General features: G+C 44.8%; 8 protein-coding genes across 23 annotated transcripts; 5 read left to right on the plus strand and 3 right to left on the minus strand.

The window, feature by feature from the left end:
• Positions 1–277: 277 nt before the first annotated feature.
• Positions 278–44,386, plus strand: QPCTL (glutaminyl-peptide cyclotransferase like). 4 transcript variants are annotated; one of them, XM_033955754.1, is made up of 8 exons: positions 278–626; positions 802–1,023; positions 5,154–5,300; positions 13,082–13,369; positions 13,607–13,768; positions 33,280–33,379; positions 35,123–35,239; positions 41,271–44,386. In XM_033955754.1, exons 2-8 carry the CDS (start codon positions 805–807, stop codon positions 41,414–41,416), a joined length of 1,179 nt encoding a protein of 392 aa, XP_033811645.1. In that variant the 5' UTR covers positions 278–626; positions 802–804; the 3' UTR covers positions 41,417–44,386. The 4 variants fall into 4 exon arrangements, with proteins under 4 accessions (XP_033811645.1, XP_033811647.1, XP_033811644.1 ...); XM_033955756.1 differs by lacking the exon at positions 802–1,023 and having other exon boundaries at positions 279–626; XM_033955753.1 differs by lacking the exon at positions 278–626 and having other exon boundaries at positions 633–1,023.
• An 84,800-nt stretch (positions 44,387–129,186) lies between these two features.
• Positions 129,187–131,183, plus strand: LOC117365728 (forkhead box protein G1-like). Its single transcript, XM_033956483.1, has one exon. It carries the CDS (start codon positions 129,295–129,297, stop codon positions 130,270–130,272), a length of 978 nt encoding a protein of 325 aa, XP_033812374.1. The 5' UTR covers positions 129,187–129,294; the 3' UTR covers positions 130,273–131,183.
• Positions 131,184–179,426: 48,243 nt separating this feature from the next.
• On the plus strand, positions 179,427–208,203 carry SNRPD2 (small nuclear ribonucleoprotein D2 polypeptide). The gene is made up of 3 exons (XM_033956292.1): positions 179,427–179,583; positions 183,647–183,826; positions 207,733–208,203. Coding segments are annotated over exons 1-3 (357 nt in total). The 5' UTR covers positions 179,427–179,581; the 3' UTR covers positions 207,908–208,203.
• A 94,269-nt stretch (positions 208,204–302,472) lies between these two features.
• LOC117365891 (adenosine receptor A1-like) lies at positions 302,473–319,417 on the minus strand. Its single transcript, XM_033956816.1, has 2 exons — positions 319,059–319,417; positions 302,473–304,019 (listed from the first exon to the last, which is right to left on the minus strand). Exon 2 carries the CDS (start codon positions 303,868–303,870, stop codon positions 302,806–302,808), a length of 1,065 nt encoding a protein of 354 aa, XP_033812707.1. The 5' UTR covers positions 303,871–304,019; positions 319,059–319,417; the 3' UTR covers positions 302,473–302,805.
• A 161-nt stretch (positions 319,418–319,578) lies between these two features.
• Positions 319,579–804,357, plus strand: BHMG1 (basic helix-loop-helix and HMG-box containing 1). 10 transcript variants are annotated; one of them, XM_033953748.1, is made up of 14 exons: positions 319,603–319,725; positions 324,864–324,914; positions 398,827–398,917; positions 427,652–427,751; positions 472,897–473,058; positions 538,036–538,302; positions 598,362–598,455; positions 599,162–599,271; positions 621,767–621,916; positions 623,229–623,311; positions 623,600–623,776; positions 715,244–715,479; positions 784,515–784,604; positions 802,073–804,357. In XM_033953748.1, exons 2-14 carry the CDS (start codon positions 324,910–324,912, stop codon positions 802,281–802,283), a joined length of 1,776 nt encoding a protein of 591 aa, XP_033809639.1. In that variant the 5' UTR covers positions 319,603–319,725; positions 324,864–324,909; the 3' UTR covers positions 802,284–804,357. The 10 variants fall into 10 exon arrangements, with proteins under 10 accessions (XP_033809644.1, XP_033809639.1, XP_033809637.1 ...); XM_033953753.1 differs by lacking the exon at positions 324,864–324,914 and having other exon boundaries at positions 319,579–319,608; XM_033953746.1 differs by lacking the exon at positions 324,864–324,914 and having other exon boundaries at positions 319,619–319,725.
• Positions 804,358–863,909: 59,552 nt separating this feature from the next.
• On the minus strand, positions 863,910–899,296 carry LOC117365594 (homeobox protein six1b-like). Its single transcript, XM_033956135.1, has 3 exons — positions 896,714–899,296; positions 886,849–887,012; positions 863,910–865,766 (listed from the first exon to the last, which is right to left on the minus strand). Exons 1-3 carry the CDS (start codon positions 897,095–897,097, stop codon positions 865,451–865,453), a joined length of 864 nt encoding a protein of 287 aa, XP_033812026.1. The 5' UTR covers positions 897,098–899,296; the 3' UTR covers positions 863,910–865,450.
• A 69,593-nt stretch (positions 899,297–968,889) lies between these two features.
• On the minus strand, positions 968,890–1,003,412 carry SIX5 (SIX homeobox 5). The gene is made up of 3 exons (XM_033956134.1): positions 1,002,537–1,003,412; positions 981,441–982,891; positions 968,890–971,771 (listed from the first exon to the last, which is right to left on the minus strand). The coding sequence occupies exons 1-3, from the start codon at positions 1,003,163–1,003,165 to the stop codon at positions 971,008–971,010; spliced, it is 2,844 nt and encodes a 947-aa protein (XP_033812025.1). The 5' UTR covers positions 1,003,166–1,003,412; the 3' UTR covers positions 968,890–971,007.
• An 80,288-nt stretch (positions 1,003,413–1,083,700) lies between these two features.
• On the plus strand, positions 1,083,701–1,137,170 carry HIF3A (hypoxia inducible factor 3 subunit alpha). Of its 4 annotated transcripts, none has more exons than XM_033954829.1 (15): positions 1,083,701–1,083,822; positions 1,120,347–1,120,537; positions 1,122,108–1,122,253; positions 1,122,637–1,122,721; positions 1,122,904–1,123,016; positions 1,124,869–1,125,080; positions 1,125,532–1,125,638; positions 1,125,826–1,125,958; positions 1,126,579–1,126,760; positions 1,127,774–1,128,021; positions 1,129,014–1,129,106; positions 1,129,774–1,130,150; positions 1,130,305–1,130,407; positions 1,135,183–1,135,279; positions 1,135,430–1,137,170. In XM_033954829.1, exons 1-15 carry the CDS (start codon positions 1,083,797–1,083,799, stop codon positions 1,135,579–1,135,581), a joined length of 2,265 nt encoding a protein of 754 aa, XP_033810720.1. In that variant the 5' UTR covers positions 1,083,701–1,083,796; the 3' UTR covers positions 1,135,582–1,137,170. The 4 variants fall into 4 exon arrangements, with proteins under 4 accessions (XP_033810720.1, XP_033810719.1, XP_033810721.1 ...); XM_033954828.1 differs by lacking the exon at positions 1,083,701–1,083,822 and adding an exon at positions 1,116,835–1,116,910; XM_033954830.1 differs by lacking the exon at positions 1,083,701–1,083,822 and adding an exon at positions 1,117,666–1,117,776.
• Positions 1,137,171–1,153,433: the final 16,263 nt, after the last annotated feature.

Genomic DNA, 1,153,433 nt, shown 5'->3' on the forward strand with positions numbered 1-1,153,433 from the left:
ACAAACAGAAGGTCCGTCAAGCCCAGAATCCTGTTTCCAACAGTGGCCCCAGCTAGGTTCCAAGTACCTAGGCTAGATCCTTTATGCTGCTTATGCTGACTAAGCAGTGGATTTTCCCAAGTCGTCTCTCCCCCCCAATGTGTCCGAATCTATGTCTCCTCCGCCCGCCCCCCGCCCCCCCGTAACAGCGGGTCCAGTCACATCTCTCCTCCCCCCCCCGGTCCTCGATCTGTAGTGAGCCGCTGCAGCCGGGCTCACGGCTAATCGAGGACCGCGGGAGGAGGGTGGCGAGATGTCGTCGGACCCACAGACAGAAAAAGAAAGGAGGGAGGGAGCCTGAGAGAGCAAAATTTTAAAAACAACAAAACAAAACGGCTTTTTGTATTGCTTCTATCAAAGGTCCGACAACAAACGTAGATTGTAGCCGCCATGGTACCAACGTCCTTTTAGCGGCAAACAGAAGAAGCAAAAGCCCATCTGGTATCTCTCCTTCGCTTTCAAATCCAAACCTCCCGCATCTTTTTTCGACCTTTGGCCGCGCTTCGCCCTGCTAGGAAACAGGAAGTTGCGTCAGAAGGGGGTGAGGTGTAAGACCAGAAAACGGCGGAAGTAGCGCTAGACTTCAGGTAAGACTTTAGAGTTTGAAGGGAGAGATAACGCTAAAGACGTGTCTGTTCGTGAACGGGCAGAAATGGCAGCCCACCGGGAAGGGGGGCCGGTCGCTGTGACGAGGGCGGTCACGTAATGTGTCTTGGGATCTGTCTTTGAGAAACACGTTGATGCTGGCGTGTGTCAATGCAGGTGATGGCAAAAGGAGGACGACGGGCCCTTCGAGGATATCCACCAGGTTGTGAATCGCTCCCTACGACTCGGTCCACACTGAGCTGGGGATTGGGAAGACTCTCTCGGCTGCGTAGCCTGCCACTGCTTCTGGCCATTGTAACGGTGGTGGTGATAATCTTCTGGCTTTTCTTTGCACTAGAGAGTGGTGGCGGCATAGACGGCAACGTTGGTAAGCATCAGGTAAGATGGGGGTGTGGGAAACGGAAGGCTTGGGATACAAAAAAAATGGCGGTTGACGAGACCGAAGGAATCGGGTAGTGCTGTAGAAATAGTAGTAGTACTACGGCAGTTGTAAAATAACATCGCTTGGAGGTGAGAGAGCAGGAAACTGTGGTGGAAGAGGCTCCGGGAAGATGAACAGGAGAACATGGGAAAGAGAGAAGAGGAGGTCAGAGTCAAAGTGGGTGAGGCAGAACTGACAAAGAAGTGAGGAAAGACCCAGCGCAAAAGAGAAACTGAAAGGGTAGGGCCTTAAGTCAATGTATATGAGAACATAGGTAAAACTGAATTCTCTGGCTCTTATGTCCACTTTAAATGCCCTAAAACAGCTTGTTTTTGCTGATTTGCTCTTGTAAGAGTAGGAGCTAGTTTTTAGGTGCTGAGTACTCCCCCCCCCCCCCCCCTCACCAGTACTGAGTGACCTCTTTCATTTTTGTACACGGAGAGATCATTTGGCATTGTTTGGTACCTATGATTGTATTCATTGGGATCCTATGGCAAACAAGATCCCTTGGGTTTGTGCATTGGAACAAATTAACACTTTAAAAAAAAAAAAAATCTGCTGGCTACATTTTTGTTTGTTTTCCCTCCTTTACAGTCCTTTGCTACAGAAGTGGATAAAACCAGTATCTGGAGAAGATCCACAGGATCCTACTAGATCTTCAAAATCTATTTTTTTTATCCATTTTCCCAGTAAGTGAAAAGTTATTCTGATGCACATATCCAACAAAGCCTCTGGATCTCAACCGGTGCAGTCAAAGCAAAAACCAGCTGATCTGGCCTTTAAACAGCATATGCTAGCAGGTCTCTTTTTTTTTTTTTTTTTTTTTTTATCCACTCCATATAACTGTGATCAACAAGAACTGAGGAACGGAAGGAAGAAGCCTAGGCCTGAAGGATAAAAAAATCTTTATTTGGATTAAGAGCCCACATTTTCATTGTAAGGCCAAATCAATTTATATTCAGATAAAGTAATTTTCTACTCCAGAGTGAAAAGCCTTGGCCACAGTAGGATTTGAACCCTGGATTCTCTGGTTTTCAGTCTGTCATTCTGACAGCTAGACCAGCGGTCTCAAACACGCGGCCCACGGGCCGCATGTGGCTCTCCAGGTTTTATTTGCGGCCCGCGGTCTGGAGGCAATCATTCTCTTCCTTTTGGAGCAGCAGCCGGCTCGTTCGTTCAAAGCTGCAGGTTGGCGGCTCCTTGCGCTATCCACTCCTGCATCGGAAGCCTCTCTGATGTCACAACATCAGAGGCTTCAGACGCAGGCACGGATCTCGCAAGGAGCCGCCACCCGTGGCTTTGAACGAACGAGCCGGCCAGACACGCTGCTGCTCCAGTGGCGTACCAAGGGGGGGGCGGTCCACTGTTCTCCCAAGAGTGCGGCTCGCGGCTCGTCTAGAGCAGTGGTGCCCAACCTGCTTCCCTTCCCTTCTCACTGCTGCCATCGGGGATCAGGCTGGCACCGTGTTCTTTGATCTCCCTGCTTCTCTTCCCTGTGGGGCCAACCAACTCTCGTGGCCCAACGTCAATTCTGACGTCGAGAGGACGTTCTGGCTAGCCAATCGCTGCCTGGCTGCCCAGAACGTCCTTTCCGACGTTAGAATTGACGTCGGGCGGCAAGAGTTGGTCGGCCCCGTGCAGAAGAGAAGCAGGAAGATCTCGGCCTGTTCCTGATAGCAGCAGCGGCAGCAGCCTATTCCGCAGCGGCGGTGGCATGGGGGAGGGCAGGAAGGAAGAAAGAAAGAAAGAAGGTGGGGTGGGGACAGGGAGCCAGAAAAAAAAAAGCAAAAAATGGGGCATGGACTCAGAGAAAGACAGACATAGAGAAAGAAAGAAAAAGTTGGGGGAGGGAATGAGGTCTGGAGGAGAGGAAGCATACAGGAGGCTGAAAGAAGGGAAGAAGTATTGGATGCACAGTCAGAAGAATAAAGTGCAACCAGAGACTGATGAAATTACCAAAGGTAGGAAAATGATTTTATTTTCAATTTAGTGATTGAAATGTGCCAGTTTTGAGAAAGAAAAGATATTGAACTTTAAATGTGAGTGCTGCAGAAAAAAATAGAGTACTTGGTGGGCCGCAGAAACACTATGTCTTATTAAAGAAATGACAATTTTGCATGAGGTAAAACTCTTTATAGTTTATATATTTTTCCTTTTAACTGTTAAAGGAAAGTTTTATAAACTATAAAGAGTTTTACCTCATGCAAAATTGTCATTTCTTTAATAAGACATTAACTGTTTTTTCTGCGGCCCTTCAAGTACCTACAAATCCAAAATGTGGCCCAGCAAAGGGTTTGAGTTTGAGACCACTGAGCTAGACTGTTCCTCCACTCTTGATATGCTTGCATTAAGTAAAGATACTTCAAGAAGTTTTCTGACATGACTCTAAAGTCCCGATGCTCAAAGCTCCAACAGCACAGTATTAAATATCTTGCTGGGAGTGATTTTTTTTTTTTTTTTAATCTGGTGATGCTTAGCACAATAACATGCAAATTATATGCATGCTATTTGTACAGAGCAGCCCCTTTAAAAGGGGAAGGAACTGTACCTGGTGCCTGCTCAGAAGAGCACATCACTAGTCACAACTCCTCCCCATCCCTCTCTCTGTATCAGCTCCATCCATTTTCCTCCCTCTCAGCTCCCTTTTTTGTTGCTGCTGTCACTGCTGCTCTCCCTCCTGCCAGCTCATCTTGATCATGGCTCCAGGGCTATGATCAGCTGAGCTAGCAGGGGAGTCCTCAATTAGCTGAGCCTTCAGCTCTCCCCAAAACCGCTGATCAGCAGTTTCAGGGCTTCCCTAGCCACTTAACTGATCAGGGCTCCAGAGCCTTGATCAGCTGAGTGACGAGGAAAGCAGGGGCTGACTGCTTAGCTGTGGGTTGTTTGGGGTGGAGGGAGGGTGCAGCTGTTCTGCATGTGTTTTGTGAGTGGACAACACATGAACAATAGCTGCCAGCAACTCCAGAGCTGCTGGAAAAATGTCATTGTAGATGGGGGGGGCATTCCCTTTTATGCATCACAAGGAAAGCTCATTAGAATACTAATGAGCTCCTTGTAATGCATTTGCATAGGATTGTTGATCCTTTATCAATACTTCATGAGTATTTTTAAGGGTATTAATTTCTTGGTTGATATTCATTAAAGAAGTCTTGGAATCTAACATTTCTGTTTGCAAGTTCTTTATATCTGTCCCTTGAACTTTCATTTTATCTTCCAACTGCTGAAAACGGGGATTAATTAATGTAGGCATAGTAGCCCCAAGGTCCCAAATAGATTCTAGTGTTACCTCCTTGGGTTTCTGAACCGGCAGCAAGCAAAGTGTAGGCAAATGAACCCCTCCATTTTCCTGCTTTCCATCCATGTTGTTTCCCTGGATCTTCTCACCCCCATGCTGGATCTCGACTTCAGAGCTCAATTCTGGACTACCCACCAAAGATAGGGCATCCAGCTCAACTCTGCCTTCTATGGTCTCTCCAGCCTCCTGGACTTGCAGCAGCTGATTCCTTTCAAAATGGTGCTCTGAGGGCATGGGGGCGGAGCCCTAGCGTCGGGGTTCAGTGTTATGTCTAATCCCAAAGAGAACGCTGCGGGTCCACTTGCTTGCGACGTCTCCAGCAGGAGCGTCTCTGAGGCTGACAACGAGGTAACTTGCATCCAGCGAAGGAGTTGTTCTATGTTACCGAACCCAGTCGAAGAGGAGCTCCGCGAGGCCCCAGTAGAGCTCTTCTCTCTCCAGTTCAGCATCATTCCAAACGAGGTAAATTGATAGCTGCAAAAATTCAATAGATAGCTCCAAGCCGTGCCTCACAGCCCGATCAGTCAGCAGCCATTTTGGATCTTTATTATTAAGACTTACTTGACAATTGCTGGACCATTCTTCAAACTGCAAAGGACTTCTTGCCTGGATAAAAGATGGATGTTAGGGGTCCCAGGCATTTCAACCAGCATTGTTCTATTGATGTTCCTGTTCTGTGTCCTTTATCACATGGTGGCTATGGGGTTAAAGTTTATCTTTTGACTAATCTCTGCCCTTCCCTTTCATGATGAATGACACATCACTGACTGGCACCCTATTCTTTTGTTTCAGGTCAGCCATACATCCAAAAGTATTTCTGCTAGTCAGGTCAATCACTTGGTGTCCCAGGTAAACCTCCAGCATCTTTGGACATCCCTTCTTAAACCTATGCTGGTTGAGAGATACCCAGGAACCCCAGGGAGTAAAAGAACACGAGAGGTGAGTGAGTCAGACTCAAGAGCAGTGACTTTTTTGGGAGGAGGAAAGGATGATATGCTTTTAAGGCAGTGTTTCACCACCTTTTCTGCCTGAAGTATGCCTAGCCAGCCCAGTTTTTAGGATTACCACAGTGGGGAGACACCGTATACAAATTTATGCATCTTCAGTATATGCAAATTTGTCTCGTACACCATCATGGTAATCCTAAATACCTGACTGGTTAGGTATGCCTCCTGGGGTGGATTGAAAAACACTTTTATCCCAGGACAAGCAGGCAGCATATTCTTAACGCATGGGTGACGTCACCGACGGAGCCCTCGGTACGGACCTTTTTTAACTAGAAAGTTCTAGTTGGCCGCACCGCGCGTGCGCGAGTGCCTTCCCGCCCGACGGAGGAGTGCGTGGTCCCCAGTTTCTTCGTTTCCGCGGAGCGAAGAAGACGCGTGTATTTTTCAACGGCCGTTGAAATCACTTTTTGCCTTCCCGCTCGCGCTTTTTTTCCTAATTTTTCTTCTTTTTTGCCTTCGGGTTTCTTTTTCTTTGATTTGTAAAAAAAACAAAAAAAAAACTTAGCTTTTTTTCCCCTCTTTTTCGATTTTGCCCCGGCGGGGCCTGTTGCCATTATACAGGCCTCGGGGTTCGATTTTGCGGAGGCTGTTTTCCCCTTCATGCCCCCGCAGGTCGGTTTTAAGAAGTGCCAGCGGTGTGCACGCCCGATCTCCCTCACTGACCCACACAATTGGTGTTTACAGTGTTTGGGTCCGGAGCATCGGGCGGACTCCTGCACCCGCTGTGCCACTCTTAAAAAGCGGACGCTTAAAAACCGACAAATTCAACAAACTCTTTTGTTCGGCACCGGGTCGACGATGGACTCCTCGGCATCGACAGCGGTGCCACAGAAATCGGCACCGTCTACTTCGACACCGCCCGACCCCACATCGGCGTCTCTGGCGCCAGGTAAGCCGGCTAAGAAGCCTCCCTCTTCCCTCGAGCGCCCTCCAACCACGGTGGCGACACCGACCTTGCCGGCCTCGCGCCGACCCCGCAAGCGCTCCGCCCCGATTTCGGTGAGTGCCTCATCATCGGCCTCCTCATCGCCGGGGCGTGGAGCGGCATCTAAGGAACCGAAGCAAAAGAAAGCGGTTCCGATGCCACCCCTAGATGACCGTATTTCGGCCATCTTACAAGTTCAACTCCAGGAACAGTTGCAGCGACAGCTCGAGCACCTGTTGCCCACTATCCTGGCACCGCTCCTTTCGGTACCAGACCGGCCCGAGCCCCGTACCGAACTCCCGGTATCCACCCCATCGGTACCTATCAACACCTCCATGCCGATTCTTTCGGCGGAGCAACTTCATGCCCATCCGGTGGTTCACTCCCATACCACGACGGATCCTCCTCGGGACCGGGCAGGACACCATACTTCCCAGGACCGGGATCGACGTCGGTCCTCTTCTCCCGGTACCGTTTCAGTGCGCTCTGGAAAATCTTTATCCAAGACTCGCCATACTGCACCTTCCACCCCGGTGTCTAGACATGCACCAGAGGTCCGGGACCCTGACTTATGGGAAGAGTCCCCTCCCGGTACCGAGGAGGATCCCTCCTCATCTGATGAGGATCCATCGGCACCCGATGCCACCTCCAAACCGGAGCAGTCCTCCTTTTCAAAGTTCCTCAGGGAGATGTCTGCAGCCTTATCCCTTCCTCTGGAATCCGACTCTAAAAAATCTCAAGCCTTCCTGGAGGCTTTAGATTTTGAACAACCTCCTAAGGAGTTCCTCAAGCTCCCAGTACATGACATCCTACGGGAGAACCCCCTTACGGTACCGGGGGCCCCCCGTAAACTGGACAACCTCTATCGTGTCATCCCTATTCCAGGGTTTGACAAGTCTCAATTGCCCCATGAGTCCCTTCTTGTTGAGTCCACCTTAAAAAAGACTCAGGGCTCCAGTGTCTATGCCTCTACCCCTCCTGGCAGAGAGGGTAAGACCATGGACAAGTTTGGCAAGAGGCTCTACCAGAACGCCATGCTGGCCAACAGGGCGAACAATTATTCATTCCATTTTTCATTTTATATGAAACATTTGGTCCAACAGCTGTCCGCCCTCCAAAAATACCTGCCGGAGCGCAAGGTTCCACTCTTTCAGCAGCACATCTCTGGCCTCCTTCAATTGCGAAAATTTATGGTCCGCTCGATATACGATTCCTTCGAGCTCACCTCCCGTGCCTCTGCCATGGCCGTAGCCATGCGCCGCCTGGCCTGGCTGAGAGTCTCAGACTTGGACATCAATCACCAGGATCGTCTGGCCAATGCCCCCTGTCTCGGGGATGAACTTTTTGGAGAGTCCCTGGATTCCACCACCCAGAAACTCTCAGCCCATGAAACCAGGTGGGACACCCTGATTAAGCCGAAGAAAAAGGCTCCACCTGCCCGACCTTATCGACCTCAATCCTCTTATCAGCGCAGGTTCTCAGCCAGGCCACTCAATCCGCCTTCTCAACAACCTCGGCGGCCCCGTCAGCAACAACACCATGCCCAGGCTCGTTCTCAGGCCAATCAACCCAACAAGCCTCTTCCACCTGTAAAGCCGTCTCAGCCCTTTTGACTCTTCTCTCCAGGGCATAGCCAGTCTTCCACCTTCGCTACCTCTTCCACAACCAATCGGAGGTCGTCTCAGCATATTCTCCAGCCGTTGGGAGGTCATCACATCGGACCAGTGGGTCCTCAACATCATCCGCCACGGCTACTCTCTCAACTTCCAGACTCTTCCACCGGACAACCCTCCCGTAGAGTCTGCTTCACACTCATCTCAAACCCCCCTCCTCCTGAGGGAGGTTCAATCCCTCCTCCTTCTCAATGCCATCGAAGAAGTACCTCCAGAACAAAGGGGTCAGGGATTCTACTCCCGCTACTTCCTGGTACCCAAAAAGACGGGAGACCTCCGTCCCATTCTCGATCTCAGGGACCTCAACAAGTGTCTGGTCAAGGAGAAGTTCAGAATGCTCTCCCTTGCCACGCTCTACCCCCTTCTTTCTCAACACGACTGGCTATGTTCCCTGGACCTCAAGGAGGCCTACACTCATCTCCATCAATCCGACGTCTCGCCGCTACCTGCGTTTCCAGGTACTGCACCGTCACTATCAGTACAAGGTGCTACCGTTTGGCCTCGCTTCCTCACCCAGGGTATTCACCAAGTGCCTTATAGTAGTAGCGGCCTTCCTCAGGTCTCACAACCTCCAGGTGTTCCCCTACTTGGACGATTGGTTGGTGAAAGCACCTACATCTCAACTTGTGCTACAGGCTACTCATCACACCATCTCTCTCCTCCACCTCCTGGGGTTCGAGATCAACTACCCCAAGTCGCATCTACTTCCCACCCAGCGACTTCAATTCATCGGAGCTGTTCTAGACACCACACTAATGAGGGCTTTTCTTCCCTCCGATCGTCAGTGGACTCTGCTCCATCTCTGTCGTCAGGTGCTCAAACATCCCTCCATTCCTGCTCGACAGATGATGGTCCTTCTGGGGCACATGGCCTCGACAGTACATGTCCTTCCTCTGGCACGTCTCCACCTCCGCACACCTCAATGGACTCTCGCCAACCAATGGTCACAGACTACGGATCTTCTTTCTCATCCCATCTTTGTGACATCATCTCTTCAGCAATCTCTCCAATGGTGGTTGAACTCCTCAAATCTTTCCAGGGGTCTGCTCTTTCATCTACCCCCTCACTCTATGGTCATCACCACGGATACATCCCCCTATGCGTGGGGAGCTCACCTAGGAGATCTCCGCACCCAGGGGCTTTGGACCCCACAGGAGCGTCGACATCACATCAATTTCCTGGAACTCAGAGCCATGTTCTACGCCCTCAAGGCTTTCCAACATCTTCTCTGTCCCCAGGTTCTCCTGTGCACAGACAATCAAGTCGCCATGTACTACATAAACAAGCAAGGCGGCACCGGATCTCGCCCCCTTTGTTTGGAGGCTCTACGCATCTGGACCTGGGCCACGGCCCGCAATCTCTTCCTCAAGGCTGTCTATATCCAGGGCGAACAGAACTCCCTGGCCGACAATCTCAGCCGCATCCTTCAACCTCACGAGTGGACGCTGGACCCTCCAACTCTACACTCCATCTTTGCTCGCTGGGGCACTCCGCAGGTGGACCTCTTTGCAGCACCTCACAATCATCAGCTGCCCCAGTTCTGTTCCAGACTCTTCTCTCCTCACCGTCTGGCCCCGGATGCATTCCTGCTCGATTGGAGGGATCGGTTCCTGTATGCCTTCCTTCCACTTCCTCTGATGTTGCGGACCTTGTCCAAACTCCACAAGGACAACGCCACCATTATTCTCATTGCCCCTCGGTGGCCTCGTCAACACTGGTTCTCCCTCCTGCTCCAACTCAGCTCCAGGGAGCCCATTCCTCTTCCTGTGTTTCCTACTCTACTTACGCAGCAGCATCAATCTCTACTGCATCCCAATCTGTCTTCGCTCCACCTGACAGCTTGGTTTCTCTCGGGCTGACCTCTCCAGAGAATCTATCTCAGTCGGTCCGCCTCATATTGGACGCCTCCAGGAAACCGGCCACCCTCCAATGTTACCATCAGAAATGGACCAGGTTCTCCTCGTGGTGTCTCCGGCATCATCATGAACCCACCTCTTTAGCGGTGGAATCTGTATTGGAATATTTGCTCTCGCTGTCCAATGCTGGCCTCAAATCTACCTCCATCAGAGTCCACCTCAGTGCCATCACTGCGTTTCATGAGCCTATCCTCGGAAAACCCTTCACGGCTCATCCTCTGGTTTCTAGGTTCATGAGAGGTCTCTTCAATATCAAGCCGCCTCTTAAGCCTCCTACTGTCGTCTGGGACCTGAATGTGGTTTTATCAGCTCTCATGAAACCTCCGTTTGAGCCTCTTGCCACAACTTCGCTCAAGCTTCTTACCTGGAAGGTGCTGTTCCTAATTGCCATCACCTCTGCCAGGAGGGTTAGCGAACTGCATGCACTGGTCGCCGATCCACCTTTCACTGTTTTTCACCATGACAAGGTCGTTCTGCGAACCCATCCTAAATTCCTTCCCAAGGTGGTCTCGGCTTTTCACCTCAACCAGTCCATTGTGTTGCCCGTCTTCTTCCCTAAACCTCATTCGCATCCTGGGGAACAGGCGTTGCACACGCTGGATTGTAAGCGTGCCCTTGCATACTACCTTGATCGTACCAGGGCTCACCGCGCATCCCCTCAGCTCTTTTTGTCCTTCGATCCTAACCGTCTAGATCGTCCTGTCTCCAAACGGACGCTTTCTAATTGGCTTGCTGCCTGTATTGCGTTCTGTTATGCTCGGGCCGGTCTCTCACTGGAAGGTGCTGTCACGGCCCACAGAGTCCGAGCTATGGCTGCTTCTGTGGCTTTCCTCCGTTCCACGCTCACTACTGTCTGGATGCCTTCTCCAGACGGGATGGACACTTCGGCCAATCTGTGTTACAAAATTTATTTTCATAATGGCCAACCATCCCCCCTCCCTCTTTGTTAGCTTGGAGGTCACCCATGCGTTAAGAATATGCTGCCTGCTTGTCCTGGGATAAAGCACAGTTACTTACCGTAACAGGTGTTATCCAGGGACAGCAGGCAGATATTCTTACGTCCCACCCACCTCCCCGGGTTGGCTTCTTAGCTGGCTTATCCTAACTGGGGACCACGCACTCCTCCGTCGGGCGGGAAGGCACTCGCGCACGCGCGGTGCGGCCAACTAGAACTTTCTAGTTAAAAAAGGTCCGTACCGAGGGCTCCGTCGGTGACGTCACCCATGTGTTAAGAATATCTGCCTGCTGTCCCTGGATAACACCTGTTACGGTAAGTAACTGTGCTTTACAGAAGCGGATGTCTAGGTGCAATTACCTGGTTTGTAGAAGTCTCCTCATAGTAACATAGTAGATGACAGCAGATAAAGACCCGAATGGTTCATCCAGTCTGCCCAACCTGATTCAATTTAAATTTTTTTTTATTTTTTATTTTTTTTATTTTTTCTACTTAGCTATTTCCAGGCAAGAATCCAAAGCTTTACCCGGTGCTGTGCTTGGGTTCCAACTGCCGAAATCTCTGTTAAGACTTACTCCAGCCCATCTACACCCTCCCAGCCATTGAAGCCCTCCCCTGCCCATCCTCCACCAAACGGCCATACACAGACACAGACCGTGCAAGTCTGCCCAGTAACTGGCCTAGTTCAATATTTAATATTATTTTCTGATTCTAAATCTTCTGTGTTCATCCCACGCTTCTTTGAACTCAGTCACAGTTTTACTCTCCACCACCTCTCTCGGGAGTGCATTCCAGGCATCCACTACCCTCTCCGTAAAGTAGAACTTCCTAACATTGCCCCTGAATCTACCACCCCTCAACCTCAAATTAAGTCCTCTGGTTTTACCATTTTCCTTTCTCTGGAAAAGATTTTGTTCTACGTTAATACCCTTCAAGTATTTGAACGTCTCTCCTTTCCTCTAGGGTATACATATTCAGGGCTTCCAGTCTCTCCTCATATGTCTTCTGGCACAAGCCTCCTATCATTTTCGTCGCCCTCCTCTGGACCGCCTCAAATCTTCTTACGTCTTTCGCCAGATACGGTCTCCAAAACTGAACAGAATACTCCAAGTGGGGCCTCACCAATGACCTGTACAGGGGCATCAACACCTTCTTCCTTCTACTGACTACGCCTCTCTTTATACAGCCCAGCATCCTTCTGGCAGCAGCCACTGCCTTGTCACACTGTTTTTTCGCCTTTAGATCTTCGGACACTATAACCCCAAGGTCCCTCTCCCCGTCCGTGCATATCAGCTTCTCTCCTCCCAGCATATACAGTTCCTTCCTATTATTAATCCCCAAATGCATTACTCTGCATTTCTTTGCATTGAATTTTAGTTGCCAGGCATTAGACCATTCCTCTAACTTTTGCAGATCTTTTTTCATATTTTCCACTCCCTCTTCGGTGTCTACTCTGTTACAAATCTTGGTATCATCTGCAAAAAGGCATACTTTTCCTTCTAACCCTTCAGCAATGTCACTCACAAACATATTGAACAGGATTGGCCCCAGCACTGAACCCTGAGGGACTCCACCTTTCCTTCCTAAACAAATTTCTGGGCAAAGAAAAGTTTTGAATGCTCTCTCTTCCAACTCTGTATCCCCTGATAATAATAATAATAACTTTATTCTTATATACCGCCAACAATCTTGCGACTTCTAGGCGGTTTACAATGAAGAGAAACTGTACAGACAGCGAATTACAGAGTATAGCATTGAACATCTAGTGATAGTAACAGGAGAGTTACAGGGCTGTGTATTACGGGTCAGGGCGATTGGTTATGCTCCCTAGATCTCAAAGAGGCTTATACTCGTATCCCAATTCATCCAGCCTCTCACAGATTCCTAAAATTTCAGGTGGGAAATCTTCATCTTCAGTACCGAGTCCTTCCTTTTGGACTCGCCTCATCTCCCAGGGTCTCCACAAAATGCCTGGTAGTGGTGGCGGTCCTTCTCCAGGATTTTCTACTGTGAACACAGAACAGAAGTATTTGTTTAGCACATTTCCTCCCTTATAATCACAATGTATAAAACAAGAACCAGCAAGATATAACTTAGATTTTGAACATCTAATAAATGTAAACCACTTTGATTGTACCACAAAAAGGCAGTATATAAAATCATATCAATTATCCATATATAAAACATTGAGTTACCAAATACCTCTGCATATCTTTCTAATTCCTATTCTGCTGTGTTCCTCAGTTCATAGTGAATCAGTTGAGCAAACAAAGTGCTGATTGGAGGGTGGAGCTTGACACCTTTGAGGACAAGACTCCATTTGGCTCCTTGACTTTCTCCAATGTTGTTGCAACGCTGGACCCCAAAGCACCACAGCGTCTGGTCCTTGCCTGCCATTATGACTCCAAATACTTCTCTCGTGATGAGCAAGGGCGAGAATTTGTTGGCGCTACAGACTCAGCAGTGCCATGTGCCATAATACTGGAAGTGGTATCTGCACTGGACCAGGAGCTGTTGCGAAGCAAGAAACAGGTAGAATAAATAAGTTATTTTCACTGACTGCCTATCCATCAGTAGCCTCTTCATTCTACCCACTGAACTATAACAATCCAGTTGCTCTCAAGTCTCATTCATTGTTAGCCTGTCTAGGAAAGTATCATCTTAACAAGCTGGAAAGCATTGCAGTTCTCAACATTAATTTTTCTCCTTTTTGTTTCTTTCTCTTGTTTTATTTGCTGCTGTGCCCCCCCCCCTCCCCTGCGCCTTTAGGGGTCAGAGAAGACCCTACAGTTGCTTTTCTTTGATGGAGAAGAAGCCTTCAAGGAGTGGAGTGACACAGACTCCCTGTATGGATCACGGCACCTAGCTGAGCACATGGCCAAGACGAAGCATCAGCTTGGAGCCTTCTATGGTACTGAGATCCAGGCAATGGTGAGTATATAGCCTCTGTCCCAATCTGTAGCAAAATCAGCAAGCGAGTGGGGAGGAAAGTCCAGGCACTGGCATATATGAGGGAGAGGAGAGTTGAGATAGCTAGAATTGGGGTGAGGTTATGGCAGCAGAATCTTGTCAGGAGCACTCCATGCAAATGTACATCCCCATATGAGCACATTCTGGGGTATGCTGTGGTACCCACTTTTATCCCAGGACAAGCAGGCAGCATAGTCTCACGTATGAGTGACGTCACTGAAGGAGCCCCGGAACGAGCCACTTTAAGAGTTTAAAAAGTTTGCGATAACCCGAACCGCACAAGTGCCTTACTGCCTGATGAGGGTGCACGGTCCTTCGGCTTTTTAGTTTCCGCGGAGCTAAGAAGTCGCGTTTCAACGGCTGTTGAAAAATTTTTCTTTTCGCTGCCTTCCTGCTCGCAATTTTCTGACTTTTTAGTCAGTTTTTTCTTTTCTTTCATTTTTAGTTTATTAAAAAAAAAAACCCTAAACATTTATAGTTTGTTTATTTTTTCTTTTACCGTTGTCGGTTTGGCTTGGTGGGGCCTTATGGGTTGCCATACTGTGTTCTCCCCACCTTACGACTGTTTTTCCATTCAGGTTTTTCCTGCTCCATTTTCATCCCAGCGGTTGATTTGCTGGGCTTCACCGACATCCGTCAGTGGTTCTCGCAATGTCGGGATCTCGGCCTTGCCATTTTCTTCTTCCCCTGCTCTTCCCCTCACAAGCGCATTTTCATGCGGGTTCTTCTGGAGCAGTTTCCCTTCAGCGCCATCAGGAATTCGGCACCTGTCGATGTCAGTAACCCGGTGCCAGCGCACTTTCCGGCACCGCTCTTCCAGCCTGCTTTGATCCTACTTAGGTAAGTTGGCTCGCAAGTTTTCTCCTTTGGGCTTCAGGTCATTTTAGCAGTGAGCCTAATCCTGCCGACCTTTGTCATTGTACCAATGAGTCAAGTCCTGCCGACCTCAGTACGGGCATACTCATCTTGGAAGCTTGGAGCGACACAATGGTACTGTTCATAGGCCAATGGTACCGGTATTTTTTTATTTCCTGCTGTGCTCCACTTCTGATGTGTGCCTTGTTGCCGAGATTTTCATCTTTGGAGCTTAGCCCCACACCGATGGTACTGGTGTTTTCTTCTTCAGCCGACATGTTCAGCTGTATTTTCAGTTGTTCATGTCAACACCTATGTCGACATAAAAACATAAGAATTGCAGCTACTGGGTCAGACCAGTGGTCCATCGTGCCCAACAGTTCGCTCACGCGGCGGCCCTCTGGTCAAAGAACAGCACCCTAACTGAGACTAGCCCTACTTGAGTACGTTCTGGTTCAGCAGGAACTTGTCTAATTTTGTCTTGAATCCCCGGAGGGTGTTTTCCCCTATGACAGACTCCGGAAGAAAGTTCCATTTTCTACCACTCTGGGTGAAGAAGAACTTCCTTACGTTCATATGGAATCTATCCCCTTTCAATTTTAAAGAGTGCCTTCTCGTTCTCCCTACCTTGGAGAGGATGAACAACCTGTCCTTATCTACTAAGTCTATTCCCTTCGGTACCTTGAATGTTTCGATCATGTCCCCTCTCAATCTCCTCTGTTTGAGGGAGAAAAGGCCCAGTTTCTCTAATCTTTCACTGTATGGCAACTCCTCCAGCCCCTTAACCATCTTAGTTGCTCTTCTCTGGACCCTTTCGAGTAGTACCATGTCCTTCTTCATGTACAGCAACCAGTGCTGGACGCAGTACTCAAGGTGAAGGTGCACCATGGCTTGGTACAGCGGCATGATAAAATTCTCCGATCTGTTTGTGATCTCCTTCTTTTTCATTCCTAGCATTCTCCTTCTTTTTCATTCCTAGCATTCTGTTTGTCCTTTTCACCGGCGCCACACATTGCGTGGTCGGCTTCATCGACTTGTCGATCATAACTCCCAAATCTCTTTCCTGGGAGGTCTCTCCAAGTACCGCCCCGGACATCCTGTATTCGTGCATGAGATTTTTGTTACCTACCTGCATGACTTTACACTTATCCACGTTGAACCTCATCTGCCATGTTGATGCCCATTACTTGAGCCTGATTATGTCACATTGCAGATCTTCGCAATTCCCCTGTGTCTTCACTACTCTGAATAACTTCATATCGTCCGCAAATTAATCACCTCGCTCATCATGCCAATATCCAGATCGACATGTTCAGCTGTATTTTCAGTTGTTCATGCTGACGTCCATGTCAACACCATTTCTCCTGGTGCCAATCCGATCTGAGTTCTTGACACCGGTAGCACTTTCAAGGGAGTCGTCTACGATTCCGATGAATCATATGAAGTGACACAGGTCTTCCTTAACGTTGTCGGTGTCGATCCGATCTGGGAAGGCCTTGCAGTCATTAAACTGTTTTCAGCCTTCGATACAAAATCCATGACATCGATTCTGTATAGTTTGGGATTGAATCTCTGAGAGAGGGGTTTTTGTGAACAAGACCCCATATCTCTCTGAAGCGGTGGGTTTTTTCACCACATGCTTCTCTTTTCATTTCAGTAGGGTTAACAATTTGTTTTTTCATGATTCCCTAGAGGTACGTCTGAACCTTGTGCCATTCCCTTGGAAGCTGTCTTTGTAAAGTCATTCCCTTGACTAAGGACTTTTATATTCCTTGACCTATAGTTAACTACTCAAGGATTTTTTGATTCCTTTTCTTAATATCTGACGGGGAATTTTTTGCTATGCCTTTCGAAACACTGATGATGTTTCAAAGATCCCCTACTGGTGGAGTCACTAGGGTTTAGGCCTCTGTCTTTCTGGGCAGAGTGGGCTAGACTAGGGAACGGTTAGCCAAATAGGCTTGCCAGATTCCTTATTGTCTATATCACCCAGTGCCTTTTTTTACTTGGCATACATTTTTTCACACATTCCACGTTGCCATGTTCCACTTTACCTGCCTGCATGTACAGTATTTGTGTTTTTCAGCACAGTATCTGGTTTTCAGCGCCTCTTTTCTGTTCCCACCAGACCTGGTCTGGCTTAGAGTGTCTGACATCACCCACCAGGACAGGCTAGTATATACGCCTAGTTGGGGGATGACCTTTTTGGTGTTTCCATTGCCACGCTGGGACATGGCCTACTCAGCAGTTCTCTGTTCACTACACCAGGTGAGCCTCTGGTCACGTCCAAGTAGCAGCCTTCACCTTCATCTCCATTTTCTTTTCTGCGAAGATTTGCGGTAAAATTTTTTTCCTGTATTCATCAACGTCAACTTTCTACATTGGGACTGTCTTCAGTTCCTCATGCATCGCTGAGAGTTCATCTCCTTAGCTCTCTCGGGTTTTCTTCATAGGACAGGTTTCTATACTCAATGTTTTCACCCTGCTCTCAGTACTTTTTTACAAGGTGTGTTTTGGATTCTGCAGTCCTTCCCCCTTTTATTCTTCTGCTTATTGTCATTGAAGGGTTCTCTTCGGTTACTGGAGTCAAGGATTTTGATCCCATTTGTACTTGATTCCCAAGTATATGGGAGGACTGAGCTTTTTCCGGGATCTCATCATTTTTTTTGTCAAGAGGTTCTTCAGGACTTGTTTCTCCTCATTCAGACCTAATGGCTATGCTTTCTGGCTTTCAAGGAAGTTTCTATATTCCAATCCTTACGGCTTCTCGAATATACTTTTGAGTTCAACTCGGCCATTGCCATTACAAGTGTAGGGTTCTTCCCTTTGGACTGACTAGAGTATTCATGAAGTGTCTGCTTGGGATGGCCGTATCTATCCAATTACATGGCCTTCAGGTCTTTTCTTTTTCTGAACGTCTGGTTCAACAAGACTGTTTCTTCTCGGGAAGTGGTCTAAGCTACATCTAAGACCATCTTCTTTCTTCTGTTTCTGTGCTTTGAAATTCAATTCCCCATAATCACGTCTGTCATTCATTGGGGCAATCCTAGACACCACTCTCATGCGAGCGTTTCTTCCTCTAGATCGTCTTCAGACTCTCATCTGTCTGTGTCAGCAGTTGCTTCCTTTTCCAACCATTTTTGCCAGACACATGATGGTTCTTCTGGGCTACAGGGCTTCCATTGTTCCTGTTCTACCACGGGTAGAACTACATTTTTGTACTCCTCAGTGGATTATTGCTTCCCAGTGGTCTCGGGCGACGGATAGTCTCTCAAAGCATTATATCGTGACATCATCTCATCTTCAGTGCTTCACTTATGGATAATCTCCTCTAATCTATCCAGAGGTCCCTTTTTTTTGTTTGTCCCTCCTTTCATGGTTATCACGACTGATGTATCTTTTTACACTCGGGGTCTTTGGACCGTCAAGTAATGGAAAATTTCACATCAATTTCCTAGACCTTAGAGTGATGTTTTATGCCCTCAAGGTTTTTCATCATCTGCTCTGCCCTCAAGTCCTCCTCCTTTGCACAGATAATCAACTAACAATGTACTACATAACCAAGCAAGGAGGCGCGGGCTTTCTCCTGTTGTGTTAGGAGGCCCAGCATATCTGGACTTGGGCGACAGCTTGCAATCTGCTCTTGCTGCCTGTCTGCATTCATGGAGAGCAGAATTCCTTAGCACACAACCTCAGCAAAATTCTGCAATAAATGGACTCTCAACTGTACAATTTTCCAGTCCATCAATGGGGCACCCCACAAGTGCACTTGTTGCGACTCTGCACAATCACCAGTTGCCCCAGTTTTGCTCCAGACTTTATTCCCTTCTCCGTCTGGCAGCAGATGCTTTTCTCTTGGATTGGATGGGCATGTTTCTATTTGCATTACTTCCACTTCTTCTCCTGTTGCGCATTTTATTCAAGCTCAAGAGAGAAGTAGCCACCATACTTCTCTTACTTTATGGTGGCCCAGGCAACATGGGTTCTCCCTTCTCCTTCAACTCAGTTTCAGGGAATCCTTCCCTCTTCTGATATTTCCTACTTGGTTCACTCCGACTCAGAAACCTTGACAGTTTGGTTTTTCTCGGGCTGCGTCCTTTTCAGGAAACCAGCCACTCAACAACGTTACCATTAAAAGTGGTCTAGGTTTTTCTTCCTGGTGTCTTTATATTCATATTCCACCTTCATAGACAGTGGACTTGATCTTAGATTATTTTCTTCTTTTATTTGTCTCGAGTCTATATTTCTCAGACTTATTTTAAGTGCTCTTACAGATTTTTCTTTGTCAGTTGAGGGTCTTCCTCTTACTGCTTATCCTCTGGTTTCCAGATTCATGACAGGGTTTTTTTTAATGTGTAACCTCTCCTTATGCCTTTCCCTGTCATTTTGAGCTGTAGCTTTTTCCACTTGATTTCCAGGCTTATAATAGGATTTATTTTCCATGTTAAACGATCTCTACAGTCTCCTCCTGTCGTCTGGGTCCTTCCTGTAGTTCTTTCTAGTTTGTTGCAGCCATCATTTGTACCAATGGCCATAGCTGCTCTTGAGTTTCTTGCCTGGAAAGTGGTCGTCCTTATTACTCTCACCTCTGCCACAGGATCAGTGAGTTACAAGCATTAGTAACAGATTCATCTTTCAGTTTTTCATCATGACAAGGTGGTTCTGCGTACACGTCCAAAGTCTCTTTTCAAGTTGTCACTTTTCATCTCACTCGGCAATTTTTTTGCCTGTGTTTTTTCCTAAGCCACATTCTCCTACTGGAGAATTTGCTTTGTATACTTTGGACTGTAAGCGGGCTTTGGTCTTCTACATTGATCGATCAAAGCCTCAACGACTTTCTCCCTAACTTTTCTTTTGACTCAAACAAGTTAGGGCATTCTATCTTCATGAGAACAATTTCCAACTGGCTGGCTGCCTGCATCTCGTTCTGCTATGCTCAGACTGCTCTGGCACAGGACAATCATGTCCCAGCCCAGAGAGTTAGATTTCTAGCAGCTTTTGTTGTTTTTCCTTAGATCTACACCATTGAGAAACTCTGTAAAGCTGCCACCTAGTCCTCAGTTCATACCTTCAGTTCTCACTACTGTCTGGATTTTTTTTCTGCAGACAGGATGAACACTTCGGCCAATCTGTATTTTATAATATATTTTCTTGGGCCAACACTCTCACCATCCCATCTCCGTTAGCTTGGAGGTCACCCATACGTGAGAATATGCTGCTTGCTTGTCCTGGAACAAACAAGAAACACAGGATATGCATATAGTACAGTTACTTACCATAACAGGTGTGTTATCCAGGGACAGCAGGCAGATATTCTCACAATCCACCCACCTCCTCGGGTTGGCTTCTTAGCTGGCGTATCTTAACTGAAGGACCGCGCACCCTCATCGGGGGGAAAGGCACTTGCGCATGCGCGGTTTGGGCTATCGCAAACTTTATAAACTTTAAAAGTGGTCCGTACCGGGGCTCCGTCGGTGACGTTGCCCATACGTGAGAATATTTGCCTGCTATCCCTGGATACATCTGTTATCCCAGGAAAAGCAGGCAGGCTATTCTCACATATGGGTGACATCCTCAGCGGAGCCCGGATGCGGAAGCTCGCAAGCAGACTTGCTTGAAGAAACTCGAAGTTTCGAGTCGACTGCACCATGCATGCGCGAGTGCCTTCCTGCCTAGCGTAGGGCGCGTCTCCTCAGTTCTGGGTTTTCTGCGGAGCTGAGAAGTCCGTCTTTGACTCTCTGCGTTTTACTTCGTTACTTTGTGCCTTCTCAGAACCGCGGTTTGTCTTTTTTTTTTCTTCACGAATCGCTGTTAATATTTTATTTCTAGTTTAAAAAATATTTTTTCAATCTTCCATCCGACTGCTGGGGCAGGCCGCTCGGCCGCAGCCCAAAGGCTTTGATTTTGCGGCGGCCGTTTTTCCTTCTATGTCCCAGCCAGTAACGGGCTTCAAGAAGTGTAGCCAGTGCCAGTGTGCGATTTCCCTTACGGACCCACAGGCAAAGCCTCAATCACCTCCCGGACTTCCTCAAGGGTGATAGGTAATGAAAGCTGAATGGCCTCTCCCCCAGTCAGAGCGGGCAGCTGTACCCTATCAAGAAATCACTCTATCTCTCCAACTGACAAATCATCAGCTTGGCCATAAAGAGAAGCATAATAGTCCCGAAACTCACGCCCAATTTCCATGGAGCCAGTAACCCGAAGACCCTCACCAGTTCTTATTGCGGGTATAAAATTACAATAAACCCTTTTTTTAAGTTTGTGGGCCAAAAGACGGCTTGATTTATTGCCAAATTCAAAAAAGGTTTGCTGGGCCACCTGCAAAGCCCTCCTTATCTCCTCTAATTCCAAAGCCTTAAGCTGAATTCGGAGTGCCTGCAACCTTTCTCGTTCCTGGTGCGTTAATTCCATACGTTTCTCCTTCATCTCCAAAACCTGAATCTCCCCTCGAAGCCGGCGTTCCACACCCTCCTTCACTCTACACTCTCGCGCAGTCAAGCCTATCACCCTACCCCTAATTACTGCTTTAAAAGCTTCCCACAACAGCCCTGGCGAAATCTCATCAAGATCATTAAACTCTAAATATTCCATCATAGCATTGCCCAGCCATTCGACATTCGCATGATCTAGCAAAAGTCCATCGGGAAAACGCCAAGGCGGATGTGGGCGCCTTTCTCCACTCTGCTCCAAAATTAAAAGCACTGGGGAGTGATCAGATAACGTGCTTGATTCAATACAACAGTGCCTCAAGCGCAACACTAACCCCTCTTCACCCAGCCACAAATCTATCCTAGAGGACGAATTATGCACAGAAGAAAAATAAGTATAATCCCTCACTGTTGGATTAGCTTTCCGCCAAAGATCACACAAATCCCAATGATGCAAAAGAGCTCATAAACTCTTCCTCTCCATCTTCCCATAGAGAACACCTGATGCAGAATTATCCACCAAGGGATCCAAATTGAGATTGAAATCCCCACCAATCACTAACGTCCCTTCTACACAAGTCTGAATTCGCGCCTCTAGCCTGCTAAAAAAGCATCCTTGATGTTCATTGGGAGCATAGACATTGACCAGTGTATACCAGTCCCCATCAAGTTGGGCCACCAAGATTAAATAGCGACCTTCCCCATCCCGAATGACACGCTTGCACACTGTGTGTACCGTACTCGCAATCAAGATCCCCACCCCCTTACTTTTCGTATCAGCCTTATTAGAGGCTAAATACTCCTGAAAAATAAATGTTCATGGTGTGATCGAAGATGCGTCTCTTGTAAAAAAAAGGACCTGAGGGCGCAATCGCCGCGCCTCCCTAAATAAAAGCCACCGCTTATATGCTACATTTAGGCCTCGCACATTCAAAGTGAGGAGTCTAAACTCTTGAATGGACATCAATCCGTACTAGCACCCATAACCGCTCAGAATGCCAAAGAACCCCACCTGAACCATCCCCAGAGGACTCCCCACTCCACATCAGCCACCCAAAAACATAACAACTTCCATTATTCCCTCCCCACCCCAAACCCTTCCCCTCCTCCTCCCATCCCTCAAATCCCCCATACACCATACCCAAGCCTATCCCCAACGGAAAGACCAAGGTCCAAGGAAGAAGAAAGAGCTACCGCAAACCCTTCTCATATAATACCCAAGATTCCCAACACTCCCAAACATCCACATCCAACCCCCTCCCAATGCACCCCTTCCTCCAAAAGCAGAGTAATCCAGCAACAACACAATCGCAAATCAAACCCCAACAGGAGAATCTCCAAATGAAACCACTCCCCACCAATCAAAACACACATGAAAAATTCCAGGACAGCCCCCCAACAAAATCCCCTCCCACCAGCATAACAGACCCAAAACATTACATAAACACACTCCCCATCAAACCCTCATATCAAAAAATAACCATAACCCCAGAAATAAACCAGACCCCAATCACAGCTCCAGGACCCCGTCGATAGTCCAAAAAATAAGGATGATAACATCCAAATCCAGCCTCCTCATGACCAAACAAAAAGAAGCAAAAAGTGTCAGGGTCCCGTACCCGAACTAGCCGCTGCACCCGGTGAATTCCTAGTGAGGCGACCCCCCCTATCCGGGCCATCCGTTGCCAGCGGGGTCGCTGAGGACGTTCTCCTGACACAGGCGCCTGTCCAGGCCGACTACTGGATGATGGTACCTCTCCAGAGAACTGAACAGAAGGGAAAATCTGAGCTGCATCCTCCAATGATCGCACTGTACGTAATCTTCCTTCCAGATAGAACAGCAACGCAAATGGATGTCGCCAACGATATTTGATAGATCGCTCCCGCAAATAGCGAAGTACTGGACGTAACTCCGCTCGCCGTCTCAAGGTCACTGCAGCCAAATCTTGATATAACTCAATGTCAAAGGAGTCCAATTTCAGATTAGGCTGCGCCCGTGCTGCTCGCATGACCGCCTCTTTAGTTTTAAAGTCCGCAAAGCAAGCTATTATGTCACAGGGTTTGTTCCCCCTGGGGGCCATCAATGCTCTATGTGCTCGTTCCAGGTGAATAGCATCAGGAGCCATGACCACCGTATCTGTTGACAGGAGCATGCTGGCCACCTGCTGCACCACCCTCTCACTATTAGCATATTCCGCCATCTCCGGCACACCCCGAATCCGCAAGTTAGAGCAGCGCCCACGATTCTCCAAGTCCTCCAACTTGTCAAGCACAAAGGTATGGTGAGCAAGTAGATCTTTAGTTTTAGTATCCAATTCCAGCAAATGCTCCTGATGTTGTTCAAGGCCCTCCTCCGTCTCAGCCACCCTATGACCCAACTCCGCAATCTCACCTTTCAGGTCTGTTGCCAGGGTCGACAGTTCTGTACGAACAGATTTAATATCAGTATGAATGTCCTGGAGCATTAACTTTAATTCTGTCAAAGACTCCACCGCCGAGGGCTGTCCCGCCTCTCCAGCTGTTACAGAGAGTACCTCTATGGGCCCCGCTGCACTCTCTTCCTCCACAGCCGCCATTTTGTGCACACCCTCACCAGTCGGGAGAAAAGAGTAATCCTGCAAAGTTCTCTTCGGCTGTCCCGCCATCAACAAAGAGGATGTGCTGCTCGTCACTTACTGGGTCCGAAGCCACTATTTCAGGGGCAAAACACGGAACGAAAGCGCCGGGAAAATGCTAATTTATCGTCGGGGCTAGCGGAGCACCCACCTTAGCCGACCATTCGTGTCGGTGACGTCACTTCCTCCTTCGGCAATGACCTCTTTGATGAATCTATCGAGGCAGCCACCAAGAAATTGTCTGAACATGAAAAATCCTTTGCTTCTATTGTCAGACATAAGCCAAAGCCAGCTCCTGCGAAGCCTTCATGCCCTGCTCCTATTTACCAGACGCGTTTTGCTCCAAGGACGGCTCCTTACAATCGCCCTCCTCCTAAGAAACAGCAGCCTCAGAAGCAACAAAAATCTCAATCTTCTGCTGCACCTAAGGCTACTCAGCCTTTTTGACTGTTTAATTCAGAGCATAACCTCCTCCGTTCTGACTCTGACTTCTTTTCCCCCTATAGGAGGTCGTCTCCATCATTTTTACCACTGATGGATGACAATTACATCTGACCTCTGGGTACTGACCATCATCAAGGAAGGATACTCTCTTCATTTCACTCAGGTTCCACTAGAGCTTCCTCCAAGAGAGTATCCTTCCAGTCCATCCCAGACCGCCCTTCTTCTTCAGGAAGCTCAAGCTCTGCTTCATCTCCATGCCATCGAACCAGTTCCTTTGGAACAGCAGAACAGGGGGTTTTACAACCGTTACTTCCTTGTTCCGAAGAAGACAGGCGATCTGCGGCTCATTCTGGATCTCAGGGCTCTGAACCAATTTTTGGTCAAGGAAAAATTTTGTATGTTATCCCTGGCATCCCTTTATCACAACTGGTTATGCTCTCTGGATCTCAAGGCCTACACTCATATTCCCATTCATCCGGCCTCCCGTCAATACCTCAGATTTCGGGTGGGGAATCTGCATTTTAAATACAGAGTGCTACCCTTTGGCCTCATCTCCCAGGGTGTTCACCAAGTGCCTGGTAGTGGTAGCAGCAGCTCTACGGAACCATGGTCTTCAGGTATTTCCCTACCTCGACGACTGGCTCATCAAATATTCAACATCTAAGGGGGTTATTGTAGCGACCCAATGGACTACCTGGTTCCTACAAAGTTTGGGATTCGAAATCAACTTTCCCAAATCTCAACTTCAGCCCTCACAGAATCTACAATTCTTCGGAGCTGTTTTGGATACTATCCAACTAAGAGCATTCCTTCCACAACAACGTCTGGATTCTCTACTTCAACTCTGCTGTGCAGTGTCTTCCCGCTCTTCCATCTCAGCGAGACACATGATGGTACTACTAGGTCACATGGCCTCCACAGTACACGTGACTCCTTTTGCCAGACTTCACCTCATAATCCCTCAGTGGACCCTGGCATTTCAATGGACTTAGGTTTGCGACCCACTTTCTCAACACATACAGTCACTCCTGCTTTGAAGCAGTCACTCCGTTGGTGGATATTCTCTTCCAATCTCTCCAGAGGTTTGCTTTTTCAAACACCCCCTCATCAGAATGTCCTCACGACAGATTCTTCGACCTATGCTTGGGGCGCTCATCTCGATGTTCTCCATACACAAGGCCACTGGACCAGTACAGATCGTCAGTGTCGCATAAATCTGTTGGAACTAAGAACGATTTTCAAGGCTCTCAACGCTTTTCAACATCTTCACAACTGTCAACCAGGCCACCATGTATTATGTCAACAAACAGGGAGGGATGGGATCTGCCTCCCTTTGCCAAGAAGCTCTGAAGGTTTGGGACTGGGCAATCTGCCACTACACCTTCCTCAAAGCTGTCTAAATCCAAGGGGTGAACAATTACTTGGCGGACACCTTGAGTTGTCTTCTGCCTCTTCATCACATTTTTTTACAGTGGGGAACCCCTCAGATAGACCTCTTTGCGGCTCCCCACAACAACAAACTGCCTCAGTTCTGCTCTAGGATATACTCTCCTCATCGCCTCGAGGCAGATGCTTTTCTTCTGGAATGGACGAATCTCTTCCTATATGCATTCCCTCCATTCCCTCTCATTCTCAAGACTCTGGTCAAATTGAAGAATGATCATGCCACCATGATTCTGATTGCTCCTCGGTGGCCGAGACAACCTTGGTATTCTCTTCTACTTCAACTCAGCAGCAGGGAGACATACCTTCTACCAGTTTTTCCATCTTTGCTTACACAGAGTTAGGGATCTCTGCTTCATCCCAACCTGCAGTCTCTACACCAGGGGTGTCCAATGTCGGTCCTCGAGGGCCGCAGTCCAGTCGGATTTTCAGGATTTCCCCAATGAATATACATGAGGTCTATTTGCATGCACTGCTTTCATTGTATGCTAATAGATCTCATGCATATTCATTGGGGAAATCCTGAAAACCCGACTGGATTGCGGCCCTCGAGGACCGACATTGGACACCCCTGCTCTACACCTTACAGCTTGGTACCTCTCAAATGACTCCTCTTCAGTTTTCTCAATCTGTAAGAGACATTTTAGAGGCTTCTAGGAAACCTACCACTAGACAATGCTATCGCCAAATATGGACTAGATTTTCTACGTGGTGTTTTTCTCATGATAAGGAGCCTCAACATTCCTACATATCTTCTGTTTTGGATTATCTTTTGCACTTATCCACTTCTGGCCTCAAGTCTACATCGATCCAAGTCCATCTCAGTGCAGTTGCGGCTTTCCATCAGCCTATTGAAGGGAAACCCCTCTGCTCATCCGGTGGTTTCCAGATTCATGAAAGGACTTTTCAATGTCAAACCTCCTCTCAAACCGCCTCCTGTGGTTTGGGACCTCAATGTTGTCCTTGCTCAACTGATGAAGCCTCCATTTGAACCAATTGACAAGGCTCATCTGAAGTATCTCACTTGGAAAGTGGTGTTTCTCATTGCCCTCACTTCTTCTCGAAGAGTCAGTGAGCTGCAAGCTTTAGTTGCTGATCCACCTTTCAACGTGTTTCATCATGACAAAGTGGTCCTTCGTACTCATCCTAAATTCCTCCCTAAAGTGGTATCGGAATTTCATCTCAACCAATCCATTGTTCTTCCAGTGTTCTTTCCAAAGCTTCGTTCTCATCCTGGAGAAATAGCTCTTCATACTTTGGACTGTAAACGTGCTTTGGCCTTCTATTTGGAACGCACCAAACCACACAGAACTGCTCTTCAACTTTTTATATCTTTCAATTCAAATAAGTTGAGACATCCTATCTCTAAGTGTACCATCTCCAACTGGATGGATGCTTGTATCTCATTCTGCTATGCCCAGGCTGGATTACCCCTACACAGTAGAGTCACAGCCCATAAAGTTAGAGCAATAGCAGCTTCAGTAGCTTTCCTCAGATCTACACCTATTGAGGAAATTTGCAAGGCTGCTACTTGGTCCTCGGTTCATACTTTCACTTCTCACTATTGTCTGGATACTTTCTCCAGACGGGATGGACAGTTTGGCCAAACAGTATTACAAAATTTATTTTCCTAAGTTGCCAACATTCCCACCATCCCATTTTGGTTAGCTTGGAGGTCACCCATATGTGAGAATAGCCTGCCTGCTTGTCCTGGGATAAAGCACAGTTACTTACCGTAACAGGTGTTATCCAGGGACAGCAGGCAGCTATTCTCACAACCCACCCACCTTCCCTGATTGGCGTCTCTTCTAGTTATCTGAACTGAGGAGACGCGCCCTACGCTGGGTGGGAAGGCCTCGCGCATGCATGAGTTCCTTCAAGCAAGTCTGCTTGAGAGCTTCCGCATTCGAGATCCGCTGATGACATCACCCATATGTGAGAACAGCTGCTTGCTGTCCCTAGATAACACCTGTTACGGTAAGTAACTGTGCTTTACGTTAAGTAACTCTGCTTTCTTTAGCACTCTCCAGACCAGTAGAGGTTAATCTTTACGAATGGGTATATATCCAATCATGACCAGCAGGTGGAGACTGAAAACAAAACTGTGGGACAGTATATAATATACTCCCTTCTCTATTTACATCAGTCTTCTTTCAGTCTCCAGCAGGTGTTGAGTGATCTGTACCCATCTCCCTTGGTAGGGCTGTTGGAATTTGTTTAGGGGGTTTCTAGTCCCTGTTTTTGGCCGGACAGAGCTTGGGCGGGCCCTGTTTGGGGGTCCGTCCGACCTCGGGGGTGTCAAACCCGGCGGGTCTCGAGCGGGGTCCCTCCCCCCACTTCCTCCACCTCCCCACATTTTTTTAGAGGAGCCTCAGCAGTAAGCCTTGCCCCCTAAATCAAGCAAGGCATATTGCTTCGAGAGCCTGTGGAGTCTGTTCTGTAAAAAAAAAAAAAAATCCTGAGGTAGTGCCGGTCTGAAGGGTTGTTTCCCTTTAAGAAAACTGTATTTTACTGTATTTTTTCATCTAACCGGCACTTTTTTCTAGCTAGGTCGCGTATGGAGCAATTGTGCCCTTCTCCGGGGGAGTGGGACACAATTAGGTCCAGCCGCGAGGCACTCGCGGCCGGCCTGAACTCGGCGGTTTGGGTCGGTGAGGTGGTGGAGCTCCGTCGGCAGCGGCTGCAGGCGCCCAGAGCTCCCCGCCGATGGTGCCTTGCGAGTCGGCTGGGAGCAGTGGGGAAGCCCGGTCTTCCCCAACTGCCCACGGAGGGATTCGCCGAAGGATTCCCTCTCAGCTGATTTTTTGACAGCTGATGCCGACTTGCCTGTTTTAGCGGCTGGGACTGTTCAGCCTTCTCAGCCGCTACAGGCCATGGAGGGAGCATTTTTGGCGGGAACTTCGCCATTTTCTCTGTCTGGCCCCTCCATTTTGTCTGCAACCTCAGGTGACCTTCCCCCTGTATTGCAAACACAGGGGCAGGTTTCAGCAGGGACCCCTGCTGGGGCAGGGAGTCCCTGGGGACCCCCAGGGGTTTTTTGTCCCCAATTTAATTTCTTTCTTTGTGCAGACAATTGGGGGTCCCACGTGCACCTGGGGGGTTTCGGGGGTGGTTTTCCCTCCGCGCCCCCTTTGGCTTGCCTCCCTCTTTTCGTTTGGCGTCCCCTCTTCCTCCTCCCTCATCCAAGCGCCCGCGGGGGGGCTTGGATTGCGAATTGGTGGTCGGAGGAGCGTGTTGGCATGGTTGAGGACCTGGCTGCTTTGGCGGGCTTCCAGGATCCTCTAGAGGGGACGCCTGCTGGCAGCGGGGCGGCAGTTTTCCCGTCTTCCAGAGTAGATGCGTCCGTGGTGCGCTTTTTATTCAGAGGGATGAGCTTTTAGACCTGGTGTAGCAGGTCTCCTTGGTGCTGCATTTTCGAAGTTGCGCCACCGGAGACCCCGCGTATGGGGGCCCCTCTGCTTCAGGGGGTCTGTCCTGTTTCCCGCTCTTTTCCTGTGCTTTAGGATTTTCGGGATTTTGTGTTGGCGCAGTGGCCTACGGGCGCCGTTTCGTTTGGTGTGCGCCTTGGCTCATGGATATCCCATGAGGGGGATAGGGCTACCTTAATTACGCCAATGGGGGACGCGGTGGTCTCGGCACTTCCTAAGCGGCATACCGTGCCTGTTATGGACGGATCTGCTCTTAGGGTCTCTGAGGAGCGTACGTTAGAGACACTTCTTAAGTATAATTTTGATGTCTCTGCCTTGGGGGTCCCGGCAGCTATTTGGGTGGGGCTGGTGGCTCGCACCGTGTTTCGGTGGTCTGAGCATGTCCTGGATCGTGAGTCTGATGACTGGTCCTTAGTGGATCTGGAGGTGGTGAAGTTTGAGATGACTGCCTCGTTCCTCTCGGTTGTTCTTTGTGGCTTGGTGCTGCTAAGTCTGGGTTTTTTGGTGGCCGCACGCTGTACCTTATGGCTTCGTGCTTGGTCGGCGGTTGCCGCGTCCAAAATTGAACTTCCCAAAATTTCCCTTTCGGGGGTTGTTTTTTGTTTAGAGAGGACTTGGATCCGGTGGTTCAGACTCTGACGGACCCGGAGGTGCCCCGTCTGCCTGAGGACCGTGCCCGCCCGGCTTCTCGGGTTGGCATTGCCCGGGGGCGTCTGCGGGAATTTCGCAAGTTTCGCCTGGGGCATGAGACTGCTTCTTTCCAGGCCTGGGGCATGGACAAACTGCAGTCTGTCCTTCTGGCGGTTCAGCCGGGGGAGTTCCTGACTTCTCTAGCTCTGGCGGAGGCCTACTTGCCTGTTTCCATTCGGGCCGCTCCTCAGCTCTTTCTTTGCTTGGCGATATTGGGTCTGCACTATCAGTTCTGGGTGCTTCCCTTGGGCCTGGCCACGACTCCCCGGACGTTCGCCAAGTTGATGGTGGTCGTCACGGTGGCATTGCAGTCAGAGGGCATTCTGGTGCACCCCTTCTGGGATGACTGTTTGTTTCGGGCGAAGTCGTTGCAGGAGAGCGCCCGAGTTACGGCTCGGGTGGTTGAGTTTCTCCGGTCGCTGGGCTGGGTGGTCAACCTTTCCAAGAGTCGGTTGGTCCCGGCTCAGTATCTGGAGTACCTTGAAGTTCTGTTCGACACCTCCTTGGGGAAGGTCTTCCTTCCAGAGGCCCGGGTAAGCAAATTGCAATCTCAGATTCGCCTTCTTTTGGCGTCCCGGTGTCCTCGGGCGCAGGATTTCCTCCAAGTCTTGGGGTCGATGGCAGCGTTCCTGGATGTTGTGTGGTGGGCCCACATGTCTCTTCAGTTTGCTCGGCTCCGTAGATGGTCACCCCAGTGGCTCAGTTTGGAGGTTCCTGTCCCTCTGTGAGGCTTGACGCGCTGCTGTCTTCTTTGGTGGCTCCAGACCTCACATCTGGTCCAGAGGATGAGTCTGGACCTATCGCAGTGGACGGTGCTTCTCTCGGATGCCAATCTCCTCGGTTGGGGGGGCTCAGTGTCTAGGGGCACCTGGTCCATGGAGGAGGCATCCTGGTCAATCAACATGTTGGAGACCAGAGCCGTCCCTCTGGCGCTATTAGCCTTCCGCTCCCGCTTGAGGGGCAAGTCGGTCAGAGTCCGGTCTGACAATGCCACAGCGGTGGCTTATGTCAATCGTTGAGGCACCAAGAATGCTCAGGTGGCGGAGGAGGCGGCTCGGCTCATGCTTTGGGGCGGAGTCACGCCTTCTGGACCTCTCGGCCTCTCACATGGCCGGGGTAGAGGTTGTTCAGGCAAACTTCCTCAGTCACATCTTAGATCACAGAGAGTGGTGTCTCAGCCCTGTGGCTCTTCAATTGATAATGCCGGCTTGGGGTCAGTCCCTGATGGACCTGTCGGCCTCGAGTGGCAAGGCCAAGGTGTTCCGCTTCTTCAGTCGTCGCAGGGATGGACTGGCCGAGGGCTGGATGCTCTGGTTCAACAATGGCCAACAGAGGGGCTGTTGTGCAGGTTCCCTCCGTGGCCATTAGTGGGCAGAGTTCTTCTCCACATTGTTCGCCATCCGGGTCTGGGGGTTCTGGTGGCTCCAGATTGGCCTCGACATCCGTGATACGCAGATCTGGTGACACTCTGGTGGCGGATCCTCTTCCTCTGCCTCCCTTGGACGACCTTCTGACGCAGGGTCCCATTCCCATGTTCGACCCGTCTCCCTTCTGTCTTATGGCTTGGCTTTGAAAGGGGTCGCCTTGGTAAGAAGGGGTATTCAGATAGGGTGATTTCTACACTCTTGGGGTCCTGGAGGCTTTCTACCTCTCAGGCTTCTGTGTGGATTTGGCACTTCTTTGAGGGGTGGTGCCAGGTGCGGGGAGTGGTCTCTCTTCGCGTTTCTGTGCCTAACTTCTTAGAGTTCTTGCAAGATGGCATGGATAGAGGCCTGGCTTCAGCTTCTCTCCGGGTTCAGCTTGTGGCCTTGTCAGCCTTTCGGGGGTTTGTGACGGGTCAGCGTTTGACAGCCATTCCTGATGTGATTCGCTTTTTGCGGGCGGCCAAGGTGCTCAGGCCTCCCGTGCGGTCCTCTATTCCCTCTGGAATCTCAGTCTGGTTCTCTCTATTCTGATGCACCCGCCCTTCGAACCGTTGGGCGGCTGCTCTTTGAAGGACCTTCCTCTGAAGACGGTCTTTTTGGTGGACATTTCTTCCGCTAGGCGTGTTTCTGAGCTACATGCTTTCTCTTGTAGGGCTCCCTTCTTGGAGTTTTCTAGGGAGCAGGTTGTCTTGAGGCCTGTTCCTTCCTTTTCTGCCAATAGTAGTTTTTTCCTTTTCTTGTCAATCAATCTGTGGTCCTCCCGGTCTTGGGTAGTTGGGAGGGCTCTTCTGAGCAAAGTCAGCTGAGCATGTTGGTCGGGTCCTTCGCTCTTATGTGCACCGGATCCAGGAGATCAGGAAATAAAATCATCTCTTTGTCCTTCTGACTGGTCCTCTTAGGGGGGCTGGCGCTTCTAGGGCTACTATTGCATGCTAGATCAAGGAGACTTTTGCTTCCGCTTCTCTTCTGGGGCAGCAGCCCGTTCCGGAGTTTCTCAAAGCTCATTCTACTCGGGGTCAGGTGGCTTCTTGGGCTGAGTCGTCGCTCATGCCTCCAGTGGACATTTGTACGGCTGCGGTTTGGTCTTCCTTGTATTCCTTTGTCAGACTCTTTCGGGTAGATGTTCGGTGTGTGTGTTCTGGTGTCGGCCCTTCGGGGGTCCCCGCCCGTGTGAGGGACTGCTTTGGTACGTCCCATTCGTAAAGATTAACCTCTACTGGTCTGGAGAGTGCTAAAGAAGGAGAAATTAGGTTCTTACCTGCTAATTTACTTTCTTTTAGCTTCTCCAGACCAGTAGAGGTCCCCACCCTGGCTATTGTTGTTGTGCTTGGGGCTGTTTCGCGGGCAGTTTTTGTTTTTTGCTGCGGGTTCTAGTATTTTTCTAGGGCCGGGGAGAATTAAAGAACAGCGGCTGTGGTTCGGCTGGCTTAGCTGGCGAGCTGTGGGGACATTTTCCTTCTGGTATTTCTCCTCTGCATTTTCCAACAGCATTTGGGTATGTTATTTGTTACTCCTGTTCGGAGTATTGTTTTCTTTCTGTTTTTCCAGTTCTTAGTTCTGCTTGGCTATTCGGCAGACTGATGTAAATAGAGAAGGGAGTATATTATATACTGTCCCACAGTTTTGTTTTCAGTCTCCACCTGCTGGTCATGATTGGATATATACCCATTCGTAAAGATTAACCTCTACTGGTCTGGAGAAGCTAAAAGAAAGTAAATTAGCAGGTAAGAACCTAATTTCTCCTTCTTTAGCACTCTCCAGTAAGTAACTGTGCTTTACGTTAAGTAACTCTGCTATATGCATATCCTGTGTCTTGTTTGTTCCAGTGACACTAGTCTTCTGTCTCTGCACACTGGTTCAGTGCAGGAAAGAAAAAAATGTACAAGCAACTTGTAACCAAGGGATGGGGAAGGTGCAAAAACAGTCTGTTATTCTCCTCTTTCTATCCAAGATCTGCATTAAAGAGGTGCAAACAGGACAATTTTCCTAGACATTCATGCTAAGTGTTATTGGTGGGGGGGATAAATCTGCATAAAGTTTAAGGAGAGACAGTTTGTTGGTGGGTATTAGGACCATATCCCAAATTTCCCTGGGTCACAGTATGATTAACAGCAGCCCTGTTGCTGTCCTTCCGGTTTCTTCTAGAGTCTCTTTGTCCTACTGGATCTCCTGGGAGCCCCAGAGCCACTGATTCTGAATCACTTCTCAGCAACTTCATACTGGTTTGACATGTTCATCAGCATAGGTACCAATCTAACATAGTCTGGTAGCTGTGATTTGCTCGTCTCTTTGAGCTGTAATTCTGAGGATAATTTTAAAGCAGTGCTCTTGTGTTATACTACTGCTGTTTGTGCGTTAGTGTACACATGAGTGTGGATGACTGTATTCTATAAAGTTAAGTGTCATGTTATTAATGAGGTGGGTGGTGTTTCCGTCATTGTATAACAAGCACATACTGGCTGGATCTTAGGTTCTGGATAGAACTCAGATACAAGGCCTCCACTCAAGAGCAGTCACTGCAGGTAGATTACTGAAAGGAAGGTTTCGGGCTAGGGACAAAACTCTTCTGGTAAATATGCATGGAGACTGATTCCAGTTGATCCAGAAACCCAAGGTAGCAACAAAAAAAAAGTACTAAGCCAAACATCGAAAATAACATGTATGTGACTGGAGATTGAAAAGCTGCTTCCATCCTGCGAGAGCCACCAGTACAGTATTCGGATTGCAACACAAATCCCAGTCAGAGATGGAATTCCCCTGAAAAGGGGAAGGGGAATTATTTGGAAAGAGTACTAAATATCTGGTGATTCTAATAAGTGTGACATTCCAGAAAAAATATGGGGAAATATTGTTCTACCACAGATGAGAAATGTCAAACTTGGTCTGAGCAGAGAACCATCCTTTAGCATCAAAGATAGTCCATTTGGCCATTTTTCTCTTTGTATATGTCTTGGTGGCAGCACTCTGAACTAGGATAAAAAGATCTTGGGTTAGGTCTTAAGCCTCCCCCCCCCCCCTTTTGGGTTTGCTGGGGATGCTGCGGAAGCAGGATTCACAAATGAGTGGAGAGAGTTCTAATCTTCATGTAGCATCTAATGACATCTAGTGACATCTAATGGCCCTTGACCAAGGACAGTCAGTGTGATAAATTGCCCTAAAATAGGATGGGAAGAGCAAGTTGATTTTTGTCTAAGAAAGTACTATCTTAACAAGCTGGAATAAATAAAATATGGGAAAAATCCACAGATAATTGTGGTCTCGCACATCCGGTTTCTGACATTTATGGTCTAAGCAAGCCTTGAACATGGGGTGAGATGTCCCTGACATGTCTGTTTGTTTGCAGAATAATGAACTACAAAACATCCCTCTTCACATTTTTTTCATGGGCAAGCATGTACACATCCCTCAAAACATTGTTTTGCAAGTCACTTGTTTGTTCTTTCCAAACATGTAATGAAGCTATTAAGTAGATTTAAAACAAACAAGAAGATATTTCTTCACTCAGCGTGTAATTAAACTTTGGAATTTGTTGCCAGAGAATGTAGTGAAAGCAGTTAGCTTAGCAGGGTTTAAAAAAAAAGTTTGGATAACTTCCTAAAAGAGAAGTCCATAAGCCATTATTAAGATGGATGTGGGGAAATCCACTGTTTTATTCCTAGCATAAGCAGCATAAAATATGTTTTACTCTTTGGGATCTTGCCGATACTTATGACCTGGGTTGGACACTTTTGGATACAGAATACTGGGCTTGAAAGACTAAAGTATGTTCCAGTAGAACAATGGTTAAGTGCTTATTGCTGAATGATTAGATTGTATATCTTGCTTTTGAAAATCACAAGGTGTTTGACACTACATATGAATAAAGCCTGCCCATGGCTCTCAAAGGGGAATCACCATGGGCTCAGTCTGTCTTTCTTGCTTTTAATTTTCATTCTCATGTATTGCCACTGAGGAATGGATCAAATAATGGGTTTCTGTTGTTTCTCAGAGAAGCAATTGCACAGGCTAGGCCTCCTACAGTCTCATCCCAGGGAGCAGTTCTACTTTCGCAAGGATATTTCCTATGGGCCAGTACAGGACGACCACGTGCCATTCTTGCAAAGAGGTGAGTAAAGAACAATATGGCTAGTAATATTAGTATACCTAGTATCCCAGCATGGCTTTAAAGATGTCTTCTTTAGCACTCTCCAGACCAGTAGAGGTTAACTTTACGATTGGGTATATATCTAATCATGACCAGCAGGTGGAGACTGAAAACAAAACTTTGGGACAGTATATCCTAGCCCCTCCTCTCTATTTCCCTCAGTCTTCTTTCAGTCTCCAGCAGGTGTTGAGTGATCTGTACCCATCTCCCTTGGTAGGGCTGTTGGAATTTGTTTAGAGGTTTATTGTCCCTGTTTTTAGCCGGACGGAGCTTGGACGGACTCTGTTTGGGGGTTCGTCCGACCTCGGGGGTGTCAAACCCGGCGGGTCACGAGCGGGGTCCCTCCCCCCACTTCCTCCACCTCCCCATATTTTTTTAGAGGAGCCTCAGCAGTAAGCCTTGCCCCCTAAATCAAGCAAGGCATATTGCTTCGAGAGCCTGTGGAGTCTGTTCTGTAAAAAAAAAAAAAAAAAAATCCTGAGGTAGTGCTGGTCTGGAGGGTTGTATCCCTTTAAGAAAACTGTATTTTACTGTATTTTTTCAACTAACCGGCACTTTTTTACAGCTAGGTCGCGTATGGAGCAATGAGCACTTCTAAAGGGAAAAAGTGCTCATTGTGCTCCAGACGCGAGGCACTCGCGGCCGGCCTGTGCAAGCGGTGTTCAGGCCGGTGCGGTGGAGGAGCTCCGTCGGCAGCGGCTGCAGGCGCCCAGAGCTCCCCGCCGATGGTGCCTCGCGAGTCGGCAGGGAACGGTGGAGAAGCCCGGTCTTCTCCGTCCGCCCACGGAGGGATTCCCCGAGCCGCCGACGGTCGGGTTTTAGAGGATTCCCTCTCAGCTGATATTTTGACAGCTGATGCCGGCTTGCCTGTTTTAGCGGCTGAGACTATTCAGGTCTCTCAGCCGCTTCAGGCTGTGGAGGGAGCTGTTTTGGCGGGAAAGACGCCATCTTCTCTGTCTGGCCCCTCCATTTTGTCTTCCACCTCAGGTGACCTTCCCCCTGTTTTGTCTAAGCAGGGGCAGGTTTCTGCTGGGTCCCCTGCTGTGGCAGGGAGTCCCTTGGGACCCTCGGGGGGTTTTTCCCCTGATTTTTTCTTTTCATTATGCAAAGCCTATTTTCAGGCGGCTGGGGGTCCCGGTTGCGCCCAGGGGGTCTCGGGGGGTGGGGTTTCCTCCGCGCTCCCTGCGGCTTTGCCTCTCTCGTCTGACGTGACGTCCCCTCCGCCGCCTCTCTTGTCCAAGCGTCCGCGGGTGTCGTGGGACGAGGATTTGTGGTCGGAGGAACGTGTCGGTATGGAGGAGGACCTGGACCCTTCTGAGGAATTCCAGGACCCTCTGGAGGGGACGGAAGCTGGCGGCGGGTTGTCGGGTTTCCCGTTCTCCAGTGACGAGGCGTCCGTGGTGCGCCTTTTTCAGAGAGATGAGCTGCCTGACCTTATTCAACAGGTTTCTTCGGCTTTGCGTTTTGAGGACGCGCCGCCGGAGACTCCGCGTGTGGGGGACCCTCTGTTACGAGGGATCCGTTCCGTTTCCCGCTCTTTTCCTATGCATCAGGATATTCGGGATATTATTCTTGAGCAGTGGAAAACGCCGGAGACGCCGTTTCGGCTGGCGCGCAGCATGGCTCGCCTGTATCCCATTCCTGAAGGGGATCGGGCTACGTTAGCTTCGCCAGTCGTGGATGCGGTGGTCTCGGCTATTTCCAAGCGGCATACCGTGCCTGTTGAGGGCGGTTCTGCCTTGCGGGACTCTGAGGAGCGCAAATTGGAGACCATCCTTAAGCAAAATTTTCAAGTCTCTGCTTTTGGGGTCCAGGCGGCTATTTGTGGGGGACTGGTCGCTCGCGCCGTGTTTCGGTGGGCGGAGCGGGTCTTGGATCGAGAGTCTGACGACTGGTCTCTGGTGGATCAGGAGGTAGCAAAGATTGAGATGGCTGCCTCATTCCTCTCGGATGCTCTGTATGACTTGGTGCGGATCTCGGCTAAGTCCATGGCTTTTGGCGTGGCCGCAAGGCGTGTGTTGTGGCTGCGCGCTTGGGCGGCGGATGCTGCGTCCAAAGCTAAGCTTACTAAATTTCCCTTTCGGGGGTCGTTTTTATTTGGAGAGGACTTGGATAAGTTAATTCAGACTCTGTCGGACTCGAAAGTTCCCCGTTTGCCGGAGGACCGTGCCCGCCCGGCGTCTCGGGGGGGTGCGGCCCGGGGGCGTTTGCGGGAATTTCGCAAGTATCGCCCTGGGCGTGGGGCTGCTTCTTTCCAGTCTCCGGGGTTTTCCCGGGGTCGGTTCTTCCAGCGCATGCAGCCCTTTCGGGGGGCCCGTCGGGGGGCAGGGAACCCCTCCGCCGGTTCCCCCGCTTCCCGTCCTGCACAATGACGCCTTGCCGGCGCCCCCCTTGGTTCCGGTGGGGGCCCGGCTGCGCGACTTTTTTCCCAAATGGGCCGAGATCACGTCCGATCAGTGGGTCCTGGAGGTGGTGCGGGACGGTTATGCCCTGGAGTTCGCCCGCTCTCTGCCGGATTTTTTTCTCGCTTCTCCGTGTCAGACTCCGGGGAAGAAGCAGGCTTTTCGCCAGACCCTTCAGCGCTTGCTAGATCTCAGGGCAGTAGTTCCGGTGCCCCCCCCGGAGTGGGGCACGGGCAGGTACTCCATTTACTTTGTGGTGCCCAAGAAGGAGGGGACTTTTCGGCCCATCCTCGATTTGAAAGGGGTCAACAGGGCTCTCAAGGTTCCCTCTTTCCGTATGGAAACGCTGCGGTCGGTCATTCTGGCGGTTCAGCCGGGGGAGTTTCTCACTTCTCTCGATCTGACGGAGGCCTACTTGCATGTTCCTATTCGGACCTCTCATCAGCGTTTCCTGCGCTTTGCGATCTTGGGTCGGCACTATCAGTTCTGTGCGCTTCCCTTTGGGCTGGCCACGGCTCCCCGGACGTTCACCAAGGTGATGGTGGTCGTCGCGGCAGCCTTGCGGTCGGAGGGCATTCTGGTACACCCCTACCTGGACGACTGGTTAATTCGGGCCAAGTCGTTGCAGGAAAGCTACCGGGTTACGGCTCGGGTGGTGGAGTTTCTCCGGTCGCTGGGCTGGGTGGTCAACCTTTCCAAGAGTCGGTTGGTTCCGGCTCAGCGTCTGGAGTACCTCGGGGTGCTGTTCGACACCTCCTTGGGGAAGGTCTTCCTCCCAGAGGCCCGGGTGAGCAAATTGCAGTCTCAGATTCGCCTGCTTTTGGCGTCCCGGTGTCCTCGGGCGCGAGATTTCCTCCAGGTCCTGGGGTCGATGGCGGCGTCCCTGGACGTGGTGAGGTGGGCGCGGGCCCACATGCGTCCTCTTCAGTATGCTCTGCTCCGGAGGTGGTCTCCCCAGAGGCACGGGATGGATGTTCCGGTTCCCCTGCGAGGCTTGGCGCGCGGCAGTCTGCGTTGGTGGCTCCGGACCCCTCACCTAGTTCAGGGGGTGGGTCTGGATCTTCCGCAGTGGACGGTGCTCCTTACGGATGCGAGTCTCCTGGGTTGGGGGGCCCAGTGTCTGGGTCACTCTGCTCAGGGAACCTGGTCCACGGAGGAGGCCTCCTGGTCGATCAACGTGTTGGAGACCAGGGCGGTCCGGCTGGCGCTGTTGGCTTTCCACTCCCTTTTGTTGGGCAAGTCGGTCAGAGTCCTGTCGGACAATGCCACGGCGGTGGCTTATGTCAATCGTCAGGGGGGCACCAAGAGCACTCTGGTGGCGCAGGAGGCGGCTCGGCTCATGGTTTGGGCGGAGTCGCATCTTCTGGACCTCTCGGCCTCTCACATTGCCGGGGTAGAAAACGTTCAGGCGGACTTCCTCAGTCGTCACTTCTTGGATCCGGGAGAGTGGTGTCTCGGCGCCGAGGCGTTTCAGTTGCTAGTGCGTGCTTGGGGGCAGCCCCTGATGGATCTGATGGCTACAAGTGGCAACGCCAAAGTACCCCGCTTCTTCAGTCGTCGCAGGGACGGTCTGGCCGAGGGTCTGGATGCTCTGGTCCAACCGTGGCCAACGGAGGGGCTGTTGTATGTGTTCCCTCCTTGGCCATTAGTAGGCAGAGTACTGCTTCGCATTGTTCGCCATCCGGGGCTGGTGGTCTTGGTGGCTCCGGATTGGCCTCGTCGTCCGTGGTATGCGGATCTGGTGAGGCATCTGGTGGCGGATCCTCTTCCTCTGCCTCTCGAGTGCGATCTTCTGACGCAGGGTCCCATTCCCATGTTCGACCCGTCTCCCTTTTGTCTTACGGCTTGGCTCTTGAAAGGGGCCGCCTGAGTAAGAAGGGATATTCCGACAAGGTGATCTCTACACTTTTGGGGTCCCGGAGGCTTTCTACCTCTCGGGCTTATGTACGGGTTTGGCGTCTTTTTGAGGAATGGTGCCGAGCGCGGGGAGTGGTCTCCTTTCGCGCTTCTCTGCCTAACATTCTAGAGTTTTTGCAGGATGGCCTGGATAGGGGCCTGGCCTGGTCTTCTCTTCGGGTTCATCTGGCGGCCCTGTCGGCTTTTCGGGGGCTGGTGACAGGTCAGCGTTTGTCAGCCATTCCTGATGTGATTCGCTTTCTTAGGGCGGCCAAGTTGCTCAGGCCTCCCATAAGGCCCTCGATTCCCTCTTGGGATCTCAATCTGGTTCTCTCTGTTCTAGTGCGCCCTCCTTTCGAGCCGTTGGATGGCTGTTCGTTGAAGGACCTTACGCTGAAGTCGGTCTTTTTGGTGGCCATTACTTCCGCTAGACGGGTGTCGGAGCTACAGGCTTTCTCTTGTAGGGCTCCCTTCCTGGAGTTTTCAAAGGAGCGGGTTGTTTTGCGGCCTGTTCCTTCCTTTCTGCCGAAGGTAGTTTCTCCTTTTCATGTCAATCAATCGGTGGTCCTCCCGGTCTTGGGTAGTCGGGAGGGTTCTTCTGAGCAACGACAGCTGCGCAAGTTGGATGTCGGTCGGGTCCTCCATGCTTATGTGCAGCGGACCCGGGATTTTCGGAGCTCCGATCATCTCTTTGTGCTTCTGGCGGGTCCTCGTCGGGGGGCTGGCGCTTCTAAGGCTACTATTGCGCGCTGGATCAAGGAGACGATCGCTTCCGCTTATCTTCTGAGTCAGAAGCCGGTTCCGGAGTTTCTCAAGGCTCATTCCACTAGGGGTCAGGCGGCTTCTTGGGCTGAGTCGTCGCTCGTGCCTCCGGTGGATATTTGTAAGGCTGCGGTTTGGTCCTCCTTGCATTCATTTGTTCGGCATTATCGGGTAGATGTTCAGGCGCGTCGGGACGCGGTGTTCGGTGAGCGTGTTCTGGTATCGGCCCTTCGGGGGTCCCGCCCGTGAGAGGGACTGCTTTGGTACGTCCCAATCGTAAAGTTAACCTCTACTGGTCTGGAGAGTGCTAAAGAAGGAGAAATTAGGTTCTTACCTGCTAATTTACTTTCTTTTAGCTTCTCCAGACCAGTAGAGGTCCCCACCCTGTCTGTTGTTGTTGTTGTTGGGGCTGTTGCGCGGGCAGTTTTTGGTTTTTGCTGCGGGTTCTAGTATTTTTCTAGGGCCGGGGAGAATTGAAGAACAGCGGCTGTGGCTCGGCTGGCTTAGCTGGCGAGCTGTGGGGACCTTCTTCCTTCGGGAATTTCTCCTCTGCATTTTCCAACAGCATTTTTTGGGTATGTTATTGGTTACTCCTTTCGGAGTATTGTTTTTTCTCTCTGTTGTTTCCAGTTCTTGGTTCTGCTTGGCTATTCGGCAGACTGAGGGAAATAGAGAGGAGGGGCTAGGATATACTGTCCCAAAGTTTTGTTTTCAGTCTCCACCTGCTGGTCATGATTAGATATATACCCAATCGTAAAGTTAACCTCTACTGGTCTGGAGAAGCTAAAAGAAAGTAAATTAGCAGGTAAGAACCTAATTTCTCCTTTTCTACTAAGTCAATAGCATAATTTTAGTGTCCTATGGCTCAAAGGAATATGTTCTTTTGGTTACAAGGGTCCTTCCTCCCTGCATTTCTATCTTTCTCTTCACAGGTGTACCCATCCTGCACCTCATTTCAACACCCTTCCCACGGGTCTGGCACACTATGGATGATACAGAGGAGAATTTGCACCCTCCCACTATTGAGAATCTCTGCAAGATTATCACCATCTTCATGGCGAACTACCTGCATCTCTGAGCTTGCTTGGCTTGGTGTGCAGGATGCAGCATTTGATCAAGTATATTAGCACAAATCCTTCTATTTCTTACATAAGAAGTGGAGGGTACAATAAGCCAGAACAGTGAAATCCATATTTCCCATGTGGGATAGGAGAGTGTGAAGAGGAGACAAAGCTAGCTGCAGGGATGAGGTCTGCAAGATAGTATTGAGGGTAGGTAGTCAGCCACAGTGTAGGAGCCTCTGATATAAGGGACAATGTGGAGTGAAGGCAGAGTGAGCTGCAAGGTTGAAGTGTGTGAGACAATCAGGGCAAGATTAACCTTTGGTGGGCCTTAGGCAACAGCCCCTGATCATGCTCTATCCATCCATAATATTTGGCCAAGGGACCATGAAGACCTCTCCAAGCAGTCTTGGACTTCAGTGGATGCAGGGGCCTTGTCCACCCAAACAGTTATGCCACTTCTTATCTCATGCCCTAAACTCCCAACATAGTGGGCCCTAGTCTTCTTCAACAAACCAGAGGATTAGGAGTCATATCGCATCCTAGTGTCACTCAACAATTTAGCATTGTCCAAAGCAGGTTGGTCCAAAAAACAAACCAAAGAAATATTCTCAGGCAAAGACAGTCTTCCAAAACTCTTGCTCAAAAAGTTTGGAATAGTCTCTCTAACATGTATGTCAGGCTTATCCAAAGAGCCTGTTCTCCTGCCACCATCCTTGTAGCCTATTCCTCTGAGCTATAACCACCTGCTGGCAGGGACCAAAAAATTCAGTAAGTTAAAATCGCAAGCAAAAAACAATAACGGATCAGTACTCTTGTACTATAGTTCAGTTGTCAATTTCTGGTCAGCTTCCTTCTAGTCAGCCTTCCCATAGGAAGACTCAACAGTTCAGTCTCTTATAGTCCAGTAGACTCTTTCTCTAGGCTCCACCCTGCTAAAAGGTGGGACAGGAATACTGGCCCTGTATTCTGATTAGGGGAACTAGGAGGCCTGGTTGGGTTGTTGGGGTTTTTTTTGTCATAGGTGGTTTCCCTTCACTGTACCTAGGATTTGATTTTGTGGTTTACTGAGGCTTCTGTTATCTCTTCTTATGGAGACTAAAGCTAGTTCTGTGTTTCTAGTCCCTGTTTTCACCCTTTTTGTTAACCCTTATGTGATGGGATGTAGACCTTGTCACATCCCATCATAGTATAAACACATTTTTTTAAAAACCTATATCTCTACTAACCTAACAAAAACATATCAATCCCCCTTATCTTCCAAATCACTGCCTGATCCCCTCCAGTAGCAGGAGTTGGGGATCTTGTGAAACTGTGGAAACCCTAATAGTTCTGATTGTAGAGGAAGAATCCAACAGCGTGTAAGAACTGTTTGCTGGCCCCTCCTATCAAATAGAGGATAATGAGCAGTGACAGGGAGTTAAAAATGGGTTTCTGTGGCTGGAGGTAGCTCTGGCATGTCCCCAATCTTCTCTCCTCTACATGTAGCTCACTTAGCAAAAAAACTGGTCTGAGCATACTGGTTGGGAACTGCTAAATTGGCACAAATGTGAGGGTTCTTCTAAATGTCTTGGCCTCAGTCATGTGCCTAGTTTGAGAACAGAAGATCCAGAGCCAGTTGTAGTGCTGAGGTCTGTGGGGCAGCATGGAGGGCAAACGTCATAAAGTGTGTATGATGTCATCAATGGCATCACAAGCAGTATTGCATATTAGGTAATAGGTGACTCTTGCTAATTTTAATTGCTTTCAGAGGTTTGAGTGCAAAGCAGTTGTATATTACGGAATTTGCATACTCAATTTGTAGTATATGGACTAAGAGCAGTTACACATACAGCTGCAAATTAGTGCCAGTTTCACAGCTGCAATTAAGTTTCATGTGAAACTGGCACTATTCTATAACTTGTGTGTGCAACTTTGCACACTAAGCATCAAATTGTGTGTTCAAATTTATAGAATTGGTGCCATTTACCCCCTACCACAGCTCTTTGTAATATTTATTATAATCCATCAATGGAGAAAAAATTTAGTATGATTGAGTCATATACACACAAATCAGAGACAAGAGAAAGTGAGCATCACAGGTAATATCCAACACTATAAATCCCTTAGTTCTTTCAGTATGCTATAGTCCTCCATTTAAGAATGCTGAACAGTGAAAAGATTATCCCTAGTTCCCTATAGCAACAAACCTGACCACTCAGTCTAACTGATCTTACTCCTTTGTCTCCTGGATTCTGTGTAGGAGCTGTTCATGTGCCTTGTTTGTTTACTTTTTCAACCCAGTCCTCGGGGACCACCTCACCAGTCAGGTTTTCGTGATACCGACAGTGAATATGCATGAGAGATTTGTTTACAATGGAGGAAGTATATTCTTTGTGTATATCCTGAGTACCTGACGGACTAGGTTAAAAACCACTGCACTAGATGATCACAGAACCTACTAGACATCACTGAGTGCTTGAATAGCCTCTCCAAACACACAGGCTAGGGCTACGTAGTTACTATCTTTTTAAGGACAGGCCGACCAGGTGATACTCACAATGAATATGCATGAGAGAGATTGGCAAGCATTGCCTCCTTAGTTTGCAAATCTTTCTCATGGATAGCCTGAAAACCTGGCTTTTCTGTGGACCTTGATGATTGGAATTGAGTAGCCCTAGCATAGGTTGTGCCCCTCTCTTGCCAGATTCAAATCCAGCTTGCAAACACACTTCTTTGAGGCTGGTATAAAAAATTTAAACCTATTCATGAGGCCTCCTTTTCTTGCCCACAGGCTGTTCCCTTTATACGGACTCTTGTAAAGCCTCACTCCTTTGCCCTGTGTGTCTTAGCTATATTTCCTATTCCACTGTTTGATTAGATAGATTATAAGCATCAAGATGTACTAAATGTCTGTTACATTTTTTTTATAAAGTGTTGCGTGCAATTGATAAGACTAAAGCTATGATGAATAATATATATTGTAATAGAATAAATTGCTCCCAGTGTTTTGTTTAATTAATCATTATTACATATTTCAAATGAAATTCAACAAATGAAATATATAGTCCACATCAATGGGAGGAGGCAACAAGCAATTATTTTAACTATTATTTACTAACAACCAAGAAATATGGACCCTATTGTCCTTTCACACCAAAATTTCCTCCTAAATTTAATACATCCTCTAAATCTCCTGCCCCATATCAGAAACTTATTTTTCAATCAACAATCTCTCAAGCTGAAAGGGATCAAAGTAAATATATCCATTGGATTGTAAGGTTATTACACATTTGCAAGGAAATTAAAGAAACAAAAAATTACCTCCCACGGGTTGTTTCTGGGAGTAAATAGAACTCTATCCTTCAATTTCAAAAATTCATTGCGACATACAGTAGTTGTGTGGACCTAACCATATCCAGAAAAATCCGGATGGGCTGGCCACAAAACTGATCATTTTTATTTCGGAAATATTTTTTCAAAATATTTATTATCCCAGGCCAAGCAGGCAGCCTTTTCTCACATATGGGTTATGTCATCCACGGAGCCTGGATGCGGACACCCTCGTAAGCATACTTGCTTGTAGAAAACTTCAGAAGTTTTGAGTATGCCGCACTGCGCATACACGAGTGTCTTCCCGCCTAGCACAGGGCAAGTCTCCTCAGTTTTCCGCGGAGCCGAGAAGTCTGTACTTTGACTCTCTGCGCTGAACTTCGTTCGCTTCATGCCTTCTCTCACCGCGGTTTGTTCTTTTTAGTCTCGAATTGCTGTGTTACTTTCATATTTTCTATTTCCCCCCCCCCAAAAAAAAAGGACTTTATTTTCTTTTTCATCGTCAACTGACTGGCAGGGCAGGCTGCTCGGCCACAGCCTGCGGGCTTCGACTTTGCAGCAGCTTTCTTCCCTCCTATGTCCTGGCCAGTAATGGGCTTCAAGAAATGTAGCCAGTGCCAGCATGCGATTTCTCTCTCGGACCCACACCGCTGGTGCCTTAAGTGCCTCGGGCCTGACCATAGTCCTAAGTCGAGCGAGCGCTGTGCTACTCTTCAACCTCGAGCCCTTATACGTCATTGGATTTTAGTGGAAAAACTCTTCAGGATGGACTCTTCAGTGACACTCTTGACCTCGAGTGCTGCCTCGGTCCCACCTTCAACCGAGGGTCCTTCTGCTTCTACGACTCTGACCTTGAGTCTCATCAGACCTTCCTCGTTTGGATCATCTTTGGCCTCGAGTACACCTGCTTTATCTTCTCCTGAGTTTCCCTTGGGTCAGAAACCTAAACAGAAGGTTCTGGCGGTGATCCTCAAGCTCTCCAAAACCTTCAAGTCGAAGCACATCTCCACTGCCACCTTGGAGCCTTTAGCCTCTGCAAGTGGTCCAGTTTCAGACACGGATCCATATTTGCAGGCTTCTCTCCAGACCATGTTGGAGCAGCAATTTATTCAGTTACTGAGCAAATATGGTTCTGCCTCGACTCTGCCTCCTTTAATCCAGCCTGGGCAATCAGCAGTCTCCCGCGAGGTCGAGTCCCTGCTTGTGCCTCGAGTTGAAGCTTCACACAGTATGCAAGGAGCTGAGTGTCTGGTCTGGCATCTACACACTCTGTGCAAGGAGTAGATTCTTTGCGAGTGTCTCAACAGGAATCCTCACACTGCATACAAGGAGCAGAGTCTTTAGGAGTGCTTCGAGATTCCTCGATCCAAACCACTGAGTTTTGATCTACAGCTTCTAGCCCTATTAATTCACCAGCAGCATTGCCTGTTTCCATACATAGAGCAAAGTCTCCTCGATCCTACTAGAGACCTGCTTCCAGGCACCATTCTCGTCGTCGATCGAGGCATCCATCGAGGCTCAGGTCTTCTTCCAAAGAGCAGCCTTCGTCGTCTAAGCCTCATTCCAGACCTTCCAGCTCTTTGAGGCCTCCAACTCCTCGATCAAGGTCACCGCTTCCAGACCCTGAGGAATCGGCTGCTTCCATTACCTCCTCCAAGTCTCCATATTCTTTGGATTGCCACTGTTCTATAGAGGCTTCGCCTTCGTTCTCCACTCGAGATGCCTCGAGGTCATTGAGCCCCTCTCGAGGTAGGGACTTGGTGAATCAGCTGTCTTTCTCTTACTTCCTTCGTCAGATGGCTGATGACCTGGAAATTCAATTAGATGCTGGTTCTAAATACTGTAAGGAGTATCTAGAGGAAATGCATCTGTCTCAACCTCCTGCAGAGTCACTTAAGCTCCCTCTTAACCGCCTTTTCTCTCAAACTTTCAAACGATGCCTAGAGACTCCTTATGCTATACCTTCTGTTCTAGGCAAGTTGGACTCAAGGTATAGAACTCTACATTGCAAAGGGTTTGAGAATTCACAGTTATCTCACCAATCCCTCCTTGTGAAGTCCTGTGGGTCTATGCTGTAGTTCCTCCTGGAAGAGAGGGTAAGACCATGGACAAGTTTGGACGTCATCTTTATCAAAATGCTATGATGTCCTCAACTACAATTTTGTCTTCATTACTTATCAAGTTCCTCATTGATATTCTTCCAGGCTTTCTAAAGAACCTGGATCAACATAGGTATTTCGAGTTCCAACTCTGTCACAACTCAGACTACATCTTCTTCAGTCATATTATCATGCCTTTGAACTATCTGCTAGGGCCACTGCTTTCTCTGTAGTGATGCGCCACTTGGCCTGGCTTCACACCATTGACATGGACCCTAATCTTCAGGACCATCTGGCTAACATTCCTTGTGAGGGCAATGACCTCTTTGAAGAATCCATAGAAGCTGCCACTAAGAAATTGTCTGAGCATGAAAAATCTTTTGCTTCTATTGTCAGACCAAAGCCAAAGCCAGCTCCTGAAAAATCTTCACACCCTCCTCCAGTTTTCCAGAGGCGCTATACTCCAAGGTCAGCTCCTTACACTCGAGCACCTTCCAAGAAACCACAGCAGCAGAAGCAACAGAAACCTCAGCCTTCTGCTACGCCTAAGACTGCGCAGCCTTTTGACTGTTTAACACAGAGCATAACCTCCATCGTTCTGCCTGTGTCCTCTCTCCCGCCCCATAGGAGGTTGTCTCCATCATTTTTACCATCAATGGGAGACCATTACATCCAACCTTTGGGTACTGTCAATCAGGGAAGGATACTCTTATTTCACTCAGATTCCACCAGAGCTTCCTCTAAGAGAGTATCCTTCCAATCCATCCCAGACCACCCTTCTTCTTCAGGAAGCTCAATACAGTATCTGCTTCGTCTCCGTGCCATCGAAGAAGTTCCTCTAGAACAGCAGAGCAGGGGGATTTACTCCTGTTACTTCCTAGTTCCGAAGAAGACAGGCGATCGCCCATTCTGGATCTTAGGGTTCTCAACAAATTTTTAGTCAAAGAAAAATTTTGCATGTTGTCCCTGGTGTCCCTTTACCCCCTTCTAGATCAGAACGATTGGTTGTGTTCTCTAGATATCAAGGATGCTTATACTCGCATCCCCTTTCATCCGACCTCCCATCAGTACCTCAGATTTCAGGTGGGGAATAAGAACATAAGAAGTTGCCACCACTGGGTCAGACCAGAGGTCACGCCCAGCGGTCTGCTCCCGCGGCGGCCCATCAGGTCTGTGACCTGTGAAGTGGTTCCTGACCATTTCTGTAACCTACCTCTACATCTATCTGTAACCCTCAATCCCCTCATCCTTTAAGAACCTATCTAAACTTTCCTTGAAACTCTGTAGTGTGCTCTGGCCTATCACAACCTCCGGAAGCGCGTTTCATGTGTCCACCACCCTCTGGGTAAAAAAGAACTTCCTCGCATTTGTTCTAAACCTGTCCCCTCTCAATTTCTCCGAGTGACCCCTTGTACTTGTGGTTCCCCACAGTCTGAAGAATCTGTCCCTGTCCACCTTCTCTATGCCCCTCAGGATTTTGAAGGTTTCTATCATGTCTCCTCTAAGTCTCCGCTTTTCCAGGGAGAACAGCCCCAGCATTTTCAACCTCTCAACGTATGAAAAGTTTTCCATACCATTTACCAGTTTAGGTGCTCTCCTCTGGACCCCCTCAAGTACTGCCATGTCCTTCTTGAGGTACGGCGACCAGTATTGGACACAGTACTCCAGATGTGGGTGCGCCATTGCACGATATAGCGGCATGATGACTTCCTTCGTCCCGGTTGTGATACCCTTTTTAATGATACCCAACATTCTGTTCGCTTTCTTTGAAGCTGTCGCACATTGTGCTGATGCTTTCAATGTTGTATCCACCATCACCCCCAGGTCTCTTTCAAGGTTGCTCACACCTAGCAGTGATCCTCCCATTTTGTAGCTGAACATCGGGTTCTTTTTCCCTACATGCATGTACTTGCATTTCTCTATGTTAAAACTCATCTGCCACTTTTTTGCCCACTCTTCCAGTCTCGTTAGGTCTGCATTATCAATACAGAGTGTGCTACCCTTTGGCCTAGCTTCATCTCCCAGAGTGTTCACCAAGTGCCTGGTGGTGGTAGCAGCAGCTCTAAGGAACCATGGTCTTCAGGTGTTTCCCTACCTAGACGACTGGCTCATCAAAGATTCAACATTGCAGGGGGTTATTGTAGCGACCCAACGGACTATGTGGTTCCTACAAAGCTTGGGTTTTGAAATCAACTTCCCCAAATCCCAGCTTCAGCCCTCTCAGAATCTACAGTTCATCGGAGCTGTTCTGGACACTATCCAACTCGGAGCATTCCTTCCTCAACAACGTCTAGGTTCTTCTTCAACTCTGTCATGCAATGTCTTCCCACTCTTCAATCTCAGCGAGATACATGATGGTCCTCCTAGGTCACATGGCTTCCACAGTGCACGTGACTCCTTTTGCCAGACTTCACCTCAGAATTCCTCAGTGGACCCTGGCATCTCAGTGGACGCAGGCTTGCGAACCACTCTCGACACATTACAGTCATTGAGAGAGTCTCTCAGCTGGTGGATGCTCTCTTCCAATCTCTCCAGAGGCTTGCTGTTTCAAACACCCCCTCGTCAGAATGTCCTCACGACAGATTCATCGACCTATGCTTGGGGGGCTCATCTCGATGGTCTCCGTACTCAAGGAGACTGGACCAGCACAGATCATCAGTTTCACATCAATCTGTTGGAACTCAGAGCGATCTTTAATGCTCTCAAAGCTTTTCAACATCTTCTTCACAACCATGTAGTCCTCATTCGAACGGCAACCAAGTCACCATGTACTATGTCAACAAACAGGGAAGGACGGGATCTCTCTTCCTTTGTCAAGAAGCTCTGAAGGTTTGGGACTGGGTAATCTTCCACAACACCTTCCTGAAAGTTGTCTACATACAAGGGGCGAAAAACTGTTTGGCGGACAAATTGAGTAGTCTTCTGCAACATCACGAATGGACACTCAATTCTTCGGCTCTTCATCACATTTTTTCGCAGTGGGGAACTCCTCAGATAGATCTCTTTGCATCTCCCCGCAGCCTCAGTTCTGCTCCAGGATATATTCTCCTCATCGCCTCGAGGCAAATGCTTTTCTACTGGAATGGACGAATCGCGTCCTGAATGCATTCCCTCTCATTCTCAAGACTCTTGTCAAGTTGCAGAACGATCATGCCACCATGATTCTGATAGCTCCTCGGTGGCTGAGACAACCTTGGTACTCACTTCTACTTCAACTCAGCAGCAGGGAGCCATACCTTCTACCAGTTTTTCTGTCTCTGCTTACACAGAGCCAGGGTTCTCTACTTCATCCCAACCTGCAGTCTCTGCATCTGACAGCTTAGTACCTCTCAACATAACTCCTCTTCAGTTTTCTCAACCTGTAAGAGACATTTTAGAGGCTTCTAGAAAGCCTGCCACTAGACAATGCTACCATCAAAAATGGACTAGATTTTTTATGTGGTGCATCTCTCATGATAAGGAGCCTCAAGATTCCTCCTTATCTTATGTTCTGGATTATCTTTTGCACTTATCCACCTCTGGCCTCAAGTTTACATCGATTTGAGTCCATCTCAGTGCAATTGCTGCTTTCCACTTGCCTATTGAAGGGAAACCATTCATTCGGTGACTTCCAAATTTATGAAAGGACTTTTCAATGTCAAACCTCCTCTCAAACCATCTCCAGTGGTTTGGGATCTCAATGTTGTTCTTCCTCAATTGATGAAGCCTCCATTTGAACCAATGTCTACGGCTCATCTGAAGTATCTCACTTGGAAAGTGGTATTTCTCATTGCACTCACATCTACTCGAAGAGTCAATGAGCTGCAAGCGTTAGTTGCTGATCCACCTTTCACAGTTTTCCATCATGACAAGGCTTCACACCTAAATTCAAGTGGTTTCAGAATTTCATCTCAACCAATCTATTGTACTTCCAGTGTTTTTTTCCAAGACCTCATTCTCAATCTGGAGAATCAGCTCTTCATACTCTGGACTGTAAACGTGCTTTGGCCTTCTACTTGGAACGCACCAAACCACAGAGAACTGCTCCTCAACTTTTTGTCTCCGATCCAAACAAGTTGGGACATCCAATCTCTAAGCGCACCATCTCCAACTGGATGGCTGCTTGTATCTCTTTCTGCTATGCCCATACTGGACTGCATCTACAGTCGAGTCACAGCCCATAAAGTTAGAGCCATGGCAGCTTCAGTAGCTTTCCTCAGATCCACTCCTATTGAGGAAATTTGTAAAGCTGCCACCTGGTCTTCGATTCATACTTTCACCTCTCATTATTGTCTGGATGTTTTCTCCAGACGGGATGGCCATTTTGCCAGAGAGTATTACAAAATATATTCTCCTAAGTTGCCAACGCTCCCACCATCCCATGCTGGTTATCTTGGAGGTCACCCATATGCAAGAATAGTCTGCCTGCTTGTCCTGGGATAAAGCACATTTACTTACCATAACAGTTGTTATCCAAGGACAGCAGGCAGCTATTCTCACAACCCACCCACCTCCCCTGGTTGGCTTCTCTGCTAGCTATCTGAACTGAGGAGACTTGCCCAGTGCTGGGCAGGAAGGCACTCGCGCTTGCGCGGTGCGGTTGACTCGAAACTTCTAAAGTTTTCTACAAGCAAGTATGCTTGCGAGGGTGTCTGCATCAGGGCTCTGTGGATGATGTCACCCATATGTGAGAATAGCTGCCTGCTGTCCCTGGATAGCAACTGTTACGGTAAGTAACTGCTTTTTCTCCTGTTCTGTTGAAAACTTTGCAAGGAGGGTTTCTATAGTAGCAATTTCCTCTTATGAGGATTCAAGAAAATCTGTTAGATTAATAGAATCTTTAGCTCCCTCCTCTGCAATACCTTCAACAGCCTCAGCTTTTGATACAGAAGCATACCTACAATCTGAAACAATTCTTCAACTTAATCCCAAAGCAATACCTCCTTCAAGTATCTGCGTAACAAAATCACAGAAGACAGTAGATAACAAGTAGGGAAATTCAATAGCTGTGAGGCGTAGTCAGTAGAAGGAAGGTGGTGTTGATGCCCCTGTACAGGTCATTGGTAAGGCTCAACTTGGAGTATTGTGTTCAGTTTTGGAGACCATGTCTGGCGAAGGACGTAAGAAGACTTGAGGCGGTCCAGAGGAGGGCAACGAAAATGATAGGAGGCTTGTGCCAGAAGACATATGAGGAGAGACTGGAAGCCCTGAATATGTATACCCTAGAGGAAAGGAGAGACGGGAGATAGGATTCAGACGTTCAAATACTTGAAGGGTATTAATGTAGAACAAAATCTTTTCCAGAGAAAGGAAAATGGTAAAATCAGAGGACATAATTTGAGGTTGAGGGGTGGTAGATTCAGGGGCAATGTTAGGAAATTCTACTTTACGGAGAGGGTGGTGGATGCCTGGAATGCGCTCCCGAGAGAGGTGGTGGAGAGTAAAACTGTGACTGAGTTCAAAGAAGCGTGGGATGAACACAAAGGATTTAGAATCAGAAAATAATATTAAATATTGAACTTAGGCCAGTACTGGACAGATTTGCACGGTCTGTGTCTGTATATGGCCGTTTGGTGGAGGATGGGCTGGGGAGGGCTTCAATGGCTGGGAGGGTGTAGATGGGCTGGAGTAAATCTTAACAGAGATTTCAGCAGTTGGAACCCAAGCACAGTACAGGGTTCTTGCCCAGAAATAGCTAAGAAGAAAAAAATTAAAAAATGTAAATTGAATCAGGTTGGGCAGACTGAATGGACCATTGGGGTCTTTATCTGCCATCATCTACTATGTATGTTACTATGTGATGTGTTGGCTTTCATTCGATTTTCAAGAAATTCTAATTGCCTGTGTATAATCAGACTATCTTTATCAAAAGCAGGGAAAATTGATTGATAATTAGGCAAAATTGAGGAAATCCGAGATAAGTCTGGTATCCAACTTGTCAATTTTAGTATCAACTTCACGAAATTTCTCTACTGTTTGTTGAGAAAAACTACATAACTGTGGTATAGTAGTCTTTATGCATTTTTTGGTTCTAACAACCACTTACCAGATATCTGTCAAAGTAATATCTTGGGGTTGGTCCAAATTTTTAAACAAATTTGGACAAAAGTTGCCACACCTGGTAAATTATTAACGGCACTAGGTTGTTCCTGAAAAGATGCATTCAAATTTACAGATACTTTGTCCACTGGTGTTGTACCCTTCAAGGAACCATCCTCAGGTGGACGTATATGAATAAAAGGAGGAGAAGAAGTAAAACAACCACCCCCACTAAATGAGGCCCCTGAAATAGACAAGTCCCCTACAGGATTTATTGGTGGTTTGGTTTGAATGTGTTTTATCTGTTGGACCAACAGTTTTGAGTGAACTGGTTCCTTTAGTCTTTCCTTAGCACCTCACCATTATTAATCAGAGGTAGCCAAATCATTCCCCACTGAGACACACATGCTCAGTACATCTGATCACACCCCTGAACCCACCAAAGCAGACCCAATCTGGACCTCATTCTCCAATCTGTCCATCCCTGACACAAAAAAACTACTATCCAAACTATGCATGCGCTGCAGCTCCCTAGACAACTGTCCCTCTTACCTTCTCACTGCCGCTTCTGGACAAATCACCAACTGGATCACCAACTTACTCAATAACTCCCTAAACCAAGGCCACTTGTCCAAGATAATTGGAAAGATTGCCCTTACCCCGATACCAAAATCACCAAAGGCAGATCTCTCTTTGGCTTCAAATTATAGACCTATTGCCGGCATATCCATTTTCACAAAAATCATGGAGACCCATTTGAGTAAACAACTCACAATTTACATGGAGCAACACTCATGTCTCCACCCATCCCAATTCTGATTCCATCAACAACATAGCACAGAGCTGCTCCTCCTTACCTTAATCACAAAAAACAAACAACTGCTCAGCATGGGACGCCAAGCAATACTCCTCCAATTTGATATTTCAGCAGCCTTCGACTCATTTGACCACCATTTACTACTAATAAAACTATCAGAAATAGGCATCAGTGCTAAAATGGTTCTCAGATTTCCAAAAAATAGAGAATATATCATCAATAAGAGCAGAAAGACCTTCAACCCCTGGAAAGCCTTCTGTGGTGTGTCACAAGGCTCCCCGCTCTCCGCCATCCTATTCAATCTCTTCATGAGCTCTCCAGGTAACATCAAATTCGAAGACGAAAGCATAATGTCATATGCAGATGACATTTTTCTGCTTATTCCCATAACCAAAAATCAATCGGACTTACCTAACAAAATCTCACACAATATAGAAAAAATCCCAAATTGGGCAACAAACTGAAGCTAAATACAACTAAAACCAAAGTTCTATATTTCCACACGGCCCAGCACCTACAAGCATCACCCTTCGATCAGGCGAAACCCTCTCCATAGATGAGTCCTCCAAAATCTTAGGTTGCATACTGGACTCCACTCTAACCATGGAACCCCAAATATCTAGTCTCCGAAAGAAATCCCTCTACACTCTGAGACAATTAAGACTAATAAGACCTTACTTTCACCAATACCACTTTGCCTTAATCATACAACTGATCCTACCACAACTGGATTACTGTAACTCCTTCTACATGGGAATCAACACTGCTCTAATTCACAAACTGCAACTCATCCAAAACACTGCCGTAAGACTTATCGTCAACCTGAGAAAATAAGACTCAGTCACAAACTTCATCAAACAAATGCACTGGCTACCCATCCCATCACAAATAACATTCAAAATATCTTGCATCATTCACCGCATACTTTATGGAAACTGCAGCCCCACTCATCCAACTCTTCTCAATAGCATGGTCTTCCCGCAGAACCCTCAACCGGATGCTACTAAATCTCCCATCAACTAAAGATCCTCACTATAAACGAGTTTTCCACTCCATGCTTACCTTCCTAGGAGTCAAAACTTGGAATGGCCTTACAGAAAAGACCAGAATTGAACCTTGCCACATCATCTTACAAAGAAAACTGAAAACCCATCTGTTCGATACTTAATCTCCTTTACCCTCTCTTCTCTCCCTTTCCCTTCCTCCTCTCTCCCCTCTTTTTCTCTCCCCTTCCTCTCCCTCTTACCTCTTTATCCCAGGACAAGCAGGCAGCATATTCTCACACATGGGTGATGTCACCAACGGAGCCCTGCAGCGGACAGCCTCGAAAGCAAACTTTGAGCTGTCGAGTACTGCACCGCGCATGCGCGCATGTTTTCTCGCCTGAACTAGGGGGCACATCTCCTGTGAGGATTCTCAGTTTGTTATTTTCCGCGGAGCCAAGAAGTCGTTTTTTTTCTTCAGCTCTGCAGCACTTGCCTTCTAGTCACCGCGGCTGTTTCTTTTCTTTTAAAGTTCGGAAGTGTGTGTTTTCTTTTATTTATTTGGTTTAAATATTTTTTTTAAAAAAAAATTTAGTTTATTTTTCTTTCAGTCTCCTTTCGTTTGGTCGGTGAGCCTTGGGCCTAGGCCCAACCGCTCACATCGTTCGACATGGACTTTATTTTTTCTATGTCCTGGCCTCTTACCGGGTTCAAACACTGTCGTCAGTGTAATCGGGTGATTTCTGTCACCGATGCTCACTGTCGTTCTTTGAAGTGTTTGGGTTCAGTTCATTCACCGGAAAATTGTCACCGTTGTTTCACCCTTACACCTAGAGCTTTTCGTCGTAGGTGTGCCCAATTTCAACAACTTTTTGGTGATATGGAGCAACCTTTGGACAAGGCTTCGACCTCGGCCCCGGCGGGGGCCCCGGTCTCAAAGGCCTCAGCTCCAACGTTGATGGGAGTTCGGTCTCGAAGGCCTCGACTTCCACTCCTGCACCGGCTTCGACGCCCTTGAAGGTCTCGACAGTGCCCCCTGTGAAGACATCCTCGATGGGTAAGTCTCCTGTGTCTCTTTCAGGTGCCGTACCTAAGAAGCCACCAGGTTCCTCCTTGTGCCCTCCTTCTAAGCGTGCCTCCAAGATAAGGGAATATTCAGCTTCGAGGTCGTCCTCTTTGGAGCGCACTGCTGCACCTATGAGATCAGATCCTTCTGTCTCGGTGCCGATGCTCGAGGACATGCTCAAGTCCATCTTGATCACTCAGATATCCTCCATCATGGCTCAACTGGTCCAGTCCTCGACTCTGCCTCGGGTAGACCAGCCTGAGACCAAACCGGATCCTCCAGTCCTCGTGTCTCGAGGCAGGTCTTGTACATCGAAGCGGTTGTCCTCCAGTGATTCTTCACCTGAGTTGCCTCATTCGAAGCATCGCTCGAAGCATTCGAGGCATCTTGCTTCCAAGCTTCATCATGAGTCCTTTGCAGTGCACTCTTCTCTGGATACCGAGACCTCTCTGCCTCGCTCTTCCACCTCGAAGCACAGGTCTCGATTGCACTCTGACTCGACCCGAAGTCCATCCAGGTCGAGGACTCCTCCTTCGAAGCCAGCTTGCCGAGACTCTTCTCCTCCTGCTTCGACTCATTCTGTGCCTTGCACTCCGGGTGCATCACCATTGTGGAGTCTGAAGCGTAGACATTCTATGACTTCACCTCACGTTGACAGTGCATCTTCTATTACCATGCATCTTGAGTCTGAACCAGTCTCTCAATACTCTAGGGAGGCTTCCCCTTCCTACTCGGTGGTTCCAAAGTCTCGTAGTGCTTCTCCAGATGAAGCCTCTGATTCCAAGTCCACTTCCTTTGTCAAGTTTGTGTTTGACATGGGACAAGCTCTCAAACTGGACCTCCATTCAGACTCCAAATATACTCCTGAATATTTGGCGGATATGGAACTTTCTCATCCACTTAAGGAATCTTTGAGATTGCCTATGACTCCAGTACTTAAACAGACTTTTATTCATAATATGGAAACTCCTTATTCCATCACTGCTATTCCATCTAAGCTTTAATCCCGTTATCGTACTGTTCCCTGTAAGGGTTTTGAGAAATCCCAACTCTCTTATCAATCCTTGGTGGTGGAATCATCTTTGAAGAAAACCCATCCTTCCAAGATCTATGCTGCAGTCCCTCCAGGAAGGGAGGGTCATACTATGGACAAGTTTGGTCGCCGTTTATACCAAAACACTATGATGGCAAATCAAATTCTTAACTATAATTACATTTTCCCCAATTATTTCAACCATTTCCTCAAATTGTTGCCTTCTTTTTATCCTGATGTTTCCAAGACACATCTTTCTGAGTTCAAGCAAATCCTCAAGACTCTCTTAGTTGAGACTTTTCATGCTACAAGCCTCATATGATGCTTTCGAATTGTCTTCCCGAGTCTCTGCTTTTGCTGTAGCCATGCGTAGGCTAGCATGGCTACGTATTGTTGACATGGATACCAATCTCCAGGATCGTTTGGCAAACCTACCTTGTCAAGGGAATGAGTTATTTGATGACTCTATTGAAGCAGCCACTAAGCATCTCTCAGAGCATGAACGCTCATTCGCCATAAACCCAAGACTCCACCAGCTAGGGCGTATAAACAGACTCCACGTCATTACTCTCAGAAAACGACTCCTGCTTTTGCCAGGCCTCCACCTCGCCGTCCTCTGCAGCAGCAACGTCAACAGAAGTCACAAACTCCTGCTGCCACCAAGCCAGCTCAGTCTTTTTGACGTTCTCAGCTTGAGCATTCCAATCTCCCTATTTCAGAATTCTCTTCTCATAGGGGGGTCGCCTGTCCACTTTTTATCACAAGTTGGAGCTCATCACCTCAGGTCTCTGGGTTCTTACCATCCTATGAGAGGGATACTCTCTTCGCTTGCTTCAGGTGCCTCCAGATCACCCTCCAAGAGAGTGTCCTTCCAATCAGTTGCAACTTCCCCTTTTTCACGAAGCCTGGGCTCTTCTTCGCCTTCGAGCTGTTGAGGAGATTCCTCTGTCCAGCGGAACTTGGAGTTCTATTCCCGCTACTTTCTGGTTCCAAAGAAGACGAGGGATTTGCGACCTATTCTGGACCTCAGAGCTCTCAACAAATTCCTAGTCAAAGAGAAGCTCTGGATGCTTTCTTTGCCGACCTTGTATTCCCTGATGGATCAGGGAGATTGGATGTGCTCGCTGGATTTCAAGTAGGCTTATACTCGTATCCCCATTCATCCAGCCTTTCGCAAGTACCTCAGATTCAAAGTGGGGGATCTTAATCTGCAGTACAGAGTTCTTCCTTTCGGCTTGGCCTCATCCCCCAGAGTGTTCACGAAATGTCTGGTGGTAGTAGCTGCTTCTCTTCGTACCCAGGGTCTTCAAGTTTTTCCATACCTAGATGACTGGCTAATCAAGGCCCCCTCTCTTTCAGGGGTTATTTCAGCGACCCAACAGACTATTATATTCCTACAAAGTCTGGGGTTCCAGATAAACTTTCCCAAGTCTCAGTTAACCCCATCTCAATCTCTCCAGTTCATTGGGGCAACTCTGAATACTGTCCACCTGAGAGCATATCTTCCACAACCACGTCAAGATACCCTCATTCGACTTTGTCATCAGGTCTCTCATCTTCCATCCATTTCTGCACGGTCACATGGCTTCTACAGTTCATGTGACTCCTTTTGTCAGACTTCACCTTCGCATTCCTCAGACCCTGGCATCTCAATGGCAACAAGCCACGGACCCGCCATCTCAACAAATTACAATAACTCCTTTGTTGCAGAAGTCTCTCCGTTGGTGGATGCTCTCTTCCAATTTTCCAGAGGTTTGCTGTTCCACAATCTCCCTCATCAGAAAGTTCTCACAACCGATTCGTCCGCCTACGCATGGGGAGCCCATGTCGACGGTCTCCGTACTCGAGGTCTATGTACTTCAACTGACCGTCAGTGTCACATCAATCTGTTGGAACTCAGAGCAATTTTCAAAGCTCTCAAAGCTTTTCAGCATCTCCTCTACGACATGGTGGTTCTTGTTCGGACAGACAACCAAGTGGCCATGTATTATGTCAACAAACGGAGGTATGGGATCTCACTACCTCTTGTCAGGAAGCTCTGAAGCTGTGGCATTGGGCAATTCATCACAACATCTTCCTCAGAGCTGTCTACATTCAGGGTCAACGCAACTGTTTGGCGGACAAATTGAGTCGTCTTCTACAGCCTCATGAATGGACACTCAATTCTCCCACACTTCGTCAAGTATTTGCCCGCGGGGGGACCCCCCAGATAGATCTTTTTTGCGTCCCCCCTCAACTTCAAACTGCCTCAGTTTTGTTCCCGCATTTACACTCCTCAACGTCTCGAAGCGGATGCATTTCTCCTGGACTGGAGGGCTCAGTTCCTTTATGTCTTTCCTCCATTTCCTCTGATTCTCAGGACTCTAGTAAAACTAAAGTCAGAACACGCCACCATGGTTCTGATAACTCCTCGGTGGCCCAGACAACCATGGTACTCCCTTCTACTTCAACTCAGCACCAGGGAGCCTCTGCTTCTTCCAATTTTTCCTTCTCTGCTCACTCAGAGTCAAGGTTCCTTACTTCATCCCAATCTGCAGTCTTTACACTTAACAGCTTGGTACCTTTCTACCTGACAGACTCTTCTCCTTTTTCTCAGTCTGTTCAAGATATTTTACTTGCTTCCAGGAAACCGTCCACTCGTCAGTGTTACAATCAAAAATGGACTAGATTTTCTGCTTGGTGTTCCACCCGTCACCTGCAGCCACTGTCTTCCTCTTTGGCTTCTGTTTTGGAATATTTGCTTCATTTGTCACACTCTGGACTTCAATCTACATCTGTTCGAGTCCATCTCAGTGCTATTGCTGCCTTTCATCAACCTCTTGATGGGAAACCTCTCTCTGCACATCCTATGGTCTCCCTCTTTATGAAAGGACTTTTTAATGTTCATCCACCCCTTAGACCGCCTCCAGTGGTCTGGGATCTCAATGTTGTTTTGGCTCAACTGATGAAACCTCCATTTGAACCAATTGATCAAGCTCATCTCAAGTATCTCACTTGGAAAACAGTGTTCCTGATTGCTCTCACATCTGCTCGTAGGGTCAGTGAGTTACAAGCTTTGGTTGCGGACCCGCCTTTCACAGTTTTTCATCATGACAAGGTGGTTCTCCGTACTCATCCTAAATTCTTACCTAAAGTGGTTTCAGAATTTCTCATCAATCAATCTATTGTTCTGCCAGTGTTTATTCCAAAACCGCATTCTCATCCTGGAGAAGTGGCACTTCATACTTTGGACTGCAAACGTGCCTTGGCTTTCTACCTTCAGCGCACGCAACCGCACAGGACATCTCAACTTTTCATCTCCTTTGATCCAAATAGGTTGGGACGTCCTGTCTCAAAGCAAACCATCTCCAACTGGATGGCTGCTTGCATCTCTTTTTGCTATACTCAGGCTGGTCTTCCTCTGCAGGGTCGAGTCATGGGCCACAAAGTTCGAGCCATGGCGGCGTCTGTAGCTTTCCTCAGATCAGCTCCTATTGAGGAAATCTGTAAGGCTGCCACTTGGTCCTCGGTTCATACATTCACCTCTCATTACTGTTTGGATATTTTATCCAGGAGGGATGGCCATTTTGGGCAATCTGTTTTGCAAAATCTTTTTTCCTAATCTGCTAACTCTCCCTCCATCCCTTTTTACTCAGCTTGGAGGTCACCCATGTGTGAGAATATGCTGCCTGCTTGTCCTGGGATAAAGCACAGTTACTTACCGTAACAGTTGTTATCCAGGAACAGCAGGCAGATATTCTCACAACCCTCCCACCTCCCCTGGTTGGCTTCTTAGCTAGGTATCTGAACTGAGGAACCTCACAAGAGACGCACCACCTAGTTCGGGCGGACTAGTTCGTCACCGACAGAGCCCCGCAGCGGACAGCTTCGAAAGAAAACTTGCTTGAAGATCTTTGAGCTTTCGAGTGCTGCACTGCGCATGCGTCACCCATGTGTGAGAATATCTGCCTGCCTGCTGTCCCTGGATAACAACTGTTACGGTAAGTAACTGCTTTACAGGCTTGAGCCTGTATAGGTATGAGTGACGCATAAATAGATTAAGTAATAAATTTGTACCTCAGTCTCCAATTATCCTGCACTTACTCCTTTCGGCTCCTATATTCCTGCCCCTATTAAAAATAGCTTCCTCAAGTTCCTATGTCAGTCTTAACAATACTGTGGGAACTGACAAGATCAATGCAGGAACTTGAGGCAGCCATTTTTGATGGAGCATAGGAAAATAGCTTCTGCCCTGCTTCATCGCTACACCAGGGTTTTAAAGATAAGCTGTGCAAAATGGGAGGGAGGCTGCTTTTTTTTTTTTTTTTTTTTTGAGACCTGGCATCATGCTGCTCTCCTTCAGGTACTTTACTAGTTCCTGGAAGAGGCAGAAGAAGAGTCCATCTTCTGTTGACCCTCAGCTTGGGGAAACTACATATGAAAGCAGCTCTCCTCTGCTTTTCCACTGGCTTAGGTGCTAGAGCTCATCTTCCATTTGCATCATCCAGTTAACTTCCCAGATATGGCAATGGTGTGCTCCATCTAAAAGAGTGAGATACATGGTGAAGGCAAAAGTAGCACACCCATGTATAAACCTGTTATTTTTCTTCAGGTTATCAGTTGATGTGCACACCTCTATATTTGGAGTCGCCACCTAGGAAACAGACTTTTGAGTCATTGTGGATAATCTCAGCTCACAACCTCTGGGTCATCTTTGACACATCTCTTTCTCTACACAAATCCAACAGATCACCAAAATGTAGAGTTTCTTTTTCTAATATCACCAAAATCCAACCTTTCCTTTATGAGAACACTACCAAAACTCTTATCTACACCTTTATCACCTCTCGCCTAGACTACTGCAACTTGCTTCTCACAGGTCACCTATGTAACCATCTCTCCCCCTTTCAATCTGTTCAAAGTTCTGCTGCAGGACTTGTGCTCTGCCAAAGTTGTTTTGCTCACATCACCCCTCTCATCAGGTTAATTCATTGGCTCCCTATCCATTTCCACATACAGTTCAAACTCCTCTTATTGACTTACAAGTGCATTCACTCCACAGCTTCGCAATATCTCTTCTCTCCCTATGTTCCCCCTTGGGAGCACCGTTCATTGTCTCTCCTATCTGCACCTCTCTCCTCTACTGCCAACTCCAGCCTATGTCCCTTCTCTCTTGCTACGTTTCTTTGAAGGGGTGAATGAACATGTGGATAAAGAACCAGTTGATACTGTGGATCTGGATTTTCAAAAGGCACTTGACAAAGTACCTCATAATAGACTTATGAGGAAATTAGATAGTCATGAGATAGGAGGTAATGTCTTATTATAAATTAAAAACTGGTTGAAAGACAGAAATCAGAGAGTAGGTTTAAATGGTCAATATTTGCAATGGGGTTCCCCAGGGGTCTGTTCTGGGACTCTATTTTTTAACATATTTATCAATGATTTAGAGATGGGAATAATTAGTGAGAATTAAATTTACTGATGCCACAAAGTTTAAAGTTGTTAAATCGCAATAGGATTGTGAAAAATTGCAAGAGGACCTGATGAGACTGGAAGACTGGGTGTCGAAATAGGGCTATAGCTGAACTGCTTCAACTAATAGCCAATCTGTCGATCAAAGCAAGAAGGATTCTGGAAGACTGGAAAGTGGCGAACGTTACGCCGATCTTCAAAAAAGGTTCGAGGGGAGATCCGAGAAACAGACCTGTGAGTCTGACCTCAGTACTGGGAAAGATGGTATAGGTGCTGATAAAGGACCGCATCATTGATCACCTTGATGGACACAATCTGATGAGAACCAGCCAGCACGGCTTCAGCAAAGGAAGATCTTGCTTGACGAACTTGCTGCACTTCTTCAAGGGAGTAAACAGGTAGATAGACAAGGGTGACCCGGTCGACATTGTATATTTGGATTTTCAGAAGGCGTTTGACAAGGTCCCACATGAACGACTACTTTGAAAAATTGCGAGCCATAGAATCGAGGGTGAAATATGTGGATTAAAAACTGGTTGGTGGATAGGAAACAGAGAGTGGGGGTAAATGGACAATACTAGGACTGGAAAAGCGTCACGAGTGGAGTGCCGCAGGGTTCGGTGCTTGGAACCATGCTCATCAACATATTTATAAATGACCTGGATATTGGTACGACGAGTGAGGTGATTAAATTTGCAGATGATACAAAGTTATTCAGAGTAGTGAAGACACAGAAAGATTGCGAAGACCTGTAACATGACATAAACACGCTCGAGAAATGGGCTACGACATGGCAAATGAGGTTTAACATAAGAACATAAGAAATGCCTCTGCTGGGTCAGACCTGAGGTCCATCGCACCCATCAGTCCGCTCATGCGGTGGCCCAACAGGTCCAGGACCTGTGCAGTAAATTTCTATCTATACCCCTCTATCCCCTTTTCCAGCAGGAATTTGTCCAATCCTTTCTTAAACCCCAGTACCGTACTCTGCCTTATAACGTCCTCTGGAATTGCATTCCAGGTATCCACCACACGTTGTGTAAAGAAGAACTTCCTAGCATTTGTTCTGAATTTGTTCCCTTTCAACTTTTCCGAATGCCCTCTTGTTTTTTTATTTTCTGAAAGTTTGAAGAATCTGTCCCTCTCTACTCTCTCTATGCCCCTCATGATCTTATAAGTCTCTATCATATCCCCTCTTAATCTCCTCTTTTCCAGGGAGAAGAGTCCTAGTTTTTCCAATCTCTCAGCATATGAAAGGCTTTCCATCCCCTTAATCAGTCGTGTCGCTCTCCTCTGAACTCTCTCGAGTAACGCCATATCCTTCTTAAGGTACGGTGACCAATACTGGACGCAGTACTCAAGATGTGGACGCACCATTGCCCGATACAGCGGCAGGATAACTTCTTTCGTTCTGGTTGTAATACCCTTCTTGATTATACCTAGCATTCTATTCGCTCTCTTAGCGGCAGCTGCGGCTTCATTGTCATGTCCACCATCACCCCCAAGTCCCTTTCTTGGGTACTCTCAGTCAATAACATCCCTCCCATCGTATAATTATACCTCGGGGTTTTGCTTCCCACATGCAATACTTTACACTTCTCAACATTGAATTTCATCTGCCATCTCTCTGCCCATTCCCCTAGTATGTCCAAGTCTCTTTGCAATTCTTCGCAGTCCTCCTTTGTCCGAGCTCCACTAAATAGTTTGGTGTCGTCTGCAAATTTTATTATCTCACACTTCGTCCCTGTTTCTAGATCATTTATGAATATGTTAAAAAGCAGCGGCCCGAGCACCAAGCCCTGCGGAACACCACTCGTGACCTTTCTCCAGCCTGAGTAGTGGCCCTTCACCCCTACCCTCTGTTTCCTACCTTCTAACCAGTTTCTGATCCATCTATGCACGTCTCCGTCCACCCCATGGTTCCTCAGTTTCCGGAGTAGACGTTCATGAGGCACCTTGTCAAAGGCTTTCTGGAAATCTAGGTATATGATGTCTATAACGTGTCGGTAACAAAAATCTTATACACGAATACAAGATGTCCATTGCAGTACTCAGAGAGACCCCCCCCGGAAAGAGACTTGGGAGTACAAGTCAATGAAGCCATCCGTGTAATGTGCGGCGGCAGCAAAAAGGGCAAACAGAAAGTTAGGAATGATTAAGAAGGGGATCACAAACAGATCGGAGAAGGTTATCATTCTGCTGTACCGGGCCATGGTATGCCCCCACCTGGAATACTATGTCCAGCACTGGTCGCCATACATGAAGAAGGACACAGTACTACTCGAAAGGGCCCAGAGAAGAGCATCTAAAATGATTAAGGGGCTGGAGGAGTTGCTGTACAGTGAGAGATTAGAGAAACTGGGCCTCTTCTCCCTTGAAAAGAGGAGACTGAGAGGGCACATGATCAAAACATTCAAAAAAATGAAGGAAATAGACTTAGTAGATAAAGACAGGTTGTTCACCCTCTCCAAGGTAGGGAGAACGAGAGGGCACTCTCTAAAGTTATAAGGGGATAGATTCCATACAAACGTAAGGAAGTTCTTCACCCAGAGAGTGGTAGAAAACTGGAACGCTCTTCTGGAGGCTGTTATAAGGGAAAACACCCTCCAGGGATTGAAGACAAAGTTAGACAAGTTCCTAAGGGCTGCGGCGGGAGCGGACTGCTGGGCACTATGGACCACTGGTCTGACCCAGCAGCAGCAATTCTTATGTTCTTAAGTGCAAAGTGATGCATGTGTGAAAGAGGAACTCTGAACTACCATATAATCTCGTTATAACGGACTTCAAGGGACCTGGAAAAACGGTCCGTTATATCCAGAGATGCATTTTTTTAAAAACTTTATTTAGGGCAACTTGAAACAACATAAATCGATGAACAATAATCACTGCACAAGCATATCAGCAATATCAATAACAAAACTCAGCAAAACGTTGGTATGGCATGAAATGATTGCAAACCAGAACACTACTGGAAAGAAAAATACTCTCATTTTTTTCTGGGCTTCATTTTGATACTATATCATCGGCATGCCACGTGCCTTGTAGGCGGAGCCTGCATGTCCATTATATCCGAATAAAACTACAGCTAAAAGCGGCTCTGGGGACCAAATTGGTTGTTCGTTATATCTGAAAGTCCGTTATATGCGAGTCTGCTATGCGATGATTGTATGTTTACAATGGCACATGGCCGGGACCAGCGAACCTCGTCCACTATAGGCGAGGTTCCGTTATAAGTGAGTCCGTTATAACGAGATTATACTGTATAATATTATGCTGGGTTCTATGTTAGGAGTCACTGCCCAGGAAAAGGATCTAGGTGTCATTGTTGAGACGTTGAAACCCTCAGCTCAATGTGTGGCGGCAAAAAAAGCAAAGGGCAAGTTAAGAATTAACAGGAAAGAATGAAAAACAAAGATGAAAATGTTATACCCTTGTATCACACTACGGTACAGCTGCCGTTTGAATGCTGTGTGCAGTTCTGGTCGCCATATCTCAAAGATATAGTGGAATTAGAAAAGGTATAGAGAAGGCTGACAAAAATGATAAAAGGTTTGGGACTACTTCCCTATGAGGAGAGGTTAAAGCGGCTAGGGCTCTTCAGCTTGAAGAAGAGACGGCTCAGGGGTGATATGATAGAGGTCTATAAAATACTGAGTGGAGTAGAAAGGGTAGATGTAAATTGCTTGTTCACTTCTTCCAAAAATACTAGGATTAGGGGGTATACGATAAAGCTACTACATAGTAGGTTTAAAACAAACTGGAGAAAATGTTTCTTCACACAACACACAACATGTAATTAAACTCTGGAATGTGTTGCCAGAGAATGTAGTGAAATCAGTTAGCGGGGTTTACAAAAGGCTTGGCTAATTTCCTAAAAGAGGAGTCTATATGACATTATTGAAATAGCTAGGGGAAATCCATTGCTTATTCCTAGGATAAGCAGCATAAAATCTGTTTTACTAGTTAGGATCTAGCTCCGTACTTGGGAACCTGAGTTGGCCACTGTTGGAAACAGGATGCTAGGCTTGATGGACCTTCAGTCTGTTCCAGTATGGCAATTCTTAGGTTCTTATATTTAAATAATTTTTATTAATTTTTCAATGGAATTAGGTTCTTAATGAAATATGAAGAAGAATATAGGACCCTGGGAGGTACCAGATTCAAAGGGGATGGAATGGGGGAGGGGGGGTTGGAAGAGCAGTTAGAAAAAGTAGTAAGGAGAATACAGTACCATTATGGTGGGAATACTGGCATATGTACAGAAAAATCTTCCACTGTTTTATGAGCTTGGAATTGCTAGCTCAGTTCCGTTACTATTATTCATCACCCACTTGTATGTCTGTAAAATCCACTGTCTATGGAGAAGCTGCTCAAGCCTGCATCTCTGGATCCGATCCAGATATGAAGTAAGAAGGACTGCAGAGAGAGATGCAAGACGGGTGGTGGACTGTGAGGACAGCCTGATGCTGGCAGAAGCCATATATTAAGAATACATATGAATGTTGTATGCATGGGTAAGTTTTATTTTTACATAGGTGTGAAATTTTTATTATATGTATTTTAAAAAATACAGTAATTCTTTTCAAATCTTATTTCTCCTGCCGTGTTAGTCAGCATTTAAGAAAATATGCCATCCCCTTGAGCTAAAATATAGAAACATAGAAGGTGACGGCGGAAAAGGGCCACGGCCCAAGTCTGCCCACTCTAATGACCCACCCCCTAAATTCTTCCCTGAAGTGATCCCATATGCTTATCTCATTTTCTCTTGAAGTCCAGCATGCTGCTAGCCTGGATTACCTGCAGTGGAAGACTATTCTAATGATCAACCACCCTATCAGTGAAGAAGTACTTCCTGGTGTCACCATGAAATCTCCCACCCCTGAGTTTCAACGGATATCCTCTTGTTGCCATAGGTCCCTTAAGAAAAAAGATATCCTCTTCCATCTCAATATGACCCGTGACATATTTGAATGTCTCAATCATATCCCCCCTCTCTCTACGCTCCTCGAGTGAGTATAGCTGCAACTTACCCAGCCTTTCCTCATACGGGAGATCCTTGAGTCCTGAGACCATCCTGATGACCATTCGCTGAACCGACTCCATTCTCTGCACATCTTTTTCATAATGTGGTTTCCAGAATTGTACACAATATTCCAGATGAGGTCTCACCAAGGATCTGTACAACGGCATTATAACTTCGGTCTTCCAGCTGATGAAACTTCTTCGGATACAACCCATCATTTGTCTTGAAGCTTTCTCCACTTGGCAGATTTCATGTCTTCGCTAATGATTACTCCCAAGTCCCTTTCTGCAATGGTTCTTGCTAAGGTCACACCATTTAGGGTGTAAGTTCCGCATGGATTTCTGTTGCCAAGGTGCATGACCTTACACTTTTTGGCATTAAAACTTAGTTGCCAAGTTGCGGACCAATATTCCAGTAAGTGTAGGTCCTTCATCATGCAGTCGGACACTGAGCTGTTACCTACTATGTTGCATAGTTTGGCGTCATCGGCGAATAATGCAATTTTCCCTCGAAGCCCTTGAGTTAGGTCCCTTACGAAGATATTAAATAAGATTGGACCCAGGACTGAACCCTGCGGCACACCACTGATCACTTCCGACTTTTCAGAGAGAGTGCCGTTCACCACCACCCTCTGAAGTTTACCACTGAGCCAGTCTTTTACCCATGCAGTTAACGTTTCTCCCAATCCCATCGAACTCATCTTGCTCAATAACCTGCGGTGTGGGACACTATCAAAAGCCTTACTGAAGTCCAAGTAAACGACGTCCAGGGATTTCCCCCATATCCAGCTTTTTCGTTACCCAGTCAAAGAAGCTGATCAGATTGGATTGGCAGGACCTTCCCTTTGTAAATCCATGTTGATGGGGGTCTCGTAGATTCTCGTCATTCATGATCGTATCTAGTTTGTGCTTGATTAGTGTTTCCATAATTTTACACACTATTTTACACCTTATTCGCTGATGACGCCAAACTGTGCAATATAGTAAACGGCTATAATCTACAGGATGCTATGGAACAAGACCTGCGTACTTTAGAAAATTGGTCCTTGATATGGCAGCTGGGCTTTAACGCCAAGAAATGTAAGGTCATGCATCTCGGTAACGGAAATCCTTGTAAAACTTACACCTTGAATGGAGAAACTTTAACCAGAACTACGGCAGAACGAGACTTGGGAGTAATCATCAGTGCTGACATGAAAGCAGCCACTCAAGTGGAGAAGGCTTCATCTAAAGCACGGCAGATGATAGGTTGTATCAAGAGAAGCTTCGTCAACAGGAAACCTGAAGTCATGATGCCATTGTATAGAGCCATGGTGAGACCTCATCTGGAGTACTGTGTGCAATTCTGGAGGCCACATTACCGTAAGGATGTGCTTAGAATTGAGTCGGTTCAGCGGATGGCCACCAGGATGGTCTCGGGGCTAAAGGGTCTCCCGTACGAGGAAAGACTGAGCAAATTGCAGCTCTACACTCTTGAAGAGTGTAGGGAGAGGGGAGACATGATTGAGACATTTAAGTACATCACAGGACAGGTCGAGGTGGAAGACGATATCTTTCTTCTCAGGGGACCCTCGACCACAAGAGGACATCCGCTCAAACTCAGGGGAGGGAAGTTTCGTGGAGACGTAAGGAAGTACTTCTTCACGGAGAGAGTGATCGAGCATTGGAACAAGCTTCCAGTGCAGGTGGTCGAGGCACGCAGCATCCCAGACTTCAAGAACAAATGGGATACCCATGTGGGATCCCTACGAGGTCATGCCAAGGATAGGGTCACTAGGACTTGAATGAGCTGGTCAGTAGAGTGACAGTGTAATTACAATGAGCGGGTCAGTAGAGTGACAGTATAATTACAATTATACTTAAGAGGTCAGAAGACCTAAGAGGGTGGGTAAATAGTGTGGGCAGACTTGATGGGCTATATGGCCCTTATCTGCCTTCATTTTTCTATGTTTCTATTGATTTGAGACTCACCGGTCTGTAATTCTCAGCTTCCGTCCTGCAACCTTTTTTTGAAATGGAATGACGTTAGCTGTTTTCCAGTCCAATGGTACTCTTCCTGTACTCAGGGAAAGATTGAAGAGCGCGGATAATGGTTCCGCTAGGACATCACTCAACTCTCTAAGCACCCTGGGATGTAGTTTGTCAGGTCCCATGGCTTTGTTCACTTTGAGCCTTGAAAGTTCGCAGTAGACGCTGATGGACATAAACTCAAAATCTCGAAACGGGTCTTCCGAGCTTTCCCTTATCTGCAGCTGTGGGCCGGATCCCGGCGCTTCGCAGGTAAAGACTGAGCAGAAGTATTCATTTAGTAGTTCGGTTTTACCGGAGTCCAATTCTACATAGTTCCCATCTGGTTTCTTAAGGCGCACAATCCCATCCGTATTCCTTTTTCTGTCACTGATATACCTGAAGAAGGATTTATCCCCTATTTTAATGTTCTCTACTAGATTCTCTTCCATCCGGAGTTTGGCCTCTCTGACTACTGTTTTGACGGCTCTCGACTTAGCCAGATAGTCTTCTTTGTTCTCTCATGTTCCTAATTGTTTGCAGGAGATAAATGCTTTTTTCTTCTTTTTTACGAGGTCTGAGATCTCCGCAGAGAACCACTGAGGGTTATTGTTCCTCCGCCGTTTGCTTACCGTTTTTATGTATAGGTTGGTTGCTTCATGTAGGTTAGATTTCAGAGCTGACCACATTACCTCTACATTATCAGTTGTGGCCTGATTTTGCAGTGCCCGATAAACGAAATCACCCATGTTTTTGAAGTTAGTGCCCCTAAAGTTGAGGACCTTTGTGGATGAGTTGGATCTAGTGAATCCTTTCCTGAGGTGAAACCACACCATGTTGTGGTCACTGGAGGCCAACTTATCGCCTACTGTAACCTCTGTGACACTTTTTCCATTGGTGAGTATCAGGTCCAGTATCGCCTGATCCCTAGTGGGTTCCAACACCATCTGTCTTGAGTTGTGCTCCCTTTATGGAGGTTAGTAGCCTTCTGCTGCCACAGGTTGTAGCGGAAAGTTTGTTCCAATCAGCATCAGGCATATTTCTGATAGTGAGCAGGTAAAACAGTGCTGCCACTATCGAGCTAGTGGTGATGTTCTCTATTGGTATGCTGACTGGATAAAGTTAGAAGAGTTGTTTGCTGTCTTTATCTAGATTCCAGTTTGTGGACTGAATATTGTTACTACCTGGATCACTGCTGCCGCTGCTGGCCTAGCCCCATCTGGATAGTGGCAAAAAAGGTCTGTAAGGATACTCTCGCTCTTTTGAATGCAGTACATCTTTGGCAACTGTGGGAACTTAGCTGCAAAAGGCAGATGCAGCAACTGACTTAGTGAAATGGCAGTCAGCAGGGCAGATGCTTTTGTACCTGGCCTTTCCAAGCTGTGGCTAAGTTGCCTGAACTCTTCCTCTATAGGAAGCAGAAAGTAACGGAAAAAAACCTGTCTTATTCCCCCATCTCCCTCCGGTTACCTGTAAGGGCTAGCCAACATCTCTCTGGGCTCCTTAACTTGTGACCTTGTTCTCATAGCCAACAGCAGAAAAATTTAAGAGGATTTAAAGCTCAGAAACCAGAGCAGAAACAGCTCTGTGTAGGCTTCACAAGATAATGGTTATCTGCACATTATCTCAAAGCTGAAAGCCTCATGGGTTGTAAGCTGCAAGGTGGCAAAGAACAGACCAAGCTACTGATTACACTGTGGCGCACTCCCTCATAGAAACATAAGCCCATACCATGCTCCCTATTCATTAAAAAGGGGGGCGGAGCTTGGCTCGCTAGAGAATGGATGAGTGATTCAGTTGCTCTCCCACTCCCAGCGTCTTATTCAACTGTCTAGCTCAAAACTGATTTCATCAAGTTCATTCAGGTGTGAAATATAGGGAATTTATCCTGAATTGAACTAAATATGTCTTCAAGCAAGCAGATTTGAGGAAAAACAGCTGCAGCTACAACTTCAGGGCAGAGTACAGTACTGGGGTTTAAGAAAGGATTGGACAATTTCCCGCTGGAAAAGGGGATAGAGGGGTATAGATAGAGGATTACTGCACAGGTCCTGGACCTGTTGGGCCACTGCATGAGTGGACTGCTGGGCGCGATGGACCTCAGGTCTGACCCAGCGGAGGCATTGCTTATGTTTAGGTTCAGTTAAATGTTTGAAACATGATCTTCATACCCCGTCTAAAGTTCCCTTACCTAAGGACTCTGCTGAATTGATTGAGCAGATGTGCTCTGATCTGACTGCGATAAAAGAGCTGTTAAAGGAGACAACATTTCAGCTTAGTGGAGTTAAAGAGGAACACAGCAAATGTCCAGCTGCAGTGCCCCTATAGAGCAGTTGGAAACCCAGGTGTCAGGGGTTGAAGATACAATGGTGCAGTGTAAAGTAGTTCCTTCACTAATCACCTTTTTTCTTTATATCCAACACTATTACTTAATTCAACACATAGCTGATGTGGTTAAGTGAACACTCAGACCCACAGCTCCGGGCTCCTTTATTCTCAATAAAGGAGGAGCCCGGAGCAGTTGTGCTTACTACCCACACCATTCAAAGTTAAGTTGATGTTTAGTACTATTTTATTTTATTTGAATTCATGTTATTTAGTCTTTGCATGGTGGAGGAGATTGTGAACAACTATGATGGTCTCCTATACAGCTGCTCCATGATTTTTTCACTGGGACCTCAGCTGTGGGTCTGAGTGTTCACTTAACCACATCAGCTATGTGTTGAATTAAGTAATAGTGTTGGATATAAAGAAAAAAAGGTGATTAGTGAAGGAGTTATTTAACAATATCACCTTGGATAAGTGAGTTCCCTTGCAGTGTAAAGTAGACCATAAATCTGTAGCCCAGCTGACACAGCAGCTTGAAGATTTGAGTAACAGAAATAGAAGAAACAATATTAGGATTCTTGGTTTAAAATGAAGGTTTGGAAGGGGCAAATATAATTGATTTCTTAACTTTTATCCCCGAGGTTCTAACATTGACATCTTTTGTTACTTCAACATAGTTGTCTTTTATTTTATTTTTATACATATCCAGGACAGGGTGATGGGATATCTTTTTAGTTTATTTCTTGATTAAATTGTTGGATGGGAGGGGAGGGATATTTTTCTACTGCATTGTTATTGATGGAATTTAAGTGCTTAGGTTGATTATTAATGTCTGTATAATTCCCGACACTTTGTATTAGTTTTGAAAATTAATAAAGATTTAAATAAATAAAAATAAAACAAAACATAACTATCAAGATAAATAAAACAAACAAAAAATAAGTGTTGGCATACCATTCTGCTGGTTTCCACTCAAGAAGCAGCACTCTGCATTACAGTATAGAATGACATATGTTCTCTATTTTATAAAGTTGTTTTACAGAGACCCTTGTTCTTGTACAGTGTTTGCAACATGCACAGGTGGATGAGAAGCAACAATAGCTTTATTATATCCTGGCTTAGTTGGAAGGAATGGTTCATGTTGGAGCTGCCCATGCTGCTCTTTTCTAATAAACCACATGAATTGTAACAGCCATAGTATCGGTGGCTTTTGAGACCCCTACCCCCCTAATCTGGCATTAAGGTCTCAGGACTCCAATCCCTGGTAAATGTATGCTCTTAAGTTTTTCTAAAAATCATTGAGGCAGAGAATAGAGGCAACCCCTACATGTCTATGTGTTCCTTGGTTGCCAGTATGTCTAGGGAAATGCAATCTCTATCAAATTTAGCACTTATTTGTTTTGAAAAGTTGGTTCCCATATCTGATTGTTACAACCACATCTAGTCACAATTCAAACCACACCTTTATGCTCAGAAATTTTGACAAAGGATCTAGGATCTTTACATGAGTTACGCTATACTGTACTTTAAAGATTAAACTTAGATGTTTATTGAGGTTTCACAGTTTTTTATCTTTTTGAGATTATTACTATTTTTTCAGATTTGTAAACAGCTCAGTCAGAATACCAATTGGCAGTACATCAAACTAGTGAATAAGCTTCAAACCTGAAAATGTGCTAGTTTGGAGGGATTTTTCCTTTTATTTTTATATTAAAAGCTTTATCAAAGTTAACATAAAATATCTTGGCATTTAGAAAAGGTATAGAGAAGGGTGATGAAAATGATGACCTCCCTATGAGAAAAGGCTAAAACACCTAGGGCTCTTTACCATGGAGAAGAAATGATGCAGGGGAGCTATGATGATCTATAACAGTATTTTTCAACCTTTTTACACCTTTGGACCGGCAGAAATAAAAGAATTATTCTGTGGACCGGCGGTTGAAGAACACTGGGCTAAGTCGTGGGCCAGACCCCGCCCCCATAATAGTACTAATTGCACCTTGCACATCCCATGGCACATCTGGAAGCCTTCCCTCTGACTTTGCAACATCAGAGAGAAGGCTTCCGGTTCAGGCACAGAATGCCCGTAGGAGCAAGTGCCCGTGGCTTTGTGCACTGAATCAGGAATAGGGAGCTGGCTCGAAGATAACACCGCATCCATCGCACCATGGACCGGTGGTTGAAGAACACTGTTTTGAGCCTGAAGCATGTGCTGGCCCTGTGGCCCTGTGGACCGGCAGGAAATTTCTGTGGACCGGCACTGGTCCATGGACCGGTGGTTGAAGAACACTGATCTATAAAATACGGTATGGAGTGAATTGCATATTTACTCTTTCCCAAAATACTAGGCCTAAGGGGCATGCAATGAAGCTACTATGTAGCAGATTTAAAACAAACCTGAGAAAATCTGTTTTACTCTTTGGGATCTGGTGACCTGCATTGGCCACACTTGGAAACAGGATACTAGGCTTTAAGGACCTTTGTTCTGTCCCAGTGCTGCAACTCTTTATGTTCTTATTTATCAGCTTTGGAATGGTAATGACCCATCTAAATTTCCACTGATTGTTTCTTTCTCCTCTGCCCTTTGTTGTTTTCCATCATTGGGCAGCTGGTCCCCTTGCAGGTCATAGCTGTGGCTTGTTGCTCCATGCTCGTTCTGGCTGTCGGACAGGACTGGGCTGGCTTTTAAGTTCATCTTCCTATCATGCGGAGGTGCATAATTCCTTGTGTCAGCCCCTGTCTTGCTCCCTCAATCTAATTTCCCTCCCCTCAGTTATTGTAATTCTTACACTATTTGAAACAGTTATATTGTGTGACCTTGACCATATGAAAGACTAGAAATAAAAAGGGATGAGGATCAGAGTGAAGTATAGGCAGGGTAGCAAGACAAGGGGTTGCTGCAAGGTAATATGAGGTCATATGATGTCAGGCAGGTGCACTATGACTAAGGGATTGAAATTTGGAATAAAATCCTGCCTCTCCAGTGAGGCTCAGTATACCTGCCAGAGAAATACCTCAATGGCAGCTCATACTATGGTACCTGCTTGAATTTATTGACCATCCCTTACACTTGAGGATGTACATTATGATCTAATCTAAGGCTTGGCTTTATATACTGAGTCATCATTCTAAGAAAGCTCGACTCGGTTTACAATAATTAACTTAAATAAAAACCAGAAAAATAAGACTAAATTTTGGGATAATAGATTAGTTATAAGAACTTAAGAATAGCCTTACTGGATTAGACCAATGGTCCATCAAACCCAGTAGCCTTTTCTCAGCCAATCCAGGTCACTAGTACCTGGCCAAAACCTAAGGAGTAGCAATTTCCATGCTACTGATCCAGGGCAAGCAGTGGCTTCCCCATGTCTTTCTCAATGACAGACTACGGACTTTTCTTCCAGGAAATTGTCCAAATCTTTCTTTAAAACCAGCTACGCTATCCGCTCTTATCACATCCTCTGGCAGCAGTGTGTTGAACCAGGTGGGAAATCATTCATCGTAAAGTATTTTTTATATAGCACCTAGTCTTTGGAATCCTCTTTTGAACCATATTGAGTCTGAAGTAAATCTTAAGGCCTTTAAGACATTTAGCTTTTGGTATAGGCTCTTTTCTGATTGATCACATTCATTGATTGAGAAGTTATCAGGCATTCCTTAAACACTGAAATAATGGTTTACATGGTGTATGATTGTGTTATTTTTAATACTGTCCTATTTTTTATGGCATCCTTTTCTCTACTTTATTGAATTTTTATCATTATGTAAACTGCTAAGAACTGTTTTAAGATTTGGCAGGATATCAAATTTTGATAAACATCAGGAGACAGAACTGTCCATGGACATCAGTGTTGCAGCCTGCTACAACTGATGAAAACATGTAGGAGTGGAGTGACAGATAGCCCATAGCAGCTGACACTGCAGCAGCTCCTGGGGAAAACATGAGGAAGAACTCTGTGCAGACAGTATTAAAGGCAACCCTAGATCCATCCTGACAAAGAGGCATGTGCTAACCATTCCAGGAGAGGAGCTGAAAGAAAACAGCCACCGGATGGTGCTGCTGCACAGGGGGAAAAGCTGGCTGCTGGAGAGTTTGTCAGGCCAGGGCTGTTATAGAGATATTTTACTTCATGTTAATATTAGAGTTTTTCTGTTTTATGAATAAAGGATTTGTGGAAATGTAGCAACAAAGTTATCTTCTATTCTCAGGGGCCAGGGTCTGTGTAATGGGAAAAGGTTTTTTTCCTTTAGGTGCACTGGATGGATGTGGATGATGCTGTCTTCCAGGGCCCTGCTATATAGACACTCTTGCAGAAGTTATCACTCAGATTTCTAACCCAAAGAATGCCCTGACCATAAGTGAGGTAATACTGTATCATATCAAGGGTAAAACCAGATGGCCAGGAATTACTGAACAAATGCACCCCCCCCCCAAAAAAAAAACAAAAAACAAACACAGTTCCTTGAAGTTCCCTCCCATGGTTGAAGGTTAGTTCTATTTGGCTAATAATTGTTTATGGACTTGTCTAAAATCTTTTTTAGCCAAGCTGTGTTGGATGAACCAAAACAAAAAAAACATACTAAAAGTTTTTGTCATATCTTCAACAGAACTCTGCTGATTCTTATGAAATTTAGTGTGTCCTGTCCTGAATGATGTTGATGTAAATATTTCGCACCACAACATTACTTTTTGAAAACGAATTGTGAATTGAATAAAAACACATCAAAATGTTTTATGATGTATCATGCAGAAAATATAGTCAAAAAGTAATGTTTCAATTAAGCAAATTTTCAAAGTGTGCTCCCTTTGCATGAAGGCATGCCCTCAGCCTTGGCCGCCACTGATCTATGGATTTGTCAATGACGCTGTGCTTCAGCTCAGACCAAACAAGAGATGAGGTGCTGTTTAAGGTCTTTGATGTCAGATATCACGCTCTGATAGACGTATTTCGGTATCAGACCCTAGATCCAGTAGTCAACTGGGTTTAGGTCTGGTGAATTTGCAGGCCAGAGGTCTTGACCAATGAAGTCTGGGCTCTCCCAATGAAGCAGTTTTATGGTGTCCTTTGGCCAATGTGCTGGGGCATTGTCCTGTTGAAAGATAAAGTAGTCTCCCAACATGCATCAGCTTCTGTGTCAAGAGGACGTCCCGGTAGTATGCACTGTTGATCTTAACTCCAGGATAGATGAAGAACAGATTTTTGAATCTGAATTTTGAGATTACAACTGAAACCATGACTGACTGGTGGAAGGTTGAGCAGGTCCATGGTAGGTGTTTGGCATTAACCTCACACTTCAGTATTGTTGAAGGTTTGTACAGGTGATCATTCTGTATGTTAATTAGTGGAGCTTCTGTAAATACATTTTCGTATGTAAACCAGTTGAAGCTGACTCTGCTCCGAGTACTTGGTCAAAAGCTGCTTGCACCGTTTCAGGAGAGTGTCTGTATTGTGTAAAGTTAACTCTTGGGCACGATGCTTTTTAAGACACTTTAATTCCAGATTGTCATTAATTATCCTAACCATAGTTGTATGACTTATTCCTGCTTCTCTTGCTATTTGACAAGTTATTTGGTGTGCTTGCAGTGCATCCGCCTGGCTCAGTTCAAGATCACTTAAAACATCAATGTGCTCTTGTGTGCGAATCAAGCACCGTCCGCTGCCTGGTTTACGATCCACAGTGCCCATTGCTCGGATCTTGCATAGGAACACATCAAGGCCATTTTTGTTTCAACCCTTCTGTGGGAACTTTTTCAACAATTAACTGCTGTTACCTTTTAGCAGTACCAAGTTCTTTATCAGAATTTGGTCTTCTGCAGTGAAAACCATCTTGATACAGAGACTGTTTACAAACTATTGTAACAATTCATTTTCACAAGTTAGTATTGTGCAGTGGGAAAAATTTATAATATTTTGCATCAACTTCATTCAGGACACAACACACCAAATTTCATAAGAACTAGCTGAGTTTTGTGAAGATACGACAAAAAACCATTTTGGTGTGTTTTTTTGCAGCTCACAGTGTAGATCAAACACAGTTTCATTAAATTTGATTTACTTTCTGTACCATCTTGCAGTGCTTGCACAAATATGTTAAAACAGTTTACAATAGGTTAAACCAATTGGATCAAATAAAATTACTCTCACAAACACTAATAGCTAAAACAAAAATACATAATGATACTAAATGATATAATCTAATGCATCTGTAGAAATCCTAGAGTTCTGCTCATGGGGATCACACAGCACACTACAAGTGGCTCTATTAAAGCAGTATATTTTTGACATTACTATATAACTGGATGTTAGGAAGAAAAGTTTCCTTTTGACCAGTATTATAATAAAAGGAGATTTCTTATGGAAGGAATTCTCTAGGGCAGTGTTTCTCAACTCGGTCCTGGAGTACCCCCGTGCCAGTCAGATTTTCAGGATATCCACATTGAATTTGCATAAACTTGATTTGCATACACTGCCTCCATTATATGCAAATTTCTTTCATATATATTCATTGTGGATGTCTTGAAAACCTGACTGGCAAGGGGGTACTCCAGGACCGAGTTGAGAAACACTGGTCTAGGGCTATAAAACAGAGCAAAATTCAAATTGTCTTTGTCTGTGCCTCTCTGGCTAATGACCTGCATGTGAGAGGAGCACCATATAAGCCCAAGCAAGTATAGGATATGGATACCTGGCTATCCTAGCTAAAATAATCCATGAGGACATTTATTATGACAGCAGCCACCTAACTTTGATTCTTGATATACTGCCATTCTGTGGTACAGCCAAGCGGCTTACATAATAAATACAGGTACTGTGTTTTCTCTGCCCTAATGAAATTACAATCTTCTCTTTTTTTTCTACCTGGAGCAGTGACCTGCCCAGAGTAACAAGGAACCACAGTGGGGATCAAATCTGTTTTCCACAGTTCTCGGCACACCGTGCTAAATATTAGGCTACTCCACAGAGCTTTATGCTGTGACTAGGACAGTAGGAACAGGGAATGTGTTGCACCCATTCTTAGATCCAAGAAATAATGGAGAAGCTGGGCATACTGTAGTTGTATATTTCCAACAGAATGATCAGGGCAACTTACCACCTCTACAGGATAAGAACATAAACATAAGAACATAAGCATCGCCTCTGTTCATAGGTCCATCGTGCCCAGCAGTCCGCACCCGCGGCGGCCCCCCAGGTCCATGACCTGTAGTGTTCTTTCACTTAAGACATTTTATCCTTTATAGTACCCCTCTAGCTATACCCCTCAATCCCCTTTTCCTTTAGGAACATGTCCAACCCCTTTTTGAAATCCCCAAAAACGTACTCTGCTCTACCACCTCCCCCGGAAGCGCATTCCAGGTATCCACCACCTGCTGGCTGAAGAAGAACTTCCTAGCATTTGTTCTGAATCTGTCTCCCTTCAGTTTTCTTGCGTGCCCTCTTGTTTTTGTTTCCCCCGCCAGTCTGAAGAATCTGCCCTTCTCCACCCTCTCCATACCCTTCATGATCTTGTAAGTTTCTATCATGTCCCCTCTAAGTCTCCGCTTTTCCAAAGAAAAGAGCCCCAGTTTCTCCAGCCTCTCAGCATATGAGAGGCCTTCCATGCCCCTTATCATTTTTGTTGCTCTTCTCTGGACCCTCTCGAGTGTCGCTATATCCTTCTTAAGGTACGGCGACCAGTATTGAACGCAGTATTCCAGATGCGGGTGTACCATCGCCCGATATAGCGGCAGGATAACTTCTTTGGTTCTGGTAGTGATTCCTTTTTTAATAATTCCCAACATTCTGTTCGCCTTGGAGGCCGCTGCGCATTGTGCTCCTGACTTCATTGATTTGTCCACTAAAACCCCCAAGTCCCTTTCTAGGTTGCTCTTCCACAATACCCTCCCCCCCCCCCCCATCGTGTAGCTGAATATCGGGTTTCCTTTCCCTATGTGCAAGACTTTGCATTTCTCTACATTGAAACACATTTGCCATTTATTTGCCCATTCACTCAGTTTGTTCAAGTCCCTTTGTAGTTCTTCACATTCTTCAACAGTTCTAACTCTACTGGAGAGTTTTGTGTCGTCCGCAAATTTTATGACTTCGCACTTCGTCCCCACTTCCAGGTCATTAATGAATATATTGAACAGCAGTGGTCCCAGCACTGACCCCTGCGGGACACCGCTCGTGACTGCTTCCCAGTCAGAGTAGTGTCCTTTTACTCCTACCCTCTGCTTCCTGTCCGCCAACCAATTACAGATCCATCTGTGCACTTCCCCCTCCACCCCATGGTTCCACAGTTTCCTTAGCAGGCGTTCATGGGGTACCTTGTCGAAGACTTTTTGGATCCTGGAGCAGCTCCAGGAGTTGAAGAAACACAGTTACAGGCTATGACACATTCAATTAGGACCAAGCTATGTAAAGCACAGCTTTGAAGCCTCAGAATTCCTGAGGCTCTTAGCACCCCTAACAACAAACGGGTCAATATTCAAAGTGATTTAACCTTCTAGAAATGGCTCCTGGCTGGTTCAGTTAGCTCCAGGCAATTTTTCATTGTTAGTGCTACTGAAGTTATATGGGAGCCCGAGACCCTGTGTCGATGGGCGGGAAATAACATGGGGCTGGTAGGCCCTCGTGTCGCCCATCAGCCGGAATGGATAGAGGGCGGGGTAATGAGGAGAGGTATGATAGGTTAGAGGGCCTGTCAGGGAAGTTTTGAAGAGATTGGAGGGAGGAGGGGTGGTGCGCGGGGGCAAGATTTTAAGGAGGGGACAGTGGAGGACTCGGCCGTTCAGGGTCCTCCAGGGCGGTTTTTCTTCCGACCATGTGTTTTGCGGTGGCGGCGGGTTTAGCAGTATTTGGGCATGGTGGTGCGATCATCTGATGCGAACGCGTCTTTGGGTGGCGAGGCAGAGATATCCTTGCATGCAGGTGTTTCTTTATTGGAGGACCCGGAGGAGCAGGTGGGTGCTGGGAGCGCAAATTGGCGGGGCAGGCTGGAGCGGCGCTCCAAGACCGATTTGCTTTAAGCACTAGCAATCGCTGGCTCAGGGTGCCATGAGGGAGGGTGGTATCCAGTGGCGGTGAGGAGCAGGGGACAAGGGAAGAGGAAGTCCGGTGCGAAGGGTACGTCGGGCATGCAGGCATCTGTCCGGCCAGAGGGCAGCAGCTCGGGAGCTCCTCGCACGGGGCAGGAGTCAGTTGTGGCGGTTGGTGCGGCTATTACTGCACCTCCTGCTACTGGAGAGTCAGCGTGTGAGCCAGCTGTGCTGTCAGGGCTTCCGGGGGATACTTCCAGGGTCCAGGGAGGGGAGCTTGGTTCAGGCCCCTTCTTGGGGGTCGGCGGGTCCACCAGTGGAGAGATGGGGGCGTTCCAGCCCTCACTCCAGCCCTCTACTAGTTGGGGGTAGGGGGCCTGGGCCATGGGGCGCGCGATCGAGCCCGCCCCCTTGGTGGCCAGGATGGGGACAGGGCTTGTTCCCTCCCTCCTGGGGGGGCAGCGATGATTCTGGGTAGACAGGCGGTTCCATGCCTTGAGGGGTAAGTGGCCCCAGTTTGGTGATGTCTGGGGTCGGTTTTCGCTGTGCTGCTCCTGGCTTTGGTTTCTTTTCACAGGGCATGTCGCCAGTACCGGAGGCACATTGGAGTGCAGTTGGATCGGCTTCGGGACCTTCCTCATGCGGCGTCAGTGGAGTCTCAGAGAGGCAGCGAAGCGGGAGAGCATCGGTGGCGACTGAGGTGGAGTCGGTGGCTGCTGACGGTGGCACTGCTGGTGCCTCATCAGACGTGGTGGCTGCTGGCGGTGGCGTCACTGTAGCAGAGTAGAGAGCTTTGGCGTTGAAGGAGATTGCTGCTGGTAGCATCTCGGTTGCTGAGGAACGACCTTCAACTTCGGGTATTGTGGCGCCTGCCATGGTTGTTGGGGAAAAAAGTCTAGGAAGAAGGGGAGGAGTTGGCTTCGGCGCAAGCGAGATTCGTCGTCCTCTTCGAGCGGGTCTTCGTCCTCGTCTTCATCTTCCTCTTCTACATCCTCTTCTCCAGGGCATGGGCACGGTGGGGAAGGGGATCCTTCGGGGGTTGGTGATTCAGCACTTCAGGGGGAGGGTCGGGGAGTGCCGGCGTTGGTAGCTTTGCCGGAACTGTGGGAGAGGGTTCCGCGCGACCTGTATTGATATATTTCAGCTCATGGAGGGTAGGGCGCATAGGCAGAGCCGGAAGAAGTCGAAATGGGAGATGAGTGCGGCCAAACTCTTGCCAGTGGCGCGGTCCATTCTTAATTGGATGCGTTCCTTTATGCGGCTGGCCAGTGTGTGGGGGCGTGCCCTTCCCGGAGATTACGGCTTGTTTTGGCCTACGCGGACTCGGTGTTTGATGCTTCGGGAGATGGATGTGATTGAACTATGACGAGGCGTTTCACGACAAAATGGAGGAGAACACCCATATGTCATGGGATACGCAGGATGTGAACCTGTGGCTCACACATGTCCTCCAAGTCCGGGACTGTTCAGGCGAGTGGTGGACGTACGCTGGTGGGTTCTGGGGGCAGAGGGTGGCCCTTTCGGTCTGGGGTGGGGGCAGGGGCCGGAGTTGGGGCGAGCAGCGATCTGTGTTGGTGGTTCAATAAATCGAGCTGTCCCTTCCCAGACTGTCGGTTTAGGCATGCATGCTCACATTGCAGGCAGCCGCATTCCTTCCTTAAGTGCCCCAAGAAGCCGGCCGGAGGGACTTCAGGAGTTGGCAAATAATGGGGGGTTGAGTACGGTTCCCACACCAGTTAAGGTGGGAACGATGGGACCGTGGCTGCGTTGCTGTTCTGTTGGAGCACAGTTTTTCGGTTGGTTTCGATATACCATTTTGGGGGAAGTTTTCCGGAGTTCGGGTGTGCAACGCGTCTTCGGTTTCACGGTTGAGTGCCATAGTTCATCAAAAATTGGATGAGGAGTTGCAGTTGGGGGCGGATTGCCGGTCCTTTTCGGGAGCGGCCATTTCCAGTTATGATGATTTCTCCCTTAGTGGTCATCCCTAAGAAGGAGCCAGGCAAGTTCCGCCTCATTCACAATTTATCCCGACCTTTGGGTCTGTCGGTGAACGATGGTATTCCGAGGGATCTTTGTTCAGTGCGGTATTTCTTGGTTGACTGTGCTTTGCGGCTCATTCTTCGTGCGGGCCGTGGTGCCTTGTTGGCAAAGGTTGACATCGAGTCGGCATTTCGGTTGTTGCCCATTCAACCTCAATCCTATCCGTTGCTGGGCTTTCATTTTGAGGGAACCTATTTTTACGAACGCTGTTTACTCATGGGGTGTTCTATCTCTTGTGCATATTTTGAGATGTTCAGCTCCTTTCTGCATTGGGTTGTGACGCAACGGTCAGGTTTGGATTCGGTGGTGCACTACCTTGATGATTTTTTGTTCATTGGACCTGGGGCTTCGTACGCCTGTGGGCAGCTCAAAGGGGTTTTTGAGATCATGGCTGCGGAGTTTGGGATCCCGTTGGCGCAGGATAAGTCGGAAGGTCCTGTTACGTCCCTTGTTTTCCTAGGGATTGAGTTGGATTCAGTAGACTTGAGGACCCGCCTCCCGGCGTTGAAGGTTCGGCAGTTGCTCGGGCTTATTGAGCGTGTGCTTTCGTCTCCCAAAACTACGTTGCAGGTTGTCCAGTCACTGGTAGGCTTCCTTAATTTTGCATGTCGGGTGGCTGTCTCCACAGCGGAGGTGCGAGACAAACGCCATTTCTTGCAGCTTTCTGCCAGAGTTCGGGCAGACCTCCATATGTGGGCTAGTTTTTTGCGCGACTTTAATGGTTCGTTGCCTATTCAGGCCCCGGAGGTGTCTAACTGGGATTTGGAGTTGTTCTCTGATGCGGCCGGTGGTGTGGGATTTGGTCTTTACTTTAAGGGTGCCTGGTGCATGGAGCAATGGCCGGAGGCTTGGGTGAGGTGGGGCACCATACGAAATATCACTCTTTTGGAATTGTTCCCCTTAGTCATTGCCTGTGAACTTTGGTCGGGAGAATTGCGGGATAGGAAGGTGGTATTCTGGTGCAATAATATGGGGGTGGTTGAAGTGGTTAATAGGCAGGTGGCGCGTTGCTTGTCGGTGAATGCATTGATGAGGACTTTGGTTTTGCGCACAGGGCGAGATTTTAAGGAGGGGACTGTGGATGACTCGGCCTTTCAGGGTTCTCCAGGGTGTTTTTTCCCACCCACCCTCCCGTGATTTAGGCGGTGGGTGGTAGCTCGGGGGACGGATCTCCCGAGCTACTGGGTCATTGGGGCTCATCAGGTGGTGAGCAGTGGGCTGGCAGGGTGCCGTGCCTGGTGGGTCAGGTGACCTGGATAAAGGGGCATGAGGGACATGCCACCCCTCTGACCCTTGCTGAGGTGGCGGGGTCAAGGGCACTGAATATTTTTGTAATTGGGTAGCTCGGGAGGAGCTCTTTGTTTTCATGTTAATGGAAGTTATGATATGTTAAAGTGTTATGATTAATAAACTGAGCTGCGGTTAATTTTCCATCAAAGTTCCATCTCTAGTGTTTTGTAGTAAAGTTAAGGGAAGAGTCTTGGGGCAAAAGGGGATGAGATTATATGAGGACAGCGGGGCCTATCCAGATCCCACTGTTAACAGCCAGTTTTTCCAGTAAGGCACTATGGTTGTGTGTGGGGTGGGGAGTTATTCCAGGGCCAGAGTTGGCACTTGGATAGTCATTATTCAGCACTTTAAAATGCCAAGGTAACTATAAATAGAGCCGCTTAAAAGTCAATTTTATCTTTATGGTGCCCTGTAGCTGGCTAACTGCTGAACATCACACTTAACCAATTATGCTTTAACTGGCTCCAGAAACCCATAAATTCAATCCCAAAACCCGGCTATGACCTGGCATTGAATTTCTGGACATTACACCAGCAGCAGTTAGCAAAATGCTGAACACTGCCAGCTGACTTCCTTCTTTAATACTAATTTATACTATCTGCTACACTGTTACTGAGAGGAGCTAAGGAAAGAATATATACATTCTCAGGAGAAAAGGATTGGAAAGATAGAGATTTTGTAAATATTGTTAGTGTGCTGCCTCTGCCATTGTTAATTGTCCAAGTAATTTAATCTAAAAGACTTCAAAAGTAAATTTTTTGTTTCAAAACCCCAATAGAGGAGTGATCTGAATTACTGACTGTGGAGAATACAGAATGTGTGGACTAACTAACTGCCTTCAGCTTCCTGGTTTATTGATGGACCCAACCAAATAAATTCTCTGGGCAAACACATTCACTAAAGACAAGCAATTATATATTCTTACATATGGGTGAAGTCATCCATTGAACCCAGTATGGACAGTCAAAAGTGTACTGTTGCTACAATTTTTAACCCCACATGTACCTTTCCGCCCGATTTCAGCATGCGAGATCTGCAGTTTCAATTCTTTGTGGAGCTGAAAAACTGTGTATGAGTTCTTCAGTGCATCGAATGTATACTTTTATGGTGCCTTTTAATTTTTATGCTTTAGTTTTCCCTCATAGTTTCTTGTTTTCATTCATTTAATTTTATGGATTTTTTTTTTTTAACTTTTCAGTTTTGGGCCTTTGTCCCCTCAAAGCCTTTATACATTCCGGGAGCCTCAAACAATTTTTGGGATAAGTTTTATTTGAGCTCCTCAGCCCATTGAGCCCTTTGACTTAAAGTCGATGGTTTTCTCCTCGCTGTCCAAAGCGCCTAGTGGCTTTAAACAATGCACTCAATGTAATGACCTGGATGGAAGGGGAGAGATAGAAAGAAAGAGGTGATGAAAGTGAAAGAGAGATAGGGGAGATGCTAGATGGAAGGGAGGAGATTGTAAGAAGGTAGGGAGAGAAAGAGGGAAAATGCTGGATGGAAGAGAAAGAAAACAGGGAGATGTCACATGGATAGGGAAAAGAGAGAGAGAGAGAGACAAGATGCTGGATGGCAGAGTCAAAGAGAGATTTGAACTCTGATTTCCCTGGTGCTCAACCTGCTTCTCTAACCATTAGGTAGAGCCAACACAGATAATATGTATTCCAAACATGTCTGGTAACTGTGTTAAACTAAAGGCTAGTAAATCTGAAGTCATCTGCTCATTTGGAAACCTACCCAAAAACTGATAGCCATATTATTTTATGATTGCCAGTAATCACAGGATTTCTGTTGCAGGGCAAATGAATACCATTGTTCACATGGCCAAGATGAAGATGCTGAATGGGGAGCTAGGGCTGATTGAGAGCTTGGGCTGTAGCCACAGAGGGGGCCCTGAGGCCCCTTCTTTGGGCATAGGCCCCCCTCCAGAACTCCAGTACCCCCTTTTACCTTTACTGGCATGGATGCTAAGCCCCGCGAGCCAAATAACTACATTGCCGCCACTCCACATTGTTTCCTTTTTGTATGAGTATGCATGAAAGAGAAGTCCTGGTATGCTTGGAGCAGAAATGAAGCAAGGGCACGCTGGCACTGTAATAATTTGGCTGGCAGGGCTCAGCATCCCCACTAGTAAAAGTACCATTAGCGTGCCTGTGTGGGAGGGAAAAGAGAGGAATATATTGTCCCTCCAGTCCACCCCTGGTCCCCATAAATTGCAAGGCTGGCTAAGCCAGTGTTTCTCAACTCAGACCCGGAGTACCCCCTTGCCAGTTAGCTTTACAGGATATTCACAATGAATATAAATGAAAGAAATTTTCATATAATGGAGGCAGTGTATACAAATCAAGTTCATGCATATTCAAGTTTATTTCATATTTGATAAAATCGCTTTTTCAAAGATTACAAAGCGATGTACAATAAATAATTTTCAAAAAAGGGGGAAATACAATATAGGGATAGACAGACATGCACTTCAAGGGGAAATCAGAGAAGAACTACAATTTAATATAGGAAGAGAACAAATAAGGGAAGAACAATAAGGGTTATATTAGATTAGACCAGTGCTTGCCTACTTCAATTAAGAATGTTAACTCAGTTTAAGGGACTCGCTAATCAGTTAAAAGCGTCTCTATATAGGAAACTTTTTAGTTTTGATTTAAATTTCTCAAGATTTTTTTCTTTTCTTATCTGAATGGGTAATAAGTTACATAGAACATGACGGCAGAAAAGGGCCAAGGCCCATCTAGTCTGCCCACACTAATGGCCCACCCCCTAACTACCTCCATGAAGAGATCCCACATGCCAATCCCATCTTTTCTTAAAATCTGGCACGCTGCTTGCCTCAATTACCTGTTGTGGAAGATTATTCCAGCGATCAACCACCCTTTCGGTGAAGAAATATTTTCTGCTGTCGCCATGAAATTTCCCACCCCTGATTTTCAATGGATGCCCTCTTGTTGCCGTGGGTCCTTTAAGGAAAAAGAGATCCTCTTCCACCTCAATATGGCCTGTGACATATTTGAACATCTCAATCATGTCTCCCCTCTCTCTGCGTTCCTCGAGTGAGTACAGCTGCAACTTACCCAGTCGTTCCTCATACGGGAGATCCTTGAGTCCTGAGACCATCCTGGTGGCCATTCGCTGAACCGACTCAACTCTCCGCACATCTTTTTGATAATGCAGCCTCCAGAATTGTACACAGTATTCCAGATGGGGTCTCACCATGGATCTGTACAACGGCATTATGACCTCGGGCTTACGGCTGACGAAACTTCTACGGATACAGCCCATGATTTATCTAGCCCTGGATGAAGCTTTCTCCACTTGATTGGCAGTCTTCATGTCTTCGCTAATGATCACCAAGTCACCAAGATCACCAAGTCACGTTCTTCTACAGTCCTTGCTAGGATCTCACCATTTAGGGTGTAAGTCCTGCATGGATTTTTGCCGCCAAGGTGCATGACCTTGCATTTTTTGGCATTGAAACTTAGTTGAATCAAAAATAAGCCCCTCACATTCAATAACATCAAAATAATATAATAATAAATATGGAAAAGCAAAAAAGTATAAATGTCAGAAATAGATTTATAAACAATTTACAAAACTTTATTCATTTCAAAAATATTATAATATGAAAAGTATCATTAACTTAATAAGACTATTATAAAATCAGTATAAAGATATATAAAAGACTCAAGCCCCACTAGCAAAAATTGTAAGCTTCATGATCATGAATGAAAAAGGGATCCCAATAACAAAAGTTTCCTCCCTTTGAACACTATTAAATCTAGAAAATATCATCTATATAAACCAACCGTGAACCAAGTCTCAGATATCGCCACCACATCTAGGTCGGCGTTCCTCATTTCCGTCTCTAATTCCAGAATCTTATTGCCCACGTTTGGGGGTGGTAGAGAAAAGTGTGGTATGTCTGGTATTTATGGTTCGTAGGGATGGAACAGTATAAATAGGTTTTTATCCTAAGAACGGAAAGGAGAATACAGAATGATAACTCGATCTAGGAATAATGGTGTATTTACTTGTAGAACTTTAAATATAATGAGCGCCTGTTTTTAGGTTATTCAGTGGTTGATAGGAAGCCAATGTGTGTTCTTTAATAATGGTGTTACATGGTCAAATTTTTTTACCTGTAATTATTTTTATTGCAGTATTTTTTATCAGTTATAGTCTTCTTGTTTCTTTTTGTGTGATTCCTTTATACAGTGAATTACAATAATCCAGTTTTGAAATGATCAATGAATGAATTAAAATATTTAGTGAGGGAGCATCCAAAAAGTTAGCTAAAAATCGAATGTGGAAACAACTTTTAAAAGACAGAACTTATTTGATCATGATAATTTAGTTTATTATCTATGATGACTCCGAGAATTCTTATTTTATTGACAGGCTGAATTGGAAAGTTATTAATGCAAATTGGTGGTGGATTCTTGAATCCCTCTCTCCATGAGAAAAAAAATGGTTTTCGTTTTTTCTAGATTTAAAGATAACATGTTATCTTGAAGCCATTGTTTTATTTTAGACAGTTTGTGGTTGGTGTTATATATTTCCTCATCTGAATCTGAGTTTACTGGATGTAGGATTTGAAAATCGTCGGCATAAGCAAAACAGAGAATCCTATGGACTGGCATAAGGTTAAAAGAGGGGCTGTAAATATGTTAAATAAGAGAGGGGATAGAATTGAGCCTTGGAGGATTCCATAATTGTTACTAGAAATTTTTGAAGTGGAATTATTAGATTTAACCTTAAATGTTCTTTCCGAAAAGTATGATTTTAAACCATGCCAAAACTGAGTCACTTATGCCAATTGACTCGAGCCTTTGTAATAAAAGATGATCGATCGTGTCGAATGCAGCCGACAAATCCAATGTGATAAGGATAATGGATTGGTGATGGTCTAGTGAATAAAGAATTGATGAAGTCATGCCAATCAAAGACCTACAAGATCATGAAGGACATAGAGAGAGTAGAGAGGGACAGATTCTTCAAACTTTCAAAAAATAAAAGAACAAGAGGGTATTCGGAAAAGTTGAAAGGGGATGGTTTTAAAACAAATGCTAGGAAGTTCTTCTTTACCCAACGTGTGGTGGACACCTGGAATGCACTTCCAGAGGACATAATAGGGCAGAGTATGCAGTACGGTACTGGGGTTTAAGAAAGGATTGGACAATTTCCTGCTGGAAAAGGGGATAGAAGGGGATAGTTAAAGGATTACTGCACAGGTCCTGGACCTGTTGGGCCGCCGCGCAAGCGGGCTGCTGAGCACAATGGACCTCAGGTCTGACCCAGCAGAGGTATTGCTTATGTTCTTATATCCTGAAAACCTGACTGGCAAGGAGGTACTCCAGGATTGAGTTGAGAAACAATGGGCTATGCTACTGCTGAGAGCCAATTAAATTACCTGCATATACATCCAGAATACTGTAAATACTAATCTGTTTAATATGTTGTGCTATTTTGAGGTTGGTTGGTTTGTTTGTACATAATTCTCTGGAGCGTATTCAGTATGCATAATATCATCAATAACAGAAGTACTGGGAGGAGGCAACTGATGCATCTGCACCAGAGACTCTGTGAAGAAGTCTTTCCCCTTCTGTGTTCAAAAATGCCCCTACTGTCCCTTTGCTGCTCATGTAGGTGTTGCCCTCCTCCCTTAGGGTTTTATCTTGTCCCTCCACTTCTCCCTATCCTGCCATAGCTCCATCCTAACCTAGTCCAACCCCACCTTAGCCTGCCCACCTTAGCCTTCCCAAACAGTTCGATTACTGACTGCCTATGCTTTCCTGCATTGTCATCTCTTTCCACTTGCATCTCATTTTTCCCCTTCTGACCTCATTCTCTCTCCAGCTTCCTGATAGGGGAAGATGGCAATGGCTCACACTCGCACATATAACAAGGACGGTTATGGTATTTCCTGGGATTCTTTCACCATAGTCCTTACTGGAATCCATGGTCCTGCTAGCACTGGGATTTAAGCAAGCTCAGATGACTTCTGTTCTTTTTCTGTTGGAGACACATCTCCAAGTTTTTCTGCTTCGGATGTGACAGACACCCTCATCTGCTGTGCTGTCTCAGCAGGATTCCTGTGCACTGACTATATGCACAATGATGTGTCGGACATGGATTGCTCAGGAAGATCACTGTACTGTATATCATCACATCCTGGTCTGATTTCCAAAGCAGCTTTGCCTTTTGGGAGAGAATCCTTTAAACCAGTGTATCTCAAACTGTGTGCCAAGGCACACTAGTGTGCCTCCTGAGATTTCAGGTGTGCCACGGTACACTGGGGAGGAGGAGAGGCGCCGTTGCAAGCTGTATACAGGATGTGCCTCTTGTGGCGAGAGACACATCCTGTTGGCAATCAGTGGGCGCTAGCACCTATCCTTCTCTCTAGCCCTCTTCCCTTCTGGCATCCCCCACTGGCATCTCAGGGCCCGTCTGGAGAGCCTTCACACACATGTGGACATCGACATGATGATGTCATGCATGCACATGATGTCATCACGCAATATTCATGCACTTCCAGGTGCCTGGAGTCACGGCCACTACCTTTAGTGTGCCGCAGCTTGAGAAAGTTTGCGGGACACTGCTTTAAGCTCTAAGACGTGCTGAATATATTATCTAGAGAAAGTGCTTATGACCTGAAAGTTCTCAATATTTTAAGCTGAACCAAGGAACAATATCACTGCCTGCAAAAACTGTAGGTTTGTTAGCCAGTAAAACTGTTCCTTAGATAGACCGTAGTCTACCCTCTCGTTACAATTGTATCATCCTGGCTAACAGGTTTTCAGTGTAAATCAAAAAGATTTGAGGATGGGTGAAAAGATGTTCTATGTGAACTATGATTAACACAGGCTCTTGGAATAGTGGATCATAAATGCTGCAAAATTAAAAAAAAAAATAATTTCTTCTATGCAGGGGAGTCCAATGTAGCTACACCAGGAACCAAGTGCAGGGGGTTAAGAAAAAAAAAAAGAAGAGAGAGTGAGTGCGAGAGAGGAAAGGAAAAACTCGCGGCGGCAAACCACGGAGGCGGAGAGCTTGCGGTGCAGCGGAGGGAAGCACTAGCGCCGGGCTCCGGCAGGAGACGCCTCCGTGCCACACCGTCCCACTCCCCTCACTGCCTAAGCAGAGCAGCCGCCACAGCCGCGCCGTTGGGGTCTTGGGTCTTCTAAGCCATGGGAAATGCTGCTACCGCTAAGAAAGGCAACGAAATCAAGAGCATGAAAGAATTCCTAGCCAAAGCCAAAGAGAATTTTTTAAGAAAATGGGAAAGCCCCCCATAGAATACTGCAAGCCTAGAAGACTTTGAAAGGCAAAAAAACCCTTGGAACAGGCTCATTTGGGAGAGTTATGCTAGTGAAACATAAAAGTACAGAACAGTATTATGCCATGAAAATACTGGACAAACAAAAGGTGGTTAAACTGAAGCAGATAGAACACACACTGAATGAAAAAAGAATTTTACAAGCAGTGCATTTCCCTTTCCTTGTAAAGCTGGAATATTCCTTTAAGGTGGTCAAAAGTCTAGAACATCTCTCTGATTAAAGTTGATTAGCTTAAAGTAGAGAAGGACAATACAATTTGCCAGAGTCCTATTGGAGGTGCAAGCAGCGAAACTCCATCTCTAACTTGCTGACAACATCGAGCGACTTCAAATCATTTCGAAAAGAAATCAAAACCCTGTTATTCAAAAAAATTTATCCAGATATATTAACTCTTCCCCTTGTCCATCCCCTCCCTTGTAAATTACCCCCTCAAAGTCTCTTCCACTCTTGTAATTTTTCTCTTCAAAGTCTCAATCATGTAAACAGCTCCCTAAATTGTAATTTTTCCTGGAAATGTCCAGTTATCTTCTTTTGTAATCCGCCTAGAACTGCAAGATACTGGCGGAATAGAAGTCACTAATGTAATGTAATGTAACACCCAGTTCCCTTTACATGACATCTTTAGAAGTAATATGATATGGTAGCACAGTGTGTTCTGAAACTTGAGTGGTCCACCTTCCTTCCCTTAGTCTCCTCTGAAGCCCAGGAGGCATCGGGCTCTGGCCTCTACTGGAGTTACTTGCAGCAGAGAGATCGGATTCACTGCCACCAGAGAGCAGCAGTGTTCTATCACCCGTCTGCTTCTGAGCAGCAGGAGATAGCGGAGGGCAGTTATATGAAATCCATGGAGGATTTTAATTAGAGAGTGAGTGATTTTGTTAACCTCTTTCAAAGATCTTGATGAAAGATAAAAATCTGGAGTGATGAAACAGAGTGTAACTCAAAATAACTAAGGGCTAGATTCACTAATCCCATCGATCCGTGGGTGATCCGAGGCCGACTGATCCACAACGCGGCCTCATGCCAATGGGGGTGATTGGAGGCATGCCCCTCACCGACAACACGGATCACTGGAGAGCGATCCCAACACATGTGCAGACCATCTATTTTGCCTGTAGATGGTCTGCGCATGGGTTTGCTGTCCGTGCTTTTTTTTTACTTATTTACTCGCGAGCCCGTGGTTTTAACCTGCAGGTTTAAAGCGAGTTAAAACCACGGGCTCGCACTGCAGGGAAGGGCAGCAAGCAGGAAAGTCGGGGCAGAGAGCGGGGCAGCCAGCAAGAGTCGGGGCAGAGAGAGCAGGGTGGCAAGTATTGAGCAGAGAGAGGAGCGGCCAGCATAAAAGAGTCGGGGCAGAGAGAGCAGGGCAGGGCGAGCAGGAGAGTTGGGGGCAGAGAGCAGAGTTTTTGCTCAAGTGACTGGTCCTCACCAGTTGCTTGTTTTGGGATTGGCCAGCCCAGTAGGTGTGCCTTCTTTAGTTTAGTGAATCGCGTCATTCCTACTTTGCATGCCTTTTCCCCTCATTTGCATGCATGGATCGGAGGATGATCGGCACAGAGGTTAGTGAATCGGGTCGGTACACAATTGCAAACACGATCGGTGGGCTTAGTGAATCTAGCTAGCCCATAAAGGCAAATTCTTTCTTGTAAAGTCACCACAGGATCTTTGCCAGCTCTAATCAGCTTAATGAGTACACTCATTTATTTATTTGTTGAGATTTATTAACTGCCTTTATGAAGAGATTCACCCAAAACTTACAATTTTGTTAACAGCATAACAGTAGTTTAAAGATCAAATATAAACATAAATACAGTGAATGAGGTAGAGTTTAAATCAGTAAACTTAAACTTAATAATAGGACTACCATGAAACACTTTCAAAAATATACTTATTAACAGCACTGAAATTCAAATAAGAACATAAGAACATAAGAACTGCCATCTCCGGATCAGACCTTCGGTCCATCAAGTCCGGCGATCCGCACACGCGGAGGCCCTGCCAGGTGTACACCTGGCGTAATTTATAGTCCACCATATCTTTATATGCCTCTCTTAAGGAGATATGCATCTAGTTTGCTCTTGAAGCCTAGAACGGTCGATTCCGCAATAATCTCCTCTGGGAGGGCATTCCAGGTGTCAACCACTCTCTGAGTGAAGCAGAACTTCCTGACATTAGTCCTGAACCTGTCCCCCCTTAGCTTCATTACATGTCCTCTAGTCCGTGTCAAATTGGACAATGTAAATAATCTTCTCTGCTCTATTTTGTCGATTCCTTTCAGTATTTTGAAGGTCTCGATCATATCACCACGCAGTCTCCTTTTCTCAAGGGAGAACAATCCTAGTGTTATAAGTCTATCCTTGTATTCCAGTTTCTCCATACCCTTCACCAGTTTTGTTGCTCGTCTCTGCACCCTCTCCAGCAGTTTTATATCCTTCTTTAGGTAGGGAGACCAATGTTGGACGCAGTATTCCAAGTGTGGTCTGACCATTGCCCTATAAAGCGGCATTATAACTTTCTCCGATCTACTCGAGATTCCTTTCTTTATCATGCCCAACATTCTATTTGCCTTCTTTGCCGCTGCCGCGCATTGTGCCGACGGCTTCAGGGTCCTATCTATCAGTACACCCAGGTCCTTTTCTTGTTCACTCTTCCCCAGAGTTGCACCTGACATTGTATACTCGTATTCCTTATTCTTATTGCCTAAATGCATTACCTTGCATTTCTCCACATTGAACTTCATCTGCCATTTCTCCGCCCATGTTTCTAACCAACACAAGTCGCTCTGGAGTTCCTCTCTATCCTCCTGCGATCTGATTGCCAGGCATAGTTTTGTATTGTCTGCAAACTTGATGATCTCACTGGATGTTCCTTCCTCCAGGTCATTGATATAAATATTAAAAAGGATCGGCCCAAGTACCGAGCCCTGGGGTACACCACTAGTCACTTTCTCCCAGTCGGAGAACTTCCCATTTATGCCCACTTTCTGCTTTCGGTTTTCCAGCCATTTGCCTATCCATCTTTGTATATCTCCCTCTATGCCATGGCTTTGTAGTTTCCTGAGAAGTCTTTCGTGTGGAACTTTGTCGAACGCTTTCTGGAAGTCCAAGTATATTATGTCCACCGGCTTCCCACTATCAATTTGCTCGTTCACGGTCTCAAAAAACTGGAGTAAATTCGTCAAACATGATTTCCCTTTCCTGAATCCATGTTGACTGGGTTTCATCAAGTCGTGTGTGTCCAAGTGCCGGACTATGCTATCCTTGATCAGTGCTTCAACCATCTTGCCGGGGACAGACGTAAGACTCACAGGCCTATAGTTGCCCGGTTCCCCTCTCGATCCTTTTTTGAAAATTGGCGTGACGTTCGCTATCCTCCAGTCGTCCGGTATCTGTCCAGTTCTGATTGTCAGGTTTGCAGGTTTTTGCAATAACTCTCCGATTTCAACCTTCAATTCCTTTAAGACTCTCGGGTGAATTCCATCCGGTCCAGGGGATTTGTCACTTTTAAGTTTGTCGATCTGATAGTATATCTGGTCTAAGTCCACTTCAACTGTGGTGAGGCTGTCTTCTATTTCTCCTGCAAACACTTTCTCCGCTTCAGGTATTGTTGAGGTGTCCTCCTTCGTAAAGACGGACACAAAGAAGGAATTTAGTTTGTCTGCGATTTGTTTATCTTCCTTGATGTACCCTTTTCTTCCCTGGTCGTCCAGGGGTCCCACTGCCTCTTTTGCAGGTTTTTTCCCTTTCACGTATCTAAAGAAGGGCTTGAAGTTTATGGCCTCCTGGGCTATTTTTTCCTCATATTCCTGTTTGGCATCCCTCACCGCCTTGTGACATTTCTTCTGATCATCTTTATGTTTGTTCCAGGCTTCGGTTGTCTTTATGTATTTCCATTTTTTGAAAGAGTCCTTCTTTTCTTTTATGGCTTCCTTCACCTGTATGGTAAGCCATGCCGGTTCTCCTTTGCTCTTTGTTCTCCGATCTTTGGAAATCCTCGGAATGTAGAGATCTTGTGCTTCTGCGATAGTATTTTTCAGTAGGGACCATGCCTGATCTACCGTTTCAAGTTTGTCCACCATCTTCTCGAGTCGTTTTTCTACCATGGCTCTCATGCGATCGTATTTACCCTTTTTAAAGTTTAAGGTGGTGGTTAAGGTTTTGGCATGTTTCCCTTTCCCAATGTCAAGTTTAAAGTTGATTACATTGTGATCACTCGTTCCCAGTGGAACCACGACTTCCACTTCTGTTATCGGTCCCGTGAGGCCATTTAGGACCAAGTCCAAGGTGGCGTTGCCTCTCGTCGGCTCTTTTACCATTTGTTCCAGGAAGCAATCCCCTAGCACCTCCAGGAACTTGGCCTCCTTGCCGCAGTTGGAGGTTGCTAGTTTCCAGTCTATCCCTGGGAAATTGAAGTCTCCCAATATAATTACATTGCCTGATATAATACATGCTAAAAGAGAGACATCTAATGAGAAGCATCTAATAAGCACAAATCAGAGCATTCATATCCCAAACTTGCTTGTTTCTTATCCTTATACTAGAGGAAATCCCCTCTCTCCCTCCCAGGCTCTACTCCTGACCTTCTTTTATACTATAACACTAGAGGAATTTCCTTGTCATCTCTCGGCCTCTGCTCTACTCTCACCCCTGTACTGCAACACTAGAGGATTTCCCCTGTGCCTGGATATAGTTTCATAGTTTATTAAAATTTTGATTAAATGCTAAACATAGAATTCAAAGCGTTGTACATTAAAATAAATGGGGAAATTAATATTAAAACAAACATGACTTAGTATAAATCTACTAACATAACAGGATGGGATATAAAACAAGGGGAAAGGGGGGAGAACTCCATTAATTAAAGAAAAGAGAAAGGAAATAACATCAAGGAGGGGAGGTGGTTAAGTTAAAAATAATAAAATATCCAAATGGTGAATTACTCATAAGCATCTTTAAAAAGAAAACATTTTAAATTACCCTTAAATTTATCTAAATTTTGTTCTGCTCTAATGTGTAATGGAAGGGAATTCCAAATAGTAGGAGCTGTGACAGAAAAAATGAAAGCGCGACGTGTCCCAATAGTTTTTAATGAAGGGATGGGAAGAGTATGTTGCGAAGCAGATCTTAGAGTTCTAGAAGGCTCATATGGAATCAAGAGTCTATTAATAAATGCAGGCTCATCGGACTTTAGAGATCTGAAAGTAAGAAGAGCAATTTTGTACTTAATTCGATGAGCGATGGGAAGCCAATGCACCTTCTTGAGCAAGGAAGAGACATGATCGTATTTTTTAAATTCATAATAATTTTAACAACTGTATTCTGGATCAATTGGAGACGTCTAATATCATTTTGACTTAACCCTTTATAAAGCGAATTTCAATAATCAATTTTAGAAACAACAAGGGAGCGGATCAGAATATTGAGGCTAGGAGTATCTAGGAGAGGGACTAAAGATCTTATCATTTTCAGTTTATAAAAACAGTTTTTAACAAGAGCACTAATTTGGAGACAATAAGTTAGTTTGTTGTCGATAATAATACCTAAAATTTTAATTGATGAAACTACTTTGATTGGGATATTTTGGATAGATAATGGAGCTGAAAGTTGAGGATTATCTTTCCATGAGAAGAGGTCACTGCTCCCCTTTCTCCTTTTTACAACATTGGAGGAGTACCCCTGAGCCTATAATCTCCTTGCTCAGCTCTGCTCTCACTCTTATACTATATTATTACAGGAGTTTCTCTTTTTTTTGTGTAACTCCCAGGCTCTGTTCCACTTCCCCCTCTTTAACATTAGAGCAGTGTTCTTCAATACAAGGCCCATGGGAAAATGGCGGTACCCACCATCATTCTGTTTTTTTTCTTTTCTTTTGAGGCTGGATGTGGGATTTGAATCAAACAACATTTCATTATGCCTTTAAAGTTCACTTCTTCCATTGATCAGGTATGGCATAAGAGTAGCGCTGCCTGCAAAAAAAGCTCATGTGGGTACATGTTGTTACATGCTTTGCAGATGCAGCCTCTTTCTTGTCTGGAGTATGTCGAATGTATAAAAAGTGAGCCCATGTTGAAACTATGTACCATTAATCATTCCTAAAGAAACAAGAAGATAGGTAAAGACCAAATGGCCCATCCAGTCTACCCATCCACAGTTTCCACTATCCACTCCTCTCCCTAAGAGATCCCATGTGCCTATCCCACACTTTCTTGAACCCAGACACAGTCTTTGTCTCTACCAGGAGACTATTCCATGCATCTACCACACTTTTTGTAAAAAAGATTACTCCTATCAATTTTTAACTTCATCCTATGCCCTCTCATTCCGGAGATTCCTTTCAAATGAAAGAGATTTGCCTCATGCACATTTATGCCACATACTGTAGGTAATTAAATGTCTCTATCATATCTCCCCTCTCCTGTCTTTCCTCTAAAGTATACATATTGAGATTTTTAAGTCTGTCCCCATACATCTTTTAGTGAAGACCACTGACCATTTTAGTAACTTTCCTCTGGACTGACTCCATCCTGTTTATATCTTTCTGAAGATGCAGTCTTCAGAATTGTATTAAATACAGTATTCTAAATGAAATCTCATCATTATCTTATACAGAGGCATCAATACCTCCTTTTTCCTACTGGCCATACTCTCCCTATGCACCCTAGCATCCTTCTAGCTTTCACTGTCACCTTTTCAACCTGTTTGGCCTCATACTATCACACCCATGTTCCACTTCTCTTTCATGCACAAAAGTTCTTCACCACCTAAACTGTACTGTTCCTTTAGGTTTTTGCAGCCCAAAGGCATGGCCTTGCATTTTTTAGCATTAAATCTTAGCTGCCAAATTTCATACCATTCTTTAAGCTTCATTAGGTCCCTCCTCATGTTATTCACACTATCAGGGGTGCCTACTTTATTGCAGATGTTAGTATCATCTACAAGAAGGCAAATCTTATCTGACAGCCCTTCAGCAACATTGCTTACAAAAATGTTAAAACAAACAGGCCCAAGAACTGAACTTTGAGGCACACCACTAGTAACATCACTTTCCTCAGAGAGATCTCTATTTGCCAGTACCTTCTGTCACCTACCGCTCAACCATTTCTGACCCAGTCCGTCACTTTGGGGCCCATCCTGAGGGAACTCAGTTTATTTATTAGAAGCCTGTGTGTCAAATACTTTTTGCTAAAATCTACATATACCACATCTAATGCACTCCCTCTATCCAATACTCTGGTCACCCAGTCAAAAAAATTGATCAGATTTATCTGACAAGACCTGCCTCTAGTGAATCCATGTTGCCTCGGATCCTGTAATCCATAGGATTCCAGAAACATCACTAATCTCTGTTTTAAAAGCATTTCCATTAAATTACTTCCCACAGAAGGCAGACTTACTGGCCTGTAGTTCCCTACTTCTTCCTTACTTCCACTTTTGTGGAGAGGGACCACATCTGCCCTTCTCCAATCCTCAGGTACCACTCCCGATACTCGAGAAGTATTGAAACGGTCAGCCAGCGGAGCCGCCATAACTTCCCTCAGTTCTTTCTTTACCCTCAGATGCAGTGGTACCTACGAGCAGTATCATTAGGGCCAGCATGAATGAACAATACTGGATAACAGTCAGGCTTGATGAGTCTTAGCAAGCTCTCTGTAACATCTTGGATTTTGGCACAAGGCAGATAGCATTCCTCCTGGGATATCATGTCTGGTCTGCAGATGCCCCTGTACCCCTCAGAAGGGAATCACCCAACACCACTACCTTATGCCTCCTACTAGTCACGGATCCAGCAACTTTAGAGATTTCAAGCTTTGGTCCTTCCTCTCTCTGGGATGCTTTCATCTCTTCCATTTCCAGGGCTGCATACCAGTTCTTCAGTTCCTTTTCTTCCTTCATGAGGGATTCAAGCTGAATACAACTTGCACATGGAAACACTCCCTCTGTTTGGATAACATTTTCTGTCTGCACAGAGACAGAAGCTGTAACCTGAGCACCAGCTTTGGTGACATGATGTTTCCCAGCCATCCTATGGTTGCAGAAATACTCACACCTGATGAAAAAAAAAGAAGAAAAAGCAGGAAAAAAAATCCTACCACAGCAACGCCCAGTTCCTAATTGGTTGAAAAGCCTATAAATCAAAAGATCAGCCATGGGGAGGGTGAAAGGGAATTAATCAACTGTTCTCTGTGCCCTAATCTATTTTATCTTATGCTCTGAAATGCAAACTAAAATACTAATCTAGACTAAAACACTTTATATAAATTCCTAACAGAGACTCTAAAGGCTACACTATTGCTTAAACTGACTTTGCTGAAAAAGCAGAGTACTGCATACTAACATAGTAAATGACAGCAGATAAAAACCTGGATGGTTCATTCAGTCTGCCATGTAAATTACATGCATTACAATTTCATAATTAAATTAAGATGTCTTTTTTTCTTTGTTATTTCTGGGTCATAGACCTTAGAAGTCCACCTGGTATTGTGAAGTTGCCGTTGAAGCTCACTCCAGCCTATCCGAACCATTTTTTTTGTCGGATTCAGACCATGAAAGCTTTCCCATTCAATTCCATCACTGTTTTCCTCGGCTTTGAGAAATGCACATTTCTGATATTTTTCATTTTAGTCCCAATGGGGCTCATTTCAAAACAGAAAGACATCAAAAAAAACAAACAGCATAAAGTGTCACTTGGACGTTTTAATCACCAAAACGTCCAAGTGCCAATTTTCGAAATAAACCTTTTAGACATCTTGCAAGTCATTTTCCCTCTAGTATGTCTAAATCATAAAGGGGCGTGTTAGAGGTGTGTTTTGAATGGGATTAGGGTGGCCTTAGGACGTGGGCATTTCTCAGAGATAATGAATCCTTTTTGAAGATGTCCAGGGTATCATTTAGACATTTTCGAAGTTAGACCTGTTTTAAAAGTGCATAAGGGCCAAAAAGGTATCCAAATGACCGGATGATCACTGGATGCATGACCTCCCCCCCCCCCCCCCGCCCCCCCCCACACACACACACATACTCACACTCTCTCCCATTGATCACTGAAGCCCTCCCACCTCCCAAAGATGTGAAAGAAACACTACTTACCAGCCTCTATGACAGCTGCAGATATTATGGAAAATCCTAATACAGTAGCAAGCAGGTGTCTGGAGTAGCCTGGAGGGTGGTGTAGTGAACCATAGAGAGGGGGGATCCAGACCCATATCCCACCCTACTCAGATGGGCAGACTGGATGGGCTATTTGGCCTTATCTGCCATCATGTTTCTATGTTTCTATTTATGGTAGAAAGTAGGAGGCCATCAAAACCCACCCAAAACCTATTGTACTGCCATATAGGTGGCACCTGCAACCATAAGAGATATTGGGGTGGTAGACAGGTGGGTATAGTAGATTTTGTGAAAGTTTTGGAGGGATCACTATAAGGGGGTTACAGCAGTGCCTCCTAAGGTGTCCTCTGCTCTGTTGGCATGTCTGTGTGGTCAGTCCACTAAAATGCTGGCCCCTCTCATGTCCAAATGGGCTTGTTTTGGATGTTTTGATTTTTGAAAATGACCAAAAAACTATAGATGTCCTAAGGGCCAGAATGTCCAGATGAGCCAATTTCAGAAAAAAAAAGGATAGACGTCTCGCGGACTTGAAATTTAATTTTCTCGTCCTGACTTTTGTACATCTTTGCAGAAACATCCAATCAGACTTAAGACGTCCTATTGAAAATGCCCCTCCACATCTCTAGTGTTGCTATACATGCAGAGTCTAACTTGAGAATTTTATTTAATTTTTTGTCTTTGTATCTCTATTATTGCTGTTGGTCACCTTGGTCATATTTGTTGAGGGTCTCTCTGTGACCAAGGTGTGGTATTTTGCTAGCTGTTAGTAATTTCTAGTAATGTAGTAATTGCTTATCAATAAGTGCAATCAGCAACCTTCCTAAAGCCTTAGACCAAGGGTGCCCAAAAGGTCAATCATGATCGACCAGTAGATCGCAAAGGCAATGAAAGTCGATCGCGGAGCCTATCCTGGGCTCCGTGATAGTCTCGCGTTACCTTTGCAATCTGTTCTCTCTGTTTCCCCGACACCAGGCATGTACAAGTACCGGGCCCACAGCCTTCCCCACCAATGCATTGCAGAGGAAGTTCTGAGCCAGCCAATTGCTGCCTGGCTGGCCCAGAACTTCCTCTCTGATGTCAGAATTGACGTTGGGGAAGGGGAGGTTTGTGGGCCCGGCGCTTGTACGTGGGGAAGCAGGGAGAAATCAGCAGCGGTGGCATGGGGACAGGGAGAGATAAAGAAAGATAGACAAAGAAAGAAAGAAAGAAAGGGGAGGGAGGGAGAAGGAAGGGAGGAAGAAAAAGTTGGACTCATGGAGGGACAGAGAGAGATGTTGGTTGGGGAATGGAATGAGGTCTGGAGGTGAGGAAGCATGCAGGAGGCAGAAAGAAAGAAATATTAGATTTACAGTCAGAAGAAGGAAGTGCAACCAGAGACTCATGAAATCACCAAACAGCAAAGGTAGGAAAAATGATTTTATTTTAAATTTAGTGATCAAAATGTATCCGAATTTATATCTGCTGTCTATATTTTGCACTATGGCCCCCTTTTACTAAACCATGATAGCGGTTTTTAGCACAGGGAGCCTATGAGCGTCAGGAGCAGTGCAGGGCATTCAGTGCAGCTCCCTGTGTTAAAAACCGCTATCGCAGTTTAGTAAAAGGGGAGCGGGTATATTAGTCTATTTTTGTATAGTTGTTACTGAGGTGGCATTGCATATTTAAAGTCATCTGCCTTGACCTCTTTGAAACCCCCCCGAATATAAATGATAATTAACATTTTCTCTGTGTACAGTGTGCTTTATGTTTTTTACATTTTTTTGCTCATTTTAAAAGTAGCTCGCAAGCTAAAAAAGTGTGGGCACACACACACACACCCAATACCATGCCAATTTACACCCCAAATGTCATGTCTGCCTCTTCCATGAGAACAAAGCTTTACTGATTGGCCTTCAATCTCACTCAGGGTGGCAAATTTCACTCTTTGGAATAGACACCCTTGGCATATCTATGATCTGGTGGAGGTAATGCATTTGGTCTGCATTAATATGAAAATGTGAATGAATTCTATGGTTTTGTGGACCTGCTTTGTGCCCTTGCATATTGTTACTGGCCTATAATTAATAATCTTGCCCATCTTTCTTTATTCAGTTTTCTCTACCATTCTGCCAGGGGAGCTCAGAATGGTTTACATGAATTTATTGAGGTTCTCAAGCATTTTTCACTGTATGTCGCAGCGGGCTCACAATCTATCTAATGTACCTGGAAAGACAATTTGATGACATTCAGGACATCAATCAATGTAAATTCAGGACATGGGCAATTCAGAAAAAGAGCTCCTAAACTGCTTTGAAGGGTGGACTAGGCGCTGGCGTCAGTGCATAACTTCCCAAAGGGAGTACTTTGAAGGTGACCGTGGTGATGTTCAGCAATGATGTACGTAGCACTTTTTCTGGGATGAGTTCATGAACTTAATGGTCAGACCTCGCATACTTGGAGAGATATGACAAACTGGGACAGATATAGGTCAATAGACAGATATGGAACGAATGAGAAAGCAGTATTGGAATAGGGATGGAATTCTGGAGACTAAAAGGAAGAGCATGGATTTGGAGCGTGGGTGAGGGAGGTAGATGAGGATTTAGGGATTGATGGAGAAAGCAGGAAAGATGGAGAGACTTTTGTTTTTATTTCAAGGTGGGGGTTGAGAGTGGTTGGACAAGGGATTTGAGAGAAGGAGAGACGAGTGGTACATGATATGGGGTAAAGAGGTGGGGAAGGTTTGCTAGAGAGAGACTGGTGGCATAAACTCAAGTACAGGTGAGCTCTTGAGAGAGTTGCAGCTTAATGAGGATGGATGACACTGATACAAACTGGTCAGCAGTGTGGTTGTGACCCCAAATAGGAAAATATTTGTCAGTTCTCCTTCAGCTCATCTAGATCCACCTCTGCTTCCCTTTCCCCCTTATACTATAGCACTAGAGTTGTTCCCCTATGCCTTTAACCTTCCATGCTCCACTCCCTTTTCACTCCTACACTATAACACCAGAGGAGTTCTCCTCTGCCTGTAACCTCCAAGGACCTGCTCTAATTTCATCTCAATGATATAACACTAAGAGGCTGAAATACTACACCGTTATTGCTGAGTGCTAAAGTCCAGTGCAGTTACTTAATACACACATACAAAACAAATTATACTCAAAGCTATAAACAAATCTCATGCTCATAGCACACTGGTCACCATGGAAAACATGCTCACATGGGCTTGTATTAGCAACAGAATCAACATTTTGTGCAGAGATTGTATCAATAGTTGGATGTGCATTGCATATGCACCCTTCTTGTGTATTAGATGCGTGTGTCTGGAATGCTGTCAAAGCTGATAATGATGGAACATTTCAAAAACAATACAAACACTACCTTCATGTTAAAGACCTATAATAGGTAGACTATCTACCTCTTGTCTCCTTATCTCAAGAAAGATATAATGGCGCTAGAAAAGGTTCAAAGAAGAGCGACCAAGATGGTAAAGGGGATGGAACTCCCCTCGTATGAGGAAAGACTAAAATGGTTAGGGCTCTTCAGCTTTGAGAAGAGGTGGCTGAGGGGAGATATGATTGAAGTCTTTGAGTGGAGTGGAACGGGTACAAGTGGATTGATTTTTCACTCTGTCAAAAATTACAAAGACTAGGGGACACTCGAAGTTACACGGATATACTTTTAAAACCAATAGGAGGAAAAACTTTTTCACTCAGAGAATAGTTAAGCTCTGGAACGCGTTGCCAGAGGATGTGGTAAGAGCGGATAGCGTAGCTGGTTATAAGAAAGGTTTGGACAAGTTCCTGGAGGAAAAGTCCATAGTCTGTTATTGAGAAAGACAAGGGGGAAGCCACTGCTTGCCCTGTATTAGTAATATGGAATATTGCTACACCTTGGGTTTTGGCCAGGTACTAGTGAACTGGATTTGCCACTGTGAGAACAGGCTACTGGGCTTGATGAACCATTGGTCTGACCCAGTAAGGCTATTCTTATGTTCTATCTCTACATCCCTTTGTATTTCCCTACGTGAACTGCATATATTTATTTATTTATCATTTTTGTCCAGTATGTCTGTCGTAATTAGATTGTAACCTCTTTCGAGCAGGGACCATTTCTTGCATGTTTTAATGTACAGCGCTGCATGCATCTGGTAGCACCATAGAAATAAAATACATAGTAGTACCAGTAATAGATTGGGTCTTCTTTCTTGATAAAGGAAGGAATACCAATATTCACCATCCGTCCATTTTTAAACATTTTATAGGAAACTAACAAAAATAATGTAAACTTTAAAAAGAAGCACCTTTCAATATAAAATCCCTAGGAGATATAGGGGCTCATTTTCAAAGCACTTAGACACACAAAGTAACATAGGGGGGTAGGGTGTGCGCAGACACAAGTTGGCTCAGGGCATCACAATTGCTTGAGCTTAATGCAGGAACTCAGCAAACTATGGATGGAGAGCAGGCATGGGCTGCATGTTGCAGTCATGGCACAGCAGTCAAATATATAGTCAATGCAGGTTCACTAAATGCCACCTCAATAGGTGGCATTATCCAAAGACAAGCAGGTAGCATATTCTCACATGTGGGTGATGTCATACCTGTTAACCCAGTGTCTCTCAAATTTTTTTTATCTCTGGCACAATCCGGAGTAAATGTTTATCGCAGCACATTATAATTGAAATTATGAAATTGGAAAACCAACAAAAATTAAATTTGAGTGTTATTTATTTAACATCCTTTATCGATTCGCTAGACTTCCTTGTTCCTCTCCCAAAAAGAACCCATCAAAAAGGACATCAATTAGATCTAGTCACCTTTTCATCCAAAGACCTAATCCACCCCTAAATATTCTGGCACCAAACCACCTGGACCAATACGCTATGGTCGGACCACCGTCTATGCAATTTCCAATTCAACTAGCAATCCAAACGCTCCCCATCCAAACTCAAGGTAACTAAAAGGATTAGGAAAATGACAGCCACTAGAGGCCTAGTAAACCCAGTGGAATTCTGGACACATTACGACATCTCTTCAGACTCAGACTCCCTCTCTGTAGACTCTTGGACCGAAACAAGCACACAAATTCTAAACAAGTTGGCCCCCATCAAACTAAGAAAAATGAGAAACAAAAATCTAGACAGCTGATTCGATGCCGAGTTAGGAACAGCAAAACGTGAACTAAGAAAACTGGAAAGACAATGGCTGAAATCAGGAGATAATACAAGTAGAACAAATTGGAGACTAAAGCTAAAAGAATACAAAAAACTCATAACTACAAAACGCACAAATTTTTACGCGCAAAAAATAGGCCTCCCCAACACCAACACCAAGATCCTATTCAAACTTGTCAACAATCTTTACGATATACAGGCCTTTTCCCGCCCCACCACATACCCCCCCTCCCCCACCATCAGCCGATGCGCTAGCTGAATTTTTTAACCACAAAATCAACAGCCTAAGATCCAACCTATCGATCTCCACATCCAACCATTTGAACTACCCAGTCGCCCAACACATTGACGAACCCAGGGTTGACATGTACTGGAACAATTTTTCCACCCCCACCTGGAATCAATTCTACAAACTCTATTCGAAATATGCCGATTCGTTCTGCAGATTGGACAATTGTCCACCAAACGTCACGAAAGCTGCCCCAGTCACCTTCAAAGCCAAGCTACACGATTGGCTCTCCTCTCTACAATCGTCTGGTACATTCCCCGAAGAGTTAGGTCAGATTCTAATCACACCGATTTTAAAAAACCCCAAGGAATCTATCCAGTTAACATCGAATTACAGACTCATTGCAAACATCCCCTTTTTTGTTAAGCTGATGGAAGGCTTGGTAAACCAGGACTTAGTATCGCATCTAGATAAATTCAGCATACTTCATGACAACCAATCAGGTTTTCGCTCCGGGTTCAGCACAGAAACAGTTATTGCTTCTTTACTGGGTTGCCTCCTGAATCTATTCAGCCAAGGTTCCAGTGCACTAATCCTCCAGTTGGACCTGAGTAGTTCTTTTGATTTAGTCGATCATGCCATTCTGCTTGACTGCTTAGAGACAATTGGTCTCTCAGGCAATGTATTAAAATGGTTCCAAGGATTCTTGACTAAACGATCGTACCGGGTATATAGCAATGATAATCAATCCTCCAACTGGGCAAACCCATGCGGAGTCCTACAGGGTTCCCCCCCCCCTATCTCCCACTCTATTCAACATTTACCTTTCCCCACTGGCGAATCTACTACAAAAACTAAAAATCAAGTTCTACATCTTCGCCGATGACATCACCATAATCCTTCCCCTAACAAGCCTGACTCCTGAGATGAAGAAACATCTAGAATTAACTTTAAAGCAAATTGAATCATGGATGACTGAGTTCAAACTGAAACTCAACTCCGAAAAAATCAAATTCTTCCGGGCAAGTCCAAATGACAAAATCAAAGACACTTCAATTTCCCTGAACGGACAGAACTTCCCTTTCGTCGACACCATAAAAATCCTGGGAGTGAAGCTAGACCATCACCTCACTCTTGATTCTCACACAGAGCTACTGATCAAAAAAGGTTTCTCAACATTATGGAAATTAAGAACCATCAGAAAGTTCTTCGACACAGCTTCATTCCGACTACTGGTGCAAGCCTCAATCTTAAGCCTGCTTGACTATTGTAATATCATTTATCTGGGGTCTCTCAAGAAAACCATTCGAAGACTCTGAATCATACAAAATTCAGCAGTGCGACTGATCTTCAACATAAAAAATGGGATCACATAACCCCCCCTACTACCATAAACTCCACTGGCTACCCCTAGAAGCAAGAGTGCTGTTCAAATTTGCCTGCCTTTGTTTCAAACCCATTCTTGGTTTGGCCCCCCTATGCCTAGTCGCCCATTTTAAATTAGACTATTCCACCAGACCAAAACGCAGATTACAAATATTCAGCCACCCAATAATAAAAAATTGCCGATACAAAAGATTCCTTGACAGAACTCTTGCGTTTCAAGCATATTAACAGAACGGCTGGCTAGGTAATCTTATCAAGCACTCTTCATCCTATCTTAACTTCAGAAAACTAGTCAAAACCAACCTGTTTAATCGATTTGTAACCAAGAACTCTCAATGACTTCCCCCCCCCCCCTGTATTCCTACTTACTTGTACTTGACATCCCTACAATGTGACTTTCACTCTGTTTCTCTTCCTCCCCACAAATATGCATGTATTCAAAGACATCACTGTTATTCTAAATATTCATTGTATTCAAGGACTTCATTGTTATGTCTTCGCTGACTGTCCAGCTCTTCTTATTGTAAACCGCCTCGAACTACTTTGGCTTTGGCAGTATATAAAAAATAAAATTATTATTATTATACTAGTCTTTAAGCCCGTTACATTAACGGCTGCTAGAATATATGTGTGTCTTTTTTTTTTTCTTTCTGTCTCTCTCCCCATCCATTTCCCTGTAAAGTACTGTCTCTGCTTTCTTCCTCACTTTGCACTCTCCAGCTGTAACATTACTGCCTCGCTTTTTTTCCTGCAGGCATGTCTGCTCTCTTTCTCATCCCCAGTCTCTTTGCTCTTTTTCTCTTCTTGCAGGGGTCTCTGCTCTACTTTCTCTATGTGTTCCTTATTCCTGCAAACCTCTATGCTGTATTTTTTTCTCTGTATGCTCCTGATCTTGTGTTTGCCTGTAGGTATTTATTCCTATTTTTTTCCTTCTTCAGTTTCAACTCTTCTTTTTCTGAACATTTCCTACTTCAGTCTCTCCAGTTTTCTTTCCTTCTTCAGTCTCAGCTCTTCTTTATCTGAACATTTTCTTCCTCAGTCTGTCCAATTGCAGTTCTCTTGCCCTCTAAGCCCCTGCTGCAAGTGGCTGTGCATGTCTTCTCTCTTGCTCCCCTTTCCCGACAAACCTGCGACTCCAGCAGCGTGTGCAGCACTCTACACATGCTGCTTGGGGGCCTTCTACTGCCCTGATTTACTCTGGCACGTCCCTGAGGACATCATCAGAGACGTGGCAGAGCAAATCAGGGCAGTAGAAGGCCCCGAAGCAGCGTGTGTAGAGTGCTGCACACACTGCTTGAATCGGCGTTTGGAGTCGGGACCGCGAAGAAAGTAGCGCTGGAGTCTTTTTTCGGTGCTTCCCTTCCCGCCCCTTGAGATGTCACCGCGGCTCCTCTCGATCCCCGTCAGCGTCAGAAGCCTTCTCCGACGCTGGTGCGGCTCGTGAGAGGAGCCGACAGGAGAGCAGGATGTCCAGCGCTGGGCTCCAGTCCTTCCGGTGAGTGTAAGTAGGTGCTGGGGATTCGCGCATGCACACTCCTGTGGCCACATACGCCCATAGGAGTGCGCATGCGCGGCAAGCGTTTTATTATATAGGATGCATAATTTTAACAATGGCAAAACTAAAGTAGACAGAATAGAATTGCTAATCAATGTGATGGGTGTGCTTGTTTTTGAGTGCAAATTAACTCAAAACGCAGCTTAATAGTTGACAAGTAAACATGCATTTCATCATCTGCTACCCATCATGTTTTTTCGATTTAATTTCTGTCAGAGCTAAAAATCCAAGTTCGCAAAGATAAGAAGAACCAAACAGTAACAAAGCCTTGATTGCTTTGTTGCTCAAATTAGGATAACTACTGCATAAAAAATAAAACTAAAATTACTTGTTGTTAGTTTTCAAGAACTAATCACATCAAAGAATAATACTTGTCTGGGCAGTCGAATCCTTGCCCACACAGACGCTCATATCATTGACAGACTCTTGCGTATACGATGCACATTTCATCTATTCTAGTGTATAATTATGAAGGGAATTTTTAAAAATAAAGTAAAATTCTGGAATCTCTCACGGCACACCTATGCCATGTACACAGTTTGAAAGAGACTGTGTTAACCCATGTTAAGTATAAGACACTAACATTTTTTTAGTAAACATTCCCCTAAATCCCTCTCTCATTCCCCTTACCGCTGCTTCTTAGCTTTTAAATAGGACTGTCCATTGTCTCCTAAATCTATGGGCACTCTGTTGACTCCTTCCTTTCCTGGTCCTGCATGTCTTTCAGTATTGTTCTTGATGTTATGGTACAGCTGTGGCAGAGCCAAGTGATGGCTGTGTTTTCTCATAGAGACAGCCAAAGCACAGGAGAAGCCTTTAATAAAAATATAAGCTTCAATCCAGGGGAAATGGAATTTGACATCTTTCTTTTGGCATGTTGAATAGTATTTATATGAAGAAGATTTTGCACAGAAGTTAGTTTCTGGAAAGGAGGCGCATGTGAACAGCTAATGTGGATAATGAGAAACTGTCAGTAATTACTGCTTTCATGGAACTTTAAGCTCACCAGAAGAAGGATACTTGAATCCCTTTGTTCTTTGTGGATCATCTGGAGGTAGGTTCCATAGCATAGAATCTGCAATTCTGTGTCAGTCTGCAGCACATCTGTCATGCCAAATAGGCCCAGGCAAATCACTATTTAAGCAATGAAAATATCATTTCATCTAGAAGGAAAATGTTTCCTTTACTGATTGGATACCAGAAACCATATTGGTACAGCTGTTGACTATTTATAATTAGTTATGTCAGTATTCATTTGTATCCCTCTTGTGGTGCTGATGGAGGTGTAGTTGAATGAAAGATTATTTCATTCAGTAAAGGATTATTTGAATGTCTATATTCATTTAGTGCTAAATGTTTAGTTTTCTTTGATTTATATTCAAATCAAACTTTATCTGCTTCTTCTCTGGCATTCAAGTACACTAATATACTTACATTACATTACATTACATTAGGGACTTCTATTCCGCCTATACCCTGCAGTTCAAGGCGGATTACAAAAGAGCTAACTGGACATTTCCAGTGAAGTTACAACAGTTTTGGTTTGTTGTTTTTTTTTGTTACAAGGGAGGAGAGATAGCTGGATTAATTCTGGAAGAACTTGCAAATTGAATATTAAATTGACTGTACGTTACTGTGTGATATAACAAATAGATTACAAATAGTTAGAGTACAAATAAGATTACGTTACATTTCAGGGATCTGAATACTTGGTTAGTGTTTTGGGGAGGAAGAGATTATTTAAGTGGAGGTTTTGGGGGAGAATTTATCTAGGAGGAGGGGGAAGGGTTGGGTTAAGATATCTGGATAAATATACTCAGCCTTTATTTATTTTGCAGATGAAAAGAAGGAAATTGTCCCTTGTTGACTTCATTATGGTTGGTCTGCCTGCTCCATATGTTTCTATTAGTGTTAAATTTATCTTGTGTTAGTCTGTGAATTAGCTAGTTTATAGTAACATAGTAAATGACGGCAGATAAAGACCTGAACGGTCCATCCAGTCTGCCCATTAGTTATATCCATTAAAAATTAATGATTAAATTAACTTGTCTCTTTGATATTTCTGGAAAATAGACTGTAAAGTCTACCTGGTATTGTCCTAGGTTCCAAATACTGACGTTGCCGTCCAAGCTGTCTCCAGTCTACCATAAGTTTGGCCAGTTATATCCTCATGTTCAAAGTTAGTGGAGTTCCCATTGATGCCCTTCCCTGCCCAGTCTATGCCAAATCACTACATATGGGACACAGACCCTTCAAGTCTGTCCAGTACTGGCCTTAGTTCTTTAATTTACATCCTTTGATTTCTAATTAGAGATTCTTTATGTTTATCCCACGCTTTTTTAAATTCTGTCATTGTTTTCCTCTCTCACTTCACTTCGGAGGGCATTCCAGGCATTTACCACTCTCTCCATGAAAAAGAATTTCCTAACATTCCTCCTGAGTCTTCCTCCCTGCATCCTCAAATTATGCCCTCTAGTTTTACCATTTTCTCTTCTCTAGAAAAGATTTGGTTCTATATTAATACCAGAATAAATACTTTCGATGTTGAACTGCATTGAATTTTTCTTCTATGCTATTAGTGTACCAGTTTTCTCTTCAGCTATAAACGTGGAGGGGCATAATCGAAAGGAACGTCTAAGTCCGTTTACGTCCATCTTGCAAGTCGTCCAAAGTTAAAAAGAGCCTAAGACACATTTTTGGAAGAGATGTCCAACTTTTTGTTACTTTCAAAAATCGTCTAATTATACATCCTACCGATCTGATCGTCCAAGCCGCTAAATCGTCCATCTTTATACCACATTTCTGTCCAACTTTCCGTCCAAGTCCAAAATGCCTAGAACAAGCCCTGTTGGATGTGGGAGGGGTCTGCAAAGTGATGGATTGAACACCCAGACATGCCACCTAAATAGTGGGGTACCTTACAGGGCATTGCTGTGAACTTCACAAAAAGGGTGCCATGACTTTTCCTCCCTACAGCTCCCTTATAGGTCATGGTAAGCCCCCAAAACCACCTCCAGAATCCCCTAGACCCACTTATCTACCACCCCAATAGCCCTTATGGCTGTAGGAGCCACTTATATGCCAGTAAAAAAGGGTTTTGGGGGTGTATATGGCAGTGCACATGTTTAAGTATCAATGCAGTGATTACAGGGGCTTATGGACATGGGTCCTCCTCTCTATGGGTCCTTAACTCACCCCCAAGACAACTTAAGCTGCCTCTGGGCTGGACGACTAGGCTTTCTTATGCCAGGCGGCCAGGTAATGATGGTCTGGAGGCTGAAATTTAAAGTTGTGAATAAAATTTGTATATTGATCACTGGGGTAGTGTGTGGGGGTCTGTGTTATGTGTATGCAGTGCTTATCTGGTGACTTTAGGTGGGTTTTTGTGACTTAGACCATGTTTTACATGGTCTAAGTCACAACGTCCAAGTTCCGTTGATCCTGGGCTGTATAACTTTCGGTTATACATTCTGTACAACTAAGTCTAAGCCAACCCACATCCCGCCCAACTCCTATCCTCGACACGCCTCCCGAAATGCCCCGTTTAGCTTTGGACGTTGAGCGGCACTATGAAGGCCTAGGGCATTTAGAAATACGTCCAAAACCCGTTTTTATTTTTGGCGCTTGGAGGTTTTTGAGAAATGTTCGTCCAAGTGCCGACTTAGGCCGGTTTTTGAACGTTTTTCTCTTTCGATTATGAGCCCATATTGTTTATTGAAAGCTTCTATACTGCTATTAATGACTGGGGCATCAATTCAGAGCAGTTTACATGAGCTTCTGTAAAGGTGTTACAATACAGAGTTAGCGTTTTCTGAGATGGTTTTCAAATCAGACACATTTATACCATAAGTAATCATCCTACCAGATACTAGTATTATATACTAGTATAAAATACTAGTATCAAGTACTTTGTTCATACTAAATCCTACTAATTTGCACACATAATACCTGTATCGTGTTCTATGTTCATCTTAGATTTACATATATCCTGATAATTCTAGTTATCTGTACTTTGTTTATCATATCCTCAACAATTCTGGATATCTCTACTATATTCACCCTATTGTGTTCTTAGTGAGGACTAGCCAGCTATCTCCTCTATGTTGCATTATTAGTTAAAGTAATTTATGAAGAGGATAGTCTTTATCCTTTTCTTGAACTTTTTGGTGTCCTTTTCTAGTTTTAATTCCTTCAGAAGGGAATTCCACCATCTTGGAGCCATCACTAAGAACATTCTTATCCTGACGCTTTTGTATTTGATGTCTCTGAAGGAGGGTATTTCCAACAGGTATTCTTGACTTGAGCACAGGGTGCATGTTGGTGTATGGTAATGTAGTCTAGCTGTTAGATATTGTGGTTCCGAGAGATGAATAATTTTGTGTGTCACCAAGATCTTGAATTTCACCCTGCTTTCAATTGCAAACCAGTGTGACTCTTTCAGTAGCGGGATGGCATGTGTCTGCCTCAATTTTCCCAGCAGAAATCTTGCTGCTGCATTTTGTATCATTTGAATCTGCCTGATCATATACTTTGGAATGTCCAGCAGGATTGCAGTAGTCAAAGATTAAGAGTTCTAGGGTTATTATTACGTTGGACATTGCTTGATGGATGAGGTTGGGTTTAAGTCCTCTAACTCAGTAGAGTTTGCCATAAGTATTTATCATGATGCGTTTGATCTGTAAAGTCATGTTTAGGTTGGGTTCAGCCATACTCCTAGGTTCCTCACCCTTTATGTGGATGATTTTGCCATTCAGAGTTGGTATCTCGGGCTATTTCCTCCTCATTTGTTAATTAGAAGTAGTTCTGTTTTATCCTTGTTAGCTATTAATCCATTTGCTCTGTGTCTGCTCACTTATTCTGTGTCTGTGTCTGCTCAATTGCAAAAAATCTGTGGCTGTGACCAGTTATTTCTTGAATGTCAGTGTTTGCTGCTGAGGCTTAGATGTTTGGCAGGCCAGAAGGTAAGACATAGCATAGAACATAAGAACACAAGCAATGCCTCTGCTGGGTCAGACCTGAGGTCCATCATGCCCAGCAGTCCGCTCACGCGGCGGCCCAACAGGTCCAGGACCTGTGCAGAAATCCTCTATTTATACCCTTCTATCCTCTTTTCCAGCAGGAAACTGTCCAATCCTTTCTTAAATCCCAGTACCGTACTCTGCCCTATTACATTCTCTGGAAGCGCATTCCAGGTGTCCACCACACGTTGGGTAAAGAAGAACTTCCTAGCATTTGTTTTGAATCTGTCCCCTTTCAACTTTTCCAGATGCCCTCTTGTTCTTTTATTTTTTGAAAGTGTGAAGAATCTGTCCCTCTCTACTCTCTCTATGCCCTTCATGATCTTATAAGTCTCTATCATATCCCCTCTAAGTCTCCTCTTCTCCAGGGAAAAGAGACCCAGTTTCTCCAATCTCTCAGCATATGGAAGGTTTTCCATCCCTTTTATCAGACGTGTCGCTCTCCTCTGAACCCTCTCGAGTATCGCCATATCCTTCTTAAGGTACGGCGACCAATATTGGACGCAGTATTCCAGAGGGAGTGAGACAACAAAGGTAGGGGGGGAATGATTTTATTTTTCAATTTAGTGATTGAATTATGTCAATTTTGAGAATTTACATCTGCTGTCAGTGTGCTTTGTGTAGTTTAATTTTGTGGTTAACCATTATGTGTTGTTAATAAGATTATATCGTGTATCTGTGAAAAATGAATGGAAAAAAATAGTGTTCAATTAGTACTATTATGGGGCGGGGTCTGGGGTGGAGATTGGGTAGAGATAGGCGGGGTCTGGCCAACGACTTAGCCCATTGTTCTTTAACCGCCGGTCCATGGACCGATGCCTGTCCACAAAATAATTCTTTTATTTCTGCCGGTCCATAGGTGTAAAACGGTTGAAGAACACTGCTCTAGGACACAATCCACTCAAAAGCCCCTGGACCCAACACGGTCCCTGTTTCAACAGCATCATATGGCTGCCACTTGTGTATTATTGCCTGCATGAAATGACGAAAATTGAACATGGGCCTGTCTGGTATCTCGAGTGTGCAGTGCCTTGGGAAAGATCATGGCAGTGGCGTAGTATGGGGGGCAGACTGCTCTGGGCACCATCTTGGTGGGGGCGTCTCATCTTCTCTCTGTTCCCCCCCCCCACTCCTCCCCCACCATGTGTGCACCTTCAATTCTCCACCACCGTACTCTAGCTCTTTCTGGCGCCGGCAGAAGCTCCAACTTCTGCTCATGCCAGCCTGAGCACTCCTCTCTGACGTCACTTCCAGGTCCCACAACTAGCAAGTGACATCAGAGGGAGAGCCGATGCTGGCGTAGGCAGCAAGTTAGAGATGCTGCTCGTACCAGGGAAGCTAAACAGGTATGGGGGAGGGAAGGGGAGTATGCATGGCAGGAGCAGGGGATGGTGGAGAAGAGGACAAGGGAGGTGCCACAACCCTGGGCACCTCCCACCCTCGCTATACCACTGGATGAAAGTTCAGTCGCTAGTCCTGGCTTCCTCTTACTGAGACAGCTGGACTAGTATAGGGATGTGCACCAATTTGAAACACCGTATCTTTTGCCATTTTTTGTGTCATTTTCAAAATGGAACAATAGAAAAAACCAACAACAAAAATTTTCAGGGTTTTTTTGTTGTTGTCAATAGTACACACTATGGGGTCTTTTTACTAAACTGTGGCAAGCACTTACATGTACTTACTGCACATTAAACAGGATTACTGCGGGACATGCTCTGCCATCCTGTGGTAAATTTGCCTATCTGCACATGTACACCACACACTGCAATAATTTCTTCTAATTTTCTCTCAGGGGCCATGGTCGGGGGTGGAGAGTGGGCATATCAGAGTGTGGCACAGTGGTTAAAGCTACAACCTCAGCACCCTGGGGTTGTGGGTTCAAACCCACGCTGCTCCTTGTGACTCTGGACAAGTCACTTAATCCCCCCCATTGCCCCAGGTACATTAGATAGATTGTCAGCCCACCGGGACAGACAGGGAAACATGCTTGAGTACCTGAATAAACTCATGTAAACCGTTCTGAGCTCTCCTAGGAGAACGGTATAGAAAATTGAATAAATTTAAATAAATAAAATAATAAGTTAGTGTGTGAGGCCTTGCCACGTGTTAATTGATTAGCATGGCCTTAGTGCATGGGCCCTTACCACCTATAAAATAGGTCTCAGTAAGGACTCCCACAATAACATTGTTTAATGGCTGCGCACCAATGGTGAGATTAGCATGGGGCCATTAATTGGGAAAATGGAAATGTCAGCCATTTCCTGGCCACAGCACAAGTGGCCTTAGCATGTGGGAGAGACACAAGTAGCGGCATAGTAAAGCCACTTTTGCCACAGCTTTAGTAGAAGGACCCCTATGTAAGAACAGCAGATACTAAATAGGCGAGAGCCTGGGATGTAAGAATAATGTGCACTATGCAGAATAACGCATGTTAACAGAAAGACTGCCCAAAATGAAATATTTCTTAAATCAAAACAAAATATCCCCCCCCCCAAAAAAAAAAAATATCCAAAAGCAAAACAGTTTCTAGTGTACACCTTTAGGCTACAGAAGCTGGAAGCCCCCCACCCCAATAAAAAAACAATGACCCCCGATGATCATAATCTAAAAAGCAAAAATTCATCATATATCCTAGGGCAAATGGCAGTGCCTCTTCCAGACTCATTGTAGATCATTGTCTACCAGTCCTTTTCTAGGTCTGCCTGGATCTCTTTTACCTTCATAATGAAAACTTCCAGCTCTTTCATATCAGCTTACAGGAAACATACACAAAAGCTTCAAAATAAGGGGAAAAAAAATTCTGCCCTGGTTTTCCAACATCAGTAGTGATATGGGCAGAATGTATGTCTATTTCTCTGGGGATATTAGAATCCCGAGCAGAAGAAAATGAAGCTCATAGTCTGACAGAATAATATTGTCACAGGAAGAAAGAAATCAAGAAAGAAAAAAAAAAATCATATCACAAGAAACGAAAGTCCTGATCGCAATACTTACTGCTATTGCCTTACAAGACATATTATGTAACTGGAAAAACTTTCAAGTGCTCAACTTTCAGTTTTGGTAGCAATCAGTTTGTATCATTTATAAATATGAAACCAATATTAACTCAAAGTAAATATATATAATTCTCGCTTTGGTAAAATCTGGGAACCCATCAAACACTATAGGCTCCTTTTACTAAGCTACGGTAGCGTTTTTAGTGTGCGCTGCAGATTAGCATGCACCGCCCCCCCCCCCCCCATGCTACGCGGAAAAACTAATGCCAGCTCAATGGAGGCGTTAGCGTCTAGCGTGCGACACTGCTAAAATCACTAGCGCAGCTTAGTAAAAGAAGCCTGATTGCTATGTTGTATGTTGTAATTCTATCTTATGCCCATGTGAGAATATGGGGGCTGGGAGGGCTTTAGGGTATATCATTGTTGTAGATCACATTTATATACAGTTTTGTATTCGCCTATGTTTGGAGGGTTGTTTGTGTAATATGGATACAAGAACATGTATTGCTTTCTGCTTTTGTATTCTTAAAAGTCAATAAAAAATAAGTAAACAGCGAGTACAAGAAAAATATAAATGTAATCATAAAGAAGCGAGGAAAGACTGGAAGAAAGTTTGAGGGAAAATGAGAAAGAGAAATTCAGTTGGCTGAATGTGGTGAATGATGGGAGGAAAGACGGGTCTGTGAGCAGCACCTCCAGGAAAGAGGCAGAGGAAAGGGAGAAGGAGGACCCTGGCCAGCAGGAACAAGAGGAGAGAAAGTGGGTGGGTAGCACAGACGACTGACAGCAGAAGATGATGACAGGAGCTTTCACTTATCCAAGTGTGGGGTGACATCTCCTGGGACATCAAATCACTTCTCAGACTCCTTAAAGTGCAATTAAAAAGATGGGGGAAAAAGCAGAGAGGAGAAAGGAATAAATTACACACATGGAAACAATTTTTCCAGAGCTCTAAATGAGTTATTCCAATCCCTATAAAGTCCTATCAGACTGGGATAGCTTGCTAATTAATTTAAACCTTGCAATGGCAAGTATGGAATGGCAAATTTAGGACTTGGGCAAATATCCAACCCTGCTCTTTGCACCAGCTTTGGCTTAATCACATTTCTTTCCTATGAAATGTCTGGTCCAAAACCCGCTAATATCAATCAATCTTTGGGACAGATGCTGAAATGACTGCAAAAATCAGACAGCAAAGAGACTTATAGGAACGGGAATGTTTTTTGTTTTAAATTTGCTCTAGTTATGTCCTAAACTTAAATCTGTTCCTTACTGGAAGTTTTTATTATTATTGTGAAAAATACAGGGGTTTGGGGGGGGGGGGGTTAAACCATGCGTTAGTACTAATGCAGTTCTTAAGGGTTAATTCTGAAGTCCATCTTTTTCAGTACAGCCAGTGTGGAGTATTTTTCCTTCATTCCCCTGATGATGCGTCCAGCAAAATGGGGTACTCCTGTCGTAAATTGGCTGTTGCGTGGATACAGTTTTGGATTAGTCAATGCAAGATAAGCGGCCTTTATTTTCTGGTGTTGTTTGCCTTTTGTGACTGTGTCTGCTTGTTCCTATGAATTAAACCTTAGACTCTGCAATTCCCGCTGTTCGGGGTGGATTGGATCTCTGCCTGATGTAATGAGTAAGTAGAGTTTTTCAGACCTATGACTGGTATATGACCACTGCATTTGCTTGTATATTTTTAGTACCTGTGCTAGCAGTATAGTCGTAGCCTTTATGGGCTTTAATGAGGTCTTTTTTTCCACTTAGGGGTTCTTTTACTAAGGTGCACTAGCTGATTTAGTGTGTGCTAAATATTAGTGCGTCCATTATATTTTATGGACGCATTAGTGTTTAGCGCATGCTAATATTTAGTGCGTGCTAAATCGGCTAGCGCGCCTTGGTAAAAGAGGGGGCTTCGAGACTACACTCATGGCTCATGAGTGATCTGCACGGGGCAGGAGCATAGGAAGATTGCTCCTGCCCCGAAAGCCCACTAGCCACCAGGTACGGTTCCAGGGATTCTCAGAGAGCTTAAGGTAAGGTCCGGGATTCCGGGGGAAGGCGGGGGGGGGGGGTGTCAGAGCTGGCCCAAATATTATTCGCAGTTTTTTAATATTCACAGGCTGGCTCTGCCCCTAACCCCCGCGAATATTGAGGGAGAAGTGTATTTCATTTCCAAAAGCGCAAGTTTATGATCCAAACTTTCCAGTCATTCGACACACAAGAAGCTCCTTTTGTTAAGACTTCCAAGAGTGGGATCTGCCAGGACAATCCTACATAAAATTCCAACAATAGTCTGCCATTATGTGTGTTATCTCATCTTCCTTGATATCTAGCTTTTATTGTTATTATGTCTTGGTGAAATCTTTCACCTTGCTCTTCGCTTAAGTCACCAAGGTTCTCTGGAAAGCGATCTAAGTGACTGTGCAGATAATGGACTTTATCACTTATGTTACAGCCAATCCTGTTGAAATGAAAGAGCATATCCTCTACTAATTTTGTGTAGTTGTCTCCCTTCTTGTTGCCAAGAATGTTTTTCACAACAAGAACAAATGAAGATCAGGCACATGATTCAATTTCATTCATTGATGATATGAAATGTGGGCCATTTATAAGTTGTCTGATCTGTGGATCATCGAAAATTTCTGCCTTCAGTTTTTCCATGACAAGTCCAGATAACATATGTGCTATGGGGCTTATAATCAAAACAAAAATATGTCTAAAATCCCGCTCAAGTTGGCACTTAGATGATCTAAAAGACAGGTTGTCCAAGTGCTGATAACTGAAACGGGTTTTTAGACGTATCCAGAGCAGAAAGGGGTATTTTTGTAGGAGTGGGCAGGGCAGGATGTGGGCTGACCTTGACAGTCATCCTACAGGAATAATCAAAGGTTTGACGAGACTGCTTAGACGGAATTTATATGTTGTGGCTTAGGCGATCTAAAAATAGGTATAAGTGCACAAAAGGTATCCAAAGTGACCAGATAACCACTGCAGGGACAAAGTAAAGACTCCCACACACTCCCCCTGTATTCACTGACCTCCTCACACCACCATAAAATTCAGAATATAAACATACATACCTGGAACATCAGCACCTGGCATAGGAAAGCCTAGTAGAGCTGCATAGAGGTGGCCTAAGTAGTCTGGGGGTGGGCTAGTGAATAATAGAGAGGAGGACCCAGGCCCATAAGCTATTCTAACCACTACATTCATGGTGGAAAATGTGAGCCCACTAAAAAAAAAAAAAACAAATCCCACTCTACTGCCATATAGGCGGCCACCTGCAGGCATAAGGGCTATTGGGGTTGTAGACAGGTGGGTATAGTGGGTTTTGGGGGGCTCACCATGATCTATAAGAGAGTTGTGGTGAGATGTTTATGTGGCACCCTTTTTGTGAAATTCACAGCAGTGCCCTGTAAGGTGCCCCACTGCTCTGTTGCCATGTCTGGGTGGCCAGTCCATCACAATGCTGGCCCCGCCCACATCCAAAAGGTCTTGTTCTGGACGTTTCAGACTTGGATGAATATTTAGATGCGAATGTGGTATAAAGATAGATGTACTGGTGGTCTGGGCAATCAAACGCTGGACATACAGAGAGACGATTTTTGAAAGAAAAAAAAAATCTTTTAAATGTACTTTTCGAGAATGGACCTTTTGAGGCTGCCGATTTTGGGTGACTAGCGCCCTATGTCCAAATCGGACTTGGACGTTTCTTTTGAGTATGCCCCTCTATGATTTCAATGCATGAACTGTCTTTATTCAAAGCCTTTACAAATTGTTTCATCAGGCCTAGTTTCTCGTGCTACCAAAGGTTCATTGATTTCATTTTGTCCTCCGACCATAATATATTCCCTCGGAGGCCAATCTTTTTTGCCCAATGTTTATGTTTGGCTCTACTATTCCATAACCATATCTAAGAAACTAGAGTTGTTCATGCACAGCCTTACTGCTGACTTATCAGAGTTTTCCCTTGAGCGCAAAAGTTTAAAGTTTGAATTTTAAGTGCTACAGCGCCATCTAGTGGACTGACTCCATCACCTCTGAGGCAGGCCTCTAACTGGAGGCCAAAACACGGACCGTGTCAGGTCACCAAAGACTAAGGCCATTATTTTAATGTATTTATATATGTGTTCAGTTTTTAATTGAGTTGATTCCAAAGTTGATGTGTACAGTCCCACTCCCCACTTGTTCTTCTTTTTGCGATCTATCCAATGCAATTTTCTGAATCAGTGCCCCAAATAACCCAGAAACAGGTCAAAAACCCAAGGCACCGAGAAAATTTTTTTTTGATGGCCTGTGTTAAAGGTGCCTATCTTTTTAGATGCCGTTCATAGAATTTCCCCCTAAATTCTCAAATGGTGTGTGTTAACTACATGCTAAAAAATATTTTTTCATTTTTATTGGAGGAGGGCATGTCTGGGGCAGAAAGTGGGCCTTCCTGTGCTTCTCAGTGCAGCTAAGAAGCACAGTACACTAATTACTGAGCTCTGGAAAAACCTTACCTCCCCTCTTCGGAACTTGAGCTCTCTCCAAGGTTTCCGCAAACATCTGAAAACCTGGCTTTTCTCAAAAAATGTAAGTCTCCCTCCAACTTAGGAATCAAGGAAACTCTTATATCTTGGCATCCCAAGTCCTCTAAATTTTCTTCACACTTCTACCTCTAACCCTCTGTTGTAGTTCCTTCCTATTTCTCCTACTGTAAACCGCATCGAGCTCTATGAACATGGAGATGATGCAGTATACAATCCTAAGGATTAGATTAGATTAGATTAGTTAGCACAGGATTAGTTTGTGAGCAATTATCGCTTACAAAATAGGGGTCAATAAGTCCTGGATTCTCTAAGTGGCACCATTATTGGTGGCCGCCAATCACATGACGGTGCTGTTTAGAGAATCACATCTTTAGGAAAGGTAGGCACCGGAAATGTAGGCTAGGATTTTCAAAGCCTACATTTCTGGCATCTACCTTTGATGTGAATCATGCCTACAGAAGTGCTTTAGGTGCCTAATACCACTTCTGGCGTTAGCCATGCCTACAGTGGCACTAGGCATTGTAAAGCGCCTTTGTAGGCACGATTCCAGTGCCATTTTTTTAGGCGCCTAAAAATATATTTTAATAGCACTTTTAAGCAGCATTTTTCCTCTTAACTTAGGCACATGTAGGTCACCTACTAGCACCTAAGTTAAGACGCCATTTATGGAATATGGGCCAAAGTGCACAATGCTAATTTTTTTAATGGCCCCATGCACTACATAAGACATAAGAATAGCCATACTGGGTCAGACCAATGGTTAATCTAGCCCAGTGTCCTGTTTCCACAGTTGTCAATCCAAGTCACATGTACCTGGCACAAACCCAAGTAGTAGCAACATTCAAACATTCAAACTTGGGCAACGAACAACAAGTTGAAACTGAACGCCACTAAAACCAAAGCCATTGGTTTCTGCACCATACAACAGAATGTCACTCTTTCATCAGGCATCACTCTCATAATGGAAAAATCCACCAAGGCTGCATCTTAGATGACACTCTCACAATGGAACCACAAATATCTAACCTTTGGAAAAAGACCATCTACACTATGCGTCAACTACGACTCACAAGACCATACTTCCATCCACACCACTTTGCTCTGATCATTCAGATGATGGTCCTACCCCAACTGGACTATTGCAACTCCGCCTACCTTGGCATCAACATCGCTCTTATCCACAAACTACAACTCATCCAGAACACAGCCATTAGACTAATCTACAAATTAAAGAAATTACAACCTTCATCAGGCAACTGCATAGGCTCCCAATATCATCCCAAATAATCTTCAAATCGTCATGTATTCTACACCAGATCCTACACGGAAGCTTAGCAGCCCCTCTCATCCAATTATTCTCTAATGTTTGGTCGACATCAAAAAGAATCCTTAACAGCGTCCAAATAAACCTACCATCCACAAAATACCTCCACTACAAATGAATTTTCCACTCTATGCTAACCTATCTGGGTGTAAAAATCTGGAATGACCTACCAGAAGCTATCAGGAAAGAGATAAACTACACTAGATTCAGAAAAAAACCTGAAGACTCACCTTTTTGACAACTAACTATCTCAGTTTCTGTATAGCATCCCTTACGTCTAAGTCCCTCCTCTTATCTCTCCACGTCCTCTTCCCCTCCTTTTTCCCTTCCTCTTTGATCTGTCGCCTTGAGCCTGTATAAATATGTGCAACTGGAAGATTAGATTAGATTAGATTCCTTGATACCAATCCCAGGGCAAGCAGTGGCTTCCACTTTGGGCTAACCCCACGCTATGCGGAAAATACTAACGCCACCTCTATGGAGGCATTAGTGTCTTACACGCGTGGCATTGTAGCATGCGCTAAAACCGCTAGCGCACCTTCGTAAAAGGAGCCCTATGTCTGTCTCAAAACAGGCTATGGACTTTTCCTCCAGGAACATTTTTAAAACCAGCTAGTTTAACCGATGCTACCACATCCTCTGGCAATACATTCCAGAGCTTAACTATTCTCTAAGTGAAAAAATATTTGCTCCTATTGATTTTTTAAGTATTTCCCTGTAACTTCATTGAGTGCCCTTAGTCTTCGTAATTTTTGATGAAGTATAAAAATCGATTCACTTGTACCTGTTCTACATCACTCAGGTTTTTGTAGATTTCAATCATATCTCCCCTCTGCCATCTCTTTTCAAAGCTGAAGAGCTCTAAGCTATTTAGTCTTTCTTCATACAAGAGGAGGTCCATCCTTTTTATCATCTTGATCACTCTTCTTTGAACCTTTTCTAATTCCACTAATGCCAACATTAGCGAATGGCCATTAATACAAAAATTGGAAAATTGACCATTGTAATGTTGTGGTAAAAATGGCCTTAGAACGTGGGGAAAATCCATACAAGGGCCCCCTAAAGCCACTTTAAACCATAGCTTAATAAAAGGGCCCCACAGTTAGCAGAATATCTGACAGAAAAGGTGGCTTCCATTTTACAGATCATCTCAGTTAAGCATGAGGTATCGTAATTTACAAAAACACACTATCTTTGGTTATTTTGGTCTTCATTTATGGAACTCTTACCATCTCTCAGACAATTTAATACCCAGCTTAAGTCCTGGTTATTTCAAATCTCCTTCAGATAATACACTTAGGGCTCCTTTTACTAAGGTGCGCTAGCGTTTTTAGCGTGCGCTACATTGCCCCGCACATTAACCCCGCGCTACGTGCCAAGAATTAACACCAGCTCAATGGTGGTGTTAGCGTCTAGTGCGTGCGCCAATGCAGCGCACGCTAAGTGCGCGCTAAAACCGCTAGCACAGCTTAGTAAAAGGAGTCCTTAATTTTAACTGGCTCCTGACCTCTGCTTTAATCAGCTCCTTCTTTTGCCTGACCTTTCTTTTGAATATTGTATTTTCTTTCACCACTCTCTAACCCCCTGTTTTACTAAGGTGCGCTATGCATTTTAGCACGCGTTTAGCATGCGCTAAATATACACGCGTGCTAATCACTAATGCGTCCATAAACTAACATGCACACGTTAGCGCTTAGCACGTGGTTAGCACGCACAAAAATGCTTAGTGCACCTTTGTAAAAGGAGCCCTTAATCTTTTTTCTTCTTTTTCTTTTATTCAATTCATTCAAGCTTACGCTACTCTTCTAATCATATATTGTAAACTGCCTAGCAATGCCTCGGGCATTTAGGTGGTGGCCACTGAAAAATTCTTAGCCCAACCAACAGAGCTGGGACAGTCTCCATCAAGGGCTATACACTTACCCCCTCTTTTACTAAGGTGCGCTATGCCTTTTAGCGCATGATAAATATTAGCGTGCACTAATCACATGCTAAACACTAACGTGTGCATGTTATCCTATGGATACATTAGCGGTTAGCGCATGCGTGGATTTAGCATGCGCTAAAATGCGTAGCGCACCTTTGTAAAAGAGGGCCTTAGTCCAGTGATTTTCCACTATTTTTGTTCCATCAGAAAAATACGGAACGAAAGAGGTAAAAAAATCGCTGGACTACGTGTGTAGCCCTTGATGGAGACTGCCCCAGCTTTGTTGGTTGGGCTAAGAACATTTCAGTGGCCCCTCCTCATATCAAGCATCCTTAAATAAATAAATAAATGCTGCAAATGATACAACATAATGAAATAAAATAATGTTTTCCCATACACAACCCTAGTTCTTCAAGTGATCCATGCCCAAAATTTGTATACTTCTAAGAATGTGTATAACTATGAAGGTTTTATATTTTTTTTTTATTATTATTTTAAATGTATTTGTTATGTTTATAATGTTTATTGATGTATTCTTTGCCCTGACTCCTGATTGATTTTTTGAGACTGAAATTCAAGGTGTTATATCTGAAATATACATTTTTTTTCTGGAGAAGTTCCAACTTATTTTCTCTCCCAGTTAAAGTCTTATACTCCTGAATGAGCCTTGCTATCTGAAACTTCTAAAAGGCTTCAACTACCTAGCTCTCGGGAATATCATTATAATTAAACCAGGAAAAAAAATCCTTTACATTAGCTGCAGGAGTCAAATTAAATGCTATGGCACTGGAGGTTAGGCATGCAAATACTTTTTGTACTTTTAGAAAATATTTAAATGCTGTATTAAACAAACATTTGACAAATAAACTGAAACAATGATGGTTATATATTATATCATGATGGTAAAGGAATGTTGATGTTAGAATTATACTGTCTGTATTGTTAATTATTTTGTATTTTGCTCTATTCACCTAGAACTGTGAATAGAGCAAAATATACTGTAAATATTTTTTTAAAAACCAACCCCCCCTTTTACAAAGCCGCGTTAGGCTTTTTTATCACCGGCCACGGCGGTATTAGCTCTGGTGCCTAACACGGCTTCATAAAAAGGGGATAAATGAGGGGTCTTTTTACTAAGCTGCTCTAAGCACTAGTGAACACTTATTGCAGCTTAAAAGGACTTACTGCAGGACACGCTCAAATTCCACAATAAGTATGATCTGCACGCACAACTATGCACTAAAAATATTTTTTATTTTATCGCATAGGGAGCATGTCTGGGGACAGTGAGTAGGTGTTTCTGCGCTGCTGCACGCTGATTAGCACAGGATTATTGTATGAGCCTTACAAGCTATGAAATAGCTGTCAGTAAGTGTTTATGTTTATGTTTTATTAAAACTTGTTATACTGCTTAAGCATAGGACAGATCTAAATGGTTTACAATGCAAATACAATAATGGGAAAGACACAGAGAAAATACCTATCACATCACACACTAATTTTTGAATGGCCATGTGCTAATGGCAACATTGGTATATGGCCATTAATTGAAGAAATGGAGAATGGTAAAAATGGCTTAGTACATGGGAAGAACCTGCTTAAGGACATGCTAAGACCACTTTGTATCACAGTTTGGTAAAAGGACTCTTAAATGTTTGTTTGTTTTTGCGCAGGCCTAGATGCCCTGGTATTGCCATGGCCACAGTCTATGTGTTCCCGCAGTGGCCCACGACAGGCAGAATCCTGTGAAGAATGTCGCATCCAGGGCTGGTAGTTCTTGTCACACTGGATTGGCTGAGGCATCCGTGGTATGTGGATCTTTCCATCTAAAGAGGACCTTCTAAAGAGGCATCCAGGTTTGCTCTCACAGGGCCTAATTGCCCTAGAGGATCCAGAACACTTTGGTCTTGACGCATGGCTCTTGAGCATGCAGCCTTAGTGCAAAAAGGCTCTTCAGCTGCCCATGCAAAGGCATAGAGGACCTGGTCACAGCACCAGTGTCACTGGTTCTAGCTTTCCTTCAAGAAGGGCTTGAAAAAGGACTAGTTGTGGGTTCCCTCAAAGTACAGATAGCGGGTCTCTCATGCTTTAGATCCCAGACTAATAAAAGGACATTGACCTCTCACCCAGATGTGTCCAGATTTTTGAAGGGAGCATTATGTCTGCATCCTCCAGTGCATAAACCTTTTTCCAACATGGAGTCTTAAATCTCGTTCTTTTACTAGAGCTCCCCATCCATTTCAAAACACAGTTCAGACTCCTCTTACTGACCTACAAGTGCGTTCACTTTGCAGCACCTCAACATCGCTCCACACTTATCTCCCACTAGGCTCTGTCCCACGAACTCTGTTCATTGATAAAGTCCCTACTCCTCCACTGCCAGCTCCAAACTTCATCCTTTCTATCTTGCTGCACCGAACACATGGAACAGACTGCCTGAGTCATTACGTCTCTAGCAATATTCAAATCCAAGCTAAAAGCCCACCTTTTATGGGTTGTTTTCAACTCTTTACTTCCACTCATCATAAAATTACCAATCATTCTCTCTACAAGTAACTCCCACCCCAACCCCTATATGTCCTGTCTCTCTGCCAAATTAGATTGTAAGCTCTTCTGAACAGGGTTAAATATACAGTGCTGCGTAGCCTTTCAGTGCTATAGAAATGATCAACATTAGTAGTACTATAATATGTAAAATCCATTGGATTCCCTTCAGGTGAAGAGCCGCTAAAAAGTTCTCAGCCCAGCCAACAAAGTTGGGGCAGTCTCCATTGAAGGCTATACACTTAGTCCAGTGATTTTCTACTTTTTTCATTCCATATTTTTCCCGACGGAACAAAAAAAGTAGAATATCACTAGACACTTGTGTAACCCTCAGTGGAGACTGACCCAGCTTTGTTGGTTGGGCTGAGAACTTTTCAGCAGCCTCTCCCGACTACAGCACAAACAGCTAAAGTGAGCCCTTGGAGAGGAAGCAGGGATACAGCTGGAAAAATAAATCCCCAATCAAAAGAGACCTGAAAAAGAGGGAACCTTGGTTGTTAGACCTAGGAGATTGACCGCATGCTCTTTGCCTCATCCCTTCCCCCTCCAGTTTTGGGTTGATCTTTATTGTCCTATAAGGGCAGCAATGTTTTGGAATTCATGTGAATTTGGGAGTTTTCTGGGAATGTATGCCGAATGTGTTTGTTTGCTTCTCTCCCCCTCAAGGTTTAGGCGATCTATTTTGTGTATAACAACGTGTATGTTCAATGTATTTGTTTTTTAAAATTTGTAAATCTCCCAAGTGTACTTGTGTCATTGAGATGGTTGAGGAATATAATTGGGTAGATTATGGAAGAATAAACATAACGTTGATTCCCTTTATTTAGTATCAGTTTGGAATATAGGGAAAGTAAAATGTTTTTGAAAATTAAAAGAAAGGAAATGTAGGGAATAAGCAGAGAGAAAAACTGCGCTTCTGAACGGAGGTGACTCTTTTGTATTAATCACCTCCCTATCACCTCTATTGCTTCCGACAAAACAGGTTTTGCAATACCTCGAAGCACTGAAAGAAGAGGAAAAGTGACAGGCAGACTCATTAAAGACACAAATGAAAAAAAAAAAAAAGTATAATTGCTTTAGTTTTATTTTGTGTCACTGCAAAAGCTGCAACCTAGAATCTTAACATTTGGGACAAAGAAAGCAAGTGGACTGAATATTATTTCCAGTGCAAATATGTTTTATCTAAGACATTATTAAATTGCTTTAGAATTTTATGACAACCCCCCTCCCCCCTCCCCCCACACACCAATAAAATACCTGAAAGACTGGTACAGTATAGAAAAAAAAATGCCTAGTCTGTGTCTCATATTCACAGTTTAGATTTATCTTAATGTTTGCTTAATTCAAGGTATAGTATAGCATCAGGAATATGAATTTAAGAAATTAAATTATATTTTTCAAATAGTACTTCAGGATCCACGGAAAGAAAGGAAATATATATCTCGAGATAATGAAATTGAAAATCTAGTTAAAAAAAAAAAAAGAATGTTAAGGAACAACTTAGTAGCAAATACTGTATTTAAACAGCATGCAGTAATACACCGCATGCAAAATCTGTCAGAAATCTTTCTAACATTCTCTAGAAGGAAACTATTATATCCAAGAAAAAAATCAGACACGCCTTTTTATTCACATTTTTTACTTAGTTCAGCTCTGGATCTCGTTTTCCTTTCGTTCAATCAGGTTAACAACAGACGCAAAACTTGTCAATGAATCGTTTCGCAACGAAAATCGTTTAGAAACGAATCTGAATTTTCCTATAATTTCTTAGCGCACCTGTTTCATAAGACGATTGTGTTGATGAATGGCGAGCATCATGACGAAAGTGACAGTCCGATCATTATTCGAAGTGCAATTCCTATTTAGCTACAACCTATCGCGGATCGATACTTACGTCCCCGGCCAAAGCGCTTCACACTATAAGAGGGCGCCTCAAGTTTCCCTTCTTTGCATAGATCTTTTCATTTCATGCTTATCCTGGAAATCCTGGGTTTACCTTGTACCCTTTCTTATTTTTACGGAGATAGTTTAAATAAATGCTGTCGATCAGAGGAGTGGGGGGAGGGGGGGGTTACACCCCAAGAGTCGTGATTGGCTGGAAGAGTTGTGGAAGAGCAATCTGATTAACCAAGAGGGGAAGGAGCCTTGGGCCTCTTTTACTACGACTAGGGATAGAGTTGACTTGCTGATGTCTGGGAGGGTGAGATGTGCTGTGAACTGGAGCTAAAGACTCGAACTGCTTTCTGGGTTGTTGTTTGTTTTTTTTGGGGGGTGCATTATCCCATTTCGTATAAATGCCGGCTATGGAAGAGTTAAAAGAGATTCCTTTTCCACAGAAACAGGTTTCTTTCAGCATTAGCAGTCTCCTGCAAGGAACGGTGCTGAGCGACAATCTCAGGATGAAAGGAAAGGAGGCCGGGGAACCAGACAGCGGTCTCGGGCAGGCTGAGGGGGCCAAGGAGCAAGAGAAGAAAGGCGGCCCGCAGAAGCCCCCCTTCAGCTACAACGCCCTGATCATGATGGCCATAAGGCAGAGCCCGGGAAAGAGGCTGACCCTGAACGGCATCTATGAGTTTATCATGCAGAACTTCCCCTACTATAAGGAAAAGAGGCCGGGCTGGCAAAACTCCATCAGGCATAACCTCAGCCTCAACAAGTGCTTCCTGAAGGTGCCCAGGCACTACGACGACCCTGGCAAGGGCAACTACTGGATGCTGGACCCTTCCAGCGAGGAGGTCTTCATCGGAGGGGCCACTGGCAAGCTGAGGAGGAGATCCACCACTTCCAGGGCTAAGCTGGCTCTCAGAAGGGAGGCCAGGCTGGCCTCCAGCAGGGTGGCTTTAGCTGGATCCTTCTACTGGCCCTTGTCGCCGTTTCTATCTTGGCCACAGCCTCAGGCCCTGGGCTACAGCACCTCGCCAGCCTATCTGGGCCAGCCCAGCACTTATGCCTCTCATCAGCTGGGCTCGACAGCGATGGAGGGATTTTGGGGAGGGGACCCTTCCTCCAGCAGCCACCATCTCACTACCACAGCTGCCCTGCCCTGCTCTTTCAACCTATTAGCAGAACAAGCAAGCTATTATTTCTCGCAAAGATCTCTTCCCAGCATGACCAGCCAGAGCTCCTGCTTGGTACCCCATGCCAGTGTCCCCTGGAAGGGTCCCATTGACACCATAGACAGACGTCACCCAGGTGGCCTGGCCTCGGATCTTCCTTCCAGCTATCTCACCTCTCTCCATGAAGTCTGTTCTTGTGACTTCGGATTTCCCTGAGGAAAGCTAAGACTTATTTCTTCGACCGAGGCTGGAAGCTTTTTTTGGGGTGTGACTTTTGACTAATTAGCGCCGACAGCCTTGAAACAGGTCAGTTTTGCCCTCTGGGCTCTGCAGACGCTCGACTCGACTTTCCAGGCAAAGACTCGTATATACAGTATATAAGTATATAAGTAGGGTCTGGGTGACTTCATGCTGTGCCAAATTCGTTCTCAATTTTGATCGGATTTTATGACCTATTGGATTCCTATTTGCTACCCATGCCTTTTCTTCCGACTTGAATTTTGTGCATTAATGCTGGTTTCTGCAGGTTTATCTCATGCTACAGAAATAAAATTTTTAAAAAACCGTGCAACTTAAACAAGTAAAAGACGCACAATAGCTGTTTAATAAATAGAAATAAGATACTTCATCGTGCCATTTGAAGAAACTGATTCGGTTTATGATCTGTTCCCATGTTTCTATTATCAATTAAAAAAATTAATTCACTTTGATTTTATATTGTGTCATTTTCCCCCCAAATTCCTCTACCGAAAAGAGCTTTCAGTGTTTGCCGCAACATGTTTATTTTGGTGAAGAAAATGTCTGAAGAATTTTGTCAGCACTAAAATTCAAAATGTTATTTTGCCTCGGTTAAAATGTTTGTGCCATGAAAGTTCGGAATCAATGTTCATACAGTAATTTTATTGAAATGTTCAGGTTCCAAATCTTCTATTAATATGGAAATCTATTTTTTTCTGTTAAAATATTTGAAACTTTCCAAAACCCTCAATTAAAAGATTTTTAAAAATAGAATTCTGGTGAAAGATTTATGTTTTGTAAAATGCTGGCCATAGAAGGAAAAGAAATGAAGCAAATAACTTTAAACGTAAAAAGAAAAGTGTCTTTCTAAATCTACTTTATAACTGCATATTATATATTAGACATGTGGGTTTATTAAGTGATTTTTTTTGTTCAAATCATATGGAATAAACATGTACGCAGATATTTCATCATTAAAGTTACATGTTTGTTTTAAAGGGATTTGTCTCTTCTGAGTTCATCAGAATAATTTTCAGTTTTTTTTCCCCCATGTTTACCAAATAATAAATGTGATATTTGGGGGGCCTCTGTTAGAATTTTAAATCCCAGCTTTGGAGGGTTTAAAGTCCTTATATTTATATTTGATTTTTCTTGTCCCCTTCTCAAATTCTGTGAAGATTGCATTTATGAAAGAATACCACTACCTATGTGGGATTTTTGCAAGCCATATTTAAAACTAATGGAAAGCCAGGACAAAATCAGTCATGTTATTTTTAAGAAGTCTGTTTACAATTTTGGGTTGGTTTTTTTTTTCTTTTCATAACTTTGTGTGTGTGAGAGTGTATATATAAATATATATGCAGGGTGCCCATAAAAACAATCCTTGATTTTAAATGGTTACAAAATCAAAACTTATTAGAATATGTTTATAAATAAGATGACAGCAAATAAAAGTTCCAAAAAGCACGGTTAGCAAGATTTTACACAATTACTTGCACCTTTATAAGCTGCAATTGATGCAGAAGTTACAACCTTCACACAAAGCAACGCAACAAAATGACCAGGTGTGCGTCAAGTGGTCCCCAAAATCACCAGACAATACTGTTTGTGACTTTTTCCTTTGGGGGTACGTGAAAGACAGAGTGTATGTACCTCCACTATCCGCAACGATGGATGATCTGCAGGAATGCATCACGGAAGCTATAAACGCGATCACGCCGGATATGCTTCGGAGAGTCTGTTCCAAGCTCGATTATTGCATCGATGTTTGCAGAGTAACAGGCAGGGCGCACATCAAGAGTGTGCAATCAACAGATACCATATGAAACTTTATGAGTTGATAAAACTGTAGCCTCAAAGCTGAAAGAATATTCCAATAAATTTTGTTTTTGTAACCATTTAAAATCAAGGAGTGTACAGTATATTTGTAGATAGATAGATATAGATATAGTGGCTTCAGTGGCAAAATAACACTCAGAATTCAGGAAGTTGGTTGGTGGGCTGAGAACTTTCTAGCACCCTCTTGTGTGTGTATATATACAGTATATATTTCCTGAATTCTGAGTGTTATTTTGCTACTGTAGCTGAAGAGTGTTATCTTATTTTGTTAAGTACCAATTTGCAGAAATTAAATTCTATGTTTTGACATTGTTTCAGATCATTAATTGAACCATATCCACGTCATTCTCTAACAGCGGGACCTGGAGTGACCCGCCTCTATATACTCTTTTACCCCCTTTCCCACCTTCCTTTCACCTATCTCAATAAAACAAGACACTTTGTTGGTACAACCTGGCCGCAGCCCTGTTTATTGAATATTAAACATATTCATATAACCTTTTAACATAAATGAGCATATATAAATAACAGCCATAAATAACACATTAACAACAACCCATAACAATGGTATCACCATTGTGACCTTGATCCCGAGCTACCATTGGATGCAATTGGCCCCCGACCCCGCCATCTAAGCAAGGGTCCGAGGGGTGGCATGTCCCACACATGCCCCATTATCCAGGGTCATCCGACCCACCAGGCACAGCTCCCAGCCGGCCCACCGCTCATCCCTTGATGAGCCCATTAGCCAGTAGCTCGGGATACCGCCACAGGCCTGTAACGAGTTACAGGCCCCCCCCCCCAAAACAAAATTTAACAGGAACAGAGCTGTGGCTAGGAGCCCAACACTCGCTCACAACAGGAGGCGAAGTCGTCTAACAGCAAATCACTGCCTATTTCCGATAAGTGCACCCGATCCCTGTAGAACAGCCCCGAGCAAGACACATCCACCCAATCGTGTCTTATCTGAATACCCCCCCGCGCCTCGACCCATCGACCCACTTGTCGATTAACTTTAGCTAGTCCTCTAGTCCACCGCCGAGACGCCAACCGGCTCGGCCGCGGAATGATATCCGACCACACCAGCCGCGCCTCCGGGAACCAACCCTGAGCCACCCCCAACTCCCCAATGACTGTGTCAATCAGGTGCTTTTCACTAAGGGCGTCGACATCGTTGCCCCCCAGATGTAGGATCAGTAGGTCCGGACGCCGAGAGCGCCGACGCATGTCGTTCAGTAGATGTAGCAGCTGATGCCAGCGCATGCCCCTCTGTCCCCACCAGGATACGAACACTCCGCGATGCCCGAGGCCCAAGTGTTGACCTCCGGGCCGGACTATGGCACGCTCCCCTGCCCAATGGACGTAGGAGTGCCCGATAATCCAAACCGACAGGACCCGCTGCACCGCACCTGCAAGGCAAACCCCGCAGTTAGATCACCGTAACCAGGGAGTTAGAAAGAAGGGAGCTAGGCAGTGTCCCCCCTCCGCCAAAACACTCCCCCTCCAAGAAACCCCCCCATCCCGTCTACCACCCCATCCCTTAATGACCCCACTAGATCCTCCCTCCCGACTGAGAATCCCCACTAGCGGGACGCGGCGGTCGAATGTACCCGCGATATGCATCTGCTTCGGGTCCTCCGAGCGCCTTGCCTTTTAACCCCTCCCTCCCACGATCCTCTTCGGCTGCGACGTCTGCTCCCTTCCGGCGGACCGCCCCCCCCCTCGGGCACGCTACCCTGACCCCTCCTCTTGCCTAGCTAGTCCCACGGGCGACATGGCGGGCCACCCAGCCCCGCGTTAATGCCGCCCGTCGAGACTAGCTCTCGGGCTTTTTCTTCTGAAAACTATTCAGCATCCCCGCCTATTCTGTGTGACTTGCATTGGCTCCCTATTTCATCTCATATTGAATTTAAAGTGGTATGTTTGATTTTTACGATATTGGATGATAATGGTCTGGTTGCATTAAGTTATTTATTTTACTCATAGCCATTGTGATCAATGCATTATGAGAGTCAAATGCTACTTATAATTCCATCATTTAATTCCATGACTCATTCAGTTTTTTGATGTCCATGATGGTGGTACAGGAAACATTATTGTGGAATGCATTACCAGCTGAAGTGAAGAGAGCTAATGTGTTACATAAAAAAATAAGAATAACCTTATTGGGTCAAGCCCAGTAGCCCATTCTCACGGTGGCCAATCCAGGTCACTAGCACCTGGCCAAAACCCAAAGAGTAGCAACATTCCATGCTACCAAATCCAGGGCAAGCAGTGGCTTTCCCCATGTCTTTCTAAATAATGGACTATGGACTTTTCCTCCAGCAAATTGTCCAGACCTTTCTTAAAACCAGCTACGCTATCCGCTCTTACCACAACCTCTGACAATGAGTCCCAGAGCTCATGTATTCTCTGAGTGAAAAAATATTTTCTCCTATTGGTTTTAAAAGTATTTCCCTGTAACCTTATTGAGTGTCCCCTAGTCTTTGTAATTTTTGACAGAGTGAAAAATCGATCCACTTGTACCTCTTCTACTCCACTCAGAATTTTGTAGACTTCAATCAAATCTCCTCCTCTTTTGCACGCTCAAGAACCCTAACCTTTTTAGTCTTTCTTCATCCCCTTTATCATCTTGGTCGCTCATCTTTGAACCTTTTCTAGTGCTGCTATATCTTTCTTGAGATAAGGAGGCCAGAATTCTCCAGGTGAGGTAGCACCATGGAATAATACAGAGGCATTATAACATTGTTAGTCTTATTAACCATCCCTTTTTTAATAATTCCTAGCATCATGTTTGCTTTTTTGGCTGCCGCCACACATTGGGTGGAAGGTTTCATCTTGTCTACAATGACACCTAGATTCTTTTCTTGGGTGCTAACACCCCAAGGTGGATTTGGGTTATTCTTCCCAAAATTCATCACTTTGCATTTGTCCACATTATATTTCATCTGCCACTTGGACGCCCAGTCTTCCAATTTCTAAGGTCTGCCTGCAATTTTTCACAATCCACATGCATTTTAACAACTTTGAACAATTTAGTGTTATCATCTTGTGTGGCTGAATGCCACTTGTCCCTCTAAGAAGTTGGACGCCAATTGCCAAGGGTTGCATAACTAGTTAACATGGAGGAGTCTCATTTGTTATCAGAATTAACCAGATAAATCACCCCACCAACTAAAAATGCAATGCACCAAGTTTATTTTAAGTTTCAAGTTTGTCCCCTTCCCTTTTTGTTTTGTTTTTTCCCTCAATGTCTTCTTTCCTTTACAACATTGTAGTTCTCCCCACTCTCCTCTTGTATGCAAGCCCTCCCCATGTTTAGTATGAAAGGTTTGGTCCCGTCTGTAATTTTGAGTTGGTTTCCCTTTTTATACATTTTATTTAATTGTACAATATTGTAATTGTAGAATCTTATGATTTGCGTTTAATCAAAATTTTAATAAACAATGAAACTAATGTTTAAAATTTGATACAAACGCTTATAAAAAAAAACTTCTAAGCCTCCAGAATCGAGAAAGAGCTATGAATCTGTCAATCCTTTCCGTGTCCAGGCTGGGTGAGGTTTCCCATGTTACAGTTTAGGAAACTTGTGAAGACTATTTTAAGAAAGTATTCCCTTGAATGCAGAGGACATAATTTGAGGTTGAGGGGTGGTAGATTCAAGAGCAATGTTAGGAAATTCTACTTTACGGAGAGGGTGGTGGATGCCTGGAATGCGCTCCCGAGGGAGGTGGTGGAGAGGAAGACGGTGACGGAGTTCAAAAAAGCATGGGATGAACACAGAGGATCTAGAATCAGAAAATAATAGTAAATATTGAACTATGGCCAGTACTGGGCAGACTTGCACCGTATGGGGCTCATAATAATAATTTTTTAAAAAACGTCTAAAAAGTGACCTAAATGGATACATGGATGATCAAAAAGCATGATTGTCCATGTACCCATAATCAAAGCTGGTTTTAGACATATCTAAAAACAGCTTAGGCCTTTCCCCTACCTCTAAACACATAGAGCGAAAAGAGGCATTTTTAGAGGAGGGGAAAGGGCGGGCGGTGGGCCGACCTACACCTAGGCGTACAGCCGGTATAACCAAGAGTTTAGGCAGGTTGTCTAGTTGGCACTTATACGTTTTGACTTAGACCAAATCAAAACAGGTATAAGTGCCGAAAAAGGGGCCGCTGAGCTGATCACTGCAGCTCAGCGGCCCCAGCAACTGGCCTACCGCCTACTGAAACTATCACTGCAGGAGAGATGGCTCATCTCTCCTGCCGCGATGGTGATCGCCCAGGCCCCTCCGAACCGCGGCACTTCGGGGTGAGCATTGTGGCAGGGCATCTCCCCTGCCAGCGATCCTCACCCCAATGTGCCGCAGTTTAGAGTGGGGTGGGCAATCACCATCGCGGCAGGAGAGATGAGCCATCTGTCTTGCAGCGATCAGCCCTCCCCTGCAACTCGATCCGGGCAAGAGGGAGCCCAAGCCCTACTGCCCCGCGGCACCCCCGATTATAACTGGGCAAGAGGAAGCCCAAGCCCTCTTGCCCCGTGGCACCTCCGATTATGATTGGGTTTCAAGTTTAAGTTTCAAGTTTATTAAAATTTTTGATTAATCGCTTAATCTTACTTCAAAGCGATGAACAGAAACAATTAAAATTACAATATTAAAAAAAAAAAGCATTAATTTAAACATAACATTAAAATAAACTAGACTATGTGAAACTTAACAAAACACGAGTAAAAGGAAAAGGGGATTTGAACTACAAAATATTATAGAAAAGGAGGTCAGGCAAAAACACAAGGTTGGGAATTAAATGAATGGTCAAATACATCATTAATGAATTCAGGGTAAGACTTATTAATCAAAAGCGTCTTTGAAAAGGAATGTTTTTAAATTGGTCTTGAATTTATCAATATTGTGTTCTTCTCTTAAATAAATTGGTAGAGAGTTCCTCCTGCCCTCCTGCCCAGGTGAACCCCCTACACCCACTAAGATATGGGCAGGAGGGATCCCAGGCCCTCCTGCCCTTGACGCACCCCCTCCCATGAACGCCCCCCGAACCTCCAATCGGTCCCCTCCTACCAACCCGCGAAACCCCGCCAACCCCTTGACTCCCCCCACCCCCATTCCCCCTCCCCATACCTTAAATTAGTTGGCCGGATGGACGGGTGCCCAAGCCCGTCCATCTGGCAGGCCAGCCATTCGTTGAATGGCTGGCCTTAGAGCCTGATTGGCCCAGGCAGCTTGAACCCCGCCCACAGGTGGGGCCTGAGGCGCCGTGCCAACCGGAATAGGCCCAGTAGCATTAGGCCCCTCCACAGGGGTCGAGGGGGTTGGCGGGTTCTCACGGGTCGGCGGGAGGGGGCCAATCGGGGGTTCAGGGGGGGCGTTCGGGGGAGGGTTTGCATCGAGGGCAGTCATGTGTTCATTGATTTACTTTGGCTTTTTCCCTTCTTTTGTGAGAAATTTTATCACTGAATGGTACTCCAAATCTAGCAGTTTCTTACTTGAGTCACATGAGGACTCTCCTGACATCCTATCTCTTGGAATGTTAGAGTCGCACTGAGCTATAACTATGCATGAGTAATCTTGAAATATGCCACAACATATACAGACTAGTTTCAACATGCTTGCTACTTTCTCTCATAATCATGTAGATAAATTATTGAACACCTCTCATAGATCGATAGATATGAGGGTGGTTTGAAAAGTTTGGTTAAAAAGCAAGTTAAGCAACATAATCTCCATCAAGGGCTATATACTCAGTTCAGCGAGTTTCCAGGTTTTTTTCATATCATAGGAAAACTAGCTTTTTTATTAAACATTTCAAACCATGAGCAGTCTGTTTTCAGTGCTGCTTCTGCTCACTGGATGCCGTTGCTGCTTTGGTAAGTTAGAGGGGTCCAGACCCATTTTGAGGGAGGAATGGCAGACTTGGGGGGGGGAGGTGGACTAGAAGTGTGTGTGGGCCTGGGGGGGATAGATGCTGGATCCATAAGTGGGGGGAAAAGGGGGAGAAAAAGTAGGAGAGGAGCGGGAGAGAAAGTGACCCAGAAAGAAAGGAAGAACAGATGCTAGACCTACAAGTGGGGGTGGGGGGATCATAGAGTGTGGTGGGAATGGAGACAAAACTATTATTCAGCATGCACCAATCCCCATGGGTGCTTGATAACTATGTATACACACATACTTTCTTTCTACTTCACTGTCTTCTCTGCCCAAACTTGTACTACCCTCATGTAGACAGTATTTCACAAATTAATTTTGAGCTTGCTCAAAGACTTAAGTGAAAAAGAATGAGTCTAGTTGCCCTACCTCCCACTAACTATTCTCTAATAGAGGCTGTTTTCATGTGGAAGATGAAGTGTGTGGCAGCCTGGCAGGAGGAATAGGAACAAGGTCATGTTGATTTTAGCCTGAAACCCCATGTCCCATCTCCTTCAAGAGGGTATACCACTTAAAGTTTCAGAAACAAACATAACCCAAAGGTTTCCTTTAGTTACAAAGAAAATGTATTCATAATTAGGTACTCTTGATCTCTCATTAAATTCTCTTCAGTATTTATATGTTATAGTTACTCTTATTTTTTTCCATTGAAAATACATATTTCTAGTATCTCCTGGTATAATTACTTATTCTTAGAAACTCTTGATCCTCTCCTGTTCCTTTTGCTATTGAGGTGAGGAAAAAAAATATGGCTGTTGATTACTCTTTTCAGTCAGAGATGACCCTTGGTGCTTTGCCAGTTGTTATCTGACACCGAATTCAATTTACTTTTCATCTACTGCACAACTTATCTTCTACCAACCTCACTTCACTCATGTCAACCCTCTCCTTAAGTCACTTCACTGGCTCCTTATCTGCCATCGCATACAGTTCAAGATCTTATTGCTGACCTACAAGTGTGTTCATTCTCCTACCTTTCAATATCTCTCCTCGCTTCTCTCTCTTTTTACACCTCCCAGAGAACTCCGTTCCGCAGATAAGCTGCTCTTAGTTTTGCCCTTCTCCTCCACTGTCAATTCCAGACTTCATTCCTTTCATCTAGCTGCCCCCTATGTCTGGAATAAATTACCCGAGTTTCCCTGTCAGGCCCCTTCCCTTCCCTTGTTTAAAAGCAGACTGAAAACCCACCTTTTTGATATGGTCTTCAATCCTTAACCCAATTCCTCTGTTTTCCAACCCAGCCAGCTGATTAACCGTTCCCCTTAACTGTATCCATGACATCCTGTTTGTCTGTCTTGGCTGTTTAGATTGTAAGCTCTTTAGAGCAGGGACTGTTTTCTTCTTCTTGATAACTCTGTGCAGAACTGCATGCATCTGGTAGCATTATAGAAATAATTAATAGGAGGAGGAGAAATACCCAATTCCAGAAGTGGATGAGCGGCCTAGTGGTTAGAGCAGCAGGCTAAACAGCAGGAAAACCAGGATTCAAATCCAATTGTGGCTCCTTGTGATCTTAGACAAGTTGCTTAACCCTTCATTACCTCAGGTGCAAACTTAGATTGTGAGCTCTCTGGAGACAGGAAAAATACTTATCCTATCTGGATGTAACTCATTCTGAGCTATAGGGTAAAGGGGATGAGACTTGATATATCACTTCTTCGGTGTGGTTTACACAATCAAAGTGGTTTACATGGGGCAAAGGAGTGTTAAGTGACTTGCCCAGAGTCACGAGATGCTGCAGAGGGAATTGAACTCAGAACCTCAGAGTGCTAAGACAGGCTCTAACCACTAGGTCACTCCTCCACTGAAAAGGTGTGAGCTAATTATTAAATTCTCCTTTTTCTGATGCATTTTTACCTAAAACATAACACAACATGACTTCCTACTACCTTCTAAAGGTGGTGTGATAATGTCATCTTTAACAATCTTCTAATAGCAGCATCATAACAATATCCGACTAATATCTCCTAAGAACTTTGTGATACCATCACCTTCCACTTCTTCTAAATTTCATAATCTCCTTAGGACTATGTGATAACATAATCTTCCACCAGCTTCTCAGGATTGAGGGTTAATATCATCCATTCACCAACTTTTAAGGGCTTTGTGAAAACATCACTTTCCACCACTTCCTGAGAACTGTATGATAACATTTGCTACCATCTTCTATAAAACCCATCCACCTTCTCTTAAGGATTTCATGATAATGTCACTCCTTCACCATCTCAGAAGTATTGTGTGATAACATCCAGGGCAGGATTAACCAATAGGCCAAGTAGGCACATGCCTAGGGCCCGAAATGGTCAGGGGGGGCCGATGAAGGAAGGCATCAACATTGTTTTTTCCAAACGGCGATGGGCCCCTCCAGCATCGATCGGCAACGCGGGCCCCACCCCAATCGGCAACGCAGACCCCCCCCCCATCGACGGAAAGTAAGACAAGCAAGCAACGTGGGTAAGAAAGGCAACGGGAACTGTAATTGTGTAAGAAGTGCTGCTTGCCCAAAGCTTCCTTCTGACACAGCTTCCTGTTTCTGCCTGGGTGCATGTTGGGGCGGGGCAGGGCAGGGGGGCCCAGTGTACTTGTGTGCCTAGGGGCCCTTGACGAATTAATCCTGCCCTGATAACATCACTACATAGAATAGCTAGACACCAATAAATAATCTTGTCTTTTGTACAACTGGAACAGCTTAATTAAATCATCTGATTTTAGTTTAGATGCAGAATTGTCACAGGTGAACTAACTAGTTTTAGATTGGCAGCAAGGCCAGTGAAAGAGGTATATGAGTCTTGTGCTCACCCCATCAACACTGATTTGCTTGTTGCTTCCCACCACCCTTTTTCCTCCATTTGTGGAAGCCTAGTAGTTAAAAAAGTGGGCTAAGAGCCAGGGAAAACAGGACTCAAACCCACATGACACTTAGAGGCTCTATCACTACAAGGAGGTGCTGAAAAGTTCTCAGCCCAACTAACCAACTTCCTACATTCTAGAAACATAGAAACATGATGGCAGATAAATGCCATCTAGTCTGCCCATCTGCAGTAATCATTATATCTTTCTCTCTCAGAGATCCCATGCCTTCTTGAATTCAGACACAGTCTCTGTCTTTACCACTTCTTCTGTGAGACAGTTCCACACATCTACCGCACTTTCTGTAAAAAAGTATTTCCTTTAATTACTCTGGAACCTATCACCTCTTAACTCCATTCTATGTCCTCTCATTCCAGAGCTTCCTTTCAATTGAAAGAGACTCAACTCATGCACATTTACACCACGTAGGTATTTATTTTATTTTTTTCCAATTCTTTATTCATTTTTTTTAAAACTTACAATAAGTGTAACAGTATTTATAGCATTTAAAATTCAAATACAACACTTAATATTCTGTTAAACATTATATCAGACTTTATCCTCCCTAATCAATTACACTCTTAAAATTCCAGAAAACATATCATAAACCCCATTCTTATATACCTTATTTAATGTTAAAATCAATAAAATCCCTTCCCTCCCCTCCCCCCACCCTGGATATGCATTTTTTAGGGAAAAAGAGATAGAGAAAAAAAGAAATATTCAATCATTACAATATTTTGTTAATGGCTCCCAAATCTCCTGAATTTTTCTAAAATTTCCCTGATGTGTGGCTATTATCTTCTCCATTTTATAAATATGACATAAAGAGTTCCACCAAAAACTGTAATTAAGTCTCTTCCAGTTTTTCCAATTACTTGAAATCTGTTGTATAGCAACCCCTGTCATAATAAGTAGAAGCCTGTTATTCTTAGATGATATTTGGCTCTTAGCCCTCATTGACATGCCAAACAGCACAGTATCATAGGATTATGCCACTGGATTTTCTAACATACAATTTATTTGACCCCCATATTGATTTCCAAAAAGCAAGAATCAATGGACAATAGAATAACAAATGATCTAATGTCCCAGCTTCAAGATGACAGTGCCAGTATCTATTAGATTTAGAACTATCTAACTTCTGTAAACGAACCGGGGTTCAAAATGCTCTATGTAACAGAAAAAATCAAGTTTGCCTCATAGATGCTGACACCAGGGCCGGATTAATCGCTAGGCCAACTAGGCACGTGCCTAGGGCCCGAAACTGTGAGGGGAGCCCGGTGAAGGAGGGCGACTCACCTTGCTATTTTTCAATGGCAACGGGCCCCCCCTCCCCCCTCCCCCGAAGCAATAAGGCCAACGGACCACCCGCCCGCAGCAACGGCAATGTGGCCGGATGTATTACTGGAAGATCCAGCAATGACTGCTTCTGCCAGTCCAGCCCCCTCTGATGTCCAGCCCCCCTCTGGAAGAAGTGATGTCAGAGGGGGGCTGGACCGGCAGAAGCAGTCATCGCAGAACTTTCCTGTAACACATTCGGCCGCGTTGGTTTTGCTGCTGTTGCTGCGGGTGGGCGGCCCATTGCTGTTACTGCGGGGGTGGGGCCCGTTGCCGTTGCTGTGGGGGGGGCATTGCCGCGGGGGGGTCGTTGTCGTTGCTGGGGGTGGCGATGCTGTTGATGCAGGGGAGAGGCGTTGCCATGGGGGAGAGAGAAAGGAGGATGGAAGGGTGGTGGAGGGAGAGAAAGGGGGCAGGGTGGTATGGAAGGGTGGTGGAAGGAGATAAAGGGGCTGATGGAATTGGTGTGCAGGGGAAGGGGAGAGATATAAGGGGAAGGATACTGGATGGAATTGGGTTGAAGGGAGAGAAAGGGGGCAGATGCTGATGGAAGTGGGAGGAAGAAAGAGAAGAGAGTGAAATGCCCAACCATGGGGATGTGGGAGAGGGAAGGAGAGGAGAGAGATGCCAGACCATTGGAGAAGGGAAGAGAAGATGATGGATGCCACACCAATGGGGGGAGGGAAGAAGAGATGGAAGGGAGAGGCAGACAATTTCTGGAAGAGGCACAGAAGGACAGAAGATGAAAAGAAGAGAGTGACAAGAAGATGAGGAGAGCAGAAACCAGAGAAGACAAAGGTAGAAAAAAAATTTCTATTTACAGTATTAATTTTTTTGTTTTAGGGGACATCACTGTTGCTTTAGGGGACATTGCTGTTTCTGTGGTGTTGCACTGTACGCAGAGTCCAGCTTCTTGGTGGTTTTATTTAACCTTTGTCTACGTATTTATATTTTATCCCCTCTTTTACAAAACTGTAGAGCATTTTTTAGCGCTGGCTGTGGCTAAAACCCATACTACACTTCTCCCTTGTCATTCGCGGGGGATACGGGCAGAGCCAGACCGCGAATGCCGAAAAACCATGATTATCCGGCTCTGACCCACCCCCACCTCCCTGCCGCCTTCCCGGCCTTACCTGGTGGTCTAGACTCTAGAGGGCTTTCGGGACAGGAGCGATCTTCCTACACTCCTGCCCCGTGCAGATCGCCATCAGGAAATGGCTGTAGGGAGTTTCCGACGTACTCTCGAGAGACTATGGGAACTCTCAGCAGCCATTTTCTCATGGCGATCTGCACGGGGCAGGAATGTAGGAAGATCGCTCCTGCCCCGAAAGCCCTCTAGACCACCAGCTAAGGCCGGGAAGGCGGCAGGGAGGAAAAAAAGATGGATTTTTTTTACATGAAGACTGTTTTTTTATTTTCCCCCTCCCCAGAAAAAATTGCGATTATATGAAACCGCGAGTGCAGGAACCGCGAATGGGGAGGGGGAAGTGTACAATTTCGTAAAAGGGAAGAGGTTAGTTTGTGATTACATATTCCATACTAGTCAAAGGTGTTTTCTGTGTTCTGTTTGTATGAAAGACATGTTTGTTTTTTTTGTAAGCGTTGACTAGCCTTGTTTGGTGAAATGCATCAGGCATGGTTCTTGGGAGCACCTTGAATTAACCTGATTTGAATCTCCTTATTTTTCTGCCAATCTTCTTTTGTTTCATGTTGGATTCTTTCGTTGCAAGTTAACATACATGGAGTGGAACGTGCTAAAGGAGTTACAGATTTGGTTGTTTATACATAGTAACATAGTAGATAATGGCAGATGAAGACCTGAATGGTCCATCTAGTCTGCCCAACCAATTTATATTTTTTTTTAATTTTTTCTTTTTAGCTATTTCTGGGCGAGAATCCAAAGCTCTACCCGGTACTGTGCTTGGGTTCCAACTGCCGAAATCTCTGTCAAAACCTACTGCAGCCCATCTACACCCTCTCAGCCATTGAAGCCCTCTCCAGCCCATCCTCCCCCAAACTACCATATACAGACTGTGCAAGTCTGCCCACTACTGGCCTTAGTTCAATATTTAATATTATTTTCTGATTCTAGATCCTCTGTGTTCATCCCACGCATCTTTGAACATATGGGCTACAGTTGGTTGATGTAGAGTGAGGCAGTTGAGAGGCGTTGTAAACTTGGTTATTAATATAGACATATTTCTGATAGTATTACTGCTTTACAAATATTTGAACACTTTTATATATGCATGGAAAGGGTTTAGAGTTAAAGTCCTGGGTAAGTAGGTGGGAAAGAAGGGGGATTTGTTCAGAGATATTTGGAGGCTGCATAGAAGAAAAACTGTGCACTGGTATGAATAAAAAAAGAAAAAGGAAATATAAGGGGAAATAAAGAAGTTAATAAGAAAACAGATAAATGGTGGCGGGACAGGGGCGGGGCATGGGTGGGGTAGGGGCAGGGCAGGGCCAGGGGGGCCCAGCTTACTTTGTGCCTAGGGGCCCTCGAAGAATTAATCCTGCCCTGGCTGACAGTGTACATCTCATCCTCCAAGACCAAATTCGTGGCCATTGAGATGCAGTAATTTAATGCTCCAAATGTCCCTAAGACCCGTTTTTGGTTTTTTATTCATAAATCCAGATATCAATTTGTACCACTGAGCAGCCTGGTGACCCAGAAAGTCCACCTGAAAACATAAGAACGGCAAACTGTACTGATCACGCCACGTATGTATTTAAATGTCTCTATCATATCTCCCCTCGCCCACCTTTCCTCTAAAGTATACATACTGAGATATTTAAGTCTGTCCCTATACGCCTTATGATGAAGACCATGCACCATTTTGGTAGCCTTCCTCTGGACCGACTCCATCCTTTTTATATCTTTTTGAAGATGTGGCCTCCAGAATTGTACACAATATTCTAAATGAGGTCTCACCAGAGTCTTATACAGGGGCATCAATACCTCCTTTTTCCTACTGGCCATTCTGAGCATTATTTTGCCACTGTAGCTCAAAAGAGTGTTATTTTGTTACGTGTCAATTTGCAGGAACAAAATTCTATGTTTTTGACATTGTTTCAGATCATTGATTGAACCATATCCATGTCATTCTCTTCTTGGTTGGGCTGAGAATTATTCAGCATTCTCTTGTAAAGAGTCTTAAGCCTTCAATGCATGGTTAATGTGCAGATAAAGACTACTGCACAACTACATTAAGAGGTTTTGTAGTAGTTTGCTTGTTTCCAAACATTAAACTGCATGTTACTCCATTTTCAGATTTTTTTTTCCCCCCTCAGGGCTTTTGCCATGGGCAGAGAGGAGGCAGTAAGTTGTCCTACATCAATTCTCAGCAGATACCATACAATGATAATAATAATAATAATAACTTTATTCTTCTTTACCGCCACAATCTTGCGACTTCTAGGCGGTTTACAATCAAGAGAGCTGGATATTCAGCGAAATACAGTAAGCAGATATTCAGAGGAAATATAGAGAGCAGAGACCTTAAGAGGCAATAGTACAGAAATACAATTTGCTGAACAAAATTATAAGATGTACATTTTAGTAGGTGATGTCCGACTGGGCTTGTTGGGAATAAATAGCAATGTAAAATTACGATAAGAGGAAGATAACAGATTATATATATAACAGTGCTGTGAATTCTGGTGGGATAGGGAGGGGGGGTCAATTGTTTAGGTATTTCTGGAACAGGTATGTTTTTAGGCATTTCCTAAATTCCCCGTAAGCAGTTATCGAAAGCAGTTGGTCTAGGTCTTTGCCCCATAGGGCTGCTTGGTGAGAGAGAAGGTGTTCATGGTATTTTTTCATTTTGCAGCCTCTAACTGGAGGGGAAATGAATTTAGAGTGTGTGTTTCTCTTGAGTTTATTGTTAGAGAATGAGAAAAGATCCGTTATGTACTTGGGGGTAAGACATTAACTATTTTTTCTGCGGCCCTCCAAGTACTCTATTTTTTTCTGCAGCACTCACATTTAAAGTTCAATATCTTTTCTTTCTCAAAACTGGCACATTTCAATCACCAAATTGAAAATAAAATCATTTTCCTACCTTTGTTTGGTAATTTCATCAGTCTCTGGTTGCACTTTATTCTTCTGACTGTGCATCCAATACTTCTTCCCTTCGTTCAGCCTCCTGTATGCTTCCTCTCCTCCAGACCTCATTCCCTCCCCCAACTTTTTCTTTCTTTCTCTATGTCTGTCTTTCTCTGATTCCGTGCCCCATTTTTTGCTTTGTTTCTGGTTCCCTGTCCCCCCTCCTTCTTTCTTTCTTCCTTCCTCCATGCCCCATTTTTTGCTTTTTTTCTGGCTCCCTGTCCCCACCACACCTTCTTTCTTTCTTTCTTCCATCCTTCCTGCCCTCCCCCATGCCACCGCCGCTGCAGAATAGGCTGCTGCCGCTGCTGCTATCGGAAACAGGCCAAGATCTCCCTGCTTCTCTTCTGCACGGGGCCGACCAACTCTCACTGCCTGACATCAATTCTAACGTTGGAAAGGACGTTCCGGGCAGCCAGGCAGTGATTGGCTAGCCAGAACATCCTCTCGACGTCAGAATTGACGTTGGGCCGTGAGAGTTGGTCGGCCCCGCAGGGAAGAGTAGCAGGGAGATCAAAGAACACGGTGCCGGCCTGATCCCCGATGGCAGCAGTGAGAAGGGAAGGGAAGCAGGTTGGGCACCACTTCTCTAGACGAGCCGCGAGCCGCACTCTAGGGAGAACAGTGGACCGCCCCCCCCTTGGTACGCCACTGGAGCAGCAGCGTGTCTGGCCGGCTCGTTCGTTCAAAGCTGCAGGTGGCGGCTCCTTGCGAGATCCATGCCTGCGTCTGAAGCCTCTCTGATGTTGTGACATCAGAGAGGCTTCCAATGCAGGAGTGGATAGCGCAAGGAGCCGCCAACCCGCGACTTTGAACGAACGAGCCGGCTGCTGCTCCAAAAGGAAGAAATTGATCGCCTCCAGACCGCGGGCCGCAAATAAAACCTGGAGAGCCACATGCGGCCCATGGGCCGCATGTTTGAGACCGCTGGTCTAGAGTAACTACTACATGGTCTAGAGTAACAACTACATGGTTGAATACAATGGAAGGATCACACAGAAACATTGCCGGACAGGTAGGTTTAGGCATGACAAAATTAAAATTTTCACGAAATAAAACAAATAAGGAAAAAGAAGTGGAACTGAAAACTTTATTCCTATTATTCTCAGCCATTTATGCTATAGATATGAAAAATAAGCTATTATTATTTTTATTATCATTATTATTATTTATTGTGACATCCATACTACTGTTCATACTTGCATATGTTGTATACTTGCAGTGCTGGTGATATGTTACATATTGTCCTTATGGTACATGATAGAAATGATTCCTGGATTGTTCTAACTTGTGAATATTGCAGATATTGGATTATTGTTATATTCTATCTGTTCTTTGATATTTTCTTGTTTTATTTCTATTGATATATACCAATAAAAATATTGAACATAAAAAATAAATAAGCTAGTTCCAAATTCCCAACACTCATAGAGGTATGTCTTATAAAGTGCACTAGCAAATGGGCTTAGTGTGTGTTAATGCAGGATTTCTTTGCATGCTAAGCCTATTTCTAGTGTACCTAGGATTTCAGCAATTTCCAGTACAGTGGTGCCTCGCATAACGGACGCCTCGCACAGCGAACGCTGCGCACAACGAACTCCAGGTCTTGCTTCCCACAACGAACTTCGTTTCACACAACGAAGTCGCCCGAGCTGCATCCTTCCGCGCAGTGTGCGTGACGCTACCGGCTACCCTCCTCCTCCTCCATCAACCAAATGGGAAGTTACATCATGAGGGGAGAGGAAGGAGGAAGGAAGCCGTTGGCAGCATACGCACTGTTAGAGCCCCGTGGCTTGTGTTAAAGTTGTTTACAGACTTCAACAGCAGCGGGAGAAAGCAGTCGCCGGCCCTGTTTCGCCGATCGAGGGGGGGCCCTGTTTCACCGATTGAGGGGGGGGTGCCTGGTGTTGCCGATCACTGCGGGGGGGGGGGGGGGGCGGGCTTTGGCAGAGGTGGGAGAAAGCAGTAAATGAGTGGAAGTTGGCAGGCCTGGGGATGGAAGGGCAGTCGAAATACGGTATGTTGGAGCAGGGGATGAGAGGGAGGGAGAGAAGGGGAAATATTGGACAAGGGCAGAAGGGATGCTAAATCATAGGGTGACAGGCAGAGAGAACAACAGGAAAAAGAGTGGAAGCAATCTTGAACCCTGAGGGTGAGGGAAGAGAGAGGTGGTGAGATGATTGATCATGGGGAGAGGGACAAAAGGGAATAGAGATGGGATAGGAAGATAGTGGAAGTAAAAGGACAGGGAGATGTCAGGAGAGGAGATTATGGGCTACAAGAATGGAGGGAGGAGATATGCAGGAAATTGTGAAATTGTGGGACCGACCAAGGGACGGGGGTGGCAAGGACATGAATGAAAGGAAGATAACTTTTAGCCCCTCACCGCTGCTGCTTTCCCGCTTGTGCCTGATGCTGACGGCACAAGTTCTTCCCACTTCCATCATCTGCCTTCTTCTCTCCCTCCCTCCATCCCAGGCAATTCACTGAGAGGGGCAGGATAACTGATGGCACTGCGCTTAACTGCCCTCTCTCACTGTAAAATTAGACTCTACTTAGTCTGTCTTTAAATTTAAAAAATGTGTGTTGTTTTAAAAAACAATTATGTTTTTAGATGTATCTAAATAAAAATAATAACAAAAAATTTATCTTTTTTTATGTCATCTTAGCATATTTTATGCTACAGAACGAATTATTTTTTTTAACATGTATTGTTATGGGAAAACGCGTTTCACATAACGAACTTTTCGCATAACAAACTTGCTCCTGGAACCAATTAAATTCGTTGTGTGAGGCACCACTGTATTTCTTTTTCATGCCATGTGTAACCTGAGAAAAATTGATGGGGGAAGCATTTACCACCTCCTATTTATTTCAGTTGGCGTTTAAATTTATGAATGTATGTTTTAATATATTTATTTTAAGAAATCTTTGTGTGTGTGGGTCTGGGCTGTCCAGCTAGTGCATTCTGATGACTGCATACTTGTTAACACATCCATAATGTGGGAGCCAGATTACAGATTTATTTCACTTGATATATTGCTAATATGCAAAAGCAATCAAAATTTTAACACATTTCAGAAAGGAACTACAAAATTTAATAGGAAGGGACCCCTACAAACTTTAATTTTGTAGGGGTCCCTTCCTATTAAATTTTGTAGTTCCTTTCTGAAATGTGTTAAAATTATGATTGCTTTTGTATATTAGCAATATATCAAGTGAGATAAATGCAACTGTTGTAATTGTAGAGTATAAGATATAACAACTATAAATATATAAGAAATACATAAGAAAAATAATAGGTAAGTAAATAAATTTAAGACTCCTTTTACAAAGCTGCTGCTGGCATTGTAATCTGGAAGCAGGGACTCTAGAGTGGTTGATCATTGGAACAAGCTTCCAGTGCAGGTGATCGAGGCAGACAGCGTGCCAGACTTTAAGAATAAATGGGATACCCCTGTGGGATCCCTACGAGGGTCAAGATAAGGAAATTGGGTCATTAGGGCATAGGCAGGGGGTGGGTAAGCAGAGTGGGCAGACTTGATGGGCTATAGCCCTTTTCTGCCGTCATCTTCTATGTTTCTATGTATGTTTAGATCATTTAATTTATTTTTATCCCTGTATTATGGCCTTTTGGAAATCAATTTGGTCGCAAATTAATTGTTTATTAGAAAACCATGTAGCTCTATCGTATGACACAATTCTATTTGGGAGGTCTATGAGAATAAAAAGTCAAATTTCAGCAAGTAATAATAAACTTTTGTTAATAATGACAGGAGTCGCCATTCAACATATCACCAGAAATTGGAAAAATTACACCAGACTTAGTTACACCTTCTGGTGGAATTCGTTGTGCCATATATACAAAATGGAAAGAACAATTGCCATGCAAAAATAATTTTAAAAGGATTTGGGGGCCATTGATAACATATTGAAATGATTAGACACCTTTTTACCCACAGAAGAATACCACACGAGGGGGAAGAATTGGCTAGTCGATGCCCAGAAGAAGAGAGAGCTAAGCACACCGAGGACATTGACCTGAGACCGATAAGAAAATTGAAGAAGGGAAAGTCAGCGATCCTGGTGGGAGACTCGATATTGAGGCATGTGGACAGCCACATAGCAGGAGGAAGAGAGGATCGACTGGTGACCTGCCTCCCAGGAGCGAGAACCAAGGACATCGTGGACAAAATTGGGAAGGTCCTGGAAGGAGCGGAGACGGAAGAGACCGCAGTAATGATCCACATCGGGACGAATGATGTCAGCAGGAGAGACTACAGAAGAGGCACGCTGATAGAACAGTTCAAGATTCTAGGAAGGAAACTGAAGATGAGGACCCAGAAGATAGCATTCTCAGAGATCCTACCGGTACCAAGGGCAGATGTGAAAAGGCAGGAAGAACTACAATCAATAAATGCATGGATGAGGAGATGGTGTGAGGAAGAAGGGTTCCACTTCGTGAGGAACTGGACAACGTTCTGGGGCAAGAGCAAGCTCTACAGGAGAGATGGACTGCACCTGAGCGTGGCGGGAACAAGACTTCTAGCAAACAACGTCAAGAGAGGAATAGAACAGGCTTTAAACTAAGAGAAAGGGGAAAGCCGACAGTCGACCTAGCGTCGATGATTCGGAAGAAGGTATCCCATGAAGATACTGAGGGGAAAAAAGGCAGGGAAGAAACAAGAGACAAATTACAGGAGTCAACTAACCCAGAAGAGGAGGTTAGAAAGATTGTAGCAAAAGAGAAGACACCAAAGACTGAAGCACAGGGAAAAGAAATGAAGACGACAAAATGCCAGGATCTAAACTGCATATATACTAATGCAAGGAGTTTAAGAAACAAAATGGGGGAGCTAGAAGCCATGGCTAATGCAGAGGACATAGACATCATTGGAATCTCTGAAACGTGGTGGAATGAGGAAAACAAATGGGATACAGCACTGCCGGGGTGCAAGCTCTATCGCCGGGATAGGTCAGGTCAGAAAGGAGGAGGAATAGCCCTATACATAAAAGAAAGCATACAATCGACAAGAATGGACACAGCAGAGATGATCAACAAACTGGAATCGCTATGGGTTAAAATACCGGGTAGGAAAGGGCATGAAATAAAGATGGGCCTATACTATCGTCCACCCGGGCAAACCGGAGATAGCGATAAAGAAATGGATGCCGAGATGAAGCGAGAATGCAAAAGTGGTTACACAGTTGTTATGGGAGACTTCAACTATCCTGGGATAGACTGGAGTCTTGGAAGCTCAAGATGCGCTAGGGAGACAGAATTCCTGGAGGCTATACAAGATTGCTTCATGGAACAGCTTGTTAGAGAACCGACGAGAGGAAATGCCACTCTGGATTTAATCCTAAATGGACTAAGGGGACCTGCAAAGGAAGTGGAAGTAGTGGGACCGTTGGGAAACAGTGATCATAATATGATCAAGTTCAAGGTTGAAGTAGGCATACCGAACAGAAAGAGAACCATAGCGACATCTTTCAACTTCAGGAAAGGAAACTATGAAGCAATGAGGGAAATGGTAAGGAAGAAACTTAGGAACACTTCCAAAAAATGGCAAACAGTAGAACATGCCTGGTCTTTTTTCAAAGACACAGTGAGCGAGGCACAAAATCTGCACATCCCCAGATTCAGAAAGGGGTGCAAAAAGGGTCGAACAAAAGACCCAGTATGGATGACTAAAATAGTGAAGGAAGCGATAGGCAATAAGAAAAATTCATTCAGGGAATGGAAAAAGGACAAAACTGAAGGGAACCAGAAGGAGCACAGGAAGTATCAAAAAGAATGTCACCGTGTGGTTCGAAAAGCCAAAAGAGAGTATGAAGAGAGGCTAGCCAGGGAGGCACGAAATTTCAAACCGTTCTTCAGATATGTTAAAGGGAAACAGCCAGCTAGGGAGGAGGTAGGACCGCTGGACGAAGGAGACAGGAAGGGAGCGGTGAAGGAGGAGAAAGAAGTCGCAGAAAGACTCAACATGTTCTTCTCGTCTGTATTTACAAACGAAGACACAACCAACATACCGGAACCTGAACAAATCTTCAATGGAAATCAAGCAGAAAAATTAACATCCATGGAAGTGAGCCTTGATGATGTACACAGGCAGATAGAAAAACTTAAAACTGACAAATCCCCGGGTCCGGACGGAATCCATCCCAGGGTTCTGAAGGAATTAAAGGAGGAGATAGCGGAACTACTGCAGCAAATTTGCAACCTATCCTTGAAAACGGGCATGATCCCGGAGGATTGGAAGATAGCCAATGTCACGCCCATCTTTAAAAAGGGATCAAGAGGTGACCCGGGAAACTACAGACCAGTGAGTTTGACCTCGGTTCCGGGGAAACTGACGGAAGCACTGATTAAAGAACACATCGATGAACATCTGGAAAGAAACGAACTTTTGAAAACAACCCAACATGGTTTCTGCAGGGGGAGATCGTGCCTAACGAACTTATTGCACTTCTTCGAAGGAATTAACAAACGGATGGACAGAGGAGACCCCATAGACATCATATACCTTGATTTCCAAAAAGCCTTTGACAAGGTGCCTCACGAACGTCTACTCCGGAAACTGAAGAACCATGGAGTGGACGGAGACGTACATAGATGGATCAGAAACTGGTTGGCGGGTAGGAAACAGAGGGTAGGGGTGAAGGGCCACTACTCGGACTGGATGGGGGTCACGAGTGGTGTTCCGCAGGGCTCAGTGCTAGGGCCGCTGCTATTTAATATATTCATAAATGATCTAGAAACAGGCACGAAGTGTGAGATAATAAAATTTGCGGACGATACAAAACTATTTAGTGGAGCTGGGACTAAAGAGGAATGCGAAGAATTGCAAAGGGACTTGAACAAATTGGGGGAATGGGCGGCGAGATGGCAGATGAAGTTCAACGTTGAGAAATGTAAAGTATTGCATGTTGGAAACAGAAACCCGAGGTACAACTATACGATGGGAGGGATATTATTGAATGAGAGCAACCAAGAAAGGGACTTGGGGGTAATGGTGGACATGACAATGAAGCCGACGGCACAGTGCGCAACAGCCGCTAAGAAAGCAAATAGAATGCTAGGCATAATCAAGAAGGGTATTACAACAAGGACAAAAGAAGTTATCCTGCCATTGTATCAGGCGATGGTGCGCCCGCATCTGGAATACTGCGTCCAATATTGGTCTCCGTACCTTAGGAAGGATATGGCGTTACTCGAGAGGGTTCAGAGGAGAGCGACACGCTTGATAAAAGGGATGGAAAACCTCTCATACGCTGAGAGATTGGAGAAACTGGGTCTCTTTTCCCTGGAGAAGAGGAGACTTAGAGGGGATATGATAGAGACTTATAAGATCATGAAGGGCATAGAGAGAGTAGAGAAGGACAGATTCTTCAAACTTTCGAAAAATAAAAGAACAAGAGGACACTTGGAAAAGTTGAAAGGGGACAGATTTAAAACGAATGCTAGGAAGTTCTTCTTTACCCAACGAGTGGTGGACACCTGGAATGCGCTTCCAGAGGGAGTAATAGGGCAGAGTACAGTACAGGGGTTTAAGAAAGGATTGGACAATTTCCTGCTGGAAAAGGGGATAGAGGGGTATAAATAGAGGATTACTGCACAGGTCCTGGACCTGTTGGGCCGCCGCGTGAGCGGACTGCTGGGCATGATGGACCTCAGGTCTGACCCAGCAGAGGCATTGCTTATGTTCTTATGTTCTTATGTACACTAGAAGTATATTTATAATAAAGGGAAAGGGGGTTATGTAGTTGTATTATTGGTCTTAATCAAAATTTTTGTTTATAATACATTTATGATATGATTGATTTACAATATTTGTGGAAAGGGAGGGTGGGGGAAGGGCTTAATTTATATATTTAAGATGAAAATTGATAAGAATTTCAAGTGATGTGTATGATTTAATTGATGTAATATTGTACACTTGATGTAAGATGAAAAAAACGAATAAAGAATTGGGGGAAAAAAAAAAAAAAGCTGCTGCTGTGGTAATTGCTCTGATGCCCATAAGAATTTAATGGGCATCAGAGCATTTGCTGTGCAGCAGTGGCTACTGACCATTGAGCAGGCAGGCGAACCACGGGTTGTATGACATCAAAATGTTTGTGACTGAATTTATTTTCCTTATTTACATTGGCTTTTAGAAAGCTGCGGTAGAGGTTTTCTACCACAGGCCAGCGAGGTAAATGCTCTGATGCTCATATAATTCCTATGAGTGGAGCATTTACCTTGCCGGCCTGTGGTAGAATCCTCTTCCGCAGCTTTGTAAAAGGTGCCCTTAGTTAACTGCTGTTAGTTAAACCCAAATGCCTGTTTTTCTTTGTCATTTTTCAATAGGCAAATCTATAGAAACATGCTACAAAATTTCAGAAACTTTGCTGCAGATTCTTTGCCCTTGGCTGTCAAACTGGAAATGTGGCCACAGTATTTTGTTATGTGGCAGGAAGAAGTGTTATTTGGGGAAGTGATTATATAAGCCCTACAGGTAATAGCGTGACAAATAATTTGTTAAACTAATCTATCAAGATGCATTCTCTGTTACCATGATTAATAGCCTTGTCCAGCTCCTTCCAGTGTCTGATTTCAACTATCATGTCCCTCCCACTTCCCCAGGGGATGTCTGCCTACTCAGCTCTGCCTTCCCAACTGTTTAATAACGTGAGATATGATAAGAACCCAACTCCTTTCATGTCTTCACTTGCAGCCTGATTGTGTATGCTTGCCTGCAAAGCTGAAATCCTGGGCTGAAGAACTAGGTCTAAGATAGACCCTCAGGATGTGAATGAAGGATAGCTGAGGCAGAGTAAGAGGGAAGAGGAGACAACACAGCATAGGAGAGATTGAAATATACCTCTCTTCTGTTTGAGATAGTATTTTTCAGAATCAAGCATTTATAAGTTTCATTATACCTAGGGCTGTACTAAGTTTTCATATTCAATTCAGCCCCAAATATATTATTCATATTCATCCAAAGTGATTTAAATTTTTAAAGATGCCTACAATTGACTATACAATTGACTATTCGTTTCAAGTCCAGCAACTCTTGATTTCCCCTCCCATTGTTCTTTCCTTTGCTGTATCTTTTCTTAATAAATATTGTAGTTCTCCCCCCCCCCTTTTCCTATTGTATCCTTATAGATTAACAAAAAAAAAACAAAACCCTAAGAAGTATGTTAAGATGTTAGTCTTTGTATACTTTTGTCAATGTTTTAATTATTATTGTACAACGCTTAGTATTTTGATAGGCGTTTAATCAAATAACCAAATAAACTTGAAACTTGAAACTTAAACTTGAAACTTGAATATTAATAATCAGGGGGGGTCTACTGTGGTAAATCCTACTGAAGTAAACACTTTAACATTGCTCCTTCTTCCCCAAGAAACCTTATGCTAATTTTTATGATATAGCTGTAAGATGTCTTAAAGCAATTCTCATTTCTTAGAATTTTAGTGTAGTCATTTCCTGCCATGATATGTGAGCAATGCATTGTCCATAATGTAGTATCTTACATGCTGCAACACATTTGATTATCTGTATAAGCCTTGCTACTAGTAGTCCTTTCTCTTGCAAAGACCTTCTGTTTCTCTCAGCTGAGCGTGATTCCTTTGTCTACCTGCTGTTATCTCCTGATTACCTCTACTATCTTGCTCTGATGGGTCATCAAGGGTTTGACCTCTCTGTCCAATCAAAGACTACCTTTGACATGCACCATTTCTTGGGACTCACCATTCTTACAGTGCTGCTGTTGCAGGCAAGCTCTGGGCACCCTGTCAATGTCATCCTCGAGGCATGGGAGCCTTTTTGAGTGAACCCTGACCATAGGTATTTTTACACATAGGGCTCCTTTTACAAAGGTGCGCTATCATTTTTAGCGCGCGCTGTAGCATGTGCTAGCTGAAAAACTACTGCCTGCTCAAGAGGAGGCAGAAGCAGCTAGCGCATGTGGCATTTTAGTGCGTGCTATTCTACGGCCCTAACGCACCTTTGTAAAAGGAGCCCATAATTTCTCCAGTGCCGCTGCTGCAGGCAAGCTGCCAACATCATCCTCAGGGCTTAGAATCCTTTTTGAGTGAGCCCTGATGTGGGTGTTTTCCTATCAATTATATGTGGATTAATGGTGTATGAATATTACCACACGCTTCACCTTGTCTCAGAAGCACATGTGCTTCTCTACCTTCCCTGGAACTGAACTTGTCTTTTTTTACTACACATTTAGCACACATATGCACTACTCAGCATCTTACCTCTGGAACTACCTTAATCTACCTAATGGCTCTCTAACCTCTGCTATAAAAACTCTTTCTCTTCAAAATTTCTATCTTACATAAGAACATAAGAATTGCCACTACTGGGTCAGACCAGTGGTCCATCATGCTCAGCAGTCCGCTCATGCGGCGGCCCTCTGGTCAAAGACCAGCGCACTAACTGACACCAGCCCTACAAGCGTACGTCCTTGTTCAGCAGGAACTTGTCTAACTTAGTCTTGAATCCCTGGAGGGTGTGTTCCCCTATGACAGACTCCGGAAGAGCATTCCAGTTTTCTACCACCCTCCGGGTGAAGAAGAACTTCCTTAACTTTGTGCGAAATCTATCCCCTTTCAATTTTAGAGAGTGCCATCTCGTTCTCCCTACCTTGGAGAGGGTGAACAACCTGTCCTTATCTACTAAGTCTATTCCCTTCAGTACCTTGAATGTTTCGATCATGTCCCCTCTCAATCTCCTCTGTTCGAGAGAGAAAAAGCCCAGTTTCTCTAATCTTTCGCTGTACGGCAGCTCCTCCAACCCCTTAACCATCTTAGTCGCTCTTCTCTGGACTCTTTCGAGTAGTACCGTGTCCTTCTTCATGTACGGCAACCAGTGCTGGATGCAGTACTCCAGGTGAGGGTGCACCATGGCCCGGTACAGTGGCATGATAACCTTCTCCGATCTGTTTGTGATCCCCTTCTTTATTATTCCTAGCATTCTGTTTGCCCTTTTCGTCACCACCGCACATTGCGCAGACGGCTTCATCAACTTGTCGATCAGAACTCCCAAGTCCCTTTCCTGGGAGGTCTCTCCAAGTACCACCCTGGACATCCTGTATTTGTGCATTAGATTTTTGTTACCAAGATGCTTCATTTTACACTTGTCCACGTTGAACCTCATCTGCCATGTCGCAGCCCATTCCTCGAGTCTGATTATGTCATGTTGTAGATCTTCGCAATCCCCCTGCATCTTCATTACTCTGAATAACTTCGTATCGCCGCAAATTTTATCACCTCGCTCGTCGTATCTATGTCCAGATCGTTTATGAAAATGTTGAAGAGCACGGGTCCAAGCACCGAGCCCTGAGGCACCCCGCTGGTGACGCTCTTCCAGTCCGAGTATTATTCATTTACCCCCACTTTCTATTTCCTATGCTCCAGCCAGTTTTTAATCCACGTGAGTATTTCACCCTCGTTTCCATGGCTTGCAATTTTCCGAAGTAGTTGTTCATGTGGAACCTTGTCAAATGCCTTCTGAAAATCCAGATATACAATGTCGACCGGTTCGCCCTTGTCTATCTGCCTGTTTACTCTCTCGAAAAAGTGCAGCAAGTTTGTCAAACAAGATCTGCCTTTGCTGAAACCGTGCTGGCTGGTCCTCATCAGCCCATATCCATCAAGGTGATCAATGATGCGGTCCTTTATCAGCGCCTCTACCATCTTTCCCGGTACTGAGGTCAGACTCACCGGCCTGTAGTTTCCCAGGTCTTCCCCTTGAACCTTTTTTGAAGATCGGCGTAACATTCGCCATCTTCCAGTCCTCTGGAATCTTTCCTGTTTTGATCGACAGATTGGCTATTAGTTGAAGCAGTTCAGCTATGGTCCCTTTCAGTTCCTTGATGACCCTCGGATGGATGCCATCCGGTCCCGGGGAATTATCGCTCTTGAGCCTATCAATCTGCCTACATACCTCTTCTAGACTGACCATTAATCCTGTCAGTTTCCCGTTTTCCCTTCCAGCATATAGCCTGATGGGTTCCGGTATGCTGTGTATATCCTCTTTAGTAAATACAGACGAAAAAATGTGTTCAGTTTGTTCGCGATAGCTTTGTCCTCCTTTAGCGCTCCCTTTATTCCTTGGTCATCCAACGGTCCCACCGCTTCCTTCGCAGGTCGTTTCCCTTTAATATATCGAAAGAATGGCTTGAAGTTTTTTGCCTCCTTAGCTATTTTTTCCTTGTAGTCTCTTTTGGCCCCTTTTACCGCCTTATGGCACCTGCATTGATGTTGTTTGTGGTTATTCCAGTTTTCATCCGTTTTTGATCTTTCCATTCCTTAAATGAGGTTTTTTTTGTCTCTGATTGCTTCCTTCACCTCTACAGTGAGCCACGCTGTTTCTTTATTCTTTTTCCTCTTTGATCCCTTGTTGATACGCGGTATATATAGATTTTGTGCCTCAGTGACCGTATCCTTAAAAAGAGTCCAAGCTTGCTCTAGTGTCTTTACAGTGTTTATCCTCTTCTTAATCTTCTTCCCCACCATGTATCTCATCCCTTCATAATTTTCTTTTCGGAAGTTTACCTACTACAATGAAGTCTCTTGCCTGAGAATCTATGAATTGTGAGAAAACTAACTATGTTTATTCAGTAAAGTAAATTTCAGAAAAGAACAGGGACTTTGGTGTGCTAAGGTTATTACTTTCTGGAAATTATAGCTCAGGTCCACCCTAAGAGTCTGGGATCAAGGCCAGGACACAGGACACAACGCTTTAAGAGTCCATATCACCTTCTATCATTTGTTATGTTAAAGCTCAATGCCCATTATTTGTATCCAGTATTCATATTCAGCTGAATAATACTCGTATTTTTCATTATTTGGTCTTTTAAAAAAATTTTAATACTCAGTACCTAAATTTACACTCATAATTTCACTAAACCCAGGGGAGGAAGTGATTTTACCATCCTGTATGGCTGCTTAGCTCCCTAGCTCTCATTCAGCCCAGATGAATTATTGGCAATCCCTGCTCATCAGAGCTCTTTGAGATTCCAAACTGCTTTTTAATTTTCTATTTACTAGTGCTGCCCAATTCACGATTTGAATCGATTCACCAATTCACTTCGGGTGAATCGATTCGAATTGGTTCAAAACAAAAAAAAACTGGCTTCCCGATTTGCCTGACCCTCCCCCGCCTGACCCTCCCCCCTCGCCCCCTAAAGCAGGAGCGGCAGTGCTGCTGTCGGCTTCCCCCCCCCCCCCCAGCGTCCGGCTTCTGGCTCCCAACCCCTCGGCCTCCCGCTCCCCCCCCCAGCCTCCCCACAGTTTACCTTTCAGCCAGAACAGCCTGCAAACAAGATTGCGGTGTTAGCGATCTTAGTACCGCTTCGGAGCTGGTTCCTCCGTCGCGGTCCCGCCCCTCCTCTGACGTCAGGAGGGAGTGAGCAGTCCTTTGGGGTGGGACAGGCAGGGGGCTGGACAGGCCTTCAGGGGTGGGATAGGCTTTCAAGGGGGGACAAGCCTTCAAGGGGGGAGGCAGGCCTTCAAAGAGGGGGACAGGTCATCAAGTGGGGGGACAGGCCTTTAGGGGGGACAGGCAGCCTTCAGGGGTGGGCTAGACTTTCAAGAGGGGGATAGGCCTTCAAGGGGGGGACAAGCCTTCAAGGGGGGAGGCAGGCCTTCAAAGGGAGACAGGTCTTCAAGGGGGGGGACAGGCAGGCCTTCAGGGGTGGGATAGGTCTTCAAGGGGGGAGGCAGGCCTTCAAAGGGGGGGGACAGGTCTTCAAGGGGGGGACAGGTAGGCCTTCAGGGGTGGGATGCAGACCTTTAAGGGGGAGACAAGCCTTCAAGGGGAAAATAGGCCTTCAGGGATGGTGGCACAGGCCTTTAGGGATGGGGTGCAGGCCTTCAAGGGGGGACAGACCTTCAGGGGAGGGAGGCCCTGGTATAGAAGTACACGGAGGGAGGGAAGGGAGTTCAAAGAGATGTGCATATGCCGGACTCTGGGGAGGAAGAAATGGGTCTGAAAATAGAGGAGAGGGAGAGAGGGAGATAGATGATGGACAATGGGATTTAGGGAGGGAAGGAACAGAAAGGGAGAAAAGTTGGACGCAAGGGATGGTGTGGAGGTGAGGATAGAGGTACTGGATAAGAGGGTAGTTGGGAAAAGAAAGGGAGAGATGGTGGACCCTGGGGTGGTGGGGAAGGAAGGAGAGATGCTGGATGAAAGGGTAGTTAAGAAAAGGTGGCTCTATGGAGGGAGACAAAAAAAGGAAAGCTGCCAGACCTCCTGGGGAGGGAAGAGAAACGGAAGGGGAGGACAGAGATGGAAGATGGATGGTTAGCAGGGAGAAAGAAGAAAGAAGGAGATCCTGGCAAGCAAGTTATCAGAAGACATCCAGAGCCTGAGACCAACAAAATTTGAATAATGACCAGACAACAAAAGGTAGAAAAACTAATTTTATTTTCTGTTTTGTGATTACAATATGTCAGATTTGAAATGTGTATCCTGCCAGAGCTGGTGTTAGACCGCAAACGTGAGCTAGGATTTAACAGAGAGGAAAAGTCTTTTTTGTTTGTTTATTTTGTTTACACCACAGCGCCAGTGTGGTTCGGAGAAGGCAAAGGGGTTGAAGAGGCTGTAAAATAAACCCACCAGGATGTTTGAAAAGAACAAAAACAAAAAAAACACCCAATTGGGCAGGAAAATCGAATCGAATCGAAAAATCAGTTCAATAGGCTGAATCGAATCGAATCGAAATTTTTTTTCCTGAATCGGGCAGCACTACTATTTACCCATTGCAAATGCTCAAAGATCCAAAGTGACACTGACAAAATACACAGCAAGGCTTACAATGTACCTTGGGGGCTGAGGCAGGTCACACCACACATGCCCGGAACATGAGTTAGTCTCTAAAGCATTGTCTGAGCCCTTGGTGGCAGAACAGATGGCATCCTACTACCAGTAGCTAAAATGGTGCCTTTGCAAGCTGAGGCAGGAGGTGAAAGCTATGTCCCCTTAAAGTTGAGGACCTTGGTTGATGTGCTTGACTTAGTGAAACCTTTCCTGAGATTGAACCACTGGAGGTCAACGTATCGCCTACCGAGACCTCTGTGACACTTTCTCCATTGGTGAGTATTAGGTCTAGTATTGCCCGATCCCTAGTGGGCTCTAATATCATTTGTCTGAGTCTCGCTCCCTTTATAGAAGTTAATAGCTTCCTGCTGCCGCTGGTCGTAGCTGAAAATTTGTTCCAATCCACATCAGGCATATTGAAGTCTCCTAACAATACTGTGTCTCCACGCAAAGTGATATTCTCAGTGTCTTTGATTAATTCTATATCCATGTCCTCCTGTTGTCTTGGAGGTCTGTATACTACACTAAGATACAGGCATTTGTCCTTCCCCCTAGCCAAATTCACCCAGAGGGATTCCCCGGTGTACTTGACATCTGCGATTTTGGTAACTTTGATGTCCTCTTTAGTGTATAGTGCTACCCCTCCTCCCATTTTGCCCTCTCTGTCCCGCCGAAGTAAGTTGTATCCCGGTATAGCCATATCCCACCCATGGGAGTCCGTGAACCAAGTCTCGGATATCGCCACCACATCTAGGTCGGCGTTCCTCATTTCCGTCTCTAATTCCAGAATCTTATTGCCCAAAATGTGGGCATTAGCGTACATAGCCCTCCATACCTTATGTTTGCTGTCTCTGTGTAGATATTCCTGCTTGAGCTAATTGAACTCCTATAATACTGTTTGCAATGTGTGTACTTACCTCTGACTCAGAAATACAGTGTGTACTTACCTCGGACTCAGAAATGGATTGGCAACTTACCTCGCCAAGTTGGTTACTTGTGCCAACATGTGAGTGGGTACCCTCCCCCAACTTACCTAGTTTAAAGCCCTACGAAGTAGGCGGGCTAGTCGGTGTCCAAAGACGTTCTTTCCCCTTCTGGTCAGGTGAAGTCCGTCAGGTCCCTGTAGTCCTTGCAGCGCCTCTCCATGGTTCAGGAATCCGAAGTTCATCTCCCTGCACCATCCGTGCAGCCAGTCGTTTGTCCTCTGGATACGATCCTCCCTGGCTGTCCCCTTGCCTCTCACTGGGAGGATCGAGGAGAAGACCACCTGCGCTTCCATCCTCCTCAGCTTCTCACCCAGGGCTCCAAAGTCTACAGATATGTTCTCCGTGGTATTCCTGGCAGTGTTTTTCATTCCAACGTGGATGAGAAGCATGGGGAAGTGGTCATGGGGCTTGATAAGTCTGTCTAGGCAGGCGGTTACATCTCGGATCCTAGCTCCTGGCAGATAGCAAACCTCTCTTGATTGCATATCTGGTCTGAAAATTGGTCCCTCGGTGCCCCTCAGCAGGGAATCCCCAATGACTACCACTCTGCGCTTCTTTGGGGGGAGCTGATCTGTTGTCTCCGGAACCGGAATGTCTGGTGGACAACTTCCTGTACCTCATTGACAGGTTCCTCCTGTAACAGCTGGAATCTGTTCCTCAAGGTGATTAGTGGGGTCGATGTTAAACTGCCCTGTGAATGAGAGAAAGAGACAGAAGAAGAGGAAGAAGAAGGATTGGAAGATAGCTAATGTTATGCCCATCTTTAAAAAAGGATCGAGAGGTGACCCGGGGAACTACAGACCGGTAAGTTTGACTTCGGTTCCGGGGAAGATGGTGGAAGCGCTGATAAAAGACAGCATCGACGAGCATCTAGAAAAGAATAAACTGATGAAAACATGCCAACGGGAAGATCGTACCTAACGAACTTATTGCACTTCTTCAAAGGAATTAACAAACGGATGGACAAAGGGAACATCTATACTTAGATTTCCAAAAGCCTTTGACAAGGTACCCCATGAACGCCTACTATGGAAACTGAAGAACCATGAGGTGGAAGGAGACGTACATAGATGGATCAAAAATTGGTTGGCGGGTAGAAAGCAAAGGGTAGGAGTGAAGGGCCACTACTCGGACTGGAGGAGGGTCACAGTGGTGTTCCGCAGGGCTCGGAACTCGGACCGCTGCTGTTCAATGTATTTATAAATGTTCTAGAAATAGGGATGAAGTGCGAAGTAATAAAATTCGCAGACGACACCAAACTATTTAGTGGAGTTGGGACTAAAGAAGACTGTGAAGATTTACAAAGGGACCTGAACAAACTACAAGAGTGGGAGATGGCAGATGAAGTTTAATGTAGAGAAATGTAAAGTCTTGCATGTAGGAAACCGAAACTCGAAGTACAGCTATACGATGGGAGGGCTGGTAATGGGTGAAAGTACCAAAGAAAAGGACTTGGGGGTAATGGTGGACATGACAATGAAGCCGACGGCACAGTGTGCAGCGGCCGCTAAGAAGGCAAATAGAATGCTAGGCATAATCAAGAAGGGTATTACAACTAGAACGAAAGAAGTTATCCTGCCGTTGTATCGGGCGATGGTGCGCCTGCATCTGGAGTACTGCGTCCAATATTGGTCACTGTACCTTAAGAAGGATATGGCGATACTCTAGAGGGTTCAGAAAAGAGCGACATGATTGATAAAAGGTATGGAAAACCTTTCATATGTTATTTGCGGTTTTCTATTAAAAACCCTCGTGGATATGGTGAAACCGTAAATAACAAAAAAGACAACATTTGCGATTTCATTTGAAAACATTTACAATATTTATTGCAGTTTTTGAAAAACACAGTGTTGTACATTAAGCGTGGGTGATACAGTATAGAGTACAGTACTTATCTCTTACTCAGTTGGTGTCTCAGTCAGTGTTTTCCTCCTCATCGTCCAATACATGTACTGCATGCAGTGCAGAGGAGAAAAAGAGGATAAATGAGCACCAGGTGCCTCCCTCCTCAGGCAGTGGAAGTGGATCTTCAGTATGTGGTACAGGTGTCGGAGGAAGACAAAGTGATGAAGGGAATACCTCCTCATGGGTGGAAAAGATGGATGGAGAGGCAGTGATTCTAGGTATCTTTTGGAAATACATTGTGATTCTGCTTCTTCATTTCTTGAAATATATTTGTGTATGTAGAAATCACTGCTTCTGCTAACTCCTTCACCTTTAACGCATGTACCATGGATGGGTCAATGTCATAGAAAAAGTCCATCACACCATTGAACCTGGATATGTCCTCTGCAATATTATCCACTGCAAACTTGTCTTCTAGCACGTCTTCTTCTACTCCTTCCTCCTCTTCATCTAGTATTGCCTCTCCTTTAGGAGCAGTCAGGTCAATTATTATCTTCCGTTAGTTCTTTTGCTTTGGTGTCTATTAATTCTTGAATATCCTCCATATCCATATCTTCAAAGCCTTCCTCACCAACCTGCTTTGCCAAGTCCATGATGTCTTCCATAATTTCTTGGACAGGCTTTGTGATATTGACTGAAAGAGACTTAGTCTGAAATTTTTAACAATCTGTATATTGTAATTCGCTGCTTTTTAAGATTCTGCATACTGTAATTCACTGACTATCTGCATATTGTAACTCGCTGACTGTCCAGCTCTCTTTACTGTTAACTGCCTAGAAGTCTCACGACTATGGCGGTATAGAAAAATAAAGTTATTATGATTATTATAGCTGAAATGGTTCAGCTAATAGCTAATCTGTCGATCAAATTGGGAAAGATTCCGGAGGACTGGAAGGTGGCGAATGTTACGCCAATCTTCAAAAAAGGTTTGAGGGAAGACCCGGGAAACTACAGACCGGTGAGTCTGACCTCGGTACCAGGAAAGATGGTAGAGGCGCTGATAAAGGACCGCATCATTGATCACCTTGACGGATATGGGCTGATGAGGACCAGCCAGCACGGTTTCAGCAAAGGCAGATCTTGTTTGACAAACTTGCTGCACTTCTTTGAAGGAGTAAACAAGCAGATAGACAAGGGCGACTAAGATGGTTAAGGGGCTGGAGGAGTTGCCGTATAGTGAAAGATTAGAGAAACTGGGCCTTTTCTCCCTCGAACAGAGGAGATTGAGAGGGGACATGATCGAAACTTTCAAGGTACTGAAGGGAATAGACTTAGTAGATAAGGACAGATTGTTCACCTTCTCCAAGTTAGGGAGAACGAGAGGGCACTCTCTAAAACTGAAATGGGATAGATTTCGTACGAATGTAAGGAAGTTCTTCTTCACCCATAGAGTGGTCGAAAACTGGAACGCTCTTCCGGAGTCTGTCATAGGGGACAACACCCTCCAGGAATTCAAGACAAAGTTAGACAAGTTCCTGCTGAACTGCAATGTATTCAGAAAGGCTAGTCTCAGTTAGGGTGCTGGTCTTTAACCAGAGGGCCGCCACATGAGCGGACTGCTGGGCAAGATGGACCACTGATCTGACCCAGCAGCGGCAGTTCTTATGTTCTTATGATAGTGTTCTCCCTTTTTACACATTCAGGCTAAAGATTCTTCCAGCACAAGTTCACTGTCTCTGTCTTAACAGCTTTCACCGCTCTTTCAATAATATTGATGGCATCGGCAATAGTGAAGTCCTTCCACTTTTTATGATGTTCTCCACATTGGTGCCTTCATCCATCGTATGAACAATCCTCTCCAATGAATACCTTGTGTAGTGTGCCTTGAATGTCCTAATTACCCCCTGGCCGGGAGGCTGGATGAAAAATGTTGTGTTGGGGGGCATGTAGACAATCTGAACACCCTCAATATGGAACTCATGTGGGTCTGGATGTCCAGGGGCATTGTCCAATATCAACAGAACCTTGAATTCCATTCCTTTATTGGCCAGGTATTTTCTTACTTCAGGCACAAAACACTGATGAAACCACTGTAGGAACAGTGCTCTGGTGGTCCAAGCCTTCTTGTTGCTCATCCAGTAAACAGGTAGCTGGAACTTATCTTTTCCCTTCAAGGCTTGGGGGTTCGCGGCTTTATAAATCAGTGTTGGCTTTATCATATGGCCTATTGCATTTGCACAAAGCAGCATGATTACTCTATCACTTGCAGCCTTGAAACCTGGTGCTCACTTATCCTCTTTGCTAATGAAAGTCCTCTGTGGCATTTTCTTCCAAAATAGAGCAGTTTCATCAGCATTGAACAACTGCTCAGGTTCATATCCCTTCTCTTCCATAGTTTCCTTAAAGGTAGCAGGGAACTCTCTAGGTGCCTCTTGGTTGGATGCTGCTGCTTCTCCTGTTACTCTCACATTACGCAGACCATGCCTGTGACAGAATTTATCAAACCACCAGAAAGTTGATGGATTGCAACAAACCACCTTCCCTGCTCTTCAAGTTATCATACAAAGACTTTGCCTTTCCTCTTATCATCACAGAGTCTACCGGAATTCTCTTCTTGTAGCAATCCTGCACCCACAGAAATGTTGCAGCTTCCATACGAGAGAGATTGGCTTCTCGCACAACATGTAATGTCTTTGCACCTGCTCAGAAACTTCATTTCTCACATGTAACCACCCTGGAAAATGGAAATGCCAGAAATATCGAGGTTTGAGTAGTTTCCCCAGATGATTACTAAATCTGGATAGGCCTGGACTTGCCAAGAGAGGGGAGTGGTGTTTGTATCTAGGGGAAGTGGAAAACCCTTTGGGTGGAGTTATTAAAATGTGTGAGTTTATAATATAGTTATGATTCTTTTTGCGTTTGCTCATTGTCAACATCACCAGATCCCTGCATTATTTGTTAGTTTAGATGCCTCTAAGGCCTTTGATAGTGTTCATTGGTCCTTTTTGTTTCATACTCTTGAGTATGTTGTGCTCGGTGGGTTTTTTCTTCACGCAATCAGTTCCTTATATTCTAATCCTCAGGCATCCTTGTTGGTTAATGACACCCGCACGGACTCCTTTCCCATTTTCTGGGGTACTCGGCAGGGATGCCCTCTTTCTCCTCTATTTTTTCTCCTATCCTTGGAACTCTTGCTTTGCACTTTACGTCTCCTGAGGGGACTTCGTGTAGCAGGTGTGGACTTGACGACTTTGGCTTTCGCTGATGATATGTTCTTGATTCTTACTCGCCCGGAGGTTTCTTTACCGTCTGTGCTGGATCTTATCTCCGAGTATGGTTTTTCTCTAGTCTTTCTCTCTAGTCCTGCGGTTCATACTGCCTGGAAGGGTTCGTTTCCCCTACGTTGGGCGGAGTCAGAGTTGAAGTACTTGGGGGTTCTTATTCAGCTTGACCTCTGCCGTTTATATTCCTTGAATGTGGAACCGCTGTTTCAGGCTCTTGTCAATCACTTGCAGTTGTGGAGGGGACTTCCGTTATTGCTTCTGGGCAGAGTGAGTTTATACAATATGCTTATTGTCCTGTGTTGGTTGTATGTTTTCAAGTCCTCCCACTTTATTTGACCTATAAAATTGAAAAAAGACTGGAGCGTGTGGTTCAGCAGTTTCTTTGGGTGGGAAAGCGTGCTCGCCTGCCTTATCGACTGGCGGCCTCTCCTTGGTATAAGGGTGGTTTAGGTCTATTGAATCTTCGTTTCTTGACTGTCAGTTGTGGTATGCGTCACATTAATGACTTTTTTCGGGGTACTGCTACTTTTACTAACACCTCCTTGGAACTTTCTTGTTTTACCAGGACTCACTTTAGTGCATATCTTCATTCTGTTCCTTCAGCTCAGCCAGGGCTCCTTCCCGTTATGGTTTTACACCACCCTTTGCAGAAGGTCTGGCAATGGGTCTGTAAATTCCATTCTATCAGCCCTACTATTTCCCCTTTTACCTTTGCGTTTTAATGGGAATTTTATTCCTGGGGTGGATGGGGCCAATTTTGCTATATGGGAAGCAGGGAGGATTCACTATCTGTTTCAATTGGCGGAGGACGATGGGAGGATCAAATCCTTTGACTAGTTGTGTGCGGATTTTGCTCTCCCTTGTACTGATGAATTTGCTTATATGCAACTTCATAACTATATTGCTTCTTTACCCTCTTGCCATTTAACGGCTTCTTGCCAGGAGCTGTTGTCTACGGCATTTACCATTGGATCTCAGCTCTCTGTTCCTCTCAAATTTCATCACAGACATTTGAAGGATGAGTCCCCCCTGCTTGACCACGCCAGATTGAAGACCTCCTGGGCTTTAAATCTTTCTACAGCATTACCTGATGATGTGATTCTACATGCTGTAAAAAAAATTATCTGTTTTACGTAAATAAACTACATTTTGGGAACAACATTATAAATTGGTTCTGCGATTGTATATCTCCCCTAAGAGGGCTCACCTTTCTGGGTTCCGAGCTTATGCTGCTTGTCTTCGCTATGCTGCCCCTGAAGCTGGTTTGGGACATATATTTTGGATTTGTCCTACCATTCAGTCCTTTTGGGATACCATTTTTCTTTTTGTGGAACATATTTGGAATGTTACCATACAATGTTCTTCCTTGCTTCTATTTGGTGTCCCTCTCCATTTTTCTCCTAGATGACAAGGGACTGCAGCTTTTCTCCAGTGGACTGTACTGATAGCTCTGAAATGCATTTTGATCAAATGGTTAGAGGTGGATGGCCCTGATTATTCTCTCTGGCGTTGTCGCCTGATCACACTCCTGATGTGGGAACGCAGAGATGTGCAGGACTTTTCTTCCTTACTTGGGCGCACATTTCAGCGCACTTGGGAGCCTTTTTGGAACACAGTGATACCAACGGCTCATAGTCGCTTATTGAACTGTTGTTTTGGGCTGCTTACTGAGCTCATTGACCCTATATGGGTCTTTATGCATATTTTTTCCTGACTGGTACCTTTCTGGGCTGGTGGCTTGAAGGAGAACTGGGGGGGGGGGGGACTTGGGATGGGGGTGGGGGGGATTGCTTGATATTTGTTGCTATAATGAGCTTGTCCTGCTTGCTTGGCTGTATTTCTTGTTACTTGTTCTTGTTGAGCTCAATAAAATATATCTGACAATAATATAGTTATGAACTTTTCAGTTATGCTAGATAAGTGACACTAAGAGGAGGAGAAATAAAGGGGATAAAAGCACTGTGATGCCAACGGAGAGGTCTTTGGTCTCCCATGCTCCCAGGAAAAAGAGAGCATCCTATGAGGCATCACCAAAGAAGGCTGTAATGAGTTTTGTGTGCCAACTCTGTCAGAAGAACAGAGGAAAGTTAATGAAAGCTCAGGGGTTTGAAACAGTGAAGATACTATGAGCTGAGCAGGGCAAGAGTACCTGCAGTGAGATCGAAGGCAGGTGAGAGAGACTACTCACTCCAGTCGGGAGGATGGACAGGGAGGTCTGGACCTTCTGAGAGTTGGTGAAAAGGGACAGATCAGACAGTGACAAGGGAATGGTCTTATATCCCACAGCCTACCAGAGTAAGTTTGGTCCCAGCCTTTTCCCAGCTCAACACCCAGGAAATAAATTATTTTTGTAAGCGCCTGATCCAGGTACCCATCCAAAAGAGCTAGTCAGTGCCCTGAGACTTATAGTAAGTGGGACAAGCGTTACAAAAATGGTGCCCAACATGGAATTATGGGATTAAGATCCCAAGGAGAATTTTTCCCAAAAGACCATAGAGTTCATAATAAAAAAAAACAAAAAACGTCTAAAAAGTGTCCTAAGTGGCTACTTGGACGATCAAAAAGCCTGATCGTCCAAGTACCCATAACCAAAGCTGGTTTTTAGATGTATCTAAAATCAACTTAGGCATTTCTCCTGCCTCTAAACGCACAGAGAGAAAAGAGGTGTGTTTAGAGGAGGGGAAAGGGCGGGCAGTGAGCGGGAGGTGGGCCGACCTACACCTAGTCGTACAACAGGTATAACCAACACAATTTAATCGGCACTTAGACCTGTTTCACTTAGACGAAATAAAACCAGGTCTAAGTGCCGAAAAACGGGCCGCTGAGCTGATGGCCGCTGGCGCCATCAGTTCAGCGGCCCGGCAACCTAACCATCGCGGCAGGAGAGATGCCTCATCTCCCCTACCGCGATGCCATCACTCTTCTACCCGAACTGCCGTGACCCGCGGCAGTTCGGGTAGAGGAGTGATGGCATCGTGGTAGGGGAGATGAGGCATCTCTCCTGCCGTGATGAATCACTCCCCCCCCCAAACACAACATCGGGGCAAGAGGGAGCCCAAGCCCTCTTGCCCTGCGGCAGCCGCAACCCCCCCCCCCCCCCCCGATAACATCGGGGCAAGAGGGAGTCCAAGCCCTCTTGCCCCGTTGAAGCCACGACCCCCCCCCCCCCTCCGATAACATCGGGGCAGGAGGGAGCCCAAGGACTGGCTCCTCCTTCGCCTAAAAGCCCTTCTGTTGGACGTTTTGTGTTTTTTTTTCATTATGGTTAAAAAGTGTAGACGTGCTGTGGGGGTACTTTTAGACGTAGTGGAGATTGGGCGTTTAGGCAGAGGAAGGCCATAATCAAAACATGGACGTATGTTTTGGTTATGGACACTTTCCCTGCTTCTGGGTTGAACGTTTAGGGACTTAGGCCAAAAGGGGACTTAGACGTTTTTTTTTATTTTGCCCCTCCACGATTTTGTGTTTGATACCCCAGTCTAGAGAAAGTGGAAAAAGTTTGGACAGCGATGTGATTCTGGTGTGTGAGAAACAGATCCGCTGTGAATAAACTACCCGGAGAGACACGAGGAGCTGTTCCAAGGTGAGAGGGAGTCTCTGATGAGATTGAGTGGGAAAGAAAGAACTCTGAGTACCTGGAGTGACAGTGGCGGGAAAACAATGTGGATAATATAACCTCCATTCCTGCCTTCATAGCAAAGAGGCGGATAAAGAAGGAAATACACCCTTTAAAGGGATACTGAGTTTAGGGAACAAGGTGACATGAAAGTACACTGTGCTGGTGTGATGTGCAGTGCGTCAAAGGAGGGTGAAAATTTTGTAACCTTGGTCTCACACAATCTCTGGAGCACCAGCTAACTCTTTGGGTTAGGTACCCTTGACCAGGGCATGCAAAAAAAAACCTTCTGTTTTTGAACTGGGTGTAGGCCGAGGCCAGGCTAAATCCTGGTAGGCCGAAGGATATCTTTTCCTGGGCACACTTTAATTTCAGCAATAAACAGCCAGAAGACTCAGGAGTAGGAGCTAAATCCTTCTCAGCCATGGAACTATGAACCTATGCCTATCAAAACACAAGCTAGACCTCCCCTTAGTTATTCATCAGCGATTACCAAGAACTGCTTGAAGTGACCTCCCCTTCCCATTTGTTTCTTCCCTTCCCCCTCTTTCCTCCATTTTAATTTTAATTTCAACCTCGATGTATTTATAAAACCTACCTTCCCTTGTTACCTTTTATATCAACTCCCTCATCACCCAGTCGTCTTTGTCTAGTTTACTCCCCTCCCCCTTTTTAAAAAATTTTAAAGTGTTAATTTTAGCTCTGTAAACCGACCAGCTACTTGTTGATGGCCTGTCTATCAAATTATAAATAAACTTGGAAACTTCTCTGGTTTCTTTTGAGTTTATGTAAAATCTTTGGGGTAGTCAGGGAAGACACATAAGTGCATATGTTGCACTTACTTTATATGTTTTTTATAAAATACCTCTCAGAATTTTGTCTTGATCCTATGACACACATTGTCAAAAGAGAAAAACATTTCAAAAGCAGCACATCCATGTCCTCAACTATTCCAGCTTCAAGAACCCTAGTAAGACTCACCAGTTATGTCATTCATTTAGATCCATGTTTACATTAACATGTGTTGTGCCTGCAATATTCTGTAGGGAAATTAGTGTATTGGATCTCGTAAGGATTAGGTCAAAATTTGGTTCCTTGAAACAGAATTGCGAAACATGGTCCATGTCGGGACCTGTTGAACACCTTTAATAATAATAATAATAACTTTATTCTTCTATACCGCCACAATCTTGGGACTTCTAGGCGGTTTACATTCAAGAGAGCTGGACATTCAGCGAGTTACAATATGCAGATAGTCAGAGGAAATACAGAGTACAGAAACTTTAAGAAAGCGAAAATATAAAATATACAGTTTGCTAAGAAATTTCCGAGAGGACATAGAAACATAGAAATAGACGGCAGATAAGGGCCACGGCCCACCAAGTCTGCCCACCCCAATAACCCTCCCCTACCTTTCTCTGTGAAGAGATCTCACGTGGCGATCCCATTTTGACTTAAAATCAGGCACGCTCCTGGCCTCGACCACCTGCAGTGGAAGATTATTTCAGTGATCAACCACCCTCTCGGTGAAGAAGTATTTCCTGGTGTCACCGTGTAGTTTCCCGCCCCTGATTTTCCACGGATGCCCTCTTGTTGCCGTGGGGCCTTTGAAAAAGAAGATATCCTTCTCCACCTCTATACGTCCCGTGAGATATTTGAACGTCTCGATCATGTCCCCCCTCTCTCTGCGTTCCTTGAGTGAGTATAGCTGCAATTTTTTCAGCCTTTCCTCATACGGGAGATCCTTGAGCCCCGAGACCATCCGGGTGGCCATACGCTGGACCGACTCAAGTCTCAGCACATCTTTGCGGTAATGCGGCCTCCAAAATTGTACACAGTACTCCAGATGGGGTCTCACCATGGATCTGTACAATGGCATAATGACTTCGGGCTTCCGGCTGACGAAACCCCTACATATACAACCTATGATTTGTCTAGCCTTAGATGAAGCTTTCTCCACTTGCTTGGCAGTCTTCATGTCCTCACTGATGATCACTCCTAAGTCACGTTCTGCTACAGTCCTTTGTAGGATTTTACCATTAAAGGTGTACGTCTTGCATGGATTTTGGCTGCCCAGGTGCATGACTTTACATTTTTCGGTATTGAAACTGAGTTGCCAGGTCCTGTAGGAGTAGGTCGTGCACCATACTGTCAGGCATTGAGTTTCCGTCTGGCTCTGTGCTTTGGTCTGACGTGTTCCTGCCTACTACATTGCATAGTTTGGCGTCATCGGCGAATAGCGCTATTTTACCTTGAAGTCCCTCAGCCAAGTCCCTGTTAAGAACTGTTAGGAAAAGGTCGCGAATTACAAAAAAATACAGCGAAAATTACAATATACTGTTTAAGAATTTTTCAGAGGGGACATATTAGAAGAAATGTCCCAAATTACAAAATACGGTTTGATTAGGATTTCAGAGGGGGCATATTGGGAACGAGAAAAGAAAAAAGTGTTCGGTGAAGATTCTGTTTAGGTGATATATCTGTCAAATAAGGCAGATTTTATGAGTTTTCTAAAAGCGTTGTAGGTTAGTCTAGCTTTATTAATGTAGTTATCTAACCAGTGTTGTTGTTTGCTTGGTACGTGAAAGTTCTATCCAGAAAGGTTTTGTATTTACAATTGGTAATGCTTGGGTATGCAAAAAGATAGCGGTTTCTGGTTTGTCTTATAAGGCTGTAGAATATGAAGTGAGATAGCAAGTACGTAGGAGCTAGTCTCCAAACTAGTTTGAAACATATGCAGGAGTACTTGAAAATTATTTGTGCCTCGACTAACAGCCAGTGCAGTAATTTGTAGTAGTGGGTGACATGGTCGCTCTTTTTTAATCCAAATATCAAGCAGACCGCTGTGTTCTGAATAATTCTAAGTTTCCTCACTGTTTTTTTGGGTATACCCATATAAACGATATTGCAATAGTCCAGAGTAGAAAGCACTAGTGATTGCACTAGTAATCTGAACAATAATGGGTCAAAGTATTTTATGATGGTCTTTCATTTCCATAATATCAGGAAACATTTTTTTACTACTATATTCGTGTGTTCGACCATTGTCAGGTGTGTGTCCAATGTGACTCCCAATATTTTTATTGTATTAGTAATCGGGTAATCGTGGTCTTTTATATGTAACGTTATGTTGGTAATTTTATCCGTTGGGCTTGCAAGGAAGATGATTTTTTTTTTTTCTGTGTTAAGTTTCAGTTTGAAGTTGATTACCGGCAGTTGCACTGGCTACCGACAGAAGCCCGCGTAAAGTTTAAATTCGCCTGCCTCTGCTTCAAAGTACTAAACGGGCTAGCCCCCAAATACATAACAGACCTTTTCTCCTTTTCCACCAACAGACGCAAGAGAAACATACATTCAAACTTCGTTTCCCCTCCAGTTAGAGGTTGCAAACTGAAAAAACACCATGAATACAAGTTTCAAGTTTCAAGTTTTATTGATTTTGATATACCAACCATCAAATTAATATCTAGCTGGTTTACAATCGAATTAAAAAGATAGGGAAAACTGAGAAAAATTAAAAAAAAAAAAAAAAAAAAAAAAAAATGTGTGAACATATAATAAAATAAACAAACAAACGAACAAACAATTACCAGACGTACTAGAATGTGAGGGTAAAATAATGGGATGGGAAAAGTTACATATTAAAGAAGAAGAAGGGAGATAGTGGGGGTTGGGTAGTACATAAGGGAGGGGTTGCTTTGTCAAGGAGATTGTTGTGAAAAGGAAGAAAAAGAATAATAGTTCTAATGATTATTAAATGCATCACCGAATAGGAGAGTTTTAAGACCAGTCTTGAATTTATCAAGTCGAAGTTCATCACGGAGATGCTGTGGTAGGGAGTTCCAAAGAGTAGGTGCAGTTACGGCGAAGTTCACTTTCCGTGTATAGTAGAAATCTCTTAAGGAGGGGATGAAAAGAAGATTTTGGTCGGTTGATCTTAGTGTGCGTGGAGAACTTTGAGGAATAAGAAGTTTATCTAGGAACGAGGGCAGATGAGAAAGTTTTATTTTAAAGGAAAGTAAGATGATTTTGTAGGTGATGCGATGAGTGATAGGGAGCCAATGTTCTTTTTTTAAAAGAGGAGTGACATGGTCATATTTACCTATTTTATATATAAGTTTTATGGCAGTATTCTGTATTAGTTGTAGACGTCTGATTTCTTTTTGAGGGAGACCATTAAGAAGTGAATTGCAGTAATCTAAATGGGAAATTACTAATGAATGAACCAGAATAATGATTGAACTTGTTTCTAGTACAGAAGTTAGAGATCGAATAATACGTAATTTAAAAAAGCAGGTTTTAACGATTGAACTTATATGGTCATGAAAAGAGAGTTCCCTGTCAATAGTGACACCTAAAAGTTTTATTTTGGTATCCATATGAATAGGTGTTGATTTGATTAATATGTTGTCTAATAGAGATTCTGTGTTTTTAATAGAGAATAACATACCTCGGGATTTTTCTAGGTTAAGGGAGAGTTTATTTGTGAACAACCAGTCATATATGATGTCTAATTTGTTGTTGATGTCTTTTATGTCTGAAATATTTGAGGTGTTGATTGGGTGGAGAAGTTGTATGTCGTCGGCATATGCAAAGATAGTAAATCCGATGGATTGAGCTAATGTAAGGAGAGGTGATAGAAAAATGTTAAATAATAAAGGGGATAGGATAGAACCCTGGGGGACACCGTAAGATTGTGTTGTGGCAATAGAGGTAGCGTTGTTTACGCATACAATGTTGTGACGTTCATTGAAGAAAGATGTAAACCATAGTAGAGCAGGACCCGAGATACCACAATCCTTGAGTCTGTTAAGAAGAAGAGAGTGGTCGATGGTATCGAAAGCTGCTGCTATATCTAGGGAGATAAGAACAACAGATTTTTGATGATCATGGTGGTAATGTATGGTTGAAATAAGGCCCAGTAGTGATAATACCTTCTCTCACACCAAGCAGCCATATGGGGTAAAGACCTAGATCAATTGCTTTCACCCACTACTTATGAGGAATTCAGGAAGCGCCTAAAAACATACCTGTTCCTGAAATATCTAGACAACTGACCCGCTCCTCTCTCTCTCTACAATAAAGGTCCTCCCGATCTCTTATCCATTCCCTCTCTCCCCTCATAAGTCCGCATAGAACTTCACGGTTCTGCGATTTATATAAACTGTTATTATTATCATATTGTAATTTTTCGCTGTATTTTTTGTAATATGTGACCTTTTCCTAACAGGTCCTCTCAGAAATTTCTTAGCAAACTGTATAACCTATATTTGCGCTCAGCAAATTGTATATTTACATTTTCGCTTTCTTAAAATCTCTGCACTCTGTATTTCCTCTGATCATCCGCATATTGTAACTTGCTGAATGTTCAGCTACCTTGATTGTAAACCGCCTAGAAGTCGCAAGATTGTGGCGGTATAGAAGAATAAAGTTATTATTATTATTATTTCGGTCATAATATGAGAAATGTATTTTGAGGTTTTGTTTGTAATGCTGTTCACTGGGATTAAAATGGAAATGTCATCTGCATATATGTAGTAGTTCAAGTTTAGTCTTTGCAGTAAATGCCCTAGGGATGATATGTAAATGTTGAACAGTGTGGGTGAAAGTGGTGAACCCTGTGGCACTCCCGAGGGGTTTCTCCAGGAGTTTGAATATATCCCACCACTAACCACTCAGTATGATCTCTTTGTTAGGAAGCCCTGTATCCAGTTCCTTGCTTTTCCCATGATTCCTATTGCATCTAGGCAGTGTATCATTATTTCGTGATCAACTAGGTTGAAAGCACTGCTGAAGTCTAGTTGTAGAATAAGAGCACTTGTTCCTTTGCTGAATAGGCTGTATAGGTGATTTAGGATCGAGGCTAGGACTGTCTCAGTGCTAAAGTCTTTCCTGAATCCTGATTAAGAGATACCTGGAAGATTTCTTTTCTCTTTTTTGCCATTGAAAGATATTTTAATTTTAAAACAGTACACACCAGCACTTTTTCAAAGTTTCCATACACAGTGATGGAGCGGTGGGTTCGGCTATAGGAGCTTCGGCTCCTGGCTGAATTACACATTTCTGAGTGTATGTGACAAAAGCATAAAAATTCTTTACATACAATTTATTTAACTTTTTCTTCTTTTTTCAGGTATGCAATATTCTGTTGCCAAATTACATACCTATATATCATGTCTTCCCTGACCTATACCATGCATCTACTGTAATTCTTGGTGCTGGTATTACTTGTTACCAAATTGCATGCTGCTTGTCTTGTCTCTGACCTATACTGTGTATGTACTCCTGTAACCCTTTCTGTGCTCTTTTGGGAGGACAGGGTAAAATTTTAAAAAAAGGAATAAATAAACAAACACCGAATGATTACACTTCTGATGTGGGAGCGCCAGGGAGTGCAGGATTTCTCCTCATTGCATGGGAGAGTCTTTCAACGTACCTGGGAACCTTTTTGGACTACACTGACTCCCGTGGCGCGTAGCCGATTATTGAACTGTTAAATTGTTTTCTATTTTGTGTCTTAGATTGATTCTATTGTTTGTATCTTGGTGAAGGAGGACTGAGGGGGGTTGGTATTGATGAGGGGTGGATAGAGGGGGTTTGAGGGGTTTATGCTAAATCTGTGAGCCAGTATTGCTGTATTGTTCTGTTGCTTGGTGTATTGTTTCTCTTAGGCTCAATAAAATATATTTAACAATAAATAAACAAACAAAGTGGTAGGTAGATATTTTCCCTCCCAAATATCTAAATCACAATATTTGAAAAGGCAGAATTGGGACATTTTTTACTGAGTGCATCCTAATAGCAAGGGAGAATGCTGGAGATATGTTTTGGAAAAAACATAGACGGGCTTACAATCTGGACATTTTTCAGAGATAACGGAACAGAAGAAAAGGTTCAGGACAGAAAAGAAATACAATTTTTTATCTATACATGTTTCAAGGTGCTCTACCTGACCAGCTGATCACTAGAGAGATGAAGACATGACCCCCCCCCCCCCCTTTAATCCACCAGTGGTCACTGACCTCCTCACTCCTCAAAGATGTGGCAGTGACTGTAGACACCAGGCTTTATGACAGCTCCAGATATTATGGCCATTCCTAAGAAAGCAGCAATCAAGTGGATGGAGACGCCTAGTGAAGAGTGAACAATGGGAGCCAGGTTCAATTCCCACTTTAACTCTTTTTTTTTTTTTTTTATTTCAGTACAAATATGTGAGTCCTCCTGGAACTTAGAAGTACCTCCTGTACCTAAATATATAAATCATCTGCAAGTCTGAGGGCTATTGTAGTGGTGGACCTTTAGTTACAGTAAGTTTTCTTCTGTTACTGGAAGGCTTACCATACAATATGAAGGGGTTTAGGTGGGATTTGTACCTTCACCAACCACTAGGCTTCCCCTCTGGGATGTCTATGTTGCCAATTCACTAGATAAATCCTGCCAGACAGACTTCCTTATGGCTTATTTTTCTCTGTTTTCCTTGGGACCTTTTTTTTTTCTTTTTTCTGGAAGTGGTGTACTTATAAATAGATTTGTTCAGCCTGAAAACTAGCTCAAAGCCATAACTGAACTGATTATGACTGCCAGGTAGAATTTTATGGGTCAGAATCAAAATCTTGAACTAGATCCTGTACTGAATTGGAAATCAGTGAGTCTGGAATAAGAGAGAAGTAACTTGATTAAACTCCCTCTTTACAAAACCGTAGCGCAGTTTTTAGCACCAATTGCAGTGGTAACAGCTCAGACGCTCATCGACACCCCCCCCCCCCCCCTTTTACAAAGTTGTGCAAGTGTTTTTAGCGCGGGCTGCGGCGGTAAGAACCCCAGCATTCATAAGAATTCTATGAGTATTGGAGCTCTTACCGCCACAGCTGGCGCTAAAAACGCTAGGGCGGCTTTGCAAAGGAAGGGAAGCATTCCTATGAGAGTCAAGAGTTCTCTGCCAGGCTTTGTAAAGGAGGGGAAGAATTCCTATGAGCGTTGGAGCTGTTACTGCTGCGGCTGGTGCTAAAACGCTAATGCAACTTTGTAAAGGGGTGGGGAGAATGTCTATGAGTGTCAGAGTTCTTGTAATGGAGGGAGAGAATTCCTATGAGCGCCAAAAACCGTGCTACGGTTTTGTAGGAGTGAATGTTAATTTTTACATTGTTAAATGAAAAATTTCCAATAATAACTGTTTGTGGGATCCCAGAGATCAGCTTGGGCAATCTTGACACATCAGCTGAATATAAATATGAATTAATCTTGTATTTTTTAACTACTACTTAGTTCTTTTTCCCAGAAAATCCAACACGCTCTTCACTAGCATGAAGACTTTATACATCCTGGTTCGTTTCCATAGAAACTGGGCTTAGATTTTTTTAACCGGAAGTATGGCTCTCTTCCGTTTACTGTGCTTTATAGAAGTGTCCTGTTTTAACAATTTTGTCCTGGATGGAAAAAAAAATAAACATTTTTCGTGCCCCCCCCCCCCAATTTTCTTAGGCTTTGATTTAGAGATTTTTTTTTTACCTCTTTAAGTTGAAGAAGTTTATGTTCTCCGTGCTAGCTGACCCGGAGGTAGAAGTTAGCGGAAGAGGAAGTTGTTAGCGACGGTGGGGGTTGTAGCGTGAGACACCGGCGCGGCGAGAAAGAAGAGGGACGCGGAAACATGTGAGTTTTGGCGCTTGGACTCGAATATCTTTGCCTTTTCTTTTCTTACCAACACTAATAGGTAGCAGATCTGTAGGCTCTGAGAGCGCTGTTTGCACTATTTGTCGATAGAGAGGTTAGTTTATGCTGTCCATTTTTTTCCCACGAGGACGTTATCCTGCGTACAATTTGTGTGTTAGTACTCGGGTCCCATGCATTTATGTAGGAGAACGCCCTAAAGATCTAGGTTGGCTGGGGAGCCCTCAGGATAAGCCATGGATTGGCTACCGTGAGAACGGGTTACTGGGCTTGATGGACTGTTTGTCTGTCCCAGTAAGGCTATTCTTGTTTTTATTAGATTTTCCCCTCTCCCAGCCGTACCATACTTAATTGCAAATAGATAAGCAAAGCACGCTGTGCTGTTTTGACTGCCACTGATGACCTGTTCAGTTGCTTTCTGTCGAGTTCTACCCTTACAGAAAGAGAACAGAACGTCAGAGGAGGGCATAGGGCCTGCCAATGAAGGAGGAAGTACATTGGTGCTGGGGCTCATTGCATACCAAAAGCAGCAGTGGTGGGATCTGGGTAAAACTAGGATCCTCAGGATCTAGGGCAAACCACCTTAAGAATGGAATGCTCTTCTTTTATGACTGCTGGCTGCTCTTTCAGTGGGGAATACCCATACTCTTTCACCCTTCCCTGTAAGGTCCCGCCCCCTATGATGCAGTTCTTTTCTTCTGTGGGTGGGATTGGCAGAGAAGGACCAATGATGTCAGCAAAAAAAAGGTGGGGGGGGGCTTCCTGCAGAATGACAGGGGCAGTCAAAACAGCTGCTGGACCTGGCAGAGCTAAGAGGTGATAGTGGAAGCTGCTGCAGGGAGTGGGGGACTGAAAGGCATAAAGTAGGGTCAATATATTCCAGAAAGTAGCAAAATAAATAGTAGATGAAGTAAAAAAAAGGGGGGGGACAATGGCTGGAAAAAAGCATATCCTGCACTCCTCCATCAGAAGCACAAGATAAGCCAGGATCCTGCATGATTTGTAAACCGGGTCCTATGCCTAGGAAGTGACGTCTGAGAGAGAGAGAGAGAGAGAGCTGACGCCAACAGCAAGTTGCTCGCACTGGGATCTCCCAGGAAAGGGACTTGGGAGTTCTGATCGACAAGTCGATGAAGCCATCTTCGCAATGTGTGGCTGCGAAAACGGCGAACAGAATGCTAGGAATGATAAAGAAGGGGATCACGAACAGATCGGAGAAGGTTATCATGCCACTCTACCGGGCCATGGTGCGCACTTACTTGGAGTACTGCGTACAGCACTGGTCGCTGTACATGAAGAAGGACACGGTATTACTCGAAAGGGTCCAGAGAAGAGCGACTAAGATTAAGGGGTTGGAGGAGCTGCTGTAAAGCGAAAGATTAGAGAAACTGAGCCTCTTCTCTCTTGAACAGAGGAGATTGAGAGGGGACATGATCAAAATATTCAAGGTACTGAAGGGGATAGACTTAGTAGATAAGGACAGGTTGTTCACCCTGTCCAAGGTAGCGAGTACGAGAGGGCACTCTTTAAAGGGGATAGATTCCGTACAAACGTAAGGAAGTTCTTCTTCACCCAGAAACTGGAACGCTCTCCCGGAGTCTGTCTATAGGGGAAAACACCCTTCAGGAATTCAAGACAAAGTTAGACAAGTTCCTGCTGAACAAGCACATATGCTGGTAGGGCTAGTCTCATTAGGGCGCTGGTCTTTGACCAAAGGGCTGCCGCATGAGCGGACTGCTGGGCATGATGGACCACTGTTCCGACCCAGCAGTGGCATTTCTTATGTTCTCTGGACCCTTTCGAGTAGTACTATGTCCTTTTTCATGTAAGGCAGTATTCCAGGTTGGGGCGTACCATGGCCCGGTATAACGGCATGATAACCTTTTCAGATCTGTTTGTGATCCCCTTCTTAATCATTCCTAGCATTCTGTTTGCCCTTTTCGCCGCCACTGCACATTGCATGGACGCTTTCATTGACTGTCTACAAGTCTCTTTCCTGGGAGCTCTCTCTGAGTATAGCTCCAGACATCCTGTATTCGTGCATATGATTTTTTTTATCGACGTGCATCACCTTGCACTTATCCACGTTGAACATCATTTACCATTCTGTGGCCCATTCTTCGAGCGTATTTATGTCTCTGTAGATCTTCGCAATCCTTTTGTATCCTCACTTCTCTAAATAACTTTGTATCGTCCACAAATTTAATTACCTCGCTTGTCATGCCAGTTTTTAGGTCGTTTATAAATATGTTGAAGAGCACAGGCCCGAGCTCGAAACACTGCGGCACTACACTCGTGACGCTTTTCCAGTCTGAGTATTGTCCATTCATCCCCACTCTCTGTTTCCTATCTGCCAACCAGTTTTTAATCACCCTCGATTCCATGGTTTGCAATTTTTCGAAGTAGGCGTTCATGAGAGAAGAGGCAGGGCAGAGAGCAGAGCTAGACATGTGAGACTTAATTAAAGCTTGCATTTGGGGTTGTGACCTGGAGGATGCTCCATAGGACATCATTATCTTGTGCTGCTTATGGAGTTCCTGAGGTTTTTATGGCCATGTAAATTAGAATTGGGGTCACAGTTGCAGATAGATTGGCATGTGCTGCTGTATGGCTTTGATTTAAACATGATTTTCTCTTTGCTGCTTCTTGTGTTCCACTGCCCTAGATCAGTGTTTCTCAACTTGGTCCTGGAGTACCCCCTTCCCAGTCAGGTTTTCAAGATAACCATAATGAATATGCATGAAAGACATTTGCATATAATGGAGGCAATGTATTCAAATCAATATTCTGCAAATTCAATGAGGATGTCCTGAAAAGGGGGTACTCCAGGACCGAGTTGAGAAACACTGCCCTGCTTCCCATTTGTGGTAATTTGAGGTTATTGGGTAAGGGGTGCAAACGAGGGGATTCAGGGATTCCAGGTTGAATGGGGGAAGAGCGGGCATAAAGGGATTGAAGGAACTGTGATTGAATGTGATTAGTTAGGGATGAGAATGAATGGAATGGGGATAACATGGAGTTGCTCTCTTGGGCTCTTCCCCCCACCTGTTTAAGGAGGTTGAGGAAAGCAGGTAGTAAAGCCAGTCTGCCAGCATGGTAGAGAACCAGATGATTCTAGCCTGAAGTGGAGGGCTGTTCCTCTTCTCCCTCATTGACCAGTAAGGGTTGTTGCTGAAGAGGGCAGTTTTGCAGGAGGAAGAATTAGTGACTGTTACTGTGGTGGGGGGGGGGGGGTCGCTTGAAGGCCAGCAGTATTGGGGGCTCAAGATGGAGGACCAAGATCACAAGGATAAGAGAGAGAAAGGAGAGAGAGAGGAGTGTCCATTCTCTCTGCCATCCTCTTTATTCCTGTGATCTGTCTCTGTCCTCATCCCTAGTTCTCAACTGTCCTTTGCTTACCAGTGCTCTGAGGATAAATAAGGCTTCCGTTCTTATGTGTGAAATTGCAAATTTAGATGTTTGTTTCTATCTAATTGGGGTTCTTTGAAGATACAATAAAATCTTTGTTGCTTCACCTGTTAGAATCAAGTGTGCATCCACACAGAAAAGCCACCAAAACTGAGTGGCAATAAGCCAGGGGTGGAGTGAAAGAGTACTATGGGTATTGGCATTTTTGCAGTGTTTATTCAGTAAACACCTATCAATGTTTTTGCATTGGAGGCATTCTGTTGGTGAAAATCTAAAATCAGAAGCCCTGAGGATAAGGAGGAGGAATAGTGTGTCTGTTGGCATGGAGGTTAAGACTGGTTGGTGTTATTGATTTGACTTTAAGCTGAGAGGGTCTTCTGTTAGAGCAGGGGTGTCAGAGTCCCTCCTCGAGGCCGCAATCCAGTCAGGTTTTCAGGATTTCCCCAATGAATATGCATGAGATCTATTTGCATCCACTACTTTCATTGTATTCTAATAGATCTCATGCATATTCATTGGGGAAATCCTGAAAACCCGACTGGATTGCGGCCCTCGAGGAGGGACTTTGACATCCCTGTGTTAGAGGATCCATGCAAGTTGTTCTGCTTCTTCTCAGACAGTTTTTGTTTGGTTGTAGGAGTCTGTTAAACAAACCCAAGAGTGAGATGACTCCAGAGGAGCTGCAGAAGCGAGAAGAGGAGGAGTTTAACACTGGACCCTTGTCTGTACTGACTCAGTCAGTGAAGAACAACACTCAGGTCCTTATCAACTGCCGCAACAACAAGAAACTCTTGGGAAGAGTCAAGGCCTTTGACAGGTGAGGAGTTTGCACGTGCAAGGCTTAGTCCTGTCACACTATTGAAGCTAAAATATTCGTAATGACTTAGCCAATTAGCACTTGCTGACTATGATCCAGAAATATGGGTTAAAATAGTAGAATTTGGTGGCCACATAACATCAACCCATACCCTTCTCCAGTCAAAAAGCTATCTTGTTGCTCTCACTGTGGATCCAACCTGGCTTCAAATCTGGGAGTCTTCAGTTACAGTGTTTGACTATGTTATTGGTAGAGCAGTTTAAGGGTAGCTTTGGTATATATTGTATTACTAGATGTTTGTCTGTCTTGCCTGTTTAGATTATAAGCTCTTTTGAGCAGGGACTGTTTTCTTACTCTTTGTAACTTTGTACAGCACTGCGTGCGTCTGGTAGCGCTATGGAAATAATTAATAGTAACAAGATACAGTCCTTAAAAATGACCAGTATTGTACCACCAGGTTGAAGGATACTTAAAATCTACAGTAGAAGCCTTCCGCCTTCCCAGTAACATGGGTATTCTGATTTTACCGTGTTTCCCCGAAAATAAGACAGTGTCTTATATTCATTTGGGGCTCAAAAAGGGCACTAGGTCTTATTTTCGGGTAGGGCTTATTTTTTTCATGTACATGATCATCTCTCCCTTCCTCTCCTTCACCCCAATTCTTCCTCTTTGCTTTCCCCAACATGTGCAACATCTTTCCTCCCCTCTCACCCATCACCTTGTGCCTTCCCTCTGCAGCATCTTTCTATCCCTTCATCTCCCTGTGCAGCAGAACCCTTGCCCAACTTCCATCCTTCCATCCCTCATGCAGCAGAACCCTTTGCCAAGCTTCCATCCTTCCCTCCCATCCCCCCTCCCGTGCAGCAGAACCCTTGAGCACCCGCCGTCATGCAGCTGAACCACCGATGACCCTCCATCCTTCCCTCCCAACTGATCCGTGCTGACCGCGACCATAAATACCTTGCTGCAGAGGAGCGTTGGGCCAGCAGCACTCACAGGCTGCTTCACGGCTTTCTCGCTGGGGCCTTCTGTGTACTGATGATGGTCACAGTCAGTGGGGATCAGTTGGGAAGGAAGGATGGGGGTTCGGTGGCAGGGTGGGGGAAAGCGCAGCTGCTTACGACTAGGGCTTATTTTCGGGGGTAAGTCTTATTTTCGGGGAAACACGGTAGTATTGCCCAGAAGTTACTTTCTTTTGTGTTTCCCAGAAGTTGCTTTCTCTTGTGTTTAATTTGATGCTAGGGAAGGTTGTAATAATTTCAGTGTGGACAGGCAGAAGATACGTGATTGGGAGGGGTATTTTCCTAGGGCAGTTCACTCACTGGATTGGCTTTCTTACAGAACTCCAGAAAGTGGTAGAAATCCTACTGAGATGTTTGCTATTGGAGGGATTCCCATTCTAATTTCATCTGTTCCTAAAGTATATTTGGGATATTCTCTTTTTAAAAGATAAGCAGCAAATGCCAGTGGACCAGAATACTAAAACAACCCCCACCCCAATAAGCTATTTCTTTGCACCAGCAGTCCTGGAAAGCAACAAATTTAAATCTGTCACACTGGATCTACCAGAGCAGTTGACTTGGCAACAAAAGTTGTGGCCCCTCTAGGTTCAAAAGTAGCACTGTGGTCCCCATCCTTAGTGGTAGTAGTCCAAATCTGGAAGACCCCTGGTACCTTCAACAGTGCAGCCACTGTGCTCCCTCTCCTTCCACTGGCACTTCCTCTTTTTAACTCATGGTGCCTCCTATTTATGTTCACAGTTTGCCCTGGCACAGGAGTAGCATTGTAAGAAAACCTCTACACATGTAACAGGCAAGCATGCATCAGTCTTAGGATGTTGATGACGGGTACTTATAGCCTGCTACTATCCCAAATAAAGGTTCATACCGGAAGCCAGAAAAAAGCTCATTCCAAGCAGAAGCATCTTAAGGGATAGATAAACACCTTCTAATTCAAATCACTAAAGAACAAGATAGACCTGGTAAAGTTGTATAGAGGATAGCAAGAGGATGTAATCAAAGCAAAACTTAAGTGATGATCACCCTTCAAAAAAAGGCATGGAAGGCTGTAACCTGAACAGGGCTGTGGGTACTGCTCTAGTCGCCTTACTTGACTCACTATATGGATCATAGTGGTCTTTATCTGCTGTCATTTTACTATGTTAAAGATACATAGAAACATAGAAAGATGACGGCAGAAAAGGGCCATGGCCCATCAAGTCTGCCCACTCTACTAACCCACCCCCCTAAGTCTACTCTCCTAGAGATCCTGCACCTAATGACCCAATACCTTGACTCGACCCTCGTAGGGATCCCACATAGGCATCCCATTTATTCTTAAAATCTGGCACGCTGTTGGCCTCGATCACCTGTACTGGAAGCTCGTTCCAATGATCAACCACTCTTTCGGTGAAGAAGTACTTCCTGGTGTCTCCATGAAATTTCCCGCCCCTGAGTTTGAGCGGATGCCCTCTTGTGGCCGAGGGTCCTTTGAGAAATAAAATATCATCTTCCACCTCGACATGTCCGGTATTTAAATGTCTCAATCATGTCTCCCCTCTCCCTACATTCTTCGAGAGTGTAGAGCTGCAATTTGTTCAGTCTCACTTCGTACGAGAGACCCTTGAGTCCCGAGACCATCCTGATGGCCATCCATTGAACCGACTCGACCCTTAGCACATCTTTTACGGTAATGTGGCCTCCAGAATTGCACACAATATTCCAGGTGAGGTTTCACCATGGTTCTGTACAATGGCATTATGACTTCAGGCTTCCAGCTGACGAAACTTCTATGGATACAACCCATCATCTGCCTTGCCTTAGATGAAGCTTTCTCCATTTGATTGGCAGTTTTCATGTCTGCACTGATGATTACTCCTAAATCTCGATCCGCTGAAGTCCTAGCTAACATCTCACCATTCAAGGTGTAAGTTCTGCATGGATTTCTGCTACCGAGGTGCATGACCTTACATTTCTTAGCGTTGAAGCCCAGCTGCCAGGTCGAGGACCAACGTTCCAAAATAAGCAGGTCCTGCGCCATACTATCCTGCAAATTGTATTCGCTTACTATATTACATAGCTTGGCGTCATCGGCGAATAATGTTATTTTACCTTATTCACAGATGACGCCAAGCTATGTAATATAGTAAGCGAATGCGTTATCTTGCGAATGTGTTATCTTGCAAAGATCTGTCCTAATGCAGTGTGTCTAGTGATCCTAAACTGTACGGTCTTGTATCTGAACCCTTAAGTTTCTTGCAGAAAACTGTCAATCATGCTTTCAACGCCACCTTCTTCCCAGAGAGATTCTCCTGCCCCTTCAGTTTGTTTTCTGCAAGCAAGTTGCTCAGAAGTGTTTCTGATATGCTCTGCGGTTTTATTATTTATCCCAGGACAAGCAGGCAGGTATTCTCACTAGTGGGTGATGTCATCCGACAGAGCCCCGATACGGACGTCTCACAAGCATGTCTTGCTTGAAGAAACTTAGAAGTTTTGAGATGCCCGCACCGCGCATGCGCCAGTGCCTTCCCGCCCGATGCTCCGGGCGTGTCTCCTCAGTTCTTTTTCTTCCGCGGAGCTGAGAAGTTTACTTCATTTCTGCGCCCATTGAATTCGATTTTTTGCCTTCTGCATCGCCGCGGGTTGAGTTCCTTTTACTCTTGCCGTGTGTTGTTTCTTTCTTTGATATCTTTTTCTAAAAATAAAAAAATGTTTTCTTCCGTCTCCGGGTCGGCAGCGTAAGCCAAAAAAAGAAGATTGTTTAACATCTAAAAAGAAGATTGTTTAACCCGCGCCTTCGACCTTGCGGCGGAGTTTTTCCGGCCTATGTCCCGGCCGATCACCAGTTTTAAAAAGTGTAGGGAGGGGTAAATTTTCCAAATTTTTATAGGTATCATCAAGCCTATATTTTAAGACAGGGTATGTATTGGATCCTCCCAGACCTCATGGAGAATGTACCAGACTGGTTATATTTAGAATGGCGACTCCTGTTTCCATTATATCCGGAACATCTTATAAGTATAACAATGCCCAAGAGATATAAAGATCACAGAATTTTATTAGATACATGGAAAACACTAAGATTTATTAGTAATATTACAACAGATCCAATAACTAAATCGTTAAATCAATCCATTTGGGTAAACTCCAGGATCAAAATTGGTGGATTCAAAATAATATGGAAGCAATGGATAATTGCAGGTATACGGTCTTTAAATGATGTTATAGTAAATGGATCCATGCTTAGTTTTTCACAATTGCAACAGAAATTTGGATTGAACATAACACAATATTTTAAATGGATGCAATTGAAGCAAGCCATCCAGGAAGGGTTCCCTGAATGGAAAAATCTTAATACTCAATATAGTTTGCAAATCCTTTGCTTTCAGGCAGATTTTTTGGGACACCAAGCTGCAAAATGGTATAAATTATTATATGGATTTTTAAATAAAAAAAAAAGAACAGGACTTAGGGACATTTGGAGTATTGAGATAGGACAGACAATTTCTGCAACTCAATGGCAAAAATTTTGGTCCTGGAGAATACATACTACAATGTCAGCATTTATGAGTCAAACATGGTTATTTTTATTACATAGAGTTTTATGGACCCCTACTCGGTTACAAAAAATAGATAGTTCTAAATCTAATAGATGCTGGCATTGTAAGGTAGAAATTGGGACATTAGATCATTTAATCTATTTTTGTCCCTGTATAAATGCCTTTTGGAAAACAATTTGGCCCCAAATTAATATATTATTAGAAAATCATGTTGGACTTACATATGACACAATTTTATTTGGAACAGCAATGAGAACACAGAGTCCAATATCAGCAAACAATAATAAACTTTTATTGATATTAACAGGGGTCGCCATACAACAAATTACTCAAAACTGGAAAGATCATACAAAATTAAATTTCACTTTTTGGTGGAATTCTATTTGCCATATATATAAGATGGAAAAAGCAATAGCGTTACAACATGGTTATATTAAAAAATTTAATAAAATCTGGGGACCATTGGCTCTTTTTTCTAAAGATCAGATATCATAGCACAATGATAGATCATATAATAGGGGTTAGGGTGGGTACAATATTATAATAACAGATGATTTATAATTTATTGCAAAAGGGGTTTTTATATATGTTTGTATTAAAATATATATTGATGGATATTCAAGTGTATATTGAAAATTATATGTATTATATATTTATCACTTGATGTAAGAAATTTAAAATGAATAAAGAACTTTAAAAAAAAAAAAAAAAAGTGTAGCAAGTGCCAGCGCGCGATTTCGCTCACGGACCCGCATCGACGCTGCCTCCAGTGTCTGGGTCCGGACCACTTTCCGAAATCGTGCCGGCCTTGCTCCACTCTGACAGCGCGAGCGTTTAAGCGTCGCTGTCTTCTGTGGGAATTCATGTTCAAGATGGAAGCTGCGTTGGATCCTACAGCTTCGACATCGACTGGTGCTTCGACTCCATCTACGAAGCCCTCGGCCTCCCCAGCTGTTTCGAGTCTTCTGAAGCCGGCATCGTTCACGCCGGTTTCGGCCTCGGCGCCGGTGCCTTCCTCCGTCTCCTCGGACCAGGCGCCGACCCCTACTGTTCCACCGGTGGTGCTCAAAGTGCCGAAGGCTGGCAAGCAGAAGCACTCGGCACCGAAGGAACGCGGAGACAGTGCGGAAGGGCCCCCTTTTGGTGCGGATCCCTCCATATCGGCTTCGTTGCGGTCCCTTCTGGAGGGTATTTTTTTCACAGTATTGGTTTGGAGGTTCGGTGCCCAGAAGTTTCCACTTGTTGGGACCTCAATCTGGGAGAAGATACAGACTCATGCTATAGATGTCTGCTGCTAGAAGGATCAGCCTCTTGACACCTAGCTAGCTAGCCTGCTGGTATTTTTGATAGCTCGGGGACCATTCCCTGCATAGCTGCTTGCATCCCTGATTTAGTCAGGAGCTTGAGTGCAGACTGGGTTCCTTTTCGGCTCAGCTGAGATTAATAGTGGGCCAGCTGCATGGTTCGTCCCCCGCATGATGAGATTTCCCAGGGATTGAGGCTCAGTCCAACTGGCAGCCTGAAGACCAGGTTTGTCCAGTGAATCTGTGAGACAGATCTCTGTACTGAAGTAGGCAGGCACCACATGGCACAGTGAGTAAAGCCTGCAGGAAATTCGAGGTCTTCAAAAGTCAATTATGAAGGTCTCTGCAACTAGAGCAAAGGTCCCATTCCTCTAGCGCCTCTTCCCCTGTGTTTTTTGTTTATCAGGGAGGCCTCCTTGTGCCGTTTTTTTTGTGTTATTTTACTGGTAGCAGCCATCTTAGATGTTAAACAATCTTCTTTTTTTCTAAAGCTTCCAACTACCTCAAAACTCCTTAAGTTTGCTTAAAATCAACAGGGATGGACTCCTCGGGCCTTTTTACTCTTTATCATGCCAGGTTTGTGATGGCTGGCTGGCAGAAGACAGTCCATGTGCAATGTAGGAGGGGTGGGAACCTTGGGCTCAGCCTCCTCTAAGTCCTCCAGTGTAGGAAGTGTGTTTCCAAGGGAAGAGACCTTTTGCAGCTCCCTTCAAAGCCACATTGGCTAAGTGTGGACACTAGTGCTGCCCGATTCACGATTCGAATCGGTTCGTTTTTATAAAAAAACTGGACTCACCGATTTAGCCCCAATTCAAGTTCATTCTTTTTTCACCGCCGGCCGCCAGACTCATTCCCATCCCATTTCCGAAACCGGAAGTTACATCAGAAGAAACAAAGGACGTGGGAGCGTCGAGGGGGAAGCAAGCAGACCTTGGAAGCAAAGGGTATTTTTTGCTGGCTCTGTCTCCACATTTCTCTTTTTCCCCGCGATTCCACATCCAGTCGAGTAAGTAACTGAATCGGCAGGGGGGGCTGAGGACTGAGAATTGGCAGGGGGGCTGGTGAGTCTTGGGGGCTGGAGATGGAAGCTGGGAATCGGCAGGGGGGGCTGGTGAGTCGGGGGCTGGGGATGAAGTTGGGAATCAGCAGGGGGGCTGGGGATGAAAGCTGAGAATCAGCAGGGGGGCTGGGGATGGAAGCTGAGAATCATTTCTGTAGGCTATCAAAAATTTGCTTAATTATCTACTCACACAGAAAAGCAGTAAAAGTCAATAGGTTCTCTGAGTGGGAACAACCTGTTTGATCTTGCACTCGTGTGACTGACCAATTGTATATCACTGTTTAATTTATCACATTGATTAATTTGAGCACACGTGAGGTGTCCTATGATGGTGTGCACTGCAGACAGAAGGTGATCAACCTGTGCCTTATTGTGTAAAGCGCTGGAGAATTCTCTCCCCTCGCTTACCTCTCACGCTGAGGACACCCTGCTTCAGTATAATCATTTATATGATTTATCTTACATTATTACGTGGTCTTTTCCTCAAGTGCTGAGACATCAGGTTGTTCCCATTCGGAGAACCTATTGACTTTTACTGCTTTTCTGTGTGGCTTTAACATTTTTGCTATTCATTATACCTAAACTATTATTTAGTAGAAAAAATTTAGTTTGTTCAATCAAATCCTGTCTGGACATTGGACTTCTATGAGTGAATGTTCTGCTTAATTGAACAAACTAAATTTTTTCTACTGAATAATAGTTTAGGTACAATGAAAGTAAATAGCAAAAATGTTTGAGTAGATAATTAAGGAAATCTTTTTCATATTGCTTGCTTATGGACTGGACTGGGAAAAAGCACAGTTACTTACCGTAACAGGTGTTATCCAGGGACAGCAGGCATATATTCTCACATGTGGGTGACGTCATCTACGGAGCCCCGGCGCGGACAGCTTTTCAAGCAAACTTGATTGAAGTTTCAAGTTTGCACACTGCACCACGCATGTGCGTGCCTTCTCGCCCACTAGAGGGCGCATCCCACCTCGTGGTCCTCAGTTCCATAACTAGCAAGGAAGCCATCCCCGGGGAGGCGGGCGGGTTGTGAGAATATATGCCTGCTGTCCCTGGATAACACCTGTTACGGTAAGTAACTGTGCTTTATCCCAGGACAAGCAGGCATGATATTCTCACATGTGGGTGACCTCCAAGCTAACCAAAAAAGGGCAGGTGGGAGGATGGCAATTTAGGAAAACAGATTTTGCAAAACTGACTGGCCAAACCGGCCGTCACTCCTGGATAAAGTGTCCAGACAGTAATGAGAGGTGAATGTATGAACCGAAGACCAAGTGGCAGCCTTACATATGTCCTCCATCGGAGTGGATCGGAGGAAGGCTATCGAAGCTGCCATCGCTCGGACCTTGTGCCCCGTGACTCGACCCGGGGGAGGAAGGCCAGCCTGAGCGTAGCAAAAGGAAATGCAAGCGGCCAACCAGTTAGACAGAGTGCGCTTGGAAACTGGATGCCCTAATCGATTGGGATCGAAGGACAAAAACAATTGAGGAACCTTCCGATGAGGCCTGGTGCGTTGAAGATAAAATGCCAACGCCCTCTTACAGTCAAGCGTGTGAAGCGCCGTCTCGCCAGGATGGGAGTGGGGCTTCGGGAAGAACACAGGAAGGACAATGGACTGATTGAGGTGGAAGTCAGAAACAACTTTAGGTAAAAACTTAGGATGGGTGCGGAGAACCACCTTGTCGTGATGAAAGACAGTGAAAGGGGGGTCCGCAACCAAGGCTTGCAACTCCCCGATCCGCCTGGCGGAGGTGAGGGCAATTAGAAACACCGCCTTCCAAGTCAGAAATTTCAAGAGGGACTTGTTGAGTGGCTCAAACGGGGGTTTCATCAGTTGAGCCAGAACCACATTCAAATTCCACACGACAGACGGAGGCTTAAGAGGGGGACAAACCCTGAGTAACCCTTTCATGAAGCGTGTCACCAAGGGATGGAGTGACAGGGGGCGTCCCTCCAGAGGTTGGTGGAACGCAGAAATCGCACTGAGATGAACCCGCACCGAAGTGGTTTTCAAGCCGGAGCGCGACAAATGAAACAAATATTCTAAAACCGAGGATACCGGAACTGATACCGGATCCAGGTGAAAAGACGAGCACCAGGTGGAAAACCTGGTCCATTTCTGCGCATAGCAAAGCCTCGTCGAGATCTTGCGGGAGGCTTCCAACACCTCCTTCACCGATTGAGACAGGTCCGGAGGAGTCAGGGAACAAGAAACCAGGCTGTCAGGTGCAATGACTGCAGATTGGGATGTAACATGGATCCTTGACTCTGAGACAGCAGAGAAGGAGAGACAGGCAGGGGAAGAGGCTCTCTGGCACTGAGCTGGAGCAGCAGGGAGAACCAGTGCTGACGCGGCCACCGAGGTGCTATGAGAATCATCGTGGCCGTGGACGATTTTAGGTGTACCAACGTTCGCATGATCAGAGGGAACGGAGGGAATGCATACAGGAACCTCCCTTCCCAGTCGAGTAGGAAGGCATCCGCTTCCAGACGGTCCTGCGAGTACATCCGAGAACAATATAGTGGTAGTTTGTGTGTCTCCGGAGAGGCAAACAGATCCACCTGTGGCGTTCCCCAGCGAGCGAAGACCTCGCGTAGAACTGCTGAGTGTAGAGTCCACTCGTGCGGTTGCAGAAGTCGACTCAGTTTGTCCGCCAGGCAATTCCGTTCTCCTTGGATGTAGACCGCCCGGAGGAAGATGTTCCGGGAGGCCGCCCACTCCCAGAGGCGAAGAGCTTCGGAGCAGAGGGGCCATGACCCTGTTCCTCCCTGCTTGTTCACATAATATATTGCCACCTGATTGTCCGTGCGGACGAGGACCACCTGGTCCTGCAATATGTGAACGAAGGCTCGAAGTGCTAGGAAGATGGCTCGCAGCTCTAGCACGTTGATATGACACTGACGGTCTTCTGACGACCACAGGCCCTGCGTGCGAAGACCGTCGAGATGGGCTCCCCACGCGTACTCCGAGGAGTCCGTGGTCAGGACCTTGCGAAAAGGCGGAGTGCGAAACAATAGCCCCATGGACAGATTTGAAGAGTCTGTCCACCAACGCAGCGATTTCCGCAAGGGCGGAGTTACCGAAATGAGGCGAGACACCGGGTCGCACTCCTGGCGCCACTGGGACGCGAGGGTCCACTGAGGGATCCTCAGGTGTAGCCTCGCAAACGGCGTGACATGTACCGTCGAGGCCATATGGCCCAGCAGCATCATCATGCGCTTGGCTGACACCCTCGATAGTTGGGAGACCTGGCGGCTCATCCGTACCAAGGTTTCCACCCGCTGGGTCGGCAGGTAGGAGCGTAGGCGCACCGTGTCCAGCACCGCACCTATGAATTGAAGAGACTGCGACGGTCTCAACTGAGACTTTGGAAAGTTTATCTCGAACCCGAGAGTTTGCAGGAAGGCAATAGACTGTCGGGTCGCTGAGATAACCCCCTCCCTGGTCGGGGCTTTGATGAGCCAATCGTCCAGGTAAGGGAACACATGGAGTCCACGTGACCTGAGGGCTGCTGCAACCACCACCATGCACTTCGTGAATACTCGTGGGGACGCGGCCAGGCCGAAGGGCAGTACCCTGTACTGGAGGTGGAGGTCCCCCACCTGGAATCGTAAGAATCTTCGACAGGCGGGGTGAACCGGAACATGGGTGTATGCTTCCTTCAGGTCGAGGGAGCACATCCAGTCCCCTTCCCCCAAGAGGGGGTACAAAACCGGGAGAGATAGCATTCGAAACTTCTCCCGGGCCAGGAATTTGTTGAGCTTCCTGAGGTCCAGTATGGGGCGCAGGTCCCCGGTCTTTTTTGGGACCAAAAAGTAGCGGGAGTAAAACCCCGTACCCCACTGGTCCTTGGGGACCGGCTCGACCGCCCGAAGCTTCAAGAGGGCTTTGGCTTCGGTTATAAGGGTCGGTAGCTGCGAACGGTTGCAGGGGACTAAACTTGGGGGACTGTCCGGCGGCGAGGACACAAAGTTGAGCGAGTAGCCCTCGGAGACGATCCGGAGCACCCAAGCGTCTGAGGTAATCCCGGTCCATGCCTCCCGGAAGAACCGAAGACGGCCCCCGATAGGGAGGGGTTCCTGAGAAAGTGCGGAGGGGAACCCGCCCCGTCCGCTCAGCCCGTCAAAAGGAAGGCGCTGGCTTAGAAGGGCCCTGCGCTGGGGCTTGGGGTTGTCCCCCTCTGCCTCGCTGAGACGGACGTCTCGGAGGCGGTCTCGAGAAAGCCGGGGTCGACTTCTGAGGGTATCGGCGCGGCGGAGGCCGAAAGGGTTTCTGCGGCGGGGGCCTAGGTTTGGGGCGGACCAGGGATGCTAGAGAGCGCTCCTGTTCCGACAAGCGCTTGGTCGCCGCATCCAATGACTCGTCGAATAACTCGGACCCCACACAAGGCAAGTCTGCCAGGCGTTCCTGCAGGTTTGGGTCCATGTCGAGGGTGCGAAGCCAGGCCAAGCGGCGCATGGCCACCGCGAGGGCCGACACCCTCGAAACCAGCTCAAAGGCGTCGTACACTGCGTGGAATAGGTACAACCGCAATTGAGACAGGTTGGACATAAACTTATCGAATCCTGCTCTTTGGGAGTCCGGTAACGAGTTTCGATATTGAGGAAGGTCCTTCACCATACCACGCAAATAGGAGGAAAAGGTGAAGGCGTAATTTAGAACCCTGGTGGCCATCAGGGAATTTGAATAGAGGCGACGGCCAAACTTGTCCAGGGTCCGCCCCTCCCTGCCTGGTGGAACCGCCGCAGAAACCCGTGAGGGCTGTGATTTTTTAAGAGCAGACTCCACCAGAAGAGACTGGTGTGAGAGCTGCGCCTTATCGAACCCTTTAGGGGGAATCGTCCTATACTTCGATTCCATTTTTGAAGGCACAGACGTGACTGTAAGAGGGTTTGACAAGTTCTTCAGCCAGGTTTGCAGAAGGACACTGTTGAGAGGGAGTCTAGGCACCTCCCTAGGAAGAGTGGGGAGGTCCTGTTCCTCCAAAAATTCTTTGGAATACCGAGAGCCTACCATCAGGTCAATCCCCAGGGCTTGGGCCATGTCCTGAACGAAGGATGAAAATGAGGACGGCCTAGCCTGGGGAGACGGGGTTCTCGACCGCCCCACCGAGGAGAGGGGGGAGGCCTCATGGGAATAATGAGGATCCCTAACCGATCCCGAATCCCAGGATCCCCTCTCGAGGGCCCTCGAGGGGGAAGGGGAAGTTATCCTCCTCGCAGAACCCTTGGGTGAGGACCCCGGGGTTCGTGGGACACTCTCCCGTTTCCTCGGCGAGGCGGCCCGGGAAGACTTCCCATGGGGTGAGCGGAGGAGCCTCGGGTTGTCGAGGCGCAACTCCGACACCTGCAACGCCTCGCCCCCGAACGACGAGGAACGGTCGCGCCGAGGCGAGCCTCGGGGCCGCTTAGACTTCCTCGATCGACGCCCCGTCCGAGGTCGCGTCGAGGGCGAGGCGTGTCTGGAAGACCCGGAGGAAGAGGAGGAAAGACGGCGCACTCTGCGCAACTTTTCTTTGGGCCTTACACTCCGCTCAGGGGGTTCCCCCGAGGTCGAGGTCCGGGGCGGGGCCGAGACCGAGGTGAACGGGGTCCCAGTACCCGAGACCGAGGTCGCCGAGGCCGGGGCTCCCGAGGGAGCCGAGGCCGGGGCCTCCGAGACCGAAGGCGTCCAGGCCGAGGTCGAGGCCGCCGGAACCGCAGCACGCTGCAACACTTCCAGGGCTCCCGACAGCTCCGATGAGATCAGAGCTCGGAGGAGATCCTGGAAGGCCGGAATCCCCACGAAGGTGGGGAGTTCCGAGTCCGGGGCACACTCCCTGGAGGGCGACCTCGGTTTCGAGTATTCCCTCGGGGTGTGCGGAGTCGAGGTCCGATGCGGGGCCGGGGTCGACCCACCCGCCTTGGCCTGACTCGAGGATGGCTTCTTTGCTGAAGGGGATGGAACAGAGGACTTACCCGAAGCTTGCTTCACTGACGACGCCTTCGAGGAAGAGGGCCGAGGCGAGGCCGAGGCCCCCGAGGACGCCGAGACCGAGGTCAAGGCCGGGGCCGAAGCCGAGGCCGACGTCGAGGCCTTAGGTGGCGCGTCGACGGCGAACAATTCGGCCATTCTTGCCTTACGGCGACGGAGGGCCCTGTTTTGGAAGGTAGCACAGCGATCACACGAGTCTGTCGGATGTTCGGGCCCAAGACAGACAATGCACCACCGGTGAGGGTCAGTGATGGAAAGCAACCTCTCACACCGGCTGCACTTTTTGAATCCCGTAACCGGACGGGACATCCACGAAGAAAAAGAAGAAGGCCGGGAACGTACCGACGTCCCGCGGCCACGGCTTCCGGGAGCCCCCGGAACCCGACGAAAACGAAAGACTTTTTTTTTTTTTTTTTTTTTTTGAAAAGAAACGAAAGGAAAACAGTACCGCGAACTAATTCGAAGGGAAAAACAAACTAAACGCGGCAGCTAGAAGGCAAAAACACTGGAGCTCAGATCCACAGGGCTTTCTTGCTCCGCGGAAAAATTTGAACTGAGGACCACGAGGTGGGATGCGCCCTCTAGTGGGCGAGAAGGCACGCACATGCGTGGTGCAGTGTGCAAACTTGAAACTTCAATCAAGTTTGCTTGAAAAGCTGTCCGCGCCGGGGCTCCGTAGATGACGTCACCCACATGTGAGAATATCATGCCTGCTTGTCCTGGGATAAAAGACTGTTCAAGCAAATGTCTCCAAAACTGCTTTAATGGAAAAATGTGATTTTTTTAAAGTACTTTGTGAAATTTATTGTTGTACTTTGTTTAAACTTAAAAATCTGTGTCATTAACAGTGAATCGAATCGAAAAATTGATTCAACAGGGTGAATCGAATCAAAATTTTTTTCTCTGAATCGGGCAGCACTAGTGGACACTTGAGGTCGTGGAGTCCAGGAGTATTGGAGAGGGGTCCTTGAGACCTCCAGTACAAGGCTTCACCCTGGATTTTGTTAGCCTCATGTGGAATGCCTATCTGAATTTCCGAGGGTCCTTTTGCATCTGCTTGCATTGCACCAGAGAAGCACAGGGGAGCTTCCCTCAGAAGGCACCCAGGCCAGTTGAGGACATAGACTGGGAGGATAGAAAGTCAGATTCCATGCCACTATTGTTCTTGGATGAAGTTTCACTGGCAGAGTCTGGCTTGGTGCATAAGAGCAGCTGTCCCCACAGAGTGCCGGCTTTTCAAAGCCTCTGCACTTTCCAGCAGCATTTCTGCCTTGCTGAGAGTGCTGAAGCTGGAAATTCCTTCAGTTATGAGCAGCTGTCTCTGTCAAAGTGCTTTCTCTTGCATCCAAACATCACAAACACCACTGGGAATCTCCAGAGGGGTCCCTGTGGATGGCTAAGGCCATGGCCAAGCTTTAACTGATGGCTTCGAATTGTCAGCAGCTGAATGTTCAGCTGAAGATGAATTTGCTGGTAGCACAGACCAAACGCACTTCCCTGCCTAGTGAGGATGGTGCAATGTTAAAGGATTCGCAGGACCATAAAGTGGACTTGCTCCTCAAGTGGCAATTTGAAACTTTAGCCTTAGGGATTAAGGTGACTGTTGCAACTTCCTTTAGCACATGCTTACCAACACATCTATCTTGAGCATCAGTCCCAGAGGATGACGAGAATCCCCAAATGCTCTTGGCTGTGGTGAATTATACGATCTCGTTGGAGCAAGGCATCGGCCTATACGATCTCCGCTTGGTGGATGCTCTGGATCAGTCAGTGGACAGGAGATTCTATCTCTAAAGCCATGCTGAGCAGGCTCCCTTTAATGAGCAGATGCTATTTGGCAAGGGTGTGAATGACCTGATGGCAAGTGTTGTGGCCCATCACCCCAAAACCTTACCAGACAGCAGACCCTGAATGGCTCAGGGTCCAGGCATGGGTAATTTTCGAGGTTCTTGAAGATTCCATTCTTCTGCAGCAAGCCAAGCGATACAATGGTCCTTTCAGAGGTCCAATAGAGGCATGAAATGGTAGGCCTCAGGCTCTCGCTTCTCCCCAGACTCTTAAGAAATCACAGTGCTGCCAGGTCAAGGGCCAAGCTCCTCCTTGGATAGGGGACAAGCTGTCAGCTTTCTGATCAGTCCCGCTCCCGATGCTTCAACAGTGAACATAGAACAGAAATATTTAAGCAATTCAGCCTGTTTTTTATCAGCTTCTACATATTTCTCCCCTTTACCTTTGAGTCTCACAATGCTATTTTTGCACTTCTTTCTATCACTAATATATCTAAAAAATATCTTGTCTCCCCATTTTACCGTGTCAGCTATTTTTTCTTCCATTTGCATCTTTGCTTTCCTGACTACATGATCAACCTCTCTTAACTTTTCTAGATATTTTTGCCTGTCTTCATCTTTCTGTGATCTTTTGTAGTTTATGAAAGCTAACCTCTTATTCCTTACCTTCTCAGCTACCACTTTTGAGAACCAAAGCAGCTTTCTTTTCCTCTTACTTTTATTTACTTGCGTCTCAAAAAGGTCCAGTTTGGTCTGCAGATGCCTCTGTACTCCTTAGAAGGAAATCGACAACTACCACTACCTTACGCCTCCTGGTGGTCACGGATCCAGTAATGTTTGGGATTTCAAGCTTTGGTCCTTTCTCTCCTTGGGATGCTCTCATCTCCTCCATGTCTGGGACAGCATACCACTTCAGTTCAAGGGCTGGGGGAGTCACAGTACCAATCTTACATTGTTCTGTAATCTGAGTCTAGCTGTCTTCCTTCAGCACAGCCTCTTCTTCCCCACTGCTGGAAATCTTTGACGCCTCATGAACCATTTAATCGATGTACTTCTCATTCTTACGGATACTTCTCAGTCTTGCCACCTCCTCTCTCAGTACCTTTACTTCCTTCATGAGAGATTCAAGCTGAAGACAGCTTGCACATGGAACTACTCCCTCTGTCTGGGTAACATTTTCTGTCTGTGCAGAGACAGAAGTTGTAACCTGAGTAACAGCTTTGGTGATATGATGTTTTCCAGCCATACTTTGGTACAGAAGTATTTACACCTGGAAGAATAAAGAAAGGGCAGAAAAATCCTACCAAAGTAATGCCCTGTTCCTGGTTGGCTGAAGAGCCTATAAATCAAAAGCTCTTCCTTGGGGTGAGCGAGAGGGAATTAACACCGGAGCCTTTCCTCAACAGCTATTTGTGCCCTAATCTGATATTATGCCCTGAAATGCAGGCTAATACACTGTTTTGTATTATACCCTAACAGAGACTCTAAGGCTGAGATAATAAAGAGAACTACAGTGATATAACCTACTGAAGCCTAAGTTTGCTGTGAAAAACTATCTTTAATGTTGAGCCCTTACAACCTCTCTTAGAACCAGGCTTACTGAGGGTTAGGCACTAGGCTAGCATTCTTCCCCTCAAGGGTCACCTGAATCTGATCTCTTAAAGTCCTCAGAGTTTCTGAATTGTTGGTAAGGATTGGTCATTTCTGGGGGTGAGTCATGAAGGTTTTGAAATCGTGGTCAGAGGGGAAGAGTTGAGATAGAGAAGTTGGTAATGGAGCAGTTGGAGAAGAGGACAAGATTGAAGCACTGGCCTTTTTGGTGCATACAGGTGCTGGAGCAGAGCTGGAGATTGAAAGAGAATATGAGAGCAAGGAGCTTTGATGTATAGGAGTTGGCAGTGTTTTCAGCATGAATGTTAAAATCACCTAGGATGAGGGAAGGCGGCGAAGGTTCGAGGAAAATGGAGAGCCAGGAGTCAAGGTCGGTGAGAAAGGAAGCAAGGGATTTTTCAGGGAGTTGATAAATTACTGCTATTCGGAGAGGTAGAGGGGTGAATAGACAGACTGAGTGGACCTCGAGGAGAAACAATGAGACTTGGGTAGAAGAAGGGGTTGAAAACTACAGGAGGGGGATAGTAACAGCCCAACTCTGCCTCCGCGGCCAACTGAGTGAGACATATGGGAAAAGCGGTAACCTCCATGACACAGGACAGTGACTGAAGCAGAGTCATCGGGACAGAGCCAGGTTTCAGTTAGTGCAAGCAGGTGGAAATAATGAGAAATAGGTCATGTCCATAAGCGGTCTTGGATATAGAGCATGCATGAGGGCACATGAGAAAGGTACAGAAAGAGAGGAGAGGAACAGAAATAAGATTGGAGATGTTGCGGTGTAATCTGCTTGAGTAGACTAGGAAGGCTAGGATTGGGGTTGATGTCCCCAGCAGTGAGCAGAATGCATAGCAGAATAGGAGAGGTATTGCAAAGGCAATGTAGGTGAGATGTAGTCATATAATATGGGGAGGGTTGAATGAGGGGGAGAAACTGTTGGCATTTTAGAGCTGTGAATAAGGTGGGTGAAAGAAGGGATGGTGAGGTAGTGAATTTATGAAGTGGACCATGTGGATTTGAGGAATCCATTGGTTTTGGGCGGAAGGGAAGGTTGGGTGAGGTTAGGAACAAGAGAAGAAGGTGAAGATAAGGAAGATCAGGTAGATTAAGGATTATTTTCTAGGGAGGGTGGTTGTGGTAGAGAGGTTACTTTGACTTAGGAGTAATAAAGAGAAGGAGTGGGACTTATGGATTATGTTATTGTGGTTCTGTGTTCAAAATGGAGGGTTAAGTAATCTGCTGGGGTTTGATATCACAACCTTTGGGAATTGAGGCAGAGGCTCTACCACTAGAACAAATTAGCTTCAGGTATAAGGAAAAGGTGAATGGGTGATAGGAGGGTTGATTGGAGAGAGGTTTGTTTAGAGGAGTGTTAATTAGTGATGATGCTTACTTGTGTATGTCAGCTGGAGGATAGATAGGCACAGGTTTGAGAGCACACTGTGGCTATGAAAATAATCTCCAAAATTGAGCTTACAGACTTAGTCCTTTTAAGTAGACAGTCTCTCCCCCTCTCCCTCAGCAACTAATCTTCATGGGATCCCTTCTGGGGACACACCACCAAGTTCATATCCTTTAGGAATATTCAGCAAGGTGTTCTCCCTATATAATCAACTCCTGGAGGCTGACTTTACTACTTAAGTTTCTTACTCCATGGAAACTCGTATGCTCAGACTACTCCTCTACCTTCAGCACTGTAGTCTCTCTCACTCCCTCTCTCATTGGCTGGGAGATCCTTGCTCAGAGTTGCACTCTTGAGGATTCTTGACTTCAGTCACTCTTGCTACTCCCTTGGATAAATCCCAGGGATCGGATAGCATCCATCCAAGGGTCATAAAGGGACCATAGCTGAACTGTTTCAACTAATAGCTAATCTGTCAATCCTATCGGGAAAGATTCCGGAGGACTGGAAGGTGGCGAATGTTACGCCGATCTTCAAAAAAGGTTCGAGGGGAGACCCGGGAAACTACAGACCGGTGAGTCTGACCTCGGTACCGGGAAAGATGGTAGAAGTGTTGATAAAGGACCGCATCATTGATCACCTTGATGGACATGGGCTGATGAGGACCAGCCAGCACGGTTTCAGCAAAGGCAGATACAAACTTGCTGCACTTCTTCGAGGGAGTAAACAGGCAGATAGACAAGGGCGACCCGATTAACATTGTATATCTGGATTTTCAGAAGGAGTTCAACAAGATTCCGCATGAACGACTACTTAGGAAAATTGCGAGCCATGGAATTGAGGGTGAAATACTCACGTGGATTAAAAACTGGCTGGAGCATAGGAAACAGAGAGTGGGGGTAAATGGACAATACTTGGACTGGAAGAGCGTCACCAGTGGAGTGCTGCAGGGCTCAGTGCTTGGACCCGTGGTCTTCAACATCTTTATAAACGATCTGGACATAGGTACGACGAGCGAGGTAATTAAATTCGCGGACGATACGAAGTTATTCAGAGTAGTGAAGATGCAGGGGGATTGCGAAGATCTGCAACATGACATAATCAAGCTCAAGGAATGGGCATCGACATGGCAGATGAGGTTCAACGTGGGTAAGTGTAAAGTGATGCTTGTCGGTAACAAAAATCTCCTGCACAAATACAAGATGTCTGGGGCGGTACTTGGAGAGACCACCCAGGAAAGGGACTTGGGAGTTCTGATCGACAAGTCGATGAAGCCATCCGCGCAATGTGCGGCGGTGGCGAAAAGGGCGAACAGAATGCTAGGAATGATAAAGAAGGGAATCACGAACAGATCGGAGAAGATTATCATGCCGCTGTACCGGGCCATGGTGCGCCCTCACCTGGAGTACTGCGTATAGCACTGGTCGCCGTACATGAAGAAGGACATGGTACTACTCGAAAGGGTCCAGAGAAGAGCAACTAAAATGGTTAAAGGGTTGGAGGAGCTGCCATACAGCGAAAGATTAGAGAAACTGGGCCTTTTCTCCCTCGAACAGAAGAGATTGAGAGGGGACATGATCTAAACATTCAAGGTACTGAAGGGGATAGACTTAGTAGACAAGGACAGGTTGTTCATCCTCTCCAAGGTAGAGAGAACGAGAGCGCACTCTCTAAAGTTGAAAGGGGATAGATTCGTACAAATGTAAGGAAGTTCTTCTTCACCCAGAGAGTGGTGGAGAGCTGGAACATTCTTCTGGAGTCTGTCATATCCCCTCCAGGGATTCAAGGCAAAGCTAGATAAGTTCCTGCTGAACACGGACGTAAGCAGGTAGGGCTAGTCTCAGTTGGGCGCTGGTCTTTGACCGGAGGGCCACCGCGTGAGGGACTGCTGGGCATGATGGACCACTGGTCTGACCCAGCAGCGGCAATACTTATGTTCTTATGGATACCTGTTGCTTCGGGTCTTTTCTGATTGTTCTACCTCAGGATATTTAATAATTGCCCTACCCTTCTGACTCAGCAGACATGACTCCATCTATCCTTAAGTGGCTTTCTCTGTCTCAGTGATTGTATGGGACTCTGGCCATGTACCACCCATTCCCTCACAATGATATTGGACAATATTTAAACCAAAGCATTGTTCCTACATGGCTGACAAAACCCTGGACTCTGATTTTAGATGTGCTCTTCTTTTTCTATCTGAAGCTGCTCCTAGCTATTTGTTCCCTTTTAATCCAAAACAATCCATGGGGTGGGTTACCAAGAATACACTTTTTTAGTTGAGTATTGGCCTTTATCAGTTTCTGATACAAGGCCAAGCTGCCTTCACCAGGGCACATTGGAATATAACAGCTTTGTGCAAAATCAGCTACTATACTACAACAAACTCAGATATGCTTTCATAAATGATATTTGCAAAGCTGCAAATTTGTCTTCTATTACTAGTTATGCTTTATATAGTACTACTAGATATATGAGACTCTCCCTGCATAGTCATGTTTTCCCAGAATAGTAATGCCTGAAAACCTTGTCACAGTGGCGTACCAAGAGGGGGGGGGGGGGCGGTCCGCCCCAGGTGCAAGCCCTGAGGGGGTGCTCCCGGCCTGAAGTCATTGGCGTCCGGTTCTCCCCCTGGCGTCTGGATTTCCTCTCCCTGGCCTCCCTGCACCATTTACCATAGCGAAGCAGCCTGCAGCAAGATCGCGATGCCAGCGATCTTGCTGCAGGCTGCTTCGCTACGGTAAATGGTGTGGGGAGGTCAGGGAGATGAGCAGTCCTTCGGGGTGGGGGTGGTGAGCGGTCTTTCGAGGTGGGGGGAGCGAACGGTCCTTCGGGGTGGGGCAGCATGCCTTCAGGGTGGGGCGGGCAGGCAGGCCTTCAAGGGGGGGAGACAGGCTTTCGGGGGGACATGCCTTCAAGGGGGACAGGCAGGCAGGCCTTCAAGGGGGGACAAGCCTTCATGGGGAAGATAGGCTTTCGGGGGGACAGGCCTTCAAGGGGGGGACAGGCCTTCAGGGGTGGGATGCAGATCTTTAAGAGGGGGGACAGGCCTTTAGGGGAGGGGGGCCCTGGTGTAGAAGTACACGGAGGGAAGGGGGGGTTCAAAGAGACATGCATATGCCGGACTTAGGGGGGGAAGAAATAATGGGACTGAAAATAGAGGAGAGGGAGAGAGATGATGGACCATGGGATTTAGGGAGGGAAGGAACAGAAAGGGAGAGAAGTTGGACACAAGGGATGGTGTGAGGGGGGAAAAAGATACTGGATAGGAGGGTAGTTGGGAAAAGAAAGGGAGAGATGGTGGACCCTGGGGTGGTGGGGAAGGAGGGAGAGATGCTGGATGAAAGGGTAGTTAAGAAAAGGTTGATCTGTGGAGGGAGACGAAAAAGGAAAGATTCCAGACCTCCGGGGGAGGGGAGGGAAACAGAAGGGGAGGACAGAGATGGCAGATGGATGGTTAGCATGCAGAAAGAAGAAAGAAGGAGACCCTGGCATGCAAGTTATCAGAAGACAACCAGAGCCTTGGACCAACAAGATTTGAAAAATAACCAGACAACAAAAGGTAGAAAAACTAATTTTATTTTTTGTTTTGAGATTACAATATGTCAGATTTGAAATGTGCATCCTGCCAGAGCTGGTGTTAGACCGCAAACGTGAGCTAGGATTTAATAGAGAGAGGAAAAAGTCCTTTTTGGTTTTTTTATTTTATTTACACCACAGCGCCAGTGTGGTTAGGAGAAGCCAAAGGGGGTGAAAAGGCTATAAAATAAACCCACCAGGATGTTTGAAAAAAACACCCAATTGGGCAGGAAAATTGAATCGAAAAACCAATTTAATAGGCTGAATCGAAATTTTTTTTCCTGAATCGGGCAGCACTAGTTTGCGCTACTGTCTTAGACTTTAGGACCTGGGATTGGGGAGAGATGGCATCCTTAGTACTTTATAATGCAAGTGAAACGAGGATTTGGTCAGACTTTTGAAGGGTCTGCAGAAGAAAAATATTGTATAGGCCGGGGACATGAGACAGCAGGAAATGGGAACTTTTCTTCCTTCTATTTTTGTGAATGGCAAGGCTGAAGATGTCAGAGAGTTCAGTTAAAATATGTGCTTTATAAGAAAATATAATGTGTTTTATTAAGTTTATAAGCATTGCTGGCCTACCCAGTGAGGTGTTCCTAGTGGTGGTGGCAGCGTGTCAATGTGTTGAGAGGAAGAGGTGGTCTGGAAAATTTTGCTGAGCAAACTCCAGGCCCATTTCCACCCCCAGTTAGTCCACTCCACTCAACTGGTTCACACAACTGGGTCTTTGGGTATTGTGCCTGGGTAGTTGTTTTGGGATCTCTTCCAGTAGTTCGTCAGTATCTCCTTATGGTCCAAGGAAGAAAACTTTGTTAACCTTAGCATTGACCTTCAGAATATGTTTGTAACAGCCCTGCTTATGTGGCATTAGGCTATGTAGTGATCGAAAGAAAAAATCAGACCTTAGCACATTTTTGCACTATATGGTGGGTGTATGAGGAGATTCACATTTCCTGCACAGCTAAGTCCGTGTGAAGTTACCTTGTGCTGTATTTGACATCTAGCAAGGTCTCTGTTTGGAAGGAAAGATCTAAGCTTAAAAATGAAGTGGCCAGAAGTTATGGTAAAAGTAGATAGCGTAGCTGGTTTTAAGAAAGATTTAGACAAATTCCTGGAGGAAAAGTCCATAGTCTGTTATTAAGACATGGGGGAAGCGTCTGCTTGCCCTGGATCGGTAGCATGGAATGTTGCTACTCTTTGGGTTTTGACCAGGTACTAGTGACCTGGATTGGCTACCATGAGAATGGGCTACTGGGCATGATGGACCATTGGTCTGACCCAGTTAGGCTATTCTCATCTGTAGGGGCCTTTGTTTTCACTTCTTATTTTAATGTATTTTTTTTCTGGGAACTTATCAGTGTTTTTTATAATGGGAACAAAAATGGAAGAGAATTAATGTGTGTGGAATGGGGGGGGGTAACTAATTTCTTCAGCTAAATAATTCAATCCACCTCAACCAGACATAGGAGAACTCACGAACCATTCACACACCTCCAACCAAAAACGTCAAAAGAAAATAACTGTTCGATAACCTCCTAATCATTCGAGCTGCAACACTCGACCCCCAACTCTACAACCTATTGACCTCGACCATAGACTACAAAACCTTCAAAAAAGAAATAAAACCCCTTCTATTCAAAAAACACATAAAACCAAACTAACACAATCAGAACTGTCCCAAGCATCACTATTCCATATGTACTTCTGATGTCATGACAATTCAGACATAATTTATGTTATGTTTGGAATAATGGTTACATATATGAGGTTCAATAAAAGAAAATTTTCACTGCCTGTTTCTATTCTGACCATTTATTCCGTTTCATGGTTATTACAAAAAATATTTTTTTACATGGGGGGTGGGGGGGGTGTCTAAAAATGATGGGCCCCGGGTGCCACATACCCTAGGTACGCCACTGCCTTGTCGTACCTGGATGGCATGTCATTTTGTGTATCCTCTTTGGTTGATTACCACTCCTGTTTTCCAGCCACCCAGGAGTTACATCTATGCATTTCCTTACATTTTGGACATAGTAGTCACTTTTGAGTTGCCCAGCCATTTGGCTATATCTCCTCTCAACTGTTCATGGAGAAAGTGGAGTTTGTTTCCAATAAGGAGATGGGGCAGGGCAGTGTGCCTACATTCTCTTGATATTTCTTCCACTCAATTTTTAGCACTGTTATATCATTGATATACAGTGGGGGTAAGGGGGGGCTTAACCCCACCCTTTTGTTTATACCTTTAATATCTTACTTTTCTTTCATCGTTGTAGTTCTCCCCTTCTTTTCCACGTGTACCCGTTTGTCCAGTCATGTATGTCATTGTTTTTATCTAATCGTGTATGTTTATTTTGTTAGTTATGTTAAATTATATTATCTGTTTCTGCCCTATTTTAAAATGTATAATCACCTTGAAATAAATAAGGTGGTATATCAAAATTTTAGTAAACTTGAAACTTAATAAGGTAATTCCTGCATACTCTCACTAGGGTTTCTACCACTTCTGGGAGAGAACTAATCTAGTGTGTGATCAGCTCAGAATGACCTTGCTCAGTCATTGCTGTTTTCCTGTTGTCCATAGAGAATCTCCTCTTTACTAGTAAGTAACTCTGCTTTCTGTTTCAGACACTGTAACATGGTGTTGGAGAACGTGAAGGAAATGTGGACAGAAGTCCCAAAGAGTGGGAAGGGGAAGAAGAAATCCAAACCTGTCAACAAAGACCGTTACATCTCAAAGATGTTCCTCCGAGGGGACTCTGTCATTGTAGTGCTTAGAAACCCCTTGCTTGCTGGCAAATAAAGTGTCCCTATACCTGCCAATCCCAAGGCTAAGTAACGAAGACCCATCATATCTACTAAATGTTATTTTTCTTTATTTTTCATGAGGAATCTTTATTCTTGAATAATAGTTTTGATGTTTTTCCAATTTCTGCCATACATTACTTTAAAATCACCTTTCCAAGTTTTAAAGATAAAGCATCCCTTCTCAGTATTAAATGAGATTTATACCTGTACTTCCTGTTCTGCTACTGGGATACCCAGCTGCATTATTATGTGAAAATTTTTTTATATAATAAAATTGGAACTGAAACCTCTGTTATTTGTTTCCCCTGGTGCTTAACTTTAATGAGACTGTGCAGCATGTGATGGGCTAGAATACAGTACTGTATTTTTTGCTCCATAAGACACACTTTTTCCACCCCCCAAAAAGGGGGTGGAAAGTAAGTGCGTCTTATGAAGCGAAGATACAAATTTGAGCCCTCTGTTGCCGCCGCTGCATATTTTACCCCCCCCCCCCCCGCTGCAACCACATATTTTTAACCCCCCCCCCCACCGCTGCCGCAACATATTTAAAAAAAAACAAAAACACCACTGCTGCAACTTTAATCCCTCCTACTCACTTGCTACCGTCATACCTGGTGGGCTAGCGAATTTCCTGGCCAGAAGCAAAGATATGGTGGCTATAAAATAAACCAGGTGTATACCTGGCGGGGCCTCCGCGTGTGCGGATCGCCGGACTTGATGGACCGAAGGTCTGATCCGGAGATGGCGCTTCTTATGTTCTTATGTTCTTTAAGAGCAAGCCTTCCGCGCTCCTGCCTGGGCCCGCACTGATCGCCGAATGGCTGCAGTCAGCTCTCGCAGGACTCTTGAGAACTGACTGCAGCCATTCGGAGATCGGCGCGGGCCCAGGCAGGAGCGCAGAGGACTTGCTCCTGATCTCTGAGCTTCTGGCCTTTGCATCGCTGGCTGGGAAAGATGGGAGGAATTTAAAAAAAGGTACCTAAAGGGGATGATTAAAGGTGCGGAGGGGGGATGATTAAAAAAGGTACTGGGGAGTACGTGGGTGATGATTTAAGGTACTGGGGGCACGGGATATGGGGATGATTTAAAGGATATGGGGGATGATTTAAGATACTGAGGGGGTGTGGGGCCTGCCTACCTGTCATTAGGCCTGTCTGCTCTGTGCCCTGCCTCGGCCTACCACTAGACCACCAGAGGGGGGCAGGGTACAGAGCCTGGCAGGGAGGGGGGACAGGATGCAGAGTCTGGTAGGGAGAATTTGGTTCAGAATGGGGGGTTTTCTTGTTTTCCTCCTCTAAATCTAGGGTGCGTCTTATGGTCAGGCGCGTCTTATGGAGCTAAATATATGGTAATCTGGATGCTGGAATGTGCTTTAGAGGAACAGTATGGAAGGAGAGGGTATGATTTTTTCCCCTTTTCAGTACCAAGTGCATGATGCAGGGTGACCCATTTGAGAACAGAGATAACTGATGAGATTTATGTCAGTTGGGCTCGAAGGAAGTTCAAACAGTTCTCAACTTTTGCCATACTACTGAATTATCTGTGATGTAATTTTTTTTTCTCAACTCTTGGTTTTTCCCTATTGCATATATGTCCGCCCCTCCCCCGATCCAGCAGGGTTCTATACCATACTAGATATCGGATCTGAGAATGGTGGCAGTTGACCGTTTAATGCAGCTGATGCACCGAGATGATAGTGGCGGTTGTCTGGCTGTTGCAGAGGTCATCTGATCCAAATGACATGCCTGCACTTTAGCATTGCATTGACTCTGATCTAAATGACTAGCCTGTATTTTGGCACTCATTACTATTTCCTGGGAAACCTCATGGCTGAAATATTGTGTGTTGGCTTGGCAGCATACGTCAGGGCTTAAGGAGCATACCAGCTTTCTCTCCTTGGCATATCGTCTTTATGAACTTCTAACATCAGATCCTATTGTCTGATTGGAATTTATTTTATTTTTATTTATTGTTTTCTCAGGTACTTTAGCTAGATTGTGAGCCTTCGGGACAGCTAGGGAAATCCAAAGTACCATTTTTATTTATTTTATTTTAATGTATCTTTAATCTATCTTCATTGTAAACCGCTTTGAACCTCACGGTATAGCGGTATATAAGAAATAAAATCAAATCAAAATCTTAGACCCACAATCCACACATGAGAAAGGTCACCAACTTGACATCGCAGCCTTCATGACCCAACATCCCATTCAACCAGAGATTCAAACCTCAAATGAAAAATGGTCCCGATCCCTCTGGTCAGACCACTACACTTACTCCTTCAATATCAATTGGGCCAAAAACAAAAAAGCTCAAAGAACAACCTACAACTCACGTAAATACATCGACCCCCTCCAAATTCTGGAATAAAACAGATGCAATAATCCAAGATTGTAACCCCAAGGACTTCATTTCACAATTGTGCAGTCTAAGTACAGCTACCCTGGATGAGCTAGCCACAATACAAACAATAAACAGAATCAGCAGACGATCAGACAAGTGGTTCGACAATGAACTACTCCTACTCAAAAGACAATGCAGATGACTAGAAAGAAAATGGAGAAAAAGTAATCAAGAGCCCACAAAAACAGCATGGAGAAAACTAAACCAACAATACAAACTAAAACTGAAAGAAAAAAGAAAGACACATACCATAATATGGTATGGCTCAACCTCAAGAAAGGTTTCCCTAAGACAAACACAGCAACAAGGGTTCTCAACTTTAGAGGCACAGACTTAACCGCATGGGAAATTTTGTCCATCAGGAGCTACATAAACAAGCAATATCTGACAATGTGGAGGATATGTGGTCGTCTCTGAAGTCCATCCTACACGAAGCAACAGACCGATACATAAAGACAGTAAGTAAACGCAGGAGAAACAAAAGACCCCAATGGTTCAGTAAAGAAATTTCAGACCTAGTTAAACAGAAAAAAGACGCATTTATCACCTACAAACATTTAGACAGAGAGGGAGCGAAAGAGGACTATCTAGACAGATCTAAAGCTGTCAAAACAGCAGTCAGAGAAGCCAAACTCCGAATGGAGGAAGAGCTAGCACGGAAAATTAAGAAAGGGGATAAATCTTTCTTCAGCTATATTAGTGACAGGAAAAGAAACAAAGATGGGATAGTACGCCTGAAGCAATCGGACGGTAACTTTGCGGAATCAGATTCTGAGAAGGCAGAACTACTAAACAAATACTTCTGTTCAGTGTTCACCCGCGAAGCGCCAAAAGCTGGTCCACAGCTGCAGATGGGAGATAACCAGAAAGACCCATTTCAAGATTTCAAATTTACGCCCAGTAGCGTCTATGACGAACTATCAAGACTCAAAGTAAACAAACCCATGGGACCGGATAACCTACACCCCAGAATGCTCAGGGAGTTAAGGGAAGTCCTGGCAGAACCATTATCTGTTCTTTTCAATCTTTCCCTAAGCACAGGAAGGGTCCCCTTGGACTGGAAAACCGCCAACGTAATCCCATTCCACAAAAAGGGCTGCAGGACAGAGACAGCAAACTACAGACCAGTGAGTCTCACGTCTATAGTGTGTAAACTCATGGAAACACTGATCAAACAGAATCTTGACACAATCCTAGACGAAGAAAAACTGCGTGATCCACACCAACACGGGTTCATCCAGGGTAGATCCTGCCAATCTAATCTGATTAGCTTTTTTGACTGGGTTACTAGACAACTGGACGCCGGAGAGTCACTGGACGTGGTATGTTTGGACTTCAGTAAAGCATTTGATAGCATCCCTCATCGAAGATTACTGAACAAGCTGAAATCGATAGGATTAGGAGACACTCTAACTACATGGGTTGGGGATTGGCTGAGCAGTAGACTTCAGAAGGTGGTGGTGAACGGTACCCCATCCGAAGCATCGGACGTGATCAGTGGAGTGCCGCAGGGCTCGGTCCTGGGCCCGATTCTATTTAACTTATTCATAAGAGATATGACGCAAGGACTTAGAGGAAGGGTATCACTGTTTGCCGAAGACGCCAAACTTTGCAACATAGTAGGCAAAAGCTTATTACCTGATAATATGACACACGACCTACTGTTGCTGGAACAATGGTCAACTATTTGGCAGCTAGGCTTCAATGCTAAAAAATGCAAGATAATGCACCTGGGTAAGAGAAACCCGCGTAGAACTTATGTACTAAATGGTGAGACCTTGGTTAGGACCACGGCGGAACGCAACCTAGGGGTGATCATTAGTGAGGACATGAAGGTTGCCAATCAAGTGGAGAAGGCTTCCTCCAGGGCAAGACAAATGATGGGGTGTATCCTCAGAGGTTTCGTCAGCAGGAGACCTGAAGTTATGATGCCGTTGTACAGAGCCATGGTGAGGCCTCACTTGGAGTACTGTGTTCAGTTTTGGAGACCACACTACCGAAAGGACGTTCTGAGGATCGAGTCGGTTCAGCGAACGGCCACCAGGATGGTCTTGGGGCACAAGGATCTCACGTATGAAGAAAGATTTAAAAAATTGCGGCTGTACTCACTTGAGGAAAGAAGAGAACGGGGAGATAGGATTGAAACATAAGTACATCACGGGACGCGTCGAGTCAGAAGATGATATCTTCTGGCTCATGGGACCCTCGACCACCAGAGGGCATCCGCTGAAAATCAGGGGAGGGAAGTTTCATGGCGACTCCAGGAAGTACTTCTTCACCGAAAGAGTAGTGGATCATTGGAACAGACTCCCACTCCAGGTGATAAAGGCCAGCAGCATGACGGATTTTAAGAGAAAATGGGATACTCACGTGGGATCTTTAAGGGAGTAAATTCAGGGGAGGGGATACTTGGAATGGGCAGACTTGGTGGGCTATAGCCCTTTTCTGCTGCTTTTTTCTATGTTTCTACTCTAACCAAATAGGCAGAGATTCCCAAGACAGTAAAAAACTATTCCAATTACTAAAAGAACTCACAGACACCAAACCCTACCTGGCCAATAATAACACCCCACCACCTTCAGCCAACTTTTTAGCTGAATACTTCAAAAATAAAATCAAACTACCAGGACTACCTTCACTGGAACCCCTATTCACCTAGAAGAGATCACATTGCCCCCCCCCCCCCCCCCCCCCCGAAAAAGAATCAGTTGCAGCAGACAGAACCTAGTCCCACTTCTCCACTATACAATGGTCAGACCTTAACACACTAAAAAATACAGCCACGCAGCCTGTGACTTCAGCCACTGCCCACCATACCTGTTAAAAACCTCCAGTACTTTATTCCGCACCCTCCTCTTACAATGGATACAAACCTTGCTCACAGACGGCCTTTTCCCACAAGACCTCAGCAAAATCATCGTCACCCCAATCCTAAAAGACCCCAAAGGAGCAACAGGTCAACCATCCAACTACAGACCCATAGCCTCAATACCATTTTATATCAAGCTAATGGAAGGCCTCATAGCTAAACTCCTCACCAACTACCTGAAAACCACAGCTTACTCCAAAATACACAGTCTGGTTTCAGAACCAAATACAGCGCAGAGACACTACAGGGATCCCTCCTGGACACAGCTAGACAATACCTCAGCACAGGCAGAAAAATGATGATTATACAACTAGATCTGACTGCAGCTTTTAACCTTGTAGACCAGGGGTGCCCACACTTTTTGGGCTTGTGAGCTACTTTTAAAATGACCAAGTCAAAATGATCTACCAACAATAAAATTTTTTTAAAAAACCACAAAGCACACTGTACGCTGAGAAAATGTTAATTATCATTCCTATTCCGGGGTTTTTTCAAAGAGGTCAAGGCAGATGACTCTATGCTCTGTCACCTCAGTAACAACCATACAAAAATAGACAAATATATCCCCCCACCCTTTTTACTAAACCACAATAGCAGTTTTTAGCGCAGGGAGCTGCACTGAATGCCCAGCGCTGCTCTCAACACTCATAGGCTCCTTGCGCTAAAAACCGCTATTGCGATTTAGTAATAGGGGGCCATAGTGCAAAATATAGACATATAAATTCAGACACATTTTGATCACTAAATTTAAAATAAAATAATTTTTCCTACCTTGTTGTCTGGTGTTCATGAGTCTCTGGTTGCACTTTCTTCTTCTGACTGCATCCAATCTTTCTTCCCTTCTTTCAGCCTGTATGCGTCCTCTCCTCCAGACCTCATTCCCTTCCCCAACTTTTTCTTCCTCTCTCCCTTCCCTTTCTTTCTCCCTGCCTCCCTTTCTTTTTTCTCTCTTCATGCCCCCTTTCTTTTTTCTGTTTCCCTGCCCTCCCCCAAACCACTGCCGCTAGGCAGGGACAGGGCAGGCAGGCAGGCCTAGTGACAGGCAGCCCCCATGCCCCCAGTACCTTAAATCATCTCCCTATACCCCCAGTACCTTTTTTAATCATACTCCTTGTACTTTTTAAAATCCCTCCTTCCCTCCCTAGACGGCTAACCTGGTATTTTAAATATCTCCCCACCCTCAGTACCTTTTAAAATCCCTCCCTCCCTAGATGGCTATCCTGATATTTTAAACATCCCCTCACCCCCCGGTACCTTGATGCAATCCTGGCGGTCCAGCGCTGCATCGGCAGCCTTCCCTGCTGGACAGCCACTCAAGTCCCCATCTGCCGCGGCGGTAATAGGCAGGTGTGAGCCCCAAGCGCGCCTGCCTGGTCTTGTGCTGCCCGAATGGTGTCAGCTCGGCTGGCTCCCCCTTCTGCGCCGGAAGTGAAATCCAGATGCGAGTCCGGAGCGCGTCTGCCTGGTCCCGCACCGCTGCTCGAATGGTGCAGTCAACTCCTGCGAGTCTCACGAGAACCAACAGCACCATTTGGGCGACGACACAGGACCAGGCAGGCACGAGCGCGGACTGGGGGAAAGGAAGGGCAGGAGGACCCGGACCTGACCGGCTGTGCACCCGGGGCGGACCGGCTGTGCACCCGGGGCGGACCGCCACCCCCCCCCCATTGGTACGCCACTGACGTTCACCCCGCCCTGCCAGCACTCTGATTGGCTGGCGTTCAAGAGGCGGGACAGTCAGGAGGGGAAAAAAGAGAAGTGGAAAAGGGAACCCGCTCTGCGATCGACTGGGGTCGCCTGAGCGAGCGACCTGTCGATCGCGATCGACGTATTGGGCACCCCTGTTGTAGACCATGACATCCTACTACAAATACTAGATTCAATAGGAATCGCAGGTAAGGTACACATATGGTTTCAAGGATTCCTACAATCCAGGACTTACAGAATAAAGTCAAACAAAGAAAAATCAGAACCATGATTCAACCCCTGCGGCGTACCCCAAGGATCACCTTTATCTCCCACACTGTTCAACCTCTACATTGCATCCCTTGGCACCTGCCTAGATAAATTAGGCCTAACCTCCTATAGCTATGCAGATGACATCACCATTCTCCTTCTTTTTGATCAACCTGCACCCTTCATGACAGACACACTACACAGAACACTAGAAACAGTAGCAACATGGATGAAAGAGCACAAACTGAAACTGAATCTTGACAAAACAAAATTCATCCTCGAAAATAACAAAACCTCAACCATAACAAACCTAGTAATAAACTCAATCACATACCCCATTCAACCTCCTCTAAAACTTCTGGGAATGCTGATGGGCAGAAGTTACCATGCAGCCACAAATCAACAAAACAATACAGAAATCATGTGCAGTCATGAGAAAACTAAGGCAAGTTCTAAAATTCAACAGAAAACAATTCCAGCTCATGGTCCAGTTCCTAGTCCTGGGTCTTCTAATCTAGACTACTGCAACATCCTCTATCTACCCTGCCCCACAACCATGATAAAACAACTACAAACAGTACAAAACACAGCTCTGAGACTTATCTACTCCCTGAGGAAACACGACCACATCACAGTGGCTTACCTCGATTCACACTGGCTCCCAATACAAGCAAGAATACTATTCAAATTCTACTGTCAACTATTTAAGACCATAAACGGAGACTGTCCAGCCTACTTGAACAACCAACTAATCCAAACAACCACAACCAGATAAAGGAAAACCCACACTCCATTCATGCACCCTCCAATCAGACACGTCAGATGAAAAAAAAATGTACGATGGCCTCCTGGCCACTCAAGCAGCAAAACTAGACTACCAATTCTCCAATTTACTAATCACGAATCTAGACTACAAAACCTTCAAAAAAGAAATAAAAACTCGGCTATTCAAGAAATCCTTAAAGACAAACTAACACAACAAGAATCATCTCAATCCCCAATACCAACCCACTCCACTCCATAATACCACAGGACATGTCCAGATAACTCCTTATGCATTTCTAAATGTCCAAATTCCAGCTCATGGTCCAGTTCCTAGTCCTGGGTCTTCTAGACTACTGCAACATCCTCTATCTACCCTGCCCCACAACCATGATAAAACAACTACAAACAGTACAAAACACAGCTCTGAGACTTATCTACTCCCTGAGGAAACACGACCACATCACAATGGCTTACCTCGATTCACACTGGCTCCCAATACAAGCAAGAATACTATTCAAATTCTACTGTCAACTATTTAAGACCATAAACGGAGACTGTCCAGCCTACTTGAACAACCAACTAATCCAAACAACCACAACCAGATAAAGGAGAACCCACACTCCATTCATGCACCCTCCAATCAGACACGTCAGATGAAAAAAAAATGTACGATGGCCTCCTGGCCACTCAAGCAGCAAAACTAGACTACCAATTCTCCAATTTACTAATCACGAATCTAGACTACAAAACCTTCAAAAAAGAAATAAAAACTCGGCTATTCAAGAAATCCTTAAAGACAAACTAACACAACAAGAATCATCTCAATCCCCAATACCAACCCACTCCACTCCATAATACCACAGGACATGTCCAGATAACTCCTTATGCATTCCTAAATGTCCAAATAACTCCTTATGTAATCTGCCTTGAACCGCAAGGTAATGGCGGAATAGAAATCACTAATGTAATGTACTGGATATTTGCTGGAGAGGTTGTGGCCAGAAGGGCACATTTGCACATATATGGTGGCTGTATCCATTACTCCAGCCATTCTAGACTCAAGTTCTGCACACTTTAGATAAGATATTGGCCATAGTTTATCCTCAAACACAGGAATGCTGTCTATTGCATAGTAGGCCCCCTAGGGTTTCAATTCAAGCTCATAAACTGGCTATGGCATTCTTTGTAGCTGCTAAATTAACTAGCCCAACACTGGAAGCAAACAGCGATCCCTTCTGTAGAGATGGTGCTGCACAAACTAGATTATATATGTTTAATCTCCAAATTGACTGCTTACAAATATGGTAGAGTGGTACCCTTTCACAAAGTCTGGGATACTTATCTTGAGTGGAGAAATGTGGAGCATTGATTAATATCTGGGATTGGTTTAACATTACATTTCATTTCTGTTCAATTCAACTAGTTACTACTGAGGAAAATGGTGAAAAATGTTGGAGAATTGTTGGGTTGACATTGACTTTGATTTGATCTCTGGACATCATATATATATATATTTGATGAAGACATGTTATTATAGCTTATATAACTCTCCTATTTGTATTCTACGGGATTTTTCTATTGCTTGTGATGTGTTACTTACTTGTATATGGATAAAACTGATTTAAAAAAACATTAAAAAAAAAAAAAGAATGACATGGGAATGAACATCAAGCAATTGAAAGAAGCCATGGACAACAGGGAAGCATGGCAAGGACTGGCCTACAGAGTATCCAAGGATAGGACACGACTGAATGGATAGTAGTAGTGGGACCAACAATAATGGCTTCTATAATTTGATACTGTTTTTCACATTGCTGTTGAAGAATCTTAGTCCACTCTTTACAGAACTGCTTTCATACAGACACAGTTGTAGGTTTTTTTGAATTAACTACTTGTTATATAATCTGTTCAGGAAAGCGGGGGAGTGGTGTTATATGTTAAAGATCATATTAAAGTCACATAATTGCAGGATCTGCAGAGTAAGGAAGAGGCACTGTGGGTCAGCCTGGAAAGAGAATGGGAAATTTATTTCCAGTGCAATAGGTGTGTCATTCTGAACAACTGGGTTATCTCTCCATGGCTGTGAGCCATATGCAAAAGAAATCCATTCTGGATTTTTTTCTGTGACCACTCTATTTTCCCTTCTGCATGGGAGCCTGAAGGAGTGTTTCTGTTCTGCTCTCCCCAGTTATTCAGTTTTGTTTTGTTTTTTTCAATTATATTTGGTGTTTTAAGTGCTCGGAGCTCACCAGAAACTGGTGAGCTCCGAGCACTTAAAACACCAAATATAATGTGCAGAGTAGAAATGAACAGATCTGCAGCTGACAGGCCGATCCCTAGTGGTACCTGTTGGCCAGCCTGCACATGTATTTTTGGAACTCAGGGCCGTACCCGCTTCCCCTCTTACCATAGTTGGCTTGGCAGTGTCTCACAGGGAGCCTGTACACCTCCCACCTTTCTGTGGCGCATCTGTTGGTCTGCGGGAGAAGGGGGAGGTATGGTCATATTCCTTGTCTGGCTGGCAGCCAGAAATCGGCACTGAAGGAGATTTTTTTTATTATTTCTGGATGCAGCATGAGGCAGTGATTTCTTTTCATTCCAGCTACTGTACAGTGCTGAGGTAGATTGCAGCATGTTGCTAGTACAAGTCACATGAGTAAGGCTGTTACAGCCTGTGAGGTGAATTGGGGAAGGTCTGAAAATTGCATTTTTAAGGGTTTCTCCATGTTTCCCTATGTTCCCCCTCCTGAAAAATCCTAAATTCACTGTTTTTGACTTTGGGAAGTTATTGTAGCGTTTTTAGGTGCAAAATTCTTGCCAGCGGTCATCTTAGATTTTTAGCTATCTCCCACTTCCAAAACTTAATTCTTTGCCTCAGAACCCAATTCCTTGGGTGTGGGAGGTCTGTTTGCGTATCGGCAAATTCATCATTATGTGAGGTCCTTGGCGCGCCCGGGCTTACGGTTTCGATTGGGTAACCAATTTCGTCTATTTTTTGCCCAATTTTATGCTTGTGGCTTGACGGTGTCTGCGTTGCATGGGGCTTTGCGGCGGTTTACTCCTCAGAAGTCTTATACGGCTTTGGAGTACCCCTGGGTTCTACAACCCCAAATTCATGCCTGTATTGTGTAAAGGTTCATTGTCGTTCAGGCTATAGAGTCTGTGCCACCCAAAGATTTGAGCTTAGGAAAATACTCCATAAACCTAAGGAGCGTCCTTGCGTCATGTACCACATCGCATGGACAGGAGAGGTGGCAGCAGTCAGCTAACTTCCTGAGCATGCTCGGCTGACAAAAAGGCAGCTAGCCTGCTGGGACAGCTTTTTCTATTTTCGGGGCCTGGATATTGTGACCGTTCCATGTGAAAGGACACGGATGCCCCGCAGCACTCAATAATCATCACAGGGTGCCACTCTCGCTTCCTGGTACAGCTTCTGCCTCTGAGTTTATTAAATTGTGAAAAGCCTTTCAGGAGAGCTGTGATCCGCTTATCCTTTCAAAGTGCATCTATTTCACAGTCTGCCACTGCTCAGGTCTTGGGAAGCCTGTTTGCAGGGATTGCTAATGACAAGGATATTCTTACTGTTCCCCTCGTCTCTGTGGATGTGTCTCCTCGGTCTGGAGACCCGGGAATGTTCACTGGCACTTTATATACTAATTTGACTTTAGCAGCTGGGGATGATCTCAGGGTTCTGCATTTTTTAAGTCTGATGTCTTACTGGATCTCATTTTCGGAATCTCTGCATGAGCTCAGTTTAGACATGCAGCCAGCTCCTTCTGCTGCCGCCTCTCTCAATGAGTGTAGTGAGGGTTCAATCTCGGCGTTTCCCTTGCATCTCAACTTCTTCAAGCCATATACCCCCTATGTCGAACTCAACTGAGTACCCCCGCCCACACTCCACACCTGACCCCATCTCCATAATAATAGTACTAATTCTAATGCAATTTCTTCCATTCATTTTTCATATACACACAATATGATCTTATTAACAATACATAATGGTAACCACAAAATTAAAAAAAACATATGCTGAGAAAATGTTAATTATCATTTATATTTGGGTTTTTCAAAGAAGTCAAGGCAGATGACTTTAAAATATGCAATGTCACCTCAGTAACAACTATAGAAAAATAGACAAATATAGTGCAAAATATAGACAGCAGATATAAATTCTCAAAACTGACACATTTTGATTACTACATTGAAAATAAAATCATTTTTCCTATCTTTTTTGTCTGGTGATTTCATTAGTCTCTGATTGCACTTCCTTCTGACCGTATATCCAATATTTTCTTTATATCTGCCTCCTATACATGTACTCTCCTCCGGACCTCATTCCCTTCCCCAACCAACATTTTTCTCTGTCCCTCCATGAGTCCAACTTTTCTTCCTCTCTCCTCCGCCCCCATTGGAAACATGTCTCCCTCTCTCTCACTGTCCTCTCATTCCCTCCCTTGCTGCAAAGGGAGTGGGGAAAGAGATCCAGGGTGCATCTCTCCCACTCCCTCTGCCATATCCAACATTTCTTCCTCTCTCATCCCCCCGGATCATGTGCATTTTTCACCACTGCCCACCAGTCCAACATTTCTCCTATCACCCCTTTCCAGCACCATACCACATCTCTCCCTCCATCACTATGACCAACATTCCTCAACATTCATCCCCTTCAATCTATCCCTCTGTTCCCTGTCCATCACCTTATCCAACATTTCTCCCTCTCATCCTTCTCTTCTCCATGCATCTCTACCTCACTCCTCTCTCTCCACCCAATTTTCCTCTTTCTTCCTTTCCCCATGTGCACCATCTCTTTCCCTCACTCACACACCCATGCCCAACAATTCTCCCTTTCTATTCCCTCCCTCTTATGTCCCATGTTACTGCCCCCTTCCTCCTCCCTTCTGTTTGTGCCCCCTCCCTGTCTTCTAGCTTTCGTCCCAAATTTGTGTCCTGCCCATGTTCAAATGCGCTCCTTCCTCCCCCCCCCCCCCTCCATTCTCCCTTTGTCCCCTCTCTCCCTTACTTGCTCCCTTCAGGGTTGACCGGCTGGGCTGCTCTTGCCTGTCTTCAGCAGCACTTGTTTACAGGGACCTGGGCAGCGGTTCTCATACACTGCATGTGGCTGATACGCAAGCCTTCACTCTGACATCTGAGGAAAAGCTGTCAGCCACATGCAGCGTGCAAGAGCTGCTGCCTGTGTTCCTGCAGACAATTGTGTCTGAAGGCAGGAAGGTAACTGGGATCTCTGGCTGACCCGGAAGGCTTCCCTCAGATGTCAGCTCTGATATTGGAGGGAAGCCTTCCGGGTTGGTTTCAGCAATGACAATTTAAGGGGTGCGGGAGACCCGTGGAGTGCCGTGCCATGTAACCTTCACAAGTGGCTCATGTACCCCTAAGGGTATATGTACTGCGTTTGAGAAAGTGTCCTATGGCACAGGAGTGTTAGCAACTTTTCAGTCAGCCTACAGAGTATTCATTGGTTGCATGGGTTCCTAAATGCACCTCACTTCTGAGCAAAGGCGGTGTGCTCAAGTATATGCAGGACTGCCGAGTGGATGTTCTTAGAAGACTTTTCGAGGCAGTGGTTTGGGAGTCAAAGCTGCCCTCAGTTGTGTTCTTTGTCACTCATGCTTGTCTGTTTAGTCTGCGCACTTGGAGTTTGAGAGAGATGATCCATCTCTCAGCTATTTTTATCTTGTGTGGATTATGTAGCTGCCATCAGTATGACTTTATAACGGTCCTGGATAAAGCATCAGCTTATTCCATTTCTGCTTGTAGAATGCTCTGGATCAGGTAATGAGCTGGTGATTCCACCTCCAAAGCTACTCTGGCTAGATTTTATTTGAAAAAGGCCTGGATGATCTAATTTACTGTGTAGTGGACGGTCGCCCTAAGACCCTACCTGATAGTAGACCCAGAAACTCAAGAGGCTTAGAGCACTCTGATTTTCATGGCATCAGCCGCTCTTGACAATATTCCAGTTCCACATTGCAGACATTCTCCCAGAGTTACAGACAGAGGTTCTCCGGATCCAGGTATAACCAGGCCTCTGCTTCCCATACTGCTCCATCTTCTAAGCAATTGCAATGATGCTAGGCCGAGAAGGCCCCTCTTCCTATAGAGGGCAGGCTTATGATGTTTCTGTAAACCTGGGTCCAGATTTTGTCCAACCGCTGGGTTCTGGACATAGTCCAGCTACAAGCTGGAATTTGTCTGGCCTCTTTTTTTTTTTCCTTTAGTGATTTTCCAAACATCAATAATGCAAGACACAATATATATAACATGTAAGTTAATAAAAGCACATTCAACTTACAAATGTACATAAGCAATCATTCCCACCCTCCAATGCTTAATCAATAAAACACAGAAATAGCACCCCCCCCCCTTCCCTGGATGTGTATGAAAATAAACGAAAATTGACTCATAATCAAAGACCTACTATACTGAAGTAATATAAGATGTCAACGGCCCCCAAAACAATTTAAATAAGTTACTGTGCCCCAAACTATCGATGCTAATGCAGATTCTGCATTTGGAAAATAATTCCCTGCTATGCTCGATGCCAATGGAGACCCATAAGGTATGTCATGCTATTATATCTCCTTTTTGTTTTTGGTATGCCTGCTCTTGAATGAATGTGTGCTTTCCTATTTTTAATGAGTTCTATTTTAATCATTTTTATGATAGAATCATTTTTATTAAAAGTTTACCAAAAACATGATACAGCAATGAAATACCACTAGAAACAACAAATCCTCACTCTGATGATCATAGCCAACCCCAATCCCCCCACCCCTCACCCTCCCCCCCTTCCACCCACCCCGGGAGCAGCAGCGGCAGCAAAACTAAACAGGAGAAAACAGTGATGAGTAAAGAAAATCAAAATGGTATAAATTCAATATTAATGGTCCCAAAGTTGGTGTTGAACATATGGTGTGAGCGTAGTGCTGAATGGCATCCAGCAGAGCCAGAACAATTGTCCTGCATGAGAATTCAGATCTGCAATGTCACACCTCTCCAACAACACTTGTAAAATCAATGATCTCCACTGGGAAATAGCAGGAGGTTGTGCCGAGAGCCAGTTCAGCAAGATACACTTCTGTCCCATCAGCACAGTTTTCCGAAGGAATGCAGAACAACTCGGTCAAATGGGAGTGAAAAGAAAACTTGGATGAAGTCGCCAGGAGCAGCCCCAAATATGCGCTACTAAGGCCATAAGCTGTGTCCAGAAACGAGATATAAGTGGACAAGTCCAAAACATATGGCCAAGGTTAGCCTGCAGATGGGTACATTTGGCACAACAATGGTCCACACTGATGTTCATTTTGTAGACTCTGTTAGGTGCATAAGAGGCTCGTAGGATAAATTTATAATTCCTTTCCTTTTCAACGGCTGACAAAATATATTGGTTGCCCAAACTAACCCCTTTCTTGATCATATCTGCAGATGTAATAATATTTAAATCTGCATAGTCCAGGCTGCCCGATAGCGCCTGCAAAAACTTATGGTGAAATTTAAGCGGAATCGGGTCCTGTGCTGTGAGACAAATCGCCTCCTGCAACTTTTCCTGGACAAGGCAGTCAAATAGTGATATAATTGTCTGTAGGCCAACCAGTCCGTGGCTGGCAGATGATAAGCTGCTCGGAGGTTCGCAAATGAGATGGGCAAGCCATCCAAAGTCACTGCTTGATATACAAATTGAAGTCCACATTGTAACCAACGCTGGAAAGAAGAGGAAACCATGCTAGATTGGAAGCCCCCGTTTCCCACTAAGGGGAGGCAAGGGGTACGCTGGGATGAGATTTTGAGAAGTCTACATACCATCTTCCAAGCCCTACGCATAGTAGGCAAAAAGGGATCCGCCTACAACTGAGGTAATGCAGGCAACTTGTTAACATGAAGTAGATAGCTGAAATTATAAGGTTTATGAAGAAAACACTCAATCTCAGGCAAAGAGAAATAGGAAGAGTTACAGAACCAGTCATGGATATGTCGCATTTGGCTAGCAATGTTAAACCTAAAAACACTCAACAGTCCAAGCCCTCCTTGATCTTTAGGTAGCATCAATTTAGATAACGATATCCTAGCCCTTTTACCCTTCCACAGAAAGACAGATAGTTGAGTCGAGTGTTGTGCGATGTGGTGATAGGACAGCATTAAAGGTAGTGTTTGCAATAAGTATAGCCATTGTGGGACCACCATCATGTTATACAAGGCGATGCGACCGGAGAGGAAAAGAGAGAAGGCTCGCCAGTTACGTAAAGTGGCTTCTGTTCGATGGAGTAATGGCTGTACAAATTGGTCAAGTCCTGTGAAATTGTTACCCCCAAATACACCAAGTGTGGAGAGGCCCACTGCAATGGGAAGTCACCTCTCCATGTCTCCCTCACCTCCGACGAGGTAGGTAGTGATATGGACTTTTGTCTATTCAGAGTCAAGTCAGAATAAATATGAAACTCATCTAATAGTTCCAACGCACAGGGCAGAGAGCGCCCGGGATTACCTAGAGTCAGCAAAAGGTCATCTGCAAATGCCAGCACTCTCAATTGAGATGTACCCTCTGGTAACCCCTCTATCTCGTCGTCTCTCTGTAACGTGCAAAGGAGAGGATCTAAATATAAGAGAAAAAGTAACGGGGACAGTGGACACCCCTGCCTCATATCTCTGCGAATGGGAAACGATGCAGTCAGCACCCCATTAACTAACACCGATGTGGTAGGCCCCGAATAGAGTGCCATCAAGGAGGCTAAATATCCTCCCTGGAACCCCACTGCAGTACCTGAAACAAATAATGCCAATTTACCTTATCGAAGGCTTTGGCGACATCAAGTCCCACAAGGAGACCTGGAAGCTGCAGCCGCTGCGTACCAGAATAAGCCTGAAGAACTCGCCGTACATTGAGAACAGAGTGACGAGCCTTCACAAAGCCCACTTGTTCAGGTACTATAACAGCAGGCAACAGCGGGGCCAACCGATCAGCCAATATGTGAGCAAAAATTTTGATGTCTACATTTAGCAATGATATCGGTCTATAAGATTCTAATTCCGTACGCGGCTTAGAAGGCTTAGGTATTAAGGATATCAATGCTTCATTAGCATAGCGAGGGAGCATTTGCTGGGCCTGGATAGTCTTATAATACTCCAAGAGGGGATCCCCAATGGACAAGGATAGGATCTTATAAAACTCAGGCGAATAGCCATCAGGCCCGGGAGCAGTACAAGACCTCTGTTTCTTTATGGCTTGCATAACTTCCTTCAATTGCAAAGGCCGATTTAAGAGAGATATCTGAGCTTCAGTCAATTTGGGCATACCTGCACCTTCTAGATAGTCCGAGACATCATGCCCTGTATAAGAGTCCAGAGCCACATAGAAAGCTGCAAAATAACAGTAAAAGCTATCAGAAATGGCAGCCGAAGACACCAAAGTCTGACCCTGACCCTCATGTATCATGGATATGTATCGGGACCCCTTCCAGCTCTTAGTAATGGATGCCAATAGCTTCCCTGCCCTATTGCCATATTTGTAAAATTTAAATTTATGATAAAACAATAGTTTTTTCGTACGTTCATGTATTAGAGAATTAATGGCTGCCAACACTGTTTGATAGGCCTCTCTGTTAGCAACCGTAATAAGACTGTAATAAGACTCTTTTCAAGGAGACCAACTGTCGTTCTAAAACAATGATACGACTTGCTATGCGTCTAGCACGTTTGGCAACATAAGCTATGATTTCCCCGTGAAGAACAGCCTTAGCCGCGTCCCAGAACAGAGCAGGCGTCTCTAGATGTTGTGAGTTAAATTGAAAATATTCCTCCCATTTGTCCAACAGAAACCATTGAAAATGTGTATCATGATGCAAGTAAGATGAGAATCTCCAACCCACTCGCGGACCCATGGGTCCTCCCACCCCAACATCTACCCAGATCATATTATCATCCGACACTTCCAAAGGGCCAATGGTTGCCTCTGTCACCCAAGGAAACAAGGATTCCGATATCAATGTGTAATCAATCCGTGAAAAGGACTGATGTGCCCTGGACTGGTGAGTATAATCCCTCTCTGTGGGATGGAGCAACCGCCAAGGGTCCACCAATCCCAGAGTACGACATAAGTATGGTTCCCTTTCATCTGCTTAGTAAAATACACCCCAGGAGGGTTTGATCTATCAAGTGTGGGATCCATCACCTGGTTTAGGTCACCAACTAGAAGTAGGGGGCAATCAAGATTTGTATACAGAGATTGACCAAGTTTTGAAAGTAAGCATGCTTATACACATTGGGGCCGTACACCACCAGTAATCGAAAAGACCTGCCGGGTCCCACTACTTTCACCAATAAATATCTACCCTGAGGGTCTCGCCGTTGTACCTGTATTTCACACGCCAGGCCCTTTCTAACGAGAATGGCAACCCCCGCCTTTTTCCCCGGGGGGGGGGCATAATGCAAGTCACCCACCCAACTCCGTTGTAATTTTTTATGCTCCTGGTCAGTGAGCCGAGTCTCCTGGAGACAAGCAATATCAGCACGATGGTGTTTCAATTGATTTTGGTGTGCTTAACAGGGGACGTGACACCAGACACATTCCAAGAAATTATTCGAATAGGACGGTCACCTATGGGGCACCCCACTGAGAAACCAAGAGCAAGCCATCATCAAGGAAACAGTAGTCTCCGAGCGCCCAGCCTCGCTCCAAGACTCAGTGTATAGAATCCAAGCATACAGTACACTCAACCCAACGCATGCACACTCAAAGATACACTCAGGTCCCACCAAAACTAAAGCCAACATACCAAACAACAATAATGCCGCTGCCACTCCCCAAGAACAATTCCCCCCCAACCCCAACAAAGATCCCCAGATATCCTTCCCATTAAGGATAGGAACAAATCACGATATGACGCTAAACAAAGGGGCTACCCCAACCAACAGTAAATATTAGCCTCTAATAAACAATGAGACTAATGATGCACTATTACAATAAGACTCAACAAACAGTGTGCAGTACCCACGGAAGTCCATAACAGTGAAAAATAACAGTCATACTTCCCCAGAGGAAGCACCACTAATGGTCTTAATAAAGTCCCCAGCAGCCTCCGGTGTCGGAAACGATTTCCAGACATCATTATGGTGAACCGGAGAAGAGCTGGATAATTAAACTGGAACCGCTGTTTGAGTTCCACGAGCTTGGTGCACAAAGGATAGTAGGGCTTCCGTTTTTCCTGTAGTGCCACAGAGAACTCTTGACTTAGCCCGATATTGTTATAGGATTTCCACTTTGTGGTGAAAGTTGAGAAGTTTTAGAATAACTATCCGCAGGCGGGTCTCCAGACCCGCTCAAGACCCCAAGCAGTGCGCCTGTTCCAATCTCAGAGGGCCCAAAGACGAGGGTAGCAGTAATTCTTCATGCAGCCAACGCTCCATAGTATCCAACAGAAGCCGATCTGAGATAGTTTCAAGTATGCCAATGATGCGCAAGTTAGAGCGTCGCGATCGATTTTCTAAATCTTCAAGTTTCTCCAATTGGGCATGCAACTGAGATTGCAGCGTCATCAGGTCTGTCGCGTATGTCGATGAGGAATCTTCAAGTGTCGACATGCGCTGTTCCAGCTCTGCAGTACGCGCCATTGCCGCAGACAGGATGCTCTCTATGTGAGTTATCTGAGAAGAGTGTTGCTCCATTTTCGGACCCAGAACTTGTGTGATCGCCTCTTTGATATCGCTCAAAGCCGCCTCCGTAAGGTGCGTGTCACCACGGGACTAGCCGCCATCTTGCCCTCAGTAGGCCACACACATTCGTGATCTTTCCTGGCAGTTTTAGATGTCATAGGGTCCTGGGATCGGGTGATACACCTGTCCATAAAATGGGGAGCCTTCAAACAAAGCAGCGTGATCCCCAAGAGGCTAAGAAGTCCAGTAGATTTAGAAAAGTTAGCGAGGTGGCCCCGGAGCGTCACGTGACCCTCTTATTTTTTAATCATTTTTATGTAAACTACTCAGATTTGCAGACTTCCAATATATAAGAAATTTTTAAATAGATATATGGCAGTAGATCAAGATTTTTCAATAAACACTGAATTCTTGTGCACATTGGCTTCCGATCACCCATAGAATTTCCTTTAAGATCATATTATTAACATTCAAAACTCAACTATCTAAAGAGCCCCAATTTATAAATAATCTTCTTATTCCATATACTCCATCTCATGCACTTCGTTCATTGGATCAACATTTACTGACGGTCCCATAACTTAAGATTATAAGCACACATCGACAATATATTTTTTCGGTACTTGACCCTAAGCTTTGGAATGCCCTGTCATTATATCTAAGGGAAGATGACAACATGAATCATTTCAAAAGTAACCTTAAATGTTTTCTTTTTAGGGATACTTATAACTGCTAAAGTTTCCTTAGCACCATTTTTAACTGATTTTCCCCCATTCCTGTTGAATTTGCCTTTTTTGGTTTCTTTTCTCAAAAAGATTGTATTGCTCCCATTTTTACCTTTCTGTACCAGTCAGTTAATGTCTTGTCTGTAGTGTCAAATTTCTGTTTTTAACTGTTCCAATTATTTTATTGTAACTCACTCAGTAAACCAAGATAAGCGATTTTATCAATTTTTTACATTATATTACATTACATTAGAGACTTCTATTCCGCCTGTACCTTGATTTCTTTTGCATACAGAGACAGCGAATGCCCCACAGAGACAGTGAATGCCCCACTGCTCAGGCTCTAAGCACTGAATGCACCATTTATGGTGCTCAGAGGTTGAAATGGTCCTATTGCACTAAGAACATTTCTTAAAGTGTCCAATGCTATGTGAAAAGGTTCAATTGCCAAGGGAGCTTGAGTAAGAACATAAGAACATAAGCAATGCCTCTGCTGGGTCAAACCTGAGGTCCATCTTGCCCAGCAGTCCGCTCACGCGGCGGCCCAACAGGTCCAGGACCTGAGCAGTAATCCTCTATTTATACTCTTCTATTCCCTTTTCCAGCAGAAAAATGTCCAATCCTCTCTTAAATCCCAGTACTGTATTCTGCCCTATAACGTCCTCTGGAAGCGCATTCCAAGTGTCCACCACAAGTTGGGTAAAGAAGAACTTCCTGGCATTTGTATTGAATCTGTCCCCTTTCAACTTTTCTGAATGGCCTCTTGTTCTTTTATTTTTTGAAAGTTTGAAGAATCTGTCCCTCTCTACTCTCTCTATGCCCCTCATGATCTTATAAGTCTCTATCATATCCCCTCTAAGTCTCCTCTTCTCCAGGGAAAAGAGACCCAGTTTCTCCAATCTCTCAGCGTATGAAAGGTTTTCCATCCCTTTTATCAGACGTGTCGCTCTTCTCTGAACTCTCTCGAGTAACGCCATATCCTTCTTAAGGTATGGCGACCAAAACTGGACACAGTATTCCAGGTGTGGGCGCACCATCGCCCGATACAGCGGCAGGATAACTTCTTTCGTCCTGGCTGTAATACCCTTCTTGATTATACCTAGCATTCTATTCGCTCTCTTAGCGGCCGCTGCGCACTGTGCAGTCGGCTTCATTGACCTGTCCACCATTACCCCCAAGTCCCTCTCTTGGGTACTCTCATTCAATGACATCCCTCCCATCGTATAGTTGTACCTCGGGTTTCTGCTTCCCACATGCAATACTTTACATTTCTCAACGTTGAACTTCATTTGCCATTTTGTCGCCCATTCTCCTAGTTTGTTCAAGTCCCTTTGCAATTCCTCACAGTCCTCTTTAGTCCGAGCTTCCCTAAATAGTTTGGTGTCATCTGCAAATTTTATTATCTCACATTTCGTCCCTGTTTCTAGATCATTTATGAATATATTAAATAACAGCGGCCCGAGCACCGAGCCCTGCGGAACACCACTCGTGACCCTCCTCCAGTCAGAGTAGTGTCCCTTCAACCCTACCCTTTGTTTCCTACCTGCCAACCAGTTTCTGATCCATCTATGTACGTCTCCGTCCACCCCATGGTTCTTCAGTTTCCGGAGTAATCGTTCATGGGGCACCTTGTCAAAGGCTTTTTGGAAATCAAGGTATATGATGTCTATGGGGTCACCTCTGTCCATCTGTTTGTTAATTCCTTCGAAGAAGTGTAGTAAGTTGGTTAGGCACGATCTCCCCCTGCAGAAACCATGTTGGCTGGTTATAAGAAGTTTGTTTCTTTCCAAGTGATCATCGATGCTTTCTTTTATCAGTGCTTCCGCCATTTTTCCGGGAACCGAGGTCAGACTCACTGGTCTGTAGTTTCCCGGGTCACCTCTTGATCCCTTTTTAAAGATGGGCGTGATGTTGGCCGTCTTCCAATCCTCCGGGATCACGCCTGTTTTCAGGAATAGATTGCATATTTGCTGCAGTAGTTCTGCTATCTCCTCCTTTAGTTCCTTCAGAACCCTTGGATGGATTCCGTCCGGACCTGGAGATTTGTCTATTTTTAGTTTATCTATCTGCCTGCGCACATCTTCAAGGCTCACTTCCATGAATGTTAATTTTTCTGCTTGATTTCCATTGAAGAATTGCTCAGGTTCCGGTATGTTGGTTGTGTCTTCGTTTGTAAATACAGACGAAAAGAACATGTTCAGTCTTTCCGCGACTTCTTTCTCCTCCTTCACTACTCCCTTCCTGACTCCATCATTCAGCTGTCCCACCTCCTCCCTAGCTGGCTGTTTCCCTTTAACATATCTGAAGAATGGTTTGAAATTACGAGTCTCCCTGGCTAACTTCTCTTCATACTCTCTTTTAGCTTTTCGAACCACACGGTGGCATTCTTTTTGATACTTCCTGTGCTCTATCCAGTTTCCTTCAGTTTTGTCCTTTTTCCATCTCCTGAATGAATTTTTCTTATTACTTATCGCTTCCTTCACTATTTTAGTCATCCATATCGGGTCCTTTATTCGACTCTTTTTGCTCCCCTTTCTGAATCTGGGGATGTAAAGATTTTGCACCTCGCTCACCATGTCCTTGAAAAAAGACCAGGCCTGTTCTACCATCCTCCATTTCTTGGAAGTGTTCCTAAGTTTATTCCTTACCATTTTCCTCATTGCTTCATAGTTTCCTTTTCTGAAGTTGAAAGTTGTCGCCATGGTTCTCTTTCCTTTTGGTATTCCTGCTTCAACCTTGAACTTGATCATGTTATGGTCACTGTTTCCCAACGGTCCCACTACTTCCACTTCCTTTGCTGGTCCCATTAACCCATTTAGGATTAGATCCAAAGTGGCATTTCCTCTCGTCGGTTCTCTAACAAGCTGCTCCATGAAGCAATCTTGTGTAGCCTCCAGGAATTCTGTTTCCCTAGCGCATTTTGAGTTTCCAAGACTCCAGTCTATCCCGGGGTAGTTGAAATCTCCCATAATAACTGTGCAACCGTTTTTGCATTCTTGTTTCATCTCGGCTTCCATTTCCTTATCGATATCTCCGGTTTGCCCGGGTGGGCGATAGTATAGGCCCATTTTTATTTCATGTCCCTTTCTTCCTGGTATTTTAACCCATAGCGATTCCAGCTTGTTGGTCATCTCCACTGTGTCTATTCTTGTCGATTGTATGGTTTCTTTTATGTATAGGGCTATTCCACCTCCTTTCTGTCCTGACCTGTCCTGGCGATAGAGCTTAAATCCCGGCAATGCTGTATCCCATTTGCTTTCCTCATTCCACCATGTTTCAGAGATTCCAATGATGTCTAAGTCTTCTGCATTGGCCACGGCTTCTAATTCCCCCATTTTGTTTCCTAGGCTCCTTGCATTAGTATATATGCAGTTTAGATCCTGGCATTTAAGTGTCTTCATTTCCTTTCCCTGTGTTTCGGTCTTTAGTGTCTTCTCTTTTGGTACACTCCTTCTAACCACTTCTTCTGGGTTAGTCGACTCCTGTATTTTGTCCTTTGTTTCTTCCGAGCCTTGCATTCCCTTAGTATCATCATGTGATACCTTCTTCCGAATCATCGACGCTAGGTCGACTGTCGGCTTTCCCCTTCCTCTTAGTTTAAAGCCTGTTCTATTCCTCTCTTGACGTTGTTTGATAGAAGTCTTGTTCCCGCCGTGCTCAGGTGCAGTCCATCTCTCCTGTAGTGGCTAAACTGAAAATGGTTGCTGCTTCCCAGGGAGAAAAAGGTGTGAAGGAACCTGTAAGCCCAAAAACTGTAAATTTGGGGGGAAAAAATCCCCAAAGTTAAGGTAACATGACAAAAACTAAAAAATAGTGAAGGAACCAAGGTATTAAAAGGAAAAACAGGAAGGTACTAAAATGTAAAAAATGTTTGAAGTGCTGGTAAGAAATTGAAAAGACAATTTCTCTGCTTTGTGGAAAGTAATAAACTGCTGATCCTGTGCTCGGGTGTTGGGTGGGAAAGCACCTGTGCATGTGAAGTGGGGGGCATTGCCTCAAAGATTTAAATTATGTGTACTATAGCAGTGTCAGCACCAAGCTCAGTGGATGACTTAACCCACATAAGCAAATATTATGCCTGCCTGCTCTCAGAAGTGTACTATGAACTACAGCTAGGTCACTTGAGTTCATCAACTATACCATATGTTTTAACTAGAACACTTAAGATTACTACATGAGTACACTAAGTCATTTTGGGAACCTGATGGAGAGTGGGCTTCCTTTTGGCTTAGGAATGATCTCTCAAAAAAAAAATGATCAGAGCAGAATCTAATCCCAAAGTATTTGGTATGTCGTTAAAAACTAATCCATCCAGGGAGGCATTTGATATATACACTGAGGGGAAGGGAAAGGTTTATCTTATAATAAAAATTAATGTTTATAAGAAAGAGCTCCAATAAATTCATTGGAAAAACCTTTTTTTTTTTTAATTCTTTATTCATTTTGAAAACTTACAGCAAGCGTACAGGAATATATCATTAGTAACAACAATAACACTTGTAATTCTCATATAATTCTAAAAACATAAAAATTATATCCCGTCCCACCCACCTTCTTTCAAATATTATAATCAATTATATCATAAATATAATATAAACATATAATTTAGTGAAATTTCCAGAAAAACTCTCCCCCCACCCCCCTATGTGTACATATATTCATCCAAGGAAATGATGTTTACTCATTACAATATCCTTCCAATGGCCCCCAGATCTTTATAAAATTATTATAGTTCCCTTTCTGTATTGCAATTGCTCTTTCCATCTTAAAAATATGGCATACCGAATTCCATCAAAATGTATAACTAAGATTAGTATAATTTTTCCAGTTATTGGTGATATGCTGAATAGCAACCCCAGTCAAGATTAATAATAGTTTGTTATTATGTGCTGATATTTGACTTTTTTTCCTCATAGACATGCCAAACAGAATAGTATCATAGGATAATGCAACATGGTTTTCTAATAGACAATTTACTTGAGTCCAAATTGAATTCCAAAATAATCTTATACAGGGACAACGGTAAATTAAATGATCAAGTGTCCCCGCTTCCAGATTACAATGCCAGCATTTATTACACTTAGAGCTATCTAACTTTTGTAAACAAACAGGGGTCCAAAATGCTCTATGCAACAAAAAGAACCAAGTTTGCCTCATAGATGCTGATATTGTACATCTCACTCTCCAAGACCAAATTCGTGGCCATTGAGATGCAGAAATTTGCTGTTTAATCTCAATGCTCATAATGTCTCTAAGACCGTTTTTTGGTTTTTTATTCATATATCCAGATATTAATTTATACCACAATGCGGCTTGATGTCCCAGGAAGTCCGCTTGAAAGCATAGGAACTCTAGACCAGTGTTTTTCAACCTTTTTGGGGCAAAGGCACACTTGTTTCATGAAAAAAATCACGAGGCACACCACCATTAGAAAATGTTAAAAAATTTAACTCTGTGCCTATATTGACTATATATAAAGTAATTCTCTTGAATAGGAATCAAATAAACACAAAGAAAGTATTTTATAATGCTGCCACCGCCAACAACACCGTTGGCGGCGGTGGCACTCAAGTGGCTAAAGAGCCGCAGTTTGCCGGCCTAGGGACAACACTGGAGGGTGGCCAGCTGTGCACCCCCTTGGGACGTAAACCCGGGGTGGGGCAGACCGCCCCCCTCCCCACCCTGGTATGCCACTATCTGTACCTCACTCCCTCCCTATGACCAAAAATTCTCCTTTCTTCTATTCCCCGTGTACACAACCATCTCTTTCCCTCCCTTCCTCTCTCCAAAGTCCATGCCTTCTGTGTCCAAACACTCATTCCCTCCCCCACCTCAGCATCTCTTTCCCTCCCTTCCTCTCTCCCAAGTCCATTTCTTCTGTGTCCAAAAACGCATTCCCTCCCCCACCTCAGCATCTCTTTCCCTCCCTTCCTCTCTCCCAAGTCCATTTCTTCTGTGTCCAAAAACGCATTCCCTCCCCCACCTCAGCATCTCTTTCCCTCCCTTCCTCTCTCCCAAGTCCATTTCTTCTGTGTCCATAAACGCATTCCCTCCCCCACCTCAGCATCTCTTTCCCTCCCTTCCTCTCTCCCAAGTCCATTTCTTCTGTGTCCAAAAACGCATTCCCTCCCCCACCTCAGCATCTCTTTCCCTCCCTTCCTCTCTCCCAAGTCCATTTCTTGTGTCCAAAAACGCATTCCCTCCCCCCTCAGCATCTCTTTCCCTCCCTTCCTCTCTCCCAAGTCCATTTCTTCTGTGTCCAAAAACGCATTCCCTCCCCCACCTCAGCATCTCTTTCCCTCCCTTCCTCTCTCCCAAGTCCATGCCTTCTGTGTCCAAAAACCCATTCCCTCCCCCACCTCAGCATCTTTCCCTCCCTTCCTCTCTCCCAAGTTCATGCCTTGTGTCCAAAACGCACTCCCTCCCCCCTTTTGTGTTCCGTGTTTGCCTCCCAGCCCATCTTTGCAACTTTCTCAGCAAAACGAAGCTCAAGCCGCGAGGCTTGTCTTCTGCTTCCTGCCTGCCCTGCCGCACACAAATAGCCGAACGGAAGTATTCTCCGACGTCAGCGCTGACGTCGGAGGGCAGGCTTTGCTTAAGCCCTCCCTCCGACGTCAGCGCTGACATCGGGGAACGCTTGCGATCGGCTATATGTTAGCTGCAGGGCAGGCAGGAACAGAAGACGAGCCTCGCGGCTCAAGATGTATTGAACTCCGCGGGTCCCCCGTCCAGCTCTCTCCTGTCCACGTGGGGCGGACCGCCCCTCTCCCTAGACTGGTGGTACTGCCCTGATGGCGGCCCTGATCGTACGGCACACCAGGCAACATCTCGCGGCACACTAGTGTGCCGCGGAACAGCGGTTGAAAAACACTGCTCTAGACTATACTGATTATTCAGTGTTTTCCATTCAGGGAACCCCACCTGAATAGCCTGCTTCAGCTGCAACCATTTAAAACTTTGTGATTTATTAAGACCAAATCTATGCTGCAGCTGTGAAAATTCAAGCAGTTTACCATCTGAAATAACATCATTCAGAGTTCGAATACCTGCATTAATCCAGTTCTTCCATAAGATTTTAGATCCGCCAATTTGAATCTTGACTTCATTGGAAAAACCTAATAGACATACCAAATATCCATATAGACAACAAGTACAGTTAAATTTAGCCATAGACAAGTAGAAACAGCTAAAGGCATGGAGAAAAAAAGAGTTTCCAGCAGAGTCTTAAACTGTTTAGACTCCTTCAGCTGGTAGTGGAAGCCTGTTTCACAAAGTAGGAGTCAACCAGAAAACTCTGCTATCCCAAGTGGTCTTTCAAAGTGCCTTTGGTGGTCTTGCAAGGACCTTAACATTCTAACAGGCACATAAGTAATGGCTAAGGAGCTCAAGTAAGGAGGTAGATGTTCATAATCAAAATCCTGAATTCTAAACAGGACAGGTAACCAGTGAAATTTTGTAAAAAAGGGTGTAGTATGATCATATAATACCCAAAACCTTAATTTTTTAAAAAAATATATTTTTATTGAGAATGGCAAACGGCCCAGACTGGTAAATACAAGCAGGAAGTATTTGATGTTACTAAAGTGCCTGCATCTACCACATTTCTCTAACCAAATGTGTGAAATTTAACAAGGCAAGGATTAGAGTGTGAAGTGCAAGTTATCAAACAGATATTTTAGGGAGCGAAACTGATGTAAAACAGAAAAACACTTATATAGTAAAGTGACACCTGTTCACAAAAGGATAGTCTGTCATCTATTATGATGCCCAAATACTGCATATACTGGACTATAAGCTGATTTTGTGTGTAAATTTGAGGGCAGTTTTGGACTAAAATGGCCCAAATTGATGTGACTTGGGTAAGTGCACTGTTACTTTACATTTTTTGGCAGTGCCCATACTGGTATCTTCCCACCCGTCAGCTCGCAGGACCATCAGTTCTTTGTTTTCCGCAGAGCTGAGAAGCTGTTTCTTCAGATCTCTCTTCAATGCATTGATCTTTAATCCTTATTTTGTGACTTCCCATACATTTTTCATTATTTTCCTCAAATTCATTGATTTTACTTTGTTCCAGGATTGTACCCAACTTTGGTAAATTTTTGTTCATTTTTCGGCCTTCAGGTCACTCCAGGCCTTTTTTCCCCAGGAGCATCCTAGTTACTCAAGTTCCCCAGGCCATTGAGCCCTTTTACTTTGCATCAGTCATTTTCCCCTCCATATCAAAGAGAGTATTGAGTGGCTTTAAGAAATTTTTTCAATGTAATCAGAGCATTTCAGGCTCTGACCCACATAATTGCTGTGTCTGGGTCCTGAACATCAGGACATTAGCTGTGTCCTTTGCATCTGTATGCAAAGAGGGCTCTCAAAGCCCAAAAACTTTAGTTCATAAAACTTTTCGGTAGTGTGTCAGTGGTTCAGTGGATGATGTACCCACTGGTGAGAATATTATGCCTGCTTGTCATCAGAGAATTAAGCTTTTACACGTTCCAAACCCTCTGCTCTGAATAATTCTCCTACACTAGCACAATCCCCCCTCCCTTGCTCTGAAAGTGACTTTGTGATCCTTGAGCACAAAATAACCCTTTTACTGATACACTACCTAGCAGCCGCCTCTTAAGAATCACCAGCATTGCCAAGAACAAATTTACTTAAAGTATTAATTACAGGAAGAGTGGTGAAAAGTGGTATCAATACACAGCTGTGACCCTGAGAGAGGAGATGAGGATGTGTGAATTATTTATCAAGCAACAGATGTGTTATTTGTCAAAATAAGTTATCTTATTCTCAGCACTGTAGATTGGTGTGGATGGAAGAGCTTGATCGAATTGATGCTTTAACTTCAGGTATTTCTTAGACCAGTGAGAGGCAGTGTTGTAGCAGGAGGGAGAGAGGGAAGGGAAGAAATCTATGCTCTAGGAGGCATTTCAAAGAATGAGATAGGGGATTTATTTACTACATTTGATAACTCATTTTATTTAAAAGTGTTCAAAAGGAAAGCGCTAAGAGAGATCTACAGTACATTCTAGTCCGTAGAGGGCTTCTGAATGCTGAGACAAGGTGAGAATTTAAAGGCTAATAATATGAATGTCAGAAGATTCAGATCTGTAATTGCTCAGTTTGTCAAAGCAAGTGTCTTCTGGTATCGTTCCTTCCAAGTAGTCCCTAGGGTAACTCCTCTTTATGAAAACTATCCAAGCACTTGACTTCAGTAATTGCTAACCACAGAATTGCAAACCAAACCACTCGAACAATTAACAAGGAAGGTCAAAAGCCATGGAGCACCTAGATTTTGACCCTTTTGGGAGGGAAGATGGGAAATGGGAGGGACAATTATTTCACCTGTGGTTCGAAAAGGCAAAAGAGAGTATGAAGAGAGGCTAGCCAGGGAAGTACGAAATTTCAAACTGTTCTTTAGATATGTTAAAGGGAAGCAACCGGCTAGGGAGGAGGTGGGACCGCTGGACGATGGAGACAGGAAGGGAGTGGTAAAGGAGGAGAAAGAAGTGGCAGAAAGACTTAACATGTTCTTTTCGTCTGTATTTACAAACGAAGACACATCCAACATACCGGAACCTGAGCAATTCTTCAATGGAAATCAAGCAGAAAAATTAACATCCATGGAAGTGAGCCTTGAAGATGTACGCAGGCAGATAGAAAAACTAAAAACTGACAAATCCCCGGGTCCGGATGGAATCCATCCAAGGGTTCTGAAGGAATTAAAGGAGGAGATAGCGGAACTACTGAAGCAAATTTGCAATCTATCCCTGAAAACAGGCATGATCCCAGAGGATTGGAAGATAGCCAACGTTACGCCCATCTTTAAAAAAGGATCAAGAGGTGACCCGGGAAACTACAGACCGGTGAGTCTGACCTCGGTCCTGGGGAAAATGGCGGAAGCACTGATAAAAGAAAGCATCGATGAACATTTTGAAAGAAACAAACTTCTGATAACCAGCCAACATGGTTTCTGCAAGGGGAGACGTGCCTAACGAACTTATTGCACTTCTTCGAAGGAATTAACAAATGGATGGACAGAGGAGACCACATAGACATCATATATCTAGATTTCCAAAAAGCCTTTGACAAGGTGCCCCATGAACGCCTACTCCGGAAACTGAAGAACCATGGGGTGGAAGGAGACATACATAGATGGATCAGAAACTGGTTGGCGGGTAGGAAACAGAGGGTAGGAGTGAAGGGCCACTACTCGGACTGGAGGAGGGTCACAAGTGGGGTCCCGCAGGGCTCGGTGCTCGGGCCCTATTTAATATATTCATAAATGATCTAGAAACAGGGACGAAGTGTGAGATAATAAAATTTATGGACGACACCAAACTATTTAGTGGAGCTTGGACTAAAGAGGACTGCAAAGAACTGCAAAGGGACTTGAACAAACAAGGGGAATGGGCGACGAGATGGCAGATGAAGTTCAACGTTGAGAAATGTAAAGTATTGCATGTGGGGAACAGAAACCCGAGGTACAACTATACGATGGGAGGGATGTTATTGAATGAGAGTACCCAAGAAAGGGACTTGGGGGTAATGGTGGACATGACAATGAAGCCGACGGCACAGTGCAGCGGCCGCTAAGAAGGCAAATAGAATGCTAGGCATAATCAAGAAGGGTATTACAACCAGAACGAAAGAAGTTATCCAGCCGTTGTATCGGGCAATGGTGTGTCCGCATCTGGAGTACTGCATCCAATATTGCTCGCCATACCTTAAGAAGGATATGGCGATACTCGAGAGGGTTCAGAGGAGAGCGACACATCTGATATAAGGTATGGAAAACCTTTCATACACTGAGATATTGGAAAAACTGGGACTCTTTTCCCTGGAGAAGAGGAGACTTAGAGGGGATCTGATAGAGACTTACAAGATCATGAAGGACATAGAGAGAGTAGAGAGGGACAGATTCTTCAAACTTTTGGAAAAAAAAAAAAAAAAAAAAAGAACAAGAGGGCATTCGGAGAAGTTGAAAGGGGACAGATTCAAAATGAATGCTAGGAAGTTCTTCTTTACCTTATGTGGGTGGACACCTGGAATAGGGCAGAGTACAGTACTGGGGTTCAAGAAAAGATTGGACAATTTCCTGCTGGAAAAGGGGATAGAGGGGTACAGACAGAGGATTACTGCACAGGTCCTGGACCTGTTGGGCCACCGCGTGAGTGGATTGCTGAGCACAATGGACCTCAGGTCTGACCCAGCTTATGTTCTTATGTTCTGAATGTAATCTACATATTGTTTATTACATCAGCAGTAAAGAGGCTGGAGTTATTAGGTAGTCAGGTAACCTAGAGTAAATCTTTTTGCTAGATCTCCCCAGAGCCACGTTGGATGGATGCCCTACTTCCCATCTCCTTCTAAAGTTACGCACCTTTTCCTACCTCTTTACCTTCTTCAATCACATATTGAGCAAAATTTTCAGATGTCATTTTTCCACAGGGAAGAACAAGTGTGGAGTGGGGTATGGGGTGAAATTGCAAACTAAATTAGGGCTTTATGTGATGCTGAATATTAACAAAGATAGTTCAAAGTACCAGTACATATGCTTTTGAGATATCAGTGTACCAGCATATGTTCATTAATTGCATTAGTAATAAGTGTGTAGGAAAAAGCATACGTGCATATATTCTGTTTTCATGTGTGGAAGTGTGTAGATGGGTCTTTGTACAGTTACTTCATATTTGTGTATCCATTTTTCTAGTCATTTGCACATGCCTGTATGTGTCCATGCTTCTGTAGAATATGAGGGGCCGCTGTAAAGTTTCAGCCCAACAAAGTTGGGGCAGTCTCCATTGAGGTCTATACACTGTCCAAAGATTTTCCACTTTTTTCGTTCTGTATTTTTCTGACAGAATGAAAAAAATGAAAAATTATTAGACTAAGGGCTCCTTTTACTAAGCTGCGCTAGCGGTTTTAGCACGTGCTGCATTGCCACACGCGCTAAAGCATTAGTTCTTGGCGCGTATCGCAGGGTTAGTATAGCCCTCGATGGAGATTGCTCCAACTTTGTTGGTTGGGCTGACAACTTTTCATCAGCCCCTTCTAGTGTGTGTTCTTGTTTATAATCACTTAAAAATGTCTTGTCTGTGCAAAGTCGCCATATTCCGCCAGAGCAGTGGCATACCAAGGGGGGGGAGGTCTGCCCCGGGTGCAGCCTTAGGGGGGTGCACAGCCGGCCAGATCCGGAAAATTCAGCGGTGAATGGTGTTGAAACAGCTCCCTTTCTCCCTCCCTGCCTCTTACCTTCGTGGCGCTTCACCCCCCCCCGCCCGCCCGCCCGACAACAGGCCCAGTCTGACAAACCTCCCAGCCCTGTGGCCGCAAGTCTAAATTACCTTCTTACAGCAGCTGGAGCATTGAAACTGTGTGTGGCTGCCTTAAAGGTCATCTCTGACGCAACCAGAAGTTGCATCAGAGACAACCTTTACGGCAGCCATATGCAACTACAATGCTCCGGCTGCTTTAAGAAGGTAATTTAGACTCGCGGCCACAGGGCAGGGAGGTTTGTCGGACCAGACCTGTTGTCAGTCGGTCGGTCGGTCGGCCGGGCGGGGGGGAAGCGCCACAAAGGTAAGGGGCAGGAGGGAGGAAAGGTGGAGTGGAGAGGAAAAGACACTTAAGGGAAATGGGTAACAGAAGGGGGAAAAGGATGCTGAAAGCACATGGGGAAGACAGAGGGGTGGAGAAGGACGCTGAAAGGGCATGGGGAATACGGGGGGAGGGGAGAAGGATGCTGAAAACACACGGGGAAGACAGAGGGGGTAGAAGGACGCTGAAAGGAAATGGGGAAGAGAGAGTGGGGAGAAGATGCTGAAGGGAAATGGGGAAGACAGAGTGGGGAGACGACGCTGGCAGGGAAGAAGGCAGAGATGTCAGACTATGGGGGGAGCGGAGGGAAGAAGATGGGTGCCAGACCAATTTGGAAGGGGGGAGAAAGGGAGAGGCACAGTAACAGAGCAAATGGAAGACGCAGAGAGAAGAGAGACAGTGGATGGAAGGAATTGAATGTGAACATGAGGAAAGCAGAAATCAGGCAACAAAGGTAGAAAAAAAAATTATATTTCTTTCTTTTTTTTTTTTGCTTCAGGATAAAGTAGTATTTTAGTTGTGTTGATAAAAATTTATAAACAAAGCCCTGCCAGCTGAACATCTCTTTCTCCAGTTCAGCAGCCAGAACTTTGATTTATAAGGAAGGAAAAAGCTAAATATTGCAGTACTGAGGCTTGTATGGATGCTGCGGGGACGGTGATGTGACGGTGAATGGGATGGCGGTGACGGGGCGGTGAAGGGGACGGTGCAGTGACGGGTTCAGATTTTTTCCCCGTGTCATTCTCTAGTGCTCACGTCAAAAGCTTCCCTCTGACTCGGCTTCCTGTTTCCACTTTTGACTGAGCACCGCGTTGCCGATCTGAAGTTATGTTGATGCCAGGGGTAGAAGGAGGCCTGTTGCCAATCTTAAGTGTCATCGCAGGGGGGGGGGGTTTTGCAGATCTTGTTGCCAAAATCGGAAAGGTGAGGAAGGGAGACAGATGGGCCTGTGGTGGATGGAAAGATTGAGAGAAGGGGGCAGATGATGGAAGTAGGGAGAAGGGGCAGATGATGGAAGTGGGGAGAGAGAAGAGGGTAGATGATGGGGGAATACTGGAGGGAGTGAGGGAAAGAGGTGGCGAACTGTAGGTAGACAGTAAAAAAGGAAATTGATGAGAGGGTAGTAAGAACGTAATCTAGATGGATGCAGAAAATAAATTGAAAAGGAAAATGAGGGAAGAAAGGGATTGCAGAAGAGAGGTGTGGGAGAGGGAAGGAGAGGAGAGGAGAGAGATGCTAGACCAATGGGGGTGAAAGGAGAGATGGAAGGGGGAGGCATACAGTTTCTGGAAGGGGCATAGAAGGAGAGAAGATGCCATATAGGGAGGGGCAGAGAGATGGCAGACAGTGGATGGAAGGAAGACAGTAACAAGAAGATGAGGAAAGCAGAAACCAGAGAAGACAAAAGTAGAACAAAAATTTTCTATTTATTTATTGCTTTAGGAGACATGTGTCACTGTTTCTGTGGTGTTGCATTTTATGCAGAGTCCAGCTTCTTGCTGGTTCAATTTAACCTTTTTCTATGTATTTCTATTTTATCCCCCCTTTTACAAAACTGTGGAGCGTTTTTTAGCGCCAACCGTGGTGGTAGCAGCTCTGATGCTCAGAATTCTATGAGCGTCAGAGCTGTTACCACCATGGCTAAAATCCACACTACAGTTTTGTAAAAGGGGGAGGGGTTAGTTTGTGATGACATATTCCATACTAGGCGAAGGTGTTTTCTGTGTTCTGTGTGTTCAAAAGACATGGTTTTCTGTTAGGATTGACTGTGTAGGATTGATCTGTACTAGTCTGGCTTGTTTAGTTTTACAATGGGTGAATTGATGTACTGCTGACTGCAATATGTAAGATGCTGCCTTTTCCTAGGTACTCATGTGTGACGTGTGGCTTGTTACTAAAAATCATGTTTTTCGTACAGATGGGGAAGGGGGGTGCCAAAAAATTATAGGCCCCGGGTGTCACATATGCTAGGTACGCCACTGCGCCAGAGTCGCTATGCTCACATCCATTTCTGCATACAATTCAAACTCCTCTTATCAACTTACGTTTACGCTGCAACTCAATATCTATCCTCTCTTCTCTCTTCCTATACTCCTCCCCAGGAGCTCCATTCATCAGGCAAGTCTCTCTTATTTGTACCCTTCTCCTCTAAAGCCAACTCCAAACTATGGGCTAGATTTACTAACCTCCTTTTGCGATCTGTGGCCGTGTGTGATTCGTGGCTGAGTCTTGGTGGGCAAATGATTCACTACAGCGTCCTCATGCAAATGTAGTGATCGGACGCACACCCTTTACTGACCCCATGGATTGCTGCAGAGCAATCCAGATGCATGTGCAGATCATCCTCTTTGCTTGTGTGAGCTGCGCATGTGCCTGCTCTCCGCACAAGTGAGGTCAGCACAAGAGGGGAGGGGAGGGGCTATAGAACAGAACACTTGCCTACTGGACACTTTCAATGAAGTCTTTTTTCAAGACCAAACTTCAGACAATGCCATAGTGCAGCCCGCTTTTAACCTGCGGGTTAAAACCGCAGGCTCACAGGGCAGCAGAGAGGCAGGCAGGGCGACTCTGCTTTTTAATACTGATGCATATATAAAGGTAGATTTGCATTTTTTTCATTTACTGAACGGCGGGATTAACTCCTGCCGCTGCTTCTCGTTTGCTTCTAATTCAGAGCACCTATTGCCCAGTTCCCCCTAGGCTCACAGAGGCAGGGCAGCAGAGAGCAGGGGTTTTGCACAAGGGCTGCAGGGCTGGAATTTCAGGGCGGCAGAGAGCAGGAAAGGACATGAGTGACGTACCTCAGCAGTCGCTTCTTTTTTGATCAGCCAGCCCAGTCGGTGTTCCTGAATTTGTTTAGTGAATCGAGGCCCTTCCTACTTTGCATGCCGTTTCTCCTCATTTGCATTGGAGGATTGGATCGGGTGCGGATCGGCTTGGAAGGAAGGATAGTGAATCGGTTTGCGGTCGCAAAGTGGTCTGGAAACAATCAGTGGGCTTAGTGAATCTAGCCCTATGTTCCTTATCTGTTGCTGCACCTTCCGCCTAGAACAGATTGCCTGTCAAATTGTTCCTGGCTAAAAGCCTATTTTTTTCAAGGTTGCTTTTAACTCCTAACCCCCACTCGCTTGTAAAGCACTCATGCCTGAGAAATTCCCTAACCCCGTATTTGTCTTTTTGATTAGATTGTAAGCTCCACTGAGCAGGGACTGTCTCTTGAATGTTTAAATGTATAGTGCTTCATATGTCTAACATCGCTATGGAAATGATAAGTAGTTTTAAAGGTATATATACTGTTTCTACAGTATACGTATATACCTGCACATTTGTCTCCCTGCATGTAGAAATGTGTACATACTCTGTCCATGTAGCACATTTAAGTGCTGTAGTGGGTGTTGAGATGTATAACATCATCTCCATAGAATTCAATTTTGATCTCTTTACTGACAGACTACTTTATGAAATCCTTTTGTGTCTTGGAGAAATGACTTGTTTTCTATGGTGTTACTGTTGTCTGCCAGGATATGACTCAGCTCCTACAGTGTTTACTTCTCCAGCACTGGTGTTGGAGAGATGAAAGAGACTGCAGAAGGAACAGGGTGAGAGGGAGTATTTAATTCCTATTTTCTCCAGATTTCAGCTGCTGTGTGTTGTAGGTTTCTGCCAAAGGGATATATAGCTCAAGTCTAGGTGTAGAAGGGTCTGTGTTGGTAGTGTTATGTATCCCCTTTTAGGATTGGTGGGCTCATTTCAGCTCTTTTCTAATTTCAACAGCAATTGCTAAAATCATGATTCCTTGTCCATATAAGCAGAGCTTAACTTCTTTTCCCTTGCCACTCCCCTCTACCTTCTCACACTGTGTGCATGACACATTAATGTATTGTTTGAGGGCTGCTCTGTCCAGACAACACTATGCCTTTCAGTGTTAGTTGTGTTAAGTGAAAAGTGATCCCACACCTGCTGGCAGGCTGTCTCATAATACCGCACACTTCAGTGTTCAGGCAGGCTTATCATGGTTCTTAACCCCATCCCAGTCTCCCTTTCTCCTCCAGATCCTATTTCCCTAATTTTATTCATAGATCAAAAGGGAAAAATCATGGAACTGACACAATCCCATGCAACTCATCTATGTATGTGATGTATGTTAACATGTAAAAGATTTCTTGTATTCAATAGAGGTGAGGGCTGTTATGTTCATGCACCTTAATTGGCTAGCAAATTCATAGATATATACCAGTACATTATGAATACTATAAAAAATTATAGAACAAATTACTGTAACAAAAAGTTTGCTATAACACAAAGTTCCTGTAGCTGTAGTCACATTGGTTGTGGTAAAAAAAATTATTTTTTGCAAGATATGATTACTGGTTCAATAATTTATCTAAAAATGATAGTATACATAGGTACCTTACTTCAAATGCACCTGCAGCTTATTCATTAAGATATTACTGGATTAGTGATATGCCGCTTCAATAAAAGGCATCATAGCTTATAATTGAATGTTTATCAAAAAGGCTACATGTTGCAGTACAGGAACCTAAGGAACTTAAGAATTGCCGCTGCTGGGTCAGACCAGTGGTCCATCGTGCCCAGCAGTTCGCTCACGCGGTGACCCTTAGGTCAAAGACCAGTGCCCTAACTGAGACTAGCCATACCTGCGTACGTTCTGGTTCAGCAGGAACTTGTCTAACTTTGTCTTGAATCCCTGGAGGGTGTTTTCCCCTATGACAGCCCCCGGAAGAGCATTCCAGTTTTCTACCACTGTCTGGAAAATATTGGCAAAGATGGTGATCGTTTTGTTATTATGAAAATTGCTAGTCTGATACACCTGATTCCACTCACTAGATTCAATAGATTCGAACCTCACCGAAAATATAACAGCTTGCATAATGAAACTCCAATCCTGGGCCTTCTCTGTACAAATGAAGCTGAATGAGTCCAAAACAAAACTACTCTGGCTTTGCCCAAAATTAGATCAGTTACCCACGCTCATTCTACTACCTTCTGGTCCCACACTGCAGATCGAATTCTCAAGTAAAGTTTTGGGCATCATTATTGACTCTACACTTTCCTTTAATGATCATCTCAACTCTCTGGTAAAAAAAAATGTTTTTTTAGTCTTCACATGTTGAGGAAAGTGAGATCCTGCTTCCGCCAACAACATTTTGCTGTCCTTGTACAATCAATCATTCTTTCCAGACTGGACTATTGTAATTCCATCTATCTAAGTCTAACCAATAAAAATCTTCAAAGACTTCAGCGGATCCAGAACACTGTGGCTAGGTTGATCTTCACAAAAAGCAAATTTGACCATGTTTCCCCGCGTCTGTCAAAACTTTACTGGCTTCCGGTGATTTCTAGAATTCACTTTAAATGTACCTGCCTAATATTCAAGATTCTACATGGCATTCTTCCTCCCCTAATTCCACTATCCTGGAATTCTTCGAGATCTGACACTACCAGATCTGCCCACAAACTCAAACTATCTTTCCCCTCATTAAAAGGCATCATGTATGCAGGTAAATTAGGGAAATCCCTTTTCTTCAAATTCACTGAGATTTGGAATAACCTCCCTGCCCTGCTGCTGAACCTAGGCTCATTCCAATTATTCCAAAATCATCTGAAAACCTGGCTTTTCTCCAAAATGTAAAGCTATCTATTTAAAATGTAAAGCTAGCTATCCTCTTCATAACCTCTAATTTCTTATTATGTCCTTTCCTCATTTATTGAATTTACCTGTAAACCGTGCCAAGCTCTATCTTTATGGAGATGATGCAGTATACAAACTTAAGGTTTAGTTTAGTTTAGTCTGCGTTTGGCTTTTTTTCCATTATTTCTTTTTGCCATCTACACTTTCCTAGCTTTGCCACACACTAAAAGAAAATTAATAGCAGAATTTGGATGAATCTTGCATTTTCTACCTGTTGTTGGCCACCTACTTCCCTTAATGTTACATAGAAACATGATGACAGATAAAGGCCAAATGGCCCATCTAGGCTGCCCCTCTAACAGTAACCATTATCTCTTCCTCTCTCTAAGAGATCCCATGTTCCTATCTCAGGCCTTATTGAATTCAGGCACAGTCTCTGTCTCCACCACTTCTTCTGGGAGATTGTTCCAAGCATCTACCACCCTTTCTGTAAAAAAATATTTCCTGAGCCTATCACCTCTTAACTTCATCTTAAAGCCTCTCATTCCAGAGCTTCCTTTCAAATGAAAGAGACTCAACTCATGCACATTTACGCCACGTAGGTATTTAGATGTCACTATCATATCTCGCCTCTCCCACCCTTCCTCTAAAGCAGTGGTTTCAAACTCGCGGCCATGGGCAAAAACATAGCCCACACCCTGCTTGTAGGTAAGTGTCCAAATGGTATTATTGTAGCCCTGCCCTATCAGTCCCACAGTCAAAAGGGCAAACTAAGGCTACAGGAATTACCCAGCCTTTACACTGGTCTTTCACTATGTTTTTAAACACTTTTAGAACGTGCTGCCTAGGCCTGGTTTTTAACAGGCCTTCCCCAGCCAACTTAACAAGCAGCTGGTGGGGGAGGGAAGTAGCTGAATCCACTATACTTTAATTTGCCAAAAATTGGCCCCACAATCCCTACCCGAGGATCTTCAGTGGATTCTCCCCACTACTATCCCTACACACAATCAGCAATACAGTCCCACCCCAACAGCAAAAGGCAAAAGTAAAAATGCAGAAAAGCACACTCCTTTCAATGTCCCCAAAAATAAGGCGCCAAATCCAGCCGTGAGCTTAGCACTGCTCACACTTGTGCTTTCAGACAGTCCAAAAGAAAACTTCAAAATTCAAAAGCACCCAAACAGTCAGGAAATTCACTTAGCTCTCATCCATGTGTATTTCTTCAGGTTCCATGGAAGTATCCATCAGCTCTATGGTGTCCTGGCTGGTTTGCCTCAGGGACAGAAGTTGCATCCAGAATTTCAATGTCCTGGTTCTGTTGGAGTTCAGGAGCCCACTCCTTAGAGCCTCCTTCCTGGGCTGACCCAGGGTAGACTGATTTGGTCTTTCTCAGCTCAGCTTCTAAAGCACTGAGCTGGCCACGCCCTAACCTGTGAAGGGGAAGGGCAACCTGCTGCTTCTGCTGAGTTTTCCTTTGGGCCTTAATTGGACCCAGCAGTTGTGCATTACCGGAGCTCTGAGCCTGCCTCTTAGGCTGTCCTTTTTTGTAAGGCACCTCCTGCTGCTCCAGGCTGTTCTCCCATTCATCTTCCCCTCCCCAGGGTTCTGTAACATGGTGGTTCAATTGGAACTCAGACCCTATCTGTCTGTCTGAGTTTAACCTGTCACACTGGTTAGCCCTTTTCAAGGTAAGGCTTGGGTTATGAGGAGATTTACCTGGCACAAGCTTAGCCTTAAGGCTGGGGTTGTGACAGGATGTACAATCCCACTTTATTCCTGGACCAGTGGTTTGTAACAGAGCAGTCCTGAAAAATCAGGGTGGAACTAATGAGCCCGCTGCCAAAATAGAGGCACCAAAAGCAGCATCCTGCTTGGCCGCCACATCAATCCTGTGAAACTTGGTGATCAGGTAGCAACTCTGCAAATCTCATCCAGAGAAACAGCCGACGACTCTGACCAAGAGGACAAAACACCTCTGGTAGATTGAGCCCACACCACGAGGGAGGGGCTTCTCTCCGACCACCATGTAAGCAGTGGAAATGGCCATAAGGATCCACCTGGAAATGGTGGCCTTAGAAGCAGGCCTACCATTGCGGACAGGATCCACCAGAACAAACAGGTGGTCAGAAGCGAAACTCATCAGTGACCTCCAGATACCGCAACAAAATGCTGTGTACTTCTAAGGACCTCAACACCTGGCCCTGCTCCCTTGAACCAGAGGAAGCCGGAGCTCCTGATTCACATGGAAAGTGGAAACCACTTTCAAAAGAAAGGAAGGAACAGTACACAGCATCAAGTTTTACCTCAGGCTGCACTTCTTTAGCTTCCAGCTGGCTTTGGGCTCTCTCTGACCAGGAACAGTTGTCCTAGTTGCACTTCCCTAACACTATTCCTGTCATATGTGACTGTGGTATTCTATTAGAATATTTCTGATTAGCATTCTGTAATAATTTGGCCTATTCAGTTTTCTCACTAGTGCAGGGGATATGTGTGAAGGGGAGGGGAGACAGGTATTTTAATGATCCTTTCTCTGTATTATGTGTGTTTATGAAATGACAATTGTACAGAATATTGTTTTTTTTTATACTTTAATAAAATAAGTTCAATATAAAATCATAACTATTTGAGGCTTGTGTGGATGGGATCAGACAGTTTGCGGGGACGGGATGGGGACCTAGCTTGCGGGGATAGGGACAACTTTTTTTCCCTGTGTCATTCTCTTCTCTGAAGTTTGAGGCTTCCTACAAAGTCCTGGCAGGTAGATGGAAATAATACACTGGTCCTAGAATAAATTGGGGTTGTACAAGAACACAGAGCTTCTGCACACCACTGCCAGCAGGGAAGCAGAGAACCCGATGAATTCATACACCAGTGACAGGGAGGCAAGGATCCATCCAAAGCAGCAATCAGATGAGGGGAAAGAGAAGGGGTGGAGGACGGGGGATAAATATAAGAGAGAGAGAACGGGTAAAGGATGGGGGGGGGGGGGATGGGGAAGAGAAAGAGAGAAAATCAGTCTGACATTGGCAAAAAGGCAAATGGAGAGAAAGAAGTGTACAAAATTTATGTACTCTATACATGTTGCCAACATCTGTGTTACTACAGCACCACCGGGAGACTGGCTTGGCGGGAAATTTCTTTGGCTGGTGGCAAAGGTACTAATTGTAACACATGGTGGGGGGGAGGTGAAAGTAATATGTTACTCCTCCCCAGTCCACCTTTGGGCCTCTCCAGAAAAAAAAATCAGAGGGCTGACTATGCCTCTGGTGGGGAACCCATAGGTTAAGCCTCCCAAGCTCCAACCAGAACCTTCCTGGCTTACACAGCTGGTAATGAACAATGCAGAGGAAGAGGAGAAGAGAGACGGGGCAATGCTGCATGTCAGGGACTGAGAAAGAAACAGACAGCTAGGGCCAACACAATACGATAAAGTTAAATGGCCAGAGAGAAAAAGTAGGAAAAAAAATTTAGGAGGAAGAAATGTGATAGCAGTGTTAAAACTTTGAAAGTTAATAAATATAAAGAAAAGAAAAAAATGGAAACTAAGGCAACACCTTATACAAAGCGGTACTACCGATTAGTGTGCGCTGAATGCAAAGAAGCCCATGAGAACGGAATTGGATTCTTTGCTGCTACTTGGTAGTGCCGATTCGTAAAAGGAGCACTAAATACATTTTTTGACTCATTTTCAGAGACCAAAACCTCCTCCTTCGGGTCTGGACAGTATAGTGTTACTATAATATTCTTGTCCCGATTTAAGGAAAGAAGGTTTGGCCTCTGAAAATTAGTTAAAAATGCAATAAGTTAGTCTAATTAAGAAGAATCACCCTATTCTCCAGAGAGCTTGAGTGCATGTGTATTTTGGCCCTCCGAATGTTACAAAATATAGTACAAAATGTGGCCCCTGCTAGAAAAAGGTTGGATGAGCCTTTAACAGAGAAAAGGGACAGACTTTCTGATGAGGAAGAAAATAGATGTACACATGCACTCTCATGTGATGTGACTGATTAGGGTGTCAGCTCTCCTAAGGGTTCAGTATCAGCAAGCTGGATCTGGAAGTGATAAAGTATTGATGTTGCAGCTTCTCTCACTAGAGATATTTTTTGTAATCAAAGTTTCTCTTATCTTTGGAGACCTTCATCCTTCTTCCTTTTGAATTAATTATCAGCATTTAGCTTTCCTTCCATTTCCTGAGAAAAAAAAAAGTTACCACTGGAAAAGGGAAAAAAATATTTGTCTGACTAGTTAAAATCTGATACTAGGTTTCAGATGCTTGCAGCAAAACATTACACCCATTCATGCCAAACCATTTCACAGAGCTGACAGGTGATGCATCCAAAGACAATGACTCAGGCATCTGAAATTGCTGAGGTGGTCAGCAACTGAGATGACATACTGTAGACGTGAATAGCTATATCTGAAAAATAAAAGAAAGGGGAATATCATAGAGACATTCATAAATTCCAACTGGATACATAACTTACAAGCAGCAAACATTTTTCATTAAGAAGAAAGTTGTACAGGGAGAGATCAAATAAGTTACAGTACACACAGGGAAAATGATCAGTTGGTTTACCCTTACCTTGTGTCTACCAGCACTGAACAGATACTGTGTAATGAAAAGGATCATTGTATTAACAGTCTTGGCTTACTTTCATTTGGAGGATGTTTTAATTATGAACCCTACAAGAATTTTCTAGGGGGAGGGTAGCTGCCCCTAGAACAACAAAAGACAGGCATAAGGACATAAAGGTAATTCTAGTGCAATAGGTGTGTCATTCTTGACAGCAGGGTATTCTCTTCACACTCATGAGCCATGCAGAAGGAATTCACTCCAGGTTTTCAACTCCTCCTCCTTCTTGAGAGGGCTCTCCTGCCCCCTTCAGTTTTTCTTTCTGTACTGAGCTGGGAGGTGTTTTTCTTTTTTTTAGAATTATCTTTATTAGCAATTGCAAAGGGAACATACAACCAGGAGTAAGAAAAGCGTAGAAAAATACAACAGTCAGAGAAAACAACAAGTGAAAACCATAAGAGCAGGTGATTCATAGTACAGAAACCCTTTGGCTGGATGCCCAACACAATTGACATTTTTAAGTAGCAAAACCCCCCAAGCAAACACACACAAACCCTTCTGATCTGCTTTGTATATGTCTTTATTATTTTCTGTGTTTTTTGCTGCTTTTGGTGCACAAGAAGAAAGCTCTGCCTGTGTGGAGAAAAAGCAGACTTACTGTAGGTCTGACGCAGACAGGTTAATCCCTTGGGGACTTGTTTGGCCAGCCTGCAGACAACTTTGTGGAGCTCAGGATACATATGCCTAGTAGCTTAACTTGACTATTGAATCACAGGGGCATGAGTGCAGGCTGTTGGGCATCCGCAGGGGGCTCAGTGGGGCTCCTCAAGGTGTCGGCTGCAATTTTGCCTCCTTTTCGTGTTCGCAGCTCTGCAGGGGTTGAGGATCAATCTGACTTACAGTCCAAAGATCTTAGCGTTTGGAAGACTGGCTGATTGAGGCAGAGTTTCTTCTCCCAGATACAGCTACTTCTTAGAGCTGAGGCAGGCTGCAGCACCTATAGAGCACATCACACAAAGTGAGTAAGGCTATTACAGTCTATGGGCACAATTGGGGAAGGGGAGATGAACCCCCCCCCCTCTAAAATCCTGTTTTCTGAGTTATTTTTACTTTTAGTTAAGCTGTTTTTTGGAGCTAGAACATTGCCACAGTGCCCATATTATATTTCCAGATTCTTCAAATCACCTTGTTTTGCTTCAAAACTGGCAGGGATGGAGTCCTTGGGCTCTTTTACCCCTAATTCATGTAAGATTTGCGCTGGATGGATGCTGGAAGAGAACCCTTGCGTCACATGCCACGCAGCACATGAAGGAGAGCAGGAGCATTGGGCTTAGCCTCCCTGTAGTCTCAGGGGCTGAAGAACCTTTTGGGGGGGCCTGTCTTCTGGAAGAAAATCACTCCCAGAGCCTTGGAACAGCAGCATATCTCAGCATAAGAGCATGGAAGCTGCAGAAACCAAGAGACATACGTTGGAGTTACCCAAAGGAGACTCTGTACTGCCTAGTACTTAACCCCTTGTATGTAGACCTCGATTCCTTTTGCACCATATATTAATCACCTGCAACTGTAACAGCACACCAATGAATGTACCATGTTTGTAACTCTGTATTCTGTTCTGTATTATGTATGTAACTCTGGATCCATTCTGAGCTCTTCTGGGAGGACGGGCTATAAAATCAAATCAATAAAATAATGCACGATGACTTGGGATCAATAAAATAATGCACGATGGGTTCCCAAACAGCTTACTGATCTGCACAAGCAACAGCGAGTGGAGGTTGCGACCCAGTTCCTAAGACGGTATGAAAAGTCTGAGTATTCTGGAGAGAATTGTCACTGGTGACATCACATGGGTGCATCACTACGACCCAGAGAGCAAAAGACAAAAACATGGGAGGAGACATCCATCTTCTCCAGCAAAGAATAAATTCAAACATCAGGCCTCCTCCAAGAAAATCATGTTAACCTTCTTTTGGGACACGAAGGGACCTATTCTGGCACATTTCCAAGCACATGGGTAAACAGAGAAAATTACTGTGCTTTGCTGTGAAATGAACTTTAACCTGCAATTCATAGCAAAAGAAGAGGAATGTTTTCCAAAATAGACTTACTGCACCATGACAATTAATGTCCTCATACAGCAGCAGCGACAGTGCAACAGCTTGGGTTTGAACATCTTCCACATCCTCCTTACAGCCCAGATCAGGCACCTAGTGATTATCACACCTTTGGTCCATTGAAGGAGATGCTGCAAGGTCACAAGGCTGCCCTGGAACTTCATTCAATAAGATAAGTTGCTCTGCATTTCATATTCTGCTCTTTTCAGCATTATATCTGCTTAATTTCTCTTCTCATCCCTGTTTCTTACTAAAAAAAAAAATATAAAAAAGCACAAAAAAATTAACCCTTCTCTTTCCTCTGTTAAATCTTATTTCCTCTTCCTCTTCATAGGAAAAAGGGTAAGACTTTGTTAACGCTAATTAAATCCTGGTGCCTGTGGCTCAGGGTGACTAAAGTAGGGAAAATCCTGTTATAAATCCTGTGTTTTAGGGTAGCACTGATAGAACCTGCATTTTTGTTTAAAATACTGTGTTTTAGGTGGTATAGAGCCTATATTTCTGTCTTACTAGTATTCAGCCATTGTTTTCTGCTGATTAGGTGGAGAAGGGAGGGGCTCTGTTTTACTTCTAAGGTTAATTGCATTATCTTTGGGACATTGCTGTGAACAAGGCTGCCCTGGAACTTCATTCAATAAGATAAGTTGCTCTGCATTTCATATTCTGCTCTTTTCACTGGTTTTCAGCATTATATCTGCTTAATTTCTCTTCTCATCCCTGTTTCTTACTAAAAAATAAATAATTAAATAAACCCTTCTCTTTCCTCTGTTAAATCTTATTTCCTCTTTCCCTTTCCCTTCATAGGAATAAGGGTAAGACTTATAGTCCCACCAACCCCAGGGACCACTATTCATATATAGAGACCCATATAATCAGGACTTCACAACCAATCAAGATGACCTTTATTCTATGCAATCACTGTGGTGCTTTAATTCCAAGACATACTATTTGGAGGCTTAAGGCTTGCCCCATCTGTCTTCAACTTGCCAGTATTAAGGAGGAGCTCTGCAAACTTAAACAGGAATTGAATACAATTAAAGCAGCTTCCATCACTCCACAAAATCATACTAACTTACCACCTCTACCTCAAAGAATAAAACAGCCCAGGCTCAGGAAGACTGCGACATGTAACACAGAAACATCCACCTTCACTAATATTACCTCTACAGAATTCCTTCGCTCCACTAGTGCACTGCGATACTCAAGAAAACAGAAGGGAGGTGAGACTGGAACCAATGAAGGTAACTCAAGAGAACAAGAACAACCTAAGTACAAATAAAAAAGCCAAAAACAGAAAACTATTACTGTTGGGGGAGTCCATCATCAGAGGCATTAACCTTGGAACACAGGGCGAGGATACCAAAATAGTGAAATGTCTTCCAGGATCCTCAGCTACCAGGAGTTCCAGGCAAATACTGACTATAATTAAGGAAGAAACTAAGGATTTTAATACTGATGTTGTTATCCATCTGGGAACAAATGACCTGGTCAACAACTCCACACTTGCAGCACAGAAAGCTTTTCGGGAGCTTGGTGAGGGCGTGAAACCTTTTGTAAAGACTTTAGCTTTTTCTGAAATACTGCCTGCATATGGAAAGGGAGAGCAAAGAGTGAAAAACACAGAGGACTTTAATAGATGGCTTAGAGCCTGGTGTCATCAAGAAGGCTTCAGGTACATAGGAGGATGGGGAAATACATGGAAGGACAAGAAGCTATATTGCACTGATGGGCTACATATTACTACAGCAGGAAAAAGAACCTTGCAGAGAAATTTAGACAGTATTTTTCTAGGCATTTAAACTAGAAGGTGGGGGTGGTGTATGTACGAAGGACAATTATACAGACCACCCCCGGAAAAAGAAAAGATGTGATAGTAGTAAAGGCTGCAACATAAGCAATATCAGCAACTCATTTCTTAGTATTGCAACGGAAAGTGAAACGACACAAAAATCCATACGAAAAAGGAGATTATTGCTGGAAAGCGATGACCACAAATGCTAGCAGTCTAAGCAACAAAGTTCATGGTCTGCAAGCCCTGATGGTAGAGGCAGATCTAGATATTGTTGCTATCACAGAGACATGGTTCAGTGAATCACATGGATGGGATGCAAACATACCGGGATATAATCTTTTTAGGAAGGACAGAGATGGTCATAAAGGTGGAGGAGTAGCTCTCTATGTAAAGATCAATATCCAAGCGACCGAAATGCAAGGGACCTAGGGAGAGGAAGAAGCGATATGGATTGCTCTGAAAAGAGAAGATGGAACTTCTATCTACGTGGGTGTAGTCTACAGACCTCCGACTCAATTGCAGCAAATTGATAAGGATCTGATTGTGGATATCTAAAAGTTTGGAAGGAAAGAGGAGGTTCTGCTGTTGGGAGATTTCAACCTGCTGGATGTGGACTGGAATGTTCCGTCTGCGGAATCAGAAAGAAGTAGGGAGATTGTGGATGCCTTTCAAGAGGCTCTGCTCAGACAAATGGTGACGGAACCCACAAGGGAAAAAGCGATATTGGATCTGGTCCTCCCAAATGGAGAGAGTATCTCTAATGTTCGAGTGGGTGCTCACCTGGGAAGTAGCGATCATCAAACGGTTTGGTTTGATATAACGGCTAAAGTGGAGAGCGGCCGCACGATACTTAAAGTCCTAGATTTCAAACGTACGGACTTTAATGCAATGGGAAAGTACCTGAAGAAAGAGCTGTTAGGATGGGAGGACATAAGAGAAGTGGAACGTCAGTGGTCTAAACTGAAAGGAGCGATAAAAATGGCTACGGACCTTTATGTGAAGAAAATCAATAAAAACAAGAGAAAAAGGAAGCCGATATGGTTCTCCAACCTAGTGGCTGAGAAAATAAAGGCGAAAGAGTTGGCGTTCATGAAATATAAAAAAACCCAAGAAGAGAAGAGCAGAAAGGACTATAGGGTGAAACTGAAAGAAGCCAAGAGAGAGATACGTTTGGCGAAGGCACAGGTGGAAGAACAAATGGCTAAAAATGTAAAAAAGGGAGATAAAAATTTTTTCTGATATATTAGTGAAAGGAGGAAGATAAAAAATGGAATTGCTAGGCTAAAAGATGCTGGGAACAAATATGTGGAGAGTGATGAGGAGAAAGCAAATGTGCTAAACAAATATCCTGGAGAAGGACCGATATTGTCTGGCAAAGTTACACGAGAAAATGGAGTAGATTCTGCGCCGTTCACGGAGGAGGGTGTTTATGAGCAACTTGAAAAACTGAAGGTGGACAAAGCGATGGGACCAGACGGGATCCATCCCAGGATACTAAGGGAGCTCAGAGAGGTTCTGGCGAGTCCTATTAAAGACTTGTTCAACAAATCTCTGGAGACGGGAGTGATTCCTGGGGATTGGAGGAGAGCGGATGTGGTCCCTATTCATAAAAGTGGTTACAGGGATGAAGCAGGAAACTACAGGCCGGTGAGCCTCACTTCAGTTGTTGGAAAAATAATGGAAGTGTTGCTGAAAGAAAGGATAGTGTACTTCCTTGAATCTAATGGGTTACAGGATCCGAGGCAACATGGCTTTACAAAAGGTAAATCGTGCCAAACGAACCTGATTGAATTTTTTGATTGGGTGACCAGAGAGCTGGATCGAGGACATATGCTAGATGTAATTTACTTGGATTTCAGCAAAGCCTTTGATACAGTTCCTCATAGGAGGCTGTTGAACAAACTTGAAGGGCTGAAGTTAAACCCAAAGTGGTGAACTGGGTCAGAAACTGGCTGTCGGACAGACGCCAGAGGGTGGTGGTTAATGGAAGTCGCTCGAAGGAAGGAAAGGTGACTAGTGGAGTCCCTCAGGATTCGGTGCTGGGGCCAATCCTGTTCAATATGTTTGTGAGTGACATTGCTGAAGGGTTAGAAGGAAAAGTGTGCCTTTTTGCAGATGATACCAAGATTTGTAACAGAGTAGACACCGAAGAGGGAGTGGAAAATATGAAAAAGGATCTGCAAAAGTTAGAGGAATGGTCTAATGCCTGGCAACTAAAATTCAATGCAAAGAAATGCAGAGTAATGCATTTGGGGATTAATAATAGGAAGGAACCGTATATGCTGGGAGGAGAGAAGCTGATATCCATGGACGGGGAGAGGGACCTTGGGGTTATAGTGTCTGAAGATCTAAAGGAGAAAAAACAGTGTGACAAGGCAGTGGCTGCTGCCAGAAGGATGCTGGGCTGTATAAAGAGAGGCATAGTCAGTAGAAGGAAGAAGGTGTTGATGCCCCTGTACAGGTCATTGGTGAGGCCCCACTTGGAGTATTGTGTTCAGTTTTGGAGACCGTATCTGGCGAAAGACGTAAGACTTGAGGCGGTCCAGAGGAGGGCGACGAAAATGATAGGAGGCTTGTGCCAGAAGATGTATGAGGAGAGACTGGAAGCCCTGAATATGTATACCCTAGAGGAAAGGAGAGACAGGGGAGATATGATTCAGACGTTCAAATACTTGAAGGGTATTAACGTAGAACAAAATCTTTTCCAGAGAAAGGAAAATGGTAAAACCAGAGGACATAATTTGAGGTTGAGGGGTGGTAGATTCAGGGGCAATGTTAGGAAATTCTACTTTACGGAGAGGGTATTGGATGCCTGGAATGCGCTCCCGAGAGAGGTGGTGGAGAGTAAAACTGTGACTGAGTTCAAAGAAGAACACAGAAGATTTAGAATCAGAAAATAATATTAAATATTGAACTAGGCCAGTTACTGGGCAGACTTGCACGGTCTGTGTCTGTGTATGGCCGTTTGGTGGAGGATGGGCAGGGGAGGGTTTCAATGGTTGGGAGGGTGTAGATGGGCTGGAGTAAGTCTTAACAGAGATTTCGGCAGTTGGAACCCAAGCACAATACTGGGTAAAGCTTTGGATTCTTGCCCAGAAATAGCTAAGAAGAAAAAATTTTAAAAAAATAAATAAATTTTAATTGAATCAGGTTGGGCAGACTGGATGGACCATTCGGGTCTTTATCTGCCCTAATCTACTATGTTACTATGTCACAGATTCACCTCTTATGATGAAGAAAATGGTGCTCACCTGGCTTCAGGAGCAGCTGTAAAACTTATTTTCTGCAGGAATGCAGAAGCTAGTTGAATACAACTGTAACCCCCCTCCTTCTCAGACTGAGGTAAAAGCTATCCCTCTTGAAATAAACTTTGTTTTTAGTCATAAACACTGAGGGTTAAATTGATACTTTTCCCCAGGAGGAGTGATTTACATAAAAATAATAATAATGTATGTAATAATAAAATATAATGTAACCTGGAAATAAAAATATTTATTACACATATAATAAAATAGATATAAAGAAGCACTAAGGATTCAAATTTAAGAATAGGAATACAATTTAATGACCAGATACTGTATACCAACACTAGATAATGAAATTTAGCTTCACTTCTGCTCAGTTCTTTAAATGTCCAAATAAAATCTTCTTTGATCCCATTAATAGTTGGTCCCATTAATAGTTTCACCATCAGCAGTTACTATGCAGGCTTATCAGATAAGTATTATTTATTCTTTTAAATTCTTTGTTCAGCAATGACTAACTGAAGGGTCTAAGAACGCTTTCTTTAAATAATTTATCTTACAGCCTCCAGCTTCTCAGACTTCTCCTTTTTCTTTGGGTTAGTGTATTGGAAGATTTCTGTCCTTTCTGTGTAGGAGGTACCACGTTGGCACGCTGCTGCTAGTAGATTCTCTCTCCTTGGAACCCACCTACTACACTGACTAAAATCAAATCAGTAAGAAAAACCTATCCTAAATCTAGAAACCCCAACGATGCCTAAAACTATCCTAGCTAAGAAAAACACAGTTAATTGGTGTTCCCTATAATTTCCTATATATAATTACAAATAAATCTTTTCTCAAAATCTCAAAAATCTTTACAGCAAATATTCCCAGAAAAGGGTTTTCAATGTAGTTCACAACTTTTCTTCACCAATATTCTCTCACAACATTTCACAGGAATGTGTCACAGGACGTCTCATAAAATCTTCTCCAAAAATCAGCACCACAGATTTGTTACTCAGAGAATCTCTTAAAACATTTCCCAGAAGATTCTCACAGGATATCAGACTGAAACTTTCTCCAGAAATCAGCACCACAGATTTGTTACTCAGAGACTGAGAATTTCTCCAGAAATCAGGTTTCCAAAACAGTTTCACAACTTTGCTTCACCAATATTTCTCTCACAACATTTCACAGGAATCTCACAGATAAATTTCCAGCATTAAACAGTTTCACAGATAAAACAATTCTTCACATCAGCCAGAAAGAAATGTTTTCACCCTTGGATAAATTCCAGAATCTATATATCAAACCTCAACTTATAAGAACATAAGAATTGCCTCTGTTGGGTCAGACCAGTGGTCCATCTTGCCCAGCAGTCCACTCACACGGCGGCCCTTGGTCAAAGACCAGCGCCCTAACTGAGACTAGCCCTACCTGCATACGTTCTGGTTCAGCAGGAACTTGTCTAACTTTGTTTTGAATCCCTGGAGGGTGTTTTCCCCTACGACAGACTCCAGAAGAGTGTTCCAGTTTTCTACCACTCTCTGAGTGAAGAACTTTTTTACATTTGTACGGAATCTATCCCCTTTCAATTTTAGAGAGTGCCCTCTCGTTCTCCCTAACTTGGAGAGGGTGAAAAACCTGTCCTTATCTACTAAGTCTATTCCCTTCAGTACCTTGAATGTTTTGATCATGTCCCCTCTCAATCTCCTCTGTTCAAGGGTGAAAAGGCCCAGTTTCTCTAATCTTTCATTGTATGGCAACTCCTCCAGCCCTTTAATCATTTTAGTCTCCCTTCTCTGGACCCTTACAAGTAGCATCATGTCCTTCTTCATGTACGGCGACCAGTGCCGGATGCAGTACTCCAGGTGAGGGTGCACCATGGCCCGGTACAGTGGCATGATAATCTTCTCCAATCTGTTCATGATCCCCTTCTTTATCATTCTGTTCGCACTTTTTGCCGCCGCCACACATTACGTGGACGGCTTCATTGACTTGTCGATCATAACTCCCAAGTCTCTTTCCTGGGAGGTATTCCTGTATTCGTGCATGAAATTATTGTTACCTACATGCATCACTTTACACTTATCTATGTTGAACCTCATCTGCCATGCTGATGCCCATTCCTCAAGCCTGATTATGTCACGTTGCAGATCTTCATAATCCACTACTCTGAATAACTTTGTATTGTCTGCAAATTTAATCACCCCACTCATCGTACCAATGTCTAGATGATTTATAAAGATGTTGAAGAGCACGGGTCCAAGCACTGAGCCCTGCGGCACCCCACTGGTGACGCTCTTCAAGTCCGAGTATTGTCCATTTACCCCCACTCTCTGTTTCCTATGATCCAGCCAGTTTTTAATCCACGTATTTCACCCTCGATTCCATGGCTCGCAATTTTCCGAAGTAGTCGTTCATGCGGGACCTTATCAAACACCTTCTGAAAATCCAGACCGGGTCACCTTTGTCTATCTGTCTGTTTACTCCCTCAAAGAAGTGCAGCAAGTTCGCCAAACATGATCTGCCTTTGCTGAAACCGTGCTGACTGGTCCTCATCAGCCCGTGTCCATCAAGGTGATCAATGATGTGGTCCTTTATTAACGACTATACCATCTTTCCCGGTACCGAGGTCTGAATCACCAGTCTGTAGTTTCCCCGATCTCCCCTCGAATCTTTCTTGAAGATCGGCGTAACATTCGCCACCTTCCAGTCTTACGGAATCTTTCCCGATTTGATCGACAGATTGGCTATTAGTTGAAGGATGCCATCTGGTCCCGGGGATTTGTCGCTCTTAAGCCTATCAATCTGCCTGCATACTTCTTCTAGACTGACTGTCAACCTTGTCAGTTTCCCGTCTTTGCCTCCAGCGTATAGCCTGTCAGGTTCCGGTATGTTGTGTATATCCTCTTTGGTAAATACAGACGCAGAAAATGTGTTCAGTTTTTCCGTCAATGGTTTTGTTCTCCTTTAGCACTCCCTTTATTACATGATTATCATCCAATGGTCCCACCGCTTCATTTGCGGGTCGTTTCCCCTTAATATATCGAAAGAACAGCTTGAAGTTTTTCGCCACTTTCCAGTCTTCAGGAATCTTTCCCAATTTGATCGACAGATTGGCTATTAGTTGAAGCAGTTCAGCTATGGTCCCGTTCAGTTCCTTGATGACTCTCGGATGGATGCCATCTGGTCCCGAGGATTTATCGCTCTTAAGCCTATTAATCTGCTTACACACCTCCTCTAGACTGACCGTCAATCCTGTCAGCTTTTTGTCTTCATTTCCAGCATATATCCCGATGGGTTTCGGTATGCTATGTACATCTTCTTTGGTAAATACAGACGCAAAAAATGTGTTCAGTTTGTCGGCGAATGCTTTGTCCTCTTTTAGCGCTCCCTTTATTCCATGGTCATCCAACGGTCTCACCGCTTCCTTCGCGGGTCGTTTCCCCTTAATATATTAAAAGAATGGCTTGAAGTTCTTCGCCTCCTTGGCTATTTTTTCCTTGTAGTCTCTTTTGGCCCCTTTTACCGCCTTATGGCAACTGCGTTGATGTTGTTTGTGCTTGTTCCAGTTTTCGTCCGTTTTTGACCTTTTCCATTCCTTAAACGAGGCTTTCTTGTCTCTTATCGCTTTGTTCACTTCTACAGTGAGCCATGGCGGTTCTTTGTTCTTTTTCCTCTTTGATCCCTTGTTGATACGCGGTATATATGGATTTTGCACCTCGGTGACTTTGTCCTTAAAAAGGGACCAAGCTTGCTCTAGCATTTTTACAGTGCTTATCCTCTTCTTAATCTTCTTCCCCACCATGAGTCTCATCCCTCCGTAATTCCCTTTTCGGAAGTTCAGTGCATTGGCTGTCGTTTTGGACTGATGTTTCTCCCCTGCATCCAGATCGAAGCGGATCATATTGTGATCGCTGTTTCCCAGCGTCCCTTCTACTTCTACATCTTGTGCTGGTCCTCATAGACCATTTAGAATTAAGTCCAGAATTGCATTTCCTCTGGTGTTTTCCTTGACAAGTTGTTCCAGGAAGCAATCGCCTACAGCATCCAAGAACTTGGTCTCTCTAATGCAGCCGGAGGTGCCTAGGTTCCAGTCTATTCCTGGATAGTTGAAGTCACCCATGATAATTGCGTTGCCTCCCTTGCAGTTGCGTTTAATCTCGTCCGTCATTTCTCCGTCAATTTCTTTGGACTGCCCTGGGGATCGGTAGTAGATGCCGATCTTCGTTTCCAGGCCATTTGTTTCCGGAATTTTGACCCATAGAGACTTTAACTTATCCATCAGTTGTGACGTGTTCTCTCCAGTAGATTCAATTTCCTCTTTGACGTATATGGCAATGCCCCCACCTTTTTGAGCCACTCTGTCTCTGCGGTATAGTTTGTATCCCAGTAGCAAAGTGTCCCAGACGTTTTCCTCAGTCCACCATGTTTCTATGATGCCTATGATGTCAACCAAAACGTCCAATTCTTATTCAAAATTCAATAAAACCAGCTATAATTACCTTCTCACAAGGCACACAAACCAAACTACCTGCACACAGATCCAAGTCACCCTCCCAACTGTTATATCTGACAGTTGGAATATTCACCCAGCTGATGCTGATCTCTGCACTATGACAGCAAACCTGTCTAGGAAATCAGCAACAGAATACCAAAACTGCACCAAAGAAAAAAAATACACAAACCAAACTTCTCAAAATTGGAAAAAACACAGATACCTTACAGATTTCTTATGCAGTTGTGAATGGTGGCGTTTTTACAACGTAATCCATACAAAATTGAATGGGTCATTGGATGTGAACTCTGACTCTAATACAAACTTGTGAGACCCCCTGAGGCAGGCCCTTTGGGCCGAAACATGTACATGTCAAGTCGTTGAATGTTTCATTGAAGAAATAAAGGGTGTTTGTGAAATACTTTGAGTTCACCAGTCTTCTTTGGACTTTTCCACTTCTTCGCATCTGATCTCTGCACTATGACAGCAAACCTGTCTAGGAAATCAGCAACAGAATACCAAAACTGCACCAAAGAAAAAATACACAAACCAAACTTCTCAAAATAGGAACATAGATCTTACCTTCCAGGTTTTCTTTAAAAACCCTTTAAAATCTTCTTTAAATCCTGTTTTTCTCGCTCAGGTAACTTTTAACCCTGGTTACACAACAAATGCGTCGTCTTGTATGGGGACTATGTGGAAAAGTGATATGTTCAATTGCTCACAGTTACTTCTATTAAAGTCATTAAATGTATTTTGTCTTTACTTTTTGATTTACCCTCATATGATTTTGTATTAAAACAGTTCATGAGTAAGTGCTTGTGTACAGTGGATTGTGTGTGAAAATCTACTAGTGTGAGGGTCAAAATTTGTGAACATTTTCATGTAGCTTTGAGCAATAAAATAAAATTTTGTACTTTTGGGGTACTTTCATGAATTTTTTTTCCAGGTGAAACCTCAGTTGCACCAATATTTTGCACTTTAGTACATCATCCTTGAAATATGGTGACTTTCACTGGGTCCCTATAGCTACTTTTGGTTTGGTAGGAAGTGTCATGCTGAAATGAAGCCAAGTGTCATGCTGAAATGAAGCCAAGTATCTGAAAGCCTGTTTCATACCAGGAAGGTGATACAAGAATAAAATGATTAGGATTTGATTATGTCCTTAGTTTTATTTGAAATATCTTTATTAAAATTTCAACTGCATCATACAGTAATTCAAGATACATTATCTATATCCACAACAAAATAATATCCTGATTATGACTTTCATTTTATTTATTAAATTCACAAATCACCTTAAACACTTTTTAACCTAAATAAAACTCCTTAAATAAATAAATGTGTGTATGTGAAAAGCTCAGACCTAACAACCAACCTCTAGTGATCAACACGGAGCAGGTTGTTAATGAGACCATCACAGCTAATCACCGTCTCATACTACCGTATACTGGAATTGATCTTACATACTAAATTAGCAGCCTTTACTTATCTTTAGCGGTGGTGAGGCTGTGATCCGTTCCATAACTGCTCTGGTCCTGTGATAATGTGACCAAAATTAACGCTGTCTCAAATTTCCCTCCACCCCCCAACTTGAGTTTCACAAATTAGAGCTTCTTCCAAAGATCCATAAATTGCCCATACATCCTCCTGGGCATCCTATAGTAGCAGTGATAGAGCCCCTGTCAAGATATATTGACCATCATATCAAAGAGCTGGTGCCCTGAGCCAAGTCCTATGTGAGGGATTCCTCTCATTTTTTGCAAGCCTTGGATAGTTTAGGCCTTTTACATAAAACATAGATGGGGCTATAAGTAACAGCAGATGTATGTGCTCCTTATACTAATGTGCTGCAAAGTGCAGCGTTGGATAAAGTACATCAATCCTTGGCAGTGATCAATTTGTCCCCGCAAAATGAATACTTTTAAAGGATTTGGCTCAGTTAGTTATTTTTTATAATTATTTCAGGTTTGAAAATAAGTTTTTTATTCAAACGAAGGGGGTAGCAATGGGGGCAATGGTGGCCCCATTCACTGTTTGTCTATACATGGCGAAGTATGAGGATAACTTTGTTTAAACATCTAAGTGGTTTGAGAAGGTTGCTATATGGAAGCGATATATTGGCGATGTGTTCTTTTTGTGGGGATGAATTAGATACCTTTATGCAGGAATTATATAGCAGTGACCCTAATATTAAGTTCACTTACTATTGTAGTGAACAAAGTGTAGCATTCCTGGATATAAGGGTGGTCAGAAAAGAAGAGGATAAGTTTATTTTTAACACCATTTTATACAAGAAGCCATCAGATAGGAATACCATCTTACATTATAGGAGCTTCCATCCCAAACCCCTCAGGGATAACATTCCCACAGGCAATTTTTAAGGCTGAGGAAGGTCTGCTCGGGGGAGGATGATTTTTAGGTGCAGGTGGCGGTGATGAATCATAAATTTATAAAACGAGGATACCCTGCTTAAATATTTTGACGTGTTGTTAAAGAGATTGGTTGATTCAGTCCCAAGTCTCTAGACAAGAGAATGCTCTAGTGTGTGTTTTACCTTTTTCTAATTTGAGTAATCAGGAAAAACAAATTGTCAAAAACACTGGCTGGTTCTCCAGGTGCAAAGGGCACTGAGGGAGCCACCCAGATTTGCGTATACATGAGGGCATAATTTGGCAGAAATCTTAAAACACAGAGACTACACTTGAGAGGCTACTGATGTCTTTCCTCATCGACGCTGTGGCCATTGCACTTATTATCAATTTGTGATGGAGACTGACAGTATGATAATCCTGGAGTCAGGGGGTAAAAGATATGTTTTAAAAACTGGTACTGACTGCTCTTCGCAGGCTGTTGTTTACTATATCATGTGCCCATGTGGTAAAATGTATATAGGGCACCTGAGAAGAGTAATCAAAATCAGGATCGCGGAGCATTCAGTAACATTCGGTGCAAGAGACAGATAGCCCCACTTGTTGCCCATTGGCTCACAGTGGGCCACAGCATGGATGAGTTACGATACAGTTTTATGGCGCGCTTATGATTTAAAGGTAATGTTAGCCAGTTTCTGCTCAGATGTGAGCAGAGATTTATTTTCATTTCAATGGCATACCTTGGCTCCTGGAGGCCTGAACAGCCAAACAGAATGGTTCCAGCTTTGAAGGCAGGGGTTTTGCTGTTTAGGTCTTCTATAAGAGATTTTTATAACTTGGACAAGGTATGGTGTTTATTCTGACAGCGAATTTTGTGGGAAGTCTATTTTGAGCCAGCGTGAGCATGCCGTAGGCTGGTAGCCCCAAGGCTGGTCTCTGTTTAGGACCTGCCCCTCAGAGAGCAGGATCAGTGTTAGAATGTAATAACGCTGGATTCTGGCATTCGTGTGTCAGTATGTCGAAGGGGAGTCTCTCCTTCTGATGTTAACACATTTTTGATTTATCTCTTGCCGATCTGCACCTATCGTTGCTCTCTTGCGCTGTCAGTTCGGGTTTGGGAGTCCCACGAATTGGTGAGCTGGTTAATAGTTATATTAGTAGGTTAATGTACACATGGCAGTGTGTATTATTATAGATTATGTCACATAGTGGGTTTAGTTTTAGTTTAGAATTATTGCTTTTTTTTAATGTTCGTTGCAGTGTTCCCTCTTGAAGAAGCTCCAATTTGTGAAACTCGAGTTGGGGGGGGGGGGGGGGGGTCGAGGTAAATGTGAGACAGCATTAATTTTGGTCAATTATCACAAGACCAGAGCAGTTGTGGGATGGGTCACAGCCTCACCACCGCTAAAGATAAGTACAGGCTGCTAATTTAGTATGTAAGATCAATTCCAATATATGATAGTATGAGACGGTAATTAGCTATGATGGTCTCATTAACAACCTACTCCGTGTTGATCACTAGAGGTTGGTTGTTGGGTCTGAGCTTTTCACATGCACACATTTATTTATTTATGGAGTTTTATTTAGGTTAAAAAGGGTTTAAGGTGATTTGTGAGTTTGATTCATATTTTAATCACTTGATTCAATTATTTTTGATTTTCATTATATTTTGAGTTTCATTTTATTTAACCATTTCTATTTAGAATTGGAGCACAAATCATAACATAGGAGTTTGGATCACAATATCAGATCACAATTGCCTGGTGGAAGCATATTCCTCAACTTTAAGAAAAGAGTAGCCATTATGGGACAGACTAAAGGTCCATCAAACCCAGCTTTCTCAGCTAAGCTGCGGGGTCATGTGATGCGTCGGACCTGAAAGGACGTGTGCCCTCGAGCTCTTCGACCCCCAGTCTCCAAAACTCTGCTAAACTCCCGTCCCACTACTGCCCGATCGGCAAAAATCTTCCTGGAGACCTTCTTTAAGTGCTATGCGAGAGTGCGGCCTTGGGAATAGCAATTTGTGCTCGGAATGCCGGTGCGTTCTGTGAAGACGCCAAAACATAAGTCTGCCTTCACTGCTCCCAAAATGGCGGCGTCGCCAACTCCATCTTCTGCCTCAGTGCAGTGGGGAGAATGGCGCAAGAAATTTCCCGCATGGTGACCGCAGCTTTGGAGGATTGGCTCCATAAGCTCCAGTCTGCAGTGGACTGCATTAATGAGCGTTTTGAGACGCAGGCAAACCACATCGCGGCGGTGGAGCAATGCGTCTCTGACGGGGAAGACGCTGCGCTGTGGGACCGCTCCATCATTTTCGCATTGCAGGTCCAGGTGACAGCGCTGACTGACCGCCTCGATGAGCAGGAGAATCGCCAACGCCGGAACAACCTTCGCGTAGTGGGTCTTCCGGAGCTCTGGGCTGATCAGGATTTGTACCATTTTTATCAACTCTGGCTCCCGACTAAGCTGGGTCTGGAGGCACCGCCGACTGGCTTTATTTGCGAACGAGCACATCGCCTGGGCCATCGCTCGGGGGATAATAACCATCCTAGGGCTGCGATTGCTCGTTATTTTAACTGGAAGGAAAAAGAACTTATTCTACAAGCTTACCGGAAAGTGGGTCAGTTGGACTATGATGGAAAGAAACTGTTGTTGTTTAACGACTACTCACTCCATGTGGCCTCCCTGCGTAAAGAAATGGCTCCCCTGTGCACCGCGCTTCAGAGACAAGGGGTGTAGTTTACGCTTGTGTACCCGGCATCGCTGCGCATTTGGAGAGAAGGGAAACCTCATACCTTTGCTGATTGAGCAGCGGCACAGAAATTTCTCGACTCCATGCCAGCGGCGGCTGATGGGGGAGTCCCGGAGATTGATCCGGCCCTTTGACATGGCAGTTTGCTCTCAGCATTTTTCTCTCTGTGGCCTATTTGTGTGACATTGGACACCTGAGCCATGGAGGGGAGTTCTGCCTAGACCCTGCTGGCTGGTGTGGGAGTGAGCTGCGGTGACTGGGACGTTTGAGGCTTGGCGACCTTCTTGCTCTGGTTTGGTCTCATGCTTAGGACTGTTTCGGGGTCGCCGGCAATACATTTTGTTTGGATTCTCTGCTGTTTCACCTTTGCTGGGGTATGTCTGGACTAGGCTGCTGGAGGATGGCCGATTTGCTCCAGCGCTGGCCGGGTTTTCCTTCCATAAGGGCAGCTACTGTCTTTTTGGGAGACTGTGGGTCCATGAGAGCTCAGCTAAGGACTTTAGGTTGCTCCGCTTTTTGAGAGTGGAACTTTTTGTTCTTAGTTTTTTCTTTTGTATTGGGGTTTTTTGGGGATGGCTCTGGGGAAGCTTTTCTCAGGGAGGAGGGTTGGTGGGGAGCAGGGGGGGATGTTTGGGTGGGGGTGTGGATGCTGTGATTGACTGTGGGTCTGTGTGGCAGTTGTATGTGTGGGTAGGGGAGAGAGCTGTGTGTGTGTGGTGGTGCAGCGTTCTTGGGGGCAGTTGGCCATGCTTCCGTGTCCCGTGATATTCTTTAGTGTGTTCCGGCTCCAGTATTCCTAGATGGGAGGCCTAGTTGGGGGGGGGGCGGGGGGGGGCTGCCCGTCTATTATACTACATTGTCTCCTGTTATCTTTGGGGAACCTTTTCCTAATGACTAAGTTGACTATAGCTACCTTAAATGTGGACGGGATTCACTCTCCTGTTAAGAGGAAGAAGGTTTTGACCTGGTTCCGTAGGAGGGGGACAGATATCGCTTTTGTGCAGGAAACTCATCTTTCAATTACGGAACACCTCAAGCTTCAGAGAGACTGGGTGGGCGAGGTCTGCTTGTAATGTAATGTAATTTATTTCTTATATACCGCTACATCCGTTAGGTTCTAAGCGGTTTGAAGAAAATATACATTAAGATTATAAATGAGAAGTAAGAAGGTACTTAAAAATTCCCTTACTGTCCCGAAGGCTCACAATCTAACTAAAGTACCTGGAAATTAATAAAGAAGAGAAAATAAAGATGGTTGAGAAAAGAAAAATTCTATGTGAATTTATAGGATGGAAATTAAACTGACAGTGAAGAACTGTATGAAAAATACATATGGAATGCAGTTAGAGAGGTACCCAGAAGCGAGGGGTTGCCATCCTTATTCATAAACAATTGCCCTTCCACACTCATAAAGTTCTCCAAGATCAGGACGGCCGATATGTTATAGTGTTGGGGGAATTATGGGGGCACAAATGGTCATTGTGCAATCTGTATGCTCTTAATATGTATAATCATAAATTTTTTTCAGCTCTGCTTGCCAAGATAGCCATGTATCCAGATTACCAGCCGTTGGTGGGAGGGGACTTTAACATTACTGTAGATCCTGCCCTGGACTGTAGTCCAGCAAAAGTGGGGGCAAGGGACAATGGAGTTAAGGGGGTAAATTTTTTGCTTAGCCAGTTGCAGTTATTGGACACCTGGAGGATTTTGCAACCAACGGAACGCACCTACACCTTTTACTCACACCCCCACAATGTATATGCTTGGTTGGATTACCTGTTGGTATCGCTCTCTCTGCTCCCCAGGGTGTCTGGGATATTGAGGAGGTTCCCCTATCGGATCACTCACCTGTTGTCATGGAACTTCAGTTTACGCCGGAGTCGGGGGAACGACATTGGAAATTTCCGTGTTACCTCTATTGAGATCTCGAATTTCATAAATATCTTCAGGAACAGTGGTTGGAGTATAGTTATCATAATAACACTGAAGATGCTCATCCAGTGACCTATTGGGAGGCTTCCAAGGTGGTTCTACGGGGGTTCATTATTGCTTATCTTTCTCGCAAGCGGAAGTCCCTGGATGCTGAGTTATTGGCTCTATCGGGGGAGCTTCGACAGTTGAGGGTGCGCCACTGCACTTCTCTTTCAGCGGATGATAAACTTCAATTTCTGACCGTACAGCGCCAGATACCATCTTGACGCAGTGGGCTTCTCACGATATTTATTTTCAATGGTATAAATTGTACGCCTGGGGGGGGGTAAGACTGGGAGACTGTTGGCCAATTTGGTCCGGCCTCCGCGCACCCATCAGGTTATTCTGTCCATCCGGGACCAGAAAGGTACTTGTTTCACTCAGGAAAGGCAGATTCAACAGCAATTCGTTCACTTTTATGAATCTCTATATGCTAATCGACCGTTTTCGGACGCTGATAGAGATGCCTTCTTTCAGGGGCTTACGCTTCCTAAGCTGACAGAAGCCCAGCTGGAACATTTGAATGTCCCTATTAGTCCTGGAGAGGTACAGCTTGGTATTAAGAAGCTCAAGTTAACTAAAGCACCTGGCCCTGATGGGTTTGGCTCTGAGTACTACAAGATCCTGTCGGATCAGGTCTCTCCTGCCTTGGCGGGGGCATTTAATGCGCTCTCTGAGAAACGGGGTTTAGGGACTCCTAATATGGCTCACGTTGTGCTTTTGCCTAAGCCTGGCAAGGACCCGGCCCAGGTGGGATCTTATAATGCTGTGGCTGTCGTTAATCAGGATGCTAAGCTTTTTGCCTCTATCTTGGCACATAGATTGAATGCCTTTTTGCCACTGTTGATCCATGAGGACCAGGCAGGATTTGTGCCGGGCTGATATGTGTCGATGAATCTGGTCCGAGCTTTGATGGCCCTTCATTCCAAGCGTGGACTGGAGGGAGAATCGGCTATTGTAGGCTTGGACATGGAGAAGGCATTTGATAGTATCTCCTGGCAATATCTCTTCTGGGTTCTGCGTCAGTTTGGCATAGAGGGTTCTATTCGTCATTGGATTAGTAGCTTATATATATGACCGCAGGCCAGACTTTTAGTCAATGGTCAGTTTACTGAACCGTTTGTTTTGGGAAGGGGGATGCGACAGGGCTGCCCGTTGTCCCCGTTACTTTTCATGTTAGCTATCGCTGCTAGGATTCGCGGCGATCCGACTTTTCAGGGCATTCGCCTTGGGGACCAGGAAAGTCGCAGTAATCTTTTTGCCGATGATATTCTCCTTTATCTCGACAGGATTTGGGGCGGGTCCTCGCTTTGGTTCGCTCCTTTGGAGATCTTTCTGGTCTGCGTGTTAATTGCGATAAATCTGAACTTCTCCCATTACGGTCCACTAAGGTGGAGACCTGGCATGTGAGCCTAGAGATACCGCCGGTGCAGGGGCCAATACGTTATCTTGGTGTGTATTTAAGCCCGGATCTCAAGCTTCTGTACCAATATAATGTGACACGTCATTTGGAGGCGGTCCAGCGTTTGTGTGATAAATGGAGAGATCTTCCGCTGGGTGTTTGGGGTCGTGTGGCTTTGACTAAGATGGGACTTCTCCCCAAGATTCTGTATCCCTTGCAGGCTGTACCTCTTTGGGTTACTGATAAAGAGGTGCGTCTGTTTCGTTCGATTATTTCCTCCTTCATTTGGCGTCATAAGCGAGCCAGGATTAGTTATGCCACTTTGGCTTTGGATAAATATAGGGGTGGTTTGAACCTTCCTGATCTTCGATATTATAACGTCGCCGCTCTGTTTCGTTTTATTCATGAAGGATGGTCGGGTTGTTATAAATTCTCCCCAGGGTTGGGTAGAATCCTAGTGTGCCCCTCATTTGGTCTTGTCCCTTCTTCACGCTTCGTTGTCTGCTATACAGGGGGGAGGGGCTAAGTTTGCATATCTTCTACCCCTGCGGCGTGCGTGGCGTTGGCGGCGGTGTTGGCAGGGGAAAACTCCGGCAGCTTCCCTTTTGTTACAATTGTATGGAAATATTGACTTTCCACCGGGAGTGGGCCACTCCTGGTTTCGGCAGTGGGAGCGGAGAGGGGGTAGAACTCTTCAGGATTTCCTTACGGTGGGGGGGGGGTCATTTTCCTACTTTTGCCCAACTGCAAGCTCACTGGCACCTGCCCCAGACTTATTTCTGGTCTTACCTTCAAGTCCGGCATTACTATTTGTCCCTTGGTCGTAAATGGGGGGAGGCTTGGCTCTGTGGTCCCTTGGATGTTCAGTTTTTTCAGGTATCTCCTGCTTTTAACAAATTAGCTACCTGGTATCGGATTCTGAAGAATGCATCAGATATGGGATCTATTGATCGATTGGCTTCCCAGTGGCAATCAGAGCTTGCCATTACCATGGATCGTAAGGCATTTCTTGATCTTTTTGCCACTGTGCACGCCTTGGGGGGTTCCATGGATTTTTAGGGATTTGCAATTTAAAATTCTGCATCGAGCTTATATCTCTCGGGCTCAGGGGGCTCGAATGGGCATCTGGGAGCAGTTTGTACTAAATGTAATCGTATTTTGGGTACCCTCACGCACCATTTTTTTGGAATGTCCTTCTGCCTTATGGTTGAGAGTTTTTCCTTTTTTGGAACGCATTCTTCAGCGAGCTGTGCCCTGGTCTTATGGTTTTCTGCTTTTGGGAGATCAATATGATTTGATTGAGGGAGGGCTTACGCTTCCCCAGCTTACGCTTCTTTACATGGCTGTCTTGGTGGTAAAAATGCTCATGTTGCAGCACTGGGTGGATGACTCAGTGGCCTCTTTCCTGCACTGACTTGCTCGTTTTGTTGAGGTAGGGCAGTATGAGCTTCAACACGTCCCTGGGTCTGAGACTCTGGCCCTCCGCTGCTATCAAGCTCTATGGAAGCGGGCGTTAACTGTTTGTTCCAGCTCGGAGCCAGAGGACACCTTACCTTGATTTTTCTTCTTGGTGGGGCTGTTGCTCTTTTTGTTTTGTTTTTTCACTGGGTGGCTGCACTTGAGGGTGTGAGTGTGTGTGCATTTGGGTGTTTGGTTGTCTGGGGGTATGACTCTGGAGTATTTGCTGTTTGTTTGTTGTGGTCTGCGGCCGAGTGCTTGGGGTTTGTGTGTGTTTGATTGGGGGGTTTGGTACTTCAAAAATGTCAATTGCGTTGGGCATTTAGCCATTGGGTTCCTGTATTGTGAAATATTTGCTGTCCACATTTGCTGTCATAGTTTTCCAGTGCTGTTTTCTCTGCTGGCTATGTTTTTTATGCTTGTTTAATCCTGGTTGTATGTTCCCTTTGCAATTGATAATAAAGACAATTTCAAAAAACAAAAACAAACCCAGCTTTCTATCTCCAACCGTGGCCGATATCTGGCAAAATCCCAAAGAGTAAAACAAATTTTATGTTGATTATCCTAGGATTTCCCCAAGTCCATCTTTTAATACAATGGCTTATGGATTTTTGTTTTAGGAAATTACCTAAACTTTTTGTTAAACGTGCTGCTTTCATCACATTCTCTGGCAATAAATTCCAGAGTTTAATTACACATTGAGTGAAGAAATATTTTCTCTGGTTTGTTTTAAATCTATTACTTAGTATCTTCATTGCATGACCCCTAGTCCTAGTATTTTTGGAGTGAACAAGTGATTCACATCTACCCAATCCACTCCATGAGGTATTTTATAAACCTCTAACATATCTCCCCTGAGCCATCTCTTCTCCAGGCTGAAGAGTCCTAGCTGCTTTAGCCTTTCCTTAATGGGAAGTTGTTGAATCACTTTTATTATTTTCATCACTCTTTTCTGTAACTTTTCTAATTCTGCTTTATCTTATTTGAAATCGGCAACCGGACCTGCACACAGCGTTCAAGGTGTGGCCACATCATGGAGCGATAGTCTTTGAAGTCGCAGGATATTTAAACTGAGGCTGAGCTGCCTTCGCGGCCATCTTTGCCGCCAGCTGAGCATTAAGTTTGATGCCGGTTTGAGGTAAGTTATTTTTGTACGTCTGCTTTGAAACTGTGGGCTCACAATGCTTATTATGATATTACCATTTATTTCAGAAGATAACGCCCTACCGCCCTGATGCAGCTTAGAGTGAAATGCTGGTTACCATCGTTGGAGGAAGAAGGCAATCGAGATGCCTTACACTGCTCTGCTAAAGCAGTTGGATTCACGTCTGAGCTCAGCTTTTAAAAGTAGCTGTAGCCTTAAGTCGAATGAATTCTTTAATGCTGACCTGTGCAAAATCCTAATTTTAAGGTTATGAAAGCCTGTGTCAAACACTTCAATTAAAGATTTAAAGAGTACTTAACAATGCTGCACAAGGAGGTTTTTACAAGCCAGTGAGGTGCTTACCCATCTAGTCTTTCAGCAAGATTTCATCTTTCTGAAGACAGGGATCTGAGGCTTTTTCCTCCTTGTCTTAGTATTTGTAGCTCAAGTACTATATTAGATGTTACTTATAAGAGAGTTTAAGAATAGAGTTGGTATATGTTTTTTGTATCGAATAGAACCTACTCTCCTGCATTTTTAAATAGAACCTCACTATTTACCCTTCTCTATTGAGAATATAGACCATTTAACCCTACTTTCTGTTTTTTAACCAGTTCTTAATCCATAATTGGACATTACTTCCTATCCCATGACTTTCTAATTTCCTCAGAAGTCTTTCATGAGATACTTTGTCAAATGCCTTTTTCTTAAATGTATAATTTTTTATTTACATCACAAAAGAACATATAACAATAAACCAACAATGATCAGCATATATAGGCAGAACAAAGTTGTACATCTGAGTATTGTGATGTATTTCTCCTTTCATTTTTTTAAAATTTTATTTATATCCCACCTACAACTAAGTGGCATACATTAATTCACATACACAGTGCTATAAAACAAACATCCTTAACAATAAAATACTTTTTATAAATAACACATCAGGATTATTCAATGGGAGTTCTGCTGCAATAAATTCAAAGAGCTTCTCTTAAGTAAGCAGGAAGGCTTTCATAAAGAGATGAGTTTTCAGATGCTTTTTAAATTGTTGAAGTGTTGTGCAAAATCGCAATATGCTAAGAAGAGCATTCCACAATCATGGTCCAACAACTGAAAATGAACTGTCAATAATTAAAGAGTAAGATATGATGCATGTCTGGCACTACTACACGTTTTTCAGAATTAACCTGCAATGCTCTCTGTGAGGTGTAGAATGGCACAGTCTGTCTGAAATATTTTTGGCATATCACAGTGTAAACTCTTGAGCGTCCAGAGCAGTTTGCAGAGAAGAGCGTCCCTAATCTGCAGGCAAATTTTCCTGGAATATATAGTTTGAAGACTTTTACCTATGCTTAAAAGGGGGAAACAGAGGGGCTTCCCTCCACCTACCTCTGGCTCTACAACGCCACAGCAGGCTGTATCCGCTGCTGTGAGTGGAGAAGCTCACAGCTTGGACGGCGAGATGTCGCTCTCGCTGAGCCTGCGAGGACTGCACACCCCCCCTCAATGCCTGGAGAAACATTGGCAGGGCAGCCAAGTACATCGAGTGAGGCACGCTCTGCAGCTGTGTTAGACCCGGAAGTAATCATTAGAACACTGACTCCTGTGCTGGAGCCATTGTGTGCTGGAGTGTAGAGCCAGTGGGAGCAAGCGGTGGTGAGGTTGTTGGAGTCCGGAGATCACTCTCTGGGGAAGAAGCCACAGAAAACCTGGCAGTTACCTCCCTCTTCAAGCCCCTGGTGAGACCACAGGCAGTAACACTGGATTCTATCTGGACGGCGATTGAGAACCTACATTTGGTATGCACAAACTTTATTTCTATTTCTTCAAATTCAATCTCTAGGATAAGTCTCTTAAAGACTTCTGTTCAACAGCAGCAGGTGGATTTAAATAAATTAGAGAAGATAACAACTGAGATCTCAAATTTGGTTACTAAACAGATGACTGATAAAATGATGATCTTGAGGAAAATTGAAAACCTAGAAAATCAACAAAAAAATTTGAACTTGAGGATTCTTAATTTTCTGATTGCTACATTTATGTCACCATAAGAACTTTTTAAGAACTTTATGTTAACAGATTTGAAAGTTCCAGAAATAAGCATCCCCCCCCATTACAGAGAATTTATTATTTAAAACAAATGCAAAAAGGAAAAACTTCAGAGGTCAAAAATACACGATTAGATGTTTCTGCTTTATTGCAATCTTCTGATATTGAAATTCAGGGACGGGCGACATTGTTGGTCTCTCTTGTATTTTTACAGGACAAAGAAATGCTGTTGAAGTTATACTTTAACTTAAAACAAGTCACCTATTTAGGTGAAAGGATATATATATTTCCAGATGTTTCCAAATGGACACACTCCAGGAGGAAAGAATTTTTATTATTGCGTCCAAAAGTGATTGCCTTAGGGGCAATGTTTCAATTGAGATTTCCTTGTAAATGTTTTGTTTCCCATCAAGGGAGTAAATATATTTTTTTGAACCTGCCCAATTAGGCTTTTTTCTTGAGGGTAAAGGAGTCTAGACGCAGCCAGAATGAAACATGTTATTTAGTGCAGTGATTAATTCAATAAGAGTAAGTTAACATCAATTGCTGCTCTATTTTCTTTATTTTTCATTGTATATAAATTCCCCTTTTCCCGAGGGGTTTTCCTTAATCTTGCTCCTTCTCACTAGGTTGTGGACTGTATCATGATAAGTATTTCATTGTTTTATTTCTTGGTGCTTAGTCTGAATAACTAAGTGATGTTATACTTTTGTATTTCCTTTTACATCTATGTATTTTGGATGTATTGAAATGATAAATAAAAAATAAAATAAAAAATAAAACAAAAAACAGTGTAAACTCTTAAAAATCACATATAATACTTTATGCTGAGAAAGATAGTAACCCATGGGGGTAGGTGATCCTCGTTGCACTCAGCTGGTCAAGGCGCCCATGGTATGCCGACCCAGTTCGGCTACAGTGGGATCAGAGGCTTCAGCTTCCTTGTCTCCTCACGCAGGACCCGATTAGATCTGGACCACTTTGGTCTTAGAGCCTGGCTTTTGAGTGCACAGCCTTAGTTAGCAAGGGCTATTCAGGGCGGGCGACAAATCAGGACCTATATTGCCTCTACACAAATGCGAGGAGCCTCAGGGCCAAAATGGGAGAGCTGGAAATTATAGCCAGTCAAAAAGCCCTGGACATAATTGGAATCACAGAAACGTGGTGGGCTGATGACAATAAATGGGATGTGGTCATACCAGGGTACAAACTTTACAGGAGAGACAGGACACACAAGAAGGGTGGAGGAATAGCGCTATACATAAAAGACTCCATACCCTCAACCAAAATGGAAACAGCAGTAAGGTCGGAAGGCTTGGAATCAATATGGGTTAAGCTACCAGGAGGATCTGGAGCAGACATCAAATTGGGTCTATACTATCGTCCGCCTAGCCAATCGGAAGAAATCGACCGGGACCTGGAGACGGAACTGCGGCAGGTATGCAAGAATGGAAGTGTGGTGGTGATGGGGGACTTCAACTACCCTGGGATAGACTGGAGTATCGGGCACTCAAGTTGCGAGAGAGAGACCAAATTCCTGGAAGCCACGAGGGACTGCTTCCTGGAATAGCTGGTCACGGAACCTACACGAGGAGAAGCTACTCTTGATCTAATCTTCAGTGGACTGGGGGGACCTGCAAAGGAAGTAGCGGTATTAGACCCACTGGGGAACAGCGATCACAACATGATCCAGTGCAGACTAGAACTGGGATCATCCAGGGTGAAAAGAACCACAACAACAGCGCTCAACTTCAGAAAAGGGAATTATGATGCAATGAGGAAAATGGTGGGGAAGAAACTCAACGGCAGCACAAGGAAGGTAGAGTCCGTAGAAAGCGCCTGGACCCTGCTCAAGCGTACGGTGCACGAAGCACAGAACCTGTACGTCCCCAGGTTCAGAAAAGAGTGCAAGAAAAATCGAATAAAGAACCCAGCATGGATAACGGCAGCTGTAAAAAAGGCGATCAGTAACAAGAAAGCATCGTTCAAAAAATGGAAACAGGACCAAACGCAGGCCAACCAAAAGGAACACAAGGAAAGCCAGAAGGAGTGCCACCGAGTGGTTAGGAGAGCAAAGAGGGAATATGAAGAGAGACTAGCGGGAGAGGCAAAAAATTTCAAATCATTCTTCAGGTACGTAAAGGGAAAGCAACCAGCGAGGGAGGAAGTGGGGCCCTTGGATGATGGGGATAGAAAGGGAGTAGTGAGGGAGGAAAAAGAAATAGCTGACAAGTTAAATGACTTCTTTACGTCGGTCTTCACGAGGGAGGACACATCCAACATTCCGGAACCAGAGGAAATAGAAAATGGAGATCAAGATAGCAAGCTGGTCCAATTAGAGGTGAGCCAGGAGGATGTCCTCAGGCAGATAGACAAGCTAAAGAGCGACAAGTCGCCAGGTCCGGACGGCATTCACCCAAGGGTGCTCAAGGAATTAAGGAATGAAATAGCAGAGACACTTCAGCAAATATGCAACCTATCCCTAAAAACTGGAGAGATCCCGGAGGACTGGAAAATAGCTAATGTCACACCCATCTTCAAGAAGGGTTCGAGGGGCGACCCGGGAAACTATAGGCCGGTAAGCCTCACATCGGTCCCGGGAAAGATGATGGAGGCACTGATTAAGGACAGCATCTGTGACCATATCGAAAAAAATGGACAGCTAAGGTCGAGCCAGCATGGGTTCTGCAAGGGTAGGTCGTGCCTCACAAACTTGTTGTACTTCTTTGAGGGGGTAAATAACCATGTGGACAAAGGTGAACCCATAGACATAATTTACCTAGACTTCCAGAAAGCCTTCGATAAGGTACCACATGAGCGGTTGCTCAGGAAGCTATGGAATCATGGGGTGCACGGGGAGGTCCACCGATGGATCAAAAACTGGCTGGCAGACAGGAAGCAGAGGGTTGGTGTAAAGGGCCATTACTCGGACTGGCAAGGGGTCACGAGCGGGGTTCCTCAAGGATCAGTGCTGGGACCGCTCCTGTTTAACATATTCATTGACGACCTGGAGGCGGGAACAAAATGCAAGGTCATCAAATTCGCAGATGACACCAAACTATTCAGCAAGGTTGAGACCACGGTTGACTGCGAGAATCTCCAAAGGGATCTTACGACATTGGAAGAATGGGCGAAAAAGTGGCAAATGAGCTTCAATGTAGGGAAATGCAAGGTCATGCATATAGGGAGAAGGAACCCGATGTTCACTTACAAAATGGGGGGATCAATGCTAGGGGTCAGTAATCTGGAAAGAGACTTGGGAGTGATGGTAGACAAGACATTGAAGGCGTCGGCACAATGCGCCACAGCCTCGAGGAAAGCAAACCAAATGTTAGGTATCATTAAGAAGGGTATCTCGACCAGAACGAAGGAAGTCATCCTGCCACTGTACCGGGCTATGGTGCGCCCGCATCTGGAATACTGTGTACAGTACTGGTCACCGTACCTCAAAAAGGACATGGCAATGCTTGAGGGAGTCCAGAGAAGAGCAACTAAACTGATTAAGGGTATGGAAAACCTTACATACACTGACAGACTGAAGAAGCTGGGGCTGTTCTCCCTGGAAAAGCGGAGACTCAGAGGAGATATGATAGAGACCTTCAAGATCCTGAGGGGCATCGAAAAGGTTGACAAAGACAGATTTTTCAATTTGAAAGAAACCACAAGAACAAGGGGTCACTCGATGAAATTGAAGGGGGACAGGTTTAAAACAAACGCAAGGAAGTTCTTTTTCACACAGAGGGTGGTGGACACATGGAACACCCTTCCGGAGGCCGTGATAAGAAATAGCACAGTACAGGGTTTCAAGGATGACCTGGATAGGTTCCTGGAAGACAAAGGGATTGAGGGGTACAGATAAGAGCAGTGGAAGGTTTAGAGATAAGTGTAGAGGTAGGCATAAAATTAGTCAGGGACCGCTGACCAGGCAATATGCCTGATGGGCCGCCGCGTGAGCGGACCGCTGGGCTGGATGGACCTCTGGTCTGCCCCGGCGGAGGCGACTACTTATGTACTTATCAGTCGTTAACACTCTTCTCAACAGCGGTGGCTACCTATGCTAAGGCTTGGAGATGTTATCAGGCATGGTGTGTCCAGAAACACATAGATCCATCTTTGTCCATGTAATTTGTTTATGTGTTGTTTTTTAAATTTAAATTTGTATGCCCCATTTTATATTGTATATCGCCTAGAATCCATGATAGACGATTAATCAAATTTCCCCAATTCAGGAGTGCCTTCAGGACGGCCTGACAAAGGGCCTGGCTGTGGCTTCTCTCTGAGTCCAGATTACCGGTCTCTCTTGTCTAGGCTCTAAACCCCTGAGATGCTCCCTGGCCACTCATCCAGATGTCATTGGTTTGCTACGGTCTGAGAACATAGGAATTGCCATACTGGGACAGACCAAAGGTTCATCAAGCCCAATATCCTGTTTCCAACAGTGGCCAACCCAGACCCCAAGTAGTAAAACAGATTTTATGCTGCTTATCCTAGGAATAAGCAGTGGATTTCTTCAAGCCAACTCAATAATGGCCTATGGAATTCGCTTTTAGGAAATTATTCAAGCCTTTTATAAACCCCACTAAGCTAACTGATTTCACCATATTCTCTGGAAACATATTCCAGAGTTTAATTACACATTGTGTGAAGAAATATTTTCTCTGGTTTATTTTAAATCTACTACTTAGTAGCTTCATTGCATGCCCCTTAGTCCTAGCATGTTTGGAAAAAGTGAACAAGTGATTCATCTACCCTTTCCACTCCACTCAATATTTTTCTGTATATATTTATTTATTGAATTTTTCAAATTATTAAACAAGCACTTCAATACTTGAATACAGATTTACATCATTAATCAAGAAACTTAATACACCTAACATCACTTACAGTAATGCAAGGAAAGAAAAAGTAAAAATTATTTAGTCCACAAACTTAAAAATATAGATCCAAGTATTGGTATAATAAGGAAATATACTTATTAATTACAAGAACCGCTCAGGAGACAATGATGTAAACCCCCGATAGCCTGGACTTAAACTGCTGATGGAGCTATTGGACCAATCATCACTCTCCCCCCCCCCCCTTCCTTGGCAGATATAAATTCCAACAATTGCTTTGGTTCAAAAAATAAGAACATAAGAACTGCCATCTCCGGATCAGACCTTCGGTCCATCAAGTCCGGCGATCCGCACACACGGAGGCCCAGCCAGGTGTACACCTGGCGTAATTTTAGTCACCCATATCCCTCTATGCCTCTTGTAAGGAGATGTGCATCTAGTTTACTTTTAAATCCTAGAACGATGGATTCTGCAATAACCTCCTCTGGAAGAGCATTCCAGGTGTCCACCACTCGTTGCGTGAAGCAGAACTTCCTGATATTTGTCCTGGACTTGTCCCCCCTTAGCTTCAGTCCATGTCCTCTTGTCCATGTCACATTGGACATTGTAAATAATTTTTTTTCCTGCTCTATTTTGTCGATTCCTTTCAGTATTTTGAAAGTCTCGATCATATCCCCTCGCAGTCTCCTTTTCTCAAGGGAGAACAATCCCAGTCTCTTAAGTTGTTCCTCGTATTCCAAGTTCTCCATAACTTTTATTAGCTTCGTTGTAGTGAAACACAGCATTTTGCTGGAAATTTCAAAATAAAGGATGCTCCCAGAGCCAAGGCTCTAGGTTTATAAAGAAGAAATCATTTCCATCTCTTCTGTGTCACTTGAGAGATATCAGGGAAAATCCGAATTGCCGAGCCAAACAACTTATGTATCTGAAGTAAAGTTTATTCTTAATTATTTTCTTAATTTTTCAAATGACATACCAAGTAATCACTTGTACGGAAAGTAAGTTAGTAAAGATATGACCTATATCCAATATAAATCATATTCAATCCAAATAAAAAACTAAATACAGGAAAATTCTTCCAACCAACTCAACTCAAGTCCTCAAAATGTGGATCCAAGATTACATTAAAGCGAGCAAAAGAAATTATTATTATAAGATAAAATACAGACAAAACTGAGAAATAGGCAGATATATGATTATGGAGCTGTTGATTTCTCTTTATCCAGTCGAGACATAACCAGAAAAGCTGTTAACTGTTGTGGTTCAAAGAAAACATATTTGAGTGAACAGTAGCAAATAATACACCTGCAAGGATGTCTCAAGTAAAACTTTGCCCCCAGTGAAGTGACTCCAGATTTCAACAACAAAAATTCTCTACGTCGCTTTTGAGTTTCTTTGGAGAGGTCAGGAAACATTTGTATTTTGCAACCAAGGAACTCTTTCTGTCTATTTTTAAAGAAAAGTCTCAATAACCATGTTTTATCTATGGCGAGAGTTACAGTCAAAATCATTGTAGAAGGTACAACTGTTTCTCTGTCTGAAGTTTCTAACAATTCAGAAACATTCAATAATGCTTGATTCGATAATTTAACTTGCGTTTGGGCCCCTTCTTTATTTGGCAAGTAATACACTTGAACAAATGGTGGTAAGGTTTCTTCTGAAACTTGCAAAGTTTCTATCAAGTATCTCCTAAGCATTTTCCTAGGAGTAACCGAAGTCAATCTAGGGAAATTAATTAATCTCAAATTATTATTCTGGGAGTTATTTTCAAGTGTCTCCAATTTCTTCCTTAAGTTAATATTGTCTTTAATTAGGGACTCCTGTACTTGTTTGGTCATAGAAATTTCTTGATCAAGCTTTTGAATAGTAGCCTTTGAAACAGTCACATCCACAGACAAATCTTTCAGCTCTCTGGAGTGTTGGATCAATTTCCCCTCAATGTATTGTAAATTGGGACTAATAGTCCTAGTGAAATTTGCAATCAAATCCCATAGTGAATCTAAAGTCACTTGCACTGTTTTTTCCAAAATTGGAAAACTTTGCTGGGTGTAAAAATGCTCACCGTCAGAAGAAAAGTTCCCCTGGTTAGGTTCTGACTGGAATCCTTCACCTCTGGTTGCTTGTCCTACCCCGGCTTCTTCTGCAGCTACTCTCTGGTCAGAGAGTACTGCCTCCTCAGTCTCCCATGATGACCCTGCTGCCTCATGGGGAAGTACTTCCCCCATCTCCGGGGTTTCCGCCACCCCTGAAGAATTGGCTGACCGGGGACACGGAGGTGGAGCTCTCGAGTCGGGGCTTAAGGTAGTCTCTAGCCCTGGAGAGACAACCCCGGTCTTGCCCCCTTCCGGTGCTCTCAACGGGCTTGCTCCCGACTCAGGAGGGACTGCCTCCTGCAACCGCTGCAACATCTCGTCGATTCTGCCAAAGGAGGGCACTCCGAGGTGGAGTGCCGCAAGGTGCCAGCTGTGCTTCTGCCCCTTCTCTTCGGCATCCGAAGTGAGTAAACAGCGAGCTGATTAGCAAGAAAAAAGAGAAACGAGTGGAGCGGTCAGAAGCTTTGCTCTCAGAGCGTCTGCACCGTGGCCATCTTGGATCCCCTGAAGTAAAGTTTAAATACGAAGTCGCTGTCTAAGGCATACGTTACCAATAAAGTTATCCTTTTCGTAACTACTTCCAGGGAATTCTCTAAGAAATCTGTTAAGTTCATTCTTCCCTTTTCCGTTTCTCCACTTTCAACAGGAGTAGAACTCTCCTGTAAATATATATTGAGCTGCGGTAATAGGCGGCAAATTATCTTGCAGAATCATTAAGATGTCTTTCAGATATCTACGCATCTCAAGTGGAGATAAAACTGGAGACTTGGGAAAATTTAAAAGTCTTAAGTTGTTTCTTCTCTGTTTATTTTCCATATATTCCAGTTTTGTTTTTTTAAATAGAGGATCTTTCTTTAATAATCTCCATTTCTACCTTCTTAATTTGAGTAATCTGTTCTTCGTGTTTTTTAAATTCCATCTGCTTGTTGCCTTAACTTTTCCTCATGAACCTGGGAGCTGTCAGAGACACAGTCCACTTGCAACTTAGTCATTGCCTTCTGGAGGTTAGAGTCCATGATTTTTATAGCCCTCCACAGTTCCTCTAAATTCACTACTGCTGGCTTAGTCAATTGTCCAAACTGGATATTATTACTCAAAGAAGTTATTCTTGTTTCTGCTTTGAGTGTCACTATCAGGGCTCCAGTGGGGATTTCTTCCTCCATTACTTCTCCTCCCACTGCTGCTCTGGGGCTAGACAGCAATCCACCTTCCAGGGTAAGCTGTTCAGCCATTCTCTCTGCAGAGCTGCTTCCTGGTTGGACAGGACTTCGCCCCTGAATCAGGCTAAGAGAAACCCGATCGTCACTAAGGTTCACTAGAGTCAGGGGCATCTCCTTGGGCTGGCGGGAGAACCCAGCTTCCAGCATTGTCTGCACCAAGTTCTTGGAGTTCCCGGCCACCGGAAGAATGGACCGGGTAGCTCCCTTCCTCTTCCACATTTAGGACTTTCCCATGCTTGGTCCGCTGCACCGTCCAAGGCTCGCAGGAAAAAGACAAAGCCCGGCAGAAAATAGAACTGGCTGGCGCTATCGAAATCTCGCAGACAAACCGCCCAAGGTAAAGGGAGAGACAGAACAATGCTAGCACAGAGCTCACTGCGTCCACTCCACTCAATATTTTATAGACCGCAATCATTTCACCCCTGAGCCATCTCTTCTCCAAGTTGAAGAGTCCTAGCCACTTTAGCCTTTCCTCATAGGGAAGGCATCTCAATCCTTTTATCATTTTTGTTGCCTTTCTCTATACCTTTTCTAATTTTTTGAGATACAGCGACCAGAACTGCTCACAGTATTCAAGTTGCAGCAGTACCATAGAGCAATACAAGGCATTATAACATTTCCATCTTTGTTTTCCATTCTTTTCCTGATAATTCCTAATATTCTATTTGCTTTCTAAGCCACCTCCGCTGTGGTTCCCCTGTCCTTCTTGCAATCTCAACCTGGTTCTCCAGTCTCTAGCTTGTCCACTGTATGAGTCTCTGGAGCAAGCATCCTTAATCAAGACTGTTTGTTTTTCTGGTGACCATTCCCTCTGCCCTCAGGGTTTCTGAGCTTCAGGCTTTTTCCTGTTGGAATTCCTTTATGTGTACTACGGATTCCGGCGTGGTGCTGCGCATTGTTTCTTCCTTTATTCCAAAAGTGGTCTCGGCTTTCCACAATAACCAGGAAGTCTGACTTCCCGCTTTAGTTTCCTCTGGTTCAAGGGAGCAGTGGCCAGGCTGTCGGAATCCATAAGATGCACCCTTATTTCCACCCACTTTTTTGGGGAAAATGGTACCTATTTTTAGTTGTTGCTATTTGTTTTAAAGTTCTTGTTATGAGCAGATTAAACTTATTTGTTGGGTAGTATCCCTGTACCCTCTCTTTTGCCTTTGTCCTCTATAGATGTTCCTGGCTGCTTTGTCACAGACTGAATTCCTGGAGGTGAGGTGAAGGGAGGGGCTCAAGACTCTGTGTTATGAGTCTTCTTACAAGCTCTGGTGAGTATGGGAAAATAACCCACTAGTCAAAGAATAGTGTGTGTATTTACCAGAAAGAAGATTAGCAAAGGTAAGAACCTAATCTTTCATTTTGATATTGTTTCAGATAATTGATTAAACCATATCCATATCATTCTCTTCTTGGTTGGGCTGAGAACTTTTCAGCACCCCCTCCTACAGCTTCAGATGGTCACACAGACATCATTCTGAGCCCAGAGAGAAGAGAGGCACTCTAAGGATTACTTACTCCAGTGAATTTCACATTAAACAGCCCAGGTACAAATGTCCCTATAACTTGCTTGTATATTGTATGGTGAGCCCTCCAAAACCTAATGTACCTACATTAAGATGACACCTGCAGGTATAAGGGCTATTGTTGTGGTGTTCAGGTGAGTTTCGGAGGGCTCACCATACAATATAAGCAAGTTATAGAGATATCTATACCTGGGACTTTTAATGTGGCATTCATTACAGTACTTCAATGCTCAGCAGTCTGAACCAGCTTGCTTTTCTGCATTTTTCATGTGCATGCCTTTATATTTGGGAATGGCCAAAAGATTAAAAAAAAAAAAATAGACATCTTGTAGTTCTGAAAATGAACATTTTCTCTGCTGGATTTCTGGATATCTTTTCCAAAACGTCCAAACACGGACGTTCTATCAAAAATGCTCCTCCACATACCTCTGCTGCCTAGGCATTCTGTTATAAATTTACACAAATTTGGGTGTTGCTTTCTTAACAATGGTGGTTTCATCCTGACAAGCTTAATGGTGTGCTTATACACTCTACTGGCTCTTTGAGTTGCATGCATCTAATTTTGTGTGTGCAACTTAATTGAATAACTAACCAATTAGCACCAATAACTGACTTATTGACAAGCAATTGTCAGCATTAATTTGGTTTAATTTAAATTTGTGTTTAAATTAGGTGTGCCTAAACATGGGCTAGATTCATTAAGCAAACCGATCGTGTACCGATCGGTTTGCGACCCCTTAACAAGCAAATTTCCCTCCGGCCTGATTCACTTACCTCTCCTGCGATCCGCTTCTAATCTTTGCATGCAAATGAGGAGAAATGCATGCAAATTGGACAGCGACCCAATTCACTACACAACATATCACATCAGACAGGGCTGGCCAATCAACGGAAGTAGCGACTGCTGTGGATCAGTCATTCAGTGATTTCCAACTGCATATCCTGCTCTCTGCCCAAACTCATGCACAAATCTCCTGCCCCGAAGTCCTGCCTCCCTGCACTGCTCCGAATCTCCCCGAAGACCTGCCACCCTGCATTGCCCTTCCCCGCCCTGCTGCCCATGGTTTTAACCCGCGAGTTTAAAGTGGGTTAAAACCACGGGCTTGCAGGGCTCAAAACTACAAAAAAAAAAGTTAAAAGTAAAAAAAAAAATAAAAAAAAAAGATTGCGGGTCCGATGGACTGAAAGTTGGGAGCAGGAGGGGTGCCCGGTCCCTCCTGCTCCTTGGGCAAGGCTTCCCAACATCTTCAGGAGCAGGAGGAGTGTCTGGACCCTCCTTCTGCTCCTATGCACCGGCAAAATCTTTGGGAGCAGGAGCAAACTCCTCCTGCTCCTACTCTGCTGCCCTGCCGCCGCCCAATAGCTGATCACCCAGCCCAGGTGCTGAAGCAACTGAACAACTTGATGAACTGCCTAACGCCCCTCGGACTCCGAGGGGACCCTGATCAGCCAGTCATCCAGATACGGATGAACCAGAACTCCCAGTGTGTGCAGATGGGCTGCCACCACCATCACCACCTTGGTGAAGGTTCTGGGTGCCAATGCCACAAACTGATAATGCTGCTGCAGAACCTGGAGCCTCAGGTACTTCCAGATCTAGTGATGCTAGAAACTCCCCCAGAGCCACCGAGCCGAGGCGATCACCGAACGTACTGTACCCATTGGCCTCCAATCTTCGGAGCCTCTATGGCCACAATGTCCAGCAGCCTGCAGACCGTGGCCTCCACACAAGCCACCTTTATTGGCCTTCCTGCAGAGGACTCCAGAAAATAATCCGCCAGGGGACAATGAAATCCCAGCTTGTAGCTGTCCTGGAGCACCTCCAGGATACAATGGTCTGAGGTGATGACCTTCCATTCCGTAAGGAAGGCCGAGAGCTGTCCCCAATCCTTGGGGTGGCTGCCACAGCCCTGGCATCAAAATTGCTTCTTAGCATGTGCTCTTGAACAGTTCCCCATGGACGGCTGCCGTCAGGAGTCTCCAAATCACGGCCTAGCAACCTGAGAAGAGTGCTGCCCAGAGGAGGTCCCAAAGTACTGAGGGGAATGGCTGAAAGGATGAAAAGAAGGGTGCCCTGGACCCCTGAAGGGTTGGGGCCTGTTGAAAGGCAAAGGCTTTGGCCTGCAGTCCTGCACACTAGCCATGAGGTCATCCAGACCTTTGCCAAACAGGAGTTGTCCCTGGAAAGGCAACCTGCTCAATGTTGCCTTTGAGGACGAGTCACCGGATCACTGCCGGATACACAGCATCCTATGCGCTGAAATGGAATAGGCTGAAAGCTTGTAGAAGACCTTTAGCATGTCATACAGGGCATTCGTCATGTAGTCCACCCCCGAAACTAGGAAGTCAAGTTTAAGTTTATTTAAGTTTATTAGGATTTTATATACGCCTATCAAGGTTTTCTAAGCGGTTTTACAATTCCTGGATCAGGATAGTGTCAGGATCATGGCGTAGCTTAGAATGGCAAGCCCTGGCCAAAAAGGAGGCCATTACTGCTTTAATTCCAGTAGCCGCCGAGTCAAAAGGCTCTCAAGGATAAAATCCACTCTATGGTCCTGAACATCCTTCAGGATTCCTCCTCCCCCCCATCACTGGGGAGAGAAGTGCGTTTAGTAACCTGTGCCACCAAGGAATCTACCTTCATGGACACAAAGTGCTGGTTAAAAGCATCTGCCATTGAATAGAGCCGAGACATGGCCCTAGCACATTTCAAGGGGCTCTCAGGTGCCTCCCAAATGTACGTATCTTAACTATGTCAGGATGATCAGGAAAGGTAGCGGATTGTGGCCTCTGATCACTCATGAGGGAACATTCTACAGCAACAGGCTGCCCAGCCTCCAGCTTCAACATCTAGAGCAGAGGTTTCCAACCTTTTGGCTTCCCTGGGCTGCATTGGCCGAAAAAAATGTTTCTGGGGCTGCACAAATGTGCAAATGCTGCAGCAAGACAGAGGAAGGAGCCAGCAAGACGGTAAACACCTGGGGGCAGCAGAGGAAAACACTGCATCACCCTTGCCTGGGGCCGCACAAAATACTTCACTGGGCCACATGCGGACCTCGGGCTGCAGGTTGGACACCCCTGATCTAGAGGGACTCAAGAGATCAAATCCACCAAATGCGCAGGTTTAAAAAATCTCCACATCACAGGGTCCTCCCCCAGATCTGGGAGTCCACTCAGATCTTGGTCCTGGAGATTCAGAAGGGCCACAACATCCCCTGTTGTAGTGGTGCCCGCCTGCATAATTAAAGGCATAGTCAGTGAAGGGACACGTATCAAGTCCTTAGGCCTTGTTTTCAAGCTGTAAAAGCCAGACCGTTTGTCTTTCCCTCTTTGAAAATACTACAAGGACATGTATGTTTGAACAGAGATGTTGTGAAGTGAATTCAATTGTTTTGTTAAGCCGTATTTACAGACAGATTTAGATTAGGGGATCTGCTGGTTAAGGCTTTTTCTGACCCTTCGGACTCCAGCCAGAGATAGAGGAAAATGCTGATGTCTTTAAAGTTTCATGTGACCTGTGTCCATATATGGTTTGTGTTTACATCACATGCTGACAACACTGATTCATGTAGAATAATATACAAGGAATGTGAAGCTGATATTAAAGTGGACATGTTTTGGAAGATGATTTCTGGTCTTTAAGATATGTCCCCAGGTACCTGACTTCCAAATGACAGAGACAGAGAAAGTATGGGGCAGGAATTGGGACCTAAATCCTTTTCAGTTGGGGGCACATCCGCGATGGGCAGATGATATCACCAATATTTTGTGAGTATTTCTGAATTTTTTCTGTTCTTTAATACTCACTAGGTAGTGGTGACCTGTACCCACCCTTTATTTTAAGTTCAAGCTTTGGGTTCTATTATGGAGTTTTTTGGGAAAAATATCGGTGTACTTTCGGTAAGCGCCCCTCGTGAATATAAGCAGCTGCCATTCTTTCAGGAAGAATGAAATTATTTATAGAACCCCCCCTGCCCACTCTGTCATTTGTAAGGTTAAAACTTTTATAGAGTATAAGATTTTATTGTCTCTTATTACTGTACCTCGCTTATAAGGTAAGATAAGCGAATATTTTTGCATTGTTATATTGGTTTTGTAATGAGTCATAAGGCACTTAGGATTCTCCTAGACAAATGAGACTTGTACGGCTGTGTGTGTATGACATTTTTCCTTCAGCTCACATTAACAATCTTTAATACTGAGGTAGGACATGCTGTTATGTGGAATGAATTGAAAGCGCTGTTTGAATCAGTCTAAGATCTTTCCCTTGTAGTTTGTACACAAGCACTATTTCTTGTCTTCCTTTTGATCCTGACTAATTTTGTGCGTTTCTTCTACGGCTGCTTCCTTTGTGTTCTGTGCTGGATCATAAAAAAAAAAAGAAAAAAATTTCATTTTAGAGGCTTTCTTTCTTGTGCAGAGCAAAGCTAATCTGTTCTTTGCTTTCATTATCAGGGTCTGTGCATGAATGTTTTTGCCCCTTCCCCCAGACTTCTCAGTTTGGGCTTACACTGACCCCCTATAGTGTTTCTTTGAAGTTACTCATTCTTGGTTTTATCAAGCAGTATGGTGTGATTCCACTGCTTGTCACTTATCTTTTCTCCGGCATTATCAAAACCACCATCTCTTCTTATAATACGCCCATCGCTCTTGTTGTCAAAGCTGATGGCATTCCCCGTTTCGTCCTAGATTTTAGGGCTGTTTTCTTATGTTTCTTCCTCTCCCCCATTCCACCGGCAGCCAATGTTTTTTTTTCTGTCATTGTCCTAAAGAATGTTTTATTTTAGTCCCTGTTGGTGAGGCTTTTCAGCTCTTTTTTGCCTTCACCTTTAAGCAACAGTATACCTAGTGTGGAATGCCCCAGGGCTATGTTGACTTCATTGTCCTTCGGGCTATTCTACAGTCATGCACTGCCCCTCATGGTCCTATCCTTATTTTGTACATCTTTTTGTGTTCCATAATTCAGGAAACCTGTCAGGCTGATAGTTTGCACCTTTTATAATGGTTGTCTGTAAATCTGAAGTGAAATACCTGGGTTTTGTCCTGTCTCATGGTCAGAGGAAAATCTGCACTTTCTGCATTGCTGCTGTTCTGGGTCTGCCCCGCCCAGCTACCAAGAAAGACATGCTTACTTTTCTTGCTATGATTGGTCACTGCCGCCAATGGATCTCTGCTTGTTTCTTCTATGACCAGATTCTGAGACAGACCCTGGTTTCTGAAATGACTGCTCTTATCAGATGGACTCATAAAATGTGCTTTGGTTTCTAGTTCAAGTCTGGGTTTTCCTGCTTATGCCCACATGTTTTATCTCTTTGTTTGGGACTATTGTAACACCATGAAGGGAGAACATGGTGGTAAGTTACGCTCTGTTGCCTTTTTTTTATAGTCACTCCTGTTCAAGTTCCCTGGCTGCATGTGCTATGGTGGTAGAGATGGTTACTCCTCTGACCCTTGGTCACCCCATTACCCTTCACACTTTTCACGATGTACAAGCCCTTCTTTTAAATAGGCTTCTGGGTCTCACGGGTGAACAGGATTCTCTTCCCTTCTAGTCCTTTGTTACCCCCCCCTCTGAACTTGATGCCTGACGTTTGGCAGGTGCCCAAAGCCGCCCTTTTGGACGGACTTTGGTGCAAAGAGGGGAAACCCTGGATACCAGCTGCTAGCTCTCCCTTATTCATTGCCCAATATCACGGTATTGGTTATCGTAGTGCTCGCTCGACATTTTAACTTCTTGCTAGTGATATTTTCATTCTTGACCTTTTGCTCCTTGATACAGAGATATATAGTTCGATAATTACAGCTGGCACGGTTGTGAATTGAAAATAAATTGGAAAATACAATTCCTTTCTATTGTTTTAGCTGAAATTAGGATGTTGCTAATTTAAAATGTTTTTTCCGGATTTATACATAGCCATCCCAGATCAGTTTTGGCACAGATGTTTCTAATGTTTTCCACGGGTCCTCTTTATCACTGCAGAGATAGAGACGCTCCAAAGAGACATTAGCTTTATGCCTTTTTCCAAATATGAGATGGTTATGATATACATTATTTGTAGTTCTGGTTTTTTATATCAATGTGTTTATTTGCAGAGTTAAATTCAGCCCTGCACACTTGACAGATGGAGTAATAGCTCCACGCTTAAAACTTTATGTTTTGTCTGTGTCATGTCTACTTGTTTTAGTTTAGTGGGTACCCCAGGATACATAATATTGGCCACTTCTAGAGCTCTTTTTCCACTTCTTACTAGCCTAACTGCGCAATGTTCTTTTACTTATAGCTTTTATATTCTGAATATAGTTTAGTTAAGGGTTATATGTTTAAGAAAAAGTTTTACTTTATACAGCGTTTATTTCGTGGTGTTCCCTACATATGATCCATTCAATATACATTTCTGAATACATTCAGTACATCAGTATGGTCTCTCTGAAGTGCATAATAAGTTATATGCAGCACGATAAAAACATATCCTTTTGGATTGTTCAATTAAGAACCTTAAGTAACTGAGTATTGTCTCTCTTTTGCCATAGCTATATCAAGTAAATGAATTGGTATTGTTACATGTTGCCACATTCAGTACAGGCAACATGGTTTCTCTTGTTTTCTATCTCTTATTTGGATCACATTGGAGTACAGCTGCTGAATGATATTTGGAATGCTTTTTCAAGCATCTCTTTTCAAGTATCTTTTTCTGTATGCACAGACATCTGGCTGCTCTCCCTTTGAGATTCTCACGGGATGACCTTTCCCCGCCCCATGGGTGGACAAACCCTCAATAGTTGAGTAGTGATTTTCCCTTGATACAGGAGGAATATGTCCAAAAGCTAATTGAAATATTAGGGCTTGTTCAAAGAAACGTGTCTTGCACTTCTCCTTTCTCTCCACAGATTCCTACCCATTTTTTCCAGCCTGGTGATTGTCCAGAAGCTTTCCAAGGATCGGAAGCAGACGGATTTCCCCTTTGGCCTTCCCACTACTGTGATCGCTGTGACCAGGCCCGCTGCACTCACTGAGGAGTTTCCTGTTTGGATCCACGTAAGTCGCTTGAAGAGGGTTAACCTAAAACCCCAGAAGCAAGTCTTCCCTGCGCAGATTTCACCTCCTCCAGTGGAACAACATGATGATCTCATTGCAGCATTCTACCAACTTTATCATTCTCTTACTGGCAACGCTGCTGCTAGTTTTTCTCCCTGTATGGATCATTTCTAACTGGGTCTACAGGGATGATGTGTTCTGGGTCCATGACACTTTCTGCCCATACCCATCTGTAAATGACACTCCTGCTGTAAACAGCACCCCCGACACCTCTTTGCGAACACGACGTCAAGCTGGACTACTCCCTCGCAAAGGCTGTCCTTCAATTGGAATCCAGAAAAGACCGACAGTATGCTACCCTTTGGTATAATTCCAGCAGTGTGCAAGTTGCCACCTTCTCCTTTGACATTGTGGACTGTTCATCAATTGATATCCCAAGGCTGTGCCATTGGTCCTCAGAGATTCCTAAAACTAAAGACATATATATATATATATATGTTACTGACTCACGTTGGGGGGATAAGTGTGCATTCTGGGGAGTGGTAGGGTGGAATATTGATACTGACTGGGTTTATAAACTAGAAAATACTCTGAAAAACAGTGGACCAAAATGGTAAATCACTGCTTACTTGTATGACCCTTCATAAAGTTGGACACTGTTATAGGAAAAGTGTTCCTGCACAAATTATTAAGCTTTCTCTTACTATTGACAACCCTAGACCTACTGATGAAGGTATGTACATTATGGACATGTGGTTTAAGGGTGGGTCTAGCTATCCGACCCATCAGTTTTCTTACGGGATCTATCTACCTCTACTCATCCTTTCCCGCCATTTTGTGGGGGCCCCAAAAAATACTAACCCACTGGCCCCTACATTCAATAAACTTACTGACATGATGGCTATTGCCAATCCCACTTTTGAAGATATTGTGGCTGTTGAGGTAGGGTTTTCAGAACGTAACCTTTGGTTAGAATGGATGAAATTCACTGCTGATCAACATAATAAGAGTAATTGTTACATATGTGCTCAAGCTAGACCCCATCTAGGAACCGTACCTCTGGACCTCCCTCCTGGTATCCAACCATGCTTTTTTGGGTTATTTACCAATATCTCCTCTAATTTTACCTTTATCCCCTTTGTGCACTGTAGTGTTCTAAATACCCTTTGTTGCCAGGACAGCAAAAGCTTGATATTGCCGTTACCATCTATAAGGGCAATTACACATCATGTTTCTAATCTGACACAGGGTAGTTTTGTAGGTAATTTACCCCCAGGTTATTGTTCTGTCTTGGCTCATAGGTATGCCCCATTGTTGCTGCATCAGATTTGATATTTACTGGCTTTATGGAGACTTTTGGCTCCGTGTTAAGCTACCCAGCCAGTGGATAGGCCAGTGCACTTTAGTTAAGGTTACTATGCTTCTGCATATTCTTTCTGAAAGGCATCCTTCCTATTCACATGGTTTTTCCTTTTATTTGTCTTGATATAAATCTGATCACATGTATACATAGATGCTATAGGGGTCCCAAATGAATTTAAGGCCCGAGCTCAGATTAAGGCTGGGTTTGAACTCCTTATTCCCTTTATTACTATTAATAAGAATGTTGATCGGATTAGTTAAAATTATTATAATCAGCAACGCTTTGTGAACTATTCTAGGGACGTCTTGCAAGGTATTACTGATCAATTAGGCTCCACTTCTCAGATGGTTCTCAAAATCATATGGCCCTAGATATGATTCTAGCTGAGAATTCTGTTAAATTCTCCTCAGTACTTTAAGCTGTTGTACTTTTCTTTCTGACAATATAGGTCCTCCTATGGACATTCAGAAATTAGCAGACCTCTTTGCTGAGCTCAAATGTAACTCTGATTTATCTAATTCTTGGGATCAGCACTTTAGTTGAATGCAGGGTTGGGTAAAAGACCTTTTTATTGTTATAATCTCTTATTATTTGCACTCTTGTCTTGACTGCTCATGTACTGTGTTATTCGTATTACAGCTCCTAAAAAACCCCTCCTTGAGAGACATATCTAGAGTATCACTCCCTTCCAGCTCATGCTGTGTATTTATGATGTCATTTCATGACGTAAGAGGGGATTGAAGGGACACATATCAAGTCCTTAGGCCTTGTTTTCAAGCTGTAAAAAGCCAGACCCTGTTTGTCTTTCCCTCTTTGAAAATACTATAAGGACATGTATGTTTGAACAGAGATGTTGTGAAGTGAATTCAATTGTTTTGTTAAGCCGTATTTACAGACAGATTTAGATTAGGGGCTCTGCTGGTTAAGGCTTTTTCTGACCCTTTGGACTCCAGCCAGAGATAGAGGAAAATGCTGATGTCTTTAAAGTTTCATGTGACCTGTGTCCATATATGGTTTGTGTTTATGTCACATGCTGACAACACTGATTCATGTAGAATAATATAAAAGGAATGTGAAGCTGATATTAAAGTGGACATGTTTTGGAAGATGATTTCTGGTCTTTAAGATATGTCCCCAGGTACCTGACTTCCAAATGACAGAGACAGAGAAAGTATGGGGCAGGAATTGGGACCTAAGTCCTTTTCACTCAGGGCATCCGGGTCGACCACGGATACAGCCAGCACACTAACCTGGACCAAAGTGGGGGAGCAGAGAAGAAACCTGTGCCTTGGGAAGAAGGGGTCCCACACTGGTGAAGATGCTTGCAGAAAGGTGGCTGGCATCAATTTCTTAGCCAAATAAGCCTGATACATCAAGGTAATAAATTTGGGAGAAAACCCATCATCCGGGGCAGAAGCCGCCTCCTGCGGACCCTTCTTGGAACTCTTGGAGGACTTGTAAGATTTGGCCCACAAATTGTATTTGCATTTTGCTAGGATGGCAATTACGTACTCCTTGGGGCCTGCTTTCAACATTTTCCAATGCCCATTGGCAAGAACAGCGGTAGGACCCCCTTCAGAGGTCTTCAGTACTTGGGCCAACAAAATTTTGCCCCTCTCCCATGCCACAGAGCATGTGGAACACAGCTGCTTGCCTGCTAGCCATCCATTGCAAACAAGGCATGAATCTGAAGTATCCTGCTTTGCGAACTGCATCTATTCTAAGTGGCTTTCTTGCAAAAATGAAGTTTGTAGAGGCAAAAAAATAACTTTGAATTCCAATTAAGAAAAATCTAAGATAGCCGCCATGCAATTTTCAAAGAAAATAGCTCAGGAAAAGCACAGTAACTCCCAAAAAGCAGCAATTTTACGATTGGGGACTAGAGATAACTTCCAAACTGCCCCAAAACCGCTTTTAAGGACTCCATAAAATCTCTGTACCCACTGTGCTATTCCATGTGCTAGAAGGCTGCAGAAAGAAGCTGAATCAGCTTACAGGGAGATCCTCTGCCTCAACAAGCCTTGTAAACTGGTCTGCTGGTCTTCTGACTGCCCCACTGGCCCAAGTCTTGCAGCCAGGGACCTCCACCACTGGAACAAAACACACGCATGACCTGGCACAGTTGGCCCTGATCCCGGACACACCTCCATGGAGCCATGCAGCCTGCGCTCAAACCCATTGTTGGATGAACCTGGGGTGAGCCAGCTCCCAAGGGAACGGACCCTGAGCCCCAATCCAAAATGCAGGCTGTTCAGTGGGTGCACTGCCAGGCAGCCAACCCCCTGATAACAGACTTTCCCCAAAGTCTGTGATCTTCTGCAGCCAGAGCTGTCCCCTGCAGGGAACCTCTGCAGCATAAGGGAGGAATTTTCGAATAAAAAGACTAAATTTAAAGAAAATAAATATGAGCAGAGAACACAAGCTCCTATAGTCTGGCTTGTAGGAAAGAAACTGGATCCCTGGGGGCAGTCATGAGGTAAGAGGGGAGGGGCTCAAGACTTTTTGTAATAAGGCTTCCTACAAGCTCTGGCAAGTATGGGAAAATAACCCACTAGTCCAGGAATAGAATGGGATTGTACAAGAACATAGAACTTTTGTTTCTGCAAACTGGCACTTAAAATAAGATTTGTGGAGAGTTGTGCCAGTGGTTTAGGCCCTAGACATTTTTATGTGGATTATCTATTTGTTCTAAAAAAGCCTTCATCTTGGACATGAACTCTCCACAAGTTTTTTGTTTCTGGTTGCATCCCCTTTGTGAAGGAATCAGGGTCAACTTTCTTTTTGTACTTAAAATAAGATAACACTCTGCAGCTACAGTGGCAAAATAACATTCAGAATTTAGGAAGTTGGTTACTTGGGCTGAGAACTTTTCAGCACCCACTTCTTTCTACTACAGGCTAAATGTACTGTTATTTTTTAACATCTTTGGGTGGTGGGAGGAGATTGGTGACCACTGGGGTCAGAGGTCAGTTTTGGTACTTTTTAAGCATTTAGACCAGGGGTGCCCACACTTTTTGGGCTTGCAAGCTACTTTTAAAATGACCAAGTCAAAATGATCTACCAACAATAAAATTTTTTAAAAAACCACAAAGCACACTGTATGCATAGAAAATGTTAATTATCATTCCTATTCCGGGGTTTTTTCAAAGAGGTCAAAGCAGATGACTCTATGCACTGTCACCTCAGTAACAACTATACAAAAATACACAAATATACCCCTCTCCCTTTTTACTAAACCACAATAGCAGTTTTTAGTGCAGGAAGCTGCGCTGAATGCCCAGCGCTGCTCTCGACACTCATAGGCTCCCTGTGCTAAAAACCTCTATTGCGGTTTAGTAAAAGGGGACCATAGTGTAAAATATAGACAGCTAATATAAATTCAGACACATTTTGATCACTAAATTGAAAATAAAATCATTTTTCCTACCTTTGTTGTCTGGTGATTTCATGAGTCTCTGGTTGCACTTTCTTCTTCTGACTTTGCACTCAAATCTTTTTTCTCTTCTTTTAGCCTGTATGCTTCCTCTCCTCCAGACCTCATTCCCTCCCCCAACTTTTTCTTCCTCTCTCCTTGCCCTTTCTTTCTCTCTGCCTCCCTTTCTTTTTTTCCTCTCTTCATGCCCCCTTTCTTTTTTTCTGTTTCTCTTCTTTCCTTCTGTCTCCCTGCCCTCCCCCAAGCCACTGCCACTGCCGGCAAATTTGAAGAGCAAATGGTAGGTCAATTTATGCCACTGTATTGTTCTTGAATTGCTGAAGGAGAATGATACCTTAATATCAGATGATTAGTCCCTTGTAGACAATACAAGCAGTCTCGAACAGTGTTCTTTTTTTCACTGGCAACCAGTGGAGTTATCGCAGCAATAGGCTGGCCTGTTCAAATTGGTGTACTTGAAAGATTAGTCTGGCTGCAGTGTTATGGAGCAGTTGTAATTGTTTGAATTCATTCTGTGATACCAGAATATAGAGAGTTGCAAAAGTCCAAATAGGGGAGCCTGTGCAACTATCCTGAAACTATTCTGGGTTAAAACATAACTTATCGATCTAAGTTGTCTTAGCCTGAAGAAAAACATTCTGGACTCATATCTGAATTTTGGAGATCAGATTGACTCAGTATTTAGAAAAACATCAAAAACTTTAGATTTCTCTTTTTTTAGTTTCTCTCCCGAGACTAATATCAGTCTCTATGAGGAAGGGAATTGTAGTTACCAAAACAAAGGCTCTCTTTTTGTTTAGTTTAAGGAAGCCGCCACCAATGGATACCAGGCCCCAAAGCCGACGCCGACCCAAGCTCTCCCTGCTTCGGAGCCGACCAGCATTCCTCTCCCTGTCAATTCTGCCGTCGGGGAGAGGAAGGCTGATCGGCCCAAGATCGCGATGGACCTATTGGGGAAATGCTGCCGGGTCCTGCCTTCGCGGAAACTGAAAGTAGGCAGGACCCGGCAGCAAGAAGAGCAAATGCTTCACTAACCTGTCTCCCCCCTTAGCCCTTATCGAACGCTTGCTTCAGGGCTCTCAACATGTGCGTGCCGGCTTAACTTCTCCCCCCCCCGGACATAACTTCCGGTTTCGGAGGGAAGAGAAGAGAAGCCGGCACGCACACGTTAGAGCCCAGAGCATAAGTTCGCTACGGGATGAAATCTCCAAGCCAGGTTTTTTTAATGTTCAGCAACGGCGGCAGCAGCAGATGACAGCTGGGCGGACCGCCCAGCTAAAAGGCCCTAGGGAGAACACTGGAGAGGAAGGCTGATCGGCCCGGTAGATCAGGACGGCAACACGAGTCTATCACGGAGCCCGGGATGTGCTCCGCGATCGACTCACGTTGCCTTCCTGAGCTACTGGTCGATCGCGATCGACGTATTGGGCAACCCTGATTTAGACAGTAAAATAGGTCTAGCTCCAAACATCTAAAAAATGCCCAGGACTTTTTGTTGAAGGTTTTATAATGCCTGCCAAGTGTCAACGTGCTAAGCTTGCCCAAAACACACCTCTAACATACCCCCTTAAGATTTGGATGCACTGGAGACAAAATGACCAGAAAGACGTCTAGAGAGTGTGCTTTTTTAGTATGCCCTCTTGGACATTTTGACTAGTAAGATGTCCAAGTGTTGGTTTATGCCAGTGGTCTCAAACCTTGTCCCGGGGACCACATGCGGTCCGCCAGGTACTATACTGAAGCCCTCGGTATTATAAAGAATGATTCTTTATAGAAACCTTGTGCCTTAAGTGTCCGGCGGTCGTATCTGGCAGTTGCGTTCTGGAACATTGCCCACCTCACAGCTGTAACCTCACGCAAGCAATGTTAGGTGGAGTGGAGAGGACAATCACGTACAGATGCAGGAAAGTGCTTGTGTGAGGTTACAGCAGTGAGGTGGGCAACATTCCAGATCATAAGGTAACCATTAGAGGCAGTGCAGCTTGTGCATGTGTATGTAATCTCGTGAACTCTTACAAAATTCGGCATGTGTATGTAATCTCGTGAACTCTTGCAAAATTCGGTGACTGCTTGATGTAAGATGGCGGTTGTGTCTGGTGCTGGAGGAGGTGAGAACTGAAGGCGGTTGCGGACACGACCACCAGACACTTAAGGCACAAGTTTTCCAGGCACAAGTTGGATATTGATTCTCCCCTCTACAAAAAAGCCTAGAGGACTACACCAAAATCTTGTCTCTTGCAGTTGATACTTTAGATTAGAATTTAAATCACAATTTTGCATGAGGTAAAACTCTTTATAGTTTATAAATCTTTCCTTAATTGCTTCTGATAATTTCAGCTATACACAGCTGAAAGCAGTGCAACATGCAGAAAGCGAAAAACTATCTAAACTTCACTTTCTGAATGTTGCACTGCTTTCAGCTGTGTATAGCTGAAATTATCAGAAGCATGAAAAGTTGTCATTTCTTTAATAAGACATTAACTATTTTTTCTGCGGCCATCCAAGTACCTACAAATCCAAAATGTAGCCTTGCAAAGGGTTTGAGTTTGAGACCGCTGGTTTATGCTGTCTTTTGGATGTCTTATCTTTTTTTGAAAATTAGCCCCATAGGCACATACATATATGTATTTCTCTTCATGTTTTTATTTATTTGTATTGTATACCACTTAGATATGGCACTTTGAGTTGCAAACGTCCAATTTGGGTGTGTAACTTAATTGAAAAACAAGGTAATTTAGAACTGATAATTGGCTTCTTGAAAAGCAATTAGCAGCTGCCTGGAGGATAAACATGCTCCGACCAGACGAGGGGGTCCTCTGCCCTGGATAGCCAGCAAGAGGATATGCCACTATTTGTGCATCTCCAGAAATATTTTTTTATGGTTATTGATGTATATTTCTTTTTTCCTTAAAAAAATTATGTAAGAGAAATCATGCATCATCATAGAAGCCTCAGGGCTGAAACACTGTTATTCAAGTGAATGAGTTCCACTCTTGGTTGACATCATTGCTCCTCAAACAAGGAAAGCTGTTGTGGTGGCACACTACTCCTGGTGATGGTGAAGCTAGGGTGTAAAATGCCAAAATGGCAATCATAGTCAATTCTGTTAGTACTCAACAGACACAAAACATTGTTAAGAAATGGGGGCAAAAGAAGAAACTGCCTAGTACCTAACTCCTCTCCATGCTACTAAGGATAACTATAAGCATGAATGCCTGTAGGACACCACTCTTTATCTAAGTCAGACTAAAGGTCTGCATGGGAACGGGGATCGCGGGAATCCCCCCTAACCCACGGGACTCCCACGGTGACCCCCCTCTGGCTCACGGGACTCCCACGGGGATGGAAGGCTTTGGAAGCAGGATTCGTCCATATAATATAGTGAACCACCTAGAACTCCATGGGTAAGGCGGTATACAAAAATAAAATTATTATTATTAATATAATGGACACGTCAGCCTTAGTAAAAGAGGGGGTTTATAAGTTAATTACCTGAACAGAAAACAAAAAAAGGGTTCCACCAAAGAGATTCCGCAAGGAAAACAGCAGCACAAACACAAAAGAAACTGTGGAGTTGATGATCCTGTCAGAAGTAATTGCTGCTTTTTATGGGGACGGGTAGGGATGGAGGTAATTCCTTGTGGGGATGGGTGGGGACGGAGAGGGTCCTGGCGGGGACAGGTGGGATTTCTGTCCCCGCTCAACTCTCTAAGTCAGACTTAGTCATCTTCCTACATTGTACACTGTCCTCTTGGGAAGATGAGCATGCAAGATCCACTTTCTGGTTGACCATCTCCATCCTTGAGGTCTAGCAGGTCCCAAATGGAAATAAATGAAGTCTATTAAAAATGGCTTTCATCAATATGCTAATTTCAGATACATTTCTTTTTAATACCAGATGAACTCATAAAAAGTCATGTAGTAGCTCAAAAGTCAGAATGGAAGCAGTTCCCTAGACAACTGCATCCTTCTCTTATAGGTATAGGAAGCTGAAATGTGGAGAACGGAGAAGAACCCCCCAAACTATGTCCCCAGAATGCCTCCATGTGGCGTATGTATAAGTACACACCATCTTGTTGTTACATATACTTACATACTATAAATGGCTGTGCAATTTTACAATAGGCCTTTTACACACATAAAACAATTACCTTCCCCCATGGTCCGGGTTCTTGATGAGAGTTGATTGCAAAGGTATCACATACTTTATAAAAGCAGGAGCTCTTAAAAACAAATTTTTGGTGATCTCAAGTAGCCACAATAATAATTTTAGCCACTATTTCATTTGTTGTAGATGGTAGATGTGTGGAACAGTCTCCTGATAGAGGGTGGTGGAGACAGAGACTGTGTCTGATTTCAAGAAAGCCTGGGATCTCTTAGAGAGAGGAAGAGATAATAGTTACTGTGGATGGGCAGACTGGATGGGCCATTTGGCCTTTATCTGCCATCATGTTTTTATGTTTCTAAACAAGAAATATATTGGTGGCTTTAGTTGAAAAATGCTGGACCCATCTTACTTAAATTGTATGTATTTTAGTTATCAAAAGTTTGTAGTTCCTAGAGTATAGAATACTTATAGAAGAATAAAAGAAATTACATCTGATTTAAAAAAATATACTTTGGGGGCACTTAGTTATAGAAAGCAAGTATAAGGTCTTACCCTAGACAAAAGCATGGATGAAGAGGCTGGGCCCAGTGCAGGGCTGAACAAGGCAGAAAACAGGCAGTAAGAGGCAAGAATCAAGCATGAAACAAGAATCAAAAAGTTAGAGCAAGATTTGAATGTGAAGTAGGTAGAAAGGAACTTGACCTGAAGCAGCATAAGGAGTTGGGATGGCAGCAGACACATGACAGGCCCATCAAGGGTGTGTCTGGCTAGGCTTCCTTATATATACCCAGGGCTGATATAAGGGGTGGGAAACCAGGGCTACTGTTAAGGGCCCCCAAGTCTGCCTTAAGTTGAAGGAGACACATCCTGCAAGCAAGATTTGGAGCACCCTCCCTAGTTTCTGCCCTGGCCCTCATCATGTCTATCACTGGCCCTGGACACATCTCTTGCTGGTCCAATGGACTCCTCTGGGGGGGGGGGGTGAGTGGGGGGGACAAACTTCTCCTTCTGTCACTCATGGTCATGTTTCCTGGAACTCAGGTTGCAGCTAATAGCCTCTCTCAGTTGCAAGTCTCCAGCCTCTGTCATACAAGTCCATAGGCTTCATTCCCAACAAACCAAGAGCAACTACAGTTATTAAAGGCTTAGATTATCTCTCAAGTCTCAAACATACTGAAGTTGGAAAATCTTGCACAGTTGAAATGTTTTGAAAAAAATCACAACTGCATAAATACTCCTCTTGGAATTAAGCCATACAATCCAGAATCAAATATTCTGTTGGTGATGGTTAGATTGATATACAATCACTTTCCTGGCAAGGACATAGTCCTGATTTCTAACCTTTGATCACTTATTTCCTGGGATGGGGTCAAGTTCGAGTTAGAGAATCTGCTAATGGTTGTAGGGAAATATAAGCAGGAGAACACAGACTGAAAAGCTTCCCAGAAGAATCTCATCCGAAACACATACAACACAGGGTTGAAGGCAGAGTTGGCATGGGAGAAGATAACAGCAGTCAATGTAACTTGGCTTGGGATCTGATAGCTGGGCCAAAAGAAAAAGATTAAGTTTAAAATGTTAATAGGAAGCCAGCAGAAAGCAAAGCAGAAAAGGACAATAAAGAGTGAAGTGGCTGTCTGTACTTCTTTCCGTATAATCATCTGGCGCTTCTTTTCCCTGCTGATGTCTACTTCCCATTTGGCAATCCTCCGGATTTGATGCTTAACTTCCATGAAAATGCGTCCATAGAGAAAGAACATGATAGATAATGGGACGAGCATGCATCCCAAGAAGATAAAGTAGACCATATAAGTGTTTGCAATTAAGTCCTCAAAGAGGCACTCACCACTTAGAGGGAAAGGCTTATGCCAACCCATCAGGGGCACCAGCCCACTTAGAATGGCTAGAGTCCAGCATGCCAGGATGATCAGCAGGGAGTTCTTGGGAGTCATCAAAGAATCATAGTGGAAAGGTTTTACGATGGAAATATAACGTTCTACTGCTATAGCCAGCAGTCCAAAAACTGAAGCCAGAGTGCACACTATCAAAGAACATAGCATCAGCACGCACAGGTAACGGTTAGATTTGGGTATCCCAATGTTTGTTAGTACTGCACAAGGAACACCTACAGCGCCAACCAAAATATCTGCCATAGCTAATGATACCAAAAAGTAATTGTTGATTATCCGGAGCTTTTTGTCTCGCAGGATAACAGTGCAGATGAAGAGGTTACCAATGATTGCTATAAAGGCAGTGACCCCTTCTATGGCAAAGTAAGGCATACTCATGCTCAGCAGGTGGGCATTAGAGGGTGAGGGGCAACTCCCATTGAGATCCTGAAAGCAGGAAGAATTTGATGGGTTGTCCATTATATGAAGGCAAATTGGAATGGATCTATGTTATCTTCCTTCTCCTATTCAGTAAGCAACTGACCCTCTATGGTTTCACTGATGTCTTTTTCACAGTATTCTTGTCATCGGAGTTTCTCTGCCATTCATTCTTCCAATGCTGCGTAGTTCTGAAGTTAATAGAAAACAACTCAGATTATTTGCATCAATAAAGTCCCTCTTTTTAACATCATTTTCTTTCATTTATTTTTCATTGTTTCTACTTACTATTTGTTCTTTCTTTCCTATCATATACTACTACTAATCACTGGGAATCAAACCCAGTTCCCTAGGATCTCTGCTCACTGCTCTAACCATTGGGTTACTCCTCAACCTCCTTCAAGGAATTCATATCCTGCTATAAAACTCTGTTTTTCCAGACATTCACCAATGCTGTTACATCTTTTATTGTTGCTCTGTCCTTTTCTTTTTTACATTATGTCCTTGTTTCTAGGATTGTATTGTGCCAGAATTGCACTCTGTGTGACATGCTCCCTCCCCCAGTGCCTCTCAATGCCACGAAGACAAGAAAATGGACGGGAAACAATTTTGGCACATCCACACAGCCCATAGTATGGCCCTGCCTGTTTCTGTTTTCTTTTATACATGAATTTCCTTTACTTTTTCCTCCATTTTCTATGCTTTTTTTCTTCTTTTTTGATATTTGGTTCTCTTTTTTCCCCTTCTCTATTGATTAAAGATTTAAAGAAAAAGTCTTGAGCTGCCATATGTGGGATCTCTCCAGATCTACCAGCTTCCATACATCCTGTCACCAAATAGAAAGCTATAAATACACAGCCCTATGTGACCCATTATCATTCAAGCTATACAGCATTTCCTATGAATTTCTGCTAGTAAGAAGTGATACTGTGTGTTCCATTGCCTATAACATTCAAGAGTTCTTTTATAAAGCTGCAGTAAAAATTGGCCTTAACGTGCCCTTACCTAGGTTTTCTTCAAGTGCTAAGGACATTTTTATTATGGCCATAAAAAAAACCTCCTTTTCCATTTACAGACAGTCCCCAAGTTAAGAATGAGTTATGTTTTTAAAGCTGTTCTTAAGTCAGATTTGTATGTAACTCAGAACTTGTAGATTTTAAGATTCTTGCTGCTTATCTCTGCTCCCAGCTGACAGAAGGGCAAACTGTCTCCATCAGTGTTCCTTCGTACACCATGCACAAGCATACACTAGTGCTGCCCGATTCAGAAAAAAAAATTGATTCAATTCAGCCTATTGAATCGATTTTTCGAATAAGACCACCACCAGAACTAGAGATACCAAGTCACACGCATTTAACCTCCTTCACGTTCTTTACTCGCTGAACACTGCTTTCACAGAGGGGGAACCCCATCCACTCCCATGATCTACTATTCATCTCTTTTCCACTTTTCCCTGTGCAACATGCCTCCCCGTCTGCGAACCTTTACCTTACTCTTAGGCTCTCCAGATCCAGTCCCACCTGTTTGAGGTTGCCCATGACCAGCCCCCCGCTTTTCTGTTCTAAGACGTCACACCACCTTAGGGATAAAGTCCATTTGGTGCTCCCTTTGCCGAAGTCCTTTTTTCTGATGTAACTTCCAGTTTTGCAAAACCAAAAGTTACATTAGATGGAAGGACTCCAATGGCAGAGCAAGGATAAAGGACTTGAATCAGTGAGTTCAGGTTTTTTTTTTTTTTTTTTTAAAAACACGCATGGATTCAAATTGATTCATCTAAAGTGAATCGGTAAATCGATTCGAATCGGAAATCAGGCAAATACTGTTCTTAATGTGGCCATGCATCATTCCTGAATCTGCTACAGGAGAAATGTAGGAGTCTATGCCACTGGAAATACTGCTCAGTGAAATCAAATAAAGCCACAACTGCATTCTTAAGTCAGGCATCTGTAACTCGGGGACTGCCTGTATGTCATTTATGGCAGTGCACTGTTACCATTAGTGTGCGACCATATTTAAAAATTACAATGTGAGCATGTACCACCATTTATATAGGAGGTGGTAAGGGCTCCCCATTAACTGTACACTAACCAGTTAGCACACAAGTAATATAGATTCACTAACTAGTCAGTACATAAATGCCCACTAAAAAATAAGTAATGTGTGGTTAGTGTGTGCATATGCCAAAACTAATGCATTAGAAACTAATAGTATATATTTGTTCCCTGACTTGAAGGGTATGTTCACATATACTAGTGAGTAATTTTTCAGACAGGTTTGCCAGTTTAATGCACAACCTATAAGTTCTTATGTTGAAATGATAGCATTTTCGTCTAACTAAAACAAAATATGAAGATACTCCAAAGCTTTAAAGTCTTTCCAATCCAGTGGAATTTGGAAAGAATTATATGAAAAGGGTTGCAAATATCTGGAAGCAAACTCCAAAGATTTAACGGAGTATAATGAAACCTGGCATGAGGAAAAAAACCAATAAAAAGACTTGATGAGTTTGAATGGGTCAATTTAAACTTGGGGCTCCAGAGAAATAAATCCCTTCAAAGAATGGCCCAGTGCATTTCCATGGGAGAAATTTCAGTTTCTGTAACATATGATGGCTTTTATAAAGCTGTAGTAGAGGTTTCTGCTGTGGCTTCGTAAAAGGAGCCCATAGATAATTAAACTAGCTGTTAGGCAAGCCCTTCTTTCAAACTACTCCTCCCATTCTCAACTCTCCCAACCTAACCCCACCCCAAAATACTTCCCCTGCACACAGTACTCCTGCCCCCCAAACTAACACTCAACAACTGTCCTGTCACCCTGCAAACAGTACATACTCCCCAAAACTACCCCCATAATTGCCCTAACATTCCACAAACTGCCAGGGCACTCTAAAGGTAGTGGCCACAGCTCGAGGCACCTGGAAGTATGCAGACGTTGCCGTGATGACATCACGCACATGCTTGACATCATCATGTCAACATCCACGCATCTGCAGAGGCCCTCCAGACGGGCCCCGAGACGCCAGTAGGGGGTGCCAGCAGGGAAGAGGGCTGGAGAGAAGGAGAGGCGCTGACGCCGGCTAATTGCCTACAGCAGTGTTTCTCAACTACTTCAAGCTAAGTACCCACTAAGTCTAACAAATATCAACTGAGTACCCCAACCACAGACCTCCCAAGCTCTGCCCTAGGCCCACCTAAGCTCTGCCTCAGATCCCACCCCCTTTACTAATTGTAATGCAATTTTTTCCATTCATTTTTCATATATACACAGCAGATATAGATTCTCAAAACTGACACATTTCAAAATCACTATATTGAAAATAAAATCATTTTCCCTACCTTTGTTGTTTGCTGACTTTATTTTTCTGTGCTTTTAACTGTTTCCAGTGGCTTCTTATCCATTAACTGTTTTTCTCTCCTTCTTCACTTTCTGCCTTGCATCCATCTTTATATAAATGCACACAACTTATCTCCAAGGATAACAATTATTTTGAAAGCAGCTCATTAATAGATGTCGCTTCCATATGCTCAGAAATACGTTAGCTCTAATGGGGGGTGTTTTCCCTCCTCACGGAGCTTATTAGTCCAGTCATAGCATATATTATGCTTCTTCAATCAATCTCTGTTTTCTTTTTTCTTTGCCTTTTTTCTTTATATATGCTTTCCAAGCCTGATATTTGTTATTACATGCCTATGATTACACCTGGCAAGCAAGTAAAAATCCGTCACTTATCTTGGACGTGGTTGGGGGTCCCAACACGGCTCCATTTCAAAATCTGCTTCAGGAGACACAAACTAAATTTCCTATACAATTCTACTGATAGTTATGACTGCCAACAGGAGACTTGCTGTAGAAAGGCATATCAGGTGAATAGCGTTTCTGTGAACAAAGAGAGTCTAAAGTTGAACTCTGTTCAGAATACTTTCTATGCTGTATAAAATCATTGCAGGCAAACCAAGAGGGAGATTAAAATCATACGTATCAAAGAAAATATGATCTACAATGCTTGAACAGGACATTCCACCTTGCAACTGACAAAAACCGCCACCAGCTCTTCAATTAAATAAGGGTCACGTGAATGCTGCATAAACGTGAAACAATTCACTGACAGAAAGGAGAGAAGGATTACAAGAAAGCTAACCACTCAATTTCATTAAGTCCTCGTGGATTCAGAATTTCTAGCATGTATCCACCGCTGTTCTTTCTGCCACAAAAGATAGGCTATGTCTCCTCCCCTGGAGGTGTTAACTGTATCTAGTATGGAATAGTGCAACTGCTCCACTGTATAAGATTTACTAAGCCAATGGGCTACAAGCGGGTCTTCTTGGATAGCTGATTGAATCCTGCTAACATGTTCTCCGATCCGAGTTTTAATGTTCCTGGTCGTGCATTCCACATAGAACATTGCACACGGACACCGAATAATATAAACCACCTGATGAGAATTGTAATCAGTATCCAACCGGGTAGATTTTTTTCTGTACCCAGTCAGGTAATTGCAAATCTTGTAAGGTCAATTGCAAGGTGGAATGTTCCTGTTCAAGCACTGTAGACCATATTTTCTTTGATATGTATAATTTTAGTCTCCCTCTTGGTTTGCCTGCAATGATTTTATACAGCATAGAAAGTAGCCTGAACAGAGTTCAACTCTCTGTTCACAGAAACACTATTCACCTGATATAGCACAGTTACTTACCGTAACAGGTGTTATCCAGGGATAGCAGGCAGATATTCTCTACATGTGGGTGACATCATCCACGGAGCCCCGTCGCAGACAGCTTTTCAAGCAAACTTGATTGAAGATCTTGAAGTTTGCTAGTGCTGCACCGTGCATGCATGTGCCTTCCCACCCCACTAGAGGGCGCGTCTCCTCAATGTGGTCCTCAGTTCAGATAGCTAGCAAAGAAGCCAACCCGGGGAGGCGGGTGGGTTGCGAGAATATCTGCCTGCTGTCCTTGGATAACACCTATTAAGGTAAGTAACTGTGCTTTATCCCAGGACAAGCAGCCAGCATAGAAACATAGAATATGACGGCAGAAAAGGGCCTATGGCCCAACAAGTCTGCCCACTCAAATAACCCTCCCCTTTAAATTCCTCTTTGAAGTGATCCCACGTGTTGATTCCATTTGATCTTAAAGTCAGTCACGTTACTGACCTCAACTACCTGAAGTGGAAGATCATTCCAACGGTCGACCACCCTTTTGGTGAAGAAGTACTTCCTAGTGTCACCATTGAATCTCCCGCCCCTGATTTTCAGCGGAGCCCCCTTGTCGCCATAGGGCTTGTAAGGAAGAAGATATCTTCTTCCACCTCAATGCGGCCAGTAACGTATTTGAATGTCTCTATCATATCACCCCTCTCTCTTCGTTCTCTACATGTGGGTGACCTCCAAGCTAACCAGGATGGGACGGTGGGAGAGTTGGCAATTTAAGAGAACAGATTACGCAAAACTGACTGGCCGAACCGGCCGTCGCGTCTGGAAAAAGTATCCAGACAATAGTGAGAGGTGAAGGTATGAACCGAAGACCAAGTGGCGGCTTTGCAGATCTCCTCAATAGGCGTGGACCTGAGGAAAGCGACAGATGGCACCATCGCTCTGACTTTATGCCCGTGACCCGACCCTGCAGCGGGAGACCAGCCTGAGCGTAGCAGTAGGAAATACAAGCAGCCAACAAGTTGAACAATGGTGCGCTTGGAAACAGGACGCCCCAACCGATTGAGATCGAAAGATATGAAGAGTTGAGGAGCTGTCCGATGAGATTGGGTGAGTTGGAGGTAAAAAGCCAACACACTCTTACAGTCAAGAGTGTGAAGCGCCACCTCTCCAGGATGAGAATGGGGCTTAGGAAAAAACACCGGAAGAACAATGGACTGGTTGAGGTGGAAATCCGAAACCACCTTGGGCATGAACTTAGGATGAGTACGAAGGACCACCTTGTCATGATGAAAAACAGTAAAAGGTGGGTCAGCAACAAGAGCTTGCAGTTCACTGACTCTGCGAGCAGACATGAGGGCAATCAGGAACAAGACCTTCCAAGTGAGAAACTTCAGATGAGCCTTGTCAATGGGTTCAAATGGAGGTTTCATCAATTGAGCCAGAACCACATTAAGATCCCAAACCACCGGGAGAGGCTTGAGTGGAGGATGAATATTGAAAAGGCCCTTCATAAATCGGGAAACCACCGGATGGACAGAGAGCAGTTTCCCATCAAGCGGCTGATGAAAAGCAGCAATCGCACTGAGGTGGACTCGAATGGATGTCGATTTGAGACCAGACCGAGACAAGTGCAACAGATAATCCAGCAATGAAGACAAGGAAGCAGAAAGTGGCTCCAGGCGATGCCCAGTATACCATGCAGCAAATCTAGTCCATTTCTGGGAGTAGCACTGGTGAGTGGAACTTTTCCGAGAGGCCTCAAGAACATCCCTCACCGACGGAGAGAAATCGAAGAAGGGAGTCACGTGGAGAGGAACCAAGCTGTTAAATGTAGAGACTGCAAACTGGGATGCAGCAGCGAACCCTGACTCTGAGACAGCAGAGAAGGAAACACAGGCAGAAGTAGAGGCTCCCTAACACTGAGTTGGAGAAGAAGGGAGAACCACGGCTGCCTCGGCTACCGAGGAGCTATCAAAATCATGGCGGCTTGAGCTGACTTGAGATGTACTAGCATCCGCAGAATCAGAGGAAAAGGAAGGAACGCGTAGAGGAACCTGCCCGACCAATCCAGAAGGAAGGCATCCGCCTCGAGATGATCTGGGGAGTAAATCCTGGAGCAGAAGCAAGGCAACTTGTGTTTGAGGGGTGAGGCAAACAGATCTATCTGCGGCGTCCCCCATCGAGCAAACAACTGATGCAGAGTCGAGGAATGGAGCGATCATTCATGAGGCTGGAGAAGGCGACTCAATCTGTCTGCCGTGCAGTTTTGTGCGCCCTGGATGTAGACTGCCTGAAGGAAGATGTTGTGGCGTATCGCCCACTCCCAGAGCCGAAGAGCCTCCCGGCAGAGAGACAGGGAACCCGTACCCCCCTGCTTGTTCACATAATATATCGCCACCTGGTTGTCCGTGCGCACCAGGACCACGCAATCCTGAAGCAAATGCCGAAAGGCGACCAGCGCATTGAAAATGGCCCAAAGCTCCAGCAGGTTGATGTGACAGCGACGGTCGGTGCTCGACCAAAGACCCTGAGTCCGGAGGCTGTCGAGGTGAGCCCCCCCAGGCATATGCGAAGGAGTCCGTTGTAAGGACCTTCTGCGGCGGGGGCGTGAGAAAGAGAAAACCTTTGGAAAGATTGGAAGAGAGCGTCCACCAGCGGAGCGAACGCCTCAAGGAGGGAGTCACCGCAATGTGCTGAGAGGCGGGATCCCGGTCCTGTCTCCACTGGGATGCCAGGGTCCACTGAGGTACCTGGAGGTGAAGTCTGGCAAAAGGAGTCACATGAACGGTGGAGGCCATGTGTCCCAACATGATCATCATCTGCTTGACTGAGGCCGTAGACTAAAGGGAGACATGCCGGCACAGGTGGATGAGGGCGGCCTGCCGAGGTTGAGGCAGAAATGTGCGGAGGCGAACCGTGTCCAAAATCGCCCCAATGAACTGCAGAGACTGAGAGGGGCACAACTGGGACTTGGGGAAGTTGACCTTGAAGCCCAGACACTGAAGGAACGGAATAGTCCGTTGGGTAGCTAAAATAACCTCCCGCCGTTACGGTGCTTTGATAAGCCAGTCGTCGAGGTACGGGTACACCTGAAGACCCTGCGACCGCAAGGCCGCTACCATCACCATGAGGCACTTCGTGAAGACTCGTGGGGATGAAGCGAGCCCGAACGGGAGGACTCGATACTGCAGGTGAAGGTCTCCCACTTGAAAGCGAAGGAACCAGCGAGAGGCCTGGTGAATCAGGATGTGAGTGTAGGCCTCTTTCAGGTCCAGGGAACATAGCCAGTCTCCCTCGTCCATCAGGGGATACAGTGTGGGAAGAGAGAGCATACGGAACTTCTACTTGACCAGGAACTTGTTCAGCACGCGGAGGTCGAGGATAGGGCGTAGGTCCCCGGTCTTTTTGGGGACTAGAAAGTATCGGGAGTAGAACCTGGTGCGCTGCTAACACAAAGGGACCACCTCCACCGCTCGGAAGCGAAGATGGGCATGAGCCTCCTGGAGAAGAAGGGGGAGTAGCGCTCTGTTGGAAGGACATTCTCTTGGGGGCAGGTCCGGAGGAGTCGTCCGGAAGTGTAGGGAATACCCCTCTCTGATGACGGACAGGACCCAGTTGTCCGAAGTTATCAGTTCCCAGCGGTGATAAAAAGCATGGAGGCGGCCCCCTATATGCAGAGGAGAAGACTCGAGGATGGAGGGGGCCGGCCCGCTCCAACCGGGCCAGTCAAAAAGACGGTGCAGGCTTGGCTGCCGCAGGCTTCTGAGGGGCCCTTTGCTGCTGCAGACGCCGAAGAGGCAGCCGGGAAAAAGCCGGCGTGGACTTTTGAGGATAATGCTGGGGAGGCAACTTGTACGACTTAGGAGGAGCGGGCTTCGCCTTGGGCCTAACCAAGGAGGCAAAGAAGCGCTCATGCTCGGAGAGGCGTTTGGTGGCTGCCTCGATGGAGTTGTCAAAGAGTTCATTGCCCAAACATGGGAGATTCGCCAGCCGGTCCTGCAGATTCGGGTCCATGTCAACTATGCGGAGCCAGGCTAGGCGGCGCATGGCTACCGCAAAGGCGGAGACCCTTGAGGAGAGTTCAAAGGCATCATAGGTCGCTTGAAACATATAAAGGCGAATCTGCGACAGCATATCCAGGAGCCAGCGAAATTCCGTCCGGCGATGAACAGGCAAATCCTCCTGAAACGAGGGCATGGATTTGATACACTGTTTCAGATATGACGTAAAAGTAAAATTGTAGTTAAGAACCCTGTTCGCCATCATCAAATTTTGGTACAGGCGCCTGCCAAACTTGTCCATAGTCCGGCCCTCCCGGACAGCCGCGTAGACCTTGGAAGGATTAGACTTCTTCAAGGAAGACTCCACCACCAAGGATTGGTGGGAGAGCTGAGCCTTCTCAAACTCCTTACAGGGGACCGTCCGGTACCTGGACTCCATCTTGGCCGGAATAGAGTAAGGTGTCTCTAAATTCTGGAAGAAAGTCTGCTGCAAAACTGGGTTCAAGGGGAGGCGAAGGGATTCCTTCGGTGGGTAAGGAAGCTCCATCTCCTCCAAATATTCCAGGGTACACATGGATCCGGACTGGAGGTCCAGTTGCAGCGCCCATGTCCATCACGAACCTGGTGAAGGACAGCTTGCCCGTAGAATGCCCCTCAAGGAGGGAAGCCAAGCGGGACTTAGGGGCAGCAGAGAACGAGGGGGAAGCCTCCCTCGAATACTGCACTAGCAGGTCAGTGTCCACAAGCATGGACATTGAGGAGGCCCTACTGAGAGAATGAGGGGGAGTCGATGACAGCCTGCGCTTATAGAGCCTAGAAGGCGAGGACCCAGGGGTCCGAGGAACGGAAGTCCGGGGAGCCTATCTCACCGAGCCTCGGGAGGGAGATTCCTTCCAACTCGGCAGAGGCTGGCGTCTTTGACCTCAAAGCTCCTCGGTGCGGAGACCGAGATGGCACGGGAGAACAGCGAAAATGAGGGAAAGACAGTACGAGGTCGGAGGGCTTGATGGACCCCGTATTGCGAGGGCCCGGCGACCTACCCCACCTCGGGGGGAGAATCCCTGGGCCGTTTGGCGGACCGCTGTCTCGAGGAAGAAGTACGTTTAGGCCGGTGCTTCGACCGAGGTCGGGCGGCGGGAGAAGTCCGCCTCGAGGGAGCAGGCGAGGAGGCACTCGAGGACGAGCGTCGAGACAGACGTGCCTTGCCTCGAGACCCCTCAGTGTGACGCTCAGGCTGGTCAACGACAAACGGGGTCGAGGCCGGGGCAAGCTGAGCCAAAGTAGAGAAGATCTGCCATGTCAAGATAGCCTTAAGTATATCCTCGAACATAGGCACCGAGACCAAAGGGTTTGGACGAACTGGTGCAGCAGTGCGCTCCACCGAGAGTGGCCTCAATGTAGAGTATTCCCGTAATGTGAAGGCATGCTTAGGAGGAGGTCTCGTCGAGGCTGGCAGGACTACACTCACTGCCTGGTTGGCCAGAGACTCTGAGGATGGCTTCTTCGGTAGCTGAGCTGAACCTGAAGGAGAAAGAGGAGACTTACCCAAGGTCGAGGTCTTCGAAGCCGGAGCTGCCAAGGCCTTCGAGGTTGAGGGAGACTTGCTCGGGACCAAGATCTTCGAGGCCGACATCGAAACCGAGACATCGTATCCGCCGACGGGTCCATGTTGAAGAGTTCCACAATCTTGGCCCTCCTGCGACGAAGAGCCCGAGGCTGAAGGGTGGCACAACGAGGGCAGGAGTTCGTAGGGTGGTCAACACCCAGGCAAAGGATACACCAACGATGGGGTCTGTGATGGAGATCACCCGACCGCACTGCGTGCACTTCTTGAACCTGGTAAGAGGCCGGGACATAAGGCAGGAAGGAATGCCAAGGTAAAACCGGGGACCCCCAGTAGGGGAAAACAAAAAAAATTATTATTATTTTTTTTTTTTGTAAAAAGAAAAAAAAGACGCGGCACAGCGACTTCCCAGAAAATAATAAAAGAAGCTGCGGTGCAAGAAAGGCACTTAGATTCACAAAGAAGAGAAACAGGGCTTTCAGGCTCCACAGAAAACTAAGAACTGCATGTGTGGTGCAGCATTAGCAAACTTCAAGATCTTCAATCAAGTTTGCTTGAAAAGCTGTCCGCGACGGAGCTCCGTGGATAACATCACCCACATGTAGAGAATATGCTGCCTGCTTGTCCTGGGATAAGCCTTTCTACAGTAAGTCTCCTGTTAGCAGTCATAACTACTAGTAGAATTGTATTGGAAATTTAGTTTGGGTCTCCTGAAGCAGATCTCGAAACGGGGCCACGTTGGGACCGCCAACCACGTCCAAGAGAAGTGACTTGCTTGCCAGGTATAATCATAGGCATGTAATAACAAATATCAGGCTTGGAAAGCATATATACAGAAAAAGAAAAAAAGGCAAAGAAAAAAGTAAAAAGAAAACAGAAATTGATTGAAGAAACATAATATATGCTAAGACTAGACTAATAAGCTCCGCGAGGGGGCAATTAGAGCTAATGTATCTCTGAGCATATTGGAGCGACATCAATTAATGAGCTACTTTCAAAATAATTGTTATCCCTGGAGATAAGTTGTGTGCATTTATATTTAGTGGTATACTTGAGTATACTGTTTCACATCTCCTTTAATTTGAATGATAGTACCCTGTACAGATATTGTTGGCTAGGTTTGCATCCATCTTTGGCATTAACTTAACATTCAATTTTTTTCATTTTTCTGAAAATCTACTTTTCCATGTCTTCCTTTCCCTTCCTATCTCTCTCTCCCTCCTCCCAGTAGTCCAAAATCTCTCCCCTTCCTTTTCTCCCCTTCCCAGTCTGGCATCTCTCTCCTCTCCTTCCCATAATCTGGCATCTCTCTCTACTACTACTATTATTACTGTATTATTTCTATAGCACTACTAGACTCCCCTCCTTCCCTGGTCTGGTATCTCTCCCTTCCTTTAGTCATCTTCCCTCCTCCCCAATGTAACATTTCTCTCTCCCTTCCTCCTTTCTGCCCCCTGCAGTCCATCTCCCTTCCCTGCCTCCTTTCTGTCCCCCCCTCCCAGTCCAACATTTTTAGCCCTCCTTTCCACCAGTCCAACATTTATTTATCTCTTCCTCCTGTGTGCTGCGTCTCCTCCGGTCCTCCTTCCCTCCCCCAACTTCTTTCCATGAGTCCAACTTTTCATTCTCTGTCCTCTCCCCCTTCCCCTGACATTTCTCCTTCCCTCCTTTCTATCCTCCCCATCCATCTCGCCCTCTCTACAACTCCAAAACTTTCTGACTCCTGCATACTTTCTCTCTCTCTCTCCTTGTCTCTTCCCTTGAGTGACATTCCTCCTTCCCACCCCACAACCCAATATACGCTCTCTCCACGCACTATCTCACCCTCCCCTCCAGGATGCAGCACCTTTCCTTTCCCTCCCCTTCTGCCAGGTCTAACAGCACCTCTTCTCCCTTCCCCTCCCCCCTGTCCAGCAGCACCTCTCCCTCCAGCAGCATCTCTCCCTCTCCCCATATCCAGCAGTACCTCTCTTCCCTTTTCCCCTGTCCAGAAGTACCCCTTTTCTCTTCTCTTTCCCTCCTCCCCTGTCCAGCAGTACCCCTTCTCCTTTCTCTTTCCCTCCTCCCCTGTCCAGCAGTAGCTCTCCTCTCTCTAGTGGTAGCTCACTGTGCTTTTAACTTCCCCACACTGCTGCCGCTAGCATTAGTTTAGACTTTAGATGCAGTTCCATCAGGCAGCCTCAGGGCCTTTGCTAGGCCGGCCCCCTCTGAAGAAAGAATTAGTTGCATCATCGAAGCAGACCGGCCTAGGAAAGGCTCTGAGGCTACCTGATGAAACCGTGTCTAAACTAATGCTAGCGGCAGCTGTGTGGCGAAGTTAAACATACACTGAGCTGCCGCTGCTGGTCCGAGAGAGAAGACAAGGAAGGCAGGAGTCCTGGGAAATTTGCGACGGCAGCAGAAAGTTGCTAGACATGCAGCGCTAGCGCCGTACCGTGTGTTGAGAACCTCTGGCCCTACAGGACGTGCCTCTTGTGAGAGTCATGTCCTGTAGGCAAGTCAGCTAGCCAGCACCTCTCTTCCTCCTCAGTGTGCCATGGTACACTTGGAATCTCAGGAGGCACACTAGTGTGCCGCCGCAGCACACAGTTTGCAATACACTGCTCTAAACTATCACCACAACTGCCCCAGCACATTACCTCCCCACAACTGCCCCAAGTACCAAGAATTACCCCTCCTAAATGCTCTAACACTTGGAAAATTGCATATTACTGCTTCACCCTCAAAATCTACTCTGTAATTGCCCCACCTCACAAACTGCTCTACTTCCAAAAAAACTAAACCTGCTTCCTGCAACTTTACCACTATCCTGCAAACTGCCTCCACTAAAACAGGGATCTCCCCAAACTATCCTGAATTTAAATTTGCTGATGACACTAAACTCTGCGGCAGGGTTAGAACCACGGAAGACTGCGAAGACCTACAAAGGGACCTAACAAAACTGGAAGAGTGGGTAAAAAAGTGGCAGATGAGTTTTAACATAGAGAAATGCAAGGTCATGCATGTAGGGAAAAAGAACCCAATGTTCAGCTACAAAATGGGGGGATCACTGCTAGGGGTGAGCAATCTTGAAAGAGACCTGGGGGTGATGGTGGACACAACATTGAAACCATCGGCACAGCCTCAAAGAAAGCAAACAGGATGTTGGGTATCATTAAAAAGGGCATCACAACCAAGACGAAGGAAGTCATCATGCCGCTGTATCGTGCAATGGTGCGACCGCACCTGGAGTACTGTGTCCAGTACTGGTCGCTGTACCTCAAGAAGGACATGGCAGTTCTTGAGGGGGTCCAGAAGAGAGCGACTAAACTGATAAAGGTATGGAAAACTTTTCATACGCTGACAGGTTGAAAATGCTGGGGCTGTTCTCCCTGGAGAAGAGGAGACTTAGAGGAGAAATGATAGAAACCTTCAAAATCCTGAAGGGCATAGAGAAGGTAGACAGGGACAGATTCTTCAGATTGTGGGGAACCACAAATACTAGGGGTCACTCGGCGAAATTGAAAGGGGACAGGTTTAGAACAAATGCTAGGAAGTTCTTTTTTACCCAGAGGGTGGTGGACACATGGAACGCACTTCCGGAGGTTGTGATAAGCCAGAGCACAGTACAGGGGTTCAAGGAAGGTTTAGATAGATTCCTAAAGGATAAGGGGATTGAGGGGTACAGATAAAAGCAGAGGTAGGTTATAGAGATGGTAAAGAAACCACTTCAGAGGTCATAGACTTGATGGGCCGCCGTGAGAGCGGACCGCTGGGCGCGATGGACCTCTGGTCTGACCCAGCGGAGGCAACTCTTATGTTCTTTACAATCTACCAACAGTAACTGCCCCTTTCAACATGTAAACCAGTTATCTCATTTTTAAACCAGGACCACTTTGGATCCAAATAAGATGAAAAATACCAACATTGCTGACCAGTGTGTATCCATACCACCAGCCCACCTTCAAGGAGATTTCCAAATGCATTCTCTTCATCTATTGAGAAATGACTTGTCCTACAAGCATGTGGTTCTTTTTTCCAACCACTTCTCCCTATCATGAGGATGGGTAGAGGCAGAGCATACCAGGGGGAAAAAAAAGCCAGAATGATGATGCGGGCCACCACAGATGCCTCAAGGGGCAACAATGCAGGCCTTGCATTGTAAACTGTGTACCACAGCCCCTGCAATTGCCTCCCCCACAAAAACTAGCCCTTCTACAACTTCTCCATCCCACTAACTGCCCCACATCCAAAAAATATTCCTATACTAACTGCCCACCCCCATGACTGCTCTAGTCTATTGCATAGGAACCAGCTCTATGGGTGGTTGAGCACCCCCAATATTTAAGTATTTGTGTATTTCTATTAAGATTAGCACCCCCCAACATTTTGAAAAGTTGGCTCCTATGACCTACTGCAAACTGCCCACCCTCCAAAACTACCCCGCCATTCTGCAAACTGACCCTCCCCAAAAATAGCCTTGCAACTGCCCCACTTCCCCTAAAATATCCCTAGACTGCCCCCCATAGACACATGCACAGAAAATACAACAGAGATACACCACCCAAGGTATTCGACAGAATATATCATGAGTTATACAACGCTTGCTATTGAATAATATTTATTCCGTTATAGTATAGACCTTGATACCTTTTAAAGGACCAACAACAATTATATGGTATTTGAGTTTTCTATCTGAAGAAGAAACCTAAGGGGTCTGTAAATCCCTCCACCCCCATCTTAGAAAAGGTATTTATTATACCCTAAAGAGAATTCTACTATTCCCAGTCTAAAATTGTTATTCATCGTCTTTAAACAAGGCGAACCCATCCTCTGCTCTATATACCGTAGTAAGATGATAAACTGCACTTGCCAAGAATATAAAGATGGAAAATACTGCCCAATATTTTTAAGTTCTGTAAAATAACATTTTCTGCGAGAAACCCAAAAATGTTCAATATTTTAAGAAAAGGTCACAACAAATAATCTTGGGGTGTTTCCCCCCCCCAAAATAAATGATATATTTACTCACTTGCAACCTGTTTCTTCCAAGACACTCAAAAACTGAAATCTTTCAGATTTATAATTTGATCGCAAGACATCTGATAATAGAAAAGAGGAAAAAAAAATTCCTAGTCCACTCGGCTATTCATAACAAAGTCTAGTCTAGTCTTCTCACATTTTCTCATTCTTCGTGAAATCGAAAATCAAAGCACATGTAGTCAGAACAGCAGAGAGAGATGAGGACTTCGTGTGCCATAAGCAACGCAAACAGGTTCAACGCAGTACACATCAGTCAACATTTGGAGCAGAGCGTGTGCGAGCAACAATTGGAAGCAATGACTTCCTCGTTTCAAATACTAGTGCCGAACTGCACTGTTGGAACTTATATTAAGAATAGGAGCTACGGGACTATATGTTTTCTGTATTCCTGTAGGTATGACGGAAAGGGGCAGAGCCAATTTGTTAGAAATCGAACATTGGACCAATGAACCGACGCGCGTGCTCACAGGCATCCTAGCCCCTTGGTGCAGCAAAGGTTTCAGGTTACAAAGGGAATCCGCGAGATAGGAGAGGGCGGGGTAAGGCATTGCTTGCTCGCGCCTCTGTTCAGAGGCTCCGCGCGCAGGTTGTTGTGAGCTTGTGGTGCCTAGTGTTGTGAGGATGTTCGAGAGGTCGCGGGGTCCTGGATCGGCCAGGTCAGAAAATAGAATAACTGGGAGATATTGCTTAAGTGGGGGAAAAGAACTAGAATATATTGTTAGGGGGAGGGGAGGAAGAGAACTAGGCGATATCGCTTGAGGTGAGAGGGGGAAAGATATTGCTAGGGGGAGGGGAGGAGGAGAACTAGGCGATATCGCTTGGGGTGAGGGGGGAAAGAACTGAAAAGATATTGTTTGAGGGAGGGTAAGGAGAGAATGAAAAGATAATTGGGTAAAAGATATTGCTAGGAGATATTGCTTGAGGGAAGGGGACAAGAGGATAGACGAGACCATGTGACAGAATTGTTTATATCAGCTATGCTGAACAGGTGGGTCAGGCTTGAGGAGACTAGTTAGTGAGTGAGTGTGTGTGTGTGTAGGAATGAGGCTATGGCTAGGGAGGGAAGAGTTTGTGTTCTTGCTCTCTCTTCAAACCACTCCCTCATATTAATAATCCATGCTCATCTGAAGGGGTAGTGAAAGTTAGTTCCTTACCCTTGCACCCCTATGCTATTTTACCCTGAGTGTGGATGACTTGCAGTGACCAATAAATTTAAAGCCAAAGCCACTATTTGGGGATTATCAGACTTATTCCTCCTTTTCATATTTCTTTTGTCATTAAACTCAACAATCATGATTTTACCAACATCATGGCATAAAAATGTACATCAGATCATATTTTTAAATATTAAACTTTGCTTTCTATGTACTGTATGTATATAAGTAATGAGGGCTATTTTCAAAAGTCATTTTACCTGGGTTAATGGGTTATTTGAATATTAGCCAGGCAGACTGAAGAACACACCTAACCTTGAAATATAAGCAGAACAAGAAAAGGCAAGGGAGGTGCCTTTTCAACTAATGATAAAGTCTTTATTAGCAATCGATGATAAAATCTCTATAAAAAACAATACAGCAGACCCTCAATATTCACAAGGGTTAGGGGCAGAGCCGGCCCACGAATAATTTTTGGGACCGGCTCTGACCCACCCCCGCCTCCCTCCTGCGTCCCCAACCTTACCTGGTGGTCTAGTGGCGATGCGGGGAAGAAGCAATCTTCCTATGCTCCTGCCCCATGCAGATCTGTCATCAAAATGGCTGCCATGAGTTCCAAACTTTTTAAGATACTTAGGGGTCTTTTTATTAAGGTACACTAACCAATTTAGTGCACGCTAAATGCGTACCTTAATAAAAGGACCCCTTAGTCATAGTAGACGTATAGGGTTACAACCTCTCCAACTCTACGCCAGCTCTGTGATGTAAACAAAATAAATAAAAAAGACTTTTCCTTTCTTTTATAGGTCCTAGTTATAGGTATAGTCTTTTATTTTTTAATTATTTATTTAATGATTTATATACATAAATGAAACATTTTGTAACAGAAAAGAGTTTAACCCTCAAGTTAAACAAAGGAAAATCAAATCACACTAAAAGATTAAAATGGTCAAAACTCTTATAACAGTCCACATAAGAGGGAGAGACAATTCACATCTTAGAGAGAATATAAAGCAAAAATAAACTAAACACAATTGTAGTGATACTTCCTCAAATTTAACTATTAACTGTACCTTCTACATTGGAGTCAATTAGGATTGCCTCACACTGAGGCACTATACATTGGTATCCCTTTCCCTTCAAGAAAAAACTGTAACTGGGAGGGTTTGAAAAGTACATAGGAATTCTGATCCAAAAGAATCATACATTTGCAAGGATATCTAAGTTGAAACTTTGCTCCCAGGGATATCACATGTTGTTTTAACTCCAGGAACTTCTTTCTCCTGGTCTGAGTTATTTTCGAGACGTCTGGGAACATGGAAATCTTACTTCCTAAAAAAGACACCTCTCTAATTCTAAAAAATAGTCTTAGGAGAGCCTCTTTATCTTGAAGAAAAACAAATGTCACCAGAAGAGTCGCCCGACCAGTAACCTCATTCTCCGAGGATTCCAAAATATCTGTAATATTTATAGCTTCTGAAGCCTCAGGTAGAGCCCCCTGAGTAGAGGATTGTTTTTTCAATGATGGCAAGAAATATATTTTATGAAGTAGAGGAAGTCCATTCTCAGGGTACTTGAATATTTCTTTCAGAAATTTATAAAATGAATCTTTTGGTGAGATTGTCAACATTCTAGGAAAGTTCAATATCTTTAAATTCAAGAACTTAGTATAATTCTCAAAATTTTCTACTTTCCTACAGAAGAGCAATCTGTCCTGAATTATAGATTGTTGAGTTATTTGTAATCCTTGGACCTGCTGGTCCAATTGTATCAGTTTTTCATCCTGAATTTTTACTTCCCCTTCTAATTTATCAATTCTCTGGGCCTGAATTTTAACCAGGGGAAGGGTTCTGGCACAAAGTCTATGGAGGGAATCCAATGCAGTCCATATTGCATCCAAAGTTATTACACCAGGTCTTACCAGAGAAGGGACCCCTTCTCATGCTGTTGATTCCACTGCCTTCTCTGTCTTCGATGTCCCAGCCGATTCTGGTTGAGGTGTCGTCAAGCCCACGAGCACTGCAGGCAACGCTGAGTTCCGTTCCTGCTCAGCTCCCGACGTTTCCCAATCTCGTGGCTGCAGGGGAGGCGCAGGTCCTGCAGGACTGAGTGAGAGTTCGCTCCCGAGTACCGAAGCTTCTCTCCGCTCCGGTGCAACCAGATCGCCCCTTAGTGAGGAAGTAAAGAAGTCCGTGATAACCTCCTGTCGCATCAAGGAAGGTTCACCCTGTCGGGCTGAAGCCGCGATTCTTCCTCTCCTTTTAGGCATGTCTAAATCAAAATTGAAACCCGCCGAAACGGGTAAGAATAATAACAGCAGCAGGAGGGATTAGCACGGGGTCCTCACTACACCACCAGCTTGTCCTCCGCACGCTTGCTGTCTTAACACCAGCTCTGGCAGGATACACATTTCAAATCTGACATATTGTAATCACAAAACAGAAAATAAAATTATTTTTTCTACCTTTTTTTGTCTGGTAATTATTCAAATCATGTTGGTCCCAGGCTCTGGTTGTCTTGTGATAACTCGCATGCCAGGGTCCATTTGTTTTGTTTTCTTCTTTCTCCATGCTAACCATCCATCTTCCATCTCTGCACTCCCCTTCTGTTTCCCTCCCTCAGAGGTCTAGCATCTTTCCTTTTTTCGTCTACATAACATAACATAACACTGGATTTCTAGACCGCATAACCAAAAAGTTCTATGCGGTTTACAAAACTTTATCAAAAAAAGTACAATGAGAAATATTAGATCAGAAATTTTGGAAAAAGGAAAATTGGCAGTTGTTTTCTGGATTATTCATAAGCAATTTTGCGAAAAGAAAAGTTTTCAGTTGTTTTCTAAATTGTTCATAAGAAGAAAATGTACGTATTAAGTGCCGAAAATCTTATCATGATGTGCTGCTTGTTAAGCCAGCATATGGTCAAGATATTTCTTACTTTTGCATCCTTTAACTTGGTGTATCTCAAACTGTGTGCCGAGACACACACGTGTGCCTTCTCAGATTCCAAGTGTGCTGTGGCACACTGAGGAGGAAGAGAGGCGCCTGCCAGCTGACTTCCCTATGCAGAACAGCACCAGTGCTGCCTGATTCGCCGAAGGGCTGCATGTTTCCCCCTTCTCTCTAGCGTCCGGCTTCCCCCCTGGCTTCCCCGGTCTCACCTTTAAAGATGGAGTAATCAGTTGATATTTGTTAGACTTAGGGGGTACTTCGCTTGAAGTAGTTGAGAAACACTGCTGTAGGCAATCAGCTGGTGCCAGTGCCTCTCCTCTCTCTTCCCTGCTGGCACCCGCTACTGGCATCTCAGGGCCCATCTAGAGGGCCTCTGCAGATGTGTGGACGTCATCACGGCGACATCTGCACACTTCTGTGTGTCTCAAGCCATGGCCACTACCTTTAGTATGCCCCAGCTCAAGAAAGTTGGAGAGACACTGCTTTAACTGGTGAAAAAACGAACAGAGCGTATGACTTTCTACTATTTTTGTAAGATGTTATAAGAAATATATCAACTAGATATGATGGAACTAATCCAAAAGCAACTTTATAACACAGACATCCCAATTTGAAAACAACTCGTGCCTCCACTGGGAGCCAATGCAGCTCACAATAAAGTGTAGTCATGTGGTCGTATTTCTGCAGCGATGGACCCCACCATCCCCAGATCCACCTCTCCTTTTCTCAATTATCATTTCATCCAGCATCTCTCCCTTCTTATCCACCACCCCAGGGTCCACCATCTCTCCCTTTCTCTTACCAACTACCCTCCCACCCCCCTCTCAACACCATCCCTTGTGTCCAACTTATCTCCCTTTCTAATCTTTCCCTCTCTCCATCCCATTGTCCACCATCTCTCTCCCTCTCCTCTGTTTTTAGACCCATTATTTCTTCCCCTCCCCCTCGCCCTCAGTGTGTCATATACATGTCTGTTTGGACCCATCCTTCCCTCCCTTCATGTACTTCTACACCAGGGCCTGCCCCTTGCCCCGAAGGACTGCATGTTTTCCCCCTTCTTCCTGGTCTCACCTTTGAGATTTGACCTGCTGTTCCTTCCCTCCCTCTATCCTAGCTTCCCGATCTCATCTTCAAAGCAGCCTGCTGTAGCGATCCTAGCAGGCTGTCTCAACCTCTGCAGCATGTTCCCTTTGCCACAGTCCCGCCCCTTCTCTGATGTACGGGATCGCGGCAGAGGGAATGTGCTGCAGAGGTCGACGGCAGCCTGCTAGGTTCGCTACAGCCGACTGGATCCTCTTGCAGGCTGCTTTGAAGATGAGACCGGGAAGCTGGGATGGAGGGAGGAAAGGAATGACGGGCCAAATTTAATTACCCTGCGGGCCAAATTTGGCCTGCGGGCCTGAGTTTGATATCACTGCTTTACATGTACTAGTAAGCTAGATTTTTGTTTTCTGACCAGCCTTTATAAGAATGCCATCAGAATGGGTTTAGCACTTAATTTTGGAGGGTCCCTAGTTCAGGTGTCCCTTCTGACAGTGCAGGCTGTGTCTCCTTGTAGCACTGTTTTGTCGTTCAGGTTTTTAATGTTCTCTCGTTTTTCATTGTTGCATTTGTTGATATGAGCAGAATTGACTTATTTGTTGGGGAGTGTCCCCGTTTCCCTTTCTCTCTTGTTCTTATCCTCTACAGATGTTCCTGGCAGCTTTAAGACTAACTGTTGTTCACAGGGACAGTAATGAGGTAAGAAGAGGAGGGGTTTAAGCCTCTGAAGTTTGAGGCTTCCTACTAAGTCCTGGCGGGTAGACAGAAATAACCCACTGGTCCTGGAATAAAGTGTGAATTTACTAGAAAGAAGATTTCTCAGTTAGATTACTGTAACTCACTTTTCTGAGGTATCACTCAAAAGACTATCAGAAGGCTACAAATCATACAAAATACAGGAGTTAAAATCATCTACAAGACTAAAAAATATGATCATGTGACCCCCCTCTCTTAAAAGATGCACACTGATTACTAGTAGCTAACAGGATAATATTTAAAACATTATTCCTTATATTTAAGGTTCAATTTGTCCATTTTCCAGTCTTTATTGACAGATTACTGACCCCCTAAATTACTGCAAGACAGCTTTGGTCGACCCAACAGTCTCTTCTTGCCGTCCCCTCCATGTGCCAAATAGTTTATGATACCTCTCGTAACTCCATCTTCTCAGTTGTTGCACCATCCCTGTGAAACTTGCTTCCTCTTTATCTAAGACAAGAACACTATTTCCAAATTTAAATCAGGCCTAAAAACCTTTCTATTTCAAGATGCTTTCCACGTTTAAAGCAACCCCTGTTTACCTAAAGTTTCTTTCATTCTTAGGGCTCTTCTGTATGTTCTACCTACCCTCCTGGTCTTACCCTCCCTCCTTGTCCTTTTATACGATGTATTCTTTTCCCATTTTTTCCTTCTGTATCTTCCCAGTTATAGTTTTAGATTATGTTCATTTTCCCTTTATTGTTTTTACTTATTCAAACTTTTGTATAAAAGTTAGTTTTTTATGTAAACTGCCTAGGTTTTTAGGCGGTATATTAAATACAATAAACTTGAAACTAATCTTTTGTTTTAGGGCTAACTGGATAACGGTCTTCTTCACATGATAAAGTCTTCATTTGAAGTGCTTATGACTTCATCTCTCCAGCACCTTACTTAGTAGTCTTCTCCCTTTGAATCACTTCTGTGCACCAATTCGGTGGATTCTAATCTCTAATAAGTGACCCACTTTAGACAACATTTTCTGAAAATAGAGTTGCTCTTTTCACACATCTCAACTTCCTACTGGAGGTTGTCTCCAATTTTCATCTTACCCAGTCTATAGAATTATCGGCCCTCTTCTCTAGACCAGTGATTCCCAACCCTGTCCTGGAGGAACACCAGGCCAATCGGGTTTTCAGGCTAGCCCTAATGAATATGCATGAGAGAGATTTGCATATGATGGAAGTGATAGGCATGCAAATTTGCTTCATGCATATTCATTAGGGCTAGCCTGAAAACCCAATTGGCCTGGTGTTCCTCCAGGACAGGGTTGGGAACCACTGCTCTAGACCACATTGTTTCCCTGGAAGAACTGTACTTCACTTATTGGTTTGAAAACCTGCCTTGGCTTGCTGCTGATATTGAATTACACCTTTCCAAATTATAACTCTTTTGTGGATATCTTTTGTTTCATGAGTAAATCGAGGACAGTTTTTGTTGTTTACCTTCAATTACATCACTTTCTTTTCCAGAGATAAATAAAAAAAAGATTTGACATTGATATGTGAACATTTCTTAAAAAAGAACTGAATATTTCATGGGTGTCCTAATTTTTTCACAAAAGAACAGGGGAAACAAAACCACAAAACTCAAAAGAGCAAAACCAAAGTGGAATTGTTCCAAACAGAATGGTGCCCCAAGAAAGTGTCTTTCAACTCATCTGATTAATCCAAATGCCTTTATTCATCCAAAGTTCCGCAAATTCATACAATGACTCAATGACTCGACATGTACATGTTTCGGCCTACCTGGCCTGCATCAGTAGTCTTAGGAGTCTTTGGGTGTGCTATGAAATAAATGGAATGATGTACCGGGTAGGCCGAAACATGTACATGTCGAGTCATTGATTCATTGTATGAATTTGCGGAACTTTGGATGAATAAAGGCATTTGGATTAATCAGATGAGTTGAAAGACACTTTCTTGGTGCACCATTCTGTTTGGAACAATTCCACTTTGGTTTTGTCCTAATTTTTTCACATGACTGTACTTGTCTGGACTGGTCTAGCAGGATTTAAGGAAAAGAAATAAGTTTAACAAATATGGTGAAATTTGTCCTAATGTGCTAAACAAGAAACTATTTGTATTACTTTGTAGTACAACTGCATTTCAGATTCTGTGTGCAATTCTGGTTGCCATCTCTCAAGAAAGATAAAGCATAATTAGAAAAAGTACAAAATGATAAAAGGGATGGGACGACTTTCGCTATGAGGACAGACTAAAGTGACTAGGGCTCTCCAGCTTGGAGAAGAGATGGGTCAGGGGAGATATAATAGAAGTCTTTAAAATACTTAGTAGAGTGGAAAAGGTAGATGTGAATGAACCACTAAAACAAACCAGAGAGAATATTTCTTCACTCAATGTGTAATTAAACTCTGGAATTCATTGCTGGAGACTGTGGTGAAAGCAGTTAGCTTAGCAGGGTTTAAAAAAGGTTTGGATAATTTCCTAAAAGAAAAGTCCATAAGCCATTATAGAAATGGCTTGGGGAAGTCCACTGCTTATTTCTAGGAAAAGCAGCATAAAATCTGTAATATTCTTTGCGTCTTGCCGTGCACTTATGACCTGGTTTGGCTACTGTTGGAAACAGGATACTGGGCTTGATCAAGTTTCAAGTTTATTTAAAATTTCTTATATCGCCTAATCAAGCCTTCTAGGCAGTGTACAAAAAAACGCCAAAACAATGCTCCAATTAAAATACAATACAAACAAAGACAAACCAGGGGAAATGACAATTTATAAAGACATTGACGAACCGGAACAAAAGGGAAGAAGGGTTGGAACTACAATTAATAGAGAGAAAGAGAACATTCAAGGGAAAGAACAAAGGGAGGGGGAACTGAAGGTAGAAACCTTTCCTGACTCTAAGTCGTCCTTAAAAGGACAGTTTAAGTTACAAAAGCATCAAGGAATAAAAATGAACTTTTCGTCTGTCGTAATATGACAATTTGTATGTTCTTATGTTAATTGTAGCCCTGGATTCTCAAAACCATCTTTCACAAGCAAATCAGTTCCCTAATTGTAAATGAAGTAGTTTTTTTTTTTATCACAGTTTAATCACTAAGTATTAATTTCATGCTTGTGATATTTCTACATTATCACCTTTATTTTCTCATTTTCCTTCTGATTTTATTTCTTTTCCTCTTTTGGTGTAATCTCAGTTATATAATTCATTTCTTGAAGATGCTAAGGTTCCTATTAAAAAGTTTTCCAGTATGCAAAAAAGTCCATGGTTTTTGGAAGATTGTCGTTGGAAGATGCTTAAGGGTTTTGGAGCGCAGATGGCGTAAATTTCGTGATGATGTGGATCTTTCAGATTACTGAACATTTTATAAGGAATATCGTTCATATTGTCACAGAGTCCCCCCTTTACCTGTAAAGGAAATGCTGCAGTGCCCAAGAAGTAGGGATAGAGGTATGGACCAGACTTTGAGAAATGAAATACCTGTCCCTAATGTTAGGTCCAGAGCACTGTAGTACCAACAACTTCCTTTACATACCAGTTCTAAAACTGACAAGTTGACTTCTTCGATGAATCTATTGAGGCAGCCACCAAGAAGTTGTCTGAACATGAAATATCTTTCGCTTCTATTGTCAGACCTAAGCCAAAGCCAACTCCTGCCAAGTCTACACGTCCTCCTCCCATTTACCAGAGGCGTTTTGCTCCAAGGGCGGCTCCTTACACTCGCCCTCCTCCTAAGAAACAGCAGCCTCAGAAGCAACAAAAATCTCAACCTTCTGCTGCACCTAAGGCTTCACAGCCTTTTTGATTGTTTACAATAGAGCATAACCTCCATCGTTCTGTCTCTGAGTTCTCTTCCCCCTATAGGAGGTCGTCTCCATCATTTTTACCACCGATGGATGGCAATTACATCTGACCTCTGGGTGCTGACCATCATCAGGGAAGGATACTCTCTTCATTTCACTCAGGTTCCACCAGAGCTTTCTCCATTCCATCCCAGACCGCCCTTTTTCTTCAGGAAGTTCAAGCTCTGCTTCGTCTCCATGCCATTGAACCAGTTCCTTCGGAACAGCAGAACAGGGGGTTTTACTCCCGTTACTTCCTTGTTCTGAAGAAGACGGGCGATCTGCTGCCTATTCTGGATCTCAGGGCTCTCAACAAATTTTTGGTCAAAGAAAAATTTAAAATGTTGTCCCTGGCACCCTTTATCACCTTCTTGAGCAGACCGACTGGTTATGTTCTCTGGATCTCAAGGAGGCTTACACTCATATTCCCATTCATCCGGCCTCCCGTCAATATCTCAGATTTCGGGTGGGGAATCTGCATTATCAATACAGAGTGCTGCCCTTTGGCCTGGCTTCATCTCCCAGAGTGTTCATCAAGTGCCTGGTAGTGGTAGCAGCAGCTCTACGGAACCATGGTCTTAAGATATTTCCCTACTTAGACGACTGGCTCATCAAAGATTCCACATATCAGGGGGTTATTTTAGCGACCCAATGGACTACGTGGTTCCTACAAAGTTTGGGATTCAAAATCAACTTTCCCAAATCCCAACTTCAGCCCTCACAGAATCTACAATTCATTGGAGCTGTTCTGGACATTGTCCAACTCAGAGCATTCCTTCCACAGCAACGTCTGGAAGCTCTCCTTCAACTCTGTCATATAGTGTCTTCCCGCTCTTCCATCTCAGCGAGACACATGATGGTACTCCTAGGTTACATGGCCTCCACAGTACACGTGACTCCTTTTGCCAGACTTCACCTCAGAATTCCTCAGGGGACCCTGGCATCTCAAAGGACGCAGGTTTGCGACCCACTTTCTAGACCCATAAGTCACTCCTTCATTGAAGCAGTCTCTCTGTTGGTAGATGCTCTCTTCCAATCTCTCCAGAGGCTTGCTTTTTCAAACGCCCCCCCTCATCAGAAGGTCCTCACGACAGACTCTTCGACCTATGCTTGGGGCGCTCATCTTGATGGTCTCTGTACACAAGGCCACTGGACCAGTACGGATCATCAATGTCACATCAATCTGTTGGAACTCAGAGCGATCTTCAAGGCTCTCACCGCTTTTCAATATCTTCTTCATGACCAGGTAGTCCTCATTTGGACGGACAACAAAGTCACCATATATTATGTCAAAAAACGGAGGAACGGGATCTGTCTCCCTTTGTCAAGAAACTATGAAGGTTTGGGACTGGGAAATACGCCACAACACCTTCCTTGAAGCTGTCTACATCCAAGGGGCGAAGAATTGCTTGGCGGACAACTTGAGTCGTCTTCTGCAACCTCATGAATGGACGCTCCATTCCTCGCCTCTTCATCACATTTTTTCACAGTGGGGAACACCTCAAATAGACCTCTTTGCAGCTCCCCACAACTACAAACTGCCTCAGTTCTGCTCCAGGATATACTCTCCTCATCGCCTCGAGGCAGATGCTTTTCTTCAGGAATGGACGAACCTCTATGCATTCCCTCCATTCCCTCTCATTCTCAAGACTCTGGTCAAGTTGAAGAACGATCATGCCACCATGATTCTGATTGCTCCTTGGTGGCCGAGACAACCTTGGTACTCCCTTCTACTTCAACTTAGCAGCAGGGAGCCATACCTTCTACCAACCTGCTTCTCTACACTTGACAGCTTGGTACCTCTCAACATAACTCCTCTTCAGTTTTTTCAACCTGTCAGAGATATTTTAGAGGCTTCTAGGAAACCTACCACTAGACAATGCTATCGCCAAAAAAGGACTAGATTTTCTACGTGGTGTTTTTCTCATGATAAGGAGCCTCAACATTCCTCCTTAGCTTCTGTTTTGGATTACCTTTTCCACTTATCCACTTCTGGCCTCAAGTCTACATCGATCCGAGTCCATCTCATCCTATTGAAGGGAAACCCCTCTCTGCTCATCCGGTGATTTCCAGATTCATGAAAGGACTTTTCAATGTCAAACCTCCTCTCAAACTGCCTCCTGTGGTTTGGGACCTCAATGTTGTCCTTGCTCAATTGATGAAGCCTCCATTTGAACCAATTGACATGGCTCATCTGAAATGTCTCACTTGGAAAGTGGTGTTCCTCATTGCCCTCACTTCTGCTCAAAGAGTCAGTGAGCTGCAAGCTTTAGTTGCTAATCTACCTTTCACTGTCTTCCATCATGACAAGGTGGTCCTCCGTACTCATCCTATATTCCTTCCAGTGTTTTTTCCAAAGCCTCATTCTCATCCTGGAGAATCAGCTCTTCATACTCTGGACTGTAAACGTGCTATGGCCTTTTATTTGGAACACACCAAATCACACAGAACTGCTCCTCAACTTTTTGTCTCCTTCGATCCAAACAAGTTGGGACATCCGATCTCTAAGCATACCATCTCCAAATGGATGGCTACTTGTATCTCATTCTGCTATGCCCAGGCTGGATTACCCCTACACATTAGAGTCACAGCCCATAAGTCAGAGCAAGGGCAGCTTCAGTAGCTTTTCTTAGATCTACACCTATTGAGGAAATTTGCAAGGCTGCTATTTGGTCCTCGGTTCATACTTTCACTTCTCACTATTGTCTGGATGTTTTCTCCAGACGGGATGGCCAGTTTGGCCAGACATTATTATAAAATTTATTCTCCTAAATTGCCAACACTCCCACCATCCCATTCTGGTTAGCTTGGAGAATAGGCTGAGAATGTGTTGTGAGAATAGGCTGCCTGCTTGTCCTGGTATAAAGCACAGTTACTTACCATAACAGGTGTTATCCAGGGACAGCAGGCAGCTATTCTCACAACCCACCCACCTCCCCTGGTTGGCTTCTCTGCTAGCTATCTGAACTGAGGAGACGCGCCCTACGCTGGGCAGGAAGGCACTCGCGCGTACGCGGTGCGGTCAACTTGAAACTTCTAGTTTCTATAAGCAAGTCTGCTTGCGAGCTTCCGCATCCGGGCTCCGTCGATGACATCACCCATATGTGAGAATAGCTGCCTGCTGTCCCTGTATAACACCTGTTACGGTAAGTAACTGTGCTATATGGAACATAGACCATGCAGGTCTGTCTAATACAGGCCTTAGTTCTTTAATTTACATCTTTCGTTTTCTAATTAGAGATCCTCTATTTTTATCCCACGCTTTTTTGAATTCCATCGCCGTTTTCCTCTCCACCACTTCCCTTGGGAGGGCATTCCAGGCATCTACCATCCTCTCCGTGAAGAATTTCCTAACATTTCTCCTAAGTATTCCTTCCTGTAACCTCAAATTATGCTCTCTAGTTTTACCATTTTTTTCTCTGGAAAAGATTTTGTTCTATATGAATGCCTTTCAAGTATTTAAACGTCTGTATCATATCTCCCCTGTCCCTCCTCTCCTCAAGAGTATACATATTTAGGTCTTCAAGTCTCTTCTCGTACTTCTTTTTGTTCAAACTTCTTACCATTTTTGTCGCCTTCCTCTGGATTGCTTGAAGTCTTTTTATGTCTTTTACGGCCTCCAAAACTGAATACAAAATACTCCAAGTGTGGCCTCACTAATGACCTATACAGGGGCATCAGCACCTCTCTTCTTCTGCTGATGCAATACAGCCTAGCATCCTTCTGGCTACAGCCACAGCCTTATCACCCTGTTTAGATGCCTTTAGATCCTCAGACCAAAAGGCAGAACCAGTCTAAGAGTTCTGAGAATGGTAACTAAATAATGTTACTAAAATATTAGTGAAGCAGGGTATCCTCAGCGTGAAAGGTCAGCGAAGGGAGAAATTCTCCAGTGCTTAACACAACAAGGCAAAGGTAAACACACCTCTGCCTGCACACATCACCGGATACCTCACGTGTGCTTAAACCAAAATATGTGAAAATACCACAGTGAAGTATCTAATAATCACACAGGTGAAGTCAATCATTAGAACCACTCTGAGAACCCCCCCCCCAGGCAACTCCCCGAATAGACCTGGACTTAGCTTAAGGAAGTATCCATAAGTCTTGCTGGAAGAAGGGGGTAACATGATGATCCAAACATCCCTGGATGCCGGGTTCAACCAAGCCCGGTTTCGGGAACTCAGCATCCCTTCATCAGGAACCCATAGTTGTTGACTGTCTGTAAAACAAGTCTCCCTTCGCTGACCTCTCGCGCTGAGGATACCCCACTTCACTAATATTTTAGTAACATTTAATGAATTCCAAGTTTGTGTTGGTTCACACAGGTTTATCTATCATTAGATTACCATTCTCAGAACTCTTAGACTGGTTCTGCCTTTTGGTCTGTGTCTTTTGAAGTTCCTGTGGCAGTTTTTTTTGGAGATTGTGTATTGTTTAGATCCTCAGAAACAATCACCCCAAGGTCCCTCTCTCCATCTGTGTTTAATCAGCCTCTCACCTCCCAAATGCAGCACTCTGCACTTCGCATTGAATTTTAGTTGCCAGACGTTGCTAGACCATTCTTCTAACTTTTGCAGATCCTTTTTCATGTTTTCCACTCCCTCTGGGGTGTCCACTCTGTTACAAATCTTAGTATCATCTGCAAAAAAGTTAACCTTACCTTTTAACCCTTCAGCAATGTCGCTCACAAACATATTGATCAGAATCGGTCCCAGCACCGAGCCTTGAGGCACTCCACTACTCACCTGACCCTCCTCTGAACGAATTCCATTTACCACTGCCCGTCAACCAGTTTCTAATCCAGTTCACTAGTTTGGGCCCTAACTTTAGCCCATGGAGTTTAAGAGCTTCCTATGAGGAACCGTGTCAAAGGCTTTGCTGAAATCTAAGTAAATTACATCTAGCGCACGTCCTTAATTCAATTCTCTGGTCACCCAGTCAAAGAATTCAACCAGATTTGTTTGGCATGATTTACCCAAAGTGACAGGCTTGATCAAGAACTGGTTGAGTGGAAGGCAACAGAGGGTAGTGATCAATGGAGATCGCTCTGAGGAAAGGGATGTTACCCGTGGTGTGTCTCAAATTTCTGTTCTTGGGCCTGTTCTTTTTAACATTTTTATAAACGATATTGCTGAAGGGTTGTCGGGCAAGATTTGCCTCTTTGCAGATGATACCAAAATCTGCAATAAACACGTCGGATGGTGTGAATAACATGAAGAAAGACCTGGCAAAGCTTGAAGAATGGTCTGAAATTTGGCAGCTAAAATTTAATGCTAAGAAATGCAAGGTCATACATTTGGGCTGCAAAAAAACAGAGGGAATGGAACAGTTTAGGGGGTGAAGAACTTAATGTGCACAACAGAAGAACGGAACTTGGGTATGATTGTTTTTTTTAAATTTTATTTTTTTATTTATAGCCTTTTAAATTTAATCAAGCATACATAACTTGAAAAAGATCGGAAACAAAAAAAAAAGAAATCACCTAATTATACAATCAGATGTAATGAAAACATTAACTAATGTTTAGTCCACAATTACAGAGATCAAGAAAGGAAATTTTCACAATTAGAAATACAGTTCTATACTAGAGTAACGGCAATAGGTAACCCAAGCTACAGCCGGATGGTAGGTCATTTATCATTGGACTGAGATTCCAACCTTTCTTTTGGTCCAATAAAATCTAAAAGCTGTTTGGGCTCAAAGAAAAGAAAATTCTTACTCTGATAGTTAATATAACATTTTGCTGGAAATTTAACCAAAAAAGTAGCCCCAAGAGCTAGGACTCTTGGCCTCAGGGCCAAGAATTCCTTCCTTCGCTTCTGAGTTTTCTGAGCCAAATTTGGGAAAATTCTAACATTAGAGGCCAAAAACTTGTCATTAATATGTCAGAAATACAAACGAAGAATATATTCCCTATCACTTTCCAAAGCCAATGTCAACAACAAAGTAGTTCTGTCGGTTATCACCTCAAGGGAGCTTTCTAGAAATGAAGACAAGTTCATGTCCAAATTTTCTTTCGGATCTTCAACAGCTGTAGATTCCCCTTGAGGTTTCTTTATAGTCAGTAGTAAGCCCTCACAATTGGAGGTAAATTTTCCAATGGAATGGAAAGAACCTCTTGAAAATATTTTCTTGCCATCTCAACAGGTGAAATGACGGGACACTTAGGAAAATTCAAAAATCTTAAATTGTTCTTTCTCAAAGAATTTTCAAAGTTCTCCAACTTACGGGAAATAAATGATCTTTCTTTAACCATTTCCACTTGTACAGTTTTAATTTCCTTTAAATTTTCTTCTTGTTTCTCCAATTTTTTGGTTAAATCAGACAGACACACTCCTTGCTGTTCTACTTTGGAGTAAATAGTCCCATAATCAGTTTTAATAGCCGAAAGACTCAAGTTAAGGTTGGCGTCCATGTTAGATATGGCCTGCCAGAGTGCCTCCATATCTATTTTCTGCGGTCTTTTTAATTCCCCAAAACAGATGGCATTCCCTCCCGGAGCACCTCTCACCTCTCCTTCCATGGTGCTGGGAGATAGCTGGCATATTCCACCTGCACCTTCCTCCTGAGTCTCCCGTGCTGGCGTCCCTCCTTCACTGAGGCACAGCCTTTCCTCTTCGGACAGCTGAACTCCTGTGTCTCCCTGTACCTGAGCACTTCTGGGTTGGGGAGGGACCGACCTCTGCTCCGGGTTCAGAATCGCCCGTGCAGCTGCTGCGCCGAGCTCCCCCGATGAATCCGGGCTCGCCTCCGAGGTAGGAAGGGTTCCTTCAGATGGACGGGAAAAAGCACTTGTTGTTGAGGTTTGAACCAGGCGCTGCGGGGTCCCAAACGCCGGAGGGTTAGGGCGAGAGATCCCTTTCCTCTTCCCCATTCCATCGGGGGAGAAAGAATGTGCAGCGCTGATCGCCATCGATTCGGAGCACTGCTCCCGTTCAAGCGTCTGTCTCCGCCGCCATCTTGATCCCGGGTATGATTGCATGTGATGATCTTAAGGTGGCCAAACAGGTTGAAAAGGTGATGGCGAAAGCTAAAAGGATGCTAGGTTACATAGGGAAAGGTATGGCCAGTAGGAAAAAGGGATGCCCCTGTATAAGACTTTGGTGAGACCTCATCTAGAATATTGTGTACAATTCTGGAGGCCGCACCTTCAAAAAGATATAAGAAAGATAGAGTCGGTCCAGAGGAAGGCTACTAAAATGGTATGTGGCCTTCATCATAAGGCGTTTGGGGACAGACTTAAAGATCTCAATCTGTATACTTTGGAGGAAAGGCGGGAGAGGAGAGATATGATAGAGACATTTATATACCTACATAATGTAAATGCACATGAGTCAAGTCTCTTTCATTAGAAAGGAAACTGCAATGAGAGAGCATAGGATGAAGTTAAGAGGTGATAGGCTCAGAAGTAATCTAAGGAAATACACAGAAAGGGTGGTAGATGTATGGAACAGTCTCTCAGAAGAGGTGGTGGAGACAGAGACTGTGTCTAAATTCAAAAGGGCCTGGGATAGGTACATGGGATCTCTCAGAGAGAGAAAGAGATAATGGTTACTGCGGATGGGCAGACTAGATGTGCCATTTGGCTTTTATCTGCCATCATGTTTCATGTTTCTAAAACCATGTTGCCTTGGATCTTGTAATCCATTAGATTCTAAGAATTTCATTATCCTTTCCTTCAGCAACTTTTCCATTATTTTTCCATTAACTGAAGTGAGGCTTACCAGACTGCAGTTTCCCGCTTCATCTCTACAACCACTTTTGTGAAGAGGGACCACATCCACTCTTTTCCAGTCCTATAGAACCAAGTTTCCAAGTTTATTTACAGTTTGATATACCGACCATCAAACAAATATCTAAATGGTTTACAATTGCTAAAATTGGAGTTTAAAAAGAAATAGGGCAACATAATGACCAGACAAAGATACGGACAAAGTTGATACAATAGGTACTGGGAAAAGGGAAGATTCCAAATTACATTAAAGTCAAAATAAAAATAAAAGGGAGATAAGCAGGGAAGGGAGAGAACGAATAGAGGAGGGGAGAGGGGTCCCTTCTTAAAAGCGGTTCTCTTTAACCGTTAAAGATGGAAGGAAAAAAGATCTTATCCTGAATTTTGGTGTGCGTCTTGCAACAAAAAGGTTTTTAGTTTGGTTTTGAATTTGTCAAGTGAGTTTTCCAGTCTCTAAAAATTTATTGAACAAATCTATGAGGACCCGTCAAAATCTCTCTAAGCTCCCTCAATATCCTGGGATGGATCCCGTCCGATCCCATAGCTTTGTCCACTTTCAATTTTTCAAATTGTTTATAAATGCTTTCTTCTGTGAACGGTGCAGTATGTATTCCATTCTCAGGTGTAACTTTGCTGACCAATTGTGGTCCTTCTCCATGTTTTTCTTCTGTGAACACCGAACAGAAGTATTTAGCATATTTGCTTTTTCCTCATCACTCTCCACTTAGCGGTTCATACCTTCTTTCAATCTCATAATTCCATTTTTTGTCTTCCTTCTTTCACTAATATACCTGAGACTTTTTGACTCCCTTTCTTTTATTTATAATCATTTGCTCTTCCACTTGCCCTTTCGCTAGACGTATCTTTCCCTTGACTTCTTTCAGTTTATCCGATATTCCTTTCTGTACTCCTCTTCTTGAGTTATTTTATATTTCATGAATGCCAATTCTTTTGCCTTTATTTTTCTGTCACTAGTTTGGAGACTCATATTGGTTTCCTTTTTCTCTTGTTTTTATTTATTTTCTTCACGTAAAGGTCAATAACTTTATTTATTGTACCTTTCTGTACTCCTCTTGAGTTATTTTATATTTCACGAATACCAATTCTTTTGCCTTTATTTTTTTTGCCGCTATTTTGGAGACCCATATTGGTTTCCTTTTTCTCTTGTTTTTATTTATTTCCTTCACATAAAGGTCAGTAACTCTATTTATTGCACCTTTCAACTTGGACTACTGTTTTTCCACTTCCCTTATGTCTTCTCATCCAATCAGCTCTTTCTTCAGATACTCTCCCATGCTACTAAAGTCTGCACGTTTGAAATCCAGGACTTTGAGTTTTTTATGGGCATCCTCCTCTTTGGCTGTTATATCGAACGAACCGTATGATGATCAATACTTCCCAGGTGGGCCCCCACTCAGACATTAGAGACACTTTCACCATTTGTGAGCACCATGGGTTCCATCACCATTTATCTGAGCAGAGACCCTTGAAAGGCATCCACGATCTCTCTACTTCTTTCCGATTCCACAGACAGAACTTTTCCAGTCCACATCCAGCAGATTGAAATCACCTAGCAACAGCACCTCTCCTTTCTTTCCCAACTTTTGTATATCCATAATCAGATCTTTTGTCAATTTGCTGCGATTGAGTCTGAGGTCTGTAGATAGCACCCAAATGGACAGAAGTTCCATCTTCTTTTTTCAAAACAATCCATAACGCTTCTTTCTTTCCCCAGGCCTCCTGTGTTTCAGTCGCTTGGATATCTTCTACATAGAGAGCTGCTACTCACTTTTTTGTACACAGTCCTCTATCCGGCATGCTTTATACTTTTGCTCGAATCAATCCTTAATATTCACTTGTAGTAATATACTATTAGTGTTTACGTGCTAATTCAAGCCAACACATTTTTTAAAATATATATAGGTGAACCTCAGAACACCACTCCAGGCTCCATAAAGTCACAGCCTTAAGCTTAACGTGTAGGTTCGTCACAAGTTCAAAATATATTTTCTTTAACTATCCAATTTTATAATTTAATTTTTAAGTGTAAAGTGCAAAATATAAATAATTCTCATTTTCTTAAAGGTTATTAGTACTTAGAATTCTACAAGTTCTTAGCTTTCAATGTGGTCTTAACCATCGGGATATTCATGTCGCCAACATGTTTCGCCAAAGCTTTTTCAAGGCCACCTTTTTGACCATCTATGTCCTTCCTAAAACGATTATATCCCGGTATGTTGGTGTCCCATCCATGGGAATCAGTGAACCGTGTCTCTGTGATAGCAACGATATTTAAGTCTGCCTCTAACTATATTCTATATTCTATGAAAAAGACCACTTGTCCATTAGACCAAATCCTTTCAACTTGGACTCTTGATAATAGACTTGGTTTATCACCCTTAATTTTTAACATGATCAACAATAGCTTATCTTTCTAGGTGAGGTCCCATTGGATTGGAAGACTGCCATTGTCTATCCAATTCTCAAAAATCATTCTTTGGATTCATCACAAGTATCTAATTTTCAACCTATTTCTACTATTCTAATACTAGTCTTTAAGTCCATTACATTAACGGGTGCTAGAATATACGTCTGTCTGTCTTTCTTTCTTTCTGTCTCTCTCTCTCTCCCGCTGTCTCTCTCTCTCTCTCTCTCCTTGGCTCCCTTTTTCTGTCTGTCTTTCTGTCCCTTTCCCTGCCCTTGTGTCTTTCTTCCTTTCTGTCTGTCTCCCTCCCTCCTGCTGTCTGTCAGTCATTCTTTGCCTCCATTTCCCTGTGCAGCAGCATTTCCATTCCACTTCCCTGTGGAGCAGCAACAGCATTTCCCTTCCCCCCCCCCCCGACTTCCCTGTGCAGCAGCAGCGGTATTTGGCTTCCCCTACAGGTCCCTGTGCAGCAGTTGCAGCATTTCCCCCACCCCTTCCCTTCTCTTACCGCGATCTGGCCTGCTCCGTTAGGCCCCTCCCCCGCGTTGTGGCCTGCTGCGATCTGGCTGCTCCGTTCGGCTCCTTTCCCTTCCCTTCCCGTGGTCTAGCCTGCTCCATGGCCCCCCTTCCCTTATAGTGTTCCCCAGCTTTTTCCTTGCGGTTCGAGTCCTGTTCTTTGTCGGCCCCCCCTTCCCTTCATGTCTGTCTGTCTGTCTGGGTATTTTTTTTATTTGTCTCTCTCTCCTTGCATGCTGCCTGTCTGTCATTTTTTCTGTCTGTGAATGTCCCTGTGCCTCCTTCCTATGTCCTTAGTGCCCCTTTCTATGTCCTTAGTGCCCCCAGTGCCTCCTTCCTCCCCCCCTCCGATGCCAGCCTGCCTTCCATTGAAACCCCCCCATGCCAGCCTGCCTGCCTCCCATCCCCCTGAGCAGCATATTTCCATGGAACCCCCCCCACGATGCCATCCTGCGTGCCTGCCTTCCATTGAACCCCCCACCCCCCTCCAATGCCAGCCTGCCTGCCTCCCATCCCCCTTCCAGCGAAACCCCCACCATGCCAGTCTGCCTGCCTGCCTCCCATCCCCCTGAGTAGCATGTTTCCAAGGAACCCACCCCCTGATGCCATCCTGCATCAGGCTGTCTGCCTTCCATTGAACCCCCCACCCCCCTTCCGATGCCAGCCTGCCTGCCTCCCATTCCCCTTCCACTGAACCCCCCTACCCCCATGCCTGCCTGCCTGCTTGCTTGCCTCCCATCCCCCTGAGCAGCATGTTTTCATGGAACACCCCCCATGCCATCCTGCTTGTCTGCCTTCCATTGAACCCCCACCCTTCCTCCGATGCCAGCCTGCCTGCCTCCCATTCCCCTTCCACTGAACCTCCCCCCCTCCGATGCCTGCCTGACTCCCCCCACCCGATTCCTCCCCGCCCCCCCTGCCGACCCTACCCGGCAAAACTGAAACCCCCGTTGACCCTCCCACCGCTACAGGGCTGACAAACCCGGCAGGAGCAGCAGCGTCCCAAGCACACTAAATGCTGCTTCGGGTCTTCTACTGGCCTAATTTCCTCTGCCGCATCCCTGATGATGTCATGCACAAGGCCTTCTGGCTCCCACCCTCTCCGAGATTCTCATGCGCAGATGCTCAAGGCCCCGCAGCCGGTGTCTGCTGCAGGTAAGGGTTTGGTGGTGGGCTACGGGTGTGTGTGTGTGTGTGTGACAAGCATGCATACCGAGTCAACGCTCGCTTTGCGAGTTAGTTTGCTCAAGTGTTTTGCTCGTCTTGCAAAACATTTGCAAACTGTGTTACTCACAAACCGAGGTTTGACAATACTGACTAGTGGGTAGCCTATCTTGCAAAATTACTTGTTATCCCAGAACAAGCAGGCAGCATGTGGGTGACGTCATCCACGGAGCCCGGACATGGACAGTTTTGCAAGCAGACTTGCTTGAAGAAATTCAGAAAGTTTGCAACTGCCACACCGTGCATGCGCAAGTGCCTTCCCACCCTGCATTGGGCGTGTCTCTCCTCAGTTCTCAATTTTCTGTGGAGCCGACAAGTCCTATTTCGATGCTCTGCGCTAGACTCAGTTCTACTTTGTGCCTTCTCTCACTGTGGCTCGTGTTTAGTTCTTTTTAGGGTCGCTGTGTATTTCTTGCGCGTTTCATTTAAAAAAAAAAAAGAGACTTTATTTTTTCTTTCAGTCATGGCAAGACCTGCCTCGCGGCCTCAGCCAGCAGTTTTTTACTTAGCTGCGGCTATCTTCCTGTATATATCCCGGCCAGTAACAGGCTTCAAGAAGCGTAGCCATTGCTAGCGCATGATCTCCCTTACTGACCCACATCGGTGGTGTATTCAGTGTTTGGGACCTGACCATTGTCCGGAGTCCTGTGTTTGCTGTGCTACCCTTCAACCTCAAGCACGCATACATCATCGAGTTCAGGTAGAAAAACTCTTTGGAGGTATGGATCCACTTGGCCCGGTCTTGACCTTGAATCCGGTCAAGATTACAGGAGTTCCCCTTCTGCCTCGACCTCGGCTTCAACTTTAATCAAGCCATCCTCGTTTGGTTGGGTCCTCATCCTCGAGTAAATCTGCTAACTCTTCTCCTGACGAGACGCTTGCCTCGCTGCCTCCCTCAGGTCAGGTACCAGTAGTGGGTTATCAAGATACCAAAGAAGCATGTCTCCAAGTCGAAGAGTCATTCTTCCTCCTCTTCCTCAGAGACTATAGCCACACCAAGTGTAGCAGATCCTCAAGTCTCAGTGTCACATTTGGAGGCTATAATCCAGACCATCTTGGATTTTTAGTTTGGTAATATGCTTGCCAAACATGCTCCTACCACGACTCTGCTTCCTGCAGTCCAGCCTGAGCACTTAGCAGTATCACAAGGAGTCGCGTTCTTGGCTGTACCTCGAGATGATCCTCCTCACACTAGTGTCTCGTCTGGAGCAAAAGCACGCTACTCAAGGAGTCGAGGCCTTCCTTGTAGCAGATATCTTTTATTTTTTTTCCTTCTTCGTCAAATGAGTAAGGAACTCAATATTACTTTGGACTCTGATTCTAAGTACTCAGGAGTATTTAGAAGAAATGGGTATGTCTCATCCTGTGGAGTCACTCAAATTACCCGTTAATAGACTTCTTCCTCAAACCTTCAAGAGAAACCTTGAGACACCTTATTCCATTCCTAATGTCCCAGGAAAGCTGAAGTCTCGATACAGGATGGTCTACAGCAAGGGCTTCGCGAAATCTCAGTTATCCCATCAGTCCCTTCTTGTGGAGTCTTCTCTAAAAAAGACCAATCCTGCCAAAGTTTATGCTACTGTCCCTCCTGGAACAGAGGGCAGGACTATGGACAAGTTCGGTTGCAGGTTTTGAATTACAACTTAGTTTTCATTTCTTATTTCAAGCATTTGGTTGACACACTGCCTGAATATTTCAAATATGTTCCTCAACATATTCTTCCAGGTTTTCAGCAGACGATCACCACTCTGACTCAACTCCGCGTGCATCTCCTTCAATCTTCCTATGAAGCATTTGAGCTTTCCTCGAGGGTCACTGCCTTTTCAGTACGATACACAGGCTTGCCTGGCTCCGCACTATAGACATGGACCCTAATCTTAAGAACATAAGAATTGCCACTGCTGAGTCAGACCAGTGGTCCATCATGCCCAGCAATCCGCTCACGTGGCGGCACTCTGGTCTAAGACCAGCACCCTAACTGAGACTAGCCTTACCAGCGCACGTTCTTGTTCAGCAGAAACTTGTCTAACTTTGTCTTGAAACCTTGGAGGGTGTTTTCCCCTATAACAGCCTCTGGAAGAGCGTTCCAGCTTTCTACCACTCTCTTGGGTGAAGAAGAACTTCCTTACGTTTCAACTTTAGAGAGTGCCCTCTTGTTCTCCCAACCTTGGAGAGGGTGAACAACCTGTCCTTATCTACTAAGTCTATCCCCTTCAGTACCTTGAATGTTTCGATCATGTCCCCTCTCAATCTCCTCTGTTCGAGGGAGAGGAGGCCCAGTTTCTCTAATCTTTCGCTGTATGGCAGCTCCTCCATCTGGCCAACATTCCTTGTCAAGGCAATGATTTGTTTAATGACTCCATTGAGGCAGCTACTAAATGATTGTTTGAACATGAAAAATCGTTTGTTTCCATCACTCGTCCTAAGCCTAAGCCTTCCACTTCTAAAGGCTTCAGACCTCTTCCATCTTATCGGAGGCGTTTCCCACAGAGAGGAACTCCTTATACCACAGAACCTCCTAAGAAGCAACCACAACAGAGGCAGCAGAAACCTCAGACACCTGCTGCGCCTAAGGCTTCTCAGCCTTTTTGACCATCTACTACAGAGCATAAGCTCAATCGTTCTGCCTCTGTCCTCTCCCCTTCCCATTGGAGGTCGTCTCCAACATTTTTACCACCGCTGGGAGATCATTACATCAGGGAAGGATACTCTCTTCATTTCATTCAGGTTCCTCCAGATCTGCCTCCAAAACAGTATCCTTCCAATCCATCCCAGACCGCACTTCTTCAGGAAGCTCAAGCTCTGCTTCATCTCTGTGCCGAAGAAGATGGGTGATGTGCAACCTATTTTGGATCTCGGAGTAGAGAGTTGCGCGGGGACAGAAATCCCACCCGTCCCCGCCAAAGTCCCACCCGTCCCCGTGAGGAATCCCACCCGTCCCCGCGAGGAATCCCCTTCGTCCCCACCCGTCCCCGCGATGAATCCCCTCCGTCCCCGCCCGTCCCTATAAACTTCAGAAATAGTTATTTCATTTAATTATGCTACTGAATTAAAGGCTCTGGTAGAAACCCATTTACAAATAAGCAAAAAGACTTTATTAATTTGAAAATATTAATTGGGAAGAATACATACTTTGCAAACGGGTTTCTACCAGAGCCTCTAATGTTTATAAATTTTTATCAACACAACTAATATACTATTTTATCCTGCAGCAAAATAAAAAAAAAGAAATATAATTCTTTTCCTACCTTTGTTGCCTGGTTTCTGCTTTCCTCATGTTCTCATTCAATTCCTTCCATCCACTGTCTCTCTTCCTTCTGCATCTTCCATTTGCTCTGTTACTGTGCCTCTCCCTTTCTTCCCCCTTCCAAATTGGTCTGGCACCCATCTTCTTCTCTCCGCTCCCCCCATAGTCTGGCATCTGTCTTCTTCCCTGCCAGCATCTTCTCCCTACTCTCTCTTCCCCATTTCCTTTCAGCGTCCTTCTCCCCCCTCTGTCTTCCCCATGTCCTTTCAGCATCCTTCTCCCTCTCTGTCTTCCCCATGGCCTTTCAGTGTCCTTCTCCACCCCCCCGTCTTCCCCATGTCCTTTCAGCGTCCTTCTCCACCCCTTTGTCTTCCCCATGTGCTTTCAGCATCCTTCTCCCCCCTCTGTCTTCCACAAGTGCTTTCAGAGTCCTTCCCCCCCCCGCCCTTCCCATGGCCTTTCAGCGTCCTTCTCCACCCCTTTGTATTCCCCATGTGCTTTCAGCGTCCTTCTCCCTCCTCTGTCTTCAAGTGCTTTCAGAGTCCTTCCCCCCCTCCCGTCTTCCCCATGGCATTTCAGCGTCCTTCTCCCCCCTCCTTCTCTACCGCCCCAGGTGCAGCACAGCCAGCCAGGTCCCCTTACTTTTGTGGCACTTCCCCGACCGACCGACAACAGCCCCGGTCCGACAAACCTCCCTGCCCTTAACCGCGAATCTAAATTACCTTATTACAGCTGCTGTAAGAAGATAATTTAGATTCGCGGCTACAGGGCAGGGAGGATTGTCGGACCAGGGCTGTTGTCGGTCGGTCGGGGAAGTGCCACAAAAGTAAGGGGACCTGGCCGGCTGTGCTGCAACCGGGGCGGGGTGGGGTGTGGCGGGGCGGGGCGGACCGCCCCCTCCCTTGGTAGCCACTCGAACCGCGAGGCTACTCTCCTCCTTACCTGCACTGCCTGCAGCACAGAGCCAAACGAAAGTCTTCCCGACGTCAGCGCTGACGTTGGGAAGACTTCCGTTCGGCTCTGTGCTGCAAGCAGAGAAGGTAGGGAGAAGAAGAGCCGCGCGACTGAGTACATCCAGCCCCGCAGGAACCCCGTGACCCTCGGAGGCGTCCCCACGGGATCCCCGCGACCCTAGGGGCGTCCCCACGGGATCCCCGTGACCCGAAGGGGGAACCCGTGGGATGCCCGCGGGTCCCGCGGGATTCCCGTCGTCCCCGTTCCTGTGCAGCTCTCTATCTCGGAGCCCTCAACAAATTTCTGGTTGGAGAGAAATTTTGGATGCTGTCTCTGGTATCTCTATACTAGATCAGAATGATTGGTTATGTTCTCTAGATCTCAAAGAGGTTTACACTCGTATTCCCATTCATCCAGCCTCTAGACAATTCCTCAGATTTCGGGTGGGGAATCTGCATTTTCAGTACAGAGTGCTACCTTTCAGCCTGGCTTCATTTCCAAGAGTGTTCACCAAGTGCCTAGTGGTAGTGGCAGCAGCTCTGCGGAACCATGGCCTTCAGGTGTTTCTGTACCTGGACGACTGGCTCATCAAGGATTCTACATTTCAAGGGGTTATTGTAGCGACCCAACAGACTATGTGGTTCCTACAAAGTTTGGGATTCGAAATTAACTTTCCTAAATCCCAACTACAGCTCTCCTAAACTTTGCAGTTCATCGGAGCTTTTCTAGATACTGTCTGACTCAAAGCATTCCTTCCTCAACAACGTCAGGCTGCTCTCATTCATCTTTGTCACAAAGTGTCTTCCTTGACTACAATTTCAGCAAGACACTTGATGGTTCTTCTCGGTCAGATGGCTTTTACAGTTCACGTGACTCCTTTTGCCAGACTTCACCTCAGAATTCCTCAGTGGACCCTGGCATCTCAGTGGGCGCAGGCTTGCGACCCACTCTCTTAACACATCAGAGTGACTCCTTCGTTGAGACAGTCTCTCCACTGGTGGATGCTCTCTTCCAGTCTCTCCAGAGGTTTACTTTTTCAAACACCCCATCATCAGAAAGTCCTCACGACAGATTCTTCGACCTATGCTTGGGGGGCTCATCTCAATGGTCTCTGTACTCAAGATCATTGATCCAGCACGGATCGTCAGTGTCACATCAATCTGTTGGAACTCAGAGCAATTATCAATGCTCTCAAAGCTTCTTCTTCACGACCAGGTAGTCCTCATTCGGACGGACAACCAAGTCGCCATGTACTATGTCAACAAACAGGGAGGAACAGGATCTCGCCCTCTTTGCCAGGAAGCTCTATAGCTGTGTGATTGGGCAATTCTTCACAACACCTTCCTCAAAGCTGTCTACATTCAGGGAGAGAAAAACTGTCTGGCGGACAAATTGAGTTGTCTTCTACAACTTCATGAATGGACACTCAATTCCTCGCCTCTTCATCCCATTTTTTCTCAGTGGGGGACCCCTCAGATAGATCTCTTCGCGTCTCCCCACAACAACAAACTGCCTCAGTTCTGTTCCAGGATATACACTCCTCACTGACTGGAGGCAGATGCTTTTCTACTGGAATGGACGAATCAGTTTCTCTATGCATTCCCTCCATTCCCTCTCATTCTCTTGTCAAAGTCAAACATGCCACCATGATTCTGATAGCTCCTCGGTAGCCCAGGCAACTCAGCAGCAGGGAGTCACTGCTTCTACCAGTTTTCCCCTCTCTGCTTACACAGAGTCAGGGGTCTCAACTTGCAGTCTCTACACCTGACAGCTTGGTACCTCTCAACCTAACTACCACTCTATAGTTTTCTCAATCTGTACAGGACATTTTAGAGGCTTCTGGGAAGCCTACCACTAGACAATGCTACAATCAGAAATGGACTAGATTTTCTGCTTGGTGCCCCATTCATCACAAGGAGCCTCAATCTACCTCCTTGTCTTCAGTTTTGGATTACCTGTTGCATTTATCTCAATCAGGCCTCAAATCCACATTCATTCGAGTCCATCTCAGTTCAATTGCTGCTTTCCATCAGCCTATTGAAGGGAAACCTCTTTCTGCTCATCCTGTGGTTTCCAGATTTATGAAAGAACTTTTCATTGTCAAACTACCTCTCAAACTGCCTCCAGTGGTTTGGGATCTTAATGTTGTTCTTGCTCAATTGAGGCCTCCTTTCAAACCAATAGATTTGGCTCATCTTAAATATCTCACTTGGAAAGTGGTTTTTCTCATTGCTCTCACCTCCGCTCGCAGGATCAGCGAGCTCCAAGCTTTAGTAGCAGATTCGCCTTTCACAGTATTCCATCATGACAAGGTGGTCCTCCGTACTCATCCTAAATTCTTACCTAAAGTGAACATAAGAATTGCCGCTGCTTGGTCAGACCCAGTGGTTCATCGTGACCAGCAATCCGCTCATGCGGCAGCCCTCTGGTCAAAGACCAGCGCCCTGAGACTAGTCCTACCTGCGTACATTCCGGTTCAGCAGGAACTTGTCGAACTTGGTCTTGAATCCCTGGAGGGTGTTTTTCCCTACGACAGACTCCAGAAGAGTGTTCCAGTTTTCTACCACTCTCTGGGTGAAGAAGAACTTCTTTACATTCGTACGGAATCTATCCCCTTTCAATTTTAGAGTGCCCTCTCGTTCTCCCTAACCTGTCCTTTTCCACCAAGTCTATTCCCTTCAGTACCTTGAATGTTTCAATCTTGTCCCCTCTCAATCTCTTCTGTTCGAAGGAGAAGAGGCCCAGTTTCTCTAATCTTTCGCTGTACGGCAACTCCTCTAGCCCCGTAACCATCTTAGTTGCTCTTCTCTGGACCCTTTTGAGTAGTACCGTGTCCTTCTTCATGTACGGCTACCAGTGCTGGACGCAGTACTCCAGGTGAGGGTGTACCATGGCCTGGTACAGCGGCATGATAACCTTCTCTGATCTGTTTGTGATCCCCTTCTTTATCATTCCTAGCATTCTGTTCGTATTTTTTTGCTGCCGCCGCACATTGCACAGACGGCTTCATCGACTTGTCGATCAGAACTTCCAAGTCTCTTTTCTGGGAGGTCTCTTGAAGTACCGCCCCGGATATCCTGTATTCGTGCATGAGATTTTTGTTACCGACATGCATCACTTTACACTTATCCACGTTGAACCTCATCTGCCATGTCGATGCCCATTCCTCGAGCCTGATTATGTCACGTTGCAGATCTTCACAATCCCCCTGTGTCTTCACTACTCTGAACAACTTCGTATCGTCTGCAAATTTAATCACCTCACTCGTCGTACCTATGTCCAGATCATTTATAAAGATGTTGAAGAGTACGGGTCCAAGCACTGAGCCCTGCGGCACCCCACTGGTGACGCTCTTCCAGTCCGAGTATTGTCCATTTACCCCCACTCTCTGTTTCCTATGCTTCAGCCAGTTTATAATCCACGTGAGTATTTCACCCTCGATTCCATGGCTCACAATTTTCCAAAGTAGTCGTTCATGCGGAATCTTGTCGAACTCCTTCTGAAAATCCAGATATACAATGTTAACCGGGTCGCCCTTGTCTATTTGCCTGTTTACTTCCTCGAAGAAGTGCAGCAAGTTTGTCAAACAAGATCTGCCTTTGTTGAAACCGTGCTGGCTGGTCCTCATCAGGCCGTGTCCGTCAAGGTGATCAATGATGCGGTCCTTTATCAGCGACTCTACCATCTTTCCCGGTACCGAAGTCAGACTGTAGTTTCCCGGGTCTCCCCTCGAACCTTTTTTTGAAGATTGGCGTAACATTCGCCACCTTCCAGTCCTCCGGAATCTTTCATCTCAATCAATCTATTATACAGTGTTTTTCCCAAAGCTTCATTTTCACCCTGGAGAAACAGCTCTTCATACTCTGGATTGTAAGTGTGCTTTGGCTTTCTACTTGCAACACATTCAATCACATATATCTGCACCTCAACTTTTTGTCTCCTTCAGTCCAAACAAGTTGGGACATCCGATTTCCAAGCGCACCATCTCCAACTGGTTAGCTGCTTGCATCTCTTTCTGCTATGCTCAGGCTGGACTGCATCTACAGAGCCGAGTCACAGCCCAGAGAGTCAGAGCCATGGCGGCATCAGTAGCTTTCCTCAGATCTACTCCTATTGAGGAAATCTGCAAAGCTGCCACTTGGTCCTCGGTTCATATATTCACTTCTCATTATTGTCTGGATACTTTTTCCAGATGGGATGGCCATTTTGGCCAGACAGTTTTTACAAAATTTATTCTCCTAAGTTGCCAACACTCCCACCATCCCATTTGATTAGCTTGGAGGTCACCCACATGTGAGAATATGCTGCCTGCTTGTCCTGGGATAAAGCACAGTTACTTACCATAACAGGTGCTATCCAGGGACAGCAAGCAGACATTCTCACAACCCATCCACGTCCTCTAGTTGGCTTCTTTGCTAGCTATCTGAACTGAGGAGAGACGCGCCCTACGCAGGACAGGAAGGTTCTTGCGTATGTGTGGTGGCAGTTGTGAACTTTCTGAAGTTCTACAAGCAAGTCTGCTTGCGAAGCTGTCTGCATCCAGGCTCCGTGGATGATGTCGCCCACATGTGAGAATATCTGCCTGCTGTCCCTGTATAACACCTGTTACGGTAAGTAACTGTTTTCCGTATAAACCTGCCTGCACTTTGCATTAATCGACTCTAAATAGATTGACACTACCAGACACTATCATCTGCTCATTTGGTAAGATTAAAATCTACTCAAAACTCTGTCTTTTCTACATCAGTTACATTATTTATGAAACTCCCTGCCAAATGAACTCTGCTGTGAACCTATCTATTCCAAATTTCGAGCTTCCTTAAAAATATATATATTTGGATTGGCATTTTCTTCTTTGTTTTGATTTTTATATATTTATATAGTTTTTTTTTATTTGAGTATTGGATCACACAGTAACCAAATGATCTTTTTTTTTTTTTTCTTTTTCTCTATACCAGCACTTAAATATTGGAGTAGTCTGTCATGTAGTATGGTATATGAGAACAAGAGTCATTCCAGCCTTTTATCATTTCACATACAACTACCCCCTGATATTGTACCAGATAGAGATGGATATCCATCTCTGTATAAAATAACAAAAATAGAAATACACTTTAAGAACTGGTTTCTATGCAGCATTCACAGCTGCTTAATTTCCCAGGAGCTTTCTGGTACGCTAAACAAATTTGTTCTGTATTTTTTTTCTCTCATTTATTTGCTCATCAGAACCTGTGTAATGATTACAAGCAACTGATAATCATTGCTTACCTACTTCCTCTTCTTTGGTCACTATTCTGTATACTTGCCGTCATCAAACAGCTGTCCAGTCACACAACAGGCAAATGTCAGAGTACTGTTGTGCAACAAGGCAGGGCTACTTCTTCACTAGTCACACCATGCCCCTGTATTTGGTTCATATTTTTAGTGTTTCTTTTGAATCAGTTTATTATGGTCTCTTCTGTGTGTTATGTGATAATGTATTAAAGGTATGAATTGAGGAATGATAAGTCACAATTAGGCTGATGTAATCAACTGTACTAATATCAGTGCAGTGATTTGGTTATTTGTTAATATTCATGAATCACCTAGCCATGTTTCAAGGCAATATACAGTAAATTCTTCATGCAAATTTGACATTAAAAAAAATATGCAGCTTAAAAATATCTTGATAAAAACCTGCATATAATAGGTGGTATATCAAATTCATGACTCTATGACCCCCAAACCTGCAAATGAAGGTCCTTTGGAAGTGAATTCCCTAAAATATGTAGTACAGTGGTGCCTCACACAACGAACTTAATTCGTTCCAGGAGCAAGTTTGTTATGCGAAAAGTTCGTTATGTGAAACGCGTTTTCCCATAACAATACATGTTAAAAAAAATAATTCGTTCTGTAGCATAAAATATGCTAAGATGACATAAAAAAAGATAAATTTTTGGTTATTATTTTTATTTAGATACATCTAAAAACATAATTGTTTTTTAAAACAACACACATTTTTTATATTTAAAGACAGACTAAGTAGAGTCTAATTTTACAATGAGAGAGGGCAGAGTCTCAGCGGCAAAAACTGGGACTTAACTGTTCATTTTTTTTTTTTTTTTCTACCGTGTTTCCCCGATGATAAGGCAGGGCCATCAAATAAGACAGCCCCCCCTTTTTAGAAAAAAATGTAAAATAAGGCACCCCCCCGCAAATAAGCCACCCACCGATACCTGCGCTTACCCGAATCGGGTGGTACGGTGGGTGACTCCGTGTGGTCCCTGGCACCCCCGACACGATCGGGGCAAGAGGGAGCTCAAGCCCTCTTGCCCCCCCGACTCCCCGACACGATCGGGGCAAAAGGGAGCCCAAGCCCTCTTGCCCCGCTGATTCCCCAACTCCCCGACAATATCGGGCCAGGAGGGAGCCCAAGTCCTCCTGGCCACGGCGACCCCCTAACCCCACCCTGCACTACATTACGGGCAGGAGGGATCCCAGGCCCTCCTGCCCTCGACGCAAACCCCCCCTCCCCCCAACGACCGCCCCCCCCCAAGAACCTCCGACCGCCCCCAACCGACCCGCGACCCCCCTGGCCGACCCCCACGACACCCCCAACCCCCTTCCCCGTACCTTTCTGTAGTTGGCCGGACAGACGGGAGCCAAACCCGCCTGTCCGGCAGGCAGCCATCGACGGAATGAGGCCGGATTGGCCCATCCGTCCCAAAGCTCCGCCTACTGGTGGGGCCTAAGGCGCCTGGGCCAATCAGAATAGGCCCGGGAGCCTTAGGTCCCTCCTGGGGGCAGGGCCTGAGGCACATGGTCGGGTTGGGCCCATGTGCCTCAGGCCCCGCCCCCAGGAGGGACCTAAGGCTCCCGGGCCTATTCTGATTGGCCCAGGCGCCTTAGGCCCCACCAGTAGGCGGAGCTTTGGGACGGATGGGCCAATCCGGCCTCATTCCGTCGTTGGCTGCCTGCCGGACAGGCGGGTTTGGCTCCCGTCTGTCCGGCCAACTACAGAAAGGTACGGGGAAGGGGGTTGGGGGTGTCGTGGGGGTCGGCCAGGGGGGTCGCGGGTCGGCTGGGGGGGCGGTCGGAGGTTCTTGGGGGGGGGTGGTCGTTGGGGGGAGGGGGGGTTTGCGTCGAGGGCAGGAGGGCCTGGGATCCCTCCTGCCCGTAATGTAGTGCAGGGTGGGGTTAGGGGGTCGCCGTGGCCAGGAGGACTTGGGCTCCCTCCTGGCCCGATATTGTCGGGGAGTTGGGGAATCGGCGGGGCAAGAGGGCTTGGGCTCCCTTTTGCCCCGATCGTGTCGGGGAGTCGGGGGGGCAAGAGGGAGCCAGGCAGAGAGAGGGCAGTTAAGCGCAGTGCCTGCGCGGAAGGATGCAGCTCGGGCGACTTCGTTGTGTGAAACGAAGTTCGTTGTACGAATCAAGACATAAAGTTCGTTGTGCGCAGCGTGCGCTGTGCGAGGCGTCCGTTGTGTGAGGCACCACTGTATAAGAGAATAGTTCATTCTCGTGCAATTAGTATAGTTTTAGACAGTCTGTTGAAGACCTAAGCAAATGAGGATCGTAAACGGTGATTTTGTTGGCCTGTTACTGCTTAAAATAGAGGACCTTAAAGGTTAAGCAAAGGGCCTCAAACTGCTATGAATTGCTTGGGAAACTAATGTAATACTGCTAAAGTTGGTGAAAATATTACCAACACTCTTGACATAAACTTGAATGAAAAGACTCTGATAAACCTACTGTTTTACAACTATAATCAAAGAGAAAACTTCAGCAACTTTAGCGATAAACACCAGTATTAAGAGGTGCATTGCAGAAAAAACTTGTTAAGTACAAGCACAGTTACATCACAAATGCTCTCGCTTCAATTTTATATAAATGCCTAAAACCATGTTCTTTAAATAATTACAAAAACTGTACTTATCTGTCAGTGTCCTTCCATGCAAGTGTAACAAATTCTGTGCTCACTGGAATATGTAAATTGTCAAAGTTTCAAAAATAAACACATATACCAAATGTATTCATAAAAAATGCTGAAAAAATACAAAAAACTATCTGGCTGAGGCTATTCTTAAAGTCCTGGCTGCTGGTTGTTCTTTTCCAATGAAGCCTCATTTCAATTTCTGCCTCAGGGGACAATTTATGGCTCAAGCAAACCACCTTCTGCAAAATGTCTTAACAGACCGGCTGCTTCATTGAGAAGCTAACCAGACTTGACATTCCTTAGCAACAGCAGCAGATGAATCCAGAGAACAATGGGATAGCACACATCTATCAGTAGGTGGAGATAGAGAAACTGATTAACAGGTGGTCCTATTGGCTGGCACGCCTCCTGCATCTTCAGTATGCTCTATCTCCCAGCAGGTGATGGTCGCTATTCAGCTAGCTCCTGAATTCTGGCTGTGACTGGAAAATTAATTTCTCCTGTTGAGGTTTCTCTTCAGTGACACTGCCATTCTATTTCTCCTGTTGAGGTTTCTCTTCAGTGAGATGGCAATTTTATTTCTTCTGTTGAGGTTTCTCTTCAGTGAGACAGGGGTGTCTGGCTGAACGGTGCCAGCTATAGGGGTTACACCTTGGCCCCCCCAGGTTCTGCCTCACCCTCCCTCCAATGATAGAAGGTTTGACTGGGTCTCAATTTTTTTTCTTTCCCTTCACTGAAAAAAAAAAAGAGACCACAGTGACTATTAAACAATTCTGCCCTCATAGTGCTGAGCAACCGGCATTTCCCTAGCAACAGCAGCAGATGAATCCAGAGACCAATGGGATAGCCCACATCTACCAGCAGGCGGAGATAGAGAAAATGATTAACAGGTGGTCCTATTGGCTGGCACTCCTCCTGTTTATCCAGTATTCTCTATCTCCCAGAAGGAAAAGATCGCTATTCAACTAGCTCCTGAATTCTGGCTGTGACTGGAACTTTATTTTCTCCTGTTGAGGTTTCTCTTCAGTGAGACTGCCATTCTGTTTCTCCTGTTGAGGTTTCTCTTCAGTGAGCTGGCAATGCTATTTCTCCTGTTGAGATTTTCTCTTCAGTGAGACAGGGGTGTCCGGCTGAACGGTGCCGGCTTTAGGGGTTACACCTGGGCCCCCTAGGTCCCTGCCTCACCCTCCCTTCAGTGATAGAGGGTCTGACTGGGTCTCAATTTTTTTCTTCTTTCCCTTCTCTAAAAAAAAAAAAAAAAGAGACCACAGTTCCTCCATTCTGCTCGGTTACTGCTGATCAACAAGCTTTAACTGGCTTCAACCGGCCCTAACAACAAGCTTGTGAGTATGTCTGTTTGAACTTCAGGTTCTGTTTGGGAGTCTTAGTAATGTGGGTTCGGTCAACGTACGTTTAAGGCAAGGATATTTTATTGAGGCTAAGTTTTATGACTAGAAATCCATGGAGGGAGCCGGGACTTCCCGCCCTTTGCATGCACATGCTTAGTTTCCTTGTTGGTTACAGCGCGACAGTAGCGGTGCGATTTCATGCTCGCACTTGTTCTCATTGTTGGGTTTCAGTGTAGCAATAGTAGTCCTGTTTATTCTGAGGCTCTCTTTCATCTGTGTTTGTCACGGCAATGTGCAGCTGATTGTGCAGGTGCCGGTTTATAGCAGCATGAGATAAGACATGTTTTTCCGGCGCTGTGGGCCATTCTCCTGGTTATTCCCTGAGTCTGATTTTATTTCTATGCAAGCCGCGGCAGGGTAAATTTTGCGGGACTTGAATCCGACTGTGTTTCTAGGAGCGTTGATGCAGCGGCCACATGTCAGTGAGAATCAGGCGTGCGCTTGGGTATCTGGCGATGGCAGGAGAGCTGCAGCGTTCCGGTAGTTTCCAGCTGACTTTGGTCAGGGTATGCCGGGGCTTCTCTCCTTTCCGGTTCAGACAAGTTGTATGTGTTTCACCAGCTTTGGTACAAGTTTGGGCAGATTTGTATGTCTACGTCTGTGTTCCTGTTGTACTCCCTTGAAGGAAGCTGCTTGTTTAATCGGACTCTGGGGTTAGCACTCAAGGGATTTACCAGAGAGACTCTGACCTATGCTAGGTCACCCAGTCTCGGTTTGTCTCCGGACTGGGGCGACATACGGCAACTCACGGCACGGTGAGATCAGCAGTAAGATAGTGCCCTGTATTTCACACAGGTATCTCATTATCTCTCTTGGGGTCCCTGCAGATTGAGCCTTTGTCTGTTGGCAACTGTCCTTATTTGGGCCTCTGTGCTGAGCTGCATGTGTCTAATAGTGGCACAGGATATATATAAGGTAGTACAAACAGTTTCCAAGTTCGGGCTGTCTCTATGGGCATAATGACACTGCGCATCTTCCTGCAGCCAGGACTCTCTTTCTCTATTTCTGAGGGGGCCTGGACTTCAGATTTCCATGCTTATCACGCTGGTTTCTCCTGTCGCCATTTTCTCCTGGCACATGCTAGACGGGCCCCCTGACCAGACAGGAAAGGCTGTACAGCTCCTTTTAACAAGGAGCCAGTTACCTATTCTATCAAACCCGCGGAGGATCACGCGCTATGTGGCTGTTAGCCTCATCCCTGAAGCTCTCATTAGCGATGTGAGCTTTGTCTGATACCTGTAAGGATGCTGTTGTTTACCACAGGGCGGTAGATGCAGCATCTTGATTGAGTCTAGTACGTATTCACTTTAAAGGACATACGTATTTCGCTCATGTTGCATGGGGTTAGTACTGTTTTCATGGTTCCAGTATATTCCTCTTTACATTGTGAAACTTGATTTTTCCTAGGAGAATCTTCTTGCAGATCCTTCAGTCTCATCCTGCCATTCCCTGACCTTCTGCACTTCATTCTGAGGGGATCTTGACTTCTTCCAATGACTCTTCAGGCTTTCTCATGAGGGAGAAGATGCTATAATGTCAGGTCAGGGGGCTGTGAAGATTTTTCATGATGCTTGCATCTTTGCATCCTCCTCAGGTTTCCAGTTCGTTCTTGGAGTCTCTATGTTTTGTGTTTCCCTTTTCAGTGTTACTGGTCCTCAGGACAGTTCTTGTAGTTCTTCGGGAACTAAGGGACGTTGTTCCACTTACTGCATGGTGCCCGAGACGGGGGCATTGGGCAGGCTGGATCCCATTCTGCTGAATTAGTTTCTCGGGGTTACACATTTCTGCAGACAACCTGGGAGTATATTTACATTTTCTCTATGGACTCCGAATCGGCACTTGGTTTGCCTGCCTCTCTTGGAGCAGCGCTTTCGGTTTTGGCACATGCCATTTCGCCTACCCAAGGCTTCACGAACGTTTTAGGTGATGTGGGCGGTGGTATCGTTTTGGCGCTACCAGGCGATTCATCTAATTTCTTCTTGACTGCCTGCTTGATTCGGACGACTTCCAGTCGGGCCATTTGACTGACACGAAAAGGGTGGTATCTTTTCCTCAGGTCTTTACACGTGCATCTTTGAATTTGCACAGCGCTCTTTTCTCCTGTACTGTTTATAGGTATATCGGGGTGATGTTTTTATTCATATAGGAGAGACATGTGTTTCTTTCCGGAGACTTGGGCATGGGATCTCGGTCTCAGATTGGTATTCTTCTTCGCTTACCATGACCAAGAGTATGGGATTCTGTACAGTTTCTGGGATCCATATTGCTGACTCCACTGGGAACTTTGGCTTGCTTTCCCCTTCTTACGCTATAGCAGTCGCTTTTGTTCCGGTGGTTCCCAGTATCTCAGGGCTCCAATTATTTGGTATGTTCCTCCTGCATCGCTCAGCTCCTGTGGCTCAGCGTGATTTCTCTTTTCAAGGCATGCCTCGGTCTTTGCTGGACTAGCTCATGACCACCGACCATCCCGGGCTGTCGGGTTGGGGGGCTCGGTGGCTTCCATCCTCAGCTCCAGGAGTCTGGTCTTCAGAGGCGACTCAGTACTTGTTCATTCTTCTACACTTGAGCAGGGTCAGGCTACCTTTCTGGAGCTTCAGATCATTCTTCCGGATTGCCGCTGAGGGTCCTTTTGGTCAGTATTAGGATGGGGGTATTTCTCTACAGCTTGGGCAGTAGGTGTTGTACTCAGTTGGCAGGTGAAGTTGTTCTGCTTCAGTGAGTGGACTCTCATCTTCGTCTTCTGTTGGCAGATCCTTTTATGGATCAGGATAAGAGTTTGGATAGACTTTCTCTCCGCGGAATCTGAGCATGGGCCATTTCTTGTATGTTACAGTGTACAGCGCTGTGTATGCTCTGGAAAGTGTGCATGTTAGTAATAGTGTAATCTTCTGTATCCTGGATATTGAGATTTGTGGCTCAGGTGTTCTAGCTCTTTTTATGGACGTGAGATCTCCTTAACCTAGACCTCATGGCCTCGTCTCTCAATTCTAAGCTTCCTAGCTTCTTCGGCGGGCCCAGGGAGTGGGAGTTAGAGGGGGTATCTGCATGGCTCCTTTCTCGCCTCTGCCTTCTCTTTTTCAGTGTTTTCCGCTGGCTTATGATGGCTTGGATTTGCCATCTCGAGCTCGCTTTCCGGGCACAGTATTTGTAGAATCTCTGGATTGGCAGCGCCATCCTTACTGTGCGCATTTGATGAGTCTTTCGACAGCCGGACTAAGAAGTTTCCTGGTATCTCCGGCTTTGCTCGCCTAGGGTCCAATCAACATGGATATTTGTACTACTTTAGTATTATGACCTAGTTTTTTGAAAAATCTTGGCTGACGTGTAAGGGTTATGCGAAGCAGGTTGTTTCTTCTCTTATCCAGGTGCTACGGACGTCTTCTCCTGTGGCTTCTGCTTCCTTTTGGAGGTTTTTCTTTTCTTGGGTGCTTCTTAACGTTTGAACCACTCCAGAGTTCCTTTTTGGCACAAGTGTATTGCCAAGGGCTTAGCGTTCAATTCCCTTCAGCTTCTAGTGCCATTCTTGGCTTGTTACAAGGGCTAGGTATATTGCTCTTCGCTTACTTCTCAGCTTCATGTAGTTCAGTTCCTAAACAGAGTGCGGTATATTCATGCGCCTCTTAGAAAGCCCGGTTTGGAGTACAGTCTTCACGTACTTCTTCTCAGTTTACCGAAGGCTTCATTTCATCCTTGTCTTTTGGGACTCTAAAGGGCTGTGCCGTTGAACATGGGGTTTCTTTTGGCCATGGCTTCAGCTCTGCAGTTTTCTATGTTGCAGGCCTTGTTCAACGGGGATTCCTATTTCTGATTTCCGAAATATGGGATATCAGTTCGGATGGTACCACTATTTCTTTCTAGGGGGGTGTCATCCTTTCTTTTATGTCATGCTCGCTTTTCCTTCCTTCTTCCTGGGAGGAGAAATTGGAAGCAGTGCTTTTATTCACTGCATTTTTTGATACGTACGTAGCGTTCTCCGTGAGCTCGGTTTCTAACGACTTTTAGTTGTTTATATCTCCTTTTTGTATTCTTCAAGGGACGCCTCAAACGTATGGCGACGTCCGAAGCTTCCATCGCTTGATGGGTCCAGGAGGACATTCTTTATGCTTGCTTGCTGGCAGGGAAGCGGTTGGCGAAAGAAATTCATGACCATTCCGCCGGAGTGATAGCTACTTCTTGGGCTCAGCCCAGAGGTTTTTTTCCTTGGAGGAGATTTGTCTCGCGGCTAATTGGTCTTCCGAGAGTGCTTTCTCTCCGCATTTCTGCTTGGATGTGGGGGCGCATGCGGTAGGGGCGTTTTGTGCTTCAGTTGTTGCGGAGGCGGCGTTTGCTTCCCACCCAGATTGAGGATTGTTTTGCTACATCCCATTGGTCTCTGGATTCATCTGCTGCTGTTGCTAGGGAAGGAAAAATTATGTTCTTACCTGTTAATTTTCTTTCCCTTAGACGCAGCAGATGAATCCAAAGCCCCACCCTTTCTGGATATTGTCTCTCGGTTTTTTCTTTTGCAACTTTCACAGTTTGTTATTATGGCAGGTTGTTTTCTGTATTATTGCATTTTGAGATTTGTTATGGGAAAGAAGTTTTTTACATGCTATGCCTATTGATGGTTACGGATGCTTGGGCAAGGAGCTATACTGGATAAACAGGAGGAGTGCCAGTCAATAGGACCACCTGTTAATCAGTTTCTCTATCTCCGCCTGCTGGTAGATGTGGGCTATCCCATTGGTCTCTGGATTCATCTGCTGCGTCTAAGGGAAAGAAAATTAACAAGTAAGAACATAATTTTTCCTTCCCGGCATTATCAACAAAGTTGAGAGTATATTTTATTTGAACTTCTTTTCTGGTTTCTGGTTGTGGTGGAGCTGCGAGTTCAGTATGAGTCTACAGAAGGAATATGTTTTTTTATCAAACGCTATATTTTGTAGAGTTGTGGAAATGGTTTAGTGACTGACAAGTAAATTTACATTTGTATGAAGTTTATTCAGTAAAGGGCTTCGGGTGGGGTGTATGGATAGAGCTCCATTGACGGAATTAGTGCTTTCCCTCGTGTTGTAGGTGCGCGCTTGTTTTTATATTCTGGCAGCAGCGCCACAGCGGTAGTGGGATTTCTCCCCGAGGCAGACTCTGCTTGGCAGTTCCCGTGGCTGCTTTATTACGCGAGATAAAGGATAAAAGAATGGATCTAAAAGCTCGTTCATCCTTATTTGTAATCCACAGGGGAATAATTTGTAGCAGATATAAAAGTTTAGGTAGTAAAACCATCTTGAATAAAGCGACTCGGCCCCAAAGAGAAAGTGGCAAGTCCTTCCATTTGTCACTTGGGTACGTATGGCCTCAATATGATTAAGAACATTGTATTGATGCATGATCTTAGGGTGGATATTCAGGTAGACTCCCAGATAGCGCATTGGTTTCCGGACAGGGGGAATAGGTAAGTCATCATGCCAGCGCTCATGCCTATTGGAGGCCAAAGGAAGCAATTCAGATTTAGCACAATTGATTTGAAGGCCTGATATGTTCCCGAAATCCTGCACAATAGTGAGAGCCACCGGTAGATGCAAATGGGCCTGGTCCAAGTATAAGAGGATGTCATCAGCGAATAAACTGAGGCGACTTTCCCTGGATCCCACCTGAATACCCATGATAGTAGGGTCCGACTGTATCTTAACCGCCAACGGTTCAATAGCAAGAAGAAAAAGAAGCGGAGACATGGACAGCCCTGGCACGTGCCCCGCTCCAACGGAAATGGGGTAGTAAGATGACCATTAACAAGAAGCCGAGCCTGAGGAGAAAAATAGAGGCTGCACACCCACTCCAAAAAAGTACTCCCCAGTCCATAACGCTACATGACCCAGAAAAGGTAAGACCAGGATAGGCTATCACATGCCTTTTCCATATCCAGGCCCACAATAGCGGCCTTATTGTCACCCCCCCTCCTCAAATAGATAGCCATAATGCTCTAATTAAGTTCATAGAAGCATATCTGCATGGCACGAAGCCTACCTGATCCTCGTGAATGAGGAGGCGCAAGAAGCCATTCAAGCGTTTTGCGAGAATTGCTGCCAGCAACTTTGCGTCTTGGTTGAGGAGCGATATGGGTCTAAGAGCCCACCTGAAGTGGGTCCTTGCCTGATTTAGGCAATAAAACAACATGGGCCATATTATAGCGATCTAGGCCCTTCTGGGAGTGCAAGGTATTATAAGCCGCACACAGGGAGGGTGAAATAATATCGGAAAAGATCTTGTAATATTCAGGCCTGTAGCCATCAGGGTCAGGAAATTTGGTAAGTTTAAGCCCCTTTATACTGTTCTCCACCTCCAGGCGAGTAATGGGGGCATTCAAGACCTGAAGCTGATCCTGAGTGAGTTGAGGGAGCAAGACATCCTGAAAAAATGTGGCCCCATCCTTCGCAGCATAGGGCTTACAAGCATTCAAATCTCTATAATAATTCACAAATTGTTGATGGATGTGTGTTTCTGTCATATGAATCTGACCATGTGTGTCCGTGATAGACGTGATTACCTGGTGCTTTCGACTAGGACGGACTAGACGGGCCAACTTACCCGCCTTATCTTCCCATCTGTGAAGATTATAGCGACGGAAATAAATGTCTCTTTCCATAAGAATAGTGTCAATCTGATGGCGGAGGTCGCGTAATCTAAGTCGATCCTCATTTTTTAAACTACTCTGGTGGCGCGGGCGCAGCTGTTGCACTTGCACTTGCACTTCAACACTTGCAGTTCTGCCCCCTGTCTCCGCCATTCAAACTCCCCCATGCACACCCCGCCCGACACACTCTCCCCTTCCCTCTCCCGACTTCCGCACCCCCCCAAAAACCCACCATCTACTCAGCCTCAAACCCTCCCCAAAGACCAGAAACAACAAAGAACCCCGAGCCCCCCCCGCTTCCCCCCCAATAGAGAACCAGGTATAAACATGTTGTCAACACTTGTCAGATAAGAACATGCCAAGCCCTGAAACCAAAACACACAAAAAGGAATTAAAGAGAGTCACCAGATCTGGACCAGTCCGGTCTGCATATAAAATTGTTCCTTCCAGTCATAAATGTGTCTGCTTTGATATGTGGGTGCCGGCTCTGAATATGCTGGCACCCACATAACATGGGGCTCCTCCCTAGTGCCATCCACAGTACCACTCCTGACCTGCCCACATTTTAGTTGGGTGGTCTGAGGGGAAATTCAGCGGCACTTTCTGGATTTAAGTTAAGGTATCTCTATGCTTCCTGAATGTAGGCGCCTAGCTGCGAATAACCTAGGCACCTCTTATGGAATTTTCCCCCAAATGTTTGCAAATTGTCCTAAAATGGCAATAGTAAATGTGTCTGTAAGGAAAACTAAGATTACCAGCTCATGAAATTTTTTTTTTTTTTTTTTTTACTGACAATTTTACTCAGTGGTGTTCGTTTAACATGTGCATCTGTGATCATTGCTCTGCAAATTCATTTATGAGCCTCTATCAAAGACTGTTTATTTGCAGAGGAATATATAACCTTAGTGTGATTTCCCACTTTATATGTATCTCACAAGTATTTGTATGCTCACAAGTATTTTTTTGTCCCACGTGGACCATATCCCTTTAACAGCATGAATGAGCAGATTAACTTCTTAATGCAATGAATTATGATTTTCCTTTTTGTCGTCATATAAAATATATTTATTGCCTTCTAAACCTTTATTGAAACAGTGAGAGTTTATATGTCTTCTTTGAGATAGCAAACTCAAAGTGGTTGCTATGAATGGCATATTTGTATAGATACCAAAACAAGTAAGTGTTTGACAGAGCTGATAGCACAACTACCACTAACCAGTTGGTGCCTTGGATACTACTGGATAGTTCATTGGACTTCATTGAATGTCTGTATTTACAGTGTAAAATGCTTTTTATACTGCTCCAATAATATTTTAAACAGAAAGCAAACCTTGTTTTCTTTTAAGAGATGTAGGCTTTTTTTTAACTAGGGTGTTGCCATCTTACATCGGGTGAACCGGACAGGCTCATTCTATCCCATTGCATGAATAAATTTGTGGTTTTGATTTACTAATTGATTTTGCTAAGAAAGTCCCATGTGCAATGGTATACGATCAGGAGCCTCTTGGGTTGACATGGGTCAACCCTAGTTTCACAGTACAGTAAATTTCTTCTCTTCTAAAATACAGTGCTGTTTTGGCAGGGGAGATGAAGTAGCATAGCGAGATGTTACATGATTACTTGATCCATCTATGTCTCGCTTTATCATCTCAGTCCCTTTTCCTCTCCTCTCACCTCTGTTTCCTTTTTCTCCCTTTCCTCCTCTTTTGACTACCCTTTCCAGAATAAGATCTTGATGGGAGCTTCAACTGGGGCTCAGTTATCGGCCTGGTATTTGTCCAAATGGGACAACAAAGATGCTGCAAACAAATTTCCTGTTCCTCAAGACTAACCACCTTTCTTATTATCGAGCTTCATGCTTGTGTAATTCTAGTATTGGAGGTCTGCTTAGATGGTTGTCTACAGCTTGCCCTGTGGCATAGTAAATGGACTAACAACCAAATTTTATTGATTTTGTTACAAAGGCTGGGACTAGATAAACATCTAGGAGGCCAAAAAAGCAGTTCAGACTTTTAAAAAAAACTCTCCATACAATAACTCAGTTGACTTCAACGATGTTGCTTTGAACCGGAATTTACTAAAATCTTTAGTCATTTATAGTCAAAACAGTGGAAAGGCATTGAACATATAACGAACAGGCTTTCAAACTAGAAAGATATACAGTATACAAAGTCTCTCTTGTACTTCACTCCAAATCCCATTACTGGGGTAACAGGGGCAAACACAGTTCTCCTTAGCACAGTTCTTATTGCTGGATGCAATTAGGATCAGCAGCTCTCCTCAATAAGATAATTATCTGATAGCATAGTTTATAATCACTTGTTTTGCTGACACTGTTGATGGAAATCCCAGGCAGACTAGACTCCAAATGGCGACTCTTATTAGGATTCCTTTAGGGTAGTAATAAATGGAATTGGCTTAGAGGAGGGTCAGATGAGTAGTGGAGTGCCTCAAGGATCGGTACTGAGACCGATTCTGTTCAATATGTTTGTGAGTGACATTGCTGAAGGGTTAGAAGGTAAGGTTAGCCTTTTTGCAGATGATACCAAGATTTGTAATAGAGTGGACACCCTGGAGGGAGTCGAAAACATGAAAAAGGATTTGCAAAAGTTAGAAGAATGGTCTAACGTCTATTAAACCAATTAGCTACATGTCTAAGAAGACAAGCAACATTATAGAGCCGAAAATCTGGAAGCCCGAACCCGCTTGAAGTCCAAGTACCCAGCAGAAACGGAAAACGAATTTAGATTTTTTACCAGCCCAGCAGAATCTGTGAAGCATCCGATGGAGACGAGTAAGATCCCTGGCATGTATCTGCAGCAGGAGAACCTGAAATACAAATAACCATTTAAGAAATACTATCATTTTGTAAAGATTTATCTTCCCCAATAAAGATAAAGACAACTGCTTCCACTGCTTGAGTCGGCGCTTAGTATCTGCCAATAAATGTTGAACATTAAGAGTGTACAGATCTGCAATATTCTGGGGGAGCCAAATGCCCAAATACCGAAAGGAGCCATTGGCCCAGCAAAGCGTAAAGGAAGGCAGGCCCAAGTTGTGGCATAAATTCCCCACTGGTGCCAAGTCCTCAGATTTATCTAGGTTAAATTTTAGTCTTGCAAAATCTCTATATTCCTGGATAAGCATTAATAACGTGGGTAGAGATTCTCATGGGAGGGGGGGGCGGGGTTCCTGGATATGAACATGGACCAGTAAATCATTGGCAAAGGCTACTATTTTGAGTTCCTGATCACCCATAATCACCTCTTTGACATTTGAAGCGTGGTTGATCTACCTGATCAGGGGGTGCAGAGTCAGAACAAACAGAAGGGGTGAGAGAGGACAACCCTGCTGGGTGCCACAGCAAATGGGCAATTGAGCAGATCTCCTACCATTCACCCTAAGACATGCCCTGGGATCCGTATATAACACACGAAGAGCCTGGACAAATCTACTGCCGAACCCATAGGACTGAAGGGTTGAGAACAAAAGGTCCCAGCACACTATTATCAAAGGCCTTCTCTGCATCAAAACTAATCAACAGAGAAGGCCTCTGCTCCCCAATCATTTTCTCAAGAGACATAAGGATCTCCTGCATATTCTTAACAATGGATCGCCCCTGTACAAAGCCAACCTGAGATTTATGAATAAGCGAAGGGATAACTCGAGCTAGTCAGTTGGCCAACACCTTTGCTAAAAGTTTCATTTCAAAATTCAAAAGGGAGATGGGTTGATAGGAGCTTGGAAGTGTTGGGTCCCTGCCAGGCTTAAGCAGCAATACCATCTGGGCCACATTAAAGCCTAATGGCAAAGTCCCCATGTCAATACATGAGGTGTACATCCGAACCAGATAAGGAGCAATGTCACTGAAGTAGGTTGTAGAATTCTGCCCAAAATCTGCCTACGCCAGGGGACTTACATAAAGCACCCTGAGAGACAAGTCTATTCCACCTCCTTTACCCTGATGGAAGCATTAAGTTTGTCGAGATCAGCAGCCGATACCTGCGGCAGGGGAATGTTATCAAGATACATAGAACTCTCCAACCCCGAAGCCAGAGGAATACCATAAAATGAAGAATAGTAATCCTGGAAAATCTGACAAATTTGGCGATCATCTGTGACTACTTGTCCATTCGCTCCCTGTACCCTCAAGATGGAAGAGTAACCCTCTGCCACCCTCACCAACTGTGCCAGAAGCCGCCCTTCAATGTTTCCATGTCTGTGAAGGTGATATTTATAGTAAAGCATGGATTTCTTTGCCCGTTGAAGTAAGGTGTTAAGTTCCACTTGAGTGGCTAACAGGGTCTCCTGGGTAAATGAGTGTGCCCAAAATGCATCCATTCACGCCGCAGCTGATTCTCTAGTCGGAGGATCGCTCTATCCCTAGCTTTCCGTTTGACAGGTATAACTAATTTTATCCCAGGACAAGCAGGCAGGTATTCTCACAAGTGGGTGACGTGATCCAACGGAGCCCCGATGCGGATGCCTCACAAGCAGACTTGCTTGAAGAAACTCGAAGTTTCGAGTCGCCCGCACCGCGCATGCGTGAGTGCCTTCCCGCCGAGCGCAGGGCACGTCTCCTTAGTTCTTACTTTTCCGTGGAGCCGAAAGTCCGTCTTCGACTCTCTGCGTGAAGTGTTTTCGCTTGTGCCTTCTTTTGTCCGTGGTTTTGTGTTATTTTTACTCAGAATCGCTCGTTTTCTTCATTGTTTTATTCTTTTTCAAAAAAAAAAAAAAAATTTCTTCCATTCGTTTGACCGGGCAGGCCACGCGGCTGCAGCTCCGCAGCTTCGATCTTGCGGCGGCTCTTTTTTGGCCTATGTCCCGGCCTGCAACCGGTTTTAAAAAGTGTTCCAAGTGCCAGCGCGCGATTTCCCTGATGGACCCTCATCGACGCTGTCTTCGGTGTCTCGTGCCGGCCTTGCTCAACACTTAAGTCTCGTGCTTTCAAGCGTCATTGTATCCTGTGGGAGCTGCATTTCAGCATGGAGTCTTCGATGGAGCTTTCGTCCTCGAGGGGTGCTTCCCCTTCGACATCTTCCGATGCTCTCCAGATTTCCACAGCTTCTGCTCCGAGCCTCATCAAACCTGCCTCGTTTGTACCGGCTATGTCTTCGACCCCTGCTGCAGTGCCTTCCTCTGTCTCTTCAGGTCAGATAGCACAGCAGCGCATTCCCCCGGTGGTGCTTAAAATGCCCAAGGCTTCTAAGTCCAAGCACTCTCACACTGCCTCGAGGGACCACGAAACCCGTGCAGGTGGTCCTGTTGGAGACATGGATCCATCCTTGCTGGCTTCGTTCCAAACCCTATTAGAGAAGCAATTTATTCAGCAATTTATTACTACCATGGGGCCGAAGCTTCTCTCACAAATCCAGCCTGGGCATTCGGAGGCCTCCCGTGAGGTCGAGCCGCCTCCTATGCCTCAGTCGCATACACACTCTACAGGGAGCAGAGTCTCTGCGAGTGTCTGGTCTGGCATCTCGGCATGCATCGCAAGGAGCAGAGTCTTTGCCCATGCCTCCATTGGAACTCTTACACTCGATGCAAGGAGCAGAGTCTTTGCGAGTGCCTCGAGGTTCTTCCACTCAGCCTCCTCTGCTTCGTTCCACAGCCTCCAGCCCTATCCATTCTCTGGGGGCTTCGACTGGGACACGCTCTCCTCGATTGTCGAGGCCTGCTTCAAGGCACAGCTCGCATCATAGATCGAGGCATTCTTCGAAGCATTCATCCAGGCATTCATCCTCACCTCATCGGAAGCAGCCTTTTCTTCAGTATTCCCCACCGACTGCTTTGACCCTTCCGCTTCCGGATCTCGAAAACCCGGTGAGTTCTTTTTCTCCATCCAGATCTCCTTCGTCATTGGAGCAAGCTGCCTTGATATCCTCGAGTCCCTCTCGAGGCCGGGCTTTGGCAGATCAGCTGTCTTTTTCATCTTTTCTGCTTCAGATGGCAGTTGACTTAGATATTCAACTTGACACTGGATCTAAGTTTTCCAAGGAGTATCTCGAGACCATGCATCTCCCTCAACCTCCAAGCTTCCTCTTCACAAGCTTCTGGATCAAACCTTTGTCCGCTGTCTGGAAACTCCTTATTCCATTCCAGCTGTTCCAGGCAAATTGGATTCCAGATACAGGACTGTACATCATAAGGGGTATGACAACACTCAATTGTCTCACCAATCCCTTCTGGTTGAATCTTCTTTGAAACGTTTTCACCCTTCTCAGGTGTATGCCACTGTTCCTCCGGGAAGGGAAGGCAAAACGATGGACAGATTTGGTCATCGCATCTACCAAAACTCTATGATGACCTCCAGAGTCCTCAACTATAATTTTCATTTCATCACCTACTTTTAGTTCTTTCTCTCCATCCTTCCTAAGTTCATGCCTTATCTGGATTCTCGTGCGCATTGTGAATATCAAGAAGTCCTTGCATCCTTGTCCCAACTCCGGCTGCAGCTTCTTCAGTCCTCCTTTGATGCTTTTGAGCTGTCTGCTCGAGCTACTGCTTGCTCGGTGGCCATGCGGCGTCTGGCGTGGCTCCGGACCATCGACATGGATCCTAACCTGCAGGACCGGCTGGCTAATGTTCCTTGCGCTGGCAATGACCTCTTTGATGAGTCTATAGAGGCAGCCACTAAGAAGCTTTCGGACCACGAGAAGTCTTTTGCATCCATTCTCCGCTCGAAACCGAAGCCGGTTCCTCTTCGACCTGCACGCCCTCCTCAAATTTACCAACGGCGTTTTCCACCTAAACAGGCTCCTTCCATTCGTCAGCCTGTCAAGAGGCCACATCCTCAGAAACAGCAGAAGCCTCAGACACCTGCTGTACCTAAGGCTCCTCAGCCTTTTTGACTGTCTAGTAGAAAGCATAACCTCAGTCGTTCTGCCATTTCCCATTTTCCCCCCTATCGGAGGTCGTCTCCATCATTTTTACCACCGATGGACGACTGTTACCACTGACCTCTGGGTCCTTTCCATCTCTCTTCAGTTCCATCAAGTTCCTCCGGAATATCCTTCCAACTCTGCCCAGACCGCCCTTTTTCTTCAGGAAGCTCAAACTTTGCTTCAGCTCCGAGCTATCGAGCCAGTTCCTTTGGCTCAGCAGAACAAGGGATTTTACTCCCGGTACTTCCTTGTTCCGAAGAAGACGGGCGATCTGCGTCCTATTTTGGATCTCAGGGTGCTCAACAAATTTCTGGTCAGAGAAAAATTTTGCATGTTGACCCTAGCATCTCTGTATCCCCTCCTCGAGCAGAACGACTGGTTATGCTCTCTAGATCTCAAGGAGGCCTACACGCACATTCCCATCCATCCAGCCTCCCGTCAATACCTCAGATTTCGGGTGGGAAATCTGCATTATCAATACAGAATGTTCCCTTTCGGCCTGGCCTTGTCACCCAGAGTCTTCACCAAATGCCTGGTAGTGGTGGCCGCTGCGCTCAGGAACCATGGTCTTCAGGTGTTTCCCTACCTGGACGACTGGCTCATCAAGGATTCCACGTCTCAAGGAGTCGTCCTAGCGACCCAGCGAGCTATCTGGTTCCTGCAGAGTCTGGGATTCGAAATCAACTTTCCAAAATCCTATCTCCAGCCTTCTCAGACTCTTCCATTCATCGGAGCTGTTCTGGATACTGTCCAACTCAGAGCGTTCCTTCCTCATCAACGTCTGGAGGCTCTTTTCCATCTTTGTCATTCGGTCTCCTCTTGCCCGACCATCTCGGCGAGACACATGATGGTTAGAAACATAGAAACATAGAAAAAAGCAGCAGAAAAGGGCTATAGCCCACCAAGTCTGCCCATTCCAAGTATCCCCTCCCCTGAATTTACTCCCTTAAAGATCCCACGTGAGTATCCCATTTTCTCTTAAAATCCGTCACGCTGCTGGCCTTTATCACCTGGAGTGGGAGTCTGTTCCAATGATCCACTACTCTTTCGATGAAGAAGTACTTCCTGGAGTCGCCATGAAACTTCCCTCCCCTGATTTTCAGCGGATGCCCTCTGGTGGTCGAGGGTCCCATGAGCCAGAAGATATCATCTTCTGACTCAATGCGTCCCGTGATGTACTTATATGTTTCAATCATATCTCCCCGTTCTCTTCTTTCCTCAAGTGAGTACAGCCGCAATCTTTTAAATCTTTCTTCATACGTGAGATCCTTGAGCCCAAGACCATCCTGGTGGCCGTTCGCTGAACCAACTCGATCCTCAGCACGTCCTTTCAGTAGTGTGGTCTCCAAAACTGAACACAGTACTCCAAGTGAGGCCTCACCATGGCTCTGTACAACGGCATCATAACTTCAGGTCTCCTGCTGACGAAACCTCTGCGGATACACCCCATCATTTGTCTTGCCCTGGAGGAAGCCTTCTCCACTTGATTGGCAACCTTCATGTCCTCACTAATGATCACCCCTAGGTCGCGTTCCGCCGTGGTCCTAACCAAGGTCTCACCATTTAATACATAAAGTTCTACGCGGGTTTCTCTTACCCAGGTGCATTATCTTGCATTTTTTTGCATTGAAGCCTAGCTGCCAAGTAGTTGACCATTGTTCCAGCAACAGTAGGTCGTGTGTCATATTATCAGGTAATAAGCTTTTGCCTTTGGCTTCCACAGTACATGTGACTCCTTTTGCCAGACTTCACCTCAGAATTCCTCAGTGGACCCTGGCATCTCAATGGATGCAGGTTTCCGACCCTCTGACTCGACACATCCAGATCACTCCTGCTCTGACACAGTCTCTTCGTTGGTGGATGCTCTCTTCCAATCTATCCAGAGGCTTACTTTTTCACACGCCCCCCCCCCATCAGAAGGTTCTCACGACCGATTCTTCAACTTACGCTTGGGGGGGCTCATCTAGATGGTCTCCGTACTCAAGGCTATTGGACCAGTACGGATCGTCAGTGTCACATCAATCTCCTGGAACTCAGGGCGATTTTCAATGCTCTCAATGCTTTTCAGCATCTGCTTCACGACCATGTAGTCCTCATTCGCATGGACATTCAAGTCGCAATGTATTATGTCAACAAACAGGGAGGGACGGGATCTGCCTCCCTCTGTCAGGAAGCTCTGAAAGTTTGGGATTGGGCAATTTGCTACAACACCTTCCTCAAAGCTGTCTACATTCAGGGGGTGGACAATGCCTTAGCAGACAACTTGAGTCGTCTTCTACAGCCTCACGAATGGACTCTCCATTCCACGCCCCTTCATCCCATCTTCTCTCAGTGGGGAACGCCTCAGATAGATCTCTTTGCAGTCCCCCACAACTTCAAGCTGCCTCAGGTCTGCTCCAGGATCTACACTCCTCATCGCCTTGAGGCAGATGCTTTTCATCTGGACTGGACGAATCTCTTTCTATATGCGTTTCCTCTCATTCAAAACACGCTGGTCAAGCTGAAGTCCGACCATGCCACCATGATTCTGGTTGCTCCTCGGTGGTCCCAGACAACCCTGGTACTCCCTTCTACTTCAACTCAGCAGCAGGGAGCCATACCTTCTACCAGTTTTTCCCTCTCTGCTTACGCAGCATCAGGGATTTCTACTTCATCCCAACCTACAGTCTCTCCACCTGACAGCTTGGTTCCTCTCAACATAGCTCCTCTACAGTTTTCTCAATCTGTGAGGGATGTTTTGGAAGTTTCAAGGAAGCCTACTACTAGACAATGCTATCACCAAAAATGAACTAGATTTTCTGCTTGGTATTTTTCTCATCATAAGGAGCCTCAATTTTTCTCCTTATCTTCAGTTTTGGACTATCTGTTGCATCTTTCTCAGTCTGGTCTCAAGTCTACCTCGATCCGAGTCCATCTTAGTGCAATTGCTGCTTTCCATCAGCCTATTGAAGGGAAACCTCTCTCTGCTCATCCTGTGGTTTCCAGATTCATGAAAGGACTTTTCAATGTCAAACCTCCTCTCAAACCGCCTCCAGTGGTTTGGGACCTCAATATTGTTCTTACTCAACTGATGAGACCTCCATTTGAACCAATGGACAAGGCTCATCTGAAGTATCTTACTTGGAAAGTGGTGTTTCTCATTGGCCTCATTTCTGCTCGACGAGTCAGTGAGCTTCAAGCGTTGGTTGCAGACCCACCTTTTACAGTGTTCCATCATGACAAGGTGGTTCTTCGCACTCATCCGAGATTCCTTCCTAAAGTAGTCTCGGAGTTTCATCTCAACCAATCCCTTGTGCTTCCAGTGTTTTTTCCAAAGCCTCATTCTCATCCTGGAGAATCAGCTCTTCATACTCTGGAATGTAAACGTGCTTTGGCTTTCTATTTAGAACGCACCAAACCGCACAGAACTGCTCCTCAACTTTTTGTCTCCTTTGATCCGAACAAGTTGGAACGTCCTATCTCTAAGCATACCATCTCCAATTGGATGGCAGCTTGTATCTCATTCTGCTATGCCCAGGCTAGATTTCCTCTTCAAAGTAAAGTTGAGGAATGGCAGCTTCTGTGGCTTTTTCTCAGATCTACATTTATTGAGGAAATTTGTAAGGCTGCCACTTGGTCCTCGGTTCATACCTTCACTTCTCATTATTGTCTGGATACTTTCTCCAGACGGGATGGACAGTTTGGCCAAACAGTATTGCAAAATTTATTCTCCTAAGTTGCCAACTCTCCTACCATCCCACTTTGGTTAGCTTGGAGGTCACCCACTTGTGAGAATACCTGCCTGCTTGTCCTGGGATAAACCACAGTTACTTACTGTAACAGGTGTTATCCAGGGACAGCAGGCAGCTATTCTCACATCCCACCCACCTCCCCGATTGGCTTCTCTGCTAGCTATCTGAACTGAGGAGACGCGCCCTGCGCTGGGTGGGAAGGCACTCGCGGTGCGGGCGACTCGAAACTTCGAGTTTCTTCAAGCAAGTCTGCTTGTGAGGTGTCCGCATCGGGGCTCTGTTCGATCACGTCACCCACTTGTGAGAATAGCTGCCTGCTGTCCCTGGATAACACCTGTTACGGTAAGTAACTGTGCTATATGGCCTCTCAAAACGACCTTAGCTGCTTCCCAAAAGAGTAGTGAGTTCTCCCACTTTGGCGCATTTTCCAGTGTATATTCCCTCCACCTACTCACCAAGTACTCCCGAAAAGCAGGATCTGTATACAAATCCAACGGAAATTTCCAGAGTGTCGTACCTCTTTCCGCTCCCGGGTTCTCCCAGTTCACCCACATAGGGGCATGGTCTGAAATCTCACTCGGGCCAATCTCCACGCTCTGCATGCGGGACACCGTTGTAACAGACACCAGGAGATAATCAATCCTAGATAAGGAGAAATGGGCTCTAGATAGATGGATATATTCTCGGTCAGTAGGATGAAGGAAATGCCATATATCAATGAGATCAAAAGCCCTGCAGAGCTTGGGAAGAAAGTTCCCTGGGCTCTGTCCCGGCACTCCCATTCCCTGAGATCTGTCTATCTGAGGATTCCATATGGAATTAAAGTCCCCTCCAATGATCAAATTAGACGTGCCAAAACACAGGAGAGGCACAATTAAACGCCGCAAAAATTGGCTATCAAATTTATTAGGTGTGTAAACTGGTTGGCGAAAAATAGTGACTTGACACAGAACCATGCGCCCCTCTGAATCTGCCCAGACCCTGTCCACCTGGGAGACCAGTCCCTTACAAAAAAAAGTATAATCACTTCCCTTTTTTTTCCCCTGTGCCGATGAGGCCACATAATCTCCCACCCACCATTTTTTCAGTTTTGCATGTTCTTCTGCTCCAGGTTTCCTGAAGCATAGCTATATCTACCCTGTGTCTCTGGAGAGCCTGCAATATTTTTGTTCTTTTAATGGGGGAGGAAACACCACCTACATTCCAAATGTATAATTTAACCATTTGGGAATCCCTGAGAGCAGGACAGTATAGAAAGTCTGTAAATGCGATAGCAGAGGAGGTGGCTGTCCCAGCCGCAACCCCACTCCATCCCAGCCCTCAACCAAGGAAAGAAGAAACCAGTGCAATTATCCCACTCTGCACAGTCAACTCCTCTGCATACTGTAACAAAACATAAGAGGAACCGTGCTCGCCCCAACATATAAAACACCTTAACTCCCTCACAAGCATACTTAGTCAGATAGAACTCTGGATGCTATTCTACAGATTAAAACTAAACCCAGACAAAACAAAATTCTTCCTAGCAACCCCCAAAGACAAAATCAAAGACACCACAATTCAAGTAAAAGGATCCACATTCCCCCTCGAACAAACTTTAAAAGTACTGGGTGTAACATTGGACAAACATCTATCCCTTGAGAAACACACTGATATCACAGTCAGGAAAAGTATCTCGACACTATGGAAACTCCGCACCATAAAAAAATACTTCGACGACTCTTCATTCCGCCTCTTGGTACAATCCTCCATCTTTAGCATACTGGACTACTGCAACATCATCTACTTGAGCTCCTCAAAGAAAACCATCAGGAGACTAAGGATGATCCAGAACACCGCTGTCCGCCTCATATTTGACTTGAAAAAATGGGACCATATCACCCCTTTCTACCACAAACTCCACTGGCTCCCTCTAGAATCCAGAATCATGTTCAAATTCGCCTGTTTCTGCTACAAAACAATATTTGGTTTATCCCCAAGCTACATCACCCCCCACTTCACCCTCAACCACAACTATAAGAACTTCCGCAAAATTCAACTCTTCGCCTACCCCTCCCTAAAACTATGCCACTCAAAAAAATTCCTTGACAAAACCTACGCCTTCCAAGCCGCCAAACTAAACCCCCTAGCTAGCTCAAATGGTCCTCAAGGCCTACAACTACCTCGACTTTAGACAACTACTCAAAACTCACCTTTTTCGAGACCAAGACCCTTAATGCCCCTTTTCTACCTTCCTCCTCCCCCCCCTTCTGATCTTCTCCCCTCCCCCCATCCCCCTCCTCTTCCCCCTACTTCTCTCCCTGCGGTTCGCAACTCTACGTTCAATTTGATATGTAACCTTTTGTAACTACTCTCTCCTTGCTGTTTGTAACTCTATGATCAACTGGATATGTAACCACTTGTAATCTTTGTTTAACTAATGTGAACCGCCTAGAACTCTTCGGGGTATGGCGGTATACAAAAATAAAGTTATTATTATTATTATTATCAATAATAGCAACCCACCCTCTTCTGCGCAAGAAATGTTGTAGCTCTATTAATAGTACCCAGAGACCCATCCCACCCTGCAGCGCCACTCCCCTGACCCCTCCCCATTATCCTCACCCCATCCCCCTCAGGTATCCTTTCCCCCCCTACCCACCCCGTCTTCCCCAAAACCTGTCCAACTTTTCCCCAAAGCCCTAAAATAGCACCACCACTACCAGATTGGTGCTAGTCACCTGTGGATGCCCGCCCACCCGAGCATTCCATCTTAGCCCGGACATAAACCCCCTCCTCTCCTCATCAGAAGTAGAGGCTTACTCGCTCCCAAAACACAGGCACGCTGAACCCCGCACGCATCCAAAACCTAGAACCCACAACACTCGCACTCCAAATGAACAACCCTCTCTGTCTCCCCTCTGCACATTCATCCCAATCCCTCAAGCTCCCCTCCTCATGTTTCACACACACCAGACTCATACCAGGAATTAAATATTAAAAGGGGGGATATAGGGCCCAGAGGTCCGCAGCAGGAAGCCTGTCCCAAGTGCCAAACTCACTCCCGACAATAGTATTAACCATAGTCCCCCCCACAGACAAGGCCAACAGGGCAACCAACTCCAACCAGGAGTAACAAAGATAGGGGAAAATGTGGGGGGCCCCAAGTCACCCTACTTCAACTCAAATTCTTGGGCCCCTTGCACAAAATTGAATAATTAACCCCCCATCAACAACTCGACCAGCGAACACCAGCTCAGGGAACACCAGAACCCCTCACATATCCAGAAGACCTCAAGTGCCCGAGTCCGCCCGTCTCTATAGATGATAACAGGACAGTGACTGGCACTGGTCCGGGAGATCAGTCCAGGCCCTCTGTGGCAGGAAGCAACGCCTCCACTCCCGAGAGAGGCAAGGAAGCCAAAAAGGCTTGTGCTGCTGCTGCGGACTCATAAACCGTGGTGGCTCCATTATGAGCGATTCTCAGCTTCACTTGGTAGGCCAATGCAATGCAGATCTTCCTGGTAAACACATTACAAATCGGGGAAAATGGTCTCCATTACTGAGCCACCCAGCTGGAATAGTCCTGAAAGCACAAGATTCGCCGGGCTTCATATTGCAAAGGTGATCCGGCACACACCACACGTAAGAGAGCAGTTTAGTAGGCGAAATTCAAGATGCACGTGATAAATCAGGCGGTGCCTGGCATCCCCTCCCAGTCGACTGCCAAGGCGATGTGCACATTTGAGCCACAGCGGCCCCAGGGTTCGCGGAAGATGAAAATTGGATTGTAGCCAATTTTGAAGGAAGCGGCCCAACTACCCCTCCGGAAGGGACTCGGGAAAGCCAACAAAGTGAAGGTTATTCCTGGGGCTGCGGTTCTCTAACTCTTCTATGCGGTCTAGACACCACAGCCAATCCGTGTGGCCCTGAGTTGTATTCTGCAGGTCCAGGGATCAGTCCTCTACATCGCTCAGACGTTGCTGGAAAGCCCCCAACTTTTGGCTCACCTACTCTATTGTACCCTGAACGTGTTTCCAATTTGCAGACATTTGTCCAAAATGGTGTCCAGTGCAGCTGTTACTTCCAGAGTTATCTCTGAAATCCAATTTGAGGCAAAGGAGGGGCTTGCAGGGCTGGGAGGTGCCACCATCTTGTCCTCCGACCCCTTTGCTCGATCCTTGTCCTTTTGACTCGATTTGCTAGCCATCAGTGTGCTGTACTCAGTCCAACAAGAGCTCCTGTGCATCCGCACACCATGAGGGAGCAGGTAGGAGCAATATAAAGGATTTTAATGCAGATTGTAGGCATTTGCTCGGTCAGGCAACAGGAGAGGCGTGGATCAGCACCCTCTCCCAAGCATAGCAGCATGTGACTCTCTCCTGAAGAGAGCTTTAAACTAGAATTGTTTGGGTTGGGTGATCAAAGCCTCCAGGTAAGTTTAAGCCCTCAGGTAAGTTTATTACTAAATACCTCTACAGAAATGAAAATAGGAGCATTGTTTGGAAAGCAGTATATACTAATGCACTAAGTATGGGAAACAAGGTTCTAGATCTAGAGGCTTTGATAGAAGAGGCTAAGTTGGATTTAGTGGAGAACTATAACTGGGATATGACTATGCTTTTGTGATTAAGAAAGATGAATATATTTCTTTCCTTGTCATCAGCAGGAGATGAATCCAAACAAGTGGGTTATGTCTACCTACTAGCAGGTGGAGATAGAGAGTAGAAAATGACATGACATGACTCATTTTCCCGTACTGGCGACTTCTTTTCCTGTTCCTGCCCCATTCCTGCAATCATAAGTGTTTGAGACTTGTGCAGTTACGGCAGAGCTTACAGGAATGGGACAGGGATATGGACAACACTTGCAGGGACGAGATAGGGAAATTGAATTCCTGCAGGGACAAATTTGTCCCCATGTCATTCTCTAATAGAGCCAAATTGTTTCACTCTAAGTACAGTCCTGTTTTTATAACTCTTCAATTCTTCTTTTTTATACTATCTTTCATCTTATTTTCAACCAGAGACCTCAGAAACACCATTCCTCCGCCCCATACGTCCAGTCTTTTTGCGGGTAGACTTATGTGTTAAATCCTCATAGGTCAAGGTTGAGAATTCTATGAATGTATTCTTAACTATTCCCAATCAGAATTTTTAAAATTTATTTTCATATTTCTTCTATATTATTTAATTCTTATTCTTATTACTTATCTTTGTAGTAGTTAGTCTTTATTGCGTGTTGGTAGACTAAGCGGCTGGACCTGACATGTTTTACTATGGCTTAGTCAAGGATCCGCCCATAACCGCTGTCATCCGACTCTTGTAAATGCTCTCTAATATAGAGCACAAAACTGAGCTCTATCATATATACAATGGTCTGCTCACTGGTACTTCATTATTCTCTATCTCTGCAGTTGGATGGATGGTCTTTCTCCTGCTCCTGGTTTCATGTGTTGCTTCATATACCCTATAAGCTAGCGGTCTCAAACTCAAACCCTTTGCAGAGCCACATTTTGGATTTGTAGGTGCTTGGAGGGCTGCAGAAAAAATAGTTAATGTCTTAAATTACATAGCCCCTCTGAAAAAATGTAAAAAAAGACAACGTTTATCAGATAGCTGGTACAATACCGACTTAATAGTCTTAAAGCGAGAATTACACAAATTGGAAAGAATGGTGCAAATCAGGGAAAGATGAACATAGATTTACCTGGCAACTAAAGAATACAAAATAATGATCAAAGAAAAAGCGTAGCAAACATTACTCCCAAAAAAATTAAATCTCCTACTTTAAATAGTCATGAACTTTTCAAAATAGTCAATTCTTTGTTTGATATTGAATTCCACAGGCGCTCCAATACAGACTCCCCACCCCCTACGGTGATCTTAGCTGACTTTTTTGCTACAAAAATTCACAAATTGAAATTGTCTCTTGCAGGTTCAAACATAGATTTACTTATCACGCTTACTGCCTTAGACAAAGAAGATACAGCTGTTGACATGATCTGGAATCACTTTGAAAACCCAGACTGGAGCCACTTCCTCAAGCTTTACTCAAAATATGTAAAATCCAATTTCCTATTGGATTTTACTGACTATTTTGAAAGCAGCTCCTATCTCCTTCAAGGCTGAACTTTTTAACTGGGTTTCTTCATGCATGCGTACCAGTAAATTCCTGGAGGAACCTGGTCATATCCTCGTGACTCCTATTATCAAAAACCCAAAGAAGTCTGTTTCCTTGACGGCCAACTACAGACCCATTGCCAACATACCATTCTTTCTTAAACTAATGGAAGGTCTGGTTAACATCGACCTCATAAAACATTTAGAGAAGTTCAACATTCTACATGATTCTCAATCTGGCTTACAAACATATTACAGCACTGAAACAGTTTTGGCCTCTATGACTGACCATCTTTTCCATTTGTTTTCCCAGGGAAAAAGCGTAATGGTACTGCAGTTCGACTTGAGCAGTGCCTTAGACCTTGTTGATCATGACCTCCTGCTTAGGTGCCTTGATTCCAGCGGCATTTCCAGACGGGTACTAAATTGGTTCACGGGTTTCCTAAAAAAACGTACTTACCAGGTTACAGCAAAGGAACCTACTCTTAAGCTTGGTCCAAACCCTGTGGAGTGCCATAGAGCCCTTACTCTCCCCCTCACTTTTCAATATCTACATGGCATCACTGGGAAATATGTTATCCGATTTAAAACTGAAATCGTACATATACGCGGATGATATAACAATTATTATTCCCATAACCTTATTGACCCAAGAGACAGAACAATTCATCTCATCCGTCCTTACCAAGGTAGCACATTGGACCATGCACTCCAAACTAAAACTGAATCCCGAAAAAAACAAGATTTTCTAGGCAAGATCCAATAACAAGATCGTGAACACCTCCTTGAAACTAAATGGATCAGACTACCCAATTAATCCCACAACCAAAATCCTTGGCGTCACCCTGACGTTTGAAGATCACACTAATGCTCAAGTCAATAAATGCTTTCTCACTCTATGGAAACTTCGTACCATTAATCGATACTTCGATTTCTTATCCTTTCGACTGCTGGTTCAATCTCTGATCTTAAGTACCTTAGATTACTGCAATATTATATACTTGGGATCTCTCAAGAAAACCATCAAACGACTGAGAGTCGTCCAAAATGCTGCTGTCCGTCTCATTTATGGCTTCAAGAAATTAGACCATGTAAGCCCATATTACAAAAAAACTACACTAGCTGCCTGTGGAAGCAAGGGTCATTTTTAAGTTTGCTTGTCTTTGCTTCAAAACCATGACAGGTTCATCCCTAACCTATCTGTCTCACCAATTCAAATTCCCAGGCACAACTAATACACACAGTACCTACTTGTTCGCTTTTCCATCCCTAAAGGGCTGCACCTACAAGAGATACCTCGACAGAACACTATCATTCCAAGCAGGCAAATGGAACAAATGTTTAACCAACTTCATCTCTAACGCACTTTCGTACCAAACATTTAGGAAGTCAATAAAAACATCTCTTTGACACATTTCTCTGACCCCACTTCAACCTGATGTACTTCCAAAACACTTCCATATAAACCTGACTAAACTTAACATGCCAATGTAATTTTGAAAGTTCTTTGTAATGTCGCTGTTTGTATACAGTCTCATCCCTTGTAAACCGCTTAGAACTGTTTGTGGTATGGCAGTATATAAAAATAAAGTTGTTATTATTAAAGAAATAACAACTTTACATGAGGTAAAACTCATTATAGTTTATAAATCTTTCCTTAATTGCTTCTGATAATTTCAGCTATACACAGCTGAAAGCAGTGCAACATTCAGAAAGTGAAGTTTAGATAGTTTTTCGCTTTCTGCATGTTGCACTGCTTTCAGCTCTGTATAGCTGAAATTAGAAGCAATTAAGGAAAGATTTTTAAACTATAAAAAGTTTTACCTCATGCAAAATTGTGATTTAAATTCTAATCTAAAGTATCAACTGCAAGAGACAAGACTTTGGTGTAATCCTCTAGGCTTTTTTGTAGAGGGGAGAATCAATATCCAACTTGTGCCTGGAAAACTTGTGCCTTAAGTGTCTGGTGGTCACGTCCGCAACCGCCTTCAGCTCTCACCTCCTCCAGCATCGGACACAACCACCATCTTACATCAAGCAGTCACTGCCAGGAGAAGTGCCAAATTTCACTAGATTACATACACACGCACAAGCTGCACTGCCTCCAATGGTTACCTTACGTTCTGGAACGTTGCCTGCCTCACTGCTATAACCTCACGTAAGTTGTCACACTCCCGGTACTGGATTCTGGAAAGCTACCGGGCAGTGTGCAAAAACACAACTCTGGCGTGCCTTCATAAAGTTGAAAGCCCTGCTGGTTATAATAATGTCAGGAAAAACAAAGTCAGAACAGCATAGTTCTCCAAAAATAATAAGGCTTTATTCAACAATGAAGTTGTGTCCATCAATGTAGCCAATGTTCAAAATTCAAAATCAAAAGTAAAAACAAACACAAACAGTTCAGTTGGCTTGGCTACTAAGTCAGCATAAGGCTGGACGAACCCTTTCCTCAGGGTAAGTGTTTATCAGTCTCTCACCAGTTTCTTCCACACCAAGAGGAAAACAATAGTTGGTAAGTTTGCACTGGTTATAAAAGTCAATTTGTCCTGATAAGCACACTGTGCCTGTCTGGGTTTAAACAGGCTTCCCCTACCAACTCAAGCAAGCTGGCGGGGGTGGGGAGTTGTTGAATCCACTAAACAAAATTGCCAGAAAATGGCCCCACAATCCCAACCCTTAGGATCTTCTGTGGATTCAGCCCCACAACTCCCACTGAAACAATCAACGGCTAAACTCTCCCCAGCAAAGGGGAAAAAAAACAGTTCACAGTCTTTTCCAACAGGGTAGAAGGCATCCGTGGTGAGCTTAGCAAATCTCACCCACACACAGCCAGCACTATGTCCTACATTCATCAAACACAATGCTGTTCAAAAAGGAAAAAAAACCTTAACTTTCCTCCATGCAGACTTCCTCAGGTTCCAAGGCAATGTCCATGGCTTCCTCTTGCTGTGAGCAATCTGGCAGGCTTGCCAGTGGGGAATCATCCAAATCTCTCATCTCAATCTCATTCCCCTGTTTGAACTCTGGAACACCTGGCCATGTGTCTCCTTCCTCTGCTGGGTCAGGACTTCCTCTTCTAAGCTTGCTCTGCTCAGTTTGTCCTGCTCTCAGAAAGCCACGCCCTAACCTGAGTGGGGGATGGGCTGGCTTTTGCTTTTGCTGAGCCTTCTCCTGCTGCTCAATTAACTTCGTCACATCAAGGTCTGTGAGGGGGAAGCTCAAAGTGCCTAACTTGGCTCACAACTTACAAACCAAATATAATGTAATATGTCAAAGAACATGTCACATTATATGATGTTATAGGGCGCTCTCAGTGTGAACCCTCAGTGATAGGAGCTCAGCTCCGACACTTCACTTTTGGGTCAAGGCCATAAGCCTCCACCCGCACACCATCATCGAGCGTCCTGTGTGTGCAGAAATCAAAGTGAGTAAATGAAACTCAACACAAACAACCTGAGCGACCCCCACACAAACCCTGCCAGCCAAACCCCCTCAAAAAACTCACACAAAATCACAAACAAAGTCAAAAATTATACCAAAAAGTGAAAATCATATCCAAAAGAGACAATACTTATCCAAAACTGTCACACAAACGGAAAAACCGCGCCAGGAGGAAAGGTTCAACCGCGCTGGTTTCGGGAGTAGCCCTTCTTCAGGAACCTGGCCTCCAACAGAACACAAGCAGAGAGGAAGGCTGGAGGGCGGGGTGCCCGGGAGGGAGAGCACATCGGCTAAAACAGATCCACAGGTGACATCATGCACGAACCAACCAATCATACAGTGCCAGCACTCAACACAATCAGCACCACAGAAAAGAGAAAGAGAAGGGGGAGGGAAAAAGAAACACCCACCAATAGGAACACCGCAATCAAAAAGAGTCCCCCCCCACCCACACACACGCAAGCACACCACACACTGCATCCAAAATCCACTATCCAGAGGGAGCCACAAACCCTGTTAAACAATGGTATTCCATTCCACACTTTCGTTAAGGCCATTCGGCTGAACAGATTGTAATTGAAAAATCCAATATTGTTCCCTGAGATTCAGGTGAGCCTGTCGATCCCCCCTAAAGTCCCAAGGGACTTGCTCAAGCACGAACCAGGATAGGTCAGTAAAACAGTGGCCAAAGACAGCACAGTGGGGTACCAGAGGGGCAGACTGAGATCCAGTACGGATCCGGCTTCTATGTTCTTGCAGTCTGACCCTGACACTTCTGCTGGTCCGTCCCACATAGCACAAACCACACGGGCAGATAATGACATAAACTACCCATTTAGAATCACACGAAGTTTGCGCTCTGAGGTGGTAAGTGCGTTGGGTCCGGGGATGTTGCCAGGTAGAAATTGACAAAGATAAATGATACATGTCACAATGTCCACATGGTTGATGTCTGCCCCCACTGTGGGCCCGACTCCTGGTAGCCAGAAGGTCCTTCAAGTTCTTAGAACGAGCAAAAGCGATACACGGGGTCTCCTTAAATATAGTATGGTGTCCCAAAACATGCCAATGTTTCCTCACAATATTAGCTATCTGGTGGGCTTGATTGGAAAATGATATAACACACACCTGTTGCTCTAGAGGTGGGCGAATGACAGGAGCCCTTAGCAATTCAGGGTTAGCATAGCGGGCTCTACGGTACGCTCTTCTAATAATCCATTCAGGATAGCCACGAGCCTTAAAACGCAGAGACAAAGCCTTTGCCTGAGCCTTATACTCTCTCAATGATGAGCAAATCCGACGAATCCTGAGGAATTGCCCCACGGGCACCGACTGGCACAACCGGACAGGATGGCAGCTAGTATAATGTAAATACGAAGTCCGATCCGTAGGTTTGCGAAACACAGTAGTAACCAGTTTACCCTGCTCTTTGCTAACCCTGGTATCCAGATAGGTGACACTGCTTGTATTGACCGTGGCAGTAAACTTTAAATGCCTATCAAGAGTGTTAAGCCAAGTCAGAAACTCATAAAACCTGGCCTTGGTGTCAGTCCAGATAAGGAACACATCATCAATAAAGCGGAGCCATATGGCGATATGGATCATCCATGCAGATGGATATAACAGACGTTCCTCAAAATTTGTGACATAAAGATTAGCCATACTGGGGGCCATGGCTGTACCCATGGCTACCCCATGCGTTTGGAGATAAAACTCTCCACGCACTTCAAAAAAGTTCTTTTGTAACACCAAGGTGGCCAATTGCATGAGGAAAGCTTTGGTTATACGATGGTGAGGCCCCGTAGATAGATGATGTTCAACAATCTTTAAGGCTTCAGTCTGAGGTATATTGCTATATAAAGCTTCCAAATCCATGGTTACCAGAAGATCGGACTGCTGCACCTGGATAATATCAATTCTATTGAGAAAGTTGGTGGTGTCCAATACAAAAGACCGTGCTTGAGCAACCTGGGGTTTCAAAAAATGGTCAACCATTTTAGACAAGGGTTCAAGGATAGTACCCCGGAGCGACACAATGGGTCTACCCGGGGGGTCGTTGAGAGTTTTATGAATTTTGGGTACAGTGTAAAAGTGGGGGCTGCGGCTGGGGACCTGGGATAAATATTTGGCCTCAGATTTGGTGATAATGTTATTCTGCAGTGCCTCCTGCACCACAACTGCAATCCCCTGACGCAGAGCGGGGGAGGGATCCCCATCAAGTTTAATATACCAGTCTGCGTTGGAGATATGCGCATCCACCTGAGCATTGTACTGGGTCAAAGATTGAACGACCACAGCTCTGCCCTTATCAGCGGGTTTGATATCCAAGTCAGGGGTATCTCTAAGGGACTCCAGAGCAAGCTGTTGCACCCTGGTCATATTGACAAAGTGACGACCAGGAGGAACCTGTCCAAGCTGATCAATATCACGTAATATCAAATCACGGAATACTTTGATATGAGCATCCATGGGCCCCGGGGGGGTCCAATGAGATTTGACCCTGAATAAAGAATCATCCCGGGTACCCACCTGAGAAGAGAAAAACAGCTTGATCTGGAGACCCCTCACAAACCGAGCCATATCCCTATGTGCTGTGAAAAGATCCAACCCAGTAGTGGGAACAAAAGACAATCCCTTCTCCAGCACTTGAATCTGTGCATCGGAGAGGGCAACCCCTGATATGTTGACCACTAAGGACCCCTCGCTGCTTGCGAACGAGTTACTGGAAGGTTGTATATTTGGGCTGTATTGCGGTCTGGATAACCCCTGCGGCCCCGAGACCGTCTCCTTGGGCCTCGCCTGGATCCTCGGCCTAAAAAACGCCCTGACCCCATATACAAATTACGTCCACTGGAATCGCTAGAGGACGAACCATCATCAGATGGATATGTAGAAACCTGTGGTATCACCACAGAAGACCCCTGAGGCTGCATCCAGGAGTATACATACCCCGACGCATAATCCTCAGCGTCCCTGTGAAATTTCTTAACCTTGCCCTGCTTGATTTTATTACGATACTGGTCATGTGCTGCCTGCAAATCAGGCAAACACTGGGCAAACAAAGGTGCTGAATTGGGGTCAGAAGTTAATTTAGTCTGAATCTCCGTGCTGTGATCAGTAATTTCATGAGAGACCTCCTGAATGGTGTCAATCAGTAACACCATCAGGTCCAGGGAACACTTATTAAGAATTGCAGCCCATTTGTGTAGAAAAGAGTCCCTATTGGTGAACATACCAGGGGGTTTGTGCACCCTCAAGCCCCGGGGAATATAATGATTTTTAATATACTCCACCAATGACATGCTATGCAAGTCTAACCTAATCAATTCCCTCTGTAAACTACACCACGTGTTTTTATTAGAAACAAAATTCGGCACATATACATTCACATCAAGATCCTCCTGAAAAAGGGAGGTCTTGGTCGTGCATGAAGTCACCTGATCCGCAGAAAAGCACAGAGTGCGCTGCCACTCGGGCAACTCCATAGAGTGAGACAAAATAATCCACAACAACACACTCCTGATTTGCCAAACAAATCCTAAACTAGAAAAAACAAGGAAGGCAAACAAGTCACATCAAGGTCTGTGAGGGGGAAGCTCAAAGTGCCTAACTTGGCTCACAACTTACAAACCAAATATAATGTAATATGTCAAAGAACATGTCACATTATATGATGTTATAGGGCGCTCTCAGTGTGAACCCTCAGTGATAGGAGCTCAGCTCCGACACTTCACTTCTGGGTCAAGGCCATAAGCCTCCACCCGCACACCATCATCGAGTGCCCTGTGTGTGCAGAAATCAAACCAATCAACAATCAAAGTGAGTAAATGAAACTCAACACAAACAACCTGAGCGACCCCCACACAAACCCTGCCAGCCAAACCCCCTCAAAAAACTCACACAAAATCACAAACAAAGTCAAAAACCATACCAAAAAGTGAATTCTGTTGGAGGCCAGGTTCCTGAAGAAGGGCTCCTCCCGAAACCAGCGCGGTTGAACCTTTCCTCCTGGCGCGGTTTTTCCGTTTGTGTGACAGTTTTGGATAAGTATTGTCTCTTTTGGATATGATTTTCACTTTTTGGTATGGTTTTTGACTTAGTGATTTTGTGTGAGTTTTTTGAGGGGGTTTGGCTGGCAGGGTTTGTGTGGGGGTCGCTCAGGTTGTTTGTGTTGAGTTTCATTTACTCACTTTGATTGTTGATTGGTTTGATTTCTGCACACACAGGGCGCTCGATGATGGTGTGCTGGTGGAGGCTTATGGCCTTGACCCAGAAGTGAAGTGTCGGAGCTGAGCTCCTATCACTGAGGGTTCACACTGAGAGCGCCCTATAACATCATATAATGTGACATGTTCTTTGACATATTACATTATTTATCCCAGGACAAGCAGGCAGGTATTCTCACTAGTGGGTGATGTCATCCGACAGAGCCCCGATACGGACATCTTGCAAGCATGTCTTGCTTGAAGAAACTCAGAAGTTTCGAGATGCCCGCACCGCGCATGCGCCAGTGCCTTCCCGCCCGATGTACCGGGCGTGTCTCCTCAGTTCTTTTCTTTCCGCGGAGCTGAGAAGTTTCACTTCATTCTGCGCTGACTGAATTTCAGTAAAATTTGCCTTCTTTGTACCGCGTGATTTGTTTATTTGTTTATTTCTACTTTAACATTAGTATTTCTTTTCAAAAAAAAAGTTAAAATTATTTCTTCCGGCGGTTCGGCCGGGCCGGCCTCGTGGCTTAGGCCCAGCGCCTTCGACCTTGCGGCGACGATTTTCCGGCCTATGTCCCGGCCAATCACCGGTTTTAAAAAGTGCAGCAAGTGCCAGCGTGCGATTTCGTTGACGGACCCGCATCGACGCTGTCTTCAGTGTCTTGGTCCAGAACACATACCGAAATCGTGCCGGCCTTGTTCCACGCTTACTGCGCGCTCGTTTAAACGGCGCTGCTTGCTCTGGGAGTCGATGTTTAAGATGGAGACTGCTAAGGAGCCGTCTGCTTCCACTTCTACTGATGTTTCGCCGGTCCGTGCGAAACCTGCATCGACGACTCCTGCATCTGGCCTTGTGAAGCCGGCATCGTTTACACCGACTTCAGCCTCGAGTTCGACACCGGTGCCTGTCCCCGTCTCCTCGGCTCAGGTATCGCCTTCCACTGTCCCTCCGGTGGTCATCAAAGTGCCTAAAGCTAGCAAGCAGAAGCACTTGGCCGCTAAGGAGCGCGAAGACCGTGCTGGAGGACCCCCTTTTGGTGCGGATCCCTCCATATCGGCTTCGCTGCGATCCCTGCTGGAAGCTCAGTTTGTCGAGCTTATGCAGTCTATGGGACCCCGGCTTATCGCCTCCATTCAGGGTGACCTCCCGGTCCCGGGGGGCGGACCGCCCCCTCCCCCTCGTCGTTCGATCTCACTACTCGACGAGGAGGATCGGCACTCCATACCAGGCCTGGTGAGTCCGCATCTTTGCCACATCTACGATCCACTGCATCTAGTCCCATCCATTCCGTGGAGGCTTCGGGGGACCGTGCGATGCATAGGAGGTCTCGTTCTCCATCCCGACACCGGGAGGGGCATCGATCCCGACACTCGTCTCGGCACTCCTCGCGTCATTCGGAGGTGTCTCCGCAAAAGAAGATGCAGCGTATGGGATACTCCTCGTCGGATTTATCCCCGCCTGAGGGACCGGAGTATGAGGAACCATCTACCTCCCATTCTCCTTGCTGCTCTCAGTTCTCTCTGGACCCGGAGGCTTCCACTTCTTCTAGTCCGTCTCGCCGGCTGGCGCTGGCGGACCAACTGTCCTTTTCTTCCTTCCTCCGACAAATGGCGGACGACTTGGATGTGACTTTGGACACTGGTTCTCGATATTCCAAAGAGTATCTGGACACCATGCACTTGCCTCACCCTCCGGCGGAGTCGCTCCGGCTTCCTCTGCATAAACTGCTTGATCAGACTTTCATGCGTTGTTTTGAAACTCCTTATTCCATTCCTGCAGTTCCCAGCAAGTTGGAGGCTCGATACCGCATCGTCCACCACAAAGGGTTTGAGGGAGCGCAACTCTCTCATCAGTCCCTTCTGGTCGAGTCCTCCCTCAAACGATCCCATCCCTCTCAGGTTTACGCCTCAGTACCACCGGGCCGAGAAGGGAGGACGATGGATAAGTTTGGTAGACGTATGATGGCGTCTCGAGTGCTCAATTACAATTTTTTCTTTTCTTCATATTTGGATTTCTTCTTGCTGGTGCTCCGCAAGTTCATACCTTTTATCGATGCTCAGGCTCAATTCGAGTTTGAAGAGGTGGTGGCGACCCTTTCCCAGTTGCACCTCCAACTGATGCAATCCTCCTACGATGCCTTCGAGCTCTCGGCACGTGCTGCTGCCTGTTCGGTAGCCATGCGTCGCCTGGCATGGCTCCGTATGATTGATATGGATCCGAACCTCCAAGACAGGCTTGCGAATGTGCCTTGTGCGGGGGCGGATCTGTTCGATGAGTCTATCGAGACTGTTACTAAGAAGCTTTCGGATCATGAGAAGTCCTTCCAGTCTATTCTGCGGCCTAAGCCCAAGCCTCAACAGTCTCGACCCACTAGGCCGCCTTTGATTTATCAGTGGCGTTATCAGCCGAGGCAAACTCCTCCTGCGAGACAACCTGCGAAGAGACAGCCTCCCCAGAAGCCTCAGCAGAAGCCTCAGATGCCGGCTGCACCCAAGGCTACTCAGCCTTTTTGACTCTCTTCCAGGGAGCATAACCGACCTCGTTCTGTCTCCCCCCCGTTTTTCCCATTGGGGGTCGTCTCCATCATTTTTGTCATCGATGGGAGACCATCACCACGGACCTTTGGGTCCTTACCATCGTAAGAGAAGGATACTCTCTTCATTTCCAACGGGTCCCCCCGGACCACCCGCCAAGAGAGTATCCTTCAAACTTGACGCAGACCGCTCTTCTCCTTCAGGAGGCTCAGGCTCTGCTTCGGCTTCGGGCCGTCGAGCCGGTTCCGTTAGATCAGCAAAACCAGGGGTTTTACTCCCGGTACTTCCTCATTCCGAAGAAGATGGGCGATCTGCGTCCCATTTTGGACCTTCGAGCCCTCAACAAGTTTTTGGTCAAGGAGCGGTTCCGTATGCTGACCCTTGCTTCTCTCTATCCCCTCCTCGAGCAGAACGATTGGTTATGCTCTCTGGATCTCAAGGAGGCCTACACTCACATCCCTATTCATCCGGCCTCCCGCAAGTTCCTCAGATTTCGGGTGGGACATCTACATCTGCAGTATCGAGTGCTTCCATTCGGCCTCTCCTCGTCTCCCAGAGTCTTCACGAAGTGTCTGGTGGTGGTGGCCGCTGCACTCCGGAACATGGGTCTTCAGGTGTTTCCATACCTCGACGACTGGCTCATCAAGGCCCCTTCGGCTCCAGAGGTCATTTCGGTGACCTTGACTACCATTTGTTTCCTGCAGAGTTTGGGCTTCGAGATCAACTTTCCCAAGTCACATCTTCAGCCCACCCAGTCTCTCCCCTTTATCGGGGCGGTCTTGGATACCATTCAACTTCGAGCATTCCTTCCTTCACAACGCATGGATGCTCTCCTTCTACTCTGCCAGTCGGTGTCTTCTCGCCAATCCATCTCAGCGAGACACATGATGGTCCTCTTGGGCCACATGGCATCTACAGTTCATGTGACGCCTTTTGCCAGACTACATCTCAGAATTCCTCAATGGACCCTGGCATCTCAGTGGACTCAGGTGTCCGACCCGTTATCCCGTCACATTGTAGTCACTCCTGCTCTACGGCAGTCTCTTCTTTGGTGGATGACCTCTTCGAATCTATCCAGAGGTTTGCTGTTTCACTCTCCTCCCCACCAGAAAGTTCTCACGACCGATTCTTCGAACTATGCCTGGGGGGCTCATCTGGATGGTCATCGCACTCAGGGGTTCTGGACCAGTGCGGAATGACTCCATCAAATCAATCTTCTGGAGCTCAGAGCCATCTTCAATGCTCTCCAAGCTTTTCAACATCTGCTTCACGACATGGTGGTCCTTATTCGCACAGACAATCAGGTCGCCATGTATTATGTCAACAAACAAGGGGGCACGGGCTCGGCCCCTCTTTGCCAGGAAGCTCTTCGAGTCTGGGATTGGGCTGTTCGCCACAACGCCTTCCTCAAAGCTGTCTACATTCAGGGGAAGGACAACGTCTTGGCAGACAAATTGAGTCGTCTTCTCCAGCCTCATGAATGGACGCTCCACTCCGACCCCCTGCATCAGATCTTTGCACAGTGGGGAATGCCTCTGATAGACCTCTTTGCAGCCCCCCACAATTTCAAACTGCCTCAGTTTTGCTCCAGGATCTACACTCCTCATCGCCTCGAGGCAGATGCCTTTCTACTGGATTGGGCGAATCACTTCCTGTATGCGTTTCCTCCATTCCCTCTCATTCAAAAGACTCTGGTCAAGTTGAGATCAGACCATGCCACCATGATTCTGATTGCTCCTCGGTGGCCCAGACAACCTTGATACTCCCTTCTACTTCAACTGAGCAGCAGGGAGCCAGTACTTCTTACAGTGTTTCCTTCACTACTTACTCAGCATCAAGGTTCACTACTTCATCCCAACCTGCAGTCCCTCCACCTTACAGCTTGGTTCCTTTCAACGTAACTCCTCACCAGTTCTCTCAAGCAGTGAGGGAGGTCTTGGAGGCTTCCAGGAAGCCTGCTACTCGACAATGCTATTCCCAAAAATGGACTAGATTTTCTTCCTGGTGTATTTCCAATGCCACAGAGCCTCAGCGAGCTTCCCTATCTTCTGTGTTGGACTATCTTCTACACCTGTCTCAGTCTGGTCTCAAGTCTACCTCTATACGAGTCCACCTGAGTGCTATTGCGGCTTTCCATCAGCCTCTACAGGGGAAACCTTTGTCTGCTCATCCTGTGGTTTCCAAATTTATGAAAGGACTTTTTCATGTCAACCCTCCTATCAAACCTCCTCCTGTGGTTTGGGATCTCAATGTTGTCCTGTCTCATCTCATGAAGCCTCCGTTTGAACCTCTCAACAAGGCTCCACTTAAGTACCTCACCTGGAAGGTGGTTTTTCTGGTGGCCCTCACGTCTGCTCGCAGGGTCAGTGAGCTTCAGGCCCTAGTGGCGGATCCACCGTTCACTGTTTTCCATCATGACAAGGTGGTTCTTCGTACTCATCCAAAATTCTTGCCTAAGGTGGTCTCTGAATTTCACATCAAGCAATCCATCGTGCTTCCAGTGTTTTTTCCAAAGCCTCATTCTCACCCTGGAGAATCTGCTTTACACACTCTGGACTGTAAACGTGCTTTAGCTTTCTACTTGGATCGCACAAAGCCACACAGAACTGCTCCTCAACTTTTTGTCTCCTTCGATCCAAACAAGTTGGGACGACCTGTATCGAAGCGCACCATCTCCAACTGGATGGCGGCTTGTATCTCTTCCTGCTATGCCCAGGCTGGATTATCCCTTCCCTGTAAGGTCACAGCCCATAAGGTCAGAGCAATGGCAGCATCTGTTGCCTTCCTCAGATCGACACCAATTGAGGAGATTTGTAAGGCTGCCACTTGGTCCTCGGTTCATACATTCACCTCTCATTATTGTCTGGATACTTTCTCCAGACGGGATGGACAGTTTGGCCAAACAGTGTTACAAAATTTATTCTCTTAAGTTGCCAACTCTCCCACCATCCCATTGAGGTTAGCTTGGAGGTCACCCACTAGTGAGAATACCTGCCTGCTTGTCCTGGGATAAAGCAATGTTACTTACCGTAACAGTTGTTATCCAGGGACAGCAGGCAGCTATTCTCACGTCCCACCCACCTCCCCTGGGTTGGCTTCTCAGGCTAGCTACCTGAACTGAGGAGACACGCCCGGTACATCGGGCGGGAAGGCACTGGCGCATGCGCGGTGCGGGCATCTCGAAACTTCTGAGTTTCTTCAAGCAAGACATGCTTGCAAGATGTCCGTATCGGGGCTCTGTCGGATGACATCACCCACTAGTGAGAATAGCTGCCTGCTGTCCCTGGATAACAACTGTTACGGTAAGTAACATTGCTATTTGGTTTGTAAGTTGTGAGCCAAGTTAGGCACTTTGAGCTTCCCCCTCACAGACCTTGATGTGACTTGGTTGCCTTCCTTGTTTTTTCTAGTTTAGGATTTGTTTGGCAAATCAGGAGTGTGTTGTTGTGGCTCAATTAACTTCAGCAGGTGAATGCTCAAAGAGCTAAGAGCCTGTCTCCTAGGTTGTGCTTTACTGGGAGCTACTCTAGGCTTAGAGGAGTGAGTGTTCTCATCCTGCTCCCCCTCCTCCCAGGGCTCCTGCTCTTGGGCACTCTCATTAAGGATAGAGTCTTGTTGTCTACTAGTAGAAGAGCTGCTGCATTGATCAGCTCTCTTCAAGGTTAGGTTTTTTTTGTCTTTTAACTGGAGCAAGACTAGCTGCAGTGCTGGGCTTGTGACAAAGTGTTTTCCTGCATCTGTACGCGATTGTCCTCTCCACTCCACCTCACAATGGTGTACAGACGCAGGAAAGTACTTGTGTGAGGGGGGAACAATGGTAACATATCGAGGGCCTCAAAATAGTATCTGGTGGGCCACATGTGGCCTGTGGGCCGTGAGTTTGAGATCACTGCTCTAAGTGATAGCCAGGCTGGCTCCACCAGGTTTTGCTAGGTTCCTGTTCAACTATGCTATTTCAGTTGAATGACGGGATTTGGCTTCCTGGGTGCCTATTTAAGGGTGTAGCTGGTGGTGCCAGTTCCCTACCCATCTTGGTTGTCCTGCACATCTACTCCTTCCTCGTATAAAAAAAGCAAAAGAACGATGTTTGCAAAAACCCAGAGGGTGTGCTATGGATTGGGGGGGAGTGTTTAAGGATTGAGAGAAGTCAGCTATGTGTGTGCCATTTGAGTTGATTTTGCTAGCAGTGAATATGTGCTTATTCTCCCTTATCCTTTCAAGCTGCTTTTGTTCCCACACAGTTACTCCAACTTGAGGACTGGGGGTGTCTGTCCATTGACATCTTGCCAGTATGGTTTCTTGACCAGGGCAATGGTATAGTTTTTTGGCGGGAAGGTTTTCCAGCATTTGCTTGAATAGGTGCTCTGCTCTGGGGTATATAGGGAGGTATATTGGATATATTGTGTTTATATCAAAATTTTAATAAACTTGAAACTGATAATAATAAACTTGTATATAGCAAAATACAAGTATGGTCGGCAAAATTCCATCTTATAAGAACATAAGAATTGCCGCTGCTGGGTCAGACCAGTAGTCCATCATGCCCAGCACTCCGCTCACGAAGTGGCCCTCTGGTCAAAGCCCAGCGCCCTAATTGAGACTAGCCCTACCTGCACACGTTCTTGTTCAGCAGGAACTTGTGTAACTTTGTCTTGAATCCCTGGAAGGTGTTTTCCCCTATGACAGATTCTGGAAGAACAGTCCAGTTTTCTACCACTCTCTGGGTGAAGAAGAACTTCCTTACGTTTGTATGGAATCTATCCCCTTTCAACTTTAGAGAGTGCCCTCTCTTTCTCCCTACCTTGGAGAGGGTGAACAACCTCTCCTTATCTACTAAGTCTATCCCCTTCAGTACCTTGAATGTTTCAATCATGTCCCCTCTCAATCTCCTCTGTTCGAGGGAGAAGAGGCCCAGTTTCTCTAATCTTTCGCTGTATGGCAGCTCCTCCAACCCCTTAACCATCTTAGTCGCTCTTCTCTGGACCCTTTCGAGTAGTACCGTGTCCTTCTTCATGTAAGGTGACCAGTGCTGTACGCAGTACTTCAGGTGAGGACGCACCATGGCCCAGTACAGCGGCATGATAACCTCCAATCTGTTTGTGATCCCCTTCTTTATCATTCCTAGCATTCTGTTCGCCCTTTTTGCTGCCGCCGCACATTGCATGGACGGCTTCATCGACTTGTCGATCAGAACTCCCAAGTCCCTTTCCTGGGAGGTCTCTCCAAGTACCGCCCCGGACATCCTGTATTCGTGCATGAGATTTTTTGTTACCGACATGCATCATTTTACACTTACCCACATTGAACCTCATCTGCCATGTCGATGCCCATTCTTCGAGCCTGATTATGTCACATAGCAGATCTTCGCAATCCCCCTGCATCTTCACTACTCTAAATAACTTCGTATTGTCCGCAAATTTAATCACCTCGCTCGTCGTACCTATGTCCAGATCGTTTATAAAGATGTTGAAGAACACGGGTCCAAGCACCGAGTCCTGCAGCACCCCACTGGTGATGCTCTTCCAGTCTGAGTATTGTCCATTTACCCCCCGCTTTCTGTTTCCTATTCTCCAACCAGTTTTTAATCCACATGAGTATTTCACCTTCAATTCCTTAGCTCGCAATTTTCCGAAGTAGTCGTACATGCAGAACCTTGTCGAACGCCTTCTGAAAGTCCAGATATACAATGTCGACCGGGTCGCCCTTGTTTATCTGCCTGTTTACTCCCTCAAAGAAGTGCAGCAAGTTTGTCAAACAAGATCTGCCTTTGCTGAAACCGTGCTGGCTGGTCCTCATCAGCCCGTGTCCATCAAGGTGATCAATGATGCAGTCCTTTATCAGCGCCTCTACCATCTTTCTCGGTACCAAGGTCAGACTCAATGGTCTGTAGTTTCCTGGGTCTTCCCTTGAACCTTTTCTGAAGATCGGCGTAACATTCGCCACCTTCCGGTCCTCCGGAATCTTTCCCGATATGATTGACAGATTGGTTATTAGTTGAAGCATTTCAGCTATGGTCCCTTTCAGTTCCTTGATAACCCTCGGATGGATGCCATCCGGTCCCGGGGATTTATCGCTCTTAAAACCTATCGATCTGCCTGCATACCTCTTCTAGACTGACCGTTAATCCTGTCAATTTCCCATTTACACTCCCAGCAGATAGCCTAATGAGTTCCGTTATGCTGTGTATATCCTCTTCGGTAAATACAGATGCAAAAAACGTATTCAGTCTTTTGGCAATTGATTTGCCCTCCTTTAGCGCTCCCTTTATTTCTTGGTCATCCAACGGTCCCACCGCTTCCTTTGTGGGTCGTTTCCCTTTAATATATCGAAAGAAGGGCTTGAAGTTTTTTGCCTCCTTGGTTATTTTTTCCTTGTTGTCTCTTTTGGCCCCTTTTACCGCCTTATGGCACCTGCGTTGATGTTTGTGGTTATTCCAGTTTTCGTCCGTTTTTGATCTTTTCCATTCCTTAAATGGGTTTTTTTAAATCTCTGATTGCTTCCTTCATCTCTACAGTGAGCCACACTGGTTCTTTATTCTCTTTCCTCTTTGATCCCTTGTTGATACGTGGTATATATAGATTTTGTGCCTCAGTGACCGTATCCTTAAAAAGAATCCAAGCTTGCTCTAGCTCTTCAGCCTATTGGGAACCACAAAAACAAGGGGGTACTCGGAGAAATTGAAAGGGGACAGGTTTAGAACCAATGCTAGGAAGTTCTTTTTCACTCAGAGGGTGGTGGGCACCTGGAATGTGCTTCCGGAGGTTGTGATAGGACAGAGTACACTACGGGGTTTTAAAGAAGGATTGGATAAATTCCTGAAGGATGCGGGGATTGAGGGATACAGATAAAGGTAGAGATGGGATTATGAAAGGGTTTAGATAGAAGCATAAAGGGGAATAAACGGTTTTAGACAAGGATCTCCTTACAGGTCATGGGCCTGATGGGCCGCCGCGGGAGCGGACTGCTGGGCGCGATAGACCTCTGGTCTGACCCAGCGGAGGCAACTTCTTATGTTCTTAGTGTCTTTACAGTGTTTATCCTCTTCTTAATCTTCTTCCCCACCATGTGTCTCATCCCTTCATAATTCCCTTTTCGGAAGTTTAGCTCCATGGCCATTGTTCTGGACCGATGTTTTGCCCCTATTTCCAGATTGAAGCGGATCGTATTGTGATTGCTGTTTCCCAGGGTCCCTTCTACTTCTACATCTTGTGCTGGTCCTCATTGTCCATTTAGAATTAGGTCTAGAATTGCGTTTCCTCTTGTATTTTCCTTGACAAGTTGTTCCAGGAAGCAATCGCCTACAGTTTCAAGGAACTTGGTCTCTCTAGCACAGCCGGAGGTGCCTAGGTTCCATTCTATCCCCAGATAATTGAAGTCGCCCATGATAACTGTGTTGCCTCCCTTGCAGTTGCGTTTAATCTCATCCATCATTTCTTCATTAATTTCTTCGGACTTTCCTGAGGGTCAGTATTAGATGCCTATCCTCGTTACCGGTCCATTTGCTCCCGGAATTTTGACCCATAGAGACTCTAACTTATCTGTCTGTTGTGGTATGTTCTCTCCAGTAGATTCAATTCCCTCTTTGACGTATATGGCAATGCCTCCTCCTTTTTGAGTCACTCTGTCTCTGCGGTATAGTTTGTATCCCGGTAGCACCGTGTCCCAGACATTTTCATCAGTCCACCATGTTTCCGTGATGCCGATGATGTCAGCATTTTCCTTTTGTGCCACAGCTTCTAATTCACCCATTTTGTTTCTAAGGCTCCTTGCGTTCGTGTAAATACACTTGAGTTTGCAGCCTGTTCCCTTCTTGAGTGTCCTTCCCTCTTGTATCCCTTTTGGTCTGTCTTGTCTGCGATCTGGTGAGTCTTCCCTTCCGTCTTCCTGCACATTATGCTCCAGGTATACCGGTTCCCGAACCATCGACTCTCTCGGTCGACTGTCAGCTTTCCCCTTCTTCCTAGTTTAAAAACTTTTCAGTTTCTCTCTTGATGTTGCTTGCAAGTAGTCTCGTTACGTCTCTGCTGAGGTGGAGCCGTCCTTCCTGAATAGCTTGCTCTTCCCCCAAAACGTCGTCCAGTTGTGCACGAAGTGGAATCCTTCTTCCTCACACCAGCGCCGCATCCACGTGTTGACTTCTTGCAGCTCCATCTGTCTCTTCTCATCTGCCCTGGGTACCAGCAGGATCTCTGAGAATGCTATCCTCTGCGTTCTGGTCTTCAGCTTCCATCCTAGCATCTGGAACTGGTCCTTCAGTACTTCTCTGTTGTAGTTCCTGTTGCTCACGTTGTTCGTTCCCACATGGATCACCACCGCCCTATCTCCTTCTTCCACACTGTCGACGATCCTGTCGATGCGGCTCATTATATCTTCTACCTTGCTCCCGGTAGGCAGGTCACCAGTCAATCCAGTCTTCCTCCCGCTATGTGGCTGTCAACTTGTCTGATGATAGAGTCCCCCATGACGATTGCTGTCCTCTCTATCTTCTCTTGATTCTCCAGCCACAAGTCTGTGTCCTTGGTGTATGTCTGAACCCCCTCTCCCCAAAAAACAAAAACCTACTATGGTTTGGACAACACACAGACACACACAATCCTTTTCACTGTTAAAATGACAAAAAGGAGTCAACTTAAACACTGAACAAATCTAGAAAACATGCTGAGCCTTGAATATCATGTTAATAAGTTAATCAGGGCTTTAGCGATCCCTGCAGTCGGTTGGGGGTGTGCCTCTGATCGCCCCCATTTGCATACAGATGGTTGGCGAATCGGTCGGCCTGCCTCCAATTGCACATGGATCACACAAGGATCCACCTTCTGTCCACCTGTAATTTGTACCTAAGCATAAAGAGCTCCACCGACAGTACACGTAGAGACAGCATTAACTGTTCTGCTCAAAGAAGAAACATTAGAACAAAAACTCGAAACAGCCAACAGAAGTATCAAAGGAGCTCAGGAAAGACCTATATAACAATTTAAATATATCTTGTGATATGATGCGTATTCCTGCTAGCAGTGTCCCAGAAGCAGAGCATGCATTTGAGTTTGACTCAAACAGCACACCACAGTTTAAAATACATTTTTCTGAATCTGAGATTATTCCAGTCCTATGGGGCTCATAATCGAAAGAGAAATATGTCCAAAAACCGGCCTAAGTCAGCACTTGGACGAACATTTCGCAAATACATCCAAGTGCTGATACTAAAAACGGGTTTTGGACGTATTTCTAAACAACCTAGGCCTTCATAATGCCGCTGAACGACCAAGCTAAACGGGGCATTTTGGGAGGAGTGTTGAGGACAGTTGGGTGGGACGTGGACCGGTTTAGACTTAGTCGTACAGCATGTATAACCGAAAGTTATACAGCCGACGATCGACGGAACTTGGACATTGTGACTTAGGCCATCTAAAACATGATCTAAGTCACAAAAACCCACCTAAACTCACCAGATAAGAACTGAAAACACATAATACAGACCCCCACACACTACCCCAGTGATCACCGACCCCTCACCCCCATAAAAATATTAATCACACCTTTAAAATTCAGCCTAGCATAGGAAAGCCTAGTCATCTAGCACAGAGGCAGTTTAAGTCGTCTTGGGGGTGGATTACGAACTCATGGAAAGGAGGACCCATGCCCATAAGCCCCTGTAATCACTGCATTGATACTTAAACATGTACACTGCCCTATACACCCCCCAAACCCTTTTTTACTGGCATATAAGTGGCTCCTGCAAACATAAGGGCTATTGGGGTGGTAGATAAGTGGGTCTAGGGGATTCTGGAGGTGGTTTTGGGGGCTCACTGTAACGTATAAGGGAGCTGTAGGGAGGAGAAGACATGGCACCCTTTTTGTGAAGTTCACAGCAATGCCCTGTAAGGTACCCCACTATAGTACACCATGTCTGGGTGTGCAGTCCATCACTTTGCAGACCCCTCCCACGTCCAACAGGGCTTGTTCTAGGCATTTTGGACTTGGATGAAAAGTTGGACGAAAATGTGGTATAAAGATGGACGATTTAGTGGTTTGGACGATCAGATCGGCAGGACGTATAATTAGACGATTTTTGAAACGAAAAAAAGTTGGACGTATTTTTCGAAAATGTGTCTTAAGCTGTTTTTTACTTTGGACGACTTGTGAGATGGGCGTAAACGGACTTAGACGTCCCTTTCAATTATGCCCCTTTACGTGTATATATTGAAGAACTAAGGCCAGTAATGGGCAGACTTGCACGGTCTGTGTCCTGTATATGGCCATTCAGTTGAGGGAGGGCTTTGATGGCTGGGATGGTTTAGATGGGCTGGAGACACCAGTAGATAAAACCTACGCAAACTACCATAAGAACATAAGAATTGCCACTGTTGGATCAGACCAGTGCTCCATCGTGCGGCGGCCCTTAGGTCAAAGTCCAGTGCCCTATTTGAGTCTAGCCTTACCTTCATACGTTTTGGTTCAGCAGGAACTTATCTAACCTTTTCTTGAATCCCTGGAGGGTGCTTTCCCCTATAACAGCCTCTGGAAGAGCGTTCCAGATTTCTACCACTCTCCGAGTGAAGAAGAACTTCCTTACCAGGCAGAGCTCTGGGTTTCTGGCCCAGAAATATCTAAGAAAAAGGTCCATTTAAATTCAATTATTAATTTATAGAGCATGTATGATTGGGCAGATTAGATGGACCATTTAGGTCTTTTATCTGCCATCATTTACTATGTTGCTAAAGATCTGAATGCCATTGAAGACCTAGATATTCAGGGCTCCTTTTAGAAATGTGTGCTAGCATTTGTAGCACACGCACAGAATTAGCACGTGCTAGCTGAAAAAAATACCACCTGCTTAAAAGGAGGCAGTAGCGGCTAGCGTGTGCGGCATTATAGCGCGCGCTAAGTGCGTGGTAAAACTGCTAGCGCAACTTGTAAAAGGTGCCCTTAGTGCCAGTTCCTGGATAGGCATGGTACTTAATATCCAGGTCTAAATTTGCTGGTAGCTGAATATTGATCTAACTAATAATGATGACATTCTGCTATTAACTTTTCTTTTGATACCATTGTATGCTGATTTTCTATGGCAAGTGCACTGAATGCTTGCTTTGCTTTTCCTTTATCTCTTCCCCTTGCAGAGAGACCTACTGTAAGAACACAAACACACTTAAGGAACTAGCCCTTCTGCTTCCTGTTCCACTGCAAACTAGCAGCAGAAAACTCACTAAGGTATGACTGGTTTGGTTGGGAAAACTAGTGAAAATTGCACTTGAGATAACACTCAGAGAAACAGGAAATTTGTTGTAGACCGGGAGGGGAAAGGAGGGGAGATGATGCATCTATATATAAATATATTTATTTTATTGAATTGCAAAGTGCAGTAAAACATGTCAAACAAAATATAACAGTTTTCTTTTATATATGCACATTATAATCCCAACCCCCTCCCCCCCTTCCCCTTACAAACCTTTCCAGGAGCACATATTGCATAAACAGTCAAGTTCACAAATTCAATAACCGACTCCGATCTTGAGGAGTAAGATCCATCCAAAAGTGTTCCCAAATCAAACAAAAGCGATGGCCAGGTCCAGTTTCAATATCAGCAAATTGCCTACGTTCCAGGGAGGCATGTACTATCATCAACGATCTCCATTGGCTATATGTCGGCTCATTAGACAGCCAATTTGACAAAATGGTCTTCTTGCCTAGCAGCATCACTCTAGTCACAAAAGCAGTCAGTCCTTTAGGCTTAGGTGATGCTATATTATAGAATCCAAAAAGTGCTCTTGGTGTTGGAATCCACCGCCTGCTCCATATTGATGTAGTATACTGACCCAAATGATTCCAAAACTGGATAATGTGGGGACAAGACCAAAACATATGACCCAATGACGCATGAGCACACTTAGGACAGCTGTGGAATGGAGTAATACCCATCCGGTATGCTCGCATAAGTGGAATATAAAGCCGTAGAATGATCTTAAGTTGTAGTTCCCAATGTAGAATATTGGAGGACACCTTACTCAAATTTTTCAATACTTGTCACACTTATTGGGAGGAAAGAGTATACTGAAGATCCTCTACCCATGAAGCTGCTAAAATCTCAAACTTAATGCCTGGTTGACAACTAATCCCACATGATGGAATCGAAGAGGAATCAGTTGTTGAACAGAGAGACTAAACATCTCTGATAGGGCCTCTCGGCAGTCCTCCGTTAAATGACAGGCTAGCAATGAGTGAACATAGTGGTGCACTTGAAAAATATGCAAAAATATCCATCTCTGGTAAACCAAATGTGCATTGTAAGGAAGCAAAGGAGGCCAAATGTCCCTCTCCGTGTACAATTGGAATATATATTGTAATCCTTGTTTTTCCCACCTCTTGAAAGACAAAACTCTAGACCAGGCAGGAAATCACAATTTCCCTGAATTGGAAGATATGGAGAAACCACAGATGACAATTTTAAACAATGACAAACCCACTGCCACGTCCGCCTTGCAGGGGCAAATATAGTGTACAGTGCCACCATGTAGTGGAGGCCGGGGCTGAGACATATAATAAAAAGCTAATATGATATGGTGATAGCAATGACATTTCCAACTTGGTGGTGGAAAAATATGATGTTCCTCTAAACCAGTGGTTCCCAAACCTGTCCTGGGGGATCCCCAGCCAGTCAGGTTTTCAAGATATCCCTAATGAATATGCATGAGAGAGATTTACATATAATGGAAGTGACAGGTATGCAAATCTCTCTCATGCATATTCATTAGGGATATCTTGAAAACCTGACTGGCTGGGGGTCCCCCAGGACAGGTTTGGGAACCACTGCTCTAAACCATGTGAAGCTAGGAGTGGAAAAGTCCTATAAAAACTGGTAGACTCAATCTATTTCTAAAATGTTCTTTTATTCATCCAAAAACTCAATGACTCGAAATGTACATGTTTTGGCCAAACTGGCCTGCCTCAGGAGTCTACAAACATAAATATATATAAATTATTAAATGCAGCATAATCACAGACCATATTAAAAATGAATTAAAACCACCCCCTCCACGTCATCAGCGTCATCGCCCTGACTCCCCCTTAACAGGAAGGGAGCCAACGGCGCGCGGCAAAGGCGCTCGCCTTAGCGAGAGCGCCTTTGCGAAGGGCCTTGAGAAGGGTCGAGCAAAGACAGCCAAGGACTCCAGAACACCAGGTAAGGAAGAAGCGAGCACGCATGTAGGGAGAGCACACGCACAAGAAGAAAACGCACAATAAGACACACACAAGACAGGGAAGGATAAAGAAGCAGCAGGCTTCGGGGACAAGAAAGAGGCCCAAGGGAGGATAACAGACCCACCAAGACAAAAAGCGGCAGAAGAAGTAGACAGGAAAGAGCCAAGCACAGGAGAGAGCACAGCGCCCGCACACATAGAGACATAAGACAAGGGAGAGGACATCTAGTGGACTCCGAAGAAAGAGAAATGGAAGCAGCAGGAACCCGGAGGAGCTTCCCAGTGTACTGCACAGAGTGTCATATGTATGACTACCTTCCCTCGGGAAGGCAGGCATACATATGCAGTCGGTGTCAGGAACTGGAAAGCCTGAAGAAGGAAGTTGGTCGACTGCAGTGCAGGGTTCAAGAGCTGGAGGGACTCCACATCTCAGAAGCACCTTTCGAGACAACTGAAGACCCTGCAGGAGAAAGCCACATCAAGGAGCAAGTAAGGGAGCTCGAAAGATTCATCGAGGAGGCCTACAGGCAGGTAGAAGAGCAGGATCATCAGCAGCGCTGGAGCGAGGAAGCTACGGCTACACAAGATGGAGGACATGGGCCAACAGATGGAAGACAGGGGCCAACGGACACCGAAGATGAAGGATCACATGGAAGATTTGTGCAAGCAGAGAGGGCGAAGACTGGCGGGTACCCTGGAAGAGAAGGACTGAACCACGCCGAGGATACAGATTTGAGACCAGTGAGGAAGCTGAAGAAGGAGAAATCTGCAGTCGTCGTGGGAGACTCAATCCTGAGAGAAGTGGACAGTCACGTAGCAGGAGGGAGAGAGGATCGGCTAGTGACCTGTCTCCCAGGAGCAAGAATGAAGGACATCACCGACAGAATCGAGAGGATCCTGGATGGCGCGGAAACAGAAGAGACAGCAGTGATAATCCACGTGGGAACAAATGATGTCAACAGGAGAAATTACAGCAGGACTACGCTAATTGAACAGTTCAAGATCCTAGGAAGGAAACTGAAGCTGAGGACACAGAAGATAGCATTCTCAGAGATTCTGCCAGTACCGAGGGCAGACGTGAAGAGGCAGACCGAGCTACAAGCAATAAACGCTTGGTTGAGGAGATGGTGCGAAGAAGAAGGATTCCTTTTTGTAAGAAACTGGACAACTTTTTTGGGGAAGAACAAGCTCTTCAGGAGGGACGGACTACACCTGAGCAAGGCAGGAACGAGACTGCTAGCAAACAACGTCAAGAGAGGAATTGAGCAGGCTTTAAACTGAGAAGAAGGGGAAAGCCGATAGTCGACCTGACGTCGACGGTTCGGACAAGCGTATCCAAAGAAGATACAGAGCGGGAAAAATGCTGGGAACAGGCAAGAGACGAACAACAGAAGCTGTTGACCAACAAAAAGGGCAAACAGATAAAATTAGAGGAACAGGAGAGATCAGGAAATCAGGTTGCAGACGAAAAAGATACACCAAAAAATGAGGAAGAAAGGAACAGAAAAGATACACCAAAAAATGAGGAAGAAAGGAACAAAAATGAGGGACTGGCAGCCCAACTAGGGGATGGTAAGAGGAGCAAAACACATGTAAAACCAGCAGAGAAAAGAAAAGACCAGGACTTAAATTGCTTGTACGCTAATGCAAGGAGCCTAAAGACCAAAATGGGAGAATTAGAAGCCATAGCCAAAAAAGAAAACCTAGACATCATTGGAATCACGGAAACATGGTGGAATGAGGATAACCAATGGGACGTAGTGCTGCCAGGGTACAAACTCTATAGAAGAGACAGGACCCACAAGAAGGGTGGAGGAATAGCACTATACATAAAAGACTCCATTCCCTCGTCCGGGGTGGATATAGAACCAAAGGCGGAAGGACTGGAGTCATTATGAGTCAAATTACCAGGAAAAAGTGGCCTTGACATAAGATTGGGTCTATACTATCGTCCACCTGGACAAACGGAAGCAAACGACAAAGATCTGGCAGCAGAATTGAGGCGGGAAGGCAACAACAGGAATGTGATAGTAATGGGAGATTTTAACTACCCTGGGATAAACTGGAATATTGGAAACTCAAACTGTGCGAGGGAAACAGAATTCTTAGAGGCTGTGAGGGACTGCTTTATGGATCAGCTTGTCAAGGAACCAACAAGTGGATATGCCACTCTTGACCTAATCCTCAACGGAATAGAGGGACCTGCAAAAGAAGTGGAAGTAGTAGGACCACTAGGAAACAGCGATCACAACATGATCCAGTACAAATTAGGAGTAAGTACAGCAAAAGGGAAGAGAACCACAGTGACAACGTTCAACTTCAAGAAAGGGAACTATGATGCTATGAGAGCAATGGTAAGAAAAAAACTTAGAAACAGCTCAAGGAAAACAGAAACTGTAGAGCAAGCCTGGTCTCTATTCAAGGGCACAGTGCAAGAAGCACAACATATGTACATCCCCAGATTTAGAAAAGGGTGCAAAAAAAAACCGAACAAAAGACCCCGCATGGATAAACAATGAGGTGAAGAAAGCGATAGGAGACGAGAAAAAATCATTCCGGAAATGGAAAAAGGACCAAACTGGGGAAAACTGGAATGAACACAGGAAACGCCAAAGAGAATGTCATCAAGTGGTTAGGAGAGCGAAAAGAGAATACGAAGAGAGACTGGCCAGGGAGGCAAAAAACTTCAAATCATTCTTCAGATATGTTAAGGGGAAGAAACCAGCGAGGGAGGAAGTAGGACCGTTGGATGATGGAGACAAAAAGGGAGTGATAAAGGAGCAAAAAGAGGTAGCCGACAGGTTAAACAAATTCTTCTCGTCAGTCTTCACAAGCGAGGACACATCCAGTGTACCGGAACCCGACGTGATCTTCCATGGTGACCAAGAAGAAAAACTGTCAGCAATAGAGGTAAGCCATGAGGATGTCCTCCAACAGATAGATAGATTGAAAAGCGACAAATCACCAGGCCCGGACGGAATCCACCGTAGGGTACTAAAAGAACTAAGAAATGAGATAGCGGGAATACTCCAACGAGTTTGCAACCTATCCTTGAAAACTGGAGAGATTCCGGAGGACTGGAAGATAGCAAATGTTACACCTATCTTTAAAAAGGGGTCAAGAGGAGACCCGGGAAACTATAGGCCGGTAAGTTTGACATCGGTTCCAGGCAAGATGGTAGAAGCACTGATAAAGGACAGCATCTGTGAGCACATCAAAAAAAATGGGCTGATGAAAGCGAGCCAACATGGCTTCTGCAAGGGAAGATCGTGCCAAACAAACTTACTGCACTTCTGTGAGGGGGTAAACAGCCAGTTGGACAAAGGGGAACCTGTAAACATCATTTACCTTGACTTCCAAAAGGCCTTTGACAAGGTACCCCATGAGCGGCTACTTAGGAAGCTGTGGAACCACGGGGTGGAAGGGGACGTACACAGATGGATCAAACACTGGTTGGCAGGCAGGAGACAGAGGGTTGGAGTGAAGGGTCACTACTCGGGCTGGAGGAAAGTCACGAGCGGAGTTCCGCAGGGGTCTGTACTTGGACCGCTGCTGTTCAATATATTTATAAATGACCTGGAAACGGGGACGAAATGTGAAGTTATAAAATTTGCGGACGACACTAAACTCTGTAGAAGGGTTAGAACTACGGAAGAGTGTGAGGACCTACAAAGGGACCTAAACAAACTGGAGGAGTGGGCGAATAAATGGCAGATGAAATTCAATGTAGGGAAATGCAAGGTCATGCATATAGGGAGAAAGAACCCGATGTTCAGCTACCAAATGGGGGGATTAGTATTAGAAGGAAGTAACCTTGAAAGAGATTTGGGTGTACTGGTGGATACAACAATGAAGCAGCAGCCGCGAAGAAGGCAAACAGAATGTTGGGTATTATTAAAAATGGTATTACGACCAGAACAAAAGAAGTCATCCTGCCGTTGTATCGGGCAATGGTGCGCCCGCACCTGGAGTACTGTGTTCAGTATTGCTCACCGTACCTTAAGAAGGATATGGCAATACTTGAGAGGGTCCAGAGGAGAGCGACACGAATGATTAAGGGCATGGAAAACCTTTCATACACTGAAAGATTGGAGAGGCTGGAGCTCTTCTCCCTGGAAAAGCGGAGACTCAGAGGAGACATGATAGAAACCTACAAGATCATGAAGGGCATAGAGAAAGTAGAGAGAGATAGATTCTTCAAATTTTCAAAACATAAAAGAACAAGAGGGCATTCGGAAAAATTGGAAGGGGATAGATTCAAAACAAATGCTAGGAAGTTTTTCTTTACTCAGCGGGTGGTGGATACCTGGAATGCGCTTCCAGAGGACGTAATAGGGCAGAGTACGGTACTGGGGTTTAAGAAAGGATTGGACAATTTCCTGTTGGAAAAGGGGATAGAGGGGTATAGATAGAGGATTACTGCACAGGTCCTGGACCTGTTGGGCCGCCGCGTGAGCGGACTGCTGGGCACGATGGACCTCAGGTCTGACCCGGCAGAGGCATTGCTTATGTTCTTATGTTCAATAAATAATATACAGTGCATAAAATCTTCATCCATTTATCTTCGAGAAAAAGAAAAATTAATGAAACATGAAGACCATAGTAAATAAAAAATGAAATCTATATATACTAGTCTTTAAGCCAGTTACATTAACGGGTGCTAGAATAGATGTGTATATCTGTCTTTCTTTCTTTCTTTCTCCTTGGCCACTTTCTGTCTGTCTGCCTTTCTTTTTTTATGTCTCTCTCTCTCCTTGGCCGCTGTCTGCCTTTCTTTCTTTCTGTGTCTCTCTTTCCTCGGCTGTCCACCACCACCCCTTGCCCACTCCCCCTGTCCAGCAGTAGCCCTTCTCCCTTCTTTTTACCGCCCCCGTGTCCAGCAGCACCCCTTCACTGCTCCCCCTGTCCAGCAGTAGCCGTTCTCCCTTCATTTTACTTCCCCCTGTCCAGCAGCACCCATTCACTGCTCCCCCTGTCCAGCAGCAGCTCTTCTCCCTTCGTTTAACCTCCCCCCTGTCTAGCAGCACCTCTTCCCTGCTCCCCCTGTTCAGCAGTAGGCCTTCTCCCTTTTACCTACCCCCTGTCCAGCAGCACCTCCTTCCTGCTCCCCCTTGTCCATCAGTAGGCCTTCTCCCTTCCTTTTACCTTATTCCCTGTCTAGCATCACCCCTTCCCTGCTCCCCCTGTTCAGTAGCAGCCCTTCTCCCTTCGTTTTACCTTCCCCCTGTCCAGCAGCACCTCTTCCTTACTCCCCCTTGTCCAGCAGTAGGCCTTCTCTCTTCCTTTTACCTCCTTCATTGTCCAGCAGCACCCATTCCCTACTCCCTCCCTGTCTAGCAGCAGCCTTTCTACCTTCGTTTAACCTCCCCCTGTCTAGCAGCACCTCTTCCCTGCTCCTCCTGTCCAACAGCAGCCCTTCTTCCTTCCTTTTACCTCCTCCCTGTCCAGCAGCATCTCTTACCTGATCCCCCTGTTCAGCAGTAGGCCTGCTGCTTTCCCTGCTCCGCTAGCCTGGGCAGCCTCGGGGCTTTTGCTAGGCCGGACCACCTCGCATTATCGAAGTGGGCTGGCCTAGCAAATTCCCCGCGGCTGCTGCGTTTGCTGGTCCAGGGGTGAGAAGAGGCGTCCCGGCAGCGCAGGAGTCAAACCGCCACCGCCGCTCAAATCGCTGCAGGTGCCGCAAGCCACCCCATGCACCTAAAATCGAATTCGGCAAGGAGGCAAACATCACGCTGCCAGGGAACACGGAGTTGTAAGTGCACATGCATGCTTAGGGTTTTATTATAGAGGATTCAAATATAAACATTCATATTTCAACATGTCAAAAATAAAATCAATCATACATAATGAATGGAAAAGTAAAAATATATAACTCAGGGTGTAAACATTCATAATATAACATAAAAACTCATGATCACTTAAAATCTAAATGTTTGCACCCTGAATTATATATTTTTACTTTTCCATTCATTATGTATGATTGATTTTATTTTTGACATATTGAAATATGAATGTTTATATTTGAATCCTCTATGATAAAACCCTAAGCACGCATGCACACTTAGGAGGCCGTGATCCCTGCAGCCCTGATGTGTGCCTCCATGGCCGCATTCCATTTGCGGCGCGTGGGGGCGGCTTGCGGCGCATGTGCCGGTTTGGGGCAGCTTAAGGCAGTGTGCAGTGGGTTGATTAGTGGTTTGTCTCAGCAATGACTGCGAGGTGTCCCATGCTGGTAAGAAGTGGCGGTTTGTCTCAGCAATGGCTGTGAGGTGTCCCATTCTGGTAAGAAGTGGAGGGGGAGAGGGAAAGGGGGCTGCTTTGGGGGGAGGGGTGTGCTGGGGGCTTCCCGGGCTAGCGGATGCTGGACAGGGGGAGCAGGGAAAGGAGATGGGGTACTACTGGACAGGGGGAGCAGGGAAGGGGTACTGCTGGACAGGGGGGAGGTAAAAGGAAAGGAGAAGGGCTGCTGCCGTACAGGGGGAGCAGTGAAGGGGTGCTTCTGGACAGGTATTGATGGACAGGGGGAGCAGGGAAGAGGTGCTGCTGGAGAGGGGGGAGGTAAAACGAAGGGAGAAGGGCTGCTGCTGGACAGGGGGAGCAGTGAAGGGGTGCTTCTGGACAGGTATTGATGGACAGGGGGAGCAGGGAAGAGGTGCTGCTGGAGAGGGGGGGAGGTAAAACGAAGGGAGAAGGGCTGCTGCCGGACAGGGGGAGCAGTGAAGGGGTGCTTCTGGACAGGTATTGATGGACAGGGGGAGCAGGGAAGGGGTGGTGGTGGACAAGGGGGAGGTAAAAGAAAGGGAGAAGGGCTACTGCTGGACAGGGGGAGAAGGTAAGGGGTTGTGGTGGACAGCTGAGGAAAGAGAGAGAAAGAAAGACACACACACACACATCTATTCTAGCACCCGTTAATATAATAGGCTTAAAGACTAGTATATATATATTTATATACACCGTATTTTTCGCTCCATAAGATGTACCTGACCATAAGACACACCCTAGATTTAGAGGAGGAAAACAAGAAAAAATCATTCTGAACCAAATTCTCCTTGCCAGGCTCTGCACCCAACCCCACACTCCTTGCCAGGCTCTGCATCCTGTCCCCCTTCCCTGCCAGGCTCTAAACCCTGTCCTCCCTCTGGTGGTCTAGTGGTAGGCCAGGACAGGGCGGACACGGACAGGGCATAGGGCAGGCAGGGACAGGGCACAGATGTCAAGGCAGATGACTTTTTTAAATATGCAATGTAACCTCAGTAACAACTATAGAAAAATAGACAAGTATAGTGCAAAATATAGACAGCAGATATAAATTCTCAAAACTGACACATTTTGATCACTAAATTGAAAATAAAATCATTTTTCATACCTTTATTGTCTGGTGATTTCTTTCCTTCCTCAGGCCCGACAATTGTCCCTTCCTCCCTCCCTCCTTCAATGCCTTCTAGCCTTTGTCCTCTTCCTCCCCCCGTTGTCTGGTGATTTCTTTTCTGTCCTTCCTCAGGCCCAACAATTGTCCCTTCCTCCCTCCCTCCTATGTTCCCCTCACTGCCTTCCAGACTTTGTCCTTTTCCCCCCTCTCCAAACTCAGACCCACAATGCCTTCCAGCCTTTGTTCTCTTCCTCCCCCCCAAGCCTGCCCGCCCGCTAGATTTAATTACCTCCTGTTGCTGCTGCTGTGAGGACACGTCGACGAAGCAGCAGAAGTGGGGGGGGGGGGGGGGGCAGACTCCTTGCTCAGCAGCACGGCACTCAGAATGGAAGGAATTGCTGGGAAGGGCCAAGCTGGTGCAGAGATTGCATGCCGCCACCCCAGAAACCTTACCCCTGATGTCAATTCTGATGTTGGCAAGAAGGTTCCTTCTCGCCGACATCAGAAATGACATCGGGGGTAAGGCTTCTGGGCTGACGGCATGTAATCGCTGCACCTGCCTGGCCTTTCCCTTCTACTTTTGGCAGCAGTGAGAAACCTGCAGCAACGGGTGAGGGGCGGGCGGCGGTCCTGCAAGGTAACAGGGGGGGATTTGGGTATTCGCTACATAGGATGGGAGTGTGTCTGGGAGGGAATGCATGGATGGGAGAACATCGCAGGGAAGGAGACATAGGCATCCTGGGACTGTCGGCCAAGTCTCTTCCCTGAAGAAGCCCTTTCTGGAAACGTCAATCGCTCCTCCTAAATTTACTTGCTCCACTTCATCACTGACGCTGAAACCGTGGATTGAAGACAAAGTTTTATTTTATTTTTCCTTCCAGCTTATGATTTATCTTTAATCTTATCTATTGTTTTGCCTTTTATCTTTGTTTTGTTCTATTTCTATCATTTACATTTCTCCAGAATTCTACTGTGCAATGGCTCCCCCTTCTGCTTCTATTCCTTTCTCTCCTCTCTTCTACCTTCCAAAGTATTTAGATCAATGCTGTCTTGTTAAAATGTTTATTTTATTTTTCCTCTAACTCTACTTTTCACTTCTCTATTACCCTCCAGGTACTTTAGTTAGATTGTGAGCCTTCGGGACAGTAAGGGAATTTTTCAAGTACCTTTCTTATTTCTAATCTTAATGTATATTTTCTGTAAACCGCTTAGAACCTAACGGATGTAGCGGTATATAAGAAATAAATTACATTACATAGGATGCACCCTTTTTTCCACCCACTTTTTTGGGGGGAAAAAGTGCGTCTTATAGAGCGAAAAATACAGAGTTTCATTTTTTATTAATTTTTTTTATTTACTATGGTCTAGTTATTTCATGTGTCATTGATTTTTCTTTTTCTCAAAGATAAATGGATGATGATTTGATGCATTATATATTATGTATTGGGTATTTTTCATTTTTAATAAGGTCTGTGATTGTGCTATATTTAATTTATGTATATTTATGTTTGTAGACTCCTGAGGCAGGCCAGTTTGGCCGAAACATGTACATGTCGAGTCATCGAGTTTTTGGATAAAGAAAAGGATGTTTTAGAAATAGATTGAGTCCACCAGTTTTTATAGGACATTTCCACTCCTAGCTTCACGTCTTTGAGTTTGTTGATTTGGTTCTCCTGTTTTATATTCTGTTCCTCTAAACCAGTCATTAATGCGCCTCATCTGGCATGCCATCGCATATCAACGAATATTCAGCAGCCTATAACCCCCCTCTCCCTTGGAAGACAAATTCTGGCAAATGTCCTGCATGGACTCTTGCCCCTCCCTCCCCCATACATAGCGTTGGAGCCCTCTGGTGAGTTGGACTTGGTGTGTGTGAGATAACAAAAGTGGTAGAACCTGAAATCGGTATAACCATTTTGGAAAGAGCACCATATTATACAGGGCCACCCGTCCCGCTACTGACAAGGGAAAAGTTGTCCAAAGTTTGAGCATTCGCAATGTTTCCTCCAGTAGCGGGGCAACATTGCAAGCATATAGAGTAGTAATATCTCGAGGTAACCAAACATGCACGTATTTTATCAAAGTGGGGACCCAAGAAAATGGAAAATCACCCTTCCATTTATCTTGTAAAGTAGATAGAATAGCTAAGGCCTTGGATTTATGACAATTCAATGAAAACTTCGAATAAAACCTAATGGATTTATGACAATTCAATGAAAACTCTGAATAAAACCTAAATTCTTCAAGGGATTGTTTGAGATGTGTGGTCGAATGATGTGGGTAAGTCAGAGTAAAGAGTAAATCGTCAGCAAAAGCCAATACCTTTACTGTGTGTTCTGCAAAAGCTAGCCCTGCAACATCAGGATCCTTTGATATTGTTCTTAAAAAATAAATACAGCAGAAAAATACAGCAGAAAAAGGAGGCGGGACAGGGGAAACCCGGTCTAGTTCCCCATCCTATTGGGAAAGTGTCCGTTATAACATAATATAACATAACATCGTTCTTATAAACCGCATAACTGTAAATTCAATGTGGTGAACAAAAGATTAAAAATAACATAACCTAAGGATGATTTAAATTAGTTTGCTAAATATTTTGAAAAAGATAAGTTTTTAACATAGTTATGGTATCGTTGACTAACAGACGTGCCACCGGGAACATACAAAGTCCTCAACGCCCGAGCATACCCACCATTCATCCCCAAATAATCCAACACTCCAAACAGATAGTTCCAATTTACTTGATTAAAGGCTCGCTCGCATCTAACAACATAAATATGTCAAGAGATTGTGCATGAGCCAAAGCCAATATCACCTTGTGGACATTCTGTACCAACTGCCTGCCTCTCACAAAACCCACCTGTTCCGGCCCTATTAATCTAGGAAGAAGGTGGGAAAGACGATCTGCTAATATCTTGTCCAGAATTTTAATGTCAGCATTTGAGTAGCGAGATAGGGCGATATGATTTAGGAGGAGAGGTCGCCTCTTTACCAGATTTCAATATCAGGGTTATCAAGGCCTCATTTGCGCCAAGGGGAAATCTCCCCCTATCTATAACTTGTGCATAATAATCTCGTAAGGGTATACTGATCTGGGATGACATCAACTTGTAAAACTTGGCTGTAAAGCCATCTATTCCAGGGGCTGAATAATTCAACTGCATTTGAATCACCTTCTGTAATTCTCTAATAGTAATGGGTGCATTTAGGGATTCTATATCTAATTCTGTTAACGTGGGCAAACCAGAGTCTTCCAGGTAGTCCTCAATAAGAGAACCAGCACCCAAATCATTCCACGTGTAAAAGTCCTGAAAGTAATCCAGAAAAATTTTTGTTACCTGATCTGTTTTATGCAGAAGCCTCCCTGAGCCATCTTTAATGCCCCAAATAAATTGCTGCCCTCTTGCCCTTTTTGTTAAATGTGCTAACAGTTTACCCGAACGATTCCCATACCGGTGATATTTAAACTTCTGATAGATCAGAGTGGACACAGTAGCGACGACGAACAAATTGGAATCGCTATGGGTTAAAATACCGGGAAGGAAAGGGCCCGAGATAAAGATGGGCCTGTACTATCGTCCACCTGGGCAAAACGAAACTACCAATGAAGAAATGGAAGCCGAGATGAAACGAGAATGCAAAAGCAGTAACACGATCATTATGGGAGACTTCAACTATCCTGGGATAGACTGGAGTCTTGGAAACTCAAAATGTGCTAGGGAGTCCGGATTCCTGGAGGCTATACAGGACTGCTTCATGGATCAGCTTGTCAAAGAACCAACGAGAGGAAATGCCACTCTGGATCTAATTATTAATGGGCTAAGAGGACCTTCAAAGGAAGTGGGACCGTTCAAAGTAGTGGGACCGTTGAGAAACAGCGATCACAATATGATCAAGTTCAAAGTTGAAGTAGGAATACCAAAGGGAAAGAGAACCACAGCGACAACTTTTAACTTCAAGAAAGGAAACTATGAAGCGATGAGGGTATGGTAAGGAAGAAACTGAGGAACAGCACAAAGAAATGGCAGAATGTAGAGCAAGCCTGGTCTTTATTCAAGGACACGGTGAGCGAGGCACAAAATCTGTATATCTCCAGATTTGGAAAAGGGTGCAAAAAGAGCCAAACAAAAGACCCGGTGTGAAGAAAGCGATAGGTGATAAGAAGAATTCATTCAAGAAATGGAAAAAGGGCAAAACCGAGGAGAACTGGAAAGAACACAGGAAGTATCAAAAAGAATGTCACCTTGTGGTTAGAAAAGCAAAAAGAGAATATGAAGAGAGGCTAGCCAGGGAAGCACGAAATTTCAAACCGTTCTTCAGATATGTTAAAGGGAAACAGCCAGCTAAGGAGGAGGTGGGACCGCTGGATGAAGGAGATAGGAAGGGAGTGGTGAAGGAGGAGAAAGAAGTGGCGGAAAGACTAAACATGTTCTTTTCGTCAGTATTTATAAAAGAAGACACATCCAACATACCTGAACAAATCTTCAATGAGGAAAAATTAACATCCATTGAAGTAAGCCTTGAGGACGTACACAGGCAGATAGAAAAATTAAAAACTGACAAATCACCGGGCCCGCACGGAATCCACCCTAGGGTATTGAAAGAACTAAAGGAGGAAATAGCGGAACTACTACAGCAGGTTTGTAATCTATCCCTGAAAACAGGTTTGTAATCTATCCCTGAAATTCCGGAGGATTGGAAGATAGCCAATGTTACGCCCATCTTTAAAAAGGGATCGAGAGGTGACCTGTGGAACTACAGACCTTGGTTCCGGGGAAAATGACGGAAGCGCTGATAAAAGATAGCATCGAGGAGCATCTAGAAAGGCATAAACTTATGATAACAAGCCAACATGGCTTCTGCAAGGGAAGATCGTGCCTGACAAACTTATTGCACTTCTTCGAAGGAATTAACAAATGGATGGACAAAGGGGACCCCATAGACATTGTATACTTAGACTTCCAAAAAGCCTTTGACAAGGTACCCCATGAACGCCTACTTTGGAAACTGAAGAACCATGGGGTGGAAGGAGACGTACACAGATGGATCAGAAATTGGTTGGCGGGCAGGAAGCAGAGGGTAGGAGTAAAGAGCCACTACTCAGACTGGAGGAGGGTCACGAGTGGTGTTCCGCAGGGGTGGGTGCTTGGGCCGCTGCTATTCAATGTATTTATAAATGATCTAGAAACAGGGATGTAGAGCAAAGTAATAAAATTCGCAGATGACACCAAGCTATTTAATGGGGCTAGGACTAAAGAGGACTGCGAAGATTTACAAAGGGACCTGAACAAACTAGGGGAGTGGGCGACGAGATGGCAGATGAAGTTCAATGTAGAGAAATGTAAAGTCTTACACGTAGGAAACTGAAACCCGAGGTACAGTTACACGATGGGAGGGCTGTTATTAAGTGAGAGTACCCAAGAAAGGGACTTTGAGGTAATAGTGGACATGACAATGAAGCCGTCGGCACAATGCGCAGCGGCCGCTAAGAAAGCGAATAGAATGCTGGGAATAATCAAGAAGGGTATTACAAGCAGAACGAAAGAAGTTATCCTGCCATTGTATCGGGCGATGGTGCGCCCACATCTGGAGTACTGCATCCAATATTGGTCGCTGTACCTAAAGAAGGATATGGTGATACTCGAGAGGGTTCAGAAGAGAGAGACACGTTTGATAAAAGGTATGGAAAACCTTTCATATGCTGAAAGATTAGAGAGACTGGGGCTATTTTCGCTAGAGAAGCGGAGACTTAGAGAGGATATGATAGAGACTTACAAGATCATGAAGGGCATAGAGAAAGTGGTGAGGGACAGATTCTCAAACTTTCGACAACTACAAGAACGAGAGGGCATTCGGAAAAATTAAAAGGGGACAGATTTAGAACCAATGCTAGGAAGTTCTTCTTCACCCAACGGGTGGTGGACACCTGGAATGCGCTTCCAGAGGGCGGGATAGGACAGGGTACGGTATTGGAGTTCAAGAAGGGATTGGACAATTTTCTGAAGGAAAAGGGGATGGAGGGTTACTATACAGGTCCTGGGCCTGATGGACCACTGCGTGAGCGGACTGCTGGGCATGATGGACCTCTGGTCTGACCCAGCAGAGGCACGGCTTATGTTCTTATGTTAAGATCAACATCGTCATCGTACATTCTTGTATGTGAGAGTTAAGAGCTGTTGCTATAGAAAGCAAAGTTTCCTTCGCTGTAGGGGGATGGGTGGATAGTATAGTGATTTTTGGCTACTGCCAAGTCTCGCTCTAAACGGAGAATTCCCCTAGATAACCTGTGATTTCTAGCTATAACATAGGCAATACAGTCCCAAAACAATTCCGGTTCCTGCAGATGTTGGCCATTAAATTCCAAGAAATCCTCCCACTTTTGTTTAAGAAAGTCTCTAAAGTGATCATCTTTAAACAAATAGCTAGGAAATCGCCAATGTGTAGGGCCCCTTAAACCAAAGCCTACATTCACATCCACCCAAATCAAAGAGTGATCCGATATTACCAAGAGGCCTATGATTGTTGAATCAATATTAAGGAAGGTTCCTCTGGTGGTAAGGATGTAATCAAGATCTTTTTCCAATTTAAGTTTGATGGATTTTGACAAATGGGTGATATAGTATAGACATCATTTGTATATCTATAATTTTTACATGCAGATAGCCTCCAGTCTCTGATGCCAGCATTCTCCAAGGACAAGCAGGTATTATATTCTCACATGTGGGTGACATCATCCCTAGAACTCAGTAGAGACACTACCAAGTCTACTGTCAGTTTAAAATTTTTGACAGTGCCATCCCACCAGCTTGTGCCATCCCACCTAGCTTGTGGGACCATCAGTTTTTATTTTCTTGTGGAGCTAAGAAGCTGTGCTCAGTGCTCTCTTCAGAACATTAACCATTGTTTTGTACCTTCCTGTACTTATTTTTCATTATTTTTCTCATAGTTCATTGTTTTTATTGTGTTCCTGTATTTTACTCATCTTTAGTTCATTTTCGTCAATTTTTCATTTTTCAACCTTCAGGCATTTCTCCCCCAGGAACATCAATTGTTTTCGGCATCCTAGTTATTTAAGTTCCCTGGGCCACTGAGCTCTTTGATTTTGTGTCAGCCTTTTCCCCTCCTTGTCAAAGAGGGTACCGATTTGGCTTTAAGAAATGTTTCGAAGTAATTGTACCATTTCAGGCTCTGACCCAGATATCTAGTGTCTGGATCCTGAACATCGGGACATTAGCTATGTCATCTGCCTCTATATGCAAAAGAGATCACTCAAAACCCAAAAACTTCAGTTTGAAAAAATTTTTGGTACCTCATTGGCATCAACATCGTGGCAGGGGACTTGGGGAACCCGACACTCAGCCTTCTATGACTCAGTCATCAGCATTGGTACCAAGTGCATCAACACCACATCCAGAACTTCGGGCTTCAGGCTCCTTTCAGAGGCAAGACTCTATATCATCTTAATCTATGGCTTGAGCATCAGGGGATGTGACATGTAAGAAAGCTAAGAAGTACATACATTCTTCTTCTAGGCATACCACTGCATTCTCCTGTGTGTCAGCTTCCTTAGTAATATAGTAAATGATGGCAGATAAAGACCTGAACGGTCCATTCAGTCTGCCCATGTTATATCCATTAAAAAATACATGATTAAATTAACATCTCTTTTTTGATATTTCTGAGCCATAGACTGTAAAGTCTGGTTTTGTCTTGAGGTTCCAAATGCTGAAACTGCCATTCAAGCTCACTCCAGCCTATCTAACCATCTTGTTGTTTGCAGGATATCTACCGTAAAGTCTGGCCAGTAACATTCTCCCATTGTTCCCATTGATGCCCACCCCAATCCATCCTACACCAAATCACTATATATGCATAGAGTCCCACAATGGTCCATATTAGCCCAATGGTCTTAACTCATGGGACATTTGTCTGCTCCAATCCAAGTCACCTTGACCTCTGTCACTCTCTCCAATGGTGGATGATTCCTTAGAATATCACTCAGTTTTTCCACTTCCAGCCCTACCTCCCCACTATCAAAATCTTCTAAGCACAGATGCTTTGATGTTTGATGAGGTGCTCAACTAGACAGCCTACACACTCAAGGAGTATGGTCCCACTATGAACAAACCCTCCATATCAATCTTTTTGAACTATGAGCAATAAGAAATGCTGTAAAATCAATCCAGAACGATCTCTTTCATCGAGTAGTCCTTGCCATACAGACAATCAAGTTGCCAGGTTCAATCTGAACAAACAAGGGGGCACAGGTTCTCACCTTCTTTGCACATAAGCAATCCAGATTTGTGGTAAAGTCTGCTTTCTTTCAAATGTGCGCATTTAGTAGGTTAAAACCAATGCTACTGAACTATGATTTTCGGATTGTAGTACAGAATTGGACTATTGCAATGCACTGTATTTGGGCATGATATCTGTAAGATATAAAGCTTTGCAGACTGTTCAAAATGCGGCTGTATGCTTAATCTGTGGAGGGTGCAGATTGATCATGTGAAACCATTGCTGAAACTGCTTCATTGGCTGCCAGTCAAGTATTGGATTGTATATAAAATTCTTGTTAATGGCATCCTGCTGTATTTCTTTTTGGATCTAAACCACCTGGACTGACTGGTAACCAATTTGTGCTGTTCTGTCAGGCCTGTCATGCAGCTCGTCTGAACCTGACCAGGCATTGGAACAAAAAAAATCAGGCTATTCCATCTCTTTTTATCTGGATTACTAGAGTTTATTATATTTGTGAGATGGAACATCTTATTTCACTCCATAAGCATACTTATGCTAAATGGGAGTTTATATGGACCCCTTTTCTGTTGGCTTATGATACCTGAGTTATGTTGCAGCTTGCTTATATTGATTTTGCTTACTTAATGCCATGCATTTTGGTTTACTGTTACCTAAACTTCTGTGTTTATGTGGATCAGGGTGGGTAGTGGGTGGGACTTTTCCTTACAACACAAAAACTTTTTGTATAAACATTGGAAGTTTGTTATCCGTATTTGTTGGATCTTGTTAACTTAGGAGTCCTTATTTTGGCTCTTATTTGCATTTTGCTTTTTTATCATTGTTAGCTTTTCCTAGCTTCTTGTATTGCTCCTGAGTTCTAATAAAAACTTCTTAAAAAAAATTATTGTTTTGATTTTCAAGGTTCTACATTATAAGATACCTTGATATCTGACTCAAGTGTTGAAAGTGTATCAGCCATGTAGTCCTTTAAGGTCTGAGGGAATGTTAAAGTTGGTTAGTTAAGAACTGGTTAGTGTTCCTCATGCAAAAATAAGAGCATCAATGATTTTAGTGGCTGGGGTGTGCTTATGGAATAATCTGACTGGACCACTTACATTGCTTTCTGATTTTCAGAAATTTAAGAGCGTACTGAAGACAACTTTATTTATGGAGGCTTTTTCTTGAAATCTTCTGTTTTTATGATTTTGATTTTGTGCAGCGTTCGCACAGGAGGTTTTTTATGCGATTGTTCTTGTATAGATTTTGTTTTGTTTTTATCTTATATGGTTTTTTTGATAATCCACGTACCATCATCCGGGACCCCTGAGGAAGGAGTGTTTCTTCAAAACACAGACCATGTCGGGTCTGTTCCACAAGAATACTAGAACCAGATTTTTATGTATGCTATACAGTATATGCTTTTATGATTTTTCATTAAAATCCTGTCCCTTGTACATTACACTGCAGTTTTGTTTTTGTTTTTAGAAAAGTTTTAGACATATTTGATTTGTTTATTGTTGTTTAATTATGTATGTATTATGTGAACCGTTTAGGTTTAAGCGGGTATAAATTTTTTAAATAAATAAATAATTGTGCAGTTGCTTGCAGCATACTTCTCAAAGTGGTTTACTTAGTGGGGAAGCAGAATATCTTGGCAGACAAATTAAGCAGACTTCTTTAGCTTCATGAATGGTCTCTCAGTACAACAATCTTATATCAGATTTTCTCTACATGGGGGACACCGGATATAGATCTGTTCATTTCTTCCCACAACAAAAACTTCCGCATTTCTGCTTCAGACTGTCTATCCTCAATTGCATTGGATGCCTTCCTTATTCATTGCGGGGATAGATTCTTCTATGCATTTCCTCCGATACATCTCATTGGGAAAACTCTACTTTGCCAAGATTGAGGCACCATGATCCTCATATCACCTCTTTTAACATATCAGGTTTGGCTCACACCTGTCCTAAAGCTCTTGACCAAGAAAAAGTGCAAGTTGAACTGTTTCCAATGCTGCTGATGCAGAATGAGGGATCCTTCCTTCACCCCAACCTATGTTCCCTCTAAGCTGGGCACATGAGCAATTGCTTATATATTGTAGGAGTGTCACTCACAAATTTTATATGGTCACTCACAAAAATACTTGCAAATCTGGAAAATTGTTGATTTTTAGAACTTGCTGCTCACACACACACAAAAAAATTGTTGCTCACATGAGAAAAAATTTGCATGCATCTGGTTAATCCTTAGAGGGAGCATTGACCCCAATCCCTGCTGCGTAGCACTATTAGCACAGTTATTTTCACCAAGCAAGTACTGTATATGCTTTTTTGCCTCTCAGCTGCAGTATCTGCTGTCATTGAAGTGTCTTCTACTTAGCACTGTTATTACTTCAAATTGACCAGGTTTTCTTCCTGGTGTACATTGTATTCTCTGGAACCAGTCACATGTCCAGTTCCATCCATACTGGATTTCTTTCTCCACTTCTTCAACTCTGTTCTAATAACCAATTCAGTTTGAGCATTGTATATACTCGAATATAAACCAATCCAAATATAAACTGAGGTAATCTTCCCCCCCTTAAAAAGGAGGAAAAAAGGTTGTCTCAAATATAAACCGAGATTAGAAATTTGGGTATGTGAGTGTCATAAGTAATGCCATAAGTAGTCACTAATTTTTCAGTTGATGCTTTTTCAAGTCCAAAAAAAGCTGAAGGAAAGCCGACAAATATCTTCCTACTTCTATCCCCACCAGAACACCTGACCTCAGTCACACATGTAGAAAACAGAAAAACACTTTTCAAATATAAACCCACAAATTAAAAGTACTATTGTACACAAACGAAACCCTAATATGCCAGACTGCATACAGTACACCATAAAAGAAATAGAAAGAAATGTATTTCTTCCTGAACAATTCTAAATATAAAAACAGATGTAAAATTTCAAAATTGAATATTTCAATCACTAAGTTGAAAATAAAAACATTTTTCTTACCTTTTATTTGGCAATTTTATTTTCTTTAGCACTCTCCAGACCAGTAGAGGTTAACTTTACGAATGGGTATATATCTAATCATGACCAGCAGGTGGAGACTGAAAACAAAACTTTGGGACAGTATATCCTAGCCCCTCCTCTCTATTTCCCTCAGTCTTCTTTCAGTCTCCAGCAGGTGTTGATGTGATCTGTACCCATCTCTCTTGGTAGGGCTGTTGGAATTTGTTTAGGGGGTTTATTGTCCCTGTTTTTAGCCGGACGGAGCTTGGGCGGACTCTGTTTGGGGGTTCGTCCGACCTCGGGGGTGTCAAATCCGGCGGGTCACGAGCGGGGTCCCTCCCCCCACTTCCTCCACCTCCCCACATTTTTTTAGAGGAGCCTCAGCAGTATCCCTTGCCCCCTAAATCAAGCAAGGCATATTGCTTCGAGAGCCTGTGGAGTCTGTTCTGTAAAAAAAAAAAAAAAAAAATCCTGAGGTAGTGCTGGTCTGAAGGGTTGTTTCCCTTTAAGAAAACTGTATTTTACTGTATTTTTTCATGTAACCAGCACTTTTTTATAGCTAGGTCGCGTATGGAGCAATTGTGCCCTTCTCCGGGGGAGTAGGCCACAATTTTAGTCCAGCCGCGAGGCACTCGCGGCCGGCCTGAACTCGGCGGTTTGGGTCGGTGAGGTGGTGGAGCTCCGTCGGCAGCGGCTGCAGGCGCCCAGAGCTCCCCGCCGATGGTGCCTCGCGAGTCGGCTTGGAGCAGTGGGGAAGCCCGGTCTTCCACAACCGCCCACGGAGGGATTCCCCGAAGGATTCCCTCTCAGCTGATTTTTTGACAGCTGATGCCGGCTTGCCTGCTTTAGCGGCTGAGACTATTCAGGTCTCTCAGCCGCTTCAGGCTATGGAGGGAGCTTTTTTGGCGGGAAAACCGCCATCTTCTCTGTCTGGCCCCTCCATTTTGTCTTCCACCTCAGGTGACCTTCCCCCTGTTTTGACTATGCAGGGGCAAGGTTCTGCTGGGTCCCCTGCTGTGGCAGGGAGTCCCTTGGGACCCTCGGGGGGTTTTTCTCCTGAATTTTTCTTTTCTTTATGCAGAGCCTATTTTCAGGCGGCTGGGGGTCCCGGTTGCGCCCAGGGGGTTTCGGGGGGTGGGTTTTCCTCCGCGCTCCCTGCGGCTTTGCCTCTTTCGTCTGGCGTGACGTCCCCTCCGCCGCCTCCCTTGTCCAAGCATCCGCGGGTGTCGTGGGACGAGAATTTGTGGTCGGAGGAACGGGTCGGTCTGGAGGAGGACCTGGACCCTTCTGAGGAGTTCCAGGACTCTCTGGAGGGGACGGAAGCTGGCGGCGGGTTGTCGGATTTCCCGTTCTCCAGTGACGAAGCGTCCGTGGTGCGCCTTTTTCAGAAAGATGAGCTGCCTGACCTTATTCAACAGGTTTCTACGGTTTTGCGTTTTGAGGACGCGCCGCCGGAGACTCCGCGTGTGGGGGACCCCCTGTTACGGGGGATCCGTTCCGTTTCCCGCTCTTTTCCTATGCATCAGGATATTCGGGATATTATTCTGGAGCAGTGGAAAACGCCGGAGGCGCCGTTTCGGCTGGCGCGCAGCATGGCTCGCCTGTATCCCATTCCTGAAGGGGATCGGGCTACGTTAGCTTCGCCAGTCGTGGATGCGGTGGTCTCGGCAATTTCCAAGCGGCATACCGTGCCTGTTGAGGGCGGTTCTGCCTTGCGGGACCCTGAGGAGCGCAAATTGGAGAGCATCCTTAAGCAAAATTTTCAGGTCTCTGCCTTTGGGGTCCAGGCGGCTATTTGTGGGGGACTGGTCGCTCGCGCCGTGTTTCGGTGGGCGGAGCGGGTCTTGGATCGAGAGTCTGACGACTGGTCTCTGGGGGATCAGGAGGTTGCGAAGATTGAGATGGCGGCCTCATTCCTCTCAGATGCTCTATATGACTTGGTGCGGATATCGGCTAAGTCTATGGCTTTTGGCGTGGCCGCAAGGCGTGTGTTGTGGCTGCGCGCTTGGGTGGCGGATGCTGCGTCCAAAGCTAAGCTTACTAAATTTCCCTTTCGGGGGTCGTTTTTGTTTGGAGAGGACTTGGATAAGTTGATTCAGACTCTGTCGGACTCGAAAGTTCCCCGTCTGCCGGAGGACCGTGCCCGCCCGGCGTCTCGGGGGGGGTGCGGCCCGGGGGCGTTTGCGGGATTTTCGCAAGTATCGCCCTGGGCGTGGGGCTGCTTCTTTCCAGTCTCCGGGATTTTCCCGGGGTCGGTTCTTCCAGCGCATGCAGCCCTTTCGGGGGGCCCGTCGGGGGGCAGGGAATCCCTCCGCCGGTTCCCCCGCTTCCCGTCCTGCACAATGACGCCTTGCCGGCGCCCCCTTTGGTTCCGGTGGGGGCTCGGCTGCGCGAATTTTTCCCCAAATGGGCCGAGATCACGTCCGATCAGTGGGTCCTGGAGGTGGTGCGGGACGGTTATGCCCTGGAGTTCGCCCGCTCTCTGCCGGATTTTTTCCTCGCTTCTCCGTGTCAGACTCCGGGGAAGACGCAGGCTTTTCGCCAGACCCTTCAGCGCTTGCTAGATCTCAGGGCAGTTGTTCCGGTGCCCCCTCCGGAGTGGGGCACGGGCAGGTACTCCATTTACTTTGTGGTGCCCAAAAAGGAGGGGACTTTTCGGCCCATCCTCGATTTAAAAGGGGTCAACAGGGCTCTCAAGATTCCCTCTTTCCGTATGGAAACTCTGCGGTCGGTCATTCTGGCGGTTCAGCCGGGGGAGTTTCTCACTTCTCTCGATCTGACGGAGGCCTACTTGCATGTTCCCATTCGGGCCTCTCATCAGCGTTTCCTGCGCTTTGCGATCTTGGGTCGGCACTTTCAGTTCTGTGCGCTTCCCTTTGGGCTGGCCACGGCTCCTCGGACGTTCACCAAGGTGATGGTGGTCGTCGCGGCAGCCTTGCGGTCGGAGGGTATCCTGGTACACCCCTACCTGGACGACTGGTTAATTCGGGCAATGTCGTTGCAGGAAAGCTCCCGGGTTACTGCTCGGGTGGTGGAGTTTCTCCGGTCGCTGGGCTGGGTGGTCAACCTTTCCAAGAGTCGGTTGGTCCCGGCTCAGCGTCTGGAGTACCTAGGGGTGCTGTTCGACACCTCCTTGGGGAAGGTCTTCCTCCCAGAGGGCCGGGTGAGCAAATTGCAATCTCAGATTCGCCTGCTTTTGGCGTCCCGGTGTCCTCGGGCGCGAGATTTCCTCCAGGTCTTGGGGTCGATGGCGGCGTCCCTGGACGTGGTGAGGTGGGCGCGGGCCCACATGCGTCCTCTCCAGTATGCTCTGCTCCGGAGGTGGTCTCCCCAGAGGCACGGGATGGATGTTCCGGTTCCCCTGCGAGGCTTGGCGCGCTGCAGTCTGCGTTGGTGGCTCCAGACCCCTCACCTAGTTCAGGGGGTGGGTCTGGATCTTCCGCAGTGGTCGGTGCTCCTGACGGATGCGAGTCTCCTGGGTTGGGGGGCTCAGTGTTTGGGTCACTCAGCTCAGGGCACCTGGTCCGCGGAGGAGGCCGCCTGGTCGATCAACGTGTTGGAGACCAGAGCGGTCCGTCTGGCGCTGTTGGCTTTCCACTCCCTGTTGCTGGGCAAGTCGGTCAGAGTGCTGTCGGACAATGCCACGGCGGTGGCTTATGTCAATCGTCAGGGGGGCACCAAGAGCACTCAGGTGGCGCAGGAGGCGGCTCTGCTCATGGTTTGGGCGGAATCCCATCTGCTGGACCTCTCGGCCTCTCATATAGCCGGAGTAGAAAATGTTCAGGCAGACTTCCTCAGTCGTCACTTTCTAGATCCAGGAGAGTGGTGTCTCGGCGCCGAGGCGTTTCAGTTGATAGTGCAGGCTTGGGGGCAGCCCCTGATGGACCTGATGGCCACGGGTGGCAACGCCAAAGTGCCCCGCTTCTTCAGTCGTCGCAGGGACGGTCTGGCCGAGGGTCTGGATGCTCTGGTCCAGCAGTGGCCAACGGAGGGGCTGTTGTATGTGTTCCCTCCTTGGCCGCTGGTGGGCAGAGTGCTTCTTCGCATTGTTCACCATCCGGGTTTGGTGGTGCTGGTGGCGCCGGATTGGCCTCGCCGTCCGTGGTATGCGGATCTGGTGAGGCACCTGGTTGCGGATCCTCTTCCTCTGCCTCTCTCGGACGACCTTCTGATGCAGGGTCCCATTCCCATGTTCGACCCGTCTCCCTTCTGTCTTACGGCGTGGCTCTTGAAAGGGGTCGCCTTAGCAAGAAGGGATATTCAGACAAGGTGATCTCTACACTGTTGGGGTCCCGGAGGCTTTCTACCTCTCGGGCTTATGTGCGGGTTTGGCGTCTCTTTGAGGAATGGTGTCGGGCGCGGGGAGTGACCTCTTTTCGCGCTTATCTGCCTAACATTCTGGAGTTCTTGCAGGATGGCCTGGATAGAGGCCTGGCTTGGTCTTCTCTCCGGGTTCATCTTGCGGCCCTGTCGGCTTTTCGAGGGTTGGTGTCAGGTCAGCGTTTATCGGCTCTTCCTGATGTGATTCGGTTTTTGCGGGCGGCCAAGTTGCTTAGGCCTCCCCTACGGCCCTCGGTTCCCTCTTGGGATCTTAATCTGGTTCTCTCTGTTTTGGTGCGTCCGCCTTTCGAGCCCTTGGACGCCTGTTCTTTGAAGGACCTTACTTTGAAGGCGGTCTTTTTGGTGGCCATTACTTCTGCTAGGCGTGTTTCTGAGCTGCAGGCTTTCTCTTGTAGGGCTCCCTTCTTGGAGTTTTCTAGGGAGCGGGTCGTCTTGCGGCCTGTTCCTTCCTTTCTGCCGAAGGTTGTTTCTCCTTTTCATGTCAATCAATCGGTGGTTCTCCCGGTCTTGGGTGGTCGGGAGGGCTCTTCTGAGCAACGGCAGCTGTGCAAGTTGGATGTCGGTCGGGTCCTTCGCTCTTATGTGCAGCGGACCCAGGAATTCCGGAAGTCCGATCATCTCTTTGTCCTCCTGGCGGGTCCTCGTCGGGGAGCTGGCGCTTCTAAGGCTACTATTGCGCGCTGGATCAAGGAGACGATTGCTTCCGCTTATCTTCTGAAACAGCAGCCTGTTCCGGAGTTTCTCAAGGCTCATTCCACTCGGGGTCAGGCGGCTTCTTGGGCTGAGTCGTCGCTCGTGCCTCCAGTGGATATTTGTAAGGCTGCGGTTTGGTCCTCCTTGCATTCCTTTGTTTGTCATTATCGGGTTGATGTGCAGGCGCGTCGGGACGCGGTGTTCGGTGAGCGTGTACTGGTATCGGCCCTTCGGGGGTCCCGCCCGTGAGAGGGACTGCTTTGGTACGTCCCATTCGTAAAGTTAACCTCTACTGGTCTGGAGAGTGCTAAAGAAGGAGAAATTAGGTTCTTACCTGCTAATTTACTTTCTTTTAGCTTCTCCAGACCAGTAGAGGTCCCCACCCTGTCTGTTGTTGTTGTTGTTGGGGCTGTTGCGCGGGCAGTTTTTTTTTTGGTTTTTGCTGCGGGTTCTAGTATTTTTCTAGGGCCGGGGAGAAGTGAAGAACAGCGGCTGTGGCTCGGCTGGCTTAGCTGGCGAGCTGTGGGGACATTCTTCCTTCGGGAATTTCTCCTCTGCATTTTCCAACAGCATTTTGGGTATGTTATTTGTTACTCCTTTCGGAGTATTGTTTTTTCTCTCTGTTGTTTTCCAGTTCTTGGTTCTGCTTGGCTATTCGGCAGACTGAGGGAAATAGAGAGGAGGGGCTAGGATATACTGTCCCAAAGTTTTGTTTTCAGTCTCCACCTGCTGGTCATGATTAGATATATACCCATTCGTAAAGTTAACCTCTACTGGTCTGGAGAAGCTAAAAGAAAGTAAATTAGCAGGTAAGAACCTAATTTCTCCTTTCTGATCATCTTGCTCTGTCTTTGCTCTTAACTCTGTTTCCAAGGCCTCCTTATGCATTTGCTGTTTCTTTCCTCTCCTTCACATCTTGCACTACTTCTTACTGTGGCACTGATTTTCATATTCAGTTTTCTTCCATTTTTCTGCCACTATCTCAAATCTATCCTTCCAGCTTTTCCCTTCTCCTTCATCCACATGTACCATCTCTTCTCTCCTCTTCCCGTCCCCTCCATCCATGTGCCACCATCTTCTTCCTCTCCTCTCTGCCCCTCCCATTCAGCATCTTTCCCTTCTTTCTTTCTCCCTCCCTATCCCCCCCCCCTGGTTCCATCAAATATTCTCCCCACCTGGTTCAGAAGTTCCTCTCACCACTAAAACTACATGGTCACTGGTGCGGGAGCAATTCTCTTACGCTGCTCGTGGCATCCTCTGCACCAATCCTTTGCTGCGGTCCGCCCAAGCAGAAACAGGAAGTTGCTTTGAAAGGGAATGGACCACAGCAAAAGAACAGTACAGAGGAGGCCATGGCAGTGCTGGAGAGTTGAAGAACAGTGATTTAGGCATTTTTGTCCTTCATAACCAGCTCCCCCTACCCCAGCACTTACAGTTCCGGGACTCAGGAAGCTGATGCTGATGCTGATACTCTGTGCTGGTGAAGGGCCTTAAGCATCTGCGCATGTTCAAGGCCTGCTGGCTCCCCGCCCTCTCTGGGATTCTCGAAAGGAGTCCAGCAAGCATTGAGCACGTTCAGACACTGAAAGCCCTTCACCAGCACAGATCATCGGCTTCCTGAGTCCTGGAACTGTAACTGCTATGTCAGACTAGGGCAAGGGGGGCGGGTAGTGGAGGATAGCTGTACCGGTCATCGGAGGGGGGTGGGAGACTGCAGTGTCGGTTATCGGAGGGGGGGAGACAACAGTGTTGGTTATTGGAGGGGGAGGGGGAGGATAGCAGTGCCAGACATCAGGGGTGGGGTGGGGTGAAAAACAGCAGCGTTGGTTATAGGGTGGGAAAGAAAAAAGCACCATAATCAATAAGGAGGCTTGAATATAAACTGAGGCCCCCATTTTTGGGCCATTATTTTGGCCCCAAAATCTCGGTTTATATTCGAGTATATACTGTGTTGTTGTTTTTATATCCCTATCCACCTGAAGACCTTGTTTAACACCCAATATCACTGACTAAGTTCCTCCAGCCACTGTCGCAGGTCACTCCCCAGTCAGGGGTATTGGTGCCTTTGCAGGATCACTACTGGGGTTCAGTTCGAGCTCCTCCAAAAGTTCATCTATCGGCCTGCTTCCTCCACTGCCATGGTTTCAGATGTCCCTGTGTTGTAGGCAAAGTATTTCAAATCCACCACCCGTTTCTTCAATGTCATCACAAATGGCATAGTTGCGGTAACTTGACCTGCTGTGCCGGTCTGAAATATCAATCTAATTATTGCTGTAACTGTCTGAATTAAACTCCTGGGATCTTTTTTGGGTGGGTGGGGTTCTTTAGGTCTCTGTGAAGGATCAACACAGATGTCCTAGCATTGTCCACTGTTGTATTTTGTATTGCTGTTCAGTTTGGTGTGTCTGTACTATGAAAAAGTTTTCAATATAAACTTTAAACATTAAAAAAAACACCCAAAACTCCTGGGGTCTGGAGCCGATCTGTGCTGTCACTGGAACTTCTTTGATGTTTTATTATTCATCCAAAATGAGGGCACATCCCTAATTTTCAAGAGAAATTCCATGAAGGGTCTGCAAAGCACCACAAATTGGAAAATTGGAATTACAGTATAAAAGAAATAAAGGAATTGATATTCAGCCAGCGGCATTCAGCATTTTGCTGACTGCCTTTGGCATTATGTTTGGAAATTCAGTGCTGGACCATATCAGGACTCCAGCATTGAATTTACAGGGCTAAATCATACTTGGTTAAGTGCTGTATTCAACAGTTCTAACTTTTATAAAGTGACCTTAGCCAGTTAAGTGCTGAATAATGACTCTTAACCGGCCAAGTGCCAACTCCATCCCCTGGAACACCCCTAAAATAGTCTATTTTGCTTTAGGTGCTAACTGGTCTTTATCAGCAGCACAAGCAGGTTAAGTGCTGCTGAAAATAACTAGTTATCCTTGAACAAGTGATTTATCTGGTCACAAACCATTTCTAGCCAATTAAACTGCTTTGAATATTGACTCCAGAATGCATAGTGCAAACGGTATACATTTTTGTTTGCCTCGTTTCAAAAGTTATAAAACAGAATTTACCTGTCTCTTTTCTTTTGGGACAGAAAGAGATCTTGCAGCGTGTCCTGCTTTACATCAAGCACCTGCAGAGAAGTATTGATGCTGCCAAGTCTGTGCTTCGGTACCAGCATGTGGATCATGAAGGTAACATAGTAAATGACAATAAATAATGGCTAGATGGTCTATCTAGTCTGCCCAGTCTAGAATACTCCTCTCTGGATCCCTGCCTCTTTGGGTAGATAAATATATAAATGTCTGTGTTTAAACCAATTCTGGCTCCCATCATGTTCTTTATTCTTTCAACCATAGCTCTGTGTGTCCCAAGAATGTTCAGATCTATTAAAATGCTAGTTTCCATCACCTCCACTGGTAGACTCTGGTCTATGTAGCTACTTCAGAAACATCCGTTAAAGTGAATAGAGAGATAATCTAACACTTTGAATTTTACAGGATTGTGGAAGTGGGATGAGGGAGGAAAGTCCTTTTATTTGGTGGTGCAAGAAGGCAAATTGAGAACAGGAACTGAACAGAGGAAGGATATAATATAATGGAGGAAGCCAAGATGCACAGACAGAAACCACATGTTGCACTCTAAGGGGCCCATTATCGTTTCAGTCTCCTCTGCTCACAACCTTGGAGTTGTCTTTGAGTCTGACTTCTCATTTTCTATGCAGATCCAACAGACTGTTAAAGCCTGTTGCTTCTGTCTCTACAACATCACCAAAATTTGTCCTTTCCTGTCTGGGCAAACTACCCAGTCCCTTGTCCACACTCTCGTAACCTCACGCATAGGCTACTGCAATATACTTCTAACTGGTCTCCTGCTGAACTGTCTCTCCCCCTGCAATCGGGGCAAAACTCAGCTTCATGACTTATCTACTGCCAACCTTGCTACACTCACCTGACCCCTCTCCTCAAATCACTTCACTGGCTCCCTATCCGCCTCCGTATACAGTTCAAACTCCTATTACTAACCTACAAATATGTTCATTCCACAGCCCCTCAATATCTCTCTTCTCCCTATATGCCTCTCCAAGAACTCCATTCCTCAGATAAGCTGCTTTTATCTGTACCCTTCTCCTCCACTGCCAATTCCAGACTTTATTCCTTTCATCTAGCTGCCCCATATGCCTGGAATAAACTACCTAAGTTTGTCCATCATGCCCTTTCCCTTTCCTTGTTTAAAAGCAGACTGAACACCCAACTCCACACTTTTCACCACCCTTTCCCATCCTCCCTAACTGTATCCCTCCCTGGAATCCTGTTTGTCTTGTCTGTTTAGATCTAATCTAATCTTCCTTTTGTGAGTCGCACAAACCTATTCAAGCTGTAGGTGACTGATCGAAGATCAAGAGGGGAAGGGGCAAGAAAGGCAAGAGGAGGGGCCTTGGAGGAGGGAGGGAGGATAGGCATAAGCAAGAAGCATTAAGAACATAAGCAATGCCTCTGCTGGGTCAGGCCTGAGGTCCATCTTGCCCAGCAGTCCGCTCACGTGGCGGCCCAACAGGACCTGTGCAGTAATCCTCTATTTATACCCTTCTATTCCCTTTTCCAGCAGGAAATTGTCCAATCCTTTCTTAAATCCCAGTACCGTACTCTGCTTTATAATGTCCTCTGGAAGCGCATTCCAGGTGTCCACCACACGTTGGGTAAAGAAGAACTTTCTGGCATTTGTATTGTCGAAGAAGAAATGAGTTTTCAGTTTTTTTCCGGAATGAGGTTTCAAGTTTCAAGTTTTTATTTTGGTTTGATGAATCGTTTATTTAATTTACTAAGCGATTTACAAATTTTAAAAAGTATAAGCATATACTAATTAATTATTAAATATAATAGGTTAAACTAACAGACTTACAAACTAATAGATACATAAGGAAAGAGGGGTAGAACTACAATTCAATTTTTTTAAGTATAGAAGAGAACATAAATGGGAAAAACAATGGGGAGGTGAAAGTGAAAAGAGAGAATAGTAGCTAAAATAGTAGTTGGTCTCTTTCCTGATTACTTCAGGAAGGTTATTCCAGATTATTACACCCAGGTAGGCTTAGCATGAAGTGGAAGATTTGCTTGTAATGGAGGTTCATTGTGGACGGCAGGTTTAGCTGAATTCTGTCAAGGATCCTTCTGGATGTGGACCAAGCCGTTGAGAATATCTGAATAAGGGAACAACTGAGTTTCTGTGTAGAATGCATGATGTTTTGAAATTAATCCAGGAAGATATTGGAAGCCAGTGCAATTGTTTGAATGTTGAGTTTGAATCATATTTCTTTAGGTTGAAGATCAGTCTTATAGCTATGTTCTGGATGAGTTGCAGTTTGTGGATAAGGCTGGTGTTGATGCCTAGATAGGTGGAGTTGCAGTAGTCTAATTGAGTTAGTACCATCATCTGGATGATCAGAGCAAAATGGTGAGGGTGAAAGTATGGCCTGGTGAATTACAGTTTTTGCATTGTGTAGATGGTCTTTTTTCGGAGATTAGAGATCTGTGGTTCCATCGTGAGAGTGTCATCTAAGATACATCCGAACACTTTAGTAAATTTCTCCAATGTCTCTCAAAGCTTTTTTTTAGCTCTGGCACACTAAATGGAACAAATATTTTTTTGTGGCACACTAAACGAAGCAATTGCAAAACCAACAAAAAATTAAATTTGAGTTATTTAAAATGGTGAAACTAAAGTAGATAGAATAGAATTGCTAATCAATGCAATGGATGAGCTTGTTTTTGAGTGAAAGTTAACTCAAAACGTGGCTCGATAGTTGCCAAACAAACATGCATTTTATCATCCACAATCTGCACTCTTTTTCTTTTTTTCGATTTAATTTCTGTCAGAGCTGAAAATTTAAGTTTGCAAAGATAACAAGATCCAAACAGTAATAAAGCCTTGATTGTTTTGTTGCTCAAGTTAGAATATTGGCTACAAATTGAGATCCCTAATACTGACAAGTCTTGCTCAGCAAATGACATTTTGTGAACTAGGTCGTTCTTAAGATCGATGAGACCTTCAGCCATCGTCAGCCATGTATCTCCAAGGTTCATGAATGGATTGATGACCCACTCATAATCTCTTGTTTTAAGTGAAAGAAAGTATTTTACGAATGTTAAAGAAAGATTTTCCAGCATCTTCTGAATTTTGTGTGGTGTGCTTTCAATTTTTCAAACTGGGGGTAGCATGGGAGAATGTTCTTTATGTGAGGCTTATATGTTATCTTAGTAATTACTGTTTTATGACAACTTAGGATGTTGTGGAGAAGCAGCAATGCCTGGGAAGGAATCAAGCTGTGAAATGTTAGCTGCCTTAATCCACAGTTGCAACGTCTCATTGAATGCCCTGAGTTTTCCACTGATGGTGATAATGGTTTTCATTTGCACCCTGCAAACTCAAATTTAAGGTATTAAATTTATCAAAAAGGTCATTGCAGAAAGCCACTTCAAGCCACCAAATATCATTGTAAATAAATTTGAAACGTTCTTAGCATCAAAGAAAGAAACAATTTCAGTTTGCAGAGACATAACACATGCAAGTACTTTCCTTTCGACAGCCATATAACTTCTGTACGATATAACATAGACATTTGTGATCCAAATCCATTCCCTCACAAAAGTTAGTAAAATTCTGGAATGTAGCAGAAATGACTTGATGTAATTAACAACTTTGATAACTTCATTCATAGTCTGCACAAGTTCTGGCAAAGCCTTTGAATCAAAACTTCACTATGAATCATGCAGTGCACAATTTTCACACGTGAATTATGATTCAAAACATGTGCCACAAATCCTTTCTTTTGGCCTTGCATTGAAGGCACACCATCAGTACAAATGCTGATACATTCATCCCATTGCAGTCCTCTCGATTCAATATTTTGGTTCATCATCTTGAATATATCATCTCCTATGTTTGTCTCCTTCAATTCACAACAAAAGAAAAAATATATTTTTGATTTGTCATTCAATAATAATATGCAGTATTGCAAGCAATTGAGCTTTTCCATTTATGTCTGTGCTTTCATCAGTTTGTAGTGCCCATAACTTGTCAATTTCCTCTTTTGCACTCATGAAATGCTCTTTGAGCTGATCATCAGTGTCTTGTGACATATCTTTAATTCTATGAGCAATTGTATCAGATGACAATGGAATATGCCTCACTTGTTCAATGGCTTCATGGCTGATCATGGACTCAATGACAATCTCTAATACTGGCAAAATAAGGTTTTCAGCATCTACATGCAGTTTTCTTATTTGCTAAAAGCCTCACAATTTTGTAACTTACGATCTGGAACATTTTTGGGGATTGAACAAAATATTTTCTTCTTTTTTTGTTTTTGTGTTTTGATCGAAGCTTCTCAAAGTATTCTCTTGGCTTTCCTTTGTGTTCTGGTTGTTTTTTTCACCAGATGATGTTCGAGCTTATTTGGCACCATCACCTCATTTGAAAGCATTTTTGCACAAATCAAACAGTATAGAAGTGAGCTGTTTTTCTCCGATAAAATGAAACCAAATCTGATATAATCTTCATTGTATTTTCATTTGGATGAATTGGATTGCTTAATTGACTTTAATTTTTGTTTTTCCCTGTCATTCTCTCCCTCACTTTTCTCAGATCTTCCCAAATATTTATCCATTTTAGGACTAAAATAACTACTGCATAAAAATAAAACTAAAATTACTTGCTCTTGCTCGATGAGAGCCAGTCAACATGGATTCAGGAAAGGGAAATCATGTTTGACGAACCTACTTCAATTTTTTGAGACAGTGAACAAACAAATTGATGGTGGAGAACCGGTGGATATTATATACTTGGACTTCCAGAAAGCGTTTGACAAGATTCCACATGTAAGACTTCTCAGGAAACTACAAGGCACGGAATAAAGGGAGATATACTAAGATGGATAGGCAACTGGCAACAGAAAGCAGAGAGTGGGCATAAATGGGAAGTTTTCAGACTGGGAGAAAAGTGACTAGTGGTGTACCCCAGGGCTCGGTACTTGGGCCCATCTTATTTAATATTTTTATCAATGACCTAGAAGAAGGAACATCCAGTGAGATCATCAAGTTTGCAGACGACAAAAAGCTAAGCTGGACAATCAGATCGCGAAAGGACAGCGAGGAACTCCAGAGCGACTTGAGTCAATTGGAGAAATGGGCAGAGAAATGGCAGATGAAGTTTAATGTGGAAAAATGCAAAGTGATGCACTTTGGCAAAAAGAATAAGGAACACAAGTACAGTATGTCAGGTGCAACTCTGGGAAAGACCGAACAGGAAAAGGACCTGGGTGTACTGATAGATAGGACCCTGAAACTGTCGGTGCAATGTGCGGAGGTGGCGAAGAAAGCAAATAGAATGCTGGGCATGATAAAGAAGGGAATCACGAGTAGATCGGAGAAAGTTATAATGCCACTCTACAGAGCCATGGTCAGACCACACTTGGAATACTGCGTCCAGCATTGGTCTCCATACCTAAAGAAGGATATAAAACTGCTGGAGAGGGTGCAGAGAAGAGCAACGAAGCTAGTGAAAGGTATGGAGAACCTGGATTATGAGGAACGACTTAGGAGACTGGGGTTGTTCTCTCTTGTGAAGAGGAGACTGGAGGAGATCTGATCGACACTTTCAAAATACTGAAAGGAATCAACAAAATAGAGCAGAAAAAACAGTTATTTACAATGTCCAATGTGACACGGACAAGAGGACACAGACTGAAGCTGAGGGGGGACAAGTCTAGGACAAATATCAGGAAGTTCTGTTTCACGCAGCGAGTGGTGAACACCTGGAATGCTCTCCCAGAGGAAGTAATTGAGGAATCCACTGTTCTAGGATTTAAGGGTAAACTAGATGCACATCTCCTTAAGAGTGGCATAGAGTGATACGGGTATGGGTAAGCTGGATGCACATCTCCCTATGAGAAGCATAGAATGATATGGGGACCAAAACTATGCCAGGGTTTTCCTGGCAGGGCCTCCGCGTGTGCGGATCGCCGGACTTGATGGACCTAAGGTCTGATCCGGAGATGGCAATTCTTATGTTCTTAATTTTCAAGAACCATTCACGTCATGGTTAAAGCTACAGCCTCAGCACCCTGGGGTTGTGGGTTCAAATCCATGCTGCTCCTTGTGACACTGGGCAAGTCACCTAATCCCCCCATTGCCCCAAGTACATTAAATGGATTGTGAGCCCACCGGAACAGACAGAGAAAAATGCTTGAGTACCTGAATAAATTCATGTAAACCGTTCTGAGCTCTCCTGGGAAAACGGTATAGAAAAATGAATAAATAAATATCTTTTAGGCAGCTAGTTATAAAGTTGACAGACTCTTGCCTACATGACATAAAATCATCTATTATTCTAGACCAGTATTTCTCAACTCGGTCCTGGAGTACCCTCTTGCCAGTCAGGTTTTCAGGATATCCACAATGAATATGCATTAACTTCATTTGCATGAAAGACATTTGCATATAATAGAAGCAGTGCATGCAAATAAAAACATGATGGCAAATAAAGGCAAAATGGTCCATATAGTTTGCCCACATGCATATTGTGGGACCGGGATCCTGGCGAGGCCTAGTAACTCCACAGAATCCCAGTCTTGGCTCGAGCGTAACCGTGGTGGGCCACAGCTGGCCTGGTGCCTCCCATAAACTGCACACCACACTGGCCGGGTTTTTGTCCAAATATATCACTTTTATTTATCCTCAAGAAAAGTTTCAAACAAAAAAGGTCAAAATTTGGCATTCAAAGTAAAAACCCAAAACATTCCAATTTTCTCTTGTTCTGCTTTCTTTCTCTTATGTGCCAGTTTTTATCACTGCACCCTTTAGTGCTGGCCAATTTAAGTTCACAAATTAAGAACATAAAATACAGTTCCTGTTAGGTATTATTTCCACAAGCAGTGCTAGAACCGTACCTGCCTTGGCACTAGTTAGGCTACCTGGTTCTAGGCACTAATTAGGCTTCTGGTAGATTTGAGTGGCAGTTCCCTTTTCCTAGGAGCAGAGGGACTTGTGCTCCCACAGGTGTGGCCACTGTTCCACTCATCTAACACAAAAGTAAATTCAGCAGCTTCCAGCCCAGCTTGAAACACGGATACAAAATCCTTCACAAAACATAAAACTCAAAAAGGAAGAACAAAAAAACAAAACCCCTTTTACCAAGGAAAAAGGACATTCAGGTTTTCCTAAACCTATTCCCATTCCATAGGGTGTTCTTCCCCAGACATAGCATTACTCTCTAACCAGTCCATGTCACAAACCTCAGATTGTGTTTCAAGGTTTTGCATTTCCCTATCCTGGTGAGAACTTCTGAAGGCTGGCCAGAAGTTAGCTGCTGTAGCTGGTTTCCTTCTCAGCTTCCCCTGAGCTTCCAGTCCCAGCTGTCCCTCCCCTCTCACTGACGAGGGAACTCGGCCCATAACCACGCCCCCTTACAGCAGCTTTAGCTAATTCCTTAAAGAGCCCTGTCCTTCCCGTTCCAGCCTGAGCTCTGTGAGCATTTAAAGGGACAGGCTCCCTCTTAACCCTGTGCTCAGGATTTTCCCTATACTCAGGATATTTCTTCTCCTTAGTCCCTGGCACATTATCAATGCTTCCCTGCTCTTTTCCCTGGGCTTTTCCCCGGGCTTTATTAGGACTAGCCAGATCCCTGTCACAATATTCATTGTCGATATCCTGAAAACCTGACTGGCAAGGGGGTACTCCAGGACTGAGTTGATAAACACTCTTCTAGACTAGAGCCAGATTCTCCAAGGAAGGGCTTTAGGTGCCTGGGCCAATCAGAGCCCTAGGCCCTATCCCTGTGCATCCTAGGATGCACTGGGAAGGGGAAGGCAAGCAACTTTGAAGGGGGGCTGAAGCAGGAGGAGGGAGGGGGCATCCCTCCTGCTGAACTTCTTCTAAAAGGATAGGAGTGTCCTCAGCCATCACCATTAAGCATGAGTAGAAAGTCCCAGGGGCGACAAGTTAACAAGGTCCACAAGCACTTGAAATTCCACCAATACCTGATTCCCAGAGGCAAGTTCTGCTCAGTCACATGTTCACAGGTCCATAAATCTCTTAACATCTCTTGCGACAGGCCCAGGAAGTGCAGGAGGGCAAGAATCTGCCTGAGCACAGCTCAGCCAGGGTAAAGTAGGCAGCAGCCTACCTAATCTTGGAGATTAAAAGTATTTCTTCAAAATCTCTTGTAGCACACCTGAAATTTGCCGCGGCACACAGTTTGCATGACACTGAGATAGAGCATAAGAATCTTGTGGGAAAAATTTGAACCACTGTACTGTGTCCATCTTGATATGTAAATGTTGAGCTGCTTGGACAGAAAATGCATTGATAAAATGAAATTTTAATTGAATCAAAAATTAGATTTATGAGAATTCTATTGTAGATAGAGAAGTCAGCTTCAAAAGCAAATGACAGTGGTTTATAGCTTATTAAATTTGATATACTGCCTCTCATTGTAAAATAGCAAGGCAGTTTTAAAATTATTAATCTAATTTTCAAGCAGAGGTCATCTGTGGGAAGTGCAGAAGGGTCAGGGCCATGTGCAGAGACTCATTGCAGGGTTTTGTTTGCATGTGCAGGGCCATGTGCAAAACACATTTGCTCAATAGTAGGGCAAGCCTTGTGTTGAAGTGAAGGAGTAGCTTAGCATTATCCAGGACAAGCAGGCAGCATATTCTCACTGATGGGTGACGTCACCGACGGAGCCCCAGTACGAACACTTCAAGAACTTGAAAAAGTTCTTGACGCCCGCACCACGCATGCACGAGTGCCTTCCCGCCCGACGTAGGTGCACGGTCCCTCAGTTTCCGCGGAGCTAAGAAGTCACGTTTCAACAGCTGTTGAAAAATTTTTTATTTGCTGCCTTCCCGCTCTCGTGGTTTACTGACTTTTTGTCAGTTTCTTCTTTTATTTCTTTCATAAGTTCATACTACATTAAAAAAAAAAAATTAAAACTTTATTTTTTCTTTACTGTTGTCGGTTTGGCCTTGTGGGACCTTATGGATCGCCATTTTATTTTCTCCCCTCTGCATGGTTCTTGTCCCGGGCTGGTTTTTCCTGCCCAATCTTCCTCCACGTGATTGTTTTATGGTGGAACTTGTCTTCACCGACATCCTTCTGTTATTTTAGCAATGTCGGGCCCTCGGCCTTGCCGGTTTTTTCTTCCCTTGCTTTTTTCCTCTTCAGCGCATTTTCATGTGTATTCTCCAGAAGCAGTTTCCTGTCGATGCCGCCAGGAATCCGGCACCAGTCGATGCTGGTGATCTGGTATCCGTATTCGACTGAATGGTCTGGATTCTATAATATTAATGGTAATTGTATAATATTGAAAAGGACGCCTCAGCCCCACCACTCCACCGCAAAAAAGTCGCTCAAATCGCGGGAAGCATAGTGTGGTGCTTCATCATTGGCTGTCACTTCACACTTATTGTTAACTCAATACTTTTTATTTGTTTTTCTATAGTTTTACTGCTTATGTCATAAATATATTATCGTTATAATGCATTTGTTGCTGATAAACCAACTTAACATGGTACTTATCTCAGCCAACCCTGGGGAGTCCGACCCGACATGTTTCGCACAAGAATTGTGCATTCTCAAGGGTCTCCCGAGGTAGCCGTCGTCATCCGACTCCAAAACTTCAAAGAGCATAAGCCAGGGTTGGCTGAGATAAGTACCATGTTAAGTTGGTTTATCAGCAACAAATGCATTATAACGATAATATATTTATGACATAAGCAGTAAAACTATAGAAAAACAAATAAAAAGTATTGAGTTAACAATAAGTGTGAAGTGACAGCCAATGATGAAGCACCACACTATGCTTCCCGCGATTTGAGCGACTTTTTTGCGGTGGAGTGGTGGGGCTGAGGCGTCCTTTTCAATATTATACAATTACCATTAATATTATAGAATCCAGACCATTCAGTCGAATACTGATTCTATGGACATTTATAGGGGCTGGATTACCATTATATGACAAGTGGCCAATTTATGAGTAGCTTTAGGTGATCTGGTATCCAGCATACTTCCGGCACCGATTCTCCCCAGTCCGCACCGTTGGTGATTTTCTTTTGGTAAACTGGTTTTCTCCTTTGGGCTTCAGGTCATTGTAGCAGTGAGTCTAATCCTGCTGACCTTGGTCATTGTAGCAGTGAGTCAAGTCCTGCCAACCTTTTTTCAGCCCTATATCTGGTTCCGCTTTGATGTCGATGATGGTCTTGATATGGGCATGTTCATCTTGGAAGCATGGAGCAACACCGATGGTAGCAATCATGAGACAAAGGTACCGGTGTTCTTTTCTTCTCTTCTAGAGCCACCCCTATGGTACCGGTCATTGACCAAGGGTACCGGTGTTCTTTTCTTCCTGCTCTGGAACGACATCAATGGTACCGGTCGGGGACCCTGGGTACCGGTGTTCTTTCTTTCTCCTCCGGGAGCGGCACCAATGGTACCGGTCATGGGCCCTGGGTGCCAGTGCTTTTTTCTTTCTACTCTGGACTGACACCATGGGTATCGGCAGTCCAATGGTACCGGTGTCCTTTTCTCTCTGCTTGACAATGACACCATTGGTACTGGTGTCCTTTTCTCTTTGCTTGGCAATGACACCATCGGTACCGGTCATGGACCAACGGTACCGATGCTTTTTTCTCTCTGCTTGGGAATGACACCATCGGTACCGGTCAGGAACCAACGGGACCGGTGTCCTTTTCTCTCTCCTTGGCAATGACACCATCGGTACCAGTCATGGACCAACGGTACCAGTGTCCTTTATCTTCTGCTCCGGTGGTGCTGTATGCCTTGATAACGGCTTCTTTCATCTCGAGAGTGTTGACCCTTGGTACCAGTGTTGTATCCATTGGTACCAGTTCTTCCTTTTTAATAGTGTTCTCTTTCATGCCCACGATTTCAGTCAGCATCTGCATGTTTTCATTGTTCCTGTGGGTGATGTCGACGTTTCTCTCGACGCCTTGTTTTGTCATCAGTTCTGATTGATGTCGCAGTCCATATCCACATCCAGGTCAAGGTCAGACTTTCTTATCGACATCGACTTGTTCAATTGTGCTCCAGTTGTTTGGGTTCTCAGCCCTGTTGACACCGTCTCTTCTAGTGCTGCCCGGTTCAGTTTTTTGATTCCGGGGACATTTTCACATGAGTCTTCTCTGCTTTTGTTGACTCCTATCCTGTGACACCAGTTGTCCTTGCTGTTACCGGTGTCGGTGTTGTATCGATTCCTTCATGGTTTTGGTTTTGACTGGTTGAGGGGCTTGGGTTGTCTTTTGGAACTACGCCCCAACTCTCTCTGAAGTGGTGGGTGCTTCTTCATCACATGTGCTTTTTTCCCTTGAGTGGGGTTCGCAAAGCCTTCATATTTGCATAGCCTCAATAATAATTATGCTCAGAATACCTTATACAATCCAATGGGAATTCTGATTCCACTTTCTCAAAACGAGTCAGTGGTGTTGGAATTCTTCATCATTCCCAATACATGGAAAGTACTCAATATGTTTTTTAGAGATATATTTTTTAAAAAGATTTTTTCTCTCTTTTTTTGCTTTTTAGAGATTTTTTCTATTTTCACATCAATATAACTTATTATGGCTTAAATAGCTTATATATAGAAAAAGGTTTAAAAGTGCATCACTTAACTTAAATCCTTATCGGTTCCCCTTCCCGACGCGTTTCGGAATTCTTTTTCAAGGTCGGGGGAACTGAAAAGCAACACACACACCATCAGAAATCACACCCAAACAATCTCTAAAACGTTTGAACTTTCTAAGTATTCAACTCACCAAGAGATAAGGTTAATCCTCAACCATACATTTACTGCCACTGGCTATCAGGAAAGATGGCCGCGGCGTTCATTCAAAGCATTATATAGTCCCACCCCCCTCATTATATTCAGTATCCTAGCAACCCAAACGAGCCAGAGAGCAAATTCAAAACAAAAGGCCCCTAATTTTTAACATCAGCAATCTACTTGGGCCATCCAATCCGAGGCTTCATTTAACCCGGTTGGAGCCATAGTTTGAAGTTGAAACATCCAGCTCAACTCCCGCAAATTTAAGGTGCGCTCAATGTTCCCTCCCTCCCACCCAACAATGATCTTATCTAATATTCTCCATTTCAGGCCCTTCAAACCATGTTTACATAATTTCCAGTGTCTAACTAGAGGAGAAGCTTCACAACTCGTATTCACTCTAGATTTGTGCTCAGTGAGACGGGTCTTAATAGCCCTGGTGGTACGGCCCACATAGAGTTTGGGACATGGGCACTGGATTAAATATATAACATAGTCTGAATTGCAATTGGTGTTATGTCTAGCAGTATACTTGGTACCTAAAATGGGATGAGTCCAGGTCTCGCCTGCTAGCACAAATGGGCACCACTGACACTGACCACAGGGTTCATGACTCCCCTTACTTTTAAATGGAGAGTCCCTGAGAATATAATGCCCTAAACTTTCCCCTAGGTTTTTCCCTCGGAGATAAGAACATATTGGATATTCAACCAAGGTAGGGATGGCCAGTTGAACTATGTGCCAGTGGTTTCGTACCATGCGGGCAATTTCAGGGGCATGGGTGGAAAAGTTCTGAACAAATGTAACTATTTCAGAATCTTCAGTAGATTTATCGATGGTTGGTTTCAACAGCAATTCTCTCTGAGCAAACTTAGCTCTTTTATAAACCCTCTGGACCACTTCAACCGGATAACCCCTTTCATAGAAACGTTGTTTCATCACTCTAGCTTGTAGCCTAAACTCATCCAAGGAGTAGCATATTCTTCTCAATCGAAGAAACTGGCTGATAGGAAGGCTTTGTCTCAATCCTTTAGGGTGGAAACTATGGAATCTCAGGAGACTATTCCGATCAGTTGCTTTCCGATAAATGGTTGTTATTAATTCACCATTCAATTTCATGATTTTTAAATCAAGGAAATTAATTTGATTATGATGGGTAGACATAGTAAACTGAATATTCCTGTCCACTTGATTCAACCAGTCTACAAACTTGATTAAGTCCTCCAAGGACGATGACCACAAGCAAAAAATGTCATCCAGATAGCGTTTCCAGATCTTCACATGTTCAAAGTGTGTGCTTTTATAGATATAATCTTCTTCCAACTTTGCCATGTACAGGGATGCCAAAGACGGAGCTAACGAGGCTCCCATTGCTATCCCATGCGTTTGGAGAAAGAATTGCTGTTGAAACCAAAAATAGCTCTTAGTAAGAACTAGATTAGCTAGTTCCATTAGAAACGAGGCCGTAGGAAGATCTTGAGTGGGAAGATTTTGAGTGGAGGAGTTAGTGAGCCAGTAAGCTCCATATTTGGCTAATGAAGCAATATAATAGTGATAGAAATCAGGAAAGTTAAGACCACCGTTGATCTTAGAGGCTTTCAGTTTGGCGAGAGCAATTCGAGGTTTTTTCTTGTTCCAAATGAATTCAGATATTTTCATATTTAGCCAATGAAATAATGATTTCCGGCATAACAGAGGGAGCATAGAAAGGATATAATTAATTTGAGGGGCCAGAGTCATTTTGATGGATGCAATTCTACCCCACCAGGATAAAAAAAATTGGAGTCCATCGAGATGTAGTGTTTAGAACTAGATTTTTGACTTTAGATATATTAAGATCTTGAGAATGAACCGAATCTTTATGTATTAAAATCCCCAAGTATTTCACAGCTTCATGTGACCATGAGAAAGGAAAATGAGCCAAATCTGATGGAAGTATATTATCATTTAGAGGGAAGATCTCTGATTTCTCCCAATTAACAGAGTATCCGGAAAGGAGGGAGTATTGAGTGATAATATGAATAAGATTGGGAAGGGAGAGTAAAGGGTCCCTCAGAAAAAGTAAAACATCATCAGCATAAGCTGCTAATTTGAAATCTCGATCAGAGGAGGGAATACCTTTAATTGAGGGACTTTGTCATATAGCTGAAAGGAGTGGCTCCAACACTAAATTAAATAGCAATGGTGAGAGAGGACAGCCTTGTCGAGTACCTCTATGGAGGGGAAATTTATTGGATAAAGAATTGTTAATCCTAATACGAGCTGTGGGTTGATGATATAGCGTTTTTATCCAGTTTGTAAAAAATGGGCCAAAATTATACCACTTCAGGACACGGAAAAGGAAAGGCCACTCCACTCGGTCAAAGGCTTTTTCAGCATCAATAGCTAGGCCTATTACAGGGTCTGACATTGTTTTAGCATGCCTGGTTTGAAATGGAATGTTTTTTATGTACGCCTTTACACATCTCATGCTTACTAACGGTGTCAATACCAAGGCACTTAAAGAGATACTCTTTATTGGGTGCAACGCAGCATGCTCTTTATCTTATAGATACATTGACTGAAATCTCAGTTAATGTTAGTCCACTCATGTCCCTTTGGAACAATCCCAAAATTCAAAATCACGACAAATCTCTATCATGGAAAAGGTGGCAGCGGGCAGGTATATGGTTTGTCCATCAATTGTCTACCCTCAACTCGTTAATTCCATTCGATATACTGTGCTTTACATACTCGCTACCTCCTTCTACTTATTCACAATGGCGTTCTCTCACTGGAGTGTTGCCTTCTTTGCATATACGATTTGACTATATGACTTCCAAAAAAGCACAGTTACTTACCGTAACAGGTGTTATCCAGGGACAGCAGGCAGATATTCTTGACTGATGGGTGACGGCACCGACGGAGCCCCGGTACGGACAATTTTAGAGTGATTGCACTCTAAGAACTTTAGAAAGTTCTAGCTAGGCCACACCGCGCGTGCGCGAGTGCCTTCCCGCCCGACAGAGGCGCGCGGTCCCCAGTTAGGATAAGCCAGCTAAGAAGCCAACCCGGGGAGGTGGGTGGGACGCAAGAATATCTGCCTGCTGTCCCTGGATAACACCTGTTACGGTAAGTAACTGTGCTTTATCCCAGGACAAGCAGGCAGCATATTCTTGACTGATGGGTGACCTCCAAGCTAACAAAAAGAGGGATGGAGGGAAGGTTGGCCATTAGGAAAACAAATTTTGTAAAACAGATTGGCCGAAGTGTCCATCCCGTCTGGAGAATGCATCCAGACAATAGTGAGATGTAAAAGTATGAACTGAGGACCAAGTAGCAGCCTTGCAGATTTCCTCAATAGGAGTGGAACGGAGGAAAGCTACAGACGCTGCCATAGCTCTAATCTTGTGGCCTGTGACAGAACCTTCCAGTGTCAGGCCCGACTGAGCATAACAGAAGGAAACGCAAGCGGCAAGCCAATTAGACAGGGTGCTTTTAGATACAGGATGACCCAACTTGTTAGGATCAAAGGACAAAAACAGTTGAGGAGATGATCTGTGAGGTTTGGTGCGATCAAGATAGTAAGCCAGAGCACGTTTACAATCCAAGGTATGCAAAGCCTGTTCACCTGGATTAGAATGAGGCATTGGGAATAAAACAGGTAGAACGATGGATTGGTTAAGATGAAACTCAGACACAACCTTAGGAAGGAATTTTGGATGTGTACGGAGAACGACCTTATCATGGTGAAAAACAGTGAAAGGTGGATCAGCCACCAGTGCATGGAGCTCACTGACCCTCCTGGCAGAAGTGAGAGCTATAAGAAAGACCACTTTCCAAGTTAGAAATTTAAAATGCGTTGTGGCCAAAGGCTCGAAAGGAGGCTTCATTAACGCAGAAAGAACCACATTAAGATCCCATACAACAGGAGGAGCCTTAAGAGGTGGCTTCACATTGAAAAGGCACTTCATGAACCTTGAAACTAAGGGATGAGCTGAGAGGGGTTTTCCATGAATCGGCTCATGAAAAGCTGCAATAGCACTAAGGTGGACCCTTATCGAAGAGGATTTAAGACCAGAGTCAGATAAGGGCAATAAATAGTCCAACACCAGTCCCACTGCTGTAGATATGGGATTATGGTGATGTAACAGGCACCAGGAAGAAAAGCGAGACCACTTTTGTTGGTAACATTGAAGAGTAGACGGCTTCCTGGAGGCATCAATAATAGAACGGACAGGCTGAGACAGGAGAGCATGAGCTGGAGTCAGCCCGAGAGATACCAAGCTGTCAGGTGCAGAGACTGTAAGTTGGGATGAAGTAGTGTTTGCTGATTCTGTGTAAGCAGTGAAGGAAACAGAGGAAGAGGTATGGGTTCCCTGGAACTGAGTTGAAGTAGAAGGGAAAACCAATGCTGTCTGGGCCACCGTGGAGCTATGAGAATCATGGTGGCTTGTTCCCTCTTGAGCTTGAATAAGGTGCGCAGCATGAGCGGAAGAGGAGGGAATGCATAAAGGAAGAGATTGGTCCAATCCAGGAGAAATGCATCGGGTTCCAGACGGTGAGGAGAGTAAAGTCTGGAGCAAAACAGGGGCAGTTGATGGTTGTGGGGAGCTGCAAAAAGATCCACTTGAGGTGTGCCCCATTGGGAGAAAATGGACTGGAGAGTCGAGGAGTCGAGAGTCCATTCGTGAGGTTGAAGAATTCTGCTGAGATTGTCTGCTAAGCAATTCTGTTCCCCTTGGATGTAGACTGCCTTCAGGAATAAGTGACGAGCAGTCGCCCAGGTCCAAATCCTTAGAGCTTCCTGACATAAGGGATGGGATCCCGTCCCTCCCTGTTTGTTGATATAGTACATTGCAACTTGGTTGTCTGTGCAAATGAGAAGAACCTGAGGAAACAGGAGATGTTGGAAAGCTTTGAGGGCGTAAAACATCGCCCTGAGTTCCAGGAAATTGATGTGGTGTTTCTTTTCCTGTGTGGTCCAAAATCCCTGAGTTTGGAACTCGTTCAAGTGAGCTCCCCATGCATAGGGGGAGGAATCCATGGTAATGACCAGTTGATGAGGAGGTAGATGGAACAGTAGACCTCTGGATAGATTTGATGATTTCAACCACCAAAGAAGCGACTGTCGAAGAGACGAGGTCACAGATATGTGTTGTGAACAAGGATCCGTCGCTTGTGACCACTGAGTCGCTAGGGTCCATTGAGGAGTACGCAGGTGGAGACGTGCGAAGGGAGTGACATGTACTGTGGAGGCCATGTGTCCCAAGAGCACCATCATGTGATTCGCAGAGATGGAAGGTTGTTGGAACACCTGCTGACAGAGATGAAGGATGGTGTGAAGGCGGTTTGGAGGAAGAAAAGCCCTCATCTGAACAGTATCCAGAATGGCTCCAATGAATTGAAGTCGCTGAGTTGGAATGAGGTGCGACTTGGGTAGATTGATTTCGAACCCCAACAGTCGAAGGAAGTAAATGGTCTGATCCGTGGCTTTGTGAACGGACTGAGGAGAAGGAGCCTTGATGAGCCAGTCGTCCAGGTAAGGGAAGACTTGAAAGTTGTGGGAGCGGAGATAAGCTGCGACCACAATCAGACATTTGGTGAATACTCTGGGTGAGGAGGCTAGGCCGAAGGGTAGCACCTTGTATTGGTAATGATGTTGGTTGACAAGAAAGCGAAGATATTGTCTAGACATCAGATGAATTGGAACGTGAGTATACGCCTCCTTGAGATCGAGGGAACATAGCCAGTCTTCCTGAGAGAGAAGAGGATATAGGGTGGCAAGAGATAACATCTTGAACTTCTCCTTGACCAGACATTTGTTGAGCTCCCTGAGATCTAATATTGGTCTGAGATCTCCGGTCTTTTTGGGTACAAGAAAGTACCGGGAGTAAAATCCCAGGCCTTGCTGGTCCAGAGGAACTGGTTCGATGGCATTGAGAAGAAGGAGGGATTGAACCTCCTGAGCGAGGAGGAGGGACTGAGCCTTGTTGGAAGCAGACTCTTTTGGCAGACTTAATGGTGGAGGAGTCTGAAAGTTTAGAGAGTAGCCGTGGGCGATTATAGCAAGTACCCACTGGTCGGAGGTGATTGCTTCCCAGCGAGATAGAAAAACTTGTAGTCGACCTCCTATGGGCTGAGGCAGAGGACATGAGGGAGGAAGACTGGCAATGTTCTGGAGAAAGGAGTCAAAAGGGCTGTGTCGACTTAGGTTGAGTAGCCGGTTTGACAGTAGGCTGCTGTTGTTGACGAGCCTGTTGCTGCTGCTGACGCTGTCTGCGAGGTTGAGGAGGATGAGGCTGGGCCGGCCGAGCAGAAAACCTCCTTTGATATGAAGATTGTTGCCTGAATGGACGAGGAGGAGGAGGTTTCTTCTTGTTTTTCAACAAGGTGTCCCACCTAGTTTCATGGGCGGAGAGCTTTTGTGTGGTGGTATCCATGGACTCCCCAAACAGCTCATCCCCTAGGCAAGGCGCATTGGCTAGCCGGTCCTGATGGTTTACGTCCAATTCTGAGGCCCGCAGCCATGCCAACCTTCTCATTGCTACAGAGATAGCAGTAGCACGAGATGTCAGTTCAAAAGTATCATAAATAGAACGGACCATAAACTTCCTGAGTTGCAGAAGACTAGAGGTACATTGTTGAAAAGCAGGAAGTTTACGGTCCGGAATATACTTTTGAAAAGAGGTCACCTGTTGAATGAGGTGCTTCAGGTAAAACGAGAAGTGGAAAGCGTAATTACTTGAACGGTTGGCCAGCATGGCATTTTGGTAAAGACGCTTTCCAAATTTGTCCATGGCCTTTCCTTCCCTACCAGGAGGGACAGAGGCATACATACTGGCTCCTGCAGTCTTCTTTAGGGTTGACTCTACCAACAGGGATTCATGGGGAAGTTGGGGTTTGTCAAATCCAGGGATTGGAATCACTTTATATAGAGATTCTAGTTTTCTTGGGGCTCCTGGGATTGTCAAAGGAGTTTCAAGATTCTTATAAAAAGTTTCCCTCAAGATGTCATGGAGGGGTAACTTTAAAAACTCTTTAGGAGGTTGGTCAAAATCCAAGGCATCCAAAAATGCCTTGGATTTTTTAGAGTCAGACTCTAAAGGAATAGACAGGGTGTCTGACATCTCCTTTAAAAATTTTGTGAAGGAGGAGTGCTCTGGCTTAGCAGTAGTATCCTGCACCGATGGTTCCTCCTCATCAGATGTGTAATCCTCCTCGGTACCGAGGGGATCATCCGAATCGTCCCACAAGTCAGGGTCCCGTACCGATTGTAAACGGCCCTGGGAAAGTGGAGTCGATGTATCAGCATGTTTAGTCTTGCGTACCGATTTACCAGACCGAGTGGAGACGGTACCAGGGGAATGTAGTACGGTACGGGGTTCAGAGAATGGTACCGGTTCCGACCCCGTAGGAATAGCACGCCGTTTTGGTTCTGCTGACAGAACAGGCATGGACAAAGATTTATGTGGTGCCGAAACAGTCGATGCCAATAACAGAGGCTGTTCGACAGACGGCACCGAAGGCTCAGTCGGTACCGACACTGGAAGGTTCGGAGACAATAGAGCCGGGAGCAACTGTTGGAGTTGCTGCTGAAGCTGGACCTGGAGGATAGAGGCAATGCGCTCATCCAACGTTGGTCCCGATGGCACCGGTACCGGTTTTTTCTTGCTCGGTACCTTCGGTGCCGCTCGACGCTCGGGTGAAGTCGATGCCGATGAAGAGGCCGAGACTTCAATGGGAGCGGAGCGTTTACGGGGCCGGCGCTCAGTCTGCAGGACTTGGCTCACTGCATGCTCGACTGGCTGGCCTAGAACAGTAGGGGAAGGCTTCTTAGCCGGCTTACCTACAGGAGTCGACACCGATGATGGATCTGGCGGTGCCGAGGTAGTCGGAGTCGATTTGGAGGAAGTCGTCGACGTCGATACCGGTGCAACTTCCATAGCGGTACCGAAAAGGATCCGCTGCTGAATTTGTCGATTTTTTAAAGTTCTTTTTTGTAAAGAACTACAGCGGGTGCAGGTTTCAGCCCTATGGTCCGGACCCAGACACTGGAGGCACCACTTGTGTGGGTCGGAAAGGGAGATAGAGCGTGCACACCGCTGACACTTTTTGAAACCCGGTGACGGGGGCATGAAGGGAAATACTGCTGTAGCAAAATCGAAGCCCGAGGCTTCGATGGTGCCAACAGGCCCCGCCGGGTCAGATTCGACAAAAAAAATGAAAAATAAGAATTTTTTTTTTTTTTTTTTTTTTTACACAAAAGGTAAAAAAGAAGGAAAGAAATAAAATATGAAGAGAAAAATACGCGCGAGCGGGAAGGCAAGTGAAATAGAAAAAAACTTCCAACAGCCGTTGGAAACACGCGTCTTCTTAGCTCCGCGGAATTAAGAAAAACTGGGGACCGCGCGCCTCTGTCGGGCGGGAAGGCACTCGCGCACGCGCGGTGCGGCCTAGCTAGAACTTTCTAAAGTTCTTAGAGTGCAATCACTCTAAAATTGTCCGTACCGGGGCTCCGTCGGTGCCGTCACCCATCAGTCAAGAATATGCTGCCTGCTTGTCCTGGGATAATACTATTTACAACTGGTCTTCTCTGTCTCTATTAAAAGGCAAGGCGATATCATCCTTCTACAGTATTTTAAGAGATCACTCCTTCACTTTTTCACCTCACTCTATGAAGCACTGGGACGCTATACTTACCACTCCGCTTTCTGACATTGATTGGGAGCTTTTCTGGTCATCAACAAATCGCCCGCTTTTATCTTTTAGAGTATCACAATCAATGTACTTTCTTATGTGGCAGGCAATATGGACCCCACTTTGCATGTGGAAAGCTAACTTAAAGCAAGACTCTGTTTGCTGGAACTGTTTGAAAGAGGAAGGAACTCTTGATCATATGTTATTTCATTGTACTCTAGTCCACTCTTTTTGGACCTACGTCTGGAACACCATACAATCTATTACTAACTGCTCAGAAGAAATCTCTATAGACATTGTAATCCTTCGCTCTCAACACCCATGTTTCACACAATCAAATTGTCCACCTAAACTCATTGATACCATGTTGGTGACTGCTCTCATGCACATTCTAAAAAATTGGAAATCACCTTCTCTATTAGATTATACCTTTTGGTGGAACTCTCTGAGTATGTATCATAGATTTGAATCCTATGCATATGAGAAGAGAGTTACATTCCGAACCTGCATGAACTTGAAATACAACAAATCTCCATGGTCATTCTTAGATTCCTATGTACGCTCATCTTCTTAGACACTCCTGTTATCCTTTTCTTCTCCTCTCTTCTCTCTTTCATTTTTCTTTCCTTTTTCTTTACTGCTCTCTCTCATCTTTATCTTATATATCCCTTACATACATTTTTAATAATTGGAGCCTTTGCTCCTATACAGTTAAACATAGATTTATATATTTTATATACAGAAAGCTTTATTTTGTTTCTATGTACTTTAAATGATTCTTGTATCCTTTAAAATACTTAATAAAAATTATTGAACTGAAAAAAAAAAAAAGAAACGAGGCCGTAATGTTAGATCTTATTTCTTGGCGTTCAAACACCCCCTGTAACAATGACAGAGCCCCCTCAGTGGGTATCATCGTGTACAAAGCTGTTACATCGAGGGTAACGAACAGCCATGAGGACTCCACCCCCTTGATCTCTGCTAACATGTCTAGCATGTGGGTGGTGTCTTTAACCCGAGATTTAATTTCCAGAACCTCCTTTTGAAGAAAGATGTCTAAAAACTTAGACAAAGGTTCAAGTGGGGAATCCCTCATGGATACGATAGGGCGGCTAGGAGGGTTTTTTAAACTCTTATGTATTTTAGGGAGGAAATAGATTTTCGGAGTTACATGAAATTTAGGGTTCAGGAACATAGCTTCACGGAGAGTAATCATCTTTTCTTTATAGGCCTTGGATATAATTTTTGAGATAGTCCCCTTTAATTCTCCCACAGGATCACCCTGTAGCAGTTGGTAATGACGTGTATCCCTCAGTTGGCGATACGCTTCCTTAGTATATTGTTCCTCAGAGAGTACCACAATAGCTCCTCCTTTGTCCGCCCGAATAATGATTTGAGATTTAACCTTCTGTAATTCCAGGAGGGCTTGCCATTGATCATAACTTAGATTTAATTCTTGGCAGGTATCCAACTTCTGTTGTTCAATAGATTCAACTTCAGCCAATATCAGATCTCTAAAGGTAATCAGATTCGGGTGCAAGGGAGTAGGAGGCATCCAACCAGACTTACGGGAGATAAGGGTCCCATCTTCCCGAGGTCTATGATCTGCAAAAAACATCTTTAGATGGAGTTTTCTCAGGAGACTATAGATGGACAATCTTGTTTCAAACGCATCATAATTGTTATTAGGCACGAAACCTAAACCAAGGTTTAACAAGGACTCCTGTTGTTCCGTCAGCCTGTTTCCCGAGAGATTTATTACAGCTGATTGGCTCGCTGCTGAGATCTCGTCTGCGGGCCTTATGGTTGTCCTTGTTGCATTTGAAAACCTACTCGTCGGGGTCCCCTTGACTTCTGTCTGCCCCGCTGTCCGCGTGCCTGTTGAAAACCCCCCTGTCCACGTTGACCTCTAGTAGTGGAACGTCCTCTACTCTGTCCACCACTAGAACTAGAATCCGTGGAAAGTTGATCATCATCAAAAGCTTGTTTGCTATTTTGCATGGGGTTCCCTTTAAACAGCCAGAGGTAGACTTGATTACTCATATAATCACGCTCGTCACGCTTATACTTCTTAATTTTACTTTGTTTAATAGTATCCCGATACACCTCCATTTTTTGATTGTGATCACTCTCTAATGTATCATACTCTGATCCGGCAGATGAAGCTTTTTTTATAGTATCTTTTAACTCAATAATGTTCTTTTTCAGTTCCTGTTCCAAACAAGTAATTTGTTCAATGATAAGTAGCATTAAGTCCATACTGCACTTGTTGAGAATAGCGCACCACTTATCCTTAAATTGTTGGTCTTGACTAAATAAAGATGGACCTTTCTGTATCCTTAATCCTCGCGGAATCATGGCTGTGGAAACGTATTGGGCTAAGGTATTAGCATGTAGCTCAGCTCGAATTAGTTTCTTAGCCAATACTTCCAATTCATACCATGATGGCAAGTTAACAGAGGATATCCCACTATCATATAGTATGGGTCTCTTCAGTAACTCCGTTCTTTTTTCCTCCGAAAAACTGAATAATTCTTTAGTGGTCTGTGCTTGAGCCATCTACCAAACAATTATGACTCACTTCAAGTTATGAAAAGATAGCCTCAATAATAATTATGCTCAGAATACCTTATACAATCCAATGGGAATTCTGATTCCACTTTCTCAAAACGAGTCAGTGGTGTTGGAATTCTTCATCATTCCCAATACATGGAAAGTACTCAATATGTTTTTTAGAGATATATTTTTTAAAAAGATTTTTTCTCTCTTTTTTTGCTTTTTAGAGATTTTTTCTATTTTCACATCAATATAACTTATTATGGCTTAAATAGCTTATATATAGAAAAAGGTTTAAAAGTGCATTAAATCCTTATCGGTTCCCCTTCCCGACGCGTTTCGGAATTCTTTTTCAAGGTCGGGGGAACTGAAAAGCAACACACACACCATCAGAAATCACACCCAAACAATCTCTAAAACGTTTGAACTTTCTAAGTATTCAAGCAGGGTGGGACGGGCTCTCGCCTCTTGTGCCAGGAAGCCCAGAAGATCTGGACTTGGGCCATAAATCACCATCTATTCCTGAAAGCTATCTACATTCAGGGAGAAAAGAATTCCTTAGCGGACAAGCTCAGCAGAATTCTCCAGCCTCACGAGTGGACACTCGATCCTTTCACTCTACAGTCTATCTTCGCTCAATGGGGCACTCCTCAGATAGACCTCTTTGCAGCTCCTCACAATCACCAGCTGCCCCTATTCTGCTCCAGACTCTACTCTCCTCACCGTCTGGCAGCGGATGCATTTCTCCTCGACTGGTCCAATCTGTTCCTGTACGCTTTCCCTCCTCTGCCTCTCATGTTGAGAACCTTGTTCAAGCTCAAGAGGGAACGAGCCACCATGATTCTGATTGCTCCGAGGTGGCCCAGGCAACATTGGTTCTCCCTTCTACTTCAACTCAGTTCCAGGGAACCTTTTCTTCTTCCACTGTTTCCTTCTCTGCTTACACAGCATCAGGAGACCCTTCTACATCCCAACCTCCAGTCTCTGCACCTGACAGCTTGGTATCTCTCGGGCTGACCTCTCATGATACTCTTTTGTCTCAGCCTGTTCGTTCCATTCTAGATGCCTCCAGGAAACCAGCCACTCTGCAATGTTACCATCAGAAGTGGACACGATTTTCTTCCTGGTGTCTTCTTCATCATCTTGATCCCACTTCCCTGGCAGTGGAGACATTGTTGGATTATTTGCTTTCTTTGTCTGACTCTAGCCTTAAGTCTTCTTCCATCAGAGTCCACCTCAGTGCCATTGCTGCTTTTCATGAGCCGGTCCATGGAAAACTTCTCTCAGCTCATCCCCTGGTGTCCAGGTTCATGCGGGGTCTTTTCAATGTGAAACCACCTCTTAAAGCCCCTCCTGTTATCTGGGATCTCAATGTGGTTCTTTCCGCCTTAATGAAGCCTCCATTTGAACCTTTGGCTACCACTCCTTTCAAGTTTCTCACTTGGAAGGTACTTTTCCTTATTGCTCTTACCTCTGCCAGGAGGGTCAGTGAGCTACATGCACTAGTTGCAGATCCACCTTTTACGGTCTTTCATCATGACAAGGTGGTTCTGCGTACACATCCAAAGTTTCTCCATAAGGTTGTCTCTGAATTCCATCTCAACCAATCCATTGTTCTGCCTGTCTTCTTTCCGAAACCTCATTCTCATTCTGGGGAACAGGCTCTACATACTTTGGATTGTAAGAGGGCTCTAGCTTACTATCTAGAGCGTACGAAACCCCACAGATCAGTTCCCCAACTCTTTCTGTCCTTTGATCCGAATAAATTGGGACGTCCTGTTTCTAAACGTACGTTGTCTAATTGGCTGGCAGCGTGCATTTCATTCTGTTATGCTCAGACCGGACTGACACTGGAAGGTTCTGTCACGGCCCATAGAGTCCGAGCAATGGCAGCATCTGTAGCTTTCCTCCGTTCCACTCCTATTGAGGAAATCTGCAAGGCTGCTACTTGGTCCTCAGTTCATACTTTTACATCTCATTATTGTCTGGATGCATTCTCCAGACGGGATGGACACTTCGGCCAATCTGTTTTGCAAAATTTGTTTTCCTAATGGCCAACCTTCCCTCCATCCCTCTTTTTGTTAGCTTGGAGGTCACCCATCAGTCAAGAATATGCTGCCTGCTTGTCCTGGGATAAAGCATAGTTACTTACCGTAACAGGTGTTATCCAGGGACAGCAGGCAGATATTCTTGCGTCCCTCCCACCTCCCCGGGTTGGCTTCTTAGCTGGCTTATCATAACTGGGGACCGCGCGCCTCTGTCGGGCGGGAAGGCACTCGCGCGTGCGCGGTGCGGCCTACCAGAACTTTCCAAGTTCTTAGAGTGCAATCACTCTAAAATTGTCTGTACCGGGGCTCCGTCGGTGCTGTCACCCATCAGTCAAGAATATCTGCCTGCTGTCCCTGGATAACACCTGTTACGGTAAGTAACTGTGCTATTTTGCACCTCGGTGACTGTGTCCTTAAAAAGGGACCATGCCTGCTCTAGTGTTTTTACAGTGCTTATCCTCTTTTTGATCTTCTTCCCCACCATGAGTCTCATCCCTTTGTAATTCCTTTTTCAAAAGTTCAGTGCCGTGGCCGTCGTTCTGGATCGATGTTTCGCCCCTGCAGCCATGTTGAAGCGGATCATATTGTGATCACCGGTTCCTAGCGTCCCCTCTACTTCTACATCTTGCGTCTGTCCTTATAGTCCATTTAGAATTCAGTCCAGAATTGCATTTCCTCTCGTATTTTCCTTGACTAGTTGTTCCAGGAAGCAATCACCTACAGCATCCAGGAACTTGGTCTCCCTACCGCAGCCGGAGGTGCCTAGGTTCCAGTCTATTCCCGGATAGTTGAAATCACCCATGATAACTGCGTTGCCTCCCTTGCAGTTACTTCTGATCTCATCTATCATTCCTCCATCAATTTCTTTGGACTGCCCTAGGGGTTGATAGTAGATGCCAATCTTCATTTCCAATCCATTGGCTCCCGGAATTTTGACCCATAGAGACTCTAACTCATCCGTCATTTCAGGCATGTTCTCTCCAGTAGATTTGATTTCCTCTTTGACATATAGGGCAACGCCCCCACCTTTATGACCCACTCTGTCTCTGCGGTATAGTTTGTATCCCGGTAGCACAGTGTCCCAGATGTTTTCTTTGGTCCACCATGTTTCCATGATGCCGATGAGGTCGAAGTTATCTTTTTGTCTCATAGCTTCTTATTCACCCATTTTGTTCCTTAGGCTCCTTGCGTTCGTGTACATACACTTAAGTTTGTGGCCTGTTCTTTTCTTGCATTTGCTTCCCTCTTATGTCCCTTTAGATCTGTCTTACCTGAGATCTGGTGAGTCTTCCTCACTATCTTCCTGCATGGTATCCTCTGGGTATACCGGTTCCCGAACCATTGACTCTCTCTCTCTCGGTCGACTGTCGACTTTCCCCTTCTTCCTAATTTAAAAACTTCTCAATTCCTCTCTTGATGTTGCTTGCAAGTAGCCTCGTTCCATACAATGAACAATGGAGACACATTACAGTCAGAAAGTATAAATGCAGCTATTCTGAATAACGGTTTCAACTGCTGTTCTGCTGCATTTACTTATATACCTAATATATGATGACATTCCTCTACTTGCATATAATTGGTCAAAAATATTTTATTTCATATAAGGCTCTGTTATATACATTCACATGGGGGGCATGGTTTTTCCCCCTCACAAAAGGATTCCTAAAAGTTACATTCTAGTACTGGCTTACATCATAATAAAGAAAAATACAGAAGAAATCAATTCTAATATTATAATATACTCAAGGAAAACTCCCCTTCCCCAGTATCTTTAAGAATTTGAATCAAAACATAGTAACATAGTAGATGACGGCAGATAAAGACCCGAATGGTCCATCCAGTCTGCCCAACCTGATTCAATTTAAAATTTTTTTTTTTTTTAAATTTTTCTTCTTAGCTATTTCTGGGCAAGAATCCAAAGCTTTACCCGGTACTGTGCTTGGGTTCCAACTGCCAAAATCTCTGTTAAGACTTACTCCAGCCCATCTACACCCTCCCAGCCATTGAAGCCCTCCCCTGCCCATTCTTCACCAAACGGCCATACACCTACACAGACCGTGCAAGTCTGCCCAGTAACTGGCCTAGTTCAATATTTAATATTATTTTCTGATTCTAAATCTTCTGTGTTCATCCCACGGTTCTTTGAACTCAGTCACAGTTTTACTCTCCACCACCTCTCTCGGGAGCGCATTCCTCCACCTTTATGTCCATCTCTGTCCTTCCTAAAAAGATTATATCCCGGTATGTTTGCATCCCATCCATGTGATTCACTGAACCATGTCTCTGTGATAGCAACAATATCTAGATCTGCCTCTAATATCAGGGCTTGCAGACCATGAACTTTGTTGCTTAGACTGCGAGCATTTGTGGTCATCGCTTTCCAGCTATTTTTCAGCGATAATCTCCTTTTTCGTATGGATTTTTGTGTCGTTTCACTTTCCGTTGCAATACTAAGAAATGAGTTGCTGATATTGCTTATGTTGCAGCCTTTACTACTATCACATCTTTTCTTTTGCCGGGGGTGGTCTCTATAATTGTCCTTCGTACATACACCACCCCCACCTTCTAGTTTAAATGCCTAGAAAAATATTGTCTAAATTTCTCTGCAAGGTTTCTTTTTCTTGCTGTAGTAATATGTAGCCCATCAGTGCAATATAGCTTCTTGTCCTTCTATGTATTTCCCCATCCTCCTATGTACCTGAAGCCTTCTTGATGACACCAGGCTCTGAGCCATCTATTAAAGTCCTCTGTGTTTTTCACTCTTTGCTCTCCCTTTCCATATGCAGGCAGTATTTCAGAAAAAGCTAAAGTCTTTACAAAAGGTTTCACGCCCTCACCAAGCTCCCGAAAAGCTTTCTGTGCTGCAAGTGTGGAGTTGTTGGCCAGGTCATTTGTTCCCAGATGGATAACAACATCAGTGTTAAAATCCTTAGTTTCTTCCTTAATTATAGTCAGTATTTGCCTGGAACTCCTGGTAGCTGAGGATCCTGGAAGACATTTCACTATTTTGGTCTCCTCGCCCTGTGTTCCAAGGTTAATGCCTCTGATGATGGAATCCCCCAACAGTAATAGTTTTCTGTTTTTGGCTTTTTTATTTGTACTTAGGGTGCGCTTGTTCTCTTGAGTTACCTTCATTGGTTCCAGTCCCACCTCCCTTCTGTTTTCCTGAGTATCGCAGTGCACTAGTGGAGCGAAGGAATTCTCTAGAGGTAATATTAGTGAAGGTGGATGTTTCTGTGTTACATGTCGCAGTCTTCCTGAGCCTACTGTGACCCATTTATTCCTGGGCTGTTTTATTCTTTGAGGTAGAGGTGGTAAGTTGGTATGATTTTGTGGAGTGATGGAAGCTGCTTTAATTGTATTCAATTCCTGTTTAAGTTTGCAGAGCTCCTCCTTAATACTGGCAAGTTGAAGACAGATGGGGCAAGCCTTAAGCCTCCAAATAGTATGTCTTGGAATTAAAGCACCACAGCAGTTCTCTGTGTCTTCAGGAACTCATGCTTTGGAGAAAACTGACAGTATTAAGTTACAGACACAGAAAAGAAAATCCATATGACCCCCCTTAATGAGAATTTCTAAACCAGAGGTCAAACTAGCTGACCTCTGTATATCCTGGGCCTCTAGAGGGTTTCCATGGTAACAATTCCTTCAGCCTTAACTTAACAAGTTCCATATGTTGCTCTCAGGTCCTTTTAAAGTTATTTGAATCTTATAAATGTAAAAGGTTTAAAATTAAGCACAAATCATTCCATCACACATATTCTCATTCATTCTGGGATCCCAAACATTCACTCACATGCCACATGTCATATTTCATTCATATTTTAGTCATAACAATACTTCTTTAGAGAGCATATTTAAGAAATTTAGGCTTTCTTTTCTACCCAATAGAATACTAAGAGCATCTGTTATCCCAGGACAAGCAGGCAGGTATTCTCACATATGGGTGACATCATCGACGGAGCCCGGATGCGGATGCCTCACAAGCAGACTTCTTGAAGAAACTGGAAGTTTCGAGTCGCCCGCATCGTGCATGCGCGAGTGCCTTCCCGCCCAGCACAGGGCGCGTCTCCTCAGTTCTCAGTTTTCCGCGGAACCGAGAAGTCCGTCTTTGACTCTCTGTGTTTAACTTTGTTCACTTTTTGCCTTCTCTCAATCGCTGTTTAATTTTGTTTTTTTAATTTTAGTTAAAAAAAAAAAAATTTTGTCTTCTTCCGTTCGTTTTCCGGGACGGGCCGCTGGGCTTCGATTTTGTGGTGGTTATTTTTCTGCCTATGTCCTGGGCTGCTACAGGCTTTAAGAGGTGTAGCAAGTGTCAGCGCGCGATCTCTATCACGGACCCTCACAGACGCTGCCTCAAGTGCCTTGGGCCAAAACATCATCCTAGGTCATGCCTGCCTTGCCAAACACTTCAGCCTCGTGCTTTCAAGTGTCGTTGCATTCTGGTGGACAAGCTTTTTGAGATGGATTCTTCTACTGATCCCTCGACTTCGAAGGTGTCTTCGGCCTCAACTTCCATCAAGGCACCTTCTGCACCTACTGCATCCACCTCGAGCCTCATCAGACTTTCGTCGTTTGCAGTGGCTCTTGCTTCGACGTCACCTGCTGTATCTTCCCCTGTTTCCTCAGGTCAGATAGATCAGCAGTCTATTCTACCGGTGGTGATTAAAGTGTCCCAAGACTAATAAGTCAAAGCACACTCATACTACCTCGAAAGAACCTCCATCCGAGGCAGGTGGTCCGGTTTCAGACGCGGATCCATCCTTGCCAGCTTCATTCCAGACCATGTTAGAGAAGCAGTTTATTCAGTTCGTTACTAACATGGGACTTAAATTGCTTCTTCTTATCCAGCCTGGACATTCAGCAGACTCCCACGAGGTCGAGCCGCTTCCTATGCTCCAGTCTGAGCTTCCACACTCTTTGCAGGGAGCAGAGTCTCTGTGAGTGTCTGGTCTGCCATCCAAACACGAGAAGCATCGTGTTTGGATTCTTTGCGAGTGCATCGATGAGAATCCTCACACTCTAAGCAAGGAGCAGAGTCTTTCAGAGTTCATCGAGGTTCCTCCACCAAGCCTCTGGAGCTTCGATCTACAGCCTCTAGTTCTATTCATACATCAGCATCGGCTGCTTACGTCTCCGAGGTGAAATCTCCTCGATCCTCGAGATCTGTTTCCAGACACAGTTCTCACCACCAGTCGAGGCCTTCATCGAGGCATCCTTCCAGGCATCGTTCGTCTCAGGATAAACCATCTTCCTCGAAGCCTCTATCTACTCCAACCTCGACCAGACCACTGACTCTTCATTCAAGGTCTCCGATACAGGATCTCGAGGATATTCCGGTCTCGATTGCCTCGTCCAAGTCACCAGGTTCCTTTGATGCCTTTTTCTATGCTGAAGCTTCTTCTTCGACACAGGCTGCCTCGACGTCCTCGAATCCTTCTCGAGGCAAAGCATTGGCAGATCAGCTATCTTTCTCATCGTTCCTGCTGTAGACTTAAATGTACAATTGGATACTGGCTCCAAATATTCTAAGGAATATCTAGAAGTCATGCGTCTTCCTCAACCTCCAGCTGTGTCTCAAGCTTCAAGTTCAAGTTTCAAGTTTATTATTTTTCTTAATTAATCGCTTAATCAAATTCAAAGCGATGTACATATTAAAAAGATAGTCAATAAGAAACAAACAATACAAACTATAAATAATTACGTTGGGTAATACATATTTACATTACATAAGCTTTTGAATCAGACTTTTGCTCAATGCATGGAGACTCCTTTTTCCATACCGGCTGTTCCAGGAAAATTGGACTCGAGGTATAAAACTGTGCATCGCAAAGGGTTTGACAACTCACAGTTATCTCATCAATCCTTGCTTGTTGAATCCTCCTTGAAGAGATCCCATCCTTCCAAGGTCTATGCCACAGTTCCTCCTGGAAGGGAGGGAAAAATTATGGACAAATTTGGACGTTGCATCTTGTGGCCCACTGTAATGCAGAACAGTCCTGTATATCTATCACAATGGCACCTCTCACCAATAGCACCCAGACGTGTGGCCCGGACTGGAGCCACCCTGCAGGACCGGATTCCAAGATGGAATCAAAAACAACACAAAGTCATTATCCTCTATTTCTTCAAAAACAAAATCATATTTATTCTTCTTGAATTCAGGCAAGTAGTTTTCTTCAGACAACCACTACATTGATCAGAATGTTCAAACAGCTGCACCAACAGTGAGAAACAACTCAAATAGCACAAAGCCAGAATACAAACCAGTCTTTGCCTTGCCTTCAGCACTGAGGACACTTCAGCTGTGCTCAGCGTTTGTAGTCCAACTCAAACCAAACACTGGCTGCTACAAAAGCAGGCAATTTTCAAAATCACAAAACAAAAAAAAAAAACAACAACAATACAGTCTTAGGTATTTATCTCCACTTCCCAGAAGTGTCACAGTCTCTACAAGCCTCTGGCTAGTTCCTTATATCGCCAGGAAAACGAGGGAGTGATAGGTTTTGCACACAAACAATCATTAGTTTGATTCTCACAGTTCCCACCCAGGATAACAGCAAAACCTCTCCCCAATAATCACTCCCAAGCTTGTAACAAGAAAAATAGCAAGAACAAAAAAACAAAACACTCTCTAAACAGTCCAGCATTCAAAATCACACTCACTGCTTGGAAATGGAGGCAAAGTCCACCTGCATTGCTTCAGTGACTTGAGGAGCACATTCTGACCAACCTTCCTCCAATTCCATAGGTAACTCTCCAGGGAACACAGGGTCTTCAACCTGACCTTCCTCTAGTACCTCCATTGGAACGGGTCCATTGCTCCTGCTTGGCTGAGAGGATTCTTTAGGGAGGAAAGGATTAAACCTCCTCCCTAGCTGGCTTCCTTCTCTGTTCTTACACACAGGTTTAAGTACCTTGGGGAAACGCCCTGCTTTGTCAGCCCTGGCAGTGTTCCAAGGGCCTCCTGGGCTCCCCCGGTGGACAGTGCTATTATTATGTTCAGTAACTACTTGTCCCTTCCCAATTCCTCTCCAGGATTTCTTTTCTTCCACTTTTTTCTCTGTCCTAACTGGGACCTGAGCAGGTAGAATATCTGGCTGGTCACATACCCCCACCCTTAGACGATGCTTATCCCTATAAGCACCAGAATTACCGGTGTTTTCGGGTGCGATCTTTCTTCCCTTCAGGGCGAGAATTAGGGCACAGATTATCAAAATCCTCGGGCCAACGCAAAACTGTCGGGTTCAATGCTTCAGTCTCTATCCTTCCTGTACGAACCTCAGTCTCCTCTAAGTCGTCAATTCTGCTAGTTATAGCTGTCATAACCTGCGCTAATTCCTCGAAACGTTCCTGGACTTGATCTTGAAAGTGGGTAACACTACCCCCCACGTGTTTCACTGAGTCCTTAATATTGCCTAGTTGAACAGCTTGATGCTCTATCTGGGCTTTATTATTCAGGTTTTGTTTACTCAGAGTAGTGGGTTCAATCCCTTGGCTAGCCCAAAGTTCCTGTTCGGCCTGCAATTTTTTAAGTTGCTGTAAGAGTTCTTTTCGACAGACCTGATCATCAGATACCTGGATCTGAATCTCTTGCATCTGAGTTTTTACTTGGTCAACTAACTTCGTTACACTGTCCATTTGTTGCTGTCCCTGTGCTATCATCTCCTGCTTTAAACTTTCTTTTAACTCTACCATGCCCATATTGACTGATGACTTATTTACAGGGACGGATCTAGACACAACATCCAAGCATTCCTCTCTCAGTGCTCTCATTTCGTCTTTCCATTGAGATTCCTGCCGGACCGTGAACTCCTGGATATTATTACGTAAAGACATTATCTCCTGCTGGAGGTGTATCACACTTTCCTTAAAGTCACCTCCTTTGCTGTCCTGGCACGAGTTTATTTCTGGCTTTGTCTTCTCCCTAAGGGAATTCTCCCCTGAGGAACCGAAACCTTTATTACCCCTACTGGTTTCCCTAAGGTGTACCCAACGCTCCAACTTTGTGTGCCAAATTCTTTCGCATATCATTTGGGCTACCTTGTCTCCACACGCTACCTTATACTCACAATCCCCTTGGTTTACCAGAAGGACAGAAACATTGCCTCTATAATCAGGGTCAATAACTCCTGCTGCCACATCGAGGCAATGTTCCCTGGCCAACCCTGACCGGGATCCGATTCGAATATAAGATCCTGGGGGAGGTGAGACTTGTAAGTCTGTTTTAACTAACGCCCTACCTTTCGCGGGAATGACCTGGTCATGAGCCGCATAAATATCATAGCCCGCCGCTTTAGCGTATGCTTGAGTGGGTGTTTTAGCCTTATCGGAAAGTGGGACCCACCTAAGTGTGGGCCGCCATCCTGGTCCACCGTTAGACGAAGAAAATCGTTTTGTTTTTCTTTTCTCCTTCCTATTCCCGTACCCATCCTTAACCTGTGCCCCCAACACCAGTTTAGGATATGAGCTGGACGTTACTTTGGCTTTACCCCTTTCCTGATTAATTCTTCTTACTGCGTCCTCCCATCCTGACCAATCCCTTCCTAAAATTAAAGGAAAGGGACAAGCTTCTATGATAGCCACCGATAGGTCATACATTTTCCTATCATGACCAAATGCTATCTTACCCAAAGGATACCTTCTTAAATCCCCATGCACACATCTTACATCTATTCTACTTCCTTTTCCCTTCCTAGGGTTGGAAGTTTCACACTGCCTCCAGAGTAATCTGGAAACTACCGATTGCTCCGCTCCGGTATCGATCAAGGCCTGCATCCTTTTACCCGCCAGCCAAACCGGGACCTGACATTTTAGCTCATCTGATCCCTTAGACTCCTGTAGTGCCACAAAATCCCTTCTCTCTTGGCAGAACTTTTGTAAATGTCCTGATCTACCACACCTATAACATTTTCTTCCATTTCCCTGTATGTTAGTTCTAGATGAGGGGGATGGAGAATCTTTACATGGGACTTTCTTATTCCAATTTTTATCCGCTTCTACAGGATTCTGCCTAAATGAGTTAGTTTGTTTTATACCTGAGCCTTCTCCTATGAGTTCTTGAGAGTCAAGATAGGCCTCTGCTACTTCCAGCACCTGTCCCAGGGTTTTACAGTTTTGTTTTTTTTATCCATGATTTAATATTTTTCGGGACCGCTTCCAACAATTGTTCCTTCACTATTTCCCCAAATAGTGCCCTTGCATCATTCAGAAAAGGCTGCAACCATTTTTCTGCCAACTTGGTAATGCGTTGGAGTAGTGCTTTAGGCCTTTCTGAATGTAGCATTTGAGTGGCTCTAAACTTCTGCCTATAATGTTCCCCAGTAAATCCCAAGTAATCTAGGATATGGGTTTTTACAGCCAGGTAATTGTTGGCCTGCTCCGGCCCTATGGTTTGAAAGGCGGCTAGGGATTCCCCAGCCAAGCAGGGCAACAGTCTAAAGACCCACTGTTCCTGAGGCCATCCTGCAGCTATCGCTATGCGCTCAAATGAGTATAGAAAATCATCTGGAGCATCTCCGGGCGCAATCTTGCACAGGTTTACATTAGACAAAGTAGTCAATCCTACCAGAGTCTGAGGTAGCACACCCTGCATTCCCGTATGAAGCGGTTGTGCCGTGGTCTGCTGTAAGATCTGAGCAAAAATCTTTGATTGTTCTTGCATGCTCGCCAGCAGTTCTCCGTGTTGGCGTAGCATAGTGTCCTGGCTGGCTTGCCAACGCTCCTCGCTGGTCCTTAGGATGCCTTTTAGCTCCTCAGCCTGTCTCTGACGTTCGCCAGCTAATGCCGCCAATATCTGGGTCTGCTCCATAGCAAAACCTAGAAAACAAAACAACAAGAGAAGGAACCCAAGTGTGGCCGCTTGGTAATAGTGTCCTCCCCTTGCTAGCCTCCCCAGCTTCCAGTCCTCCCCAACCAACACCACTTTATCCTCACCAGCTACCCCTAGGTACTCTTACCGGAGATACTGGTGAGTCTTCGCATTCGTGCTGATTGGGTGCACCGCCCGTGCTGTATCCGGTCTGGAACTGGTCTCCGGCTCGGTCCACTGGTTCCTCTGGGCGCTCCTGGAACTCGGCTCTGGAAGACTGGAACTCCGGTCTGTCTCCTTCCTCCTCCGACCACCAACTGAGCTCCACGCTGTCCTCTACAGGATATGCGGCTGTTTTGGATTCTTGGTTTCCGGTTTCCGGCTGGAAACTCCTCCTTAGACTTGGACACAGGAACCCCAGCCAAAGTCTTTCAAAACAAAAGGTTTCTCCAAACAAAACAATATGGTCAATAGTTCAACAATCTTCAAAGAACATCCAAGACACGCCAGTCCAACAAAATGGCGCAACAAAAAAAAAATATATATTTTTTTTTCCTTTTTTTTTTTTTTTTTTAACTTGCAGTTCCTCGGATGTCCTGCAGGAGGTGCTAGATCCCACTTCTGACACCAAAATTTATGTGGCCCACTGTAATGCAGAACAGTCCTGTATATCTATCACAATGGCACCTCTCACCAATAGCACCCAGACGTGTGGCCCGGACTGGAGCCACCCTGCAGGACCGGATTCCAAGATGGAATCAAAAACAACACAAAGTCATTATCCTCTATTTCTTCAAAAACAAAATCATATTTATTCTTCTTGAATTCAGGCAAGTAGTTTTCTTCAGACAACCACTACATTGATCAGAATGTTCAAACAGCTGCACCAACAGTGAGAAACAACTCAAATAGCACAAAGCCAGAATACAAACCAGTCTTTGCCTTGCCTTCAGCACTGAGGACACTTCAGCTGTGCTCAGCGTTTGTAGTCCAACTCAAACCAAACACTGGCTGCTACAAAAGCAGGCAATTTTCAAAATCACAAAACAAAAAAAAAACAACAACAATACAGTCTTAGGTATTTATCTCCACTTCCCAGAAGTGTCACAGTCTCTACAAGCCTCTGGCTAGTTCCTTATATCGTGTTGTAAACAAAACAGACTGACTCTTTAACAGTATCACAACCCCGGAGGAGGACCCGTTGCACAAAAAACTTAGCTCAGAGACACAAAACTCTGAAGAGGGAGAGGTAACCCCCTCTTAGGGAAAGAGTTTATCTTCCAATCATTGCTTCATAAAATGTAACAAACGAGTCCAGCTCAAAGGTATAAAATTTTTACTGTGTATATATCTTAGTAATGATGCATTGTGCATTCCAAATACTTTCAAAAAAATTAGATAAATTTTGCATTCAGGTAGGCACTGAAATATTCATGAAGTACTTATAAATAAGTCTTAACAATACTTATCAGGGTCCCGACGCGGCCCCGTTTCGGTGTCTACTTCAGGAGACCCCGTCTGATTAATAGAATTCTGCCATAGGTAAATAACTATGGAAAATTTTTACAACAGGTTCTGAAATGCAAAAACAAAAACAAAAAGTCACATTGCAATAGATATGGGCTAGTACAATTCCAAAGAGCCACAAACCCTTGCAAAACATAACAAAACTTCCAGCTAGCTACATGGACAGGAGCAAGAAGGAGTACATACCGTTCTGCAGTTGAAAAAATCTCTGTGCTACGCAGGACGCCCGCCCCCACTGCGGTATTTAAACCGGAGAAAGGCGGGAAAACGAACGTAGCAAACGTGATGACGTCACTGTATCGCTAAAAAATCAAAATAGGAACAGAATGACTTCAAAAATGAGCAATTGACTGCAGATATACCTGATAAGTGCCAGACCAGATCAGAGGAACGCTACCCACTCGATTTCGTTATTGAGGCCAAAAGGATGAAGAGTATTGAGATCATAAATCCATTTCTGTTCCTTTCTCCACAGCATACGAGCTGTGTCACCACCTCTGGTGTTGTAATAGCAGTCCAAAACTGTAAATCTTAAATCTGTTATGGCATGATTATTTTTCTGCCAATGCTGCACGAGAGGGGCCTCCTGCACTGCGGTGCGAATGCGGCTCATGTGTTCTCCAATACGATGTTTCAAACTTCGGGTAGTGTTCCCCACATATACCAGCTGGCACGGGCATGATATAGCGTAAATAACGTGATGAGTGTTGCAATTTGTCGCATGCTGAGTGTATTTACATCGAGAAGGTAATGACATTTGTGAAGTGGTAACACTGAACTGGCAGTATTTGCAATGTCCACATGGTAGATGCTGGCCTCGTTTGTTACATTTTATGAAGCAATGATTGGAAGATAAACTCTTTACCTAAGAGGGGGTTACCTCTCCCTCTTCAGAGTTTTGTGTCTCTGAGCTAAGTTTTTTGTGCAACGGGTCCTCCTCCGGGGTTGTGATACTGTTAAAGAGTCAGTCTGTTTTGTTTACAACATAGTGTTTTTCTGACTCTTGGTTATACTCTTCCTGCTTATAGTGGAAACATAGTTCCTTATATCGCCAGGAAAACGAGGGAGTGATAGGTTTTGCACACAAACAATCATTAGTTTGATTCTCACAGTTCCCACCCAGGATAACAGCAAAACCTCTCCCCAATAATCACTCCCAAGCTTGTAACAAGAAAAATAGCAAGAACAAAAAAACAAAACACTCTCTAAACAGTCCAGCATTCAAAATCACACTCACTGCTTGGAAATGGAGGCAAAGTCCACCTGCATTGCTTCAGTGACTTGAGGAGCACATTCTGACCAACCTTCCTCCAATTCCATAGGTAACACAGGGTCTTCAACCTGACCTTCCTCTAGTACCTCCATTGGAACGGGTCCATTGCTCCTGCTTGGCTGAGAGGATTCTTTAGGGAGGAAAGGATTAAACCTCCTCCCTAGCTGGCTTCCTTCTCTGTTCTTACACACAGGTTTAAGTACCTTGGGGAAACGCCCTGCTTTGTCAGCCCTGGCAGTGTTCCAAGGGCCTCCTGGGCTCCCCCGGTGGACAGTGCTATTATTATGTTCAGTAACTACTTGTCCCTTCCCAATTCCTCTCCAGGATTTCTTTTCTTCCACTTTTTTCTCTGTCCTAACTGGGACCTGAGCAGGTAGAATATCTGGCTGGTCACAATCTACCAGAATGCTATGATGTCCTCTAAAGTCCTCAATTATAATTTTTATTTCATCACTTATTTTGAATTTCTTCTTTCTCTTCTACCGAAGTTTTTGGCGTATATGGATAACCACATGCATTTTGAGTTTCAAGAAGTCATTGCTTCTTTCTCTCAGTTACGTCTCCATCTCCTCCAATCATCTTATGATGCCTTTGAGTTATCTGCCCGAGTGGCTGCTTGCTCTGTAGCTATGCGTCGTCTTGCCTGGCTTCGTACCATTGACATGGACTCTAACCTTCAAGACCGCTTAGCTAACCTTCCTTGTCAAGGCAACGACCTCTTTGATGAATCCATCGAGGCAGCCACCAAGAAATTATCTGACCATGAAAAATCATTTGCTTCAGTCGTCAGACCTAAACCAAAGCCAGCTCCTGCCAAGCCTGCACGCCCTGCTGTTATCTATCAAAGGCGTTTTGCTCCAAAGCCGGCTCCTTATACTCGCCCTCCTCTGAAAAAACAGCAACCTCAGAAGCAACAGAAACTCCAACTTTTTGCTGCACCTAACCTCCAACGTTCTGACTCTGTCTCCTTTTCCCCCTATAGGAGGTCGTCTCCATCATTTTTACAACCGATGGACGATAATTACATCCGACCTCTGGGTGCTTACCATCATCAGGGAAGGATACTCACTTCATTTCACTCAGGTTCCACCAGAGCTTCCTCCAAGAGAGTATCCTTTCAATCCATCCCAGACCGCCCTTCTTCTTCAGAAAGCTCAAGCTCTGCTTTCTCTCTATGCCATCGAACCAGTTCCCTTGGAACAGCAGAACAGGGGTTTTTACTCCCGTTACTTCCTTGTTCCGAAGAAGACGGGCGATCTGGAGCCCATTTTGGATCTCAGGGCTCTCAACAAATTTCTAGTCAAAGAAAAGTTTCAAATGTTGTCCCTGGCATCTCTTTATCCCCTTCTCGAGCAGAACGACTGGTTTTGCTCTCTGGATCTCAAGGAGGCTTACACTCATATCCCCATTCATCTAGCCTCCCGTCAATACCTCAGATTTCCGGTGGGGAATCTGCATTATCAATACAGAGTACTACCCTTTGGCCTGGCCTCATCTCCCAGAGTGTTCGCCAAGTGCCTGGTAGGGGTAGTGGTAGCGGCAGCTCTCTGAAACCATGATCTTCAGGTATTTCCCTACCTCGATGACTGTCTCATCAAGGATTCTATATCTCAAGGGGTTATTGTAGCGACCCATCGGATTACCTGGTTCCTACAAAGTTTGGAATTCGAAATTAACTTTCCCAAATCTCAACTTCAGCCCTCACAGAATCTACAATTCATTGGAGCTGTTCTGGACACTGTCCAATGCAGAGCATTCCTTCCAGAACAACATCTGGAAGCTCTTCTTCAACTCTGTCATACAGTGTCTTCCCACTCTACCATCTCAGCGAGACACATGATGGTACTTCTGGGTCACATGGCCTCCACAGTACATGTGACTCCTTTTGCCAGACTTCACCTCAGAATTCCTCAGTGGACCCTAGCATCTCAATGGACGCAAGTTTGCGACCCTCCTTCTCGACACATTTCAGTCACTCCTTCCTTGAAGAAGTCTCTCCGTTGGTGGATGCTCTCTTCCAATCTTTCCAGAGGCTTGCTTTTTCAAACGCCCCCTCATCAGAAGGTCCTCACGACAGACTCTTTGACCTATGCTTGGGTCGCTCATCTCGATGGTCTCCGTACTTAAGGCCACTGGACCAGTACGGATCATCAATGTCACATAAATCTGTTGGAACTCAGAGCAATTTTCAAGGCTCTCAACGCTTTTCAACATCTTCTTTGCGACCAGGTAGTCCTCATCCGGACAGACAACCAAGTCGCCATGTATTATGTCAACAAAAAAGGAGGGACGGGATCTGCCTCCCTTTGTCAAGAAGTTCTGAAGGTTTGGGACTGGGCAAGCCGCCACAACACCTTCCTCAAAGCTGTCTACATTCAAAGGGCGAAGAATTGCTTGGCAGACAACTTGAGTCGTCTTCTGCAACCTCACGAATGGACTCTCCATTCCTCGCCTCTTCATCACATTTTTTCACAGTGGGGGACCCCTCAGATAGATCTCTTTGCGGCTCCCCACAACTTCAAACTGCCTCAGTTCTGCTCCAGGATATACTCTCCTCACTGCCTTGAGGCAGATGCTTTTCTTCTGGAATGGACGAATCTCTTCCTCTACGCATTCCCTCCATTTCCTTTTTTTCTCAAGACTGGTCAAGTTGAAGAACGATCATGCCACCATGATTCTAATCGCTCCTCGGTGGCCAGGACAACCTTGGTACTCCCTTCTACTTCAACTCAGACCAGGGAGCCATACCTTCTACCAGTTTTTCCTTCTCTCCTTACACAGAGTCAAGGATCTCTGCTTCATCCCAACCTGCAGTCTCTACACCTGACAGCTTGGTACCTTTCAACGTAACTCCTCTTCAGTTTTCTCAATCTGTAAGAGATGTTTTAGAAGCTTCTAGGAAGCCTACCACTAGACAATGCTATCACCAAAAGTGGACTAGATTTTCTACGTGGTGTTTTTCTCATCATAAGGAGCCTCAGCATTCCTCCTTATCTTCTGTTTTGGATTATCTTTTGCACTTATCCACTTCTGGCCTCAAGTCTACATCGATCCGAGTCCATCTCAGTGCAGTTGCGGCTTTCCATCAGCCTATTGAAGGGAAACCCCTCTCTGCTCATCCAGTGATTTCCAAATTCATGAAAGGACTCTTCAATGTTAAACCTCCTCTCAAACCGCCTCCTGTGGTTTGGGACCTCAATGTTGTCCTTACTCAACTCATGAAGCCTCCATTTGAACCAATTGATAAGGCTCATCTGAAGTATCTCACTTGGAAAGTGATGTTTCTCATAGCCCTCACTTCTGCTCAAAGAGTCAGTGAACTGCAAGCTTTAGTTACTACTACTACTACTAATAATAATAATAATTTTATTTTTATATACCGCCAAAGCCATAGTAGTTCGAGGCGGTTTACAACAAGAAGAGCTGGACAGTCAGCGAAAAAAATAACAATGAAGTCTTTGATTACATAAAGTCATAATGTAGGGATATCGAGTACATGTAATAAGAGTACAGGGGAAGGTTTAAGAGTTCTTGGTTACAAATCGGTTAAACAGGTTGGTTTTAACTAGTTTTCTGAAGTTAAGATAGAATGAGGAGTGCTGTTGACTTGCATGGAAGGCTAGAGTTCTGTCATGGAATCTTTTGTATTGGCAGGTTTTTATTGTAGGGTGGCTGAACATATGTATTCTGTGTGTAGGCCTGGTGGAACAATCCAATTTAAAATGGGAGACCAGGTATACGGGGGCCATACCAAGAATAGATTTGAAACAAAGGCAGGCAAATTTGAACAGCACTCTTGCTTCTTGGGGCAGCCAATGGAGTTTTTGATAGTAGGGGGTTATGTGATCCCATTTTTTATGCTGAAAATCAGTCGCACTGCTGAATTTTGTATGATTCAGAGTCTTTGAATGGTTTTCTTGAGGGACCACAGATAGATGATGTTACAGTAGTTGAGCAGGCTTAAGATGGAGGATTGTACCAGTAGGTGAAAAGATGCTGCGTCGAAGTACTTTCTGATGGTTCCAAGTTTCCATAGTGTTGAGAAGCCTTTTTTGATCAGTGACTCTGTGTGAATATCTAGGGTGAGGTAACGGTCTAGCGTCACTCCCAGGATTTTTATGGAATCAACAATAGGGAAGTCCTGTCCATTCAGGGAAATTGAAGTATCTTTGATTTTGTCATTCAGGCTCGCCAGGAAGAATTTGGTTTTTTCAGAGTTGAGTTTCAGTTTGAACTCGGTCATCTCAATTTGCTTTAGTGTTGATGCTAGATGATTCTTCTTTTCGGGAGTCAGGTTTGTTAGAGGATGGACTATGGTGATATCATCAGCATAGATATAGAATTTGATTTTTAATTTTTGTAGTAGAATCGCCAATGAGGCTAGGTAAATGTTGAACAGGGTGTGGGATGGGGGGGGAACCCTGTGGGACTTCGCATGGGTTTACCCAGCTGGAGGATTGATTGTTGTCGCTATGGACTCGGTACGATCGTTTAGTCAGGAAACCTTGGAACCATTTCAATACATTACCAGTGAGTCCAATTGTCTCCAAGCAGTCAGTTAGGATGGCATGATCGACTAAATCGAAGGCACTACTCATGTCTAGCTGACGGATTAGTGCACTAGAACCTTGGCTGAATAGATTCAGGAGGGAGTCGAGCAATGAAGCAATAACTGTTTCCGTGCTGAACCCGGAACGAAAACCTGATTGGTTGTCATGAAGTATGCTGAATTTGTCCAGGTACGATACTAAATCTTGGGTTACCAAGCCTTTCATCAGCTTTACAAAAAAGGGAATGTTTGCAATGGGCCTATAATTCGATGTCAACTTAATAGATTCCTTGGGATTTTTTATAATTGGTGTGATTAGTATCTGACCTAACTCCTTGGGAAATGTACCAGACAGCAATAGGGAGGAGAGCCAATCGTGTAGCTTGGCTTTGAAGGTGACTGGAGCGGCTTTCATGACATTAGGTGGGCAACTATCTAATCTGCAGTACGAATCTCCATATTTTGAGTAGAATTTGCAGAATTAATTCTAGGTGGGGATAGGAAAATTGCTCCAGAGCATGTCTACCTTCTGTTCATCAATGTGTTGGGCAACTGGGTAGTTCAATGGTTGGCTGTGGAGGTCGGTAGGCTGGATCTTAGGTTATTGATTTTGTAGTTGAAAAATTCAGCCAAAGCATTGGCCGATAGCAGGGAGTCTGTTGTGGTATGGGAAAAAGCCTGTATATCGTAAAGATTGTTAACTAGTTTAAATAGATTCTTAGTGTTGGGAAAGTTTATTTTTTGTGTGTAAAAATTAGTGCGTTTTTTAGTTATAAGTTTTTTGTATTCTTTTAATTTTAGTCTCCAAGTTGTTCTTCTTTTGTTATCTCCTGATTTTAGCCATTGTCTTTCCAGTTTTCATAATTCTCATTTCGCTGTTCCTAGCTCAGCGTCAAACCAGCCGTCTAGGTTTTTATTTCTCATTTTTCTTAATTTGACGGGTGCCATCTTGTTTAGAATTTGCATGCTCGTATTGGTCCAAGAGTCTACAGAGAGGGAGTCTGAGTCCATTGAGACCTCGTAATGTGACCAGAATTCTACTGGGTTTACCAAACCTCTGGAAGCTGTCATTTTCCTAATCCTTTTTGTCCCTTTGGGCTTGGTTGGGGAATGTTTGGCTTGCCAGTTGAATTGGAAATTGCAACTTCTGACCCACCATTCACTGTGTTCCATCATGACAAGGTGGTTCTTCGTACTCATCCTAAATTCCTACCTAAGTGGTCTCGGAATTTCATCTCAACCAATCCATCGTACTTCCAGTGTTTTTTCCAAAGCCTCATTCTCATCCTAGAGAATCAGCTCTTCATACTCTGGACTGTAAACTTGCTTTGGCCTTCTACTTGGAACGCACAGAATCACACAGAACCACACAGAACTGCTCCTCAACTTTTTGTTTCCTTCGATCCAAATAAGTTGGGCCATCCTATTTCTAAGCATACATCTCCAACTGGATGGCGGCTTGTATCTCTTTCTGCTATGCCCAGGCTGGATTATCCCTTCACAGTAAAGTCACAGCCCATAAAGTCAGAGCAATGGCAGCTTCAGCAGCTTTCCTCAGATCTATACCTATTGAGGAAATTTGTAGAGCTGCTACTTGGTCCTCGGTTCATACCTTCACTTCTCACTATTGTCTGGATACTTTCTCCAGACAGGATGGATAGTTTGGCCGAACAGAATTACAAAATTTATTCTCTTAAATTGCCAACACTCCCACCATCCCATTCTGGTTAGCTTGGAGGTCACCCATATGTGAGAATACCTGTCTGCTTGTCCTGGGATAAAGCACTCACCCACCCATCTCCTCTGGTTGGCTTATCTGCTACTATCTGAACTGAGGAGATGCGCCCTGCGCTGGGCGGGAAGGCACTCGCAAGTTTCTTCAAGCAAGTCTGCTTGCGAGGTGTCAGCATCCGGGCTCTGTCAATGACGTCACCCATATGTGAAAATAGCTGCCTGCTGTCCCTGGATAACACCTGTTACGGTAAGTAACTGTGCTTTATCCCAGGACAAGCAGGCAGGTATTCTCACATATGGGTGATGTCATCGACAGAGCCCGGATGCGGATGCCTCGCAAGCAGAATTGATGAACCTAGAGCTCTAACCTCTATTTACCTTACAGAAGACCTTCTAGAGCTCTCAGGGTAATCCCTAGGGAACGCTGCTGGCGACTTCCTAACCCCAGGTTAGCTCAGTCAGCCCGTTCCCTATCATACAACAACTTAAGCCATGCAGGGCTTCACATAACCTGTTTCCTTTACATCCTTAAACATCCCACATTCCAAAACTCAACTAGACATTCTACCTGGGTCTTCATAACATCTAGCTCTCCTATGTTCGCATTTGGCTACTACTATGAGGTTGAGGCTACTTCTCAGTGAGGTTGAGGCTATTACTTAATCAGGTTGAGGCTACTACTCAATCGAGGTCCTTCCATTATTCTATACATACTCATATCAGATGGTGTGTCTGAGTTCATTCAGTGGTATTGCACCATTTATTCTTTATTTAGAGGCCAACTCTCCCTCCATCCCTTTCAGTTAAGCTAGGGAGCCCCATTTATGAGAATATGTTGCCTGATTGTCCTGGGATGAAGCACAGTTAAATGTAACAGTTGTTATCCAGGACATCAGGCAGATATTCTCACAGCCCACCCACCTCCCCTTGTTGGCTTCTTCACTTGGGCATAGAACTGATGACTTTGTGAGCCGGTGTCGAGTGGCAAGGAACTTACACATGTGTGGTGCAGGCAGCCATAAAGCTTTGTTGAAGCTTAAAGTGACAGTACACTTATCATTGTCTGTACCGGCCTCTGCGGATGATGTTACCCATCTGAGAATATCTGCCTGCTGTCCCTGGATAACACCTGTTACAGGTAAGTAACTGTGCTTTTTATGTTGTAAATCCCCTTGAGTAAGGAAATACCTACTTGTTTGATTGTAACTTGCTTTAAGCTCAGATTTGGACAGGCAAATAATTAAATCTAAGATCTAAATAATTAACCAAATTCAATTTCTCTCCATTCTAGTAAGATTTCCTGATTCCTCTTTCTGCTCTTGTATAGTGCCTAGTTCTGTGGAAACTGACCAGCTTGTTGGATTGGAAATGTCTGGCTGGAAGAAAGGAAAAGAAGACTCCCCACCATGTACTCCTCCCCGTATCAAGAGACCAAGAGTGCTGGGAGCCTGCAAAAAGCCCCGAAAAAGTAGACACCCCAAGAAAACTGGTTGGTTTATCAAAGTAGATTAAATTCCCTCATTCTAGTTTTTGAATTGTTCTGTCAAAGATGATCATGCAAATTCCTATTGGCTAAGGGCTCTGGCACTTTCCCTTTTAATATGGGAAGCTCTTCTTAAATATGCAGAGTGGATTTTCTGTATAGATCATTTTGCACACAGCTATACAGTCATGTGAAAAAATTAGGACACCCAATGAAATATTCAGTTCTTTCTCTAAGAAATGTTCACATATACATGTCAGATCTTTTTTTTATTTATCTCTGGAAAAGAAAGTGATGTAATTGCAGGTAAACAACAAAAGTGTTCCTTGATTTACTCATGAAACAAAAGATATCCACAAAAATGTGTATTCTAACTGAGGAATAAATTAGGACACCCTCACATATCCTCCCACTTAAAGTGGCTCAAATCACACACAGGTATATTGTAGGGGAGCCCCCAATACTGTAGGTAGATTTATGGGTATAACTAATTAGTGCAACATAAACAAGTCGCATGCACATCTCATTTCTAGGACATCCCATAACTACACCCATGGATTCGGATTTTTGGATTTTTGCTAACTTATACAACTACAGAGACCAAAGTAGGTATATCAGGTGCACATGATTAGAACATCATTACTCAGCATTTTGAAGGAGGTTTGCTCTACTTAAACTCAACATGAACTGAAATGATCCCTGTTTGTGATGCAATGATATTCATTATGAAACAACTAAATATGCTCAGAATTGTGTAATCTTGCTAAGGACCAAAGTCCCTATAGCGAGACCCACCACCTAGTCATCGCATATATGGAAAATAAAAATAAATAATTTTTTTTATAAATAAATAGCTTCATTATATTGAATCAACTTGTGTGAAAATTTTTTTGAAATTTAGTACTTAGTTTTACAATTTTTGAGTAAATTATTTAGCACTAATGGCAGAATTATAAGGAGGATACCTGTCAAATGAAGTATCTTCACATAAAGGATCTTATACCGTGTGGTCATTGCAAATTCTGCCAGTATTGCAGTATATTGGAAAGTTTTTTAGTACCAAATTGGGTAAAGATAAGGACAGCCAATATGTCGTCGAATTGCGACACCAGTGGGGTAATATATATTATTGAATGCCCATGTCATCTTTATTATATTGGCCAAACTGCTAGGAATTACGTATTGCTGAACATCTAAGCAGGATATGAACAAGCAATGTTGAAGTACCATTGGTCCAGTATTGGACAGACATACCCCATGCTGACGGTGATCTACGTTTTTCAATCTTGGAAATTCCCAATTTAACAAGAAGGGGCGATTTGGCACATGAATTGTGAATTCGAGAACAAAGGTGAATTCATAAATTATACACTCTCCATCCGAACGGTTTAAACAGTGAAATAGAATGGCAGGCCTTTTTGTAACTCCTGGTTTTTTTTCTGACAGTGGATTAGATGGCTGTGTTTGCATACGTTATCATGTTTATTTTAACATGGTGACGCAGTTAACATTTTAAATCAGTGTCGGCTTTTTTCATCCATTGACTAATGCCAAAAGGAAGTAAGATCCTTTATGTGAAGGCACTTCATTTGACAGGTACCCTTCTTATAATTCTGCCATTAGTGCTAAAATAATTTACTTTGTTTTGAATGTCGAATAGGGACTTCAATCCTTGGCAAAATTACACAATTCTGAGCATATTTAGTTGTTTCATAGCGAGTATCACTGCATAACAAACAGGGATCATCCCATCTCATGTTGACAAATCTATTTTTGATCTCTGCATTCAAAACTGAAATATTTTTTCTTCCCAATATTTTTTTATTTGACATAGTCTACTTAAACCTCAGAGATTTTGCCAGTACCGAGGGCAGACGTGAAGAGGCAGTCCGAGCTACAAGCAATAAACACATGGTTGAGGAGATGGTGCGAAGAAGAAGGATTCCTTTTTATAAGAAACTGGACAACTTTTTGGGGGAAGAACAAGCTCTTCAGGAGGGACGGACTACACCTGAGCAAGGCAGGAACGAGACTGCTAGCAAACAACGTCAAGAGAGGAATTGAACAGGCTTTAAACTGAGAAAAAGGGGAAAGCCGATAGTTGACCTGACGTCGACGGTTCGGACAAGAGTATCCAAAGAAGATACTGAGAGGGAAAAATGCTGGGAACAGGCAAGACACGAACAACAGAAGCTGTTGACCAACAAAAAGGACAATCAGATAAAATTAGAGGAACAGGAGAGATCAGGAAATCATGATGCAGACGAAAAAGATACACCAAAAAATAAGGAACAAAGGAACAGAAAAGATACACCAAAAAATAAGGAAGAAGGGAACAGAAATGAGGGACCGACAGCCCAAATAGGGGATGGTATGGGGAGCAAAACACATGTAAAACCAGCAGAGAAAAGAAAAGACCAGGACTTAAATTGCTTGTACGCTAATGCAAGGAGCCTAAAGTCCAAAATGGGAGAATTAGAAGCCATAGCCATAAAAGAAAACCTAGACATCATTGGAATCACGGAAACATGGTGGAACGAGGATAACCAATGGGACGTAGTGCTGCCAGGGTACAAACTCTATAGAAGAGACAGGACCAACAAGAAGGGTGGAGGAATAGCACTATACATAAAAGACACCATTCCCTCGACCGGAGTGGATATAGAACCAAAGGCGGAAGGACTGGAGTCATTATGGGTCAAATTACCAGGAAAAGGTGGCCTTGACATAAGACTGGGTCTATACTATCGTCCACCTGGACAAACGGAAGCAAACGACAAAGATCTGGCGGCAGAATTGAGGCGGGAAGGCAACAACAGGAATGTGACAGTAATGGGAGATTTCAACTACCCCGGGATAAACTGGAGTATTGGAAACTCAAACTGTGCGAGGGAAACAGAATTCTTGGAGGCTGTGAGCGACTGCTTTATGGATCAGCTTGTCAAGTAACCAACAAGAGGAGATGCCACTCTTGACCTAATCCTCAACGGATTAGGGGGACCTGCAAAAGAAGTGGAAGTAGTAGGGCCAATAGGAAACAGTGATCACAACATGATCCAGTACAAATTAGGAGTAAGTACAACAAAAGGCAAAAGAACCACAGTGACAACGCTCAACTTCAAGAAAGGGAACTATGATGCTATGAGAGCAATGGTAAGAAAAAAACTTAGAAACAGCTCAAGGAAAACAGAAACTGTAGAGCAAGCCTGGTCTCTATTCAAGGGCACAGTGCAAGAAGCACAACATATGTACATCCCCATATTTAGAAAAGGGTGCAAAAAAAACCGAACAAAAGACCCCGCATGGATAAACAATGAGGTGAAGAAAGCGATAGGAGACAAAAAAAAATCATTCCGGAAATGGAAAAAGGACCAGACTGGGGAAAACTGGGATGAACACAGGAAAAGCCAAAGAGAATGTCACCAAGTGGTTAGGAGAGCGAAAAGAGAATACGAAGAGAGACTAGCCAGGGAGGCAAAAAACTTCAAATCATTCTTCAGATATGTTAAGGGGAAGAAACCGGCGAGGGAGGAAGTAGGACCGTTGGATGATGGAGATAAAAAGGGAGTGATAAAGGAGCAAAAAGAGGTAGCTGACAGGTTAAACAAATTCTTCTCGTCAGTCTTCACAAGCGAGGACACATCCAATGTACCGGAACCCGACGTGATCTTCCATGGTGATCAAGAAGAAAAACTGTCGGCAATAGAGGTGAGCCATGAGGATGTCCTCCAACAGATAGATAGATTGAAAAGCGACAAATCACCAGGCCCAGACGGAATCCATCCTAGGGTACTAAAAGAACTAAGAAATGAGATAGCGGAAATACTCCAACGAGTTTGCAACCTATCCTTGAAAACTGGAGAGATACCGGAGGACTGGAAGATAGCAAATGTTACACCTATCTTTAAAAAGGGGTCAAGAGGAGACCCGGGAAACTATAGGCCGGTAAGTTTGACATCGGTTCCAGGCAAGATGGTAGAAGCACTGATAAAGGACAGCATCTGTGAGCACATAGAAAAAAATGGGCTGATGAAAGCGAGCCAACATGGCTTCTGCAAGGGAAGATCGTGCCAAACAAACTTACTGCACTTCTTCGAGGGGGTAAACAGCCATTTGGACAAAGGAGAACCTGTAGACATCATCTACCTTGACTTCCAAAAGGCCTTTGACAAGGTACCCCATGAGCGGTTACTTAGGAAGCTGTGGAACCACGGGGTGGAAGGGGACGTACACAGATGGGTCAAACACTGGTTGGCAGGCAGGAGACAGAGGGTTGGAGTGAAAGGTCACTACTCGGGATGGAGAAAGGTCACGAGTGGAGTTCCGCAGGGGTCTGTACTTGGACCACTGCTGTTCAATGTATTTATTAATGACCTGGAAACGGGGACGAAATGTGAAGTTATAAAATTTGCGGATGACACTAAACTCTGTAGAAGGGTCAGAACTACGGAAGAGTGTGAGGCCCTACAAAGAGACCTAAGCAAACTGGAGGAGTGGGCAAATAAATGGCAGATGAAATTCAATGTAGGGAAATGCAAGGTCATGCATATAGGGAGAAAGAACCCGATGTTCAGCTACCAAATGGGGGGATTAGTATTAGAGGGAAGTAACCTTGAAAGAGATTTGGGTGTACTGGTGGATACAACAATGAAGTCAACGGCGCAATGCGCAGCAGCCGCGAAGAAGGCGAACAGAATGTTGGGTATTATTAAAAATGGTATTACGACCAGAACGAAAGAAGTCATCCTGCCGTTGTATCGGGCAATGGTGCGCCCGCACCTGGAGTACTGTGTTCAGTATTGGTCACCGCATCTTAAGAAGGATATGGCAATACTTGAGAGGGTCCAGAGGAGAGCGACACGAATGATTAAGGGCATGGAAAACCTTTCATACACTGAAAGATTGGAGAAGCTGGAGCTCTTCTCCCTGGAAAAGCGGAGACTCAGAGGAGACATGATAGAGACCTACAAGATCATGAAGGGCATAGAGAAAGTGGAGAGAGACAGATTCTTCAAACTTTCAAAACATAAAAGAACAAGAGGGCATTCGGAAAAATTAGAAGGGGATAGATTCAAAACAAATGCTAGGAAGTTTTTCTTTACTCAGCGGGTGGTGGACACCTGGAATGCGCTTCCAGAGGATGTAATAGGGCAGAGTACGGTACTGGGGTTTAAGAAAGGATTGGACAATTTCCTGTTGGAAAAGGGGATAGAGGGGTATAGATAGAGGATTATTACGCAGGTTCTGGACCTGTTGGGCCGCCGCGTGAGCGGACTGCTGGGCACGATGGACCTCAGGTCTGACCCGGCAGAGGCATTGCTTATGTGCTTATGTGCTTATGTGCTTTTACAAAGGCATGCTAGGGCCTTAATGCATGGAATAGCGCGCACTAACATGCCGCACGCGCTAGCTGCTACCACCTCCTTTTGAGCAGGTGATAGATTTCCGGCTAGCGCGTGCTAATCCGGTGTGTGTGCTCATGACTGCTGCGGTGAGAGTGAACACCATGGTGAGATCAAAAGAGCTGTCTGAGGCCCTCCGAAAGAAGATTGTAGCAGCTTATAAGTCTGGGGATTTAAAAAGATCTCGAAAGAATTTGACATTAGCCATTCCACGGTCCAGAAAATAGTGTACAAGTGGAGGACTTTCCAAACAACTGCCAACATGCCCAGGTCTGGCTGTCCAAGCATGTTGACCCCCAGAACAAACCGCAAGATGCTAAAAGAAGTCTCCAAAAACCCTAAAATATCATCACGGGACCTACAGCAGGCTCTTGCTAGTGTTGATGTGAAAGTGCATGCCTCTATAATCAGAAAGAGACTGCACAAATTTAACTTGCATGGGAGGAGTGCAAGGAGGAAACCTTTGCTCTCTAAGAGAAACATCAAGGCCAGACTGAGGTTTGCCAGAGAGAATGTAGACAAAAACCAGGACTTATGGAATAATGTTCTATGGACAGATGAGTCTAAAATTGAATTATTTGGACAACAGAAAAGAGGACATGTTTGGCGCACACCAAATACAGCATTCCAGGAAAAGAACCTCATAACAACTGTGAAGCATGGAGGTTGAAGTGTCATGGTTAGGGGATGCTTTGCTGCTGCAGGACCTGGCCAGCTCACCATCAAAGAATCCACCATAAATTCTACCATGTATCAGAGGGTGCTTGAGAAACATGTGAGACCATTTGTAAGAAAATTAAAGCTAAAGCGGAACTGGACCCTACAATACGATAATGACCCAAAACATACCAGTAAATCCACCAAGGACTGGCTGAAAGCTAAGAAATGGAGAGTCCTGAAGAGCCGAGTCAAAAGCCCTGATCTTAATCCCAATGAGATGCTGTGGGATGATTTGAAATGAGCTGTACATGCAAGAAACCCCTTAAACATCTGACAGCTGAAAGAATTCTGCATTGAGGAGTGAGCCAAACTTTCCTCAGACCAATATCAGAGACTGGTAGATGGCTACAAGAAGTGTCTTACTGCAGTTATTTCAACCAAAGGGGGTAACACTAGCTATTAGGGTATAGGGTGTTCTAATTTATTCCTTAGTTAGAATACACATTTTTGTGGATATCTTTTGTTATCCCAGGACAAGCAGGCAGGTATTCTCACTAGTGGGTGACGTCATCCGACGGAGCCCCGATGCGGACGTCTCACAAGCATACTTGCTTGTAGAAACTTTAGAAGTTTCAAGTCATCCACACCGCACATGCGCGAGTGCCTTCCTGCCCGATGCACCGGGCGTGTCTCCTCAGTTCTTACTTTTCCACGGAGCCGAGAAGTCCGTCTTCGACTCTCTGTGCGAAGTAACTTCACTTGTGCCTTCTAAGTCCGCGGTTTTGGGTTCTTTTTACTCATAATCGTTGGTTTTCATCGTGTTTTCTTATTTTAAAAAAAATAATAATAATAATAATTTTTTTCCTTCCGTTCGACTGGGCAGGCCACGTGGCCGCAGCCCCGCAGCTTCGATCTAGCGGTGGAGCTTTTTCGGCCTATGTCCCGGCCTATCACCGGTTTTAAAAAGTGTGTCAAGTGCCAGCGCGCGATTTCGTTGACGGACCCTCATCGACGCTGTCTTCAGTTTCTCGGGTCTCAACACCTTCCGAAATCGTGCCGGCCTTGCTCCACACTTACAGCACGTGTATTTAAGCGTCGCCTGGGCACGCGGAGGCCTCCCACGAGGTCGAGCCGCCTCCGGTGCCTCCACGACGTACACTCTCACTGCAGAGAGCCGAGTCTCTGCGAGTGTCTGGTCTGGCATCGATGCATGCATCGCAAGGAGCAGAGTCTTTGCCCATGCCTCCATTAGAACCGATTCACTCGATGCAAGGAGCAGAGTCTTTGCGAGTGCCTCCGTTGGAACCGATTCCCTCGATGCCAGGAGCCGAGTCTTTGCGAGGGCCTCCTCCGGATTCGATGCCGAGCCTCGAGGCTTGGTGGGTACCTCGAAGTGCTCCTACCTAACCACCTCTGCTTCGATCCACCGCCTCCAGCCCCATCCACTCGCTGGAAGCCTCGACGGTGCCTCGTTCGCCTCGATGGTCGAAGCCTACTTCCAGGCACAGTTCTGGCCATCGCTCGAAGCATTCTTCGAGGCATTCATCGAGACATGCTTCGCCTCGTCGGAAGCAGCCTTTCCTCAACTATTTGCCACTGGCTTCTTCACCTCCTCCTATGCCGGAACTCGAGGACACCTTGGGATCTTTTTCTCCCTGCCGATCCCCGGCCTCATTGGATCCGGAAGCCTCGACGTCCTCGAGTCCTTCTCGGGGCCCTGCTCTGGCTGACCAGTTGTCTTTCTCCTCTTTCCTTCGACAGATGGCTGTGGATCTGGATATTACCCTGGACTCGGGGTCCAAATTTTCCAAGGAGTATCTGGAGATGATGCATCTCCCTCAGCCGCCTGCTGAGTCTCTCCGGCTTCCTCTGCATAAGCTGCTGGACCAGACCTTCATGCGCTGTTTTGAAACACCTTACTCCATCCCAGCTGTTCCTGGGAAATTGGATGCCAGGTACCGCACGGTTCACCATAAGGGATTCGATGGGGCCCAGCTCTCTCATTAGTCTCTCCTGGTGGAATCCTCAATGAAGTGGTCTCACCCCTCCCAGGTCTGTTCCACCGTTCCACCTGGCCGGGAGGGCAAGACCATGGACAGGTTTGGCAGGCGCATCTACCAGAACTTGATGATGGCCTCTCGAGTCCTGAATTATAGTTTTCATTTTGCCACCTACTTCGAGTTTTTCCTCTCAGTTCTGCAAAAGTTTCTGCCCTATTTGGACTCTCAGGCTCGATTCGAGTACCAGGAGGTTCTGGCTTCATTGTCTCAACTGTGGCTCCAGATGATGCAGTCGTCTTACGACGCTTTTGAACTCTCGGCGAGGGCTGCTGCTTGTTCGGTGGCCATGCAACGCCTGGCGTGGCTCAGGACCATCAATATGGACCCAAATCTTCAGGACAGGCTGGCTAACGTCCCGTGTGCTGGAGCCGACCTCTTCGATGAGTCCATCGAGGCGACGACCAAGAAGTTGTCGGACCACGAGAAGTCTTTTCAGTCCATTCTCCGTCCGAAGCCCAAGCCTGCTCCTCCTTGTCCATCACGCCCGCCTTTGATCTACCAGCGGCATTATCCACCGAAACAAGCACCTACCATTCGTCAGCCTGTTAAGAGACAGCACATGCAGAAGCAGCAGCAAAAACCTCAAACTTCTGCTGTCCCCAAGGCTTCTCAGCCTTTTTGACTGTCTCGTAGAGAGCATAACTGCCATCGTTCTGCCCTCCCCTGTTTTTCCCATCGGAGGTCGTCTCCATCATTTTGACCATCAATGGACAACTATTACCACCGACCTCTGGGTCCTTTCCATCGTAAGGGAGGGATACTCTCTTCAGTTCAATCAAGTTCCTCCGGAACATCCTCCAAGAGAGTATCCTTCCAACTTAACTCAGACCACCCTTCTTCTTCAGGAAGCTCAGGCTTTGCTCCGGCTTCGGGCTGTTGAGCCGGTCCCTTTGGGTTTTTACTCCCGGTACTTCCTTGTTCTGAAGAAGACGGTGATCTGTGTCCTATTTTGGACCTCAGGGTGTTCAACAAGTTTCTGGTCAAAGAGAAGTTTCGCATGTTAACTCTGGCTTCTCTCTATCCCCTCCTCGAGCAGAACGACTGGTTATGCTCTCTGGATCTCAAGGAGGTCTACACTCATATTCCCATTCATCCGGCCTCTCGACAATACCTCAGATTTTGGATGGGACATCTTCATCTTCAATACCGAGTGCTTCCTTTCAGCCTGGCTTCGTCTCCCAGAGTCTTCACCAAGTGCCTGGTTGTAGTGGCCGCAGCACTCAGGAACCACAGTCTCCAGGTGTTTCCCTACCTCGACGACTGGCTCATCAAGGATTCCACGTCTCAGGGAGTCGTCCAGGCGACCCGAAGGACGATCTGGTTTCTCCAGAGTCTGGGATTCGAGATCAACTTTCCAAAATCCCATCTGCAACCTTCCCAGACTCTTCCCTTCATAGGAGATGTTCTGGATACCATTTGACTCAGGGCATTCCTTCCCCCGCAACGCCTGGATGCTCTTCTTTGTCTTTGTCATTCGGCGAGACACATGATGGTTCTTCTGGGCCACATGGCCTCTACAGTGCACGTGACTCCTTTTGCCAGACTTCATCTCAGAATTCCTCAGTGGACCCTGGCATCTCAGTGGACGCAGGTATCCGACCCTCTGACTCGCCACATCCAGGTCATTCCTGCTCTGACACAGTCTCTTCGCTGGTGGATGCTCTCTTCCAATCTCTCCAGAGGTTTGCTGTTTCACACGCCTCCCATCAGAAGGTTCTCACGACCGACTCCTCAACCTATGCTTGGGGGGGCTCATCTGGATGGTCTGCACACTCAAGGCTATTGGACCAGTGTGGACGGCCTATGTCACATCAATCTACTGGAACTCAGAGCGATTTTCAATGCTCTCAATGCTTTTCAGCATCTCCTTCACTACATGGTGGTTCTCATTCGCACGGACAACCAGGTTGCCATGTATTATGTAAACAAACAGGGAGGCACGGGATCTGCCTCCCTCTGTCAGGAAGCTCTGAAAGTCTGGCATTGGGCAATTTGCCACAACACCTTCCTCAAAGCTGTCTACTGTGACATTCTCATTCCCAAGGATGACCCTGTCAAGCGTAGGATAGGGGTTAAGCCAACTCCTCTAACCAGGAATCAAGATAGGGCTGCCTATTCTGAGGAGAATGAAGGTGATGCAAACCTAGTTCCCTTTCCCGAGCCAAAGCCTGTCAGCAAAACAAGCTCCCTGAGGAAATATAACCAGCTCCCAGAGTGTAATTTTACCCCTGAACTGAGAGGGAGCCAAAGAGCCTCCAAAGCAGTACCTCAGCCAGGTAGGACTGGGAGTGGCTCTTCTTCCTTAAATCAGCTCTCCAAGATTCTGAGAGGGGCAGCTCAGGAAGGGCTGGCAGAAAGGTTCCTCCTGTCCAGGCAAAGGCAGGTGCCCAAGCCAGAACCTATGGACTGGGAAAGTCCTATAACACAGAGTCCAGCAGAGCAAGAGGTTCCAGAGGAGCCAATGGAAATAACAGAGTTGGCAATACCTGAAGTGGAATCCCTGGAACCCATGGATGTGAGTGTGGCAGTTTTCTGCTCATGAATTATTCTGTTGCTTTTGGAATTTTTGTTGGGACTATTTTGGATTACCAGGACCTGACAAAGAATGTGTTTGGAAACTGTTTTGTCTTTTGTTGCATAGCAGCTGGGCTGGAAGCAGTACTGACTTAGTGCTTTGCACTAATTAAGCTACTCCACACCAGCTGGGAGAGAGCTTTGTGAGAAGCTGGTGTGTGGCTGGTGTGAGTACTGGAGTAAGTCTGAGGACTAACAGGATTGGGGTTGGGTTCACTGAAGACCTCGGGCTGGGTTATTTTGTGGGTGTTTGTGAAAAGCTTTTTTGTAAGAGTGAACCCGGCAATCCTGTTCCTGCAACACCAGGACTGTAGTGCTGCATAGTACTGGAGTTTTTGTTTGGATTGCTTCATACCTAAGGACCTGGTGAAGACTGGGACTGAGTGAAGTTAAAGTCCAGGAATCTTTGTAATATAATGAACTAAGAACTTTATAATACTTACTTGGGTGAGCTTCCAAGAACCTGGGCAGAAGTATTGTCTTTTGGATATTTTTTTTTTGTGCTAAGACTGCTTTGTTGTTTTGTTTTTTTTAAATTAAAACTGTTGATCATATGCAGTGTATCTACTGTTGATTTAGTGAACACACCAGTGAACTGAACTATTATGTAGAGTCTTCCCTCATTGGGAGCCACTTCAGGGTTGTGCTGCCACCTGTCGGTGAATGCCGCAGTGCCCTCGCGGGCCCGACTGGATGACACTACATTCAGGGGGCGGACAATGCCTTGGCGGACAACTTGAGTCGTCTTCTACAGCCTCACGAATGGACTCTCCATTCCATGCCCCTTCATCACCTCTTCTCTCTGTGGGGGACGCCTCAGACCTCTTTGCAGCCCCCCCCAACTTCAAACTGCCTCAGTTCTGCTCCAGGATCTACACTCCTCACCGCCTCGAGGCAGATGCTTTTCTTCTGGACTGGAGGAATCTCTTTCTGTATGCATTTCCTCCGTTTCCACTTATTCAAAAGACTCTGGTCAAGCTCAAGTCCGACCGGGCCACCATGATTCTGATTGCTCCTCGGTGGCCCAGACAACCTTGGTAGTCCCTTCTACTTCAACTCAGCTGGAAGGTGGTGTTTCTCATTGGCCTCACTTCTGCACATAGAGTTAGTGAGCTTCAAGCATTGGTTGCAGATCCCCCTTTTACAGTGTATCATCATGACAAGGTGGTCCTTCGCACCCATCCCAAATTCCTCCCCAAAGTGGTCTTGGAATTTCATCTGAATCAATCCATTGTTCTTCCAGTGTTTTTTCCAAAGCCTCATTCTCACCCTGGAGAATCAGCTCTTCATACCCTGGACTGTAAATGTGCTTTGGCTTTCTATCTGGAACGCACCAAGCCACACAGAACTGCTCTTCAACTTTTCATCTCCTTTGATCCGAACAAGTTGGATCCCCGACAACATGGATTTACTAAGGGGAGATCCTGCCAATCCAACCTGATCAGCTTCTTTGACTGGGTAACGGGGAAGCTGGATATAGGGGAGTCCCTGGACATCGTGTACCTGGACTTTAGCAAAGCATTCGATAGCGTACCACACCGCAGGTTACTGAGCAAGATGAGTTCTATAGGATTAGGTAACACATTGACGAAATGGGTTGGGAGCTGGCTTGGAGGTAGGCTCCAAAGGGTGGTGGTGAACGGCACCCCCTCCGAAATGACGGAGGTGATTAGTGGAGTACCACAGGGCTCAGTCTTGGGCCCAATCCTATTCAACATCTTTATAAGAGACTTGGCAGAAGGGCTTCGAGGTAAAATAACATTATTCGCCGATGACGCCAAACTGAGTAATGTAGTGGGCAAATGCACAACAGACGAAGATTCAGTGCCCGACAACATGATGCACGACCTACTCCTACTGGAGCGATGGTCTAGGACATGGCAACTCAACTTCAATGCCAAAAAATGCAAAGTTATGCACCTGGGCAGCCAGAATCCATGCAAGTCTTATACCCTTAATGGCGAGATCCTAGCAAAAACGGTAGCAGAACGAGACTTGGGGGTAATCGTCAGTGAGGACATGAAGTCTGCCAATCAAGTGGAGCAGGCTTCGTCCAAGGCAAGACAAATCATGGGCTGCATACGAAGGGGTTTCGTCAGTCGTAAGGCAGAAGTCATTATGCCATTGTATAGATCCATGGTGAGGCCCCACCTGGAATACTGTGTGCAATTCTGGAGGCCGCATTATCGCAAGGATGTGCTGAGACTGGAGTCGGTGCAAAGAATGGCCACCCGGATGGTCTCGGGACTCAAGGATCTACCATACGAAAAACGGCTTGACAAATTACAGCTATACTCGCTCGAGGAGCGCAGAGAGAGGGGGGACATGATCGAGACGTTCAAGTATCTTACGGGCCGCATCGAGGCGGAGGAAGATATCTTCTTTTTCAAGGGTCCCACGACAACAAGAGGGCATCCGTTGAAAATCAGGGGCGGAAAACTACGAGGTGACACCAGGAAATTCTTTTTCACTGAAAGAGTGGTTGATCGCTGGAATAGTCTTCCACTACAGGTGATTGAGGCCAGCAGCGTGCCTGATTTTAAGGCCAAATGGGATCAGCACATGGGATCTATTCACAGGGCAAAGGTAGGGGAGGGACATTAAGGTGGGCAGACTAGATGGGCCGTGGGCCCTTATCTGCCGTCTATTTCTACGTTTCTACGTTTCTACGTCCTATCTCTAAGCGTACCATCTCCAACTGGATGGTGGCTTGTATCTTTTCTGCTATGCCCAGGCTGGATTTCCCCTTCACAGTAAAGTCACAGCCCATAAGGTCAGAGCAATGGCAGCTTCTGTGGCTTTCCTCAGATCTACACCTATTGAGGAAATTTGTAAGGCTGCCACTTGGTCCTCGGTTCATACCTTCACTTCTCATTATTGTCTGGATACTTTCTCCAGACAGGGTGGACAGTTTGGCCAAACATTGTTACAGAATTTATTCTCCTAAGTTGCCAATTCTCCCACCATCCCACTGTGGTTAGCTTGGCGGTCACCCACTAGTGAGAATACCTGCCTGCTTGTCCTGGGATAAAGCAATCTTACTTACTGTAACAGTTGTTATCCAGGGACAGCAGGCAGCTATTCTCACGTCCCACCCACCTCCCCTGGGTTGGCTTCTCTGCTAGCTATCTGAACTGAGGAGAAAAGCCCGGTGCATTGGGCGGGAAGGCACTCACGCATGCACGGTGTGGGCGACTCGAAACTTCTAAAGTTTCTACAAGCAAGTATGCTTGTGAGACGTCCGCATCGGGGCTCCGTCAGATAACGTCACCCACTAGTGAGAATAGCTGCCTGCTGTCCCTGGATAACAACTGTTACGGTAAGTAACATTGCTTTTCATGAATAAATCAATGAAAATTTTGTTGTTTACCTCCAATTACATCACTTTCTTTTCCAGAGATTTAAAAAAAAAAAAAAAGATTTGACATCAATATGTGAACATTTTTGGAATATGATATATTCATATATAGTAATAGAAGGAAGGATAGAAGTATGGTGAACTTATTGTTCTTAGCTTTATTTGGAATGCTACCATAGTTATATTGCCATATATGATATATCATTTAACATTTGTATTTTTAAATTTGCAGTTGTGTGGTAATGAGGTCATCACTGTCATCCTAGGATGATAAGGGTCTAATGTATCTAGTTCTATGTGGTCTGATTTAATTTCATTACATTGTCACATAATTGTAAGTCATTTTATTACTTTACTTTCTGAAAATAAGATACTTACATGAAACATATTAATGTCTTTAGCTATATTTGATATGTTTATTATATTGTCACATCAGTAAGTATCTGATATATTTAATATATTGCTTTTTTGGAAAGAATTAAACAAATCAATGGGCTCCTTTTACTAAGGTGCGCTAGCGTTTTTAGCGCACGCAGGATATTACCGCACGCTACACCAAGCGCTACATGGCTAGAAGTAACGCCAGCTCAATGCTGGCATTAAGGTTTAGCGCGCGGGGCTATTTAGCATGCGCTATTCTGCGCATTAATGCCCTTAGTAAAAGAGCCCAATGTCTTTTGCTATATTTTTGAAATTAAGATACTGTACTTACATCAAATGTCTTTAGCTAAATTTGATTTATTATATTCTCAAATCAGTAAGTATGTATTATAACAGAAGATACTTACATTAAACATATCAATGTCTTTAGCTGTATTTGATATTTTTATTATATTGTTACATCAGTAAGTATCTGATATATCAGTATATTGCTTTCTTTTGGGGAAGAATTGAGCAAATCAATGTCGTTAGCTATATTTGTTTCAATCGTCTAGCATATCAATACTTATCCCAGGACAAGCAGGCAGGTATTCTCACATATGGGTGACGTCATCGACGGAGCCCGGATGCGGATGCCTCACAAGCAGACTTGCTTGAAGAAACTCGAAGTTTCGAGTCGCCCACACCGTGCATGCGCGAGTGCTTTCCGCCCAGCGCAGGGCGCGTCTTCTCAGTTTTCCGCGGAGCCGAGAAGTCTGTCTTTGACTCTCTGCTTTAACTTCATTTCTTTGTGCCTTCTCTCAACCGCAGTTTGTGTGTTTTTCCTCACGAATCGCTGTTTTTAGTTTATTTCTTTTATTTTAGTTTTTTTAAAAAAATTTTCTTCCGTTTGTTTTCCGGGACAGGCCGCTCGGCCGCAGCCCGAGGGCTTCGATTTTGCGGCGGCTATTTTTCCTTCTATGTCCCGGAATGCCACGGGCTTCAAGAGGTGTAGTGAATGTCAGCGTGTGATCTCTCTTACGGACCCTCACAGACTCTGCCTCAAGTGCCTTGGGCCGAAACATCATCCTAGGTCGTGCCTGCCTTGCCAAATACTTCAGCCTCGTGCTTTCAAGCGTCATTGCATTTTGGTGGACAAGCTCTTCGAGATGAAGTCTCCTACTGATCCTTCGACTTCGAGGTGTCTTCAGCCTCGACTCCCACCGAGGCTCCTTCTGCGCCTATAGCTTCCACCTCGAGCCTCATCAGACCTTTGTCGTTTGCAGCGGCTCTTGCTTTGACGTCATCTGCTGTATCTTTCCCTGTTTCCTCAGGTCAGATAACTCATCAGTCAGTTCCGTCGGTGGTGATTAAAGTGTCTAAGACTCCCAAGTCGAAGCACACTCACACTACCTTGAAGGAACCTCCAGCCAAAGCAGGTGGTCCGGTTTCAGACGCGAATCCATCCTTGCCAGCTTCTTTCCAGACCATGTTAGAGAAGCAGTTTATTCAGTTCCTTACTAACATGGGACCCAAACTGCTTCCTCTTATCCAGCCTAGGTATTCAGCAGACTCCCGCAAGGACGAGCCGCTTCCTTTGCCCCAGTCTGAACTTACACACTCCTTGCAGGGAGCAGAGTCTCTGCGAGTGTCTGGTCTGCCATCCAAGAATCCTCATACTCTATACAAGGAGCAGAGTCTTTGAGAGTGCATCGAGGTTCCTCCACCAAGCCTCAGGAGCTTCGATCTACAGCCTCTAGTCCTATTCATACATCGGCATCAGCTGCCTACGTCTCTGAGGCGAAATCTCCTCGATCCTCGAGATCTGGTTCCAGACACAGTTCTCACTGACATTCGAGGCCTTCATGGAGGCATCCTTCCAGGCATAGTTCTTCTTCTCATGATAGACCATCTTCCTCGAAGCCTCAATCTACTCCAACCTCAACCAGACCACCAAATCCTCGTTCAAGGTCTCCAATGCCGGACCTCGATGATGTTCTGGTCTCGATTGCCTAGTCCAAGTCACCAGGTTCCTTTGATGCCTTTTTCCCTGCCGAAGCTTCTTCTTCGTCACAGGCTGTCTCGACGTCCTCGAGTCCTTCTCGAGGCAAAGCACTGGCAGATCAGCTATCTTTCTTATCTTTCCTGTGACAGATGGCTGTAGACTTGGATATTCAATTGGATACTGGCTCCAAATATTCTAAGGAGTATCTCAAAGTCATGCATTCAAAGTTCAAAGTTTATTGTTTTCTTGATTAATCGCTTGATGCATCATCCTCAACCTCCGGCAGAGTCTCTTAAGCTTCCACTTCATAAGCTTTTGAATCAGACTTTTGGTCGTTGCATGGAAACACTTTTTTCCATACCGGCTGTTCCAGGGAAATTTTACTCTAGATATAAGACTGTGTATCGCAAAGGGTTTGACAACTCTGTTATCTCATCAATCCCTGCTTGTCGAGTCCTCCTTGAAAAGGTCCCACCCTTCCAAAGTTTACGCCGCCGTCCCTCCTGGAAGGGAAGGGAAAACTATGGACAAATTCGGGCGTCGCATCTACCAGAATGCTATGATGTCCTCTAAAGTCCTCAATTATAATTTTCATTTCATCAGAAGCAACAGAAACCCCAACCTTCTGCTGCACCTAAGGCTTCTCAGCCTTTTTGACTGTTTACAACAGAGCATAACATCCACCATTCTGTATCTGTCTCCTTTTCCCCCTATAGGAGGTTGTCTCCATCATTTTTACAACATCTGCTAAGTTTGATGACTTTCATGCAGATCCATTCGGGAGATGGCTCTATATTAGAATGACTTCAGGAGGGGATCCAAGATGGCCGCGGCTAAGACGTGCTGAGAAGTACGCACCCGATTAGCTGAAGCTCTTCTATCCTTTTTTCCTTTTTGAGGCATTTTGCGCCCCGATTTGTTCTCAGACGCCGAAGAGGAGAGGCAAGAGCACTGCCGGCGCCTCACAGCGCTCCACGGTACCGACTCTCGGCAACATAGAGGAGCTAAGGCGAAGGATGCAGGGAGCTACGACTCTGGCGTCTGATGTCAGCCTGCTGATAGCGCCCAGATTGAGCGAGACCGGGGTTGTCTCTCTTGGGCCAGATACCACCTTAAGCCCAGACATTCCAGCACTACCTCCACAACCCCAGACTACCAGCTCCCTGAATGGCAAAGAAACCCCCAAGTTGGGGGAAGTGCCCGCTATTGAGGCAGTGGAGATCATAGTAGAGAGCATGGAAGCAGAATCACCCCCTCAGGTGGTATCTGCAGAAAAAGCTGGAGTTGGATCAGCAATGCAAGGTGAATTGACCCAGACAGAACATGACCAGGGAAATTCTTCAGAGGGTGAGCACTTCTACACAAATCAAAAGTTTCCACAATGGGAGAAGCCCACTCAGGTAACTTTGGACTCTCTATGGGATTTAATTGCTAATTTCTCTAAAACAATTAGCCCCAATTTCCAATATATAGAGAATAAATTGATACAATATACTAAAGAGCTCAAGGGTTTAAAAGAAGATCAGATGAATTCAAAATCTTCTATTCAAAAGCTTGATCAAGATTTAAAAGTGTCTAAACAATTACAAGAGACCCTGGTTAAGGACAATGTGAACTTAAGAAGGAAACTAGAAATGCTGGAGAAAAATTCTCGAAATAACAATTTGAGACTTATTAATTTCCCTAGATTACCTTTGGTAACTCCTAGGGAGATGCTTAAAAGATATTTGGTAGAAGTACTACAAGTTTCGGAAGAAAATTTACCTCCATTCTCTCAAGTGTATTATCTACCAAATTAAAAAAAATGGGCCTCAAGCACAGTTAAAACCAAGTCAAGCACAATTGAATGTGTCTGAAATTTTGGAAACGTCTGACAAGGACATGGTAAATCCTTCTACTTTGATATTAACAGTAGCTCTATCAATAGATAAAGCATGGTTATTGAGGCTTTTCTTTAAAAATAAACAGAAGAATTTTCTTGGATGTAAAATTCAAATGTTTCCTGATCTATGTAGAGAGACTCAAAAACGTCATCGAGAATTTCTTCTTTTGAGACCTGGGGTCATCTTATTGGGGGCTACATTTTATTTGAGACATCCTTGTAAGTGTATTATTTGCCACCGCTCAGTCAAATATGTTTTCTTTGAGCCTCAACAATTAACTGCTTTCTTGGCCCTGTCCTGAATGGAAGAAGGGAAATCAAAATCAAGTGCTCTATAGTTTAAAATGTTACTCCTACCTCAGCACTATGTATAGCATATTCTAATAAGAATTATAATTTTTCTTAATTTCTCGCTTATGTGAAACCTTGGATCCTAATTATTGAGGACTTGAGTTTTGTTAGTTGAAATATATTTTCTTTTCTTTTCTTTGTTGTTAAGAATTTCAAGGTATAATTGTTTTATACATTTGAAATAATAATAATTTCCATTCTGAGAAACTTTCTGTACAAGTATATGCTTGGTATGTAAAATTGAAAATCTATAAAAAAAAAGAATGACTTAAGGAAATGATACCCTGGCGCTACTTAATATTTATGCACCCAATACAACTCAGGAGGAATTCTTTAAGAAACTCCAACAAGTAATTCTTTCACTTGCTACGCCTAATTTAATCATAGCGGGAGACTTCAATGTTGTAATGGATCTGAAAAGGTCACTTTGGGAAGCCACAAAACTTAGAGACTTGAAGAAAGCACAGATGGATTATTAGCATACATATGCGACTCCTGAGCTCCAAGCTGGCTTCAGAAGTCCCGAAAACAGGACGTTTATACATTCTTCTGGCTATACAACTGAATTCTAGAAAAAACTGTTCACATGTTACTTTTCTTAACAATCATTGGTGCTAAGCTCACACTAGCAGGTCATTAGCAAGTCACTTATCTAGGCCCTGCAGTCTTTCTGTTACATGTCATTTATGCTGAGATAGCCATAAGAAGTTAGAATGCCCCAGCTAATACCCAAGGCAGGCAGGCTAGACCATGAGATAAGTTAGGTCTGCAGCTAAACATAATTCAGCATTTTATTAAAGAGAAAACTTAGTTCAACACTTAAGAAAACCAGTCCCAGACTCCTTCAGTCCCCCCTTTCAGGCTAGTCGAATGAAGGAGGAAGGAGACGAGCCTGATAAAGTACAAGAAGGAGGAAGGTCAGGATAAGTTGTAGGGACTGGTTGATACTTGGGAAGCGCAAGGGCCATAGCAGCAGTGGAACAGTCAAAAGCAGAGTCAACAGTTCAGTGGAGCAGCTTTATGGCTATGGGGACCACACAGGGCAGGCAGCAAAGGAGCAGAGAAGATAGGGCGGCAACCAGCAAGATGGTCTTCATTGCTGAACCAGAGGGCAACCAGGAGCCGAAGGTGCCAGAGAGCCAATCTGAAGTGAGGCCACACCAGGTCTGGACAGGAACATGAGCCAGTTTGGTGATGCGATCCACAATTTCCTCAATCACTTTACCATCGTCATCAAGTTCAAGACAGCAGTTGGAGAGGTTGAATTTACCACAGGCACCACCTTCTATCTAGAGTTAGGCAGTTCTGATAGATAGCAGTGTTCATTTTAGCATTCGCTCTGCTAATGGTACTCAAAGCTCGGGAGGTCTCATTAGTTATCAGTTCGAGTACAGCTTGTAGATGAAGGTTCAGCATATAGATTGGGGTCCGATAGCCCCTGGTGTCATCCTCGGCCCATGTGGCAGGTCCGTAAACAGCAATGATCCATTCTGCAGGACAGTCATCTCCCTATTCACCTATTTTAAGGGAATTAGTGGAAGTAGACCGCTTTTGGCGACCCCTGGATCATGTTGTGATCGCTGTTTCCTAGTGGCCCTACTACTACCACCTTCTTTGCGGGTCCCCCTAGTCCGTTGAGGATTAGGTCGAGAGTGGCATCTCCTCGTGTCGGTTCCTTGACCAGCTGTTCCATGAAGCAATCCCTCACAGCCTCTAGGAACCTGGTTTCCCTCGCGCTGCTGGAGTGTCCAATACTCCAATCTATCCCAGGGTGGTTGAAATCCCCCATAACCGTCACCCTTCCGCTTTTGCATTCCTGCCTCAATTCTGCTTCTAGGTCATTGTCACTTGCTTCTGGCTGTCCAGGTGGGCGATAGTAAAGTCCCAATTTTGTGTTAGCTTCCTTTCTTCCTGGTAACTTAACCCATAGTGATTCCAAATCTTCTGTCCTCGTCGCCATATCCATCCTGTTCGAGTGAATGGAGTCTTTTATGTATAGCGCTATTCCTCCACCCTTCTTGCACGTCCTGTCTTTCCTATAGAGTTTATACCCTGGTAGTACTATGTCCCGTTTGTTGTCCTCAGACCACCATGTTTCTGTGATTCCAATTATGTCTAGGTCCTCTTTGTTGGCCATGACTTCTAGCTCTCCCATTTTGGTCCGTAGACTCCTTGCATTGGTGTATAAGCAATTTAAAGTTTCGTTTTTTTATTTTCTCTGCTGTGTTTCCTCGTAGTTTGATTCTCTTGTCGTCCCCCTCCTGGGCTGCCAGCCCCTGAGTTCCATTTTGTTCTTCCCCTTCTCGTGGTGTGTTTTCTCCGTCCTCAGCTGGCTTCCTTATTTCTGCATGTCCTTCTAGTTCCTGCTGTTTTTCCTTCTTTTTGCTCTCTATTTTCACTTGTTCCTTGGACCCCTGTAGTTCATCTTTGAGTCCTTCTTCGCATTTTTCCCGCTTGTCTTTGAGGTCTACTTTGCATTTCTCCCGTTCAGTATCTTAATTTGATACTCCTGTCCGAAGCGTCGATGCCAGATCGACTGTCGGCTTTCCCCCTCTCCTCAGTTTAAAGCGCTCTTGACGTTATTTGCCAGCATTCTTGTTCCTGTTGTGCTCAGGTGCAGTCCGTCTCTCCTGTAGAGCTTGTTCTTTCCCCAAAAAGTTGACCAGTTTCTAACAAAGTGGAAGCCTTCCTCTTCGCACCATCTCCTCAGCCATGCGTTTATTGCTTGCAGCTCGGTCTGCCTCTTCACATCCGCCCTCGGTACTGGCAGGATATTTGAGAAAGCTATCTTCCATGTCCTCAGCTTCAATTTCCTTCCCAGGATCTGGAACTGCTCGGTTAGTATAGTCCTGTTGTAATTTCTTCTGCTGACATCGTTTGTTCCAATGTGGATTATCACCGCTGTCTCCTCCGTCTCTGCTCCTTCCAGGATCCTCTCGATTCTGTCTGTAATGTCCTTCGTTCTTGCCCCTGGGAGACATGTCACTAGCCGGTCCTCTCTCCCTCCTGCTATGTGACTGTCCACTTCTCTCAGGATTGAGTCTCCCACTACGACTGCAGATTTCCCCTTCTTCAGCTTTCTTTTCGGTCTCAAGTCTGTATCTCTAGTGTGGTCCTCTACTTCTCCCTCAGGGTTCAGGTGGGTCGTGGCCTCCTCTGTCTGCTCGATTCTTCCACAAGGTCCTTCTCCCCCGGCGCTTGGTGGATTCCGTCCTCCATCTGTTGGTTTCTGTCCCCGGACGTCTGGTGGATTCTGTCTTTCATCAGTTGGTTCCTGTCTGTATTGCTGGTGATCCTGTACCTCCACCATCCTGCAGGCCTCTTCAAAGAATCTCTCGAGCTCCCTAACTTGCTCCGCAATTGGCTCTCTCTGGTGGGGTCTTCAGTTGCCCAGCATCAGTTTAAACAGACATATATACTTAGCACATTTGGTATAATAACGCTGTCAATCTAGGGAGCCACACAAAACTGTATTAGGGGCAAAACCATGACCCTGGGCAACATCAAATAACACACATGTATCAAAAATACAAAGACACCGGGCGAGTGGGGTCTACAATAAGAGTCTGGTTGATAAGTGGACCCTCAACATTATCAATGCAGATTTTCGCCCACTTTTAAACTTCATCACCAGTAGGTTGGAAACAGAAAATGCGCTCTGATGTTTGACACTTTCTGTACTTAACTCCATCATGCAAACAAACATCAGGCAAAGGGGCTAGGGGCCTTTATTAAGTACAATAGGAAAGAAATACAGAAGAAAAAAACATAAGGTAGTGAGGGCAACACAAATATCAGATATATATAAGACAAAAGGTGCCTACAATGCTAACATAGGAAGCTCATTTTTCTTTCAGGCACAACTTAGAAAACTTCAAATAGTTATACTCAAGACACTTGCTAAAGGCAGTGGTGAACCACAGGCAGTCAATTAAACTCAAACAGTTGTAAATAATTATATTCAGAACACCTGCTAAGTACAGTGGTAAATATTCAGAACTTTTGAGGTCTTAGAAAGCTTCAGCTGAAGATCCGTGTTATAGTGAAACCAAGTTTCGTGTCCGACACCTTGACAACTGTAAGAGAAGAAATTAGGACAATAAAAGGACCTATCCATCTAGGTTTCAGGGGGTCTGACTTCCAAGTTTAACCATACCGTATTTCCAGGGACATACCCATGAACTTGTGTAGCTGTCGGTAGTGGGGCCCTTTCCAGGACCCATTTATGGAGCTCTTGAAGAGCTTTAGCTAAAGATTGGACCTGACTCTGGAAGATATCTGATCCCAGAGTAGCAAAAGAACCAGGGTCTGGATTCATAATGGGTGGTGGCCGGCCGAACATGAGCTGAAACGGGGACTGTCCAGTGAGTTTTGACAGGGTACACCTGATCTGAAAAAGAACAGAAGGCAACAAGATAAGCCAGAGCAGATTAGTTTCTTCAATTCGTTTGGTGAGAAGGGTCTTAAGATTCTGTTCATCCTTTCAGCTCTGGGGATGGTAAGCAGCATATACTTTCCATTCAATTTGGAGGGCCTGAGCAGTTTGTTGTACGACATCAGCAATGAAGGTGGGGCCGTTGTCGCTGCCTATGGAAACAAGGAGACTGAAGCACATAGAAACATAGAACATAGAAAAGTGATGGCAGAAAAAGGCCAAGGCCCGTCAAGTCTGCCCACTCTTTTGACCTTCCCTCCTAGCTACCCTTTGAGATATCGTGCTTTGATGACCCATCCCCTTAACTCTACCCTCCTAGAGATCCGACCTGGGCATCCCATCTGTTTTTAAAATCTGCCATGCTGCTGGCCCTGCACTGGAAGCTCATTCCAATTGTCAACCACTCTTTCGGTGAAGAAATACTCCCTGGTGTCGCCATGAAACTTCCTGCCCCTGATTTTTAGCGGATGCCCTCTTGTGGTCGAGGGTCCCCAAAGAGAGAACATATCATCTTCCACCTTGATGCGACCAGTGATATACTTAAATGTCTCAATCATGTCTCCCCTCTCCCTACGTTCTTTGAGAGAGTATAGTCGCAATTCGTTCAGCCTTTCTCCGTACGGGAGATCCTTGAGCCCGGAGACCATCCTGGTGGCCATTCGCTGAACCGACTCAACTCTCAGTACATCTTTACGGTAATGTGGTCTCCAGAATTGCACACAGTGAGGCCTCACCATGGTTCTGTACAGTGGTATTAGGACGTCGGGCTTCCGACTTACAAAGCTCCTGTGGATACAACCCAGCATTTGCCCAGCCTTGGATGAAGCCTTCTCCAATTGATTTGCAGTTTTCATGTCTTCACTAATGATCACCCCTAAATCGCGTTCCGCTGCAGTCCTTGCCAGGGTTTCTCCATTTAATGTGTACGTTCTGCATGGATTATTGTTGCCAAGGTGCATGACCTTGCATTTTTTAGCGTTGAAGCTTAGCTGCCAGATCGAGGACCAATGTTCCAATAAAAGCAGGTCCTGCGTCATACAATCAGGCAATTTGCTGTTTGCTGTTGCTGTTGCTTACAATGTTACAGAGTTTGGCATCATCGGCGAATAACGTTATTTTTCCTTGAAGCACGGAATTATATCATTCAGGAGGTGTTTGGTTACGTCCCTGGCGCGTTCAGTGCAAGTAAGGAAGGCTTCGACCCATCTAGTCAGGGTGTCTGTGAAGACTAGGAGGTGACTGAGGGAACAGGAAATGGGCATGTGGGTAAAATCTACAGACAGAACCTGCATCGAATGTGTTCCAATGGGTTTGTGTCCAAGAGGTGGCAGTCATCTGATTGGGGAATTTATTCTAGAATCGACAACACACTGTCGGACCATATTCCGGACTAGCTGATCAAGGTGATTGATAAAGATATGTCTCTTGAGGGTCATTTTCATAGCGGGTTCTCCAGAGTGCGCCAGATCATAGCATCTTTTGATAATCGTGAGGGCCAGGTGTTGAGGAATGACTATGAGGGTACCCGCTGTGCTTGCGTTTGAAGTATCAGTGTATCCACCCCCCTTTCAGGACAGACTGGCCCAAAATAGTGCGTGCCCAAATCTGTTCCTGAGAAATGTAAGGGTATCCAGAAAAGGAATGATGGTGTACAGAGGAGCCAAAGGAGGGGGCAGAGGCTGGCAGCTCAGGCTGTGTGGTCAGCAAGGGCATTGCCGCGTGAGACGAGATCAGTGACACAACGGTGGGCTCAACAGTGTATAACCACAATATGGGAGGGCAATTTGATGGCCTTGAGGAGGTCAAGAATGAGGGGAGCATGATGGATCAGGCGGCCAGAGGCTGTAATAAAACCTCAGTATTTCCAGATGGAAAGCATATTTGGAGTCAGTGTAGATGTTGCAAGACTAAAGAGGCAGAATATCGCAGGGCAGAAGTGAGGGCATACAGCTCAGCTGCTTGGGCGGAAGGGCCAGAGAGCAGAGGGCCCATGAGTAAAGGGGAAGTGGCAGAGACTACTGCATAACCAGCGATACGGGTACCAGAAGGGGTGACAGACGAACTGCCATCTGTGAAAAGAGTGAGATCAGGGTCCCGAAGTGGGATATCAGTGAGATCAGGAGGGGAAGAATAAACTAAGTCAACGGTGTCAAGGCAGTTGTGCATGACCGGCTGGGAGGAGATGGGAAGGAGAGTGGAGGGGTCAAGGAGTGAAGAGACAACAAGAGAAACCTGAGGGTTTTCACAAAGAAAGGCTTGGTATTTAAGGAGGCGCTTGTTCGTGAGCCATAGGGAGCCTTTATGTTGTGGAAGAAAGGTCACATAATGCAGAACAAAGAGGTCAATAAGCTGGCCGAAAGTGAGTTTGTTAGCGTGCTGTAAAAGATCTGAGACGGCAGCAATTGCCCAAAGGCAGGGAGGCCACCTGGCAGAAGGCCAAGGGCAGGAGCCCAAGTCAGAAATTTTTGGAGGCAGCGGATAGCCCGATCCTGGAGTTGGGTCCAGAGAAAAGGGGCTGAATCCGCGCCTTTGGTAGAATCATACAGAAGGCGGACAATGGTAGAAAAATCAGGAATCCAGATGTGACAGTATCCTGCAATACTGAAGAAGGTGCGCAGAGCTTTGCGGTTATCAGGGACAGGGAGACTACAGACGGCCTGGACCTGGGTGTGAGGAAAGGACCGAGTACCCTGGGAGATTTGAAAGCCAAGGTAGGTGACATGAGGAAGACATACTTGAAATCAGTGTAAATATGACCACAGGAACATTTAAAAGGCAGGCCCACTATCTACTGTCTACTAGCTCATAAAAATTGTTCTCAATCCCTATTCTGTATCAGGTTCCTACCCCAAAGAGCTAACTTGTAAAAATTAAGTAAAATTCAGCTCTGAGTCCACCCACTAAGCAGGGTAGTTTGACACAAGCGCTCTCTAAAGCGGCAGTCCCTTTACTATCATCTGACTGGCAAAAATATTTACTTCCATACAAAAGCATTCCTAAAAATTACATTCTTATACCTAAAAGTTACATTCTTATACTAAGCTTACATGATTTATAAAAAGAAATACAAAACAAAGATTGGAATATACAGTAAAACTTTGGGTTGCAAATAACTTAGTTTGCAAGTGTTCTACAAGACAAGCAAAACATTTTATTAAATTTTAACTTGCTATACCAGCAACGTCTTGCAATACAAGTACATACAGTATACAAGCATCACATTATCACAACTGAGCTAATGGTTCCTCTCTCTATGACGCTGCAGGAGTACAGTGACTGTTCCAAACGAGCAAGGGCTTGCAATACAAGTATGTATATTTTTGTACACGAGTGCCCTGGACTCCAAGCATGCTTCTGGAACAAAATATGCTCGCAAACCAAGGTTTTACTGTACTCACAAAAGATAATCCATACACACAACTTTAAACCTTTTTTTTTTTTTTTACAATCAACATACGTCTCAGTAGAGACTTTTTTTAGCATGGAATATAAGTTCCAGAAATCATATTTTTTTTGTTTATATTCATTTCTGAATATACATAAACATTTTAAACAAGCTAGAAAGACACAAAGGGAACTATATAGGACAAAAAATGAATGAGGAATACATACCCTGGGGGTCCTATAAAGGTGAGTATGTGGGAAACTAAAATAATATTGAAATTAAAATTTCAGAAGTTAAAACCATATATAAAATTTTATACTACTGCCAAGTTTAAAATTAAACATATTAGCAAAGCCATATAGAATGTTTTTAAAAAGCTATGTAGCAAAGCTTTATAGGACCCCCAGGGTATGTATTCCTCATTCATTTTTTGTCCTATATAGTTCCCTTTGTGTCTTTCTAGCTTGTTTAAACACAAGTATTCACTGATCATTTGTTTAGCATGGTCTTCGCATGTCCACCATTTTTATAATACAATTAAGTTTTTCACTTCACTCTGCATTTTGCATAGATACAAATATTTTCTGTTTTCACATTTTTATGACATTTATCACCTTTTTCACCAACTCATTTTTATTAGTGCCATTTACATCACTGTGTCCTTTATCAAATGTCTTTCATACTCTTTGCATGTCAGATATCATTCATAGTTTCACATTTTATCACCACTACTATTCATAACTTACATGCATTCTTAATGTACCCCTCATTTTTTATAGGACTCCTGAAGAAGACTTTTTGTCGAAACGCGGACCGTGTTGGGTCCTGTATCCCTAGCGGACTAGGTCCTTTAAGGCTCTTATGTGGATGATTTACTTTTATGTGGATGGAATTATTTTATGTGGATCTAGCAATCTCACAAAAGAATATGAGCCGTCTCCAAATAATGCAAAATGCTGCGGTCAGACTTATCTTCGGGCTGAAGAAATTCGACCACGTGACGCCCTACTATCGGCAGCTGCACTGGCTACCAACGGAAGCCCGAGTAAGGTTTAAATTTGCCTGCCTCTGCTTCAAAGTACTATACGGCCTTACACCCAAGTACATAACGGACCTTTTCTCATTTTCTAATAACAAACTCAAGAGAAACACACACTCAAAATTCATCTCCCCTCCAGTTAGAGGCTGCCAAATGAAAAAACACCACGAACACCTTCTCTCTCACCAAGCAGCCCTATGGGGCAAAGACCTAGACCAACTGCTCTCGCCCACTACTTACGGGGAATTTAGGAAACGCCTAAAAACATACCTGTTCCAGAAATACCTAAACAATTGACCCGCTCTCCCCTCCCTATTCCACCAGAACTTACAGCACTGTTATATATATATTCTGTTATCTTCATCTTATCGTAATTTTACGTTGCTATTTATTCCCAACAGATCCTGTCGGACATTACCTACTAAAATGTACATCCTATATTTTTGCTCAGCAAATTGTAATTCTATACTATTGCCTTTTAAGATCTCTGCTCTCTATATTTCCTCTGAATATCTGCTTATTGTATTTCGCTGAATGTCCAGCTCTCTTTATTGTAAACCGCCTAGAAGTCGCAAGATTGTGGCGGTATAGAAGAATAAAGTTATTATTATTATTATTTTAGTGTACCTTTGGAACTTTGACACTTTCAAATAAAGTCCATTTGGGAACATCGTCACTCCACAGAGTTTTTTTGGTTTTCTCTGGATTTTCTTCTTTGTGGATATTTTGGGGTCAATTCCTTTTGTTTTATACTTGATCCATTCCCATTCCTTTGGAAGGAAGAGGGAATAAAATACTTAGGTATAATGATTCAAAAAACATTGGCAGATACTATTACGGTAAATGAAAAATCTTTATTATTGAAGGTCAAAGAAATGTGTGAGCAATGGAATCCATTACATCTTTCTTGGTGTAAGAGATTCCAAACCATCAAAATGATGATCTCGCCTGTAGTTTGTTACCAAATGAGTATGTTACCAATCTTTTTTCAGTTATCTTTTTATAAAAATGTAAATGTGATTCTTTCAAAATTTCTGTGGCTTGGTAAAACTCATAGAATAGCCTTGGTATCTTTGCAAAAATCTCAACCGATGGGAGACGTAAATTTCCCAGATTTTTACAGATATCATCAAGCTTTTATCTTGCTCAGGGTATGTTGGATCCTTCCTGAACTCATGGAGAAACTGCCAGATTGGCTGATTCTTGAAAGTCATCTTATGGCCCCACTTCATCTTAGCCATATATTGAGTATCAAACTTCCTAGATTATATAAGGACAATATTATTTTTCATTCAACTTGAACTACATTAAAATTTTTTGATTCTTTAACTCCTATTCTGATACAACAAACTAATTGTCAATTCCTATGGTTGAACTCCAAGATACAAATCGACGAGTCTAAAATTCTTTGGAAACATTGGTTGCAGGCAGATATACGTACTCTAAATGATGTAATTTTGAATGGAAAAATGGTATCTTTAGCACAGTTAGAACAATCATTTGATATTTCAAAATCTCAAGGTTATAAATGTTGAAATAGGCTATTCAGAAAGGGTTCCCTGACTGGCGTAATTTAAAAAGTCAGTATAGTTTGCCTGGTCTGTGTTTCCAGACAGATTTTCAAGGGCATCAGGCCGCCAATTGGTATAAATTAATATCTGATTATTTGGCGAAACATCCAAAAACATGTTTGAGAGACATTTGGAGCATAGAAACAAAATAGAGTATTTCTGCTATGCAATGGCCATGGATTTGGACTTGGAGAATAAGATGTACAGCATCAGCATCTATAAGACAAACTTAGGGCTCCTTTTACTAAGGTATATTAGGACCTTAACGCGTGGAATAGCGCGTGCTAAATTGCCCCGCGCGCTAGACCTTAACACCAGCATTGAGCTGGCATTATTCTAGAAGCATAGCGCGTGGTTTAGTGTGCGGTAATTATATGCGTGTGCTAAAAACACTAGCGCACCTTAGTAAAAGGAGCCCTTAGTTTTTTTTTTTGTTATATAGAATATTTTGGACCCCTGTTTGTTTACAAAAATTGGATAACTCAATCTAATAGATGCTGGCACTGTCAACTTGAAGTAGGGACACTGGATCATTTTTTATTCTATTGCCTGTTGATACTCAATTTCTGGAAATCAATTGGGGGGAAAATTAATTTAATATTAGGGGCGTCTATTCCATTGTCATATGACGTGGTTTTATTTGGGACATTCTTAAAGCTTAATAGTCCAGTTGACAAATATAAAAATAGACTTCTTATTATGACTGAGGTGGCCATGCAATTAATAACTAGAAATTGGAAAAATTGGGATAGGTTGAACTTTTCTTTTTGGTGGGAAACACTTTGTATATACTATAAACAGAACAATCTGGGACTGGTAAGATGTTCAAAGAGATTTGGAGTCCATTGGAGGCATTCGTCAAGCAACGGAATGATTAATTCCTTTGTTTTGGGATTTAATTAGATTTCCACACACATCCAGGAAGGGAGGGAGGGAAGGGTGGGAGGAAGGGGATAGGGTAATTTATTTCAGTTGTTTGCAAGAATGTAAGTGCTGTTATTTGATATTTTTGAATGTATAATTGTTGCATTTTATATATGCTTTGAAAATCAATACAGATTTACAAAAAATATGTGAACATTTTTTAAGAAAGAACTGAATATTTAATGGGGTGTCCTAATTTTTTCACATGACTGTATAAGAAATGACATTTTGTTTCTTTTTCAGTGAGTTTGTTCATCTTTTGTTCTTTTTTTTAATATTCAAATTTTTATTAGTTTTCAACATAAAACAGCAAATAGCACATACACTGCAAATTGAGCCACCCATGTTTGTCCTTCACGGTGGCCCCACAGAATATATGCAAACAACCCTCCCCCCAAACACAAACTCTACATATTCAGCAAATAACTAAGGGCTCTAAGAGGCATATTGTCCCACACAGGAGATCAAATTTGTGTAAATTGCCGCCATGCAGCAGGCGATGCCCGCTTAACATCCAAGCGCTCCATACCGAGCAAGACATACACTTCATTTTTCCATTCTGTCAATGACAGGTGCCCAGGTTGTCTCCAGTTTATTAAAATACATTTGTGTGCCAAAAGAAACACTCTCTCAAATGATTGTTGGCCTTGCTCATACCCAAAGAAAGAAAGTTGGAAAACAATAAGAAGTCAGCTTGGCAAGGCAAATGTTTATATGTAATTATCCCAGGACAAGCAGGTAGCATATTCTCACATATGGGTAACGTCATCCACAGAGCCCCAGTATGGACAGCTTTAAAAGTGCATCGCCACTTTAAGAACTTAAGAAAGTTTGCGAACTGTTCACACCACGCATGCACGAGCGTCTTCCTGCCCAACACAGGCTTGTGGCTTCCCGGTTCTTAGTTTTCCGTAGAGCTAAGAAGCTGTGTTTCTGAACGTTATTCAGTTTTTTACCATAGACTTCCAGTTCACGTGGGTGGGGGGGGGGGAGCAGTGGCGGGGAACAGCAGTGGCGGGGGTGGGGGCACTAGACTACCAGGCTTTTTGGGGGCTACAAGGAATTGGGGCTGGTGGCAGGTCTGAGCTGAGCCAATCGGTGCTCAGGCACTGACAGGAAAGTAAAGCTGCGACATCTCAGACCCTGTTGGTAAATAGCAACCCCGATTCCTCATAAACGGAGGGGCGTTCCTTTTTAAGAACATAAGAATTGCCAACTCCGGATCAGACCTTAGGTCCATCAAGTCCGGCAATCTGCACAAGCGGAGGCCTCGCCAGGTGTACCCTGGCATAGATTTAGTCCCCATATCACTCTATACCACTCATAAGGAGATGTGCATCTAGTTTACCCTTAAATCCTAGAATGATGGATTCCACAATTACCCCCTCTGGGAGAGCATTCCAGGTGTCCACCACTCGCTGCGTGAAACAGAATTTCCTAATATTTGTCCTAGACTTGTCCCCCCTCAGCTTTAGTCCATGCCCTCTTGTCCGTGTCACATTGGACATTGTAAATAACTGTTTTTCCTGCTCTATTTTGTCGATTCCTTTCAGTATTTTGAAAGTCTCAATCATATCCCCTCGCAGTCTCCTCTTCCCAAGGGAGAACAGCCCCAGTCTCCTAAGTTGTTCTTTGTAATCCAGGTTCTTCACACCTTTTACTAGCTTCGTTGCTCATCTCTGCACCCTCTCCAGCAGTTTTATATCCTTCTTTATGTATGGAGACCAATGCTGGATGCAGTATTCCAAGTGTGGTCTGACCATCGCTCTATAAAGTGGCATTATAACTTTCTCCGATCTACTTGTGATTCCCTTCTTTATCATGCCTAGCATTCTGTCTGCTTTTTTTGCCGCCACCGCATATTGCGCTGACGGTTTCAGGGTCCTATCTATCAGTGCGCCCAGGTCCCTTTGTTGTTCAGTTTTTCCCAGAGTTTCACATTACAGTCTAAACTAGAGAGTTGCATGGGGACAGAAATCCCACCCTTCCCCGCCAGGATCCTCTCCGTCCCCACCAGGATCCTCTCTGTTCCCACCCATCCCCGCCCGTCCCCATAAAAAGCAGCAATTACTTCTGACAGGTTCATCAATTCCATTTTATTTTGTGTTTGCGCTGCTGTTTTCCTTGTGGAATCTCTTTGGTGGAACCCTTTTTTTGTTTTCTGTTCATGTAATTAACTTATAAACCCCCTCTTTTACTAAGGCTGACGTGTCCATTATATTATATGGACGAACCCTGTTTCCAAAGCCTTCCATCTACATGGGAGTCCCGTTGGCCAGAGGGGGGTCCCCGTGGGAGTCCCGTGGGTTAGGGGGGGAGTCCCGCGGGACCCCTGCGATCCCCGTTTCCATGTAGACCTCTATTCTATACTTGTGTTCCCTATTCTTTCTGCCTAAATGCATCACTTTGCATTTTTCCACATTAAACTTCATCTGCCATTTCTCTGCCCATTTCTCCAATCGACTCAAGTCGCTCTGGAGTTCCTCTCTATCCTTCTGCGATCTGATTGCTAGGCATAGCTTTGTGTCGTCTGCAAACTTGATGATTTCACTGGATGTTTCCTCTTCTAGGTCATTGATGAAAATATTAAATAATATGGGCCCAAGTAACCACATAATTCACCCCATTCTTATCTCCTAAAGACTTCTACTTCCAGTTGGTAACTCTTTACCCAACTTTTTTTTTTTTTTATTACCTTAAAAATTTTATATCGCTTATTCTATTCTTTCAAATTTTGAATGCAATTCTTATTTTTAGTTTGAATGTAATCCGCCTTGAACCGCAAGGTAATGGCGGAATAGAAATCACTAATGTAATGTAATGTAATGTACTGAGCCCTGGAGTACACCGCTAGTCACTTTCTCCCAGTCAGAGAAATTCCCATTTATGCCCACTCTCTGCTTTCTGTTCTCCAGCCATTTGCCTATCCATCTTAGTATATCTCCCTCTATTCCATGGCTTTGTAGTTTCCTGAGAAGTCTTTCATGTGGAACCTTGTCGAACGCTTTCTGGAAGTCCAAGTATATAATATCCACCGGTTCTCCACCATCAATTTGTCTGTTCACTGTCTCAAAAAATTGAAGTAAATTCGTCAAACATGATTTCCCTTTCCTGAATCCATGTTGACTGGCTCTCATCAGGTCGTGTGTGTCTAAGTGCTGGACTATGCTATCTTTAATCAGCGCTTCAACCATCTTTCCAGGGACAGACGTGAGGCTCACAGGTCTGTAGTTTCCTGGCCCTCCTTGCGATCTTTTTAAATATCGGCATGACGTTCGCTATCTTCCAGTCGTCCGGTATCTGCCCTGTTCTAATCGACAGGTTGGCAAGTTTTTGCAGTAGTTCTCCAATTTCAACTTTCAGTTCTTTTAAGACTCTCGGGTGAATTCCGTCCGGTCCAGGAGATTTGTCACTTTTAAGTTTGTCGATCTGGTGGTAAATCTGGTCCAAGTCCATTTCTACTGTGGTGAGGCTGTCCTCTACGACTCCCTTGAACACTTTCACTGTTTCAGGTATTGTTGCGGTGTCCTCCTTTGTAAAGACAGACGCAAAGAAGGAATTCAGTCTGTCTGCAATTTGTTTGTCATCCTTGATGCACCCTTTTCCTCCCAGGTCGTCCAGCTGTCCCACTGCCTCTTATGCGGGTTTTTTCCCTTTTACCTATCTAAAGAAGGGCTTGCAATTTTTGGCCTCTTACGCTATTTTCTCCTCGTAGTTCTTTTTGGCAACCTTCACCGCCATATGACATTTCTTCTGATCTTCTTTGTGTTTGTTCCAAGCTTCGGTTGTTTTCGTGCGTTTCCACATTTTAAAGGAGTCCTTTTTTTCTTTTATGGCTTCCTTCACCTCTCTGGTAAGCCATGCCGGCTCTCCTTTGCCTTTAGTTTTCTTTACTTTGGAAATCCGCGGAATGTAAAGGCTTTGTGCTTCCGTGATAGTATTTTTCAGTAGGGACCATGCATGATCTGCCGTTTTGACTTTGCCTATCTTTTTCTTGATTCGTTGTTCCACCATGGCTCTCATGCTATCGTATCTTCCCTTTTTAAAGTTGTGGTTGAGGTTTTGGTACCTTTCCCCTTCCCAACATCAGGTTTGAAGTTGATCATGTTCTGATCGCTTATCCCCAGGGGGACAGTGACTTCTACCTCCTTTGCCGGTCCGTAATGCCATTTAGGACCAAGTCTAAGGTGACGTTTCCTCTCGTCAGCTCTCCTACCATTTGTTCCAGGAAGCAGTCCCCTAGCACTTCCAGGAACTTTGCCTCCTTGCCACTGTTAGAGGTTCCCAGGTCCCGGAGAGGTCATTTTGCTTTTAATGACCTTGTTAGACTACAGTTTTAATATTAATGACCTCATTATACTACATTTGCATAGTACAATTAGAGGCTGCTAGAATGCACAGAAAAAACCACAGTAAGCCATTTTAATAATCGGGCGGTAAAATTTGTGCATTTAATAATGATTTAGCACCATTGTTAAATGCATGGTGACTTTAGAGAATTGGCTTCTTAATCTGTAATCACTGGAGCTTTAACAGATGAGTTGGCATATAGTGGGTTTATTTTTTTTAAAAAATCTTATATTCTGTCTGAATATTAAGTTGATATGAATGCATACCTTTAGATTTCCTGCTCAGTATGAAATGTTTGTGCTTTATAATATGAAAGCAGGGAGCACCACATGCAAATATGGCCCTAGGGGTTGTGAAGGAATTGATCTGAACTTCTAAGGTTTGTATGTGCAGATGGTAGAGCACCTCATAGAGCCTTTCTAGATGTGAAACTGCTATTGTATTTCAGTGTGTGAGTTCTAGGTAAATGGTGTCTGAGGCCCTGGGAAGGCGGAGTAGGAATGATGAAGGATGGAGATAAAAACTTTGAAATGTGCAATGAATCAGCTTAGGTTTACCCATCCCTCATACTTCCTATCTGTAGGGGAGGAACTGACCAAGGTGGAGTGAAAGGGAACCCAATGCATGGTTAAATTAGTAGGGAATTAGGTCAAGAGGAAGTACAAAAGGAACCTAATGCATGGATCGTGTTTGACGAACTTGCTGCACTTCTTTGAGGGAGTAAACAGACAGATAGACAAGGGCGACCCGGTCGACATTGTATATCTGGATTTTCAGAAGGCATTTGACAAGGTTCCACATGAACGACTACTTCGGAAAATTGCAAGCCATGTAATCGAGAATGAAATACTCGCGTGGATTAAAAACTGGCTGGAACATTGGAAACAGAGAGGGGGGGGTAAATGGGCAATACTCGGACTGGAAGAGTGTCACCAGTGGGGTGCCTTGGGGCATTGGACATTGATACGATGAGTGAGGTGATTAAATTTGCGGATGAAACGAAGTTATTCAGAGTAGTGAAGAGACAGGGGGATTGCGAAGCTCTGCAACGTGACATCATCAGGTTCGAGGAATGGACATCAACATGGCAGATGAGGTTCAACGTGGATAAGTTTAAAGTGATGCATGTAGGTAACAAAAATCTCATGCACGAATACAGGATGTCTGGGGTAGTACTTGGAGAGACCTTCCAGGAAAGAGACTTGGGAGTTCTGATTGACAAGTCGTTGAAGCCATCCACGCAATGTGTGGCGCAAAAAGGGCAAACAGAATGCAAGGAATGATAAAGAAGAGATCACGAACAGATTGGAGAAGGTTATCATGCCGCTGTACTGGGCCATGGTGCGCCCTCACCTGGAGTACTGCGTCCAGCACTAGTTGCCATACATGAAGAAGGACACGGTACTACTCGAAAAGGTCCAGAGAAGAGCAACTAAGATGATTAAGGGGCTGGAGGAGTTGCCATACTGTGAAAGATTAGAGAAACTGGGCCTGTTCGCCCTCGAACAGAGGAGATTGAGAGGGGACATGATCGAAACATTGAAGATACTGAAGGGAATAGACTTAGTAGATAAGGACAGGTTGTTCACCCTCTCCAAAGTAGGGAGAACGAGAGGGCACTCTCTAAAATTGAAAGGGGATAGATTCCGTACGAACATAAGGAAGTTCTTTTTCACCCAGAGAGTGGTAGAAAACTGGAACGCTCTTCCGGAGTCTGTCATGGGGGAAAACACCCTCCAGGGATTCAAGACAAAGTTAGACAAGTTCCTGCTGAATCGGAACATATGCAGGTAGTGTTAGTCTCAGATAGGGTGCTGGTCTTTGACCAGAGGGCCTCCGCGTGAGTGGACTGCTGGGCATGATGGACTACTGGTCTGACCGAGCAGCGACAATTCTTATGTTCTTATTTTCTTAACCTAATGCATGAAGAAATTAGTCATAAGTTAGGTCAAGAGGAAGTACAAAGCGGAAGAGTATAAGAATGGGGGTGGGTGGGGGTATATTAAGCATCCTTCCAGTGCAAAAGGTGAGACATACTAGAGAGCTGAGTTATTTAGATTTTTATCCCTCCTCCCAAAAGCTCAGAACGGGTTATAAGACGACATTCACAGTGTAAGATAAGGACATGATGTTACAGATAGTTATCTACATAAGGACATAAGGTTACAGACAGTAGTCTATAAAAGGAGTTTGTCTGCATAGCATCATTAGTGGAAAAGGAAGGTCTTCACTGCTCTTCGTAAGGCCATCAGTGAGTCCAGTGACCTGGTCTGAGTAGGTAATTGGTTCCATAGTCATGGAAGAAAATGGCTGTAGGAATGTATGCTTGCTGTTTCCATTTGAGAGATCTTCCTCATACCCGCATGCTGCAGAAGGAATTGATTCTGAATTTTTCACTGTCTCTAGAGTACTTCACAGTGCAGTTTATTGTCCTCTACAGTTTCTTCCTTCAGTATGCATTATTGCAGTCATGTGTGTTCTGCTCTCCCCATTTTATTATTTTAAATTCAATGTAATTTCTTCCCTAGTTTCGTGCTGGAGCTTCGGTCTGTAGCTGGCAGGCTGATCCTTTTGTTAGGTTCCTGGCATCTGGAACTCAGGGCTGTCCCTGAAGTGGCTCGCCTACTGTTAAGCAGGGGTTGAGCGCAGGCTTTTAGGCACCCTTAGGAGGCTCATAGTATCTCACAAGGTGCCAGCTGTGTCTTCACGCCTCCGCCACCCCAGTGCGCATCCGTTAGTCTGCAGGGGTAGTCAGACAGAGGAGTCTGATTGGCAGCCCAAAGATCATCTTTGAAGAACCATTCCCAGCATTGTGGCAGTGAAATTGTCATACAGCTACTGTGAGAGAGCTGAAAGCAGGTTTGCAGCATTTATCCTGTCTGGTCTCAGGTCATATGTGAAAGACATCAGGGTAGGTTGGAAATGTGGGATTTTAAGTGTTTCTGGATATTCCTCTGTTTTCCCCCTCCTTAAAAATCCTAAAATCGCTGTTTTTAAAGTTCAGGAAATGTATTTTTAAAAAATCACGATTTTGGCATGAATTTTGTGCCAGCGGTCATCTTGGATTTTTAGTAATCTTTTTTCTTCAGCTCCCAACTTCTTTAAAACTTTAAAATTTGTCTAGAAAACTGCTAGGATGGAGTCCATGGGCTCTCCTTATGTGAATTCTTGCCAGGATTGTGCAAATTTAGCGCTTTTATAGTGTCTTTGCGCCATATGTTGTGTGGCGCAGATGGATGGGGGCTGTAGCATCCAGTTAAGCTTCTCTGCTGCTGAAGCAGATGACCCAAGCGCTCAGGTAGCCTGGTGGAGCAGCCAGCATTGCTTTCAGGGCTCAGCACAACTGGTTCTTCCATCAGCCCGGCTGCAGATCCCTTTCCCCCCCCCCCCGTCACAGCCTAAGAAATGCATTTTTCAGTCATCTAAGGGTGACTTTATGCCCCAGGACCCGGACACCTTGTCTGAATTTGAAAAACCCCTCCCCCCAAAAACCAAAGATCAAGTGTTCTTCCCCTCAGCAGTTTTCAGTCTGCTTCCGTAGTGTATCTTGGTGGTGTGGTGCCTTTGGGCGAGTCCTCGCCTCAACCTGTTGCTGCTATTGCACTATCCCTGATTGGAGGGACCCAGTGAGTGATATGACTCTTGCTGATCCCTTGTTTGCTGCTACAGCACTTCCCCGGATGGGAGCTCCAGGATTGTATGCTGGATCTGTGGATCCTTCGGGGACCTTGGATCCTGGTGTGGCTACTACAGTCCTGAGCTTATTTCAGTTTTCAGCTCTGACAGACCTTACTGCCGAGTCTTTGCAGGAATTGAACTTTATGCCTCAGCCGGCTCCATCCACCTGTACTTCCTGGCTTTATGGTATACACTGACATCTGGATATGGGCATTATCCCAGGACAAACAGGCAGCATATTCTCAACATATGGGTGATGTCATCCATGGAGCCCCAATGCAGACAGCTTCACAAGCAGACTTGCTTGAAGAACTTTTAGAAAGTTCACGACTGCCACACCGTGCATTTGCGAGTGCCTTCGCACCCGACGTAGGGCGCGTGTCTCTTCAGCATCTCCTCAGTTCTAAGTTTTCCACGGAGCTGAGAAGCCCTCATTTCAAAGCTCTGGGTGAGAGTTCGTTCAAACTCATGCCTTCTCTTTACTGCGGCTCATGTACTTATTTTCTTTTTACAGGGTCGTAGTGTAGCGCTTAAAAAAAAGTAGTAGTTGATTTTGCTGCAGCTGTTTTTCAATCCATGTCCCATCCGGTCACAGGGTTCAAGAAGTGTAGCCGATGTCAATGTGCAATTTCCATCACTGACCCACATAAATGTTTAGGACCTGATCATTATCCGGAATCGTGTGCTCGCTGTGCTATACTTCAAAATCGAGCCCTTAAACGTTGTCGAGTTCAACTTGAGAAAATCTTCAGGGTATGAATCTTTCCTCAGCTGAAACCTCGACCCCGATTGTGCCCTCGACCTCGACTTCGTTGACGTCTTCTGTGGGGCTCAAACCTTCAACCTCGACCTCAGCCTCGTTAAAGTTTTCCTCAAAGAGGAAATCCTCATCCTCAGGAAAGTCTACTAAATCATCTCCTGAAGGGCCGTTAACCTCAGTGTCTCCATCAGGTAATATATCTAAGCCAACTCTTCCGGAGTCACAGCCCATGCCACCCTTAGAACCGGTGGCTCTGAGACTGTCCAAGAAAAGGGTCTTGAAATCGAGGCAACACTTCCTCCAGGTCGTCTTCCTCGGAGTCCATAGCCACACCAACTGTACCAGCTTTAGTGGTCTCGATGCCAGCTTTACAGAATATGTTGGAAACTATTCTGTATCAGGAGTTTGGTAATATGCTTGCCAAATTGACTCCTGCCTTGACTCTGCTTTCTGCAGTCAAGCCTGAACACTCAGCAGTAATAGAAGGAGTCAAGTCCTTGAGAGTGCCTCGAGTCCAACCTACACACAATATCCAAGGAATTGAGTCGTTAAGAGTACCTCAAGGTCAGTCTGAACACTATTTACAAGGAACTGAGTCCTCGCAAGTGTCTCTCCCTCGCTCTTCAACTTCCAGCCCTACCTCTCAACATAAGGCATTGCCCTCTTCGAGGCACAGGGCGAGGACTCCTCGACATTCCACATCGAGGCTGGATTCATCATCACTGCCTCATTCTTCGAGGCACAGTTCATCTCCTCGTCATCTGTCGAGGCATTCATCGAGACCCAGGTCTTCTTGAGACAGACCTCGTATATAGAGGCATCGAGACTCTGTGAGACAACCAACTCCCTTGTCGAAAACTCCTGTGGAACCTCACATTCGACATCCACAGCATTCTTACCAGTCGAGTTCTTCTCCGGCGAGGTTTTCTTCACCAGCTGGTTCTTCAAAACGAAAACTTTCTGCTTCTACTCATTCCAGGAGTGGACGTTCCTCTTCATCTTTACCTGTGGATTCTGACCTTCGGTACCAATATTCCAGACAGGCTTCATCTTTTTTCTATGCTGTAAGAGGTACTTCGAGGGACTCTTGTTCACCTTCACCTCAACATGGACATCCCTCCTCTGATCCGGTGTCTTTTACTAAGTTTCTAGGTCAAATGAGTAAAGATCTCAACATTACCTTGGAGTCTGACTCAAAGTACTCTAAAGAATATTTGGAAGAACTGGGTATGCCTAATCCTCCTAGGGATTCTCTCAAATTACCAATGAATGCCATTCTCTCTCAGACTTTCAAAAGAAATCTGGATACACCGTATTCTGTTCCTGCAGTGCCAGCAAAGCTAGAATCCCACTATAAGATGGTTCCTTCTAAGGGATTTGAGAAGTCTTAACTATCCCATCAATCTCTTCTCATGGAGTCTTCTCTAAAATGAACCAATTCTGCAAAAGTTTATGCCACAGTTCCACCTGGCTGAGAGGGAAGGACCATGGACAAGTTTGGCCGTCGGCTGTATCAAAATTCTATAACGACAAATAAGATTTTGAACTATAATTTTGTCTTCATGTCCTATCATAGAAACATAGAAACATAGAAATAGACGGCAGATAAGGGCCCACGGCCCATCTAGTCTGCCCTCCTTAATGTCCCTCCCCTACCTTTGCCCTGTGAATAGATCCCATGTGCCGATCCCATTTGGCCTTAAAATCAGGCACACTGCTGGCCTCAATCACCTGTAGTGGAAGACTATTCCAGCGATCAACCACTCTTTCAGTGAAAAAGAATTTCCTGGTGTCACCTCGTAGTTTCCCGCCCCTGATTTTCAACGGATGCATTGGTTCAATGCTATGCCTACATTCTTTAAGTATCTACCTAAACATCGGCTTCCAGATTTTCAGCACATGCATCATACTTTTTTTAAAAAAAATTTTATTTATAAGATTTTCAATTTTAAATACAAGCATTGCTTTTGCACGATACTACAGATCCAGAAATTATATTCAATAAAACTTATAAATGAAACATTAACTATATCTTATTTAGTCCACAAAAATGAGGATCAAGAAAAGAAATGAACTTCCAAGGAGAAATAACAAAATTAATTAAGGTCACGGCATTAGATTCCCGAATTACAGCCAGCTGGTAGGTCATACATCGCTAGACATGGTTACCAATCTTTCTTTTGATCCAATAAATTCTACAAGTTGTAGATTCAAAGAAAAGAAAATTCTTATCTTGATAAGATACATATCACTTTGCAGGAAATTTAACAAGAAATGTAGCCCCCAAAGCAAGAGTTCTTGGCCTCAAGGACAAGAACTCTTTCCTACGTCTCTGAGTTTTCTGTGCTAGATCTGGAAAAACTCAAACATTAGAGCCTAAAAACTTATCATTTATATGACAAAAATACAAACGAAGAATAAATTCCCTATCACTCTCCAAGGCTAGAGTTAACAGAATGGTAGTTCTATGGGTGACAACCTCAAGGGAGTTTTCCAAGAATGAAAACAAATTCATGTCCACTACTTTATCCACTGGAATTTCTGTAGGAGTGGATTCCTCTTGTGGCGTCTTTATATTCAAATAATAAGCTCTAACAATTGGAAGTAAATTTTCTGGTGGAATGGCTAAAGTTTCACGGAAATATTTTCTATCCAACTCAACTGGTGATATAATAGGGCACTTTGGAAAGTTCAAAAATCTTAAATTATTTTTCCTCAGTTGATTTTCAAAATTCTCCATCTTACGGGAAACATAAGATCTCTCTTTAACCAATTCCATTTGTACCTTCTTCACTTCATTCAAATTATTTTCTTGTTCCTCCAACTTTTCACTCAAGTTAGTAAGAAGTACCCCCTGTTATTCCACCTTGGAAAAGACAGTTCCATAGACTGTTTTAATAGTAGATAAACTCAATTTAAGATTGGAATGCATGACTGATATGGCCTGCCACAGCGCCTCCATATATATTGTGATACGCTGCCTATGCCTGCTAGGTGTGTTCCTAGTCCAGAGCCCGGTCTGAAGACCAACCTTCTCCCCGATGTTACCAATTCCTCTTTTTATGAATCTCCTGATGCCATTTCTCCGTTGCTCTCTAGAGGGAGTCAAAGAGCACAGGTTCAGAAGGCCCATCCCCCTCTCAGGCCCAGGCTTGCTGATAAGAAATTCTTTTCACCTGAGGGTTGGGGGCGGGGCTGCAAGCTAGTTACCCAGAGAGGAAAGCTCCTGGGGAATCAGTTAAAAGGAGAAGAGGCACAGGACAGACAAGGGAGTTCAGGGCTGGGAGATTCTGATAGCGGTTCTCCACTTGAATGCATGGAGCTGACTGAAGCCGGTGAAGTATCTTCTTTGAGGGAAAATGAAGAACCACAGTCCATGGAAATAGACCAGGATTCATCTGCTGCTCCAATTAGTGGGAACCTACCAATGGAAGTTGGCTCCTGTGAAGGCAAGCTGCTTGTTGGTTAAATGTGAGTAACTGGGAACCTTTCTGAATGAAAGACTTCCATAAGTATATTGTGCCCTGCAGGAGCTTCAGAAACCAAAAAGCTCCAGAAGATTTGAAAGACTTTTTGTTTGCTGGGAGTTTTTTTTTGTTGTTGTTGTTGTTTCTCTGTTATGAGAATGGACTATTTCCAGCCTAGGTAGTGGGGTTCGCCTCACGTATTTTTGTGGTGGGATAGTGGGCCTATTTGGCAATATAATATCACGTGAAGCACACTACCTCCCCAGCTTTGCAGCAGCTGGGTAAGTCACAGCGTTGCTCTGACTAGTGCTGTGAGAGTCAATTTAAGACTGTTTATATTTTGTTTCCTGACTAAGAAATAAGCATGGGCTGAAGCCAATTGCCTGAACTTAGAAGGACTGAAACTGTTGGACATTTACCCTTTGGGACAGTTTGCTGTTTTTGTGGTTTTCTTTTTATTTGTTTGTTGCTTTGGGAGCTTATTGCTAAACATGGAAATATCCTGACCGGGTTTTTGTTTTCTCCCAAAGGAAAAATAAATTCTGATTTTTATTTAAATAACTACCCTGGACTGGTGTAACAGTGTTTTTCTTCCACCATTATTCCCCTTGTGCAGCTCATCGCGGCTCACAAGAGCACAACTTTCGTGTCCCAGCCGCTCAGGGCCCATTGTCCTGAGACGGTTGGTGACAATATCTATTTTTCTTCATCTTCCCAAAGCTGATAATGTTCCCTCCCGAAGCGCCTCTCACCTCTTCCTCTAAAGTGTAGGGAGATTTCTGATGGTTCCCATCTCCTTCTTCCAAAGGGCTTAGTAGGGATGTCCCTCCTATGCTGGGGTTGAGCTCTCCCTCTCGGGGCCGCCGGACTCCAGACATTCCCTGTACTGGAGCACTTTTGGGTTAGGGAGGAACCAGCCTTTGCTCGGGGCTCAACGAAGCCCGACTCTCTGCGCTGAGGTCTCCAAAGATTCAGGGCTTCCCCCCAAAGTAGTTCGGGTCACCTCACCCAAACGAGCAAAGACGCTCGTTAACATCGTCTGGATCAACCGTTGCTTATACTCTTTTGCACTCTTTTATCCTCAAAATATTTTGCTTTTTCTTTCCCTTTCCTATCGTATTCAACCTTAAATGTTTTCTTTATAATCAGATTGTATTTCTTTCCTATCCTCTCCTCATGTTTCAATATGTTTGTATAAGTTGGTTTTTATCATGTTTAGTAGTTTTAGATTTTTGTTAGCTGTGTCTGTTGCCCCCAACTCTGTAATTTTAATTATTTGTACATCGCCTAGAATTTGAAATAGGCGATTAATCAAATTTGATAATAAACTTGAAACTTATACTTGTTGAGGGGACTCGACCGCTGACGGGCAAAGCGGGTAACTCCCTTTCTCTTCCCCATATCGCTACCGGGAAGGAAACTCACAATGCGCCTCCAGGTGAGACGAGCAGCACAGCTCGCTCAGGCATCCGCTCCCGACGCCATCTTGACCCTCTGTCACATGCATCATACTTTAGGTCAACTGCGCATGCATATGGTTCAGGCTGCATATGATGCATTTGAAATGTCCTCCAGGGTGACGGCATTCTCAGGGGCCATGCCTGGCTCAGCACTGTAGATATGGACCAAATCTGCAGGATCGTCTGGCCAACATCCCATGGCAGGGGAATGAGTTATTTGATGGCTCCATTGAGGCAGCTACAAAATGCTTGTCGGAGCATGAGAAATCGTTTGCCTCTATAATTCGGCCGAAGCCTTCCACTTCTAAAGGTTATAGGTCTCCTCCATCCTATCAGAGGTGTTATCCTCTGAAATCAGCACCGTATTCCAGGCCACCACCTAAGAAACAACAGCAACAACAATAAAGGCAGTGTAAACCTCAGACTCCTGCTACACCAAAGTCCACTCAGCCTTTTTGACCATCTAACACAGAGCATAACATCAATCATTCTGCTTCTGTCCTCTCCTTTTCCCATCGGAGGTCATCTCCATCTTTTTTACCAGCGATGGAAACTAATTACATCCGACCTCTGGGTCCTCACAATAATCAAGTAGGGTTATTCTTTTCACTTCCTTCAGGTTCCACCAAATCTCCCCCCAAGAGAGTATCCTAATCAGTCACAGACATCCCTTCTTCAGGAAGCCCAAGCTCTGCTTCGTCTCCGTGCCATCAAGGAAGTTCCTCTGCTGTTCAGCAGAGCATGGGGTTTTACTCCCGTTACTTTCTTGTCCAGAAGAAGACGGGGGATCTACGACCTATCTTGGATCTCAGAGCTCTCAACAAATTTCTTGTCACAGAAAAATTTTGGATGCTGTCTCTAGCATTCTTGTATACCCTTCTGGATCACAACAATTGGTTATGCTCTCTGGATCTCAAAGAAGTTTACACTCATATTCCCATTCATCCAGCCTCTCGCAAGTTCCTCAGATTTCGGGTGGGAAATCATCATTTTCAATACAGAGTGCTATCTTTTGGCCTGGCATCATCTCTCAGTTTTCACTAAGTGCCTCATAGTAGTAGCAGCAGCTCTGCGCAGCCATGGTCTTAAGGTTTCAAAGACTCAATATATCAGGGGGTTATTGTAGCGACCCAACAGACTATTTGGTTTCTCCAAAGTTTGGGGTTCAAAGTCAACTTTCCAAAATCACAGCTACATCCCTCTCAGACTCTACAGTTCATTGGAGCTGTACTGGACACTGTGCAACTCAGAGCATTCCTTCCTCAACAACGTCAGGATACTCTCATACAACTTTGTCACAAAGTGTTGCCCCTCACCTCTCTTTCAGCGAGACACATGATGGTTCTTTTGGGTCAGGAATGGACAATGTTCGAGCAGACTTCCTCAACAGACAGACACGGGATCCAGGTGGGTGGACCCTGTCCCCAGAGGCGTACCAAGCAATTGTGGGGTGGTCTCACATTGATCTCCTGGCAACAGCAAGAAACAAAGCGTTTTGCTTCTTCGGATGCGATGGACTCATCACTCTGCAGCCGTGGCCTCAGGAGATTCTCCTGTATGTTTTTCTTCCTTGGCCGATGGTCATCCAAGTTATTTGGAGAGTCGCAACTCATCCAGGCCACCTCATTCTGGTGGCTTCAAATTGGCCTCACAGTCCATGGAATGCAGATCTGATGCATCTGCGAGTGAGTCGCAGCTTTCGGCTGAGTACCAACCTGGATCTTCTCATGCAGGGGCTAGTTGCCATTGGAGGATCTGGGTCACTTGGCTTTTACGGCATGGCTTTTGAGCGCGCAGCCTTAGAATATAAAAGATATTCTACCCTGGTTGTTGATACTCTTTTCAAGTCTAAGAAGTCATCCATGCTAAGACATGGAAGGCCTTCCAACATTGATGGACCCTTATTCAGCTCCGACCTCGCTGAGTCTCACTTTGGATAAAGACCTCACTGTGGCTTCTCTTCAGGTCCAAGTAGCCGGACTTTCTTGTACTGGATCCCAGGACAGTCGGTCTTCATTGGCGTCTCATTCGGATGTTGCTTGATTCTTGAAGGGGGCTCCTCATGCTATGGCCCTTATCTGCCATCATCTTCTATGTTTCTATTGGTTAAGCATCCTTTCCCTTCCTGGGACCTTAACCTTGTGCTGTTTAGCCTTACTAAAGCTCCCTTTGATCCCCTTTGAGATGCTTCCCTCTTGGACTTGACACTCAAGACCGTTTTTCTGGTTGCCATTATTTTGGCGCATCATGTGTCAGATCTGCAGGCTTTGTCTTGCCGAGACCTTTTTCTCCGGATTTCGGAGGCGGGTGTTTCCCTTTGGGTGGTTCCTTCCTTTTTGACGAAGGTTGTTTTGGCTTTGCATGTTACTCAGGAAGTGTGTTTGCTTGCCTTTCAGACGACAGGTTCCAAGACACAGGACCACCTGTTGAAGTATCTGGAGGTGCGCAGAGTTCTTCTTCGGTATCTGGAAGTCAATAACAAGTTTCACCTCCCTGACCATATGTTTGTGCTGATGTATTCTGTTCAGCAGAGCGCTCCCGCTTCCAAGGCCACGATTTCCAGCCTACATAATTTTTGGGAAACATCATGGCTGAGCTATTCAATCTCTCCCTAAGTAAGGGGAAAGTTCCCCTGGACTGGAAATTAGCTAATGTCGTTCCTCTGCATAAAAAGGGTTGCAGGGCAGAGGCTGCGAATTATAGACCGGTGAGTCTCACATCAATAGTGTGCGAACCCATGGAAACACTAATTAAAAGCAAATTGGACACGATCTTGAATGAAGGGAATCTTCGGGATCCTAGTCAATATGGATTCACCAAGGGTAGGTCCTGCCAATCCAATCTCATCAACTTCTTTGACTGGGTAACAAGAAAGTTGGACTTGGGAGAATCTTTGGATGTCGTGTACCTGGACTTCGGTAAAGCTTTTGACAGTGTCCTACACCGCAGGCTGCTAAGCAAGATGGAATCGATGGGGTTAGGAGAGACACTAACTGCATGGATCAATGATTGGCTGAGTGGCAGACTTCAGAGGGTGGTGGTTAATGATACCCTCTCTAAAACATCGGAGGTGACCAGTGGAGTGCCGCAGGTCTCGGTCCTGGGTCCACTCCTTTTCAACATATTCATAGGGGATCTGACTCAAGGGCTTCAAGGTAAAATAACACTATTCGCCGATGACGCCAAACTATGTAATATAGTAAGTGAATGCAGTTTACAGAATTATATGGCGCAGGACCTGCTTACATTGGAAAGTTGGTCCTCAACCTGGCAGCTAGGCTTCAATGCTAAGAAATGTAAGGTCATGCACCTCGGAAGCGGAAATCCATGCAGGACGTACTTCTTGAACTGAGAAACTTTAACTAGGACTACAGCAGAACGAGATTTAGGAGTAATCATCAGTGCAGACATGAAAACTGCCAATCAAGTGGAGAAGGTTTCATCTAAGACAGGGGTGTCAAAGTCCCTCCTCGAGGGCCGGAATCCAGTCGGGTTTTCTGGATTTCCCCAATGAATATGCATTGAAAGCAGTGCATGCAAATAGATCTCATGCAGATTCATTGGGGAAATCCTGAAAACCCGACTGGATTCTGGCCCTCGAGGACCGACTTTGACACCTGTGATCTAAGACAAGGCAGATATTGGGTTGTATCAATAGAAGTTTCGTCAGCTGAAAGCCTGAAGTCATAATGCCGTTGTACAGGGCCATGGTGAGACCTCATCTGGAGTACTGTGTGCAATTCTGGAGGCCACATTACAGTAAAGATGTGCGCAGAATTGAATCGGTTCAGCGGATGGCCACCAGGATGATCTCGGGGCTCAAGGGTCTCTCGTACGAAGAGAGACTGAACAAATTGCAGCTCTACACTCTTGAGGAATGTAGGGAGAGGGGAGACATGATCGAAACATTTAAGTACCTCACGGGACGTGTCGAAGTGGAAGATGATATTTTCTTTCTCAAGGGACCCTCGGCCACAAGAGGGCACCTGCTTAAACTCAGGGGCGGAAAATTTCATGGCGACACCAGAAAGTATTTCTTCACAGAGAGAGTGGTTGATCATTGGAACAAGCTTCCAGTGCAGGTGATCGAGGCAGACAGCGTTCCAGACTTTAAGAATAAATAGGATACCCATGTGGGATCCCTACGAGGGTCAAGATAAGGAAATTGGGTCATTAGGGCATAGACAGAGGGTGGGTAAGCAGAGTGGGCAGACTTGATAGGCTGTAGCCCTTTTCTGCCGTCATCTTCTATGTTTCTGTGTTTCTATGAATGTGGCTTCTTCATGGGCCAAAGCTAGATCTGCCTCTCTTGAGGAGATTTGCAGAGCAGCAATGTGGTCTTCATAGAAACATAGAAACATGATGGCAGATAAAGGCCAAATCCCATCTAGTCTGCCCATCCACAGTAACCATTATCTTTCTCTCTCCGAGAGATCCCATGTGCCTATCTCAGGCCCTTTTGAATTGTGACACAATCTCTGTCTCCACCACCCCTTCTGGGACACTTCATGCATCTACCACCCTTTCTTTGACCATTTTGACTTTAAAGGTTATTAAGGCTATTTTGTAAGTTATTCTGTGGTTAATGGGTAGCCAGTGGGCATTCTTTAAGAATGGTGTAATGTGAAAAATTTCTTCTTTTTGGTAATGATTTTTATTGCAATATTTTGTATAATTTGAAGGCGTCTTAGTTCTTTAAGTGTAATTCCCTTGTATAATGAATTGCAGTAATCAATTTTCGATATAATCAGAAAGTGAATTAGAGTATTTAGAGAAAATGGATCAAGGAAGTTAGCCAGCGATCTGATCATCTGCAACCTGCAAAAACAGCTTTTGACTATGGCACTGATTTGATTATGTTAATCTTGTTGTAAACTGCCTAGAACTGAACGGTATTGGCGGGATAGAAGACACCAATGTAATGTAATATAATGTAATTAAGTTTATGATCAATAATGACATCTAGGATTTTGAGTTTGTCAACTTCTTGAAGAGGGATGTCTTCAGTTTTGATAGGTGTGGAGAGTTTAAGACCATCTTTCAGAGAAAAAAGATGTTTTTTGTTTAGTTGAGATTTAAGGAAAACAATTTTCATTTAACCAATGACAAGATTTTTTCCAGTTTCTGATTGATAGTGAAAATCTCTTCTTCAGTATTTAAGCATAAAGGATGGAGCAGCTGTAAATCATCTGCCTAGGTGAAGATTGTAAATCCTATTGATTGGCAGAGTGTTAATAACAGTGCCCAGAAGATTTTGAACAGTAACAGTGATAAAATGGAGCCTTGGAGAATACCATGTTGGTTGGGATAAGATTTGGAGGTAGAATTATTGTATATAACTTTGGAAGATCGGTCTGAAAAATAAGAATAAAGCCATTATTAAACTTGATCGTTAAGTCCAATAGGAGAGTCTGTTTAATAGTAGGATATAATCGATAGTGTCAAATGCAGCTGAGAGATCAAAGGATATAAGAACAGATTGATGGTGATCTAGAAAATAGATGATTGAGGATGTCAGACTGATCATAGAATGTTCTGTTGAGTAATTCTGATGAAGACCAGCTTGATTTGGATGAAGAACTTTAGTTTTTCATATAAATTCAGATAGTTGATCAAAGACAACATTCTCCAAAAGTTTGAGCATTTGTTATTATTTGATTTTGGATCCTTAATGGTTGGGTGAATAAGCGATTCCTTCCAGGATTTTGGGAGTGATCTGGATGCTAGATTACTTGAAATAAGCTTATAAATAATAGGCCCAAAGTTGTTTAAAAAAGTGTTTAATGATCAATGGTTGAAGTTTGTCGGCACTTGATCCTTTTAAATTCATGGTTTGTATTTGTCAGAGTAAACCATTTAAAGAGGGCATGGTGAAGTTAGCCAGTGATCTGATAACCCTTCACAATTACTCCCTCTCCCCCTCAGCGATGCCCAGTCATCTCCAGCAGGTTTTGAAATCTTTAAACCCTTGATCCTTCCATGCTCTCAAACACTATTTCACCTCTCCTTGCTTCCACAATGTTATCTAAGTCTGTCCATGAGGCTGTCTCGTCATACAACTTTATTCTTTCCTCTGCTCTGGACACCCTGCTCCCCCCTGTTCCCTACTCTGTCAGGCGTTCCAAACCTCAACCTTGGCTTACTCCCAGTATCCATTACTTACATTCCTGTATCCGCAGTGTCAAGCGCCTTTGGCTCAAATCTCGCACACATGCTGAGTTTCTTCACTTTAAATTTATGCTGACCTCCTTTAATTCTGCACTTATACGGGTCAAGCAAAACTACTACATCCAACTAGCTCCATTTCTTCCAATCTCCATCATCTCTTTGCCACTCTGAACTCCCTCCTCAAAGTGCCACCACCTCCGACCCCTCCTCTCTCTCCCCAGACTATGGCTGATTACTTCCATGACAAGGTCCACTAAGATCTTGCAAGTATCTCTAAGGGAAACAAGCAAAAATCAAGAATACAAATGGAGAGGAAGAGAAGACCGAGGCACTTGCAGAAGAGAGTACAGGTGCCAAAGCTGATAAAAGGCCAGTTCATAATTAAAACAGATAAATGTCTCTTGTCCCAAGATCCAGTCCCCTAAACAATGACATAAATAGGCCTGATTATATTTTTTCATATCCAGTACACCCATCCATCCATGGGATCAAAATCCCAGTAAAAAACAAAAAGCCATACAAGGCTTCCTACCCCCGCTCCCTCTCCCCCTTTCCCAGAAAAATCTAGACAAGCCTATAGAGCTCCCAAAGAGATAGCAGACAGGTTAAATAAGTTCTTCACGTCAGTCTTCACGAGGGAGGACACATCCAATATTCCGGAACCGGAGGACATCGTAAATGGGGATCGGGATGAAAAGCTGGTCCAACTAGAGGTAAGCCAAGAGGATGTCCTCGGGCAGATAGACAGACTAAAGAGCGACAAATCGCCAGGTCCGGACGGCATTCACCCAAGGGTACTCAAGGAACTAAGGAACGTAATAGCAGAGCCACTTCGCCAAATATGTAACCTATCCTTAAAAACTGGAGAGATCCCGGAGGATTGGAAAATTGCGAATGTCACACCCATCTTCAAGAAGGGTTCAAGGGGGGACCCGGGGAACTACAGGCCGGTGAGCTTGACCTCGGTCCCGGGAAAAATGATGGAAGCACTGATTAAGGACAGTATCTGTGAACACATAGAAAACAATGGACAGCTAAAGTCGAGCCAGCACGGCTTCTGCAAGGGTAGGTCATGCCTCACAAACTTATTGTACTTCTTTGAGGGGGTAAACAGACAGGTGGATAAAGGGGAATCCATTGACATCATTTACCTTGACTTTCAAAAAGCCTTTGACAAGGTATCGCACGAAAGACTGCTTAAAAAGCTGTGGAGACACGGGGTGCAAGGGGAGGTCCACCGATGGATCAAAAACTGGCTGGCGGACAGGAAACAGAGGGTTGGAGTGAAGGGCCATTACTCGGACTGGCATGGGGTCATGAGCGGAGTTCCGCAGGGGTCGGTGCTGGGACCTCTCCTGTTCAATATATTTATTAATGACCTGGAGGCAGGAACAAATTGCGAAGTTATTAAATTTGCGGATGACACCAAACTCTACCGCAGGGTTGATACCATGGAAGACTGCGAAGATCTGCAAAGGGACCTAACGACGCTAGAAGAATGGGCCAAAAAATGGCAAATGAACTTTAATGTAGGGAAATGCAAGGTCATGCATGTAGGGAAAAAGAACCCGATGTTCAGCTACAAAATGGGAGGATCACTGCTAGGGGTAAGTAACCTTGAAAGAGACCTGGGAGTGATGGTGGACACGTCTTTGAAGGCGTCGGCACAGTGCGCCACAGCCTCAAGAAAAGCAAACAAAATGTTGGGTATCATTAAGAAGGGTATCACGACCAGGACAAAGGAGGTCATCCTGCCACTGTATCGTGCAATGGTGCGACCGCATCTGGAGTACTGTGTCCAATATTGGTCGCCGTACCTCAAAAAGGACATGGCGGTACTTGAGGGAGTCCAGAGAAGAGCAACTAAACTGATAAGAGGTATGGAAAACCTCTCATATACTGACAGACTGAAAAAGCTGGGGCTGTTCTCCCTGGAAAAGCGGAGACTTAGAGGAGACATGATAGAAACCTTCAAGATCCTGAAGGGTATAGAAAAAGTAGACAGGGACAGATTTTTCAGATTACGGGGAACCACAAGTACAAGGGGGCACTCGGAAAAATTAAAAGGAGACAGGTTTAAAACAAATGCCAGAAAGTTCTTTTTCACCCAGAGGGTGGTGGACACATGGAACGCGCTTCCGGAGGCTGTGATAGGCCGGAGCACGTTACAAGGCTTCAAAGAAGGTTTGGATAGGTTCCTAGAGGATAAAGGAATTGAGGGGTACAGATAAGAGTAGCGGTAGGTTATAGGGATAGTCTTGGGACCATTGCTCAGGCAATGGGCCTGATGGGCCGCCGCGGGAGCGGACCGCTGGGCGAGATGGACCTCTGGTCTGCCTCAGCGGAGGCAACTTCTTATGTTCTTATGTTCTCTGTAGTAGGCGAATGGGCAGAGTCTGCAGGACATAAAGCCATTTTGGGAAGACGATCATATTAAATAACTCAATTCTTCCATGTAATGATAAAGAAAAAAATTTCCAAGTATCTAATCGTTGGCGGGTGTAATTCATCAACAAGATTAGGTTAATCTCCTTAAGACTTGTGATAGAAGATGTTAATTGTACCCTAAGATATCGGAAAGAATGATTGGCCCATTTCAACAGAAACAGTCTCCTCCAATCCGTCTGCACCTCTCTAGATGTTGCAAGAGCCAGTGATTTGTCCAGGTTCAGTCTGAATCACAAAAAGTCCCCATATTCCACCAAGGTGTTTAAGGAGGCCTCTAGATCAATGATGTGAACCAAAAGATCATCTGTGCAAGCTGATACCAGGGTTTGTAATATGTCCCATGTCAAGGGGTCTAAGGTGGGGACAAATAATAAAGGTGACAGTGGGCATCCTTGGCGGGTACCTCTCTTGATCTCTAAGGAGCCAGAAAGTATCCCTTTTATCCAGTGTTTCAAAGTGGCGAACAAAAACCTCCAAGAGACTCAATCGAAAGCCTTCTCCACATCGAAGCTGACAAGCAAAGACGGAAAACGGCGATGGGTAACATATTCCAATAGAGGTCAGTATCTGCTGCAGATTGTGTGATACTTTACGATCCCTGATAAAGTCTGCCTGGGGGTCAGCAATCAAATCAGGAAGAGTGCGGGCCGATCAGTTAGCCAAAATCTTAGCAAACAATTTCGCCTCTTTATTCAAAAGTGATATAGGGTGGTAAGAGCCCGGTAGATTTGGATCCAGGCATAGTTTCAAAAGTACCACAATATGTGCCTCTCACAATGAAGAAGGATATGGTACTACTCAAAAGGGTCCAGAGAAGAATGACTAAAAGGGTTAAGGGGCTGGAGGAGTTGCCGTACAGTGAGAGATTGGAGAAACTGGGCCTCTTTTCCCTTGAAAAGAGGAGACTGAGAGGGGACATGATTGAAACATTCAAGATAATGAAGGGAATAGACAGTAGAAAAAGACAGGTTGTTCACCCTCTCCAAGGTAGCGAAAACGAGAGGGCACTCTCTAAAGTTAAAAGGGGACAGATTCCATACAAACTTAAGGAAGTTCTTTTTCACTCAGAGAGTGGTAGAAAACTGTAACGCTCTTCCGGAGTCTGTGATAGAGGAAAACACCCTCCAGAGATTCAAGAGAAAGTTAGACAAGTTCCTGCTGAACCAGAACGTACGCAGGTAGAGCTATTCTCAGTTAGGGCGCTGGTCTTTGACCAGAGGGCTGCCGTGTGAGCGGACTGCTGGACGTGATGGACCACTGGTCTGACCCAGCAGCGGCAATTCTTATGTTATGTTCTAAAATAGTAATGATCCCAACTGAACAAAAGCATTAAAGGTGGAAGACAAAACAGGCGTGATCTCACTACTAATAATTTATAGAATTCAGAACAGAACCCTTCAGGGCACGGGGCCTTCCAGAATTTACTAGATTGAATTGCTAGTAGGACCTCGACCTCTGAAATGGGGGCGCTCAACATCCTCTGTTGTGAGTCAGAGACCTTAGGAACTGGAATATTATCCAAATAAATCTCTCTCTAACTCAAGTGCCCTGGGTTGATTGTACAGCTTTTGACAAATCTGAAAGGTTTTTAGAGCATTTCAATTGCTCAGCTCAAATAGGTTGATGTGTAATGTCTTCTCTTGAGCAAACCAGCGACCTTGTGTGCGAAGACTGTCCAGGTGAGCTCCCCAAGCATACATGGACATATCTATGTTAAACACTTTCTGATGTGGAGGGATGTGAAATAGTAGACCTCTGGAAAGATTGATGGATTCATGAAGAGATTGATGAAGAGGTGAGGTGATTAATCTTTTGAGAGATTGAGAGCATGAGACCACTGAGATGCTAGGGTCCACTGAGTTGATCTGAGATGGAGCCATGCGAAGGGGATAACATGAATTGTAGATGCCATATGACTCAAGAGCCATACCATTTGTCTGGCTGAAATGGTTTGTAGAAGTGAGACCTGATTGCAAAGTTGAAGCAAAGTGTCTTCTCTTTGCTGAGGTAGAAAAGCCCGTCGATGAACAGTGTCTAGTAGGGCTCCTATGAATTGCAGTCTTTTGGGAGGGTTGAAGTTGAGACTTTGGAAAGTTGCTTCGAACCCTAGCTGCTGAAGAAATGTTATCATCAACTGTGTTGTGGAAAGTATAGCTTGAGGAGAGGCAGCTTTTATCAGCCAATCGCCCAGATATGAAAATACTTGAAACCCTTGAGTATGTTGTGAGCAGGATATATGGATATATGTGTGTAAGCCTCTATGAGGTTCAGAGAGCTTAACCATTTGATTTGTTCTAGAAGAGGGTATAAAGTCCCTAGGTTTAAGCATGCAAAACTTTTCTTTGATTAAGTATTTTTTTAAGTCTTGGAGGTCGAGAATTGGTTGAAGACCTCCCGTCGTCTTTGGGATTTGAAAATACCTGGGAGTAGAACCCTTGATTTTTCTGAGAAGGAGGAACTACTTCTATGGCATTTAGTAGAAGCAAAGCTTCGATTTTCTGAAGAAGGGACGTCTGTTGTGTTATGAAAGAGTACACTCTTGGAGGGTGATTCAAAGGTATTGTTACGAAATGGAGAGAGTAACTGTCCTTGATGACCCAAGAGTCCGTTGTGATGAGAGTCCAATATCGATGATAAAATTGTAATCGATCTCTGATAGGTTGGGGAGGAGGCTGAGAGGGAGATATGGTGGCCATGCTCTGTAGAAGCACATCAAAAAGACTGAGCTGGCTTTTGAGGAGCCGAAGCCTAGGTCTTTTGAGGTCGCTGCTGCTTTCGTCTCTTCTGTAGTAGAGGCTTGGAAGAAGAGGATGTTGCAGGGGATCATCTCTTATAGGAATAAGAAGCAGGCTTCTGAGCAGACTTAGATGGTTGACTTTTAGTCTTTGCTCTATTCAAAGAATTCCAATTCTGCTTATGCAGAGTCAGCTTTTGAGTAGCAGCCTCTATCCTATTGTTGAAGAGTTCTTCCCCCAGGCATGTAATGTTGACTAAATGGTTCTGAAGATTAATATCCATGTTAAAGACTCATAGCCAAGCAAGACGTCTCATAGCTACAAACATGGCAGATGCTCTGGATGATATTTCAAAAGCATCAAATGCTGTCCTTACTATATATTTCTGGTTTGCAGGAAATTGAGTGATCTGCTGAAAATATGTAAGATGATCTGGGGGAGTATACTGTTCAAAGTCAGCCAGCTTCTACATGTTGTTTTATTTTAAACATCTTGTAAAGAAATTATAATTTAGAACTCTATTGGTCAACATAGAGTTCTAGTAGAGACTGTGACCAGATTTGCCCATAGTATGACCCTCAAAACCTGGTGGTGCTGAATCATAAACTCTGCCTTTGGAGGATATTTTAAGGATCGATTCCAAAAGCAATGATTGTTGTTGTAGTTATGGTTTGTCAAATCCAAGGCAAGAAATTTTCTTGGGGCTGCAGTGATAGAAAGAGGAGTCTCCCTGTTTTTAAAGAGTGCCTCTTTAAGATTATGCAAGGATAACTTGAGAAGTTCTTTAGGAGGCTTGTCATAATCCAAGACATCAAGGAGATCTGTCCTGGGCTCAGTGTCGGCCTCTAATTTGACAGGGAGGGCCTTGCCCAACTGTCTAATATATTTAGTAAATGAGAGTCCTTCAGCTAGAGGAGTGGCTAAGATGGCGGCATCAACCAGATGCTGAGATCGAGCTCTTGTCTCTGCTAAGGTTTGAACACTAAAGAATATGCCACATAAGAGGAAAGGGAGTGTTAAGGTGCCAGTTTCCTCGATGCCTAGACCCCCAATACGGCAGCAGATGATTGAGCAGTTACTGCCTGGAATCTGCATTCAACTTGGCGGAGCTAGCCCTGCGGTGGGAGAGGGTAAAGAAGGCCTTATCTCACAAGGGCGTGAAATCTCACTCTCACCTTCAAGCACCGAACTACCTCCCTGTCCAGCAGAAGCAACTGCCTCGGGAGTGGGAACAGACAGAGTTGCCGAAATTGCACCAGGAATTCTTATGGAGGAAGTGCTCAGGGCAGATGAGCTTCTGCTGATGGAGGCCAGCAATGAAGAGATAACCCCCTCCAGTGAGGTGACCCTAACATCAATTTGATGTATGCTCAAAAACTGGACAAGGCTGCTTCAAAGACATCAGAGGAGGTAAAATCTTTGGCTAATAAGATCGACAGCATTTCCAAAACCCTGGAACAGTTGAATACTGAGGTAAAAAATACTATGAAAGAAATACAGTTAGAAATTAAATCACTTCAGGACTATAGAGCAGCAGCAATTAAGGAATCCACAATGTTCCATTGAAAAATTGAAAATATAGGAAATTTCAACTGCAGACTTAATCTCCGAATTTTGAACTTCTCCAAAGTACCCGAGATATCCGCTTACGAGATGATTAAGAAATATTTAGTGGAAGTCTTAAAGTATTCTTCAGAACTTATTCCTCCTTTGAATAAAATATATTATCTACCACTTTTCACTAAAAACCAAGGTACAATGGTCAAAGAAAAAATGCAAACTCCGCAATTGGATATAAATAACATATCAGTAATTTTGGAAGAGTCTATCTCAGACTCTTCAATAAGAATGACACTTCTGATATCTTTCGTTTTCCAGCATGACTTGGATTCCTTTATGAAACTATACTTTCGCTTTTCAAAAGAATTGTTTTATGGAAAAAAGATATGTGTTTATCAAGATGTAACTAAGGTTACTCAGGAAAAAAGGAAGCTTTTCTTGTCTATGAGACAGGAGACCAAGGCTCTGGGGGCGTCTTTCTTATTAGCGTACCCCTGTAGATGTATAGTTAAGTATGCTCAAGTTAAATATGTCTTTTTCCAGCTGGAGCAGCTAAGATCATTTTTGGAGCAAAAGAAAATTGCTGTAGGTTAATGGTGGTTAAAAAGGAAATTTATGCAGACTATGTTATAGCCTTTCATTGTATTTTCTTTTGCCTACTTGTTTAAACTTTTTAGTTTTTTCCTTGCAAACTCCCCTTTATGGCTCTTTTTGTGGTCTAAGGAAGCGTGGAAAATTGTTATTGATTATGATGATGTTTCCCATTTTTTTAATTCTTTGCTGTATTTCTTTAGCAAGAATGTATATTTTCTTGTAAAATTTGCAAAATTGATAAATTTAAAAAAGTCCTTCAGGAAGAGATCTTCTTGGAGGAGGAGATAGATCTGAAGGTATACCATATGACAGCCTGGGTTCACAATCTGAGTCAGTATGGTGATGTGAGAGATCAGAATCAACTGCAGGAACCCTTTGTAAGATGACAATTTTAGGGGAGAACGTTGAGACGATACTCCTCGACGACTTCGATACCGATCTGATGATGATGAAGAAGAGCAATGAGAAGTTTTTATCTCTGGAAGCATGGGATCACGGTGCCTCGATGCAGAGTGTCTAGTCGATGATGAGAGTCGATGCATTGAAGGACATCGATGCTTTGATGAAGAGCAATGCTGTGATGTTGCGGATCGATGCCTCAGTGGAGAGCGTCTATGTCTACTGGAGGATCGATAAGAGGTAGACCAGTGCCTTGATGGAGATCTGGAATCGGTACCCTGTGGCCTCGAGGTACTATGCTTAGGCTGGGCTGGTACTGAGAGAGTTGATATAAGCACCGGTGTCGCTTGCAATTTAAACATGTCACGAATCTCCCTCTTGAAAAACTCATTGAGTTGCTTTGAAGAGTTGCACCAGAACCCTTGGCGCAACAGCCAGTACCACCGGTGCAGCAGGGCATCGAGGGGTGGGTGATCGAGGAGGATCCACGCCCTGAAACAGACACAACCTGCAGAGATAGCAGTGATGTTTAGCCTGCATTGAGGGACTCAATGCTGTAGAAGCCTGCTTGTTGGGAAGAGGATGGCTTTTTAGCTGGCTTCCCCAATGCTGGCATCTCATCCGATGTTGATTCTGATGCAGGCTTAAAGTGTTTCGAGTGTTCATGGCTGAGCCGAAGAGCTTCTCTTGTTGGATGCATCGAACCATTAGTGAGTGCTTTTGTAAGGTGGAATAGTGCGTGCAGGTGTCAACATAATGCTCAAGGCCCAAACGCTGCAAACACCAACCTTGCGGATCAGTTATTGAAATAGGCCGCTGGCACTAACAGCACTTTTTAACACCAATCAATGGGTTTGACATGGATGAAAAAATTGTGTTGGCTAAATTAAACTCAATGATGAGAAAGGAAAAAGAAAACAGCTGAGAAAGAATCTATCTATCTATATAAAAGTATTTTTTAAATGTGTATATATCTATATAATAAAACCGTAGGCGGCGCATGCGCAGTCTAATCCGCGTGCTTCCGTGATCCGTATGTCCGTGGCCGGCAAGAGTGCACATGCAAACTTACAACAGCTCGCACTCACGGTCTGGCTGGCTCTTTAAAGTTTTTTTCGGTGCCGGCTCACCTGCTCCGCCTTCCTCTTCCTGCCAGTCTCAGCCGGACTCACTCCTCCCCCCCTGGCAGCCCTGAACCTGTTCCTCCGTTCCCCGCCCGACGGGCCGGTGAGTGCTGCGCCAGGGGCAATGCAGGTGGAGACTATCGGCGGCGGAGCCGGAGGGAAGGGGGGGTGGGAGGCACGCGAAGCTGCAAGTCGCCGAATCCACGCCCCCCCCTCTCTCGAACCGCACAAGGACTGCCGTTGACGAAATTTGCCCCACCGTTCCTTCCCTTCCTCCATCAGGTACAGTTCAGCTACGCCTATGTTAAAAGCAGCTGCTTTGAAATTGGAGTCCTGCCACCACCGTAACACGTTCCCTCTGCCGCGGTCCCATATGTCAGAGAAGGGGCGGGACCAAGGCAGAGGGGAACGTGCTACGGCAGTGGCAGGCCTCTGATTTTGATGCGGCTGCTTTTAACATTGGTGGAGCTGCACTGCACCTGATGGAGGGAGGGAAGGAAAGGTGGTTGTGCGCTGTTGAGCCCCTCTGCACGCGCCCAAACCAAAAAAGGAGCCAGGACTCTTCCCCACCCGGCGCCGGCAGACCCGAAAAAACGGCCCTACCGAACAGACCCGCGAGCAGGGTTGCCATGGAAACCTAACCGGAATTACATGCAGTCGGCAAGGGTCAGTGAGAGGGGATCAGGAGCTAAAGAGAGATTGAAAAAAACAAACAAACAGTGCACAAGTAGAGAGAGACACACAGACAGTCACAGAAGGACAGGGGGCTAGAGCAGAGATGCTTGCAGGGAGAAAAAGCTAAGCAGTAATGTTACAGCTTGAGAGTGCAGACTGAGGAAGAAAGCAGAGACAGCGCTACACAGGGAAATGGAGGGAGGAAAGAGACAGAAAGAAAAATACAGACAGACATAAATTCTAGCACCCGTTAATGTAACGGGCTTAACGACTAGTGTGAGTATATATATGTATGTACATTTTTTTAAATACTTTTTTTAAATGAAGCAAATGAAAGAGAAAAACAGGCAAAAAATGGCCAAAGCCCACTCAAAGAGGAAACCGTTATAGGTTGAAGGCAACGCAGACTGGACGAAGTCCAGAAAAAAGTACTTTTTCGCTCCGTGGAAAATGAAGAACTGAGGACCACAAGCCAACATTGGGCGCATGTGTAGTGTGGGCGGTCGCAAAGTTTCTTAAAACTTAAAGTCACAGTTCACTTTTAAACACTGTCCGTACCGGGCTCCATGGATGACATCACCCACATGTGAGAATATGCTGCCTGCTTGTCCTAGGATAATGAGAGGTTGGAATTGAAGATGACTCCAAGGTTGCGAGCAGAGGAAACTGGAATGATGACTGTATTATTTACCAAGATGGAGAACAGAGGAGGAGGAACAAAGGGTTTAGGAGGGAAGAGAAGCAGCTCAGTCTTAGACGTATTTAGTTTCAGATAATGGCAGGACATCAAGGCAGCAATGTCAGTCAAACAGACAAACTTTTTCATGGGCTTTAGGTAAAATTTCAGGTGAAGAAAGGTAGATCTGGGAGACTTGAGCATATAGTTAATACTGGAAGCCATGGGAGGAGATCAGGGCACCGAGGGAAGAGGTGTAGAGAGAGAAAGAAGAGGTCCTAAGACAGAATTCTGGGGTACGCCAACCGCTAGTGGGGTAGCAGCAGAAGGTGCGATGGGAGAGGTAGGAGGCAAACCAAGAAAGGACAGATTCACGGAATCCAAATGAGGACAGCGTATCAAAGAGTAAGCTGTGATTAACAGTATCAAAGGCAGCAGACAGGTCAAGGATGAAGATTGAGTAAAGGCCCTTAGATCTGGCATGAACAGGTCACTGCAGACCTTGGTGAGGGCAGTCTCTGTGGAGTGTTTTAGGGGCGAAAGCCGGATTGTAGAGAATCAAGAACCTGTTGAGTTGAAAGGAAGTCCAGGCAGTGACAGAGTACAGCACACTTGAGTAACTTAGATAGGAACGGAAGAAGGGAGACAGGGCGACAGTTGGAGAGGCATGTGGGGTCCAGAGAGGGTTTTCTGAGAAACTGCTTGAAGGCAGCGGGGATGGTTGCAGTGGGAACAGATAGGTTGAGGATATGGCAAATGGGAGGGATAGCAGTATGTGAGATGGGGGTCAAATAGAGGGGTGGGAATAGGATCTGAGGGGCATGTAGTAGGCTTGGCTGAAGACAGAAGTTGTGCAGTTTCTTCCTCTGTGATTTCAGAGAAGGATGAAAAGTCAGAGGTAATTGACGGAGGGACGAGAAGTTGGGACCAGGTAAGAGAAGCTTCAGGAGTTGTTTGAGTGAAAGATGAAGGGGTGGTATGAGTTTGAAGTTCAGGAGAGTGGATGTTGGGTAGAGGAGAAGAATGTGACTTTGTAGTGAATTCAAGAATTTGTATTCTTGCTTTTTGCTTGGTTCCCTTAAAGCAAGGGTCTCAAAGTCCCTCCTTGAGGGCCACAATCCAGTCGGGTTTTCAGGATTTCCCCAATGAATATGCATGAGATCTATGTGCATGCACTGCTTTCAATGCATATTCATTGGGGAAATCCAGAAAACCCGAGATCCCTGCCTTAGAGATACTTGGAAACTCTTAGTGACTCAGTTAGGTGGAATACCTGAGGTATCTGACCAATTGACCATCCAGGGAAATCTGCAATTCTTACCAGGTCAGGAGCACCCCATTTTCAGAGGTGGGCTCAATTGGTATGACCTTGCTATGTCATGTCTGAGTGGATGGCTCCTTGTTTCCTTGGAGAGATTTACATCAGAGACATGGGATTTTAGCCCACAATTATTTTGCATATTTGCAACTGCAACATTATGTTCGTTCCTTGAATGTGAAGGGTCTACGCTTCAGTCTAGGTAAGAAGCTTGGAGAATTTTTTGCCCAGTTTGTCGATGAGGGCTTCACTGTTCCCTTATTACACAAGGCTCTCCTGGTAGATCTTAGGAGTCCTTATGTCTCTGATGGGCACCGGATCTTAGCTTGTTGGCACAGAACTTAGACATAGAACAATTTATTAAACATATTCCGACTTTTGGTATCTGCTGAATTTTGCGAATGCTAATTCAGGGTTTTATACAGGGCATATTTTACGCTTATTCAGCTATTCAAGTCTGGCTTAGCAGAGCACTCTCAATGTGAAAAATGTTAAAAAGACACTAATTCCTTTTTTCACACTTTTGATTGGAGTGGTCAGGGCCTCTTGGAGATGGGTGGTCCTCTATTTAGAACAATTGTTGGGGAAGACTATCTCTTTTACCTCGGCTGGTTTTCTTTTAGATAAGTATGAGGCCTTCGCTTACCAGCTGGTTCTGTGAGACTTTTCATTCAAAAGACTGGTCTCTTGGCTAAGAAAATTATTTTAGGGGTCTGGACTTCGTCGCTCTCACCATCTTATTTGGGCATGGTGTAATCACCTACATGCTCTCATGCATTTTTTATATACCGTCTATCAAACAAGTGTCTAAATCTTACTTTATTTAAAAAAAATTCCCCTTCATAAGTATGCACTAGAATAGATGACATGTACATCATGTATGCAAGAGTCTGTCAATGTTATGAACATTTACAGGCATAGGGATATAACCGCCCAGACAAGCAGCATTCTTTGACATGAAACGTAATGGAAAGTAATTTAATTTTTATTTTTTATGCAGTAGACCTAAATCTCTTAATATAGTAATCCATTCATTGGTCATTTCTAGAATTGACTACTGTAATGCCTTGTTCACAGGAATTCCCTTTAAAGAAATTAGACACTTACAACTTATTCAAAACGCCTCGATTAGACTCTTAAGGAAGGCAAAGAAATTTGACCATGTCTCACTACTCCTCAAGAAATCTCATTGGCTCCCGGTGGCACATCGAATAACTTACAAGATAATAATAATAATAACTTTATTTTTGTTTACTGCAATACCATAACAGTTCAGAGTGGTTAACAGAGTAAGAGACTGTACATAGACAGCGATGTTACAAACAAGTCAATCAGCTTAACTTAGCAAGTCGGGAGTAGTCAGGATATCCGGAGGCATATCGGAGATACAAGGCAGGGAGGGAGTCAGATAAATTTATCAAAGAGATAGGTTTTGATTGATTTCCTGAAAGTTTGGTTGGAGGTGAGTTAGAAATGAGAGTAGTTAGACATTTATTCCATTTGCCTGCTTGGAATGCCAGAGATCTATCAAGGAATCTCTTGTAGACCCAGCCCTTTAGGGACGGGAAGGCAAACAGGTGGGCATTACGTGTGCGGGTGGGGCCTGAACGTTCGAAGTGATCTGACAGGTAGATTGGAGATGAGCCTGTTAAGGTTTTGAAGCAGAGGCAAGCAAATTTGAAGATATGCCTACTATGCCTTAAATCAATACTTTATAAAACTCCTGCCTTTATTGACCGAGTCTTAATACCCTATGCTCATGCCCGGTCACTTAGATCTAATGACCAACATTTGCTGGTTGTTCCCTCTCTCAAATCCATTAATACTCGGAGGCAATATATTTTTTCAGTCGTCGCTCCGAAAATGTGGAACTCCCTCCCTCCCAATACACATAAGGGAAGAACATCTTATTGATAGGTTTAAAAACAAATTAAAATGCTTTCTTTTTAAAGATGCTTTTGACTGCTAGTTTTTAGTTTTTTTTAGAGTCAGATCACATTTTTTAATTCAAGCTAGATTTTTTTTTCTCCCTCTCTAGTGTTTTCTCCATACTTGTCTCATTTACTATTATATATTGTATTTCCTCCCCCACTTCCCTTTTGGTTCTCTTTATGTTTGGTGATTTGTCTGTCATTGATACTGTCTCCCTGAATTTGGTGATATATTAATTTTTTTTAGATTTGTTCATTGCTTTATATTAAGATTAAGCGATTCATCAAATTTTAAATAAAACTTAACTTGAAAACTTGAAACTTGTTTTGAGTTAATTTGCACTTAAAAACAAGCTCATCAATTGCATTGATTAGCAATTCTATCTACTTTAGTTTCACCATTGTTATAATTACCCATACATAGCTTAAAGAACTTTAAATAAATAACTCTCAGATTAATTTTTTGTTGGTTTTGCAATTTTATAATTTCAATTAAAATGTGCTGTGAAAAACTTTTGCTCCGTTTAGTGTGCCAGAGCTAAAAGGTTTCGAGAGACACTGGTATATAGCATCTAAAAAGTGCAGTTCTAATTTAGGTGCCATGCGTGTTTTTCCAAGCTGCAGGCTGGCCCAACCAAACCAAATTAGCATCTAAAATTTGCCATTTAGTTTCAGTTGAAACTGAAAATGGTGCCTTCCTTCCCCCAGCAGAGAACAGGTCTTTCTGAGCCAGCTGCCACCCCACCCCACTCCCCCTAGCCATAACCCCTCTGCTCTACTACCATCTGAAAGCCCTCTCTGGTCCTTCCTTTAAATGCCCTTTTAGACAAGTGACTTGATCCAGGCAAGAGCAAGCACTAGTTGATATTGATCTCATTTATTCCTGAACCAAAATGGCCACAAAGACTTCCCTCAGCAGTTTTGGTGGCCACTGAAATCAGCATAAGCAGGCATAATCTCCAGTTGCTCCTGCTTATGGGCCAGCAGGATCCTTTAGGTCATTGGTATAGGTGAGGGGAAATGAGAGAAAAGATGGGCTGGCATGGAAAACAGTCCCAAGGACCAGTATCAGGCTACAATCTGCCCTTGCTTGAGCCTTTGGGTCTTGGAGACAATAGACCTAACATTTTTTTGTTTATATTTGTGATTATTGCATTTGATTATAAACTGGAATTGTACTTTTTAGATGCTATATAACCAGCATAGAGTATCTAGTTGTTCATGTAACAACTAGAAATAAGTAAATATATTAGTGTAACAAACTTCAATATTTAATGTATTTTGAATCTTATTTTTTAGACAGCAGAATGTTAAAAAAAAAAATGTTAAAAAAATGTACAAAGATGGGAAGGCTTTTACAAGGCATTTTTTAAAACAAGCTGATTTCCTGATGGAGCTCCTACTCCTTCTCCAGTCCTTGTGGTCAATGTTACATGACATGACCAGAAGCCAACTGAATGTAATTCATGGTCGCCATCAGTAAATTAAATATTTCTTTTCACCATTGCCAATGTGCATAATAAAATCTAGAAAACTACTATTTCTAGTTCATACATAATTACATTCCAAATTGAAGACAGTTCAAATTAGAATACAATTCTTAAATACTTTGCTATTTCTACATTATCCTGCAGAGTGGAAGGGAGCTCCCAAAAGGCTGCATGGTTCCTTGCTCCTGGAGAAGGCTCCTCAGTGTGAGAAGCGAATAGAAGATTTACATGCAAGAGAAAGCAAAGAATGGGGAGGGTTGCATGTCAATCCTTCCTATAAAAATGAGGTTGTTTCATCTAGCACCACAGACTCTATGCTTGAAATGCAGAGACATGTACAAGATTTCCACCAGTCTACGAGTATCACGCTCTTGGAGATGGCAGAGCCCAGTATTATGTTCTGTGCAACAGGTTCAGGATTGTGTTTCTCTTTTTGTTGTTTAACCTTTCTTTGCATGACATTTTCATCTTATTCGTTGCCATTCAGCTCACATCAGTGAGAATTCTGTGTAGGTTTTTTTTGTTCCTTTCTGTCTTGATCTCATTAGGAAGCTAATGTTATTGTCTTATTCCTCCTATTCATTTTCTTGTTGGAGAACGATCATGTGCAATGTGCTTCCTTCTGTCTCATTTAAAAGAAGGCACCAAAATCAATTCCAGTGCAATAGGTGTGTCATACTAGATAAGCAGGTTATTTCATATGCAGAAGGAATCCACTCTGGATTTTTTCTGTGTCCCTCCTACTTCCTAGGGAGCTCTGCTGCCATCTGCAGTTTTTCCCTTGTGCACGTGAGCTGGAAGGAGTATTTCTGTTCTGCTCTCTTTCATTTTATTTGGTGGTTTTTTACCTTTATTTGGTATTTTCAGTGCTCGGAGCTTTCACCTTGATTCCAGCTCTGCCTGCGTAGAGAAAAGGCAGACTCTGGTCTGCAGCTGACAGGTTGATCCTTGATGGGTACCTGTTAGCCGGTCTGAACAAGTATTTTTGGAGCTCGGGGCTGTCCCTGCTTTTCCTTCTCAACTACTGCTTTGTAGGGGTTCAACAGTGGGCTGTTTGGAACCCATAGGAGGCTCAACAGTGTCTCTCAGGGTGCTGGCTGCATTTTCGCCTCCCCCTTCTTTGTTCACATGCCCTTCGGTCCACGAGGATGGAGATACAGTTAGGAATCATGTCTGATTGGCTGCCAGAAGATCAGTGTTGTAGAGACATTTCCAGATTGAGGAAGTGGCTCTCATTTCTAGCTACTGTACAAGAGCTGAGTTAGGCTGCAGCAGATTCCCAGCACAGGTCACAGTGAGTAAGGCCTCTGAGGTGAATTGGGGGGTGTCTGAAATACAGATTTTTTGGTGGGTCCCTATATGTGCCCCTGGGCTCCCCCTCCTTAAATATCTCAAAATCGCCATTTCTGCACTTTGTTTATTATATTTAAATCGCAATTTCAGGTGCAAATCTCATGGCGGTGGCCATCTTGGATTTTTTTGTGATTTTTAAAAAAAAGTTCCCTGCACTTCCAAAACTTTGTTTTTGCCTCAGAACTGGTTGAGATGGAGTCCTTGTGCTGTGCTACCCCAGTTACATGCCAGGTTTGCACAAAATGTATGCCTCAAGAATATCCTTGTGCCACATGCCGCAAAGATCAGAGAGGCAGGAGCAACCAGCTTACGCTCACCCATGCATGCTAAGGTGACAAAAAGGACAGCTAGCCCATTGGGGCGGCCATCTTTATTTTCAAAGTCTGGAAACTGTGACTATTCCGCACATAAGGGCATGAATTCCCTGCAGCCATAGAAAGATGATGTAGAGTCCTCTCAGGGTGATGCAGCGTTTCCTGACTTTATCTGACTTTTTGACATTTTTATGGAAAACCTTTCATGAGAGCCAGGCTTCTCCTGCGCAGTCCCCCTGCACCTCAGTGTCATCCCCAAGTGGCAATGTCTCACAGGACACATCATCTATCCAATCTATTGCTGTTTAGGACATGGGAGACATTGGTCCCAGTGATCAGATGATGATGATCATTTTACTAATCCCTTATTTTCAGAGGATGCTACTCATGTGGCAGATACCTGGGAATATAGGCAGGCTCTCTGGATCAAGATTTGGTGCTTGATCCAGGGGATGATCCCACTGTTCTGCATTTATTTAAATATGCTTCTTTGCCGGATCTTATTTCAGAATCTTTGTATGAGTTGGATTTGGCCACTCAGCTGGCTCACTCTACTTCCTCCTCCCATATGTATGGAGTGCGAGCGCAGTCTGCAGTGTTTCCTTGGCATTCTGATATTGACTTCTTGATCTCAGAGCAGTGGGACTCTCCGGGAAGGTTCTCTTAGAGTTGTGAGAGCCATGTCTAGGCTGTATCCTATGGCACAAGAGTCAGCAGCTTTTTAGTCAGCCTAAAGTGGATTCCCTGGTTGCACAGGTCACTAAGTGCACCTCCACTCCTAGCAGGACCGCTAGGTGGATGGGGTTCTTAGAAGGCTCTTTAAAGCAGTGGTTTTGGGTATCAAAGCAGCCTTGGCAGCATCCTTTATCACATGCGATTGTCTGTCCAGACTGCACACTTTGGAAAGTGAGAGTGATGAACCTCCTCCTCAACTTCTTTTATCTAGTATAGATTGTGTAGCTGACGCCCTATAAGACATTATTTGTTTCCTGGGGAAGGTGTTGGCTTATTCTGTCTCTGTGTGCAGAATGCTCTGGATCAGACAATGGGCTGGGGACGCTATCTCTAAAGTTACTTTATCCAGGCTCCCTTTTAAGGAGCAACTGTTTGGCAAAGGCATAGATGATCTCATGAATTCTGTGGTGGACCGACGCCCCAAGTCCCTGCCTGATAGCAAATCCAGGGCTTCTAGAGGCTCTGGACATTCTAATTTTCGTGGCTCTAACGATCTCATCAGTATTCCAGTGCCATGTTGCAAAGGTTCTCACGGGGTTACAGGCAGTGGTTTTCTGGTCTCTGGTGCAACTAGGCCTCCGCTTCCCGAGCTGCCAAGAAGTCGCAGTGACGCCAGGCTTCGGGAGCCCCCTCTGCATATGAGAGGCAGGCTCTCAGAGTTTCTGCAAACCTGGGTGCAGATTTCATCCGACCGCTGGGTTCTGAAAATCATTCATTCAGTCCGGCTACAAGCTGGAATTTGTCCGGCCTTGTGACGGATTCGTTTGTGTACTCTCCGGCTGGTTGCCCAGAAAAGCACATAAGCACATAAGCAATGCCTCTGCCGGGTCAGACCTGAGGTCCATCGTGCCCAGCACTCTGCTCACGCGGCAGCCCAACAAGTCCAGAACCTGCGTAATAATCCTCTATCTATACCCCTCTATCCCCTTTTCCAACAGGAAATTGTCCAATCCTTTCTTAAACCCCAGTACCGTACTCTACCGTACACTACCGTAAGGTAGAAAAGGTTCAAGCCACTACGAGAAGATTACTGTATATTCAGGTTATAGAGCCGGTGCCATCTGAACAGTCGGGCTCAGGCAGATACTCCATATGTATTGTGCCAAAGAAAGGCTCGGATGATTGGAGACCCATCCTGGACCTTACTCAGGTTAATGCAGCGCTCAAAATTTCCATGCTTTCGCAAGGAGACGGTTTGCTCTGTCATAGCAGTGGTGACCTCGGGAGAGTTCCTAGCCTCTCTTGATCTGACAGAGGCCTATTTGCATATCCCTATTTTCCCAGAGCACAGGAGGTTTCTCAGATTTCATGTCCTAGAAAAACATTATCAATTTTCAGCTCTGCTCTTTGGGCTAGCGACAGCTCCTCGCACCTTTACCAAGGTGAAGGTGGTGGTGGCAGCTCACCTGCGCAAGATGGAACTGCAGATGTATCCCTACCTGGATGACTGGCTCATCAGTGTCCCCTTATTATTCGAGGATCTGAGCATGGTGAATCGGATGATCTGAGTCCTGGAGGATTTGGACTAGATTGTGAATTACCGAAAGAGCCATTTGACACCAACTTGGAGTATCTGGTAGTCTTGTTCGACATGGCAGTTAGCCGCGTCTTACTACCAGAGGCACGCAGACTGAAGCTGTGCAACCAGATTTCTACCCTTTTGGCCAACTGTGCTCCATCAACGTGGGACTATCTTCAAGTCCTAAGGTTCATGGCGGATACAATAGATGTGGTGCCTTGGGTGAGAGACCAAATGTGTCCTCTCCAGGCGGCTTTGCTTTACTCCTGGTCTCCTCAGACACTAAACTGTTCAAAGTTGTTAAAACACATGCGGATTTTGAAACATTTCAGGCAGACCTTAAGAAATTGGAAGACTGGGCAGATGAAATTTAATGTGGACAAATGCAAAGTGATGCATATTGGGAAAAATAACCCAAATCACAGTTATTGGAAGCTAGGGTCCACCTTGGGTGTTAGCGCCTAAGAAAGGGATTTGGGTGTCATGGTACTCAATACGATGAAACCTTCCGCCCAATGTGCAGCAGCAGCCAGAAAAGCAAAAAAGATGCTAGGAATTATTTTAAAAGGGATGGTTAACAAGACTAAAGATATTATAATGCCTCTGTATCACTCCGTGATGTGACCTCACCCGGAGTATTGTGTTCAATTCTGGTCTCCTTATCTCAAGGAAGATATAGCGGCACTAGAAAAGGTTCAAAGAAGAGCGACCAAGATGATAGATGGAATGGAACTCCTCTTGTATGAGGAAAGACTGAAAAGGTTAGGGCTCTTCAGGTTGGAAAAAAGAAGGTTGAGGGAAGATATGATTGAAGTTTACAAAATCCTGAGCGGAGTAGAATTACAAAGACTAGGAGACATTCAATGAAACTGCAGGGAAATACTTTTAAAACTAATTGGAGGAAATATTTTTTCACTCAGAGAATATTTTTTCACTCTGGAATGCATTGTGGTAAAAGCGGATAGCATAGCTGGTTTGAAGAAAGGTTTGGACAGGGGGAGAGGCAGATCTAATATGACATCGGACAAGTGACAGCGTCTCCGACTGAACAAGGCAGAGTTCACAAACTAATTCTTACCTGATTGCAATGCCGTACACTAAACGGAAAGGAAGTGTTCACTCCATGCCCTCAATGGTTAGAACGTCTTCCTCTGCCCAGCACTCTATTATGGAGTTTGCTGCAACTTTCAGGTCCCAGGAAGGGTCCAGAGCTAACTTCTCGGCTGGAGGAGAAGCCAAGGAGCTGGACTTGGAAACATCTCTTTCACCTCCGGGAGTCCTTACTCCACCATGCCCTGCTCTCAATGTGGTAGTGCTCGGGAAGTCTCGTGAGGATTCTCACATGAAGGAAACACCATTTCGAGGGGCACTAGCAGCGAGGAACATGGGCGAGCAGGCAGAGCTGGGAGTTAGAGTTTGTTCCCAGCTAACAAAACCGCCGGTGATAACTCTGGAGAACATATGGGAAATTCTCCAGCACCTAAACTGTAATGTTACCAAATCTTCTCAAGATACTTCTCAGCTTGTAAGTACTGTTGCTTCTTTAGAAAAAAAAAGTGGAAAGTATAAAAGAAGACTTTGCCTCAGATTTAAAGCAGGTTAAAGAAAAGGTAGATACTCTCCAAGACTTAACATCTGAAATTGTGAAAGATAAAATTTCTTTGAATAGAAAAATAGAATAACTGGAGAATTGTAACCACAGATTGAATATCTGTTTGTTAAATTTTCCTAAATCACCACTAATCTATTAAAAAAATATCTAAATGAAGTTTTGAAATTTCCTTTGGAAGCTTTTCCACCATTAAATAAAATTTACTATGTGCCATCTTAAAAAGCAATAGCTGTTAATCCAGATATGGGACAAATTAATACAAACAGTCAGGAAAATCTAAATATTACAGACTTGCTTGAAACAAGTATATCAGAAACAACTGAAAGAGCTACTTTATTGGTTTCTCTTGTATTCGAGCAAGATGTTAACACTATATTCAAATTGTATTATCGGAATTCACAAGTATTGTTCTATGGGTAAAAAAAAAGTTTGGATGTTTCCAGACTTAACCCATCAAACACAAGAAAGAAGAAAACTATTTATTGTAATGAGACCCGAGGCATTGAGTATTGGTGCCTCATTCCTTTTGGCATATGTATGCAAGTGTATGATTAAGTACTTGGGAGTGAAATACATCTTCTGTGCACCAGAACAACTGAGAACATTCTTGGATGTGAAGAAATTGGTGACCTGAATGTTTGGGAGAGATTAAGAACTGCTCTTATGGATATTGGGACCTTCCGTTAAACCTTTTTCCTATTCTTTTGGGGTCTTAAATGTGATTCTCTTCTCTTTACCAAGATCTGCCCTCCTTATTATTGGGGTTTAAGGAAGATAGTAATTTTCATGTTAATTGAAGATGTCCTTTATTACTTTGATTTTCTTTCTGCATTTCTTGTGCAAGAGTTTATCTTGTTGAATTTGTTAAATTTCAATAAAATTTTTAAAAAAAATTTTTTAAGAAGAGTTTGGACAAATTCCTGGAGGAAAAGTCCATAGTCTGTTGTTAAGACATGGAGCAAGCCTCTGCTTGCCCTGGATTGGTAGCATGGAATGTTGCTACTCTTTGGGTTTTAGCCACCGTGAGAATAGGCTACTGGGCTTGATGGACCATTGATTTGACCCAGTAAGGCTATTCCAATATTCTTATGTTTTTACAGAAGTCTCTGCCATGGATGTTGGAGGCTCATGCCAGTATGGGCTGGTGGCTTCATCCTCAGCCCCTTTCCAAGGGCATGCCTCTGCAGATTGATTCCTGGGTAGTTCTCACGACAGATGCCAGTCTCCTGTGCTGGGGGGCCCATTGCAGTTGCCGTTCTCTTCGGGGCCATTGGACACCCTCTCAGAAAAGGTGGTCAATCAACAGGCTGGAACTGCATGCCATCTGTTGGCTCTGAAAAAATTGCAGAAACATTTAGAAGGCTAAGCGGTCAGTCTTCTCTAACAATGCGACAGCGGTGGCTTATGTCAATCGGCAATGCGACAGTAAGAGTGCATCTCTGTGTCTGGAAGCCTGCCTGCTCATCCACTAGGTGGAGTGACTTCTTTAGTTTAGACTCTCTGACCATCTATTTGTGCTGACTCATTCAATTAAGTGTGGCACACCTGCTTCTAAGGTCATGAATTCCAGATGGATCCATAAGGCTATTTCATCAGTCTACAATGTTTGTAGGAAGCAGTCTCGAGTAGAAGTGTTGCTTCATCGTGGGCGGAAGCTAGAGCTGTCTCTCCAGAGGAGATTTGCAGAGTGGCAACTTGGTCTACACTCCATACATTTGCTAAGTTTTACAGAATGAACATTGCAGCAAGAGAGGACTCTGCCTTTGGTTCCTCAGTGTTACAGGCCGGCACAGTCAGCCCACCCTAGATTCCTGGGGCTGCTTTGGTACGTTCTACTTGTCTAGAATGACACACTTATTGCACTGGAAAAAGAGATTGTCCTTACCTTAATAATATATTTTCCAGTAGATAGGTTTGTCATTCTAGACTCCCTGTTCTTCCTGTGCCTGCCCACTGTTTCGTTCTGTTTATGCTTCTATAAGAGATTTCTTGTTTGCCATTCAGCTCTTTAGGACCCTGAAGAATACTGTATAATATGTTTTTGTGTCCAATGGGGTACTCTTGATGCTTCTGTTGGCTGTTACTTATTTGTTCTGTATTCAAGTGTTACTTTGTTTAAGCAGATTGGTTTGGGAAACTTCCCATATTTGTTCCTATTTCCATTTTGTCCATGGAGCTCTTCAATGCTTGGGTACTAACTGCAGATGGCAGCAGAGCTCCCTGGGAAGTAAGAAGGACACAGAAAAAAATCCGGAGTGGATTCCTTCTACATATGGCTCACGGCCATGGGGAGATTACCCGCTTGTCTAGAATGACACACTTATCTACTGGAAAAGATATTACCAAGGTAAAGACATAATCTATTTTTTTGTGGCTTGCACTATAAACCGTATATAGGGAGGCCAATTTAAGCAGGTGTGGGCATTTTACAGGCCCAAAGTTATTTTGTACCCACAGTTTCATTGAAAGCAATGCAAATAAGGAGGACAAACTGAGACATCTGGGTTTAATTCCATTGAACGCACTGGAAGTAAAACCTATGTCTCAATCCGTCCTCCTTTTTCTGGAGCCATATGGTAATCCTATTCTAGTGGCCTCTTCCAGTAAAGAGTGATTCCCAGGCACTCTTTCTCTCACTGGTTCCTTAGCCAAATGGCTGCTGGGATTTCCCATGGCAGCCTTGCCAAATTGCTATGGGAAATTTTAGCAGCCTTTTTGAGATTGGAACCAATGAGGGCAAGAGCAGCTGTGAATTGTTCTTGCCTGGAAGAGGCCACTAGACCGCCGAGACATTTAAAAAGTAGGCCAGGGTGGCTCATGAGAGAGGTGGCACCGTTAGACCACCAGGGCATTTTAAAGATAGACCTGTGGAGGGCCTATAAGTGGTTGGACTACCCGAGTGAGGGGCAGGGAGAGTTTCAGCCAAAAAGGTACTGGCATTTTCAGCCAAAATCCAAACCCAGATTTTGGGTCGGTTGTGATGTTGAAACCGAAATTAGGTCAGTCTAATTTAACTGGCATACTGTTCAGGTTAAAATATAGAACATGGTAATCTAGTAAATGATGGTAGGTGAAAATCCATAAATTTCATCCAATCTGCCCAACAAGGCAGCCAGAATTGCATCTGTTGCTCTATGGAGCTTACATCCCCCTATACCCTGAACTCTTATATAGAAAATGTAATATTTTAAGATTTATTTAATAGTATTTATCATATTTTTAAAGAAATTTCACCCAAGGCGCAGCGTAAAGCAAGAAAATCTAGATATAGGCAATAAAGTAATAAAACAAGCATTCAAGCAGTGCATGCTACTTATAATATCAACACAACATGTATCAGAACAGCTTAATAACACAGTTGGTAAGCAGAAGTGGGACATATAGACAGATAAGACAGAGTAACAGGAATTTAGACAGAAGATAAGATGTACAATTTCTGCTTAAGTTAGTCAATGTCTGTGACACATGTCTGTTTTCTGATTCCAAGTCTTGTTGCAGTTAATAATAATTTTAATAATAATAATTTATTTTTATATACCGCCAAAGCCGTAGTAGTTCGAGGCGGTTTACAACAAAGAAGGGCTGGATAATCAGCGAATATAGGTACAATCAGTGAGTATAGATACAATTTATATAGGTGAGCAGGATACAGGTACAATATATAGGTGCAATATATATAGGTGAGCAGGATACATAGGTAAGGCATAAGAGATCTTGGGAAACAAGAGGTCGGGCATACGAGGTCTTAGGTTACAAATCGGTTAAGCAGGTTTGTTTTTAATAATTTTCTGAAATTTAGGTAGGATGAGGAGCGCGAGATAATATTGCCCTGCCAATCATTTAATTGACCTGTTTGGAAGGCAAGTGTTCTGTTCAGGTATCTTTTGTAACGACAGGCCTTTAGTGTTAGATGGTTAAACAGATGAACTCTGCGTGTGGGTCTTGATGAACAATCTAAGATAAAATGGGGAACCAAGTATATGGGGGCCGAACCAAGAATGGATTTGAAACAGACAGGCAAACTTGAACTGCACTCTTGCTTCCAAGGGCAGCCAGTGGAGTTTTTGGTAGTAGAGAGTTATGTGTTCCCATTTTTTTAGCCCAAAGATAAGTCGGATTGCCGAATTTTGGATGATTTGGAGTCTTTGAATGTTTTTTTTGAAAGACCCCAGATAAATAATGTTACAGTAGTCGAGTAAGCTTAGAATGGAGGATTGCACCAGTAAACGGAATGAGGTTGCATCGAAGTACTTTCTGATGGTTCTTAGTTTCCATAATGTGGAGAAGCCTTTTCTGGTGTGTGCTTCAAGGATAAGGTTGCGGTCTAGTGCCATTCCCAGAATTTTTATGGAATCTGTGATAGGAAAGACTTGACCATTCAAGGAATTTGATGAATCTTTGATTTTGTCGTTTGGACTCGCCAGAAAGAATTTGTTTTTTTCTGAATTGAGTTTCAATTTGAAATTAGCCATCCATAGTTAGATTTGCTTTAAGATAGATGCCAGGTGATTTTTTTGTCTCGGGAGTTAAGTTAGTTAGGCACAACTGGGTAACCCTTTCCGGGACCACTTACCGTGCTCTTGCCCCTTTATCTACTAAACCTATCTCCTAGTCCCGCAAGGCTCCCTGGTATCTTCCATACCACAGGGAATTGAAGAAAAAATGTTGAGCCCTGGAACGTAAATGAAAAAAATCAAAATCCTCTTCTTACAGACAATCCTGGAGAGACAATATCAAGTTCTATAACACTGTATTAAAAAAAGCAAGGAAGAATTTCTATGGAGATAAAATCACCAGATCAAAAAACCAAAATAGTACATTGTTCAACATCTGGCGCAACCTAACCTCAAAAAACGACTCCACCTTTCCCCCTCCCCCCATCTGCAAACGACCTAGCCAAATTTTTCAACGAAAAGATTACTACCATAAGGAGTTCTTTCCCCCCAGCTGTCTCTTACAATTCTCTGCCTCCCAATGACTCCAACCCTATCCTTGCTGATAGATCCTGGACTGCTTTCGAACTCGTATCCGAACCCCATATCTCTAAACTTTGTCTCAAACTGAAATCCTGGAAATACATCCTAGATCCTTTCCCATCCTACCTTTACGAAAACATTCCTGCACAGGCCATCTCCTCCCTTACCAGTTTTATAAATACTGCTCTACTATTGGGCCTGTTCTCCACAGAAATGGGACACATTGCCTTATCCCCTCTTCTGAAAAAAAGTCGATCTCGATCCTTCCTTACCATCGAACTACCGCCCCATAGCAAATATCCCTCTCTAACTAAACTGCTAGAGGCCATAGTCGCTACCCAGCTCTCTTCTTACTTAGAAAGATTCTCCATTCTCCACCCCTACCAACACGGCTTCAGACCCAGCTTCAGCACTGAGTCCCTCATAGTTTTCCTAATTTCAAAGGTTCAACAACTACATTTTCGTAACAAATTCGCTGTTCTTTTACAATTCGATCTCTCTGCAGCTTTCGATGTTGTCCACCACGACATACTACTTTATCAACTTTCCGAGATAGGAATTGACTCCACCGTCCTAAAGTGGTTCTCAAACTTCCTTCGCTCTCGCTCCTACACTGTCAACACAAATGGTACCATGTCCGTACCTTGGACACCATCATGCGGTGTCCCTCAGGGATCACCCCTATCCCCTATTCTCTTTAACATCTACATGTCCTCCCTGAAGCTCCTCCAACTTTCCACCCTTGAAACAATCTACACATACGCTGATGACATCCTTGTCCTCCTTGAAACATACCAGAACCTCACCAACCTCCACGAGAACATTACATCTTGCTTAATGAGACTCCACTCCTGGTCCCTCTCGGTACAGATGAAACTAAATGAATCAAAAACAAAATTACTCTGGCTCGGCCCAAAGTTAGAACACCTGCCCATCATCTTCGCACTACCCACTTCCCACCTCCCACCTTGAGTTCTCAAGCAAGGTTCTTGGCATCACTATTGATTCTTCTCTCTCCCTCAATGACCACCTCAACTCCTTGGCAAAATCATGCTTTTTCAGCCTCCACATGCTGAGGAAAGTAAGATCCTACTTTCGCCAAAAACATTTCGCCGTCCTCGTCCAATCCATCATCCTCTCCAAACTTGACTACTGCAATTCCATTTACTTATGCCTAACAAAAAAAAGTCTTCAAAGACTCCAGCTTATCCAGAATACTGCAGCCAAGTTGATCTTTGCAAAATGCAAATCTGACCATGTCTCCCCACTCCTGTCCAATCTTCACTGGCTCCCAGTGATTTCCAGAATCCATTTCAAATGCTCCTGCCTGGCTTTTAAGATCATTCACGGCATCCTTCCTCCCCTAATCCCACTATCCTTGAACTTCTCGAGTCCTGACTCCACCAGACCCACCCAAAGTTATAAACTATCCTTCCCCTCTCTACGTGATATTCTCTATGCAGGTAAACTGGGAAATTTTCTTCTCTTCAAAATCACAGGTCTCTGGAACGACCTTACTATCCCGTTTTGGAACCTGGGCTCTCTCCAACTATTCCGCAAGCAACTGAAAACTTGGCTCTTCTCTAACATGTAATTCTATTTTCCCCCTTACTCTTCCATTCTATATATAAGCTCATGTAAACCTTTTCCTTTCTCTTCTTATATTTTAAGTTCTTGTAAACCGTGACGAGCTCCACTTCTGTGGAGAGGATGCAGTATATACACTTAAGGTTTAGTTTAGTTTAGAAAGACTATGGTGATGTCGTCAGCATAAATGTAGAATTTGATTTTTAAACTTTGCAATAGATTCCCTTGTGCGACCAGGTAGATATTGAACAGTGTGGGGAATAGGGGGGAGCCCTGCGGGACTCCACATGCGTTAAGTGCATCTGATGATTGTCCTTGTGTGACTAGATAGTTGCATCCATTAATGGCTTGGGAAGTAGTCTTGTGCTAGGCAAGACCTTTCTGTTAGCGCATTCCAGAGTATGGGGAGCTATAGTATTATGGAGAAGGCTCATTGATGGGCGACACATTGTGTTATTCCCTTTCAAGGGGATATGGTTAGTTATTCTTCTTGGGAAGCCCTTAGAGACATTGCAGTTTCTGTTCAATTACCCTGACTCATTTCATTTATGCAGGTATGGGAGCAGGATATGGGGAAATATTTTAGTAAAAAATGGGTTTGAGATCTTTGAACAAGCAGGGTAAGCTTCAATATGGGAATAGCTAAAGAAGAACTACTGTGAAATTCTGTATAGTTGATATTTGACCCCAAGCAGGCTCAAGAAAATGTACCTCAATAGTTCTGATAGCTGTTGGAGTGGCTGCCCCGAGAATGGTGCATTTCTTCATATTTGGTGGGAATGTCCAAGAATTAGAAAAAATTACGAGGGGGATATTACTAAGAATGTTAAAGGTACAATAGGAAGCAAAATAGCTTAGATTCTGGATATATGCTTATCTGTTCTATATAAGGGAGAGAGGTGTCTCATAAGGTCTGCAAATTGATATCTGTACAGTAGATATCATTGCTGTTAGATGTGAGAGAGTTGCCCATTGGCAATAGGTAGATAGTCCCTCCACCCTCCAAAGCTGACTGCATGGGTGAGCAGAATTCACCAGCTGGTTCTGTTAGAAAAGTTTACAGCTATCCACTGTGAATTATAAAAAATTCAAATAAATATGGCCAATTGTTTATAAGCTTTGTGAGGACAAGAATTTGAGTGTTCTTATGGTAAGTGGGAGAGATGGGATCTCTGCTGGGGCTAACCTGACATTCCCAGGGACTTCAGTGAATTGGTTTAAGAGGTACAACATTGGGAAATGTATGCATTTTGGGAATGGAAAAATTGGGGGGAGCCCTAAAGGAAACATAAAGATAGATATTGATCTAGTTTGGGCCATGGCTATGTCCCTTAGGGCTGAGAGATGTTTAATGTGGTGGGAGTTACATTACATTACATTACATTAGGGATTTCTATTCCGCCATTACCTTGCGGTTCAAGGCGGATTACAAAAGGTTAATTTAAAAAGAACAGAGTTACAATGATTAGCTAGAGAGGTAAATTTTAGATCTTATGGACATTTTGCGGGTTGTTGAGGGTGAGGTGGTTTGTAAAAGAGTTAATAGGTGGTCATAGTGGAGATTCTTTTGTTATTATTAGTGCAGTAATGGGTAGATCAAATGTCAGTTTTAGAGTTACTAAGATGTCGTGGTGTTATTGCTGTTTCAGGAATTTCTTGAAAAGTGTGGTTTTTATTTCTTTTCTGAACGTCCTATAGTCTGGGGTGGTCATCAGAAGGTTGGAGATCTGGTTGTCCAGCCTTGCGGCTTGAGTGGCTAGGAGGCCGTCGTGTAGTTTTGTTCTTTTTACTTCCTTGATTGGGGGGGGGTATGAATGGGGAGTGCGTTTTTCTGTGTCTGGTAGTGGGTGCTTGGATGAGGCGATTGTTCAAGTATGATGGGCTGTCTCCGTGTAGGGTTTTAAATAATATGCAGTAGAATTTGAATTGGATTCTTTCTTGGATTGGAAGCCAATGTGAGTTGATGAAGGCTTCAGTGATGTGGTCATGTTTTTTCAATGAGTAGATGAGTCTCAGAGCTGTATTTTGGATTGTTTGGAGTTGTCTTATCGTAGTTGCATGATGATGCATGTTGCATGATGATGTAGCAATACCAACATTAGATTTTTATGAAATGTAAATATTATATATAATCTATTTTTAGGACATTTGGTCTGTTTTAATACAATGTATGTTATTGTGTATACTGCTTAGATTTTAAGCGGTTTATTAATTTTTCAAATAAATATATATGAAGCAGGAGCAGTTCTACCCCTTTTTCTACAGAAATCTCAGGACAGTAGGCAATTTTGAAAAAATATATATATTTGAGCGGAATAAATAGATATTTACACAGGTAAATAGATTTTATAAATTGCTTTCATATTCCCCCCCCCCTTTTTACAAAACAGCAATAGTGGATTTTAGCGCAGGCTGGCGTGCTCGATGCTATGTGCTGCTCCTGACACTCAGAGTTTCTATGAGCGTCAGGAGCAGTGCAAAGCATTCAGCACGCTGGTCTATGTTAAAAAACACTATCGCGGTTTTGTAAAAAAGGGGGGGGGGGGTTATCTAGTATAGTGCTTCTCAAGCCAGTCTTGGGTGCTCTTCTGCTAGTCTAGTTTTGAGAAGATCTACAATCAATATGCATAAGATAGATGTCCCTGTAGTGGAGTGATGAGAGGGTCAGTGTTTGAAGGTTAGATATAAAGATACTAAATGCAGCTGGTGCACAAGAATCATGCTGCATCGAAACCAAATGTTAAAGGTGACCAACAAAATGGAAGTCAGAAAACAGTGGTGCTGTAAAATTGAGCTACCAGGTGGCATCAGTATATTTTTTTATATTTTAAAAAAATCTTTATAATAGTTTCAAAACATTAAACAAAGTAATTATCCATATATTAAAACAGAGCAGTAAGAAGAAAAATATCTGATCATCAAAGTCCACATCAAGAGAACTGCATGAAAATGAACATAGATAAAAAAAAGAAAATAAGCACTAAAGGGGGGGGGGAGAAATTCATCAATATGTGCTACTGTTAAGAAATGGTTATTTTACCACAAGTTGTACTATTTTAGCACAAGGTCTCACTGGATAAAATTGGACACTGTGCTAAAATAGCATAACTTGTGGTAAAATAACCCCTTTCTTAACAGTAGCATATATTGATGAATTTCCCCCTAAATATAACAATAATCCTGCTATTTTTATATATCTCTAATATACTGGTAATGTAACCTCCTAAGGCTTATCAGCCATCTGACTCTTATCTTGCAAAAACTTCTTTAAATAATCCGGATCAAAATAAAACATATTTCCTTCGCCAGATAAGGTCTCCAAAACTGAACACAATACTCAAAGTAGGGCCTCATCAATGACCTGTACAGGGGCATCAACACCTTCTTTCTTCTACTGGTTATGCCTCTCTTTATACAGCCCAGCATCCTTCCGGCAGCAGCCACCGCATTGCCGCACTGTTTTTACGCCTTTAGATCTTCAGATACTATCACCCCAAGGTCCCTCTCTCCCTCCGTGCAAATCATCCTCTCACCTCCCAGCATATACGGTTTTATATGTAATTAAACATTTACATGGGAATTTCAGGAAGGATGCTCCTATGGCCAATATTTTAGAGTTTAAATCAAGAAATTTCCCCCTTTTTAACTGAGTGACCCTCGTGACATCAGGAAAAGCTGCAATTTTTGGCAACTAAAGGTCTTAATATTCTTTTTAAAATATGCTCTAAACTTATCAGTTCCACTAATCACTCTTACTAAAAGGGTGGCACATTGGTTAAAGCCATCTTGTGAGGTCTCTAAGAATTTAGTCAAATCAGTTTCTGAGATGGCTTCTAAGACACCCATGCCCTCACCACCTGTATCCACTGAAATTTTCTTCTGAGGTAAATAAAATATTTGATATCATTACAGAGTCAAAATTTCTAATAGACAAAACTCTGGGCACTTCTTCTCCCCTTCCCCCTTCAATATCTGGTGGTTCTCTTAGTTTTAGGGGTCCTCTAATTCCATTTACTTCTTTAACTTTCCAGAACTGATTGAAAAAATATTTCCTCCTATTGGTTTTAAAGTATTACTCTGTAACTTCGTGTGTCCCCCTAGTCTTTGTTAATCTTGATGGAATAAAAAATCAATCCACTTATACCCATTCTACACCACTCAGGATTTTGTAGACTTCAATCAAAAATCATATCTCATAAGTCTATTTTTCAAACTGAAGAACCCTAACCTCTTTAGTCTTTCCTCATACGAGAGGAGCTCCATTCCCTTTTATCATCTTGGTTGCTCTTCTTTAAATCTTTTCTAGTGCCGCTATATCTTTTTTTGAGATAAGGAGACCAGAGCTGAACGCAATCTCAAGGTGAGGTCACACCATTCAGCGATCAGAGACATTATAACATTCTTATTCTTAGACCTCACCTCACAATCGGGAAAAATTGTATGGGCAGAAACCTGGTAGACTGCTCATCCTATGTGCACAATAGCATTCCCCAAACATGAGGTAAGACCAACATTCACACCAAAGAACACACCTCCTTCCTATTCCCACCCCCAATCAAATAACTACCCAAAAAGAGCCAACAATTTGTGAATGGAATACACCCCAATTGTGTGGAATTATGAGACTGAAAGAAGGTATGAACCACTATGTGGAGAGTGATGAGGACAAAGCAAATATGCTAAGCAAATACTTTTGCAGTATTCACAGAAGAAAAAACATGGAGAAGGACCACGATTGGATAGCAAAGTTACACCTGAGAATTTAGTGAATACCACAATGTTCACGGAAGAAAGTGTTTATGAACAACTTGAAAAACTGAAGGTGGACAAAGCTATGGGACCGGATGGGATCCATCCCAGGATACTGAGAGAGCTCCGAGAGGTTCTGGCAGATCCTCGTAAAGATTTGTTCAATAAATCTTTAGAGATGGGAGAAGTTCCACGGGACTGGAGAAGAGCGGTGGTCCCTCTTCACAAAAGTGGCCGCAGAGATGAAGTGGGAAATTACAGACTGGTAAGCCTCACTTCGGTTATTGGAAAAATAATGGAAACGTTGCTGAAGGAAAGGATAGTGAAATTCTTACTCCAATAGATTACAAAATCTGAGGCAACATGGCTTTACTAAAGGTAAATTGTGCCAAATGAATCTGATTGAATTCTTTGACTGGGTGACCACAGAATTGGATCAAGGATGTAATTAACTTAGATTTCAGCAAAGCCTTTGACATGATTCCTCATAGGAGGCTCTTAAACTCCATGGGCTGAAGTTAGGGCCCAAAGTCGTGAACTGGATTAGAAGCTGGTTGATGGACAGATGCCAGAGGGTGGTGGTTAATGGAATTCGCTCAGAGGAAGGAAAAGTTAGTAGTGGAGTGCCTCAGGGTTCGGTGCTGGGACCGATTCTGTTTAATGTGTGTGTGAGTGACATTGCTGAAGGGTTAGAAGGTATAGTTAATCTTTTTGCGGATGATACCAAGATTTGTAACAGAGTGAATAAACCAGAGGGAGTGGAAAACATGAAAAAGAATCTTCAAAAGTTAGAAGAATGGTCTAACGTCTGGCAACTAAACTTCAATGCGAAGAAGTACAGAGTGATGCATTTGGGGGGTAGAAATCCAAGGGAACCGTATGTGCTGGGAGGTGAGAGGCTGATAAACATTGACGGAGAGAGGGACCTTGGGGTAATTATGTCTGATGATCTAAAGGCAGCTAAACAGTGTGATAAGGCGGTGGCTGTAGCCAGAAGGATGCTAAGCTGTATATAAAGAGGAGTAACCAGCAGAAGAAAGGAGGTGTTGATACCCCTGTATAGGTCGTTGGTGAGGCTGCACTTGGAGTATTGTGTTCAGTTTTGGAGGCTGTACCTGGTGAAAGATATAAAAAGACTTGAAGTGATCCAGAGGAAGATGACAAAAATGATAAGGAGTTTGAACTAAAAGAGGTGGAGAGTGGCCGCAAACTACTTAAAGTCCTAGATTTCAAACATACGGACTTTAATAAAATGGAAGAGTACCTGAAGAAAGAGCTGTTAGGATGGGAGGACATAAGACAAGTGGAAAAACAGTAGTCTAAGCTGAAAGGAGCGATAAAAATGACTATGGACCTTTATGTGAAGAAAATAAATAAAAACAAGAGAAAAAGGAAACTGATATTGTTCTCCAAAGTAGTGGCGGAGAAAATAAAGGCAAAAAGAGTTGGCGTTCCTGAAATATAAAAAAACAAAGAAGAGAAGTATAGAAAGGACTACCAGGTGAAACTAAAAGAAGCCAAGAGAGAGATACGTCTGGAGAAAGCACAGGTGGAAGAGCATATGGATAAAAATATAAAAAAGAGAGACACATTTTTTCAGATATATTAGTGAAAGGAGGAAGATGAAAAATGGAATTGCTAAACTAAAAGATGCTAGAAACCGATATGTGGAGAGTGATGAGGAAAAAGCAAACGAGCTAAATAAATACTTCTCTTCTGTATTCACGGAAGAAAATCCTGGAGAAGAACCGAGACTGTCTAGCAAAGTTATGCAAGAAAATGGAGTAGATTCTGTGCCGTTCACGGAGGAAAGTGTTTATGATTAACTTGAAAAAATGAAGGTGGACAAAGCAATGGGACCGAACGGGATCCATCCCAGGATACTGAGGGAGCTCAGAGAGGTTCTGGCGGGCCCTATTAAAGACTTGTTCAACAAATCTCTGTAGACGGGAGTGGTTCCTGGGGATTGGAGAAGAGCAGATGTGGTCCCTATTCACAAAACTACAGGCCACTAAGCTTCACTTCAGTTGTTGGAAAAATAATGGAAGTGTTGCTGAAAGAAAGGATAGTGAACTTCTTAGAATCTAATGAGTTATAGGATCCGAGGCAACATGCCAAATGAACCTGATTGAATTTTTTTATTGCTTGACCAGAGAACTGAAACGAGGACATATACTAGATGTCATTTACTTATATTTCTTCAAAGCCTTTGACACGGTTCCTCATAGGAGGCTCTTGAACAAATTTGAGGGGCTGAAGATAGGACCCAAAGTGATGAACTGGATTAGAAACTGGTTGTTGAACAGATGCCAGCGGGTGGTGGTTAATGGAAGTCGCCGGAGGAAGAAAAGGTGAGTAGTGGAGTCCCTCAGGGTTCGGTGCTGGGGTTGAACCTGTTCAATATATTTGTGAGTGACATTGCTGAAGGCATAGAAAGTAAGGTTTGCTTTTTTGCAGATGATACCAAGATTTGTAACAGAGTAGACACCGAGGAGGGAGTGGAAAACATGAAAAAATATCTGCAAATGTTAGAGGAATGGTCTTGTATCTGGCAACTAAAATTCAATGCAAAGAAATGCAAAGTAATGCATTTGGGGATTAATAATCAGAAGGAACCGTATATGCTGGGAGGTGAGAGGATGATTTGCACGGAGGGAGAGAGGGACCTTGGGGTGATAGTATCTGAAGATCTAAAGGCGTAAAAACAGTGCGGCAATGCGGTGGCTGCTGCCGGAAGGATGCTGGGCTGTATAAAGAGAGGCATAACCAGTAGAAGAAAGAAGGTGTTGATGCCCCTGTACAGGTCATTGATGAGGCCCTACTTTGAGTATTGTGTTCAGTTTTGGAGACCTTATCTGGCGAAGGACATAAGAAGACTTGAAGCAGTCTGGAGGAGGGTGACGAAAATGATAGGAGGTTTGCTCCAAAAGACGTATGAAGAGAGACTAGAAGCCCTGAATATGTATACCCTAGAGAAAAGGAGGGACAGGGGAGATATGATTCAGACGTTCAGGTACTTGAAAGGTATTAACGTAGAACAAGATATTTTCAAGAGAAAGGAAAATGGTAAAACCAGAGGGCATAATTTGAGGCTGAGGGGTGGTAGACTCAAGAGCAATGTAAGGAAATTCTTTACAGAGAGGGTGGTGGATGCTTGGAATGCACTACCAAGAGAGGTGGTGGAGAGGAAAACAGTGACGGAGTTCAAAAAAGTGTGGGATGAACACAGAGGATCTAGAATCAGAAAATAATAGTAAATATTGAAGAACTAAGGCCAGTACTGGGCAGACTTGCACGATATGTGTCTGTATATGACCTTTTGGTTAAGGATGGGCTGGAGAGGGCTTCAATGGCTGGGAGAGTGTAGATGAGCTGGAGTGAGCTTTGAAGAATTCTCCTAGGGTTGGGGGGAGAGGGGAGCCAGGTAGGGTTTGGCGTGTATGAGCTCTCATATTAGTTTGAATAGTGTTTTTTTGTGTCTTCAACTTTCAGCCCTAAGTGTTTGGAGTAGACTGCTTCCACTTCTCAAGTTTCAGGTTTTTATTAAAATTTGATTCAATCACTTATCCAATTTCTAAATAAATAAATTTGGATTATTCTTCCCAATGTGCATCACTTTGCATTTGTCCACATTAAATTTTATCTGCCACTTGGATGCCCAATCTTCCAATTTCCTAAGGTCTTCCTGCAGTTTTTCACAGTCCACATGCATTTTAACAACCTTGAATAGTTTAGGGCTCCTTTTACGAAGGTGCGCTAGAGTTTTTAGCGCACGCATAAAATTACCACACGCTATAGCACGCGGTAGCTGAAAATCTACCGCCTGCTGAACAGGAGGCAGTAGCGGCTAGTGTGTTCGGGAATTTAACGCGCGCTATAGCGCGTGTTAAGGTACTAGCACACCTTCAGGCTAGGCTTTGCTATTACTAGTACTATTTAACATTTCTGTAGTGCTGATAGGCATATGCAGAGCTTTACAACAGCATATTTAAGAGACGGTCCCTGCTCACAACTTTCTTAGAGATTGCCACTGAAGTGACTTTGGGTGCCACTGCCAGCCACTGCAAGTTTTCTGCAAACGCAACTTACTTAGCAACAAGTTTTTCATCTTGCTCCCTTATAACTGTGCATGTATAACTGTACTGTGCATGCCAAAGAGAACTTTAAAATCTGCAAACATTTATGGAGAAGGCTGTCTCATCTTGTCCTCTGCCACATCTTGTCCTCTACCAAAAGGATGTTCCTTGCTCTTATACTCATTCTTTATGCTCCTTAATAGATGACCCAAATATAACGCCAGGGGACCATCCCCTTTTGCTGATGCAATAATTTTATAATACACGTAAGGTACAGTTTAATAACTCATTTAATCTCTTTCCACACAATTTCTAATAAATCAGCAGCTGTATTCCTAATATGCCCATATAGTATTAACTATATCACTTCCTTACATGCATCAGTCTACCTAAGGGACACTTTCCTTTCTCTTTTGTCAGTCCCAGATGCTGTCCTTGGGACACATGAATTAACTTATGACCATCAGTAAGCTGAGGGCTGGAATCAAAACGGGCAATCCTATACTGAAAAGAGGAGACTGAGAGGGGACATGATCAAAACATTCAAGATACTGAAGGGAATAGACTTAGTAAATAAAGACAGATTGTTCACCCTCTCCAAGGTAGGGAGAACGAGAGGGCACTCCCTAAAGATGAAAGGGGATAGATTCCGTACAAACGTAAGGAAGTTCTTCTTCACCCAGAGAGTGGTAGACAACTGGAACGCTCTTCTGGAGTCTGTTATAGGGGAAAACACCCTCCAGGGATTCAAGACAAAGTTGGACAAGTTCCTGCTAAACCGGAACATACGCAGGTGAGGCTGGACTCAGTTAGAGCACTGGTCTTTGACCTAAGGGCTGCCGCATGTGCGGACTGCTGGGCAAGACGTACCACTGGTCTGACCCAGCAGCGGCAATTCTTATGTTCATAGTTGTCTACTTTTATAATAAACAAATGTACCAACCTGGACTAGGAAGTAAATTTACTTCCATGGGCTAAGTAATTATTTATAGCATACAATAAATGTTGGCATTAGAAACTGTATTCAACAGTGTAATAAAGAGTTAACAGAGTTTCTCCCACATGTAGAAATTTTAAAAGGAAATCTCAAGGATAGTGTGGTCCACTAACAAAATCCTATTAAAATGTACAGCCCAGTAAGAAAACTTTAAAACTCTGTGCCATACTTTAAAATAGTATATATTACAAACTTATCAGTAGTTAGTAGTTAACTATATTACATTACATTACATTACATTAGTGATTTCTATTCCGCCATTACCTTGCGGTTCATGTCAATGATACTCTCCGCCTCTGATTATGTTAATATGAAGCAGTCTCACCAGCAAGCCTTAGCATTTAAAACAGCACTCCCGGCTTTAGGACAGTCCCTTCTGGCTTATTACTGCTCAGAAACAGAAAACCGTTCATCTCTAAGGGTCTGTTTTACAAAGCCGTGTGGCAACAGCCCCGAAGCCCTTTAAATCTCTATGGGATTCGGGGCCATTACCGTGCTGCAGCTGCTAGCGCAACTTTGTAAACAGGCCCTAAGTCTTTCTGGGAATACTGCCAAAGTAGGATTATTTATAAAATATACCCTATGTACTGTATACATAGATAATGTACTCTGGGAAGAGCTCCAGTGTACAGTACTAGTGATAATTAACACAGCCTGAGTTCTGACATAAAAGTTAACCCATGCTCAAAAAGCAAAGTATTCAACAAGGGGTTTATCTTATCTGTTATCTGATCTCATCTATAATCTTAGTTTGAACCTCTGTTTGTAAGCAATCTATAAGCTGATAAGGCGCCACGTTGCCTACAGTACTCCTGGTTACAAGAAATCAGTGCCTAGATAGCAAATATATGTGTAGTGGCTCCTATCTATCTATTTGTTTCCCAGATCCAAGCTCTGCCCTGTACAAGCTAGCATAAATACTTGAGTGGGTCAGAATAGAAACATGAAGGCAGATAAAGGACAAATGGCCCATCTAGTCTGCCCATCCGCAGTAACCATTATCTCTTTCTCTGAGAGATCCCACGTGCCTATCCCAGACCCTCTTGAATTCAGACGCAGTCTCTGTCTCCCCCACCTCTTCCGGTAGACTGTTCTGTGTACCTACCACCCTTTCTGTAAAAAAAAAAGTATTTCCTTAGATTACTCTTGAGCCTATCACCTCTTACCTTCATCTTATGCCCCCTTATTGCAGAATTTACTTTCAAATGAAAGCGACTCAACTCATGCGATATTTATATGTCTCCCGCCTTTCCTCCAGAGTATACAGATTGAGATCTTAAGTCTGTTCCCATATGCCTTATGAGGAAGACCGCACACCATTTTAGTAGCCTTCCTCTGGGCCAACTCCATCCTTTTTATATCTTTTTGAAGGTGTGGCCTCCAGAATTGTGCGCAATATTCTAAATGAGATCTCACCAAAGTCTTATACAGTGGCATCAATATCTCCTTTTTCCTACTGGCCACACCTCTCCCTATGCACCCTAGCATCCTTCTAGCTTTCGCCGTCATCTTTTCAACCTGTTGGGCCACCTTAAGATCATTACATACAATCAAACCCAAGTCCCGCTCTTCTGTCATGCACAAAAGTTCTTTACTCCCTAAACTGTACCGTTCCCTTGGGATTTTGCAGCCCAAATGCATGACCTTGCATTTCTTGGCATTAAATTTTAGCTGCCAAATTTCAGACCATTCTTCAAGCTTCGCCAGGTCTTTCTTCATGTTATTCACACCATCAGGTGTGTCTACTCGCAGATTTTGGTATCATCCGCAAAGATGCAGATGTTACCCGACAACCCTTCAGCAATATCATTTATAAAAATGTTAAAAAGAACAGGCACAAGAACAGAACCTTGAGGCACACCACTGGTAACATCCCTTTCCTTAGTGCGATCTCCATTGATCACTACCCTCTGTCGCCTTCCATTCAACCAGTTCCTGACCCAGCCCGTCACTTTGGGACCCATCTCAAGAGCACTCAGTTTATTTATTAGACATCTGTCTGGAACACTGTCAAAGGCTTTGTTAAATTCTAAATACACCACATCTAGCGCACATCCTCTATCCAATTCTCTGGTCACCCAGTCAAAGAAATTGATCAGAATTATAAGGAAATTAAACAGGATGGAAGAAATAAGCTCTTCTGCTTATCTACCAAGTAGAGCAAACACAGCCCTCACTAAGGCACAATGTTAGGCTATTGATACAATTCACTAAATGACAGTTTACTACTTGGCAGCAAGGTCTTCTGGAGAGGTATGTGGACAGTGAGAAGCAGGCGATTCAGGTGAACACTGTAGATGGCGTCCTCCAAATTTGTCATAGCAGCTAGCTAGCTTGAGCCCAATGTGAAGCTTTACTTAAATAGGAGAAGGCTTTGTCCCTCCTTCTATTGCTCAATACATTATTTTGGAAGTTTCAGGAAGATCTCAGAATGTCCCAGAAGGGTGAGATCATCTTTTGCAGCCCATATGACCATGAATCAGCAGTTTATGCCACAAGGCCTCAGGCACATCAGCCCAATTCATTTCAGTTCTAGCCAGTCACATGTTGGCTGTAATATGTTTTTAACAATACAACAAGAGGCAAACGCAGATACACGCTATTCCACAGCCATATCTGTGTGATAAGCCACTGGAAGCTGGCACCAACTCTTTATACTCTCACTGGCTCCTGGCCATTTCAATCCCTTGTCTAGGGCTAGCCAGATATTTTCAGCAGCACTTAACCAGTTAGTGCCACTAAACTAAATCTTAAGTTTGTATACCGCATCATCTCCATAAAGATAAAGCTCGGCACGGTTTACAGGTAAATTCAATGAGGGAAGGACATAATAAGAAATTAGAGGTTATGAAGAGGATAGCTAGCTTTACATTTTAAATAGATAGCTTTACGTTTTGGAGAAAAGCCAGGTTTTCAGATGCTTTCGAAATAATTGGAATGAGCCTAGGTTCAGCAGCAGGGCAGGGAGGTTGTTCTAAAGCTCAGTGAATTTGAAGAAAAGGGATTTCCCTAATTTACCTGCATACATGATGCCTTTTAACGAGGGGATAGATAGTTTGAGTTTGTGAGCAGATCTAGTAGTGTCAGGTCTCAAAGAATTCCAGGATAGTGGAATTAGGGGAGGAAGAATGCCATGTAGGATCTTGAATATTAGGCAGGTACATTTAAAGTGAATCCTAGAAATCACCGGAAACCAGTGAAGTTTTGACAGAAGCAGGGAAACAAGGTCAAATTTGCTTTTTGCAAAGATAACCTAGCCGCAGTGTTCTGGATCCGCTGAAGTCTTTGAAGATTTTTATTGGTTAGATTTAGATAGATGGAATTACAATAGTCCAGTCTGGAAAGAATGATTGATTGTACAAGGACAGCAAAATGTTGTTGGCGGAAGCAGGATCTCACTTTCCTGAATATGTGAAGACTAAAAAAAACATTTTTTTACCAGAGAGTTGAGATGATCTTTAAAGGAAAGTGTAGAGTCAATAATGATGCCCAAAACTTTACTTGAGAATTCGATCTACAGTATGGAACCAGAAGGTAGTGGAATGATCACTAAAATGCCCAGTTAGCACCCAAGCTGAAACTGGCTATTTTGGGGTAGAATCAAAACTTAGCTCGCTAAGTGTCAATTTTCAGCTAAGATAACCACATAAATAAAACACAGTTCTATCTTTATGCAGTTTTCATAGCTGGTTAAGTACAGGATATTGCACTTAACCAGCTGTTTCTGCTGGCTTCATATACCTATATATATATATAGTAGAAAACTGACTATAGATAACAATTACCAGTGGAAAGGAAGCGAAAAATACTTCAGTTATATGCTCAGAGAAGCGAAACTCTGAAGAGGGGGTGAAAACCTCCTCTTGGGAAAAAGAGTTTACCATCCAGTCACTGCATATACTTCACAACTAATCACTCTCTGACCACTGGTAAATCATGTATATTGCTTGTAAAAATATCTTGCAAGGTTGGCAGAATTAATTCAAAATTTTAAATGCCAAAATGATCGCTGGATTCCTAATGACTTATCTTATGGAAAGCAGTCTTAGGGGTCTCATATACCTGGAAATTCTATGCCAGAGCCCAGTCATGGCCTAACATTGAATTTCCAGGTATAAAAGTGGCAGCGGTCAGCAAAACACTGATTGCTACCAGCCGAATATTAACCCTATTCTGTTTTTCATTTGGCAATAATAGAGCATACTATGTAGAAAAAGTAAGCAGTATTTCAGAAATAGTGTGCACTCTTTCCTAACTGTGGAACAAAACAATACATTGTATGAACTATTGTACATGCACAAACTTGTGCACAAGTGCGAACTCAGGAAAAGTGTGCTCACTATTATAAAAAACCAACAAAATGGCCAGAAAAACCTGAAGAAATTGAAAATTTCCCTAAATGTCATGAGAAATGATACTAAGCAAAAAATTCCTAGCTGTCTGCCCCTATAGTAAGCATAGGTAGTGTACAGGAACCATGTTGTATTACCACTAAAGGTTAAAAGTGACAGCAACCAGGATATAGGAAACAGCAAAACAGAATGATAAGTTCATTAGGTTGCATCATTATAAAATAGTATCTGCAACAATTAGAGCCTCTCCCTAATTCTAACCCTTCTATAACTTCTTGCAGGTAGTTTCTTCCCTTTGCCTACCACCTCTTTCAATAATTGTGGATAGAGGGGAAACATACTGGTTCTTTCTAGGTTTTTGGAATAATTTTGACTCCTATAAAAATCTTTTTGAGGTTACTTTTTAATCTTAAATTTTTGTTTTCCACAGTCAATAGCCTTGTCGATTTTATCTATGGCTAATGTAATAAATATATATACTGAAGCCACCTATTTGTCATACAATATCTGTATATCTTGACTAGATTGGCTCATCCAATCAGAGAACTGTTCTACCATCCCCTATACCATTCACTCTTGCTGGACAAGAGAAGGCGATTGGGAGTGAGGAAATATAAAACAGAAATAGAGATACATGGCAGTGAGTCTACCAGGATGAACCTATTTGACAAAGACACAGACAGAAACACATTTCTCTGATGTCTGCTGTTTCACCAGCCAACTTGATTGTGTGGCGGCACCAAAGAAGCAAACAAGATGCTAGGTATTATTAAAAAAGGGATGGTAAATAAGACTGAGAATGTTTATAATGCCTCTGTATTGCTCCATGGTGTGATTTCACCTTGAGTACTGTGTTCAGTTCTGGTCGCCATATCTCAAAAAAGATATAGCAGAATTAGAAAAGGTTCAAGGAAAAGCAACCAAAATGACAAAGAGGATGGAATTCCTATTGTATGAGGAAAAACTAAAGAGGTTAGGGCTCTTCAGCTTGGAAAAGAGATAACTGAGGAGAGATATGATTGAAGTCTACAAAATCCTGAATGGTGTAGAATGAAAATTAAAAAGACTAGGGGACACTCAAGTTACAGGGAAATACTTTTAAGACCAATAGGAAGAAATATTTTTCCACTCAGAGAACAGTTAAGCTCCGGAACACATTGCCAGAGGATGTGGTAACAGCAGATATCCCAGGACAAGCAGACAGCCTATTCTCAACATATGGGTGACGTCATCCACAGAGCTCGGATGTGGACAGCTTCGCAAGCAGACTTGCTTGAAGAACTGTTAGAAAGTTTGCAACTGCCGCACCACACAAGTGCCTTCCCGCCCAACGCAGGGTGCGCGTCTCCTCAGTTCTCAGTTTTCCACGGAGCTGAGAAGTCCTGTTTCTACGCTGTGCGCTAGACTCAGTTCTACTTCATGCCTTCTCTCACCTTGGCTCATGTTTAATTTCTTTATAGGGTTGCTGTGTTTTCTTGCGCGTTTTCTTTTTTTAAAAAAAAACACCTTAATTTGATTTTTCTTTTGTGTCACAGCGGGGCCTGCCTTGTGGCCTCAGCCTGCGGGCTTCAACCTTGCTTAGGCTGTTTTCCCATTTATGTCCAGGCCGGTCATAGTAATATAGTAGATGACGGCAGATAAAGACTCCAATGGTCCATCCAGTCTGCCCAACCTGATTCAATTTAAATTTTTTTAATTTTTTCTTCTTAGCTATTTCTGGGCAAGAATCCAAAGCTCTACCCGGTACTGTGCTTGGTTTCCAACTGCCAAAATCTCCGTCAAAACCTACTCCAGTCCATCCTCCCCCAAACGGCCATATACAGACACAGACCATGCAAGTCTGCCCAGTACTTGCCTTAGTTCAATATTTAATATTATTTTCTGATTCTAGATACTCTGTGTTCATCCCACGCATCTTTGAACTCAGTCACCGTTTTCCTCTCCACCACCTGTCTCAGGAGCGCATTCCAGGCATCCACCACCCTCTCCGTAAAGTAGAATTTCCTAACATTGCTCTTGAATCTACCACCCCTCAACCTCAAATTATGGCCTCTGGTTTTACCATTTTCCTTTCTCTGGGAAAGATTTTGTTCTATGTTAATACCCTTCAAGTATTTGAACATCTGAATCATATCTCCCCTGTCCCTCCTTTCCTCTAGGGTATACATATTCAGGGCTTCCAGTCTCTCCTCATACGTCTTCTGGCGTAAGCCTCCTATCATTTACGTCACAAGAAGTGTAGCCGTTGCCAGCGCGTGATCTCCCTCACTGACCCACATAGGTAGTGTGTTCAGTATTTGAGACCTAACCATTGTCCGGAGTTGTGTGCCTTCAACCTCAAGCCCTCAAACGTCATCAAGTTCAGGTGGAAAACCTCTTTGGCGGTAGGATCCACTTTCCCTGGTCTCGACCTCAAATCCGGTCAAGCTTCTCACAGGGGTCCTTCCTTCTGCCTCGACCTTAATCAAACCCTCCTCGTTCGACAGGTCTTTGTCCTCGAGCAAATCTGCTAAATTTTCTGACGAGACGCTTGCCTCGCTGCCTACCTCAGGTCAGGTACCAGCAGTGGTTATCAAGCTGCCCAAGAAGCATGTCTCCAAGTCGAAGAGTCATTCTTCCTCCTCTTCCTCAGAGACTAGCCACAACAAATGTACCAGATCCTCAAGTCTTGGTGTCACATTTGGAGGCTATGATCCAGACCATTTTGGATCGCTTGCCAAACATACTCCTATCTCGACTATGCTTCCTGCAGTCCAGTCTGAGCACTTAACAGTATCGCAAGGAGTCGAGTCCTTGGCACTACCTCGAGAGGATTCTACACACTCTATGCAAGGAGTCGAGTCTTTGCGAGTGTCTCGTCTGGAGCATACACACGCTATTCAAGGAGTCGAGACCTTGTCAGTACCTCGAGATAACTCGACACAAGGAGTTCAAACCCTTTGGGTGTCTCGATCTCCAGCCTCCAGCCCTCCTTCCTTGCATAAGGTGTCGCCCTTTCTGAGGGCCCTCGACATTCCTCTCAGCAAGACCTGCCTGGTTTGAGGCACAGTTCTCCACATCAGTCGAGGCATCCATCGAGGCACAGATCCTCTTCTTGAGACAGGCCTCATTTCTCCATGCCTCTAGACTCTTCGAGGAAACCACCTCCAGAGCCTTACACCTGTACTACTTCTCCTGCGAGGGATTCTATCCATTGTCTCAGTGAGTCATCTATACCTACATATTCAGACCTCAGGTATCAGAACTCCAGAGAAGCTTCACCTTCGTTCTCTGCCTTGCAAGGCGCCTCAAGGTTACCATCTTCCCCTCGAGGTCAACCTTCCTTGGAGCAGATATCTTTTTCTTCTTTCCTACGTCAAATTAGTAAGGATCTCAATATTACTTTGGACTCTGATTCCAAATACTCTACGGAGTATTTAGAGGAAATGGGTAGGTCTCGTCCTGCAGATTCTCTTAAATTGCCCATTAATATACTTCTTTCTCAAACTTTCAAGCAGAATCTTGAAACACCTTATTCCATTCCTGCTGTACCAGGAAAGCTGGAATCTCATTACAGGATGGTCCACTGCAAGAGCTTCGAGAAATCTCAGTTATCCCATCAGTCCCTTCTCGTCTTCTCTGAAAAGGACCAATCCTGCCAAAGCTTATGCCACTGTCCTAAGCCTCTACCTCTAAAGGCTTCCGGCCTCTTCCATCTTACCAGAGGCATTTTCCATAGAGAGCAGCTCCTTATACACAAGCGCCTCCTAAGAAACAACCACAACAACAGCAGCAAAGGCAGCAAAAATCTCAGTCTCCTGCTGCGCTTAAGGCATCTCAACCTTTTTGACCATCTAATACAGAGCATAACTTCCATCCTTCTGTCTCTGTCCTCGCCCCTTCCCATTGGAGGTCATCTGCATCATATTTACTACCGCTGGGAGATGATTACATCAGACCTCTGGGTGCTGTCTGTTCTTAAGGAATGATACTCTCTTCATTTCCTCCAAGAGAGTATCCTTCCAGTTCATAGCAGACCACCCTTCTTCAGGAAGCTCAAGCTCTACTTCATCTCCGTGCCATCGAGGAAGTTCCCTTGGAACAGCAGAGCAGGGGGCTTTACTTCCTAGTTCCAAAGAAGATGGGCGATCTGCGCCCTATCTTGGATCTCAGAGCACTCAACAAATTTGTAGTCAAAGAAAAATTCTGGCATCCTTATATCCCCTTCTAGATCAGAACGATTGGTTATGTTCTCTAGATCTCAAAGAGGCTTATATTCACATTCCCATTCATCCAGCCTCTCGACAGTTCCTCAGATTTCCGGTGGGAATTCCGCATTTCCAATACAGAGTGCTACCCTTCGGCCTGGCATCATCTCCAAGAGTTTTCATCAAGTGTCTAGTTGTAGTAGCAGCAGTTTTACGGAACCATGGTCTACAGGTGTTCCCGTACCTGGATGAATGGCTCATCAAAGATTCTGCATTTGAGCCATCTTCCTGTATTATTTATATATATCAAGAGAAAACCTGATATTAGTGCTGGTTTAAAACGCCGCAGCCATTTTGTACACTGCAGGCGGCTGATAATAGGAGAAGCTGATTTGCTATGTTCAGGTAAAATGTAAGAAAAAGGTTGACTCTTTTATGGTATAAAAAGGGTTTTGTTATTAATCTTTACTTTTTGTTTTTTGATTTATAGTTCCCCCGATCTTGAAAAAGCTAGGCGAAACGCGTCGGGAAGGGAAATGAACTCCAAACAAAAAAAAAGCTAAGTTATACTATTTATATATTTATTGAAGAAATAGCAACAGATAATAAATGATATATAAAAATATATAATAAGAAATGGATAAGTACATATGAAAAACAGATGAGGTACTAGGAAGGTGAAGAATCCAACCACCTGTATCTGTGTGATAGGGGTGGAAATTCTTATTCCCAAGAAGTACTCTCTGTGCTGAACTTAACTGAGAATGAGTAAAGAATAATACTGACGATATATCCAGCACTATTGTGTGTTGTTTTGTTTCATCAAAGATTCAACATCTCAAGGGGTTATTGTAGCGACCCAACGGACTATTTGGTTCCTTCAAAGTTTGGGGTTCGAAATCAACTTTCCCAAGTCCCAACTACACTCCTTTCAAACTCTGCAGTTCATTGGAGCTGTCTTGGACACTGTACAACTCAGAGTATTCCTTCCTCAGCAGCCTCAGGATGCTCTCATTCACCTTTGTCACAAAGTGTCATCCCTCACTACACTGTCAGCGAGACACATGATGGTTCTCCTAAGTCACATGGCCTTTACAGTTAATGCGACTCCTTTTGCCAGACTTCATCTCAGAATTCCTCAGTGGACCCTGGCATCTCAATGGGCTCAGGCTTTCGACCCACTCTCTCAACACATCAGAGTGACTCCTTCGTTGAGACAGTCTCTCAACTGGTGGGTGCTCTCTTCCAATCTCTTCAGAGGTTTACTGTTTCAAACACTCCCTCATCAGAAGGTCCTCATGACAGATTCTTCGACCTACACTTGAGGGGCTTATCTCGATGGTCTCTAAGTCCATACTCAAGGCCATTGGTCCAGCACGGATTGTCAGTGTCACATCAATCTGTTGGAACTCAGAGTGATCTTCAATGCTTTCAAAGCTTTTCAGCATCTTCTTAATGACCAGGTAGTCCTCATTCAGAAAGATAACCAAGTCACCATGTACTATGTCAACAAACAAAGAGGAACAGGATCTCTCCCTCTTTGACAGGAAGTTTTGAAGGTTTGGGATTGGGCAATCCTTCACAACACCTTTCTGAAAGCTGTCTACATTCAAGGCGAGAAAAATTGCCTGGCAGCCAAATTGAGTCGTCTTCTACAACCTCACGAATGGACACTCAATTCCTCGCCTTTTCATCACATTTTTTTCTCAGTGGGGAACTCCTCAGATAGATCTCTTTGTGTCTCCCCACAACAACAAACTGCCTTATTTCTGCTCCAGGATATATTCCCCTCACCGTCTGGAGGCAGATGCTTTTCTTCTGGAATGGACAAATTGATTTCTCTATGCATTCCCTCCATTCCCTCTCATACTCAAGACACTTGTCAAACTCAAACAGGAACATGCCACCATGATTCTGTTAGCTCCTCGGTGGCCCAGGCAACCTTGGTTCTCCCTTCTAATTCAGCTCAGCAGCAGGGAGCCACTACTTCTACCAGTTTTTCCCTCTTTGCTTACACAGAGTCAGGGGTCTCTACTTCATCCCAACCTGACAGCTTGGTACCTCTCAACCTAACTACCACTCTATAGTTTTCTCAATCTGTAAAGGACATTTTAGAGGCTTCCAGGAAGCCTACCACTAGGGGTCTCAAAGTCCCTCCTTGAGGGCTGCAATCCAGTCGGGTTTTCAGGATTTCCGCAATGAATATGCATGAGATCTATGTGCACGCACTGCTTTCAATGAATATTCATTGGGGAAATCCTGAAAACCTGACTAAATTGCAGCCCTCAAGGAGGGACTTTGAGATCCCTGCACTAGACAATGCTACAATCAGAAATGGACTAGATTTTCTGCTTGGTGCACTATTCATCACAAGGAGCCTCAATCTACCTCCTTATCTTCAGTTTTGGATTACCTGTTCCATTTGTCTCAATCAGGACTCAAATCCACATCCATTCAAGTCCATCTCAGTGCGATTACTGCTTTTCATCAGCCTTTCGAAGGGAAACCCCTTTCTGCTCATCCTGTGGTTTCCAGATTTATGAAAGGTCTTTTCAATGTCAAACCACCTCTCAAACCTCCTCCAGTGATTTGGGATCTCAATGTTGTTGTTGCTCAATTGATGAAGCCTCCCTTCGAACCAATGGCTTCGGCTCATCTTAAATATATCACTTGGAAAGTGGTTTTTCTCATTGCTCTCACATCTGCTCGCAGGGTCAGCGAGCTACAGGCTTTAGTTGCAGACCCACCTTTCAAATTATTCCATCATGACAAGGTGGTCCTCTGTACTCATCCTAAATTCTTACTAAAGTGGTTTCAGAATTTCATCTCAATCAATCCATTGTACTTCAGTGTTTTTTCCAAAGCCTCATTCTCATCCTGGAGAAACAGCTCTTCATACTCTGGACTGTAAGCATGCTTTGGCTTTTTACTTGCAAAGAACTAAGCCACACAGATCTGCACCTCAACTTTTTGTCTCCTTTGATCCAAACAAATTGGGACATCCGATTTCCAAGCACACCATCTCCAACTGCTTGCATCTCTTTCTGCTATGCTCAGGCTGGACTGCATCTACAGAGTCGAGTCACAGCCCATAAAGTCAGAGCCATGGCGGCATCAGTAGCTTTCCTTAGATCTACTCCTATTGAGGAAATCTGTAAAGCTGCCACTTGGTCCTCAGTTCATACCTTCACCACTCATTATTGTCTGGATGCTTTTTCCATACGGGATGCCCATTTCAGCCAGGTATTGTTACAAAATTTATTCTCCTAAATTGCCAACACTCCCACTATCCCATTCAGGTTAGCTTGGAGCTCACCCATATGTTGAGAATAGGCTGCCTGCTTGTCCTGGGATAAAGCACAGTTACTTGCCATAACAGGTGTTATCCAGGGACAGCAGGCAGCTATTCTCACAACCCACCCACCTCCCCTGGTTGGCTTCTCTGCTAGCTATCTGAACTGAGGAGGCACGTGCCCTGCATCGGACGGGAAGACACTCATGCATGCGCAGTGCAGCACTCGCAAACTTTCTAAAAGTTCTTCAAGCAAGTCTGCTTGCAAAGCTGTCTGCATCTGGGTTCCATGGATGATGTCACCCATATGTTGAGAATATCTGCCTGCTGTCTCTGGATAACACCTGTTATGGTAAGTAACTGTGCTTTAACTATAGCTGGTTTTTAAAAAGGTTTGGACAAGTTCCTGGAGGAAAAGTCCATAATCTGCTAATGAGACAGACATAGGGGAATCCACTGCTTGCCCTGGGATCGGTAGCATGGAATGTTGCTACTGTTTGGGTTTTTGCCAGGTACTTGTGACCTGGATTGGCCACTGTGGAAACAGAATACTGGGCTAGATAGACTTTGGTCTGACCCAGTATGGCTATTCTTTTATTCTTATGTTATACAGTATAAGAACTATTTGTGTGTATTTGTATAGTGTTGCCTACATCTAGTAGTATGGAAAAATTAGTAGCGGGGAAATTAACAAATTTGTTGGATTAACAATGATGTGTGAGTAGTGAACATTAATATCTTCAAGGACAAGCAGCATAATCTCACATGTGAGTGACGTCCTCAACAGATCCCAGTGCAGATACTACCAAGTGGGCTGCCACTTAAAAATTTGAGGCAATGCCCCCACCGTGCATGCGCAAGTACCTTCTAACCCAATGCTCAAGCATAGGACCATCAGTCTGAATTATTCCACAGAGCTGAGAGGTATTATCAATCTCTCCTCAGTGTGTCAAATTTTTTAAATATTTTTAGTGCCTTCCCATATGGGTTTTTCCTTTATTTTCTTCTTTATTTCCCTTTTCTAAATCATTTTTTGCCTTTTATATCATTTTTACCATTTGTGGTTTTTCCAGCCTTCCAAGCTCCTGAGGCCTTTTTTTGGCCAGGGAGCATCAACAGTTTTTGAGTAGTTGAGTACTTGAGCTCCACAGGCCTTTGAATCTTTTGACTTTGCATCAGCCATTTTTCCTTCCTTGTCAAAAAGGGTGCTGCAGTTATGGTTAGTTACAAAAGATTAAAAAAAGAATCCCCATCCCCAAAATACATCACATTTTTATGATTCTTGAACCATCCAGCTCTACAGAAAAAGGTTTTGAGAAGAGTTCTGAATTTAAGATACCTGTAGACTGGGTCCAAATGAACTGAATTCAATAAGGAATTCCAAAGAGATGATGAGGCACAAAAAAAGGATCTGGTTGTTGTAAGTTCATAATGAAATAAGTGGAGTGGAGGAATATAAAGCCATTTATTGTTTAAGGAGTTCAAAGCTCTTGAAGGACAATAACTATGAATAAGGGATAAGTAGGGAGGAGCATTACCATGGTTTGTCTTGAAGGTTAAGATCAAAATCTTGAATTGTATCCAAAATGGAATAGGAAGCCATGATGATGAATGAATAAAGGAGTAATTTGCTCATACCGAGAAACACGAGAAAGTAATCTGCTGTATTCTGCAAAGCTGACTTTGAGGTATTCCAGAGAAAATGCTATTGCAGTCGTCAAGTTTAGACAGCATGAGAGCATACAAAAGAGTCTTTTGAGAAGACTGATCTAAAAGAGAGTGGCTGATCTAAATTGTCTCAGAGTATAGAAACAAGACTTTGCAAAAGCTGAAATGTGAGAATCAGAAGTAAGATGCTGATCTAAAATAACACCAAGATATCTAAAATGAGACACCAGAGGAAATAGAGTCTAAAAGGAGAGGGGAAACTGGCTTTAAAAAGTGTGCTTGGTAAAATAGGATCATATCAGGCTCTGACCCCCCATAACTGGTGGGTTCAGTGCTTGGGTTCTGAGCACTGGGACGCACACTGCAATTTCTGTTTGTTTACACACAAAAAAGATCTCTTAAAGCCTGCAGAATCTAGTGTACAAAGCTTTTTGGGTCTGCGTTGAGCATGACAGTAGATTCGACACCAGATTCAGAACCTAAATCAGCATTGGGTGCGCTCTTGCAAAATTGAGAGTGCCCAGCTTTAGATGTGGTTCTGAGGCCTCAACAGGACTCTTCTTCTTCATCATTGATTCTTCATTCATCAAGTGACTAAAAGCATCAGAAACCTAACATTACTGTACTTCCCTCTCCAGACATGGTGCTGATGGCTCCCCTACATCAGGATCTCCAATGCCAGGGAAGTACTGATGCCATAGTGACTGCTGTCCCTCTCTCCTTCAAAAGCCTTCTGTATCCTCAGGGTCTTCAACAAGCTATACCACAGGTGGCTTCCACACTGGCTTCCTAGCCTGTACCCATGCCTTCTCTCCAGGAGCAGATTGCATTACATTAAGGATTTCTATTCTGCCATTACCTTGCGGTTCAAGGCAGATTACAAATGGATTGTCAGGACATTAGAAGTATTTAGGGAGTAGTTTGTACATTTCTTTGAGTTGCTAAGGATTACATCTGAATTGTCATGGTATTAGAAGTACATATGGAGTAGTTACAGGTGATGCTTGGGACATTTCTGATTGAGTTAGTTCGGTTTTATGTGTTTTTTTGAATAGAAGGGTTTTTATTTTTTGAAGGTTTTGTAGTCTGTGGTCGAGGTCAATAGGTTGTAGAGTTGGAGGTCGAATGTTGCAGCTCGAGTGGCTAGGAGGTTGTCGTACAGCTTTTTTCTTTTGATGTTTTTGGTTGGAGGGTGTGTGAATGATGCGTGGGTTCTCCTATGTCTGGGCTATGCTCAAGGAAGAGCTTTCAGGGCTACTGTATAAATAGTCTACACAGGTTTAAAGGGGGCTTGTGCTAGCCTTAGCCTAGCCCAAGGATGCATTGGAGCATCAGCCATGGGAGAGGTCCCATACTCTGGCTCTGCATTGACTGTCGGAGGTAGCATGAACCCACCACATCCAATAAAATTGACAGAAGAGCTCTCCTGGGCCATATGACAGACCCTTGCCTTGATGCTCTTCCATGCAGGGCCAGTGCTTCAGCCAATTTCTTCCATGTATTTCCTGAGAGGAATACTTTGAAGAGTCAGATTTGGACCTTTCCTAGCAGATGGAACAGGATTCATAGGACTGCTCAGCTGCGGAATCTTATAGCATACCTTCCGAGTCCTCTCTGCCACCTGAGAGGCATAAGTCTCCTCCAGAAAATATTTATTTTCCAGTATTTGTCTGTGAAATTATATATACAGTTTCCTTTAAATTTGAAAGAGGAAGAACCTCATTCAGAGCTTTTTGAAGTATTAAATTATGACTTCCCTCTTGGAGTGCCTTTTCATAGAATTATGTTGTATGCCCTTTTCAAGAACTGAGAAGCTCCACTAACAGTTCAAGTAGCGCCAAAGAAAATTGACACTATGTACAGAATTTAAAAATATTCTGGGTTTGACAGAACACAATTACCACATCATTCCTTGGTTGTAGAATCCACTTTAGGGCGTACTCGTAGTATAAGATCTCATTTCTCTGCTCCTCCAGGAAGAGAGACAAGAGTTCTAGACTCCTTTAGTAAATGGATATTTTAGGCTACTATGCTCATCAACTGCATACTGTGACAAACTAAGGGCCGAGTCAAGGTTTGCCCCAAGGAAAGACAGGGTTTTGCCTAAGCCCTGTTGTAAGAGGGCTTTTTACAGGCTCCGTCAAATTCACTCAATGGCAAAATTCATATGCCCAAAATCCTTAAATATATTGGTTCACTCTTTGATTATTTCCAAGATTGACTACTGCAATGCCTTATTTAAAGGAGTAGCTCAAAAAGAAATCAAACGTTTACAAATTATTCAAAATGCCTCAATCAAGCTTATTGAGAAAGCTAAGAAATTTGATCATGTTACTCCTTTACTTGAGAAAGCACATTGGTTACCAGTTGCTTATCGAATAATGTATAAATTATGTTTGCTCACTCTCAAATCCATACTATTCAAAACCCCAGCATTTATTCACAAAGTTTTAATTCCTTATACTACTTCGAGAGTACTACGGTCAACAGAACAATATCTATTGGTTGTTCCTTCTTTAAAAGTTATTAGTACACGACGTCATTCTATTTTCTCAGTTACGGCTCCCCAAGTTTGGAATGCCCTGCCAATTTACCTAAGAGAGGAAAGAGTTCTAGACAAATTTAAGAGCAAACTTAAGGGCTTCCTTTTTAAAGACGCTTTCAGTGATTAACTGAATTCCTTATATTTCTAATCTCTCCTTAAATTACAATAAATTTCTTCCCCTTTTCCCAATGTGTTATTAACCTTATTTGTTTCTTTCATATTCAATTGTATTTCTTCCTGTAACTTTCCCATTACTTGATCTTGTATGTAAAAATAGTCTTGTTAGTTATGTTTAGTCATGTTATATTATGTTATGTATTTTATGATATTTTAATATGTTTAGTAATAATTTTGTTAGTCATGTATGTTTCCCCTAACTTTGTAATTTTTAGCTGTACATCGCTTAGAATTTGGAATAGGCGATTAATCAAATCTTATAATAAACTTGGAAACTTGGAAACCAAGTGAGTGCTGGGTCTCCAGGTAATTCTGACTTGCCCTGGAATAGCATGGACCTGGCTGAGATGGGCTAGAGTCTACCTGGTAGGAGTCCTGTCCCTTTAAGGCAGAGGGCTGTTAGAAGCAAGGGAAAGAAACCTACCAGAGAAATGCCTGAGCCTGTTTTCCCACCCTGGCTTAGGGGGGCATGGCCTTCAGCTCCTAAAAGGCCAGGTCAGAGTATTGGAAGTCAGACGGGAGATGGAGACAGAGGGGAGACAGGAACCAGAGAGCTGCAGAGCCTAGGAAACTGCAGGTCAGGAAGGAAGCTGGGGGCAGGGCAAGGAGTACTGGTCTGAGCAGAGACAGTTCAGGAGCCCAGCTAAAGTCCAGTATGAGTACCCTACCAGAGTTTTCCCTGCTGACTTGGACATGCAAGAGGCAGGAGATTTTCCTCTCTGTACAGGTTCAGAGTCTTTCCCACAGCCAGAAGCTATGGAAATTGGTACAGGCATACCAGAGTTTCAAGAACCAACTAAAGCCAGGCAAATCAGCTAAATTGTAAGTTTAAGATTTGCTTAAACCTTCCTGCTTACAGCTATGTGATTTTGGGTTTACTGTGTGTATTAACACAATACTTTGTTTTGGAAGAGAGTTACTGAGCAGAGAAAACGTTTTTAATTTTTGTCAGTATCCTTTTTCTCCTTCGTTGGGGCTGATTGGTGTGCTGCATGCAGCTGAGACTAGCTCAGTACCGTTCACACGGAAACTGCAAACAGAGCTGGAGTTGCAAGTTGGATGTTGCAAGTCTATGTTATAGGTTGGAAAACTTACCTGTGAATCTGCAATAGGCTATCTACTATCTCCTAAGGAACTGCTTAACTCTGTTTGTCTCCAACCTAAGACTGTTAAAGGATTGTATGAACCAAGTTACTGAAAACTACCTTTCCTACCTTAAACTCGTCCACACAGTCATTAAAATCTGCTAACTTCTTTTGAGTTTTTGCTGCTGTTTTGTTTTCTATCTTTTTGTCCATGCCAGTGCTGCAAACTGGAGGTTGGGAATTTATAAAAAAAATATTTGTTTATGCAAAGACTATTTCCAGGGCAGAAACCCTGGGCTATTGATTGAATGTATGTCCAGATTTCTTGCTTATGAAATATACCAGAATTATAACCAAAGGGATTGAACCTTATCTGACTGTGTGTCTATTTTGGAAAGACTACCTCTCTTACCTGTACTTGCATTGTTAGGCAGTTGCCTAGTTGGATAAAAGACCAGAGGGGGACCCTCAAACTGGGGAGAATATTGTCAGGGCCCTAACCAAGCCGATTAGGTGCCTAGGAGTGACAATATTATACTATCAACTGTATTCCACCATCTGCTTGAAGTCTGTAATTCAAAGCATGCTTCTAGTGCGAAGGCATATCAGTCCGAGTGCTAATAGAATTGAAAAAATGAACTTTTGCAGAGCTATTAGTAATTTATAATTTTTCTCTAAAATCCAGCATTGTAACAGAAGACTGGAGGATGGCCAACATGTTTCCGAGTTTTAAAAAGGATTCCAGAGGTGATCCAGGAAATTATAGACTGGTGGGCCTGACATCGGTGCCAGGCAAAATGGAAGAGACTATTATAAAGAACAAAATGACAGAACATATAAATATATTCAGCTCCTTTCTTAACTTGAAACTTTCATATATACTTCAAATCGGGCCTCAGAAACACCACTCCACCACTCAAATAACGCTCACCACAGTGAGCTTTATGTTTAATCGTCATCGGCCACATATTCAAGCATTATACTTTTCTTAAGATTAGTTCTAATGTTTTTTAGTTCATTGCAAAATTGCACTTCACAATAAGTTTGTACTTATCTTGGTAATTTTTATAATTCATTCACTTACCCCCTCCTTTACTAATGTATAGTGCGGGTTTTAGCGCCGTCAGTGGCTCTGATGCTCATAGGAATTCTATGAGCGTTGAAATAGTTATCGCCACTGTCAGGTCTAAAACCCGCACTACGCGTTAGTAAAGGAGGTGGTTAGTGCGTTCGATTTAGGAGGGCTAGATACGACATGTTTCGCAAAAGCTTTATCAAGGATCCTACCCTAAAACCAAAATACATGTAAATCAATATTACAACAGTATTTTGAGATCACCCTATCCCTCTCTACTACATCTTAAGAACAAATTTAAGCTGAAAAAACAGGTGAATCATAATTCACATACCAGACTCTGCTGCAAACTGTTTAGTGCAAGATGGCAGCGGCATCCTTCCAACCAATAATATATGCTAATTTCTTATGCAAACAGCTGATATTCCCTGTGTTTCATTGGGTGGCAATTAGATCAGTGTAGCCCATTCTACCTCAGCATTTAAACCCCCTGGTTCTACTATATTCAATTGATATATCCATTGTTGTTCTTTTAAGTTTAAAACTTTTTCCAAATTTCTTCCCACCCTCGCCTACACTATCTTAAATCGTCAGTTGAATGCTTCATCTAAACCCAGTGCTGCACCATCAGGGCCTGTAAATTTTCATTAACTATCTAGGATTTATGTTCATTCAGCCGCATTTTAATCAATCTATTTGTGCATTCTGTGTGATCCAAATTACAAAGGTAAACTATCGCATAAATTTGGAAAAGTTTTAAACTTAAAAGAACAATGATGGATATATTGATTGAATACGGTAGAACCAGAGGGTTTAAATGCTGAGATAGAATGGGCTACACCAGGGGTCTTCCAGAGCCGTGCAAACTGAAATTGTGATGACAGATTCAAGATATCTCTGCTTTTGAGGCTCTGACAGCTTAGCGCTATCTTAAGTGCTGGGGTTGATGGTGGCATCCATAGAGGTCATTCCTTGGGTAAGAGCTCACCTTCATCCTCTCCAGGATGCCCTGCTATCCTGCTGGTCTTTACAGTTGGACTCACTCCAGTTGGCACTGCCCTGGATGCTGGAGGCACGCCGCAGTATGCAGTGGTGGCTCAAGCCAGAATCCCTGATGAAGGGCATGCCCCTCTGAATTTCCTCCTGGGTAATTCTGATGATAGACACCAGCCTTTTTGGCTGGTGAATGCATTGCAATGGCCATCTGGTTTAGGATCAGTAGTCACCTTCTCGGTGAAAATGGTCCATCAATAGGCTGGAGCTGCGCACGATTTGGTTGGCACTGCAATGCCTAGTAATGAGTTAGAAGGCAAGAGTTCTCAGACAATACCACAGTGGTGGCTTATATCAACAGACAAGGAGACACCAGGAGTACCTTGCTAATGTGGGAGACCAGGTTATTGTTCCATTGGGCGGAAGCCCACCTGCTAGCACTGTCAGCAGCGCATGTGGTGAAAGTAGACAACGTGCAAGCTGATTACCTCAGTAACAGCCACTAGATCTGGGGGAGTGGTCTCTGTCCAGGAAGTCATTCTCTATGATTGCTTAATGCTAGGGGGTCCTGATGTTTGATGACATCAGCGACAACAAGAAAGCTCCTCATTCCTTCAACTGAAGATGCAAGCCAGGAAGTGACGGCAGTGACGCTCTAGTTCAGCCCTGGCATTGGATGGGACTGTTATAACATCTTTCCTTCTTGGCCCATGATCAGAAGGATCATCTGGAGGATAACAGACCATCTGGAGTTGGTGATTCTAGTCACCCCGGACTGGCTGCATCATACCTGGTATGTGGATCTAGTCAGGCTTCAGACAGATCAGTGAGTCAAGCTTTCACTGCATCCAGGTCTTCTCTCTGAGTCCAGTAGCCCTAGAGGATCTGGAATGCTTTGGTTTTACGGCATGGTTCTTGAATGCATGGTATTCAGAAATAATTATTGCTACTCTTCAAAGAGCCAAGAAGTTGACAATGGTGACTTTCTTTCTTCCAAAGGTTATTCTGCCTTCAATGTGAATCTAGAGGTTCAGCCACTCGTTTTTCATTCAACAGGCTCCAAGAAAAAGGAAAAGGTGTTAACCTTGCTGGATGTCCGTAAAGTTCTCAAACCGTACCTGGAAGTGACAAATCCCTTTTATCTTTTGGATTATCTCTCTTTGTGTTGACTAATCCTAGCCATATAGGGAAGCTGACCTCTAAGGCTTCTGTTGCAAGGTGGATTCGTGCAGCTATTTCCTCAGCGTATTACTTCTGGCAGAATTCTGCGCAAAAAAATTCAAAATTCTACGCACAAAATTCTGTGCACAAAATTCTTCAATGTACACCCATTACCATATTTCTACCCTCTGTTATATCTATCCTCTCATCTGTTTCCTTGCCACCCTCCTCTCTCTCAGGGTTCTATCATTCTCAGCATCTTCCTTCTTCTACCCTTCCTTCCCTCCCCACCCTCATAGCCTGACATCACCCTATCTCTTCTCTGATGCACTTTCCCCCATGGTCCAACATTTTCCCACTCTCTTCCCTAACTCCCATTATCCCAGGACAAGCAGGCAGGTACTCTCACATATGGGTGATGTCATTGACGGAGCCTGGATACGGACGCTTCGCATGCAGACTTGCTTGAAGAAACTCGAAGTTTCGAGTCACCCGCACCGCGCATGTGCGAGTGCCTTCCCGCCCAGCGCAGGGCACGTCTCCTCAGTTCTCAGTTTTCCGCGGAGCCGAGAAGTCCGTCTTTGACTCTCTGCGTTTAACTTCGTTCCTTTGTGCCTTCTCTCAACCGCGGTTTGTGTTTTTTTCCTTACGAATCGCTGTTTTTAGTTTATTTCTTTTATTTTAGTTTAAAAAAAAAAAATTTTCTTCCATTCGTTTTCCGGGACAGGCCACTCAGCCACAGCCCAAGGGCTTCGATTTTGCGGCGGCTATTTTTCCTTCTATGTCCCGGCCTGCCATGGGCTTCAAGAGGTGTAGCAAGTGCCAGTGTGCGATCTCTCTTACGGACCCTCACGGACGCTGCCTCAAGTGCCTTGGGCCAAAACATCATCCTAGGTCATGCCTGCCTTGCCAAACACTTCAACCTTGTGCTTTTAAGCGTCGTTGCATTTTGGTGGACAAGCTCTTCGAGATGGAGTCTTCTTCTGATCGCTCGACTTCGAAGGTATCTTCGGCCTCGACTCCCACCGAGGCTCCTTCTGCGCCTACTGCTTCCACCTCGAGCCTCATCAGACCTTCGTCATTTGCAGCGGCTCTTGCTTTGACGTCATCTGCTGTATCTTCCCCTGTTTCCTCAGGTCAGATAGCTCAGCAGTCGGTTCGGCCGGTGGTGATTAAAGTGTCTAAGACTCCCAGGTCGAAGCACACTCACAGTACCTCGAAGGAACCTCCAGCCAAAGCAGCTGGTCTGGTTTCAGAGGTAGATCCATCCTTGCTGGCTTCTTTCCAGACCATGTTAGAGAAGCAGTTTATTCAGTTCCTTACTAACATGGGACCCAAACTGCTTCCTCTTATCCAGCCTGGGCATTCAGCAGACTCCCGCGAGGTTGAGCCACTTCCTTTGCCCCAGTCTGAACTTATACACTATTTGCAGGGAACAGAGTCTCTGCGAATGTCTGGTCTGGCATCCAAGCACGTAAAGCAAGGAGCAGATTCTTTGCGAGTGCCTCGACAAGAATCCTCACACTCTATACAAGGAGCAGAGTCATTGAGAGTGCATCGAGGTTCCTTCAAAAAGCGTCTGGAGCTTCGATCTACAGCCTCTAGTCCTATTCATACATCGGCATCGGCTGCCCTCATTTCCGAGGCGAAGTCTCCTCGATCCTCGAGATCTGGTTCCAGACACAGTTCTCACCAACATTCGAGGCCTTCATCGAGGCATCCTTCCAGGCATAATTCTTCTTCTCATGACAGACCATCTTCCTCGAAGCCTCAATCTACTCCAACCTCGACCAGACCACCGACTCTTCGCTCGAGGTCTCCAATGCCGGACCTTGAGGATGTCCTGGTCTCGATTGCCTCATCCAAATCACCAGGATCCTTTGATGCCTTTTTCCCTGCCGAAGCTTCATCTTCGACATAGGCTGCCTCGACGTCCTCGAGTCCTTCTCGAGGCAAAGCATTGGCAGATCAGCTATCTTTCTCGTCTTTCCTGCGACAGATGGCTGTAGACTTGGATATTCAATTGGATACTGGCTCCAAATATTCTAAGGAGTATCTCGAAGTCATGCATCTTTCTCAACTTCCGGCAGAGTCTCTTAAGCTTCCACTTCATAAGCTTTTGAATCAGACTTTTGGTCATTGCATGGAAACACCTTTTTCCATACCGGCTGTTCCAGGAAAATTGGACTCTAGGTATAAGACTGTGCATCGCAAAGAGTTTGACAACTCTCAGTTATCTCATCAATCCCTGCTTGTCGAGTCCTCCTTGAAAAGGTCCCATCCTTCCAAGGTCTATGCCACAGTTCATCCTGGAAGGGAAGGGAAAACTATGGACAAATTCGGACGTCGCATCTACCAGAATGCTATGATGTCCTCTAAAGTCCTCAATTATAATTTTCATTTCATCACTAACTTTGAATTTCTTATTTCTCTTCTACCAAAGTTTTTGAATTATTTGGATACCCAAATTCATTTTGAGTTTCAGGAAGTCATTGCTTCTTTCTCTCAATTACGTCTGCATCTCCTCCAATCATCTTACGATGCCTTCGAGTTATCTGCCCGAGCGGCTGCTTTCTCTGTAGCTATGCGTCATCTTGCCTGGCTTTGTACCATTGACATGGATTCTAACCTTCAAGACCGCTTGGCTAACATTCCTTGTGAGGGCAACGACCTCTTTGATGAATTCATCGAGGCAGCCACTAAGAAATTATCTGACCATGAAAAATCATTTGCTTCTATAGTCAGACTTAAGCCAAAGCCAGCTCCTGCCAAGCCTGCACGACCTGCTCTTATCTATCAAAGGCGTTTTGCTCCAAAGCCGGCTCCTTATACTCGCCCTCCTCTGAAAAAACAGCAACCTCAGAAGCAACAGAAACCTCAACCTTCTGCTGCACCTAAGGCTTCTCAGCCTTTTTGACTGTTTACAACAGAGCATAACCTCCACCGTTCTGTCTCTGTCTCCTTTTCCCACTATAGGAGGTCGTGTCCATCATTTTTACAACTGATGGACGATAATTACATCCGACCTCTGGGTGCTTACCATCATCAGGGAAGGATACTCTCTTCATATCACTCAGGTTCCACCAGAGCTTCCTCCAAGAGAGTATCCTTCAAATCCATCCCAGACCGCCCTTCTTCTTCAGGAAGCTCAAGCTCTGCTTTCTCTCCATGCCATCGAACCAGTTCCCTTGGAACAGCAGAACAGGGGTTTTTGCTCCCGTTACTTCCTTGTTCTGAAGAAGACGAGCAATCTGCAACCCATTCTGGATCTCAGGGCTCTCAACAAATTTTTAGTCAAAGAAAAGTTTTGAATGTTGTCCCTGGCATCTCTTTATCCCCTCCTCGAGCAGAACGAATGGTTATGCTCTCTGGATCTCAAGGAGGCCTACACTCATATCCCCATTCATCCAGCCTCCCGTCAATATCTCAGATTTCGGGTGGGGAATCTGCATTATCAATTCAGAGTACTATCCTTCGGCCTAGCCTCGGCTCCCAGAGTGTTCACCAAGTGCCTGGTAGTGGTAGCCGCTGCTCTACGGAATCATGGTCTTTAGGTTTTTCCCTACCTAGACGACTGGCTCATTAAAGATTCCATATCTCAAGCGGTTATTGTAGCGACCCAATGGACTACCTGGTTACTACAAAGTTTGGGATTCGAAATCAACTTTCCCAAATCTCAACTTCAGCTCTCACAGAATCTACAATTCATTAGAGCTGTTCTGGACACTGTCCAACGCAGAGCATTCCTTCCACAACAACATCTGGAAGCTCTTCTTCAACTCTGTCATACAGTGTCTTCCTGCTCTTCCATCTCAGCGAGACACATGATGGTACTTCTGGGTCACATGGCCTCCACAGTACACGTGACTCCTTTTGCCAGACTTCACCTCAGAATTCCTCAGTGGACCCTGGCATCTCAATGGATGCAAGTTTGCGACCCTCCTTCTCGACACATTTCAGTCACTCCTTCATAGAAACATAGAAGATGACGGCAGAAAAGGGCCATAGCCTATCAAGTCTGCCCACTCTAATGACCCACCCCCCTTGATTTTACCCCCCTAGAGATCCCACATGTGTATCCCATTTCCTTTTAAAATCTGGAATGCTGCTGGCCTCAATCACCTGAAGTGGAAGTTCATTCCAATAATCAACCACCCTTTCGGTGAAGAACTTCCTGGTGTCGCCATGAAATTTCCCACCCCTGATTTTCAGCGGATGCCCTCTTGTGGCCGAGGGACCTTTAAGAAAGAAAATATCATCCTCCACCTCAATACGGCCCATGATATATTTAAATGTCTCTATCATGTCTCCTCTCTCTCTCTACGTTCCTCTAGTGAGTATAGCTGCAATTTATTTAGCCTTTCCTCATACGAGAGATCTTTGAGTCCCGAGACCATCCTGGTGGCCATTAGTTGAACCGACTCAACTCTCAGCACATCTTTCTGGTAATGTGGCCTCCAGAATTGTACACAATATTCCAGATGAAGCCTCACCATGGATCTGAACATCGGCATTATAACTTCAGGCTTCCGGCTGATAAAACCTCTACGGATACAACCCATTATTTGTCTTGCCTTTGATGAAGCCTTCTCCACCTGATTGGCAGTCTTCATGTCTTCGCTAATGATCACCCCCAAATCACGTTCCGCCTTGGTCCTAGCTAAGGTCTCACCATTTAGCGTGTAAGTTCTGCACGGATTCCTGCTGCCAAGATGCATGACCTTACATTTTTTAGCATTGAAGCTTAGCTGCCAAGTCGAGGACCAATGTTCCAATAGAAGTAGGTCCTGCGTCATACTGTCTGGCAAAGTGCTCTTACTTACTATGTTGCATAGTTTTGCGTCATCGGCGAATAATGTGATTTTACCCTGAAGCCCTTGAGTCAGATCTCCTACAAATATGTTGAAGAGGATCGGGCCCAAGACCGAGCCCTGCGACACTCCACTGATCACCTCTGACATTTTTGAAGGGGCACCATTCACCACCACTCTCTGAAGTCTACCATTTAGCCAATCATTGACCCATGCAGTTAATGTTTTTCCTAGCCCCATTGATTTAATCATGCTCAATAGTCTGTGGTGTGGGACGCTATCAAAAGCTTTACTAAAGTCCAAGTACATGACGTCTAGGGACTCCCCCACATCCAGTTTCCTTGTTATCCATCAAAGAAACTAATTAGATTGGATTGGCAGGATTTGCCCTTGGTAAATCCATATTGGCGGGGATCCCGTAGATTCTTCTTGTCCAGGATCGTATCTAATTTATGCTTAATTAGTGTTTCCATGAGTTTACTCACTATGGATGTGAGACTCATCGGTCTGTAATTCTCAGCCTCTGTCCTGCAGCCCTTTTTGTGGGGTGGGATTACATTGGCTGTTTTCCAGTCCAAGGGGACTCTTCCCGTACTCAAGGAAAGATTGAAGAGCACGGATAACGGCTCTGCCAGGACATCACACAGCTCTCTAAGCACCCTGGGGTGTAGATTGTCCGGTCCCATGGCTTTGTTCACTTTGAGTCTTGATAGTTCACAGTAGACGCTGCTGGGAGTAAACTCGAAATTCCAGAACGGGTCTTCTGAGCTTTGCCTTACTTGCAACTGTGGACCTGACCCCGGTGCCTTGTAGGTAAAGACTGAACAGAAGTATTCGTTTAATAGTTCGGTTTTATCGGAATCTGATTCTGCATAAGTCCCGTCTGCTTTCCTAAGGCGTATTATCCCATCTGTGTTTCTTTTCCTATCACTGATGTACCTGAAGAAGGATTTATCCCCTTTCTTAATGTCCTTTGCTAGATTCTCTTCTATTCGAAGCTTGGCCTCTCTGTCTGCCGTTTTGACAGCTTTGGACCTGGCCAGATAGTCTTCTTTTGCCTCTCCTCTTCCTGATTGTTTGTAGGAAACAAATGCTTTTTACTTTTTCTTAACGAGGTCCGAGATTTCTGTAGTGAACCACTGGGGGGTCTGTTATTTCTTCGTCGTTTGCTTACTGTTTTTATATAGCGATTTGTTGCTTCATGTAGGGTAGATTTCAGGTTTGACCACATAGCCTCTACATTATTGGTTTCAGCATGGTCTTGCAGCACCTGATGGACGAAATCTCCCATGCGTTTGAAGTCAGTGCCCCGAAAGTTAAGGACCTTTGTTGTTGTGGTTGATCTGGTGAAACCTTTCCTAAGGTTGAATCAAACCATGTTATGGTCGCTGGAGGCCAGCATATCACCTACCGAAACTTCCAATACGCTTTCTCCATTGGTGAGTACCAGGTCTAGTATCGCCTGGTCCCTAGTGGGCTCCAATACCAATTGTTTGAGCCGTGCACTCTTTATGGAGGTTAACAACCTTCTTCTGCCGCTGGTTTTTGTGGAAAGTGCATTCCAATCTGCAGCGGGCATATTGAAGTCCACTAACAGTACTGTGTCCCCATGCAGAGTGATGTTTTCATTGTCTTCGATTAATCCCATATCCTTGTCTGCCTGTTGTCTTGGAGGTCTGTATACCACACCAAGATACAGGCATTTTTTGTTTCCTCTAGCCAGGTTCACCCAGAGGGATTCCCTGGTGTACCTGACATCTGTGATTATGATAGTTTTGATGTCTTCTCTAGTGTATAGAGCTACCCCTCCTTCTAACTTGCCCTCCCTGTCTCGACGAAGTAAGTTGTAACCCTGTATAACCATATCCCACCCGTGAGTCCGTGAACCAAGTGTCGGATATTGCACCTACGTCTAGGTCGGCGTTCATTATTTCCATCTCTAAATCTAGAATTTTATTGCCCAAACTGTGTGCATTGACATACATAGCTCTCCATACATTATGTTTGCTAAGTCCCTGTACAGAGTTTCCCGCCTGAGTTAGTGTGACCCCTAATGTATTGTTTTCAGTGTGTGCACTTACCTCGGACTCAGAGTGGCGACTCACCTCCTCAGGATAGTTACTTACTGCTCCAGAGTATGAGTGGGTACCCTCCCCCAACTTACCTAGTTTAAAGCCCTTCGAAGTAGGCGGGCTAGTCGATGTCCGAAGACGTTCTTACCTCTTCTGGTCAGGTGGAGTCCGTCTGGTTCCTGAAGTCCCTGCAGTGCCTCTCCATGGTCCAGAAATCCTAAGTTCATCTCCTTGCACCATCCATGTAGCCACTCGTTAGTCCTCTGGATACGCTCCTCCCGGGCTCTACCTTTGCCTCTTACCGGGAGGATTGATGAGAAGACCACCTGCGCTCCCCAACTGCCTCAGCTTCTCAGCTTCTCAGCTTCAAGAAGTCTCTCCATTGGTGGATGCTCTCTTCCAATCTTCCAGAGGCTTGCTTTTTCAAACGCCCCCTCATCAGAAGGTCCTAACGACAGACTCTTCGACCTATGCTTGGGGTGCTCATCTCGATGGTCTCCGTACTCAAGGCCACTGGACCAGTACGGATCGTCAATTTCACATAAATCTGTTGGAACTCAGAGCGATTTTCAAGGCTCTCAGCGTTTTTCAACATCTTCTTCATGACCAGGTAGTCCTCATCCGGACAGACAACCAAGTCGCCATGTATTTTGTCAACAAACAAGGAGGAACGGATTCTGCCTCCCTTTGTCAAGAAGCTCTGAAGGTTTGGGACTGAGCAATTTGCCACAACACCTTCCTCAAAGCTGTCTACATTCAAGGGGCGAATAATTGCTTGGCGGACAACTTGAGTCGTCTTCTGCAACCTCACGAATGGACTCTCCATTCCTCGCCTCTTCATCACATTTTTTTCAAAGTGGGGAACCCCTCAGATAGACCTCTTTGCGGCTCCCCACAACTTCAAACTGCCTCAATTCTGCTCCAGGATATACTCTCCTCACCACCTCGAGGCAGATGCTTTTCTTCTGGAATGGACGAATCTCTTCCTCTATGCATTCCCTCTCATTCTCAAGACTCTGGTCATGTTGAAGAACGATCATGCCACCATGATTCTAATCGCTCCTCGGTGGCCAAGACAACCTTGGTACTCCCTTCTACTTCAACTCAGCACAAGGGAGCCATACTTTCTATCAGTTTTTCCTTCTTTGCTTACACAGAGTCAAGGATCTCTGCTTCATCCCAACCTGCAGTCTCTACACCTGACAGCTTGGTACCTTTCAACGTAACTCCTCTTCAGTTTTCTCAATCTGTAAGAGATGTTTTAGAAGCTTCTAGGAAGCCTACCACTAGATAATGCTATCACCAAAAGTGGACTAGATTTTGTACGTGGTGTTTTTCTCATCATAAGGACTACCTTTTCACTTATCCAATTCTGGCCTCAAGTCTACATCTGAGTCCATCTCAGTGCAATTGCGGCTTTCCATCAGCCTATTGAAGGGAAACCACTCTCTGCTCATCCAGTGGTTTCCAAATTCATGAAAGAACTCTTCAATGTTGAACCTCCTCTCAAACCGCCTCCTGTGGTTTGGGACCTCAATGTTGTCCTTACTCAACTCATGAAGCCTCCATTTGAACCAATTGATAAGGCTCATCTGAAGTATCTCACTTGGAAAGTGGTATTTCTCATAGCCTTCACTTCTGCTTGAAGAGTCAGCTTTAGTTACTGATCCACCATTCACTGTGTTCCATCGTGACAAGGTGGTTCTTCGTACTCATCCTAAATTCCTACCTAAAGTGGTCTCGGGATTTCATCTCAACCAATCCATCGTACTTCCAGTGTTTTTTCCAAAGCCTCATTCTCATCCTGGAGAATCAGCTCTTCATACTCTGGACTGTAAACGTGCTTTGGCCTTCTACTTGGAACGCACAGAATCACACAGAACTGCTCCTCAACTTTTTGTTTCCTTTGATCTGAACAAGTTGGGACATCCTATTTCTAAGCGTACCATCTCCAACTGGATGGCGGCTTGTATCTCTTTCTGCTATGACCAGGCTGGATTACCCCTTCACAGTAAAGTCACAGCCCATAAAGTCAGAGCAATGGCAGCTTCAGTAGCTTTCCTCAGATCTACATCTATTGAGGAAATTTGTAGAGCTGCTACTTGGTCCTCGGTTCATACCTTCACTTCTCACTATTATCTGGATATTTTCTCCAGACAGGATGGACAGTTTGGCCAAACAGTATTACAAAATTTATTCTCCTAAATTACCAACACTCCCACCATCCCATTCTGGTTAGCTTGGAGGTCACCCATATGTGAGAATACCTGCCTGCTTGTCCTAGGATAAAGCACAGTTGCTTACCGTAACAGGTGTTATCTAGGGACAGCAGGCAGCTATTCTCACAACCCACCCACCTCCCCTGGTTGGCTTCTCTGTTAGTTATCTGAACTGAGGAGACACGCCCTGGGCTGGGCGGGAAGGCACTCGTGCATGCGTGGTGCGGGCAACTCGAAACTTTGAGTTTCTTCAAGCAAGTCTGCTTGTGAGGCATCCGCATCTGGGCTCCGTCGATGACGTCGCCCATATGTGAGAATAGCTGCCTGCTGTCCCTGGATACGGTTACGGTAAGTAACTGTGCTTTTCCAGGCATCTCCATCACTCCATTCTTCTCCTAGATCCAATATCTCCCCCTCCATCTCCTGTGTATCTCTCCCTCCCTCTCATCCACCCCCATGTCCAACGCTTCCTTCCTTGTGCCCTGGGTCAATTCTCTCTGTCCCCCTCCTTGCACCATCTCTCCTTTCCTCCCCTCCATTATGTACAATTTCATCCTCTCCCCTTATCATTCATGTTTCCCACTCCTCCCCCTGTACCAGCATCTTTTCTTCCTCTCACCCCTTCCCTCCCCCTGTGCCACCAATTTTTCTTTCCTCTCACCCTCCCCTTCCCCTCTCCCTCTTCCTCTGTGCCCCCAACTTTCCTTTCTCTTACCTTCCCCTCCCCCTGTGACACCAATTTTCCTTCCTCTCCCCCTCCCCCCCGTGCCACCAACTTTCCTTCCTTCCTTTTACTCCTTTCCTCCCCCTGTGCCAGCAACTTTCCTTCCTGTCCTTCCCTGTACTCTAAGGCTTGCTTCTTTGGGTTGCAGTATCAGCAGCAACTTTCACATGTTGCCTGCCATTAACCCAAAAGCCTCCCCTCTGCCATGAAAAGACCTCTGGGTTAGCAGCAGGCATCGTGTAGGAATTGCTGCTGATACCGTTACCCAAAGATGCTGACATGGTTGAGATTCTGCATGGGAAAAGGGAATTCTGCGCGACTGTGCAATTTTGCAGAAATTTTTGCGCAGTCATACAGAATTCTGCCAGGAGTAGCATATGTCGGGTGCAGTAAGCAGCCACCATTTTCTTTGTGAGCACACTCATCTAGGGGGTAGCTTCTTCATGAGTGGAGTTCAGAGCGGTACCACCTGATGAAATTTAAAGGGCAGCTCGTGTGGGCACTGCATTTGGGTCTTCTGTTTTCTCAGCAGACTCCTTTAACCTGCCCTAGATTCAAGGGACTGCTTTGGTACATCCCACTGGTCAAGACTCATGTGCCTTTTGCACTAGAAGGGAAGATTAAATACTTACCTAGATAATGATTTCTAAAAGAAAGGCATATGAGTCTTGACATCCCTCCCTGTCAAATTTTCATGTCGCCTGTTTACTGTCTCAGACATAGATGTAATGGGCCTACGCTTGGTCTGATGCCACTCCAGGGTCCGCAAAGTGTTGAGTTTCCTGAACAGCTGAGCAATGTTTAGATGACTGCATGAATGGGGAGGACTAACGTCGCACAGTAAAATTCTTCCTGTTTTGTCAAAAACAAGAAAAGAATATAAGAAGTAAGACACTTCATTTACACCTGATATGGGTGTATGGTTGTTATTTCAGAGTTAGTGCCTTTATTATATATTCATTTTCTAATCAATTTTCTTTACATTCAGAGCAGACTTGGGCTGAACGAGGAGTTCCGTACCCTTTCTTTCTCTCTCTTTCTTGTGCTATTTGAGTGTTTTGGCATGAACTGAGGAGCACAGAGTGGTGTCAGAGGAGGTGGAGCCAAAAAATGTAGATGATGCCTTCTATACAAACGCACAAGTAGGGGTGCACAAACCAATGGTCAAGACTTCCTCCCTCCTGAAAAGACTTCTGAATTTATTAAACTCCACAAGAAATTAATGAGTAGTTGTATATGTCTGGCAAGAAGGGCCTTTTAATGCCTTTGATGTGTCATCTCGCGTCGTTGCAGTGCATGTAGCCATGTGTCATCTTTCCTAGCCAAGAGTTTCAGTTCTCAATCCTGCAGTACAGAAATGCTTAGCAGATGTCCCTTCTCGAGGAGATAACTTGTTCGGTGACAAAGTTGAAGGGGTAGCTGACCTCATTAAAAAACATACAGATGCTATTAATACACTCTGTAGGCCACAGCCTTCTACTCCTTCTTCTAGGAGATTTTCAGGAGATATAAGATGCTCATACTACTACTCTTCTAAGTGTTGTTTTGCACCCTCTGCCCCTTGAGCGCAGAGGATTCCTGCATAACTCTCATGACTGAGACAGCAGTGGGGACAAAAGTTCAACCTAAACAACAACCCAGTTTTTTATTCCTACATAGAGAGTATTGCTGCTGTCCATTTGTTGGTGATGGACAACCTTCTAGTCAGGAGCAGGCAGATTCTGTTTCAGGAGAAGTGACCCCTCATTACCTCTAATTGCTGGGTTCTTGAGATTATTTGGCATGGTTATGCTCTATGATGGGAAAGAAGACCTCCCAGTATAATTCACAAAAAATGAAATGTGGAGATCTACATATAAAAAAGACCTCCCAAACATCCACCAAGAGTTTTGTGTCAGCTCCTTCCAGACGATAGTACAACAGGAGCTCTTTACCCTGCTTCAGCTAAATGCAATTGAACCAGTTCCTTTGCTGGAAAGAGGTTGAGGGTTCAATTCCAGGTTCTTTCTCATACCAGAAAAGAAAGGGGTCTTTAAGCAATTCTTGACTTGGAAAAACTCAACAGATATCTCCTCAGAGAAAAATTTCACAAGGTTTTTCTAGGATCCCTTCTTCCCATGATTCAGCTCAATGACTTGCTCTGCTCTCTAGACTTCAGAGAGACCTAAACTTATATCTCCATTTTTCAAGTCCACAGAAGTTCCTATGCTTCCACTTTAGAACCCTGCATTACCAGTATAAAGTCATGCCATTCAACTTGGCCTCATCTCTTCGTGTTTTCACAGAATATCTGGTAGTAGTAGCAGCAGCTCTATGGAGGTGAAGCATACTTGTCTTTCCCTACCTTGGCGACTGGTTAATCAAAGCAGTTTCCCAGCAGTCGAGGCTAACATCCATTCGGTCTGACATCTGCCTCCTAGAAGTAGGATTTGTAGCCCAAAATCACATCTTCAACCAATTCAACAATTAGAATTCATTGAAGCCCTTCGCAACACGATTCAGAGCCGAGCTTTCCTACCTCAACAGAGAGCGGACATGATAGTCTGTCCAGACAGATTTCCAATTCCACACAGGTTTCTTCTCATCAACTGTTGCATATCATAGGCCACATGACTTCATTTGTCTATCACACCACTAGCTTAGTTCCATTTTTACTAAACTAAACTAAATCTTGGGTTTATATACCGCGCCATCTCCACATTTGTGGAGCTCGGCACAGTTTACAAGAATTGTAATGAGAAAGGAACTCCAATGGAGGGATGGGTGAAGATCGGAGAGGGAAGAGTGTTAGCGGGCTGGGATGTCAGAAGAGGAGGGAGTGTTAGGTTTTTGAGAAAAGCCAGGTTTTCAGATGTTTACGGAAGGGTTGGAGGGCACTCAGGTTCCGAAGAGGGGAGGCAAGGCTATTCCAGAGCTCGATGAATCTGAAGAGGAGGGAAGTCCCCAGTTTTCCTGGGTCGGAAATGTCTTTTAGTGAGGGGAAGGATAATTTTAGTTTTTGGGTAGGTCTGGTGGTATTAAGATTTGAGGAATTCCAAGAGAGTGGAATTAATGGAGGAAGGATGCCATGGAGGATCTTGAAAGTTAGGCAGATGCATTTGAAGTGAACTCTGGAAATTATCGGGAGCCAATGAAGCTTGGAAAGAAGCGGTGAGACGTGATCGAATTTACTTTTTGCAAAGATAAGCTTGGCCGCGGCATTTTGAATCCGTTGGAGTTTGTGAAGGTTTTTCTTCGTTAGGCTTATGAAGATAGAATTGCAGTAGTCCAGTAGAACAGCGAAATGTTTTTGATGGAAACAGGATCTTACTTTCCTCAACATGTGTAGGCTGAAGTAGCATTTTTGACCAGGGAGTTGAGGTGGTCATTGAAGGACAATGTAGAGTCAATGATGACGCCCAGGACCTTGCTGGAGAATTCTAGCTGCAGAGTGGAGCCAGAGGACAGTGGGATTGAGGTGGGTAGGTGAGCTAATTTTGGGCCAAGCCAAAGGAGTTTTGTCTTGGTTTCATTCAATTTCATTTGGACGGTGTGGGCCCAAGATTGGAGGTTCGAGATACAAGAGGATATGTTCTCTGAGAGATTGGTGAGGTTCGAGTCGGCCTCGAGAAGGACAAAGATGTCATCAGCGTAGGTGCAAATTGTTTCAAGGGGGATAGATGAAGGAGTTTTAGAGAGGTCATATAAATGTTGAAAAGGATAGGAGATAAAGGTGAGCCTTGCGGGACTCCACAGATTGGTGTCCAGGGGGGGATGAGGTGCCCTTCCTATTGACAATGTAGGATCGGGAACGGAGGAATTTTGAGAACCATTCAAGGACTGTAGAGGTGATGCCGATCTTGGAGAGTTGGTAGATCAGAATATCGTGGTGAACAACGTCGAAAGCGGCGGAAAGATCGAATTGCAGGAGGACAGCGAACTTGTTACAGGAATGAAGTTGTTGAACCTTGGAGATTAGGGAGGTCAATAGGGATTCGGTGCTGAAATTGGGGCGAAAGCCATATTGGTAAGGTAGGAGAATGGAAAATTTCTCTAGATAGGATGAGAGTTGGGTCGATATGATGGTCTCGAGCATCTTGGTTAAAAAAGGAATATTTGCTATTGGGCGATAGCTGGATGGTGAGGAAGGGTCGAGGTCGGGTTTTTTCAATAGAGGGGTTAAGGCGATATGGCCCATTTCTGGGGAGAGAAGGCCCGAATGTAGGGCGGAGTTTAGGAGTATGGTAATGGAGGAGATGGCCTGAGTGGGTATTTCCTCGTAGAGGTAGGAGGGGAAAGGGTCTAAAGAACAACTGCTTGATTTCAGTTTGAGACAGAGTTTGAGGATGAGGGATTCGGATATGTGTTCAAAGGCTGCCCAGAGTCTGTCGGCTGGGATATTGTTAGAGGCCGTTGGAGTAGAGTTGGAGTCAGTGAGAACTAGGGAGTTGTAGGAGATTGCAGGTGGGAAGGTGGTGACCTTTTCATTGAAGAATTTTGCTAGAACTTCTGATGAGGGAGAGGAGGGGAGAGAGGTGGAGCCTTTTTTGGAGGTTAGAGAGCGCCAGATTTTGAAAAGTGTACTACTCTGGTTGTTGGATCTGGATATGTTCTCACCGTAGAAGTTCTTCCTAGCCTTTTTTAGTGCTGAATTGTAGAGTTTAATGTTGGCTCTCCAGGACTGTCTGTCTATAGGGGAGTTAGATTTTTTCCATATGAGCTCTAGGGCACGGTATTTCTGCTTTAATTCTCTTTAATTACCAGGGGGCTTTGTGAGGGTAGGAGATAGATTTGGTGGAAAGGGGGGCAAGGGAGTGGTAGGTGGACTCGGAGAGGGAAGTCCAGTTAAGCCAGTTGGATTCTGGATCTGCAGGCTTGGGAGCAGAGGAGAGTTGTTTGAGAAATTTTGTCCAGAACAGGTCGCTTGAAATTTTTTTGCGAAAGGTGATGGAATTGGAGGAGGGGGGAGGGGCCCCGAGATGCGATATGAAGATGGGGAGGCAGAAGGTCCCAAGGAAGTGGTCAGACCAGGGGACCTGTTCCCAGCGGGTGTCGCCGGCTGTGGTTTTGTAGGCGGTAAGGTCCAGGAAACTAATGAGGTCTAGAGTGTGTCCCTTTTCATGGGTTGGGGAAGGTGAAGGGGGGAAAAACCAAGAGAGATGAGGAAGCTCTTCAGTTCGATCGTATCCTTGTTGGTGTTGTCATCAAGGTGGAGATTGATGTCCCCAATGATCAGAAGTCTTTGAAATTTGAGGAAGGCGTTTGAAATGGTTTCGAGAATGAGGTCAGAGGATTTGTTCCAAGGGGTAGGTGGGCGAAAAAGGAGTAGGATACCCAGTGGGTGAGGTTGGAGTTCATCATTAACCGAGGCTAGCATGTATTCTAGAGAGGGGTGGCTGCTCTTTTCGATGAGCTGGACATTGAAGAATGATTTGTAAATTAGTGCCAGACCGCCTCCTTTTCGGTTAGTTCTGGGAGAGAGGAGACCTTGGTAGCCGTGGGAGCAGAGTTCATTTTGTGTAAATATGTCATCTTTTGTGATCCAAGATTCCGTGACGCATAGGAATCCCAGGTCAGAGTCTTTGAGTAGATCTTTCAGGATTTGGATCTTATTGCAAACGGATCTGGCGTTGCAATAGAGTGTTGGGACTGGGGTGAGGGAGTCTGAAGCAAGGTTGGGGAGATTTGCGGAGGGAACAGGTTTTAGGGATGCGTGGTTGACTCTTCGAGGGTTTTTTTTGGAGGGATGATTTCTGGTGCGCAGCAATGTGGGGATTTTGAGGCCAGGGCAGATGTTAGAGTTAATTGAGGGGTCGGGAAGGTTGGAGGAAGGAGGTTTTAAGCAGGGGGTGGTGTATTGAGAAGAGCAGAGCAGGAGGAGAAGGAGCCATGAAGGCGGCTTCATGATGAAGGTACAAAATTTTTTTTTTTTTTGGGGGGGAGAGCTTTTGAGTACCTCAGTGGACTCACTTCTCTCTGATCTTACAGACTGTGTCCCAAGTTACTCAGGCACTCCACCACTATCTGCAGTGTTGGACAGTAACGCACAATCTTACTTGTGGACTTCCCTTTCAATTCCCTCCATATCATAAGATTCTAACCACAGACAATTTCATGATAAGTTGGGGAGCCTACCTACACACAGGGTTCCTAGTCCCAACAGGAGAGAACATATCACATCATTCTCCTCAAATTGCAAGTGATCTAGAATGTCCTCAGAACTTTTCAGAACCACCTTCTCAGTCTTGTTCACATGAACAGCCAAGTAGTGCTATAGTACTTGAATAAACAAGGAGGTACAAGCTCTTATTTCCTATGTTAGGAAATCTTATGTGGATTTGGGCAGCCTCTCAATGAATATTCCTCAATGCAGTCTACCTAGCTGGCAAACAAAATGCTGTGGCGGACAAATAGAGCAGAGCACTTCAACCCCATGTGTTTCACCATATTTTCTAGTGGTGGAGGACCCCATTAATAGATCTCTTTGCATATCCTCAGAACAACAAGCTCCCCCAATAATGATCCAGGCTCTGTGCTCCCGTTTGAGAAGCCCAGGATGTTTTCCTTCTTCATTAAGGGGGGAGTTCATCTATATGCCTTCCTCCGATTCCTTTCATCAGGAAAATTCTTCTCAAGCTGCATCGAGACCAGGGGACCATGATCCTAAATACACTCTACATGCCTCACCAAATCTGTATTCCTCTTCTGGAACTATCATCCAAAGAACTGTGGAGGTTAGAGCTCTCATAATGCAAAATAAGGGGTCTCTCCTTCCTCCTGACCCCCGCCTCCTCATCCTGACAGCGTGGTTCTTGATGACATAGAGCTGCTATCTTTGAACCTTTCAGAAGATGTTTCCAGAATACTCATTGCTTCTTGAAAACCTTCCATCCAGAAGTTGTTACCATTTTAAATAGACAAGGTTTTCCCTCTGGTGTACAACTGGAACACGTAGCCCTACTATGTGCTGTCTTCCTTCTCTTCTGGAGTACCTCCTCCATCTTTCTAATTCTGTCTTAAAAACTAACTCAGTACGTGTGTACTTAGTGCAATTGGTGCCATCCATTTAAAGATTAATTACAAGCCAAAATCAGTTCACTCCTTGGTAGTTTGATTCATGAAAGTCTTGTTTTACACCAAGCTACCTAGTAAGCCTCCCCTGGTGACCTGGGATCTGAATATCATACTTATGAGTCTTAAGAGGCCTCCTTTTGGACCTCACCACTCCTATTCCTTGAAATTCTTGTCATGGAAAGTGGTCATCATAATAGCGTTCACATCTGCTAGACAAGTAAGCGAAATTCAGGAATTAGTGGCAGACCTGCCATAGGCAGTTCTTCAAACCCACTCTAAATTCTTTCCTAAAGTAGTAACAGAATTTCTTCTTATTCAATTCATTGTACTTCTTTCCAAAACCTCATACTCAGCCTGAAGATGCAGCAGCGTGCTTTACTGTACTATCTAGAATGTAGTAAACTGCATAGGAAGTCCTCCCAGCTTTTAGTAGTCTTCGATCTTAACAGACTGGGGATTCCCATCACCAAACATACCATCTTTGACTTGTTGTCTGACTGTTTCGCCTTTGCATATGCTCAGGCTGGGCTGACCCTGCATGGCCATGTTACAGTTCAATGCAATGGCTGCATCTGTAGCCCATTTCTGCATCCATTGAAGAAATTTGCAAGGTAGCAAGATGGTCATCCTCCCACATCTTCACTTCTCACTACTATCTGGAGCAAAATTCCAGGTGGAATAGCCAGTTTGGGCAAGCAGTTCTACAAAATCTTTTTAATACTTGAAAGACAACTCTGTCCTCCTGCCCTTTTCTTCACTAGCTCACTAGCCTAGTAGCTAGTGAGTCCCACATGTGAAAATATTATGCCTGCTTGTCCTCAGAGAAAGCAAAGTTACATACCTGTAGCAGCTGTTCAATGAGGGCAGCAAGCATATATTCTCACATTCTTCCCTCTTCCTCTAGGAGTTACCTTCTTTGCTACTGTGTTGATGATCCCATGCTCGAGTGTCAGGCAGGAAGGCTCTCACACTTGAATGATGTGGGCACTGCCTCAAAGATTTAAAGTGACAATGCACTTGGCAGTGTCTGCACTGGGTTCCATGGAGGACGTCATCCACATGTAAGAATATACGCCTGCTGTCCTCGGAGAACACCTGCTACAAGTAAGTAACTTTGCTTTATTCTTCATGTACACAGAATGCTATAAGGGGAGGGAAGAAGAGGAAAGTCAAGAGGATGATGATTGTTCCACTTGTGATGTACATCATGATCTTGGATTGCAAACACAGGGGTAAGATGAAAAATTGTACTGAACACAGAGATTGCTTTTTGCAGGGAACGCTGTGCTGGGAGAGACTGACACTGCATCATTCCCTACTATAGCTCTTGATGCGGAGGTAGGAGTTACAGAGCCAAGCTTCTTATATCACCTGTACTGTTATAAAATTTAGCCTCACATCGCCTGATATTCAGCTGTATTTAGCTGACCAGGGACAGCTCCTGGTAGGCTAAATAGTGTCAAGCTGACTAACTACAATTCATTGGCTGACCACCTACGTCTAGCGGCTAGATAGAACCACCTTAAATAGCAGTCTATCTTTGGCTACTATGACTTAACCTGATGAATATCTACCATGGCTGAATGTAGACTAGAAATTCAATGCTGGTGTCCAGATAAAGCCCCAGTATTGAATTTTTGGGTTTTGTCGGCCTTGCAAGGTATCTGGGCTACCTCCCACAGTCTGCATATTGGCCCCATAGTGACTATATTTGTAGCACACTGTAAACTGACAGTATGGTAGGTCAATTTTTCATATTCCCACTATTAGAATGGCTCCCCACAATTTTGAGATGTATTGCATAGTCCAAGCAGGGACCAAGTCATTTTCTTCCCCAGATTTTGAAATATGTTGCATACCCCAAGCAGGGCCAGTGTATTTTCTTTCTAAGCTATTTTTGGGAGGGAAATACAAGACTGATGGATGTTTCATCTGCAGCCCTTACCAAGAGGATGTTCAGGAGCTTGTCAACTATCGTTCTTCATCAGAGGAAGAGCCAGACTCAAGTCCCTGGCTTACAGAACAGTCCCCTTTGTTCAGCTGCCATGGTAAGTAGTAATTTACATCATAGCTCATCTTATTAAAGTGACTGCATTGTGCCACTGTTAAGAAAGTGGGATTTTAACCATCCCTTTGCTTATATTTTGAGCAGTTCTTCTTATTTTCTTTTTAATAATAATAACTTTATTCTTGAATACCGCCATACCCAGAAGAGTTCTAGGCGGTTCACATTAATTAAACAGAGTTACAAGTGGTTCACATCAATTAAACAGAGTAACAAGCAGTTCAAGACCAAATTAATCAAAGTTGCCAGGGAGGAAGGGGGAGAGGTAGTGAGGGGGGGAGGTTTATTTAGTTAGGAAGGGGCATTAAGGATCCTGGTCTTGGAAGAGGTGGGTTTTGAGCATTTTCCTAAGGCCGAGGTAGTTGGGGGCCTTGAGGGCCATTTGGGTTAGCCATGGGTTTAGCTTGGTGGCTTGGAAGGCGAAGGTTTGTCAAGGAATTTTTTAGAGTGGCATAGTTTTAGGGAGGGGTAGGTGAAGAGTTGAATTCTGCGGGAGTTCTTGATAATGTGATTCAGGAGGAAGTGAGGGATGATGTAGCTTGGGGATAAACCAAACATTGTTTTATAGCAAAAGCAAGCGAATTTGAATAGGACTCTGGATTCCAGTGGTAGCCAGTGGAGTTTGTGGTAGAAAGGGGTGATGTGTTCCCATTTTTTCAAGCTGAATATGAGGAGGACAGCGGTGTTTTGGATCATTTTGAGTCTCCTGATGGTTTTTTTTGTGGAGCTCAAGTAAATGATATTGCAGTAGTCTAGTATGCTGAGGATGGAGGATTGTACTAGCAGGAGGAATGAAGTGTCGTCAAAGTATTTTTTTTATGGTGCGGAGTTTCCAGAGCACCGAGATACTTTTTCTGACTGTGATGTCAGTGTGTTTATCAAGGGATAGATGTTTGTCCAGTGTGACTCCCAGTATTTTTAAGGTTTGTTCGAGGGGGAAAACGGATCCTTTTACTTGAATTGTGGTGTCTTTGATTTTGTCTTTGGGGATCGCTAGGAAGAATTTTGTTTTGTCCGGGTTTAGTTTTAGTCTGTAGGATAGCATCCAGTGTTCTATCTAGTTGAGTATGTACACATTTATTTATTCAGTAAATTTTATGCAGATGTTGAAACTTTCAGGTACCTTGAACTGTAAAAATCAGTGTCTAGCCCAAGCCCAGGGAGAAAGAGAGCTGGCCTGGGCCAAGAAGGAGCTGCTAGTGCCACTTTCCAGAGCTACCCTTCGCCATTGGGCCATGGAGAGCCAGAAGGATGGGAGGGAGAGGAAAAAGCTAGAGAGAGAGTGGTGGAGGAGAAATATTAAAGATGGAAAGAGGATAGAGACTGAAAGGGATGAAATGCTAGAGATTGACGCAGGCCCGCTGTTTGGGCCTACTGCCAAATAGAGACCTCACACTCAATATACTGTTATCAATCAATAAGTATATTTATTAACAAATCAGTAACAGCTTACAAGAATAAATCTTTCAGCATAGAGAGTAACAGAATGTGATCTTCAGGCCTGAGGATCCTCTGATGTCTGTTCTAGTTACTTCCTCTAAAAGGCCTGTTTTTATACATTTCTAGGTGGCTGGCACCATGTTGGTCTAAATCACATGACTAATTTTTATTGATTATTTCTTACATGTCATTACACTTGTTAATTCACTAATTGGTTTATGATATTTATGTCATGCTATACGTGCGTCCTGTTTACCAAAAATCTATCTTTTCCCGCATAGGCCATTTTAAATATCACAATCAGCAATTTCGAGCCTTGGCCAGTAAACCCTGTTTGTCACTTGGTATTCTTGCAAAATAAGGTACTTTTATATTCTATTCTTAATCAGGATGCTGATCAGGATATGTCCCAATCCTTACAGCAGATGTGGTGCCCGTTGGCATGCAGGCTAGGCGAGTCATGCAAAATCTGCTTGTTTTGCTTATTATAAGTTTCGCTTATCTCAGCAGGTTATTTCCCAAAAACTGTATGACAGCTGACCAGTGTAGTCAGAATGTTTCATGAATCATTTTTAGGCCTTTAATACAATGTTCTATTATAACAGGGGTTGGAGGCAGGGTAATTCTTCCATTTTTCTTCACCTTTAGTTCTACCTAAAGGGCTTATTTTACTTCACCTGTATAGTACAAGGACTTACTGTTCTTCCCCCTCCTCTCATCCCCTCTTCAAAGCCCCTGGTGGCTTTGACATCCTGTCGATAGATATAGATGACTCAAAGATATAGGCTGAATCCTGAAATACGGGCATAAAACCAAATACTCGAAATTGAGTATGATAAAAAATTAAAAGGACATATGACCCATCCACAAACTATACTAACCAAGGACGATATAACATGTCACAGCAATTAAATATAAAAAGCAATAGTGTAGCATAATATATAAAATAATTGCATAAAGAGATACAAATAAACTTATTCATAAAGGATTCTAGGAATAACGCTAAATATTCAGATAACCAGTAAGTTGATTATACAGGTGTGTCATGAGACTCAGTTGTGTCTTGTATGTCTGAATAGATTACTGAGGTGGAAGGTTCCTCATGAAGAGGGAAATCAGCAAATAGATTTTTAAAAGGTCTCATAGTCTGGTATCTGGGATCCACAGCCTGTGGAGTAAGATGACAATAGATATGTGCAGCTAGCATCTGGCGTGAAACCTGAGCAGTGGTAGTTCTTACAAGATTTACACAACAAGGGAGGCAGCATGGATTAGCAAAAAGGTCAGACAAAGGATACCCAAGAAAATTAAAATAGGTCTAAGAGCTCCAATGTTAGGAAATCAGGAAGTGAACAAGTCTGGTTGGACACCATTCCAAGTTTGGACGGGGACATGTGCAACATCTTTCATCCCATCAGTAATATCTTTCACTACCTGCCCTGCCTCATCGATATGCAGGCAACAGTTTGACAAACTGAATTTACCACAGACACCACCTTCAGCAGCCAATAAATAATCCAAGGCTAATCTGTTCTGGTAAATAGCATTTCTGAGCTGGTCATCATGGGCTGCTAAAATGTTTAGGGCAAGAGAAGTAGCATTAGTAATGGTCTCAACTACTGCCTGAAGTCTGATAAGTCTATTCAGAATGTAAATAGGGGTACGGTATCCCCACATGCCATCAGCAGCCCAAGTAGCAGGCCCATAATAACTGATGATACGAGAAGGGGGCCAGTCGTTATCCTTCCACTCACCTATCTGTAATCCTTTAGTAACATCTACAGCACGTTTATTCCTGTTATGAGATTGGTATACCTGAAAACCTAAACGGGTCCCATGTTCAAGTGGAAGTAGAAAGAAACTGGGTCGAATAATGCCTAGAGTACATGATCCTTCCCAGGTTTTGGGTAGCCAGGCGTATGCTTTATTTAGTTGTGAGAAGGGTGCATGTGTTCTGACATGATCTTGGGCATATAGCCATAGTGAGGTCGTGGATATACATACTCGCATATCTTGTGTTTTCCATATTCCTTTAACCTGTTTGCACCCTAATTTCTGCCATTGTTGTAATTCATCTAGGGTGGCTCCTTCAGTAAAGGAGGCTTCAATATCAGTGGGTCGAGCTCTTGTGCTTACATATAATGAGGCTGTATATGGATATGCAGTTGCTTCTTTAGCCAAAAGGTCAACATGTTGATGTGCCTTCTGGGCAAAAGACATATCAGTGTTGTCATGGGCTTTTATTTTAACAATTGCCGCAGGGGTGCGTCTGCTTTGTATGGCTATCATAAGGTGCTCTAAGAGCGCAATGTGCTGCAATGGTTTATCTGTGCTATCGATGAAACCTCTAACCTGCCATTTGTCATGATTTTCTTCAATACATTTGATAGCATATACAGAGTCAGAATAGATGGTAAGATTTTGATTGGGGTAAGTCTCGAGAGCTTGCAGGAGAACTGCTAGTTCTGCTGCTTGTGCAGTAAGGGAAATGGGCATTATACTCCATCCACTTTCCCAGATCTGATCTTTGACGTTATACACAAACCAAGCAAAGGCAGTGCCCGTTTTGGTTTGAGAGCCATCTACAAAGACTTGAAAGCCATCTTTGTATGGCTTGACAATTGATTTAGAGGGCGCTTCTTGGGGACACCCATGCAATGCTACTGCTGAGGGACCAAAGAACACAAGAAAGGGTTGTACTTTGTCTGACAAGGTGTCAACTTTCGAGACTGGCTTGATGTCAATGTTGCCTGTAAGGAGGACAGCTAAATAAGTAGCAAGCCTCCGGGTGGTAAAGGTAACAGCAGGGATAGATAAGATTTTGGACAAAACATGGGTAGAATAAAGTGTAATATATGCATAGGGTAAAAATTGATAAATTTTTAAAACAGCATTAACAGCCGCAACCACCCCTCGGTTAAAAGCATTGAATCAACACTCAGCCGAGTAATGGCCATGTTTATTACAGGTCCAACATTGGACTTGGGATTTATCACGGGGATGGGAAGTACCGCCTCGCAGGGTGGCTCTATCAGCGCCGCGCAAATCCCGCGATCCAGAAGCGGGGGCAAACTGTGTGTAAGGGGGTTGGTGTCAGGGAAGAGTGGGCTGAGCCCGTTGAATTTGAGCGAGCTGGACGGCCTCCTGTTGAGCCAGGCGCACAGCCTGCTTCATCTGGGAGACTATGCCAGGGGGTTGACTAGAGACTTGAGAAGGCGGGGACTGAGGCTGGGTCTGGTTGTGAATTTGGGTAGTCAAAGCCTTTTTCTGCAATTGGAGTAATTCCTTCTGTTCTCTAGATTCAAAAGTTGAGAGTAATGAATATGTGTAATAATTTCAGACCATGGCTTGCCAGCCATGCCAACAACGCTGTCCAATTTAGTCTGTATGCCCTTGGGCATAATACTACGTAAAGTTTGGAAGGCTAAACCTTTAATTTTGTCTTTAGAGCAAGGATCCTCAATTTGTAATTCCCATTTTTCTTCAAAATCACGGATGAAGGAATATATATCAGAGCCAACCCTATACTGTAAAGAGGTGAGCTGAGATATATCCTTTTCATCGGGATAGTGAGCACGAATGGCCTTCCAAACTGAGGATCGATAATTATTAAAATGGTCCCCATCAAAGTTTTTAACATCTAAAGTACCGTATTTTCATCCATATACTGCACACCCGTGTAAAACGCGCACACAGGTATAGCGCGCGAGTAAAATAAATTTATGTTAAAAAAATTTAATATAGCGCGCACACGCGTATACCGTGCATGCCGCCCCGACTCTCCGTTCGCCGCCTCGACTCTCCTCTCGCCGCCCTGACTCTCCTCTCGTCCGCCCCAACTCTCCTTTCACCCGCCCCGACTCTCCTTTCGCCTGCCCTGCCCTGCTCCCAGCTCTGTAAGCATGCTAGAAGATGGTCTGAGCATGCTTGCCGCTCAGTTTTCTGCGCCGGGTTGTGGGGGCGCGCTTTTGACCTGTCACCAAGGCCGCGGCGTGCTTTTCACCACGTGGCTGTGTCCCCCCTCTATCTGGCCTTGTAATTTGCCCAGTGAATACTATTTTGCCTATACAACAGCATCTCAGCCTTTGGATAAGCCTATAAAAGATTAATGCTGCATGTAGAGCCCACATTTTAATTTGATCTCTTCAGATTGGTATTCTGCATTTATCTACCCGGTAGTAGAGTTTAAATTTAAATTTACCGACATAATGCCAGGAATGAGACGAAAGTCATATACAGTGGACTTTAAGCTTAAAGTCGTTGCGAAAGCTGAGGAAATAGGCAACCGTGCCACAGCGAGAGAGTTCGATGTTGGAGAAACATCGGTGCGTGAATGGAGAAAAGATGATAAGGAACTGGAGAAATGCAATCCGCGAAAACGGGCACGTCGTGGGGCCAAACCAAAATGGCCTCAGCTGGAGGATGACTTGAAGCAGTGGATTCTGGCGAGAAGGGAGCAAAATCAATCAGTCTCTACCGTTGAGATTCAGATGAAGGCAAAACTACTTGCCAATGGAAGAGGAATACCCGACTTCAAAGCTGGCTTCACATGGATCTCAAAATTTATGAAAAGGAACGGACTATCTGTTCGAATGAGAACAACTGTTGGCCAGCGACTTCCGGATGACTGGCAGCAAAAATTGATCGATTTCTGTGACTTTGTCGCCAAAGAAATATCTGAACTTGCCATCACTGCAAAGGACGTCATCAACATGGATGAAATTCCAATGGCATTCGACATTCCAGCGACAAGAACCGTAGCCCCCACAGGTACTAAATCTGTTGCCATCACCACAACTGGGCATGAAAGAACGTGTTTTACAGTAATTCTTGGTTGCTCAGCTAGCAGGGTTAAGTTAAAGCCCATGGTCATTTTCAAAAGGGTCACTATGCCCCGTGAAAAACTGCCCACCAGTGTGGTTGTGCACTGCAACAAGAAGGGATGGATGGACTGCGACGTAATGAGATTGTGGGTAGATAAATGCTTTAGAGCAAGACAGGGTGGATTCTTTGCAAAAAAAATCCTTGTTAATTTTTGATGCCATGGCTGCCCACAAAGAAAAAAATGTTCAGGCCTACATTAATTCTTCTGGTGCCCACATCACTGTGATACCTGGAGGCCTGACGTGTAAGCTGCAGCCACTTGACATCGCAGTGAATCATCCATTCAAGACTTTTGTTAGAAAGGAGTGGGAGGAGTGGATGCAGAGCGGCACGCACAAGTACACACCCACGGGGCGGCTGAAGCGGGCAACTTTCACAGAAGTCTGCAAGTGGGTGGCTTCAGCATGGGATAAAATAACACCATATACTATTCGAAACGGATTTAGAAAAGCGGGCATTGTTTATGAAACCAATGACACTACTACCGGTAATCATGCAGCGGAAGGAGGCAACAACACGGATATCAGCGATGATGATGATGACGATATCACTTCGGAAATAAACGAGGATCGTCTGCAGGCCGTGCTCACTTTATTTAATGACGATGATGACAATTCGTATTTTGATGGATTCAAGGATTCAGATGACTGTGATGATGATGACTGAATAAACCTGTAAACTTTGTTTATTTACAACTTTACTGTAATTACGGTAACTGTATTTAGATTATTTTGTCCTCGATACTTCGTTTGATCTAGATTACTGGTAAATGTTATAGTTTATAAGAATGAACATGTGATTTCTGTTCTTGTTGCTGAATTCATACTCACTAACTCTAGATTAAAAGTTATAAACCGCTTAGAACCTAACGGATGTAGCGGTATATAAGAAATAAATTACATTACATTACATTACATATGATAGTTTGTAAGAATGAACAGTTTTTTTCTTTTGACGTTTTTGGTTGGAGGGTGTGTGAATAGTGCGTGAGTTCTCCTATGTCTGGTTGAGGTGGATTGAATTACCGGTATTTAGCTGAAGAAATTATGGTAGTTAACCCCCCCTCCCATTCCACACACATTACGGTAATTCTCTTCCATTTTTGTTCCCATTATAAAAAACACTGATAAGTTCCCAGAAAAAAATACATTTAAATAAGAAGTGAAAACAAAGGCCCCTACAGATGAGAACATAAGAATAGCCTAACTGGGTCAGATCAATGGTCCATCATGCCCAGTAGCCCATTCTCATGGTAGCCAATCCAGGTCACTAATACCTGGTCAAAACCCAAAGAATAGCAACATTCCATGCTACCGATCCAGGGCAAGCAGACGCTTCCCCCATGTCTTAATAACAGACTATGGACTTTTCCACCAGGAATTTGTCCAAACCTTTTTAAAACCAGCAACGCTATCTGCTTTTACCATAACTTAGATCTTTCCTTCCAAACAGAGACCTTGCTAGATGTCAAATACAGAAAGAACAAGGTAACTTCACAAGGACTTAGCTGTGCAGGAAATGTGAATCTCCTCATACACCCACCATATACCTAGTGCAAAAATGTGCAAAGGTCTGTTTTTTTCTTTCGATCACTACATAGCCTAATGCCACACAAGCAGCGCTGTTACAAATATATTATGAAGGTCAATGCTAAGGTTAACAAAGTTTCCTTCCTTTGACCACAAGGAGATACTGACAAACCACTAGAAGAGATCCCAAAACAACTACCCAGGCACAACACCCAAACCCCACTCAGTGTGTGAAAACAACTACCCAGGCACAACACCCAAACCCCACTCAGTGTTTGAACCAGTTGAGTGGAGTGGACTACGGTAACTGGGGGGTGGAAATAGACCCGGAGTTTACTCAGCAGAATTTCCCAGACCACCTTTATAGCTTTTTCACCCCCTTCGGTCTGCCTGTCCCCACTTGAAGGTCTGACTGTCTCCCTTGAAGTCCTGTCCCCCCTTGAAGGTCTGCCTGTCCCCCTTGAAGTCCTGTCCCCCCTTGAAGGTCTGCCTGTCCCCCTTGAAGGTCTGCCTGTCCCCCTTGAAGTCCTGTCCCCCCTTGAAGGTCTGCCTGTCCCCTCTTGAAGTCCTGTCCCCCCTTGAAGGTCTGCCTGTCCCCCCTTGAAGGTCTGCCTGTCCCCCCTTGAAGGTCTGCTTGTCCCCCCTTGAAGGTCTGCCTGTCCCCCTTGAAGGTCTGCCTGTCCCCCTTGAAGTCCTGTCCGTCCCCCTTGAAGTCCTGTCCCCCCTTGAAGGTCTGCCTGTCCTCCTTGAAGTCCTGTCCCCCCTTGAAGGTCTGCCTGTCCCCCCTTGAAGGTCTGCCTGTCCCCCCTTGAAGGTCTGCCTGTCCCCCCTTGAAGTCCTGTCCCCCTTGAAGTCCTGTCCCCCCTTGAAGGTCTGCCTGTCCCCCTTGAAGTCCTGTCCCCCCTTGAAGTCCTGTCCCCCCTTGAAGGTCTGCCTGTCCCTCTTGAAGTCCTGTCCCCACCCTGAAAGCCTGATGCCCCCCCCGACGTCCGATTCATCACCCCGAAGGACCGCTGGCACTCCCACCCCGAAGGACCGCTCGCACCCCCACCCGAAGGACCGCTCGCACCCCCACAGCCTCCCACCCCCTCCCCCTCCTGCATGGAGAAGCTGCCTACCGTTGTTTCCGGATGCCAGTAAGCCCAGCTGCTTCCCCTGCTGGCGGTCCCGCCCCTTCTCTGAGCCCTGTGCTACGCTACTTCCTTTTCCGGCGGTCCCGCCCTTTCTCTGACGTCAGAGTCCATGAAAGCACTTGGGATTGCTCTTCTTACTTTGTTTGGGTCATCCTATGCTTGTGAGCAGCTGTTTTCGGCTTTGAATCATATAAAATCTGATGCTAGAAACAGATTAACGGATGACATGAGTGCTACATGTGTTGCTCTGAAATTAACGCACTATGAGCCAAGGATTGACAAGTTATCAGCATGCATGCAACAACAAAAATCACATTTCAGAGCATGCCCAATGCATATGTTTACATGAAGCAGTGTTTTCAGTTTGCAGTTAAGACACTTTCTAAGTTATTTAAATATTATTTAAAGATGTTATTTAAAAAAGGGACTTTACATGGCCCTGTTGTATTCCAATCTGGAATTTCCAATAAAAACGGTTGGTTTAATTGAAAGCTCTTTTGTTTTCTTTACATCATATTATTAGAAATGTAATGATTTAACTATTTTCCAATTTGATTGTAAATTTTACAAAAAAACACGTATAGACTCTATGTGGTTCCCAACCCTGTCCTGGAGGAACACCAGGCCAATTGGGTTTTCAGGCTAGCCCTAATGAATATGCATGAAGCAAATTTGCATGCCTATCACTTCCATCATATGCAAATCTCTCTCATGCATATTCATTAGGGCTAGCCTGAAAACCCGATTGGCTTGGTGTTCCTCCAGGACAGGGTTGGGAATCACTGCTCTATGGGAATATACACCGAGTCTTGACACAGTTAACAGTTTTAAGAAGTTTATCTTTTTTTTTTACTCAGGATACATTTGACATGTTATGTGAATAATACATTTAAAATATATTGTGTAACTGAATCAAATTCTTCCTAAATTCATTAAATTGAATGAAATCATTAAAACATTATAAATTGCCAATAAATTGAAATGAAAACCAAAGGATTGTGAATCAAATTGATTCTCTGACAATACAAAGATTCCAACCTTTAAAAATGATGTTACATAGTTCAGGCAACTTTTATAAAGACTTAGGTGTGCTGGTGGATACAACAATGAAGTCAACGGAACAATGCGCAGCAGCTTCGAAGAAAGCAAACAGAATGTTGGGTATTATTAAGAAGGGTATCACAACCAGAACGAAGGAAGTCATCATGCCGCTGTATCGTGCGATGGTGCGCCCGCATCTGGAGTACTGTGTCCAATATTGGTCACCGTACCTTAAGAAGGACATGGCGATACTTGAGAGGGTTCAGAGAAGAGCGACAAAAATGATAAAAGGTATGGAAAACCTTTCATACGCAGACAGGTTAGAAAGGCTGGGGCTCTTCTCCCTGGAGAAGCGGAGACTCAGAGGAGACATGATAGAGACTTTCAAGATCCTGAAAGGCATAGAGAAGGTAGATAGGGACAGATTCTTCAGCCTATTGGGAACCGCAAGAACAAGGGGGCACTCAGAGAAATTGAAAGGGGACAGGTTTAGAGCCAATGCTAGGAAATTCTTTTTCACTCAGAAGGTGGTGGGCACCTGGAATGCGCTCCTGGAGATTGTGATAGGACAGAGTACACTACGGGGTTTCAAAGAAGGACTGGATAAATTCCTGAAGGATACGGGGATTGAGGGATACAGATAGAGGTAGGGATAGGATTATGAAAGGGATAGTTTTAGACAAGGATCACCTTACAGGTCATGGACCTGATGGGCCGCCGTGGGAGCGGACTGCTGGGTGAAATGGACCTCTGGTCTGACCCAGCAGAGGCAACTTCTTATGTTCTGTTATGTAACTGGCATTATTTACACTTTAATTTTTATGAATGAATAGCATGAAAATGATATAAAATTGCTTGCTTGTTTTTATGTGCGTGCGCTGAAGGGAAGTGAAGAAGGAGTGGGCTGAGGATTCTGAAGGGAAATGGGGAAGAGAGAATGGGGAGAAGATGCTGATTTATAAATTGACAATTGTACAAAATATTGTTTCTTTTTTATACTTTAATATAATAAGTTCAGTATAAAACTATTCGAGGCTTGTGTGGATGGGATCAGGTGGTTTGCGGGGATGGGGACCGAGCTCACGGGGACGGGGTGTGGACGGAGGCAAATTTTTTTCCCAGTGTCATTCTCTAGGCTCTGTCATGAATTGATTTCGACTACATGCGGGCGAGCGGGGTGTCAGTCGGGTTGACGTAGCCATCGTAGCGCAAGTGGGCACAGGGTATGGCTCTCAAAAAAAATCTTAATCGTACTGCTGATTTTGGCTCTTTTGTCTAATGAGTTTGCCTACCACTGCCCTAGAGGAAAGGAGGAATCAGGGCCAGCTAAAAAATGTTATGGCATCCTGATTTTACGCTCCTTTGCTCCCCCCTCCCCCCCATCTTGTTCCCTCCTCTCCTTTGATGCTACTGCCTGGTCCTGACAAGATGCAGTTTCATAGGCCCCTGCCATGAGGAGGGAGGACCAGTATCGGTTTCAAACAGCATCGTCAGGAGGAAGGAGGGACCTTCCTCCTCTAATGCTAATTTTGATACTGGCCCATTCCCCTCGCGACAGCTGCCCTATAAAGCCACATCCTGTTGAGACCAAACAGCAGCATCAGAAGAGGGAGGAGGGAAAAGAGTGTTCAAGTCACATCTCAGCTTAATTTATGAGCCAGTGATGTCACGACCCCAGATGTTGGCGCCCTTTAGCGCTGGCACCTTGAGCCAGAACCTCACCTGATCTTATAGTTAAGTCGGCCCTAAGAGGAATATTGGTGATATGATACAAACATTTAAATATTTGAAAGGTGTTAATATATAAACTAACTTTTTCCAGGGGGGTTGACTTAAAAGTATCATCAGGAAGTACTTTTTCACAGAGAGGGAGTCAGACACTTCCCACATGAGGTGATGGAGATGAAACAGTAATGTAATTCAAAAATGCATGGGAGAAACACAAAGGATTTCTATATGGAAGGAGAATGGAATCAAAATAAACTTAGTGGTGCTTAGACAGCAACTCCAGCAATTGGAAAATAAGCCCAGTGTCAGGCAGACTTCCCCATTTATGGCTGGATAGATCTGGAGTGGGCTTCAATGGCAGCTCCAGTAGACAGGGAAATAAGTCCAGTTCTGGGCAGATTTCTGTGATCTGTGCCCCAAATTAGCAAGGACAGATCAAACTCAAGTATGCATATGTTTGTTTCATTTTCTATTTCGTCCTTCTCAAAGAGCTCACAACGGGTTACAGGCTAACATACATAATATATAGTTAACAGTTATAATTTGCTATAGTTACAATACAAGTTTTTATCCTAACTCGATACATATTAGAGATCTAATAAGAACATAAGCAGTGCCTCCGCCGGGTCAGTCCATCCTGCCCAGCAGTCCGCTCCTGCGGCGGCCCAAACAGGTCACGACCTGTCTGAATCACCAGAAGGGGCTCCCTTGCCACCTTGGTTTCTCATTGAAGTCCTATCTTCCCATCGAAGTCCTAACCCTCCGGTCTTGCACATGCACGACCTGGTTGGGTTTCTATACTTATTACCTGGTTAGCTTTCTATACTTATTACCTGGTTAGCTTTCTATACTTGTGTTACATCCCAGCTCCTCCCTCAGTATCCCACGATCCCTTTATCCCTCAGGAATCCGTCCAATCCCTGTTTGAATCCCTGTACCGTACTCGGCCTGATCACTTCCTCCGGTAGCGCATTCCAAGTGTCCACGACCCTTTGGGTGAAAAAAAACTTCCTTGCATTTGTTTTGAACCTATCTCCCTTCAGTTTCTTCGAATGCCCCCTCGTACTTGTTGTCCCCTTCAGTCTGAAGAATCTGTCCCTATCCACCCTCTCTATGCCCCTCATGATCTTGAAGGTCTCTATCATATCTCCCCTGAGCCTCCTTTTTTCCAGAGAGAAGAGCCCCAGCCTATCCAACCTCTTGGCGTATGGGCAGTGTTTCAGCCCTCTTACCAGTTTCGTTGCTCTCCTTTGGACTCTCTCAAGTACCGCCATGTCCTTCTTGAGGTGCGGCGACCAATACTGAACGCAGTATTCCAGATGTGGACACACCATCGCTCGATACAATGGCATGATGACTTCCCGCGTCCTGGTTGTTATGCCCCTCTTTATGATGCCCAGCATCCTGTTGGCTTTTTTTGAGGCTGCTGCGCACTGTGCAGATGGCTTCAGTGATGCATCCACCAGCACACCCAAGTCTCTCTCAAGTCTGCTGTCTCCCAACAATGCCCCCCCCCCCCCCCCCAATTTGTAGTTGAACAACGGGTTCTTTTTCCCTATATGCATGACCTTGCATTTTTCCACGTTAAAGCGCATTTGCCATTTGTTTGCCCAGTCTTCCAGCTTGTCCAGGTCCTTTTGCAGGTCCTCACACTCCTCCCTGGACCTAACTCTGCCGCACAGTTTGGTATCGTCTGCAAATTTTATAACCTCGCACTTTGCCTCCTTTTCCAGGTCATTGATAAATATGTTGAAAAGTAACGGCCCCAGCACCGATCCCTGTGGCACACCGCTTGTGACTCCACGCCAGTCAGAATATTGGCCCTTTACTCCGACCCTCTGCAGTCTACCCGACAACCAGTGCTTGATCCATCTGTGCACATCCCCTCCCACCCCGTGATTCCACAGCTTCCTAAGCAGCCTTTCATGTGGCACCTTGTCGAAAGCCTTTTGAAAATCGAGGTAAATAATGTCTATGGGTTCCCCATTGTCCACCCGACTGCTTATTCCCTCAAAGAAGTACAGAAGGTTCGTTAGGCACGACCTTCCCTTACAGAATCCGTGCTGGCTTGTTCTCAGTAGGCCATTCCTCTCGATGTGCTCGCAAATGCCGTCCTTGATCATAGCTTCCACCATCTTCCCTATAATTGAAGTCAGGCTCACCGGCCTGTAGTTCCCGAAGTCACCCCTCGATCCCTTCTTGAAGATAGGTGTGACATTCGCCAATTTCCAGTCCTCTGGTACCTCACCAGTTTTCAAGGATAGGTTGCAAACATGCTGGATTGTGCCTGCTATTTCTTGTCTTAGTTCCTTCAGAACCCTTGGGTGGATCCCGTCCGGGCCCGGTGATTTGCCGCATTTTAACCTGTCTATCTGTTTGAGGACATCCTCCTTACTTACCTCTATGTGCTCCAATTTTTCGGCCTGATCCCCACTCATGAGCTCCTCTGAGTCCGGTATATTAGATGTGTCTTCGCTCGTGAAAACCGACGAGAAGAACGTGTTCAACCTCTCAGCTACCTCTTTATCCTCCTTAATCACTCCCTTCCTATCCCCATCGTCCAACGGCCCCACCTCCTCTCTGGCTGGTCGCTTCCCCTTTACGTAACTGAAGAATGCCTTGAAATTTTTCGCCTCCCTGGCCAGCCCCTCTTCGTATTCCCCTTTTGCTTTTCTAACCTCTCGGTGGCATTCCTTTTGGCATTTCCTGTGCGCCTGGTGATTTTCCTCCGTTGGGTCCTTTTTCCATCTCCGGAAGGATACCTTTTTGTCATTTATTGCCCTCTTTACTTCAGTTGATATCCAAACCGGGTCCTTTGATCATTTGTTCTTGCAGCCTTTCCTGAAACTGGGGACGTACATTCTTTGTGCTTCCTGCAGGGTGTCCCTGAATAGGGTCCAGGCACTTCCCACAGTCTCCATCCTAAAGATGTTTCTGAGCTTCCTCCCCACCATTTCCCTCATAGCAACATAGTTCCCTTTCTTGAAGTTGAGCGCAGTTGTTGCGGTCCTCCTTACTATGGGTGTCCCCCTTCCTAATGTGAATCTGATCGCGTTGTGATCACTGATGCCTAGTGGTCCTTCTACCCCTCTTGCAGGACCCCTAATCCGTTTAGGATGAGGTCAAAAGTAGCACCCCCTCGCGTCGGTTCTTTGACTAGTTGCTCCATGAAGCAGTCCCTCACAGCTTCTACAAATCCTGTTTCCCTAGTGCAGTTGGAGTGACCCGTACTCCAGTCTATTCCCGGGTAGTTGAAGTCCCCCATCACTGTTACACTTCCAGTCCTGCATTCCTGTCTCAGTTCCGCTTCCAAGTCGTGTCCGACTCCTTCTGGCCTACCAGGTGGGCGATAGTACAGCCCCAGTTTTATGCCTGCACCCTTGTTTCCCGGCAATTTGACCCATAGAGATTCCAGCCCCTCTGCCTTCGTTGCCATATCCATCCCGACCGAGTGGATAGATTCCTTTATATATAGTGCTATGCCTCCCCCCTTCTTGTGGGTCCTCTCCCTCCTGTATAGCTTGTACCCCGGCAGCGCCACATCCCATTGATTTTCCTCTGTCCACCAGGTTTCTGCAATCAAAAACAACGTCTAAGTCCCCTTTTGGCCTAAGACCTTAGGTGCACAAAGTAGATAGCAGGGAAATATCCATTCTCAAAAAAAAGTCCAAAATGGGGGGGTTTTCGAGAATGGTCTACCTGTACGTTCAGCAGTTTAATCGCCCAGACCACCACTACGTGTATGTTTAGAACACATTCCCGACCAAAAAAATCACCCAATTCCCAAATGCCGAAAACAAGACCTTTTAGGCGAAGGAGGGGCCAATCCTTTGCCTAAAAGCATGATTCTCTAACTGGTGTCCATCATAAACACCGGTTAGAGAATCGTGGCACCATCCCCCCCCCCACACACACACACGATGAACACGGCAGGAGAGATGCCCAATCTCTCGTGCTGGTCATCCCCCAGAACCTGCGCAATCTTCACCGGTAGGAGACATGCCCAGTATCTCCTGCCGGACATCCCCCCACTCCTACCAGACCACCCAGTCCATCTCCCGGACACCCCCACCCCACCCCCACCAGGACCCACCCTATCCTCAACCGGACCTCCCTCTAACCTTTTTTGATGGCCGGCTGGACGGGTTCTCCGGCAGGCCCGCCTTCGTCTGAGTGGCAGGCCTGCCCCTTCCCTATGCAGGGGGGGTTAGGGTGGGTCATGGGGGAAGGGAAGTCCAGGGGGGAGGGCAGGAGGTGGGCTGGGCAGTCCAGCAGGGACAGGGGGTATCCAGAAAGAGAGATTGGGCACATGTTAGGGATCTAATACCAATATACATGGAGGGACCTAATCAAAAACAATGTCTAAGTCCCCTTTTAGCCTAAGGACCTAGGCGCCCAAAGTAGGTAACAGTGAAATGCCCATTCTCGAAAAAAAGTACAAAATGTGGGGGGTTTTCGAGAATGGTCTACCTGTACGTTCAATAGTTTAATCGCCCAGACCGCCACTACGTGTATGTTTAGAACACATTCCCGACCAAAAGATCACCCAAGTCCCACATGCCGAAAACAAGACCTTTTAGGCGAAGTAGGGGCCAGTCATTCGCCTAAAAGCACGATTCTCTAACCGGCGTCTGTCATAAACAATGCCGGTTAGAGAATCGTGGCACCGTCTCGTGTCCCCTGCCCACGGCAACAAACGCGGCAGGAGTGATGCCCAATCTCTCCTGCCAGAATCCCCGAACCTGTGCGATCTTCACCAGCAGGAGAGATACCCAATCTCTCCTGCCAGACATCCCCCCATAACCAGTGCGATCGCCATAAGCGGGAGGCATGGCAGTCCCTGATTTTCTTGCCTATTACAAGGCAGCGTATTTGCGAATTCTATCTGATTGGCTATCGCACTCTCCTAAATTGGGTGAAACTGGAGCAGAGCTGGATTCCCTCGACACCTTGATGGGCGGTCCCTTGGTTGTCTCTGTCCCCTTCCAAGCACTCATTCCTCGGGTTCCGCGGGCACTCCAGGGTCTGGACGGCATTATGGCTACAATTATTTCCAGAGCGCATATATTTTCAACAAACCTCTTTGGGTTACCTGCCTGATTTTCTGCCGGCCTATTGTGACAGGACCTTTTTGGGTTGGGGAAAACGGAGACTTTATATTACATGACAGTTGTGGAAGGAGGGGCAGATGGTACCTTTTCAGACCCTGCAAGAAGAATATGGCATGCCAGATGTTGACTCATTTAGATACTCAGTTATGTACCTTTTTCGGTCAATATGCGGGGGATGATCTTGCTGTTACAAAGACCAATTTGGAAAGGTCACTGGGTCATGGAGGTGGCAAGGGGTACTATCTCTAGACTATACTTGGCCTTGTTAGATTTCACTGATCCGATCTCCACTTATAGGGAACGATAGGAGAGGGATCTTCAAATCACTTTCACTTCTCAGCAGTGGTGCAGTGCTCTTTCCCATCTATTTAAGGCGGTGTCTCTCAAACGTTTTTAGCTCTGGCACACTAAACAGAGCAAATGTTTTTCATGGCACATTATAATTGAAATCATAAAATTGCAAAACCAACAATAAATTAAATTTGAGAGTTATTTATTTAAAGTTCTTTAAGCTATATTTAGGTAATTGTAACAATGGTGAAACTAAAGTAGATAAAATTGCTAATCAATGCAATGGATGTGCTTGTTTTTAAAATCACTTTTCTGGGCAGTTATATCCTTACATACACTGATGCTCATAACACTGGCAGACTCTTGTGTACATGATGTATATGTCATCTATTCTAGTGTATACTTATGAAGGGAATTTTTAAAAATAAAGTAAAATTCTGGAATCTCTGGGGCACACCTGGAATCTCTTTGGGGCACACCACTGTGCCTGGACACACAGTTTGAGAGACACTGGGAACAAGATGCTGTTCCATTGGTACTGCACTCCAGCTAGGCTTTGGGCTTGGTTCCACCGGGGAGATGGGAAATGTTGGACCTATTTGTACCTGCCCAAAACTGGGCACTTTCTGGAGCTCAGTTTTTGCATTAGCTTTTCATATTACTGGGGAGCAGTATCCGGAACAGGTGAAGTACTGTTTAAGTGTATCCCTAGTGGCAATTCGCCCTAAAGTTCATATTTGGTCTCTTATATTTTTGTGGCAGCACAACTGGTCCTAGCCCGGGAATGGAGGAAGCCTTTGTCCCCTGCTTTGGAGGCTGTTTGTCAAAAATTGGATTATATTTTTATAATGACTAAATTGACTGTCTTGAACTTGAACTGTCTGGCCTCCTTCTATAAGATTTGGGACCCCTATATTTCTTGGAATGAAGCTTACCATCAGCAGGCTACAACTTAGAGGGTTATTCTTTGTTGATCTTTTCTACTGGATTGTCTTTATTTCTTTGGTCAGTGGGGAGGACTCCTTAGGGTAGGTGGGTGGGTAGTGGGATTTGTTTTGTGTTTATTTTGCTTGTGACATATGCTGTTTTGATGATCTCATTTATGTTATTGCATTGAGAGTATGTGGATTTGTGGAAGTTTTGCTTGATGTAACTGATGTTTATGAAAACCTTTAATAAAGAATTTTGGGGAAAAAAAGTAGAAAAAAGGATTGTATTTTTAAATTTTGAATAAAGTACAAAACTCACAAAAAAATAAAAATAAAAGAGCTCTTGTATAAATGACCCTTTACCAATGGAAAAGTAAACAAATTACAATTACATCTTGGGCATTGTGAATTAATGAATAAAAAAATTATCCACAAGATAATCGGTGTCAGGTCAAAAGCACGCCGGGACAAAGGCGCGCGCAGACAATTGAGCGCAGCGCAGAGGCACGCACCGCAGAAAATTACTGTTTTTACGGCTCCGACGGGGGGGGGGCATGGGGGGGAACCCCCCCACTTTACTTAATAGAGATCGCGCCGCGTTGTGGGGGCATTGTGGGGGGTTGTAACCCCCCACATTTTACTGAAAACTTCACTTTTTCCCTGTTTTTAGGGAAAAAGTTAAGTTTACAGTAAAATGTGGAGGGTTACAACCCCTCAAACCCCCCACAACGCCGGCGCGTTCTCTATTAAGTAAACTGGGGGGGCTCCCCAACAAACCCCCCCGTCGGAGCCCCTATAAACTGTAATTTTCTTTGGCGCGCGCCTCCGTCTTGCACTCAGTTGTCGGCGCGCGCCTTTGTCTTTCGCCAACTTGTGAACCAGATAATCAGGTGCTAAACCATGTAAAACAATATAGCATATACAACCAAACTTAAATCTGATTCTGGCCTTGACCGGTAACCAATGTAGTTTTTGGTAATAACGTGTGACATGATCTGATTTTTTTCAGATTGAAAATTAATCAGACTGCCGTGTTTTGTATGATTCAGAGTCTATGAAGATTTTTCTGATAACCCGCTAAGTAAACTATATTACAGTAATCCAGAATACTTAGAATTAATGACTGTACTAACAATCTAAAAGAAGAAACATTGAAATATGGTCTAATAGTCTGTAATGTGTGGACCAGCAGTTTAGAGCATTGGCAGAGATGGCTAGTTACCTAGTTTCAGGCTGGCGATTTTTTTAGAACAGTCCTGGTTTAGGGCCTTACTTGCCAAAGCAGAATGGGATTAGTAGTGCCTTTTGCTGCCCATGGGAAATCAGTTCTGCAAGTGCCATAAAGCACCAGAATTAGATGGTGATAGATCCAGGACTGTCCCAAAATGTGCAGCTTTGAATTGGGTGACTTGGCATCTCTGCATAGGTAGGGAAATGTCAAAGATGTGCAAGCCCTTATTATAGACTTGGATGGTGGAGACCTCCGAGCATGGGGGACATATGATTTTCTCAGTGGGGGAAGGGACCTGATTGCCTTCCCATCAACTCAGTGCATGTTATGCTAGCAAGTTGTGGTGCATGCAAATGGCTGATGCTGGGTTCCTTGCAGCACTGCAGAAAATTTTGTGCCAGGGTTCTGCGAATTAACTTCCAAGCCCTCATGGTGATGTGTGGTGGCTGGTGGTGCTGCCTCTTTGTAATTTCTCTCCTGTGCCTGAGGCACAGGAGGACAAGGATCTGAGATTCTTCAGCTGAAAAGTTTGGCGCTCTCCTTAAAGACATGCTGAGTTTGAATGGCAAATGCCCTTCCACATGCACACCATATATTGTCACAAACCCTCCGCAGCGCAGGGCTGTCGTGTGACAAACACCGGGATTCTGGCGTGTCCCCTCTAACCAGGGGTACCTTCAGGACTTTCAGTTGGCCCTAGGCAACTGCCTAGGCCGGGGAGAGACAAGGCAAGCAAAAGGTTTCAAAATATCACCAGCCAAACCAAGTTCTTAAGAAAGAATATGATGTTTATTCTGACCCAGTGGTCAAAAAGATGCAACATAAAACAAAAATAACTTTTGCATTTCATTCAAAAATAAAGTCAATTGTAAAAATAAAGCTTTAACAAAACAGCAATCTCCTGTAGTTGGTTATTCCTGGAATCATGTGCTCTGACTCAGGATTGCTTTACACTGGTGTTCACTCATAATTCAAACTTTCTCCCAGCATCAATATCAGAGACATGTAACAGCAGATTTCAGTAGCCAAATAAAGTTTGGAATAAACCCTTGCTGTAAACCAAATTAAAAATACCTCCTTAGGCAATATAGCTACAGCACACTCTTGCAAACCGATCAGCTTTTTCCTTAGCTCCCTCGTGAAGGTAAAACAAACAGCTGAGAGAGATAAGCTAATTAGCTTCTCAGGAACGGGAGCCACAGCAGGATTTCCAAAGTTCAAAACACAAACTTAAATGTTCTATCTTTAGCTTCTTGTTCTCAAACTGGACTTTAAATCAATCCAATAGTTTAGGATTCAGGTAAGTATTATTCCTAAACCCAAAATACTCATAAAGCCCAAACATATATCACATTCTTCAGGCTTGGTTTGCACAAAAGGAAAACATAGGCAAAAGGGGAAAAAAAACACAAACCACTAATTGTTTCCCAGTTACTCACTTCCTTCATTCAGTGTCCATACATTCTGTCTGGCTCTCTAACATAGGGCCAGCTACCTGTACCTCCATGCTTTCCACACCATCTGGAAGTTTGAAGTGGGAAGGATTTCTTCCAAATCCTGCATGGGCCAATCTGGCACGGTTGTCTCTGCTGCTCGGCTCCCCAGCTCCTCACCTGCCTTGGGCTGTGGGAGTGACTCGCCCTGGTCACTCGCTCCTCCTCCTCCTGCTGCTTGTCTCAGCCTGCTTTTAAACAGCTCAGAGCCAATCCCCTTCAGCCTGTAGCGGGGGATGGGCTTTGGCTCTAAAGCAGCTTTTCTCTGCCTGGGTTTATCTAATGCAGCTATATTCCTTGTGGCTTCTCTAGCTGCTCTAAAGCCCGGAGGCTGCTGTTGACAGTCTGCCTGCCTCTGCTCCAGATCACTACTGCTCTGATCATAGGGGCAAGGGAGGTCAGCCTCAAGTTGAGTGCCAGAATCAATCTGATCAGCTCTTCTGCACCCGATCCTATTAGGGGCAGAACTAGTGCTGGTGCTGGGTTTGTCACAATATAGATATGGTACATGTGGAAGGGAAATCCTGATGTTGATGGATGATGTTTTTTCAGCGTGGGACTACTGCATGTAGACATTTAACGAGAGTTACTTTCCATTGGTGGACATGATTATCTGATGATGTCTATGTCAATTCGCAGTGCATTATTGTCAATGTTTTTTAGGGGTATTTTCTAACAGATAGGCATTTACTTGGATTTGGGTGTCATATTGAAAATACCCCTCCATGTTACTCAAGATGTACCATGTGAGGTCAGACCAGTATCCTATCTGTGATAGTGACCAATCTAGGTCAGAGGTACTGGATAGGATCCCAAAATGTTGATCTCATTACTTGCTGCTCATTCCAGGGATAAGCAGTGGCTTTACCAAGCCTACAAGACTAATAATGGTTTAACAAATTTTCCACCAGGAACTTGCCTACACCCAACTATTCTAGCTGCCTTTACCTTATCCTCTGGCAAACAAATTTCATAGCTTGATTTTGTTTTGCATGAAAAAGTACTTTCTCCAGTTTGTTTTCAATATGTTGTTTGTTAGTTTCATGGCATGTTCCCTAGACTTGTACTATTTGAAAAGATAAACAGTTGTTCCTTATTTCTGTTCCACCATGTTCAAAACTTTATAGACCTATATCATATCTCCTTTATCATCAATCTTCCAAGCCGAAGAGCACTAGCCTGTATAGTTTTTCTTCATAAGAGAATTGTTCCATCCCTGTTGTCATAGTTATCCTTCTTTACACTTTTTTTTTAAGTTCTGCAGTATCATTTTTGAGAAGGGGTGACTTGAACTGCATATGATACTAAAAATGCAGTCATACCATAGCTGTAAGAAAGAAAAGGGAAAGCAAATAACAGAAATAAAGAGGCATCATCCTCAAAAAACAAAAAGATAAAGCTATAGGAAAAATAATCCCTGGATTCTAAAAATAAATCTTGGCTGGTATTTAATTTTTCTAAAAACTTTTTTAGCTCTTATTTTATGGGTTGAAAGGGCTAGGCTTTAAAAATACATCAAATATGTGTTTTTTCAGGAGAGGTAAGGACATGTTTAAAAAAAAAAAAAAGAATATATTCTTATTAATAGACAATTTGCCACCCTTGATATTTTACTGCTTTCTTTTCTATGACCAATTGTTTTCCTTTGTCATCTCACTGTGATTTCAGGTCAGCCTTTACGTTGGTCTCCGGGTAAAAGCTGGTGTGGAAACTCCTGGTCCAGTAAAGATCTGGGTTTGAGTCCATCATTGTTCACATCTCCTGGTCGCTTGCTTCTGGGACAAGTCCTGCAGGAAGGGCCAGAGAACCTGTCTCAGGGTAAGATAGACCTACCGGTATGTCTCCTGTAGCCCAGTATAGCTGCAGCTTTGGGACTGTTCTAGCCAGCTAAGTCTTTGCACATCCAGAAAGCCAAAGTCCTGTATAGTAAAGCATGATGGAAGAGCAGTATTAGCTGAACATTCATATGTTCATTAACTGTATAGACTGGTAGCACTCAAAAGTGCATTTAACCACATATGAAAATAATGCTGAATGAGCGAGAGGAAGCCAAACTAAAGAAATTGCTGCCACTACCAGTAGGATAATTGCTAAGGCTGATTGGAAAGGCACAGGATTTTCCAAATTTGATTCTTAGGTTTTCCAAATTTTCCTGCTGTTTTAATTTCTGCTTCCTTGTACAGTTGTACACTTTATTTTGTAGCAGTTTTCATCTGTAGCATAAGAACATAAGCAGTGCCTCCGCCGGGTCAGACCATAGGTCCATCCTGCCCAGCAGTCCGCTCCCGCGGCGGCCCAAACAGGTCACGACCTGTCTGTATCACCAGAAGGGGCTCCCTTGCCACCTTGTTTTCTCATTTAAGTCCTGTCTTCCTATCGAAGTCCTAACACTCCGGTCTTGCACATGCACGACCTGGTTTGGTTTCTATACTCATTACCTGGTTAGCTTTCTATACTTGTGTTACATCCCAGCTCCTCCCTCAGTATCCCATGATCCCTTTATCCTTCAGGAATCCGTCCAATCCCTGTTTGAATCCCTGTACCATAGTCTGCCTGATCACTTCCTCCGGTAGCACATTCCAAGTGTCCACGACCCTTTGGGTGAAAAAAAACTTCCTTGCGTTTGTTTTGAACCTATCTCCCTTCAGTTTCTCCGAATGCCCCCTCGTATTTGCTGTCCCCTTCAGTCTGAAGAATCTGTCCCTATCAACCCTCTCTATGCCCCTCATGATCTTGAAGGTCTCTATCATATCTCCCATGAGCCTCCTTTTCTCCAGAGAGAAGAGCCCCAGCCTATCCAACCTCTCGTCGTATGGGCAGTGTTCCAGCCCTTTAACCATTTTCGTTGCTCTCCTTTGGACTCTCTCAAGTACCGCCATGTCCTTCTTGAGGTGCGGCGACCAATACTGAACGCAGTATTCCAGATGTGGACGCACCATCGCTCGATACAATGGCATGATGACTTCCCGTGTTCTGGCAGTTTTACAATAAACACTAGATGAGCTACCATTCAGTCAGTTATTAAGAGGCAAGAGAAGTGATTTGTTCAGAATTGCTAAGTTTAATAAATAAAAAGAGAAAGTGGCAAATTTTTGTATTTCTGAGACATTTATGTTTTATCTCCTTTCAGTTCTTTTTGAAGATGTGCGCCTAAGTCCCCAATTTGCCTGCTCAGCCTTCTCAAAGGGTCTTCCTGGGAATCTGCAGGCAAAGGTAGGTACAGTAGCTACATTTCTGGCACCAGAAACATATGCAGAATTTTCTTACAGTACGAATTACTTCTAGATGAAGAAACCATGTTGATTGTGAAAATATATTGTTATATATCATATGGAGTGTTTTTTAACATGTATTATTAATACGGAAGGATATGCTGGCCCTGTGAAAAGATGTTCTTATAAACAAAATATTCTTATAGTGAAAATTAGTTCCATACAAAAGATTGCTTCAACATTTGTATTGTTCTTTGACTTTTTCTCTGTCTGATTTGTGTTTGTACAGCAGAACCCTGATCAGACAGTACCCAACACTCCTCAGGCTTCTCTCAACCTGTGCCAGTCTGCATTTTCTCTGGATCACTGTTACCTCTCGGTCAGTGAAACCAGCAGAACTGATTCCAGCCCCAGTTCTGGAGTATCTGAGTTAGTTTCAGCCTGGAATAATCAGCTGCTGAAGGAGGTGAGGAGGAATATTGAACAAGAAGAGTGAAAGAGGAAGGCAGAAAAAAGAAGCAGGGACTTCATGAAAGGACAAGGAGAAGAAAGCAAGGAGAAATAATTTATTAGAAATCATGAAAATTGCTCCCTTTTCCAGAAACAATCTGAGTCAGTAGTATCACTCTAGAGCAGTAACTCTCAAACTGTGTGTCAGGACACACTGGGTCACCAAAAATTTGACGTATAGCAAGCCTATATTTTTTAACAAATATATTTGGCAGCAGGCTGGGATCTGTGCAAAACATAGAGCTAAGTACTTAAAATCCCCATAATTTTTCCCTAATTCTGTTCCCCCCATCCACCCATTGATCACTATTGCCACCAGCTCAAGATGGAAATGTTGCAGGTTTGCTTCCCTTCCCACTCTGCCACAAGCAATTAGAACTACTGCATCCTGAAATTATCTGTGCAGCCTGTGGTCTTATCATTGCTGCCAGTCTGGCTCAGAAATGAGGGTACTGCCTCCCCCACGTTGTGGCCACAATCACTGCCATTGTTAGCTGCAGGAAAGGAGGGGGTAGATTGAGGAAGCTTCCCTGCAATCTTTCACCTTCTGCAAACTCTGATTGTTAGGTAAGGGGAGTGATTTTTAAAAGTGGGACTGGTGAAGGAGGGGTGTTGAAAGGGGAAAAGGAGAGAGAAATCACATGGGGATGGGGAATATGGGTGGAATTGAGAGAAATATGATGTGCCTGGTTGGCAAGAGAGAGAAGGTATAAACCTAGTGCAGCAGTATACAGGAGAGGAACTCTAGGGGTGGCAAGTTCACTCCTCTCCCTCAAAGAAAAATGGCTTTCAGAATTAGAATTAGCTCGGAACTGGGGAACTGAGCAGGAATGTGGGGACTTTGTGATCAAATGGGCTCTTGGAGATGATGGGCGTGAGACTTAAGTTGGGATTCAAAGATTGTGTGGCACTGAGGACAAGGCACCAGCATAGAGGTACAGTATGTGTAAGGGTATATAGGACAAGCTGGAGTATTTGAGACAAGGCATAGAAGGGTGGAATGGAAAGAAGATGTAAAACTGAAAGAGGTGGAGGTGTTGGAGAAAAGATAAAAGAGAAAGGGAGCAGACTTATGAAGGGGATGATTATAGGTGGAAATAGAGGAGCTAGAGAGGATCTGAAAGGGGATAAGGGAAGCTAAGTGGGCAACAAGAAACAGAAGAAAGTGCTGGAGATCAGGGGGGGAGAGTGAGTGACAGAGAAGGAGTTAGGTCTTGGAGGAGACAAGATGCAGATGAATATATTTGAGGGCCTGGAAGGAGATTGGAGGTGAAGAGTGGTCTATTGGTAGAGCTGCTGCCTCTACACCTAGAGGTTGTGGAATAAAATCCCAGCACAACTCCTTGTGACTCTGAGTAAGTCATTTAATCCTCCATTGCCCAGGGTAAAAAGAAGTACATGTATTTATGTAAACTGCTTTGAATATGTAGGCAGTATACAAGTCCCATTCCCATTGAATGCAGAGGTTTGGAATGGGTTCTACAGATTCAGTGAAAAACAGAGGATGGACAAATGACTGATTTAAAAGTTTACCAAACCCATTTCCAGTCTTTTCAGTCAGAGTTCAGATCCTGCTTTAGCCCTAGCCATAGCCCTTTTTGATGATGTATTCAAGATGGCGACTTCAAGGAATCTAAGTAGACAAGAGGTGACTTCAGGAACCTGCCTTAATGCTGCCCCTTTATCCTAGGACAAGCAGGCAACATATTCTCACATGTGGGTGATGATATCCACGGAGCCAGGTATGGACAGTATTAAGTGTAGTCCACTTTAAGTTTTTAGAAACTTTGCGACTGTCCACATGCGCAAGTGCCTTCCTGCCCGACACTGGCTCACGGTACTTCAGTTCTTCGTTATCCGCAAAGAAGAGCTTTTTTCTGGACTCTATTCATTGTGCATTTCTTTTCTATCAATGTTTTTTTCTTTCAGCTTTTTGACTATTATTTCTTTATTTCTCAGCAGACGTCCCTTCTTCAAGAAATCGAAGCTCTACGTCAACTAAGCGCCATAGAAGTAGTTCCTCTTTCTCAGAAAAAACAAGGGTTCTACTCCAGGTATTTCCTAAATCCAAAGAAGACAGAAGATCTTCATCCAATTCTTGACCTCCAAGCCTTAAACAAATATCTAGTCAAAGAAAATTTTTGAATGCTATCTTTGGGGACTCTAAACCCACTTCTAGAATGAAACGATTGGTTGTGCTCTCTAGACATCAAAGGGGCTTACACAAACATATCCATTCACCCCGATTACAGAAAGTTTCTGCGTTTTTGAATAGCCCAATGACACTCAGCCTAGCTTCTACTCTGAGAGTATTCACCAAGTGCCTAATAGTCATGGCATCAACTCTCCATACTCACGAGTTCCAGTTATTTCTTTATCTGGATGACTGGCTGATAAAAGCTTTATCACCTCAGGCAGTCCACTTGGCAACACAGTTGATGATCACCTTTCTCCAGTTTCTGGGGTTTGAAATCAATTTCCTCAATTGCAGCTTCACCCCTCTCAGCTGTTGCAATTTATAGGAACCCTTCTAAACAGCTCACTTCTAAGGGCTTTTCTTCCGTAACAAAGACAAGACACCTTACTTCAATTCTGCAATCAGGTCTCCAGTCCATCTCAGCGAGACGGATGATGCAACTCATAGGTCACATGGCATCCACAGAACAGCTCAGTGTACCCTAGCATCTCAATGGTCCCAAGCTCTCGATCCCTTGTCTCAACGGATCAGTCTTCTCATCTCTTTGTCAGTCTCTTCAGTGGTGGTTGGATTCGACAAATCTCTCCAAGGGTCTGCTGTTTCAAGTTCCCCCATATCAGAAAGTACTCGCCACAGAAGCGTCCATGTATGCTTGGAGGGCTCACCTGGACGGTCTCAGAACATAAAGTCCGATGGGCCACTCAAGAAAAGACATTCCACAACAACCTGTTAGAGCTGCAGTCAATTCGAAATGCTCTCGAGACCTTTCAAGTCTTCCATGAGTGTTGTGTGATTGGAAGGGCTCCGTAAAACCACGTTCTTGGTACAGAGGCCTTCCTGTTGGAACATGCTGCCGCAGGACTAGAGGCAGGTCAGCAGCGTGTTGCAGTTTAAGAAGTGTCTGAAGACTGCTGTTTGTGTGTTATTTTGAGCCCTGAATAGGCTTTTTGTGCCATTATTCTATATTTTTCCTTATTGTATGTAAACTATCTGTGGGACAGATGGTGGTTTCGTAGCTTGCTGAAATGTGTGATGTGTTGATATGGTTATTATCTTTGTTTGCTTTTGTGATTTTATTATGTATGTTATTTTTTAATCCACATAGAATCGTTGGATATACGGAATATAAATTCCTTGGAATATATTCCTCAAAGCCATATATGTTCAAGGGAAACAGAATACTCTAACCGACAAACTCAGCAGATTTCTTCAGCCACACAAGTGGATACTTCACTTCAAAGTATTGCGCCACATCTTCTCACTATGGGGGACTCCTCAGGTAGACCTGTTTGCATCTCTCCACAACCACAAGTTGCCTCAGTTCTGCTCCAGACAGTACTCATCGTCTCAAGGCAGATGCCTTTCTTATGGTTTGGACGAACAAGTTTCTATATGCATTTCTATATGCATTTCTGCCAACTACAAATTGGGGGGGGGGGGGGCATTGCTGGGAGACAGCAGTCTAGAGAGAGTCTTGGGTGTGCTGGTGGATGCATCACTGAAGCCATCTGCGCAGTGCGCAGCAGCCTCGAAAAAAGCCAACAGGATGCTGGGCATCATAAAGAGGGGCATAACAACCAGGACGCGGGAAGTCATCATGCCATTTTATCGAGCGATGATGCGTCCACATCTGGAATACTGCGTTCAATATTGGTTGCCGTACCTCAAGAAGGACATGGCAGTACTTGAGAGAGTCCAAAGGAGAGCAACGAAACTGGTAAGAGGGCTGGAACACTGCCCATACGCCGAGAGGTTGGATAGGCTGGGGCTCTTCTCTCTGGAAAAAAGGAGGCTCAGGGGAGATATGATAGAGTCCTTCAGGATCATGAGGGGCATAGAGAGGGTGGATAGGGACAGATTCTTCAGGCTGAAGCGGACAACAGGTACGAGGGGGCATTCGGAGAAACTGAAGGGAGATAGGTTCAAAACAAATGCAAGGAAGTTTTTTTTCACCCAAAGGGTCGTGGACACCTGGAATGCGCTACCGGAGGAAGTGATCAGGCAGAGTACGGTACAGGGATTCAAACAGGGATTGGACGGATTCCTGAGGGATAAAGGGATCGTGGGATACTGAGAGAGGTGCTGGGATGTAACACAGTTATAGAAAGCTAACCAGGTAATAAGTATAGAAACCCAACCGGTCGTGCATGTGCAAGACCGGAGGGTTAGGACTTCGATGGGAAGATAGGACTCAATGGGAAACCAAGGTGGCAAGGGGGCCCCTTCTGGTGATTCAGACAGGTCGTGACCTGTTTGGGCCGCCGCGGGAGCGGACTGCTGGGCAGGATGGACCTATGGTCTGACCCGGCGGAGGCACTGCTTATGTTCTTATGTTCTCTTTCTCAAGACTTTAGTCAGACTCAAGTGCAAATTAACCACCATGATCCTAATAGTTTTCTATTGGCCCAGACAACCCTGGTTTTTCCTTCTACTTCAGCTGAGTTGCAAGGATCCAATTCCTTTATAAATCTTCCCATCTCTCCTTGCTCAGAATCAAGGATCTCTGTTGCATCCCAGTCTGCAATCTCTGCACCTAACAGCTTGGTACCTCTCAGCCTGACTTTTAACAGATTTTAATCTTTCTCAATCTGTACAAGTCATTATAGCTGCTTCCAGAAAACCTTCTGCTCAGCAATGCTATCAGCAGAAGTGAACATGCTTCAATTCATGGTGTACTCTCCATCAAGATGCTTCCTCCTCTTCCTTCAGTATTGAATTATCTTCTCCATTTATTCAATTCTGGACTTAAGACTACTTTGATCAGAGTTCTCAGTGCTATTAGTTCTTTCTATGTTCCTGTCAACAATAAACCTCTGGTCACTCATCCACTTATTTCCAAGTTTATGAAAGGACTTTCTAACTCTAAACCTACGCTCAAGTCACCTCCAGTTGTCTGAGATCTTAATGTAGTCTTAGCCAGTTTGATGAAACCACCATTTGAACCAATGGCATCTACTCAGCTTGAATTTCTCTCTTGGAAAGTGGTTTTCCTGATTTCTGTCTCCTCTGCCCATCGAGTGAGTGAACTTCAAACATTGATTTCTGACCCACCATACACAGTATTTCATCATGACAAGGTGGTTCTCTGGACCCATTCTAAATTCCTCCCTAAAGTAGTCATGGACTTTCACCTTAATCAATCCATTGTGCTTCTAGGTTTTTTTCCCCAAAGCCTCATTCTCATCATGTAGAAACAGCTCTACACATTTTGAAAAGTAAGTGTGCTTTGGCTTACTACATACAAAAAACACTACTGTATACCTACTATAGAAAAAGTCAAATGACAAACTTCCCTTATATAAAATTTTTTGATGAATTAGAGAAATACTATCCTCATTTTTTTTCTTTTTCTTTTACTATTTTCTTGTTGTCTAATATGAATTTACTTTTGTCTTATGCTATGTATCATTTGTAAACCATGAATTATACATGTTTCTTTATTCTCATATACATGATTATGACTCTAATGGGGATATAGAAACCTCAAGTGCTATATATTAGTGACAGACTAATTTTAAGAACTTGTCTTTGTCAGAACTGCCTATTATCCCAGGACAAGCAGGCAGCATATTCTTGACTGATGGGTGATGGCACTGACGGAGCCCCGATACGGACAATTTTAGAGTGATTGCACTCTAAGAACTTAGAAAGTTCTAGCTAGGCCGCACCGCGCGTGCGCGAGTGCCTTCCCGCCCGATGAAGGCGCGCGTTCCCCAGTTTCTTAGTTTCCGCGGAGCTAAGAACACACGTGTTTTCCAACGGCTGTTGGATAATCCCTTTTTTGCCTTCCCGCTCGCGTATTTTTCCTCGTGAAACTCTTCACGTTTTTTTTTTTTTTTTTTAATTTTTTTCTTGATTAAAATTTTAAAAAACCCAAAAAACCAAAGTCTATTTTTTTGACTTTTTTCGGTCGGCCCCAGCGGGGCCTCGGGCTTCGATTTTGCTACTGCCGTTTTTCCCTTCATGCCCCCTTCACCGGGTTTTAAAAAGTGTCAGCGGTGTGCATGCCCTATTTCTTTATCCAACCCGCACAAGTGGTGCCTTCAGTGCTTGGGTCCGGACCATAGGGCGGAGACGTGCACCCGCTGTGGTTCTCTTCAAAAGAGAACTTTGAAGAATCGCCAGATTCAGCAGCAGCTTCTTTTCGGTGCCGCTATGGAAGTTCCACCGGCATCGACCCCGGCATCGGCAACTTCCTCCAAGTCGGCACCGGCGGTTTCGACACCGCAAGATACATCTTCGGTGTCGCACCCCTCAGGTAAGCCAGCTAAGAAGCCATCCCCTACAGTTCTCGGCCCGCCAGTCGAACATCCAGTGAGCCAAGTCCTGCAGACTGTGCGCCGGCCCCGCAAATGCTCCGTTCCCATAGAAGTGACTGCCTCTTCATCGGCATCAACTTCGCCTGAGCGTCGAGCTGCACCGCAGGTACCGAGCAAGAAAACAACGGTACCGGTGCCATTGGGACCGTCTCTGGATGAGCACAGAGCATCCATCCTCCAGGTCCAGCTTAAGGAGCAATTACAACACCTGCTCCCGGCTCTGCTAACTCCGAACCTTCCAGTCTCAGTACCTACTGAGCCTACGGTACCGATCATCGACCAGCCTATTTTGTCGGCATCGACGTTATCGGCACCGCTTAAATCTGCCTCTTCTATGTCTATGCCTATTTTATCGGCAGAGCCGAAGTCTCTTCGTCGAGCTGCTCACTCTGTCTCTGATCCGGTACCGCTCTCTGACACCCGTACTGCTTTACAGTCACCAGGTACGGTGTCGATGCGTTCCAGCAAATCGGTACGCAAAACCAGGCATACCGAATCCTCTACTCCTCTATCTCAGGGCCGTCTTCCATCGGTACGTGACCCTGATTTATGGGATGACTCAGAGGATCCCCTCGGTACCGAGGAGGATTTTTCATCGGACGAGGCTGACCCATCAGTGCAGGATCCTGCTAGTAAGCCAGAGCACTTCACTAAATTTCTTAGGGAGATGTCAGACACCCTTTCTCTCCCATTAGAGTCTGATTCTAAGAAGTCAAAGGCATTCCTGGATGCTTTGGACTTTGACCAACCTCCCAAGGAATTTTTAAAATTACCCCTTCACAATATCTTAAGGGAAACTTTTTACAAAAATCTGGAGACTCCTCTCACCATCCCAGGAGCTCCAAGGAAATTGGAATCACTTTATAAAGTTATTCCTATTCCAGGGTTTGACAAACCTCAACTTCCACACGAATCTTTGCTGGTGGAGTCAACCCTGAAAAAATCTGCAGGCTCAAGTGTGTATGCTTCTGTCCCTCCTGGCAGAAAGGGCAAGGCTATGGACAAATTTGGTAAACGCCTTTACCAGATTGCTATGTTGGCCAACCGTTCAAGTAACTATGCATTCCACTTCTCGTTTTACCTGAAACATCTTATACAGCAGATGGCTACTTTTCAGAAATATATTCCTGACCGCAAACTTTCTGCTTTTCAGCAATGCACTACCAGTCTCTTGCTGCTCAGGAAGTTTATGGTCCGTTCCATCTATGACACATTTGAACTGACATCCCGAGCTACTGCAATGTCTGTAGCTATGAGACGATTAGCATGGCTTCGCGTCTCAGAACTTGATGTTAACCACCAGGACCGCCTTGCCAATGCTCCCTGCCTGGGTGATGAGCTGTTTGGAGAATCTCTGGATACCACCACCCAGAAACTTTCGGCTCATGAGACGAGGTGGGATACCTTATTGAAAAACAAAAAGAAACCCCCTCCTACTCATCCTTTTAGGCAGCAGACATCGTACCAGCGCCGTTTCTCTGCTCAGCCAATTCAGCCTCATCCTCCTCAACCTCGGAGGCAGCGGCAGCAACAGCACCAACAGGCTCGCCAACAACAGCTGCCTGCAATTAAACCTGTTGCTCAGCCTAAACCAACTCAGCCCTTTTGACTCTCTTTTCCAGGGCATTGCCAGTCTTCCTCCCTCATGTCCTCTTCCACAGCCTATCGGAGGTCGCCTAAATACTTTTCTGGCTCGATGGGAGGTAATCACCACCGATCAGTGGGTGCTCTCTATCATCGTCCACGGCTACTCCCTGAATTTTCAGACTCCTCCGCCGTTAGGCCTGCCAAAAGAGTCTGCTTCCAACAAGTCTCAATCCCTCCTCCTTCTCAATGCCATCGAAGAAGTTCCTCCAGATCAGCGAGGTCAGGGATTTTACTCCAGGTTCAAGTTTCAAGTTTATTAAAATTTTTGATGAATCGCTTAATCTTACTTCAAAGCGATGAACAGAAACAATTAAAATTACAATATTAAAAAAAAAAAAAACATTAATTTAAACATAACATTAAAATAAATTAGACTATATCAAACGTTAACAAAACACGAGTAATAGGAAGAGGGGATTTGAACTACAAACTATTATAGAAAAGGAGGTCAGGCAAAAACACAAGGATGGGAATTAAAATGAATGGTCAAATACAGCATTAATGAATTTAGAGTAAGACTTATTAATCAAAAGAAAGGTACTTTCTAGTTCCCAAAAAGACCAGAGACCTCAGACCTATATTAGATCTCAGAGATCTCAACAAATGTTTGGTCAAGGAGAAGTTCAAAATGCTCTCTCTTGCCACCCTCTACCCTCTTCTCACTTAGGGCAACTGGCTATGCTCCCTCGATCTCAAAGAGGCCTACACATATATTCCTATCCATCTGACGTCCAGACAATATCTGCGCTTTCTCATCAATCAAAATCATTATCAGTACAAGGTGCTACCCTTCGGTCTGGCCTCCTCTCCCAGGGTATTCACAAAGTGTCTCATTGTGGTAGCAGCCTATCTCCGCTCTCACAATTTTCAAGTCTTCCCTTATCTGGACGACTGGCTGATCAAGGCTCATTCTCCTCAGGCGGTTCTGCTTGCCACCAACCAGACCATTCACTTCCTTCAACTGTTGGGTTTCGAAATCAATCTACCCAAGTCGCACCTCATTCCAACCCAGCGCCTTCAATTCATTGGCGCCATTCTGGACACTGTTCTCATGAGGGCGTTTCTTCCATCCAACCGCCTTCAGACTATCCTTCATCTCTGTCGGCAGGTGTTTCAACAGATTACCATCTCTGCAAATCACATGATGGTGCTCTTGGGGCACATGGCTTCGACAGTGCATGTCACCCCCTTCGCACGTCTCCACCTACGCACTCCTCAATGGACCCTAGCAACCCAGTGGTCCCAAGCGACGGATCCTTGCTCACAACATATATCTGTGACATCATCTCTTTGACAGTCGCTTCTTTGGTGGTTGACATCTTCAAATCTATCCAGAGGTCTGCTGTTCCATCTACCTCATCATCATCTCGTGATCACCACAGATGCATCCCCCTATGCCTGGGGAGCTCACTTGAACGAATTCCAAACTCAGGGTTTTTGGACTGCCCAGGAAAAGAAGCATCACATCAATTTCCTGGAACTCCGAGCAATGTTTTATGCCCTCAAAGCATTTCAACATCTTCTCTTTCCTCAAGTACTACTCCTTTGCACAGACAATCAAGTTGCAATGTACTACATCAACAAACAGGGAGGGACAGGACGGATTTGGTCTTGGGCGACAGCTCATCAGTTATTCCTGAAAGCTGTCTACATTCAAGGGGAGCAGAATTCCTTAGCAGACAATCTCAGCCGAATTCTCCAACCTCACGAATGGACTCTCGACCCCTTGACTCTCCAGTCCATTTTCACTCAATGGGGCACTCCTCAAGTGGACCTTTTTGCACCTCCTCACAATCATCAACTGCCCCTGTTTTGCTCCAGACTCTACTCCCCTCACCGTCTGGCATCCGATGCATTCCTCTTGGATTGGACCAATCTCTTCCTATATGCATTTCCTCCTCTACCGCTCATGCTACGGACATTGTTCAAGCTCAAGAGGGAACAAGCCACCGTAATTCTCATCGCTCCACGGTGGCCCAGGCAACACTGGTTCTCCCTTCTACTTCAACTCAGTTCCAGGAACCCATACTTCTTCCACTGTTTCCTTCTCTGCTTACTCAGCATCAACAGTCCCTACTGCATCCCAACTTACAGTCTCTGCACCTGACAGCTTGGTATCTCTCGGGCTAACTTTGGCTCATTTACTCCTTTCTCAGTCTGTCCGTTCTATCATTGATGCTTCCAGGAAACTGGCCACCCTTCATTGTTACCAACAGAAGTGGTCTCAGTTTTCTTCCTGGTGCCTCTTACATCACCACAATCCCACGTCTCTAGCAGTGGGACTGGTGTTGGACTATCTTCTGTCTGACTCTGGTCTCAAATCTACTTCTATCAGAGTTCATCTCAGTGCCATTGCTGCTTTTCATGAGCCAATTAATGGGAAACCCCTCTCTGCTCATCCTTTGGTTTCCAGATTCATGAGGGGCCTTTTCAATGTGAAACCACCTCTTAAAGCCCCTCCTGTTGTCTTGGATCTCAATGTGGTTCTTTCCACTTTAATGAAGCCTCCTTTTGAACCTTTGGCCACAGCACATTTCAAATTTCTCACTTAGAAAGTGGTCTTCCTTATAGCTCTCACCTCTGCCAGGAGGGTCAGTGAGTTACATGCACTAGTAGCCGATCCACCTTTCACTGTTTTTCACCACGATAAGGTAGTTCTACGTACACACCCAAAGTTTCTCCCTAAGGTTGTGTCTGACTTTCATCTTAATCAGTCCATTGTCCTACCTGTTTTTTTCCCGAAGCCTCATTCTCATCCAGGTGAACAAGCTTTGCATACCTTGGACTGTAAACGTGCTTTGGCTTACTATCTCTAACGCATTAAACCTCATAGATCATCTCCTCAACTTTTTTTGTCATTTGATCCTAACAAGATGGGTCATCCTGTATCTAAACGCACTTTATCCAATTGGCTTGCTGCTTGCGTTTCATTCTGTTATGCTCAGTCGGGCCTGACACTGGAAGGTTCTGTCACGGGCCACAAGGTTAGAGCAATGGCAGCGTCTGTAGCTTTCCTCCGCTCCACTTCCATTGAGGAAATCTGCAAGGCTGCTACTTGGTCCTCAGTTCATACTTTTACATCTCATTATTGTCTGGATGCATTCTCCAGACGGGATGGACACTTCGGCCAATCTGTTTTACAAAATTTGTTTTCCTAGTGGCCAACCTTCCCTCCATACCTCTTTTTGTTAGCTTGGAGGTCATCCATCAGTCAAGAATATGCTGCCTGCTTGTCCTGGGATAAAGCAGAGTTACTTACCGTAACAGGTGTTATCCAGGGACAGCAGGCAGATATTCTTGCGTCCCTCCCACCTCCCCGGATTGGCTTCTTAGATGGCTTATCTTAACTGGGGACCGCACGCCTTCGTCGGGCGGGAAGGCACTCGCGCACGCGCGGTGCAGCCTAGCTAGAACTTTCTAAGTTCTTAGAGTGCAATCACTCTAAAATTATCCGTACCGGGGCTCCGTCGGTGCCGTCACCCATCAGTCAAGAATATCTGCCTGCTGTCCCTGGATAGGAGAGAAGGGGAGCAGGTAGCGGAAGTTCACTGCTCTGAGAGGAGACAGGCAGCGTCGGTGCCGAGCACCGAAGAAAGCAAGTAGGAAGTAGCTAGGAGGACAGCAGGCTCGGGGTAGCGGCGAGAGTTCGCTCCGCCCCCCCCCCACGCGTCACAGGCAGCGCCGGACTCCCCCTTAAAGGGGAGGAGCCAGCGCGGCACACGCGGTGCCGAAGAGAGAGAAGAGAAGGGGAGCAGGTAGCGGAAGTTCACTGCTCTGAGAGGAGACAGGCAGCGTCGGTGCCGAGCACGGAAGAAAGCAAGAAGGAAGTAGCTAGGAGGACAGCAGGCTCGGGGTAGCGGCGAGAGTTCGCTCCGCCCCCCCCACGCGTCACAGGCAGCGCCGGACTCCCCCTTAAAGGGGAGGAGCCAGCGCGGCATACGCGGTGCCGAGGAGAGAAGGGGAGCAGGTAGCGGAAGTTCACTGCTCTGAGAGGAGACAGGCAGCTTCGGTGCTGAGCACCGAAGAAAGCAAGAAGGAAGTAGCTAGGAGGACAGCAGGCTCGGGGTAGCGGCGAGAGTTCGCTTCGCCCCCCCCCCCACGCGTCACAGGCAGCGCCAGACTCCCCCTTAAAGGGGAGGAGCCAACGGTGCCCAGCCGTTCGGCGCGGGGCAAAGGCGCTCGCCTTATCGAGAGCGCCTTTGCGAAGGGCCTCAAGAAGGGCCAAGTTACTACACCCAGGAGCACCAGGGAAAGACTGAAGGGTACGGAAGAAGCAGGCGCAGAAGGAACGAACACACACAAGCAACAGTAAGGTAAGGTAGAACAAACACAGCACACACAAGAAGTAGGCAGTAAGGCAAGAAGCAGGTGCAGAAAGAAGCAGGCTCACAAGGAACAAACACACAAACAAAGTATAGTAAGGTAGAGCGAAGGCAGCACACACAAGAAGAAGGCACAGAAGGAAGCAGGCACACAAGGAACACGTAGTCTTAAGTGTTATCTTAAAGTAGGAACGACTATGGAAGCAGAGGGAAACCAGAAGATGAGCTTTCCAGTGTTCTGCACCGACTGTCATATGTATGACTACCTCCCCTCGGGGAGACAGTCGTATGTATGCGGTCGGTGTCAGGAGCTGGAAAGCTTGAAGAACGAAGTCAAGCGACTAGAGGACAAGATACAGGAGCTAGAAGGACTTTACACCACGGAGGACCCAATCAGGACAACTGAAGACTTCATGAGCGAGAGGCACATCGAGGAGGAAGTCAAGGAACTCGAGAAATTCATTGAGGAGGCATACAAGAGGAGGGTGGAAGAGAACGAACTTCAGATGAAAGAAGAAGTTACACCAACATCAAAGGGAGAGCAAGAAACAGAAGACCACAAAGAAGACACCCCCAGAGGAAAAACGCACGAGGGCGAGAAATTGACCAGTCGATGCCCAGAGGAAGAAAGAGAGAAGCACACCGAGGACATCGACCTGAGACGAAGCGAACATTGAAGAAGGGAAAGTCAGCGAACCTAGTGGGTGACTCGATCCTGAGGCATGTGGACAGCCACATAGCAGGAAGGAGAGAGGACCGACTGGTGACCTATCTCCCAGGAGCGAGAGCCAAGGACATCGTGGACAAAATTGGAAAGATCCTGGAAGGAGCTGAGACGGAAGAGACCACAGTAATGATCCACATCGGGACGAATGATGTCAGCAGGAGGGACTACAGAAGAAACACACTGATAGAACAGTTCAAGATTCTGGGAAGGAAGCTGAAGATGAGGACCCAGAAGATAGCGTTCTCAGAGAGCCTATCGGTACCGAGGGCAGATGTGAAAAGGCAAGAGGAACTACAATCAATAAATGCATGGATGAGGAGATGGTGTGAGGAAGAAGGATTCCACTTCGTGAGGAACTGGACGACGTTCTGGGGCAAGAGCAAGCTCTACAGGAGAGATGAACTGCACCTGAGCGCGGCGGGAACTAGACTTCTAGCAAACAACGTCAGGAGAGGAATAGAACAGGCTTTAAACTAAGAAGAAGGGGAAAGCCGACAGTCGACCAAGCGTCGATGATTCGGAAAAAGGTATCTCGTGAAGATACTAAGGAGAAAAAAGGCTGGGATGAAACAAGGGACAAATTACAGGAGTCGACTAACAAAGGAGAGGAGATTAGAAAGATCGTAACCAAAGAGAAGAATTTAAAAACCGAAGCACAGGGAAAGGAAATGAAGGCAACAAAATTCCAGGAGCTAAATTGCATATATACTAATGCAAGGAGCCTAACAAACAAAATGGGAGAATTAGAAGCCATGGCCATTGCAGAGAACATAGACATCATTGGAATCTCCGAAACATGGTGGAATGAGGAAAGCAGATGGGATACAGCACTGCTGGGGTACAAACTCTATCGCCAAGACAGATTAGGACAGAAAGGCGGTGGAATAGCACTATACATAAAAGAAACCATACAATCGACAAGAATGGACACAGCAGAGACGGCCAACAAGCTAGAATCGCTATGGGTTAAAATATCAGGAAGGAAAGGGCCTGAAATAAAGATAGGTCTATACTATCGTCCACCCGGACAAACCGGAGAAATCGATGAAGAAATGGAAGCCGAGATGAAGCGAGAATGCAAAAGCGGTAACACGGTTATTATGGGAGACTTCAACTACCCTGGGATAGACTGGAGTCTTGGAAGCTCAAGATGCGCTAGGGAGGCAGACTTTCTGGAGGCTGTACAAGATTGCTTCGTGGAGCAGCTTGTTAGAGAACCGATGAGAGGAAATGCCACTCTGGATCTAATCCTAAATGGGCTAAAGGGACCTGCAAAGGAAGTGGAAGTAGTGGGACCGTTGGGAAACAGCGATCATAATATGATCAAGTTCAAGGTGGAAATAGGAATACTGAAAGGAAAGAGAACCATAGCGACAACTTTTAACTTCAGGAAGGGAAACTACGAAGCAATGAGAGGAATGGTAAAGAAGAAACTTAGGAACACTTCCAAAAAATGGCATACGGTAGAACATGCCTGGTCCTTTTTCAAGGACACGGTGAGCGAGGCGCAAAATCTGTATAGCCCCAGATTCAGAAAAGGGTGCAACAAGAGTCGAACAAAAGACCCGGCGTGGATAACTAAAATAGTGAAGGAAGCGATAGGCAATAAGAAAAACTCATTCATAAAATGGAAAAAGGACAAATCTGAGGGAAACTGGAAAGATCACAGAAAGTATCAAAAAGAATGTAACTGTGTGGTTCGAAAAGCCAAAAAAGAGTATGAAAAGAGGCTAGCCAGGGAAGCACGAAATTTCAAGCCGTTCTTTAGATATATTAAAGGGAAACAGCCGGCTAGGGAGGAGGTGGGACCACTGGACGACGGAGACCGGAAGGGAGCGGTGAAGGAAGAGAAAGAGGTCGCAGAAAGAACATAAGAACATAAGAACATAAGAAGCGCCATCTCCGGATCAGACCTTCGGTCCATCAAGTCCGGCGATCCGCACACGCGGAGGCCCTGCTAGGTATTCACCTGGCTTATTTTATAGCCAACCATATCTTTATATGCCTATCTCAAGGAGATATGCATCTAGTTTGCTTTTGAAACCTAGGACTGTCGATTCCGCAATAATCTCCCCTGGGAGAGTATTCCAGATGTCAACCACTCTCTGTGTGAAGCAGAACTTCCTGACATTAGTCCTGAACTTGCCCCCCCTTAGCTTCATTTCATGTCCTCTTGTCCGTGTCAAATTGGACATTGTAAATAATCTTCTCTGCTCTATTTTGTCAATTCCTTTCAGTATTTTGAAGGTCTCGATCATATCCCCACGCAGTCTCCTTTTCTCAAGGGAGAACAATCCCAGTGTTTTAAGTCGATCCTCATATTCCAGTTTCTCCATACCCTTCACTAGTTTAGTTGCTCGTCTCTGCACCCTCTCCAGCAGTTTTATATCCTTCTTTAGGTAGGGAGACCAATGTTGGACGCAGTATTCCAAGTGGGGTCTGACCATTGCCCTATAAAGCGGCATTATAACTTTCTCCGATCTACTCGAGATTCCTTTCTTTATCATGCCCAACATTCTATTTGCCTTATTTGCCGCTGCCACGCAGCCAGTGGGGTATAGTACCAACGAAAGAGAACCTTATATCCATTCTCTATCAGCAAGGCAGCTATACCCGCTGAGGAAATCTCTAACCAGATGTCCCCCCAGGTGTCCCAGGAAATAGCAGAGCCCCAATCGCCCTCCCAAGCCCTCATGTAGGGATGCTGGGTTCCCCGACTATTAAGGCACCGGTATACAGCAGATAGAGCTCCCTTCCGGAGCACCGGACCCAGCACTAACTCAAAGGGAGTCCTGCCACCCCTCAAATCCCCCAGTAGACCCGAGGTCTGGATATAGTGAACAACTTGTATATAGGGAAACAGATCCCGGACCCCAAAGTCAAACTGTCCTCGGAGCTCTGTGAAGGGTCTAATACGGCCCAGAACCGGATCCCACAATTGACCCACACAAACTAAGCCCCTAGATTCCCAAGCAGCACACACTCCCCCTCCCCTTCCCGGTGGAAAGTCAGGATTATGTCTCAACGGGGTATACCAGGAGTGGCGCCTACCCAACAATAAACCCCTCCGGGTCTGGTTCCATACCCTCAAAGCAGTTCTGATCGAGGACAGACCACCCACCCACCGCACCTTGCCAGGTTGCCATGGCCAATGTAACAAAGGCACCCCATCACTTAAACTTTGCTCTATCACCACCCACGGCTTCGGCTTCTGCGTCTGCCACTCTAAAAGGGCACGCAGCTGGGCAGCCTGATAATATTTTACCACATTGGGAACCCCCAATCCCCCATCGCTCCTCCCCATGCATAAGACCTTCCTACTCACTCTAGGTCTCCGACCAGCCCAAATAAAATCGAAGATATGCCTTTGGACCCCCTCTAACGCTCTCCTGCCCACCCAGAGCGGCAACACCTGGAATAAGAACAAAAGACGCGGCATAATCATCATCTTCACAATTGCCACCCTGCCCAACCAAGAAAAGCACTGATCCTTCCAACTAATCAAGTCCTGTCGGATGTGGCGGAAGAGCGGAGGAAAATTCAGATCATAGATATCCACTCCCGGCGGTCCGAAATACACCCCAAGATATCGCAGGGAATGCTGGACCACCGAAACGGAAACCGGTCCCGAAGGTAAGACACTCGGTCGTCAGGCAAGTTAATATTAAGGAGCTCAGATTTTCCAACATTAACTCGAAATCCCGATACCGTACCAAAATCCTCCAACTCTTTTAATATAACAGGTAATGAGCCTTCAGGATCCTCCACCGTGAACAGAATATCATCCGCAAACAAAGCCAACTTATAGTCCCCTCCAGGCACCACAACTCCCTTAATATCCTGATTCATCCGCACCCGCTGCGCCAGTGGCTCCACCGACAGCGCAAAGAGGAGCGGAGACAGAGGACACCCCTGACGCGTTCCCCGTGCTAAAGAAAAAGTCTCCGAGTAACCCCCATTCACCTTAATACAGCCAAGAGGGCAAGTATAAAGGACCTGTATCCAATCTCGCATTCGCGGACCCAAACCCACCGCTTCCAAAACCCGAAACAAAAAAGGCCAGGAGACCCTATCAAACGCTTTCTCAGCATCGATAGACAAAAACAACGTTTCCCGCACACCCTCCCTGGCCCGCTCAAACAGATTATAAATCCGGCGAGTATTATCACCCACCTGACGTCCCGCCACAAAGCCCGACTGGTCCGGATGAATCAGCCGGGGAATCCAGCTCATCATTCTGTCCGCCAAAATCCGCGTGAAAATCTTAGTGTCAACCCCCAAAAGCGAGATCGGTCTATAAGAAGCACATTGCAGGGGGTCTTTCCCCTCCTTGGCCAACACCGTTACACCCGCCAGTCGCATGAAGTAGGGAAGGGCACTATTTTCCTGCAAGGAGTTAAGGAAGCGCAACAAAGGAGGTAGCAGAAGATCCTGAAAACGTTTATAGTACCGAACGGTAAAGCCATCCAACCCGGGCGACTTACCCAGTTTCATAGAACGCAGCGCTCCACGAGCCTCAATCAGCGTGAGAGGGCGGTCCAACCGCTCTACATCCTCACGTGCAATCCGGGGCAACTCCGTCGAAGTTAGATAAGCATCCAGGTCCTGCAGGGACCCGGGAGCTTCCGGAGTGTATAGATGGGAATAGTATTCCACAAAGTGGGCACGAATAGCATCCTCTTTCTGCAACAGCTCACCTGAGGCCGCCCGAAGCGAGAGTATCTGATTGCGCGTCTGTCTCACTTTCAGACGATGGGCAACCAGTCTACTAGCCTTGTTAGAAAACTCAAAATATCTCTGTTGAAGAAGTTGCAAATTATGGTGTAGTCGCTCTAAATCTAAAGCTTGAAGATCCTGACGCACTTGAAACAATCGCCCACGCAATTCCACATCCCAAGGGCTACGCTTATGCAAGCTTTCCAACCTACCAATCAGAGTCAGCAACGCCGCCGCATCTTCCCTTCTCTTATGCTGCCGGGCCAAGGCCAGGGCAATCAATCTACCCCTAAGGGTAGCCTTTAACCCCTCCCAAACCGCTTCCAACGAGGCTCCACACTCCACATTCACATCCAAATAGTCCTTTATCCACCCCTCAATCTGTTCCCCCACCTCCGGGTCGTCTAGGAGACTATCATTAAAACGCCAGAATTTCTGTCCCGAGCCACCATCCGTCCCCTGCAACCGCAACCAAACCGGGGCATGATCCGACCACGTAAGGGACTCAATCCCCGCTGACTCCACCCGACGGAGTAGTCCCCGCTCTACAAAAATATAATCGATTCTGGAGTAGGAGGAGTGTAGTCCTGAAAAGTATGTATAGTCTTTAACTGATGGATGCAACCACCTCCAACAATCCACCACATTCAGAGTAGCCAACGCCTCTCGCAACAGTTTACGATCCCTTCTCCCATAGTAATCCGCCCTCCCCGAATTATCCAAATGGGGTGTCACAGTAAGATTAAAATCCCCTCTGAACACCAGGGCTCCCCCCTTAAACCGGAGAATCCGAGGTACCAGCTCCCGAAAGAAGGCCCCCTGACCCTCATTAGGGACATAGATATTTACCAGAGAGTACAAGACCCCCTCAATCAGGGCCTCCATCATGATATATCTACCCTGAGGATCCCGCACCACCCTATGGACTTCACACCGAATCCCCTTACGAATAAGAATTCCCACCCCTCCCCTCTTGGAAGTGCCCACCCGGGAAGCCCAAAAAGCTTGTGGAAACCTAGAGTCACTAACCATAGATTCATGAGACTGAAGTAGATGAGTTTCCTGGACAAAACAAACATCAGCCCTCAGGCGCAATAACTCTCTATAGAAAGCTCTTCTCTTATTGGGGGAATTCAGCCCCCTGATATTATAGGATACCAACCTAAACCCCTCCATATTCTAAGTGAAACAAAGATAATGCAAACCCAACCTCATCATACTCGTCCCCATATCCCTCTCTTCCCCCCCCAGCCCTCCCCCCACCCCCCCTCCCCCAAAGTGAGAGTCCTCAGATCTCCCACCAGCATACAAGGAAGTGAACCATCCCCATGGCCCCTTACACAAACCCCACAACCAAATGTCAACTATCAAGAACAATACCCACAACAATCCCCATGAACCACCCCCCTGACTCCACATACCCCCACACCACAATCCGCACTCCCCCCTCCCCCACCCCTCCCCCACCCCTCCCCCACAGTGCAATGCTCCCCAACATATCACTCTTACAGCCCTGCAACATTCCCCTACCCACCGCAATCCAAAACCAGTCCATGGTCTTCTCCCCCAAAACTCCCATTCAACATTCAAAACCCAGATGCCCATCTCCAAGGAAGGGGTCAAGAAACAACCCACTTAGGCAGAAGAAGTACATAAGAAATGGGACCAAAGCAAACACTGTCAATCAGCCCTCAGGGGGGGGCACTTGAGGAAGAAGCGGTAGCTCGGAGAGGGTGTCCTCCCCCTCGGCCACCACTCCCGCTCCTGGATCCACTCTCCACGCGTTGCCATCGGGAGGATGCGGGATGCCCCACTCGGTTGAGCGCCGCACCCCCTGCAGGGGCTGCCTCTTCCGGAATCTCGATACCCGCTTGCTGTAACACACCACGAGCTTCCCGAACTGTGGTAACTTTGGCATGGACTCCATTGATGGTAATAACCACTCCAAAAGAGTAAGTCCAGCGGTAGCGCAGATTGCTGCGCTGCAAGGCCTTGGTCACCTCTCTGAAAGCCCGACGTTTCTGGAGCGTGCCCGCAGCTAGGTCTTGATAGAACTCCAGCCGGTGACCTTCCCAAGTAACAGTGCCCAGCTCTCGGGCTCTGCGGAATATCTGCTCTTTAAGGACAAAGCTCTGTAAACATAGCACAATATCCTTAGGTTGATCCGTTGTCCGGGGTCCCAGAGCTCGATGTGCTCGCTCAATTCCCGGCTCCAGTGTGTCATCCTGTAACAGCCATCTGATCAGCTTAATAGTAGTAGTGCGAACATCTTTAAATTCAGGCAGATCCGGCAGGCCCCGCACCCTCAAGTTATTCCGCCGGGTGCGATTCTCCAGGTCCTCGACCTTGTCCAAGAGAAGTTGATAGTCCGCCGAAGCAGTTTCCAGAGATCTCTGCACTCCAGTCACATTTTCCTCGCAGCTATCGAGGCGCATCTCTACCACCTCGTGCCCACCTCCACCAGGTCAGTGCGCAGTTCCTGTACAGCCTCCCGAACTTGGACCGCCACTGCCGAGATTTCGGATTTTACCTCTGCTATCCAGCGCTGCATATCCGCTTTAGTAAGCGGTTCTAGCGAGGCACTCTCCAGCAGCGGGTCCGTGACCATGTCAGCTACTGCCGTGATGGCTCCGCTCAGTTTCGCCGCCTTCCCGCTGCTCGTCTCCAGGCCCACGCTGCCACGTGCAGCCCGGCCCATCGCTTGTTCCAGCGTGCGCTGGCCAGATTTTTCGCCGGGCAACTTTTTACGCGTTGCCATAGTGCCCGCTGTCTTCCCACACTCCTCACCAGCACCCGGGGTAAGAGAATTGCGCCATTTACACAACAATATGATAGGTTAACCGCTGGCCCGAACGGAGCTCTCGATTCATAGAAACATAGAAAAAGACGGCAGATAAGGGTCGCGGCCCATCTAGTCTGCCCACCCCAATGACCCTCCCCTATTTATCTCTGTGCAGAGATCCCACGTGACGATCCCATTTCTTCTTAAAATCAGGCACGCTGCTCGCCTCGATCACCTGAAGTGGAAGTCTATTCCAGCGATCAACCACTCTTTCGGTGAAAAAGTATTTCCTGGTGTCGCCGTGCAATTTCCCGCCCCTGATTTTCCATGTATGTCCTCTTGTCGCCGTCGGACCTTTGAAAAAGAAGATATCTTCTTCTACCTCGATACAGCCCGTGAGGTATTTGAACGTCTCGATCATGTCTCCCCTCTCTCTGCGTTCCTCGAGTGAGTATAGCCGTAATTTATCCAGCCATTCCTCGTACGGGAGATCCTTGAGTCCCGAGACCATCCGGGTGGCCATTCGCTGGACCGACTCAAGCCTCAGTGCATCCTTGCGGTAATGAGGCCTCCAGAATTGTACACAGTATTCCAGATGAGGCCTCACCATGGATCTATACAATGGCATAATGACTTCAGGCTTGCGGCTGACGAAACTCCTACGTATACATCCCATGATCTGCCTAGCCTTAGATGAAGCCCGCTCCACTTGATTGGCAGCCTTCATGTCTTCACTGATGATTACCCCCAAGTCCCGTAATGCAACAGTCCTTGCTAGGATCTCACCATTTAGGGTGTAAGTCTCGCATGGATTTTGACTGCCAAGGTGCATGACTTTGCATTTCTTGGCATTGAAGCTCAGTTGCCAGGTCCTAGACCATTGCTCCAATAGGAGTAGGTCGTGTTTCATATTGTCCGTTGTGCTCTTGCTTGTTATGTTACACAGTTTGGCGTCATCGGCGAATAACGTTATTTTGCCGCGAAGCCCCTCAGTCAAGTCTCTTATAAAGATATTGAAAAGGATTGGGCCCAAGACCGAGCCCTGCGGCACTCCGCTGATCACTGCCGGTGTACGGTACAGGGATTCAAACAGAGACTGGACGGATTCCTGAAGGATAAAGGGATCATGGGAAATTGAGAAAGCTAACCAGAAAATAAGTATAGAAACCCAGGTCGTGCATGTGCAAGACCGGAGGGCTAGGAAGGGAAACCAAGGCGGCATGGGGGCCCCTTCTGGTGATTTAGACAGGTCGTGACCTGTTTGGGCCGCCGCGGGAGCGGACTGCTGGGCGGGATGGACCTATGGTCTGACCCGGCGGAGGCACTGCTTATGTTCTTATGTTCTTATTACAGAGGGGGTGCCATTTACCACAACCCTCTGAAGCCTACCACCAAGCCAGTCCCCAACCCATTTAGTCAAAGTGTCACCTAATCCTATTGAACTCATTTTGCACAATAACCTGCGGTGGGGGACACTATCAAATGCTTTGCTGAAGTCCAAGTATACAATGTCCAAGGACTCTCCAACATCGAGCTTCCCCGTCACCCAGTCAAAGAAGCTGATCAAGTTGGATTGGCAGGATTTCCCCTTGGTAAATCCATGCTGACGGGGATCCCGCAGATTCTCCTCGTCCAGGATCATATCTAATTGATGTTTGATTAGAGTTTCCATTAGTTTGCTCACTATTGATGTGAGACTCACTGGTCTGTAGTTCTCAGCCTCTGACCTGCAACCTTTTTTGTGGAGTGGAATGACGTTAGCCGTTTTCCAGTCCAACGGGACTCTACCTGTACTAAGGGAGAGATTGAAGAGCACGTATAGTGGTTCCGCCAGGACGTCCCTTAACTCCCTGAGGACCCTGGGGTGTAGGTTGTCTGGCCCCATTGCTTTGTTAACCTTGAGTTTTGACAACTCACAGTAGACACTGCTTGTTGTGAACTTGAAGTTACTAAACGGGTCTACTGAGCCATCCTTTTTTTGTAGTTGAGGGCCGGAACCTGGCGCCTCGCGGGTGAATACCGAGCAGAAGTATTCGTTTAACAGTTCAGCTTTTTCCGAGTCTGCTTCTATATAGGTCCCGTCTGGTTTCTTGAGGCGTACTATCCCGCTTGTGCTGCGGTTTCTGTCGCTAATGTACCTGAAGAAGGATTTATCACCCTTCTTGATGTTCTTTGCTAAAGTTTCCTCCATTTGGATTTTGGCCTCTCTAACTGCCGTTTTGACGGCTCTTGCCCTAGTCAAATAGACTTCTCTAGAGTCCTGAGATCCTTTATGTTTATAGGAGATGAACGCTTTTTTCTTCTCTTTTATGAGGTCCGAGATCTCCGCAGAGAACCATTGTGGCTTATTGTTCCTACGCCGTTTACTCACTGATTTTATATAGCGATTTGTCGCCTCCTAAATGGTAGCTTTCAGAGTTGACCACAGTTCCTCTACGTTATCTGTTCCTGCTTGGTTTTGTAGTGCTTGATGGATGAAATCCCCCATACCCTCAAAGTTGGCATTCTTGAAGCTAAGGACCCTGGTCAATGTGTTAGTTTTGGCGAAACCCTTCCTGAGCTTGAACCATATCATATTGTGGTCGCTGGAGGCCAACTTGTCGCCCACTGAGACTTTAGTGACACTTCCACCATTTGTAAGCAATAGGTCCAGTATTGCCTGTTCCCTCGTTGGCTCCAATACCAGTTGCCTCATTTTAGCTCCCTTCATGGAGTTCAATAGTCTCCTGCTACTGCTGGATGCAGAGGAAAGTGTGTTCCAATCCACATCAGGCATGTTGAAGTCTCCTAACAACACTGTATCCCCACGCAAGGTGATATTCTCTATGTCACTGATTAGTTCTATATCTATGTCATCCTGTTGCCTTGGGGGTCTGTAAACAAGCTTCCATCCGCGGCGATGACGTCACTTCCTTTTCAAGCACAGAAGTTAACATCCATAGAAACATAGAAACATAGAAAGTTGATGGCAGATAAGGGCTATAGCCCATCAAGTCTGCCCACACCATTTACCCACCCTCTTAAGTCTACTGACCCCCTAAACTACAATTGAAATTATACTGTCACTCTACTGACCCGCTCATTCAAGTCCTAGTGACCCTATCCCTTGGCATGACCTCGTAGGGATCCCACATAGGTATCCCATTTGTTCTTGAAGTCTGGGATGCTGCGTGCCTCGACCACCTGTACTGGAAGCTTGTTCCAATGCTCAATCACTCTCTCCGTGAAGAAGTACTTCCTGGCGTCTCCACGAAACTTCCCTCCCTTGAGTTTGAGCGGATGTCCTCTTGTGGTCGAGGGTCCCTTGAGAAGAAAGATATTATCTTCCACCTCGACCCATCCTGTGATGTACTTAAATGTCTCAATCATGTCTCCCCTCTACCTACGCTCTTCGAGAGTGTAGAGCTGCAATTTGCTCAGTCTTTCTTCGTACGGGAGACCCTTTAGCCCCAAGACCAACCTGGTGGCCATCCGCTGAACCGATTCAATTCTGAGCACATCCTTACGGTAATGTGGCCTCCAGAATTGCACACAGTATTCCAGATGAAGTCTCACCATGGCTCTGTACAATGGCATCATGACTTCAGGTTTCCTGTTGACGAAGCTTCTCTTGATACAACCTATCATCTGCCGTGCTTTAGATGAAGCCTTCTCCACTTGAGTGGCTGCTTTCATGTCAGCACTGATGATTACTCCTAAGTCTCGTTCTTCCGTAGTCCTGGTTAAAGTTTCTCCATTCAGGGTGTAGGTTCTGCAAGGATTTCCGTTACCGAGATGCATGACCTTACATTTCTTGGCGTTGAAGCCCAGCTGCCAGATCAAGGACCATCTTTCTAAAGTACGCAGGTCTTGCTCCATAGCATCCTGTAGATTATAGCCGTTTACTATATTACATAGTTTGGCGTCATCAGTGAATAAGGTTACCTTGCCTTGAAGCCCTTGAGTCAGATCCCCAATGAATATGTTGAAAAGGAGTGGGCCCAGGACTGAACCATGTGGCACTCCGCTAGTCACCTCTGACATTTCAGAGAAGGTACCGTTAACCACCACCCTCTGAAGTCTGCCACTAAGCCAATCTTTAACCCATGCAGTTAGAGTCTCTCCTAATCCCATCGATTTCATCTTGTTCAGCAGCCTGCGGTGTGGGACGCTGTCAAACGCTTTGCTGAAGTCCAGGTACACGACGTCCAAGGACTCTCTTGAGTCCAGTCTTCTTGTTACCCAGTCAAAGAAGCTGATTAGATTGGACTGGCATGACCTACCCTTGGTGAATCCATGTTGGCTGGGATCCTGGAGATTTCCCTCGTTCAGGATCGTATCTAATTTATATTTAATTAGTGTTTCCATGAGTTTGCACACTATTGAGGTGAGGCTTACCGGTCTATAGTTCGCAGCCTCAGCCTTGCAACCCTTTTTATGTAGAGGAACGACGTTGGCTGTTTTCCAGTCCAACGGAACTATCCCCGTACTTAGTGAGAGATTGAAGAGCACTGCCAACGGTTCCGCCAGAACATCTCTCAATTCTCTGAGCACTCTTGGGTGTAAATTGTCCGGTCCCATGGCCTTGTTTACCTTTAGCCTTGCCAGTTCGTTGTAGACGTCCCCAGGTGTGAACTCAAAATTCTGAAACGGGTCATCCATGTCTTGTTTTATCATCAACTGTGGTCCGTGTCCCGGTGCTTCGCAAGTGAAGACTGAGCAGAAATATTCATTTAGTAGTTCTGCTTTTTCAGAATCCGCCATCGCGTAGTTTCCGTCCGATTGTCTAAGGCGTACTATACCATCTGTGTTCCTTTTCCTATCACTGATATACCTAAAGAAGGATTTGTCCCCTTTTTTAATGTTTTTTGCCAGAGTTTCTTCCACTCGAAGTTTGGCCTCCCTAACTGCTGTTTTGACCGCTGCAGATCTGGTCTTATATTCTACTTTAGTTTCTCTTCTCTGCGTACGTTTGTAGGAAAGAAATGCTTTTTTCTTCTCCTTAATGAGGTGCGAGATCTCTTCAGTGAACCATTGGGGTTTGTTGTTTCTTTGTCTTTTATCTACTGATTTTATGTAGCGATTAGTTGCTTCCATGGAAGTGAGCCTTGATGATGTGCGCAGGCAGATAGAAAAACTAAAAACTGACAAATCGCCGGGTCCTGATGGAATCCATCCAAGGGTTCTGAAGGAACTAAAGGAGGAAATAGCGGAACTACTGCAGCAAATTTTCAACCTATCTCTGAAAACAGGTGTGATTCCGGAGGATTGGAAGATAGCCAACGTTACGCCCATCTTTAAAAAGGGATCAAGAGGTGACCCGGGAAACTACAGACCGGTGAGTCTGACCTCGGTTCCAGGGAAAATGGCAGAAGCACTGATAAAAGAAAACATCGATGAACATTTTGAAAGAAACGAACTTCTGATAACCAGCCAACATGGTTTCTGCAGGGGAAGATCGTGCCTGACTAACTTACTGCACTTCTTCGAAGGAATTAACAAACAGATGGACAGAGGAGACCCCATAGACATCATATACCTAGATTTCCAGAAAGCCTTTAACAAGGTGCCTCATGAATGTCTACTCCGGAAACTGAAGAACCATGGGGTGGACGGAGACGTGCATAGATGGATCAGAAACTGGTTAGAAGGTAGGAAACAGAGGGTAGGGGTGAAGGGCCACTACTCAGACTGGAGAAAGGTCACGAGTGGTGTTCCGCAGAGCTTGGTGCTCGGGCCGCTGCTTTTTAACATATTCATAAATGATCTAGAAACAGGGACGAAGTGTGAGATAATAAAATTTGCAGACGACACCAAACTATTTAGTGGAGCTCGGACAAAGGAGGACTGCGAAGAATTGCAAAGAGACTTGGACAAACTAGGGGAATGGGCAGAGAGATGGCAGATGAAATTCAATGTTGAGAAGTGTAAAGTATTGCATGTGGGAAGCAAAAACCCGAGGTATAATTATGCAATGGGAGGGATGTTATTGAATGAGAGTACCCAAGAAAGGGACTTGGGGGTGATGGTGGACATGACAATGAAGCCGACAGCATAGTGCGCAGCTGCCGCTAAGAGAGCAAATAGAATGCTAGGTATAATCAAGAAGGGTATTACAACCAGAAAGAAAGAAGTTATCCTGCCGCTGTATCGGGCAATGGTGCGTCCACATCTTGAGTACTGCGTCCAGTATTGGTCACCTTACCTTAAGAAGGATATGGCATTACTCGAGAGAGTTCAGAGGAGAGCGACACGACTGATTAAGGGGATGGAAAGCCTTTCATACGCTGAGAGATTGGAAAAACTGGGACTCTTTTCCCTGGAAAAGAGAAGATTAAGAGGGGATATGATAGAGACTTACAAGATCATGAAGGGCATAGAGAGAGTAGAGAAGGACAGATTCTTCAAACTTTCAGAAAATAAAAAAACAAGAGGGCATTCGGAAAAGTTGAAAGGGGGCAAATTCAAAACAAATGCTAGGAAGTTCTTCTTTACACAACGTGTGGTGGACACTTGGAATGCAATTCCAGAGGACGTTATAGGACAGAGTACGGTACTGGGGTTTAAGAAAGGATTGGACAAATTCCTGCCTGAAAAGGGGATAGAGGGGTATAGATAGAAATTTACTGCACAGGTCCTGGACCTGTTGGGCCGCCGCGTGAGCGGACTGCTGGGAGCAATGGACCTCAGGTCTGACTCAGCAGAGGCATTTCTTATGTTCTTACGTTACGGTAAGTAACTGTGCTTTGCGAGCTATCATTGATTATTTTTCCCCTATACTAACTATACTCAAACTCAATTTATTTTTAGATGTTTTTTAGTTGTTTTAGAGTATTAGTTGCTCAGCCACAATCACAATCTTAATAGAAATGCTTAATTATCATTTTGCCACTTATCCTGGGTTCCAAAAGCTTTCTAACATTTCTATGTACTTAGCTTTTTTGCACCAATTTTTAATGTAGGCACCTTAGGTTCCCAATTAGAGTGACTAGATATCACGGTATGCCGGATTTCAACATATCTAGTCACTCTAATTGGGAACCTAAGGCACCTATGTTAAAAACCAGTGCACAAAAGCTAAGTACATAGAAATGTTAGAAAGCTTTTGGAACCCAGGATAAGTGGCAAAATGATAATTAAGCATTATTATTAAGATTGTGATTGTGGCTGAGCAACTAATACTCTAAAACAGGGGTGTCCAACCTTTTGGCTTCCCTGGGCCGCAATGGCCAAAAATTTTTTTTCTGTGGCCGCACAAACGCTGCAGTAACACAGAGGAGGGAGCTGGCAAGATGGTAAACACCCGGGGGCAGCAGAGGAAAACACTGCATTGCCCTCGACTGGGGCCGTGCAAAATACTTCATGGGGCCGCAGGTTGGACACCCGTGCTCTAAAACAACTAAAAAAAAGTCTTGAGAAAAAATAGAGTTTGACTCTAGTTAGTATAGGGGGAAAAAGAACCAATGATAGCTCGCAATAGGCAGTTCTGACAAAGACAAGTTCTTAAAATCAGATTGTCACGAGCACTTGAGGTTTCTATATCCCCATTAGAGTCATAATCATGTATATGAGAATAAAGACCAAAACTGAAAAAATTGGTATAAAATAATGATAAACTCTCCTTGAACCAAACCTATAACGGTGTAAAAAAATGTACCTCCAGTAACTATTAGATTAAAAATCTAAGTAAATAAATTAAAACAATAAGAGAACTATTCAGTACGGGCCCAGTACCCTCATGACAACCAGGTATTTATGAAGTGACAAGCACTTAGAAATCAATCTAAATAAATCCTGCCCCGTACATCATCTTGTCCTCATGTGTATATGATAATATATAAAATAATAAATAATGAAGTACAAAAACACCTCCAGGATGGTGTCAGAAGGAGAAAATATCACAAAGACGACCCTCCCAAACATCCGAAGTGAAAAATGAAAACTGTGAAAAAAAACAGTACAAGAAGAAATCACAAGGTAAAGTCCTTAATCTTGTCCAAAAAAATCCAAGTGATAGTAAACCAAAGCAAAACATCTCATAGAGAGTCCACAATGGGTGTTAAATGTTCATAAATAGTAAAACAAATCCGTGATGAAAGTAAGGATAACTCAAAAAATCATAAACCGCAAGAGCTGACAGGTATATAACCAAGCAATGAAAGTACTTAGCTCAGACGGCTGATGCAAATCCAAGGCGGAACCGAGTCCGCTTGATATCACCACTCATTTCCGCTCACTCGACAGGTCCTGTTTCAATGTCCCTCATCAGGAGGGAGCAAAAAATCAACGATTCTTGGAAGATGGCTAGAAATTCAAGGAACCGACCCCCATTTTTTTTCACCGTTATAGGTTTGGTTCAAGGAGAGTTTATTATTATTTTATACCAATTTTTTCAGTTTTGGACTTTGTCAATATTGGTATATATATTTTTTGGTTTTTGTTGGTCGTTATAAGAATAAAGAAACATGTATAATTCATGGTTTACACATGATACCTAGCATAAGACAAAAGTAAATACATATTAGACAACAAGAAAATAGTAAAAGAAAAAAAACGAGGATAGTATTTCCCTAATTCATGGGAAAAAAAATTTCTTTATATATTTCAAAATATAATACAAGAATCCTCTTGTTACAGAAAATCAGAGACAAAATATAAGAACACATATTGCATAGTACAGGGGTAAGCAATTTTGTTCCTCAAGAGCCGGAGCCAGGTCAGGTTTTCAGGATATCTACAATGAATATGTATTAGATTGATTTGCATGCACTGCCTCCTTGAGATGCAAATCTATCTCATGTATATTTATTGTGGCTATCCTGAAAACCTGACCTGGCATCTCGAGGTCTGGAATTGCCTACCCCTGGCATAGTATTATGTAAACAACTGAATCTAATAGTCACTCTTTCTTAGACCACTATAATAACTAAAGGAACAAGTGTATAAAGAGATAAGGAGATCTCTAACAATATTTCTATTTCAAGAGGGAAAAAGGCTTAACGTGATTCCATCCGGTTCAATTTCCTAATAACAGCCTTCAAGTCTGAATTAACTTTTTTGCATCCAGAAAACTACAAAGTTGCTCCAGCTCAAAATAAGCATATTTTATTCCAGCATATTTAATCATACATGGATAACTAAGTAAAAAAGTAGCTCCAATTTTTATAGTCTCCTCCCTCATACTCAGGAATATTTTCCTTCTCTCTTGATATGATAGAGACTTATAAGATCATGAGGGGCATAGAGAGAGTAGAGAGGGACAGATTCTTCAAACTTTCAAAAAATAAAAGAACAAGAGGCCATTCGGAAAAGTTGAAAGGGGACAGATTCAATACAAATGCCAGGAAGTTCTTCTTTACCCAACGTGTGGTGGACACTTGGAATGCGCTTCCAGAGGACGTTATAGGGCAGAATACAGTACTGGGATTTAAGAGAGGATTGGACATTTTTCTGCTGGAAAAGGGAATAGAAGGGTATAAATAGAGGATTACTGCTCAGGTCCTGGACCTGTTGGGCCGCCGCGTGAGCGGACTGCTGGGCAAGATGGACCTCAGGTCTGACCCAGCAGAGGCATTGCTTATGTTCTTATGAGTGGACTTAGTAACATCAGGAAAAATCCATATCTTTTCTCCCATAAACAAACTCTGGGAGAAATGAAAGAAAATTTTCATTATTGTATTTAAGTCCTGCTCAAACACAAATGAAACTATCAAAGTGCCGAGGTATTGAACTTCTTCCTGAGATATTTCAAGTATTCCGGTTAAGTTCTTTAGGTCTATTTCTTGAAGAGGATAATTTTCTGATTTTCTCTGCAAGTAATATATTTTGTTAATCGCTGATATCAAATCTGTAGCAGTTTTTAAAGTTTCCATTAGGTATTTCTTAAAGGTATCAATAGGTGAAACTATTTTTAACTTAGGAAAATTCAACACATGCAAGTTTAATCTCCTATTGAAGTTTTCCAATTGTTCAATTATATGTTGTAAAAAATTCCTATCTTTAATCATGGTTAATGATAGTTTGTAGTGAAGAAATCTCTTTATCTACTTGTTCAAATTTCTTATTAGTTTCTGTTTGAATATGTTGTACTAAGTTAGTCAAATCTTCCAATTTACTCACAACTTTAGAGATGTCTTCAGCTGATTTTGTTGCCGCAGTTTCAAGTCTCTGAACAATCTTGAATATATTTACCAATGTCATCGCTGAGGAGTCAGCTCCCTCTGCTACTCCAGAGATTATTGACTCGGCGTCTTGGTCAGCGAGTTGACCCCCTCCGCGTGGAGACACCATGCTCATCAGGCTATTGTCTCTCTCACATTGCGCGCTGCCTTGCGCTGGATTTGGTGGTGATTGGGCTGTTGGGGGGGAGAGAGATATTTCAAGGCCTAGGATTCCGGTGGCTCCTTCCATCGGAGCAACAGTAGGCACTTCTCCCGCAGCTGTGATGACCAGTGAGCTTGTTAAAAACCGCTCCATCAGCGATTGACCGGGTATGGAGGGGTCTCCCCGGACAATACTCTTGCTTTTTGTGTGAGGCATAGTTAAAGAAAAACCACACCAAAAAGTAATTTTCTGTAGAAGAAAGCAAGAAGAGCCAGAGCTCTGGTTCTAACAGCTCTCACGCCACCGCCATCTTGTCTCCACAATCCCCCCAAATTTTTATATAAGGGAAGTTTGCTACATACAAAGGACTAAGCCACATAGATCTTCACCTCAATTGTTCCTCTCTTTCGATCCTTACAGATTGGGCCTGCCTGTTACCAAAATAACTATTTTCACAGAGTTAGCATCCTATATTTCCTTTTGCTATTACCAGGCTGGGCTTCAGCTCGCGGGACGTGTTACAGCACACAAGGTCTGAGCTAGGACAGCATCATTGCCTTTTGCATTCCACTCCTATTGAAGATATTTGCAAAGCAGCTACTTAGTGATGGTCCTCAATTCACATATTCACATCTCACTACTGTCTAGATTCCTATTCCAGACGAGATGGCCAAGCAGGGTTACAGAATTTATTTTCTTCTTAATAGCCAACTCTCCCTCCATCCCATTGCAGTAAGCTAGGGAGTCCCACATGTGAGAATATCCTGTCTGCTTGTCCTAGGATAAAGCACAGTTACATACAATAAGAAAATAAGATTTTCCACTGCGGGGTCAGTAGTCTGCTCATGCGGCGGCAACTAGGTCAAAGACCAGTGCCCTATTTGAGTCTAGCCTTACTTGCATATGTTCTGTTCCAGTAGGAACTTAGCCAACCTTGTCTTGAATCCCTGAAGGGTGCTGTTCCCTATAACAGCCTCCGGAAGAGCGTTCCAGGTTTCTACCACTCTCTGAGTGAAGAACTTCCTTACGTTTGTATGGAATATTTTCCCTTCTAATTTTAGCAAGTGCCCTCTCGTTCTCTTCATCTTGGAGAGAGTGAACAATCTCTCTTTCTCTACTAAGTCAATTCCCTTCAATATCTTGAATGTTTCGATCATGTCCCCTCTCAGTCTTCTCTTTTCAAGGGAGAAGAGGCCCAGTTTCTCTAGCCTCTTATTGTACGGCAATTCCCCAAGTATCCGTAACCATTTTCAGCACTCTTCTCTGTACCCTTTCGTGTAGTACTATGTCCTTTTTCATGTACCGCGACCAGTGTTGGATGCAGTATTCCAGGTGGGGGCGTACTATGCCCAGTATAACAGCATGATAACCTTTTCAGATCTGCTTGTGATCCCCTTCTTAATCATTCCTAGCATTCTGTTTGCCCTTTTTGCCGCCGCCGCACATTACGCGGATGATTTCAGTGACTTGTCTACAAGCACTCCCAAGTCTCTTTCCTGAGGGCTCTATCCGAGTATAGCACTGGACATCCTGTATTTGTGCATATGCATCACCTTGCACTTATTACATTACATTAGTGACTTCTATTCCGCTTGTACCTTGCAGTTCTAAGCGGATTACATTAGAAGATGGCTGGACATTTCCAGGAAATTACAAAATGGATTGGATGCATACTAGAGGCTTTGAGGAGTAATTGAGGAAAGATAGCAAGAGGGGAGGGAGACACCGGGGGAGATTGCGGGGAAGGGAAGGAGAGCTCTAAAGATAAAGAGAGTTAAGAGAGTTTTGAGATCTTTTCGAAATGATTTAAAGTCTCTTGTTGCTGTCAGCAGGTTGGAGATAGAAGGGTCCAGTTTCGCTGCCTGCGTCGCTAGGTGGGCGTCATACATCTTCTTGCGCTGAGTTCCCTTGAGTGGTGGGTAGGAGAATGGGGTCTGGGTTCTCCGTAGTCTGGATGTGAGGTTTTGGTTTAGGCGGTTGTGTAGGTAGATAGGTGCAGTTCCGTTTATTGCTTTGAATAGTAGACAGTAGAATTTAAACTGAACTCGGGCTCTTATTGGTAGCCAGTGGGAGTCTAGGTAGGCATTGGTGATATGGTCAAATTTTCTGAGTGAGTAGATCAGTCTGAGGGCAGTATTTTGAATGGTCTGTAGTTGTTTTTTCAGGTTTGTGGGGCATGGTAGGTAGAGGATATTGCAGTAGTCCAATAGTCCCAAGATAAGGGATTGGACTATGATCCTGTATTGCTCTTTGTCAAAGAATTTTCTTATTTTTCGTAGGTTGCGCATGGGTGAAAAATGCTTTTTTGGTAGTTATGTTGATTTGGTCCTGCATTATGCAGCATCTATCTATCGATACTCCAAGGATTTATAAAGAAGATTGTATGGGGTATTTGGTGACATTTAATTCTAATTCTGTTATGGATGGGGTTTTGTCTTTTTCAAGAAGTAGAAATTTTGTTTTGTCTGAGTTTAGCTTTAGTTTGTGGTCTAACATACATTTTTCTACTGCTTCCAGTGTTGTTTCAGGCTGCCTGTTGAGGTGGGGTCTTGGGTGTTGAAGGGGAGGAGTATGGTTATGTCATCTGCGTAGCTGAATAATGTAATGTTTAGAATATCTAGAGTGGTACTGAGGGAGGATATGAAGAGGTTGAAGAGCATGGGTGACAATGGTGAGCCCTGTGGTACTCCACAGAGGTTAGACCAGGGGACTGATTTTAGATCATTTGATTTTACTCTGTATGATCTTATTTTGAGGAATCCTTGGAACCAGTTGTATACTCCGCCTGAGATCCCTATAGAGTCTAGTATTTGAAGTATTATGGTGTGATCTACCAGGTCAAATGCAGCAGAGAGATCGAGTTGGATTATCAACATCCTTCTTCCTTTGCTAAGATGCTGTCTGGCTGTATCTAGTAGAGTTGCCAGTAGTGTCTCTGTGCTATGGTTGGTTCTGAATCCTGACTGAGAGGGGTGAAGTAAGTTATGGTCTTCAAGGTAGTTGGTGAGGTATTGTGCGACTAGACCTATCAATTTAACGTACAGTGGGATTGAGGCGATGGGTCTATAGTTGGAGGGGTTGTCCATTGGGCCTTTGGGATCTTTCAATAGAGGGGTGATTATGATCTCACCTAGTTCTGGTGGGAATTGACCTTCCTTGAGAGTGATTTGTATCCATTTCATGAGGTTCACTCTGAATTTAGGGGTAGCGTTTGCTAGGAGAAATGAGGGACAGTTATTCAGATCGCATGATGCTTTGCTGTATTTTTTGTAGAGTCGGTCCATTGGACTAGTGAGAAATTGGTCCATGTCCTGTTGGCTGCTGTGGCTTCTTCCATTGTGGGGTTTGTTATTATCTCATTGAGTTGGGTTAGTGAGTTATTGAAGGTGGATCTGATTGTGATGATCTTGCATTTGTAGTGGTCTGCTAGTTGGGAGGCTGTTGGTGGGTGGTTTCCTTGTGTGGCTAGGAGAGGTTTGGTATTAGTGAGATTCTTTATTATATTGAAGAATATTTTAGTGTCAAGGGTTTTGGAGCCAACTAGTATGGAGTAGTAGGCTTTTCGTTTTTCCTTGATTTTGAACTTGTATTGTTTGATTAGGCTTCTCCATGCTACTTTGGTTTGTTCGTGGTTCTGTTTTTTCCAGGCTCTTTCGAGCTGTCTGCAGTGCCTTTTCAGTTGTAGAAGTTCGGTGTCAGACCATTTGTCGGATGGTCTGCAGATTCTGTTTTTTGATTTTATTGGAGCAAGCTCATTCAGTGTTGTTTCGCTTATGTTACACCAGTGGTGTATGAATTCTTTGGAGTCTGTGAAACCGATTTCAGGATCTACTGTGTCCCAGAATTTGGAGGGCTCGATTTTTTGGCGGGTTTTGAAGGATGTTTTTTGGGGTTTGGGTTTATTGTTGTTTTATGCCCAGTTAATGTTGAAGGTATATTTGAACCCCATTTGCCATTTCGCAGCCCATTCCTCGAGCGTATTTATGTCTCTTTATAGGTCTTTGCAATCCTTCTGTGTCCTCACTACTCTGAATAACTTTGTATTGTCCACAAATGTAATCGCCTCACTCGTCGTGCCAATTTCTAGGTCATTTATAAATATTTTGAAGAGCACAGGCCTGAGCACCGAACCCTGAGGCATTCCACTCGTGATGCTTTTCCAGTCCGAGTATTATCCATTCACCCTCTGTTTCCATTCTCTCTCTGTTTCCTATCCACCAACCAATTTTTAATCCACATGAGTATATCACTCTCGATTCCATGGCTCACAATTTTTCAAAGTAGACGTTCATGCGGAACCTTGTCAAACACCTTCTGAAAATCTAGATAGACGATGTCGACTGGATCACCCTTGTCTATCTGCCCATTTACTCCTTCAAAGAAGTGCAGTAAGTTTGACAAGCAAGATCTTCCTTTGCTGAAGCCGTGCTGACTGGTCCTCATCAGTTTGTGTCCATCAAGGTGATTGATGATGCAGTCCTTTATCAGCACCTCTACCATCTTTCCCGGTATCGAAGTCAGACTTACCGGTCTGTAGTTTCCCGGATCTCCCTTCAAACCTTTCTTGAAGATCAGCGTAACATTTGCCACTTTCTAGTCTTCCGGAATCTTTCCTGATTTGATCGACAGATTGGCTATTAGTTGGAGCAGTTCAGCTATAACCCCTTTCGGTTCCTTGATTACCCTCAGGTGGATGCTGTCCACCATAATAGGTGTTATTCAGGAACAACAGGCAGATATTCTCACATCCCTACCACCTCCCCTGGTTGGCTTCTTAGCTTGCTTATGGAACTGAGGTACCATGAGCCAGCATCGGGCAGGAAGGCACATGCACGGTGCGGGAAGTCACAAAGTTTATAAAAACTTAAAGTGGCAATACACTTTTACCACTATCCGTACTGGGTTCCGTTCATGATGTTACCCACATGTGAGAATATCTACCTGCTATCCCTGGATAATACCTGTTATGGTAAGTAACTGTGCTTTTTGCTGCATCCAAAATGAATGCCTCCAGAAATCCATGTAGACAGGAAGTGATGTCATCAACATGGTGTCTCTATAATGATTGGTGTGAAAAAAACTTGTGCATTGTCAAACTCTTGTGCAGCATTGCCACCAGACAGCATGTAGTGGCACACCTATCCAAGGTCCTTAAATTAGGCTTCCAGCTGCACAAACACTAGGAGACATGATTAGTCTAAAGCAAAACAGGAGCAATTCTATAAGGCACACTTAAATTAAGGCACTAATGACATACTAATGTGGGGTTACCATATTACTCCAGAATAAAAGAGAATGGATTGAGACATCTCGGTCTTACTTCTATTGAAAGTAATAAAATAAAACCTGGATGTCTCAATCCATCCTCCTTTTTCTGGAGCCATATGCTAACCCTACAATGTATACAAAATACTAACACACATGAGACTGGCCCCCTTAATTGGCAATATGTGTTTAAGTACTAGGCATTATTCTGTAAACATAAGCATTGCCATACAGGGTTTGATCGAAAGTTGATCAAGCCCAGTATTCTGTTTCCAACAGTGGCCACTCCAGGTCACAAGTACATGGCAAGATCCAAAAAGAGTAAAAACTAATTTTTTGCTGCTTATCCTAGGAATAAAAAGTGGATTTCCAAGTCCATCGTAATAATGGTTTATGGATTTTTCTTTATCCCAGAACAAGCAGGCAGAATATTCTCACATATGGGTGACGTCATCCACAGAGCCCTGGTACGGACACGTTAAAAGTGCATCGCCACTTTAACAAATTTAGAAAGTTTGCAATAGCCCATACTGCGCATGCACGAGTGTCTTCCCGCCCGATGTAGGCGCGTGGCTCCTCATTTCCGGTTTTTCTGTAGAGCACTGAAGTCACATTCTTCAATGATCTTCATTAAAAATTGCTTGCCTTCCCGCTCTCATGCTCTCTTTTGTCTATTTTGACATATTTCTTTTCTTGTTCGTGTAAAACAAAAAAAAAAAAGAATTTATATTTTTTCCGCCATCCATGGGGTTTCTCCTCAGCGGGGCCTTCATTCACGCCTCAGCCATCGAGTTTAATTTGGCTGAGGTGGTGTTCCTATCGATGTCACGCCCGCTGACGGGATTTAAAAAGTGCAGTCAGAGTTCTCGCACTGTATCTTTAACGGATCCTCAAAGTTGGTGCCTGCAATGTTTGGGTCCCGAACACCATGTACAGTCTTGTAAGTGCTGCTCCTCACTTCAAAAGCATACCATAAAAAATCACATCCTTCAACAAGAGAAACTTTTTGGTGTCAGCATGGAGGGAGATGCGCCGACGACACTATCTACGTCGAAGTCACCAGCATCTACGTCGAAGACATTGACACCGCCAGAGGCACCAACATTGACACCGGTGTCGCAGCACATCACGCCCACAGGTAAGCCATTCAGGGATGCAGGTCACAAAGGCATCGAGCCAATTCATGCCGACCACGTGTAAGTCCCTGCAACAAATGGTTCCATTATTGAGGGTGCTTTGTCCTCGGAGTCATCCTCTCCAGAACATGTCGCAGCACCTGTGGTACTGGTGCTTACTTTGAGGCAGAAGTTCAATACTTTGCTTCAAGAGGAGCTTGGGGACCAATTTCAGTTGCTGCTCCCAACACTGACTCTTCCGGTACCGGTCCAGCCTGAGCCTATTATTGCTAGGACTTCTGACACTGTCAATGCTCCATCGGTGCATTCCAAGGACTTCCAATGTCGATCCAGTCTTGCCACTCCAGCATGGAAGCATCACTCTTCCAATCACTGGTCCCCATCTGCTCAATATCATTCGTCATCTTCCAGACACTCTGACAAGAGCTCCATGAAGACTGGGAAAATGTCCCCAAAATGAAAACATTCAGAGACTCCAACGCTGGACTGGCAACCAGTCGAAGCACTGTTCTTCTCTGCTGCAAGACTCTGATTTACAGGATGATTCCGATCCCGATCCGTCACTTTCTACTATTAATGCTGATGATTCTCCTGCATTGAAATCTCCGAGACATACTCTAGCTAGAGCTTCTTCTCCCACTGAAAAGCTTTCCTTTACTCAATTTATTCAACAAATGGGAAAGGATCTTTCTGTGAAATTGGAGGCCGATTCCAAATACAGTGAGTTTCTGGAAACTTTAGATTATGAACACCCTCCTAAGGACATGCTCAAACTTCCTTTGCATGGATTTTGAGAAAGACTCTTTATAAAAATTGGGAATCGCCTCTCTTGGTTACCGGTAGCACCCAAAAAGTTTAATTCTCTGTACAAGATAATTTCTCTCCCGGGATTTGATAAATCTCAACTCCCTCATCAATCCCTTATAGTGGAGTCTACTTTGAAAAAAATCTACTCCATCAAAAGTTTAAGCATCAGTTCCTCCTGGTATGGAGGGCCATACTGTGGACAGATGTGGTCGAAGGCTCTATCAAAATTCCATGTTGGCTAATAGAGCTGTCAACTATAATTTCTATTTCTCATGCTACTTGAAACATCTCATGAAACAGTTTCCTGCATATCAAAAACATATTCTCTCTTATAAGTTGAAAGGTTTTCAACATCTCGTGAGCACTGTCCTACAGTTAAGGAAGTATCTAGTTCGTTCAGCTTATGACGTCTTCGAACTTAACATCCAGAGCCTCTTCTATGTCTGTGGCCATGAGGAGGCTGGCATGTCCTAGAGTCAGACATGGATGTTAACCTGCAGGACAGACTGGCCAACATCCCTTGCTTGGAGGATGAGCTTTTTGGAGAGACTACAGATACTGCAACCCAAAAGCTTAGTTAAACCTTAGTTAAACCCAAGTCCAAACCCTCAGCATCGAGATCTTTCAGGCCTGCTTCTTCCTATCAGAGGCGTTTTTCAGCCAAAGCCTCTAAGCAGCAGCATCCTCCCAAGACCCAAACTGCTTCTTCTGCCAAGTCAACTAGGCCTTTTTGACCTGTTAATTCAAGAGTATAGTTCTAATCCCTCTGCTTCAGCCTCTCCCTCAGCCAATCGGAGGTCGCCTTCAACTCTATTTCCATCGTTGGGAGCTCATCACCTCTGATCTCTGGGTTCTACAAATCATCCGGGAGGGTTACTCTCTACATTTCAAAACTATCCCTCCAGATCATCCTCCAAGAGAATCTGCTTCCAACTCTCATCAGTCCTCTCGTCTTCTTCAGTAGGTTCATTCTCTTCTTCTCATGAATGCCATCGAGAAAGTCCCCATAGATCAACAGAACCAGGGGTTTTACTTCTGTTATTTTCTAGTAGTGAAGAAGACAGGAGGTCTCTGACCGATTTTAGATCTCAGAACCCTCAACAAGTTTCTGGTCAAAGAGAAGTTTTGCATGCTGTCTCTAGCCACTATATCCTCTCTTGGCTCACAACGATTGGCTATGTTCTCAGAATCTCAATGAAGCCTACACTCATATCCCAATTCACCTGGCTTCCAGAAAATTCCTCAGATTTCAAGTGGCACATCACCACTACCAATCACCACTACCAATACAAGTTCTGAAGAAACAAGATGGTGCGATTCGTTGCTAGTACAACATCTTGACATGAAGGGTCTTTAATCAAGTTTCAAGTTTCAAGTTTATTTAAATTTAATGGTTCGCTTAAGAATTCTAAGCGAATAACATTACAATAAATATTGGGGTAAAAACAGTTAAGATCATTTTTGTGAATTAAAAAAAAACATATTCGTGACCACATAACAAAACAGACACTACTGGAGAGGTTGGGAAAAACATGAGGGATGGAAAGTTACAATATTGTTGTTTCCTCATAGATAGGCGAAGAGAATTGGATAGGTTAGGATAGAACATTAGGATTGGGATACCTGAAGGTAAAAAGTTTTCGAAATTTATGATATTTTAAATTGATGAAAGGTGATTCCTATTTAAAGGTTAAAGGAAGCTTTAAACAGAAATGTTTTTAGATTAGTTTTGAATAAAGTGAGATCTTTAATATTTCTAATGTGTAAAGGGAGAGAATTCCAGATAAGCGGGGCTTTGACTGAAAAAATATCGTGTCGCCTAGTTCCTATTATTTTCAATGATGGGACCATAAGTAACTCCTGAGTATTAGACCGGAGAGAGCGATTTAAGGAATGTGGGATTAATAAGCGGTTAATAAACTGAGGTTCGTTTGTAGTTGTTGTTTTAAAAACTAGTAATGCTATTTTATATATTATTCTTTGATTAATGGGTAGCCAATGAGATTTCATCAGGTATGGAGTCACGTGATCGTATTTCTTTCCATGATGTATTAATTTTATGGCGGTGTTTTGAATTATTTGTAAACGTCTTTGTTCCTTGTTTGTTATGTTTAATAGTAATGAATTACAGTAGTCTAATTTGGATATTATAAGTGAGTGGACTAAAATATTTACTGATTTTGGCTCTAAGTACTTAGCCATTGAACGGATTAGACGCAAGCGGTAAAAACAGTTTTTAACTGTGTTGTTAATATGTTCTTGGTAAGAAAATTTACTATCGATGATTACGCCTAAAATCTTGAATGAAGTTGCTAATTCAATTGGTGTATTGTTGATCGAAAAAGGGATTGAGAGCTTTAGGTCTTGTTTTGAAGGAAAAAATAAAGCCCTTGTCTTGGATACATTTAGTGCAAGTTTATTTTGTGCTAGCCAACTTTTAATTTGTTCTAATTTTTGGTTAATTTGAATTATGTCATTTGGATTTTCCGGGTTGAATGCATGAGTCAACTGGATGTCATCTGCGTAAGCATAGGTGGTAAAACCTATGGATTGACTTAGGTTTAGTAAGGGAGCTAAAAAAATATTAAATAAGAGAGGAGACAAAATTGAGCCCTGGGGAATACCATAGTTTTGGGAAAAAGGTTTTGATATTGTATTATTAAAGCGTACCATAGAAGTACGGTTAGAGAGAAAAGAGGTAAACCATTGCAAGGCTAGATCGCTAACGCCTATAGATTGAAGTCTGTCAAGAAGAAGAGAATGGTCAATTGTGTCGAATGCAGCTGACAAATCAAGAGAAAATAAAATTACCGAGTTGTGGTGATCAAGGTTATATATGATGTTGGTAGTGAGCCCAATTAAGGAATACTCTGTATTGTGATGTTTCCTGAAGCCTGTTTGATTGGGATGTAATGTATTGGTAGAATTAGCAAAGTTAATGAGCCAGTCGTCCAGATAAGGGAAGACTTGAAGACCATGAGACCTCAAGGCCGCTACCATCACGACCAGGCACTTGGTGAAGACTCTAAGAGAAAATGCAAGGCCGAATGTCCAACAGCTTTGTCCTTCTCAAAGGCTTCAGTTTATTGGGGCTCTTCTTGACACCACTAAAATGAGAGCGTTCCTTCTGCAGGATCATCAGAACACTTTACTTCAACTCTGTCATCAAGTGGACCAGCTCCAGTCCATTTCAGCCAGACGAATGATGGTTCTTCTGGGCCATATGGCTTCAACGGTCCACATGACTCCTGGCAAGGCTATATCTCAGAATGTCTCAATGGACTCTAGCTTCGCAGTGGTCTCAGGCAACCAATCCTCTCTTGCATTAAATTTCTGTAACCTTGTCCCTTTGACGGTCGTTTCAGTGTTGGATGATTTCATCCAATCTTTCCAGAGGTCTTCTTTTTCACTTGCCTCCTCATCAAAAAGTGTTAATCACATATGCGTCAACTTACGCCTGGGGGTCTGGATGGTCTTCAGACTCAAGGTCATTGGTCCACCAGAGAGCAGAAGTTCCGTATCAATCTTCTAGAACTCAGAGTGATTTATTATGCTCTCAAAGCTTTCCAGCTTCTCATAAACAATCAAGTCCTCTTGCTTTGAATGGATAATCAAGTAGCGATGTACTATATAAACAAGCACGGAGGCACAGGATCTCTCCTTTGCCAGGAAGCTCAAAATATTTGGCTTTGGGCGACTGCTTGGAACATCTTCCTCAGAGCAGTCTACATTCAGGATGAACAGAATTACTTAGCAGACAAGCTCAGCAGAATTCTTCAACTTCATGAATGTCCGCTCAACTCTGTAGTTCTCCAACCCATCTTTGCTCAGTGAGGCACTCCTCAAGTGGACTTGTTTGCATCTCCCCACAACAAGTTGCCCCAGTTCTGTTCCAGACTTACTCACCTCACCATCTGAAGGCGGATGCATTTCTGCTGGATTGGACACACAAGTTTCTCTGCGCGTTTCCACCTACTCCTCTCATTCTAAAGACTCTTATCAAAGTCAAGCAGGAGGCCGCCACCATGATTCTCATAGCTCCTCGGTGGCCCAGGCAGCTTTGGTTCTCCCTTCTATGTCAGCTCAGTGCCAGAGAGCCAATGCCTCTACCGATATTGCCATCTCGGCTTACGCAGAGTTAAGGTGCACTTCTACATACCAACCTTCAGTCGTTACAGCTGACAGCTTGGTATCTCTTGGGCTGAATCCAGATGATCTTCACCTTTCTCAGTCTGTTCGACTTATTCTAGAAGCCCCTAAGAAACCAGCCACTCAGCAATGCTATCATCAAAAGTGGACTTGTTTTTCTTCTTGGTGTCTTCTTCATTACTATGACCCAAAATCCATCTGTTTCACTAGTCTTGGATTACCTTCTTTATTTGTCTGATTCAGGTCTCAAGTCTACATCTATTAGAGTCCATTTCAGCACTATCACAGCTTTTCATCAACCAGTTGAGGGTAAATCTCTCACTGCTCATCCTCTTTTCTCTAGATTCATGAAAGGGCTTTTCAATGTTAAACCACCTCTCAAGCCACCTCCAGGAGTCTGGGACCTTAATGTGCTGCTTTCCAGATTGATGAAGCCTCTATTTGAACCAATGTCTATGGCTCATCTCAAGTTTCTTACCTGGAAAGTTATTTTTCTCATTTCACTCACTTCTGCCAGAAGAGTAAGTGAACTTCAAACATTAGTGGCAGATCCACATTTCACTGTGTTCCACCATGACAAAGTGGTTCTTTGCACACATCCAAAGTTTCTGCCAAAAGTCGTCACTGAATTTCATCTCAATCAGTCCATTGTGCTTCCAGTTCTTCATACTCTGCATTGCAAGCAAGCTTTGGCCTATTATCTCAGTAGGATATAGGCTCATAGAACATCTCATCAACTTTTTTGTCTCCTTCAATCCTAGCAAGTTGGGGCATCCTGTTTCCAAGAGAACGATTTCCAACTGATTGGCTTCCTGTATATTGTTCTGTTATGCTCAGGCTGGGCTGCAACTGGAGAGTCATATCACAGCCTATAAGGTTCGAGCTATGGCAGCTTCTGTAGCTTTCTTTTGATCTACTCCTATTGATGAAATCTTCAAAGCTGCTACTTGGTCCTTGGTTCATACTTTCACCTCATATTACTGTCTGGAATCTTTTTCCAAATGGGATGGGCACTTCGGCCAGTCAGTATTACAAAATGTATTTTCTTAAAGGCCATTATCCCCATGGAAGAAAAAGCCTCAGGTTTTATTTAAGGTAGAGCATGAATGCTCAAACCTCCTCCACCCACATCATTGGCAAAAAAACTTCTGCAGGGAATGTGCAAGTGTCACAAACTATGCTAGTGCAGGACTGAAATAGCTGTTGCCTCTAAGTCGTAAGGAACTAAGTGATATTTAAATAAAAGCCAACGTTTCACGGTAAAAACCGTTTCGTCAGGGCATGTAAGAACATAAGCAATGCTTCCGCTGGGTCAGACCTGAGGTCCATCGTGCCCAGCAATCCGCTCACGTGGACCTGTGCAGTAATCCCCTTTTCCAGCAGGAAATTGTCCAATCCTTTCTTGAACCCCAGTACCATACTCTGCCCTATAACCTGCCTCTGTCCTTTGGAAGTGCATTCCTGGTGTCCACCTCACGTTGGGTTAAGAAGAACTTCCTAGCATTCGTTTTGAATCTGTCCCCTTTCAACTTTTCCGAATGCCCTCCTGTTCTTTTATTTTTCGAGAGTTTGAAGAATCTGTCCCTCTCTACTCTCTCTATGCCCTTCATGATCTTGTAAGTCTCTATCATATCCCCTCTAAGTCTTCTCTTCTCCAGGGAAAAGAGTCCCAGTTTCTCCAATCTCTCCGCGTATGAAAGGTTTTCCATGCCTTTTATCAGATGTGTCGCTCTCCTCTGAACCCTCTCGAGTAACACCATATCTTTCTTAACCAATATTGGACACAGTACTCCAGATGCGGACGCACCATCGCCCGATACAATGGCAGGATAACTTCTTTCATTCTGGTAGTAATACCCTTCTTGATTATACCTAGCATTCTATTCGCTCTCTTAGCGGCCGCTGCGCACTATGCCGTCGGCTTCATTGTCAAGTCCACCATTACCCCCAAGTTCTTTTCTTGGGTACTCTCATTCAATAACATCCCTCCCATCGTATAGTTGTACCTCGGGTTTCTGCTTCCCACATGTAATACTTTACATTTCTCAACTTTCACTCTCCAATACGTTTCTGTGAAAATAAATATATAAATACTATCTGTGTCTAATTCATTCACCGCAGTGTTTCTTAAAAATCTCTAATGAGAGTACTCACTGAGTTGCTTGCTCTTTCTCACCAGCATCCTGTTGCTGCGACCATTTCTCATTTGTAATTTATACAGCTGTTTAATTGACTTCTTTTGGAATTTCCCTCAATATTGGGTGTCACTTTAAATATTATTTCCCAGACCTAGACTCCCGGTTTTTGAGCCAGAGACTTTTCTCCCTTTAAAGGGAGTTTTTCTCTCTGGCTTTGTTTTCCAGCAGCAGACCAGTGATAGTATTTGATAACTCCCTTAGAAAATTTTTGTATTCTGGGAATTTTATCCTTTGGATTTTGAGGTCCATTTTGATATGTTTTTTACTGAGTAAGGTAACACCAGATATTGAAGGCTGACACTCTATTTCAAATTTGTTAGCTTGGAGGTCACCCATATGTGAGAATATGCTGCCTGCTTGTCCTGGGATAAAGCACAGTTACTTACCATAACCGGTGTTATCCAGGGACAGCAGGCAGATATTCTCACAACCCACCCACCTCTCCTAGGTTGGCTTCTAATCTGGTTTACTAAACTGAGGAGCCGTGCGCCTACATCAGGCGGGAAGGCAGTCGCATGTGCATGGTGCAGGTTATCGCAAACTTTCTAAATTTGTTAAAGTGGCAATGCACTTTTGTTAAAGTGGCGATACACCGTACCGGGGTTCCATGGATGACGTCGCCCATACGTGAGACTATCTGCCTGTTGTCCCTGGATAATACCTGTTGCGGTAAGTAACTGTGCTGTTAGGAACTTAATCTTATCTTTTTTGAACACTGCTAAGCTAACTGCTTTTGCTACATTCTCTAGCAACAAATTCCAGACTTTAATTACATGATGGGTGAAGAAATATTTTCTGATTTGTTTTAAATTTATTACTTCATAGTTTCATTGTGTATTCCTTAGTTTTTGTATTTTTGTAAAGAGTAAATAAGCAATTCATGTGTACTCATTTCACTCCACTCCATGTATCATATCTCCATTCAGCCATCTCTTCTCCAAGCTGAAGAGCCCTAACCTTTATAGCCTTTCCTCATAGAGAAGTACTCCCATCACTTTTATCATTTTTGTTGTCCTCTGTTCCTTTTCTAATTCCACTATAATCTTTTTTTGAGGTGTAGTGACCAAAATTGCACACAATATTCGAAGTGTGGTTGCACAATGGAGTGATAGACGAGCATTATAATATCCTCAGTTTATCCTTGGACAAGCAGGCAGCAGTATTCTCATGTGTGGATGAAGTCATCCACGGAGCCCAGTACAGACAGTGCTAAAAGTCACTTTAAACTTCTTAAGAAGCTTTGAGAGTGCCCATACACGTGCAAGTACCTTCCCGCCCTACATCAGTTCATGGTTCCTCAGTTCTTAGTTTTCTACAGAGTGAAGTTGTTGTTTTTGGACTCTGTCCAAATTAGTTCCCTTCCAACTCAACTTAATTTTTCACCATTTATGCTTGTTTCTTTTGTTTAGTTTTATAAATAAAATAATTGTACTTCAGTTTTTTCTTTTACAAAAAAAAGTTATATATTTTTCCCCTCAGTCAGACCTTTGGGACTTTTTCTCTGTTTTTTGTTTCAAATTACGTTTTGCACTCTGTTTGCAACCATTGCGTGTTTATACCTTGCCACCAAGATTTCTCCTAATGTCGAGGCCGCCTAGCAGGTTCAAAAAGTGCTCTCGCTGCCAGCAGCCTGTCTCCATCACTGACCCGCATAACTGGTGCATTTAGTGTCTGAGCCAGAGCACTGAGTAGACACTTGCATCCACTGTCTACTTTACAAAAATGCTCTCTTAAGGCTCAACGCATCCAGCAAGAGAAGCTGTTTGGACTAGCCATGGCCTCCGGCAGCAAATCAATGTCATCTGTACTGCATCGATGCCTCCCTTGACGTTGGACTCCATTTTTGCTTCAGGTAAACCTGTTAAGAAGTCATCCTCTTCATATTTAGTATTGCAGGCATCTTCAGCATTGAGTCCCTCGATGCATGCCATGCATCGATGCCATCACTGATCTTCTTCAGTGCAGGTTGTGTCTCCTTCAGGGCGTGCTTCTTCATCAAGGTCACCCACCTCTCGACACCCTGCTGCAATGATGGTACCAGATGTTGAGTCAACGGTACCTGTTGTAGCCATCACCAGGGTCTCTAAGCAGGGAACAACAGCGCCCCTAGTGGCCACAGCTAAAACTGATCTAGGCATATGACTCAGAAAGGAGTCAGCCCTGCAGGGACTGAAATACTATAAAAATGAAACACAAAATTCTGATTGCAAGAAAGTTCTTAATATGGTTTTAGTAGTCATAATGTGCCAAAGCACCTCAATCAATTCAAGTTCAGCAAAATTCAGCAATAAGGAAAATTCTAGCACAGCTTCCAGGATTTTCCCTTCCAAAATCAAAAATGTCACTTTTAGCATAACCAGTTTCTTTACTGTTTTGTGCAAAGTTCTCTTCCCTTGCCTCTCAAAGCAGGGAACTGGTAAGTCCAGCTCCTCAGCTGTATCAGTACCAAGCTCTTAAACATTCAAAAAACCAAAAACAAATTATGGAAGCCCACAGCTGCCATAAGCACTGATAGGGCCGAGAGAATTGCCTTAGGTTTGCCTTAAATAAAGCTCAAGAATCAGCTCCAAAAATGCCCACCTGGATAGTGGCAAACCTCTCCCTCTAAAGACAATCTCAGCTTCCTACAAGCTTCGGCTGAGAAAAAACATAGAAATCAAAAACCCACAGTTTCTGTTTAGTTTCTTGTGTAGGCACCAACCTGTGCCCCACCCCCAAACTAAGTCAAAAGCAAATACTTGGGGTTTTCAAAACGGAGTCCGTAATGCTGCCACTATACATCACACAGTTCTGGCAGTAAATGCAAAGGGAAAAAATATCCTCGGCAAAATAAGCAGTAGCCAAAACAGCCTCATTAAGTGTCCCAAAAATTCAGCAAATCAAAAGTACAGCACTGCCTTTAGTCCTGTTTGGTAACCAAACTCACATCCATTACTTCTGGCTCCTGGAACAAACTTGTAGGAATCGGCTCTTCCTCCACTTCCTCTGGTGAAGTTGCTGCCAAGTCCATAGAGGAGCCAGCCTCCTCTATCTCCATAGGGACTGGGCCATTGCCCTGCTTGGAGCTGGAAGCCTCTTCAGGGGAGAGAGGCTTGTTCCTCTTCCCTAACGTTTCTAACAGCCTAGAGAAATCTACTGGCTTTTCATGTGGGGAGCCACGCCCTGCCCTGGCTGATCTGGATCTCACCTTTGTCTCTCTCTGGCTCACCTGGTGGACACTAGAGAAATTACAGGGACCATGGCAGGCACAGAGCCTGACTGGTCACATGGTGCAGTCCTTCCAGGGCCAACTTAAGAAGTTTTTCTAAAGGGATCTCGTTGGCTTATTTAAACTATATACGACACTGGTGCTTGCATCGACTCTCTTGGTACCGGCCCAGCCTGAGTATGGCACATCGAGGCCCCAGGGTACCGAATCCAGCTCTCCATCTAAACATCAACGGACATAGAGATCCTGCAGTACCAATGCTCGCTCTTCTAAATCCAAGAGATCATCGCACGGTACCGATTCACATTTGCTTCGACGTAAGTCAAGATCTACACATTCTCAATGTTGACATCTAAGGAGTTCTTCTTGATTCTCTCACAGTCTCCTCAGACCAAGAAGCATCCATTTTCTCCTTCCTATAGAGAATTTCCTGGAGTTAGGGACGTTGATTCTGATCTATCTGTGCAAAATACTGATACTGATCTTGAACCCACGTTATCTGCTGCAAAGTCATATGGCATCCCATCTTCTTCAGCAGGATTATGCACATTGGAAAGATGCTAGGAATTATTAAAAAAGGGATGGTTAACAAGACTAAGAATGTTATAATACCTCTGTATTGCTGCATGGTGTAACCTCACCTGGAGTATTGCATTCAATTCTGGTCTCCTTATCTCAAACAAGATATAGCAGCACTGGAAAAGGTTCAAAGAAGAGCAACCAAGATGATAGAGGGATTGAACTCCTCTCGTATGAGGAAAGACTAAGAAGATTAGGGCTCTTCAGCTTGGAAAAGAGACAGCTGAGGGGAGATATGATTGAAGTCTACAAAATCATGAGTGGAATAGAACAGGTACAAGTGGATCGATTTTTCACTTCGTCAAAAATTACAGACTAGTGGACACTCGATGAAGTTACAGGGAAATACTTTTAAAACCAATAGGAGAAAATATTTTTTCATTCAGAGAATAGTTAAGCTCTGGAACGCATTGCTAGAAGATGTGGTAAGAGCGTATAGCGTAGCTGGTTTTAGAAAGATTTGGACAATTGCATGGCGGAAAAGTCCATAGTCTGTTATTGAGAAAGATATAAGGGAAGCTATTGCTTGCCCTGGATCAGTAGCATGGAATGTTGCTACTCTTTGGGGTTTTGGCCAGGAACTAATGACCTGAATTGGCTATCATGAGAACGGGCTACATGGCTTGATGGACTATTGGTCTGATCTAGTAAGGCTGTTCTTATGTTCATATGACTATCTTTCACTAAATCTTTGCCTGTTAGACTGGAGTCAGACATTGAGCTGAGAGCAGAACTTCTTGAGGCATTAGATTTTGATGAGCCTCCTAAAGAGCTTCTAAAATTGCCTCTTCACACTTTACTTAAGGAACCTATGCTTAAGAACTGGGAGACTCCCCTCACTCTTTCCATAGCTCCCCAAAAATTGACTCTTTGTACAGAATACAATCGGGTCAAAGAGGGAATTGAGTCTACCGAAGAGAACACGTCTGAAACAAAAAATAAGGTAGAGTCTCTATGGACCAAAATTCCGGAAATGAATGGAACAGAAACGAAGGTCAGCATCTACTACCGACCCCCAGGGCAATCCAAAGAAACAGATGGAGAAATGACGGACGAGATTAAATGCAACTGCAAGGGAGGCAACACAGTTATCATAGGTGATTTCAATTATCTGGGGATAGACTGGAACCTAGGTACCTCCGGCTGCAGTAGGGAGATCAAGTTCCTGGATGCTGTGGGTGATTGCTTCCTGGAACAACTTGTGAAGGAAAATACAAGAGGAAATGCAATTCTGGACTTAATTCTTAATGGACTACGAGGACCAGTGCAAGATGTAGAAGTAGAAGGGACGCTGGGAAGCAGTGATCACAATATGATCCGCGTCAACTTGGACACGGGGGCGAAACAACGATCCAGAACGATGGCTACGGCACTGAACTTCTGAAAAGGGAATTACGAAGGGATGAGATTCATGGTGGGGAAGAAGATAAGCACTGTAAAAATGCTAGAGCAAGCATAGCCCCTTTTTAAGACACAGTCACTGAGGCACAAAATCTATATATACCGCGTATCAACAAGGGATCCAAGAGGAAAAAGAACAAGGAACCGGCGTGGCTCACTGTAGCAGTGAAGGAAGCGATCAAAGACAAGAAGACTTCATTTAAAGAATGTAAAAGGTCAAAAATGGACAAAAACTGGAAAAAGCACAAGCAACATCAAAGCAGGTGCCATAAGGCGGTAAGAGGGGCCAAAAAAGAGACTATGTGGAAAAAATAGCCAAGGGGGGCAAAAAAACTTCAAGCCGTTCTTTTGATATATTAAGGGGAAACGACCTGCGGATGCTGTGGGGCTGTTGGATGACCAAGGAATAAAGGGAGTGCTAAAGCAGGACAAGGCCATCACCAACAAACTGAACACATTTTTTTGCATCTGTATTTACCAAAGAGGATATATGCAACATACCAGAAGCCGACATAGGAAAAGAAGACGTGAAACTGACTGGGTTGATGGTCAGTCTAGAAGAGGTATGCAGGCAGATTGATAGGCTTAAAAATGACAAATCCCCTGGACTGGATGGCATCCATCCGAGGGTAATAAAGGAACTGAAAGGGGTTATAGCTGAACTGCTTCAACTAATAGCCAATCTGTCGATCAAATCGGGAAGGATTCTGGAAGACTGGAAAGTGGCAAATGTTACGCCGATCTTCAAGAAAGGATCTAGGGGAAATCCGGGAAACTATAGACCGGTGAGTCTGACCTCGGTACCGGGAAAGATGGTAGAGGCGCTGATAAAGGACCGCATCATTGATCACCTTGACGGACACGATCTGATGAAGACCATTCAGCACAGCTTCAGCAAAAGAAGATCTTGTTTGATGAACTTGCTGCACTTCTTCGAGGGAGTAAACAGGCAGATAGACATGGGTGGCCCGGTCGACATTGTATATCTGGATTTTCAGAAGACGTTTGACAAGGTCCCGCATGAACGACTACTTCGAAAAATTGCGAGCCATGGAATTGAGGGTGAAATACTCACTTGGATTAAAAACTGGTTGGTGTATAGGAAAGAGAATGGGGGTAAATGGACAATACTCGGACTGGAATAGCGTCACGAGTGGAGTGCCGCATGGTTCGTTGCTTGGACCCGTGCTCTTTAACCTTTATAAACGACCTGGAAATTGGAATGACGAGCGAGGTGATTAAATTTGCAGACGACACAGGAGGATTGCGAAGAAGTACGTGACATAAACACGCTCGAGAAATGGGCTGTGACATGGCAAATGAAGTTTAACGTGGATAAGTGTAAGGTGATGCATGTCGGTAACAAAAATCTTATACACGAATACAGGATGTCTAGGGCAGTACTCGGAGAGACCCTCTAGGAAAGAGACCTGAAAGTACTGGTTGAAAAGTCAGTGAAACCATCTGCGCAATGTGCGGCAGCGGCGAAAAGGGTGAACAGAATGCTAGGAATGATTAAGAAGGGGATCACAAACAGATCGGAGAAGGTCATCATGCTGCTGTATCGGGCCATGGTGCATCCTTACCTGGAATACTGCGTCCAGCACTGGTCACCTTACTTAAAGAAGGACATGGTACTACTCAAAAGGGTCCAGAGAAGAGCGATCAAAATGGTTAAGGGGCTGGAGGAGTTGTCGTACAGTGAGAGATTACAGAAACTGGGCCTCTTCTCCCTTGAAAAGAGGAGACTGAGAGAGGACATGATTGAAACATTCAAGATAATGAAGGGAATAGACTTAGTGGATAAAGACAGGTTGTTCACCCTCTCCAAGGTAGGGAGAACGAGAGGGCACTCTCTAAAGTTAAAAGAGGATAGATTCCGTACGAATGTAAAGAAGGGGCACGCGTGCGCTAGTGGTGGGAGGGGAAGGAGGGGCGGAGAGGAGGTCGGATGTTGGCACCTCCACCAAGATGGCACCCGGGGCAGAGCGCACCCCCCCTCCCCCATCCCCTTACTGTGCCACTGAGGAGGTGTCATGCCTTAATCCTTCCAAAAGTCAACTGCTCCATCAGATCACCTTTTTGTACCCTGGATATGACTGAAACCGGTCTAACTTAGGATTACCTTCTTTGTAAAATTGGACATTTCTTCCCATTCGGCTGTTGCTGTTGAATGTCCTGATTATGGGACCTCCCTAGTCCTGTCTACAACACACCCCTTGCTATTTGGACATTCTACAGTGTTGGATGTCCCTGTTCTGCCTTTGCAAAATCAGAATTTGGACATTTCAAGCACATGGACATCCATTTGGGCATTTTGAGATGTCTATATGCTTCAAAAATAAGCTCCTTAGCTGCTGCTGCTGCACACTGAACACAAGGTTTCACTATATCATCAACAGCAATACCAAAATCCTCTACCTGGGCAGTCACTCCTAATGTGGAACTGTGCATCAGGTAGCTAAAGTTTGTATTCTTTTTCCCTACATAAGAACATAACAATATCCTTACTGGGCCAGACCAACGGTCCATCAAGCCCAGTAGCCCGTTCTCGCGGTGGCCAAACCAGGTCACTAGTACCCGGCCAAAACCCAAAGCGTAGCAACATTCCATGCTATCGATCCAGGGTTTGCTCCATGTCTTTCTCAATAACAGACATTGGACTCTTCCTCCAGGAAATTGTCCAAACCCTTCTTAAAACCAGCTACACTATCCGCTCATACCACAACCTCTGGCAATGCGTTCCAGAGCTTAACTATTCTCTGAGTGAAAAGAAATTTCCTCCTATTGGTTTTAAAAGAATTTCCCTATAACTTCATTGAGTGTCCCCTAGTCTTTGTAATTTCTGACAGAGTGAAAAATCGATCCACTTGTACCCGTTCTACTCCACACAGGATTTTTTAGATTTCAATCAAACTCTACTGCTTACTTTTCAAAGTAACCCATGGTATGGTCCCCAATTACCTGAACAACCGTCTTTGCCGCTACAGACTACCCAGATCAAGAAGAACTCAGAATCTTTTCACCTTCCCCCCTCATAATGGTACCCGACGTAAGAAACTTTACGACAGCCTTCTAGCAACTCAGGCAGCGAAAATTGACCCCACCATCACCAAACTGATGATCAAAACAACAGACATCAAAGTGTTTCGGAAAGAAATCAAAACATTTCTTTTCAAAAAACACGTCCTTACTTAATATTCCCCTCCTCAATCGCACATGCACTCTCCCCAGCAAATAACACACTAGTCATCCCCTTGAACCTCATTTACCAAAAATATCCAAACTCCTAAATAAGCATCTCCCTTAGGTATCCATTTAACCTTCTCCTAAATAAGCATCTCCCTTAGGTATCCACTTAACTGATTCCTTCAAAGTTAGGTATCTTTCTTCAGTTGCCTATATTGTTTTCCCCACTGAACCTTGTAACTACTTGAACCCTGTCAAGTTAGTCTATCGATAAATCCAGATATCTTATACTTGAATTTCTATACCACAACATGTAATTTACTTAAATCGTTGTAATGTAATTCTCTCGGTAATGTCCTGATCTCTTTAACTGTAATCCGCTTAGAACCGCAAGGCACAGGCGGAATAGAAATCACAAATGTAATGTAATGTAATGTAATCATATCTCCCCTACAAGCTGAAGAGCCCTAACCTTTTTAGTCTTTCCTCATACAAGAGGAGTTCCATCCCCTTTATTATAATGGATATATGAAACATGGGGCAGAAAATGATTTTTACAAGATATGTGATTATGATGGGAAGCTGTGGAAGGTACTTTTTAACTTGAAGAACTATTAAAAATAAATCCTAACCTGGATAAGATGTACCACATTTTAAATGTTTTATAAGGGGTGTTCAATAATTTATCTACCTGAATATGAAGGAAAGTAGCAAGCGTATTGAAACAAGTCTGTGCATGTTGTGGCATTTCTCAAGATTACTTATGCACAGTTGCAGCTCAATGCAAGTCTAATATTCCAGGAGACAGGATGTCAGACGAGTTCTCGTGCGAATTAAGAAAGAAACTTCTAGATTTTATAAGTTTGCTGTTTGAAGCTTATGTGAAGTTTAAAGTATTTGAATCCCTACGGCAGGCTTTGTCTCTGGCAGTGTTCAAGTCCAAGTCAAAAGCCCACCTCTTTGAGACTGCTTTCAATTCCTAACTCCTCTCATTTTGGGCTCTGCTTCACCAACGCTATGTCATGTCTGTCTGTCCAAGTTAGACTGTAAGCTCTTTAGAGCAGGGACCGTCTATTAAATGTCAAAATGTACAGCACTGTATACACCTTTCAGCACTATAGAAGTGATAAATAGTAGTAGTAGCAGTGCTTAGTTCCCCAGTGGAAAGCTTTACTACAGGAACCGGAGATCCAGTCGGAAAAGGACTGGGATGACTAGGAGTCTGAGTCGATGTCTTTACTCCCTCAGAGTGAATCCTCATAGAGGATTTCGGGTCTTAGGTGAGTGTTCATAGCCAAGAGTCTATGGCAGCCCTAGACTAGGAAGAGAACCCAACAGTATGCAGCCTTTTCAAACTGGCTGACTTGATGGAAAGGCCTTCTGAGGGTGCCAAAGCTATGAGAAAAATATACCCGATGACTCCTGATTTCCAGCAGCTTTTTATTCCACCTAAAGTGGATTCATTAGTAGCGCAGGTAACTAAGCGTATTTCACTCCCTAGTGCGGGAGGAGTGATCAAGTTTCAAGTTTAATGGTTTTTTTTGATTAATCGCTTAATCATATTTCTAAGCGATGAACAATTTAAAATTACAATTAATGGGAGACAATACAATACAAAACTATATATAATAACATTAGGGATTAAAAGTTTAACTTAACAAACTCATATACAGAAGGAAAGAGGGGAGGTGAAATACAAAATCAATATAGAAAAGGATCTTAAAGGATGCACAGGATCACAAGACGTTGCGTGCTGATCACTGGCTACCGATCAACAAACGATGTGTATTCAAAGGCCTAGTAATGGCCTACGAACTCTTCCATGTCATGGTACTGGCCTATATGGTCTCCAAACTTCTACCCTATACCCCAAATTAACTTACCTAGTCCTCTGACCCTCTATGAGAGTGCGCCAATCAAATTCCCTGAAACTTCTGACAAAGTGCCCGACTCTCCACTGTCATACTATTTGCCATCTTTGTCCTATTATACTATGCACCATATTTACCATATTATGTTTGTCACACTGTGCTTCAATCTCTCATGTCATGTCTGCCACACAGTGTGCTGTTCCATGTTTTCTATGCTGTGTTTCATCACCATGTTTTGTAATACTAGGCTCACCATACTATTTCTCACCATACCATGTTTGTCATTTTATGTTTTACCATGCTTTGTTAACTCTTTTTCCATTGCCATTCTATCTCCTACCATACTATGTCTGAGATTGTGGTACAGGGGTTGGAACTGCAGCCTCAGCACCCTGAGGTTGTGGGTTCTGACACATACTGCTCCTTGTGACCTTGGACAGGTCACTTGTTTCCCCAATACCCCAGGTATATTAGATAGGTTGTGAGCCCACCGGGACAGACGGGCAAAAATGCTCGAATATCTGAATTTGGTGATCCGACACTGGTGCGCCGACAATCCCGCGATGACATTTGCATGCAGGACAAGTGTGCGCTGCCGCTTTCAGGCCTTCCCTGTGGGGACAATCCCCCACTACACTTACAACTCTTTGCTCTCCCTTGCACTACACTTCAAGGGGTGTGTCTGGGGTGGAGAGGACCCCCTCCCCCCCACTACAATGAAAACTCCTGAAGAGCGAAAACAGGAATTTTCAGTGTACTGGGTGGGGTTCCCCCAACCCCTCCCCCAATGGGAGCGTGAGGAATTATAAGTGTAGTGTGGGGTTCCCCCCAACCCCCCTCCTAAGAACACTAACAGGAAGGCCTGAAAGCGGCAGAAGCAGCGGCACACATTTGTCCTGCACGCAAATGTCACCCCTGGATTGTCGGCGCTCCAGTGTCTGCCGTGCTTTCGACAGTGTACCATTAATTCATGCAAACCGTTCTGAGCTCCCCTTGGAGAACATTATAGAAACTGAATAAATTATGAATTGCCTTTATTTATTTATTAAGATTTATCACCTTTTTGAAGAAGTTTGAGTCAAATACACATAATAATAATAACAGTTTATATACCGCAGGACCGTGAAGTTCTATGCGGTTTACAATGATTAAAAGATGTTACAGATTGAGTAGATTTAGCAAAGTTAAGGGTTAGTGATTAACAGTTCTGGGGATCAGTAGTTGTGGACTAAGATTATATTGGTCAGTTACCTAAATACGTCAAGAACAGATATGTTTTTAGGTGTTTCATAAATTCCCCATAAGTAGTATGCATAAGCATTTGTTCTAGATCTTTACCCCATAATGCTGCTTGATATGAGAAAAGATGTTGATGATGACTTTTAAATTTACATCCAACCGGTGGGAAAACAAAATTCAGATGTGAGCTTCTCTTATGTTTGTTTGTTGTGAAAGAGAAAAGGTCAGTTATATTTTTAGGGGCCAAACCGTATAGTACCTTAAAGCAAAAACATCCAAACTTGAACTTCACACGTGCCTCCATCGGCAGCCAATGTAGAAGTCGGTAGGAAGGTATTACATGATCGAACTTCTTCAACCCACAATAGACAATTAAAGCAGTTAAAATATTCAAATAAGAATACAAGGTATGGCATAGCATGCTACATTATAATGGGGCTCATTTTCAAAACAAAAAAACATCCAAAAAGTGACACAGAGTGGTTTGGACATCTGTGTAGACACAAAAGGGCTGATTCTACAAACGTGTGTCCCAATTGTAGGCGGTGGAAGGCATCCTACTGCCATCTCACAGCTAATCTGGACACACATTTTTAAAAAAAATGCAGGTGGGGAAGGATGCATGGTGTGGCATGGACATGATCTCCATGGGAAATGGCCTTGGGTGTCTGTAAGCATCCCTATGCGAGACAAATGCCTTAAATGTACTCCTGTAAAATGCTGGCCTACATTTAAGGTGTCTGTTAGTAAAAGTAGATGTGATTCTCTATAGGATGACGATGCATGATTGATACGTGATCAGCAGCCACCAAGATCGGGATCCTTTAGAGAATCAGGCCCATAACGTCCAACAAGTATAATCAAATATTTTTTTTAACGCTTTCTGCGGTGCTGGACACCCATGTAAAGACATCCAAAAAGTGAGCATTTCATAGGTGGAATTTAGGCATGACTTGGGTGGTGTTAGGAGTTGAACATTTTCATGCCATAACAAATAGCAATAAGGTAACAGTTTGTCTTTTGTCCCACCAGCAATCTGATTGTGTTGGAGACAGGAGAGCTACTACTACTATGAAATATTTCTATAGCGATACCAGATGCACGCAGCGCTGCACAGAGTCACAAAGAGTAAGAAAACAGTCCCTGCTCGAAAGAGCTTACAACCTAAACAGGCAAGACAGACAAACAGAATGTCATGGATGCAGTTAAGGGGAACGGTTAATCAGCGGTCTGGGTTGGAGGGCAGAGGAGTAGTGTTAAGGATTGAAAGCTATATCAAAAAGGTGGAAATTTGTCTAAATCCAAGTTTATTTATAATTTGGGCAGCTGAGTGTGTATTACTTGTTTGTGTCCCTGCCTCAGCCTTCACCTAGCTAGTCCTGCTTTTCTCACCCCAATCCCCTTCCCCTCCAACCTACTACTTGCCTCTCAAACCCCCCCCCCCCCCCCAAATTGCATTCTCATTTACTCACCTTGCTCTGTGTCACTGTGTTGTCTCTCTCTGTCCCATGTGCCAGGAGCTGCAGAGTGAGTGCTGATTGTCTCACTTGCGTCTGCAACATGTGAGGGGTAGGCTGACTGAGTGAGTACTGCTGGTGCTGTATCTGGGACAGTGAGTGTCTGGAAGTTATCTAGGGAGGAGAGCACAAAATTGGCTACACACAGTGGCAGTAGTTAGTGGGGACAGTGGGCTAAACCTGTGGTGGTGGGTCATGGATCACTTCAATGCACTGGTGCAGTGGGAGTTATGTTAGAGGCAGAAAAGAGCAGTCAGGGAGGGCCCCGCAGGAGATATCCCTATATGAGGTTTTCTGAGCCTAGACCTGCTTCCTGGCCTTCATTGATCAGAAGTGCATTGACAGATACTGCTTCAACAGGGCAGCCATATACGATCTCTGTGAGCAGCTCAAATCCCTCATCCAGGCCTGCACCCACAGGATCAACTCCATACCTATCCCCCTCAAAGTCACCGCTTTCCTCGCATTCCCGGGCACCGGCATCTTCGTCAGTCCTAGTGGCCAACATAGGACTTGCCCAGCTATCCAGCTCCTACTCCTCACCCAGTTCCTACAGGCCTTCCTCACCCACATTCAGAATTACATCACCTTCCCTTCCACTGCCCAGGTCTTACAGAACACCATGGGTGAGTTCTACATTATAACCCGCTTCCCCTCGGTAATAGGCGTCATTGATTGCACACACATTACACTCAAACACCCCGAGGCTACCTATAGAAACAGACATACCATTCCATAAATATGCAGGACGTGTGCCAGGTACCCAAGATCCAAGTTGCCTATATCCTACAGCATTTCAGCATCCACACCAGAATGACCCAAAGGGAATTCACCAGTGGCTGGCTGCTAGGCAAACAGCACACAGATATACCAACCCCACACCCCTCTCTTCCCCATCATTACCCTCCAACACATCCGCTGTCTTCAACTTGTCCAAATCATCTCCCCTCCAGCTTAACCACAACTAACAAACTCCCCCCATCTCTTCCTTTATGCTTCCCCCCACAGATGACAGAAGTTATCCTCAGCGAACTGGCTCATGACCCCCACCTATAAAGTCCTGCAAAGGAAGTCTACAATAGGCAGCACAGAAATACCAGGGCCATCACTGAGCACACCTTTGGTCAGCTAAAAAACAAGATTCTGCCATCTAGATTGTTTCGGGGGGGGGGGGGGCACAGATACTTATTGCATGCTGCACAATATGGCCCTATGCTGAAGGCAGACTCTTCACAGGCCCAAAAGCAGGATCTACCAGATGCTGAGGATAAGGATAGCCTGGGTGCCTCATAGAAACCAACTTCATGTAAAGGTGAGTATCTATTGGTGCATTACACCTCTCACCCTCACCACACCCCTCACCCTCAACTCACTACTCATACACAACTCTCCCCCATACACACCCTCCAGCCTCTAACCATGAATGAGGGGTAAAGGTGGAGTTTGGGGTGCTCTGCGATCATTGTGGCCAAAGACCTGAGCCTCATAGCAGAGGCAGAGCTCCACTAGTGACTCAGTCACCCCTAGGGAGTAATTGGGTCCCTTCTTTTCACCATCACACCCACTTTCATTCACACATTTTCTCACAGACTCACTGGTGGTCACACACCCTTCCTATCACACCCTTTCTCACTGCATGTCTCTCACTTTCCCAATCTCTCACACTGACACTCACAATTTCTCTCAGAAATTGATTTTTTGAATGCTACTACCTAGCACCTCCAACCTCCACACTCCGCTCTACTATACCAACAAAAAAAATCAGCATGCCATGTGCAGGTTTTTATATGGGCATGTAGGACGCTGGTGAGGACCGTGTGACAACGTTTTGACATCATTATAACATGTGCCAGGATGGCCAAGCATATACATCTAGGGCAGTGTCCTGCAAACTATTCCGCCCAGTGGCACACTAAATGCAGTGCCCTGGCCGGAAGGCACCCAGAAATTGATGTGATGATGTCATGCACATGCGTGACATCATTGCATCAACGTCAGCGCTTGTGCGGAGGCCTGTCTTGCCGCGACCCCGCCGTTACAGTGATCTGGGAGATGCAGGGAAAAGAGAGGTGCCAGCCAGGAGAAGAGTCGTCTATGTTAGCTGATTTCCGTGGCGAGAGGCACATCCTGTAGGCAGGCAGCCTGCATGGACGACTCTCTTCGCCAGTGTGTCGTGGCACACACAGTTTGTGATACACTGGTCTAAGAGATCATATAATCAATTGAACTTGACCAACTTTGGACATCTTTTGGGTCGTGTTCAGTTCTTAGTCATCTTTACATTCTGTCTGTACACAGTACGTCTATTGTTCATAGAATTGAATGAGTTAGACATCTTTTGATTATCGCGTGTTTCTTGAGGATATCTAACACTGCCGATGTACATGTGCACATGCACGTTCTATTGATTATGCTCCTCAATGTTTTTAAAAATTTTCTGAAACTCTTATAATTAGTCTGAGAAGTAACTTGATCTAGTTTTTCCAAGATTTAGCAGCCTGATAGGCAAAGGTTGATGTACACATTCTAACATATTTTTTCCTCACTTCCAGATATTTAAATGAGGATATCATTCTTAGATTGTATGTCTTTATATTTCTTTGACAAATTAACAAATTCATATAACTTGACGCCTTTTCATAATTTTAAACAAAAACAAAAAAATTAAACCATATCATAGTTCCTACAGGAAGCCAATGTAATTTCATCTGATATGGTGAGATTCTATCACTCTTTTTCAATCCAAAAATCAATCGAATCACCATATCTTGTAATGTTTGCAATCTACATTGTAAGGATTTTGAGCAATTCAGATTAATAATATTACAGTAATCAATCAATGACAAGAATAATGATTGAACCAGCAATCTAAAATGGTGTTCTCCAAAGAAATTTCTTATTCTCCTTAATTTCCAAAATAGACCAAAAGACTTCTTTATTACTAAATTTATATTAAATTCTAAGGATAAATTTCCATCAAGGTGGACACCTAAGATCCTAATTACTGATGATATTTCATATTCAGCACTATTTAAAGTTAGTGATCTATAATAGTGAGATATATTAGGGTGATCAATTATAGAAGTTTTGTCTTTTTGTTATTTAATTTCACATGAAATTGGGCCATTCAACAGTATTACATTTATACAATTAACCACGTCACCCAATGCCAATTCCACAATTATAGGAATAGGTCACATAACAGTGACATCATCCGCATATATGAATGTACAAAAACTTTCTTTTTCTAACATAAAAGCTAATAAATGTATAAATACATTAAAACAGTGTTCTTCAACCACTGGTCCATGGACCGGTGCCGGTCGGCAGAAATTTCCTGCCGGTCCGGCATGTGCATCGGGCCCCAGATAGTGCTCTTCAGTCACCAGTCTATGGTGCGATCGATGCAGCGTTGTCTTCAGGCCAGCTCCCTCTTCCTCAGTGCTGTAGTGCACAAAGTCGTGGGCAGAGGCTTCTATGCGCATCCTGTGCCTGAACCGGAAGCCTTCTCTATGATGTCACAACGAAGGCTTCCAGATGAGGTGCGGGACATGCAAGGAGCTGCTGCCCAAGGCTTTGTGCACTGCAGCACTGAGGAAGAGGGAGCTGGCCCAAAGATAACACCTGGGGGCAGCATAAAAAGGCCAGGCGGGAGCAGGCCAGAAGGCAAGGCACAGCACGGAGGGAGACAACAACGGTAGGGGAAATGATTTTATTTTTGTAATTTAGTGATTGATTTACATCTGCTGTCTGTTCAGGAAGAAATGCATTTGTTTCTTTTCCTCTGGGGTTGTACTGCATGTAGAGTCTTGCATCTTAGGGTTTGTTTGTATATATTAGTACTTTTAGTTTTTGGTCCCGTATTTGCATGGGGTTATCTCTTTTCTGGTAGGAATGAATATTAAGAAGCATACAGTATGCTTTAAGGAGTTTAATTTTGTGGTTAACCATTAAGTGTTGTTAATATGATTATATTGTGTGTGTATATATGAAAAATGAATGGAAAAAATGGTGTTACAATTAGTACTATTATGGGGGTGGGGTCTGGGGCAGAGATTGGGTGGAAATGGGCAGGGTCTGGCCCACGAGTTAGCCCAGTGTTCTTCAACTGCCAGTCCACGGACTGGTGCTGGTCCACAAAATAATTATTTTATTTCCGCCAGTCCATAGGTGTCAAAAGATTGAAGAGCACTGCATTAAAGAGTGTTGGAACTCCAGCTATCTAAGACTATAGAATGCATTTTAACCTTATATGTGTAAGATCAAACTGCATAATCAACATTCTATTACTCTAAGAAATTCTGGATTTCATTCCATCCATCAATGTCTCTGACACTGTTTCAGTACTGTATCCTACTCTAAATCCTGATTGAGAGGAATGTAAAATATCAAATTTATCCAAATACTTTATCAGCTGTTTGTTTACCAGACCCTCCATGATTTTTATCAAGAAAGGAATGGATGTAACTGGTCTATAATTTGAAAACTAATCCTGAGTATTCTTTAACATTAGAGTTAAAACAATCTCTCTTAAAACATTAGGAAAAATTCATGTTTGTAATCCATCATTAATCCATCTGAATAAGAAAGTTTAAAATTTAAATGGGGCTTCTCTTAAAAGATATATACTGGACAGTAATCTAAGGGCTCCTCTTATCAAGCCGCGCTAGCGGGGTTAATGCGCGCGACTTTTCATCATACCCCTGCGCTGGCCAAAAACTAACGCCTGCCCAAGAGGAGGCGGTAGCAGCTAGTGCGGCCGGCATTTTAGCGCACGCTATTACGCCTGTTAAATCGCTAGCGCGGCTTGATAAAAGGAGCCCTAAATGACAACAAGCCTTAACATATCTATTATACTTAATTTGAAAATCACTCCAGTTTACTTTATCAAACTTTATCCAAATTTGATTCACTAGAGATATATTTTCATCATTTTTTTAAAAAAGAAGGACTATCTCTTTTTGCTATGCTCGGACTGGGCTGACACTTGAAGGCCATGTCGGTGCACATAAAGTTTGAGCAACAGTGACTGCAGTAGCTCATCTACATTCCTCGCCCATTGAGGATATCTGTAAAAGAAGCCACCTGGTCCTCAGTTCATACATTTGCATTCATACATTTTGGAGAATCGTTCCAGATGGATTAGTTGGTTCAGCCAAGCAGTTCTCCAAAATTTATTCTCCATTTAGATGCCAGCTTCACTCCAGCCATTTTAGTTTTGCCAGGCTCATGGTACTTCTCAATAACCTCAGAGGCATGATCATAGTAACATAGTAACATAACATAGTAGATGACGGCAGATAAAGACCCGAATGGTCCATCCAGTCTGCCCAACCTGATTCAATTTAAAAAAATTTTTTTTTTTTTTTTCTTAGCTATTTCTGGGCAAGAATCCAAAGCTTTACCCGGTACTATGCTTGGGTTCCACCTGACGAAATCTCTGTTAAGACTTACTCCAGCCCATCTACACCCTCCCAGCCATTGAAGCCCTCCCCTGCCCATCCTCTACCAAACGGCCATACACAGACACAGACCGTGCAAGTCTGCCCAGTAACTGGCCTTAGTTCAATATTTAATATTATTTTCTGATTCTAAATCTTCTGTGTTCATCCCACGCTTCTTTGAACTCAGTCACAGTTTTACTCTCCACCACCTCTCTCGGGAGCGCATTCCAGGCATCCACTACCCTCTCCGTAAAGTAGAATTTCCTAACATTGCCCCTGAATCTACCACCCCTCAACCTCAAATTATGTCCTCTGGTTTTACCATTTTCCTTTCTCTGGAAAAGATTTTGTTCTACGTTAATACCCTTTAAGAATTTGAACGTCTGAATCATATCTCCCCTGTCTCTCCTTTCCTCTAGGGTATACATATTCAGGGCTTCCAGTCTCTCCTCATACGTCTTCTGGCGCAAGCCTCCTATCTTTTTCGTCGCCCTCCTCTGGACCGCCTCAAGTCTTCTTACGTCTTTCGCCAGATACGGTCTCCAAAACTGAACACAATACTCCAAGTGGGGCCTCACCAATGACCTGTACAGGGGCATCAACACCTTCTTCCTTCTACTGACTATGCCTCTCTTTATACAGCCCAGAATCCTTCTGGCAGCAGCCACTGCCTTGTCACACTGTTTTTTCGCCTTTAGATCTTCGGACACTATCACCCCAAGGTCCCTCTCCCCGTCCGTGCATATCAGCTTCTCTCCTCCCAGCATATACGGTTCCTTCCTATTATTAATCCCCAAATGCATTACTCTGCATTTCTTTGCATTGAATTTTAGTTGCCAGGCATTAGACCATTCCTCTAACTTTTGAAGATCCTTTTTCATATTCTCCACTCCCTCTTCGGTGTCTACTCTGTTACAAATCTTGGTATCATCTGCAAAAAGGCACACTTTTCCTTCTAACCCTTCAGCAATGTCACTTACATACATATTGAACAGGATTGGCCCCAGCACCGAACCCTGAGGGACTCCACTAGTCACCTTTCCTTCCTTCGAGCGACTTCCATTAACCACCACCCTATGGCGTCTGTCCGACAGCCAGTTTCTGACCCAGTTCACCACTTTGGGTCCTAACTTCAGCCCTTCAAGTTTGTTCAACAGCCTCCTATGAGGAACTGTATCAAAGGCTTTGCTGAAATCCAAGTAAATTACATCTAGCATATGTCCTCGATCCAGCTCTCTGGTTACCCAATCAAAAAATTCAATCAGGTTCGTTTGGCACGATTTACCTTTTGTAAAGCCATGTTGCCTTGGATCCTGTAACCCATTAGATTCAAGGAAATACACTATCCTTTCTTTCAGCAACACTTCCATTATTTTTCCAACAACTGAAGTGAGGCTCACCGGCCTGTAGTTTCCTGCTTTATCCCTGTGACCACTTTTATGAATAGGGACCACATCCGCTCTCCTCCAATCCCCAGGAATCACTCCCGTCTCCAGAGATTTGTTGAACAAGTCTTTAATAGGACTCACCAGAACCTCTCTGAGCTCCCTTAGTATCCTGGGATGGATCCCGTCTGGTCCCATCGCTTTGTACACCTTCAGTTTTTCAAGTTGCTCATAAACACCCTCCTCCGTGAACGGCGCAGAATCTACTCCATTTTCTCGTGTAACTTTGCCAGACAATCTCGGTCCTTCTCCAGGATTTTCTTCTGTGAACACAGAACAGAAGTATTTGTTTAGCACATTTGCTTTCTCCTCATCACTCTCCACATATTTGTTCCCAGCATCTTTTAGCCTAGCAATTCCATTTTTTATCTTCCTCCTTTCACTAATATATCTGAAAAAATTTTTATCTCCCTTTTTTACATTTTTAGCCATTTGTTCTTCCGCCTGTGCCTTCGCCAAACGTATCTCTCTCTTGGCTTCTTTCAGTTTCACCCTGTAGTCCTTTCTGCTCTCCTTTTCTTGGGTTTTTTTATATTTCATGAACGCCAACTCTTTCGCCTTTATTTTCTCAGCCACTAGGTTGGAGAACCATATCGGCTTCCTTTTTCTCTTGTTTTTATTGATTTTCTTCACATAAAGGTCCGTAGCCATTTTTATCGCTCCTTTCAGCTTAGACCACTGTCTTTCCACTTCTCTTATGTCCTCCCATCCTAACAGCTCTTTCTTCATGTACTTTCCCATTGCATTAAAGTCCGTACGTTTGAAATCTAGGACTTTAAGTATCGTGCGGCCGCTCTCCACTTTAGCCGTTATATCAAACCAAACCGTTTGATGATCGCTACTACCCAGGTGAGCACCCACTCGAACATTAGAAATACTCTCTCCATTTGTGAGGACCAGATCCAATATCGCTTTTTCCCTTGTGGGTTCCATCACCATTTGTCTGAGCGGAACCTCTTGAAAGGCATCCACAATCTCCCTACTTCTTTCCGATTCCGCAAACGGAACATTCCAGTCCGCATCCGGCAGGTTGAAATCTCCCAACAGCAGAACCTCCTCTTTCCTTCCAAACTTTTGGATATCCACAATCAGATCCTTATCAATTTGCTGCGATTGAGTCGGAGGTCTGTAGAATACACCCACGTAGATAGAAGTTCCATCTTCTCTTTTCAGAGCAATCCATATCGCTTCTTCCTCTCCCCAGGTCCCTTGCATTTCGGTCGCTTGGATATTGATCTTTACATAGAGAGCTACTCCTCCACCTTTATGATCATCTCTGTCCTTCCTAAAAAGATTATATCCCGGTATGTTTGCATCCCATCCATGTGATTCACTGAACCATGTCTCTGTGATAGCAACAATATCTAGATCTGCCTCTAATATCAGGGCTTGCAGATCATGAACTTTGTTGCTTAGATTGCGAGCATTTGTGGTCATCGCTTTCCAGCTATTTTTCAGCGATAATCTCCTTTTTTGTATGGATTTTTGTGTCGTTTCACTTTCCGTTGCACTACTAAGAAATGAGTTGCTGATATTGCTTATGTTGCAGCCTTTACTACTATCACATCTTTTCTTTTGCCGGAGGTGGTCTCTATAATTGTCCTTTGTACATACACCACCCCCACCTTCTAGTTTAAATGCCTAGAAAAATATTGTCTAAATTTCTCTGCAAGGTTTCTTTTTCCTGCTGTAGTAATATGTAGCCCATCAGTGCAATATAGCTTATCCCAGGACAAGCAGGCAGCATATTCTTGACTGATGGGTGACGGCACCGACGGAGCCCCGGTACGGACAATTTTAGAGTGATTGCACTCTAAGAACTTTAGAAAGTTCTAGCTCGGCCGCACCGCGCACGCGCGAGTGCCTTCCCGCCCGACAGAGGCGCGCGGTCCCTCAGTTTCTTAGTTTCCGCGGAGCTAAGAAGACGCGTTTTTTTCAACGGCTGTTGAAACTTTTTTTCTATTGCCTTCCCGCTCGCGTAAACTTTTTGGCTTTTGGCCTTATTTCGTTTCTTTTTTTCTTTTGTAAAAAAAAAAAAAAAAAAAAAAATATTTTTTCCTTTTCTTAATTTGATTTTCCCCGGCGGGGCCTTCTGCCACCATCGAAGCCTCGGCCTTCGATTTGGCGGAAGCCGTTTTTCCTTTCATGCCCCCTCAACCGGGTTTTAAAAAGTGCCAGCGGTGTGCTAGGCCTATATCTCTCACGGACCCACACAACTGGTGTTTACAGTGTTTGGGTCCTGAGCATCAGGCCTCTACTTGCACCCGCTGTGCTACTCTAAAAAAACGGACATTAAAAAATCGCCAGATACAGCAGCGATTACTGTTCGGTACCGAGATGTCCGACCCCGTTCCTTCGACTCCGGCTTCGGCACCGATTCAGTCGGCACCCTCGTCTTCGACGCCGCGTGATTCCACACCGGCATCTCAACAGTCAGGTAAGCCGGCTAAGAAGCCTTCCCCGCTGGAACGTCTTCCGGCCTCGAGTGCAGTGAGTCCAATCCTGCCGCCTGTAAGACGCCAGCGGAAGCGCTCCGCCCCTATAGAGGTGAGTCCCTCGACATCGGGCTCCTCATCTCCGGGGCGTCGAGCGGCACCGCAGGTACCGCAGAAGAAAAAAGCGGTACCGGTGCCATCCCTCGATGACCGCATTACGGCCATCCTTCAGGTGCAGCTTAAGGAGCAATTAAAAAGACTCCTTCCTGCTATCATGACACCGAACCTTCCGGTGCCGGCCCGCACCGAGCTATCGGTACCGGTTGTGGAACAACCCGTATCGATACCGATTGTGGAACCCGTATTACCCGCTTCCACTGTTTCGGTACCGCTTCACCTAACCTCATCGGTATCGATGCCAGTTCTTGCACCGGAGCCGAGAGCTCACCATCAATCGGTACAGACTTCGGCACCGGTGCGACCGATAACATCTCCTGACTCGGTATCGATGAGGTCGGGTAAGTCGGTGCGCAAAACCCGACACATTCAAACGTCGACACCGGAGTCTCAGGACCATGCTTCCCATGTCAGGGATCCTGATCTGTGGGGGGACTCAGAGGAACCCTTTCTTTCTGAAGGCGAATGTTCCTCAGAGGAGGAGGATTCGGCTGTCCCTGACCCATCCTCCAAACAGGTCACTTCCTCTTTCTCCTGTTTTTTGAAAGAGATGTGTGAATCCTTGTCCATTCCTTTGGAGGCTGAATCCAAAAAGTCTAAAGCTTTTTTGGATGCCCTTGATTTTGATCAGCCTCCAAAGGAATTTTTGAAACTTCCCCTTCATGACATCTTGAGGGAAACTTTCTATAAGAATTTAGAGACTCCTTTAACTGTCCCAGGGGCCCCACGTAAACTGGATTCTCTATATAAAGTAATTCCCATTCCTGGGTTCGACAAACCTCAACTTCCACACGAGTCATTATTTGTCGAATCCACCCTTAAAAAGACTTCAGGAGCCAGTGTATATGCATCTGTCCCTCCTGGCAGAGAAGGAAGGGCCATGGATAAATTTGGTAAGAGGCTCTACCAAAATGCTATGTTAGCAAATAGGGCTAGTAATTATGCTTTTCATTTCTCTTTTTATTTAAAGCATCTCCTTACCACCATGGCTTCTTTCGAAAAATATCTTCCTTCACGAAAGCATTCCTCTTTTCACACCTGCTTGTCGTCTCTTTTCCAATTGCGTAAGTTTATGGTTAGATCCATATATGACACCTTTGAACTTACATCCAGAGCGACAGCAATGTCGGTGGCTATGCGCCGTTTGGCCTGGCTTCGGGTATCCGAGCTTGATGTTAACCATCAAGATCGGTTAGCCAACGCCCCGTGCCTAGGGGATGAGCTCTTTGGGGATTCCATGGACTCAACCACACAAAAGCTCTCGGCTCATGAGACGCGCTGGGATACTCTGCTTAAAAATAAAAAGAAGCCTCCTCCACCAAAACCATATAGACAGCAGTCGGCCTATCAACGCCGCTTCACAGCTCGTCCATTAACTACCACTGCTCAGCAACCCAGGCGTCAGAGGCAACAACAACGTCAGCCTCCCAGACAGCAGCAGCAACAACAATCTGTGAAACAACCTCCTCAGCAGAAGTCACAGCCCTTTTGACTTCATTCTCCACAGTATAGCCAGTATCCCTATTCCTGCTCTCCTGCCTCAGCCTATAGGAGGTCGACTTTCTCTGTTCCTCAGCCGGTGGGAAGTAATCACGTCGGACCAATGGGTCCTCAACATCATCTGCCACGGCTACTCTCTCAACTTTCAGACTCTTCCACCTCAAAGCCTGCCAAAAGAGTCTGCTTTGAACAGTCCTCAATCGGCCCTCCTTATTCAGGAGGTCCAATCCCTCCTCCTTCTGAACGCTATAGAAGAAGTTCCTCTAGATCAAAAGGGGCAGGGATTCTACTCCCGTTATTTTCTAGTCCCCAAAAAAACAGGAGATCTCAGACCCATCCTAGATCTTCGCGATCTCAACAAACATCTGGTAAAAGAAAAATTCAAGATGCTTTCTTTAGCCATCCTTTATCCCCTTCTAAATCAAAACGACTGGCTATGCTCCCTCGATCTCAAAGAGGCTTACACTCACATACCGATCAATGTAACCTCAAGACCATATCTCCGATTCATGATCAATCATTGTCATTACCAATACAAGGTACTGCCCTTCGGTCTAGCCTCATCTCCAAGGGTATTCACCAAATGTCTCATTGTGGTAGCGGCATTTCTACGCTCTCACTACCTTCATGTATTCCCTTACCTGGACGACTGGTTGATCAAAGCCACATCCGCTCAAGCAGTTCTCCTGGCCACCAACCAAACCATCCAGTTTCTACAAATTCTGGGGTTCGAGATCAATCTACCCAAATCTCATATCATCCCCACTCAAAGACTTCAATTCATTGGAGCGATCCTAGATACACTCCAAATGAGAGCTTTCCTACCATCCAATCGTCTTCAGACCCTTCAGTCTCTATGTCAGCAGGTGCTTTCACTACCTTCCATCTCAGCCAGACAGATGATGGTACTCTTGGGGCACATGGCATCCACAGTTCATGTCACACCTCACGCACGTCTTCACCTGCGCACTCCTCAATGGACCCTTGCTACTCAGTGGTCCCAAGCGTCGGATCCTTGCTCACGACACATATCTGTGACATTATCTCTGCGTCAGTCTCTTCAATGGTGGTTGGTATCCTCAAATCTATCCAGAGGTCTTCTGTTCCATCAGCCTCCTCATCAACTAGTCATCACCACCGACGCCTCTCTGTATGCATGGGGAGCTCACTTGAACGAGTTCCAGACTCAAGGTTTTTGGACAGCCCAGGAAAAGAAGCATCAAATCAATTTCCTGGAACTCAGAGCGATGTTTTATGCCCTCAAGGCCTTCCAACATCTTCTCTTTCCTCAGGTCCTTCTGTTGTGCACAGACAATCAGGTTGCGATGTACTACATCAACAAACAGGGTGGGACAGGCTCTCGCCTTTTATGCCAGGAAGCCCAGAAGATCTGGACTTGGGCCATAGATCACCATCTCTTCCGGAAAGCTATATACATTCAGGGGGCACAGAATTCTTTAGCGGACAAACTCAGCAGAATTCTCCAACCTCACGAGTGGACACTCGATCCTGTAACTCTGCAGTCTATCTTCACTCAATGGGGCACTCCTCAGATAGACCTCTTTGCAGCTCCTCACAATCATCAGCTGCCCCTATTCTGCTCCAGACTTTACTCTCCGCACCGTCTAGCAGCAGATGCTTTTCTCCTCGACTGGTCGAATCTGTTCCTGTACGCCTTCCCTCCTCTGCCTCTCATGTTGAGAACCTTGTTCAAGCTCAAGAGGGAAAGAGCCACCATGATTCTAATTGCTCCGAGGTGGCCCAGGCAACATTGGTTCTCCCTTCTACTTCAACTCAGTTCCAGGGAACCTTTTCTTCTTCCTCTGTTTCCATCTCTGCTTACGCAACAGCAGGAAACCCTTCTACATCCCAACCTCCAGTCTCTACACCTGACAGCTTGGTATCTCTCGGGCTGACTTCGACTGATACTCTTTTGTCGCAGCCCGTTCGTTCCATTCTGGATGCCTCCAGGAAACCAGCCACTCTGCAATGTTACCATCAAAAGTGGACGAGATTTTCTTCCTGGTGTCTTCTTCATCATCTTGATCCCACTTCCCTGGCAGTGGAGACGTTGTTGGATTATTTACTTTCTTTGTCTGACTCTGGCCTTAAGTCCTCTTCCATCAGAGTCCACCTCAGTGCCATTGCAGCTTTTCATGAGCCAGTCCATGGAAAACTTCTTTCAGCTCATCCCCTGGTATCCAGGTTCATGCGTGGACTTTTCAATGTGAAACCACCTCTTAAAGCCCCTCCTGTTCTCTGGGATCTCAATGTGGTTCTTTCCGCCTTGATGAAGCCTCCATTTGAACCATTGGCTACATCTCCTTTCAAGTTTCTCACTTGGAAAGTGCTTTTCCTTATTGCTCTTACCTCTGCCAGGAGGGTCAGTGAGCTTCATGCACTTGTCGCAGATCCACCTTTTACGGTTTTTCACCATGACAAGGTGGTTTTGCGTACACATCCAAAGTTTCTCCCTAAGGTTGTCTCTGAATTCCATCTCAACCAATCCATTGTTCTACCGGTTTTCTTTCCAAAACCTCATTCTCATTCTGGGGAACAAGCTCTGCATACTTTGGATTGTAAACGGGCTCTAGCTTACTATCTAGAGCGTACGAAACCCCACAGATCAGTTCCTCAACTTTTTCTGTCCTTTGATCCGAATAAATTGGGACGTCCTGTTTCTAAACGTACGTTGTCTAATTGGCTGGCAGCGTGCATTTCATTCTGTTATGCTCAGACCGGACTGACACTGGAAGGTTCTGTCACGGCCCATAGAGTCAGAGCTATGGCAGCATCTGTAGCTTTCCTCCGTTCCACTCCTATTGAGGAAATCTGCAAAGCTGCTACTTGGTCCTCAGTTCACACTTTTACATCTCATTATTGTCTGGATGCATTCTCCAGACGGGATGGACACTTCGGCCAATCTGTTTTGCAAAATTTGTTTTCATAATGGCCAACCTTCCCTCCATCCCTCTTTTTGTTAGCTTGGAGGTCACCCATCAGTCAAGAATATGCTGCCTGCTTGTCCTGGGATAAAGCACAGTTACTTACCGTAACAGGTGTTATCCAGGGACAGCAGGCAGATATTCTTGCGTCCCACCCACCTCCCCGGGTTGGCTTCTTAGCTGGCTTACACTAACTGAGGGACCGCGCGCCTATGTCGGGCGGGAAGGCACTCGCGCGTGCGCGGTGCGGCCGAGCTAGAACTTTCTAAAGTTCTTAGAGTGCAATCACTCTAAAATTGTCCGTACCGGAGCTCCGTCGGTGCCGTCACCCATCAGTCAAGAATATCTGCCTGCTGTCCCTGGATAACACCTGTTACGGTAAGTAACTGTGCTTTCTTGTCCTTCCATGTATTTCCCCATCCTCCTATGTACCTGAAGCCTTCTTGATGACACCAGGCTCTGAGCCATCTATTAAAGTCCTCTATGTTTTTCACTCTTTGCTCTCCTTTTCCATATGCAGGCAGTATCTCAGAAAAAGCTAAAGTCTTTACAAAAGGTTTCACGCCCTCACCAAGCTCCTGAAAAGCTTTCTGTGCTGCAATGTGGAGTTGTTGGCCAGGTCATTTGTTCCCAGATGGATAACAACATCAGTGTTAAAATCCTTAGTTTCTTCCTTAATTATAGTCAGTATTTGCCTGGAACTCCTGGTAGCTGAGGATCCTGGAAGACATTTCACTATTTTGGTCTCCTCGCCCTGTGTTCCAAGGTTAATGCCTCTGATGATGGAATTCCCCAACAGTAATAGTTTTCTGTTTTTGGCTTTTTTATTTGTACTTAGGGTGCGCTTGTTCTCTTGAGTTACCTTCATTGGTTCCAGTCCCACCTCCCTTCTGTTTTCCTGAGTATCACAGTGCACTAGTGGAGCGAAGGAATTCTGTAGAGGTAATATTAGTGAAGGTGGATGTTTCTGTGTTACATGTCGCAGTCTTCCTGAGCCTACTGTGACCCATTTATTCCTGGGCTGTTTTATTCTTTGAGGTAGAGGTGGTAAGTTGGTATGATTTTGTGGAGTGATGGAAGCTGCTTTAATTGTATTCAATTCCTGTTTAAGTTTGCAGAGCTCCTCCTTAATACTGGCAAGTTGAAGACAGATGGGGCAAGCCTTAAGCCTCCAAATAATTGGAATTAAAGCACCACAGTGATTGCATAGAATAAAGGTCATCTTGATTGGTTGCGAAGTGACTTGATTTGAGTAGTCCTGATTATATGGGTCTCTATATATGAATAGTGGTTCCTGGGGTTGGTGGGACTATAAGTAAGACTACTAGTAAGGCAGAAATATAGGCTCTATACTACCTAAAACACAGTATTTTAAACAAAACTGCAGGTTCTATCAGTGCTACCCTAAAACACAGGATTTATAACAGGATTTTCCCTACTTTAGTCACCCTGAGCCACAGGCACCAGAAATATAGGCTTTATACCACCTAAAACACAGTATTTTAAACAAAACTGCAGGTTCTATCAGTGCTACCCTAAAACACAGGATTTATAACAGGATTTTCCCTACTTTAGTCACCCTGAGCCACAGGCACCAGAAATATAGGCTCTATACCACCTAAAACACAGTATTTTAAACAAAACTGCAGGTTCTATCAGTGCTACTCTAAAACACAGGATTTATAACAGATTTTCCCTACTTTAGTCACCCTGAGCCACAGACACCAGAAATATAGGCTCTATACCACCTAAAACACAGTATTTTAAACAAAACTGCAGGTTCTATCAGTGCTACCCTAAAACACAGGATTTATAACAGGATTTTCCCTACTTTAGTCACCCTGAGCCACAGGCACCAGAAATATAGGCTCTATACCACCTAAAACACAGTATTTTAAACAAAAATGCAGGAAGAGGAAATAAGATTTAACAGAGGAAAGAGAAGGATTTTTTTGTGCTTTTTTTATTTTTTTTAGTAAGAAACAGGGAGGAGAAGAGAAATTAAGCAGATATAATGCTGAAAACCAGTCAAAAGAGCAGAATATGAAATGCTGAATAACTTAGCTTTTAGATGTTTACAGGGCAGCCTTGTTCACAGCAATGTCCCAAAGATAATGCAATTAACCTTAGAAGTAAAACAGAGCCCCTTCCTTCCCCACCTAATCAGACACAATGGCTAAAAACTAGTGAGTCAGAAATATAGGCTCTATACCACCTAAAACACAGTATTTTAAACAAAAATGCAGGTTCTATCAGTGCTACCCTAAAACACAGGATTTATAACAGGATTTTCCCTACTTTAGTCACCCTGAGCCACAGGCACCAGAAATATAGGCTATATACCACCTAAAACACAGTATTTTAAACAAAACTGCAGGTTCTTATCAGTGCTACCCTAAAACACAGGATTTATAACAGGATTTTCCCTACTTTAGTCACCCTGAGCCACAGGCACCAGAAATATAGGCTCTATACCACCTAAAACACAGTATTTTAAACAAAAATGCAGGAAGAGGAAATAAGATTTAACAGAGGAAAGAGAAGGATTTTTTTGTGCTTTTTTATATTTTTTTTAGTAAGAAGAAGAGAAGAGGAGAAGAGAAATTAAGCAGATATAATGCTGAAAACCAGTCAAAAGAGCAGAATATGAAATGCTGAGTAACTTAGCTTTTAGATGTTTACAGGGCAGCCTTGTTCACAGCAATGGCAGCCTTGTTCACAGCAAGCTATGGAGTCCCACATGTAAGAATAGACTGCTGCATGTCATTGGATAAAGCATAGTTACTCCCCTGTAGCAGGTATTATCCGAGGACAACAGGCAGCTATTCTCACAACCCTCCCACTTCCCCTGGTTGGTTTCTTAGCTTTTTTACTGAGCTGATAGTCCTGTGAGCCAACATCAGACGGGAAGGTACCAGCATGTGCATGGTATAGGCAGTCTTAAAGATTTAAAGTGACAGTACACTTTTTGACTGTCCATGCCAGGGTTCCATAGGTGATGTCACCCACATGTGAGAACATCTGCCTGCTGTCCTCGGATAACACATGAACCAAAATGCTATGTTGATGAGAGACTGATTGAGTAAGGATTTTTGAGGGATTAGTAGGGTCGATGGGGCAGAGAAATTATCATTGGCATATTCGAATAAGGTGACTCCTGGAGATTGAGCAAGTGTCAGAAGAGGTTCTAGGAAGATGTTGAATAACACTGGGGCTAGGTTGGAGCCTTGTGAAACCTCACATGGGGGAGAGAAAGCATTGGAGAGGGATTCTTGAAATAATACTCAGGTGTGACTGCTGAGATGAGCCAATTGTAGACTGTATCAGAAACACTTATGTTTTAAGTCATTGTAACAATAGTGCATGATCAATGATATTGAAAGCATGATCATGATATGAAAGCAATAGTGCATGATCAATGATATTGAAAGTGAGATCCAATGATAAGAGAAGCGAGCATAGATGATGATCAAGATGATAATATACAAATGTAACCAGGCCTATCAGGGAAAGTTTTGTTGAATAGTGGTGTCAACCCAGTTTGACGGGGGTGAAGAATGTTAGTCTTCCCATCTTGCAGATTTTTTCAACAAAACAATCTTTTTGACAATTTGGGTTTGAAAGCTAAGGTTTGCAATGAAATTGTAGTTAGAACAAGCTAATTGTTTAGGGTCTTTGATTTTGGGTCATATGATAGCATCTTTCCAGGCTGCTGTGACTTCTCCAGTGGTAAGACTGTTGAATATCATAGAGTGAATGTTAGGGCCAAAATTTTATAATAGAATCTAGAATGGGATCTGACCAATGTTGCATTTGGCCACACAGAGTGCTTCTCTCCCCCCCAAAAAAAATTGAACTCAGGGTCTTTTTGTCAAGAATTTTTTTATTTTACCTTTTCTTTGGTAAATCAAAATTTTAAAGTGAATACAAAATTAATACATGCATGCAGCTATGCTTCTTGTAAGGGCAGCAAACCATTTTGTAAAGAAAGTAAGTAAAAGAGGAAAAGAAGGCCGCTTTGGTTCTCAAAAGTAGTAGCTGAAAAGGTAAGGACAAAGAGGTTAGCTTTCATAAACCACAAAAGATTACAGAAAGACAGGCTAAAATATCTGGAAAAATTAAGAGAAGCTGGTTGAGTAGTCAGGAAAGCAAAGATACAAATGGAAGAAAAAAAAAATAGCCAACATGGTAAAACGGGGGGACAAGACAGTTTTTAGGTATATTAATGCTAGAAAGAAGTGCAAAAGTAGTATTGTGAGAATGGGAGAAATATGTAGAAACTGATAAAGATAAGGCATAATTGCTTAACAAATATTTCTGTTCTGTGTTCACAGCTGAAGCGTTGGGAGCAGGACCGCAGAAGACAAACTCCTGTTTTAAGGCCTGTTCAAAACAGGCATGGCTACAATGTTGACTATAATATCTATATAATTTTTTCATAACTCAGATCATGAGGGGCTGTGGACAGTCGCATGGGTTGAGGAGAGCAATGTAGATGGCACAGTGGAAACCTTGTCTGTGAAGGTTTTGGCAAGAGCCTGAGCTGGGAGAAGAGAAGTTGTGTTAACTGGGATGTGTGGTGTAGTGATAGAATATAGAATGGAGTATAGAGTGGACGGGTTACTGGCTTTTTGATATATGGGTAGAAATGTGTTTCATTTTTACTGTTTAAATGGACAATTTGTATTGGGAGGCACATGCATTATAGAGGTCCAATTTGGTGGGAGACCGGTGTTTAATTCATCGATGCTGTGCTTTTCTGAGATAGCATTTGAGCAAAATTAGATTAGGTCCAAACCAGTAAGCTCTTTGATTAGGACAAGATGGTATAGGAGCTGAGAGAGGGGCCACAGTATTGAGTAGTGAGCAAAGAGCTGAATCCCAGAAAGCATTCTGCTCCCTCGAGTGGGAGTTTGCTGAATGAATCTAAAGATAGAGAGAGATTAACATAGATAGAATCTGGGGTTTAAATAGACTTGAACAATAAAAAAAAATGGTATCTAATGTGTGCCCTGCAGTGTGAAAAAGACAGTTAATATAGATGAGAGATGGAGATTTGAGAAAAAAGTTAGAAATTCCTTAACTGAGGGTCTGATAGGATCATCTAAATATAGACTGAAGTCGCCTAATTTTACAGGATATTGAGTGGAGATGCAATGGTCTGCAATTAGAAAGCGGAGTGCTGAGAGAGAAGACACAGAGGGTGGGGGAGGGTGATATAAGAGAAGAAAATCTAAGGGGACATGAGTAAAAAGACAGAATGAGAAAAATTAGAGATTAGGAAGGGGGTAGATGAATGGAGGTGAGTGGAGAATATAACTGCTAGCCCCCCCCCCCCTCTTTTCAATCTTGTCAGCTTATGTGACAGTAAGTGAAACCAGCCAGGCAAGTAAGATTTAGAAATGCATGGTCTCCCTCTGAGAGCATGTTTCAGTTAGGCATAAAAGGGCAAATTCTGTAAAGGATGTCTAAAAGTTAGGTGTCGCTTATTTTATTGTACTGTTTTATTTGTACATTTTTGTATTTGAAAAATTTCAATAAAATGTTGTTACAAAAAAAAAAAAAAAAAAGTTAGGCGTCGTTTAGACATCCAGCAGCACAACGCTGAGTGCAATTCTATTAAGCATAGACGCACAATAGAGAATTGCACTCAGCGGCACTCAGTGAATTTAAGTGTGTCTATATAGTTAGGCGTCGCATAGATGACTTCACAATGTCTATAATGTTATCACGTTTTAGCGTTATGACATCATTAGAATGGCTGTTTTATACATTAAAATTGTATGCAGTAAAATGGCATGCAGAAAGCAGCCCAATTTTACAGAAGCACCACTATTATATTTTATTTATTTATCTTTTAATTATTGATATTCAGCTTCTTTATCATATTTCCCTTCTCAAGAGGATTAAGTGACTTGCCCATGGTCACAAGGAGCAGTGAAGGGTTTGAACCCACAACCTCAGGGTACTGAGGCTGTAGCTCTAACCACTGCATCACACACACTCAGATATTAAACCACATGTCAATTCAAAAGCCAAGCTTATATCCTCTTGATTCATAAGCAATCATTTCTCTAGGATAAATATCAAACATGTACCTTCAACACTTATCCAGTTCTTCTTTTGGCCTCTGTGTTCCTCAATCAAAGCACTTGAAAAAAATTATATATATATATATATATTGCATACTAAACCTTCTATATTTTGGTGTAAAGAGGACTCCTCTTTGATAATAATGGAAAATGAGGTTTAATAATGGGAGCCAGGAAAGGGCCTACAGAGGGATAGAGGGCACTATTTGTTGTTCCATGTGGATCCAAGGTTTAGAGAAACACCCCCCCACCACCACCCATTCAGCAATAATCTGTAACTGAGCAGCCTGGTGGTATAACGCAAAATGAAGTACCCCCTCTCTGGTCTGGTAAAACATTACCCTGCTCACCCTGGGTGGTTTTTTCTTCCAAATACAGAAAAATACCTTACGATTTAGAAGATGACAAAATCGCTGAGGAATAGCAATTGGGAGGGCCATTAGAAGATAAACAAACTTCGGCAAAGTCACCATTTTTACCACATTGATAAGCCCCAACCAGAAAGTACCCAGGCCCTCTTAGCAGTCCAGGTTCCGAAGCACCTCCCGGAGCTTAGCAAGGAAGTTACATTTATATAACTGTGAGTGAGCAAGTAGGGTTTATAACCAAGATAGTGAATGGATTTAACTGTCCAAAGGAATTGGGACTGTAAGCTAGTTACCTCATCTGGAGGTAAGTTGATATTTTATTCATGTTTATCTTAAAACCGAACACCAAACTTATATCTAGCAAGAATATCCATTAAGCCTGTAAGGGAGCCTGCAAGGTTACTCAGAGTGAGGAGGATATCAGCAAACAATAGAATACAATGTTCTGTTGATCCCAACAGTATAGTTTCAAGTTTATTTAAAATTTGATATCCCGCTTATCAAATATCTAAGCGGCATACATAAAAGTAAAATTGTTTAAATAAATATGGAGTGTCAAATATAAAGCTCACAAACAGAAGTAAGTTATATATTTGGTTAGGTGGGAGAAAAACAATAATTGATAAGACAGAAATACAAAAAAGGGTAAATACAATAGGGAGGGAATAAATTATTCATATATGCAGTGAAAATTGGTGAGTGTTTATGTAAAATACATCTTTAAATAAAAAAATGTTTAGGTTATATTTAAATTTATCTAAAGAGGATTCTTCACGAATGAGCGATGGCAATGAATTCCATAATGAAGGGGCAGTTACGGAAAAAATTGATTTGCGCATGGTATCATAGACTATTTGACATAATGAAGGTATGACTAAGAGATTTTGGTTACTTGATCGCAGTGATCTATGTGAATTGTAGGGAATGATCATTCTATCGATGAATCCTGGAGAGTGGAGCATTCTTGATTTAAAGGTTAGAAGTAATATTTTGTAAGTTATTCTGTGTGAAAGTGGTAACCAGTGAGCATTAGGAGCGGTGTTACATGGTTGAATTTTTTGGCCTTAGATAAGAGTTTAACTGCAATATTTTGTATGATTTGGGCCTTCTGAGTTCTTTCTGGTTTACTCCCTTAAACGAGTGTAAAGCGTTACAACAATCTAGTCGAGAGATGATTAGCAAATATATTACAATGTTTAAGGACGGGGTTTTCAAAAGATTTGCAACCTGTAGAAGCATTTGTAACCTGAAGAAGCTTTTGTAGAAAGATTTGTAACCTGTAGAAGCATTTTTGTACTATGGAACTAATTTACTGATAGTAGGATAGTTTACTATCAAATGTCACACCAAGAAGTTTCATAATATTTACTAATTAAACAGGTGTAGATTTAAGACAAATAGGGGAGATCAAGCAGTCAGTACCATTACAAGGAAACAGCATAGTTTTTGATTTAGGGATAGTGCTAGCATGTCATTTAGCCATTGACTAATGTTTTCTAGTTTGTTATTAATGTCTTGAATGGCCTTTGGATTATTGGAATCCACGGGGTGAAGTAGTTGGATATCGTCGGTGTAATCATATATGGTAAATCCTATTGATTGGCCCAAAGTCAGAAGGGGGGTTCAAAAAGATTTTGAATAAAAGAGAGCATGGATCCCTGAGGTATTCTGTAATCTTGAGTAAATGATTTTGAGGAGATCTTGTCAGTTACGTTCAAGGAGTGCTCTAAAAAATAAGAAGAAAACCAATCAAGCGATTTATCTAAAATTCCGACAGATTTTAGTCAATACAGAAGAAGACAATGGTCTATGGTATCAAAGGCAGCAGAAAGATCTAGTGATATAAGCAGTACAGATTTCCTGTGATCAATGCAGTAGAGAATTGAAGTTGTAAGCCCAATTAAGGAATGTTCCATTGAATGGTTTAGTCTGAATCCCATTTGATTTGGATGGAGGACGTTGGTTTTTTCTACGAAACTGATAGCTGATTGAAAACAATTTTTGTCCTTTGCTAAAAAAGGGAGGTTTGCTATTGATCGGTAGTTTGAGCAATCTGTGGAAGATGTGTTATAATATTTGATCTTAGGATAAATTGTTGCTGCTTTCCAATTTTGGGGGAGTTTTCCTAAAGATAAACTACTTTTGATCATGCTATGGATAGATGTTCTGAAAATTGACAAGTGGTGTTTCAAAATGATTTTTTGGGGGGGGGATTGAGTACTGGTATGAACCAGTTAAGTTCATAGTTTGAATCATACTTTGAATTTTTGCTAAGGTTGGAATCGAAAATGTTGAAAATTTGCTAAGAGAGAGACTGGAAGATTCCGATGGTGAAATATCTTTGTAGAAGGATGAGAAAATTGGTTTTGTATTTATTTTATTTTGGCTGTAAACTGGAGGGCAAGATCTTGATATATGAGGGGCTATTTTCAGTTTTCTGGTTTGATTTTTTTTTTTTTTAATTTCCAGTAAGGGATTTTGCTATAGAATAAAAAGCAGATGTATTTTTAGTTTTAGATATGTGTTATGTATAGTATTTCTTTTTGGCCTGAACAATCGCAAGTTTATAGAAGTTTTCTTTCTCTTTGTATTGATTTAAAGAGGTCTGAGATTTGTCTTGTCTCCATTTTCGTTCTAGAGAATTAAGTTGTCATTTAATTAATGATAGCTCAATAGTATACCATGGATTTTTATTACGTGTTGTTGAAGTAGTGTGACAATTAAGTGTGACATTTCTGCTGAGGACCTAATTAAATAAGCTTAGGGCTCAACCATTAATGCAAAAAGCAAGGTGGACAAAGCATACCTCTGCCTAGTGCCCTGGAAAAGTTCAAAGGGTTCAGCAAATTAGCCATTAACTTTCAACAAAGAGAGGGGATGTCTTTAAAGTGCCTGAATCTAGTGCAGGAAGGGCCCAGAAATTCTATATGATGAAGTATCCATCACAAAGGGCCAAGAGACCCTGTCAAAAGCCTTTTCAGCATCTAAGGATAGGAGAACTGATGGAATACTATTAGTCCAAGCAGCATCAATAAGATGCAGAACTCTGCAGGTATTGTCTGAGGCAATATTGTCTGCCCAAAAGAAAACCAGATTGGTCAGGATGCACAATAGCCGGGAGGATCGTTTCTAGTCTCAATGCCAGTGTTTTGTTAGAAATTTTGTAGTCGGTGCCCAAGAGAGATATAGATCGATATTAACCACACAATTGAGGATCTTTCCCTGGCTTTGGTATGATAGTAATTGCTGCTAAACACCAGAGAGATACTACCCATTTGGCAAAACATTTATAGAAGTGGTTACAAAACCCGTACAGCCATGGGGCCTTGGAGTTATGTAAATCCTGGATAGCCCAGGTCACCTCCTGTAAAGTGATAGGTTGTGATAGTAACTCATTTTCAGAGCATGAAATAGCAGGAAGTGGGTCATCTGCTAAAAATGCAGAGATCATAGAATCAGTAGGCGAGAGGATGACAAAGTGCACCCACTTAAACCGGTGCGTCTCCCAAGAAGTAAAAAGAAAAAGCTGGAAGATAACACCCCACACACACACACACAAAAAAAAAAGGAAAACATTCAGAGGGAAAGGACTGAGTCCTCCAGGACTCAGTTCAGCTAACTCAAAATCCAAGGCAATGAGTGGAGTAGGTTCCAAAAGAGTGATCAGCAGAACCATAGTTCACACCAAGAGAGAAATAAGTAATTATCAGCCAGCGCTGACCCTGAAAAAATACACAGCAATCTCTCAGCCCTCTCCATGGGCCTTTGCAGAAGGAAGTTGGATGTCAGAAAACTGATGAATGAGACAGCCTTTCCCTCTGGATATGCGCAGCCATTTAGATCAAAGCTATAGAAGAACATAAGACTAGCCTTACTGGATCAGACCAATGGTCCATCAAGCTAGTAGCCAGTTCTCACAGTGGCCAATCCAGGTCACTAGTACCTGGCCAAAACTCAAGGAGTAGCAATATTCCATGCTACTGATACAGGGCAAGCAGTGGCTTTCCTCATTTCTTTCTCAATAACAGACTATGGACTTTTCCTCCAGGAACTTGTCCAAACCTTTCTTAAAACCAGCTACGCTATCCGCTTTCACCACATCCTCTAGGAACGCGTTCCAGAGCTTAACTTTTCTCAGAGTGAAAATAAATTTCCTCCTATTAGTTTTAAAAGTATTTCCCTGTAACTTCGAGTGTCCCCCTAGTCTTTGTAAATTTTGATGGAGTGAAAAATCAATCCACTTGTACCCACTTGTACTCCACTCAGGATTTTGTAGACTTCAATCATATCTCCCCTCAGTCCCTCTCTTTTCCATCCCCTTTGCCATCTTGGTTGCTCTTCTTTGAACCTTTTCTAGCGCCACTACATCTTTCTTGAGATAAGGAGATCAGAATTGAACGCAATACTCCAGATGAGGTCACACCATGGAACGATACAGGGGCATTATAACATTTGTAATCTTGCTAACCATCAATTTTTTAATAATTCCTAGCATCTTGTTTGCTTTTTCCGCACATTGGGCTGAAGGTTTCATCGTATTGTGATTCAGGTCATTCTTCCTAATGTGTATCACTTTGCATTTGTCCACCTTAAATTTCATCTGCCATTTGGATGCCCAGTCTTCCAATTTCCTAAGGTCCGCCTGCAACTTTGAACAGTTTAGAGTCATCTGTAAATTTCATAACATCACTCATCGTTCCAATTTCCAAATCATTTATAAATAGCAGATCATTTAAATAAATTAAATAGCACCAGTCCCAGTAAAGACCCCTGCAGCACTTCACTGTTTTCTCTCCTCCATTGAGAAAAAATGACCATTTAACCCTACCCTCTGTTTTCTATCCGATAACCAATTCCTAATCCACAACTGAACTTTGCCACCTATCCCATGACACACTCATTTTCTCAGGAGCCTCTCGACGCGACGAACTAGAAATCATTGGCATAACAGAAACATAGTGGAATGATGAAAATGAATGGGATACAGTTCTACAGGGATACAAGCTATACAGAAGGGATAGAACAGGGCAGAAAGGGGGAGGTATTGCCCTATATGCTCAGGAAGGAATAGAATCTGTTAGAGGGGGAAAGAGAAGCTGGAGTCCCTCTGGATCAAGATTCCTAGACGCAAAGGTTCAGACACAAAAATTGGCCTTTACTATCGCCCCCCCAGGACAGACGGAGGAAACAGACTCAGAAATGATAGAGGAAATAAAACAAGGATGTAAAACAGGAAATGTGATGATCATGGGAGACTTCAACTTCCCGGGGATTGACTGGAACCTGGGAACCTCAAACTGTGGCAAAGAGACGAAGTTCCTGGAAATGATAGGGGACTGCTTCCTAGAACAAATGGTGGGAGAGCCGACGAGAGGAGACGCCACCTTGAACTTGGTCCTAAATGGCATTACTGGTCAGACAAAAGAAGTAGAAGTCATGGTCCTGCTTGGGACGAGCGATCACAACATGATCAACTTTAAACTTGACATCGGGACGAGGAAACGTACCAAAACCTTAACCACGACCTTCAACTTTAAAAAAGGAAGATATGATAGCATGAGAGCCATGGTAAAAAAAACGGCTCAAGAAAAGGATGGATAAAATCAGAATGGTAGATCAGGCATGGTCCCTACTAAAAAATACTATCACTGAAGCACAAAACCTCTACATTCCACAGATAACCAAAGGACGGGAAAATAAAGGCAAAGGAGAACCGGCATGGCTTACTAGAGAGGTGAAGGAAGCCGTAAAAGAAAAGAAGGACTCCTTTAAAGAATGGAAACGCACGAAAACAACTGAAGCTCGGAACAAGCACAAGGATGATCATAAGAAATGTCACAAGGTGATGAGGGATGCCAAAAAAGGACTACGAGGAGAAAATAGCGCAAGAGGCCAAAAACTTCAAGCCCTTCTTTAGATACATAAAAGGAAAAAAACACGCAAAAGAGGTGGTGGGACTGTTGGATGACCAGGGAAGAAAAGGGAACATCAAGGAAGACAAATAAATTGCAGACAAACTAAATTCCTTTTTTGCATCTGTCTTTACGAAGGAGAACACCGCAACAATAGTAGTGAAAGTGTTCAGAGGAGTAATAGAGGACAGCCTCACCACAGTAGAAGTGGATTTGGACTAGATATACTACCAGATTGACAAACTTAAAGGTGACAAATCCCTTGGAACTGATGAAATTCACCCGAGAGTCTGAAGGTTGAAATCGGAGAGCTATTGCAAAAACTTGCCAACCTGTCAATTAGAACTGGTCAGATACCGGCAGATTGGAAGATAGCGAACGTTTCACCAATTTTCAAAAAAGGATCAAGAGGAGAACTGGGCAACTACTGACCTGTAAGTCTTGCATCTGTTCCTGGAAAGATGGTAGAAGCACTGATTAAAGATAGCATTGTCTGGCACTTGGATACACATGACCTGATGGGAGCCAGTCAACACGGCTTCAGGAAAGGGAAATCATGCTTGATGAATTTACTTCAATTTTTAGAAACCGTGAACAAACAAATTGATAATGGAGAACCGGTGGACATAATATACTTGGACTTCCAAAAAGCGTTTGACAAGGTTCCACACGAAAGACTTCTCAGGAAACTACAAAGCCATGGAATAGAGGGAGATATACTAAGATGGATAGGCAAATGGCTGGAGAACAGAAAGCAGAGAGTGGACATAAATGGGAAGTTCTCAGACTGGGAGAAAGTGACTAGCGGTGTGCCCCAGGGCTCGGTACTTGGGCCCATCTTATTTAATATTTTCATAAATGACCTAGAAGAAGGAACATCCAGTGGAATCATCAAGTTTGCTGACGACAGAAAGCTATGCCAGGCAATCAGATCACAGAAGGATAGCGAGGTACTCCAGAGTGACTTGTGTCAGTTAGAGAAATGGGCGGAGAAATGGCAGATGAAGTTTAATACGAGTATAGAATGTCAGGTGCAACTCTAGGTAAGAGTGAACAAGAAAAGGACCTGGGTGTACTGATAGATAGGACCCTGAAACCGTCAGCACAATGCGTGGCGGCGGCAAAGAAAGCAAATAGAATGTTAGGTATGATAAAGAAAGGAATCACGAGTAGATCGGAGAGAGTTATAATGCCACTTTATAGGGCAATGGTCAGACCACACTTAGAATACTGTGTCCAACATTGGTCTCCCAACCTAAAGAAGGATATAAAACTGCTGGAGAGAGTGCAGAGACTAGCAACGAAGCTAATAAATGGTATGGAGAACTTGGAATACGAGGAACGACTTAAGAAACTGGGACTGTTCTCCCTTGAGAAGAGAAGACTGCGAGGGGATATGATTGAGACTTTCAAAATACTGAAAGGAATCGACAAAATAGAGCAGGAAAAAAAATTATTCACCATGTCCAACGTGACAAGCTAAGGGGGGACAAGTCCAGGACAAATATCAGGAAATTCTGCTTCACGCAATGAGTGGTGGACACCTGGAATGCTGTCCCAGAGGAGGTTATTGCGGAATCCACCGTTCTAGGATTTAAAAGCAAATTAGATTCACATCTCCTTATGAGAGGCATAGAGGGATATGGATAACTAAAATTACACCAGGTGTGCGGATCACCGGACTCGATGGACCATAGGTCTGATCTGGAGATGGCAGTTCTTATGTGAGGAATTTTATCAAAAGCTTTCTGAAAATCTAGATATACTATATAAACCAGCTCACCTTTATCCACATGTTTATTCACACCTTCAAAGAAGTCAAGCAAATTGGTGAGGCAAGATCTCCCTCAGCTCCCCCATGCTGACAAATCATGTTTGTTTAGGTGTTCCCAAAATTTTATTTTTTTATAATTGTTTCTACCATTTTGCCCAGAACTGAAGTGAGGCTTACCGGTCTGTAATTTGCCGGATCTCTCCTGGAGCCCTTTTAAAAAATTGGTGTAACATTGGCCACCCTCCAATCTTCAGGTACTACTGACAATTTTAGCAACAGGTTACAGATCATTAACAGCAGGTCAGCAATTTCATGTTTGAGTTATTTAGACCTGCTCGCCGACTTTGGACTTTTCCTCATCTGGAGTATAGTGTTCATTTCTGGTCTCCTTATCTCAAGAAAGATATAGTGGTGCTAGAAAAGGTTCAAAGAACAGCGACCAAGATGGTAAAGGGGATGGAACTCCTCTCGTATGAGGAAAGAATAAAACAGTTAGGGCTCTTCAGCTTAGAAAAGAGACAGCTGAGGGGAGATATGATTAAAGTCTACAGAATCCTGAGTGGTGTAGAACAGGTACAAGTGGATCGATTTTTCACTCCGTCAAAAATTACAAAGACTAGGGGACATAGTAAAACATAGTAACATAGTAGATGATGGCAGATAAAGACCCAAATGGTCCATCTAGTCTGCCCAACCTGATTCAATCTAAAAATTTGTTGTTTTTTCTTCTTCTTCTTAGCTATTTCTGGGCAAGAATCCAAAGCTCTGCCCAGTACTGTTCTTAGGTTCCAACTACTGAAGTCTCAGTCAAAGCTCACTCTAGTCCAGGGGTCTCAAAGTCCCTCCTTGAGGGCCGCAATCCAGTCGGGTTTTCAGGATTTCCCCAATGAATATGCATGAGATCTATGTGCATGCACTGCTTTCAATGCATATTCATTGGGGAAATCCTGAAAACCCGACTGGATTGTGGCCCTCAAGGAGGGACTTTGAGATCCCTGCTCTAGTCCATCTACACCCTCCCAGCCACTGAAGCCCTCCCCAGTCCATCCTCCACTAAACGGCTATATACAGACACAGACCGTGCAATTCTACCCAGTACTGGCCTTAGTTCTTCGATATTTACTATTATTTTCTGATTCTAGATCCTCTGTGTTCTTCCTACGCTTTTTTGAACTTTGTCACCGTTTTCCTCTTCATCACCTCTCTCAGGAGCGCATTCCAGGCATCCATCACCCTCTCCGTAAAGAAGGATTTCCTTACATTGCTCTTGAGTCTACCACCCCTCAACCTTAAATTATGTCCTCTGGTTTTACCATTTTCCTTTCTTTGGAAAATATTTTGTTCTACGTTAATACCTTTTAAGTATTTGAACGTCTGAATCATATCTCCCCTGTCCCTCCTTTCCTCTAAGGTATACATATTTAGGGCTTCCAGTCTCTCCTCATACATCTTTTGGAGTAAACCTCATATCATTTTTGTCACCCTCTGGACCACTTCAAGCCTTTTTGTGTCCTTTGCCAAATACAGTCTCCAAAACTGAACACAATACTCCAAGTGGGGACTAACCAATGACCTGTACAGGGGCATCAACTCCTTCGTTCTTCTACTGGTTACGCCTCTCTTTATACAGGCCAGCATCCTTCTAGCAGCACCTTGTCACACTGTTTTATCGCCTTTAGATCTTTGGACACTATCACCCCAAGGTCCCTCTCCCCATCTGTGCATATCAGCCTCTCAACTCCCAGCATATATGTCTCCTCTGATTATTAATCCCCAAATGCATTACTCTCCATTTCTTTGCATTGAATTTTAGTTGCCAGTTATTAGACCATTCCTCTAACTTTTGTAGATCCTTTTTCATGTTTTTCACCCTCTCCTTGGTGTCTACTCTGTTACAAATCTTGGTATCAGAAAAAAGGCAAACCTTTCCTTCTAACCCTTTAGCAATGTCACAAACATATTGAACAGGATCGGCCCCAGCACCAAACCCTGAGGGACTCAACTACTCACCTTTCCTTCCTCCGAGCGACTTCCATTAACCACCTCCCTCTGGCGTCTGGTTTCTAATCCAGTTCTCCACTTTAGGTCCTAATTTCAGTCCTTCAAGTTTGTTTGAGAGCCTCCTATGAGGAACCATGTCAAAGGCTTTGCTGAAATCTAAATAAATTATAACTAGCATATGTCCTCGATCCAGCTCTCTGGTCACCCAATCAAAAAATTCAATCAGGTTCGTTTGACAAGATTTACCTTTAGTGAAGCCATGTTGCCTCGGATCCTCTAACGGTTAGATTCTAGGTTAGACCAATTCTTATGTCCATCAAGCTCAGTAGCCCGTTCTCATGGTGGCCAATCCAGATCACTAGTACCTGGCCAAAACCCAAGGAGTAGCAATATTCCATGCTATCAATCCAGGGCAAGCAGTGGCTTCCCCTATGTCTTTCTCAATAACAGACTATGGACTTTAACTCCAGGAACTTGTCCAAATCTTTTTTAAAACCAGCTATGCTATCCGCTCTTACCACATCCTCTGGCAATGCGTTCCAGAGCTTAACTATTCCCTAAATTAAAAAAAATTCCTCCTTTTGGTTTTAAAAGCATTTCCCTGTAACTTCAAGTGTCTTTGTAATTTTTGACAGAGTGAAAAATCGATTCATTTGTACCCACTTGTACTCCACTCAGGATTTTGTAGACTTCAATCATATCTCCCCTCAGCCGTGTCTTTTCCAAGCTGAAGAGCCCTAACCGTTTTAGTCTTTCCTAATATGAGAGGAGTTCCATCCCTTTTACCATCTTGGTCGCTCTTCTTTGAATCTTTTCTAGCACCACTATATCTTTCTTGAGATAAGGAGACCAGAATTGAGCGCAATACTCTAGATGAAGTTGCACCTTGGAGCGATACAGGGGCATTATAACATTCTTAGTCTTGTTAACCATCCCTTTTTTAATAATTCCTAGCATCCTGTTTGCTTTTTTGGCCGCTGCCGCTTTTCTGTCTACAATGATACCCAATGATACCCTTTTCTAGAATACGGTAATTATGATTCAGGTTATTCTTCCCAATGTGCATCACTTTGCATATGTCTAAATTAAATTTCATCTGCCATTTGGACAACCAGTCTTTCAATTTCCTAAGGTCCGCCTGCAATTTTGCACAATCCGCATGCATTTTAACAACTTTGAACAGTTTAGTGTCATCTGCAAATCTAATCACCTTACTTATTCCAATTTCCAGATTATTTATAAATAAGTTAAATAGCACCTGTCCCAGTACAGACCCCTGCGGCACTCCACTGTTTATTCTCCTCCATTGAGAAAAATGACCATTTAACCCTACCCTCTGTTTTCTATCCGAAAACCAATTCCTAATCCACAACTGACCTTTGCCACCTATCCCATGACACACTCATTTTCTCAGGAGCCTCTCATGAGGAATTTTATCAAAAGCTTTTTGAAAATCTAGATACACTATATCAATCGGCTCACCTTTATCCACATGTTTATTCACACCTTCAAAGAAGTCAAGCAAATTGATAAGGCAAGATCTCCCTCGACTGAACCCATGCGGACTCCATCTTAAATCATGTTTGTCTACTTGTTCCACAATTTTTAAAAAAATAATTATTTCTACCATTTTGCTTGGCATTGAAGTGAGGCTTACCGGTCTGTAATTTCCCGGATTTCCCCTGGAGCCCTTTTTAAAAATCGGTGTAACAATGGCCACCCTCCAATCTTCAGGTACTACAGACGATTTTAGCGACAGTTTACAGATTACTAACAGCAGGTCATCAGTTTCATGTTTGAGTTTTTTTAGTACCCTGGGATGTATACCATCCAGTCCTGGCAATTTATAACTTTTTAACTTGTCGATTTGGCTTAGTACATCTTCAAGATTCACTGAGATTTCTTTCAGTTCCTCTGCATCATCACCCTTGAAAACCATTTCTGATTCAGGTAGATTTCTTACATCTTCTTCGTGAAGACTGAAGCAAAGAATTCATTCAGTCTTTCCGCTATGGCCTTATCCTCCCTAAGCACCCCTTTTGCTCCTTGATCATCCACAGATTCTCTTGCAAGTTTCTCTTCATATTCTTTCTTAGCTGTCTTTATCAATGCTTAGCATCTAACTTGCCAGTGCTTGTGTTCTTATGTTCTTATGAACTTGTTCATACCTTTCTTAAACCTAGTATGTCTACTCCTCTGGCAACGAGTTCCAGAGCTTAACTATTCTTTGAGTAAAAAAAAATACTTCCTGTTGGGCATTTGGCCATTGCTTCACCTAATCCATAGATTAAGCTGACTGTGGAAGGAGCACTTCATGCTCGGTGTCAACTTTGTCCAGCAACAATCTTGGCCCTCACATTCAAGGGTTTTTTTCCATCATGGCTTCTGCTAGAAAAATAGTGAAGATCACTGCTCTAATTGGTGGGGATGGGGGTGTGTGACTGAAGTAAGATTCTGCTGACATGTAATTTATGTAGGGGAGTTTGTAGCAGTCCACCTTTTTCAGCTTTTCTATTGGAAAGTGAATTGGTATTCTGTATCTGCAGTGCTTGCTATTTGTGTCCCGAGATTTAGTGCTTTTATGGTATGGAAGGTTTGCGTAATAAATTCTGAATAGCTTATTTGCAAGGTTTTGTTATCTTTCACCCAGATAGGCCCAGATTCTTTAAACAGCACCTGAAGTTAGATGTCTAGATCAGCAGATTTTGGGAGTGGTTTGACTGAGGCAGCTAAGTTAGGCATGCTCATTTAGGTCAAGAAAATCCTGTCATAAATGGGAGTGCACCTAAGTTTTCAATACTTACTGGTGCTTAAAACCGCTTATGTGCAGCTAGGTGCGATTCTATAAATGACGCTTAGGGGATGATTGATAATTGTGCTCTCCAGCACCTAGAAGTTAGAATCAGGGCAAAAGTGTCTAGCAGTAGAGAGATTTCATGTTGCTGTTACTGAAGTGATACCATAACATGTATATATTTTTTTCCTATGGCAAGTTGTAAGGGGAAACATCCTAAATCTGCTGTCTACAGACTCCGGAATAGGTAAAAAAATTTTAAAAAGTCTTGATATTGAAAGTAAGTTGAGTGTGAATTTGTCTGCAATTCAATTACATATAGACAAACTGTGACATGTCAAGTCCAGATTTCTAACTGATAAAGTAAGTAAAAATATAAAATCTTTAATGAGGAAAACAATTTTTTAGCATTTTGCTTTCAATAATAGTTTTGTTTTGGGGGTTTTTAAGGTAATTCTTTTTAAGAATAGCTTATTTCCTTGAACCAGCTTTAACTATAATAAAATATTTTGGCTTATTTTTTGTTGAGCTACAGACTGTAGTGTCTGTTGCATCACACATATGAAATTGGTCTGTCAGGTGTTGCAACAGAATAAAAGTTTGCTTTAGACAGTAGATGGGAAGGGGGTGGGTGTTGATATATGACGGAACAAGGATGGGTCTGGTGGTTTCTTGTTCTAGCTTTGCCACAGATTGTGTATGTGTGACTCGATTAGCTTATACATTCTTTAGAACAAGAAACTCATTTTATCTAAGATACTTGCCTGATATGCTAATTGCTGTATGAAATCTGCACAAAAAAATTCATACGACATCTGTTTGTGTTAGTAAATTCCAGAGATTGAAGATAAGCAGGTCAGTTTATCCATTATAGTGACCTACAAGATTTTTTGGAAGTGTGTCAGAGCAAATTACAAGGTGCCAATTTTGTCATTTTATTTTAGTTTATTTTTTACTCCTTTCAGGATACTTGCCCAGGGTTAGACTGTACTGCATCTTCCAGTGAGGAAAACGATGACTATACTTGGACCCCATACCAGAGGAGCCGATGCTCACATCATGGCAACCGTAAGAGAAAGAAAGGCCATGGTTTCCGGCAACTCAAAACACTGAAGAAACTCCACTACCCCTTTCCACTGAAGAAGAAATGTGTCAATGGTTTTATCATGTTCTGCAGGTTAAATCGAAAGCAATACATCCGGTAAACATAATGGTATTGATAACTAGGATAAATAGAATATATCTGCAAAGGGGATGTGGAAGAGGGCACATCTACATGTATAGTAGAAAGAGATAAGGGAGATTGTTTGTAATGGGAACAGGAACAGAACTTCTGGAATGAGAGAAATAGGAGCAGAAATATGTTTGAATTTGGCTTTAATTTAATTTAAGCTTGATTTGGCTTTTATTTAATTTATTAATTTTGTATATTTTTACCAAAGTATAAGGCAGTTTATAACCATGGTCCAGTAATGTTTCATTTTCTATTTATGTATGACAGAATAGACTCCTGGGTATTCTTTTGTATTTTGTACAAATATCAGGGGGGCATTCCAAGAGGCAAAGTTTGGAAAGAATGCACATACATAGTATATGACAGCAGATAAAGAGCCACATGAGCTCTCTAGTCTGCCCAACAAGGTAGCCAGAGCTGCACCTGCCACTCTATGTAGGCTAAGCTCCTTCATAATCACATACTGGCATCACATTTCAGCAGTTGGTAATTTACCACAAAATCAACCAGTTATATTCAACACAATCATGGAAGAGTGGTTTTATAATTTTGATTGCAACAGTCACATTCATTGTCATAAGAACATAAGAATTGCCGCAACTGGGTCAGACCAGTGGTCCATCATGCCCAGCAGTCCGCTCATGCGGTGCCCTATTTGAGTCTAGCCTTACCTGCGTATGTTCTGGTCCAGCAGGAACTTATCTAACCTTTTCTTGAATCCCTGAAGGGTGCTTTCCCCTATAACACCCTCTGGAAGAGCATTCCAGATTTCTACCACTCTCTAGGTGAAGAAGAACTTCCTTACATTTGTACGAAATCTATCCCCTTTTAACTTTAATGAGTGCCCTCTTGTTCTCTTCACCTTGGATAGGATGAACAATCTCTCTTTCTCTACGAAGTCAATTCCCTTCAATATCTTAAATGTTTCTATCATGTCCTCTCTGTCTCCTCTTTTCAAGGGAGAAGAGACCAAGTTTCTCTAGCATCTCATTGTACGACAACTCCTCCAGTCACTTAACCATTTTTGTTGCTCTTCTCTGGACCCTTTCGAGTAGTACTATGTCCTTTTTCATGTACGGCGAACAGTGTTGGACGCAGTATTCCAGGTAGGGGCGTACCATGGCTCGGTACAGCGGCATGATAACCTTCTCTGATCTGTTTGTGATCCCCTTCTTAATCATTCATAGCATTCTGTTGGCCTTTTTCGCTGCGCATTGCGCGGATGGTTTCATTGACTTGTCTACAAGTACTCCCAAGTCTCTTTCCTGTGGCTCTCTCTGAGTATAGCACCAGACATCCTGTATTCGTGCATATGATTTCTGTTACTGACATGCATCACCTTGCACTTATCCACGTTGCCATTTCACTGCCCATTCCTCGAGTGTGTTTATGTTTCGTTGTAGGTCTTGGCAATCCTTCTAACATAACATAAAATTCACTTGGATACCGCAAATACCATTAAGTTCTATGTGGTTTACAAAAATTAGTAATACAAATGAATAAGGATCCAGATTCTAACTTCCAAAAGATTCCCTAAAAAGATATGTTCTTTAGCACTCTCCAGACCAGTAGAGGTTAACTTTACAAATGGGTATATATCTAATCATGACCAGCAGGTGGAGACTGAAAACAAAACTGTGGGACAGTATATCCTATCCCCTCTTCTCTATTTCCCTCAGTCTTCTTTCAGTCTCCAGCAGGTGTTGAGTGATCTGTACCCATCTCCCTTGGTAGGGCTGTTGGAATTTGTTTAAGGGGTTTGTTGTCCCTGTTTTTAGCCGGACGGAGCTTGGGCGGGCCCTGTTTGGGGGTTCATCCGACCTCGGGGGTGTCAAACCCGGCGGGTCTCGAGCGGGGTCCCTCCCCCCACTTCCTCCACCTCCCCACATTTTTTTAGAGGAGCCTCAGCAGTAAGCCTTGCCCCCTAAATCAAGCAAGGCATATTGCTTCGAGAGCCTGTGGAGTCTGTTCTGTAAAAAAAAAAAAAAAATCCTGAGATAGTGCTGGTCTGGAGGGTTGTTTCCCTTTAAGAAAACTGTATTTTACTGTATTTTTTCATCTAACCGGCACTTTTTTTTTCTAGCTAGGTCGCGTATGGAGCAATTGTGCCCTTCTCCGGGGGAGGGGGACCCAATTAGGTCCAGCCGCGAGGCACTCGCGGCCGGCCTGAACTCGGCGGTTTGGGTCGGTGAGGTGGTGGAGCTCCGTCGGCAGCGGCTGCAGGCGCCCAGAGCTCCCCGCCGATGGTGCCTCGCAAGTCGGCTTGGAGCAGTGGGGAAGCCCGGTCTTCTCCAACCGCCCACGGAGGGATTCCCCGAAAGATTCCCTCTCAGCTGATTTTTTGATAGCTGATGCCGACTTGCCTGTTTTAGCGGCTGGGACTGTTCAGTCTTCTCAGCCGCTACAGGCCATGGAGGGAGCTTTTTTGGCGGGAACTTCGCCATTTTCTCTGTCTGGCCCCTCCATTTTGTCTGCAACCTCAGGTGACCTTCCCCCTGTATTGCAAACACAGGGGCAGGTTTCAGTTGGGACCCCTGCTGGGGCAGGGAGTCCCTGGGGACCCCCAGGGGTTTTTTGTCCCCAATTTATTTTCTTTCTTTGTGCAGACAATTGGGGGTCCCACGTGCACCTGGGGGGTTTCGGGGGTGGTTTCCCTCCGCGCCCCCTATGGCTTTGCCTCCCTCTTCGTTTGGCGTCCCCTCTTCCTCCTCCCTCATCCAAGCGCCCGCGGGGGGGCTTGGATTGCGGAATGGTGGTCGGAGTAGCGGGTTGGCATGGTTGAGGACCTGGCTGCTTTGGCGGGCTTCCAGGATCCTCTAGAGGGGACGCCCGCTGGCAGCGGGGCTGCGGGTTTCCCGTCTTCCAGAGCAGATGCGTCCGTGGTGCGCTTTTTATTCTGAGGGATGAGCTTTTAGACCTGATGTAGCAGGTCTCCTTGGTGCTGCATTTTTGAAGTTGCGCCGCCGGAGACCCCGCGTATGGGGGCCCCTCTGCTTCAGGGGGTCTGTCCTGTTTCCCGCTCTTTTCCTGTGCGTCAGGATTTTCGGGATTTTGTGTTTCGTCTGGCGCGTAGCATGGCTCGTTTGTATCCCATCCCTGAGGGGGATCGGGCTACTTTAGTATCGCCAGTCGTAGACGCGGTGGTCTCGGCGATTTCTAAGCGGCATATCGTCCCTGTTGAGGGCGGGTCTGCCTTGCGGGACTCTGAGGAGCGCAAATTGGAGAATATCCTTAAGCTCAATTTTCAGGTCTCGGCTTTTGGGGTCCAGTCGGCTATTTGTGGGGGGCTGGTCGCTCGCGCCGTTTTTCGGTGGGCTGAGCGCGTCCTGGATCGGGAGTCTGATGACTGGTCTCTGGTGGATCAGGAGGTGGCACAGATTGAGATGGCGGCCTCGTTCCTCTCTGATGCTCTTTATGACTTAGTGCGGATCTCGGCTAAGTCTATGGCCTTTGGAGTGGCCGCGCGGCGTATTTTGTGGCTGCGCGCTTGGGCGGCGGATGCTGCGTCCAAAGCTAAACTTACTAAATTTCCCTTTCAGGGGTCTTTTTTGTTTGGGGAGGAATTGGATAGGTTGATTCAGACTCTGACGGACTCTAAGGTTCCCCGTCTGCCTGAGGACCGTGCCCGTCCTGCGTCTCGGGGTGGCGCTGCCCGGGGGCGTTTGCGGGAGTTTCGCAAGTATCGCCCTGGGCGTGGGGCTGCTTCTTTCCCGGCTCCGGGATTTTCCAGGGGTCGGTTCTTTCAGCGCATGCAGCCCTTTCGGGGGGCCCGTCGGGGGGCAGGGAATCCCTTCGCCGGCTCCCCCGCTTCCCGTCCTGCGCAATGACTCCTTGCCGGCGCCCCCTTTGGTTCCGGTGGGGGCCCGGCTGCGCGAATTTTTCCCAAAGTGGGCCGAGATCACGTCCGATCAGTGGGTCCTGGAGGTGGTGCGGGACGGTTATGCTCTGGAGTTCGCCCGCTCTCTGCCGGACCTTTTCCTCGCTTCTCCATGTCAGTCTCCAGGGAAGACGCAAGCTTTTCGCCAGACCCTGCAGCGCTTGCTGGATCTCAAGGCAGTGGTGCCGGTGCCCCCTCCGGAGTGGGGCACCGGCAGGTACTTCATTTACTTTGTGGTGCCCAAGAAGGAGGGGACCTTTCGGCCCATCCTGGATTTGAAAGGGGTCAACAGGGCTCTCAAGATTCCTTCTTTCCGCATGGAAACTCTGCGGTCGGTCATTCTGGCGGTTCAGCCGGGGGAGTTCCTCACTTCTCTCGATCTGACGGAGGCCTACTTGCATGTTCCCATTCGGGACTCTCATCAGCGCTTCCTGCGCTTTGCGATCTTGGGGCGGCTCTATCAGTTCTGTTCGCTTCCCTTTGGTCTAGCCACGGCTCCCCGGACGTTCACCAAGGTGATGGTGGTCGTCGCGGCAGCCTTGCGGTCGGAGGGCATCCTGGTTCACCCCTACCTAGGCGACTGGTTGATTCGGGCAAAGTCGTTGCAGGAGAGCTCCCGGGTTACGGCTCGGGTGGTGGAGTTTCTCCGGTCGCTGGGCTGGGTGGTCAACCTTTCCAAGAGTCGGTTGGTCCCGGCTCAGCGCCTGGAGTACTTTGGGGTTCTGTTCGACACCTCCTTGGGGAAGGTCTTCCTTCCAGAGGCCCGGGTGAGCAATTTGCAATCGCAGATTCGCCTGCTTTTGGCGTCCCGGTGTCCTCGGGCGCGAGATTTCCTCCAGGTCTTGGGGTCGATGGCGGCGTCCCTGGACGTGGTGAGGTGGGCGCGGGCCCACATGCATCCTCTTCAGTATGCTCTGCTCCGGAGGTGGTCTCCCCAGAGGCAAGATTTGGATGTTCCGGTGCCCCTGCGGGGGTTGGCGCGCGGCAGCCTGCGCTGGTGGCTCCGGACCCCTCACCTGGTTCAGGGGGTGGGTCTGGATCTCCCGCAGTGGACGGTGCTCCTGACGGATGCGAGTCTCCTGGGTTGGGGGGCTCAGTGTTTGGGTCACTCAGCTCAGGGCACCTGGTCCGCGGAGGAGGCTGCCTGGTCGATCAACGTGTTGGAGACCAGAGCGGTCCGTCTGGCGCTGTTAGCTTTCCACTCCCTTTTGCTGGGCAAGTCGGTCAGAGTGCTGTCGGACAATGCCACGGCGGTGGCTTATGTCAATCGTCAGGGGGGCACCAGGAGCACTCCGGTGGCGCAGGAGGCGGCTCTGCTCATGGTTTGGGCGGAGTCCCATCTGCTGGACCTCTCGGCCTCTCATATAGCCGGGGTAGAAAATGTTCAGGCAGACTTCCTCAGTCGTCACTTCCTAGATCCAGGAGAGTGGTGTCTCGGCGCCGGGGCGTTTCAGTTGATAGTGCAGGCTTGGGGGCAGCCCCTGATGGACCTGGTGGCCACGGTGGCAACGCCAAAGTGCCCCGCTTCTTCAGTCGTCGCAGGGACGGTCTGGCCGAGGATCTGGATGCTCTGGTCCAGCCGTGGCCAACGGAGGGGCTGTTGTATGTGTTCCCTCCTTGGCCGCTGGTGGGCAGAGTGCTTCTTCGCATTGTTCACCATCCGGGTCGGGTGGTGCTGGTGCCTCCGGATTGGCCTCGACGTCCGTGGTATGCGGATCTGGTGAGGCACCTGGTGGCGGATCCTCTTCCTCTGCCTCTCTCGGACGACCTTCTGACGCAGGGTCCCATTCCCATGTTCGACCCGTCTCCCTTCTGTCTTACGGCGTGGCTCTTGAAAGGGGTCGCCTTAGCAAGAAGGGATATTCAGACAAGGTGATCTCTACACTGTTGGGGTCCCGGAGGCTTTCTACCTCTCGGGCTTATGTGCGGGTTTGGCGTCTCTTTGAGGAATGGTGTCGGGCGCGGGGAGTGACCTCTTTTCGCGCTTCCCTGCCTAACATTCTAGAGTTCTTGCAGGATGGCCTGGATAGAGGCCTGGCTTGGTCTTCTCTCCGGGTTCATCTTGCGGCCCTGTCGGCTTTTCGAGGGTTGGTGTCAGGTCAGCGTTTGTCGGCTCTTCCTGATGTGATTCGGTTTTTGCGGGCGGCCAAGTTGCTTAGGCCTCCCCTACGGCCCTCGGTTCCCTCTTGGGATCTTAATCTGGTTCTCTCTGTTTTTGGTGCGCTCGCCTTTCGAGCCCTTGGATGACTGTTCTTTGAAAGACCTTACTTTGAAGGCGGTCTTTTTGGTGGCCATTACTGCTGCTAGGCGTGTTTCTGAGCTGCAGGCTTTCTCTTGTAGGGCTCCCTTCTTGGAGTTTTCTAGGGAGCGTGTCGTCTTGCGGCCTGCTCCTTCCTTTCTGCCGAAGGTTGTTTCTCCTTTTCATGTCAATCAATCAGTGGTTCTCCCGGTCTTGGGTGGTCGGGAGGGCTCTTCTGAGCAACGGCAGCTGCGCAAGTTGGATGTCGGTCGGGTCCTTCGCTCTTATGTGCAGTGGACCCAGGAATTCCGGAAGTCCGATCATCTTTTTGTCCTCCTGGCGGGTCCTCGTCGGGGAGCTGGCGCTTCTAAGGCTACTATTGCGCGCTGGATCAAGGAGACGATTGCTTCCGCTTATCTTCTGAAACAGCAGTCTGTTCCGGAGTTTCTCAAGGCTCATTCCACTCGGGGTCAGGCGGCTTCTTGGGCTGAGTCGTCACTCGTGCCTCCAGTGGATATTGGTAAGGCTGCGGTTTGGTCCTCCTTGCATTCCTTTGTTCGTCATTATCGGGTTGATGTGCAGGCGCGTCAGGACGCAGTGTTCGGGGAGCGTGTACTGGTATCGGCCCTTCGGGGGTCCCACCCGTGAAAGGGACTGCTTTGGTACGTCCCATTCGTAAAGTTAACCTCTACTGGTCTGGAGAGTGCTAAAGAAGGAGAAATTAGGTTCTTATCTGCTAATTTACTTTCTTTTAGCTTCTCCAGACCAGTAGAGGTCCCCACCCTGTCTGTTGTTGTTGTTCGGGCTGTTGCGCGGGCAGTTTTTTTGTGTTTTGCTGCGGGTTCTAGTATTTTTCTAGGGCCGGGGAGATTTGAAGAACAGCGGCTGTGGCTCGGCTGGCTTAGCTGGCGAGCTGTGGGGACATTTTCCTTCGGGTATTTCTCCTCTGCATTTTCCAACAGCATTTTTTGGGTATGTTAATTGTTACTCCTGTTTGGAGTATTGTTTTCTTTCTGTTTTCCAGTTCTTGGTTCTGCTTGGCTATTCGGCAGACTGAGGGAAATAGAGAAGAGGGGATAGGATATACTGTCCCACAGTTTTGTTTTCAGTCTCCACCTGCTGGTCATGATTAGATATATACCCATTCGTAAAGTTAACCTCTACTGGTCTGGAGAAGCTAAAAGAAAGTAAATTAGCAGGTAAGAACCTAATTTCTCCTATTTAAGGCACAACGAAATTGTTGGTATGAAATTGGAAATGTAAATATATAAGAACATAAGAATTGCCGCTGCTGGGTCAGACCAGTGGTCCATCGTGCCCAGCAGTCCGCTCATGCAGCGGCCCTTTCGTCAAAGACCAGCGCCCTAACTGACACTAGCCCTACCTGCGTATGTTCCGGTTCAGCAGGAACTTGTCTAACTTTGTCTTGAATCCCTGGAGGGTGTTTTCCCCTATGACAGACTCCGGAAGAGCGTTCCAGTTTTCTACCACTCTCTGGGTGAAGAAGAACTTCCTTACGTTCGTACAAAATCTATCCCCTTTCAATTTTAGAGAGTGCCCTCTCATTCTCCCTACCTTGGAGAGGGTCAACAACCTGTCCTTATCTACTAAGTCTATTCCATAGTTAAATCCCTAGTTCATGAGGCTGCCTGAAAAGATAGCAGTCATTCCTGAAATTTCTTTACATGGGCAAATTTACATCCCTTAACTGAGGGGAATGAAAACAGCGGATGCGATTTTCTAAGATGTTTAGAACTTGTAATAATAAAAGATTCCATGAGATACTCAGGAATTGAGCCTGTTAGTGCCTTAAAGCTTAAACTTAACCTGTGTCTCAACTGGAAGCCAATGCAGTCGACGATAAGAATCAGTAATGTGGTCAAACTTCCTCAAGTTGAAAATCAGTCTGACTGCTGCATTCTGAATTATGCGCACTCTATGGAGGTTTTTCTGGGTACCAACAAGATGAACAATGTTGCAATAGTCTCTCAGTTGGGGACTCCTCAGATAGACTTGTTTGCGTCCTTCCTCAACCACAAGCTGCCCTAGTTTTGCTCCAGGCAGTTTTCTCCTCAGCGTCTAGAAGCGGATGCTTTTCTACTGGATTGGACACACAAGTTTCTCAATGCATTTCCTCCAATCTCTCTCATCCTCAAGATGCTTGACAAGCTCAAATGGGAGGAGGCTACTATGATTCTCATAGCTCATCGCCCAGACAACCTTCTACTTCAACTCAGTATCAAGGAACCAATCCCTCTTCAAATTTTTCCATCTCTTCTCAGGCAGTCACGGATTTCTTCTACATCCTAATCTTTAGTCGTTGCACCTGACAGCTTAGTACCTCTCGGGCTGACTTCAGCTGACCTTCATCTTTCCCAGCCTGTCAGACTTATCTTAGACAAAAACACAAATGGAGGACAAAAATATACACTCCTTCTAGTGAGAAAGCGTGAAATAATCAAATCAAAATAATAAAAAACAACATGCTAACATCAGAAATAGAAAATATTTTTAACTAGTATACTTCATTTTTACAAAGGCAGGTAGTGCTCAGAGACATGGAGGAAAAAGGGGAACAAATTCCCCAAAATACCACCCAATTATTGCAGTACTTTAGTGTACTGTAATGAAATAAAGTTGAAAAAACTTATCTTTAGTTCTTTAGCCAAAGAATTATAACTAAAGATAAGTTTTTTTTCAACTTTATTTCATTACAGTACACTAAAAAATACCATCTGTTGTGAATCTGTATGTAATACAATGATTGAGTGGTGAGGTTTTGGGGGGAATTTGTTTCCCTTTTTCCTCCATGTCTCTGAGCACTACCTTCCTTTGTAAAACCCAAGTATACTAGTTAAAAATATTTTCTATTTCTGATGTTAGTGTGTGCTTTTTATTATTTAGACTTATCTTAGAAGCATCAAGAAAACCGTCTACGCAACAGTGTTATCAGTAGAAATAGAAATGGTTTTCCATGTAGTGTACTCTTAGTAACAAAGAAGTTGATGGCAGATAACGACCCGAATGGTCCATCTAGTCTGCCCAACCCTTTTCAATCTTAAAATTTGTTGGGGGGCTATTTTTTTCTTCTTCTTCTTCTCCTTAGCTATTTCTGGGCAAGGAGCTAAAGCTCTGCCCGGTACTGTTCTTAGGTTCCAACTCTGAAGTCTCTGTCAAAGCTCACTCCAGTCCATCTACACCCTCCCAGCCATTGAAACCCTCCCCAGCCCATCCTTTACCAAACGTGAAAGGTCACTTGGACACACAAGTCAGAGGCGTGAAGAAAGTACAAGAGGTTTATTACAGCATGCTGGACTCTAGTGCAGTTAACAACCTGCCTACTAGAGTACTAGAATCAGGAAATGCACGGACTTTTATGCCCTTTTCACTAAGCATACACAAACTAATATATGCAAAAACTACAATTTTCTTTTGTTACTTCTATAACTTTTCTACAATTATTATTGGTCCTAAGCCAGCACTTATGATACGTTCAGGGATACAACTTATAGTCCTATAGGAAACTAGCTCATTTTTCTGCTTATCTAAATCTTACAGTTCTAAATGTTACATGTACAGGAGGGTAGGGTACATCATGGCTCAAACTCTTATCTATTTAGCTTACAATGTGGTAAGGTAGGGACATACATTTTAGGCAGATGAGGTCAATAGATTGTACACTGTTTTCAGCTATGTAGGCCAGAGCAATATTTTAAATAACAGTTAACTATTTCATGACCCTACATTCCCCCCTTTCAGGCTGGCGTACGTAAGGAGCCAAGCCTGACAAAATAAAGTTAGGGGTCAGGAAAATCGGGGTACCCAGTGGGTAAAGGACGATACTGACAGAGGGCAAGGGCCAATGCAGCAGTGGAACGGTTGACAACAGAGTCCATAGTTCAGTGGAGCAGCTTTATGGCTATGGGGACCACACAGGGCAGGCAGCAAAGGAGCAGAGAAGACAGGGCGGCAACCAGCAAGATGGTCTTCATTGCTGAACCAGAGGGCAACCAGGAGCCGAAGGTTCCAGAGATCCAGTCTGCAGTAAGGTCACGCCAGGTCTGGACAGGAACATGAGCTAGTTTGGTGATGCGGTCTACAACTTTCTCAATCACTTTACCATAGTCATCAAGTTCAAGGCAGCAGTTGGAGAGGTTGAATTTACCACAGACACCACCTTCTGTCTAGAGCAGGGGGTCTCAAAGTCCCTCCTTGAGGGCTGCAATCCAGTCGGGTTTTCAGGATTTCCCCAATGAATATGCATGAGATCTCTGTGCATGCACTGTTTTCAATGCATATTCATTGGGGAAATCCTGAAAACCCGACTGGATTGCGGTCCTCAAGGAGGGACTTTGAGACCCCTGGTCTAGAGCTAGGCAGTTCTGATAGATAGCAGTGCACATTTTAGCATTCGCTCTGCCAATGGTACTCAAAGTTCGGGAGGTCTCATTAGTTATCAGTTCGAGTACAGCTTGTAGACGAATAATGCAGTTCAGCATATAGATTGGGGTTCGATAGCCCCCAGGTGTCATCCTCGGTCCATGTGGCAGGTCCGTAAACAGCAATGATCCATTCTGCAGGACAGTCATCACCTCATACCACCTATTTTAAGGGAATTGGTGGAAGTAGACTGCTTTTGGCGACCCCTGGTGTTGAATACATGGGCTCCCAGGTGTTCACCATCGGCCAGCGGTAACAGGAAGAAGCAGGGATGGATCATGCCAAGTACACATGTACCAGTCCAGTTAGCAGGCAACCAAGAGTAGGCAAACAGATCACAGAGCCAATATCAACTATCAGGAGCTGACCATCATTCATAGGAAGTTTCATTGAGCAGTGTCAGAAGAGCGCTGAAAACAGTGGGAAGCAACAATGGAGGTTCGCAAGGCCCATCGTGAAGGTCTTGGACCTGACATAAAAGTGAGGGTCTGTGAAGTCAGGTTTAACATGTCCAGATGCTTTGCCTCCCATAGCCACTGTTCTCCCATACCAGTCCCTCCTCATACAAAACAATTGCTAACATTAAGAATCTGGCCTATAGTTTCAGCAAACTGTATAAACAGATTTCTAGTGATTACAGGATATCAGTATCTACTTTCATAATTTCATAAAACTGGGGAAACACCACAAAGTGATGGACAGGAGCACTTGAGCGGGATACAATACGGACATATACATCAGTACCTGGGTCTCACCTTTTACCATCAATATACAATGCCATGCGGTCTCTGGCCTTCTGGACTTGGACATTGGCATTCCAGTTATATGGGTCAGTAATAGTGAAAACCATGGGATTACAGTAGCCTGTAGTACACAAGGGGCCGGAGCTAGGACTTATAGTAAGGGAGGCAGAGGAGGTATTAGGGGGATATTTGTGTGGGTTATTGTAGGTGGCCCACGAGACACATTCCTATAAAGGACAGGCTCCACCATTAGTGAAGGTTTCCTCATAGGGGCAGTTCTTAAAGGCATCAGGTTATACAGACATATATATGTAGCACATTTGGTATAATAACGCTGTCAATCTAGGGAGCGGCACAAAACTATATTAGGGGCAAAACCATGACCTTGGGCAACATCAAATAGCACACATGTATCAAAATACAAAGGGGAGCAGTTACCGGACTGGAGGAGAGCTGTGGGGTGATCCGTTGCTGGTCCTGGAATCCATCAACAGCGGCGGCTTTCATTCCTGTTCAGCGGCGCAGTCAGGCATTCACAGAGACGGACCCCTGACGTCATTGGGTCCGTCTCCAACAGCGTTAAAAGCAGCCGCAGTTGCGGTTGCGGCCGCAGCCGCGCAGCCGAAGGGGCGTGCCCTAAGGGGTACGCAAGGCCCCTTGGGAGCCCCTTAGGTGCCACGTGGAGTCCAGGAGACGGTAGTGGGTAACTTTATTTGGGACACTTAGACCCGGCTCGGATTCTGCTCCTTATTGTTGGATCTAAGAAGTTTATTCCATGTCTACACTAGTGAAGACGTCGTTGAAGTTTGTTTCTTCTTAATAATGCCTAAAAGACGAGGAAGGAACACCGGAGGAGCCTCCCGGCGACCCTTAATCCCAGTGGTCACTATCGATGATTTTCTCCGACGCCTACAACGGGAACAAGAAGGGTCGGGTGCTAGCTCATTGGAGATACCGCCGGAGAGTAGTGCGGTGGGTTCCCCTGAGCATGATATCACTCTTAGCCCCAACGTTAGGACGCCACCCCTCCAACCTACACCGCAAGCTGCCAGCTCCCCAAGGGACCAGAACCCACCTGAGGAGGTGGTTTTTTTCTTTGTCCACAGAGGCTAGTATGGAGGGCTCGCTGAATATGACAACGCAGAGTGGGATGATCTCTCTGCAAGGACTTGCGACTGGGACAACAGAGGTTGGGGGAACACAAGACGTCACTGAGGTAAAGCTAATTTCAGAACATTTAGATACTACACCATTACAACTTTTTTCACCTACAAAACCTCCTACAGTCACACTCGAAGCATTATGGGACTTGGTAGTGAATTTGGGAAATTCCTTAACTCCTCAAATAAAAAGTTTGGATAAAGAATTAAAAGAACAAAAGGAAGAAATAAAAGTTATAAAGCAGGACATGTCACAATTTAAAACAGAGACACAAAATACAAATAAGGAGTTAATGTTATTGAAACAGAATCAAGATATGTTGGTTAAAGATAATATACTACTCAGGAGGAAGTTGGAAGTGCAGGAGAATAATGGTCGAATAAATAATTTGAGATTTATAAATTTTCCAAAGATCCTGTCAACTTCTCCTAGAGAAATGGTGAAAAGATATTTTATGGAAATTTTGGAAATTCCTGAAAACTCCTTACCTCCTCTTACAAGAGTGTATTACCTACCTGCCAAGCCCCATCCTAAAGAAGAAGGAAAGATTGAGGAACCCCAGGAGAAGTCATTGGACATTTCGGCAATGCTGGAACAATCAGACAGAGATTTGGCTGTTCCAGCTACTCTATTGTTATCTGTTGCTCTGGCTCCAGACAAAGATTGGATATTAAAACGTTTCTTTAAAAATAGGTCCAAAGACTTCCTGGGGCAGCATATTCAGATTTTCCCTGATGTCTCTAGAGAGACTCAAAAAAGAAGGAAATAATTTTTAATTTTAAAACCTGGAGTGATGCAAATAGGGGGTATTTTCTTTTTGAGATATCCATGTAAATGTGTAGTTAGATATTCGTCATTGAAGTATATATTTACAGAGCCATCTCAATTGATTAGTTTTCTCTCAATGAAATGTCTTGAAAAAGGAATAACAACGTCCATGGAAAGTTAGTTCTCTGCACTTAAGTTAGATTAGGATTTTTCTTATTTAAATAATATGAATTATATATGTTCTACTCTTAATTGTGGATCCAATAATATTGAGGACTATTGTGAGACCAACTAGGTCAGTATTTCCTTATAGTACATATTAATTTTGGATTTTTAGTTTAATATGTTGTTTGATCTCACTTTACTGTACAAGATGTATATGCTTGGAAATATTGTAAAACTTTATAAACAAATAAAAAAAAAAATACAAAGACACCAGGCGAGTGGGGTCTACAATAAGAGTCTAGTTGATAAGTGGACCCTCAACATTATCAATGCAGATTTCCGCCCACTTTTAAAATTCATCACCAGTAGGTTGGAAACAGAAAATACCCTCAGATGTTTGACACTTTCTGTACTTAACTCCATCAGGCAAACAAACATCAGGCAAAAGGGCTAGAGGCACTTGTTAAGTACAATAGGAAAGAACTACAGAAGAAAGAAACATAAGACAGTGAGGGCAACACAAATATCAGATATATATATACTAACATAGGAAGTGTGAGATAATAAAATTTGCAGATGACACCAAACTATTTAGGGGAGCTCGGACCAAAGAGGACTGTGAGGAATTGCAAAGAGACTTGAACAAACTAGGGGAATGGGCGACAAAATGGCAAATGAAGTTCAACGTTGAGAAATGTAAAGTATTGCATGTGGGAAGCAGAAACCCGAGGTACAACTATACGATGGGAGGGATGTTATTGAATGAGAGTACCCAAGAGAGGGACTTGGGGGTAATGGTGGACAGGTCAATGAAGCCGACGGCACAGTGCGCAGCGGCTGCTAAGAGAGCGAATAGAATGCTAGGTATAATCAAGAAGGGTATTACAACCAGGACGAAAGAAGTTATCCTGCCGTTGTATCGGGCAATGGTGCGCCCACATCTGGAATACTGCGTCCAGTTTTGGTCGCCATACCTTAAGAAGGATATGGCGTTACTCGAGAGAGTTCAGAGAAGAGCGATACGTCTGATAAAAGGGATGGAAAACCTTTCATACGCTGAGAGATTGGATAAACTGGGTCTCTTTTCCCTGGAGAAGAGGAGACTTAGAGGGGATATGATAGAGACTTATAAGATCATGAGGGGCATAGAGAGAGTAGAGAGGGACAGATTCTTCAAACTTTCAAAAAATAAAAGAACAAGAGGGCATTCGGAAAAGTTGAAAGGGGACAGATTCAATACAAATGTCAGGAAGTTCTTCTTTACCCAACGTGTGGTGGCACTTGGAATGCGCTTCCAGAGGACGTTATAGGGCAGAATACAGTACTGGGATTTAAGAGAGGATTGGACATTTTCCTGCTGGAAAAGGGAATAGAAGGGTATAAATAGAGGATTATTGCTCAGGTCCTGGACCTGTTGGGCCGCCGCGTGAGCGGACTGCTGGGCAAGATGGACCTCAGGTCTGACCCAGCAGAGGCATTGCTTATGTTCTTATGTTCTCATTTTTCTTTTAGGCACAACTTAGAAAACTTCAAATAGTTGTACTCTAGACACTTGCTAAAGGCAGTGGTGAACCACAGGCAGTCAATTAAATTCAAACACTTGTAAAAAATTATATTCAGAACACCTGCTAAGTACAGTGGTAAATATTCAGAACTTTTGAGGTCTTAGAAAGCTTCAGCTGAAGATCCGTGTTGTAGTGGAACCAAGTTTCGTGTCCGGACACCTTGACAACTGTAAGAGAAGAAATTAGGATAGTAAAAGGACCTATCCATCTAGGTTTCAGGGGGTCTGACTTCCAAGTTTTAGCCATACCGTATTTCCAGGGACATACCCATGAACTTGTGTAGCTATCGGTAGTGGGGCCCTTTCCAGGACCCATTTGTGGAGCTCTTGAAGAGCTTTAGCTAAAGATTGGACCTGACTCTGGACGATATCTGATCTCAGAGTAGCAAAGGAACCAGGATCTGGGTTCACAATGGGTGGTGGCCGGCCGAACATGAGCTCAAATGGGGTCAATTTAGTGGGTTTAGATGGGGTGCATCTACTCTGAAATAGGACAGAAGGCAGCAGGACAGGACAGGACAGATTGGTTTCTTCAGTTCGTTTCATGAGAAGGGTTTTAAGAGTTCTGTTCATGCTTTCAGCTCTGGGGCTGGTAAGCAACATATACTTTCCATTCAATTTGGAGGGCCTGAGCAGTTTGTTGGATGACATTGGCAATGAAAGCGAGGGCCGTTGTCGCTGCCTATGGAAACAAGGAGACCGAAGCACGGAATTATATCATTCAGGAGGTGTTTGGTTACGTCCCTGGCGCGTTCAGTGCAAGTAAGGAAGGCTTCAACCCATCTAGTCAGGGTGTCTGTGAAGACTAGGAGGTGACTGAAGGAACGGGAAATGGGCATATGGGTGAAGTCTACAGACAGAACCTGCATCGGATATGTTCCAATGGGTTGGTGTCCAAGAGGTGGGATTTTGTTCTAGAACCGACCACACACTGTCGTACCGTATTCTGGACTAGCTGATCAAGGTGATTGATAAAGAAATGTCTCTTGAGAGTCATTTTCATAGCGGGTTCTCCAGAGTGTGCCAGATCATAGCATCTTTTGACAATCGTGAGGGCCAGGTGTTGAGGAATGAATATGAGGGTACCCGCTGTGCTCGTGTTTGAAGTATCAGTGTGTGGGTCTGGATTGGCACTTGAATTGGCACATATTATCCACCCCCCTTTCAGGACAGACTGGCCCGAAAGAGTACAGGCCCAAGTCTGTTTCTGAGAAGTGTATTGGGGTGTAAGGGAGTCCAGAAAAGGAATGATGGTGTACAGAGGAGCCGAAGGAAGGGGGCAGAGGCTAGCAGCTCGGGCTGTGTGGTCGGCAAGGGCATTGCCACGAGAGACAAGGTCCGGCACACGTCTGTGAGCACGGCAGTGCATAACAGAAACACATGAGGGTAGTTGTACAGCCTCAAGAAGGTCAAGAATGAGGGGAACATGATGGATCAGGCGGCCAGAGGCTGTAATGAAACCTTCGATGTTTTCAGATGGCCCCATGGGATACAAGGTAAGGAAAGCATATTTGGAATCAGTGTTGATGTTGCAAAACTGAGAGGCAGTAGGGCGCAGGGCAGAAGTGAGGGCTACAGCTCAGCTTTTTGGACGGAAGTGCCAGAGGGCAAGGGCCTGAGTCAGAAGTTTTTGGAAGCAGCAGAAAGACCTCTCCTGGAGTTGGGTCCAGACAAAAGGGGCTGAGTCCGCGCCCCTAGTGGAATCATACAGAGGGCGGACAAGGTAGAGAAATCAGGGATCCAGATGGGACAGTATCCTGCAATACTGAGAAAGGTGCGCAGAGCCTTGCAGTTATCAGGGACAGGGAGACTACAGACGGCCTGCACCTGGGTGTGGGAAGGGACCTGGAACCCTGGGAAATATGAAACCCAAGGTAGGTGACAAGAGGAAGGCATACTTGAAATCAATGTAAATATGGCCATATTTAAAAGGCAGACCCACTAGAATGGTTTTCAATCCCAATTCTGTATCAGGTTCCTACCCCAAAGAGCTGACTTGTAAAAATTAGGCTAAAATTCAGCTTCAGGTCCACCCACTAAACAGGGTAGTCTGACACAAGTGCTCTCTAAAGCGGCAAACCCTTTACTATCATCTGACACGCAAAAATATTTACTTCCATACAAAAGCATTCCTAAAAATTACATTCTTATACCTAAAAGTTACATTCTTATACGAAGCTTACATGATTTATAAACAGAAATACAAAACAAAGATTGGAATATACAGTAAAACTTTGGATTGCAAATAACTTGGTTTGCAAGTGTTCTACAAGACAAGCAAAACATTTGATTAAATTTTAACTTGCTATACCACCAACGTCTTGCAATACAAGTACATACAGTATACAAGCATCACATTATCACAACTGAGCCAATGGTTCCTCTCTATATGACGCTGCAGGAGTGCAGTGACTGTTCCAAACGAGCAAGGGCTTGCAATACAAGTATATATATTTTTGTATTAAAATTTTGGATTGTGAAACAAATCGTCTGAGTTTCCATTATTTCCTATGGGGAAACTCGCCTTAAAACACGAGTGCCCTGGACTACAAGCATGCGTCTGGAACGAATTATGCTCTCACAAAAGATAATCCATACACACAACTTTACACCTTTTTTTGTTACAATCTACATGCGTCTCACTGCTATTATGGTAAAAGCAGAAGGAGAGACCTACTCCCCCTCCCTTCAGAATTTCACAGAGGAGAGAGAGTAACTTACAGATCAAAGAGATCAAATTACAGATGTAGTCCTTTTTAGACTTAAATTTGGACAAAGAACTTTTTTTTAGTATGGAATATAAGTTCCAGAAATCATATTTTTTTGTTTACATTCATTTCTGAATATACATAAACATTTTATAACATAGCCAAAAACTTTAAATCTAAACCTACTTATCTGGTCCAGGAGAAACTGCATTTGAAGTGCTAAACACTTCATGGCCCTTATCAGCACAAAAGGAGGAGGAGGGGTATTCCCCCCTCCTGCTTTGAACAACTGACAGTTTGAAAGTACACTGATACATTTGGACAGACAGAACTCATAAGGAACCCGGAATACTGCAGGACTTGGAAATCAGATGAAGGGAAGAAATTGGCAAGGTCTGAAGCAAGGGTGGTGCTGAATAGAGTGGGGCTACTTTTTAAAGCCCTGGGGTAGACGGGTCCAGGTTACTTAGGAGGTTTGTCCAGGGGAAGGGTTTTCCCATTGGAATGCAAAATTGGCTGACTGGAAGAGGAATCGGCAGCAAAAGAATGCATCCTTGAGATAAAAACCTGATGGGTTATGTCCTCTTCCAGGGAGCCAGAGGGGGCCAGCCCACACCAAATGTCAGCCATTCTAACTGGCACAGACGAATAAGGGTTGATTTGTTAAGTGAAGTCCCATAATCAGAGCCAAATCCCAATCCCTTTTTTAAAATTAGCTAACATTGTATCAAGGGGTCCCCATAGGTAGACTGACATCCCTCCTTTGTGCAATGGAGGACAGAAACACTTCCCTGTATTCCTGGCCCTGCCCGTCTCCGGACTAGGGAAACGCAGTACTAACAGGTCCGCACTCGCTTCGTCCTCAAGGACGTCTCAGACACTCTCAAACACACAAAACACAACAGTTTAGATACTCAATCAGAAAATAACAGTTCCTAGAATCCCTCCCCACGACTTCAGCGACGGATCAAGTGGCTCAGGGTGACTAAAGTTGAGAAAATCCTGTTATAAATCCTGTGTTTTAGGGTAGCCACTGATTTGTTATAAAATCTGCATTTCTGTTTAAAATACTGTGTTTTAGGTGGTATAGAGCACAGTTTTTCAACCGCCGGTCCGCAAAAAAATGTTGCCGGTCCGCGAAGGATTCGGGTCCCCAGCCACAGCAAAAAATGCCGGCGTCAGCTGACGTGCAACTTCCTGTTGCCGTCGCTATGCCAACACTCCTGCCTTCCACTTCCTACTCCTGCCGCGTATGTCTCCGCACCCCCAGACAAGCAGGGGCAGCTTTGTGTGATTTTAACTTCGGCACACAGCTGCCCCTAGGCAGTATTTTAGCGCGGTTTCATGAGGCAGCCTCGGGGCCTTTGATAGGCCGGCCCATATCGCATCATCAAAGTGGGCCGGCCTACCAAAGGCCCCGAGGCTGCCTCATGAAACCGCAGCTAAAATACTGCTTAGGGGCAGCTGTGTGCCGAAGTTAAAAGCACACAGAGCTGCCGCTAGCCTACATAGAGGAAACATTTGCTGGAGAGGGAAGGGAGTAGGGGTGCTCCTGGACAAGGGAGGGGAAAGGGCTACTGCTGACAGGGGAGAAGGGAAAGGGAAGAGACGAGAGTTACTGTTGGATAAGAGGAGGAGGAAAGGGAGAAGGGGTACTCCTGGACAAGGGAGGGGAAGGGGCTACTGCTGACAGGGGAGAAGGGGAAGGGATGAGAATTACTGTTGGATAAGAGGAGGAGGAGGAAAGGGAGAAGGGGTACTCCTGGACAAGGGAGGGGAAGGGGCTACTGCTGACAGGGGAGAAGGGAAAGGGAAGGGACGAGAGTTACTGTTGGATAAGAGGAGGAGGAAAGGGAGAAGGGGTACTCCTGGACAAGGGAGGGGAAGAAGGGGAAGGGATGAGAATTACTGTTGGATAAGAGGAGGAGGCGGAGGAAAGGGAGAAGGGGTACTCTTGGACAAGGGAGGGGAAGGGGCTACTGCTAACAGGGGAGAAGGGGAAGGGATGAGAATTACTGTTGGATAAGAGGAGGAGGAAAGGGAGAAGGGGTACTCCTGGACAAGGGAGGGGAAAGGGCTACTGCTGACAGGGGAGAAGGGGAAGGGATGAGAATTACTGTTGGATAAGAGGAGAAGGGGTACTCCTGGACAAGGGAGGGGAAGGGGCTACTGCTGACAGGGGAGAAGGGGAAGGGATGAGAATTACTGTTGGATAAGAGGAGGAGGAAAGGGAGAAGGTGTACTCCTGGACAAGGGAGGGGAAGGGGCTACTGCTGACAGGGGAGAAGGGGAAGGGATGAGAATTACTGTTGGATAAGAGGAGGAGGAGGAAAGGGAGAAGGGGTACTCCTGGACAAGGGAGAGGAAGGGGCTACTGCTGACAGGGGAGAAGGGGAAGGGATGATAATTACTGTTGGAAAAGAGGAGGAGGAAAGGGAGAAGGGGTACTCCTGGACAAGGGAGGGGAAGGGGCTACTGCTGACAGGGGAGAAGGGGAAGGGATGAGAATTACTGTTGGATAAGAGGAGGAGGAAAGGGAGAAGGGGTTCTCCTGGACAAGGGAGGGGAAGGGGCTACTGCTGCAGGGGAGAAGGGGAAGGGATGATAATTATTGTTGGATAAGAGGAAGAGGAGGAAAGGGAGAAGGGGTACTCCTGGACAAGGGAGGGGAAGGGGCTACTGCTGACAGAGGAGAAGGGGAAGGGATGAGAATTACTGTTGGATAAGAGGAGGAGGAAAGGGAGAAGGGGTACTCCTGGACAAGGGAGAGGAAGGGGCTACTGCTGACAGGGGAGAAGGGGAAGGGATGAGAATTACTGTTGGATAAGGGGAGGAAGAAAGGGAGAATGTACTGTTGGACAGGGGAGGAGGAACATTGGAAGGAAACAGCTGGCAGGGAGATTAGAGGAGGGGAAGGAGTCAGGATGGAATGGAGAGATCAGATGAGGGAAAGGGGAGAGACAGAGGAATGACAAAGTAGAAAGAGATTGATGCTGGGAAGGGGGATCAGATGAAAAATAAGGAAAGAGGGACAAAGATGCTACATCTGGTGTAGGAGAAAGGGGCATAGAAAGAACGTAGATACCATATAGAAGGGAGAGAGGTAGAGGGCAGACAGTGGATGGAAGAGGCAGATGCTGGATTGAAGAGACAGAGGGCAGACACTGGATGGAAGAGAGTGAAAAGAAGATGAAAGCAGAAACCAGAGACAACAAAAGGTAGGAAAAAATAATTTTATTTCTATCTTGTGATTAAAATACCGTATTTGCCGGCGTATAAGACGACTGGGCGTATAAGACGACCCCCCAACTTTTACAGTTAAAATATAGAGTTTGTTATATACTCGCCATATAAGACTACCCCTTCTTCCGCACACCTTCTGCACAACAAATAAAACTTAAAAGAACATCAGAATTTATTTCAACAATTTTAATTAATTCATTAAAGCTGAATAGAACAATAAACCCATGGGAGCTGCCATGCTATTTGTTTTCTAAACTGTTAACCAAACTGAAACGGTCAATGATAGAAGGAAGATAACACATAGAGGGAGAGAGCAAGTACCGGGCAAGTCCCTAGCAAGTTTGCTGGCATGACAGTTTCCCTTTAAAAGCCTTCAAAAGCCTCCTGTTCGCCCCCGCAACTTCCTTAAGGGCTAGACTCCACACACGGCCGCATGTGCGAGAGACGTAGTAAAGAGAAAAGGGGTGGGGCCAGAGCGCCGCTGCTTCCCGCTGCGCAGGATGAAGGAGCTGGCACCCTTGTCACACTGATGTCCCGCCATGGCCCTGCTGATGTCCCGGCAGGTTTACTAGTACCGTAAGCACCGTAAGGATGTAAGGAAGGAGATGTTAGGGCATGTAAAGTAGAGAGTTGCGCAGGGACAGAAATCCCACCCGTCCCTGCCAAAGTCCCACCCGTCCCCACCCTTCCCCACGAGGAATCCCACCCATCCCCACCCGTCCCCGTGAGGAATCCCTCCGTCCCCACCCGTCCCCGCGAGGAATCCCCTCCGTCCCCGCCCGTCCCTATAAACTTCAGAAATAATTATTTCATTTAATTATGCTACTGAATTAAAGGCTCTGGTAGAAACCCATTTACAAATAAGCAAAAAGACTTTATTAATTTGAAAATATTAATTGGGAAGAATACATACTTTGTAAACGGGTTTCTACCAGAGCCTCTAATGTTTATAAATTTTTATCAACACAACTAATATACTACTTTATCCTGAAGCAAAAAAAAAAAAAAGAAATAGAATTCTTTTCCTACCTTTGTTGCCTGGTTTCTGCTTTCCTCATGTTCTCATTCAATTCCTTCCATCCACTATCTCTCTTCCTTCTTCATCTTCCATTTGCTCTGTTACTGTGCCTCTCCCTTTCTTCCCCCTTCCAAATTGGTCTGGCACCCATCTTCTTCTCTCCGCTCCCCCCATAGTCTGGCATCTGTCTTCTTCCCTGCCAGCGTCTTCTCCCTACTCTCTCTTCCTCATTTCCTTTGTGTCCTTCTCCCCCCATCTTCCCCATGTCCTTTCAGCGTCCTTCTCCCTCTCTGTCTTCCCCATGGCCTTTCAGCGTCCTTCTCCACCCCTTTGTCTTCCCCATGTGCTTTCAGCATCCTTCTCCCCCCTCTGTCTTCCACAAGTGCTTTCAGAGTCCTTCCCCCCCCCCGCCCTTCCCATGGCCTTTCAGTGTCCTTCTCCACCCCTTTGTATTCCCCCATGTGCTTTCAGCGTCCTTCTCCCTCCTCTGTCTTCAAGTGCTTTCAGAGTCCTTCCCCCCCTCCTGTCTTCACCATGGCCTTTCAGCGTCCTTCTCCCCCCCTCCTTCTCTACCGCCCCGGGTGCAGCACAGCCGGCCAGGTCCCCTTACTTTTGTGGCACTTCCCCGACCGACCGACAACAGCCCCGGTCCGACAAACCTCCCTGCCCTTAACCGCGAATCTAAATTACCTGCTGTAAGAAGGTAATTTAGATTTGCGGCTACAGGCAGGGAGGATTGTCGGACCCGGGCTGTTATCGGTCGGTCGGGGAAGTGCCACAAAAGTAAGGGAACCTGGCCGGCTGTGCTGCAACCGGGGCGGGGCGGGCCGCCCCTCTCCCTTGGTAGCCACTCGAACCGCGAGGCTACTCTCCTTCTCCTTATCTGCCCTGCCTGCAGCACAGAGCCGAACGGAAGTCTTCCCGACGTCAGCGCTGACGTCGGAGGGAGGGAGGGCTTTGTTTAAGCTTTGTTTAAGCCCTCCCTCCCCTCCGACGTCAGCGCTGACGTCGGGAAGACTTCCGTTCGGCTCTGTGCTGCAAGCAGAGAAGGTAGGGAGAAGAAGAGCCGCGTACATCCAGAAGACTGAGTACATCCAGCCCCGCAGGAGCCCCGCGACCCTCGGAGGCGTCCCCATGGGATCCCGCGATCTAGGGGGCGTCCCCACGGGATCCCCGCGACCCTAGGGGCGTCCCTGTGCAGCTCTCTAATGTAAAGTAAGGGCATGTAAACAGTACCCGGCGTATAAGACGACCCCCGACTTTGGGGAGGATTTTAAGGTACTGAAAAGTCGTCTTATACGCCGGCAAATACGGTATATCAGATTTAAAATATGTATCCTGCTAGAGCTGATGTTAGACATAACTGGGGAGTGCAAAGCCCAGGCAGTGCGTCTTTAGCTTCCAGCTGGCTTAGGGCTCTCTCTGACCAGGAGGCAGTTGCCCTAGTTCCACTCCCCTAACACCATTCCTGCCATGTGTGACTGGTATTCTGTTAGCATGATATTTGTGTAGCATTCTGTAATAATTTGGCTTATTCAGTTTTCTTGATAGTAGAGGGGATATATGTGAAGGGGAGGGGAGATGGGGGTTTTGTTGATCCTTGCCCTGTATTATTTATATTTATAAAATGACAATTGTACAGAATATTGTTTCTTTTTATACTTTAATAAAATATGTTCAATATAAAATCATAACTATTTGAGGCTTGTGCGGATGGGATCGGATGGTTAATGGGACCGAGCTCGCGGGGATGGGGCGGCAATGGGGTTTTTAAATATTTCAGTCTTATTAGTTTGCCGGTCCACGAAATAATTATTTTATTTCTGCCGGTCCATAGGTGTAAAAAGGTTGAAGAACACTGGTATAGAGCCTATAGTTCTGACTTACTAGTTTTTAGCCATTGTGTCTGCCGATTAGGTGGAGAAGGGAGGGGCTCTGTTTTACTTCTAAGGTTAACTGCGTTATCTTTGGGACAGACTAAACACGTTCTTCTCGTCGGTCTTCACAAAAGAGGACACATCCAATGTTCCGGAACCGGAAAAATTCTTCAAGGGGGACCAAGAGGAAAAATTATCGTGCATGGAGGTAAGCCTCGAAGATGTACTCAAACAGATAGATAGGCTAAAAACTGACAAATCGCCAGGCCCGGACGGAATTCACCCAAGAATACTAAGAGAACTTAGAAACGAAATAGCGGAGTTACTGCAACAGATTTGTAACCTATCCCTGAAAACAGGGGTAATACCGGAACACTAGAGGATAGCAAATGTTACACCTATCTTCAAGAAAGGAACCAGAGGCGACCCGGGGAATTATAGACCGGTCAGCTTGACCTCAGTTCCGGGGAAGATGGCCGAATCATTGATCAAGAACAGTATCAGTGAGCACATAGAAAAAAATAAGCTGATGAGAACAAGCCAGCATGGTTTCTGTACTGGAAGATCCTGCCAAACAAACCTACTGCACTTCTTCGAGGGGATAAGCGGACATTTGGACAAAGGTGACCCCATAGATATAGTATACCTAGACTTCCAGAAAGCCTTCGACAAGTTACCTCATGAGCGCCTTCTAAGGAAACTGTGGAACCACGGGGTGGAAGGGGACATACACAGATGGATCAAAAACTGGTTGGCAAACAGGAAACAGAGGGTAGGAGTAAAGGGACACTATTCTGACTGGAAAGGGGTCACAAGTGGCGTCCCACAAGGGTCAGTGCTGGGACCACTGCTATTCAATATATTTATTAATGACTTGGAAACAGGGACAAAGTGTGAAGTTATAAAATTTGCGGATGACACAAAACTCTCCGGTAAGGTTAGATCTGTAGAGGAATGTAAAAAACTCCAAAGGGATCTGGACAAACTGAGTGAGTGGGCAGATAAATGGCAGATGAGTTTTAATGTGGAGAAATGTAAAGTTATGCACATAGGGAAAGGGAACCTGATGTACAACTACATGATGGGGGGGATGACATTGGGAAAAGGCAACCTAGAAAAGGACTTGGGGGTTTTGGTGGATAAAACAATGAAACCGGCAGCACAATGCGCAGCGGCCTCAAAAAAGGCGAACAGAATGTTGGGCATTATCAAAAAAGGTATCACTACCAGAACCAAGGAAGTTATCCTCCCGCTGTACAGGGCAATGGTGCGACCGCATCTGGAGTACTGCGTCCAGTACTGGTCGCCGTACCTAAAGAAAGATATGGCGATACTCGAGAGGGTCCAGAGAAGAGCGACAAAAATGATAAAGGGCATGGAAAACCTCTCGTATGCTGAGAGGCTGGAGAAGTTGGGGCTCTTTTCCCTAGAAAAGAGGAGACTTAGAGGGGATATGATAGAAACTTATAAGATCATGAAGGGTATAGTGAAGGTAGAGAGAGACAGATTTTTCAGACTGGCGGGGGCAACAAGAACTAGAGGACACTCAAAAAAATTGAAGGGAGATAGTTTTAGAACAAATGCTAGGAAGTTCTTCTTTACCCAGAGGGTGGTGGACACCTGGAATGCGCTTCCAGAGGGGGTGGTTGAGCAGAGTACGGTTTTGGGTTTCAAAAAGGGATTGGACGAATTCCTGAGGGGTAAGGGAATCCAGGGGTACAATTAGAGGGTTACTATACAAGACAAAATGCTCTTGAGTAATAGATCACTACAGGTCATTGACCTGGGGGGCCGCCACGGGAGCGGACTGCTGGGCATGATGGACCTATGGTCTGACTCAGCAGAGGCCATGCTTATGTGCTTATGTGCTTATGACAGTGCTGTGAACAAGGCTGCCCTGTGAACTTCAATAAGATAAGTTGCTCAACATTTCATATTCTGCTCTTTTCACTGCTTAATTTCTCTTCTCCCTGTTTCTTACTTAAAAAAAAACAAAAAAGCACAAAAAATAAACCCTTCTCTTTCCTCTGTTAAATCTTATTTCCTCTTCCTCTTCATAGGAATAAGGGTAAAACTTATAGTCCCACCATATATAGAGACCCAAATAATCAGGACTACTCAAATCAAGTCACTTCACAACCAATCAAGATGACTTTTATTCTATGCAATCACTGTGGTGCTTTAATTCCAAGACATACTATTTGGAGGCTTAAGGCTTGCCCCATCTGTCTTCAACTTGCTAGTATTAAGGAGGAGCTCTGCAAACTTAAACAGGAATTGAATACAATTAAAGCAGCTTCCATCATACCAACTTACCACCTCTACCTCAAATAATAAAACAGCCCAGGAATAAATGGGTCACAGTAGGCTCAGGAAGACTGCGACATATAACACAGAAACATCCACCTTCACAAATATTACCTCTACAGAATTCCTTCGCTCCACTAGTGCACTGCGATACTCAAGAAAACAGAAGGGAGATGGGACTGGAACCAATGAAGGTAACTCAAGAGAGCAAGCGCACCCTAAGCACAAATAAAAAGGCCAAAAACAGAAAACTATTACTGTTGGGGGATTCCATCATCAGAAGCATTAACCTTGGAACACAAGGCGAGGAGACCAAAATAGTGAAATGTCTTCCAGGATCCTCAGCTACCAGGAGTTCCAGGCAAATACAAACTATAATTAAAAAAGAAACTAAGGATTTTAACACTGATGTTGTCATCCATCTGGGAACAAATGACCTGGCCAACAACTCCACACTCGCAGCACAGAAAGCTTTTCGGGAGCTTGGTGAGGGCGTGAAACCTTTTTGTAAACACTTTAGCTTTTTCTGAAATACTGCCTGCATATGGAAAGGGAGAGCAAAGAGTGAAAAACACAGAGGACTTTAATAGATGGCTCAAAGCCTGGTGTCATAAAGAAGGATTCAGGTACATAGGAGGATGGGGAAATACATGGAAGGACAAGAAGCTATATTGCACTGATGGGCTACATATTACTACAGCAGGAAAAAGAAACCATGCAGAGAAATTTAGACAATATTTTTCTAGGCATTTAAACTAGAAGGTGAGGGTAGTGTATGTACGAAAGACAATTTTAGAGACCACCCCCGGCAAAAGAAAAGATGTGATAGTAGTAAAGACTGCAACATAAGCAATATCAGCAAATCATTTCTTAGTATTGCAACGGAAAGTGAAACGAAACAAAAATCCATACGAAAAAGGAGATTATCGCTGAAAATAACTGGAAAGCGATGACCACAAATGCTCACAGTCTAAGCAACAAAGTTCATGATCTGCAAGCCCTGATGTTAGAAGCAGATCTAGATATTGTCGCTATCACAGAGACATGGTTCAGTGAATCACATGGATGGGATGCAAACATACCGGGATATAATCTTTTTAGGAAGGACAGAGATGGTCAAAAAGGTGGAGGAGTAGCTCTCTATGTAAAGATCAATATCCAAGTGACCAAAATGCAAGGGACCTGGGGAGAGGAAGAAGCGATATGGATTGCTCTGAAAAGAGAAGATGGAACTTCTATCTATGTAGGTGTAGTCTACAGACCTCCGACTCATCGCAGCAAATTGATAAGGATCTGATTGTGGATATCCAAAAGTTTGGAAGGAAAGAGGAGGTTCTGCTGTTGGGAGATTTCAACCTGCCGGATGCGGACTGGAATGTTCCGTCTGCAGAATCGGAAAGAAGTAGGGAGATTGTGGATGCCTTTCAAGAGGCTCTGCTCAGACAAATGGTGACGGAACCCACAAGAGAAAAAGCGATATTGGATCTGGTCCTCACAAATGGAGAGAGTATCTCTAATGTTCGAGTGGGTGCTCACCTGGGAAGTAGCGATCATCAAACGGTTGGGTTTGATATAACGGCTAAAGTGGAGAGCGGCCGCACGATACTTAAAGTCCTAGATTTCAAATGTATGGACTTTGATGCTATGGGAGAGTACCTAAAGAAAGAGCTGTTAGGATGGGAGGACATAAGAGAAGTGGAAAGACAGTGGTCTAAGCTGAAAGGAGCGATAAAAATGGCTACGGACCTTTATGTGAAGAAAATCAATAAAAACAAGCGAAAAAGGAAGCCGATATGGTTCTCCAACCTAGTGGCTGAGAAAATAAAGGTGAAAGAGTTGGCGTTCGTGAAATATAAAAAAAACCAAGAAGAGGAGAGCAGAAAGGACTACAGGGTGAAACTGAAAGAAGCCAAGAGAGAGATACGTCTGGCGAAAGAACAGGCGGAAGAACAAATGGCTAAAAATGTAAAAAAGGGAGACAAAAATTTTTTCAGATATATTAGTGAAAGGAGGAAGATGATAAATGGAATTGCTAGGCTAAAAGATGCTGGGAACCAATATGTGGAGAGTGATGAGGAGAAAGCGAATGTGCTAAACAAATACTTCTGTTCTGTGTTCACAGAAGAAAGTCCTGGAGAAGGACCGAGATTTTCTAGCAAAGTTACACGAGAAAATGGAGTAGATTCTGCGCCTTTCACGGAGGAGGGTGTTTATGAGCAACTTGAAAAACTCAAGGTGGACAAAGCGATGGAACCAGACGGGATCCATCCCAGGATACTAAGGGAGCTCAGAGAGGTTCTGGCGAGTCCTATTAAAGACTTGTTCAACAAATCTCTGGAGACGGGAGTGATTCCTGGGGATTGGAGGAGAGCGGATGTGGTCCCTATTCATAAAAGTTGTCACAGGGATGAAGCAGGAAACTACAGGCCGGTGAGCCTCACTTCAGTTGTTGGAAAAATAATGGAAGTTTTGCTGAAAGAAAGGATAGTGTACTTCCTTGAATCTAATGGGTTACAGGATCCGAGGCAACATGGCTTTACAAAAGGTAAATCGTGCCAAACGAACCTGATTGAATTTTTTGATTGGGTGACCAGACAGCTGGATCGAGGACATGACTACACTGACCGAGCAGTTTAAGATTTAGGGGAGGAAGCTGAAGCTGAGGACAGGGAAGATAGCCTTTTCAGAGATCCTGCCAGTACCAAGGGCAGATGCGAGGAGGCAGACCGAGCTTCAAGCAACAAATGGATGGCTAAGGCGATGGTGTGACGAGGAGGGTTTCCTCTTTGTACGGAACTGGTCAACCTTCCTGGGGAAAAGCAAGCTCTACAGGAGAGACGGACTGCATTTGAGCACGGCTGGGACGAGGATGCTGGCACGTAACATCCAGACCTGCATAGACATGACTTTAAACTGATAACAAGGGGAAAGCCGATAGTCGACCTGACCTCGACACATCGGACCACAGTATCGAGCAAAGATACTGAGACAGAATCTGGCAATAGTGGACTAGAGACAAAATGGACATTTTATGGACATAAACCCAAAGATGCAGCACAGGGACCCGATGGGAAATTAGAGCTAAAGAGCAAGACAAGGAGGAAACAGCCGGAACCAGAGGGCTATCAAAGAACAAAGAAGCGGGCAGAGGACGGGATAGACACACCACATGAGGCAGCACGTGAGGAGACCAGCAGGAACAACAAAACAAGAGTAGATCCAAAAGAAAAGGTAACAAACTGGGACTTAAATTGCCTATATACAAATGCTAGGAGCCTAAGGACTAAAATGGGGGAGCTAGAAGTTATAGCCGGAAAAAAGGACCTAGACATAATAGGAATCACAGAGATATGGTGGTCGGAGGACAACAAATGGGATGTAGCCCTACCAGGGTACAAACTCTACAGGAGGGACAGGGCACACAAGAAGGGGGGAGGAATAGCACTGTACATAAAGGACTCCATTCCTTCATCCAGAACAGAAACAACAATAAGAGCAGACAGTCTGGAGTCGCTATGGGTTAAACTGACAGGAGGGGAAGGAGCTGACATCAAATTGGGTCTGTACTATCGCCCACCAGGACAGCCAGAAGCAAATGACCTGGACCTGGAGGCCGAACTGAGACAGGTGTGCAAAAGTGGAAGAGTGGTGGTTATGGGGGATTTTAACTACCCGGGAATAGACTGGGACATTGGGCACTCAAATTGCACGCGAGAAACTAAATTCCTAGAGGCGATAAAGGACTGTTTCATGGAGCAACTGGTCACGGAACCAACGCGAGGGGATGCCACTCTAGACCTAATTCTCAACGGGCTAGAGGGACCCGCAAAGGAAGTGGTGGTACTAGCACCATTAGGGAACAGCGATCACAACATGATCCAGTACAAATTAAACATGGGAACATCAAAGGTGAAAAGAACCACAACGACAGCACTTAACTTCAGAAAAGGAAACTACAAGGACATGAGGAAGATGGTAGGAAAAAAAGCTCAGCAACAGCTCAGGGAAGGTGAAGAACGTAAAGGAAGCCTGGACACTGCTTAAAGGCATAGTGCTCGAGGCACAAGACCTGTATGTCCCAAGGTTTAGGAAAAGGTGCAAAAAAAATCGAACTAGAAACCCAGCATGGATAACAACTGCAGTTAAAAAGGCGATAGGCGACAAGAAATCATCCTTCAAGAAATGGAAAAAGGAACCAACAAAGGAAAACCTGGAAGAGCACAAAAGACACCAGAAAGAATGTCATCGAGAGGTCAGGAAAGCAAAGCGAGAATATGAGGAAAGACTGGCAGGAGAAGCAAGAAACTTCAAACCCTTCTTCAGGTATGTGAAAGGGAAACAACCAGCCAGAGAAGAAGTGGGACCACTTGACGACGGAGACAGGAAAGGAGCGATAAAGGAGGAAAAAGAGATAGCTGACAGGTTAAACAAATTCTTCTCGTCAGTCTTCACCAGAGAGGACACATCCAATATTCCGGAAACCGAGATGATTATAAACGGAGAACACGATGAAAGGCTGGTACAACTAGAGGTAAGCAAAGAGGATATCCTCAGACAGATAGACAGACTAAAGAGCGACAAATCACCGGGCCCGGACGGCATCCACCCAAGGGTACTAAAAGAACTGAGAAACGAAATAGCAGAGACACTTCGCCAAATATGTAACCTCTCCCTAAAAACAGGGGAGATCCCAGAGGACTGGAAAATAGCAAATGTCACGCCCATCTTTAAGAAGGGATCAAGGGGTGACCCGGGAAACTACAGGCCTGTGAGCTTGACCTCGGTTCCAGGGAAAATGATGGAAGCAATGGTAAAGGACACAATCTGCGAACACATAGAAAACAATGGACAACTGAAGGCGAGCCAGCATGGCTTCTGCAAGGGAAGGTCATGCCTCACGAACTTGCTGTACTTCTTTGAGGGAATAAACAGCCAGATGGATAAGGGGGAATCCATAGACATCATTTACCTTGACTTCCAAAAAGCCTTCGACAAGGTACCTCACGAGCGGCTACTTAAAAAGCTGTGGAACCACGGGGTGCAAGGGGATATCTACCGATGGATCAAACACTGGTTGGCAGGCAGGAAACAGAGGGTTGGAGTAAAAGGCCAATACTCAGACTGGCAATGGGTCACGAGCGGAGTTCCGCAGGGGTCGGTGCTTGGACCTCTACTGTTCAATATATTTATTAACGATCTGGAGGCAGGGACAAAATGTGAGGTTATCAAATTTGCTGATGACACCAAACTCTGCAGCAGGGTTAGAAACACGGAAGACTGTGAAGACCTGCAAAGGGACCTAACGAGACTGGAAGACGGCAAAAAAGTGGCAAATGAGTTTTAACGTAGAGAAATGCAAGGTCATGCATGTAGGGAAAAAGAACCCGATGTTCAGCTACAAAATGGGGGGAACACTGCTAGGGGTGAGTAACCTTGAAAGGGACCTGGGGGTGATGGTCGACACATCACTAAAACCATCGGCGCAATGTGCAACAGCCTCAAAGAAAGCAAACAGAATGCTGGGCATCATCAAAAAAGGTATTACAACCAGGACGAAGGAGGTCATCATGCTGCTGTATCGCGCAATGGTGCGCCCGCACCTGGAGTACTGTGTTCAATACTGGTCGCCGTACCTCAAGAAGGACATGGCGATACTCGAGGGAGTGCAGAGGAGGGCGACTAAACTGATAAAAGGTATGGAACATTTTTCATACGCTGACAGGTTAAAAATGCTGGGGCTGTTCTCCCTGGAGAAGAGGAGACTTAGAGGGGACATGATAGAAACCTTCAAAATCCTTAAGGGCATAGAGAAAGTGAATAAGGATAGATTCTTCAAACTGTGGGGAGCCACAAGCACTAGGGGTCACTCGGTGAAATTGAAAGGGGACAGGTTTGGAACAAATGCTAGGAAGTTCTTTTTTACCCAGAGGGTGGTGGACACATGGAACGCGCTTCCGGAGAATGTGATAGGCCAGAACTCTGTACAGGGGTTCAAGGAGGGTTTGGATAGGTTCCTAGAGGATAAGGGGATAGAGGGATACAGATATAACTTGAGGTAGGTTACAGAAGTGGTCAGAAACCACTTCACAGGTCGCAGACCTGATGGGCCGCCGCGGGAGCGGACCGCTGGGCGAGATGGACCTCGGTCTGACCCAGTGGAGGCAACTTCTTATGTTCTTCTTATGTTCTTATGACATATGCTAGATGTAATTTACTTGGATTTCAGCAAAGCCTTTGATACAGTTCCTCATAGGAGGCTGTTGAACAACGTGAAGGGCTGAAGTTAGGACCCAAAGTGGTGAACTGGGTCAGAAACTGGCTGTCGGACAGACGATAGAGGGTGGTGGTTAATGGAAGTCGCTCGAAGGAAGGAAAGGTGAGTAGTGGAGTCACTCAGGGATCAGTGCTGGGGCCAATCCTGTTCGATATGTTTGTGAGTGACATTGCTGAAGGGTTAGAAGGAAAAGTGGGGGTCACGTGATGCTGTCTGCCTGAGCGGTCGCACGCCGGAGAGCTCCTGCCTCATCCCTGCTAAAACCGGCTAAAATACCGACTCCTTTGTGTCCCCACGGCAGAAACGAGCAGGTGGGACAGGGACTGACACTCCGCTTTCCTATTTTCTATTTTTGATTGTCGGGAGTGACTGCAGCGGCGGGGGGGTCCCGTGGTGCTGCCTGCCTGGACGGCCGCGTGGCGGTGAACTTCGGCCTCATCCCCGCCAACCTCGGCACTCATACCGCCGATTTTGAGTCCCCACGGCGGCAACGAGCAGGTGGGACGGGGACTGACATCCCGCCTTTCTATCTCTGTTCCTCGGGGGCGACTGCGGCGACGGGAGGGTCACGTGGTGCTGACTGCCTGGACGGCCGCGTGGCGGATAATTCCGGCCTCTCCCCCGCTAAGCCCGGCACACATATCAACTATATTGAGTCCCCACGGCTGAACCGAAGCAGGTAGGAAGGGGAATACCTCCCAGTTTTTTGTTCATCAACCGGGGAGACTGCAGAGGCGGGGGGGGCCACGTGGTGCGGCCTGCCTGGGCGGTCGCGCGCCGGAGAGCTCCTACCTTACCCCCGCTAAAAGTGACGGGCACTACGGGCCGTTTAGCGTCCCCGAGGCGGAAACGAGCAGGCGGGCCGGGGACTAACAGCACGCTTTTCCCTTCCTGGTCCTCGGGAGCGACTGCAGCGGCACGGGGCATGCCCATAAAAACGGCAAAGGGCGCCCGGGACAAATCCTCTCTTACCCCCTCCAAGATGGCGGCGGAGCAGGCCACATTCACTATCCCCGCCGGCGACTGGATCACAGACATCACGAGGTCGGTCACGGCGGCGCTGGCAGATAAACTGAATAAAATTCAATCAGCGGTGGATGAAATGCACGAGAAATTTGACTCCCACAGCCAGCGCCTAACAGAGGTAGAGCAGCGCGTGTCCAACCAGGAGGACACGTGTGTGACGCTGACGGCCCAGGTGGAGGAACTCACACGGACGTCTCGGGAGTTGCAGGCGGCCCTGGAGGAGCAGGAGAACAGGAGCCGACGGAACAACCTGCGGCTGGTAGGGCTCCCGGAGACGGTGAGTGACCAGGACCTCTATATGATTTTCAGCAAGTGGCTCCCTGAGACCTTGAACCTGTCGGGGGGAGCGGAGGCCTTCGCCTGCGAACGGGCGCACCGCATTGGAAATCGACCTCTGGAGGGGAGTAGGGCGAGAACCGCCATAGCCCGCTACTCTAACTGGAGGGAAAAAGAACTCATACTCCGGGCCTTCCGAAAGGCGGGCACCTTGGATTACAACGGATCCCGAGTGCTTATATTCAATGATTACTCTGTGCGGGTGGCGGCCCAACGCAAGCTTATGGCGCCCTCCTGCACTGACCTCCACAACAGAGGTGTTAAATTCGCGCTGGTCTATCCGGCGAAGCTCCGAGTCTGGCATGAGGGCAAAACTCTCACCTTTAACAGCGGAGAGGAGGCCAGGGCGTTTCTGGCAACTTTACCCGCCTAATGTTACCTTAAACCGGAGGTGGCTGCTTTGCGGCTCGCCTGTAGATGCGGCTCAGTACTCCTGGGAGCTGTGTTGGAGTCCTTTTGAATCTATCCTCTGCGCGTTCAGCGGAACCGTGAGACCAAGCCGCTATTGCGGTGGTGGGGCTCCTTTCCTCGACTTGGATATGTTTCCCGAACCCGAGCGGCTAGAGTGACCTGAGTGATACGCGCTTGGCAGTGAGGGGCTGCGGTGCTTACGTCTTTCCAGTGGACTCCTGTATCTCCGTCGGCTAAACTCACCCTTGAATGACTCTCTTTGATCTTGGTGCGGGCCGCCCTGGATGGAGGGGATCCCTTTCGAAGTGGCATGCGGCAGCTCTGGAGCACTTTCTTGGACTTCTTGGTATCACCTATTCCCTGTTCACTGTTTGTGTTTAACTTCCTGTTTTTGCATTAAATGTGGGGACTATATGTTAGGGGTATTGTTATGTGGGTGGGGGGGGAGGGCTCCGGGCAGGTTGGGGGAACTGTATGGGTTTGTATGCTGATGGGATGGGATCAGCCTGGGGGGTAAGAATGGGGGGGGGAGGGTGGAGGGAGGGTTCAGGGGGGGGGAGTGAATGGGAGCGTGTGGTTGTGTATGGGATGAGTGCACAGGGGGGTAGGGTGGGGGTCGGGGGGGTGGATCTGGAGGGCACAGAGGTATCGGGGACAGCGAAGCTTAGCTGGGTGGCTTCGCCTGGGCCCACTTATTCTTTTTGTATTGGACGAATGTGTATCTGGCGGATGGAGAATGGATGAGTTCACACTCTTTGGGAGGGGTGTTTCCTTCTGGATTGTTGTGCTGCATAGAGCTACTCTCTCACTGTTATGGCTGATTTAAGAGTTGTAACCTTTAATGTCGATGGCATCAGGTCCCCGGTAAAGAGATCCCGTATTCTTACCAGCTTGCGACATTTGAATGCGGAAGTAGCGTTCCTGCAGGAGACCCACCTCACTCAGATCGAACACTCTAAGTTGCGAAGAACTTGGGTTGGGGATGTTTATTCCTCCTCCTCCGGGGGCAGGAAACGCGGGGTGGCGATACTGTTGCACAAGAGATTACCATTTACCTTGCATAAACAATTGATCGATCGGGAGGGGAGATATGTAATTGTGCTGGGGGAACTTTGGGGTTTAAAATTGTTACTCTGTAATTTGTACGCCCCCAACTCTTACTGTCATAAATTTTTCTCCTCTGTTCTCTCCCTAATTTCGGCTTACCCGGATTATCAGGTGGTCCTGGGGGGGGACATGAATATCACTGCAGACCCGGGGGTGGATTGCAGACCTCCCAGGAGCAGTCTGAGGGATCATGATAATAAGGGGGTGGGCTTCCTGATGCAGCATTTAGGTCTGGTGGATGTATGGCGGACACTACACCCATATGACTCGGAGTTTACTTTTTACTCTCATGTACATAGGGTGTATGCCCGCCTGGATTATATACTACTAGACCAACGGCTGTTCTCTAGGGCTACTAGATCGGAGATAGTAGATTCCACGATCTCGGATCATGCTACTGTGGATCTCACATTGACGCTGGCAGCTGGCAGGAAGGCCTCCTCTTGGAAAATGGCATTACACCTGTACCAAGACCGGGAATTCCGGTCGTATCTTCGGGCACGTTGGGCGGATTACCAGGCTACAAATGACACCCCGGATATTGGACCAATATCTTACTGGTATGCTTCCAAGGCAGTCCTGAGGGGGCATGTGATTGCATACACTGCGGCTAAACGCAAGGCCCGGGGCGCTGAGCTTCTCTCACTCACGAGACAGCTGCATGGTTTTCGCAGGGCCCACATCTCCTCTCTTTCGGATAAGGAGCGACAGGAATACAAGATTATACGTGACCGTATTGAGACTCTACTTCATCAACGAGCGGAGCAGACCCTTGCGTTTCAACGGTATAACCTGCATAGATGGGGAGGGAAGACGGGGAGACTTCTGGCGAACCTAGTGAGACCTTATAAGAAACGTCAAATTATTACGGCAATCCGCGATGCTGGGGGCACTCGACATGTAGGGGAGAGCCGAATTGCGGAACAATTTGTTAAATACTATGAAACTCTATACGGTAAGAGACCTCTAGATGAGATGGCCCTTCAGGATTTTTTCAGGGGGTTGTCACTACCTCGCCTGGAGGAGGATCAGGCTGCCTCTTTGAGCCTGCCGATTACCGAGGCTGAACTCCGTGTCACCATTCGGTCCCTTAAATTGGCAAAGGCGCCCGGCCCGGATGGGTTTGGGCCCGAATACTACCGCATTCTAGAAGATCTGGTGGCGAAACCCTTGAGTGCAATGTATAACGAAGTGGCAGCGTCAGGGGGCTCCTTTCCGGATAACATGGCTCATATAGTTCTACTCCCTAAGCCGGGCAAGGATCCGGATCTGGTGGGGTCGTTCCGCCCGATCTCCCTACTAGATCAGGATATTAAGCTTCTGGCTGCGACTTTGGCGAGACGTTTGAATGGTCTTCTTCCCGATCTCATTCACCCAGATCAGGTTGGGTTTGTGCCGGGTCGATACGCCTCTATGAACTTAATGAAGGTCTTGGGAGCGATTCATGACAGGGTAGGCAGGGGGGGACAAGAGGCGGTGGCGGGACTGGATATGGAGAAAGCATTCGATAGCATCTCTTGGGATTATCTCTTTTGGGTCTTACGTCGGGGCGGATTTCGGGGTGCTTTTCTGGCCTGGGCTTCTGCCCTATATCACAACCCCAGGGCGCGCCTAATGATCAATGGGGGTTTGACGGAAGATTTCGGTCTGCAGAGAGGAACTAGACAGGGGTGCCCGCTCTCACCGCTCCTTTTCCTACTGGCTATCGAACCCCTAGCGGCGAAAATCCGGCAGGATGTGACAATTCAGGGAGTTGTGGTACGGGGACAGGAATGCAAAATCAGCCTGTTTGCTGATGACATCTTACTCTACTTGGATCATGTTTCCGTGCATTTGCCCAGAGCTCTGGAGGTGATTCGAGCCTTTGGAGCACTGTCGGGATTACAAGTTAACTGTAGTAAATCGGAACTTCTGCTACTGGCTGGGGGCCGGGCGGAGACCTGGCACGCGGTGTTGCCTATCGCACCCACGACTAAACCAATGAGATACCTCGGCATATACCTCAGCACTGATCTTCCTACGCTTTACAACGCAAATATCCGCCGGCCCCTTGAGGCCATAGCAAAACTGTGCCAAGCTTGGCAGGACCTGCCACTGGGGATTCTGGGTCGGGTGGCCTTAGTGAAAATGAGTCTGGTACCGAAACTCTTGTATCCCTTGCAGGCCATGCCACTGTGGCTTACCAGGAGGGATGAGCTTGTCTTTAAATCTACTATCTCTCGATTTGTTTGGAGGTCTCGCACTCCTCGGATAGCGATGTCCAAGCTTATCTTGGATAAATCACTGGGGGGACTTAATGTCCCGGATATTCGGCTTTATAATGTTGCCTCTCTCCTCCGTTGGATTCACGAGGGCTATAGTGAGTGCCCCCGCTACTCCCCTCGAGGTTGGTTGGCGAGCTGGAGTGCCCCCTTTCACTTTATGAACCTCATACATCGACATGATGATCCTGGGAGGCGCTATACGGTTTGTTCTCGTTTTCTGCGCCCGTTCAGACTGGCATGGCGTTGGTGGAGGTGACGACAGCAACTACCACCGGACATATCCCCTTTTGTGCGCCTGGAGGGCAACCCCAGGTTCCCACCAGGCAGGGGAAGATCTGTATTTCAGCATTGGTCGGCCCAGGGTTGTAGGTTGATGGAAAACGTACTTGACCTGTCTCCGTCTGGGTTTCCCTCCTTCCAGCAGGTCCGGGACGCGTGGGGTCTTCCCTCGAGCTATATGTTCTCTTATTTTCAGGTTCGTCACTACTGGGAGACGGAACGTAGGGGAGTGGCGGGGGCCTGGGTCAGGGGCCCCCTGGATATCTTCTTCTCGGCCACACAGCCCGCGCTAAACTCCCTGGCGCGCTGGTATCGCGTCCTTAAGTTGTCTCTTGACACGTCGGTACTTACACCGGTGCGTACATCCTGGGAACGAGACCTGGGGCAGGATATTTCTGAATCACAGTTCACTGCCTGCTTTACAACACTATATTCCTACACTAAATCAGCAGACTTCCAGGAACTCCAGTATAAGATCCTTCATAGGGCATACTTTACGGCACAGAGGGGAGCGCGAATGGGAATATGGGAGAGCGGTCTTTGTATTAAATGCAAGAGCAGTGCCGGAACATATATACATTCCTTTTTGGAGTGCACACGGCTGGATGTGTGGAGGGAAGCCCTCCCCTTGTTGGAACAAGTGGTGCAGCGCACTGTGGAATGGGACTATGGGTTCATACTCCTGGGTCTGCAGACATCCCTCCAGGACCAGGGATTCACCATACCCCAATGCAGGTTTCTCTATAATGCTATTTTAGTAGTAAAGAAACTGATCTTGACATACTGGATGTCTGAGGAGCCCCCTCCGCTGCCGCACTGGAGGTGCCGGCTTCGAGAGGTAGCTCTGTTTGAAATTGGATCCCAAGCGAGAACAACGAGCGTGCTTAAGCAACATTACGCTGGATTATGGGCGAGACTGCGGGACCTGGTGCCGTCGACAGCACGAGAGGGGGACCAGGGGCCTTCTTAGCAGGGAACTGATTTTCCGTTTCTTGGCCGGCCCTTGGGGTTTTGCCGCCTTTATCTGACTCTTTACAGCCTTCTTTGTCTCTCTCTTTTTCTTTTGCTTTTCCTTTCTATACTTTAGTGCCCTGGGAGGGGGGGAGGGAGCTTCCTGGGATATGAGTGAATGGTCTGTATGAATGGCTGCAGATGTGTGCGCTTGATGATCTGAGTGTTGCGTGGGTTTTTTGGGGGTTCTTCTCATGAAAAAATGGCGGGAGATCACTGCTCCAGACGGGTGACCTTCCTTCTCGAATGTTCCTCTCAGCTTATGCCCTCAATGCTCTTTTTGTCCTGCTCTGTTTTTTGTCTATCACTTGCATGGGGGGGTACCCTGGGGGACGTATTGCTATTGTTGATGCCTGTTTTGAGTGTTGGACTGTTATTTGTCTTTTCAAATGATTGCTGTTGCGCCCTGCTGGGCGGTGTATTCTCTCTCGCTGTCAATAAACATATGTTTAAAAAAAAAAAAAAAGAAGGAAAAGTGTGCCTTTTTGCAGATGATACCAAGATTTGTAACAGAGTAAACACCGAAGAGGAAGTGGAAAATATGAAAAAGGATCTGCAAAAGTTAGAGGAATGGTCTAATGCCTGGCAACTAAAATTCAATGCAAAGAAATGCAGAGTAATGCATTTGGGGATTAATAATAGGAAGGAACCGTATATGCTGGGAGGAGAGAAGCTGATATGCACGGACGGGGAGAGGGACCTTGGGGTGATAGTGTCCGAAGATCTAAAGGTGAAAAAACAGTGTGACAAGGCAGTGGCTGCTGCCAGAAGGATGCTGGGCTGTATAAAGAGAAGCGTAGTCAGTAGAAGGAAGAAGGTGTTGATGCCCCTGTACAAGTCATTAGTAAGGCCCCACTTGGAGTATTGTGTTCAATTTTGGAGACCGTATCTGGTGAAGGACGTAAGAAGACTTAAGGCGGTCCAGAGGAGGGTGACGAAAATGATAGGAGGCTTGCGCCAGAAGACATATGAGGAGAGACTGGAAGCCCTGAATATGTATACCCTAGAGGAAAGGAGAGACAGGGGAGATATGATTCAGACGTTCAAATACTTAAAGGGTATTAATGTAGAACAAAATATTTTCCAGAGAAAGGAAAATGGTAAAACCAGAGGACATAATTTGAGGTTGAGGGGTGGTAGATTCAGGGGCAATGTTAGGAAATTCTACTTTACGGAGAGGGTGGTGGATGCCTGGAATGCGCTCCCAAGAGAGGTGGTGGAGAGTAAAACTGTGACTGAGTTCAAAGAAGCGTGGGATGAACACAGAAGATTTAGAATCAGAAAATAATATTAAATATTGAACTAGGCCAGTTACTGGGCAGACTTGTACGGTCTGTGTCTGTGTATGGCCGTTTGGTGGAGGATAAGAACATAAGAACATAAGAACTGCCATCTCCGGATCAGACCTTCGGTCCATCAAGTCCGGCGATCCGCACACGCGGAGGCCCTGCCAGGTGTACACCTGGCGTAATTTATAGTCCACCATATCTTTATATGCCTCTCTTAAGGAGATATGCATCTAGTTTGCTCTTGAAGCCTAGGACGGTCGATTCCGCAATAATCTCCTCTGGGAGGGCATTCCAGGTGTCAACCACTCTCTGAGTGAAGCAGAACTTCCTGACATTAGTCCTGAACCTGTCCCCCCTTAGCTTCATTACATGTCCTCTAGTCCGTGTCAAATTGGACAGTGTAAATAATCTTCTCTGCTCTATTTTGTCGATTCCTTTCAGTATTTTGAAGGTCTCGATCATATCCCCACGCAGTCTCCTTTTCTCAAGGGAGAACAATCCTAGTGTTATAAGTCTATCCTCATAGTCCAGTCTCTCCATACCCTTCACCAGTTTTGTTGCTCGTCTCTGCACCCTCTCCAGCAGTTTTATATCCTTCTTTAGGTAGGGAGACCAATGTTGGACGCAGTATTCCAAGTGTGGTCTGACCATTGCCCTATAAAGCGACATTATAACTTTCTCCGATCTACTCGAGATTCCTTTCTTTATCATGCCCAACATTCTATTTGCCTTCCTTGCCGCTGCCGCGCATTGTGCCGACGGCTTCAGGGTCCTATCTATCAGTACACCCAGGTCCTTTTCTTGTTCACTATTCGCCAGAGTTGCACCTGACATTGTATACTCGTATTCCTTATTTTTATTGCCTAAATGCATTACCTTGCATTTCTCCACATTGAACTTCATCTGCCATTTCTCCGCCCATGTTTCTAACCGACACAAGTCGCTCTGGAGTTTCTCTCTATCCTCCTGCGATCTGATCGCCCGGCATAGTTTTGTATCGTCTGCAAACTTGATGATCTCACTGGATGTTCCTTCCTCCAGGTCATTGATATAAATATTAAAAAGGATCGGCCCAAGTACCGAGCCCTGGGGTACACCACTAGTCACTTTCTCCCAGTCGGAGAACTTCCCATTTATGCCCACTCTCTGCTTTCGGTTTTCCAGCCATTTGCCTATCCATCTTTGTATATCTCCCTGTATGCCATGGCTTTGTAGTTTCCTGAGAAGTCTTTCGTGTGGAACTTTGTCGAACGCTTTCTGGAAGTCCAGGGGAGGGCTTTCTGGATGGGCAGGGGAGGGCTTCAATGGCTGGGAGGGTGTAGATGGGCTGGAGTAAGTCTTAACAGAGATTTCGGCAGTTGGAACCCAAGCATAGTACCGGGTAAAGCTTTGGATTCTCGCCCAGAAATAGCTAAGAAGAAAAAAAATAAAAAAAAATAAAAAAAAATTTAAATTGAATCAGGTTGGGCAGACTGGATGGACCATTTGGGTCTTTATCTGCCGTCATCTACTATGTTACTATGTATGTTAGGCACAGCCAGGGGTGATTGCATAAAGAATATATTATAGAAATAGGCTTACAGAAAAGTAGTATTCATAGGCATTACAACAATTAAGCATTACAATTAAGCAGAGAGCAAAGCAGTTTCCCTGCCTTACATAGTTCAGAGACAAAGAGACAGAGAGTCTGAAGTTCTAGGGAGCCAGAGAGAGAGAAAGAAAGAAAGAAAGAACAAGAGATAGATAGATAGATTGATATAGATTGTTGTGTGTTGCAGAGAGGAGGCTTTTATAGCTTGGAATCTTATTCTGAATATAGAAACTATTGTATGTCCCAGTATCTTTCTGTTTAGAATTTGTAAACTGTTTGAAACAATGGTTAATTTAATTGATAAGGAGAGTGTGATACTTGCAGGCATGGTAGATGGGATTAGTCTCTGGCTTCTTTGTCCCATTCAAGCAGCCTGTCTTCTTGATAAACAATCCAGTCTGGCTGAATGATTAATGTATGTGAATTCTGTGCAGAAGCACAGAATTCTGCATCCAGAGTTAGATTGATATAATTTCCCATAGGCCTTCGCTGACATTAGTAATGCCAACTAAGAATGCTAGCAATAGCTATGCTGACATGTTCCACCATGACAAAGTTGTGCTTCACATCCATCCCAAGTTCCTTCCTAAAGTCATCACAGAATTTCATCTCAATCTATTGTACTTCCAGTGTTTTTCCCTAAGCCTCATTCTCATTCTGGAAAGACGGTTCTTCACACTCTAGACCTGCAAAAGAGCCTTGGCTTATTACTTGCAGAGAACTCAGCCACATAGAACTTCTCCTAAACTTTTTGTCTCCTTTGATCCTAACAAATTGGAACGTCTTGTATCCAAGAGAACGATTTCTACATGGTTGGCGGCTTATATCGCCTTTTGTTATGCTCAGACTGGGCTCCAATTGGAGAGTCAAGTCACAGCCCACATAGTCTGAGCTATGGTAGCTTCAGTTGCTTTCCTACGCTCCAGTCCTATTGATGAAATCTGTAAAGCTGCTACTTGGTCCTCAGTTCATACATTCATATCACACTACTGTTTGGAATCTTATTCCAGACGGGATGGTCACTTCAGCCAAGCAGTATTGCAAAATTTATTTTCCTAATGGGCAAAACTCCCTCCATTCCATTCTAGTAAGCTAGGGAGTGCCCACATGTGAGAATATGCTATCTGCTTGTCCTGGGATAAATCACAGTTACTTACTGTAACAGGTGTTATCCAGGGACAGCAGGCAGATATTTTCACAACCCATCCACCTCACCTGGTTGGTTAGTGAATTTTGGTAAATAAAATCTTCAAATTCTGGTCTTGCTGTATTCCAGTTCCCTGGTGTTATGTAGCAGAGCATGCAGGTTATGGATCCTTTGAGTGCGGTGCCTGAGAGTTGGCAGGCTAGTAGATCCATGTATGGGGTGGATGTTTTGTCTAGTATATTTAGGTTTAGGGCGTTTCTGACTAAGATGGTTAGATTTCCTCCTCTTTTATTTTCTCTGCAGACCACTGTTATCTTATATTCCTTTGGGCAGACTTCCATTATCCTGGGATCTGATTCTGTTAGTTAAGTTATCTGATTCTGTTAGCCAGGTTTCTGTGAGGAAGAGGCAGTTTAGAGTCTCGTTTTCTATCCAGTCTGATGTTTAGGTAGGCAAGTGTTTGTGTGGTGCAGTCTTTTTGGGTACTGTAAGACGTTTTTGGGTAGATGAGTGATCTTGGGTGAGGTTTGGTCTTGGAGGGGGTTTGTCGGTCTTCTTCCCTCTGTTAGTGTGATGGTGTAGTGAATGCAGGTCTGGCAGTTTATGTTTCTGTCCACTGTGATTCGTCTGGCTGGTGGTGAATTATGTTAGTAATTGAGATAATTGGTATTGGGGAGATGTTGTTTGCTGCCGCCTTCCAGTTGGTTAGGAGCAGGGTGATCAGTAGGATAGCTTGTGTTTGTTTTTGTGGTATTGTTTTCATTGTGAAAGATGGGAGGTAGGATATGTGGGAATGTGGTTGTAGGTGATTTTCTGGGGGTTAGGAAGTTATTTTTTCTCTTGGATGTTGTTGAGCTGAAGAGGAGTAAAATGGAGGACATCTTCCTCCTTCCTCTGCTTATTGGTCTCCACTAGGGCTGAGGAGGAATCAGCTGGAGCGTCGGTGAGGAGGGGATCCTCAGTTGCACCGGTAGCAGGTAGAAAAATGGCAGAGCCAAAGGAAAGGGAGAGATTTTTCAAACAGGTTTCCCACTGAGCCCTTGTTTGGCGGCTGGAGCGTGATGGGCAGAGTGCTCTCCCGCGCCCGAGAGATCCTCAGTCGCTCCGGTAAAGGGGATGGAGCTCCTTTCTTATGACAACATAAGAACATAAGAATAGCCTTACTGGGTCAGACTAATTGTCCATCAAGCCCAGTAGCCCGTTCTCACAGTGGCCAATCCAGGTCACTAGTACCTGGCCAAAACCCAAGGAGTAGCAATATTCCATGTTATCGTTAGAGGGCAAGCAGAGGCTTCCCCCATGTCTTTCTCAATAACAGACTATGGACTTTTCCTCCAGGAACTTGTCCAAACTTTTACTTAAAACCAGCTATGCTATCCGCTCATACCACATCTTCTGGCAACGTAAGAAGACTTGAGGCGGTCCAGAGGAGGGTGACGAAAATGATAGGAGGCTTGCGTCAGAAGACGTATGAGGAGAGACTGGAAGCCCTGAATATGTATACCCTAGAGGAAAGGAGAGACAGGGAAGATATGATTCAGACGTTCAAATACTTAAAGGGTATTAACGTAGAACAAAATCTTTTCCAGAGAAAGGAAAATGGTAAAACCAGAGGACATAATTTGAGGTTGAGGGGTGGTAGATTCAGGGGCAATGTTAGGAAATTCTACTTTACGGAGAGGGTGGTGGATGCCTGGAATGCGCTCCCGAGAGAGGTGGTGGAGAGTAAAACTGTGACTGAGTTCAAAGAAGCGTGGGATGAACACAGAAGATTTAGAATCAGAAAATAATATTAAAGATTGAACTAGGCCAGTTACTGAGCAGACTTTACGGTCTGTGTCTGTGCATGGCCGTTTGGAGGAGGATGGGCAGGGGAGGGCTTCAATGGCTGGGAGGGTGTAGATGGGCTAGAGTAAGTCTTAACAGAGATTTCGGCAGTTGGAACCCAAGCACAGTACCGAGTAAAGCTTTGGATTCTCGCCCAGAAATAGCTAAGAAGAAAAAAAAAAAAATTTAAATTGAATCAGGTTGGGCAGACTGGATGGATCATTCGGGTCTTTATCTGCCGTCATCTACTATGTTACTATGTTAATATTCTCTGAGTGAAAACAAATTTCTTCCTATTTGTTTTAAAAGTATTTCCCTGTAACTTGATTGAGTGTCCTCTAGTCTTTGTAATTTTTGATGGCGTGAAAAATTGATCCACTTATACTTGTAGACTTCAATCATAGATCCCCTCAGCCATCTCTTTTCCAAGCTGAAGAGCCCTAACCATTTTAGTCTTTCCTCATAAGAGAGGAGCTCCATCCCCTTTACAATTTTGGTTGCTCTTCTTTAAACCTTTTCTAGTGCCACTATATCTTTCTTGAGATGAGACCAGAATTGAACACAATACTCCAGATGAGGTCGCATCATGGAGCAATACAGGGGCATTATAATATTCTTAGTCTTGTTTGCCATCCCTTTTTTAATAATTCCCAGCATCCTGTTTGCTTTTTTGGCCGCCCCCGCACATTGAGCGAACGGTTTCATTATATTGTCTATGATGACACCCAGATCCGTTTCTTGGCCGCTAATCCCCAAGGTGGACCCTAGCATCCGGTAACTGATTCAGGTTATTCTTCCCAATGTGCATCACTTTGCATTTGTCCACATTAAATTTAATCTGCCATTTGGACGCCCAGTCACAATCCACCTGCGTTTTAACAATTTTGAACAGTTTAGTGTCATCTGCAAATTTCATCACCTTAATCGTCATTCCAATTTCCAGATCATTTATAAATAAGTTAAATAGCACCAGTCCCAGTACATACCCCTGTGGCACTCCACTGTTTACTCTCCTCCATTGAGAAAAATGACCATTTAACCTTACCCTCTGTTTTCTATCCGATAACTAATTCCTAATCCAAAACTGAACTTTGCCACCTATCCCATGACACTTTAATTTTCTCAGGAGCCTTTCGTGAGGAACTTTATCAAAAGCTTTCTGAAAATCTAGATACACTATATCATCGGCTCACCTTTATCCACATGTTTATTCACACCTTCAAAGAAGTCATGCAGATCTCCCTCGGTCGAACCCATGCTGACTCCGTCTCATTAAATCATGCTTGTCTACGTGTAGCACAATTTTATTTTTTATAATTGTTTCTACCATTTTGCCCGGCACTGAAGTAAGGCTTACCAGTCTGTAATTTCCCGGATCTCCCCTGGAGCCCTTTTTAAATGTTGGCATAACATTGGCCACCCTCCAATCTTCAGGTACTACAGATGATTTTAGCGACAGATTACAGATCACTAACAGCAGTTCAGCAATTCATGTCTGAGTTCTTTTAGGACCCTGGGATGTGTACCATCCAGTCCTGGCAATTTATCACTTTTTAACTTGTAAATTTGGCTTAGTGCATCTTCCAGATTCACCGAGATTTCTTTCAGTTCCTGCGCATCATCACCCTTGAAAACCATTTCTGGTTCAGGTAGATCTCTTACATCTTCTTCTGTAAAGATCGAAGCAAATAATTCATTCAGTCTTTCCGCTATGGCCTTATCCTCCTTAAGCGCCCCTTTAACTCCTTGATCATCCAACAGTCCCACAGATTCCCTCACAAGTTTTCTGCTTCTGATGTACCTAAAAAAATTGCTATGAGTTTTTGCCTCTTTTGCAAGTTTCTCTTCATATTCTTTCTTAGCTGTCTTTATCAATGCTTTGCATCTAACTTGCCAGTGCTTGTGTTTCTTCTTATTTTCTTCATTCGGATCCTTTTTCCATTCTTTAAAGGATGTTTTTTTTTTGCTCTAAAAGCCTCTTTCACTTCACTTTTAACCACGCCGGTTCTCGTTGCCTATTCTTTCCACCTTTACTGATACGTGGAATACATCTGGTCTGGGCTTCTACGATGGTATTTTTAAATAACATCCATGCCTGGTTTACAGTCCTAACCTTTGCAACTGATCTTTTTAGCTTCTTTTAAACCATTTTCCTCATTTTATCATAGTTGCCCTTTCGAAAATTAAACGCCCCTAAACTAGATTTCTTTTGCGATGTTACTCCCAGTATCAGCTCGAATTTGATCACGTTATGATCACTGTTTCCCAGCGGACCCAACACAGTGGTTTTCAGGACCCATCCTGAATTCCTCCCCAAATTTTTCATGGAATTTCACCTGAATCAATCCATTGTGCTTTGTTTATTTCCCAAAGCCTCATTCTCATCCTGGAGAACAGCTCTACACACTTTGGACTGTAAACGTGCCTTGGCTTACTATATGCAAAGGATTAAGCCACACAGGACTTCACCTCAACAGTTCATCTTTTTTGATCCTAACAGATTGGGCTTGGCTGTCACCAAGAGCACTATTTCCACATGGTTAGCGGCCTGTATTTCCTTCTGCTATGCTCAGGCTGGGCTTCAGCTCTTGAGAGGCGTTCCAGCTCACAAGGTCCAAGCTATAGCAGCCTCATTGATGACATTTGCAAAGGAGCTACTTGGTCCTCAATTCACACATTCACTTCTCACTACTGTCTAGAATCCTATTCCAGAAGAGATGGTCATTTCGGCCAAGCAGTATTACAGAATTTATTTTCTTCTTAATGGCCAATTCTCTCTCCATCCCATTACAGTAAGCTAAGGAGTCCCACATGTGAAAATATGCTGCCTGCATGTCCTAGGATAAAGCACAGGTACTTACCGTAACAGGTGTTATCCAGGGACAGAAGGCAGATATCACATCCCTTCCACCTGCCCTGGTTGGCTTCTTAGCTTGATTATGAAACTAAGAAACCACGAGCCTGTGTTGAGTGGGAACACAGTCACGTATGCATGGTGCGGGCAGACTTGAAGCTTCAAAAGCTTAGTCACAGTACACTTTTGCATTGTCCATACCAGGCTCCATGGATGACATCACCCACATGTGAAAATATCTGCCTGCTGTTCCCGGATAACTGTGCTATCTCCACCACCACCGTCCCAGGAGGACATTCCAGGCATCCACCACCCTCTCTGTGAAAAAGTACTAAATAACATTACTCCTGTCTTTCACCTTGTAAACTCAATTCAAGTCCTCTAGCTCTACTGTTTCCCCCATCTCTACTAAAGATTTGTATGTACTTTTCAAGTATTTAAACATCTTCCCTGTCTCTCCTTTCCTCTAGGTATACATTTTTAGATAAAGTCTCTTCTCATACTTCTTTTGGCACAAACCCCATACCATTTTTGTTACTTTTCTCTGAACTGCTTGTCCTTAGCAACCCTCCATTGCTCCAGGTACCATAGTTAGAATGTGAGCCTACTGGGACAGTTAGGGAAATACTTAGAGTACCTGATTAGATTATGAACCCGATTGAACTGCTCAGATGGCTATGTCAATGGACGGTATATCAAATAAGAAATAAATATGGACAATACATTCACATTTATGGGTAACATTATCCAATGGACCACGGTGCAAGAAAATTCCCAGCTTCTTTTCTAGAAGCTTTTGGGTGTCCCATTGCTCATGCATGTGTGCCTTCCCATCCACCATTGCTGCATGGGGCCAGCCAGTCTCATTCAGTGAAGATGTCTTTTCAATGTCTCCTCTGTTTGTGGTTTGCATCTGATCAAAATTACAGCCTTACAGCCTCTTTTTTTTCTGAGTGCTGCAGAAGTCCAGAGTTCTTATTTTCTCATCTTTTTAGCTCCTTCGTGTTTTTTCGGCCTTTATAAGTTTCTTTTCATTTTCTACAACCTGTTGACCTGCCTAGGACTGAGTGTTCAGTTGGGATACAATTTTTTTTTTCTTTTTATCGTTGAGTCATTTGATTTTACTACTATTTTTCCCTATGTGTCCTAAAAACCTCCCAGTGGTTTCAAATGGTACACCCCCATGTGGCAAGACTATTTTGAGAAAACTAATACACATTATTTGTGTTTGGCATGCTTAGGCCTGGCCACGATGCCTTCTCTTGTCCTTTCTGTCTTCAGATGTCCAAGAGAACCCTGAAGACTCAAGAACAGTGCAGAAATATATTTGGCACTGAGAAGTCCAGCCATCAACATCAGAATCTGAGCCATTTGTCCCTATGGCTCTAGGAGCTGCATTGGACACTGGGGATACTTTGACATTGAGGAGGTTTCCATATTCCTCAGCATTAAACATCAACAACACCCATCGGATTCGGGCATCCTCAGATCCAACACCGAGGACGCAAAGATTTAATAGCGTCCTTATCAATGCTGAGGGACTACAATGTAGTACCTCTTTAAGGCACAGTGTCAGGAGCACTAGAGCATCAGCATCATTAACACTCAAGAAGTGCTTGCTCTGTGAAGACCACTCTCCCTCCAGGAATTTGACACCAGCATGCCAGCCTCCATTGAGCTGGGACCAGTCTTCTGATTCCTCAACCTAGCCCCTGCGTTTTCTAGTGCCTGTCAGCAAGACACAGATCTACGCCATGCTCCAGGAGAATCTGGGGCGACTTCTCACCTGACACGATGCCATGTCATTAAGGATGTTGATGTTCGACCTGGCATCAGTCCAGCCAATCCTGGAGGCCCATGCCCTTACTCTTGGTTGAACATCGACACCAATGCCTGAAAGGGTATTGGGGTCAGTAACAGTTGAGATAGTGTTGGTTCCAGCCCCTTGGAGGGAAGCCTCTTCGAGGTCCAGACCCTCACCATAATCTGAGCCTTCCCACCAGCTAGTCATTCGAAGCACATGGGGGTGATATGATTATTAGTCTGGTTCTGAGTCAGTCCACTTTGAAGCTTCTGAGGAAGAGCCAGATGATGTCTTGGAGACAGGATCTCTGTAACTTCCATCAGTTCCTTCCCCACTAAGTAAGAAGTCATCACCCCCAGTTTCATCAGGGAGATGACTAAGGTCATCCCATTTAAGCAGGAAGTCAAGAATAAGCCCTGGGCAGAAATGTTAGACATCCATAACTTTGGTGCCCTGCCTAAGAAAGCTCTGATAGTGCCTGTTCACAAGATCCTCAGAGCTATACAGATGAGACTTTTTGAGACTCTCTCTTTCATAAGAAGGCCGACTCGATGCATAGAATCAAAACACCTCCCCCCCCCCCCCCCCCCGAATTGAAGAAGCTGAAGCTGCTTCACCACTCTATGGTTGTTGAATCTTCCCCCCCCTACACATTGGGCTCAGGCTCCCCTACAGAACTTCAGCACCCCTGTTTAAATTACATGTCTGAAACTAACTAAAAATATTCAGCCACACATGATTAAGCCAAGACCGACTAATTTGTGGGAAGTCCTGGGGCAGAGATTTTCAGAACTTAACCAAATAAGATTATCACATAAATTGGGCCGCATATAAAGCTATCCTATCTTTACGAGGTTCAGCTTATGCAGTTAAGTGCTGAATATTGCACTTAACTACACAAGTGTTTTCTGGCCATGTATGCCTGGATATTCAATGCCTAGCACTGAATATCTTAGAATAAAGCCGGTAGCCAAAACAAAATGCTGACAACCGCTGGCTGAATATTGTCTAATGTGAGTAGAAGGTATCTGCAAACTTTATCCATCTATGCTTTGTTGAAGGTTACTTGATATAAAAAAAAACAAATATTGAGATATCACCAACTACTGAAGTTAATATGATATGCATCAGAAGACGTAGGAAAAGATCTTTGAAGATGAAAATATGCATATCTTAGAAAAGAGGAGAGGAGGGATAGGAAGATATGATACAGACATATATGAGTAGTTGTGTGCCTCAAGGATTGGTAGTGGGACTGATTCTGTTCAATATATTTGAGTACAGCAAGCAATAAAAGGGAATACAGAGTACACAGCAAACAAAATATCACTCAATAATGGGCATAGACGCTTGAAGATCTGGGACATGTATTCCTTTATTCCAGAGAAAAGAGACCCACCACTGTCAGTGTTTCGGCTCTTAGCCTGCCTCAGGGGTCTTTTGAGCAACCATATAATTATTTTTTTTTTCCAAACTTTGATTGAACTGTGTTAGATTTTTTTAAATTTCACGGTAACAGGTCTTCTCCGGCTTCTCTGTTCAAACTTTCCAAAAATACATGTCCCAGATCTTCAAGCATCTACACTCATTATTGAGTGGTATTTTGTTTGAAATATATTTGAGTGACATTGCTGAAGAAAATATATTTTTGCAAAGACATGAAGATTTACAACACAGTCGACTCACCAGAGGATACAGAAAATATGAGAAGAGATCTGCAAATATAAGAAGAATGGTCTAATGTTTGACAGTTAAAATTTAATGTGAGAAGTGCAGATTGGATTTTGTTCCCCAAGTGCATCAAAGGAGCTGTATGTATTAAGGGAAGAGAGGCTGATATGCACAGACTAGGAGCAGGATCTTAGGATAATAGTGTCTAAGCAACTCAAGGTAGTGAAACAATGTGACAAAGCGGTGGCCATAGCCAGAAGGATGCTAGGTTACATAGAGAAGGGAATCATCAGCAGAAAAAGGGAGGTTTTAATGCCCTTATACAAGTTGTTGGTGAAATGCCACTTGGAATATTGTGTTCAGTTCTGGAGGCTGCATTATGATAAGGACATTAGAAGACTTGAAACAGTCCAGAGGAGGATAAAAATATCAGGATTGTGCCAAGGCATGTATGAGAAGAGACTTGAAGACCTGAATATATATACCCTAGAGGAAAGAAGGATAGGGGAGATATGACACAGATGTTTAAATACTTGAATGATATAATTTACAAACAATTTTTTTTCAGAGACAGAGAAGTAGAAAAAAACTAAAAGACATGATTTGAGATTGCAGGATGGTAGACCCAGGAGTAACGTTAGGAAATATTTTTTCATGGAAAGCGTAATGGATGCCTGAAATGCCCTTCTGGTGGTGGTGATGGAGAGTGGTGACAAAAACCATGATGGAATTCAAAAACACATGGGATAGATGCAAAGAATTCCTAAATAGAAAGATGTTAATAACAAAACTAGAGAATGACACAGAGACAACTTTTTCCCCATCTCCAAAGGAACTCATTTTCCTATCCCATCCTGTGAGTTCTTTTCCTGTCCCTGCCCCATTCCTGCAAACTCCATCCTCATATGCACAAGCCTCAAACACTTTAAAATCATAAGTGTTTGAGGCTTGTGCAATTAAGGCAAAGCTTAGAGGGATGGAACAGGACCAGGGAAATCGAGTTCCTGTGGGGACAGGGACAAATTTGTTCTCAACAAAACTTGACACAACAGTTATAAGTTCATTTAGGATGCTCAGGAGCAATGTTCCCTCTAATTTTTCATAGGCTGTGTGCGCATTTTAAAGAAAAACTAAATTTGAGTGCGTTATAAAAATGATTGCCAGAGGGCCCGGAGTTCAGTTATGGGCAGGTCTTTGAGTTTAGTCTGAATTAACGAAAACACAATGTAATTTTAGTTACACTTTATGTTAGTTACACTTTATGTAACATAAAGTCTCATTTCAATAAACATAAATTATGTTTCATTGAGCGCTACCTATAATAATAACTTTATTTATAATAATAATAACTTTATTTTTGTATACCGTCATACCCAGGGAGTTCTAGGCGGTTCACAACAATTAAAACAGAATTACAAACGGTACAGTATCAATTGATCAGAGTTGCAGGCAGCAAAGTAGTTGAGTTTAGAAGGAATAGGAAAGAGTGTGTCGGGGGGGTACAGTAGGAGGAGGGAGTTAGGTTTTGGTTCTTTGAGGAGGGGGCATTAAGGGTCCTGGCTTTGGAAGAGGTAGGTTTTGAGTAATTTTCTAAAGCTGAGGTAGGTGGGGGCAACGAGGAACATTTGGACTATCCATGGGTTTAGTTTGGCAGCCTGGAAGGCGAAGGTTTTGTCGAGGAATTTATTGGAGTGACAGAGTTTTAGGGAGGGGAAGGCAAACAGCTGAATTCTGCGGGAGTTCTCTTTTCTGTGGTTCAGGATGAAGTGTGGGTTGATGTAGCTTGGGGATAGACCAAATACTGTTTTGTAACAAAAACTTAAATAATAAATAAGGTATCATTGTACTTTATACTTAAAATTTGGAAAATAACAGCAATTTAGTTTCAAAGTTTTTCCCTGCAATCTTTCATATTTATCCAGTCCGAATAAATTCTGTCAAGATCTGTTGAGCCTTCATCTTGAAGGTGACTCTTAACACGCATCAGCATTTCCAAATGCTCTAAATGTAAACGATTTCTTTGTTTACTCTTCAAATTGTTCATTAGACTAAAACCATGCTCACAATCTGAACTAGATGCTAAGAATGTGGCACCAATGTCCATCAATTTTGCTAAATCTGCAAATTGATCATTCTGAAATGCAAATTTTGTCATATCTGGAAAGCTGTTTATCAGATTGCTTTTGATTTTTTTCTACAACAAGGAATTTAAAGTCATTGTATTGCTGAATAATAACACTTTCCTCCAGAAGAAATTGTTTATACTTTAAACAAAGAGATCTGATATCTCCATTTCCGAAGTCAAAGTCGCATTGTGATATTGCTGTACAGTCAAAAGCAGACCATTCCTCAACTTCATTTTCAGGAAATCTTTCACCCAGATGCAAACATAGGATGTTGATGAAGGTTAATATGGAATTAGTATCCACTGAAACTTTTTCACCAGACCTCATCCTGTTGTCAAGAAGACTGTTGACTTTATCACTCCACTTAACCTTGTCGCCTAAGTATTGCATTTGAAGTTTGTTCAATTTACCCTGTGCAAGATGATAAGCTTCCAATGGTGTCAAACCACTTTTTTGAAATGCCATGGTTAAGGAAGCCAGTTCTGATAAGACATCATTCAAAACTTTAAGTGTAATATGAAATTATTCACTGTTCAGCTTCTTATAGCAGTACTTTGCAATAGGATCATTGTCTTCTTCAAAATATTTTAACAGGGGATCATAATTTCGTATAATTGCTTTAAGTGCAAAGTATCTAGATAACCAGCGCACTTCATTCAGAGGTCTGAAAGCAATTGAATCACATTCAGATGCATCTGCTATTTCTTGAAATTTGCATCGTTTAGTAGAAGACCGACACAACACCGTGTACACAGTTCTCATTACAGTTTCTACTTCTTTCATCAATTTTTCTTCTTTCCATGAATCAGAAAGTCCCAAATCTTCCTGATGTGCAACACAATGTTGCTGCACTAAATGTGGAATGTCTTTTCTCAGCTGTGCTGCAACACCATCTATTTTGCCCAACATAACAGAGGCACCATCAGAGGTGAACATAACCATTTTATTCAGGTCAAGTTTCCTATAGAATTCCCTAATTGCTGTTACTATTGATGTAGCATCACATGCTTCCAACTGTAGCATCCCACCAAATGATGTCCTATACTCATTTGAATTGACTGGCCGATACTTAAAGTAGAGTATTAAGTACTTGTTGACAGAAATGTCTGTGCTTTCATCAACAGTTAACGTATGATACGTTGCTAATTTAATGTCTGCCATACGATCATCTTGCACGATGCCATTGATAATTCCAAGAAATTCAAGCGCATAGTTTTTGCTTCTCCAGCTATCAGGTATACTCGCCATGTGCTCATTGATATCTTAAACAGAGAGCATTGAGATATTCATCTTAATGGGCAGCACAACATTGTCGACAAGAACCTTAATTTCATCAGGACTGGAATGCTTCCGTTCATTACTAATTTGCCTGTTTTCTTTTTTGGTTGGGCTTTCAAGCAACATGTTAACCAGTACCCCTCTTAAATTCGGATTTTTACTCCTGAGTTTCCTAATACTGTCGGTATGAGATTTACTTGATAGATGGCGTTTCAGAAAGTCCAGTTTCCAAACATCATCCCATATTTTCCCAGTAGATAATTTTCCAGTTGCTTTGGCATCTTGACAATAACAACACACAACTCCATTGTCTTCGTCATATGGTAAATATTTCACACAGTCAAACACGCATTGTATTTCGAGATTCCAGTGTCTCCATTTCAACAATTTCTTCAAGCCATTCAGACCTAAAAGCTGTTGCAGCTCTCTTGCGTTTTACACTTTTCACCATTCGCGGTTTAGACATTTTAAGAGTTATATCTGGTTGCAATTTAATAAACGAATACAGTTTTACAACCGCAGTACCACGGTGTACACTACGATTCCACGAAATAAACAATATGGCAGAACAATTTGACCTTTCCACTGCTTTCGACGTTGTCCACCATGATATTTTTGTTTACAAACTCTCTGAGATAGGCATCAACTCCACAGTCCTAGATTGGTTCTCTAAATTCCTCCGCTCTCGTTCTTACATTGTTAACATGAATGGCACCTCATCCTCCCCCTGGAAACCGAATTGTGGAGTCCCGCAAGGCTCTCCACTATCTCCTATCCTTTTCAACATCTATATGTCCTCCCTAAAACTCCTCCACCTATCCCCCCTTGAAACAATTTACACTTATGCCGACGACATCCTCGTCCTCCTCGACAGGGCCGCCATCAGGGCAGTACTACCAGTCCTGCATTCAGGGGCCCGGAGCTGACAGGGGGCCCGGGCTCCCCCAGGGTCCTAGGCAGTGTTCTAAGGCAGGGGCGCCAGTAGCTCGCCAAGGCAAAGTGAGTCGATCACCCAGGACTCACTTTGTCTTGGCGATCTAATCTATCAGGCCGATCAGTCTTCCTCTCCCCGACGTCAATTCTGAAAGAAGGGAAGAAAGATTGGATGCACAGTCAGAAGAAGAAAGTGCAACTAGAGACTCATGAAATCACCAATGATAGGAAAAATGATTTTATTTTAAATTTAGCAAAGTGGAGGCAGTATTACCACAGTTTTCAAAGGAATTTGCCCAAATAACTTAATAGTTAACTGGGTAAATTCCCAGAGATGAAAACTTCCCTTCACTTACTATGCACAGTTCTGAATTTATATCTGCTGTCTATATTTTACAATATGGTCCCTTTTACTAAACCGCAATAGTGTTTTTTAGCGCAGGGAGCCTATGAGCGTCGAGAGCAGCGCTGGGCATTCAGCGCAGCTCCCTGCGCTAAAAACTGCTATTGTGGTTTAATAAAAAGGATGGGGGGTATATTTGTCTATTTTTGTATGGTTGTTACTGAGGTGACAATGCATAGAGTCATCTGCCTTGACCTCTTTGAAAAAAACCCAGAATAGGAATGATAATTAACATTTTCTCAGTGTATAGTGTGCTTTGTGTTTTTTAATTTTATTGTTGGTAGATCATTTTGACTTGGTCATTTTAAAGTAGCTCACAAGCTCAAAAAGTTTGGGCACCTCTGAGCTAGAGCATTGAAACTGTGTATTTCTATTTTATCCCCCCTTTTACAAAACTGTGGAGCGTTTTTTAGTGCCAGCTGTGGTGGTAGCAGCTCTGATGCTCAGAATTCTATGAGCGTCAGGGCTGTTACCACCGTGGCTAAAATCCACACTACAGTTTTGTAAAAGAGTGAGGGGTTAGTTTGTGATGACATATTCCATACTAGTGTTTTCTGTGTTCTGTGTGTTCGAAAGACATGTTTTTCTGTTAGGATTGACGGTGTAGGATTGATCTGTGCTGGTCTGGCTTGTTTAGTTTTACAATGGGTGTATTGATGTACTGCTCACTGCAATATGTAAGATGCTGCCTTTTCCTAGGTACTCATGTGTGACGTGTGGTTTGTTACTAAAAATCATGTTTTACAGATGGGGGGGTGCCAAAAAATGATGGGCCCCGGGTGTTACATATGCTATGTAAGCCACTGTATGTAGAGATACCAGAAAGCTGGCGTAGCAAAAACTTTAAGTAAATTGTTATTCTTCTAAGTTTTGAGTATTTAACCCTCCCACAATCTCACGGGCACTCGTTTCAAGTTTCAAGTTTATTGAGATTTTGATTTAAACGCAATATCAAATATTTTCAATGCGTATAACAAAAATAAATTTGGGGAAATAATTAAACCATTTGAACAATAAACATACAAACATATCCATAGATGATTAAAATTACATAAGGAGTACAAGGATAAACTACATTTGTTTAAAAATGCGTTCTCCGCGCCTGCTCATAAATTTGTTGACTGGAAGGATCCAGCAATGTGGCCAGATGTCATTCAGGACAAAGACAGAGAAAGAATTGTGCAATTTGGATTAATGATGGAAGATGATTTAAAGTAAATGGCACAGTCTATGAGTAAAGATCTTGACGGACGTTCTTTTTATGAATATCTCCTCTATGCCAAATCACCCAATGGACGTGAGAAGATTTAAAGGACTGGGTTAGGTGGAGCATTAGCAGAAAAGTATGTGTGTATTCGGCCCATGAAAGAAGGGGGTGGGTGGAAGGGGGGGTGGAAGGGGTGCGTGGGGGGCCCAATAGGATTGCTCAGTAAGGGGCCCAGAAATTTCTGATGGCGGCCCTGCTCCTCGAGACCGATTCGAACCTCACTAACCTGTCTAAGAACATATCCTCTTGTATAATGAACCTACAATCCTGGGCCCACACTGTACAAATGAAATTGAATGAGCCCAAAAAAGACTTCTTTGGCTCGGCCCAAAACTGGACCACCTACCCACCTCCATCCCACTACCCTCTGGCTCCTCTCTGCAGCTTGAGTTCTCGAGCAATGTCTTGGGCGTCATCATTGATTCCACATTGTCCTTCAATGACCACCTCCAATCCTTGGTAAAAATATGCTTTTTCAGCCTTCACATGCTAAGGAAAGTTAAATCCTGCTTCCATCAAAAACATTTTACCCTCCTTGTCCAATCCATCATCCTTTCCAGATTGGACTATTGCAACTCTATCTACTTAAGTCTAACTTAAGAAAAACCTCTACAGACTTCAGCGGATTCAGAATGCCGCAGCCAAGCTCATCTTCGCTAAAAGTAAATTTAACCATGTCTCCCCGCTCCTGGCCAAGCTTCACTGGCTTCCGATAATCGCCAGGGTCCACTATAAATGCGCCTGTTTAGCTTTCAAAATCCTACACGGTATCCTCCCTTCCTTTATCCCTCTTTCTTGGAATTCCTCAAACCCTAATACCACCAGATCCTTCCACAAATTAAAACTATCCTTCCCCTCGCTAAAAGGCATTTCCCACACAGGAAAGCTAGGGACCTCCCTCCACTTCAAAATCACAGCTCTGGAACAACCTTACCTCCCCTCTTCGGAACTTGAGCTCTCTCCAAGTTTTCAACAAACATCTGAAAACCTGGCTTTTCTCAAAAATTGTAAGCCTCTCTCCAACTTAGGAATCAAGAAATCTCTTATATCTGGCATCCCAAGTCCTCTAAATATTCTTCACACTTCTACCTCTAACCCTCTGTTGTAGTTCCTTCCTATTTCATCTACTGTAAACCACGCTGAGCTCTACGAACATGGAGATGATGCGGTATACAAACCTAAGGATTAGATTAGATTAGATTAGGAAGTCAAAGAATCGGAATTGTTTCATATCCTATGGGCCATAGAAACATAGAAAAAGACGGCAGATAAGGGCCGCGGCCCATCTAGTCTGCCCACCCTAATGACCCTCCCCTATTTATCTCTGTGTAGAGATCCCACATGACGATCCCATTTCTTCTTAAAATCAGGCACGCTGCTTGCTTCGATCACCTGAAGTGGAAGTTTATTCCAGTGATCAACCACTCTTTCGGTGAAAAAGTATTTCCTGGTGTCGCCGTGCAATTTACCGACCCTGATTTTCCATGGATGTCCTCTTGTCGCCGTCGGACCTTTGAAAAATAAGATATCCTCTTCTACCTCGATACGGCCCGTGAGGTATTTGAACGTCTCGATCATGTCTCCCCTCTCTCTGCGTTCCTCGAGTGAGTATAGGTGTAATTTATCCAGCCGTTCCTCGTACGGGAGATCCTTGTGTCCCGAGACCATCCGGGTGGCCATTCGTTGGACTGACTCAAGCCTCAGTACATCCTTGCGGTAATGAGGCCTCCAGAATTGTACGCAGTACTCCAGATGGAGCCTCACCATGGATCTATACAACGGCATAATGACTTCAGGCTTACGGCTGACGAAACTCCTACGTATACATCCTATGATCTGCCTAGCTATGGGGCACGTGACGTGTCATGTTCAACTGCCAAAGATAACGGAATCACGTGAATGACTTAAAATTTATATTATAGTGCTTCAATAAATATGATAAATGGGAAATCGGAACATCTGGTCTTCTGCAACATTTCATTTTAGCAGTAAAAATCATTTTAGGCAAAAATTTATTTTTTTGTGCGCGCTATTTTAATTTGTGTGCGCGGGTTCGGCAAGTTGTGTGCGCGCGCATAAGCGCACAGCTTAGAGGGAACAGTGCTCAGGAGTGGTGCTTAAATAGCAGCTCCAGCAGTCGAGAAGTGAAGTCAATGCCAGACATATATGTGACACCATATATGGCAAGATAGATCAAGATGGGCTGACATGAGCTTCAATGGCAACTCCAGCAGTGGGAAAGTGAGGACAATTCTGGATGAATTTCTATGGTCTCCAACAGCTACCCAACTAGCAGACTACTTCAAAAACAAGATTACCATACTCAGAACCTCCTTCAATAACTCACCAACCCACCTCGACGAGATAATAATAAACCCTACAACAGGAAATACCACTGCAGCTGACAGATACTGGACCAACTTCCCAGTGGTACAATGGTCGGACATGAACCGACTCTACAAAAAATATAGCCAAGCGTCATGTGACCTGAACAACTGCCCCTCGTACCTGCTTACAAATGCCTCCCCCAAATTCAGAACCAACCTCATGCAATGGATTCAAACTACTCTCACGGAAGGCCAATACCCACAAGACCAAGGAGAAATCATAATCACCCCAATACTGAAAGATCACAAAGGCCCAATAGATAACCCTTCCAACTACAGACCCATCGCCTCAATTCCATTATATGCTAAACTAATAGAAGGTTTGGTAGCACAATACCTCACAAATTACCTAGAAGACCACAACATACTTCACCCCACACAATCAGGGTTCAGATCCAACCACAGTACAGAGACACTACTAGTTTCTCTACTAGATATAGCCCGACAGCATCTTAGCAAAGGAAGAAGGATGCTGATTATCCAACTCGACCTCTCTGCCGCATTTGACCTGGTAGATCACACCATACTCTTCAGATCCTAGAAGCCATAGGGATCTCAGGAGGGGTATACAATTGGTTCCAAGGATTCCTCAAAACAAGAACATACAGAGTAAAAACAAAAGATCTTATATCGGATTCCTGGTCTAACCCCTGTGGAGTACCTCAAGGGTCACCTCTGTCGCCCATACTCTTCAACCTATTCATCTCCTCCCTTGGTACTATTCTAGATAACCTAGAAGTAACTTCATTCAGCTACGCAGATGACATAACCATACTCCTCCCCTTCGACTCACAAGATTCCACTTCAATAGACAACCTGAAAAGAACACTAGAAGCAGTGGAAAATTGGATGCTAGACCACAAACTGAAGCTCAACCCGAACAAAACAAAATTTCTATTGCTTGAAAAGGACAAAACCCCATCTATAACCGAGTTAGAAATAAAAGCCACCAAATACCCCATACAACCCATTCTTAAACTCCTCGGAGTTACACTAGACAGATGCTACACCTTGCAGGTCCAAATCAATAAAACAACACAAAAAGCATTCTTTACCATGCGCAACCTACGAAAAATAAGAAAGTTTTTCAACAAAGATAAATACAGACTCATAGTCCAAGCCCTAGTCCTGAGTCTAGTGGACTACTGCAATATCCTCTACCTACCATGCCCCACATATTTAATATAACAACTACAGACTGTACAGAACACAGCCCTCAGACTGATCTACTCACTTGGAAAATTTGATCAAATCACCAATGCCTTCCTAGATTCACACTGGCTACCTATACAAGCCCGCATTCAATTCAAACTATACTGCCTACTATACAAAGCAGTAAACGGAATTGCACCCACCCACCTAAATAACCGCCTAAATTGGAACCTCTCATCCAGGCAATCTCCATTCACCTTACCCCCTTTCAAGGGAACTCAGCGCAAAAAGATGTACGACCACCTACTAGCAACACAGGCAGCAAAATTGGACCCCTACATCTCCAACCTGCTCATAGCAACAACTGATTACAAAACATTCCTTAAAGAAATCAAAACCCTGCTATTCAAAAAATGTATCCAGCTAGCTTAACCCCCCTCTCCTCCCCTCTTGCAATCTCCCCCCTCCCACCCTCTACCTGTATTATCCTCCAAAGACTCAACAATGTGACAGTTTCTACTCTTTAACATCCTCGTATTCTTCCAGCATCATCCGATACTTTTCCTATTCTCTCCACCTATCTGGTACCCTCTTCTCAAAACTTTATTATGAACCAGCTCCTTAATTGTACAATGTATCCAGCTCCTTAATTGTAACTTTTTCCTGGAAATGTCCAGTTCTCTTAATTGTAACTTTTGTTCCTGGAAATGTCCAGCTATCTTCTGACGTAATCCGCTTAGAACTGCAAGGTACAGGCGGAATAGAAGTCAGTAATGTAATGTAATGTAATAAATAGCAAGACAGATCAGGATGGGTTGTAGTGAGTTTCAACAGCAACTCCGGTAGCTGGAAAGTAGGGCAGTGCAGGGCAGACTTTTTTATGGTCTGAGCCTTGAAAATATCAAGGTCAGATCAGGATCAAGTATGCATATTTTATACCATATTCAAATTGTATTTGCTTCAGAGGAGAGGGGAAGACATTGTATAGTGGAACTTAGCAAGTAAAATGTAATAATACTATTGGACTATAATAATACTATTGGACAGCACGGATTCTGTAAGGGAAGGTCATGCCTAACAAACCTTCTGTACTTCTTTGAGGGAATAAGCAGTCGGGTGGACAATGGGGAACCCATAGACATCATTTACCTCGATTTTCAAAAGGCTTTCGACAAGGTGCCACATGAAAGGCTGCTTAGGAAGCTGTGGAACCACGGGGTGGGAGGGGATGTGCACAGATGGATCAAGCACTGGTTGTCGGGTAGACTGCAGAGGGTCGGAGTAAAGGGCCAATATTCTGACTGGCGGGGAGTCACGAGCGGTGTGCCACAGGGATCGGTGCTGGGGCCGTTACTCTTCAACATATTCATCAATGACCTAGAAAAGGAGGCAAAGTGCGAGGTTATAAAATTTGCAGACGATACCAAACTGTGCGGCAGAGTTAGGTCCAGGGAGGAGTGTGAGGACCTGCAAAGGGACCTGGACAAGCTGGAAGACTGGGCAAACAAATGGCAAATGCGCTTTAACGTGGAAAAATGTAAGGTCATGCATATAGGGAAAAAGAATCCGTTGCTCAACTACAAATTGGGGGGGGGCATTGTTGGGAGACAGCGGTCTTGAGAGGGACTTGGGTGTGCTGGTGGATGCATCACTGAAGCCATCTGCACAGTGCGCAGCAGCCTCAAAAAAAGCCAACAGGATGCTGGGCATCATAAAGAGGGGCATAACAACCAGGACGCGGGAAGTCATCATGCCATTGTATCGAGCGATGGTGCGTCCACATCTGGAATACTGCATTCAATATTGGTCGCCGTACCTCAAGAAGGACATGGCGGTACTTGAGAGAGTCCAAAGGAGAGCAACCAAACTGGTAAGAGGGCTGGAACACTGCCCATACGCCGAGAGGTTGGATAGGCTGGGGCTCTTCTCTCTGGAAAAAAGGAGGCTCAGGGGAGATATGATAGAGACCTTCAAGATCATGAGGGGCATGGAGAGGGTGGATAAGGACAGATTCTTCAGACTGAAGGGGACAACAGGTACGAGGGGGCATTCGGAGAAACTGAAGGGAGATAGGTTCAAAACAAATGCAAGGAAGTTTTTTTTCACCCAAAGGGTCGTGGACACTTGGAATGCGCTACCGGAGGAAGTGATCAGGCAGAGTACAGTACAAGGATTCAAACAGGGATTGGACGGATTCCTGAGGGATAAAGGGATCGTGGGATACTGAGAGAGGTGCTGGGATGTATCACAGGTATAGAAAGCTAACCAGGTAATAAGTATAGAAACCCAACCAGGTCGTGCATGTGCAAGACTGGAGGGTTAGGACTTCGATGGGAAGCTAGGACTTAAATGGGAAACCAGGGTGGCAAGGGGACCCCCTCTGGGGATTCAGACAGGTCGTGACCTGTTTGGGCCGCCGCGGGAGCGGACTGCTGGGCAGGATGAACCTGTGGTCTGACCCGGTGGAGGCACTGCTTATTAGAGAATGACACGGTGAAAAAATTGGTCCCCGTCACCGCCCCGTCCCCGTCTCACCATCCTCTGCACCGCCACTGCCACCCCATTCACCGCCCCGTCACCGCCACTGCAACCCCATTCACCGCCCCGTCACCGTCACCGCTGCATACATAAAAGCCTCAAACGGGTACGATTTTATATACTTTTCTTTATTTACGTATAAAGGAAACATTCTTTAAAACTTTAAAACTTAGTTAAATATTAGTTAATAACTATACAAAAACAAAACACGCAGAGAAAAAATTAATTAATATAAATTCTCAAAACTGACACATTTTGATCACTAAATTTAAAATAGTTATTTTTCATACAGTTTTTCAATCACTAATCTTCCACCACCCCTGGGGCTAGCAATGCAAAAACAAACACGACATGTACTTTAAATGCTTACAATGTTAGCCTACATGGTAAGTAGACGCGGCCGCTGTACCTAATCGCGGCAAAGATCTCCCTGCCGTGATTAGCATAGTGACCGCGGCTACGGCTGCAAGTCTCCCCTCCCCCCAGCGATCACGGCAGGAGGGCACCCAACCCCTCCTGTAGACCCCCCCAACGGCCCTCCCGACAATCGCAGCAGAAGGGTACCCAACCCCTCCTGCCGGTCCTCCCAATGGCCTCCCCTAAGATCGCCGGCAGGAGGGTACCCAACCCCTCCTGCTGGCCCCCCCCCCAACGAACCCTCCCACCCCGGAACCCCCTTAGTCTTACTTTCCAAGTTGGACCGGACGGCTCCTCACACGTATGGCCAGCAGGCTTGCCTCCGTCCAAATAAGGCGGGCCCGCCCCTACCCTGCCCAACCCACAGGATCCTAGGGCCTGATTGGTCTAGGCACCTAAAGCCACTCCCGCTATAGGAGGGGCCTTAGGTGCTTGGGCCAATCAGGCCCTAGGATCCTGTGGGTTAGGCAGGGGAGGGGAGGGGCGGGCCCGCCTCATTTGGACGGAGGCAGGCCTGCTGGCCAGACGAGCGAGGAGCTGTCCGGTCCAACTTGGAAAGTAAGACTAAGGGTGGTGTTTCGGGATGGCGGGGTTTGTTGGGGGAGGGTCCGGCAGGAGGGGTTGGGCACCCTCCTATTGGCGATATAGGGGGCCGTTGGGGGTGCCGGCAGGAGGGGTTGGGCACCCTCCTACCAGTGATCATAGGGGGGCTGTTGGGGAGCTGGCAGGAGGGGTTGGATATCCTCCTGCTGCGATCGTCGGGGGGGCTGTTGGGGTAGGCAGGAGGGGATGGGTACCCTCCTGCCACGATCGTTGGGGAGGGCTGGTTCTGTCGGCATGAAGGGCTGAGGGCGATCGTCGGGGGGGGGGCGGGTTCTATTGGCAGGAAGGGTTGATCTGACAAATGAGGAGCACGGTGAAACACAGGTAAATAGCGGTTCCTAGAAGGGGGGACATTGGCCTGCGGGGACAAATCTATTCACCGTTTTTGCGGGCGGTGAAAGGATTTGTCCCCGCGTCTGCGGCGATTTGCTAATGAGGTCACCATAACCCGCAGCCAAACCGCAGCCACGCAGCGGTTCGCTGCGGGGGTCGCTCCCCGTGTCATTCTCTACTGCTTATGTTCTTATGTTCTTATGACTGTTGTTTCAGTAATTCTTTGATAACGAATGTGAGTTCTGAGCAGACTGGATGAACCATGCAAGTCTTTATCTGCCATCATATACTATGTTTATTATGTTACATTATTTGAAAGGTATTGATAAACATTTTCTAAAGATGAGAAAACTGTAGAATAACAGGACATAAAATAAAGCTGAAAGAAGAAAATTTAAAAGCAATTCCATGAAATACTTTTTCATAGAAAGGTTGGTAGATGCTTGGTGTGTCCTCCCTTGGTGTGGTAGGGACTAAAATAGTGATAAAAAGCCCTGGGATTAAAACAGAGGCTCTTTATATTAGCAAAAAGATGGAATCAAAGTATAGAGCATTTCTGCTCAAAGCAAAATATGAATGACTTTCACATTTCAAAATAGCATAGAGGAGAACATAAGCAGTGCCTCTGATGGGTCAGATCAGAGGTCCATCGTGCTCAGCAGTCCACTCACGCGGCGGCCCATCAGGTCCAGGACCTGTATAGTAATCCTCTATCTATACCCTTCTATCCCCTTTTCCTTCAGGAAATTATCTAATCCTTTCTTGAACCCCAATACTATACTCTGTCCTATCACACCCTCTGGAAGCGCATTCCAGGTGTCCACCACCCTTTGGGTGAAGAAGAACTTCCTAGCGTTGGTTCTGAATTTGTTCCCTCTTAATTTTTCCAAATGCCCTCTCGTTCTTGTAGTTCTTGAAAGTTTGAAGAATCTGTCCTTCTCCACTTTCTCTATGCCCTTCATGATCTTGTAAGTCTGTCTCTGTCATGTCCCCTCTAAATCTCTGCTTTTCCAGGGAAAAGAGCCCTAGTTTCTCCAATCTTTCAGTGTATGAAAGGTTTTCCATACCTTTCATCAAACGTGTCGCTCTTTTCTGAACCCTCTCGAGTATCGCCATATCCTTCTTAAGGTACGGTGACCAATATTGGACGCAGTACTCCAGATGCGGGCGTACTATCGCCCGATACAACGGCAGGATAACTTCTTTCGTTCTGGCTGTAATACCTTTTTTGATTATACCTAGCATTCTATTCGCCTTCTTAGCGGCCGCTGCGCACTGTGCCAACGGCTTCATTGTCTTGTCCACTATTACCCCCAAGTCCCTTTCTTGGGTACTCTCACCCAATAACAGCCTTCCCATCGTATAGCTGTACTTTGGGTTTCTGTTTCCTACATGCAAGACTTTACATTTCTCTACATTGAACTTCATCTGCCATCTCGTTGGCCACTCCCCTAGTTTGCTCAGGTCCCTTTGTAAATCTTCGCAGTCCTCTTTAGTCCTAGCCCCACTAGTTTGGTGTCATCTGTGAATTTTATTACTTCGCACTTCGTCCCTGTTTCTAGATCATTTATAAATACATTGAACAACAGCGGTCCGAGCACCGACCCCTGCAGAACACCACTCGTGACCCTCCTCCAGTCCGAGTAGTGGCCCTTCACTCCTACCCTCTGCTTCCTACCTGCCAACCAATTCTTGATCCATCTGTGTACGTCTCCTTCCACCCCATGGTTCTTCAGTTTTCGAAGTAGGCATTCTTGAGGTACCTTGTCAAAGGCTTTTTGGAAATCTAAGTATACGATGTCTATGGGGTCCCCTTTGTCCATCCGTATGTTAAATTCGTTGAAGAAGTGCAATAAGTTCGTTAGGCACGATCTTCCCTTGCAGAAGCCATGTTGGCTTGTTATCATAAGTTTATTCCTTTCTAGATGCTCATCGATGCTGTCTTTTATCAGTGCTTCTGCCATTTTCCCCGGAACCAAGGTCAAATTTACCGGTATAGTTAGAGGAGTACCACACATGACAAAATGTCTTAAATAAAGGATCACTTACAGGTCACTGACCTGGGGAGCAGCCGCAGGAGCAGACTGCTGGGCGGGATGGACCTGTGGTCTGACTCAGCCGAGGCAATGCTTATGTTCTTATGTAGTTCCCTGGGTCACCTCTTGATCCCTTTTTAAAGATGGGCGTAACATTGGCTATCTTCCAATCCTCTGGGATAACGCCTGTTTTCAGGGATAGATTACAAACTTGCTGTAGTAGTTCCACTATTTCCTCCTTTAGTTCTGTCAGGGCCCGGGGATTTGTCAGTTTTTAATCTTTCTATCTGCTTGTGTACATCTTCAAGGCTTATCTCCTTGGATGTTAATTTTTCTGCTTGGTCTCCTTTGAAGATTTGTTCAGGTTCTGGTACGTTGGATGTGTCCTCTTTTATAAATACTGACGAAAAGAACATGTTTAGTCTTTCCGCAACTTCTTTCTCCTCCTTCACCACTCCTTTCCTATCTCCTTCATCCAGCGGTCCCACCTCCTCCCTTGCTGGCTGCTTCCCTTTAACATATCTGAAGAACGGTTTGAAATTTCGTGCTTCCCTGGCTAGCCTCTCTTCGTATTCTCTTTTTGCTTTTCTAACCACGAGGTGACATTCTTTTTGATGCTTCCTGTGCTCTTTCCAGTTCTCAGTTTTGTCCTTTTTCCAATTCCAATTCCAATGAATTCTTCTTATCTCCTATCGCTTTCTTCACTTCTTTAGTTATCCACGTCAGGTCTTTTGTTCGGTTCTTTTTGCATCTTTTTCTGAATCTAGGGATATTCAGATTTTGCACCTCGCTCACCGTGTCCTTGAATAAAGACCAGGCTTGCTCTACAGTCTGCCATTTCTTTGAGCTCTTCCTAAGTTTCTTCCTTACCATTACTCTCATTGCTTCATAGTTTCCTTTAGTGAAGTTAAAAGTTGTCGCTGTGGTTCTCTTTTCCTTTGGTATTCCTACTTCAACTTTGAACTTGATCATATTGTGATCGCTGTTTCCCAACAGTCCCACTATTTCCACTTCCTTTGCAGGTTCTCTTTGCCCATTAAGGATTAGATCCAGAGTGGCATTCCTTCTCGTTGGTTCTCTGACAAGATGCTCCATGAAGCAGTCCTGTATAGCCTCCAGGAATCCGGTCTCTCTAGCGCATTTTGAGTTTCCAAGACTCCAGTCTATCCCGGAATAGTTGAAGTCTCCCATAACAATCATGTTACCGCTTTTGCATTCTCGCTTCATCTCGGCTTCCATTTCTTCATCATTAGCTTCAGTTTGCCAAGGTGGACGATAGTACAGGCCCATCTTTATCTCGGGCCCTTTCCTTCCTGGTATTTTAACCCATAGTGATTCCAATTTGTTGGTCATCTCTGCTGTGTCCACTCTAGTCAAGTTATGCTTTCTTTTATGTATAGGGCTATTCCTCCTCCTTTCTCACCTGACCTGTCTTCGCGATAGAGTTTGTACCCTGGCAGTGCTATGTCCCATTTGTTTTCTTCATTCTACCATGTTTCAGAGACTCCAATGATGTCCAGGTTTTCTTTACTGGCCATGACTTCTAATTCTCCCATTTTGTTCCTTAGGCTCCTTGCATTAGTATACATGCAATTTAGGTCCTGGTATTTTTGGTCTTCATTTCCTTTCCCTGTGCTATGATCTTTATTTTCTTCTCCGTAGAGAGTAGCAATTACAACCCTAATCATCTCTCTGGGCAGATTAGATAGGCAGGTCATTTGCTAAGTTTCTATATATCAGTAAACAGAAAATAAATATGAGGTCTATTCAAAACGTTCCATGACAGTTTGATTTTGTCTCCAAGCGATTCAACACCACTGATGACATAAAGTAAAATTCGATGCAGCAACTTTTGATGATTCCTGAATATGCATTTAAGGACTGTTTCCAGAAGTAGAAATGATGTTGGGAAATGTGTATATGTAGGGAAGGGGAATACTTTGAAGGGGACCCAATGAAATAAGTTTAAGATTGTTTAATAATCTATATATATAAAATCGGATGTATTTGTGTGTGTGTGTGTGTGTGTATGTAGATTTCAACCAAACTGGGTATACATATCACTTACTATCTGAGAAAAAATACTGGGGGGGTGGGAAGGGGGGTGACATGTAAAAATTTTCAAAAACAACAGATAATTGGGATAAATAAATATCCGGGTAACGCCGGGTAATCAGCTAGTTGTTGTTGTTTTTTTATAAAATCAGTTCTGGAACCTTTTGAACTGACCTCGTAAATGTGTAACAGGAGAGGAAAGCCATGCATGCATAGGGTGAAAAACATTAAAATCTTTAAGAGAAGCATGCAGAAAAAAAGATGCAGAGATAACAAGATAGAGTAAGCGAAAAGCAAGTATGGGAGGACAATGGGAGACATGTACGTACACACATATCAGGTGATAATCCTGAGAACCAAAAGCAACCTTGTTAGGCAGTAGTTATAAAAGCAGAAGGAAAACCTGACCTGGTCCTACAGCTTCCTTCTGAGGTTTGAGAATTTTCTCTAAGCACTCCACTTTCTTTTTGCAGAGCCCGCCCTGGAACGGCTTCCACCACAGCCACTAAAGAGTTGGCATATTTATGGCGAGTGATGTCCAAACAGGAGCGAAGACCATACTGGTGAGTTATATGCTTGTATTAATAGGGAATCACTTATCTTAAGCTGTAGTTCTGTAAAGTACCATTTTATAAAAAGAGAAGCCATGAGGCAGCTTGAACTCTTATGTTGTACAGTGGATCTGCTCCTTCTTAGTACTCATGTGCTCAAAGTTTTACAAATGGAAAATTCTTGTTGTCTTTCCTAAAGTAAATGGCACAGAGTTCTAATATGCATAGTAATTCGTATGTGGGTGTTTTTAGCTTTCTTTTTCTAGGATTCCTCAGATTTTTTTCATTTTCTTTTAATTACTTAGTTTTATTATTTTTGTCATTACTTTTGATTATATAATAATAATAACTTTATTCTTCTATACCACCATAATCGTGCGACTTCTAGGCAGTTCACAACTGAAGAGAGCTGGACAATCAGCGAGTTACAATATGCAGATAGTCAGTGAAATTACAGTATACAGAATCTTAAAATGCAGCAAATTACAATATACAGTTTGTTTAGAATTTCAGAAGGGCCTTTTTAGAAAAAGTGGCGAATTACATAATACAATTTGTTAAGAATTTCAGGGGGGACATATTAGGAAAAAAGAAATGGAAATTAGTGTTTGGTGTAGTTAATGTTTAGGTGATACATCTGTCGAATAAGTCAGTTTTTATGACTTTTCTAAAGACGAGGTAGGTCAGTCTAGCTCTATTAATGTAGTTGTCCAGCCAGTGTTGTTTGTTTGCTTGGTACATAAAAGTTCTATCCAGGAAGATTTTGAATTTATAGCCGGTAATGCTAGAATATGCAAATAGATTGCAATTTCTGGTTTGCCTCATGGGACTGTATAATACGAAGTGTGATAACAAGTATGTAGGAGTTAGTCCCCAAACTAGGTTGAAGCATATGCAAGAGAACTTGAATATTATTCGTGCCTCAACTGGCAGCCAGTGCAGTAGTCTGTAGAAGGAGCTGACGTGGTCACTTTTTTTCAATCCAAATATCAAACGGACTGCTGTGTTCTGAACAATTCTAAGTTTCCTCACTGTTTTTTTTTTGTATACCCATATAAATGATATTGCAATAATCCAGTGTAGAAAGTACTAGTGATTGCACTAGTAGTCTAAATGATAATGGGTCGAAGTATTTTTTGATGGTCTTTAATTTCCATAATGTCAGGAAACACTTTTTTACCACTAAATTCGTGTGTTCAACTATTGTCAAATGTGTGTCTAATGTGACTCCCAATATTTTTATTGTTTTAGTAATCGGGTAGTTGTGATCTTTTATATGTAACATTGTTTTGGTAATTTTGTCCGTTGGGCTTGCACTATTTTAGCCACTATTTCACCTAGGTCAAGTGGAACACGTGGAGGGGCATAATCAAAAAACATGTCTAAGTCGATTTTGGGCCTAAGTCGCTAGTTTCCCAAAGTCGAACATGTCTAAAGCCCATTCTTGAAAAATACATCCAAAATATATATATTTTTTTAAATCATCTACTTGTACGTCCAGTCGTTTGATTGTCCAAACCGCTAAGTCGTCTATCTTTATACCCCATTCTCGTCCAAATATTCATCCAAGTCAAAAATGCCTAGAACAAGACCTTTTGGATGTGTGTATGGGGGGGGGTCAGCAAAGTTATGAACTGGCCACCCAGACATGGCAACAGAGTAGTGGGGCACCTTACACAGTATTGCTGCGAACTTCACAAAAAGGGTGCCACATAAATATCTCACCACAACTCTTATAGGTCATGGTGAACCCCCCCACAAACCTATATTTTGAAAGGGAATGGTAAATACATTGGTGTGATATATAGGCCTCGTTCACAGTTAGAAGAAGTGGACAGAGATTTAATAGTAGACATTCAGAATATATCACAAAAAGGGGAAGTTTACAAATAGGTGATTTTAACATGCCGGATTTTGATTGGGGTATCCCCATTGCAGGGTCTTCTAGAAGTAGAGAGATCTTGGATTCTTTACAAGGAGAACTGTTCCAGCAGTTGGTAATGGAACCCACGCGGGATGTGGTCATACTGGACTTGGTGCTTACAAATGGAGAAATTGTTTCTGATGTTACAGTGGATGATCATCTGACATCCAGTGATCACTGCATGGTATGGTTTAATATTAAGATGGGTATAGAGAGGGCTCATTCAAAAGTAAAAGTTCTAAACTTTTTAAAAAACTAACTTTGTTTAGATGGAGGATTACGTCAAGGAACTGTCTGGATAGGAAATGCAGTGGGCAAAACTGAAAGGAGTTATTGTAATAATAATAACAACTTGATAACTTTTATTCTTATATATTGTCCTACCATAAGTTCTAAGCGGTTTTCATCCTAGAAGACTGTACATTCAGTGAAACTTACATAAACAGTTTTGAAAAGAGGATACATCCAATCTCATTTTATCCATTTATCAAATAAGTAGGTTTTTAACAACTTCCTAAAAGAATAATAGGCTTGGGCTTGAGGTATAAGGGTACTTAACCAGGAGTTCATTTCCCCCCTTGAAAAGACAACCCTTTTTGTGAGGTAAGTATATAAAAGTAAGAGGAAAATAAGGCCGCTTTGGTTCTCAAAAGTAGTGGCCGAGAAGGTAAGGAATAAGAGGTTAGCTTTCATAAACTACAAAAGATCACAGAAAGAGGAAAACAGGCAAAAATATCTGGAAAAGTTAAGAGAGGCTGGTCGAGTAGTTAGGAAAGCAAAGATACAAATGGAAGAAAAAATAGCAGACACAGTAAAACATGGAGACAAGACATTTTTTTTAGCTATATCAGTGATGGGAAGAAGGGCAAAAGTGACATTGTGAGACTCAAAAGTGAAGGGGAGGAATATGTAGAAGCTGATAAAGAAAAGGCTGAATTGCTTAACAAATATTTCTGTTCTGTGTTCATGACTGAAGCGCTGGCAGCGGGACCACAGAAGACAAACACAAATGGGGATGAGGAGTAGTAGACCCTAATCAATATTCAGAGGGTTGTGTTCATGAGGAGCTAGCTAAATTAAAGGTACACAAAGCGATGGGGCCGGATGGTGTACATCTGAGGGTGTTGAAGGAACTTAGGGAAGTTCTAGTGATTCTGCTGACTAAATTTTTCAATGCTTCTCTAAAGTTGGGAGTGGTACCAGAGGACTGGAGAAGGGCGGATATGGTCCCTCTACACAAAAGTGAAAGTAAGGATGAAGTAGGGAATTACAGGCCAGCAAGTCTGACATCTGTGGAAGACAAATTAATGGAAACACTTTTAAAACAGAGAATGGTGAAGTTTCTGGAATTCAGTGGATTACAGGACCAGAGACAACATGGATTCACTAGAGGTAGGTCTTGTTAGACAAATCTGATCAATTTCTTTGATTGGATGACCAGAGAATTGGATAGAGGGAGCGGTGTACATAGATTTTAGCATGTGGTGTGGTGTACATAGATTTTAGCAAGGCCTTTGACAGTGTTACACACAGACATCTAATAAGTAAACTGAATGCCCTCGGGATGGGCCCCAAAGTGATGGGCTGGGTCAAGAACTGGTTGAGTAGAAGACAACAGAGGGTAATGGTTAACAGAGATCGTTCTGAGGAAAGGGATGTTACCAGTGGTGTACCTCAAGGTTCTGTTCTTGGGCCTGTTCTTTTTAACAGGTACTAGTGACCTGGATTGGCCACCGTGAGAACATGCTACTGGGCTTGAAGGACCATTGGTCTGACCCAGTAAGGCTATTCTTATGTTCTTAAGTGATATTGCTGAAGGGCTGTCAGGTAAAATTTGCCTCTTTGTGGATGATACCAAAATCTGCAATAGAGTAGAAACCCAGGATGGTGTGAATCACATGAAGAAAGTTTAAGTTTAAGTTTATTAAGTTTATTAGGATTTTATATACCGCCTATCAAAGTTTTCTAAGCGGTTTTACAATCAGGTACTCAAGCATTTTCCCTATCTGTCCCGGTGGGCTCACAATCTATCTAACGTACCTGGGGCTATGGAGGATTAAGTGACTTGCCCAAGGTCACAAGGAGCAGTGCGGGGTTTGAACCCATAACCCCAGGGTGCTGAGGCTGTAGATCCAACCACTGCACCACACACTCCTCCGAGTGTCCGAAAGACCTAGCGAAGCTTGAAGAATGGTCTGAAATTTGGCAGCTAAAATTTAATGCTAGGAAATGCAAGGTCATGCATTTGGGCTACAACAACCCAAAGGAACAATATAGTTTAGGGCAGTGATCTCAAACTTGCAGCCCGGGTGCCACATGCCAGGTAATATTTTGAGGCCCTCGGTATGTTTATCATAATCACAAAAGTAAAATAAAACTGTTTCTTATCATATGTTCTCTAGCTATAAATTACAATATTATTATTAAGACTTAGCCAAAAGGAAATATTTATAAACTATAAAGAGTTTTACCTCATGCAAAATTGTCATTTCTTTAATAAGGCAAGAGCAAAAGTGGAAATGTCCAATCAGAATGGTGCACAAAAAGTGTCTTTCAACTCATCTGATAAATCCAAATGTCTTTATTCATCCAAAATAACTCATTCATCCAAAGTAACTCAATGACTCTTTAATAAGACATTAACTATTTTTTCTGAGGCCCTCAAAGTACCTACAAATCCAAAATGTGGCCCTGCAAAGGGTTTGAGTTTGAGACCACTGGTTTAGGGGGTGAAGAACTTATATGCATGACAGAAGAGCATTACTTGTGATTGTATGTGATGATCTTAAGGTGGCCAAACAGGTTGAAAAAGTGACGGTGAAAGCTAGAAGGATGCTAGGGTGCATAGGAAGAGGTATGGCCAGTAGGAAAAAGGAGGTATTGATGTCCCTGTATAAGACTCTAGTGAGACCTCATTTAGAATATTGTGTACAGTTTTGGAGATCACACCTTCTAAAAGATATAAAAAGGATGGAGTCGATCCAGAGAAAGGCTACTAAAATGGTGTGTGTTCTTCATCATAAAGTGTATGGGCACAGACTTAAAGATCTTAATATATATACTTTAGAGGAAAGGCGGGAGAGGGGAGATATGATAGAGACTTTTAAATACCTATGTGGTATAAATGTGCACGAGTCGAGTCTCTTTCATTTTAAAAGAAGCTCTGGAATGAGAGGGCTTAGGATGAAGTTAAGAGTTGATAGGCTCAGGAGTAATCTAAGGCAATACTTTTTTACAGAAAGGGTGGTAGATGCATGGAACAGTCTTCCAGTAGATGTGATGGAGACAGAATCTGTGTCTGATTTCAAGAAAGCCTGGGATAGTCACGTGAGATCTCTTAGAGAGAGGAAAAGATAATGGTTACTGCAGATGGGCAGACTGGATGGGCCATTTGGCCTTTATCTGCCATCATGTTTCTATGTTTCTATTTTGGGGGGTTCTCCCATGCATCTGTGCCATAAATGTCAAGAACTAGATAATTTCTTTGGAAGGGTGGGGGAAATAGTTGTACATTAATGTCTATAAGTTTAATGTGCATTTTGTGTAAACTTATGTATATTGAAATTGTTTGTTTGCACTATGGTAGTTTGGAAATTTAATAAAGATTTACATAAATAATTCCTTTGGCCATGGCCATTGGCATTGCCCAAAAATTCAAACATTTTGGAAGACATTGCAGAATTATCTGCAGTCTTTGCTTGGGCATTCTCTCCCCTTTTTCTGGAAGGTATAATATTTCTTAATACAGGACAGTTGGGGGGACACTATCTGGTATTGGAGGAACAGGTTTCCTACATTAATAATATGGGAGTCTATATCAGCCTGGTATTCTTGGAAAAAGACCAAAGACTTTCTATCTATTTGGTCTCCATATTTGTTTACCCTTTCTCCCATGTTACGAAGAGGATACAGCATACCGGAACCCATCAGGATATATGCTGGAAGTGAAAATGGGAAACTGACAGGGTTGATGGTCAGTTTAGAAGAGGTATGCAAGCAGATTGATAGGCTTAAGAGCGATAAATCCCCGGGACTGGATGGCATCCATCCAAGGGTCATCAAGGAACTGAAAGGGATCATAGCTGAACTGCTTCAACTGATAGCCAACCTGTCGATCAAAATGGGAAACATTCCGGAGGACTGGAAGGTGGCAAATGTTACGCCAATCTTCAAAATAGGTTCAAGAAGAGAACCGGGAAACTACAGACCAGTGAGTCTGACCTCGGTACCGGGAAAGTTGGTAGAGGCGCTGATAAAGAACTGCATCATTGATCACCTTGACGGACACGGTCTGATGAGGACCAGCCAGCACGGTTTCAGTAAAGGCAGATCTTGTTTGACAAACTTGCTGCATTTCTTCGAGGGAGTGAACAGACATATAGACAAAGGCGACCCGGTCGACATTGTATATCTGGACTTTTCTTCAATGACAGACTCTGGAAGAGCGTTCCAGTTTTCCATCACTCTCTGGGTGAAGAAGAACTTCCTTTTGTTCATACGGAATCTATCCCCTTTCAATTTTAGAGAGTGCCCTCTCGTTCTCCCCACCTTGGAGAGGGTGAACAACATGAAGGCGTTCGACAAGGTTCAGCATAAACGGCTACTTCGGAAAATTGCGAGCCATGGAATCGAGGGTGAAATACTCATGTGGATAAAAAAACTGGCTGGAGCATAGGAAACAGAGAGTAGGGGTGAATGGACAATACTTGGACTGGAAAAGCGTCACCAGTGGGGTGCCGCAGGGCTTGGTGCTTGGACCCGTGCTCTTCAACATCTTTATAAATGATCTGGACTTAGATACGACAAGCGAGGTGATTAAATTTGCAGATGATATGAAGTTATTGAGAGTAGTGAAGACACAGGGGGATTGCGAAGATCTGCAACGTGACATAATGGAATGGGCATCGACATGGCAGATGAGGTTCAATGTGGACAAGTGTAAAGTGATGCATGTCGGTAACAAAAATCTCATGCATGAATACAGAATGTCCGGGGCGGTACTTGGAGAGACCTCCCAGGAAAGGGACTTGGGAGTTCTGATCGACAAGTCGATGAAGCCGAAAAGGGCGAACAGAATACTAGGAATGATAAAGAAGGGGATCACGAACAGATCGGAGAAGGTTATCATGCCGCTGTACCGGGCCATGGTGCGCCCTCACCTGGAGTACTACGTACAGCACTGGTCGCTGTACATGAAGAAGGACACGGTACTACTTGAAAGGGTCCAGAGAAGAGCGACGAAGATGGTTAGGAGTTTGGAGGAACTGCCGTACAGCGAAAGATTAGAGAAACTGGGCCTCTTCTCCCTCGAACAGAGGAGATTGAGAGGGGACATGATCGAAACATTCAAGGTACTGAAGGGGATAGACTTAGTAGATAAAGACATGTTGTTCACCCTCTCCAAGGTGGGGAGAACGAGAGGGCACTCTCTAAAATTGAAAGGGGATAGATTCCATATGAACAAAAGGAAGTTCTTCTTCACCCAGAGAGTGATGGAAAACTGGAACGCTCTTCCAGAGTCTGTCATTGAAGAAAACACCCTCCAATGATTCAAGACAAAGTTAGACAAGTTCCTGCTGAACAAGGACGTACCCTGATAGGGATAGTCTCAGTCAGGGCACTGGTCTTTGACCAGAGGGCCACCGCATGAGCGGACTGCTGGGCATGATGGACCACTGGTTGGGTTGGGGAGGGGATGGACTTGAAGATTTTCTGTTTTGTTTTCATTATCTTCTGGGATTACATGAATTTTTAACTGTTAAAATAGGGCCATATTGGATAAGAGTTTGGAAATTTCTGCACTACAGTGTTCCATTTGTTTCAAAGCACACCACTAACTCTGGGCTGAAGAAAAAGAGGATATGGTTAGAGGCAACATACTGCTGCAATTTTCCTTCCTCTCCCATCATGTAGTGTATTATTGAGTGAGGGGATCTGAGAGAGAAGAGATTGCCTAAAAAGGGGTAAAGGGATATGGACTTGAGGGAATATGTGTGCAATATGATCAAAAGTGAGTGAGTGAATCTGAGGAGGGAGGAGATAGATTATTAAGGAATCAGAGGTGCTGCAGTGTATGAGCAAGGGATTGGGAGAAAAAAAAGTGTAAGAGTATAGAGAGTGTAGATAGTATATTGAAAGGTGGAAAGAAAGTGAGTGAGTTGATCAGAGGTGCTATATGATGGTAGGGGATCATCACTCACTCGATCTAGGATCTCATCCTTTTCCTCCTTGGGTGGGTTCCCGTTCTCATTTTCTTTTTCTCTTCTTCCTCTGATCCCATCCTTCCCTCCCAGTATAACTCCATCCGTACTCCTACATCCCATCCTATCTGAGATTCTATCTCCATGTTGTTTCTATGAGATCCAATTTTTCTTTCCTCCATTCTCCAGATCCTTTCCCCTTTTCCTAGTTTTACCCTCCCTTCCCAATACCAATCAGTAGGATCAAATGATTTAACCTGGCACACATGTAATATCTGGTAAAGACTTTGTTTATTTTTATTTTAGTGTTGAAACATTTTTATTGAAAATAAGTGCCATACAAATTAATAAAATAACATTCAACAGAAACACCCCACCGAAAATCCCCAACCCAACCCACCTACACTACTCCCCCCCTCCCTCAACAAAGCTCCATGAGGGAACCATGACCCACAAAACAAGCCAAACCTACTACAAAACAGAACCCGGGAATCTGGATTCTTATAATCCCCGGGCCCCAGGAACCCACACAGGACCAAGTGCCATCATAACAATTCCCCCCTAATACCCAGTCAAATCACACAATACGAGAAAACCATCCCCCCAACCCCTCCTCCCTCCATCACCCAATACAAAAAAACGAAAAACATAGTCCATCCGTTATCCAATATCAAACCCTAGAAACAAAAGGAAATTCTCAGGTAACAACCCACACAACCTCCCAGTTTTGTCCCCACCATACCTCACGCCCACCAACTACCCTCCCAAGCACTCCCACCCACCCTCCACAAGACTCACAACCCATTCAAGAGCAGACTGCACCCTTTGGGATGTAAAATCTGAATATAGGGATCCCAAAGCCACAGATATCGTTGACCCCCCCTTTCCTAGAACCTTTCGCATCTCTGGCTTCTCAACATGCCAAATGGTGCACATTAGCCTGCCAAAGCCAATACCCTGGAGGCTCACAAGAAGTCCAATATTTCAAAATAATTTTCCGAGCCACCAAGGCTAGCTTACGGCATAATAGTTTATGCACCCCACCCATCGTCCCATAAGCCCCAGATAAATCCAGTACCAGTTGTTCCAGGGTGCCTGCCAGAGCCAAGCCTAGCCCAGAACATATAAATTTTAAAATCTCCTGCCAATATTGTTGTATGAGAGGACACCCTCAGAACATATGGCCAAAGGTCCCTTCCCCTCACTCGCATTTAGTACACAGCATAGACTCGGCACCCCCACAATAGTAATACTGTTGGGGCGTAAGATATGCTCTAAAAATCACCCTAAAATAACATTCCTGGAGGGACGCACTGCGGGTCAAGGCTGGAACTCCATTCATCTGTGCTTTCTAAGGTTAAAAGGGGATAGATTCCGTACAAACGTAAGGAAGTTCTTCTTCACCCAGAGAGTGGTAGAAAACTGGAACGCTCTTCCGGAGGCTTTTATAGGAGAAAACACCCACCAAGGATTCAAGACAAAATTAGAGAAGTTCCTGCTGAACCAGAACGTATGCAGGTAAGGCTAGTCTCAGTGCACTGGTCTTTGACCTAAGGGCCGCTGCAGGAGCGGACTACTGGGCACAATGGACCACTGGTCTGACCCAGCAGCGGCAATTCTTATATTCTTATTCCAGTCCCATAATGGGACCTGCAAATCTTTTTCCCATCCCCTACAATATAAACTCACGTCCTTACAAACTTCCACATTCCCCAATCCCTTATAAAGCAGACACCAACAGCACCTCCTCAATATCAAAACCAAAATATTCACGCAGGCAGGAACCAATATGGTCTCCCAACTGCCCCTGATCTAAAGTGGCCCAATAATTCTTAAGTTGACTATATGCATATACAAATTACCCCATTTTTCCCCAACCCGGCTCTGCAAGGCCGCATACTCCTCCAGATTCCCTTCCTGATTCATAATATGCTCCAACTGCCAAACCCCCTCTTGTTCCCAACTGAGAAAAGCCATATTTTCATTTCCCGGCAGAAAGGGGGAGTGCCCACATAACAGTATTTGGTCAGTGATATACAGGTCCCCATCCAAATTACATACCAGCCACTTCCACGCAACCTGCATGGATCGCACCAACAAACTCTGGCGAAATCAAGCAGGGAGCAGCGCTCTAGGGAAATGCACCAATAAAATTTGTTGCTCCAGGGCATAATAAGCACGCTCCATCTGCATTGGGGTAAACTTAGTCAACCCCAGCATCCAATCCCCTAAATGGTGCAATAAGCATGCATAATTATAGCGTTGCAAACTAGGCAGCCCAGTCCCCCTGTAAACACTGCAAGGGCAGTTTAGGCTTCTTAGCTGCTCAAACAAATTTAGAGAACATGCCAGTTACCTTATTAAGATCCTTCTGCAACAATCACAAGGGGAGTGTTTGAAATAAATAGAGCCACTTGGGCAATATCATTATCCTAATCATCTGACTCCGCCCCATCAAAGAATAATGGAAGCAATTGTCAACTTTCCAGCCAACATCTCGTATCCAGTAACATCTTAGGCACATTCAACCGATACAAGGCTTGGACATCCATAGCAATCTGGACCTAAAAGGTATCGAAATGAACCCTATGCCCACCGCAAGTAAAAGTGCGCCCCCCACCCCTCCTGGACATCACCTCATATTTAGCCAAATTAAGCCGCAATCCAACGTAATCCCCGTATTCATGCAGCAACTCCAAGAACGCTCCAGGTCCACAATATACATCAGCAAGTCATCTGCATAAGCCGCCAATTTAAACTGCTGAGCCACTACTTGAAAGCCCTTGATTTCAGGCATCACATAAACATCACTAATAAGAGGATCCAAAGTCAAGGCAAAGCGCAGCGGAAATAAAGGGCAGCCTTGCCACATCCCTCGAGAGATATCAAAAAGTTCAGATTCCAAACCATTTACCAGAATACAAGCCTGTGGGGAAGCATACAAAGCCCGCACCGCTGAGAGAAAATGGCCCCCCAATTCCATATACCTTCAAGGTCTCAAACATAAAATCCCACCGTACCGTCAAACGCTTTTTCGGCATCAAAACTGATCAACAGAGCCCTTGACCTCTGAGAGGCCCTCAACTCTAGTGACAACAGAAGTTTATGCATATTCCAGGCTATCGACCTATCCTTGACAAAACCAACTTGCGCTTCATGCAGAATCCGCAGCAGCACCTAAGCCAACCGATTCACCAGTATTTTGGCCGGCAATTTAACCTCCACGTTTAACAAAAATATCGGGTGAATTTTTTCACTGTTCCCTCTAAGCTGAGCAGGAGTCCTCCACCCACAGTCTCACCAATAGAGGGTGCTGTTTTACTGTCACATTTTTCAATTGTGAGGGACAGGCAAGTTCTGCAGGACTCCAGGGAACATACCTGTCCTTAGCGACTGAAAATATTCCACCCCCTAGTGGTAGCAATGCAGCTGGAGGACACCTGCTCAGCTTAGAGGGAACACTTATTCCCTCCGGCACCGTCTGGTCCCTGCCAGGCTTTGGGAGCACCAAAATCCGCGCAATATTCAACATCTCCGGCATGGCCCTTGCCTGGATCATTGCATTGAAAGTTTGAGCCTAAGATCTTGTAAAATTCGTTACGAAGCCCGTCCTCCCCAGGGCCTTTAACAAGGGACTCTGCACAATCGCCACATACACCTCTTCTGGTGTCACCAAGGCTTTCAATTTCGCCCACTCCTGCAAATTCACCCGGGGATGGCTTATATTCTGCAGATACATTTGCCCGCATAGTCCCCCCTCATCCAGAGGAGCATGCAATGTCCGTTAGTAATTCTGAAAGATCTCACAGATGCCCCCTATACGTGGTGACCTGATGCCCGCTCTTATTCTTCAAGGTCATTACCGTCTGTGGACCCCTCTCTGAAGTAATTAGACGAGACATCAATTTACCCCCCCTTCTGACCATAACGATATAACTGGTATTGGTAATATGCCATGGAGTTACTTGCCCGCTTGTGTAGCAACTCATTGAGAGCCACCTGGATTTCCAAATACTATCCGCTACTGACTGGGTATGACCATATTGATGACGTGCCTGCTTTAAGGCCTTATCCAAATGTAATATTTCCCGGTCCTGTGTTTTTCTCTCAAAACTAGTAAAACTTATGATGGCCCCCTGTAGCACTGCCTTAGCAGCTTCCCAAAAGAGCACCGGGTGGTCCTGATGCACTGCATTATTAAGGACATAGTTCTTCCATTGTTCTCTCAACATCACCCGAAGGGCCTCCCTCTAAGGTAAGCCAGACCAAAGCATGATCAGAGATCATTACCGCCCCAATTTCCGTTTTACTCACCGACCAAAATAACGGGCCCGACACCAATAGATAGTGGATAAGAGGAATGTGTATTATGCGCCCGTGATAAGTGGGTATAATCCCTTTCTTCTGGGTGTAACACCATCAACCAAGTCCAACAATTGGCCCAGTCACTCCTGTGATCGAGAATGCCTCCCAACACCCGCCGTCCACGATTAATCCATACCAGTGTCCCAGACGGCATTGAAGTCGCCACCTACAAATATCAGGGCTCCCTGATAGTTCAACAAAGCCGTCGCCACCATCTTTTGAAAGAGGGGATCATACCCATTTGGAGCATATAAACAACAAAAAATCAACCTCTTCCTGGCCATCACCCCCCTACAAATTACATACCTCACACCCAAGTCCTATCTACCCTCTTCTCACTTCCCTCAGAAGCCACACTGCAGCTCGAATTCTCTAGCAAAGTCCTAGGCATCATTATCGACTCTTCTCTTTCCTTCAACGACCACCTCAACTCCCTGGTAAAATCATGCTTCTTTAGCCTCCACATGCAGAGGAAAGTGAGATCCTGCTTCCGCCAACAACATTTCGCCGTCCTTGTTCAATCTATCATCCTCTCCAGACTAGACTATTGCAATTCCATCTATCTAAGTTTAACTAAAAAAAGTCTTCAAAGACTTCAGCTAATTTAGAACACTGCGGCCAAGCTGATCTACGCAAAACGCTAATTCTATCATGTTTCCCTACTTCTGTCCAAACTTCACTGGCTCCCAATAATTTTCAGAGTTCATTTCAAATGCATCTGCCTAGCTTTTAAGATCCTACATGGCATCCTCCCTCTACTAATCCCGCTTTCATGGAACTCCTCGAACCCTGACACCACCAGGCCCACCCAAAAACCTAAACTATCCTTCCCCTCGCTAAAAGGTATCTTTTATGCGGGAAAATTGGGCAAATCTTTCTTTTTCAGAATCACAGAACTCTGGAATAATCTTACCGCCCCACTACGGATTCTGGGCTCCTTCCAATTATTCCGTAAGCACCTAAAAACTAGGCTCTTCACAAAATAGTAATGTTCTCTTCCTCCCTGGACTCAACATCCAACCCTCTATGCTACTCCTTCTTTTATTAAACTCTTGTAAACCGTGCCGAGCTCTATAATTATGGAGAGGCTGTGGTATATAAACTTAAGGTTTAGTTTAGTTCTAACAATTCAAGATTAGTCACTACCTCTTTTCGGAACAAAATAGCTACCCCTCTCTTTTTGTCCACCCCATCTGCTGCCACATAATCCCCCACCCATCAGCGTTTAAGCTAACTATGTTCCTTCCCGTCTGAGTTTCCTGCAGTAGGGCCACATCAACCCAATGGCACTGTAAATGTTGCAATATTTTGGACCATTTGATCGGCAAGTTTATACCACCCACGTTCCAGGTGACCACCTTAACTATTACTCACCAGAGACACAATCTCCCTGCTGCTCACTACCCCACACCCCAACGCAGTCAGCCCAGCCTCCAACTGTGTACCCCTCCGGATGGAATATGACCAATCCCAACAACCCCCCTCCCCAACCCATACCCCTCCTCCTCCCCCCCAGTCCCCTCCCCCTGCCATCTCCAACCCCATCTCCTGCCATCTCCAGCCCCATCTATGGCTGGAGCTGTCAATTCAAGGAAGGCCCACCAGTAGCAAGGCCGCAGCAATCTCCCCACTCATACATTCCCATTCGTACTTCCCCACTCACCCCCTACTCCTCAACAGCCTGCAGACCCCTATACAAATAGACACCCCCACCCATCCCCATGTACCACACTCACACTATCCCAAACACAAACTGCACCCACTCAATTAGTCCCCCTCAAACCCAGAATTCCTACACAAGGAATGAAACAAAGAAAACAGTCCAGCACAAGTTCTCCACCACTACATCAGGGCAATCAGCCAACCGCGGGTTCAGCTGGTACACCTCATCGCTGTCGTGGGTGCACTCTCTGACACTTAGCTGGATGGTCTCCTCCATCTCGCCGTCCAGCCGCACTGCTCACGTCTGCTGGTACTGCAACCCCCAACAGTTCCTTTAAGGCATTCCAAGCCTCCGCCAGGGTTTTAACCCTCTTGTGTACCGATCTGATGGTTATCAACATGGCAAATGGAAACTGGCAGCAGTATTTATAGCCAGCCTGCTGAAGATATCTGGTGACTCCTTGAAAATTCCACCGTTTCTGCAGGGTGATGGCTGCTAGATCTCGAAAACCAGTTACCGGCAGCCCATTCCACACATAATCACTACGGCGTCTGATCGTTTGTAGAATAGTTTCCTTGACAGCAAAAGAGGTAAAGAAAAGAACAATATCCCTGGAGAGGTTTCCCTGTGCTCGTCCAAGGGCTCTATGTACCCTTTCAATCTGCACTCCAGGGCCTCCCATGGGCTCTTCCTGTGCTAGCCGCAGTAGATTCTCACAGATTGCTTGCGCCACATGCCGCACGTCTTTAAATTTCTCCTCCTCAGGCACCCCTTGCAGCTGCAGATTACATCCTCCAGTTTGTCCCAAATGTCCACAACATCTTTCTGGAGAGCTGCCACCTCACCCTGCGTGCCAGTGAGGTCCTCCACCACTGCATCCACTCTTGTCTCCAGCTCTCCTTGCTGACGGGTCACTTCCTGCAGCTCCTGCTTTATATCTACTACCACTTGTTTAATGTCAGTGCGGATTAACCATATGTCTTCCCGCAAACTTGCCAACAGTTCAGTAAAGCCGCCCAACTCCAGGGGGGCTGCACACACCATCCTGCAGCCTTGCTCCATGGTATGCACCTCCGTGCTGCACTCTGCTGCCTGTCCCAGCACCATCTTGGATGCGCTTGGGGATCCAGGCTGTTTTTCATTGCCCGCTCCTGGTTTGCCGTTGGCATACTTAAAATTCTCCAGTTTGCGCCAGGTAGATGTGGCCATCGTGCATTCCCTCAGGAGCAAAGTGGGGAAGCAAATATGCTCTTTTTCACCGCTGTATAAGCACTTTGAACATCGGCCTTGACGGAACTTCAGCCCCTAGTGACCTGCCACATCGATGACATCACTTACTCCTACATTTTGATTTTAATCTTTTAAATTAATTTAATAAACAAATATATGCATGGATTTTTCCCTCTTCCTCCTGTCAGCCTATGTATAGGTTAATTTGTGAAAAAGGACTTTTATAAGATTGTATCGGCCTGTAAAGACGTTCCCAGGGGCATAGTTTGATCAGAGAAGTTGTTACAATGTACTGACATTTTCAGAAAAGTAAATTGTACATCAAGAGTTGTATATTTGTAAAAATAAATAGGCACCTATGTTGTCATTGTAAAATAGGCACCTTTTTGGACATGTTGTAAAGGCATCCTGTTATAAAATCAAGCCCATAACGTACTTTTTGTTGTTTTTGTTTGTTTGTTTGTTTTTTGCAACAGTGTTAAAATTAATTTGATGCCTTTACATTAGATGGTCTTATAACTGTAAATGGAAATAATTTGCTGTTCGGTATGAGAGCAGATCCCTAAATCTGTTTTCTTGTCAAACAACCCTGTACTATTTCAAGTTGGCTACCGGAGGAAGTGATCAGGCAGAGTACGGTACAGGGATTCAAACAGGGATTGGACGAATTCCTGAGGGATAAAGGGATCGTGGGATACTGAGGGAGGAGCTGGGATGTAACACAAGTATAAAAAGCTAATAAGTATAGAAACCCAACCAGGTCGTGCATGCGCAAGACCAGAGGGTTAGGACTTCGATGGGAAGATGGGACTTCAATGGGAAGCCAAGGTGGCAGGGGAGCCCCTTCTGGTGATTCAGACAGGTCGTGACCTGTTTGGGCCGCCGCGGGAGCGGACTGCCGGGCAGGATGGACCTATGGTCTGACCCGGCGGAGGCACTGCTTATGTTCTTATGTAAAAGAAAAAAAAATGAGCTCAAGCCTGCCAAAAATTAGATTTCTCTGCCCTGTTATAGGAAAGTTTTCTTGCATTATTTTTTCTATTTTTGCTTGAGGACAACCATAAGCTACAGTAGGTACTCCTGCATGTATTACTCAGAGAAAGCAGGGTTGGTTACTTGAGCCCTGATGACAGCACTATAAGTTAGGTGGCAGTAGGTGCCCCTACTGCTGCCTAACTTAATTGTTTTAATTGGTTCAGTCAACGAAGTAATTGACTGCACCAATTAAAACACCATTTTTAAAAAATGGAGGTGCTTGTAGGCGCCTCCAAGAACGGCACTGTTGTTCAGACTAAGGAGGTGCCATGCAGCACCTGAGGCCACTGTAGACATGGATAGCACCAGAAGTGACCTTAGGCACCTCTGTAGACGTGATTCTCATCAAAGGTAAGCGCCAGAAATGTAGGCCTTTAAACCCCTGGCCTACATTTCCAGCACCTATTTTTCACATGGTGCCATTATGTGATTGAAAGTGGGTTGGCACTGCTTTTGTAAGCAGTTGCTGATTATGGCGCCTTTTGAAGAATCTGGCCCTTCTTCTCTAGAGAGAGCAGTTCAGCAGTAACACTTATCCATCCTTCCTTCTTCCCTCCTTCTATGAATTTGAGCTCATTAGCTCATACAAGAGTAAGGCATGTTAAGATTGTTTCTGGAGCATGCACACTAATCCATCTAAAATTTCTAAGAAAGATTTGGAAGGGAGAATCTATTTGGTCTGGTGAACTGTTGTCCTCGGAGATCATGTATTAAAGGTGAGGAACCCTGTTTTAGAGAATCTGGTTATTGAGCTACCCAGACCTAAAAGTGATTATATGTCTCTTTGCCCATCCTCAGAGCTGTCTGGTTTCTAAGATAAGTTTTCTTTTCCTGTGTACTGCCCTTAATCCCTCCAGTCATAGAGGTGACAGGTTTAATAGCCCATTGCCAATTCCCAAGCCATTCAATGCTAGAACTGAAATGTTTGTACCAATCCTTCAGCCATCCAGTCCTAGTAGTGAAAGATTTCAGATCACTAAGCAAGTCTAGCAAGTGGTCCGATCTTCATGTCTGCTTCTGCAGCACTTCTGTCATAATCATCTTCCTTTTGCTTTTCTTCCAGCATCAAGGCTCGGAAGTTCAGCCGACTACACAATCGGGTAATGAGGCAGGACCATGTCTCTAGTGAGGAGGAGGAGGAGGTAACTCCAAAGCCCCTGCATCTCCTGCTTGCGGAGAAGACTCTGTATTCAGTGGACTTTCACCGGTTTGTACCATCGCCCCTTTACCACCAGTACTGTGCCTCTCTGCACCCAACCTCTTACACAATATAAAGGGATGCATAAAACAAGAGACTACAGGATAAGAAAGTCTTTGGAAGTATCCTAGAACTACAGCCACAGTATAAGATTGAATCCAGCACAACTTGTTTGACACCCTACCTTCAACTAGCTGGTATGATTTAACTCCCTGTTCAACTTCTCTTCTAGGATGTCCCGATGAAGGAGGGACATTTGAAAGCATGGGGTGGGGTAGCCGCTGAAGAAAGCATCTATCCAGTACTCCTTGATGCTTTTAGTCTCAGTTTCCATTCTGTTTCAATAAAACTCCAGAGCAGATATGGTTGGATTTTCATTGTGAATCTCCTTATGTGTCGGGAGTTTTTCTGAATAGCTATTTCTGCCCAGTCAATTTTGAAGGAACGGCATTCCTTCTCATAGCAAGTAAACATAACAGTGAGTCTGTTCTGGTATTAGTTTTCCTTATGGATCCATCATTTTCGACCCATCTGGTTCTTTTTTCTTCTTCTTCTTTTTCTATTTTCTTTCCTTTTTGCATCTTTGGATTTGTTTAACTGGAGCCAGCAAACCACATGCTATCTGAAGAGGGCAGTTTATCATTTATCTAGCCCAGCCTCACAAGCTGTTGTGAGAACCTGGTACAAATGCACCCCAAGTTTTGATCACTAACCACTAATCATAACTGTTGTACCCCTCCTGAAACTGTATGCTGTCTGTGCAGCATTCTGAACCCTAGTTAGCCAGAGAAGAAAATGCCTGATTCAGAAACTCAATCTACATGGCAGCGCACATAGAGAATGACTTGGGGACAGAATTTGTCCCCATCCCCGCAGATAACCTCGGGAAAACATTCTGTGTTATTTTTTACTGTCTATCTCAACCTCAGTCCTTCTACACCAGCATTCTTCAATGCAAAGCTTGAGGGTCATTGGCTGTGCCCATTCATACTCTGATTCTTATCTCTGTCTTTAAAGAATAACAGGGATGGTTTCCCGTGGGAACAAGGACAAATTCTGTCCTTGTGTCATTCTCTAGGCACACACAGTACTACTTTGAAGATGCCAACCAACCTGGTTCTCATTCTGATTGTAATTGTGAAATAACACAGTTTCTTTCCATCTTGTAGGTAAAAAATAGTGCAATTGACTTGAAGATCTAACAAAATATTTAAATATAAAGTTTAAAGCACATCTGGCAGTTTTCAGGAGAAATCTACAGTGCTACCAAATGTATCTAAAATGGAGGGAAACAAACCAAGTACATAGAATACACCTCCTCCCTCTCCCCCCCCCTCCGCCCCAGATATTTTAACTCTGTGGTCAGCATTACTTTAAATGCCAACTACAATTTTTTAAAGTTGTACCCAGATATTCAGCTCTGAATATCCAAGTATAATGTATCCACAGGAACTTATCCAGGTACTTAGATTATTTTTGTTGTCCTAACTCATCCTGATAGTTATCTGGGTACTGGCACTGAACATCAGCAGTACCCTGATAACCTCTGGCTCTGCCTGGACCATTCTAGCACTACTGAATAGTGCCAGAGTGCTCAGTAAAGATTTTCAATGAATTATCTAGGTAATTCTGCTGAAAATCAGGGTATGGGCCTGGTGAATGGCACTTTACCAGGTAGGAGCTGCTCCTATCCAGGCAAATGCCGCTGAATATTGGAGCCATAACATATTTACCCCACCCCCTTTACAAAACCATGCAAAAGGTTTTTAGCGCCAGCCAGCGTGTTGAATCCTCTGTGCTGCTCCAATGCTCATAGGAACTCTGACAGAACAGCGCAAAAAACCTCTTGCGCAGTTTTGTAAAAGAGAGGGAGGGGTTAACGTCTAATGACATAACAAAACTCAATGCCTTAATTCCCTGATGAAGGTTTCAGTTGGGAAACCAAAACATTATATTTTTTAAGCATTCATTTTCTTTGTGAATTGCCTAACTTGACTCTCTTTGTTCCATGCAGAAAGCTACTTTTAACTTTTTGGGGGGGATGAAACTCTTCCAAAAAGTAGATTTTCTGATACAAGTAGAAATATTTTGAGGAAACAGCTGCATTTTAAAAATTATAGCAATAAAAAACGATTCAGCTTGTATATCACATCATGTCCTTTATTTTGTTTCTGGTGATATTCCATGCTTCTTATATATATATATATATATATATATATATATATATATATATGTCTTAGTTTCTGTTCACAGAATTTAATGTTATGGGTGGAGACCTGGGACCTTAGGCAAGAGCAAATAAACTCCATATATGACAGGATTCATATGTTTGGGCAAAAATGTCCTCAGTAAAATGGTGATCAGAGTAAATGCAGGAAGGGTTTGGTTTGACCAGCAGAAATAGAAGCAGTTGCCAACCCTGGCAATCCTGTGTCATCTGGTAGTAACTAGCACTAAAACTCAGGCAAAAAACTGGGAAAGAGAGGAATTGCAAACAGCCTTAAGTCTCCCACCAGGGCTTGGATTGCATCACATTATTTATTAAAGGATTCATATAAATTAACTGTTTTGGTCTGGTTCAGGCCTTTTATGTTGAAGTTTCATCTTTTCTTGTTTTCTATAGCTTGTTTAAATTGTATATATAGGCAATCTTCACATGAAACTCAGTTTCCAGAGACCTAGCAGCAATGAACCTCTTAACATCACTCCCTTCCTGTCACCTCTCCATCACACTATGTGCTTTTCAATTTTGGTTCCTTTCAGCCATGTGTAATTTTTAGGAACATTCCATAGATTAGGTTCAAAAAGTTTATAGAGCTGTTTATGCCTGTTAATATATCTAGCTGTTTTGGAATTCTTCTAATATAGTACTTTGTGTTTTACTTTTCAAAATAAAGAGCCTGTGATGTTTCTTATTCATGACTGGTTTTGTAATAGAACCCTAGCATTTTTGAGTCACATGAACATAGGGCAGCTGTAGAATGTAACTGTGAAGTCAGAATACCCCCCAAACAGTAGTGCATGAAAAGAAATCAATAGAACTGGAATGACAGCTTGCCCCAAATTTACTTGAATTAAATAATATCTACAGTAATGAAGTTCAAGGTATTTTCTCTGATGTTGAAAATGCATGAAAATGATATTAAAAAAAAGCAATAAAAGTCATATGTGCTCTGATCTTGCTCTACCTGTATGATTTTGCACTGTATAATGCATTCTATTTAAGTAGCCATTGTATTTTTATTATTTTCAGGGTGCTAATGCAATCTGCTAAAAATGCAGCTTCCAATCCCATGCATATATCATCCCTGCATGGGATTTCCCTTAGAAAATTAAAGGGCTGCCTGCAGCACTGGTACAAAATTACCTGTGGAATCCCTGTATGTGGCTGGTTGATTCCACCTTCTTCCTAAGTCTAAAACACATATTCATGTTGCGGATACACAGGAGTTTGTACTTGAGCTGTTGCTTCCCATTTTCTACGAAACTGCAGAAAGGTATCACTTTAAGAACTTGAAATAATAATAATAACAGTTTATATACCGCAGGACCGTGAAGTTCTATGCGGTTTACAATGATTAAAAGGTATTACAGATCGAGTGGAATAAACAAAGTTCAGAGTTAGTGAATAACAGTTCTAAAGATCATTTGTTGATGACTAAGATTGTACAGGTCAGTTACCTAAGTACTTCAGGAACAGATGTGTTTTTAGGCGTTTCCTGAATTCCCTATAAGTAGTAGGCACGAGCAGTTGTTCCAGGTCTTTACCCCATAATGCTGCTTGATGTGAGAAAAGATGTTGGTGATGACTTTTAAATTTACAACCTCTAACTGGTGGAGAAACAAAGTTCGGATGTGAGGTTCTCCTAAATCTGTTGGTTGTGAAGGAGAAAAGGTCTGTTATATATTTAGGGGCTAAGCCGTAAAGTACCTTGAAGCAAAAACAACCAAACTTGAATTTCACACGTGCCTCCATCGGCAGCCAGTGCAGAAGTCAATAGGAAGGTGTCACGTGATCAAACTTCTTCAGTCCACAAAGTAACCTAACCGCTGCATTTTGTACCAGTTGCAATCGCCGCATGTTCTTCTGGTAGAGTGCCAAGTAGGCGATGTTACAATAATCGAGTTGACTCAGTATGAGGGATTGTACCAGAATTCTAAATGATGAGACATCGAAGTAAGCTCTGATTGACTGAAGCTTCCAGAGGATGAGAAAGATCTTTCTAATCAGGGAGTCTACCTGGTCTTTCATGGTCAGGCTCTGGTCCAGTGTTACTCCCAATATCTTCATAGTGGGTTGAATGGGATAACTAAGGTTATTGATGCACAATGATGCTTTAGTGTCAAGTAGGCATGGCGATGCAATAAAAAATTTTGTTTTCTCTGAATTTAGCTTTAGTCTGAATTCAGTCATCCATTGTTCCATCCGATTTAGTGCTTCTGTTGCTTTGGGGGTGACTTCTGAGATAGAGGTAGTAAATGGGATAATTATCGTGAAGTCATCAGCATAGCTAAATAGTTTTATCCCTAGTTGGGCCAATAGCGCACCCAATGAGGCCATATAAACATTGAAGAGCAGTGAGGATAATGGTGATCCCTGTGGCACACCAGATAGATTGCTCCATGTATCAGAGAGATCGTAATTAAAACGGACTTGGACTTGAAACACCTATTATTATCCAATTGCACTTATGCTTCCAGAAGTCTTGGTACCTTATCCTTAAACAACCATTCAACTCATTCACTCCATTCTGAGATAAAGCCAATACCCAAACTTTATATCAGACAACCCCCCTTTTCTCACTTAAACTATATTAAGCTTTCAGTTGTACAATTTTACAACATTAATATCCTTCCCTTAATTAGGAAAATGCCAGTTCCCCTTTTAACAGCCAGGGGGAAGGAATAATACAGCAGAGGATTGGCACCAAAACATTTTTCATCCCAGATTTCCAACATTAACAGTCTGGGCATTGGCCGTTTCAGAGGAGGAGGAAAGCCTGCAGTAGGGCTTCCCTGCGATAGACATCGGCCTCTGTCCAGGGGTTATCCTGCATTGCCAGGGCCCGCAGTCCTCTTAGACAGCCCAGCTTCTGCATCTCCCTCATTCTGCCTATCTGGATCCTCTGATGTTCAGATACTGCAAGGATTTCATACTTCCTGAGAAGCCATCCAGGGTTTCCAGCTGGTTGTCTCGTATATGAAGGGTCTGTAGCTGAACCAGCCCTTCCAAGCCTTCTAGGTGTCTGATCATATTTTATTTGTGATTTAATTTCTTTATTAGTTTTATAATTTTGACAAACAAAATCAAAATATATGGAAAATTATCATGGAATTAGAAATATCATTAAATGTATCAATCTATATAATTCAAAAAAAGGAAAAAAAAAAAAAATTAATTACATGATATAGTTAGTCCACAATCAATGGAGACGGTGCTGAAATTGCTGAAAATTAACAAAGAATTTATAATCAGGAAAACCAAAAGGAGGCTCTACTGCCTTGGAACATTGCTTATAAACGGTCAGAGAATCAGAATTAATTATCACTTACTATCTTGAGAAGAAATAAATTTTGATAACTTGCTGCGGTTCGTAAAAAACATATCTGATCTCTTTATATTTCATTACACATTTACAGGGGGTACCTCAGAACAAAGGTCGCCCCCATCTGAACCACCTTAGGTCTCAGCAAGAGAAACTGTTTCCTTCTCCTCTGTGTTGGTCGTGAAACATCTGGGTACATTCTTATAATATTAGTCATAAAGGGAACATCTTTATATTTGAAGAATATTTTCAACATCCATTCCCTATCTGATTGAATAGCAAATTGTACTAATAATGTTGCTGGTACCTGAGTCTCAGTTTCCGACCTCTCCAGGAAATCAGTTAAATCCAAACTATCTGCAGATAAATTCTGCTGATTGGGATTCTGAGACCTAAATCTCATAGGTAAATAATATATTTTAGAGAGAGGTGGAAGTGAGGAATCAGGTACTTTCAAAACTTCACTTAGATAACGCTTAAACATATCTTTTGCCGTTATGGAAAATAATTTTGGAAAATTAATAACTCACAAATTACTTCTCCTAATGGAGTTTTCCACCATTTCTTGTTTGAAATGTAAACTTGCACTATCTTTAACCCAAGTTAGTGCTTGCGTTTCTAATGACTTTATTCTGGTGTCGTAGTCATCTGTTTTATTTTCCAATAACGTTACTCTATTCTTCAAATCCAAGTTTTCTGATAGTACCGCAGTACAATTTTGGGAAAGTTGCTGTATCTGGTTCCCCAGAGTAAACTGGAGATTTGAAATAGCTTCCCAAAGTGTTTCCATGTTGAAGACTTTAGGTTTAGGAAAGGGCAAAAACTCAGCCCTGGTTACCCCTGGTAAACTCAAAGTACTTGCATTTGCTGCAGTTAATGTTGAAACAATTTTGGTCTGATCCTCTTCTCCTCGCGGCTGCTTAGTTGGAACCGCACACTCCCCCTGCTTCAGTATGGCTCCGGGAACTTCGTCCTGCCGGGCAAGCAGGAAAGCATCCTGTATACCACTCGGCGACGGCTGCTCCTCTCCCAGCACTTCAGCTTCTGATTTCGTCGCATCAGGGCGGGCCAGAGGACTCCGTTCCTCCGAAGAGAAGCTGACACCCTTAAAGGAGGTAAAAGGCGCCTCAGCTAGCGCTTCCCCTCCAGCCAAGGTATTGCTCTCCGGATACTCTCGCATCCCATGGCTTTGCTGCACGAACTCGTCCATCGGGCCAACTGTAGGAAATCGTTCACCTGGTTGCCCCAGGCGCTTAGATTTTCTTTTAACCATTCCTGGTTAGGAAAAATAGAGCAAGTCCGCTACAATGTCGACGTGCTGCTAAGAACCGCCATCTTGTCAAGCTCCGCCTCACCGTGTCTGATCACATTTTGACCCAGGTAGAGGTTGCACAGGTTGGGAAGAAGGACTCCTGCTGTGCTCTCTAGCCTATTTCCTCGGAGTTCTAGAGTCTGCAGATTTTCCAGCTTCGCACAATTCACTCTTTAGAATGTGGATATTTTATTCCCATTAAGATTACGCGACTCTAGACTGGGGTGGCTGATGCCTCCAAGTTCTCTGATGTGGTTATAGCTAAAATTGGCAATCTGCAGATAGGGCAGTTCGTTCAACTGTATGTGCAAGAGCCCGTTCTGGTCCGCTTTCAACCACAGCAGATGGAGTTCAGCGATGAAATGTCCTGCAAGTGATTCTGAGAGACTTGACATAATGCAAATAAATGTATGACGAGAGGAGGTTGATGTCCGTCAAGTCACGATCCCTCAGCTCCACTTTGACGTAGGTTAGCTTTAAAGTTAGCTTTTATTTTTACATCAATTATAGTCATGTAACATTCAAAGTCAAAACTATGGAAGCATCTTTTCAACAAAATATAGGAGATTTCATCAGTTTTCTGTTACATAGATCTTTTTGGACCCCTATTAGGTTGCACAAGTTAGACAGTTCTAAATCTAATAGATGCTGGCATTGTCATCTGGACATAGGGACACTGGGTCATCTGTTGTTCTATTGTCCTTTGATACTTAACTTTTGGAGGTCAATATGGGGTACGATCAACAACATATTGGAATCAATTCCACTGACGTATGAGGCGTTATTACATGTTAAACCCCCTATGGATCGTTATAAATGCTGCCTTTTTCTTGTCATGACCGGGATAACCCGAAATTGGAAGAACTATGACTGCCTAAATTTTCCTTTCTGGTAGGCAAATTTGTGCTCCATCTATAGATATGAAAAAATGAATGCTGATAGTTTGGGGCACAGTAATTTATTTAAGCTGGTTTGGGGGCCGTTGACCCGTTGACATCATATATTACCTCACTATAGTAGGTCTTTGATTATGAGTCAGTTTTGGTCTATTTTCATACACATCCAGGAAAGGGGGGGCTATTTCTGTCCTAATTTGACTTTTGAGTATGTCCACCTGGGGTGGGAGGAGGGTGGGAGGATATTTTTAATCTGAAAAGGGTAAGGTTATTGTGATAGTCTATTGTGTTTTATTGAATAATCATTGGGTGGGGGGGGGAATGGTTGGTTATGCATATTTGTAAGTTGAATGTGCTTTTATTAACTTATATAATATATATTTGTGTATTGCACTTTTGAAGTTTAGAAAATCAATAAAGAATTAAAAAAAAAAAAAAAAAAAGAACTTGAAACATCTCCCCTTTTGCAGTGGAGAACAGCACCCTCAGTTATTCCTTCTGTAAGTGAACTCAGAGCTTTGCTCTGCTTCTCTTTATTATTTTCAGGTAATTTTCCATCAAATTTTTAAAAATTCTTCATGTCTTTGGTGCACCTGGACATAATCCACCTGAGGAGCCTACTTGCTTTGGGTCCCATCAGGAGCTTGGGGTCCATCCCCCTGGGAGTGGTTCACCTGCTAATTTTATCAGAGGCTTGAGCACAGGCTGAGTGGCCTCTAAGTTAGAACCAGCTGCATAATTTTTCTCTACTCCCATTCTCCCCCCCCCCCCCCCTTCCATGTCACTGTATGAGGAATCTTGGGATTGGGAGGCATTGGTTGTGATCTGACCAACCGGCATCCTGAAGATTTCTTTCAACAGTGAGGTCTGTGCAATTTCTGAGGCAGAGATCCTTTCCCTGCATCCAAGCTGATTCAGACAAGCAGCACCTGAAGTCACAGTGAATACTCCCATTATTCCCTATGGAGAATATCCGGGGGTTCTGTAGTTTTCAGTTTTAGAGGTTTCTGGGGTTAAAACTCGGGTTCTTCTCCTCCAAAACACAACAATCGCTATTTTCAAATTTTTTGTTCTGTCTCTAACAGCCTGTTTTTTGTGTGATTTTTTTTTTTTACAGCAGCCAACTTGGATTTTTAGTGATCTAATTTAAAATTTGTTTTTTTTTCTGCCTCAAATATGCTTGTTTTTGCTAGTGACTGCATCTTATGGATACTTCAGGCCTTTCTAGTCCTGGATCCTGTGTTGGTTGTCACCTGCTGGGCCCGCAAGGAGACTGCAGGGGACCGCCGACAGGTGGCAGCACAGACCCTGGCGTTGCTTCCAAAGGGGGAGACCCTAAAAAGCAAAACAGTTCTCTGGTTTAATAATAATTAAAAAAAACTAGAATGCTTCAGACAATTGCAATATCTTTAATTCACAGTTCAGGCAAACAAACAACATCCACAGGTTTTCTGTGCAGACTGCTACTCAGTATCAATGGCTCCACAGTGAAAAACAAAACTCTTTCACTGGCTTTTACCCAACAAGCAAACAGTTCACGGCAGCCAGTTTGTATTCCCAAAACAAGCTGAAGTACTTCTCCCAGGTAAGTTACACCAAGTTCATAATAATGTCCTGAGCAGCTCCATACTGCTCCAAACAAGGAAGGAAAAAAAACACTTTTACTCCTGTTCCTAGAGACCTGGGCTTCAAGTAACTCAGTCCTGCTCTTCACCAGGCTCTTGCAGTTTCCAAAAGAAAAAAAAACCTTATAGAATCACAGTTCCACAGACTTGCCTCTCTAGACCATAACAATTCTCCAATTCCTAGGAACTGGGACAGAATTGCTGGGTTCACTTTAATAACAGCTTTTAACAAGCACCCACAAAATTCCGTACCTGAGGTATTCTGTGAACCCTTCCCACTATTCTGGAAGTCACTGTTACCATAATCATCCTCTGTCTCAATGCAACAAACAAAAAAATACACCAGCTTTCCTAGTGCTCAGTCCCAGCTGGTGTACAGCAACTCAGTCAGTACTGTGCACAATCCTAGTCCTGCTGCAGCCCATACTGCTGTGCAAAAAAAAAAAAAAAAAAACTTCCTATATATAATTCTTGGTAGTTACTTCATTCAGCCAACTGTCCCAACAGCAAAAATATCCAAGAAGAAAAAGGCAAAAATTAATTATTGGCAAGAAACTGCCAAACATTTGCTCTGCAGCCTCTCCAGGCTGTTATGGCCATGTTTTCTTCTGGGGGTACCTTGCCCTTGCCTGGCCAGAAGAGTCCTATCTGCCAGGTCTTCCTGAGTTGCCTCCCTCACACTCTTTGAGAGCTGTTTTAAGCTGTTAAAGCCACTCCCTAGCTTATGTGGCTAGGGCAGAGGTTTGTCTGCTCTCTGCCTCCCTCTCAGTCCACTGGGTGTATAGCAGTTTGGGAATTGTCTGAACTTTCTCTGGGAAGTTGTTCTGACAGATTCTGGCTCTAGAATGGGTTCTGGGTCAGAGTCATGCTCATTCCCTTCAGGATAGAGACAGCCCTGCTCTCTGCAGCCTCTGAGGCTCTACATTCAGCTGGTTTCCTGCCTCTGGGAACTGGTTTAGCAAGGGACTTACCATGACAGGTTCATCACTAAGGATGGAAATGTCACAAGAGTTGCCGGTTGAGGAGCAGCCGTGTTCCACATGCCGCAGAAAGAAGGGGCAGGATCTTTAGGCTTGGCCCCCAGTCTGTCCTCCAAGGCCTTGGAACTCCAAAAATCCCAGAAAAGTAAGTCTAAGGGGAAGAGATCCTGCTCAGATGAGCCAAGCAGTGATGGGGTGAAATGCCAGCACGTGGTGGTGGATGATTCATCTCCTCTGCTCCAGTCTGGGGTTATGCAAGGAACCACAGGTCCCCTGATGCAAGGATTCTCCGAATTTGTCAGTCTTTTATGGAAAGCCTACTTAAAGGGATCAGAAAGTGCTGCTCTGCCTAACGAGGATCCTTCTCCCCATTAGGCATCCCTGCCTCATACATAAGGTGATCATACGTCCTGTTTTGAACGGGACAGTCCTGTTTTCGGATCCCCTGTCCCGTTGTCCCCACACACAGCTTTGGGACGCCAAAATGTCCCGTTTTCAGGGACAGCGTCCCAAAGCTGTGCGCAGGGACAACGGGACAGGCGATCGCTTCCTGTCCCTCCCTTGCCGCACCCAAAAAACACCAAACAAAAGCCTCCCTCCAGGCCTGATTTAAACTCCCCCCCCCCCGGTCCACCACCGCTGCACCTCTGCTTACCTCCCTGCCACTACTTGCACCCGGACGCCTTCTTCCCGACGTCAATTCTGACGTCGGAGAGGACGTTCCGGGCCAGCCAATCGCTGCCTGGCTGGCCCGGAACGTCCTCTTCGACGTCAGAATTGTCGTTGGGAAGAAGGCTTCCGGGTGCGAGTAGTGGCAGGGAGGTAAGCAGAGGAGCAGCGGCGATGGACCGGGGGGGAGGGAGTTTAAATCGGGCCTGGAGGGAGGCTTTTGTTTTCCGCGGTAGGGGGGGGGAGGAGGTAGGCAGGCAGGCTGGCTGGCTGGCTCTGGGGGAGGGAGGTAGGTAGGCAGGCTTGCTGACTTTGGTGGAGACAGGCAGGCTGGCTCTGGGGGAGGTAGGCCGGCAGGCTTTTTGGGAGAGGGTGGGACAAAGGCTGGAAGGCAGTGAGGGGACATAGGAAGGAGGCATTGGGGACACTAAGGACATAGGAAGGAAGCACTGGGGACACTAAGGACATAGGAAGAGGGTGCTGGGGACACTAAGGACATAGGAAGGAAGCACTGGGGGCACTAAGGCCATAGGAAGGAGGCGCTGGGGACACTAAGGACATAGGAAGCAGGCACTGGGGGCACTAAGGACATAGAAAGGGGCACTAAGGACATAAGGAAGGAAGCGCTGGGGACACTAAAGACATAGGAAGGAGGCACTGGGTGCACTAAGGATATAGGAAGGAGGCGCTGGGGACACTAAGGACATAGGAAGGCACTGGGGGCACTAAGGACATAAGAAGGAAGGAGGGAGGGAATAGAAAGGGACAATTGTTGGGCCTGAGTGCAGAAAGAAATGAAAGTTAGGATGCACAGTCAGAAGGAAAGGCAACCAGAAACTCATGAAATCATGAGACAGCAAAGGTAGGAAAAATGATTTTATTTTCAATTTAGTGATAAAATGAGTCAGTTTTGAGAATTTATATCTGCTGTCTATATTTTGCACTATATTTGTCTATTTTTCTATAGGTACTGAGGTGATATCGTTGAAACCCCCCAAATATAAATGATAATTAATATTTTCTCTGTGTATAGGGTGCTTTGTGTTTTTAAAAATTTTATGGTTACCATTATGAAATAATAAGATATTGTGTGTACATGAAAAATGAATGGAAGAAATTGGGGGCGGGGCTAGAGTGGAATTGAAGGTGGTGCTAGGGCGGGATTGGGGGCGGTGCTAGGGCAGGATTGTGGTGGGGCTAGGGTGGGATTGGGGGCGGGACTGAATATTAATAGATGTCCCGTTTTGATGAAAAAAAATAAATGGTCACGTTACTCATACAACACCAGTTTCCAGTGTCAGTGACCCTTTGGAGCAAGACTAGGATGACCGGAAGTTCCTTTCCATGCCTTTATTATCATAAGGCTCTCCTGCAACGGTGGATTATTTGGGATCCCTGATGGGGTCCAGCAGTCAGGGGGCAGGAGCGCCGATGGATCACAGTAATGATTCCTCTGTGTGTTTCCTTTTTTCAGATTAGCTTCAGTTTCCCATGTCATTTCTGACACCCTGTCTATATTGAAGCTCGATGCCCAGCAGCCCTCTACCTCACAGTGCTTAGTCGTGTGTGGCACTAATGCACAAACATTTTTCCGGCTTATCCAGATCTTACCTCCTTGGTCACTGACCAAAGGGGAGGCACCTGAAGGCTCTCTTAAGGAGGCCAAAGCTATATCTCAGCTCTATCCTATGGCTCTAGGTGGCCAATCTCACCTCCCTTCCTAGTGAAGGTGGAGTGATGCTGAAGGATGCACAGGAATGCAGAGTAGATATGATCATGAATAGGTAGTTAGAAGCGCTGTTTTTGGGTATCAAAGCTATGGCAACTGCCTCCTTCATAACACAGGCTTGCCAAACTAAACTAAACTAACCCTTCAAGGGGCAGATGCTGTTTGGCAAAGGGCTAGATGACATCATGGCCAGTGTGGCAAATTGCCACCCTAAACCCCTCACTGATAGTAGGGGTTGTCGCCCTGCCAGGGGTGATAGAAGCAATTTTCATGCCTCTAGGAGATCTTTACAATCAAGCAACCTCCTCCACTTCCCCACCCCCCGGCAGCGGAGGGATGCCTACTCCCTCCCGCTGGCATCATCAAGTAACCCCCTCTGACACCTTCCCTCCCCCGCCACTGCTGTCAAGCAACCACTCTGACATACACGCGCACCCATCCCAGCAGTAGGAGGGATGTCTACTCCCTCCGGCTGCCACTGTTGTGCCCCTGCTGCCTCCCACCCCCTCCTACCTTATTGATTAGAGCTGGCCAGAGGGATGTCTACTCCCTCCAGCCAGTAGGTCCGCCTCTTCAAAATGGCAGGCCTTCCCCTCCCTGGTGTCTCCTGGGATGCAGCATGGAGAGACCTAAGACTCTGATTGGCCCAAGTTGCTTAAGGCCCCTTCTATGGGAGGGGCCTTAGGCATCTGGGCCAATCAGAGCCTTAGTCCCGCCACATGTCAGAGAGTACTGACTATAAACCAGCTGACCTGGCTTAATGGTTAAGGCTGCTTGCTCTATCTTCCCCAGGTTGTGGGTTCAAAAACACTGGAAACAAAGGTAGTCAGAAACCCCAGCATAGATCCTAGGCTGCCAAAATAGCCTTTTTTAAAGTGGCAGTCTGGCACCCGGGTGCATATTGATGATGTCTAAGTTGAGCATCACAAATGTCCACTTCCTCTGATCAACAGCAAACATGAGTGTTGTATCTGTCATTATTTTCCTGAGAGTTATGAATGATGTGTATTATGAAACATATTCTCATTTAATTTGGTATATTCGTGGCATTGTTGAATAGTCCAAAAACTTAAATAAAACTTTTCAAATATGTCCATCGGAGGTTTGATCATTAGAGAAGGTATGCAAACAAAAATGCATAGGGGTCCTTATACTAAGGCGCGCTAGCCATTTTAGTGCGTGCTAAACGCTAACATGTGCATAGACTATAATGGACACAGCGTTTAGCACACGCTAATATTTAGCGCACACTAAAACAGCTAGCGTGCCTTAGTAAAAGGACCCCATCGTGAAGAAAAAAGCCTCAAACACCATATAGGACATTACTACACGGTAAAACTCTCTGGTAAAAAAATGTTTTTTTAGTTTTCACATGTTGAGGAAAGTGAGATCCTGCTTCTGCCAACAACATTTTGCTGTCCTTGTACAATCAATCATTCTTTCCAGACTGGACTATTGTAATTCCATCTATCTAAGTCTAACCAAGAAAAATCTTCAAAGACTTCAGCGGATCCAAAACACTTTGGCTAGGTTGATCTTCGCAAAAAGCAAATTTGATCATGTTTTCCCACTTCTGTCAAAACTTCACTGGCTTCCAGTGATTTCTAGGATTCACTTTAAATGTACTTGCCTAACATTCAGGATCCTACATGACATTCTTCCTCGCCTAATTCCACTATCCTGGAATTCTTCGAGACCTGACACTACCAGATCTGCCCAAATACTCAAACTATCTTTCCCCTTGTTAAAAGGCGTCATGTATGCAGGTAAATTAGAGAAATCCCTTTTCTTCAAATTCACTGAGCTTTGGAATAACCTTCCTGTCCCGCTGCGGAACCTAGGCTCATTCCAATTATTCTGAAAGCATCTGAAAACCTGGCTTTTCTCCAAAACATAAATCTATCTATTTAAAATGTAAGGCTAGCTATCCTCTTCATAACCCCATGGTTTGAATCAACATATTGAATGGCATGCATTTTTTTAATTTTTTGGGGATTTTTTTTAAATATTTATTTTTGATGTTTGGTTTCTGGAAGTGAGGTAATGACGTGAGTTGATTGAAAGGGTGGGGGTTTAAAACACCAGTAGTTGGCGCCCCACTGTTCCAAGCCGCTATTAAGAGCTTGGTGCACAGATGTTTTAATGATTTTCCCCTGCAGCAGCTGGAATATTCAGCAAAACAAGGCACCTTGTCAGGACATTATGGATTATGTTTGCAGATGTGGTTTATAATTCAGGACATTTTTTATTAAGTTTTAATGTGAGACACGACTGGAGCCAGTATTGAAGAGTACTTGTGAGAAGCCCTGCGATACCAGATAAGTTTATGCTTTGCACACAGCGGGTTTTTGCTTTCATTTTTGAGAAGGGTATGATAACAAGACAGTGAAATTTTTTTAGGCCAATGATGTAATAAAATAGCTTATTTTACTTTGTAGTAATGTGCTGTCGTGGCGTTTGAAGCTTTTTTTCCACTATCTCTTTTTGTTTGCATACTTTCTCTAATGAGCAGCAATCCGGTGGACATATTTGAAAACAGTTTTATTTGAGTTTTTGTTTTGTTGAATAGTCCCTATGGGGAAGGGGGCCTGCAGTGTGCCTACAGAGGAGAAGGTCCTGTCTGGATATTTATATTATGGTTTTGATCACACTGATAGCATACTACTCCCTAGATCCTCCATCAAGTCTATAAATGTGGACACATCATTGTAATGAAGCCTTGTCATATTTGTAAATTTCATTCAATATAAAGTTTATACAGCGCCAATAAGTGCACTGTACAGAATCACATAGTAGCATAGTAAATGACCATCCAGTCTGCCCAACCATACATGCTCCATAAATTAATCATTTAATTTAAATGCTCTTTTTTTTCTTAGATATTTCTGGGCCAGAAACCCAGAGCCCTGCCTCGATATTGTGCTTAGGTTCTATCTACTGGAGTCTCTGTCAAAGCTCACTCCAACCCATCTTAACCATCTCAGCCATTGAATCCCTTCCCAGCCCGTCCTCAACTGAATGTCCATATATGGGACTCAAACTGTGCAAGTGTGCCCAGTACTGGCCTTAGCTCCTTCAATATATGCCCATTATTTTCTGATTCGAGATCCTCTGTTCTTCCCACGCTTTTTTGAACTCTGTCTAGTGGCGTACCTAGCATATGTGACACCCGGGGCCCATCATTTTTTGACACCCCTTCCCCCATCTATATGAAAAATATATTTTTTAGTAACAATCCACATATCGCACAACAAGAGTGTACCTAGGAAAAGGCAGCATCTTAAACACTGCAGTGAGCACTAGAACACCAACACATACATTATAAAACTAAACAAGCCAGATCCCGCACAGTCAATTGATCCTGCAGTCAATGCCAACTGAAAACTATGTCCTTTTCATACACACAGAACAGATATACACCCTCATCCAATATGAAATAATCACAAACTAAAAATAGAAATATGTAGACAAAAGTTAAACTGAACCGCCAAGAAACCAGACTCTGCATACAACACCACAAAAACACATGTGACACATGTCCCCCAATACTGTGCAAAATATAAAGACAGTAGAAGTCGTCTATTTTTAATTCTTACAGGTATAGCCATTCAATTGATTACAAGTAATTGGAAGAATCATGATTAAAAAAATTATACTTTCTGGTGGGTGAATGTGTGTACTGTATACAAATATGAATGAATTAATGCAGAGTGTAGGGGACTTAGTAGAATATTCAACAAAATTTGGTGCCCATTGACTACATTTGTAGAAATATAATACTGTATTTTGTCTTACTTTTTCCTTGGTTTATTTATCTTTACACATCCAGGGAGGGTGAGGGGTTGGAGGGTTGGGAGGAAATATTGATAATGATATTTTAGGTAACTTGGTTTCATTTTATATTATTTACTTGGTTCTTATGTTATTACTATATGCAAAATAATGTAATTATTGAATGATAGTTCTGTTATCTATATAGATACTGTATTAGTGTTATGACTGAATTCAATACTGTTCTTTTATTTATATAACACTGTTCTTGTTTAAAAATCAATAAAGAATTATTAAAAAATAAAAATAAAGACAGTAGATGTAAATTTGAAAAAATTGATTCATAGCAATCACCACTTTACAAATTAACAAATAAAAATAAAATAAATAATGAGAAATAAGAAAATACCATTTTATTGGACTAATCCACTTTTCAATTAGCTTTCAGAGGCCAAATCTTTCTTCAGAACAGTACAGTATACTGCTATTATGGTATCCTGTCCTGACCTGAGGAAAGGGGTTTAGTCCAAAAAATTGCCTTATTTCCATTTCCTATTTATAAACTTTTATTAATACAGTTACAATACTATTTGATTCTAAGTATAGCAACAAAAAATCTTTCTACCTTTTGTCGTTTCTGCTTTAATCATCTCTTTGCTCTCTTCTTTCTATACAGAGTTTGTCCTCTCTTCCTTCCATGCAACACATGCCCTCTCTTTGCCCCTTCCACCCAGCTTCTGCCCTTTCTCCCTACCCCTTCCATCTACTGTCCACCTTCTCTCTCTTCCATATGGCATCTTCCCTCTTTCTATGTCCTTTCAATAAACTGTATATGCTGTGTCCCTTCTATCTTTTGCATATGATTCATTTCAGCTTCACCCCCTCACCATTTTTCTGTTTCCACCCCCTCCCCTATGCTTTGGCATCTCTCTCTTTCTCTTCTCCTTTCCATCCCACAACACACCATGGTCCGGTATCTCTATCTCCTTCCCTTCCCTCCCCTCCCCCATGCCATGGCATCTCTTCCTCCCCCTCCATGGTTTGGTATCTCCTTCCCTCCCTTCCATGGACTTGGCATCTCTGGTTCCTCTCCCTTGTCTTCCTTCTTCCTCTTCCCTCTTTCTCCCCAATTAGGTGCTGCAGCAACAGCATTTCTCTCCCCTCCTTCCCTGTGCAGCAGCAGCATTTCTCTCCCCCTTGCCTGTACAACATTTCTCCCCTCCTTCCCTGTGCAGCAATGACATTTCTTTTCCCTGCCCAGCATTTCTGGCCGGTTCCCCTGCTCAATGTCGCGGGCGTCTACACCTCACGCGATCCGCGGCTGCATCGGAAGCCTACTCTCTGACATCATAATGTCAGAGGGAATGCTTCTGATGCAGCTGTGGATCGCGCGAGGCGCTGAAGAACCACTGGAGTGAGCACCCGCGGACACCCCTGTTTACTGCCGCTGCTGCTGGTTAAAAATAGGGAGGGTGGCCGGCTGTGCACCCCCTTGGGGCATGCACCCGGGGTGGACCGCCACCCCCCTTGGTACGCCACTGACTCTGTCACTGTTTTCCTCTCCACCACCTCCCTTGGGAGCACATTCCAGGCATCCATACCCTCTCCGTTAAGAAGAATTACTTTACATTGCTCTTGAGTCTACCACCCCTCAACCTCAAATTATGTCTGGTTTTACTATTTTCCTTTCTCTGGAAAAGATTTTGTTCTATGTTAATACCTTTCAAGTATTTGAACGTCTGAATCATATCTCCCCTTTCCCTCCTTTCCTCTAGGGCAGGGGTGTCCAACCTTTTGGCTTCCCTGGGTCGCATTGGCCTAAAAAAAATTTTCTGGGGCCACACAAATGCGCAAACGCTGCAGCAAGACAGAGGAGGGAGCTGGCAAGACGGTAAACACTGCATCGCCCTCGACCAGGGCCGCACAAAATACTTCACAGGGCCACAGGTTGGACATCCCTGCTCTAGGGTATGCAGGGATGTCCAGTCTCTCCTCATAAGTCTCACACTTACAATCTAGGTGTGGATAAAGATGCCTATTGGGGCTGATTCTATAAAAGTCCACCTAAATGAAAACTACTCCCATGACTATCCTAGCAGGCAGTTGTTTTTTCTTAGGCCACCTTTTATAGAATCACGTTCTATGAAAAGGCACCTACTTTTCAATCAACTCATTAATGGCACTGATTAGCCTTATTCCATTAATGGAGACTGCTACCTCTTTGGATGCCTCCATTAACAGCACCTATCTGTAGGCGCTGTTTATAGAATTCCCCCTAAGTGAATAAGCAGTATTATGTATTACTGAGAGCCTAGTAATAGTAGTCCCTATTTAATATTTATAGAAAATAACAGCAGTATCACTGATGAGCTGCTAACAACTTTTAAAGAGGGATAATTGGGCAGTCAGGAAGACTGAGGACTATTTTTGTGCTCTACTGCCACTCTGTGGCAAATAATTGCATTTCTTGATCCAGGTAGCACCTTCTATGTAGCTTTTGATTCAATAGGTCAGGTGTTGCATTTATGGTTAATTCTAGGCATGTACAAGCAAAAAATAGTATTAATTAGGAAGTAGCTGCAGCTGCTCCCCCCCAAAAAAAAAACCAACCAAATTATGGCTAATCATCGTTACTCCTTCCCTCCCACCCAGATCACGTCCCAAATTTCCAATGACAACACTTGACTCAACCCTGACTGCCACCCCAGTATAGCAATAGGAAATATATCACTCCCGCATCCTCAACCCCACCTCCATTAAAGAAGCAAATGGTCACCTCTGACATTTATCAGAGATCTTGGTGGTATAGTTTTTGGATAAAAGCAAATCCCCTTCATTCTCAGTCTTGCTATACTAAAACAAAGGTAACCATATCTTTAAAAATATATAGCGGAATTCAAAAAGGTACAGAGAAGGGCAACAAAAGTGATAAAAGGGATGGGACGGCTTCCCTATGAGGAAAGGCTAAAACAGCTAGGGCTCTTAGCTTGGAGAAGAGATGGTTCAAGGGTGATATGATAGAGATCTATAAAATAATGAATGGAAAGGAAAGGGTAGATGTGAATCGCTAGTTCACACTTTCCAAAAATACTAGGACTGGGGGGCATTCTATGAAACTACTAAGTAGTAGATTTAAAACAAACTAGAGGCAATAAGTAGTAGATTTAAAACAAACTAGAGAAAATATTTCTTCACACAATGCATAATTAAACTCTGGAATTTGTTGCCTGAGAATGTGGTGAAATCAGTTAATTTAGTGGGGTTTAAAAAAGGCTTGGATAATTTCCTAAAAGATAAGTCCACAGGCCATTATTGAGATAGCTTGGGGAAATTTATTGCTTATTCCTAGGATAAGTAGCATAAAATCTGTTTTACTACTTGAGATCTAACTAGGTACATGGGACCTGGGTTGGCCACTATTGGAGACAGGATGTCCCAGTATGACAATTTTTATTATCTCTGTACTGGAATACCAGGATCTGGTGACTTAGAAGCAGGTGGCTTTGAAATAACCCAAAGCCACATACAGTGTTTCCCTGAAAATAAGACAGGGTCTTATATTAATTTGTGTTCCAAAAAATGCACTAGGGCTTATTTTCAGGGAATGTCTTATTTTCGGGGAATCAAGATATCTGCCCTTGATACTTGCTATGTTATACTTATCGCTCCCTCCCATCCCTTTCTGCACAGGAACACCACCAACCCTCCCACCGTTCTATACCTATCCCTTCCATCCCTTTGTGCACCAGAACCCCACCGACCCTCCCACCAAGTCATACCTATCCTTCCTTCCCATCCCTTTGTGCACCGGAACACCACTGACTGCCTTACCTACCTCCGAAGCCTCAAAACCGGTGGCAGTGCTCTAAACGGGCCGCTTCGCGGCTTTCCCCGCCAGGGCCTTCCCTCTGCCACATCACAGATGACATCATTGGTGATGTGGAAGAAGGTAGGTCCCGGCGTGGAAAGCCGTGAAGCAGCCCATTCAGAGCGCTGCAGCCAGTTTTGAGGCTTCGGAGGTATGGAAGGCGGTCAATGGTGTTCCGGTGCACAAAGGGATGGGAGGGAGGGATCTTAACTAGGGCTTATTTTGGGGGTAGGGCTTATATTATGACCTACCCCAAAAATCATGCTAGGGCTTATTTTCAGGTAGGTCTTATTTTTGAGGAAACACGGTTTATCCCAGGACAAGCAGGCAGCATATTCTTGACTGATGGGTGACGGCACCGACGGAGCCCCGGTACGGACAATTTTAGAGTGATTGCACTCTAAGAACTTGGAAAGTTCTGGTAGGCCGCACCGCGCACGCGCGAATGCCTTCCCGCCCGACAGAGGCGCGCGGTCCCCAGTTTCTTAGTTTCCGCGGAGCTAAGAAGACGCGTTTCCTCAATGGCCGTTGAAGAAATTTTTTTGCTCTTTCCGCTCGCGTAAACCTAGCTTGAAATAAAGATTTCTTTATTTCTTTTGTTTTTTTCTAAAAAAAAAAAAAAAAAATTACTTTAGTTAATTTCTTTTTCAGTTTTCGTTTCGCCCCGGCGGGGCCTGTTGCCACAATCGAAGCCTCGGCCTTCGATTTGGCAGAGGCTGTCTTTACTTTCATGCCCCCTCAGCCCGGGTTCAAAAAGTGCCAGCGGTGCGCTAGGCCAATTTCACTGACAGACCCGCATAACTGGTGTCTGCAGTGTCTTGGTCCCGACCATCAAGCGTCCACTTGCACCCGCTGTGCAACTTTGAAAAAAAGAACACTTAAAAACCGCCAAATCCAACAGCGGTTGCTCTTCGGTGCCGAGATGTCCGATTCCACCGTACCGGCACCGACATCGGTCCAATCTCAATCGGCACCGACTTCATCGACACCGCGTGATACCGCGCCGGCATCGCATCCAGCAGGTAAGCCGGCTAAGAAGCCTTCCCCGCTGGAGCGTCCTCCGGTCTCCACTGCAGTGAGTCCAATCCTGCCGACCGCGAGGCGTCCACGGAAGCGCTCCGCTCCGATCGAAGTTAGCCCCTCGACATAGGGTTCTTCGTCGGAGTGTCGAGCGGCACCCAAGGTACCGCAGAAGAAAAAAGCGGTACCGGTGCCTTCGCTGGACGAGCGTATTGCCGCTGTTCTGCAGGTACAGCTGAGAGAGCAACTCCAACAGCTACTTCCTGCTCTTTTACCCCAGAACCTTCCAGTTCCGGTCCGGTCGGAGCCACCGGTACCGATGGTGGAACGCCCTCTTTTATCGGCATCCACTTTATCGGTACCGGTTCTTACCACCTCATCGACTTCGATGCCGGTTTTAGCTCCAGAACCTAAATCTCACCACCAGGCGGTACAAACCTCGGTACCAGCACAACAGGTTGCATCGCCTGGTACCGTATCCATGAGGTCGGGCAAGTCTACCCATAAAACCCGACACCTGGAACCCTCCACACCAGAGTCTCGACACCATGGCTCTCAGGTTAGGGATCCTGACTTATGGGGTGATTCTGAAGAGCCCTTTCTGTCCGAAGGTGAATGCTCTTCTGATGAGGAGGAACGGCTAGTTACAAATCCCTCTTCTCATCTGGATTCCACATCTTTTCCATCTTTCTTAAAAGAAATGTGTGAATCCTTGTCTATTCCCTTGGAGGCTGAGTCAAAGAAATCTAAGGCATTTCTTGATGCATTGGACTTTGACCAGCCTCCAAGGGAATTTCTTAAACTTCCTCTCCATGATATATTGAGAGAAACGTTTTATAAAAACCTAGAGACTCCCCTGACTGTCCCAGGAGCCCCTCGTAAACTGGACTCCTTATACAGGGTGATACCTATTCCTGGGTTTGATAAACCCCAACTCCCGCATGAATCTCTTTTAGTGGAATCCACTTTAAAGAAATCAGCGGGAGCTAATGTGTATGCCTCAGTCCCTCCTGGCAGAGAGGGCAAATCAATGGACAAATTTGGCAAGCGGTTATATCAAAACGCCATGCTAACCAACAGATCAGGAAACTATGCTTTTCATTTCTCATTTTATTTGAAACATTTAATCCAAACAATTTCTACTTTTGAGAAATATCTTCCTTATCGCAAAAAATCTAATTTTAATGCCTGTACTTCCTCTCTTCTCCAGTTGAGGAAGTTTCTAGTAAGATCAATTTATGACACCTTTGAATTGACTTCTAGAGCCACGGCTATGTCAGTGGCTATGCGCAGGTTGGCATGGCTCAGGGTCTCAGAACTAGAGGTAAACCACCAAGACCGTCTAACGAATGCACCTTGCTTAGGGGATGAGCTGTTTGGTGATTCTATGGATTCCACAACACAAAAACTATCGGCGCATGAGACACGTTGGGATACTCTCCTCAAAAATAAAAAGAAGACTCCCCCTACTAGGCCTTTCCGACAACAATCGGCCTACCAACGCCGCTATGCTGCTCGCCCCTTGCCTCAGGCTACTCAACAGCCTAGACGTCAGCGCCAACAACAGCAACGTCAACCTCAGAGGCAGGCGCAACAGCAACAAAAACCTCCACCACCTCAAAAGTCTACCCAGCCCTTTTGACGTGTTTCTCCTGAGCATAGCCAATATTCCACCATCTGCCCATCTTCCTCAACCGATAGGAGGGCGCTTGACCTATTATCTCAGCCGTTGGGAGATCATTACATCCGACCAATGGGTCCTCAACATCATCTGCCACGGCTACTCTCTCAACTTCCAGACTTATCCCGATCAAAGTCTGCCAAAAGAGTCTGCTTTGAACACTCATCAATCCTCTCTCCTGATTCAAGAGGTTCAATCCCTCCTTCTTCTAAATGCCATAGAAGAAGTTCCTCTAGACCAGAAAGGACAGGGATTTTACTCCCGTTACTTTCTAGTCCCAAAGAAAACAGGAGATCTCAGGCCCATTTTAGATCTTCGAGATCTCAACAAATGCTTGGTCAAGGAGAAATTCAAGATGCTTTCCCTAGCAACTCTTTAACCTCTTCTCAATCAGGGCGAATGGCTATGCTCCCTCGACCTCAAGGAGGCTTACACTCATATTCCCATCCATCTAGCCTCCAGACAGTATCTCCGCTTCATGATCAATCACTGTCATTACCAATACAAAGTTCTCCCCTTCGGACTTGCTTCATCTCCAAGAGTGTTCACCAAATGTCTGATTGTGGTGGCTGCTTTCCTTCGTTCACATCATCTTCAAGTTTTCCCTTACCTGGACGATTGGTTGATAAAGGCCAATTCTCCTCAAACAGTGCTACTGGCCACCAATCAAACCATCTTGTTCTTACAGATTCTGGGGTTCGAGATCAATTTTCCCAAATCTCATCTCATCCCCACTCAGAGACTTCAATTCATTGGAGCGGTGCTCGACACGATCCTCATGAGAGCATTCCTGCCGTCCAACCGTCTCCACACTCTTCATGTTTTGTGTCAACAGGTTCTTCCTCAAAGTTCCATCTCTGCCAAACAAATGATGATACTATTGGGACACATGGCTTCAACAGTTCATGTCACCCCTCTGGCACGTCTTCACCTGCGCACACCTCAATGGACCCTTGCTACCCAGTGGTCCCAAGCGACGGATCCTTGCTCACGTCACATATCTGTGACATTATCTCTTCGTCAGTCTCTACAATGGTGGTTGGTATCCTCAAATCTATCCAGAGGTCTTCTGTTCCATCTACCTCCTCATCAGCTTGTCATCACAACCGATGCCTCCCCGTATGCTTGGGGAGCTCATTTGAACGAGTTCCAAACTCAAGGCCTTTGGACAACCCAGGAAAAGAAGCATCACATCAATTTCCTGGAACTCAGAGTGATGTTTTATGCCCTCAAGGCTTTCCAACATCTTCTCTTCCCTCAAGTTCTTCTGCTGTGCACAGACAATCAAGTGGCGATGTACTACATCAACAAGCAGGGTGGAACGGGCTCTCGCCTCTTGTGCCAGGAAGCCCAGAAAATCTGGACTTGGGCCATAAATCATCATCTATTCCTGAAAGCGATTTACATTCAGGGAGAAAAGAATTCCTTAGCGGACAAGCTCAGCAGAATTCTCCAGCCTCACGAGTGGACACTCGATCCTGTAACTCTACAATCCATCTTCGCTCAATGGGGCACTCCTCAGATAGACCTCTTTGCAGCTCCTCACAATCACCAGCTGCCCCTATTCTGCTCAAGACTATACTCGCCTCACCGTCTATCAATGGATGCATTTCTCCTAGATTGGTCAAATCTGTTCCTGTATGCTTTCCCTCCTCTGCCTCTCATGTTAAGGACCTTGTTCAAACTCAAGAGGGAACGAGCCACCATGATTCTGATTGCTCCGAGGTGGCCCAGGCAACATTGGTTCTCCCTTCTACTTCAACTCAATTCCAGGGAACCTTTTCTTCTTCCACTGTTTCCTTCTCTGCTTACACAGCATCAGGAAACTCTTCTACATCCCAACCTCCAGTCTCTGCACCTGACAGCTTGGTATCTCTCGGGCTGATTTCGAGTGATTCGCTTTTGTCTCAGCCTGTTCGTTCAATTCTGGATGCCTCCAGGAAACCGGCCACTCTGCAATGTTACCATCAGAAGTGGACACGTTTTTCTTCCTGGTGTCTTCTTCATCATCATGATCCCACTTCCCTTGCAGTGGAGACCTTGTTGGATTATCTTCTTTCGTTATCCGACTCTGGCCTCAAGTCCACTTCAATCAGAGTCCACCTCAGTGCTATTGCGGCTTTTCATGAGCCAGTCCATGGAAAACTCCTCTCAGCTCATCCCTTGGTGTCCAGGTTCATGCGGGGTCTTTTTAATGTGAAACCACCTCTTAAAGCCCCTCCTGTTATCTGGGATCTCAATGTGGTTCTTTCCGCTTTAATGAAGCCTCCTTTTGAACCCTTGGCTACCGCTTCTTTCAAGTTCCTCACTTGGAAGGTACTTTTCCTTATTGCTCTTACCTCTGCCAGGAGGGTCAGTGAGCTGCATGCACTAGTTGCGGATCCACCTTTTACAATCTTCCATCATGACAAGGTGGTTCTGCGTACACATCCAAAGTTTCTCCCTAAGGTTGTCTCTGAATTCCATCTCAACCAATCCATTGTTCTGCCTGTCTTCTTTCCGAAACCTCACTCGCATTCTGGAGAACAGGCTCTGCATACTTTGGACTGTAAGAGGGCTCTAGCTTATTATTTAAACCGTACTAAGCCCCACAGATCATTCCCTCAACTCTTTCTGTCCTTTGATCCAAATAAATTGGGACGTCCTGTTTCTAAGCGTACGTTGTCTAATTGGCTGGCAGCGTGCATTTCATTCTGTTATGCTCAGACCGGACTGACACTGGAAGGTTCTGTCACGGCCCATAGAGTCCGAGCTATGGCAGCATCTGTAGCTTTCCTCCGTTCCACTCCTATTGAGGAAATCTGCAAGGCTGCTACTTGGTCCTCAGTTCATACTTTTACATCTCATTATTGTCTGGATGTTTTTTCCAGACGGGATGGACACTTCGGCCAATCTGTTTTCCAAAATTTGTTTTCCTAATGGCCAACCTTCCCTACATCCCTCTTTTTGTTAGCTTGGAGGTCACCCATCAGTCAAGAATATGCTGCCTGCTTGTCCTGGGATAAAGCACAGTTACTTACCGTAACAGGTGTTATCCAGGGACAGCAGGCAGATATTCTTGCGTCCCTCCCACCTCCCCGGGTTGGCTTCTTAGCTGGCTTATCATAACTGGGGACCGCGCGCCTCTGTCGGGCGGGAAGGCATTCGCGCGTGCGCGGTGCGGCCTACCAGAACTTTCCAAGTTCTTAGAGTGCAATCACTCTAAAATTGTCCGTACCGGGGCTCCGTCGGTGCCATCACCCATCAGTCAAGAATATCTGCCTGCTGTCCCTGGATAACACCTGTTACGGTAAGTAACTGTGCTATTTAGGCATCTGGAACAGGTGATGGAAGTTAAGTCATTCAGACTACACACAAGTGGACTGTTTTTATCATCTGAGCCTAGCATAAAAAGAGGTAGACTGCACAAAGGTTAGGCTGCTTTATGTATGAGAAATGTGAAGTGGAGAGTTGTACATCTGAAACTCTGATCTTCTCGTCATGCTTCCCAAGATTTAAGGACACAAAGGAGTGGAAGAAAAACAAGCAGGAGCCACTTTGGAAGAGGAAATCAGTTTTCTCCTACTCCTTCTCTTCCTACCTTCACTCCCATATGCCAATGACTGGTGTAGTGTTACATCTCAGTGAGACAACAATGAACACAAGATGAATGGCTGGGCCATGGTATCAGCACAAGACTGCAATAGCAGACCAAAAAGATTCAGGGTGCTTTCAAGAGATGTAACAGGAGACACAGGCTGGTTAAATTTTGCTGCCTGCAATTGGTGAGATGTGGCTTACTATTAACTGAGTTTCTGTATAGGAAAGCTTGCAGTATAAGACAGGAGGTTGGGGAGGGGGGTGACATTGAAATAGCTGCAGTAGCGTAGTAAAGGGGGTGCACAGACACCTATCCTCCCCCCCCCCTGCATGCGTATGCCCCTTCCCTCATACCTCTTTAATTTTCCCTGCAGCATTACAAACTTGCTGCCTGCATCAGTGTCACCTCTCTCTGGCGTCACTTCTGTGCCCCACTCCTAGGACGTGACATCAGAGGGATAGCCAATATGATGTGGGCAGCAAGTTTGTGTTGCTGCTCATGACCTGGAAAATTTAAAAGGTATGGGAAGGGGGACATGCATGCGGCAAGGGGGTGTTTGGGAAGAAGAAGAGGGTGGGGAAGGGGGGGCCACCCTTTCTTTGCCGCTGAATAGCTGATCAACTGAAGAGGAGAGTCATTAAGGGGAATGAAATTTGGACTTGTATACCACCTTTATATAATTTTACAACCGCACTGAAAATGGTTTATATAGAGGTACTTTTTGCATTTTCCCTATATGTCCTGGTGGGCTCACAATCTATCTAATGTACCTGGGGCAGTGGAGGATTAAGTGACTTGCCCAAGGTCATGAGGAGCAGCATGGGACTTGAACCCACAACCTCAGGGTGCTGAGGCTGTAGCTCTAACCACTATGCCACACTCTCCTCCAAAGTTGGAAGATTAGCTGACTAAAAGGGGGGTACTTCAGAAAAAATTACTGAAACATATCTCCCCCATACTCTAAATATGTAGCCTGTAGTGATCAGTGGGTTTCAAGCTGCTGACAGTCATAAATTGAATTAGACCCAGACATTCAATACTGAAACATGTCTGGGCACTAGAATTAAATATCTGGATCAGATGTGGACCTGGAAGTTATGTGGGTGCCAGTTGATATTCAATACCAGCACCTGTATAATTAAGCAGGCAAAGACAGAACTGCCTTGTGTGTGGTCCTGCTTGGTTTTGTGGGCACCAGCACCTGATGTGCCCCAGCACTAATCAGTGTTACAGAAGTCAAGGGGCATTCAGGTGCTCTGCCTGGTTAAATGCTGTTGAACATTCCCTTGGCGTACTGGTTGGAGTTTAAGCAACTGAGAGCCTCTCTTACCAGCTTAAACTCCTTTGACATTTACCCCATATTTTTTTATATGTAACCTTTGCTTGACCAGGTGACCATCAAGTGGGTTACTTTAAGAAATGTTTTATACTTTGTAGAGAGGATAGGGTTACAACAAGCTTGAGGTAGGAGGCTGATTGCCACAGTAATCCACTCAGCACTCTCTTTTCTTCCAGTTAGTCAGTTCAGGCCAGACTTTTAGGGCTCCTTTAACAAAGGTGCGTTAAGGCCTTAATGCGCAGAATAGCGCACGCTAAAATGCCCTGCGCGCTACCTCCTCTTGAGCAGGTGGTAGTTTTTCGGCTAGCGCGCGCTAATCCGGTTAATGCGCTAAAAACACTAGCGCACCTTTGTAAAAGGAGCTTAGTTCTAAACCAAAGGGTTAACTTAAAACATGGATTGTTCAGGCAAAAACATGGGACAATGTGTTTACTTAGATCATTTCTATTCCATTATTTTGTGAATGAACAAAATGAACATACACAACCAATTAACTTAAAATATAAACAAACAGTACACTTAAAATTTATTAACCAATATATCAGTGTCAAGAATGATATTGAAAAGATTAATGCTCCTAACTTTTCCTCTTCGCCAAGGCCACTTCTGCTGCAGTCAGAAATAGGTACATTTTCCTATTTACGGAATTAATGGCTATGCGCTAATTGTGTAATTAGCATGATCATTAAAAATATTACCGTGTGAGCTCTTACTCCCTCTGCAGTCCTTTCTGGAAACGTCAATCGCTCCTCCTAAACTTACTTGCTCCACTTCATCACTGACGCTGAAACCGTGGATTGAAGACAAAGTTTTATTTTATTTTTCTTTCCAGCTTATGATTTATCTTTAATCTTATCTATTGTTTTGCCTTTTGTCTTTGTTTTGTTCTATTTCTTTCATTTAAATTTCTCCAGAATTCTACTGTTCAACGGCTCCCCCTTCTGCTTCTATTCCTTTCTCTCCTCTCTTCTACCTTCCAAAGTATTTAGATCAATGCTGTCTTGTTAAAATGTTTATTTTCTTTTTATTTTTCCTCTAACTCTACTTTTCACTTCTCCATTACCCTCCAGGTACTTTAGTTAGATTGTGAGCCTTCGGGACAGTAAGGGAATTTTTCAAGTACCTTTCTTATTTCTAATCTTAATGTATATTTTCTGTAAACCGCTTAGAACCTAACGGATGTAGCGGTATATAAGAAATAAATTACATTACATTACATGGACCATTTGGCCTTCATCTGCCATCATGTTTCTAGGTTTCTATAACCATAAAGCTCTATGACATCACAATGCAGGCAAAGAGCCTTAGCCAATGGGAAGAAGATATGCAAATGTTAAGAGCCTTAGCCAATAGGGAGAGGAGGAGATAGTGGATGCTGCAGAATTCTACTGTTCAACGGCTCCCCCTTCTGCTTCTATTCCTTTCTCTCCTCTCTTCTACCTTCCAAAGTATTTAGATCAATGCTGTCTTGTTAAAATGTTTATTTTATTTTTATTTTTCCTCTAACTCTACTTTTCACTTCTCTATTACCCTCCAGGTACTTTAGTTAGATTGTGAGCCTTCGGGACAGTAAGGGAATTTTTCAAGTACCTTTCTTATTTCTAATCTTAATGTATATTTTCTGTAAACCGCTTAGAACCTAACGGATGTAGCGGTATATAAGAAATAAATTACATTACATTACATGGACCATTTGGCCTTCATCTGCCATCATGTTTCTAGGTTTCTATAACCATAAAGCTCTATGACATCACAATGCAGGCAAAGAGCCTTAGCCAATGGGAAGAAGATATGCAAATGTTAAGAGCCTTAGCCAATAGGGAGAGGAGGAGATAGTGGATGCTGCAGAATTCTACTGTTCAACGGCTCCCCCTTCTGCTTCTATTCCTTTCTCTCCTCTCTTCTACCTTCCAAAGTATTTAGATCAATGCTGTCTTGTTAAAATGTTTATTTTATTTTTATTTTTCCTCTAACTCTACTTTTCACTTCTCTATTACCCTCCAGGTACTTTAGTTAGATTGTGAGCCTTCGGGACAGTAAGGGAATTTTTCAAGTACCTTTCTTATTTCTAATCTTAATGTATATTTTCTGTAAACCGCTTAGAACCTAACGGATGTAGCGGTATATAAGAAATAAATTACATTACATTACAGCCACCCATTTTGTATGCTATGATAGTTCATGTATTAACACCACACAAATCAGTTGGAACAGGGCAATGCCCCAAGCGCTAACTGATTTGCACAGTCATGCCTACTTTAAACCCCCAAACATGCCCCCTTCCTAGAAAATAAGAATTTTCTTAACATGCAGTTCACATGCGCAAATTGCCAAATTTTGAACCCTGCTAAACTAAGAGCTTTCACCACATTCTCCAGCAATATATTTCAGAATAAAATTACATGTTGAGTGAAGAAATATTTTCTCTATTTTGTTTTACATTACATTCTAGCTTGTATTCCATCAAAGCCCTTACAAGTTCATGGTGGAAAATTATTTAAGAACATAAAAATTGCCGCAGCTGGGTCTGACCAGTAGTCCATTGTGCCCAGCAGTCCGTTCCCGTGGCGGCCCCCAGGTCAGAGATCAGTGCTCTAACTGAGACATGCCCTATCTGTGTACACTCCGGTTCAGCAGGAACTTGTCTAACTTTGTCTTTAATCTCTGGAGGGTGTTTTCCCCTATAACAGTCTCCGGAAGAGCGCTCCAGTTTTCTACCACTCTCTGGGTGAAGAAGAACTTCCTTTTAACTTTAGAGAGTACCCTCTCATTCTCCCTACCTCAGAGAGGGTGAACAACCTGCCTTTTATCTACTAAGTCTATTCCCTTCAGTATCTTGAATGTTTCTACCATGTCCCCTCTCAATCTCCTCTTTTCAAGGGAGAAGAGGCCCAGTTTCTCTAATTTCTTGCTGTACGGCAACTCCTCCAGCCCCTTAACCATTTTAGTCACTCTTCTCTGGACCCTTTCGAGCAGTACCTTGTCCTTCTTTATGTACAGCGACCAGTGCTGGATGCAGTATTCCAGGTGAGGGCGTACCATGGCCCAGTACAACGTCATGATAACCTTCTCCGATCTGTTCGTGATCCCCTTCTTAATCATTCCCAGCATTCTATTTGCCCTTTTCGCCACCGCCGCACATTGCGCAGATGGCTTCATCGACTTGTCGACCAGTTGTCCCAAGTCTCTTTCCTGGGGTCCTATATTCGTGTATAAGATTTTTGTTACCGACATGCATCACCTTACACTTATCCACGTTGAACCTCATTTGCCATGTCGCGGCCCATTTCTCGAGCCTGTTTGTCACATTGCCGATCTTCACAATCCTCCCACATCTTCACTACTCTGAATAACTTTGTATCGTCCACAAATTTAATCACCTCACTTGTACAAATTTCCAGATCATTTATAAATATGTTGAAGAGCACGGGTCAAGTTTCAAGTTTCAAGTTTATTTGTTCTTAATAAATCGCCTATTTAAATTGCTAGGCGATGTACAACATCATAAAATATACAAATAAGAAATTGGTGTTAACATATAAACTAACTTTTGCTATGGGTTAAAACTTAACATACAAAATACATACATCTAAAATAGTTTTTTGTTATAGGTTAAAACGTACCAGAGTTGTGAGGATAAGTAGGGGAAAAGTTACAATGATTGGATAGGAGAGAAAAAAAAAACATAAAAGGGAATAACAAAAAGGAGGGTAAATTTAGTTACTTAAATAAAAATCGGTAATTAATATACTAGAAATCATAAGCATCTTTAAAAAGAAATGTTTTTAGAGTTTTTTTAAATAGGGTTAGATCTTTTAATTCTCTAATATATTGAGGTAAGTGATTCCATGAATGGGGGGCCATGACTGAAAACATGTCGTGTCGTCTGATTCCTATAACTTTCATTGAGGGAATGGAAAGAAGACTATAAGAAGTTGAGTGGAGTGACCGTGTGGTGCTGTAGGGGATTAGCCACCTGTTGATAAATTGTGGTTCGTTAAAACTTACGGCTTTAAAAACTAAAAGTAGTAATTTAAAAGTGATGCGATGGCTTACCGGAAGCCAATGTGATTTGATCAACAGGGGGGTAACATGATCATATTTTTTTGCATTGTAGATCAATTTCACGGCGGTATTTTGTATCAATTGCAGCCTTCTTTTTTCCTTTTGGGTAATGTTAATAAAAAGAGAGTTACAGTAGTCTATTCTGGATATAATTAAGGAGTGGATTAGAATATTAATGGATTCAGGCTGTAGGAACTTGGTAAGTGAGCGAATTAAACGTAATTTAAAAAAACATGTTTTAACAATATTACTAATATAGTCGTGATAGGTAAGTTTATCATCAATCAAAACGCCTAAAATTTTTATAGTGGTAACCAGTTCTAATTCCGTATTATTAATGGAAATTGGAGAAGTTAATGTTTTATCTCTTTTCCAAGAAAAGAGCATTGATTTCGTTTTTTTGAGATTTAAAGCCAATTTATTTGTATTAAGCCAGTTTTTTATTGTTACAAGTTTATTGTTGATAGATGTAATGTCATCTAAATTTTCAGGGTCTAATGGATGGATGAGTTGAATGTCGTCAGCGTAAGCGAAAGTTGTAAAACCTAGAGATTGTGTTATATTTAAACTAAACTAAACTAAACCTTGGGTTTATATACCGCACCATCTCCACAAATGCGGAGCTCGGCACGGTTTACAGGAAGAAGGATGAGAGAGGAACTACAGTGGAGAGATTAAAGAGTTAGGTGTAAAGGGGGAAGGTGAGAGGCCTAAGAGGGGGGAAGTGTTACAGTTTTGAGAATAGCCAGGTTTTTAGGTGTTTGCGGAAGAGTTGGAGGGAGCTTGAGGTTCGGAGAGGGGAGGTGAGGTTATTCCAGATCTCAGTGATTCTAAAGGGGAGGGATGACCCAAGTTTGCCTACATGGGAAATACCTTTTATGGAAGGGAAGGATAGTTTAAAAATTTGGGAGGATCTGGAGAAGTAGGGGTTGGGGAGTTCCAGGATAGAGGGATAACGGCAGGAAGGATGCCATGTAGGATCTTGTAGGCCAGACACGCACATTTGAAGTGGATCCTGGGGATTACTGGGAGCCAATGGAGCTTAGACAGGAGTGGTGAGACGTGATCAAATTTGCTTTTTGCGAAAACAAGCTTAGCTGCGGGGTTCTGAATCCGCTGAAATCTGTGGAGGCTTTTCTTGGTTAGGCTGAGGTAGATAGAATTGCAGTAATCCAATCTGGAGAGGATGATGGATTGTACTAGGACTGCGAAGTGTTTTTGGTGAAAATAGGGTCTGACTTTCCTTAGCATGTGAAGGCTGAAGAAGCATTTCTTCACCAGGGATTGGAGATGTTTGTTGAAGGATAGAGAAGAGTCTAAGGTGACACCCAGAATTTTGCTTGAGAACTCGAGCTGTAATGGGGGGCCGGAGGACAATGGGATGGAGGAAGGTAGATGGTCTAATTTTGGGCCGAGCCAAAGGAGTTTTGTTTTGGACTCGTTTAGTTTCATATGCATTGTGAATGCCCAGGATTGGAGGTTCTTTATGCATGAGGATATGTTCGTGGAGAGGTTAGTGAGGTTCGAGTCGGTCTCAAGGAGGACGAGGATGTCATCAGCGTAAGTGTAAAGAGTTTCAAGGGGGGATAGTTGGAGTAGTTTCAGGGAGGACATGTAAATGTTAAAGAGGATTGGGGAGAGGGGTGAGCCTTGTGGGACACCACAAGTCGGGGTCCAGGGGGAGGATGAGGTGCCGCTCATGTTAACCATGTAAGAGCGGGAGCGCAAGAATTTGGAGAACCAATCAAGAACTATGGAGCTAATGCCTATCTCGGAGAGTTGGAAAATTAGAATGTCGTGGTGGACAACGTCAAAAGCTGCGGAGAGGTCGAATTGTAGAAGGACAGCAAACTTGTTACGAGAATGCAGTTGCTGAACCTTAGAGATTAGAGAGGCCAATAGGGATTCAGTGCAGAAGTTGGGTCTGAAGCCATATTGGTAAGGTAAGAGGATGGAGAATCTTTCTAAGTAGGAAGAGAGCTGGGTAGATATGATAGACTCGAGCAGTTTGGTGAGGAGAGGGATATTTGCTATTGGACGGTAGTTGGATGGTATGGAGGGGTCTAGGTCAGCTTTTTTCAGTAAAGGGGTCAATGCGATGTGTCCCATTTCAGTGGAGAATAGGCCTGATAATAGGGCAGAATTTATGAGTTTGGTAAGAGATGTGATGGCCTGTGCAGGGATTTTCTCAAATAGGTAGGAGGGAAATGGGTCCAGGATGCAGTTGCATGATTTTAACTTGAGGCAGAGTTTAAGGGCCTGAGAATCAGATATGAGCTCGAAGACAGTCCAGGATCTGTCGGCAGGGATGGGGTTGAGAGCAGCTAGGGTGGGGTTGGGTTCGGGGGGCACCAGAGAATTGTAGGAGATTGCGGGCGGGAAGGAGCGCCTTAAGGTAGAGATCTTATCATTGAAGAATTTTGCTAGGACCTCGGCTGAAGGAGATGAGGGAAGAAGGGTGGAGTCATTTTTAGTGGTTAGGGAGCGTCAAATGTTGAACAATGTGCCATTCTGGTTTTTGGATTTGGAGATCTTGTCTCCATAGAAGTTCTTCCTTGCTTTTTTTAATATTGAGTTGTAGAATTTGATATTGACTCTCCAGGCCTGTCTGTCAGATGAGGATTTGGATTTTTTCCATTTTCGCTCTAAGGCTCGACATTTTTGTTTCAGGTCTCTATGGAGTGGAAGGTACCAAGGGGCTTTATGGGGATAGGTGATGGATTTAGTGGTTTGGGGGGCGAGGGAGTGGTAGGTGGACTTGGAAAGGGCGATCCAGTTGTGCCAATTGTTTTCTGAGTCTGCAAGCTTGAGAATGGAGGAGAGGAGGTTGAGGAATTTGGTCCAGAACAGATCGCTCAAAATTTTTTTCCGGAAGGTAATAGAATTGGGGGATCGGGGTGGGGATCCGAGATAAGACATGAAGATGGGGAGGCAGAAGGCCCCTAGGAGATGGTCTGACCATGGGATGTGTTCCCAACGGGTGTCTTCGGCAGACGTTTTATAAGCGGTGAGGTCGAGGAACTGGATGAGGTCTAGGGTGTGCCCTTTTTCATGGGTAGGAGCGGATGTGGGGGGGGAGAAACCTAGGGAGATGAGGAAGTCATTGAATTCTATCGTGTCCTTGCTGGTGGAGTCGTCAAGGTGGAGATTAACGTCTCCGATGATTAGTAATCTTTGGAATTTGAGAAAGGCATTAGTTATGGTCTCAAAGACAAGGTTAGAGGAATTGGACCAAGGGATAGATGGACGGTATAGTAACAGGATGCCCAGTGGGTGAGGACTGAGCTCATCATTGATTGAGGCTAGCATATATTCTAATGAAGCGTGGGAGCCTCTCTCGAGGAGCTGGACATCAAAGAAGGATTTGTAGAGGAATGCCAGGCCACCTCCTTTGCGGTTGATTCTGGGTGAAAAGAGGCCTTGGTAGCCATGGGTGCAGAGTTCGTTTTGTGTGAAGAGGTCGTCTTTTGAGATCCATGATTCTGTGATGCACATATTTAAAAGTGGGGAAAGGAATATATTGAAAAGAAGGGGGGATAGTATTGAACCTTGTGGGATACCATAATTTGAAGAGTAAATTTTGGAAGTGTTATCATTAAAGCTGACGATAGATGAACGATTTGATAGAAAAGAAGTGAACCATGCTAAAACTTGGTCTTTAATTCCGATTGAATCTGATCGATCTATTAATAGATCATGGTCTATGGTGTCAAAAGCGGCGGTTAGATCTAAAGAGATTAGAATTACGGATTTGTGGTGGTCGAGGAAGTAATGGATATTATTGATCAAGCCTGTCATGGTGTATTCTGTGCTGTGGAATTTTCGAAACCCAGTTTGGTGAGGATGGAGAACGTTGGTTGATTCGATGAAATCTGAGAGTTGTTCGACTACAAGTCTCTCAGTAAGTTTTGCCATAAAAGGAATTTTTGCGATAGGGCGATAATTAGAAATTTCATCTGGGGTAACTTTATGATCTTTCAAAATAGGAGAAATTATGGATTTTTTCCAATTCTGAGGAAGAGAGGCCGTAAGAAAACTGTTTTGTACTAAAGAGAGAATGAAAGGACCCAAGCAAGAGAGAAATTTTTTGAGGTAAAATGGTGGTATTATTTCCTCACGAGTGCCCTTTAGATTGATTTTACGCATACTGAGTTCAATATCATTTATTGTTGGAATTTTAAATTTGGAACATTTGGACGTCGGAATGAGTAAAGAATTATTATTATCTGTAGGATGACTGGAAGTGCTCAGTTGAAATGTGTTTCGGACAGTATTTAGTTTAGTTGAAAAATAATCCGCGATTTCTTGAGCTGTAAGAATGCATTTTTGGTTAGTATTCTTTTTTAGTAAAGGAGAAACTGACTTCACTAATGAGTATAGAGCTGCTGGATTTTTTGCTTCTGTGATTTTTTTATTATAATAATTATTTTTGGCTTGATTGATTTTTTGTTTGTAAAATGATGCGTGTTCTTTGTATTGTTGTAAATTTCTGGGAGATTTGTCGTTTCTCCATTTTCTTTCTAATGATTTCTGCTGTTTTTTCAAAAATGAAAGTTCTTCTGTATGCCAAGGGTTTATTAGTTTACGATATGGAATTGTTGGAAGAGTTGAACGTTGTACTGATGGAGTTAAAAATAGTTGTTACATCGGTTAGTTCAATTTTAGAGAAGTCTCTATATGTAATTGTTTTATGATTAGCAGGTAATAGGTTCGGTATTATTTGTTGGAATGTAAAGTTACAGGATATAAGATAGTGATCCGACCAGGGTATTGGATGAACTGAAGGTTTGGAATATTTGAAAGAAGGGGATTTAGGTATTAGTATCATATCAAGAGTATGCTTGGCTATATGAGTTGGTTGGTGAATAGTTGTAGATAGGTTTATAGTATTTATAAAGGTAAGCATGTCCTTTGTAGTTGAAATTGATTGATCTTCAAAGTGAATATTAAAATCACCCATGATCAAGGGGTGTGAAGAGGCTGTGCAGTGATCAAATATTAAATTTTGTATTGTTATTATGTTATTTTGTCCTATAGGAGGAGGAGCATAAAGTAATAGAAGGTCAAGTTTAAGATGGGAATTTATTTTAACGTGTAAGTATTCGATAGGGACATTACCTAATGATTGGTCGCAAGCATCGATCAAACCATTTTGAAAAATGATGGCTAAACCACCGCCCTTGCGATTGTGGCAGTGATTCCAAAGATAATCATAATTTGGGGGGCAACAATAAGATAAGTAAGCTTCCTCTCCTTCAGTGAGCCAAGTTTCTATGATGCAGAGAATATGAAATTACTGGGCTAGGATTGTATCTTTTAGGAGATGATGTTTATTTTTGACTGATCTAGAATTAATTAAACCTATTTTTAAATTTGTATTATTACTTTTAGAGATATAAGTGTTTAAAGATAAGGATCTGTTTGAGATAGTGTTAAGAAGTTTAGGTAAGGTAGGGATTTCTATTGTAGTCTTAGTGCAGCACTCTACTGGTGACACTTTTCCAGTCCGAGTATTGTCCATTTACCCCACTCTCTGTTTCCTATCTGCCAGTCAGTTTTTAATCCACTGAGTATTTCACCCTCAATTCCATGGCTCGCAATTTTTCAAAGTAGTCATTCATGCGGAACCTTGTCAAACCCCTTCTGAAAATCCAGATATACAATGTCGACCGGATCACCCATATCTATCCACCTGTTTACTCCCTTGAAGAAGTGTAGCAAGTTCGTCAAGCAAGATCTTCCTTTGCTGAAGCCATGCTGGCTGGTTCCCATAAGATCGTGTCCGTCAAGGTGCTTAATGATACGGTCCTGCATCAGCGCTTCTACCATCTTTCCTGGTACCGAGGTCAGACTAACCAGTCTGTAGTTTCCCAGAACACCCCTTGAACCTTTCTTGAAGATCGGCATAACGTTCGCCACCTTCCAGTCTTCCAGAATCCTTCCTGATTTGATTGACAGATTGGCTATTAGTTAAAGTAGTTCAGCTATCCTCGAATGGATACCATCCGGTCCCAGGGATTTATCATTTTTAAGCCTATCAATCTGCTTGCATACCTCTTCTAGATTGACCATCAACCTGTCAGTTTCCCGACTTCGTTTCCTGTGTATAGCCTGTCGGCTTCCGGTATGTTGTGTATATCCTCTTCAGTAAACACAGAAGCAAAAAATGTGTTCAGTTTGTCAGTGATGGCTTTGTCCTCCTTTAGCACTCCCTCAGTTACTGACAACAATCCCATTGTAGAACAAGCAAATTGTACATTAAAATCAGAAACCAGTGAAATATGCTGTTCCTAATTTGAGACAGGTTCAAATGTCTTTATCCATTGTTTTATTCACTATTAACCATTTGAACTATTTTTCAGAGTATTCTGCACATTATAAGCATCATCAAAAGGCAGTTCCATTACTGCAACCTTTAGTTAAATATAAACTGTCTCCTAATCCTGTCTGGCATGGACCTGCTCCCTTAATAACTTAGGGGAGAGGCTATGCCGCTGTTTTAACTCCTACAGGTCCTGTTTGGGTGCCGAGCAGACACGTACGACCAGCACGTGCAGCCACGGACCCACAGCCTGTTTCTATCTCCGAAACAACAGAAGAAGCTGCTGACATGCTGCCTGTTCCAGTCTCGTAAACTACAGAAGAAGAAGGAAATATCCTGGCATCAACAATTGCAGAATCCTATTCCTGAATTTGAATTCATCTTACAGAGACCACAACAAAGTCCCATACCACAGCAAGATGACTGGAAAAGAAAGCGTTATTCTAAGACTGATCCTGTGACTTGGGGACACATTAAAAGCTTAAGTGATCAAGCCGTTTTCACATTGAAACAAAATGAAAAGGTCATGATTCCTGAAAATTTTACTGCTGCTATTTTTGCACAATTAACTTACAATTCTTTAATGATTGTTATTTGCTTCTTAACTTTTCTTAGTCTTCCTTTACCTTCTGCTAGGGAATCATGGGAGCAAAAAATGCAATATAACATTTGGGGGAAAATAGCAGATATTTCAGGTAATGACAACTTCTGCTTACAGCAGAGCATAGATGCACACATTTTGTTAGGTTCCTGTTTAATCCCAGTGTGTAAAGTTCCAAGGGTAATAGGAGATATTTCCCAACTAACCAATTTTATGACTGAAGATGAAGTATCATATACCATGTTTACATTCATGGTGAAAAGTAGCCAGATACCAAGATCATTTATACCCCTATAGTAGCAAATCATAAAAATCTGTCATGTGCTAGGGTATAAAATTGCACTAGAAATTGCATTAACAGTGGACTAGCCTTGTGGAACTGTTCGCATTTTGTATATATTTCATATATTAATGTTCACCTTGTCCTGCCTGCAGGTTGGTTTTGGACATGTGGAAAGCGAACATGGAATTACATTCCTGCTAATTTAATACACAATACCCAATGCTGCCTGAGTAGATTAGTGGCAGCATTGGTAAATAAGAAGCAACTGATTAATCCCAGGACTACTAAATAAAGACGCTCTGTCTCTTTAACCTCTAATAGTTATCCATTAGACAACCAGTGTGATAGTAATGTCGACTTGCTATCAAAAGCTGAATATATTTCTTTGGCAGTATCTTTAGTTGGTGTACCTGGGTTAGCATTATATAATCATAAAACTTTAGCCCGATTAGCATGTGCATTAGCAAAAAACATTAATCATACCTCACTCGCACTTAGCTTGCTAAATCGAGAACAAAATGAAATACGGACAGCTGTTTTAGACAACAGAACAGCCATAGATTACCTCTTACTAGTACATCATCACGGCTGCAAAACCATTAAAAATATGTGCTGTTTTAATCTGACCAATAACAGCAACAGAATCGAAGAACAAATTTGACAACTACATGAATTGGCTTCTCAAATGCGTCAAGATATCTTACCACAGTGGTGGAATGCTTTATGGTCCTGGCTTTCATCTGGCCAATGGATCCGGGTCCTTTTGCAGTATCTACTCATTGGAATAAGTCTTTTGATCACTCTCTGTTGTTTTGTCCAATGCCTGCCTTCTTTGTTTACCTTATGCGTAAGGCCATGTCATGGTCGTTATCGCAAATTATCCCGAGCAGATTTGCCTTACCTCCATAAAGCCCTTAAAAATAGTAAAGTAAGGGGAAATGTAGGGATGCCATTCTGAAACAAGGCGAGATCGGCACACTGATTTCTTAGTCCCTGTGAAAAAATGCTGAATTTTTCCCTCTCTCCCCCTTACCTGTCACAAATTAACCCTTATCTTAATTTAACTAGTCCTTATTTGGAAAGGACATCAGCTGACAGGCCTTGGATACGTGCAGAGACTCAGGTTTTGTCTATGTGTTAATCAGACATTGCCTATGTGCAGAGTTGAGGGTGACACGATGTAAATGCATGTGATTTTGTATCCACCAATCATTAGACATGTAATCGAGGGAGTTACTGTGATGTCATTAGCGTAGAAGCATAAAAAAAGGGTTTGGAGTTAGCTACTGGCAACGCCTCCTTCCCAACTCGTATCCTGTGTGTGTGTTCACTGTGTCCCATCCCTACACTGCTGCTAGGGAAGAAGTTCTTCATGCTGGTGCCAGCCCTTGGAGCAGTCATCAGAGCATCCCCTTATGCGCTGCACCCGGGGCTGACCCCCCCCCCCTGCCGTCGTCCCCCCCCCCCTTGGTATGCCACTGTTTCTACCCATTCCCCTCCACTCAGTACTTTATCATATCTATCATATCTCCCCTGAGGTTTCTCTTATCCAAGCTGCATCATGTAGTTAGAGTTTGGGTTCCTTTTTCCCACATGCATCACTTTGCACTTGCTCACATTAAACATCATCTGCCATTTTGATGCCCAGTCTCGCGCGATTTTGTCTATCTCTTCCCGTGCAAGAATGACTATTGATGCGCGCATGCGCGATGAGCATTCCATGATATATAAACGTACCCACATAAAAATATAAACATACCCAATATAAACAATTCATAGTGAATTTGGCTGATTTTTAAACTTCTACCCTCGCTTTTGTTGCGATTGTGTAGCACGTATCTGGTATCGCTTGCAAAGGCAGCGACATTTACAAACACGGTCGGCGCGCGCGTGAGAACCGGAAATGTAAATATCAACATACCCTATATAAACTTCATAATCAATTGCGCTGAGTTTTATGATCATACTCTCGCTTTTCTTGCGCGTGAACCGGAAATATAAATATCAACATACCCAATATAAACAGTTCATAGTCAGTTCATAGACAATTGCGCGCACGCAAGACACAACCCTGAGTTTTATAATCATACCCTCATACCTTTTCTTGCGCGTGAACCGGAAATATAAACATACCTGTAAATGAAGAAACGTGGAAGTACGTTCGCTCTCACCAGAGGCGAGAAAAATCTGCGCAAGACAAATATTCGTTATAGATCAAGTACTAGCAAAACCAGATCTTTACCTATAATGGACACAGTCAGGCAGCGAAAGGAAGGCGGGCTGTTCGGAGGACATATATAATGTGGAAACGTAACCATAGTAACGAAAATGCATTCACATGACTTGTATTTAAATGCTGTTCGGAGAATATATATCATGAGATAACGTAACCATGGTAACGAAAATGCATCACATGACTTATATTGAAAACGCAGAGAGTCAAGGGAATCATACTGAACACGCGTTGACGTGATCACGTGACACATGACGTGTTCACGTGCTGTACGTGCGCGTGTCCTTCGATGGGCAAGCGGTCTCTAGTGGCGCGCTGAATTGTCATTGCGCTGAGTTATCTTGCGCTAAATTGTCTGGCGCTGAGTTGTCGCTGCACTCAATTGTCTTGCGATCAAATGTCTTACGCTCGGTTGTCTTTGCGCTTACTTGTCTTTTTTTTTTTTTTTTTTTAACGTATTTTTATTAACAGTGAAAAATACACCTCCCAACAGGGCATAACAGTAAACATCAGAAAGACAAAAGTCAGTCCAGTACAAATGGAAAGCAGAAACAGAAGCAACACCTCCCCAAGAGTACCCCCGCACAGATATAATGTTCAGAAATGGAGTAAAACAAGGAGAGTAATGGGGGCAGAAGCAATTAAGTACATCTGTAAAGGTAAGCCGCCCGTCAGGAACAGTGATCTCCCACCTTTTTGTACCATAGAAAAAACCCCAAAACCCACACAGAACTCACAATACCATTCGCACACTGCAACATCCACCCATACAGTCCGTTCACTCAAATCCCCGAGCATCTCCCTCCCTCCCCCCCCCCCCAGCCCTAAGGCACCAGAGTATGATAAAGAAAGAAAAGAAAAGAATAGAAAAGAGCAGAAAAGATCATGTAAAATGTGCATCAGGAGGCTATCCGATGGATCATAAGATAAAAACAGATCTAAGGTGTGCCCTGCTCCCCCTCCCGGTCATGTGACGGCATCAGGTCCCGTAATCTCTCCCATAAGCCAACGTAGTGCTGCTTAAGCATGCTCGGTGTTCTAGCATAGGTTCGAATTTCAAACTGAGCTACCTCCCGAAGTCGACTCCTCCAATGCGGTATCGGAGGGGGTTCCTCGGACATCCAGTAAGTCAATATCAATTTCTTCACCACTAGAAGAGCGTTATAAAAAAATCTGCATTGAGGTGTGGTGAAACCCTGATCCTGGAGTGAAGACTGCAGACCCAGGAGCATGAACCCATAGTCCCATTCTACAGTACGTTGCACCGCTTGTTCCAATAAGGGGAGGGCTTCCCGCCACACACTCAGCCGAGGGCACTCCAAAAAGGAGTGGATATAAGTGCCGGCGCGGCTCTTGCACTTAATACAGGAACCGCTATCCCAGAGTCCCATGCGTGCCCCCCTCTGCGCCGTGTAATAGGCCCGGTGAAGGATCTTATACTGGAGTTCTTGGAAGTCTGCAGATTTAGTGTAGGAGTATAATGTAGCAAAGCAGGCCGCGAACTGCGATTCAGAAATATCCTGCCCCAAATCCCGCGCCCAAGAGGTGCGCACCGGGGTAAGTACCGATAGAGCGAGAGAGGACTTAAGGATGCGATACCAGTGCGCAAGGGAGTTTGTTGCGGGCTGGGTGGCTGAAAAAAGGATATCCAGAGGGCCCTTGTCCCAGGCCCCAGCAGCTCCTCTACGTTCCGTCTCCCAGTAGTGACGTACCTGAAAGTAAGAAAACAAATAGCATGAAGGGAGGCCCCACACGTCCCGTATCTGCTGAAAGGAGGGGAATCCAGTAGGAGTCAAATCAAGTAGGTGTTCCATCAACATACATCCCTGGGCCGCCCAGTGCTGAAAGACAGATCTACCCCTGCCCGGGGAAAAACTGGGATTACCCTCTAGACGTATGAAAGGAGATACGTCCGGTGGCAGTTGCTGTCTTCGCCTCCACCAATGCCACGCCAGCCTTAGCGGACGCAGAAAACGGAAACAAACGATGTATCGCCTCCCAGGATCTTCTTGTCGGTGTATTAGATTCATAAATTGAAAAGGGGCACTCCAGCCCGCCATCCATCCCCTAGGGGAGTATCGGGGGCACTCTGTGTAGCCCTCGTGGATCCAGCGAAGAAGAGAAGCAACGTTATAAAGCCGAATATCCGGGACATTGAGTCCCTCCAAAGATTTATCCAAGATGAGTTTGGACATCGCTATCCGAGGGGTGCGGGACCTCCAAATGAAACGGGAGATAGTGGATTTGAAAACAAGTTCGTCCCTTCTGGTAAGCCAGAGCGGCATGGTCTGTAAAGGATACAAGAGTTTCGGAACCAGAACCATTTTTACCAATGCCACCCGGCCCAGAACTCCCAGCGGTAATTCCTGCCAAGCCTGGCAGAGTTTTGCAATAGCCTCAAGTGGTCGGCGGATATTTGCGTTGTAAAGCGTAGGTAGATCAGTGCTGAGGTAAATTCCAAGATATCTCATCGGTTTAGTCGTGGGTGCAATGGGTAACACCGCATGCCAGGGCTCCGCCCAACCCCCGGCCAATAACAGTAATTCCGATTTACTACAATTAACTTGTAATCCCGACAAAGCACCAAAAGCTCGGATCACCTCCAGGGCTCTGGGCAAATGCAAGGAGACCTGATCCACATAAAGTAAGATGTCATCAGCAAACAAGCTGATTTTACATTCCTGTCCCCGTACCATGATTCCCTGAATGGTCTCATCCTGCCGGATTTTCGCCGCAAGGGGTTCGATAGCCAAAAGAAAGAGGAGCGGTGAAAGAGGGCACCCCTGTCTCGTACCTCTCTGTAGTCCGAAGTCCTCAGTTAAGCCCCCATTTATCATTAAGCGCGCCCTGGGGTTCTGGTATAGAGCTGATGCCCAGGCCAGAAATTCGCCCTGAAATCCACCCCGGCGCAGGACCCAGAAGAGATAATCCCAAGAAATGCTATCGAATGCTTTCTCCATGTCCAGGCCCGCCACCGCCTCTTGGCCGCCTCTTCCTACCCTATCATGGATCGCCCCCAAGACCTTCAGTAAGTTCATAGAGGCGTAGCGGCCCGGCACAAACCCAACCTGGTCTGGATGAATGAGATCGGGGAGAATACCGTTCAAGCGCCTCGCCAAGGTCGCGGCCAGGAGCTTAATATCCTGGTCCAGAAGGGAAATCGGGTGGAACGACCCCACCAGATCCGGGTCCTTACCCGGTTTAGGGAGCAGGACTATGTGCGCCATGTTATCCGGGAAGGAACCCCCCGTCCTCACCACCTCATTATACATTGCACTCAGGGGCTGTGCCACCAAATCCTCGAGGATGCGGTAGTATTCGGGACCAAACCCATCCGGGCCAGGCGCCTTTGCCAGTTTAAGAGACCGAATGGTGACACGGAGTTCAGCCTCAGTTATAGGTAGGCTCAAGGATGCGGCCTGATCCTCCTCCAGGCGTGGTAATGTTAAGCCCCCGAAAAAATCCCTAAGAGCAGTCTCATCCAGTGGTCGCTTACCATATAGGGTCTCATAATACCTGACAAATTGTTCCGCAATTTGGCTCTCCCCTTCGTGCCGAGTGCCCCCCGCATCGCGAATTGCCGTAATAAGTTGACGTTTCTTATATGGTCTCACTAGATTTGCCAGAAGTTTCCCTGTCTTGCCCCCCCATCTGTGCATGTTATACCGTTGAAACGCAAGGGACTGCTCCGCTCGTTGGTGAAGTAAGGTCTCAATGCGGTCTCGTAACGTCTTGTATTCCTGTCGCTCCTTGTCCGAGAGAGAAGAGATATGGGCCCTGCGAAAACCGTGCAATTGTCTCGTGAGTGACAAGAGCTCTGCTCCCCTGGCCTTGCGTTTAGCCGCAGTATATGCGATCACGTGCCCCCTCAGAACCGCCTTGGAGGCATACCAGTAAGATATCGGCCCAATGTCAGGGGTATCATTAGTGGCCTGGTAGTCTGCCTAACGCGCCCTGAGAAACGTCCGGAATTCCTGGTCTTGATACAGGTGCAACGCCATTTTCCAGGAGGAGGCCTTGCTACCTGCCGCGAGGGTCAAGGTGAGGTCCACAGTAGCATGATCCGAAACCGTGGAGTCCACTATCTCCGACCTGGTAGCCCTGGAGAACAACCTGTGGTCAAGTAATATGTAATCCAGGCGGGCGTACGCTTTATGTACATGGGAATAGAAAGTAAAATCCGAATCATATGGGTGCAATGCCCGCCAGACGTCCACCAGACCGAGGTGCTGTGTCAGGAAGCTCACCCCTTTGTTGTCATGATCCCTCAAACTACCCCTGGGAGGTTTGCAATCCACCCCCGGGTCTGCAGTGATATTCATATCCCCCCCCCCCAGGACCACCTGATACTCCGGATGAACCGTTATGAGAGAGAGAACTGTGGAGAAGAATTTGTGACAGTAAGAGTTTGGGGCATATAAATTACAGAGTAACAGCTTAAGACCCCAAATTTCCCCCAGCACAATTACATATCTCCCCTCCCTGTCATTCATTTGTTTATGCAGGACAAAAGGCAACCGTTTGTGGAGTAAAATTGCCACCCCTCGCCGTCTGCCCCCAGAAGTGGAGGAGTAAACATCCCCGACCCAATTTCTCCTCAATTTAGAGTGTTCAATCTGAGTAAGATGGGTCTCTTGCAGAAAAGCCACATCAGTTTTCAAATTACGCAAGCTGGTAAGAATACGAGATCTCTTTACTGGGGACCGGATGCCGTCAACGTTAAAGGTGACAACCCTTAAATCAGCCATAATAGCAAGAGGATAGCGTTAAGCTGCATAGCAACCCGGAGGGAAACGACCCCCCAGGAGTGTGAGTGTTCATCCATTCTCCACCAGCCAGACATGATCTGGACCCGTGCAGAAGGAGCAGATAGGCGCAAACGAAGCCTCCCAGCCAAGCTTCGCCGCCCTCGGTGTCCAGGTGCCCCCTAGTCCCGCCCCCCAAACCTCCAAACATCCCCCCCACACACACGTCCCTAACTCAACCACGCACTCCCATACACGCCCCCCTCACATCCCTCCTGCAGCCCCCCCCTCACCCTAACCCCCCATGCTGATCCCTCCCCACCAGCATACCTACCCATATTTTTATCCCCCAGCCTGCCCGGATCCCTCCCCCCCACCCACCGAAAAAAACCCTTCTGCATACTCTAATAGGCATATAATTCTGGAACAGAATAGAAACAGAAACATAAGGCAAAGAGAAGGTAATACCAACAAGTCCAAATGTAAATTAAATCAAACTCTCCAGAGCATCCGCGGGCCGCCCCAGAAGGAGCTCCGAACTGGCCGAGATATCCAGCGCTGGGTAAATCGGGTAGAGACCCCCAAAGGTGGATTGCGGCTGACATGTATGCAGGAGCCCGTAGGAAGACACAGACACCGTGGCCCCTCGCAGCCGTGCGCCGGTCACTCAGGCAACTCCATCAACCCGATCTCGAAAGCCAGATCCAAACAGGAAGAAAGGGCCCCCCTCCACAGCGACAGTTGGAGTCTCGCATCCCCTCGGTGTTCACTGGAAGTAGGCAGGCAGGTATCCTCTCCACAAGCTGAGTTCACAGGGGCTCCAGCACAACTCCCCGCGTAAGCAGGATGCAGATTCTGAAGAAGCTCGGTTCAACTGCAACAGGCCCGGGAAGGCATTAGGCGGGCAGAGTCGCCAGGAACGCCCTGGCCTCTTCTCCGCTGTTAAGGGTGAGGGTCCTGCCCTCGTGCCATACCCTGAGTTTCGCTGGGTAAACCAGCGTGAATTTTACGCCTCTGTTGTGAAGGTCAGTGCAGGAGGGAGCCATGAGCTTGCGTTGGGCTGCCACCCGCACCGAGTAGTCGTTAAACACGAGCACTCGCGAGCCCTTGTAATCCAGGGCCCCCGCCTTTCGGTAAGCCCGGAGAATGAGTTCCTTTTCCCGCCAGTTAGTGTAGCGGGCTATAGCGGTCCTCGCCCTCCCCCCCTCCAGGGGCCTGCTTCCAATGCGGTGCGCCCGTTCACAGGCGAAGGCCTCCGCGCCTCCGCTCAGATTCAGGGTTTCAGGAAGCCACTTGCCAAAGATAGTATAAAGGTCTTGCTCACCCACTGCCTCCGGGAGCCCGACCAGCCGTAGGTTATTTCGGCGGCTTCTGTTCTCCTGCTCCTCCATGGCCGCCAGTAACTCCCGGGACTCCTTCTTCAGGGCTTCCACCTGGGCAGACAGCGTCACGCACGTGTCCTCCTGATCGGACACCAGCTGTTCGACCTCCGTCAGACGTCGGCTGTGGGAATCAAACTTCTCATGCATCTCATCCACAGCCGACTGGATCTTATTGAGTCTGTCCGCCAGCGCCGCCGTGACCGATCGGGTAATGTCGGTAATCCAGTCACCGGCGGGAATAGTGAATGTGGCCTGCTCCGCCGCCATTTTGGAGGGGGTAAGAGAGGGCTTTTCCCGGGTGCCTTTTGCCGGTTTAACGGGCATGCCCCGTGCCGCCGCAGTTGCCCTGTCGAGCAATTAAGAGAGCGGGTGTTCAGCCCTCGTCCCGATTACTCGTTTCTGCGGTAGGGACGCAGAAGGGCCGATTTTATCGCCGATTTTGTGTGTGTGAGGCAGGAGCTCTCCTGTCGTGCGTCTGCTCAGTCAGGCTGCATCACGTGACCCCCGCGCTTACTTGTCTTAACGCTCAATTGTCTTTGCGCTGAGTTGTCTGCGCGATTTTGTCGGCGTGCGATTGTTGCGCAATTTTGACCTGTCACCGTATAGCACAGGTGATTGAAGGAGAGTCTGTCATTGCAGACAGGTCTGTAGGAAAAAGAGAGTTTACTACAGAAAGCAAAGGAGAGATAAATCAGGGCATTAGGATCCAGGGGCTACAGTGTCATGCTTTAAGCAGCACATGAGACTTAGCTAGAAAACTTGAGAAAAGCTAGTAGGTAGGCAGTACAAAGCAGGAAATCATTAACTGCTACACTTTATGAACTCCATAAGGATGTGCTCTTTGATGCAATGCATTTGCAAATATGTAGAAGGATGCTTATAAGTGAGGTTCATTCCTGTTATGGCATACATAACATTAACACAATGAAACAGGAGATGCTACCTTCCGAAAACTAGAAAGACAAAAGAACAGTGAAGGCGAACTAGATGCTCAGCAACTTTATTCCTTTAATAAGACTTGACCACATTGGCCTGCTTCAGGAGTCACTCAATCTCTTTCCAGACGTATGCCACACTTTTACTTTTGTGTGAGCAATAGTTGTGGCATACGTCTGGAAAAAGACTGAGAACATGTACATGCCAAGTCTTAATTAAAGGAATAAAGTTATTGAGCACCTAGGTGGCCTTCACTGTTCTTACACAAAATTAATTCATTATCTACTTACAAAACTGCTTCTTAAGCACTACTTAAGTGGCACTGCCTCTAGGCACCCCAGCTAGTGCGGTGATGGCCTATTTTATAAAGGTATAAAGGTATCTGGGTGCCAAGATTCCATCATAGAATACTAGCATCAATGTGCATAAAGGGCTAGATTCTACCAATGGCACTGTTATCTGCTGGTGCCTCCCAAAACAGGTCAATCAGGCAACGGCGCTGTTTGTAGAATCACGGCCACTGTCAAACATAGGTGCTGGAAACGCAGGCCAGGGTTTTGAAGCCTACATTTCTGGTGCCTGAGTTCGAAGTGAATCATGTCTACAGAGGACCCTAAAGGTGCCTAAGGTCGTTTCCGGTGTTAACCAACTGTGACCTCAGGTGCCTCCATAGACTTGATCACGGTGCTGTTTTTGTAGATGCCAGCAGGTGCCTATGTTTTTTTTAAAATGACTTTTTAATTGTTTTTAAATGACGCAGTCAATTACTACTCCGATTAAAACAATTAAACCAATTAAGTTAGGTGGCAGTAGGGTGCCCACTGCTGCCTAACTTATGGTGTACACTTATGAGAATTTGGCCCAAAGGGGCCCTTACACTAAAAGATGTTAAGCATTTATTCCAAATTCAACTTGCTTAGATGATGTATGCACATAACTTAAATAATAGGCTTAGGACAGGATTCACTAAACCTCCAAACTGTGCACGATCCGTTTCCTACTGCATGCCGGCCGACTGATTCAGTAAAGACCTGCATGCAAATGGAGACGATCGTTAGCACGGCCCCTAGCCACTGCCAGAGCGATCCCTGCTCATGCACACAGCCTGACAGTAGTGACAGGAGAAGCAGCTTCCTGTCACTGCTGTCAGGGCTCAGCCCAGCCCAGATCTCTCTTGTCTGCTCCTGGACTCTCCTTCTCTCTGCCGCAGTTCCCTGCAGTGCAAGTCCATGGTTTTAAAGCGGGCCTGCACTGTGGAGAATGGCGGCAGAGAGCAGGAGAGTCCGGCAAGCAGGCAAGAGAGATCGGGCACTGCAGCCTGCTCTCTGCTGCCCCGAAGCTGTGCCCCGAATCTGCCTGCCCCAACTCTCCTGCTCTCGCTCTGAATCTCTCCTGTCCTTCCCGAAGGGAGCCTGTGGTTTTAACCCGCTGATTAAAATGAGTTAAAACCACGGGCTCCCTGCCCAACAAAAAAAGTTGAAAAAAAAATAAAAAGTTTTTTTAAAAAGTCGCGATGCCCCCCCCCACGTAGATCACCCCGCGATACCCACCTCCCTCCCTGTTTGTAAATTAAAAGTCATGCCACCCACCCATAAACAAATGGCAGGAGGGATGCCAACTCCCTCCTGCCACCCTCCCAGACACCCTGTACCTATTCCAAGCCCCCTTGCCATCTCCCCTCCCCGTACCTTTAATGGAGCAGGAGGGATGCTCAACCCTTCCTGCTCCAATGACTCCAGCGATGACTCTGAGGCCTTAGGTCCTGCCCCATTGCATCATGTAATGCACGGGGAGGAGCATAAGGCCTTGATTGGCTCAGGTTCCCACCTTGGGAGGGGCCTGGGGCGCCTGAGCCAATCATGGACTTCCTTAGGGCTGAGCCTTAGGAAATCCCTGATTGGCTATTGCTTTGACCAATCAGGGACTTCCTTAGGCTCAGCCCTAAGGAAGTCCCCAATTGGCTCAGGCACCCCTAACCCCTCCCAAAGTAGGAGCCTGAGCCAATCGGGGCCTTAGGCCCTGCCCTGTGCATCGCATGATGCGCCAGGGTGGGGCCCAAGGCCTCAGAGTCATCGCTGGAGTCATTGGAGCAGGAGTGGTTGAGCATCCCTCCTGCTCTGTTAAAGGTACGGGGAGGGGGGTGGCAAGGGGGCTTGGAATGGGTAGGGGGTGTCCGGGAGGGTGGCAGGAGGGAGTTGGCATCCCTTCTGCCATTTGTTTATGGGTGGGTTGGCCCGGCCCAGCCCGGCGGCATGACTTCTAATTTAGAAACAGGGAGGGAGGTGGGTCGGGCCAGGCCCAGCCAGACAAGATCAGGGGGGTAACATGGCAAGAGGGAGTTGGCAACCATCCTGCATTTTGTGGGGCATCGGCAGAGTGGATCTACGCAGGGGGGGCATCGTGACTTTATTTTTTACTTTTTTGACAGGCCTGCCTGTCTTTTTTATTTTATTTTTAATGGGGCAGATATTTTGCTTGTGTAACTCAGTTACCAACAAGTCTGCAGCAGTCGGGTTTGGCAATAGTAAAACCCGACCCAAAATAGCCAAGCAATTGTTAATGAATCAATTGCTTGACTATTTTGCATGGGGTTTTACTAATTTGCATGGGAGGATCACTACAGGCTTTAGTGAATCGGGCCGGATGGAAAACTGGTCGTTAAGGGCTCGCAAACCGATCGGTACACGATCGGTTTGCTTAGTGAATCTAGTCTATAATTGGAACTGATAATTAGCAATTAACACCTGTTAATTGATGTTAATTGAAAGTTAGATGCACAACTTGGTTGGTGCATAGCATAAAGTATTATGCACCTTATGCAAAGCACATAGTTAAAAGTAGGCATGGTTAGAGGCGGATCGTGGGTGTGTTTTTTTAGTTAGGTGCATGTTTTTGATTTGGGCACCATTGTGCCACAACCTAGGTACAGGCATTTAGGCCAAGAAAACCCTGGAATAAGGGTGAGTTTAAATGTTGGGATGGCTAACAGCAGTAAGTGTGATTCTGTACATAACTTTTATAGAATTGCGCTTAGCGTTGCATTAGTCAGCACTGATTTTTTAGGTGACATATATAATGTGTGGCTAACATGAGGAAACAGGCTACTGTACAATCACTTTAAGGAGTTTTGTGGCAGTTTGCCTGTTTCTGGACATTATCAAATTTTTCTGTCATGGGGTGTGATATTGGCAAAGAGTGGGTATGGAAGTGTTAGCTAGCCAACGCTTTATACTGTACTTACTGCATGCTAACTAGCTAATGCAGAATTAGCCCAGGACCACATATTGTCTCCTAAATCAGAGGTGCTAAATGCATCTGTGCTAACCTGGAACAGATACTGCATGTTACTCTGAAAATTTATGAATGTCCTGCAATAAAAATAACGGGATGCCCCTTATTAACATAAACGTTGCCATACTGGGATAGACTCAAAGTTCATCAAGCCCAGTATCCTGTTTCCAACAGTGGAAAATCCAGGGCAAAAGTACCTGGCAAGATCTCAAAAGAGATTTTATGCTGCTTATCCCAGAAATAAGCAATGGATTTTCCCAAGTCCATCTTAATAGCGGCTTATAGACATTTATTTTAGAAAACTGAACCTTTTTTTAAACCTTGCTAAGCTAACTGCTTAACAGGGTTTTAAAATGCATTCAAAATATGTGTCATAGTGTATAAAGCTCAAAATGTAATACATTTTAGTAGAAGGGCACTAAAATTAGGTGCCTCCAGTTACACCAGCCATAGACCTGGTATAACTGCTGTTGCCTAAATGCAGCAAGGGTGTGTATAACTTACTCTATTTTGTAAGTAGCACCACCACCTATGTCTTTCCCTTGCTCTACCCATGACAATGAGCCCTGAGATTTATGTGCTATGCCACTTAAGCACATCCTTACAGAACAGAACTTAGCCACTTTGCTGTCACTTACGAAACTCCTGATATTCCGTACATTTACATTTGCAAGTGGCATGTAAACACAGACACCTGGTTACAGAGCTGCCCTTCACATTTTTTGAGGAAGTCTGGTTGAAAAGTAGTCACGAATATTATTAGTGGAGAAATGGTACAAGAATTGGTGCTTTACTAAGAAAGCAGAAGTTAGAGACTATAGTGAGACCTCAGTTTGAAGGAAGAAGTTTCTTCAAGGGAAAGGACAACTGTGGTGTTGAAGAAGTCAAAAAGAGCCTTGAATGGACAGAAGCGTGTAAGAGGAAGGAATAAAAAGGCAATTGGGGGAAGGCAAGATCTGAGAATGGATGTGGGGGTTTTTTTTCAGATGGATATTTGCTGAGAATTTCTGGACATCTCTATCAGAGTTACACAGGTCTTGCTTTCTCAACTAGAGACAATGTCCACGAGGTTTGGACTTTCTATCCAGAATTTGTTTTTATGGACAGAGGTCACCATTTGCAGATCACGATAAATAGTCATGGATTCTGTTTGTACAGGGGGGTTTTGAATGAAACCATATTTCATCATAAAAAACATGCAATGTTTGCAACCAGTGATAAATATGAACCTCCTTAAAATGTAATGCCTATCTTAAATATAATGTATTCATTCTGAATTAGCAGTTCCAACCATTTTATCTTTTTTGTCAGATATTTTGTCAGAGCTGAGCCCTTGACGGTTGCAGTTGGTGCAGGTTTTGGTGTCCCAGTTTCTTTTAGGCAGTTTGCTAATGATGCAGGCTATGTGGATAGTGCTTTTTTCTTACAGTAAGATTCTCAAAACTTTAACACCATCGCTAAACTGTTTTCCGGCAGTTTAGCCTGCACGCATTTTAGCAGCGGATTATCAAAACGGATTATCTCTGTCTTTAGCAAGGTTTCTAGCAGTCTCTGACAATGGCATGCAAATGAGCTCTTTAACATTGAAATGAGCCCTCCGGTGGATTTTTAAAAATCGCTGAGGCATTTTTGAAGAGCGGCATCAGCTTTTGGCGACAAAAAGCAGCGACTGGTCTGGGGCTGCCGTTACAGTGCCAGCACTTGTGTTTTGACTGGCTAATGAAAAAAAAATATGTATCTATATATTTTTAGTGGAGGGTAATAATAATAATAATAATAATAACTTTATTCTACTATACCGCCACAATCTTGCGACTTCTAGGCGGTTTACAATCAAGAGTGCTGGACATTCAGCGAAATACAATAAGTAGATATTCAGAGGAAATACAGAGATCAGAGACCTCAGGAGGCAATAGTATAGAAATACAATTTGCTGAGCGAAAATGTAATATGTACATTTTAGTAGGTAATGTCCAACAGGACCTGTTGGGAATAAATAGCAATGTAAAGTTACAATAAGATGAAGATAACAGATTATATTTATAACAGTGCTGTAAGTTCAGGTGGAATAGGGAGGGGGGAGGGAGAGGGAGAGCGGGTCAATTGTTTAGGTATTTCTGGAACAGGTATGTTTTTAGGCGTTTCCTGAATTCCCCGTATGTAGTGGGCGAAAGCAGTTGGTCTAGGTCTTTGCCCCATAGGACTGCTTGGTGAGAGAGAAGGTGTTCGTGGTGTTTTTTCAATTTGCAGCCTCTAACTGGAGGGGAAATGAGTTTTGGGTGTGTGTTTCTCTTGAGTTTGTTATTAGAAAATGCGAAAAGGTCCATTATGTACTTGGGGGTCAAGCCGTATAGTACTTTGAAGCAGAGGCAGGCAAATTTAAACCTTACTCGGGCTTCCATTGGTAGCCAGTGCAGCTGCCGATAGTAGGGTGTCATGTGGTCGAATTTCTTCAGCCCGAAGATAAGTCTGACCGCAGCATTTTGCATTATTTGGAGACGTCTCATATTCTTTTGTGAGATTGCTAGATAGGCGATGTTGCAGTAGTCAAGCTGACTCAGTATGAGGGATTGCACTAGGATTCTGAATGTTGACGTATCGAAGTATGATTTAATGGTTCAGAGTTTCCAGAGAGTAAGGAAACCTTTTCTGAATAGGGAATCCACTTGTTCCTTCATTGTTAGGCATTGGTCTAGAACAGTGTTTTTCAACCGCTGTTCCGCGGCACACTAGTGTGCCGCGAGATGTTGCCTGGTGTGCCGCAGGGCCGCCATCAGGGCAGTACTACCAGTCCTGCATTCAGGGGCCCGGAGCTGACAGGGGGCCCGAGGCAGGGGCGCCAGTAGCTCGCCAAGGCAAAGTGAGTCAATCACCCAGGACTCACTTTGTCTTGGCGATCTAATCTATCGAGCCGATAAGTCTTCTTCTCCCCGACGTCAATTCTGCAGTCGGAGAGGAAGTTCGGGCCAGCCAATCGCTGCCTGGCTGGGCGGAACTTCCTCTCCGATTGCAGAATTGACGTCAGGGAGAGCATGCGTCGGCGTCAGCTTTGGGGCCTGTTATCCATTGGTGGGTCCTGTTCCCCGATGGCAGCGGCAGTGGCAGTGGCTTGGGGAACGGCAGGGAGAAAGAAAGAAAGGGGGCAGGCAGGGAAACAGAAGGAAAGAAGAGAAACAGAAAAAAAGAAAGAAAGGTCAGGGAGAGAGGAAGAAAAAGTTGGGGGAGGGAATGAGGTGTGGAGGAGAGAAAGCATACAGGCTGATAGAAGGGAAGAAAGATTGGATGCACAGTCAGAAGAAGAAAGTGCAACCAGAAATCACCAGACAAGGTAGGAAAAATGATTTTATTTTAAATTTAGCAAAGTGGAGGCAGTATTACCACAGTTTTCAAAGGAATTTGCCCAAATAACTTAATAGTTAACTGGGTAAATTCCCAGAGATGAAAACTTCCCTTCACTTACTATGCACAGTTCTGAATTTATATCTGCTGTCTATATTTTACAATATGGTCACCTTTTACTAAACCGCAATAGTGGTTTTTAGCGCAGGGAGCCTATGAGCGTCAAGAGCAGCGCTGGGCATTCAGCGCAGCTCCCTGCACTAAAAACTGCTATTGTGGTTTAATAAAAAGGATGGAGGGTATATTTGTCTATTTTTGTATGCTATAAAAACCAAATACAGAGAGAGACTGAGAGCTGTTGACGAAGAGCTACGTGGGCCCTGGGACGAAAGCTGATGCGGAGTACCCGGAGGATAGCATTCTCAGAGATCCTGCCTGTACCGAGAGCAGATGCAAAGAGGCAGGCAGACCTCCAGGCTGTGAATGCATGGTTGAGGAGATGGTGCCAGGAGGAGGGCTTCCACTTTGTGAGGAACTGGACGTCCTTCTGGGGAAAGAGCAAGCTCTACCGGGGAGACGGCCTGCACTTGAGCACAGCGGGAACTAGACTACTGGCAGCCAATGTGAGGAAGGAGATCGAGAGGGCTTTAAACTGAGGAGAGGGGGAAAGCCGACAGCTGATCTGATGTTGACGCTTCGGACAACAGTATTCAGAACAGATGCTGAACGGGCTGACTGCAAGGAGGAAGTAGAGAGACCGGTGAATCTTATGATCAGACAGCGAGGGAAACACCAGGTAAAGGGAGCTTGCTGGGAGGAGACTAAGGGGCTTGGAGACACAGGGGGACTGGGTGGCACGAGGGCGAAAACTGAGGGCAATATAGGGGTGCCACAAGGCGAGGGGGATCAAACAGAGGCTCAAGGGATGATAGCCCAGGAGGGGGCCGGTAGGGCTAGAAAACCCAGAGGAAAAGCGGGGGAGTGGGGTGGCGGAAATGTGGGGAAACCGAAAGCTACAAGGGTAAAGGCTGAGGGCAAAGCAGAAGCACAGGGAACAGGAGAACTGCCCGAAATTCAAGGGGAGGCGGCCCAGGTAAATACGGAGGTGGAGGAAAAACGACGGGACCTGCGGTGCTTATACGCAAATGCAAGAAGCCTCATGGCCAAGATGGGTGAACTAGAGGTCGTAGCCAAGGGGGAAGACCTGGATATAATTGGAATTACAGAAACATGGTGGACAGAGGAGAATCAATGGGATGTGGCGCTGCCGGGGTACAAGCTCTACAGGAGGGACAGGACCCACAAGAAGGGGGGAGGCATAGCACTATATATAAAGGACTCTATCTACTCGGTCGGGATGGATATGGCAAAGAAGGCAGAGGGGCTAGAATCGCTATGGGTCAAATTGCCGGGAAACAAGGGTGCAGGCACAAAACTGGGGCTGTACTATCGCCCACCTGGTACACCGGAGGAAATCGAACATGACTTGGAAGCTGAACTGAGACAAGAATGCAGGACTGGAAGTGTAACAGTGATGGGGGACTTCAACTACCCGGGGATTGACTGGAGTACGGGTCACTCCAACTGCACTAGGGAAACAGGATTTGTAGAAGCTGTGAGGGACTGCTTCATGGAGCAACTAGTCAGGGAACCGAAGCGAGGGAGTGCTACTCTTGACCTCATCCTAAACGGATTAGGGGGGGCCTGCAAGAGGGGTAGAAGTGGGAGGACCACTAGGCAACAGTGACCACAACGCGATCCGATTCACATTAGAAAGGGGGACACCCACAGTAAGGAGGACCGCAACAACTGCGCTCAACTTCAGGAAAGGGAACTATGTTGCTATGAGGGAAATGGTGGGGAGGAAGCTCAAAAACATCCTTAGGATGGAGACTGTAGGAAGCGCCTGGACCCTATTCAGGGACACCCTGCAGGAAGCACAAAGAATGTATGTCCCAAGTTTCAGGAAAGGCGGCAAGAACAAGCGGTCAAAGGACCCGGTTTGGATCTCAACAGAAGTAAAGAGGGCAATAAACGACAAGAAAGTGTCCTTCCGGAGATGGAAAAAGGACCCAACGGAGGAAAATCACCAGGCGCACAGGAAATGCCAAAAGGAATGCCACCGAGAGGTTAGAAAAGCAAAAGGGAAATACGAAGAGGGGCTGGCCAGGGAGGCGAAAAACTTCAAGGCATTCTTCAGTTACGTAAAGGGGAAGCGACCAGCGAGAGAGGAGGTGGGGCCGTTGGACGATGGGGATAGGAAGGGAGTGATTAAGGAGGATAAAGAGGTAGCTGAGAGGTTGAACACGTTCTTCTCGTCGGTTTTTACGAGAGAAGACACATCTAATATACCGGACTCAGAGGAGCTCATGAGTGGGGAACAGGCAGAAAAATTAGAACACATAGAGGTAAGTAAGGAGGATGTCCTCAAGCAGATAGACAGGTTAAAATGCGGCAAATCGCTGGGCTCGGACGGGATCCACCCAAGGGTTCTGAAAGAACTAAGACAAGAAATAGCGGGCACAATCCAGCATGTTTGCAACCTATCCTTGAAAACTGGAGAGGTACCAGAGGACTGGAAATTGGCGAATGTCACACCTATCTTCAAGAAGGGATCGAGGGGTGACCCCGGGAACTACAGGCCGGTGAGCCTGACTTCAATTATAGGGAATATGGTGGAAGCTATGATCAAGGACGGTATTTGCGAGCACATCGAGAGATATGGCCTACTGAGAAAAAGCCAGCATGGATTCTGTAAGGGAAGGTCATGCTTAACGAACCTTCTGTACTTCTTTGATTGAATAAGCAGTCGGGTGGACAATGGGGAACCTATAGACATCATTTACCTTGATTTTCAAAAAGCTTTTGACAAGGTGCCACATGAAAAAGGCTGCTTAGGAAGCTGTGGAACCACGGGGTGGGAGGGGATGTGCACAGATGGATCGAGCACTGGTTCTCGGGTAGACTGCAGAGGGTCGGAGTAAAGGGACAATACTCTGACTGGCGGGGAGTCACGAGCGGTGTGCCACAGGGATCGGTGCTGGGGCCGTTACTCTTCAACATATTTATCAATGACCTGGAAAAGGAGGCAAAGTGCGAGGTTATAAAATTTGCAGACGATACCAAACTGTGCGGCAGAGTTAGGTCCAGGGAGGAGTGTGAGGACCTGCAAAGGGACCTGGACAAGCTGGAAGACTGGGCAAACAAATGGCAAATGCGCTTTAACGTGGAAAAATGCAAGGTTATGCATATAGGGAAAAAGAACCCGTTGTTCAACTACAAATTGGGGGGGGCATTGTTGGGAGACAGCAGTCTTGAGAGAGACTTGGGTGTGCTGGTGGATGCATCACTGAAGCCATCTGCACAGCCATCTGCACAGCAGCCTCGAAAAAAGCCAACAGGATGCTGGGCATCATAAAGAGGGGCATAACAACCAGGACGCGGGAAGTCATCATGCCATTGTATCGAGCGATGGTGCGTCCACATCTGGAATACTGCATTCAATATTGGTCGCCGTACCTCAAGAAGGACATGGCGGTACTTGAGAGAGTCCAAAGGAGAGCAACCAAACTGGTAAGAGGGCTGGAACACTGCCCATACGCCGAGAGGTTGGATAGGCTGGGGCTCTTCTCTCTGGAAAAAAGGAGGCTCAGGGGAGATATGATAGAGACCTTCAAGATCATGAGGGGCATAGAGAAGGTGGATAGGGACAGATTCTTCAGGCTGAAGGGGTCAACAGGCACGAGGGGGCATTCGGAGAAACTGAAGGGAGATAGGTTCAGAACAAATGCAAGGAAGTTTTTTTTCACCCAAAGGGTTGTGGACACTTGGAATGCGCTACCGGAGGAAGTGATCAGGCAGAGTACGGTACAAGGATTCAAACAGGGATTGGATGGATTCCTGAGGGATAGGGGGATCGTGGGATACTGAGAGAGGTTCTGGGATGTAACACAGGTATAGAAAGCTAACCAGGTAATAAGTATAGAAATCCAACCAGGTCGTGCATGTGCAAGACCGGAGGGTTAGGACTTCGATGGGAAGATAGGACTCAATGGGAAACCAAGGTGGCAAGGGGGCCCCTTCTGGTGACTCAGACAGGCCGTGACCTGTTTGGGCCGCCACTGGAGCGGACTGCTGGGCGGGATGGACCTATGGTCTGACCCGGCGGAGGCACTGCTTATGTTCTTATGTTCTTATGTGTGTCTTTCTTCGATTCCAGCCAGAATATCAGCTTTGTGTTCAGCCAAACAGGCCCAGGTTTCGCACTGAATAAAGTATTTTATAATTTTTCACTATTCTGTTTACTTAATATTTCATAATAAAGTAATTATAAAATACTTTCTTTGTGTTTATTTGATTCCTATTCAAGAGAATTACTTTATATATAGTCAATATAGGCACAAATTTTTTAACATTTTCTAATGGTGGTGTGCCTCGTGATTTTTTTCATGAAACAAGTGTGCCTTTGCCCAAAAAAGGTTGAAAAACACTGGTCTAGAATAACACCTAGTATTTTCATGGTGGGCTGAATAGGGTAGTTGAGTTTATTGATGCATAGTGGGGTTTTATTGTCAAGTGGGTGAGGGGAGGCAACGAAGAATTTTGTTTTCTCTGGGTTGAGCTTGAGCTTGAAATCTGTCATCCATTGTTCCATCTCATTTATGGCATCGGATGCCTTGGGAATGGTTTCCGAGATGGAGTTGGCGAATGGGATGATGATCATAAAGTCATCTGCGTAGCTGAATAGTTTTATTCCTAGTTGGGTTAGTTTCACATCTAATGAGGACATGTAGATATTGAAAAGCAGTGGGGAAAGCGGTGACCCTTGTGGCACTCCGGATGAGTTGCTCCAGGTGTCGGAGTCACGCTTCTTTTGAGTTTTTGAGAGAGACAGGCATGTTTCATGCATGCTTGTTAAAAGCCAACGTTTATTCTTGAGCTTGTGTATGATACCCTTGTCTTGTGTGTTTCTGGCTGTGGGTCTTGATTAAATTTTACATTAAAACAAATTACAAGATTCACCTGAATTATAGAGGTCCTTTTATCGAGCTGCGGTAGGGGTTTAACGCGCGTAATACCGCGCATTAAACCACCTGCCACACTAGCCACTAACGCCTGCATTGAGCAGGCATTAGTTTTTTAGCCGGCCGCGGGGATTAGCACGTGATGAAATGTCCAACGTGCCAACCGCGATAGTGCGGCTTGATAAAAGGACCCCATAGTAGCTTTTTGGAGAGAAATGCATGTTTTATGCGCAATTGAAAAAAGTTGATGTTGCTTCTCCCTGCCTCGCCCTTCCATTCGTCCAGTAGTACAGATGGAGAGTGTGGGCTTTTTGTGTGTGTGTTTTTAAGGTGTTTTTCTGCGCATGTGCCCATCACTGATGGGCACATGGAAATGTAGGAAATCTTCGCTGCTGTCCGCTGATCTTATTTGCATGTGCAATTTTTTTAAGAATGTCTCAGGTTTTTAGATTCGGTTTCAAAATGGCTGCGGTAGCAGACCATCACTCTGTAATGAGGGTTTTTGAAAATCCTGGCCTGAGTGTCTATAGGCAGTGCTGCAGGTATTCCGATTTTTGGTGGGATAGATTGTGTTTGATGTAGCCAGTTTCTAAACTTGTTTCCGCTTAGTATAATTCAGAGATTAGAATTTATGACGCTATGGTTAGTTGGGCTGACAGGATAAAGACATTTGGTATGTTGGTCAGCTTTTGTGTATGGGTGACATTAAGGGCTTCTTTTACTAAGCTGCGCTAGCGGTTTTAGCACGCGCTGCAATGCTGTACGCGCTAGACACTAATGCCTCCATTGAGCTGGCGTTAGTTTTTCTGTGAAATGCGGGGGTTAGCGCACGTTAATCTGCAGCATGCACTAGAAACGAAGGCGCGTTAGCAGTTTAATGCGTGTAATAGCGTGCACTATACTGCCAGCCGTGCCAGCCGCTACCGCCTCCTCTTGAGCAGGCAGTAGTTTTTCGGCTAGCGCAGGAGTTAGCGCGTGATTAAAAGTCACGCGTGCTAAAGCCGCCTACACGGCTTCGTTAAAGGAGCCCTTATTGTTGATAAATGTCAATAAAAAATTTGAACTAATCTGTCCACACATTTTGTCTGCTGCTTTATACTTCCAACCAAAACATTTTGTGGAGACTTTTCTCTGCGTATCTTTATTGTTTCTTATAATATCCATATTTTCTAGATTCCTCAAACTATCAACATGCCTTTTAGTCTTAAGACCTTACTGGGTCAAACCAATTGTCCATCTAGCCCAGTATCCCATCTTCACGGTGGCCAATCCAGGTCACAAGTACATGGTAAAAACCGAACAGTAGTAACATTCCATATAATACATTCCAGAACTTAATTATTCTCCGAGTGAAAAAAATATTTCCTCCTATTGCTTTTAAAAGTATTTCCCTGCAACTTCATCAAGTGTCTCCTATTCTTTATAATTTTTGATGGAGTAAAAAATCAATCCACTTGTACCCATTCTACACCACTTAGGTAGATTTCAACCATATCTCCCCTCAGCCGTCTCTTTTCCAAGCTGAAGAGCCCTAACCTTTTTTTTAATAATAACAGTTTATATACCGCAGGACCGTGAAGTTCTGAGTGGTTTAGTCTTTGCTTATAGAGGAGTTCCATTTCCTTTATCATCTTGGTCGCTCTTCTTTGAACCTTTTCTAGTTCCACCATATTTTTTTTAGATAAAAGGCAACCAGAATTGAACACAATACTCAAGGTGAGGTCACACCCTGGCGTGATTCTTAGTCTTGTTTAACATTCCTTTTCTAATAATTCCTAGCATCTTGTTTACTTTTTTGCCTGCCACCACATATTGGGCGGAAGGTTTTAGCATAAGGTTAGCTCTAGGATGATAATTGGTACTATTGGTTGCAGATTACTTGGGGTCTTTGATGTTTGGTCTGATAATACCAGTCTTCCATGTTTCTAGGAGTGATTCTGATGTAAAACTTTTTGTAATCATTCAACTGATGAAAGGACAAAATATGGGCATAAAGCATTTGGTTATTGAAGCTGAAATGATGTCATATGGTGATGTTGATAATTGTATACTAATCACTACTCGGGTGATGGTGGTCTTATATCATTCCCTCATTGTTCTTACTAATAGGTTTCATGACTTATCCCTACTATTTTCTAATAGTTTTACATATTGTTTGGAATTAAAAATAATCATGGACTGTTGTAGTCACATCTCTTTTTAAATGTCTTCCCTGAAATCTCTCTTCAGCTGCATATTTCATATTCATAGTTTGTATATCTTTGGGCATTGTCATTTTCTCCCCTAAACTCATTCTTCAACCTTCCTTATTTCAGAGGTAAGTCTTATATCATCAGTATTATTGACCAGATCAACATCCTATAAACATTATAGAAAACTTTTGAAAACTTTTCTTTTTTCCAAATTTTTGGCTAGCTAATTCTTTGTGTATTATATTATCTCTGTATTTACTCATAGCGTAATCTTTTGTAAACCGCATTGAACTAAGAGTTATGTGGTATAGAAATCCATTATTATGTTGTTATTATGTTATGTTCTTGAAAATTTAATACCTTCAGTTGCTTTGGAGTTTACTTGGATTTACAGTGGGCAGATGAGATGAGTAAAGGGTGCTAATATAATCCTCAGATTATGGGACACCAGCAGGAAAGATGATATGAAAAGTGTATTGGAAACTGAGAGCTGTCTCTTAAGAATTAAGATTTTAGTATCTAGTCTAAACCTAGAATTGACAACAGCACAACAGCAGTTTTAGGGGAACTTTTGTTTCTGTTTTATGTTTACTCTGGAGAAAATCTGATTTATAAAAAATTTGCTACTGAAAGGAAGTAAACCAAGCTAGGCAAGTGTCCATATTAAGCATATTAACTGTTTCATCAGCACAATAGGATAGAAAGGAGCGATTTGTCTTTTGTGGGGGTAAGGGACTTATAGTATGTGCCCCCAACCTTAGCATTTTTCTGGCTAAATAGGGAGCTGTTCCAAAATCTGCAGTGTCTACTAGATTCAGGATCCTAAATCCACCAGGCTGGATGTCAGTGATCCCAGGATGGTGTCCTGAAATGCCGGATGGTGCAGAAAGTCCTGTCTTTGCTGGACATTGGTTCCAAGGAGATGGCCATGGCTAGCAATAGCAGGCTGCCCTGAGTAGGACACCCCTGAGTACATAAGCGAAGGGCTGCCAGAGCAGGGCATAGGGCTGTTGGTGGGCGAGATCTCATCATCTGAGCTGTGGATAATGTTTCTGTCGTCTGCAAGAGCTCCTCCTGTGGCAGGAATCTCCACCTGGAGGTCCTTTGGTGTTCCCCCCTCACCATTATCCCTAGAGAGAAGAAAAAAAAATGTAACAATGAAGTAAACGAAGCCCATCTCCACTCTAATTTTTCAATCTCTGAATTTAAGAAAGTCTTTGCCGTAACTAAATTTCAAAGAGGGGAAGAAGGTTGGATTAGTTATCTCATGCTTCCACTCTAGAGCAGGGGTTCTCAACCCAGTCCTCAGGACACACCCAGCCAATCAGATTTTCAGGATATCCACAATGAATATGGATAAAATAGATTTGCATGGAATGGAGGTAGCACATGCAGTTTATCTCATGCATATTCATCATCCATAATATTGGGGATATGTTGAAGCAGTCCAGAGATTATCTGATGAAAGACATGTACCATGATAGAATTCAAACATGTACAGGACCGTTGTGGCAGGGAGGAACATAGCAGCCAACTTTCCAAAATGATTGGGGGGTGCTAAACCAAATGGCAATTACCCTTATCTGGACACAGTCAAGTGTTTGCTCAGTTTGGGGAGCGCTCAAACACCATCAGCACCCACAGGGCTTGTACCTATGAGCAGACACATTAAGCAGATTGGATGAACCAAATGATCCTATGTGCTGATATTTTCCCCCAGATTCTATAAAGATTGTCCAAATATTGGTACCCCAAATAATTAGTTAATGGGCTCGAAGGATTTAAAAAATTATGTTTTGGGCGCTGATCTGGCTATGTACTATTCTGTAATAATAGGAGCCTAAACTGAATCGAATGCAAATCATAAGGGAGCGTGGCCGTTGGGGGGGGGGGGGGACATGGGCAGATCAAGGTTGTTCACTAAAGATGTACACAGTGTCACAGAATAGCTGGGATCCATGCCCAGTTTGCAGGCCAGGATTTACTCCAAGTTTCAGCAGGTGCAATTCCTCACACCCAAAGTTGAACAGCGAATTTGATGCTCAACGCTATTCTATAAAGAGTGCTCATCCCATTGTGCCCTTTATAGAATTTTATTGGCGCTGAATTTTCACTTTCATTTATAGAATCTGGCGCCCAAAAAATCAGGGCTGACTAGAACAACAATTAGTGTAATTCTATAAACGATATGTATATTTTATAGAATCGCACCAAGTGTTAGTACATGTCACAATTTCTAGACACCCTTTATAGGCCATGGAAAATCAGGCCTAAATCCCTGCACCTAACTTGTACTTTATCAGGCATACTCCTTAACTGCACATAAATTCAATGAAGCAAATGTTGCCATATTTGTGAAGAAAAAAAGAGGTCACATGACCCCGCCCCTGGCTCCTCCCACACTCTGCCCCACCATGCCCTGCTCCTACCTCCCCTCGGTCCCATCCCAACCCTGCCCTCCCCTCCCCTCTTTCACTCATTTCTTTAGTTCCCTTTCCCATCCTCTGTACCCTTTTAGCCCCCATCCACATTCCACTTCATCTCATCACCCTATCAGTCCCAGCTCCATCTCTATCTTTCCTTCCTTCCCTTGCCTCCAAAGTCATTCTCCTATCCCTATCCCCATATTCTACCCCTGTCTTTCTTTATCCTTTCTCCTGTACCCCATCCCAGGACCAATCTCTCCCCTGCCCCTCTCCATGGTACTACAACTCTCCCCCCTCCCTGGATCCACCATCTTTATCAATCCCCCCAACCCCATTCAAGCATCTGCCTCTCTCTCCCTCTTCACCCAACTGCACCCTCATCCAACAACAGAGCCTGCACCAGGAAGACTTAATGAGAATCTCTCCCTATATGATCCCCAGCTCCCAGGCAGCGTCTACATCACTCCTGCTGCCAGGGAATGACCTCTCTCTACAGCTCCCGAGTCCCCCATCTACCTTCTCCGTGGCTGCCCTGCATTTGCACTGCATTTACCACACAAGGCAGAAAGTGCAGTGCAGTGCGTGCAGTGCAGTGTGTGTTACATATCTACCCTTACTCATTCATCCTGCAACTCATTCATCCTGCAATCATGTAATGCAACCCTGACGCTAACTGTGACAATGACATCTGGCTGTGGTAGTGTACCAAGTTCAAGTCCATCTCCCGCACAAACTACAAATGCCCTCAAATCAGTCTCAGGCCCCAATCCAAGCCCTGACCTTGAGTCAAAGTCCCGACACCCCTATCTAGACCCTGACCCCCTCAATCACATACCCAACTCCCATGATCCAGGCCCCAACTGCCCCAGAATCAACAATCCTGCTCCTGTCAAAAGCCCCAATCCTTAATAGCAACCCCCTTCTCCCAAACTCCCCCGACTCCCCTACCTACTTCCTCCCTGGGCACTGCATTGAAACTTCGGGCAGCCAGCGCCGGCTTGACCCAGAAGTCGCCTTTCCTGTAGGTCCAGCTACGCAGGAACAGGAAGTCACTGCAGAGAAGCGGCTTCCAGGGCAAACCGGCAGCAGCAGGCTCTCCTCGTTGTTGCTGCTAACTGCCCGAAGATTCAATGCAGCAGCCAGGGAAGACGTAGGTGAGGGAGTCGGGAGAGCAGGCTAAACCCGGACAGACTCTCCCATTTTAAAAAAACCGTCCAGACAGTTTTCTAAAAAGAGGAAGTGTCTGGGTTTTCCTAGACATATGGTAACCCTAACAAACGCCCATGATCCACCCATGATTCTCCCCTGGCCATGCCCCCTTTTCAGATTCATGCACTAGAACTGCTGCACAACACTTTACAGAATATACTTATCAAGTTGATAGTGTGTATAACTTTTAATTAATGCCAATTATTGGTGCCAATCAGGCTTATTAAACAATTAAATTGTGCGTGCAAATCAGCTGTGTGCATCAATTTGCATGCACAATGTAAGGTGTCATATACAGAATTTGGGGATATGTGCTTTGGAGGCTTGAAGTAAGAAGAAAGATATGAGAGGAAAACAATGGAGTGTTTTGCATAAGTAGAAAAGCTTGAGTTCAGCTGCCAAATTTAGAAGGAACAGACTGCAAGGTGGAGCTCTTAGGGAAGGTCTCCTTTTTCCAGACAATGCTAAGATCTGCAGAAGTGGGCAGAAATTTGGCATGTAAAATTTGATGTGGAACAGAGCAGAGCCATGGGGTGCAGAAATGCAGGTGGTGAAGAAAGGTTTAGAGCAGTGTATCGCAAACTGTGTGCCTCCTGAGATTTCAGGTGTGCCACGGACGTGCCTCTCGAAGCCCTTTTCTCTGCCTGCACCCCTCCCCCCCACTGGTGTCTCAGGGCCCATCTGAAGGGCCTTCGCGCATGCGCGGAGGTTGACGTGATGACATCAGGCATGTGCACGGCAACATTGGCGCACTTCTGGGTGCCTTGAGCTGCGGCCACTACCTTTAGTGTGCCGCGGCTCGAGAAAGTTTGCAAGGCATAGGTTTACAGGGTTCTAAACTGGCTAGGGACAAGAGTTTTGAATGCAAGGTGAAGTAATTGGTGAAACCTCAATATTGTATCCAATTCTGGCATCACATCTCAGGGTGAAAACAGATGACAGACATTCCAGAGGAAGATTACCACATCTGCATCATAACCTTTTAAGATGAGGTCTATGTAGACCCTAGAAAGGAGGAAAGGGATAATACTAGAGAAATCTAAATACCTCAAAGATATAAATAGTTCTCAAGAGTATTTTCAGAGGAAAAGCAAGAGATCATGAAATGAGACTGCAGGAAATAGGGCAGTGAATACATCTTGTCATAAGATGCACAGAACGTAGGCAGGCAGCCGGCGTGGATGACTCTTCTCCTCGCCAGTGTGTCACAGCACACCAGAAATCTCAGGAGGCACACAGTTTGCGATACACTGATTTAAGGTATGCCAAAGTAGGATAAGACATAACCCACATCAGGCCATCCCTGGCTAAGCTCCTTCCAGCAGGCCAACCTTTTCCATATTTTCTTGAATTCTGTTAGTATTTTTTGCCTCCTGTACTAGGAGCTAGTGATAGTTCTTGAAAAGAAAACTGTTATACACTTCTCCCTCCGTATTCGCTGTGATAGGGGATTAACAGAACCGCAAATACTGAAAAACCGCGAATAACTTTTTTATATGTTATTCACTGTTTTCTATTAAAAACCATCGTGAATATGGTGAAATTGTGAATAACATGGTGGGAGACCTGGCCTGTTCCTGAAGGAGAGGCAAAACACGGAGAGCAAAGTGCTGGGAATCGGCAATTTTCTCTGTGAACGCTTGGAATCAGCAATTTCTCTATGCAAGCTGATATAATTTGAGGAGAGCAGCTAATATTATAACACTGTATGCTAATGAATCACAGTTATTGCCATTCTGATACTTTTGTAGCACATCTTCTATTAGTACAAGCAGTGCTTCTCAACTCCATCCCCCATCCCCTGAGGATCACCTAGCCAGTCAGGTTTTCAGGGTTTCCACAATGAATATGTATGAGATGTTTTCATATATATTGGAGACCTATTGTATGCAGATCTATCTTATGCATATTATTTGTGGTAATCCTGAAAACCTAATTGGTTACATGCACTTCCAGGAGAGGAGTGAGAACACATTTGCAGAACATATCCCCCATCTCCTTAAATCTGATCACATAACATAAAGCACAGTTACTTACCGTAACAGTTGTTATCCAGGGACAGCAGGCAGATATTCTCAACATGTAGGTGATATCATCCACGGAGCCCCGAAGCGTACAGCCTTGCAAGCAGACTTATTTGAAAAACTTTCAGAAAGTGGGCGAGTGCCTTGCCGCCGAACATAGTTCGCACGTCTCCTCTGAGGTACCTCAGTTCAGATAGCTAGCTAAGAAGCCAACCAGGGGAGGTGGGTGGGTTTTGAGAATATCTGCTTGCTGTCCCTGGATAACAACTGTTACGGTAAGTAACTGTGCTTTATCCCAGGACAAGCAGGTAGCATATTCTCAACATGTGGATGACCTCCAAGCTAACCAGAATGGGATAGTGAGAGTGTTGGCAAATTAGGAGAATAAATGTAAAACTGCCTGGGCAAAATGGCCATCCCGTATGGAGAAAGCATCCAGACAATAATGAGAGCAGCGTTTCTGTTTTTTTTCTTTTGTATTGCAGGAGCGGAGAGGCAGAGGGGAAGGCAGAAGGAAACAGCCAGAGCAGGCTGTTAGACCGGGGTCGCGGCGAGAGTTAGCTCCGCCCACCCCCACCCGCGTCAGAGGTTACATCGGGCCCGGGCTCCCCCTATAAGAAGAAGGGAGCCAGGGCACGAGGTAAACCCGGCAGCGTTTCTGTTTTTTTTCTTTTGTATTGCAGGAGCGGAGAGGCAGAGGGGAAGGCAGAAGGAAACAGCCAGAGCAGGCTGTTAGACCGGGGTCGCGGCGAGAGTTAGCTCCGCCCACCCCCACCCGCGTCAGAGGTTACATCGGGCCCGGGCTCCCCCTATAAGAAGAAGGGAGCCAGGGCACGAGGTAAACCCGGCAGCGTTTCTGTTTTTTTTCTTTTGTATTGCAGGAGCGGAGAGGCAGAGGGGAAGGCAGAAGGAAACAGCCAGAGCAGGCTGTTAGACCGGGGTCGCGGCGAGAGTTAGCTCCGCCCACCCCCACCCGCGTCAGAGGTTACATCGGGCCCGGGCTCCCCCTATAAGAAGAAGGGAGCCAGCGCCTTTGCGAAGGAGCCTTGAGAAGGAGCCCAGACAGCAGCAGCAGCAAAAATCTTTTTTCTCACTCATTACTCTCTTCTCTCTCTACCCTTTCAGCTAGCTGCACGCCGGACACCACTCATACACACCGAGGAACCAAAGGAGCAGGGAAAAAGAAATGGAGGCTGCAGGAACCCAGCGGAGCTACCCAGTGTACTGCATCGAGTGTCATATGTATGACTACCTCCTCTCCGGGAGGCAGGCGTACATATGCGGTCGATGTCAGGAACTGGATAGCCTGAGGAAGGAGGTCGGGAGACTGCAGGCCAAGGTCCAGGAGCTGGAAGGACTGTGCACCTTAGAGGAACCATGCTGGACAACGGAGGATACCACCGGAGAGAGTCACGTCACGGAGCAAGTAAGAGAGCTCGAGAAATTCATCGAGGAGGCCTGCAGGATGGTGGCGGCTCAGGACAAACAGCACATCGGAATGGAACCAACAATTGGACAGAATCCACCAGACGCCATGAGAGTAGGACCTTGCGGAGGAGCTGGACAGACAGAGGAGATAGTGACCCAACCGAACCCAGAGGAAATTCTAACGGATCGCGACACGGACCTGAGACCAGAGAGACAACCAAGGAAGGGGAAGTCTGCAATTGTAGTGGGAGACTCAATCCTGAGAGAAGTGGACAGTCACATAGCAGGAGGGAGAGAGGACCGACTAGTGACATGTCTCCCGGGGGCGAGAACGAAGGACGTCATTGACAGAATAGAGAGAATCCTGGACGGAGCTGAAACAGAGGAGACAGCGGTGATAATCCACGTTGGAACCAACGACATCAGCAGGAGGAGCTACAACAGAACTACACTAACTGAGCAGTTCAGGATCCTGGGGAGGAAACTGAAGCTGAGGACAAGGAGGATAGCCTTCTCGGAGATCCTGCCAGTACCGAGGGCAGATGCTAAGAGACAGACCGAGCTGCAAGCAGTAAACGGTTGGCTGAGGAGATGGTGCGAAGAGGAGGGTTTCCAATTTGTACGGAACTGGACAACTTTCTGGGGGAAGAACAAGCTCTACAGGAGGGACGGACTGCACCTGAGCACGGTTGGGACGAGGTTGCTGGCACGCAACGTCCAGAGCAGCATAGACTTGGCTTTAAACTGAGGAGAAGGGGAAAGCCGACAGTCGACCTGACCTCGACACATCGGACCAAAGTATCAAACAAGGATACTGAACCAGAAATTTGTAAAAGAGGGCTCGGGACTGAGAGGGAACTTTTGGGAAAAGGATACATGGATGCAATGCAGGGAGCCAATGCACAAACGAACCTAGCAAGCAGAATTAAGAGAGAGCAACAGGAGCCAGAGGGTCATCCAAACATGGGGGAGCAGGCTGAGGACAACATATACACACCGCAAGATGGGGATGAACACAACAAAGCTCCGGGGCTGGCAACCCATGAGGAGGTTGGCAGGGGCGCCAAACCACGAGGAAAACCAGCGGAAAAGGCAAACAACCAGGACTTAAATTGCCTATACACTAATGCTAGGAGCCTAAGAGCCAAAATGGGAGAACTAGAAGTCATAGCCAATACAAAGGACCTGGACATAATAGGAGTCACAGAAACGTGGTGGACTGACGACAACAAATGGGATGTGGCCATACCAGGGTACAAACTCTACAGGAGGGACAGGACACACAAGAAGGGTGGAGGAATAGCGCTTTATATAAAGGACTCCATACCTTCAACCAGGATAGAAACAACAGTAAGGGCGGACGACTTGGAATCACTATGGATTAAGCTACCTGGAGGAGCTGGAGCAGACATAAAATTGGGCCTGTACTATCGCCCACCTGGACAAACGGAAGCACTCGACCAGGACCTGGAGGCTGAGCTGAGGCAGATATGCAAAAGCGGAAGCGTGATGGTGATGGGAGACTTCAACTACCCTGGGATAGACTGGAGTATTGGACACTCAAACTGCACAAGGGAGACCAAATTCCTGGAAACCACGAGGGACTGTTTCATGGAACAGCTGGTCACGGAACCAACACGGGGGGATGCAACTCTCGACCTAATCCTCAATGGGCTAGGGGGACCTGCAAAGGAGGTGGCGGTGCTAGAACCCCTAGGAAACAGCGATCACAACATGATCCAGTGCAAGCTGGAAATTGGACCATCAAAGGTGAAAAGATCCACAGCGACAGCACTCAACTTCAAAAAAGGGAATTATGATGGCATGAGGAAACTGGTGGGAAAGAAACTCAATGGTAGCGAAAGGAAGATGGAGTCTGTAGAAAAAGCCTGGTCCCTACTCAAGGGCACGGTGCAAGAGGCACAGAACCTGTACATCCCCAGATTCAGGAAGGGGTGCAAAAAAAACCGAACAAAAAACCCAGCGTGGATAACAACTGCAGTGAAAAAGGCGATAAGTGACAAGAAAACATCGTTCAAAAAATGGAAAAAGGACCAAACAAAGGACAACCAAATGGAACACAAAGAACACCAAAGGAAGTGTCACCGTGTGGTTAAAAAAGCTAAAAGGGAATATGAGGAGAGACTGGCGGGGGAAGCAACAAACTTCAAATCGTTCTTCAGATATGTGAAGGGGAAGCAACCGGCAAGGGAAGAAGTGGGGCCATTGGATGATGGAGACAAAAAAGGAGTGGTAAAAGAGGAAAAAGAGATAGCAGACAGGTTAAATAAGTTCTTCACGTCAGTCTTCACGAGGGAGGATACATCCAATATTCCGGAACCGGAGGACATCGTAAATGGGGATCGGGATGAAAAGCTGGTCCAACTAGAGGTAAGCCAAGAGGATGTCCTCAGGCAGATAGACAGACTAAAGAGCGACAAATCGCCAGGTCCGGACGGCATTCACCCAAGGGTACTAAAGGAACTAAGGAACGTAATAACAGAGCCACTTCGCCAAATATGTAACCTATCCTTAAAGACTGGAGAGATCCCGGAGGATTGGAAAATTGCAAATGTCACGCCCATCTTCAAGAAGGGTTCAAGGGGGGACCCAGGGAACTACAGGCCGGTGAGCTTGACCTCGGTCCCGGGAAAAATGATGGAAGCACTGATTAAGGACAGTATCTGTGAACACATAGAAAACAATGGACAGCTAAAGACGAGCCAGCACGGCTTCTGCAAGGGTAGGTCATGCCTCACAAACTTATTGTACTTCTTTGAGGGAGTAAATAGACAGGTGGATAAAGGAGAATCCATTGACATCATTTACCTTGACTTTCAAAAAGCCTTTGACAAGGTACCGCACGAAAGATTGCTTAAAAAACTGTGGAGACACGGGGTGCAAGGGGAGGTCCACCGATGGATCAAAAACTGGCTGGCAGACAGGAAACAGAGGGTTGGAGTGAAGGGCCATTACTCAGACTGGCATGGGGTCACGAGCGGAGTTCCGCAGGGGTCGGTGCTGGGACCGCTCCTGTTCAATATATTTATTAATGACCTGGAGGCGGGAACAAGTTGCGAAGTTATTAAATTTGCGGATGACACCAAACTCTACCGCAGGGTTGAAACCATGGAAGACTGCGAAGATCTGCAAAGGGACCTAACGACGCTAGAAGAATGGGCCAAAAAATGGCAAATGAACTTTAATGTAGGGAAATGCAAGGTCATGCATGTAGGGAAAAAGAACCCGATGTTCAGCTACAAAATGGGAGGATCACTGCTAGGGGTAAGTAACCTTGAAAGAGACCTGGGAGTGATGGTGGACACGTCTTTAAAGGCGTCGGCACAGTGCGCCACAGCCTCAAGAAAAGCAAACAAAATGTTGGGTATCATTAAGAAGGGTATCACGACCAGGACAAAGGAGGTCATCCTGCCACTGTATCGTGCAATGGTGCGACCGCATCTGGAGTACTGTGTCCAATATTGGTCGCCGTACCTCAAAAAGGACATGGCGGTACTTGAGGGAGTCCAGAGAAGAGCAACTAAACTGATAAGAGGTATGGAAAACCTCTCATATACTGACAGACTGAAAAAGCTGGGGCTGTTCTCCCTGGAAAAGCGGAGACTTAGAGGAGACATGATAGAAACCTTCAAGATCCTGAAGGGTATAGAAAAAGTAGACAGGGACAGATTTTTCAGATTACGGGGAACCACAAGTACAAGGGGGCACTCGGAAAAATTAAAAGGAGACAGGTTTAAAACAAATGCCAGAAAGTTCTTTTTCACCCAGAGGGTGGTGGACACATGGAACGCGCTCCCGGAGGCTGTGATAGGCCGGAGCACGTTACAAGGCTTCAAAGAAGGTTTGGATAGGTTCCTAGAGGATAAAGGAATTGAAGGGTACAGATAAGAGTAGCGGTAGGTTATAGGGATAGTCTGGGACCATTGCTCAGGCAATGGGCCTGATGGGCCGCCGCGGGAGCGGACCGCTGGGCGAGATGGACCTCTGGTCTGCCTCAGCGGAGGCAACTTCTTATGTTCTTATGTTCTTATGTGAATGTATGAACCGAGGACCAAGTGGCAGCCTTGCAGATTTCCTCAATAGGAGTCGATCTGAGGAAAGCTACAGATGCTATCATAGCTCTAACTCAATGGCCCATGACTCGACCCTGAAGAGGGAGATCAGCCTGAGCAGAGCAGAAAAAGATGCAAGCATCCAGTTGGAGATAGTTCGCTTGGAAACAGGGTGCCCCAACTTATTTGGAACAATAAGTTCTGTGAGGTTAAGTTCGTTGCAAGTAGAAAGCCAAAGCACGTTTACAGTCCAGAGTATGAAGAGCTGTTTCTCCAGGATGAGATTGAGGCTATGGAGAAAACACTGGAAGTACAATGGATTGATTAAGATGAAATTCTGAAACCATTTTAGATAAGAATTTAGGATGAGTACGGAGGACCACCTTGTCATGATGGAATACTGTGAAAGGTGGATCTGCCACTAAAGCTTGTAGCTCACTGACTCATCTAGCAGAGGTGAGTGCAAAGAGAAAAACTAGTTTCAGTGGCGTACCAAGGGGGGGGGCGGGGGCGGTGCGTCCCGGGTGCAGCCTTAGGGGGGGTGCACAGCTGGCGAGGTCCGGAAAATGGTCGATCGCCAAGGCAAAGTGAGTTGATCGCAGAGCCCTTCCCGAGCTCCGTGATAGACTCACTTTGCCTTGGCGATCGACCATTTTCCAGATCTGGACGGCTGTACACCCCCCCTAAGGCAGCCGTCGGAGAGGAAGTTCGGACCAGAAAATCGCTGCTTGGCTGGGTGGAACTTCCTCTCCGACAGAAGAATTGACGTTGGGGAGAGAAATGCTGGTCGGCCCAACGCTGGGAAGCAGAGAGAGCTTGGGGCTGCCGCGGCGGCGGCTTTGGGGCCTGTTCCCTGATGGTGGCAGCAGTGGCTTGGTGGAGGGCAGGGAGAAAGAAAGAAAGGGGGCAGGCAGGGAGACAGAAGGGAAACAAAAAAAAAGGGGGCATGAAGAGAGAAAAAAGAAAGGGAGGCAGGGAGAAAGAAAGGGCAGGGAGAGAGGAAGAAAAAGTTGGGGGAGGGAATGAGGTCTGGAGGAGAGGAAGCATATAGGCTGAAAGAAGGGAAGAAAGATTGGATGCACAGTCAGAAGAAGAAAGTGTAACCAGAGACTCATGAAATCACCAGACAACAAAGGTAGGAAAAATGATTTTATTTTAAATTTAGTGATCAAAATGTGTCTGAATTTATATCTGCAGTCTATATTTTACACTATGGTCCCCTTTTATTAAACTGCAATAGAGGTTTTTAGCGCAAGGAGCCTATGAGCGTTGAGAGCAGCGCTGGGCATTCAGTGCAGCTCCCTGCGATAAAAACTGCTATCGTGGTTTAGTAAAAAGGGAGGGGGTATATTTGTCTATTTTTGTATGGTTGTTACTGAGGTGACAGTGCATAGAGTCATCTGCTTTGACCTCTTTGAAAAAACCCCGGAATAGGAATGATAATTAACATTTTCTATGCGTAGTGTGCTTTGTGGTTTTTTAAAAAATTTTATTGTTGATAGATCATTTTGACTTGGTCATTTTAAAAGTAGCTCACAAGCCAAAAAGTGTGGGTACTCCTGAGCTAGAGAGTTGAAGCTGCATCAGAGACGACCTTTATGGCAGCCATATGCAACTACAACGCTCCAGCTGCTGTAAGAAGGCAGTTTAGACATTGCTGGCCACAGGGCAGGGAGGTTTGTCGGACCGGGCCTGTTGTCCGGGGGGGGGGGGGGGTGTTGCAGATCTTGTTGCCAAAATCGGAAAGGTGAGGAAGGGAGAAAGATGGGCCTGTGGTGGATGGAGAGATTGAGAGAAGGGGACAGATGATGGAAGTGGGTAGAAAGGGGAGAGAGAAGAGGTCAGATGATGGAAGTGGGTAGAAAGGGGAGAGAGAAGAGGTCAGATGATGGAAGTGGGGAGAAGGGAAAGCAAATGCTGAATGGAAGTGGAGAAAGAGAACACATACTGGATGGAAGGAGGGATAAAGAAAAAGGACATATGCTGGGTGGGGGAAGAAGATAGAGTTAGTGAGATAGTGGAGGGGTGAAGGAAAGGGGTGTCATGCTGTGGGTAGATATAGTGAAAAGAGGGAAACTAAGGACAGCATAGTAAGAAATAATTTAATTTAGACGGAGGTAGAAAATAAAGAAGGAAGACCAGAGAAGGAAAGGGAAGAGAGAGAGATGCCAGAGAACGGGGAAGGAGACAGAGACATCAGATATGAGTGGAGGAAATGAGAAGAGAGAGATGCTAAAAACCACAGGAGGGAGGGAAAGAGAGATGAAAGAAGAAAGATGCCAGACCATGAGGGAACAGAGGGAAGATGATGGATGCCAGACCAAAGTGTGTGTGTGGGGGGGGGGTGGTCTAGAGGAGAGATGGAAGAGGGAGGCATACAGTTTCTGGAAGGGGCATAGAAGGAGAGAAGATGCCATATAGGGAGGGACAGAGAGATGGCAGACAGTGGAAGGAAGGAAGACAGTAACAAGAAGATGAGGAAAGCAGAAACCAGAGAAGACAAAGGTAGAACAAAAATTTTCTATTTATTTATTGCTTTAGGAGACATATGTCACTGTTTCTGTGGTGTTGCATTTTATGCAGAGTCCAGCTTCTTGCTGGTTCAATTTAACCTTTATCTATGTATTTCTATTTTATCCCCCCTTTTACAAAACTGTGGAGCGTTTTTTAGCGCCAGCTGTGGTGGTAGCAGCTCTGATGCTCAGAATTCTGAGCGTCAGAGCTGTTACCACTGTGGCTAAAATCCACACTACAGTTTTGTAAAAGGGGGAGGGGTTAGTTTGTGATGACATATTCCATACTGGGCGAAGGTGTTTTCTGTGTTCTGTGTGTTCAAAAGACATGGTTTTCTGTTAGGATTGATGGTGTAGGATTGATCTGTACTGGTCTGGCTTGTTTAGTTTTACAATGGGTGTATTGATGTACTGCTCACTGCAATATGTAAGATGCTGCCTTTTCCTAGGTACTCATGTGTGACGTGTGGCTTGTTACTAAAAATCATGTTTTTCGTACAGATGGGGGGGTGCCAAAAAATGATGGGCCCCGGGTGTCACAAATGCTAGGTACGCCACTGACTAGTTTCCAAGTGAAATATTTTAGATGAACCGAAGGAGGCTTCATCAATTGTGCAAGAACATTGAGATCCCAAACCACTGGAGGCGGTTTGAGAGGTGGTTTGATATTGAAAAGGCCTTTCATAAACCTGGAAACCACAGGATGAAGAGACAGGGGTTTCCCTTCAATAGACTGATGAGAAGCAGCAAATGCACTGAGGTGGACTTGAATGGATGTGGATTTGAGGCCATATTGAGATAAGTGTTCTAAGTAATCCAAAACCGAAGACATGGAGGTAGATTGCGGCTCCTTGTGATGAATGGTACACCAAGCAGAGAATCTAGTCCAGGGGTGCCCACACTTTTTGGGCTTGCGAGCTACTTTTAAAATGACCAAGTCAAAATGATCTACCAACAATAAAATTTAAAAAAAACACAACGCACACTGTACGCATAGAAAATGTTAATTATCATTCCTATTCCAGGGTTTTTCAAAGAGGTCAAAGCAGATGACTCTATGCACTATCACCTCAGTAACAACCATACAAAAATAGACAAATATACCCCCCTACCTTTTTACTAAACCACGATAGCAGTTTTTAGAGTGCAGGGAGCTGCGCTGAATGCCCAGCGCTGCTCTCGACGCTCATAGGCTCCCTGCGCTAAAAAACTCTATTGCGGTTTAGTAAAAGGGGACCTTAGTGTAAAATATAGACAGCAGATATAAATTCAGACACATTTTGATCACTAAATTTAAAATAAAATCATTTTTCCTACCTTGTCTGGTGATTTCATGAGTCTCTGGTTGCACTTTCTTCTTCTGACTGTGCATCCAATCTTTCTTCCCTTCTTTTAGCCTGTATGCTTCCTCTCCTCCAGACCTCGTTCCCTCCCCCAACTTTTCCTTCCTCTCTCCCTGCCCTTTCTTTCTCTCTGCCTCCCTTTCTTTTTTTTCTGTTTCTCTTCTTTCCTTCTGTCTCCCTGCCTGCCCTTTTTCTTTCTTTCTCCCTGCCCTCCCCAAGCCACTGCCATCGGGGACCAGGACCCAAACAGCCACCAATAACAGGCCCGAAAGCCGACGCCGCCCCAAGCTGTCCCTGCTTCGGCCGACCAGCATTCCTCTCCCCGACGTCAATTCTGCCGTCGGAGAGAGGAAGGCTAATTGGCCCAAGATCGCGATGGACCTATTGGGGAAATGCTGCCGGGTCCTGCCTTCGCGGAAACAGAAAGTAGGCAGGACCTGGCAGCAAGAAGAGCAAATGCTTCACTAACCTGTCTCCCGCCTTAGCCCATAGCGAACGCTTGCTTCAGGGCTCTCAACATGTGTGCGCCAGTTTCCCTTCTCCCCCCCCCCCCGGACATAACTTCCGGTTTCGGAGGGAAGAGAAGGGAAGCTGGCACACACACGTTAGAGCCACGGAGCATAAGTTCGCTACGAGCTAAAATCTCCAAGCCGGTTTTTTTTTGTTTTTTTTTTAATGTTCAGCAGCGGCGGCAGCAGCAGATGACAGCTGGGCGGACCGCCCAGCTAAAAAGCCCTAGAGAGAACACTGGAGAGGAAGGCTGATCGGCCCGGTAGATCAGGACGGCAACATGAGTCTATCACGGAGCCCAGGATGGGCTCCGCGATTGACTCGCGTTGCCTTCCTGAGCTACTGGTCGATCGCTATTGACGTGTTGGGCACCCCTGATCTAGTCCATTTCTGGGTGTAACACTGCCTAGTGGCAGGCTTCCTGGAAGCCTCTAGAATGTCCTGTACAGATTGAGAAAATTGTAGAGAGGCAGTTAAGATGAGAGGTACCAAGCGTTCAGGTGTAGAGACCGCAGGTTGGGATGAAGCAGAGACTCTTGACTCTGTGTAAGCAGAGAAGGAAATACTGGTAGAAGTAGAGGCTCCCTGGTGCTGAGTTGAAGTAGAAGGGAGTACCATGGTTGTCTGGGCCACCGAGGAGCTATCAGAATCATGGTGGCATGCTCCTGCTTGAGTTTGACAAGTGTCTTGAGAATCAGAGGGAATGGAGGGAACGCATAGAGAAACTGATTCGCCCATTCCAGAAGAAAAGCATCTGCCTCGAGACGGTGAGAAGAGTATATCCTGGAACAGAACTGAGGCAGTTAGTTGTTGTGGGGAGATGCAAAGAGGTCTATCTGAGGAGTTTCCCACTGAGCAAAAACGTGATGCAGAGGCGAGGAATTGAGTGTCCATTCGTAAGGTTGCAGGAGATGACTCAATTTGTCTGCAAGACAGTTTTTCTCTCCTTGGATGTAGCTCTCAGAAAGGTGTTGTGAAGGATTGCCCAATTCCAAAGCTTAAGAGCTTCCTGGCAAAGAGGGAGAGATCCTGTTCTTCCCTGCTTGTTTACATAATAAATAGCGACTTGATTGTCCGTTCGAATGAGGACTATCCTGTCGTGGAGAAGATGCTGAAAAGCTTTCAGAGCATTGAAGATCACTCTGAGTTCCAACAGACTGATATGACATTGACGATCTGCGCTGGACCAGTGGCCTTGAGTACGGAGATCATCTAGGTGAACCCCCCCCAAGCATAGATCAAGGAATCTGTTGTGAGAACCTTCTGATGAGGAGGGGAGTGTGTGAAATAGCAAACCTCTGGAAAGATTGGAAGAGAGCATCCACCAGTGGAGAGACTGTCTCAATGAAGAAGTCACTGTAATGTGGGTCGCAAGCCTGCTTCCACTGAGATGCCAGGGTCCACTGAGGAATTCAGAGGTGAAGTCTGGCAAAAGGAGTCACGTGAACTGTAGAGGCAATGTGACCTATGAGAACCATCATGTGTCTTGCTGAGATTGACGTGAGGGAAGACACTTGTTGACAAAGCTGAATGAGAGCATCCTGACATTGGGGTAGGAAAGCTCTCAGTTGAACAGTATCCAGGACAGCTCCAATACACTGTAGAGTTTGGGAGGGGCGGAGCTGGGACTTTTGAAAGTTGATTTCAAACTTGTAGAAACGAAATAGTCCATTGGGTTGTGATGAAGCTTTGATGAGCCAGTCATCCAGAAATGGAAAGACTTGAAGACTCTGTGTCCACAGGGCTGCAGCCACCACCACCAGGCTGGATGAATTGGAATATGAGTGTAAGCCTCTTTGAGATCTATGGAGCATAACCAATCTTCTTGATCCATCAGGGAATACAGGGCTGGAAGAGAGAGCATTCGAAACTTTTCTTTGACAAGAAATTTGAAAGCTCCGAGGTACAGGACAGGTCCCGTCTTCTTTGGCACCAGAAAGTAATGGGAATAAAAACCTGTGTCCCGTTGGGCCAAGGGAACCTCTTCAACAGCATGGAGGCGAAGAAGAGCCTGAGCCTTCTGAAGAAGAAGGGGGGAGTTATAACACATTGGAAGGAAACTCTTTTGGAGGGAGATCTGGTGGAATTTGAAGAAATTGAAGCGAGTATCCCTCTCTGATGACAGTAAGAACTCATAGGTCGGATGTAATGTGCTCCCATTATTAGTAAAAATGATGAAGGCAACCTCCGATGGGGAGAACAGAAGACTGGTACATGAAGATGGACGTTATGCTCTGATCTAGATTGTCAAAAAGATTGAGTAGGCTTAGCTACAGCAGGAGTCTAGAGTTTCTGTTGGCGCTGTTGTTGCGGCTGCTTCCTGGGTGGAGGCCAGGAATAAGCCAAAGTAGATTTCTGTGGATAACAACATTGAGGTGGTTTATAAGGCTTAGCAGCTGGAGGCTTAGGCTTAGGTCAAATCAAAGAGGCAAATAACTATTAATGCTCTGACAGACGCTTGGTAGCAGCCTCTTTTTTTTTTTTTATTATTATTCTTTATTTATATTTTGAACATATTATCAAGAATAAACTTCTTGTACAGAATATGATTGAGTCAGCATAGTATAAAACAAATGAAGTAACAACTATATGACAAAATTACTATTTACTCATCAAAATTAAAGTCCCAAAATTGAGATCCAAGATGTTCCTGAGTGAGAAACTATTAAAGAAAAAGAATAAATTCAAATTGCAATTAGGCGGTCAGATGAGAATGGACCAAGAGTAAATTTATACATTGAGATTTTCTTTATCCCCTTCAAGGCCCCTCCTGGAGAGAAATCCTGTCAACTGAGAGGGTTCAAAGAAAATATAATTACAAGATTTGTACTTTACAATGCATTTACAAGGATATCGTAAAAGAAATGATGCCCCCATTGCAGTGACCCCAGGCTTGAGAAGCAAAAATTCCTTCCTTCGTTTCTGAGACTCCCTTGTCACATCCGGAAATATTTGAACTTTATATCCAAGAAATTCTTTATGTCTATTCTTAAAGTAAAGCTATAATATCCAATTTTTATCTGGTGATAAAACCACCGTAGCCAATAGGGTAGCTGGAATAGCTACCTCCCTCATTGAAGATTCCAATAATAATGTTATATCCATTTGTTCACCCTGACCTTGTTGTTCTAGTGGACGCTGTTCTTCCGAATTTTTTGATGTTGGCAAATAATATATTTTGGAAAAAGGAGGAAAGGCATCATGAGGAACATTAAGAACTTCACAAAAATACTTTTTCAAAACTTCTTTTGCTGATAGAGAAGGGATCTTTGGGAAGTTCAAAAATCTAAGGTTATTCAATCGCATATTATTTTCCATCATTTCCACCTTTCTCCTAAGATTAAGATTGTCCTTAATCAGTGTCGTTTGGATTTGAGTTACTTCAGTTATCTTTTTATCTATTTTTTCCACATTATTTTTCATCGATATATTTTCCTGTTTAAGTCCATTTATTTCATTTCTTTGTTCTAAATATTTCTCTTCTAGTTCTTTAATTTGTGGTGACAATGTTTGTCCCAAAGTAATTACCAAGTCCCAAATTGAGTCTAGGGTAACATTCATGGGTTTAGGAACAGAGAATATACTTGCTTGCATTGTCCCAGCTTCCACAGCAGTGGCAGTCTTCTCTCTCTGGTAACCTTGCTCCATTTCAAGTCCCCTTGTTGTTCTCACCGCAGTCTCGTCTTCCTCCAGTGCTTCGCCCATTCCAGCCTCCCGGGAAACGAAGTCTGCCTCCTCAGACTGACTACTCTCCCGTGGAGAGCTAGCACGCTGCGGCTGAGGGGGCGGGGTTCTAGCATCGGGGCTCAGAGTCGACTCTAGCCCAGGGAAGCTTGCCGCGACCTCACTCCTTCCCGGCGATTCCAGCGGGCGACTCCCCGATGCAGCTACTGCCTCTTGGTTCGGACGCCGCAAAAAATCCTCCATGGACATCTGAAGAGGAGTCTCCAGGCGCCTCAAGGCTCCAGAAGCGCCTTTCCCTCTCCTTTTCGGCATCGAAACGGCACTAGGTAAATGTTATTCGTTAGAATCTCTGGCGGCGTCTCACTCACTCTCATCAGCACGCGGCCATCTTGGATCCCTATGCACCTCCTGGTAGCAGCCTCAATGGATTCGTATGGTGGAGCTGTTAAAACTCAGGCAACCGCTGCTCAGGTAAAAGAAGTAGGGCATGGTCTTTATGCAGTACTTAAGATAAGAGGTGAATATGAAGTTGTAGTTAAAAATCCTGTTTGCCATCATGGAATTTTGATACAGGCGGCATCCAAATTTGTCCATGGTTCGTCCCTCTCTTCCTGGAGGGACTGCAGCATAGACTTTGCTGGGATTAGACTTTTTGAGAGATGATTCTACCACCAAAGATTGGTGAGACAATTGCGGCTTCTCAAACCCTTTACAAGGAACCGTGCAGTAACGAGATTCCATTTTGGAGGGTATAGCCGGAATAGAATAAGGAGTCTCTAAATTTCTCAGGAAAGTTTGCTTCAGAACAGGATTCATGGGAAGTCTCAAAGTATCCTTTGGCAGATGGGGCAATTCCATCTCAGCCAAATATTCAGGAGTATACTTAGACTCAGATTGTAGATCAATTTGAAGAGCCTTACTCTTGTCATATATGAATTTGGAAAATGATGTGGACTTTGAAGATGAAGAACCCTCAAGAGAAGAAGTAGAGCGAGAGTGAGGTGCTGCAGAATAAGAAGGAGAAGCCTCCCTGGAGTACTGGGAAGGGATATCTGTATCCAACGTAAGAGTTTCAGAAGAAGCTCCACTGTGTGATATAGGCGGAGTCAGAGAGTGCTTATGTTTGACAGGATGTGATGGAGAGGTCCGAGGAGTGTGAGGGACTGAATGCCTCGACTCATGCCTCATAGAAACCAGCGAACGAGGATCCCTTGTAGCATGCCTCAACAGAAGAATCTGGGGCCTGGACGAGTCTCGAGGTGGAGAAGTACGAGGCGTTACAGGCTTCCTGGTTTGAGATTTATGCTCGGACTTGGAGGGAGTCTTGATGGGCCTTGAAGAACAAGGGAGAGAAGACTCTGTATCCCTCCTCAAAGACAGGTGCCTCAATGAAGAGGAATGCTTCAAATGAGACCTGGATTGAGGCTTCCGTACCACCTCTCAAGCAGGTTGAGACCTGGCCCTGAAGGACGAGGCGAGGAGTCACTGGAGGACAAAGGTCGAGACCTGACAGGTTTAGCTCCTCGCGCCTCGACAGAACGCTCAGACTGGCTCGCAGGAAGCAGGGTCGAGGCAGGGGCAAACTTAGTAAACATAGAGCTAAGCTGCTTGGTCAAGATGGCTTCCAGCATGTCTTTGAAGAAAGGCACCGAGACCAATGACTCTGGTCTAGAAGGTGCAGCAGTGTGTTCCATAGAGAGTGACCTCGAAGATGAGTATTCCAAAGAGCTGCTGAATCTGAACACGACGTCTCCAGAGAGCTCTTTTTTGAAGGGTAGCACAGTGTGGGTATGATTCAGGACAATGTTCGGGTCCTAAGCACTTGATACACCAATGGTGTAGGTCGGTGAGTGAAATCGCCCGGTTGCACTGGCTACACCTTTTAAATCCCGTAACAGACTGGGACATAGAAAAAAAGTACAGCCGCAGCAAATCGACCAAGCCCCGCCGGACGAGAACGTAAGAAAAAAAGTAAAGTTCTTTTTTTTTTTTTTTTTTTGAAAATACGACGCGCAGCAACTTAAAAAGAAAAGAAAAAAAAAAAAGCCACGATGCGAAAAAGCACAACTCGAATTTGGGGCAGAGCTTAGAAACAGGTGCCTCTTAGCTCCATGGAAAAATGAGAACTGAGGTACCTCAGAGGAGACGTGCAACCTATGTTCAGCGGGAAGGCACTCGCACATGCGCAGTGCAGCACTCGCAAACTTTCTGAAAGTTCTTCAAGCAAGTCTGCTTGCGAGACTGTCCGCTTCGGGACTCCATGGATGACTTCACCCACATGTTAAGAATATGCTGCCTGCTTGTCCTGGGATAACATATATTTTAATTTATATACTGCAAAAGCCTTTCGGTTCTATGCGGTTTACAAAAGAGATGGGCTGACCATTGTGAGTGAGCTACAATAGATAGAATATTTGCATCAATGAGTTAACAATAGTTTCACATCACTATGCTGTTCTGAAGGGATTACAAGAATTTTGAAAACAGATGGGGTTTTAATAATTTTCTAAAATGCATATATGTCAGTGCTGACTGATGTTACATTTGATGTCACAATTGCATGCGCCAAAAGATACCAGTATACTGGGTGCATAAGATGACTCATTCAAATGCGTCAGAGAAGATTGGAAAGTGAGGGGTGGGGGGTGGAAGGCAGCTTAACATAAACCCACAGGAACTGTTATAAACTTCTGCATTAATACAAGGTAGATATTTCTACTTTGCTGTGTAAAACAGAATTATTTGGTTTCCAGGTACACTGATGATGTTTTACTCTTAGTAAGGGTTAGCAAATTGTTTTGGACATGGTGTTACTGCTGCTCTGTGTCTTCTTGTATCAGACTATTACTGGGACTCACAGTAAAGCATCTCTCCTCTTCCTGCATTGCAACCACAGATAGAGTTGGGAGGGGATGATCCAGTTGAGCAGTCTGACTGACTAAAATCCCTATAATACGAGCAACCTGTTTGGTTCTGGAGGCAAATGTGCAGTTCCATCTTACCGTTCCTTAGTTTCAGCTGCACGGTCCCGCTGTCGGCGATTCTTGAACCAGTTGCTGACTTGTGTAGTGGTCAGTCCAGTAGCTTCAGCTAGTTCCCTCTTCTCCCGGGGTGATGGATATGGGTTGTGTATATACCACTCCCTGAGGACACCCCGTGACTTCTCCTGGGAAGAGGAGACCAAAGGTGGGTGGATCCTGCTCTGTGAGGTCAAGCACAACACCTTGCACACGATACCAAGCAAATGGTTGGGTAGAGCTATGGTGGACTAAAGCAGTAAAAATGACAGAGGCTGTTGGCACCTTGTAGAGTAATCAATCCAGAACAAGAGCTCATTTGGTCAGTTCTTGCTCTCAAAAACTCATGCCCTGATAAACTGGTTAGTCTATAAGATGGCATCAGCATCTTTGTAATTTTTAAAACCAGATGTGTACTGTACACAGCTGCAAACATGCATGCTCACATTCATACTGAAATAGCAGGTCATAAAGTCAGGTTAGTAACAAGAGTTCCTGGGAGCCGAGCACACTGGGAATTCATTTTATAACATTTCAAGATGCAGCTAACTCTTGAATTGCTTTCATTACCATCTGCGCTCCCAGAAACTGAGTCCTAGGACTTTCACTGCAGCAGCTGCTGAGTGCTAGTTTTTTTTTTTTAATTATTATTATAATGTGCAGTTGCATATCATGTTACCAGGAGCTGAATCATTGCATTGATTGTACAGCAGGGGCTCTTGAAGGCAGTCCATACACATATCACACAGCACAATCTCTTGAGTCTAGAGTCCTGTGCTTATCATACAACAAAATCTCTCCAAAGTCCAGTGCTTTTGATACAATAGAACCTCCTGGGCATCCAGTTCCTGTAGTTATCATACAGCAGAACCTCCCAGGAGTCCACTTAAAGGCCCATATGGGGTTTTTACTTGCTTTGGAATTAAAGGAATAATTTTCTGTAATCTCATGTACTTTATTTTTACCCCACCAAACTGAAGTTGCAACCTGACTACTGAAGTGGCAGCTTATAGATGTGTAGGTTTGTAAATGGGGCAGCTACAAGTGGAAGTGGGGCTCTTACATGTGGAGGCTGTGAAATATTGCCACTTCCACATTTCAGTACTGACACATGGAAGTTGCTGGTTCAGTGCTTTTGATTTTGGTTTTCAATGTGCGTATTTGTTAAATGAGTGATCCAGTTGCATGTGCAGGTATACTTGTGCATCCCTCCCTTCCCTGCCCCGCCCACCCCACAGGTTTTCTAGATATCCACAATGAATATGCATGAAATAAATTTGCATATAATGGAGGCAGTGGATGCAAATCAAGTTTATGCATATTCATTGTGGATATCCTGAAAACTTGATTGGCAAGGGGGTACTCCAGGACCGAGTTGAGAAACACTGCTTTAGAACATGCCAACAAGTACACATGCATTCCCATGCTGGTAGTTTACAAATGGTTCGGTGTAAAATACCACTGGATCTGAGTATGTCCCAAGCTGAGCATATCAATTCCAATTTCTACATTCTGTGTAAAATGGGGGTCTTAATTTTCCTATTTATTTTTATCTTACTGTTCTGAGTGTTTGCTAACATTTGATCAGATTAGTATTGTTATACTGTTATTATAATATATAAGTTGCCTCCTCAAGTTATACCTGTCTGTATAATGCCTTGGGCAAATCTTTTCATAACGACAGTTAATAAATCTTTATTTATGAATGTATTTCTTTATTTTTAGTATTTATATATAAATCAGATTAAATTCTGTTGTTTTCATTGGTGTACTGTGTAGGGAGTATTAGAAACTCCCTGGAACAGCTGAACTCAGATGGTCTCTGCTGTATGAATGGCTTTGGAGGAGGCATTTTGAGTTCAGCTTTCTCTTGTTTTCACATTTCTGTTCCCTGTGATGGGAAACCACCCCTCCAACCTCACTCTCTCCCTTCACCGAAAGCTGTCTAGTCAACCAGTTCACAATAAATCTGTAACACAAGCCCTAAGGCCTTGGCTTCAGTGTTTTGTTATGTTCAAGTCTACAGGTGTTTTGAGGAGAGGAGAATTATGTTTCAAGATCAGATAAACAATTAAATCCCATTAAGGTCCTTGTTCCTAGGGTGTCTTGACCTTCAGTGCAGAGCAGTAAATGTCCGCAAGAGGGCTTTTCTTAAGTTGTGTTGGGCTTGTAACTGTTTAACTAATTCTAAGGCCCTTTACTATGCCATGGTAGACGTTTCTACCATGGCCCGGCATGCTCAATGCTCCGTCGCAGCCCCAATGCTCATAGAAATGAGCATTGGAGCATTTAGCACTGCGGGCCGTGGTAGAAACCTCTACCATGGCTTAGTAAAAAGGGGAGTAGAGCATTGCTCATTCTACCTCTAATTTTACTATACACTTCTTCCTCCGTATTCATGGTTTCAGCATTCACGGTTTTTAGCTTGCTGGCTCCTCCCACCAAATTACATCAGCTTGCAAAGAGAAATTGCCGATTCCAAGCGTTTACAGAGAAAACTGCTGAGTTCCAGCACTTTCTTCACCGTGTTTTGCCTCTCCTTCAGGAACAGGCCAGGTCTCCCACCATGTTATTCGCGGTTTCACCATATTCATAATGGTTTTTAATAGAAAACAGTGAATAACATATGAAAAAGTTATTCATGGTTTTTCTGTATTTGTGGTTTTGTTAATCCCCTATCACAGCGAATACGGAGGGAGAAGTGTACATCATTCCAGTTTCCAGATCTCTCAATGTGTCTCATATGGCCTGCAGTACATAAGTACATAAGTACATAAGTACATAAGTAGTCGCCTCCGCCGGGGCAGACCAGAGGTCCATCCAGCCCAGCGGTCCGCTCACGCGGCGGCCCATCAGGCATATTGCCTGGTCAGCGGTCCCTGACTAATTTTATTGCCTACCTCTACAGTTATCTCTAAACCTTCCACTGCTCTTATCTGTACCCCTCAATCCCTTTGTCTTCCAGGAACCTATCCAGGTCATCCTTGAAACCCTGTACTGTGCTATTTCTTATCACGGCCTCCGGAAGGGTGTTCCATGTGTCCACCACCCTCTGTGTGAAAAAGTACTTCCTTGCGTTTGTTTTAAACCTGTCCCCCTTCAATTTCATCGAGTGACCCCTTGTTCTTGTGGTTTCTTTCAAATTGAAAAATCTGTCTTTGTCAACCTTTTCGATGCCCCTCAGGATCTTGAAGGTCTCTATCATATCTCCTCTGAGTCTCCGCTTTTCCAGGGAGAACAGCCCCAGCTTCTTCAGTCTGTCAGTGTATGTAAGGTTTTCCATACCCTTAATCAGTTTAGTTGCTCTTCTCTGGACTCCCTCAAGCATTGCCATGTCCTTTTTGAGGTACGGTGACCAGTACTGTACACAGTATTCCAGATGCGGGCGCACCATAGCCCGGTACAGTGGCAGGATGACTTCCTTCGTTCTGGTCGAGATACCCTTCTTAATGATACCTAACATTTGGTTTGCTTTCCTCGAGGCTGTGGCGCATTGTGCCGACGCCTTCAATGTCGTGTCTACCATCACTCCCAAGTCTCTTTCCAGATTACTGACCCCTAGCATTGATCCCCCCATTTTGTAAGTGAACATCGGGTTCCTTCTCCCTATATGCATGACCTTGCATTTCCCTACATTGAAGCTCATTTGCCACTTTTTCGCCCATTCTTCCAATGTTGTAAGATCCCTTTGGAGATTCTCGCAGTCAACCGTGGTTTCAACCTTGCTGAATAGTTTGGTGTCATCTGCAAATTTGATGACCTCGCATTTTGTTCCCGCCTCCAGGTCGTCAATGAATATGTTAAACAGGAGCGGTCCCAGCACTGATCCCTGAGGAACCCCGCTCGTGACCCCTTGCCAGTCCGAGTAATGGCCCTTTACACCAACCCTCTGCTTCCTGTCTGCCAGCCAGTTTTTGATCCATCGGTGGACCTCCCCGTGCACCCCATGGTTCCATAGCTTTCTGGGACCAGGTCAGAAATTAAAGGGTGGACCCAGCCAGGGCCTGGTCTGCTGACATTTTGCCTCAGTGACATCACACAGCTTCACTAAGGGGCCACTTATACTGGAGGCACTATGAGTAAAACTCCCCACCCCCAGGGCCGGCGTTGGGAGGGAGCAAACAGGGCAGCCGGCTCGGGAAGGCCCCCTGTGAACCGGCATGTCTTCCCCCTTCTATCTGCACCAGTCTGATGCTGTCCTTACCTTCCGTCGCTGACAAATCCATTTTTGCTGCAGGAGGTCTCCAGCTGCAGCAACCAATCTGAATAACTGCCTATGGCTCCCTTCCCTGCTTTCCTTTGCCCTGGTCCTCCTAGACGGAAACCGGAAGTTGCATCATTGGGGATGGACCGCAGCAGAAGGAAAGCAGGGAGGGGAGCTGTAAGTCCCCTGTAGCAAAAATGGATTTTTCAGTGATGGAAGTTAAGAGCAATATCAGACCGGTGTGAATAGAAGGAGAAAGGCATACAGGTGAGGAAATCCCCATTACTAGCTGTAATTTTGTTTAAGTAGAAAGGGTGACTGGGGGAGGGAGTTAAAAGAAGTGCCAGACTGAGTGGGATTAGGTAAAGGGGAAGAGCTTATGGGACTGGAAACAGAGGAGAAGGAAGGAGGGAGAGATGGTAGGCAATGATCTGAAAGGAGAGAAGCTGGATGTGGGGAGGGGTGGAGTGAAGGAAAAGGGAAGATACTTGAAGAGAAACAGAGATTGTGGACCTGGGGAGGGAGGGAAAGTTAGGGGGAGGCTAGTTGGGGAGAGATGGTAGACCTGGGAATGGAAAGAAGGGAGAGAGGGAGAAATGTTAGATCTGGGGATGGAAGGGAGAGAGAGATGCAACATCTCTCTTTCCCTCCAACTCATTGTTCAGCATTAAGGGAGAAGGGAAGAACATAACAATAGAAAAGAGAGGAAGCAAAATGTTTGACCATAGGGAAAGAGGACGAGAGTTGAATCCATGGGAAAGGGAAAAAATCAATATGTTGGAGGCAGGCATAGTGAGATTAATGAAGCAAGAGAGGAGAAAAAAAAATGACCAAACACTGGAAAGAGAATTAATAAAAGATAGACAAAAAGCAGAAAGAGAAACTGGGACCAAGATGATGGAAAAACAATGTCCAGACACCATGGTAGAAAACTGTGTTTTATTTTGAATGTATTAACTGGAATATGTTATCTTTGGGATATGTGCATCACAAATATTTTTTTATTGTAGTCGGTGGCATAGCCATCCAGCTGATTTGTGGGGAGGGGCTAGAGGCCAAAATGGATGAATGGGCACCAAATTTTCTCCTCGCTTGAATGCAAAATATAAATACTTGAGCTGGTGGAGATCCCCAAGCCCTGTCAACTGAAGCTCTTCCTCCAGTCTGGCAACCAGAGATCTCCAAACTTTGCAGCTAGTGGCAATATCCTCAAGCTGCCAATTTTTTCATGCATACATGAGGGCCAGGCAGTGGCTCTGTAATACTGCTGCCAGCTCTGGTCACTGGACCTGAGGTGGGGAAGGATGTGGTCATCAGCTGATGAGACTTGGGGATCTCCACCAGCTACATCAAGGGAGATGTTCATTTTGAGGCGGCCTAAGCTCAAAGTGGGAGGCCCAGCCCCTTCTCATGGTTATGCCAATGATTGCAGAGTTAATTTTTGGGGTTTCCAGTTCAGTTTTGGTATTCATATTTCTATTTCTAATTTGTGATCCATTGTTCTGTATTTAGTGAAGGTCTGTCTGTGTTTTGTGTGTGAAGAAGTAATTTAAAGATGGATGGGGAAATTGGAAGACAGATAGGTAGAAGAAGGGCCCCCTCCTTAATTTCTGCTCTGGGCCCCGTTATGACTGAAACCAGCCCTGCCCCCCCAAATATACATAAAAGTGGCACCACTGCCAGTGCACCTTCATCCTGCCCCACAATGTTTCCTTACTGCTCCAGTATTACAACAGCTCAATGAAACAACATAAGCTGGGGATCACAGGCTCCCTGGTAGGGTAAATCAAATATAGCGATACAGTAAAATCCATGACAAACTATCATATATAAATCCAAATAAATAAATATCTGTCGAGATTTAATCTGTATCATGGAATATTTGTCAGTGGCTGAGATTTTGTTTATGACTGGGACAATGGAGAGCTACGGGATTACATACAGGAGGTGAAGATTTTGTAATTTGCCAATTTGTTTATGATGCATTGATCAGTTTTATTTTTAATTTTTATATCTTTGTATTATTTTATCTATTTAATTTAATATTGTCTATCATATGTTTGGTTGAATTATTGAGTCTGCCTTGATTAAAGGCAAAATTTGCTGTCATCAGTTACAGATGTGGTAGTGAGGAGAGGAAAAGAGAGGAGGATTTGATGACTATGTGTAGGGTTGAAAGGTACCATCATGGTAGAGAGTGTTCTTGCCAATCTTTCCCTACCAAAGGGATCTTAGTTTGTCCAGTATGGCTATTAGTGAAAGCTATGTTTGAAAAAAAATTGGGATGCACCTGGAAAAATAATGTTAGCAAGTTCCTCTTCTACATCTATAGGCAGTTCTTACCAGCCCCAATGAAGACCCAATCTAAATAAATTTATACATTAGAAAACCTTAAAAAATAGAGATTTGAATTCAACAGATCCCAACTTAAGATAAATAAATCCAAATAATTAAATCAGTAATTGTGGACATCAGCCATCAACTTCACTGAAAAAATTTAGGAAGGGCTAGCAGGAAGTGCCAGAGCTCTTCCTCAGACATCACAGTTGACCCCAGAGAGAATCGATCTAGATCTGGCATTGAGAGAGGTGGAGATGCTGCCCATGTGTGGAGCTGGTGAGAGCGTCACAGTCTGGGTAATCCATTTTAGGATTGTGGAAATACAGGCAGTCCTTCCCAAATTTAAACTTAGTCAGTGATTTGGGTAACATCACTTGATACGCTGATTAACTCAAAGAGGCAACTTTGGATGCTATTTGGGCAATATTGGGCAAGTTTGTCTTGTCTGTGCCCTACTCCTCCACTGTTAACTCCAGACTCCATCCCTTCTCTCTTGTTGTGCCATGCGCCTGGAACAGACTGCCTGAATCAGTACTTGGCAATATTCAAGTCCAGACTAAAAACCCACTTTTCAAGGTTGCTTTTATCTCATAGCCCCCCATCCTAAAGCACCCACTATAGCTTCCTTGTGACCCTGGGCAGGACACTTGGTACTCCATTGCCCCAGATACAAAACTTAGACTGTGAGTAGGGTTACTAGATTTTCTGTTTGGAAGACCCCTAGACCTGCCCCCAGTCCAGCCCAGTTCCACCCATCTCCGACCTAGCCTGCTCCCCGCTGCCTGCTCTTGTCGGGCAGGAGGGCATCCACACATGCACGGATGCCCTCCTGCCCAACGGCGATTTGATAGAAACTTTTCAAAACCTGGACAAAGTACAAAAGGAGGACATGTCCAGTGAAATCTGGATGTCTGGTAACCCTAATTGTGAGCCCACTAAGGACAGAGAGCGTACCGGCATATAATGTTACATTGCTGTGTACATCAAGTAGTGCTATAGAAATAATTTATAGTAGTCCCATGAAGTTAAGGAAACTTTTCACCTCTCTCTCGTTGCTTTTTCTGATAAAAGAAAAAAACTATTTCAATGATCTTGGTATTCAGAAGATCACTTTACAACATTATTTGTGAAGAGCAAGAAATCCCCCCTAACCTTTCCCAGAGAAGTCATGGGCTGCTTCATAAAGAAACTCATAAATCTGCTTGGGTTGGCCATTTACTGGTTGATATTTAGAGCACTTATGTGGTCAATGTCTGTGCTGACTGCAAAAGTGTTTTTTTTTCCCCTAAGAAATATGGGCCAGATGGGTGGGTAGTTTAAAGGCCAAAATGATACAGTTAAAAGGGGGCAGGGATTGAGAGCAGGCAACCAAGTTCTGTGTTCAACAGAGTATAGGTATTAGCATGTCATAAAATCATAGTCCTCTGCAAGCTTTAATATTTCAACAATTCTATTTCTTATTTTCCGTGTTCCATTTGTGTGTGTATGTTTTTATGTATTTACAATACATTACAATTCATATTTATATTCTGCAAGATCCTATTCAGTTCTTTGGGGGTAATTTTGAAGGGATTATTATAGGTATTTACATGCCGAGAAAGCCCTCCATCTGGAGAAACCCAGCAGTTTCAGGGCCACCCCCAGTGACCACCTTACAAGGGAGTTTATTTTTAACCTCCCACACATACTTCCTGGTAGGGAGTTTGTACCTAGAAACTCTGCAACTGCATAAGTACTTGCAGTCCTTGCTGGGAAAGGGATTATGAAAGGCGAACTCTGTGGAACTTTTCCTTTTGAAAATCAGTTTGCAGGCCCACGGCAAAGCCAGCAAATGGCAGCTATGGAAGCTACTGTTATGCAGCATTTCATTGTCTCTTAAGATGTGTGTCATTCGCTTTTGTATGTTGATTGTAATATACTTTGAACAAATATGTTTTAGATTTGCAGACTAGAAAAGTGTGATAATATAAATAAACTGAGAACAAAATAATGCTTCTAGAAATCCAAAGAGCGACCGCACCTCTGTTTACTTCATCTCAGAAAAGATGCAAAAGAATTGGAGAAGATTGGAGGGAGCCTGTCCCTTATGAAAAAAGGCTTGAGGATAATGAGAGACCTGGAAAAAGTTGACAGGGGGGACATTATTTACCCTTCCAAATATGACTAAAATTGGGGAACAATCCATGGAAATAACTGGCAGTAGATTTAAAGCACATTTATAAAAAAAAATTTAGAAAGTATTTTCCCCCCTAGTTAACAAATTAATGGGCCCTTTTACATGCTAAATTCTGTATGTCCTATTTTATATCTATGGGCCATGTAACACTTAGCACATGCCAATATCTTTAAGTGTGCTAAGCTTTAGTAAAAGAGCTCATAACATATGGAATTTGTTGCCAGAAGATGTTATAAAGGCTATCGTTATAGCTGGCTTTCAAAATAGATTGGGCACGTTTCTGTACGACAAGTCCATATGCTATTAGCTGGCCTAGAAAGCTTGAAGGTCACTGCCTCGGAATACATCTCATCATTAAGACCTGCAGGGCATTTCCGAGTGCCCTAGACTGCCCATTGTCAGAAACAGAATGCTGCATTCAGTGGGTCAGAACCTCTATAACACTTGTAGGAAATAATTCAGGAGTCTTTCTAACTGCTGAGCTACTTCTTGTAGATGTTATGAGAATTAGATATTTCCAGAATAGCTTTCCTTAAAAACAAAATACATTGCTCCACACAACTGAAAAGGTCTTGTATAGAAAACCTCATTCACTAGCATGTTTAAATAGTTTCAGTGTTGGCCTTGGTCTGGAAAGAGTCCTGCATGCGCAAGGACTCAGGTATCCACTAGAATTTTGCAATGTGCTTGGAAAGTTGAGAAATAAAAACCAACACTACAATAACACTTTTGTTACAAATAATAAATTTGCCCTGAAATAGCAGCAATATAGTAATTCCAATGGTTTTAATTCCTTCTTACAGCAAGCCCCTTTATAAACCCTGATCTCTCTCCCCCCCCCCTTTCCCCCCAACACATGTACATGTGGGAGATATTCCTCTCTTGTGTAAAGCCTGTAACATCTTGAGACTTGAGTTCAAATCCCAGCATAGTCAGTTTATCCAGCCTTCCAACAGGGATAAAGTGGGCATTTATGATAATTTAGAAATAACTGTTAAATGAACTTATTAATCTTAATTAATGGGTTTTCACCTCTGTCAGCTCTAATTGTGTCCACTTTCAGAAAGTTCTGCTTTCCTGTGCCAGAAAAGGCAGTGCTTTTCTTTTTTCTCTATCCACAGTTTTCTTACCTTGAAGCAATAGCTAGTCTCCTCTCCATCCCATATGGTCCTAGGCAGGGGAAACTTACGCCTGACCCTGTACTTCCCCACTGCCCCCAGGGGTCTGCCCCTCAGTTTCTCTGCCTCCACATAGTGTGCCTTCAGCCACAGCTGTTGCAGTTTGGGGTGATTGTGGGGGGAGAACTGGTAACTCTCCAGGATCTTGTAGAGCTCTCGGAAATTACCCCTGTGGAAGGCCACTATTGCCTTGGCTTTGAGGACACTCTCGTTCTTGTGCAGGTGGTCACAGGCCGGCAGAGACCAGAGGAAGCGTCCCAAGCGCTCAATGTTTCCCCCTTGCTGTAGGACTTCACACACGCAGGCAACCTGCTCCTGGGTGAAGCCAAAACTCATGCTGAATCTGCTGAAGGAACCATCCAACAGGATAAAGAACCCAATTCTCCCTGGCTGGGGGGCTCACAATCTGAAGGGGGAGGACCTCTGTGATTCCTCTAGTTGACTGTCCAATAGCTTTCAGTGGTGAGAAGTAGATCTGAGTGCAGTGCTTGTCTGGGACTGCTGTAACTTCTCTGGTACCGAGCAGAGACTTCAGGTCTGTATTTTTCCTACTCATTCAAATAGTATGCTCTCAACCTTTAAAAAATCTGAATTATTTCAAAATTAAAAATAATAAAAATATTTTGTGAAGGACCAGAGCTTGGCATGGGAGAATGAGCTGGATCCTTTCCTGGAATGATAGGGTCACAGTGATGTATTTCATCCCCAGGGAAGATCTTTCTCTGCCTCACTCTCTCTCTCTCTCTCTCAGCAGTTACTCAGTTTCTTGTGGCTCCAAATTATGTTGCCCAGGGTAGGCTTGGGGGATATCGGTTACAGGCTCAGCCCACACACTTCTCTGTCCTTCCAGTCATTGGCTGGCAACCAACCCATTAGGAAAATTGTGAGGTCTCCCATTCTCTTCTTTCTCAAACCTTTCTCCTAAGAGCTAATGTCATTTTATGGAAACTTGAGTCCAAAGCGGAGGGTTAGAAAAGGCTTTGGAAAGTGTCTCTGTTGCTCTTTCTTTTCCCCACTATCTTTGATATGTTTCTGCTTTCTGTCCCTGCAAATCTCTCCCTCCTCTCTATGGCAGTGTCATTTCTCATTTTATCTCTGCATTCCTCACTTCTTGCTCTCTGTTCTCTCATTTTCCCCTCCTTGTCTTTGTGTCTCTTGCTTTCTCTCTTTTCTGCATTCAATTCCTTTCTTCCTGGCTCCAGGAAAGAGTTTAGAGGCAGGGAAATCAGAAGGACCTCTCTGAATGTGTATGCAGTGGGGACAAACCAAGGACTAGTTCAGCCTGTCCAGGGAAGTAAACGGAGTCGGCTGGCAACTCGATATCTAGGCAAAAATGGTAAAAGAGAAATTGACCTTTTGATTGAATAAAAAGATTGCTGCTAGTTTCTATAATGCTACTAGACATTGTCAGCACTGTATACATTATATGCAGGTACCAGGGCTGACTCAACCTATGAACCAAAGCCCAGTCTGACCTACCATCAAACTCTAGGGATAGCTGCCAAACTGGGATTATGACATCATCAGTGCCCAGAGCCAATGTCTCAATTGCTCCAGCGGGAGGAGGAGATATTGGATTATTGATGGGGGTGGGGGCAGTGGCATAATAAGGGGGGTGGGTGGAGGTGGGGCAGTCCACCCCAGGCACCATCTTGGTGGGGGCGCTGGCACCCGTCCTTTCTACCCCCACACCTTCCCGACCCCCCTGCCACGCGTGCGCACCCCTTCCCTTCCTTCGTACCGCTTTAATTTTCTCAGCGTGAGCAGTATCACGAACTTGCTGCCCATGTCAGTGGCCAAGTTTCCAAGTTTATTTAGAATTTCTTATACCACTTAATCATATTTCTAAGCGGTGTACAATAATAATAAAATTTGTACAACATTCAACAAAACATAGAGCAAGGTTAATAATAATACAATATTTTGCACATCATCAATTGGAGAAAATGAGTAAAGAGGAAGACTTACAATACAGACAGCCTGAAAACAAGAGGAAGAAGGGGAGGAACTACAAAGTGCAAAGAAAAGAAAACAAGTGTGGGAGGTACAAAAGGGTGGGGTAAGACAGCAAATCAACAGTGTAATTTAGCCCTTACAAGGGCCATTATGAGTCATAAGCATCAAGGAATAAAAATGTTTTTAGCTTTACCTTGAAGTGGCCTAGAGAAGTTTCTTCACACAGATAGGGCTAGATTCACCAAGCAAACCGATTGTATACCAATTGGTTTGCAACCTTGACCTGATTCACTAACCTCGTGGCCGATCCGATTCCGATCCACGCATGCAAATGAGGGTAATCGGCATGCAAAGTAGGAAGGACGCGATTCACTAAACTTGTCAAGGACTAGGCTGGTTGATCCAAAAAGAAGCGACTGGTGGGGACCAGTCATTCACGACCTTTCCTCCTCTCTGCCGACTTCTCTTGCCCTTTTCAGCCCGACTTCAGCCCCAACTCTCTTCTTGCCACCCTGCGCTCCAGCTCGCCGCCCCGATTCTCCCCCGCAGTGCGAGCCCATGGTTTTAACTTGCGGGTTTAAAGTGGGTTAAAACCACAGGCTTGCGAAGTAGTAGTAAAAAAAACAGAAAAAAAGCAGCTTGCTCTTTAAGCATGCGCAGACCATCTACAGATGGTCTACACATGCTTAGGATCGCTCACTAGCGATCCGTGTGGTTGGTGGAGGGCATTCCTCCGATTGCCCCCATTTGCATGCTGAGCCTTGGTGAATTGATCGGGCCACGGATCGGGCACAGAGAGGCAGGTTAGTGAATCTAGCCCATAGTTTAGTATGGAATTCCAAAGGGTGGGTGCCATCACTGAAAAAATGTTTGATCTCATGATGTTGATATGTTTTAGAGATGGATTAGTTAGAAGATGGGTCAAGGAACAAAGAGATTTAGCTGGAGTATAAGAATGAGTAATCTATCGATGAACTCGGGTTGACTGCTTAAACGGGTTTTGGATGTTAGAAGGAGAATTTTATAGCTAATTCAATGTTCATCCGGCAACCAGTGAGCTTTGTGTAAGGGGGAGGGGGGGTGACAGAATCATATTTTTTTGCACCGAATATACGTTTTACTGCTGTATTTTGTATTATTTGAAGGCGCTGAATTTCATTTGTTGTTATGCCTTTAAAGAGGGCATTACAGTAGTCTATACAAGAAATAACGAGCAAATGAATCAAGATATTTAGAGAGGCGGGTTCTAGTGCTGTCGCTTCTGGGTCTCCTGCCTAGGAAGTGACATCAGGGGGAGAGCCGACGTGATGCAGGAGGTAAGTTCATGATGCTGTTCATGCTGGGAAAATTAAAGAGGTATGGGGGAAGGTAAGAAGGAGTTGGGAATAAGCAGGGAGTGGAGAAGAGGGCAGGGGAGGTGTGCTACCACCCCGGGCACCACTCACCCTAGCCATGCCACTGGGTGGGGGCACTAATGCAAAAGTTGGCTCAGGGCACTGTCCCTAGTGGGCTCACAATCAAAGTTTTGTACCTGTGGCAATGGAGAATTAAGTGACTTGCCCAAGATCACAAGGAGCTGCAGTGGGAATCAAACATAGTTTACCAGGATCAAAGCCCACTGCACTAACCATTAGGCCAGTGTATCGCAAACTGTGTGCTGCGGCACAATAGTGTGCCATGGTGAGATTCCAGGTGTGCCATGAGAGATATGTTGAGTACGAGAGTTGGGTACTGGCACCTCGTCCTCTCTACCCCTGGCGTACCTCTGTAAATGGAATTATGGGGTTACCAGATGGAGAGATTTCCAAAACCCGGCAGTTTGTCCGGGTTGTGGAAAACCCCCAAGCTCAGTACTGCTTCTGGAGGGCCTCTGAGCATGCGTGAATGTCAATGTGATGATGTCATGCACATATGTGTGATGTCATTAGCCCTGATTTTAGTGTGCCAGAGCTAAAAAAAAATCTTTGCAAGACACTGCATTAGGCTATCAGGGATAGACTAACTGGTTCTAGTGTGACCTGTAATTCCATATTCATTAGAAAGAGCTGGATCTGCAAGGCTACAGATGCATGGGCTAATCTGTCCTGAATGTCTTGGGCTCCTTTAGTATTTTTGTATGAAGGTTAATTTATTGACATGCAACTGAAAAGCCAACAGCAGCTATATCAGATGGCTTGAATTCAGCTATAGTTAGTGGTCACCAAGATTTCATTCAAAACAGAGAAATGTGATCCTTGCTTGTCATGAAACTTCTGCACATTTAAAGAGGGAAATTCCTGGAAATATTTGCAAGACATCTTTTCCACTCAGCCCTGATAGCTCAGTCAGATTGTGCCATTGGCACTTCTCCTTCAGCTGAGTGGAGCAGTGGTTCCTACAATTTTTTTTTTAAATTTTTAGTTTAGTGGTAATAAGCAGTTAATCAGAGAAAAGCATTTGGAAGTAGCTCTGAATGGGGCTATATACTTCTGATGCCTCCCACTAATATCCCCTTGCAAATGGAGAGGGCCTTTGATGTGTAGGAAATAGCTCTGGTAGCCATGTTGATCCTGGATAAATTTGAATCTGTATAGCCTAAAATTTCCCAAACATATATGTTGTAGTGCTGCCCGATTCAGGAAAAACAATTTTGATTCGATTCGATTTTCCTGCCCAATTGAGTGTTTTTTTCAAACATCCTGGTGGGTTTATTTTATAGCCTCTTCACTCCCTTTGCCTTCTCCTAACAAAATAAACAAACAAAAAAGACTTTTCCTCTCTCTCTTAAATCCTAGCTCACGTTTGCGGTCTAACACTAGCTTTGGCAGGATACACATTTCAAATCTGACATATTGTAATCACAAAATGGAAAATAAAATTAGTTTTTCTACCTCTGCCCCTCTTCTGACATCAGAGGCAGGATCGGGGCAGAGGAAATAACTGAAAGCAAGTTTACAAAGACGCTGTAACCGCGATCTTCGCTGCAGGCTGCAGCTATAAGGTAAATGCTGCAGGGAACATGGAGGCCTTCCGGGGAGGGGGGGGGAAAATGCGATGCAATGTGCAGTCCTTCGGGGACACAAGGGGGAAACCGACAGCAGCACTTCCCGACTGACCCTCCCTCCTGCCCTCTAAAGCATATGCGCCAGCGGCTGGCCAGCAAGAGCAGCGCTGCTGCTCCTGTTTTAGGGGGCGAGAGGGGAGGATCTGAATCGGGAAGCCGATTTTTTTAAAAAATTTAAATCAATTCGAATCGATTCACCCGAAGTGAATCGGTGAACTGATTCGAATCGCAAATTGGGCAGCACTAATATGTTATATTTGAGCTTTTGAGAACATACTGAGTTTGGGGGCAGGAAACATCTCAAAGGCTCAGACTCTATTATTAATGTATCATTAAAATCATATACAGTACCTGAAAATTGTAGGCCGGCCAATATAATGTCAGTGAGGAAATAGGGTGTGAAAACACATTGTAAAATGTGTCTCGTCATGAGGGAAGCAGGTCTGTGTGTATTGTATATTTGTCTTTGTTTTCAGTGGGTGTGGGAGTGGGAATTGTGTAGGTATGGCAATGGCGTGTGTTTGGGGGAAGATGAGGATTTATGTGCAGAGATGGGTGTGAAGGGGTGTGGAGGGGTGTACTTGTAGTATGGATGAGTAGGGTTTGGGAGTGCGGGGCTGGTTTGTGTGTGCAGGGGTGGTGGGTGTATGTGTAGGATGGCAATGTGTTAGGGGTGACAATGGGAGGGGTAGGAGGGTACGGAGATGGGTACATGTACATGCGTGTAGGTGCATGAGGCGTGGGTACAGAAGATGGAGGGCTTCTGTAGAATCCAAGTTTCCAAGTGTTATTAACATTTGTTATCCTGTTTATCAAATTTCTAACCCCCATGCACTCAAATCCTCAACATCCCGCTCTTGTATTCTTCCCCTGCCCTTACCCCGAACTTCTTTATCTCCATCATTCTTCCAGGGAATGCCTCAAGGCCTGCCTGTAGGAGTTCCCGTTCCCTTCCACAGCAGCCACTGTGGTCCTCCTCAGTTCTTCTGCCAGCACAAGATGCAGAGTCTGCTAAACTTTTCTGTGAACTATGGCCTGGATGCATTCCTCTGCAGCATGCTCTGCAAAACTTCACCATAGCCCTGACTTTTGCCTGATTTCTGATGGCAAAGAATGGGGTCCTGCTGGCAGGTGCTGCTCCTCTTTACCACCGTTGCCCTCCTCAGCTTCTCTGTCAAAGGGGAACATGGGAGTCCCCTCTGACATTCTCCTTTCTTTGCTGGCTCCACCCTGCTTTCTTTTGCCAGTGGGGAATGGAGTCATAAGTACATAATATAAAAAAGCTATACTGGGTCAGACTGATGGTCCACCTAGCCCAGTATCCTGCTTCCAGCAATGGCTGATCCAGGTCACAAGTACCTGGCAGAATCCAAAAGAGTAGCAAGATTCTATGCCACCAAACCCAGGGATAATCAGTAGTTTTTCCTGTGTCTATTTTAATAGCAGATTATGGAGTTTTCCTCCAAGAACTTGTCCAAACCATTTTTAAACACAGATACTCTAACTGCTGTTACCACTTCCCTTGACAATGAGTTCCAGAGCTTATCTGTTTGTTAAGTGAAAAGACATTTTCGCCTATTTCTTTTAAAAGTACATATTACTATATAACTTCAAGTCTTTATACCTTTTCAAAGAGTAAACAATCAATTCGCATTTACCCATTCTACTCCGCTCAAGATTTTGTAGACCTTGGTCATGCCCCCTCTCAGTCATCTTTTCTCCAAGCTAAAGAGCCCTAAACTCTTAAACTGTTCTTTGTATGAGAGGAGCTCGATCCCCTTAATCATTTTGGTTGTCATTCTTTGAACCTTTTCTAATTCTGCTATATTGTTTTTAAGATACTGCAATCAGAATTGCACACAGTACTCAAGGTGAGGTTGTACCATGGAGCAAACAGAGGCATCTTAATATTCCTTTTCTTATTTTCTATCCTTTTCCTAATAATTCCTAGCATTCTGTTTGCTTTATTGGCCACTGCCACACACTGAGCAGAAGATTTTAACTTAGATTTTTTTCTTGGGTGGTTATTCCTAATGTGGAACATAGCATCAGGTAACTATGATTTGGATTATTCTTCCCAATGTGCTTCACTTTGCATTTGTCCACATTAAATTTCATCTGGTATTTGGATGCCCAAATTTCCAGTTTCCTGAGGTTCTCCTGCAATTTCTCACAGTCTGCACATAATAAATTAACACATTTGAATAGTTTTTGTGTTATCTGCAAATGTAATCACATCACTCATCATTCCCACTTCCACATCATTTATAAATATGTTAAATAATACGAGTCCCAGTACAGATCCTTGGGGCACTCCATTATTCACCTTCCTTCATTGAGAGAAATGGCCATTTAACCCTACCTTCTGTTTTACATCTTTTAACCAGTTCCCAATCCACAACAGAACATTGCCTCCTACCCATGGCTTTTTAATTTTTCAGGAGTCTCCCATGAGAGACTTTGTCAAAGGTTTTGTTGAAAATCTAGATACACTACATCAACCGACTTATGTTTATCCACATGTTTATTCATTCCTTCAAAGAAATGAAACAAACTGGTGAGACACCCATTAAATTACGCTTGTCTATATGTTTGGTAATTTTATTCTTTATGATAGGATTATTAGGGGCATTTTCAAAAATAAAAACTTCCAAAACTCATCATAAACACGGTCTAGATGTCCAAGTTTTTTTTAAACACATCCAGTGCAATAATGGAAACTAAGGCCTGGATGCACTAAACATAATCACTAATACTGACTTGATCGCTGTTGGCCTTAGGCCCCTCCCTGTGCATCACATGGGATACAGAGAGAGGAGTCTAAGGCCCTGATTGGCTCAGACGCCTTGGAGGGGCCTTTGGTGTCTGAGCCAATCAGGGCCTTAGGCTCCTCCCTGCACATTACATGGTGCACTGGGAAGGGGAAAGCCCATCATTTTTGACTGGCGGGCCTCAGAGCAGGAGGGACCTCTCCCCTCCTAATGTTATTTCCATTTATGGTTCTCTCCTGCACTTTAAAAATATTGAATTGTAGCTCTTCCCTTTTTTTACCTAGTATTTCGGTTGGTCTGTTGGTCTTAACTACTGTTTTAAAATTTTTAAACATTATGTTAAAATAAATGTGGTTTTTTTTCAATGTTGTAACTCGCTTAGTAAAAATTAAATTAAGCGATTCATCAAATTAAAATAAAACTAAAACTTGAAACTTCCCTCCAGCTCCCAATGTCTACCAAATGGAGGGAGCTCAGGTTGGTATGAGCAGCAGGCAGGAGATGCTGCTTGCTGCCAGTAAAGTTTTGAGGAGGTATGCTGGGGAGGGGGCTGGGGAGTAGAGTGCAGGGGGAGCACTTAGTGCTCAGGCCTTGGCAAACCACATTATAGTTACATTTGCCATTATCCACAGTTTCATGTAACTGCACTAGGCCTTGGAACCTATTACCCTCAGATACGGGGGCCCTAGTGTATATGTAAACCACCAAAAAGCAGTGTACAAGTCCCATTCTCTTTCCCTATCAAGATGGTATTTTTAAACAATATTAATGCCTGATTTAAACATTGTCTGTGCCTAACCTTTTCAATTGCTCCATTTAGCTTTTTTAAACCATTTTCTTCATTTTTGCATAGTTACCCTTTCAAAAGTTAAATGATGCTACATTACATTTCCTTAGTGTCTTTACTTTAGCTATTAATTAAAATTTGTTCATACTATGATCACTTTTTCCCAGTGTAGCCAACACTATTACCTCTCACACTATATAAGTCCCCCTTTCCACTAAGGACTAAGGGGCTTATTCATCAAGCAGAATTAGGGTTTAATGCATGTATTAAGGAAATTAATGCACATTGTACACTGAGGGACAAATTCTGCAATTGGGTGTCTAAAAAGCTAGGCACCTATTTCATGGCATTCACACTTAGGCATCCATTACAGAATCATGCCTAACTAAACCTTAGGCACCTAAAATGTAGGCCAGGATTTAAAAAGCCTACATTATAGGTGCCTAAGCACTTTAGAGAACATAAGAACATAAGCAGTGCCTCCGCCGGGTCAGACCATAGGTCCATCATGCCCAGCAGTCCGCTCCCGCGGCGGCCCAAACAGGTCACCTGTCTGAATCACCAGAAGGGGCCCCCTTGCCACCCTGGTTTCCCATTGAAGTCCTATCTTCCCATCGAGAATCATGCCTAATGGCGCCTAAGTCCTTCTTCATCCCTAAACATGCCTACTTTGGGCGCCATTAAATAGGCACCTATCTTATGTACCTAAGAAGATAAGCACCTACCACCCAATTCATTTTTATTTTTTTTCAGTTATGAGCTTATTAAAACTCATACTTGAAGCCAATATACTAATTGAGTTAGGTACTTAACTTAGGTGGATATTTGGCACCTATCTTTAGGCATCTTTTATAGAATTTCCCTCTAACTGCCAAATTCTCTAAATGGTACGGTGTCAGTGACCATCTTAAAAGTGGCCACCGATTGCATGTCAATCACACGGCTGTGCCATTTAGAGAATTGTGCCTCCAGGATAGGGTTACCAGACGTCCGGATTTCCCCGGACATGTCCTCCTTTTGAGGACATGTCCGGGGGTTCTGGACGGCTTTTCAAAACCTGGCACTTTGTCTGAGTTTTGAAAAGCTTCCTGACATAATCTGCGCATGCATGTGATGTCATTGCATCGTGTCTGCGTGTGCACAGATGCCGTCTGGGAGTGGGGCTGGGGGGGGGGGCGGAACATGGTGGGGAAGAGGTGGGACTGGGTGGTTCTGGGAGTGTGGCCATGGGTCCGGATTTTCCCAAAGGAAAATCTGGTAACCCTACTCCAGGAAAGATAGGCGCTGGAAACGTAGGCCAGGGTTTTCAAGGCCTACATTTCCGACGCCTATCTTAGACGTGAATCACACCTATGTAGGCGCTTTATAGCCTTAACGCCACATCCAGCATTAGCCATGCCTAGCGTGGCATTAGGCGCCAGTAGGCACCTTTGGAGGCATGGTTCTGGGTCCTTTTGTGTAGGCGCCGATAGGCATTTTGAACTTAGGCATTTCAAATGGCCTAAGTTAAGGTGTCGTTTAGAGAATTTCAGCTTATGGGCCAGATTCTAGAAATGTCACCTAAAAAATCAGTGCTGACTAGTGTGGCATTAAGCATGAAGGTATAAAAGTTAAGCACACTGAATAAAATTGTACTTACGTACCGCGGCCTAAGCGCCACTATGTGTCGCCAGGTGTGACAACATTTACGTAGGCGTATCCTTTTTATGTCAGGGTTTTCGTGGCCTAAATGCCTGCGCCTAAGTTGTACGCACAACAGCACCTAAACCAAAAACAAGCGCTTAACTCAAAAGCATGCCAACAATCCTCCCCTAACACACTTTAGCTCTGCACATTGGCCAAGGCACATACCACTTTGTGCTATACACCTACCATTTTGTGTGCCTAACTTTCAATAAAGTCCAATTACTGGTGTCAATTAAGCCTATTATATAATTAACTTATGCACATACATTGACTCAGCCGACTGGTATATGCACATAACCTTAGGCACCATATAGAGAATTTGGGCCTAAAAGTCCAAAGGTATAAAATGGGCTTAACATTTCCTGATGTGACATTTATCCAGTCAATATTAGGGTAACTAAAATTACCCATTATTATACTGTTGCCAAATTTGGTAGCTTCCCTCATTTCTATTAACATTTCTTCCTGTGCCTGTTCATTCTGGGGTCTGAGGCGGAGCTTGGGAGGGTCTGGGGTGGAGCTTTTGGACCCCCCTCTCCCCAACGAAAAAGCGTTCCACTGCCTATGCCATATCCTACTGCTTAGTCTTATCTTGAAAACCTGACAGACTGTGGAATCAATAGGGCAGCTATAATGACTATGCATCAGATAAATTGGCATGTACTAAATTTAAGATAATAAATAGACTGGCTCTCCAGTGCATGCAGCTGTAGGTCTTCCCTGTCCATTGTAGCTAGTCTGAAAATTGGAATGGCTGTGAATCAGTAGGACAGAACTATGCAGTTGAGCTATAGGATATTGGTGGGGGGGGGGGTAGGATCATGGGAAATCTGTAGTGTAGAAGAAGGGGGATAGGGCACCAGAGAAGTTCTGCAGAAATACCAGTGCAAGGTAAGAACAAGAGCAACGTGTGAGGACACAGGCTGGGTGAACATGTCAGAATTAAAAACTGCTGCCTAGCAAAAGTCCAGGACCGAAATAGCATGAGGCGCTTCAGGGCAGAAATGAGGTGCAATAGCAGAACTGTGTGTGGTGAGGGACACCCTTTTCAAAAATAGCAGGGAGCGCTGAAGTATAGGCATGAGGTGTACTGGCAGAACTGTATGTATGTTTGGTAGGAGAGATTTATTACTAGAATAGGAGGGTAGAGATATATAGCTTTGGATTTCATAGTAAACGTTTGTTTTGACCTGAAGAAAGCTAGGCATCTCCTTAAGTACAGTAATTGTATTTGTTTCATTATTTCGATGTAGAACTAAGATATAAAATAGATTTTTCAGTACTTCTATATGAAAATAAAGGTTATTAAAGAACTTGGATGGGGAGCCCTCCAGAGACAGAAAATATGCATGAATGTAATTCACCTTGTGCTATTTGTGAAAAAGTATGAGCTAAATCCAAAGTTGTCTCAAATGCATGAAGTTACTCCAATACAAATATCACCTGGAACTCAGATATAGAGGATGGCCACAGAGAAGGAGCATTTGATCCACTCAGGCTGTCTATTCATACCTGCCTAATGCTGTCATGCTCTTCTTTCTCACTCCCTCTGCATTTCTCCCATGCATGGCACCGTTTTGGTTCCTCTGTCCTCCACTTGTTCGAGTGGCCTAACAAGGCAATCACTATCTTGCATACTCTGTTCTGTATGGAGATTAATAATATTAATATTATTAACATTACATCTCCATACCATTTGCAAAAAGCTAGGGGCAACTGCCCACAAAGTGAACGAGAGGAGACACGAAGGAGTAATCCTTAGCTACTTCCATTCGTTCTAGAAACCTGACCTTGCTTTCCTCCTCCAATCCAACCGTGGACTAAATCTGGCAAGATAGCAGCCAGCCCTTCCTGCTGCAGGATATAATTTATATGCCTGTCTGAACAGCTGTAACCCTATCCAGCCAGGATCACATTACCTGTAGCCTGTAGCAAACAGGCTGCATGTCTCTCACGCTAGCACTGTGCACTGCTGCGGGGAGCTTATGTAAAGAGGACACCTACAGACAGCTGAAAGGTAAAGGGGAAAACACAGAATAATGGAGGACTGTGTGATTTAGAAAATGACACTAGGACAAACTTTGTCCTGTCCCTACAAACTTTGACTGCATCTCCACCCCATCCCTGCACATTCAAACACCATCCCCTCTTGCACATGATAAAACTGAAACTTTCATCATCCATGTGGATAATAACAATGCCTTCCATGCAATACTAGGTCCATCATTTTGATAAAAGACAATCAATCACTCGCTTTTTGTACAAATGAGATTTTGTGTTGTGGTGGAAATGAGATAGGGATGGAGTTTGAACTTTTATGGATGGGGACAAACATTGTCTGTGCCATTTTCTATGTGTGATATAAATACTCGATATCTACTAGGCTTCAATAAGGTTAAAAAATTGTAGCATAGAATGAAAAGTGAAGGAGAATATGATAATATTTTATATATATGATTTTTTTTTTTTTTGCTGAGAATTCAAATATGTACACCTCTTTTAAACCTTCTCAATTTTGTCATATTGAATCAAACCCTTTTCATTTTCTTTCAATTTTAAAATGCAAAAAAATAAAAAAAGTCATAATCAATTTTTAGCATGCACTAACAATATACATTCAGTTCACTGAAAATGAAACCTAGGGCTCGCGCTAAACACTAACGCTTGCGTTAGTATTTTTCATTTAGCGCATGGTTTGCGTGCACTAATCTTTTGCGTGCGCTAAAAACGCTAGCGCACCTTAGTAAAAGGAGCCCTAGTGAATGTTTTAAATTAAATGAATGAGCTACATCAGTGGTCTCAAACTCGCAGCCCGGGGACCACAGGTTCTATTTTGAGGCCCTCGGTATGGTTATCATAATCACAAAAGTAGAATAAAACAGTCTCTTTAGCTATAAATGACAATATTATTATTAAGACTTAGCTATAAAGAGTGGCCCTGCAAAAGGTTTGAGTTTAGGACCGCTGCCCTACATTGTCTTATTCCCTTGCCCAAAATGAAATGAGAAGCCACCAGTGTACACACCCCTACTATATCTATTGTCCTGCCTGTTTGAGTACACTAAAACTTTCAAGATGTAGGGACTGCCTTTTATGTGGCTCTGTGCAGTGCTGCATATGTATGCTGTTAATATTAAATAATAAAGGAGTTCTACAACCAGCTGCTGTGGACTATAAAAAGGGCACAAAAGCTTATGTCTTTGAGTTTTTCAGCCCTAGAGATGACAGGCTCTAGATTCCTTCACATCCTCTAACTCAGTGTTCTTCAACCACCAGTCCATGGACTGGTGCCGGTCCGCAGAAATTTCCTGCCAGTCCACAGGGCCTGCACATGCATCGGGCCCCAGACAGTGCTCTTCAGCCACCGATCCACAGTGCGATCGATGCGGCGTTGTCTTCAGGCCGGCTTTCTCTTCCTCAGTGCTGCAGTGCACAAAGCCGCGGGCAGAGGATCCTATGCCGTCCTGTGCCTGAACCGTAAGCCTTCTTTCTGATGTCATCTGGAAGCCTTCTCTCTGACATTGTGATGTCAGAGAGAAGGCTTACGGTTCAGGCGCAGGATGCGCGTAGGAGCCTCTGCCCACGGCTTTGTGCACTGCAGTACTGAGGAAGAGGGAGCCGGCCCGAAGATAACACCGGGGGGGGGGGGGGGGGGTGCAGGCTAGAAGGCAAGGCACAGCATGGAGGGAGGGAGACAACGGTAGGAGGAATGATTTTATTTTTTTAATTTAGTGATTGATTTACATCTGCTGTATGTTCAGGAAGAAATGCATTTGTTTCTTTTTCTCTGGGGTTATACTGCATGCAGAGTCTTGCATCTTAGGGTTTGTTTGTATATATTAGTACTTTTAGTTTTTGGTCCTGTATTTGCATGGGGTTTTCTGTGTTCTTGTAGGAATGAATATTGAGAAGCATACAGTGAGCTTTGTGTAGTTTAATTTTGTGGTTAACCAAGATTACATTGTGTATATATGAAAAATGAATGGAAAAAATGGTGTTATAATTAGTACTATTATCCCAGGACAAGCAGGCAGCATATTCTTAACACATGGGTGACGTCACCGACGGAGCCCTCGGTACGGACCTTTTTAACTAGAAGTTTCTAGTTGGCCGCACCGCGCGTGCGCGAGTGCCTTCCCGCCCGACGGAGGAGTGCGTGGTCCCCAGTTTCTTCGTTTCCGCGGAGCGAAGAAGACGCGTGTGTTTTTTCAACGGCCGTTGAAATCACTTTTTGCCTTCCCGCTCGCGCTTTTGTTCTAAATTTTTCTCTCTCTACCTTCGGGTTTCCTTTTTATTTGAATTGCAAAAAAAAAAAAAAAAAAAAAAAACTTTGATTTTTTCCTGTTTCTTTCGTTTTTGCCCCGGCGGGGCCTGTTGCCATTATACAGGCCTCGGACTTCGATTTTGCGGAGGCTATCTTCCCCTTCATGCCCCCGCAGGTCGGTTTTAAGAAGTGCCAGCGGTGTGCACGCCCGATCTCCGTATCTGACCCACACAATTGGTGTTTGCAGTGCCTGGGTCCGGAGCATCGGGCGGACTCCTGCACCCGCTGTGCCACTTTGCAAAAACGAACTCTTAAAAACCGAAGAATCCAGCAAACCCTTCTCTTCGGCACCGAGTCGGCGATGGATTCCTCACCTTCAACGGCGGTACCGCAAAAATCGGCACCGTCAAGCTCGACACCGACCGACCCCGCATCGGCGCCACTGGCGCCAGGTAAGCCGGCTAAGAAGCCTTCCTCTTCCCTCGAGCGCCCTCCTGCTACGGTGGCGACACCGTCCCTACCGGCATCGCACCGGTCCCGTAAACGCTCCGCCCCGATATCGGTGAGTGCCTCGTCATCGGCCTCCTCATCGCCGGGGCGTGGAGCGGCATCCAAGGAACCGAAGAAAAAGAAAGCGGTTCCGATGCCACCCCTAGATGACCGTATCTCGGCCATTCTACAAACTCAGCTTCAGGAGCAGTTGAAGAAACAACTTGAACAACTGCTACCCTCTATCCTGGCACCGCTCCTTCCGGTACCAGACCGGCCCGAGCCCCGCACCGAGCCCCCGGTGTCCACTCCTTCGGTACCGGTAAACACCTCGATGCCGATCCTTTCGGCCCAACAACTTCATGATGATCCAGTGGTTCATTCTCAACCCACAGTGGATCCTCCTCGGCACCAGGCGGTACGGCACTCTTCTCGGGACCGAGAACGACGCCGATCGTCCTCCCCTGGTACCGTTTCGGTGCGCTCTGGTAAATCTTTGTCCAAGACTCGCCACACCGCACCCTCCACCCCGGTGTCCCGACATGCACCAGAGGTCAGGGATCCTGATTTATGGGAGGAGACTCCTCTCGGTACCGAGGAGGATCCCTCCTCATCTGATGAGGAACCATCGGCACCTGATGCCACCTCTAAACCTGAACAGTCCTCTTTTTCTAAATTTCTGAGGGAAATGTCTGCTGCTCTGTCCCTTCCCCTGGAATCTGACTCCAAAAAGTCCCAAGCCTTTTTAGAAGCCTTAGACTTTGAGCAACCTCCTAAGGAGTTCCTCAAGCTTCCCGTGCATGACATCCTACGGGAGACATTCTACAAAAACTTGGAAAATCCCCTCACGGTACCAGGAGCTCCCCGTAAACTGGACAACCTTTACCGTGTCATCCCTATTCCTGGATTCGACAAATCTCAATTGCCCCATGAGTCCCTTCTGGTGGAATCCACCTTAAAAAAGACTCAGGGCTCCAGTGTCTATGCCTCTACCCCTCCTGGCAGAGAAGGTAAGACCATGGACAAGTTTGGCAAGAGGCTTTACCAAAATGCCATGCTTGCCAACAGGGCAAACAACTATTCCTTCCATTTTTCCTTCTATCTCAAACACTTGGTCCAACAGCTGTCTGCCCTCCAGAAGTACCTACCTGAGCGCAAGGTCCCGCTATTCCAACAGCACATCTCTGGCCTTCTCCAAATGCGCAAGTATATGGTCCGCTCGATATACGACTCCTTCGAGCTCACCTCTCGGGCCTCTGCCATGGCTGTAGCCATGCGTCGCTTGGCCTGGCTCAGAGTCTCCGACCTGGACATCAACCACCAGGACCGTCTGGCCAACGCCCCCTGTCTCGGGGATGAGCTTTTTGGAGAGTCACTGGATTCCACCACCCAGAAACTCTCTGCCCATGAGACCAGGTGGGACACCCTGATCAAGCCGAAAAAGAAGGCACCGCCTACCCGACCTTATCGGCCACAAACATCTTATCAACGGAGGTTCTCAGCCAGGCCACTCAATCCGCCTCCCCAGCAATCTAGGCGGCCCCGTCAACAACAACATCACGCTCAGGCTCGATCTCAGGCCTCTCAACCCTCTAAGCCTCCTCAGCCTACTAAACAAACTCAGCCCTTTTGACTCTTCTCTCCAGGGCATAGCCAGTCATCCACCCTTGCTACCTCTTCCACAACCCATCGGAGGTCGTCTCACCATTTTCTCCAGCCGTTGGGAAATCATTACATCGGACCAGTGGGTCCTCAACATCATCCGCCACGGCTACTCTCTCAACTTCCAGACTCTACCTCCGGACAACCTTCCCGTAGAGTCTGCTTCAAACTCATCTCAAACCCCCCTCCTCCTGAGGGAGGTTCAATCCCTCCTCCTTCTCAATGCCATCGAAGAAGTACCTCCAGATCAAAGGGGGCAGGGATTCTACTCCCGCTACTTCCTGGTACCCAAAAAGACGGGAGACCTCCGTCCCATTCTCGATCTCAGAGACCTCAACAAGTGTCTGGTCAAGGAGAAGTTCAGAATGCTCTCCCTTGCCACGCTCTACCCTCTTCTTTCTCAACACGACTGGCTATGTTCCCTGGACCTCAAAGAGGCCTACACTCACATCTCCATCAATCAAAATTCTTGCCGCTACCTGCGGTTCCAGGTACTGCACCATCACTATCAGTACAAGGTGCTACCGTTCGGCCTCGCTTCCTCACCCAGGGTCTTCACCAAGTGCCTTATAGTGGTAGCGGCCTTCCTCAGGTCTCACAACCTCCAGGTGTTCCCCTATTTGGACGATTGGTTGGTGAAAGCACCTACGTCTCAACTTGTGCTACAGGCTACTCATCACACCATCTCTCTCCTCCACCTCCTGGGGTTCGAGATCAACTACCCCAAGTCGCATCTGCTTCCCACCCAGCGACTTCAATTCATTGGAGCAGTTCTGGACACCACACTAATGAGGGCTTTTCTCCCCTCCGATCGTCAGCGGACCCTGCTCCACCTCTGTCGTCAGGTGCTCATGCATCCCTCCATTCCTGCCCGACAGATGATGGTCCTCCTGGGTCACATGGCCTCGACGGTGCATGTCCTTCCTCTGGCACGTCTCCACCTTCGCACGCCTCAGTGGACTCTCGCCAACCAGTGGTCTCAGACTACGGATCTTCTTTCTCATCCCATCTCTGTGACATCATCTCTTCAGCAATCTCTCCAATGGTGGTTGAACTCCTCAAATCTTTCCAGGGGTCTACTTTTTCATCTACCCCCTCACTCTATGATCATCACCACGGATGCGTCCCCCTATGCGTGGGGAGCTCACCTAGGAGATCTACGCACCCAGGGACTTTGGACCCCACAGGAGCGTCGTCATCACATCAATTTCCTGGAACTCAGAGCCATGTTCTACGCCCTCAAGGCGTTCCAACATCTCCTCTGCCCTCAAGTCCTCCTCCTCTGCACGGACAATCAAGTCGCCATGTACTACATAAACAAGCAAGGCGGCACCGGATCTCGCCCCCTCTGTTTGGAGGCTCTGCGCATCTGGACCTGGGCCACGGACCGCAATCTCTTTCTCAGGGCGGTCTATATCCAGGGCGAACAGAACTCTCTGGCCGACAATCTCAGTCGCATCCTTCAACCCCACGAGTGGACGTTGGACCCCCCGACTCTGCTCTCCGTCTTTGCTCGATGGGGCACTCCGCAGGTGGACCTCTTTGCAGCTCCTCACAATCATCAGCTGCCCCTATTCTGCTCCAGACTCTTCTCTCCTCACCGTCTGGCCCCGGATGCATTCCTGCTCGATTGGAGGGATCGGTTCCTGTATGCCTTCCCTCCACTTCCTCTGATGTTGCGGACTTTGTCCAAACTCCGCAAGGACAACGCCACCATGATTCTCATCGCACCTCGGTGGCCTCGCCAACACTGGTTCTCCCTCCTGCTCCAACTCAGCTCCAGGGAGCCCATTCCTCTTCCTGTGTTTCCTACTCTACTTACGCAACAGCATCAGTCTCTGCTACATCCCAATCTGTCTTCGCTCCACCTGACAGCTTGGTTTCTCTCGGGCTGACCTCTCCGGAAAACCTATCTCAACCGGTCCGCCTCATTTTGGACGCGTCCAGGAAACCGGCCACTCTCCAATGTTACCATCAGAAGTGGACCAGATTTTCCTCCTGGTGTCTCCGGCATCATCAGGAACCCACCTCCTTAGCGGTGGAAACTGTCTTGGAATATTTGCTCTCTCTGTCCAACGCTGGCCTCAAAACTACCTCCATCAGAGTCCACCTCAGCGCCATCACTGCGTTTCATGAGCCTATTTTCGGAAAACCTCTCACGGCTCATCCTCTGGTTTCCAGATTCATGAGAGGCCTCTTCAACATCAAACCGCCTCTCAAGCCTCCTCCTGTCGTCTGGGACCTGAATGTGGTTCTCTCAGCTCTTATGAAACCTCCGTTTGAGCCTCTTGCCACAACTTCTCTCAGGCTTCTAACCTGGAAGGTGCTTTTCCTAATTGCCATCACCTCTGCCAGGAGGGTTAGCGAACTACATGCACTGGTTGCCGACCCACCTTTCACTGTTTTTCACCATGACAAGGTTGTTTTGCGTACCCACCCTAAATTCCTTCCCAAGGTGGTCTCAGCTTTTCACCTCAACCAGTCCATTGTGCTGCCCGTCTTCTTCCCTAAGCCTCACTCGCATCCTGGGGAACAGGCGTTGCACACGCTGGATTGTAAGCGTGCCCTTGCTTACTATCTTGATCGTACCAGAGCTCACCGAACAGCCCCTCAGCTCTTTTTGTCTTTCGACCCCAACCGTTTGGGTCGTCCTGTCTCCAAACGGACACTTTCAAATTGGCTTGCTGCCTGTATTGCTTTCTGCTACGCTCGGGCCGGTCTCTCACTGGAAGGAACTGTCACGGCCCACAGAGTCCGAGCTATGGCTGCTTCCGTGGCTTTCCTCCGCTCCACGCCCATCGAGGAAATCTGCAAGGCGGCCACTTGGTCCTCAGTTCACACGTTCACTACTCACTACTGTCTGGATGCATTCTCCAGACGGGATGGACACTTCGGCCAATCTGTGTTACAAAATTTATTTTCCTAATGACCAACCATCCCCCCTCCCTCTTTGTTAGCTTGGAGGTCACCCATGTGTTAAGAATATGCTGCCTGCTTGTCCTGGGATAAAGCACAGTTACTTACCGTAACAGGTGTTATCCAGGGACAGCAGGCAGATATTCTTAAGTCCCACCCACCTCCCCGGGTTGGCTTCTTAGCTGGCTTATCCTAACTGGGGACCACGCACTCCTCCGTCGGGCGGGAAGGCACTCGCGCACGCGCGGTGCGGCCAACTAGAAACTTCTAGTTAAAAAGGTCCGTACCGAGGGCTCCGTCGGTGACGTCACCCATGTGTTAAGAATATCTGCCTGCTGTCCCTGGATAACACCTGTTACGGTAAGTAACTGTGCTTTATGGGGGTGGGGTCTGGGGCGGAGATTTGGGTGGATATGGGTGGGATCTGGTCCACTACGTAGCCCAGTGTTCTTCAACTTCTGGTTCGTGGATCAGTGCCGGTCCACAAAATAATTATTTTATTTCTGCCGGTCCATAGGTGTCAAAAAGGTTGAAGAATACTGCTCTAACTCCAGTTCTAGAGGTGTCAATCCCCTGAGTATTCCAGATGACAGGTTCCGTCAGTAGGAAATCAATGATCATTTAAGCCCTGACATGACCCAGATTTTCAGAGTGGAAGTGGGGTTCTCTGATGTGATGTCCAGTTCCAATAACAAGGAGGGGGGAGTGGCCAAAGTCATTTCCTGAGGCAGGAGCACTTGTATAGATCAGTCATTTTGAGTCTAGAGGGGCTGCTGAAAAGTTCTCAGCCCAACCAAGAAGAGAATGATGTGGAATCATGAAACTTACAAGTTATTCCACACTTTTTGTGACACTTTTTGTTTCAATGATATGAAATGAAATGAAATGAAAAGTGTAAAGAAACAAGTGCTCCTGCCTCAGAAAATGACTTTGGCCACCCCCCCCCCCCCTCCTTGTTATTGGAACTGGACATCACATCAGAGAACCTAAAAAGTACAGCCATGAAGAAAAGAAGACAACCATGAGGGGAGGAGTGGCCAGTGGTTAGAGCTGCTGCCTTAACACCCTAAGGTTGTGAGCTCAATCCCAGCTTACTTCCTGTGACTCTGGGCAAGTTACTTAACTCCCCATTGCCCCAGGTACCACAGTTAGATTGTGAGTCTGGGAAAATACTTGAGTACCTGATTACTATTCATTGTACATAAATTGCTTTGGGTGAATGGCAGTTAATGAATCCCAATAAATAAATTTCAGAACAGTCCCTAGTGAGGTTAGCCAGTGAAGTCAAATGCTGCAGAAAGATTTCAGACAACCAATACAATAAAACCATCCTCTAACTTGCTATGTATTTCACTGAGTGAGAATGTTTTTTATTAAAACCCAAATGACATGGATAAAGTGCACTGATAGATTCTACATGGATCTGAAGCTGTCCAAAAACTATTGTTTCAAGAATTTTGGACAAAAAAGAGACAAATTTGAAACCAGATGACAATTGGAAGTAAAGGGTCCAATTTGCTTATTTTAAAAATTGGTCATACTAGTGCTGCTTTAAATAACATAGTAACATAGTAGATGATGGCAGATTAAGACCCGAATGGTCCATCCAGTCTGCCCAACCTAATTCAATTTAATTTTGGTTTTCTTCTTCTTAGCTATTTCTGGGCAAGAATCCAAAGCTCTGCCCTGTACTGTGCTTAGGTCCAACTACTGAAGTCTCTCTCTGTCAAAGCTCACTCCAGCCCATCTACCCCCTCCCAGCCATTGAAGACTCTGAAATTATCTGATGAATAAATAAAGCAAACCTAGAATGAAACAGTTTGATGGAATGGGGTCCATAGAGCAAGTATCAAGATTAAGACGTGTAAGTATTTTTGTAAGAGAATATAAGGAGGGAATGTTAAAAGCCAGGTAGCACAGTGGACTGATCAGGGCTAATGTTAACAGGGGGAAGGGGAGGGAAGGGCAGCTGAATTGGACCCAATATCTCCAGGGAGCCCCGTGGTCTGGGTATGCCTTCCCCTTCTCCCTATCTTACTTACTTCCCCTCACCTTCCTAGTCTTTCAAATTCAGTTTCCCACAAACTGCTGGCAGCTGCCCTGAAGCTTTCCCTCTGCCATGATCCGCCCCCTCTAATATACTTCTTGTTTCTGCCTAGGCAGATCACAAGCTTCAGGACAACTGCCAGCAGCTGCACCGGGACCCCTCTGAAAAGGGAAATTAATTTTGAAAGAAGACCAGGAAGGTGAGGGAGATGCACCATGGTGGGGTGAAGAGGAAGAAATACACTGACCATGGAACCCCCTGGAGGTGGTTCAGACATGGGAGTAGAAAAGAACCTAAACTGTATTGAATAAACAGGAAAAGATGTGTCTATTAAATGTTACACACTAAATCCTTAAACAAGGCAAACCACAAGACAGAAAAATCCAAACTGGATCTAATAGAGAAGTTATGTGGATCTCAAGCGCTCACAGTTAAAAGCCCGATGTGTCTTACGAGCTGATAACCATAGGGTGAGCTATCATCGGTCCTTTTAAATTCTCTCTAAATATCTTTATTATAAATTATTTTAATTCTCTTTGTAAATATATTGAAAGACTTATTAATTATTCTGATTTCCAGTTAACAGCCAGTGCTCCTATTTTCCACTGTATAAATGATGGAGTACTTAGCTTGATGGTGTGATGACGACGGAAGATCTCCGTTTCGCTCTTATAAATTTTAACAGAGCTTCATCAGGAAAAGTGTAAACTTTAACACTATTTAGATTAGCAACAGTTCTACTAAATGAAAGACTCCATGGTCTAAAGGCACAGCGTGCCTGACTTAGCTCTCGCCGTCTATTAAATGTTAGACATGTTCCTTGATGCCAAAAACAATGGATGAATCTGTTGCAGTAACAGTAAAATGCTTAACTAGCTGGGAACCTGATGGAAAGATGTTGCAAATGGCAGACAAGACACATATGATGTCATTTAACAGTACATTGAAATCCAAAAGCAGCTTCTGTATTTTTTAACCCTTTCATTGGCAAATGGTGAAACGGCTGCTTTACGTAACTTGATGTTGAATGAGAGCAACAATGCCAAGGTAACAGGCATTTGCAGATACAGATCTCCCATAAGAGCCATAGAAACATATGTTGCTTCTAAGCAATAATGCCAAATAAAGGGTTAATCAGTGAATTAAGAACATAAGAACATAAACAGTGCCTCCGCTGGGTCAGACCAGAGGTCCAACATGCCCAGCAGTCTGCTCACGTGGCGGCCCATCAGGTCCAGGACCTGTGTAGTAATCCTCTATCTATACCCTTTAATCCCCTTTTTCTTCAGGAAATCATCCAATCCCTTCTTGAACCCCAATACCGTACTCTGTCCTATCATGCCCTTTGGAAGCGTAATCCAGGTGTCCACCACCTGTTGGGTGAAGAACTTCCTAGCATTGGTTCTGAATCTGTCCCCTTTCAATTTCTCCGAATGCCCTCTCATTGTTGTAGTTTTCGAAAGTTTGAAGAATCTGTCCCTCTCCACTTTTTCTATGCTCTTCATGATCTTGTAAGTCTCTATCATATCCCCTCTAAGTCTCCGCTTCTCCAGGGAAAAGAGCCCCAGTTTCTCCAATCTTTCAGCGTATGAAAGGTTTTCCATACCTTTTATCAAACATGTTGCTCTCTTCTGAACCCTCTCGAGTATCACCATATCCTTCTTAAGGTACGGTGACCAATATTGGACGCAGTACTCCAGATGCAGACGCACCATCGCCCGATACAGTGGCAGGATAACTTCTTTCGTTCTGGTTGTAATACCTTTCTTGATTATACCTAGCATTCTATTCGCTTTCTTAGCGGCCACTGCGCACTGTGCTGACAGCTTCATTGTCAAGTCCCTTTCTTGGGTACTCTCACTCAGTAACAGCTCTCCCATCGTATAGCTGTACCTTCTGTTTCTGTTTTCTACATGCAAGACTTTACATTTCTCTACATTGAACTTCATCTGCCATCTCGTCGTCCACTCCCCATGTCTGTTCAGGTCCCTTTGTAAGTCTTCTTTTGCCAATTGTCATAGATGTGTTATATTTTTATGTATTGATACTAGTCTCAAGTTTTTAGAGAATGACATGGGGACAAAATTTATTCCTGTTCCTGTGAGCTCTGTTCCCATGTCATTCTCAAATGGGAATTTGGTAGGTAGCTGAAAAGTAAAAAGATGGAGCAGGGTGAAATTTGAGTGGATGTATCATATGTTTTGACAAGTCAGTCGTACTTATCTGGTTTGTTTCCCCTTGATAATTATAATTTATTATTTTACTCCTTTGTACATCGCTTAGAATTTTGAATAAGCGATAAATCAAATCCATAATAAACTTGAAACTTGAGAGACAGAAAAGAAGAAAAGGGAGGAAAGAGCTAAAAAGGAAAGATCAGTATATCAGAGACAGGTGATAGGAGAAAAGACAAATGGACAGCAACTAGTGGAAAGCAAATGATCAGAATACACAGGAAAACAGAAGAGACAAAATGGGACCAACATGATGGAAAAATAACATGGCCAGACAACAAAGGTAGAAAAAAGTGTTATATTTTGAATTTATTAACTAGAATATGTTAACTTTGAGATATGTGCATCACAGATCTTTATGTTCAGTGGCTTACCAAACAGTTGATTGGGGGGGGGGCACCAAATTTTCTCCCCACCCTTCCTCATGCCTAAATGCAAAATATAAATACCTCAACTGGTGGGGATCCCAAAGCCCTGCTAGCAGGGCTTTATGAATTGTATTTCATCCCTCCTTACCCTATGTTTAGTAATGTTAAAATTAAGAGCAATTTACCATTATTTAAGTATTTGTACGTATTGTATTGTTTTCTAATAATTGTAAATTTTATAGTGTACATCGCTTAGAATGTTTGATTAAGCGATTAATCAAGTCACCTAATAAACTTGAAACTTGAGCAGAAAATTTCTTCCTCCAGTTCAGCAGCCAGAACTCTCCTGGTGCTGTCTCTCTGCTGTGGTCTGCCCCAGAAAGAGGAAGTTGCATCAGAAAGAGGCAGGCCATAGCAAAGTATCAGCATTGGGAAGGCCACCAGCAGCGTTTCAGAGTTGCTGATAATGGCAATCCCCTGCATAGCAAAATACCATTTTGAAAATATGGACTTGATGTATTTTGCTCCCTTTTTAGTTCTGCATTGTTTCCAACATGAGTGCTGGATCATTGGTGCTGAGATTGAAATTTGTGCTGAAGTCACTGTTGTGGATCTTGCTGGAAGCTCTAGAAAGGGGTATTGATGGTTCCTGGTAGTGTCAGAGAACAAAAAAAAGAAGGCACAAAGCCTCAAAATGCTGTGAGAGGGAGTAGCAAGAAGAGGCACTGGAGATGTCACAACCAGCTTAGGAAGTCAGATCTTTTACCGAAACAAAATGATAAAAAAAATCAATGAAATGTTTCTAATCAGAGGGTTGTGCTCAGAGACATGGAAGAAAAAGTGGAACATGTTCCCCATAAAACCTCACCACCCAATCATTGCTATATCCTCAAGCAATAATAAAGTGCTGTTGTGCAAAAGCATCAAGAAATACAAACAAAAAACTTATCTGTTAAGCAAAGTTCTTTGGCCTCGACATGCCAGTTTCACTATTTCTTCAGGAAGCCAAACAGTAAGTTTAAAAAGACAAAGTCTTTTCAATGGGTGTCAGTCTCTGAAACACAAACCAAAAATATAATCTCAATTTGAAAAAATAATAATACATAAACCTCAAATAGCACTCAAACATAAAACTTAATTTTAAATATTTCTTATAGCGTAATCGGAAGGGTACCTTTAGAGCTCAATATGTTAAAAGGAAAAAAGTTTTCACTCATCAATTCGCAATAGCAGGCAGAACGCAAATGGGGAGTTTAAAAAGAGGACTTTGTGCCAAAAAACATTCCTATTCCCAAAGATAACCACAGGAAACCATCCCCTATGTCATTCTTTAAGGAGAGAGGGAAGAATCAGTATGAATGGGCACAACCACTGACCCTCAAGCCCTGCATTAAATAATGCTGGTGTAGAAGGACTGAGGTTGAAATAATAATAATAATAATAACTTTATTTTTGTATACCTCCATACCCAGAAGAGTTCTAGGCGGTTCACATCAATTAAACAGAGTTACAAGCGGTTCAATACCAAATTGTTCAAAGTTGCGAATAACGAAGTAGAAGTAGGGGAGAGTAGGTCGGGGGGGGCAGTGTATCGCAAACTGTGTGCCTCCTGAGATTTCAAGTGTGCCGCAACATACTGGGGAGAAGAGAGGTGCCAGCTGACTTGCACGTCCTGTAGGGCCAGAGGTTCTCAACACAAGCACTGCATGTCTAGCAACTTCCTGCTGCTGTCGTGTATCTCCCTGGACTCCTGCCTTCATCTTCTCTCCCCAACATCAGATCAGCAGCTCAGTGTGCTTTCAACTTCGCCACACAGCTGCCGCTAGCATTAGTTTAGCCACAGTTTCATCAGGCAGCTCAGGGGCCTTTGCTAGGCCGGCCCGCTTCGATGGTTCAACTTTCTCTTTTGTCAGAGGCGGTCTGGCCTAGCAAAGGCCCTAAGGCTGCCTGATGGACTACGGCTAAACTAATGCTAGCGGCAGCTGTGTGGTGAATTTAAAAGCACACAGTGAGCTGCTGCTAGAGAGAGGAGCGGAACTGCTGGAAAGGGGAGGAAGGGGAAAGGAGAAGAGGTACTGCGGTCAGGGGGAAGGGGGAGGATGGAAGAAAGAAGGGGTACTACTGAACATGGGGAAAGGGAAAGGTGCTGCTAGACAGGAGACAGGGAAAGGGAAGGGAGAAGTGCTGCTGAACCTGGCAGAAGAGGAGAGAAAGATGTCACACACTGGAGGGGAGGGTGAGATGATGGATGGGGAGAGAGCATATTAGTTGTGAGTGGGGCTGGGGGGAGGAAAGGAAGGAAAATTGTTGCAGGAATGAGAGTGATGAGAGAGGGAGAAATGGACGGGGTGGATAGATAGAAATGGTGCATGGGGAGAGAACATGTTGGGTTGGGGTGAGAAGGAGGGATGTCACTTGAGGGAAGAAGCAAGGAGAGAGAAAGCGTGCAAGAAGCAGAAACTGTTGGACTCGTGGAGAGGGTGAGATGGATGGGAAGGACAGAAAGGAGGGAAGGAGAAATGTCACACTCGGGGGAAGGGGGAGAGGGCACAGAGTGAAAAGTTGGACTCATGGAAAGGAGTTGGTTGGGGGAGGGAAGGGAAGGAAGACCAAAGAAGAAGCATGAAGCAAGCAGGAGGAAGTGAGAAAAGAAATGTTGGGAGGGGAGCCAGAAAGGAGGAAGAGAGAGAAATGTTACACTGGGGGTGGGGAGGGAAGGAGAGAGAGATAGGAAGGGAAGGGAAGACATGGAAAAGTAGATTTTGAGAAGTTTCAAGTTTATTAAAAGATTTTTTTAAACCGCTTAATCAGGTTTCTAAGCAGTATACAATATAAAATTTACATAAAAACATATTAAAACTGGGGATACTAGCTAAAATCTAGGTGTCTTAATAAAACACTAATAAGATATATAGATCAACTTCAAACAATAGGAAAAAAGGGGAAGAACTACAATCATAAAAGAGAAGTGAAACAAAAAAGGGAAAACACAATAGGTTAGGGTAAAAAGTAGTAATTTTAATTTTTGTCCTTAAGAGGACAGTTGTTGTCCAAAGGCATCCTGGAACAAGAATGTTTTTAATTTTGCTTTAAATTGTTTTATTTCGGATTCACTGCGCAAATGGTTTGCTCATTGAACAAAGAGATTTTAAAGTATTATAAGGAATTAAAAGTCTGTTAATGAACTCTGGTTGATTGTTTAATTTTGTTGTAAATGTTAAAAGTAAGGTTTTGTAACTTATTCTATGTTCAACTGGTAACCAATGTGCACTGATTAGAAGAGGTGAAACATGATCGCATTTCTTTGCGCCATAAATGATCTTAATAGCTGTGTTTTGTATAATCTGAAGCCGTCTAATTTCCTTTTTTGTAATGCCTTTATACAGGGCATTACAGTAGTCTATGCAAGAAATTACTAGAGAGTGGATCAGTGTGTTCAAAGAGGCTGGTTCTAGTAACTTTGCAAGGGCGTTTAACGTATCATCCTGAGTCAATAGAAGCATTTCTGAACGACCGTGCTAATGTAAAAATGATAAGAAAATTTACTGTCGACAGTAACTCCTAACAGTTTTAGAGTAGGGACAACTTTGATGGGGAGCAATTCAAGCTTCAGGGGGGCCTGAAGCGTTATTCCTTCTTTAAAAGGAAAGATCATAAGTTTCGATTTGTTGATGTTTAGAGACAGTTTATTTGAGTCTAATCATGATTTAATTTTTCCTAGTTTATGGTTAATGGACGCCACCTCCTCTATATTGTTTAGGTCGATGGGACGGATTAATTTCACATCGTCGGCATAAACAAATGTGGTAAAGCCAATAGATTGGCCCACCGTCAGAAGGGGCGACATAAAGATCTTGAAGAGCAATGGTGACAAAATGGAACCCGTATTCCGTGTTTGGTGGTAGACAGTTCAAACGATGTGCCATTAAATGACCTTAGATGATCTGTCAGTAAAGTAGGAAACAAGCCAGTCCATGACCTGGTCAGAGAAACCAATTTCATGAAGTCGCGTTAATAGCAGGCTGTGATTTATGGTATCGAAGGCAGAGGAAAGATCTAAGGAAATAAGCAGTACTGATTGGTGATGATCAAGATGGTACAGTATTTTAGTAGTAAGTCCTAACAAAGAAAGTTCTGTAGAATGGTAGTGAAGGAAACCAGTTTGGTTAGGATGAAGTACATTTGTTTTCTCAATGAATTCGGAGATTTGATGGAAAACTATTTTTTCGGTAAGTTTTGCCATAAATGGTATGTTTGCTATGGGACAGTAATTAGACATGTCCTGAGTGCTAATATTTTGATCCTTAATGATTGGATAAATAATTGATTGTTTCCAAGTCTTGGGCAGAGATCCTGATGATAAACTGGAATTAACCAAATCATAAATGTAAGGGCCGAAAATGGAAAAAAATCGTTTTAAAAGGAAAGGAGGGATAACCTCTGTGCTAGTCCCTTTTGTATTAAGCGAATTAATACATCTTTGAATTTCCTCCAAACTAGAAAGGGTGAAGCGAGAGCATTTTGAATAGGACAGGTTAGTTGAAGTATTAGAATCCACATAAACATAGAAACATAGAAGATGACGGCAGTAAAGGGCTACAGACCATCAAGTCTGCCCACTCTGCTTACCCACCCCCTGTCTATGCCCTGATGACCCAATTTCCTTATCTTGACCCTCGTAGGGATCCCACGTGGGTATCCCATTTATTCTTAAAGTCTGGCACGCTGTCTGCCTCGATCACCTGCACTGGAAGCTTGTTCCAATGATCAACCACTCTCTCTGTGAAGAAATACTTTCTGGTGTCGCCATGAAATTTTCCGCCCCTGAAGTTTGAGCGGGTGCCCTCTTGTGGCCGAGGGTCCCTTGAGAAAGAAAATATCATCTTCCACTTCGACACGTTCCGTGAGGTACTTAAATGTTTCGATCATGTCTCCCCTCTCCCTACGTTCCTCGAGAGTATAGAGCTGCAATTTGTTCAGTCTCTCTTCGTACGAGAGACCCTTGAGCCCCGAGATCATCCTGGTGGCCATCCACTGAACCGATTCAATTCTGCGCACATCTTTACTGTAATGTGGCCTCCAGAATTGCACACAGTACTCCAGATGAGGTCTCACGATGGCCCTGTACAACGGAATTATGACTTCAGGCTTTCAGCTGACGAAACTTCTATTGATACAGCCCAATATCTGCCTTGCCTTAGATGAAGCCTTCTCCACTTGATTGGCAGTTTTTATGTCTGCACTGATGATTACTCCTAAATCTCGTTCTGCTGAAGTCCTAGTTAAAGTTTCTCCGTTCAAGAAGTACGTCCTGCATGGATTTCCGCTTCCGAGGTGCATGACCTTACATTTCTTAGCATTGAAGCCTAGCTGCCAGGTTGAGGACCAACTTTCCAATGTAAGCAGGTCCTGCGCCATATAATTCTGTAAACTGCATTCACTTACTATATTACATAGTTTGGCGTCATTGGCGAATAGTGTTATTTTACCTTGAAGCCCTTGAGTCAGATCCCCTATGAATATGTTGAAAAGGAGTGGACCCAGGACCGAGCCCTGCGGCACTCCACTGGTCACCTCCGATGTTTTAGAGAGGGTACCATTAACCACCACCCTCTGAAGTCTGCCACTCAGCCAATCATTGACCCATGCAGTTAGTGTCTCTCCTAACCCCATCGATTCCATCTTGCTTTACTGAAGTCCAGGTACACGACGTCCAAAGACTCTCCCAAGTCCAACTTTCTTGTTACCCAGTCAAAGAAGCTGATGAGATTGGATTGGCAGGACCTACCCTTGGTGAATCCATGCTGACTGGGATCCTGAAGATTCCCTTCATTCAAGATCGTGTCCAATTTGCTTTTAATTAGTGTTTCCATGAGTTTGCACACTATTGATGTGAGACTCACCGGTCTATAATTCGCAGCCTCTGCCCTGCAACCCTTTTTATGCAGAGGAACGACATTAGCTAATTTCCAGTCCAGGGGAACTTTCCCCTTACTTAGGGAGGGATTGAATAGCTCAGCCAACGGTTTCGCCAGGACATCGCTCAATTCTCTGAGCACTCTTGGGTGCAAATTGTCTGGTCCCATGGCTTTGTTCACCTTGAGTCTTGCCAGTTCACTGTAAACTTCACCTGGTGTGAACTCAAAATTCTGAAACGGGTCTTCTGTGCTTTGTGTTGCCTTCAACTGCGGACCGTGTCCCGGTGCCTCACAGGTGAAGACTGAGCTGAAGTATTCATTCAGTAGTTCGGCTTTATCGGAATCTGCTTCCACGTAACTTCCGTCCGGTCTTCTAAGGTGTACTATCCCACCTGTGTTCCTTTTTCTGTCACTAATATACCTGAAGAAGGATTTGTCCCCCTTTTTAATGTTTTTTGCCAGAATTTCTTCCACTCGAAGTTTTGCCTCCCTAACTGCCATTTTGACCGCTGTAGATCTGGTCCTATATTCTACCTTTGCCTCTCTTTTCTCCATGTGCTTGTAGGAGAGAAACGCTTTTTTCTTCTCCTTAATGAGGTGCGAGATCTCCGCGGTGAACCATTGGGGTTTATTTTTTCTTTGTCATTTATTTACTGATTTTATGAAGCGGCTAGTTGCTTCATGTATGGTTGATTTCAGTGTTAACCACTTAGCTTCTACATCATCAGTCTCCGCTTGGTCCTGCAGCGTCCGATGGACGAAATCTCCCATGCGTGCAAAGTCTGTGCCCTGGAAATTGAGTACCTTTGTTTTCGTGTTTGATCTAGGGAAGCCTTTCCTAAGGTTGAACCATACTATGTTGTGGTCGCTGGAGGCTAGCAAATCTCCTACTGAGACCTCTGAGACGCTTTCCCCGTTGGTGAGTACCAGGTCGAGGATCGCCTGGGCCCTAGTGGGCTCCGTTACCATTTGTTTGAGACGTGCTCCCTTTATGGAGGTTAAGAGCCTCCTGCTACCGCTGGTTGTTGCTAAAAATGAGTTCAAGTCTGCATCAGGCATATTGAAGTCCCCTAGCAGAACAGCTTCTCCTCGTAGAGTGATATTCTCTATGTCTTCAATTAATTCTGCGTCCATGTCTTCCAGTTGTCTTGGGGGTCTGTATACCACACCTAGATACAGGCATTTTTCTCTGCCTCTTGCCAGGTTTACCCAGAGGGACTCCCCGGTGTACTTGACATCTGTGATCCTGGTGGTTTTGATGTCCTCTTTAATGTATAGAGCTACCCCCCCTCCTAACCTGCCCTCTCTGTCCTGACGAAGTAGATTGTAGCCCGGTATAGCCATATCCCACCCATGCGAGTCCGTGAACCAAGTTTCAGATATTGCCACCACATCTAGGTCGGCATTCCTTATTTCAGCCTCCAATTCTAGAATTTTGTTACCTAAACTGTGTGCATTGACATACATGGCCCTCCATATCTTGTGTTTGCTAAGTCCCTGTGAGGCGTATCCTACCCAAGTCGGTGTGACATAATCTGCAGAGTGGCTAGGAGTAGAGATAAGCGGGAAAGTGTCTCTAATTTTCTGTACTTTGTCGATAAAGTAAGTGGCGAGGGCTTGTGCTGATGGTGTAAGATTGGATTTGTTCATTTCTTTTTTCTTTGTTGTTAAGGATTTAACTATTGCGTATAAAGTGAAGGAGTTTTTAGCCTTCTTAATTTGTTTAGTATAATATTCTTTTTTGGTTCTGTTAATTTCAGATCTGTAATATGCGGCATGTTCCTTGAATTTATTAAGATTGATGAGTGTTTTATTGTGTCTCCATTTTCATTCAAGAGAACATAATTGTTTTTTAAATAGGTTTAGGTTTGCTGAGTACCCTGGATTTTTTTGTTTACGGGGAGAGATCGTGAAGGTGATTGCTGGTACAGAAAATTGGAAAAATTGAATGTTAAGATGGATGCAAGGCAGAAAGTGAAGAAGGAGAGAAAAACAGTCAATGAATAAGAAGGCTGGAAACATAGTTAAAAGCACAGAAAAATAAAGTCACCAGTGAAAAAAGAAAAAAAATTCTACTCCCACAAAATCGGTAATCCTAAAACCAATAGCAATAACCTCTTCAGATTGGTCAACGATCTATACAACATAGAAACCTACACAAACCTACACGAAGAAGCCACCTTAACCGCCAACACCCTTGCCGACTTCTTCAACACCAAGATCCAAAAAATAAGAACAACTCTACCAGCCAGCCCCAACCCCCTCGAGCTCTTCCCCATCCTCACAGACATGAATCCACCAAACCCAGACCCGGGAGCCAAAGTCGACCTTAGTTGGAAACAATTCGCAGTAACCGATTGGCAAACCTTCAATACTTACTACAACAAGTATACTCACTCCTACTGCCATCTGGACACATGCCCACCAAAAATCATGAGAACGGCCCCCCCCATTTTAAAGCAAAAATGATGACATGGGTTAATTACCTACTATCCAAAGGTAACTTCCCGTCGGAGCAGGGTCAAATAATGATCACCCCAATTTTAAAAAATGAGAAAGAACCACCAAATTCCCCATCTAATTATAGGCCGATCGCCAGCATCCCCCTATTTACCAAAATAGCGGAAGGGTTGGTAAAAGCAGAACTTTCCGCATACCTTGAAAAATTCAACATTCTAAGTGACAACCAATCAGGATTTCGTGCGGACCACAGCACTGAAACCATCATAGCCTCCCTTCTCGACCACCTCCTCACACTCTTCAGTCAGGGCTCAAGTGCCCTGATCATACAACTCGACCTGAGCAGTGCTTTTGACCTGGTCGACCACACCATTCTCCTGGAATGCCTAGCGCACATAGGCATCTCAGACCAGGTCCTCAATTGGTTTCAGGGGTTCCTACAAAATAGATCATACAAGGTACTCAAGAATAACTCTTTCTCATACTGCTGGGACAACACCTGCGGGGTCCCACAGGGCTCCCCCCTATCCCCCATCCTATTCAACATATACCTAGCCTCACTAGGTAAACTCTTACACAACCTAAATCTCAAATTCTTCATTTATGCAGACGATATCACAATAACCATCCCATTAACCAACTTCTCACAAGAACTACTCGACCACATCTCAAACACTCTCAACCAGATAGAACTCTGGATGCTTTCATTCAGACTGAAATTAAACCCAGACAAAACAAAATTTTTCCTAGCCTCCCCCAAAGATAAAATTAAGGAAACCACAATTCAACTAAAAGGAAAGACCTTCCCCCTTGATCCGACCATAAAAATTCTGGGAGTCACGCTGGACAAAAACTTATCTCTAGATAACCATACCGACCTCATAATGAGGAAAAGCTTCTCGGTACTTTGGAAACTTCGCACCATAAAAAAACACTTCTATGACAATGCATTCCGCCTACTTGTACAATCCTCCATCCTCAGCATCCTCGACTACTGCAATATCATCTACCTTAACGCCACTAAGAAAACTACCAGGAGACTAAAAATAGTCCAAAATACCGCGGTGCGCCTCATCTTTGGCCTAAAGAAATGGGAACATGTCACCCCTTTCTATCACCAACTACACTGGCTACCATTTGAATCTAGAATTCTTTTTAAATTTGCATGCTTCTGCTACAAATCGGTTAACGGCTCCTCCCCAAGTTACATAAACACACACTTTAACCTTTACTGCAGCAACAGGACATCACGGAGAACTCAATTGTTCGCCTTCCCTTCGCCTAAACACTGTCCTCTCAAAAGATTCCTTGATAGAACTTTTGCCTTCCAAGCAGCCAAGTCGAACCCATGGCTAGCACAGATGATACTCGAGGCCCCCACTTACCTATCATTCAGAAAACTACTAAAAACGTACCTTTTCAGCAAACACGACCCTTAATAATCCATTCACCTCACATGACACTTACCCCACCCCTGCCCCCTTCCTCCTTCACCAGTCCCTCCCTCCCCCACTCTCTACCTCCCCTACCTAGCCCGATCAAACCTGCAATTTCTGTAATATTGTTGTAAACCTGCCCTCTTAGCAGACAGTTAAGAATCGCTGTAATTTCACGGCTGACTGCGGCAAATCACTGTAATTTATCGTAATTCAGCCTGCAATTTGCTGTTAAAAATACTTCTAATTATGCTGTAAATCTGCTTCTAATTTTGTAAACCTACTTCTAATTTTGTTGTAAATCTGCTTTTCAATGCAGATCATTTGCTAATTGATGTAAACCGCCTAGAACTCACTGGGTATGGCGGTATATAAGAATAAAGAATAATAATAATAATAACAAAGGTAGGGAAAATGATTTTCTTTTCAATATAGTGATTGAAATGTGTCAGTTTTGAGAATTTATATCTGCTGTGTATATTGTGTGTATATGAAAAATGAATGGAAAAAATTGCATTACAATTAGTAAAGGGGGTGGGATCTGGGGCAGAGCTTGGGTGGGCCTAGGGAGGTCTGTGGTTGGGGTACTCAGTTGATATTTGTTAGACTTAGCGGGTACTTAGCTTGAAGTAGTTGAGAAACACTGCTGTAGGCAATCAGCTGGCACCAGCGCCTCTCCTTCTCTCCGGCCCTCTTCCCTGCTGGCACCCCCTACTGGCTGGTGTCTCAGGGCACATCTGGAGGGCCTCTGCGCATGCACAGACTTCGATGTGATGATTTCATGCAGGCATGTGATGTTATCATGGCGGTGTCTGCGCACTTCCAGGTGCCTTGAGCTATAGCCACTACCTTTAGTGTGCCCTGGCTCAAGAAAGTTTGAGAGACATTGCACTAGAGAATGATACAGGATGGTTTCCCACGGGGACAGGGACGGTGATGAATTCTGTCACCGTGTTATTCTCTATGAGAATCAGAGAAGCTGGGCAAGCCATTTTCACTCTCCATTGCCTCTGGTACAAACCAGAGAGGGTGGACTGTTTGAATAATTGAGATTTAAGAGCAATGTGTACAAGATATACATTTATTAAGTCAGTGTGTCAGTTGACGGCGGATGAGAGTGGGCACCTCTCCCGCTGCTGGAGGGCTGTGTCGGTTGGCAGTGGGAGAGAGTGGCAGGCTATAATGGGGAGGGGGAGCTATAATGTACATGCTCACGAAGCGTGCTTTAACTACTCCCACTAAAAAAAACCAAACTTGTAATTTTTATTTTTTGTCATTAGCCACAGTCAAAATACACTTTTAACAGTGTTGGCATTGTACTGGCACCCCCAGACCAGTCGCTGATTTTTGTCGCTAAAAGCCGCTGCTCTTGGAGAATGGTTTGGCGATGTGTAAGGATCCACCAGAGTGCTCGTTTGAATACTGAAAAGCTGATTTGCATGTCAGTGTCGCAAAAGACCACGATAAGCTGTTTTGATAATTTACCACTAAAATGCATGCAGGCTAAACCAGCTGGAACTGGTTTAGCGACTACATTAAATGCCAATTTTGTTTTGAGAATCTAGGCCTCAGAGAATTTAAATTGCAAAACTGCTGCAATTGAAAATGTCACAGGACGTATGGCTGTAAATAAAGGAATATAGATGAGAAATGGAGTAGTGCACAGATACCTTTTATCATTTTCGTCGCTCTTCTCTGAACCCTCTCAAGTATCGCCATGTCCTTCTTAAGGTATGGTGACCAATACTGGACACAGTACTCCAGATGCGGGCGCACCATCGCACGATACAACGGCATGATGACTTCCTTTGTTCTGGTTGTATTAAGAAGGGTATTATAACCAGAACAAAGGAAGTTATCATGCCGCTGTATCGTGCGATGGTGCACCCGCATCTGGAGTACTGTGTCTAATATTGGTCACCATACCGTAAGAAGGACATGGCGATACTTGAGAGGGTTCAGAGAAGAGTGACGAAAATGATAAAAGGTATGGAAAACCTTTCATATGCAGACAGGTTAGAATGGCTGGGGCTCTTCTCCCTGGAAAAGCAGAGACTCAGAGGAGACATGATAGAGACTTACAAGATCATAAAGGGCATAGAGAAGGTGGAGAGGGACAGATTCTTCAATCTATCAGGAACCACAAGAACAAGGGGGTACTCGGAGAAATTGAAAGGGGACAGGTTTAGAACCAATGCTAGGAAATTCTTTTTCACTCAGAGGGTGGTGGGCACCTGGAATGCGCTTCCGGAGGCTGTGATAGGACAGAGTACATTACGGGGTTTCAAAGAAGGATTGATGGATGTGGGGATTGAGGGATACAGATAGAGGTATAGATAGGATTATGTAAGGGTATAGATAGAGGGATAAAGGGGATTGAAAGGTTTTAGGCAAAGGATCACCTTACAGGTCATGGACCTGATGGGCTGCCATGGGAACGGACTGCTGGGCACGATGGACCTATGGTCTGACCCAGCAGAGGCAACTTCTTATGTTCTTACTAGTATTTTAGCCCATTACATTAACGGGTGCTAGAATATATATGTCTGTGTGTCTTTATTTCTGTCTCTCTCCCTCCTGCTGTCTGTCTCTCTCCCTGGCCCCCTTTGTCTGTCTGTCTTTCTGTGTCTCTCCCTGCCCCTGTGTCTTTCTTCTTTTCTTTCTATCTATCTGTCTCTCTCCCTGCCTCCTATGCAACAGCATTTCTCTCCCACCACTTCCCTGTGCAGCAGCAGCGTTTCCCCTACCCCCCTTTCCTTTCCCGCGGTCTGGCCGGCTCTCTTAGTCCTTTACCGCCCCTCCTTCCCTTCCTGCAGTCCCGACAAACCTTCCGATTCCAGCAGCGTCTGCAGCACTCTACACACGCTGCTTCGGGGCCTTCTACTGCCCAGCAAATCAGGGCCGTAGAAGGCCCCAAAGCAGCATGTGTAGAGTGCTACAGACACTGCTTGAATCGGAAGGTTTCAGGACCCGCAGCCCTTGCCAGACCCGAAGCGAGCTCTGGGGGGTTTTGGGATTTTTACGTGGGCCCAGCCGGAGCAGGAGAAGCCTGGGAGCCAGTAATTAAAATCCATTGGGGGAGGTGAGGAGAGCAGCTCCTTCCAGCTCTGGTCCGGCCCCCGCTGACGTCGCCCTGACCAGTTCACACTCCGAAGCTGCGGGAGACGTGGCGCTGTACGGCCTCTTCTTTCTGCTGCTGTGAGCGTGGGGTGCGCATGCGCACTCCTACCTGCGGGTCCCTACAGCGCACGGAAAACGGGAGCATGCAGGTGGGAGTGCGCATGCGCGCTTAGGGCTTTATTATATTAGATGTTCTTATAATGATGGTGAAGTGGCTGAATTTGAAGATATCTGATTATCTGAACAAATCATGTGAGGAAAAAGGTTAATGAGGTAAAAAGGTCTGCCAATGATATCTAATTGATGCCAGCAGGAAAACAAGTGAATATCCAAACATGCTCATGATATTGTATTCAAAAAATGATTCAAAGGCAAAGAATGAAAGCTCCGAGTAACAGAAGTTTACCTGAACCAACACTCGTTCCTGCATAAAACAGGAAATCCCGTTCATGCGCTATGTACTGCCAATGATATAATATCTAATTGATGTCAGCAGAAACAAGTAAATATCAAGAGTGCTCAATTGGTTATGTTGGGAGAAAACGACACAGAGAAAATGAGAACTCTGGGTGAAAGAAGGAGCTTACCTGAACCAACGCTCGTTCCTGCAAAACACAGGAAAACCATGGGCATACACTATGGACTGAAATAAATAGTGATGTCCACAATATGTACAATAAATATGTGGACTACCAAATGTTCAGTATATGCTTCTGAGAGAAATGATGTGTATATGTATGCAAAATAGGTACCATTGAGAAGGTGGCAGGGACAATAAAATTGAAGAAATGTACTTTAAAATGTACAAAAAAATGAATAATGTAAAAACAAGGACTCTGAAATGGAATGTATGGGCTAGATGCTTCGGTATGGGTGAAAAGTGTGATGATGAAAAAGATGTCAAAAAAGAACTAGGAATAAAATGAACGAAGAAGTTTAAATGTAAATACCAAGAAATAAAAAAGTGCAATTGTTCAAATATGAAAGTACCAAGACTACTGATGTGTGCTATGAAGAAAAAAGGAGAAATTAGGTTCTTACCTGCTAATTTTCTTTCTGTTAGCCTGTAGACCAGTATACAGTGGTACCTTGGTTTATGAGCATAATTCGTTCCAGAAGCATGCTCCTAAACCAAAATACTTGTATATCAAAGCGAGTTTCCCCATAGGAACTAAGGAAAACTCGCTTGATTCGTTCCCACCCACCCCCATCTCCCGAGGCCAGCGGCGCTGCTCTATCTTCCCCCCCATAAGAACCGGCATTGCTCCCCCCGAAGGTCCCCCCCGTGTGATCCGGCACCATCCCGCCGCGATCTGAAGTCTCCCAGACCCACCCGAACAGGCTTCTTACTTCCATCTCGGCCTCGGCACCGCCATGTCCTGTGCGTTGGTGCCGGTGCCTGAAGATCGGCCTCCTCTTCTTTGCTGGGCCTTGAGCATCTGTGCATGCTCAAGGCCTGCGAGTTCATGCTCTCTCTGAGATACGCTTGATAGGCGGTATATAAAACCTAATAAACTGAAACTTGAACATCTGCAAACAACTGTTGAAACATGTGTAGAACTTTATCCTGGAAAATAAAACATCCCCACAGCTCACTAGCTAAGCTAGCTGAGCCATCTCTGCTGTTCTTAATTCTCCCCGGCCTTAGAAAAATACTAGAACCCGCAGAAAAATTCAAAATCTGCACACGAGCAAAAAAACCTGCAATCATTGCATAAAGACAGATAAGTTAGGGAACTATACCGGTCTACAGGCTAACAGAAAGAAAATTGGCAGGTAAAAACCTAATTTCTCCTTCTGTATTACCTGGTAGACTGGTATAGTTTCTTACGGATGGGACGTACCAAAGCAGTACCCATCAAGGGTGAGACCCTCGAAGGGCCGACACCAGAACACGTTCACCAAATACTGCGTCCCGATGTACTTAAACATCCACATGGTAGTGTCTTACAAAGGAATGCAGAGAAGCCTAAACTGCAGCCTTGCAAATATCTTCTGGAGGCACTAGAGAAGACTCAGCCCAAGAGGCTGTCTGACCCCTACTGGAATGAGCCTTTGAGAAATTCTGGAACAGGCTTCTTCTTCAGAAGATAAGCGGAAGCAATAGTCTTCTTGATCCAGTGCGCAATAGTAGCTTTAGAAGTGCCATCCCCCTTACTTACCTGCTAGAAGGACAAAGAGATGATCTGATTTCCTGATCTCATGGGTCCTCTGCACATAAGAGCGAAGGACCCGACTGACATCCAACTTGCGCAGCTGTCTCTGCTCAGAAGAGCCCTCCCGACTACCCAACACCGGGAGGACTACAGATTAATTGACATGTAAAGGAGAAACTACCTTTGGCAGAAAGGAAGGAACAGGCCTTAAGACAACTCGCTCCCTAGAAAACTCCAAGAAGGGAGCCCTACAAGAGAAAGCCTATAGCTCAGAAATGTGTCTAGCTGAAGTAATGGCCACCAAGAAGACTGCTTTAAGAGTAAGGTCCTTCAAAGAGCAGTCGTCCAACGGTTCAAAAGGAGGGCGCACTAGAACTGACAGAACCAGATTCAGATCCCAAGAAGGAACAGAGGGTCGCACGGGAGGCTTGAGTAACTTGGCCGCCCTCAAGAAGTGAATCACATCAGAAATTGCAGTCAAACGCTGACCTTTCAACAGCCCACAAAAGGCTGACAAGGCCACAAGTTGAACCCGGAGAGAAGACCAAGCCAGTCCCCTATCCAGGTCATACTGCAAGAACTCTAAGATGTTAGGCAGGGAAGCGCGAAAAGAGACCATTCCTCAAAGAGATGCCTAACCCTCACATAAGCCTGAGAGGTGGAAAGCCTCCAGAACCCCAAGAGAGTTGAGATCACTTTATCTGAATACCCCTTCTTACCTAGGCGACCCCTTTCAAGAGCCAAGCCTTAAGACAAAAGGGACCCAGATCGAACACTGGAATGGAACCCTGAGTTAGAAGGTCGTCCAAGAGAGGCAGGGAAGAAGATCCGCCACCAGATCCGCATACCACGGTCATTGAGGCCAGAACCACGAGGCCTGGATGGCAAATTATGTGGAGAAGAACTCTGTCCACTAATGACCACGGAGGGAACACATACAACATACAACAGTCCCTCCGTTGGCCATGGTTGAACCAAAGCATCTAGGCCCTCGGCCTGACCGTCTCTGCGACGACTGAAGAAGCAGGGTGTTTTGGTGTTGCCACTTGTGGCCATCAGGTCCATGAGGGGCTGACCCCAAGACTGCACTATCAAGTGAAAAGCCAGGGGGCTGAGACACCACTCTCTGGGATCTAGCACGTGATGACTTAGGAAGTCCGCTTGAACATTCTCCACTCCGGCTATGTGGGAAGCTGATATTTCTTGAAGGTGTGACTCTGCCCAGACCATGAGCAGAGTCACCTCCTGTGCCACCAAAGTGCTCCTGGTGTCCCCTTGATGATTGACATAGGCCTCCACCGTGGCATTATCCAACAGAACCCTGACTGACTTGCCCATCAGAAAGGACTGGAAGGCTAACAATGCCAGAAGGATGGCTCTGGTCTCCAAGACAATTATCGACCAAGAACATAAGAACATAAGCCGTGCCTCTGCTGGGTCAGACCTGAGGTCCATCATGCCCAGCAGTACGCTCACGCGGCGGCCCATCAGGTCCAGGACCTGTATACTAGCTCTCTATCTATATCCTTCTATCCCCTTTTCCTTCAGAAAATTGTCCAATCCCTTCTTGAACTCCAATACCGTCTGTGGACCAGGTGCCCTGAGCTGAGCGACCTAGACACTGAGTCCTCTAACCGAGAAGACTGGCATCCGTGAGCAGCACCATCCACTGCGGCTCATCCAGATTCACCCCTTGTACAAGATGGAGGGTCTGGAGCCACCAACGAAGACTGCCCCGAGCTAAGCCCGGAAGCGGAACAGGGTGATCCAGACTGTGCCTCTGAGGCGACCAACTCCGAAGAAGAGTACACTGAAGAGGACGCATTTGGGCCCGTGACCACCTCACTACATTGAGGGAAGCCGCTATCGACTCTAAGACTTGGAGGAAATCCTGTGCCCAAGGACACCGGGACGCCCTAAGCAGGTGAATCTGAGATTGCAATTTGCTTACCCGAGCCTCCGGAAGGAATACCTTCCCCAAGGAGATGTCGAACAGCACCCCTAGATATTCCAGGCGCTGAGATGGAGACAACCAGCTCTTGGCAAGGTTGACTACCCATCCCAGCGACTGCACAAACTCCACTACCCGAGCTGTGACCCGGGTGCTCTCCTGGAACGACTTGACTCGAATCAACCAGTCGTCCAGGTAGAGATGTACAAGAATGCCCTCTTTTCGCAATGCCACCACGATGACCACCATCACCTTGGTGAACGTCCGTGGAGTCGTGGCCAGACCAAAGGGAAGAGCACAGAACTGATAATGTTGCCCCCAAGATCGAAAAGCGCAGGAAACGATGAGGGGAGGCCTGAATAGGAATGTGCAAGTAGGATGAACCGCCAGAATCATCGACCGCAGAGTTTCCATGCGTAAGGAAGGCACGTGAAAAGCCCTGTTGACCCCCTTCAAATCCAGGATGGGTTGAAAGGTCCCTTCTTTCTTTGGCACCACAAAGTAAATCGAGTACCAACCTGTGCCCCACTCCTGCGGACAAACTGGAACCACCGTGCAGAGATCTAACAATCTTTGAAGGGTCTGCTGCTTCTACGTCACCTGCGAGGGAGAAGCGAGAAAATGGTCTGGCAAGGACCGAGCGAACTCCAGAGCATATCTGTCCTGAATCACCTCCAGAACCCACTGATTGGACGTGATGTCTGCCCACTTTAGATAAAAATCCCTCAGCTGGGCGCCCACTGGAACCAAGATGGGCGACGGCAAGAAGCCATTGGGCAGGACAGGTGGCAGGGGACTCAGCGGGGGCGCTACTCGCCCTCGGCAGGCCCCATGATAAGACTGCATGCGTTGGAAGATCTTCCCAGAAAATGGAAAAGAGGCAGCCCCTCTACCAGGGCGGAAGTGGCGGAAATCACGCCCATGAGCAGCGCCACCTCGAGCCAGCAGCCTAGGCCTATTCTCAGGCAAGCGAGGCACTCTGGAATCAGTGAGAGTCTGAACCAACCTGTCCAGGTCCTCACCAAACAAGAAAGATACTTTAAAAGGAAACTTTGTCAACTTAGCTTTGGATGCCGCATCCGCCGACCAAGCGCGAAGCCACAAGGTACAGCAGGCTGCCACACCAAAGGCCAAAGACTTGGCAGAAGCTCACAAGAGGTCATACATGGCATCTAAGAGATAAGAAGCACCCAATTCAATTTTGGCAATTTCTTGCTTTAGCAAGTCTCAATTCTTAGATTTATTGTCAAGCACATGCTGGGTCTAACGAAAACACGCCCGAGCCAATAGCTCGCCACACATCGCCGCCTGGACCGACAGAGTTGTCACATCAAAACTCTGTTTAAGGATGGACTCCAACTTACACTCCTCCAGGTCCTTCAAGGCCGCACCACCCTCAACAGGCACAGTATGCCTCTTAGAGATGGCCGAGACCACCTAATCCACTACAGGCGACTTCAGAATGTCCGTATCCCCTTCTGGAATGGGATACAGGTGGGCCATGGAGCGCACAAAACGAAAAGGGGCTTCCGGCACCTGCCACTGTGAAAGCATAATATTCCGAATATCCTGATGCATAGGAAAAGAGTGGGAAGCAGAGCGGATCCCTTTAAGCAAGGGGTCCACCATACACGGGGGCTCTGACACAGTGTCCTCAAAGTGCAAAACTGAGGAGACCTGAAGAATTAACTCATGAAAGCTCTTCCCACTGAAAAAAGTGCACCACAGACACATCTTCGCCAGCTGGGGGTGCGGAATCCAGCCCCCCAAGAGGATCCTGGAAATCTCCCCAAGGGTCCAGGTCCTCATCAATTTCATCTTGCTCCTCTGGGTAAAAATACTCATCCCAAGAGACCCTCGGGCATTTGGATGAAAGAGGAGTAGAGGGGGGCAAAACTGCCGCTGTGTGGGGTTGCGCCGGAAAAGACGTCGAGGGTAACCCCCCCCCCTTGTGGACACGGAACCTCCTGCCGCCAGCACATAAACTTTACAAAGTGTTAACATAAATTCAGGGGGAAAGACACCCGGCGGTCCCAAGGGACTCCATGCTACAGCAGGGGACCCTGACATACCTTGCCCCTGTATTTCCAGAATAGGGGAAAGGTCACCTGAGGTAACTGAAATGAAGGAGGAGGTTCCCGCTGAAATTGGACCTGAAACCGCCAAAATCAAAGCTCCTGCGGCCTGCTGCATCTGAAAAGCCTGGAACTTTCCTGACACTGAGGCCGAGGAACTGACCGACATGAAAAGGGAATCTCCAGCTGTTCCAGCGGCAAGGGAATCCTTTGCTCCCTGACCATCAGCAGCTGGGGAACCCTCCACGTGGGCGTCGGGGGAAGCCCGGGCTTCCCCGTGATCCAAACCCAACTCGCGAGATACATGTGGCAGGGTACCCTGGCCGCTAGCATCCGCTGCTGACAAGACTACCCCACCACTCCGGCCTGCACAACGCTTGCACAGGCCGGCCGCGAGTACCTCGCGTCTGGAGCACAATGAGCACTTTTTCCCTTTAAAAGTGCTCATTGTGCTGAAAACTGCCCTAGCTGCAAGAAAAGTGCTGGTTAGATGAGAAAATACAGTAAAAAGGCAGTTTTAAAGGGAAATGAGCCCTTTAGATGGGCACACCTCAGGATTTTTTTTTTTTTTACAGAACAGACTCCATGGCTCTCAAAGCTGGAGAGCTGACCATCCAGGGGGCCAGGCTGCCGGCTGAGGCACTTCTACAAAAATATAGGGAGGTGGAGGAAGGTGGGGGGAGGGACCCAGCACGAAACCCGCCGGGTTTAACACCCCTAAGATCAGACGGATCCCCAAACAGGACCCATCCAAGCGCTATCTGGCACAAAAGGGGAACCAGGAATCCAAAAACAAAGTTCCAACAGTGCTAAGAGGGGAGTCAAATTAGCTTTACCACCTGCTACCAGAGACTGAGGAAGACTGGATTAGTAGAGGGGAAGCTATACTGATATACAAATTTGATCTCAGTCTCCACCTGCCGGTCGCAGTGAGGTTTAATACCCATCCATAAGGAACTATACCGGTCTACCAGGCGATACAGAATATGTATTTCTAGATGGGTACTGTATTAGAAATATATGTGATGTTGGAACAGCATTGATAACAAAATGTAAGGAACTAAAGATGTGCAAGTGTAAAGATCCCAGAACTGAGTGTGTATGAAATTGAGAAACGTGTGATGAGAAAAGTGTATGTGTATGTAAAAAAAAGAAGGGAAAAGGGAACCTTGTGTTATGAATGAAATTGTATATTGTGAGAGTATAAAAACATAGGCCTAGATTCACTAAACTTATTGATCTAGATCGTTGTTGGGCGATTCTTGGCTGAGTTCTACCTAGTGACCGATTCACAACAGATTGTACATGCACATGATCTGATCGGACGTGCACCATACAGCAATCCCACGGATCGCTGTAAGAGCAATCGAAACGCACACGCAGAGTATCCTTGTTGGTTATTGATGCAATTTACGCATGCGCTTGTTCTTCGCCCATCACTACATAGTTAGTGGGTGGAGTTTATTCCCGCACATCATTGTCAGGTGTCGAATGCGCCGCCCGCAAAGCTCAAGTTAGCTCAAAAGAAAGGGGGAGAAGTGGCCACAGTTTACTTTTGTTAGCCCTACGAGTTGGACATTTTTAAAAAGGAATGATTTGTGACCGACACAGTGAAGTCAGATTATCGAACAGAACACACTTTATACCCGCGGGTTAAAACCATGGGCTGGCATTGCGCTTTTTACAGAATATATATATAAAAAATGAATTCTTACGCATATGTAAAGCTAATTTAGTTTTAATTTTGATGGTTGTTACTTGTTTTATATGGGCTTGTAACCTCAATACTGATATTTCAGGGCGGAACAGTGCAGGAGAGTCAGCAAAGATAGTAAGCAATTGGTCCTCAGCAGTTGCTTCTTTTCAGATCGGCAAACCCAATTGGTGTTTCTTCTTCTTAGTGAATTGATTGCTTCCAACTTTTGCATGCCATTGCCCTCATTTGCATGGGCAGATCAGATCGGAGATTGATCGGGCAGAAGTTTAGTGAATCGGGTCGGGTTGGAGAACGATTGCAAAACCAGTAAAACTGGTTTTGCGATAGTCAGACACAATCGGAATGTTTAGTGAATCTAGCCCCACTATGTTGGGTGTATGGGGAGAGAACTCTAAGTGTGAACAATCTAATGGTGAATGAAATTAATACATACATTGCAAATAAAAATAGTTTTTGAACATGGTAACAACAGGCACATTGACATACAATAGTAGCAAATTTTGTTATGATGGGCATTTATGCCAGCAACGCTCCATTCTGTGAGTGTCACATTGAGATAACTTCAAGTCCTGGATGAAATCAGGGTTGTTCTTGAGAGGCTGGTTTACAAATGAAGCAGGTAGGCACCAGCCCATCCAGTATATTTCAAAGAGATGTGTTACATACAACAATTTACTTTTTCTATTAAGAAAAATCAGAAGACAAGGAATCAACTAAGGTAGAGAGATGATGGTTCTATATGATGCAACTGTCTGGTCCAGTAGCCTGCTAAGAAATGAAAGGAGGATAGCAATATCTGAATGATAAAAATAAGACAGTATGAGTAGTAATCAGACCAGACTAGAATGGCAGGATGTACTAGTAGTATTGCATAAGCTTTAGAGTGGCATTTTCGGGAAAAAAAATATCAAAATCGGGATGTCCTCATTACATTAAAAAAAAAGTCCTTTCTCACATCCATTTCCAAATAGGAAAAATGTCAGAATTTCTTGTTCAACAATACATGACAAGGATGGTCTTGCACTGAAAACATAAAAAATAACTATTTTCCAAACTGAAACATCCAAAATATGTACACCAAAAAAGCAGGTACTAAAACATGTCTGGCATCATTTGCACTAAAATGGCCACACAGATGTCCCTGGAGAGGGGCAGTCTAGTGGGTTAGTGCAGTGGACTTTAACAAATGGTAACCAGATACAAATTCCACCGTAACTTCTTTATCATGTATTGTGAGTCCTCCAGGCACAGAAAAAAACTACTGTACCTAACTGTAAACCACAATACCCTTCAGGTGTCTCCTATACGTAGGTATATAAGTATTTTGTTGTATTTGGAGGGCTCACAATTTCCACTAAAAAGAACCAGTTAGAGTGGGATTTGGACCTGGGTCCCCTTGTGCACAGTCCACTGTACTGACCACTAGGCTACTTCTGAGAGCTGACTGATGATCTGTTGGATATGCCCATTTTTTTTTGTACTGAACATACCTGATATCACATTTCAGTTTCAATTCTTAGGGGTGGATGGGAAGGGGACAGCATCCACTAAGGCAGTGATTCCCAACCCTGTCCTGGAGGAACACCAGGCCAATCGGGTTTTCAGGCTAGCCCTAATGAATATGCATGAGAGAGATTTGCATATGATGGAAGTGATAGGCATGCAAATTTGCTTCATGCATATTCATTAGGGCTAGCCTGAAAACCCAATTGGCCTGGTGTTCCTCCAGGACAGGGTTGGGAACCACTGCACTAGGGGATTAACGACAGGTCAAGCCTTAATTCCTCCTGTGGTCAGCTAGTTATTCAGAGCATTTCTTTTGTAACTTTGATATGACTGAAACAGGTCTAGATGAAAACATATTTCTTTTTAGACTTGGATATTTCTTCCAATTCCATTATTAATGAAAGATGTCCTAATTTTGGGCCCACCTTGCTATTTGGACAAATTCAGTGGAAAATATCCAAATTCTGCCTTTCGAAAATTGTGATTTGGACATTTTTGGCCCTTTTGAGACATCCATCTGCATCAGAAATGAACACTTTAGTTTTCATAGTCATCTTTCTGCTCATCTCCTGTGTCCTCCATCCATTGGACGCCATATTCTCATGTAGTGAACACATCTTTCACTGCCACTTCAACCAAACATGCTATGATATTGAATCTTAAAACAGTCTCTCAAACCCCTTCAGTTCGGTACAGACATGCTTTCTTTACAATACTCAGTAATGCACACAACAAAATAGCTGTAAAATTAGACATAATATTTATTTATATTTCAATATAGATTCCATATGAAGTGATACAGTACCAAAAAACAAGGAATAAAAACACACATTGCTAATGTTATAAAAAAAAAAATATATATATATATATATACATACATATATTACAAAGCATTAAAAAACATAGAAATGATTGTTCCTCACAATTTGCAATAAATGGTAAAGTACCTTTTTGGAAGACATGCTGGTGTAAAGTTTCGATAAGGCTAAAATGGCTGGTATGAAAAGGTCTGTCTCAAGGAGTGTAATAGCCAGCTGAAGGTGAGTAAAGGAGGCAACAGACCCAAGTTATTGATGATCATGAACAGAACAAGTTTTGATTTTGAGCCCACTGCAGGCCTGGAGCTGTAACAGGAAGACAACCAGGCCTGCATCAATTTACCTCAGGCATTTGGTAAACCAGGCTAAAGGAATACAGATATGCTACTCTTGCTGCTACATTAGCTACTCCTTCAGCACAGCACTAGTGTCTGGTCTGTAACCTTAGCACCCTCCTTGCTTCAGAAAAATATTGAAAAACTAGTGTTGATATCTAAAATTCAGAAAACTTTTGGGAATTGTAATGGTTAAAAAGAAGTCATACAATTCAATAGAAAGTTATCTAAGAGATTTCCAGCAAGTTATTATTTGATTGGTATAGATAATACCCATTTAGCATTTTTTAAAATTATTTCTGTATGTTTGTACCAAAAGCACACCTATGTTACTAAAGTGATGTGAATGTTATTTGGATGAATAGTGACTCCTCCTATAAGCTACCCAGTAGCCAAGGCCATCACTGATTCAGTTACGGTGAACATCACAAGTTTTTGAGCAATCAGTACATCAGATAGGCTAGGCTATATTTAGTGTTTACAAGTGGAGAACAGAGAATGGGTGTCTGTGTGTATGTTAATATGTTTAATTACACATCACCAGGATTCTGGTCCTCCTGAAATGCCATACTTTCACTGTTCAAAGCATGTGTAGCTGTTACCATGGTCTTTTAAAAATAAATATCTTGAAACATATAAAGAAATGACAGAGACCTACAGCAGACAGATTACAATAGAAATAATCTCACAATACCACTTCCCCACCTCCCTTGCTACTGACAGGGACAATTATCATATTAGCCACAGAGCTGCAAAATCCATGGGTACCATACTTTGCACCAGCTTTCATAATGAAAGTCCCTACACACATACTATCTCTTTGAAATTTGTCCAGAGTACTAAGCAAATACCCCCTCCCCCAAACACTTTCATTTAATTTCTCTGCAGGTTCTTTCTCCAACCAAAACAATGCACATACTTTGGAAAATGCAAAAGTATATGCATTGTTTCAACCCCACCTTAAATCCATCCCTTGGAATGCCTCTGCAAGATTGCTTACCTATAACAGGGATTCTCTATCATTAGCAAAATAAATAAGACACACAAGTGGATAATGTAATCCTGATAAAGCGAGAACAGGCTCTCACAGAGCTCAGGTAAATAAGACTTTTCTGAGCATGCGTGGGAATTCCCATGCTTCCTTTTGCATACAATCGATGGAGAATCTCCATTACAGATAAGCTACCTCATTTTCTCTGTCAACAAGGAAGATAAATCGGTACATAAACGGGATAATCTCATAGCTGCCAATAAGTTACTTTTAAAGTGTACCCCTTGCATCTAGCTTAGAATAAAAGGATTTTTTCTTTCTTGATAGAACTAATGGACATTTTAACCATAAAGACCGTGGCGTACTGCTTGATAAAGATACTGTCCCTCTCAGGAACTATGATCACAGCAGTATTAAGAAGTAAAAGTCTGCATGATCACCATGCTTTATATATTTATTCTATCGGCAGAGATAAAGATGAGAAAAAATAAGATAACCTCTATTGATGAAGCACAAGTGCATGACAAACAGAGGTGGTCAAAGGAAGCAATGGAAAAAAATCTGGTTGTCATTAAAGGCTTTATTGTGGACAGGAGTTTTGATGAAATTGTCTGCATCAGAGGTCACTATTTCTCAAAAAAATTGCAAAGATGTGATATTAGCATCGCATAAAAGCTGCTTCCACTTACTTGATGCCACTGTTGTCACAGAAGACTTACTATCTTAAAACATAAGACACTAGTTGGACAAATTATCTAAAGAACTGTTAAATTTGTTGCGATCAAAAGTTCAGAGGCTTAGCTGTACTGTTCTGTGGAAAGATGCAAACTATTTGCAAATAGCAAGTACTCTCAACGACACTCCTGAAACAATGGGCAATGACACAAAATGAAATTATTCCTGATGCTATTCCTCTTTATTAGAATGGAGCCCGAAGGATGAAAGGATTATGGATTAATATGGAATCTGGATACTACCTTTGGATGTGTCCGAGTATTACATACCTCTGAAAAATACAAGCAAATACAAAGGGAAGTGGACTAGAGTCTGCAGCTCACTATCTGACTACTACAAGAAAAAGTACTTCCCAGCTAAGGAGTCTGAGGCATGCTGACTACTATTACTACTACTAATCATTTCTATAGCACTCCAGACCTATGCAGTACTGTACACATTATATGCAAGTACTTCCTTTGTCCCTAGTGGGCTCATAATCTAAGTTTTATACCTGGAGCAATGGAGGTGACTTGCCCAAGGTCACAGGGAACCACAGTGGGAACTGAACCCAATTCCCCAGGATCTCATTCCACTACACTAACCATTAGGCTACCCCCTACTCCACTTCATTAGCTGTATTAGAACCACATTCAGATCCACTGGAAAGGAATGGGTAGCCAGAAAGTTTTCATTTTGTCTTGTTTCCTGCATTGTTTTGGGAGTGTTCATTGTGAGCAATGTTGTTGAGAATACTTACAACCTGCAAATAGTGTGCACTCTTTCCTTAGTGAGTGGATGTGCAAACCATATCAGTAAAGGGTGCACACTCTTTTCAAAAGAATGCAGTCTTTGCAAAGTGTGCACTATTATTAGCAAACAAACAAAAAACTCCACAATGTTTTTTCTGCTTGTTTTTGTTAAGGGCATGCAATATGTTGTTTTCATTTTCCACAACCAGAGTGGAATTGTCCAAAAGAGTGTCCTTCAATCCGTCTGGTGAAATGACGATCTTTATTGTTCAAACATATTTATGTTTGAACATCATTCTCTTTTGGACGATTCCACTCTGGTTGTTGCATATTTGTGTCTGTGGTGGTGTTTTTTTTCCCCTGATTTTTTCTTGTTTACATTTTCCACGTCATTTCAAATGACAGCCAATTCCTAGTGTTTACTTAACAGGAGATTTCTCAACATTAATGGATGTGTAGCAATGGGAGTATCGCCCGTCTTAGTGTGGTAAGCCACAATAGTGCCAAGACATACTTTTACTGACAGCATACTCAAGTCTGAGCAACATAATAGGATTTGATATACCGCCTTTCTGTGGTACAAAGCACTTCACATTTATTATACGCAGGAAGAGGAGGTAGGACAGAAAATCAGATGGTGAGCTGGTTGCTATTGTATAGATGGATTTTCAGAAGGCATTTGACAAAGTACCTTATGAATGACTACAGAGGAAATTAGAAAGTTATGGGATAGAAGGCAGTTTCCTATTGTGGATTAAGTACTAATTAAAAAAACCAAAAACAGTCAGTAGGGATAACTGGTCAATATTCTCAATAATAAGAGTAAACAGTGGGGTTTCCTCAGAGATTTATGCAGGGACTACTGATTTTTTTTATTTTACATATTTATAAATGATCTGAAAACAGGAATAACATGAGGTGATGAAATTTGTTGCTGAAGGCATAGTTATTCGAAGGTGTTACATCACAAGAGGATTATGAAAATTTGCAAGAGGACCTTATGAAAGTGGGAAGATGGACATCCAAATGGGCAGATGACATTTAAAGTGAACAAGTACAAAATAATGTATAGGGAAGAGGAGCCCAAACTATAGCTATATGATGCGAGGTTGTACATAAGGAGTCACCACCCAGGAAAAAACTTTAATTGTCATCAAATATGAAAACCTCTACTTACTGTGCAGTGGCAGCTAATAAAGCAAACAGAATGTTAGGAATTATTGGAAAAAGAATGTAAAACAAAACTGAGAATATTATAATGCCTTTTTGTCACTCCGTGGTGTGACCATACCTCAAATATTGTGTGTAATTCTGGTTATTGCATCTCAAAAAGATATAGCGGAATTTGAAAAGGTACAGAGAAGGATGATGAAAATTATAAAGGGGATAAGAAGACTTGCCTATGAGGAAAGACTAAAGAGACTAGGGTTTTTCAACTTGTAGAAGAGACAGCTGAGGAGAGATATGATAGGTCTATAAAACACCGAATGAAGATTAACAGGTAGACATGAATCATTTGTTTACTCTTTCAAAAAACATACCACATAGGAGGACATGCAATGATGCTCTAAATAATAAAATTTAAAACAAATCAGAGAAAATACTTCTTCACTCAACATGTAATTAAATTCTGGAATTTGTTGCCAGAGAAATGTGGTAAAAGCAGTTAGCTCAGCAGGATTTAAAAAAAAGGCTTGGCCAAGTACTTAACAGAAAAGTCCAAAAACTATTATTAAGATAGATGTGGAAAAATCCACCACTTATTACTGGGATAAGCAGCATAAAATCTGTTTTATTCTTTTGCATGAGCTGAATTGACCACTGTTAGAAACAGGATACTGGGCTTGATGGACCTACGGTCTGTCCTAGTATGACAATGCTAATGTACTCATAGTAACATACATAGTAACATAGTATGTTACTATGAGTACATACTATGATCCACTCATGATCCACTAAATGGAAAAATGCATCATTTTAAAATGTTATGATTTTTTAGTATATTTCCTTCTAGAAGCTAATTGCTCTTAAATTTCTATGAGTTGGAATGTTGCCACTACTTGGTGTTCAACTTATACACCAATAATAATAGTAAGTGTAGATTGAATTGAAGGATTTTATGACCGATATAAGAATCCAAGCTTAGTGTTTCTATGGAGAAGTGATGCCACTGTGCATACTTGTCTTGGACACACTGGGCTATGAAATATATTGAACATAACATAAAGAACATAAGTAATGCCTCTGCTGGGTCAGACCAGAGGTCCATCATGCCCAGCAGTCCGCTCACGCGGCGGCCCTTCAGATCCAGGACCTGTATAGTAATCCTCTATCTATACTCTTCTATCTCCTTTTCCTTCAGGAAATCATCCAATACCTTCTTGAGCCCCCAAACCGTACTCTGAATCTGTTCCTTTAATTTTTCCAAATGCCCTCTCGTTCTTGTAGTCTTCGAAAGTTTGACGAATCTGTCCCTCTCCACTTTCTCTATGCCCTTCATGATCTTGTAAGTCTCTATCATAAGAACATAAGAAGTTGCCTCCACTGGGTCAGACCAAGGTCCATCTCGCCCAGCGGTCCGCTCCCGCGGCGGCCCATCAGGTCTGCGACCTGTGAAGTGGTTTCTGACCACTTCTATAACCTACCTCAAGTTCTATCTGTACCCCTCTATCCCTTTATCCTCCAGGAACCTATCCAAACCCTTCTTGAATCCCTGTATAGAGTTCTGGCCTATCACTTCCTCCGGAAGCGCGTTCCATGTGTCTACCACCCTCTGCGTAAAAAAGAATTTTCTAGCATTTGTTCTAAACCTGTCCCCTTTCAATTTCTCCGAGTGACCCCTAGTGCTTGTGGCTCCTCTCAGTTTGAAGAATCTGTCCTTATTTACTCTCTCTATGCCCTTAAGGATTTTGAAGGTTTCTATCATGTCCCCTCTAAGTCTCCTCTTCTCCAGAGAGAACAGCCCCAGCATTTTTAACCTGTCAGCGTATGGAAAATTTTCCATACCTTTTATCAGCTTAGTCGCCCTCCTCTGTACTCCCTCGAGTACCGCCATGTCCTTCTTGAGGTACGGCGATCAGTATTGAACACAGTACTCCAGGTGCGGGCGCACCATTGCGTGATACAGCGGCATGATGACTTCCTTCGTCCGGGTTGTGATACCCTTTTTGATGATGCCCAGCATTCTGTTTGCTTTCTTTGAGGCTGTCGCACATTGCGCCGATGGTTTCAGTGATGAGTCGACCATCACCCCCAGGTCCCTTTCCAGGTTACTCACCCCTAGCAGTGTTCCCCCCATTTTGTAGTTGAACATCGGGTTCTTTTTCCCTACATGCATGACCTTGCATGCATTTCTCTACGTTAAAACTCATTTGCCACTTTTTTGCCCAGTCTTCCAGTCTCGTTAGGTCCCTTTGTAGGTCTTCGCAGTCTTCCATGTTTCTAACCCTGCTGCAGAGTTTGGTGTCATCAGCAAATTTGATAACCTCACATTTTGTCCCCGTCTCCAGATCGTTAATAAATATATTGAATAGTAGAGGTCCCAGCACCGACCCCTGCGGAACTCCGCTCGTGACCCATTGCCAATCTGAGTATTAGCCCTTGACTCCAACCCTCTGTTTCCTGCCCGCTAGCCAGTGTTTGATCCATCGGTAGATATCCCCTTGCACCCCGTGGTTCCACAGTTTTTTAAGTAGCCGTTCGTGAGGTACCTTGTCGAAGGCTTTTTGGAAGTCAAGGTAAATGATGTCTATGGATTCACCCTTATCCATCTGACTGTTTATTCCCTCAAAGAAGTACAGCAAGTTCGTGAGGCACGACCTTCCCTTGCAGAAGCCATGCTGGCTCGCCTTCAGTTGTCCATTGTTTTCTATGTGTTCGCAGATTGTGTCCTTTACCATTGCTTCCATCATCTTTCCAGGAACCGAGGTCAAGCTCACAGGCCTGTAGTTTCCCGGGTCACCCCTTGATCCCTTCTTAAAGATGGGCATGACATTTGCTATTTTCCAGTCCTCTGGGATCTCCCCAGTTTTTAGGGAGAGGTTACATATTTGGTGAAGTGTCTCTGCTATTTCGTTTCTCAGTTCTTTTAGTACCCTTGGGTGGATGCCGTCCGGGCCTGGTGATTTGTCGCTCTTTAGTCTGTCTTATCTGTCTGAGGACATCCTCTTTGCTTACCTCTAGTTGTACCAGCCTTTCGTCGTGTTCTCCGTTTATAATCACCTCGGGTTCTGGGATATTGGATGTGTCCTCTCTGGTGAAGACCGACGAGAAGAATTTGTTTAACCTTTCCTGTCTCCTTCGTCCAGTGGTCCCACTTCCTCTCTGGCTGGTTGTTTCCCTTTCACATACCTAAAGAAGGGTTTGAAGTTTCTTGCTTCTCCTGCCAGTCTTTCCTCATATTCTCTCTTTGCCTTCCTGACCTCTCGATGACATTCTTTCTGGTGTCTTTTGTGCTCTTCCTGGTTTTCCTTTGTTGGATCCTTGAAGAGGATTTCCTTTGTTGGATCCCTCTAAGTCTCCGCTTCTCCAGGGAAAAGAGCCCCAGTTTCTCCAATCTTTCAGCATATGAAAGGTGTTCCATACCCTTTATCAAGCATGTTGCTCTCTTCTGAACCCTCTCGAGTATCGCCATATCCTTCTTTAGGTATGGCAACCAATATCGGATGCAGTACTCCAGATGCGGGCGCACCATCGCCCGATACAACGGCAGGATAATTTCTTTCGTTCTGGTTGTAATACCCTTCTTGATTATTGGCTTTGATTTGGATAATGTTTTTTATAACTTGGGACAATGAGAGAATTTGGTACTGTTGGTGGGGTGATGGTGCATATTATGGTCATATCCCTAAATGAACCATTTATCTTTAACCAGTCTGAAGACCTGGGTCTTCTGGAACACAATTGTGAAAGCTGACTGTTCTTCTCTGATGCAAAAAGGCTGATGTGAAAAATATGCCAGCAACCAAAAATATTCTGGTGCAAGAACTATTCATTTGGGTCTAGAAAATAACCAAATCATCTGATACAATATTGTGTGTATTCAGATGTAGACTGCTAGAAAAACCATTTGTTTGGATATCATGCACCTCCAGATATGACCACTTTGCAAAGATTGTATTCTTTGTTTATGAGTATCATGGCCACTTCATTGTTTGAATAAGAACAGTTTTCCAAGCCAAAATGGCTTGGGAGTCTTTAAGAACACTGAAACTTGTCCTGAGTTCTAAGGAGATGATGATGATCTTTCACCGACCACTGGCCCTCCATCATAGGAGCCAGCTCTGTGGGTGCCTGAGCAACCTCAATATTGAACAAACTCTTACTTTATCCAGGGAAAGGTAATTTCCATTGGGTTTAGCATCCCCAATCATTTTGAAAAGTTGGCTCCTATGCCCTCCATATATTTCCTGTGTGAGTACTTCAACCTAGCTGAGATGCAGTCATCAATCATTAGATCTGCATGATAAAACTGATGAATGGATTTATCTTTGTGATTTATTTAAACATTGACTGCCCACCTTGATCTTGATTTATGTTTGTTTATTCAGTGCATTAATTATTACATCGCAAATAAAAAATTTAATTGTGATTAATAATTGTGTGCGGCCCTCCCTCCCCCCACATAGTTAGGCATCTCTCCTTTCCAAACCCAGACCAACTGCCAATCCTGACTCTCCCCCCCACCCCTGCAGCCAGTGCCAAGCCCTACTGAAAGGCTGCCTGTGACCTGCACAAGGCCTTCCCTCAGACACAGCCCACCCCCTTCTCAAAACAGAAAGTTTGCCAGAAGGGGGTGGGCTGGGTCAGTGGAAAGGCCTGGTGCAAGCTGCAGAAGGCACTGGCTACTCTGGAAATGCCTGGGGAGAGAGTTCTGTTCAGAAGTGTTTCAAATGGGAGGGGGGGGGGGCACGAACTTGCTTCAGTTGGGTATTCTCAGATTCCTAGTTCTATGGCTTCAACGAAGCAGTGCTTTCTTTCATTCTCATGGCTTGAACAATGGTTCTTAGATTTTGTCTCTGGACAGACTCGGTGAAATCTGAACTCCCTTCAGAATTATCTTTGCTTTTTATCAGGATCCAGATTTTCTGTAAGACACCATATTTTAGGGGTTTTTTCGAACCAGATTGGCAACTGCAACCTTGAAATATCATCTATCCTCACTGCTTCCTGGCATACAGACATTCCACCACAATGGAACTATCTATGTCATGGTCTGATCCTAGATATAACAGTGAATGTGGCTCTCCTGTGGTCATTTTCCAGCCAAACTTGCATTTTTTAAACTCTGGCTTTCTGAAAATGAAAGGCCTTGAAAGTGATGACAATAGGGAGAGGATTAATATCAAAAATGCTTCTGAACAGAGGAAAGAGAAAGTAGAGAATATGCAAGAAATTATGAGAGAAAAATATGCACAAACTGTTTGGAAAATCCCTGAAGAGAAAATGTAACAAGCGCCTAGAATACAATAAAGCACTGGCAGGTCTGTTGCACTTTGAAAAGGAGCAGACCCATGCATGTCCATAAAAATGTTGATGTTTTCCTGAGCTGTGACAGAGCCCATGTTGATACCATCAGCAAGACGTTGCCGACTTATGTAGCTCATTCATCCTAGGTGGTTAGAAAGCACAGTTACTTACCATAACAGGTGTTATCCAGGGACAGCAGACAGATTCTCACACATGGACGTCACCGATGGAGCCCTGGCATGGACCACTTCAAAAGTGCATTGCCATTTTAAAAGTTTAGAAAGTTTACGATAGCCCGCACTGCACATGTGCGAGTGCCTTTCCGCCCGACGTAGGCGCGCGGTCCCTCAGTTAAGATAAGCCAGCTAAGAAGCCAACCCAGGGAGGTAGGTGGTTTGTGAGAATATCTGCCTGCTGTTCCTGGATAACACCAGCTACGGTAAATAACTGTGCTTTATCCCAGTACAAGCAGGCGGCATATTCTCACACATGGGTGACCTCCAAGCTAATCAGAATGGGATGGTGAGCGTGTTGGCTGTTAAGAAAATAAATTTTGTAATACTGACTGGACAAAGTGCCCATCCCATCTGGAGAAAGACTCCAGACAATAATGAGAAGTGAAGGTATGAATGAGGACCAGGTGGCAGCTTTATAAATCTCCTCAATGGGAGTAGATCTGAGGAAAGCACAACAGAAGCTGCCATAGCTTGGACTTTGTGAGCTGTGACACAACTCTCCAAGTACAGACCAGTCTGAGCATAGCAGAACGAGATGCAGGCAGCTACCCAATTGGAAATTGTTCTCTTGGAAACAGGATGCCCCAATTTATTAGGATCAAATGAGATGAAAAGTTGAGCAGATGTTCTATGTGGCTTTATCCTGTCGATGTTTAAAGTCCAGAGTGTGAAGAGCCATTTCTCCTGCATGAGAATGAGGCTTAGAGAAAAAAACTGGAAGAACAATCGACTGATTGAGGTGAAACACTGTCACAACTTTCAGTAGAAACTTTGGATGGGTGCGCAGACCCACTTTATCATGGTGAAACCGACACCAACGCTTGTAACTCGCTGACTCTCCTGGCAGAAGTGTGTAAGATAAGATATACAACTTTCCAGGGGAGAAACTTAAGATGAGCTGTAGCCATTGGTTCAAATGGAGGTTTCATTAACCTGGAAAGAACCACATTAAGGTCCCAGACCACTGGAGGAGATTTAAGAGGTAGTTTCACATTGAAAAGTCCTTTCATGAACTGGAGACCAAAGGATGAGCAGTAAGAGGTTTTCTCTCGACTGGCAGGTGATAAACTGTAATAGCACTGAGATGTACTCTGATAGATGTAGATTTGACACCAGAGTCAGACAGATGAAGAAGATAATCCAACACAAAGTCCACTGACAAGGAAGTTAGATCAGGATGATTAAGAAGACACCAGGAAGAAAACCCGAGTCCACTTTTGTTGATAACATTGCTGAATGGCCGGTTTCCTGGAGGCATCAATAATATGTCGAACAGACTGGGAGAGATGTAGTTCAGATGGATTCAGCCCGAGAGAAACCAAGCAGTCAGGTGTAGTGACTGTAGGTTGGGATGTAGAAGAAATCCCTGATGCTGAGTAAGCAGCGAAGGAAAAATTTGTAGAGGATTGGCTCCCTGAAGCTGAGTTGAAGTAGAAGGGAGAACCAATGTTGTCTGGGCCACCGGGGGGGGGGGGGGGGGCAATTAGAATCATGATGGCTGACTCTTGCTTGAGTTTGAAGAGAGTTTTCAATATGAGAGGAGTGGGCGGAAACGCATAAACATGTTTATCCAGTCCAGAAGAAAGGCATCTGCTTCCAGACGGTGAGGTGATTATAGTCTGGAGCAAAACCGGGGGCAACTTGTGATTGTGGAGAGTTGCAAACAAGTCTACTTGTGGAGTGTCCCATTGAAGGAAGATTGGACGAAGAGCTGTCAAACAGAGTCCATTCGTGAGGTTGGAGAATTCTGCTGAGGTTGTCTGCTAGGGAATTCTTCTCCCCTTGAATATAAACAACTCTTAGAAAAGGTTGCGAGCTGTCACAATGAACTGAAGACGTTGAGATGGAATGAGGTTGGATTTGGGGAAGCTGACTTCAAATCCCAAAGCTTGGAGAAAGGCAATGGTCTGAGATGTTGCCAGAGCCACTTCCTGAGCCGAAGAAGCTTTGATCAACCAGTCATCCAGTTAAGGAAATACTTGAAGACCGTGGTATCGGAGAGATGCGGTCACTACAATCAGGCACTTCGTGAAGACTCTGGGAGAAGATGCCAGGCCGAAAGGAAGAACCTTGCATTGGTAATGGCACCGATTCACTTGAAAGCGAAGATATTTCCTTGAAGCCAGATGAATTGGTATATGAGTATAGACTTCCCCGAGATCCAGAGAGCACAGCCAGTTGTTCCAATCCAGAAGCAGAAAGAGCAGGGCGAGGGAGAGAATTCAAAATTTCTCTTTTACTAGGTATTTGTTGAAATCTCTGAGATTCAGAATGGGTTGCAGTCCCCCTGTCTTCTTTGGAATTAAGAAGTAACAGGAGTAAAAGCCCTGATGTTGTTGAGATAGAAGAACTTCTTCTATGGGATTTAGAAGAAAAAGTGATTGAATCTCCTGAAGCAGAAGAAAGGACTGTGCAGGGTCCGAAATAGACTCTCTTGGAGCATGATCTGGAGGGATGGTATGAAAATGGAGAGCATACCCCTGACGAAGGATATCTAGAACCCAGAGATCTGTAGTGATGAACTCCCAACGATTTATGTAGTGTTGAAGCCGCCCTCTGATTGGTTGAGGCAGAGTTTGGAGAATGGGAACAATGGCGATGCTCCTGAGGAACATGTCAAAAAGGCTGTGTAGGCTTTTGCTGAGCAGCCTGCTGCTTAAGTTACTGACGTGGTTGTTGTTTCTGCTTCCTAGGTTAAGCAGGAGCAGGCTTAGCAGTATACCTGCATTGGTAAGAAGAATCAGGTTTAAAAGGATGAGGCGGTGGAGGCTTCTTCTTTGGTTTGTGTAAGGTGTCCCACCGGGTCTCATGAGCTGAGAGATGCTGGGTGGTAGAATCCATTGATGGTCCAAACAGTTCATCCCCAGACATGGAGCATTGGCCAATCGATTCTAATGGTTCACATCCAGTTCAGATACACGAAGCCAAGCCAGCTCAAAGCCACAGACATGGCTGCAGCCCACGAGGTGAGCTCAAACGTATCATAAGTCATTTGAACCATATATTTCCTAAGCTGGAAAACTTGTGTCTTACATGCTGGAATGTATTTCTGATAAATAGAAAACTGTTTAATATTTGAGGTAGAAGGAAAAGTGAAAATTATAATTTCCAGAGCTGTTTGCCAACATAGCATTTTGGTAAAGTCATTTACCAAATTTGTACATTGCTCTACCTTCTCTCCCCGGAGGGAACGACGTATAGATACTAGCTCCTGAAGATTTTTTCAAGGTAGATTTGACTACCAATAACTCATGGAGAAGCTTAGGTTTATTAAATCCAGGGATAGGAACCACCCTGTATAAAGATTCAACTTTTTTGTTTATTTATTTATTCAATTTTTTAGCCCGTCCTCCCAAAAGAGCCCAGAACGGGTTACAATGAATATATTGGTGCATTAAAATTATAAGTAATATAGGTACTTAGAAATTCCCTTTTTTGGAGCTACTGGAACCGAAAGAGGAGTCTCTGAGTTTTGTAGAAAGTCTCCCTCAAAATGTCATGTAGTGGTAAAGCACAGTTACTTACCGTAACAGGTGTTATCCAGGGACAGCAGGCAGATATTCTTAACGCATGGGTGACGTCACCGACGGAGCCCCGGTACGGACATTTTTCACTAGAAAGTTCTAGTTGGCCGCATCGCGCATGCGCGAGTGCCTTCCCGCCCGACGGAGGAGTGCGTGGTCCCCAGTTAAGATAAGCCAGCTAAGAAGCCAACTCGGGGAGGTGGGTGGGTCGTAAGAATATCTGCCTGCTGTCCCTGGATAACACCTGTTATGGTAAGTAACTGTGCTTTATCCCAGGACAAGCAGGCAGCATATTCTTAACGCATGGGTGACCTCTAAGCTAACAGAGAGGGAGGAGGGATGGTTGGCCATTAGGAAAATAAATTGTGTAACACAGATTGGCCGAAGTGCCCATCCCGTCTGGAGAAGGTATCCAGACAGTAGTGAGTAGTGAATGTGTGAACTGAGGACCAAGTGGCCGCCTTGCAGATTTCCTCGATGGGCGTGGAACGGAGGAAAGCCACAGAAGCAGCCATAGCTCTGACCCTGTGGGCCGTGACAGCACCTTCCAGTGAGAGACCGGCCCGAGCATAACAGAACGCAATGCAGGCAGCAAGCCAGTTGGAAAGCGTCCGTTTGGAGACAGGATGACCTAGACGGTTAGGGTCGAAGGACAAAAGGAGCTGAGGAGATGAGCGGTGAGCCCTGGTACGGTCAAGGTAGTAAGCAAGGGCACGCTTACAGTCCAGCGTGTGCAATGCCTGTTCCCCAGGATGAGAATGGGGCTTAGGGAAAAAGATAGGCAACACAATGGACTGGTTGAGGTGAAATTCCGAGACCACCTTGGGAAGGAATTTAGGATGGGTACGCAGAACCACCTTGTCATGGTGAAAAACAGTGAAAGGTGGGTCGGCGACCAGTGCATGCAGCTCACTAACCCTCCTGGCAGAGGTGATGGCAATGAAGAAAAGCACCTTCCATGTAAGAAATTTGAGTGAAGTTGTGGCAAGAGGCTCAAACGGAGGTTTCATGAGTGCTGATAAAACCACATTCAGGTCCCAGACGACTGGAGGAGGCTTCAGAGGTGGTTTGACATTGAAGAGGCCTCTCATGAACCGGGAAACCAGGGGATGAGCCGTAAGAGGTTTTCCGAGGATAGGCTCATGGAACGCAGTGATGGCACTGAGGTGGACTCTGATGGAGGTCGACTTGAGGCCAGCGTCGGAGAGAGAGAGCAAATAGTCCAGTACGAGAGGAGACATGATTGAGACATTTAAATACATCACAGGACGTATCGAGGTGGAAGATGATATCTTCATTCTCAGAGGACCTTCTGCCACCAGAGGGCATCCGCTCAAACTCAGGGGCGGGAAATTTCGTGGCGACATAAGGAAGTACTTCTTCACAGAAAGAGTGGTTGACCGTTGGAATGAGCTTCCAGCGCAGGTGATCGAGGCCAATAGCGTGTTGGACTTCAAGAATAAATGGGATACATATGTGGGATCCCTACGAGGGTCAGAGGAGGAAAGAGGGGATCCCTACGAGGGTCAGAGGAGGAAAGAGGGGATCCTTAAGAGAGTCAATCTGACTAAATAGTCACTGGGTATAGAATTAAGAGGAAGGGACAGTACGGTGGGCAGACTTGATGGGCTATAGCCCTTTTCTGCCGTCATCTTCTATGTTTCTATGTTTCTAATGAGGTGGGATCGTGATGATGAAGCAGACACCAAGAGGAGAACCGGGTCCACTTCTGATGGTAACATTGGAGGGTGGCCGATTTCCTGGAGGCATCCAGAATGCGACGGACAGGCTGAGATAGATTCTCTGGAGAGGTCAGCCCGAGAGAAACCAAGCTGTCAGGTGGAGCGAGGACAGATTGGGATGTAGTAGAGACTGATGCTGTTGAGTAAGTAGAGTAGGAAACACAGGAAGAGGAATGGGCTCCCTGGAGCTGAGCTGGAGCAGGAGGGAGAACCAGTGTTGGCGAGGCCATCGAGGGGCGATGAGAATCATGGTGGCTTTGTCCCTGCGGAGTTTGAATAACGTCCGCAACATCAGAGGTAGAGGAGGAAAGGCATAGAGGAACCGATCCGTCCAGTTGAGCAGGAATGCATCCGGAGCCAGACGATGAGGAGAGAAGAGTCTGGAACAGAAAAGGGGCAGCTGATGGTTGTGAGGAGCTGCAAAGAGGTCCACCTGAGGAGTGCCTCACCGAGCAAAGATGGAGCGGAGTGTGGGAGGATCCAGAGTCCACTCGTGAGGTTGAAGGATGCGGCTGAGATTGTCGGCCAGGGAGTTCTGTTCGCCCTGGATATAGACAGCCTTGAGGAAGAGACTGCGGGCCGTGGCCCAGGTCCAGATGCAGATGGCCTCCTGACAGAGGAGGGGAGATCCGGTGCCGCCTTGCTTGTTTATGTAGTACATGGCGACTTGGTTGTCTGTGCACAGGAGAAGAACCTGAGGGTAGAGAAGGTGCTGGAAGGCCTTGAGGGCATAGAACATGGCCCTGAGTTCCAGGAAATTGATGTGATGTTGACGTTCCTGAGGGGTCCAGAGTCCCTGAGTGCGAAGGTCTCCCAGGTGAGCTTCCCATGCATAGGGGGAGGCATCTGTGGTTATGATCATGGAGTGAGGGGGTAGATGAAAGAGTAGACCCCTGGAAAGATTGGAGGAGTTCAACCACCATTGAAGAGATTGCTGAAGAGACGATGTCACAGAGATGGGATGAGAAAGAGGATCCGTGGTCTGTGACCATTGGTTGGCTAGAGTCCACTGAGGTGTCCTGAGGTGGAGTCGTGCCAGAGGAAGCACATGGACCGTCGAGGCCATGTGGCCCAGGAGGACCATCATCTGCCGAGCTGGAATGGAGTGACGGAGGAGCACCTGACGGCAGAGGTGGAGCAGAGTTCGTTGGCGGTCGGAGGGGAGAAACGCCCTCATCAGAGTGGTGTCGAGAACGGCTCCAATGAACTGAAGTCGCTGTGTGGGAAGTAGATGCGACTTGGGGTAGTTGATCTCGAACCCCAGGAGATGGAGGAAGGAGATGGTGTACTGAGTGGCTTGTAGCACAAGTGGAGACGTAGGTGCTTTTACCAACCAATCGTCCAAGTAGGGGAACACCTGGAGGTTGTGAGACCTGAGAAAGGCCGCCACCACAATAAGGCACTTGGTGAACACCCTGGGCGATGATGCGAGGCCAAAGGGTAACACCTTGTACTGATAGTGGCGGTGCTGTATCTGAAATCGGAGGTAGCGACGTGAATTCAGATGGATTGGAATGTGAGTGTAGGCCTCTTTGAGGTCCAGGGAACATAGCCAGTCTTGTGGAGAGAGAAGAGGATAAAGCGTGGCCAGGGAGAGCATTCTGAACTTTTCCTTGACCAGACACTTGTTGAGATCCCGGAGATCGAGGATGGGACAGAGGTCTCCTGTCTTCTTGGGAACCAGGAAGTGGCGGGAGTAGAATCCCTGGCCCCTTTGGTCTGTGGGAACCTCTTCGATGGCATTGAGGAGAAGGAGGGATTGGACCTCCCTTAGGAGGAGAAGGGACTGGGAGGAGTGGGCCGCAGACTCTATAGGAGGGTTGTCTGGTGGGAGAGTCTGGAAGTTGAGAGAGTAGCCGTGGCGGATGATGTTGAGGACCCACAGGTCTGATGTGATGACCTCCCAACGGTTGAGGAAGAGTTGGAGACGTCCTCCGATTGGCTGAGGAAGAAGTAATGATGGTGGAAGACTGGCTATGCCCTGGAGAAAGGAGTCAAAAGGGCTGAGATGGTTTTGACGGAGGAAGAGGCTTGGCAGGTTGGTGAGATTGAGAGCGAGCCTGAGTGTGTTGTGGTTGACGAGGTCTGCAAGGCTGCTGTTGAGGCGGGTTGAGAGGCCTGGCCGAGAACCTGCGCTGGTAAGAGGATTGTTGTCTATAAGGACGAGCAGGTGGAGCCTTCTTTTTAGGTTTTATCAGAGTGTCCCATCTGGTCTCATGTGCTGAGAGCTTCTGGATGGTTGAATCCAGGGACTCCCCAAAAAGTTCTTCCCCAAGACAGGGTGCGTTAGCTAGGCGGTCTTGGTGGTTGATGTCAAGATCAGATACCCTCAACCAGGCCAGACGCTGCATGGCAACAGCTATGGCGGACGCTCGGGAGGTCAGCTCAAATGAATCATAAATAGAGCGCACCATGAATTTCCGCAGTTGAAGGAGGCTGGAAATTTGTTGTTGAAAGGCTGGAACTTTGCGGTCAGGTATGTATTTTTGTAGGGCGGATAGTTGTTGTACGAGATGCTTCATATAAAATGAGAAGTGAAATGTGTAATTATTCGCCCTGTTGGCTAGCATGACATTTTGATAGAGGCGTTTGCCAAACTTATCCATCGTTTTGCCTTCTCTGCCAGGAGGGGTGGAGGCATAAACACTGGAGCCCTGAGTTTTCTTTAATGTAGACTCAACTAGGAGAGACTCATGGGGCAATTGAGGTTTGTCAAAGCCCGGAATTGGGATGACCCTGTATAGGCTGTCAAGTTTACGAGGAGCTCCGGGGACAGTGAGTGGATTTTCCCAATTTTTATAAAAAGTTTCCCGCAGTATGTCATGGACGGGTAACTTGAGGAACTCTTTGGGAGGTTGTTCAAAGTCTAAGGCATCCAGAAAGGCCTGGGACTTTTTGGAGTCGGACTCTAAAGGAATAGAAAGAGCCGCCGACATCTCCCTGAGGAATTTGGTGAAAGAGGATTGCTCAGGCTTGGAAGCGGTATCAGTCACTGAGGGTTCCTCGTCTGTGGATGATGCGTCCTCCTCGGTACCGGGTGGGGATTCTTCCCATAAGTCCGGGTCCCTGATATCAGTCTGCACACGCCGAGATGTCGGGGTGGAAGGCTCGGTGTGGCGGGTCTTAGAAAGAGACTTGCCAGAGCGCATGGAGACGGTACCAGGAGAGGAAGACCGGTGCTGATCCCGGTCCCGGGAAGAGCGGTGTCGTTCAGGGTCCCGGGGAGACCGGTGCCCTTCCTGGCCCCGAGGGGGATCGACCTCAGAGCGGGTCTGTACCACAGGATGAGAACGGGGTGGTTGAGCCGAGAGGACTGGCATGGAAATGTTGAGTGGCACCGAGGGGGTGGACACCGGTGGGATGGTGTGAGGCTCGGGCCGGTCTGGTACCGAAAGAAGTGGTGCCAAGAGGGTCGGTAACAGGTGCTGGAGTTGTTGCTGCAGCTGTTCCTGCAATTTGTCATGGAGTATGGCCGCGATGCGGTCATCCAGGGGTGGCACCGGGACCGCTTTTTTCTTTTTCGGTTCCATAGGTGCTGCTCCACGCCCCGGCGATGAGGAGGCCGATGACGAGGCACTCACCGAGATCGGGGCGGAGCGTTTGCGGGGTCGGCGTGAGGCCGGGAGGACCAGCGTCGCCACTGTGGCAGGCAGGCGCTCAAGGGAGGTGGAAGGCTTTTTAGCTGGCTTACCTGGTGCCAGCGACCCCGAGGAAGGATCGGGCGTCATCGAAGTGGTCGGTGCCGTCTTTTGCGGTACCGTCGACGTTGCGGCAGGTTCCATAGCAGATCCGGTACCGAAAAGGATGTTCTGCTGGATCTGCCGATTTTTTAAGGTGCTTTTCTTAAGAGTGGCACAGCGGGTGCAGGTGTCAGCCCGATGCTCTGGACCCAAACACTGTAGGCACCAATTGTGTGGGTCAGTGAGGGAGATCGGGCGTGCACACCGCTGGCACTTCTTAAAGCCCGGTTGAGGGGGCATGAAGGGAAACACGGCCTCCACAAAATCAAAACCGGAGGCCTGTATGGTGACAACAGGCTCCGCTGGGGCCGGTTTCAAAAAATAGAGAAAATCGAGAGATTTTTTTTTTTTGAATCGAATAAAAAAAGAGAACCCGAAGTGGGAAAAAGAGAAAAAACGAGAAAAAAGCGCGAGCGGGAAGGCAAAAAGGATGTTTTCAACGGCCGTTGAAACCACATGCGTCTTCTTCGCTCTGCGGAAACGAAGAAACTGGGGACCACGCACTCCTCCGTCGGGCGGGAAGGCACTCGCGCATGCGCGGTGCGGCCAACTAGAACTTTCTAGTGAAAAATGTCCGTACCGGGGCTCCGTCGGTGACGTCACCCATGCGTTAAGAATATGCTGCCTGCTTGTCCTGGGATAACTTAAGTTCCTTAGGAGGCTGATCATAATCCACAGCCTCTAAGAATTGCTTAGAATACTTAGAGCCTGCCTCCAGAGGGATAGAAAGGTCTTCTGACATTCTACAAAGAAATTTGGAAAAGGAAGAGCATTCTGAAATGAAAGCAGCTCCCTGAGAATGACGAGGTGAGGCAGAAGCAGAAGAATCATCCTCATCAGAAGAGAGTGGTTCATGATCAGAGTCTCTGAACAAGTCTGAATCCTGGATAGAATGAGGATGGTGTCGAAGTCTTGATGTTTCATCTTCCGAGAGGCCTTCCAAGATCTTGTCGGCGTAACCTCACTGGACGTTTGGGTCGAGGATGATTGATGCCGTGGAGACGAATCTATCAACACCCATGTCGATGGTCTCCACACTGGTGGAGCATCCACCAATGGTGTGGGCGGTGTCGTACCGGGGCTCCGTCGGTGACGTCACCCAAGCGTTAAGAGCTGAACATTTAGCATATTTTTAATATGATTAACATGTTAAAATATTAACTCATGTTAATAATTTTAATGTGCTAATCACACTCCTCCTCCCCCTTGCTCTCCCCCTGAACTTCCTGGAAATTCCCACCCCCTCTCAAATCCAATACCGTTTCCTTCACACCCCTCCTCTCATCTGCAACTTTTAAAATCCTCTTCTTTGCCGGTGCAACAGTGACAGCGCAAAATTGCTGCTTGGGCCAACCCAGAGTCTTTCCTCAGTCATAAACAGGAAATTGCATCAGAGGGGAAGGACCTGGCTGAGGAAAGATTCCAGGTTGGTCTGGGCAGCAAGCTAACAGTGCTGCTGCTGCTGTTACTACTGCTGGTAAAAAAGGGGATTTTAAAAGCTGTAGGTAAGAGGAGGGGATGAAAGAAAAGGTATTGGATTCATGAGAGAGAGGGAGGCTGGCTAAGGAAGGAGGGAGGTAGAGGTGTTGGGGGAGTAGAGGCTGAGGGATAGGGGAAGGTTGCTAGACTCAAGGGAGAGTAGAGAGAGAGGTGTTGAACCTGTTGGTGGGGAAGGGGGCATGAAGAAAGGATAAAATGCAGGACTATGAGGGTGGTTAGAGAGAAAGGGGAAGATACTAGACTATGTGGGCAGGAGGGAGAATGAGTAAGAGAAAGAGAGCTGATGTAATATGAAGGATGCAGGGAAGATACATGGATTTTATTTTTAGTTTAGTAATTGAAATATGTCAGTTCTGAGTATTTACATCTACTGTCTATATATTGTTCTATACAGGAGGAAATGTGAGGGGGCATTTTATGCGATTAATCGTGCTATTAAAAATTTTAAATTGATGTACAGCCCAGCACGGAATTTTAGGCCCATAATATAGTGAGAATGGCTAAACAGGAACAATTATGTATTACTCATGAGGATTACACATAAATTGTCCAAAGAAATTCTTAAAACTGCATAGAAAACTTAAAAAAAATAAAAATATTCTTAATAATTATTCTGCATCAGGTCTTTGGCAATGAGGTTGTGTAAGACATTATGCACAGTAGATCAGTCATAAACAGCCCATTTAATTTTTAGGGGGGAGGGGAAGAGTGCGATCAGGGTAGCAGCTATAAAAAAATCTAAAAAACATGTAAGAGCTTAGCCACACAAAGGATATTTTAATAACAGGGCACCTAAGATTAAGAGGGCAAGTAGGTGTCTATGGGCTCTTTTTACAAAGCCATGGCTGCTGCTGCGGTAATCACTCTAACGCCCTAAGGATTTATTGGGCATTGGAGGGTTTGCTACTATAGCTTTGTAAAAAAAAAAAAAAGGGGGGGGGGGAATGTGTCTTTATAAAAAATACTAGCATAGCAGCACAAAGGCATGTTTTATAAATTAGACATACACTTGCAAACCCCATCCCTGTCTGTACCTATGCCTACTGGCAAAGTATGCGCCATCATGTCATCACACATACTTTTATGCTGATTGGTATAACAAGCCACATACACGCAAAACCAGCTTTATAAAATTATCCCCAATGTGTTTAAATTGATATGGCCTGGGAATTTTTACTTAGGCTCTATGTCCAATACTACACAGTGCTGCTCTCAAAGCTTTCACTTATTTCAATTGTTACCTCCCAGATTAAAGATTTAAAGATGCTGTCCTCCTCCCCACCCCCACTTCAAAAAGCTGGAATGCAGAACTTGGCTTATTTAAGGGATATCAAATTCTCTCTAGTTTGTGAAATTTAGACCCAATAGGTATGGTTTTGCATGCAAGAGTCTGCCTAAGTACATTTTTGCTTACGTGCCAAGTTAAAACAGTGAGGGCCAGATTCTCTAAGCTGTTGATGGGAGCGATTTTTGGTTTACAGGCAATTCTCAGCATAATAGCATGCAAATTATATGCATGCTATGTGTGCGGAAAATCACCAATAAAGAGGGGGGGGGGGGGTTAGGAACTGTGCTCAAAAGAAAAATCACTAGCACAGCTCCTCCTCCTGCCTGCCAAACAGGCAAGCAGTAAGAGCAGAGGCTGCTTTTTTTAATGGGTGCAGCTGTTGTGTGTGCACAACACACACAGAAGAGCTGTGCCTATATTAAAAAGCCCCCTACCACCACACCAAGCCTGGTGGTCTAATGGCCATTCCCCAGTACCCCCTGACAGCAAGCTTCCCCTCCCCTCAGCAGCAAGTTCCCCCACAACAGCCCCTCACCACACTAAGCCTGGTGGTTTAGTGGACTGTCCCCCCAAAAACCTTCCCGTACCTTTTTCAAAGACCAGCAGGAGGGATGCTCACTCGCTCCCATCGGCAGGCCCGCCTCTTCGAAATGGTAGGTCTTCCCCTTTCCAGTGCATCCTGCGATGCACCAGGGAGGTGCCTAAGGCCCTGATTGGCCCATGTGCCTAAGACTCCTCCTATGGGAGAAGCCTTAGGTATCTGGGCCCTTCAGAGCTTAAGGCCCCTTCCCGGTGAACCTTGGAATGCATTGGGAGGGAGGGGCCTAAGACTCTGACCTAAGTAACTAAAGCCCCTCCCATAAGAGGGTCTTAGATGCCTGGGCCAATCCTCCATTGTGCATCAGAATGGGGAAGGCCCAATATTTTGAAGAGGCGGGCCTGCCGGTGGGGGGGAATGAGCATCCTTCCTGTCAGTCTTCTAATAGTGGGGGCTGTCAAGGGGAGCTTGCTGTTAGGAGGTACCTGGGGAGTCAGAGGGAGGATGACCCACTAGATCTCCAGGCTTGGTGTGGTGGGAGGTTGTAGGGGGAATCTTTCTGTCAGTGGAGGGTCCCCAATCCTATGGGAGGAGGGAGTGGGCATCCCTCTTGCTGATCTTCTGCATGAGTGTGGGGGGGAGACATCGGCAGGGGGCGGTAATGGCAGGGGCGCACTGACCACCAAACTTTTTTGGGACTCTATTAGGAGGAATCGGGGCCATTCATGGTGGCAGGTTTAAGCTGCTTTATTTTCCTATCCTATCAGTGGCTAAGCCAATCAGCACTCAGGCACTGACAGAAAAGTAAGGCTACAACAGCTCAGACCTTACCAGTAAATATCATCCCCGATTCCTTGTAAATGGAGGTGCATTCCTTTTTGAGAATCGCCTGGAGAGGTCATTTTAATATTAATGATCTCATTGTATTACATTTGCATAGTATAAGCTTTACAGCAGTGTATCTCAATCTGTGTGCCTCCTGAGATTCCAAGTGTGCCGCGGCACATTGAGGAGGAAGAGAGACGCCTGCCAGCTGACTTCCTTATGCGGTTACAGCGCCAGCGCTGCCTGATTCACCAAAGGCCTGCATGTTTCCCCGTTCTCTCTAGCATCCTTCAGCTTCCCCTCTGGCCTCCCGGTCTCACCTTTAAAGCTAATTACAGCAGCCTGCAGAGGATCTGTCAGTTATGAGAATTTATATCTGCTGTGTATATGAATAGAAAAAATTGCATTACAATTAGTAAAGGGGATGGGATCTGGGGCAGAGCTTGGGTGCAAGGCTGGCTGGCTTGGAGGTAGGCTCCAAAGGGTGGTGGTAAACGGCACCCCCTCCGAAATGACGGAGGTGATTAGTGGAGTACCACAGGGCTCAGTCTTGGGCCCAATCCTATTCAACATCTTTATAAGAGACTTGGCAGAAGGGCTTCGAGGTAAAATAACATTATTCGCCGATGATGCCAAACTGAGTAATGTAGTGGGCAAATGCACAACAGACGAAGATTCAGTGCCCGACAACATGATGCACGACCTACTCCTACTGGAGCGATGGTCTAGGACATGGCAACTCAACTTCAATGCCAAAAAATGCAAAGTTATGCACCTGGGCAGCCAGAATCCATGCAAGTCTTATACCCTTAATGGCGAGATCCTAGCAAAAACGGTAGCAGAACGAGACTTGGGGGTAATCGTCAGTGAGGACATGAAGTCTGCCAATCAAGTGGAGCAGGCTTCGTCCAAGGCAAGACAAATCATGGGCTGCATACAAAGGGGTTTCGTCAGTCGTAAGGAAGTCATTATGCCATTGTATAGATCCATGGTGAGGCCCCACCTGGAATACTGTGTGCAATTCTGGAGGCCGCATTATCGCAAGGATGTGCTGAGACTGGAGTCGGTGCAAAGAATGGCCACCCGGATGGTCTCGGGACTCAAGGATCTACCATACGAAAAACGGCTTGACAAATTACAGCTATACTCGCTCGAGGAGCGCAGAGAGAGGGGGGACATGATCGAGACGTTCAAGTATCTTACGGGCCGCATCGAGGCGGAGGAAGATATCTTCTTTTTCAAGGGTCCCACGACAACAAGAGGGCATCCGTTGAAAATCAGGGGCGGGAAACTACGAGGTGACACCAGGAAATTCTTTTTCACTGAAAGAGTGGTTGATCGCTGGAATAGTCTTCCACTACAGGTGATTGAGGCCAGCAGCGTGCCTGATTTTAAGGCCAAATGGGATCGGCACATGGGATCTATTCACAGGGCAAAGGTAGGGGAGGGACATTAAGGTGGGCAGACTAGATGGGCCGTGGGCCCTTATCTGCCGTCTATTTCTATGTTTCTATGTTAAGCTCTGCCCCAGATCCCATCCCCTTTACTAATTGTAATGCAACTTTTTCCATTCATTTTTCATATACACACATTAGATCTAAGGAGGTCTGTGGTTGGGGTACTCAGTTGATAGTTGTTAGACTTAGGGGTTACTTAGCTTGAAGTAGTTGAGAAACACTGCTGTAGGAAATTAGCTGACACCAGTGACTCTCCTCTTCGGCCCTCTTCCCTGCTGGCACCCCCTACTGGCGTCTCAGGGCCCATCTGGAGGGCTTCTGCACATGCGCGGATGTCAACGTGATGTCATGCATATGCGTGATGTCCGCGCACTTCTGAGTGCCTCAAGCCGTGGCCACTACCTTTAGTGTGCCCCGGCTCGAGAAAGTTTGAGAAACACTGCTTTAGAGAATCCAGCCCTCAGATTCTAAGATCACAGAGAAAAGGTTATTTTGTGGCTGTCCTTTCAGCTTTTGTAGCGACATTTTACTACAAAAGGGGAGAAGACAGAAGGCAACTTAGTGTTTTAATAGCACAGTTCTATTGTGCTTGTATTTAAAAAAAAAAAAAAAAAGTAAACTAATTCACTGCTGTATTTTTGAAAAGAAATTCTCTATTTTTCTTTTCTGACATAGGCTTAGCAATAGCTTTACTTATGCTGTGGTTTAAAGATGGAAAATGCCCCCCTCTGCTTTTCTCTGCAAGATTTTCCCTCATCTCTTACATGGGAAACAAAATCATTACATGGATTGTAAGCTAAAGGGGGTGAAGATGAAGCTCACTTAGGGCCTGATTCTGTAAACGGCGCCGTAAGTTAGGCGGCAGTAGGCGCCCTACCACCACCTAACTTACACCCCCTTTTACATAAACGTGGAAGTGGTTTTTAGTGCAAGCCGATGCGCTGAATATTCTGCGTTGCTCCCAACACTCATAGGAGCATTCAACACATCGGACTGCGCTAAAAACCATTTTTGCAGGTTTGTAAGGGGGGGAGTTAATTGTTTTAATCGACTTTAATCAGCACAGTTAAAAACCAATTAAAAATTTGTTAAAAAAAAGAAGGCATCATAATCACGTCTACAAGGCACCTAGGTGTAGTTAGAGGTGGAGATGACCTTAGGCACCGTTAGGCATGATTCTCAAAAGAACTTATGCATCTGCAATGTACGTCAGTAAAACCCTGGCCTACATTACCAGGGCCTAAGTTTTGTGATAGGTGCCATTAGCTGCGATTCTTTAAATGGCATAATTGACACACAGACGGCGCATTTTATGTAGGCGACTGACGATTTAGGTGCTGTTTACAAAATCCAGCCCTTAATGTTTGCAAATGGGAAAACAGACTAGTCCTTTTATCTGAATGGAAATGTTTTCCGGAGGAAGGAAAATATTGTTGCCAAACCTAGCAAGCATGTGGTTGGCCGTTCCAAAGGGTGGCTCCGTCTATGAAAGATTCACCAGGGATGAACTTCCCCATTCTAGGGATAACAATCCTTGTCACTGCCCTCTGCTTAGCACCAACCAATGGGATTCATGCTGATTCCCAACCAGCCTCTGAGAATAAACTAGAAAAGCTTAAATCCAGCATCTATCACAAGAAAGTAAGGGGGGGGGGGATAGGAATTTCTGCTCTTATGTGTTCCTAGCAGGAAATGTTTGGTTAAGGCACTGTATGGAAGCCCCTGATTCCCATGAGCAAGATGCTCACAGGGCTTGAGAAGGTTCTCTCTTAGTTTCTACACTTACTGTTATCTGAGATTAGACTCTAGTTTATTACCAGGTTTATTAAAATTTTATATGGGTATATCATCTAATAAGGAAGCTTTCTTCCCCAATTCAAACATTAATAGTTGAGCTTCTAAAGGGAAAACATGGCCAAGTAGTATGTACCCTCCCCCCCCCAAGAAAGTGTGACTTGTGTACGGGAGAAGAATAGATGACTTAACTTTCAAGTGCAGCTCTCACCAAGGTCCAATAATGTTCCTCATGAACTGGTCATATGTGGGATTCAATAATCCAAGATGACATCATAAGGAATCTTACTGGCTGTATTTTGTCTCATAGCATGCTTCATAATGTGTCACTTTCTCACTATATTGGAGGTAATATGTTCCTAGATCCTGAGAAGCCTTTTTAAGATAACACTGTGAAGGAGGAGCAGTATTAAAAACTTTTCCATTCAGAAAGTTAACCTGCTGTCTTATGTTTGACAAATATGTTTCTTCTTTGAACTGCCAGCCCATGTCTTCATCATCTTACCATTTTGTCCCTATCTTATCCCAAATGTCAGAATCTCTGAGAAATGTTTCTTATCCAGAGACTGCTTACAAAACCATAGTTAATACTGGTCATTCAGACTTGGGAACACTACCACTACTACCTCTGTAACTTTTTCTCATAAGATCCCTCCACTTATCCCCCTCCCTCAGTGATTGCTTTGTAAACAGCTAAATCTGTCAATCAACCACCTGCCCCATACCTGTCATGAAGCATTAGAGCATAAGATCCCATTACTGTAGGGTCCTTCTTCAAAGCCTTTTTGTAATCCCAGCCAAACTGTAAAATCTCAGTGCAGCCAGAAAGGTTGAACTGGGTAGAAGAGGAGGCAGATCTATATTTTGGTTAGGCCAAGATAACGAAGACAGCATGCCTGCCTTAATTCACCAAGTCCAACAGCTTCTGAAGGCGAAAGAAGACAAGGCAACCTTTCGCTATTCTACAAGTCTAGGGATTCTTCCACTGGGACAGACTGAAGCTGGGTGAGCACTTTCCCTTCTCTTGTCATCTCATGGGAGTCCAAGCTTCTCCCTTGAAGAGGGTCCTCATCCTCTGAACAGCCCAACAGCAGCTCCTCGCCATCAGGAAGTCGAAGTAGTCCATGTTGCTCCCCTGTCCCATCCAGTGTCCGCACAGTCCCTTTTTCTATCTCAAAGAGTTCCTCAGCGTCAACCCCTTGTACCTCTATACCTGCACAAGCACTCTGCCCGCTGAGGGAACTTGGCCAGACTACTTGCTGTTGTGATACTGGCATAGATGGGAGCACCAGGCCCTCCATGGGGAAGTTTGAGAAAAGGCCAGTCTGAGCTAGTGTGCTGGTGTTCATATTGCTGTCATCCCCATCTGCATCAAAGGCAACAGCTGGTTGGTTCACTGTACTGTTCATGGTTCCAGCAGGGTTCATGTGCATTGGAGCCACTACCGCTCCACTGGGTGCTGCTGGCACAGAGGTGGTAACTATAACCCCAGGCCCAAATGGGTCTTTGCTGGCAGCACTTGCTGTATTCACAGTGGCTACTGGTAGTGCAATGTCACCATCAGGAAAGGCAACCTCTTCCTGCTTGATGTGTGTGGCTGTGGATGGCACTGCAGACATAAGCATGCTGGCAGGAAAGGTGGCTGTGAAGATTAGTTTCCCCTGCTGAAGTGTTACACCTGTCAGGATTGTATTGCCCACTACTGGGTTTGTCAGAAGCAGATTTCCTGGAAAGAGAGATACGAAGTGAGAATTAAAAGTAAGACAAAACACCTCTAAGCATCCTGCAGTGCTGTACCTCTTACTCTTGTGAGCATGCAGCAACTGTGAAATAAAACACACATAAATAAGTGATTTATATCCACCTCTGGCACAGGAAGTCTGGCTATCAACTTTTGGGTCAATGTTTTTAATATCATTGTGAGCATTTGTTTAAAACACCAGCCAAACACTATGTTTAAAGAACAAATATTCAGCATTGCTGTCCTGATATTTGGTGGTGCCCATACATATAATCAAACTGCTTAAGTTAAAGAAAGCAATTTTTTTGTCCCAACTTAAACCACATAGCTATTGGGCTAAATATTACTGCTATTCATTTAGTTGGGTGAAATGCCCTCTTTCTGTTTTGGCACTATACTGTATACAGTCAGAGAAAGGGCCTTTCTCTAAAGGACGCCGATCTCAGCAGCCACCTAAGAAGTGGCCACCGATCGCATGTCAATCACGCATCAGCATCCTGTGGAGAATCGCATCTACTTTTACTAACAAACGCCTTAAAGGTAGGCCAGCATTTTACAGGCCTACATTTAAGGCGTCTGTCTCACGCTTATGGAGATATTTAGGGACACTAACGGATACCTAAGGCCACTTCCACTGGAGACCACACCGATGCCTTAGGGCTCCACAAGCATCTACATATCTCTGTAGGTGTGCAACATACGCCTACAATGTAGGCATCCTTCCCCACCTGATTGGCTGTGAGACAGCAGTAGGATGCCTATCGCCAACTGTTTGTAGAATCAGTCTCATAATGTAGAAATCACAGAAAATGTTCAGCAGCATTTATGATGTCACTGAGAAACAATGGATAGAAGAAGCTATACAAATAAGTCCTATTGAAAACTAGCCTACTTATTTTTAGCCTAAATGATTCCTGCTGTTTCTTGGGTTTGTAGCTCACTGGAAACAATTCTCTCTTGGGCTACAGTATCATGAGCCTTTACTTACTAGATGTATGCAGCGCTGTACATTAACATGTAAGAGACAATCCCTACTCGATAGAGCTTACAATCTAATTAAAACATAAGAACAGGACAAATAGGGGTTAGGGAATTTCTCACAGAGGGAACAATAAAACAGACATGGGTACTTTACAAATGAGTGGGAGTTAGGTGTTAAAAGCAGCCTTGAAAAACTGAGGTGTTAAAAGCAGCCTTGAAAAACTGGGCTTTTAGCCTAGATTTCAATACTTCCAAAGAAGGACCTTGATGTACTGACTCAGGCAGTCTGTTCCAAACATATGGTGCAGCAAGACAGAAGAGAAAGAATCTGGAGTGGACAATAGAGGTGAAGGGTACAGATAAAGAGAGTCTTACCTGATAAATAGTTTCCAGGGAGAAGTAAACAGAGAGATAAGAGAGGAAAGATACTGAGGAGCTGCAGAGTGAGTGCACTTGTAACTCAATTTAGAGAAGGTTGAACTGTATGCAGAAATGGATAGGGACTAGAGAGTTGCGCGGGGACAGAAATCCCACCCGTCCCCACCCGTCCCCGCCAAAGTCCCACCCGTCCCCACCCGTCCCCGTGAGGAATCCCACCCGTCCCCACCCGTCCCCGTGAGGAATCCCTCCGTCCCCACCCGTCCCCGCGAGGAATCCCCTCCGTCCCCACCCGTCCCCGCGAGGAATCCCCTCCGTCCCCGCCCGTCCATATAAACTTCAGAAATAGTTATTTCATTTAATTATGCTACTGAATTAAAGGCTCTGGTAGAAACCCATTTACAAATAAGCAAAAAGACTTTATTAATTTGAAAATATTAATTGGGAAGAATACATACTTTGCAAATGGGTTTCTACCAGAGCCTCTAATGTTTATAAATTTTTATCAACACAACTAATATACTACTTTATCCTGAAGCAAAATAAAAAAAAAGAAATATAATTCTTTTCCTACCTTTGTTGCCTGGTTTCTGCTTTCCTCATGTTCTCATTCAATTCCTTCCATCCACTGTCTCTCTTCCTTCTGCATCTTCCATTTGCTCTGTTACTGTGCCTCTCCCTTTCTTCCCCCTTCCAAATTGGTCTGGCACCCATCTTCTTCTCTCCGCTCCCCCATAGTCTGGCATCTGTCTTCTTCCCTGCCAGTGTCTTCTCCCTACTCTCTCTTCCCCATTTCCTTTCAGCGTCCTTCTCCCCCCCCATCTTCCCCATTTCCTGTCAGCGTCCTTCTCCCCCCTCTGTCTTCCACATGTGCTTTCAGCGTCCTTCTCCCCCCTCTGCTTCCCTATGTCCTTTCAGCGTCCTTCTCCCTCTCTGTCTTCCCCATGGCCTTTCAGCGTCCTTCTCCACCCCCCCCCGTCTTCCCCATGTCCTTTCAGCGTCCTTCTCCACCCCTTTGTCTTCCCCATATGCTTTCAGCATCCTTCTCCCCCCTCTGTCTTCCACAAGTGCTTTCAGAGTCCTTTCCCCCCCCTCCCCCCGCCCTTCCCATGGCCTTTCAGCGTCCTTCTCCACCCCTTTGTCTTCCCCATGTCCTTTCAGCGTCCTTCTCCACCCCTTTGTCTTCCCCATGTGCTTTCAGCATCCTTCTCCCCCCTCTGTCTTCCACAAGTGCTTTCAGAGTCCTTCCCCCCCCTCTGTCTTCCACAAGTGCTTTCAGAGTCCTTCCCCCCCCGCCCTTCCCATGGCCTTTCAGCGTCCTTCTCCACCCCTTTGTATTCTCCATGTGCTTTCAGCGTCCTTCTCCCTCCTCTGTCTTCAAGTGCTTTCAGAGTCCTTCCCCCCTCCTCCCGTCTTCCCCATGGCCTTTCAGCGTCCTTCTCCCCACTCCTTCTCTACCGCCCCGGGTGCAGTACAGCCGGCCAGGTCCCCTTACTTTTGTGGCACTTCCCCGACCGACTGACAACAGCCCCGGTCCGACAAACCTCCCTGCCCTTAACTGCGAATCTAAATTACCTTATTACAGCTGCTGTAAGAAGATAATTTAGATTCGCGGCTACAGGGCAGGGAGGATTGTCGGACCGGGGCTGTTGTCGGTCGGTCGGGGAAGTGCCACAAAAGTAAGGGGACCTGGCCGGCTGTGCTGCAACCGGGGCGGGGGCTGGCGGGGCGGACCGCCCCCTCCCTTGGTAGCCACTCGAACCGCGAGGCTACTCTCCTCCTTACCTGCACTGCCTGCAGCACAGAGCCAAACGGAAGTCTTCCCGACGTCAGCGCTGACGTCGGAGGGAGGGAGGGCTTTGTTTAAGCCCTCCCTCCCCTCCGACGTCAGCGCTGACGTCGGGAAGACTTCCGTTCGGCTCTGTGCTGCAAGCAGAGAAGGTAGGGAGAAGAGCCGCGCGACTGAGTACATCCAGCTTTGTTTAAGCCCTCCCTCCCCTCCGACGTCAGCGCTGACGTTGGGAAGACTTCCGTTCGGCTCTGTGCTGCAAGCAGAGAAGGTAGGGAGAAGAGCCGCGCGACTGAGTACATCCAGCCCCGCAGGAACCCCGCGACCCTCGGAGGCGTCCCCACGGGATCCCCGCGACCCTAGGGGGCGTCCCCACGGGATCCCCGCGACCCTAGGGGCGTCCCCATGGGATCCCCGCGGGTCCCGCGGGATTCCCGTCGTCCCCGTTCCCGTGCAGCTCTCTAATAGGGACCCAATGAAGTGACTTGAGGAAAGGGGAAATATGAGTATAGCAACACTGGTGGAATATAAGTCGTGCAGCAGAATTTTGAATGGACTGAAGGGAAGAAAGATGGTTTAGTGGAAGATCTATGAGAAGCAAGTTGCAGTAATCTAGTCAAGAAGTGATAAGAGTGTGGATAAGAGTTTTGGTAGTGTGCTCAGAAGAGAAAGGTCAGATTTTGGTGATATTGTAGAGAAAGAAATGGCAGACTTTAGTGGTCTGTTGGATTTGTGCAGAAAAGAGAGAAAGGAGTCAAAGATGACTCCGAGGCTGTGAGTTGACAAAGACAGGGATGATGAGTATTATCCACTGAAATAGAGAAGGGGGGAAGAGGATATGTGGGTTTAGGTGGAAAGATAAGAAGCTCAACCTTGACCATAAGAACAGCCTTACTGGGTCAGAACAATGGTCCATCTAGCCCAGTATCCCATCTTCATTGAGGCCAAGCCAAGTCACAAGTACCTGGCAAAATACCAAATACTAGCAGCATTCATGCCACTGATCCAGGACAAGCAGTGGCTTCCCCCATATCTGACTCAAAAGCAGACTATGGATTTTTCCTCTATGAACTTGTCCAAACCTTTTTTAAAACCAAGAACTTAAGAATAGCCTTACTGGGTCAGACCAATAGTCCATCAAGTCCAGTAGCCCATTCTCACGGTGGCCAATCCAGGTCACTAATACCTGGCCAAAACCCAAAGAAGTACCCTCTCACCACATCCTCTGGCAACACATTCCAGATCTTAACTATTCACCGAGTAAAAAATTATTTCCTCCTATTGGTTTTAAAAGTATTACTCTGTAACTTCGAGTGTCCCTTAATCTTTGAAAATCTTGATGCAGTAAAAAATCAATCCACTTGTACTCATTCTACACCACTCAAGATTTTGTAGACTACAGTCATAACTCCCCCTCAGTCATCTCTTTTCCAAGCTGAAGAGCCCTAACCTCTTTAGTCTTTCCTCATACGAGAGGAGTTCCATCCCCTTTATCTTCTTGGTCACTCTTCTTTGAACCTTTTCTAGTGTCGCTATATCTTTTTTGAGATAAGGAGACCAGAAATGGACAAAACACTCAAGGTGAATCACATGGATGGGATGCAAACATACCGGGATATAATCTTTTTAGGAAGGACAGAGATGGTCATAAAGGTGGAGGAGTAGCTCTCTATGTAAAGATCAATATCCAAGCGACCGAAATGCAAGGGACCTGGGGAGAGGAAGAAGCGATATGGATTGCTCTGAAAAGAGAAGATGGAACTTCTATCTACGTGGGTGTAGTCTACAGACCTCCGACTCAATCGCAGCAAATTGATAAGGATCTGATTGTGGATATCCAAAAGTTTGGAAGGAAAGAGGAGGTTCTGCTGTTGGGAGATTTCAACCTGCCGGATGCGGACTGGAATGTTCCGTCTGCGGAATCGGAAAGAAGTAGGGAGATTGTGGATGCCTTTCAAGAGGCTCTGCTCAGACAAATGGTGACGGAACCCACAAGGGAAAAAGCGATATTGGATCTGGTCCTCACAAATGGAGAGAGTATCTCTAATGTTCGAGTGGGTGCTCACCTGGGTAGTAGCGATCATCAAACGGTTTGGTTTGATATAACGGCTAAAGTGGAGAGCGGCCGCACGATACTTAAAGTCCTAGATTTCAAACGTACGGACTTTAATGCAATGGGAAAGTACCTGAAGAAAGAGCTGTTAGGATGGGAGGACATAAGAGAAGTGGAAAGACAGTGGTCTAAGCTGAAAGGAGCGATAAAAATGGCTACGAACCTTTATGTGAAGAAAATCAATAAAAACAAAAGAAAAAGGAAGCCGATATGGTTCTCCAACCTAGTGGCTGAGAAAATAAAGGCGAAAGAGTTGGCGTTCATGAAATATAAAAAAACCCAAGAAGAGGAGAGCAGAAAGGACTACAGGGTGAAACTGAAAGAAGCCAAGAGAGAGATACGTTTGGCGAAGGCACAGGCGGAAGAACAAATGGCTAAAAATGTAAAAAAGGGAGATAAAATTTTTTTCAGATATATTAGTGAAAGGAGGAAGATAAAAAATGGAATTGCTAGGCTAAAAGATGCTGGGAACAAATATGTGGAGAGTGATGAGGAGAAAGCAAATGTGCTAAACAAATACTTCTGTTCTGTGTTCACAGAAGAAAATCCTGGAGAAGGACCGAGATTGTCCGGCAAAGTTACACGAGAAAATGGAGTAGATTCTGCGCCGTTCACGGAGGAGGGTGTTTATGAGCAACTTGAAAAACTGAAGGTGGACAAAGCGATGGGACCAGACGGGATCCATCCCAGGATACTAAGGGAACTCAGAGAGGTTCTGGCAAGTCCTATTAAAGACTTGTTCAACAAATCTCTGGAGACGGGAGTGATTCCTGGGGATTGGAGGAGAGCGGATGTGGTCCCTATTCATAAAAGTGGTCACAGGGATGAAGCAGGAAACTACAGGCCGGTGAGCCTCACTTCAGTTGTTGGAAAAATAATGGAAGTGTTGCTGAAAGAAAGGATAGTGTATTTCCTTGAATCTAATGGGTTACAGGATCCGAGGCAACATGGCTTTACAAAAGGTAAATCGTGCCAAACGAACCTGATTGAATTTTTTGATTGGGTGACCAGAGAGCTGGATCGAGGACATATGCTAGATGTAATTTATTTGGATTTCAGCAAAGCCTTTGATACAGTTCCTCATAGGAGGCTGTTGAACAAACTTGAAGGGCTAAAGTTAGGACCCAAAGTGGTGAACTGGGTCAGAAACTGGCTGTCGGACAGACGCCAGAGGGTGGTGGTTAATGGAAGTCGCTCGAAGGAAGGAAAGGTGACTAGTGGAGTCCCTCAGGGTTCGGTGCTGGGGCCAATCCTGTTCAATATGTATGTAAGTGACATTGCTGAAGGGTTAGAAGGAAAAGTGTGCCTTTTTGCAGATGATACCAAGATTTGTAACAGAGTAGACACCGAAGAGGGAGTGGAAAATATGAAAAAGGATCTGCAAAAGTTAGAGGAATGGTCTAATGCCTGGCAACTAAAATTCAATGCAAAGAAATGCAGAGTAATGCATTTGGGGATTAATAATAGGAAGGAACCGTATATGCTGGGAGGAGAGAAGCTGATATGCACGGATGGGGAGAGGGACCTCGGGGTGATAGTGTCCGAAGATCTAAAGGCGAAAAAACAGTGTGACAAGGCAGTGGCTGCTGCCAGAAGGATTCTGGGCTGTATAAAGAGAGGCGTAGTCAGTAGAAGAAAGAAGGTGTTGATGCCCCTGTACAGGTCATTGGTGAGGCCCCACTTGGAGTATTGTGTTCAGTTTTGGAGACCGTATCTGGCGAAAGACGTAAGAAGACTTGAGGCGGTCCAGAGGAGGGCGACGAAAATGATAGGAGGCTTGCACCAGAAGACATATGAGGAGAGACTGGAAGCCCTGAATATGTATACCCTAGAGGAAAGGAGAGACAGGGGAGATATGATTCAGACGTTCAAATACTTAAAGGGTATTAACGTAGAACAAAATCTTTTCCAGAGAAAGGAAAATGGTAAAACCAGAGGACATAATTTGAGGTTGAGGGGTGGTAGATTCAGGGGCAATGTTAGGAAATTCTACTTTACGGAGAGGGTGGTGGATGCCTGGAATGCGCTCCCGGGAGAGGTGGTGGAGAGTAAAACTGTGACTGAGTTCAAAGAAGCGTGGGATGAACTGAGAAGATTTAGAATCAGAAAATAATATTAAAGATTGAACTAGGCCAGTTACTGGGCAGACTTGTACGGTCTGTGTCTGTGTATGGCCGTTTGGAGGAGGATGGGCAGGGGAGGGCTTCAATGGCTGGGAGGGTGTAGATGGGCTGGAGTAAGTCTTAACAGAGATTTCGGCAGTTGGAACCCAAGCACAGTACCGGGTAAAGCTTTGGATTCTCGCCCAGAAATAGCTAAGAAGAAAAAAAAAAAAATTAAAAAAAAAAAAATTTTTTAAATTGAATCAGGTTGGGCAGACTGGATGGACCATTCGGGTCTTTATCTGCCGTCATCTACTATGTTACTATGTTACTATGTGAGGTTGCACCATTGAGCAATACAGAGGAATTATAACTTTCTTAGTCTTGTATACCATCTAATAATTCCTAGCATCTTGTTTGCTTTCTTGGCTGCCACTGCACATTGGGCAGGTTTCAGCGTACTGTCCACGATGACATTCAGATCTTTTTCTTGAGTGCTGATCCACAAGGTGGACTTTAGATTCCGGTAACTATGATTTGGATTATTATTCCCATTGTGCATCACTTTTGCATTTGTCCACATTAAATTTCTTCTGCCATTTGGACTCCCAATCTTCCAATTTCCTAAGGACTTCCTGCAGTTTTCACAATCTGCAGGCGTTTTAACAACTTTAAACAGTTTAGTTTCATCTGCAAATTTAATCACCTCACTCGTCATTCCAATTTCCAGATCATTTATAAATAAGTTAAATAGCACCAATCCCATTACAGATCCCTGCGGCACATCACTATTTACCATCCTCCATTAAGAAAAATGGCCTTTGTTTTCTGTCTGATAACCGATTCTTAATCCACAATTCAACATCGCTTCCTATCCCATGACTCTTAATTTTGTCAGGAGCCTTTCATGAGGAACTTTGTCAAAAGCTTTCTGGAAATCTATACACATCATCAACCGGCTCACGTTTATTCACACCTTCAAAGAAGACAAGCAAGTGCATTCAGTTTTAAATGGCATCAAGACATTCAGGTAGCGATGTTGGACAAGCAGGCTGAGAGTTAGGCCTGGATTCCTGTAGAAATGTCTGGCATAGAAAGGTAGATTTGGATTTTGTCAGCTTAGAGGCGATACTGAAAACCACGGGAAGAGATCAGTGTATCGAGGGAATGAGTATTAAGAGAACATGGACAAATTTTCCCCATCCCCGCAAGAACTCAATCTCCCTATCCCATCCCCGCAAGTTTTGTCGCTGTCTCTGTCCCATTCCTATAAGTTCTGCCTTAACCACACAAGCATCGAACACTTATGATTTTAAAGTGGTTGAGGCTTGTGCAAATGAGGACAGAGCTTGCAGGAATGAAGCAGGTACAGGAAAAGAACTCACTGGAATGGGAAAATGAGTTCCCAAGGGGATGGGGAAAAATTAGTCCCCATGTCCTTCTCTAATAGCATGGAAAAAAGAAGAGGTCCCAAGACACAGTATCCTCAGCCAGGGGCCATAAACCACAGCTCCTTCCAGAACTAACTGCAATGATACTGCATGACAGCAAAGGTAACTTCCCTTCAGGGGCTATGAATGCTGTCTCAACAACACTCCTTGCCTTGGCTGACCTAGAGGACAGAAAAGGGATGAAACTCAGGTCCCAAGTCATTCAGTAGTTGTCATTGAGCTGACTTGACTACAAATGTTGGACATCAGCGTCCAGAAGAGACAATGCTATTAACAAGTTACAACAGGATAATCTGAGGTGTCCTATGATTTAAATAAAATGAAAAGAAAAAGTAAAGAAGAAGAGTTTAGGGGGGGGGGATCATGAATTAAGAGTGTAGGGGGGGGATCATGAATTAAGCTCAGAAGTATCAGGAAATGTTCTGATTTACAATTCAGAATCCTAAACACTCATCCACTGCTGATATAATATGAAAATTCCCTTAAGAGTTTTAACTTGCTTTGTTTGCCCCCACCAAACATAACCTCTGCTGCATGGATTCTATCTCCTCCTATAATATAAATAGCCAGATAGCACATTTCTGGCACCTGAACCGAACTGTATGAAGTTTAATTATTATCACCCAATCACAGCTCAAAAAAATGAGTGAATTATTACCCTTTTACTATTCAAGATCTCCTCCTAGGAACCCTTATATAATATAAATGACAGCAGATAACAACAGTGTAGAACAGACTGCTCAAACATGAAAGACTACTGCTTACCCCCCCCCCCCCCCCCAATAAAAAAAGGATTTGTTCGCTGGGAGAAAGAGAATTAAAAATGAAAAACCAACCTACCTGGAGTTTGACCTTGTAGCTGCAAAGCAGCCATCCCCATGTTGGTGTTGATAAAATGGACATTGCCCTGGCTGATTCCTCCGCTGGCCACCTGTGATGCTCCAACTTGGTTAACCTTTATGGGGGTCGTGTTGGCTACAATCTGAATAGGTCCAATTCCTTGCTGCAGAGTTACCACTTGGGATGTGGGCACCACTTGAGGAAGTGACACTATCTGAGACCCTTGAGGCACCTGAGGTATTGAAAGTAACTGGTGTGATGTAGTGGCTGCTTGGGAGACAGAGTAGACTGGAGATAGTGGGACCATCTGAGCTGGGGAAATTACTTGAGCCCCTTGTGCTGGTTGGGAGAGGGGGATCATTTGGGATGGTGGTGAAACCTGTGAGATAGGAGCAGTTGCAAGTCCAGTGGGGGCTTGGACCACTGTTGCTACAGAGCTGGTTTGCGTATTCTGCATGGAGGGCACTGCAAGATGGTTTGCCGTGGGCAGTGATACAACTGAAGAACTTTGGAAGGAATGAGGAGTCACAACTCTCTGGGCTGGTGGAGATACCCGAGGAACTATAGAAACTTGAGAAGATGGAATGGCATTGGTCACCTGGCTAGGCTGGGAAGAAGGCACAATATGTGACATGGGGACAACCTGAGACCCAGAAACTACTGGTTGTGCTTGGAGAACTTGAGACATGGCAGCTACTTCACCTGATGGGACTACTTGAGGAATGGAAACTATCTGAGTAACCTGAGTTACTTTTGGATCAGACACTGCTTGTTGCGATTGGGGCAGCTGGGATATGGATAGAACATGGGGATTCTGTACTGCCCCAGGAACAGAAATCCCCTGGGAGGCAATAGCCTGCTGCCTATCAGCCTTCATCTCCTGTGTATTCGTTCCACTGAGCTGGGGGTTCTGAAGCGCCGCTGAACCATTCTGGCCAAATACTAGAGATGGCAGGGCTGAGATGGGTGAGGCCTCTCTACTATCTTCCACCTTAATATCAACCCCACTCTGTACATTCTGAAAATTTGCTGACCCACTGGAGCTCAATATGACTGTTGATAAGGCATTCTGTGAGGGCTTGGATTCCAGCTCAACTGGATGCAGGGGAGACTTGTTACCTAATAGAGTGGAACCGTTAAGCAGGATGGGTGATGTGGCATTAACAGGACTCAGGGTAATAGCTTGACCATCCCCCAGAGTCAGCCCATTAATAATCACTCCATTGGAAGTCTGGATGACAGATCCTCCATTTAGCAAAATGGGCTGAGGGCTAGTGGTGACAAAGCTACCATTTAGGAGCACAGAAGAGGCACTGGAACAGGTAGTGTTGGCAGACAGGAAGACGCTATTGGACACAGATTCTCCATCCTGCCCGCTGGAGGTCCCCATCTCTGTGTCTTCTGGGCCCCGGCTAGACTCATCTTCTGTGCTGTGATTCCCATCTGATTCACTGCAGAAAAATCAGGAAATGATCAGCATTAAAGACATGAAAAACAACAGAACCAAAACCTGTGGGCATCCAACATGCAAAATTCAGAACAGTCAGCCCTTAGATAATCCAAATGGCAGAAATATCACCAATTATTTGTGCAGTTTCTCTGTGGGTCATATAGATCAGGCTCACCATAAATAATGTCTGACTTACAATATGACTTACAAGACATACACCACAAATATTTTTAGCTCTACTTTCACATTATTATTATTAGAATTTGTTCATACTTTTTTTTGGTACTGTAGTGGTTCAAAGCAGGTTATACTCATTCAGTAGATGGGTACCTAAATGATTTGTAAATTTAGATCACCCTGAAACCAAATCTGATTGAGGATCCCCAGGAGCCCTGATATAGATGAATGCCTGATGCTTTGTGCAAAGAACTGGCCAGCTTTACACTCCTGAACATTCCTTATTGTTCACAAAAAACAAGTATATGACACCTAGCTATAAACAGAGGGGCATAATCAAAACATATGTCTAAGTCCAATTGGGACGTATAAAGTGGGAAAATGCCCATTCTTGAAAAATACATCTACAATTTATTTTTTTTTCTCGAAAATCATCTATCTGGACATCCACACTATTATTTGTCCAGACTGTCAGTACATCTATCTTTATATCACATCGACCAAAATTTTGTCCAAGTCCATTTATATGTGGGAGGGGCCAGCATTGTGATGGACTGACCACCCAGACTTGGCAACAGAGCAGAGGGGCACCTTACAGGGCATTGCTGTGAACTTCACAAAAAGGGTGCCACATATACATCTCACCAGAATTCCCTTATAGGTTATGCTGAGCCCTCCCAGAACACCCCCAAAACCCACCTGTCTACAACCCCAATAGCCCTTATGGCTGAAGGTGGCACTTATATGGCAGTACAGTACAGTTTTGGGGGCAGACATGTTCCACCATAAATGTAGTGGTTAGAGTGGCTTATGGGCCTGGGTCCTCCTCTCTATGATTCACTAGCCCACTCCTCTGACTATTTAACAGACCCATTTGCAGCTCTACTAGGCTTTCCTATACTAGGTGCTGATGTTCTGGAGACAGGTATGTATGTTTTTATTCTAATCTATGTGGTGGTTAGAGGGGGTCAGTGAACACTGGTGGTCTTTACTTTGTCTCTGCAGTGATTATCTGGTCACTTTGGAAATCTTTTGGGTACTTATACCTGTTTTTAAGTCATCTAAGTCACAACATATAAGTTCCATCCAGGAAGTCTTGTAAAACCTTTGCTTATCCCTGCAGGACGACTAAGTCTAGGTCAGCCCACATCCCGCCCTAACCACTCCTCCAGATACATCCCTTTAGTTCTTGGCACACAGTGGCATTCAGAGGCCTAAAATGTCCATGGATACGTCCAAAAAGTAGGTTTGATTATCGGCATAACTTTATCCAAGTTTATTTAAAATTTGATTGATCACTTAATCAGACTTCAAAGTAATGTACATAACTAAAATCCATATAACTTTCAGGGGGACAAAACATACAACAAATATCTAACAGACAAAACTTATGCATCATGAAAGAGGAGGGAAATAAATACAATATTTTAAAGAAAATAAGACAAAAAGCAGGATAAAAGGGAAGGTGATGCTGAAAAGAGAAAAGGTTGCAGGGTAGATCCTGAGGAACGATTCAAGCCAAGACAGCTAACAGTTAAAGGCATCTTTAAAAAGAAATAATTTCAACTTACTCTTAAATTGATCTAGCATGCATTCCTCCCTTATATAGATAGGGAGGGAATTCCACAATTGCTGAGCCGTAACAGAGAATATGTATTGTTGGCGCATATTGATAATAATGGGGTTTAAGTGTCATTTGCATGCTTAAGTTTATAGAATGCTACCATCCACATGCATAAGTATGCACATAAATTAGCATGATTTTATAACCTTAGCACGCAAATGTCTTAGTGCGTAAATGTAAGCAGGGTTTTCACAGGGAAGGGCATGGATGGGGCTGATATTTACATGCTTAAATGCACAGAATACTAGAACTTAAACAACATACAGTACAAGTCCAAAAATCTGTATGCCACGGAAATCTGGACCACCTAAGAATCCTTTAAAACTGCAATCCAGACTCTTAGGGGGAGAGAGAGAGAGAGAGAGAGAGAGAGAGCGAGAGAGATTGATCGAGATTGATGCTGGAGCACCTAACATTAATGTCCTTATGCTAATTTCAAAATTAGCGCATGAGCAGTGTGGGAGTCTTTTCTGTCACCTATTTTGTAGGCAGCAAGAGCTCCTGTGCTAATCAATCAGCGTGACCCAATGTCCATGCATTAACTGATTAGTGCAGGGCATGCCTATTCTCTGCCCTCAAATATGCCCAAGGCCCCGCCCACAGAAGGGGCCTAAGGCTACTGGGCCTATTCCGGTTGGCCCAGGCGCCTCAGGCCCCACCTGTGGGTGGGGTTTGAGCTGCCTGGGCCAATCAGGCCTAAGGCCAGCTATTCAAGGGATGGCTGGCCTGCTGGACGGACGGGCTTGGCACCAGTCTGTCCGGCCAACAATTTTCAGGTACGGGGGAGGGGGGTCTGGGGGGGTTGGCGGGTGGGGGAGGTTTTCGACGGGCCGATCAGGGGTTCGGGTGTGGCAGTCGTGGGGGGGTTGCATCGGGGCAGGAGGGCCTGGAATCCCTCCTGCCCGAATCTTAGTGGGGGTGGGGGATAGGGTGGTCGCCTGGGCTGGAAGGGTTGGGCTCCCTTCTGCCCGATCTTGTAGGGGGGGGGGGGGTCGCATGGCTAGGAGGTCTTGGGCTCCCTCCTGGCCTGAGGTCGGCAGGGGGGTCGTGTGGCCAGGAGGGCTTGGGCTCCCTCCTGGCCCGATCGTAATCAGCGGGGCCAGGACAGCTTGGGCTCCCTCCTAGCCCAATGTCGGCAGGGGCAGGTCATGGCTTGCTAGGGCAAGAGGGCTTGGGCTCCCTCTTGCCCCGATCGTTGTCGGTGGGGCCAGGAGGGCTTGGGCTCTCTCCTGGCCTGATCGGATCAGGGGGAGGGGTGGATCACTCAAGAGAGATGGATCATCTCTCCTGCCGCTTTAGCGATCCCAAGTGCCGCGTTTGGCGGCACTTGGTGGTATCGCTATTGCAGAAGGGAGATGAGGCATCTCTCCTGCCCTGATAGTTGCAGTGGGCAGGGCAGGATTAATTTGTCAAGGGCCCCTAGGCACACACGTTCACTGGGCCCCTTGCACCACCCCCATTTATTTACCCATTTTATTTACTTCTTTTTTTTTTTTTTTTTTAATTCAAAAACAAACAACAAAGATTACCATACCAGTGCACAGTTTTTCTTCTATGCAACCTCCAAACATCTCTGAACAAATTCCCCCCTTCCTTCTTAGAGGAAGAGATTTTTCAGCTGGGAAGCCCACCAATTTATATTTTGCATTTGGGTAGGAGGTATGGGGCATGGCGGAAAGAAAATTTAATGCCCGTCATTTTATTGGACTAAAACATTTCTCACTTAGCTTTCAGAGATTAAAACCTCTTTCTTCAGGTCAATAAACTATACTGTACTGATATTACAGTATCCCTGTCCTGATCTGAGGAAAGGAGTTATGGTCTTTGAATTAGTAAAATGTATTAAAATTAGTCTAATAAACAATATCACCTTATTTCCATTTTCTATTAATAAATGATTATCAACACAGCTACAATAATACTTTATCCTAATGCAAAAATAAATAAAACAAATAGAAATTTTTTTCTACCTTTGTTATCTGGTTTCTGCTTTCCTCATCTTCTCATCGTTCTCTTCCTTCCATCCACTGTCTGCCCTCTCTCTGCCTCTTCCATATGGCATCTGCTCTCTTTCAATGCCTTTTCCAGAAATTGTCTGCTTCTCCTTTCCATCTCTCCCTCCCCCTCATTGGTGTAGCATCCATCTACTTCTCTCCGCCCCCCCAGGGCGTGACACCAGTCTTCTTCCCTCCCTCTCAGCAGATTTTAGAATCTCTCTTTCACCTCCTTTTCTCCCCTCAGATCTGGTATCTGTCTCCTTCTTCCTTTCCTCCTACCAGGTCTGGTATCTGTCTCCTCCCCTTCCCCCCTGCTTTGGAATCTCTCTCTCCACTCCCTTTCTCCTGTTCTTTCCTGGTTTTCCTTCTCAATGTATTTTCTGCCTCTGTCTAAATTCTCGCTTACTATTCAGTGCTCAATTTCCCTCTTTCATTATGTCTACCTATAGCTTGCCACCTCTTTCCCTCATCCCTTCCAGTATCTAACTCTATCCTCGTCCCCCAATCCATCATGTGTACCTCTTCCTTTCTCCTCTCCCTTCCAGCGTCTGCTCCCCTATCTCACCTCCTTCCATTCAATGTCTGTCCTCCCTTTTCCCCCATACTTCCATTCGGTGTCTGTCTCCCCTCTCTCTCTACCCCTTCCATCCACTGCTCGCCATCTTTCTTCCTTATGGCACCTTCCCTTTCTATGACCTTCAATAAACTGTCTATCCTGTGCCTATTCTCTCCTTTGTACATGATTCGTTTCAGCTTCACCCCCCCTCTCCATTTTTCTGTCTCCACACCTTCCCCTATACTCTGGCATCTCTCTCTTCTACTTTCCTTCCTTCCCACTCAATCCCATGGCCTGGCATCTCTCTCCTATCTCTCCCTCCCCCTCCATGCTCTTGGATCTCCTCTCCTTTTCCCTCTGGTCTGGCATCTGTCTCCTTAATTTTCCTTCCCTCCCCCATGCCCTGGTATCTTTCTTCTCTTCTATCTCTCCCCCTCTATTATCTGACATTTTCTCTCCTTCCTTGCCCCTGGTCTGGCATCTGTCTCTTTCCCTTCCCTCCCCCTCCATGGTCTGGTATCTCTTTTCCTTCCCTCCCATTGTCTTGGCATCTCTCTTCTCCTCTCCTTCCTTGGTCTTCATTCTCCCTCCTTCCCTCTCTCTCCCCCCCCATTTGGTGCAGCAGCAGCAGCATTCACTCCCCCTCCTGACTGCCTGGTGAGGTGAGGTGAGGTCAGCTTCCCTCCCTTGCTGCCCTCTTGCCACTGCGATCCATCAATATCCATTGCTGGACAGAGGGAGGAAGTGTTGCAAGTGCAGCTCCCAGGCACACAAGAAATGAACCTTCCATCCTCTTGGCTGCAGATCAAATCCCCCCCCCAATCTTAACCTCCCTCCTATACCCTCTAGGTCCAACCACCTAGAAACTTCCTATCCAAAGTCCATTCTCGCCCCCCCTCATCCATAACCCCTTAATAAAGGTCAATAGGTTCCCCTATAATAATGCCCCAGTATCACACAGAAATGGGGTAAAACAAACTAGGCAATGATGTCATAAAAAAAAAGAAATATAAAATAAATACAGTAAATTACAAAACAATAGTGATAGGAAAGGAAAATACTGTTGAAAGGAATGTTGAGAAGGAAAAGCACCTACTGTACACAATGAAACAAAGGTCCAGCATGTCCCGTCCCCCCCCCCCCAATTTGGGACCATGATACTCTATTTTTAAAAAAGAACCCCAAAGATAAAGAATAGGCAGCGAAATGGCTGGGAGGGAACACCCATTCTATCGCCTTTACAGAGTCCTGCAGGAAAGATCGCTCTTCAACGCCCCAGCGCAAATACATCAGCTCACAAGGCCCTATTTCCCGCCACAAGCAAGGAACCCCCCCATCCAAGCAAAAAGTAATAAAAAAAGTCTAAAACAGAAGGTGCCTAGTAAGCCCTTCCAGCGTTGCATCCCAGGAGCATTCTTACCAGCAAATCTGTACATACAACTGTGCCCTCCAAGCCAGCGGACTTCAATTAGCAAGACCAGAAGCACTAGGCAACATGAGCAGAAGCCTGAAAGCTACTGTAGCGTTAGCGAATCGATTCCCTCTATCAGCCTCGGGGCCTGCCTCCGAGGAAAAAGGAAGTTTCATCACTGAAGGTGGGCTGAGGCTGCTGGAAGGAATTGATTTCCTAACGTTACAGAAGCTGTCAGGCAAATTGCAATAAAGAGAGAGCCTGCTAGTCGAGGGGGGGGCAGGGAGAGGTGCTGCTGCTTGACTGGAACATAGTGGAAACAAAATAATGGTGATAGGGGCAAGAAAGTAGAAGGCATCCTGGTGCTGTAGATGCGACATCATCGTAGCAGCGCATCGGGCCTCCCTGACCTCCTTGGGCCCGAGGCACGTGCCTACTAGGCTTACCCTTTAATCCAGCTCTGGCAGTGGGGGGTGGGTAGGTTGCCGAGCCGCTGAGCTGATCGCGCCAGCCGCCATCAGCTCAGCGGCCCCTTTTTCGGCACTTATACCTGTTTTGACTTGGTCTAAGTCAAAACGTATAAGTGCCGACTAGGCAACTGCCCAAACTTTTGGTTATTCCTGCTGTACGCCTAGGTGTAGGTCAGTCCACCTCCCGCCCTTTCCCCTCCTCTAAAAACGCCTCTTTTTGCTCTATGCGTTTAGAGGCAGGGGAAAGGACTAAGCTGGTTTTAGATATGTCTAAAACCAGCTTTGATTATGGGTACTTGGACGATCAGGCTTTTTGATCGTCCAAGTACCCAATTAGGCCACTTTATAGACTTTTTTTTTTTTTATTATGAGCCCCACAGTTAGTTACCGTAACAGATGTTATCCAGGGACAGCAGGCAGATATTCTCACTGATGGGTAACATCACCGAATGAGCCCCGGTACAGACCACTTTAAAAAGTTTGCAATAGCCCGAACCGTGCATGCGCGAGTGCCTTCCCGTCCGATGAGGGCGCGCGGTCCTTCAATTAAAATACGCCAGCTAAGAAGCCAACCCAGAGAGGTAGGTGGGTTGTGAGAATATCTGCCTGCTGTCCCTGGATAACACCTGCTATGGTAAGTAACTGTGCTTTATCCCAGGACAAGCAGGCAGCATATTCTCACTGATAGGTGACCTCCAAGCTAACAGAAATGGAATGGTGGGAGTGTTGGCCAAAGAAAATATAATTTGAAATACAGAGTGGCCGAAGTACCCATCCCGTCTGGAGAAAGAATCCAGACAATAGTGAGAAGTGAAGGTATGAACTGAGGACCAGGTGGCAGCTTTACAGAGGTTCTTAATGGTGTAGATCTAAGAAAACAAACAAAAAGCTGCCAGAGCTCGAACTCTGTAGGCTGTGACAAGACTATCTCATGCCAGCCAGACTGAGCATAGCAGAACGAGATGTAGACAGCCAGCCAGGCGTAAAACGTTTTCCTGAATAAGGATGACCTAACTTTTGTGAATCAAAAAAAAAGTTAGAGAAAAGTTCGCTGAGGCTTAGTCCGGTCAAAGTAGCAGGCCAAAGCCCAGGTACAGTCCAAAGTATACAAAGCAGTTTCTCCAGTAGAATGAGGTGTAGAAAGATACGTAGGCAGAACAAGTGACTGGGTGAAAACAAAAGTGATAACTTTTAGAAGAAACTTTGGACGGGTACGAAGAACCTCCTTGGCATGATGAAAAACTGAGAAGGATGAATCTGCTACTAATACAGGTAACTCACCGACCCTCCTGGTAGAGGTGAGAGCAATAAGGAAACACACTTGCCAGGCAAGAAACTAAAGATGAACTGCCAAAAATTGGTTTCAACAAACTGGAAAGAACTACAGTAAGGTCTCAAACGACATGAAGGGACTAGAAAGATGGTTTCACGGGGGAAAAAACCCTATCATAATCCTGGAAACCAAGTGAAAAGGGCTACAATAGAGCCCAAATGACAGCAGAAAACATGAGGTGTGGTTATACATTAAAAATCCCTATAATGAATCTGGAAACCAGAGGAGAAGCAGTAAGAAGTTAACCCTCGACTGACAAAAGGAAAAAAATGCAATAGCACTGGAAAGAAGTCAGAGAGATACAGAGCAACAAAAGTAGAACAAATGCATGAGCAATTCCACTATGTAGGAATGTAGAACATGAAGATAAAAAAAGACATCAATAAGAAAAACCAAGACCACTCTTAATGGGAACACTGTGAAGTGGCTAGTTACTTGGAGACATCCAGAAGATAACAAATAGACTGAGAAGGACGCAACCCGAGAAAAAGCAACTGACAATGGAATTCAATGCAGATTAGAATGAATCAGAGACCTCTGAGTCGGATTGAACCGAGTATGGAATATCAGAAGAGGTATGAGTTCCCTGAAGCTGAGTTGAAAAAAAGGGAGAACCCATGTAGTCAGGGCCACCATGGAGAAAGGAGACATATGGTGGCTACTGCTCTCTCGAGCTTGAATAAAAAACTCAATAAGAGAAGAAATGGAGGGAATGCATATATAAACATACCTGTACAATCCAGGAGAAAAAACAGCTGCTATCAGACAGAGAAGGGACACAACAGGAGAGAGCCCAAGCCTCCTTGCTTGTTTATGTAGTACATAACTACTGGATTGATTGTGCAAAGGAGGAGGACTTGAGGGCAGAGTAGGTGATGAAAAAACCATGAGGGCCTAAAACATCATTCTGAAGCCTAGGAAATTGATGTGAAATTTCCGTTCCTTGGCGGTTGAAAGACCCTGAAGGTCAGATCATTCATATGAACCCCCCATGCAGAAAAAGATGCTTCAGTCATGATGACCATGCAAGGAGAAGACAAATAAAAAAGGGAGACCTCTGGAAAACTAGAGGAGGTCAGCCATCAGTGAGATGATATCAGAGATATACATGCTTTGAGAGACGATTCCTCTCCTGAGATCACTGGAAAACAAATGTCCAATGAGGAATACAAAAATGTAGTTCCCGTTGTGTTAACAGGAACAGGGAAAGTCCTGTTGTTCATTAGAACCATCATGTGTCTGGCAAAAATGGATTGACACAGACAGATGAGACTCTGAAAGTGATCTGGAAGAAGAAACGCTCGCATGAGAGTGGTGTCTAGGAGTACCCCAATGAAATATAGACATGAATGCGGGGAATTTAAAGTCAAAGCCTAGAACCAGAAGAAAGAAGATGGTCTGAGATGTTGCTTGAACCACTTCCTAAGAAGAAATAGCCGGGAAAAAAAACAGATGTTTAGAAAAAAAACAACCCTGAAGGCTGTGTGATTGAAGAAATGCAGCCATCACAATCAGACACTTCATGAAGAGTCTGAGAGAAAAAGCCAGACCTAAAGAAAGGACCTATACTGGGAATGGCAATGACTGAGTTGAACTGAAAAGTATATACTGTAAGCCGTACGAATTGAAATATGTGGAAGCTTCCCTGAAAATCAGAAAGCAGAGCCATGAGGTCTGAATGAGAAGAAACTAGTCCTGAAGTACCTCTCGACCAGAAAAAGGATAAAAGTTTTGATATCCAGAAACATTGCAGTCCTCCGATGTACTTAAGAATGAAGGAGAAATGGTATAGAATTCCCGACTCCACTAATTGAAGAGGACCCCTTGAGGGTAATCAGCATAACAAAGGAGAACTGTACAAGATCCAAAACAGACTCTTCTTGGAAACAAGGAGTTGAGAGCAGAGTGAAAACATTGAGGGGCATAATCGAAAGGGACGTCTAAGTCCGTTTACGTCCATCTCGCAAGTCGTCCAAAGTAAAAAACAGCTTAAGACATATTTTTGAAAAATACGTCCAACTTTTTTTTCATTTCGAAAATCATCTAATTATACGTCTTGCCAATCTGATCGTCCAAGCCGCTAAATCGTCCATCTTTATATCACATTTTCGTCTAACTTTCCGTCCAAGTCCAAAACGCCTAGAACAAGCCCTGTTGAACATGGGAGGGGTCTGCAAAGTGATGGACTGCACACCCAGACATGGCACCTAAATAGTGGGGTACCTTACAGGGCACTGCTGTGAACTTCACAAAAAGTGTGCCATGTCTTCTCCTCCCTACAGCTCCCTTATAGGTTACGGTGAACCTCCCAAACCACCTCCAGAATCCCATAGACCCACTTATCTACCACCCCAATAGCCCTTATGGCTGCAGGAGCCACTTATTTGCCAGTAAAAAAGGGTTTTGGGGGTGTATAGGGGAGTGCACATGTTTAAATATCAATGCAGTGATTACAGGGGCTTATGGGCATGGATTCTCCTCTCTATGGGTCCCTAACCCACCTCCAAGACGACTTAAGCTGCCTCTGTGCTGGGCGACTAGGCTTTCCTATGCCAGGCAGCCAGGTGATGATGGTCTGGAGGCTGAATTTTAAAGGTGTGATTAATATTTTTATGGGGGTGGGGGGGGGTCGGTGATCACTGGGGTAGTGTGTGGGGGTCTGTTTTATGTGTTTGCAGTGCTTATCTTGTGAGTTTAGGTGGGTTTTTGTGACTTAGACCATGTTTTACATGGTCTAAGTCACAACGTCCAAGTTCTGTCGATCGTGGGCTGTATAACATTCGGTTATACATGCTGTATGACTAAGTCTAAGTCGGCCCACATCCCGCCCAACTCCCGCCCTTGACACTCCTCCCGAAACACCCCGTTTAGCTTCGATCGTTCAGCGGCACTATGAAAGCCTAGGTCATTTAGAAATACGTCCAAAACCCGTTTTTAGTATCAGCACTTGGACGTTTTTGCGAAATGTTCGTCTAAGTGCCGACTTAGGCTGGTTTTTGGATGTATTTCTCTTTCGATTATGAGCCCCATTGAGTATAGAAACCTGCTCTATGAAGAAAACCCAGAGAGCTAAGGCTCATAGCAATGCATGAAGAACTGAAAACAGTCTCCAAAATGTAGAATGTTGACATTGCGGAAGACAGGAAAAAAAGGTAACCGCAAATCTTCATTGAGAAGAATGTAATGAAGGTGAAGACTGCTACTTAGACGTGACCAGAAAGTCTCACCTGGTCCCATGAACAGACAACTTCTGAGTAAGCATGTCCCAGCATAGCCCTGGAAGCACTAATGAAGGCACCCCTCAAACAAGGATTATGTGCCAGCCTGTCCTGGTGGGTGATGATAAGAAGAGACACTTAAATTCAGATCAGATCTGTAAGAACAGAAAAGAGGTGCTGAAAAACATAGACACTATACGTGTGAGCAGAGAAAGTGTTAACAAAAAAACCACATAGGCAACATATGAATCTAGTATGCCTATTTGGCTAACAGGCCCCTAATCCACTCTGCCCAGAAAGGTAGAGGCCGCTACACACTAGTCTGTAAAAAAAAAAAAAAAAGACTCCACCAGTAGGGATTCAGTGAAACCTTCTTAGTGTTTCGAAAGGCATATCAAAAATATTCTCATAGATCAAGTTTCTTTATTTTTTATATACTGTCTATCAAAACAAGTGTCTAAACAGTGTACAATATAAAAAGATTGTAAAAAACAATTAAAATAGGTAAATAAAAGCAATATTTTATCAAATATTAAAAATACTAGATGAATTTAGGTTAACGTACATGAAAGAAGGAAAATAGGGGAGGGAAAGGTTGTTTAAAATACATCGAAGTAAAATTAATTTTAAAAAAAGGACGGTAAATGGGGAGTGGCAAAAACATTAGGATGGGAATCACTTCAAAAGAAGCTTTAGATGTCATGGAAGGGAATCAAACAAACCTTGGTCAAAAAAATGACTTTGTCAAATCAACTGCCAAGTGAATGATACAAGGTATAGACAGTCCCCTAAGAAATTTGGAGAAAAATAAATTCACAACCCTACTGAATAAGAAAAAGAAGCATGTGGTGAAAACAACCCACCGCTTCAGAGAGATATGGGGTGTTGTGCAAAAAACTCCCCTCTCTCAGAAAGTCAATCCCAAACTATAAGTTCATGTAATCCTTTTTCTTCTTCTCTACCCACTATTTTAAGTTCTTGTAAACTGTGTCGAGCTCCATTCTCATGGAGATGATGCGGTATATAAACTTAAAGTTTAGATTAGATTAGATTAGAGTCGATGTCGAAGGCTGAAGACAGCTTAATGACTGCAAAGCCTTCCCATACCGAATCGACACCGACGCCGGCAACTTGAAGAAGACCGGTGTCGTGATATATGAGTCGTAAGACTCATAGGACACTCCTGTGAAAGTGCTACCGGTGTCAAGAACTCAGCCAGATTAGCACCAGAAAAAACGGTGTCGACATGGTTGTCGACAAGAACAACTGAAAATACAGCTGAACATGTCTGTGTCGACAAAGGTGTCGACAGGAACTGAACATACAGTTAAACATGTCGGTGTTGACCGAAGTTATAGACATGAAAGGAAAAACTGCTGAAAAGAAAAACATCGGTACCGCTGGCTGCCTCGTCAGTACCATCAGTACTACACTCCAGAGATGAAAATGCCGGTATCAAGGCACACATCATGAGCGGGGTGGAAAAAACCTGTTCAGCAGGGAAAAAAAAACACCGGTACCCTTGGCCCATGAACCAGTACCATCGGTGTTGCTCCACACTTCCAAAATGAGTATGTCCGTATCAAGGCACTCATCGATATCGAAGCGGAGCTAAAGAAAGGGCTGACCAAGGTCGGCAGGATTAGACTCACTGCTACAATGACCTGAAGCCCAAAGGAGAAGTTTGCAAGCCAACTTACCTAGATAGGATCGGGCCCAAGCAGCAAAGTCCATATCAGTGCGGATTGGAAAAACGGTACCAGAAGTGCAATGGGCACCAGATTACTGACATCGGTGGGTGCCGGATTCCTGATGGCGACGAGAAGAAACTATTTCTAAAGAACCCGCATGAAAATGCGCTGGTGAGGAAAAAAGGGGAAGAAGAAAATGGCAAGGCCAAGGTCCCGACATTGCTAGAATTACTGAAGGATGTCGGTGAAGACAACTTCCCCAGCAAAACAACTGCTCAGATAAAAATTTAGCAGGAAAAACCTGCATGGAATAGCCATAAGGTGGGGAGAAAACATATGGCGATCCATAAGGCTCCACCAAGCCAAACCGACGACGTTAAAAGAAAAAAATAAATAAACTATAATTGTTTAGTTCTTTTTTTTTTTTTTAACTAACAATGAAAGAAAAGAAGAAACTGACAAAAGTCAGAAAACCGCGAGAGCGAGAAGGCAGTGAAAAGAAAAATTTTCAACAGCCATTGAAATGCGACTTCTTAGCTCCGCGGAAACTAAGAAACTGAAGGATCGCACGCCCTCATCAGGCGGAAGGCACTTGCGCATGTGCGGTTTGGGCTATCGCAAACTTTTTGAATTCTTAAAGTGGCGATGCACTTTTTAAAGTGGACCGTACCGAGGCTCCGTCGGTGATGTCACCCATCAGTGAGAATATGCTGCCTGCTTGTCCTGGGATAATATAAAAATGCCTGCAAGCCTGAGGGTTACTGAGGTGGTACATGTTCAGGTACAGTATGTATTTCCCTGTCTCTGGAGGGCTCATTATTTAAAATAAGAGTAACAAGAGTTGCAGTAGAATATGAACCTGGGTGCCCTGAATTAAAGTCCACTGCACTGAACCTGTGTGCCTGAATTAAAGTCCATTGCACTGACCACTAGGCTGCCTCTCTGCCCTGAAGGATGTCTGTGTAGCCATTTTTGTACAAATGCTGCCAGACATTCTCATCCCTGGTTTTATTGGCATTCATTATTTGGACATTTTTTTTAGGAAGGTCTCATATATTTTTGAAAAGGAAGCCCCCAACATTTTTCCTGTTTGAACAAAGCTGTGGGATGGGATGTCCTACTCATAACATAAGAAGGTCCATCATGCCCAGCAGTCCGCTCGCGTAGCGGCCCAACAAGTCCAGGACCTGTGTAGTAGTCCTCTATCCCCCTCTATCCCCTTTTCCTTCAGAAAATTGTCTAATCCCTTCTTGAACCCTATTACCTTACTCTGTCCTTTCACGCCCTCTGGAAGCTCATTCCAGGTGTCCACCACCCGCTGAGTGAAGAAAAACTTCCTAGCATTGGTTTTGAATCTGTCCCCTTTCAGCTTTTCCGAATGCCCTCTCTTTCTTGTAGTTTTCGAAAGTTTGAAGAATCTGTCCCTCTCCACTTTCTCTATGCCCTTCATGATCTTGTAAGTCTCTATCATATCCCCTCTAATCCTCCTCTTCTCCAGGGAAAAGAGCTCCAGTTTCTCCAGTCTCTCCGTGTATGAAAGGTTTTCCATACCTTTTATCAAATGCGTTGCTCTCCTCTGAACCCTCTTGAGTATCGCCATATCCTTCTTAAGGTACGGTGACCAATATTGGACGCAGTATTCCAGATGCGGGCGTACCATCGCCCGATACAACGGCAGGATAACTTCTTTCGTTCTGGTTGTAATACCTTTCTTGATTATACCTAGCATTCTATTCACTTTCTTAGCAGCCGCCGCGCACTGTGCCGACGGCTTCATTGTCTTGTCCACTATTACCCCCAAGTCCCTTTCTTGGGTACTCTCAGTCAATAACATCCTTCCCATCGTATAGCTGTACCTCGGGTTTCTGCTTCCCACATGCAATACTTTATATTTCTCTACATTGAACTTCATCTGCCATCTCGTCGCCCACTCTCCTAGCTTATTCAGGTCCCTTTGCAATTCCTCGCAGTCCTCTTTAGTCCGAGCAGCACTAAATGGTTTGGTATCGTCTGCAAATTTTATTATTTCGCACTTCGTTCCTGTTTCTATATTATTTATAAATATATTGAATAGCAGCGGTCCGAGCACCGACCCCTGCGGAACACCACTCGTGACCCTCCTCCAGTCCAAGTAGTGGCCTTTTACTCCTACCCTCTGCTTCCTCCTCGCCAATTCTGATTTGGATGATCTTTTGAAAATGCCCCTCTACATCACTTATTTAAGGACTAAATTTACCCAATTGACCAAATTTCATTGATAATTAAATTCAGCTGATTGAACACAGCCAGGCTTGATTACTGCCAGCCCTGTTGATTCTATATCTCACTATATATTGAACTTTACCATGAGACTAAAGTACTAGGCACCACAAAGTTACTAAAGCAATCAAAGGATACTGCAGAAGAGAGAAGAAAAAAAAAGTTATTAAAATATATAAATCTGGATAGGGTTATAAAGCCATTTCTAACATCCTTCCATTCTACACTCTCACTTGCCAAACATGAATACTGAAACATTTAACCATCTTCGTGCCAACTCTCACCGTCTCTTTGCCATACTAAACTCTCTACTCAAATTACTCCCACCTCCTATCCCCTCCTCACTTTCCCCCCAAACGATGGCATAGTTCTTCTATGACAAGATTCACCTTGAATTCTCAAGCAAGTCACCTCCCCCACCATCCTTTCCAGCTGTCCACTCTGCCAACTTCCCTTTAACAACCCCTGCCACCTTTTCCTCCTTTTCTGAAGTCACATAAGAGGAAACTACTCATCTTTCCTCTTCCAAACTCGCTACCTGATCCTCTGATCTGATTACTACCCGTCTACTCGGAACTATTGCTTCCATTGTCATCCCTCCCATCTGTTACATCTTCAACCTATCGCTCACCACTGCAAGTTCCTGAAGTCTTCAAACATGCCATTGTAATATCTCTCCTCAAAAAACCCTCACAACACTCCACATCCCTTCCATCTATCGCACCATTTCCCTCCTCCTCTTCCTATCCAAACTACTCAAACATGATGTTCATCATAGCTGCCTGGATGTCCTTTCTTCTCATGGTATTCTTAACCCGCTTCATTGCCTTAGAGAAATAAACCTAGGGTTTACCATATTTATGAAAACAAAAAAGTGAGGGGGCTACAGAAACAACATGGAGGGAGGGATGGAGACCTCATCCAAAACCCTGCCAAAACTCCATCCACAGCCCCACCCACACTCTACCCATTTCCTTGGTTCCCCTTCCCATCCTCTGTACCATTTTAGTGCTTCTATCTCTCTCCCTTCCCTCAACCCTCCCCCTCTCCTGTGGGTGCGTCTTTCTTTCTCTCTCTCTCCTTTCAAGCCTCCACCACAGGTGCCCCTGTCTCTCCTTCCAAACTCTTCTCCTGCTATTTCTGTTTCTCCCCTCCCATTCAGAACTCTCTCCTTTCCATAATGGTTCTCTAGCCCCATCTCTCCATCTATGCTTTTTCTCCAGCTCCCCTTCATGTTGTTTCTCCAGCCACCCTTCCCTCCCTCTTACGACACTGCTTGCCCTCATGACCTCTCTAGCTCCCAACTCCCCTATCTACCTCTTCCCTGGGCCCGGCTGCTGTAACTGAATCTTCAGGCAAGCCTGCTGCTGCCGGCCTACCCTCTCTGCAAGTCCTTTTTATGTGGGTACAGGAAGTTGCTGCAGAGCGGCAGCTACCAGGACAGGACGGCAGCAGGCTTATCTCATTGCTGCTGCCAGCTACCTGAAGATTCAATTACAGCAGCCGGACCCAGGAAGGAGGTAAGTGGGGGAGTCCGGACAGCTGGCTAAACCTAGACTCCACCATTTAAAAAAAACATCCAGGCACCCGGACAGTCTTCGAAAAAGAGGACGTGTCTGGGTTTTCCTGGATGTCTGGTAACCTTAAGTAAACCAAGTGGTCCAACTAGTAAGCAGAAATCTAAGCACACCTTCCTGCCTACTGCTTCCCCTTGCCCTTTCCCTTTTCTGCAGGTACCCTGTGCTCTGAAACCCATATACATTCTTTTAACTACTAGGGGAAGAAAATTTTCAGGTAAAAATATTTACTAACAGGGCTTCCCACTTTTTATGTATTCTTTCAGAGGCTCCAAAGAAAAGTCAATAGCATTTAATCCTACCTTGATTCATTTGCAAAGCAATACTATATACACTTCAATCATTCTAGATTTATACCCTGGATGTACTGTCTGAAAAATCTCAATCTTTGGGATGTTTGACCCTTGCCATCTCAGGATTTATGGCTGTATAGTAGGAGTGTCCTGTGTTCCTCTTGGTTTGGGGTAGCTCTCTCCTCTGGGTGAATTGGTGCACAGAACCCCCCTCCCCAACAATATGGGGGGGCTACTCTTGGTTTGGGGGAGAAGTGTACTCTTACAGGGTAGTGATTCAGTGTTGCCAGTTGGGTGGTTTTCCCGCCCAATTGGGCTACTTTTTATGTCCCACAGCGGGATATAAAGGGCTTGGGCGGCGGGTTTTGGGGATATTTTTTTTCGCAAATAGGCTATTTTGGACAGGTATTCTGAGTAACGGAGTTTGCAGATTTTTTTTCATTGGTTCTGCTGTAGGACGAGGCCAATCACAAATAACCTTAGGAACTCTGAGATCGTTTGTGATTGGTCCATTGTGCCGCAGCACAGCAAATAAAATGTCATGATGAGACTGATCCGGGTCCAGCGCCGTGGCAGGAACAGCCATATGCACACAGCCATATTGCTGATTGGTTGGGAGATGCAAGGCTAGAACAGGAAGAGAGTGTGAAATGCACAGAGCAGCAGCCAGAACAAGCTGTCAGAATAAACTTTCTTTTGTGCAAAGTAAAACCAGTTCCTGGAAGTTGCTGGCTCTAGACTTTTTCATGAAAAGGAGCACTTCATTTGAATATACTATAGATTTGGTATGTGCATCTGTTTTGTGGCTTTACTCATAAATATGAAATAAAATTGCAAGGGCTTGGACCTTTGTGAAATATACACACTACAAATGTGAGTGGGGTTATAATCATTTAATTTTTATTATTGATATTTTGATTGTTATGGAATATTATGTATTTAAGAAAAAAAAATCTATTTTTTCTTCTGTTCTTTCCTTTTCTATTTGGAATGGAGTTCTTTTCAAAATTGTAATCCGCTTGGATCCTTTTTTTGGCTATACTGTATATGCGGTATATAAAGTTTTTAATAAACATAAACATGAACAATAGTGTTCGGTGTTTGTTGCCTTTTGCTTTGCAAAAATTCACATCATCCTGTTGTGGGTTGGTTTGTTTTTTTGGGTGAACCACTGGAGGGGAAATACATTTGGCTAATTTTTTAGTATCTACTGTATTTTTCACTCTTATATCTTATACCTTATGGAGCAAATACTAACTAACCCCCCCACCTTAATTCCTCCTGCGGTCCAGCGCTGTAGGGCAGGAGCTTTCAGTCTCCTGCCCTTCCCTCCGGTTTTTTCCCGAGCAGCAGAGTCAGAGCGGCAAGAAGGCAGGCGCAAATTTTTTGCTTCCTACCTTGTCCCACGCTGCTCTGTGAATGGCTGCCCCAGTTCTTGCGAGAAATGGGCAGTCATTCACAGAGTGGTGTGGGACAAGGCAGGAAGTGAAAAACTCACACCTGTCTTCTTGCCACTGCTGCTCAGGAGAAAGCAGGATGGAAGGGCAGGAGGCTGAAAGCTCCTGCCCTACAGCGCTGGACCACCAGAGGAGTTAAGGGGGGCCCTGCCTGCTTGCTTGCCTCAGGGTGGAGGGCCCTGCCTGCCTGCCACTAGGCCTGCCTGCCTGCCCTGTCCCAGCCTACCAATAGATCACCAGAGGGGGGACAGGGTACAGAGCTTGGCAGGAAGGGGGGACAGGGTGCAGAGCCTAACAAGGAGTGTGGGGTTGGGTGCAGAGCCTGGCAGGGAGCGTGGGGCTGGGTGCAGAGCCTGGAAGGGAGTGTGAGGCTGGGTGCAGAGCCTGTCAGGGAGAATTTGGTTGAGAATGTTTTTTTTCTTGTTTTCTTTTTCTAAATTTAGGGTGCGTCTTATGGAGCAAAAAATACGGGTATTTATTTTTCTATACTGTTCTCATAGGGGAGCTCAAATCGGTTCACATGAATTAATCAGGTACTCAAGCATTTTTCCCCGTCTGTCCCGGTGGGCTCACAATCTATCTAATGTACCTGGGGCAATGGGAAGGATTAAGTGACTTGCCCAGGGTCACAAGGAGCAGCGTGGGTTTGAACCCACAACCCCAGGGTGCTGAGGCTATAGCTTTAACCCCTGCACTACTCTAGAAATCAAAATTTAGCAAAAGTGAGCCAGATATAGGACAATCAAGCCATTGTGACATCACTGATGAGGTTGACTCTTAGGCACTGGTGGAATGAGGCATTATGACATCACAATAGCAGCTCTGCTTATCAGGCTGAAACCCGTCACACTATTTATTCATTCATTTTTCTATACTGTTCTCCCAGAGGAGCTCAGAATGGTTTACATGAATTTATTCAGGTACTCAAGCATTTTCCCTGTGTCCCAATAGGCTCACAAACTACCTAATGTAGTTGGGGCAATGGAAGGGTTGTGCCCAGGGTCACAAAGAGCACTGTGGGCTCGAGATAAGGAGCTAGGACATTAGCACTCAGACTTAATGGGGTGGGCCAGTAGAGTGGGCAGACTAGATGGGCTATAGCCCTTTTCTGCCGTCATCTTTCTATGTTTCTATGAACCCATGGTGGTGGTTAGGCAGGCTTAGACAGACACGATTCTATATAGGACACCCATGTGCGATTTCTCTAAAGCTGCTTAGGCATCTTATGAGACTGGGCGTCCTATACAGAATCTGGCCCCTTATGTCCAGAAGTTTGAAGAGCTTTTAATTTTGGTAAGGACTTTTACCTTAAGTACTTGTTTTATTGTGTTTTTCCTGAATGTTTTGTATTTGAGTTTTGTTCTTTTGTACACCATTATGGACTGTTTGGGATATGTGCAGTGTATAAATAAACAGTTTGTATGATAAATTAGAGGCATTTCCAGCAGCAATTTTGGAATTTTTTTTTGCCATCTGGCAACCCAGCTTCTCTTCATCTGAGGGAGGGTGCAGGAGTCTCTCAGCACTCTAAAGATGTGTGGTGTGGTAGGGTTGCAGGGAGGGGTGACGCGGGATCTGCTCACCTCTTGGCGGTCGCTCCCGCTCCTCCTCGGTCGCGCTGGCGGCGGTTCTTGAACCAGTTGCTAACCTGCGTGAGGGAGAGGCCGGTGGTCTGGGCCAAGCGCCGTTTCTCGTCCGGTGCCGGGTAACGGTTGCGGCGATAGCAGTCTCGTAGGGCGCTGCGCGAACGCTCCTTGAAGCAGTAAACCGTCTCCTCGCCATCCCAGATGGTGGGCGGAAGCGGGAACTTCTTGCGCAGCCGGTACTTGTCCACTGCGCCCAGCTGGCGGCCCCGGGCGCGCTCTGCCTCGCGGTACCGAGCGCGCAGGAAGAGGTCCTGCAGGAAGCGGTGGTGGCGGGGCGGGAAGGGCCGGCTCTCCAGTAGCCGGTACAGCTCGGCGAAGTCCTCGCGCTGGAAAGCAACGAGCGCCCGCGCGCGCAGCAACGGCTCCACCTCACCCGCTTGCGGCGGGGGTAGCGCGGCCAGGAAGGCGGCGAGGCGGGAAGCGGCACCGGCTTGTAACAGTGCCTCGCACACGCACGCCACCTGCTCGGGCGTGAAGGAGGCCGGTGGCTCTGAGGGGGGAGGGGGTGCCGCCGCTCCGGCTCCGGCTCCGGCTCCAGAGTCCGGGCCTACCGAGGACGAGGCCATCTTTCCCGGATCCGGATCCTGATCCTTCCCCCCCCCCCTCCTCTTGCGGGAGGAATGCTGCACGTCACCGGCCCGCCGTGCATGCGCCCCCCGCCCCCGGGGAGGCCCCGTGCCCCCGGCGCCGCTGCACCGAAACTTTCCCCCGACTCTTCTGCAACTTTTGACTGCTGTTGCTCCGTCCGTCGCAGTCCCCCCACCCCCCTGCCGCTTCCAGGCCCGCCACGTCCCGCCTAGTCTGGCCGCGGCTTCCTGTCCCTCGGTGTACCGCCAGTCCTATCATTCCTTATTTCTGTAGCGCTACCAAAGGCACGCAGCTCTGTTAATTAAACACGCAAGAGACTGTCCCTGCTCGAAGGAGCTTACAATCTATGACAGACACAGGGGTGGATCAATACAGTATATGTTGCTCATGAAGGGAAAGACAAAGGGGTGAAAAGGTACAGAGAGTAGAGACTACTGAGGGAATGAGAAACAGATGTAGTGTATTACAATTTGGAAGCATTAGGACCTAAACCTGGCTTGGATTTGAATACCGCCACAGATAGTGCCTGGCATACTGATTCAGGCAGGTTGTTCCAGGTATATGGCAAAGCAAGGCAGAAGGGGCAGAGTTAGCAGTAGAGAAGTGGACAGACAGTGGAGTTGCCATGATGGGGTGTGGGAGAGAAAAGAGAAGAGAGATATTGAGGAGCTGCAGTGAGTACTCTTGTAGGTCAGTAAGAGGAGTTTGAACTGTAGCAGAAGCAGATAGGAACCAATGAAGCAACTTGAGGAGAGGGGTAACCATGAGCATAAGCACCCTGCGGAGGGCGCAACAGAATTCAGAACAGATTGAAGGGGGAAAGATGGGATAGTGGGAGACCCACAAGAAGCATGTTGCAGTAATCCAAGTGAGAGGTGAGGCGTGTGTGGATAATGGTTCTTCTGGCAGTGTGCTCAGAAAGGAAACACTAGATTTTAGCAACATTGTAAACAAAAAGCAACAAGTTTTGGTGGTTTGTTGGATATGCGAAGAGGACAGAAATGAGTCAAAGATAACCCTGAGGTTGATAGCTTACAAGACAGGGAGGATGAGAGCGCTATCCACAGAAATAGAGAACCTAGGGGGAGGAGAGGCAGGTTTAGGAGGAAAGATGAGGACTGCTGTCTTGGCCATGTTTAACTTTAGATGACGGCAAGACATCCATGTAGTGATGTCAGACAGGCGGCTGAGGCTCGATCTTGGGTTTCCGTAGAAATTTCAGGCATAGGTAGATTTGTGAATCGGCAGCACAGAGATGGTACTGGAAGCCATAGGAGGAGATTAGAGCTGCAAGGGAAGAAGTGTAGATGGAGGAAAGAAGAGGACCCAGGACAGAGCCCTGAGGTACGCTGACCAATAGTGGAATGGCAGTGAAGGAGTATCCTCCATAGCACACTAAAAGTGCAATGGGAAAGGTAGGTAGGAAGAAAACCATAAGATAACAGAGCTCTGAAATCCAAGTGAGGACAGCATATCGGTGAATAGGCAGTGATCTACAGTGTCAAACACTGCAGTTAGATCATGGAGGATGAGGACGAAGTACTGGCCTTTGGATATGGCCAGGAGCAGTTCATTGGAGACTCATTAAGGACAGTTTCCTTAGAATGGAGAGGGCAAAAGCCTGATTGAATGGGGTCAAGAATAGCTTGAGATGAAAGTCAAGACAACGGCAGTGAATAGCATGTTCAGGTAGCTTGGATAAGAAGGGGAGGAGGGAGATGAGGCAATAATTGGAAGTACTGGTAGGGTCCAGCAAAGGTTTTTAGAGGAGCAGCATAATAGTGTGTTTGAAGGCGTCACGTACAATCACAGTAGAGAGGGATATGTTGACATGCAGATAGCAGGGATGATAGGAGAGATGGTGATCAGTAGATGGGAGGGGATTGGCTCTGAGGAACAGGTGGTGAATTTGGAGGAGGAAAGAAAATGTGCATTTTCCTCTGATTTCGGAGAAGGAAGAAAAGGCAGCATGGATCAGCAGACGGGAGGAGGGAGACGCAGGGGTGATTCTGTCGAGAACACAGCGTTAATCTTGTTAACCTTGTGGAAGTACTCGGCTATGGTCTGGGGAGAAAGTGAAGGAGGAGTTGGAGATGAGGGCATTTTGAGTAGAGAGTGAGGGTTGAATCCAAGAAAGTCAAGTGGAGGTAGTAGTATTGTTTCGCAAACGAAAGGGAGGATTGGAAGGAGGTCAGCAGGAATTCAACGTAAACAAAGTCGGCGTGAGCGCAGGATTGTAGCTAGTGACGTTCCACAGATTGGGTACAGGAATGTAAGTAACGGAACTTAGAGGTCAGCCAGGACTGGAGTTTAGCAAGTTTTATAGGACGTGAAATTGCGAGCCATGGAAACGAGGGTGAAATACTCATGTGGATTAAAAACTGGTTGGCGGATAGGAAACAGAGAGTGGGGGTAAATGGACAATACTCGGACTGGAAAAGCGTCACGAGTGGAGTGCCGCAGGGTTCGGTGCTTGGACCCGTGCTCTTCAACATATTTATAAATGACCTGGAAATTGGTGATTATATTTGCAGACGATACGAAGATATTCAGAGTAGCGAAGACAAAGAAGGATTGCAACATGACATAAAAATGCTCGAGAAACGGGCTGTGACATGGCAAATGAGGTTTAACGTGGATAAGTGTAAGGTGATGCATGTCGGTAACAAAAATCTTATAAACAAATACAGGATGTTCAGTGCAGTACTTGGAGAGACCCCCAGGAAAGAGACTTGGGAGTGCTGGTCGACAAGTCGATGAAGTTGTCCGCACAATGTGCGGCGGTGGCGAAAAGGGTGAACAGAATGCTAGGAATGATTAAGAAGGGGATTACGATTGAAGAAGGTTATTGTGGCGCTGTAGCAGGCCATGGTACTCCCCCACCTGGAATACTGGGTCCAGCATTAGTTGCCGTACTTGAAGAAGGACACAGTACTACTCGAAAAGGTCCAGAGAAGAGCAACTAAAATAGTTAAGGGGCTGGAGGAGTTGTCGTACAGTGAGAGATTGGAGAAATTGGGCCTCTTCTCCCTTGAAAAGAGGAGACTGAGAGGTGACATGATTGAAACATTCAAGATAATGAAGGGAATAGACTTAGAAGATAAAGACAGGTTGTTTACCCTCTCTAAAGTTAAAAGGGGGTACATTCCGTACAGGCGTAAAGAAGTTCTTCACCCAGAGAGTGGTGGAAAACTGGAACGCTCTTCCGGAGCACTGGTCTTTTACCTAAGGGCCGCGGCAATTCTTATGTTCTTAAATGGGAGGAGCAAGTGTATCAAGGGCAGAGGAGAGGATAGTATTTGACAGATTTGCACAGCGTAGTGTTTGAGAGAAGGTGGGAAATAGTGGCAGACAAAAACACATGGTTCAATAGCCTGAAGATTCTTGAATGTATTTGTGAGAATCGGTTGTGTCTGGGGGGAGGGTATCGAGTCGTGAAGGTTATCAGGATAGTCAGTGAGAGAATTGAGGTGGAGAAATTAGCAACTGGGGAGTTAGAGAAGAGGACAAGGTCCAGGCAGTGACCATTCTGGTGTGTAGGGGTAGTGGAGCCTAACTGAAGACTGAATGAAGATATTAGAGCAAGAAACTTTGAGGTATAGGAGAGATGTCTTCAGCATGAATGTTGAAAGTGTGTGTGAGTAGTACATAGAAAGTTTGATAAAAGCTCTAACAAAGCAGATAGTCCTAAAGAACAAAGTAATCAGGGTGAATGGAATGAATCTACAGTCTTAAGCTTATGCTTGGAACCCAGTCCCTACAAGCTATGATAAAAATATGTCTGACTAAAGGGGGGTGGGTAGGATAAAAGGTATTTGGTACTAGAGTTTAAGATTTCTCTATTATTAGAAAAACCTGACATAACTGAAGCCCATAATACTAAGGGAACCTCGAGAGGGACTAGGATCATCTTAATCATATGGTTGGCATGATTCCCCTTCCGCTGATCCAGGTAGAGAAATAGGGCAGTGTGGTGTATGTGGTGCGCATTATCACCATTTTTATCCATTAAAATACTTTCTACGTTTCATTTACATCCAATGTTTATGTTCATTAGGACCCCTGAAGAAGGCGTGTTGTCCAAAACACGGACCGTGTCGGGTCCCTGGTTTGGTAATAAGGTTGTATATACCATTAGAGTTTGAAATAAACAGTGCCTGCATCTTGTACATAGTTTGCAGTTGTTTTTGTTTTTTTGTATGTGGTGCGCAGACAATTGAGGGAGAACTTGCCAGCAGCATTCTTAGTAAAGTGCATTGGGATTTTTACAAGGCACAAGAGGAGAGGCAGTCAAGAGACATGTAGGGCGGTCCCAGGGTCGACTCTGAGTCCAAGGGGTGGAAATGTGAAGTTCCAAATACTTTGTGCCATAAAGATTGAACTGAAGGAAAAGACTTGCTATATGGAAAGTGCGTGGAATTTACTGCACATTATCAGGACTATTATGGACTATTTTTGTGGTTTTTGTTTCAAGAAGCTGTATGAGTTACATTTGTGAGATATGCCAAGAAGTGGACAATTATGATTGGCTAAAGGAGACCCAGTGAACTGTTAATTGGCAGAATAAATGATTTGAGCTTTGCTTGGCTGGTGAACCGAGTCCTTTTTGTTGCCATTCCAGGGAGCGCTGATCTTACTCCTGTGGCAGAAGTTGGGTCCTCTGTCAAGTTGGCACAGCCCAGTCCAGCCCCATCACAACACAACACACATCAATCCATGCCATAGGCAGAGGGGAGGTAGAGGTGGAGAAATACCAGCAAACTATGCAAATGCTTTTTTTCTATACTGCTGTGGCACAAATATGCTGCCCCCACCTCAATTTTTTTTGAACTTCCACATCTCATACATTCGGCAGCTTTTAACGAGTGCACATGAAATGCACCTTTAACACAAGCACATGAGACATGCTCTTTATACATGTGTATATTATATGGTCCCCAATCCCATAAAAAGTATTTTTATGGGCATCCACATCCAATCAGCAGCCCAGACCTGCCGGTATATGTTTCTAACATAAACGTTTTTGAACGCTATCAGCACCTCCTGACCTGTCACTAATTTTGGATCATTAAAGGTTGACGCTTCATTTTAAACATCATCTAGGCATCGGTTGGAGTGCTCATTTTAATACTGATGAGCTCGTTGTAATCCATTTACAGCCGATTATTGGAGGCTGCTATAAACCATGGAAAAGACCACGATTAGCCATTTTGTGCATCAATAGCTGAAATACTCCAATCTCCAATTTCCATCAATAACACCGAATTAGAACTGGTTACCACTATAAAAATTTTAGGCGTCTTAATCGATGATAAACTTACCTATCATGACCATGTTAGCAATATTGTTAAATCATGTTTTTATAAATTGCGTTTAATTCGCTCACTTGCCAAATTCCTAGAGCCTAAATCTATTAATATTCTAATTCATTCTTTAATAATATCCAAAATAGATTATTGTAACTCTCTCCTTCTTAACATTACTCAAAAAGAAAAAAGAAGGCTGCAATTAATCCAAAATACCGCCGTGAAACTGATCTACAATGCGAAAAAATATGATCATGTTACCCCCCTGTTGATTAAATCCCATTGGCTTCCGGTAAGCCACCGTATTACTTTTAAATTACTGTTTTTAGTTTTTAAAGCCTTGAGTTTCAATGAACCACAATTTATCAACAGGTGGTTAATCCCTTACAGCACTACACGATCTCTCCGCACGATTTCTCACAAACTTCTTTCTGTTCCCTCAATGAAAGTTATAGGAATTAGACGGCACGACATGTTTTCAGTTATGGCCCCCCAATCATGGAATCTTTTACCCCAATATATTAGAGAATTAAAAGATTTAACCTTATTTTAAAAAAACCTTAAAAACATTTCTCTTTAAAGATGCTTACGATTCCTAGCATACTAATTATCGGTTTTTACTTAAGTAGCTAAAATTACCCCCCCCCCTTTTTTGTTCTTTCCTTTTATGTTTTTCTTTCTCTCCTATCTAAACATTGTAACTTTCTCCCCACTTACCCACACAATTCTTGTAAGTTTTAACCCATAACAAAAGTTATTTTGTATGTATGTATTTTGTATATTAAGTTTTAACCCATAACAAAAGTTATTTTGTATGTTAACACCAATATTTTATCTGTATATTTTATTATGTTGTACATCGCTTAGCAATTTAAATAGGCGATTCATTAAGAACAAATAAACTTGAAACTTGAACTTGAACTAAACTAGTTAAAACTGGTTTAGCACTGATTGAAGGCATGGTACATTTTGAACATATGGGCCTCAAATGCCATAGTTTTGTCAAGCCATTTAGGCTTTTCAGGGAATTATTTTGAATGCTTTCTTTTTTTTACTTTCTTTTTTTTACTTTGTGTGCTTGGTTGATGTTTGTATTCCTGTGCTTTGTTTTATGTGAGTATTTTTATAATCTTATGAGTGTGGAGTCACGTGATATGTTGAGCAGAGTAGGATGTATTCTGCTCGAGCTCCGGGGCCTCGGAGCCTTTACCTCCCGCAATACTTATTTCTTTTTGCTATTCTGCTGTGATTTGGGTGGTGTTGGTGTATGGACAAGTTTGTCCACCATTTGAGCCCGATTATGAGTGGGAGAGCCACTCGTACGGAAAAAGAAAAATCAACACATTCCCAAAAGCTGGACCCCAAGATGGCAGTGCATGAGTTGGGCCCCGCGCTGCAACTTTCAGCAGAGCATATTGAAGCGCTCTCGGCGTCTGTAGTGCGGGCCCTGGAAGCTAGATTCGAGCAACTGTCGGGGCAGCTTACCTCCATGGAAAATCTTCTTGCTGACACCACGAGGCACACAGGGGACCTTGAAAACAGGGTTGCCTTGACGGAGAATGCACAAACTACCTCGGCGGCGGAGTTGACTGCACTTTGGGAGCAGGTGTGTCGGCAGACAGAGAAGCTAAATGATCTTGAAAACCGCTCCCGGAGAGATAACTTGCAGTTGGTGGGCTTCCCCGAGTCTGTGTCCGATTCTGGCGTGCTAACTACAGTGGAATCATGGCTCCGACAAGAACTTCCTTTGCATGAGGGTATGGGGCCGATACAATTGGAACAAGCGCACCGATTGGGAAGACGGAGTGATGACCGTGCTCGGGCCCGAGTGATTATATTAAAGATCCACAATTATGCCCACAAGGCAGAATTGCTGCGTCAATATAAGCTGAAAAGGAACACACTCTGCTACAATGGGGACCCTGTCCAGTTGTTCCAAGACTACTCTCCGGCCTTACAGGAGAGGCGCAGACTATTTTCTCTGGTGTGTTCTACACTATATGCCCGCAAACGTCCTATACCCAGCGCTCTTGAAGATTTCAACGAGCGCTGGGTGGAAGACTTTTGACACGGTGGCATCAGCTCAAGCTTATTTGGACACGCTACCAGAGGAACCTAGTACTTCTAATTCCTCATGATTGGCTTGTTTTTGTTCATTGCCTGTTTGCTTCTGCCATGTTCATGGGGCTTTTCTGGGTTGCATGAGCGACTCATATGAGAATGTTTTGGGGTTCGTTGTGAGCCCTAGCCTTTTGCCGCTCGGCTCTTTGATTGATGTGAATGTGATTGTGGGGACAGTTTGTTGGGATTGTAGGTGAGGTTTTTGTTGTCTTGCAGGAATTGCTCTTCTTATTTACTTGCTTCTTTCTCTCCTTCGTTGACTGGTGGTTGCTGATCTATTCCAATAGGCCTCCTCACCATTATATTTCCCTGATACTAGATCTCCAGGTCTGGTAGGAGTGCCTATGGATGTCTTAGTGATGAGGGAGGGGCAGGGAGGTGTGCATGTCCTAATCTAATCTAATCTAAACCTTAAGTTTATATACCGCATCATCTCCATGAGAATGGAGCTCGACACGGTTTACAAGAACTTAAAATAGTGGGTAGAGAAGAAGAAAAAGGATTACATGAACTTATGTGTAGAAGGGGGGAGAGAAAGGGGGGGAAGGATAGAGCTACAATTTGCTGAAAAGCCAGGTTTTCAGTTGTTTGCGGAATAACTGAAGGGAGCTCAGGTTCCGCAGCGGGGTGGTGAGATCGTTCCAAAGACCTGTGATTTTGAAGAGAAGGGATTTTCCCAGTTTGCCTGAATAGTGGATGCCGCATGGAGAGGGTAAGGCTAGTTTAAGCCTTTAGGCAGTTCTGGAGGAGTCGGGACTGGAGGAGTTGAAAGACAGTGGGATAAGAGGAGGCAGAATTCCGTGAATGATCTTGAAAGCCAGGCAGGAACATTTGAAATGGATTCTGGAGATTATTGGGAGCCAATGAAGTTTGGCAAGGAGTGGGGAGGCATGGTCAGACTTGCGTTTTGAGAAGATCAGTTTGGCTGCAGTATTCTAGATTAGCTGGAGTCTTAGAATACTTTTTTTTGATAGATTTAAGTAGATGGCGTTGCAGTAATCTAGTTTGGAGAGGATGATGGATTGGACAAGGATGGCAAAGTGTTGTTGGCTGAAGTAGGATCTAGCTTTCCTCAGCATGTGAAGGCTGAAAAAGCATGATTTTGCCAAGGAGTTGAGGTGGTCATTGAGGGAGAGAGAGGAATCGATAGTGATACCAAGGACCTTGCATGAGAACTCGAGCTGTAGTGTATCGCCTGTGGGTAGTGTGAAAAGTGTGGGCAGGTGTTCGAATTTTGGGCCGAGCCAGAGTAGTTTTGTTTTAGATTCGTTTAGTTTCATCTGTACCGAGAGGGACCAGGCACGGAGTCTCATTATGCAAGCTGTAATGTTTTCGTGGAGGTTGGTGAGGTTCTGGTCAGTTCTTATGTTCTTATATAGGTTTTTTAGGGCAGGGAACACTTGACAGGTCATGGACCTGATGGGCCGCCGCGGGTGCGGACCGCTGGGTGCGATGGACCTCTGGTCTGATCCCGGTGGAGGCAACTTCTTATGTTCTTATGGTCAGTCTCAAGGAGGACAAGGATGTCATCTGCATAAGTGTAGATTGTTTCCAGGGGGGATAGTTGAAAGAGTTTCAGGGAGGACATGTAGATGTTAAAGAGAATAGGGGAAAGGGGTGATCCTTGAGGGACACCGCAAGATGGAGTCCAAGGAGTGGACATGGTGCCATTTGTGTTGACGGTGTAGGAACGGGAGCGTAAGAAGTTTGAGAACAACATTAGGACGGTGGAGTCGATTCCAATCTCGGAAAGTTGGTAAAGTAGTATGTCGTGATGGACGACATCAAAAGCAGCGGAAAGATCGAATTGTAGTAGGACAGCGAATTTGTTACGTGAGTGTAGTTGTTGTACCATTGAAATTAGGGAAACTAGGAGGGATTCAGTGCTAAAGCAGGGTCTGAAGCCATGTTGGTAGGGGTGAAGAATGGAGAATCTCTCGAGATAGGAGGATCTGCTTGATTTAATTATGAACTTGGAGAGCCAACATAAGCAAGATTGCTCTGATAAAATCTGCCAAAATTTATTAGAGAAGAAAATGGAACTGCATAAATTAAGATTAGATGATACAGCTCATACATTACAGAAGGCTCAACAAATGCATTTTGAATTTGGCAATAAACCCAGTAGGCAGTTGGCGAGAAGGCTACAACAGAGACAGAGGGAAATGGCTATTTTAAGGATCAAAGAGTAAGGCGGAAGCTATATTATTTATAAACAGTCTGATATCCAGTGTCTATTTGTGCAGTTTTATAAAACACTAGTCGTTAAGCCTGTTACATTAATGGTTGCTAGAATATATGTCTGTCTGTCTTTTTCTTTCTGTCTCTTTCCTCCCTCCATTTCCCTGTGTAGCGCTATCTCTGCTTTCTTCCTCACTCTGCACTCTCAAGCTGTAACATTACTGCCTCGCTTTTTCTCACTGCAAGCATCTTTTGTAATCCGCCTTGAACTGCAAGGTATAGGCGGAATGGAAGTCCCTAATGTAATGTAATGTAAAAAAAAAAAAAAAAGAAAGTTAGTGAATCAGGTCGAACTGGTCAGGACTCGATCGGTGCGTTTAGTGAATCTGGCCCTAAATAAAAGAAGTCCCACAGCAAAGGAGATCAGTGGGTCAGAGCAGAAGACTGAAAAGACATCCCAGAAAGTTGTGTTCTTCCCTCTTTTTTTTTTTTTTTTTTAAGAGGTTGTAAGCCAACTAGATTTGCAGCTGAACAGATTGCAAACTCTGTCTGAACACACAGTCCATAACCTGTTATTTTTAAATCTTGAGAGAGTCCAAAGGAGAGCAACGAAACTGGTAAAAGGGCTGGAACACTGCCCATACGCCGAGAGGTTGGATAGGCTGGGGCTCTTCTCTCTGGAAAAAAGGAGGCTCAGGGGAGATATGATAGAGACCTTCAGGATCATGAGGGGCATAGAGAGGGTGGATAGGGACAGATTCTTCAGGCTGAAGGGGACAACAGGTACGAGGGGGCATTCGGAGAAACTGAAGGGAGATAGGTTCAAAACAAATGCAAGGAAGTTTTTTTTCACCCAAAGGGTCGTGGACACTTGGAATGCGCTACCGGAGGAAGTGATCAGGCAGAGTACGGTACAGGGATTCAAACAGGGATTGGACGGATTCCTGAGGGATAAAGGGATCGTGGGATACTGAGGGAGGAGCTGGGATGTAACACAGGTATAGAAAGCTAACCAGTAATAAGTATAGAAACCCAACCAGGTCGTGCATGTGCAAGACCGGAGGGTTAGGACTACGATGGGAAGATAGGACTTCAATGAGAAACCAAGGTGGCAAGGGAGCCCCTTCTGGTGATTCAGACAGGTCGTGATCTGTTTGGGCCGCCGCGGGAGCGGACTGCTGGGCAGGATGGACCTATGGTCTGACCCGGCGGAGGCACTGCTTATGTTCTTATGTTCTTATGCTGTCTTTCTCATCCCCAGTCTCTTTGCTCTTTTTCTCTTCTTGCAGGGGTCTCTGCTCTCCTTTCTCTATATGTTCCTGATTCCTGCAAACTTCTGTTTTCTCTGTATGCCCCTGATCCTGTGTTTCCCTGTAGGTGTCTCTTTCTTTTTTTTTTTATTCCTTCTTCAGTCTCAGTTCTTTATCTGAACATTCCCTTCCTCAGTCTCTCCAACTGTAGCTCTCTTGCCCTCTAAGCCCCTGCTGTGCATGTCGCTCCTGATCCCCTCTCACTGACCCTTGCGACTGCATCATTTTTGTTATGCCGGCTGGGTTTCCATGGCAACCCTGCTCGCGGGTCTGTGAGTGTAGGGCCGTTTTGTTATTTCCTCGTGGGAAGCTGTCCGGGTCTGGCGGCGCTGTGTCGGGCGGAAGCGGGGAGGCGGGGCCTCAGCACCGACCGGGGTCCCGTGATCGTTTCGCGCCGTCAGCCCCCAGGAGCCCGAGCCCGGTGGCGGGGGAGGCAGGGACATGCCTGGCGTGCCATGGTGCTGACCTCGGCGCTGAAGCTGCTGCAGAGACAGACCTACACGTGCCTGTCGCACCAGCACAGCCTGTACCTGTGCTTCGGAGGCATGCTACTGCTCATCGTGTCCGCGCTGCAGTTCGGAGAGGTCAGTAGGCAGCTCGGCCTCACCTCGGGGGAGGCCACGACGGGTGGTGCGGACTCCCTCGGCGGTCGCCGTTTGCGAAAGGGGAACGGTCCTGTTTGGTCTGCCACTGCCTGGAGGAGTTGAAGAGCAGGGAGGCCCGCGTCCAGATTCTCTGCCGGGTACTGTCACAGCTAGGCGTGCATGCGCACGCCTGCGGCCAAAGACTTACTGATCACGGAACACGCAGATAGGAGTGCGCATGCGCAGCTAGCGTTTTATTATATAGGATTGTATAGTCAAGATTTTCAGGATATCAGTGGTTCTATTGGAGCTTATGATAGCCTCCAATTTACGTGATCACATAGATGCTGATATAATGGCAGAGGATCTTTATGAAACTATTAAACATCTTCATGCAGGCAGGGCCACTGATCAAGATGGATTTTTCTGCAGCTAGCGGCCTTGCTTGTTAGCGGGGGAGGAGTTACCTGAGACTATGAAAATGGCAGGGATTACTATTCTCTGCAAGCCAGTGAGGGATGTCGTGCTCTGCAGATTCAATCATGCAATATCCCTTGAAATTTAGATATAAAAATATTGGCTAAATTGGTTGCGGATCACTTAGCTTTTAATTTCTCAAGTAATCCATTCTGATGAGGACTATTCTATTTGGGCAGCAAGAAAGGGACGTATCCACACTATGCTTTTAGGCATATATGTCAAAAAAGTCTTTGATAGGGTAAATTGGGCATTTATGTTAGCTATGTTGGATAAGGTTGTTGCATAAGGTGGAATTGAGTTGTAGGTATAATATATGGATAGTGAGCTTATATACTGACCCCAAAGCCATCATAAAAAATTAATGTGAAATATTCAGAAGCAATCTCATTAGAAAGAGGAACTCAGCAGGGCTACTCTTTTGTCCCTTTTGTTTGTCTTTGCTATGAAACCCCTGGTGTAGCGTATTAGAGACAACCCTGATTATTAAAGGACTTCGGGTGGGAAGGGGGGGATTAAAAGATATCCCTGTTCATTAAATAATGTTTTGCTTACAGTAACTCAGCCATTAACCTCCATCCCTAATTTGCTTACAGAATTAATTGCATATGGGACAGTTTCGGGGTTCAAAATTAATTTAAATGTAATACTTAGTTTTGTATACCGGGTCCTCAATCTGGGAAAGCTCGACTCGGTTTACAGTAGTTAGATAAGATAATAAAAATATAAAACAGTGATTAAATTATACCAATAACAGTGTCGCAGAGATGGAAAAAAAATTAATTACCAAAGTGTTTGGTAAACAGAATGGTTTTCAAAGACTTATGAAAGGATGAAAGAGAACTGAAACTTCGTAGAGAAAGTGGAAGATCGTTCCAAAGTTGGGTGAACATGAAGGGCAGAGATTGACCAAAAGGTTTGATTCTTTTATTGGGGAACAAATTAGCATAACCATAAGATAATTTTCCTTTTTGGTGGGTCTGTACTTCTCTAAAATATCTTGTAATTCAAAATTACTCCCAGATACAGTGGTGTGCAGTCAGGGCCTTCAGTGAATACCCAGCCCTGCAGCTATTCTTTTTGTTGTTGTTTACTTTTTGCTTGATGCAGCTTGATTGGTTGAACAGGCTGTCAATCAAATTGCATCAGCAAAAAAAGCACAGCTGGCTGGGGATTCACCCATCCCCCTGAAGGCCTGATTGCACCACTCTGAATTTGATTTTCCTGCTGCCTGATCAACCAATCAAATTCCATCAATCAAGAGTGGCCCACCTGCAGGAGATTCAGAAGCACTGAATCCTCTGAAGGTTTTGATTGCACTGCTCTGACTGGAGCAGAGAGGCGGAGCTCAGGACTCCTCCCCTTATATATATCCCAGTCCAGCCCCACTGCTGACTGGGGCAGAACACTCCCTCTCCTCAGAGACCTGGAAATAAACTGCCAGCAAGCTTGTTTAGCTTTGTGGATTTGTGTTTTTTATGGAAGGATCATATTTATCATGTTTGTTCTTAAAGCCACTTTTCACCTGTGTGTAACTGGACATGCAGTTGTTTCACCTGAGGTAGCCACATGGCTTCTGCTGCTTTCCCTCATTGTACAAGGCTCGTAAGCATTAATATTGTAATGTTAAAAGTCATTGCATAATGATTCGTAGCTTGTACAAAAAATGCATTCAAAACCAGGCAATAGTTTTAAATACATATTTAATTCTTTTCCTTTAGCAAGAAAAACTGCAATTGTTTTCCTGGCATTTGCTGCACAGTGTTAATTGCATCCATTCCGGACTGCATTCTCATTTAGAATAAGTATTACTTTGTGTATTCTAAAACCAGAGATATTTGATATGAAAGTGTGTGTTTTAAAGATCAGTCCACTAGTTCACTACCTCTGATTTTGGTTTTCTTGCAAAATAATGGATTTCCCCCTCCCTCTTTTAATGTTCCTCTGGTCAAACTGATCAGAAGTACAATGGGGAGCAATGTGGCTATATGCATATATGGGAGACTCTCCTGGTACTGATATAATCATGCATGCAGTTGAAAATAAGTACAAATTGGGACAGAAATGAACAGCGCCCTATTCTACTTTATGCACAGAAAAACAACTGCTCTCCCATTCCCCCTCAAGTTCATTGTTGACTGGAAAATTCATTAATCTTAATTGGATATGTATATATCTATTCAACACCATCAATATATGCACCAACAATTTTTAAGAGGGTATTAATCTCATACAAAATTCTTCCTGCGACAGTACTAAAAACTCAACTATCCCAGTCTATACCCCTTACAAATTCTTTCCAGCAGATCTTCAGCTGCACCACTTTGGGCTCAAAAACTCACTGCCAAAAGCTTTACGTGTCATGTCCTAAGATCCAGTGACGACATGACACGTAAAGCTTTGGGCAGTGAGAGTTTTTGAGCCCAAAGTGGTGCCACTGACGATCTACTGGAAAGAAATGTAAGGGGTATAGACTGGGACAGTTAAGTTTTTAGTACTGTCGCAGGAAGAATTTTATATCTATTCAACAAACATAAACAGAATATTATAAACAATAACAGCTAGAGTAATATAAATCCACATTATAAATGAATTAAGGAAATTCCCAGTTAAAGCCTTAAGAGGGCACTTATAGAGAAACAATTCCCACAGGACAGTTCCCACCCACTCATGGAAAATTCCCTTCCATGACCAGACATATACCCAATAATAAAAACAAAACCACACCCATTCCACAAAAAATCTTTACCTTGACACTTAGGGTCTTCCCCTAGCTTAATACTCAAGGGCTGCATATACTTGAGATCTCACCCTAAACCTTGGGGGCAGCACATATTTGAGGTCTCCTCCTAACCCTCAGTGGCTGCACATACTCGAGGTCTCCCCCCAGCCCTAACACTCGGAGGTTGCACACAGAACAGTCACATCCAGAGCAGAACAGGACATGTCCAGGGGGCAAAAATGTTCAAGAAGGAATTGACCTAGATGGTAATTGTCCACGTGAGAATTGGTGGGTGGGATCTGTTCTTGTGATTACTGACCTGATACACAGCTGTGATGCCTAGAGCAATGATAATTATTTTTTAAGCTGGAGCCACTTTTGATCCAACTGAGCTGAAGGAGAAAAGCTGCCAACTATGTTCCCATGCGAGGTTGTGACACTGCTGACCAGCGAGTGTCAATGACAGCTATCCCACCAGCCTGTCTTCAAACTTGTTTGTTTATATGTTGATGAAGGTAGGCATTTCCAAATGCATTTTCTTCATCTACTGAGAAATGCCTTCTTCAAGTAAGAACATAAGAACATAAGCATTGCCCCTGCCGGGTCAGACCAGGGGTCCATCGTGCCCGGCAGTCCGCTCCCGCGGCGGCCCCCCAGGTCCATGACCTGTAAGTGCTCCTAACCTAAAACGTTCATACCCTATTTGCTTAATTGTCCTGTAAGTAACCCTCTATCTGTACCCTGTAATCCCCTTCGCTTCCAGGTAGTCATCCAGTCCCTTTTTGAACCCCAGTACTGTACTCTGTCTTATCACCTCACTTGGAAGTGCGTTCCAGGTGTCCACCACCCTCTGAGTGAAGAAGAACTTCCTTGCATTCGTTTTGAATCTGTCTCCTCTCAGTTTTTTTGAATGGCCTCTTGTTTTTGTTGTCCCCGCTAGTCTAAAGAATCTGTCCCTCTCCACCTTCTCTATGCCCTTCATGATTTTATAAGTCTCTATCATGTCCCCTCTCAGTCTCCACTTTTCTAGGGTAAAGAGCCCCAGCTTGTCCAACCTTTCGGCATATGAAAGGTTCTCCATGCCCTTTATCATCCTTGTTGCTCTCCTCTGGACCCTCTCAAGTATCGCCATGTCCTTCTTAAGGTACGACGACCAGTATTGGATGCATATTCCAGATGTGGGCGCACCATCGCTCGATACAGTGGCAGGATAACTTCCTTCATTCTGGTAGTGATACCTTTTTTGATAATGCCCAACATTCTGTTCGCTTTCTTTGAGGCCACTGCACATTGTGCCTCCGGCTTCATTGTTTTATCCACCAATACCACCAGGTCTTTTTCTAGATTGCCTTCCCCCAGTACCCTCCCTCCCTTCGTATAGCTGTACATGGGGTTCCCTTTCCCTATGTGCAAGACCTTACATTTCTCCACATTGAAGCTCATCTGCCATCTTTTTGCCCACTCACTCAGTTTGTTCAGGTCGCTTTGCAATTCTTTGCATTCCTCAACAGTTCTGACCCTGCTGGAGAGTTTTGTGTCTTCCGCGAACTTGATAACTTCACACTTCGTCCCCGTTTCCAGATCATTAATGAATATATTGAACAGCAGCAGTCCCAGCACTGACCCCTGCGGGACACCACTCGTGACCCCTTTCCAGTCAGAGTAGTGTCCCTTTACTCCTACCCTCCGTTTCCTGTCCGCCAGCCAATTTTTGATCCATCTGTGCACTTCCCCTTCCACCCCGTGGCTCCACAGTTTCTTCAGTAGGCGCTCATGGGGTACCTTGCCGAAGGCTTTTTGGAAATCCAGATATACGATGTCTATGGGGTCACCTTGATCCAATTGTTTGCTTATCCCCTCAAAGAAGTGCAATAGATTCGTTTGGCATGATCGTCCTTTACAGAAACCATGCTGGCTTGTTCTCATCAGATTATTTTTTTACTATATGCTCATTGATACCTTCCCTGATCAGTGATTCGGCCATCTTCCCCGGAACTGAGGTTAAGCTCACCAGTCTATAGTTCCCCGGGTCGCCTCTCGATCCTTTTTTGAATATCGGTGTAACATTTGCTATCCTCCAGTCCTCCGGGATTACCCCTGTTCTTAAGGATAGGTTGCAAATATGCCTCAGTAACTCCGCTGTTTCATCTCTGAGCTCTTTCAGTATTCTCAGGTAGATCCCGTCTGGGTCCGGAGATTTGTCAGTTTTCAATCTATCTATCTGCCTGAGAACATCTTCGAGGCTTACCTCCATGCATGATAATTTTCCCTTTTGATCCCCCTTGAAGATTTTTTCCGGTTCCGGCATGTTGGATGTGTCTTCTTTTGTAAAGACCGACGAGAAGAACTTGTTTAGTCTATCAGCCACCTCTTTTTCCTCTTTCACCACTCCCTTCCTGTCTCCCTCATCCAGAGGTCCCACTTCCTCCCTCGCTGGCTGTTTCCCTTTCACATATCGGAAAAATGGTTTAAAATTTCTTGCTTCCTTGGCTAGTCTCTCCTCGTATTCTTTCTTGGCTTTTCTGACCACTCGGTGACATTCTTTTTGATGCTTCCTTTGCTCTTTCCAATTTCCTTCAGTTTTGTCCTTTTTCCACTTTCGAAATTATTTTTTCTTGTCTCTTATCACTTTCTTTACTTCATTGGTTATCCATGCCGGGTCTTTTGTCTGATTTTTTTTGCATCCTTTCCTAAATCTGGGTATATACAGGTTTTGCGCCTCGTTTACCGTGTCCTTGAATAGGGACCAGGCTTGCTCCACAGTCTGAGCTTCCTTGGAGCTGTTTCTGAGCTTCTTCCTCACCATTTGTCTCATGGCATCATAGTTCCCTTTCTTGAAGTTAAACGTTGTTGCCTTGATTCTCTTTCCCTTTGACAATCCTACTTCCACTTTGAACTAAATCATGTTGTGGTCACTGTTTCCTAACGGTCCCATTACTTCCACTCCCTTTGCAGGTCCTTTCAGTCCATTGAGGATCAGATCCAGAATCGCTGACCCTCTCGTTGGTGTCTTGACAAGTTGTTCCATGAAGCAGTCCTCAACGGCTTCCAGGAATTCCGTTTCCTTCGTACATTTCAAATTTCCAAGACACCAGTCTATCCCGGAATAGTTGAAATCTCCCATAACTATGGTGTTAGAGTTCTTGCATTCCCTCCTCAGCTTGGCTACCATTTCTGTATCCTCTGCTTCAGTTTGCCCAGGTGGACGATAGAAAAGCCTCATCTTTATCTCGGATCCGTTTCTTCCTGGTATTTTAACCCATTTGTCACTGCTGTGTCCACACTGGTTGAGTGAATGGTGTCCCTTATGTATAGTGCTATTCCTACTCCTTTCTGATAAGTCCTGTCTTTTCGGTAGAGTTTGTACCCTGGCAGTACTATGTCCCATTTGTTTTCCTCGTTCCACCATGTTTCCGTGATCCCTATGATGTCTAGGCTCTCATTATTGGCCATGACTTTTAATTCCCCCATTTTGTTCTTTAGGCTCCTTGCATTAATGTACATGCAGTTCAAGTCCTGGCATTTTCCCTTCCTTGCTATTTTCCCTAGCACTTCATTCTTCTTTCTGTCCCCTTCCTGACCTGCCAACTCCTGAATATTGTCTCTTTTGTCTTCCCTTTGTGGTATGTTCCTATTGCCTTCCCCTTGTGGTGTGTTCCTATTGTCCTCCTCTTGTTCCTTCCCATCGTCCAGATCCATTTTGACTTCCCCTTGTAGTATGTTCATCATGTCCTCCTCTAGTTTCTTCTGTCTCCCTTGTTTTTTCATAGCCTGTTGCTTGCCACATGTGTCTTCCCAGCATTTTTCCCCCTCAGTACCTTCAATGGATACTGTCTCCTGAATCGTCGATACCAGATCGACTGTCGGCTTTCCCCTTCTGCTTAGTTTAAAGCTTGCTCTATCGCTCTTCTAACGTTATTTGCTAGTTGTCTAGTTCCGGCCGTGCTCAGGTGTAGACCATCCTTCTTGAAGAGTTTGTTCTTGCCCCAGAACATCCAGTTCCTCACGAATAAAAATCCCTCTTCCTCACACCATCTCCTCATCCACGTATTTATTGATTGTAGTTCCGTCTGCCTCTTCGCTTCTGCCCTCGGTATTGGCAGGATCTCTGAGAAGGCTATCCTCTAGGTCCTCATCTTCAGTTTCCTTCCTAAGATCTTGAACTGTTCAGTCAGTGCATTCTTGCTGTAGGCTCTCCTAGTTTCATTGTTCTATCAGTTTCCTTCCTAAGATCTTGAACTGTTCAGTCAGTGCATTCTTGCTGTAGTCTCTCCTGGTAGTCTCTGCTCCCTCCAGGATTCTTTCAATTTTGTCGACGATGTCCTTCGTTCTTGCTCCTGGGAGACAGGTCACTAGCCGATCCTCTCTCCCTCCTGCTATGTAACTGTCTACTTGCCTTAGAATAGAGTCTCCCACCAGGATTGCAGATTTCCCCTTTTTCAGCCTCCGTTGCGGTCTCAAGTCTGTATCCTTGGTGTTCTTTGTTTCTTCTCGCTCTAGGCACTGAGAGTGTCTCGCCTCTTCTTTCAGAAAAATTCCTCCGTGGGTATCCTCTACCTTGGTGCCAGATGTTTCTTGTCCTCTGCTCTGTGTGTCTTCCTCGTTTCTGCGCTTCTTGTGTTCCTGTTCTTCTACTCTCCTGTAGGCATCTTCGATGAACTTCTCGAGCTCCCTGACTTGTTCCTCAATGCGCCCCTCTTGCATGGGGTCTTCAGCTGTCTGGAAGGGGTCTTCTGAGATGGGGTCCTCCAGCTCCTGGATCCTGAGCTTCAGACGACTGACTTTGCTCTTCAAGCTCTTCAGTTCCTGACATTGCACACATACGACCGCCACCCGGAGTGCTTGGCTTTTCCTCCCATCCACTTTCCTCTTTCTGGCAGGAGCTTGGGTAGAGAGGCAAAGATAGCAGAAATCCGGCCAGAATAATGAGGAGGACCACCCCAGAAGACTGCAGGGACTGTTACTGGCCCCCAGATCTTGCATTTAAGAACATTGACTTAGAGACATAAAACATGTCTTTGATGTGCAACATGTGCTGTTATTCATTTAACTTGAATACTTTGCTTATGTTTGCAAATCTGTTGAAACTATAAAGTTGCAGCAAAGTCAGACTCTTACAATATGCAAGCCCTCAGGTTTTCTTGAGATTTTCACACAAACTGTGCGGCAAAGGTAGAGAATTTTACAGTAGGTTTTTTTTTGTAATCCTATGGCAGTTTTGTAGCATGGTTTCCTACATATCTTTTCATATTACTGTGTGTACACCAAAAATAATTTGGTTGAACATTAATGTTTCATTTTTCTTCAGAAAAGGCATTAACTCTACATAGAAACATGACGTCAGATAAAAGCGAAATGGCCCATCCAGTATGCCCATTTGCAGTGTTCACTATCTCTTCTCTCTAAGAGATTCCACATGCCTGTGACATGATGAAGTTCCCTGTTACTGGCATTCCACCAGAGGGAACAGTGAAAGAGCTAATCTGCATAGAGCTGCAAGTGTTGCTGGGAGCTGTCTGCTCACCCTGAGTGGATTGTGGTGCTGAAAAGAACAGCTCCCAGCACAGAGAACTCAGAAAGCAAGAAGCTTCTTTAGGAGGAGGAATGCTGGTCTCTGGCCTAATTTATGATAAGTCCTGAAGGTTGTTGTTTACTGGTGCTGATAGGGGGCCTGGTGCATCAGAGTAGGGGGGCTTGGTTGACCAATCTTGAGGGAGACTAGTGTAGAAAGCCTGGTGGTGGTAGGGTCTGTGGAGACTTATACACCGGTGCAGAGAGATCTACCTCTGTGTGGCTGACCAGTCTTTACATTGGGGACTGGTGCAGCAGAGAAAGTCTGATAGTGGGAGGGTCTGCAGGGACCTATACACTGCTGGAGAGAGATCTGGCCCTATATGGCTGACCTTGCTGATGGGGGACTGGTGTAGTAGAGAAAGCCCAGTGGTGGGAGGGTCCACAGTGCTGCAGGGAGACAGCTGAAAAAGTAGCCAGGGCCCCGGTAGAGCCTGGAGTTGAGGGACTTAGACTTGACAATAGGAGGTAGGACTGGTGAAGAAGAATCCAGGAGAGTCCTCAGTGCATGTGTCTGCAAGAAGACAGCTGAGGGGCTGGGAGCCCTCAGTGCATGTGTGCAGGATAAGACCACTGAACGACAGTCCTCAATGCTTGCATCAGCGAGAAGATGACTGAGGGGCTGGGAGAACCCTCAGTGCATATGTACTGGATAAGATGACTTGGCGATGGAGCAGCTAGGAGTCCTCGGCTCATGCGTATTTATGTCACATAGGTATTTAAACCTTCCTGCCACCTGTTACTCCCCGAGGCCCTTCACTCCCTGAGGACTTCCTCGGTCACTCAGTATTCATTCCCTGAGGGCTCTCCTGGTCACTCAGACATTCTCTTTTTTTTTTTATTTATTTATCATTTTAATGCATCCTATACAAGATGTTTAAAGAAATACAGCAATATATTATTCTCTTAGTCATATTACATACCAAGAATTGAAATCTAAACATCCATATAAATCATATGATACAGTCCACAACTTAAGGAAAAGAGACAAGATGAAAGTAAAACCCCTCGGGAAAGGGGAAATATACAAAGGAAACTAAAACTTTAGAAATAGAGCAGTCAGATCTTACCTATCCAAAATAAAATTAACCGCATTATTAACCTGTATCATTCGGACTGTGTAGAGATACCTTTACCTTCAAGAAAAAAACCTAATTGGGCAGGTTCGAAAAATATATATTTACTTCCCTGATAGGAAATAAAACATTTACAAGGAAATCGCAACTGAAAACTTGCCCCCAAAGCAATCACCTTTGATCTATATAACAGAAATTCTTTCCTTCTGGACTGCGTCCACCTCGAAACATCAGGAAATATATATACCCTTTCCCCCAAATAGGAAATCTGCTTTAAATTGAAATATAATTTCAGCAACATCTCTTTATCCTGAAGAAATACCAACGAGACCAATAAAGTTGCTCTTCCCTGAATTTCAATATCAGAAGACTGCAGAATAGCGGAAACATCTAATTGAGCATTTTCATCTGCTGTAGCTTTTTCTTTCTGCACTTGTTTTATATAGTAAATTCTTTGTATCGGGGGAAGACTTACTTCAGGTACATGTAAAACATTCAACATAAAGTTCTTAAAAAGTTCTTGAGGAGACATAAACTTGGCAACCGGAAAGTTAAGAATCCTCAAATTTAAATTTTTCTGCTGATTTTCCAGGTTTTCAATCTTCCTCAAAATCATCATTTTTTCTGTTGTTTGTTTGGTAATCAAATTCTTAGTCTCTGTTGTTGCTTTATCTACATTTTTTAAGTCCACTTGGTGTTGCTGGGTAATAGTCTCTAAGGAGCTTATCCTGGAGGTAGAATTCTGAGTCATAGTAACAAAGTTAGAACATACCAGGTGAAGATTCTCAATTGCAGACCAAATGGAGTCCAGGGTAACAGCCTGTGGTTTCACCAATGGTCCAAGGAGGGGGACATCAGCCGACCCAAGCACGGCTCCTGCTCCAGCGATGGAAATCTGGGCTCCTGCAACCTCCCCACCGCTGGCCACCGACGGCTCCTCTCCCCCAGAACGCTGCCTCTCCAACGTCGGGATCAGCGTATCTGCTGCGTGTTCCACTTCCGGGTCAACTTCGGAGAAAGAGCAAGCCTCACCCCACACTCCGGGGGAGCCCTCCCGCCAGCTCCGTTGCAGTGAAGATTCTCCGGGAATGGGAGGGGTGTGCGGTCCTCGCGGGCTCAGCGAGAGCAACATCTCGCCGTCCAAGCTGTGGATTTCCCGTTCCACAGCAGCGGAGACGCCCGATGTAGAGGTAGGGACTGTGTATGTTGTTATCTGTGTATGTTGTTATCTGCCTTGGCGTCGAGAAGCCCGAGGTAGGTGGAGGGATACCCCTCGGTTTCCCTCTTCTTCTAGGCATAGAAATATCTTTATTTAAAGATAAAAATGAAGAAATTTTTCCCTTCAGAACGGGAGTGCTTCTCTCAGCGTCCTGCTCCTGACGCCATCTTGCCCTTTTGGCACTCAGACATTCTCCACTGATTCCTCTGCTGGTAATCAAGCTTGAGCACTCTCTGGTCACTCCAGGCAAAACAATCAAGGTTAAGCTTTTGCCTGCATTCCTCCCCTTGAGAGTCGTCTAAACTCTGGAAGGAGCTCTTGCTTTTTCCAGCCTTCTTTTCCATTCAGGGTGAGTAGAGAGCTCCCAGGTGTCTTTGTAGCATCTAAATGCAAATAAGCCATGATCATTGCGGAGGACATAGACATCATTGGAATCTCTGAAACATGGTGGAATGAGGAAAGCAAATGGGATACAGCACTGCCGGGGTACAAGCTCTATCGCCAGGACAGGTCAGGACAGAAAGGCGGTGGAATAGCACTATACATAAAAGAATGCATACAATCGACAAGAATGGACACAGCAGAGACGGCCAACAAGCTAGAATCGCTATGGGTTAAAATACCAGGAAGGAAAGGGCCTGAAATAAAGATAGGTCTATACTATCGTCCACCCGGACAAACCGGAGAAATCGATGAAGAAATGGAAGCCGAGATGAAGCGAGAATGCAAAAGCGGTAACACGGTTATTATGGGAGACTTCAACTACCCTGGGATAGACTGGAGTCTTGGAAGCTCAAGATGCGCTAGGGAGACAGAATTTCTGGAGGCAGTACAAGATTGCTTCATGGAACAGCTTGTTAGAGAACCGACAAGAGGAAATGCCACTCTGGATCTAATCCTAAATGGGCTAAGGGGACCTGCAAAGGAAGTGGAAGTTGTGGGACCGTTGGTGAAACAGCGATCATAATATGATCAAGTTCAAGATGGAAGTAGGAATACTGAAAGGAAAGAGAACCATAGCGACAACTTTTAACTTCAGGAAGGGAAACTACGAAGCAATGAGGGGAATGGTAAAGAAGAAACTTAGGAACACTTCCCAAAAATGGCAGACGGTAGAACATGCCTGGTCCTTTTTCAAGGACACGGTGAGCGAGGCGCAAAATCTATATATCCCCAGATTCAGAAAAGGGTGCAACAAGAGTCGAATAAAAGACCCGGCGTGGATAACTAAAATAGTGAAGGAAGCGATAAGCAATAAGAAAAATTCATTTAGAAAATGGAAAAGGGACAAAACTGAGGTAAACTGGAGAGAGCACAGGAAGTATCAAAAAGAATGTCACCGTGTGGTTCGAAAAGCCAAAAGAGAGTATGAAGAGAGACTAGCCAGGGAAGCACGAAATTTCAAACCGTTCTTTAGATATGTTAAAGGGAAACAGCCGGCTAGGGAGGAGGTGGAACCGCTGGATGACAGAGACAGGAAGGGAGCGGTGAAGGAAGAGAAAGAGGTCGCAGAAAGACTTAACTTTTCGTCTGTATTTACAAGTGAAGACACAACCAGCATACCGGAACCTGAACAAATCTTCAATGGCAATCAAGCACAAAAGTTAACATCCATAGAAGTGAGCCTTGATGATGTGCGCAGACAGATAGAAAAACTAAAAACTGACAAATCCCTGGGTCCGGATGGAATCCATCCAAGGGTGCTGAAGGAACTAAAGGAGGAAATAGCGGAACTACTACAGCAAATTTGCAACCTATCTCTGAAAACAGGTGTGATTCCGGAGGATTGGAAGATAGCCAACGTTACGCCCATTTTTAAAAAGGGATCAAGAGGAGACCCGGGAAACTACAGACCGGTGAGTCTGACCTCTGTTCCGGGGAAAATGGCGGAAGCACTAATAAAAGAAAAAATTGATGAACATTTTGAAAAACACGAACTTCTGATAACCAGCCAACATGGTTTCTGCAGGGGGAGATCGTGTCTGACCAACTTATTGCACTTCTTCGAGGGAATTAACAAACAGATGGACAAAGGAGACCCCATAGACATTATATACCTAGATTTCCAGAAAGCCTTTGACAAGGTGCCTCATGAACGCCTACTCCGGAAACTGAAGAACCATGGGGTGGACGGAAACGTGCATAGATGGATCAGAAACTGGTTAGCGGGGAGGGAGGAAGTGACGTCACCGGCACGAATGGACGCTTGCTAGGTGAGCTCCGTTCTAGCCCGCGCTGAGATCCCCGTGTCGGCTGTGCAATCGCGCTTTGTTTTTTTGTCCGTCGGGTCCCGGTTGTGAGGGAGTGCGATCCGGCAATGGCGACGCGGAAACGGCAGCCTGGAGACAAACTAGGGCAAAGAACTCTGGAGCAGACCCTTGGCAGGGGCGCACGTGGTGGCTCAGGCCCGGATGAAGGTGGCAGTGGGGCCCTGTTTGCGGTGGGGGATGCGGCGGATCCGGCAGCCCTGGAATCGGCTGTGAGCTCGGCTGACCCTTTGACTAAGGCTGACATGCAGCGCTGGATACAGGAGGTGAAATCTGAAATTGCAGCTGTAGCAGTGCAGGTTCGGGAGACTGTGCAGGAACTGCGCTCGGATCTCCTTGAGGTGGGCTCTCGTGTGGATGTGGTTGAGACCCGGCTGGACGCGTGTGAGGCTTCTGTCACCGGTGTACAGCGTAAGATGGAGGATTCTGGCGCTGATTACCTACTCCTGCTAGATAAAGTTGAGGATTTGGAAAACCGTACTCGTCGGAATAATTTGCGAGTGCGGGGACTCCCAGAGCTTCCGGAATATAGGGATGTTCGTGAGGTGGTTCTGCGTCTGCTGCGCTGGCTGCTCCAGGATGACTCCCTTGACCCCGGGATAGAACGGGCACACCGAGCTTTGGGCCCGCGGCTCTCGGACCAGCCTAAGGATGTGGTGGTTTGCCTGCAGAGCTTCGTGATCAAGGAACGGGCCTTGCGGAGGGCCCGGGAGTTGAGTACAGTGACCTGGGAGGGTCATCGCCTGGAATTTTATCAGGATTTGGCTGCTAGCACCCTGCAGAAGCGGCGCTCCTTCCGGGAGATCACCAAAGCTCTCCAGCGGAGCAATCTCCGTTATCGTTGGACATATCCCTTCGGTGTGGTTATTACCATCAATGGAGTCCATACCAGGGTTGTGACTGTACGAGAAGCACGTGAACTGCTGTTGAAAGCGGGCATTGAGGTGCCGGAGGTGCTGGGCCCGGAGCAACGGGACAGGGTCAGCCCTGGTAGGCCCTCTGCCCCTTCTGGATGGCAGCGTGTGGAGCGTGGTGCTCGAGGAAGCCGTGGAAGTCCGGGTGGTGGACCCTCCCCTCCTGCAGTGGCTTCTACCTCTTCAGGACTTACTTGACATGTGCTAGCTGTGGGTACTATCTCCCTGTGTGAATGGCTTGTGCCTCTGCCCCTTGGGGGGAGGGGATAAAAGATGTGCCTTAGGGCTAGGAGGCACCCGGGCTCGGGTGGCTGGAGGGGGATTGATGGTTGTTGTAACTGGTTTGTTATTCCTCTAAAAAGTGACTTTGCCTGTTGAGTTGGGGGCTGTTGTGGGGTGGGGATGGTTGTTGGTGGGTGGACTGTTTGTCTATGGGGATCAGTTTGCTGTATGTCTTGGGCTGTGTAAAGGGCGTTGGGGACTGTTAACTTCCGGGTTTGTACATGGGAGGTTTGGCTGCTCCCATTGTGGGGGTTGGGGGATGGAGGGGTGTGGTGGGTGGGTGCGGGGTGGGATGGGGTGGGGTTGGGCAGTGGGGGGTGACAGTTCTTGACTTGGGGGTTCTTCTTTCCATACTTTATTTTTGGGCCTTGGGTACCTGTTGGGTTTCTTTTTCTCTCTATGGCAGGTATTAAGTTTATCTCTTATAATGTTAGGGGGCTTAACTCTCCCCATAAACGGAAGGCTTTATTTCGGGAGCTGGCCCGTCTGAGGGCTTCCGTATGCTTTGTCCAGGAAACACATTTGTTACGGTCCCACGAGACTCTGGTCCGTGACCCCCGATTCCCTACCGCACTCTGGGCATCTCGGGCGGGTCGCTCCAAGACGGGTGGGGTGGGGATTCTATTTAGTAAGCACCTGAGGTGTGAAATTAAAAGGGTGGTGCGGGACCCTCAGGGTCGTTATATTATGGTGGAGGTGCTGTTGGAGGGCTGTCTGTATTCTCTGGTTAATGTTTACGCTCCCAATGAGGGTCAGGGCTCTTTTGTTCGGGACCTGGCGACCAGGATTTTGCAGTTTAAGGGTGGGGCCTTAATCTTGGGTGGGGATTTCAATCTTACTGTCACACCGCATTTGGACAACTCTGGGTCTGCTGGGGGCTATGGTAGACGAGATCGGAACCTATTGCGGGCTGCGCTCCGGGAACTTAATGTGGAGGATGGGTGGCGCTGGTTGCACCCTCGGGTACGAGACTATTCTTATTTTTCGCAGGTACATGCTTCTTACTCCAGGATTGACTATATTTTTGTTGAACGGGGTCTCCTTCGCAGAGTGGAGAGGGCGGGCATTGAGCGGACCACTTGGTCCGATCATGCGCCTGTTTGGTTACAGCTAGCTGGTACGGGTGGTGGGGTTGGGCAGAAATACTGGCGTTTCAATGATAGCTTGTTGGATGATCCTTCGGTAGCGGATCAAATTGAAGGGTGGATTCAGGATTATTTCACGGATAATTTGGAGTGTGGGGCCTCCCCAGAATCTGTCTGGGAAGGATTGAAAGTTACCCTCAGGGGTCGACTGATTTCTTTGGCATCCTTCCGGCGCAAACGCCAGCGGGAGGAAGTGGATGCCCTGTTGGCCAAAATTGGGAGACTTGAGGGGATCCATAAGCGCCAGCCCTGGAATGTAACTGTGAGCAGCCAGTTACAGAAGGCGCGTAGTGACTTGCATGCTCTTGAACTCGACCGCTTGCGTTTCAACCTTCAGTTATTACAGCAAAAGTACTTTGAGTTCTCCAATAAGGCTAGTCGTCTAGTCGCTCATCGGTTGAAGGTGCGTCGTTCTCAGAACCATATCTTGGCTCTCCGGACGGCTTCCGGGGAGCTTCTTCATAGGGAAGATGCAATGCGGGCACGTTTTGTTGAGTATTATGGTAAATTGTATACCCCTGAGGCGGAGGGTACCCCCCTTGATCGGGAGCGCTATATTGAGTCGGCCTCTTTGCCTCGGATAGCGGAGGTTGATGTTGAACGCCTGGATAGACCCCTTTCAGTTCTGGAAGCGACTGGGGCTTTGCGCTCTATGCATGTGGGTAAATCTCCTGGGTTGGACGGTTTTACGGTGCGATATTATAAAAGCTTCCAACATTTGTTGTTGCCCCCGTTGGTGACTTTTCTTAATTCTTTGCAAGGGGGTGGTCAATTACCCTTTTTCATGCGCTTGGCGGGGGTTACAGTGTTGGCCAAGGAGGGGAAAGATCCTGCGCGCTGTGAGTCTTATCGCCCAATCTCTTTGTTGGGGGTGGATACAAAAATTTTTACACGGGTCTTAGCGGATCGTCTGATGAGTTGGATTCCCCGTTTGATTCATCCTGACCAGACGGGCTTTGTGGTGGGACGGCAGGTTGGGGATAGTGTTCGGAGAGTTTATGATTTGCTGGAGTTGGCTCGGACCCGGGGGGACGATACTGTGTTTCTTTCTATAGATGCTGAGAAGGCTTTCGATAGGGTTTCTTGGTCATTTTTGTTTCAGGTCTTGGAGGCTGTAGGGTTGGGGCCCCGTTTGAGGGAATGGATCCGCATCTTATATACTAATCCGCTGGCCTGTGTTAAAGTGAATGGGGGGTACTCCGCTACTTTCCCCTTATTTCGGGGTACCCGACAGGGTTGCCCCCTATCTCCTATCTTGTTCGCATTGGTGGTGGAGCCCCTTGCACAGCGGATCCGCGCCAGCGCCCGCATTCAGGGAGTCCATACGCCTTCTGGGGATTACAAAGTGAATTTGTTTGCGGACGATATGCTTTTTACGGTGGAGGACCCGGACACCTCTTTGCCTGCAGTGTTGGAGGAATTGAAGGAGTTCGGGGCGGTGTCAGGTTTTCGGGTCAATGTTGGGAAATCGGAAGTGTTGAATGTGAATTTGTCGGCGGATCGGGTGGGGGAGCTACAGCGACGGTTTCCTTTTCGGTGGGTTAAACACTCTTTGAGATATTTGGGGGTGTACTTTGGGCCTCCTGGTTCGAATTTGTTTGATCTTAATTATCTTCCTTTGTTTCGTCGTATTCGTTTGGACTTGGTCAGCTGGGATAGTTATTATTTTTCTTGGCTGGGGCGAATAGAGGTAGTTAAAATGATGATTCTGCCTCGCCTCCTCTTTTTCTTTCAGGCTCTACCCTTGTGGATCCCGCGGAGGCTGTTAGAGGGGGTACAGCGGAGCCTTCTCCACTTTATTTGGGCGGGAAAAAGACCGCGGGTGAGTCGCCGAGTCTTGTATTTGGGCAAGGGTGAGGGTGGGTTGGCGGTACCTAATGTGCTGAAGTATTATCAGGCGGCGCAGCTGCGAGCACTCTTGGAGTGGCAGACTCAAGTCCCGAAACTCTGGGTGGACCTTGAACAGGGCTTGGAGGGGGATGTGCCCTTACTACATCTGCCGTGGGTTCCGGGGAGTGGGGGGGGTAGATGTCGGATGTCCTCCGTCCGGACAGCGATGCGGGTGTGGAGAGCGGTGCGCTGTGTGCTTTTACAGGGGCGGCGATATTCTTGGTATGCCCCTTTGCGCTTTAATCCTGAGTTTATTCCGGGAAGGGGGGCCGGGGTGTTTAAGAGGTGGGAGGCTCAGGGTTTGGTTTGTTTGGGACAATTTTGCGATTTAGAAACGAAGAGGGTGAGGCCTTTTGGGGAGCTCCAGCCTCGCTACCAGTTGTTGCCCCGGGATATTTTCCCATATTTGCAGGTGGTTCACTATGTTCAATCCTCTGGTTTCCTGACTGAGATGTTGGGGGGTAAAACAGGATTTGAGCTTTTATTGGGCCCTGTGGTTCGGAAGGGAGCTCTGTCAGCGATCTACAAGTGTTTGAATTCTGGGGGGGTGAGTGTATTGCCTTATGTGACGTCCTGGGAGGGTGATTGGGGTGCCCCTATCCCGAGGGAGGTGTGGGTGGAAATTTGGCGGGCGATCTCTTCTTCTGGTATTGCTACTTTGATTGTGGAAAATGGGTTTAAGGTTTTGCTCCGGTGGTATTATACCCCCCTGTTATTGGCCAAGATGGGGAGGGGGGGTGGGGGTCTCTGTTGGAGGGGTTGTGGGGAGGTGGGCTCATATCTTCATATGTGGTGGTCCTGTAGGATTGTGCGGGATTATTGGATCGAAATTTTTGATCATATCTCTGTCATTCTGCAGCAGAGGATTCCAGCGGACTGGCGTCATGCCTTGTTGTTTTGGCATGAGCTGGACCTGGAACGGGGAGAATCCACCTTTTGCATTTTAGCTCTTACTGCTGCCCGCTTGCTTTTGGCCTCCAGGTGGAAGCAACCGGTACCTCCATCATGGCAGGAGGTGGAATTGAAGTTGCACCAGTGGCAACTCTTGTACCGCCTTACAGCGGCTCAGCATGGGCTTCGCCATAGCTTTGCTCATATATGGAGGAATTTTCGCTCCCTTACTTGACTTTTGTGGGACATTTCCTGTGGGGGGTGGGTCTATTTGGTCTATGCTTTCCTTTCGGGGTACCTTCTTCTTTACTTATTGTTCTTTGAACCTTTCCTGTCCACTGTTGGAGTGGGAGTCTGGGCTTGTCACCGGGGGTGGGGGGGGGGAAGGGCTTGGGAAGTTGTTGATTCTGTATTTTTGCATATTTCATTGTACATCATTGTTTTTCTTATTTTGTTCTTGAGAGCCTGATTATTGATTGCCTTTGTTTTCGCTTGTGATGTGTATTGCCTTGCTCTCTTGTGCATTTTCTTACTTAATAAAAATTTTAATTATAAAAAAAGAAACTGGTTAGCGGGTAGGAAACAGAGGGTAGGGGTGAAGGGACACTACTCAGACTGGAGGAAGGTCACGAGTGGTGTTCCGCAGGGCTCAGTGCTCGGGCCGCTGCTATTTAATATATTCATAAATGATCTAGAAACAGGAACAAAGAGTGAGATAATAAAATTTGCGGACGACACCAAACTATTTAGTGGAGCTCGGACAAAGGAGGACTGTGAAAAATTGCAAAGGGACTTGGACAAATTGGGGGAATGGGCAGAGAGATGGCAGATGAAGTTCAATGTTGAGAAGTGTAAAGTATTGCATGTGGGAATCAGAAACCCGAGGCACAGCTATACGATGGGAGGGATGTTATTGAATGAGAGTACCCAAGAAAGGGACTTGGGGGTAATGGTGGACATGACAATGAAGCCGACGGCACAGTGCGCAGCGGCCGCTAAGAGAGCGAATAGAATGCTTGGTATAATCAAGAAGGGTATTACAACAAGAATGAAAGAAGTTATCCTGCCGCTGTACCGGGCAATGGTGCGTCTGCATCTTGAGTACTGCGTCCAGTATTGGTCACCATACCTTAAGAAGGATATGGTGTTACACGAGAGAGTTCAGAGGAGAGCGACACGACTGATTAAGGGGATGGAAAGCCTTTCATACGCTGAGAGATTGGAGAAACTGGGTCTCTTTTCCCTGGAGAAGAGAAGACTTAGAGGGGATATGATAGAGACTTACAAGATCATGAAGGGCATAGAGAGAGTAGAGAGGGACAGATTCTTCAAACTATCAGAACATAAAAAAACAAGAGGGCATTCGGAAAAGTTGAAAGGGGACAGATTCAAAACGAATGCTAGGAAGTTCTTCTTTACCCAACGTGTGGTGGACACCTGGAATGCGCTTCCAGAGGACGTTATAGGGCAGCGAACGGTACTGGGGTTTAAGAAAGGATTGGACAATTTCCTGCTGGAAAAGGGGATAGAGGGGTATAGATAAAAGATTACTGCACAGGTCCTGGACCTGATGGGCCGCCGCGTGAGCGGACTGCTGGGCGCGATGGACCTCAGGTCTGACCCAGCGGAGGCATTTCTTATGTTCTTATGTTCTTAAGCTCAATGCCAAGACTTCCCTCTTCTGGCTGGTGATGGGATATGCATTCCATCACACAGGTTATCTGCCCCTTTTATTGATGAGGAGAATTTGTTTCTTTCAAATGCTACTTTCGTTGTTGGTTGTATTTTGCTGCAAACTTTACCTCTCCGTCTTCTCCGAAAGACCTCATGGCATTATGATGGACTATACAAAGGTTTTGCTCCTCCAAACACTTCCCTGATCTCTCTGGCCACCAAAGATTGCTCCAGCCTCCGCCAGTCCCTCTGGTACCACTGGTCCTCTTGACCATAGGTTACTTCTGATCCCTCTGGTCACTATCAGTCATCTCTGGATATTCTAGTAGAGGGTAGGAAGTCTAAAATGAAATGAGAATAGCTACAAGGTCCCTGGCACCAGGGAGGCTTGGAATTGGTCAGTATGAAAGCATATAATTAGATCTGTTTATTCAGACAACTCTAAGATTGGATCTTGGGGAGTAATGATTTTACGCCATTGGAATTTAAACAGGCTTACTTTATGCCATGGCATTTGAATTATGTACTTCATATGCAGGGCCAGAGAGTATCATCAGAAGTTTTGAATAGCCTTTTATTGAAGCCATTATGGCAAATGTAGAAGGACTTACAGTTACAGTTATTTGATATACTGCCATTTTTAACAAAAAAAAGTCAAAGCGGTTTACAAAAAATAAAAGCAATGGGCAATAATTAAAACTGATAAAAACAAACAAGGGAAATAGGCATAGACAAATTAACTAAACTGGATACAAGTAGGCAAACAAGGGCAGGAAAGGTTTATAATATCATAAGGAAAAAACAAACAGGATAAGAACGAGAGGAGGGTAGGTTAAAATACAGAAAGGAAGAAGAAATAAAGAAAGAATTAATAAGCTAAGATATTGATGGGTTTATTGGGCTATACATTTCATAGCAGTAACATTCTCCCTATAGGAAGGAATGTGGATTTTTCACCAGATTCAGATAATGTATGTAGTATTTCGGAATTGGAAAGATCAAGGTACCTTGATTAGAGCACATCCTTAAAGAGGATGTACAATAGAGTATTGTTTGTGGACCATGGGATAGAAATGCTTACTATATTTTGTAGCTTCATTGGATTATAGGAGTATGCATGTCAGAGAGGGATTTTTTGAGAGGTGATACTTCTGGGCATGCCTCAATTTTTTCACTTCATAAAGCTTTGAGTGATGTTCTGCCAGTGAAAAACTATAATAATGTTTGGAGATAGCTGGAGTAGGGCTAGAAGGGGCTCATATGATGACTTTAATTTCAAAAATCCCAGTGATGGTAAGAGTGCTGAAGTACGGGAATGCCAATTTCATATACTACATAGATCACATGTCACCCAAAAACAAGCATATAGGGTGCCTGAAATGTCAGGAAACTGATAATACTTTTTATCATGTCTTGTGGCAATGTTCAAAGATTTGTATATTTTGTTTAGAAATCATCTGATATTTTAGGAAATTGCAAGATCATAATACTTAATCATACTGTTCTGTATGGGGTTCAGGATAAAAGTCTTCAGTTGTAAGAGCAAAACGTATATAGTGAGGAAAAAATGCAGTCTCAAATGTTAGACACAAGAATTCACCATCCTTATGGTTTGGAGGAATAAGCTTCATGCACTGATGCTCAGAGTCACGAGGGGCATATCGAACATCTAGAAGACAAAAAATATTGTGATCCCAGCCAAGCTAAGCCCTGGGCCACTGGAGGTGCGCTACAAACTGTTTTTTTTAACCCTAAATGTGTATATTTTATATGTACTTCTATAAAAGACCCCTGAGGAAGGCACAATGGGGTAAATTCTATAAACAGCGTCCTGATTGTATGGGGTGGTAGGCGTCTAACCAGCCAATTGGGACGCACGTAAAATAAAACATCCCGAGGCAGGTTGCCTATATTGTAGGGAGGTGCGTAGGGCCACCTAAGCTCACCAAAGGCTAGGTGTGGGGGTAGTTTCACCCAGAAGTGGCCTTAGGCAGCCCTAGGCATCTCCTTAGGGCTCCGATAGGTACATTTCAAATAGACGCGGCAACTGAACTGATCGCAGAAATGGAATCTCCCTGCCGTGATCAGTTTAGCGGCTTTGTCAGAGAGGGGCCTTAAGCACTTGGGCCATTCAGAGCTTTAGGCCCCTCCCTGGTGCATCCCACAAATCACTGGGAAAGGGTAGGCCCGCCATTCAGTGAAGGTAGGCCTGCCAGATGGATGGAGGAAGCATCTGGCCGGCCAACTTAAAACAAGGTACTTTGGAGTCCAGGGGGACTTGGGGGGTGTTTCTGGCAGGAGGGACTGGGCATCTCTCCTACCGATGTTCTTTATGAAATGGGGGGGGGGGGGAGGGGTGTCCAGGGCACTCCTTCTGCCATGGAGGTTGCTTCGGGGGTTCCAGCAGGAGGAGTGGGCATCCCTCTTGCTGGTAATCTTCGCAGGGGGGGTCAGGTCCTGGCCACAGCCGCTAAACTTATCACGGCAGGGAGATTCCTGTGCCATGATCAGTTCAGCGGAAACCCAATTTTCTAACCGGCACCTGTGACATGGACACCAGTTGGAGAATCGTGATGTTAGGCGAGCTTAGCGATTCTATAAAGGACACCCATGTGCGATTCTGAAAAGCTGCTTAGGCGGCCCATAGGGCCTGATTCTGTAAGCAGTGCCTGCTGCATGTCAAATTATCAACAGTCGCTGTTTCCAGAATTGCGGCATGCAAGGATCCTAGGTGCTGGAAATGTAGGCCAGGGTTTTACAGACCTACATTTCTGGTGCCTAGGATCCTTGTTGAATTGCGGCTAGCATTGCCTAGTAATGCAAAGCCAGCACCGCCCCTGAACATGCCAATTTCCAGGCTTTGAAGTCACTAGGTGACACTAGGCACCAGTCCTGAAGACTGCCTAGCATCACTTAATTATTTTATTAGGTTTTAATTGGTTTTTAATTTTGCAACCAATTATTGCCCCATTTAGAACAAATTAAAATCCTTAAGTTAGCCAGTAGGCACAATCTAAGCACCTGCTGGTGATTAACTTTCAGCTTCTGTTTGAGAATCTGGGCCATAGTGCCAAAACATGAACCATGTTGGGTTCCTTATTGTTTATATCATGCTTAATTTGTGATTGTATATACTAGCTATTTAATAAAACTTTTGTTTATCTAGATTCTTTGCTCCATCTTGTTTTTTTTCTTTTGCTGTTTGTGTTTTGATGGAACATTTAGTCTGTTGTTTTGGCCTTACCAGTGTCCTGCACCATTCTCACTATTATTAGTTGCTATATAAGTGTCCCATTTTAAGAACATAAGAAGTTGCCTCCGCTGAGGCAGACCAGAGGTCCATCTTGCCCAGTGGTCCGCACCCGCGGAGGCCCTTCAGGCCTAATTGCCTGAACAGTGTCCCTGACTAATTATGTAACTGTCTCTAGTCCTCTAATCCTATCCCTATAACCTACCTCTACTCTTATCTGTACCCCTCAATCCCTTTGTCCTCCAAATACCTATCCAATCCTTCTTTGAAGCCCTGTAGCGTGCTCCTGCTTATCATATCCTCCGGTAGCGCGTTCCATGTATCCATCACTCTCTGGGTGAAAAAGAACTTCCTGGCGTTGTTCTAAACCTTCCCCCTTTCAATTTCTCTGAGTGTCCCCTAGTTCTTGTGGTTCCCCATAATTAAAAAAATCTGTCCCTGTCTACTCTTTCTATGCCCTTCATGATCTTGAAGGTTTCTATCATGTCCCCTCTAAGTCTCCGCTTTTCCAGGGAGAAAAGCCCCAGCTTCTTCAGTCTGTCAGTATACGAGAGGTCCTCCATACCCTTTATTAGCTTAGTTGCTCTTCTCTGGACTCTCTCAAGTACCGCCATGTCCTTCTTGAGGTACGGCAACCAGTACTGGACACAGTACACCAGGTGCGGGCGCACCATTGCACGGTACAGTGGCAGGATGACTTCCTTCGTCCTGGACGTGATACCCTTCTTAATGATGCCCAACATTATGTTTGCCTTCCTTGAGGCTGTGGCGCACTGCGCCGACGCCTTCAATGATGTGTCTACCATCACTCCCAGGTCTCTTTCAAGGTTACTCACTCCTAGCGGTGATCCCCCCATTTTGTAAGTGAACATCGGGTTCTTTTTCCCTACATGCATGACCTTGCATTTCCCTATGTTGAAGCTCATTTGCCACTTTTTGGCCCACTCTTCCAGCGCTGTCAGATCTTTTTGGAGATCTTTGCAGTCCTCCGTGTTTTCAACCCTGCTGTATAGTTTGGTGTCGTCCGCAAATTTGATAACCTCACATTTTGTTATTGCCTCCAAGTCGTTAATAAATATATTGAACAGGAGCGGTCCCAGCACCGAAACTCCGCTCGTGACCCATTGCCAGTCTGAGTAATGGCCCTTTACTCCAACCCTCTGTTTCCTATCCGCCAGCTAGTTTTTGATCCATCGGTGGACCTCCCCTTGCACCCCATGGTTCCATAACTTCTTTAGAAGTCTTTCGTGTGGTACCTTGTCGAAGGCTTTTTGGAAGTCAAGGTAAATGATGTCTATAGATTCCCCTTTATCCACCTGGCTGTTTACCCCCTCAAAGAAGTATAATAAGTTTGTGAGGCATGACCTGCCCTTGCAGAAGCCATGCTGGCTCGGCTTTAGCTGCCCAGTGTTTTCGATGTGTTCCCAGATGCTGTCCTTAATCAGCGCTTCCATCATCTTTCCCGGGACCGAGGTCAAGCTCACCGGCCTGTAGTTTCCTGGGTCTCCCCTTGAGCCTTTCTTGAAGATGGGTGTGACATTTGCTATTTTCCAGTCTTCCGGAATCTCTTCAGTTTTTAAGGATAGGTTGCATATTTGTCGAAGTGGCTCAGCTATTTCGTTCCTTAGTTCCTTGAGTACCCTTGGGTGAATGCCGTCTGGACCCGGCAATTTGTCGCACTTTAGCCTGTCTATCTGCCTGAGGACATCCACCTTGCTCACCTCTAGTTGGACCAGATTTTCATCCTGATCTCCTTTTACGATCTCTTCCGGTTCCGGAATGTTGGTTGTGTCCTCCTTCGTGAAAACTGAAGTGAGGAACTCGTTTAACCTGTCAGCTATCTCCTTTTCCTCTTTTACCACTCCCTTTCTGTCTCCATCATCCAAGGGTCCCACTTCCTCCCTTTCTGGTTGCTTCCCCTTGACGTACCTTTAACAAAAAAAATCATAAAGCAAACAATACCCTTCACAATTCAATAGCTGTTTGCATACAGGAGGAAAAAGACCTTAGTGGCCCCTCATCACTAAAAATCTGTAACTGGAGCCTTACAGCAGATCAATCATTGACCAAAAAGAGCCTCTTAAATTTGTGCAAAGCAGTGATGTTGGTAAAACAAACTTTATCTTTATTTATTTATCTATTATTGTATCTTTATTTAGCTTGTAATAGAATAATAAGCAATTCTTATATTAAACAAACAAGTCATGGGAAACTTATCTTTCTAAGTACAATGGAGCCATCATTTTCACTGTGTTAGCTTCTTCAGGGGTAGCTTCATTAAATTCAGTAAGTACTCACTAGCTCAGTTTATCATCAATAGATAATAAATTTGCAGCACAGCAAACCAGAGTTTTAAAATCTACACCTGCTGTTATGCTAATGGTGTTCTTTTGGTTTCACACAACACAAAAGGAGAAAACAATCTGCAGTGACTAACAATTAAATTGTATTATATTATAATGTAATGTGACAAATAAGAGGGACTTCATTTGAGACCTGAATAGCTTAAAAATCAGTGGAGAAAAAAGCCTCAAAGACACATGACAACCTTGTATAACACTATCCAATAGCTGCCTATTGCTGCCATTATGCTGTGGCTGTACTATGTTTGGACTTCTGTAATGCTCTGAGGCATCCAAGAATTCGGGCGAAACGAAAATTCTTCATCGTTTTTCTTTTTTAAAAGATTAGTGTGGTTTGCTGATTGTTTAATACAGAGTGACTTGAGGGAAATAAACAGTGCCCACACTGGATGAAGGTTTACAAAAATAAAGACCCAACAGCAGATAAGTTCCATTCTGTGCATATGGGTGGGTGTATATTCAGTTTTGTGCCCTGAAGAAGAGGTAATTCAGTGGAGTTGGTTTTTTTAATGCCAATGATATGAAAATAGGTGGCTATTGAATACTGTTGTATGAGGCTGTCATATGTCTTTGAAGCTTTTTTTTTCCACTGTTTTAAAATCTATTCTTCAGGTCTCAAGTGAAGTCCTTCTCATTTGCCACCACATTATAATATAATATAATTTAGTTCTTTTGGTGTGCCATACAATACAGGATTCTCCTGATCTTCCACCATTACAGATGTGTCTTGATGCTGTCACTAACTGATTTCAAATTAACTGCTTAGTATGTAACATGATGAGATCCACAGGCTGTTGGGTCACTGGTTGGGTTGGGACACTGGATCCCTTTTAGGTCTACTGTAGTTCCCTGTCTCATTAGTGTACCTGTTCCACTGACAGAGTCATTTAGATACCTAGGGATTAATACCATTGACTCAACTTTCAATCAATAGGTTTCAAATGTGGTTAAATCTGATTTCTTAATTTTATGTCAACTGAAATCGATAAGGAAACATTTCAACTGAGGGAACTATGTAAAAGGTCAGATTTATTAAATTATGGTCTTCCTCATTCTCTTTATCAACTTGCTTTCTTTTGGAATTCTTTGCCATTAAAAATGAGAAGAAACAACAGGAACTATCAAGAGTTTATAAAGATGTTTAAGACTTTCCTATTTTGTAAATTTGTACTATCTGAGGAAAATTAATTTTAAGTTTATTTTGATTGTTCCATTTTGTGAGCTCTTGGATTAATGGATCAATTAATTTTAGTATTATAATCCACAATGAACTATTGTTGGAAATTTGGGGCCATAAGCTCTGTATAATATAATGTGCACCCTTTTTACTCTGTTGATCTGTTGTTTAGATTATTGCAATATCATGTATGCAGGTATTTCTTGAACTAATCTTAAAAATTTATGAACTCTAAAAAATATAGTGGCCCATCTTTTATGCCATGCCAAGAGCCCTGATATCACTCCTTGATTCTTGTCTTCACAGTTTAACAATTTTAAATCTATCAAAGGAGTAGGCTTCTTACTACATTAAAATACTATTAATAGACATTGAGCCTGCTTATGTTTTGCAGTTAGTGACCATGAATAGTCTTTACAAAGTATTAACAAACAGGCCTCAAAGTTCCACATTGCTAGTTGGGAAGGTAGAAGGGGAGGCCGCAGGGGAGGGAATGAGGAGAGAGAGTGACCAACAACTGGGGGAGGGAAGGTAGAAGAGAAAAAACTAGACTGCAGGGGGCAATGAGTTGAGTTAGAAAGGAAGGATAGAGATACCTGATTTTTTTTTTTGGGGGGGGGAGAGACCCACAGAGAGGGAGGGAGGGAGAGAAATGGTAGACAGTGGGAAAGAAACAAAAATGTTGGATATGGCAGTGGAAGGGAAGGTACAAAGATGGATGGTGAGCACAGAGAAAGAAGAAAATGTCAAAAAGGCAGGAGACCGTGTGAGTTAACAGAAGACAAACAAAAACTGGAGCCTGGGACCAACATGATTTGAATAATAAAATGACAAGACAACAAAAGGTAGAAAATAATTTTATTTTCTATTTTGTGATTACAAAATGTCACATAATTGAAATGTGTATCCTGCCAGAGCTTGTGTTAGACAGTGAGCATGAGTTAGGACCTAACCGAGAGAAGAAAATACTTTTTTGTTTGTTTTGTTTACACCACAGCACTGGCATGGGGTTGGAGAGGGCAAAAGGAGGTGGGGTGGGTGAAGAGGCTACATAATAAACCTGCCAGGACGTTTGAAAAAAAAAAAATAAAAAAAAATAAATAAAATGCTCGATTGGGCGGGAAAAGCAAATTGAATCAAAAAATCAATTCAATAGGCCAAATCGAATCAAAATTTTTCCTGAATTGAGCAACACTAGTAAAATCCCATTTCTAAACTGTTCAATGCAACTCCTGGAACATAACAATGAGCCAAAGATGACCTACTTAAACTTATAACTACCGTGTTTCCCCGAAAATAAGACAGTGTCTTATATTAATTTTAGACCAAAAAAACACACTAGGTCTTATTTTCAGGGAATGCACATGATCATCTCTCCCTTTCTCTCCTTCACCCCAATTCTTCCTCTTTCCTTTTTCTCTCCCACATGTGCAGCATCTTTCCTCCCCTCCCTCATGCAGCAGGACCCTTGCCCAGCTTCTATCCTTCCCTTCCTCCCATCCCTCGTGCAGCAGGACCCTTGCTCCAGCTTCCCTTCCCTCCCATCCCTTGTGCAGCAGAACCCTTGAGCGAGCACTCCCCCCCCCCCGAGCCCCTGCAGCCAAACCTCCATCCTTCCCTCCCATCTGAACCCCACCGATCGCGAGCGAGCCCTAGTACATACTTCCCTAAGCAGCAACGGGCCGACAGCACTCTAAGCAGGCTGCTTTGGCCTTATCAGTAATGCGGCATAGTGAATTCACGGGCGGACAAAGCCAAAGCAGCCTGTGTAGAGTGTTGCCGGCCCTTCACTGCTTAGGGAGGTATGTACTAGGGCTCGCTCACAGTTAGTGGGGTTCGGATGGGAGGGAGGGAAGGATGGGGGTTCGGCTGCACAGCAGGTGTGGGTGCTTGGGGTGGGGTGCTCGCTCAAAGGTTCTGCTGCACAAGGGATGGGAGGGAGGGAAGGGGAACTGCCAGTGAATCCCGAGACTAGGGCTTATTTTAGGGGTAGGGCTTATATTAAGACCTACCACGAAAATCCTGCTAGGGCTTATTTTCGGGGAAACATAGTATGTATTTGTAACTATGACCTAACTGTATTAATAACCGTATTGATCTACCTGTACTAGCAACTCTATTGAATGGCTGTGTCAAACTAAACTGTCCATTGTAACTTCCTGGGTAACTGACCCAACTTCCTGTAATATAATCTGTCCTTGAACTGAATAGGTAAAGGCAGAATAGAAAACCTGATTAACTTAACATATGAGAGGGCTCTCCATTTTATGTAGTGAGTCTCACAATTCCATACTCGCATGCTCCCACCCATTTTCTCTAGTCGCTGAATGATGACTACCTAGTATTACCAAACCCCTCCGCTAACTGGTTTGAATCAACTCATTGTAATGCAGTGGGCAAAACTGAAAGGAGTAATTGTAAGAGCGACAAACCTTTTTGTAAGGCAAGTAAGTAAAAGTAAGAGGAAAAGAAGGCTGCTTTGGTTCTCAAAAGTAATAGCTGAGAAGGTAAGAAATAAGAGGTTAGGTTTCATAAAATACAAAAGATTGCAGAAAGAGGAAGACAGGCAAAAATATCTGGAAAAGTTAAGAGAGGCTGGTCGTGTAGTCAGGAAAGCAAAGATGCAAATGGAAGAAAAAAATAGCTGACACGGTAAAACAGGGAGACAAGACATTTTTTAGATATATTAGTGATAGGAAGAAGTGCAAAAGTGGCATTGTGAGACTCAAAGGTGAAGAGGAGAAATATGTATAAGCTGATAAAGAAAAGGCTGAATTGCTTAACAAATATTTCTGTTCTGTGTTCACGGCTGAAGCGCCGGGAGCTGGACCACAGAAGACAAACATGAATAGGGATGGAGGAGTGGTAGACCCTGATCGATTTTCAGAGGGTTGTGTTCTGTGAAGAGCTAACTAAAATAAAAGTAGCCAAAGCAATGGGGCCAGATGGTGTACATCCAAGGTTGCTGAAGGAACTTAGGGAAGTTCTTGTAGTTCTGCTGACAGATCTTTTCAATGAGTCTCTAGAGTTGGGAGTGGAATCAGAGGATTGGAGAAGTGTGGATGTGGTCCCTCTCCACAAAAGTGGAAGTAAGGAAGAAGTGAGGCACAGTGGTTAGAACTACAGCCTCAGCACTTTGAGGTTGTAGGTTCAAATCCCATGCTGCTCCTTGTGTCCCTGGCAAATCACTTAATCCCCCATGGCCCCAGGTACATTAGGTAGAGTGTGAGCCCACCGGGATAGATAGGGAAATATTCTTGAGTACTTGAATGTAAACCACTTAGGCTATAAGTGGTATATAAATAAATAAATAAATAAAAATAAGTAGGGAATTACAGGCCAGTAAGTCTGACTTTTGTGGTAAGCAAATTAATGGAAACACTTTTAAAACAGAGAATGGAGAAACCACCATTACCTTGGTGCTTAATAAACTTCACAATTCCTTTGATTCTAGAAAGATCAGTCTGTCCATATCATTAGATCTTACTGCTGCTTTTGATGTGATAGTCCATAATTATCTTTTGACCAGCCTCGCATCTATAGGACTGGTTCTCTTCTTTTCTTATTGCTCACACCTGTCAGTACTATCTCCACCATTTTTCAATACATATTTGAGCCTATTGGAAACAATAATGCAGGACTGTGATGTCTGTACATACTACTATACAGATGTTATTCTGTTACTTTAACATACTGACTCTGACACCATCCTTGGCTTCTACCCCTTTGAACTCTTTAGCTCAAGTTTCTTCTTGACTATCAGCCAATTTACTGATACTTAATCCAACAAAGACATTTCCCTACTGGTTAACTGGTCATTTACTGCATCCCTAGCTTGTTCCATCACTTCTGGACTTCCCAATTCTTTTAACTGACTAATTTTGGTATTTTGGAGCTACCTTGGATTTTCAATTATCATTCAATTCTCATATCTTCTCTCTAGCAAAACACAGTTTACTTGCTCTCTGTCATTTTAGATTCATTCATAATCTTCTGCTCCCTATCATTCAACAAATAATTATACGTGCTGTAATCACATCTCATTTAGATTATTGCAATGTTAATTATGGGGGACTCTCACAAATGACTATTCAAAATACTGCAATTAGAATTCTGTGCCACACTTGTATCAATATCATTGACTCCCAGTTCATTTTTGGTTTCAGTATAAGATCTTAGTATTAATCCATAAGGATTTTCATACTGGTACTCCAGTATATTTGGTTTCTCTTCTGCAACTTTATCAACCATCTTGCCCTCTTCTTTCTGCAACTGAGCTTTTGTTGTCCTTTCCCCCTCCTATGTGGGTAGGACTGTCCTCCACTAGGAATTATGCTTTCTTTTTTTCTGGCCCCCCACTCTATGAAATGTGCTGCCATTTGATTTGAGGGATGAATTTTTATTTCCCAAATTTAAAACAGGTCTCAAAGCTTACCTCTTTACTCAGGCATTTGTGTGGGATTGGTGGACAGATTGGGCCCTAGCCATTTCAGTACCCTCACCTGATCTTTTCTGTATTGATGTAGGTTTATCTCTGGCAATCCTCTAATGTTTCTCTTAATCTTTCCTATTCCAATAGTAATTTAATCTGTAAACCACTTTGCTGTAAATACACGGAAGGCAGTATAGCAAGATCTTAATGTACTGTAAACTCTTGATAGGTGAACAGGACAGAACTCTACCTGCAGTCACTAGCAAAGAAGACCACCGTGATTCTTTGCTATTGTGTAACTCAGGGTGACAGGAAATGGGACAAGCCTTGATCATAATTTTCCAAAGGTCTTGATATGTCTTGGAGGGTCTCTTCCTGCAGGATCCCTCTAGCCTCCCTTTCTTCTCCTTTCTCCTCGCTTCCTACACTAGTGAGCTGTCTCTGATCTTCTAGCCTCTAAATTAAATTTTTCCATTTAGGAATTCATGGAGAGCTTTAAATACTATAATAATAAGTGTAGAAAGGGGCTAGTTATATAACTAGCCTACCTCTGGCAATATAAGGTTTCCTTTTGTAGCATTAGGAGAGCTAGTGATTTCCATCTCTCTGCCCCTGAGGTTGCCATGGAAATGGTGTCAGTTTACTCCTGTGGCCCAGGGCTGGTTTGGCCAAGAGTGCCTTGCTGGCATCTGGTGTCCTCTCAGTTGCTGCGCAACTGATCCTACCATAATCCTCGGCCTGTAACCCTATCCCGCTTGCAGTGACACAGAGAACAGGGACAGGTGGTGGGGTGAGGGGTAGGCACTGAATCTGGATCTGGTTACACGTGGTTCATTCCATAATAAAAAAGAAGAAGAAGAGAAAACAAAACAAGGGAAGAAGAGGTCACTGTAATTCTCTGTTATTTCTAAACCTTTTCAGTTTCCAGATTTTTTTTCATTTGGATTTCCTCCTGTAAATTTTGTTTTGGTTAAAGCAATCAAGGTTTTCAAGGTTAAATTTGATTTAATTGCTTATCTAATGATATTGCAATGTTAAGTCCTAATAGAATATTGATTATTAGGTACTGCAGGCAAGGGAGCTGCTTGTCCTGTAGCACAAACAACCAGCAGAGAATAGATCCAGCACAAGCAGCAGCATAATGAGCTTTCTCCAATGTAGCACAGATTGAGAAGGAATTTGTGCCAGTTTTTGTAGGAAGCTCCATCTGTCCTATTGACAGCTGAGCCCCTGACATTCCCAACATGCACTGTTTCTCTAGGCTGACCACATGGGTCACCACCTGATGGATGGAAACAGCTGCCTTCTGCCTGAAGAGAGGAAGTTCAAGAGCCCTAAGAGGAGTAGAGTTACCTCTGCACTCAACAATCTAGAGGTAGCTCTCAAAATGGGGGTGGAGGGGAGGCTGGGATCAAGGATAACAGGTCACAGTCAGGTCAGCTTCAGAACAGACTGTTGGCTTTCTATACAAAGTAATTTTATTTATTTGGATTTATTAACTGCCTTTATGAACAGATTTAACCAAGGAGGAGTACAGCAGTACAATTTAACATAAAACTTATATTTGTGTTAACATCATAAAGGTAGTAAAAAGACCAAATATAAACAAATACAATGAGTGAGAAACTGAAAATCAGCAAATTGAAACTTAATAATAGGACTACCATGAAAGTTTTAAAAGTACACCACTGAAATTCAAATGATATATAATACAGTGTGAACATAATACAGTACTTATGAAACAACTAATAAGTAGACAACAGAACATTCAAATAACATACCTCCTCTTTTACTAACACATAGAGCGGGTTTTAGCAGCAGCAGTAACTGCTCCAATGCTCATAGAATTCCTAAGAGGGGGATAGATATGACTCTAATGCTTTTCTACAACACAGATTGTCCAATAGCCGCAGGACTATTCCCAGACCCAGCCATTTCCCAAAGTCACCAAGCTAATCCTGCTGGTTTAAAATCTATATCTGCATCTCTTGCTGGGAGAGGCTGAGACTGGAGGAGCTGTAAGCATATTCCCGCAGCCAGCATTCTACCACCATTCCTGCAAGAGAATGTGACTGCAAGATCTGTGAACTCCCTTACAGTCAACACTCTTGCACCATTCTGTACAGCATCTTCTGCTGGGGAAAACTGAAACTGCAGGCACTTGTTCTCCCTAGAATGATTTTCTCAAGCAGATGAAATCCCCTTTGAAGTCCAGATATCCACCCCAGCCTGATCTCTGAGACTAGTTGATCAACGGGGGCCCTCTCTTCACCGCTTGTTACTCAGGCTATGATAAAAGATGTCAACTTGAGGAGAAAAATTGAATCTTTGGATAATAACTCTCAAAATAATAATCTACGTTTCTTGAATTTCCCTCAGGTGTTTTCCGTAACACTGAGAGAGATGTTGAAAATACTTTTAGTACCTCAGTGTTCTCCCCAGAAATTTTTTTCAGCCGGGTGGCATGAAAAAGTAGCCGTGTGGGGCAGGATGGGGCGGAGAAATTTGGTAGTGGAGAAAATTAAATGTATACTATTTTTATTAGTTAATTATTATTATTTTCCAATGCTCGATATGACTTCCTTTTTTAAGGTTTGACACTTGTGCCAGAATATTTTTACTAAATCTAAGAAGTATCCAATTCTAGAAGTGAATAATTAGATATTCACCCTCTTTCAAATGGTATAGAGGTTTAAAAAAGGGAAATGCGTTAATGAAGTCATTAGGTTCAATCTAACCATTTATTTCTGCATGAATTTAAACAACTAAAAAAAAAAAGATAAATATAGCTCATCCAGTCATACAAGAAATGGCTGTACAACACCTCTAATAATGTTTTGATCACTAGGTTCCTTCCTGAGGTCTCACTGAGGATATGAAATAGATGCTATCCCCACTTCCAGACCTCTTCCTCATAATTTATGGAGAGGTGTTACTGAGCCTTGAAGGGCACCTGTGTGATTGATCTTTATCTGCTTCTTTTTTATTTTGCTATAGTGCAAAGTAAGAGCTAGGGCAAAACAGTATAGGTAAAGATGCAGGTAATAATTAACAATGTATTAAAAATATTTTATTTTTATTTGCTTATAATGTCATTTGAAAGCTGCTTGATGATAATACAACTTTAATTTAATTCTTTATAATGTGTGTGTCTGTGTGTTGGGGAGGGACAACACCTATGTCAACAGTAAAGTTAGAATAGGGTCATTAAATCCAGTGGTGTACCTAGTATATATGACAGCCAGTGCTAATCATTTTTTTAACAACCCCCTCCTCTATATAAAAAAAGAAATTTTTAGTAATAATCCATGAGTCACACAATAAGGGTGCATCTAGGAAAAGCAGCATCTTAAACACTGTAGTGAGCACTAGAACACCAACACACGCATTGGAAAACTAAACAAACCAGATCCTACACAGTCAATTGATCCTGTAGTCGATGCTAACAGAAAGCCATGTCCTTTTCATACACACAGAACACAGATACACCCTTGCCCAATATGGAATAATCACAAACTAAAAATAGAAATATGTAGAAACCAGACTCTTCATACAATGCAACACCACAGAAACAGTGACACATGTCCCCTAATACTGTGCAAATTATAAAGACAGTAGATGTAAATTTGAAAAAAAACTTCTACATAACAGTCACCACTTTACAAATTAACAAATAGAAATAAAATAAATAATGAGAAATATGAAAATACCATTTTATTGGACTAATCCATTTTTCAATTAGCTTTCAGAGGCCAAATCTTTCTTCAAGTCAGTACAGTTTACAGCTGTTATGGTATCCTGTCCTGATCTGAGGAAAGGGGTTTAGTTCCCCCCCCCCAAAATTGCCTTATTTCCATTTCCTATTGATAAATTTTAATCAATACAGTTGCAATACTACTTGATTCTACGTAAAGCAAAAAAAATATATTTTTTTCTACCTTTTGTCATTTCTGCTTTAGTCATCTTCTCTTCACTCTCTTCTTTCTATTCAGCATTTGTCCTCGCTCCCTTCCATGCAACATCTGTCCTCTCTCTTTGCCCCTTCCACCCAGCCTCTACCCTCTCTCTACCCCTTCCATCTACTGTCCACCCTATCTCTGCCCCTTGCATCCACTGTCCACCCTTTCTGCCTTTTTCATCCAGTGTCTGCCCTCTCTCTGTTCCATATGGTATCTTCCCTCTTTCTATATCTCTTCAGTAAACTCTATATCCTGTGCCCTTTCTCTCCTTTGTACATGATTTATTTCAGCTTCAACCCCTCTCCATTTTTTGTCTCCACCCCTCCCTTTCCTTCCTTCCCACTCCACCCCATGGTCTGACATCTCTATCTCCTTCCCTTCTCTCCCCCCCCTCTCCAGTATCTGCCTCTCTCTTTCTCTCCGTCTTTCTTCTGTGAGGAGATCATGTTGATCTTGAACACTGAATAATTCTTCCATATTCCCCATATCACTGTACTGTAGTCTGGTCCAGCAGACTGCTTTGGCACTATTACATGGGTAATAGTAAATTCATTATGCATCAGCTTTCCACACAGAATGCCACAAGTCTCTATTTCTTGTGCTGTGTTTACATCTGCCAGCAGCAGAAACTTGTGAGACAGATCCCTTGGCAATACTACACTTCGGAGCCCTTTGACCATCTGGTTCTGTATGGTTGCAGGCTTTAAAGCTCTGTTTACTGGAGGAGACTGTCCAGCATACATAGTTGCATCACTCTTAAGGATCTGATCAGAGATTACATTAGACAAGGTGGTATTTTTAGGCATGGAAAAACAGGACATGTTCTCCTCAATCTGCTCAGATGCCCTTTAATGTTCGTCTGATCTCGGGCTAAATCTTGCCTCCTGAGCTAATCTTCAAAGGAGAGTGGAGTGAGAGCCATATCGGCAGTGAGATCCGTTTTGGGTCGCATGTTGTGCAGGGCTGGACTAAGGCAAGTTGTAAGCTTCCTTCCATCGCTGACCTATCTTCCATAAGTCAGCAACGGAGGGAAGCTTACAACTCGCTGCTCTTGCTTGCTTCGGGCCTTCCTCGTTGCCGGGTCCTGCCTTTACAGAAACAGAAAGTAGGCAGGACCCGGCAGCGAGGAAAGCCCGAAGCAAGCAAGAGCAAGTTGTAAGCTGACCTGCCCATGCTCCGGGGCGTGTGCATGCCAACTTCCCTTCTCTTCCCCCCTCGGGACGTGACTTCCGGTTTCGGAGGGAAACGGCATGCAAGTTAAAGCCCCGGAGCATGGGTTCAAGTCGCTTGCTGGCGTTAAAAACTCAAAAAAAAAAAAAAAGTCAGGCTCCTGCAATTCAGGCTGTGCCGAGTCAGCCCGGTGCTAAACATCTGAAATGGGAATTATGAAGGGATGAAACTAAGAAGAGGATAAACACTGTAAAGAAGCTTTTGCGAGCTTGGTCTCTTTTTAAGGATATGGTCACTGAGGCACAAAATCTATATATACTGCGTATCAACAAGGGATCAAAGAGGAAAAAGAATAAAGAACAGGCATGGCTTACTGTAGAGGTAAAGGAAGCAATCAGAGACAAAAAAAGCCTCGTTTAAGGAATGGAAAAGATCAAAAACGGATGAAAACTGAAATAAGCACATAAGGCAGTAAAAGGGGCCAAAAGAGACTATGAGGAAAAAATAGCCAAGGAGACAAAAAACTTCAAGCCGTTCTTTTGATATATTAAAGGAAAATGACCCATGAAGGAAGCGGTGGGACCGTTGGATGACCAAGGAATAAAGGGAGCGCTAAAGGAGGACAAAATAATCGCCAACAGACTGAACACGTTTTTTGCATCTGTATTTACCAATGAGGATATACACAGCATACTATATACCCATCAGGCTATATGCTGGAAGTGAAAACGGGAAACTGACAGGGTTAACGGTCAGTCTAGAAGAGGTATGCAGGCAGATTGATAGGCTTAAGAGCGATAAATCCCCGGGACCAGATGGCATCCATCTGAGGGTCATCAAGGAACTGAAAGGAACCATAGCTGAACTGCTTCAACTAATAGCTAATCTGTCGATCGAATTGGGAAAGATTACGCAAGACTGGAAGGTGGCAAATGTTACGCTGATTTTCAAAAAAGGTTCGAGGGAAGACCCGGGAAACTACAGACCGGTGAGTCTCACCTCGGTACCAGGAAAGATGGTAGAGGCACGCTACTAAAGGACCGCATCATTGATCACCTTGACGGACACAGTCTGATGAGGACCAGCCAGCACAGTTTCAGCAAAGGCAGATCTTGTTTGACAAACTTGCTGCACTTCTTCGAGGGAGTAAACAGGCAGATAGACAAGGGCAACCTGGTCGACATTGTATACCTGGATTTTCAGAAGGCATTCGACAAGGTTCCACATGAATGAGTACTTCGGAAAATTGCGAGCCATGGAATCGAGGGTGAAATACTCACGTGGATTAAAAACTGGCTGGAGCATAGGAAACAGAGAGTGGGGGTAAATGGACAATACTTGGACTGGAAGAACGTCACCAGTGGGGTGCTGCAGGGCTCGGTGCTTGGACCCATGCTCTTCAACATCTTTATAAATAATCTGGACATGGGTATGATGAGTGAGGTGATTAAATTTGCAGATGATACGAAGTTATTCAAAGTAGTGAAGATGCAGGGGGATTGCGAAGATCTGCAATGTGACATAATCAGGCTTGAGGAATGGGCATCGACATGGCAGATGAGGTTCAACGTGGATAAGTGTAAAGTGATGCATGTCTGTAACAAAAATCTCATGCACAAATACAGGATGTCCGGGGCGGTACTTGGAGAGACCTCCCAAGAAAGGGACTTGGGAGTTCTGATCGACAAGTCGATGAAGCCGTCCATGCAATGTGCTGCGGCTGCGGCGAAAAGGGCGAACAGAATGCTAGGAGAGATAAAGAAGGGGATCACAAACAGATCTGAGAAGGTTATCATGCCGCTGTACCGGGCCATGGTGCGCCCTCACCTGGAGTACTGCATACAGCACTGGTTGCCGTACATGAAGAAGGATACGGTACTACTCGTAAGGGTCCAGAGAAGAGCGACTAAGATAAGTACATAAGTACATAAGTAGTCGCCTCTGCCGGGGCAGACCAGAGGTCCATCCAGCCCAGCGGTCCGCTCACGCGGCGGCCCATCAGGCATATTGCCTGGTCAGCGGTCCCTGACTAATTTTATGCCTACCTCTACACTTATCTCTAAACCTTCCACTGCTCTTATCTGTACCCCTCAATCCCTTTGTCTTCCAGGAACCTATCCAGGTCAAAGGGATTGAGGGGTACAGATAAGAGCAGATGGTTAAGGGGTTGGAGGAGCTGCCATAAAGCGAAAGATTAGAGGAACTGGGCCTCTTCTCCCTCGAACAGAAGAGATTGAGAGGGGACATGATCAAAACATTCAAGGTACTGAAGGGGATAGACTTAGTAGATAAGGACAGGTTGTTCACCCTCTCCAAGAGAGGGAGAACGAGAGAGCACTCTCTAAAGTTGAAAGGGGATAGATTCTGTACAAACGAAAGGAAGTTCTTCTTCACCCAGAGAGTGGTAGAAAACTGGAACGCTTTTCCAGAGTCTGTCATAGGGGAAAACTCCCTCCAGGGATTCAAGACAAAGTTAAACAAGTTCCTGCTGAACAAGGACGTACGCTGATAGGGCTAGTCTCAGGGCACTGGTCTTTGACCAGAGGGCCACCGCGTGAGAGCACTGCTGGACATGATGGACCCAGCAGTGGCAATTCTTATGTTCTAAAAGAAAAAACCCAAAAATCACCGGCACATAGGGGGAAAGGGGTGCTTCCAGTTGCAGCAGGGAAAGGCAAGGCTTCTCCCTCCCCCCCAAGCAACAACAAAAACTCCCGATGCCCGCGGCTGTGATCCCCCCAAAGTAAACCTCTGGAGCAAAGGGGAGGGGAGATCACTCCCAACTGTCCAAAGAAGGAACCGGCAAGCTAGACGGTCACCTGGGGGCAGGAGCAAGGGAATCAATCATGAGACCAGGGTGGAGGACAAGGAGGAGGATGATATTTGGGTGGGGGAGAAAAGAGATGCCTGATTGGGAGTTGGGGCCTGGGTTGGTGAGGAGAGGAGAGACATGGGACAAGGGATAGCCACTAAAGAAAGAGGCTTTGGGTGGGTGAGAGAAGCAGGCATTTGGAGGGCAGATAGGAGAGAGAGAGTACACGGATGGGTGGGCCGCCACCACCTCAGCGAGCGAGGGCTAAAGGAGCACCACCCCCCCCACCCTGGAGAAAATGAAAGCGCAGAGGAGTGCGGAAGTGCATAATGGGGCTCGGTTCAGCTCACCATGGCCCAGTAGTTCGCAAGCTTCCTGTGGAGCAGCATCAGGTGGCGATCCAGCACCAAGGGTGAGTGAACTTGGTCTGGAGGGGAGATGAGATGCGTTTGCCCGTTGTGTAGCTGGGCAGGTGTGTGCAGGCAGCTGGCCATAGCTGGATTGAAGAAAGGGCAAGGGATCCCTTAGCAGACACAGCTGGAAGGCGGCTTCCGTGAGGGTTTGGGCAGGGAGAGAGACAGAAAAATAGAAAGAAATAAAGAAAGATAGCGGGAGGGAGAGAGACAGAAAGAAAGATAGACAGCGGGAGGGAGAAAGACAGAAATAAAGAAAGACAGCGGGAGGGAGAGAGACAGAAAGATAGAAAGATAGACAGCGGGAGGGAGAGAAACAGAAAGATAGATAGAAATAAAGAAAGAGCAGGAGGGAGAGAGACAGAAAGAAAAAAGATAGACGGGGTAGGCAGAGAGACAGAAAGAAAGATAGACAGCGGATGGGAGAGAGACAGGAAGAAAGAGACAGGGGGCAGGGAGAGAGACAGAATGAAAGACAGACATCTATTCTAGCACCCGTTAATATAATGGGCTTAAACACTAGTAAATAAATAAATAAGCTCATTTTATATTAATTAAGGAAAATCAGATTTCTTGCATTTCATAGATCAGAAAGCAATCAAGAGCTCTTAATTTACACAGGAATAATTCTGTAACTCTCTATTAGTGGGTTGCCCTCAATATGAAAAAGTGCCTACATACAGTTGATACAAATTACACAGCAATCAGGCTGCTCTGTGTAGCTAGGTCCACAGCTCATGAGTCACCCTTACTTTCTAAATAGCATTGGATAACTGCAAAAGGAACTTGGGAGGCTGGGTATCAAAATGGCAGATGACGTTTAATGTGAGCAAGTGCAAAGTAATGCATATGGGGGAAAAGGAATCTAAACTACAGATATGTGATGCAGGGTTTCTTTCACATTAGGAGTCACCGACCAGGAAAAGGATCTAGGTGTCATTGTTGAGGATACCTTAAAACCCTCACCTCAATATGTGGCGGCAGCTAAGAAAGCAAATAGAATGTTAGGAATTATCAGGAAAGGAATGGAAAATAAAGATGAAAATGTTATAATGCTTTTGTATTGCTCTAAGGTACGGCCACACTTCAAATACTGTGTGTAATTCTAGTAGAAGTATCTCAAAAAATATATAGCAGAATTAGAAAAGGTACAGAAAAGAGCGATGAAAATGCTAAAAGTGATGAGATGACTTCCCTATGAGGAAAGGCTAAAGTGGCTAGGGCTCTTCAGCTTGGAGAAGAGACGGCTCAAGGGTGATATGATAGAGGTCTATAAAATAATGACTGGAGTGGAAAGGGTAGATGTGAATCACTTGTTTACTGTTTCCAAAATTACTAGGACTAGGGGGCATATGATGGAGCTTGAAGGGATGCAGTTCTGAACCAGGGCAGGAGAAATCTATAGATTGGAATCTCAGCTTTTGGGACCTTTACCTCCTAACTCTGTAGGATTGGTATTGCCCAGAGCTTCTACTGCACTAAAAGGTTTATTTATAATTCCTGGAGTGATAGATGCTGACTACACAGGAAAAATAAATATGGCGACTTGGACTAACGTTCCCCAGACTATGTGTACAGGTGAATCATTTGCAAAGTTAATCTTGTTACCATCTCTCTCCCCTGCATGAGGAAAACAAGTATTACGTGTGAATCAAGGATTTGGTTCCACTACAAAGCAAGTAAACTGTCTTATGCAAATAATAGGTAATAGTCGCCCTTTTGTGAATGTCTATCTCAATAATATTTTGTTTCAAGGGTTGTTAGATACTGGTGCTGATGTTATGGTAATTGCTCTTAATCAGTGGCCTTCAGAATGGGCCTGTGACCAGGTGAAACAGGTGTGGGGAATTGGAGGGGGCCAAGAAGCGAAACAAAGTAAATACTGGCTAACAGTTACTTTAGAAGGAACAGAGCAGACTGCCACTGTGAGACCATATATCCTGCCAGTCCATATCAACCTCTGGGGAAGGGATTTGTTATCTCAATTCAACACTGTGCTACAAATACAATGGTGAGTCATACAGCCTTGCCCTTAAAGTGGCTTGCTGACATTCCATTGTGGGTTAATCAATGGCCATTAACCCAGCCAAAGTTAGAAGCTTTACATCAATTAGTTCAAAAACAATTGAATGCTAAACATATAGAGCCTACTACCAGCCCCTGGAACTCTCCAGTGTTTGTAATAAAGAAAAAAATCAGGTAAATGGCGATTACTGCATGATCTTAGGAAAATAAATCAATGCATTCAGCCGATGGGACCTTTACAGTGTGGCACTCTAAATCCTAACATAATTCCAATAAATTGGGAAGTTTTGGTGATAGACCTTAAAGATTGTTTTTTCACCATTCCTCTACATCCAGATGATAAAAAAAAATTTGTGTTCACTGTGCCTGTTCTTAATCATAGTCAACCGACTCAGAGATATCAGTGGACAGTTTTGCCACAAGGGATGTTAAACAGTCCCACTTTGTGTCAGATATATGTTTCACAGGCATTATAAAGCTTCAGAGCAAATACTCCAGAAGCATTAATATATCATTACATGGATGATATCTTAATAGCAGCACCAAAGATAAAAACAGAATGGATTTCTGAATTGACCACACATTTAAAACATTACAGACTGTGCATTGTACCTGAAAAAGTTCAGAAGCAGTATCCTTATCTCTATTTGGGTCATAAATTACTACAATCGAATGCAGCGCCTACCATTATCACTTTAAAACTTAATTCTACCATAACGTATGTTGAGCTGCAACAAATCCTGGGCACTCTTAATTGGGTGCACCCATATTTTAATATCCCTACTGATCTTCTCAGCCCCTTATTTCATCTTTTGACTAAAGGCAAACAACCTTCAGATTTGATCTATATAACACCAGACATTCAAAAAGTGATAGCGATTATTAACCAGCATTTATTAACGCAATGGATTGATAGAATTCAGGATAATATAGCACTTTCTTTATTAGTCCTTCCGCAGAAACACCAACCTATTGTGGTTTTAGGCCAAATAATCCCTGATAATCATTTACATATAGTAGAATGGATCTATTTACCACATACGCCCCTAAGAATATCAGTTCTCCTCAATACATGTAGAGTTCACTGATTTGTAAGGCACGAAAGAGAGCATTAAACTTTTTGGGATTGGACTTGATGTCTATCACCGTTCCCATTTCACAAGAGCATTGGGAATTTCTTTTTAAATATAATGAGGAACTTCAAATTGCATTGACAAATTACATCGGTCATATCTGTCATCATTTTCCTAAAGATAAACGCTTGATTCTAGTGACATAAGGCGTTTTGGATTTTCATTCTGCACTAAGCTTAATACCTATAATTGACGCACTCACTGTCTATACAGATGGCAGCAAGAAGCGCGGAGTCGTGCACTGGACACAAGAAAATGATTTTCGGGTCTTATTCACTCCTCCGCAACAATCTGCTCAGCGCTCAGATGTAGCCGCTGTTATTCTTGCACTGAAAACCTTTTCCCACTGTCCATTGAACCTGATCACAGACAGTCTGTACGTTTGTAATTTAGTTTACCAGCTTCCTGGTGCCTACGTCACCCCGTCAATTAATGACAACTTACTATCATTGTTTCTTGAATTACGCTTGTTATTGTCGACACGTAAACACTCTCTTAGTGTGTTTCACATTCGTAGCCATCAAAATCTTCCTGGAGTCATTTCTACAGGAAACAATCTTGCAGACGCTGCTACCAGGAAAGTTTTTGCACAATTTTCCACTCCCATAGCTAGTCATACATTTTTCCACCAAAATGCCAAAGCCCTGGTAAAAATGTTTAAAATTCCCTTAAATCGGGCTACAACTATAGTTCAATCATGCCCACAATGCTCATAGCTGCATTCGGCTGCTGAGCACGGGTAAACCCCAGGGGACTTACAGTAAATCAAGTGTGACAAATGGATGTCACACAATATCCCCCTTTTGGGGAATGGAAATATTTGCATGTTACTATTGACACCTATTCTGGTTATCTTTTGGTAACGTCACAAATAGGAGAAACAACGAATCAAGTAATTAATCTTATGTTATAATGCATTACAGTTATGGGAAAGCCAAAATCTTTAAAAACAGACAATGGCTCTGCATATTCTTCCCATGCTTTTCCTGAGTTTTGCTTACAATGGGATATTCAGCTGATTCACGGTTTGCCTTATAATTCTACAGGACAAGCCATAGTAGAACGAGCAAATCATGCATTAAAATCTTATCTATTAAAACAAAAACCAGTGAAATATGCCGTTCCTAATTTGAGACAGGTTTAAATGTCTTTATCCATTGTTTTGTTCACTATTAACCATTTGAACTATTTTTCAGAGTATTCTGCCCATGATAAACACCATCAAAAGACAGTTCCATTGCTGCAACCTTTGGTTAAATATAAACTGTCTCCTAATCCTGTCTGGCATGGACCTGCTCCCTTAATAACCTGGGGAAGGGGTTACGCCGCTGTCTCAACTCCTACAGGTCCAGTTTGGGTACTGAGCAGACACGTCCGACCAGCACGCGCAGTTCCCAGCTCCGAACCTACAGCAGAAGCTGCTGACACGTCTCCTGTTCCAGTCTCAGAAACTACAGAAGACAGGAATATCCTGGCATCAGCATGTACAGAATCCCATTCCTGAATTCGATTTCATCTTAAGGAAACCACAACAAACTCCCATCCCACGGCAAGACGACCGGAAAAGAAAGCGTTATTCTAAGACTGATCCCGTAACTTGGGCACACATTAAAAGCTTGAGTGATCAAGCCATTCTCACCTTGAAAAAGACTGAGAAAGAAATGACACCTGAAAATTTTACTGCTGCTATTTTTGCACAATTAACTTGTAATTCTTTAATGATTGTTCTTTGCTTGCTAACTTTTCTTAGTCTTCCTTTACCTTCTGCTGGAGTAGCATGGGAGCAAAAATGCAATATAACATTTGGGAAAAAATAGCTGATATTTCAGGGAATGACAACTTCTGCTTACAACAGAGTACTGATGCACACACTTTGTTAGGATCGTGTTTAATTCCAGTGTGTAAAGCGACCGGGGGCATAGGAAATACTTCCCAACCCCCCAATTTTATGACTGAAGATGAAGTCTCATATACCATGTTTAAATAATGGGGAAAAGTCTCCCGAAAATTAGCCTGGGATGCCATAACCATTTATACCCCTATAGTAGCAAATCATAAAAATCTGTTATGTGCTAGGGTAAAGAATTGTACTAGAAATTGCATTAACAGTGGACTAGCTTTATGGAACTGTTCGCATTTTGTAAATATTTCATATATTAGTGCTCACCTTGTCCTGCCTGCAAGTTGGTTTTGGACCTGTGGAACGCGAACATGGAATTATATTCCTGCTAATTTAACACATAATACCCAATGCTGCTTAAGTAGATTGGTCCCAGCATTGGTAAATAAACAGCAATTGATTAATCCCAGGATTGCTAGAGCAAGACGCTCTGTCTCTATAACCTCTGATAGTTATGCTTTAAATGATCAGTGTGATAGTAATGTTAACCTGCTCTCAAAAGCTGCAATTATCTCTTTGACATTCTCTTTAGTTGGTGTACCTGGGCTAGCATTATATAATCAAAAATAGCATTATATTATCACAATTAGCTTGCGCATTAACTAAGGACATTAATCATACCTCACACGCCCTTAGCTTGCTAAATCAAGAACAAAATGAACTACGGACAGCTGTGTTAGACAACAGAACGGCTATAGATTATCTATTACTATTACATCATCACGGCTGCGAAACCATTAAAAATATGTGCTGTTTCAACCTGTCCGATAACAGCAACCGTGTACACGACCAAATTCAACAACTACATGAATTGGCCTCTAATATGCGTCAAGACATCTTACCTCAGTGGTGGAATGCTTTATGGGCATGGTTACTATCTGGCCAGTGGATCCGGGTTATTCTGCAATATCTCCTCATTGGAATAGGTCACTTGATTACTCTCTGCTGTTTTGTGCAATGCCTGCCTTCCTTGTTTAACTTGCTCATAAGTCCATTTTATGGTCGCTTTCACAAATTATCCTGAGCAGATTTGCCTTACCTCCGTAAAGCCCTTAAAATAGTAAAATAAGGGGAAATGAAGGGATGCAGTTCTGAACCAGGGCAAGGTCGTTCTGAACCAGGGCAAGGTCAGCACATAGGCCAGGTCAGCACACTGATCTTAGGCCTTGTGTAAGGATCTGAGGCCCTGTGGAAGTATGAATCATTTCCCTTTCCCCTCCTGCCACATCGACATTCTATAGCAAGGAAACCTTGTGACAGAAGGCTGAGGCATTCTCCCCTCCCTTCTTGTCACATATTAAGCTGACACACATTTACTCTTATCCCTTATCTTGTTTAAGAATTCCTTATATGGGCAACAATCAGACTTTGCCTATGTGCAAAAACAGACCTTGAGTTTAAGGCTAATCAAGAGGTGCTTAAGAAGCATGCATTATAACCTGTGGACTGTCACATGTTATAGTAAAATTGTAGACATATTAGAAGTGTACACAAAGGAAATCACTTTATTGTAACTGTTATATTGTATTCATATTTCACGTGAGATAGTAGCTTTGTGAATCACATGAGATATATAAATATTGTGAGTTACCTTGCTATAATCCTCACTGTAAATGCATGATGAAAATGTAACCTTCAAAGAATTAGCTATGTAATTAAGGGAGCTAAGATACTCAATAAAAAGGTGAGAGACCATCCATTAGTGTCGCCTCATCCCACATACGCTGAGAGATTGGAAAAACTGGGACTTTTTTCCCTGGAGAAGAGAAGACTTAGGGATATGATAGAGACTTACAAGATCATGAAGGGCATAGAGAGAGTAGAGAGGGACAGATTCTTCACACTTTCAAAAAATAAAAGAACAAGAGGGCATTCAGAAAAGTTGAAAGGGGACAGATTCAGAACGAATGCTAGGAAGTTCTTCTTTACCCAGCGGGTGGTGGACACCTGGAATGCGCTTCCAGAGGGCGTGATAGGGCAGAGTACGGTACTGGGGTTCAAGAGGGAATTGGACAACTTTCTGCTGGAAAAGGGAATAGAGGGGTATAGATAGAGGATTACCGCACAGGTCCTGGACCTGTTGGGCCGCCGCGTGAGCGGACTGCTGGGCACGATGGACCTCGGGTCTGACCCAGTAGAGGCATTTCTTATGTTCTTATGTTCTTATGTTGTGTGAAAGCCTCATTCCTACAGAAGCTACCAAGTAGTAGATTTAAAACAAACTGGAAAAATATTTCTTTACTCAATGTGTAATTAAACTCTGGAATTCGTTGCTGGAGAATGTGATGAAATCAGCATAGCAGGGCTTATAAAAGCTTTGGATAATTTCCTAAAAGAGAAGATGATAGGCCTTTATTGAGATGGCATGGAGAAATCCACTGCTTATTCCTAGGATAAGCAGCATAAAATCTGTTTCACTTCTTGGGATCTTGCCAGGTATCTGTGACCTGGATTGGCCACTGTTGGAAACAGGATACTAGGCTTGATGGACCTTCAGTCTGTCCCAGTATGGCAATTCTTATGTTCTTATGTACCTAAGGCATTTTATAGTAATATACACAGGTACATTCCTACCTGTACTCTACCTTCCTTTCCTATCAGCCAATGTGGAGCCTGCAGTCCACACAGGCAAATTACTGAATAGCTCCATCTCAAAAGTCTGTGGTTGGAGTCCTCTTGCTTTGGAACTCTCTTCCCAAAACTCTTAGATAGGAAGGTTCTTATTCCAAATTCAAACAGGTCTAAAGACACAGCCCTCCGATATTCAACTGATGGTGATCAGCATTTTTAGCTGTCATAAATTAAGTCACTTACCTATGTGGATGCCGACACCCACATAACCTGGGACTCCTCCCCAGTGCCGTCCCAGACCTGACTACTTTTTAGTTAGGTGGTCTGAGGGGATATTCAGCGGAACTCTCCGGTTAAGTGATGCTGAATATCCCCTCAAAGGCAGCCGGAAATGACTTAAACGGACAGGAGAGCTTTCCTGCCCATTTAAATCACTCTGCTTATCGACCCCATGGCTGTTTAATCAGTCCTTTGGTACAAATAATCTGTGACTTCCATATGAAGCCCAAGCACCCAGAACAAGGGTGTATTTGGTTGGAAGATGTCCAATTCTCTGACCCTATTCCTAATATTTACAGTTACTCTTTCAGTGTCATACTATTCATATCCCCTCCTGTTGTAGCAATTATTGTTTGCTTGTTAGATGTTTGCCTACATATTTGTCAGCACATCACTTAATTAAACCTTTGACTCTATAATTTGAAAGGTGGTATATTAAATAATCCAGATAAATAAATACAAAATGAAGACAGAAAAACACCAACAGCCTATTCAGTCTGCCTATTTAGACCAATTGCTCAGCTCCACAATCCCTTCCTCTGTGCCTGGAATTCAGATATTGTCTTTAAAGCCATTCCATTCATCTATCACCCTTTCTGGTAAGAAATATTTCTTCAGATTACTCCTGAGTCTACCTCCTTTCATCTTAATCCTATGACCCCTCATTCTAGAGCAGTGACTCTCGATCCAGTGCTTGGAGAGAGACTGGCATATCACAAATGCAGCACATGAAAATCTCTCTCATGCATGGTCATTCTAGCTTGAAAAACTGACTGGCTGGATGTGTCCTGAGGAAAAAGCCTCTTTTTATTCCTGTTCAGTTATAACTTGGAGATAGTTACAGCAAATGTTTATATCACATGTCTCTTTTCCCACTTTTCCTCCACATGTTTAGAAACATAACATACATAACAAAATTTCTTATATACCGCAGCTACCTCGTGGTTCTGTGTGGTTAACAAAAATTAAAATACAAATATACACGGTATAAATCCAGTTGATGAATTAAAATATTTACCAAATAGATCAGTTTTCATAAATAAGAAGTAGCGATAGAAAGATACCTACTAATTTGTTTATCTCATAATGGTTGACCATTTTAGTAGCTGCTTTCTGGAATGATTTCATCCTTTTGATAGTCTCCATAATTGAAGCAAAGAAAACTGAAGGCAGATAAAGATCCTATGGCCTCTACAGTCTGCCTATCCATGCCATCTACTATCTCTTCCTCTCCTGTAGAGATACAATGTACTTGACCCAAGCTTTCTTGAATTCCAATATAGTTTTTTTCTCCACCACCTCCACTGGGAGGCCGTTCCACTCATTCACCACTCTGTGAAAGAGTATTTTCTGAGGGTACTTCTAAGTAGAGTTACCAGACATCTGGGAAAACCCGGACATGTCCTATTTATAGAGGATTGTCCAGGGTCCCGGAGGATTTTTGAAAACCCAGCAGTTTGTCCGGGTTCTGGAAAGTCCCAACAAGCTCCGGTCGCATTTGGAGGACATCTGAGCATGTGCAGATGATGTCACATGCATCCGCGCATGCTCCAGGCCCTCCAGATGTGGCCGGAGCTTGTCGGGGAAGAAGAGAGGAAGTTTGTGAGGGCAGGGCTGAAGGATGAACTGGGAGGGGCTGGGGCAGAGCTGAAGATAGAACTGGGCGGGGCAGAATAGGGCCAGGCCAAAGGCAGAACAGGGCAGAGCCATGTGTCTGGATTTTTGTGGCCTGAAAAATAGTAACCCTACTTCTGAGTCCATCTCCCCTTTCACCTTTATCCTAATCCCCCTTGTTCCTGAGTTTTCTGAAAGACTCGCCTCGTGCATTTATACCACATAGATATTTAAATGTCTCTATCATATCTCCCCTCTCTTATCTTTCTTCTAAAGTATACAAACTGAGATCTTGAAGTCTGTCTCCATACACTTTATGACAAAGACCACTGCCCATTTTAGTAGCTGTCCTGTTTATATCTTTTTAAAAATGTACATAACGATTCTAATATAATCTTGTGGCCTTCTAGGCAGTGGTGTAGCCATGGGGAGGCCTGGACTTCTCCAATTTGGGCTCAGGCCTCCTCCAAAACCAAAGTACCTCCTAAATTAACAAGACTAAGAATGTTATAATGCTTCTATAATTGCTCCATGGTGTGACTTCACCTAGAGTAGAAGTCTCACGACTATGGCGGTAGAGAAGAATAAAGTTATTATTATTATTATTGCGTTCAGTTCTGGTTGCCTTATCTCAAGAAAGATACAGTGGAACTAGAAAAGGTTCAAAGCAGAGCAACCAAGATGATACAGGGGATAGAACTCATCTCGTATGAGGAAAGGCTAAAAAGGTGAGTAGCATCACAAACTTGCTGCCCGCGTTGTGTTAGCTCTCCCTCTGATGTCACTTCCTAGGCATGGGACCCAGAAGTGACATCATAAAAATCCAACACCAACGCAGGCAGTAAGTTTGTGGTACTGCTCATGCCCAAAAAGTTAAAGAGGTACAAGAGAAAGGGTGCAAGAGCGGCAGGGGGCTCGGGAAAGAGTGGGGGGGAGCAGAAAGGAGGACGGGTGCCAGCATCCCCACCAAGATGGTGCCCAGGGTGGACCGCCCCCTCTGCCCCCCTTACTATGCCACTGTCCTCTCCCACCACAAAACAATTGAATCGTGGCTGCATCCCTGCTGCTAGAGATAATACTGACATTCATTTGGCCCTTTGTGTATAAAGGTTGCCCACCCCTGTTTTAGGATATTTCACCTAAGTGACCTGTTTTGAAATTACCCCCTCTATGTTTTGCATTCCTGGGAGCAGAGCATGAACAGAGAATAGATTGTGAGCCTGCATACATCTAGTACAATACAATACAGTGTCTAGTAGAGCTATAGCAATGATAATAGTAGGAGGACTGGCACTTCTGAGAGTTGTTTTTTTTAACAAGCATGTGTATGTACTTATTCTTACTGACACACACAATTACATCAACAGGTATAAAATGTCTGTATTTACTTTCCTTAGGATGATTTACGCATGCATTTAGGTGCATATGGGCTTTTTCCTGTTATAGCATGAAGGCAATTTCCAGAAGCAACGAAGTTAAAAAAAAACACGGAGAAATACGTCCCAGAGCAGTTTTTTTTTTTTAGTTTTTCTTGATCGACACTTACTGCAGACTTGTTGGATTTCGTTCTTCTTTGTGTTTCCTATCTATTGGGTAAGCTAGCCCTAGTCCCTGACAGTGAAGGACAGAAATGCCAAGGCGTGCTAAGACTGGAGCCAGATGGATACATGCTATGTGTTTTTCAGTTACTGTTCAATATGAGAAGGGAAGAGATGGGATTAATATGGAAATGATGTGGATTGTCAATGCTGTGTGATTCTCAGAACCGCTGTCTAACGTTAAAAAAGGAGGAAGGATTATTATGTAAAGAATGAGGATCATCAAATGAGGTGCACTTCTTAGTGCTATTATATAATAAAAGAACAAGAGGAAGAATTGTTACATAAATTATGAAGATCTTCAATGCAGTGTTTTTATTTCAGGCAACAGCAATAAAACTGTGATGTTATTTAAGAGCTGGCTGAAGTGAGTGTGGTGCTGCTGGTGTAACCTTTAATGCCCCCTAGTGGAATCACATAGAACAGCATCATAATCTACATTACATGATAAACCAGTCTTGGGAATCTTTTCGAGTAAAATTGTGTGAGGTAAGAAATTATTGGTTCTCGAAAGAGATGTATGCAGCAACCTGAGGTGATGGTGATTTAGGAGAGAAATTCACAGAATCTGAAGCATTTAATATACCATGAAAATATATTATTGGGGCACAGTCGGTATACTAAAGCAATCCCCACCAATCATGGGTGTGATTTTATATAATGCCCATACTAGTGAAAAGTTTACAGTTTCCTTGCAAGTCTTTCAAAGCGAAAAGTATGTGCTTACATTCACTGTCAGAATTATCTCAAGAAAAATAGCAACACACATTTCCAGTGCAATAGGAATGGTATGCTGAACCTTAGGGTATTCTGTCCATTCTTGCTGCTGGCATTCTAGAAAGATGTCAATCACAGCTTTTGAAACCTTTTCCTTCTCCCAGGAGTCTGCTGCCCCCTTCAGTTTCTCTTTCCGCAGGCAAGCATGAAAGGTGTCTACTAATCTGCTCGGTTTCTTTCTTTTTTTCTTTTGCAATAGCTTTGTGGGGTTTTTTTGTTCTAGTCACGGTTTTTTTCATGAAATCAGAGATCCTTTTTGATAAGGGTCTACTCTGCTTGCATGGAGAAGAGCAGATTTTAAATCTGCAGATTGCAGGTGTATCCTATGGGGACCTATTTCAGCCAGCCTGCCAAAGATTAGTGGAGCTCAGGGTCCATTCCCCTGGTGTTTGCTCGCTCCTTTGACTTGGTCAAGGGCTGGAGCACAGGCTGTTATGTGCATTAATAACATTTCTTAAGGGTGCTCAAGTCACTAGCTGCGTTTCTTCTCCTCCCTCCCCTTATTCATGAGATGTCTGGGGGGTTGAAGGTTAGTCCGTGGAGGTCCAACTGACAGCCAGAAGATCCCAGCAAAATGGCTGAGTGACTGGAAAAAGAGGGCCTCTCCTAGAACCTGAGAGGAGCTGAATCAGGGAGGTTGTAGAATTGCTGGCCACTCGTCTTTAGTGACAAATTGGAGTACACATACAGCAGACAGTGTGGAAACATGCAGACAATGTGCAAGACATCTGCTTCTAAAGCTAAGTAATTAGAGGAGTGTGCTAGAACTGTATATCAAAGAACTACGTCCAGTTTTGCTGTTTATGCTTTTTGAAGATTTAAACTAAACTAAACCTTAGGCTTATATACCATATCTTCTCTGTAACAGTAGAGCTCAGCACGATTTACAAGAAAATTAGAAAGGGTTTTTTGAAGTGCAGGTTTTTCTCAAACGGTGTTCCTATGAGTTTTTTTACTGCGCTGGTTTTCCCTACCTGCAAGAGATGCCTATTAGAGAATGACATGGTGACCAAATTCATCACCGTTCCCGTCCCTGCGGATAACTGCGGGAAACCATCTCCGTGTCATTCTATAAGGAGAAAAGGAAAAATCAGAGTATGAATGGGCACAACCACTGACCCTCAAGCCTTGCATTGAAGAATGCTGGTGTAGAAGGACTGAGGTTGAGATAGATACTAAAGAATGACAAGGGATGGTTTCCCATGATTATCCACGGGGACGGGAACGGTGATGAATTTTGTTACCGTGTCATTCTCTAATGCCTATGATAAGCGCATGATTGCAAAAGAGCTGACTATAGCAGTTTGTGAATAGCAGGGACTGTTTTGCCCTGCTATGGACTCTGAGGCTCATTTGATTAAATTATCTAATATTAAACTTCTTAGCACAATTCAGCAAACTTTCAGACCTGCTGTTAAGAATACATACTTACTAGTAACACCAAAGCAAATAATTCATTTAATCTCTTTGCTATGGCCTTGTCTTCCCTGAGAGCCCCTTTTATCCTTCGGTCATCTAGCAGTCCAACTTCTTGCTTTTAATATACCTAAAAAAGTTTTTAATGTGTGTTTTGCTTCCAGCGCAATCATTTTTTTGAGATCTCTCTTTGCCTTCCTTATTAGCGCCTTACATTTGACTTGCCATTTCTTGTGCTGTTTACAATTATTTTCAGTCGGATTCTTCATCCATTTTCTGAAGGATTCTCTTTTAGCTCTAATAACTTCCTTCACTTCACTCATTAACCACGTTGGCTGCCATTTGGCCAATATTCAGTGGTATTTTTTTCTTTTCTTATTTTTTTTAATGAGACAGATATTGTGCATGTGTTACACACGGACATCTGTGTCCATGAAAAAAAAAAGAAGTTTTCCTGCCCTGAACAGCTGAGTGGCAAGAGACTGCTTTGGGACTTCCCTTGCCTCTCCCCTGCCGGCTCTGTGCATGTGTGAGAGTTGTTCTCACAGCAATCAATCAGATGAGGGAGACGGGGATTATAACAAACTTCCGCGTGAATCATTTGCATGCAAAATTTTTGGTGCATCAATAGCTCTTTTAGAATCGGCCAAAAATCAGATTGGAGCAGACCCACGCAGTCTTACCAATTCTGTTTAGTGCATCTAGCTCCAAGATCCTTGTTAAATCCTGTCTGGTGGGTTTCAAAATATTTAATCATTTTGATTTTAAAAGTCTTACGTTCCTGGATTGTCTTAAAATTTCCTTTTAGTATTCTCACCATAAAATCATCGATGCAGTGTTCTGGTTTTCTGAAGTGTTGTCCGACAGAGGTGATATCCTGTTTGGCACTGCAATGTTTAATATATTTGTGTAAATTGATTCTAGTCTTTTGCATCTGGTTTGTTTCTCCAGTGTAGTATCCTTCTTTATACTTTTTGTATGGAATCATACAGGGTATACAGTGTACCACATTAGAAGATATACTGTATTACTCAGATGTATTTGACCTCGGTGCATGTCTATATTTTTGAACTATTTTTGAAACCCTCCCCCCCCACCACCACCCATTCAAATGAAAAACACACAAAAAAACAGCCATTGGGACTTAGGAGAGACCAGCAGGGTAGTGAGGCACCCTAGGGGGAATTGCAATGAACTTCACTTAAAAGGTCCCAGATACACATCTCACCATAACTTTCTTTCATTGTATGGGGAGCCCTCCAAAATCTATATATTACTTCAATGGCCTTTATGCCTGCAGGTGTCACATATATCTAAATAGATTTCTCAGAGGACAATCAGCCATTATTCTCACATATAGACAACATCTTCCAAGGAACCCAATATAGACACTGCCAAGTGCACTTTCACTTTAAATTTTTTAGATAGTGCCCATACCACATGCGTGCCAGTGCCTTCCCACCCAATGTTGGCTTGCAGGACCAACAGTTCTTAATTTTCTGCAGAACTGGGAAGCCATGTCATCAGTTTTCTCTTCAGTGTGTCAAACATTTTGGGTTTCTAGTGCCTTCCCATTGTAATTTTTCATAGTTTTTGTCATAACTATTTGCTTTTATTGTGTTCCTGTATTTCTCTTGACTTTGTTTTTATTTTTACAACTTTTCATTTTTTGGCCTTCAGACCACTTTGAGATTCTTTTCCTGCCCAGGAGCATCAATTGTTTTCGGTCTCTTTTCACTCGGCCACCCCAGGTCCTTGAGCGTCAGCCATTTTCCCCTCCATGTCAAAGGCAGTACTGAGTGGTTCTATAAAATGCTTTTGATATAATTGGTCGCTAGAACTATGGCACTAGTTTCAGTAGTCCTTATTCCAGTATAAGTCCAGAACTATTATAAAAAGTGTATAGTGGATAAGAACCTTAACCTTGCAGACTCATGAGTGGATAAATGAAAAAGCCTCAGCCCCACCACTCCACCGCTGTAATATCTTGTTACTGCGGGAAGAAATTATGTGGTGCAATCATCACTGGCTATTTCATTCATTTATAAGTGCTTTTTGTTTAAATAGTATGTTTAAATAATTTATTAGATAATAGTAAGAAATACTGAGGTTCAGTGTATTTATCTTATGCCAGCTAAACCCTGGGAACATGACCCGACATGTTTCGCACCGTCTGTGCTGTATCAAGGGTCCCCCGGGTTGCCTTTGTCATCCGACTCTGTCTATGTTTGTAAAAGAGCCGACAGAGTCGGATGACATAGGCAACCCGGGGAACCCTTGATACAGCACAGACGGGGCGAAACATGTCGAGTCATGTTCCCAGAGTTTAGCTGGCATAAGATAAATACACTGAACCTCAGTATTTCTTACTATTACCTAATAAATTATTTATTTAAACATACTATTTAAACAAAAAGCACTTATAAATGAATGAAATAGCCAGTGATGATTGCACCACTTAATTTCTTCCCGCAGTAACAAGATATTACAGCGGTGGAGTGGTGGGGCTGAGGCTTTTTCATTTATCCACTCATGAGTCTGCAAGGTTAAGATTCTTATCCAGTATACACTTGATATAATTGGGCCATCTCAGGCTCTGATGCATATAATTGGTGTGTGCAGTGTCTGGATCCTAAACATCGGGCCACTGACTGTGCCCTCTGCCTGCGTATGTAGAAGAGGTCACTTAAAGCCTGGAAACTTCAACAAACTTTTTTATACCGCATTGGCATCAACATCCAGCATGGTGGGGGACTTGGAACTTGACACCCAGCCTCCTATGACTCCAGCATCGGTGCTGAATGCATTGACAGTGTGTATAGAGCAGGGCTGCCCAAGTCCGGTCCTTGAGATCTACTGGCAGGCCAGGTTTTCAGGCTATCCACAATAAATATACATGAGAGAGAGATTTGCATACCAAGAAGGCAGTGCAGACAAATTTCTCTCATGCATATTCATTGTGGATATCCTGAAAACCTGGCCTGCCAGTAGATCTCGAGGACCGGACTTGGGCAGCCCTGGTCTAGAGTGTCGGACGTCAGGTTCCTTACAGAGGCAAGATTCTACATCATTCTTCATCAATACCTTGAGTCTCAACAGATGTAGCACATAAGAAAACTATGAAGCACAAACATTCTTCCCCTTCTAGGTATTCCACTGCGTCCTTCCAGGCATTGACTTCCTTGATGCACAGTAAGGCCCTGATTCTGTATAGGACGCCCAGGAGAGGTGTCCTATACAGAATCGGTCCTACACTAAACCCCGATTCTGTAACCGGCGTCCATGGTACAGACGCCGGTTAGAGAATCGGGTTAAATTAGACGCAGTTGCTACACTTATCGCTGCAAGGGATCTCTCCCTGCTGCAATAAGTATAGCGGCCGCGGTCGCCTGTCCTATCGCCGGCAGGAGGATGCCCAACTCCTCCTGTCGGAACCCCTCTCCCCCCTCCCCCCCAAACTGGTAATCGCCGACAGGAGGATGCTCAACTCCTCCTGTCGGAACCCCAAACCCTAGTCCCCCTCTCCCCCCCAAACTGGTAATCGCCGACAGGAGGATGCCCAACTCCTCCTGTCGGAACCCCAAACCCCAGACTCCCCCAATCAGGCCTTAGGATTAGTGGGGATGGGCGGACCCGCTATGCCTAAGGCCTGATTGGTCCAGGCTTCTAGAGCCTGGGCCAATCAGGCCTTAGATTTAGCGGGGATCTGCCGAGAAGGGGCGGGCCCGTCTCATTTCCACAAAGCGGGCCTGTCGGCTGGACGGCAGCAAGACCCGTCCAGCCGAGGTGAGGGAGGTTAGTTGGGGGGGGGGGGTTCGTCAGGCTTTCCGGCAGGAGGAGTTGGCCATCCTCCTGCCGGCAATTACGAGTTGTGGGGGTTCCAGGTGATTCCGGGGAGCTCCGGCAGGAGGAGTTGGGCATCCTCCTGCCGGCGATTACCAGTTTGGGGAGGTGGGGGGAGGGGGGTCCAGGGTTCGGGGTTCCAACAGGAGGAGTTGGGCATCCTCCTGTCGGCGATTACCAGTTTGGGGGGGAGGGGGGGTCTGGGGTTTGGGTCCGGGGTTCCGGCAAGAGGAGTTGGGCATCCTCCTGCCGGTGATGGGACAGGCAGCCGCGGCCGCTATACTTATTGCAGCAGGGAGATCCCTTGCTGCGATCAGTATAGCGGCCGCGTCTACTTACAATGTAGACCAGCATTTTGCTGGCCTACATTTTAAGCATCTCTTCCTCTACTAGGGAGACGCGTAGGGCTGCCTAGGTTCGCCTAAGGCCCTTAGGCGAGCTTAGGCGTCTTGCGGGCCTCCCTAGGCTCCCGGAGGCGCCTTCAATATAGGCGGCCTGCCTGGGGAGCATTTTTTAAAAAAACGGCATCCCGATTGGCTGATTAGAGAGCTGTAGGACGCCTACAGCTGCCTAAAATCGGGACGCACTTTGTAGAATTAGGGCCTAAGTGTTGACACAAGGATGAATGTTCTCCTTCCATCAAGATGGTGTCTCTTTGTACACGTACCCTGGCATCAAGGTTTCCAACACCACATCAGCCGGTAGAGCAGATTTTTGCATACCACTGTTTCTCCCTGTACCGGCACCAACTCTCCAGGAGGAGATCTGAGCTATACTCCATCAGGAGGTTTCAAGGCAACTGCAATTACAGTCTTCTCAGGCATTAAAAGGCTTCCACACCTGCCTCAGCCCAGCCCAAAGATACATTGGAGCATCATTTGAGGGCAAGGTCATGTACTACTTCTCAACATCAAGCATCAGCCTTGATGCAGACCCACTCAACGTATGCATCGTCATCGGTGGGAGAATTATCTCCAGTCTCAGAGCATTGTCCTGCAGCTCAATGCACCTCGATACACACTCACTGATTTTCCTAATAGGGAGCATTTTGAGTAGTCTGACTCAGATATCTCTAACCACTCAGATGAAGACCTGCCAGAGCACCCAGAGTACTCAGCAGAAGAATCCTACAGTATACCTTCATCCTTCCCCTCCTCCTCAATTTCCACTAGAAAGTATACCTTTTACTGGCTTTATAAGGCAGATGGAACAAACTCTGTCCATCAAGATGGAGACAGAGGAGGAACCTCATTCTGTACTTTTTTGAGCTCCTTGATTTTGAAACACTACCAAATGAATGCATCAAAGTACCCTTACAAAAAGTCATGAAAGCCACAATGTACAGAATTCAAACGTGTCCAGGATATGACAGAACTCAACTTCAACACTATTCACTAGTTATGGAACCTGCCCTTAAATGTTCATGCAGCTCACAATCTTACACTTCTGTTCCTCCAGGCAGAGAAGTCAGAATGTTTGATTCTTTTGGCAAATGCATTTCTCAGTCATCCATGCTCCTTAAAAGAATAATAGACTGCCAATTTTGCTTGTCCATTTACTTCAAATCTTTATTGAAACAAATGTCAGAGCATGAGGAATATCTACCTCCAGACAAGTTAAAACAATTTTAACAACTATCTAAGAACTTGTTTACTACTAGAAAGTACATGGTTAGAACAACTTTTGTTGCCTTTGATGCTTCTTCCAGAATGTCTGCAGTAGCAATTGCAATACCGTTTAGCCTGGCTAAGACTGTCTGACCTGGAAACTTTCCAATGTTCCTTGTAAGGGAGATTACCTATTTGGAGAAAAATTGAAGCTGAAGATAAAATTAAAAAAACACACAGATGCTACAGTATGACAGCTTTATCTAAACCACAAGCTTCTCAATCTTCTTAATTTTCTAGAAGATATTCTGTCTTCTCCAGTCATTCCTATTATTGCAGCACCAAAAAGAGATACAATCAGCCTTCTTCTTCATCTTCTAGGCCTGCTTCTCAACAACCTCATGCAAAGCAATGAAGAACACAGAAATTGCAGTATCAATCTCAATCCAAACAGCAGTCATCCTTTTGACTCCTTTCTAGAGAGCATTGCCAACACTTCCCTGATTCTTCCTCACAATCTGCTCATCAAAGGCAGATTGATTCATTTTACCAACGCTGAACTCTTATAACATCAGATCAGTGGTCACTTCAAGTTGTTTCCCAGGGCTATGCCCTGCACTTCCTCAGAAAACTTCCAAACCACCCACCAAAAAAGAATCTCTTTTCAGCTCCCTCCAAAAGACCCTTCTTCACCAAGAACTCTTGGCCCTTCTTGAGCTAAATGAAATAGAACCTGCTCCTCTGCAGGAGAGGGAATTGGGGGTTTCTCACAAAGTATTCCTAACACCAAAAAAGACCAGAGGCCCTTGACCTATTCTATATCTTCGGGTCCTAAACAAATTCTTGCTGACGGAGAAGATTTGCATGTTCTTTCTGGGAACCCTTCTACCTCTACTGCTCTCTAGATCTCAAAGAGGTCTATATACACATCTCCATTCTACTTGCTCAGAGATAGTATCTTTGCTTTTGCATTGGATATTGACACTTCCAATACAAAGTCTTGCCCTTTGTACTAGCTTCAATCTCTTGTGTCTTCACAAAATCCTCGTAGCCCTCACATCTGCATGCCATTTGAGTAAACTTCAAGCACTCATGTCTGATCCTCTCTACACAAGATTCTACCATGACAGAATAGTGCTCTGAGCACATCTAAAATTCCTACCCAGAGTTGCTCAGAATTCCACCTCAACCAGTCCATAGTACTACCTGTTTTCTTTCTGAAACCACAATCCTATTCTGGGGAAACAGCACTTTACATCTTGGAAAGACTGCACATTTGCTCTAGCACACTGTTCTTCAACTGCCGGTCCGCGGACCGGCAAAATCCCTGCCGGTCTGCGCAGGGCCGGCAAGATTGGATTGGGGCCATCGGCAGCGTCTGTGCTGCAACGGCAATGAGCAGCATCGGCGCCCCCCTCCCGCGACGCAATTCAAGATTGGCAATGGGCCTTCCCCCCTCCCACGACAGCACTCAAGTTCGGCAACGGGCCTCCTTCTCCCCCCAGCATCAACAGCACTTCAGATGGCAATGCGGTGCTCAGCCCAAAGCTTCCCTCAGACTCAGCTTCGAGTCAGAGGGAAGCTTTGGACTGAGCACTGCGTTGCCAATCTGAAGTGCTGTTGATGCCAGGGGGAGAAGGAGGCCCGTTGCCGAACTTGAGTGTGATCGTGGGAGGGGGGGGGGACGTTGCCGATCTTGTTGCCAAAATCAGAAACAAAGGTGAGAGGAAGGAAGAGAGATGTGCCTGTGGTGGATGGAGAGATTAGTAACATAGTAGATGACGGCAGATAAAGACCCGAATGGTCCATCCAGTCTGCCCAACCTGATTCAATTTAAATTTTTTAAATTTTTTTTTTTTAATTTTCTTCTTAGCTATTTCTGGGCAAGAATCCAAAGCTTTACCCGGTACTGTGCTTGGGTTCCAACTGCCGAAATCTCTGTTAAGACTTACTCCAGCCCATCTACACCCTCCCAGCCATTGAAGCCCTCCCCTGCCCATCCTCCACCAAACGGCCATACACAGACACAGACCATGCAAGTCTGCCCAGTAACTGGCCTAGTTCAATATTTAATATTATTTTCTGATTCTAAATCTTCTGTGTTCATCCCACGCTTCTTTGAACTCAGTCACAGTTTTACTCTCCACCACCTCTCTCGGGAGCGCATTCCAGGCATCCACTACTCTCTCCGTAAAGTAGAATTTCCTAACATTGCCCCTGAATCTACCACCCCTCAACCTCAAATTATGTCCTCTGGTTTTACCATTTTCCTTTCTCTGGAAAAGATTTTGTTCTACGTTAATACCCTTCAAGTATTTGAACGTCTGAATCATATCTCCCCTGTCTCTCCTTTCCTCTAGGGTATACATATTCAGGGCTTCCAGTCACTCCTCAAACGTCTTCTGGCGCAAGCCTCCTATCATTTTCGTCGCCTTCCTCTGGACCGCCTCAAGTCTTCTTACGTCTTTCGCCAGATACGGTCTCCAAAACTGAACACAATACTCCAAGTGGGGCCTCACCAATGACCTGTACAGGGGCATCAACACCTTCTTCCTTCTACTGACTATGCCTCTCTTTATACAGCCCAGCATCCTTCTGGCAGCAGCCACTGCCTTGTCACACTGTTTTTTCGCCTTTAGATCTTCGGACACTATAACCCCAAGGTCCCTCTCCCCGTCCGTGCATATCATTTTCTCTCCTCCCAGCATATACGGTTCCTTCCTATTATTAATCCCCAAATGCATTACTCTGCATTTCTTTGCATTGAATTTTAGTTGCTAGGCATTAGACCATTCCTCTAACTTTTGCAGATCCTTTTTCATATTTTCCACTCCCTCTTCGGTGTCTACTCTGTTACAAATCTTGGTATCATCTGCAAAAAGGCACACTTTTCCTTCTAACCCTTCAGCAATGTCACTCACAAACATATTGAACAGGATTGGCCCCAGCACCGAACCTTGAGGGACTCCACTAGTCACCTTTCCTTCCTTCGAGTGACTTCCATTAACCACCACCCTCTGGCATCTGTCCGACAGCCAGTTTCTGACCCAGTTCACCACTTTGGGTCCTAACTTCAGCCCTTCAAGTTTGTTCAACAGCCTCCTATGAGGAACTGTATCAAAGGCTTTGCTGAAATCCAAGTAAATTACATCTAGCATATGTCCTCGATCCAGCTCTCTGGTCACCCAATCAAAAAATTCAATCAGGTTCGTTTGGCACGATTTACCTTTTGTAAAGCCATGTTGCCTCGGATCCTGTAACCCATTAGATTCAAGGAAGTACACTATCCTTTCTTTCAGCAACACTTCCATTATTTTTCCAACAACTGAAGTGAGGCTCACCGGCCTGTAGTTTCCTGCTTCATCCCTGTGACCACTTTTATGAATAGGGACCACATCCGCTCTCCTCCAGTCCCCAGGAATCACTCCTGTCATAGTAACATAGTAGATGACGGCAGATAAAGACCCGAATGGTCCATCCAGTCTGCCCAATCTGATTCAATTTAAATTTTTTTTTTTTTTTTTTTCTTCTTAGCTATTTCTGGGAGAGAATTCAAAGCTTTACCCGGTACTGTGCTTGGGTTCCAACTGCCGAAATCTCTGTTAAGACTTACTCCAGCCCATCTACACCCTCCCAGCCATTGAAGCCCTCCCCTGCCCATCCTCCTCCAAACGGCCATGCACAGACGCAGACCGTACAAGTCTGCCCAGTAACTGGCCTAGTTCAATCTTTAATATTATTTTCTGATTCTAAATCTTCTGTGTTCATCCCACGCTTCTTTGAACTCAGTCACAGTTTTACTCTCCACCACCTCTCTCGGGAGCGCACTCCAGGCATCCACCACCCTCTCCGTAAAGTAGAATTTCCTAACATTGCCCCTGAATCTACCACCCCTCAACCTCAAATTATGTCCTCTGGTTTTACCATTTTCCTTTCTCTGGAAAAGATTTTGTTCTACGTTAATACCCTTTAAGTATTTGAACGTCTGAATCATATCTCCCCTGTCTCTCCTTTCCTCTAGGGTATACATATTCAGGGCTTCCAGTCTCTCCTCATACGTCTTCTGGCGCAAGCCTCCTATCATTTTCGTCGCCCTCCTCCTCCTGTCTCCAGAGATTTGTTGAACAAGTCTTTAATAGGACTCACCAGAACCTCTCTGAGCTCCCTTAGTATCCTGGGATGGATCCCGTCTGGTCCCATCGCTTTGTCCACCTTCAGTTTTTCAAGTTGCTCATAAACACCCTCCTCCGTGAACGGCGCAGAATCTACTCCATTTTCTCGTGTAACTTTGCCAGACAGTCTCGGTCCTTCTCCAGGATTTTCTTCTGTGAACACAGAACAGAAGTATTTGTTTAGCACATTTGCTTTCTCCTCATCACTCTCCACATATTTGTTCCCAGCATCTTTTAGCCTAGCAATTCCATTTTTTATCTTCCTCCTTTCACTAATATATCAGAAAAAATTTTTATCTCCCTTTTTTACATTTTTAGCCATTTGTTCTTCCGCCTGTGCCTTCGCCAAATGTACCTCTCTCTTGGCTTCTTTCAGTTTCACCCTGTAGTCCTTTCTGCTCTCCTCTTCTTGGGTTTTTTTATATTTCATGAACACCAACTCTTTCGCCTTTATTTTCTCAGCCACTAGGTTGGAGAACCATATCGGCTTCCTTTTTCTCTTGTTTTTATTGATTTTCTTCACATAAAGGTTCGTAGTCATTTTTATCGCTTCTTTCAGCTTAGACCACTGTCTTTCCACTTCTCTTATGTCCTCCCATCCTAACAGCTCTTTCTTCAGGTACTTTCCCATTGCATTAAAGTCCGTACGTTTGAAATCTAGGACTTTAAATATCGTGCGGTTGCTCTCCACTTTAGCCGTTATATCAAACCAAACTGTTTGATGATCGCTACTTCCCAGGTGAGCACCCACTCGAACATTAGAGATACTCTCTCCATTTGTGAGGACCAGATCCAATATCGCTTTTTCCCTTGTGGGTTCCTTCACCATTTGTCTGAGCAGAGCCTCTTGAAAGGCATCCACAATCTCCCTACTTCTTTCCGATTCCGCAGACGGAACATTCCAGTCCGCATCCGGCAGGTTGAAATCTCCCAACAGCAGAACCTCCTCTTTCCTTCCAAACTTTTGGATATCCACAATCAGATCCTTATCAATTTGCTGCGATTGAGTCGGAGGTCTGTAGACTACACCCACGTAGATAGAAGTTCCATCTTCTCTTTTCAGAGCAATCCATATCGCTTCTTCCTCTCCCCAGGTCCCTTGCATTTCAGTCGCTTGGATATTGATCTTTACATAGAGAGCTACTCCTCCACCTTTATGACCATCTCTGTCCTTCCTAAAAAGATTATATCCCGGTATGTTTGCATCCCATCCATGTGATTCACTGAACCATGTCTCTGTGATAGCAACAATATCTAGATCTGCCTCTAACATCAGGGCTTGCAGATCATGAACTTTGTTGCTTAGACTGCGAGCATTTGTGGTCATCGCTTTCCAGCTATTTTTCAGCGATAATCTCCTTTTTCGTATCGATTTTTGTGTCGTTTCACTTTCCGTTGCAATACTAAGAAATGAGTTGCTGATATTGCTTATGTTGCAGCCTTTACTACTATCACATCTTTTCTTTTGCCGGGGGTGGTCTCTATAATTGTCCTTCGTACATACACCCCCCCCCCCCCACCTTCTAGTTTAAATGCCTAGAAAAATATTGTCTAAATTACTCTGCAAGGTTTCTTTTTCCTGCTGTAGTAATATGTAGCCCATCAGTGCAATATAGCTTCTTGTCCTTCCATGTATTTCCCCATCCTCCTATGTACCTGAAGCCTTCTTGATGACACCAGGCTCTGAGCCATCTATTAAAGTCCTCTGTGTTTTTCACTCTTTGCTCTCCCTTTCCATATGCAGGCAGTATTTCAGAAAAAGCTAAAGTCTTTACAAAAGGTTTCACGCCCTCACCAAGCTCCCGAAAAGCTTTCTGTGCTGCAAGTGTGGAGTTGTTGGCCAGGTCATTTGTTCCCAGATGGATAACAACATCAGTGTTAAAATCCTTAGTTTCTTCCTTAATTATAGTCAGTATTTGCCTGGAACTCCTGGTAGCTGAGGATCCTGGAAGACATTTCACTATTTTGGTCTCCTCGCCCTGTGTTCCAAGGTTAATGCCTCTGATGATGGAATCCCCCAACAGTAATAGTTTTCTGTTTTGGGCTTTTTTATTTGTACTTAGGGTGCGCTTGTTCTCTTGGGTTACCTTCATTGGTTCCAGTCCCACCTCCCTTCTGTTTTTTTATTGAGTATCGCAGTGCATTAGTGAAGGTGGATGTTTCTGTGTTACATGTCGCAGTCTTCCTGAGCCTACTGTGATCCATTTATTCCTGGGCTGTTTTATTCTTTGAGGTAGAGGTGGTAAGTTGGTATGATTTTGTGGAGTGATGGAAGCTGCTTTAATTGTATTCAATTCCTGTTTAAGTTTGCAGAGCTCCTCCTTAATACTGGCAAGTTGAAGACAGATGGGGCAAGCCTTAAGCCTCCAAATAGTATGTCTTGGAATTAAAGCACCACAGTGATTGCATAGAATAAAGGTCATCTTGATTGGTTGTGAAGTGACTTGATTTGAGTAGTCCTGATTATATGGGTCTCTATATATGAATAGTGGCCCCTGGGGTTGGTGGGACTATAAGTCTTACCCTTATTCCTATGAAGGGAAAGGGAAAGAGGAAATAAGATTTAACAGAGGAAAGAGAAGGGTTTTTTTTTTTTTTAGTAAGAAATAGGGATGAAAAGAGAAATTAAGCAGATATAATGCTGAAAACCAGTGAAAAGAGCAGAATATGAAATGCAGAGCAACTTATCTTATTGAATGAAGTTCCAGGGCAGCCTTGTTCACAGCAATGTCCCAAAGATAATGCAATTAACCTTAGAAGTAAAACAGAGCCCCTCCCTTCTCCACCTAATCAGCAGAAAACAATGGCTGAATACTAGTAAGACAGAAATATAGGCTCTATACCACCTAAAACACAGTATTTTAAACAAAAATGCAGGTTCTATCAGTGCTACCCTAAAACACAGGATTTATAACAGGATTTTCCCTACTTTAGTCACCCTGAGCCATAGGCACCAGGATTTAATTAGAGTTAACAAAGTCTTACCCTTTTTCCTATGAAGAGGAAGAGGAAATAAGATTTAACAGAGGAAAGAGAAGGGTTTATTTTTTTGTGCTTTTTTATATTTTTTTTAGTAAGAGAAGGGGGCAGATGATGGAAGTGGGGGAAAAGAGAGAGAAGGGACAGATGATAGAAGTGGGGAAAAGGGGCAGATGATGGAAGTGTGGGGAAAGAGAGAGAAGGGGCAGATGATGGAAGTGGGGAGAAGAGGCAGATGATGGCAGTGGGGGGAAAGAGAGAGAAGGGGTAGATGATGGAAGTGGGGAAAAGGGGGAGAGAGAAGAGGGCAGATGATGGAAGTGGGAAGAGAGAAGAGGGCAGATGATGGAAGTGGGGAGAAGGGATAGCAAATGCTGAATGGAAGTGGAGAAAGAGAACACATACTGGATGGAAGGAAGGATAAAGAAAAAGGACATATGCTGGATGGGGGAAGAAGATAGAGTTAGTGAGATAGTGGAGGGGTGAAGAAAAGGGGTGGCATGCTGTGGGTAGACACAGTGAAAAGAGGGAAACTGAGGACTGCATAGTAAGAAAGAATTTAATTTAGACGGAGGCAGAAAATAAAGAAGGAAGACCAGAGAAGGAAAGGGAAGAGAGAGAGGAAAAAGAGATGCCAGATAATGGGGAAGGAGACAGAGATATCAGATCTGAGCCAAAGGAAATGAGAAGGGAGAGATGCTAAAAACCACAGGGGGGAGGGAAAGAGAGATGAAAGGAGAAAGATGCCAGACCTTGAGGGAACAGAGGGAAGATAATGGATGCTAGACCAAAGGGGGGTGGGGGGTCTAGAGGAGAGATGGCAGGGGGAGACAGAAGTTTCTGGAAGGGACAGACAGTGGATGGAAAGGGCAAATGCTGGATTGAAGAGACAGGGCAGACGCTGGAAGGAAAAGAGTGAAAAGAAGATAAAAGCAGAAACCAGAGACAACAAAAGGTAGAAAAAAATCATTTTATTTCTATTTTGTCATTAGAATATATCAGATTTGAAATATATATCCTGCTAGAGACATAACTGGGGACCGCAAAGCCAAGGCAGTGCTTCTTTAGCTTCCAGATGGCTTAGGGCTCTCTCCTACCAGGGGGCACTCCCCTAATACTATTCCTGTCATGATATTTCTGTGTAGCATTCTATAAAAATTTGGCTTGTTCAGTTTTCTTGATAGTAGAGGGGATATATGTGAAGGGGAGGGGAGACAGGGGTTTTGTTGGTCCTTGCGCTGTATATTTGTATTTATAAAATGACAATTGTACAGAATATTGTTTCTTTTTATACTTTAATAAAATACATTCAATATAAAATCATAACTGAGGCTTGTGTGGATGGGATCAGATGATTTGCAGGGACCGAGCTCGCAGAGACGGGGCGGAAATGTTTTTTTTAAATTTCAGTCTTAGTAGTTTGCTGGTCCACAAAATAATTATTTTATTTCTGCTGGTTCATGGGTGTAAAAAGGTTGAAAAACACTGCACTAGCATACTACCTGGACTGAACTAAACCTTCTAGAACTTCCTCCCAGCTATTTGTGGCTTTTGACCCTAACAGACTCAGATGTCCTGTTACCAAGACAACCATCTCTACTTGGCTGGCAGTCTGTATATTCAGGCTGGGCTGACAGTGTCTGAAATATACAGTAGATGCCTCGGTAGCTCACTTCTATTGAGGACATCTGCAAAGCAGCTACTTCGTCCTCAAACCATATCGTCACCTCTCACTACTTTTTAGAGCAAAACTCCAGGAGAGACAGTTGGTTTGGATAAGCAGTTCTGCAGAATCTTTTTACTTCATGAGCACCAACTTTCCCTCCAACCCTCTGGGCTTCTGCCAAACTCATGTTTATATATCGCATTTTATTCATCCAAAGCCATGATCCTGCAGCTTGGGAGTCCCACATATGAGAATATTATGCCTTCTTGTTCTCAGAGAAAGCAAAGATATTTACCTGTACCAGGTGTTGTTCGAGGGCAGCAGGCATAATATTCTTACAACCCGGCCTCTTCCCCTAGTTGGTTCCTAGTGAGTCATCATTGGGTGGAAAGACACTGGAACATGCGTGGTGGGGGTACTATCTAAGAAATTTAAAATGACAGTGCACTTGGCTGTGTCCCTACTGAGTGCTGTGGATGATGTCACCTACATGTGAGAATATATGCTTACTGTCCTCAGAGAACATCTGCTACAGGTAAATCTTTGCTCTCTTTCTCTCTCTCTCTCTATATATATATACATAGGGTTATCATATTTGTGAAGTTAAAAAAGAGGACATATGACCCCCACCCCACCACTTGTCCTACCCCACTACTTGCCCTGCACCACCCCACTCCCAGCCTCCCCCACGTCCCACCAGTCTCGCCCCTGCCCCACCTTTCCTTAGTCCCTCTTCCCATCCTCTGTACCTTTTTAGTGCTTCTCTCTTTCTCCCTCCAACCCCCTCTCCTGCGTATGCTTATCTCTGTCTCTCCCTCCCCCCAACCTCCCCACAGGTGCTTCTCTCTCTCCCTCCCTCAAACTGCTCCACCTGTGGGTGCTGCTCTATCTCTCTCTTCCTCCCTCCAACCCCCTGTGGGTGCTTCTCTCTCTCCCTCCCTCCCTTCAACTCCCCTCCCTCAGCAGGATTCGGAGATGCAGGGTCTCTCTCTCTCCAGCCCTGGTCAACCCCAGAGTTGGGTATGGCTCTTCCCTGTCCCCCAACTAACTCCTCCGCTGAAATTTAATCTTCAGGCCAGCCAGCAGCATCAGCGAGATAAGCCTGCTGCTGTCAGCCTGCCCCTGAAACCTTCTCTCTGCAGCAACATCTTGTACCTGCATAGGTAGGACACTGCAGAGAAAAGGCTTCTGGGGCAAGCTGACAGCAGCAGGCTCACCTTATTGATGCTGCCAGCCAGTCTGAAGACTAAATTTCTGCAGAGGAGGTAGGTGGGGGACATGGGAGAGCCCTAACCCAGACAGTTTAGAAAGCCATTTGGACATCCAGACAGTCCTCTAAAAAGATGGCATGTCTGGGTAAATCCCATACACATATATATTTTATAGTTATTTGTTAACTTTTATTTCTGTACTCCTGGGGAAATTACCAAACACTTGAATTTTGCATCTTTCAGTAAGAACTTTTTTTCTTTATTGCAATGTGATTGTTTTTCAAAGATCCTGATTACGTTTTATTATTTTCACAAATAGAATATGCAGAAGTTTAAAATATTGGGCACAGAATTTCCCATGTTTTGATGCAGAAACACCAGGAGTACAATATAAATTCCTCACCATTCAACACCAGGGGGCAGACCTCCTCCATACCTTTACCCCAACAGACTGCAAGTGTTAAGTATCACCCTCCCCTAACCCCATAAGCCCCCACTAGAGCAGAGGGGGGTGGGGAAGGTGTGGCCAGTGCATCAGTCCGGCGGGTGGTGGTGGGGAAAGAGAGGTTGCAGGAGTTTAGAGGCTGTAGTAAACCAGTACATGGAGTAGCAATGGAGGAAGAGCCACAAGGGCAGAGGTAAGTGTGGAGAGGGCTGCTGCATGCAGGTAGATCTGGAGAGAGGGAGGCTGCCTCCTTCCTCACTTTGTGCACCATGGGGAAGAGACCTCATCCCACTTCCTCCCCAGTTAGAAAAAGGTTTGTGGGCTCTGAGAGATACTTTACAGTGGTAAAGGGCGCATGGAGGGTCGAGTGATCTTTTGTTTGCGCTGAGATCTTTCCTCCTCCCACAGCTGTATGTGGGACCAAGTTTCCAGCAGGAAGCTAATCATGAGTGTGCTGAAGAATTGTGAATGTGTGAGACACATTTATAAAGGAGATTGGTGTGTGCACCCAGAGATCTTGAGAAATGGGAAGCAGTAGTTAGTGACTAGGGGGTCTTTTGGGAAGGGTAATGTGTGTCTGTCACTCAGGGATGGCCCAACCATTAAGCAAGACTGAGCGACAGCCTAGAGCAGCAGCAAAAAAGTCATTGCACTCAAAACAAAACAATAGATCCTCCAATAAACCAGTACAAACAGTTTTCAAATAGGTCACATTTGTGTTTATATATACAGATAGCGCAGTAATTATGCTGGTACTATCCTGCTAAACAGGGTTGCACTAAACATAGTGTGGATGGTGCAGACGGCTCATTTGACCTTTACCTGCTGTGATGTTTCTGTGATATTCCTTTTGCAGGGGATGCATTTCCTAGGGGTGTGAGGTATAGAAAAGGTTGAGAACCACTGAGTGTGCAAGAAAGGAGGGAGAATGATGCAATTATGGGGTTTATTTATTTGGATTTAGCTCACCTCTTTTCATTGGTAGTTTGAGGTGAGTTACATTTTTATCAGTTTATATGATATGATTTTGTGTATGTAATTTTGTAACCTGTTTAGATCATTGGATAATATGGGATTTTAAACTGATAAATAAAGTATGGTCAGTTTTTCTCTGTCCACAGAGGGCTTACAGTCTAAGTTTGTGTCTTAGGGATCTGAAATATGGATTGCCTAGTTCTCACATAGTTGCTTTTACCACTCCCATGCTATCATTTTTCATTCTGGTTGCAAGATTGGGGGTGGGGAGACAGTGATCTCTTACACTGTGTGCCAGTTGTCACGATTGTGAATTATAATGGAGTCCACATCATTCATCTAGTCAGAAAACATCCTGTACCATGTCATTTTAGGCAAGAAGGAGGGATAGAAAAATATGTAAAATACACTTTCAGCAATAAAGCCTTGCCCTCACCAATGCAAGCCACCCACTCTTCAGCTCCATCTACCAGTAATTCCCTGCCCCATCTCTTCCACTGGGTGCTTTGCTTAAGAAAATTGTTGCTTTGCCTGCCCATTGGAACGAGAGAAGGGTAGTGACTGTTGCAGTTAATATCTTGAATTAGTCCTAGCAAGGAGGTCTTCCTGCGTATCAATGACAAAGACTTGTGATCACATTACTACAGGCATTTGTCTCCTCTGCACCTCACCTCTAGACTAATTCCTGCAGTACCTCCTTTGGACTGGGACCAATATCTCTTTCCCCCCTACCCCATTCCATGATGGATTTAGCTTCCAGCTGCCCTTGGCAACTCCTGATCCCAACTACCCTAATCCTCTCGGATCTCTCCAAGGCCCTTCTGGTGGTCAATCTGCTGGTCTGTGTATGTTGTCACTTTAGGCACTGGCCTAAGAGTCCTCAGGCCTGATCTCATTTCATACAGTGCCTCCTGGCTGAGCTACAGATTTCTGTCCCTGTGTACTATTCCTCACATTTCTTGTGCTATTGTTGGCTAAGACACAGATCTCCTCCCTCATGCTGTGTAGCTGCCTGACCTGTTCTCTCTATCTCCCTGGGACACATTTCTCTTTCTCCTGTGTAGCCCCACCCCCCATCCCCTTCCCCACAGAGTCTCCAGAGATCATGCATTCTTCTCCCTTCTAATTGTATTCTGGTTTCTTCTTTTCACATTCTGATGTAGACTTCGCTCTTTCCCCATTCCGCAGCCCTGCGGGCGATAGTTTCAGATTAATCAACTGAACTTGCAGTCTCTTTCCAGGTATTTCACACAAAGTCCATGACATCAGAGAACATAGTGTCCACTGCCAAAGATTTTCTTGGCAATTATGAAGCTCTGCCCTGTGGACTCATTGAGAAAAGTGCCAATGTTGTGAGTCGGCTTCTCAGAGCCAACTTTCTGTGACTAGTACAGGGAGAACTGGTGGAGGCAGAGATCTAAGTAAAACCTGGGCATTTTTGCAGCCATTAAAATGTCACTGTATTAACAGGGGCCCTCAGCCACAGGCACCATTGCATTGCCAGAATTCAGTTAAACTTTTCCAACCATAAGAGAGCTTTTAAATGAATCTTGCCTGTCTTTCTTTTGCAGCCTTTTTGTGCTTTTTTATAAATGAAGGATCTTCAAAAAGATTTTGCAGTTCTTGCACTTTACAAACAAGTTATTATGTGGCTCTGAAAGTTTAGCAGAAGTTGTAGTTTCAAAATATTTTGTTAAAGAAAGGTGGAGATGGTTTGGCAAAGCTATGCAGGAAAGGGGGTGGTATGTCTGGATTAGAAAAGCCAGAGTACTGCAGGGTAAAAGTAAGGTATATTAGTACACTTCTTCCTCCGTATTCGCTGTGACAGGGGATTAACAGACCCGCGAATAACTTTTTCATATGTTATTCATGATTTTCTATGAAAAACCATCGTGAATATATTCTGCGAATACACTTCCCCCTCCCCATTCGCGGTTTCGGCAATCGCGATTTCACATATTCGCGATTTTTTGGGGAGGGGGAAAAAAAAGAAAAAAAACCCTACAATTTAGCCTTCCCCCCGGCGTCCCGGCCTTACCTGGTGGTCTAACGGGCTTTCGGGGCAGGAGCGATCTTCCTACACTCCTGCCCCGTGTAGATCACCAATAGGAAATGGCTGTGAGGAGTTCCCGTCGTAGTCTCGAGAGACAACGTGAACTCATGGCAGCTATTTCCTATTGGCGATCTGTACGGGGCAGGAGCGTAGGAAGATCGCTCCTGCCCCGAAAGCCTGTTAGACCACCAGGTAAGGCCGGGATGCCAGGAGGGAGGCGGGGATGGGTCAGAGCCGGACCAGAAGATATTCGCGGTATTTCACCATTCGCGGTCCGGCTCTGCCCCTATCCCCCACGAATCTGGAGGGAGAAGTGTAACATATGGGAGACCTGGCCTGTTCTTGAAGGAGAGGCAAAACACAGTGAAGAAAGTGCTGGGAATTGGCAATTTTTTCTGTAAATGCTTGGAATCAGCTATTTCTCAATGCAAGCTGACATAATTTTTTGGGGGGGAGAGGATCCAGCAAGCTAAAAACCACAAATAATAGAAACCGTAAATATGGAGGGAGAAATGTATAGCTCTGTGTGAGAGGTCTCTATTGGAATAGCAGGTGTACTGCAGGGGAGATCTGAGGTAGGTTGTCTCAACTGGAATGGCAGAAGGTACTGAGACGGATTAGTAGAGCTGTGTGGAGGGAGGCCTTTTATTGGAATAGAAGCAGATAAAAGTGAAATATATTGGCATAACTCAATGTGGGAAATTTCAGAACTGGAAACAGAGGGTGCCACAGGAAAGGCCTGATATTTATTGGCACAGCTTTACTGGGTGGAGGGGAGATGGTTTCTTTATTCTGACAAGAGATGCTGCAGGGTTGAAATGAAGTATATTGGCATAGCCCTGTCTTGGGAAGAAAGAGGGGTTCTCAGTATTGGAAAAACAGAGGGTGTTACCTGTGATGCCAAGTTAACCAGGTCTAGGCTGGAGATTTTGGACAGTGTTGGATTTCTGACCACCTCATCCTAGTACATTATGGGACTGGCAGCATTGATTTCAGTGGGCAGAATCAGGAACTACAGATCCCACACTACTTAAGTTCAAAACTAGGGCTGTCCCAAAATCTCCAATCTGGAGCTGAGTAACCTGGCATTTCTGAAAGCCTGAGGTGTGTTAGAGCTGTGGAGGAACCAGGTCCAGCTCTATGTAGGCTGTCTCAGTACTTGAATAGCAGGGCACATTTTGCATTGATATGCTATAAAATATTAGCAAATTTACTATGATTACAACATACACAGAAGAGAGAGAATCTGGATCACAGGTGCACTGCCAGTCCCTGGTTATGTTTTGCTGCATTCTTCCAGCTGTGCAAAAAACAACCCCTGGTGACCTCATGGGAGCACACCCTCTAATAAGAAGCGGGCTGGGCAAACCAATCAGCACCCTGTGTTCTTTTCTGTATTTAGCTTAGCGGTGAAGGAGACAAATAGAATCCTTAACCAATGAGATCACAGATACACAGCTGTACTGTATGTATTGGCATTGGCCTTCTCCCCTCCCCCTCCAAGCCTTCTCACATGTTCCCATGCGGCCTTTGGGCTGCTGCATTCTTCTGATGGAGGAGGGGTGCCCCAGGCTGAATGTAGGATTTGCAAGCTACACACTCAGCATGCATCACTCTGTGAACCTTGGAGTAAAACACTGTAACAAAGGGCAGTCAGAGGCTGCTCAGATTGGAGAATGGGGGAGGGTAATGTAGTCACTCCATAGCGCATGACATTGCAGTAACAAAGACTAACCCTCTTCTGTCTCATTTCTGTTTCTTCACATTATTTCTGATCTGAAGAAGGGAAGGGTCATCTTCAAAATCTAATCAAACAATGCACTCAATGCACTGTTAGTCCAGTGAAAAGGTATTACCTTTATTCTTTTTGTTTTGTTTTATTTCTTTTAATTCTGTAATCTCAAACAGTGGACTAAGGGCTAGATTCAGTAAGCAAATCGATCGTGTACCGATTGGTTTGCGACCCTTTGTGACCCGATTTTCCTCCGACCCGATTCACTAACTTCTGTGCCGATCTGATTCCGATCCGTGCATGCAAATGAAGGGAAACGGCATGCAAAGTAGGCAGGCAGCGATTCACTAAACAAATCTGGGACACCGACCGGGCTGGTTGATCAACAGAAGAAGCGACTGTAGGGGACCAGTCGCTCACATTCTTTCCGACTGTCCTCGCCCTGAAATCCCAGCCCTGCGGCCCATCAAACCATCAAAAAAGCCCCCTGCATCTCTGCCGCTGTGTTCTCGGCCCCAAAAGGTGCGACCTGCTCTCTTCCTTCCCGACTCTCTCTCCCTGCCTCCCTGGCTCTCCTGTTCTTTGCCATGACCTGCTCTCTGACTCCCCGACTCTCTGCTGCCCCGAACCTCTCATGCTCTCTGCCTCCCAGACTCTCTCTGCCTCCCCGTGCAGTGCCTTTCTCCTTCTCCCTCCGTCTCTGTACTTCCACGTCTCCCTGAGCGCCTGGTGAATGACAAGACTCCCCAACTCGCTGCCCCAACTCTCCTGTCTTTCCCCAAGCAGTGCAGGCCTGTAGTTTTAACCCGTGGGTTTAAAGCAGGTTAAAACCACCGGCTCGTGAAGTAAAGTAAAAAAGGTAAAGTAAAGTAAAAATCGCAGCTCTTCCTTCATGGTGAGCATGCACAGACCATCTACAGGCAAAGAAGATGGTCTGTGCATGCTTCAGGATCGCTCATTAGCAATCCGTGTGGCCGTTGGGGTGGGGGTGTTCCTCTGATTGCCCCCATCTACATCCTGACCGTTGTGGATCAGTCAGCCTGCTGCGTATCGGCCATGGATCGGGCACAATCAGGCAGGTTAGTGAAATCTAGCCCTAACACAGCTACCACCATTTCACACTGTATGACACAGTGCAGGGAATAAAGGCCATCTCCTCCCCCTCATTTTTGTTCCTTCTATTACACATGATATAGGGAATACAGATCGTTCCCTGGCTTTGCTCTCCCTTGCATTAAGAGTGCAAGGAATAAACACCAGTGTTTTTATTCCTTCTATCACATTGTATCACAAAGGCCATTGAATAAAGACTATCCCTGTGTGTTTCTAATCTTTTTTTTTTTTTTTAGTTTTTTAAAATTTCTTTTCAATGACAATAATCCAGGAAATAAAATCAAGACATTCATACGCCAACAGAAAAATGAAGCACAAGAAAACCAAAATTAGATTAAAAAAAAAACCTACACAAACCAGAAGCTCAAGAAGAAAAATGTTATAATATGTGTGTTTCAAATTCAATTATAAACAAAAATTATGGAGAGAGAAATATAAAACAAAATTCAAAAGAAAAAAGAAACATTTCTACATTATAGTTGACTAAACTTAGCTCTTACTCCTCCTCAGCTGTAATAAATTTCCTCAGACTTGGACAGACTTGTATGGTTTAAAGTCTACAAATTTATGTCCTTTTTGCTCACAGTGTCTCGTTAATACATCCACTGCGTTATGAAAAGAAATGTTATGTTTGTGTTCAAACAGCCTGGTTTTAAATGCTCTGGAGGTTTGGCCTATATAACAGCTGACAGGGACAAATGGGCACATACACCACTAGTATAGCAGCACACAAAGTGATAGTAAATCTCGGGATCTGTACCTCTGTCCCCTCCAACATTTGCTCACCCCCCCCCCCCCCCCCCACTGATTACACTTGAAGTGCCCCATCGGTCCCATGTACTCTCCAATCCACACATTGGATTGACACAATTTATCCTTAAGATTCCAAACCCTACTAAAAGACAACATGCAGTCCTCCTTATATTGTTGATGGGTCTGGAGCATTGGTCAGTATCTCTTAATGCTTCGACCTATGGTGGACGCTACCGAAGAATATTGAAGGACACATGCAAAATTTTGATTCCGCCCACTAACTGTTCTCTTGGATTACATCGTGCTCTTTTTTCTGCCTTCTTAACACTAGCTCGTAAAGTAAAGTAAAGTAAAAATCGCAGCTCTTTACTTCATGGTGAGCATGCACAGACCATCTACAGGCAAAGAAGATGGTCTGCGCATGTTTCAGGATCGCTCACTAGCAATCCGTGTGGCCGGTGGGGGGAATTCCTCTGATCGCCCCCATTTGCATCCTGACCCGTTGTGGATCAGTCGGCCTGCTGCGGATCGGCCACAGATCGGGCACAATCAGGCAGGTTAGTGAATCTAGCCCTAACACAGCTACCACCATTTTACACTGTATGACACAGTGCAGGGAATAAAGGTCACCTCCCCCCCCCCCATTTTTGTCCCTTCTATTACACATGATATATGGCTTTGCTCTCCCTTATGGGTATCCCCGTTCTCTGAATTTTTGCCCCAGTTTTTTAGCCTGTATATCATATTCATCTTTTGAGTCACAGACTCCCCTATATGCATGCTATGTGTGGCTGGTGCAGGTCACACAGAAAAACCGACCATTGGCTTCCCTTGTACTGACATCACTAAAGTGGGTGAAATAGGAGCGCATTGAATCAGTTAACGGCATGTTGCATACTGCTACTACTTAATATTTCTATAGCGCTGCTAGATGTACTCAGCGCTGTACATTAAAATATTCAAGAGACAGTCCCTGCTCAGCAGAGCTTACAATCTAATCCAAACAGACAAATCAGGACAAGTAAGGGTTAGAGAGTTTCTCAGGCATGTGGAGTGGAGGTTATGAGTCAAAGGGCACATTTGGTGCTTGTAACTCTCCTGCCCACATGTTCTATGTTTTTATAATACTGTGAGGGGCATTTTCAATAATGTGTCTAAATTCAAAACTACCACTAAATTAATGGCCTTAAAAAGATTCTTCTGAGTGATGGTAACAATCAATAAATAAAAATATCAGTAAATACCATACACGGAGATAGTGGTGTTATTTCTTTAATGGGGAGTATTCAATGAAACAGCTTTTAATGCGAAACCTTGAATTCACATCGGAGCCCCATTCAGTGTATCTACATAAGATGAGATAAGTTATTTATTGGCTCTAAAAAATAAAACTAAAATTACTTGTTAGTTTTTAAGGACCAATCAAAGAATGATGCTTGTCGTAAATAGCCAGGTGGGTGGGCTAGTGAACCATAGAGAGGAGGAGCCAGACCCATAAGGCACTCTAACCACAACATCTATGGTGTTAAGTATGAGCCCACCAAAATTCTACTCTACTGCCATGTAGGTGCTAGCCATAAGGGCTATTGGGGTGGTAGGCAGGTGGGCATTATAGGTATTAGGGGAATTGGGGGGGGGGGCTCACTGTAAATTATATGGGGTTATAGTCAAAATACTCCCTCCTTCAAAAACTATTACTCTTCATGCTGCCTACGCTCCCTCTCCAATTGTATTCTGTACTCTCTGTCTGTTCAGTGTCTTCCTCTCCATTTGTATTCTGTAATTCGCTGGCCATCCAGCCCCTTCACTGTAACATGTTAATACTACATTGTAGTTCGCTAATTGTTAAGATTCTAATTCATTGGTCTTTAAGATTGTAATTCGCTGATTGTACAGCTCTCTTTATTGTGAACCGCCTAGAAGTCGTAAGATTATGGCGGTATAGAAAAATAAAATTATTATTATTATTATTATGTACTTCTGGCACTCTTTATGTGAAGTTCACAGCAGTGTCCTCTAATGTTTCCCACTGCTCTGTTGGGATGTCTGGGTGGCCAATCTATTACAAGGTTGGTCTCTCCTACGTCTAAATGTACTCCATTTGGACATTTCAGCCCAGTGGCTTGGATGTTGGATATGACTATCTTTGGAATTTGCCTCCAGCTTCACAGAAAGATCCTTTCCCAGCTGTCGAATAAAGCGAGTAAAGGAAAGCTTTGGAGCCATAGATCAATGCTGTTGTACGAATGGGCTTTTTTAAAACTCAAACTGCTTCATAATTTACGTTGCTTGTTCACTGATAAATATTTTGCTGTATTGGTTCAGTCGCTGATTATGTCATACTTAGATTAATGTAATTGATTATATTGTTCTCTTTCTTCACAACTGCTTTCTAAACTTCAGATACTTCAAAATTATCTTTCATCTCAAGAAATTTGATAGGGCAACACCATTATTGATTAAGTTACATTGGCTTCCCATTCAGGCCCATACTGAATTTCATTTGATAGTAAGATTAATTCATGTTTCAAGCCCAGAGTATTTGTTGAGCTTATTCTTGTTTCCTGTACATCCCAACTCCTCTCATGCAGGAGGATGGCAGGCCTGCCGGGCAGACGGGCTTGGGACCCGTCCGTCCGTCCAACTTCTCGTAAGTCAAAGGGGGATGTCAGTGGGGGGCAGGGTTTGGGGGGGGCGGTCATGTAGGGTGTGCATCGTGGGCAGGAGGGGTTGGGCTCCCTCCTGCCCCTATTTTAAGGGGCGGGGGTGCCTTCCTGCCCATTTTTTAAGGAGGCTGGGGGGTCGCGGGGCTTGTGCCTCAGCAGGAGGGGTTGGGCTCCCTTCTGCCGGTATTGGTTCGGGGGTGGGGTGGATTGTGGCAGGAGAGATTGGGCATCTCTCCTACTGCGATCGTGATCACCCCTCCCCCCGAACTGACATAAACCGCGGCAGGAGAGATTGGACATCTCTCCTGCCGTGGGTTGCAGCAGTTCAGGGGTGGGGCGATCGCGGCTGTGATCGTTGCGGTGGGGGGTGGGAAGGTTGCTGGGGTCGCTGAGCTGATCACTGCAACCATGATCAGCTCAGCGGCCCCTTTTCGGCACTTATACCTGTTTTGACTTGGTCTAAGTCAAAACATATAAATTCCAACTAGGCAACCTGTTAAAGGTTTTGGTTATACTTGCTGTACGACTAAGTCTAGGTCGGCCCACCTCCCATCCTTTCCCCTCCTCTAAAAATGACTCTTTTTGCTCTATGCATTTAGAGGCAGGGGAAAGGCCTAAGCTGGTTTTAGATACGTCTAAAACCAGATCAAAAAGCCAGATCGTCCAAGTATCGATTTAGGCCACTTTTTGGATGTTTTTTTAAAATTATGAGCCCCATAGTGTGTACAATGACACCCAGATCATTTTTCTTGAGTGCTGACTCCTAAGGTGGACCCTAGCATAAGATAACTATGATTTAGATCAGTGTTCTTCAACCTTTTGACACCTATAGACCGGCAGTTGAAGAACACTGGGCTAAGTTGTGCCCATCTCCACTCAATCTCCACCCCAGTCCCCACCCCCATAATAGTACTAATTGTAACACCATTTTTTCCATTCATTTTTCATATAATTGTATTAATTGTATAATATAATTGTATTAACAACACATAATGGTTAACCACAAAATTAAAATACACAAAGCGCACTTTATGCTTTTTAACATTCATTCCTACCAGAAAACAGATAACCCCATGCAAATGCAGGACCAAAAACTAAAAGTACTACAGTACTATTTACAAGCAAACCCTAAGATGCAAGACTCTGCAATCAGTACAACCCCAGAGGAAAAGAAACAAATGCATTTCTTCCTGAACAGACAAATCAATCACTAAATAAAATTCTGAACAGACCAATCACTAAAAAAAATAAATAAATAAAAGCATTTCCCCTACTGTTGTTGTTTCTCTCCCTCCATGTGCCTTGCCTTCTGGCCTGCCCCCCGGTGTTATCTTTGGGCCGGTCCACCTTGTGATCAACACGGTGTCTTCGGGCCGGCTCCCTGAGTGCTGCATTGCACAAAGCTGTGGGCAGAGGCTCCTCGCGCGCATCCTGCACCTCATCTGGAAGCCTTTTCCCAAGGCTTTGTGCACTACAGGACTTAGGGAGCCGGCCAGAAGACGCTGCCTTGATCGTACCGTTGACTGGTGGCTGAAGAACGCTGTCTTGGGCCTAATGGACGTGCCAGCCCTGTGGACTGGCAGAAAATTTCTGCAGATTGGCACCGGTCTATGGTCCGGCGGTTGAAGAACACTGATTTAGATTATTATTCCTGATGTGCATCACTTTACATTTGTTCACATTAAATTCCATCTGCCATTTGGATGCCCAGTTTTCCAGTTTCTTATGTTGAAACATTTTATTGAAGAAATCAATCAAATATACAATTATACAATTTATGCTCATTACAATTAAATTCAAAGCTCAAATATTACATAAATAATTTTATCATTTCTCCAAAATATATTTTCTATATTACCTATTCATAATACCATATATACCCCCTTTCCCTCCCAGTTTCTTAAAGTGTTCCTGCAATTTTTCACAGTTCTCGTGTTTTTTTACAACTTTGAATAGTTTTGTGTCATATGCAAATTTAATCACCTCACTTTTTTTTTTCTGGTGGGGAGATGTACCCACTTCTTGTGATCCTGACTAGCCAGTGTCAGAGGCAGAATGTTAGACTTGATGGACCTTGGTCTGACCTGGCATAATTTTTCTTATGTTAGAAACCAGGGCCATTGGATTGGCCTGAGCACATTTCTATGAGCTTCTCCTTGAGAAAACTGATGCAGGTACTATCAGACAATGTGAAAGTGGTGGTCTGTGTGAACAAGCAAGGAGACTATATGGCCTGTGATACCTGCATGGGATTTAATGTAGTTCTACTGGCACCAGCGGCAGCCATCTTTCAACCCATCGAGCATGCACCTTTAATAATAATAATAATAATAACTTTATTTTTCTATACCGCCATAGTCAGGTGACTTCTAGGCGGTTCACACTGTAAGAAGGCTGGACATTCAGCGAATAACAAGGTCACAATACAATACAATAAGTCAACATACAATACAAGACAAAACAATACAATACAATACAATACAATGAGTGTATACAACACAGTACAATATAATACGAGTCTAAATATAATACAATACAATAAGTCTAAAGACAACACCATACATAAGTCTAATACAGTATCGTACAATGAGTCTAAATATAATACAATAGTGAAGAGGGGAAAGTTACAGATTGGAGTTCAATGGGTAATGAGTAACTGAGTATTTCTTTAGAACTTCCATTTGAATTGGAGTACTATGGATAGCGAATATCTGAATACATATCTGAATACATGAGGGGCATCTTGAGAAAGAAAGAAAGGTGTTTAAAGGGAGGGGAGTCCTAGTGCGGGAGGGGACGATTTTAGTCCGTGAATTTTTCGAATAGGGCGGTTTTGATCGATTTGCGGAATGCACTGTAAGACAGGTTGGGTTCGTTTATGTAGTTTTTCAGCCAAACTTGCTGTCTGTTCGCTTGGAACTTAAAGGTTCTATCCAGGAATGATTTGTATCTGCAGCCCGTAATCTTTGGGTATGCAAATATGTTTTTGTTTCTGGTCGCTCGTGTGGGGTTGTGTAGGATGAAGTGAGTTTGTAGGTATGAAGGTGCTAGTCCCCAGACTTGCTTGAAACAGGTGCAAGCAAATTTGAATAGTATTCGCGCTTCAATTGGAAGCCAGTGCAGCTTTTTATAGTAGGGGCTGATGTGGTCGTTTTTTCTTAGTCCGAAGATTAAAGGAACTAACAGAGTAATTTTTCTGCTGGTCATTTGTTTAGTCAGGAGGATATCAAAGTTGATGGTGCTTTCGTGTAAGGCACCATATCTAAAAATATTTAGAGGTAGCAATATTGTGTATACTGTAGTAACATTGTTGTCCCAAAATGGTGTCTCTCATCTCCCTTAATTGGACAATAGAGTTACCAGCTTTCAAGGGAGAAGGTGAGGGCTAGGAAGAAAAAGCCTTGGATGATTAAACATGAGAAAAGTAATTAATCAAGACCTGAAGGACATACAGGAAAAAGGATCACCTATTTGCTTTGTTTGCAGGAAGGTGGAATTAGAAAAGGTACAGAAAAGGGCGACTAAAATGATAAAGGGGATGGGACTTCCCTATGTGGAAAGCCTAAAGCAGCTAAAGCTCTTCAGCTGGAGAAGAGACAGTTCAGGGAAATATGATAGAAGTCTATAAAATACTGAGTGGAGTAAGCATGAGTCTTTTGTTTACTGTTTCCAAAAATACTAGGACTAGAGGGTATGCGGTGAAGCTACTAAGTAGTAAATTTAAAACAAACTGGGGAAAATATTTCTTCACTCAACGTGTGATTAAACTCTGGAATTCGTTTCTGGAGAATGTGGTGAAATCAGTTTAAAAAAGGTTGGATAATTTCCTAAAACAGAAGTTCATAAGCCATTATTAAGATGGACTTCGGGAAATCCACTGCTTATTCCCAGGATAAGCAGCATAAAATCTGTTTTATTCCTTTGGATCTTGCGAGGTACTTGTAACCTGGGTTGGCCACTGTTGGAAACAGGATACTTGGCTTGATGGACCTTCAGTTTGTCCCAGTATGGCAACTGTTGGCCGGACAATGCACAGTGCCACCAGAATTGGAGGCTCTTTCTGCTAAAACCTAGGTGTCATCCTTTAGGCTGATTCCTCTGGAAGACATCTGCAGGGCAGTCTTATGGCCAACCCTTCCCTCTTTCTTGAAACATTATAGATTGGAAACCCTAACTAAACAATAAGTCATATTGGGATTGGCAGTAATAAGGGACACTCAACTTCAAGGAGGGATAAGAAGTGACACAACCCCCACTAATTTGTACTAGCCTTGCAAAAATGAAGAGACAGGTTAAATTATGCTTACCTTATAATTGTCTTTCCTTGTGTCTTTCCAGATCAATCTAGAAACTCAGCTTGGAGGTCCAAGTGCAGCATAAATAGGGTAATGCAAAGTTTTTATAAGAATGTGGCAGGACTGCAGTGGTGTGAGTGTGGTGAGGCTGTTTAAAAAAGGCTGGAGAAACAGGAACAAAGAGGAACTATTATACAAGAATACTGGTCAGCTTCCCTATTACATCAAATTATAAAGGGAATGCAAGCGATTTTAACTGTCTCCACTGTCTGGAAGGAGGGTTAAACCTCACTCATCTGAACTGGTCTGACAGAACTCAGAAAATCGATCAGGAAGGGGGGGGCGTCACGTGCTTGTCTCCAAGATGGACGCGTGGCGCTTTTCCTCCGTTACAGCCCTGCTTAATAACCATTTTTTCAGCTCCAGAGAGGGTCAGCTCAGATCAGTACTTGGCGCTCCCATCAATCAGAATGTCCACTAAACCTAACAAAGCGGACACCGCTTTGCCCGCGAGCTCTGTGACATCGCATTCGACGTCTAAGCGCTCGAAGCATGAGCCGCCATCTCCCGCCAAGGCCTCTCAGGCCGGCGCCATTGAAAACGGCACCTCTATCTCCCACGATCTCCAAATACTACGGGAACTAATGCAGGAAAACCTTGCTGCCACTGCCGACATTAAAAATGAAATTAATAACATCATGACACAAATAAAACATCACAATACCCGTATCGACCTTGCTGAGGAGCGTCTCGCAGCACATGATTTCCCAGTATCTAGAAATTTGGCGTGATATGCATAAAATCACGGTGCTGCAGCAGGATTTGGAGGATATTTCTAACAGAATGCGCCGGAGCAATGTACGTCTTATTGGGCTCCCTGAATCTACAGAAAGGGCAGATATTCTGGCGTTTCTGCACACTTTTATCCCTAACATCTTAAAACTTCAGTTCCTTCCTGCCTTGGAAATTGAGCAAGCGCACAGGGTCCCCTCGGGCCCTCCATCACCCGTCAAACCTCCGAGACCCATAGTTATGAAACTGCTGCGCTACCCACAAACCATCCAAATTTTACAAGCTGCAAAATCAGCTTCTGGTTTGTCGATGGATGGTAAAAGAATATTATTTATTCCTGACGTATCCAAATCTACAGCACAGAGAAGGAAGGCTTTTATGTCCATGCGACCCCAGCTTAAGAATATTGGAGCGCAATATGGATTATTTTACCCGGCCAGAATGAGGGTATCATACCACAACACAACCAAGAACTTTGATGAGCCTGTAGATTTGCAGAAATTTTTGGATGAAACAGTGGACGCTATGACCTGAAACTTCTGATCTCCATCTCCTCCACTTTGTCCCTCTTGGGGGCTGTATTCACTTTCACTGTTCATTTTATTATGGGCTTAGGAAAAAGCTAGCTGAGTTCCTCTTGCCAGCATGTGATCCCATTTTTGGATCTTTGTTTGTTTACTTGCTCGAGTAAATTATAAGCATGAATCATTGTCTTCCTCTTTTACTTGTTCTTTTTTGCATTATTTTTTGGAGGCTGATCTTCAGCCTTGCTGCCTTTGTTGTTCTTGTGTATTTCCTCAAGGCATCATATGGACCTCATCATCCTTTTTTCTTCTGAATGGTTAACATACATTTGGTAACTCTTAATGTTAAAGGAATTAATAGCCCTATCAAAAGAAAGAAAATACTACACTATTTCAAGCACCTTAATGCTGACATCTATCTGCTTCAGGAGACCCACCTCAGTTCAGAGGAAGCCCAGAAGCTATCAGGAGGGTGGGTTCAACATTGCTTTGTTGCACCTGCTCTGGGCAAGAAAAATGGAGTCATAACTTTAATGAAGAAATCACTTAACTTCCAACTCTCATCTCACCGCTTTGATCCCAATGGCCGCTGGTCCCTGATTGAGGCTGGAAAACCTTTGAAACTCTTCAACATTTATGTCCCCAACACTGACGATCCCTCATTCTTTCAAACATTTTAGACTGTTTGCAATTCTCTCCTGACATCAGACACTATCTTTGCAGGGGACTTCAATTTTCCGCTGGATCCCTTCATAGACAGATCTTCCTCCTGTCGTCCAGCTAAACTCAGAGTCCGAACATCAGTCACCAAGTTAATGGATCTTCACGGGTGGTCAGACATCTGGAGGATTTTCCATCCTACTGCTAAAGATGTCACCTTTTATTCTGCACCCCATCATTCATTTTCCAGGATTGACTATATCCTAGGCTCCAAAGACATAGTGAACCTAGTAACTTCTACACAAATTCATGATATCACCATTTCAGATCATGCAGCTGTCTCCTGCACCTTCAACTGGTCCACTATCTCCAAATCTAAATGTTGGAAAATGAATAATTTCCTTCTCCAGGATGAGTCTTTTCTGTCCCATATCAACAAAGAATCTCGAGCTTTCTTCGACACGAATCTCTCTTCGGTCACAGACTTCTCTATCATCTGGGAATCTTATAAAGCCTGGCTCAGAGGTGAGACCATAAGTTATTCAGCTTTCCAATTAAAGAAAAGAAAAGCCACTTTACACCAGTTGGAATTGGATATACATATACACGAGACTCAACTATATAGCCGTCATGACCCATCTTTATATAAAAAATTGCACCAACTTAAATTCCAATACAATGAAATTTTTAGCTCACTTGCCTCAGCTACGATTTTTCGTCGCTCTGCTACCTATTATGCTTCTTCAAACAAAGCTGGTCATTTACTTGCCACTTATCTCAAGCGTCGCCGCTCCAAGAACAGGATCATGCATATAAAGTCACACAACGGACAATTGCATACTACCACCAAGGATATTTTGGAGGATTTCCGTTCCTTTTATGAAGAGCTCTATGCCTCTGACACTCCTTCGTCAGATATTGATATAAAGGATTTTCTTCAGTCACTTGACTTGCCCTCCCTCTCGGATTCTCAACAACGGTCTCTTTCTCAACCAGTGTCTTCTGATGAAATTGTCCAAGCTATAACTTCTCTACCGCCTGCCAAAGTACCTGGACCAGACGGCCTCACATCAGAGTTCTACAAATCGTTCTCTTCCTTATTGACACCTCACCTCCTTTCATACAATCAAGGATTGTTGGCGGATCTGATCAGTTTACATCGCTTTATCCCAGGACAAGCAGGCATGATATTCTAACATGTGGGTGACGTCATCTACGGAGCCCCGATGCGGACAGCTTTTTCAAGCAAACTTGATTGAAGATTTTAAGTTTGCTCTGCTGCTCCACGCATGCGTGCCTTCCTGCTCCACTAGATGGCGCATCTCCCCCTTGTGGTCTCCAGTTCAAATTTTTCCGCTGCGCCTAGAAGTTGTTTTTTTCCAGGCTCTGCCCCAACTGCCTTCTAGCACGGCGATTTTTTCTTGCTTTTTCGATTAAGACGCTGTGCGCAAATTTTTTTCCTCTTCCTGCTTCGTTTCGACCGACCCGGAGGCTTCCAGGCCGCTGTGGCCGCGTGGCTACTCGAGCCGCAGCCAATTTCTTTTTCTATGTCCCGGCCCCTGACCGGCTTTAAAAAGTGCACCCGGTGCGAGCGGCTTCTTTCCATCACAGACCCGCATCGCCGGTGCATCCTCTGCCTGGGGGCCGCCCATCCAACCGACTCCTGCCCCCAGTGCGCTACTTTTCAGAACCGGGCCCTCCGTCGAAGAAAAGCCCGCATGGCGGACCTTTTCACCGCCGACCAACCCACTACCTCGGCCTCGAGGTCGGCCCCGAATACCTCGGCAGCACCTCGAGACTCGACCCCGAAACCCTCGAGACAGCAAAAAGCCTCGGCTCCGGGTAAGTCTCCTCTTCCTTCTTCAGGTTCTGCACCAGCGAAGAAACCAGCCTCGGGGACACCGGCGACGCATGGTGGAAGCCCCATGCTTTCAGCCCCGGCGAAGCCTTCCAAGCCTTCGGGCCGTGCCTCCACCACACGGGAATACTCTGATACGAGGTCGCCCCCGGTGGAGTGCACCGAGGCATCGGACATGCCCTCGATGCTGTCCGTGCCCGTTTTCCAGGACCTGCTCCGGGCGATGATCTCGTTGGAGCTGTCCGCTGCACTGGCCCATCTACAACCGGCCCCGACCTCGACCTCGCGTGCGCTGGACCAGCCTGAGCCTCGCGTCGAGCCCCCTCGGGGCAAAGTGCGCCAGCTTCACCGCATTCTATCCTCCTCGGATTCCTCGCCGAGGTGCCTGAGACGCTCTCCCTCCACGGACCGCCGCGGGGCAAAGCATTGCGCTAAAACGACCGAAACCTCAAACCGCCGTACCTCTAAGAAGGCCCGGAGTTCTCCCACACTACGAGGCCGTTCACCGATGCCCCGTACAGGGACGCTGAAGGTGACTGAGTTATCATTCTCCAACCCTCACATCCTCCTAACTCCCCCTCGGACTGGGGCTCTGAGCCAAGGTCCCAGGCTTTCGCCGAGGGAGTCCGGGTCGAGGTCACCGATTCGACATCGATCGGTACCCCGTACCCCGGCATCGTCTCTGAGGGGCTCCTCGAGATGACGTAGGTCCTCGACCCCGGAACACTGCCACAGTGTTTCCCCGGTCTCGGAGCACGGTCAGAGCATGAACCTCGATACTCGAGGGAAGCCTCCCCGTCCTTCTCCGCCCGACGGAGGTCTCGTTCACCGTCCCCACATGGGGCCCCGGGAACGTCTCGCCCCTCCTTCACTCGCTTTGTCCAGGACATGGGCCACGCTCTGGACCTAGACCTCCAGTCCGACTCAAGATACTCTAAAGAGTACTTGGCGGAACTAGATTTACCGTCACCGCCCAGAGAGTCCCTTCGCTTACCGCCCAACCCGGTACTCCAACAGGCTTTCTTCAGGAATCTGGAGACCCCCTATATGGTAACAGCTGTCCCCTCCAAAATGGAGTCCAAGTACCGTACAGTACCATACCCCGGGTTTGAGCAACCACAGCTCTCCCACCAGTCGCTGTTGGTAGAATCTTCCCTGAAAAAGGCTCACCCCTCCCGGGTCTCAGCGGCGGTCCCCCCAGGTCGAGAGGGTCGGACCCTTGACAAGTTCGGCAGAAGACTGTACCAGAACTCTATGATGGCCGCTAGGGTACAAGTTACACTTTCACCTTCACGTCCTACTTGAAACATCTCATTGGACTGTTGGGAGCCTTTGCGACCAACCTGCCGGCCTCACGCCAAGGAGCCTTTAACCTGCTCCTGGAGGTTTTCTCCAACCTACGCCTCCATTTATTTCATGCGGCCTATGATGGCTTTGAACTTTCCTCCAGAGTGGCAGCCTTCGCTATCGCCATGCGCCGCCTAGCCTGGTTACGCCTCGTCGACATGGACCCCAACTTATAGGACCGGTTGGCTAACCTTCCCTGCGTGGGCAAAGAACTTTTTGATGACACTATCGAGGCAGCTACGAAACGCCTTTCGAAGCAAGAACGCTCATTTGCCTCCCTCGTTCGGCAAAAGCCTAAACCCCCAGCGTCCAGGCCGTTCAGGGCCCCTCCACGCCGCTACCCTCAAAAATATACCCCTGCCTTCTCACAGCCTCCACCCCGGCGCCCGCAAGCTCACCATCGGGCTCCCCCCAAGTCCCAGCCGCCTGCTACCGCCAAACCATCCCCGTCCTTTTGACGGGATAAGCGGATGGGGGCTGGCCCCCTCTGCCACAGCCCTAGGCCTCCTTCCCATCGGGGGACGCCTCAGAGCCTTCTACCCGCGCTGGGAACAAGTCACGTCGGACGCATGGGTCCTTGGCGTGATCTCATCAGGATACTCTCAACTTTCGGGAAAACCCTCCAGACAATCCTCCAAGGGTGTGCCCTCCGAACCGAACTCAGTTACCCCTCCTTCTCTCAGAAGCTCGAGAACTGCTTCGCCTATGGGCAGTGGAGGTGGTTCCCCCCGACCAACGGGGGAAAGGGTTCTACTCCCGTTACTTCCTGGTACCGAAGAAGACGGGAGACCTGCGCCCAATTCTAGACTTGAGGCGACTCAACAAATTTCTGGTGCGGGAAAAGTTCCGGATGCTTTCCCTACCGATCCTCTACCCTCTCATCGACGAGGACGATTGGCTCTGCTCCCTCGATCTGAAGGAAGCCTACACACATGTTCCAGTGCACCCCGCTCACCGCAAGTACCTGCGCTTTCAGGTGGGGGACCTGCACCTACAATACCGAGTCCTCCCCTTTGGCCTGGCGTCGTCACCCCGAGTCTTCACGAAGTGCCTCGTGGTGGTCGCAGCTGCCTTACGCTCACAGGGCCTCCAGGTATTCCCCTACCTGGACGACTGGCTGATCAAAGCCCCGTCCAGGGAGGGGGTTATCTCAGCGACCCGACAGACTATTATCTACCTTCAAGGTCTGGGGTTCGAGGTAAACTTCCTAAAATCCCAGCTGCGCCCCTCTCAGTCCTTACAGTTCATCGGGGCCGTGCTGGATATGGTTCGACTCCGCTCCTTCCTTCCCCCTCCACGTCAAGAGGCGTTAGTAAGCCTGAGCCGAAGGATTTCGCTGCTGACCTCGGTATCAGCTTGGCAGATGATGACTCTTCTGGGCCACATGGCCTCTACCGTCCACGTCATACCCTTCGCCCGCCTCCACCTGAGGATTCCTCAATGAACCCTGGCCTCCCAATGGCGTCAGGATCGGGACCCAGTCGACCGTCCCGTGACAGTGACTCCTTCATTGCAACGATCGCTCCTCTGGTGGACCAACTCTTCAAATCTGTCCAAAGGTTTACTTTTTCTCGCCCCTCCACACAGCAAGGTACTCACCACGAATTCGTCGGAGTACGCTTGGAGAGCTCACCTGGATGGCCTACGCACTCAGGGGATGTGGTCAACAGAGGACCGCCGCTGCCACATCAACGTGCTGGAGCTTCGGGCCATCTATCTCGCCGCTGTAGCCTTTCAACATCTGCTCCACGACCGGGTGGTTCTCGTCCGAACCGACAACCAGGTAGCAATGTACTACGTAAACAAGCAAGGGGGGACGGGGTCTCGGGCCCTCTGTCAGGAAGCCCTGCGCCTCTGGAAGTGGGCAATCTCAAACAACATCTTCCTTCGAGCGGTGTACATACAAGGAGAGCGGAACTGTCTGGCAGACAGACTCAGCCGCCGCCTCCAGCCACACGAGTGGTCGCTGCACGCTCAAACCTTACGACAGGTGTTCGAGAAGTGGGGGACTCCTCAGATAGATCTGTTTGCCTCCCCCCTCAACCACAAACTCCCTCAATTCTGCTCCCGGATGTACTTCCCGGACCGCCTCGAGGCCGACGCCTTCCTCCTAGATTGGGAGGGAAGGTTTCTATACGCGTTTCCGCCTTTTCCTCTGATTCTGCGGATGCTGGTCCATCTCAAACCAGTGCGAGCCACTATGATCTTGATTGCTCCTCGGTGGCCACGCCAGCCTTGGTTTTCCCTTCTACTTCAACTCAGTACCAGAGATCCACTGCCTCTGCCTCTGTTTCCCTCTCTGCTATCGCAGAGCCAGGGTTCGCTGTTGCATCCAAATCTTCAGTCTCTTCATCTGAATGCTTGGTTTCTCTCCCCCTGACTTCTCTCCCTGTGTCACAATCAGTCAAGGAAATACTGGAAGCCTCGAGGAAGGCCTTGACTAGAACCTGCTATTCCCAAAAGTGGACCAGATTCTCGTCCTGGTGCTCCTCGCATGACCAGGACCTGGTGTCGGTCCCGGTCCCCCTGGTCCTGGAGTATTTGCTCCATCTTTCTCACTCCGGCCTGAAGACCAACTCCATTCGGGTACATCTTAGTGCGATTGCTGCCTTCCATCAACCCCTGGAAGGAAAAGCCCTTTCACTCCATCCCTTAGTTTCTCGCTTCATGAAAGGTCTTTTGAATGTCCACCCTCCTCTCAAACCTCCCCCGGTGGTTTGGGACCTTAATGTGGTGCTGGCTCAACTCATGAAACCCCCGTTCGAGCCGTTAGACAAATGCCATCTGAAATTCCTCACTTGGAAGGTAATCTCCCTGCTCGCACTCACTTCCGCTCAGCGGGTTAGCGAGCTACAGGCTCTGGTGGCGGACCCACCTTTCACTGTATTCCATCATGACAAGGTGGTCCTCCGCACCAACCCCAAGTTCTTACCTAAAGTGGTGTCTGATTTCCATCTCAACCAGTCCATCGTCTTGCCAGTATTTTTCCCCAAGCCCCACTCTCACCCCGGAGAGACGGCGCTACACACGCTTGACTGTAAGAGAGCATTGGCCTTTTACCTCAAACGCACTCAGTCTCATCGGACAGTCCCACAATTGTTTTTGTCCTTCGACCCTAATCGACTGGGTCGCCCAGTTTCCAAGCGCACCTTGTCCAACTGGTTGGCTGCTTGTATTTCTTTTTGCTACGAGTAACGGGACATAAAGTCCGAGCGATGGCAGCCTCCGTAGCTTTCTTCCGGTCCATAGCCATTGAGGAAATCTGCAAGGCTGCCACGTGGTCTTCGGTTCATACCTTCACCTCCCACTACTGCCTGGATACATTGTCCAGGAGCGATGGCCGATTTGGCCAATCGGTATTGCGTAATCTATTTGCTTAAATTGCCAACTTCCCTCCATCCCTTTTTCAGTTAGCTTGGAGGTCACCCACATGTGAGAATATCATGCCTGCTTGTCCTGGGATAAAGCACAGTTACTTACCGTAACAGGTGTTATCCAGGGACAGCAGGCATATATTCTCACAACCCGCCCGCCTCCCCGAGGTTGGCTTCTTTGCTGGTTAAGTGAACTGGAGACCACGAGGGGGAGATGCGCCCTCTAGTGGAGCAGGAAGGCACGCATGCGTGGAGCAGCAGAGCAAACTTAAAATCTTCAATCAAGTTTGCTTGAAAAAGCTGTCCGCATCGGGGCTCCGTAGATGACGTCACCCACATGTGAGAATATATGCCTGCTGTCCCTGGATAACACCTGTTACGGTAAGTAACTGTGCTTTCTGGAAGCGTCTATTGTTGTCCTTCCGAAACCGAACAGAGACCCTCAACTTGTAAAGAACTATCGTCCTATATCCTTATTGAATCTAGACTACAAAATTTATGCTAAAATCCTGGTTTTTCGTTTAGAAAATGTTATGTCACACCTGATTCATAGAGATCAAGTTGGTTTTATGAAGGGTCGATATGGAGCTGACAATACTCGACTCTTGTGTCATGTGCTCCACTCCACTCTATCGGACACTAGTTCTTTAGCACTTGTTTCTCTAGATGCGGAGAAGGCGTTTGATAGATTGGAGTGGAAATATCTCTTTGCTGTTCTTTCCAAGTTTGGCTTCCCTCAATCATTTGTCCACATGATTTCATTGTTGTACAATTCTCCCACTGCTAGACTCATAGTGAATGACAAAACTTCACCCCCATTCATACTGCATAGAGGTACTCGGAAGGGGTGCCATATGTCCCCACTTTTGTTTAATTTGGCCCTTGAGCCTCTCCTTGCAGCCATTAGAAAGTCTCCAAATATTAAAGGCGTTAATATTGCAAACATAGAATTCAAAATCTCAGCCTATGCAGATGACGTATTGTTATACCTCACCGACCCGGAACCCTCTCTGATGCATCTGATTACCTCTTTCTCCTCAGGATACAAAATCAATTGGGACAAAACCGAAATCATGCCACTCAATGATCTTTGTATTCCTTTCTCCATTTCATCACAACCTCTCACCTGGGTTACTTCTAGTATTAAGTATCTCGGTTTATCGTTTGGTAGGGATCTACGTTCATCTTCACAGATAATCTCCTCTAAACTCCTTTCCAAGACCACATCTACTCTTTCAACATGGTCTCCTTTACACCTTTCGTGGTGGGGACGCTTGGATACTGTGAAGATGATGGTGGTTCCTAAACTCACATACATCTTTAACATGTTTCCCCTCATGTTCCATCCTTCCTTCTATAAACAATTGGAATCAGTACTGTTGCGCTTTCTATGGAATGACAAGCCTCATAGAATCTCTCTCCAGAAATTGAAAATGCCTTCTCACTTAGGCGGTGTCAATTTTCCTGATTTATATAGTTACCATAAAGCTTTTCTTCTACATCAGGGTGCGACATGGATTTCCCCCTCTCCCCCTATTGATACGCCCAATTGGCTATGTTTAGAATCTTCTCTCATGTACCCTCTTCCTTTAATCAGACTCTTGGGTACCACAAATCCCCCTTGACTCTCCAAAAATCCCGTAATGCTAACTACTTACAAGGTCCTTACAGATCTTGATCAAAGATTAGACATTCCCTGGAACAAATCTGCATTTTGCCCCCTGTGGTTTAATAAGCACCTTCGGATTGATGGAAAACCCATCTCTTGGCCACATTGGTATAATCACCACATTTGGGATATTGGGTCCATTTGTCACCCAGATGGGACTTTTCTCACTTTCCAAGAATTGATGGCTCCTTTTCAATCACTGATTTGAATTTTTACAGGTGGTTACAATTAAAATCCTCAGTTAAAAAATCTGGCCTAATCTCAGTAGTATTTCCCTACACCCCCACTATTTACACTCTCTCCCAACAATATGTAGCACTGGGTCACACAGCTTCCCACTTTTACAAACTCCTCAAATCCCTTTTGCCTTCTCCGCTATCTTCGCTACAATCTCTATGGGAAGCTGATTTGGAGAGGGTGATTCCTGAAGAGGCTTGGTCCCACGTTTTTAGATCTACTTTACATACCTCCCGATCGGCCTCAATTCTTCAACAACTGTTCTTTTTACTCCATAGAGCCCCATGGACCCCTATAAAGTCCCATAGAATCAACCCTTCCTTTTCCCAAAATTGCTGGACATGCTGCTCTGATACGGGCACTCTGAAACATCGTCTCTATTCTTGCCCTGCAATTAGTTCCTTCTGGACATCCATTTGGGGCACAGTTTGCTCTATCTTCCATATCAATGTCCCTTTAACTTATCAGATGCTTTTACTGAAATCTTTTGCATTGGTTGATGTGGTTTCTGACTCCGATCATTTTCTTCTAGACCTTTTGATTTCCCTAGCTTTAAAAATTCTTTTATCCTCCTGGAAAGATTTGTCCAAAGCTTCCTATTCCCAATGGTGGAACCTTGTATACCATACCTATAGGACTGAAGCATATTTGGCCAAATCTTTCAATAGATTTCTCCACTTTCAACTAAATGGAACTCCTTGAAATTATACTTGCAATTTACCACTCCTTGACTTGATGGTTTCCTCCTTTCTCTCCCCCCTCTATATATTTTTCTTTAAATTGCATTGTCTTTCTCATATTATTTTATCTAGTATTGTAATTACTTATTGCACCTTATCATACTTTATTTTCTTGCTCTACTTTATTTTATTTTATTTTATATTGATTCATGCTTGCTCTCTATGGATACCGGCTCTGTTAGGAGATGAACTGTTGTTATAGTTCAGAGTTCTTTCTTGTTAAATTATGCCCATGTTTATTTACTGTTATCTCAATTGTTCAATCCATATGTACATCTCGAGTTTTCTTTGCCATTGACTTGAGCATCCATATTTTGTAATTATGAAAAACTTCAATAAACAAACCTTGACAAAAAAAAAAAAAGAAAATCGATCAGGAAAACATAACTGAATTTCTTTTTTGTTTCTTTCTGCTCCTCAGATGTCCAGATAAGTTGGAACTAGGGCCAAGATCCAGTGTCATGGCACTTCTTTTGCAACTACCTAGAGATTCTATGTCCCTGTTTTGTATCTCATTCCAAAATCAGCCAGCTCAGCCAGTGCAGTAACAGTGTTTGGAAAATGCTGTACGCATGAACTCTGAATCTAGTGGCTGAGGATTATTGTTGTACAGTGATTGGGGCTTTGTCTCTCTCTAGGACCTATGAGTGCTGCCTCTACCGAATCCTCAGAACTAGCTGTGGAGTAGAAGAGCTGACTCAAATCAAAGCCAGGTTTTCTGGTTGGCTATATGCAGCTTTGCAACTGAGCTATCTGGCCAGCCCCCAAACCTCCTTAAGTCTAATTATACTACTAGCCTTCATAAATTCCACAGCTTCATTGCTCATTTGATTGAAAAGATACTTAACATTTTGTTTTGAAATCTGCCACTAGTTGGTGCTATAAGTGGAGGACATTCCATGAAACTACGTGAAAGGGTTAATGACAGTTCTCAACTTATCTCTTCCTTCTCATTATTATATCCCTGTACCATCTGTTCTCAAAACTGAGGAGCCCTAACCTTTGTATCCTTTCTTCTAGGGAGCCATTTATTTTACATCACTCTATTGCACAGTAAAGGGAATAAAAAAATATTCTTATCAGTGAAGTTTGTGTTTGTGAAATATTACTTGCGGTCTCTTTGCCCTGCTTTGAGAGGAGCATTGGGGAAAAGGTTCTAGGATTTGCAGGACTCCTGAATCAGCATTTCAAAAGGATGAATCTGTGACAGGAGGGTTATAACTGTTTTCTTTAGAAATGATTTGAGCAAGAATATGAGTGCTGAGAAGCGATGTGACATGATGGCTAGTTGCCAGTTTGTATTGTTAGGGGTTCAATATTCAAAGTGATGTAACCATCTAGAAATAGCTCCTGGCCAGTTAAATCGCTTGTGCAGGGCTCTCTGCTGATATTCAGTGGCACTTAACCTGCTACTGCTGCTGCATGTCACCAGAGGCTGCTAACTGAAAGCTGGCTATTTTGTAGGTATCTGGAGGCAGAGTTGGCACTTGTGTGGTTAAGTGCTAATATTCATCATTTAACCACCTAACCCCCCCCCCCTTTTACTAAGCCATGTAGAGGTTTCTACTGTGGTTCAGAACGCTAAATGCTCCAATGCATTGGCTTGGTAAAAGTGACCAAACTGGACTGCATAAAACTGAGTCCTATCTTTATGCAGTGTTGCTTAGGTGGTTAAGTGCTGAATATTGCACTTAACCGCATAAGAAATAGTTGGCTCCATAAATCCAGATATTGAATGCTGGCATTGAATATCCAGGGATAATGCAGGTGGCAGATACACAAATGCTCACCGCTGCTGGCTAAATATGTACCCCTTAGTTTTTAAGTGTTCTATATTTATTCTCTTCAGTATTTTAATTTTTGCTCAACAGATGGCCAATCCAATTTTTATTCATAAATAAAAAAGAAATAAAACTGATGGTCATTTGTGATGGAGATAGATGGAGTTTGCGATTTGAAGTACGGGGCCTGTGCCATCACATTCCTTCAGGTTTTTGGGAATGTGGTCTGTGTTGACTAGGAGCTGTTCTCCCTCAGCCCTCACACACATAAACAAGCAGCTTAGTACAGGATGTTCTCAGAGCAGAGAGATCAAGGCAGCCTGTATGAAAGAGCGCATGCACACATCCTGGTGGGGAGTGTGAGATCGTTACATGTTAGGTGGGGGAGAGGGGGAGAGCACATGAGATCATATGTGCATGTGCTGGGTATAGAATGTGTGTATGAGAACATCTGCATGCAGGGGGGGATGGAGAGAAAATAGATGTGAGAACATCAGCACACATTGGAGAGGGGAAGTTAGAAGAATGGGATGGCAAAAGCATGTGAGCATGTTTGGAGAAAAGCATGTGTGTAAGAGCTTGTGGATTTCATGAATAGTGGCCACATTCATGTAATTACTAGTATCATCAGTGGTACGAGATGTAGAAAACACTTTTCAGACACATATAGACAAGATGGTTTGTAAAGATTACAGTCTAAGACAGAAATACAGGCAAAACACATGGAAAGGGTGTTGCAGGGAGAGGGTATTTCAAGATTGGCCAGCTACTATAAGGCCTATTGAGAATATGTCTAAGGAGGCCACATGCAGAAACAAGTCAAGGTTTTAAAAAGGAGGCTTTGAAATGGAGGGTTGGTGGGAAAGGAGCTTTAAGGAGGAGACCTCTCAGGAGTGATTACTAAGGTGGTGGAGGAATTTACTAATTTGATTTCTCTGTGTTGGGGGAGGGGTGTTTGATAAGTTAGACTCTTTCTGGAGTCTAAAGGCCAGATGCACAAAACTCTCCGATAGTGTACCGATGGTCGCTAAACCAGTTTGAATGGTTTAGCGACCGATTGAATTTGCTGGCCCGATTTTCAAAATGGCTCACCGCGTGGTTTTTCATTCGGTCATACATTCTCTGATTCTGGCATGCAAATGACCTCATTATTATTAAAATGAGGTCATTAATATTAAAACAAGCCATCTGATTGATGCCTAACAATGCATGCCATAATCGGATCGCTAATACCAACCTGAAAAAAAACGATAGGTCTACCGACAGGTTTTGACATGTTTTTAAATTTTTTTCTATGGCACAGATGTTGAGTGTGTGTAACACACACACAATATATGACCCATAAAAGAAAAGTCTGTGCCATTAAAAAAAAAAAGAAAAAAGCCCCAAACAGCTGAGTGGCAGGACACTGCTTTGGGGGTTTCCTGTGCTGCTCAGCTCTTAGGGCTTCCTCAAACTGGCTTGGTGCATGTGTGAGAGCCAGTTTTTATGCAAGCAATCAGATGGGATTATGACTGCCCTCAGCAAAACTCATTTGCATGGGAATTTGTTTGAACATTGATCGCTGTGTAGAAATCAGCCAAAAAATTGGCCCACAGTGGCCCGTCTGGTCTTAACGATCGTTTTTAGTGTATCTTGAGAATCAACCACCCTGATGGCCAAAGACAAATTACACAGCCTAGGTGTGAGCCTTGATGGCAACCTTTCGCTCTCTGACCATATCTCCCAAGTAGTTTCTGGTTCGTTCTACTTCCTGCGGCAGCTACAGAAAATCAGATAATACTTTATGGAACCAGACTTTTCCCAACTACTATACGCCTTTATCCTCTCCCTTATTGACTACTGCAACGTGGTCCTAAATGGACTCACTGCAAAAAACCTTCATCGACTACAACAAATACAAAATGCTGCCATCCAATTCCTGAAGATCCACATACAAGATCTGATCACCCCAGCTTTGTGTGCTGCCCACTGGCTGATGATTGACAAACGATGCATATTCAAAGGCCTAGTAATGGCCTACAAATTCTTCCATGACAAGACACCAACCTATATGGTCTCCAAACTTCTGCCCTATGCCCCGAACTGATCGCTTCGCTTGCAAGATGAAAAGTGATTATGTGTGCCCTCGGGATGTGCCCTCCGCCTTCAGAACCCCCAAAAAGATCTTACACTACCTACCAGGCCTCTGAAACAAACTACCTATCCACAAGATCATTAGAAGGTCTACTAAACTTCAGGAAGGCAATACAAATTCACCTCTTCCCCTGACCCTCTATGAAAATGCACAAATCCTAATTCCCCAGACCTTCTGACAAAGGGCCCAACTCTCCACTGACTCAAGTCTCAAATACTGATATGTCTGACCATGCCATGTTTTGTTATACAATGTTCTACCACACTGTTCACCACCCTTGTCCTACTATACTTTACTATATGCTATATTTACCATACTATGTCGGCCATGCTTCAATCTCTCATGCCTTGTCTCCCATTTCATGTCTTCCATGCTATGCTGTCATGCATATTTGCCTAACCATTTTTCTAGTCATGTCATACTGTGTTAGCCATGCTTTGTTAATACTATGTTTACTGTGCTATGTTTTGCTGAACTATGCTTGCCATGCTATGTCTCACCATACTGTGTTTTGTCATATATTTTTAACATGCTTTGTAAACTTTGGTTTGCCATCCTTGTCAGACAATATTTGCCATGGATATCTTTTACCATGCTATGTCTGAAAATGCACTGTGGTTTGTAGATTCCAACCCACATTGCTCCCTATGACCCTGGGCAGGTTGCCAGATCCCCCATTGCCGGTATATTAGATAGATTGTAAGCCCACCAGGACAGAAAGGGAAAATGAATACATTTATGTAAACCGTTCTGAGCTTCCCTGGGAAAAAGGAGTAGAAAAATTGAATAAATAAATAAATCTAGTTCTAAAACTTGTCCTGAGGTGGCTGTGGGATCTAATCCCTCCCTAATCCTATTCTGATTTCTTCTCCCTTCACCTTCTGTCTTTTTCTCTTGAAATTTCTCTTTTCTTGTTTCTCCTCCTCCTTCAGTGTCCTTCTTTCGTCCCTCTCTCTGATCTCTCTCCCTGCTTTCTTTTCTCTGTCTCATTTCCTCTTCCCTTTCTGTTTCTCTCTTCCTTTCTCCTTAGATTCCCCAGCTATCTTTACCTTTTATCTTTCTCTCTTTTCTCCTTTCCTGTCTTTCCAATCTGTTCATCTCCCCATTTTTCCCCCTGTAGCCCTGCTTTTCTTTCTCTTTCCCTATTTTCTTTCATCCTCTCTTTTCATCTAATTTTTCATTTGTTCATACACCTCCCCCATCACCCCCACACTGTTCTCTAAATCTAGGTTGTTCCCCTTGAGCTATATGTGGTCCTTAACCACTGCTGCTGATGCTCCCTCCTCCCCCCTATAGGAGACTGGAGTACTGTGCCAGATGAACAGGAAAGCCATTGTACACAGTACACGCCCACCAACTTGTACATAGCTTGAACAGGACATTTTTATTTGAACTTCCTTTATTTCAGAGAAGCTGTTCATCTGTAGATCCTTCCCTCGAGTCTCTGTAATCCTTCCCTCTGAGTCACCGGGAGCTCGGCAGCTTTTGTTCTGTACAGTATGTTCTGCCTGTAATTACTGGCTAGAAAAATAACAGCTAATGAGACTGGAGACAGGAAACAGGCCAGTTCCCTGCCCCACTTCAGGGCCCTGATCTTTGCCTAGCCTTAGAAACAGACTGTGCAATCTTCTTGGACAAATATTTTGGAAGTTAGCACAGACTCCCTGTTATGCACTTCTTGTCCCAGTTCTGCTAGTTCTTTTTAATTGGATGTATCCTTTCTGTTTAACATACTGTAAGGAGAAATCATTTCATGACAAGGCTCTTTTTCCTGGCTGTTAAGTACGAGGATTATATAGCTGTTTTGTGAGGCCCCCCTCTTTTATCACCACCCCCTCACCCAGCCTAAGATTAGGAAGCGTCCAAGACCAGTGTATGTGGAGCTGCTAAATTCCTCATGTTGTTAGCCCTGTTTATCAGGAGCACCCCATCCCCAACCCCTCTGATGGAGGGTAAAATGAATGCCTGTTGGCAGGTTGATGGGGTACAGCTGGACTGAGATCTGGAATACCTAATGGGTTACAGATACTGTTTACACCTCATGAAGGGCATAGAGAAAGTGGAGAGGGACAGATTCTTCAAACTTTCGATAAATACAAGAACGAGAGGGCATTCGGAAAAATTAAGAGGGGACAGATTCAGAACCAATGCTTGGAAGTTCTTCACCCAAAGGGTGGTGGACACCTGGAATACGCTTCCAGAGGGTGTAATAGGACAGAGTATGGTATTGGGGTTCAAGAAGAGATTAGATAATTTCCTGAAGGAAAAAGGGATAGAAGGGTATAGATAGAGGGTTAATATACAGGTCCTAGACCTGTTGGGCCGCCGCGTGAGCGGACTGCTGGGCGTGATGGACTTCTGGTCTGACCCAGCAGAGGCACTTCTTATGTCCTTATGTTCCTGAGAGATTTTGGGCTAGATTCACTAACCTGCCTGAATCGGAACTATCCGTTTCCGATTCAGGCAGCTCCGATGAATTCACTAACCTAAAATATGCAATGAGGGTGATCGGAGGAACACCCCTATCTGCCTGCATGGATCGCGCATGAGCAGACTCGTCCTAACAGCAACTTTTTTTTTTTTTAACTTTAAACTTTTTTAAACTTTTGCGGTGGCGGCAGCCTCTTTCCTCCTTCTCTTCAGTGCGAGCCTGCGGGTTTAAAGCTGGCGCTGCACTGCAGTGTGTAGCCCCGCTTTAAAATCACTGGCTTGCACTGCGGGGAAGGGCAGCAGAGAGCAGGAGAGTCGGGGCGAGCAAGCAGGAGAGATTGGGGCAGGCAGGCAGGGGGTTCGGGGCAGGCAGGTGTGTTTGGGGGCTGTAGGAGATGGGGCTGACAAGTTAGAAAGCAGGGCGGCAGAAGGAAGTTGCAAAGGGCTTCAGCGACCGGTCCTGAGCAGTTGCTTTTTGCGAGCCCAGTGGGATTGAAAAAAAGTTTAGTGAATCACGTCCCTGCCTACTTTGCATGCAGTTCCCCTCATTTGCATGCGCACACCGGAAGAGGATCACTACACAGGTCAGTGAATACTGCAGGAGGGAAATCTGGTCGCTAAGGGCTCGCAAACCGATTGGTACACGATCGGTTCGCTTAGTGAATCTAGCCCTTTCTTCCTACTAAATTGGAGGGGTGGGGGAGGACTGTCCTCTTACCCATCTATAGAGAGGCAGCAGGAGATAGTTTGTGGGGTTGTGTTTTTTATTTTTATTTTTTTGGGGGGGGGAGTGAGATTGAGCACTGACACTTACAACAGGCAAAAATCAATAATGATGGTTTTCATTCTTATTTTTTTTCCCCCAAACCACCCTCTCTACAAGGTGACCTAAATAACTTTTCCAAAGAGGTTTGAACATTCAGAAATAGCTAGTGGGGGAAGTGATTTTATTTCTGTTTTGTCCTCTAATAGAGATCACCCCAGTTCAGGTTTTCAGCCTTCATAAATCGTCCAAGGCCAAAGTAGTTAAGGAAAGATCCTGTTACTGACTTTTTAGGAGCTTTTAGAGCAGAGGTCATCACTTATTCTATGAAGAGTCTGGTCGCTATTGAACTTCATAGTCTCTTCTCTCTGGGTTATGATGGCTGTTTCTTCTCTTTCTTATTTCTCATATTCAAGAACATTTTCTGGGTCTCACAAGTTGTCTGTTGAAAAAGTAAAGAGGAAAGAGGTAAAAGGAAAGATATAAAGTTCAGGAAAGAAATGACAAAAGATTGATTACAAAGTTGCTGGCGTTCAGTGTTGTGTCTGGTCACATCATGTTTCTGGCCTGGTAGCAGGATGTGATAACAGGATGTGAAACCTTCCACTACCGTATTTTTTTTCATTGTATTCCTTTTTTAAAAATCCTCTTCCTGCAGTGAGGGAATTGTAGTCTTGCTTGCCTCGTTCAATGAGTTCGCCTCCTTAATGTATGCTCTGAATTGTGCTTGCTCTTTGATATCGGTCTGCCCCTTCAGTTTATGAAGCATTTTGGGTTTAGGGTCTGGGTCAGTGCTCCACATAGACAGCCAGAGAGAGAGGAGTGTGCTGCTCTGTGCAGTCTCATGATTTCTTCCATCTTTTCCTCCCCCACCCCCTTCTCCCTCTCCTAAGGTTCGTCACCACAGTCTCCTTCTCTGTTGCCCACCCTACCTTTTCCCCTCTGCTCAGCTTATTCTCATCTCACCTTTTTTTATTTTTTTTTTTTACCCCTGTTCTCTAATTTATTCTTTGACCTGACTTCAACTCTGGTCTCCCAGGCGTTCCACTTGTCTTTCACTGTGCTAAATAAACAAGCAGGGCCTGGGCGGCTATTGTCCCAGGAACAAAACAACATGTTCTTAAGGGCAAGGGCCTACAAGCACAGATCCCATCCAGGCAGGAGGCCAAAGGACAGGAACAGTACAGACTGTTCCCAGCCAGGCTCACCAAAGAATGAGAGATGGGAGGGATGAGGGAGGAGCACTGATGGGAGGAACCTAGAATAGGAGCAGATAGGGAAGCGCTGGCTTCATTCAGAGTTACTCATGATCTGGATTATGCACGATTTGCCTACCTAGGAATGAGGGAGAGACTGCTCTGGTGGCGCAGGCGACTGAGGAGGTAAAGTGGATGAAGGGCAACCATTGCCTGCCATGTGGCTATTGGAGCTGGAATAGTATCCATAAGGGATAACTGATATCTGACCTAAACATCTGTTTCTCTTCTTTCTAAAGCAGATGTCAGTCGGCATCAGCCTGAACTGGGGCATTATAATTCAGGATGCCTAAGTGCTTTGGATTAGAGTTCGGTAGAAAGGCTAGAATTCTTCCTGATGCTTATTGATGGAAGCATTTTTAATGCGAATTGCAATTTTTAAAAATAACCAGGATTTTTATTGGAAACAACATTCTTTTGATTTTTTTTTTCTATCAAGTTCATTTTGCATTTGGTTGTGTCAGGTACGCAGGAGGGCAATTTTTTGTTTGTTTCTGATTTCTTACCTCTTCTGGGAAAAGGAAATTCCCTAGTGATGATGGAATAATTCAGATCTGATTGAATCTGTGGAGAGAAGGAGAGGGTGCTGATGAGGGTTACTTTTGGCTGGCTGGCCGTGGCTTCTTTTCTTCCAAGCCTGTTTTCTCCTTTATTTTGGATCTACACTTTAACCCCTCTCCCAGTACCTGTTATAGGTTTTGGCCCTTCTATATCTGATTTCTAGAGGGGGGGGGGGAACAGCAGCACCGGTGTATGTGGTACACCTATGAACCTTGCTCTGTATGCTTCACTAGTCTGGCATACTGACCAGTCGTTTACCTCCATGAAGAAATCTTGATTGTGGGATTAGGGTTGTTCTCAAACTTTAAAATCAATTTTAAAAAAGAAAACAAACAATAACAAAACCCAAAACTAAGAGGGTTGAAAGAAAGTGTGAGGGAAGAACCGTCTGCTGCAATCTGGCCAGCTTAGTGCATAGATTTTAGCACAAGGTGAGAATATATTGTATAAGATCTAGAAATAGTGCATTCTTATTTGTAGGACAATTGCTGGATGCTCTCCTGGGACAAATGCAGTTTTGTACATCTCTTCTTTACTTTTAAGAAAGCTTTGAAGACTCATTTTATTTTGTGCAAGTTTTTATGATATAATGAGTTGCTGTAACTAATTTCACTGATGCTGAAGTGTAGATTTTTCATTGTGGTATGTGTTTCACTATTTCTGTGTGTTTTTAGTGTGAGCCGCTTAGCTGTAGGTGGGTTATAAATTTTTCAAAATAAATAACTAACATTTACGTGGGAGGTAGACAGCAGTTTCTTCTAGCTAGAGATCTGGGGTGGGATCTCTGATCTCTCAGAAGTCAGAGAACCAGAGCAGACATTACAGCTCTGCTACCCAAGCCAATACAAGTACAGACATTTCCAACATATCTGGCAGCTTGTAGGATCCTTTTTATAAGAAGAAACATTTGTTCTGTCTTGTAAAAGCAAAACTTTTCACAGACAGGCATTTATTTGTGGTCACAAAAATGGCTCCCTCGCTCTCTTAAAAAATTTTGTAGCTGGAACTGTGGATGCACACAGCTAAATTAATATTTTAATTTTTGCATTCATGAGAAAAAGAGACATTCTTCCATCTCCCCACTGTGATCCTGGGTACAAAGTTAACATTGCATCTAATATAACCTAGTCATGCATAAGAGGAATTTTGGAAGTTTTTGTCATAGGCAGGGGTTAGAAGAGCCTTTTGGAAAGTTTTAAGGCTACCTTTTAGACACTGGTCATCACACACAGTGCCATCACTGTGTCTGTTTGCATGCATGCATCAGGGGCTCTCTGTGTGGGCATCTTAACTTCTTGCTGAGGTTCCAGCTTTCCTGCCAAATCTCATATTCATTCAGAGAGCACTCCCATCTCTCCCCCAAGAGTTGTGCCAGGAGAGAGCAGCCATGTCTGAATTTGCGAGAATAGTAATATACCTGCAGTCCACGCTTCAAGCTTGCGTTTTTTCAATTTATTTTAAATAAAAGCCAGCTTAGTTTTTGTTCTAAACTTGTAGCCTTATTGAAAGTAAATGCCAAATCCTTGGTGTGCATGAGGGTGGCACCATTAGGCAAACGGAAATAATTGTCAGCACAAAGTAACAAAGGTGCTCTGTACTGTTTGTGTGCAGTCTCCTGGGCTTTATTCAAAACGCATAAGAAAACTAAAAGTGAAAAATATAAAGAAATTGTTGCTCTCCACATTGCAGATCTTTAAAAAGCTCTTAACTGTGTGATATACCTATGCAATACCAACAGCAGTTTTGTTGCGCAAGTTAATATATTACGATTATTACTGCATACCTGTTTGCTTCAGGAAATATACCCCCCTTCTACAAAAGCGTAACGCGATTTGTAGCAGTAACAGCTCCTATGCTCATAAGAATTCTATGAGCATCAGCTGTCACCGCTACGGCCGGTGCTAAAAATCACGCTACGCTTTTGTAAAAGGGGGGATAATAAGACATGGCTGATGGCAAAGGTTAATAAAGTACCTTTCAGCGCCATATGTGATAAATAGTAGTAGTAGTATCTATGTGTAAAATATGAACATTTATTATATATAAACATAGTATAAGACCAGGTACTGAAAAGAACTTACTCATATAGTCACTACAACTGTATGAATAAGTACCCCATCCATTAATTTTTAGCAGGATTATATGGACAGTGCCACTGAAAATCAGAGGTAATTTTCAGACCTGTCTATGCCTTTTTCATGCGTCATGTGTGGCTTTATAGTTCTTAAAATGTTTTGTAGAGAAATCAGAGCTACAACTTCCAGCATGCACTGGGAGAAATCTGGGAGTGGATCAGCCTCTTTAGATTACTGCAGATGAGGAACCAACCTAGCTTTCTCTTAGTAAGGCAGTTCTACAGTATATAGGTACATTTCATTCTTATAATCTGGATTCAGGGTAGTGGAACATTGAGGGAAAAGACCAACCAGCAGTCCTTGCTGGTCCCACAGATGTTTGCAAACAATTGTAGTTCATCTAAAAAGCTCTACAGTGCAGAGACCTGAGCGTAGTCAAAGACAGGGTCTTTTCCTAGAGCTGGTATTTCCTGCTCACCTTCAGCCTGAGGCTGACTTACATTAGGTAACAGAAGGCAACGATGGGCTGATTTCAGGATCTGTAGGTTTCTGTTTTCTGATACAAAGCTCTGCTTTACAAAGAGGGGCTGTGTTGTCTCTGTGCATAGTATGCACTTGTGCAAGAAGTTTTAAATCTCTCATAGAGAAATAACATCTGATCATATTACTCACAAATAGTTCTGATTTTAACAAAGGCACAAAAGAAGATAACTACAGTATTAAAGTTTTGCAAGCACCGCTGGTTGATGTGTTTTTTTCTCATCTCCACTTTTTGTTGTGCCTTGCTGCGAAGTGTGAAGTTCTTCTGTTCCCTATAAGTTGTCTGATTTTAACCAAACATCTTCAAACTCTGAAAACCTGGAATGTTTTAAGTGGGCCTCCTATATTTTCTATTTACTGTAATCAAAGGAATGTCACTTTTGCAGGTCCATATTACAGATCCGGAAAGAGAAATCACGAGACGCAGCCAGAAGCCGGCGTAGCAAAGAGACGGAAGTGTTCTACCAGCTGGCACATACTCTGCCTTTTGGCCGGGGGATCAACTCCCATCTGGACAAAGCCTCCATCATGAGACTGACTCTCAGCTATCTACAGATGCAGAAATTGCTCTCATCAGGTGAGGGAAGGGGCATTGGCTAGCCTTGACAACATGTGCTTAACCTCAGTCAGGGGCTGTATGTGAGAGGGAAGGCTGGAGAGGAGGTCTAGCACTATTAATTGCAAGGGGTTGCATGAGTGAGGCTGTAATGCAGAAACCCCTCTTAGCATTCAGTGTTAGGTGGCTAGGTGTGGAGGGAGTGGCTATTACAGTAATCCTGGCATTCAGAACATTCTTGCATCATGTAAAGCTATGTTCTTGAACATTAGAAGAAAAGAACTGATATGCTGGATTATTAACCAATCGACCACAGAGGTCAACACTCCCTCTCTTCCACAGCAATCAGTCTGGGTCACTTAGAAGTACCTGGGAGATTCTAATAGGAAAGTTTATTCCATGTTTCCTACATTCATAAGTAAAGAGGGGGAAAACACCTAAGTCTGTTTATGGATCTGTCCTCCAGAATCTTGTCCAAATCTTTTGTAAAACCAACATAATGTAATCTTACAGTTGAAGCAATTTTATAAATACAAATTACAAAATACAACAACGTAGGAATTCATTTCATAAATTATATATACACCAGCTTTGATGAGCTCCTTCAGCAACAAATTCCACAACTTACTTGGTGTGTTGACTGAAAAAATACTTTCTCCAATATGTTTTAATTCATCTATCTATTTGTTTCATGGAGCATGTCTTAATACAACAAGGGCCCTGACCACCCCTCCAAAAAACTTTTGCCCAACATACCAACATCAATTAGAGAGTCTGGGGAGGGGACTGGAAATTGATTGTTCAGCTTCTCTAACCAGAAAGATGTTCAGCTATCCCTGCTGTTCCATCCCACTCATTTTATAAACTTCTATAATATCCTCTTTCAGTCATCTTTTCTCCAAGCTGAAAAGTCCTAACCTGTTAGTCTTTCTTCATTAATGGAGGTGTTCTGTTCTCTTTATCATCTAAACATATCCTTTTTGAGATAAGTTGACTAGAATTGAACCCAATACTCAAGGTGTGGCACACCAGGGAACTATATAGAGGCATAATGATATTTTCAGTTCTGTTCTCAATCTCTTTCCAAATAACCCCTACAGTTCTGTTTGCTTCTTTAACTGCTGCTATACAGAGCTGATAATTTCAGGGTACTGTCCACAATGACTTTGTCTGGGTAGTGACTACTAATGTATACCCAACATTGCAGATTTACAGTTCAGATTATTTTTCTGTATGTGCAACATGCTTATTTGACTGTTATATTCTAGACAAATGTAAATCCATAGTTATCTAATACCTAAAAAAATTCTACACCCATGTCCAAATTAAAATTTATCTATCATTTAGAAGTCAAGTTTCCCAGTCTCAATCAACTTGTGTTCTGTGAAAAGCATGAACAGTTCATGACACATGCTAATCTACAGGGTATCCACTCCCTTCCTCTGATAGGATCTTGGGATCCCCAACTCTAAGGGTGCACACTGACAGACCTTTCTGTCCTCTGTCTCTCTCTATCTTTCTCTCTTTCATTGTCTCTTCTTCTCTAGCTTAGGGGAGAGACTTTTCTCACCACCCATTCTTCCCACCACAGGGAATTGGAGCAGGAAGTCAGAGACAGACCAACAGATGGACAGTTTCTACCTCCGGGCTCTGGATGGATTTCTGATGGTGCTGAATGATGATGGGGACATGATCTACCTCTCTGAGAATGTCAACAAGCACTTGGGGCTGACTCAGGTAAGAGGGGAGATGGAAAGAGAAGTGTAACAGTAGGGGGAGGAATATTCTTGATCTCTACTCTGCCACTCCCAGTGCTGGCTCAAGAGGTTGTGGTGCCATGAGCCAACTGTTGTTTTTATGCATCTCCCCTCTTCTGAAGGTAAGCCAATGACAACAGATGCAGGGGATTTTGACATCTGTTACCTCATAGGCCCTGAGCCAGTGCCTTACCTGACTGGGTGCATCTGGTAGCACTATAGAAATAACAAATAGTAGTAGTAGTTTATGTCTTAAGCTGGCTTTGGACACTCCCTCTTCTGTGTTTCTGTAAAGTCACTTGATATCTGTTGACTTTTAATCTCACAGGGTGGGCACTTACCTGCCTCTGCTTTTTCCTGCAGTTGGAACTCATTGGACAGAACATTTATGATTTCATTCATCCTCAGGACCAAGAGGAGCTCCAGGATATGCTAAGCCTCCGGAATGGTAAATATTACAGCTGCACTACTTTCCTATACCTCAATCATCTCTTCCTCTAGCTGTATCTGTGTACTGCCACATCCTCTGTATCCCTTCCTTGGGTATCCTGATTTCTCCTTTCTACGAGAAGCATGGTGGTCAGGTCTGTGGATGCTGTGAGTTCACACATCTCTTTTCTTGGCACATAGGACTTTCAAAGAAGGAGGAGGTGATCCAGACTGAGCACAGTATTTCACTGAGGATGAAAAGCACCCTGACCAACAGAGGGCATACTGTCAATCTGAAGTCTGCCACTTGGAAGGTAAGCCTGGTTGAAGGAGAGAAGTGTGACTTAAGTTTTCAAAACAGGGGCATAATTTAGTATACATAGGATCATCTCTTAGACCAGGAGTTCCCAAAATCTGTCCTAGGATATCCACAAAGAATGTGCATGAGATAAAATTTGCATGTAGTTGGAGGTAGACCATGAACCATGATCTCGACCATTAGCTGAGCCCAACTGTGAGCCTTGATCTTGATCCCTCCACCTAAATCAAAAACATAGAAATAAACTTGAGTGACATCAAACAGGCAATAACAAAGTTGCTGGACTAGACCACATCTCAACTGAGATGTTGATACTTGGTGATGATGACATGGTGAAACAACTAACATTGTTAAACATCTGCTGGGAGAGACTGGAGACATGGTGAGATCATTAGACTGCTGAAAAAGGGATACACCACTGAAACTGGAGGAACATTATGCTTTTATCAGTCCCAGGGAAATGCCTGAGAGATGCAATTGATAAGATTCCGTGAGAGGAATAGGCTGAATTCCATGAAGAACAATTACATATCAAACAAATCTTCATATTGTATAAAATCATCCAACAAAGCATAGAATTCCAAACAGCATTGTCAATAAATTTTGTTGAATTCCAGAAGGCATTTGACAGTGTCCATCAAGAATCAGTATGGAAAATCATAAGGATATATGGTATCCCTCACTCCGAATAAGAAAGAGGGATCCCTGTGCTACATTAGAACAGAGGATGGCGTTACAGACTTCTTTAATATAATGGGAGTACAGCAAGGCTGTATCCTCTTATGTTTCCTGTTCCTTCTGGTGATAGATTATGTCAGGCGTGAAACAACACACATATCAAACATTGGTATCCAAAGGCAAGGACTGAATCAACTTACAAATCTGGATTTTGCTGATAATATAACTATTGGAGGAGTCATAAGAGATTACAAATCATAACAACTAGATTAGAAGACACTGCTGGAAAAGTAGTATTGATAATAAATAGTGAAACAAAAACAAGATTATGCAGTTTGGAACTAGTAGCCCAGACAATTATTTTCTTTGTTGATTTTATGTATGTTTTTATGTTACCCACGGGATGTAGAACAATTTTCTTATCGGCAGTGTATTGTCGAACAATGATGACATTGAGACAGATGTGAATTGTAGAACTGGAAAAATGGCGGCAACATTTTATCAAAATTGATCAGTATCAAAATGAAATTGAACCTGTAGCACACAATGTCTTGGCAACTGCATTGTATACCAGCAAAACCTAGGAAGATATCAACCAAGATAGGAAAGAAACTGAATGTCTGAAAAAAATCTTAGGTGTGACTTACCGAGATTGCATTACAAATGATGAAATATGAGGCAAAGTAATTCCAGAAGGATCTTATTACTGACCGCAGACTCTGGTTGACAAGACACATTTTACATATACAAGAGATCATTGTTATCCTAAATGAAAACCAGCCGATGGATTGAGAAGACTGAAATTGACCTGGAAAAGCACACTCAAGAGGGATTTATGCAATGGAGGTACTACCTGGGCATAGATGAAAGCCATTGCAGCCAATCCAGACAGATTGAGAAAGCTTGTTGCCCAATGTGCAAATGGTGCATGAACGGAACTAAGAGAGAAACAGGAGGTAGTGCATATAAATCTGTCTCATGCATATTCATTGAGGATAGCCTGAAAATCCGACTGACTGAATGTCTTCTAGGACAGGTTTGAGAATCACTGTCTTAGGCTCCAGTCAGTGACTTCACCCTATCCCATCCTGTCTCAGTCCTCAAAGAGTGGGGAGAGGCATCTTCCCTTACCCTTTTCCTTCTAATATCTTCTCTCCTTCCCCATGCAGGTGTTGAATTGCTCAGGGCGTCTGAAATCCTATGAAGGCCAGAAGCAGACAGAAGATACCTCAGATTCAGAATACATGGACCCTCCATTCCGATGCCTGATTCTGCTGTGTGAAGGGATCCTTCACCCCTCCAGCATTGAGTTCCCTCTCGACAGCTATATGTTCCTGAGCCGTCACAGCATGGACATGAGGTTCACCTACTGCGATGACAGGTGAGATGCAAGCATGTCAATGTTAATATGAAGCTGTGGGGTCTGAAAAGAAATTCTGGAACAATTCTGTAGTGGAGGGGGGTTTCACTAAGCTATTTGGATTGCCCGAGATTACCTGGCCTTTCCCCTGGATGTAAATGTGGTAAGGTGTGGAAATAGCAATGGGACCACAACATAGCTCTTTTGAGCAGGGACTATTTTCTTATTCTTTGTGACTCTGTGCAGCACTGCGTACGTCTGGTAGCGCTATAGAAATAATTAATAGTAGTAGTTAAGAAAATATAACTTACAAGATTTTTCATGAAATAATGAGGGAGAAGAAGGAGCTGAGTCATACTTAGGGGGAAGGTGGAAAGGAGCAGCATCCATCTATGGGCTAGTTTCTGAGACTTTTATCTATCAATAACAAGAACCTTCTCTTTATCATTTTTCATCCTGGATGTGTGTACAGGATAGCAGAGCTGGCAGGATATGCACCAGAGGAGCTGATTGGCTGCACAGTTTATGAGTACATCCACGCTCTGGATACAGATACTGTGGGCAAGAATATGCATATATGTAAGTCACAGGAACAGGCCCATTCTAAATGTTTTCTGCCTCTCTCTTGCTTCTGTTGAGTGCCTCTGCCTCTGTTGAGTGAAATGATGGTAATGAATCAGGCATCTTGGTCTTTATAGTAGTCTCTGTGTCTATCTATACTGAACTTGAGCCTCCAGCATCTCATACTGGTCTCTTTCTTCTGCAGTGCTCAGCAAGGGTCAGGCCATCACAGCACATTACCGCTTCCTTGCTAAGAACGGTGGCTACTTCTGGATGCAGACGCAGGCAACAGCCATCTCTGATGAGAAGAGCGTGACGTGTGTGCATGCGGTGCTCAGGTTTGTACACCACCTCTGTTGGGAAGGAGAGAGCTTGGCGAGTATTTTGAGCAGATCTTCTCATACCAGTCCTGTGGGCTTAATAGCCAGTCAGATTCTTAGGATATCTGTACTGAATACACAGATAAATTTGCATATGCTTTTTCTGTGTTGTAGTGCTTCTCAACCCAGTCCTTGGGACACATTCAGCCAATCAGGTTTATAAAGTATCCACAGTGAACAAGCATACCCTTCCTCTTTTGTATGCAAATCTCATGCATATTTATTGTGGATATCTTGAAAACTCAACAGGCTGGGTGTGCCCCAAGGACTGGGTTAAGAACCACTGCTCTAGTGCACGCATATGTATCTCTTACCTATTCTTTGTGGATTCCCTAAAACTTGACTGGTATGAAAAGTCCTAGTTTTGAGATCACTTGTTCACTTATTCTCTCTTTTCTGCTTTGGGAGACTATCTGGAGAGAAATAAATGTAAACCCCGCTCCCTCCAATGGAGCTTCACCCCTTTCCATGTAAACCTGGTCTTTTATGTTCCATTTTTACAGGAAAGCCCCACCCCCTCATCAGTTTGCATGACCATTCTGACTTCATTTTCTTTGACTTTCTCCCTTTCCCCACAGTCGGATTGAGGAGGCTGATGTGGTTCTTTCCCTGGAGCAAACAGATCAGAGATCCCAACATCCCGCTCCTGAGATGGCTTCTGGCTGTGACACAGCAAAGGCAAAACCTACAGAGCCAATTTCTTCAAATCTGGCACCAGCAACCAGCGAGATAATTCTTTCCCTCAATATAAGTGAATCAGGTATGAAGAAAATAGGGAGAGGGAAAAGACCAGGACTCTTTCATGGGTAGGGGAGGGCATAGACAGGACCTTGGATTCCTTTCAAGGGTTGAAGGGATTTGTGTTTACCCTTCATTTGAGGTTCAGGATGCTTCTGGGCTTTCATAGGATATTTTAAGTGAAAGTGACCATTTCAGCCTATGGCATGAATAATCACCATGGTAAATCGACTTGGATGCCATGCTATTACAATGAGTGTGGCTGCATTATACAGAAAAATGTTCCTGAGATATGTCATATGTAAAAATTGGAAAGACACCGGCAGTTGTGTATACGTAATCAGAGCTGGCTTTGGGGGAGGGGCAGGGGACTACCATGGGCCAGGATGTCCTTCCCATTTCCCATCCAGTTCCAAAGACCCCCTCACCTGTAAAAATACAAGGAGCTTGTTGGTGTGGCAGCAATTCTCTTTGCTATGGTCCACACTTCCTCCAATGCACCTCCTCCTGTTTCTGCTTGGGCTGACCATGGCAGAGGAACAGTGTCGAGGAGGCTGTGGGCAGCGTTAAAGAATCACCGGCAACCTCCTTATATTTTTACAGGTGAAAGGGTTTCATAACTGGGTGAGGAGAAGGGTAGGACATCCTAGCCCACAGAGGCCACCTGGAGCAGCTGATTTTAAAATGAAGGGAGGGATGTTGGATGGGAGGGCATTTAGTAGGTGTGGAAATAGAGGGAGGGAGCAGGGAGGAAAGAAATAAGAGGGGGGGCCTCTCCTTAATTTCTGCCCTGGGGTCCAGCATGCTTAACATCGGCCCTGTACATAATGGTTTATGTACAGTCCTGATAGTTTATACTAGACTCTACATGTACCATTTTGCAATTTGTGTATACCGTCTGTGCGGGTGCTGTGCTACAGACAAAGTGTATGGCCACTGTGTGAGCTGCAGTATGGCGTATGTATACCTGCTCCTGCTTATACATATATACTGGCTGGTCCACATGCTAATGTCTCTAATGTGTCCTTGCTACAGGACTCCAGGACTCCAAGCTGCTGGCTTTCTTGTACCCTGCGAACATGAGCGATGAAGAAATGCAGTCAGATCCCCAGCGTTTTTGCAGCCCGGATCTCCTGAAGTTGCTGGGCCCCATCTTTGATGGCCCCAAAGAAAAGGCTGAATTTCAAGTGACAGAATTCATGAGCCCAAAGCCATGCCCATCTCCAGAGTCACTGGAGCAGATAGACCCAGTTGCCATGGAGACCGCAGACACTGCTGCCCTGGTAACTCCCTCGCCTTTCCTGACCACATGTGCGTGAATGGCTAAAGGGTATAGTACCATGCTCTGGTGAAGGTGGTTCTGTTTGGTTTGGTTTGCATGCCTGGGAGAGGGGATGGGTGAGTTTGAAAGTATTTCCAGAGCTGAAATTAGGGGGTGCCAAGCTCCTAGACCCTGATGCAATTTTCCCTTTCCTACTCCAGAATAGGTATCATTTTTCTCCCCAACCCCACACACATCTCTGTTCTACCCCCATATAATATTCTTAATTTTTCTTTCTCCATTTCAAGCAATAATCTTCTCCTTTCTCCTACCCCCTCCCCACCAGCACAGTCATCTTCCCTCTCCCATCTTGTCCTCGTCATCTGTTTTCTAGACACCTTCCAGACCCCCACTCCATTCCATGAAAAGCAGCACTTCTTACCTATTGCTGCTGCCTCCTCTGCTGCTTTCACTTCGAAGGTGGAGTTTTAGGGCCACTTGGTCCCATGAGAGGATCAAGCCTTGCATGATTCAGGCTTCACATTGAAGCTCACAGAGGAGGAAACAGAAAGTTCTGCTCTTTTGAAGGGATCACACCTGGTTGGGGAAGATAGAGGAGACTAGGTGCTGCTATCAGTCTGTTGCACTTTATTTCAAAGTAGCTGAAAATTAACAACACGCCATGCTAAGGTGGTATTGCCAATTGTCCTTTCCCACAAAATGGCTTTAGATACATCCCTGGGCTACAGGGAAGAGTGACAGTATGTTGGCGTTGGCACCCCTGAGATAAAGGGAGTAAGACAAGTGAGTTTCTGGGGAAGAATCTCTGGGATATTGGTGAGTAGGAGTTGTAGAAGAAGAAGCCCTTGGAGATAGAGGAGAATGGATAAGGTTGGGGTGGGGGGGGGTGTTCACAAAGGTTCAGGAAGTGCTTGAATGTAGATATATGAGCACTGGTCTTTTGGAAGTACCAATCTGCTTCCTCTAATTACATTTCATCCTCTCTCCATGCAGGCGACGCTTCCAAACCAGCCACCCTCACACATGGACAACGTACAGCGATTCTTCGCTCCCAGTAAGAACATGCCAGCCAAGGAAACACTACAGGTAAATGCAAATTGGCATCTTCCCCTGACAGATTAGATTAGAGCTTGTGCCACTCTTGCCTAAGAATCTAATAATAAGTGATAGTGGATCAATATAATTGGCTGTCCTCAGTTTCACTATTCTGTTTATATTTTGAGAGGCTAATGGACAAGCTTTTATCATACATTAGGATATGTAAAAAGAAAGTCTGTTTACACCAAGCTCTTAAATTCAAAAACAGGGTTTGTTTGTTTTTTTCAAATAAAACTAAAAATGTGGAGCTAAGACAGCTGACTTTGATGCTCTAGTGCTTGTGAAAGAAGAGCACAACCTTTGCCTTCAGATATGATGAAGGGAACTTCATCCTGAGTGCTTTGTTTTTTTTCTGTGGTATTCCCCTCTTTTCACATTGCGTTTGACAATTGGGATTTTATTTCTTTCATTATTTTTGGTTACTGGAAGGGGAGGATTGAGGAGTTTGTGTATGATGGCTTCCTGATGAAAGCAAGTGCTAAGATATAAAGCTGTTTGCAATTAATCCCCAATAAAGCAGATGGTGGGGGGGGATGGCTGTCCATGACAGTCTGCTGATGAAGACCAGGCAAAGTGGGGAGGGGAGAGAGATGACTGATTGATGAGAGCTGAGTACAAGAAGTATAGCTCACAGGTCACCTTATCATTCCTGCAGGACCTGGAGTCACTGGATCTGGAGATGCTAGCTCCGTACATTTCTATGGAAGATGATTTTCAGCTTGCATCTTCTGAGCATCCTCTGAACTGTGCAGAACTCAGCAAACCCCAGATCAATCTTCTGTCCACCCCCCTACTGCCATCATCGCCAACCTCCACCCAGCGTCGCCGTTCCAGCAGCTTCAATGGTCTCTCCTTACAGGCATCTACCACATTTGAAAACCTTTCCCGCTGGTGCAGTGAGACCTGCCTCTCCCCACTAGACCCAGAGGAAGTAGAGCAGCCAGGATCCAGAGTTCTGAGAAGGACAGTAATGCTGCATTCAAGGAGAGAGATGGAATCACAATCACAGATCTGCCTAAAGCGTAGGAAGAGGTAAGGGGAAATTTGTACATGTGTGTGAGGGAGAGGTGTCTTGGATAAGGACTCTGTTTAAGGGAGAAGTGTGTGACTGAAGGTAAGGTGTCTGGTATATAAAAACTCTACAGAGGATTCTCTAGATATGACTGATTTTCTCTTGTAACTTCAGAGTGTTGGAGAGAGCAGAAGATGATGACACCTCTGATCTGGAGCCCTCCAAACGACCCCGTCCAGCTGACCAGGAACCCTTTTTAATGCCTTCTCTCAGCTTGGTAGGTACCTGGAGGCAGTACAAGTTTTATCTGAATAGAGCTGATGTAGGTACAGGCCTGTAGTGTATTCAGAAAGACTCAGAATTCCAAGATTTCCTTTTATCAAAGTTCAGGTGTATTATTATGCATTTGAAAAACTGAAATCATAAGCTGTTGTCATTAACAAATCATAACTTGGAGCTTAGATGAAGCTCTATACAGTCTCTGATTCAAAGGTGTGGTTTCTTTAGGGCGATGCTTTAGGACACAGGTGTCAAAGTCGGTCCTCGAGGGCCGGAATCCAGTCGGGTTTTCAGGATTTCCCCAATGAATATGCATGAGATCTATGTGCATGCACTGCTTTCAATGCATATTCATTGGGGAAATCCTGAAAACCCGACTGGATTACGGCCCTCGAGGAGGGACTTTGACACCCCTGCTTTAGGAGATCTATCCTGTATTTTTTAAAGATATTCTCTGAGTCTTTCTAAAGTAAGAATAGCATACATGATACCTTTTTTTTTTTTTTAACAATCTGGCTAGACACAGAAAACAAAATTCATAAATAGACAAAACTTGGATTTTATAAAAGTGGGAGTGCAGAGAATGTCGTGTTTTAATTTACCTCCTCCTGCTTCTTCTCTCCTCACTATCAACTTATCCTATTCCCTCCATCCCCTTCCTCTGTTCCTTTCTACTTCTCTTCCCTTTCCTCTCTTCCATGTTCTTTTCCATCTCTCCCTTCATTCCCCACTTTGAACCTTTACCATGCTCATTTCTCCCTACCTGAGTTCTTTCTATTTTTCCTCCCCCCTTCAATTCCCAAGGACCTCTCCACTTCTCCTTATCCTGTCCTATATTCTGGGGGAAAACAAAGAACAAAAATCCTCTGCAGGACAACCAAGCTGAGATGAAACAATGGAGAAGACGGGAAGCCTCTGTAGGTATTCACAACAATAGTAGCTTTATTGGTGCAAAACAGCAATTCTCAATATAAAACACTACTCAACGCAAATCGTGTTTCAGCCACATAGGCCTTCCTCAGGAGTCTAAATGTTGATGCACACCAAATAAGTTATTTTAGTGCTTTATTGTCAAATATATTTTATTGAGCTCAACAAAGAAGAAAGACAAAGGCACAGTATAATACAAAAAAACAAGCGCTCAATTTGGCAGGTAAAACTCCACCCCTCCAATCCTCCCCCCTCAACCCCCCCCCGCCACACACCCTCAGTATTTGAGTGCTTTATAAACAAAGCAAGTTGATAAACATTTGCTGAAACATATAATCAAAGCAGCCATTTTAGTGTCCGTTTCAGCCTTGACTATATGTTTTAGCGAATGTTTAATGACTTGCTTTGTTTATAAAGCACTCAAACAATTTAATTGATGTGTATCAACATCTAGACTCCTGAGGCAGGCTTAGGGCCGAAACACATGTAGTCAAGAAAGCAAAGATGTAAATGGAAGAAAAAAAATAGCTAAAACGGTAAAACGGGGAGACAAGACATTTTTTTAGATATATTAGTTATAGGAAGAAGTGCAAAAGTGGCATTATGAGATCCAAAGGTGAAGGGGACAAAGATGTAGAAGCTGATCAAGAAAAGGCTGAATTACTTAACAAATATTTCGGTTCTGTGTGTACGGATGAAGTACAGGGAGCAGGACCGTAGAAGACAAACATGAATAGGGATGGAGGAGTGGTAGAACCTGATCGATTTTCAGGGGGTTGTTTTTGTGAGGAGCTAGCTAGAATAAAGGTAGACAAAGCGATGGGGCTGGATGGTGTACATCCGAGGGTGCTGCAGGAACTTAGGGAAGTTCTGGTGGCTCCGCTGACTGACCTTTTCAATGAGTCTCTAGAGTCGGGAGTGGTACCAGAGGACTGGAGAAGAGCGGATGTGGTCCCTCTCCACAAAATTGAAGTAAGGAAGAAGTAGGGAATTACAGGCCAGTAAGTCTGACTTCTATGGTAAGCAAATTAATGGAAAACTTTTAAAACAGAGAATGGTGAAGTTTCTGGAATCCTGTGGATTACAGGACTTGAGGCAACATGGATTTTCTAGAGGTAGGTCTTGTCAGACATATCTGATCAATTTCTTTGGGTAACCAGGGAATTCAATAGAGGGAGTGCACTAGATGTGGTGTATTTAGATTTTAGCAAAGCCTTTGACGATGTTCCACACAGGCGTCTAATAAATAAACTGAGTGCCCTCGGGATGGCCCCCAAAGTGATGGGCTGGGTCAAGAACTGGTTGAATGGAAGGCAACAGAGGGTAGTAGTGATCAATGGAGATCGCTCTGAGGAAAGGGATGTTACCAGTCATGTGCCTCAAGGTTCTGTTCTTGGGCCTGTTCTTTTTAACATTTTTATAAACAATATTGCTGAAGGGCTGTCGGGTAAGATTTGCCTCTTTGCGGATGATACCAAAATCTTCAATCGAGTAGACATACTGGATGGTGTGAATAACATGAAGAAAGACCTGGTGAAGCTTGAAGAATGGTCTGAAATTTGGAAGCTAAAATTTAATGCTAAGAAATGCCAAGTCATGCATTTGGGCTGCAAAAAACCTGAGGGAGTGGTACAGTTTAGGAGTTGAAGAACTTATGTTCACGACAGAAGAGCAGAGTTTGGGTGTGATTGTATGTGATTATCTTAAGTTGACTAACCAGATTGGAAAGGTGATGGCAAAGCTAGAAGGATGCTAGGCTGCATAGAGAAATGTATGGCCAGTAGGAAAAAGGAGGTATTAATGCCCCTGTAAGACTTTGGTGAGACCTCATTTAGAATTTTGTGTACAATTCTGGAGGCCGCATCTTCAAAAAGATGTCCAGAGGAAGACTACTAAAATGGTGTTTCCAAGTTTCCAAGTTTATTAGTTTTTAATATCCCGATCATAAAATAAATATCTGACCGGTTAACAATAAAAATTTTAATATAGATTAGAAAGAAATAGTGGGGGTGTGTAAGAATAATTAGGGTAAACATATATGACACATACAAACAGACTAGAAAGTGAGGATAAGTTGGGAGGAGAAGAAAAGTTACATAATTATTAGAGGAAAATGAGATAGAGGAATGGGATAAAACATGAAGGATGAGGGTGCATGGAAAAAGTGATGCATGCTGAAGAAGGTTGGTTTTTAGAGTTACTAATAAATAGAAAATTTATAGATTAAGATTTATCGAAGGCATCTTGAAATAGATAAGTTTTAAGATGGATCTTGAATTTGGGTAGATGAAGTTCGTCACGGAGGTATTGAGGGAGAGAATTCCATAAAGTGGGAGCTATTATAGCATAATTAGTTTTTCTGGTATAGTAGGAGTCTTTTAAGGATGGAATGGTGCGTGGTTTTCATCATAAGGTGTATGGGGACAGACTTAAAGATGTCCATCTGTATACTTTGGAGGAAAGACAGGAGAGAGGAGAAATGATAGACGTTTAAATACCTATGTGATGTAAATGCACATGAGTTGAGTCTCTTTAATTTGAAAGGAAGCTCTGGAATGAGAAGGCATAGGATGAAGTTAAGAGGTGATAGGCCCAGGAGTAATTTAAGGAAAAACTTTTTTACAGAAAGGGTGTCAGATTCCTGGAAGAGGTGGTGGAGAGAAAGACTGTGTCTGAATTCAAGAAAGCCTGGAATAGGCATGTGGAATCTCTTAAGAGAAAGGAAAAGATAATGGTTATTGTGGATTAGCAGACTGAATGAGCCATTTGGCCTTTATCTGCCATCATGTTTCTATGTTTTATACTGAGAGTTGGATAAGTGTAAGGTGATGCATGTCGGTAACAAAAATCTTATACACGAATAAAGGATGTCTGGTGCAGTACTCAGAGATACCCCCAGGAAAGAGACTTGGGAGTACTGGTCGACAAGTCAATGAAGCCGTCTGTGCAATACGCGGCAGCAGCAAAAAGGGCAAACAGAATGTTAGGAATGATTAATGATTATTTTATTGTGTAACTTTATTAATATGTAAATCGCCTTGAATATTGGAAAGGCGATTAAACAAATAAATATTAAACTTGAAACTTGAAACTTGATTAAGAAGGGGATTACGAACAGATCAGAGAAGGTTATCATGCCACTGTACCGGGCCATGTTACGCCCCCACCTGGAATACTGCATCCAGCACCGGTTGTTATTCATGAAGAAGGACACAGTACTACTCGAAAGGGTCCAGAGAAGAGCGACTAAAATGGTTAAGGGGCTGGAGGCATTGCCATACAGTGAGAGATTAGAGAAACTGGGCCTCTTCTCCCTTGAAAAGAGAGGACATGATTGAAACATTCAAGATGATGAAGGGAATAGACTTAATAGATAAAAACAGGTTGTTCACCCTCTCCAAGGTAGAGAGAACGAGAGGGCACTCTCTAAAGTTAAAAAGGGATAGATTCCGTACAAATGTAAGGAAGTTCTTCTTCACTCAGAGTGGTAGAAAACTGGAATGCTCTTCCAGAGGCTGTTATAGGGGAAAACACCCTCCAGGGATTCAAGACAAAGTTAGACAAATTCCTGCTGAACCAGAACGTACCCAGGTAAGGCTAGTCTCAGGGCACTGGTCTTTGACCTAAGGGCCGCCGCGGGAGCGGACTGCTGGGCACGATGGACCACTGGTCTGACCTAGCAGCAGCAATTCTTATGTTCTTAATAAAGCTGCTATTGTTGTGAACACCTATAGAGCCTCTCTGTCTTCTCCATTGTTTTGTCTCAGCTGTATTCTTGGGATGCATCAGTCTTTTGCATGTTTTTCTGAGCAATCTTTGGTTCTAAGGCACAGTCTCTTACAGGGATTTGTGGCCAGTACAGGAGCATCTGCAGAGAGAAATGATGAACGAGATACCATGGTGCACAACAGGCTGTCTGTACTAGAGGAGCCTTCCAGAGGTGAGTCCTGCTTTGATTCATGTGATAAAGGAAGTGTTCATGGGGCTGGGTTGGAGGTCAGGGGTTAGAGATCCAGTGAGCTTTTTAATACAGCTTGACAGAGGTCAGGGGGTTGATATGACGAGTAACCAAGATTTGTCTTCTTTCAAGGTCCCACAAGTGAGATGCTCACATTTGTGACAGAAGATTGCACGCTGTGTGAGCTGATGCTGTACGGGAGTGAGGATGAGCAGCCTCCACAAAGTGCCATGCACTTTCTGCCAGCAGAAGAGCTTATGCAGGAGCTCCAACAGGCCACCTGAGCAGCACAGATAGCCAGAGACACAGTTCAGTAAAATACCTCATTCACTCCACTGCAAGGACACCTCAGAACTTAAGGTCTGCTCAGACTGGGCCTTTACCTCTTATTCCAGAAGGGACCTCAGCCGCTCACCTCTGATTCAAGGACCTTATGTTCACCTCTACCTCTGATTCAAGGAGGGGCATCAGCCTTACCAGCCTCTTCAACCAGGAAAGGACCCTGCCTTCACATCCAGGGACCGATCCTCAATTTCACTCCACCTATGTGTCAGTTATTGGTCTGACTTTCATCTTATCTCCAGATCCAGGGATGATCTTAGCTACCTTCTTATCAAAAGGAGCCTCCACCCCAGGCTGCTGAACAGCCTCCTTACTCAGGAACTCTTACCTCCTCTCCCTCCCTCACATTCACCTCCCTGCCACTGTTTCTCTGTCCTCCTGTGGGAACAGGGGAGAGTCTTCATGTCACACCTCAGTTTATGTGTGTGTAAGGGGGGGGACTCATCTTATCCTGATGAGGAAGGTGTATTGACACTGTACAGAACTAGAGACTCAAAACTGTTCTTCAGTAAATGGAAGTTTCCTTTAACTTTTGGGACCGTTGAGAAATGAGGCATTATGAGCAAGTAAATGGAAGGGAGGCTGGCTTCTCTCTCCCCTTTCCTCAGATGTGATGAGAGGGTTGTTATTACTTTGTCTCCCCCCTCATCTTGGGATAACAGCTAAATACTTTCCCTCGGACCCTGTACCTCTGCCTGTCTGATTCTTGATGCCTGGACAGTGCTTCAGTCGGCACATTTGGGTTTGCTGGTCTTTTCTTAATGCAGTAGGAAAGGGGTGGTTTCAACACAGATTTATTGTTACCACTATATAGTCCACATTCAGAAATGACCATTATTCTATCATGAGAAAGTTTTTCCTGTCTTCCCAGTTTTATGAAGTAGATTTTGTGAAGAAACTCAGAGGCTCCAGATTCCGGTAATCATTTCTCTGTTGAATGTTTGGGGTCTGCCTTTCCAATTGGGAAGCCTTATAGTTCACTATAAAACATTCAAAGTAACCCCCAACAGGAACACCTTGAGACTAGCTAAATATGTACAGTAGACTCTCTGTTAACCGGAACTCAATTAACCAGAAAAAAAAATCAAAGAAATACTGTAATACTTTAAATGAAAATAAAATCAATTTCTGGCGGAAATTTAAGTGTAAACTTGGCACGCCACACCTGATTACGCCCACGCTTTGTCTACCAGATGTCCGGTAGTTTGTCTGGAACAGTTTATGGTATGGCATTGTATGGGGTATAGTATTAGTTAGGCCTGTTTTTAATAGTAACTCTCAAGTAACCAGAAACTACATTTATCCGGCATCTGTCAGTCCCCATGGATGCTGGTTAACTGAGAGTCTACTGTATAAGATAAAATTCTTCACAACTGGCTAAAAGATGCCGGAGGGAAAACTTCCTTTACAGGGTTACTATGATTTTGGTGGTGCATATGAAGCTGAACATTGAAGTTTTCCCTTTTAGCAATGCTATTTTGAGAAAAAAAAAAGTTCCATAATTAATAATTAAGAATGGTTTTACCTTAATCCAGCAAAACTATTCACAGACCTTTTTGATCTAATGGAAGAGGTTTAAGAAAAAAATTGTTTTTAAATAACCTGCTGCTGATATCTAGATAACCAGGTCTGTATAATAGTAAGAGCTAGTGCTGCCCAACTCAGAGAAAAATATTTCGATTCGATTCACCCTGTTTAATCGATTTTTCGATTCGATTCGTTTCACTGTTAATGACACAGCTTTTTAAGTTTAAACATTTTATTTAACCAAGGCAATATCATATCAAAAATCCCCAGCTTCCATCCCCAGCCCCCCAGACTCTCCAGCTCCCCTGCCGATTCCCAGCTTCCATCCCCAGCCCCCCAGACTCACCAGCCCCCCTGCCGATTCTCAGCTTCCATTCCCAGATTCACCAACCCCCTGCCAATTCCCAGCTTCCATCCCCAGCCAAGACTCACCAGCCCCCCTGCCGATTCTCAGACCCCCTGCTGATTCTCAGACCCTCCCTGCCGATTCTCAGCCCCCCTGCCGATTCTCAGCCCCCCTGCTGATTCTCAGTCCTCCCTGCCGATTCTCAGCCCCCCCCTGCCGATTCTTAGCCCCCCCTGCCGATTCTCAGCCCCCCCCTGCCGGATCATATACTTACACAACTGGATGTGGAATTGCGGGGAAGAGAGGAGAAATGTGGAGAGAGAGCCAGCAAAAAATACCATTTGCTTCTGAGGTCCGCTGCATGAGGTCTGCTCACTCCCCCCTCAACGCTTCCACGTCCTTTCATTTCATCTGATGTAACTTCCGGTTTCGCAAAACCGGAAGTTATATTAGATGGGAACAAGTCTGGCTGCCGGCGATGAAAAAAATAATGAACTTCAATCAGGACTGAATCGGTGAGTCCGGTTTATCACAAAAACGAACCGATTCGAATCGATTCACCTGATTCGAATTGGTGAACCGATTCGAATTGTGAATCGGGCAGCACTAGTAAGAGCAATATTTTATAAGCTGCTCAAAGTAGTTGAAATCCATGTGTCCTGTCCTTGGCTTCACAGGATTGAGGGGGTAAGTGGAAAAGAAGGGACTAGAAGACCCCAGCAAAACCCTCTAAAGGTTCCTCTTTGTATTAGGAAAGGGGAGGAAGAAGTGAACTCTGTATTTATTTAAATCTTCCACCTTTCCAGAAATCAAAAATACTTGTATTTTTTTAATAATAATAATTATTGTTACAAAATTATCTTTTTTGTGCTTTGTTTTATTTTATGTTTATAGTTCACTCAGACTTTTTCAATAGTAGCTCAAAGTGAGTTACGTTCAGGTACAATAGGTATTTTCTCATCCCCAAGGGGATTACAGTTTGTTTGTACTTACATTTTGGGGGATCACTGTTTCTCTTTTGTTGGTCATAAATTGAGATGTATGTACTTGTGGGCATCTGGGGAAGAGCTAGAGGGGACATTCATAGGACTGGTCATTTATAAAGAGGAGCAGTTGTACTTTGGAAGAAGTTTGACCAGGGAAAGGAGGGGATGTATTCCCAGCGATTCATTTTTTATGTGAAGTTTAAATGAAACCTCATGGGCTATTCCTTCGTTTCTTACAGCATGTGTAACATAATAATTGGAAATCTGCACTTGTATAAAAACATGAATACTGATTTGCCCTGACTTAAGCCCCCTTTTATCAAGCTGCGTAAGGTTTTTTTATTGCAGGCCGCTGCAGTAAAAGATCTGATGCTGAAAGAATTCCTGTGAGCGTCAAAGCTTTTACCACAGTGACCCACGATAAAATTCCCTTATGTGGCTTGATATGTAATTTTTTTTGGGGGGGCACCTGTTTTTCTTTTGCTGTTTTGTATACCCAGTTCAGCTGGAGAATACCCAGTGTTTGAGTTCCAGATCTGGCCAGGAACCCAATTAGCCAGTAGCTGTGGCTAATTGGGTTCCTGGCTCCTGATTAGTTCAGTTGCATAGCAAATGTCCAGTTTTGAATACAGGGACCAGTTCGTTGTTTCTCCGGCATTAAATTCAGGAGGCACAGGTTAGAATAAAACTTGACTGCCCATGACTACATTTTCCTTTTACCCAGCTGCTGTGCTTTTTTAGTTTTTCAGGCAGATTGTATTTTTTTTCCAGACAGTATTGACCGGGATTGTGCAAATACATTGAACGGTTGGGGGAGCTGGTGCCCAAAATCAAGGTGTCTTCATATACAGGCAGGTAAAAGTGCTCTAGGCAAGAGGTGTCATTAAGAGAAAACAGGACATGACAATTGCACTGGTGAAACTTCACAGTGCAAACTAGAGGCCAGAGCTCTAGAATGCTATGGACAGGATAAAGGCCATAGCTCAGGTCTGCCTCAAAGCCCCATGATATCAGACATGAGGACCCAAAGAAGTATACCACAGGGCAGAGAGGGTAGGATAGATATTTAGATACCTCAAAAGTATAAAAATCTTAAAAAAACAAATCTGTTACAGAGGAAAAGAAAGTTCTAGAATGAGAGATCAAAGAAGAGCGACCAAAATGATAAAGGGGATGGAACTCCTCTAATATGAGGAAAGGCTAAAGAGGTTAAGGCACTTCAGCTTTGAAAAAAGATGGCTGAAGGGGATATGATTGAGGTCTACAAAATTCTGAGTGGTGTAGAACAGGTAAAAATTATTTTTTACTCTCAAAAATTAGTGACAAGGGGACACTCAATAAAATTACATGGAAATACCTTTAACACAAATAGGAGGAAATATTTTTTCATTCAAAGAATAGTTAAGTTGTGGAACTCATTGCCAGAGGATGTTGTAACAGCAGTTAGCTTAGCTGGGTTTAAAAAAAGGTTTGGACAAGTTCCTGGAGGAAATGTCCATAGTCTGCTATTGAGATAGACATGGGGGAAGCCACTGCTTGTCCTGGGATCAGTAGCATAGAATGTTGTTACTATTTGGGTTTCTGTCAGGTACTTGTGACCTGGATTGGCCACTGTAGGAAACAAGATACTGGACGACATGGACCATTAGTCTAACCCAGTATGGCTATTCTTATGTTCTTATGATTAGATTAGAAGTGTTATGAGGAAATGTTTCTTCACAGAGAGGGGGATGGATACATGGAACAGACTCCCAGGGGATGTAATGGAGGCAGAACCAGTTAACATAATTTAGTAAAGACTAGCAAGGAGATACTTTACGAAGTGAATTTGGAGAGCTGTTGGAGTCTATAGTACAGAAGAGAAAAATAGGCAGATCAGATGGGCTTGTTGACCCTTTGTCTGCTGTTAAGTTTTTTCTATCTCTTATAATGTAACAGTAAGCTTAGGTCCTGCAGTGCCCTAGGAAAGTCTCTTCTTCAAAGAGTCCTTTAAGCTTGAGGCTTACCCTGATGTCCAGCCTGGGAGTTCTTCAGCCTGGCTACAGGTTAAGCCATTGTGAATTCGGAGTTATTTTCAAAACACTACATACTTAAAGGGAACTGATCCTTAAACTTGAAGGTTAAACTAAAACCCCTAAATTCTGTATATGAACCTAATGTTGTGCACGCATATTAGAAACATAGAAGATGACGGCAGATAAGGGCCTTAGCCCATCAGGTCTGCCCACTCTACTGACCCACTCCCAAGTCTATTATCCTAGGGATCCCACTCCTGGTGACAGGTTCCCTTGGCTTAACCCTCTAAGGGATCTCACATAGGCATCCCATTTGCTCTTAAATTCTTGCACGCTGTTTGCCTCGATCACCTGCACCGGGAGCTCGTTCCAAGGATCAACCACTCTCTCGGTGAAGAAATATTTCCTGGTGTCGCCATGAAATTTCCCGCCCCTGAGTTTGAGCAGATGCCCTCTTGTGGCTGAGGGTCCTTTGAGAAAGAGAATCTCTTCTTCCATCTCGATACGGCCGATAATATACTTAAACGTCTCGATCATGTCTCCTCTCTCCCTATGTTCCTCGAGTGAGTACAGCCGCAAATTTTTCAGCCTTTCCTCGTACGATAGATCCTTGAGCCCCGAGACCATCCTGGTGGCCATCTGTTGCACCGACTCTACTCTCAGCACATCTTTTAGGTAGTGTGGCCTCCAGAATTGCACACAGTATTCCAAATATTGGTACACATAGCCAATTTGCACACACAACATAATCAATTCATTGGCCTAATCGGTGCCAATACTTACCAATTAATACCTCATAATTAATGCTAATTGGCATTAATTAAAAGTTAATTCGCACAACTTGGAAAGTATGATTCTATAAAAGGTATACACCAGTTGCAGTGTGCAAATTTGAATATGCCCAATCTGTACACAACTTAGGTGCAGGTATTTAGGCCTGGTTTTAGCTGGCCTAAATGGATATGCCTAAAAGTTATATGATGAACAGGTGCTAAACACAATTCTATAAAAGGTACCCACACCTTGTAGAATCGCACTTGGCACCATTATAGTCTGCACTGATTTTTTTAGGCGCCATATTTAGAATCAGGCCCAAAATGCCTCTGAGGCTTCATGTTGAGATTTCACTCAGTCCCTGCTCTTCCCATGTGGTGTAATCCTAAGTACTTTATAGTAGGTTGCCATTTCTTTCTTTTTATTTTTATATGTGGGTGTCAGAATGTGAAAATATAATCGAGCTACATTTTTCTTTTAATACTCAAAAAGGCAGCTGTTCAGCCGTAAATTGCAACACGCACAAAAGAGGACCTGAAATGGAAATCCATTGTAGCAAATAACAAAGATGTGTATGACCAATGCTGGTGATAACACTGCACAGTTCAATGTAGCAGTGAACTTTTGGTGCCTAAGAATCATGGCTCTTTTTGAGCTTGCAATGTAATGTTAGTTTAGAGGCAAGAAATCAAATTGACTTTAAAAAGAACTGGGTACAGGAATGGAAACAAATGGGTCATTATTCAGCGGAGGTAGTAAGCATGTAGGCCTGTAGGGCCTCTGAAAATCTGGACTCAAGAATGAAATGGAAGGATACATTGTACCAGGGACCTAATGTCTAATTCTTTGTTTTTCATATCTGTATACTTTTTTTTAATTTGTGGATTTCAATGTAATTTAGTGTGTGAGAAACAGTGACCCCTTGAATTCATCAAATAAAAATTATTTATCTAGAAATGATTAGCTTTCTGAGTCTTTTCTTTCCATGGAAATGAAAAACATCTTAACATGTTTCTGAATAAAGCAGGGTCCCAGTAATGGACCTGTTTGTACAATAATACCTTGGAGGTAGTACAGTATTCTGCCTTCATTTAGCTTCCTGTCGTAGTTAAATCTTAGCACACCAACTCACACACTGAAATATATTTTATTGAGTAACTATGGTAGATGTACTCACTATTGGTGAATCTCCTGGGTGTAAGATGGGCAAGAATGAGGAAAACGTTAGGCAGAAAGGTGATCCAAGTTTCAGAGCTGAAATGCTGAGTTATTTGTGCATGAGGTTGAGTAGCTTAATGTGAAAATACTGGTGCTTTGCTGGGGATAGAGCCACATGTTTAAGATGGAAACAAGTGACTGAATACTGAGGACAAAAGATTCTCAGGAAGTACCCAGAAAGCAGAGATGGGAAGAGAAGAGACTATTAGGGTCAGAGCTTGGCAACAGGTAACAGAGAAAGGTCACACTTTTGCAGACCCATCAGAACAAAGGAGTAGTAGAGGTGACCAGGAAGTACAGCAGTGAGACAAAAGACCAAAGCTTAGATGAAAGTAAAAGGGAGGGGGTCTTAAGAGAAAGACCACTAGAACAAAGCTTATACAGAAAAACAGGAATGGCTGCAGTATATATGAAACTACATTACACATAATGCCTTGCTCACACATTAAATACATCTTAAACAGATCTTAACCTAGTGCAAGGCTGCCGGGGACAGAACAGGTAGTGCACATATGTGTTCTCTCTGGTTTTCTGTGCATTATCAAGGGTGTTAATGGGCCATCTGCCCCAGAAATGCTGAGTGAACTATTATTTTTTTCTCTTTCAACTTTCTGCAGATAAAAGTACAGTTCTTTGCACACCATAACAACTGATAACGTTTCTAGTCACTTGATATACTTCCCCCACCTTCTCCCCTTCTAAACTAGGAACTAAGCTTATTTCAGTTTCACACATTTTTCACATATTGATAGCTATACATAGTAACAAAGAAAATGATGGCAGAAAAAGGCCCTCATGGTCCATCCAGTCTGCCCAACAAGATGGCCAGAACCACACCTGCCACTCTGTGCAGGCCCAGTCATCTATGCTGGTTGTGAAGTCAACACCATGCCAACCATATAGGCAGCCAAACATGATGGGGATGATACATGATTATAACCAAGACTCCAAGTATTGCTGAAAGCATTCAACTTAACAGTCAAGATGTCTTCCCCTCTCCCCTAAACTGCATATCACCCCCATTCACAGTATGTGACAATAAAATGTGCCTGATTTGCCGTACATGAGGAAGGATACGGTACCACTCGAAAAGGTCCAGAGAAGAGCGACTAAAATGGTTAAGGGGCTGGAGGAATTGCCGTACAGTGAGAAATTGAAGAAACTGAGCCTCTTCTCCCTTGAAAAGAGGAGACTGAGAGGGGACTTGATCGAAACGTTCAAAATACTGAAGGGAATAGACTTAGTAGATAAAGACAGACTGTTCACCCTTTCCAAGGTAGAGAGAACGAGAGGGCACTCTAAAGTTGAAAGGGGATAGATTTTGTACAAACATAAGGAAATTCTTCTTCACTCAGAGAGTGGTGGAAAACTGGAACGCTCTTCCGGAATCTGTTATAGGGGAAAACACACTTCAGGGTTTCAAAACAAAGTTGGACAAGTTCTTGCAAAACTGGAATAAACGCAGGTGAGGCTGGACTCATTTAGAGTACTGGTCTTTGACCTGAGGGCCACCGCGTGAGCGGACTACTGGGCAGGATGGACCACTGGTCTAACCCAGCAGCGGCAATTCTTATGTTCTTATGCTGACTTTGGATCTGCTGTTAAGTGGGTGCAAAGTTTGCATGTACAGATAGAGAGAAATTGGCATCACCACCAGGAAACAATTTGAAATGTCTAAAATAAACATTTTAAATTACATTTCTGGTTCAGCTGGACTATGAGGTTAACTGTCTAACTGGGCATCTCTGTTTAGATGCCTGAGGGTGGGTGGTAAAAACAAATTATCCCAGGACAAGCAGGCATGATATTCTCACATGTGGGTGACGTCATCTACGGAGCCCCAATGCGGAAGCATTTTCAAGCAAACTTGATTGAAGATTTAAGTTTGCTCTGCTGCTCCACGCATGCGTGCCTTCCTGCTCCACTAGGGGGTGCATCCCCTCGTGGTCTCCAGTTCAAAATTTTCCGCTGAGCCTAGAAGTCGTGTTTTTCAGGCTCTGCCCCAACTGCCTTCTAGCACCGTGATTTTTTTCTTGTTTTTTCTCGATTAAGTCGCTGTGCGCGAATTCTTTACTTTTCAACTTGATTCCTGCTTCGTTTTTGACGACCCGGAGGCTTCCGGTTCCCCGTGGCCGCGTGGCTACTCGAGCCGCGGCTACTTTCGATTCTATGTCCCGGCCTTTGACCGGCTTTAAAAAGTGCACCCGGTGTGAGCGGCTTCTTTCCATCACTGACCCGCATCGCCGGTGCATCCTCTGCCTGGGGGCGGCTCATCCAACCGACTCCTGCCCCCAGTGCGCTACTTTCCAGAACCGGGCCCTCCGTTGAAGAAAAGCCCGCATGGCGGACCTTTTCGCCCCGGACCAACCCTCTACCTCGGCCTCGAGGTTGGCCCCGGCCTTGACCTCGGCCCCGAATACCTCGGCATCGCCCCGAGACCCGAATCCGAAGCCCTCGGGACAGCAGAAAGCCTTGGCCCCGGATAAGTCCCCTCTTCCTTCTTCAGGTTCCGTAACATCGAAGAAGCCAGCCTCGGGGACACCGTCGACGCAGGGCGGAAGCCCCATGCTTACAGCCTCGGCTAAGCCCTCCAAGCCTTCGGGCCGTGCCTCCACCACACGGGAATACTCTGATACGAGGTCGCCCCCGGTGGAGTGCACCGAGGCAGTGGACATGCCTTCGATGCTGTCCGTGCCCGTCTTCCAGGACCTACTCCGAGCGATGATCTCGTCAGAGCTGTCCGCTGCAATGGCCCAGTTACAATCGGCCTCGACCTCGACCCCGCAGGTGCCAGACCAGCCTGAGCCTCGCATCGAGCAACCTTGGGGAAAAGTGTGCAAGCTTCGCCGCATCCCATCCTCCTCGGACTCCTCGCCGAGGCGCCCGAGACGCTCTCCCTCCGCAGACCGCCGCGGGGCAAAACGTCGTGCTAAAATGACAGAAACCTCGAACCGCCGTACCTCCAAGAAGGCCCGAGGTTCACCAACTCTACGAGGCCGTTCTCCTACACCTCTTACAGGACCACTAAGGGTGGCTGAGTTATCACTCTCCAACCCGCGCATCCTCCGAACTCCCCCTCGGACCGGGACCCCGACCCGAGGTTGCAGGTATTCTCCGAGGGAGGTCACCGATTCGACATCGATCGGTACCCCGAACCCCGGCATCGTCTCCGAGGGGCTCCTCGAGACGCCGAAGATCGACGACCCCGGAACACTCTCACAGTGCTTCCCCGGACTCGGAGCGTGGATCGGAGCAGGAACCTCGATACTCGAGGGAAACCTCCCCATCCTTCTCCACCCGACGGAGGTCTCGTTCACCGATCCCGCACGGGGCCCCGGGAACATCCTGCCCATCCTTCACTCGCTTTGTCCAGGACATGGGCCACGCTTTGGACTTAGACCTCCAGTCCGACTCCAGATACTCTAAGGAGTACCTAGCGGAGCTGGATATGCCATCACTGCCCAGAGAGTCCCTTCGCTTACCACCTAACCCGGTACTCCAACAGGCCTTCTTCAGGAACCTGGAGACCCCCTACATGGTCACAGCCGTACCCTCCAAAATGGAGGCCAAGTACCGCACAGTACCTTACCCGGGATTCGAACAACCACAGCTCTCCCACCAGTCGCTGCTAGTAGAATCCTCCTTGAAAAAGGCTCACCCATCCCGGGTCTCAGCTGCGGTCCCCCCAGGCCGAGAAGGCTGAACCCTGGACAAGTTCGGCAGGAGACTATATCAAAATGCAATGATGGCCTCTAGGGTGCAAAGCTACACTTTCACCTTCACATCCTACCTCAAACACCTCATTGGACTATTGAGAGCCTTTGAGACTGACCTACCGGCCTCCCGGCAAGGAGCGTTTGGTCTGCTTTTAGAGTCCCTCTCCAACCTGCGCCTCCATCTATTCCACGCGGCCTACGATGGCTTCGAACTCTCCTCCAGAGAGGCAGCCTTTGCTATCGCCATGCGCCGACTAGCTTGACTGCGCCTGGTCGACATGGACCCCAACTTGCAGGACCGGTTGGCTAACCTCCCCTGTGTGGGAAAAGAACTGTTCGATGACACTATCGAGGCGGCTACAAAACGCCTCTCCGAACACGAACGCTCGTTCGCCTCCCTCGTCCGGCAAAAGCCTAAACCGCCCGCATCCAGGCCGTACAGGGCCCCTCCGCGCCGCTACCCACAAAAATCCACCCCTGCCTTCTCGCGGCCTCCACCCAGGCGTCCGCAAGCCCACCACCGGGCCATGCCCAAGTCCCAACTGCCTGCGACTACCAAACCATCCCCGTCCTTTTGACGGGATATGCGGAAGGGGGCGGGCCCCCTCCGCCATAGTCCCAGGCCTCCTTCCCATCGGGGGTCGCCTCAAAGCCTTTTACCCTCGCTGGGAACAAGTCACGTCGGACGCATGGGTCCTTGGCGTGATCTCATCAGGATACTCTCTCAACTTTCAGGCCATTCCTCCGGACAACCCCCCAAGGAATTGCCCTTCCAACTGGACGCAGCTACCCCTACTCCTCTCCGAAGCTCGAGACCTGCTTCGCCTGAGAGCAGTGGAGGAGGTTCCCCCCGACCAACGGAGGAAGGGCTTCTACTCCCATTACTTCCTGGTACCGAAAAAAACGGGAGACCTACGCCCAATACTAGACTTGAGACGCCTCAACAAATTTCTGGTACGGGAAAAATTTTGGATGCTTTCCCTACCGACCCTCTACCCCCTGATCGACGAGGGCGACTGGCTCTGCTCCCTCGATCTGAAGGAGGCATACACACATGTCCCAGTGCACCCCGCTCACCGCAAGTTCTTGCGTTTTCAGGTAGGGGACTGGCACCTACAATACCGTGTCCTCCCCTTCGGCCTAGCATCATCACCTCGGGTCTTCACCAAGTGCCTCGTGGTAGTCGCAGCAAGCTTACGCTCCCAAGGCCTCCAGGTATTCCCCTACCTGGACAACTGGCTGATCAAAGCCCCGTCCAGGGAAGCGGTTATCTCAGCGACCCAACAGACTATTACCTACCTACAAAGTCTGGGGTTTGAGATAAACTTCCCAAAATCCCAACTACGCCCCTCCCAGTCCCTGCAGTTCATCGGGGCCACGCTGGACATGGTTCCTCCCTCCCCCCTCCGCGTCTAGAGGCGTTAGTAAGTCTGAGTCGAAGGTTTTCCCTGCTGACCTCGGTATCAGCTCGGCAGATGATGACTCTTCTGGGCCACATGGCCTCCACCGTCCACGTCACACCCTTCGCCCGCCTCCATCTGAGAATTCCTCAATGGACCCTGGCCTCTCAATGGCGTCAAGACCGGGACCCGATCGACCGCCCCGTGACAGTGACGCCTTCTTTGCAACGATCGCTCCGCTGGTGGGCCGACTCTTCAAATCTTTCCAAAGGTTTGCTCTTCCTCACCCCACCCCACAGCAAGATACTCACCACGGACTCGTCGAAGTATGCTTGGGGAGCCCATCTAGACGGCCTACGCACTCAAGGGATGTGGTCAGCAGAAGACCGTCGCTGCCACATCAACGTGCTAGAGCTTCGGACCATCTATCTCGCAGCTGTAGCTTTTCAACATCTGCTCCACGACCGAGTGGTTCTCATCCGAACCGACAACCAGGTAGCAATGTACTACATAAACAAACAAGGGGGAACAGGGTCTTGGTCCCTTTGCCGGGAAGCCCTGCGCCTCTGGAAATGGGCAATCTCCAACAACACCTTCCTTCGAGCGGTGTACATACAAGGAGAACAAAACTGTCTGGCGGACAGACTCAGCCGCCTCCTCCAGCCACACGAGTGGTCACTGCACTCTCAGATCCTACGACAGGTGTTCGAAAAGTGGGGGACGCCTCAAATAGATCTATTCGCATCCCCCCACAACCACAAGCTGCCTCTCTTCTGCTCCCGGATGTACTCCCCGGACCGGCTCAAGGCCGACGCCTTCCTCCTCGACTGGGAGGGAAGGTTCCTGTATGCGTTCCCGCCGTTTCCTCTGATACTGCGGACGCTTGTCCACCTGAAAACAGTACAAGCCACCCTGATCCTGATTGCCCCTCGCTGGCCACGCCAGCCGTGGTTTTCCCTTCTACTTCAACTCAGTGTCAGAGATCCACTGCCTCTGCCTCTGTTTCCCTCTCTACTATCACAGGGTCAGGGTTCACTGTTACATCCCAATCTTCAATCTCTTCCTCTGAATGCTTGGTTTCTCTCCCCCTGACTGCTCTCCCCGTGTCTCAATCAATCAAGGAGATATTGGAGGCCTCTAGAAAGACCTCGACGAGAACCTGCTACTCCCAAAAGTGGACCAGATTCTCAACCTGGTGCTCCTCCCACAGCCAGGACCCGGTGTCGGTCCCCGTCCCTCTGGTCCTTGACTATTTACTTCAATTATCTCATTCCGGCCTAAAGACCAACTCCATTCGAGTACACCTCAGTGCGATTGCGGCCTTTCATCAGCCCCTGGGAGGGAAAGCCCTCTCGCTCCATCCCTTAGTCTCTCGCTTCATGAAGGGTCTTCTGAACGTCCACCCTCCTCTCAAACCTCCCCCGGTGGTTTGGGAACTTAACGTAGTTCTGGCTCAACTAATGAAACCTCCATTTGAGCCCCTAGACAAATGCCATCCAAAATTCCTCACTTGGAAGGTGATTTTCCTGCTCGCGCTCACTTCCGCCCGGCGGGTTAGTGAGTTACAAGCTCTGGTAGCGGACCCACCCTTCATGGTATTCCATCACGACAAGGTGGTACTCCGCACCCATCCAAAGTTCTTACCCAAAGTAGTGTCTGATTTTCATCTCAATCAGTCCATTGTCTTGCCTGTGTTTTTTCCCAAGCCCCACTCTCACCCCGGAGAAGTGGCGCTCCACACTCTTGACTGCAAGAGAGCGTTGGCCTTTTACCTCCAACGCACTCAGTCACATCGGACAGTCCCACAATTGTTTTTGTCCTTCGACCCAAACCGGTTAGGTCACCCAGTTTCCAAACGCACCTTGTCCAACTGGTTGGCCGATTGCATCTCCTTTTGCTACGCTCAGGCTGGTCTCGCGCTGCATGGTCGAGTAACGGGACACAAGGTCCGAGCGATGGCAGCCTCCGTAGCATTCCTCAGGTCCACACCTATTGAGGAAATCTGCAAGGCTGCCACGTGGTCTTCGGTTCATACCTTCACCTCCCACTACTGTCTGGACTCACTGTCCAGGAACGATGGCCGGTTCGGCCAATCGGTTTTACGAAATCTATTTGCTTAAATTGCCAACTTCCCTCCATCCCTTTTCAGTTAGCTTGGAGGTCACCCACATGTGAGAATATCATGTCTGCTTGTCCTGGGATAAAGCACAGTTACTTACCGTAACAGGTGTTATCCAGGGACAGCAGGCATATATTTTCACAACCCGCCCACCTCACCGAGGTTGGCTTCTTTGCTAGTTAAGTGAACTGGAGACCACGAGGGGATGCACCCCCTAGTGGAGCAGGAAGGCACGCATGCGTGGAGCAGCAGAGCAAACTTAAATCTTCAATCAAGTTTGCTTGAAAATGCTTCCGCATCGGGGCTCCGTAGATGATGTCACCCACATGTGAGAATATATGCCTGCTGTCCCTGGATAACACCTGTTACGGTAAGTAACTGTGCTTTCCAGTGGTCCCCAGCTGTTTTGCTTTAAAGGGCCACAGTGTGAATATGAGAAAGCTCTGAGGGTCATACACATATTACTAATTTTGTGAACCACTTTGACCTGCTTGTTCAAACCAGGTATTAAACATTAAAAATGAAAACTAACACTGATTCTACAACACTTCAAGGATATATTTTAAAAACTCACTTTATTTCGGATTGTCAACAGTAGCAAATTCCATAAATAAGATGTCTGAGTAACACACTTAAGTGATTGTTTGCAGTTACTATATCAAGTGGGCAAGATTGAAATTAATGCATTTACAGGATTTGAAGAGCATTTTAGGGTTACCAGACCCTAAATAAGTACAGAAGCATCACCGTAGCAGGACAGACCAGAGATCCGTTAAGCCTAATATCCTGTTTCCAGCAATGGTCAATGCTGGTCACAAGTACCTGGCAAAATCCCAAGAGAGTAAAATAGATTTTATGCAGCTTATCCCAGATATAAGCAGTGGATTTTCCCACGATCACCTTAATAATGGTTTATGGACTTTTATTTTGGGTATTTGTCCAAACTTTTATCACATTCTCTGGCAACACAATCAGAGTTTAATTGTATATTGAGTGAGTAAATAGCCTAATAACACAGTGGCCTGAGCATTAGGGGAACTAGGTTCAATTCTCACTGCCATTCCTTGTAAATCTGGGCAAGTCACTGGGCAATTTCCCCATATACAAAATAAGTACCTCTATATACTATGTAAACCATTATGATTTTAACCACAGAAAGGTGGTACAAGGGGGCGCTGACATGTTCTCAGCCCATCTTAGAAGGGAATGATGTGGAGCCATGAAAAGTACAAGTTATTCCACATATAGATCTACCTGTACTAGCAACCCTATTGAACATCCATGTCAATCCGTCCATTGTAACTTGCTGGGTAACTGACCAAACATCTTGTAAAGTAATCAGACCTTGAACTGAATAGATAAAGACAGAATAGAAAACCTGATTAACATAACAACATATTCATCCCTAAGTCCAACACACTTGGCACATCATATCTGAAGTTTCTGTGACCATTCTAAAAAATAATCTGATGACTGGTCACTGAAATACTGCTCCACTGCTGCAATCATCTCTGAATGACTCAAAAATTGTCAACCTTTCAAACTCAAGAGAAGAAGCAGTTAGTAGAAGTAGCGGGAGAGGGAAGCAAAAGGAGAGAAAAGAGCAGGAGAGGGGAAGAAGAGGCAGGAGACTACGAGAGGAATCGGCAAGAGTTAGCTCCGCCCACCCCCGACATCGACCACTGAAGCTCCTCAAAAGGGGAGGGGCCAATGGAGCAGAGTTCAGTGGAGCTTGGGCAGGCAAGCAAGAGAGAAGAAGCAGTTGGAGAGGGAAGCAAAAGGAGAGAAAAGAGCAGGAGAGGGGAAGAAGAGGCAGGAGACTACAAGGGGAATCGGCATGAGTTAGCTCTGCCCCCTGCCGTTGACCAATGAAGCTCCCCCTTAAAAGGGGAGGGGCCAACAGCACACAGCTGTTCGGCGCGTGTCAAAGGCGAGCGTTACAGGTGCTCACTTTAGCAAGAGCACCTTTGCGAAAGGGCCTTGAGAAGGGACGAACCACCACTAAAGGAGAGCAGAAGGAGACATAAGAACATAAGAACATAAGAAGCGCCATCTCCGGATCAGACCTTCGGTCCATCAAGTCCGGCGATCCGCACACGCGGAGGCCCTGCCAGGTATACACATGGTTTATTTTATAGCCAACCATACTTTATATGCCTCTCTCAAGGAGATATGCATCTAGTTTGCTTTTGAAGCCTAGGACTGTCGATTCTGCAATAATCTCCCCTGGGAGAGTATTCCAGATGCCAACCACTCTCTGTGTGAAGCAGAACTTTCTGACATTAGTCCTGAACTTGTCCCCCCTTAGCTTCATTTCATGTCCTCTTGTCCGTGTCAAATTGGACAATGTAAATAATCTTCTCTGCTCTATTTTGTCGATTCCTTTCAGTATTTTGAAGGTCTCGATCATATCCCCACGCAGTCTCCTTTTCTCAAGGGAGAACAATCCCAGTGTTTTAAGTCGATCCTCATATACCAGTTTCTCCATACCCTTCACTAGTTTGGTTGCTCATCTCTGCACCCTCTCCAGCAGTTTTATATCCTTCTTTAGGTAGGGAGACCAATGTTGGACGCAGTATTCCAAGTGGGGTCTGACCATTGCCCTATAAAGCGGCATTATAACTTTCTCCGATCTACTCGAGATTCCTTTCTTTATCATGCCCAACATTCTATTTGCCTTCTTTGCCGCAGCAGGCAGAAGACACACAACCAGGCAGACACAGGACACAGCAGGCGCAGAGGACACACAACCAGGCAGACACAGAGGACACATCAGGCACAGAGGACAACTACATCAGACAAAGAAGACATCCACAGCAGACTGGCAAGCGGGCAGCAATGGAAGCAGCAGACAGAAGCAGGATGTTGAGTTAACCAGTTTTCTGCACCATCTGCCATATGTATGACTACCTCCCCTCTAGGAGGTGGTCTTACGTATGCACTCGATGCAGAGAACTGGAGAGCCTGAAGAAACAAGTCAGACTCCTGGAGGGCAGAATACTGGAACTGGAGGCACTTCAAGCAGTGGAGGGGGAGGACAGAGATGCAGAGAACATCAAGACAAAGGACACCATCAAGGAAGAAGTCCGAGAGCTGGAGAAGTTCATAGAGGAGGCATACAGGGAGGCCATGGAAAATCACCAGCAACAGTGGAACTGCCGAGATACACCTACAGAGAGTGTGGACCACTCGACGGACAACCACCAAGAAGAAATGGGTGACACAGCAGCGAGATCTGGAAACAGCGGAGGGAACCCACAAGAAAACGAGTCTGTTGCGTGCCAATGCCAGGATGAGAGAAAATGGATGGGAACGAAGGATATGGTCCTATGGCTGGAGAGATGGACATACACCAGGATACAGACCTGCAGCTGGAGAATCAAGAGAAGATAGAGAGGACAGTAATCGTCGTGGGGGACTCCATCATCAGACAAGTCGACAGCCACATAGCGGGAGGAAGACTTGATCAGCTGGTGATCTGCATACCGGGAGCCAAGGTAGAAGACATAGTGAGCCGCATCGACAGGATAATTGACAGTGTGTAAGAAGAAGATATGGCGGTGGTGATCCATGTGGGGATGAACAACGTGAGCAACAGGAATTACAACAGGGAAGTACTGAAGGACCAGTTCTGGATGCTAGGAAGGAAGCTGAAGACCAGAACGCAGAGGATAGCATTCTCAGAGACCCTGC

The sequence above is a fragment of the Geotrypetes seraphini genome, chromosome 8, assembly GCF_902459505.1.
Source record: "Geotrypetes seraphini chromosome 8, aGeoSer1.1, whole genome shotgun sequence".
In the NCBI taxonomy this organism is placed as follows: domain Eukaryota; kingdom Metazoa; phylum Chordata; class Amphibia; order Gymnophiona; family Dermophiidae; genus Geotrypetes; species Geotrypetes seraphini.

Coding starts and splice junctions, on each gene's coding strand:
- HIF3A (XM_033954828.1), top strand. CDS start 1,116,870: ATGAGGGAGAGACTGCTCTGGTGGCGCAGGCGACTGAGGAG. Junction 1,116,911..1,120,346: donor TGGCGCAGGCGACTGAGGAG/GTAAAGTGGATG, acceptor TCACTTTTGCAG/GTCCATATTACAGATCCGGA. Junction 1,126,761..1,127,773: donor CCTCAATATAAGTGAATCAG/GTATGAAGAAAA, acceptor TCCTTGCTACAG/GACTCCAGGACTCCAAGCTG.
- LOC117365891 (XM_033956816.1), bottom strand. CDS start 303,870: ATGGACAACCCATCAAATTCTTCCTGCTTTCAGGATCTCAATGGGAGT.
- LOC117365728 (XM_033956483.1), top strand. CDS start 129,295: ATGCCGGCTATGGAAGAGTTAAAAGAGATTCCTTTTCCACAGAAACAG.
- BHMG1 (XM_033953746.1), top strand. CDS start 319,691: ATGTTCGAGAGGTCGCGGGGTCCTGGATCGGCCAG. Junction 319,726..398,826: donor CGGGGTCCTGGATCGGCCAG/GTCAGAAAATAG, acceptor TTCCCCTTGCAG/AGAGACCTACTGTAAGAACA. Junction 398,918..427,651: donor GCAGCAGAAAACTCACTAAG/GTATGACTGGTT, acceptor CTTTTGGGACAG/AAAGAGATCTTGCAGCGTGT.
- SIX5 (XM_033956134.1), bottom strand. CDS start 1,003,165: ATGGCCTCGTCCTCGGTAGGCCCGGACTCTGGAGCCGGAGCCGGAGCC. Junction 982,892..1,002,536: donor GCGGGAGCGACCGCCAAGAG/GTGAGCAGATCC, acceptor ATTTTTCTGCAG/TGAATCAGATGGGAATCACA. Junction 971,772..981,440: donor GCTACAAGGTCAAACTCCAG/GTAGGTTGGTTT, acceptor CTCTCTTTCCAG/GAAATCTGCTTCTGACAAAC.
- LOC117365594 (XM_033956135.1), bottom strand. CDS start 897,097: ATGAGTTTTGGCTTCACCCAGGAGCAGGTTGCCTGCGTGTGTGAAGTC. Junction 887,013..896,713: donor AGACTAGCTATTGCTTCAAG/GTAAGAAAACTG, acceptor TCCTCTTCCCAG/GAGAAGTCACGGGGTGTCCT. Junction 865,767..886,848: donor GCAGCTGAAACTAAGGAACG/GTAAGATGGAAC, acceptor TCTTCTCTCTAG/GGATAATGGTGAGGGGGGAA.
- QPCTL (XM_033955753.1), top strand. CDS start 796: ATGCAGGTGATGGCAAAAGGAGGACGACGGGCCCTTCGAGGATATCCA. Junction 13,370..13,606: donor TGTTGCGAAGCAAGAAACAG/GTAGAATAAATA, acceptor CTGCGCCTTTAG/GGGTCAGAGAAGACCCTACA. Junction 13,769..33,279: donor GTACTGAGATCCAGGCAATG/GTGAGTATATAG, acceptor GGTTTCTTCTAG/AGTCTCTTTGTCCTACTGGA.
- SNRPD2 (XM_033956292.1), top strand. Junction 183,827..207,732: donor AGAGTCAAGGCCTTTGACAG/GTGAGGAGTTTG, acceptor TTTCTGTTTCAG/ACACTGTAACATGGTGTTGG.